This window comes from Chiloscyllium plagiosum, unplaced genomic scaffold (genome assembly GCF_037043375.1).
Source record: "Chiloscyllium plagiosum isolate Xiang-an unplaced genomic scaffold, Cpla_swu_hap1 HiC_scaffold_2, whole genome shotgun sequence".
In the NCBI taxonomy this organism is placed as follows: Eukaryota; Metazoa; Chordata; class Chondrichthyes; order Orectolobiformes; family Hemiscylliidae; genus Chiloscyllium; species Chiloscyllium plagiosum.
The window spans coordinates 103,215,911-104,369,343 of record NW_028270140.1 but is presented as its reverse complement, the minus strand read 5'-3'; the positions used below and the strand labels follow the sequence as shown (position 1 = coordinate 104,369,343).

The window sequence follows — 1,153,433 nt, the reverse complement described above, 5'->3', positions numbered from 1 at the left end:
TGTAATCATTAGGCATGGGGAGCATGGGGCGTATACAATTTCCAGATTTGTTTGTGAGGCTGCTCATATAATTTGGATATACCCTGTATTTGTTTCTCTCGTGCCTAAAATACTTCTGTGACTGCTGTCTAGCAAAGCATTATTGAAGATTGATATTACTTACGTGAGAAAGAATGGTTCCAGCTCAGCACATATTGATGAAATGGAACTTTGTCGAAAAACAGGACCTTACTTTAATATACATTTACTAACTTGTCACAAGAACACTTCATCTCATCCAGAACTGTAATGGGTATCAATGCTGCACATTTACAGCTTCAAAGCTTCCAATCTGTCTTGAAATGTTTGTTTCCCTCCACTGGCATTGTTATTATAATGCTCCATCCAAAGTTGTCATCTAAAAAAATCACAATTCTTTCACACCCAATGCACAAAGACAGATTCTAAATGGTAGTACTTGAACAAATACGTTATGGTAATTCTTACCTCAGTTAAAAAAAAAATGACAATACAACAATGCAGGCAAATGCCTTTAATTTTAGGGTGAACTGTGTCCTTTTGTTTAATGGTTAATCATGAGCCTGAGACCAAGTTTAAATATATAGACAGTGTTTAATCACCATAGTCAAGGTCAGGGTTTCCAGCTGTCAGTTTACATTTGCAAGTAATCTTCCATACATGCTCCCAGTTTTCTTTCTCGTCTCCTCCCATTTGTGTCTCTGTCTTATTACTTTCGCCATTAGCAACCCCCCCAACGTACACACACTACAAACCATCCCTCCTGACCCCCTTCATTGTTAATGTTCTCTGTCTGCATTCTGGGCTACCTTCTCGCTCTACAAAAATCATTCGAATTTTTCATTTTTTCTGAGTTTTTTTAGCTGTTTGGTACAACCAACGACATTAAATGCAGCAGGTTGCAGAGTTCAAGTGCTCCGAAATGTGAAGCGAAACAGCTGCCCCTAATCACTTGCACAAGTGAGGTTTCAGGCTTCGATTTCACCTCTCATCTGCTTGGAATCCTGCATTTCCTGTGTGCAGATCGAATGGCAGACACTGTCATTCAGGGCTATAATATATAGAAAACCACTTTGGATGTTATGCATTAACACCCTCTTCAATTTTATACGAATTTTGACACTTCCTAATGCCAATAAGAAGGCAACCTTTAGATATGCAGAGTTTTTTTATATCCTTCATTTCAATACACTCTGCCATCATATACATTTTTCATAGATACAGAGGAACAAATCTAAATTCATTAAAACATTGTCAGCCTATCATCATTTTAATCCTTGTTACTTTGTTGAAATTGTTAGTGAGCTGTTGTAGTATTTTTGTACTGTTTTTAAAAAGACAAGTAACTATTACTCTTTAATGAAAACTTTTAAAACTCATAAAAACACAATTTGTGCCTTTTCTACCCTCTCTTTTCTCTCAGTGATGTCTATGATTCCAAGGGTGCAGGTAAGTTTGCATAACTGTTTCAAATGATCAATCATTCTTTGTACTTGGTTCAGAGACCACAGCAAAAAGTGCATCAAACAATAAGATTTTTGTTTATAGGGCAGGGACAGATACATGCTGGAGTCAGGCCACCCTCAGATGTGGTTTGGAGGTGGCCATAGATGCTACCTAGTACTAAGGTGCACTAGTTAACAGGCCCACCTTGATATTCTGGGTCTTAATCTCAGTTGTGTGGTTGAAAATTAGGCTTGTTAAACCACGCAGCCCCTCATTCACTATGTCTCAGTCATGTCAACGCATGCCAGATCATGCCCGCATTCAGCCACGTTACTCATATTCTCCAGGCCAATTGATGACTTCCATCCATCACTGTGTTCAATTGTGCAAAAATGGCAGAATAGTGCCAACACGCACCTCTCCCACAGCTCACTTTAGCCCCATGTTCACTTAGTGATAGCTCATGCCAATCAAGTCCTTGACCAACCAGTTTGTTTCCTATATCCTCCATTCCAACTCACCGAGTATCTGCCATGGATAGAGCTCAGAATCCAAGATTAGATGAAATCAGATACATTTCAAAGCATGCAAGTACTATACATTACACTGTTTATAAACAACAAGGTCTCATTGATAAAAGCCCATTTAAATGCATGTAAATTTCAAGCACTTAATCTCTTATAGAGTCATATAGCATGGAAACCGACCCTTCAGTGCAACTCGTCCAAGCTAAACAGACATCCCGGTCTGACCGAGTGCCATTTGCCAGCATTTGGCCCATATCCCTTCCTATTCATGTACCCCATCTAGATGCTTTTTAAATGTTGTTATTGTACCCGCCTCCACCAGTTTCTCTGGCAGGTCATTCCATTCATGCACAACCTTCTGCATGAACAAATTACCCCTCAGATCCTATTTAAATCTTTCCCCTCACTTCAAAATAAGAGCCACGAGATTTTGACTCCCCCACCCCAAGAAAAAGACCTTGTCTATTTACCCTATCCATGCACCTCATTATTTTATAAACCTCTAAAAGGTTACTTTTTAACATCTGATGCTCCAGTGAAATAAAGCTCCAGCCTATTCAGCCTCTCCCTATAGCTCAGATCGTCCAGTCCAGGTGAACATCCTTGTAAATCTCTCCTACACCCTCTCAAGTTTAACAACATTCGTCCTATAGAAGACTGACCAGAATTGTATGCAGTGTTCTAAACATGGCCTCACCAATCTCCTGGAAAGCCGCAATATGATGTCCCAACTCCTTTACTCAATATTCTGACCAATGAAAGCAAGTGTGCCAAGCATTTTTTTCACCACCCTGTCTACCTGCGACTCTACTTTCAAGGAACTATGCACCTCCCCAGTTCTCTTTGTTTGGCAAAACTCCCCAGGGCCCGATCATTAACTGTATAAGTCCTGCCCTGGTTTACCTTATGAAAATGCAAAACCTCACATTTATCTGAATTAAATTCCATCTGCCACTCCTCGGCCCATCTGGTCAAAGTCCCTTATACCAGGCTTTTATAAGCATTCTCATCTATTCTTAAAAATCATAAGTCACGTACTGCTCCGGCAAAAATGAGTTCAAGTGACCCTGCTGACTTTGGGTTTCCCTCATGTAGGAGCCCCACCCCCATTCCTCTACTAGCAAAAATGGAGTCCCTCACAATTGGAGCTGGAATCTTCAGATCCAGGTTTCCATCACCATTTTGAGAAAAAGGGAAAGTGGAGCTGAGTGAGACAAGCGACAGAGAGATTATGCAACATTAGCAGTGGAAAATCGTGTGGGTAGGAGTAGGTGTTATAATAATGAGATGGGTAGAGCATGAGCCAGGTTGGGAGGTGGGTGCAGTGGCACAGACAGAGTGAATGTGAGATCGCAGAGAGAAGATGGTAAACTTACCCTAGTGGAGGTTAGAAGCTCACAATCCTTCTTCCTGCTCATTCTTTAGATGACTGAGACTACACTGACCTGGGTGGAAACGTCAGACCAGCCTAGCGAGATCTGGTATCATTGATATCTGCCAATCCTGTCAAAGAAGGATGTACTTCTCTGCATCATCCTGTCTAACCAGACCTCCAGTTTCTTGTCTTCAAGCGAGCACTAATTTCCCCTCATCTGACATACCCAGAGCAAATGTCCTAAACCAGGCAGGGCTGCACCTTTTTTACTTCAAACTGCCAGGATTTGACTGGGAACATAACAGTCTTTTAAAGATGGCACTAGTGCAAGGGATAGACGAGAGGGACATTGTATGCATGTGGTAAATAGATAATGAAGTGAGATTGAAAGGATACCATGAGACAGCTCACTAGGCCTCATAGAGAGAATCCCTCCATGAAACTCAAAGAAAATGACACTCGGTTTGGTAAGATTCAGCTCAGCATGTTTGATTGGTGAAAGGACATAGCAGATCAACATTTACCACTTCCTCTCTTTAGAAATTATATTATAGAGATAAAAACATAAAATAAGAAACTGGAGCAGGATTAGATCATGAGCCTGTTCTTTTGTTTAATCCTCCAATAGCAAATCGACTATCTCAACTCCCCATTTCTTCTTACTCAATATTGTTGTAAGGGTTAAAGGGTTCAAACCACTGATTGCCATAAGCACCACATGATGATGTCATGTGGACTAGTGTGTAGAACAGCATAGGATCATGAATGAGTGAGATTTACCACCTGGTCACCTCAATGTCACTGTAGTATTGTCTATCACATCAATGTAATCTGTAACTAGTTGCTAACATGCAATAAACTATATATTTTTAACCACAAGGACTTTTCTAGTTAGACCAGAAAATGGCTTTCCTTTCCAATACTAGACCAGCAGTAGTTTCCACACTATTCCCCGAGCGAATCAAGGAGCAACATTTGTCATGAGCAGCATCTCATACAGTGTAGCGAGCTGACATTCCCTCACAATCTGATAGGCAACAGTGCAGATCTGATTTGTTTGCTCATACAACACATGATGAGCAGTGAGGTGAGATCCTCAGACTTCCTTGGACACAGAACTGGCTTGGTCATAGAAGTTAGAGAAAAGAAGTGGAATGGTGTTTTTCTGACTGGAGAACTGTGACCCGGTGGTGTTCCACAAGGATCGGTGCTGGGACCCCTGTTGTTTATTTTATATATATTGGAGGAGAGTGTAAGTGGCCTGATTAGTAAGTTTGTGGAAGACTGGAGATTTAGTGGAGAAATGGCAGATGGAATTTAACCTGGACAAATGTGAGGTGTTGTATTTTGGAAGGTCCAGTGCCAGAGGTAAGTATACAGTAAATGGCAGAATCCTTGGAAGCTCTAATTTACAGTGAGATCGAGGCATATAGGTTCACAGTTCCCTGAAATTGGCAACACAAATTGATAAGATTATCAAGAAGGCTTATAACATGCTTCTCTTCATCAATCAGGCATAATATATAAATGTTGGCAACTCAGGTTGCAGCTGTACAGAACTTTAGTTCGGCCACTTTTGAAATATAGTGTACAGTTCTGGTCGTCACACTACCAGAAGGATATGGACGCTTTGGAGAGGGTACAGAATAAGGTTTTTAAGGATGTTGCCTGGTTTGGAGAATATTAGCGATAAGGAGCAATTGGACAAACTTGGTTTGTTTTCACTTGGACTTTGGAAACTAAGGAGTTGCCCTGACAGAAATTTGCAAAATTATGAGAGGCATGGATATAGAATGGATAGTCAGAGTCTTTTTCCTATGGTAGAAATGTTAAGGGGGAAAAGTGTAAAGGAGATGTGACAGGCGTGTTCTTTTGCACAGAGGGTGCTAGGTGCCTGAAATGCACTGCCAGAGAAGATGGTAGAAGCAGATACAATAGTAAAGTTGAAGAGGTACATTGACAGATACATGAATGGGGGGGGGGGGGGAATAGAGGGATATGCATAGAGGCAAATGGATTTTAGTTTAGAAAGGCATCATTTAAAAGACATCTGGAGTGGTACATGAAGAAAAAAGTTTTAGAGGGATATGAGCTAAGTGCTGGCAAATGGGACTGGATTAATTTCGGGTACCAGGTCGGCATGGATGAGTTGGACCGATGGATCTGTTTCTGTGCTGTACATCTCTATGACTCCATGTGTCAGTGCAATCTTGGAGGTCCAAATGGCCTGTTCCTGTTCGTACAGTTTTTTTGCTCTTTGTTTTCTTTATCTGCTTGTCCAGCACAGCCCACAGCAGCAAAGAAGTGAAAAATTTAAGAAGTCTACAGAAGAAACCTCAATGGCAATTCTCAAGAAGCAAGTACATTCCAGTGAATGTTAAAAGCATTTCACTCAAGGTATGTGGGCATCATTGGCTATGCCAGCATTTATTTCCCATCCTTATTGCCCTTGAGAAGGTGGTGGTAAGCTGCCTTCTTGAACCACTGCAGTCTATGTGCTGTTAGGGAGAGAATTTTAGAATATTGACTCAGCAACAATGAAGGAATGGTGATAAATTTCCAAGTCAGAATGGCGAAAACATGAGGGTGCAGCAGGAAAGTTAGAAAGTCCCTGAAGAAGGAGAATTAATAATTCCAAACAAGATACCGAGTACATCATGAGATAGTGGTCTGTGGGAGTGGTTCCAACTCAAACTTCAGTTGTGAACAAACAGACATTGGAATTTCCATGAGTACAGAAACCCTGGAGGGAGTGGGAAGACTTTAAAAATAGCACAGTAATCCAGACTGAAAAAGGGAGATGTTAAAGAAATTACCCATAGGTCAGATCAAGCATCAGAGTCATAGTAAGTGAGTATGACAAGACACAAGAACAGAATTAAAGAGCCATGAAAGAAATGTTAATCTGAGTTTACAGGCGTGGGCACATTGCAAAGACAATAACTAAATGAAAACATTAGGCAAATTGATAACCTAACCAGATTTGGACTAGCAGGGAAAGGAAGTTTTGGAATATTATATTCAGACTGCTTAAAAGGTGTGTGATTAGAGTTGTGATGAAGAAAGGATTCATTGACTAAAACCACAAGGAACAGAGGTTATTCAACAAAACCATTAATAAAGCAGGCATTATTTATTGAAGCTGAAATACCAGGATTCATATTGCAGAACTTCAAAAAAGACAGAATTCTAAAAATTCATGGTTTCTCCTTTTACAATGCTAACATAAGGAGCTGCCATTCAGATGTACCATGTGTAGTTACAGGAGCAGCCAATAGACATTGATGTGAGTGATAATTCTACACCATCAGAAGGATCATCACTGGGCAGCCCATGGTTCAGTGGTTAGCACTGCTGCCTCACAGCACCAGGGTCCTAGGTTCAATTCCTGCCTTGGTTGACTGTCTGTGTGGAGTTTGCACATTCTCCCCTGTCTGTGTGGGTTTCCTCCCACTGTCCAAAGATGTACAGGTCAGGTGAATTGGCCATGCTAAATTGCCCATAATGTTAGGTGCATTAGTCAGAGGGAAATGGGTCTCGGTGGGTTACTCTTCAGAGGGTCGGTGTTGACTGCTTGGGCCAAAGGGCCTGTTCCCACACTGCAGGGACTCTAATCTAATCATAACAGTAATGCAAACTTTGAAAGCACAGCTCCTGTATGTCCATCAATATTATTGAAAATACAGACAGTATACTTCTCTATCCTTGGTCGTTTATCTGTTGGTTCCATAGATACCACTACTTTCTTTTTAACAGAGGAAGCATATCTTAATGTGGCACATCCACTTGCAGTGCAATACTCAGGGCCAAGCATGATAAATAAATGCATTGAATATATTCAAATATTCAACAAAATTAATTTAATTCTAATAAACACTATGGTCTTTAATTCTCTCACCCTTACAAAATTCAAGTCTTTGACTTTGTTGAGATCCCTACATAGAAGGTTCCTGCAGCATAAAAGGCAAAGGTAACCATGACCTTCATGTCTGTGGTAATGTTTGCAAGGTGGTTAATTGTTTGTAAATGTCTTCATGGATCAGGTAGCATAGTTCAGCCACAGCTATCTGGCTGAAATTTAGACTCCTTATAAAATGCCCCATCTGTCATGTCCAGATAGTGGAGAAGAGGAATTCACAATTCTATAATGCTTTTCATGACATCAGGAAGTTCAAAGCATTTCATAGCCAATTAAGTACTTTTGTAATGTAGTCAAAGCTTAAAAAATAGAGAAATATGGCAGACAATCTGATCATTACAACGTCCCACACGCAACAATGAGATGACCAAGTAATCTATTTTAATGATACATGCTAAGGATAAATATTTACAAGAATACTGGGAGAAATCTCTGAAGTAGTACCACACAATATTTACATTCTCTTCATTTGAAAGACAAGTCCTCAGTTTTATGTTTTATTAAAAAAACACCTCCAACTATGTTGTTCTGCATTGAAGTGCCAACATAGATTATAAACTCAGGTGTGAACAGGGTTTGAAACCACAGCTTTTGACGTAGAGTTAATCAGACTCAAAGTTAGGACTTAATGCACTCTTCGTTTCTAAATAACACCAGTGTCCAATTACAATTTTGAAAGAAGCTACATGGATTTTCCAATTATAGACATCCATACCATTTTGGGTCTTTCAACTTTACTGTCATAGTGGTATCCAGTCCGTCTGTTATGGAACCAGGTCAGCTTTTATTCCATTGCTAAATATCAGATATATGAAAGGACATAGTTTATAGTGAAACTTTAGGCTAACTTTATGCATTGTGTAACACAATAGAAAGTATTACCTTTTAATTTTAAAGACATTGAAATGCACTTCTGTGCAGGAGAAGCTCATATGGGAAACAAGGCACAGCATTAGTCTTTGCATGTTCACTGCTGCCTTGTCTTGTCAAAGTGACATTTACATCATTTGTGATTAATCATAGGCATAATATGGTTCTGTGCAGATAGAATCAATCTGTGTGTCTATTTTATCTTATTTTCCCAACTAGAAGCAGATTTAAGATTGTTATCCTAAGTATTATTATCTCAATGGATTTGAGAGCTGTGCATCCTAATGAATTAGAAAATGAAGATGAGAAATAGTTAGATACAGGATTTCTGTATTGCCACTCATCAACATAATTGAAAATTATGATTCCTTAAAGGCACATTAAAATGACTGCTGTTTAATACTCTCGCATGAGACAAAGTTGTAAGGTGTTTTATATGTTAATTCATGTTTAAACTTTCTTTGTAATAACTGAACAACAGTTATACTTTTGTTGGTCCGATTATTTTACCTTTACTTCTCTCTCACCCGAATGACAGTAATTTCTGCAGGGCATGGTTCCATCAGGAGTCCTGACTCCATTAGCTGCTTTCCATGAGTGAACAGTTATAGTGAATAAGAATGGTCCTTGATTTTGTGCACAGCGTAGGTCAACTCCTTCTGTTTGTCCTCCAAAATCCACAAAAATGCACTTTCCAGCCAAGTCTATTGGGCAATAGTTGAAGCACCTTCACAGCTGCCATGGTTAAAATCTGTTAACAATACACACCAAAGATCAAACTAGGAAATTCCTGGTCTGTGTAAGCTCAATATCACACTAGGTGGTGAATTTACAACAAAACCATGGAGAAGCATGATAGAACTGCAGTGAATGTTTTCAAACAGTAAAACTTTCAGTGTTCTCATCAACAGTTAATTGAATCAAGAACTCTACTGTTTATGACAATCTCAGGATGTTGCTGGGGGCAAAAATTTTTAAATTAATTTTTTTTCTCTTAAAAAGAGTTCAAGTTACATACTAGAAAAATATTTTTCTTACATTCTGGCTGATTTACCATCAATTATCTTTCCTGTCAAATGTCTTCTGTAATATTTGGGGAATAAAATTTCCTCCTTCCTGCTACTGCATGGTCATTCCAAGTTTGGTGAGATCTGGCACCACATGAACTGAATTTAATGTTTTGATCTGTTTATAGATCTGTTTTACATTAAGATTTAATTGAGTATCATCTACAGTTATAAAGCCATAGCATTGTACAGTACAGAAACAGATCCTTTGATCCAACTTGTCCATACCAACTAGATATCCTAAATTAATCTAGTCCCATTTGCAAACATTTGGCCCATATCCCTCTAAACCCTTCCTATTCATGTACCCATCCAGATGCCTTTTAAATGTTGTTATTGTACCGGCCTCCACCACTTCCTCTGGTAGCTCATTCCATACACGCACCACCCTCTGCGTGAAAAAGGTGTCCCTCAGATCCCATTTAAATCTTGCCCCCCTTACCTTAAACCTACAACCTCTAGATTTGAACTCCTCTACCCTGGGAAAAAGATCTTAGTTATTCACCCCTATCCATGCCCCTCATGATTTTATAATCATTTATAAGGTCACCCCTCAGCCTCCTTCCCTCCAGGAAAAATATTATTTTCAGCATACTCAGCGTCTCCCTCTAGCTCAAACCTTCCAATCCTGGCAACATCGTCGTAAATCTTTTCTACACCCTTTCAAGTTTAACAACATCTTTCCTAATGCTATATTCCAAAAGTGGCCTAACCAATGTCCTGTTACAGTAGAAACATGACCTTCCAATGCCTATAAACAATGCACTGACCAAAAAGGCAAGCATACAATGTGAGCAGCCAACTTTTTTTTAATTTTAATTTTAAAGTGACTGTTTTGAGGATGTATCATACGAGCACAAAATTATCAGCTGGTCATTTTGGAAATCCTCATCTAGCTGTTTAAAAGTTCATTGTTGGTAACTGTCAGCTCAGTAAAAGAAGAGCCTCATGCCTGGTTCCCTTTGTATGGTATGTAGTCATTCTCAGGCCCCCTTTGACAACTCATTCTCTAGTACTCAATGACCTCATATGGAATTGGAAAATTTCATTACATTTTCTTTCAATTTTCATCCTTCTTTCACTTTAACCTGGTCCATCTCTAACTGTCCCCTTCTCTTCCCTGAATTTATTGTTTCTATATCTGGCGATAGGCTGTCCATCAATATTCATTATAAATCCAGACTCCCACAGTTAACTCGACTGCACGTTCTCACACCTTGTTTCCTGCAAGTAGTCCATTCCATTCTCTTAGTTTGCTACCTCTGTTACATTTGTTCTGATGGGTGTTCTGACAGAGGTTCTTTCAACATGTCTACTTTTTACCTCAGCAAAAAATTCTCCCTCCATCCTGCTTGACTGGGTCTCCTGAATGTTTGGCCAGCTTCCGATACTTCTGCCTTGATCTCTTCTCCTCCCTCCGAGAACAGCAATATGGTTTTAATTGTTTTCAATTTCCTTCCAGTCTTCGCATTTATCCTCTCCTGTTTCCACAAGATGCCATTTCCAGACCCCTCCCTTTTCTTGTCAGCATTCTGCAGAGACTGTTCTTTCAGGGAATATTCCATAACATTCTGGTCCACTCCTACGGCATTACAAAGACCTATTCACATCTACCCCGACCTGACTCCATGGCACATTTTCATGCAATTGCAGAAGGTGAAACATTTGTCCATTTCCCTCCTCCCTCTTCACTGCCCAAAAGCCTAAACCCCAATCATATTTTCCAGTCAAGCAGCAATTTACTTCTACCTTCTTCAATCTAGTCTACTAAATTCATTTCTCACATTGCATTCTCCATTATACTGGCACCACCAAACACTGATCAGAAGGTTGCTTTGTAGAATACCTCTATTTTGTACAAAGGGTAACCCTGAATTCTAGTCACTTGCTCTCATGTTAATGTTTAGTACTAGGGCTGGCATAGCATTCCAGTGAATCTAGAGGAACAGTACAGTGTGCCCCACCATGTGTCACTGCTCAGGTACTGAAGCAGTTCATGTTCAAACGCAACAAGTTCTGGACAATATCCAGTCTGGACTAATAAGTGGACTCACAATGCCAGGCAATGTTCATCTGAAATAAGAGACAATCTAACCACCCCCTGTGACATTCAATGATGTTACCATCACGGAATCCCAAACTGTCAACCTCTTGGCAGCTTCCATTGATGAGAAACTCAACTGGACTTGCCACATAAATACAGTAGCTATAAAAGCAGCTCAGAGGCTAGGAATCCTGTGACAAATAACTCATCTCCAAACCTTGTCCACCATCTATAGGACATAAGTCAGGGGTGTGATGGATACTCCCCCACTTGCCTGGATGGGTGCAGCAACACTCAAGAAGCTTGACGCCATCCAGAACAAAGCAGCCCACTTGGGTGGCACAACATCCGTGAGCATCCTTTCCCTCCACCACCGACACTCAGTAGCAGTAATGTATACTATCTACATGATGCAATGCAGAAATGTTTAGACAGATCATTACACAGTACCTTCCAAACCCACAACCACTTCCACCAAAAGGTTAAGGGCAGCAGATACATGGGAACACCACCATCTCTGAGTTCCCTTCAACTCTACAGAGAAACCTGATTTGGAAATGTATTGCCTTTCCTTCAGTGTTTCTAGGTGAAAATCCTGGAATTCTCTCCCTAATGGCATTCTGGGCCTACCTACAGCGGGTGTAGGACCATTTGGCGCAGCCACTTTGGCGCGAGCGATTCGGCGCGGCTGGTTTGGCACAACCCATTTTGGCGCAGACCTATTTTGGCATGAGCGATTCAGCGCAGCTCTTATTTATTCCTTTTCAGGCTTACTTACAAGCATTAATGAAAGCAATAAAAAGAAAAATAATGTTTATCCTCTTCAGTAAAAATGTTAAAAAGAAAATAAAAATCAAAGAAATAAGGCAAATACAAAATTGTTGATGGCTTTTAACGGGTTGTATTTTATTTTAATAATTTGTATATTAATATGTTTTATTTTAATATATTTTATTTTAATAATAGTAGCTTAATACCTACTACTGAATAACTACAAAACAGTTCTGCGCCGAAATGGGTCACGCCAAACCGGCCGCGCCGAATCGCTCGTGCCAAAGTGGCTGCGCCGAATGGTCCCACTCCAACCTACAGCACATGGACTGCAGCGGTTCGGGAAGGCATTCCATCACCAGGAATAGGTAATAAATGCAGGTCAGCCAGCAACACCCACATCCCATGAGTAAATAAAAGAAAAACACTTCATTTTACACTGAGGCACTTTACAAACTTCAGGACAAACACCTTCCGACCATGAACATTGTTCTCCATTTTCATTATACCATCTTCACCCCTCCCCCAATGTTTTGTTTGCATAGGTTTGCTCTCAGCAGACCTACTTTCTGCTGCTAGCACTTACATTTACATTAACATCTGTATCTTACCTCTACTACCATTAGCATTCACTTTGCCTTTTCCTGTAGCCACCCTGATAATCTGTTTCACTTGTTCTATTGTATAGAATCCCTACAATGTGGAATCAGACCTTTCAAGTCCTTCACGTCCATACCAACAGCATTCCAACCAGACCCACTCTCTTACCCTATCCCTGTAACCCTACAGTTCCCATAGCTAATTCACCTAACCCACACATCTCTGGACACCATTAGCAATTTAGCTTGGCCAATCCACCTAACCTGCACATCTTTGGACTGTGGGAGGAAAGTGGAGCACCCCCCAGGAAAACATGCAGACATGGAGAATGTGGAAACTCTACACAGATGGTCACCTGGGGGGTGGAATTGAACCCGGTTCTCTGGCTTTGTAAGGCAGCACTGCTAGCCACTGAGCCACCGTGCTACCCTTTCTACCTTGTCAGCAATATAAATATCAACATTGTTTAGCCCCTTTCAGTTGCAGAAAAGACTCATATTGCATTTAAAACATTAACTCTCTCCACAGATGCTGCCAGATCAGTCAGTTTCTGTAGCACTTCCTGTTCATGTTATAGAAAATAAAGAATTCTAGTTCCAAGGGTGTGCTGCACAGAGGGACTTTGGCTTATGCATCCATAAGTCATTACAGGTGGCAGGAGATCTATTAATAAAGTATACAGTATTTTAGTCTTCATTAGCAAGGCATAGAATAGAAGAGCAGGGAGTTTTCCTGAATTTACATTGGACAATATTTAGGTCCCAGTTAAGTGTCTGTACAGTTCTGTGTTCCACACTTCAGGAAGGATGTGAAGGCATTGGAATGAGTGCAGAAGAGATTTATGAGAATGACTTGAGGGATAAGAGACGTAAGTTTTGAGAGAAGTTGAGACTATTTTCCTGGTGGTAGAGAAATTGTTTTGATAGAAGTGTTCAAAACCATGAAGAATCTGAAGAAAGTAGATTGGGAGAAACATTTCCCACTCAAGATGCAGAGGGCACAGATTTAATGCGTTTTGCAAGGAAGCAAATGCAAGGTGAGAAAAATAAACTTTCCACACAGCAAGTGGTTTGGATCATGAAAAGAGAGACTAAGCATAACGTGAATATAAAATAAAACAATTAAATAGTTTGCTAGAACTAAGGGTGAGATGGCAGGTGGTGTGTCACAGTCACAGCATGTGGGCATTCCTAGGTGCCACTTTCGTCTAGAGCAAACATGTCTGTGGTAAATGTTCTCAGTTTGAGCAACTTTGGCTCAGAGGTCGTGGTACCATTCATTATGGGGAAGTGAGGAAGAATATAGTGGTATGAGGGGATAGTATTTTATTGGGGTGGACACCATAGTCTGCAGCACAGAGTGCTATGTTGCCTACTGAGGGATTGGGATATATTCTTAGGTCTGGAGATATGTTTGCAGTAGACGGAGGGAAGCATCCATTTGCCATGGTCCGTAGGAGCCAGCTCCATGGACAGGACAAAGAAGAAGGTTCTGTACAGGCAGTATGAAGAGTTAGGCACCAACTTCGGAAGCAGAACCTCAATGGTCATAATCTCTGATTTCTTACCTGAACTAGGTACAAATTGAAAAAGGATAAATCAGAATACAGAGATAAATAAATTGTGCTAGTGTGTGAGTAGTAGTTTCTGGTTCTTTACTGAGGAAAGTGTGATCTGAACCAATGGAATGGTCTCCATCTTTACCATGTAGGGGCCAGTGTTTAGTCAACTACATAACAGGATTTTCAAACAGGTGAAGTGGACAAGGGATCAAATTTGGGAAGAAATGGTAATTCAGTGATTAAAATAAAAGCTGAAGAGAAAGGTGTTAATATGGAAAATGATCAACAGACGAGGACAGGGAGTGATAGAGAGTACAAATTTAAAAGTGAACCAACAAACAAAACTAGAATTTACAAGGAGAGTGAAAGGATGATATTAAAAGGATAAAATTAGATGTTTTGTGACTTAATGCATGTGGCATTCAAAACAAAACAGCTGAGCTGAGATTGCAAATAGGAACAAATAAGTATAATCTGATAGCCATTACAGAGACATGGTTCCAGGATGTCATGGATTGGAACATAAATCTTGAAGAGCACAGGACATTTACCAATGATAAAGTGAAGGTGTGGTTTTGTTGGTTATTTGTGGAATTAGCCCAATAGAGAAGGTGAGCTAAGTTTAGGAAATCAAGATGTGTAAACAGTTTGGGTAGTAATGAGAAATTATAATGGAAAGAAGTCACCTCTGGGAATAATGAACACACCCTTCCAAAATTAAATACATGGTGCAGAGGAGCACATAGGAAGATATGAGATTATCAGAAAGGCATGGTAATAATCATGGGAGATTTTAATCTACACATCACTTGGAAAATGTAGCTTAATGGAGGAATTCATAGAATGTTTCAAGATAATTTATTTGAGCAGCGTGTCCTCGAGAACATGACCAGAGAGCAGGCTGTACTAAACCTGGTATTGTGCACTGAGATGGGATTGATAAATAACATCAGAGTGAAGGGGCTCCTATGTAGCAGTGATCATGATGTTATTCAATTTTACATTCCAATTAAAATGCAGAAAATTAGAAAATAGAAACAGAAGTGAGCCATTTGGCTCTTCAAGTTTCTTGCCAAGCCGCTCACCATCCTGATTGGAAACATATCACTGTTTCTCCAGTGTTGCAATGCCAAAATCCTGGAATTCGCTTCCTAACAGCATTGTTGATTTACCTTCAGCACATGGACAGCAGTGATTCAAGAAGGCAGTTCACCATCACCTTCTCAAAGCTAACTAGGGATGGGCAATAATTGCTAATCTAGCCAGTGATACCTATGTCCATGAGTGAATAAAATAAATGGTTGTACAGGGCATTGGTGAGACAACATTTGGAATACTGCACACAGTATTGATCAACTTTTTTACAGTAGAACATGAATATGTTGGAGGCAGTTCAAAGAATGATTACCAGACCAACACATGGAATGAAGTACAGCCTTAAAGGAAAGGTTGAACAGGTTCAGTTTGAACCCCCTGGAATTCAAAGAGTAGTAGGTAAAGTGAAGGTGACATACTTTCAGAAAGCACTTGATATGGTGCCACATGGGAGGTTGGTTAGTAAATTAGAAATGCTTGGGATTGATGGGTCCTTGAATAAGAAGTTGGATAAAAGATAGGAAACACAGGCTAAGTATACACGAGCATTTCTCAGATTGGAGATGAGTTGAAAGTGGTGTTCCCTAGGGATCGGCATTGAGACCCTTGTTTTTACTGATTAAATAAATGATTTGGAGATAGGTGTTGAGGGCAAAATCTCTACATTTGTAGATGGTACTATGCTAGGGAGAATAGTGAATTGTGTGGACAATGCTGAGTGACTTCAGAGGGATATTGACAAGTTGGCCAAATGGGGAGACCCCTGGCTAATGAATATTCATGCAGACAAAGGTGAAGTAATGAATTTTGGTAGACGAAACATAGAGAGAAAATACAGGCTCAATGGTACAACTTTCAGGGAAGTACAGGAGCAGACAGACCTCAGGGTTCACGTGCATGATTCTCTGAATGTGGCCAGGCAGGTTGAAGTAGCTGTTGTGAAGGTTGATAGGATCCTTCAGTTTACAAATCGAGACATAAAGTATAAAAGCAAGGAAGTGATGCTACACCTTTACAAATCATTGGTCAGACCACATTTTTGAGTATTGTGTTCAGTTCTGGGCACCTTATTGAAGGAAGGATGTTCCAGCTTTGGAGAGGGTTCAAAGGAGATTTCGAGAATGATAGCAGGAATGAAACATTTTAGATACAAGGAAAAGTTAGAGAGATTGGGGTGATTCTTCTTGAAGCTGGGACGAGTAAGTGGTAATTTGAATGAGGTGTTTAAAATTGTGAACAACTCTTAACATGGTAATGAAGGATAGTCTGTTTCCATTAGAAGGCATGACAGTAACTAAGGGTCATATTTTCAAGATTGTCAGCAAGGAATCTAAGAGTGAAATGAGGAGAAATTTCTTTACTGAGAGAGATGTTCGGATTTGGAATGCGTTGCCTGGAATAATGGAGGCGGATTTCATAGGGGGTTTCAAAAGAGTGCTGAATATTTATTTGTAAGTGATGAAATTGGAAGGCTATGGGGATAGGGCTGAAGAGAGTGACCAGCTTGTTAGCTGATTCTGGAGCTATTACCAACCTGAGGGGTCAAATGGCCTTCTTCTGTACTGTAAAATTCTATGATTCTGTGACTGTATCATGTAAGATTTTGAACTATCATGCTGTGCAGAGGATATTTCATCTTTAAGAAGAATCTAGAATGAGGAGTCACTGTTGAAAATCAGGGGTCTTCCATGTGAGATGAGGTGAGGTGAATTGCTTTCCCTCAGAGGGTCAAGAATCTTTGGAATTCTTCTGAAAAGATCAAGAAGCAGGGCACAGTAATTGTAATGAAGTTAGCCAAGTGGACCTCATAGAATATGAGTTCCCTGTTTGGGGCTGTTAATCTGGTCCAATCAGGGAGCCTTGGTTGACAGATGTAAATGAGTATCAGAGGTTCTGTTCTCTCTGAGAACTGGATCAGTGCCAAGGATTCTCAATATGTAATAAAGGGTGACTTGGTATCAGGATATTGGCCTCTGAGGAGTTATTTCAGTGGCGATTAGAGAAAAGCACACTCCTGAAGAAATTCACTCACAACAGTTGTCTTTGAGTTGGGGGCAAACCTTTTTGGCATCATGCCATTATTTGGGAAGTGTAACCCGTTCGATCCAGCCGTTGAAGATTGGTTCTTTATGTGGGAAGAATGCATTTGTTTTCTAGGCAAATGACATTAGGGCAGATGAAAAATGACGAGTATTTCTCCTGACAGCTTGGAGACCCACAGGTCTTCCGGTTATTCGGAGCCTAACTTTCCCTGATGCACCAGATACTAAAGCCTTTCAAAGGTTGTCGGATTTATTTAAGGAATATTACGACTCCAATCCTCCTCTAATTCTGAGATGCTATCGGTTTTACTCAGCACTTCGAGAACCAGGGAATCTGTATCGGGATTTTTGATAAGGTTAAGACAACTGAGAGAGGCATGTGACTTTGTTTTAATCCTTAATGAGATGTTGAGAGACTGTTTCATATATATGATTAATCATGCAACCATCCAAAAACACCTACTAGCTGAAGCCCAACTTGACTTCAAACTTAAAAATCACGCACCACCAAGTTATAATCCAATAGGTTTACTTGGAAGCACTGCTTTTGGAGCGCTGCTCCTTCATCAGACAACCACTCGATGAAAGAACAGCACTCCAAAAAGCTAGTGCTTCCAAATAAACCTGTTAGACCTGGTGTTGTGTGATTTTTAAATTTGTACACCCCAGTTCAACACCGGCACCTCCAAATCATGCATTCAAATTGGCTTTATCACTGGAAAATATGGCAAGTGGAGCATATGATTTGGAGGATGTGCTGATGGAAGTGAATATTCTCACCAGTCTGACTGAGCTTGAGGAAATACCACTTCAGTGAAGGCAATTAGATAGCCTCACTCAGGACATTTCCTGAACAGAGGGACTCTAGATCCCACATCAAAGCCCCAAAACAAAGCCAAGTCTTGGCCAAACAGTTAAAATTTTCTTCACGATCTGTGCTGGCAAGCCATTGTAGTTGCTGTCAGTATGCCAACTCACAACAGCAAAGGAATCCCACTAGATCTAAATTGACAAAGAGAACTCATAATCCAATATCCAGTGCATACTCTGGGAAGTCCATCAACATCTGGTTTGGAACAGATAAATGGCTTAGCATCTTCCAAATCAGAACCAACAAAATAAACGTCTGATCAAATGGTCACCTGGTTCTAATGGAGATCGATACTGGTGCAGCCATTTTAGTGATCGCAGAACCAGTCTAACAAAATATGCTCTGGACTCCAACCGTTAAGTTTGTGAAAGAGCTCGGCTAGACTGAGAACCTATACCGAGGCACCATTACAGATTAAGGGTGCAACTTCAGTTCTGGTTTCTCATGAGAACTAACTGGTTCAGTTACCACTGATTAATGTAGCAAAAAGGTTCAGGCCCAAGCTTGATGGGGCAAAATTGGTTGAGAAAAGGTTTCGTAGATTGGCCCAACATTTTTCGATGATAAAATGGCTGCTTGAGTGAAGTCTTAATTAAACACCCAGAAGCTTTTCAGGATGGTCCTGGGGCTATCAAATGAGCCAAGGTCACCTTCAATGATTCCACAAGGCCCACCCAGTGCTCTTTGCCTTATGAGCAAAAGAAGAGGCAGAAATCAGGAGACTGGAAAGTGAAAGAATCATCAAAGCAGTCCAGTTTGCAGAATGGACAGCACCAGTCATACCGATTGTGAAGCCCAGCAGTTTGGTTTGCCTTTGTGAGGATTTTAAGCAAATGGTAAACTGCTTTTTGCAGCTGGATAAATTCCCAATGCCTCGCATAGAGGATTTATACGCAAAGCTGGTAGGAGGAGCTGTCCTTTACAAAGGTGGATATGAGTGATATGTACTTACAATTGTGGTTACATGAGGATTCCCAGAAGCATGCTATAATCAATACCTTTAGGGCTTCGTATCAATATAATGGACTCCCATTTGGGGTATCGGCAGCCTACGCAATTTTTCAGTGCACAATGGAAAACATCTTATAAGATTTCCCCAGGTCATCATTTCTCTAAATGACATGCTACTAACAGGGAAGACCAAGAAGAAACACTTAGAGAACTTAAACATAGTCCTTCGACATTTCTCCCAAATGCGCACATGCCTTAAAAGGAAACAATACGTGTTCCAGGCACCACAAGTGACCTACTTGAGCCACAGAGTCAACAATACAGTGGAAGATAAAGTGAAGGATGATGATGTCAGCTTGTACTAGGGGGCATAAGTACAAATTGAGGGATGATAGATTTAAGACAGATGTCAGAGGCAGGTTCTTCACTCAGAGAGTGGTAAGAGTGTGGAATGCTCTACCTGTCAATGTAGTTAACTCAGCCACATTAGGGAGATTTAAACAATCCTTGGATAAGCACATGGATGATGATGGGATAGTGTAGGAGGATAAGCTTAGAATAGTTCACAGGTCGGCACAACATCGAGGGTTGAAGGGTCTATTCTGAGCTGTATTGTTCTATGTTTTATGTTCCATGTTCTATGAAGAAGACTAAAAGTGCCCTGACTCTCACTTCTGTACCAGAGCTTAGTACTTTCCTTGGGCTGGTGATTAATTATGGTAAGTTCATACATAAACTGGCCTCCATCTTAGCAGCTTTGCATCAGCTCTTAAAAAAGGATAAGCCTTTGAAATGGTTATGTAGCCAAGCCATAGCTTTCAGGGAAGTGAAGAAATAGCTATCATCCTCCAAGGTTTTGGTATGCCATGAGCCTAAGCGAGATCTGGTATTGACATACAATGCCTCTCTGTACAGCTTGGGTTGGCCCAATGGAGAGGAACGCCCAATAGCATATGCATCCAGAACTTTGGCAAATGCTAAGGCAGAGTGTAAATATGCCCGGATAGATAAGGAATGTTTGGCAGTTGTATTTGGAGTCAAGAAATTCTGCCAATATCTTGATGGATGTGAACTTGTAATAATAACGGACCACAAGCACCTGCTAGGACTACTTAAAGAGGACACGGTAGTATTGCCCATAGTTTCAGGTCGAATTCATCATGGAGCTCACATACTAAGTGTGTATAATTACAAGATGGATCACTGTCTGGAGGCCATGAAGCAAATATGGATGTGTTGAGCCTCCTCCAGTTGGGAGATACACCACCAGTATTACTGTCACTGGAAATGTCCATAAAAGTTTTAAATTTTCTGGACACACTTCCAGTCACAGCTGACTTTGGACACAGAAAGATCCGGTTCTGGCAAAACTGAAACAGTTGGTGATGATGGGGGAAACCAAAGGGCTGTCATAACCAGAACTTAAACTTTTTTGGACCTGGAGAGACAAGGTCACCATAGAGGAAGGCATATTGGAATGGGGTGCAGGAGTGATTGTCCCGAGCAAAGGTTGCCGTCAGATACTGGCTGAGCTCCACCAGGATCATCCAGGGTTTCCAAAATGAAGATGTTGGCGAGAAGTTATGTCTGGTGGCTAGGATTGGATGCAGATATAGCCACATTGGTGGGGCAGTGTCCCAAGTGCCGTAAGGGCAAAAACTGTTGTGAGCAGCTCCCCACATTCATGGGAATGCCAGGTAAACCATGGACTCAGTTACACATCAACCAAGCAGGTTCTTTCATATTCTTAGTCATTGTGGCTCAAAGTGGCTGGACGTGCATAGAGTTCATTCATCAAACATGGAGACAACAATAGAAAAACTGTGCGCACCTTTTGTAATACACAGATTCCCGGAATTGTTGGTCATGGATAATAACTGTACTTTACCAGCAGGAAGTTTGAGTATTTCCTAAAGTTGAATGGTATTCGTCGTTTCATAATATTCATCATCCAGTGTTCTGGGAGAAAGAGTGGTCCAAACTTTGAAGGCAGGCTTAAGGAAACAGCTTCACAAGCTGCTGAATTGTCCTGGATCTTATTTGATTATAGGATCATCCCTTACAGAACTACAGAGATAACTCCAACAACGTTGATAATGGGGAGAAGACTCCATACCAGATTAAGTCTGATCTTCCCTATGTATCCTGCAGGGTAGGGTGAAATAACATCAGGAATGTCAATGCTGAACACAAGACTCGCTAAGTGACTGAGACAGTTTGCCCTCAGGGAACAAGGCTCAGTGTACGAACCATAGGAATTGCCCTGCTTAGGTAAGAGGCACGGTCAGATTCAGGCAGATGCGGCAGTCCTCAACAAGCACATGAACCATTTTAACGCTGGAAACTCACAAACGGTGCGGGAACAAAACATGCCTGGCTCTTTAATTGCCTTTCCAACTGTTCTGGAACCCGTAGGTTCTCCCTCTCCCTCAAGTGTTGAAGATACCTTAGAATCTAAGGTGGACACAGCGGATGTCACTGCCTCATTGATTTTGCTGCCTAAAGAGGAGAATGAATTTCTTCTGAGACGCTCTGGGCGAAGTAGGCAAGCTACTGTGTGTTACATGCCGCCCGTATCAAAGGCAGAGTTGGAGGAACCTGACTCAATGCTAAAATGCCCCAGGATCAGCTACAAAAAAAAAGCACTAGCCTAGGTCCTCAGACTCAGAGGGGGAGGGGTATAATGATTGGAATAAGGTCAGCCAAGTGGATCATATAGAATATGAAGTCCCTGATTGGGGCTGTTAATATGGTCTAACAGATATAAATAGGAGTGTCAGAGGTTCTGTTCGTTCTGAGAGCTGGCTCTGAGGGAGCTGGATCACTGTCAAGGACTCTCCATCTGTAAATAAGGGGTGATTTGGTGAAAGGATACCTGCCTCGGTGGAGTTACTTCACAGAGTTTTGAATAATTTTAAGGTAGATGTGGATACATTCTCATTAAGCAAGGGTGTGAAATATTATTGGGATAGAGCAGAAATGCAGATTTGAGGTTGCAATCAAATCAACCATGAACTTATTGAATGGCAGCATAGGCTCACAGGACTGTGTGGCCTATGTGTGCTCCTAATTCATGTATCCATATGTATACTTGGTGTACAGATTTGAACCATTGCACAATGCCTGTTTGCACACTGTGACACAATGTGAAAACACTGGTTCTGTGGAAACTGAAGGTGGCAGGTTAGGAACATAAACTGATTCTCATGCTATTTCTTAGTGGGATCAGCAGCATGGGTTGAGATGATATTCTTTTTTCACAAAGAGCTATCCACACAATGAGCTGGAATTTGACCTTGTGTGATATTGCAAAACAGGCTATAGCAGGTGGTCAACCACACCTCCCCGAGATGTTATTTATATTGTAATGGGTAAAATATCCCTGCACATGTCAAAGACCAACTGGCTGCTTGTATGCAAGTCTAACACTCAGTGCAGGTGAGAAAAAATTATTTAGGAGCTTTTACTAACTCCACTAATTTCTTTTGGAAGTTTCTTCAGGCTGCAGGCTCCAAAGGAAAGCATTTCCATTCAGATGATACTGGCAACAGGAATACTTCTTTTAACTCATCCTTAATTACCATTGGTGCAATGGGAGCACAAATCATGGGATTTGGGGACTTCAATGCCATTGGCGCTGATTTTAATTTATGGTAATGAGCTCCCAGTAGCTTCAGTGAGTGCATACATCGAGGGCCTCAGATTGGGTCAAGAATGCAACACAGCAATTACAGCTAGAAAACCCGATAGAAATCCAGAATGCAGTAAGATTGACAGTACGCTGATTTAACGCTAGACAATGATCGCGATGTTTCAGAGAAATCCAAAGACACAATAAATATGATGGCTTTATCAGGGAATTGCCTTGCTATGAGGGCAATATGGAAACATTGAGGATAGCTCAGCAAAACTGAGGAAAAGTGAGTACAACAAAATTCACATCAACATCCCCGAACAAAATAAAAACAAAGAACATGTTTGCACCCATTGATAGTTCTCCTTGAACAAGCAGTATCTCTGGGATCCTAATGTGCAAATTATGATGGGTAAGACTGGTAGTATAGACAGGGCTTTGTTGGGCCAATGGGATTTCAACATTAAAGTAACTTTGAGTATATGACACTGTTGCCTTATTCCCAGGTCCACAGCAAACACCATTTCCCTAGCCCTACACTCATCCCTGGAACATCGAGAAAACCAGACCACCCATGTCAGGCTCCTACTCATCGACTACAGCTCCACCTTCAACACAATAATCCCTACCAGACTGATCTCAAAACCTGAGACCTAGGACTCGGCTCCGCCCTCTGCAACTGGATCCTCAGCTTCCCGACCCACAGACCGCAATCAGTGAAGATAGACAACTGCACTTCCTCCACGATAATCCTCAACGCTGGCATCCCGCAGGATGTGTACACAGACCCTTCCCTGTGCACCCACAACTGTGCTTCCAAACTTTGTATGAATGCCATCTACAAGTTTACTTATGACACCACACCACTGCTGTAGCCGGATATCCAACAATGGAGTCAGAATACAGGAAGGAGACAGGGTGCTCGGTGTCATGGTGCAACGATAACAACCTCTCTTTCAATGCCAGCAAAACAAAAGAGCTAGTCATTGACTTCAGGAAGAAAGGAGGTGAACATGCCCCCATCTACATTAATGGAGCTGATGTGGAAAAGGTCAAAAGCACCAAGTTCCTTGAAGTGACAATAACTGACAATCTGTCCTCGACTTCACGCCCTGTCTTCCTCAGGAGCCTTAGGGATTTTGGCATGTCCACAAGGACCCTCATCAACTTTTACAGATGCACCATAGAAAGCCTTCTATCTGGGTGCATAATGGCTTGGCATGACTCTACCCAGGGCTCTAAGAAATTTGTGTGCACAGCCCAGTCCATCACAGAAGCCAATTTCCCATCCATGTCCTCCCATCTACACTTCTTGTTGCCATGGAAGGTCCACTGACATTATCAAAGACCTCTTAAACCCCAGTAATATGGGTCGTTCTGCTATAAGAGGGCATTTCATTAGTGTGAATTCATTATAACACAATCGACAAGTTAGGGACACTGTTTCTAAAGCATAATCAATAAAGCATATATTGGTTATAATGTGATTCCAGCCCCATTAGTTTAAATGGTGTTGCTATTATGTGCTTTTCTTATCACATGGGGTTGCACGAGAACAGAAGTTCTGCTTTATAGCAGAACTGACTGTACTCTCTTCCAACTTCTTTCGTCTGGCAGAAAATGCAGAAGTTTGCAAACACGCACCAACAGGTTCAAGAACAGCTTCTTCCCTGCTGTTACCAGACTGCTGAACGGACCTCTCTAATTTCAAATCTAAGGTTGATCTGCTTTTGTGCACCTCCTGTGCAATCATAACCTTGTATGCCTTGCTTTATGAAAGCACCCTATGATCTATATGTCACTGTTTATTATGATTCGTCTGCACTGTTCGCAAAACTATACTTTTCAATGTACTTAGATATATGTAACAACAATAAATCAAATCAAATTATGCCACCCATCAAAAGGTCAAGGAAACAAGGTCAACCAGTCAATTTCCTAACCCAAACCCACTGAGAGCCAGATCTTGTAAAATCTACCCTGGTCTCTATTTCCTCAAGAGGCTAAAGACACTCGGCATGTCTACAAAACCACTTACCAATTTTATAGATAAGCCATAGAAAGCATCCTATTTGGCTGCATCACAGCTTGTTATGGCAACTGCTCTTCCCAAGACTGCAAAAAATTATAGAGAGTAGTGAACTCAGCCTAGTCCATCATGCAAACCAGCCTTTCATCCATTTACTCCATCTGTACTTCCCACTGCCTCAGGAAAACAACCAACATAATCAAAAACCTCCTATCCAGTTATATACTCTTCCAACCTCTTCCATTGGGTAAAAAATATAAAAGTTTGAATTATTTTATGAACAGATTCAAGAACAGCTTCTTCCTCACTGTTAGCAGATTTTTGAATGGACCTCTTTAATGTTAATGTTGATCTTTCTCTCTTTCCATCTTCCTGCAGGTGTACCACTGCATTCTGCACTCTGTTCTGTTGTATGATATGATCTGCCAATAGAGCACGCAAAATATCTCTTTTCACTGTATCTTGCTACATGTGATAACAATAAATCAAATCAAAATTTGTCAAAGTTATTTTTGTCTTGCACTCATTAGGGAGATTCACAAACCTGAATTGTCCTTCCTAAATCTATGTTAACTCCAATCAGCCAATTATTTTCTAATATCCCATCATCATATCCTCTATAACAGTTTCTAGTATTTTCCATTTTACTGGTGTTATGCTTAGGGGTCTGTAGTTGCCAATTTTCTCTCTCCTTCCTTTCTTAACATTAGGATTACATTTGAAACCATTCAATCTGCGGGCATCATTGCAGAATTAATAAAAAATTGAAAATCGATCATCAATGCATTGAAAATCTCTGTAGTCATCTGTAGCTGCAGAGATAAGAAATTACCCTTGTACATGGCCCATTTTGACCTTACAAAGGCCTTTGACACCGTCAATCAGGAAGCATTAGGGAACTTTGGTTTCACCATGAAATTTGTCACCATTTTTCACCTGCTCCACCACAACATGAAATCATAGTAATGACAAAAAGCTCCACCACTGACCTATTCCCCATTCTGACCAAGCACGGCTGCATCATCACTCCTACACTGTTTTCGATCTACCTTGCTGCAATGCCTCACCTCACCAGCAACAAGCTCCATGCTGAAGTGGAGTTAACTTACAGAACATGCTGGAAATTATTCAACCTGTGCTGCCTTCAAGTGAAAACCAAAGTCACCCCCAAGTAGTGTTACCTAGCTGCAGATGATGTTTATATTTGTGCTTTCTCAACACCTTTACAGAAGCATGTCAGCGCATGGGTCTCACCCTGAACATCCGCATGATGGAGGACCTCCACCAACCTGGCCTGGCATGTGGAGCAAACCTTGATCATCAAAGTCTATGGGGTGGCCTTAGAGAATGTTGATCATTTCCAAAACCTGATGTGTGTCCTGTTGGCTAAAGCAGCTATTGATAAAATGATCCAGTACTATCTCCAGTGCACTAACGCAGGCTTCAGCCACCTGGGGAAAACAGATTTGACACCAAGATCATGGTTTACGGAACTGTGGTGGCTCCCGCTCTCCTATGTAGACACCTCAAAGCACTGGAGCAGTACCACCAACACTATCTGCCCAAGATCCTGCGAATCCACTGGGAAGAAAGACACACTAACACCAGTGTCCTCAACCAGGCCAATGTTCCCAGCCTCAAGGCACTGAATAGCCTTTAATTGGCTACGATGGGTTGGGCACATCATCCACACGACCAACACAAGTCAAGCAGGTGCTCTACTCCTGCAAGTCAAAATGACAGACAAGTCCCAGGTGGACAGAGGATACCCTCAAGGTCTCACTGGTGAAATACAGCGTTCCCACAGACACTTAGTGATCACTGGCCCAAGATCATCCTAAGTGAAGAAAGAGCATCCGGTAAGGCATCGAGCACCTCGAGATTTGCTGTTGGGGAAAAACAGAAGACAGGCAAAAACAGCAAAGGGAGTGCACTGCCCCACCAAGACCCCACCCTCCCCTCCCCATGACCACCTTCTTCCCCATGTGTAACAGAGCCTGCAATAGCTGCATCGGTCTGTACAGCCACCGAGGGACTCACCCTGAGAGTGGAAGAGAGTCATCCTCATCTGCGAGGGACTAGCAATGAATGAGCCATCTCTTTTAATTCTCTAGGGAGAAGGTCTTTCAAAACTTGCCAACTTTCAGTCCCATTAATTTTTCCAATGCTACCTTTTTACTAATATCCATTTATTTTAGTTTCACACCATCAGTTGATCCTTGGATCTTAATTATTTCAGGAGTCTTCTTGTGTCTTCTTTTGTGACAGCTATTTATTTCGTTTCTCTATTTGTCTATTACCTATCATAAAGTCTCCTATCTTTGCCTGGAATAGACCCACATTTGTCTTTACTAGATTCCCACAGAAGTTTTTAAAATCTGTTTTTATGTTTGTGCTATTTGAATTCATACTCATTTCCCTCTTTACCAATTTATTTGTCTTAGATTAGATTAGATTACTTACAGTGTGGAAACAGGCCCTTCGGCCCAACAAGTCCACACCGACCCACTGAAGCGCAACCCACCCAGACCCATTCCCCTACATTTACCCCTTCACCTAACACTACGGGCAATTTAGCATGGCCAATTCACCTAACCTGCTCATTTTTGGATTGTGGGAGGAAACCAGAACACCCAGAGGAAACCCACACAGACACAGGGAGAATGTGCAAACTCCACACAGAGAGTCGCCTGAGGCAGGAATTGAACCCAGGTCTCTGGCGCTGTGAGGCAGCAGTGCTAACCACTGTGCCACCATGCTGAGTTTTCCAATTCTCCAATCCAGCTTAAAATCTTTTTGGCAACTTCATAAGCTCCTCCTTTGACTCAATACTATTTTCGACCTGTCTTGTTAAGTACTGCATTCTTGGTTATTCTTGCCTTTTAGGATGTATGTTTTGTTTGTGAAATCCAAACACTAATTCTCGAATTGTTAACCATTGCCTATCTGCCATCAAAGGTTTTACCATGTTTTTTCCCAATCCGTCATATTTTCCATACTCCCCTGTTAATGTCAGCATCTGTCCACTCTGAGGCATGCAAATACATTTAGCTCTCTGAACAATTAATGGCATTACATATAAGAAAAGTCCAAATATAAAATATTTACGAGCTTAAAAATATGTATGCCACCTTTGTGTTCTCATGGCAACAGAAATGTAAAACAATGATGTAAAAGAATGATCACTTTAAGGATATGCCCAACAAACAATGGAGACTAGCTGATAGTCATTACAGCACACATTTGAGGGCTGGTTTTCAACAGTAAAGTGTGTTGAATAGGAAGGGGAAAGAGGAGAGTGATGTTTGTGTTGGACTAAGAAATGTTAATAAACAATTGAAGATAATAGTTAAAATTCCTGGTTCTTACTTCCATAAACAGAGGAGTCTCAGTAAAGCAATTTCTCACAATTTAATTGGGGCGGCACGGTGGCTCAGTGGTTAGCACTGCTGCCTCACAGCGCCAGGGATCCGGGTTTGATTCCCACCTCGGGCGACTGTTTGTGTGGAGTTTGTATATTCTCCCCATGTCTGCATGGGTTTCCTTCTGGTACTCCAGTTTCCTCTCACAATTCAAAGATATGCAGATCAGGTGAATTGGTCATGCTAAATTGCCCATAGTGTTAGGTGCATTAGTCTGGGTGAGTTGCTCTTCAGAGGGACAGTGTGGACTTGTTGGGCCTGTAGGGAATCTAATCTAATCAATTTTTATAATAGAAAAGTCATAGCCATGTTGTAGAAACTCTCTCTTTGACCAGGAGAGTATTTTTAAGAGGTCACTGGTAAAGATAGTAGTGCCAGGTTTCACCAATGAGAAACTACCCCAGTGGCTAAATATTTGATTTTTTCTACTTAAGTCATGGGGATATGGTTGTCACTGTCTGTGCCAGCATTTATTGTCCATCCCCAGTTGCCCTTGAGAAAGTGATGTTGAGTGTGTTTTGCATATATGCCTCTGGCACTTAGAATTTTAAGTATAATCACATAGGAAAAGGCAAAAAATAGAAAAAACAGAAACAGTACTGAGTTCTGGCTAATATTTTCGGAATGACCCGCTGTTGACCAAAATTTGGATGAGCATTTCCCTACAATGCAAATTGTCCTTTATATATATCATATTAAACAACCATTTGAGAAACAATTCAAAACACAGCTTCACAAAATAGAAAATGTTGGCAACACTTTGCAAGACAAGAGAAAAGGAGAGTTAATATTTCAAGTATAGTGTTCTGAAGAGGGTCACTGGACTCGACACATTAACTCTGTTTTCCCGCCTTAGATCCTGCCAGACTTCCTTAGTTTCTCCAGCAATTTCTGTTATTGTTTGCTAACCAAAGCTGAGCTGGTAACAATCTTGCCTCTCCGTTGGAAGGTTTTGGCTTAAAGTCCCACTGAAGTACTTAACGCAAGTCAAGCTGATGTTTCTTTTCGGGAAAAGTAGGGCAGTTATCCCCACCTTCTTGGCCAAATATTCATTCTTCAGTTCGCATCACAAAAATTATGCCTTCAGTATCATGTTGCTGTTTGTGAGAGCTTGCTGTGTCAATATTGGCTGCTTTGAGTCCTCACAGTGATGGTAGTTCAAAAAGAACATCATTGACTAAAATGCTTTGGAATGTCCAGTGGCCATGAAAGGTCTTATAACAATAGAAGTCTTTGACTTTTAAGTAACATTTCATCAGCTCCTATTGAGCTTTCTCAACACATTCTGATTTTATTTCATATTTCCAGCTTCTGCATTTAATTTTGTTTTACTTTACATAAGACTGTTTGCATCGAGAAATGGCTGCTAAGCACCACTTTGAAGAATATTATCTAATTTATGTTAAAACAAGGGATTTAGCTCAAGTTCTTTACACTATTTCCAAAATGTGAAATTATGCAAATTCACTTAATCCTTCAAAGCTATACCCTGTAAATTGGAAGATAAGTGTTTAAATGCTTATTAAAATAAACATTACATGACATCTGTAGCACTGTTAAGCACATTTACAATATATTCTTAAAGACACAACATTGCTTTCCCTTGGTGCTGTTCCTTGTTCTGTGTAGTACCAGCAGATACAAAAGGAATAGGCCACTCTAATATTTGTACTGGAAAACGCTATATTAGTAAAGTATTAACAGAATATTGATTGAAATAGAAATACCTTATTCTACCAAGCCAGTTCACCTTATTTTTGTTGCGATGCTTTGTTTGATTTTAAACTGTAAGTCAATAAAGTGGGATGGGAATGCTTTAAATCTGTAGATGATTTGTTTATGGATATGAATTGTAATTATAATATATACATATATATACATTGTAACAATTCAGATACAGATACCACCCTACTCTTTTGCACCAAAATTGTTAAATTTTGAGATGAGGTGTCATAAAGGATAATCTATCCAGAATATGCAGGCATGGTGTGATCTTTGATATGTAATTAAATCTCATCATCTTCCAGCATCATTGTAAATTCATATATTTGCCTTATGCTTCATTATCATAGAGAAAATTTGCACTGGTTACACTAATTTGTTTAACCAAAGACTTCATGATTTTGAATTACTGTGTGTATAAAGATTAGTGTAGCAATAATAATCAAATATGTGATCCAGTAACAGCAATAATGTTAATGGGTTGAAGTAAAGTGGATAATATATTTTCATGAAATTCTTCATGTCACTAGCTTATCAAATGTGTGAACTTCTTTAAGTTAAATAAGTTGATGTCCTTCAGCAAGATGAAGAATTTCACAGAAACATATTCATAGAATAATATTCCATGGTCTAATTTAACCCCAAGTAACTCCAAAATATATTGCATTGCAAAACAAAGTCAGTATCAATATTCGGTTTTCAGGACTCATTTGGTGAAATCATGCACGCACAAGCTTACCACTGTGTTTGAAAGCCTTGCATTGCATTAACCTATATTTCTTTTTGCAACGTTGTCACCTTTCATTTATGCAAACAAGAACATTTCACATTGGTGCGACACAAATCTTTGAAACAGAAGCTATTCATTAAAATTGTGCAAATGTCAAATTGCAGCAAAGCAACATTTCTGCCAATTGCACGTTGGAAAGACCCCATCATGTTACAATAAGCGATTATTTGCATCAATGCAAAGAACATTTGAAGGGATCAATCTCATCAATGAGAACTTTTTTTTATCACACAAAAAAACTCACAACAAGAAACCTTTCAATCAAATTTGTAAACATTATGAAGGAAATTTTGACTCTCAAATGAAAATCCAACCTAGCTAGAGCCCAGTCCTTCTAGGAATGGCAGCGAGATGTTTAGTTCATGTTTGAGTCTTATCATATATTGTTGGGCTGCCTCCTGAGTAAAACAACCAAGAAGTATGAGTTACCTATGAAATTCACCCACTTTGGAAGCTGTGCCAATATTACAGTGAATAAAGAGATGGTACGGCAAATAGGGGAGTACAGAGCAGTCAGTGGTTTCAAAGGGAGCGTAATTCTGGGCATGGAGTTTTTGACATCCTTTATGGAGGCCAGGTCACCCTAGCCATACAGGTTAAGGTGTATTTTCCCAACTATCCTTATCCCCAAAGCTTAAAACAATTATTGGGGAAAATATGCTGGGAAAACTATTAAACCTGAAGACTGACACATCCCAAAGCCAGATGGCTGAAATCCTAAGATTTTAAAGGAAGTGGCTGTTAAAAATTAAAATATGAAGTTTATAATCTTCCATGATCCCTCAGATTCTAGAAGGCTCCCTGTGTAATTTTTTTAATATTTAATCCATTTTTCTACTCAACTTGTTCAGGGATGTTATTACACACTTCTGGAGCAGATGGATCTTGAACCTAAGCCTCAAATCAAAGAGGTAGGGACTGCTACTGCGCACAAGATGGTCATTTTGGGAAGTATTCAAGCTCCAATTAGAAGCCAGCCTTATTGGTCAGTATGGGAACTGAACCCATAAGGCCCCGTGTTCTAACCAACTGTGGTAACTGGTCATTGGCCAAGGTTCCCAGCATATGGGAAAATAGCTCATGTGTAACACCTTTATTCAAGAAATGTAACTACAGGCAATTAGCCCAATATCTATCATTGGGAAATTGCTTGAATATACCATTAAGGGGGTTATAGCAGGATACTTAGAAAATGATGGCGATCATGCAAATAACCTAGCTTTGTGAATGAAAAATCATGCTTAAATAATTTATTAGAATATCTGAGAATGTAACAAGTAAGGAAGATAAAAGGGAACCTTAGATGTGGTATACTTGGACTTCCAAAAGACATTTGATAAAGTCTCATGTCAAGTTAGTGAAGGATAGATTGGGGCCTGTAAGGAACAAGCAAGGTAGGCCCCTCACTGAAGCAAAGGATATGGCAAAGGTATTATATGAAATACTATTCGTATCTTTCTTAACCAAACTAGAAAATGGTGATAATGGCCTTTTGAAAATATGAGCATTGACAACTGCAATATAGAGATAGATTTAAAAAAAGGTGCTAAAATTGTTGGCACCACTCCACGTAAAGACGTTGCCAGACCCAGATGAGATGCATCCTAGATTGCTGAGAGAGTTAAGTGAGCAAATTGATTTTGAATAGCTGTTGACAGAAATTTTCCAGGCCTCTCTAAATACCGAATTAACCCCGGGGATGGGAGGATTACAAATGTGACACTATTTTTCTGAAAGAGAGAAAGGAAAACCCTGGAAACTACTCACATGTCAGCTTCACTTCAATGGTGGAAAAAGTAGTAGAGGCAATAATACACGATAAGGTAAGTATAGTGAAAAATAACTTAGTACTAGACAGTCAACATGGATTTGACAAGGATAGATTATGTTTGACAAATTTGATTGAGTTCTATGATGAGGTCACCCAGGCAGTGGATGAGGACAGTGCCGTGGATGTTGTATAGTTGGACGTCCAGAAAGCATTTGATGTGGTGCCATATGCAGGTTGGTTAACAAGTTAAAAATATTTCAGCTCAATGTGTCCTTGTTAGTATGGTTGAGAAGTTGGCTAAAAGACAAGAAACAGAAGTTTGGGATATGTGGGCATTTTTCAGATTGGAGATGAGGTGCAAGTGATGTTCCCAGGAATCGGTGTTGGGACCCTTGCTTTTTCTGATTTCCATAAATGATTTGGAGAAGGATGTTGGGGCAAAATCTCTAAATTTGCAGATGATACTAAACTAGGATGAATTGTGAGGTTGATGCTGAGCAATTTCAGAGGGACATGGCCAAATTGGCAGAACATGGCAGATGAATGTCAATGCAGAAAATTGTGAAGTAATGCATTTTGGTGAAAGATACACAAAGAAACAATACAAGCTTAATGGTACAACTTTAAGGGAAGTACAGGAGCAGAGGGACCTCGAGGTTCACATGCATAATTCTCAATAGGTGGCCAGACAAGTTGAAACAGTTGTTAAGAAGGCTCATAGGATCCTTGAGTCTATAAATAGAGACATTGAGTATGACAACAAGAATATAATGCAATACCTCTCAAAATCATTGGTCAGACCACTTTTGGAGAACAAGGCTCAGTTCTGGGTATGTTATTTAAGGAAGGAAGTTAAACCCTTGGAGAGGATGCAAAGGCTACTTACTAGAATGATACCAAGAATGAAGGATTTTAGATACAAGGAGAGATTAGAAAAATTGGACTTATCCTTCTTGGAGTAGAGAAGATTAAAAGGTGACCTTATTGAGATGTTCAAAATCATGAACAATTTTGACAGGAAAAAGAAGGATGTGCTGTTTCCAGTAGTTTGTATGTCAGGAAATAGGGACCATAATTTCAAGATTGTCAGCAAGAGAAATAGGAATGAAATGAAGAGATGAGAAGGAATGTTTTTGTTAGGAATGCACTGCATGGGAAGGTGGTGGAGGTGGATTCCGTATGAGGTTTCAAAAGAGAGCTGGATATATATTTGAAAGTGACAACTCAGAGGGCTATGGGTGTAGGGCCAAAGAATGGGACTAGTTTGGTAGCTTTTTCAGGAGCTGGTACAGGCATGATGGGTCGATTGGTCTCCTTCTGTCCTGTAAAATGTTATGATTCTATAAGTGTTACTGTACATAGTGCAGATGATAGCATATTTGTATGGATAACTAGTTGGTTAGCAAACAGGAAACATAGAAGAGATAAATGAGTCATGTTCATGTTGGTAAGCTGTAACTAACGGAGTACCACAGTCATTAGTGCTGGTGCCTCAACTATTTACAATCTCACATAGTGATTGGGATGAAAAGACCAAAATATGGAATTAAATTTGATGATGGCACCAACGTAGGTAAAAATGTAAAATGACAAAAGGAGGTGGAGTTGTCAAAAAGGATTCTGCAAAGAAATCTGGCAGGTGAAGTGAGTGGGCAAAATGTGGACAGATGGAGTATGCTGTGGTAAAAGATTAATTTGCCCACTTGGGGTGGTAAGGAAAGAAGAGCATTGCACTACTTAGCTGAAAATAGAGTGCAGAACTTCGTAGTAAAGATGCACCTGGTACATGAATCCCAACAACTTACAATGCAAGTTTGGCAAATTATTCTGAAGTCAAATAGAATGTTGGTGTTTATTGTAAGGGGAATGAAATATAAAAGTAGGGAAGCTTTATTGTGGCTGTCTAGGGCCATGGTGAGACCACATCTGGAATTCTGTGTACAATTTTGATCTCCTTACATAAAAAATAATTTCAGTAGATGGGTTTAACATACATAACCATTGGTGTTTAGAAGAATGAGAGTTGAACTTAATAAAACATAAATGTCCTGAAGGGTTTTGATAGGGTGGAAACCAGAAAGATATTTCCTTTAATGGGGAAGACGGTGTACAGAGTTCACAGTTGAAAATTAAAAGTTCCCCTATTATGGTGGAGATGAGGAGAATTCTTTTCTCTCAGACTTTCATTAGCTTGTGAAATTCACTTCCCAAGGAAGCAGTACAAGCTCAGTGATAGAGTCACAGATTCATACAGTGCAGAAAAAGCCCTTCGGCCTTTCAAATCTGCTCAGACATAACTACTACTAAAGGTGCGCTAATTCCAATTTCCTGAACTTGTCCCATAAGCTTGAATGTTAAGATATTGCAAGTGCGCATCCAAATATTTTTTAAAGGATGTAAGGTTTCCAGCCTCTCTTACCTTCCAAGGCAATGCATTCCAGATTTCCACTACCCTCTGAGTGAAAAAGGATTCAAAATCCCTTCTGAATCTCCTGTCCCTTCCCTTCAAACTATGCCCAGTCATGATTGACCCTTCCACCAATAGCCGTTCTCTGTTCATCCTGTCCAAACCCCTCATAATCTTATTCACCTAAATCATGTCCCCCTTAGTCTTTGCTGCGATAAAGTAAGCAATCCAAACCAACTAATCTCTCCTTATATCTCAATTTCTCCATCCCAGGCAATATCCTGGTGAACTTCCTTTGTACTCCTGTTGGTGCTATTGCATCCTTCCTGTAGTGAGATGACCAATACTCCAACTGCACACAAGTTGGCTATAGCCTAACCTATGCTCTGTACAACTCCCAACATTACCTCCTTGCTCTTATACTCTCGGTCAGGACTAATGAAAGCAAGTGCCACACATGATTTCTTAATTATCCTATTCGCATGCTCTGCCGTACTTCAGGCATCTGTGAATAATTACCCCAAGATCCCTTTGTTCCTCTAAGCTACCCAGTATCCTACCATTCATTACATACTCCCTCATCTTGTTGTTTATTCCAAAGGGTATCATATCAGACTAATCAGGGTTAAATGCCATCTGCCTCTGCTCTGCCCATCTGGCCAACCCATCTATATCTTCCTGTAACCTACAATTATCTTCTTGACTATTAACCACTCTAATAATCTTGGTGTCATCTGAAAATGTGCTTAATAATTGCCCCACATTTTCATCTATATCACTTATGTATTTAACAAACATTAAGGGCCCTAGTACTGATCCTTGTGGTACACTGCTGGACACCAGCCTCTAGTCGCTCAAACAGCCTTCAACCACTACTCTTTGTGTTCTATTACTATGCCAGTTTCTGATCTATCTCACCAAGTCTCCCTGAATTCCACATGCTTTAACCTTCTCGATCAGTCTCCTGTTGGGCCTTGTCAAAAGCTTTGCTAAAATCCATACAAACTACATTAACTGAACTTCCCTCATGCACAGTTTGTTAATGAACTTATTCAAGGTAGAGTTAGATAGATCTTTGATAAGCAAGAAAATCAATGGTCATTGGAGAGCAGACAAGAAAATGGAGTTGAAACCACAAACAAATCAGCCATGATCTTAATGAATGGAACAGCAGGCTGAAAGGGCCAAATGGTCTACTGCTGCTCCTAAGTTCTATGTTTCTACATTTCTTTGTACCTATTGTTTAAAATTGCAATCAATTTGACTAGATTGGAAAGTAGCAAGTTTACTACTTTAGCTCCAGGCTTCTACTAGGTGAAGAAGTTAAGATTGTGCCGTACTCAGAGTGTAATTCAAGCAATTAAAGAATCAACAGAAAGTTGATAATATGTATAAATATAAAAGGAATCTTATCTCATTTTATTTGTCTACATTATAATCCTCAACTCAGTGTCCAGTCAGCAAAAGAGATTTGTATCTTTGATGTGACAATGTAGTTAACAGAATCAATTGTGTATTGGCAGCAGAATATTGGAATTTTTACCAGATGGAACTCAGTGTCATTGATGGGAAACAGCAACTTAATTGACAAGACTGAGAGGCAATAATGGAGAATGAACTTGAATGACAAAATCAAGTAATAATGTTTGATATAAGCCTGAATGTCAAAGTGAAGTTGCAGCCACAATAGATGCAGATTTAACCTAACAGTAAAGACAATGGGTTTGCAATGTAGGTCGGGATTTAACAGAGCGGTAATGTTGCTATTCGAAGGCTGGAAAGTCAAGAGTGACCCCGCCTCAGCTAGTCATTGTAGCCCTGGCTGGAATTTCCACTTCTCAGGCAACAGACTCTCCAGTCAGGACTTGTATTCTTTTAAGGAATAACTCCCACTTTCAAAAGCTGACAGTCAGTTAGAGAAGGGGCCAGTAGCTCATTGGTCCAAGCATCATTAACAATCTAGATTATACATTAATGATCTAAATGAAGGAACTGGGGGTATTCTGGCTAAGTTTGCAGACAATACAAAGATAGGTAGAGGGACAGGTAGCATTGAGGAGGCGGGGAGGCTACAGAAATATTTGTACAGGTTAGGAGAGTAGGCAAAGAAGTAGCAGATGGAGTACACCGTGAGAAAGTGTGAGGTCATGCACTTTGGCAGGAAGAATAGGGGCATGGACTATTTTCTAAATGGAGAGAAAATTCAGAAGTTTGAAGTGCAAAGAGACTTGGAAGTTCTTGTCCAGGGTCTTCTTAAAGTAAACTTGAGTCAGTAGTTAGGAAGGCAAATGCAATGATGGCATTTATTTTGAAAGCATTTGAATATAAAAGCAGAGATGAACTTCTGAGGCTCTATAAGGCTCCGGTCGGACCATTTTTGGAGTATTGTGTGCAGTTTTGTGCCCCATATCTTAAGATGGATGTACTAGCCCTTCAGAGGAGGTTCAGAGAATGGTCCCAGGAATGAAAAGCTTAACATATGTGGAATCTTTGAGGACTCTAGGTCTATACTCGATGGAGTTCAGAAGGATTGGGAGATGGGGGGGTCTAATTGAAAAATTCTGAATGGCCTGGACAAGAGTAGATGTTGAGAAGATGTTTTCATTGGTAGAAGAGACCAGGAACAGATGGCACAACCTTAGAGTAAAGGAAAAACCTTTTAGAATGGAGATTAGGAGAAACATCTTCAACCAGAGAGTGGTGAATCTATGGAATTCATTGCCACAGAAGGCTGTAGAGGGCAGGTCATTGAGTTCTTGCGTATCAAGGGGATCAAGGGCTACAGGGAAAAAATGGAAAAATTGGGTTAAGAAGCCTATCAGTCACGACTGAATGGCGAGCAGACTCAAAAGGCTAAATGTCCTAATTTCTGCTCCTATGTCCTGTGGTCATCACCCAGAGACGGAGCAGTGGGTCACTACTGGTACTGCAGCCGACCCAGAGCAACCATATCGAAAAGGGCCCAGAATTACCCAGTTTATGGGGCTCACCAGAGCCAGCTAGACAAATAACAGTGAGGGGGTGTAGGGGATGGTGGCTGAGCATGAGGCAACATCAAAGTTTCTTCCAACACAGATGTTACGTGCACAGATTACTAAAGATGACAGGACAAGGGGAGAGCAGTAAATAACACATAGATTATCCTCTATTAATAGCACAAGAGCAAGCAGATAATGCTGAACTTGTATAAGATGCTTGTTAGACTTCAGCTGGAGTAACATTTTTAGTTCTAGTGTACATTATATAAAGGATTTGAAGGCACTGGAGAGAGTGAAGCAGCAATTTATAAGAAAGGTTCCAGGGATGAGAATCTTCCAGCATGAGGACAAATTGAAGAGGTTGAAACTGTTCACCTCAGAGAGAAAAAATCTGAACAGAGATCTGAAAGCGGTTTCCATTATTAAGAACAGATTAGAAGTAGTAGAAAAGGAGAAACTCATCCTGTTCATAAAACAAAGAAGAGCAAGAGGGCAGAGATTTAAAGTAATTTGCAAAAGAAGCCGACTGATATGAGAAGAAACATTTTCACTCAGTGACGAGTTTGGGAATGGTATGCAAGACTTGGACGTGTGGTGGAGCCAGGTTCAATTGAGGTATTTAACAGGACATTGAAAATTATTTGGTTAAAAATATTGTGCAATGTTATGGGGAGAAAGAAGATGATTGGCCCTAACTAATGATCATATTTTGAAGAGACAGTGCAGCACAATGGCCCAAGAATAGCATCTTTCTGCACCGTAACAATCCTGTAATTCTACGGGTGGTCCTTGCTGCCAGGCAGCCGTCCACAGGTTTTTAAACAGAAGAATCCCTTTCTCAAAACAACAAGGAGGCTGCCTGGGTATACCTATGGCCAAGTGCCCACCCTCTGCTGGTTAAATGTCAGTGGCAGCTGGAAGTTGATAAGCATGCAATGGCCAATTTTATACAACTGCAGCCTCCTTATCCATTCCCTGGGGCCCCAATTGCATTATGTTCGAAATGGATACGGTATTACATTTTAGATTTTGCAACTTCAAACCATTACTCTGACAAGTAAATCAGTGGACATTTGATTGACTTTCATTAATCCCTGAAATGCTAAATTAGGATTTCACACTATCAATAAATTACAACCAAGGTTAGAAATATCCTCTGTGCAATATTGCAGATTACATAATGTGTTAGGTACTGTAATATGCTTGTGACAAATAATGGTGACAAAATCCAGTACCAATAATGGGATGTATAAACCAAGAAGAAAACAAGGGGGCTTGAAATTGGTCACTGCAGATAACCCAAAACTGTCTGATGGGGAATCAGCAGACAACTTTTCTCTCCTCAACAATATAAAACAAATACTGGTGGTTGGTATTGACATTGACCAATTTCATCCCCGTTGCCATATGATAGAGATGAGTGATATGAATTCACAAGCCAATATTTTACATTATTGTCTGAAACAATCATAGCATAGAACACCAACCTAAGAATTGGGACTTCTCATCAGAATTCAACAGTCCTGATATGGCAGATGTGGAAGCACAATACCTCCATAAGGACAACGAGAGATGTTCCTCATCCATGCTTGAAATGACGGAAGGCCTTTCCATCGGTAAATAAGGGCCCTTATGCCTGTTTGAGGCATCCATTCCAAAGTTAATTTTTCCTGAGGAAACTTGCGGTCTCATGGACTGCATTCAGGAAAAATAACAATGTGCTTCACTTGCTCTAACTAAGTAACCTAAAAATTGATCTGTGAGAGGCAGGTTAACTTACTCTTTTCACTGCTGCAGAAACAGTAACAATTCCAATATTTTGCACAATCTTCATCAATCTATCATTAGTTCTATTTTAATGAGGCCCTGACCTAATATCTTTGATGCCTCAGTCCTTACCAGGGAAGGAAACTTCCAACCTACACCAAAGATTGTCACACCTGAATTTCTGCACTACTTATATCTACAATTAAAACAATTAATGGAATTGTTTTGTGGGCTATAATAGCATCTCAGTTTTGATAGCATCATAAATTGTTTCCACTGGCTATATCACCCTATCAAAACAATAAGATGTTGGTATAATGTTACACACTAAATAGTTCAAATTATTGATTTTTCATCAGTCAAATGTTTGAATAGCTAAGCTTATCTTGTATAACACTTCTAAAAATACCACTAAGACACAAACTGTCGACATGCATATTATACAAGAATCAATTTGTAAGCACATCTGCTTTTCAAGGTGAAATTTTACTTGATTAATGCACAGTAAAATATTTCTGGTTACATCTCTGGAACATGTAAACCATCCAGCAGATTTTCTGTAAACACAGTTTATACATGTTCTATATTTAATGCTTTGAAAGGCCCACTTGTCAGCCAATCTAATGACACTTCAATTTAAATGGTTTTCCTGCATAGATAGGCAAAGATATATCAACTTCAAAGTAAAGTCAACATATCCCAACCATGCACATTTGGTATATGACAATTGTCTGACTTCTGAAAAATTGATTCTGTGTTAAATTTTAGATATTACAGTTTCAGAGCTTTACCCTGACAAGTAAATCAATGGATTTTTCCCCCTTATTTTCATTAATCTTTGAAAGGCTAAAGTATCATTTCACTCGCTATCATAAATTAAAATCGAGGTTACATACGTTCTTTGTTCAATGTTGTAGCTAATAGAATGCCATGTGTATTATAATAAACTTTACTAATGAAGACAATTAAAATGATTACCTCCATCCTGCTTTCCAATGTGTTCCCTTTCTTCTGAAGATGCTAATTTGTCCTGAGCTGCAGGTAATCTATTGCACTATGCCTGAATGACCATGACTCATACACCAGCACAAACAGCATATGTCAGATTTTCAACTTCCTTCTTGAACATAAACAAGGGTTGTGGATGTCATTAATTGTACTCCTCCTATAACAGGTATCTTTTAAACCTGACTGCAAAGTTTAAAATCTATCCCTAATTGTCAGCAGGTTACAGTACCTTGAGATACATCATGGTCACACTCTATCCTACTCTCACATTTTCAGCAGGAAGTTGTCTGTATGTATATGATATTGTTGAAGCTACAACTTGTGATGGTAAAAGCAAGTAACCTGGTAAGAATGAATTATGCTGAATTTTAAGTCACTGCCCAAAATTGTAAACTTTTTTTAAAAATCACAAATAACCTAGTTTATTGAAATTATTTCTTTTAATTTATCCAGATGGAATATTTCAGCTTCAGCAGAATTTTAACTATGATAAATTAGCCTATGTGTTTGTTTGTGAAAATGAACTCATCACATTTAGATGCTGGAAGTATACACACTGAATTTGCATGGTAAATCACTTCAAGACATAGCCACAAGAGGTTTCAGAGAGGACAATTGCAATTTATTTTCAGGATAGATTATAACCCAGTAAAGAAGGGGCACTACGGTATGTTTTAAGGTCTCCTTAACCTGTCTGTCCAAATTGCATAAATCACAGCTATAAAGTGTGCTTATTCACCATACTGGGGTTGAAGTGCTGTGACCAGATTTTGACCTTTTTCTGGGCCCCAAATGACCCTAACTTCGAAGTTCAAGCAGTCAATTGCAGGTCATAGAGGCCAATTACAGAATTTTATTAATTCAGACCTAATAGTTTAAAAATGCATGAAGCTTCAGGCTTTCACTCCATGTTGCACCTGCTAGATTTGTGAGTTATATTGTACCTGATGTATTATAAAACATGTCTGTGCTCTGACTACATAGTGAACTTTTAGGCCCATGTAAGTCCCATCCACTTATGGTTACACCCACTAGTTGTTTATCGGTAGAATGGGAGAATATGGATAGGTTTAAACAGCTGTCAAACATTCTTTCAAAAGCTATTAGTTTTTTTCTGCTAATATCTACCTGTTTTATACATTTACTGAGCTCCTCACTTGTCACTATACAGGTTCTGCTAAGTCAAATAGAAGTTTGATTAGTTTGCAGAGAGCTAGAAGCTCCAAAAGTTCAACTGGGTCATGTAAAAGATTTATGGAGCCTAAAACACAGTTATCTGATAGAAATTGTGAGGCCTGGAGAAAGCTAACACCCACACACAAAGTCCAGCAAATCTGCCCTTTACATTCTTGATTATTATTCCCTGCCAAAAAGCTGGAGAAATTGATGACTTACACAGATACCGAACCGGACATTGAGAAAAAGAGATGGACACAAACCAGCAAAGTGGCATGCTTGAAAAGGTTAAAACAACACAGGAAAGTTATTTATGTTAGCTTCAAGGACAGTGAGTTTGTCAACGCTTTCCAAAGTTGAACCCTGATCACTGTCTTTCTTTTCATTAGTTCATTGATAATAAGTTTGAGTGTTCAGATTGTTTGCTCTGATAAGTAGTGAAAAACATTGAATACAACAGATTTATTTTCAAGAAATCAAACTTTTCCTTTGCCTTTACTTCGCATTTCAAAGTTCACAAGGTCAAGCACACAGCCTCAATTTAGTTAAATCTGGTTAAGAATTTGTCTTCTCAAACAAATGCAAAGATAACAAAATGAATTGCTGAACATATTCCAACAACCAAGAACTGGGGGCCAAATTTAACAGCTACTTTGCACGTCTTCTTCAGCTGTCTGCCAGATCCAACTCACGCTGCCTGTGATCTCCACAAATAGGGAAAGGGGACAAGTCCTCAATCTACCCAACAGGAATAAGATTCAAATACAGTATTTCTGGCACCAATCTGATCCACCTAGGCAACCAGCTAACCTTGCCTGAGGTTTGCTTCCAAGAATCACAGCGCCCCACAATGCTCAACTTGCATTTGCAAACTGAAGTAACCTAAATAGAGCCTAAACATGTTAAAACTATCTATTATATTACATGAATAAGTTTATTCCAAACGGAGATTGCATACACCAGTACCTCTCTTAAGCATTAAATCATGAACAACTGCCTTGTGAACAATTGGCAACTTTTGTTATTTTATTATGCATGTGGGCAAAGATCTGGGCAAGAATTTCCTTTTGACACACTTTGACCCTAGCATTCATAAAATAAGAGTTTATTGCAATTTGTTTCTGGTGAGTCACATTAATTGGTATTTTATTAGTGGAGCTTTATCCATTTTGAAGGGAATTCTAGATGGTGTTATAACTGAGATTGGAAGAGTACACTGTCTTTCTCGAATCCTGCTACTTGGTGGGTGACAACTTAAATTTAACTGTTTTACCCACATCCCAATCTGGCTAATTATATGCTTCCTAGTAAACTTAGATTAAAAAAAGATTCATCAGGCAGGTTTCTTTGATAACATAAAATATTGATTTATTTATGAAATAAAACTTGTTTCACAAAAAAAAGGGTTTAGTTAACACATGCAGTTTGTAATATGAAAATATAATAGTTTAACATTCTAAATATCCCAAGTACACACACAAATGCATACATATTCACACGAGAAAAAGAGCAAACAATAAATTTCTCTCAAGAGATTTACTTTGAGAAAAATACCTCAGCTAACAATTCCTAGTTCATGAAGGCAAAAACAACAAGGTACAGAATGTTCAAATGGCTTTCATTCTGACAAATGGAGACAGGTGTCACCAAATATAAGCTTGTGTCTCTGGGCTTTTGGCAGTCAGATACACAGGATTGAGACGTGTTCTAGTGGCATTTCAAGGACATAATCAGGTTTTACACTGATTTCATCACAAAAGTGTTGCAGAATCTGGGAACTTGAGTTGAGCAGCTCCTTTCTTTCAGCAAACTTCTCCAATTGAAAACTTAAAATTATCTCCAAGACTGCAAAACACTATTCAAACTAAACAGTTTTCAAAACAAGTTGTAAAAGCAGTCGGGTGTTTTTCTTTAAGTGAGTTCAAGCAACCAAAAAACAAGAAATGCGTTGTTTAAAAAAAAGTCCAAGGTTTCATTCACTTTTTAGTAAATCCCAATCTCGCAATTTCACAATCCTTCAAACTCAAGGCAATAAAATTAATCATGTGTCCATCATAAGAATGACATCCCTTTTTTACTCAAAGTTTTTGTAAGGAAATTTTAATTAGAAATCTTCCTTCCTTGAGTGTGATGGTCAAGTTGCCATAATCCCATAGGGATACTCTCTCATTAAAGAGAGATGATTAGTTGTGAGTTTAACGTCAGCACACCTCGGGTAAGACACAATGTTGAAGGTGGAACTTCATCCCATTATGGGAATTGAATCTATTTTGTTGGCATCACTCTGCATCTCTTCAGAAATTCTTAGCATCTTTGAACTCAATAGCTTCAATTATGGTTAGTTCCACGATACTATCTCCTCCACTGGGTGTAGCATTAAGGCATGTCTATCTCCTGCTAGTTTGACATCCACCCCTTTTCAGAGTAAGCAAGCCTTGCAAGAAAAGGGACAGAGTGTCAGTGATTGTATTGCACTGTTTATAGGTAATATGCCTTCCATAGTTAAACATCAAGGGGCAGGGGCCGAAACAGAAATCGCAGTCTACTCCAGCCCAGCTCCTTGCCAACTTTGTCCCGAGCACAGTAAGCAGCCTAGAGTGCAGGTCCCTGGTTATTGATCCCTGAAGTGCCTGACAGGAAGCTCGCATGGTGGCCAGAGTCACAATTTTCATCACCCGCCTGCCTCCATTCCTGCACTCACATTGGTATTGTTTCTCCTCCTTCCATTCATCTCATTTCATTTACTCACAACCTAAAAAGTCGCTGGGTTTCCTGCTCTGAGCTACTACTGATGTAACTCTTTATCTTGTAACCAAAACCTTCCAATCAAGTCCATGGAGGCTAATGTTTAGGGTTGGAACTGTGAGCAGATGTTGAGATTAGTTTAAGATTGCTCTAGCAAAAATCTGGCACAGATATATCAGGTCAAATGAACCTTAATTGCTCAAAGTGAGAAAAAATGATGTGGCCTCATTGGTACTCCTCATCATCGCCATTTTCTCCCTGTTTTCTATCTCTTCACTTCTTTATCTTACTTTTCACCTGCACCTATTCCTGCCATCCACCCCTCTCTTTCTTTCTGATTTTCCTTTACAACATTAAGCAGGCATCTGAGGAGTTCACTGTATGTTGTTCTACAGCGGTCTACAGTATAATAACCTCTGACTCTGTGAAAGTTTTATCATTGTTTTTAAAAAAAGCCTCTCCTCTGATTGAGAACCATTTAAGTGCTATTTTCACTTGAAAATCTACTGAGGACAAATGCAAAATTCTTCTCTCACCAATGGAACTCTCAAATATTAACTGAGCAACTTCCAAATTTGCAAGGATTTGGCAGGCTCCTGTGAGAATCTGTACCTTCTGTACTGGCCTGTTAAAAATATAAAACTAGTTCCGTGTATCTACATGCTTGTATCGTGACACTACTTTAATATTATTCAACCATACAGATTGAACTCGTCTACAACCCGTCCCAGGCCTTGCTGTACATGGTGCAATAAATGGGACACAGAGTCAATTCTAGTGTATCAGCTAGCGTGAACACAGCACTCAATTCAAAATATTGTTAAACAGAAAGAAAATCCTCATTGCACAGACTCCCCTAGATAAACAGTGCACTGACATGAGCATGCTCTGATGACTTTATTGGAAGAGACAAGAAGCAAGCATAGCAAAAAAACCTGCAAGACATAAGTTAACCATTTCCTCCCCAGCAGATTGAGACTGCTTTTTTTTTCGACAAATAATTAATAGCTTGGAGCTGCAAGTCTCAGACAGGCAAACTACAAAGCAAAATCAATGAAATCGTAAATAAAGAACACCAAGAATAGGCTGGGTCATTGCAGCATTGGCCTCTGTCTTCTCAGACACCCCCGCCACCCTTCTTTCCCCCCCATTGATGCATAAATCCTTCAAAATTGACAATATCCACAAGCATGAATCCATTGTTAAAAACCAACCATGAGTTGGCAAAGCGCTGGAACGTAGGGTTTATTTAGATAGTCTGCTGAATATTCAAATAATTAAACATAACGTGACCTTTATTGCAAAAGGTTCTTTTCCCAACACTGAAGAGTAAATAGCAGTGTTTACAGTCTAAGCAGCATAACAAGATTGGTTGTAAGCAGTATTCAACAACTCCAAGAAATCCGCTTGATACACTTTTTTACTTCCTTTCTGGCACTGCATTGGATTTACAGTCCATGTATTTTGAACCCAAATAAGCGTGAGGCTACCTGGTTTCAAAGGTTTTGCTTCCCTGCAAACACAGAGCAGGCCCTGAACCTATATTTACACAACAGTTTCAGTATCAGTGCAAAGTGGTTTCCCCTTCAAATTTATGCTAAAGTTATCTTAGAACCAAAAAAGTTGATTGTTTCAGAGTGGTTGCTGTGCCCCTCTTGGGCACTGTTGTTTGCCCTGGGATCGCAATTTAAATGCAAAATTGCCCAAAGACTTTCACTAACTCTGTGTAAGTATATTCCCACAAGGAAGGTGATTGCATGAATATCAGGATTTAATTTATAGCCCAGGGAGCTGTGTGCCTCAGTACCTTCACTGTGGCAAGTCAGCAGAACTCGTTAAAGTGCCACTAATTTGCGCATTGTCTTCTATCGGTCCTGCATTACCATTGATCACCTCCCAGTCGAGAAATGCTAATTATTAAAGAGGAACAGTTGCATTCCTTTAAGTACCTCCACACCTTTCCCTTGGATTTCTACTTAATTGCTCTTGCCGTGTGAATATATAGAGAACTGTGGTTACTGAATAAACAAAGTGTTACATATCAAGGGCTTAACAACTAATTTGTAAATGGGGAGAAACATAAACGCACATTAAGTATCTGATGAAACTCTGGTACTGATGGTATCTGGCATTGTGCCAATGACAGACAAATAGAGAGCGTACAGAACAGCGTGCTTGTATTTACTGTTGGCTTGGCCGTTCTCCCATTTGAATTCCATTGATAGGAGTTTAATGTGCTTATCACTCTTGGGATTTTGATCAGCTTAAAGTGTCTGACATAGTGCAGGGACCATCAGTCCATGGGCACTTTAAAGTTTGAGGTGAAATAGTGGGTTTTAGATAATCTAATTAGTTTATGTAAACTGTGTGAAAAGAGGCTGGGCCCCATCACACTGTCATCAAAATTAACATGTAAAATTGTTAAAACTTTTGGGATAAGAATGGTTTGTATTCCTGATTAAGAGCATGTTGTCTGAACTGAAATACTTATTTTACAATAGTTTGCTTCTATTGACAGCAATTTTGCTCTCCTCTAATAAAAATTTAATTATTTTCATGCCCACTTTGGACTTCAGCACATGAAATGGGCTGGTGATTCAATATAACACAGAGGCAGTGCTACACTGTTAAACCTGCCACTTATTTCAGTTGAAATGTTAACTTGAGGTTCTGGTTGCCTATTCAAATTGTGTGAAAGATCCCATGACTGCATTATTTGAAGAGTAGAAGGTTCTTCCAGTATTCTGGTCTATGCTTCTGCTTTAATTCATACCATTAGAAACAAATTATGACAATAATTCATTCATTTGTAGTCATGGATCCATGATAAGTGCAGATTGGCTTTTTTTTATTTGCCAAGATAACAACGTGGTTACTCTTTGAACATAATCAATTGGCCGTAAAGTATTGTTGAAGATTTCAGAAGGTGCTACACAAATATATTCCACATTATTTTCCAAAATGTTGGACTCCAAACTGGCTGTAGCTGAGAAACAAAGTGATACGACAAATTGTTTGGACATCTATATGATGTTTGGAAGAACTTTTAAATCTCAATGATAATTTATGCAACAGAAAGAAAAGCTAGCCAGAAAAAAGGATAGTCAACACTTAATAGATGATACTTCACACATTTATTGTTTGAAAGTTCACAAAATATATTATTTTTGGTATCAAATAACAGAAAAGATGAACTATTGAAACTCCAATGATTCTGAGCTGTGGATAGTGAAGACCAGTGTTCAACCACATTTGTATTTTAGTTGGTCCTAGATGCTGCACTTTTGGAATCAGAAAGGTCACCAACTTGACCCAAGTCTCTCTCCACAAAGGTACAGCATTATAACCTCAGTTCCAGAAGCTAGGTGGCAAAATGATTTTTTGGCTACAAGAAAGTTTTGAGCTGGTTTGTATTCTTTACTTGCGGCAGAATTAACTTCACAATGGTCCGTGTTATGTTACTATCCAATCCACATTTTAGGAAGTTTACTTGTGTTCCCACTAACTGTGTTAATCGTCAATGGAGCCAGTATATCTGGTGTGAAGTCAACATTTTCCTTCTAAACAGAACAGAAGATGAACTGTTCTGCTTACCTGGTACCTGAAGATAAGTTTCAAAATAGTAAGAGATTAAAAAAGTCTTCAGAATCGAAAGCTTTAATGAGAGAAAGTTGGAACATGTTTGGCCTGACTTCTAGGAACTCAAAACCATTATGGAAACAATGCATTAACTTCATGCACCTCAGGGAAGCCAAAGGAATGTGTTACTGCCTGCTTTCTATTCCAACTGAATTTACTCTTCATTAATTTCAATGATGGACCCAAAGCCACCCAACAAATTAGGTTCCAGTCAAGCTACATTTTTACCTCCCAACCCAAATACCATTAAACTATAAAAAATTAGCAACAGAATGACATGAACTGCCATTAATCCAGCAGGGAGCTCAATAACGTGCAGATGAACTTCTTGTGATTTAAAGGAGAAGATAGAGCCTATCAACAGATTAAAACACCCAGCTGACCATTAATTTATGACCTAATTAATTGCCTTTATTCCAGCAGATACCCTACACATTCAGAAACCATCAATGTGTGCTACTGCCAACTGCCAAACATATGATAAAAGAAAGCATTACCTTTATATAGCACCTATTCTGCCTCTCAGAAACATATCAAATTACTTCAAAGTAAATTATTTTAAAGTGCAGTGTCTATTGATATCTGCTTAATGGAGCAGTTTTACTGACTGAGGTAAAAATATTGCCAGAGCATCAAGGAATCATCTTCTAATACTAGGGAGTCTTTGGCATTGATTCCAATCACCGAGACGTCTGTTTAACAATTCACTTGATGACAGACTGTGGAAAATGAAGCATGTCCTCAGTTCGGTTTATGTGTTCAACTAATTCAAAAAAACAAGCAAAGTGGGTATCTCAATTTATTAAATGCAGAAAAGATGAGTCAGTAACAGTTTCTTATATTTTAAAAAATGTAATAAAGATTAGCAAGATTTAAAGTTCAGTTCTTGGACCAAAGCCACAGCCTTGACAATAATATATCCTGCCTCTTTAGGATTTGCAGCAACATCTTGTTTTATGAATGGACTACAAACACACTGGTGTTTGCTAATGGGGATATACACATAATAATTGGTCTTCAACTTTGGCCTGATATCTCCATCTGTAGATTGGCAAACTTTTTTTAAAATTATACTTCTGTGAAATATCTTAGGGTGTTTCATCTACATGAAAGGTGCTATATACCTTAAGTTATTGTCATTGCATCTTGTTTTATTCAATCTCAATACCCTTCCTTAGCAAAACATTTCCATTGTCAGAACAATTAAATGCATTCAATCATCCCTGCACAGACATTTACTTGTCACACCATTTAAACATCTCTACTTTGTTATGAAGATGCTTTATAAGGTTGGTTGGATGACTTAAATCGATTTTCACAATCCTTCAAAAATTATTACAAAATTTCAAAATTATTTCATTTGACTAGATTCCCTACAGTGAGGAAACAAGTCCACACCGACCCTCCGAAGAGTAAACCACATCCCTCTGAGTATTACACCTAACAACTATGGACAATTTAGCATGGCCAATTCACCTGACCCACACATCTTTGGAATGTGCGAGGAAACCAGAGTACCCAGAGGAAACCCATGCAGACACAGGGAGAATATGCAAACTCCACAAAGACAGTCGCCCAAGGCTGAGGGTCAAACCAGGGACCCTGGTGCTGTGAGACAGCAGTGCTAACCACTGAGCCACTCTGCCACCTGTGTTTTTGGAAAAATACCTGGCATGGTTTCTTGAAAAAAGATTATTGATAGGTCACTGTGGATATTGAAGATTTTTGATTTAATGAGGCCTTTTGAAAATTACATAATTAGTACTAATTGTTGACTTTGGTGTAGACCTCAACTGGGGCTGTTTTGAACAGTGCTTTTCGAAAGATGCTTATTTTATCAGATTCAGCTGTAGGAAAGCCCACTAAGAAGACGCTAAGTTGGAGGAAAGCTTCCTAAGTACAAGTTAGAATCATGGAATCTCTACAGTGTGAAAACAGGCCATTTGGCCCAACAAGTCTGCACCGACCCTCCAAAGAGCATCGCACTTAAATCCGACTCCCTGTCCCCATAACTCTGCATTTTTACCATGACAAACCTACCTACACATCCCTGGATGCTACTGGACAATTTAGCATGGTTAAGCCACCTAACCTGCACACTTTTTGGACTTGCCCAGCTGATCTTTGCGATTTCTGAAAAAGATTGAAACCTAATTATTTGTTTAGCTTGCCATTGAATAAACATCTCAAGATCAATTTCCTAAGTAAGCAATGTCTGCAATATTTCAGAGACAATTGTGTGTGATTAGTGCCTTGACCATAACCGCTAACATATCAGAGCAACAGATTCCAGAACACTTTATACTTTATCCTTTTACTTTCATGAATAAAGCAATGGCCAAGAGTTTTTCTTTTCAAAAGCTAATCCTTGCAGAGAAATCTGTTTCTTTTCCCAATTCCCGGATGACTACCTATGTGTGTATAGGATTATTCAGAGGAATAACTAGTTTTACTTCTACATTACTGACTGTCTATGTGAATCAATTATTAAATATCTTTACTGAATATGTTTTGTTTTAATAGTAATTAAATAATTGTGTTTCTTAAGAAATTTGGCTGGTAGTTCTTGTTACTTAAAACATTATATAGATAAGGTATTTATTTGGTCATCTTGGTAACTGGAATAAGTATCTTTTTCTTTATGTCATGAACTGTTGAATAGTGCGCCTAGAGCAACAATGCATTTCTCCAACCTCAGTCATTACAACTTGGACATCACTGACCATCACTACATGTAACCCATTCAAGATATCCTAAAGCGGCCTTCATGCCCTGAACCATATGTGGCCACTTCAATGTGCTGCTGGTGACTATCTCTGGTCAGTGTCATCTTCCACGTCCTTTCCCTCCTCCTCTCATACCTGCTCTTGCCCCACTGAGCTGCTTTGCTCAAGATCCTTACTACTTCTAATGTCCATATCTCTCTGGACGCTATCTGATGCAGAAAGGAGAAGATAACAGTGACTGAGAGATCCTTGGATATTAGGTTGTATTAGAGAGCATCACCCAAATAGAAAGGCACCATAAGCCGAATGGCCTGCGCAATGATTTTCTTTGGGAGTAGGTGATAATAGTTGTGTCAGCTCTGTGCCTCTATCTGGAACTTGCTTAGAAGAATCAGTAGCCAACTCTTCAAGACATATCTCTTGTCCTCTAGGATCCATCCACACACTTTTGGATGTTGGAGTGATAACCTGATGAAGCATGGACTGTTGAGTGATGAAAGAGACACAGCAGCTGCCAAGAAGGTGAAAGCAGATGAAAGAAGTTGGACATTGAGAGAGAGAGAGAGAGAGAGAGAGAGAAAGCTCTTTCTGTTGAAGATTTTATTGACTGCTCAGTCGGCGCCTTAATGATCACATGGGTGCAATAGATGATGCATTACAGGTGGGGAGTGCGATGATGCTGGAAGAACCACACTGCTCTCTCTCCTGCATGTATCTTGACATAAATGTACTGTCCAGTTCTAGCACAGAGACCATCAGCAGGATGTTGCGATCTGCAACCATTTGTGTGATGTTCCGAAGGTCTGCAGTTGACCCTTGAAATAAGCCAAAAGTGAAGACGTTCAAGTCCACAGTGACTTTGACAGTCACGGACAGCGCATGGCATGCAGTCCTGTATTTTACAAAATCTTCAATGCTGAGAACACAAACATCTGTGATCATCATCCGAAAGGTTTGCAGTGTCCTGTGGCAATGGATCTTAGTCATCTCCAGATGTAATCTCTGTTACCATTTTACACCTACTTCCTTTTCTTTGCCCTTCTCATACTTGGGGTTTTCCCTTCCTGCCATGGTTCCCTCATCCCCAAGCACAAAATCCAGGAATCATTCCACCATTTCCAGCTGCAGCATTCTTTGTGAACAGGTGGCCATCCTATTGGAGTTGGCAGGCTTTTCCCCTGCTTTCTGACCCCTTTCTGTAGTGCTGGCTACCCGTTCTCTACACCACCTATTCAATGCCAGATGGGGATCTCTTTCCAAATCTCTCTCTTCATCTGATGCTCTAATGATGCTGCTGTAATTCCCTGTGGGAAACCATGACTGACTGCTGGCACTGCACACAATTCCCTTCAGCTGATCAGGCTCTCTTTGACAAGACCATAATAAGCTCTTTACCAAGCTGAACTGCCCTGAATTCAGGTTACTTTCCTGCCCTCCCTCCATCCTGATGAACAGTGCTAGTGCTGGGAACATCTCAAAAATGACTTGCTGGCCAGCGCTTATATTTTCTGCACAAACCCCCACTCTACCTCGCTTCAGAACTCATTGAGGTCTGAAAGTTTAGCCCCTGGTGGGATACTAGGTTGGAAAGTTATTTCAAAAAGCCAGCAGAGAACAACAGAGTGCAATTCCACCCTCAGGTGACTGCCTGTGAGGAGGTTGCACATTCTCCCCTGTGTCTGTGTGGATTTTCTTCAGGTGCTCTGTTTTTTTCCCACAGTCCAAAGATGTGCAAGTTAGGGTGTGTTAGCTATGGGAAATGTGGGTTATAGGAATGGGGAGAGTGGCTCTTTGGAGGATTGATGCAGACTTGATGAGCTGAATGACTGCTATCTGCACTGTAGGGATTCTACGAATGGCGTCGTTCTGCTTTATAAGATTCAATGATTCCTGGTCAGGCCAAATTATAGAAATACTTCCCTCTGATAATGACATAAAATGACAAATTCAAGTTTCATTCCTATGTCTATCAATAAACCAATTAATTTATTAAAGTCACACAGTATACCACGCTGGTTGATCAGTCAACATTTATGTAGTCTATTCAGTATTGTAAACCATAAGACCATAAGACCATAAGACATAGGAGTGGAAGTAAGGCCATTTGGCCCATCGAGTCCACTCCGCCATTCAATCATGGCTGATGCGCATTTCAGCTCCACTTACCAGCGTTCTCCCCGTAGCCCTTAATTCCTCGAGACAACAAGAATCTATCAATCTCGGCCTTGAAGACATTTAGCGTCCCGGCTTCCACTGCACTCCGTGGCAATGAATTCCACAGGCCCACCACTCTCTGGCTGAAGAAATGCCTCCGCATTTCTGTTCTGAAATGACCCCCTCTAATTCTAAGGCTGTGTCCACGGGTCCTAGTCTCCTCGTTTAACTGAAACAATTTCCTAGCATCCACCTTTTCCAAGCCATGTATTATTTTGTACGTCTCTATTAAGTCTCCCCTTAATCTTCTAAACTCCAATGAATACAATCCCAGTATCCTCAGCCGTTCCTCATATGTTAGACCTGTCATTCCAGGGATCATCCGTGTGAATCTCCGCTGGACACGTTCCAGTGCCAGTATGTCCTTCCTGAGGTGTGGGGACCAAAACTGGACACAGTACTCCAAATGGGGCCTAACCAGAGCTTTATAAAGTCTTAGTAGTACATCTCTGCTTTTATATTCCAACCCTCTTGAGATAAGAGACTACATTGCATTCGCTTTCTTAATCACGGACTCAACCTGCATGTTTACCTTTAGAGAATCCTCGACTAGCACTCCCAGATCCCTTTGTGCTTTGGCTTTATTAATTTTCTCACCATTTAGAAAGTAGTCTATGCTTTTATTCTTTTTGCCAAAGTGCAAGACCTCGCACTTGCTCACGTTAAATTCCATCAGCCATTTCCTGGACCACTCTCCCAACCTGTCAAGATCCTTCTGTAGCCTCCCCACTTCCTCAGTACTACCTGCCTGTCCACCTAACTTCGTATCATCGGCAAACTTCGCTAGAATGCCCCCGGTTCCCTCATCCAAATCGTTAATATATAATGCGAACAGCTGTGGCCCCAGCACCGAACCCTGCGGGACACCGCTCGTCACCGGCTGCCATTCTGAAAAAGAACCTTTTATCCCAACTCTCTGCCTTCTGTTAGACAGCCAATCCTCAATCCATCCCAGCAGCTCACCTCGAACACCATGGGCCCTCACCTTGCTCAGCAGCCTCCCGTGTGGCACCTTATCAAAGGCCTTTTGAAAGTCTAGATAGACCACATCCACTGGGTTTCCCTGGTCTAACCTACTTATTACCTCTTCAAAAAATTCCAACAGGTTTGTCAGGCATGACCTCCCTTTACTAAATCCATGTTGACTTGTTCTAATCAGACTCTGCTCTTCCAAGAATTTAGAAACCTCATCCTTAATGATGGATTCTAGAATTTTACCAACAACCAAGGTTAAGCTGATTGGCCTATAATTTTCCATCTTTTGCCTTGATCCTTTCTTGAACAAGGGGGTTACAACAGCCATCTTCCAATCATCCGGGACCTTTCCTGACTCCAGTGACTCTTGAAAGATCTCAACCAATGCCTCTGCTATTTCCTCAGCCACCTCTCTCAGAACTCTAGGGTGTATCCCATCGAGGCCAGGAAATTTATCAATTTTAAGACTTTTTAACTTTTCTAGCACTATCTCTTTCGTAATGGCAACCATACTCAACTCAGCCCCGTGACACCCTTTAATTTTTGGGATATTACTCATGTCTTCCACTGTGAAGACTGACGCAAAGTACTTGTTAAGTTCTCCTGCTATTTCCTTATCTCCCATCACTAGGCTTCCTGCATCAGTTTGAAGTGGCCCAATGTCTACTTTTGCCTGTCTTTTGTTTCTTATGTACTGAAAGAAACTTTTACTATTATTTCTAATATTACTGGCTAGCCTACCTTCATATTTGATCCTCTCCTTTCTTATTACACTCTTTGTTATCCTCTGTTTGCTTTTGTATCCTTCCCAATCTTCTGATTTCCCACTGTTCTTAGCCACTTTATAGGATCTCTCTTTTTCTTTAATACATTTCCTGACTTCCTTTGTCAGCCAAGGTTGTCTAATCCCTCCCCGGTTAATCTTTCTTTTCTTGGGAATGAACCTCTGTACAGTGTCCTCAATTATACCTACAAACTCCTGCCATTTTTGCTCTACTGTCTTCCCGGTTAGCCTCTGCTTCCAGTCTATTTTAGTCAGTTCCTCTCTCATGCCCTCATAATTACCTTTATTCAACTGTAACACCATTACATCCGATTTTGCCTTCTCCCTTTCAAACTCCAGACTGAACTCTATCATATGATGGTCGCTACTTCCTAAGGGTTCCCTTACTTTAAACAGAGGAGTATTGAGATTTGTTGTTAATTTTTGATAAAAAGTGCACTCATTAACCTGATGGTTAAAAGTTTAAAAGGCATTTTTGGAATATTGCGTGCAATTCTGGTCTCCTTCCTAACGGAAAAATGTTGTGAAACTTGAAAGGGTTCAGAAAGATTTACAAGGATGTTGCCAGGGTTGGAGGATTTGAGCTGTAGGGAGAGGCTGAACAGGCTGGGGCTGTTTTCCCTGGAGCATCGGAGGCTGAGGGGTGACCTTATAGAGGTTTGCAAAATTATGTTGTGCATGGATAGGCAAAGTCTTTTCCCTAGGGTTTGAGAGTCCAGAACTAGAGGGCATATTTTAGGGTGAGAGGGGAAAGATATAAAAGAGACCTACAGGGCAACTTTTTCACACAGAGGGTGGTACGGGTATGGAATGAGCTGCCAGAGGAAGTGGTAGATGCTGGTACAATTGCAACATTTAAGAGGCATTTGGATGGGTATATGAATAGGAAGGGTTTGGAGGGATATGGGCTGGGTGCTGGCAGGTGGGACTAGATTGGGTTGGGATATCTGGTCGGCATGGACGGGTTGGACCGAAGGGTCTGTTTCCATGCTGTACATCTCTATGACTCTATGACTGTATGACCTACCACTGGGCAACCAAAGAGTCTCCTTGATATGAAACTTGGACTTCTATTTGAGGATGAAACTGGTCAAGTTATGCTCTATAGATACTCTTTCATATTATGATCAATTTGAACTTATTTGAGTGGCAAAGTGAAGTTCTTACTTTATCATTCTGTGCCTAATTGTGGCATAACGGCAGGGTGAGAAATGAATAGAGAACGAATAAAAACTGAAACACTATTCAGAAAAGCTTATTCCCTGATGTTATCTGAGTTATGATATATTAGAGTTGATCTTTCTCTCAACTTCTCTGGTAGCTTAATATATTCTATATTCGTTCTGTTACCCTAATGTACTTATGTAAGGTATGATTTATCTGGTGAGCACACAAAACAATACTTTTCACTGTATCTTGGTACATGACAATAATAATTCAAATCAAATCAGAATATTGGAACTGTCGGGAATCAAAATGGAAAGTCACTAAGACTAGTTTTGACATTGTAGCTCTCAAGTGGCAAAGACTGCCACCTCCTTTTCACTATAATTTTGAGGCCTTGACCTTATTTATATGTAGCTAGTGAGTTGTAAGGTGCTAAAACTCGAATCCTGATGTATTTTGTTGACTGGGTAGAGCAAGGGAATTACAGGTTTGGGGAGGGCCAGGGGCAATAATTGGTGTGGGTGTGGGTGTGGGGTTGGGGGTAGGTACATGTGTGGATATGGGGATGCATGTGGTGTGTGAGGGATGTGTGTGGGTTATGTTTGCGGAGTGTGGGTGTGTTTTTGTGTGTGATGATGTGTGTGTAGAGGTGTATGGAGGGTGGGAGTATATTGGGTTGCGGGAGGTGTGTGCACGTGTGTGTACATGGGTGTGCATGCGCACGAGTGCGCGTGCGTGTCTCTCGCTGTCTTTTTGGAAGTGGCCCACATTATTCCTGTGCATTTTGATTCCACAGAAACAACTTCAGATTTACCACTTCTGACCATATTATCTCAATGGTTTGTGGAGCTAATCTAAGCAATCACTACACACACTCCAAGTATTTTCATGCTAAAGTGTCAAACAGAACCTAAGGCCCCAATTTATATATTCAAACAGATATACAGAATTGGTACATCCCATAGAATCACAGAATCCCTACAATACGGAAGTAAGCCATTCATCCCATCAAGTCTGCACTGACTCTCCAATGAGCATCCCACCCAGACTCAAGCCCCTACCCTGCAATTCCCACGGCTAATCCACCTAGCCTGCACTTTCACTATGGGCAATTTAGCATGGCCAATTCACCGAATCTGCACAGCTTTGGACTGTGGAGGAAATTGGAGCACCTGAAGGAAACCCACGCTGACATGGGGAGAATGTGCAAACTCCACACAGACAGTCATCAAAGGTAGGTTTTGTCAAAATGGTGCTGATCCCATCATCAAATGCAACTGGGTACTAAGCATACTGGCTCTACTTTGAAGTAATTTCAATTCCATTAGTGTGGTTTAAAATGGGTTAAAATCAACTACAGTACGTTCAAACTTGTCAGTGATATAGATTCTGAAAGAAATTGTTTCAAAACTTGCAGATATTTGACTTTTTATTTATGCTTCCTTTTCTCTGATATATTCTAATGAAAGAATGCAGTTTCTATCAGTGCCCTGTTTGTTAACAAATGACAGCCTGTCGCATTTAATATTCACTGCACCCAACAATGTAGTCATTAGTCAGCATTTCTCCTCATAAATACAAAGAGCTGCCTTCCTACTCACAACTGTATTGCACTGCAACTTCTTATAAAAATAGCACATCTTATGACATTTTAATTCAATTCATTTCAAAACACTTATTAATATTGTTTCATACCAACAGCCAGTGTTTATTTGGGGCAAACATTATTCTACTAAACTGGGCTCTGAAATATGCACCATAGTACCTGTGTAAACAAACTCAATCTGTCACTATCACTGGTCCAGATTATCTCCACTCAGTGAATGTGAGCATAGAATTCAGGAGCAATTTCATCATGTGCTTCAGGAGAAAAGGTTCATTAACTCAGAATGGTAACAACCTATTAAACAGACAACACTTTTGTGCAATGGAATATTATTGCAAATGCAATAATCCTGGAATAATTTAGTTGGTCACATCAAACAGAAAAACAACATAATGCCATGGTTAAATTGCACAAAGCAATTAGAGAATTTTGGGTTCAATAAAGCAAAGGCAAAATACCAATAACATGATCTGGTACCATGACCGGGTGCTCCGGTTTCCTCCCACAATCCAAAAATGTGTAGGTTAGGTGAATTGACCATGCTAAATTGCCCATAGTGTTAGGTGAAGGGGTAAATGTAGGGGAATGGGTCTGGGTGGGTTATGCTTCGGCGGGTCGGTGTGGACTTGTTGGGCTGAAGGGCCTGTTTCCACACTGTAAGTAGTCTAAGTCTAAGTAAAGAATGGGACTTTTCCCAGTGGGATATTTAAATGAGATGTAGAACCTCGTGTGTGAGTCCATATGGGGTGATGCCCTCATCATTTTAGCACCTTCAACCCTTGCCAGGCACTTCAGATGACTGGGAGCAGAGAACACTATATGGCACGCAGCTGGCATCCCCTCCAAAGATCCCTGTGCCACCACTGGTGTATGCTACACAATGCTTCATGCATCCTATGGAATACTTATAGCATGGTTTCAGGTTACTCCAATAGTTGGGAGCACCTATACTGCTACCATTCTATGTAGGGTGCCCTTATCAATGACTCCCGATGCCCTGCACCACATATGTCCACCTGAACAGGGCTGTGTCTGCTCTCCATTCTACAAAAGAGGAACAGGCACAGTTATTTCTGACTCCAGTATCTCCTTTAACTACGAGTGCCATGGTCGTCATCCTATGCCATCCTACCTACAAGCATTTGGGAATGGGCAGAGGCGATAGTATCCATTCTGATGGACTATGCGTTTGGGAGGTATGACAGTACGTTTTTATTCTCCTCCCCCACAGAAGGAGGGGACAGGCTGCTGTGAGTTTGACATTTGCACCTGAGGGAGACTCAAGAGGAGATGATGAGAGTCAGCCAAGGGGATTAGGAACTGGTGTGATTAATGTTATCACTGCGCAACATGCTAATGGACAGGTTGGAGTGCACTACATCCCTTTTCTAATTACTTTACACTCTATAAGACCATGTTCATCAATAGTTCCCATTTATCCATGTCTAACTGCTTCCTCTGCCACTATCCTGGCAAACTATACTGTTATCTGCTCCATAGATGTGATGCATTCGAAGAAATGCATCCCTCCTCCCATCGCGGCCTTCTCCTAGATAGTGTGTACCCCCTTTCTCTTGAAAGGACAAAGAAAGTGAGATATAGGCCTATAGTCCTCTGTGGCCAAGATAATCTGCCCCTATTTATTAGAAGTTGCATATTTCATTGTTGGCAGATCCTCATTACATTACAACTGTCAGCCGTTTTGAAAATTCAGTAAGTGTCAAGGGCACTGTCTTGCCAAGTTCAGAAATGGTATGAACTCTGGAGCCCCATAGCTGGCTTTGATGCCAATCAACTAGGGGGTAAAACATATCTGACCTTATCCTCACCAATCTGCTGCTACATATACATCTATTTGTGACTGTATTAGTAAGAATGACCACTACAGAGTCCTTGTGGAGACAAGGTCCCATCTTCACATTGAGAATATCAACCCATTGTGTGCGTGGTATCACTTTGCTAAATGGGATAGACTTCAAACTGATCTAGCAACACAGGGATGGGCATCCATAATAAATAGCAGAATTGTGCTCCAACACAATCAAACCCTGTCAATTATAATCTATCAACAGTAAAATGATAGAAGGTGTCATCAACAGTGCTATCCAGCAGCATTTCCATAGTATAACCTGCTCACTAAAACCCAGCTTAGATCCATCCGGACCTTGTTCTAGCTTTAGCTCAAATGTGGACAAAGAGATGAATTGATAGGATGGGTGCATCAGTAGCTAGGTCAGCATTTATTGCTCATTCCTAATTGGTCAGAGGCCAGTTAAGAGTCAACCACATTGCTGTGGGTCTGATTCACATGTAGGTCAGACCAGGTAAGGATGGCAGTTTCCTTCCCTGAAGGACATCATTAAACCAGATGGCTCCTTTCTAAAAATCAGCAATCAATTCACTGTCATGACTCTTCATTCCAGATTTTAATTCAATTCAAATTCCACCATCTGCGGTGACACGATTCAAACCTGGGTTCCCAGAGCCATTACAGTGGTCTCTGGATTGACAGTCAAGCAATAATACCACTAGGCAATTATATCCCTTATTTGACCAAGTTTGGCATCATGGAGCCCAAGAAAACTGGAGTCAATAGAACTCCTTCTCTAAGGGCATGTGAGTTTATTGACAGCAAATGGACTGCAATAGTTCAAGAAAGCACCACCATCTTTTCAAGGATAACTAGGGATGGACAATAAATACTGGCCTAGCCAGTGATGCTCATGTCCTATGACAGAATAAAACAAATTATCTGAAAACAATGAGTGTGCAGGACTACCCAGAGAAAGCTGCTGGTGGCCCAATGTAAATTACTCCTTTGGTGATTCAATGTAGACATAACAGACTGTGTTGTAACCATTCTGTATTTCCAAAACAAATTACTCTTTAAAGAATAAGGGGAAGTACAGATTAGCCATAACACTAAATACATTGAATTGCAATTGAGGAAAATACATATAAAGCACAATGATTAAATTAATGAAAATTAAGGCATTATATATTATGTAGCAGGAAGGGTGTAATTGTATTATCTAATAAATCTGAGGTTGTGGTTTAAATACTTTAATCGTATGGACCAGTGAGCCTGATGTCGGTGATGTCGTTGGAGGGAATCCTGAGGGATAGGATGTACATGTATTTAGAAAGGCAAGGACTGATTAGGGATAATCAACATGACTTTGTGTGTGGGAAATCATGTCTCATGAACTTGATGGAGTTTTTTGAAGAATTAACAAAGGAGATTGATGAGGGCAGAACGGTGGATGTGACCTATATTGACTTCAGTAAGGTGTTCAACAAGGTTCCCCATAGGAGACTGGTTAGCAAGGTTAGATATCATGGAATACAGAGAGAAATAGCTGTTTGGATACAGACTCGAAGGTAGAAGACACAGGGTGGTGGCGGAGGATTGCTTTTCAGACTGGAGGCCTGTGACCAGCAGAGTGCCACAGGATCGGTGCTGGATCCACTACTTTTCGCCAATATATAAATGATTTGGATGTGAACATAGGATGTATAGTTAGTAAATTTGCAGATGATACCAAAATTGGAGGTGTAATAGACAGGGAAGAAGGTTACCTCAGATTACAATGGGATCTCGATCAGATGGGCCAATGGGCTGAGGAGTGGCAAACAGAGTTTAATTTAGATAAATATGAGGTGATGCAGTTTGGAAAAGCAAATCATATCAGGACTTATACACTTAATGGTAAGATCCTAAGGAGTGTTGCTGAACAAAGAGACCTTTGAGTGCAGGCTCATAGTTCCTGGAAGTGGAGTCGCAGGTAGATAGGATAGTGAAGAAGGCGTTTGGTATGTTTTCCTTTGTTGGTCAGAGTATTGATATAGAAGTTGGGAGGTCATGTTGTGGCTGTACGGAATGTTGTTTAGGCCACCTTTGGAATGTTGCATGCAGTTCTGGTCTTCTTGCTCTTGGAAGGATATAGTGAAACTTGAAAGGGTTCAGAAAAGATTTACAAGGATGTTGCTAGGGTTGGAGGATTTGAGCTACAGGGAGAGGCTGAACAGGCTGGGGCTGTTTTCCCTGGAGTGTCAGAGGCTGAGGGGTGACCTTGTAGAGGTTTATAATATCCTGAGAGGTATGGATAAAGAAAATAGACAAGGTCTTTTTGCTGTGGTGGGAGAGTTCAGAACTAGAGGGCATAAGTTTAGGGTGAGAGGGGTAAAATATAAAAGGGAAGTGCTAGCAAATGGGACTAGATTAATTAGGATATCTGGTCAGCATAGATGGGTTGGACCGAAGGGTCTGTTTCTGTGTTGTATATCTCTATGACTCAATGACTCTATATAAATCTGTGGAACTGTCTTCTTGCTGAAACTGAGGGGCCCAGTGATTGTAGGATTAGAAACTGCTGAGCGATGCAGACAACATCAAAATGATTTGGTTTTTGTTACATTTGTTAAGTTGCCTGTGGATATTGTTATAAGTGAGAGGGAGAAAAATAAAACTGAAAGAAAGAGATGAGTCTTGTCTGTAAGTGAAATCTATCTTCTCGTACCTGGGACTTTCATTCTTTTTTTGTAGCCTTGAGATCACTATTCAATAGCAAAGAGAGCAATTTTTCTGTGTGACAAATAAAAGCTTTTGAATCATTTGACAGTCGTGGTGTCAGAGCAGTGAGTGATTATTGAATAATACTGCCTCACTCACACCTTCTGTCTTCTGCTTACCTGACCCTCCAGTTTTGGGGTTGGAACAGTATTTCACCCCTGCTGGTTATTTTATGTGCAACTTCAATTTATTAAAGACAAAGATAAAAGTTGTTTACAGGAAGACACTTTTGCTGCAGAATTATATTCCTCCAATGTAAGGCTGAGGACATAGTGAGTCTATTATGTATCACATGTATGATTAAAATGCTCAACTGCAGGTAGCCATAATTGAAGTAATAGAAAGTCAGATTTAATATACAGAATCATCTCCCTCTTGCAGGTGCCTTTACCTGGTTTGCTGCTCTTACACATTTCTACCTCAGTAGCTGTAGTCGGCCTGGTGGAGGTTTGCTGATTTCCAGTGGGGGAGATGGTATATGTCTTCCTTACAGGATGTTCTTGAACAGCTCTTGGCCTTCACAGAGTGTTTTCAGACTGCACCACCTTGACAAGTAGTAGTCTGGCTGGACAGTATGTGGGGATGGGTGAAATGGGGAGATGGTAGAATTCTCAAAATACGATTGCTAGGTCATTTCTGGCAGAATATGGAGAAAAAGCAAGTGAATGGAGTTCAGATACAGACCAGTCATGATCTGGGTTGAACTAGCTCAAGAAGCTTAATGACCTTCTCCTAGTCTTAATCTTCAAAACCTTGCAACAAACTGTCTTAAATCTCTGTCTTGGCTACAGTCCATTCATGCCCAAGACTCACTATGTGCAGAACCTGCCTCTGTACTATACCCTCAAGTATAGTACAGAGGCAGGTTCAATGCCAGTCTTAATCGGTGGCTGAGAGTGTCAGCTAGTGATGTAGCTAAGTGATGATACTTTATCATGGGAGGCCTGGTATTCCTGCTAAGACTGCAGTGACATTGTAGTTCTTGGGTATCTGAAAGCAGAATGCAGCACGGAAAAAAGGTGAGATGGAAAATTAGAGGTCCAATCATCTACAAATTGCTAATAACGGTAGATTACAGAATGAAGTGAAATTTGAGACAAGCCAGAAGACAGGAACATACACCATCCTGATTGTTCTTGGTCACCTCAGATACTACAGCCTCAGTCATGGCTCACCCCCAAGATTCAAAATGCCATTTCTTCCTGAGGCTCCAGGTGATATAAAGGTATCTGCCCAGCTTCATTTTTGCTCTACTTCTTACTCTCATGGGCCATCTTATATTGCAAGAGGGATGAACACTGTATGTAAGTTGGTTGCAATTTGTTTGTGTGATGGGACCTTGCGTCATTCAATAACTGAAGATATGCAAAGGCTGTGAGAGGATGGGGTGAGGCTGGCATCATGACAAGGTATGTGAAGGTGAGGTGGAGCATCTGAATGTTATGCCCAAGTCCTGATTGCCAGGAGTACTGCTGGGTGAATGATAGGAGCCCACTGAAAAACATGAGACTGGTGGAGCACAAGGAATCATCCAGTGATGATGCATTCACTGACCTTGATGACTTGCATAAAGTCTTTGAATTTCTTTAACACAAATTCAGGGGCCAAATATCAGGAATTGCATTAAGGGTATGCATAAATGTAAGTTATTTTTGTGAGCTGTTTTGTAATCCATTAGTTATTCTTTTTCATTCTCACACCCAGAAATGAGTTTGCATTTATAGAATCATAGATGCCCTACAGTGCGGAAAGAGGCCATTCAGGCCATCCTGTATGCACCAACCCTTCAAAGACCATCCCATCCAGACCTAGCCCCCTCCCTATCCCTGTAACCCCGCATTTCCCATAGCTAAACTACTTAGCCTGCACACCCCTGGAAACTAGCATGGCCAATTCACCTAACCTGCATATTTTTGGACTGTGGGAGGAAACTGAAGCACCTGACAGAAACCCACACAGATACGAAGAAAACATGCAAACTCCACATAGACAGTCAGAGACTCATAGAGTCATAGAGATGTACAGTGTGGATGTACCCTTCGGTCCAACTCATCCATGCTGACCAGATATCCCAACCCAATCTCGTCCCACCTGCCAGCACCTGGCTCATATACCTCCAAACCCTTCCTATTCATATACTCATCCAGATGCCTTTTAAATGTTACAATTGTACTAGCCTCCACCACATCCTCTTGCAGCTCATTCCATACATGTACCACCCTCTGCGTGAAAGAGTTGCCCCTTAGGTCTCTTTTATACCTTTCCCCTCTCACCCTAAACCTATGCTCTCTAGTTTTGGACTCCCCCACCGCAGGGAAAAGACTTTGTCTATTTATCCTATCCATGCCCCTCATGATTTTATCAACTTCTACAAGTCATCCCTCAGCCTCTAATGCTCCAGGGAAAATAGCCCCAGCCTATTGAACCTCTCCCTATAGCTCAAATCCTCCAACCCTGCCAAAATCCTTGTAAATCTTCTCTGAACCCTTTTAAGTTTCTCAACATCTTTCTGATAGGAAGGAGACCAGAATTGCATGCAAAATTCCAATAGTGGCCTAACCCAAGTCCTGAACAGTCCTTGAGGCTGGAATCAAACCTGTAAGGCAGCTGTGCTAACCACTGAGCCATCATGCCACCCAAATTGGGTGGACAAATCGCTTGTGAAATTGCTTGCAATGGCCGTGACGATTATCCATCACGTTTCACATGCAATGGTTCACAATGGAAAATATTGAATCAGTGCACCACATTGGATTTTAACACCTATTCAACTGTCTATATTTGCTGGCCAAGGTGTGTTAAAACCCCACTAATAACATGCCTGTTCTCTCCACAGATGCTTATTTAAAGGCAAAAAATATTCCCACTATTTTCTGTATTTCTTCTCGATCAGCACTTAAGGAGTGAAGTACCCTTTAATAATCAATCTATGACCCAATGAAGACTACATCCTGGATTTTAATATCATGTGATATAATGGACAGTAATCTGGTGGAGTGGATCACTGTCCTGATCTAGTATATAATGGATTGTCATTCACTGAAATTAAGGGATTGAGAATTGGTTTCATTCTACATAGGGAGGACAATACTCCACCAGAGTATGTCCCATTCCAGTAAAGGGGAAAATGTACTGCTATGTTTTCTGTGATTTTATGTACAGTTTTCATATTTAATGCAGTGGTGAATCACCAGGCAGATAAATCCTGTTTACATCACTTATTATAGCTCTCTGTTTGTGCTGCTGCCTCTTTCCTCTTGTACAAAAGATAAAAATGAATCATACTTCAAGATCTCGGCAGCCACAAACCAGAGTTGCAAATAAATGTTTTATATTTGATGTTTTTCCCAGGATTTCAAGTTGGAATCCTCAGATTATGTGAAATCCTAGGGGACAGTGAATCATTCTGACTTCTATTAATCTGTTATTACATCATTATATTTATTGATTTCACAGCATTTATTAGTCCAGTTATAGAGTCATACAGTCATAGAGATGTACAGCATGGAAGCAGACCCTTCGGTCTAACCTGTCCACGCCGTCCATCCCAACCCAATCTAGTCCCACCTGCCAGCACCTGGCCTATGTCCCTCCAAACCCTTCCTATTCATATACCCATCCAAATGCCTCTTAAATGTCGCAATTGTACCAGCCTCCATCACATCTTCTGGCAGCTCATTCCATACACGTACCACCCTCTGCGTGAAAAAGTTGCCCGTAGGTCTCTTTTATATCTTTCCCCTCTGACCCTAAACCTATGCCCTCTAGTTCTGGACTCCCCATTCCCAGGGAAAAGACTTTGTCTATTTATCATCTCCATGCCACCCATTAATTTTGTAAACCACTTTCAGGTCACCCCTCAGACTCCGATGCTCCAGGGAAAAACAGCCCCAGCCTGTTTAGCCTCTCCCTATAGCTCAAATCCTCCAACCCTTTCAAGTTTCACAACATCTTTCCAATAGGAAGGAGATCAGAATTGCACGCAATATTCCAACAGTGGCCTAACCAATGTCCTGTACAGCCGCATCATGACATCCCAACTCGTGTACTCAATACTCTGACCAATAAAAGAAGGCATACCAAACGCCTTCTTCACTATCCTATCTATCTGCGACTCCACTTTCAAGGAGTTATGAACCTGCACTCCAAGGTCTCTTTGTTCAGCAACACTCACTAGGACCTTACCATTAAGTGTATAAGTTCTGCTAAGATTCGCTTTCCCAAAATGGAGCACCTTGCATTTATCTGAATTAAACTCCATCTGCCACTTCTCAGCCCATTGGCCCATCTGGTCAAGATCCTGTTGTAATCTGAGGTAACCTTCTTCGCTATCCACTACACTTCCAACTTTGGTGTCATCTTCAAACTTACTAACTGTACCTCTTATGCTCGCATCCAAATCATTTATGTAAATGACAAGAAGTAGTGGACCCAGCACCGATCCTTGTGGCACTCCACTGGTCACATGCCTCCAGTTTGAAAAACAACCCTCCACCACCACCCTCTGGCTTTTGAGCCAGTTCTGTATCCAAATGGCTAGTTCTCCCTGTATTCCATGAGATCTAACCTTGCTAATCAGTCTCCCATGGGGAACCTTGTTGAACGCCTTACTGAAGTCCATATAGATCACATCTACTGCTTTGCCCTCATCAATCTTCTTTGTTAGTTCTTCAAAAAACTCAATCAAGTTTGTGAGACATGATTTCCCACGCGGAAAGCCATGTTGACTATCCCTAATCAGTCCTTGCATTTCCAAATATATGTACATGCTGTCCCTCAGGATTCCCTCCAACAACTTGCCCAGCACTGAAGTCAGGCTCACTGGTCTATAGATCCCTGACTTGTCTTTACCACCTTTCTTAAACAGTGGCACCACGTTTGCCAACCTCCAGTCTTCCAGCAACTCATCCGTGACTATCGATGATACAAATATCTCAGCAAGAGCCCCAGCAATCACTTCTCTAGATTCCCACAGAGTTCTCGGGTACACCTGATCAGGTCCTGGGGATTTATCCACCTTTAACCGCTTCAAGACATCCAGCACTTCCTCCTCTGTAATCTGGACATTTTTCAAGATGTCACCATCTATTTCCCTACATTCTATATCTTCCATATCCTTTTCCACAGTAAATACTGATGCAAAATATTCATTTAGTATCTCCCCCATTTTCTGTGGCTCCACACAAAGGCCACCTTGCTGATCTTTGAGGAGTCCTATTCTCTCCCTAGTTACTCTTTTGTCCTTAATATATTTGTAAAAATGCTTTGGATTCTCCTTAATTCTGTTTGCCAATGCTATCTCATGTCCCCTTTTTGCCCTCCTGATTTCCCTCTTAAGTATACTCCTACTTCCTTTATACTCTTCTAAGGATTCACTTGATCTATCCTGTCCATACCTGACACATGCTTCCTTCTTTTCCTTAACCAAACTCTCAATTTCTTTAGTCATCCAGCATTCCCTATACCTACCAGCCTTCCCTTTCACCCTAACAGGAATATACTCTCTCTGAATTCTTGTTATCTCATTTCTGAGGGCTTTCCATTTTCTCGCTGTCCCTTTACCTGCGAACTACTTCCTCCAATCAGCTTTCGAAAGTTCTTGCCTAATACTGTCAAAATTGGCCTTTCTCCAATTTAGAACTTCAACTTTTAAATCTGGTCTATCCTTTTCCATCACGATTTTAAAACAAATAGAATTATGGTCGCTGGCCCCAAAGTGCTCCTCCACTGACACGTCAGTCACCTGCCCTGCCTTATTTTCCAAGAGTAAGTCAAGTTTTGCACCTTCTCTAGTAGGTGCATCCACATACTGAATCAGAAAATTGTCTTGTATGCACTTAAGAAATTCCTCTCCATCTAAACCTTTAACATTATGGCAGTCCCAAAGTCGATGTTTGGAAAGTTAAAATCCCCTACCATAACTTCCCTATTATTCTTACAGATAGCTGACAAGTTTGTTTCTCAATTTCCTGCTGACTATTAGAGGGTCTATAATACAATCCCAATAAGGTGATCGTCTCTTTCTTATTTCTCAGTTCCACCCAAATACCTTCCCTGGATGTATTTCTGGGAATATCCTCCTTCAGCACAGCTGTAATGCTATCCCTTATCAAAAATGCCACTCCCCCTCCTCTCTTGCCTCCCCTTCTATCCTTCCTGCTGCATTTGTATCCTGGAACATTAAGCTGCCAGTCCTGCCTATCCCTGAACCATGTTTCTGTAATTGCTATGATATCCCAGTCCCATGTTCCTAACCATGCCCTGAGTTCATCTGCCTTCCCTGTTAGGCTCTCTGCATTGAAATAAATGCAGTTTAATTTATTAGTCCTACCTAAATAGTTGCTACAAGCCAATATAAAACAATCTTTGTTCCAGTTCGAGCACCACATTTCTATTAGTTGCTGGTACAGTTTTCAGAAATTCAGATAAGAACCTAGATATTTGTGAATATTTACAGACAAAGTACCACACAGAAAAGTTTAAAAACCAAGATTACACTCAACCAAAGAATTTAGGAATAGAGAGCATTTTCCAAGAAATGGAAAACTGAGGGGTCACCCAACAGGGGTAAATAACATGATGACATGGTTTAATAGAGCAGTCACTGTTATAACCTGCCACGGATGGTGATCCTCAATTTGCTACCATTCCTGACAGGATACTTCAAACTGTTAAGCTCCCTGGTGAGGATGGATGAACTTTCAGAAAAAAATGAACCCACATTTTGAAAGAAACCAATTTAATCAAGATTTCTTGAATGAACAAAGAGTGCATCCAACAATTACTGAACACAAGAAGGAATAGTAACACAACACACATACACATATTTTAGAAAAGAATAAGTAAGTCCAAAAACATAAGAAGTGAAAAGAAATGGATCAACCTCTGAATTGTTCATGACGAGCTGATAGTTGAGTGCTGCAGTGGATATTACTAGTAATGGTATTGGTGCTTGAACAGTTAATTTTGAGACTCTTGGATTCGTAGGATGATTGAATTCTTTTCTTCTGATTCCATTTGGTAGTGGCTGACCAACAACAGAGTGAGAGAGAATTTTTTTGTCCTTCCTTTACTTGTGGTGTGGGGATGTTTAAATGGTTATTTTCAGAGTGGTGACCCTCATCACAGGTTAGATCACACACTAGGATTTGAAGCAATAGCACACACCAACTTGTGTTGCTGTCTGCTTTTAAACTTTCGTGTTATATATGTCTGAAAGAGCAAAACCTGAAAAGCATGCAAATGTGTTTTCTGCTGAGTGGGAGAGATAGTCATCAACTTATTATCTCTTCTTTTGATTCTGCTCAGCCTGCAGCTTTCTTGACGCTTCATAGGTCCAACGTTCTGTGGTCCCACACAGGACTGTGCCAGACAGCAACTGAATTTATGCCTACAGACTTCTTTTAAAAAATATATGTGGAGTTAAAAGTTGACAATGCCCATGTTTCTTCAAGCTTCTGATACATCTTCATAACAACATGAAAAAGATGTTTGCACTCATAAGAAAGACAGAATCTAAAGTCTAAACATAAAATAGTTAAGTCATAAATCAAATTCAAAATTTAGGACAAACCTCTTTAACCAGAAAGTAGTGAGAATATGCAACGTGTGAAATGGTTGAGGTGAATGGGTAAGGATGGAAGCCTTTAAGGGATAAGGAATAAGTTCAAGAAAGAGAAAGGAATAGAAAGGAAGACTGGTTCTGATGAAAAAAAAAAGGTTTATGTGAAGTATAAATACCTAAACATTTTGAGCAGAATAGTCTGTTTCTGTGCTGTAGGTTCTATTTAATCTTATCATTTCAGAATTAGTTTTAAAAGATGGTATTATTCCATACAGTATTGCATACCATGAGAGGGAATGGAAAGTTAGGTTTGATTAGGAAAACTGAGTCAGAGGAGAGGAGATTAAGGATTCCTAACTAAACTGATGTTGTGGTAAGGTAACAGTAAATCATCTGTGTTTAAAAGCAATGAAATTTTACATAAAATCACAGGAATCCAAGAATTACACAAACACCATTTTCATGTCATTTTCCAAGGACCAAATTCAGAATGCACTGTTGGCTGCCCCAAAATATGAAACTTTATTGCTGGAACAGCACAGCAGGTCAGGCAGCATCCAGGGAACAGGAGATTCGACGTTTCGGGCACAGGCCCTTCTTCAGGAATGAGCAGAGAGTGTTCAGCAGGAGAAGATAAAAGGTAGGGAGGAGGGACTTGGAGGAGGGGAGTTGGAAATGTGATAGGTGGAAAGAGGTCAAGGTGAGGGTGATAGGTCGGAGTAGGATGGAGGCGGAGAGGTCAAGAAGAAGACTGCAGGTCAGGAAGGCGGTGCCGGGCTGGAGGGATCCGGCTGAGACAAGGTGGGGGGAGGGGGGATGAAGAAACTGGTGAAGTCCAAGTTCATCCCCTGTGGTTGGAGGGTTGGAGGGTTCCCTCCAACCACAGGGGATGAACTTGGACTTCACCAGTTTCTTCATCCCCCCTCCCCCCACCTTGTCTCAGCCGGATCCCTCCAGCCCGGCACCGCCTTCCTGACCTGCAGTCTTCTTCTTGACCTCTCCGCCTCCATCCTACTCCGACCTATCACCCTCACCTTGACCTCTTTCCACCTATCACATTTCCAACTCCCCTCCTCCAAGTCCCTCCTCCCTACCTTTTATCTTCTCCTGCTGAACACTCTCTGCTCATTCCTGAAGAAGGGCCTGTGCCCGAAACGTCGAATCTCCTGTTCCCTGGATGCTGCCTAACCTGCTGTGCTGTTCCAGCAATAAAGTTTCAACTTTGATCTCCAGCATCTGCAGACCTCACTTTCTGCCCCAAAATATACCACTCCCACTCATTAGGATAGATGAATAAGCAAGTATTAGTTATACATAGAAGGGAAGTTTTGACCTTCTGCAAGGAAATGGTCCAATATGCAAATGCTTGTCACTCCAAATTAAAAAAGAGTACTTGAAGTGAAGTATAAATGGAACAAATGTTTAAACCAATTCTACAAAGCTTTAGGATCAATTTCCTATTCTGTAAGTTGGATTGAAAGAAGAAAAATATCAGTCATAAATAAAGTGAAAGGAACCATAAATTTGGATGGTACAAAACAGATTTTGTGAGCAGTTACAAGTATCATATCGAAGTTGGTAACATTGTGGCCTTGTTACTGGGATTATAATTGTGAGATTGACACAAATGATCTGGAGTTAAGAGTTCAATACCCACCTTGGCATAAAGTGAACTTGAATACAATTAAATAAAACTGAAACTAAAAAAAATTAACATGAATAATGGTAACCAAGAAACTCACAGAATTTCATAAAAATCTTTCTGGCTTACTATGTATATTAAGCAACAAAATCTTTCCTTAGCCAGCCTGGCCTAGATATGATTCCAGAATCAGAACATTGTGCTTTACTGAAATGCTGCAGCAAATCACTCAAATAAAAATCTATTTGATTTCAATCATTAACTACGATTCTCTCTTCACAGATGTTGCCAGAGTTGCTGAGTTTCTCCAGGATTTTCTGTTTTTTTAATTAAAGCAGGTCATTCAATTGTATTCAAGAAAATATTAGCTCTCTCATATCCCTTAAATCAATTTTAAAAAATTACTTCTTTCCTGATTTAAGAATAAATAAATCGTTATTCAGGCAGATAAGATAAATGCCAACTGGGTTCCTGATTTAGCATTTCAGGTAAGAACCCCTGGGAACCATGCATGATAGTAAGTTTCAGGTAAGTTATTTCAAGGTCAAAGACCAGGTTATGATGAATCTTGTAGATGGTCCTAAAGATACTGATGCAAAGTGTTGCCTTTTCCATACTTGTTATTCACCTGTGCCATGCTCTCATGCAAATGTACGGCTTTGCCTCTCAGACACTTCAACGGCTCAGTATGTCACACTTTCAAGATTCAAGGTAGAATCATAGGTTTTGACCTAGTCACGTTTTACAAGAACCCAGAACCTCAGGAACAAAGTCATTTAGGAACAGTCTGGCTGCTTGATGCAGAGTTAATAATATCTGAATCAGTCTGAATGTTGCATACATTTCTGTCTTTGTTTATGTTCTCATTCAATCACCAACCCTTTGAGATTACTTTCTATGCAGAAGCCTGATTGCTGTTTGGATATTTCATCCAGCAAGTCTCCTGTGCTCTGTCCAATGAGCTCTGGTCAAACCTGGGACCAGCTTACATGGGTAGTGATGGGCCTATGCCATCTCAGGTGCAGACTGACTGCAAGTAACCTTGGGAAATTCTTCTTGCCCAGCTTTCAGAGAAAAAAACAAATTCCAAAATAATGACCATATTAAGGAGCCCTGCCTATAATAGCAAAACACCTTAGAAGTGGAATAGTGATCAACTAAAGACAAAACAGTAACTGTAACAGAAACATTTTTATTTTTAATTAATTCTATAAAATTAATCTAACCTAAGGCTAGATTAAGTCCCAAAAACCATGCTTACCATTTCAAAAGTGGTACTGTTTTAGGAGGTTAGAAAAACACTTATTATGTCTACATGCTGAAGTCCGTTTTCTATTCCCACTTTCTTTTCAACAGACTTGACTGAAATCACTACACTGTAAACAATAATATAGAGAAGGTAGAACAAGATGTTCAAAAGTGCTTGGCACTACCAGATTGTGCTTGGCTCCTCTAGCAAAGTTCCACCAGATGAATTGGAGAATACCTGCAGAAATTCAATCCCTTGGTTGGAGAGGCCATTGCACAACAATCCCCTTATAGCCTGCAAGCAATTTTCTTGACAAAGTATAAATGTACCCTGAGACTGACCAGTTAAAAGCACTCTTCTTTGTTTTTTTGTTAAACAGGCAGATTCTACATATAATTCAAATAATATAACTCATTCTTCACTCCACTCATATAATTCAATTGACTTTGTTCCTGAGGATCTGTGATCTGGATTACTGGTTGATAAAAATGGACAGACTTTGGTGGATCAGGAGCTGTCTTCCTGGAATGAGTTGGCTAATTGTTTAACAATGTTCTTCTGGAAATATCAATAAATGTTTTGTTCTACACTGAATGCTGACTGAGTAAATTAAGGACATTGTATGAACATTAAAAAATGTAAAATTTATGCAAGTGCATAAATTATATTGAGATAGATTTATGCACACTGCAATATACAAATATGCATAATCACACCTCCCGGCAATTTAAATTACAGATGAACAATAGCAGACTTTGAATGTTATTCCTTTCAGTGTATACAATATAACTCCTTCAGACTGATTCAGAAGAAAATGTAGAACAATTGAAAATCAAATGAAAACTCAGCTTTGAGAACCAGGAGTAGAATAATCCCATATATTTCAATACTGCAAAAACATATCTCCAACCGCATTTCTCTCATTGCTACATCCCTGTCAGATAGCACCTTTATGAGGAGCCTGATATTCCTGCCTTCATCCAAATTTAAGCAAAAAACAAAGTGTTACCAGTTCTTTCCCCACCTGACGCTTTCATTAAAAAACAACCTCCAACCATATGGATTGATGTCTTATCTTTAACACCTGATATAAATAGCATTACCACTTTCAGAAGGAAAAATTGGCTGGAAAGGCTCAAATGCTTGCATAATTATGCTTTAATTTAATGGAAGGAAACTTCGACTGGCTCTGTTACAGCTGTGTGGTCCATCTAATCCAATCTTCCTCTCTAGTCTCCATGACAGTCAAGGGGTTGGTACAGAAGAGGGACCTTCCCTTCCTCAGGACTAGCAGAGGGGACCATTCCAGTTCACGCTGCCCCTAGTCTAGGTTGCTAACCAGGTCAGTGCAGTCTCCACAATTTGAAGGAATACCGAACAATGCCCAAAAATGGTCCATGATCTTTCCACTGAGCCAGATTAAGTGCCAACATCTTACTTCTATTATTCCACATTCAGTCTATCACAGTTACTTCACCCATCTTCCACCAAGGTTCATAATAAGAATATAAGACCAGAAGATGTAGGAGCAAAGATTAGGTCATTCGGCCCATTGAGTCTGCAGCACCATTCAAACATGGCTGATTAGTTTTGCAACCCCATTTTCCCGCTTTCTCCCTGGTAACCTTTGATCCCCTTGACAATCAAGAACTTACCTATCTCTGTCTTAAATATACTCAATGACCTAGCCTCCACAGCCTTCTGTGGCCATGAATTCCACAGATTCACCACTCTCTGGCTGAAGACATTTTTCCTTATCTCTGTTCTAAAAGGACTTCCCTTTACTCTAAGACTGTGCTCTCAGGTCCTAGTCTCTCCTACCAATGGGAACACCTTCCCAACATCTGCTGTGCCCAGACCATTCAGTATTCTCAAAGTTTTAATCAGATTCCCCCCATCCTTCTAAACTCCATCGAGTCCTCAAACGTTCCTCAAATGTTAAGCCTTTCATTCCTGGGATCATTCTCGTGAACCTCCTAATCTACCATGCTTACTGTTATATGCAGCAATGCTCACCCTACTAACCCTGCATGACCTCTGCACTGGCTCCTCCCTCATTTGGCTCACCTCATTATCCAACTCCCAGCTGCTCCAGCACTAACAGCTGTGCTATGCATTTTTGTCTCACTTAATCCCTCCATTTCTCTCAATCCAGAGAAAATGACCTATAATAGGGCAGAAAGAGACAAAGTGACTGGTGTGCTGACTGTTATCTGGCTGCTCCCCTCCTACGAGTCCTCACCAGTGAGCACTGGTCAGATTCTGAACAAATGCAGAGACATCCATGTTGCCCAACCAAGTAAGGATCATTGTTCTTTGTAGCACAACTCTTACATTGACTTTTTACCTGCCACAATCTTTGGCAATCAGTCACAATGCATTCACAATGTGTTTTGTGAATTGCACGCCTTTATCTGTGGTCAAAGGGTACTGGAAGTGGATTTCACTCTGCAAGGCATCCCCCCTCCACTTCTGATGAGGACAGCACAGAGGCTGCAGAGGAATCACCAGCAAGACACTCTCCTGCACCCTCCAGCAGCTGGGATACTGATATCTCGGTGGATTTCTTTTCTAGACCTCTTCACTGTTACGTAGCCACAGCTGGCCAAGGAAGAATTGCCTCAAGTTGCTGGCACTTGGAGGACTGCTAGAGACTTGGCTCAGCCCCAGGCAGCAAAGGACCTCATGATGTGGGCAGTCAGGGACTTCATACAAATGTACAGGAGCAGCAGGCACATTTTTCCAAGGTTGGGGTGGGGGGGGGGGGGGGGTACAATGACCACTATATTGTGGGAATGTAGTAATGCTTTAGAGACCCTGCTGTCTGAGGCATGCAATTGCATGGTTGTCTCTGGCTGTATAGTTTAGTGGCTGACACGGAGAGGCAGTGCAGCCGTCTGAATGTCTGCTGGACATGTGGATGGATCTTTATTGCATTGACCTAGCCATTACTCAAAGAATAAAGGGCAAGGCAAATGGGGACAAGAGACCTTGATCTTACTCCAGGTGCCAGTAGGCATACAGCTGAAGGAGGAACCACATACAGCACTGCTCCACCAACAGCCCCCTGTCGTCATGATAAGACCATAAGTCATTAAAGCAGAAGCAGCCATTCAACCCATCTTGTCTGCTTTGACATTAAATACGATCATGGCTCATCTGCTAACTCTCAACTCCACTTTCTTTCCATTTCCTCATATCCCTCAATTCTTTTACTGATTGAAAAATCTCTCAGCTTTCTACATACTTAACATTCCAGCTTTGACAGCTCTCTGTAATAAAGAATTCCACAGATTCACTGGCCATGGTTAGGGTAAATAGAAAAAAGTATTTTCCCTGGGGTAGGGGAGTCCAGAACTAGAGGGCATAGGTTTAGGGTGAGAGGAGACAGATATAAAAGAGACCTGAGGGGCAACTTTTTCACACAGAGGGTGATGCAGGTATGGTATGAGCTACCAGAGGAAGTGGTGGAGGCTGGTACAATTGCAACATTTAAAAGGCATCTGGATGGGTATATGAATAGGAAGAATTTGGAGGTATATGGGCCAGGTGCTGGTATATGGGCCAGGGGCTAGATTGGGTTGGGATATCTGGTTGGACCGAAGGATCTGTTTCCATGCTGTACATCTCTATGACTCTGTGACTCTGTGTAAGAAACTCTTCATTATCTTTACTGGGTGACCCCTTACTCTGAGATTATGCCCTCCAATCCTAGACTATTGCATGATGGAAAGCAACAGCTCCATGTCTACCCTGTCAAACCCGCTAAGAATCTCACACTTTTCAATAACTTGAAGTGCAGAAAGGCAAATTAAGGCAGGGATACTACCAGCATCCAGGAATACACTAATTCAAAGCCAGCAAGGTAGTTCTGAGATGCAGCCTGGTCCAATCCATAAGTTAGGTCCATAACCCAACACAAAGTCTCCCTGCTGTATTGTTGACACATGCTCTCGAGTGGAGTATTGAGGTACAGAGGCATTGTACAAGTCAGAGAAGTGCCATGATCGCGTGGAGAGGGTGGCATGTGTCCGATGCCAGTGTCTGTGGACACAGGATGTATGCAGCTGCTAATTATGAGCATACCTTGGTTCATTGGTGCCAGATATTAAAGCTGGTGTTACAAAGTTGCAAGTGGAATTGCCAGGTAGCCACTCTGACTTCCATGGTGAGACATCTCAGCATCTAGTTTTCTTGCTGCTGCTGGTAGGATAGGAGGCTGCATATTCATGGGACAAGTTGGCAGTTATTGGGAATGACAATAGCAATAATCCCCATTAACAGGCATCTCACTGCTGCCTGAGAGAATCTCACCTCAATGCCCAGAACTCTGTTGACAAATACTACTAGTTGCTCCCAACATTGAAGAAAGACTCAAAAAAATTATCTTCTGATTTTCTCAGATTTTTTTGTCATAACCCATGTTGATCAGGGCCTGGTAAGATTCTGCCCTTAGACTTTTTAAATTAGATTTTTAATCCCTCTTTTTGATTTGATTCTGATTCTTCCTGTCTTGTCCAATTGATGAAAAAAAGAGTTTGCATGTGCTCGTTAAAAATTTCTGTCATTTTATGTCTGGTTTGTTGAGGATAACACAAAATCAAAACTTGTTTAAGGTGTAATAACATACTACACTTCGTTATACCTCTGAAAGGCAATTTCACACATTCAGAAAATAAAATGAGACAGTGAAGTTCCAAAGTATAAATGTACCTATTTTTATCATTTTTATTTTCACACAACATTTTTATTTTGCTTGGTAATCTGACAGGTTGTCAGTAAACAATGTCACTGCCTGAAACTAGATTTTTACAGGATAAGTTCCCAGAGGCACAAAAATGCCATATCATCAGTTTCTAGGCCAGGGTCTGTAATATTTAAATTTGGGTTTCCTCTCCCTCACAACTATTATCTGAAAAAGGTTGCAATATCATGCAGTAAATATGTAACTTTTTATAAGTTTCTGAGCTTGGAACAAACTGCTTCTTTGCAGCGCAGAACTGGGTAGGTCACTGAAATTTGTTACTCTAAGATATACCAGCATTATTTATCAATACAGGCCTGCTGGTAATCACATACCTGTAAGAAATGTCTTAGTTTATTCAGTTGATCAGCAACCTTTCATGTTCTGCTACATTAGGAATTGATCAGATTGTGCCTGTGCTCATTCTCCGAGGACTGGCTTTTAACTAATCAAACATAGTTTGGAATGATAGGAAACAAGAAGTGGAAGCAAAGTGGAAGACGATTTACAAGTTAGGTGTTAAAAACAAAAATGAAAATACAAAGTTTAGGTAATAGAAACATGTAAAATTACAGTTGGATTGCTGAAGGGGCCTGTAGAAAAGTGAAAGTGAACAAAAAGAAAATCCAGGAATATTTAGGTTTTCTATTTGTGGTGCATTTTGAAGTATTTGCTTCTGGAGTTTTGAACATTAGGGGAAAGCTTTGTACGACTATTTGTTGTGAATTGAAATGTGAAAGGTTGGCATAAGCAGATTCAATAACAACTTTCAAAAGGAAATGGAATTAAAAAAGGTGACATGGAAAGAGCAGGAGAGTGGGACTAATTGAATAACTGCATGAAAGAAATAGCAAAGGTATAGTGGTCAATTGACCTTCGTCTATGAATTTAACGGATCATTACTTGTCCTGTTTGACATCCTTTATTAAACTTCATCCTTCATTACAAATTCATTACATATGAAATAAAAACTTAGAAAGCCAACTATCCCACTTTGGAGTTGTCTGGATGGTTTGAAACTTAAAATCTCACCACAATAATCTCAAAGATAAATGCGCCATAAAGATCCACAAAATTCACAGATGCAAGATGTTTGACTCCTTGTTTGTCGTAATTCAGCCAATCACAACTGGAACTGTTCAAATGAACCTTGATCAATCTTCTGGTCAGACACCATTCAGTTATGAAAATTATCCACCAGAGAGATATATCAGAACCAGGTCAGTGTTTGTGTATTGTACATACATTAAATATGTTGGCATTAATTCTTAGAAAGAATGAAAGGTGAAAAGGTAAGGTATTGAATAACATTGCTAAATCTGCAGTGGATTTTCATAATTTTAATGTTTCAGTGTGGATTTAATCTCATATCAATGATCTAAAAGCCCAGAATAGCTGCTGTCAGCAAGAATACCCAGAACTAAATAAAATCACCCCATTACATTCATTGCATTTATTGAAATGAGATATATACATGGGAGTGATTAAGGCAGTAATTTCATCTTGGGGTACAGATGCTGCTTACAAGCAATTCAACTTTTTCTTCAGCAGATTATGACATCATTTGCAATGTGATTACTACCTTATAATTATTTCCAGGTATCCACTGCTCTCTATTCAATTATCCATTCAGTGAATACGGAAATGGAAATGTCAATTCGTTCTGATTTTTGTACCTTACCACATATTATTTGTTCATTCACCACTAATGAGATACTTGTTCTATTGTCCAGGAGAGTCAACATTTTAAACTATTCTGCGACCAAACTTTCTTCAAGGACTCATTATTATCAAACAGTGATTTTTAAAAAAATCACTTGTAATCTTTGGGTTTCTAAATACACTTTTCTTAAAAAATAGAAAAATTATTCTTGATTAGTCTCAGGTTCTGTTGCAAGGAGAGACAGTGCTGGGATGTATATTTGAAAGAGGATTTCACATTGTCATTAGTAGATTTGGGGACAAATTTGTAAGAGTTCTCCTCTGAGACATTGAAATATTTTTATAAGTCTTTTCCCAATGCAAGTGGATGAATGAGTTTTACTCATACACCACAGTTTAATAGAAAAAGGTCTCTGCACATAAATGTCAAGTAGCTCTTTACCTTCAAGATGTGGAGTTTTATAGCAAATGCCACGAAACATAACATTTCATAACAGATGAAACTAGACTGCTTCCAATTTCTTTACTAAAAAGCACTACAACAGGACTTATTGCCACTTAAAGATGCAACTTAAATAAACATACAAGCTCAAAACTTTTATTCAGAACTGCCTTTAAACTTGATTAATGACACAATTTCATAATTCCAAATGTGTTTCAGAATTCTGCCACCTGCAGTAGCTGTCAAAGCTTTGATGGAAATAAATATTTTTTAAAAAATATGCAACATTTCTGATAATTTAGAACACATTGCAAAATATAAATGTTAGAAATTTAAAAGGCTCTAGGGTAAGAAGATGAAGCTATATCTTCCTCTTTCATTTTCTACCACTTTTTCCCCTTACTCTCATTCTCTCCGTTCTCTCTCCTGCTTCTCATTGCCTTCTTATTCTTATCAACTGCCCTGTCAATTCATTTGCTGCCCCATCATTTCTTGCAGTCTCACCTCTCTCTTAACAATCTCTTCTATCAGTGCCACTCTACTGTCTTTGCTATTTAAGAACACCAACACCTCACCATCATTATAGTTGGCAATTTGTATCTATGGTTTCTTTGAAGAGTATACATGGGTTATACACCATGAACATTTTGAAAAGACTCAAAATACTGCTGAGACATCGATGTAGTATTAGTCGGGATTCTATGCAGCATATCTTCATCAACTGCCTGACATTTGGCATTACAATAAAGCACTTGTGAGAAGATCATGCACGTTTATGGCATTGCTGGGTTTCCCAAAGGGCTGGATGTAGGTGGTATCTACAAACTTTTAAAACTAACCTCCTCCACATACAGATTGAGAAACACTATTGCTTGCTCAAAGTCCTTATTTCAATGTCAATATGCAAAGAACTCTCTGCATGAAGTTTGCTGGAAGTTGCCATGGTGTATTCACCCTCAGCAATTTTACAATCCTTTTAAGGAACATAACCATATCAATGGATGGCACCACGGATATTAACCCCTGTCAAAACATAAATGTAGAAATGTTACAACAAAGTTCAAGCTTCTTCAAAAAAATGGGGTTTTTAAAGAATAATTTTATTGCCTTAAATTGTCAGGAGAGACTGTCCAGTGTGCCACGATTGAATACTGCCCATTTCTATCACTTGTTTTGCCCTTTTCTACACTTCGCAATTACAAATGGGCATGGTCATTCTTGGAGAGATGCACAGCTGTTTTCCAGGCAGGAGAATATGTAGTAAAGGTCAGGATGGCAATCACTCAAAAGGCAGCTTAAAGGGCTTATCAAAGAAGAGTTCTCATCTGGTTAACATCATCAATCTTTGTCACAACTGTCAAACCTACTTCTACCCCATCTTCAAATAAACCACAGTAAATCCAGTAACCGACCCAAAATGTCACATCAAACTTTGCTGGCTCCACAAGATTAGGCAGGTTTTAATCATCTGATTGAATGAGTCAGCAGGGAATAAATGCACTCTGTCACGCATGACTCTGATCTCCAACAAGAACAAAGCACGACTGATGCTTTCTCTTTAAATGTATTGAAGTTGAATGTCATCATTGGCCTCCCTCACTCCAAGGATGATGTCCACCATGGGTTTCTGCCGTGGATCTTCTTTTGATTAAACAGACAAATTCTTGATCTCAACAGATCTTTGAGCACATGAGACAGGGTGTCCCACAGAATAGTGCGATCCAGAGTGCATTAATTGCCCACTTAAAGGCATCAATTGGTGGCAGATCAAAAAGGCTGCCATGTGTTTTGGGTTTAATTGAGGCAGAAGTAGGAAACAGCAGAGTCCCTATCTAGCACTCTTCTATCCAATTAAATTCCCTCTCCCAACCTTCCTTCAGGGAAGGGAATTGAAGTCCAGACAAGGAGGGAATATTTACTGCTCCAAGTCTATTAAATCTCTTTTCAAACTCTTCAAACTACCTGGATTTTAAGATGGGAATCAGTCACTTCATTCCACAATTTGTGCTCCAGATGTTTGACAGACTCGTGGCTTCATTCCCAAATAGTCCATTTCTAGTCCTGAGGTCAGTTGAGTCCAGCTCCACTAGCTCATCAAGCTAACTACCAGAATGCCTGCTTCATACTGCAATTGCCCCTTTAAGCAGCAACAAGTTTTAGAGATGTGAAGCAGGTAGAACTTGAATCCAGACCTTCTGGAACAGAGGTATGGACATTACCACTGTCCCACATGAGCCCCTCAAAAATTCTCAACCGAATTGTTCAATTGTTTCATGACTCAATTCTGGGCCAGGTGAGACTTGAATACATTCCTTTTGACCCAGAGATACTGACACTACCATGGTGGCACAAAGGCTGCAAAACATTGTATATTGTGTGCATGCAGGTCTTTGCCTGTCTCCCTAATTCCTATGTCTTTAAAACCCCCCACCTCATCCACATCATTGCAGGCTCCAACTAGATAGTTAGCATTATAATTTGCATTGTTACATCAACTGATTCTACAATTTACATTGGTCGAGACGATGACATCAAGGCTCTTCCAGAATGCCTGTGCAGGCTTGTTAGCTAAAGCAAATTGTTGAAATGGATGCAAAACAATGTTGAAGTGAATATTAACTTCAACAGAACATAGAAGACAGAACAGTACAGCGCAGGAGCAGGCCCTTCGGCCCACCATGTCTTCACCGACAATTCTAAACTAATCCCATCTGCCCACACATGGTCCTTATCTCTCTTCTTCCTGCCTGTCATGTGTCTGCCTAAATGCCTCATAAACGTTGCTATCATATCTGCTTCTACCACTTCCCTTGTCATTGTGTTCTATGCACTTAGCACGTTCTGGGTAAAAATTCTAAGAACATCCAGACCTGGGTAGATGTTGATCTTGTTTTTTGTGCACCTTCCCAGCAGCCGTAACTTTGTATTCCTCACTCTATGATCTTTGCATGTTATGATCTGCCTGTACTGCATACAAAATGAAACTTTTCACCGTACGTAAGTACATGTGACAATAATAAATCAAATCAAACCAAAGCCTCCAAATATGGCCGAAGTAAAGTTTTATACGGCTGCACCATAACTTGCCAAATTTTGTACTCAACGCCCCAACCAATGAAGGCAAGCATCCTGTTCACCTTCTTTATCACTTTATCCATTTGTGTTGCCATTTTCAGGGAGTTATGAACTTGCACCCCAAGATCCCTCTGTATGTCAATACTCTTACGAATCCTCATATTTATTGTGTACTTTCCTCTTGTATTTGAACTTCCACAATGCATCATCTCACACTTGCCCAGATTGAACTCCATTTGGCATTTCTTCAACTTTCCAACTGATCTATCTGGTCCAGCCTACTATGCGGGGCCTTGTCAAATGCTTTAGTAAAGTCAATGTAGACAACATTCATTGCTTCACCGTCATCAATTATTCTTGTCATTTCCTCAAAAGATGTAATCAAGTTTGAGATACAAGACCTACCCTGCACAATTCCATGTTGACTAGCCTGAATAAGTCCATTCTTTTCCAAATGTGAGTAAATTCATGGGATACTTTCCCTTTTACTAAACTTCAGCAAAATTGTAACAGAAAATTGTTATTTGAGAGGTCAAAAAGTCAGATGTGATGAAACCTGGATTATTGCCATAATTGGTAATACTTTGCTAATTGTCTGATATTGCTTCCACATTATCTAATGTGATTTGCATTGAGACTCACATGCAGCATAGGCACCCATGTTTTTGGTTAAAGTAAAAAGAACCAGTAAACCTTTTTACTGATTACTTCCACAACTCTGTCACTGATGTGATTACCCAGTGTAGTTGAAAGGTTAAACAAAGTACCACAACTGTCAAAGCTGACTGAAACCAACTGGTAATCAGTGCTAATAGGTACATAATGACAAACACTGGATCTACTTGAACATAGATGAATCACAGCAGACATAATTCAGCTGAGGTTGCAAACTAATTTAAGGAAACACAGGATACTCCATTCAAACTGTGGTTAAAGAACAGTTGGCAAACTAATGTTGGATTAAAACATTTGTATTTATTTTTCAAAGGACCAATATTCCATGAGCACTGTATAGTTCAATCAAGTCACTTTATGCAAACTAATGATGTGGACATAAACAACTGATCTTCAGTTCAGGCCACATTACCGTGCTGAAAATTTGCTCAAAGCTACAAGTGGCTTGCATTGATACTATAAGGTCAGTTAACAGTTGTAGCATCAGGTTAAGTCCCACATGCCTGAAGGTAGTGCAAAACATGTCCAAACAGGTTGACTTTTACATTAATCTCAAGGAATTGTTTCTTCAGGATATGGCTTTCGCACAGAATGGTCTTCAGAATTGAGTTTTCAATTGTAATATATTCCATACATGCTAGTGATTTTATAGAAATTCTAGAAAATACCCAGTATTATCTGCATCAGAGAAGATGTAGTTTTATTAATGAGTTCCCTAAGGTATATAACCAGACTTGTGTGTATGCTTAATATAGCATCCACAATCCTGTTCAGAGAAAGATTGACCTGTTCTCAAACTATGAAACTGAAGGCTACATTATTTCATCAATAGAATTGGGTCAGAGTAAGGCTTTTGGTGAGTGTGCGGAACCTTTCTGACCCCAAGCTCATTCATAATTCAGAACTCACTATCGAGGAAGGGCAGGTAACCAGCAGCACTTTCTCACAGGAGAGGGTCCATTACTGCAAAGGAGTAAAGCTCAAAGCACTGCATATCCACAAAGAGTTGAAGCTGAAGTTAGATACAGCAGAAACCCATGGTTCTGTTTTTTTTTAAACGTGGTAGAGGAGTGCTCACAGAATGGCCAGCTTGGCAACAGAGAAAAGCCACTACCTCCCTCCTTATAACAACACTAATTATTGCTGACCCATTTAATTCAGAGTACTAGCAAGCTATCCTGTGGCATTGCTCATTATGGACCAATGGTTACACTGTTTCAAGGGAAGAGCATTGAGCTGTTGAAATGAATGCTATCCATGGTGGAGATAAAATATTTAAGTTATTATTTAAACTAATTAAGTTGTTGTGAAATCTGCATAGTCATCAGTAATTAAGAATTACCCAGATATCCTACATTGACATCACTGCAAATAGAAAACAGGGATTTTAATATAGCAGAATATTAGCATTCATTAATGTAAAGATAGGAATTTGAACAAGCAAAAAAGTAAAGGTGGCAAGCATATCTAATTGATTTCACTTCCCCCAATAGGGGATTGACTTAGTTAGTGTCAAGAATACATTGCCTTTTCATGTGATGGTTTTGGCATGATTCAGCCACAGTTTCCAAAAGGGAATGAGATGAGCAGCTGAAGAGAAAACACTTACATTGCTAAAAGAGAAAGGCCAGGGAGTGGGGCAAGCCGAGCAACCCTTGCAGAAATGAAGCATGGACCTGATAGTCTCTGTCTGCGCTCCAACCATTCTATGGAACTGTATGATTGGTACATACTCACATAATGTGAAGAACACTCACTCTTTAATGTGATAATGCTTAATAACAAATTGGATTTTTTCTTTGATCAAGCTATTTTAAAACTGTGCTTATTGTATACGTTGATTTCAATTCCAGCTGAGCTCATCAAAGTGCCTTGTACCGTTTGGTTGACCCTGATGCCTGATGGGAAGCTGGTGAGCTCCGACAACATTCCTACCTGGTAGTTTGGGTCAGAATTTAATTACCAAGTTTCATGTGAATGCTACCATTCAGATATTCACCTCATTCAGTTGGAAAGAAAATGATGTGTGTGAGGAGGAGAATGTTGGAATGGTGTCGAGGTTACCGACAGGTATCAGAACAGGCTGTCAGCAACAAGATAAGTCAGAAAATGCTGTAATGCTGCTGTGATCAGAGAAGGAGATGGGAGATCAGGCAAACAGTGCTCCAGACATTCCTTGTGAGGTTCAGAGAAATTCCTGATCTAACATGGTTAATCAACATCCTATCAGTGTTATTTCTGATTAACTGACTACTTCACTGAACTGAGCATTCAGCAGGAACTCAACAGGAAACAGAAGAACATATATGACTTTGTGAATATTATGTCAGTCTGTTGTTTGACTATCCTGTGAGAAAGCTCGACAGTTTGATGTTGGAGATCTCAGAGATGAAGAGCTTGTCATATAAGGAGTGGTTGATGACTCTGGGGGTGGGGGGGTCTGTACTCTATGGGGTTTAGAAGGATGAGTGGGGATTTGACTGAAACTTACAGAATCCTGAAAAGTCTGGATAGAGTAGATGTGAAGATGATGTTTCTACTAGGAGGAGAGGCTAGAATCTGGAAGCACAGCCTCAAAATGAAGGGATGATCCCTTAGTACTAAGATGAGGAGAAATTGCTTCATTCAGAGAGTGGTAACTCTGTGGGATGCATTGCCACAGAAGGCTGTGGAGGCCAAGTAATTGAGCATTTTTTAAAACAGTGATAGATAGATTCTTGATTAGTAAGGGGATCAAAAGGTTACAAGAAGAAACAGGAGAACGGGCTTAAGAAACATTATCAGTCATGATTGAATGGTGGAGCAGACTCGATGGGCTGAATGGGCGAGTGTCATAGAGTCATAAAGATGCACAGCATGGAAATACACCCTTCGGTCCAACCCGTCCATGCTGACCAGATATCCCAACCCAATCTGGTCCCACCTGCCAGCACCCGGCCCATATCTCTCCAAACACTTCTATTCATACATACCCATCCAACTGCCTCTTAAATGCTTCAATTGTACCAGCCTCCACCACTTCCTCTGGCAGCTCATTCTATAAACGTACCACCCTCTGCGTGAAAATGTTGCCTCTTAGGTCTCTTTTATATCTTTCCCCTCTCACTCTAAACCTATGCCCTCTAGTTCTGGACTCCCCGATCACAGGGAAAAGACTTTGTCTATTTATCCTATCCATGCCCCTCATAATTTTGTAAACCTCTATAAGATCACCCTCAACCTTCAACGCTCCAGGGAAAACAGCCCCAGCCTGTTTAGCCTCTCCCTTTAGCTAAAGTCCTCCAACCTTGGCAACATCCTTATAATTTTTTTCTGAACCCTTTCATGTTTCACAACATCTTTCTGACAGGAAGGAGACCAGAATTGCACGCAATATTCCAACAGTGGCCTAACCAATGTCCTGTACAGCCACAACATGACCTCCCAACTCCTGTACTCAATATTCTGACCAATAAAGGAAAACATACCAAATGCCTTCTTCACTATCCTATCTACCTGCGACTCCACTTTCAAGGAGTTATGAACCTGCACTCCAAGGTCTCTTTGTTCAGCAACACTCCTTAGGATCTTACCATTAAGTGTATAAGTCCTGCTAAGATTTGCTTTCCAAAAATGCAGCACCTCGCATTTATCTGAATTAAACTCCACCTGCCACTTCTCAGCCCATTGGCCCATCTGGTCAAGATCCTGGTGTAATCTCAGGTAACCTTCTTCACTGTCCACTCCATCTCCAATTTTGGTGTCATCTGCAAACTTACTAACTGTACCTCTTATGCTCACATCCAAATCATTTATGTAAATAACAAAAAGCAGAGGGTCCAGCACAATGCTTGTGGCACTCCACTGGTCACAAGCCTCCAGTTTGAAAAACAACCGTCCACCACCACCCTCTGTCCTCCACCTTTGAGCCAGTTCTGTATCCAAATGGCTAGTTCTCCCTGTATTCCATGAGTTCTAACCTTAGTAGCCAGTTTCCCATGAGGAATCTTGTCGAACGCCTTACTGAAGTCCATGTAGACCACATCTACTGCTCTGCCCTCATCAATCCTCTTTGTTACTTCTTTAAAAAACTCAATCAAGTTTGTGAGACATGATTTCCCACGTTGACTATATCTCATCAGTCCTTGCCTTTCCAAATACATGTACATCCTGCTCCTCAGGATTCCCTCCAACAACTTGCCCACAACTGAAATTAGGCTTACTGGTCTATTGTTCCCAGGCTTCTTCTTACCACCCTTCTTAAACAGTGGCACCACGTTAGCCAACTTCCAGCCTTCCGGCACCTCACCTGTGACTATCGATGATACAAATATCTCAGCCAGAGGCCCAGCAATCACTTCTCTAGCTTCCCACAGAGTTCTAGGGTACACCTGATCAGGTCCTGGAGAAATATTCACCTTTATGCATTTCAAGACATCCAGCACTTCCTCCTCTGTAATCTGGACATTTTGTAAGCAGTCATCATCTATTTCCCTACATTCTATATCTTCCATATCCTTTTCCACAGTAAATACTGATGCAAAATACTCGTTTAGTATCTCTCCCATTTTCTGCAGCTCCAGATAAAGGCCACCTTGCTGATCTTTGAGGAGCCCTATTCTCTCCCTAGTTACTCTTTTGTCCTTAATGTATTTGTAAAAGCGCTTTGGATTCTCCTTAATTCTGTTCTATCCAAAGCTAACTCATGCCCCCTTTTTGCCCTGCTGATTTCCCTCTTAAGTATACTCTTACTGCCTTTATACTCTTCTAAGGATTCACTCGATCTATCCTGTCCATACCTGACATATGCTTCTTTCTTTTTCTTAACCAAACCCTTAATTTCTTTAGTCATCCAGCATTCCCTATACCTACCAGACTTCCCTTTCACCCTAAAAGGAATATACTTTCTCTGGATTCTCCTTATCTCATTTCTGAAGGCTTCCCATTTTCCAGCTATCTCTTTACCTGCGAACATCTGCCCCCAATCAGCTTTTAAAAGTTCTTGCCTAATGCCATCAAAATTATCCTTTCTCCAATTTAGAACTTCAACTTTTAGATCTGGTCTATCCTTTTCCATCACTATTTAAAATCTAATGGAACTATGGTTGTTGGCCCCAAAGTGCTCTCCCACTGACACCTGCCCCGCCTTATTTCCCAAGAGTAGGTCAAGCTTTGCACCTTCTCTCGTAGGTACATCCACGTACTGAATCAGAAAATTTTCTTGTACACACTTAACAAATTCCTCTTCATCTAAACCCTTAACACTATGGCAGTCCCAGTCTATGTTTGGAAAGTTAAAATCCTTTACCATAACAACCCTATTATTCTTACAGATAGCTGAAATCTCCTCACAAGTTTGTTTCTCAATTTCCCTCTGACTATTAGGGCGCCTACAATACATTCCCAATAAGGTGATCGTCCCTTTCTTATTTCTCAGTCCCACCCAAATAACTTCCCTGGATATATTTCCAAAAATATCCTCCCTCAGCACAGCTGTAATGCTATGTCTTATCAAAAACATCACTCCCACTCCTCTCTTGCCTCCCTTTCTATCCTTCCTGTAGCATTTATATCCTGGAACATTAAGCTGCCAGTCCTGCCCATTCCTGAGCCATGTTTCTGTAATTGCTATGATATCCCAGTCCCATGTTTCTAACCATGCCCTGAGTTCATCTGCCTTTCCCGTTAGGCCCCCTGCATTGAAATAAATGCAGTTTAATTTATTAGTCCAACCTTGTCCCTGCCTGCCCTGACTGTTTGACTCTCTTCTGCTCTCAACTGTACCAATCTCAGATTAATCTCTTTCCTCACTATCTCCTTCCCGCCATCACCCCCCCCACCACCACTCCCCCACCTTACTAGGTTAAATCCTCCTGAGCAGCTCTAGCAAATCTCCTTGCCAGTCCCCTTCCATTTTAGGTGCAATCCATCCTTCCTGTACAGGTCAGTTCTACCCCAAAAGAGATTCCAATGATCCAAACCTGTGAATCCTTCTTCCATACACCAGCTCCTCAGCCATGCATCTTCTGCTTTTATTGGAGTGGGTGTAGTTGCTGTGGCATGCAAACAAGCTTCAACTTTCTACTCAAGGGGGCAGAATTGTTTTCGAAATTCTCTTTTCAGACCTTGGTCTTCTAGATATTCATGCAATGGGCTGTGAAGGTTGACCTGGTTGGCATTTCCTTTGATCCATTCAATTTATTGTGTTCCCACATTTTGTTCTCTCCCCATGTGGATTGAGTCAGCACCCAGTTGATAGCACTCTCACCTTTGGATTACAAGTTTCAAGTTTCAATCCAGAACTCAAGCTGGCTCCTCAAGTTTGCCTCTCCTGTACAATTCTGAGGGTGGACCACACTGCCAGGGCAGTAGTCTGAGATCCTCTATGCCAGCATGGATTAATGTAAAAGATCTCAAGGCATTATTTTGACAAAGAGCAAGGAAAGTAACATGATGTTCTGGTTGATATTTATCCCTCAATCAACAAAAACAAAATCAGATTTTCTGGTCATTTATCACATTGCTATTTCTGGAGTTATGCTGTGTGAAAATGGCTGTTGTGTTTTCTGACATTACAAAAATGATTGCACTTCAAAATTGCTTAATTATCTGTAAGGACTTTGAGACATCCAGTGCTCATAAATGTGTGTCTTCAAGATTCATCAAATTAAATTCCACAACTTGCCATAATGAGATTTGATTCTGAGATGCCTTTGAAAGTTTACTACATGCACTATAATTGTTAGTTACACTGGAAAATAAAAATATTAAGATCCTTAGAACATATTTCTGCATCAAGCGTCTGAAGTAAGTGCACATTATTGTTCTCGATCAATCGTTCTCATTTATATTGAAATGCAAGATTAGTTTCTGCCCGTAATTATTTTCTTTACTCCCTTCATATTTGCAGTAAGGTACAATATTAACTTGAATAAGTATAGCAAGCTATTAAAACTAACTAATCTGACACCTCTGGTTAACAACAGCTATTTGTTATACATGATATTTTATGGCTACTCTTATTCAACAATTTGAAATCTTTCTTCAACTTAGCCATTCTTTTGGATACTGTCTCTAGCTTCTGTGGGTACATGATTCAGTGATAAAGTGATAAGAATAAAAAAGCATTAATAAAAGAGACTCAGAAGCAGGAGTGGGCTGTTCATTCACTTGGGTCCACTCTTCAATTCCATAAGAGCATAATTGATCTGAACTTCACATTCTTCTAAATTTCAATGAATATAAACCCAATTTGCTGAACATTTTCTTATCTGCAGTTCCATAACAATGTGGCTGATTTGATTGTGGTCTTAACTCCACTTTGCTGCTTATTCATACATAACCTTTGACCCCCAGTCAAGCAAAAATTTGTCATATTCAGTGTCTATAGCTTGCTATGGAGAAATCCAAAACCATGACCCTCTATGAGATGAAATTCTACCTCATCTCCATCTCAAATTGGAAACTCCTTGTTTTGTAACTTTGCTCACAGTTTGAAAATTCCCCAAGAGGGGAAACATTTTTTTGGCATCTACCCTGTCAGGCTATCTCAATATTTCAGTAGATCACTTCACATTCTTCTAAATTTCAATTAATGTAGACTCAATTTGCTGAATGTTTTCTTATAAGACAAAACCTTCATCCCAGGATCAGCTGGGTGAACTTTCTCTGACCAACTTTCAGTCCAAATGGAGGTTCCCCCAACATCTGCAGTGTCAACGAGAGCAGGGAGATCGAGCCAGTGCAGGGAAAGCTTATAAAGCAGTGGAGATCGAGCCTTTATGGGGCCTAGCATGGACCTAGCATGGCTAAGCACTTAAGAAAGACTGCAATGTGTGAACTTTTAGCTTTATTTCTTTATTTTTCAACTGAATATGAAGAAGGACTACAATGTTTAACTTTAATTTTATTTCTCATTTCTTCTACCTTGTTCTTAAGATTTTGTACCTCAATACTTATACCTAAGATGGCGCTGTGTGTGGTGACATTGAAAACTTTGTATTGTACTCCTATTCTTTTGTATTTGAGTACACATGACAATAAAGTCTAAGTCTAAATCTAAATATGTCTTTCCTTAAATAAAGAGAACAAAACTGAACATGGGAGCGTTGGGGCTGGTTAATATGGATCACTCTCAGGCTGGTTAAAAGATGAGAAGGAAGGGAGAATGAGAAAGTGCCCTTCATGCATTGGGTGACCCCTACCCTCCCCCCCTTTCCCAAGATGATAAGCCTTCATTTGTCAATTCCCACCTTACCAAAGAGATCTATTCTCCATTTCCCCCCTCTCCCCACCCTACTCCTGTTGTCACCATCTCTAAGCTCCTAGTCCTTTCCCAAGATTACCTGTCTCTTGACACTGTGACTATTTTCCATCCACGGTCTAGTTGTTGTCTCAGCAGCATTAATGAGTTACGATGCTCCTGAGGGTACACAAATTGTAAGCCAATCAGATTGACCTCCAGTGAGAGACATAAGTCCCACTCTCACTGACTTCTGGTCACTCCAGAGTGTTTTATTGCTTTTATTGCTTAATGTGGCATAGTTAGCATTTGTCATTTCTTCTGGAAGGACAAGCAGTGTGCTTTAGCTGTAAAATTTCAACCCTAGGTGCAGTCATATTGATGCCCTGAACTGATTAGTTGTCCTAAGATTTTCTTTTTTTTACTCCAATCCCTTGCAATGAAGATACATATTCCACTTGCATTCTAATGCTTGCTGCACTTATATGCTATCTTCTTTTGTGACTCATGTACAAGGGTAATGAAATCCCACTGTACCACAGAATTCTGCAATCGCTCTCTGTCTAAAAAATATGCTGGAGCTTGACAAAAAGGGGTTCCAAGTTCATACAACACAGCAAAATTTTTTTTTTAAATTGGTCATTTTTAGCTTTTTATATCATTTCTTTCTGCCAAAATGCCAAAAGTTTTCCAGGTATTACACCATCTGCCAACTCTTTGCCCCCCTCTTAAACAATCTGTATCCATTTTGCAAACACCTTGCAGTCTTCAAATTTATTTTCCTGCCCATCTTAGTTTGGTTTGAAAAGCTGGCTGCAGTCCCTTCATCCTAGTCATTATTATAGATCGTAAATTGTTGAGAGCTCAGCACTGTTCCCTGTTGCACTCCACTAATTACAATTAGCCCTCCTAAACCTTATCCTGTCTCTCAGATTCCAGTTAGGCAGTCCTTTGCCCATTCTACTATATAACCCAAATATCATAAGATAACAAGCTTTTATCGTGTGCAGTAACCTTTCATGTGCAGCCTTATCACGTGTCTTTTAGAAATGCAAATACATTATGTCCTCTGAATCCTCTTTATCCACTCTGTTTGTTACATTTTTAAAGAAGTTTAGTTAACGATGACCTGTCAGATTTGCTTGGGTCATCTGATCAAGGACAGTGTGACCCTCAGTAAAAGGTGAGTTTAATCTGAATGTTACCATACCTCAGGCAAGGGCAGAGGTCAAGTAGGTGGGACCTTCATGGTGACCTCAGTCAGTGTGGGAATTAAACCTGCGCTGTTGGCATTATTCTGCATCGTAAACCAGCTGTCCAGCGAATTGAGATAACCCACTCCCACCTTTTTGATTAGTTAGATAGACCGTCAACAAAACGCGAATAAAAGCCTCTGCCCAAAGAGAATACATTAAAATGCAAATATTACCTGAACACTATTCATTCTTCTCCATGATGGTTTTGAAGATCCATGTTTTAACTTATTGAATCTTAATGCTTTCTCTTTCATTTGGACTTTTTTTTCTTAGCTTCTTTGTGAAGAGTCTATTCAATAAGAAGCAAACTAATAACATTTACTAACATTGAGCTTTATCTACTCGATGGTAAAACATAGGAAAAGATTTAAAACATTGAACAATCATGACTGGAAAGTTGAAGATTAATATTTATACATGTCTGTTTTCTTCATCAAAAATAAAATGCCTGCCTGTACTGTATCTCAAACTTACTTCCAGCTCTACTATCAGAAACACGGTCCTTTCAGTTTTACTGTTTTTCTTTAATGAACTAACTGACTTCACACTGAGCCAAAATATGGACTCACCAGATGGACACATGTGTCCCATCATTCAGTGGGAGCCATTGGCTGTCTCTTGAGGATGATATCCATTCAGGGTTTCAATTTTCTGCTTTAGGTCTTCATAGAATCATACAGTAAAGAAATGGTCCTTTGGTTAATCAAGTCTATACTGGCCAAATTTCTCCATCTGCACACAAAAGCTCACCATAAGAGATACACTAGTGTCTGTTTGATGGTCCTTTCATTGAATTTGGAGAATGTGGCAGAAGGATTGCTGGTGAAATTTCTGCAGTGCATTTGTCACATACAGTCTAAGTTTGATTGTAGGGACAGGAGTGTGGTGATGACAATAATACTGTACACTAGGACCTTTGCTGACATACAGAGGTCTTTGTTGTGAAACACTCTCTCCTGCAGTTTGTTAAAGGCTGAGCTGGCACAATTGATGCTGTTGGATATTTCCATCAATGGTGAACCTTTGAGAGAGCTGGCTGCTAAGGTACAGGAAGCGTTCAATGTATTCCAGCGTCTGTCCTTCAAAAAATATGAAAGGTAAATATTTAGCTAATGAGGTATGGGTTTTGATGAGTTTGTGAATCTAGTGTAAAGTGGGCACCGACATTGCAGTCATCTGTAAACTGTTGATCTATGGTGGTCAGTTTATGTTTGAAACAGAGATGACTGAGGTTAAACAGATTTCCACCAAGGCATTGCTAGGTAGACAGGGTGGCGAAGAAGGCATTTGGCATGCTTGCATTCATTGGTCAAAACATTGAATATAGGAGTTGAGATGTCATGTTGTGGCTGTACAGGACGATTGTGAGATCACTTTGAGAACACTGCATACAATTCCTGTCACCCTTCTGCAGGAAGGATGTTGTTAAACTTGAGAGGGTACAGAAAAGATTTACAAGGATGTTGCCGGGACTGGAGGTGTTGAGTTAGAGGGAGAGTACTGAATAGGCTGCTGCTTTTTATCCTGGAGTGTTGGAGGCTGAGGGGTGACCTTATCACGGCTTAAAAAATCATGAGGGGAATGCATAAGGTGATTAGCCAAAGTATGTTTCCACCAGTGCGGGAGTCCAAAACTAGAGGGCATAGTTTTAAGGTGAGGGGGATAGATTTAAAAAGGACCTGAGGGGTATGTTTTTCACACTTGGAATGAGCTGCTTGGGGAAGTGGTGGAGGTGGGTACAATTTGAAAGGCATCTGGATGGGTGTATATGCAGAGGAAGGGTTTAGAGAGATATGGGCCAAATGCTGGCAAATGGGACTAAGTCAAATTGGGATATTTGGTCAGCATGGATGGGTTGGACCAAAGGATCTATTTCCGTGCTGTATGACTCTATAATATTCATACCCGAGAGCAATTGATCTTTGATGATGTGAAATGCCACGATCAGTTATACTGTAATAATATGGGGTCTATCACATATTCTTGACATCAGTCTACATTTTGAAGGCCACTGTTACAAATCCCCATCCATAACTAGTGCAATCTTCAGGAAGCAATTACTGGATTGTGAAATTTATTGGAAATCCTCTGGCTGGTCCTCCTTAGGAAGCAAGTCTCACTGAGGGTGGCAATGTCAACTTGGAATCTTAATATTTCACTTTATATCAGCACAGCTCTTCTTTCCAGATGATCCCTCTTGATCATCCATGAATGCTGTAATATTCCAAATTGATCAAATTGAGTTATGGTTCAACATGGTGTAGCTCCCCAGCCAGGAGAATACCTGACAGCCTGAGCACATTTTCGAGCTCAATTTGCGGTGAGCAGAGAGCATTATGAAGAGGATACTGCTACCCAAGGCCACCTCTGTCTCAACCCAGATTAGATTAGATTATATTACAGTGTGGAAACAGGCCCTTCGGCCCAATAGGTCCACACCGACCCGCCGAAGCGTAACCCACCCATACCCCTACATTTACCCCTTACCTAACACTACGGGCAATTTAGCATGGCCAATTCACCTGACCTGCACATCTTTGGACTGTGGGAGGAAACTGGAGCACCCGGAGGAAACCCACGCAGACACGGGGAGAACATGCAAACTACACACAGTCAGTCGCCTGAGGCGGGAATTGAACCTGGGTCTCTGGCGCTGTGAGGCAGCAGTGCTAACCACTGTGCCACCGTGCTGCCCACAGATATGTTGAGGTATTCACACATCCACCACTTGTGTGCAGATTCGTGACTAGGAGCATATTAGTTTACAGCCCTGTTCCCATCTCCAATCATCTTTAATACCAGGACTTGCCAAATCGATCCTGGTAAAAGCCTCGTGTGACTTTATTTGACGTGAGGACCTTGGTGTGCCCTCAGTATCTACATGACATTGATTGGTTGTTGATGATTAGATTTTGGTGATGTGTCCAACCACAATGGTCATAATCATCTTGCCTTTGCTGCTTTCTTCCAGTTTTGCAGCTGGTGAGACATGCATTCTTCTTTTGTGTATTCTGCCAATCTTTTGTTGACTGTTTTTTGCCAAACTCATCTCCATGGTTGGCCCTATTGGGAAACATGGTTCTCCTAATGCCATTGATTAATGGACCATCCGAGTGCATAAATCTTTTCACCACATCAAGATTGTGATCCACAATGTACTTGGTATGGCATACTGGCAGATTAAGGTTTCCCTCCTCAGATACTTTCCCTTTATGTCTTGAAAATTTCTATGAGCTGAAATACCAGGAAATGAAGGATCCATATTGTTTTTTTATGAGCCTTACCCCTTGACTTCTAAAGCTATTCAAAGAGCTCTCCTTGATTCATCTAAATTACAAATGTTTAGTGAACGAGCACAGATTTTCCTACATTGTATTCATCTTAAAGTGTAGTCCTAATTTTCAATCATCTGATAAAGATGTTCAAAAAAGTTACTTAAAGAAAAACATAGTTACACTGTAATGCTAAAATATAAAGTAGGCAAGGAAATAATAAAAAAATCCGATTTGTGGCGCATACATAACTTCTCTCCCTGTGGGGGAGCAGAAAGGTCAAAAGCTCACGAGTTGTGCAGTGCAGCTGCACTTTTTAACATTGCTTTCAAATAATTTACATTGTCAGAAATGAATGTGTTTGTTAATCCAACCTTTTAATTACATGATTGGGGAGGGGGTTGTTATGTGGGGTAGTTTGCATTCAAGACAGTTTTAAAGAGACAGAACGTTTTTTGTTTAAATAGGATGAACTTTAAAAAAAATCAAGTAACTCTCAACTAGAATTCTGTTTCAAATCAGTTTTAGCATTATCATAAAGCAAAGGTTATTTTACTGAAGATGACTTTAATAGTATGCAGCATGACCTCCTAGCTTTGTAAATCTTCAATCTTGTTTCAATTAAAACTTCATGTAGAAAAGTTTACTTGCATGCTGTCTTCTTAGGGATTAGCTATCTCTAAGCATATCATGAACAGTTGTTTTTATTGGCAGATGAGATGGACACTTCAGCATGTAAAAGAATATTTTGTGCCTAGCAAAACATTCAGGGCACATTACAGGATGTTAAAGAATGACAATTCCACATCTTCTGCACATATCATAAAAGGTGGGTTTGCACAATAACAAGAGGCATTTCAGGGTACAATAGATGGCATTAAAACTGCAGTGTTGTAAAAATAGAATGTTGTTTTTGTTTTAAAGTTCATAAGCTTTATCAAGAAAATATCTGCTCTGGGCATGATTTAGAATTTGTGCATAGTCCCTCATTGGAGCGCTGACTAACCCTTGTTTACATGCACACCTCACTTGTCTGTGCATTTGTGAGTTTACAGCATAAGACTTCAATCTTTTCTTTATGTTAGACATTGTATAGTAAAGAAACTGATTTATAGAGTTCCTTTATGATTAAAAGAAGAATGTCAATTCTTCACTCTTCAAGATATCTTCCATAACTTGATATCCATACAGATTATTGTTCAATATGAAATGGAGATGTTAGTAAAGTAGACAGTTTATAATGTATGCCGTTCTCTCAAGAAGTTCAAAGACTTCAGTCTTCTTGCATTTAGTTAATTATTGTTCAAATATTCCTTTATTATGCAAAGGGTTATGAAACATCCCCAACAAACCTCTGTCCATATCAACTCAAAGGCTAAATTATGTTAGTTCACTGCTGCATTCTTTTTCTGTTCATTTAAGTGAGATGATTGTTTCTTCACGTTATTATAATTAATTGCACTTTGTCAATGATAAATATGAACAGACTGATGAACAATATTAATTTGAACTAACTTTCACTAAAAATTATTATAAACCTTCAGGATAATCTAGAAATGTGGATTATTTTCATTTTTTACAGAAACAAAGTTCAAAGAGATTTCAATTAAATTTAATCAACATAGTTAATAATACTGTGAGGAAACCAGTGTTCAACTGTGACCTAGTAGCAGAAGAGGTAAAAACACTTTCTTCCCAAGCAGATGGTCGAAGGGTTGAAATCAGAGGGCAGCCTGTCACTTCAATCCGCCTGCCACTACTCAGATGAGATTCAGCAGCTCTTGTCTGGCGAAGTGAAACATCTCATGACATAAGGGGAGGACCTAGCATTGTCAAGACTACGGGCTAAAGGACCTCCTGTGCTCTATAAGGATTTATCACAAGAACAATGTCACCACTAATATGGTGTCTGACATAGTGGACAAATTTTGTTAGATCACATAAGCCTTCCTAAAGTCTCATTTATGTTCTATCCATAGGATAGATTTTCTGCATTATTTAACTCAGTTGTCTGCTTTTCCGGTCATGGATGCTTATTGTGTCAGTAATACCTAATCTCGACATGGCAAGGTGTGAAAAGGAATTCACTAACTATGGTAATTTGTAAAGTAATATCCAAAAATGACCTTGAAAACCACCAGATTGTCATTAAAACTTGAGATGATGATCCTTTAGGAAAGGGAACCTTGCACCATATTTATTTTTGACCTATACAAGACTTCAGTCCCTAACTGAATGATTGACTCTGAATGTCCTCATGGTAACTAGAGGTGGGTAATAGGTGGTCTTTGCCAATATTGTATAGATCACAAAAATACATAAAATATATAAAAATCCTTAGGAGCCTTGTCTTGCAGGACATAAATCGTCAAAAAAAATCAGTCTATATTCTGTATATATTCAAGAAACCACTTTAATTTAAGTGATATCTGGCAAACTGCTGCCATTTCGAATATGAAATTTTAGCACTTTATAGAGAGGTGATCCTGCTCTCCAGTGCAGAATCCATGACAACATACCACTGTTTTAATAATTCAGTAGTTTGCATGCAGCCCTGCTGCGCTCACTTAACTGTTACTTCACCACAAAACACGAGCTCTGCACATTTGAAAAAACAGATACCAAGGAACATTCACAATGCAGCACTTCTACTCAGGGCAGCTACAGAGTTGGCATCAGAGCTATAATGTAACTGAGTCAGAGCTAATGCCTCGAGCAGAAAGAAATACCTCAAGATATTTTTACTGCACGCTACTGGAGATACAATATCACTGGAGAGAATGCAGATGAATGTCTTGCATTCCACCATTTATGCTGTTAGGCTCAGGCAGGGAACTCAGTCCTCTCATGCAGAGTAACAATGAAATTCATTGCGGCTCTTTAAAGAAGTATAAAAAAGTGGCTGAAAAACTATTATTTAAGGAGGAGGCAGAATCATATCATTCATGTTATAGTCATACATTTCAACAGCAATTTTCTTACTTCTGAGCAAAAATGCATCTTTGCATAAAACAGTGCCCTTTTAAAATTGTATTCAAATTTTTCTTCTATGATTCTGAACTTTTTTGTGAGTATACTGCTGTGCATTTCAAGATTCCATGTGCATTTCCCACAGGTAGCAGGTTATTCCAGCACAAAATAGCCTTTAGATATTTTTCTGTTCAAAAGGAGAATATCTGATATGCAAAAGGAATTGTAGACTTCAGTTTCAGAATAATTTAATCCTATGCATTTTCAGGGAGAAACAATAACAAAAGAACTAAAAATCACAGCCAATAAAACTGTAACCTTGAAAGGGTGCCCCTTGGCATAAATTGCTAGTGCACTGATCCACTACACTGCAGAGTGATCACACACATGGGTAGTCCCCCATGATTAACCACATGCAGAGTTCCCAGTCTCCACTGGGACTTTCAAGGAGGTCATAACAAAGGTGCAGTCCCCTGCCGGAGAACACGACAGAAGAGGAGGAGGGTGTGAAAAAGGAATACACTGAGGGATGCCATGCCACCCTTGTTCAGCTCTTTCGAGAGTGGTGTAAACAAGGAAGAGGCCCAGAATCTAGCTGCTTGTCTGTTCTATTGCTATGTGTCACAATATGACCTAAATAATTGAGGGAGACAATATACAAAATCGAGGAAGTAAAATATCATTAATGAAAATCTCTTTCAGCATCAAATGGATCCTCAAGGGTTAAACTTGTTTCATAAAAAAAATTACTGTACCACATTAAATTTGTACGATCAGAATAAAATGACAGATACTCAAGTCAATTTATGACAGGTTTCTTTGTATGCCATCTCCCTTCAAGTTAACTGTTTGCGGTAGAGAAAAATAATTAGATGTATTGCCTGCAAATTCTCATCTACAAAAACCTTCTTCATAGTTTTTTGAAATTATTTATGTAACATTCTGATCATTATGTCAGAAGCAGCACAGGAAAATGTACAAAGCATAATGCCTTTATCTATCTTCAGTTGTCTACTTGAAAATTTCACACAGAATTTAATAAATCTTGTTTTGATATTGTGCCAGAATGCACCAAGCCTACCCTTGGTTTAGTTTAATAGGGTCAAAATATTTCCACATTGGGAACATACACATTAATCATATGTCCAGTGGATTTTCAAAATTGAAAGAGACAAGGCCAAGCAAAATTTTAAATTAATTGGGCCTACCCCAGCATTCAGGGTCACCTTGTGTCAGTTGTCCCACATTTTCCAGGTCATGGAGTTCCTATTTACCGTACAGCTGGCACGAAGAGAGATAGACGCTTTGGGCAAAGAAAGGTGAAAGAACTCCACTCCAAAAGTGTGAATTTTCCTACAGGCAATAACAACAATTGCTGCTGCAGATTGTCGCCAGACACCAACCACTTAAATAATGCATGCTCTGCTGAGGACTCAGTTTGGTGCATTTTCTAATAGAGTAGTCAGGCAATTTTGTAAACACCCTGTCGTTTACCATAAATTCACTGGGCTGGTTCTGACTTTTGAGTAATTAGTGCAGCTGCTGCTCACAATTATTAATCCTAGGTGAGAAACTGTCACCAAAATAACCTTTATTTTAACATGGAAAGTTCTGTGCAATTTACACTTCAATCAAAAATGCAGTACATTAAATTATCTCTGAAGAATTTACTTCTTATGTTTACATTTTTCTGCCATCATCACAAAGACTGCTATTTGATGTGTGGAGAGCCAAAGGTTAATTCAAAGTTTGTCTCTTAGATCTTAAATGACTTCTGCAATTTCCTTCAGCAAGGTTGAACAGTCCTTTGTATTACTTTAAATTTACTGAATTTCAAAACCCAACAAGATAATATAATTTCTGTACCATCTTGCCTAAAATGTAAAGAACATCCTAACTGGTGCTAAAGAGGATGATCCGTCTTACATGGCTGACCTTTACTCTTTACTAATGTAACAGTGAAATCTAGCCAGACAGATTGAGCTGAATAACCGCCAGGACCATCCAACCTGTCTACAGCCACACATTTCAGCTGCAAAAGGACAAAGTATTCAACCAATAGGATCATTACCCCCACCCACCCTCCACCAATAGAAGAAACATATTGGCTACAGGTACTTTAAATCTACCTATTCCGACATGTTATAACACACCCCTGGAGCAGGTGGGACTTGACCCCAAGCCTTATAGCCCAAAGGGGAAAACTTTACCACTCTGCTCTAAGACCTAACATGTTGACTGTACATTGGTGGTCAGCCACAATTCACAGAAAAGCCCTTCATAATACTTGAACGTGCAAGTAAAAGTAGGCAGATTTATAATCCACCACAACACTCCTGTTAAATCACAATGAGGCTTTTTTTTTCATTCATTTCTGTTTTTGTTTAGATCATATTAAACTGCACCATTTTCATTTACTAATGATTAGAAGTGAGATGAATGCAACCATAACCAACATGCTGGGCACTGTCTGCTCGAAGGCTCTACCATTTGTTGGTGTATCTTTAACTGGTGAGGCCTTACAATTCCAGGATTTCCCTCACTAAACCTACCAATAGCTCTCTCATTTAAGGCAAAACTTAAAAGCTATCTCTTTGACCAAACATTTAACTATCTTTGATGTCAAATTCTGTTTAATAATATTCCTGCAGAATTCATTAAGTTTTACGACAATAAAAGGCATCATATAAATACAAATTGGTGCTATTAAACCTTGCACTTTAAACTGATCACAACATGAAGTAGAAAATTGTTTCCCACAGGAATTTTAATTTTTCTTTGCTCTGGTATCAGGTCAAGCCTTGATTTCAGAGTGAGATATATTCACAAGATTAATCTATTTCAAACTAACAACAAAGTTAATAGATACTAAAAATATGCAAAATCTTTGAGACATTCTTGCCATAAGTCCAGTAGCACAATGCTAGGAGAATTGTATCATAGCAGGTCAAAAGTCTGAGGGCTGAAATACATCACTTTTCATGTCCTCTTGTACTTCTCCACTCTTGGCAAGTATGGTCCCTTCCAATTGTCTGGCCATGATAGCATAGAGAGCTCCTAGGCTCAGAATTTCCTCAGGCTGGAACTTATCATTTATATGATCTATTTGCAGAAATGCATTTATATGGCATTTTGCTGCCTTGCTGAAATTATGCGACCTATATCAATATTGCAAATGCTTTCACTTTGCTTTGTTGCAGTTACTAAATGATTATCATATCATTGGGAGCATACACGTTAATCGTATGCCCAGTTAAAATATCAGAAGAAGAAGTGTGAAGCTCAGATTGAGTCAATGTTCAGTGTTGTAAGAAAGGTAGCTATTGTTACAAAAAAAAATTACTTAAACCACTGTCTGCAACTTTGAATTACTGAGTGAGTCAGAATGGCTGTGAATTTTCCATTTCCTGTAGCTGCAGAAATTAAAGGAGATATGAGGCAGAACTGGATTTTTTTCACTTCAGTGCAAAATCTGTGAGAAGTGAATACAAATAGTGAGCAAATAAGAGTAGCAAGTCTACTGTCAGTGCTGTGAAAGGAGGATGACAAGCAATGATTATGAAAGCATTGTAAACATACTTTGAACCCTCTGTTAATGTTAGCTATAAATGCTGTGAGCTCAACATTAGAGTTCAGTGGCAAAGGGAGACTGTTGATGAATATGTGATGGCACTGACACATCCACAGGATTCCTGTAGCTTGGCGACTAAAAGATGATCTCATCAATGATAGGAATGTCTTTAGCATAAGTGATGCTGCTATGACAGCACAGCTGCTGAGAAAAGAGAACCCTACTCTCAAGAAAGCTATCGACATGTGCAGAAGCTCTGATGTTGTCAATCATCAGATGAAGTGTATTAATGGAAAAATGGACAAGACTTTACATTATGGTGAGAGACATTCCAGACTAAACATCTACAATGTATTAGAAGAAATATTTTGCGTAAGAACCAACAGAAAGATCAAGGCCAGAAAGTAGTATATAATTATTGTAGTGAACATTATGTGAAAACAGATCCAAGCCAGTCAGTAAAACAGAAACTAAGAAACAATTCTTTAGATATCCTTTAGTATATTGTATAAATACAGACTTGTATATATAGCTTGTACAAGCACCAATGTTTCAACGCAAATGGTTTTTAAGTACCCATTTCACATTGTGACTTCCTGGACCAACAAACAACATTTAATATTCTTTCCCACCAAGAACATGGGAGGTTGTTGTTAAAGCTCAGTAGGTCTGGCAGCACCTGGCAAAAGAAATCAAAGATAACTTTTCGGGTCCGATGTTAGAAATGTTAACTCTGATTTCTCTTCACAGATGCTGGCAGACCTGCTGAGCTTTTCCAGTAACCTCTGTCTTTGTTTCTGATATACAGCATCCGCAGTTCTTTCAATTTTTATTAAGAATATTGTAAACTCTGCCACACTCAATAACCACCTGGAAGGTCAGCATATGAAAACTGTAGGTTAATGATGTGTTATTATCATTATTTGTAAACATGCTTTCTAAAATAGACATACCATGTTAGGCATTAAGATAGCCACAGGTGAGGTGCTGGAAGACAGGAGGTTGGCTAATCTGGTACCACTATTTATGCAAGGTGGCAAGGAAAAGCCAGGGAACTATAGACCGGTGAGCCTGACATCAGTGGTGGCAAATTGTTGGAGGGAATCCTGAGGGATATGAATTACACGTATTTGGAAAGGCAAGGACTGATCAGGGATAGTCAACATGGCTTTGTGCATGGGAAATCATGTTTCACAAACTTGTTTGAGATTTTTGGAGATGTAACAAAGAGGATTGATGAGCGCAGAATGGTGGACGTGATCTATATGGACTTCAGTAAGGCATTCGACAAGACTCCTCATGGGAAACTGGCTACCAAGGTCAGATCTAATGGAATACAGGGAGAACTAGCCATTTGGATACAGAACTGGTTCAAAGGTAGAAGACAGAGGGTGGTAGTGGAAGGTTGTTTATCAGACAGGAGGCCTGTGACCAGTGGGAGTGCCACAAGGATCAGTGCTGGATCCATAATTTTTCTACATTCATATAAATGATTTGGAAATGAACATATGACGTATGGTTAGTAAGTTTGCAGATGATACCAAAATTGGAGGTGTAATGGACAGCAAAGAAAGTTTTCTCAGAGTACAATGGGATCTTGATCAGATGGGCCAATGGGCTGAGGAGTGGCAGATGGAGTTTAATTTAGATAATTGCGAGGTGCTGCATTTTGGAAAAGTAAATCAGAGCAGGACTTATACACTGGGGAGTGTTGCTGAACAAATAGACCTTGGAGTGCAGGTTCATAGTTCCTTGAAAGTAGAATTGCAGGTAGGTAGGATAGTGACGATGGTGTTTGGTATGCTTTCCTTTATTGGTCAGAGCATTGAGTATAAAAGTTGGAAAGTCATGTTGTCGCTGTACAGGTCATTGGTAAGGTCACTTTTTAGAATGTTGCTTGCAATTCTGGTCTCCTTCCTGTCAGAAGGACGTTGTGAAACTTGAAAGGGTTCAAAAAAGATTTACAAGGATGTTGCCTAGGTTGGAGGATTTCAGCTATAGAGAGACGCTGAATAGACTGGGGCTGTTTCCCTTGGAGCATTGGAAGCTGTAGGGTTACCTTCTAGAGGTTTATAAAATTATGAATGGCATGGATAGGATAACTAGACAATGTGTTTTCACTGGGGTTGGGGAGTCCAGAATTAGAGGGCATAGATTTAGGGTGAGAGGGGAAAGATATAAAAGAGACCTAAGGTGCAACCGTTTCACCCAGGGTGGTGTGTGTATGGAATGAGCTGCCAGAGGAAGTGGGGTAGGCCAGTACAATTATAGCATTTAATTAACATCTGGAAGAGTATATGAATAGGAAAGATTTAGAGGGATATGGGCCAAGTGCTGGCAAATGGGACTAGATAAGTTTAGGTTATCTGGTTGGCATGGATGAGTTGAACCAAGGGATCTGTTTCCATGCTCTACATCTCTATGGCTCTATGACTCTAATTTGTATATTGACATTGTGTGGGTTACAGAGAGAAGGACATGGTTCTGATTTCATTTGAGAGTCATCTCAGTTTTACTTGTTACTGGAAATTCGTTTACAGACATCATGCAGTCAGATTCTGCTCCTCACAGAATGAATTAGGGAACTGGAACTGGAACTGGAGTTGGATGAACTGAGGATTATTTGAGAGGCTGAGAAGGTGATAGATAGAAGCTACAGCGATATAGTTACGCCAGAGAACAGAGGTAGCTGGGTAACAGTTAGAGGTGGGAAGGGGAGGAAGCAGGCAGTGCAGGGATCCCCTGTAGTCATTCCCCTAAACAATAGGTATACCGCTTTGGATACTGGTGGGGGGGACAGCCTAGCAGGGGTAAGCTGCAGTGACCGGGTCTGTGGCGTGAGGTCTGGCTCTGAGACTCAGAAGGGAAAGGGGGAGAGGAGGAGAGCGCTAGTTATAGGAGACTCTCTAGTTAGAGGGACGGACAGGCGATTCTGTGGGCATGGGCGAGACTCTTGGATGGTTTGTTGCCTCCCGGGTGCCAGGGTCTGAGACATCTCGGACCCTGTTCTCAGAATCCTTAAGGGGGAGGGTGTGCAGCCAGAAGTCGTGATGCATGATGGCACCAACGACATAGGTAGGAAGAGAGGTGGGGAGGTCATTCAAGAGCTCAGAGAGTTAGGCTGGAAGCTGAAAGCTGGGACAGACAGAGTCGTCATCTCTGGGTTGTTGCCGGTGCCACGTGACAGTGAGGCAAGGAATAGGGAGAGAGTGCAGTTGAATACGTGCCTGCAAGGATGGTGTAGGAGGGAGGGCTTCAGGTATTTGGACAATTGGACTGCATTCTGGGGAAGGTGGGACCTGTACAAGCAGGACGGGTTGCACCTGAACCAGAAGGGCACCAATATCCTGGGGGGTAGGTTTGCTAGCTATCTTCGGGGGGGTTTAAACTAATTTGGCAGGGGGATGGGATCCGGACTTGTAGTCCAGCAAGTAGGCTAGCTGTTTGTCAGGATGTCCAAGTGTGTGGGGAGGCTGTGAAGAAGGTAGCACTGACAGGGAATACTTGCGGACACAGAGATGGGTTCAAGTGCATATACTTCAACGCAAGGAGTATCAGAAATAAGGTCGGTGAACTTAAGGCGTGGATAGGTACCTGGGACTATGATGTTGTGGCCATCACGGAAACGTGGATAGAAGAGGGACAGGAATGGTTGTTGGAGGTTCCTGGTTACAGATGTTTCAGTAGGATTAGGGAGGGTGGTAAAAAAGGAGGGGGGGGTGGCGTTGCTAATTAGAAATGGTATAACAGCTGCAGAAAGGCAGTTCGAGGGTGATCTGCCTTTAGAGGTATAATGGGCTGAAGTCAGAAATAGGAAAGGTGCAGTCACCTTGTTGGGTGTTTACTATAGGCCCCCCAATAGCAGCAGAGATGTGGAGAAACAGATTGGGAAACAGATTTTGGAAAGGTGCAGAAGCCACAGGGTAGTAGTCATGGGCGATTTCAACTTCCCAAATATTGATTGGAAGCTCTTTAGATCAAGTAGATTGGATAGGGCGGTGTTTGTGCAGTGTGTCCAGGAAGCTTTTCTAACACAGTATGTAGATTGCCCGACCAGAGGGGAGGCCATTTTGGATTTGGTACTCGGTAATGAACCGGGACAAGTGATGGGCTTGTTAGTGGGTGAACATTTTGGTGATGGTGACCACAATTCTGTGACTTTCACCTTGGTTATGGAGAGAGATAGGCGCGTGCAACAGGGTAGGTTTTACAATTGGGGGAAGGGTAATTACGATGCTGTAAGACAGGATCTGAGGAGCAAGAGTTGGGAGCATAGGCTGTCAGGGAAGGATGTCATGGAAATGTGGAACTTTTTCAAGGAACAGATACGACGTGTCCTTGATATGTATGTACCGGTCAGGCAGGAAAGAAAGGGTCGTGTGAGGGAACCTTGGTTGACGAGGGAGGTTGAATGTCTTGTAAAGAGGAAGAAGGAGGCTTACATAAGGTTGAGGAAACAGGGTTCAGACAGAGCAGTGGAGGGATACAGGATAGCCAGAAGGGACCTGAAGAAAGGGATTAGGAGAGCCAAGAGAAGGCATGAAAAATCTCTGGCGGATAGGATCAAGGATAACCCAAAGGCATTTTATGCGTATGTGAGAAACATGAGAATGACGAGAACGAGGGTAGGTCCAATCAAGGACAGTAGTGGGAGACTGTGTAGTGAGTCGGAAGAGATAGGAGAGGTCTTGAATGAGTACTTTTCTTCAGTATTTACGAATGAGAGGAACCGTATTGTTGAAGAGGAGAGTGTGAAACGGACTGGTAAGCTAGAGGAGATACATGTTAGGAAGGAAGATGTGTTGGACATTTTGAACAACTTGAGGATAGACAAGTCCCCTGGGCCTGATGGGATATATCCTAGGATTATGTGGGAAGCAAGAGAGGAAATTGCAGTACCGTTGGCAATGATCTTTTCATCTTCACTGTCAACGGGGGTGGTACCAGGGGACTGGAGAGTGGCGAATGTTGTGCCCCTGTTCAAAAAAGGGAATAGGGATAATCCCGGGAATTACAGGCCAGTTAGTCTTACTTCGGTGGTAGGTAAAGTAATGGGAAGGGTACTGAGGGATAGGATTTATGAGTATCTGGAAAGGCACTGCTTGATTAGGGACAGCCAGCACGGATTTGTGAAGGGTAGGTCTTGCCTTACAAGTCTGATTGAATTCTTTGAGGAGGTGACCAAGCATGTGGATGAGGGTAGAGCAGTGGATGTAGTATACATGGATTTTAGTAAGGCATTTGATAAGGTTCCCCATGGTAGGTTTATGCGGAAAGTCAGGAGGCATGGGATAGAGGGAAATTTGGCCAATTGGATTGAAAACTGGCTAACCGGTCGAAGTCAGAGAGTGGTGGTAGATGGTAAATATTCAGCCTGGAGCCCAGTTACAAGTGGAGTTCCGCAGGGATCAGTTCTGGGTCCTCTGCTGTTCGTAATTTTTATTAATGACTTGGATGAGGGAGTCGAAGGGTGGGTCAGTAAATTTGCAGATGATATGAAGATTGGTGGAGTTGTGGATAGTGAGAAGGGCTCTTGTTGGCTGCAAAGGGACTTGGATATGATGCAGAGCTGGGCTGAGGAGTGGCAGATGGAGTTCAACCCTGCCAAGTGTGAGGTTGTCCATTTTGGAAAGACAAATAAGAATGCGGAATACAGGGTTAGCAGTAGGGTTCTTAGTGAGGTGGAGGAACAGAGGGATCTTGGGGTCTATGTTCATAGGTCTTTGAAAGTTGCCACTCAGGTGGATAGAGCTTGTAAGAAGGCCTATGGTGTATTAGCATTCATTAGCAGAGGGATTGAATTCAAGAGTCGTGAAGTGATGTTGCAACTGTACAGGACTTTGGTTAGGCCACATTTGGAGTACTGTTTGCAGTTCTGGTCGCCTCACTTTAGGAAAGATGTGGAAGCTTTGGAGAGGGTGCAGAGAAGATTTACCAGAATGTTGCCTGGAATGGAGAATAGGTCGTACGAGGATAGGTTGAGAGTGCTAGGCCTTTTCTCATTGGAACGGCGAAGGATGAGGGGTGACGTGATAGAGGTTTATAAAATGATCAGAGGAATAGATAGAGTAGACAGTCAGAAACTTTTTCCCCGGGTACAACAGAGTGTTACAAGGGGACATAAATTTAAGGTGAAGGGTGGAAGGTATAGGGGAGATGTCAGGGGTGGGTTATTTACCCAGAGAGTGGTGGGAGCATGGAATGCGCTGCCTGTGGGAGTGGTAGAGTCAGAATCTTTGGTGACCTTTAAGCGGCAATTGGATAGGTACATGGATGGGTGATTAAGCTAGGACAAATGTTCGGCACAACATCGTGGGCCGAAGGGCCTGTTCTGTGCTGTATTGTTCTATGTTCTATGTTCTAAGTGAAAAGGTCAGTGCTTTAGGAAACGAAGGGTAAGAGAGGAAACACATTGAACGGTTTGCTCGCAACAAATTGTTTAATGACACGGGAGACTGAAGCAGAAATAAGTTCCCCTTAGGTGGAGAGACAGAACCATTCAAAAGTATGCAGGTTTCTTTCAGAAAGAAGTCAGGAATAAAATGCCTGTAACATTAGCAGCATAGTTTGCAGTCGTGAGAGCAATAAGGGCAGAAGAAAAGAAAACCCGAGTGACTTATAAGTCAATAACAAAGAAACGTCAAATCAGAAGGCTTTACGATGTCAAAGAGGAAGACATTTGACAAAATTTGAATGCGTGAGTTTAAGAAACAAATGCTGAGGAGTAAATGAACTGGGTTAACAGTTTGTTAAAGGGTTTCAGAAAGAAACATTAACTAAAGAACTTGTATTTTTTAATTAAGTATACATTTGTTGAGAAGAAACTGATTACAGTTGTGCCCACTGAACAAGGAACATTAAAGTCCAAATGAGGTGCCTCTTCACTGAGTCTTGAGTGGCTGCAAGCTGTTGTGGGGAAAAGGACTGAATCTTCATTTATAGTATCTGTAATGAAACCATTTCAAAAAGTTTATATTTGGACTAAAATGGTTCATGTTTTTGACTCTTTTGTGGATAACAGACTTTGAGGTTCTTTTGTTAAAATTATATTGGCATGTTTATGAATATGTTGAGTGACTAACCACCACAGTAAACAAATTGCAAAAATAAAACACAAGCTCTATCAAGGCAGGTTTCACTCTGAGATCTGACTTTACCAGTATTACTATCAGTTGGGATCATAACACATTTTTGTGAATTCAATTTCATTAGTCTCTATTTGGTCTCATGGTTTTCTCAAGTGGGACAGGCTTTACCATAGTACTCAATGTTAATATAATTGGCATTGGGTCTAATCATTGTGTCTAATCATTGTGACTGTCCAGTTAAACTTATTAACTGCTGGATTCCTTCTCCAACTGTAAAATCATCTCTCTCTCTCTCTTTCTGAGAACCTGGTTTGACTTATCAGGATGTGATTAATGCTTTCTAAATAAGGCCTTTGATCCAATTTCACTCTTGACTTAATGTCTAACCTGATATATTTAAAGATCCCCACCAACTCACACCACAAGCTTGACTTACAATCTTAAGTTCTCTTTTTATTCATTGAGTGGGTTTAAAAAAACTTTCCTTGGAAACTTTTCACCCAGCAAATATACAGCTTTTATGGTGATTGATATATATTCCCAGGAGTATATTATCAAAAGAACAAAGTGGTTCTTCAAGACCACTTTTCCTGCAGTAAGGGAAATCACAGCTAAATTTTGATCCCCAGATTTCTCTTCAAAACTCTAGTTTGGATTCCAATCATCGTTCTCCATTCTATCTGTAAACTCCACAGTTTAAAAAATTTCCTTATATTTCCTAAAACAGTATTTTTAAATATGTTTAATAAGTCAATAGTATTATTATTGTACTTATTATCAAGTACAATAGTTGCTTAGAATGCTACATTAGAAAGTTTTAAGAACAGACTGAAGAAAATCACTTAATATGTTAATGCTGTCATTTAATGAATCTCCCACTAAGATTTTCACTAATTTACAAAAATAAAACTACTTGCAAATGGATGAAAGTCAGTTGGTCATTTTTACTTGGTATACAGTTTAACAACTCTAGAAATAGATAAGCAAAATATTGCAGATGCTGAAAATCTGAAAAACAAAAAAATGTTGGAAACACCCAGCATGTCAGAAAACCTTCATGGAGAGGGGGACACTATTGATGTTTCAGATTAAGATTCTTTCAAGACTCAGATTAATGATTCAAGACATACAAACGCATGAACAAAGAACGAGAATAGGCTACCCAGTCCTTTGAGCATGCTCCACCATTCAATGAGGTCATGGCTAATCTGATTTTAACCTCAACTCTACATTCTTACACATCCCTGATGATCTTTCATTCTGTTGGTAATCAAGAAACTATCTAGCTCTGTGTCAAAAATATTTAAAGGTTCAGCATCCAACACCTTTTCGGGAAGGGAATTCCAAAGGCTCACAATCCTTTGAGAGTAAAAGAGGTTTCCTCATCTCTGTCTTAAAACACCTTAACTTTAATCTCTGACCCTATTTCTAGTTTGTCTCACAGAGGACTCATCCTTTCACAATCCACCTGATTAAGTCTCCTTAGGATCCAATATATTTTGTTAAGTCACTTCTGGCTTATCTAATCTCCAAAGGATAGCGGCCTAGTATGTTCAGCTCGTCCTCATAAACCAATTTGCTAATTACAGGTATTACTCTAATCAACCTTCTCTGAAATACTTACAAAGCATTAAAATCCTCCATAAGTACAATGACCATTAGTGTACATTATACTTCACTAAAGCCCTGTATAACGGAAGCATAACCTCCTTACTCTTATGTTCAATTCCCTCTCAATTAAACATAAGATGCTATTAGCTTTCCTGATAACTTGGTGTACCAGCATACTAACGTGATACATGGACTAGAACACCCAGATCTCTCAGCATCTCAGAGTTCTGATACCTCTCACCATTTAAATAATATGTTTCAATTTTTACTCCTTCTGCCAAACTGAATAATTTCTTATTTTTCCACATTATACCCCATACGTCAGGTATTTGCCCACTAACTTATCCAATCTATATCCATTTGTAGGCTCCTTATTCCTGCTTCACAACTCACTTTCTTACCTATTTATTGTTATCAGCAAATTTAGCGACCGTACCTTTGATCCTTTTGTGTGAATCACTTATATAAATTGTAAAGGATTGAGGTCCCCGCATTGTCACCTGTGGTGCACCAGTCATGACATCCTGCCAGCCTGAAAAAGACCCATTTATTTCTCTTCCCTTCCTCCTGTTAGACAGCCAATCATTTATCCATGACAATATGTTACCCGCAACACCATGAGCTTCAATTTTCTACAGTAACCATTGTAGTGATCTCTTATGAAATGAACTGAATTAGGTTATTGTCACATGTATTCCACCATCTTAGGTACAAAGGTACCAAGGTACAGAACCTTGATACAAGCAGAAAGATAAGGGAAACAAAGTTAAAAATGAAAACACTACATCCTTCTGACTAAAAAGTATTAAAACAAAGAAACACAGTTAACAGTTCAACATCACGGAGTCTAAACACCCAGCAATGTTGGGTTTGCACTCCCCTTAAGGGTTTGACCTTCCCCGCTCAGGGCTCGACCTCATCCTCACTGTTGCCCTGAGTTGCCTGCTCTCGCTGCCTTGCAGCATGTTCCTGCACCGCCTTGGGCTTCCTGCTGCTACTCTTGCTGCCAGCCCCCCCGACTGTTTATTCGAGCTCTCGCTGCCAGACTCCCCCCCACCCCCCGACTGCTTACTCCCCTCTCGCTGCCAGCCCCGGTGACTGTTTACTCTCGCTCTCACTACCAGTCCCCTGACTGTTTACTCCCCTCTCACTGCCAGCCCCCCACTGATTATTTACTCCCCTCTCACTGCCAGCCCCTCCGACTGTTTACTCCCCTCTCACTGCCAGTCCCCTGACTGTTTACTCCCCTCTCGCTGCCAACCTCCCAGACTGTTTACGCCTCTCTCGCTGCAAGCCCCCCTCGACTGTTTACTCCCCTCTTGCTGCAAGCACCCCCTGACTGTTTACTCTCGCTCTCACTGCCAGCCCCCCTGACTGTTTACTGTCGCTCTCACTGCCAGTCCCCTGACTGTTTACTCCCCTCTCACTGCCAGCCCCCCCAACTGTTTACTCTCACTCTCACTGCCAGCCCCCCCAACTGTTTACTCCGCTCTCACTGCTAGCCCCTCCTGACTGTTTACTCCCATTTCGCTGCCAGCCCCCCTGACTGCTTACTCCCCTCTCACTGCTAGCCCCCCCTGACTGTTTACTCCCCTCTCACTGCCAGCCCCCCTAACTGTTTACTCTCGCTCTCACTGCTAGCCCCCCCTGACTGTTTACTCTCCTCTCACTGCTAGCCCCCCCTGGCTGTTTACTCTCACTCTCGCTGCCAGCCCCCCCTGACTGTTTACTCCCCTCTCACTGCCAGCCCCCCCAACTGTTTACTCTCACTCTCACTGCCAGCCCCCCCAACTGTTTACTCCGCTCTCACTGCTAGCCCCTCCTGACTGTTTACTCCCATTTCGCTGCCAGCCCCCCTGACTGCTTACTCCCCTCTCACTGCTAGCCCCCCCTGACTGTTTACTCCCCTCTCACTGCCAGCCCCCCTAACTGTTTACTCTCGCTCTCACTGCTAGCCCCCCCTGACTGTTTACTCTCCTCTCACTGCTAGCCCCCCCTGGCTGTTTACTCTCACTCTCGCTGCCAGCCCCCCCTGACTGTTTACTCCCCTCTCACTGCTAGCCCCCCTCACTGTTTACTCTCCTCTCACTGCTAGCCCCTCCTGACTGTTTACCCCCATCTCGCTGCTCGCCCCCCTGACTGTTTACTCTCGCTCTCACTGCTAGCCCCTCCTGACTGTTTACCCCCGTCTCACTGCTAGCCCCCCTGACTCTTTACTCTCGCTCTCACTGCTAGCCCCCCTGACTGTTTACTCCCCTCTCGATGCCAGCATCCCCCGACTGTTTACTCCCCTCTCACTGCCAGCCCCACTGACTGTTTACTCCCCTCACTGTCAGCACCCCTGACTGTTTACTCTCCTCTCACTGCTAATCCCCCCTCGACTGTTTACTCCCTTCTCATGCCAGCCCCCCCGACAGTTTGCTCTCGCTCTCGCTGCCAGCATCCCCTGACTGTTTACTCTCGCTCTCACTGCCAGCCCCCCTGACTGTTTACTCTCACTCTCACTGCCAGCCCCCCTGACTATTTACTCCCCTCTCACTGCCAGCCCCCGCTGACTGTTTACTCTCCTCTCACTGCCAGCCCCCCTGACTATTTACTCCCCTCTCACTGCCAGCCCCCGCTGACTGTTTACTCCCCTCTCACTGCCAGCCCCCCCTGACTGTTTACTCTCCTCTCACTGCCAGCCCCCGCTGACTGTTTACTCCCCTCTCACTGCCAGCCCCCCCTGACTGTTTACTCTCCTCTCACTGCCAGCCCCCGCTGACTGTTTACTCTCCTCTCACTGCCAGCCCCCCCTGACTGTTTACTCTCGCTCTCACTGCCAGCCCCCCTGACTGTTTACTCTCCTCTCACTGCCAGCCGCCCCTGACTGTTTACTCTAGCTCTCACTTCTAGCCCCCCCTGACTGTTTACTCTAGCTCTCATTGCAAACCCCCCCTGACTGTTTACTCCCCTCTCACTGCCAGCCCCCCTGACTATTTACTCTCCTCTCGCTGCCAGCCCCCCTGACTGTTTACTTCTCTCTCGCTGCCAGCCCCCTGACTGTTTACTCTCCTCTCGCTGCCAGCCCCCCGACTGTTTACTCTCACTCTCACTGCCAGCCCCCCCTGACTGATAACTCTCCACTTACTGCTAGCCCCCTGACTGTTTACTCCCCTCTCACTGCCAGCCCCTCCTGACTGTTTACTCCCCTCTCAGCTAGCACCCCCTGACTGCTTACTCTCCTCTCACTGCCAACCCCCCTCACTGTTTACTCCACTCTTGCTGCCAGCCCCCCTGACTGTTTACTCTCACTCTCACTGCCAGCCCCCCTGACTGTTTACTTCCCTCTCACTGCCAGCTCCCCTGGCTGTTTACTCCCCTCTCACTGCCAGCCCCCCCTGACTGTTTACTCTAGCTCTCACAGCAAGCCCCCCCCGACTGTTTACTCTACCTCTCACTGCAAGCCCCCCCCCGACTGTTTACTCTACCTCTCACTGCCAGCCCCCTGACTGTTTACTCTCTTCTCACTGCTAGCCCCTCCGACTGATAACTCTCCACTTACTGCTAGCTCCCTGACTGTTTACTCCCCTCTCACTGCTAGCCCCCCTGACTGTTTACTCCCCTCTCACTGCCAACCCCCTGACTGTTTACTCTCACCCTCACTGCCAGCCCCCCTCACTGTTTACTCCACTCTTGCTGCCAACCCCCCTGACTGTTTGCTCTCACTCTCACTGCTAGCACACCCTGACTGTTTACTCCCCTCTCACTGCCAGCCCCCGACTCTTTACTTCCCTTTCACTGCCAGCCCCCCCCGACTGTTTACTCCCCTCTCACTGCCAGCCCACCTGACTGTTTACTCCCCTTTCGCTGCCAGCCCTCCTTGACTGTTTACTCTCGCTCTCGCTGTCAGCCCCCCTGACTGTTTACTCTCGCTCTCACTGCTAGCCCCCCCGACTGTTTACTCCCCTCTCACTTCCTGCCCCCCTGACTGTTTACTCTCCTCTCGTTGCCACCCCCCCGACTCTTTACTCCCCTTTCACTGCCAGCCGCCCCGACTGTTTACTTCCCTCTCGCTGCCAGCCCTCCCTGACTGTGAACTCCCCTCTCGCTGCCAGCCACCCCTGACTGATTACTCCCCTCTCACTGCCAGCCCCCCCTGACTGTTTACTCCCCTCTCGCTGCTAGCCCCCCTAAATGTTTACCCTCGCTCTCGCTGCCTGCCCCCCTGACGGTTTACTCCCCTATCACTACTAGCCCCCTCACTGTTTAATCTCCTCTCACTGCCAGCCCCACCTGACTGTTTACTCCCCTCTCACTGCCAGCCCCCCCTGACTGTTTACTCCCCTCTCACTGCCAGCCCCCCGAACTGTTTACTCTCGCTCTCACTGCTAGCCCCACCGACTGTTTATTCCCCTCTCACTGCCAGCCCCCCTGACTGTTTACTCCCCTCTCATTGCTAGCCCCCCTGACTGTTTACTCCCCTCTCACTGCTTGCCCCCCCTGACTGTTTACTCCCCTCTCACTGCCAGCCCCCCCTGACTGTTTGCTCTCACTCTCACTGCTAGCCCCTCCGACTGTTTATTCCCTTCTCACTGCTAGCCCCCCCTGGCTGTTTACACTCGCTCTCACTGCCAGCCCCCCCTGCCTGTTTACTCCCCTCTCGCTGCCAGCCCCCCTGAGTGTTTACTCCCCTCTCACTGCCAGCCCCCCCCTGCCTGTTTACTCCCCTCTCGCTGCCAGCCCCCCTGACTGTTTACTCCCCTCTCACTGCCAGCCCCCCCCTGCCTGTTTACTCCCCTCTCACTGCCAGCACCCTCCGACTGTTTAATCTCCTCTCACTGCCAGCCCCCCTGACTGTTTACTCCCCTCTCGCTGCCAGCCCCCCTGACTGTTTACTCCCCTCTCGCTGCCAGCCCCCCTGCCTGTTTACTCCCCTCTCGCTGCCAGCCCCCCTGACTGTTTACTCCCCTCTCACTGCCAGCCCCCCCCTGCCTGTTTACTCCCCTCTCACTGCCAGCACCCTCCGACTGTTTACTCCCCTCTCACTGCCAGCCCCCCCCTGCCTGTTTACTCCCCTCTCACTGCCAGCCCCCCCCTGCCTGTTTACTCCCCTCTCACTGCCAGCACCCTCCGACTGTTTACTCCCCTCTCACTGCCAGCCCCCCCTGCCTGTTTACTCCCCTCTCACTGCCAGCACTTCCTGACTGTTTACTCCCCTCTCACTGCCAGCACCTCCTGACTGTTTACTCCCCTCTCTCTGCCAGCCACCCCTGACTGTTTAATCTCCTCTCACTGCCAGCCCCCCTGACTGTTTACGCCTGCTCTCACTGCCAGCCTCCCCTGACTGTGGTGGGAAATTTGTTGGAGAGAATCCTGAGGGACAGGATATACATGTGTTTGGAAAGGCAAAGACAGATTAGGGATAGTCAACATGGCTTTGTGCCTGGGAAATCATGTCTCACAAACTTATTTGAATTTTTTGAAGTAGTAACAAAGAGGATTGATTTTGGCAGCGCAGTAGATGTGATCTATTTGGACTTCAGTATGGCATTCAACAAGGTTCCCCATGGGAGACTGATCAGCAAGGTTAGATCTCATGGAATAAAGGGAGAACTAGCCATTTGGATACAGAACTGGCTCAAAGGTAGAAGACAGAGGGTGGCGGTGGAGGGTTGTTTCTCAGACTGGAGGCCTGTGACCAGTGGAGTGCCACAAGTATCGGTGCTGGGTCCTCTACTTTTTGTCATTTACATAAATGATTTGATGTGAGCATAAGATGTACAGTTAGTAAGTTTGCAGATGACACCAAAATTGGAGGTGTGGTGGATAGCGAAGAGGATTACCTCAGATTACAACAGGATCTTGATGAGATGGGCCAATGGGCTGAGAAGTGGCAGATGAAGTTTAATTCAGATTATTGCGAGGTGCTGCATTTTGGGGAAGCAAATCTTAGCAGGACTTATACACTTAATGATAAGGTTCTGGGGAGTGTTGCTGAACAAAGACACCATGGAGTCCAGGTTCATAGCTCCTTGAAAGTGGAGTTGCAGGTAGATAGGACAGTGAAGAAGGCGTTTGATATGTTTTTTTAATTGGTCAGAGTATTGAGTACAGGAGTTGGCAGGTCATCTTGTGGCTGTACAGGACATTGGTTAGGCCACTGTTAGAATATTGCATGCAATTCTGGTCTCCTTCCTATCGGAAAGATGTTGTGAAACCTGAAAGGGTACAGAAAAGATTTACAAGGATATTGCCAGAGTTGGAGGATTTGAGCTATAGGGAGAGGCTGAACAGGCTGGGGCTGTTTTCCCTGGAGCATCGGAGGGTGACCTTATAGAAGTTTACAAAATTATGAGGGGCATGGATAGGATAAATAAACAAAGTATTTTTCCTGAAGTGGAGGAGTCCAGAACTAGAGGGCATAGGTTTAGGGTGAGAGGGGAAAGACATAAAAGAGTCCTAAGAGGCAACTTTTTCATGCAGAGCGTGGTATATGTATGGAATGAGCTGCCAGAGGAAGTGGTGGAGGCTGGTACAATTGCAATGTTTAAAAGGCATTTGGATGGGTATATGAATAGGAAGGGTTTGGAGGGATATGTGCCAGGTGCTGGCAGATGGGACCAGATTGGTTTGGGATAGCTAGTTGGCATGGACGGGTTGGACCAAAGGGTCTGTTTCCATGCTGTACATCTCTATGACTCTATGACTCTATGACTGTTTACTACCCTATAACTTTCAACCCCCTGAGACTGTTTAATCTCCTCTCACTGCAAATAGTACAAATTCTTTAAAATTGAGATGATGTTGAATTTTGGATCCCTCTGAACAAACACAAATTAATTTCAAAATTAAATGTGAAAAAAAAGGTGAAAAAAAGCTGCTATGTTAGAGGTGTGAAGAATCAAGGAAAATAACTGGGAAAAGGTTAAGTTTGTCCATAAGTGTTACATGCTTCTTCCCACTGTATTCTACCTACTGCACTGTTACAATTAGGCAAGTTTCAATCAGTGAAGTCATGGTGAACTACGACTATTTTGGCTCGGTCAGAAATACTACAAAAACATTCTAAAATATTTAAGATTTCATGCATTATTTGTGCGAAGAATCTGTTGCTACCATATTTTAAAATAATGTGCATTCTGATTGACTAGAAGCATAGCACTCAAATCTTGACTGATATCCATATCCAGGCTGTTGATAATTCAGATAATTCATGATTTAACCATTTATAGTGAGTTCAAATAGCTGCAAAGAGTCCGAGGTTTAAACTCTTGGATGAGATCAAGGCCATCTATTGATTTCAGGAGGACAGACAGGGAAACTTAATTGGGCAAGAGGTACAATTTCTGTTTCCTAGTAGCAGGATAAACATTCGCTACTAAAATTCTCAGAATGTTTCAGGTGGGTCAGTTTCACAACCAGCATTGGCAGCAATCTGTTTTTCCATTCATTAGCAAATCATGAATATTCATAAACATCCCATGCCACTGGAATTACTTTCAGGGTCATAATACCATTAGCCAAAAATAGAAAACATGTCTACTCACAAAGCTGATGATATATATGAGGCATGAACGTGGCAGGGTAGAAATCTCCCTCCAAGCGCTAGTGAGTGTGACACTGAACAAAAAAAAACAAAAGAACTGTGGATGCTGGAAATCAGAAACAAAACAGAAATTGTGTTAAAAATTCAGCAGGTCTGGCAGCAGCTGTGGAGAGAAAGCAGAGTCAACATTTTAGGTGCAGTGTCTTGCTCCAGTGAGTTTCTATTGAAGAAGTTTATTGTCCACCACTTGAACATTTCTCTTTGTGACTTGCTGGGCTCTATAAGCAGCAAAATCGCAGATAAGGAAGGATGGAGTTGGACGCTTCAGTTCATAACAATAAGAAAGAAAGGGGACTTACACCAATTCAAATTGGTTTCTCAAAGACGCAATTAAAAATGGGATTAAAATGGGAAACTCGATGGTTCTGATATGAAGTTAGATTGCTTTTAGAATTTAATCAAATTATTTGATTGTTGAAAGCATAAATGTCTTCACTAAATTGGCACCTTCAGAAAATGGCTGCTGTTTGCACAAAATCTTAGAGTGTTGGGTTTGAAGCCTCTCTGATGTTGATTAAATTAGGAGAAATGTCAGTCGACTGTATCTGTTTTGTTGTTGTTAAATGATTATTATATTGGTATTGAAACTTAACTTGGCCAATAAGCCTGCTTAAGTAAAATAGCACTGGCTGAGATAGTGAGCCTGATTGGGACAGGGAAGCAAGGCTGAACTCTAAACAGGGCTCACTTCAAAGGCCTTCTTTTCCAGTCATGCCCTTAGCCCATGCAAGCTTTTGATGAGAGTAAAGTTGGGTCACATGGGATTCAGACGAATTGAACACATAATTACCTGAAAGAAAGTGATGGTGGAGGGTTGCCTTTTGGACTGGAGGCCAGCGGTGTTCCACAGGGATCGGTTCTGGGTCCTCTTTTGTTTAGCATTCATATAAATGATTTGGACGAGAATATGGAAGGCATGGTTAGTAAGTTTGTGGATGACACCAAAATTAGTTGCATAGTAGACAGTGAAGAAGATTTTTCTAAGATTACAAAGGGATCTTGATCAAATGGGTCAATAGGCTGCAAAATGGCAAATGGAGTTCAATTTGGATAAATGCATTTTGGTACAACAAACAAGGTAGGGCTTTGGATAGTTGTGGAACAAAAGGAACTAATCACAGAGGTACATAATTCTTTGAGGTTTACGTCACATATAGACAGAGTGGTTAAAAAGGTGTTTGGCCTGCTTACCCTCATTGCTCAGTCCTTTAAGTATAGGAGTTCAGAGGTCATGTTGAGGCTGTACAGCATCCATAATTCTTTTGGTTTTTATGAGATTGTACAGGATATTGGTGAGGCCTCTTCTGGAATATTGTGTCCAGTTCTGGTCACACGGTTATAGGAAGGATATTATTAAGCTGGAGAAGGTGCAGAAGAGATTTATCAGAATGTTACTGGGTATGGAAAGTTTGAGTCATAAAGAAAGGCTGGATAGGCTGGAACTTTTTTCATTAGAGCATAGGATGTTGAAAGGTGATCTTACATATATTTATAAAATAATGAGGGGTATAGATAGAGTTAATGGTAGCTGTCTTTTCCCTAGGAGGGGGGATTTCTAGACTAAAGGGGCACTTTTTTTTGGTGAGAAGAGAGAGAATTAAAAAGACACGAGGGGCAAATTCTTTCCACAGACAGTGGTTTGCATGTGGAATGAACTTTCTGAGGAAGTGGTGGATGTGAGTACGATTACAATGTTTAAAAGACTTATGGATAAGCACGTGGATAGGGACGGTTTGGAGAGAGATGGACCAGGAGCAGGAAGTTGGGGTTAGTTTAGTTTGGGATTATGTTTGGTTGGGACTGGTTGGATCGAAGGATCTGTTTCCGTGCTGTATGAATGTATGAATCTATGAGAGACTGTATCAGTTATGTACATTCTCCTAGTTGTGATAAAAGGTCAGTGATCTGATGATATGGAAGTGCTAGTGTTGGACTAGGGTGAACAAAGTCAAAAATCACATGACACTGAGTTATAGTCCAACCTGTTGGACTCTAACCTGGTGTTGTGTGATTTTTTATGGTAATCTGATGGTGTGCAAGCTGCTGACATTTTCAGTTCCATTTTTATTTCAAGTGCGAAGCCTCAGGCAACTGTCTGTGTGGAGTTTGCATATTCTCCCCGTGTCTGCGTCGGTTTCCTCTCACAATCCAAAGATCTGCAGGTTTGGTGAATTGGCCATTCTAAATTGCCATAATATTCAGGGATGTGTAGTTTAGGTGCATTAGTCAGGGGTAAATATAGGATAATAGGGTAGGGGAGTGGGTCTGGGTGGGTTATTCTTTGGAGGGTTGGTGAGGACTTGTTGGGGTGAAGGGCCTGTTTTCACACTGTAGGGATTCTAAGAGAAGGAGAACTTCTAGGAAGCCACCATTAAAGCACTGCACTACTTTTTGCATGATATTTGGAATCCCCAGGGCAAGTGGGGATGATGAGAAGAGGTTCAGTGATGTTGCTGAGTGACAGAGAATAAAGTGCTGTCCAGGTTCCTTTTAAATATGGCACCTGAATGGTGGAAGCTGAAACATTCCATTGGGAGACAGAGCTTCCTACCTGATGGCCACTACAATTTGGCATTTAGACATTCATTAATATTTAACAAACTGAGAAGAATGAAAATCGTCGAAGCTTACCCATGTCACCAATGAATGTGAGTCCCATTAGGTGTTGCTCTTGATTCCTATTGATTCCAGTTTTGCTCGGACTTTGTGGTATAATACCTGGTCAAATGCTGCCTTGATGTCAAGAGCAGTCCCTTCAGCTCACCTCTGGAGATCAACTCTTTTGTCCATATTTGGAACAGGCCTGTAAGTCTCGGCTGCTGAGTGGCCTTGGAGGAACCCAAAGTGAGCACCTGTGAGCAGATTATTGCTGAGCAAATGCTGTCAGATAACATTGTTGATGATGATCAAGTGGTGACTTAAAGCACAGTAACTCACCATGTCGAATTTATCCTGCTTTATATACACAGGATATATCAGTGAAAATTACTGCTTTGCCAAGTGAATTCCAGAGTTGTACTTATACTGGAATAAAACTAACAACAGCTGAAACTGGAGATCTGAACTAAAAGCAGAAATTGCTGGAAAACCTCACCAGTTCTGGTAGCATCTGTGGGGAGAAAGCCGAGTGAATGTTTCATAAGAACTTCTACTGAGATAAGTTTGTTATGCAGCACATGTCTTCAGTCTTCTTGCTGGAATGCTCTGCATAGGTCTGTACCTTTGCAAAATCCAGTGTCTTCAGGCATTTCTTGATATCATGTGGAGTGAATCAAATTGGTTAAAGACTTGTATCTGCAATTTTGGGGACCTCAAGAGCAGGCAAAAATGATGCCTCCGCTTGGCACTTCTGATGGAAGATTGTTGTAAATGCTTCAGCCTTATCTTTGGCAATGAAGAACTCGGCTTCCTCCATGGTTGATGCTGGAGATACTTTTGAGTCTTCTCTTTTCATGAAATTCTTATTTGTCCAGCAATATTCACAACTAGATGGGGCAAGACTGCAGAGCTTAGATCTGATCTATTTGTTGTCAACGTTCCTTCTAGGCTGTGTGGCTGACAATCACGGCATTGCCTTCCAAATCTAGAAGCCACTGTCACACAAAGATCTTGGAGGCTCTCACAGTTGGAAAGAAAATTAGTCGGATTGCTTTTAGTATTGGTAATGCTTACCTATTGCATGCTGCTGACACTGTCTGGCATGCAAGTAGTCCTGCTGTAATTTTGCTCAGTTGACATCTTAGTTTTACTTCTGCCTGATGCAAATCCTGGCATGACCTCCTGTACACGTCATTGAACCAGTGTGGATCCTCTGATTTGGAAATGGTAATGAAGGGGATTTGCCAGGCCATGAGGTTATAGATTCTGGCTGAATGCAATTCTGCTGCTGCTGATGGCCCAGATGGCATTGTTGAGTTTTGAGTTAGATCAGTTCAAAACTTACTCCATTTAGCATCGCTGTAGCACCACACAATACAATGAAAGGTACCTTTTATGTGAAGATGGACTTCATCTTCACAGCAACTGTACAGTGATCACTCCTAACAGCACTGTTATAGACAGACGCTTCTGTAACAGATTGGAGAGGAAAAGGTCAAGTGTGTTTTTCCCTCTTCTTGTTCCCCTCACCACCTGTTACCACCACTAATCTAGCAGTTATGTCCTTTAAGAGTCAACCAGCTTGATGTTGCCAATCTATTCTTGGTAATGGATATTGAGGTCACCCATTATTAAGGCTCCCCCATCAAACCCACATTCTGTGCTCTTGCTGCCCTCAGTGTTTCCTCCAGATGGTTTACAACACGATGATTACAACACATGAGACAAAGTGCATTTAGCAGAAAATTCCGCTGCGTACATTTGACCTGATGCCTTGAGATTTCATGGACTCTGGGATCAATGTTGAGAACTCCCACCTGCCATCTCTGATGAATCTGTCCTGGGATTGGACACACGTAGAGATGGCGATGGTGTTAGTTGGGACAAAGAGCTACTCACCAAACTAAACCTTAGGGGTAATGTCAGGCTTTTGCTAGAACAGTGTGTGGGAGAGTTCTCCTAATTTTGTCACAAGCACCCAAATTGTAGTGAAGAAAGACTTTGCAGGGATGACAGTACCGAACTTGCTGTTGTTCATTCAAGTACCAAGGTTAAAGCTAGGTTATTCATACACACATAGAGTCATAGAGATGTACAGCATGGAAACAGACCCTTCGGTCCAACCTGTCCACGCCCGACCAGTTATCCCAACCCAATCTAGTCCCACCTGTCAGCACCCGGCCCATATCCCTCCAAACCCTTCCTATTCATATACCCATCCAAATACCTCTTAAATGTTGCAATTGTACCAGTCTCCATCACTTCCTCTGGCAGCTTATTCCATACATGTACCACCCCCTGCGTGAAAAAGTTGCCCCTTAGGTCTCTTTTATTTCTTTCCCCTCTCACCCTAAACCTATGCCCTCTAGATCTGGACTCCCAGATCCCAGGGAAAAGACTTTGTCTATTTATCCTATCCATGCCCTTCATAATTTTGTAAACCTCTATAAAGTTACCCCTCAGCCTCCGACGCTCTAGGGAAAACAGCCCCAGCTTGTTCAGCCTCTCCCTGTAGCTCAAATCCTCCAACCCTGGCAACATCCTTGTAAATCTTTTCTGAACCCTTTCAAGTTTCACAACATCTTTCCAATAGGAAGGAGACCAGAACTGCACACAATATTCCAACAGTGGCCTAACCAATGTCCTGTACAGCTGCAACATGACCTCCCAACTCCTGTACCCAATACTCTGACCAATAAAGGAAAGCATACCAAACGCCTTCTTCACTATCCTATCTACCTGCGACTCCACTTTCAACGAGCTATGAACCTGCACTCCAAGGTCTCTTTGTTCAGCAATGCTCCCTAGGACCTTACCATTAAGTATATAAGTCCTGCTAAGATTCGCTTTCCCAAAATGCAGCACCTCACATTTATCTGAATTAAACTCCATCTGCCACTTCTCAGCCCAGTGGCCCATCTGGTCCAGATCCTGTTGTAATCTGAGGTAACCCTCTTTGCTGTCCACTACACCTCCAATTTTGGTGTCATCTGCAAACTTACTAACTGTACCTCTTATGCTCGCATCCAAATCATTTATTAAATGACAAAAAGTAGACGGCCCAGCACCGATCCTTGTGGCACTCCACTGGTCACAGGCCTCCAGTCTGAGAAACAACCCTCCACCACCACCCTCTGTCTTCTACCTTTGAGCCAGTTCTGTATCCAAATGGCTAGTTCTCACCATCTATTTCCCTACAGTCTATATCTTCCATATCCTTTTCCACAGTAATTACTGATGCAACATATCCATTTAGTATCTCCCCCATTTTCTGTGGCTCCACACAAAGGCCGCCTTGCTGATCTTTGAGGGGCCCTATTCTCTCCCTACTTACCCTTTTGACCTTAATATTTTTGTAAAAACCCCTTTGGATTCTCCTTAATTCTATTTGCCAAAGCTATCTCATGTCCCCTTTTTTCCCTCCTGATTTCCCTCTTAAGTATACTCCTACTTCCTTTATACTCTTCTAAGGATTCACTTGATCTATCCTGTCTATTCCTGACATATGCTTCCTTCTTTTTCTTAACCAAACCCTCAATTTCTTTAGTCATCCAGCATTCCCTATACCTACCAGCCTTCCCTTTCACCCTGATAGGAATCTCTGGATTCTTGTTATCGCATTTCTGATGGCTTCCCATTTTCTAGCCGTCCCTTTACCTGTGAACATCTGTCTCCAATCAGCTTTCGAAAGTTCTTGCCTAATACCGTCAAAATTGGCCTTTAACCAACTTAGAACTTAAACTTTTAGATCTCGTCTATCCTTTTCCATTACTATTTTAAAACGAATAGAATTATGGTTGTTGGCCCCAAAGTGCTCCCCCACTGACACCTCAGTCACCTGGCCAGCCTTATTTCCCAAGAGTAGGTCAAGTTTTGCACCTTCTCTAGTAGGTACATCCACAAATTGAATCAGAAAATTGTCTTGTACACACTTAAGAAATTCCTCTCCATCTAAACCTTTAACACTATGGCAGTCCCAGTCGATGTTTGGAAAGTTAAAATCCCCTACCATAACTACCCTATTATTCTTACAGATAGCTGAGATCTCCTTACAAGTTTGTTTCTCAATTTCCCTCTGACTCATCCCCATTGGCCCATCTGATCAACGTCCCATTATAATTTGAGGTAACCTTCTTCGCTGTCCACTACACCTGCAATTTTGGTATCATCTGCAAACTTACTAACCATACCTCTTATGCACGCATCCAAATCATTTATATAAATGACAAAAAGTAGAGGACCCAGCACCGATCCTTGTGGCACTCCACTGGTCACAGGCCTCCAGTCTGAAAAACAATCCTCCACCACCACCCTCTGTCTTCTACCTTTGAGCCAGTTCTGTATCCAAATGGCTAATTCTCCCTGTATTCCGTGAGATCTAACCTTGCTAACCAGTCTCTCATGGGGAACCTTGTCGAATGTCTTACTGAAGTCCATATAGATCACATCTACTGCTTTTCCCTCATCAATTCTCTTTGTTACTTCTTCAAAAAACTCAATTAAGTTTGTGAGACATGGTTTCTCAGGCACAAAGTCATGTTGACTATCCATAATCAGTCCTTGCCTTTCCAAATACATGTACATCCTGTCCCTCAGGATTCCCTCCAACAACTTGCCCACTACCGAGGTCAGGCTCACTGGTCTATAGTTCCCTGGCTTGTCCTTACCACCCTTCTTAAACAGTGGCACCACGTTAGCCAACCCCCAGTCTTCCGGCACCTCACCTCTGATTATTGATGATACAAATATTTCACCAAGAGGCCCAGCAATCACTTCTCTAGCTTCCCACAGAGTTCTAGGGTACATCTGATCAGGTCCTGGGGATTTATCCACCTTTATGCATTTCAAGACATCCAGCACTTCCTCCTCTGTAATATGGACATTTTGCAAGGTGTCACCATCTATTTCCCTATTCTATATCATCCATATCCTTTTCCACAGTAAATACTGATGCAAAATACTCGTTTAGTATCTCTCCCATTTTCTGCAGCTCCACATAAAGGCCGCCTCGCTGATCTTTGAGGGGCCCTATTCTCTCCCTAGTTACTCTTTTGTTCTTAATGTATTTGTAAAAACGCTTTGGATTCTCCTTAATTTAATTCTATCCAAAGCTATCTCATGTCCCCTTTTTTCCCTCCTGATTTTCCTCTTAAGTATACTCTTACTGCCTTTATACTCTTCTAAGGATTCACTCGATCTATCCTGTCTATACCTGACATATGCTTCTTTCTTTTTCTTAACCAAACCCTCAATTTCTTTAGTCATCCAGCATTCTCTGTACCTACTAGCCTTTACTTTCACCTAACAGGAATATGCTTTCTCTGGATTCTCGTTATCTCATTTCTGAAGGCTTCCCATTTTCCAGACGTCCCTTCATCTACGAACATCTGTCCCCAATCAGTTTTTGAAAGTTCTTGCCTAATGCCATCAAAATTTTCCTTTCTCCAATTTAGAACTTCAACTTTTAGATATGGCCAAAGCTTTTCCATCACTATTTTAAATCTATTAGAATTATGGTCGCTGGCCCCAAAGCGTTCCACCACTGACACCTCAGTTCACCTGCTCTGCCTTATTTCCCAAGAGTAGGTCAAGTTTTGCACTTTCTCTCGTCGGTACATCCACATATTGAATCAGAAAATTTTCTTGTACACACTTAACAAATTCCTCTTCGTCCAAACCCTTAACACTATGGCAGTCCCAGTCTATGTTTGGGAAGTTAAAATCCCCTACCATAACCATCCTATTATTCTTCCAGATAGCTGAGATCTCCATACCAGTTTGTTTCTCAATTTCCCTCTGACTATTAGGGCGTCTATAATACAATCCCAATGAGGTGATCATCCATTTCTTACTTCTCAGTTCCACCCAAATAACCTTCCTGGATGTATTTCCGGGAATATCCTCCCTCAGCACAGCTATAATGCTATCCTTTATTAAAAATGCCACTCCGCCTCCTCTTTTGCCTCCCTTTCTATCCTTCCTGTAGCATTTGTATCCTGGAACATTAAGCTGCCAGTCCTGCCCATCCCTGAGCCATGTTTCTGTAATTGCTATGATATCCCAGTCCCATGTTCCTAACCATGCCCTGAGTTCATCTGCCTTCCCTGTTTGACACCTTGCATTGAAATAAATGAAGTTTAATTTATTAGTCCTACCTTGTCCCTGCCTGCCCTGATTGTTTGACTCGCTTCTGTACTCAACTCTACCAGTTTCAGATTGATCTCTTTCCTCACTACCTCCCTAAGTCCCCACCCCCCCACCTTACTAGTTTAAATCCTCCCATGCAGCTCAAGCAAATCTCCCTGCTAGTATATTAGTCCCCTTCCAATTTAGGTGCAATCCGACCTTCTTGTCCAGGTCACTTCTACCTCAAAAGAGATTCCATTGGTCCAAAAATGTGAATCCTTCTCCCATACACCCCAGCTCCTCAGCCATGAGTTCATCTGCTCTCTCCTCCTATTCCTGCCCTCACTAGCTCGTACCATTGGGAGTAATCCAGATATTAATACTCTCGAGGACCTCCTTTTTGAATTCTTGCCTAACTCTCTGTAATCTCCCTTCAGAATCTCAACCTTTTCCCTTCCTATGTCGTTGGTTCCAATGTGGACAATGACCTCCTGCTGGCCCCCCTTCCCCCTTGAGAACATTCTGCACCCTCTCTGAGGCATTCGTTCCCTTTCTGAGTCTTCAAGGCGGCTTGAAAGTTAATTTCAGGTGACATTTAATAGTTAACAACATTGCTGGGCATTTGGAATCACAAGAAGGCCAGATCAGGTGAGGATGATCGATTTCCTTTCCACATGGACATTAGTGAACAGGATAGTCTTTTTTTAATGACAATCAACAGCTTTATTAATGGAATTCAATGTCCAAAGAAAATTAACTTGCAAAAATTAATTACTAATCCAATGAGATTAGCACTTCCGCACCTTGTAATGCATCTTGTAAATGGTACAAATTTGGGGTGCAGTGCATTAGTAATGAAGGAAATGACTGGTTGATATAATGGATTAGGTGCAAATCAAATGGTCTGTTTTGTATCGAATGTTGCTCAGTTTCTTGCAAGTTGTTGGAACTGCATCGATCCAGACAATTAGAAGGTGTTCTATCACAGTCCAGATTTGTGCTTTGTAGATAGTGAATGTGAAATCAGAGGTGATCCACTTGCCAGGTGAAGAATTCACTGATGGTAACAGCATTGAATGTCATATATAGGTGATTAGTCTCTTGCTCTTCCTGTTTGGAATAGTCATTGCCTACTACTTGTGTGGCAGAATGTTACTTGCCATTTATCAGTTCAAGCCTAAAAAGTTATGTCTTGCAAACTGCTTTCATTATTTGAGAGATTGTTAATGATAGTGAACGATGTGCAATCATCAGCAAACATCACCACATCACCACTCTGCCTTCATGGTGAAGTGTAAGTCATTGAAAAAGCAGATAAAATGTTTGGGCCAGAGGAGCTTATGTAGTTCTATCATGTGACTGAGATGATTGGCCTGCAACACACACGATCCTCTTCCTTTCTACTCAGTATGTCCACAGCCAATTGAGAGTTTATTTTCCAGCCTCAAATCCCAGCTTTGCGTTTTAATTTCCTACTCTTGCAATCGACCTGTCTTTGGGGATTAAAAGTGCACCAAATTGTTTTAATCCATCCTGTATTAATCCTTAATAATTGTAAAAATCTTTAAGCAAGTTAGTGTTTAATTTCTGATTATGATAAGTAGATTCAATTTTCTGTGTTTCTTCAGTATTTGTTTCCTCAGTCCAAACAGAATTCATCGCAATCTATATTGTACCTTCTCTGTTGTGTTAGAATCTTTCAGATCTAGAATAATCTAAAAAAAACGACATAATGCTCCAAAATTGTGCAATGGAAGTGGAGTTTATGACTAAGGGGAAACGGGTGAGAAAGTTCCATAGAGATCAAGGAGATCTAATAATTGGGCAGGGGAGATGGTGGTGTTGGAAGGTATACTGGTTATTCAAAGAGAAAAGCCTTTGGTGATCAGACTGGCTCTCCTCGGGTGGTTGTGGAGGGTTAAAGGCAGAACAGACAGCTTTTGGATTTACTGGGTAGCTTGTTATGCCTGGAAGAGAACAATTCCTGCTGTTCCTGACCCACAGGTAGTGCGGTAAAAGCATTTACCTTTCGAATTTAGTCTTTTCCACCTTTAATACATTACCAAATTTCCTGAAGTCTGAAAAACATGGCTGGCTGAGGTTAGGTATAGAAGGAAAGCAAAGTACAGCAGATGCTGGAGATATGAAACAAAAACAATGTATGCTGGAGAAATTCAGGTCTGGCAGTCTGTACAGAGAGAGAAGCAAAGTTCTAGAATCCAATGAGTAAGTTCAAGTTCAATATTACTCTGTCTGTTAAAGTGAAGGTGAGCAGCTACGTTACATTGCATAAATAATCAAATATGTTTCAAATTATTCATCTGCCCCTTATCCTGAGTCTTTTCAAACCATATGTAGACAGATTTGGTTCCTGTTCCAAATGCTGTTTTAACCTTGGATGTCCCCAACTCAGCTATTTTGGGAAGTTAAGATTCAGCCTACATTTCTTTCCTTCAAACCCATAATTTTATGAGTATTTTTATGTCCTTAATCACTCAAAGTGCTGTTTTACCACTTTGTGAACCTAAACCCACCAGTAGGGAAAATGTTGGGATCTACCACGAAGGACATGATAAATAGATACTTGGATAAAAACGATATGATTGGGCACAGTTAGCATGGATTTGTGAATGCATAATTGTGTTTGGCACAGTTGTTGGAGTATTTTGAGGTTGTTACCGACAAAATTGATACAGAAGTGTCAATGGATGCTGTATATGTGGAATTTTCAGAAGGCTTCAAAGGAGGGTGGTTAGCAAAAGTAAAGCATATTGTGTAGAAGGGAATATACTGGAATGGTTTATGGATTGACTGACAGACAGAAAAAAAGAGGAGGAATAAATAGGTCATTCTTGCATTAGCAGGATGTAACTAGTGGGTTACCACAAAAATCTGCATTTTGGCCCTTATTATTCACAATACAAATCAATAATTTGGTCATGGGGACCAAATGTAATATTTTAATTTTGCATGGAATACAAAACTACTGAGGAATGTGTTTTGTGAGAAAGATGTAAAATATTTTCAGAAGGATTTGGTCAGGCCGAGCGAATTTTGCAAGAACACGGCAGATAGAATATAATGTGGAAAAATGTGAGACTATCCACTTTGGTATGAAGACAGATGTGCATATTATTACTTAAATGGTAAGAAGTTGGAAAGTGATAGGAAACAGACCAAGGTATCCTTGTTGATAAATCTCTGAAGTCTAAATACAGATGCAACAAACTATTAGGAGGGCTAATGGAATGTTAATTTTCATTGTAGGAGGATTTAAGTACAGAAACAGTGAAGTCTTGCTTCAATTGTATAAAAGCTTGGTTAGACCATACCTGGAATGCTGTGTGCAGTTTTAGTCTCCTTACCTCAGGAACAATATTACCACAGAGGGAATGCAATAAAGATTCACTAGACTTGTTCCCAAGATGGTGAGACTGTCCTTTGAGGAGAGTTTATGTAAACTGGGCTTGTACTCTGTGGAGATTTGAAGAACGAGAGCAGATCTGAATGAAACCTCCAAAATACTTAAAAGGATAGACAGGCACTTACAGGCAAAATGCTTTTATTTTTTGTTAGCCTCGATCTAATTGAGGGGAGGGAATATCATTTAAAAATAAACAGATACCATTTGACCAAGATGAGGAGGATTTGTTTATTCAAAGAGGGGTGAGCCTTTAGAATTTCTACCTCAGGTGCTGTGAGAACTCAGTCTTTGAGGATATTTGAAGTAGAGGTTGATAGATGTTTAATTGTCAATGTTGTAAAAGGTATTGGGATGATGCAGATAAAAGGCATTGACATATTTCATCATCCATGATCATATTAAATTGTGGAGGAGGCTCAACAGGCTAAATAGTCTATTTCTGTTCCTCGATCCCCCAATTCCACAACTCTTTCCTTATTTGAATTATATTTGCTACCTTTGATCGTACTAGTACTTCTTGCAAGCAGATGGAAATTGGCATTTATTCCTAGTAAAGAAAAGCCCTTATGCTGATATGGTTTGACTTCAGTTGATAGCAATTTGACTATATCTAACCAATAACGACAGCATTACAATCCTCAGAATCTTTCACGGTGATTTATGCTACAAAAGTCAATCATTGACTATAGTTGATGTCTATTTTGTAGACAAGCAACTAATTTGGCAGTTCTGAAGCCAAGGGTCACGGGACCAAAAACATTAACTCTGATTTCTCTGCATAGATACTGCCAGACCTGCTGAAATTTTCCAGCAATTTCCATTTTTAATTCTGATTTTCAGCATCTGCAGATTTTTATATATTTTTTAACTAATTCAGTAGATAGTGTCATGGACCAGACCAGACCCCTTCAGAATATATTAAGAAGGTAGTCTCGACCCTAATGTCTTCTTATTTTAAAGGTAAATGTGAGGTGCTGTATTCCAGATGCAATTTGATTGGCCAGGCTACTCGACGTTAAGCAAAACACAATTTATTTAAACACTGTATTTAAAATACAACAAAAGAAAGGAGGAACTTGGAATAATTTAACACTATTGGAAAACTTAACAGAATCATAGATACATTAATTATTACTAATTAGCTGTTCCAATAAAATAATTTCCCATAAACATACCTTTGACAAAAGGCAAATTCATGACACTGATTTTCTCACCTACACTCCTATCAGCAATAAAGAGATATGTGCAGCAGCTCCTCAGAGATAGAGAGAGAGAGAGAGAGAGTGATCTTTCCCTTCCACAATCTCAGTTCACACTCATTAACTAACTAAAGCAAAATCCTGAGTCTGTGTGTCTCCAATCGCTTCTATTGTTTCAACTTCAAAACAAAACACCCAAGGCATCACAATTCATTTATTTTCTCATAGACTGCTCGTCACCTTCCCCCTAATATCTCTTATCAAAAAAGGAAAAAAAAACCTCTACAAACCAAAGTATCGGCACAATAGCAAGCTCCCACAGACATAAATGAAGATTGCATGGTGTTTGCTAAAGGAGAAATAGCCATGAAAGTTGGAGAACTCTCTGCTCTTCATTAAATAATACTTTTTGGAGAACCCATCAGGCAAAAACCATTTTGTATTAGTATTTCATGACACAACACCTCTATAGCAGAGCATTCCATTACTATATCTGTCACTGTGGTGTTAGCCTTGCTGATTGACTTGTGGTCAGATCACAACCAACTATTCCTAACTTACAATTAATTTACATACTTCTCTTCAAAAAAACTTCATTTTGAGAACTATTAAAACAGATTATGCTTCGAGACCCTTTCCAACCCTGAAGAATAGTGAGGATATCAGAAATGCAATAAATTAGTGCAAAAGGAAGTGGCAAAAAGATATTGTATAATCAGAGCCCCCAGCCAGTTTTAATATGTATTACCAGCAGCTTTCAAAGCATAGAAACAGTTATTTTTGTTTTAACAAACGTAGTAATTGCTTTTCCCAGATGTTCATTAATACCACAAACAGACATTTTTGAAAGATATAATTCATCAAGTAGCTGATGTGTGCTGTTGAAACAATTTCATTCAAAGCTTCTTGCAGTGCTCAGTGATTAACTTTATGAGTTTACGTGTGTACTTTGGCATCAGAATTGCTGGGGTCCTCTGGAATGTTGCATGCGTGTTTCATTCACAGTCCAGTGAGGCAGCTGCCATTATTAAAAGCTGTGGATGAAAATGTATTCTCAGAGCATGGATGTAGTGTCATTCACAACATTAATTGCAGAGTGTTTTACTGAACCTTACCAAGCCAAATGTTTCGGGTCACATTTCTACACAGAAGATAGAGATAGGAGAAAACTGTAAAACATTGATGAGGGTAAGGCTACCGTTGTGGTGTATATGAACTTCCAAAAGCTGTTTGACACGGTGCAATTAAACAAACTTGTGAGGAAAGTGATAGGTAATGGAATAAAAGGGACAGTTGCAATGTGGATACTAAATTAGCCGAGTGACACGAAACAGATAGTAATGATTAATGGGTATTTTTCAGATTGGAGGCGGCTTTGTAGTGGAGTTCCTCAAGAGTCATGATTACAGCCTTAACCTTCCCTGAGATATATATAAATGATTTAAATGTTGGTCTGCAGGAGACAATTTCAAAGTTTGTGGACAATATGAAACTTGGAATAATTATAGACTCTGAGGAGAACTGTGTAGAACTTCAAAAAGACATAGATAAATTGATTCAGAGGACAAATAGGTGACAGATGATGTTCAATGTGGAGAAATGTGAGGTAATACACTATGGGAGAAAGAACGTGAAGAAACAATATAAAAAAAAAGGGTGCAGTGTAAAGGACATACAGGAGCAGAGAGACCTGGTATGTATGTGCCTATGTCATTTTATATGGCTGGACGGGTAGAAAGAAACTGCCATTGAAGTGTACAATTTCTCAGCTTCAATAATAGGAGCATAGAATACAAGAACAGGGAAGTTATGCTGAACCTATAAAGGACACTTTTTAGACCTCACCTAGAGTATTGTGTACAGTTCTGGGTGCCACACTTTGGGAAAGGTGTAAATGCATTGGAGAGAATGCAGAAAAGGTTTTCAAGATTAGTTCCAGAAATGAGAAACCTCAGTATGAAGATAGTTTGGAGAAGATGGAACTGTTTTTCATGGAGATAATGCAGCTGATGGGAGATTCGATATAAATTTTCCAAATCATGATGAATTTAGACAGAGCAGATAGGGAGAAACTATTCCTGCTCAAAAAAGGATAAAGAACCAGGTTGCACTGTGTTAAAGTGTTTGTAGAAGAAACAAAGGCATAGAATCCCTGTAACGTGGAAACCGGCCATTCAGTCCAATAAGTCCACACTGACTGTCTGAAGAACATCACATCCAGACCCACCCAGCCTATATCCATAACCTTGCATTTCCCATGCTAATCCATCTAACCTACACATCCCTGAACAGAATGGGCAACTTAGCATGGTCAATCCATCTAACCTGCACATTTTTGAACAGAAACCCATGCAGACAAAGGGAGAAAACGGTGAGAAAAAAAAGTCCTTTTCGCAGTTTGAAAATGTGGTGGAGGCAAATTCAATTGACGCATTGAAGAGGACATTGGAAGATGATTTCAATGGAAATAACGGGTGGGGGGGGGGGTTATAAAGAAAAGGTAGGAGTTTGGCACGAAGTCAAAATGCTCAGAGAGCTGGTGCAGACACAATGAGCCAAATGACCTGAACTATTACACTTCTGTGATTCTGCATCATCTTTGCAGCAATAGTATTATATATGACCCATAATACCAATGGAATGGTTAAAATAACCAGTACAACACAACTCTTATTTGTTTAGTGTCTCAGTTTCTTCAACTTCTTGGAAGGAACTGACACTTGTTTCCAGAAATCAAAAATATCTTGCAAATCAGTTAATTTGGAATAATGGCTATTCAACATTTTCTTCTTCCCATTACGCAACAAAATATCCGGGCACTTGCACAAAACCATGTTAATAGTTATTGGAAATTTATGTCATTGAATAAAGTGGATTTTTGGCTCGAACATAATTTTATAACCAACTTTGCTGTCAATATTTACTGAAGTAAAATCCAGCCCTTTTACATATTTTCATGGAACCAAAGACAAGTTTGTTAACTGTTTGTAATTTCCAATCTCTTTTTAGTTGCCAGCGAGACTTTAACAACTTTCATGGTGTTAGATTGATCAGCTGCATTGAAGCTTCCGAACTATGCCATGCAATAATAGGGTGTTGGATTGGACCCTAAGATTATCCATGCAACTTACCTTGCCATTATTCATATGCCAAAGGGAGGCACGTGATCGAGGTCAGCTATTTTCCATTGGGAGAAGGTTTCAATGAAAATGACAGCCGAAAATAACTTGCATTTCTCAAGTGCTTCTCACGTACAGATGGAAATCTTGGGAATGGTCAACAGGACGGCATTCAATGAGTATCATTCAACAGCTGAGAGAATGGAAAGAGTACAGTTTAGCAGTAGCATAAGCACAATCTGAGGGAGACATCTTTACGAGGCTTTCAAAAGTAGTGGGGCAGGAGGTAGAGATGTTGAGAGTGATAGCTTGGGAGGAGCTATTGGAAAGAGTCACAAAATGGGAGGACTAAGCAACAAGAAGCAACTGTTGGTATATTGGCTGAAGGAGCAAGCAGTGACATGTAGCTGCACATCATAAGACAAAGGCACAACACGTTTACAAAGGAATTTGAAGGTAAGGCTGGGAATCCTTTAGGAAATTCTCTGGGGCATGGTTTCAGAAATGAGGATAAGAATCAGCCTAAGTGAGAAAATGAGCTGCAGAGTTCTGGATGACTTGTAGGTTGTGAAGGGCAAGTGAAGAAACCTAACCTTGTGTAATAGAAGTGTAGATTTACATTTAAAATGGTGAAAGTAAGCGATCTTAATGATGGAATATTAGTGAGAAAATTCAGCAGTTTATCAAATGTCTACACTTCAGCGCAAAGGAGGTAGCTAGGGAGGTTGAAGGAGTCAAGGTAAAAGATTCATTAATATCCAAAAGGGGCTAAAATAGAGCCATTTAAAAACGTGATAAGCATTTTCCTAAGCATTTTCTTTTTTCAAATGCTTCATTATACACTAAATTTCTGGCTTTATTGAAATAAAATCACTCTGCAACACTCTTTGGACTGAACGATAGCAGCTTTCAGCTGAGAAAGAAATATTCCAATATATATGCCAGAGCCCCATTTAAACAATCCAAAATGAATCGCAGTTCCCTGACCTCTTCCCCCATAGCCCTGCAGTTTCTTCTGCTCCAATATTTATCATTTTTCCCTTAAAAGATTCAGCAACTTTTGTCTTAACTACTTCAATTGGACAGAATCAAAAAATACTAAGAATCTCAGAAACCAGAAAAAATTCAAAAAGTTTACAAATAAAAATGGAGAGTGAGTTCTTCAGCAGTTAACACATTTGCGGTCTGGTTTGTTTCCTTCAACTATATCCTGAAGAAGAATTAAAAGACTTAAACAAGCAGAGACACTCATTTTGTTTTAAGTAGTCTTGGTTTAATGACAAAACTTTTGTTGGCTTCTTATTTTGGTTAGTTCTGAAATGACTGTAGGTAGTTAAATATGTTGAGTTATTTTTGAAGCAATCTTATGCCTCCCTATCACTGAAAAGTGTACTATAATTTAACAGTAAACTGAATTCCTGATCTGTAGTGTGTGGTTTATTTAGCTCCAAGCATCTGTGTTTGGATTTGAAAATACTGATTGGGTCCCAGCCAGGGGCATTGAAAGGTCAAGTCGTTCTTTTACAAGAATTTTTTTCTCTCTGAGAGTTCAGGTCATTAATCAGGGTGAGAAAGAGTGGCTCGTAATCATTTGGTTCCTTTTGAGGGATCTTTTTAAGCAAGTATGGTGGCTTAGTGTTAGAGATTCAGTAAGTGTTTGTTAGGATCACACTGTCATGGTAATGCAGGTGACTTGATACTCCTTAAACTGACATTAGTTGTTATGACGATCGATAGATCAGTAGCCTTGACAAGTGTACTGATGATATTTTAATTTTTCATCCTTCTAACGGAAAATAAGACAAACTTGTTGAAAATTTTTTGTCATATGCTTAAAATGAAACCAGGGTTGCTGTAGCTGACTGGCTTACCATTGCTGCAAAAAGGTCACAAATAAGCAATAAGAAAAGATTATACCTTTGTTACTTTGAAATAATTATTTTTTCAACACGGAGTGATTTGTGTTTGCCAATAGACTTGGCATTTTTGTGTATAAAAGCATGCTTGCAGGTCGGCTAGATAAAGCAAACAATTACCGAATATTCAGTTAGCTATGTCTAGCCAAGGAATTACATTTGGGACCAAATTTTCAATTCAGGATTGGAAGACCAACACCAGAATTACTTGCTGCTCCCAAAATGCCTCACTCTTATGATGATAAATGTTAAATGTACAGGGCCTTATTAGCTGGGAGGTGAGTCCCGCACTCCCAATGAGGCACTGAGCCCCTTCAGTAGACAGAGACTATCTGCCTGGAGGAGTGAAAAGGGAAGGCTATAGTCATGAAGGAGGCTGCTGCTGCCTTGCTGATTACAGCAGGCAGCTCTTTAGGCGCAAAGTAGGTGGAATGAGGGAAACGTGGCTTTGCATAAAAAGAAAAGGACCAACTCCCATGCCCATGATGTGGTCTAGAGATTTGGTTCCAACACAACTGGACAAATATTTATTTGAATTCCACAGCGAATCCAACAGCAGTACACTGTGAGGCACAAAACTGTTTGAACTTGGCAAATGCATTTGGGAAAATACAGGCCACTTAACAAGTTCTTTAAGGATTCTAAGGTGTCAGTAATTACCAGAAAGCACATACCCAGCTCCCTCTCCTTCTTTTCAAAATGTAAAATTATCTCAGAGACATCGGGATCATGTTCAAACTCCAGAATCATGCTTTTCAAATCCTCCTGGACTGGGCCTAATCCTGGGAACTTTGAAAATCCCAGCCATGGTCTCAGTGTCCCAGGCTGACAATCAGCATAAGAATCCACCAGCATTGTTGTTATCAAACTTGCATGCATCTGGCCATTAATTGAGGTTGAACTGTAATATTCTCATGGCCAAGTAGCTTACTAACTCATTTTCTAAAATCACTGCACAAAAACATGACTGGATGGGTGCAGCACTGATGCAGCACTGTGGCTCAGTGGTTAACAATGCTGCCTCACAGTGCCAGGGAGCCAGGTTCACTTTCAGCCTTGGGTGATGTCTGTGTGGAGTTTGCACATTCTCCCCATGATTGCGTGAGTTTCCTTCGGATGGTCTGATTTTCTCCCACAGTCCAAAGATGTGTTGGCTAAGTGGATTGGCCATGTTAAATTATCCCTCATGTCTAGGGATGTGTTGGCTGGGTGGATTAGCCAGGGGAGGTGCAGGGTTGCAGAAATAGGATTGGATATTCTTTGGAGAGTTGGTATGGACTTGTTGGGCCGAAAGGCCTGTTTCCATACTTTAGGGATTCTACTCTATTCTAACAAGAGAATGCACTTCAGTGTGTAAACATTACTTCTGGAATGAGGTGCTGGGCAAGTCTCATTACTTACTGATATATAAACTACTTCTGATAATCTAATGGTACTATGATTGGCAGTCCTGAATTCAGCTCACAGTCATCTCGCTCAGAGGGAAAATGCTGGACCTAAAAAAGATTTTAAAGGAAGCAAAACAAAACAGATTAGGAAGTTTCTCTCTTGAGACAAATAAAGATTGAAGGATGACCTAATCATGGTGGTTAATATTATGGAATGATTTAATAAGGTAGACTAGATGTAGTCTGATGGAATTTGCAAATGATGATCATGCAAATGATAATTATGTTACTCTGATATCAACAGTGCAGAGAATAGAGCAGATGAGAGACGAGTATAAAAGAAAGTGACATAAAGTCAACAGTATAGAGCTGATAAGTATGCTGTGAATATATAAACAAGATTAAAAGTCCTGACAAGAGTGAGAGTCTTACTGTAGGCTAATTACAAACTAAGATCAAGAAGAATGGTAACCTAGAGAAAAAAGTGTGTGTAGACACCTAATGCCCAGAATTACTGAAGTGAACTGAACTGAAGTGAAAAGAACCCTGACAGTGAAATGTGATTAAAGCATAACATTAAGCGCGAGTGAGAAGATGCTTGGACATGTCGATTGAGCTAAAACTTGGAGCCATAAATATTAAATAGTTACCTTTAAATCTACTAGGAAACTCAACTGAGGCATCTTTATGCAGAGACTGGATGAGAATGTGGAACCCATTATTACCAGGAGTACCTGGAGAAAATACATTTAGGAGGCAGTTAAATAAACGTGTGGGAGAAATTAAAAGATGATATATTGTTGGCATTAGATAAAGAAGGGTATTAAGAATCTTGTGTGGAACATGAACATTGATATGAGCCAAAATGCCTCTAAATTTCCATGTATCCTGGTTCTGACTTGCATCTTTACCTACTTTTTTTCCTGCCACCCTTGCTGAGCTCATCTTGTCCTGTTCCCCCAGTCCTATGTCCACTCAACTACTGACCACTTGACATCTCCTGGCCCCCATGTTAACTGATGTTGTGAACTGTTGTCTCCCTACAGGTACTGATTCGCCTCTCCCTTAAATCAACCACCAACATCCTTATGAAGAAAACATTGGCTCCACTATCTTTACAAACTACCACACCTTCTCCAATCTTCTTGCTGTCTCCAAAACATGTTGCCACCTTCCAAACCTTTGCACATTGGAATATGGAATTTTGGGAACAATCAGGCTTCTGCTCCTGCCACAGTACTAAAAGAAATGTCAAAGTTAGAAATAACCCCCAACATGACTGCGACAAATATAACCTATTTCTCATCATCGTTCATATCCCATCTGTAGCCTTCAATGCAGTTGACCACACCATTCTCCTCCAAGCCTTCCCTACTATCATCCAATAGGTGAGACTGCCCTCATCTGATTCCATTCTGACCTATAGCCTTCCAAGTATCACCTGCAATGCAACCAGATCCTGTATGTTTATGTCTCAAGGACATAATATAAGATCTATAGGATCTTATAGGATCTGTAAGATGTATAGATCTTATCTTGTTTCATCTACATGCTGCCCCTCTACAAGATCATCTGGTAGCATAATGTAATTTTCATATGTGTACTGTTTCAGCCAGTTCTACCTCATTACAACCCCATCTTTACTCTTCCATTCATGCTAGACTGTTAGACAGGTTACCCAATGCCAAGCATTGGTTGATCAGAAATTTCCTGATACAATGTTGGACAGACTGGTTTGATCCCAGTCAAGATTAGAGTGGTGCTGGAAAAGCACAGCAGGTCAGGTAGCATCCGAGCAGGAGCAGTACTTTTGCCTGGATTGGTCCCAGGTCCAAACTCATTTCTCCTGGCAACACCTATTCTTCCTACCCTGGCAACTGTCTGAGATTACGCCAGTCTATTCTCAAGCTTGATATCATATTTGATCCAAGATTAGTTTTGCCCCATTCCAAACTTATCAATCCAGAATTAACTGCCCATTAACTATTAGCTATAAAAAGCATACGTAATTTAACTTTCATATTGTGGAAAGAAGTGGTCATATCATGTAATCAGATCTTACAGAACAGTCACTGCCCTGTGTGTGATAATAATGGAGTTAGCTACAGTTCACATTTAAAACTCATCAGGACTATAAGTTAGCTCCTGTTCAGAAGAATAGTATCAACATTCAGATAGGAATAAAAGAATGACTAGGGTAGGAATAGGTCCAGTCAAGGATGGTAGGGGGAAGTTGCGTGTGGAGGCGGAAGAGATTGGGGAGACACTGAATGAATACTTTTCTTCAGTATTCACTCAGGAACAGGGCATTGTTGTCGATGAGAATACTGAGGCACAAATAAGTAGAATGGATGGCTTTGAGGTATGTAGAGAAGAGGTGTTGGAAATCCTGGAAAAGGTGAAAATAGATAAGTCCCCTGGGCCTGATGGCATTTATCCTAGGATTCTCTGGGAAGCAAGGGAGGAGATTGCAGAGCCATTGGCCTTGATTTTTATGTCCTCTTTGTCTACAGGAGTAGTCCCAGAAGACTGGAGGATAGCAAATGTGGTTCCCTTGTTCAAAAAGGGGAGTAGGGATAGCCCTAGTAACTATAGGCCGGTGAGTCTCACTTCTGTTGTGGGCAAAGTCTTAGAGAGAATTGTAAGGGATAGGATTTATGCACATCTGGATAGGAATAATGTGATCAAGGATAGTCAGCATGGTTTTGTGAAGGGCAAGTCGTGCCTCACAAACCTTATTGAATTCTTTGAAAAGGTGACGAAGGAGGTTGATGAGGGGAAAGCGGTAGATGTGGTATATATGGATTTTAGTAAGGCGTTTGATAAGGTTCCCCATGGTAGGCTACTGCAGAAAATACGGAGATATGGCATTGAGGGTGAGTTGGAGGTTTGGATTAGAAATTGGCTGGATGGAAGAAGACAGAGGGTAGTAGTTGATGGCAAAGTTTCTTCATGGAGTGCCGTCACTAGCGGTGTTCCGCAAGGATCTGTTTTGGGACCATTGCTGTTTGTCATTTTTATAAATGAGCTGGAAGAGGGGTTAGAAGGTTGGGTGAGCAAGTTTGCGGATGATACGAAAGTCGGAGGAGTTGTTGACAGTGAGGAAGCATGTGGCAGGTTACAGCAGGATATAGAGAAGCTGCAGAGCTGGGCAGAAAGGTGGCAGATGGAATTCAATGTAGCTAAGTGCAAGGTGATTCACTTTGGGAAGAATAACAAAAAGATGGGGTACTGGGCTAATGGTCGGATACTTGGTAGTGTGGATGAGCAGAGGGATCTTGGTGTCCATGTACACAGATCTCTGAAAGTTGCCACCCAGGTAAATAGTGCGGTGAGGAAGGCATATGGCGTACTGGCTTTTATTGGTAGAGGAATTGAGTTCCGGAGTCCTGAGGTCATGATGCAGTTGTATAAGACTCTGGTACGGCCGCATCTGGAATATTGTGTGCAGTTTTGGTCGCCATACTATAGGAAGGATGTGGAGGCATTGGAACGGGTGCAGAGGAGGTTTACCAGGATGTTGCCTGGTATGGAAGGAAAATCGTATGAGGAAAGACTGAGGCACTTGGGGCTGTTTTCACTAGAGAAAAGAAGGTTTAGGGGTGACTTGATTGAGGTGTACAAGATGATTAGGGGGTTAGATAGGGTCGACAGTATGAACCTTTTCCCGCGTATTGAGTCGGGTATTACAAGGGGGCATAGCTTTAAATTAAGGGGGGGTAGATATAGGACTGATGTTAGGGGTAGGTTCTTCACTCAGCGAGTCGTTAGTTCATGGAATGCCCTGCCAGTAACAGTGGTGGACTCTCCCTCTTTATGGGCATTTAAGAGGGCATTGGATAGGTATATGGAGGATAGTGGGTTAGTGTAGTTTAGGTGGGCTTGGATCGGCGCAACATCGAGGGCCCAAGGGCCTGTACTGCGCTGTATTCTTCTATGTTCTATGTTCTTTACTCTCACTCCAGGAGAATTTTGAATTTACAGATTCCATTTTCAATGGATGCCTGGAAATTTCTCTAATGTAAACTGGATTCCAAATATATTGATTTTTGAAGAGGTTGATTTTCTAATTTCTTTTATAGATTAAGGTATAGAGGTATGAATTATGAGGAATTTCAATTCACTTCAATCAGAGAGGTGACCAGATAGAAGTTTATAAAATTATAAAAGGTTTAGATAGAGTTAATGGGAGTTGTCTTTCCCTAGGATGGTGGATTTCGAGACAAGGAGACAAATTTTTAAGGTGAGATGACAGAGATGTAAAAAAAGACATGAGGGACACTTTTTTTTAATACACAGAGGGTGGTTCACATGTGGAATGAACTTGCTGAGGAAGTGATGGATGTAGGTACAATTACAACCATTACAAGATATTTGGATAGGTACATTAGTAGTAAAAGTTTGGAGGGTTTTGGGCCAGGAACAGGCAAGTGGAATGCATTTAGTTTGGGATTATGTTTGGCATGGACTGGTTGAACCGAAGGGTCTGTTTCTGTACTGAATGGCTCCATGACTCTATAACAGAAAATTTAATATCTAGCCACGATTCCACACCTGATGTCCATCTGTTGGCTACAATTCTAGTTTGGAACTGCCAAAAAGTGCCAAGAATGGGTTCAAATATTAAAATAAGATTTTGGATGATGCCCATGATCTCTAAAATAAATATATTGGATGCACTATATCATTGTTATTTCCTGCTATGATGGTGACAGAATTGCTCGATTAAAAAATTGTAGGTATTTATGATACAGGGACTGTATCATAAACTTTTATTCCCCAATCATGTTAGAGAATCAGTAGTGACAGGCTAAATGGACCTAGTAGCAATAACAGCATTGAATGTTTTATGTTAGGGCTCAGGCATACTTCCCATTTTGGTAAGTATGAAATCAAAAGTTGTCCTTAACTCTACATTTAGTAATGCTCATACCACTTCAAAATCATATAAACTAAAACTGAAAATAAATGTTAAAAATAGTACACCAATGGCATGTGACAACTATACTAATGCGATGATAACTGATGGCAGACATGTTTTCTTTCGCCTGAGGAATTTTAATGAATTTCTACAAGCATGTAAAGCAGCTAGATGTTTCTGAAATAACATACTGGGCATCTGGCTCATTTCCTTTACAGTGTATGAATAGTAAATCTCTATTTGCAGCAATCATGTAACAAGAGGGAGAATAAATGAAAAGTAAAGCCCCAGAGAATGCTTTGACAGACACCAAGAAAGATGGAAGTTTTAAAATTTCCTTAACTCTAGAAATATGTTTTTGCTCTATTGCTAGATAAAGATGAAGAGGTTGAGTTATTGTGAGATTACAACATTTATCTAGCGGATATGACGATATTAAATAATAAAGGAAAATGCAAAACCTAAAAAAGGAAACTGTGAAGTACCAAGGAGGTGGATATTTGACTTCATGAGCAAAGAGCATTGCCTGGTGAGATATTTAGAGGACTGGGTACAAGGACGGAGAAGTTAAGGTCCAGTTATACAAAACCCTGGTTAGACCCTATTTGGAATACTGAGAGCTACATCTTAGAGAGGATATATCAACTTTGGAGGGAATACAATGTAGGTTTCCAAGAATGCTAACCGGACTTCAGTGGTTAAATTATAAAAAAGATTATAAAAATTAGGACTATTTTGTCCAGAATTTAGAAGGCTGAGGATGATCTTATTGAAGTCTTCAAGCTAGTAACAAGACACAGGGTAGATAAACTATTTCCAATGGTTAGGAATTCTTAAACTGAGGAGCACAGGTTGAGATTATGGCTAGACTGTTCAAGAGAGACATGAGGAAGGACTTCCATAAATGGTGGTGGTTGCAGGGTCTGTTGTTAATGTTAAATCTTAGATAGACAAATTTTTGTTAAGCAAAGATATTAAGGGATATGGGCCAAAGGCAGGTACATAGACTTAGTCCATGGATCAGCCATTAACTAACTGAATGGTGGAACAGCCTTGTGGGGCTGAATGACCTAATCCTGTTCCTAACTTCGTATGTTCCTAGAAATACTGAGGGCCAGATTAGAATAGATAGGCAGTTAAGGGTTTATGAGAGGATTTGAAGCCTATAGCAAAGATTGCCTGATTTTCCTTTTGTTGAAGTCCATGAAAAAATCAAGCAGCCTCCAACATGGCAGCATAATCTTGCTGTCAGATTTTCTTCAGTGCTCTTTGTCCTCTATTACAATAATGTTTTATCGCTTAGCAGGTAGACATAAGTTGCAATAGAACTGTATTAAGCTTCCACACACACCAGTAAGATCAGTAGTTTGTGATTTCCTATCGTAAGATAGAATGGATATAGAGTCATAGAGTTGTACAACACAGAAACAGACCCTTCGATACAACTTGTCCATGCCGAACAGATATCCTAAATTAACTTATTCCCACTTGCCAGCACTTGGCCCATATCCCTCTAAACCCTTCTTAATCATGTACACATCCAGATGCCTTTTAAATGTTGTAATTGTATCAGCCTTCACCATTTCCTCTGGTAGCTCATTCCATACACCCATACTTTCTGTGTAAAAATGTTGCCCCTTAGGTCGCTTTTAAATCTTTTCCCTCTCACCCTAAACATGTGCCCTCCCGTTCTGGACTCCCCCAAAAACCCAGGGAAAAGACATTGTCAACTTACCCTATCCATGCCCCTTATTATTTTATGAACCTCTATAAAGTTCACCCCTCAGCCTCTGATGCTCCAGGGAAAACAGCCCCAGCCTGTTCAGCCTCTCCCTATAACTCAAACCCTCCAACTCTGGCAACATCTTTGTAAGTCTTTTCTGAACCCTTTCAAATCTAACAACATCCTTCCTCTAGGAGGGGGAACCAGAATTGCACACAGGTTTCCAGGATATACTAAAATGCCTTAAAACCAACTAATTTCATAGAATGTAAAGTGCCAAGAAAGGAATTTGTCATATTTTGTTGAAAATTCAGTGTTCCTATGTGGCAATGATATGTTGTTTAATTATATTATGGTATAATAGCATCATCAGTTCACTGATTTTTGTTCCCAGCTTATATATTTTACATTTTAATACTCCTTATGCTCTCTACAATGACGTCTGTCATATCAATGTAACCTGCAACTGATTGCTAATAAGTTATAAACTACTTCTTGTACAATACAAAAGCACTCTAGTTAGAGCAGTAAATGTTTTTTCTCTACAACAAACAATGCTGTAATCCTGACACATAAAGAGCATGGTGGCAGCAAACCCACTCTATAGTGAGGTGCAGACTCGGTCTATTTGCCTACAACAGTTCTGAATTATTTTGATATGGCTGTAGGACATGATAAAATGCTGTATCAATGCACATTCTTTCTTTACTGTATAAATTTAACCAGAAGCACAATTAAGTCAGTAGTTAAGTGTCACGGCAACAGATCATAGTCCCAAATTATGTACAGACATATTGAACTTTTAAGTAAGACAGGTTGTTCTGTTCTGTTTTATCTTTAAAAAAAGACATACAAACTAGAGTTGGCTGAGAATGTAATTTAATGACTGTTTGAAAATTTCCTCTGTGGATTACACCCAGCCTCCTGAGAGGCCATGGAACGTCACACCTGGAAATGTGCCAAAAAATTTCAGATAAACTCTTCAAAGCAAATGTGCTAGTGTATAACTTTGGTGTATTAGTGCTACTGGTCAGTGTGTGCTGTAGGGGTTACAGTTGACAACACCAACTAGACACCCCTGTATTGACAAGTGATAAAGAAAAAGGGGGAAAAGTCTCCCTGTTTGCTGGAAACAAGTCTTCAATCAGAAACTTCAGTCTACTTGGAAAGCAGACAACTCCTCTCAGCGAGTCTGAAAAATCCAGACTCTCCGAATCAACTCTCAACTGCCAGAGTCAACACAACTAGGATTACCCAAATTAGTGGATATATCAGCTCACTATCTACGCTGCATTGACAAACGAATGACTGATTTGGATATCTTTTTAAATTGTTGTCCTTTTACTCACTTCTCATTTCTAATCCATGCATGTCTGTGGAATTTTATTTTTCCTTTTTGTTTTAGTAACTGATAAACTCACTTTTCCATTGACTGAAGAAAGCCTAGTTAATTTGCTACTTTTAAAATATGAATATATAAGAACTCAGAAAAGCATCCAATGAGGGAAAGGATCCTTTGTTCTAAATTAATCTTATTAGAACTAGCTTGGGGTGGGGTGGGTTTGAATAAAGAAGGCGAGGTAATTCCTCCTTCCCCATCCAGGATCTTGACAAATTGGGGACCCTTATCACAGAACCAGTCATAACGATAAGCTGACAGCATATGGTGAGTCCAATTACAGCATTTACAATTCTGAGATTCTTTTATCCTCTTTAAGGTATTTTTGCACAAGCATTTTATATGAGCAGGGCCATTTTTGTTCAGAAAGCCTTGTTGCAGTGACATTGCAGTGATTTGTCTAAGTGAACTTATAACTATATCAGCAATTGTTGTTTTTTGTAATCTATAGGAATCTCCAAGAAAAGAGGTGAATCAGCTAATATTAAAGAGACAGGACTCATCTTAAATATAGCAGCATCTTGTAGACCACCCAGCATTGACTAACTTAACAGAAATAACACATACAGAGCTGTTACCATAGGTCCCTTTTCTATCGTTTCCCGCTCACCCTAAATCTATGCCGTCTAGTTCTGGACTCCTCCAACCCAGGGAAAATACCCTGTCTACTTACCCTATCCATGCCCCTCATTATTTTATAAACTTCTATAAGGTCACCCCTAGCATCTGATGCTTCAGGGAAAACAGCCTCAGCCTGTTCAACCTCTCCCTACAGCCCAAACCCTCCAACCCTGGCAACATCTTGGTAAGTCTTTTCTGAACCCTTTCAAGTCTAACAACATCCTAACAACATAGGAAGGGGACCAGAATTGCATACAATATTCCCAGAAATGATAAATTGCCTTAAAACCAATTAAATTCACAGAATACAAAGTGCCTAGAAAGGAATTTGTCATATTTGGTTGATAATTCAGTATAATAAACTCCACCTTAATAATATCTCAGGGGTTGCGCCAAATTGGAAGAGCTGTCTGACTGATTAGTCAAGCATCAGGCTGGCATAGTCACTCTTATTGCACGTTGTGGACAATGTCCCAGACACCATAATCACCACCATCATCATCCCTGTTTATATCTTGTTCCATCGACAAGATAGACTCAGCAGAGACATTACAGGGTGTACAATTAGGAGCTGCCCTCAAAATCCACAACATTGATTCTGACTTCATGAAGTCTCATGGACTCAAACCAAATATGGAGAAGGAAACCTCCTGTTGATTGCTATTCACTGCAGCAACCTCAGCTGATGAATCACTGCTCCATCATGTTGAACATCTTGTGCAGAAGCACTGAGTGGCAAAGGCACAGATTGTACTCTGGATGGGGGATTCCAATGTTTAGCACTAAGACTGGCTTGGTAACACAAATACTGATTGAACTGGCCAAGTCTTAAAAGACATAGTTGCTATACTGGGCCTATGGCAGGTGGTGAGGGAACCAACAGAGAGAAACATTTGACCTTATCCTCACTAATTAAGGCTATACCAGACGGATCTGTCCATGAGAGTAGCGGGAGGAGTGACCACTGCACAGATCCTCTGGAGATTAAATCCCACCCTTCAGGTTGAGAGTTTGTCAAGTAGGAAAGATCTTGAACAGATCAACTAATTTAAGACTGACTATCCATGAGATGCTTTGGGCTATCACCGGCAGCAGCATTGTAGTCAACCACAAATTGCAATCTCATGACCAGGCACTTCTACCTCTTTCCCATTACCGCCAAGTGGGGGAACAACCCTGGTTCAATGACGAGTACATACTAGGATTATTACCAAGTATACATAAAAATGAGATGTCAGTCTGGTGAAGCAATGACTCAGGAGTACTTGCATATCAAGTGATATATTTAACATACAATAGACAGACCTAAGCAAGTCCATAACCAGTGCTTTAGATCTAAGCTTTGCAGCCTGCCCATCAAGTTGTGTATAGTGGTGGTCAATTAAGCAACTCACAGGAAGATACGTTTCCCAAATATCCACATTCTTAATCACAGAGAAGCTCTGCATATCAGTGCAAAAGGCAGTTCTGAAACATCTGCACCAATCTTCAGCCAGAAATGCCAGATCTTCTCCTGAGATCCCCAGCGTCATAGATGTCAGTCTTCAACCAATTTGATTCACTCCATGTGATATCAAGAAATGGCAGGAGAGTGGGACTAGCTGTTTTGCTCATGCAGAGAGCTGTCACAAACATGACAGCTGAATGGCCTCCTCTATACCAAAATCATTTCTCATCATGAAATTGAAAATTTAAAATTATAAAAGGTTTACAATAACTGGTATGATCTTCAACTGGCTCAGCTGACCTAGTTAGGCGATGATAAATTGTTTGGCTGACAATCCTTACTTACAAGCAATGGCAAATCTCCATTTGGACCAAAAATAGCACGCGGATCAGCCCAAAATAATATTTATAAACCTGACCCAAAACCTGGTCATGTTCACATCTTGCGAGATCTGACCTCAAAGTCTTTATAGAAAATTCAGCGTTGCATTGATCAAATGTTTTAATTAAAAGATGATGACATGCACAGTGCATTTGCCATGAGGCCCTTACAGGGACCTCTTTTCTAACATTGCCACATCTGTGATTGAAAGGACATTTTTGAGCCATCAGTTGCTAACATTCAATGTACTGAATAGTCGCACTCTAATCAAAAAGAATCAGCGTGTGATCTTATGTGATGCTCAAATAAAGATAAAGTAACTTCTTTTAATTTAGAAAGTACAGTAGATTCTGTAAAATGTTCAGGATGGATGCATGGGTGCTACCTTAAGGTCTGTTCTGAAGGTACTTACCTGCTTACGTATCTCACTGTAATTAGCTTCAACAAATTGACAACTTCAAAGAATCATAATCAGTGAAAAGCTGTTCTACAGAGCTTGTCAGAGCAATGGAACCAAACACATGCCCTTGAAGTCAGGAAAGATTATGATTAAAGATAAAAAGAAAAACTTTGAATGTTGAAAACCTGAAATAAGACAGAAAATACTGGAAGTGCACAGCAGGTTAATCAACATCTAACAGATGAATGTAGGTTAGTGTTCTGACTATCATCCTTCATTAGAAACCAAGCTCCTGCCAGATTTCTCTAGTTGGACCTGCTGTGCACTTTCAGCAGTTTTGATTTCAGGTGTCAATGAGTGTCAGATAGTTGGTTAAAAAATACTCAGGATTGCTTTGCACACTTTAAAAGAGCCAGGCACTGCTTTATTCTGTTTTGACATGATGCTCCTTTCAAATGGAATGATCCAAATGCAAGAATTCAAATCCCATTGCACCAGCAGTTAGGATTTAAAGAATGGGCATAATCTGTGCAACACTACTGTGAAGAAATGCTTTACAGATGCATTTTTAGCCTCAGATTTTCTGTTCATATTCAGACCAAGGCTTTAGTGAGATCTGAGGCTGACTGGTTCTGTTAAAATCCAAACTGCACTGGTGAACAAGCTATTTTTGAGTGAATGGCTCTTGGTAGCATTGTTAATGACACCCTCCTTCACTTTACTGATCAACACGAGAACACTGTTGCATCAGTAATATGCTGGTCTGAATTCATCCTGTGTTTTGTGGACAGAGCATACCTCAGTCATTTGCAACTTTGTTGATTTGAAGTAGATGTTGTACTGTATTGGAACATGCAAGAGATACAACTAATTCTGGATCACATGTTTTCGAACTTCAGCCATGATATTGTCTAGGCCCATAGTTTTTTCAATATCTAGTGTACCAAGCCATTCCTTGATATCACATGGTGTAATTATGTTGATTGAACACTGGCATATGTGATGGTCGGGATCACAGAAGGAAGCTAAGACTGATCATCCACTTAGCATTCAGGCTGAAGGTGGTTGCAAGTGAATCAGCCTTGTCTTTTGCACACATAAGTACTGGCTCTGCAATCATTGAGAATGGGGATATCTTCATGGAGCCTCCTTCTCCTGTTAGTTGTTACATCACCACAATTACGTACAACTGGACTTGTGGAGCAGGGCTGCAATATTTTGATCTGATCTGTTGATTGAGGAATTGCTTAGGTCTGTCTATATTATGTTGCTTCCACTATCTGCCACATGCATAGCCCTATCGTGTACGTTCATTAGATTGGTAACACATTCTGGGTACGTATGATGTTGCTTCTGGCAGTCTCACCAACACTCCTCGTTCAACTAGGATTAATGTTAACAGAGGATTGACCTGTACTCTCATCATGGGTGGGATATTTCTGTCCATAGAAGTGGCAGTGAAAATGGCAGATAGGGTGATAATCATGTGAATTGGCCCATCCCTTTCCCATCACCCCTCCAAATCATGTTCTAGACAGGAATGTGTGAGATCAACATTCTAGGCCCATCATCAATTAAGGCCCTTAATTAAGTGGATACTACCTCCTTTTTTCTAATCTAGGGCAATTGTGGGAACATGATGAGTGCTGTAACCCGCCATCCGCCATCACCCAAAACGAATTTTACCTTATTGTTGGTCCTCTTCTTCATGGCTCCTGTGCAGACGTCAGGCGATGATGTGTCTCAGCAGTTCCCAGAGACTGCCGGTCCCAAAAAAATCAGCAGTTTCAGGTAGGGCAGAACTTCTCAGCCACTGACCTGAAAGGTCAAGATGCCGACTGGTTGGCAGTTAAAAGCCCGATCTAGCTGGTCTTCTCGCTAACAGAGATGTTAAACATTATCAGTAACATAATGACCATAAGAAATAGGAGCAGGAGTGGGCTATTCAGCCCCTCAAGATTACTCTACCATTCAGTAGAATCAAGGCTGATCTGAAATTCCTCACATCCTGTTTCCTGCATTTTCCCTATAACCCTCAATTCCCCTTCATTTTTCCACACTTTACTTTCTGACCCCATGACATTTGGCTATTTCCAAAATACATAGACATCAAATCCTAATCCATGGAGTGGAAGGCAAACAGGTTTTCTACATAGCTTCATAAGTCTACCAGCATCAATGGAAAATAAATTTATACCCTTACATTTACTGCCGGGGATTGGATCCCTCGTTAGACCAGTAGCTAATTAAAAGCAGTTAATTGAATTAAATTAAAAAATAGAGTACAGAAAACACCTTTGTTGCTGTGGTTCCATCAGTAGACAGCAGCTGATTAGCCACAGTCCACCATGACAATAAAGAATTTTTTAGTGTTTGAGGCTGTCATTTTATTAAAAGTGACAGGTCAATGTGTAGAGATAGGAATTGGGAAAAATGGTTGGCACACAGTGCTTTAACTGTCCTCCTAGAACTAGGGTTTGAATCCAATGTATGCTGAAGACAGATTCTATCTATGAGATGTGAGTATCTTATGTGACATTAGTTTAGGCAGACGAGTCTATTCCTTATGGACATGGTCGCCAGCAGAAAAGTGGCCATATTTCAGATGACTGGCAATAAGTGTGCCATGGGAATGAATAATACAGGATTTGAAGAATAATAAGAATGACACCAAGTTCAGTATCAGGTGCTAATCTCAGACTGGGGTTATGCTAATATGCAGGAGCAGAATATAGCAATTTAGATTCTGGATTCTGGAATGCCTGGCCTGACTACAGGCACTCAAAGCAAAACACTTTACTCCCCAAAATAAATATATGCACATGTGAGTCATAAATATGAATGGAAACTTGTGACAAAGTTTAATTTTAAATAAGAACATTTATGGAGTTATTCAAACAAGGCCAACGAAATATGCTGCTAACATTTGCGCTTCTTTGATTTTTCGAATATAAATAAACACATTAAAATATTTTAAAATTAATATGTTTTATACTATATAAACAGACAACACAGTGTAATTGAACATTTTCCTGCAATTTAGGTGAAAACATTTGTTTTATATTATTAGTGCAACCATACACGGGAAGCAAGATCATCAAAGCAGTTTACAGACATCAGTGAAACCAGTTACCAACAAAGGTTTTCATCCAACAAGTGTAGCTCAGTGGTCTTGTTGGCTCTAAATGTTGATTTGGAAACATATGGGAAGCAAAATATTCATAAACGTCAAGTGCTTCTTTGAAATCACCAACACAGAGAGAGGGGGCAATAAAATAACCCATTTTGTCATTGAGGCAGACATTTTGCCCTTTCCCTTAGATAGGTATCATCATGTTGCTGGTCCAAGAAACCAGATGGTTGCCATTTCTAAATATCAATATTTTCCACCAGAAATCATATTCCTTAGTGTCAGTAGGTAGCTTTACTTTTGACCAATTATCTAATATCAGAGGAAAGTTCAAGAAAGTTGATGCCTGATTTCTAAGTTGATGCAATATGTTACATTTCCTGGCAGGCTGGGAGAATAGTGCAGCGAAGCGGTTTGGGATCACTGTAAAACAGTCGGAGGAGTTGTTGACAGTGAGGAAGGATGTGGCAGGTTACAGCAGGATATAGAGAAGCTGCAGAGCTGGGCAGAAAGGTGGCAAATGGAATTCAATGTAGCTAAGTGTGAGGTGATTCACTTTGGGAAGAATAACAAAAAGATGGGGTACTGGGCTAATGGTCGGATACTTGGTAGTGTGGATGAGCAGAGGGATCTTGGTGTCCATGTACACAGATCTCTGAAAGTTGCCACCCAGGTAAATAGTGCGGTGAGGAAGGCATATGGCGTACTGGCTTTTATTGGTCGAGGAATTGAGTTCCGGAGTCCTGAGGTCATGATGCAGTTGTATAAGACTCTGGTGCGGCCGCATCTGGAATATTGTGTGCAGTTTTGGTCGCCATACTATAGGAAGGATGTGGAGGCACTGGAACGGGTGCAGAGGAGGTTTACCAGGATGTTGCCTGGTATGGAAGGAAGATCGTATGAGGAAAGACTGAGACACTTGGGGCTGTTTTCATTAGAGAAAAGAAGGTTTAGGGGTGACTTGATTGAGGTGTACAAGATGATTAGGGGGTTAGATAGGGTTGACAGTGTGAACCTTTTCCCGCGTATGGAGTCGGGTATTACAAGGGGGCATAGCTTTAAATTAAGGGGGGGTAGATATAGGACTGAAGTTAGGGGTAGGTTCTTCACTCAGCGAGTCGTAAGTTCATGGAATGCCCTGCCAGTAGCAGTGGTGGACTCTCCCTCTTTATGGGCATTTAAGCGGGCATTGGATAGGTATATGGAGGATAGTGGGTTAGTATAGGTTAGGTGGGCTTGGATCGGCACAACATCGAGGGCCAAAGGGCCTGTACTGCGCTGTATTCTTCTATGTTCTATGTTCTAGACCAGGAGGATTGTACAGCAGATCAGGAATACCGTGAAGCAGACAATTGAGAAACAGCTAAGAATTCTGTTATATTGAAAGGGAGGAGTGTTTCACAGTGAAGATCACTGTGAAACAGGCTGGGAGATGATCGTAACAAGTTGGAATTACGTTGACGCAGGTCAGAAACACTGCCATACAGGTTGGAAGTGTATAGTAGGTCACATTCACCATAACGCAAACTGCTACATGAGCGATCTATGCCAGTGACTACCTTGTTGCATGACATTTCTCTCCAAATGATAGCCTTGTTGCAGCAATCCTGTTTAGTGTTGTGATTCAATAGGGCTCGTTTAGATAGGTTCAGTAGAGAAAATAAAAACTTGCTAATTTGACAAAACAAGGTCTTGTTTTAAACAAGACTTATTTAAAAAAAAATATTCATTTTGTGGGATGTGGGGGTCGCTGGTTGGCCAGTATTTATTGTCCATTTCTAGTTGCCCTTGAGAAGGTGGTGGGGAGCTGCCTTCTTGAACTGCTGTAGTCTACCTGCTGTGGGTTGTCCCACAATGCCATTAGGGAAGAAATTCCAGGATTTTGACCCAGCGACGGTGAAAGAATGCTGATATATTTCCAAGTTAGGGTGATGAGTGGCTTGGAGGGGAACTTGAGGTGGTGATGTACCCCTAGAATAGCTGCCCTCATCCTTCCAGATGGAAGCAGTCATGGGTTTGGAAGGTGCTCTCTGAGGATCTTTGGTGAATTTGGTAGATAGTATACTCTGCTGCTACTGAGCATCGGTGGTGGACGGAGAGGACGCTTGTGGACGTCATGCCAATCAGGCGTACTGCTTTGTCTTGGATGGTGTCAATTTCTTGAGTGTTGTTGGGGCTGCACTCATCCAGGTAATTGGGGACTATTGCACCATACTTCTGACTTATACCTTGTAGATTGTGGACAGGCTTTTGAGAGTCTGGAGGTGAGTTAATCGCCACAGTATTTCTAGCCTCTGACCTTTTCTTGTAGCCACTGTATTTATGTGGTGAGTCCAGTTGAGTTTTTGATCAATGATAGCTACCAGGATGTTGATCGTGGGGGATTTAGAGATGGTAACACCATTGAATGTCAAGAGGTGGTGGTTAGACTGTCTCTCTTGGTAATGGTCAGAGCCTAGCATTTGTGTGGCACGAATGTTACTTGCCAACTGTCAGCCCAAGTCTGCATATTGTTCAGATCTTGTTGCATTTGGACATGGACTGCTTCAGTGTATGAGGAGTCACAAATGGAGTTGAACCTTGTGCAATCATCAGCGAACATCTTCACTTCGGATCTTATGACACAGAGTAGGTTATTGATGAAGCAGCTGAAGACGGTTGGGCCTAGGACAGTACGCTGCGGAACTCCTGCAGAGATATCCTTGAGCTGAGATAACTGACCTCCAACAAACATGACCATCTTCCTATGTGTCAGGTATGACTCCAATCACCGGAGAGTTCGTGCCCAATATTCAATGATTCCAATTTTGCTAGGGCTCCTTGGTTCCACGTTCAGTCCAATGCAGCTTTGATGTCAAGAGTTGTCACTCTCACCTCACCTCTGGAATTCAGCTTTTTTGACCATATTTGAAGCAAGGCTGTAATGAGGTCAGGAGCTGAGTGGCACTGGGGGAACCCAATCTTGGTGTCACTGAGCAAGTTATTGCTGAGCAGGTGCTGCTTGATAGCACTGTTTATGATACTTTCCATCACTTTACTGATGATTGACAGTAGACTGATGGGGCGGTAGTTGGCTGGGTTGGATTTGTCCTGCTTTTTATGTACAGGACATATATGAGCAATTTTTCCACATTTTCAGGTAAATGCTAGTATTGTAAATGTACTGGAATGGCAAGTTCTGGAGCTCAGATCTTCTGTACTATTCCTGGAACATTGTCAGGGCCCATAGCCTTTGCAGTATCCAGTGCCTTCAATTGTTTCTTGATATCATGTGGAGTGAATCAAATTGGCTGAATACTGAGGACCACTGGAGAAGGCCAAGCTGTTTGGCATGCAAGTAGTCCTGTTTGGTGGCTTCACCAGGTTGACACCTCATCTTCAGGTATGCCCGGTGCTGCTTGTGGCATGCCCTCGTGCACTATCCATTGAATCAGGGTTGATGCCCTGGCTTGATGATAATGGTTGAGTTGGGGATATACTTGGCCATCAGGTTACAGACTGTGCTGGAGAATAATTCTACTTGCATGCCAAACAGCATAGGCAGCAAGTGATAGACAGAGCTAGGCAATCCTACAACCAATGAATCAGATCTTAGTTCTAAAGTCCTGCCACATCCAGTCGGGAATGGTGGTGGATGGTTAAACAGAATAATTCTGCTGCTGTTGATGGCTCACAGTGCCTCATGAATACCCTGTCTTGAGTTGCTAGATCTGTTCATAGTCTGTCCTATTTCGCACAGTGATAGTGCCACACAACATAAAAGAGGTTATTCTCAAAGTGAAAGTGGAATTTTGACTCCATGAGGACAGTGCGGTGATTGCTTTACCGATACTGTCATGGACAGATGTAGCTGCAGCTGTCAGTTTGGTGAGGACGAGGTCAAGTATATTTTTCCCTCTTGCTGGTTCTCTCACCAACTGCCGGAGACCCAGTCTAACACCTATATCCTTTAGGACCCAACCAGTTCAATCAGTAGTGCTGCTTCCAAATTGGTCATGGTATTGGACATTGAAATTCCCCACCCAGAGTACATTTTGTGTCCTTGTCATCCTTAGTGCTTCCTCTAAGTGTTGTGGAGCACATGGAGGAGTACCGATTCATCAGCCGAGGGAGGACAGTATGTGGTAATCAGCAGGAGGTTTCCTTGCCCATGTTTAACTAGAAGTCATGAGACTTCATGGGATCCATTGTCAATGTTGAGAACTCCCAGGGCACCTCCCTCCCAATTGTATCCGACTGTGCCACTTTCTCTGCCTCTGCTGCGTCTGTCCTGCCGGTGGGACAGGAGATATACAGGGACAGTGATTGTGGGTCTGGGACTTTGTCATTCTCACTGAATAATGCCTTATATACAATGTCAAGCTGTTGCTTGACTAGTTTGTGAGACAGCTCTCCCAATTTTGGCAGTCACCTCTGGCTGTTAATGAGGAGGACTTTGAGGGTTACAGAACTGTTTCTGCTGCTGTCTTTTCTCGTGCCTAACTCAATGCCAAGTGACCCGTCCAGTTTCATTTCTTTGAGACTTTGTAACGATTGATACAGCTGAGTGGCTTGCTAAGCCATTTCACAGAGCAATTGAGTGTCAACCACATTGCTGTGTGTGTGGAGTCACATGTAAGCTAGACCAGGTGAGGATGGCTGATTTCCTTCCCTGAAAGGCATCAGTGAACCAGATAGGTTTTTCCGACAATTAACAAAGATTTCATGGTCATCAGTAGATTCTTAATTCCAGATTTTTTAAAAAAGTTAAATTCAAATCCCATCATGTCAGGATTTGAACTTGGGTCCCCAGAACATTATTTGGGTTGTTAGATTAATAGTCTAGCAATAATGCCACGAGGCCATCACCTTCACTGTCTTAATTGCTAACATGTGAAAAAAAAACTAAGTACAAAGTCACACTGATATGAGAAACACTGTTACAGAGATTATGGGGAAAATCTGGATGGTAGGTCTTAATTCTTCACAATTCTAAGCCACTCTCCTACCAAGTCTGTATGATATTATTAAAGTGGGTCATGCTTGAGGTATTCCTCAACATTAACTTTTCAAATCATTAGACTTTTTACAAAAACCAAAAAGAGTGTGAAGCAACTTGGATCACCATGCAGCAGATCAGGAAGCATGTGTTGTTGGCCAGGATCACTAAATGGAGGCAGAAAAGCAACACAGTTAACTGGCTAATGAGTTATATAACTTTGTTTCCCCTTCCTCCAAAATTAAGTAGACAGTCTAAAGACTGGGAAATTAAACAATTCAATGTTATTATTGTTAATAACGTTTTTACTTTTCATTGTCCCTCCCTTAAGTGACAACAGAGGAGAGAAGTAAGAAGTCAGCAAACCTTCATTTTTAAATAGCAAGCTTTATTATCTAATAGAGAAAGAAGTGTCAAAGTACTTTGGAACCCTGGAGTGCACATCTTATAGAGAAACATAAGATGATCTGGATATCTCCTGTCTCACTGGCAGTTCAGACACAGTGGGGGGGGGCACAGTAGTATACATGCAGGAGGGAGTTGTCCAGGAGGTCCTCAAATTGATTCCGTAGCCCACAAAGTCTTATGGCTTTAGATTAAACATGAGCAAGGAAACCTCCTGCTAATTACCACATATTGTTCTCACTTGACTAATGAATCGGTATTCCTCTATGTACTCCACACTTAGAGGAAGCACTAAGGATGGCAAGGACATAAAATGTACTCCAGGGTGGGGGATTTCAATGTCCGTAAGATGATCTGATGCCCTGGATGATCAGATGTGCAGGAAGTGTCATAAGCTCCAACAGAATCTGGTTTCCCTTTGGCACCTCCATGAGGTGGAAAACTTGTGGATGTGGTCATTTTCCAGTTTAAGAGAATACAGGGAGAGAGGGAATGAGTCACCAGAAAGCAATCAGTCAAGAAGCAAGTAGCACAGGAATAAGAACCAGAGTAAATGCATTTCTCTCTCCAATGCGATGTTCCTGTATATTTTGAGTTTTCAGCCAATACCATAAAATTGTGGGCACAAACAGGCTATTAAAATGGCTGCTGCAAATAATGTATCCATTGCATTTTGATCTTTGAGCAGTCCTGACTCTCAAATAAATGCATAATTAAATATGATCATTCAACGCTATCTGTAGAATTCATACATTAAGAGTCAAGTCCATTGTACCACTGCTGGCTGAGGCATAGTTGTGAAGATGAAAAGTAAACACCGGAAAAACAATACCAATGGAAGATTTGATAGTTAAGAGGAATGGATGGGAAATTCTTTGGCTGCAAATATGACTGCAGGATGAGTTTTTGCCTTCTTGGCATTTAATTTGAGAACGTCACTGAATGGCTGCAGAGCACCTTGGGTGGGCAGGGCAAACAGCCAGAGGTTGTCATCCACATCAGTATGGATGGTGTGGATTGTAAGATGATGTGGTCCTGCAGTCACAATTTAGGGAGCTGGGGAAAAATATTAGAAAGCAGGACCTGAAAAGAAGCAATCCCTGAAATACTCACAACATTTTGCATATGTGAGTAAAGAAGTAGATGGAGCGATCACATGAATGCATTGTTGGAGAGATGAGACAGAAAGGAAAGCTTTAGTTCCTGAAGACATGAGGATCCATTATGAAGGACATGCTCCGGCGGAAGCCAGATGCGTTACACCAAAACAGAGCTGAAAATGTGTTGCTGGAAAAGCGCAGCAGGTCAGGCAGCATCCAGGGAACAGGAGAATCGACGTTTCGGGCATAAGCCCTTCCTGAAGAAGGTCTTATGCCCGAAACGTCGATTCTCCTGTTCCCTGGATGCTGTCTGACCTGCTGCGCTTTTCCAGCAACACATTTTCAGCTCTGATCTCCAGCATCTGCAGACCTCACTTACAGCAAAACAAAGCTGTGATCTATTTCCTTGTGAACTGGGCTGGACTCCAAAACTTTGAATCTGAATACTGCTTATAGTCCCAGCTCTGGTCATGGCTGGAACTGCAATTACTATGTCTATAGAACTCTGGCCAATCAGAGGTTGAGGTAGAACATTCTCCAACTGAGGAGCAGAGACCCTGCCTCCAGCCAATAATGCTCCTTCGAGTGTTAGACAACTGCAGGGAGCCAGTATTAGAGAGGATGAGTTCCCTGCAGATTTTTCAGATGGCAGGCAAGAATCTCTGTCATAACTTCAGTCACATCTTTAGTAAAATTGGTGCAGTAGCAGCCAATAGATAAGTTGAAGTGATCCCACAACCAAGAAATCAAAGATCTAAAGTCCTGACATATCCAGCATAAATGTATTGGACAATTAAATAATTGTCTATTAAGTGGAAGAAGTTCCATAAATATCCCCATCCTTAATGAAAGGGGTATTCAGCACATCAATGTAAAAGACAAAAATGAAGCATTTGCTTCTATCTTCAGAAGCACTGAATGCTGCAAAGGCCATGGACCCTTACAAGATAACAGCAATAGTACTGAAGACATGCTACAGAAAAAAAATTGCACCCTTATTCAAGCTGTTCCTACAAAACTGGCATTTACTCATCGATATGGAAAATTGTTCTACTATGTTTTGTATAAAAAAAGGACAAATTCAATCCAATGAAACACTCAACCATCAATCTCAATCATTAGTATGTCATCAACATGCTATCAAGTGGCACTTACCCAACAATAGCCTGTTCACTGATGCTCAGTTTGGGATCCTTAGGCCCATTCAGCTCCAGAATTGTTATAGTGTAGATGGAGGAGAAAGTGAGGTCTGCAGATGCTGGAGATCAAAGTTGAAACTTTATTGCTGGAACAGCACAGCAGGTCAGGCAGCATCCAGGGAACAGGAGATTCGACGTTTCGGGCACAGGCCCTTCTTCAGGAATGAGCAGAGAGTGTTCAGCAGGAGAAGATAAAAGGTAGGGAGGAGGGACTTGGAGGAGGGGCGTTGGAAATGTGATAGGTGGAAAGAGGTCAAGGTGAGGGTGATAGGTCGGAGTAGGGTGGAGGCGGAGAGGTCAAGAAGAAGACTGCAGGTCAGGAAGGCGGTGCCGGGCTGGAAGGATCCGGCTGAGACAAGGTGGGGGGAGGGGGGATGAAGAAACTGGTGAAGTCCAAGTTCATCCCCTGCGGTTGGAGGGTTCCCAGTCGAAAGATAAGACGTTCCTCCTCCGACCGTCGGGTTGTTGTGGTTTGGCGGTGGATGAGTCCAATGACCTGCATATCCTCGGTGGAGTGGGAGGGGGAGTTGAAATGCTGTGCCACAGGTTGGTTGGGTTGGTTCGTCCGGGTGGCCCAGAGGTGCTCTCTGAATCGCTCCGCAAGTAGGCGGCCTGTCTCCCCAATATAGAGGAGGCCACACCGGCTGCAGCGGATGCAGTAGATGATGTGGGTGGAGGTGCAGGTGAATCTGTGGCGGATATGGAAGTTTCCCTTGGGGCCTTGGAGAGAAGTGAGGGGGGAGGTGTGGGCGCAAGTGTTGCACCTCCTGCGGTTGCAAGGGAAGGTGCCGGGAGTGGTGGTTGGGTCGGTGGGGGGTGTGGATCTGACAAGGGAGTCGCGGAGGGAGTGGTCTCTACGGAAAGCTGATAGGGGAGGGGAGGGAAATATATCCTTGGTGCTGGGGTCTGTTTGGAGGTGGCGGAAGTGACGGCGGATGATGCGCTGTACATGGAGATTGGTGGGGTGGTAGGTGAGGACCAGTGGGGTTCTGTCCTGGTGGCGGTTGGAGGGGCGGGGCTCAAGGGCGGAGGAGCGGGAAGTGGAGGAGATGCGGTGGAGGGCACCGTCGACCACGTCGGGGGGGAAATTGCGGTCCTTGAAGAAGGAGGCCATCTGTGTTGCCTTGAAGAAGGAGGCCATCTGTGTTGGCCTTGAAGAAGGAGGCCATCTGTGTTGCCTTGTAGATGGAAGCCATTAGGTCCATTGTGCTTGCACTGGTTCTATTACCTCATGCCCATCTGCAGCCTTTTCTTCATTTCCTTGCACACTATTTCCATCCAAATAATCCTCTTGAATGCCTCAACTGAATATCCATCCAACATATCTTCAGGCAGCACATCCCATATACCAACTACTCACTGTGTGAAACCGTGTTTTCTTATAAGGTGATGAAAGGTTCCAACATGAAACATTAGCTCCCTTTCTCCTCTGATGCTGCTTGGCCTGCTATGCTTTTACAGCTCCTCTCTTTATCCACTCTGACTCACCAGCATCTGCAGTTCCCACTATCTACAAAGAACAAAGAACATTACAGCGTAGGAAAAGGCCCTTCAGCTCTCCAAGCCTGCACCAATCCATATCCTCTATCTAAATTTGCCATCTATTTTCTAAAGATCTGTATCCCTTTGCTCCCTGCCCATTCATGTCTCTGTCTATATACATCTTAAATGACGCTATCATTCCCACCCTTACCACCTTTGCTGGCAACGCATTCCAGGCAGCCACCACCCTCTGCGTAAAGAACTTTCCACGTATATCTCCCCTAAACATTTCCCCTTGCACTTTGAACACACGACCTCTAGTAATTGAGTCCTCCACTCTGGGAAAAAGTTTCTTGCTATCCACACTGTCTACACCTCGCAGGATTTTGAAGACATCAATCAGGTCACTCCACCTGCTTTCTTTCCAATGAAAATAATCCTAATCTACTCAACCTCTCCTCATAGCTAGCACCCTCCATACCAGGCAACACCCTGGTGAACCTCCTCTGCACCCTCTCCAAAGCATACACATTAGTTTAGTAATGTGGCGACCAGAACTGTATGCAGTATTCCAAATGTGGCCGAACCAAAGTCCTATACAATTGTAACATGACCTGCCAACTCTTGTACTCAATACCCCGTCTGATGAAGGAAAGCATGCCATATGCCTTCTTGACCTACTTTGCCACCTTCAGGGAACAATGGACCTGAACACCCAGATCTCTCTGTACATCAATTTTCCCCAGGACTTTTCCATTTACTGTATAGATCAATCTGGAATTGCATCTTCCAAAGTGCATCGCCTTGCATTTGTCCAGATTGAACTCCATCTGCCATTTCTCTGCCCAACTTTCTAATCTATCTATATTCTGCTGTATTCTCTGTCAGTTCCCTTCACTGTCTGCTACTCTACCAACCTTAGTGTCATCTGCAAACTTGCAAATGAAGCAACCTACACCTTCCTCTAAATCATTTATGTAGATTACAAACAACAATGGTCCCAACACAGATCCCTGTTGGTCACTACTGGTCACAGTTCTCCATTCTGAGAAGCTCCCTTCCACTACTACTCTTTGTCTCCTGTTGCCCAACCAGTTCTCTATCCATCTAGCTAGAACACACTGGACCCCATGCGACTTCACCTTCTTCATCACCTGCCATGGGGAACCTTATCAAATGCTTTACTAAAGTCCATGTGCATCCACATCCCTTCCCTCATCAATCAACTTTGGCACCTCTTCAAAGAATTCTATTAGGTTTGTAAGACCTGACCTTCTCTGCACAAAACCATGCTGCCTATCACTGATAATCTCATTTTCTTCCAAATGGGTATATTTTCCTAACCCTTAGTATCTTCTCCAGTAGCTTCCCTACCACTGGCATCAGGCTCACAGGTCTGTAATTACCTGGATTATCCCTGTTAACCTTCTTAAACAAGGGGACAACGTTAGCAATTCTCCAGTTCTCTGGAACCTCCCCCGTTTTCAAGAATGCTGTCCTTAGTAACTTGGGATAGATCCCACCCAGTCCTGGGGACTTGTCCACCTTAATGCCTTTTAGAACACACACTTCCTCCCTCGTTATGCTGACTTGACCGAGAGTAATTAAAGATCCATCCCTAACCTCAATACCCGCCATGTCCCTCTCCTTGGTGAATATTGATACAAAGTACTCAGTAAGAATCCCACCCATTTTCTCTGAATCCACACATATCTTTCCTCCTTTGTCCTTGAGTGGGCCAACCCTTCTCTTCTTATATCTGAATAAAAGGCTTTGGAGTTTTACTTGACCCTGCTCACTAAGGATATTTCATGACCTCTTTTCGCCCTCTTAATTCCTTGTTTCAGATTGGTCCTATAATCCCAATATTCTTCCAAAGCTTTGTCTGACTTCAGTCACTTAGACCTTATGTATGCATCCTTTTTCCTCTTAGCTAGTTCCTCTCACAATTTCAATGTCATCCATGGTTCCCTAATCTTGCCATTTCTATCCCTCATTTTCACAGGAATATATCTCACCTGAACTTTAATCAACCTGTCGTTAAAAGCCTCCCACATGTCGAATGTGGATTTCCCTTCAAACAGCTGTTTCCAATTTACATTCTCCAGCTCCTGCCGAATTTTGATATTGTTGGCCTTCCCCCAATTTAGCACTCTTCCTTTAGGACCACTCTCATCTTTGTCTATGAGTATCCTAAAATTTATGGAATTGTAATCACTATTCCCAAAATAATCCCCCACTGAAACTTCAACCACCTGGCCGGGCTCATTTCCTAACACCAGGTCCAGTATGGCCCCTTCAGAATTGGACCACTTACATACTGCTCTAGAAAACCCTCCTGGATGCTTCTGACTAATTCCACTCTATCCAGTCTTCTAACACTAAGTGAATCCCAGTCAATGTTGGGAAAATTAAAAACCTCCTATCACCTCCACCCAGTTGCTCCTACATCTTTCTTTGATCTCTCTACATATTTGTACCTCTATCTCATGCTCGCTGATGAGAGGCCTGTAGTACAGACCCAACATTGTTACCACACTCTTCCTATTTCTGAGATCTGCCCATATTGCCTCACTGCTCGAGTCCTCCATAGTGCCCTCTTTCAGCACAGCTGTCATATCTTCTTTGACCAGTAATGCAACTTCTCCACCCCCTTTACCCTCTCTATCCCACCTGAAGCATCAATATCCTGGGACATTTAGTTGCCAATCATGCCCTTCCCTTAACCAAGTCTCAGTAATAGCAATAACATCATACTCCCAGGTACAAATCCAAGTCCTATGTTCATCTGCTTTCCCTACTATACCTCTTGCATTAAAACAAATGCACCTCAGGCCACTGTTCTCTGTTTTCTTATAAGATCTTTGCTTCATTTGACCATCCATTTAAATCTATGCCCTCTTGTTCTTTTTTCCTTTCCGAACAAGAGTAGCTTTATGTTATCTTCTCTATCCAGCTCACTCCCGATTACGAAAATCTCTATCAAATCTCTTCTCAGTCTTCTTCACTCCCAGGACAACAGTCCCAATTTCTTCATTCTATCCTCATAACTCAAGTTTCCCATTCCTTGAAACATTCTTGTAAATCACTTCTACACTCTTTCCAGACATTCACATCTTTCTTATAATGGGGTAGCCACAACTGCGCACAATACTCCAGCAAAGATCTAACAAGTGCCTTGTACATCATTCCTTGCTCTTTCACTCTATTGGTTCAAATATAAACAAAACAGCTGAACTCAAGATGAGAAGATATCACACAGCATTTGAACAAGTAAGGCATTAAGGAAGCTTAGTGAAGTTGAAATCAATGGAAATCAGGAGAAAATTATCCATTGTTTGAAATCATAAAAGAGTATGTGTGATTGTTGGAAGCTACAGCAGTTTCTCAAGATAGTATTCTGGGCCCAACCATCTTCAGCTGCTTCATCAGTGACCTTTCCTTCATCATGAAGTCAGAGGTGGGTATGTTTGTTGTTGATTACACAATGTTAAGCACCACTCATCACTCCTCGGATACTGAAGCAGTCTGCTTCAAAATGCAGCAACACTTGGACAACATCCAGACTTGAGCTGACAAGTTGCAAGTAGCATTTGTATCACACAAGTGCCAGCCAATGACCATTTTGAGCAACAGAGAATCCAGCTATTACTCTTTAATATTGAACAGCTTAATGCTTATTGAATCCTCCACCAACAGCATACTGCAGGTTACTACTGATCAAAACCTGGACTGAAACAGCTACAGCAACAACAAAAGCAGATATAGCTGGAGAAGTCAGCAGGTCTGGCAGCATCCATGGATGCTCCAAATCTAGTGACCCTTCTTTAGTCACCTCAGACCTTTCACTCGACTCAAAATGTCAACTGTTTTCTCTGTACTGATGCTGCAAGACCTACTGAGTTTCTCCAGTTATTTTTGTTTTTGTTTCTGATTTCAACACCCATAGTTCTTAGTTTTACATCAGCCTCTACATACATTGACTATTAAAGCAGATCAGAGATTCTGCACCCCTTGACAGTTCAAACCTGCCCACCATCTACAAGACACATGTCAGGAGTACAATGGAATGCTCTCTACTTGCTAAAAACACTCAAGAAACTCAACAACATCCAGGACTAAGCAGCCATCTGATTGGCACCCTATTTAAGATCTTCAACATATAGTAAATGTTGACACACAGTTGAAGCAAAGCATATCATCTACAAGATACACTGCAATAACTCACCGTCTCCCCAGACAGTACCTTCCACCTTTACCAACTTGAACAACAAGGAAAGCATCTGCATGGGAGCACCACCACCTGCACATTCCTCTCGAAAGCACACACCATCCTGACTTAGACATTGCTGTCCCTTCACTGCAGCTGGGTAAAAGCCTTGTATCCCCAATAGCACCGTAAGTATCTTTACACTCCAAGGTCTGTAGCAATTTAAAAAGGCAGCTCATTACTGCTTTCTCAAGGGCAATTAGAGATTGGCAAGAAGAAACTAGCATAGTCAGTGATGCCCACATCCTACCAATGAATTAAAAAAGTACTATTCTTGGAATTTGAGACAGGTATTCAATATCATGAGGGCTCTGAACGTTGTAGATAGGACAAAAATGCCTTCCATTGGTGGAAGGATCAGAACTATAGAGTACAGATTGAAGATAATTGTCAAAGGAAATAATGCCAACATAATGAAAAACGTTTTCATGCAATGGATAGTCAGAATTTAGAATGCACTGCCGACAGTATGGTAGAGGCAGGGCCAATTGAGCCTTTTAAAAAGGATTTGTATAATTATCTGAAAGGCAAAACTTTGCAGGACTGCATGGAAAAGGCAGGGGAGTGGCACAAGGTGAATTGCTCTTTCAGAAGGTCCGAACAAATACAATAAACCTCATAGCCTCTTCCATTGCTGTAACCATTCTCTGCAATTTCTCACTCTTTAAATCCCTTTAAATCTTATATCCTTCAGCAATCTGCTACTCTATCACTTCCTTTGTGTAGCTGTTTTCAAATTTATCCACTTCAATGTAAATCTGTGTTTTACAGGGTGGGGAAATAATGAGGAGAATTCTTAAATCGCATCTAGGAGGAAATGTGACTGGAGCTAACTATTTCCAGATTCAGAACCATTCAGTTTGAGCGTTCAGACGCAAGAAGTTGTAACATCTCAATTTTGAAATTACAATACAAATTCGAATAAAATAAAAGAAACCTGAACTCAGTTATAATTTTTTACAGAATTGGCTCATGGGTATGTCTGTAATGTGCAAGTGAAAACTGCTACTGATAACCTCATCATCTGATCGCATAAGACATTCAGATGACCATAGAGTGTTGTCTGAAAAGAAACAAAATTAATGTTGCTTCTGATTATTATATAACCTGAAGCAATGTTGCATAGCCTCAACTCACCCAGCATAAATAATGTTTGCAAAATTTATGTAGATATTATTTATAAAAGGGTTCCTTTTTCTATTGTACCATGTTTTTCCAGTTTAGACTCACCTCAGCAATGTTAAGAACCCCTCCCATCAACAAAACAAGCAGGTAATTTGCTTCAAACAGAACTTGGTCACCTGCAGTGCAGTCATTTCCCCCCTTGTTTTGTTCTTCTTCCACTTATCTCAAGTAGATTGGAAACCTGTGCATTAAGAAAATTTGTCACAGCAATTGTATGAATGCAAGGTGCAATATTCTTAGTCGGAGCATTTTTAATTATAAAATATGTAATTATTTTCTGATTTGGAGTACATGGTTTGTGACCAGTATGGTAATGAATAATAACATGGCTCAGAGCATTAAAAACTGCAAAAGACATACAATATCTTCTTGACCTTGTTTAGTCAATTGATTTTTTTTGTGTTCTTATGCTCTCAGCTGTCCCACATTTACCTATTAGTTTCATGTACCCAAGTTAAAGTTGACCAGGAGAAGTTGGATGAATTGTAACACAATGCTTTTGGGAAATGTTGCAATTATATCAAACGGTTATACAATTATTGTTATAAACAGCAAATGAAATTAGATTTTTGAAGTTCTAATGCTTTCGCTTTACCTCAAAATATAATATTTTCACTTATTAGTGTTCATAGTAAAACTAGCAGCATTTGGTGTGCAGAAAACATAATTATGTTCTTGAATTTGTTGAACATGATAGGTCAATTAAAAGCTGTGTATATTGTCTTACCTGTACCTTCCTCTTGAATGTAACTTCAGTAGATTATTTCAAACCTTCTGGCTTTAACCAATGAGCTGCTGAATTGCTAACCAGAACATGTTGCTGTATTTTCTCACCGGTTCACAGCACAATCCATATTTTTTAAAAATTTACAGCCCTTTCACTGGTGTGATCTCCCAAGTGGCACTGCAAGCTCACACAATTAACAGTTAGACATTTTTAAAATCAACATGTTCAGATATAAGCTTGGAGAGCAGGTTGAGATTTGAATCCAGATCTCCTATTTCAAATGTAGGGACATTACCACGAGACCGCAAGTGTCCATTATTTATGCGCATAATATTTAGGCAATAACATAGATATTTTTCAGGTGCAATTAAACAAATTGTGAACATACATTTAAAAAATATGCTCCATTCAGGACTAATTCAACCCTTAAAAAAGCAGATAGAAGTCTATGACAACTATTTTGCTAATATGTAACATTTTAAAAAAACTCATAGGCAGTGTAATTAAGAAGGCATTGAGTGCACTTGCCTTCATTGCACAGACCTTTGAGTATATGAATTGGGATTTTATGTTGAGGCTGTACAGGATGATGATGAGGCAGCTTCTGGAGTACTGTGTGTAGCTCTGGTCACCCTACTATAGGAAGGATATTATTAAATTGGAGAGGGTTCAGAAAAGATTTACCAGGGTGTTGCCGGGAATGGAGGATCTGATTTGTGGAAGTGGGCTGGGTAGGTTGGGACTTTTCTCATTGGAGTGTAGGAGATTGAGAGGTGACCTTATAAAGGTTCTGGATGTGGGTTTCCTCACTGAACTGGAAGGTTCATTTTCAGACGTTTTATCGCCATACTAGCTAACATCTTCACTAGTGGTGTAGTCCGCTTTCTATTTATTTATTTATGTGTTTGGGTTTCCTTGGGTTGGACAAAGCACAAACAGGCAGAAAACTAGCCACCAGTATACATGATCATCAGCTAGCCACAAAACAACATGACCCACTCTCACAAGTATCCTTACAAATTAATGAGGAAGGACACCACTTCGACTGGGACAACACATCCATCCTAGGACAAGCCAAACAGAGACACGCATGAGAATTCCTAGAAGCATGGAATTCCAACGGGAACTCTATCAACAAACACATTCACTTGGATCCTATTTACCACCCCCTGAGAAAAAGAACAGGAAATTATATATTCATAGAAAATGATATCACCGCAGGAAATGACATCGCAAGGAAACGCAAACACATAAATAGAAAGCAGACTACACCAACAGTGCTTCATCTGGAGGCTCACTGAAGATGTTACCAAGTATGGTGATGAAATGTCTGAAAATGGATCTTCCAGCTCAGCGTGCAAACCTCCATCCAGAACTTCAACCTGAGCTACGAATCTTCTCAGAACACACTAACACCAATGTGCACAATATGCTAAAACTGGCCTGAAAATGGGAAACTAATGCCATCTGACAGAGTGCCACCTGCGAACAGTTGTACTTCCTGTACGTATGCCTAAGGAAACAGGTACCACTTAAATGTCTTAAATATAAACCTCCCCTTAACTCCCCACTAGCCAAAAGAATAGCAGAGTAAAACAACCGCAGAATGCTTAGAGAAATGATTAATGATGCCCACAACAGACTCCGTAAATACAACTAGGAAATTTTGCGCCAACAATCTTTACTCACTAATGCAACAGACCATGAATGGATAGACACAGTACAACAAGCCATAGACATTACACAGCGACAAACACAGAAAATGAAGAAAAACTAGATCTGCCGAAACACTAGACAAACGTACACAAAATAACAACACTGCCAACACAGAAATATGGATAAAAAACTTATCTAATCAACCCTTAACAGACACTGAAAAAGCCATCTTAGTAAGAGGATTAAACTATAACTTCCAGGATACGGACAAGAAAGATTCCTTAGCAGCATTAGAAACAATACTGAAAGACAACCTTCTCACAGAAGAAACTCAGCAAACCATCAGACAGACAGTTGCTCCCAAATTAAGCAGGAAAAAGGAAGGAAACACACTCAATACATAAGAAAGAAAAGCACTAGAAAGACTAAAAAAAATTGTCATCCCACCTACAGACAAAGGACAGTCATTTTAAATCAAAGAAACTATATTGAGGGAATGAACGCACTACTTCCAGATACCAAAACTTACCAACAAGTGGTGATAGACCGACCCCACAACTAAAGAATCGAATCACAGCCCTACACTTCAAGACCATCAATAATACCCTTGCTAGCATAACATTCACTAAAGAGGAGGAAAACATCAACAAACTGCCATTCTTAGATGTCGCAGTAGAGCAAACAACCAATGGGGAACTTCAAAGCTGCATCTACAGGAAAACAACACATACAGACCAAATATTGAACTTTAGAAGCAATCATCCCAACATCCAGAAACAAAGCGCATTAGAATATTATTTCAACAAGCCACGACACACTGCAGCACAGAGGAACTGCGAAGAGCAGAGAAAAATAATCTATACAGTGTATTCAATAAGAACGGATACCCAATGAACACAGTCTGCTAATTTCTCAGCAACAAACACAAACAAGCAGACAAAACACGTCCAGAAACCTTAGACACACTCCCTTACATCAAAGACATCTCAGAAATGACAGCCAGACTACTCAGACCTCTTGGCATCATGGTATCCCACAAATCCAGCAACACACTAAAATAGCAGCTAATGAACCTGAAACACCCCATACAAACAACAAGCAAAACTAATGTCATTTACAAAGTACCTTGCAAGAATTGTAACAAACACTACATTGGACAAACATGCAGAAAACCAGCCACCAGGATACATGAACATCAACTAGCCACAAAAAGACATGACCCACTCTTACTCGTATCCTTACATATAGATGAGGAAGGACACCACTTCGACTGGGACAACACATCCCTCCTAGGACAAGCCAAACAGAGACATGCATGAGAATTCCTAGAAGCATGGCATTCCAACCGGAACTCTACCAACAAACACGTTGACTTGGATCCCATTTACCACCCCCTGAGAAAAAAACAGGAAATAATATCACCATAGAAAATGATGTCATAGCAGGAAATGACCACCAACCCAAGGAAATCCAAACACATAAATAGAAAGCAGCTTACACCATCAGTGCTTCATCTGGAGGCTCACCGAAGATGTTACCTAGTATGGTGATGTACCGTTTGAAAACAAATCTTCTAGCTCAGCGAGCAAACCAACATCCAGAATCTCAATCTGAGCTACAAATCTTCTCAAAACTTGCTAACCTTATAGAGATTTATAAAGTCATGAGAGGCATAGATAAGGTGAATAACAACTGTCTTTCCCTTGTATGGGGGAGTTCAAAATTAGGGGACATATTTTTAAGTTGAAAGGAGAAAGTTTTTAAAAGGACATGAGGGGCAATGTTTTTACACAGAGAGTGATTCATGTGTGAAATTAACTCCCAGAGGAAGTAGTGGATGAGGTACAGTTACAACATTTAAAATGCATTTTGATAAGTACATGAATAGGAAGGTTTTCGAGGGATATGTGCCAAATGCAGGCAAGTGGAAGTAGTTTAGCTGGGAATATGGTTGGTGTGGACTAGTAGGACCAAAGTGTCTGCTTTAATGCTGTATGATTCTATGACTGTATGATGTAAAGGTCAGCAAAGCAGAGCAAAGAAAAGAATTGTACAGTTTTGAGAAAAGTTGACTTGCAGTAGATCAGACACTGTATCATGGGATACACAATAAGAATACAGTGGTCCACATAGATGAGGACTTTTGGATTAGAATAGAATAGAATTAAGTTCAGATTGCATGAGCACAATATCTAGGGTTTATATTTATTTGGAGGAAGAATGTGAATGTGCTGTAGCTAAATTTGCAGAGAAAGCAAAAATAAGTGGAAAGGCTGGTTATGAGATGGATACAAATAATTCACAGAGAGGTATTGATAGGCTAAGTAAGTGTGCTAAAAATTGCAAATGGATTGGAATGTTGGAAAATGCAAATTTGTTTATTTTGGAAGAGAAAACAAAGGAACAGACTATTATGTAAATGGAGAAAAACTGCAGAAATCTACAAGACAAAGGGGCTAGGGAGTACTAGTACATGAAACACAGAAAGCTAGCACATAGGTATAGCAGGTAATTGAAAAGGCTAATGGAATGATTGCCCTTATTTTAAGAGAGTTGGAGTACAACAGTAGGGAAGTTGTACTGAAATTGTACAAGATGCTGGTGAGACTTCACCTGGAGGACTGTGAGCAGTTTTGGTTCCCTTCTTAAAGGGAACCATTTCATTGGAGGCAGTTCACAGAAGGTTCATTGGGATGATCCTTGGCGTGCAGAGATTGTCTTTTGAGCAAAAGCTAAACAGATCAGACTCTCTTCACTGCAGTTTAGAAGAATGAGAGGGGATATCTTAAGGGGCTTGCTATAGTAATCACTGAGAGGATGTTTCCTTTCATGGAAGAGCATGGTCTCAGAATAAAGAGATGCCAGTTTAAGACTGAGATAAGGAGAAATTGAGTGCCTTTGGGACTCCTTGCCACAAAGAGTTGTGGGGACAGGGGCCTTGTGCATATTTGAGGCTGAGATAGATTCTTGATCAGTATGGGAAATGGGCAGGAAAAATGGATGTGAGAAATGAAGGATCCTATTGAATGGCAGAGCAGGCTTGAAAGGTCAAATGGCCTATTCCTGTTTCTATTTCTTATAGTCCTATGGTTGTGATCTAATTGTACTGACCTGAATACAAGAATTACAGTTGTCACTGATATTCTATTAGAATTGACTTAGCACTGATGACCAATCAAAATCAAATAACATTGCTGGCAATATATATTTTGGCATCACAAGTTGTCAGGAATATGCATTTTTCAAATCCTAGCAGCACACATACATCATTCTAAGAGTGCTCTTAAATGAATATTTATCCCAAAAAGTATACTGTAAATGAAATACAAACCAAAATGAAAACATGAACCTATGCACAAAGGACATTGGGAGCAGAACACACTTAGCCCCTTAAGCTTGCTCCATCATTCAATAAGATCATAGTTAATTTAGTTATTCCACATTCCCACGAAAACCCAATAACTTTTCACTCCTTTGTCTATCAAGGATCTACTATCTAATATCCAAACATTCTGTTTCATCCAGTCTTTGTGAAATAGTTCCAAAGACTCATGATCTTCTGTAAGACAATGTTTTTCCTGATCCCTGTCTGACGTACATGACCCCATATTTTTAAATTGGGCCCCTAATTCTAAATTCTCTCACTGGAGTAAATTTCTTTTTCATATGGTCTCTATAAAGATCCCACAGTATCTTTTATGTTCCAATAAAGTCAGCTTTTACTCTCCTAAACTCTAGTTTTTACAGACTAGCCTGTCCAACCTTTCCTTGTAAGCCAACTCACCGATTCCAGGTGTTAGTCTGATAAACCTTCTCTGAACTACTTCTAACTCTTTTATATCCTTCCTTAAATAATACAGTTTACACAAGATAAGGTCTTACCAATGCCTTTAATCGATGAAGCATCTTATCTCTCCTCCCTTCGCATTCGATTCTCCTCGCAATAAACAATAAAATTCTATTAGCTTTCCTCCAAAAGGAAAACATTTTTAAAATATTATTTGTTTAGTATTATTTAGGCTATGTTGGGAAATGGATAGCATCATTATCACTAAAAATGGTATAAACATTTTCACTTGAGTTAATAACTCAACAAATGTCTCTCCTATCTTTATGAATATCTACCGAACTTGGGTGGTATATTCATTGTGCTAATAGGGATAACATAGGAAGCAAATTAGGACAATTAGATCTAATTTACGTATGTAAAGTAGGTTAGTCCATGAATAGCTTTTCCCCTGAAGTCAAACATCCATGTCTTTTATATTTATGAAATGTAGAAGCTATATTTATTCAGCTAAAAGGAAGAAGAATAAATTAAATATTCCAAATTAAATCTTGTATACAATTGATGCCTGTAAATTGGGACATCCCATTGGGAATTTGTATATGCTGATTAGTTTCATGACTAAATAGACTTTCCTCTGTACTTGAAATGCTGTAAAAATTGTTATGTTTGCTGTAATGTGTAACATGTAAACTGGATGTGAATGATAGTCCTCACTGGCATTCCACATCAGTGGCAGTTGGAAATAACATCTATCTAGAATGAAACCTTCCTTTCTTATGTACAGATCCATTCTCATAAACATACACCACTGACAGATTTTGTTGAAGTAAAAGTCTTTCTTCTTCAAGCATTTTACACAAAGCAGCAGAATGTTACTACTGCAAACAGCTGTAATCTATCCAACACCTGCTCTCAATCACTATTTTACAAGCCACCCCTCCTGAGTTGTGTTTTCAGAAACCACAAACACATTACATTCCAAGTGGCAAGTGAAATGAACAAATATATTTTACACCAAAAGAAAAGGCTGATTTGAATGGGGTGAATCATTTAAAATTTGATTTTAAATCTTCATTGTCATCATCAAATGTCTACTGCATATGACAAGTCTGCAACAAAATCTGAATAAATATCACATCTGTGAATACATTAAGCTTTAATTAATGCTACATTAAATTACAGTGGCAATTAAGAGCCAATGATCTTAATGTTCACTGCACTAACCACTAAAATAATTGATAGGTTAGAATAAGTTATGAACCCACAGAGAGATGAATATCTACTGAGACTGTAAAGCACTGTCAAGCTCTGCTGCCTAGGTCGCAAACTCTAGAATTCTCTCTCTAAACATCTCTTCTTTCTACCTTTCTTTGCAAGCTGTTAAAATACTGTGGAGTCTGCAGATCTGAAAAATGTTGAAAATATTCAACATGTCATGCAGCCTCTGTGAAGAAAGAAACAGAATTAACATTTTAGAGTTGATGACCTTCTAACCTAAAGTACCATATACCGTAAAACGTTGAGAAATAATTATTGACAGTAACGCACATGACAATTTATTCTTTGCAACAGTAATATTTACAGCTGTTGGTTCATACCTTTCTCCTGTAAAACACTATCTGAATTTATAAGAGGAACTTGATTTTCAAGAATAACGTGAATAAGTGACCTTTATTCATTGGTTTCTCAGTAAGATCACCCTATCTGATTTTCTCTGTCACTTCTCAGCAACATTCTGTAATGTTATTGCCACTAACCCATTAGGTGAAAGGCAAAACCAATAAACTAGCTAGTTCACAGCAAGCACACCTGAAGAATAGTATAATTAACAACATAAGTAAGAACCTGGATCAGAATATTAAGCTACTTTTTTCTTGAAGATACTGCTTATTAGTGATTTTCCTACTTTCTCTTACACAAGGACACATTACAATGTGTGTCACGGAGCAATTGCATTTAAAGAGTTAAGGTGATAACACAAACTGGGCAAATAAACCTTGAATAGTTTGTCAATGTCACTTTATTTTAGTTAGTCTAGCTGCTCCAAAATGTGTTAGATCTTCAAAACATTTTTGAAAGTAAGAATGTTGCAAAATTCAGTGTCATAGTAAGTGTTGGTCTCTAATTAATAAGAGTCCAGAGATGAAAAAGGTGGTGGGTGAGTGAGGTGGGGGCTGGCTGCTGCTTCTGACAGTTTCCAGAGCAGCCAGCACTGATTGCCATGTTAAGAAAGATGATAACACAGCATCCATTGCATACATAAGCAGATTGGTTACAGCCGCAACATTGATTTGGCATTGTGCCTCTATTTTGGACCTGATGGTGTTAACACCCTATCTTAAACAGATAAGCTAAATACACCTTCAACTCCATGGTGGAGTACTCACAGGTCTCATTCCCACCAACATTCTAGTCCTACTATCGCAAGCATTATTTAAAGGCATCACCCTGCAACTTTGAATGGGGTAATTTTTATTTACAGCTGCAGTATTACTATCCAAACTATATATTATGTGGTGATGGGGACATGCAAATTCTTTCAGAGAATGGTGACACTAGATTTTAGGAAGGGAAATGTGGGTTTGAAAAAAATTCTGAGGAGACATAAGAACTACAGTTGTAGTTCCTTTTGAGCCGCAACCTGAACAGAAATGAAAGAGAAGCAGCAGAGAGGAAAAGCTGTTCACAGAGGCAGGACAAGATGGACTCTCAGCAAAAGGCAATTTGCAGATTTTTTAGGAAGTATTTCACCTACCTTCAGCTCAGCTACTGTCTGCAATAGTTATCTTACTCTAAGAAGGTTCTCTATGAAATGTGAACTTTCAGTGGGATTGACTGCAGATGTCCTTGCAAGACAGCTCTGATCTCTGAGGATCCAGTTTCAGATTTTACAACTCAACATGAGCAACAACAGAGGAGCCTGTCTGTTGCAACAGCAAAGCAACAAGCAACAGCAAAGGCAATGTTGGGAGGGCAGTGATGGGAGCACAAAAAGCTATCATTCTGCTGGAGCACAGATTGCTGGAATGCTGTGAGACTGAACAAGCCCATTTCTGGACTGGTATCTATAGTCACTTTAGCAACAAATCAAGACTGCATCGCACTAAATTGTGTTTGTATGGCCATAAACAGAGCTTCGCATGATCCTAGTCCAAACTTTCACTGCAGCACTCAGAGTAATCTAAATTTTCTCTGTACTGCATTGGAACAGAGACATCAGCCAGGGCAGCTCTGGAGTTGACTACCAATTTCTCACTGGAAAGGATGGGCTCCAAGCTCTGGATGAAGCCATATGCCAGGTTTGAGCTGGATTCTCCATGCGGGTTGGAAATGACAATGAGTTTTTTTTTATAGGCCTGCCAGAGTACCAATCATTTGGATGTGCATATTTTACCTGAATTCTCTGCAGTAGAATTCATCTGTGACCTTGCTTTCTGGGGACCTGACACCTGGGTCTTACCCTAGAGGAACGTAAATGAGTGAGTTGCAATGTATTTGAGTGATGTTTCCATACAGCTGAACACTCAGAAATGTTTGGAAGCTGCAAGATCTGTGAGAGGTCTGCAACAGGGTATGTACATTTGAGTGAAACAGTGTATTTAATGTTATGAATGAGTCCTGATTGCTAGAGATTGCTGACATCCAAGTGGTGCCTTCAGGAGGCTGCTGCCATAGTCTGGAGATGCCATTTGAAGATGCATTCACTGACACTGAACATTCATGTGAGATTCTCACAGCTAGACTCTTCATATTGAATTTGATGGATATCTGCTGTCATTCCCTTCTATATGCATGTCAGGAGGACTTTCTGGCCCTGTGTAGAAATATGACTTACTGATTTGTTTCTACTTCCTGCATAAGTACTGCATTTGGGAAACTGCTGGAACCCCTCTCTCTCTTATCTTCTGCCCAATTATTTTTGTTTTTTTCTTCTGAATAATACTCTCAGTCACTGCTGCAGCTAGAATGTACCATCACTTTCAGAAGTGCAGATTAATGCTTCTCTACAAATAAAATTAGCTCCTTGAAGAACATCCATCCATTCAGCAGCACAAACCCTACCCCAAACATGAAGATGAGCAGTACCACAAAGGTTGCGTGTTCCCTGTATCAATCCCATTGGATGTGTCAGACCATGAATCAGAAGTGCCAAAGTCCTACTTAATAGTTTACATTTTTAGCTTTTAATTCAGAATGTGTACTCTAAAATATTGTGATATAATTTCAATGTTGCTTAACCACATAGCCATTCCAATACTATGGTTATTGTGAATGGGTACCAATCAAGTCTTGTGCTGAATGTTGCTGGAGCTGCACATATCCAGGCAAGTAATGAGTATTCCTTCGCACTCCTGACTTATGCCTGAGGAAATCCTGCAGTGATGTGCTGTGGGAGACATGATTATCTTCCAACAACCATCTTCCTTATTACTAAGTATGATTCCAACCAGTGGTGAGGTTTACCCTCAATGTCCATTGAATGTCATAAAACTCCAACCAGTTTACTCATGTCCTTGAGGGAAAGAGATCCGCTATCCTTACCTGTTTTATCCTTTATGTGACTCCAGATTCTCATCAAGCAATGTGGTTGGTTTTAATTGCACTTTGAAGTGGCTTAACAAACTGTTCACTTCACGAACGTTAGGGATCGGCAACAAATGACAGTAATACCTACATTCCATGGAACAAATGACTCTTATGAGCCTTGTGCTGGCTTTGTGGGTCTTCAGTTATGGACTAGCAAAGATGCAGTAAAACCTGTATTATGTGCCAGCCCCTTGAGGTCCTAACTGACAGCAAAGTGCAATAAAATATTGGAGATATATCACAAGTGTTTAAGGAGCATGGCAGTACAATACTAACCAGGTCATTCAAGGCTGATCTCTACTAAGACATAGAATGCAACATGCTACAAAATAATATGAGCTGAAAAAATGTACCAAAGTAAAGCAAGCTTTGTATTTCATTCATACCTGGCACAAAGTTTAGAGAAGACATCTGAAAGGAGCACTTTGATTTAAGTGCACTTGATGAGTTTATTAGCAGCCTGAATAGTCACACTTCAGAAACATTATTTAGTGAAATAAAAGAAGACAGCCAGGGTGATCATAGTTCATTGGTGACAAAGGAGAATCAGAGGAAATGATAAATAAGAATACAGTTGACAGAAAATAGAAGTCTAATTTTAAAATTGAATTGCTTTAGAATACATTTGGTTGGTTTCTTAGGCCACATGAATCATGTTCAGAGGACACTTGACTCCGTCTACAAAACAATATAAGGGATGGATAAATATTCATTTGCACTGCAAATTACCATTGAACAGGGAGAAATCTTACTGGAAGCAGCAGTATTGGATGAAAAAATAGACTCAACTGTTGGAACATCTCTTACAATGCTCCCACTGACTCTGTCAATGCTTTAAGGTTGTCCAAGAAGTTTCAAAGACCAGCTTTGAATTATCTGGACAACACTGACATTCAAGCAACATTTCCAAAGCTTTGTGGAGCCCCTGTATTCTGATTCAAATAAACCCTTAAATCTTTCAACAGATAGTCTCCTCAAGTTACATGGGAAGGAGTGCAGGAGCGGTTGAGAGTCAACAATATCAGCATCATACCTGAACAAAAAGGTTGAAGGCTCAGTTTCACAAAGCAATGAGCTTTAAATACTTTATGGGCCACTTTGGCATTGTTGCAGATGGATTAGTGTTTGTCCCATATGCAGGTAACTGGCCTTCTAAATCTGCGGCAGCTTGCCAATTGGCTAAGCAATCAACCACAGCTGTTGGGCACATGAAATGCAATTGCTGAAAATTTACTGATCATAAATAAAACCCTGATGATTCACGATGGACACATGCTAACACATTTCCTCTGTAGCACCAGCCATACGTAATTACCAAATAAAATTGTCATTGTCCAAATCTTTCAAGAAATACTTCCAATATTTAGACTAGTCATGGAAGAACGGAATGCCACACAATTTGCCTCACCAATGTGGACAAAATTGTCTGACTATTTCCAGATTCTGCATATCCTTTTAAACTTCTTTTCCTCTATCCAGAATCTTTTCAGGTGAATCAGTGAATTTCCTCTTCCAATACAATAGATTGTTTTTGGTGCTCACAATGTGGTCTCCTCTGCATTGAGAAACCAAGTCCGGTAGAGTTGAGTGAATATTTAACAAAACACCACTGTTCAATTGACAAGCATAATCTCATAGCCCCAACTTGTCTGTGATTTCAATTCCACTCTGTGCTCAGCCTTTACAATCCCAATGGACTTTCATGTTGGCTCAAAAAATGGTTCCTTAACTTTCAACTGGACTTCTAATTAGTCTTGACAGGGAGTTGGTGTCATGATGTCACTTGACTAGTGAACAAGTCAGTGGAATGGTTTTTATTTGTTAATTGGAAGCAAGCATTGATTGTCCATCCCCAATTGTCCAGAGATAAACTGAGAGCGAACAACATTACCATGGATCTGGCGTCACATGGGAACCAAAGCAAGTAAGGATGGCAGATTTCCTACCTTAAAGGACATTACTGAACCAGATGGGATTTTACAACAATTGGCACTGATTACATGGCCACCATGATCACCATTTAAATCAAGATTTTTATTGCATTCAAATTTCACGGTTGTGTGATTTAAACCCGTGTCAGGGACTATGCCACCGTCACCCTACAAATCCTACTATGGCAATGGATGGATTTTAAATTCAATTATTTCTGTAATAATTCATTAATAAAATCTGGAATTGCAAGCGATTCACAAGTAATGAAGCCATGAATCAAATTCCCAAACGTGGACTAACAGCATAAAACCACAATATCTTTTGCTTTTAAACAAGTAGAAGCAAATATACAAGCTAGGAAAGTAAACAATCAAAACAATTTACCTTTTATTCTAAAATTCAGATTTAACAGGCACTATTGATTAATTTATTAATTAACAAACTGCACATGAAATGGCAGATATTGCCAAGATCTATAGCATGAACTTCTGCAGGAACCCATCACTCTTCACTGAATCACCGTGGGTGGCACAGCGGTTAGCATTGCTGCCTCACAGCGCCAGAGACCCAGGTTCAATTCCCTTCTCAGGCGACTCTCTGTGTGGAGTTTGCACATTTTCCCCGTGTCTGCGTGGGTTTCCTCCAGGTGCTCCGGTTTCCTCCCAAAAATGTGCAGGTTAGGTGAATTGGCCATGCTAAATTTCCCGTAGTGATAGATGAAGGGGTAAATGTAAGGGAATTGGTCTGGGTGGGTTCTGCTTCGGCAGGTCAGTGTGGACTTGTTGGGCTGAAGGGCCTGTTTCCACACTGTAAGTAATCTAAATTCTTCAAAGTCTGTTTTCCTCAAAAGGAATTTTAACTTCACTCCTCTAAAGAACTAGTCTGATCCCCAATCAATAGTTCTACTCAAACAGAGATCCACATATACAGTTCTCACAATTTTCTTGGTCTTCCTTTCCAGCAGAGGTGACATGCTACTTATACGACATTATGAAACCCTCCCCTCACCTTGGCTAGGTTACAAACTCTTGTGTCTACACACAGTCATGGTCCCTGCTTCTCAGCCACACTGCTTCTGGGCTTCCCCAAACCTCAACTTTCCAAGCTGCAGCAAGTAAATTATGTTCTGAGGAAGGGTCACCAGACCCTAAATATTAACACTGATTTCTCTTCACGGATGCTGCCAGACCTGCTGAGTTTTTCCAGCAATTTTCTGTTTTTGTTTGTGAAGTAAATACTGTTCCTGGGTTCATGAGTCTCACGTTTTAGCAGCATGGAGTCACCAATGGTTCCCAGAACATCTCTGTGCCTCAGCCCTCTTAAAAACACAGAGCCAGTTATAGCACACTCACATAGAACAACTCTTTGAAGAATGTTACTATCTCGATTATACTCAGAAGCTTCACTGCTGCTAATTTGAAAAGGGCATAAGTCTTCACATTTTCTCTCTTCCTCACCATTCTTCTTATCATTGACTTGCCTCTCACTTCAGATTCTTTGGAAGTTCCAAATTGAAGCTGTTACTTAACACCTTATAAATTAACTCAATCATCTATAATTTCCAAAGACTTCCCTTATTTTATGTTGAGGTCCTACAAGTTAGACCATACCCCAATAGAACACACATTATGAATTTCTTCACCATCATTATGTACCTGAAGCTGTCAAACACAACTTATCAAGCAATATTTACATATCAAGTCATGAATTAGGAGCAGGAACAGTTCATGAACATATTACAATTCAATCAGATCATGGCTGATATGGTTGTGGCCTCAACTCAACTGCCTTGCCTAACCACCATGTATTTTGATTCTCTCATTAGTTAAGAATCTCACAAACACAGCCTTAAAATTTCTAATAACCCTTCCTCCACTGAACTCCACAGAAGAGAAGTCCACAGACATATGTCTGTCTGTGAGAGAAAAAATTCTCATTGATTTTGTCTTAAATGATAAATGCCTTACTTTTAAACGGTGTTCCCTAGCTCTACATCTTGTTTCAATATGGCAAAATAACCTCTCATCGTCCATCCTGACAAGTCTCCCTCAGAATAATACATATTGCTGTCGGGTCACCTTTCATAGCAGACCTTTTCCTGGGAACAAAACCAACCTTTGCTCAAATTATAGCTCCCATCATCACCACCACCCACACACATTCCCCAACCCCCCCAACCCCAATACCACCCACCATTTCACCCGGTTGAGTGAACTTCCACTGAACCATTTCAAATTCAATTATTTCCTTTCTTAAATAGGGGGACCAAAACTGAACACAGGGCACTAAAGGTGGTCTCAGCAATGCCCTGTGCAACTGTAGCAAAGCTTTCCTACATTTATATTCTATTCCACTAACAATAAATGCAACATCATATTTGCCTTTCAGAACACTTGCTCTACTTGCATGCTAATTTTTTTGTGCATTATCTCCCAGGACATTGAAATCCCTTGACATCCCTTGAAGAATTCTGCAATTTCTCTCCATTTAGCTTACACCATAAGACCATAAGACATAGGAGTGGAAGTAAGGCCATTCGCCCTATCGAGGTCACTCCGCCATTCCTTCATGGATGATAGACATTTTAACTCCACTTACCTGCACTCTTCCTGTAGCCCTTAATTCCTTGCAAGGTCAAGAATTTATTGATCACTGCCTTGAAGACATTTAACGTCCTAGCGTCCACTGTGTTCTGTGGCAATAAATTCCACAGGCCCACCACTCACTGGCTGAAGAAATGCCTCCTCATTTCCATTCTAAATTGACCCCCTCTAACTCTAAGGCTGTGCTCGTGGGTCTTAGTCTCCCCGCGTAAGGAAACAACTTCCCAGCATCCACCCTTTCTAAGCCATGCATTATCTTGAAGGTTTCTATTAGATCTCCCCTCAACCTTATATACTGCTTTTCTATTCTTCCTACCAAAGTGGACAAATTCACATTTTCCCATATTATACTCTACCTGTCAAATTATTCCCTACTCACTTAAACTATCTATGTCCCTATTCAGGCACTTTATTTGCTCATCATTACTTGTTCTTCTATAATGAAAAAAAAAAGTTTGAAAAATTCAGCAGCTCTGGCAGCATCTGCAGTGAGAAAACAGAGTTAAGGTTTCAAGTCATAGCTATCTTTGTGTCATCAAAAAATTTAACAACTGCACTTTTAATCCCACAAGCAAATAATTTCCTCAGCAAAATCTACATAGTTATGGCTAGTTCTGTTTCTCGAAACATAGAAAATAGGAACAGAGGTAGGCTATTCAGCCATATGAGCCTGCTCCACCATTCATTATGATCATGACTGATCATTCTACTTTCCCCCATATCCTTTGATTTCTTTAGCCCCAAATGCTATATCGAACTCCTTCTTGAAATCACACAATGTTTTGACCTCGACTGCATTTTGTGGTAGCGAATTCCACAAGCTCACCACTCTCTGGTTGAAGAAATTTCTCCTCATCTCAGTCCTAAATGGTCTACCCCATATCCTTATCCTGAGACTTCTGGTTCTAGATTTCCCTGCCCTCAGGACCACCCTTCCTGCATCTACCACATCTAGCCCTGTTAGTATTTTATAGATTTCTAAGAATACCCCCCTCATCCTTTTGAACTCCAACAAATACAATTCCAATCAATTCAACCTCTCTTCATACATCAGTCCTGTTATTCCAGGCATCAATCTGGTAAACCTTCACTGAATTCATCATACAATAAGAACATACTTGCTCAAATAAGGAGACCAAAACTGCACAAAATATTCCAAGTAGTCTACTTCAGTAACTAGTATATGAGGACACCCAGGTCTCAATGTATATTCTCTTTTCTCAATTTATAGCCTTTTAGAGAATACCTTCCATTTTGCTATTAAAGTGGTAAACCTCACATTCATCCATATTATACTGCATCTGCCATGTACTTGCCCACTCACTCAGCTTGTCCAATTCATACTGAAGCAACTCTGTATCCTCCTCATAGTTCACTGTCCCACATAACTTTGTGTCGTCTTTGTCATCTAATTTGGAGATATTACTTTAGATTCCTTCATCTAAATCTTTAATTAATATTGTGAACAGCTGGGGTTCTAACACTGATCCCTGTGGTATCTCACCAATCACTGCCTGTCACTCAGAAAAAGACCCATTTATTCCGATTTTGTTTCCTGTCTGCCAAGCAGCTTTCTATCCATCTCAGTTTACTGTCTGCAATCCCTTACACAAACCTCTTATGTGGGGCTTTGTCAAGAAGCTTCTGAAAGTCTGTAAAAACCACATTCACTGGTTCCTCCTCATCAACGCTACTAGTTATGCAATTGAAGAATTCCAATAGATTTGTCAAGTATGGTTTCCCTTTCATAATTCCATGCTGACTGTCCAATCCCACCACCGTTTTCCAAGTGCAAATTTCTAAATTTCTGCCTGTCAGCTACTGGAACACATTAGTAAATATTGAGTACAACAGACTTGACTTAGAATCATAGAATTCCTAAAGTGTGGACGTAGGCTACCTGACCCATTGAGTCTGCACCGACCGTCCAAAAAGCATTTCACCCAGACAAAATGTCCCTCCCCACATTTACCATGACCAATCCACCTAGCCTGCACAACCCCAGACACTACATGGCAATTTCCCATGGCCAATCTACCAACCTACACTGGGGGACAAAAGCGGAGCACCGAGCAGAAAGTGCAAACTCTACACAGTCGCCCAAGACTGGAGTTGAACCTGATTCTCTGGCATTGTAAGGCAGCAGTGCTAACCACTGTGCCACTCTTGAGAGCACATAAGAGATATAATGTTGAAGGAGATGAGTACACCTTGAACATCTTCCCTACCAAGCTATTTTGTGGGAGTATAGCCCATTGTGCTTTCAGTCAATTCAGATGAGAAGTTAGTTTCTCAAAGGTTACAAAGCCCCTATATTTCAACTCCCTCTTTAAATCTTTTGCCAAATCTAATCTAAAAGTAGTTCTCTCCGAGTCAGCTTCACTTCTCATTAACTCAAGCTTCTGAAATAAGAATTCATGCCCCATTTCAAACTTTTCTTTGCTTCTCTTTCCCAATGTCTTCCTTCTCATTAATTTGTCTCTAAGCAAACATTTCAAAGTTATATTACTCATCAATTCTGGACAGTTGTCTTCGTCAACTAACAGAAACATTCCTTTCTTCCTTGAACTCAGTACCAGTCAATTCTTCAAGGATACACTTCCTCTTAGCACATGATGTTGTGTTAGTCCCCATATGCTTTGCTGCAGTCTAATGTCCTTTGCAGCTGTTTCAAATCTCTGAGAATTAGATTGTCTCTTTCAGCAGAAGTCTAATTTCAAAGGTTAACTTTTCAGTAAAAAAAAACGGAAATGGTAACATGAAATCTTGTTGTTTAAATTCTGGAAAATTCCAGTGAACGCATTCCGTAATCTCCAGATGAATTCTGGACTTGAGCCCCGAATTTTGTGGGTGTCTCAACAAAAAACTGTAATCCAAAATAACCAAGTTTTTCTGTATGACCTTCAAATGAAGAAATTGATAACGAGAATCCACTTTTTGTGTTAAACATTAATTTATTCTGGTTTGATTTGAATTAAAAGGCAAGTAATACATTGAATAAACAGGTGAATTTCATTTTAATTAGTTGTATAACCAAGCTACATCTTTCTCAACCACAAGCATTCTCAGTTCCATAATATATTATTATTCATACAAAGGGTCCTAATTAACAGCAGCCTTCATCCAAGTTCAATTGTAATCATTTCTATGAACACTTTATCCCTTAGAGAGGCAAAAGTGGACATCGGGCCTTAGGTAAATGATGCTGGAGAGATAGTATGGGGAACAAGGAAATGGCTGAGGAACTGAAAAAAATTACTTTGCTCAGTCTTCATGGTAGAAGACATGAGTAATATCCCAACAATTTAAGAGAGTAACATTGTAAAACTGATTATGGTGACCATCACCAAGGAGAATGTGCTAGAAAAACTGAATGGTCTGAAGGAGGATAAATCACCTGGACCAGATGGACTACATTCCAGAGTTCTAAGGGAGATAGCTGAAGGAATAGTGGAGGCATTAGTGGTGATCTTTCAGGAATCTTAAAGTCTGGTAGGGACCCAAAGAACTGGAAAATCATTAACATAACACCCCTGTTTAAAAAAGGAGTAAGGCAAAAGACGGAAAATTACAAGCCTATTAGCTTAACCTCAGTTGTGGGTGAGTTCCTGGAATCCATTGTGAAGGATGCGATTTCTGAATGCTTGGAAATGTCTGGTAAAGTAGGGCAAAGTCCTTGGTTTCATCAAGGGAAGGTCATACCTGACAAATCTGCTAGAATTCTTTGAGGAAATAATAAGCAGGTTAGACCAAGGAGAGCCAGTAGATATTATCTCCCTGGGTTTCAAGAAGGCCTTTGACAAGGTGCCACACTGGAGGCTACTGAGTAAGATAAGGGCCCATGGTGTTAGAGGCAAAGTGCTAGCATGGATAGAAGTTTGGCTGTCTGGATGAAGACAGAAAGTGGTGATAAAAGGATCTTTCTCAGGATAGCAGCTGTTGACAAGTGGTGTTCTTCAAGGCTCAGTGTTGGGACCACAACTTTTCACTTTACACGTTAATGATCTAGATGAAGGACCTGACAGCATTCTGACTATGTTTGCAAATAATAAAAAGATGGGTAGAGGGACAGGTAGCTTTGAGGAGACAGCGAGTCTGCAGAAGGATTTGGACAGATTGTGAGAGTGGGCAAAGAAGTGGCAGATAGAGTACAATGTGGGAAAGTGTGGGGTCATGCAATTTGATAGGAAAAATAGAGGCATGGACTATTTTCTAAATGGGCAGAAAATTCAGAAGTTTGAAGTGCAGAGAGACTTGATTCTCTCAAGGTAAACCTGCAAGTTGAGTCAGTAGTTAGGAAGGCAAATGCAATTGTGGCATTTATTTCAAGAAGACTTAAATATAAAAGCAGGGATGTACTTCTGAGGCTCTATATGGCTCTGGTCAGGCTACATATGGAGTATTGTGTGCAGTTTTGGGCCCCATCTCTCAGGAAGGATGGTCCTGGAATGTGTTCAGAGGAGGTTCACAGGAATGGTCCCAGGAATGAAAAGCTTAACACATGAGGAACGTTTGAGGACTCTGGATCTATACTCGATCAAACTTAGAAGGATGAGGGGGGAATCTAATTCAAACTTACAGAATTCTGAATGGCCTGGACAGAGTGGATGCTGGGAAGATGTTTTCATTGGTAGGAGAGACTAGGACCCAAGGGCACAACCTTAGAGTAAAGGGAAAACCTTTTAGAACAGAGATAAGAAGAAACCTCTTCAGCCAGAGAGTGATGAATCTATGGAATTCATTGCCACAGAAGGCTGTGGAGGCCAGGTCATTGAATATATTTGAGATGAGATATGTAGGTTCTTGATTGTCAAGGAGATCAAGGGTTACAGGAAAAAAGCCGGAGAATGGGTTTGAGAAATTTAACAGCCATGATTGAATAGCAGAGCAGACTCGATGGGCTGAATGGCCTCATTTCTGCTCCTATGTCTTATGGTCTTATATATCATGATAGTCCTAGTGCTATAGCTCTCCAGATTTCCTTTTCAGCTGACCATTGAATGACACCCCAATCTGACCAATTCTGGTGAAACCGCCAGCTCTTCAGCATCTCTAATTCTAGATTTTAGATCTATTTCAGCCAGTTCATGCAGTATCTTCAAGTGTACTCTTGCATCAAATAGAAAAAAAATTTCTTCCTGAGAGAGATTAATATCTTCTGAACACCTGTTTACTTTCTCTTCATATCCACATCTGTATGCTGCTCACCTCCAGACTCCAGCTTTTCTTTTGCTTGACAAGTTCCTGTGTATTTGACCACACATCTTTGTTAATTTCCTTCGTGATGGTACTGCTTCCAGACTAGGTGTCACCAGGTTATAGGTGCTAGGATATCCAAGAAAATTACACTGATCCCTTTACATTGATACAAGTTATTAAAAGATCCTGTCAATCTTTCTTTAAAATAATAGCACATGAGCCAGACTTTTTAAAGAAATTGTTTATATTCCATTCTGTATTGCTTTGCCTCAAATATCATCAGAAACATTTGAACAATATTTCAGTGGCAATTCTGAAGAAATGTGCAACAAAGTAAATACCCCTATACCCCTTTACACAAATTACATCTGTGCAGTTATGAATTTTTTTTATCTCAGCTCTTTTTGGAGACATGATTTATCCTCAAAACAGGATACATTTTAACTATTCAGCAGCAATTACAAATAACTTCTCATTGATGCTTAGTTCCTGTTCTGCCACAATCATTCACTTCTTTGATTCAGATAGACATGATTGAATACCATACATTTGGTAAGGCTGAAGGCCAGATTTAGTATCCAGGTTGAGTCCACAGAGTTGTAGGAATTCCTGGGTTTGCAAACTTGACCCTTACGAATGACTGTGTTGTATTTCTGGTCCAGAGAGTGGGTTGGATTAGATGTTGGGGTGGCCAATCCCAGAAGAACTGAACAGCCACTGGTTGCAAAGGGAGATTGAAAAAGAAGACTTGCCTCAGGGATCCTGCATTGTGTTTAAAGTGGAATGTTCCTCCAATCCTCACTCCCTACCTATTCTTCATGTCCTGTCTATTCCTACAAATTTCACCCTTTGCCCCACCCCCACAGCCCCTCATACTCACAATATCAATCTATTCCCATTGTCTAGCATCCTTCTGTTTTATAGCTATCATACCAATGCTGCTAATATTCACCATGGACACATGCTGAAATGAAATAAAATAAAGTTTTATGGAATTAAATTCTGTTTGTTTATTACTGACTTCACTATATTAACAAAAATCAACCTTAAATATCTAATTTACTATATTTCCAGTCTTTCAACAAATTAAGGCTTTACATCAACAAGCATTTAATTCAAGTACACAATCTCTTTTAATAACAGGCATTGGAATTTATAGTCCCATATCAAAAAGCCCATAACCATTTAGTTGTCAATCAAAATGCTAATTGGCAGATACCCTACTGTGATAATGGATGGTTATGAAATCGAACCTACATCTTTAATCCAGTGTGGAAACCTTCAAGATTATGTCAACTGACAGAATGACATAGCAAGCAGTGATTTCGTCAACACACCAGGCATTTTTTAAAAAAAAGGTTAGAAAGGCAAGTGTTTGAAATACTTGACAGCTTGATAACTGCCTTTGTCATGTCCTTTTGATGCTTTTGACAACTCCCTTTAAACAGGTACTTCTGTTGGTTGATTTTGATAGGTCTATTGGGAGTTCTAATGAGCTTGAGCTGAATGATCTTTTATTCTGAAATGAATTGAACACAAAAGCAAGTAGGACATGCTTCAGCTGTACAAGACTTTGGTGAGAAAAACTTCCAATTATATGAGCAGTTTTAGTCTCCTTATTTAAGGAAGGTTGGAAATGTGTTGAAGGCAGTTTACTAGCTTTCTACCTAGAATGAGCCTTATACCATTTGAGAAATATAACTAGGCAGGTTGGATTTGCTTTCACTGGAGCTAAGCAGAGCAAGCAGTGACTTAATTGATATTTATAAGTTCCTCAATGTCTTGATCATGTGGGTGCTGAAATGATGCTATATCTCATATGAGTCCAGAATGAGGAAGCTCCGTTTCAAAATTAAGGGTTACCCTGATACGATGAGGTGGTGAAGAGATCTTTTTCTCCCTCAGAAGGTTGTGCGAGTTATATACTCTCTGCCTCAAAAGGTGACAAAGGTAATTGAATCTTTTTTAAGGTGGAGGTAGATAGATTATTGTTAGACAAGGAATTAATAGTTATCAGGGTGGTGGGATGACAGTAAATGGTAGCATGGATATCAGAACAGAATCAGAGCAGCCATGATCTTTCTGAATGGCAGAGCAGAATCAAAGTGCTCATTGGCCTATTTCTCCTCCTGATTAATATTTTTGTAGGTTTATCTGCATTCATACATATTTATACCTACTTTTAACAATTCCAAATGACAACTCATTTCCCATAAGAGGCCCTAAAGAACATCTAAACTCCAGCAAGGAATACGGACTTTTTCCAAAAATATCCCAGCAACAGATACCCAGAAGTACCTTACCTCTCCAAAAGTCGTACTCTGAGTTTCCAAATAAATTTACTTAATTCAAACCTGCACCATGCACAATATACACTTTAGACAGAGTTTTGTTGAAGTACAAAGTTAAAAATCACACAACACCAGGTTATAGTCCAACAGGTTTAATTGGAAGCACTAGCTTTCGGAGCGCCGCTCCTTCATCAGGTGGTTGTGAAGTATTGCGAGTCTCACCTGCAAATGGGAGAACTGGCAAGTGACTCATGCTGCCTCTTTTCAGGAATATCCATCGAATTACATCCCAATTAGGGAGTGGAAGAGCCTCCATGGGATTTTCCCTGGAATGAAGATACCAGCAACAGACTTGTCTTCAGCAGTGTCAGAGGGAGGCCTTGGTTGCTGTAACAAGAACACTTGCAGGAACCTCAGGTTTCTTGAGCGCTCCTTTGTAGATGAATAATACAGGAGAAAAGATGGGGTTTACAAGATTGATGTCATGAATAGAGGGGGAAAGGGGTTGGCAGTAAAGGCATCTGGGTACCTCACAGTAGGCCTCTCTTGTCCCCATATCCCGTCTCATGTTCAGGCACTAAGTGCTTCCAATTGGTTGGCAGTAACGGGATTGTGAAATCTAATCAGATCAGCCCTGAGATTAATGATGGAACAGACTGGATGGTCTGAAGAGTATACACCAGTTCATAATTCCTACATTTGTAAATACATTTATATGACTGCTTACCCACGACGCCCAATGTGACATGTTGGCAGTGAGAGTTCAGTTGCTATGCAAGCCACATGGTGATAGATCCATTAGCAACTTGGTCAATCCCAGTTGCAGTGGGCTGAGGCACTTAAATAGTTCCTTCTTAAAGGCCTCAAACAGCCATGGACTGGTGAACTGCGGTCTTCCCTACCTAAACTTAATTTAAATGGAGGTGTGAAGGCAGCACCAGCATCCTCCTTAATTAAATGCTCTTCCTGCCTTCAAGCTTGCCACCAGTGAGTGCAGAAGATACTGCCCATTGAATTTTATTCTTCAATGCTTTCAAAATTCCACTTCAGTCGTGGCAACCTGATGATGTAAATGGCCAGCTCCCTCCAGAAAATAAGCATGAATGGAATACACCCTGCTCAACAAGACCATGATTGTCTGCCATTTTTTGCATAACAAAGAGGCTGTTTGTCACAATAAAAATTGGGGCCTGAATTTGTCACCAAGGAATCAGAACAAAACTAAGAGCTGTAGGATGAAAGGTAAAGACTTGAGTGATCAGACTCATGATTAAAGCTTGAGGATCAAGCTGAAATTTTTCTAGGCCTCCAGTCATCACTGTCCTAGTTCCTCCGGGGCGTGTGTCACTAATCTAAAAATCCACAGTTCCTTGATCAATGATCTTCCCTCAATCATAAAGTGATAGGTTTTCTGATGATGGCATTATGTTTACCTCTATTTGCAACTCTTCCAATAATTAAGTCATCCAGATCAGCCCACTGCTGAACTTGGACAACATCTTGGTGAAGATAAAAAAGGGCAGAATGACACTTATATCAGATATTTTCAGATAATTACCATGTTTTTGGCATATATTTTCTTTCTGCGGTTGTCATGTTCCTTCAGGTCACCTGCAGAGGATTCCAGATTAGATGCCAGAACTAATGGAAAGCTAGAATAAAACCAAGAACTGCAAATGCTGGAAATCTGAAACAAAAACAGAAATTTCTGGAGAAACAGAGCAGATGTGGCAGCATCTGTGGGGCGATCAGTGACTCTCTTCAGAATGCATGAAAAGCTGTGCAGCTTTGTTTGCATTAGATCCAAAACAGAGGTATGCCAAGTCTTCGTCAAAGATTTGTTCAACAGCAACATTCCATATCTAGGAATACGTCCAGCAATGCACAGAATCTCTCACATCTATACAGAATTTAGTTGTACTATCAACATCAGGAAGTTGTGTTTCATGATCCGAGATGTTTCCATATTGCATATCATCAACTTTGATAACATGCTAGAAGTTGCTGATAGATTCACATATCTAGACTGCATAATCATCAGCAATCTATCAATTGATACTGAATTGAACATATACTTGCAAAAGCTGAAGCTGTTATATAAAGGATGTATAAGAATGTAGAATAACAGCAACTTGACTGAGAAAACCAAACTAAGAGTCAACCAAGCCTATATTCTTGGTTCACTCCTCTACAGTGATGAGGCATGAACAACATATGCTTGGCAGAAGAAAATGATGAAACTTGCATTTAGCTTCACTTAACATTTAAGCCACAGAAAATGGAACTATAGACTTTTTATCATGCACATGATGTCAACATGACTATATTTTTGACAATCGTTTTAAAATTATTTACCCAAAGACATAAATATAACTTTGATTCAGATATAGATTTGTAGGATTTAACATGGTTTTTGTGTAAATACATTTCAGAGTAAAAGGAAAATTAGGCAGCTTTGTTTTAAATTGACTGCTTTTAGCCATTTCTAATATTACCATTATACTCTATATTGCATCTGTGAACCACAAGATATATTTTCAATTGTTAACATAAATTGTACTCTCTAAAAGTGATATAATGAATTTGATGTAAAAGTGTTATAAAGACGTTGATGAAGAATGGGTTACAATGGACTCTTTTGGATTGATGACACTCTCTAAATACCTTTAAAATATGCTTGGCTTGTCATTTTAGTGATGTGGTGTATAAATGCTCCAGTAGGCCTTCCAAGGTTAATGCCTGTCCTTGGAGTTGCTGTGAAATCTGGCGCCAGAATGCTATTCATCTGGCTTTGCTATAAAAGTAGCTGAAATTGCTTAGGTGTTACTAGCTGTTACTTGTATCAGTTCATTTATCAAGCTAAAATGAATTATTCTTCTAATCGCAACAAGGAAATGACCACGATATATGGTGTCTTCCATTTTTGAAAGCTGTATTCTTCAAATTGCAATGTGTTCAATAAACTGATATACAATGCCACAAATTAATACATAAATGTATTTGAGGTACAGTTCAGAATGGTTGCTCAATTTTTGTCAAGGACTTCAGTCCCAAGGAGTGCTTTGCTTGAGGGGCATTTTAAATTGTCACACCACAGCATAATCACATCCACACTTCCTCACACAGTGGGATTGGAATCTTAATCGTGATGAAGCATGGAGTGGCTCTCTGTCTATTTCACTGATGCTAATGGTTGCTGGGATAGACTTTCTTCCTAAATTGATTCTTCTGTTTTCACTGAAGTACTAGAATTTCAGCTCTGACCAAATGCTAAAGGCATTTGAACAAAGGCTACAAAACACACAGACAGTAGGTGCATCAAAGACAAAGAGTGAGGGAGGAGGTGAGCTCCAGATTACTTGCATATTATGAGTGCTATGAGTTGAGACACTAATGTAGAATCATGATAGGAACTGTCAAAACAGATTCTGTGAGAGGCTGGGATCTATCCATTACTGGTTAACAAGGATCAGACTTCCTTACATGATACAAGAATACATATGAATGTATAAATTAAGGACAGGCATAGGCCCTGCAGCTTCCCAACCCTGCTTCACTATACAATGTGAGCACGGCTGATCTAATTACTGCACAGTCTTGCATATCCCAAAAAACCTTCACCTCCTTAACTTGCCAAGAATCTATCTGTCTACTTCCACCTTAAAAGATTCAAAGACACCGCTTCCACTGCCTTTTGAGAAAGAGAGTTCCAAAATTTCACAACTTACGGTGAGAAAAAGAAATCCCCTTCTCTCCATTTTAAATGGGCAATCCTTGATTTTTAAACGGTGGTCTCTAGTTACAGATTCTCCAATCAGATCAAACTTCCTCTTCAAATCTACTCTGACAAAACCGTCACAACTCAATTAGTTCACCTCTTACCCTGCTAAACTTCAGCAAGTACAAACCTAGCTTGTTGAATCTTTCCTCATAAGACAATCCTTTCATTCCAAGTATTAGTCTAGTAACAAACTGCTTTTGAAGTCTTTACATGCACCCAGAAATCAGGAGACCAATGCTGTACACAATACTTTATATATGGTGCCACCATTACCCTGTTTAACTGAAGCATAACCTCCTCAGTTATGTATTCAATTCCACTTTTGGTAAGTAATAACCTTCTAATTACTGCTGTATTTGCACAATCTCATCGTATCACAGTCAAACTTCTCTATCTCAGAACTCTGTAATCTCTTACCATTTAGATAATATCCATTATTCATCCTACGAGAATGGACAATTTCAAATCTTCACATATTATAGGCCATTGACAATTCTTTGGCATTGACAACATATCATTAACATATCGGTACCTGTTTGCAGCCTCCTTGCATTGTCTTCACAATTTACCTTTGCACTTAGTTTTGTGTCATCAACAAATTTATCAACCATATCTTCAGTCCCTTCATCCAAGTCATTTATATATATATTGTAAAAGTCTGAGGCTCTAACATTCATTGCTATAGCTCACTACTTGTTACGTTGTGCCAAACAGAAAAAGATCCATTAATGCCTGCTTTCTACTTCCTACTATCCTATTTCATGCCAATGTGTTACTATCTATACCACGAGCTTTGATTTCCCACAATAACTTTTGATGTGGCACTTATCAAATACCTTTTAAAAATCTAAGTACAAGTGCCACCCAGGTAAATAGTGCGGTGAGGAAGGCATATGGTGTACTGGCTTTTATTGGTAGAGGAATTGAGTTCCGGAGTCCTGAGGTCATGATGCAGTTGTATAAGACTCTGGTGCGGCCGCATCTGGAATATTGTGTGCAGTTTTGGTCGCCATACTATAGGAAGGATGTGGAGGCACTGGAACGGGTGCAGAGGAGGTTTACCAGGATGTTGCCTGGTATGGAAGGAAGATTGTATGAGGAAAGACTGAGACACTTGGGGCTGTTTTCATTAGAGAAAAGAAGGTTTAGGGGTGACTTGATTGAGGTGTACAAGATGATTAGGGGGTTAGATAGGGTTGACAGTGTGAACCTTTTCCCGTATGGAGTCGGGTATTACAAGGGGGCATAGCTTTAAATTAAGGGGGGGTAGATATAGGACTGAAGTTAGGGATAGGTTCTTCACTCAGCGAGTCGTAAGTTCATGGAATGCCCTGCCAGTAGCAGTGGTGGACTCTCCCTCTTTATGGGCATTTAAGCGGGCATTGGATAGGTATATGGAGGATAGTGGGTTAGTATAGGTTAGGTGGGCTTGGATCGGCGCAACATCGAGGGCCAAAGGGCCTGTACTGCGCTGTATTCTTCTATGTTCTATGTTCTATGCATTCACTAGTTCCATTTTATCCACATCATGCTGTTTCCTCAAAGAACTCCAACAAATTTGATGAATGTAATTTCCCTTTCACAAGGCCATGATGACTCTGACTGATTACCATGAGTTGTTTTAGTGGCCTGCTTTATCAGCTTTAATAATAGCTTCTGAAAACTTCGTCATAACAGATGTGAAGATAACTGGCATTTAATTTCCTGTCTTCTGTCCCCTCCTATTTTGAGTAAATGAGTTACCTTCACTATTTTCCAATCTAATGGAAACTTTGCCAAGTCTCAGGGATGATGGAAAATTAAAATCAATGTATCAACTACTTCAATAAGCTGTTCTTTTCAGTCCATTGCTCCAAATATTTAGCTTAGTATCAGTTCTCTGGCGATCATAATTTTCGAGTTCCTCCTTCCTTTTCATCTCCTGATTTACATCTGTTTCTAGGGTGTTACTTTTTTAAAATGGATGCAAAATACTTGTCAATTCATCTGCCATCTCCTTATTCTCTATTATTAGTTCCCCAATTCTCACTCTTGCACCAATGCTCAGTTAACTCTTTACTTTTAAAAAGTATTTATTGAAAATCCAAGTATCTACTTCTCGCTAACTTATTCACTTACACTAGGTTTTTCTTTCTTATTAATCTTTTAGTCCCTTCTTTTTAAATAATCTGTGCAATCTTCTGATCTTCCTCTATTTTTGCAAATTCATATAATTTGTTTTGAAGCTTGGTATGGGCTTTAAATTTTTTTTGCTTAACCACAGATGGTGGGTCCTTCCCTTGGATTTTTTTCTTTCTAATTGCAATGTACCTATTTTGTATATTCTGAGATTGATCTATTCTTTAACCTAATTTACTAATTCACTTTGGCTAATACTGATTGAAAGCCCTCATAACTATTCTTAATCAAATTGTTGTTATTAATTCTTGGACTCATACTTCTCTCCTTTAAACTGAATATAATATTCAACTTTATTATGATCACTGCCACCAAAGGGTGTTTTCACTACGAGATCATTACTTAATCCTATCTTGTTTTGCAATGCCAGTTCCAGTATTGTCTGATCACTGGTTGGTTCCAAAATATGTTTTTAGGATAGTTTCTTTGAAAAAAATTCTATAAAGTCTTCATCCAACCTTCTTTGTCCATCTGATTTTTCCAATTTTATGTTGATTAAAATTTCCAATGATTATCATTATACCTTTCTGACAAGTTCTCATTATTTCTTCTTTAATACTCTATCTATCATGTGATTATTATAGGGGCTATAAACTATTTCCACGAGCAATTTCTTGCCTTTATCATGTCTCATCTCTCCACAAATCGCATCTACATTCTGCTTTCCTGAACTTAGATCAACATCTCTGTTGTGCTAATACTATAAGTAATTAACAGAATTACCCTTCGCCCTTCCCAAGCTTCCTATTCTTATGAAATCTACCCTTCAATGTTTAAGACACAATTTATGTTATTCTACAACTATGTTTCTGTGGTACCACTAGAAAGTTTGAGATAGTCCTGATGCGTTAACTTGCGAAGTTAAAACGTATCACTTTTGTCAACACATAACAGGTTAGAGTCCGTGTCTCTATACAAATCAACCATATTGCAGCTGCAAACACAACCCAAGTCAACCATTGAACAGGTCATTATTCAGCATACGTCCAAGTTTCCTTTGAGTATCACAATATAAAGTTAACTTCAGCAATTTTAGGCTCCCAGCATTCCCAGCAATCAGGGAATTGTATATTCCCACATTTTTCCTCTCATTATCTTCTTTGGAGTTTTTGTGTTTAAAATCCTGAGTTTAAACTTTGGAGTATAAATTTGCAAAATTATTCCTTAAGCACAACTATCAATGCCATTTGGCTTAGTACACAAACTCAAGAGAAATTATGGAAATGTATGAAATTTATGCTAATTGCATCAACTGTCTTGATATCTTTATTTGTACACGTTGTAATGACAAAATAATTACCGTCCAGTAAACAGGAAATGACTTTTATTATTTAAATCTGGTGATTTTGTCCATATTTCTCTTTTTTATTGTTAACATCTGCTGTGAATAAAAGTTGTAGACTGTAGGTGGATATTGTCTGACAAAAATGCAGATTTGCTGCTCTTGCTGTTTTGTGCTGAAACATGCAGAATGTTGTGAAACTAAAACTATGGTTTAATTGAGGCCACGCAATAAAGTGGTGGAATTCAAGAAAATGCAACTTGTAAATGTAGCTTTTTTGCACGAATGAGAAGCTTCAATTAGGTAACAGCCACAGCAAAACTGAGCAGATACTTCTCCATAATTGAAGTTAGGAACCAAATCAGAAAACTAGAAAAATATAAGACAAACAAAAAATTCAAATTGTAGTATGTAGGATAAAGTATAGTGAACAAATGGAAACGATAAAAAAACCCACAAACCTCTGGACAATTGAACAAAGACCTGACAGTGGCTCACAAGAAGTTTGAACATCTCTGTCTTTGGCCTCAATTGATGCATGTCTCAGCGATGAATGATGAGTTGGATGAAAAACAAATTTGTTTCAAATGCATCCAGACTACACATTCCTGCCTAGGAATGATTGGTCAAAAATTGATTTCATAGCATTTATCATCTTGATCCAAATACAAACTTCAATAATATCAAAGCACAAACAAAGTGTAACACTTCTCGACTAGCAGAACCCAGGGTAAGGGCAGTGATGTTATGACTGGGGTGAGGAGAAGGGGGGTATTTAGTTTGCACCCATAAAAATGTTGTAAGATTAGCAGAGAACTCAAGGCATCCAAACAAACTATCTTCAGGTTCAGTTCTGCTTTAGATTTTAGCAGTGCCAAATAGGACGCCTAAAAATGAGTAATCTACTAGATTGAGATAGAATCAAATCCCTACAGTATGGAAGCAGGCCATTCGGCCCACTGAGTCCACATCAACCAGCATCCCACCCAGACTTACCCCCTTTTCCTATCCTTGTAACCCAACATTTCCCATGTCTATTCCACCAAGCCTGTACATACCTGGATACTATTGGCAATTTAGCATGGCAAATCTACCTATCCTGCATATCTTTGGAGATGTGAATCTCACATTATCAACAGTTATTCTGATATTCAATATGCAGGGCCCTCCATCACTGCTACATTTTTTTTCTTTTTTCATTCACAGGATGAGGGCATCGTTGACTAGGCAGCATTTATTGCCTAACCCTAATTGCTCAAAGGACAGTTAAGAGTCCACCACATTGCTGAGGGTCTGGAGTCACATGTAGGCCAGACCAGGTAAGAATGGCAGTTTCCTTCCCCAATGGACCAGATGGCTTTTTCCAATAAATAGCAATGGATTTATGGTCATCACTAGATTCTTAATATTTATTGAATTCAAATTCCACCATCTGCCATGGTGGGATTTGAACCCTGATCCCCAGAGTGTTATCTGGGCCTCTGGATTAACAGTCCAGCAATAATACCACTAGGCCATTGCCTCCCCAACATATTTATAAACATGTGATCAAACAACAAGAGGATGCCACATCCCCCTTCGAGCAAGCTCCACCTCTCACTAAGATCACAGCTGATCTGATTTTAACCTCAACTCTACTTTCCCACATACCCTGATAATCTTTCACTACCTTAATAATCTTATATGCGTCTGAGTGACTTGGGCTCAGGCAAGATGAGTGACATATTCAAATTACAAGCTTGGTGAGGCTTATCTCAACTTTAAGGTCATTTCACTCCATTATTTCTGCTTTTCACAAGTGGATTGGCAAGATTCTGACTAGGCAGTGGCAAGTTACCAGTTGACACTCATTATTCATTGATAAATGCCCTGGTAATGCCAGAAGTCACCTCATTAACATTCAAAACTCACCAAGCAAGCCAGGCATTAGGCAAACACGACCATGAAACAAATTCGCTGCTTGCTCTGAACCACATCCATGTTGTATAGTGGCCAACAATATCTCAGGGCACAATACTAGGGTACCAAAAAAACACACTCCTCCTTTACAAACATTGGCATTTGCTGCCTGTGAACCACCATGACCACTTATACAAGTTACTGGCTGTGCACTCTGGAAACACAGACTTGCATTGTAGGATGTAACACAACCTTACATTGATAGGTTGCAGCAGGGAAACTGTGCATGTATAGGGACAGGCAGACAGGCACCCAGCTCACGGACTGGACAATGCTGCATCTCAGGGCTGATCACCTCCTCTCTTAGTGCTTCTTGACTTAGCTCTGGCCTGCATGCTCATAGCATTTCCTGGCTTGCCATGTCAATTGTAACCACAGCAGTGGTTGTGAGCCTCAGTAGTTTGGCCTTCAGATTTGGGTGCTGCAGGCAAGGAAGTAATGCAATTCATTGTTGGTGGGGAGGGGGCACCAGCCAAAGTTTGAGGGGGAAGAACTGTAAAACATGGCTGGGCATGGTATGGTATAGGGAGGGATTATTTTCCATGGTTAGAAGCACACTGGTTTGGGGGCAGGGGCTGGTGCCCTGAAAGACCATTCCAGGCATGTACACTTCCTGTGCCAGGGTCTGGATGTAGTCAGGTGAATGTAGACAGGTTGAAAAGGAGCATTGGGAAGCATGAATCATATGGTGTTGACAGAATGGGCTACTAGGAAAAGGTTGTAGATATTTAGAGATTCACAGATAAGGTCAGGCTAAGGCTAGAAGCCACTGGAAGAGAGGCGCTTACTTTGACCTTCCTCCAAGTGCTGGCAAAAAAATGGATGCAACCAACAACTACACTTAGGGTGGAGACGTTGAGTGAGTCTGTTTGTGAGCAATGGGATGTACCACAGATGACAGATAGTGCTTTTAAAGGGGAACAATACAGTTCACAGGCCCATGTAAGATGTTTCATGAAGACTGCTTACTGCCCGGCCATGCTACAGTTTTGACCTTCTCTGAACGTGGCACTTCCATGGCACAGCCACGACTGGACAGTTCCTGACAGCTACACATTTACAAACATATGATCAAACAACAAGAGTAAGCCACCTTGCCTTTCGAGCCTGCTACACCTTTCAAAAGGACCTTGGCTGATCTGATTTTAACCTCAACTCTATATTCCCACATACCACGATAATCTTCCATCTGGGTAATCAAGAATCTATCTACATCTGCTTTAAAATGTTTAAGCACTGTTTATTCACGGAGTTTTGAGAAAGGGTGTTGCATAAACTCACAACCTTCAGAGAATTTGTTTTTCCTCATCTCTCTTAAATGGATGATCCCTTATTATTAATCTATGACCATGGTTCTAGGTTCTCCCACAAGAGGAAACATCTTTTTGACATCCACCCAGTCAAGACCCGTCAGGATCTTATAATGTTTCAATTAAATCACATCTGATTGTTCTATACTCCAGAGGATACTGGCCAAGCCTGTCCAGCCTTTCCTCAAAAGGTACTTACTCATTCCAGGTATTAACCTAATAAACCTTTTCTGGACTGCTTCCAATGCACTAACATCCTTCCATAAGTTTCCATGACCAGTTCTGCACACAGTTCTCCAGATGTGGTTGCACCAAAGCCCTGTATAACTGAAGCATAACCTCCCCATTCTCGCATTCAATTCCCCTCACAATAAAACATAACATCCTCTCAGCATTCTTGATCACTGCCATACCTACATACTAACTTTCTGTGATTCATGCACTGGGACATCCAGATCTCACAGCATTTCAGAGCATTGTAGCCTCCTTATTTTTTATTAGTTCTGCCAAAATGGACAATTTCATATTTTTTCACATGGTACTGCATTTGCCAGATCATTGCCACTCATTTAACTGAACTGTATCCCCTTGTAAGCTCCTATGTCTTCTTCATTACTAACTTGCTTACCTCTCTTTGTGTCAGTCAGTAGATTTAGTTATTGTACTTTTGAGCCCTTCATTCAAACCATTTACATAAATTGTAAAAATGTGCACTGTAGTACACAACTTGTGACATCCTGTCAGCCTGAAAAAGACCCATTTCAGCAATGAGAGAAACAAGCATTAGAGATGCTGAACCATGGCACATGGCATGTGTTTCCATTATTCCTTTTGCTTTCAGATGATTCAGTAGACTGTCTATACATCCCTTCTGACTGTCTCCATTATTATGGCTTATGTGTAGTCATGAACTGCTTTGTTAGGTGTGGAAATGTGTTGAGTGCCTACTCAGAACCACTCAAATAAAGATGAATGAAACCTAAAGCCAACAATATTTACGTACACAGTTCTATTTACAAAAGGCCTTCTTTACCCATGCAACTAAAATGTTTCTAATATATTTTCTGTTTTCCCTCCACATTTCAGTGCTCTGTCTGGTTCTGCAGCTGAGATCAAGAGGGGGGTGAGGGTCTTCTGTGATGTGGAGCCCATTGGCTCTTAGTGCACCTTTCCAACATCCCCAAAGGATGCTGGGCCTGGGATCTCCACGGCAATCAACCTGTCTGTGGAGGTAGACAAGACAGGATTTGCTGCACAGTTGCAGCTTCTGGGCAGTGACAGCCATCACAACCATTGGGAGTTTCTGTTTATGCTGTTCTCTCCTGTACATTTAGATATAGTTCCTGATTGCTGACATCACAGGGTCCTTTCCAGCCTGGGCTGAGTAAGTGGATGATCTCCAAAGTCCTCCCATGCCAGTGGTCTGAGGCATTTCTCTCTTGACCAGCTGTGCATCTGATGCAGTAAGGTGCTCACAACCACACTCTCTATGCCATTACCCCATCCATTGGGACGTTTATGGAATATAATGTCATTTTCCCCTTCTCCGCCATGTTCCAATTCTTTAAAATTGGGCAGGGCAGCTTTGGGTTGCTGATGCTTGGTGGGGGAGGGGGGGCATTGTGACATGTTAAAGTTGATGTAGATGCAAGGGATGTAAGCCTTTGGGTGGATATTCGCTGAACAATCAATTGTTGTGGGAATGGCATATAGTAAGATGGGGTGAAGATGGTGAGAGAGATTCCATAGGAGCATGGTAGGTTATCAATGAAGTGAGTTTGGTAAGATAGGCTGAGAAACCCATTAGGTCTCACAGCAAACCCAAACCAAAAAAAACTCAACATGACCCGATTAATTGGTTGAATGGTGAATGTCAGGATATCACAGAGTGCACTTGCTTTTCCTCAAATGATGCCTTGGTATTATGTATACCCACCTGAGACATCAGATGCAGCCTCAAACCAAACCAATGCATTAAATAAATCATTGTAGATGTTAGCATTATGCAGGCAGAATTTACTTACAATAATCAATACAGGAAATGCTAGAAATAATAAGCAGGTCTCGGCAATATTGTGGACAGAGAAACAGCTCATGAATAGGAGCATTTAACAGAATTGAACTATTTATTTACTCACTTCTAATGTGATTTAGGGAAAAAAGTCTGCCATTATTCCTGGTTTGGCCTACTTGTGACTCCAGACCCACAGCAATGTGGTTGACTTTTGTTACTCTCTGAATTGGCCTAGCAAGCCACTCAAATCAAGGGCAATTAGAATAGGCAATAACTGTTGGCCAAGCTAGTATGACCATGAGAAATAGAAACTGGAGTAGGTCATTCGGGTCTTTGAGCCTGGTCTGCTACTCAATAGGATCATGGCTGATCGACAATCCTCATATCCACTTTCCTGCAATTTCCCCATAACTTTCAATTTCCCTGCTGATCAAGAATCTATCCATGGAGAAAGTGAGGACTGCAGATGCTGGAGATCAGAGTCAAAATGTGTGGCACTGGAAAAGCACAGCCGATTAGGCAGCATCTGAGGAGCAGGAGAGTTAACATTTCGAGCCAAAACGTCGACTCTCCTGCTCCTTGGATGCTGTCAGGCTGGCTTTACTTTTCCAGCGCCACACGTTTTAACAAGAATCTAACTATCTCAGCCTTAAAAGCACAAAAGGACTCTGTCCCCACAGGTCTGTGTTACAAGGAATTCCAAAGTGTCACAGCCCTCAGATGAAATTCCTCCTCAGCTCAGTCTTAATTTGATGCCACTTTATTTTGAGACAATGTTGTCTGGTCCTAAACTCTTCCATGAGGGAAAATATGTTCTCAGCATTTACCAGTCAAGCCTCATAAGAATTCTGTATCTTTTAATGAAATCTCCTTTCATTCTTCTGAACTTCAGTGAGTAGAGTACCAATCTGTTTAGCCCTTGCTCATAAGACAATCCCTCCATTCCAAGGACCATCCTGCAATGAAATGATATAATTCCTTAAATAAGGGGACTAAATCCATGAATGAACATTTACTTCAAAATACTTCAATCTTATGACTGAAACAATAATCAAAATTAAGCCATCATAGGAAAGTTTCTGCTATGAAAAAATAAACAGCCATTGGCTAAAATGTTGAAAACTTACTAGTAGAGAAGTCAAGCAGAAAAGGAAACCTTCATATTCTTAATAAAAATAAAAGAGGAAAAACATCCAAACAATCAATCTGCTGTGGTGATGTCATACAAACAGTGCATTTACATTTTCAAAACAGGAGTAGCATGATCAGGATTCTCATTCCAGTGTTGTATCACATGGTTATCACAACAGGGTGACAGTGCTGCTTGAAGATGGAGAGAGGACATGTTCAGTACATTAACAGTACAATACATCATATCACAATTTTCGACATCTGATAACCCAGACATAGACTAAATCAGTTGAATAATTCCCAGATTACTTATATTTCTTCAAATTCGTTTAATTTCAATTTTTCTTTTTCCCTCCTTTGCAGGCCTATTATTATTTTACAGCTTCATTCAACTGACATTGTCATGGTATGGATTGGATGAAGCTAACATGATCATTCTCAGTCAAAGTCAGGTACCAATTTGCAATGTCATTCTATCTTGACCATTTCTCTGTCTGAGATAACAATCTTCTACTGTGATTAGCATTCTAACACCAGAAATGCAAAACAAAATCATCCATTCTTTCTAGTTGCAATTAGGCGACGTAAGTCAGTTCTATGAGTCCAACAAAAACTTTTATTTAGGAGAGAAGCAGTCAACTAGCTTTGACTAGTTTTACTGACCTTTTACTTCCATATTATACACTCTCATAACAATAGTTATTACTTCTATTCCAAGTTTTTTGGACTTTGAGAAACCATGGATTTATTGAAAACTTGATACATGAGTACTCATCCATGTGCACAGACATACTGTTGCATTAACTGTAACTAGGGAGATACAACTTGGCTTTCACAAACTAGGCAGATGCAAACAAGCTAACTTAAACAGTAATTTGCAATCCATACTTCTTCCACTAAACTCCCATCAGTCTGCTCAACAGAAACAGTGGATCAAATGAATTCAGTTCAGTAATAGTGATTCTGAACTATCCTGGTTGCTTCAGTGATCAATACCTCTTTCTATGACCGGCTACACTCAAAATTGTTTACCCGCAGATTCTTTGGTCAGCTTCTTGTTCTATGTGTCTTTGAAAAGTCCTAGTTGTTTCCATTCTTCAAGCAAGCACAAACTATCAAAATCAACTTTATTCGACATTCTGAATGTATCGCCTCTTATCTAACCCATGTTCTTAGTTTTACATTTTGATGTAGTAAATTCAAATTCAAAAGTGATAGTTTCCTCACTTGCTGACGTTAACATGATTAGTTCACCACTTGGTCTGTTGAGTGGAAACTCCTCATTAACATGCAGTGTTGATTGTGTCTTGCCACAAGTGCATAAAGGATTTTTACTGAGGCCCCATTATTAGAGGTAGGTTGGGCAGGGATACTGACCTGTCCTGAACCTATTTAACAAGGATGACTCTTTCCAAGATAGTCCAAAGCTTGCCATTTGACATATACAGTTTATCACAAGCAACTTGAAAGTGACTTCCTGTTTTCTAACTCTTTAATCCTTATGTTCTTATTATGACATTGCTTATTCTATCATACATATCAGTTTTGGCCTAGTGGTAATATTTTTGCCTGTGATTCAAAAGGTTTCAAGTCCCAGTCTAGGTCATGATCACAAAAGTCAAAGCTGGCAGTCCAGTGTGACATTCAGGGTATGCTGCACTGTTGCAGCTGCCATCTTTCAAATAAGATGTTGAACCATCTTCTTGCTCTGGTAGATGTAAAAGATCACATGGAACTACTTTAAAGAAGAACTGGGAAATTGTCACTGGTGTCATGGCCAAACCTCTCCCTCAATCAGTGTCGCATAGAATAGATCATCTGGTCATTATCATAGTGCTATTTATGTGCAAATTGGCTGCTGCATTTTCTACATTGCAAGAATGACTACCCTTTCAATGTACATAATAAGCTGTGAGGTTCTAGAGGTGTCCCACGATTATGAAAAATAGTTTTGAAATGCAAGCTTTTCTTCCATTCTTAATTACTTCCCTCCTGGATACTCCTGGTAATCCTTCTCAACCTATTCATATCAACTCATGTTAGGATTGCCTTTTCTGGAGTTCAAACGAATGGGATGTGGGGAGGGGTGGGGGTGGGGTGGGGGTACCTCATAGAGACTTATAAAATTCTAACAGGACCAGATAGGGTAAATGCAGGCAGGATGTGAATGTGTCCAGAACCAGGGGTCACAGTCTGACGATTTGAGGTAGACCATTTCGGACGGAGATGAGGAGACATTTCTCCACCCAAAGAGGTGGTGAGCCTGTGGAATTCATTACCACAGGACGTAGTTGATGCCAAAACATTTAAAGTATTCAAGATGTGGGTAGATGTAGTACTTGGGGCAAATGGGATCAAAACTTATGGGGAGAAAGCAGGATTTGGCTATTGAGTTGGATAATCAGCCATGATCGTGATGAATGGCAGAGCAGGCTAGAAGGACCAAATGGCCTTCCCCTGTTCCTATCTATGTTTATATGTTTCAAACTATTCATAACCGCAACAACCTTTTCTCATGTTCCAGCACTCAAAGTATTTTATTATTATCGGGATAACTGCCATTTCAAATTCTTTTCACCTTTCTTTCAACCAAAATACCGTTCACCTTTCATATCCTGTTTAATTTCAAGAGGTAGCAGGTGTCTGGGATTTGAAGATTGCAAATTGTTGAAGGCTAATATCATTCAGTGCATTGACATATCTACAGGAAAATGTGGTTCATGGGATAGTGCTGAGCCCCGCACACAACTTCTCAAATGTAACCACTGGCCTGACTGAGTTCACCAACATTATTTTGGGTGCTAACAAGTAGCAAGGATACATTAAGTCCTGTTTAACTCTGTTGGCTTCAGGATCCCCAGGATCAGAAGGGAAACAATTAGCTGCTGATCATATGTGGATACAATTGAGTGCACTTTAACTATCAGTATTTGACTCTTACTTAGTGGTTTTTGTGAACTGGTCAACAATTGACTCAGATCAGCACAGACAAAGAGCTGCTCTAGTCAGCGGTTGAGCTTGATTACTACTATAGGTTATATTAAGTCTTCACCTTTAAAGTTGATGTTGCATTCTCGAAACTTGTAACTTGAAGTAAAATAATTAAGTGATAAAGAACCATGATTAAAACTGCAGTGAAGTTCCATAGGGTCATATATGTGAGAAATGATAAAAAAGGTTATATCTAAGTTGAAATAGTTTACACTTCTAAATTCATACATTGATAAATAAAGTAAGTTTAAATACATTACAGAAAAATGTAACTTGCAGTAAGTACCCCTTTCTCAGCAGTGATCCTTTTTTTATTATTCATTCACAGAATAAAGGCATCACTGGCTAGGCCAGCATTTATTGCCCTTCATTAATTGTTAAAAGTCAACCACGTTGCTGTTGGAGTCACATATAGACCAGACCAGGTAGAGAGGACAGTTTTCTTCCCTAATTATCATTAGTAAACCAAACGGGTTTTTCCAACAATCAACTATGGATTCTGGTCATCAGTAGACTCTGAATCCAGATTTTTATTGAATTTACTTTTCATCATCTGCTATGGTGGGATTTGAATCCAGATCCCCTGAATATTATGTGGGTCCCTGAATTAACAATCCAGTGATAACACCAGTGGGCCTTTGCCTTAGGTATCTCTCTCCCTGATTCTTCTGGTCACTCCAGACCCTCCCCAGACTCTCCAAATTTTCACCTCTTGCCCTTTTCCTGGCCTCCAAATTTTACAATATTTCTATTTTTTCAATTTCATTTTTACATTGTACTATCGAAGCCCAGCTCTTCTGCACCTCCATAATATCAGAGCTCCAAATTTGGTTTGAATCTTCATACTGAAAGGGAACATAGGTCCAAAGTAGAGAAGTCACGTGTGGGTGAATCAGGGATGGGGGAAGAGGCTGAAACTCAGTGGTCAGGGAAGAGGAAAAGCCATACGTCAGAGACTGGGATCAGCAGATGTGCCAATTGGGTCATGCAGGAAACAAGTTTGAAATGAAACTTGTGATGCTCAATGAGATTGTTGTAATTTACCAATATTGAAGCAAAGCAGCAATAAACAGGATTTAATGTATCTTGCTGCTGGACAGTGCATGCAGAAATGAGCATGAAAGTATGAGTTTCTGAGTTTCGTGCAATACAATCTAATCCCTGTTAGTGGTTGCAACTCAGTTGGAAGAGAGAGAAAACAATTGGCATTGAAGGTGAAACATGAGAATGATTGACAATGAAGGTGACAAGTAAGGGAGATCTTGGTGACCAGGAAGGGTTACAGAGAGCTAAACAAACCCGTGAAATCAAAGTTTTAAACAGAATGAGAAAAGTCATTATCAAACAATTGAACTTGTTTGCACTTTAGATGGATATAATTGCGCGGTTAAAAAAACTAAAATGGAGAAATGAAAACCATTTTGCGAAAAAAAATACCGATCTTGATGTGAAATGAAGCATTCTTTAAGTCAGTCACTTTTTTCCTTCTAAATAGATTACCACATGCTGGGTCCTAGTTCAAATTCTAGTGAAATTGGTTTGTGCTTTGGGGATCACATCCCATAAAAAAATGGAAGCTAATTCAATTCTGAAACAATGTAGTATACCTGTCATTTAGCAGTCAGTAGCATGTAGAAACTGTGCACACATACACATATCGATGTGCAATTCATTCAAGTTGCATGTTTACAGTACATAGACCCAGGTTACTTAATCATTGAGATTTGATTCAGAAAGTACAACCAAAATTATTATTGGTTTGATAAAATTATGGCATTTGAATTAATAGATGATGACGTTCACCTCCGAAAGATGGGCAATTGACTAATTGAGATCAATATATACCTTTTTTTTTAAATTCGTGAGAAAATGTATTTTCCAGTTAGCAATTGTAAAAATTGAATTGAATTACAAAGTAATGATGATAGTACAGGTAATAGGTTCTTGCAGACAAAATAATTACAACATAACATTTGACAATTCCATCTACACAAATAATACCGTACAGAGATTTTTGATAACATGTTTTCACTTATGAATTTTCATACTCAAATCACACACTAATAAAATCACTAAAAATACTTTTTCTTTATTCTGAGAACTCCATCTTTTCCATGTTACACATTGAGTGAGATTTATGGTCTGCTTTACAAAATGTTAAAATAAGTCTTTCTTCTTACCTGTACTTCACATATATGCGTTTTCTGATTAAAGATTTGGAGAAGACAAGGTGCTAAATATTTATTCAACTTCCAAATTTCATTCATCAAAACATTTGAGGGCAAGGTAAGTACAATGAGCTAAACTACTTATCCACGATGGAATTTGCAAATTAATGGGATTAATACCTGAAAAGAAGAAAGGGGGAGGGAGAATACTAAAATATTATCCAATTGTCTTCTTATTAAAACACAAGTGAAATGATCAATTATCTTTAATGACTATCTCTTGCCAATTCAGTCCTTTTCTCTATTGCATGCATGAAGAAAAGTTTTAGAATAGAATAATGACTTTGACTATGTTATGAAATCATCCTCAATTATGAAACACATTTGAACATGTTCTTTATTCTACTTCTGCCTTTTATACTGATATATGGGTTAATCTTACCAGCTGAGTGTCAATCTAGGCTAGTTTCATGGAGGGGTTCTCTCTGCAAGCCATAGTAAGTTATCTCATGCTGTTTTCCCAAAGTTGTCTCATTACTTATGCACCATAACCTAAGGCATTGTATTCTCCCATTCAGCAGGAACTTCTGGAATTCCTGCCACTGACATTATCCTTAAATCCACGCATCCAGTCAAATTCTGGCAGCCTGTAGCTGACTTGCATGGTTCCTGTCAATTGCCCTGGACATGTCAGACAGAGGGAATTTGTCATACTGCTTTGCCAACAAAAATTAGAATAGATGGTTTGATGAGAAAGTGAGGACTGCAGATGCTCATTCCTGAAGAAGGGCTTATGCCCGAAACGTCGATTCTCCTGTAGATGGTTTGATGACAAGTACAAACAAATAGGCCAAAAGACCTTTTTCCATGCTATAAAAACTTTGTGACTAAGTGACCTCAAGGTTTTAGCAGGTGAGGGTGAGGGTGGGGTGGGGGCACGGGGAAGGAGGGGGGTGCGCCAGGGTTGGGGGTGGTGTGGTGTGTGGGTAAATTCACCAGCCTACATGTACACCACAAGATCTCGTGCAGGACGATTGAAATTAATAATAATTTATTCTGTACTTGAGGAGTGGAATGGATAAGCGCTGACCAAGACAACAAGGCAGTCTTCCAGTTCATAGCACATTTGGATCTCCTACATCCTTCTGAGCAAGTAAATAGGGTCTTATGTTATCATACCTGTAAAGGGTCTCATCAAGTGTTGGGGGTTGTTGGATATTAAACATATAAACATACAAATTAGGAACAGAAATAGCCCAATCTGTCAATAAGATCATATTTGGATTACATTCCCACCCAGCTCCAATAAACATTCAACCCCATGCTTAACAAGAATCTATTTACCTCTGCCTTAAAAATATTCAAAAGCTCTGCTTCCACCATGTTTTAAGAAAGTTAGCTCCAAAGACTTCAACAAAGCCGCCTCTTACTATTTTAAAGGGAAGGCTGAGGCACTTGGGGCTGTTTTCATTGGAGAAAAGAAGGTTTAGGGGTGACTTGATAGAGGTGTACAAGATGATTAGGGGTTTAGATAGGATTGACCATGAGAACCTTTTTCCACGTTGGAGTCAGCTATTACGAGGGGGCATAGCTTTAAATTAAGGGATGGTAGGTATAGGACAGATGTTAGGGGTAGATTCTTTACTCAGCGAGTCGTGAGTTCATGGAATGCCCTGCCAGTAGCAGTGGTGGACTCTCTCTCTTTATGGGCATTTAAACGGGCATTGGATAGGCATTTGGAGGATAGGGGGCTAGTGTAGGTTAGGTGGGCTTGGATCGGCGCAACATCAAGTGCCAAAGGGCCTGTACTGCGCTGTATTTTTCTATGTTCTATGTTAAACCTCAGTAGATACAAGCCTAGCCTATTCAATCTTTCCCCATAAGACAACTTCCTCATTTCCGGGTATCAGCCTAGTAAACAATTCCTGAACTGCTTTTGATGTATTTTCATGCATTCTGAAATCAGGAAATCAATATTGTACACAATTCTCTAGATGTGGCATTATCGAAGTCCTGTTTAACTGAAACATAACCACCCTACTTTTGTATGCAATTACCCTCACAATAAACTGCAATATTCAAATAGGTTTCCTAATTATGCTATATTGCAAATCAAACCTGGGACATCAAGATCCCTTCACATCTCAGAGCTCCGCAGTAGCTAGTCATTTGGATAAGACATTTCTTTTTTATTCCTTCTGTCAAAATGGACATTTTCTTTTTTTTGCCTCATTATATGCATTTGGCAGATGTTTGCCCACTCATGTAGCCTACCTATTTTCACTTCTAACTTCCACATGGCCTTCTCAACTTACTATCTGTCTGTATTCTCTCGAGTTTAGAAAGCTGAGAATGGATTTGATTGAAATATATAAAAATTCTAACAGGGCTAGACAGACTAGATGTAGGGTGTATGTTTTCCTTAGTTGGGGGGTTTAGAACTGAGGGTCACAGTCTCAGAATATAAGGTAGACCATTTAGGACTGAGATGAGGAAAAATTCCTTCACTTGAAAGGGAATTGAACGTGTGGAATTTTCTAAACAGGAGGCTGTGGAGGCCTAATCCCTGAATTTATTCAAACAAAAAAGAGATTGATGCCTTTAAAAAAATGTATCTAAGAATTTTGGGGAAAAGTGTGATTATAGCATTGAGATAAAGGATCAGATATGATCATATTGAATTGTGGAGCTGGCTCAAAGGGCAAAATGATCTATTCCTGCCCTATTCCTGTTTTAGGTTTATGATCCTTGTCTCATCAATAAATTTAACAACCATACCTTTGGTCCCTAGATCCAAGTGTTTCATACAATTTCTAAAACGTCATGAAGCCTTGTGGCTCATTACTCATTACATCTTTCCAACGTAAAATGATCCATTTATCTATCTAACATATTATCCGCTACATCATGAAATTTTATTTTCCAAGATTAAGATTAAACAATACCAGGTTATAATTCAACAGGTTTATTTGAAAGTACTAGCTTTCGAAGTGGTGCTCCATCATCAGGTAATGAGTAGGGCAGGACCGCAAAACACAGAATTTGTAGTAAAAGATCATAGTGTCATGCAACTAATGTGATATATTGAACACACCTAGATTGCTGTTAAGTCTTTCATCTTTTAGAATGGATTGTAGGTATCGATTCATTAATATGTAAATCCCAGAACTTCTTTCAATTCACATTCCTAAGATAACTTAAGGTTTTATTTAAAAAAAGGTGTCATCTCAGCTCAGACAACACAAAAAGGTGTATGGTTAGAGTCTGTTTGTATTCCAATCTTGAGTCAGATTTGTTCTATTTCAAATGCAGGAATTTATAAAATATCATCTGAATTGGCTGCAGATTGTGCATTTTTGAACAAAATTGAAGGTACAGAATAACCTTGATTATCCAAACAAGATTGGCGGGGAGTATTATGTTTGGATAACTGTTCAGATAACTGATCTGATTGTAAACAAAGGAAGCATTTACGGGACCGTGAGATCTTGTTTGGATAATCCGAAATTTGGATAATTGATGTTCAGATAACTGAGGTTGTCCTGCAACTGCAAATACAATTCTGCAAATGCAAAATCACCACATAGACTTATATGTGTGTGTGAGGGAGAGAGAGAGGGAGAGAGAAAGAGAGTAAGAGAGTGTGTGTGTGTGCACGCGCTTGATAGAGTGTGTGCATGAGTATGACGGAGTATAAGCTTGTGAGAAGATATGCACGTGGATGAGACTGTGTGGTGTGTATGTGTATGTGTCTAAGCATCTATGAGATAGGCTCTGTGTGAGTCTGTGAATATGTAAGAGTGTGTATGTACTTGTGTGTGAATGTGTGTGCCAGAGTGTATAGTGTAGTGAGATCACAGGTAGTGTGACATGAACCAAAAGGCCTGGTTAAGGCCACCATCGTGGGTACCAAACTTGGCTATCAGCCTCTGCTTGGCCATTCTGCATTGTTGCGTATCCCGAAGTTCGCCTTGGAGAACAGTCACCCAAAAATCAGATGCCGAATGTCCTTGACCACTGAAGTGTTCCCCGATTGGGAGGGAACATACTTGTTTGGTGATTGTTGCAGTGTCCATTCATTCATTGTCATAGCGTCTGCATGGTCTCGCCAATGTGCCATGCCTTGGGGCATCCTTGCCTGCAGCATGTAAGGTAGACAATGTTGACCGAGCCACATGAGTGCCTGCCGCGTATATGGTGGTTGGTGACCCCATGTGTAATGGTGGTATCGATGTCGACACTCTGACACTACTTGTAGTGGTTGCCATGACAGGGTTGTACGGTGTTGTGGTCGATGTTGTCCTGAAGGCTGGGCAAGGTTGCTGAGAACAATGGTCTGTTTACCGTTCAGAGGTTGTTTAAAGGTGAGATGTGAAGGTGTAGGGAAGGTATTGACGAGATGCTCATCCTCATTGATAACGTATTGCAGGCTGTGAAAAACATGGCATAGTTTTATTTTTCAATATAACCTTTGATGTGATACCGCATTAAATGTCCTTTGGAAATCTAAGTACAAGTACATCCACTAGTTGTCCTTTATCCACAGCATATGTTACTTCCTCAAAAAAAACTTGAATATATTGATTAAATACAATTTTCCTCTCACAGAAATATATTGCCTCTGTCTGACTAAGTTTTTCTTAAAGCCCTCCTGTAATTTTTTTAAAATTATAGCTTTTCACAACTTTCTTGCAACAGATGTTAAGCTAACTGGTCTATGATTTCTGTTTCCTTCCCTTTAAAATGAAGAAGTTATATTCACACTTTTCCATTTGAATGGAATATTTTCTGAAGTTAGGAAATTTTGGCATAATCAAAAAAACACATGAATCATGTCACTAGCCACTTCCTTTAAGCCTCTAGGACAACAGCATCATCCCATTACCACTTCTCTGGACATTGTAATTTTCTTGAGCTTCTCCCTGTCTTCCATTTCCTGATTTACAACTATTTTTGATAGTTTTTTTGTATGCTGTACAGTGAGATCCAATAGAAGACACTTGTTTCATTCATTACTCTTCTTATTTTCCATTATTAATTCTTCACACTCTAAAGGACCAAATGTTCACTTCAGTAACTCTTTACCCTTCTAAATAGGTATAGGAACTCCACCTATTTATTATTATATTTCCAGTTAGCTACCTCTCATACTCTAATCTTTTACTTATTCTTTGTCGTTTTATCCATTTTGTTCAATCTTCTAACCTGACCCATTTTCCACAATTATATACCTTTCCTTTAACCTTTTGAATTAGCTGCGGATGGTGGATTGTCCCTTTAGATTTTCTTTTTCTCATTTGAATATATCAATTCTGTGGCTTCTAAGATCTGTCCTTACATGTCTGCAACTGCATCTCTATTGACCTGTTTGTTAACTTGCTAGGTCACTTTAGCAACTGAATCAGAGGCATGAGTCCAACCAGTTATGCAGGCTTAACTGCTTTTTATTAAAAAAAGTACAAAGTTTACTCATTAATTAAAAAGCAAGAAAAGGTGAGTTGGAATTTTATTGTTAGCACAATGATTAAAGCACCTCTACAAAATTTCCATTTGTACGATTTTAACAAAGTTGCTCATCCATCTATTTCAATCAGTTTAATTACTGTTAAAATATTGTGCAGAGAATCTTTACAGAATCAAATTCTCAAAGGAATTTCCAGTCCCGTAAATATGTATAAAACATATATATATTTAAACATTAAACTGTTTAATTGGATAGTATTGCTCATTTGGATAGCTTACATTATTTGGAATGTTGAGGAGGGAGAGTTCTTTCCCATGGGAAAGAGATCCAGTGACCTAGGAAATTGGAAAAGGATGGGAAAGTGGCAAATGCTGTAAATATCAATGAGAAGAGCAAGTGGGACATCTGTGAAAGGGTGGAAGGCTGAAGAGGCTAAATAATGTGTTTGATAACAAGGAACGTCAAAAGGGAGCTGGTAAAGAACTAAAAAACAAAGAATGGATATGCACTATTGCTCAGACTTGCAACTCACTGTCACATTTGATATCAAAGAGGGATATGTGGCCTTTGGTAACCTTTTGTCACTTAGTAATTGTATAATTATTTTTGTCTATACCTTTTTGCCAATCTTATTAGGACCATTCAGCTGAAGTTAAGTCTCATATTGAAGCATGCTGTCATCAAATTTAAAAATAAACCTAGAATTTGCTCTATGCCACATCATAAATAGTCATAGGTTCAACAACGACATCAAACTTTGTTACACCCTGAACAAAACTGTAGTGAACAAAGTGGAAGTAATATTCTAAGGGAGAGTGTGAGATTTTAGTCCTGCTTGATTATTTTTAAATATGGTATTTAATTGTTGCTAACATCCATGGGATTAAAGAGATAATGAAAGCATGGTACCTGAAGGACTGCTACTCATTTAGAATTTACTTCATCAATGCCACTAATAACTCTTTGAAAGACAAAGGATCAAATTGTTGTTATTAAGCTTGTGCCATTAGTCATCCAGCAACAAAGTTAAATCCACTATTTTACATTGTTTGGCAGTTTGTTTTGCTGTCTGAACATTTTTGTTTACACATTTGTCAATGAGATCAAGTGGACAATCCTACTTGATCTGAAAATGTGTTGCTGGAAAAGCGCAGCAGGTCAGGCAGCATCCAAGGAACAGGAGAATCGACGTTTCTGGCATAAGCCCTTCTTCAGAAAGTCGAGGGGGGGAAAGTCGAGGGGGGGAAGTCGAGGGGGAGGAAAGTCCTCCTCGATCCTCTTGGTATTTGTTTCTTCTGGCAAAGTTTGCTAATTGTTGCCTTCTGAAGGTTTTAGGAATGGAAAATACTTCCACAATCCTTGTAAAGTCTGTGACTTGCATTGTGTTGACAGTGTGAAACAATTCTCTTATGTTAACAGAGGTAATCGTTACAGAGTCTTTCCTCTTCTTTGGTTCTGCCATATGGATTCTTCTTCTTGATTCCACTCCACCAATTAGTCAACAACGGTTTAGTTCTGAACCAGTTGAACTTCTGGTTTTGTAAGAATATTGAGGTGAATTCATGCATGCAGGCTCAAATTAGAAAGGAGAAATGTTGATTGTGAACAACGTTCATATTTTCAACTCTGTTACACTTTATGTTGCACTATTACTTGTAGCAAACCTTTAATTTTAGAAGCCATTGTATCTAGATTATGCAGTCACATCACTGCCTGTTGTAACTTCTACCTCTTCAGCTATGCTATCTGAACAGATAGAACAGTGATACTGGCTCCTGAACCAAACTGAAAATTAATTGGATGTCCATTGACATGAATAGATTCTGTTAAATGTAGTTTGGGTTTCCCCTAGGAATGCCTCAGGTATCTTTCAGTGATAATTGCACCACTGTGTTGAGCTGTGTGTGTATGTAACCCGTCATTATTTTGCTACTCTGAAATTGTGCCCTATTACATCTTCTAGAAGTAACTTATTTTAGAAATGCAGCATTCTTTTGCATAGCTAGACAATGCTTGCATGTGTCAGGTGTTTTGACCTACAGATCTGGCAGAGTTTTTGCATCTGTTGTTTCTCTTACCCTTTGTGTTGGCTTGTCAAGTGTGGCTGCGGAGTATTTGCACAAAAAAGTAGGTAGTCCTTATTCATCTCATTAGATAAGATTGTCCTCCTCTTAGGATCTATTGGTGTCTCTTCCTGCTTTCTACTTCCAGCTTAATTTGAATGGCTTTATCCAAAACCAAGTTTCCCTTAGGCTATAAGAAATCTGACAAATGTGAATATTTATTCTGAATACTTCAATGCAAGGCAGCATGGTAGCTCAGTGGTTAGGACTGCTGCCTCACAGCACCAGGGACCTGGGTTCAATTCCACCCTCGGGCTGTCTGTGTGAAGTTTGCACATTATCCCCATGTCCGTGTGGGTTTCCTTCAGGAGCTCCGGTTTTCTCCCACAGTCCAAAGATATACAGGTTAAGTGGATTGGCCATGCTAAATTGTCCATAGTTCCAGGAATGTGCAGGCTAGATGGATTAGCCCTGGAGAATGCAGGGTTACAGGGATAGAATAAGGAGTGGGTCTGGATGAGGTGCTCTTCTGAGGGTTGGTGTGGGCTCAAGATGCTGAATGACCTGCTTCCCCAATAGGGATTCAATGACTAAACTTGTAATATGGGCTTATGCCCGAAACGTCGATTCTCCTGCTCCTTGGATGCTGCCTGACCTGCTACGCTTTTCCAGCAACACATTTTCAGCTCTGATCTCCAGCATCTGCAGCCCTCACTTTCTCTCTAAACTTGTAATATGTCAATGTCCTACTTATCTCAAAGATTTAATAATTTTGTGATATAAAAATGCTGCTTTAAATCTTTCAATATTATACAAAACAACTTTTTTTTTATAATTCTCTCATCTTCTAAATTCATATATATTCTCTCTTCAAATAAAGCCTTGAATTCTGTTTAGATTAGATTCCCTACAGTGTGGAAATAGGCCCTTTGGCCCAACAAGTCCACACCGACCCTCCAAAGAGTAACCCACCCAGACCCATTTCCCTCTGACTAATGCACCTAGCGCTATGGGCAATTTAGCATGGCCAATTCACCCGACCTGCACATCTTTGGACTGTGAGAGGAAACCAGAGCACCCAGAGGAAACCCACGCAAACACAGGGAGAATGTGCAAACTCCACACAGACAGTTGCCCAAGGCTGGAAACAAACCTGGGACCCTGCTGCTGTGAGGCAGCAGTGTTAACCACTGAGCCATCGTGGCAACACTATGATGTGTTACTTCTTTTAAAGTCGCATACTCTGCTAAGTAGCAATATTGTATCTCACTGCTTGCTGAGGGTTCGCTGTTTTCCAACTGATTAAATTGATGATATTCCCATTCAAGAGACTTTCTCATCTTCTGTAGCCAAGATGTGTCTCCCCTTTCACAGTCTAAAACACAACACACACCACATCTCCACAGTTTTAGAATACACTTTAAAGCAGCCTTAATAAAGTTTTCTGGCTGAAATTGCAATCTTAAGAACTCGGCCAGGAGGAGGCAATTCATCCCTTTGAGTCTGCTCCTCCGTATAATATGGTTGTGGCTGATCTCACTTTGGCCTCAACTCCACTTTCCTATCCATTCTTCATACCCTTCAACCCATTATAAATTGATCTGAGTAAACTTAAGGAGGAGATAGATAATGTCCTGGCATTTACCATACTCTTGAGTGGTGAATTCCACAGATTCATGAAGTAATTTCTTCTCATCTGTTTTAAATCTGCTGCAGCTTTTTAGGAGTCAGTTAGCTCAGTTGGTTGAACAGTTGGTCAGCGTGACGCGAATAGCATGAGTTGAATTCCTGCACCAGTTGAGCTAACCATGAAAGACTCTCCTTCTCAGTTTCTCCTCACCTGAGATGTCATGACTTTCAGGTTAAATCACCACCTGCTGTCTCTCACTAATGAGAGAGCAGCCATATAGCTTGGTAGGACTGTGATGACTTGATCTTATCCTAAAATTCTATTGATAGTCTTCTTAGTGTTTGTGCTCAAAATCTTTTAAATGACCCTTTGTCAACTGAAATATATTCTGTAACTTTGGCCTCAATATAAATTAACTTTCTGGCCCTGATGTTCACAATGATGACAATGCTCTTTTTGAAGTGCGAGAACTTCTTTACACTTCCATCCTTCCCACTTGGTCCTTTGTATCATTATTTCAAAGCTTTTCTCTTTTGCTCACACAAGTTTCTAATGCTCCTCATGGAGCTACAAACTGCAGTCAGATATCCAGTAAAAATTCTACCATTTCCTAGCATGTCTAACTTTTATACTGTCCTTAGCTTAAACTGTTTTCTTGTGCTTCTTACAAGCTAAGTGAAGATATTCTTCTAGAACAGACCTGGGCATCTTACGGACCGCGGGCCATATCCGGCCCTTCGGTCTTTCCTGTTCAGCCCGCATGAGGTCAATCTTAAATTAGAACATAAATGAAAAAGTATTTATGCCATGCACGCAATACAACTGTGTTGCTTTTGTTTTGAAAAGGATGCTTTTTTTATTTACGTAGGGACGTACATGCACGGGTATGTGCGTGCGTGAACAGCTAAAAGTGATGCTTGCTGGCTAGCCCTCAAAATGTCAGCTCACACCAAGACAAGTTATGTCATATCCCACAAAATCGCCAGAAACAGTAAACTGTTTTCTGATGGAGAGTTTATTAATGAGTGCTTGTTGGACTCTGCAGAACTAATATGCCCGGAGAAAAAGGAGGCATTTGAGAATGTGCCCCTCTCCCGACGCACTGTGATGAGAAGGATTGGGGACATCGCGAGAAAGCTGGAGCTTTTTTTCCTTGGCTTTGGATGAGAGCTGCGACATACATGACACAACCCAGCTACTCATCTTCATACGTGGGATAACTACGGACTTTAAAATCACGGAGGAGCTGGCAGCCATGCTGTAATGAAAGGAACAACAACTGGTAATGATTTGTTCACGGAGGTAAATGCATGTTTGGACACATTGGGACTAAAATGGGACAAGTTGGCGGGTGTGACAATGGATGGTTGTTCAAATCTAACAGGAAAAAAAGTTGGACACTTAAAGAGAATGCATGATAAAGTGACAGAAATTGACCCTGAACAGAAATTGGTATTTTTGCATTGTGTTATACATCAAGAAGTGTTGTGTAAGTCAGTGTTAAAAATTAACCATTTGGTTGATGTTGTAACTAAAATAGTTAACTACATCAGGGCAAGAGCTTTGAATCACAGGCAGTTTGTTGCACTTTTGGAGGAAAATGAGACCGAACATCGTGACATAGGCTACCACACAGCTATCAGGTGGCTCAGCATGGGCAAAATGCTGAAAGGTATATGGGACCGGAGAGAAGAGATTCAGGATTTGTGTGTGAAGAAAGGAATGGCATTCCACAGCTGTCAGATGCAGACTGGATTGCAGACCTTGGTTTTGCTGTTGATGTGACTGCACTTATGAATGAACTAAATGTGAAACGGCAGTGCAAGGGCCTTTTTAGACAATAGAGAATAGACAATAGGTGCAGGAGTAGGCCATTCAGCCCTTCGCGCCTGCACCGCCATTCAATATGATCAGGCTGATCATTCCTAATCAGTATCCTCTTCCTGCCTTATCTCCATAACCCTTGATTCCACTATCTTTGAGAGCTCTATCCAATTCTTTCTTAAATGAATCCAGAGACTGGCCCTCCACTGCCCTCTGGGACAGAGCATTCCACACAGCCACCACTCTCTGGGTGAAGAAGTTTCTCCTCATCTCTGTCCTAAATGGTCTACTCCGTATTTTTAAGCTGTGTCCTCTGGTTCAGCACTCACCCATCAGCGGAAACATGTTTCCTGCCTCCAGAGTGTCCAATCCTTTAATAATCTTATATGTCTAATCAGATCCCCTCTCAGTCTTCTAAACTCAAGGGTATACAAGCCCAGTCGCTTCAGTCTTTCAGTGTAAGGTAATCCCGCCATTCCAGGAATTGACCTCGTGAACCTACGCTGCACTCCCTCAATAGCCAGAATGTCTTTCCTCAAATTTGGAGACCAGAACTGCACACGTACTCCAGGTATGGTCTCACCAGGGCCCTGTACAGCTGCAGAAGCACCTCTTTGCTTCTATACTCAATTTCTCTTGTTATGAAGGCCAGCATGCTGTTAGCCTTCTTCACTACCTGCTGTACCTGCATGCTTGTCTTCATTGATTGGTGTACAAGAACACCCAGATCTCTCTGTACTGCCCCTTTACCTAAATTGATTTCACTGAGGTAGTAATCTGCCTTCCTGTTCTTGCCACCAAAGTGGATAACCATACATTTATCCACATTAAACTGCATCTGCCATGCATCTGCCCACTCACCTAATTTGTCCAGGTCACCCTGTAATCTCCTAACATCCTCATCGCATTCCACAGCTGTCAGATGCAGACTGGATTGCAGACCTTGGTTTTGCTGTTGATGTGACTGCACTTATGAATGAACTAAATGTGAAACGGCAGTGCAAGGGCCTTTTTGTGCATGAAATGTACATCTTGGTGAAGGCTTTTATGAGAAAGTTTCAGCTTCTCTCAGGCCAAATGGAGGACAACATTCTCACCCACTTGCCAACACTGAAGGAAGCCACACCTTCAGCTGATCACCACCACAGGTACTCATCTATGTTAGAAGCACTGCATGGTGAATTTTCAAGGCAATTTCAAGACTTTAAAATGGTTGAGAACGAAATGCACATGATTTTTTTCCCCATTTACATGCAATGTGGAGAATGCACCTAGTGATGTTTAACTTGAACTCATTGACCTGCAGTCTGACACAATTCTGGCAGAGTACTTTAGGTCAGTCTCACTTTTGATTTTTACTCTTCCCTCAAAGGGGAGAACTTTCCACACATGAGGAGGCATGCTCAGAAGATTCTAATCCTCTCTGGATCTACCTATATATGCGAACAGACATTCTCAGTGATGAAGTTCAACAAATCCAAATATAGATCGTCTATCACTGATGATCACCTCTCAGCTGTCCTTCGCAAATCCACCTCAGACATTCAACCAGATGTCAGTGCACTTGTTCAAACCCAAAAAAAGACTGGATATTTCTCACTAAACAAGTAAAATGAACTGAAAAACATCAAAAGCACTTATTGCTTTTTGTATAGAGTTGTTTGTTGTTTGTAATACTGAACAATAATGAAACAACTTTTCATTATTGGTTTGTGAAGTAACATGTTAAAAATAAAATGAAATACTGAAATTATTGTTTTTACTGTTTATTTCTTCTATATTTGACCAACTCCACAATTTCATATCTTTATTATAACAGAATATCCTTATTATTTTGATTATAAGTTTCAGTGCAAAACTATATAATTGAGTACTTTTTACAATGGGAGAAAATTAATACTGAGCAGAATTATGTTCAACTTATTGTTGGTTCGGCCCTCCAACACAACTCAGATTTCTCATGTGGCCCCTTGGAAGACTTAATTGCCCACCCCTGTTTTAGAATGATGGTTTGCTTTGCTGCTGCTTCCCATGTGTTGTTGAATGCTTGATTTCAGATACCAACTGTGACTTCTCAAAGTGATTATATTCTTTGTGGTGAACTGACAATCTTTCTAAATTGGTCTATTTTCTCCTGCTTCGAATGGATTTTATTCACTATCATTATCGTGAGATATTTATACAACAATATCATGTCATATACCAACCACTGGTGGCTTGTGATTTAGGTAGAGTGTTGACACCAATTCTCCTCTCTACTCTTTCAAACACAACTACAATGAAGTTAAACAGCCCTATGCTGAGTCCAAGGGCCTATCTAATTAGCAGTGGCAGAAGAAAAACAACAATTGGAGTTTTAATGAGAAGATGTAGCTAGATGCAGTTTATTGCATGATGTCAATAGGTATAATTAACAGTAACTCGTTGGACATAACTTGAAGATACAAGCAGAAGCCAGAGATGACACGTCTGTATCCAATGGGATCATGTGCCAGATTCCTTCTTCTCCAGCCAAAATTCTATGTGACATCATTAGATTAATTGAAGCTCAATGCATCTCCAACATTAATCGTTCCCGAACCATTCTGTTACACAACTGTCATGCATCAGGACTTCAGAAAGATTCCAATACAACTTTTTCAGAGTGTATCTGGTTTCTGATTGCCATAAGACAGAAGATATTGGTTAGAAAGAATAAGACAACTTAACGTAAATTAAATTTTAAAGATGCTGCAGAAACACTGGGACTTGAGGATGTATATAAGCTTTCAAAGTTGCAGGTCAAATTCAAAAGGTTCGGAATTATATGGGATCTTTGACATTTGTTCACAGAGGTACAGAATACAATAGCAAAGGGTTATGCTAATCTTTTATAAAACATTAATCAGACTAAGTTGGAATACTGAATTCTATTCCATAAAAATTGCAAGAGGACATGCTCGGAACAGCAACTAACACCTAAAAGTGAGATATCGACCTGGTGAGTCAACAACTCAGGTTGATAATCAGTGAATCAGATCTAAGTTCTGCCACATCCATTTATGAATAGTAGTGGACAATTAAATAACCAATATGACCTGGAAGCTCCACAAATATTCTAACCTTCAATGTGGAAGAAGCAAGCATATCAGTACATTTGACAAGGCATTTGCATTCATCTTCAGCCAGACATACTGGATAGATAATACACATTGGTCTCCTGAGGTTTCCAGCATCTCAGAAGCCAGTCTTCAATGAATTAAATTCACTCTATGATATCAAAAAAATGACAAAAGACACTGAATACTGAAAAGGCTATAGGCAACAATATTCCAGTAGTATTACTGAAAACTTGATCCAGAACAAGATGCATGTCTAGCCAAGCTGTTCTAGTGAAGGTATCACACTGGGCTTTACATGCCAATGTGGAAATTTCCCCATACAGGTCCTTGCACACACAGCTGGGACAATGCAGCTGGTCAATTACTGTCCTCTCTGTCTGTCTATCCCCAACCATCAGCAAATTGATGAAAGGAGACATCGACTAGCAACATTTGCAAAGGAATAATCTACTAACCTGCTTAGTGTGGTTTCTGCCCTGAGATCATTACAGCCCAGGTCCAAATATGAACAAAAGAGCTAAATTCCAAAGGTGAGTAAAGAGTGATTACCTTAGACATCAAGGCAGCATTTGACTGAGTGTGGCAGCAAGGAGCCCTCTCAAAATTGGGCACAATGAGAATTGTCAGGAAAGTTCACTGCTGCATGGACTATTACTAAACACAAAGTAGAATAGTTGTCATTGTTGAAAAGTCAATCATCTCAGTCCAGGAGATCACTGCAAGAATCTTTGAATGCTGCTCAGATCCTTTTGTATTTGGACAAGGTTTGCTGCAGAATCTGAGGAATGGCAAATGGTGCTGAACATTGATGACTGCACAATGCACATCCCCGCATCTGACCTTATAATGGAGAAGGTTATTGATGAAGAAACTTAAGATCACAAGGTCACTACCCTGAGGAATCCAGGGGAAGTATCCTACCTATGTCAATCCTGTAATGCTCTACAGGATGTTTGCTAGTATCAATGAGATCATCTTTTATTTGTCAAAGATAAGCTTTCAGTTTCCTTGATCTCTTCGTGTAAAAATAATCTCACTGTTGTATAAGTCTGATGAATCTATGCCAAGTATACCCCTCCTTAGATAAAGAGTTCAAAACTATACACAACATTCACTAAGGCTCCATACAATTGGATGATTGTTTACATCTATATTCCAAACCACCCCCCCCCCCCTCTCCATGTAATGAAAGACAATATACCACATGTCCTCAAGTCACTGAATGTAAGTAAGAAATAGATAGATTAATTGACTCTGAAAGACATCAAAGGACATGGGAAGAGAGCAGGAATATTACATGGAGGTAAAGGATTCTAGTCCTATTTTCAATATTTCTGTTTCCTTTTTGATTGTTACACTTGTATGATAACTTTTAGTGACTCATAAGCAAGGAGCCTTTGGACACCAGCACATTTCGACCTCTCACCATTTAAGAAACATTATGTTTTTTTACCAAAACAGAGAACTTTGCTTAAAGCTTTCATGCATCTTCCTCACAATTTACATTATGTCATTGTTTTGTGAAAGGCAAAATCGCCATAATACTATCAAGTCACAGGATTGCTCTCTCATTAGGAAGATACAACTGGTGGTGGATTAACCGGAGGGTCACCATGCCTCAAACAGGAAGAGGATAAGATGCAGGTCCTTCGTGTTAAGCTCAGCCAGTGTGAGAAATAAATCCACATTGCTGACATCACTCTACAATGCAAACGTACCATTCAGCTAATTGAGTTAACTGACCCCGTTGCTTAGTTTTGTGATAGCAGTTGAATTCCCTTTATTGAATCAAAGACATGGGATGTGTTTTATGGGGAAAAAGAAAAATAGAGAAATTCTTTACAGCTTTCAGTCTTCCTGAAGTAGGTTTTAAAATGGTGGCTAGTGATATGCCAGGAGCAGCGGATGAATTGGTGTAGGGGTTGTCACACAGCTCATTCATTGCCTGCTGACTTAAAAATAGTCAGTAGCAGAAAGCAAATTCATGTCTCTGAGATCACATCTTAGCATCATTGCTTTAATTAGTTTGGAATAGCTGACTTTGGGACATTTGTCTCCATACATAAATTATTGTTAAATATTTTGCATCGTGTTGTTTCAATTGAATAAAGCCAATTCAGTAAAGTACAATCCCTAACACTGTTACTTATAAATCTCTTCAATGAGTAAATCTCTGCAGCCATTCAGGTGTTAATTATTTATGTGGATGAGGAGCACGGATGTGTGCTGTGCTATTCTTTAGTGAATCTCTTTCACTTTGCCAGAAACATTCAGATAATTAAATTATTGAAGAATTATGGATAGCTAGGTATGATTATGAAGTAATAATCTCTTCAAGAAGTTCATGCAATATCATGACCCTAGATGAGACTACAACCTAAAAATTATTCTATGGTATCTCATCGACTAATTACACTGGTTGTGTTTCTTGAACAAGACTTACTAATAATCATTGACAATCAGGGTGTGTTAACTGTGTGACTAAACAGTTCTCTGTTAGATCATCTGTAAACCAGAAACAGAGAAAATATTTACTAATATTATACTTTTCTTTAATGTTATGCAAAGGGGACAGGTATTGTGGTACAGTGGGCACTATCTGAACCTCTGAGTCAAATCCTCTGGGTTTGAGTCCCCACACCAGAACTATTGGCCAAGTAATGTGCATCCATAATGTAGCCAAACAGATTCATTATTAACCTGCAAATTCTTCCAATACATGCCAGCAGCAGCTGGTAAGAGCAGGAGCAATTCTGAGTCAGGCATGTAATGGAAATAAAGTTAAAGCCTTTAATTTCACAATCCATTGCCCCAGACTACAATATGCTCATATTGATACAATTCCATTGCAATTTGGACTCATGAATAATCTGTACACACCACTACCTGATATTATACAAATAGGCCTTACGCCAAAAAGGGTGGAACATGTAATATGAGATTGTCTAGCCTCCATGACGGGTTTTTGCAACAAGTGGTTATTTTGAAATTGGGCATCTCAGAATAATTTAGTAAATTGCAAGTTGATTTAATTTCTACAAGAACATATTGTAACCACATCAACAATCAGCCTAGGTTACCGGACAATTAAATGGTCGGTGGATTACAAAGGGAAGATTTTTGTCTGCCTGGACCCTGTTGAAATAGTGAGGCCATTTGTGGGTGGAAACCAATTTTGATAATGGACTGGCTATGACATAATTCTTTCTAAGTGTAACAGAGTTAGCATTTGAGCTCCAGGCTCCTGATCAATTGGGGAGCACAGGGGAATGCATAACCAACTGTTTAATGAGAATTTCCAATTAAAGGGAGTGGAAAACAAGTTAAAATGGTACCTCAATGTTTAGATTTGTACTACATGAATGGAGAAGAGGCCTACAATGGCTGCTGCAGGATCCCATGATGTGGAATCTGATGGGATGCATTGAAGTAAATTTTCCAAAGGACGAGAGGAAGAGGACAACCTCTCCAACCAGGTTGTCCTGGATGAAAGTGACCAAGAAGCAGGAGTACATTAACTCCACATGGAAACAATGCATCAAGAGCTTCTAGGACTTCAGGCAGGCAAGAAAGTTGAATGGTACAATACTTTCAGGTACTAAATCAACACTCTGACCTTTTCACATCACTCCTCAGGCTCACATATCTTGCAACATCACTCATTCCTTTCTCTGCAGGGCCTCAGATTTCCACTTAGAAAGTCAATACTGAATCCTCAGCTTTCAACATTTTCATGCACCCTTCACAACTAATACCCTCTCTCCTTTCCACACAAGCCATTAGGAACACTCACGTTTCTGTTTTCTCCACTTGTAGGAGAAGATTGGACCTAATTTAATTAAGAGGAGTAATCTATAGTTAGGAAATACCTCCAGTATCAAGCAACCTGTTGGCCATTGACAGTGTGTGCCCACCTGCTCCATTGGGAAGGAAGACTTGTTCCATGAAGCTACAGATGTACCTAGTGATCTGGCCTATAAGCCTGAGGTACTGGTGCTCAGACATGTTGACAGCGCCAAGGTCAGTGGCTAGGAATCTTACAGTGAGTATCTCACCTCCTGACTCACCAAAGCTTCTCCACCATCTAAAAGGCACATGCCAGGAGCATAATGGAATATTCTGCATTTGCCTGGATGACTGCAACTCCAACAACATTGAAGAATCTTGAAGGCATCCAGGACAAAGCAGCCCACTTGATTGGCACCATATCCACAAATATTCACTCCCTCCTCCACAAGTGTTCAGTAGCTGCAGTGTTTACCATCTACAAAATTCATTGCAGAAATTCACCAAGGCTCCTTAGGATCTTTCTAATGCAAAAATTACTATCATCTAGAAAGGTAAGGACATCAGATAAATGGGAACATCACCACTTGCAAGATCCCTCCAAAGTACTCACCATCCTGACTTGGTAATATATCACTTTCCCTTCACTATCACAGAGTCAAAATTCTAGAAATACCTCCCCAACAGCATTGTGAGTCGAGCTACACCTACTGAACTGCAGCAGTACAAGAAGGCAGCTCACCACCACTTTCTCAAAGGCAATGAGGAATGCTCCATAAATGTTGGCCCTGCCAGCAAGGGCCACATCCTATGAATGAATAAAAAAATTCTCAAATCTGAGTATTGTGAATTTTCCTGTTCTTTTACAATTTTGCAGATTTATTTTTACCTGCAAATATGGCAAAACAAACCCTCATATCATTCTTTCAGCTTGAAAAGTTCAGATTTAGAATCACAGGTATTAGAATTAGAGTTGTGCAAAATTATTCTTCAATCAAATTGATTGAAACTCCATGGCAGTCTTGCTTGTAATTAATCCCCTGTAACAGCTTCTTCCTCTTAGGGACCGTTGTAAGAGTTACCCAAGCAATTCTGTCACTCAGAAGCGAATTGATGGAATGCACTCTCAATGTGGAGGTAAATAATCCTGGTGCCACTATGAATGGAACTCTTAAATCAAATTGTGCAGCAAATTGATCATTGAGCAGGGATTTTTAAACAAACACCTCTCATTTAATGAACAATTTACTGAGCAAACTGAACAAGTAATTTTACTGTTCAGAAAGCCGGATGATCTTTGTATCTGTTATAAAACAGTTGCCTGTTAGGATCCTAAAAAGAATGTGCAACAGAGTACCAAGACAGGAATGTAGTTAAAATTTCCACACGTACCTGTGATTTATTCATTGTTTATTTGAATAAAGTAAACTGCAATCTTGACTTTCAAACACAGTAGCAATAAATTATGTTAAATACACCAGCTAAAAAAACTAGCAATAAGCAGCTTATGAGACTTTTAAAAAGTACTATATATTTAACTGACCTTGTAACTTACCCTAACAGTCCACAGATATTACTTTTGGGAACCAGTCCAGATTAATATCACTGTTAGAAACTGAAGGTTGTCACAAGAACAAAGCAAAGCAGTCTCTGGTTGAGAGCACGTAGTACAAGCCTTTCTCATTGATTGAATGTTCATTCAAGTCAACCACTGCACTTCTGATTTGTCACTAGTATTACAAACTCATAGAATCAGCATCCCATGGTCTTGTGTGGCAAGCTGTAACTTGCAGAACCCAGGCCATTTTTTCCAGTTCTTTGGTTCATGTTGATTAGTTGTAAAGATATGGTATTTCTAATGTTGCACAAGTACTGAACTTGAAAAATCTCTGTTGCATCTCGATCCCAAGATAATAAAGTTGAGATCCTTATATAACTTCTTTTAAGAGGCTACAATATTCTAAAAAAAAAACAATTTTAAGCAGCTCAAAAAGGTTGTGAAATCATACATATTATTTATAACCTTTACAGAAGCCCAATATGCAAAACTTAGGCATATCACTTTTGATTCGTTGCTCCATAAATGATAACTTTTATGCAGCTTAACTACAGAGTGAATAACGTGAGATGGTGCTTGTGGCCAACAGGTAAAGCTCCATCCTTACAATCAAGCAATGCTTTTATGCATGCAGAACTCTGTAAAATATGAATACTGTGTTTGGAAGGCTTGAGAAGACCTTTCCATCAAAATGGTTAGACAGGCTTTCACATCTGACCAGATTCCACAGGGAGGTCTACTGACACAGCCATCATTGAATTATGAGCTTCAACAACAATGTTTGGAAAAGTGCCCAAAGGGTATGGACAGGAGAATCCAGTGTACTCTCAGGCAGCTTGACTGATCAGGCATCTTTCTACTTAATCCCTTTTCCTTCACACACCTTCAATGTTGGCAAACCACTTGGTGACAATATAGGGAATTTGAAGAAAATTCAATACATTTGGCACCAGACAGTAAATGGAGAAAGTGAGGACTGCAGATGCTGGAGATCAGAGCTGAAAAACGTGTTGCTGGAAAAGCGCAGCAGGTCAGGCACTGACCTGCTGCGCTTTTCCAACAACACATTTTTCAGCTCTGATCTTCAGCATCTGCAGTCCTCACTTTCTCCAAGTTGATTTTAACCTACTGCAAATCTTCTTGCAAGGATGTCTTCCTTGAAGAAGTTCTCTTCCTCCCTCTACAAGGATTTCAGTGAGTCCCTCTCTCACTGCACCCCCCAAATCATCTCCTCTGCCCTGAAGAAAAGCACCAACCAACCCAACCGCCCTGTGGCTGAACACTTTAACTCCCCCTCCCACTCCACCAAGGACATGCAGGTCCTTGGCCTCCTCCATCGCCAGACCATGGCAACACGACACCTGGAGGAAGAGCGCCTCATCTTCCGCCTAGGAACTCTCCAACCACAAGGAATGAATGCAGATTTCTCCAGCTTCCTCATTTCCCCTCCCCCCACCTTATCTCAGTCCCAATCCTCAGACTCAGCACCGCCTTCTTGACCTGCAATCTTCTTCCCGACCTCTCCGCCCCCACCCCCTCTCCGGCCTATCACCCTCAACCTTAACCTCCTTCCACCTATCGCATTCCCAACGCCCCTCCCCCAAGTCCCTCCTCCCTACCTTTTATCTTAGCCTGCTTGGCACACCCTCCTCATTCCTGAAGAAGGGCTTTTGCCTGAAACGTCGATTCTCCTGCTCCTTGGATGCTGCTTGACCTGCTACGCTTTTCCAGCAACACATTTTTCAGACCAGACAGTAAATATCTTGAAAACTGAAATGCTAGAAGAACTCTCAAGCTTAACATCTTAATTACTTGCAGGCTCAGTTGTCTGGAAAGTGTATGTGCCACTTGTCCTGCAGACCTCCTCCAGGTTTCACTGCAAGTTGGGATGAAACTCATCGTCCATCCCTTTTCAGTGCATTGATGAAGCTCCCACCTAATCTAAGAGGGCTTTTAGACATCCAATGTGACCAACTCAAGTATCAAACAGAATCATGGAGTGAGAATTTGATGTAACCTCCTTTCTGTCAGATTTCAGTTCCTCATTTGGAACATAGAAACCAGTAGGCCGTTCAGCCTGTTAAACCTGCCCCAACATTCAATATGATCATGGCTAATCTACCACTTCAATGCCCTTTACCCACCTCATCCCAATATATGGGCTTGCACCAGTCCACTCTTCTTCCTCCTCCCCGACGCCAGCTCCCTTACATATGAGGTGGTCATGTCAGATTGCTCATACTCCCCACACCCTCCTGAAGCTAAGGTATTGCTGACTGTGAATGAACCCTCCTCTCCCACATGACCCCATTGTCATCCATACTTTAATGTAAACCCTCTTTACATATGCAATAGCCCCATGTTACAATTGTCATTCTCCTTGTCCCCCAGGCTGTAGCTTCCAATCCCCACAAACAGGTTCCCTAGACTCCTTCCAGCAGCAGCAACTCCTTTTCTCTCCCCAGCCCTTGTCTCCTTGCCTTTATTGGACAGACGCCATAACATGTGGCACACTGGCAGCCTCAGATGAGAAATGCTGGACTGGTGCCAGTACATCTATCCGACTGCATTAGCACTAACCCAAGGACTGGTGTCGATGGAGATGCAGGGAAAGCTGTGAGCTATTTCAGAAGTGCAAGGGCACAGACCCCCTGACTGAGAGCAGTATGCCAGACTGTGCCAAGCCCCCATATTGATAGAAGTGTTTGTCCTTGACTTACTGACCTAAAGATGCATCTATTCACTTTCATAAGGACTACTCCCTGTAAACATTGAAACAACCATTTACGTATGCAGTGCGTTTACCATGTAACATGGTGCAGGTGTGAGATTAACAATGAGCCATTCAGAAAGATGTCTGCCCATTTGACTGAGGGCAGCTGACCAGCGAAACAAGCCAAATCTCTCTGTGATTGCACTGAGAGACAAGGCAAGGATGTTGTAAACTTACAGGCAGGAATTCAGTAAGTGAGTAGTAAGCGAGCTAGCAAGCAGCATGAAGACTGAATTCAATTGAATTAGCTTTATTGTCACATTTGCTCAAATGAGTACAGTAAAAATTTTACAAGTTGTGACTAAGGCACCATCTTAGGCACAAGGGCGATGACCTAGTGGTATTATCGCTGGACTGTTAATCCAGAGATCCAGATAACCTTCTGGGGATCCGGGTTCAATTCCCACCACAAGATGGTGGAATGTGAATTCAATAAACATATGCAATTAAGAATCTAATGATGACCATCTGGTTCACTAATCTCCTTGAGGAAAGGAAATTGCCAACCTTACCTGGTCTAACCTACATGTGACTCCAGACTCACAGCAATGTGGTTGATTCTTAACTACCCTCTGGGCAATCAGGGATGGGCAACAAATGCTGCCTAGCCAATGGCACCCTCATCTCGTGAATGAATAAAGAAAAGAATCTTCAGTACAAGTTCTTAGGGAAAAACAATCGAAAAATAAAGAAATAAGAAGTCTGACGTTACATTTCTTAAGAATAAATTAGAAAATAGAGAAATAAAAATTCCAGAGCAATAGTCCTTCCAACCCAGTCCATGCTGGCGCCTTGACTTCAGTCTGCACCGGGCCTTGACTCCAAGACCACAGTGGGCTTAAGCTCGAAGCTGGGATACTGCTCTGGAAGCACCTCAAGGCAGGACGTCCATGCTGGGCCAAAGTCCTGCCACACTGGACTGAGAGGATGTCTTGCTGGATCTGCACTGGGACTGAGAGTCTGAGTGCACACTGAAACCAGGAGTCTAAGTCCACACTGAGGGCCAGCAATTCAGGACGTCACCAAGAAGAAATAAGAGAGAAACAAAGCATAAAAGACAAAAGAATGGGGAAGCAAAACAAAAAGAAACAGATGAAGTAGATGAGTTCGGGCTGGAGCGTCCTACTTCCCCACCATCTTGGAGATGCAATATGCTCCAATGTGAGAGCTCAGTGTCTGTCCCTGCACACAAACCCTCCTTGTCACAGCATTTCAATAGCAGTTGTCAGTGCACCCTGAGGTTAGACATTGAAGACCAGAAGTGTTCTGCAAGTGGATTGGAGACACACCAGGAGTGTTTGAGGAGGTTGCAGGTGTAAAATATCAGTGTCTATGCAACTAGTACCCTGGAATGTGGCCTGAGATGTTGCCAGGTATCAAAGTTGCTGGCCCCTAGAAACAAACTGGAGTCACCAGTAACGTTCTCTGACTTTCATGTCAGGAACTGTCAGTGTGTGGTTTCCTTGTATCGAGCAGTAGGGCAGGAAGTTGGATGTTAATGATTGTGCCACATAATCCTAACATATTGTGCGCTGCACAAATCAAATTGATAAAGAGGGAATGTAATGAACCCTGAAGTGCTGGGAAATCAGCCGCTCTCTTCCATTGAGGGAGATGAAGACATTGAATAGGAGGACTTTCAGTCTGCTAAAGCAGTGCAGTGTTGGATCCAACAAGACCATGCCAACCCCACCCATACAGAACTTAATTGACACCAGCTTCCAATAGATGGGTTTTGGGTGAAGTCATCATTCATTGACTGTAACATCATTGTTACTCAAAGGCAAGCAGTTCCTGTTTATTCCTAAAAGCATATATAGCTACTTTGTTTGCTGTTTCTTTGTTTTCTTATTGTTCAAAACCATTAATATTAATTAACTGTTTTTGAAGGCTATCCAACATGGGATATTTCCACATTGGACAATAATAAGACGCTAAGCCATGCTGGACAATGAGTCACACTCCTTCAGACATATTTTTAACATTGCATGGCTTGTAACTACAATTACTATTAGTCAAACAGATGACAAAAGTGTAATATATGCACAAATGTCAACCTCTGTTTGCAGTGAAGTGTCAATCATGACACCTATGCGCCACCAAACTTTTATTTTTATTTCTCTCCAACTATATGTATTGTAAAGGACAATTCCTGGCTCAAAGCATTTGACCGGGTGCACATCTGGGCTTTAAATAAAGACCCAATGGTACAAATCTCAGAAGGTTCCAGCAGTAGCAAACACAGACACTGCTAGTGTGTGCACAATAGCATGAACTATAAGAGTGTGGTGTATACATAATGAAGTGATGATGTAGAGGTATCAGTGTTGGACTCGGGTGGACTAAGTTAAAAATCACACAACACCAGGTTAGAGTCCAACAGATTTATTTTGAAGTACAACCTTTCGAAGTGCTGCTCCTTTGTCAGGTAGCTAGGACAGGATCATAGGACACAGAACTTATAGTAAAAGATCAAAGTGTCACACAACTGATGCATTGTGTTGAACAAATCTAGATTGTTGTTAAATCTTTAATCACTTAGAATGGGGATGCAGGTTTTGATTGATTAATTTGTAAATCCCAGAACTTCTTTCAAGTCACAGTCCCAAGACAACTTAAGCTTCTATCATTATTTTTTTAAAAAGTGACATTTCAGCTCAGACAATGCATTAGAGGTGTGAGGTTAGAGTCTGTCTCTCAATCTTGAGTCAGACTGGTTCTATTTCCAAAATAGGAATTTATAAAATATCACATGGACTGACTGCCTATAGATGGTGTGCTTTTTGAACAAAACGGAATGTATCTGCAAATACAAATCTGCAAATGCAAATTCAGTCCATCGACATGTGTGTGTATGTGTGAGAGAGAGAGAGAGATGGAGGGAGAGAGTGATTGAGAGAGACAGAGAGAGATAGTGTGTGTGTGTATGTGAAAGGGAGAGAGTGTGTGAGTGTGCATGATGGAGTGTGTGCGCGAGTGTGACATAGTGTGAGAGGGTGTGAGCATGATGTGAGTGTACGTGTGTCTGAGAGAGAGCATTTGTATGAGAGAAAGTCTGTGTGAGTGTGATCTTGTTTAAGAATGTGTATGTGTGTGCATGTGTGCGTGTGTGTTTGAGAGTGTACAACGTAGTGAGGTCACCTGTAGTGTGATCCTGTTGAGGCCATCCTCACGCGTACCGAACTTGGCTATCATTCTAAGTGATTAAAGACTGAACAGCTATCTAGGTTTGTTCAAGACATCACATCGATTGTATGATGCTTTGATCTTTTATTATAAATTCTGTGTCCTATGATCCTGCATCACTAACTACCTGAAGAAGGAGCAGAGCTCCGAAAACTTGTACTTCCAAATAAACTATCAGTCTGTAACCTGGTATTGTGTGATTTTTAATAATGAAGTGAGACAGAGAATTGTGAAAGAGAACTTGCTGAAGCTCACAGAAGGAAACCCTGCATTAAATTCCCCAACATTTACACTGTTTTTGGTACAATTCAGTCCAGTGGCTCTAATCACCAATATCATGCCATGAAAGGTAAAAATTCATTTTCCAGTATAGTCTCCCACCAAAAACTTATTGAGTGTTCAAATATACCCCATTGAGTATAATCTTTGCTTATACATATAAATGTGCTTGTTGTGACAATTCTTACATTCTTACAAACCTGCAAAGAAATATCTCAAATGATTTTGGAAAGATTAATTCCAACTTTAATTTGGCTGAAAAAAGATAGTATTGGGAACTTTCCAGGATAGCTAGTTTCAAAGTTTTTCATGTTAAAGTCAGAACACTGAATAAGTATTGAAGTTCATAATTCTTAGTAGTGTCATAGGATCTTTTCCGTGTACACAAGAGGACACATGAGGCATTAAACTAATGTGTTGGCTTGAAATGGCAACTTGAATTGTGTGCTAAGTTTCTGGAGTAGTACTTGAACAAAAACAACAACAATTTACATTTATATAGAAAAAAAATCTCATGGATACGGTTACAGTTACAACATTTAAAAGACATTTAGTTAAATAAATGAATAGGAAAGGTTTAGATGGATATTGGCCAGAAGGAGGCAGGTGGGGCTAACTTAGATTGGGGTGATGTTCAGCATGGACTGGTTGGATCAAAGGGCCTACTTTTTGTGCTGTATGACTTTATGGCTCTATGACTAAGTGTAATCAGACAAAAATCAGGCCAAAGAAGGGGCATTAAGACAAGTGATTCATGAGACAGGTTTGAAGAAATGTCATCAAGTAGGAGTGAAAGGTGGATGAAGTTTAGAGAGAACTCGGATCAAGGCATCTGAAAATATAGTCATCAATGTGCCCACAGAGTTTGGATACACTTCAGAAGTGGTGGACCACTGGTTTTCCAAAAGGTTGTTAGGTTGAAGTGTTTACCAACTTAAAAGTGAGGTCATGGAAAGAAATGAGCACAAAGAAAAGAGTTTAATTTCAGGCAAGAGTGACCCAAGGCTGACACCTGATTTCGGTGGCACTGTTGGTGGTGTAGATGGAGGAAGGATGTTACTTTCAACAGAATATAAACAGTGAGAGATCAAAACTCTGGAAGTGAGGTATAGGAAAGTGCATAGTCATCTACTTTGAATGAGAAAGACAAGTCAGAACAACTTCCAAATTGTGAGAGGACATGAACTAGCAAGAAGCAAAAGATTTAGATGTCCACATACACAGATCACAAATACAAATCTAATTTCAATATTTACCTGTAGGAATCAGGCAACATCTGAAGAGGGAGAAACAGTGTTAATATTTCAGGTTAAATGGTGCCACTGTTTCTATCTCCACAGAGTTTGCCTGAAATGTGGAATTTTTCCAGCATTTACTGTTTGTTTTTATTTCAGAGTTGAGTTCATAGTATTTTGGATTTGTTTATGTCAAAGGCATGGGAATTCATAACTGATAAAATCATGCTTTAGTTATACAAAGCTTTGGTCAGACCTCGTGTGGAGCATTTAGGCACTCTACCTTAGGAAAGAATATTGGACTCGGACACTACAATGCAGATGTAGTAGAATGATGCCAAGACCTAAAGTGATAAATTATGAGGTAAAATTATGTAAATTTATTCTTTTATATTCTTTTGAATTTGGTAGGTTAAGGATTGATCTAAACAAAGTCTAAAAAATGATAAAGACGTTCGACAGTTTTTCTTTATTAATTCTATTTTCTCTGGTCAAAGAATCCAGAACAAGAGGACAACATTTTAAATGTAGAGGTAAGCTATTTAGTAACAAACAGGAAGTATTTTTAATGCAAAAAAGTGCTGAAATCTGGAACTCCCCCAGAGAAGGCTGGATGGTCATTTCAAATTATCAAAGCAGCAATCAATAATTTTTTTATGTGGAGCAAGGTATTAAGAAATAGGGGGCAAAGGCAGATAAGTTGAAACTTTATTGCTGGAACAGCACAGCAGGTCAGGCAGCATCCAGGGAACAGGAGATTTGACGTTTCGGGCACAGGCCCTTCTTCAGGAATCCTGAAGAAGGGCCTGTGCCCGAAACGTCGAATCTCCTGTTCCCTGGATGCTGCCTGACCTGCTGTGCTGTTCCAGCAATAAAGTTTCAACTTTGATCTCCAGCATCTGCAGACCTCACTTTCTCCGCAAAGGCAGATAAATAGAGTTGACGTACAAATTAATTAAGGCACAATTATTGAAGCTATAATGGAACTGAATGTTGGAATAGACGCTAGAGGCCCAATACCTTGCTCCTGTTCCTATGTTAACCATTAGTTCTTGGATTGTGCAACACTGAAGAAACAGATTACATATGGAGTACAGCATCTGGAGGATAAGGGACAAGGTTCATTTCAGGGAACTGCTGTGAAGCTGTTTTGAAAGAAAACAGTTCCATACCATTGATAAAATGCCATTTTAGTCATATACTTCTGCAGTTTGAATGGTCTTTATTGTGACCCAAAAACCTCAGAATGTATATCAGTAGAAACAATATTACAACAAATATAGCAACACAGTTCAAGTCTGTTTATGGCTGGGTTAAAAAGAACCAAGAGTTTCCAAATCAGGCAGTACAGCCCATAAAAAATGTCAAATAGGTGTGAAATGAGGTGAAATTACTAGGGAGAAATTTCTCCTCAGCTTTAAAGTGGAAAACGGAGAAATCACTGCTGACACTCCACTAAGCTGCAGTTCTAATTTTAAGCCAAATTCATCTCTGACATGCAGTAGCCTATGTGAAGGTGGAAGCAAGCAGCTTTCCACTCTTTTTTCTGCCAGTCAAATTATGTCATCAGTGAAGGATCACTGGTTTTTAATGATATGGCAGCCTCCGACCTAAGTTGTAGGTCCCAAGCAGAGCGTTACATGCCACCAATAAACTGCCCGTCACCAAATTACAATTGACATCTAACATCACTAAATCTGAAATGTAATTCTTTATGACAGGACTGGTTATATTGGAAGAAAATAATTTACTTCAAGACTAGGGCTTTGCAGTGTATACCTGAAACATTCTTATCCACGTACGAGTCATGTCAAATTTACTGTAGTTGAAATCGGCATATATATAGATCAACCATAATTTATCCAAATTATACAGGTAATAGATATCATTGCACTGCATAAAATTAACTCCATTGATTGCTCAAGATATCTAGTATTTTAGATACACGCTACTGTTCACTATGCTGCAGTTTTAATGACTTGTTTATTGTCTGTGACAGTCAAGTTATATTTGTGTCATGTAAAACAGCTATTTGTTATTTAAGGAGTCAGAGAAGAAGGCATCATTTTGAAATATACTGGTATGGTAATAGTTTTATTTAAATATGGTTTCAAGATAACAAGGTCAATTTTCTTTCCTCTATCAACTACAGTTGATGTTACATTTTATACAGTACACAGGATGCTGCGATCAAAAAACTCAGGCTGTATAAATTTCTCAGTCAGCAATGCCTCTCTTTGGCACCTTGTAAACTTATGCCATATGTAGATAAAGGAAGGATCTGAATATTTACAGCACATTCTGTTTTTATTTCAGATTTCCAGCCTCTGTGGTACTTTACTTTTCATCACTTTCAAAACTGACAAATATTTAGACTATCTAATTACACTCTGAAATTCTGCAGGCAATGATAATTCAAGATTAAGAGTTATTTAGAAGTTATTTCTTATATAGATAAATCCAATATTTAAAACCAGTAAATCTAGTTTCAATCAGCATTAAGTATAGAATATGAAGGTTTGCTTGTCTGTAATAACTCATGAAATATCCATTTTATATTTCATTTATTTTACAAAAGGATTTTCTTTCAGAATTAACTTATGGATTCTTAAGAAGAGCTAATTATTCTTAAACTAGGTTCTCATATAATTTGTATACATAATTGTGATTTAAATGAATCAGCATAAAGATCATAGATTTCCTTTACTTTCCCAAACACAGCACTAAATGGCAATCATTGTTTGCTTGTCTAAAACATTTTAATATGAATGCAAATTACATTCTTCTGATATAGAAATGCAAAAGCAATGGATTAAAAGGTAATTTAAAATTTGAGCAATGTTGATTTTAAGAATGACAATTGGGTATTTTTGGCTGTACTTTTATATTTAAGGCTTACTCTTCATTGTTTACAATTATTCAACAATTGGACACCATGTGTGATATGGAGTCAGAGGTGTTGGATTACAAGACTAATTCCAAACTAGCCGACATTTGTGGTTAGCATTTTTGTACCTGAGCCAACAGCATGACAAATTCAAATTGTAACTGCAAATAATCACTGAAAAATGTTTTGAACTTTATTCATCTCAAATGTTTTATGATTTTGTGAATGTCACAAAAGTGCAACTGGAAGATATCAGCAAGAGGTGACATTCCAGTCCAGTGTAGGGGAATTTAGAAATCAAACAGCTTAGCTTCCTTGAGCCTGTGGATTGTAGTCTTGCTAATCACAGTGCTAAGAGTGAATTGGTGACAGCTAATACATGCACACGTTCCAGCCTGCATATTAGAGGACACTTAATACTGACATGTTCTAGTAAGTCTTGCAGGTATGTAACATTCCCTATGAGGCTGTGAATCAATGAGAAATTCTAAAACTGACTACAAGCAATGAGAATTTTTTGAATAATGCAACTTCATTTATTGGTCCCTGACTTAAGTTTCATTATCTGTAAAATAAAGAATGTATTTGTTTGTTTGAGTAAGAACTCTGGTCATGAGTGATGTGCCTTATACTTTTGCATAATACTAGCTCTGGGCATATTCTTTTGCAACTGGGAAGCTTTTCGGGATGCCTTTTTTTAATAATGTGAAGCCAACTATGTATTGCAATTACACAAAATGAAGATCTTTGCTTGTTTTATACATTGCTTAAATGCTTGATTTTTAAAATAAATTTCTGATAATTTGAGTTACAGGTAGGTATAAACAGAGTAAGGCATTTTGATAGCCTCCAAATTCTCAAAGATTAGTAATACACAGCATTTACAAATTAATTAGTTTGCATTTATCTATGAAAATTGATTTTTGAACAAGAAAGGAAAATGATTGCTCTTTTTCCAAGGGAAAAGGAGTCAGCATTTAAAGATTAAAGAGATCAGTACAATTAAGTATTAGGTACCATTCACAGAATATTTGCTCCCTAAATAAATTCCACCATTTGGCAGATTGAATATGGCTGTTTGTGACTGTAAACATAACAGACAAATTCTTTATCAGTATGAGAAAATTGCTTCGGCTTTCTAATTTAGTAGGGAAATTGTTGAGCTAAGAGTTCTAATACATAAGTACTGTCAGTTGCTAGTCTCTGAATTTTATTGGTTTATCAAAAATTGGCATTTAAAGTATTGCGCTATGCCAATCTTAGAGTCAGCCACTCCAAACCTGGAGAAGGAGCCACCAACAGTACTTATAAACATATATAACTGTGACAGAGCTGAAAGTGCAAAGTCTTTAAGGAGCTGCGCTCTTCAGAATTATGTGGTTTGACTGCCTTGTGAAATGGGACTGCAAAAAATTCATTTCAACTTTGTCTGCAGGCAATTCACCTTTGGCCTACAGATGATATGAGTCTCTTTGCTGATGGGTAAAGTATAATAAGTCAGGTCAGGCAGTCTGTGGATGCGAAGGCCTATTTATTAGTTGAATGAGGCAGGTGTAGTATTCAGCGTGAGATTAGCTCATCTCAGCATGATAATTACCTTACAGGAAGCCCTGAAGGTTACATATCAGATAGCACCAATCCAGCTGAACCACAGAACCCATTCCCGAAAATGGGGTCTATAATATAATCATATTTTCCAACTCAAAACTGACAAAATACTCCAGGAAATAATCAGTGTTCCGATTTGGACTGCTAATGTAGTGTTAAATAGCAATTGTTCTGTAATTTTTTTTTAAACAGCTCGGAATGGATCACTGTAGATGTAAAGAGAATAGCTTTATCCATTTCCTGCTAAGCATGTCACCTTAACTAAGAATCAGAAAAGTAAAGTATATCATAATGCATGAAATTTATTTTTGTAATGCTACTTAATGTTTTCAAAATAAGTGCAGATGCTGCAATGTGGCACAAATTTATGATGGGAAGTAAGATTCTTTTGACTTTTTGCCACCAAATGTGATTTTAAAATGTAAATGAAATCTAACTGTTCCTTTTTGCTGCAATGATTATGCTATGGGTTATCAAAGTGTGCAGGCAAACTGCTGCACAGCCATCTTGTACAAGTTTAAGTAAATACTTAAAAACCCTAGTGCTGTAACCTACAAAGGATCTACCTGAGTATGTGCATCATATTAAAATCTGCTGTTAATTTTCACTGCTTTTTCAGAGTATTATATAATTTTATCAATTTTACAGTTGAACAGAAAGCAACATTTCACACTCTATTGTGTAATGAAGACATTCACATGTGAAGATGGTAAACGCTTCAGAATTTATTTGTTTAAAATCATAATCCACAGACTTTCATAGAAAACACCAAATAGAAAACATTACAGTTTATGCCAGCACACTTGGCACAAAAGCTACTTATCTAGATCTAATTCACTAGCTTTTTCAATAATTATATCATTATTTGTATTTTTTTTACCAGCTGAAGCAGTTTTTGGATGTGGCTTTAACAAATTGAAGGTTCCTGGAGCGAAATGTTTTCTGTATAACTAATTTGGCTCTTTTGTAAGGAAGCTGGCAGAATTATTGAAGCCTGGGGAACAGTGCCAAAGCATGTTTCGGCAGCCCCTTACCATGTAAGACGAAATGTTTTTTGCATTTGTTCTGGATTTGTCTCTGCACTTACTTTGCAACAGCTTAGACCTAGAGATAAACGTCTAAAGCTCTTTATTTGAAGTTGCCTTTCAGTTGTATTTTACTATATAATTGACTTAAAACCCTTCAGTCCACCCTCTCTGCTTACTTCATCTCAGACCAAAAGATCTCTGTGCCAATATGAAACCACAAATTCCTACAGTTTATGAAAATGATTTCCTGTAAATTTTTAATCTTGATTATATCAAACTAAACTAAAAAAAAGTCAAAATAATGTTTCTTTGTAATAAAGAATTAATATATTTCTTCAAATTTTGAACAAAGTAATCAATTTTCTCTCATAATGCTACAACATAATCAAAGCTGAGGAAACATTCAGCTGCAAATTACTATTTGTGAAATCAGGGATTAACATATAGTGTGTTTGCAAATATTCTTAAAACAATTATTTTAATACAGATGTTGGTCCATTTATGTTAATGGAGTAAATACCTTTACCAAGACAGTAGACTGAGGAATGTGATCTACATTACACATCTAGCCACAAATATCATCTATTGTAATTTGTTTGTTGGTATATCAATGTTTAGAAATTGTAAATCGAAAGAAGCTATTAAATCATTGAAACTTTTCACAAAGGATAATTGTAATAGACAATTACATTTTTAAAAAATGTCATGGTATTATTAAAATTAATATTTATTTCTGTTTTCTTTACAGTCCATCAAGCTGACCCAAATGATATTGTATTAATATAAGGATCTGCATTATTTATAAATAATATTTGACCAAAGTATCCCAAAACAACTTGATGTTCATGTTGCTTATTTAAGTAATATACCACCACTTCTAGGTTTAAAAAATCCAGTTCAATCAAATTTGTATGAAAATAATTTTATTTCAAATGAAATTTTTCATTATTTTAACACAACTGGACTGAATATTTTACATTTCATTAGATTGCACAAACTAAAAAAGCAACAAATTTTGTTGAATGTTTTGTCAGGGTATTGTTTAAAGCCGGTGAGCAACACAGTTCATTCCTGTTTTGAAATGTCTCTACATATAAACAGCCAGCTATTACACATTTCTCTCAAACATTTCAGATTTTGCAACTGTTAAATCATAAGAAATAGGTAGAATGTTGCATTGTGAATTCAGAATTATTACTCTTTTTGTACTTTTTTGAACAATCACAACTTATTTAATAGCCAATAAAGATTGCAGACACGGAAAGAACAATCGTGCTATATGGCTGTTGCTCCTTAACTGGCTCCAAGAAATATTAAAATAATATATTCCCTGAGCACGACTTGTTTTGTTTTAATGGATTAAGTGATATGGTCGTTGTTTTCAAGTCCATAGATGGCAGCAGCATTTCAGGTAACTAGATTTAGACACCATTTTAACTGGTGCAGCAATCAATATATGAACCAAGTAGAACTTATTCCAGTGCAAAATGTATTTCTTAAATGCATGCAAGTATTACTAGCATTAAACTATTAACTATTAAGGCTTCTCACTATTGACTTTTCAACGTGCCTTCAAGAAACCTTCACCTATCCAATGCAGTTCCATACTGAGTTTCCATCTCGAATAATGTGTTTCCCTAACATAAAATTAAAATTATGACATGACAGCAGATTATCCAAGTAAAAACTAAATGCTGCTACCTTTGGTCATTGCAAGCTGACTCTCTGTATTGGCACAGTAAAGCATCTGTATCATTATTTTCAAACAAAAATTGGTTGTACCATATTCTGTTAACAAATCAGGTAAACAATTAAGTTCTGAATTAACAAACCTGTACATATCATATTATTGCAGAGAACTAGTTGTTTGTATTATGGATCTGAATGGATTGGATTAAAAACAAAACTACCCTTGCTACTGTAAGTACAGATCAGATATTATGTACACTAAAGCTTGTGCAATAATGAAATCTGGTATAGCTTCAAGTTCATGAAAGCTCAGAGTTTGTGTTAGATGCTCAGTTATTCATTCAAAAGAATCAGAACTGATATTAAATCCATGAACTCAGACATTTGCATTGTTAACTGTAGTACAAAACAAGCTGTGTTCTCTTCAGGTGGTAAGAAGGATTTATTAGAGATGACTGTGGATCTGGGCCAACGATTGAAGGTAATCTGAATTTGACTGGTTCAATCAACCTGTACAAAATTGAATTTTGCTGAGAGAGCCCTCAAATTATTATTATTATTTTTTAAATGATACCTCTTTGCAAACTGGGAGCAATTTACTGTTCCCTCAAGCAAGCCATTGAAAGAACACTGTAACGGGCTCTGTATTTTAATCAGGTGGCCTCAGTTTGTAACATGTACGAGGTCATGTGATAGAGATGACATCATCATTTGGAGTTTTGCCCTTGATAGAGACAGCACTGTGTATAGTGCTTTGTGCAATTACAATAATGATTCAAAATGACCTCTGACCCAACTTTGAAACATCGTTTTACACGTTTTAGATCAGTAGTGAATGCCAAATAGCAGAAGTTGAGCAGATCAATCAAGGTAATATAAAATTGGTGGTGGTGCTAACTCATAAGTGTTGACTTGTTCAAAACCAATCAGAATGCTCATTTTGAAATGAACTCCGCTTGAACATTAAGCTTTGCACATAATTTTGTGGCCACAAATCAACAGCCAGCATGTTTATTAGTAGACATAGTAAATATTGAATTGGTTTCACTGTTTAGTGAAGGTCATGAGCATGCCAAATGCTTTCAGAATGAAAAGATGGTGCCAGCACATGTTCTGAAGAAGGAATGATTACAAAATGCTCATCTGTTTTTCTCAGTCATGAAGCAGGAAAGCAACATATTCATGATCAAAACTTTGCAAATTCAGTGGCAGTTTAGGATAAATCGTCCATTTTAAGGATGTGACAAGTAGCAGGCGTGGTAAGCAATTTACTTAGACCCACGTATGGCCTTTAATAAACTATACTTTTATTTTATCTTTATCACTTTGTATTAAGCCTGACTGAAGCCAAAAACAGGAAACATTGTTGGTCAGTTTCTTGCCCCTTTCAGAACCTTGCCAATTCCTTTCAGATGTTTTCCTAACCAACTTGTTCAGAGATGTTATTATATACCTCTGGAACAGCTAGAACTTGAATCTGGGTCTCTTGCTCTAGGGCACTACAAATGCACAATCAAAGGCCACACCCCACCTCCCAAAAAAAACCCCATTTGTTTCCTTCCCTTCAACTCTACAGAACAAAGACAAGGTGAGTTCTTGTAATCATGTGATCCACATCATAAGCGTTGCATTGCTGTACCATTAACAAGTGAACTTGACATCCCTAGGAATATAGGAACAAGAATAGGCTATTCAATGATCAAGTCCATCCCACTATTTTGTTTAATTGCAGTTGATCTGTGACTGTACCTTACTCCCATTTGTCTATTATTGTTCCCTGTTCCTTGATACCCAAACTGAACACTAAACTATCAAAGTCGGTCTTGAACATTTTAAATTGACCAAATATTCCACAGCTTCAGATAATGAGTGCCATATTTCTACCAGCCTGTGTATGCAGAACTGCTTTTGAATTTCACTTATGAAGCTCTAATTTTAAGACTTGTCTTCTTGTAATAGATTTCAGGGAGGATTCACCCCATTGAATCTTCTTATCATTTTAGACATCTTGATTATACTCACTGGAATGTCATTCACCCTGGTAACATACAGTGAGACAGAGGAATTCATGTAATCAAATGGAAGGTGCAGGATGGATATCTCAACACCTACCCATAAGAATAGAGTCAGCCTTAACATCTTTATGGTCCCATGAGAAAAGGAAGTGGTTGATCCTATTGGAAGGTTCCCTGAGCAGAGTATCAAAACCAGTTTCAAACAAATGCCAAGATGTAACTTGCTGATGGTGGGAAGGGCACTCCACAACAGATAGTTCATACACATTTGGGACTTTCTGCTTCGTCACCCGTTGTGCTCAGGACAGTTGTCATGATGAAGAGAGTGCCACACTTTTCCTTCAGAACATGTCTTAAGGTCTGGAGCAAGATTTGTTTTATTTGTTGAGCTTCATCCTGAGCAACCCAATGACACAGGGGTCCGCATACTATGAGCTATTAGCAGGAAAACACACTGAGACAAACATCAACTGTGCCTGGAGAACCAATAATTCTGTGAAAGATGCTATTAATCTGCCCAAAACTGGTTGATTTTCCAGTGCACAGAGTTGTCCTTAACACTGAGAGCATTTAGTAAATGTAACAAATATTACAACTGAATTAAAGCACCAAAGTATACAATATGTCAGATCGAGAAAGGTCACATTAAATTGTATTTTCCTTGCAATGCCCAGTTCAAAATGCTATGGAATGTACTTTGAGATGACATGTTATAAATAAATTATATACTTTGCAAAGATAGACACCTTCCCACCAGGACAGGAGAAGAATCTCAAGGGTGTTTTACTGCCCAAAGGTCAATTGAGGCCATTAAGTGGCCACCAAGGCCCACTTTAGGATCTCAGTAAGTTGTCACTGGTACTCAGTGTACCGTGTCAGACAATCTCTGTTCAGATAGACCTGTGGCTTTCTGCAGGTGTACTTCTAATTTCAATAGCCCATGCCAAATGGAAGTAGCCACGTGGGCCGCCAGCAAATGAAAATCCCCACTTGCCCTCTCTTTCCTATCCTCCCACTCTTGAGGGCCTCCCCACCTAAACCCTGTTAACATGCCACAGCTACCTAGATACAGTATTATGATCCAACAACAATTCTGCAAACATTTTTTCCAAATTGTCAAACTGCTTATCCGATATCTAGTGTGTACTGGATAAGAAGAAATATCCTCCAATTAAATATATGAAAGCTGAAGCCATTGTCCTCAGCCTCCAATCCGTCATCATCAGTGTCATTCCTCAACTTGTCAACCATAAGAGACTGAACATTAACATATAAGTGAGAAAGGGACAGACTTTCCATAATATTTCTAATGCAGCAATTGCAATTGGAGGATGTGGATTTGGATTGTTTTGCAATCTCCCATAAGATACTGCTTATGGTACTCACATCTATATGATGCAGCAATCTGTAGCAGTAATATTTAGGATAAGTGTGGGTAATTATCCTAAGGGTTGGATTTACAAAGTTTCAGCTCATTTACAATTTAATACATTAAATTACTATCAGTATTAAATTAGCAATGTGTAATGTGGATAATTGCTAGCTGGTAAATGGGCATGTTTACAGCTCCCATTTAGTGTAACAAGCACCTTACAGTCTGCTCAGCAGAAAAAAAAATTGATTTTAATAGTTCAGCTTCTGTGCTTTTGGGTAGTTTACATTCAAGTGGAAATCTGAGTAATGTCACTTCAGCCATTTCGAAGGCTTGCATCTTTTTGACTCCTCTATTTCCCACTGTTCCTGAATCTACCTTTTCAAAATCACGTATGATTTGAAGAGAAACTGAAGTAAATCTTCAAAGCATTTGCTAACCATTAAACTAAACTGATTTCCTGTCCTGGGTCACCATCTTAGTGACTTGTTCAATTCATGTCTTAGAAAAGCTGTATTACTCTCAGTACAGTAACAAGAGTAAAATCAAATGCAGTTTTGCTTGCCAAACAAACCTTTATTTGGAGAAAATATCTATTTGGGAAACTTGGAAACAAGGTAGCAGGCAAACAGGATTATGGTACTACTTGAGCATTCGCTTATGAGTGGATAAATAAACATGAGGGATTTGAGGGATAAAAGACTAAGTCAACATTCCACTGCTTAGAGGACTCATTTTAAAACTCTGCTACAGCTTTGAGTTCCAGTTTAATATTGAGATGACAAATGGGAAGCACTAAAGCTTTTCTTTTGTCATCTCAATTGCACATGTTTCACTTACAGGATACTGCATAGATGTGAAATTTGATTTACAACTATGTAACAAAGTATCAGTCCATGCTAAAAGGTGCTGTCACAGATAGCAATTGACTGAAGGTGAACTATTTAAAAGCTCTTGGACTAAACAGTTGGTTTCTCACACACTAATAAAATGAAGTTGAATAAAGGAAGCATGCCTCTATAGCTGTGGTCAAGAATGTACAATAGAAAATGACATTAAGATTGCAGGGAATATAAAACTCAGTCTGAAAGACTGAAATATTGAGAAAATAGAAAATCATCTGTTCTATTTATCAAGAAAACTTTCAAAAGTAAGGGCCAGATTTTGTAGGGGCCAGAATGATATCGTAACGTTAGGAAATATGACAGAATCACGTAAAAAGTGCAGTTCAACATTCTCACTAGGCAGCAGCAAATTGCCTATAAAGGGGATTATTGCTTGTTAATGACTTTATTAACTGCAGATCTCACCTCATTAATATGTAGTTCCTTACCTGCCACTCACTACAAGCAAACAGGATGATGAGCATCCTCAACATAGAAGTCAGCAGCCCGGCTGAGGAATCCTGGCCGGCGAACTGGCAGGAGCTGGAGGCCAAAGTCCCGGCTCGCCTGGGTCGCTGGACAGGACTGCTCTGAGTGCTATCTTACAGGAGTCGAGTGCTAGTCATAAACCAGCTGGTGGCCACCATGCTGTGGTACCGGCTGGTCACTTTGGTCCCTCCTCCTGGTTTTGTCGCTGACATCCAGAGAACGTTGATCGACTTCTTCTGGGACAAAAAGATGCAAAGGGTCGCTGCGCAGGTTCTGAGTCTCCCTATTGAGGAGGGTGGTCAGTCGCTGGTGTGTGTCCGCACACCAGACCTTGCAGCGATACCTTTACATTGAGCCTCCTCCTAGGTGGTGCGCCCTGGCGACGTATTTTTTCCACCAGGTGCGTAACCTCAACTACAACACGCAGCTCCTGTTCGTCGACCGTGATGGTTTGGAGGTCGCCCTCAAGATGCTGCCTGTCTTTTACCAGGACCTGATCACTATCTGGAACATGGTCGAATCGCATCGCACCTACTGTCAGGCAGGAGTAGCGGCTGTCGTCAGGGAGCCGTTGCTCAGGAATCCGCACCTCCGTACTTGTGGGTTCGAGTGGCTGTCAGAGGGGTGGACCATGGCGGCGAGGGTGACCAGGGTCGGGGATGTGCTGGGTGGTGGTGGCCTGGGCTGGACGCTGCCGCAGGACATAGCAAGCAGGGCAGCAGTAGACATCCAGTACGTGGCCACCGCCATCCGACGCCTTAAAACGGCGGTGCTCGGACCCGACGTAGTGCACCAGTTGAAGAATGCTCAGGTGCGCGGTGGGATCCCGTCCACTTTCACCCCAGCCCGGACAGAATTTCACATTGGCCCCAAGGTCCCGTACTTCCCTCGGGATCCTGTGCCCCACAACCTGAGCCGCCTCCGGAATTTTAATTTTGTCCCTTTTAAGGACGTAAAAAGGCGGGCCCTGTATCAACTGCTGCTGCACACCATCCACCTCTTCTCCCTCATCCACCGTCCGGACACGCCTTGGCATGCCCATTTGCCACCAGGCAGTGGAGATTCCCAGTGGAGGGCTCTCTACACGGGAGTCCTCCCCCTTTCTCTCGGGGATCTGGGGTGGAAGGTGCTGCACGCAGTGGTCCCCTGCAATCGCAGATTGCGGTGGTTCACAGACTCCCAGCCCAACTGCTTGTTCTGTGGCGCTGTGGAGTCCATGGACCATGTATATATTGGGTGTGGGCATTTGCACTCCCTTTTTGATTTTCTCAAAAACCTCCTCTTCTGCTTTTGGTTGCACTTCAGTCCCACACTCCTGATCTTCGGGCACCCAGTACGGAGGAGGGAGGGCAGGTCTGAAGACCTCCTCGTGGGTCTGCTCCTGGGCCTGGCAAAATTGGCCATAAGCAGGTCCAGGCAGCGGGCCATGGAGGGGGTCGTTAGGGCCGACTGCCTGCCCCTCTTCCGTGGTTACGTTAGAGCCCGGGTGTCCTTGGAGAAGGAGCACACGGTGTCCACCAACACCCTGGAGTTGTTCAGGGAGAGGTAGGTGCCGCAGGGAGTAGAGTGCATTATTTCCCCCTCCAATTCTATTTTGATTTAATCCCTGCCTTCCCCTTCACTGTTTGATCACGCAGCATTGCCCTTTGATGTGAAGGGCACTGCTTGTCACTGGCCACTCGGGTGTTTCCTTTCTTCCTGGTGGTGGAAATTTGAATAAAGATTCATGCACCTTATGTCTTTCACTGTGTCTCACACCTGCACACACACACCATGGGTGCTGGGGGAGAAAATAAGCACAACCACAGTTAGGTGGTAGTCTGGGGGTAAAACAAAAAAAAAGAACAGGAGGGCCAGACATCTTGTTCATTCTGAGAGCTGGCTCTAAAAAAAAATTAAAGAAATAGAACCACCCAATTTTATCAAGTTGCAGGCTTGGTCAGCACAGGTTGTGAAAGTGAAAGAACAGAAAGACAATGATTGCACAGGACTGTTCTTGGGTGACATTTCTGTCATGGCTGAATGCTAGGTATGTAAACAGGTAGGAAGAGGTGAGTGAGAGGCAACATTACTAGGTGCATGAGAGTGAGGTGGGATATCTGGATGATGGAGTGCTTCTCTGGGGTTTCTATGGTCGATCCACGATATGTTGAAGATCATGGCTACAGCAAATGTGTTCTGTACAATGATGCTCATCTCTCTGAAGAGCACTGAGGAAGACAATAGTGCATTAAAAAAACAACACGATACTCTTTCAGCTACATGTTACAATATGAAACAAGATGGGATGACCAATTTATGTGCTGCCCATTTTCATCAGGAACAGTGTGGGAAGGACATAAATCACAGCCCTCATGCTCAAATAAAGGGACATGTGAATTCTGCAGACATTGCGTCATCTTCCTCAGGACAGTAGATTAGAAAAGTAATCTTTAAACCATAATGGTTGATAATCCAAGAGATCATAGATTTAAGCCCTGAGAGAATGTTCTCACCTGAATGAAGCTGCCATCTCTCAGGAAAGCAGCACTGGCTGGTGGACATGTTGGTTATTTCCTCAGTTCGAGGAGAAAGTGAGGACTGCAGATGCTGGAGATTAGAGCTGAAAATGTGTTGCTGGAAAAGCGCAGCAGGTCAGGCAGCTTCCAAGGAACAGGAGAATCGACGTTTTGGGCATAAGCCTGAAGAAGGGCTTATATCATTTTCCATTACAATTTCCTGTTTCTCATTTACAATTCTTGTAATTACAATTACAATTATGTTTGAAGTGGTGTCACAGATCACCCCAGGAGTTATTGTGTCAATGTGCACATTTTTTACATGTGTGCCATAGCCTGTAATTATTGATCATGATAATAGACTCTCCAGATTTTCTTGGCCATCAAGTCCTTGGGATGGTACATACCCGCATAGCATCTGGATCAGAAGCAGGAATGTTATCACTGTACCACAAAACCAGTACAAACATGTACCTTGCAGCAATGCTCCTGGGTGCTGAATCTATCAGGTTGGTTGGAGAATAATGATCCATGGTGGCAAGTTACTCATGAGCCATCTAACTACATGAAATTCATCCTAGAAAAGGGTTCGTAGGGCAGATTTCTTGAGGACAATGATATAATGGCATCCCCCAACAAACTTGGTATTTACATGCACAATTCTTCATATTTCATCAGAAACAATCTGTACATTAACTGAGTAGAAGCCCTTTCTATTTAGAAAGTTGAACAGGCTTTGTTACAGGAGTTCACATTCTAACCTGAATATTATTTCTTTGAACCTGTGCTGACCAAGCCTGCAACTTGATAAAATTGGGTGGTTCTATCAGACCACTTCATGTCAAACTGCATGATTTCTTATTGCTCATAAGGCAACAGATACCTGACAAGTTAACACACAGATTTTACCCCGGTGACATGAGGTTCCCTGTCGCTGCTTAAAATAAGCCAGTGGCATAAATAAATACTATGTTAAGGTGATGATATATGCAGAACCATTGCAATCTTTATCCTTCTTGAAGAAATGCACTCTTCCCACTTCTGAGATTTCTCATTCACCCAGATATATGGAGCACAGAAGGTGACCATTCAGCCTATCATGTCTACGCCAGTCAACAAAGACCTCGCTATACTAATTACATGGCAACTAAAGTGAATACTTGGGTACTCCTTAAATGTTATAAGAGTTACTGACTCAATTCTCCTTCATTCCAATCACTTTGAGTGAAAAGCATTTCTCCTCAATCCCCGCTTTAGCCTTTTATCTCTTACCTTATATCTGTGCCGCCAAGTTATTGATCCATTAATAAGTGGGAAAAGTGCCTTCCTACTATATCTATAACTTTCATAATCTTATACATTTATATCAAGCTCCCTTCAATCTTTGTTGCTCCAAGGAAAACTATCTGTCTTCCAATCTTTTCTCATAATTCAGAACACTCTAGTCTGGGCAGCATCATGGTAAATCTCTTCTGCAACCTCTCTGGAAACAGAACATGATTGCAATAATGAGGTGACCTGAACTGCATACAATATTCTCAGCTATGGCTGAACCAACATTTTATACAAATTCAGCATAACCTTTCTGCTCTTTTATTCTGTGCCCCAGCTAATAAAGGCAAGTATTCAATTTGGTTTCTTAACCATTTTATTTTGCCCAATTTTCCTTCTTACTTGAGGAAGAATGTGGTGGCACTAGAGGCATTTCAGAAGAGTTCACCAGGTTGATTCTAGCAACCATGGGCTCCACTGCAGAACAGGTTCACTCCACCCAGATATGAAGCAGGGAGTATACTAAGACATAGTAGGAGGAAAAAGGAATGAGAAAAATTATTGACAGCACTTTGCTAACACAGATGACAATGCACTATACCCCATTTGGTATATTTTTATAAATGGCATTGTTCTGACCTCACAGCTGTTTGTTTGTCTCTGTGCAGTCCCGAATGTAACTGTTTCAGCGTGAGGTATGACATCACGGCTAAATGGGATATACAATAGATCAATGTCTAGGTTGACAGCCTGTTGCAGCATCTGGAAGCAAGAGAAACAATGTACATCCAGGGCAAGGGTGCTGCTGATACCATTGTCCCACATCGATGACATCCCTATTCTTTCCCTGCCTTCTGTGTCCAAAACTGTTGCCGTGAATGAGTTGGTCAGCCAGGGAGGTACATCACAAAAAGGGAAACAATGCATTGGGATGGTCAGGGATTAGGAACTTTGCAGGTCAAGGTCCTTTAAAGTGCAGGGTCTCTCCAGAGGTATTTCCCTTTCATGCTTTTGTACCATGGATTTTATATTCCACTTCCTTATAAGTTGAGTCAGTTGCCCCAGACACACAGAATGTGATCGCAGCCATTTTCTACCCTATCAAACATTTTCAGTTTCCTCTATGATGGAAGGTGACAGTGAGTACTCTTCGGTCATTGCTTCCAGCTTCCACCTGTACTTCTTGACGAGCTCCCAAACATCCAAATTTCCTTCCCATTAGCTATTTCTACAAATCCCATCAATTCTGCACCTCCCTCGATCCCCACCCAAATTGTCTACAGGAACCTTTATCTACCCAAACGTTCACCACAGCTCTTGGCATGAGATGACCATGCCAACTGTAGGTCATACACTGCCTTCCCCTTGAAGCCATCTTGTACCAGATCATGGACCAACCCCTCTTCTCACATAAGCCCCATCTCATTCATGCTTTACTATATCCTCACTTTGCTGATACTGTTTCCCTCCTTCTCAACTGTCATCCTCCCCCCATTGTTCTGCAGACCCTATTCCAAATACTAAATCAGCCAAATCGCCTTATTGGTGTTCACGCCCCATCCCCTTTTCCCTTGATTTTTCACACACACCTACTTTTTTCAAAAATGCATAAAGTCACTTAAATAAGCACATGAATAGGAAAGGGTTAGAGGGATATTGGCCAGGAGAGGCAGGTCAAACTAGTTTAATGTGGGATTATGTTCAGCATGGACTAGTTGGATGGAAGGGTGTGTTTCTGAGTATATAGTTCTATGATTTAAATGTTGATCCATTAGAATTTAACCTACATTATCCAACAACAAGTTACATCTTTGTAGCCCACTTTTAATGCTGTAAGACCGCCTAAGGTTCCATCTGAATGTCATCTGAAATTGACAATTTAATTCTAGTCAGAATACAGACCAGGAAAGCATTCACAGGCTCGATTTCTTTCTTTTGAGCAATAAAGGCTGAATGGTAACTGAATATAGAAGTTGTTAAAATTTTGAGAGCTTTGTTTGAGTGGATACAAAAAGATTGTATCAATAGGTCATCAATATAAAATAGTCACCAAGAATGTAAAGTATTCAGAAAAAAATGTCTTCATAGAAACATAGAATGGGAACAGGAGCAGGTCATTTTGCCCTTCGACATTCAATAGGGTATTCCAGCTTAGTACCCTATTCCCGCTTTCTCTCCATAGCCTTTGATTTCTTTCACCCTATCAACTGTATCTAGCTACGTTTTGAAAATATGCAATGTGTTGGCCACAACCACTTTCGGTGGCAGAGAATTCTACAGGCTCACCACTCTTTGGATGAAGAAATTTCCCCTCATCTCAGTTCTACATGGCCTACCCTGTATCCTTCGATTGTGACCTCTGGTTCTGAACTCGCTGGCCATTGGGAACATCCTTTCTGCATTTAGCTTGTTTCATCCTGTTCGAAATTCATAGACTTTTATGAAATTTGCCCCACCTCATTTTTCTACTCTTTAGTGAATATAATCCCAACAGATCCAGTCTCTCTTCACATATCAGTTCTGGCATTCCTGAAATCAGACTGATAAACCTTCATTGCACTCCCTCCATAGCCAATATATTCTTCCTCAGATGAGGAGACCAAAACTGCATATATATTCTCGGTGTGGTCTCACCAAGGCCCTGTATAATTGCAGCTAGCCATCCCTGCTTTGTACTTAAATCCTCTCGCTATGAAGTCTATTTGCCTTCTTCATCGCTTGTTGCACCTGTATGCTTACTTTCAGTGACTGATGCATAAGGAAACCCACGTCTCATTGCACCTCCCCCTTTTCCGATCTACTGAAATTCAGACAATTATGTGCTGCCTGTTTTTGCTGCCAAAGTGGATCACCTTACATTTATCCACATTATACTCCATTGAAGCATCTCTGCACATTTTTCAAAGCTCCCCTCTTACCTAGCTTTGTAATATTTCTAGATTTTCAATGCCCCCAGCTAAATCATTGACATGTAAAGTTAATAACTGGGCCCTAAGTGCTAGTCTCTGCAGTACCCCACAGGTCACTACCAACCATTCAGAAAAAATACTTATTCCTTCTTTTTGTTTCCTGTCTGCCAACCAGTTCTCAATCCATGTCATTCCCATTTTAATTTTACTTGCTAATCTCTTATGAGACCTTAATCAAAACCTTCAAAAATATTCACTAGTTCCCCATTATCATTTTTTCTAGTTCCATCTTGAAAAGACTCTGTTGATGTGCCAAATATGATTTCGCTTTCGTAAATCCAGGCCAATTCTGTCTGATCCTAACATAACTTCCAAGAGATCTGCTATTCAATCTTTTTCATTGGAACAGGGAGTGTTGAGAATATGGAACCTGCTACTGCAGGGAGTGGTTCAAGTGAATAAAACAGATGAAAAGTATATGAAAAGTATACTTTATATGAGTGGCTTTACATGTGAGGGCTAAGGGAACAGGGAGAGGGTCACAGTGATAGATGTAAATGTGTAAGAGTGGAAAAATATTCAAATTGAGCATAAACACTGGCCTGGGATAGTTTGGATAAGTGGCCTTTTTCTGTGCTGTGTGTCCTGTATAATCCTATGCAGTTTTCTGCCATATAACCATCATTAATCTTTACATATGAAATGGGTGCATACACTGGTAGCAACTGGATATTTATTTCAACCTGACATGATTGTATTTCTTACTACTGATGTTTGAAATTTGTCAGTTTTCTTTTACATATTCATATTGCACCTCCCTACAGCCTAAAGGCAATGTTTACATAGGTTAACATAAAACTGCACCTGCTGCATTAATACAAACGGCACCATCCCGGAGTTCCACTTGAAGAGGTCCTGACTTGATTGCTGGGGAGGAATGACAGCCCGAACAGCTGTATATCATTGTCATTGTGCTGACATTATGAACAGACAGCACATTTTGCACAGTATTGTGATGCAAATTGTATCATCTCAACACAGGATTTGGCGAGCATGAGAAAAAGACTTGCCAACTATGTTTCGATAAAAATGAGGTACAGATATGAAAAAACTGCTAATTTCAGTGAAAATGACTTATTTGGAATATCATGTTTGAAGTAACCTGAAATGATTTAATATTCAAGATTTTTTGCTCCCATTGCAGAAGTAGAAATGTGTTTGTAAAATTCAATTATTAGGATTGAATCGATTGAATAATACACTTCAGAATTTATCCTATTATCTTCATAGCTCTTATTGAATATACTGTAGGTAGCACCCTAAAATGTGATTACGTTGTATTGGGATTATCTTGTGAAATTTACTTGTTCTAAACCTGTGTAGATTCAAAGTATATGTTTAAAAATTTTCTTCATAAAGGTTTGATTGTGTTTGTATAATACACAGTTATTACAAAATTAGTTACACAGAAACCAAAGTTTATGATTGTCTTGGTGAAAATATCTGCTGTGCTATTGTAGTAGTAGTGATTGAGAAAATAGGATTTAAACCTTGAAAAACATGTTGTAAATTGCCTAATCACTGTTTTGAAAGCGCAATATTAACTTTTTTTTCTCTTTATGAATACTTGCTGTTAACCTTACAATTACACTGGAGTTGATAAAGACAGTTAGCTGACAGCAGGTGGAACCCAATCTGTAGGCCTCAATATGCTGCCAGTTGGGTCATGTCAGCTTTTTGTACTCACCTAGAAAGAGCACATAACCTTATTGCATTATTGTCTACCTCATTTGATTTTTTTTAAAGCACAGTTCAAAGTCACCTTGCTATAACATTAGATATAATGATCCCTCACCCAAAAGCATCAACACCAGAAATCATTATCCTATTGGTTATGTGATTTCTGATTTATTTTTAACCAAATTATACCTTGTGTGTATGTTTGTGTGTAATTATTACAGCAATGTTCCTCTCACCAAAGGACAAGGAAATTTCAGGTGTGATGTTATTGTCATGAGGACTGTAAGATTTATCCTGCCCTTTGTCAGTAAAACTTTTCATTACTACAGTGGCTCAGGCTTTATTGTCACAGAGGTAAGTCCTGACTATTTGATCCCTGGCCTGATTTCAGTGTGTTTTGTGCAGAAAATTTAAACCCCTGATTATTGCAATTACTGTTTGTTCGCACTTTCTCACCTTGAAGTAGAAGGGCCAAAGGCAAGTCCCAGATCATATTACAGACTTTAAGAAGGAACATGCACATGGGAAAAAAATGTTTTTATTCACCTAAATTAGCAGCTTTCAGGGAATGTGAAGTAGTTTTGAATAATTGGTTACCCTTCATCTTATTGTGCTCTGATATCGTCCATTTAAAATAACTTCAATTTATTAGAAAAGCAAAATCTTTCAGAGCACTTTTCAGTAATGCTATCAAATAAAATTTACTTATGAAAGTAAGAATTATGAGGAGACTAGACCATACGACCCCTTAAGCCTGCTCCGCCATTCAGTAAGATCATTGCTGATTGGCTTCTGCTTTGATTCCATCTGCTCCTAATAACATAAAGATCCTTTGCCTGACAAGAATTTATTTAACATAATCTGTCATAAAAATATACAAAGACTCTGCATCCACCACTTCTGAAGCAGAGTTCTAAAGCCATACTGTACTCAGGAAAGAAATTCACCTCATCTTTGTACAAACAGAGTGACCCTTAATTTTTAAAATAATGCCTTAGTTCTGAACCCGCCTACATGGAAACATCCTCTCCAAATCTATCGTGTCAAGACTGTTCAGTATCATATGTACTTTCAATCAAGTCACTCCTCACACTAAAGTGCAATGGAAGTAAGCCCAGTCTGTCCAACCTTTCCTCATAAGACATATCTGCTTATTACAGGTGTCTCCTAATAGAGTTCATCTGAACCATTTTCCAGTGCATCTTTCCTTAACTAATGAGATCACAGGTGCACACAGAATTTGAGAGTCACACCAGTGCCCTGAAATTTGAAGCATAATTTCCTAATTTTAATGTTTAATTCCTTTTGCAATTAAGGATAGAATTCCATTGGTCTTCTTAATCATGTGCTGAACCAGTTAAGTTTTAAGAGGTATCTTGTGGGGGAGTAGTGGTTGTGGTTGGAGGGGAGAAGACAGAAGTAAAAAGACAAAGGGTCTGAAATAGTTCATGTTGGAGAGTACCTCAAGCACTGTTGATGTCATGAGCTTGGTGGAAGAGCAGCTAAGGATCTCAAAGATTAAGACCCATCATCTGAGTCTTCTTCATAGACAGAGATTAGTGTAACTTTTTCATTTATGATATCATACAATAAACCAAATTTTGGTTAAGCCGGAGCTTCTTCTCATTAAATTATAAAATGATTTTCCTCCACCATGTAGCCACCCTGAAAGAGGATGATAACATCAAATCTACCTTATTATGAGCAATAGTAAAAAGAATTCATACAATATTATGAGCTGTAATGCAGATTGCTCATACAACACCAATAGCAAGGGACAAATTATTTGAAAAGAAAGTTGTCCTTGGCATTCTGTTACAGATTTCTTTTGCTAAATTATTTTTTATTCCTAATTAAGAAAGCATAACATTGTAATATATTAATTGTCAAATAAGTAAATTCACGTACTCGATTATTAAATAATGAACAGAATGTAACCAGATTTTTTTTCTTGAAAAATCTTGGAAAAAGGATTTTATCTGCAAATAAAGAGGAAGCACTAAATGGAGGTGGTAAAGGAAACACAGGCTGTGTGACTGCACTGCGGAACACCTATGTTCTGAATACAAAAATTACCCAAAATTTCCATTGTTTGCCACTTCAAAACACCTTGGCCAACATTTGTGTCTCGGGCTTGCTGCAGTGCTTCAGCAAGGCTCAACATGAACTAGAAGAACAACATCTCATTTTCTTGTTGGGGATCCTGCAGTCTTCTGGACTCAACATCAAGTTCAATAGTTTTATTGCCTAAACACTCCTTCCATGCTTTAGAGTCCTTCCACTTTACCTACCCTCATACTTCTGACTCTTCATCAGAGCCAACCCATTTTCATCTATTAATGGTCCCTTCTATCAGATTTTCATTCTTCCTGACTCACCATTATTTATCCCTTTGTCTGCTATCTGATGTTCTCTCTCTCTGAGTTCCATCTCCAACTATCATTGAATACCTCAACATGAAAGTAAGCTTACCTAATTACCTAGTAGAGTAGAGTACAGTAGAGTAGCTTTTTATTTGTCATTTCTACCATATACAACTGATACAGTAAAATGAGATAGTGTTCCTCCAGGACCCAGGGTGCAACATGGATCGCACAAACTACACAATGGTACAGGGCATAAAGTGCATAAGAAGTGCAAAACATGCAAGTTATGGTGTAATAGAAGAATAATAAATAATAGGTATTTTTCTTGCAGCAATTCAAAATCATGCAAAGAATTTCAGTGGGAAAGAGTCTGATGACACTGTGTTAATGAGCCTGATGGCTTTGGGAATAAACTGTTGAACAGTCTGGCCGTGAAAGAATGAATGCTCCAGTATCTTCTGTGAGATAGCAGGAGGGAGAAGAGTTTGAGTGAAGGGTGTGTGGTGTCTTCCACAATGCCCTTAGCCTTTCAGATGCAGCATGGGGTAAATGTCTGTAATGGGGAGAGAGACCCTGATAATCTTCTCAGCTGTTCTCTCTATCCATTGTAGGGTCTTATGATCCGAGATGGTGCAATTCTGAGGGGGATACAGTAGCTCAGGGTATTCTCAATGAACCCTATGTGGAATGTGGTGAGGATGGAGGTGAGAGGTGTGTTTTCCTCAGCCTGCACAGAAATTCAAGAAGCTGCTGGGATTTCTTGGCTATGGGGCTGGTGTTGAGGGTCCAGGTGACATTCTCCGCCAGGTGTACAGCAAGAAATTTGGTGCTCTTCACGATTTTTCACGGGGGAGCTGTCAACGTCCAGTGGAGAGTGGTCGCTCCGTGCCGTCCTGAAGTCAACAACCATCTCTTTCATCTTGTGATTCGACCTGAGCATCGCAGCATAATCGTGTGTCAGCAGGGTGAACAGCAGTGGACTGAGCACACTGGTCCAAAATCAGTTCTGAACTATATAATTAGCCCCTAGACAGATTGTTGTAAGATGTAACATTTTGCTCAATTGAACCATGCCTTTTCTCAATGGATAAAGCGGGGTTACTGAGTTCCAGCAGTTTTATAATTCTGTGACTAAGCATGAAGTTTGGTTTCTCATGCACTCCAAGACTGTGACTGATATCGAACCTAAAAAATCATGGACACTGAGTACAAGCTTTCCTGTGTATTTTAAATTTGTTCAACTTCTGTAAGTCTGTGTAAAAAAGCTGAGAACCTCACTGGTATCCCCATATAATTGCATTTTGCCCCATTCACAAGTTCATTTTTGACATAAATGCACATTTTTTTCTTAACAACCATCTTACCCCTTCCCCCAACTGGCTAATTATGGAAATAATAAATGAATGAATTTTTCAAATGGACTTGATTATAAGACTGATTTGGATGTTTTTATGATTAATTCACTATAATATAATACTAGGGGCATTGGTTGTAACTCAGCCACAGAACAGAAATTTGTTCATATTGAAAAATTCTAGAAAGAAAATTGACTTATTCATTAAGATCTATTGACAAAAAAGGTTTTGTCCATTACCTTGAAGATGACAAACCAGGACAAGTAAATTAATTAACTAATTTTCTTTGAAGCTGGTGTTATACATGAGATTTTCTGGCTTTGGGTTAGGAAATTCAAGAACTACCTGTCCTTCTATAACTTTGACAATCCATTAATAGCAAAACAATCTGAACTTTTCATTGCATAGAGCATGCTGGACTAGCAATTAGATCCAACCTAAGAACAAATAATATCATACAAGCAACTTATGACAAAAAGAGACATGAGGAGAAGCTTTCACTGATGCAATTGTCAGTACTATTTAACATTATTGCAGTTCTACCAACGGGGTCAAGTTGAATTGTACAATAATAACTCAGGAATAAATATGTTATACAGGTTAATAGATTCATTAAAGTGGACAGCATATATTTGTCATAGAAGTGCATTTATGTTTTCATGTGCCAATGTTACATTGCAGTCCACAAGAGAAAACTGTCAACTTTCCATCTTGCTAGTATTATTCCAGATTTGTTACTTTAAGTATGAGTGTTAGCAAATGGAAAACAGTCTTGTACTTTTGGCTCTAAGTGTCAGTATCATGCAATCTGTGTTCATATGTAGTATCAGGTGGATAAAAATTAAATTGCCCTCTACAAAGTCTTGGAATTGTTACAGCACAGAGAAGACCAATCAGCCCATTATGCCTTGAACTGTATATTATGTCGTGCTATCTCTTAACTTTCCACATATCCCTGCACACCATTTCTTGTCAAATAATCTTTAATTGAGGCATTCAAAAGAATCTTGCTTCCACCACAGTTCCATGCAGTACAGTCTATACCCTAACAACTCACTGTATAAAAAAGACTTTTTTTCTCACAATATCCTTGCTTCTTTTGCACAACACTTTAAACCTATGCTCTCTCTTTGTTTTCTTTTAAGAAAGGGAACAGTTTCTACTCTTTCAGTCCACTCATAATTTTGATAAACTCTGTCAAATCTCCTCTCAGTCTTCTTCATTCCTCTTGTGAACATTTCTCATTTCTTGGAACTATTCTTGTCAATTGTTTATGCACTCTCCCCAATGAATTCAGATCTTTTCCATAATGTGGCATCTGCAACTGTACATAATACTCCAACTGAGGTCTAACAAGTGTCCTGTACAGCATTCCTGATGAAGAGCGTATGCCTGAAACATTGTCTCTCCTGCTCCTCAGATACTGCCTGACCAGCTGTGCTTTTCCAGCACCACACTTTTTGACACTGACTCTCCAGCATCTAAAGTCCTCACTTCCTCCATGTGTCTTGTACAAGTTCGACATCATCTCCTTGTACTCTGTACCCCTATTAATACAGCCAAGGAGAATGCATGGCTCCTTAACTTCTCTCCCACCTACTCTACCATGTTCAATGATCTGTGTACATACACAACTAGGTGCCTCTGCTCTTGCATGCCTTTAAGAATTGTGTCTTGTCTTTCAAACTTCTTCCTACCAGACCGTGTCACCTCATACTTCTCTGCATTAAACCCTATCTGCCATCAATCTGTCCATTCCAACTTTTCCATGTTCTTTTGGAGCTCCACTATCCTCCTCACAGTTTACAATTCTTCCAAACTTAGTGTCATCTGTAAACTTTAAAATTGTCCCATGAACACTTTGCTACATTTGCTTGCTTTGCTTTTACTTACAACAGTTCTCAAACTTAATCTCAATTTGAAAAATATGCCAGTTTGCATTTTTCCATTTCCTGTTTTTAAATCCTTTCTCACTAAGACTTCCAAATTATAAACAGTTTTCACTGGTATAAGCTTGTGCCTTTAAGTTTAGGCTGATCAGATATGATTAATGTGGGAGCTTGATAGCCAGAGAGAACAATTTGTGTTGTTTTCAAATTGAGAAGTGACTGGATAGCATACTAAACTACTGTATCATTCATTTTCCTTTCTATTGTTAATTTGTAGCTACATTCTGTTGAGCAAGTGAACAGTACAATAAAAATTAATCATAGGTGAAGAATTATAGGTGACAGAATTGACAAAAATGTCAAACAACTTTAAAGATTAAAGGACAAAGAATGGCGATGAGCAGCAGAAAGGGTAGGAGAGGACAACAGATGAGTTAGGAAGGTGTCAAAGCACAGTAAAAAATTGTAGTAAGGCAGATTTGCTTTAGAATGATGGTCCAGATGGTAAAAGGATAGTAACTGAAGTCTGAATGCCATGTAGAACAGAAGGAGTGAAAGGAAATTTTAATATCTGGGAAGATAATACCAGATGTGAAGATAGAGACTGGAGGAAATGACTGACCAAGGTGAGATGGAACTATGGAGGAATTTGTGAGTGTAAACACCTATTGCTGAAGCCATACTTTCTTTTAACAAGGGCACATTCTGAATTTGTTTCCAAATCCCATTTTCAATCGCCCATGTTGAGGTGTATGGAAGGGAATGTTTTAAGTGTGGCTGTGCTTTGAAAATAATGTATTTGGATGGACTGTCATTCATTAGACATTTTCTGAATGTGCTGCAATTTTCAAAGTGAGGAAGAGGGATGTTGAGACACCAGCAAGCTGCCTGCTTCCCATTAGGTGGTTGTTAGCTAATTGAAGAGCCTGTTAACATGATGGGGAGGTATGGGGTCAGATTTTAAAAGGTAACAACAGGAAGAATGAATGGGCTGGGGTATATTTTTGTATACATATCCAGAACACAGCATACAGTCATTATCCATTCTTGCTTCTGCTTTCTGGAATAAAAAATGGCAAGTGAAACTGAGGCACTCCCAGCGATGGCAATAGCTTTCAATCTTTGAGCAGAATGGATTTAAGTACCCGATAGTGAGCGTTTAGGCATGTAGTTCACCTGTGAGACAGCTAGACCCATTAGTCTCCTGCTGTACCATTATGTAAGGCAATGGGAATGTTTGCCTTTGAGAATCACCCTCCAGAAACAGTTCCCAGCTCCAGTCAGTGCCTGATGCCACTAATGCGGTACCAAACTTGCCTCTGGTCTAATTAGGACCTTTGTGTAACCCATCTAAGGTCAGAAGCCAGACATGATCCAGGCAGTGAGTTCCTAATCCTGCATTAAAAGTCACCTAAATCTCTTCATCTCACCATTTTTTAAATAAATCTTCCATAGATACCACTTATTTGACGAATGTTTAAATTGTCCCTCCTAATCTCACCTTCTTTTCTTCTTTGCCTATGCTCTTAGTGTTCTTTCTTTGCATCAATAACATTGTATTCTTCACTCTATTCACACGAATGCGCTTTGTATAGTATAATCTGCCTGCACTGCACACAAAGTAAACTTTTCACTGTATCTAGGTACATTCAACAATAATAATTCAAATCAACTCAGATAAACTGGAAACCTGTTTCCAACTTACCCACTATTGATTGACAGGAGAAAGTGAGGACTGCAGGTTCTGGAGATCAGAGTCGAGAGTGTGGTGCTGGAAAAGCATAGCAGGTCAAGCAGCATCTAAGGAGCAGGAGAATCGATGTTTCAGGCATATTCCTGGTGAAGGGCTTATGACCGAAACGTTGATTCTCCTGCTCCTTGGATGCTGCCGCACCACTTGTGCTTTTCCAGCACCACACTCTTGACCACAATTGTCTGCATGTGACTAACAGAAGACACAGCTCATTTAATACAGGAGGATGAAAGTAATGGTTGAAAGCAATAGTCGTGCTGTCCTATTTTCCTTGATGTTGCCACTAGTATCTAACCAACTTGGCAAATAATAATATATAAATACCTCACTTTATAACCTCAAGAAATTTCATTCAATTCAGGTCTTATGTCAAGTTAAAAAGGAATCTTCCTAAAAATCATAGAAAAAGAATTTCCAAACTCAACTTGTATTTTACTCAGAGACCAAGACATTCTGTTCAAAAGAAGATGAAATGAATATCAGTGACACTCACTACAAACAATGATAGCAGTCAGGCATACCTTTTGGCCATGTGGAAAGTTAATTTCTTGCTTCCTAACCTGCTTCTAAAGAAATAGTGAAAATACACTTGTCATGAAAAAAGTCTTTGGTATACTATGTTTATTTTAGGCAGCAAGAATATTTACAGGTTATCGTGACTACAATATCATTATGTAGAAGTGAAATAGAATTGACTAGTTTTAGATCATGTATGTTTGAAAATACATGAAAATGGCAATTCTAATCATATTTTCATGAAGACAACATCTCTTTAAATCTAAATTATTCCTGATTCCCGCAGAACCTGTGGCAAAAAAAATCTGGTGGAAGGGCTGCTCTCACAATTTGTAGTTTTTTTTTTGAGAAGGGCTTCTCGAAAACAATTATAGAACCTGCAATCATTTGCAAACAATTTTTGAGAAATGGGGAAGGAAAACATAGGGAATAAAAACAGGAAGCACTTGAAACATATTACTGCAGAGGTCCACAAGTTTTAGCCTTTGGTGTGTTCACAGCGCAGCGTGTGAATATATACATTCCACAGGAGCTCCGACATGGCAGAGAGACAGGTGGCTCAATTAGAGGAAGCTTATCTGCCTGGGTGGGCAGATCATTATTTTAAACTTACTTTTATGGAACTTATCTGTCATAAGTATGTAATAATCATTTCCATTACATCATATCACTCCTGTCTGGTGTCAGAGTATGCACATTGCTGCTCCTGTGGTCCTGCTATTTGGGGGAGAGAAGGTTGTTTGAAATCCTTCCCCATAACTCTGAAGTAGCTAAAGGCTTGGCTTCATTCTCAGCTTGAATGTTTAGAAACCATCGCTGTTAAATACCTCACTGCACTACTTAAACACCAACAACAGCATTAAGGGGCCTTGCCAACCTTAAACACGTCTTTGTGTTGTGAATATTGTATTCTGCCACAATTCTGTAGTGTAGCCCAGGCTCACTTACTGCATCAGCTTTCTCTTCTCCTTCTCTTGGTCTCCTTTTTTTTAACGTTTACTGAATTGAATCGAGTCTCTTTTTGTTTTTTTTGTCTTCACTTCACCCCTGAGTGGCCGACGCAGCCATTCTTCCAGTGGAGCGTGTTTAAAAGCAACCAGAAAAGAAAACCAAAAGGTGCAGCTTAGGCCCATAATTAGCCTTGATCCTTGGAGTCTAAAATATTTTAATGCCAGGTTTCTGATTGCACTAGGATTTAGGAATGCAGCAAGTAATTAGGTCTGTGCATTGAAGTGTGGAGAGCTTTTAAAAATGAATGGGTAGTTACTACATTCTTTTCAGACTTTTTTTTATCTTTCATGCTTTGCTGTTGTTGTATGTGATAGGTTTATTGCAGTTTTCACACTTCGGAGGTGCACACGACATTATTTCTTAAAGTTAGCTCTTGCCAGTTTATTCAATTGGGAAGCCAAGTACACTGACAGAGAGGGAGCTTTTACAACAATAGCAGAAAGACCACACTAACTTTGATCATTCTTGATTTTTAAAATTTTAAATATCCCTATTCTAAACAGCAATTTTTCTTTTGCCATGATATTTCCACATTCCTCCTGCACCAATTCTCAGCCTAGAGCAATTGCAGGTGCTCCTCCACAAGTGTTAGTCTTATAAGTGCAACTAGAATGTGTGGAAGAGCGAACCTAGCTGCGTTTACTCACTGAAACATGCTTTGTCTCATTTGGAAATCCAACCCTACTGGGAACTACGGTGTGGGAACAGCAATCAACAACCTACATATTTGTGATGCCCTAAAACAACTTACGGGATGGGGGGCTGGTGGGGGGAGGGGGTAAAAGCCATTGCCACCAGTAACACAGATGCGCAATAGTGCATTAGCATGCTATTTTACAATCCAGCTGACCATTTTGTGTTTTAACTTCAGTGAAAAGCAATATTTCCAAGTTTAAATCAGGCAGCTGATGCATTGTCACTTGTTTGCTATCACTGTCTGCAGTCAATTACTACTCAGTTTTCTTTTCTTAAAAATTCTTTAAAATCAAATTATACAATTGGTGTGGTGCCCACCGGGTAAAATGTAAAAAGTCAAGCATGTATTGTAGTCCTGAGAAACATGTATCTCACAGGTGGAATCTGTTGATGCTCTACATTGATCTATTCAACAATCAAGAAAAACAGGCCATGTGAAACTATCCCAGCGACAATGGATTTGTCGCAAATCCATCATCACACGTGGGTGGGAGGATGCTGATGATGGATTTTTTAAGAATAGCTAGAGTAATGGCAACTTTCTGTCTTCATTGGTGCTGCCAGATACTTTGAATTTCTGCAGCACTTCCTGTTTTTACTTCAGATAACCAACAGCATTTTGCTTTTATCTTGTGAAGCCTTTGTTGTGCAAACGTCAAGATGGTGAAACGTGTGCTCACAGGTAAGGAGGAAATAAAGTATCCAATGCATCACCTTACTTTCACTTATGAGGTAATCAAACCTTTATACCACTGCTCACTAGTTTACAGAATGAGGAATTATAATTCTGTCCTGTGCCATATCTCTAGATGACATAGCCCAAATATAGTGACAGTCACACTCATGAGTCTGTTGTTCTGTCCTTTAATTTCCTCAAAGGTGGCTTGGAAGTCTGATGCCAAGAGATTCTGATTGTAAGTCTATTTCCTGTTTGGCTGTCCTCTGGATCCAAATGTTAATTCCATAAACATAATGCTGGAAAAGTACGGTTGATGAAGCATGCTGTTAAATTACCTGAAAAACAAGTGAGAGAACAAAGAATTGTTCCTTATTTACATGATCTCCCTTTGTACTGCGGTATTTGTCAGGCTGAACTGTCTCTTTAAATGCTGCACTGAGTGTCCATGTACTCCAATAGCTCATACCCATTTTCCAGAGGACTAGCCGAGAGAGTATGTAAATGAGGTTTCTCAGAACTTCTCAGAAGCCAATTTGAACAATCCTTTTGCAAATGGAATAACAGTAGTATAACTCATTGTGAAGAAATTCTGGATCATGTAGATAAGTGCTGTGTCCAGCCTGCAAGCACAATCTAATAAACATGTAAGCATTTGAAGTGGTAAATGTGTGTCATGATATTTCAAATTACAAACTATCAGAACAACCATTCGCCATTCACAAACAGATTTGAAAGTTAATTTCCATCTCTAGTGAAGTCATTATGTTGTACATGTTCCTTTGTTTGCGAGCTTTAATGACAAAGCAAATGCAAATGTAAAATTGATAAAACATCTTTCTCTGCTCAGAGAAAAATCATTTTACTAGATAGTTTTATTAACTGACAAGTTAATTTTTGGAGTTACTTAATCACGCCTCACAACTAGTGTTAAGTATTTGTCCAGTAATAATAAGTGGAAGAATGCAGCCAGAGAGAACCTTAACCAAACATGGAAGTTATTTAAAAACGTCAGTTTTATCCTCTCCTTACAGATGCTGCCAGACCTGCTGAGATTTTCCAGCATTTTCTCTCTTGGATGGAAGTTATTTTAATTGTTGTCGAAAAGGATAAACAGAATAGAAATATGTTCAAAGCACTAGATTTTCATAGGTCAATTGATTCATAATTATTTGCAGCTTCAAGATTCAAATTTACTATTAACAAGCATGTGAGTGAGTGATAGTCCAATTTAAGAAGTGGACGATTAAAGGGAAAGGCCAGAAGGGCAAAGCTACTTCCAAATTGTTAGAAAAATTCAGAAACAATGTCAACTTGTTGAAAACTTTGCCAAGATTGATGACACAATGAACTAAAACAAGACAGACAAAAATCAAAGAAAAGGAAAATTAAAAATTGCAGACATGAGTCCTCAGAAAAGTAAAAGAGGACATTATTACCCAACCTCTGCTTGATGGCTACTGAACTGGAAGTAGTAGTACAAGAAGAAGGGCTTCCTGAAGAAGGGCTTATGCCCGAAACGTTGATTCTCCTGTTCCTTGGATGCTGCCTGACCTGCTGCGCTTTTCTAGCAACACATTTTCAGTAGTAGTGCAAGGAGCTAGCAAGGTGGTGAATCTTTCAGCTATATGGGCCAATCTCATAGGTCCAAATTCCAGCCCTTGTGGAAGGAAGCAGAGACAGTTTAGATAATTCAACTGATATTGCTACTAAATGATCTAGCCCACTTTAAATGTTAGCTGCTGGTGCCCTCACATCAGATGGCATATTTATACACAATCAGCCTCTCCTGCTTGATGATTAAAGTGAAGTACTGTTTTCCACGATATATAGGATAAAAGATGATTTTCTCTGCTTTGGAAATATTGGTCAGGCATTTACTTTTCATAAAGGTGCAATTTAATTTATCATTTAATCTGATTGAGGGTGCTACCACCCTCAGGTCCAAGCCCCTAACAATGTCAATGTCAGTCACAAACCAACTAACAGTAAATTTGGAATCTCACAAGCATAAGTTATCTACCAATGTAAAGTATGTGAACCTCAGTGTATGAATGTAAGTGTAAAGATTTAGGTATGGAGGTATAGAACACCTCTAATGAAACCTAATCGACCTGATATCCATCCATTGGTCTACCTCTACTTCCGAAATGAGGGTATTTATACCTCTAGTCATTAGGAAAATTACTGATTGTACTGATTGAGATATACGGGATAAAAGGCATCAGAGCAATCATTGAAAACATTCCTGACTGTTGCCAGCAAAAAAAAAGAAATGGAAAACGTTTTCCAAAAATACTGCTAAACTTGTGAGATGAATTTTTTTGCAGTATCCTCAGTGTGAATGTATAACTTAGCTAATTCTCTAATAAGCGTAAGTAAGTCACACATGCAATACGAAATTATTCACATGTCTGTCAAAAAATGCTACACATGACAAAATTTATACTCTCCAGCCCTCATTTTACATTTTTAACAAAACTCCTCTCCCTTTCCATTGATAAGTTCCTGTTCTTATTTTAAATGCTAGCCTGTATAAGTGATATGTAAATAACACAGATACCTAGCAATGACTAGTCTCCATACATTTTCTGATCATTATGATGTCCATTGGTGTAGTTTGTAGAGTTTAACAGGACCTAATCCTAGAACATGTATCCAATTTATGTAACCCCAACCTATCTTTTGTCAATTTTGTTGTTAAGTCGATGAAGGTTAACAACAACAGACAGAATAGATAACATCTAACTATTTTCACTGGTTTGGGATCTAGAACAAGGCAGCACAGTCTAAAATTTAGGGCTAGACTGTTCAGGAGAGATGTTAAGAAGGACTTCCACACACATGGGGTGGTAAATGTTTGGAAGTCTCTTCCACAAATGAAATGGGTACAGGATCAGTTGTTAGTTTTAAATTTGAGATAGATATTTTTCTGTTAAGCAAAGGTATAAAGGGATATGAGCCAAAGACTGTTATATGGAGTCAGGCCACAGGTCAGCCATGATATCATTGAATGTGGAACAAGCTTGAAGAACTGAATGACCTACTCCTGTTGTGATGTAATATGTAGGATCAGCAAGGCGAATGGAATGAAAGTCGTTATTGCAAGAGAATTTTTGCAGAGTAGTAGTGAAGCTTCAAATGCATAAGTGTTTCATTAGATCCTATCAGGAGTACCATATGCAGTTATTAGATTCCCTACAGTATGGAAACAGGCCAACAAGTCCATACTGACACTCCGAAGAGTAAACCACACGGACCCGTTCCCCTACGTTTATCCCTGACAAATGCACATATCACTATGGGCAATTTAGCATGGCCAATTCACCCTAAGCTGCACGTCTTTGGATTGTGAAAGGAAACCAGAGTACCCAGAGGAAGCCCACGCAGACACGGGGAGAACGAGCAAACTCCACACAATCACCCAAGGTGGGAATTGAGTCCAAGTCCCTGGCTCTACTAGGCAGCAGTGCTAACCACTGAGCCATTGTGCTGCCTAAATTTACTCCTAGGATGGCAAGACTGTCATATGAAGAGAGATTGGGCAAACTGGGCCTGTATTATCTGAAGCTTCGAAGAGTAAGAGGTGACCTCATTGCAACTTATGAAATACTTCAAAAAGGATAGACAGAGTAGATGGAGGTTGAGTAATGCAGTCAGATTATTCAAATTAGGGCTGTTATCACTAGAATTTATAAAGAGGTGATATGATCAAAGTCTTTACGATTCTAACAGGAAAAGACAGGGTAGATAAAGATAAATATTTCCTCTGGTTGGAGATTCTATAACCAGAGAGCAATACCTGAGAATTAGGGCCAGACCATTCAGGAGACATGTTAGGAAGCACTCAGAAAAATAGAATCCCTACAGTAAGAAAGCGGGCCAATCAGCCTAGCAAGTCCACACCGACCCTCTGAACAGCATTCCACGCAGACCCACCATCCCAGCCTATAACCCTCCATTTCCCATGACTAACCCACATGGCCTGCATAATTTAGCATGGCCAATCCATCTTTGGATTGTGGGTGGAAACTGGACCACATTGAGGAAACCCGCGTAGACACAGGGAGAATGTGCAAACATCACACAGACATTCACCCAAGTTTGGAAACAAACGCTGGCCCTTAGTACTGTGAGGCAGCAGTGCTAGCCACTAAGTCATGATGCCACCCCACTTCTGTGTACAAAGATTGGTAAAAGTTTAAGACACTCTTCCCCAAACAACAGTTGATGCTCGACCAGTTGTTAGTTTTAAATCCAACATAAAGAAATGTTTGTTCAGCAAAGATATTGAGGGATATGGGCTAAAGACAGGTATATGGAGTTAACCCACTGATCAGCCATGATCTTACAGAATGATGGAACAGGCTTGAGGGGCTGAATGGCCTGCACCTGTTTCTATTTAAGATTATTCCTCTGTTTGAAGAGATTAGAACTAGAGAGCGCAATTCAAGAATGAAGGGGATGACACTTAGGTTCAAGAAAGGACAAATGTCTTTACTTAAGAGAGTTGTGAATTCTCTACCCCAGAGGACTTCAGAAGCTCAGCCCCTAAGTATAACTAAACTAGAAATAAGTTGTTTTTTAAATTACTACTGGTGTACAGGACTACTGCGATGGAGTGGGTAAAAGGTATTGAAGTGTTCGATCAGCCTTTAACGTAATGAATGATGGGGCAGGCTCAATTAGCTGAATGGTCTACTCATATTCCCATGTACATTGACAAATTGTTTTCATTTTCTTACTATTTCAAGAAGCAGTGAAAGATATTGGAAATTGACTTTTTAAAATTATTGTTTAACAAGTGAGGAAAGAAATACAGCCAAAAGTGTTAGGAAATAGATTATAAGGCCGAACAAAACTGTTACTACAGTGTCATGTTTCGCATTTTCTTAATTCGCTATGGGCCATTTCCTTAATCTGTTTTTTTTAACAAAATTGTAAGCACATTTATAAAAAGCAGCTTTGTGATTCTGTTATAAATTCCCCAGTGTTTGTATCATGCATCCTCAGAATTTTGTTTTTGCAAATAAGCCAGTCAAAAAAAGTGTTTAAGGCCAGTAGACTGTGGAATCATAGAAACACAGGACCACAAAACAAGAGTTAGCCATCCATCCCTTAGCCATTCATCCTGAAGAAGGGTCCTGCCAGAAAGATCAACTCTCTTGTTCCTCGGATGCTGCCTGACCTGCTGTGTTTTTTTTCCAGTGCCACACTTTATCCAGCTTCTGCAGTCTTCACTTTCTCCTATTCATCCCTTCAAACCAGCTCTGCCATTAAATAGGTTTTTGTTTGATTCAGCCTCTATCACTTCCTGTGGAAGAGAGGCCCATATCCTAAAAAACCCTGTTAGAGAAAAAATTCCTTATCTCTGTCTTAAAAAGGAGAAATTGTATTCTTAAATTGTCTCCTAGTTCCAGATTCCCCTTAACATGAAACCTCATCTGGGTATTCATTTTGTCAAGTCCCCTCAGGATCTAAAATATTTCAATAAGATCACCTCTCCTTAAAAACTACAAAGGGTAAAGGACCAAACTACTTGACTTGTTTCCATAAGAAAATCAAGGAATGGATTAAGGGAATCTTCTCTGAACTGCTTTGAATGCAGGAATATTTTTTCAGTTAAGTGACCAAAACTGTACAGAGATCTCCAAATTGTTTTCCTACTTTTACATTTGATTCCCCCCACAATAGATATCATTCAATCTGCCTTCTTAATCACTTGCTGACTTGGTGTGATTCATGGTGTGATTCATGGTGTAACCCCCTTGTTCAAGAAAGGATCAAGGCAAAAGATGGAAAATTATAGGCCAATTAGCCTAACCTCGGTTGTTGGTAAAATTCTAGAATCCATCATTAAGGATGAGGTTTCTAAATTCTTGGAAGAGCAGGGTTGGATTAGAACAAGTCAACATGGATTTAGTAAGGGGAGGTCGTGCCTGACAAGCCTGTTGGAGTTCTTTGAAGAGGTGACAAGTAGGTTAGACCAGGGAAACCCAGTGGATGTTGTCTACCTAGACTTCCAAATGGCCTTTGATAAGGTGTCACACAGGAGGCTGCTGAGCAAGGTGAGGGCCCATGATGTTCGAGGTGAGCTACTGGTATGGATTGAGGATTGGCTGTCTGACAGAAGGCAGAGTGTTGGGATAAAAGGTTCTTTTTCAGAATAGCAGCCGGTGACAAGCGGTGTCCCGCAGGGTTCAGTGTTGGGGCCGCAGCTGTTCACATTATATATTAATGATCTGGATGAAGGGACTGGGGGCATTCTAGCGAAGTTTGCCGATGATACAAAGTTAGGTGGACAGGCAGGTAGTACTGAGGAAGTGGCGAGGCTGCAGAAGGATCTAGACAGTTTGGAAGAGGCTGATGGAATTCAATGTGAGCAAATGCGAGGTCTTGCACTTTGGAAAAAAGAATACAAGCATGGACTACTTTCTAAACAGTGAGAAAATTCGTAAAGCCAAAGTACAGAGGGATCTGGGAGTGCTGGTTGAGGATTTTCTAAAGGTAAACATGCAGGTTGAGTCCGTGATTAAGAAAGCGAATGCAATGTTGTCAATTATCTCAAGAGGGTTGGAATATAAAAGCACTGTAGTGCTACCGAGACTTTATAAAGCTCTGGTTAGGCCCCATTTGGAGTATTGTGTCCAGTTTTGTTCCCCACACCTCAGGAAGGACATACTGACACTGAAACATGTCCAGCGGAGATTCACACGGATGATCCCTGGAATGGTAGGTCTAACATATGAGGAACGGCTGAGGATCCTGGGATTGTATTCATTGCAGTTTAGAAGATTAAGGGGAGATCTAATAGAAACTTACAAGATAATACATGGCTTGGAGAGGGTGGACACTAGGAAATTGTTTCCGTTAGGCGAGGAGACTAGGATCTGTGGACACAGCCTTAGAATTAGAGGGAGTAAATTCAGAACAGAAATGCGGAGACATTTCTTCAGCCAGAGAGTGTGGGCCTGTGGAATTCATTGCCACAGAGTGCAATGGAGGCTGGGATGCTAAATGTCTTCAAGGCAGAAATTGATAAATTCTTGATGTCACAATGAATTAAGAGCTATGGGGAGATGCGGGTAAGTGGAGTTGAAATGCCCATCAGCCATGATTGAATGGCGGAGTGGACTCGATGGGCCGAATGGCCTTACTTCCACTCCTATGTCTTATGGTCTTATGGTCTTATGGACATAGATCCCACTGTATCTCAAGATACTGCAATCTCCATTTAAACAGTACACTAATCTTCCTTCCAAAATGGACAAGTTCACATTTGCTCATTTGCCACTTTTTGGCTTCTCACTTGTCCTGTTATATCTCATTGTAGAATCTCCATCTCCTCTTGATAAGTTGCTTTCCTACCTATCTTGATGTAGTTAGCAGGTTTAGCTGTCATACTCAATATACTATTGCACTGCTTGAAGGAAATTCTCTGCTTTCTCTTAATTCATTCATGGGATAAGAGTGTCACTGGCTAGGCCAACATTTGGTGCCATCATCACTAATTAAGAACCAACCACATTGCTATAAAAAAAACATAATGGCCAACATCTATGGGCCATAATGTCCATTAGTGAACCAGATTTTTTTTCCAACAAACAGCAGTGGATTCATGGTTATCATTAGACTTTTAATTCCAAATTCTTTTCATTAACTTCAAATTCCATTATCTGTCATGGCAGGATTTGAACCCAGCTCTCCAAACCAATACATGTGTCTCTGGATTAACAGATTAACCATTAGGCTATCGTCTCTCCTGAAAAGCATAAATAAAATATAAGATGTAAAATACAAGTAAAATTTCTTTTCCAAGTCAATTGGAAACTGTAGTATCACTGAAGTATATCTTTATCACCCGTTGATATTTTTATTTGCTTCAACTTTTAAATCGGCAATTCTAAACGTTTAATTTTAGTTAAAGTAGTTTTGTAGTTTATTTAATAATTCATTAAAATTAAATACAAACATCCCCATGGAAAGTTGATCGTGTACTTTAATTTCTTAACGAGATCTGACATTTTGTTGACTTAACTTTGATTGACTATTTAAATATAAATTATCATGCAAGGAATTTTCCACATGAATCCCCTTCCTGTTTCTTGTGACATTCATACTAATCCTATGACAATTTGTGCCATTTTGAACTTTTCTCTTTTGTTCCTCCTACAAATATATCTTTCCGCATGGTTCTTTCTCTTATTTCTTCATTGTGTAGAAATCAAAGCTTATGGTATCCTATGCTAATTTATTGTTTCCCAAAATCTGAAATTGTTAAAAGCCTTGACTCCAAAATCTTTTAAAATCTTCAGGCTATAAACACCTAATCTTTTGTTAGCTAATCACAACTTCCAGATTGCCATCTTAACAGCAACAAAAACAAAAACAACAACATGTGTTTATATTTTAACTTCTGTACCAATCGTCAAAGAGACTGAAAGTTAAACTTCCAGTTAATAGCTGAAAGAATGTCCCATCAAGATTTTATGTTTTAAAACTTTTCATGTAATAAATGATCAAAAGCACAATTGACTAAATACTTTTTTTGCAAATAACTAATTGATTAACTGACAGAAAATGATGTTCACCTGTTATCCTATTCTAGAATTAGTTCTTCTAACAAACCAATGGGTTTCCTTCTCTCCATTTTCCTTAGAAGTAAGTTTTAATGACAACCTCCAGACACTTTCCTTAGTTCTCAGGGAGCTCTTTAAATTCACCAACAGCATTAAAATCTGTTCCAATTACTTTCTTCCACAGCTGTGCCAGAACAACATGTAAACGGCTGAAAGATATGTCTCTGACTAGGAACCATTGTCCTTTCGCATCCTGTTGTGTTAGCATACAAAGTCAAGTCACCTTTTGCTCCTGCCAACCATACAGAACCTCTGTTCTGAGGAAGGGTCACCAGTCCTGAAATGTTAACTCTGGTTTCTCTTCACAGATGCTGCCAGATCTGCTGAATTTTTACAGAAACTTCTGTCTTTGTTTCTGACATAGAACCTTTGTTGTCCATTTGTTGTATTCATGCAGAATGAGACTTCGGTGCAAGCCGAGAGTCCCTTAGAAGGATTAACTTTGCTAACACAGTTGTTAAGAAGGGCTTATGTCCTGAAGAAGGGCTTATGCCCGAAACGTCGATTCTCCTGCTTCTTGGATGCTGCCTGACCTGCTGCGCTTTTCCAGCAACACATTTTTCAGCACAGTTGTTAAGAATGAAAATTTCACTTGATTGACAGTGTGTGCTGTAATGATAAACTATTTTTTCAATGATCTCTTTTATCATAGTCTCAATGTTCATCTGCACAAGCTAAAGAGGTATCATGTGCTTACAATTTCCATTATTGATATCTTAAAGGTGAATTAACAGCTTTAAATGTTTGCAGGAACAGCAGCTCTTTTTAAGGAAAATAATGGGTGTTTTTAAAGTTGCTCTATACATAGCATGATTGTTATATTGTCCATTCTTTTTGTACACAGTGTATACTTGATGTATTGGCATAGAAGATGGACCATTTGAGGTGGAAGGTGGATGAGGAGTGGCCATGGAAGATATGGAGCACTGTAGGAGGGACATAGGGGAATGAGTTGGCATGGCAAACATATTTAGTCATTGAGGTTGGAGGACATGAATTTGCATGGAGGATATGTAGGGAATGAAGAGGTGAAAAGTTAGAGAGCCCAATATATAAATCAAGAAAGACATATAAAATATCTGGACTTAACACTCAGCGACTATGGTGACTACCTCCAAATCAGTTTCAATCCCACCCATCCCCTGTCCCACAGAGCAAAAATTGAGACTAAAGGAACACTTTATACTGAGGCAGATCTGTGTGTAGTTGGACATTTTCCCAGCTCAGATGATATGCCTTGATGGTGAAAATACAGCCCATGTTTATGCTGTCTGATCAGCTCTAAATTATATTTTGATTTCTTTAGCCCTTATAAAGGCACTATCTTCGTAACCTTAATGCTGAAGTATGGCAGCAAGCACAGGAAGACTACTTAAAAGCAGTCGATCTAAAGTAAATGTAGGTGTGATGTTCAACAGAGTCAGACGAGCAGGTTAAGTTAAAATCATGTCCTTGATTTTCCCCTCCCCCATTAACTGATTAAAGTCCAAACAGCAATCAACCCATACCATTATCAAAATACCCCCACCTACAGTGGGCCTATCTTGTCAGTGAGATAAGATTAATGCTCCATAGTCAAATATCTTAAAATCTAAGCTTACAAGTGTGGAATGACCTTTTGAGCATGATATATTCTTACTCCCAGCAGAGACAGTAATTAGGTTTGGGGTCATCTTTTCTCAGAAAGTCTTCACAGGCATCTGTATCTGCACAGGTTTCAGCACTTTCACTTCAGAATTTTCAAAGTTCAAGCAAATGGAAATGCAAAAATAATTCAAAATTCCAAGCATTACCTAAGCCCTCTTGTACTGTATTTTCCACGCGGTCTGTGTTTTCTTCTTTGTACATGGAATAAAACTTTACCTTCCTAAAAATGCCAACATATATCTTCTGTTTGCTGAGTAAAACAATTACCTCTTGGGCATGTCACAGATTGACTTTTTGAGCATACACAATCATGATGTCAAGCTTGGATAGAGTTTGTCATAGAAGTTACTGTTTCTGCATTCTTATGGAAAAATTATGTATCCATGCCAACCCAGATGGATATGGTGGCCACCCAGTGAAAAGTCAGTTGTGCCAGGAGCTGAACTCTACTGAGCCACACTTCTGTATGTAGTTCAGCATTTGCAAAACAATGATGATTCAAATAGCACCCCAATATCAACAAAGATAGTCCCTAACAGGAGTGCAAAGATAATATATTTTTATTGTCCTTTTCCTTTATGATTAATATTTGAACTAGCAAAACACTAATGGGACTAATATTTTCCAGTCTTACCCCAAGCAATACATTCTTTGCTTGTAATAGTTGACAAATGTGGAAATGTTCATATTTTATTAAAATAATTACATTTACATTAGAGGAAACCCTTAAATATTAGATCATCCAGAATGTCACTTACTTCAACATTATATATGTGATGACATCATCCTTTATTAGTTTTCTCAGAGCATATCATGTAGGCATGTTCCAGAAGGAATTTCTGAAAGTTATGTTGACATTGTTTGATAGTTATGTACTTTTAAATGAAATAGGAAACATGCAATGCGAGTTTTATTTTTATAATCTCAAAGCAAAAAAAATGGCATTTCTTCTTGATAGTTCAGTGGATCAAGGCACTACTGATACTGAAGAAGGTCCCAAACTCGTTCTTTATTCTTAGATTCTTTAATGGTCTCTCCTAAACCTATAGGAACAAGGCTGATAGATGCATGGGAACATTGTCACTTCCAAATGAACCTCCAAATTATACATCACCTTTAATTGAACATATAGTTTAGAATATAGAATATAGAACATAGAACAGTACAGCACAGATGCAGGCCCTTTGGCCCCTGATGTTGTGCTGACCTTTTATCCTACTCTAAAATGAAATGAACCTACATATCCTTCCTTTTACTATCATCCATGTGCCTATCTAAGAGTCACTTAAATGTCCTTAATGTAGCTGACTCCACTATCACCACTGGCAGTGCATTCCACGCACCCACCACTCTCTGTGCAAAGAACTGACCTCTGACATCTCCCCTAAACCTTCCTCCAATCACCTTAAAATTATGCCCCCTTATGAACACCATTTCTGCCCTGGGAAAAGTCTCTAACTATTCACACTATCTATGGCTCTCATCATCTTGTACACCTCCGTTAAGTCACCTCTCATCCTTCTTCACTCCAATGAGAAAAGCCCCAGCTCCCTCAACCTTTCTTCATAAGACATGCCCTCCAGTCCAGACAGCATCCTGGTAAATCTCCTCTGTACCCTCTCTAAAGCTTCCACATTCTTCCTATAAGGAGGCGACCACAACTGAACACAATATTCCAAGTGCAGTCTAACCCCGTCTCTATAGAGCTGCAGCATAACCTCATAGCTCTTAAACTCAATGCCCCTGCTAATGAAAGCGAACAAACCATACACCTTCTTAACAATCCTATCAACTTGGGAGGCATGTTTGAAGGATCTATGGAAATGGACCCCAAGATCCCTCTGTTCCTCCACACTGCCAAGAATCCTGCCTTTAACCCTGTATTCTGTATTCAAATGTGACCTTCCAAAATGAATCATTTCACACTTTTCCAGGTTGAACTCCATCTGTTACTTATCAACCCAGCTCTGCATCCTGTCAATGTCTCGTTGCAACCTACAGCAGCCCTCCACAGTATCCACAATTCGACCAACCTTTGTGTCATCGGCAAACTTACTAACCTACCCTTCCACTTCCTCATCCAAGTCATTTATAAAAGTCACAAAGAGCAGAGGTCCCAGAACAGATCCCTGTGGAATACCACTGGTCACTGAGCTCCAGGCTGAATGCTTTCCATCCATGACCACCCTCTGTCTCCTTTGGGCCAGCCAATTCTGTATCCAGACAGCCATATTTCCTGTATCTTATGTCTCCTTACTTTCTGGATGAGCCCACAGTGGGGAACCTTATCAAATGTCTTGCTAAAACCCATATACACCACATCCACTGCTCTACCTTCATCAATGTGTTTTGTTACATCCTCAAAGAATTCAATAAGGCTTGTGAGGCATGATCTGCTCCTCACAAAGCCATGCTGACTGTCTCTAACCAAAATATGCTTTTCGAAATAATCATAAATTCTGTCTCTCAGAATCCTCTCCAATCATTTGCCCATCACAGACTTAAGGCTTGTCTGTAATCCCCAGGATTATCCCTATTCCCTTCCTTGAACAAGAGAATACACCCTGGAACATCCAACAACCATTCCTGCCCCTGTGATATCAAAGTCTGGCATTACTGCATGGACAGTGAGGATGCAAAGATCATCCCCAAAGGTGCAGCAATCTTTTTCCTCACTTCTCATAGTAATCTTGGGTATATCCCATCTTGCCCAGTGGACTTACTTATCCTTATATTTTTCAAAATTTTCAGCATGTCCTCCTTTTTAACAGCAACCTATTCGAGCATATCAGCCTGTGTCATGCTGTCACCAGAAACATCAAGGTCCCTTTCAGTAGTGAATCCCAAAGCAAAGTATTAATTAAGGACTCCTCTACTTCCTCTGACTCCAAACGCAAGTTCCATCCACTGCCCTTGATTGGCCGTACCGTCGGGCTAGCCATCCTCTTGTCCCTCACATATGTGTAGAACGTCTTAGGATTTTCCTTAATCCTACCTGCTAAGGTTTTTCATGCCCCCTTCTAATTCTCCTAAGTCCATTCTTCAATTCTTTCCTGGCTACCTGGTAACCATCTAGAGCCCTGTCTGATTCTTGCCTCTCCAACCTTAAGTAAGCTTCCTTCTTCCTCTTGAAAGATGTTCCACATCCCCTGTCACCCACGGTTCCTTCACCCTACCATCCATTCCTTGCCTCAGTGGGACAAACTTGTCCAGCACTATCAGCAAGTGCTTCCTAAACAACCTTGTCATACATTTCCCTGAGAACATCTGTTCCCAGTTTAGGTGCCACAGTTCCTGTCTAATAGCATTGTAATTCCCCTTCCCCCAATTAAATACTTCCCCATACTGTTTGCTCCTATCCCTCTCCATGACTATGTAAGGTCAGGGAGTTGTAATCACTATCACCAAAATGCTTTCCCACTGAGAGATCTAACACCTGGCTTGGTTTGTTGCCAAGCAGAAAATTCAATATGGCCTCCCCTCCAGTTGGCCTATCTACATATTGAATCAGGAATCCTTCCAGGACACATCTGACAAAAACTGCTCCATCCAAACTATTTGAACTTAGGAGCTTCTAATCAATATTGGGGATATTAAAGTGTGGGCGGCATGGTGGCACAGTGGACGGCACTGTGGCACAGTGGTTAGCACTGCTGCCTCACAGCGCCAGAGACCCCGGTTCAATTCCCACCTCAGGCGACTGACTGTGTGGAGTTTGCACGTTCTCCCCGTGTCTGCGTGGGTTTCCTCCGGGTGCTCCGGTTTCCTCCCACAGTCCAAAAATGTGCAGGTTAGGTGAATTGGCCATGCTAAATTGCCCGTCATGTTAGGTAAGGGGTAAATGTAGGGGTATGGATGGGTTGCGCTTCGGCGGGTCGGTGTGGACCTGTTGGGCCGAAGGGCCTGTTTCCACACTGTAATGTAATGTAAAAAAAAATGTAAAGTCACCCATGACAACAACCCTGTTACTTCTGCACCTTCTAAAATATGCCTCCAGTCTGGTCTCCTGTGTCTCTGTTGGTATTGGGCTGGGTTGGAGGGCAGGGGGTAGAAAACTCCCAATGAAGTGACTGCTCCTTTCCTCTTTCTGACTTCCACCCATACTGACTCTGAAGACAAACTCTCTTAAATGACCTCCCTTTCTGTAGCTGGGATACTATCCCTGACTAACAATGCCACTTCCCCACTTCTTTTAGCTCCCCCTCTATTCCTTTTGAAACATCTAAACCCTAGAACATCCAACAACCATTCCTGCCCCTGTGATATCAAAGTCTCTGTAATGGCCACTACATCATAGTTCTGACTACTGATTCATGCTCTGAGTTCGTCACCCTTATTCCTAAAATTTCTTGCATTAAAATTAACACACTTCAACCCATCACACTGAACTGCAACTTTGTGCTATCAACTGTCTTTCCTTTCTCACAGAACCCATGCACATTGTATCTGGCTGATCACGAACTACTCCATCCTCAGATCCGTAGCTCTAGTTCCCACCCCCAGCCAAACTAGTTTAAATCTTCTTGAAGAGCTCTAGCAAACTTCCCACCCAGGAGTTTGGTGCCCCTCTAGTTCAGATGCAACCCATCCTTTTTATACAGGTCCTACCTTTCCTAAAAGGTATGCCAATGATCCACATATCTGAAGCCCTCTTTCCTACACCAGCCCTACATGTTCGCTCTCTGTTCCTAGCTTCATAGCCTGTGGCACCGGTAGCAATCCTGAGATTATTACTCTGCTCATTCTGCCTTTTAGCTTCCACCCTAACTCCCTATATTCCCTTTTCAGATCCTCCTCCATATTCCTAGCTATGTCTTTGGTGCCGATGTGTACTCCAACTTCTGGCTGCTCTCCCTCCCCCTTAAGAATCCTGTCGACTCAATCCAAGACATCCCTAGCCCTGAAACCTGGGAGGTGACATACCATCTGGGAGCCTCGTTCGTGACCACAGAATCTCCTGTCTGTTCCTCTAACCATTGAATCTCCTATCACGATTGCTCTCCTATTTTGTTAACCTCTTCATTGTTGGATCAAATTTACATGCCTTTGCTTCACATCAATTGCCACTTTTAACTAACAAAAAATCTATTTAACTCATTCTGGAAAATTTAACAATTGTCCAGCAACCATAGCTTTTGGAGGCGAGCAATCTAAATTTTGACTACATTTTCTATGTAAAAGTATTTCTTACATTAAAGCATCCACACAAGCAAATACTTGCTTTATATTTACCCTATCGACTGGAATTCTTTATTATTTCAACTGTTTAATTAGATCACTATTTACTTTCTAAACATATGGAAGTAAAAATCAGATTCATAATATCCTTCATCATTATGGAATTCTTTAAGGTCTCGTATCATTCTTATCAATTTGCTCATAACCACTCCAAGCCTAGTACATTTCTCCTGAGGTCTGCTGTTCAAAACTGAATGCTTTACATGAGATAGAATCTGACCAAATCTCCATTCAACTGAAGTGTCAGCTCCCTATTATAAAATGAATAAACCACTTGTCTTTCACCCATTGATTTCAATTGAATGAAAATCAGGTGAGTTTTACTATGCAGCTGATCTGGTCTGACAGTTTACCACCCAAGCAGTGCAGTTGAAAGTTATGATTCATTGTCCACAGTTTTCTGACGCAAAGAATGGACCAGCATTGTGAACAGATGATCCATTGTATTATCTGACGTCTAGATCACAATACAAATCTTTGAAATTATAGCAACATATTCAAATTTTAATTTGATCATGAAACACGTAAAAACAGAATATTTATTTGGTATTGTGGTCATATATGGTTCAATGTGACGTTGTGACTTATTTTTCTTAAAGTTTCACTGTCCAATGCATTCTAGACAACAACTATGCATTTTTAACAAAATAAACAAGGCTAATTTCAGAATGGCTTGGAATCACTATTAAACTTATCTTCAGATATTTTTTAATAAATTAGGGAATGTCACACTTGTTATCAACTTTGCCTCTTACTTTTGATGCGATGCTGAATTGTCCTCCAATCCCCAACATGTGACCATGAGATCACTGATTGTTTTGGGTTTTTGGCATCATGCCCCAATGGAGTTTAATTTGTTGCCAAGAGTTAAATGCATTAAGATTATCAGCTCAAAAAATGTTCAGATACAGGTTCCTGCACTGTCTGAGGAATCATCCTTTGGAACATTTACAGTGAAACAAATGCTTGTGCAAACAAAGCCTGCAAAAATATCCCACTTGGCAGCTGAGGAGAGATGTGAACTGCCCTGGGGCAGCTCCAGTGTAAAATTACAAGCAACTCAGCCTATCTTCTGTTTATTCAGAAAGCCTTTTTTTTCTGAGATAGTCTTACAACAATCAAAGTGCTCACCTCATAACAACTAAATAGACTAGATAAAAATTTCATGTATGCATACATGAGGATCCTTGACACTCACCTGGAATGACAATCGGGACTTTTACCATATAAATCACAATCAGCATTGCATTTTGGATGGATAGCGTTGCCCAATATAACAATTGTCATCATCAATGAACATCTAATTCTAAAAAAGGATGTATAAACTACATATTAGTAACAGCAGACACTTTAAAGTGGCATTTTTAACCAAGAAATTTAGGAATTCTAGTTTTCTAATTTCTTTTATATTTTTAAACAGCTCACAGTTGTCAAGGCCTGACATTCAGTTACATCAAATGCACTATCTTTCAGATACTCATTTATAGTCCTTCAGAATGAAAAGTTGTGATTAGTTCATAAGTGTTGCAAGCCATAATATGTGCATAAGATGTCTTTTTTTCCAAATGGAATCCAAAACTATAAAGCAAAGATGAAGTGAAATATGATGGCCAACATCTGTAGGCAAAGATTCCACAGTAAACACAGCAAACTAGCATCATCCCATTTATCATTTCTTCACTATCTTTATCATAAATCAAAGGAAAGCAAAGAACAAAGATATAGAAAGGAATAAAATGATACGTACTGAGTGGGAAATGTTACTGCAGATTACATTCCAAATGGCATTAGGTTTATACTGGCTATTTGTCAATGTCTGTTCTGTATGTAAGTATCACAAACCTATGTTTGTGTTTCTCTTTCCATGTCTGTGCTGTGGCTTTGTATGTGTCTGCAGTCTCTTGAATTAGAGTATTTGTGTTCTGTGGTAATGTTTCAGTCTGTTTGTCCTTCTCTCTCTCTCTCTCTCACACACACACACTCTCTCTGGATATCTGTGAAAACACCTATATGACCTACATACTCACTTGTATCTCATTAATGTACCTACTATGACAACCTTCTGAATATAAACACACATTTTTGACTTTATCTTCCAACTGTACACCTGGACCTTAGGCTCCCCTGAATCTAACTTGCATCTCATTTCAATCTATTGGCAGGCTGCAGGAATTAACAGCCTCAGAGAAAACTCACTGGTTTGCAAGTTTCACAAGCGAGCCAACTGCCTCATCAGCAATGGTTTTATCAAAACTGTTTTTAAAATCTAAAATAGGTGGCATCTTTCAAATCTCCCTGATCTATTACACCAAAGGCCTCTTCAAAAATCTTATCTTGTCAATCGTGTTCACTGCTTTTCAACAGCCATATGGTGTACTCCTTATATTAATCCAAGTATTCTGATTGATTATTAGTGGCGTCGTTGATGATGTTTCGTATTTATGTTTTCAGTGCTAAGATTGTTGGTACATATTCACTATCTCAAAGAAAATGGAAAAGGCAGGACAGTGAAAACCAGGTAGGGACAGATGGAGTAAACAGCATCACGGCAGTAAATCAGCCTTCAAGTTTAGCAAGGCCCTTGGATTGGAAATGCTTTAACGCTAAGAGAAGAAACACAGCATTGGTAAAGACAAGGGACAGTACTGAGCAGAAACACAAGCAAGAAGTAATAAGGCTTGTGGGAAAACAAATCTTCAAGTAGCGGAATGAGCAAATTTAAAGCTAAGTTTAATTAAATTCAAATAAAAATGACCTTTAGTGGCTATTTTTTCTAGATGACCACTGCTGGTACTTGTGATATTTACCATCTCTACTATGTCAGAGTCGTTTGACACATTTAACTGACACTAGTCCTCCTCTGATTTGCTTTATCTTGGGCCTACCTAGCGATTAATGGCAGATGATACACGGAAGTAGAATATCTACAGAAGAAACCTTATTCTCAGATAAATAGGTTTGTTACATGAGTGCAGTTTAATACAGCTGCATTTAGTCAAATGTAATTAGTAGGACCTTAGAGAACTGGTACAGAAAAATCTGTCTGAAAACCCTTCCCTCGGGAAGCTAATGCAGATCTCCTGTGGGTGACATCAGTGAAAGGGGTGGAACCTTTGTAAAACAAACATGAACCCTTTCAGAACCATGACACTATACACTACAGGAGGGAACAGAATAACCCAAACTAAAAATCAATTACCTGCTCTTTTGATATCTGCTGTCTAGAAGAAACAGATGTGAAAGATAGAATTCAGAAGAGCTGCATTGCTACCTGTAACTGGAAGGACTGAAATTTAAATATAATTGTAAGAATGATATTATGATGCACTAAATAGAAAACTTAATTTTAGTTCGGTTTGATAATTTCACATGAATAGTAAGTTATGCCACTTTAAAAAGTAACGAAGGAATGTACAGTATTCTTTGTGTAACTCGAACCTAAGCTGCCCCTAATACCAGGTCAAGTTATAAACATTGGAACAATAGACCGCTCAAGGCTGCTATGCCAAATAATATCATCATAGCTGATCAAACACTTCAATACCATGTTCCCACAATATTCCCATAACCTTTTATGCCACCGGTAATCAGAAATCTATCAATCTATGCCAAAGACGTATTCAGAGACTGAGCTTGACAGCTCACTGGGATAGACAATTCCAAAGACAACTGAGTTGAAGAGTTCATCCTTATCTCAGACCAAAGTGGCATCCCCTTATTTTTAAATTGTTTTAGACTCTCCAACTGGGGGAAACATCCTCCCTACATCAACCCTGGTATAAAGCTAAGTGGGAATGTGTTTTGTGGGCAATAAAGCATAGTAATTTTAACATCTCAAGAATGATCTCATTTGAGACACATTCTCTGGTCTAGGAGCAGCCCATGGTCACGCTAACGTCTTGTGCATCTTGTATAGTTGCTCGCCATTGATTACATGGCCCAAGTACCTAGAGTTGTAGAGTTGTAGAGCATGGAATCAGATCCGTCGGTCCAATTTGTCCATGCCAACCATATATCCTAAATTAGTCTCGTCCCATTTGCCAGTATTTGGCCCATATTCTTCTAAACCGTTCCTCTTCATATACTCTTCCAGATGTAATTGCACCAGCCTCCACCACTTCCATACACGCTTCATCCACTACCCTCTTAAATCTTACCCTTCTCACCTTAAACCTATACCCTCTAGTTTTGAATTCCCTTACCCTGGGAAAAAGACTTTAATGAAGTATTTTAAAAACTCATATTTCTCCTTGTTTACTTGTAGAACATGTTCCTGCAACATTTTTTTCGCATTTTTTTCTAGGTTTTTCAAATGCTCCTCTTTGGACAATCCAGTCAACAAAATATTGTCTAACACTGGACGCCTAGCAATTCACTCAATATTTGATCCATGGCTCTTGGAACATCAAGCTGATGTGATGCAAAAGGCAGTTACTTGTTACAGAATAGTCCTCTGTGTGTCACTGTCGTCACGATCCCAATCTGCAAGTCAGCCTGCAACAAATCAATTTTTGCGAATTTCTTTCCCTGGCCAGTTCCTCAATACATGAAAAGGGGTATTGATCCACACAAAGGGCTGGGTTGAACTGTGACTCTAAAGTCACCACAAATCCTCACCATGCCATCTGCTTTGATTGATTGGAATGGCCCATTCACTGGTGATTACTGGTTCCAACACTCCCACATTCATCAGCCATTCCAGTTCCACCTTCACATTAGGCCATGTCATGTACGGCATTGAACATGCCATCAGATACCTCACACAAGCATCCCACTTCAACCAAAGTTTAATTTCTATGCCTTTAATTTCCCCAGGGTTCCCTTGACGACATCGTTACACCTGTCCAAAATTCTTGCAAACTCATTTTTGAGTCTGCCAGCTATGCCTCAATTTAACTTTAATTTCTGTAACCAAGAGGATCCAAATAATGCAGAGTATTTACCTTTCACTATATTTGGATGCAGTTTGGCACACTGGTCCCTTAGCTGTACTTTTACCAGCCTTTCAGTGGCATCACATCTTCTGTGTATTTCCGTAGTGTAATCTTAACAGGCTTCAAAAGCAGGAACCAATGGCCCTACGCAGAGGAACATCGATTATCCGACGGGGAGTATTTAGTCTGGTTAATCAAATTCCAGATAATTGAATGCCAGATAACATATTTTAGCCGAGCATCAGGACATAGCAATCTTGCCAGATAATCCAATATTTGGATAATCAAATGCCAGATAATTGAGGTTCCTTTGTATATTGATTCAGGAATCAGGAACAACACTGCACTTACATCAGCTAACCTCTTTACTATCTTCTAATTTGGGAAGAACCCAATACCAATGGGATGTTTAACCAAAACTCTGCTAACTCTAGGCCTTCTATTTTTCTTGCAGACCCAGCTGACCCTGGTCTATGCCCTGGCTGGCAGCATATACACAATTCCTTGTCCTCTGAATTGTCTCCTTAAAAATTACCTCTTCTCAGAGCTGGACCCAGGAATTTTGGCCAATATGGCCCACTTCCTTACCTGTGGCACTGAGGCACTTAACACATTGATTCCCTGTGGCAACTCTTGCCAAATTGGCAGTTTCTATAGTTGGTACCACTCTGTGCTGAGAATATGCTACTATCCAACTGGGCATTGTGACTCAACTGTGTTGTTTCACTATTGGCCAACACCATCAAGATAACAATTTCAAAGGTTTCCTTGAAATCCAGGGGTCTCCTTATCAATAGCTTCCATTCGGTGGCTTCATGTTGCAGCCACAAACCAAATGGTCCCTCAAGGCATCTTGGAAGAATCCTCCGAATTCACAATGCTCCACTAACCTCTTTAAGGTGGCCACAAATTGGGCAATGGATTGTCCTTTGTGCTATATCCATTCATAAAAAACATTCAGAGTATGAATTCCAATTTTCTGTCTTTTCATCAAATGATCCCATCACTCTGGCCTGCTATTTTGTTTTCCCACTGTCGGGAATTTTTTCTGCCACAGGAGTCCAGTAGCCATTCACAGCCTGAGTTCCCTTGATAAGTGCTGTCTGGGTCGGCTGCTCCCTCACTGACTATTGCAGCGTATTGTTCTTCTCAGGTGTCGACCACAGTCCATGCCCCTTCATTACTGCTTCCTTTGACGTTACGTCCACAAACCTGTTCCGTTTTCTAACTCTGGGTAACATCCTTCCTCCTGACAGAAACAAAATGGTATTCACAGACAACTTGTGGTCGGATCCTAGTCTCATTGCCAGTTATGGTGCTTGGTTATTGTGGTTCAGTAGAATCATAAATAGACAATGTGGCAGACAGAGGGTAATGTTTTATTGTTGTCTCTCAGCTCCACAGTTGACCTTAGGTTGCCTCCCCTAGCCCCCATCCCCGGGTCACCTAACCCACTCTCTTAAGGGTCAACACACTCCCATCTACGTAACAGGGAACAATTGAGATGCCACTGAAATAACTGCACAGAGGCTGACATCCCATTATGAAGTCACCCTTTGTTATCATGTGCATAGTACTTCACACTGGCTTGGCTTCTGCAGAGCCAGGTCTCAGAGTGAACAGAATCACTGACACTCATATTCTTACCTGTCAGCCAGGGCTCCCTGATTGGACCATATTAACAGCCCCGATCAGGGAATTCATATTTTATGAAGCCCACCTAGCTGACCTTGTTATAGTCACTACACTCACCATCAGGAAGATTATACTGCTGATCTGCCCTCAGCCAACACAAGATTGGGATGCCATTTTGGTTCTGAAAAATATGTTCTTACATCCTTGGGAAATGCATGCCCAATGTCCCTGGGTAAAGTGTTAAGGCAACTGGGAAGTATGTGTACAGCTATATAACTGAGTACAAAAAAAAAATCAATGTCAGTGCTATAAGTCACAAAATGTAATTAGGTCACCATGATGTATTCAGGTTACAGAAGAGGACAAAACAAGGAATAGAGAAAAAGTTACCTTGATCAAATAAAATCTGACTGAGAGGAGTGAGAGTTTTTTCATCTGCAAAATAAAGTCATGTAGAAACACTCAACAGGTGAAATTACATCCTCCATAGTGCTATAAATTATTGAATGTCTGTGTCTGTTCCTTGCCCATGAGTAGCTTTACTCTCAAAGTTCAGGAACAGTGCCCATACTAAAGTCCACCAACACAGTAGGATGGAGACTCAAGAAATGCAATATATTTTCACATGTATCTGTATGTCCCAGCAGCAAACTACTAAAAGAGAAAGCTAACACATTACTCAAGGCTGGAGTCTCAGACTCTACCAGAAAAGTGATTGCCAAACAAATTATATTAAATCATGTTGGGTAATATCCTTTATTTTACCAATTGGTCTAATAAGCAAAACAATATAAGCTTGCTCTAGATTTATTCAAACATATAGCACTTCCTGTGTTCCCCTATCCAGTGAGTGAATGTAGATAATAGCCCAACAAGTCCTGTGGCTGACTGAAGGAAGGAATAGTGAGCTAGAACAACAACACAGAAGAAAACAATTTCCATTAAATTGTACATCACTGCAGCTGCTATATTTTTGGGTTTTTATGCTCAATAAAATCTTGGCTTCAGCCACTCCAAGGCTGACTTATAATTCCTACTATCTTAGGTCGACCTATTTATAAATTAATGATAGCAAATTTAACTGATAGGCTATAATTTGTGCAACATTTACTGGGATGTATTGTGAGCTACTGCATGGTTTTCCTATTTCAAAGAACTGACCGAATATCGCTCTGACAAAACTGAACTCCAAACCATTAAATAGTACAATATAGTAAATCGCAAATTTCTCTCTTCCATACATTAAAAACTAAAACTGCCACTCACTTTCTTTCTAAACATTGACAATTAAGCATAAACTCATTGTTTAAACTATGGAATCAATCAACACATGAAACACATAAATCAACCCTAGCTAATGTCTTCCAACACAAGAAGAAAAACTATCAAATGCATTCAAAACTGACATATGTTGGACATCCCTAATTACCCTTGAACTGATTGGTTTACAAGGCTATTTCAGAGAGCAGAGGGTATCTGAAATGAAAATGTGATGAGAACTAGTTGGTCCTGATGAAGAAGAGAACAGTGGGAAATAAATGAGGAATGTGTGTTTCAACAGCTATAGCTTGCACGTTGAAAAGGAAGTGGAACAAAAGAAGGTAAATTAAGTAAACACTTATCATTAACATCTCTAGACCTGGCAGTGGCCACAGCTCTCATCCATTCTCCTGATGACTGAAACACTGATTTCCACAGAGTGTAATGGATATCGATGGATTTGTCTATCCTTGTCTACTCCCTCCTGCTATCCTGAATTGTTTTTCTCTAAGAAAAAGAGATATGTGTCAGTGGGTGTCCTGCAAAATGTTCAGGTGCTGTAATAGTTGAATAGTTGTGAGTTCATGTGAGCTGTGAGTAATGGGAATGAGGCAAGTGTAGAGACTGACAACCAATAACAAATTTGTGGTGGGTGATAAGTGAGGGCATAGGGAATTAACAACAAATAATGGTATTGTTACAGTTGATAGGATATGGCATTTCTTCATTGAACTCACCACCTTAACACCCTGTGACACACATATATATATATATATATATATATATATATAATACAACTTCTTTCTGCACTACTCCCATGTTCTTGGTATCAATGTAATCTGCTATATCTTCACAGTGATCCTGACCTTTTGGGGCCGACTGCCCCACTGTAGTGTCATAATGAGCTGCATTTTCCCATTTTCAGTTAAAGAGTTTTGATGCATGAGATTCATGGCATCCAGATCACCATAAAGCAACTTCTGTCACACAATCTTCCACTCTTCACCTCATAGGCACCTTCCAATAGAATCACACAGCAGGAGAGGTCGATGTGTTCACCACTACTAAGACTTTATTGCATTCATGCCTCGGTCCCATATTAGGGGAGTCAGCGATGTAGCAGTAATGTCACTGGACTAGCAGTCCAGAAGCTCTAATGTTCTGTGGACATGCATTCATAAACCAACATGGCAAATGGTGAAATTTGAATTCAATAAAGCTCTGAACTAAACAAAAAGGATGGTTACAGTTGATTGTCATAAACATCCATCTCGCTGCTAATGTCCTTTAGGAAAGGAAATTCTGCCATACTTCCCTGGTTTAGTCTATATGTGACTCCAGACCCAAAACAAAGCTTTAAACTCTTACCTATTCTCAGGGCAATTAGGGATGAAGAGTAAATGTTCATCTAGCCAGCAATACCCACATCCCATGAATGAATCAAATTAAAGCCCAATTGCCTACACTTCAGATCTGTAAGCTTGGAACTGCCTGTGGTGCATTGAGGTCTTTACATAAAAAAGTGGATTAACTCCCTGCTTTGCAGGCAGGGACCTGGAAGGAAGGGCTGATGGAGACAGAATGCTATCCTTTTTCCTGCAATCCACCAGAAGCAGTCATGTTACCAGACTCAGACAGCCTGGACACCGAAAACAGTATGTTTCAGTGCTGTATCCTGAGTTAAATGGAATGTACAACAGTACAGGAAGAAGCTCAATGATATTGCATGCTCTGCAAGAGTAAGTGAAACCAGCTTTTCTTTGCTTCCTCACACTCATTAGGCCATCATTCATTCTAACACAGTCTCTCAAAAAGGTTCATGCACTACAACTCTCATTAGTGCATGCTTCATGTTTGCTCATTGGCTCTCAACCAATGCTTCTTGAAAACTACTAGCAATTCCTGACTTCTAAAACATCCTACTCACTCTCTGTGGAAATCTCATCACACCTCCTGGCCATGCATCACCACTAACTGCACTTCCATTCATTTCCATCATACTTAGTCTTCTCTTTACTTCATTTCAGGGGGCCCACAACAGGGCTGAAAGAACCAGGAATGATTGCAATGAGGGTAGTAGACATAATGTTGTTTAATCCTTTTGAGGATAAAATGCTCAGTTTCTTTGGAGAAGAACAGCCACACCATTAGGAATAGAGAAACCTCAATGATATTTATAGAGAGCACTCCCTGAATCTTGCTCTTAAGACTCTTCAGAGTTGCCCAGCTCCTTCAACTCTCCATGCCTTTGATGCCAAAACCTGAAGTCCAAGCAGTGGAAGATGAGCCTGTATTTGGGCAGAACAACCTCAGCTAGCCTGCGTTCACTAGGCCCAACCAGCCCTGTGGACGACTCCCAAATCTTCCAAACCAATAGGACCACAATAAAGTAGATTCCACCATCTCAGCTGTGGAAAGTGGACCTGTACGTAGGTACGCTGAGAGGGAAAGAAAGAAAGAAATCTACTGAGAGCACATAGGTAGTACAGATAATGCATAATATTAAATAATCCTGTGCTTTAGCAAATACATACACAATTACACTCTTACAATGACTGTTCTGGTATCATTGTTCTGGTCACATCTGTACAGCTGCACCATGTGAGAAGCTGCACCATGTGAGAGATGAGCTGTGTCATCAGACATCCCAAGGACAAACCAAGTTGCAATGACCAAGTGCCGCTCATCTCTCAGAAGTGATCTGAGATCAACATTTTGACTGCACATGGCCTCAGATATCATGGATCCATGAAATGCGTCAACAGCCAAGATGTTGTAGTTTAATGTGGAAAACACTGGAGTAAATGCAGTGTGCAGGGGTTATGCTAAGGTCAAGCCTGCACACATCATTTCACACTTACATCCTCATGAAGAAATGGATTGAATCAGTGGTGATTCTACCTAACACGGAGCATATGAACTGTTCAAGGTAGTGCACTGCCATCCAACACCAAGAGATGTACAATGATTAGCTCCACTCACACATCCACCCTCCCTCATGCTAGGTGGGCAGTCAAGAAAAGCTTGACAAAGCATTGTTTCTCACCGCTTCAACATTATCCTATAGGTTGAAGGGTTATTGATCATGAAAGAATCAAAAAGAAATTCTTCAGGAATCCTGTTAGTCTGGTGCCTATCGTCAGAGATTTCCCAGCACACCACTTTGTCACCAATATCCTGAGTCGAGAGTGTGGTGCTGGAAATGCACAGCAGGTCAGGCAGCATCCGAGGAGCAGGAGAATCAGTGTTTTGGTTGAAATGTCGGTTCTCCTGCTCCTCTGATGCTGCTGATCTGCTATGCTTTTCGAGGAGAAAGTGAGGACTGCAGATGCTGGAGATCAGAGCTGAAAATGTGTTGCTGGAAAAGTGCAGCAGGTCAGGCAGCATCCAAAACGTCGATTCTCCTGCTCCTTGGATGCTGCCTGACCTGTTGCGCTTTTCCAGCAACACATTTTCAGCTCTGCTGTGCTTTTCCAGCATCACACTCCCGACTCTGATCTCCAGCATCTCCAATCCTCACTTTCTCCCAAGCAATATCCTGAGGGTAGTTTTAGCATCTGCATGACCTTAGATGTAAGCAATGTTCATTCTCATCTCACTGACTGCTGTTTCTTTCCTAATGGTTGGAAATACATTGGTTGCTTGCCATGTTATGAAAAGAATCTTACACAATTGAATGAAGTCCAAACCCAGCTCATTCTTCCTGGAAAGAGCTTCAATTAGATTTTCTCTTGTTTCTTGCTCTTGATGATCCATTATTCTGTCATGCTATCTTGGATGGACCTCCTCATTAATGTCCTGATCCTCACCCTCAGAAGATTGCTATTGATGCCCATTTCTTATCCATCAGGATGTTCCCTTTTGTCTTCTGCAGTTGTGCATGTCACAGTACTGCAGCATAATCTTTCTGAGACATGCTGTTGAGGCCCCGGCAGAAGAACAGTTATCAAAGCCTCATCCGAAGGATGGTGGGAAGTATGTATTTTCATTCTTCATCAGTCTGAGGATTTCATAAAGGTGACACGAGCCTTCTCTCTCAGCACTCATCCCTTGTAAGGACTTTAGAAAGAGACAGGAACCGATGAGTTCTCTAGTACGTAAGAACAAAAAGACCATCAGAAACAGGAACAGGAGTTGACTGCTTGGCCTCTCAAGCTTGCTCCACTATTCAGTAGGATCATGACAGACACAATACTCTTCACATCCATCTCCTGCATTTTCCCCTTGACCTTTGATTCCCCTCTTGTTCTAGAATCTACTGATCCCTGCTTTAAAGAAACACTAATATTCTGCCACACTAACCTTCTTTGGCAAGGATTCCAAAGACTTTTGACCCTCTGAGAGGAGAAATTCCTCCCTATCTCAGTCTTAAATTGGCACCTCTGTACTCTGAGACTAAGCCCTCTGATCCTGGACTCTCCCATGAGGGGAAACAGCCTCTCAGCATTTACCCTGCCAAGCTCCTTAAGAATCTTGTATGTTTCAGTGAGATCACCTCCCATTCCTTTAAACTCATTTAGTCCTAACCCATTTAGCCGTTGCTCATAATTCAGTCCTCCCACACCAAGGATCATCCTAATGAACTTTTGCTGAACTGCTTTGATAAAATAATACCTTTTCTTAAATAAGGAGACCAAAACTGCTCACAGTACTCCAGATGTAGTCTCACAGCACCTTGTACAATAGCAGTAAGACCTCCCTACTCTTACACTCTGACCTCCTTGAAGTAAAAACCAACCCTCCATTCACCTTCCTGATGCACCAATGTACTAGCTTTCTGTTTAAATGCACAAATACCATAAGTCCCTTTGTGTTGCAACTTTCTATAGATTTTTTCTCCATTTAAATTTTATCCTGTTCTTTTGTTCTCCTTTTGAAAATGAACAACTTTGCATTTGCCCACAATATACTCCATTTGTGAACGTTTTGCCCATTTACTTAAACTATCACTATCTCTCTGTAAACTGTTTGCATCCGTCTCATGACTGGCCTTTTTATCTATTTTTGTTTCATCTACAAATTTGGCTAAAGTACATTCACTTCCTTCCTATATATAATATGTCTATATATATAGTAAATAGTTGTGGTCCCAGTACTCATCCGTATGGAACCCCACTGGTCACAGATCACCAACCTGAAAAAGAGCCCTTTAGCTCCACCGTTTCTTTCCCATTAGCTAATTCGCTATCCATGCCAATATACTATCTCCAACAGTTTAAGCCCTTATTTTATGACTTAACCTTTTGTGAGGTACATTGTTGAACGACAGGTCCCGGGATATATGGTACAGACCTTTATGATTTGGCATTGATGGTCACAATATGATTTGAACATTGGTGGTGTGGTGATGAACTCTTGCAGACTGGTGAAAGGAAGCTTTCAAAACAACATGGGTGCACCTAGGAGAAGCCAGCAACGGTCGAGAGACCGACAGTCCAGGCTGCTTGACTCCCATCACCATAGGAAAATAATATAAGCTAGTATAATCTGGAAAAAACTGCATGAGTACATCTGATGCGTTTCTTGGTCATGGATTGGGAAATGCCACAAGTGTCCATGTTTCTTGAAATAAGCCACTCGCATAAAAAATCAGGACAACTATGACCTTGAAAGTGACCAGAATGGATATGCCATCCAATCCTTCTGATTGCAAGTTGTATACCAAACGTAGCAAATGACACTGTTCAGCGATGACAAGACAATAAAAAAAGAGAAATAGGAACAGGAGCCTGTATTATCTTTCAGACAGTTGAAAATGATAGTGAGGCCTCGGTCTCATCCTTCTCTGACTCCCTTGGTAGATCTTCATCTGCTGCTTCTCCTTATGGACACTGTGTGTCAGCTGCTGTAGGTTATTGTTCATGGTAGGCTTTCTGATGAAGAAGTAACTGCTGTTTCCCTTCTACACAGTCTTTAGATTTCAAGTACAGCCAGAAGATTCCAGCCATATCAGAAAGATAACACAATTTTTGTTGATGGAACCCCTCAGTTCTTACATCCATCACCATGAAGCTCCATATTAAGCCTTCACACAGTGTGGCATGAGGAGTTCCCAAGGAAGGCAAATGTCATGTCTCCACAAGGAGTGCTAAGATATGTCACTTTATTCAAATGTGTGTTGCATAACCAAAGTTTTCATGCTGAGTTGATGAAATAGAATTCTGCCAGTAAACCAATATGACAGTCCCTCACAGCTTTATGAACCATGCCTTTGGGATAAGACTGGAATAGCTCAGTGTGAAGGCCAGTTCCTGACTTGTAGTGTGTGAAATGTCATGGAACTGGGTTTAAATACATGACAAGCGGTCATGACGTCCCAGCAGCAGATATGATCCAACAATTTTGTGCAAAATTGAAACAAGATTTCCTTATTTTTGTACACCAATCATAGTTATTGCTTCCAAATAAACCTGTCGGACTATAACCTGGTGTTGTGTGATTTTTACCTTTGTACACCCCAGTCCAACACCAGCACCTCCAAATCATGACCAATCACATTGCCATGGACTTTTATGCTTTTGGCTCCTGTCATTGCTGGAACTGGAGACAGTTGTAGAATCTCGCTGCTGGAAAGACTTCAATTCATCCTTTATGTAGATGAAAGTGACATTCAATCCATTGTTGGTGGTGTTGGCTGGGCATAGACTGTTACTTAGGACAAGACGCCACTTGCGTAAGACTTAGCTTTCTAAGAAGGTAAGAGTTCAATATTTCCACTAATGTATAGGTCTTCAACGGTACCGTATTGCAGTCTTTGTTGAAGTTAAGTATTCAAATAGATATTGAAACCATAATCATCTAAACCATGACAATCATTCTAGTAATTGAGCCACACAGACTCATGATTACAAAGTCAATGTATAACACTACTCAGATGGAGGATTTTACCACTTTAATATGTCAAGTAAGAAAATGAACAAAGTTAGCTGGATCAAAAATTAAAATAGTGCATTATTAAATACAAGAGATTAAAAATCGAAGAAAGGCCAGGTCAAGAAACTTGGACGGAGAAGTCTCATTAACTTCACATTTAAATTAGATGATTTAACAAATTGAAAGGGCCATTTTGTGGTTTTTCACCTGTTAGATAACCCCTTTAATCCTTTCTCCCTTTTAATTTGGTTTTCCTTTTCAATTAAGCCTTTTTTTTAATCTTATAAATGTTCAGAGAGCAGCAAGAGATCTGATTTAAACAAAGTATGAAATGATAATCTAGTGCAATAGGAAATTCAGATTAGTATCTCTGTCTCCCCCTTCATGCTTTCGAAACACAAAATCTCAGTTCTTGATTTATTCTCAAAGCTGTTTGGCCATAAATACTGCTCACACAGAAAACTGAGGACAGAAATCCAAGATAAGTGCCTTAGAATTCAGCATATGACTGCAAAATCAATTCTTTCTTCCCTTAGTTTTAAATGTAGTGAATGTTTTATTAAAACTGATATGAGTCAATGCAGCCAAAAATTTGTTGGACATGATCCCAAAAATTTCAGACAAAGGGCATTGCGAATAATGCCTGAACCTTGGTTAAAAGGGCATGTGTGATGGCGTCAATTTGCATGAGGTTTTATCTCAGTGGTCATTACCATGATGGCTGCCTGCCCTACACTGCTAGCCCTAGAAGCCACTAAGTGCCCCTTCCATCTCTCGCTCCCCAACCATTCAACTCTCTATCTCTCTAATGATAATCAAATTGTTGAAAATAAAGATTGCCTGGTTTAAAGAATTCTGTTGCCTGTCCTCCAATCACTCCCAATGTGACCAATGTTGACCTATTTTGTTTACGTTCAATTATGGTGGATTAGTAAGGCTGATGTTTATTGTTCTAGAAGATATGAGTTTGAGAATTTTGACCCAGTGAGATTAAAGTAATAGTGAAGTCAGGGTTGTGTATGTCTTGGAGGGGTTCTTGGAAGTGATGTTGTTTCCTGTAGTGTTTGATTCTTCAGCTGCTTACTGTTTGATTACATGTGTCTGTTCACTGCAACCTATGGGCAGCACGGTGGCACAGTGGTTAGCACTGCTGCCTCACAGCGCCAGAGACCTGGGTTCAATTCCCGCCTCAGGCGACTGACTGTGTGGAGTTTGCACGTTCTCCCCGTGTCTGCGTGGGTTTCCTCTGGATGCTCCGGTTTCCTCCCACAGTCCAAAGATGTGCAGGTCAGGTGAATTGGCCATGCTAAATTGCCCGTAGTGTTAGGTAAGGGGTAAATGTAGGGATATTGGTGGGTTGCGCTTCGGCGGGGCGGTGTGGACTTGTTGGGCCGAAGGGCCTGTTTCCACACTGTAAGTAATCTAAAAAAAAACCTATATGTGATTGGCTAAGTCTAGATGTGCTGGAAATGTGTTGCTGGAAAAGCGCAGCAGGTCAGGCAGCATCCAGGGAACAGGAGAATCGACGTTTCGGGCATAAGCCCTTCTTCAGGAATGAGGAAAGTTTGTCCAGCAGGCTAAGATAAAAGGTAGGGAGGAGGGACTTGGGGGAGGGGCGTTGGAAATGTGATAGGTGGAAAGAGGTCAAGGTGAGGGTGATAGGTCAGACTGGGGTGGGGGCGGAGAGGTCGGGAAGAAGATTGCAGGTTAGGAAGGCGGTGCTGAATTCAATGGATTTGACTGAGACAGGGTGGGGGGAGGGGAAATGAGGAAACTGGTGAAATCCGAGTTCATCCCTTGTGGTTGGAGGGTTCCTAGGGGGAAGATGAGGCGTTCTTCCTCCAACCGTCGTTTTGTTGTGGTCTGACGATGGAGGAGTCCAAAGACCTGCATATCCTTGGTGGAGTGGGAGGGGGAATTGAAATGTTGAGCTACAGGGTGGTTGGGTTGGTTGGTCCGGGTGTCCCAGAGGTGTTCTCTGAAACGCTCTGCAAGTAGCTGGCCTGTCTCCCCAATATAGAGGAGGCCACATCGGGTGCAGAGGATGCAATAGATGATGTGAATGCAGGTGAATCTGTGGCGGATATGGAAGTTTCCTTTGGGGGCTTGGAGGGAGGTGAGGGGGGAGGTGTGGGCGTAAGTCTTGCACCTCCTGCGGTTGCAGGGGAAGGTGCCGGGAGTGGAGGTTGGGCTGGTGGGGGGTGTGGATCTGACGAGGGAGTCACGGAGGGAGTGGTCTTTACGGAATGCTGATAGGGGAGGGGAGGGAAATATATCCTTGGTGGTGGGGTCCGTTTGGAGATAGCGGAAATGACGGCGGATGATGCGCTGTACATGGAGATTGGTGGGGTGGTAGGTGAGGACCAGTGGGGTTCTGTCCTGGTGGCGGTTGGAGGGGCGGGGCTCAAGGGCGGAGGAGCGGGAAGTGGAAGAGATGCGGTGGAGGGCATCGTCGACCACGTCGGGGGGGAAATTGCGGTCCTTGAAGAAGGGGGCCATCTGGGTTGTGCGTTTTTGGAACTGGTCCTCCTGGGAGCAGATGCGGCGGAGTCAAAGGAATTAGGAGAATGGGATGGCGTTTTTACAGGGGGCAGGATGGGAGGAGGTGTAGTCCAGGTAGCTGTGGGAGTCGGTCGGTTTGTAGTAGATGTCCGTGTTGATTCGGTCGCCTGAGATAGAAATAGAAAGGTCGAGAAAGGGGAGGGAGGAATCTGAGACTGTCCAGGTGAATTTGAGGTCGGGGGGGAAGGTGTTGGTGAAGTGGATGAACTGTTCAACCTCCTCGTGGGAGCACGAGGCGGCACCGATACAGTCATCGATGTAGCGGAGGAAAAGGTGGGGGGTGGGGCCAGTGTAGTTGCGGAAGATGGATTGTTCCACATTCCATAGTGAAGGATGTCCTTCACTAAATGACATTAGCGAACTAGATGGACTTTTACAGCAATCAGCTATAGTTACATAATCACTACTGGCTAGGTTAAAAATCACACAACACCAGGTTATAGTCCAACAGGTTTAATTGGAAGCACTAGCTTTCGGAGCACTGCTCCTTCATCAGGTGGTTGTGAAGTACACAATTGTAAGACACAGAATTTATAGCAAAAGTTTACAGTGTGTTGTAACTGAAATTAGACATTGAAAAATACCTTGATTGTTTGTTGAGTCTCTCATCTGTTAGAATGACCATGTTAGTTTCACTTCTTTCATATGTAAATCACAAAACTTTTTTTTAAAAGATACATTCTCAGGTTAACTATAACAATTGATTCTGGATCAGTGGTGCTGGAAGAGCACAGCAATTCAGGTAGCATCCGAGGAGCTTCGAAATCGACGTTTCGGGCAAAAGCCCTTCATCAGGAATAAAGGCAGAGAGCCTGAAGCGTGGAGAGATAAGCGAGAGGAGGGTGGTGGTGGGGATAGAGTAGCATAGAGTACAATAGGTCAGTGGGGGAGGAGATGAAGGTGATAGGTCAGGGAGGAGAGGGTGGAGTGGATAGGTGGAAAAGGAGCTGGGCAGGTCGGACAAGTGCAGACAAGTCAAGGGGACAGTTTTGCTGGAGGTTAGAAACTAGGATGAGGTGGGGGAAGGGGAAATGAGGAAGCTGTTGAAGTCCACATTGATGCCCTGGGGTTGAAGTGTTCCGAGGCGGAAGATGAGGCATTCTTCTTCCACGCGTCTGGTGGTGAGGGAGCGGCGGTGGAGGAGGCCCAGCACCTCCATATCCTCGGCAGAGTGGGAGGGGGAGTTGAAATGTTGAGCCACGGGGCGGTGTGGTTGATTGGTGCGGGTGTCTCGGAGATGTTCCCTGAAGCGCTCTGCTAGGAGGCGCCCAGTCTCCCCAATGTAGAGGAGACCGTATCGGGAGCAACGGATACAATAAATGATATTAGTGGATGTGCAGGTAAAACTTTGATGGATGTGGAAGGCTCCTTTAGGGCCTTGGATGGAGGTGAGGGAGGAGGTGTGGGCACAGGTTTTACAGTTCCTGCGGTGGCAGGGGGAAGTGCCAGGATGGGAGGGTGGGTCGTAGGGGGGGGCGTGGACCTGACCAGGTAGTCACGGAGGGAACGGTCTTTGCGGAAGGCGGAGAGGGGTGGGGAGGGAAATATATCCCTGGTGGTGGGGTATGTTTGGAGGTGGCGGAAATGTCGGCGGATGATTTGGTTTATGCGAAGGTTGGTAGGGTGGAAGGTGACCACCAGGGGCGTTCTGCCCTTGTTGCGGTTGGAGGGGTTAGGTCTGAGGGCGGAGGTGCGGGATGTGGACGAGATGCGTTGGAGGGCATCTTTAACCACATGGGAAGGGAAATTGCGGTCTCTAAAGAAGGAGGCCATCTGGTGTGTTCTATGGTGGAACTGGTCCTCCTGAGAGCAGATACGGCGGAGGCAGAGGAATTGGGAATATGGGATGGCATTTTTGCAAGAGGTAGGGTGGGAAGAGGTGTAATCCAACCAACCTTCGCATAAACCAAATCATCCGCCGACATTTCCGCCACCTCCAAACATACCCCACCACCAGGGATATATTTCCCTCCCCACCCCTCTCCGCCTTCCGCAAAGACCGTTCCCTCCGTGACTACCTGGTCAGGTCCACGCCGCCCCTACGACCCACCCTCCCATCCTGGCACTTCCCCCTGCCACCGCAGGAACTGTAAAACCTGTGCCCACACCTCCTCCCTCACCTCCATCCAAGGCCCTAAAGGAGCCTTCCACATCCATCAAAGTTTTACCTGCACATCCACTAATATTATTTATTGTATCCGTTGCTCCCGATGCGGTCTCCTCTACACTGGGGAGACTGGGCGCCTCCTAGCAGAGCGCTTCAGGGAACATCTCCGAGACACCCGCACCAATCAACCACACCGCCCCGTGGCTCAACATTTCAACTCCCCCTCCCACTCTGCCGAGGATATGGAGGTGCTGGGCCTCCTCCACCGCCGCTCCCTCACCACCAGACGCATGGAAGAAGAATGCCTCATCTTCCGCCTCGGAACACTTCAACCCCAGGGCATCAATGTGGACTTCAACAGCTTCCTCATTTCCCCTTCCCCCCACCTCATCCTAGTTTCTAACCTCCAGCAAAACTGTCCCCTTGACTTGTCTGCACTTGTCCGACCTGCCCAGCTCCTTTTCCACCTATCCACTCCACCCTCTCCTCCCTGACCTATCACCTTCATCTCCTCCCCCACTGACCTATTGTACTCTATGCTACTCTATCCCCACCCCCACCCTCCTCTAGCTTATCTCTCCACGCTTCAGGCTCTCTGCCTTTATTCCTGATGAAGGGCTTTTGCCCGAAACGTCGATTTCGAAGCTCCTCGGATGCTGCCTGAATTGCTGTGCTCTTCCAACACCACTGATCCAGAATCTGGTTTCCAGCATCTGCAGTCATTGTTTTTACCTTGTAACAATTGATGTCAGCCAGATAAGATGCTAAGATGTTGAAGGTGTTAGCCCCCTGTGTTCCCTATCTGTGCCATAATGTTTAGACTGATTCTAATCTAAAAAGTGAGTTGATGGAGTCTTACATGGATTCATGCAGTTTTTGAGCAAAGTACAATGTAACTCTGCAAGTACAAATTCAACCCACAAACGTATGTGTGCATATGGGTTTGTGTGTGTCTGCCTGCCTGCGGTGGGGGGTTGTGAGTGTGAGAGAGAGTGTATATGTGTGTGAGTGTAAAATGTCTAAGTCTGTGAGAGGATGCATGTGTGAGTGTGGGAGTGTGTGTGTCTGTAGGAGTGTGTGAAACTATCATGGTCATTCTAACAGATGAGAGACTCAACAAACAATCAAGTATTTTTCAATGTATAATTTCAGTTACATGACACTGTAAACTTTTGCTATAAATTCTGTGTCTTACAATTATGTATCTACAAGCACCTGATGAAGGAGCAGTGCTCCAAAAGCCTTCCAATTAAACCTGTTGGGCTATAACCTGGTGTTGTGTGACTTTTAACTTTGTACACCCAGTACAACACCGGCATCTCCAAATCATGACTACTGGCCAGCTATCTGTTATTCTAGATTTTAATTGAGTTCAAATTTCATTATCTGTCATGGTAAGTTCAAACCCACCTCCCCAGAATATTAACCTGGAATTCTGGATTATAAATCCAGTGGCATTACCACTATATCACTGCCTCCAACATGCTTGGATTTCTAAGTAGTAGAAGTGGTGGGTTTGGAAGGTACTGTTGGATGAACCTTGGTGAGCCTCTGCACTGCATCAAATGCTGCTACTTGGTGTTGATGGGGAAGGAAGTACATGTTGAAGGTGTGAATGGGGAATTAATCAGGCCAGCTGTATTTTCTTAGATGGTCTTGAACTTCTTGAGTTTTGTTGGAGCTGCATTCATCCAGGCAAGTGAAAAGTGTCCCATCATATTCCTGACCTATGCTTTGTAGATAGTGGACAGGCTTTGGGGAGACAGCAGATAAGTTGTTTACTGCAGAGTTCCTATCCTCTGATCTGATCTTGCAGCTATAGTATTGATATAGCTGATCCAGTTCTGTTTCTGGTTAATAGCAACCTCCAGATCACCGATCAGGTAAATTAGGGCTCCTCCAGTGGTCTCCAGCATTGTAAATGTCAATATTCAGCAAATTTGATTCACCCCATGTTATTAACAAGAAATAGCTGAGGCACAGGAAACCACAAAGGCTATGGGCCCTGATAACATTCCAGCAACAAAACCTATGCTCCAGAACTTGCAAATGCCTGGCCAAGATGTCTCTGTATACTGACAATGCTCACATCTACCTGACAATATGGAAAATTGCCCAGGTATGTTGTACACAAAATGTGGTCTGGCCATTTATTGCTCCTTCAGGCTATTCTCAATCATCAGGCTGAGCAATAGCTTGTTCTCTGATGATCAGATGGGCTCCTTCATGGTCACTCAGCTCCTGGCCTCATTGCAACCTGAGCTCCAATATGGACAAAAGAACTGAATTACATGGATGAGAGGAGAGTGGCTGCCCTTTAAATCAAGGCTGTATTTGACAGGGTGGCATCAAGAAGCCCTGACAAACGGGATAAGAGTGAACGCTCTTCAAACTTATTGGAATTATCACTGGATACAAAGGAAGATGGCTGTGATTGTTGGAGGTAGGTCATCACAGCTACAGGACAATTCTGCCTCAGGGTAGTGTCCTGGATGAATCATCTTCAGCTGCCTCATCAATTTATTTTCCTTCCATCATAAGGACAGAACTGGAGAGGTTTGCCAATGATTACACAACGTTCAGCACCATTTATTACTCCTCAGACACTAAAACAGTGCATGTCCAAATGCAGCAATATATAGATAACACCCAGGATTGGACCACAAGGTGGCAATTAAAATTCATACCACACAAATACCAGGCAATCCATCATCAATAAGATACAAACTTACCACTGCCCCTTGACAGTCAATGGCATTACCATCACAAAATCCTCCACGATCAAGTTCTGGAAATTACCATTGACCAGAAAATGAACTGGACTATTCATAAACTTACCAGAGTAAATCAGAGTCTAGGAATCTTGAAGTGAATAATTCACCCACGAGAAAGTGAGGATTGCAGATGCTGGAGGTCAGAGTTCAGGAGTGTGGTACTAGAAAAGCACAGCTGCTCAGGCAGCATCCGTGGAGCAGGAGAGTCGATGCTTTGAGCATAAGCTCGTCATCAGGAGCACCTCCTAATCAGCACTTCTCTATCTTTGGTACTACTGAGTGAACTTTCGACGTCTGTACAACACAATGGTTTCTGAAACTGAAAGCCAATGCATCGGCATGACAATCAGTGAAACCTCCCAGCACGGCTGTACAGTTTTAAAGGTGCATGTACCTCCACTCTCCGAAACCTGTCCACCATCTATAAGGTACAAGTTCTATTCAGGAATGTGATAGAATACTCCCAACTTGATTAGATGGGTGCAGCTCTCAAACACCAGTGCACAGTAACATAGTGTACCCTTTTTACAAGAGGCAATGAGTCTTACTCAACAGCACCTTCCAAACTTATGATCATTTCCATCAAGAAGGGCAAGGACACAGATATATGGAAGTGACACCACCTGCAAGTTTCCTCCAAGCCACTCACCACTCTGATTTGCTGTTCCTTCAGTGTTGTTAGGTCAAAATCTTAGAATTCCCTCCCTATTGGTATTGCTGGTCTATCTCAAATGGACTGCCGCAGTTCAAGAATGAGCTCAGCATCACCTTGTCAAGGGGAGCTAAGGATGGAGAATTTGTGCTGACCCAGCCAACAACATCCAAATCCTACGAATGAAGAAAAGAAATTCAGCGAATGTAATGCCCTTGAATATCAAGGAGGTGATGATTAGTTTCTCGCTTGTTGGAGATGTGCATTTGTTTGGCACATATTTTACTTGCCACTCATCCTCCAAGCCTGAATATTGTCTCAATCTTGTTGCCTGTGGATGCAGACTGACTTGTATCTGATTTAGTATAACGTTGTCTAACTCAGTGTAATGTTTTCAGCTTTGTGCTGGGCCCTTTATGCCCAGGAGAAGTGAAACTCCTTAAAAGGAAAACACTACTGCATTCCCTTCTAATATGGTTGGCCTCAAAAGAATAGGGTCTTACAATCAAATGGAAAATTTGAGATGAAACTTGGCTTACCATATCCAATTGCCAGAACTACTGCAGGAAACCAGCAGAATCCTGGAAGAAGAAACTTGATGACTGAAGAGATTTAGTTATGCTATGATAGAGAAAAAGACATATTGTGTAATTTGAAATTAATAAAATCTGAATAGTGTAGATTAAAGAACCAAATCGTTGCTTTGCAACCCCCAGTTGTGATTTTAGAAAAGATTACACAGCAACAAAGCCATTCCAAAGAGAATAGAACAGGTGAATTAAGTCTCAAATAGTCTTAGAAACTTAACGGATTTTGCAGTCTCTGCAGAGAGAAAGCAGAGTTAATATTTCAGATCCAGCGACCCTTCTTTCGTTCTCCAGCAATTTCTATTTTTGGTTCAGATTTCCAGCATCCTCAGTTCTTTAATTTTTGTAAAATTGGTTTGTTACTTAAACTTCACTCAAGCTTTCTTCAAGTGAGCCTGTGAAATAAAATATGTTTTACCTGAAAGTATAGTATTGTTTTGTTCAAATGTTGTGGTTAATGATACATTGTTTATTTTAAATGTGGCAAGGAGGAAGTTCTGTGATGGAGGAACTGGCTCACTTCCCTCCACATTTTTATCTTCAGTGTCAGAATTTCTTCAGGGAATCCTGCCAGGTTGAGCGGTGCTTCTGATGAAACAGTCAGAAGTCACACAATGCCAGATTATAGTCCAACAGTTTTATTTGAAATCACAAGCTTTCAGAGCACTGCTCCATTGTCAGGTGATTTCAAATTTGTGACTTCTGACTTTGTCCACCCCAGTCCAACATCGGTACCTCCACATCTGGGGAAAAGGTTAAAGTGGCTTACATATTCAGTCGCACTTCAATCAGGAAATATCATAAGCATGATATCCTTGCGGAATGCAGTTTATCTTCAATGCTTCTGCAAACCACTTCACCATAGAGAGCAGTGCTTTCAACAAATAGTGTCTGATACCTTCACACACACTTCTGGACACGGTCATTTGTCCATGGCAATGTTTCCATGGAAAATAAAACAAAGAACTGTGGATGCTGGAAATCTAAAACAAAGTCAGAAATTGCTGGAGAAGCTCAGCAGGTCTAGCAGCAGTTTCTCCAACAATTTCTGTTTTTGTTTCAATGTCTCCAACTATCTGCTTTTAAACTCAGGGAATAGACATTCCAATGTAGTGAAGTGTTCCATATTTAGTGATCTTAATCAGGGGCTACCTTGATGAATTGAAAGTATTTGCCCATGAGACTGTGTATTTTCACTGATTTTGTTTAATCGAATTAATATTTGTTATATGCTGTTTGATAGAGATCTTTTGAAATGTAGTTTTGTTATTTAACAATTTCAATGTAATGGGGTTTGAGGTAAAGAGCAGTTCTTTGCAAAACTTCCTTTGATTTTCTACATGGAAGAAATGTTCGACTTTGATGTGTTCGCAAATAATTTTCTTTATTCATTCATGGGATGTGGGATTTAGGAGTTTGGCCAGCATTTATTGTTCATTCCTAACTTCCCTAGACAATGTGTTGCTGAGCAGTCTCCTTAAGCTGCTGCAAACCTCAGGATGTAGGTACTCTCACAATATGAGGTGAAAGTTCAGACTGCAGATGCTGGAGATTAGAGTCAAGATTAGAGTGGTGCTGGAAATGCACAGCAGGTCACGCAGCATCTGAGGAGCAGGGAAATCAATGTTTAGGGCAGGAGCCCTTCATCAGAATGCTGCCTGACTTACTGTGTATTTCCAGCAGTACTCTAACCTTGGCTCTCACAATACTGTTACAATGTGGAGATGCTGGTATTGAACTGGTGTGAATGAGGTCAAGAATCAAACAACACCAGCTTATAAACTAACAGTTTTAGTTGAAATTGCAAGGTTTCGGAGCTCCACTCCTTCCTCAGGACACAGTATTTACAAACAATAAGTTAACAATTTTAAAACTAGCTGCCCTTGTTGAATCCTTTAATTAGTTAGGAGGTAGACTGCTGATTAAAATGCAAAATTCAGATTCCTTTCAACTCTTTGTCCCTTGATAATTAAAGGTTTATCTATGTTCAAGAGGTGACATCTCAGGTTAGACAATGCACTTTAGGTGTGAAGTCCTGCTTTGAATCTATGTTTTAAACTGAGGTCCGATTTTATTTTTTTGACAGAAAAGAATCTTGAATGAAATAGTCATGATTTGGAGAGCCCGGTGTTGGACTGGGGTGTACAAAGTTAAAAATCACACAACACAAGGTTATAGTCCAACAGGTTTAATTGGAAGCACACGAGCTTAATCAATTTTTCAATGTATAATTTCAGTTACATCACCCTGTAAATGTTTGCTATAAATTCTGTGTTAGGATTGAGCCCTCCACTATCACCTGATGAAGGAGCGTCGCTCTGAAATCTAGTGTGCTTCCAATTAAACCTGTTGGACTATAACCTGGTGTTGTGTGATTTTTAACTTTGAATGAAGTAATGTGTGTGTGTGTTTTAGAGAGAGAGAGAGAGAGAGAGAGAGCAGGTGTGTGTGAGAGAGAGAGCGTGTGTGTGCATTTGAGACAGTGGGAGTGTGGGAATACATAGTGTGGTGGGGTTACCTATGGTGTGACATGAATCCAAGATCACAACTGAGACCATCCTCGTGGGTATGTAATGTCCGCATTGGAGTACGCTCACCTGAACATTGGAGGCTGAATGTCCTGGACTGCTGAAGTGTTCCTCCAGTAGAAGGGAAATCCCCTTGTGTTGGTCATTGTGCGGTGTCCATTCATCCATTGTCATAGAGTCTGTTTGGTCTTTCCTATGTACCATGCCTCAGGGCATCATTATCTGCATTGTATAAGATAGATGACATTGGCTGAGTCACAAACAATAGTCTGTTTAATGTTTGGCAAGTTCCAGGATTTTCATCCAGCGAGACTGAAGGAACAGCAATACAGTTCCAAGTTAGAGTGGTGAATGGCTCGGAGGGGAATTTACTGTTGATGATGTTCTTGTGCTGCCTTTGTATTTCTAGACAGTATGGGCTGTGCTTTTTGATGGTACTGCCTAAGGTGCCTTGGTGAATTTCTGCAGTGCATCATGAAGCTGAGACACTCTGCTGCTTCTGAGTGATGGGATTGAATGTTTGTGGGTGTGATGCCAATTATAAAGGCTAGTTTATCCCAGATGGTATCAAACTTCTTGAGTGTTTCTTAAAGTTGCATTCATCCAAGCAAGTGGGAAGTATTCCATCACACTCCTGAACTGTGCTTGTGGAGACGGTACATGCTCTGAGGAGTCAAGAGGTGAGATACTTCCTGCCGGATACAGAGCAACTGACCTGTACTTGTAGTAACAGCATTTATATGGCTGGACCAGTTCACTTTCTGTTCAATAGTTATTCCAAGATGTTGACAGTAGAGGATTCAACAACAATAATAAACTCATTGTCAAGAGACAATGGTTACATTTTCTCCGATGGGAGAGAATTGAGACGATTATTGCCTGGTGCTTGTGTGCACCAATATTATTTGCCACTTGTCAGCCTAAACCTTAATGTTGTTCAACTATTGCTGCATTTTGACATGGACCGCATCAGTAACTTGAGGAGTCATGAATTTGTCTGAACATTGCATAGTCATCAGCATACACTACAAATTCTGACCTTATGATAGTGGAAGGTTCATTGATGAAGTAGCTGAAGATGGTTGGGCCAAGTACATTAAACAAACATCCTTCCCAAACTAAGTTGTATTCCAAATCAAGTTATAGTTTCACTTTGTATTGCCTACAGAAAATGAAAAGGATAAACTTCAGAATGACGAAAATACTTTGTGAACACATTAGCCCAGATTATACTGCAGACAATTTTCATTCTAGATTTGGAGCAAATGGAGCAAATAGGGTGAGAATCACACTAAAAATAATCACCAATATAGTACCACAAAACCTTTTGTAATTTCAAATGCATTTCAGTTCAGGCAACCAGCAATTTCTCCTGAAATCACTGGAGACCTAAAAATCATTAAAACGATTTTATTATGTCATTATTCAGATTGTAGTACTTGTTTTAAAGGAATCCACACCTCTGTCGCTGCTTCCTTAACCTGTTTACAAATTATGGAAAGTACAATGAGGCAGTTATTTGCAGTGTTACTTAGAGGCATGATAAGTTGCAGTTAAGGAAGCTTTAAGTGAGCCTGGCAATGATTTTTTTTTCTTCATTAGCTTTGGAGCTTAAGTTCAGCCTTAGCTCAGCAGTAGCCTTCTCAGCTCAAAGTTAGAAGGTCACAAGTTCAAGCCTCACTTCAGGAGCTTAAGTACATAATCTAGGCTGACACTTCAGTGCTGTCTTCAGGGAGTTTTGCCCCATTGGGTGGGGACTGCTATTTTTCAGATAAGTTAAATCTACCCTTTCAGGTAGATGTAAATGATTTCAAAGAAGATTAGAGGAGTTTGCTCAGTTTACTAACCAATATTTATCCCTCAACCAATGAATTGTCCATGGTTATTATCTCAGTGCTGTTTGTGGGACCTTGTGTGAAAATTAACTGCTGTTTTCCCTGTATTGATGAAAGTGACTACAATTGAAGAGTAATTCAATGGCGGAAATACTTTGTGCTCTCTTGAGGTTGTGAAAGTAACAAAATAAATTATGATCTTTGATTCTTGCTTTGATTTTTAAACCTTTTATATGCCTTTATGTTAAATTCCTTGTTGTTTAGTTTGTATTTTACATTTTACTGACAAATAAATAACATGCAACTTGATGTTTACAACTTTCTCCTTAAAGCATTGATGCAGGCCCATGTGTTCTCTACCAGATTTCATATGTTCCATCACCAACCCAAATGGTGTGCTGTCTATTGATTTTAGCAATAGCAGCTCAAAATTAAATGCGGCCTGATTAAAAAACATACCAAAACTCCACTCGTGATTCTAAGATGAACAGGGTCAATACATCGCCACTATGTCCCAACTATGTATTAATAAGCTGTAGGAGAAACAGTTTTGTACTGCAAGTTTCTAAACCACATTATTGTACTTATTCATTTAAAACTAATTTGGTCCAATGTGTAATGCTATCAACTCCTACATCCATATACATCTTTGCCATAGCATCATTCTTGAGTCTCTCCAATTCGGCTTTTGCCTTGCAAAAATGATCTGTTTGTAACTGTGATGCAAATCCTTTATCATTCTTCTTGGTGCCTTTTCAACCTTTGACAAGGTCAACAATATTAAATTTTTACAACAAATCCTCCACTGTCTATCTCAGTGGGTCTGGTGAGTTTCTATCCCAATTTTACCTATCCATTATAACCAGATCATCTGTATAAATTACTTCTCTCCTTGTTCCCAATATTTGAGTCCTCCAAGGCTCTATTATTGGCTCATTTCTCTTCTTAATCTACATGCTTCCCTCTTTGCTGATATCATCTGAAGCCTTCAGCTCCAAGTTGTACACTGACAACATCCAACTCCACCATCTGTCTCAGACAATTGCATCTGTGTTGTTAGGCTTACTGTCTAATATTTAGCCCTTGAAGAGCTACCGTTTAAATATCAGGAAATCCTGATATTTTCATTACCTGCTGCAAACTGCATACATTCTCCAAGGATTTTTCTCCCTGCCAGTCACTGTCACAGGTAAGAACACTTCTTGCAAGTTCTGATGCCATATTTCCCTTCAAGGTGAGCTTTCAAGCCCATATACTATTTTTCACTGAGATCAACAACTTCAACTTCCATTTCTACTTATTGCATTTTGTGTGAGACGACTTGAGAGATTTTCCATGTTAAAAACATTATTGATTTCAGGTTGTTGTTACTTTTGTTGTTGGTCAACATTCCTCCCCAAAATCCATAATATGACTGCAAAAAAAGAATGATAGCAAGAAATATTCGATGTGACTCAAGCAAAGAATTCTACTTAACATACATCCGCTTCATATAAAGCAGAAATTTAAATGCCTGAATAAATATGAATATAACCAAGAACTTCTAATTCTGTACTCAAAGAGAAACAGATGGAGTTCAGGACACCTTAAGATTAGCATAGGCCCAAAACATTAGAGCAACTCCATCCATGGACAAGGCAGTTATTATCTCAATTCAAAGTTTTCTTTAAAAAGTGGCCTTCTCCTAAATAATTCATAGAATCATAGGATCCCTACAGTGTAGAAGCAGGTCATTGGGCCCATAAAGTCCGCACAGACCTTCCGAAGAGCATCACATAGACCCACCTCCCTTCCCTATCTCTGTAACTCTGCATTTTTCCATGTCTAAGTCCCCTAGCCTGCAATTTAGCATGACCAATCCATCCAAGCTGCACATCTTTGGACTACAGGAGGAAACCCACGCAGACATAGGGAAAATGTGCAATTTATATTTTATTAATGTACAATTAATTAGAGATGCTGCATGAGTTAGAACAGTTTCTATGCTTCATACAATCACAATGTACATGTTACAAATAATGCTATGGAGTTATGAATTAATCATCCAAGTAGTGAGACTCCAGGAAGTCACCAAGATGAGAGTGCATGTTGTTGGAAGAAACCTTGTGTAGATCCAGCAAAGACTGGTTCACATCATTCTTTACGTGCAGAGCTCTTTGCATTACCTCCAGACCAATCCTCTACTCATCCGGCTTGATGATATCACTCTTATATGTCATCCTCTCGATTGATCTATTATTTGTACAAATATATGGAATTCCAGACAAGGTGTAAAATCATGCCTTTACGAATACATGCAATTCACAAAAACTCGTTAAGGTCTATTGTGATTTATCTAATATGGGAGTGCCTCACAAGGCCATCTTATTCCAGCTAACTTGCTCTGACCATTCACAGGTCGCTATTTCTGGGCATGGGAATTCACTATATCCAATGAATCCATATTCATGTGTCAATTATGGCAGATTTATATACTTACAATTGAAATGCCTATTTTAACATTTGTGAAGTAATTAAATAATATGATACAAGCTTAACACTTCGCTATCCTGAAATTTTTGGAAATTTTCCCACAACTACACTGTGGGTACTTTGTTCTCTTTTTGCATTACAGATTTATGATGCTTTTATATAAAACTTACAAGAGACACTCATGATTTGATATACAATGTTAATACACAATTAGTAATATGCTGAGTGGATTCAGTGCTTGTAATGCCAGGTAAAGTGAGCATACATCCAGAAGACCATATCAATCAGCATATCCTTTCAGCTGTCCACAACATGCAAGATACTGACTCTACCCAGCCAGGCCATACTTGACGTATTTGCAACACAGTGTCCAATATTCAATGTAATTCTGAAATTGGGACCACATTTTTTGGATAATCCTGAATGTGTCAAAGAATTACACTGTCAGCCAAATTAGATTGTAAATCAGGTTTGTAGTAAGGTGTATTTGCATAGACTAGAAGTTACATGTACTAATATATAGGGCATTGCGCTTTGCAAACAACTAGAACATCTAACCATGCTGCTCCTCTTTCAACTCAACAAAATTAATGAGTCATGTGCAGTTCCATTTTTCAGGATCATGCCCTAACTGACTAGAGTCAATTTACTTTGTTTAAAATTTAAATTTGTCTGGCTGTTAACCATCAATCACCATTAATTCATGCATTCTCCATGGCAAAGCTTCAACCAAATAGAATACATTGGCCAAACAATGGGCACGAATCTCCAATTCAGTATAACTGCTGGTCTTTCCTGTGTCTAGATATTAGACATTGATAGAATTGAGATTTTTACAGTTTAAAAATTATTGAGACTTAACTAAACAATGGTCAATTTCAATTCATTCAAAATTTTGGAGAGTTTCAGAGGAAGCTAAAATATCCTCTGAACATATACACCCCACACTGCACAATAATGGAAGAGGATCGTCAGAAGTGTGAAGCTCCATGGTCATCGAGAGGCACCAAACTGTTCTCATTGTGGACAGATCAAAACTGCAGAACACTTATTTCAGTTGATTGGCAAAAGAAACAATGGTGGCGCGAGAAAAAAACAATCTGATGCAGCAAGTGGTTGTTCTCTGGAAAGCACTACCTAATAGTATGATGAGGCAGATTCACTCGTGGCTTTCAAAGGTGAATGGGGAAGCACCTAAAGGGAAAGGCTATCAAGGTAAGGGCTGCAAACTGGAAAATGGAGTTACTATTTGATACATCCAATACAAACATAACTTCTATGTAATTACTCAATGGCACTACGAAATGTGGAATTCCATTGTTAAAGGAGTAAAACAATGGTATTAGGCTGTGATATTTTATCATTCATTGAACACATCAAGACAGTATGAAGCTGTTATCTTCAAGACTAATCAAGAATATTGAGATCTTTTCATTATCATTTAAAACTAGCTTTTTAATGTCTAGTTATATTGCAGAAAGATCATATTTGGTAGGTGCAATATACCCTTGAAAATAAACACTGAATAATTAGCAGAAACCAACTGCAAAAGTATATTTATTTGAATTATGAGAAGAAAATTAAATGAATTTTTTTCTTAAGCTTCAATTATGCAATCTGTGGTTTATCAAAAAATAGCAATATTTGGGAAAGAAGAAAACTGAGGCTAGGGAAAGGAGGACTAATTCAGCAAAATAAAAATCAGTGGAAAAGAAGTTTGGTGGATTAAAATGGTGGAAGTATAGTATGTATGAAAGGCCAAAGTATTCAATTCTATCTCCCAGATCTGTTTAGTCTATATGTATTGGTAATATCAAACTCTCAGGCCTTGAATGGAATATGGTGATATTCTACTCAGTGTGCAAGAGCATAAATGAGCAAATCAGTAAACTCAGAACTCAAAGAAAGAATGCTCTGAATAGCAGAGTAAGTGAATATATTGCATCAGTAGTAGGTATGATGTGGTTAGCTGCCTTTGGAAAACTAAGTCATTGTTATCTAATTATTATGACAGAATGGAAGTGGTCAACGGCAGTTACATCCTGGTTATGAGCACAATTTCAAAAATGCCAAACAAATTTGGCTTTTACTTCGTTGCCTTGTGCTTATGTACCATCATTATTGTAAACATATTGTTTTTCAATCTTTTTTAAAACTGTCAATGAAAGACCTGTCAAAATCCCTCAGGGGTGATGTGTGTAGTCTCAACACAAGCTTCACACACACCATAATGAATCTGCAGGAGAGCAAGGCAGCCGATGTTAGAAGGAATGGATTTGACCCTGAGGAGGAATTTCTTCACCCAGAGAGTGGTAAACCCGTGGAATTCTCTGCCACAGGAAACAGTTGAAGGCAAAACATTGAGTGTATTCACAAAGTAGACAGATATAGTTCTTAGGGCGAAAGGGATCAAAGGGTTTGGGGTGAAAACAGGAACAGTGTACTGAGTCGGATGATCAGCCATGGTCATATTGAATAGTGGTGCAGGCTCGAAGGACTGAATAGTCTACTCCTGTTCCTATTTTTATCTATGTTTTTATGACACCTTAAGATTATGGAGCTATCAATTATTGGATTCATGTCAGGTGTGCAGGATATGGGCAAACCACACATTTTGTTCTATCCTCCAGCAAAACTATGACTAACAGGGAACTGTAAATTCCAGCCCCTGAAATCTTATTGCAGTTTGGTCATCATATCAGTCCCAAGTCTTTGAAGAATCTTTCTACTCCTATGTTCAATGCTAAATATCTATGATTTCAAGGATTTATCTTATTCCTTTTTGAAAGTTGGTTTGAATCTGCTTTAGAGCATCTTAATTTGTGTGTTCCAGATCATAATTATTCATTATGTTAAAAAATGTCTCATTTCATCTAAGTTCATTTGCCTTAGCTAGTTTAAATTTATGTACTTGGTTATTGACACCCGTGTTACTGAAAACTATTTCTTCTTCCGATTGGATCAAAATCCTTCATCAATTTGAACTTTCTTTAACCTTCACCGAAGCATGGGATACAGAGAAATTTAGTTGTCTGAATACAGAATTGGCTGGATCATAGAAGACAGAGAATGATAGTAGATGGAAAGTATTCAGCCTGGAGCTCGGTGACCAGTGATGTTCCACAGGGATCTGTTCTGGGATCTCTGCTCTTTGTGATTTTTATAAATGACTTGGATGAGGAAGTGGAAGAGTGGGTTAGTAAGTTTGCTGATGACATGAAGGTTGGTGAAGTTGTGGATAGTGTGGAGGTGTTGCAGATTTCAATGGGACATTGACAGGATGCAGGGTTGAGAAGTAGCAGATGGTGTTCAACCTGGAAAAGTGTGAAGTAATTAATTTTGGAAGGTTGAATTTGAATGTAGATTACAGGGTTCAAGACAGGATTCTTGGCAGTATGGAGGAACAGAGGGATATTGGGATCCACTTCCATAGATCCCTCAAAGTTGTCATCCTCGTTGATAGGGTTGTTAAGAAGGCATGTTAGCTTTCATTAACAGGGGGATTGAGTTAAGAGCTGCGAGATTATGCTGCATCTCCATAAAGCCTTGGTTAGACCACACTTGGAATATTGTGTTCAGTTCTGGTCGCTTCATTATATGAAGGATGTGGAAGCTTAAGAGAGGTTGCAGAGAAGATTTACCAGGATGCTGCCTGGACTAGAGGGCATGTCTTATGAAGAAAGCTTGAGGGAGCTAGGACTTTTCTCATTGGAGCAAAGAACGATAAGAGGTGACTTGATAGAGGTGTATAAGATGACGAGAGGCATAGATAAAGTGGATAGCCAGAGTATTTTTCACAGGGTGGAAATGGCTATCACGAGGGGGCATAATTTTAAGGTGATTGGAGGAAGGTTTCGGGAAGATGTCAGAGGTCGGTTCTTTACTGGTGGTGGGTGAGTGGTGGGTGAGTGGAATATACTCCAAGCAGTAGTAGTAGAGTCAGATACATTAGGGACATTTAAGTCACTCTCGGATACGCATATTGTAAAATGTAGGGAGTGTAGGTTAGTTTGTTCTTAAAGTAGGATAAAAGGTCAGCACAAAATCAAGGGCCAAACGGCCTGTACTGTGCTAAACTGTTCTATGTTCTATGTTCAATGAGAAGAACAATCTCCAATTCTTCATTCTTGCCATGTAAGAGCTTTCTCTCATCCCTGTAACCATTTTAGTGAACCTTCTCATTACTCTCCCTAAAACCTATTCATTTAAGTCTTAAGTACATCTCACCTTTATCATTTTCACTTTAAATGTCTAACTTATCACATAACCTAAATGAGAAATGAAATTTTGGAATATCAAGTATAACACTCTCTGGATACTGACCATAACTTTAATATTTGTTATTCTTAAAATATTAATGTAGTACAAACCATGGTTTCCATAGATTGCGTAGCTCCTTGGTGAATATTAAATACTGTATACTAAATTAAAACTATAACTATTAAAATAAAATAAGTCAAAATCTTATGTTACACAAATTAATTTGTAAAATATTTACAATTAGAAAACATTAATAATATCTATTTTTTAAATTTAAAAGTTTAGGAAAGGTAAATTGGAAGCATTTAAAGAAAAAAGTATTTAACTGTTAGAATACATAGTGGCTGAGTACAGACATACCACTTACAACATGTTTTTTTTTCTTTAGCCTATGATGTGACAGCCTCTAAGTATTAGTTATAGACTTTTGATTTGTGTTTGACAGTGTGTCTTAATGTCACAAAGTGTTCAGAATATAACATCTCATTTTAGGAATTTCAAGCTGCCTTGGTTCACATGCTCTACGTTAGAATATTTACTTGACAGTCAATTTGAGTTTAAGTAAACTTCTGGCTGTCAGAGAAACATAATGTGCTCCATAACCTGAGCTTGTCATATTTGGGGAAAGATTTACATGAAATCATTGATATAATTTATGTTTTGCTATTGACCCCAGAGTCATGAAGCAGCAGGTATGAGTCATCCAATATTTGCCTGCGTGTGGTGAAAAAGAGGGCAAGATGTGATCACAGAATGATTCTCGTTTCCTTGTTGATGTCCCATTTGACCTTACAGAGTGTGTGAAACCAAATCCTTAGTTCAAATTTGTTCTGAGTTTAAAAATCTTTAACAAGAAACAGTTACAGGTCAGCACAAGGGAAACAATTTTTCTTTTCCTGTTTGTTAAAGAAAATGCAGTTTACAGCTAGTTCAAGCAGGCCACTTATTTTTATTGAAGATTTTTGACAAACCACGGCAAGTTGTGTGAATGATAATGAAAAGTCGAAAAGGAAACGGAAGCACTCTGCTGAGACATTGCAACCTTAAGTGGGAGGAGGAAAAAGAACACTTGAAAGGAAAATAACCAAATGTGCTCTAATCTATCATACTCTGGAATTAAGAACATTTTAGGATGGTATGCTTGGAACCCAAATCTAATAATTCCAATTGGTTGCACAGAGACAGTAATTTATCCATCAAAAACATGTTGTATATGTTAATTTCTGTTAATTGGCTGTGGATTGATTAAAAATGCATTATAAATTATTAATTAATTATATTACCGCCACTCATTTGCTACATTTAAAATTAACTGAAAAACAACAATAGTTATATTTTGCACTTTACAATATTATAAGATTCCAATAATATCCACATAATGCATAATTGAGTGGTAAGGAATTCAGTCATCAAACAACTGATAAAGGAAAGGAAAAGGGTTTGATACACAGCCCCAACAGGAAAGGAGAAATCATTGGAGAAATCTGACCAACACATGAATTCCCCTTAAATAGAGTAACTCTTCAGTATGTTATTTATCTATGTGCATTTATTAAAGTATCATTTCAAATCACTCCAGATGAACTTACTTTAATTTAACTGTAGTAAAACTGTGTAGTAACATACTTCAGAATATGCTTTTATTAATCAGACTGTGCATATAAAATGTACAAAACTAAAGCTTCCTTTACTGTGACATAAGCTCAAAATGTTCATTACATTCAAAAGCTGATCTGGCTCAAAGAAATTAGCCGACTAACTTGAGCAATGTCCTGTGATCTGCATATTTTATGATTCATAAAGCACAGAATAATATTGAATTTTCTTAGCAATGATTAACTGGAATAATTAAAATAGCAACAGTCACTAATGTTATAGAGAATATTTAGCATGCCAACAGAAGACACTTATTTTTCAATTTAAATAATTTCAGATATCCCTGTGTTAGTTTATTTCAACTCCTCTGTCTCCCATTTCAGCAGCTTTTTCCTTTACTTACTTGTACATTATTTTCCTTGGCTTTAGTCTTATTTCCATTATGACGTGTTTGTGTTTCAAACAATCCCTGCTTCCTACTTGTCATAGTAGGCTTATTGACATTTCCGATCCCAGCACCCTCTGCCCTCTATATACCCTGTGTATTCTCCATTTAGTTAGTGATATCCTCAACTTTGGAACTCACTATTTTTCAGAAATAAGGCATTTCCTATCTCATTTCCTTTCACAGAAGACATTTTTGGACAGGCTCCTGAAAACATTTCTAGCATTAAATTGTGCCCAGTCCAGCATAGAGTTCCAACTGGGCACAGGTCCAGCTGTGTTTCATCAATCCAGCCTTTCTGCCTGTGCTGGAGGAGTACGGTTGGCTTTGTAAATCATGTTCATTACTTACTTAACATTCGTATCGGGCCAGGCCAGTGGTGACATAGTTGGTGGTGCTTGTCCCCCGTGGCGACAGCACTGAGCTTCATGTTTTCAAACATGTTGTGAGAGGCTGCAGTGCTCTGAAGTGAAACTTAGAACATCTCCTAAATTAAAAGTCAAAAAGGCTGCAGTGGCGTCGAGAAGAAAGTGCTATTGACTCAGCGTGCTTTTTACCAGGAAGGTCACACTTTTCAGCTGATATGAAGTCTTACCTTTCAATTTCCTAATGCCCTCTCGCTTCCATTTTCCAACAGGTTTGGTTGAAATAAGCAATATGATCTCATCTGATGTTGAGCATTGTGGTACTAGCGGACTCCTGTGAGATTTCCTGCTTTGTACTACAAGGGCAAAACTAATATTGTACATGATAAACATTTTGATCAACCATTGTCACAGTTGTGGTTCTTAACCCTTTAGTACCACCATGTAACCAGTGTTCTGAAAGCAAATTATTGCAAAACCATTTATAATATTGTTAATTGCTATATGTGAGGAGTTTGACTGTAACCGGATCTAGCTCATTGCATTTTATTTACTGGTATTTTAATGAAATAAAGAAAGCACAGAGTTCAAGTTCAGTTACAGTAAATGGTCAGCTTAACATGACATTACTGCATTCTTGGCAGTAATTCAAATAGTGATTCAATGAATGTTATTCAAAGAAACTGCAGCATTCTCTTTTTCAACTTTTCAATCTGCCCCTGCAACTAGCTGGATATTTCATTAAACTGTTAGTGATTCTGAAACTGATGATTTCCCCTATCATTTCCCCATCACCTTTCCATGTGCTGTTTATAAATGATTAGAGCCCTAATTTCTTCCAGATCTGATGGAAGGTCATTGATTTGAAACATTAACTTATTCTCTCTCCACTGGTTTTACCTGCCTGCTGAGTGTTTCGAGAACTTTCTAGTTTGAATAAATGCTTTACAGCCAACAAATTAATAGAATCAATCTGCCTGCATTAATTATATGCCTTGTAACTATGTACCAATTATTATTCAGTAGCTCACTATAAGTGGGTGATCATTCTATAATAATAGGAGTATGATGTGTTAATTTTACTCATTTATTTGCATGCCGACTGGGGTTGTAGATTTTTATCATTATAAACAACAATTAACAATATAAGAAATAAAAACAGAAGTTGCTAGAAATATTCAGCAGGAGAGCTAAAATTAGTGGAGAGAGAAACAGGGAGTGGAATTTCATGCTGGTGGCAGTTGCCCTGCACACTTGATGGAAAGTCAGTTGCAACTCCTCCCTGTCCATTCTGCACATTTCCAACCCTAATTAATGCAAATCAGGTACTTGGCCATTAATACCAGGGTCCTCATTCAAGTCAGAGTAGACATCTCACCTCCAAGAGCTGACAGCCAATCAGAGGTTACCAGCTCTACAATACCAGTAGCCACAACTGGAGCTGGTATGATGAAAGGACAAAGCTGCTGGATCGTCTGGCTCACCAAAACCAATAAGGCAAGTTTCAATGATGGTGGGAGGTGGATAGTTTTAATGGCAGCAGAAGCTTTTAACTATGGGGATGGGCATGGTCTGCCCAAGTAAGAGAACACCCCCATCAGGCCACAGGTATATCACCAGAATTTAAGAATATGGAAGCATGAGCAGGACATTCAGCCCATAGAAGCTGTCCTGCCATTCTAGATCATGAATCACCATTAGCTCAATTTACTGCAATATGTCCATACTGCTTCATGGCATTAGTATTTAGAAATCTATTGATTTCTGTCTTGAACCTGCTCAATGATTAATCATCCATAGCTCTCTGAGGTACAGAATTCCAAAATATACTTGACAGGTTGCTCCTAGACCTCTCCATCTCTATCTCGGACGACCGATTCAATACGGACGTATACTATAAACCGACTGACTCCCACAGCTACCTAGATTACACCTCCTCCCACCCTGCCCCCTGTAAAAACACCATCCCATATTCCCAATTCCTTCGCCTTCGCCGCATCTGCTCCCAGGAGGACCAATTCCAATACCGAACAACCCAGATGGCCTCCTTCTTCAAGGACCGCAATTTCCCCTCAGACGTGGTTGACAATGCTCTCCACCGCATCTCCTCCATTTCCCGCTCCTCCGCCCTTGAACCCCGCCCCTCCAATCGCCACCAGGACAGAACCCCACTAGTCCTCACCTACCACCCCACCAACCTCCAGATACATCAGATCATCCTTCGTCATTTCCGCCACCTCCAAACGGACCCCACCACCAAGGATATATTTCCCTCCCCACCCCTATCAGCATTCCGAAAAGACCACTCCCTCCACGACTCCCTTGTCAGATCCACACCCCCCACCAACCCAACCTCCACTCCCAGCACCTTCCCTGCAACCGCAAAAAATGCAAAACTTGCACCCACACCTCCCCCCTCACTTCCCTCCAAGGCCCCAAGGGATCCTTCAATATCCATCAGAAATTCACCTGCACCTCCACACACATCATTTATTGCATCCGCTGCACCCGATGTGGCCTCCTATACATTGGGGAGACAGGCCGCCTACTCGCGGAACGTTTCAGAGAACACCTCTGGGACACCCCACCAACCAACCCAACCGCCCCATGACTGAACACTTTAATTTCCCCTCCCATTCCGCCAAGGACATGCAGGTCCTTGGCTTCCTCCATCACCAGACCATGGCAACACGACGCCTGGAGGAAGAGTGACTCATCTTCCACCTCGGAACCCTCCAACCACAAGGGATGAATGCAGATTTCTCCAGCTTCCTCATTTCCCCTACACCCACCTTTTCTCAGTCCCAACCCTCACTCTCAGCACCGCCTTCTTGACCTGCAATCTTCTTCCCGACCTCTCCGCCCCCACCCCGTCTCCGGCCTATCACCCTCACCTTAACCTCCTTCCACCTATCGCATTCCCAACGCCCCTCCCCCAAGTCCCTCCTCCCTACCTTTTATCTTAGCCTGCTTGGCACACCCTCCTCATTCCTGAAGAAGGGCTTATGCCCGAAACGTCGATTCTCCTTCTCCTTTGATGCTGCCTGACCTGCTGCGCTTTTCCAGCAACACATTTTTAAGCACCTCATGTGGCCCTCGCTTCCTGCTGGTTAATTACCAGCTTAGTTAGAGACAAAAAAACTGCTGATGCTGGAATCCAAAGAAGACAAGCAGGAGACTGGAAGAACATAGCAAACCAGGTAGCTTCAGGATGTGGAGAACTCAGTGTTTTGGTTATTCCTTGTTCTTTAGGAATCACCCAGGAAGAAGAAGGATTATTCCTGAAGAAGGGTTATACCTGAAGAAGAGTTATACCTGAAACACTGACTTTTCCACCTCTTGACACTGCCTGGCTTGGTGTGTTCTTCCAGCCTCCTGCTTGTCTACAACGGTTAGTTACCAGCAGCGGTGACATGAGGCATATAATTGACGCTTAATAACCTCAGCTGGCTTTCACATGGAAAGGCCATTCTCAATTCTTCCAGTGCTGGACTCAAACAAGGAAAGTTCAGAAACAAACAGGATCTCCGTCCATATTTTCCTGTCCAGTTATATAGAACCTGCTACTTAACAATCCACCTCCCAGGGAGAATTACGTTCTCCCCAGAGTTAACATTTCAACTCACTGACCTTTCATCAGTATTTTCTGGTTTTATTATGTATTTCAGGTCAGATGAAGAGAGCAATTAGCAAAACATAACATATCCTGAGATTTATTAATAGAGAATGAGAGCAAAGAGATGACATTGAACTTGTACATTAGATCTCACCTGGAGTATTGTGTATAGTTTTGGGTGCTAGACTTTAGACCACAGACATAAGATAAAGGAACAGAATTAGGCCATTCGGCACACCAGCTCTTCTCCATGATTTGATCATAATTGATATGTTTCTCAATCCCATTTTTCTTATAACCTTTGAACCCTTACAATGAAGAACTATCTATCTCCGTCTTAAATACATTCAATGACTTGGCCTCCACTGCACTCTGCACAATGAGTTCTACAGATTAACCATCTTCTGCCTGAATAAATTCCTCTTCACCTCAGTTCTAAAGGCTTGTCGCTTCATCTGAGGCTGTGCCATCAAGTCCCAGTCTCTCCTGTTAGTGGAAACATTTTCTCCATGACCACTCTATCCAGGCCTCTCACTAATCTGTAAGTTTCAATCAGGCTCCACACGGTTCCCCCCACCACCCTCCACCCCAATCCTTCTAAACTCCATCGAATACAGACCCAGAGTCCTCATCCGCTTCTTAAATTACAGGCCCTTCATCCCCAGGGTCATTCTTGTAAACCTCCTCTAGATCGTCTCCAACACCAGCACATCTTTCCTTCGATATGAGAAAAACTGCTCACACTATTCCAAATGAGGTCTGACCAGAGCCTTATACAGCCTCAGTAGTGCATATCTCCTGTTGTATTCTAACCCTCTTGAAATGAATGTTAACATTGCATTTGCCTTCCTCACTTCCAACTGAACCTACATGTTAACCTTAAGTCCTTTGTGCCTCAGATTTCCAAAGCCTTTCTCCATTTAGAAAATAGTCTACATCTCGACTCTTCCTACTAAAATGCATAACCTCACACTTCCTGCAGACTCCCCACCTCCTCAACTCTACCTGTTCCTTCAGCTCCCTTTGAGTCATCTGAAAACTTAGCAACAATGCCCTCATTTCTTCATCGAAATCGTTGATGTATAACATGAATAATTGTGATCTCAACATGAATCCCTGTCACTGGCTGCCATCCTGCAAAAGATCCTTTCATCCCTACTGCCTCCCTTCTGTCAGTCACTCAGTCTCTAATCATGACAGTACCTTGCCCTTAACACTATGGGCTCTTATCTTATTTAGCATATGTGGCACTTTGTCAAAGGCCTTAGGTAGGATGTGACCACATTGGAAGCAGCGCAGAACAGATTTAGAAGAATGGTTCCAGGGATGAGAAACTTCCATTATGAGTATATATTGGAGAGGTTTGGACTGTTCTCCTTGGAGAGAAGAAGACGAATAGGAGATCTGACAAAAATTTTCAAAATCATGATGGAGCTGGGTAAAATGGATAGGGAGAAATTGCTTCTGCTCATAAAAGGATCAGGAACATGACAGTGCATGTCTAAAGTGATTTGGAAATGTAGCATATGTGATGTGAGAGAAAAACCTTATCATGTCTGTAATCCACTGCCTATAATATTTTAAAATTATAGCAGGACGAGATAGTGTAAATGCAGAAAGGATGTACCTGCTTACCAGTGAATGCAGAACCGGGCCTTACAGTTTAAGAATGCAGTGTAAGCCATTTAGAACTGAGTTGAGGAGAAAATTCTTCACCCAGAGAGTGATAAGTGCGTGGAATTCTCTGCCACAGAACACAGTTGAGCTCAAAATACTAAGTACCTTGAAAAATGAGCTAGATGTCATTCTTAAGACTGGGGAGAAAGTGGGTACAGGGTACTGATGATCAGCCATGATCATATTAAATGATACAGCAGACTCAAAGCACTTGCCCAATCCTGTGGAGAAAATGAAGGCTGCAGATACTGGAAATCAGATTTTAAAAGTGTGGTGCTGGAAAAGAACAGCAGGTCAGGCAGCATCCGAGGAGCAGGACAGTCAATGTTTCAGGCAAAAGTTCTTCATCAGGCCTAATCCTGCTTCTATTCTCTATATCTCTATGCCTGGTAGTATGGTGAAAGTAGGTGGAAGCATTCAAAAGAGCAATGTTGATTACTTCAACTGAAACAATGTGTAAAGGTCGAGGGGAAAAGGCAGATAACGAAAGAGGAAATCCAGGGAATTACAGACCAGTTAGCCTAACATTTGTGATGGAGAATTTATTGGAATCTAAAATCAAGGATGGGGTAAAAGAACATGTTGAAAATTTTCAGTCAATCAGGGAGAACTAGCATGAATTCACTACAGACAGGTCATACCTGACAAACCTGATTGAATCTTTTGAAGATGTAGCTAAGATAGTTGACAGGGGAATGTCTATGGATGTTGTTAATATGGACTTCCAGGAGGCATCCGATAAAGTCCCACATTTGAGATTGTTAATTCATTACAAGACCATGAAATTGAGGGCAAATTACTGGCATAGCTGGGAAATTGGTTGAGTGGCAGACAGAAAGTAGAGATGCTGGGTAAATACTGAAATTGGCAAGATGTGACCAGTAGTCTCCCACAAGGATCTGTATTAAGGCCTCAATTATTCACCTTATTTATTAATGACTTGGATAATGGTTCAGAAAGTCATTTGTTTAAATTTGCTGATCGTACAATGTTAGTAGGCATTGTGAACAGTATAGATGACAGCATAAAATTATGCCAAGTAAATAGGCAAAACTGTGGAAGATGGAGTTCAATGTAAGCAAGTGTGAGGTTGTTGAATTTGGACAGAAAAAGGTTAGAGCAGAGTAATTTCTAGATACAATGAAGTTAAATGCAGTGGATGCCCAAAGAGACTTGGGGGTTCAGGTGCAAAATTCTCTAAAATGTCACAAACAGTTACAGAAAATAATCAAGAAAGCTAATGGAATGCTGGCCTTTGTGTCTAGAGGTCTGGATTACGAGGATGCAGAAGAAATGCTCCAGTTGTAGAAAAGCCCTGGTTAGACTCCATTTGGAGTACTATGACCAGACATGAGCACCACACATTAGGACGAACACGTTGGCCTTGAAGGATGGACACTGTTGATTTACAAGAATGATTCCTGGACTTCAGGGGTTGTTGTAAGGCAAAATTAGGCCTGTTTACTCTCAAATTTAAAAGGTTAAGGGATGATCTAATCAAAAGATTCAAGATATTAATGGAAAAAGACAGAGTATTTAAAGATAAGCTTTTCCACATGCTGGGGATTCTGGAACTAGGGGGCATAATGTGAGAACTAAGGCCAGACCATTCAGGGGAAATGTTGGGAAGCACCTCGGCACACAAAGGTGGGAGTGTTTGGAATTCTCTTCCACAAATAACATCAGATAGTGCATCAGTTGTTCATTTTAAATCTGGGATATGCACATTTTTGTTAAGCAAAGACATGAAGAGATTATGGGCCAAAGATAGGTGTATGGAATTAGGCGACAGATCAGCCATGATCTCACTGAATAGTGGAACAGAGTCAAGGGGCTGAATAGCCTACTCCTGGTCCTATGTTCCTGTGCTCCTATGAATTACGCAAAGTCATGATGCTCAATGGAGAGCTGGTGCCGACATGATAGGCCATATGGCCTTTTCTGTGTGAAACCCTTCTGTTAATCCAGCAACTGCAGCTGTTTCTGTATTAGAACAATATAAGAGGTTGGTATTATCACTATTTTATTAATATATTGTTTTGTTGATCATTACAACAATTAAAATAACCAAGTAAACACTATATTATGGAACTTAAAGATTTAGTAACTGATTGCATTTTCTCGTCAACAAACACAACAATATGTAGTTTGAGACTAAACCAGAAATTGCCTCTGTTCCTTAAGTAACTGAAGTAATTATATCTTAACAATTGATGGATAGAGGTAGGAAGATGCAACAAATGCACCTGTGAGATAAGTCTTAACTTCATCATTAGAGGGCAGGTATTTGCCACAGGAAGGAAAGTTGTATTCCTCCACTCTTGTAAATCTCTTTGTGATCTACTTAACAACAGTATTGATGTTACTTTGAGTACGTGTCACCATCTATTCATTACAACAGTGCATGAAGATTCAAGAATGAGGACAGGACTAAAAGTTTTTTCAATAAAGTATCATCAATAGCTGGCTATATATAAGTATAAATATTGAGAATCCACAATCATGATGCCTCAACCAAGAAGCTGCACTTAAAGAGAAAGCTGACACAAAGATCAGATTACATTATGTTCCGAAGAAGGGTCACTGACCAAAACGTGAACTGTTTTTATCTCAACAGATGCTGTCAGACTTGTTGAGGTTCTGCAGCATTTCTGTTTTATTCAGGTCTCCAGCATCTGCAGTTCTTTGTTTTCTTTTATTACAACATATGGCCCTCTGATTCTGAAGTTCTTCAGCTGGGCTCACTACATGAACATTTGAATGATAGAATAACCTATAATTTTCTAACGTTTTTTGTAGGGTGACAAGTACACCAAACCACAGTTGATGCAATTAAGTTAGGATTAAGGAATAAAACTACAGTGCTTGTCAAAATGCCGTGTAATAATTGTGGTATACAACACCACATTGAACTTATTTCTAATTAAACAAACCTGTGTCTGCACCAACAAACATGAAGGCATGGTACAATAGGTTATGTCTCCCTATATTCTTATTCTATTTGCTGTTAAGAAACAAGGCCTGTTTTGAGCAGTATGCAACAAGCTTAGCATTTAATGTTGAGTTTAAACAAAGGATCTGCCATCATTATGTTCTAAGGTAAGAGAGGCCTGAGGAGGTGAGTCCTCAATTGTTTTGAAGTCACACAATAGATTTTCAAGCTTAGCAGCATTTTAACTACCTCCATCTACAGCCAGAAAGAATGAATCTCAAAGCAAGCTCAAGGATCAGAATATCATCTTTTGATTAAGCACATTGCTTAAGACTTCCAGACTCGACATTGAATTCAACAATTGCAGACCCTAATTTCAGGCTGCATTGATTCCCTATTTTGCATGTTTCTGTCTTCTTACTTTTCTCTTACATTGTTCTTTTGGAGAATAGCCATTTATTATTTTGCCGTTCTCATTGCCTGGTGTCACATAAATACAAAGACATCATATCCTGAACTTTTAGTCAAATTCTTACAAAACTGAATGCAAACAATCCATTAAAATGGCTGCTGCAGATCATGTGACCTTTGGCATTTGAGCTATGGAGACTCCCAATTCTCAAGCAAATGCCTAACTAACTATGGACATTCACACCCATCTGGGGAATTTGTACATTTTGTTTAAGGGTAGATCAGTACAGAAGAACTATTATAAGTCCCTGGAGGGAATGTTTTTAGTGGGAGGGATATGGCATAAGTCAGGTGGGTATGCACAAGCTTCCCACAGACCCCATCTTTATGATGCAGAAGGTGGCAGGTGATGAAATTGATAGCCCACACACCATAGACAAATAAGTAATTAAGATTCAATTGACCTTATTCACGTACATTCCATTCCCCATACCATGGAACAGTTGGTGTGAGCTTGTGGATGGGAGTTAAATTCTTTACTTGTGAAAGATGTTTAAAACAGTGGGAAGGAGGGAAGTGCTATATTTTGGAAGGAAAGACCCATCTAAGGGACACTGTCTCTGAAAAGACAGCGGCCCCTTCCTTCCTTCCTACCAGCACAAACTTTAAAACCCATCTCATAACCTCCAGCCTTAAATTGCAAAACACAATCCTACTCAAACCCCTAACCTTACACTGGAATCTATAAGGCCTCCTTCAAGGGCCTGCCTGTAGTTCAGGCTATACTCACTACAGTGATCTGGTGCTGCTGGGATTGCTAGTTGGCAGTGCTCGAGAATGGAGCTTCTCCGAAAGAGGGACTGAAGTCTTATTATCCTTTAATACCACCTTCCACAGCACTTTATGATTGTGTTGATGTTTGTTGCTAGCCTACCAGCTAAGCTTATCTCCTGGAGGATGAGCTGTTAATTTCTGCCCTGTAGAGTACACAAACTGCCAGGCTCCTCATTCCATACTTGAAAAAATGGAATATTGAAACTCAGTTCGCAGCAGAGAAAAATGAATGGACACTATCAACATTCCATTGCATTATGATAGATTTTCCCTCGTCTGGGTGAATGCCAAAAGTATGAAATTGCAGAACAACCTGGGGCTTAAACATGAACACCAGCCCCTTTATATGGAAAGAGCTTCATATCCATTAAAAGCTAAATTTTCTTGGTTGGTTTAAAATAGAACTAAGAATCATTTACGCACAGAACCACTGAAGCTGTTGAGACCGTCAGTTCAGTCATTCTGTGATTCGGATTTGAAAACAAGGCCTTCTAGAAATTCAACTATGATGAACCTCACAGATAGCTGAGAATCCTTCTCTTCACAATATCATCACTTCAATTTTAAAGTGTCATCTTCAGTTAAGAAACCAGGCCTGCCACAGAAAAGACCAAAAATCATAAGTCAGGACTAAGTTACGTAATTTGTAAAAGTGTTTTACTTTTGCCTGTAACCAATCTGTGTGTGTGTGTATCCAAGTTGATACTGTTGCATTGTTTTTGGGATAGAGTCAAAAAGTGTGGTGCTGGAAAAGCACAGCAGGTCAGGCAAAATCCGAGGAGCAGGAGAAGCGACGTTTCAGGCATAAGCCCTTCTGATCACCAGCGTCTACACTCCTCACTTTCTCCTTACTTTCAGGATAAGTCAGTAAGAATAAATAATTGCATTTTTTTTGAAAAAAACTTACAAAAACTTGTTGCTGATTGGAATTTAACTATGCCACACACTCCAAGGGTAAAAGCAGATACATCTCTTTCACAGGAAATAAGAGAAGATATTGATTCTATTCATGATATTTATTTCACTTCTTTAAAACCTGTTGCGTTTTTAATGTTTCCCTATGCTGACCTAAAACAGCAACTGTTTCTCCCTCTACGGTTGCTGCCTGATCCATTGAATATTTCCAGAATGTCCTGTTTTCATTTCAAGTCGCAGCATTCAAAGTATGTTGTTTTTATATGGATTGATGTTCCACTGAAGTGTATTTGTTAATCAATAGTGAGGTCTGGAGTAATTTCTTTTCCAGGATACGTATTTGTGGTAGTAGAATGACTGTTCATTAGGCTGCACAGTATATGGTCACATTTCAGTAATGTTGGCTAGCCTGCTTTTCACCATGCACTACAGGAATTTGGAGAAGCCCCCTATTGTAACAAAGCGAATTACAGTGGTAACATTGTGAACTGTTTTTAGCTAATGATAGCACGTTGTTTAGCCACAAGAACAGCATAGTACCTTTAAATCACAGGGCAAGTAAATAATTATAGCAACCAAAATTGTTCCAAACCTTTACTCCTGCGTAATATTTACAGAGCATTCCTGTAATTGTACTGGTGTGTGCAGTTTGACTGCATTGGAAATAAAGACCACATGAATAGTCATGTTCAGTTTACACATTTGTAATAACCAAGTAACCTAGTTAATAGTTTATTTAAAACTCACACACACCCTAGTGAATGATGCATTTGCTTTGCACAGTGATTTATGAGAATAGTACGAAGCTTAGTAATGTGCCAAAATAATTATTTGACAAGTTAATCATATAGATCCTAGAAGTGAACCATTTGCTGTGGCTCCAAATAACCTTTTTGAAAAAAGGATTATGGACGCCATAACCCTTACTGCATTACTGAACAGAAATGTTACTGACTGTATGATCTGTTCCTGTATTTGTTCTATATTCTGTGGCTTAAATCAATTATCTATAGCATGAATAAATAGATATAGTTGACCATGCCTTCTCCCACAGTCATAGGCTTCTTTGTCAAACTTAACCACAAATTACTCAGCAATGTAACTCCAATCACTCAGCATCAGTAAAACACTATTCTATGTGGCTAAGAACATAATGTGGGACTATTGAGCACGGCGAAAGAATCCAAAGCCACTGTGCTTGTCCACATAAGTAGATATATTAAACAAAAGAATCAATGAGGTTTTCATGTTAATTTGGGGTCTACCCCATGATGAGCTGAATTACATTTGTAATATTCCAGATACCCTCATTTAATTCCAGGCAATGTAGTACTCTGAATGTAGCCCTCGTACCCCCGCCATCCTTCAGATTTGCAACTGTCATAGCCTAAATTCCAAAAGGGCATACATCACAAAAGACCTCCACTCTCAGCCCATTATTCTCTCAAAACCGGTAGTGGTATTTTAAGCATAACCAGTAGCCATTCACTGGTTACTGAATTGTTATGATGTAGCCCTTACATGCATGGTGCTCCAAAAGATTCACGTGCCATGCCTAAGTCCCAGGAGTGTGGCATTGTACTTATAAGAGATGATCTTGCATTATTGTATGAGGTAAATAATGCAAGCATAGGCTGCTGAATAGGATCAGATGAGATACTGTGATTAATAATACTTCACTGCACCTCATTAATTATCACCTAACTCTCATTTTTGGTTCAATGGTAGCCCTCTCATCTCTGAGTCAGATGGTTGGAATTTCAAACCTTACTCAAAAAATCTGAGTACACAATTATAGTGGCAATTCAGTGCAGTTCTTCAGGAATTTTGCATGATTGCTGGTCCTATTGGGACATTAAATCAAAGTCTTGTGTGCCCTTTGGAGAGTTCACTAATCTTGTGGCTAACATCTATCCTTTAATCATGAACACAAACAATTTTTCTGGTCCTTATTTCATTGTTGTTGTGGTCCTTATTTTACATGTTTAACTTTCTAATTTCCTCCACTACAACAATTACAATGCAGAAAATGTTAAAAAAAAAACACAACATCAGGTTATAGTACAAAAGGTTTATGTGGAAGCACTAGCTTTTGGAGCACTGTTCCTTCACCAGGTAGCTTTGTCAGTGCTCCGAAAGCTAGTGCTTCCAAATAAACCTTCTGAATTATAAACTGGTGTTGTGTGATTTTGAATTTTGTCCATCCCAGTCCAACACAGGCTCCTCCACATCAACACAGAAAAAGCACTTCATTAAGTATGAAGTGTTCTGAGTTGCTCTAAGACCATGCAAGGTCCTGCTTCCTTTACGTGTCACTGTTAACAGTGATGTATAGTGTTCTATTTAAAGTATGTATAATGTGTATGCTGTTACCACAAAAGTTACTGAACTATAGAATACGTCTATTAAAAATAGAGTAATGTTAGAATAATATGATGATTCACCTCCACACTATCACAGTTTATTTTAGCCTTGCTGATTATTAAGAGATTGTATTGCTCTTGTGTCTACAGTGAATTCAATTATGCTACATTAAACTGTGTCTTCCTTACAAACATGCAAACGAAATATTGATGTTATCGATTTCAATCAACATTTTGATTCTCAAAAAAATGTCACATAATCTCAATAATTTTTTGACTGTCATTTTATTGATGGGTTCAATGGAATAAACCTCAAGAATGAAGCCAGAACAGTTTATAACTGTCATCTAAATCATGAGATGAGATAAGATTACAGCCTTGTGATCACACCTAAGTATCGATTTTTTGATGGGTTGTATTATGAAGAACACAGTTGATGTTTTATACTGTTTTGGACTACAATTTTGGATGATGTCAGGTGCTAATTAGAAGTCACCCTGCACCAATGCTTTGAGTGAGATACATGAAGGATGAGTGATCTCTGTGATACAATTACTGCAAATTATGAGAAACATTGCATGACCTAGAAACAATAGGGTCAAAATACAATAAGACCTGGTACTGATGTCATGAATATTATGAATGCACTGTACTCATCTTATCACTGCAAGCTGATTTTCAACTTAGCGCCCTTTCCTTTTCTTATTTGAAAATGTATGACCAGGAGGTATATTTTGTACTTTTGGACAGGGTAGAGAAATGGAGCCCATTGGCCCTACTTTGATGTGAAAGATGCTCCAAAATCTAGCTAAAAACTCTTTTATCCTGAACATTAGTGAGGTCATGTCTGATCTTATTGAGGAATTTGACCAATTTCTCACTGCACAGTGATTGGTAAGCAACAGCAGAGCACATGTTCGATACTGTTGCCATACCAATTATCAGAGCGGTGTGCTGCTGCCCATTCAATTTTCTATAATGTCTGAGTGCCTAACTCATGAACAGTGGTGGAGAACAAACTGCTATCATTTCTTAATGAGAAGAAATGTTTGCATTATACAACAGGGGACAATTTTCTGCATGATAGCATTCGTAAAAGTTAGGTTGACCCATTAGGATCTTTTACATCTTGATGTCCTTCATGGGTTGTTGTTCCTGCTAAATCCAGTAATTCAACCATTACCTTTTCCAGAAGTCCTTTAATCTCCTGGAATAGCTTCACTGGTGAACTCTTCCTGCTAACTCCATAGCATGACCTGTGAGAGATAAAATCTTGTAAATATCCATCATTGAAGGTAGCTGCTCTGTCAAAACACATCCTTTTTCTTTCCAGTACCCTCAATTTTCAGACAATGTAATTTCTTTGTTTTGACTGTGTTCTGAATCTATGGACATTGGTCTGGTTTATGTGAAGTTACCTGCCACTTATCTCTATGTTTTTCAATGAAATCTGTATTCACTGTCTGCTGATGCATTGTGTTGAAGTATGTAAGCTTTTACTTTGACATGTTCAGTAGGTTGGACATCCTCATTTGATCTCTGTGGATGTCTTCTCAATGGGTTAGAAATGTTCATATCTCTATTTGTGTTACTGGAGGATTGCTGCTTACTTAGCATTGCCATAATATTATATCTCCATAGTGCTTACCAAGGATTTTCCTGTATCAAAATGGTGGTCTTCAGCCTTCTGCAAGCAAAATAAAAACATAGAAACATAAATCACTTGCCAACATAAAACTCCATCAGCCACATTTTTGTCCACTTGCAGATTCCTTATGTCCTCATTACAATATGTCCCCCTACATATTTTTGAATAATTAGTAAATTTGAATACATTACACCCTATCCCCTCCTGTAAGCCATTAATATATATTGTAAATAAGTGCAACCTCAAGGAAAAACCCTCTAATCCCAACTCTCTGTTTGCCATGTGTGTTAGTCATTCTTCAATCCATGCTAATACATTACCCTCAATTCTGTGAACTCTAAGTAGCACAATACTTTCTATGTGGCACTTTATCAAAGTGGATTTCTGAAAGTACACAACTTTTACCAGTTCCCTTTTATCAACTCTGCTGGCTATATCCGCAAAGAGTACTCCAAAAATTGTCAAATATGACTTCCCTTTCATAAAATCATCTTTCTGCTAACTTTGATTACTTTAAAACGTTTATAAATGTCCTGCCATTTCTTCATTACTAATGGAAATTTGTCCTACTTTCTGTAGTCTAGATGAATCTTTTCTCTTTTGTCTTTGGCAAAATTGATTAATTTCTGCATTTCAAGGCTAGATAGATAATAAATGTTGCTTTGAACAATTTTTTTTTTAAATGAACATCCATAGTTGCAGCCTTGTTAAGTCTTCCTATTGAAATCACAGTACTAGCTCTGAATTTCCTGATCTTATAAGAAACTTTATATATTTCTGTCTTCTTTCATTAAACTGTGTTCAAAATATTGTTAATCACCCTTTGGTTGCCTAAGTTATACTTTGTAATTTTTCTAACACTGCAGCTTGAGTTTAAATTATTTCTCTGTCCTTTGTTTTGTCTACTGTAACTTTGTCTCATGGAACTTGGTACAATGCCAATGACACTCCTTTTCACTTCTATCCTTGTCACCCTAGCCTTTTGCAACCTTATTTTAAAGACTATCGTTCTTCTATAAGGACTCTGCCAGTTCCCAGTGTGACTTGTTCTCACTGTCTTTCTAGCCTACACTATTTTCTGTGCCTCTTACCAGCTCTGAGGTGAAGATATTCTTCTGGAGTACTGTTTCACCTTAATGCTGCATTCCTGGGCATTTACATTATTTCAGCTGCTGACTGTCTATCTTCTTAAAACAATACTGTTCATAAAGTGGTAAACTCATTTGTCTTCTGAAACTTTTTCATCTGGGTCAAATTAACTTTTTTGCCTTTTTTTACTTTAGAGTATATTTATGCAACAATCCTATCACTGTTACCATGTCTGTTTTTGTGGTACCAGCCACTGGTGGCTTGTGATTTTGATAGAGTGCTGCTACCAATCTTCCTTTCTTTGCTGAGTCTAAGGGACTACGTAATTCACAGTGGGAGTAGATAAATAATTATTGAGTCATAACAAGTAAAGGTATGTGTCTTGCTTAACAATTTGCATTTTATTGTATAATAGCAATAGGTTAAAGTAACATCGATTCATTCGACATAATTACAAAGGTTGTGTGGTGCCAGAGATAACACACTTGGCTCCATGAAAACCTTATTCCAGATGCTTCTTCATCATCCAAAGATTGTAATGACATCATCAGAATTCACAGAGCATTAACCCTTTTAGTATCCTTTATAGAACAGGCACTGTCATCTCACTGTCTACATCCAAATAAGATTCAAACCTAAGAAATGTACAGACCTTCCACCACTGACTTTAGGCAGGTGTAATGGCCATATCAATGAATTAAAACTCATTTTGGGCTCATGTTTAAATTCATCTGCATTATCTTTACTAAAATATGTAAATATCTGCATATGTGGTTATTTTACAACTCTGCTGCAAACCATACATACACAAACACACACACACTTTAAAAGAATTGCCAGTTGATATTAAAATAGATATTACTGCTTACTCCCATTCCTAGTTCTTCTTTCTTATTCATTTTAAATGCAATGACCTGAACCTGTCTTGGAAATGTTGGCTCACAAAGGTTCTCATTCCTACTAGGAAATCATTCTCTTGACTTGATGTATTAATAAATCTGAATTGTATAGATGATTTATCTTCAATTTCATTTTATAGATAACATGCCCACGTGAACTAATAAGTGAAGAAACAGTTTGTGATGTTGTGACGGTTTCCTAACATCAACCAGTGATTTCCTCCATTCCGCTGACTTTGAGAAATTAGTTAAAAATGTGAAAAGTATGCTAAAAGCAAAGTAAACATAGCCACTTTAACAAAGTAAACTCAGGGCTTTGACTTTATTCTAACATGGTTTATGTGTAAGCAATTGTTGTGAGGCTGGAGGTCATTCAGGAAGAGAGTCTGAAGCACAGGAAAGTAAACTGCACTTCGAGAATAAGAAAGTTAGTTGCAGGAATGAGCTTCCCAATTGCAGTTGTGGTCTAGACTGTGGAAGGAGGGACCTGAGTTGTGGTGGGTTTAGCGAAAAGGATGTAGCTGAACATCACAAAGTAGTCTGGACAAGTCCTGAGTGCAAGTTGGGGAGGTCCTAGCAACCTACTACTTGACATTGACTGACAATGTGTACATGCAGTCTCAGTAATAACATCTTCACGACCAACGGACTTGCCACTAACAAATTAGTTTCCTGCCCTTGTCTCATCTATGTTAATATTAAAGATGCTCTGGTTGTTTTCTCACTTCCATCAATTTGACCTCTGACCTCCAACCCACTGTTTTTTGGGAGTTAAAATTCACCCAGTATTTCCCAGTGAAAAAAAATTGCAACTGTGAGCCTGATTTAACTTTTCTTATATTTGTTCCTTATGAGTTAGCTCAGATAGAAAAGTTTCACAATTTTAGTTTATTCATAAAGTTTTTTTCATACATTCATGGGACGAGGGCATCGCTGGTTGGGCCAACATTAATTGCTCATCGCTAATTGACCAGAGGGTAGTTAAGAGTCAACCACATTGCTGTGGGTCTGGAGTTACATGTCGGCCAGACCAGGTAAGGATGGCTGTTTCCTTCCCTAAAGGGAATTAGCAAACCAGATGGGTTTTTCCAACATTCAACAATGAATTCATGGTCATCAGTCGACTCTTAATTCCAGATTTGTGTTGAATTCAAATTCCCCATTGCCATGGTGGGATTCAAACCCAGGTCCCCCCAGAACATGACCTGAGTCTCTGGATTAACAGTCCAGTGATAGTGCCACTAGGCCATCACCTCCCCTTAAAGTACAATTGTCTTTGTTGTAGGGGCTATAAGGAATCCAAGCTACTAGTCCTCCATACAGAATTGAGAAATTTCTTGAAGATGTTGTTGCATCTAATGCTGTTTCAGTGGAGTAAGACTCAAATCCATTGAATCTCAGTGAGCCAATGTTTGACTTCAGAAGGCCCAATCAACAGGCACAACCATAAATTTGGATTGGAATTTGTAGGATTGGACCACTCATAGTTGAATTTGTAGCTGATATTTTGAATTCCAGTCCAAACATATGCCTGATATAAAGTAACTTCTGCAATAATCCATGAAAATTTCCGTTCATTTTTCCTTTCATCCCACAGTTTTAATCAAACCATTTAATATATATCCATGGCTCACTAAAACGGAATGTAATTGTATGTGGCCTGAAGTTATTGAAAGATCTAGGTGTAGAAGTAGGTCATTCAGCCCATCAAGTCTGCTCTGCCATTCAATTAAATCATGGTTGATCTGATAATCCTCAACTCCACTTCCCAGACTTTTATCCATAACCCTTGATTTCCTTACTGATTAAAAATCTATCTACCTTAGCTTTGAAATTTTAATGACTCAGCCTTTACAGCTTCATTGTAGTCAGAATTCCACAGATTGTGGAACTCTCTGTGGAATTTGCACTTTCTCCCTGTGTCTGCATGAGTTTCCTCCGGGTGCTCCGGTTTCCTCCCACAGTCCAAAAATGTGCAGGTTAGATGAATTGGCCAAGCTAAATTGCTCGTAGTGTTAGGTGAAGGGGTAAATATAGGGGAACGGGTGGGTTACGCTTAGGCAGGTCGGTGTGGACTTGTTGGGCCGAAGGGCCTGTTTCCACACTGTAAGTAATCTACTCTAATCTAAGATTCTTACTGTCTGAGAAAAGAACTGCTTCTTCATCTCCATCCTAACTCAACATCAATTTATTCTGGGATTATGCTGTCTGGTCCTAGACTCTCCCACAAGGGGTAACAACCTCAGCATCTACCCTATTAAGCCCCCATAAGAATTTTATTTATTTATAAAATTACCTATCTTTCTTCAAAACTCCAATGAGTATAGGCCCAACCTACTCAATGTCTCCTCAGAAGAAAATCCCTCCATACCTGGGATCAACCTCATGACCCTTCTCTGGAGTGCCTCCAATGCCAATACATCTTTCCTTAAATAAGGGTATCAAAACTCACTCAAACCCTATCGCAGGTCTAACTCCTGCCTTGTATAGTTTTTTGAATACTTCCATATATTAATACTCCATTCCCTTTGAAATAAAAGTTAATAGACACCCTGGTCTGCAATGCAGCAGTGAGTTTGGTTGTTGATTAGCGAAACTAACATAAAATTAACAAGTAGCTCATTGGCTAAGGAACTATGCAGCTTTCAGCTAACTAATCAGCATGTTGTTAAAGACAACATTAAAGAAAACTGATGTGCTATTTCCATGACAATTAGAAGATTGGAAACAAATATGGAAGCTTCGATTTGCATTTCCAAAAATATTTTGATTAATCATTGATTAAAACATTACTTTTTTTTCTATCAATGATTAGATTTGTTCTGAAATCCCAAATGCAATAAAATTCTGATGAACATCATGAAAAATGCATTCTACTGTGCTTAACATAGCTTTGAGAACGTTTTATATTTTTGAGCAAAATACTCATTTTATTTTTTTTAAATGTTTTTTCAATAATTAGAATGAATATATGTTTCTCCTTTTTTTATGATAAAGAAACGTGGCTTGGTTTTCTATGAGATTACACAATCTGTTTCATTCCAACCTGCATTTCTGGGTCACTGGAGACATTTAAACTGCAGATATAATTAACAGCTATTTTTAAACAGCGAAAAATGGAGCACTGGTGAGGTACAAAAGCATTAGAATTGCCCCAGATTCACTATTCAATAGGACACATCAGAGCAATATGCTGTAAGATCAAAGTCTGCACAGAAAAAAGAGACAGGCCGATCAGTGGGGATAAATTGTTCCCATTATAATGGTGTAAGAATAGAGTTCTTTCAATTGAAACAATTTAATAACTGCATTCATTATTGTGGTGTCCATTCGTTTTCTGAGCAGTTTTGCATAACTGTGGAGCAGGTTCAATTGAGCTTATTCTCTTGAAATTAAGATGTGCAGTCTTTGACATTCAAAAATTAACCAGTAATAGGAAGCAATGTCGTTGTCTTCAGAACCCCTTGGAAGCAGTTTGGTTTTCATGTTGCTAATTATATCAGATGCAAATGTTGTTCCTTCTTTACAAAAAAAATTGTAGTTTAGATATTTTGAGCACAAAATTCACGCTGGCCTTGTGTTTTATTACGAAAAATAATTTGAAGTGACATTTTTTTTAAAAATCATTATGTATACAATTGAATCTGAGGCAATTTGTATTAAATATTTGATTGGTCTACTAAAAGAGAGTAACATCACTGATAATTTTGGGTGCACATTCACGGAGGAAAATGTGTAGTTAAACTGTGTGAAATGTTCTTGTTTTAAATTTATTTCGGAACTACATTTCACTCTTATTTGGCCACCCCTCACTAGCATTCCCCAACTGTAGCTGTCAACATACCCCTTCTTTGCAGGTGTACCAATGAGACTTTGCAACAACTATTAAGATGTACACAAGAGCACCACTGTTAGTCTGGATATAGGATTTCTCTCTCAGAACATTTTCTTCTGTTTGGTTAATAGCCCTTTTCTTGGTCATTTTTCACAACCATCAATTGTAATGATGGGTGAAAATAGTTTTGTTCCATGTGATTTTGTGCAACAGAAGTCTAGTGAATCATGGCACATTAATGCTCCCTTCACACTTCTTAAACAGCTAACGAGCCACTTAACTTGTTTAAGTATCAAAATTTTCATCCTTCAAACTGGGGAGTGCGTAAAACTTCGGTAATGCTTCAGTGACAATGTCAAAAGGGCTGTGTGAGTGACCACACCATAGATGCAGCCTTTAGAGACAGGTTGACCTTTTTGCTCCTATGGCCACGTCTGTGACTGCAATGTCATGGATGGCTTCAACTTGCTAGGAGAATGACAACCATGAAGGACACCCCACTGATGCCTAGTACGCTATGCTCACAAAAATCAGTAGGCCTCATGAGGACATGCTCCTCAGCAGTGACATGCATTGAGAACCATAGGCTACTATTCATGTCAGTGGCAGTTCTGTACCATCAAACAGATTTGTGTGAGTGAGTGCAAATTCTGACTCTAAAGGTAATGAGCCTATAGTGACCTCAGGAAAGAGAAATGTGATACTAACGTCAATGTACCAGGATTCATTACATATAGAAGCTGTCAGTCTTGTGTATCCTGTGCATCGTGCTAGTTAGCTGAGCAGGCATCCACCACTGCAGTTTCTTTCAGCTTAGGGAGCATTGAGAAAAACAAGTTGAAATAATTCCAAAGGGACTGGTATCCCATCACCAAGACACCCTTTATTTACACATGCATATTACTTGACACTAATCTGATTTCCTCAGAAGCAGCTCTCAGAGTGAACAGAATCTCTGACACTTCTGTTTACGTCCAAGGCTCCCTAATGAGAAGAGATTACCAGCCCGAATAAGGGAATTCATATTCTATGAGGTGTATCTGGCTGACCTCCTTAGAATCACTACATCTCTCTCCAACTACATGCAGGAAGTGGGGCCTGTTCTTTTCCTTGCAGCCTCTCCTGGAGCGTTTCTGCAACAGATCCTATTCCTCCAACTTAGCCTCAGGTACAGGTTGCATGCACTGGACCGTAGGATGCCTCTTGTGCTGGAGTATCTTGGAAGAAATTTATCCTCTTCTTCAGGCGGTAAAGGCATCAAGGCTACAAGATCTGCCATGTCCGTCTCAGACGCGAGATTTCTTCAACACCAGACGGAGAGGGAGAACCATTGCTTCTGACAGCTTTTCTGGTTGTTCTGAGGGCCCAGATATGTTGTGCTTCTGCTCTGCTTGTGAGTTTGCAGCTTTCATGTAGACCACGTGCTTGTCAGGACTATCGCCTCTACCTAAACTTTGTACCACATGGGATCTGACCTTGCGTTGATCATGCCGGTTGGCAAAAGTGTGGACTGCAGATGCTGGAGATCAGAGTCAAGATTAGAGTCATGCTGGAAAAGCACAGCAGGTCAGGCAGCATTCGAGGAGCAGGAAAGTCGATGTCTTTTGCCCGAAACATCGATTTTCCTGCTCCTCAGATGTTGCCTGACCTGCTGTGCTTTTCCAGCACCACTCTAATCTTGATCATGCCTCTTACCTATTACAGGGCCATTTCCATGGTTTTGGTACCAAACATCGTCCCCTGAAGTAAGTTGTCTCTCTCGCCTAGAGGAGTCTTGTGTGTGGCATTGATATTGTTGATGATGTTTCACCCTCCCCCCAGGTCCGAGAAGATCAGATTTAAACCGGTGAGGAGTCTTCTCCCCATTAGCAACTCTGCTGGAGCCTCCTTGTTTTGCTTGAGGGATGGTCCAAGAATCAAACAGGAACCGGGACAGTTTGCTATTGAGCGAAGCTGTAGACTGTTTATTAAAACCTTCCTTCAAAGTTTGGATTGCTCTTGCCACCAAACCATTGGATGATGAATGGTATGGAGCTGTCTTCATATGCAGAACGCCATTCAACCTTAGGAAGTGCTTAAATTCCCTGCTGGTGAATGATGGTCCATTGTCTGTGACCAATACTTCCAGGAGCCCATTTCTTGCAGAACGTGCTTGCAGCATTTCTATTGTCATCCCCATGTTTGACAAATGAACTCAATGTATGCCCAATTACTTTTGAATGGACATCCACAGTGACTAAAAACATTAAGCCCATGAATGGGTCATCATTGTTAAGATGAGGGTTTGCACACCCATTCCCATGAATATTGGGGGGCTGCTGGCAGTTATTTCTGTCCTTATTGGCACTCTAGGCATCATGGAACTATGTCTGCATCCAATCTGGGCTACCAGACCAAATCTCACCAACATCCTCATTTGGATATGCCCTGGAGGACCCTAGTGGTGTTCAGCCAGTATTGGGAGTGACCTTTGTTCAGGACAATCACTCTTGCTCCCCTAAATAAAATGCCGTCCTCTATGGTGATCTGGCCTTACCAGGTCTAGAAAGGATTCAATTCTGGTTGTGATAGCTCTTCCGTTCCCCCCATCAACACCAGCTGTTTTAGTTTTGCCAGGATGGGATCTTTTTGTGTCCATAGTCTGATATTCTCAGTAGAGATCAGAAGGGTGTCCAGAAAGATTAAAACCAGAATGGACTCTTCCAGTGGTGGCACCATTGGTGGTGTATCAACCAACAGGAGGTGACTCAAGACATCCGCATTTTCTAAGTGGCTTCCCAAATGGTGTTCCAACGTGTAATTGTGTGCACTTAGAATGAGAGCCCACTACTGAATTCAACTTGAATATGCACAGACAGACTTGGATTCTTGGATTAGCCTGAGCCGGGTTTTGTAGTCTGTACTTATAACAAATTTATGTCCTTAAATGTATTGGTGGATCTTTCTCATACCAAAGATGACCATCAAAACTTCCTTCTCTGTCTTGGTGTACATTCACTTTGCATTAGCCACAGTCCAGGGAGCATACACTCTTGGGTGTTCCTCTGCATTGGGCCCCCTATGAGTTTATACTACCCTGACACCATAGAGGGAGGCATCACATGCCAGGATCAGATCTCACTGTAGATCACATGGGGCCAACACCTTAGACAATGATTGCTGCTTCTTCATGTCTTGGTTATGAGACCATTACCAAAACTGACCCTTTCTGAATAGCAGATGTAAGGGTGCCAGGATGGAGGCCAGGTTACACATGAACTTTCTGTAATAATTCAGCAAGCCAAGAAAAGGCCTCAGTGCCAGCACAGACGTGCGAACCTGGGCACCTTTCATTGCCCTCACTTCATCTTCTAATGGGTATGACCTGGTCTTGTCAATTGTGTAGCCCAAATAGATCACTTGGTTTGCCTGGAACACACATTTTTCCTTTCTGAGACATATGTCTGCCTTGGAGAAACATCTAAAGCTTATGTCAAGTTTTCTCAGTGCTCTTTATTGGTCTTCCTGTTTTTAGCACATCATCCATATAAATGATGACCTGAGGTAGACCTTGTAAGATGTTGTCCATTGTCCGCTGAAATATTGCACAGGCTGATGATACCTCAAATGACAGTCTGGTAAATTTATACAAACCTTGTTTGGATATTCATTGTAACATACTTCTGGGAATCCTCATCGAATCACAATTGCAAATACACTTGGCTCATGTCCACCTTCATGAAGGACAGCCCCTTCCAGCTGTGCATATAAATCCTCTGTGCGTGGGATTGGGTATTTATCCGACTGTGAGAAATGGTTTACCCATTTATTTAAAATCCCATAAGTGTGAACCGACCTGTCGGGCTGCACAATTTGTACAACTGGTGCTGCCCATTCCGCAGACTGGACTGGTTTGATGATTCCTTCACTTTCCATTCTCCTGATTTCTGCCTCTAACTTTGCATGAAAGGCAAATGGCATTGGTTGGACTTTGTGGAATTGTAAAATTGCTTCCGGGTCAACATGCAAGGTAGCCTTGGCACCTATGATAGTCCCTAGACCAGAGGTGGGGAACCTTTTCATGTTGTAAGGCCGCATTATGTTAGTTGTAATCTAATAAGTCTGCATCCAAGAAACTTCAATTATATATTCTCCAAAATTCACATTTTTTAAATTGTGGTGGTCAGTCTGTGGGGATTATTTCATTGAATTCTCTTTTACTCTCTGGTATTTTAAGTACATTCATTTTAAGATTAAAATTAAAAAAAACATATTAATTAAAAATAAAAGATTTGTTCTGCAAAATTTGGATTCATTCAGAAGGCCATAGGTTCCCCACCCCTGCCCTAGATCTTCCTGAAAAACTTCTAGTATTTAATTCAGATTTCATTCAGGCTGCCATTTTCTAATCAAAAAATGTTGAGCCAATGAAAGTGAATCTCAAACAATTTTGCCCCATTAGACCTGGGCCTAAATCTGTGGTATCCGAATCAGCTGCTTCTTATATGAAACCTGAAATGAAGTTGTATCCTTAATCTGTAGGATTCCCCAGTATAGATCTAATAGAGATCTTATGCAAACTTAAGGGTTAGAGACCAGAGCAAATTTTGTTAAAGACTCGTTCTGCAGTCACTGATACAGAGCTGGAAATGTGTTGCTGGAAAAGCGCAGCAGGTCAGGCAGCGTCCAGGGAACAGGAGAATCGACGTTTCGGGCATAAGCCCTTCTTCAGGAATGGGGAAAGTTTGTCCAGCAGGCTAAGATAAAAGGTAGGGAGGAGGGACTTGGGGGAGGGGCGTCGGAAATGTGATAGGTGGAAAGAGGTCAAGGTGAGGGTGATAGGTCAGACTGGGGTGGGGGCGGAGAGGTCGGGAAGAAGATCTCAGGTTAGGAAGGCGGTGCTGAATTTGAGGGATTTGACTGAGACAGGGTGGGGGGAGGGGAAATGAGGAAACTGGTGAAATCCGAGTTCATCCCTTGTGGTTGGAGGGTTCCTAGCCGGAAGATGAGGCGTTCTTCCTCCAACCGTCGTTTTGTTGTGGTCTGACGATGGAGGAGTCCAAAGACCTGCACATCCTTGGTGGAGTGGGAGGGGGAATTGAAATGTTGAGCTACAGGGTGGTTGGGTTGGTTGGTCCGGGTGTCCCAGAGGTGTTCTCTGAAACGCTCCGCAAGTAGCCGGCCTGTCTCCCCAATATAGAGGAGGCCACATCGGGTGCAGAGGATGCAATAGATGATATGTGTCGAGGTGCAGGTGAATCTGTGGCGGATATGGAAGTTTCCTTTGGGGCCTTGGAGGGAGGTGAGGGGGGAGGTGTGGGCTCAAGTCTTGCACCTCCTGCGGTTGCAGGGGAAGGTGCCGGGAGTGGAGGTTGGGTTGGTGGGGGCTGTGGATCTGACGAGGGAGTCACGGAGGGAGTGGTCTTTATGGAATGCTGATAGGGGAGGGGAGGGAAATATATCCTTGGTGGTGGGGTCCGTTTGGAGGTAGCAGAAATGACGGCGGATGATGCGCTGTACATGGAGATTGGTGGGGTGGTAGGTGAGGACCAGTGGGGTTCTGTCCTCTTGGCGGTTGGAGGGGCGGGGTTCAAGGGCGGAGGAGCGGGAAGTGGAAGAGATGCGGTGGAGGGCATCGTCGACCACGTCGGGGGGGAAATTGCGGTCCTTGAAGAAGGAGGCCATCTGGGTTGTGCGTTTTTGGAACTGGTCCTCCTGGGAGCAGATGCGGCGGAGTCGAAGGAATTGGGAGAATGGGATGGCGTTTTTACAGGGGGCAGGATGGGAGGAGGTGTAGTCCAGGTAGCTGTGGGAGTCGGTCGGTTTGTAGTAGATGTCCGTGTTGATTCGGTCGCCTGAGATAGAAATAGAAAGGTCGAGGAAGGGGAGGGAGGAATCTGAGACTGTCCAGGTGAATTTGAGGTCGGGGTGGAAGGTGTTGGTGAAGATACACTGATACAGCCATGCCAACATCACCATCCACGAGTATCGGGTGGCAATTTAACCATTTACTTTGATTAGTTCTGATTTGGATGTTACTAAGGAATTTAACAGTTCCAAGCCAGATTTGCGTGGGCTTTCATGGGTGTGCACTCTCCTGGAAACCAGCCAAAGAGTACTCTATATCAAGTCAGACCTCGTGGGACTCTTTTGCTGTCTTTTACTGGCAGCAACTAAAATAGCCTTCCGGCCCGAATCATGAAGAAAATGTTAACAATTTGTCTGAGGCTTGGTTTTGTTTTGGAGTTTTGCTATGGGCTGACCTGTCCAGAATATGATGTCAGTGAGGCAGTGAAATTGTCTTTGTTCAGTGGTGTTACCTCAGCTCATCGGCATACCCTGTAACTCATATACTCCACTTGCCACATTTTCTAATGATAAAGCCAGTTGTAGTGCCTGTTTCAAGTCCAAGTGGGCTTCAGCTATTAGGTGCTTTTCCATAGTCACATTATTAATCCCACATACCAAGCCGTCTCTCAGCGTCTCATTAAGGGTTAAAACAAAGTCACATGTCTCTGCCAGTCATCTTAACCTAGTCAAAAATCCCAAAACAGATTCTCCTGGTTCTCAAACCACTGAGTAAAGTTAACAGCATCTCAGAATTGGAGGAGGCTTGAGGTCGTAATATCCCTTAACTAAATCCATCAGCTCTTGAAAGGGTTTAGTATCCAGTGCCTCAGGGGGCATTCTTAGCGATGCCTTAAGCACAGCAGGCAGGACATCAGTCTTATTAACTTTGTATGCCTCGCTCTAAGAACACTATGATCTGTACATCCTTGTTTGCTGTAAACTACCTGTACTGCTTGCAAAACCAAGCTTTTTACTGTACTTAGATACATGTGACTATAATAAATCAAATGAAATCTAATTAAAGACTCCCACAACCGAAAAAGCTGTGCATCCACAAGCTGTCAGGAGAATTACTCATTGCTTTTCATCTGCCCCAATGGCATTGGCCTGGAAAAAACAATACATTTCTTTCCACATATTGTTGTAATGGACCAGACCAGACCCCTTCAAAATATTTTAAGCAGGTAGCCCAGACCCTAACTTTGCCAGTTGTTTTAAGTAGGTGTAAATTGGATATTCCAGAAGGCAACCAGCCAGTCAAGCCATTTACTTTTAAACAGAACAGAATTGGTTTACAAGATTACTGAATGAAATACAAACAACAGAAAACAGAATACCAAATAACTTAACCTCTCTGAAAACCCAACAGATCATCCCTAATGAATGATGTTGTTCCAAATACTTGCAACAATCCCCATAAACACCCCTTACACCACAAAAGGTAAAATCAAACACAAGTTCTTACAGGAGAGAAGTCAGAGACTGTCAGCTGGACCTGCTTCTTTAGGTCCAGCAGCCTTTTTTCACACTACTGCTAAAAAAAAACAAACCAGAGAAAAGCTGAGCTGGGAGAACTGACCACACCCTTTTCATTATACATGTGGGTTTTTTTTCAAAACTTGAAAGCCTCTTCTTGAGGCAGTATCTGTTAGCTATTATTAAATTGGCCCTAGACTTTTCTACACCTCAGACTTTTCGGACTCTGTTTCATTTACGATCTGTCTGAAAAAAAAACATGGACTGCATAGCCTTGTTAAAGGAGCAGCTTTGTCACACTGTGCACAGTCTTTGACAGCAGGATCAAACGAGTCAACTGTCCCAAATACCGGCATGATTGTAGATATGCTTACATCAACTCAAAGGTGACTGTTGTAAGTGAATTTCTTCAGGAGTGTAATTTTTTCTGTCATCTCCCTGAAATAACTCCACAGAGACTGGTATTTCTTCACCAAGTCATCCTTTATTTACACATGCTAAGAACTTGAAACTGGTCCAGTATCCTCATAACCAGCTTTCAGAATGAGTAGAACCTGTGACACTCCTATATATATCTGTCAGCCAGGATTACCCGCCTCGATCAGGGAATTCACATTCCAAGGTGACCACCTGGCTGACCTCTACAATCACTACACATCTATTAGTTGATCAGGCACATCAAATAACTACAAATAAAGGGCAACATAGTTTTATTTTGGATATGTCTTGAACTCACATGAGACCAACAGTTTTACAAAGTAAAACTTGCTTACAAATCTGTGCAATTGGCAGGAGCAGAGTTTAGTTGAAACTTAAGTGAATATCTCCTCTCACACTTGTCTCTCTGACTGCACTGCTCCATGCACTGTTTGCCATTCTGCACAAAATTATTATGCTTTCTTCCAATGCTTTGTAATATCAGCTCAGGTCCACCACAAGGCCTTTTTAATGATAATGAGGTTTTTTTCTGGCTTTCTCTATGGTGTGTTGTGGGCTACCATTTAAATGTTTGAGTCACTTAAAACATTATTTTAATATACCAAATAAATGTTGATTAGAAATATTTATTGCCTTTGGTGTTTTGTTTTGCCTTCACTGTTTTGAAATAAATTCAAGCAGTGTTTTAGGGAACATAGTCACACTACATAGCCCATATTTCTGTGGAGAAAACAATGTTTTCTTCCTTCAGGAAATAAATTCATTATTAACTGTCATTAAATTACATGGATAGTCATGCTCATGGCGTCAGCTTGTGATTCATGTATGTAAATGTGTGTGCTTTTAAATCCAAAGCAAAGTTGGTGAAATTCATGAAAAGTAGCAAGTTGGAAAATGTACCTCCATGGACAGGATATTTTGAATGCCGGGGTTTGTTTCTCCATCACGCAAAGAGTCACTGGGGATGATCAAAGTAGACCTACATCTACTTAATATTTTGAGAGGTAGGAGTGTGCGATGTGGAATGGGGTTCCAGAGGGAGGTTCCCACTTTGGTTCTTGGGCCTGAACATGATGAGTCATCTGATCCTGGACACCTCTAACCAGCCTCAAAAGTGACACATTACTGTCAGTCTGGAGGGGCATGCAGGTTAAACCAAGTAAGAACAGCAGATTTCCTTCCTCGAAGGATATTAGTAAGCCAGATGAACTGTATTGATGCAATGTTAATTTTGTTTTAATTACCAAGATTAGTTTTCAATTCCAGATTTTGTTGAATTCAAATCCCACCAGTTGCCGTGACAGGATTTGAACCCAGAACATTAGTCTGGGTTTTGGCTTAGAACTCCACTTACATTACCAATATACCATCATCTCTCCCTCAATGTACAAAATTATAGGTTTAAAATCATGTACCAAAGTATTGCAATTATTGCTATCTACACATTATTCTCGCTTTAATGCCTAATTTCTAATAAGACTATTTTGAAGTTTGGCCTAAAACTCTGCCCTCCAAATTGTGTCACTGCACAAAAAAAAATACATAATATAGGTCATTATTTCAGGGTGACACTCCTTGCATGCATGTAAATCACAACACACTCCCACTCTAAAAACTGAAGACAGCCACATTGCCTCCTATTACTAGTTAATTTTCGAATGTCAAATTCTGTTAATGTGCTGACAACATTGGCATTTAAAACAGTTCAAATTGAGCTGTTGAACCAAAAGCTCAGCTCTGCTTAATCGACAAGATGTAAATGAGCCATTTCAAAGACCCAGGCAGTTTTACTTGCATTTGAAAATTGTACTTGGGAAAATGTTGCACATCAGCTATCTTAAGCTGGTACATTTCATTCAATTATTGCATAGACAAATTTAATACAGCTGAACATGAATTTGAATCAGGTCCAGCATGTCTGAGTGATACTACACTTAATTATATTGTATTAGCAAGATTATTTTCAACCTATAATTATAAGGTTTAACTATTTAATAGCCATAAATCTTCAAGCCTCGCTCTGCAGACTTGAATGCATAATCTAGGCTAACACCTCATTGCAACACTGAATGCATGGTGTACTATCAGAATTGCATCTTTAGATTCATTAAAGTGAGGCATTGTCTGCCTTGTCCAATGGATGTTAAAGATGCTACAAGACCATTTGAAGGAGAGCAGGGGAGTTTTGCCAGTGTTGTGGCCAATATTCCTCAAACAATATCGAAAGTAGGTAATCTTGTCATTTCACCAATGCATTTTAAAGAACTTTACTATATGCAAATAGATGCCATGTTGTTTAAATCACACCCGTCACTACAATTCAAAAATATTTCATTGGTCCTAAGTTCACCAAATATGCTCAAAAGAATTTTATTTTACTTTAACAGAGCCAAAGTATGTTTCCTTTTGTGATTGAGGGTAGCTCACTAATACAGATGGCATTCAGAAAATCTTTAGTAACTACATAAATTTGATTTTGAATTCACCATTACTCCAAGACAACTGACAAGTATATTTTATTTTTCAAAACCCTATTCAGTTTAATTTAATTTATTATCAAAAACACTAAGAATTCAAGTATCTAGATCAAGATTAATACATTAGTGTGGCAATTGAATTGTTTTATTGCTAGAGACATTATGATGTAACCAGATCAATATTAAGATTTTTTAGTCATTGAAAATTCAATTTTTGAAATTTGTTCCCACATCTAGAGTTGACAGTGGGAGTCACAGATGAAAAACAATTTTAAAAGTTCAAAAATTATTCTAAAAGGATTAAGGACGATAAATGAAGCACATTGATTTTTTTAAAAAAGAAGGCCAAAGTTAATATATTAGAGTTAAAAATCACACAACACCAGGTTATAGTCCAACAGGTTTAATTCCTGGTATTGTGTGATTTTTAACTTTGTACACCCCAGTCCAACACCGGCAACTTCAAAGTATAATAGAGGGAATAAAAGAGCAGGTTAAATAAATGAGTGAGCATTTTAAATGTTTATTTTGAACTAAAAGTAACCATTACGTATTTTTGTAATTTAGTGTTAATACTGTATAAAGCTTTATATATATTCATTAATTTAATATTAGATTTTTAAAAATTCGAAGTGCATCATTAAAGACTTTTTTTTTACATCAATTAGAAGTGTAAGAAATAAAATTAATACAATCTGGAGTTTACTGTGTTAAAATAGAGGTTGTAGTTGTCAAAACATATTTTGAATGATAAAGATTCTTAATGGAGAAAGTGAGGGCTGCAGATGCTGGAGATCAGAGCTGAAAATGTGTTGCTGGAAAAGCGCAGCAGGTCAGGCAGCATCCAAGGAGCAGGAGAATCGGCTTATGCCCGAAACGTCGATTCTCCTGTTCCTTGGATGCTGCCTGACCTGCTGCGCTTTTCCAGCAACACATTTTCAGCAAAGATTCTTAATGCCCTATTTCAAAAAATCTAGAAGAAAAATTGAAATATTGCTGTGGGACGTAACAGAGAAATAAAGTCATCTTTAAGCGATCCCAGTTAAGAGAAGCATCTGTGGTTGTCATTCCTTCTCACTTAAGTACAAAAAGCATGATCTTAGCTTCTCACTCTGCACTCAAGTGAAAAGATGACAATTATAGATAAGCCTAGAGGGTCATTCATAATTGCCAGTATCATTATGCTGACATAAAATTCACTTGAGGTGCAAGAGGAGTAATGTACAAAATTTTGTACAGCTTGTCACAATAAAGGTCACAGGAATTTAGAGTCCCCAGTTGATTTTGGAATTCCAACTTTTTTTTCTGACCAAAGCACTGTATTTATGGCGAACTAGACAACGGAGTAGATTTGCGCCATTTCAGTACCACATTGCTAACAAGATATGAGCAAAAATACAAAATGGATGATGGCCAAATAAATAATGCAAGGTTAAGAAAGTAAATGAAGAAATACATAAGAGAAATATTGAAACCAGAAAGGAAAAGAGAAAAGCTTCAATAGTAGTTCATTCATCTGAATATTCATCAGAAATATCTGGAAAACAATTTACACTAGTCATACTGGATTCTAATAAATTCTGGCACACACATGGACATCTAGGTATAATTATCAGCAATATTCTCCCAGAGTCCACTGGTGATACCTTAATTGGCACAGCCTGTAATGCCATTGCAGAAATTGTTGCCAATATCCTCTCAGAGGTATCTGACAAAAATGCTCACATTTCTCATATTCTTTACTAAGTAACCTTTACCATCCTAAAGCTACTTAACAAATTACCCTTCTCAAAGAGTTTTATTGCCACTCTCCCAGAACAAGTAATGTTCATCACTTGAAACCATTTCATATAATACTGGTGATGAAACAAAGCAGGGCTGCAAGAGTTAACTGGCAAACTTTGATAATTAGTGCTGTCACTGTTAGAGATAATTATTTCATTCTCTATATGGATTTGTCTGATTTATCCAGGAGAATTTCCCCTTGACTAATGTGGTGAGATTATCAAGTCATAGCTATAATTACAAATGTATTACAGTAGTTTTTTTTCCTTTGGAGCACATCAGCCTTTAAACCGTTTTCAGATCACATAGCAGCACGAAAGTCTGCTCAGAATTCCCTCATTATGGCCTCTGACCACACTTTGTAAAATAAGAACATGTCACGTTCAAGGCTTTAAAGAAAGATTGTACTAATGAGATACAAATAAAAGAAGGGTCATTGACATGAGAGTTGGGGATTTAACCCCTTTGGGGCACAGCTCTAGGCCTTTGGCTACTATGCTTAATTTCTGTTGATTTGTCATTATGCTATTTTTCTCTGCCAGAAAATCTTGAAAACTGTATTTTTTCAAACATTAATTTATTGTTTCAAAATCTACTTTATCAAAATAATTTTCAAAGATATTTGCTAGTCTTATCAGCTCCAGCATTGATTTTTGAAATGCAGGAAACTCACAAATGAGCAGCTTATTGCATTTTCCACCACAATTATTCATAGCCCCAATAATAGAGCTTTTGAAATTTCAACATCTTTCTCTCCCTCTCTCCTTCCCTCCCGTTGACACTCTGCATTCAAAAATAATGATAAATTCTACCAATTTAATTACTTTGTAAATGCAAATCATCATTTCATGACGGAATGACATGTTATTATCAGCCATCACCTGCTAATGAGTTTGATGGTCCACCAAGGAAATTCCATGTTACTGGGCATGATTGTCTGGGTCCTTTTGTGACTGATTAGGCCAATCTCAGAGTTGCATCTCCAACCACAAATCTGGCAGCTGTTTCCAGGTGATGAAACTGGTCCTTGGTCTTGAAATCACTGGCATTCCTTTCTCTGGTTTGTTTTCAATACTTCCTCTTGCTAATGTTCTCAGCGACTTGTGCCCCTTCATACAGGAGCATCCTTCAAGTCAATTTCATCTGAAAAAAGATGTCCCACATGTTGACATTTATGTTGCATTTCTTGAGGGAAGCCCATTCTATTGGAACTAAATTAGTACAGGGTAACAGATGGTTTGTGTTTTTCCATTCTACTATAATCAAGCAAGCCCTTCTCTCTTGTATCTCACCATATGGGTGATATTGTTATCACTGCTTTTATCATCCATTCCCATTTGTCTTGAGGAAGTGCTGATGGACATTCTCTCCTTAATCATCAGATGACTTATAGTGATGACATTGTAGAAGGAATTCTGTGATTTGTACCCACAGATCATAGAGGGATGAAGATATATGTCCAAGTTGGGATTGTGTGTGAGAGACCTGTCAATGATGTTGCTACTGACCTTCTCAATGGTAGAACTTTAGGATTCAAGAATGCTATTGAAATAACATTGATGAATTGAACCACTACACTGCATCCTGAAGATGGGTCACACTGCAACCAAAATGCACCAGATATGGCTAATGTGTTCAGTGGCAAGAGAATCCTGCATAATATTATGTTTCTGGAATATTACTTTGAACATTCAGACAATCACACATCACAGTCCTGATTTAAATTATATTGATGTGACACTGGAATGACACTGAGATGTCAAGAGTACCCAGCAGCTACTTATACAGTCAAAGTGTTCAAATCGCTGATGCATTCAAGTTTCTGGTCAGTACTAACAAAAGAATGACAACGTTGAAGTTTGGGTCTTCAAGATTGATTACATCTTTGAATATTTTGTGTTGATAAATATATGGTTATTCTCTGGTAAATATGGAGTTCAAATATTACCTGCCAAATGCTAGTCCAAAATTAGATGTTGTCCAGCTTATACTGAAAGCTGCCACTACCTGCGGCACTTTCAGAGATCTGAAGCTAAGCAGTGTTAATTTGCCAGCAAATACCTACACTCCTGATGATGGAGGGATGGTATTAATGAAAAATGGTTAAGACGATTGGGTCAAATCATCCTCCAATGATTTTCCTGGTGATCTTATTGAAGACCCAGGTTCATAGCATAAGGACAGTTAAACTGATATTCACATTGACACTGTTGCAATATGGAGCCCTTACTGTCTATAATATATGTTTTCCAAGGATGAATTGTTGACAGATGAATTATTTTATTTAAGGAGGATAGTAAACTGCAAGGGAGTTGTTTAATTAAAGTGTCCTTATAGAGGTTTGTAAAATCGTGAAGGGCATGTATATGGTGAATAGTCAAAGTCTTTTTCCTAAGGTGCAGGAGTCCAAAACTAGAGGGCATATGTTTAAGGTGAGAGGGGAAAGATTTAAAAAGGGTGTAAGAGTAACTTTTTCCCACAGAGGGTCATGTGTGTAAGGAACGAGCTGCCAGAGGAAGTGGTTGAGGTGTGTACAATTACAACATTTAAAAGGTATTTGGATGGGTGTATATATAGGAAGGTTTCAGAGGCATATGGGCAAAATGCTTTCAAATGGGACTAGATCAGTTTGGGATATGTGGTCAGCAATCATGAGTTGGACCAATGGGTTTGTTTCTGTGCTGTACATCTCTATGACTATGACTGTGACTACATTTGTATGACAGAATAAAAAAATGGCAAAGTTTTGAAGAAGAGTCACTGGACTCAAACATTAACTCTGCTTTCTGTCCACCCATGCTGCTGGACCTGCTGAGTTTCTCCATCAATTTCTATTTCTTGTGCAAATTTTGGGTAGTTTGAGTTGATATTTAACACCTGAGATTAGATTAGTTGGATAAATTTATAGTAAAGTGCACATATTTATTTGGAATGTTGATAAGTTTGTGAACACTACAGAAAATGTTTTTCTTTGTCTTTGGAGCTGCATTTCTAATGTAAATTAAGCAATGTAATGATAAAATACAAGGAGCAATTTTGCCCCTTTTATTTAAATTTCTTGGATTTTGCAAACATCTAAGTTCGGACTATTTATATTACTTGAATGTCTGTTAAAGAAGATGAAGGTATATTAGTCTTATGAAGGAGTAGCAATGAATTCTTCTCATCACTGTGTGACACTTTTCTTGCTATATGCAAATTTTCTCTTTGGAATATTTCTAACAGAGCCAAACTATAATTTGAGATTCTTACTTCCTGTTGGCAAATGTCATGTAACAACTGAGTATTAAAAATGGAATAGAAGTATTGTAATGTTGTTGTCCAGCAGTGTGAGTGTATCGTAACTATAGTTCCTGTCAGAACTATCTGGAATATGTTGAGTAGATTCAGCACCAACAACCCTTCTTTTACATATTAATGGAGCTACCAATTACATGCAGGGAAGGATAGCTGTGTGATGCTTTATGCAGAAGACAGGCACTAATTTGACTTGATAAAACAGCAAAGTGTTATTACTTATTACTTAATAGCTAGATATATATGACATCTAACATATATGATTGTCTCTTGTGAGACTTCAGTTAGAGTAAATACACATTTCTATTTTATTTACGTGCTATTAACACTGAGGACAATCACTTCAGAACTTTCTCCAACTCTGATGAACACATGGAGAACTGTAGAAGAACCTACAGAGCTCTCATTAGATCCTCTCAGGAACAATCTTTAATATTCTGATGGTTGGAGTTTATCTTGTGAATTTTGTTTTTCCATCATGTGTTAACTGTCTTGTACAATATTATCTCCCTAACATAAGAACTAGGGGCAGGATTAGGCAGTTCAGCTGCTTGAATCTGCTCTGCCATTCAATACCATCATGGTGGTTCAGTGGTTAGTGCTGCTGCAATACAATGCCAGGGATCCAGGTTCAATTCCAGTCCTAAGACCATAAGACCATAAGACATAGGAGTGGAAGTAAGGCCATTCGGCCCATCGAGTCCACTCCGCCATTCAATCATGGCTGATGCGCATTTCAGCTCCACTTACCAGCGTTCTCCCCGTAGCCCTTAATTCCTCGAGACAACAAGAATCTATCAATCTCGGCCTTGAAGACATTTAGCATCCCGGCTTCCACTGCACTCCGTGGCAATGAATTCCACAGGCCCACCACTCTCTGGCTGAAGAAATGTCTCCGCATTTCTGTTCTGAAATGACCCCCTCTAATTCTAAGGCTGTGTCCACGGGTCCTAGTCTCCTCGTCTAACGGAAACAATTTCCTAGCATCCACCTTTTCCAAGCCATGTATTATCTTGTACGTCTCTATTAAGTCTCCCCTTAATCTTCTAAACTCCAACGAATACAATCCCAGTATCCTCAGCTGTTCCTCATATGTTAGACCTGTCATTCCAGGGATCATCCGTGTGAATCTCCGCTGGACACATTCCAGTGCCAGTATGTCCTTCCTGAGGTATGGGGACCAAAACTGGACACAGTACTCCAAATGGGGCCTAACCAGAGCTTTATAAAGTCTTAGTAGTACATCTCTGCTTTTATATTCCAACCCTCTTGAGATAAGAGACAACATTGCATTCGCTTTCTTAATCACGGACTCAACCTGCATGTTTACCTTTAGAGAATCCTCGACTAGCACTCCCAGATCCCTTTGTGCTTTGGCTTTATTAATTTTCTCACCATTTAGAAAGTAGTCTATGCTTTTATTCTTTTTGCCAAAGTGCAAGACCTCGCACTTGCTCACGTTAAATTCCATCAGCCATTTCCTGGACCACTCTCCCAACCTGTCTAGATCCTTCTGTAGCCTCCCCACTTCCTCAGTACTACTTGCCTGTCCACCTAACTTCGTATCATCGGCAAACTTCGCTAGAATGCCCCCGGTTCCCTCATCCAAATCATTAATATATAATGCGAACAGCTGTGGCCCCAGCACCGAACCCTGCGGGACACCGCTCGTCACCGGCTGCCATTCTGAAAAAGAACCTTTTATCCCAACTCTCTGCCTTCTGTTAGACAGCCAATCCTCAATCCATCCCAGCAGCTCACCTCGAACACCATGGGCCCTCACCTTGCTCAGCAGCCTCCCATGTGGCACCTTATCAAAGGCCTTTTGAAAGTCTAGATAGACCACATTCACTGGGTTTCCCTGGTCTAACCTACTTGTTACCTCTTCAAAAAATTCCAACAGGTTTGTCAGGCATGACCTCCCTTTACTAAATCCATGTTGACTTGTTCTAATCAGACTCTGCTCTTCCAAGAATTTAGAAACCTCATCCTTAATGATGGATTCTAGAATTTTACCAACAACCGAGGTTAAGCTGATTGGCCTATAATTTTCCATCTTTTGCCTTGATCCTTTCTTGAACAAGGGGGTTACAACAGCCATCTTCCAATCATCCGGGACCTTTCCTGACTCCAGTGACTCTTGAAAGATCTCAACCAATGCCTCTGCTATTTCCTCAGCCACCCCTCTCAGAACTCTAGGGTGTATCCCATCGGGGCCAGGAGATTTATCAATTTTAAGACTTTTTAACTTTTCTAGCGCTATCTCTTTCGTAATGGCAACCATACTCAACTCAGCCCCGTGACACCCTTTAATTTTTGGGATATTACTCATGTCTTCCACTGTGAAAACTGACGCAAAGTACTTGTTAAGTTCTCCTGCTATTTCCTTATCTCCCATCACTAGGCTTCCTGCATCAGTTTGAAGTGGCCCAATGTCTACTTTTGCCTGTCGTTTGTTTCTTATGTACTGAAAGAAACTTTTACTATTATTTCTAATATTACTGGCTAGCCTACCTTCATATTTGATCCTCTCATTTCTTATTACACTCTTTGTTGTCCTCTGTTTGCTTTTGTATCCTTCCCAATCTTCTGATTTCCCACTGTTCTTAGCCACTTTATAGGAGTGCCTGTGTATGTGGAGTTTGCACGTTCTCCCTGTCTCTGTGCTAGTTTCTTCCAAATGGTTTCCTCCTCCCATAGTCCAAAAATGTGCAGGTTCGGTGGATTGTCCATGCTAGAATACCCTGTAGTGTCCAGGAATGTGTAGGCCAGATGAATTAGCAGGCTAAGTGGATGAGCCATGGCAAATGTGAGGTTATGGGGATAGGGTGGGTCTGAGTTGGATGCTCTTCAGAGAGCCAGTGTGGACTCAATGGGCCAAATAGCCTGCTTCTACGCTGTAAAGATTCTATGATTCTATTCTAGATGGCTGATTCCCATCTCAGCCTCAACTCCACTTTCCTGCCTGCTCATTATAACCTTCAACTCATTACTAATTAAAAATGTCTCCAGAAAGACTATGTGCAGCCACTGTGCCTATTTGAACTCAACAAAATATCTGACAGCCATTCGTTAGTTCATTTTTCAGGGCAATGCTTTGATAAATTGGAGTTATACTGCCTGGTTTTAAATTTAAACAAAGCCTGACAGTTAACTATCAATCAGCATTCATGGGTGCATTTTCCATCGCAACAAGAAGTCTATCAATCAGAATTCAGTTCCAACCAATCAGCATTCCTCTCTCATGCAATGTAAATGTTCGTTTTCCTCTTAAATTGATATTCTTGCAAATTGTTCTCTTGAGCGCAAGACAAAAAGCTTTGAGAAAAATATGCCTTTTACCAGCAATACTCCAAACTTTGAGGTGAATAATTTGGTGCTTTCAAAAACAAGGGTAAGAAGCGTGGAAAAGAAGTGCTGTTGCCTAGCAACAAGGTGTTCCATGACAAGGAGAGAGGGAGCAAGCAAATTTCCTTTTAGAAAGAGAGACAGAAGATCAGTAAGTATGCAGGTTTCTTTCAGAAAGGGAAGCAAGTCATTCAGACACAAAAGGCATATAAAGGCAGTTAAGCACCTTAGCAGTCTCCAAAACAGAAAGAACAGAAGAAAAGAAGTTCTGAGTGGTTTAGAAGTTATTAAAGGCTCCGAAACTGGAGGCTTTAATGTGTCAGACAGGAAGTCATACTACAAGACTATTAAATTCATGAGTCTAATGAGGTGCCCAGCTATAATCATTTTAATGAATGATTTTAGCACTTTCCCCATGGCAGATGTCAAGCCACCTGGCCTATAATTTCCTGCCTTTCGTGGTCCATTCCATCTTGATTAGAATGGTTATATTTGTTACTTTATAGTATGCTGGAATTTTTCCTGAATATAGGGAATGTTGGGAATATTTACTCCAACGTATCTACTCCCTCATTAGCATCATCTTTTAGGGCACTAGGATGTAATCTAACTGGAGCATGAAACCTTGAAACTTGTTGGACAAGTCAGAAGTCAAGTGACACCAGATGAAGAAGCAGCATTCGAAAAGCTTGTGATTTCAAATAAACCTGTTGGACTATAACCTGGTGTCATGTGACTTCTGACTTTGTGTAAGACATGTTTAGGTTGGTGGCTTCTTTTATGAAGTGTATGTGAGTCATTTTAAACAAAAAAGCACTTGCTTACTGCCTGTTGTCCTGTATCAAGTTAAAGTCATGTGGTTTGAGGAAATTAATGTTTTCTTGGGGTATTGTCACATTATGTTTAATGGAGGCTTGATAAGACATACCATGAAGTTTGATTCTGTGTGAGTACAAATATGCCATAAATCAGTTCAAATGTCAAAAACTCAGTTTATAATTAACTTTATATATAGAAAAGTAAAATACAAACATTTTGCTGAACCCATATGAAACAGCTTGATCCCACTGTGACTATGGTTTGCAATTCTTGGCACCAAAAGAATATGGAGGTTCAGAAGTGATTTACTGGAACAACACCAGGGATAAGGTTTTACAGAGACAATACATTTGTTCTCCAAAGTTTCAGTAGAGGCACATAAAATTACGAAGGATTTAGACAGAATAAATAGCGCTTGTTTTCAATGGTTATAGAATTGATAATGAAGGGTCCCAGATTTAAGTTGATTGAAATTGATTTTTAAAATTACGTTTGACGCAAGGAAAAACATTGACACAAACAGTGGATAGGAATTGGAACACGCCTTCCCAGATATTGTAGTGAATAAATATTCAAATTAGATTTCAAAAGAAAATTGGATATATAATTGGGAACAAAAAAAATTCACAAATAACATGTTTAAGAAGGCAATGCTCAGACTGATGGGGTTTCTTATCAAAAGAACTGGCGCAGACTTGATGGGCTGAATGTCCTCCTTCTGTGCTGCCTTTTTCTATTAAACATAAAACACTTCACAAAGGCACTCTACAGGAGCTATCATAGGTTACAAGTTAGTGGCGAAAGGAGATAAGAGCACATAAATTGAAGAAGCAGCAGAGACCATGATTTCTTTCCCTGGCTTTGGTGATCACTAGTGCTCAAACTTTAAACCTATGTTTCCTAATTTACCACAAATTAGGTTTTAGGGACTTGTCAGCTTTCTGATCCAGCTGATTTCCTAACACCTTTTCCCTGGTGATGCCATTTGTTTCAAGTTTATCCTCTCTATCACTTCCTGATTTTCATTTGTCTTTGGGAAGTTTTCTAAGACAGATGCAAAAAAAAACCCAGTTCAAGACTCTTGTCATTTCTTTGCATTCCATGATCAATTCCACAGATTCACTCTCTAGAGGACCCACCGAGCTGCAGTTCTTCTTTTCTTATTCAAATACTTGTAGAAATATTGCAATCTGTTTTTATATTACCAGATAGCTTTATCTCATACTTTGTTTTATGCCTCATTACTTTATTTTACTCATTCTTAGCTGTGTGTTAAAGTCTGTCCAATCCTCAGACCTACCACTCGGCCTTGTAGATTTGTATAGTGTTTCTTTCAATTTAAAACTATCTTTAACATCCTTATTTAGCCACAAGTAATGCATTTTTCTCAAAGAGCCTTTCTTTCTCACTGAAATAATTCTTTGCTGAGGGCCACTGCATATTTCCTTAAATATCAGTCACTGCAAATCCACTGAAACCTCCTTTTAACCTAGTTCCCAGTTCACCTTGGCCAGCTCTACCTTCATACCCTCATTGCTACCTCTTTTTGGTTTAAAACACTAATCATGGACCCACATTTCTCCTTTACAAACTAAACATGATACTCTGTCATGTTATAGTCACTGTCACTTTGAGACTGCTTTGCCATGTGTGTGTGATTAATCTTGTGTGATTACTCATCATTTGGTCCAGAATCACTCGTTCCCTGGCAGGCTGAAGAAAGTACTTCTCTATCGTTTGTCCTGAAGGCAAATTTTATGGGTATATTGTTATGGACAAAACCAAACCTTCTCATAACATTTTAAGAAAATAGTCTAAATCCAAACTTTTTCTTATATTTACAAGCAAGTGTAAGGCGTTCCAGATACAATTCGATTGATCCAACTACTCGACTTGAAGCAAAACACACTTTATTCTTACAATGCAATTAAAATACAGGCAAAATAAGAATAAAGCTAGAATTAGCTTAACTGTAACTCTATTGAAATACCTAACAAGAATATATGTATGTTTACAACTACTGATTACTATTGAAATGGGCAAGTCAAATGAAATAGAAAGGGTAGAACTTAGAGCAGTCAACATTGATAGGGAAAAGGCACTTAGTAGACTATTAGGTTTGAGGGCAGACAAGTCTCCTGGGTCTGATGGCCTATGTCCGAGGGTTTTAAAGGAAGTGGCAGTGGAGATAATGGATCCATTGGTCGCAATATTCCAAAATTCCCTGGACAAAGGAAACGTTCAAGTGGATTGGAATGATGCTAATATAACACACTAATATAACACTGGGCGGCACGGTGGCACAATGGTTAGCACTGCTGCCTCACAGTTTCAAAGACCCGGGTTCTATTCCCGCCTCAGGCGACTGACTGTGTGGAGTTTGCACGTTTTCCCCGTGTCTGCGTGGGTTTCCTCCGGGTGCTCCGGTTTCCTCCCACAGTCCAAAGGTCAGGTGAATTGGCCATGCTAAATTGCCCGTAGTGTTAGGTAAAGGGTAAATGTAGGAAATATGGGTGGGTTGTACTTCGGCAGGGAGGTGTGGACTTGTTGGGCCAAAGGGCCTGTTTCCACACTGTAAGTAATCTAATCTAAACACTGCAAAGTAATCTAATCTAAACTTATTCAAAAAATCAGGGAGGCATTGTGTGGGAAATTACAGACCATTTTGTTTAACATCTGTTTTTGGAAAACTGTTGGAATTAATTATCATGGAAGCAATATTAGGACATTTGACAAGTCAAAATGCTATCCATCAGAGTCAGCATGGTTTTATGAAGGGCAACTAATGTTGACCCATTGACTAGAGTTCCTTGAAGATGTAACAAGCATCGTGGATAAATGGGATCCTGTAGATGTAATATATCTGGACTTCTGGAAGGTGTTTGAGAAGATGCCACACAAAAGGTTGATTCACAAGGTTTGATCATATGGGATTAGGGATAATTTAGTAGCTTTAATAGGTGACTGGCTGGTGGAGAAAAGATGGAGAGTTGGGATAAATGGATTTTTTCTGAATAGCAAAAAGTAACTAGTGGGGTGCCACAGGGTTTGGTCCTTGGGTCCCTGCTATTTACAATCTATATTAATGACTTGAATTCAGGGATAGAAGGTTCTGTCGCCAAGTTTGTGGATGACACTAAAATAAGTGGGATAGTAAATTGCAATAAGGGAATAGGAACCTCACAAATGAGATACATTAGGAGAGTTCTCATTCCTTCCTTTTATCATTTCATGATAACCAATGGCATCGCCAGCTTTCATAAGACTCTGACAGCCAGTATATAAGCAAGTTATTGATACACAACATACAATGATTATAACAACAAAAATTAGGGGTCTGTTACAGTAAATAGAATTTAAAGAATCCTCCCATGTGGAAAAAAAAACACCAGTAAAGTTCTTAAATCCACAGTCCTTAGTGACGACTCTATCCCCTCCAAATCAGGTGGAAATCAAGTTCTCCAAAATCTCCTTTAGTAAAGTCCAACCTGAAAACAAAATTCAGTCTGACCTTGTAAATCTCTCCATGGAGAAATCTGATTTCTTAGGTAAGGGCAGTTAAATGCTTCACAGAACTGACGAGACTTCCATCCTTATGGAGATGCTTCAGATGGACGATATCAGTGCATCTGAACATGCAGTACAGCAGCTGCAGCTGCAGCAGCAGGCTAGGTGCACATAGCATTCTCTGCTGCTTTTGCTCCCACTGTGTGATGTTAGCTTGTTCAGTGAACCTTCATTTCCCTTAAATGATCAAAAGACAAGGTAAATCTCACATGGTTTAATGTCCGTAGGAAGGCCACTGACAAAAAATGTACTGACCTCCTCTTCACTGTTGCTAATTTCTTCACTTTTCATGCTCATGACTGGGGAGCTGATTGAGTCCGTTGGATCAGGTTGTGGAGGTGTGGCTGGTGGTCCGAAGGCATGCTTTTCCTGTGAATGTAGAAACTCTGTAGAAGATGTCAGCTGCTGAAAGTAACTGGCACTTCCTTTTTCATTCCTTCCTTATCAAGGTGGATATCAGTATGAAGACAGTCACACATTTAACGACACTAAACGGTGTCTGCCTATTTCAGCATTCTTTGAATTCTTGAAGTCTGTTACTCTGTTTAGTATTTATGACATTATCAAGTTTTATATAATCCATAAAATTCTAAATTGTACTGTCTAAACAATTCAATAAACAACAGTCAATGGTCCTAAAATCAATCCCTCAGGTACCTCATTCAGGTTATTCAAAAATGATTTTCCTTTAACAAATTGATACTTGGCTAATGTGAAAGCTGTCAGGAAAAATATTTCAAAAGTCTGAAATAACAAGAAAACAACAAAATGTTTCCTGTGCTTTAGCAATTGAAGAGGTAGTTTCTGTTCAGATTTAAATCTCAAATATTCGTGGAAAACAAATGCTGAATATTTTGAAATATGTTCTCCAAATAAAACTTCCCAAATAAAACAGTCTGGATTGTAGTGGTGACTTTGGTAGAGGTCAATATTCTTTGAATTTGCAATATGAAGGGGCCAATGAAATCCTAATAATTAAAGGAATTTAAACTGCTCAGCCTCAAGTTCTGATATTTTGTTGAATGTTAACAAAACATCAAACTCAAAATTCATTTTTCTTTTTGTGAACACTCTGCATTAAAAACACAGCAGCAAATATATTTTAATGCAATACTGTCATCTGGCTAAAGCATGATCATTGACCTAACTGTTGTTTTTTTTTAAACAGGCATTGTAGAATTTCAAACAAATCAGGGACTCAAGATACTCATTCAATTTGTTTCAAGGTTACAAGTTTGATCATTTTAAGAAAGAATGTAATGTTGTGCAATTTCAATGTTAGAAACAAAACCTGTCACATTACATAGCCCACAAAACATTGAATTGAGATCCTGATTCAAACAAGGCAAAACAGTCACTTAAAAGGATTTTCTGAACCAGTATTTTAACAAACCAATTTTTTTAAACATCAAACACTCTTAGCATGGCACAAATACAACCTTAATTTCAGCGTTTCTCGTTTTTTTTTTTTGCATCCTCCCACTGAAATTACACTTATGAAAAGAGAAAGCCCTAGCAGCAGACCACATGGCACTGCAGTCCATGCCAGCTCCTCCCTCAGAACAAGACTTACAGAACCTCAAATTTCAACACTTGGGGATTTTAATTCCTTTCTCACTTTATTCCTCACAGGGGCTTGAACCCCAATCATATGCAGAGGACTTAAATCTCAATTAAACTCAAAGGATTCGAATCTCAATTAAACACAGAGGACATGAATCCCACTTAAAACACAGGAAACTCAAATTCCACTTAAACACAGAGAACTTGAACTTCACTTAAACTCAAAGCATTTGAATCTCAATCAAACACAGAAAACTCTAACCCCAAGTAAACACAGAGAGCACAAACCTCGCTTAAACACAGAGAATTTGAATCTCGTTTAAACACCGAGAACTCTAACCTCAGCACAGCGCAGAGGACTTGAATCTCAAATTAACCCACCCAGGGGGACTCAAACCCCAGTACCACGCAGAGGACTCAAACCTCAATCACACCCACCCAGGGGACTCAAACCCCAGTACCACGCAGAGGACTCAAACCTCAATCAAATCCACTCCAGGGGACTTGAATTCAGTACGCACAGAGAACCCGAACCTCAATTGCACCCACCCCTTTAATACAACACAGAGGATTTGAACTCTAATGCTTTTCCACCCTGTTAACCTATTACCCTTATCTCCAGCACCCCATTCTTAACTGCAAGACCTTATTTGATCTGAGTCATGCTCAACTGAAACTTTTGTTTCACAAAACTCAAAACTGAGTTCTTTCCCTACCTGCTCATACCCTTTACACATTCTCACATGAGTCACAAAACAAATAATGCAGATACAGCAGATAATAAAGAAAGTGGAATGTTGGGCTTTTATAGCAAAAGGAATAGAATATAAAGGTAAGGGAGTATTGTTGCAACCAGACAAGGCATTGGTGAGATGACACCTGGAGTATTGTGCAAAATTGTTGTCCCCTTATTTGAGGCAAGATGCAGTGGTATTGAAGTCAATGCAGAGAAGGTTCACCAGATTGATCCCAGTGGTGAGGAGTTTGTGGTATGAATGAAGATTGAACAGTTTAGGCCCATATTCTCTGAAGTTTAGATGAATAAGGGGAGACCAAATTGAGATATTCAAGATGATAAAAGGTATGGATAAAATAGATGTGGAGTGGATGCTTCCTCTTACAGGGCATTCTAGGACGAGAGGTCATAGTCTTTGGATAAGGGCTAGCAAATTTAAAACAGGGTTGAGGAGCAACTACTTCTCCCACAGGATTGTGAATCTGTGGAATTCGCTACCCCAAAGTGTGGTGGAATTTTGGACAGTGAGTAAATTTAAGGAGGAGTCAGACTGATTTTTAATTGGCAATAGGTTGAAGGGTTATGGGGCAAAGGCAGGAAAATGGGAGTGAGGAGTATATCAGCCATGATGGAGTGGCAGACTCGATGGCTGAATGGCCTAATTTTGCTCCTATATCTTAGGAACTTATGAATTTATGATTAGCTGTTCCAAGATAATTATGTCCCATAAATACACACTTGGGAAATGCAAATTCAGTAAGATAGATTGTCTCGCATGCAATATTTCTCCATTTCAGGAGGAAAGAACATCAAGAGAAAACGCTGAGAGAGAGAGAGAACTCAAGTATTTTGCTTTATCAGAGAGAGTTGTATGGCAGCTTCCAAAGCTACTGAAACCCAAACAAAAATCCTGGTTCTGTGGGTGCTTGACCCCAATTACTCATGCTCTTTTTGTTTGCTTTTGAAACAGAAGCATGGCTGGGCTCAGCCCCAAGTTTATTACACTTGCTTTTGAAAGAAATATGACAGAACAAATCCTTTTTAAAGGCATTTCTCACAACAATATTTGTCAATCTGCTTCTCACAATCCACATATAGATTGAAGCTGCTCATGATTATTATCGTCCATTTATTTCATACTGTGTTCATTTGTTCCTCTGTGCTCTGCCCTCCAGTGTAACTACTGTTAGGGTGCTGATAAACGAGAAGTCACCTTTTACTTTTACTATTTCTTATCTCTACCCAAACTGATCTTCTGCCTTAATATATCAAGTTATGATAATCTCTCAACTGAACTAATGCCATTCGTAATTAATGGCATTATGTCACCACTTTATCCTCGCTCTCTGTAATTTTGATATGTTAACTGCCTTTCAACATTCAGCTCCCAGTCTTGGTCACTTTTCAACCATGTCCCTGTAACTCCTATCAGGTAATACATGTTTATATCTATCTGTGATTGTAATTCATACCTGTTGTGACAAATGCAGTGTGCATTGAGCCTTCAGTTATGTTTCTTTACTATTTTTACAATCTTAGGCCTTATCTGCTGATGCACTCATACTTGTATGTTCTGTCCCTTCCTGTCACACCCTCGTGAATATCACTCAAAGTGCTGACCTCCTGTATAACTTTGTTGCTACATTTTACTATATTTTTCCCAATTTGATCACTCAGCCTCATTTAGGTCAAAGTCCTCTCTATCACCCTAGTTATATAATTCACTAGAATACTCAAAGTTGTGAGAAGATTTATAGCTCAGGTGCTCGTTGTTGTGGTTCTGTTCGCCGAGCTGGGAATTTGTGTTGCAGACATTTCGTCCCCTGTCTAGGTGACATCCTCAGTGCTTGGGAGCCTCCTGTGAAGCGCTTCTGTGATCTTTTCTCCAGCATTTGTAGTGGTTTGAATCTGTCACTTCCGGTTGTCAGTTCCAGTTGTCCGCTGCAGTGGTCGGTATATTGGGTCCAGGTTGATGTGCTTATTGATTGAATCTGTGGATGAGTGCCATGCCTCTAGGAATTCCCTGGCTGTTCTCTGTTTGGCTTGTCCTATAATAGTAATGTTGTCCCAGTCGAATTCATGTTGCTTGTCACATGGGACAACACTTATTAAAGAAATTGAGGGTTTGGCTAAGAAAAAGAAGGGAGCATATGTTGGGTATAGACAGGATAGATCGAGTGAATCCTTAGAGTATAAAGGAAGTAGTGAGGACATAGGACAGCTTTGGCAAATAGAGTTAAGGAGAATCCAAAGAGTTTTTACAAATACATTAAGGAGAAAAGGGTAACTAGGGAGAGAATAGGGCCCCTCAAAGATCAGCAAGACGGCCTTTGTGTGGAGCCGCAGAAAATGGGGGAGATACTAAATGAGTATTTTGCATCAGTATTTACTGTGGAAAAGGATATGGAAGATACACAATGTAGGGAAATAAATGGTGACATCTTGAAAAATGTCCATATTACAGAGGAGGAAGTGCTGGATGTCTTGAAACACATGAAGGTGGATAAATTCCCAGGACCTGATCAGTTGTACTTTAGAACTCTGTGGGAAGCTAGAGAAGTGATTGCTGGGCCTCTTGCTGAGATATTTGTATCATCGATAGTCACAGGTGAGGTGCCGGAAGACTGGAGGTTGACTAACGTGGTGCCACTGTTTAAGGAGAATGGTAAGAACAAGCCAGGGAACTATAGACCAGTGAGCCTGACGTCGGTGATGGGCAAGTTGTTGGAGAGAATCCTAAGGGACAGGATGTACATGTATTTGGAAAGGCAAGGACTGATTAGGGATAGTCAACAAGGCTTTGTGTGTGAGAAATCATGTCTCACAAACTTGATTGAGTTTTTTGAAGAAATAACAAAGAGGATTGATGAGGGCTGAGCGGTAGATGTGATCTATATGGACTTCAGTAAGGCATTTGACAAGGTTCCCCATGGGAGACTGGTTAGCAAGGTTAGATCTCATGGAATAAAGGGAGAACTAGCCATTTGGATACAGAACTGGCTCAAAGGTAGAAGACAGAGGGTGGTGGTGGTGGAGGGTTGTTTTTCAGACTGGAGGCCTGTGACCAGTGGAGTGCCACAAGGATTGGTGCTGGGTCCACTACTTTTAATTATTTATATGAATGATTTGGATGCGAGCATAAGAGGTATAGATAGTAACTTTGCAGATGACACCAAACTTGGAGGTATAGTGTACAGCGAAGAAGGTTACCTCAGATTACAACAGGATCTTGATCAGATGGGCCAATGGGCTGTGAAGTGGCAGATGGAGTTTAATTCAGATAAATGTGAGGTGCTGCATTTTGGGAAAGCAAATCTTAGAGTACTTATATATGTAATGGTAAGGTGTTTGGTATGCTTTCCTTTATAGGTCAGAATACTGAGTACAGGAGTTCGGAGGTCATGTTGCGGCTGTACAGGACACTGTTAGAATATTGCATACAATTCTGGTCTCCTTCCTATCGGAAAGATGTTGTGAAATTTGAAAGGGTTCAGAAAAGATTTACAAGGATGTTGCCAGGGTTGGAAGGTTTAAGCTAGAGTGAGAGTCTGAACAGGCTGGGGTTGTTTTCGCTGGAACGTCGGAGGCTGAGGGGTGACCTTATAGATGTTAATAATCATGAGGGGCATGGATAGGATAAATAGACAAAAATCTTTTCCCTGGGGTTGGGAGTCCAGAACTAGAGGGTATAGGTTTAGGGTGAGAGGGGAAAGATATAGAAGAGACCTAAGGGGCAATGCTTTCACACAGAGGGTGGTACGTGTATGGAATGAGATGCCAGAGGAAGTGGTGGAGGCTGGTACAATTACAACATTTAAAAGACATTTCGAAGGGTATATGAATAGGAAGGGTTTGGAGGGATATAGGATGGGTGCTGGCAGGTCGGACTAGATTGAGTCGGGATATCTGGTTGGCATGGATGGGTTGGTCGGAAAGGTCTGTTTCCGTGCTGTACGTCTCTACGACTCTATGTATGGAAATTGTATGGAAATGAATGAGTAAGGATAAGGAGATAGATATAAAGAAAATTATGAATTGGGATTGAAAATTAGGGAACATCTTACATCACGTAAATTTCGAGAGGGTCAGGAAATTGTTGATTAGATCAATAGTTTGGTCATTATCTCTTGGTATTGTTTGTGGAATACAGTGAGCAGTTTTAAAATCCTAATTGAAGGAAAGATGTGCTGGCCTTGGAAGGGGCACAGAGGAGATTCACAAGAATGATCCTAGATCGAAGGGTTGTCATAAGAGAAGTGGTTGAAAATGCTGAGTCTGTACTTGGTGGAATTTGGAAGGATGAGGGGGAATCTCACTGAACCTTAGAGAATACTAAGGGGCCTAGATACAGTGGATGTGGAGAAGATGTTTCCAATAGTGGGTGAGACTAGGGTCCTAAGGCATTGCCTCAGAGTAAAGGCATGACCCTTCAGTACTGAAATGAGGGGGAATGTCTTCAACTAAAGGGTGGCGAATCTGTTAAACTTATTGCCACAGAAGGCTTTGAAAACCAAGTCGTTGTTTAAGTCAGATATTGGTAAGTTTTCAATTAGTAAAGAGATCAAAAGTTACAGGGAGAGGCAGGAGAATGGGGTTGAGAAACATATCAGCCATGATCAAATGACAGAAGAGAATCGACAGGTCAAGTGCCCTAATTCTGTTCATTTATCTTGAAGTCTATGGTCTTATGCTATTTACTGTTTCTGTTCAAAGAACTGAACTAGAATTGACGTGCTGACCATCATGGGTATTGTGACTATGAAAGAGGAGGTAAGCAAGAGAGTATAACCAGAGACTGGTGACTTTGTGGAATTTTCTACCACAGAAAACAATTAAGGCCAAAGCATTGTATGATTTCAAGAAGTAGTTGGGTCTCATAATTGGATTAAAGAAGTCAAAGTATATCGAGGAACAGCAGGGACTAGCTATTGTGTTGGATAATCAGCAATGATCAGAATGCATGCCAGAACAAAATCAAAGGAACAAATAGTCTCGTCCTGCCCCTAGCTTTGATGTTTCTATAACCTTGCTCCAAAGAGACAGAACACATGTATTGTTTTGATACTGGACAAAGAGATAAAATGTTTCAGGTATTCAGTAGAATAATAATAATTTTTTAATTTATCAAGGCTTAACGCAATTTTAGAGAAATTGGCTTCTTAATATAGGAGTGTGGATAAAATTAATTGCAAAGTAAAGGGAATATAACAAAGTTAAAGGAATTTGAGTTAGGGAACAATAGAGAATATCTACAAGATGGATACAAAGAACAGGAGAAAAGAAGATCTGGAGAGAGTCACCAGCACCAAAAACATGCAAGAGAGACAAATACTGGATAATACAGCTTGAGCTTTTCTTTAAGTTCTGTGAAAACATATTTATAGCGAAATGGATCTTGTAACTAATCAAGACTACTTCAGTTTCACTTCAGTTATATTGGGTGTTGGTGAGACCCACATCTTTAATACTGTGTTCTGTTTTGATCTCTTTTTTAAGGAGGAATGATAGCTCGGCAGAGATTTATGAGATGACATGAACAGGTTGTCCCATGAGGACTGGTAGAACAGTCTTGGCTTGTATTTGCTGGGGTTTTGAAGAGTAAGGGTTGAATTGAGTGAAGTATCTGGACCTGAGCAAAGTGGATGTAGGTGTTTTCTCTTGTAGGTGAGTGCAAGATTAAAATACATTAAAATTATTGGAAGGAGATTACCCTCGAATTCTATTTCCAAATTTGGACCTTTAAACATTTAATTGGGAGAAATATGGTGAATTACAAAGTGTTTCTCGGATTACGTGAGGATAAAATGAGGCATTTTTCAACCTCAACCTTTTAGGCTAGTGAGGAGAGGATTTTTTTTTTTCTCTCAGTTTAAATATAACCTTTTACTTGTCCTGAGATGTGCCAAAGCACTTCATACCTGATTAAATAATTTTGAAGTGCAGTTACTCTTGCAGGGGAACACTACAAACCATTTCCACACAGCAATATCCCAAACAGCAATGTGTTAAATGACTGCATTATTTGCTTTTGGTGGCACTAGTTGAGGCATAAACATTTTCACAAGTACAGTTTTGGAACTCTGTTTCAAAAGGCATTGAAAGCACGGTCATTTCAATATTTTAAAAGCATAGATAAATAGATTCTTATTAAGCAAGGGGATCAAAGGCTGATAGGGATAAATGGGAAACATAACAGATCAGCCATCAGCTATTGAATGGCAGAGCTGGCTTGAGGGCCAAACGGCTACTTTTGATCCCATTTCGAATGTTTATTTGTTCATAGTTCCACATGGTGTCAGGAGTGGGACCTGAGACCAAAACTCAGCTCTTTGATTTCAGTTGTCACTACAGTTTCATTCAGTAGTCCACCACTCCATTTCATTCCTGAATCAAGCTAAGCCAGACTTATCACAGCTTTGGTGGCATTTTTACTTCTGAAATGAGCTTCTAACCAGGTGCTTGCATCATCACTAAGACTGCTTAATTCCACCTTGGAAAATCACCCCACTATTCAGTCTTTCCTCAGCTGTTGCTGAAATTTTCCTGCAAGCCTTTGTTAACTTCAGATATGACTCCTCGAGTGCCCTCTGGATTACTCCAATATTCTATCCTCTAGGACCTTGACTGCATCCAAAGCTCTGTGCTGATCTTCAAACTGACACCAACTCCCATTCCACTATCATTACATCAACTGCTGGTTAAGCAGTGCTTAATTTAAAATTCACATTCTTGTTTTCCAATCCCTCCTTAGCCTCAGCCCCTTAGTCTCTGTAATCTCTTTCAGTTACATAAGCCCCAGAGACAGCTGTACTCCACTAATTCTGTCTTCTTGGGTATTATGGTATTGAGGACTTCATCTTTAGTATCTGCGCCTTCAGTTGCCAAGGACATAAACTCTGGAATAGCGTCCCTAAACCTCCCAGATATTTTTCCTCTCTTTCCACTTTATGATTGTCTTTAACTCTAGCTTTTAGAACAGTCTGTTGATCATCTGCTCCTTATGTGACCGGCACCAAACTTTGCTTTACATTGTTACTGGGGAGCACCTGTGGGATGTTTTATTATTGGGTGCTACATAAAGGCAAAGGGTTGTTGGTGTTTCAATTAATAAAATTTAACTATCCAAAAAAATGCTCTACCTGCTTGTTCCCCTTCCAACCACCTGGGAAAAATCTGCATTCCCAAAGTGCCTTGCCTCATAACCCAGGTCATAATGTCAATCTATTTCCTGAATCCACTAAATTATAAGCACTCACAGAAATAAGCACAAACTCCGTGTAAATAAAGAACATTTTTTAATTTCGTAATAAAATTCAAAAAAAGTTCTAATGACTTTTAGCTTTTCTGCAACTTTTTTTGTTAACTTTTGTTACTTTGAAGCAGAAAAGAAACTTCTGCTTAAATATAACCTTTTACTGTAACCTGGGATGTGCCAAAGCACTTCGCACTTGATTAAATAATTTTGAAGTGCAGTTACTCTTGCAGAGGAACACTGCAAAGCATTTTCACACAGCAATATCCCAAACAGCAATGTGTTAAATGACTGCATTATTTGCTTTTGGTGGCACTAGTTGAGACATAAATATTTCCACCAAAAGAAGGAATTTCCTCTGCTCCCCTTGAATACTCCCATTGAATCTTTTATATTATCCTGAGAGGTTAAACAGGACCTTGGTTTATTGTGTGATCTGAATGATAGCTTTTTCCCAGCACTCCACTGGAGTGACTGTCCAGATTATGTACTCAAGGTTCCAGAGTAGGGCTTGAATCCAAGATATTTTGACCAAGAGGTGAGGGTGCTCCCACAAAACCGAAGCTGATGCTTAAGGGCACAGTTGCTAATATTTTGTTACATTCAAGAACTTGAAACGTCAGTGGAATGAATATGGGTCAGGAAACGGTATTGAAAAACATAAAATCTAAAGTTAGAAAGGCACAGCATCCCAATGACATATATTCTTTAAAACACAAAATGAAAAGGGTGAGAATAGTTGGCCTGTATGATTTCAAAATTCACACAATGCTATATCCATTAGTGTTCTGATGGTTTGTCTGAAAATTAAAGGTCGATCATGGATCTACAGCAAACAGTGCAATTTTTGTGCTCAGCGTACAGTATGTCAAAATGGTAACTTCATCTTCATATCAATAAGTTAAGCACAGCAGAAAAACGTTGTGACATCAGAATATGAGCTGAAATTATGTGACCCACCCCCACCTTGCCCACACACTCTCAGCTCTCAGGAGGCAGGCCGTCAGGTGGGACAGGGAGTCTTAAAATTGGCTGACATGGTCGGGAGGCAGCATCACCATCACCATCATCAACTCTCCTCGACTGGCATTTTACCAGTGATGGAGATGGGTTTTATTAGTGTGTCAACCCTTGGACCAAATAAGGCACATCAGTGACCAATTAATGGCCTCTTAAGAGCTTCTTCCTGCCAGCAACAGGGTTGCACACACAATGTGGTGAGGCTGCTAGATGAATTTTGTTGCATGGTTCAGTGGGAGTGGGGGGGGGGGTGCATTTTTTGGGGGTTTCTTTCTGTTCTCAGATTCTGTGTTGAATGAAGGCCCAAGCCCATGATACTCTCCACCCTGATGTATAGGCCCCACCCTCACAATCGTGCCACTCCAATATCACTGGCAGCTGCCATAATGGCTCCAACAAAACTTCCAGAGAGTCCTTTCTACCTCGATCTAATGATGATCCTTTTCAGAAGCTTGCTGCTGTCTCAGAAGCTGGTGCCGCTGGAACTGAAGAGTTACTGGTTATATCATTGGTCGACAGCAGTCAGAGGCATTGTCTTTAGCAGAATGTTACATATCCTTGGATATTCAGATCTCAGCTTTGGTTTTTTTGTAGCCATGCTTTTATAGTGGCTAATAGGTCATACATATGAATTTCTGGTTGATCTGACAATTCATCCAGGCAAATGCTTAGACATTCAGATATAGAGCCCTTAATTCAGATTTTTTATTACTGTTTTAGTAAGTTCCAGACCTATTTGCTGGCACACTTTTAAGTTTGCAATCTTTCTGCCATATTCTGATTATCTTATTGCTACTTTGATCTATTCTCTTGCAAATTCCCTTTAATTTACTCAGTCTTACCTTTCATGATCCCTTCTACCTGCTATTTAATTTAAAGCTTTCACTACTTCGCTAGTTATTCAACTCACTAGAATGTCAGTTCCAGCAAAACTCAAGTGAAGTCCACTATACTGTACAGCTCCCATTTTCCCCAGCCTTGGTGCCAAATTGGAACCAGTTCTCCCACTCCAGTCTTTGAGATATGCATTCAACTGTCTAATCTTCTTTACCCTTTACTAATTTGCACGTGACTCAGTAATTGTTATCTTTGAGGGTCTGTCTTTTAGTTTCAGGGCCGAATCAAAGCTCATTCCGAGTCTTACCTATACCCCCGTTGGCTCATGTTAACTGACGCCTTCCCCGATTCCAAATTCCTGAGTGGATAGCCTTGGGGAGGCAACACAGTCTTCTGGATTCTCACTATTTGCTGCAAAGAAAGTTATTCTTACTATATTATCCACCATTAACTTTATCCTTTTTACACTTCCTAGGCTTGAATTACCATAATTAGTCACCTCACACATTACAGCCTCATTCATATTCATACAAGCTGCAAGAACCTTGAATCTGTTGAACCATTGCAAGAGCTTAGACTCCTCCACTCCCACCTGCATGATTCCCTTACCTTCTTGATTCACACGCAGATTCTCCTGTCCCTAACCAGTCACCATACCTCAAGGATTGCAGTTTCCTTCCCGAAAGGACATTAGTGAACCAGATGGGTTTTTATGACAAGTGACAATAGGTTCATGGTCATCGCTAGGAATCTTAATTCTAGATTTTTATTGACTTGAAATATCACCACCTACTGAGGCAGGATTTGAACTCAGGTGCCCAGGACATTATTTGGCTGTCTCTGGATTAATAGTCTCGTAATAATACGACTAGGCCATTGCATCTCCATATCAGAAAGTTTTCGCTTCCTGATAAGTCAAAACAACAGCAGTTTTAAAAGGGATAAGCACAGACAAAGGAAGCACATGGTGAGGTCAGTGCAGGAGAGAGAGAGAGAAAGAAACTGACACAGCAGTGAACCTGCACAGTTACTGCCTTTGCTGTTTGAATTCATGTATCGCTGGACATCGGAGTGCGTCTGGGAAAATTAATAAACAGTGAAATTCATAACTGATCTTGGAGGAACTGTTGGGTGAAGTCCACAGCACAGAAGCAGATAAGTGTATTGTTTTTAAGTGGGACCGACAGAAAATCTACAGTAATGAGTAGAGTGGTTCCTTCTTGATTATACGTTTTTTGAGATATGTCTCTTGATTAAACTTAAAATATAAGCCATAACTATTAATTTAACCTGGAGCAGTGTTTTGTAGAGGAATAAGACGGTGTTATTTTCTGGGTCTGTAGATTGTGAAGGAGCAAAAATGGCCTTTAGTAGAGTGATATGCGCTTGTCAGATGTGGGAGTTTAAAGAGAGTTTAAGGGTTACTGCGGATTATATCTGCAATAATGCTGTTGGTTGCGAATCTTATCAGATCGAATGGATCGGTTGGAGAAACAACTAGAAGCAATGAGGAATTTGCAACAGCAACAGTATGTGGTGGATGGCAGTTATAGGAAGGGGGGAAAGTCTCAGATACAGTCACATAGATGGGTTAGCTTCAGGAAAGGTAAAAAAGGTAGGCAGCTCATGCAGGAGCCTTCTGTGGCTATACCCATTTCAAACAGGTATGCTGTTTTGGAAAATGTAAGGGGTGATGGATTCTTAGGGGAACATAGCACGAACAGCCAAGTTTCTGGTATTGAGACTGGCTCTAATGCAATGAGGGGTACATCAGGATCCAAGAGATCGATTGTGCCCGAGGTACAGGCAGACTTTTCTGTAGCCAGCAGCGAGAAATCAGAATGGTGTGTTGCTTCCCTGGTGCCAGGATCAAGAATGTCTCAGAGAGGGTGCAGAATGTTCTCAAGAGGGAGAGGGGCCAGCAAGAGGTCATTGTCCACATTGGAACCAATGACATAGGGAGGGAAAAGGTTGAGATTCTGAAGGGAGATTACAGAGAGTTAGGCAGGAATTTAAAAAGCAGGTACTCAAGAGTAGTAATATCTAGATTACACCCGGTGCTATGAGCTAGTGAGGGCAGGAATAGGAGGATAGAGGAGATGAATGCATAGCTGAGAAGCCGGTGTATGGGAGAAGGATTCACATTTTTGGACCATTGGAATCTCTTTTGGGGTAGAAGTGACCTGTACAAGAAGGACGGTTTGCACCTAAATTGGAAGGGGACTAATATACTGGCAGGGAAATGTGTCAGAGCTGCTCGAGAGGATTTAAACTAGTAAGGTGGGGGATGGGATCCAGGGATATAGTGAGGAAACAGATCAATCTGAGACTAGTACAGTTGAGAACAAAAGTGAGTCAAACAGTCAGGGCAGGCAGGGATAAGGTAGGACTAATAAATTAAACTGCATTTATTTCAATGCAAGGGGCCTAACATGGAAGGCATATACATACAGGGCATGGTGAGGAACATGGGACTGGGATATCATAGCAATTACAGAAACATGGCTCAGGAATGGGCAGGACTGGCAGCTTAATGTTCCAGGATACAAATGCTACAGGAAGGATAAAAAGGGAGGCAAGAGAGGAGGGGGAGTGGTGTTTTCGATAAGGGATAGCATCACAGCTGTGCTGAGGGAGGATATTCCTGGAAATACATCCAGGGAAGTTATTTGGGTGGAACTGAGAAATAAGAAAGGGATGATCACGTTATTGGGATTGTATTATAGACCCCCTAATAATCGGAGGGAAATTGAGAAGCAAATTTGTAAGGAGATCTCAGCTATCTGTAATAATAGGTGGTTGTGGTAGGGGATTTTAACTTTCCAAACATAGACTGGGACTGCCATAGTGTTAAAGGTTTAGATGGAGAGGAATTTGTTAAGTGTGGACAAGAAATTTTCTGATTCGGTATGTGGACGTACCTACTAGAGAAGGTGCAAAACTTGACCTACTCTTAGGAAATAAGGCAAGGCAGGTGACTAAAGTGTCAGTGGGGGAGCACTTTGGGGCCAGCGACCATAATTCTATTAGATTTAAAATAGTGGTGGAAAAGGATAGACCAGATCTAAAAGTTGAAGTTCTAATTTGGAAAAGGGCCAATTTTGATGGTATTAGGCAAGAACATTCAAAAGCTGATTAGGGGCAGATGTTCGCAGGTAAAGGGACGGCTAGAAAATGGGAGGCCTTCAGAAATGAGATAACGAGAATCCAGAGAACGTACATTCCTGTTCGGGTGAAATTAAAGGCTGGTAGGTATAGGGAATGCTGGATGACTTAAAGAAATGGAGGATTTGGTTAAGAAAAAGAAGGAAGCATATGTAAGGTATAGACAGGATAGTTTGAGTGAATCCTTAGAAGAGTATAAAGGAAGTAGGAGTATACTTAATAGGGAAATCAGGAGGGCAAAAAGGGGACATGAAATAGCTTTGGCAAATAGAGTTCAGGAGAATCCAAGGGATTTTTACAAATACATTAAGGACAAAAGGAGAACTAGGGAGACAGTGGGGCCCTTCAAAGATATACCCCTCAGGGATATAGTGAGGAAACAGATCAATCTGAGACTAGTACAGTTGAGAACAGAAGTGAGTCAAACAGTCAGGGCAAGCAGGGACAAGGTAGGACTAATAAATTAAACTGCATTTATTGCAATGCAAGGGGCCGAACATGGAAGGCATATACACTCAGGGCATGGTGAGGAACATGGGACTGGGACATCATAGCAATTACAGAAACATTGCTCAAGGATGGGCAGGACTGGCAGCTTAATGTTCCAGGATACAAATGTTACAGGAAGGATAAAAGGCTTTGGCAAATAGAGTTCAGGAGAATCCAAGGGGTTTTTACAAATACATTAAGGGCAAAAGGAGAACTAGGGAGAGAGTAGGGCCCCTCTAAGATCAGCAAGACGGTCTTTGTGTGGAGCCGCAGAAAATAGGGGAGATACTAAACGAGTATTTTGCATCAGTATTTACAGTGGAAAAGGATATGGAAGATATAGGAAGTAGCAAAATAGATGGTGAAACCTTGCAAAATGTCCATATTACAGAGAAGGAAGTGCTGGATGTCTTGAAACGGATAAAGGTGAATAAATCTCCAGGACCTGATCAAGTGTACTTTAGAACTCTGTGGGAAGCTAGAGAAGTGATTGCTGGGCCTCTTGCTGAGATATTTGTATCATTGATAGTCACAGGTGAGGTGCCGGAAGACTGGAGGTTGGCTAACGTGGTGCCACTGTTTAAGAAGGGTGATAAGGACAAGCCAGAGAACTATAGACCAGTAAGCCTGACGTTGGTGGTGGGCAAGTTGTTGGAGGGAATCCTGAGGGACAGGATGTACATGTATTTGGAAAGGCAAGGACTGATTAGGGATTGTGAACATGGTTTTGTGCATGGGAAATCATGTCTCACAAACTTGATTGAGTTTTTTAAAGAAGTGACAAAGAGGATTGATGAGGACAGAGCAGTAGATGTGATCTATATGGATTTCAGTAAGGTGTTCGACCAGGTTCCCCATGGGAGACTGGTTAGCAAGGTTATATCTCACGGAATAAAGGGACAACTTGCCATTTGGATACAGAACTGGCTCAAAGGTAGAAGACAGAGGGTGGTGGTGGAGGGTTGTTTTTCAGACTGGAGGCCTGTGACCAGTGGAGTACCACAAGGATTGGTGCTGGGTCCACTACTTTTCATCATTTATATAAATGATTTGGATGTGAGCATAAGAGGTATAGTTAGTAAGTTTGCAGATGACACCAAAATTGGAGATGTAGTGGACAGCAAAGAAGGTTACCTCAGATTACAACAGGATCTTGATTAGATGGGCCAATGAGCCGAGACGTGGCAGATGGAGTTTAATTCAGATAAATGTGAGATGCTGCATTTTTGGAAAGCAAATCTTAGCAGGACTTATACACTTAATGGTAAGGTCCTAGGGAGTGTTGCTGAACAAAGAGACCTAGGATTGCAGGTTCATTGCTCCTTGAAAGTGGAGTCACAGATAGATAGGATAGTGTAGAAGGCGTTTGGTATGCTTTCCTTTATAGGTCAGAGTATTGAGTACAGGAGGCAGGAGGTCATGTTGCGGCTGTACAGGACATTGGTTAGGTCACTGTTGGAATATTGCATACAATTCTGGTCTCCTTCCTGTCAGAAAGATGTTGTGAAATTTGGAAGTGTTTAGAAGAGATTTACAAGGATGTTGCCAGGATTGGAGGATTTGAGCTATAGGGAGAGGCTCAACAGGTTGGGGTTGTTTTCCCTGGAGCATCGGAGGCTAAGGGGTGACTTTATAGAGGTTTTCAAAATTATGAAGGGTATGGATAGGATAAATCTTTTCCCTGGGGTGGGGGAGTCCAGAACTAGAGGACATAGGTTTAGGGTGAGAGGGGAAAGTTATAAAAGGGACCTAAGGGGCAACTTTTTCACATAGAGGGTGGTACACATATGGAATGAGCTGCTGGAGGAAGTGGTGGAGGCTGGTACAATTGCAACATTTAAAAGGCATTTGCATGGATATATGAATAGGAAGGGTTTGGAAGGATATGGGCCAGGTGCTGGCAGGTGGGACTAGATTGTTTTGGGATATCTGGTCGGCATGGATGAGTTGTACCAGAGGGTCTGTTTCCATGCTGTACATCTCTATGACTCTATGACTATGTCATAAGATCTACACTCAGCTTTAAGCTCAAAAACTCTGGGTAAAGCTTTCTTCTCCGTGGAACTGGTGAGGAAGGTGGCATACCCAGTAAATAATTTTGTGGATTGCCCTTCACAATGGTTCACCAATTAAACTCTGGGTGAGAAGATCCACAGGTAATCTTCTCGACCAGCTACCAACTAAAGCCTTTAATTGATCAAGCAATGGCCTCAACCCACTGCCATTTCAAATAACTACCTTCCACAAGTCAATTAAGTGGCCGTTTTCCTGATAAGGAAACTAGATTAACGTGCTTGTTGGTGAGCTAAGTTCTTGAACTGTTGCAGTCCATTCAGAATTGATGGAGTTTGTGAGGATGGGGAAAGCTTTGGGGTCCCAATGAGCCTGGCTTTTCTTACCAGTGAGCAATACCTTCTTCCAGTAAAAGGAGACCTTTTCCTTCAGATCCTTATTCATAAAAGTATTCAAAAGCACAAAGGTTTGCCAATCTGTGTAACCACTTGCATGACACCACGGCCTCGAAATAGTACAAACTTGTCAAGCTATGTGAAGCCAGAAACTGTACTGGACCAACCACAGAAATACTTTGGCTCCAAGGGAAGATCAAAGCCTGCAAATTTTGCAGAAAGTAATTCATTTCCTGTGGTCACAAAGCTTATCCACCATCTACAAGGCATAAGTCAGGAGTACAAAGTTAAAAATTACACAACACCAGGTTATAGTCCAACAGGTTTAATTGGAAGCACACTGGCTTTCGGAGCGTCCTATCACCTGATGAAGGAGCGACGCTCTAAAAGCTGGTGTGCTTCCAATTAAACCTGTTGGACTATAACCTGGTGTTGTGTGATTTTTAACTTTGTACACCCCAGTCCAACACCGGCATCTCCAAATCATAAGTCAGGAGTGTAATGGAATACTCCCCATTTGCCAGATAGGTGCAACTCCAAAAACACTCAAGATGTTTGACACCACGTAGGACAAAGTACTGTGCTTGATTGTCACTTCATCCACCAACCTCAACATTGATTCTCTTCACTATTGACACAGAGGCAGCAATGTGTACCATCTATAAGATACACTGCAGGAATTAGTCAAGGCTCCTCCAACAACATCTTCCTAACACACGTTCTCTATCACCTGAAAGATCAAGAGCAGCAAATACAAAGGAATACCACCACCTATACAATCTCCTCTAAGCCACATGACTTGGAATTATATTGCGCTTCCTTTGCTGTTGCTGGGTCAATGTCCTGAAATTCTCTTCCTAACAATATTGTGGGAGTCCCTTACACTCCAAAGACTGTTACTGTGCAAGAAAGCTGCTCACCACAACATTCTCCAGAGCAATTAGGGATTTGGATATAAATTCTGGCCCAGCCAGCAATGTGGAAAATGACACACAAAAAGCAGGAGAAATCCTACTTCCCTAAAACTGCTCCATCAGTCTACTCTCAATCATCAGTAAAATGATTGAAACTATCATCTATAGTGCTGTCAAGCTGCATTTTCTGAGCAATGACCTGCTCACTGAAATCGGTCTGGATTCCAAAAGAGCCACTCAGCTCCTGACATTTTTACAGCATTAGCTCAAGCAAGGACAAATCCAGAGCTGAAATCCAGAGGGGAGCAGAGAATGACTGCCTTGACATTTGACCAAGTGATATCAAGAGGCTCTAGCTAAACTAGAGTCAATGGGAATCAGGGGAAACTCTTTGCTGGTTCAAGTCATACCCCGAGTGCAAAACGAAGTGGTCATGGTTATTGGAGGTCAGTCATCTCAGTTCCAGGCAATCTCGATAGGAGTTTCTTATAACAGTGCCTAGGCCTAACCATTTTCAAATGATTCATCAATGACCAACCCTCCTTTTAATCTCTTATTAACTCTCCTTTTAAGGTTTGCTTATAATTGCATAATGTACAGCACCATTTGTGACTCTTCAGATACTGAAACAGTCCCTGCTCAAATGCAACGAAACCAGGACAATGTCCAAATTTGGGCAGACAAATGGCAAGTAATACTCACACTACACAAATGCCGAGCAATGACCAACTTGAAAAAGAGAGAATCCAACAATCAACTGTTGGCATTTAATGGTATTGGTATCTTTGAATTCCCCACCTTCAACATCAGAACGTTATCATTGAGAGAAACTGAACTGAACTAATCATATAAACACGGTGGCTACAAGAGCAAGTCAGAGGCTAGGAATCTTGTAGTGTCTAACTCACCTTTTCATTCCTGAAAGCCTGGCCGCCATTTTCAAGACTCAATTCAGGTGTGTGACACAATATTCCCCAATTGCCTGGGGAGGTGAAGCTCCAAATACACTTAAGAAGCTTTACACCATCCAAGCCAAAGGAGCCCATGTGATTAGAGTAGAGTAGAGTAGTTTTTATTTGTCATTTCTACCATATACAACTGATACAGTAAAACAAGGCAGTGTTCCTCCAGGACCCAGGGTGATACATGGATAGCACAAACTACACAATGGTACACGGCATAAAGTGCATAAGAAATGCAAAACACGCAAGTTACAGTGAAACAGAATATGATGGATAACAGACATTTTTTTAGCAATACAAAAGAATTTCAGATTGGCAGAAGAGTCCAATTATACTGTATTAAGGAGCCTAATGGCTTGGAGGAAGAAACTTTTGCCATGTGAAACACCATATGCTCCGGTATCTTCTGCCAGATAGGAGGAGGGAGAAGAGTTTGAGTGAGGGGTGTGTGGGGGGTCTTCCACAATGCTCTTAGCCTTTCAGATGGAGTTTGTGGAGTAAATGTCTGCAATGGAGGGATGAGAGACCCCGATGATCTTCTCAGCTGTCCTCACTATCCGTTGTAGGGTTTTACGGTCCGAGACAGTGCAATTCCCGAACCAGGCAGTGTTGCAGCAGCTCAGGGTATTCTCAATGGATCCTCTGTGGTGAGGGTGGAGTGTAGGAGGTGGGCTTTTCTCAGCCTGCACAGAAGGTCGAGACGCTGCTGGGCTTTCTTGGCTATGGAGCTGGTGTTGAGAGTCTCGGTGAGATTCTCTGCCACTTGCAAGCCAAGAAATTTGGTGCTCTTCACGATCTCCACAGGGGAGCCATCGATGTCTAGCAGAGAGTGGTCACTCCATGCCCTCCTGAAGTCAACAACCATATCTTTCATCTTGTCCACGTTCAGAGACAGATTGTTGGCTCTGCACCACTCCTTTAGCTGCTGCACTCCTCTCTCTATGCTGACTTGTCATTCCTGCTGATGAGACCCACTACAGTCGTATCATCAGCAAACTTGCTGATGTGATTCCACTTGTGCATCACTGCACAGTCATGTGTCAGCAGGATGAACAGCAGTGGACTGACCACACAGCTCGGGGGGCTCCCCATGCTCAGTGTGATGGTGTTGGAGATGCTGTTCCCGATCCAGACTGACTGATGTCTCCCAGTCAGGAAGTCCAGAATCCAGTTACACAGGTAGGTATTCAGCAGACCCAGCTTTCCAATCATGGGCTGAGGAATGATAGTGTTAAATGCCAAACTGAAGTTTATGAACAGTAGTCTGATGTAGGTGTTCTTCTTCTCCAGGTGTGTGAGGGCCAGATGGAGCATGGTGGAAATGGCATCATCTGTTGAGCGGTTGGGTTGCTACACGAACTGCAGGGAGTCCAGGGAGGGGGGCAGCAGGGTCTTCATATGCCTCATCATGGGCCTCTTAAAGCACTTCATGACGATGAGTGTAAAACATATTCACTCCTTATTCAATGATGATCAGTAGCATCAATGTTCACCACGTACAAGATACACCACAGAATTCACCACAACTACTTAATACCATCAAAGCCCACAACCTTTGGAAGGACAAGGGCAGCAGATATGTGAGAAAACTATCACCTGCAAGTTTAATTTATTTAATTTGAGGTGTTGCATTTTGGTAAGGTAAACCAGGGCAGGGTTTATACAGTTAATGGTATGGCCCTGAGGATATTGCCGAACAAAGAGACTAAGGGGTGCAGGCGCATAGTTCCTTGAAAGCGGAGTCGCAGGTAGACAGTTAGTAAACAAGGTGTTTGGCACACTTGCCTTCATTGGTCAGTGTATTGAATAAAGGATTGGGATGTCATTTTGTGGCTTTACAGGACATTGGTGAAGCCACTTTGAGAATACTGTGTTCAATTCTGGTCTTCCTGCTGGAGGAAGAATGTTGTCAAACTTGAGAGGCTGCAGAAAAGATTACAAGAATGTTGCTGGGACTGGAGGGTTTGATTTATAGGGAGAGCTGAATAGGATGGGAGTTTCATCCCTGGAGAGTCAGAAGCTGAGGGGTGACCTTATAGAGATTTATAAAATCATGAAGGGCATGGATTGCGTGAATACCCAAGGTCTTCTTCCCAGGTTAGGGGAGTCCAAAACTAGAGGGCATAGGTTTAAGGTGAGAGGGAAAGATTTAGAAGGGACTTGAGGGGCAACCTTTTCATGCAGAGGGCGGTGCGTGTATGGAACTAGCCTGCCAGGGGAGGTGTAGGAGGTGTTTCAATTATAACACTTGAAAGGCATCTGAATGGGTACTTGAATAGGAAGGGTTTAGAGGGATATGGGCCAAATGCTGGCAAATGGGACTAGATTAATTTAGAATATCTAATCAGTATGGACGAGTTGGACCGAAGGGTCTATTTCTATTCTGTATAACTCTATGATGCTATGATTCTCTGACAATCCTGAGTTGGAAATATATCACTGTTTCTTCAGTGTTGTTGGGTCAAAATCTTTGAATTCCCTCCCTAACAGATTCGTGAGTCCATCTATACTGCAGGAACTGGAGTGGATCAAGATGGGAGCTCATCATCACCTTTTGAGGACAATTAGGGATGTGCAATAAGTGTTGGCCCTACCAGTGATGTTCACATCTCATGAATGAATACAATGGGGTGACATCTGCTTCCGATCTATGAATTTTTAAAAACACTGGGTAAATCTGGTTGATCTGAGGAATTAGAAATCAAAATGAGTAGCATTTGTTTCTCATATCACCTTGGGAAATATTCAATGGCATATCTCATGTAAAAGTGGAATGTGACTAAGTTGGCAAATAATTAGGGATGCTAACTTTCTAACTAGCCTTGACTAAACTGGAGGTGTGTCAAGCAGCTGTTTTTCAGAATGAATGGAATAATATGACACTCCAACCTTCTGAAAGTGACTTCAGATAAGTTATTGCTTTTTAAATGTTACAAGCAAAAATTAGCCATTAGTTAAATATAGTGAAAATAATTTTTCCCTGCTAATTTAGTTTTAGAGCTTCTAGTATAAACAAGAGTGAACATAAAATTGTTTAACATCTTACTAATAAATATTCAAATTTTCACTTTATTAACTCATGGCAATGATATTCCAGCAGCTGTTAAGTCCAAGAGAAGTACAGAGCTATCTTCTCAACTTTTTACTTCTACAATTCCTAAAATTAACATCGCAAGTTTCTTGCTGTTCACACATATCATACTGTGAACCTAACAATGCAGGAGCAGAGAGGGCTCCTAATTGAAAAATATGTTAAATATTGGATAATCATAGCACATCTGGTAATTGTTGCACAGTATAATTATTTGTGCTCATAAGGCAGTTAAGTAATTAAGTGACTTGAATTGCAGCAGTCATTAAAAAGTTGAGATTAGCCACAGCATAGAAAGATAATGTCATTCCTGTTGGATGTATAAATCACTCGCCCTGGCTTTGAGCAGGATGAAGAAATAGAAACTGTTTGCTTATGTAATTATTGAAGTAATGTGAGTTTACACAAGCACTTCCAATCAGTTCATCAAATATTTAACAGACCAGCTAAACTAGTTCATGTATTATTTTAATTATCATCTTTGGTCTTAAAGAAGTTTCCAGCATTTGATTAATACAGATGCAAAAATGAAGATATGCCTAATTGTAAAAATGTTCATATATCAGAACCAGCGAATATGAACATCTCCAATTCTGAATATTTCCCCCACTTTAATACCTTGTGCAATCAAAACTTCTTCATCTGTATATCCAGCACACATTTATTAGGGTGGTAGGAGGGAATTGAGGTCATGGCAACCAAGCTGAATCATAATTCACACAGCATCCCATATGAGCACTTTGCTGTAAGAAGCATGAGATAGTTATTTAGAACAGAATTCATGCTCAATTTTCCCTTGGCTTCTTAGCTTGGAAACATCAAAGTCAATTGCGGCTACTAAACTCATGAAGCCTAAGTATGCACAACCTTGGTTTTTGTTTGCCCTTGATCTGAACTTCAAACCCTATCACCATGACTACCTCTTTCATTGCAGCAATATCAGCTGCTTCTGTTCCTACCATCTCCACCATCACTGAAACATATTTGTTTTTCTCACCTGTAGACTCATATTCTCCCACTCCCCCAACACAAATTTCTAATCTCCCAGAAGTCTGCTACACATGTCCTATCCCAAGTTAATCACAATTGAGCTATCAGCCCCGTTATAAGAAACATAACCTCTCTCTTCGTATGCATTATTTTCAAAATATTCCTACAAATATTTTTATGGTTTCATTCCATCCTACCATGATAACCTCTATCAACTTTTATCCTCTGCTCTCTTGAGTTCAAATGTAACCACTCACTCTTCATCTGTAATTTTATTGGTGAAAAAAAAGCCTACCACAGCCTTATGCTTTGAAAGATTTCTCCTGAATCCCAATTTAATTCATTTTTTTCCACCTTCAAAGAACACTTCAATAGTTTACGAATTTGACTTCAGCTTCCACTTGCCCCTTCCTTTTGTCATGATTTATGCTAGATCTTGATTGCTGTGTGGTCTTGTGAAACACTAATGGATAGTTTGCAAGATTAAAGGATATTAATAGGTTTAAATTGTTTTAGTTATACAATGGAGGAGGGGGAAGACATGCAGGTGACAGCTAGCATGTGGTTCAGAATAACACCAAGAGTATAAGGTTCACCTGCAATTCTGAGCAAGGTAGACTTGAGCCTACTCCATAGTAAAATCATTGCAATGTTTAGCGATCTTCAAACAAACAACATTTGTGGAAAGAAAAGTGGAATTAAGGTGGGTAATTTTATCACCTATAAAATATATGGGTTGAGGTGAGGTTCTAATATTTTTAAAATTTCAAGCTAACAGTAACCCTCCTCTAAACCATCAGACATGAAAAGGTAAAATATCAAAGTAAGAATTCAACCAGGTCCCACGGTGGAGGAGGGGTGAGTGTTGTATTAGATATGGTATAAAAATGCGGCAGAGTTCTCATAGATAATCTCTCTTTCAGGCACAGCTTGCAGGCCAAGAGGAGTTAGAGCACTCTCTAAACCTGCTTGCCATCGCATCAAACTTGTTGCTTCACATCAGACATTCCCAGAATCAGGGATTTGGTAACCCATGTAAAGAAGGTCCTGAACCTCTTCTGACCAGTTTAATAAAAACACTGCTACTTATTTTATTATGGAACTTGCAATGTTTTACTTTGCTGTTCTTTTATTACCATTGTTCAGTAGACAGCATGACTGTGTCTCTGTCTTTCATGCAGTTGATCATAAGAGTCAGTTGAGTAATGCTAATATTTTATTCAGTCACAAAAGTGGTTTCGTTGAAGCTTACCACTGCCAGCTAGAATACAAAATGGGCAGAATGTTTAGAAAATAACTACTTTCAGAAAATACAAATATAAAAATATTTTACCTGACTTGTATTGATCAAAGCCAAATGAAGCAAACTACATGTCCCAGTTTAAACCAGAAGTTTATCCTTCAGTGTAAACCAAGTTTAATCATTAATACATTCTCTCATATTTAAAGGCATTTTTATAACATGCTTTGAGTGAAAACATTGTAGAAAATACAGTTTTTCAAAGGTTTCTTAACAAGACCGACCTCAGCATTATAGCTGAATATGCATTTTGTCGCATCTGTTTATAATAAGCCTTTCATAGTGAGGCCAAAATATGTAAAATTAAAGAAAATGTTAAAGTAATTTGTATTATTTGTTTCTTACCAAACCTATCTGGTACACTATTTGGTGTGCCAAAAATGCTAATTAATTAAGTTTATAGCTTTAATTCAGAATTTATTTTCACACTTTCACAATAGGATAATTCTTTCAGAATTTTCCATGCTTATATAAGTTTTTGTCCAATGTTTGCTTTTGAACATTTTTCAGATATATGTAAATAAAGAAACTTAATCTAACAAATGAAAATGTAATAATAATATTTATAAAAATTAGAAATGGTGGAAAAATATTAAGTGGACAGAGTTCTAGTCATCATGCAATTTACAGATATATTTTCTTAAAACATCATTGATGATAAGAACCAATTCAGGTTAAAGAATCAGATTGATACCACTTTTACATAACATAAGGGGACATGATGCCTTGTGGTATTATCATGAGTCTATTAATTCGGGTTACTATCTGGGATCCTGTATTCAATAAAAATCTGGAATTAATTATGAAACCATTGCTGATTTTCTTTGAAAAACCTATCTGGTTCACTAATGCCCTTTAGGAAACTGCATCCTTACTTGGTCTGGCCTACATATGACTGCAGACTCACAGCAATGTGATTAACTCTTAACTGACATCTGGACAATTAGAGATGTGCATAAAATGCTGGCTGAGTCAGTGACACCGGCATTTCGTGAGTGAATAAAAAACACTTTGTGAATGTCCCATTTCCCAAATGAAAAGCCAGGCTTTCTCTTGTTTTTTTTTCAGGTAACTAATCTTCCTGAAACTGGAGATGAGTCTGTGTTTTTTTCTCTGCAATACCTCCAGAGTTTAAAAGTCTCTCTTATTAAGGAGAGGTCTGACTAGAGCTTATAATTTTTGTCCATTACTTCATGGAGTTGGTATTCTATAGCTTTGGATATTTTCAACATCCTTTTGACATGTCTGATCCATGCCATCTGTGAGCTGGACATCTTTAATGTGGAATCCATTAAGATTTCTGGGTTTTCATTATCTTCATGTGCAGCTATTTGCATCGACATGCATGTAGTATGAGCATTGTTTTATTTCCTTTGCAGGACTTTACATTTGTCTATAATATAGTTATCTTGTCATTGTCCTGGCCACACATTCAACCCATTTCTGAGTTGACCTCTTCAATTTATGAACCCCTCCTAATATGCTTTCGTCTGCAAATGTGATCCCTGTGAATTCAGTTTGTGAATCTCAGTCATTTATGTAAATTAGAAACAGTAGTGGTCTCAATATTCAACCCCAAGGCTCCCCACTTAGACATGACTCATTTAACAAATACTCAGCATCTTCTACCTTCTCAATGTTTTTTTAATTCATTCATACCATGTGGCAAGGTCAAAATATATTTCCCATCTCTAACTAGGCTTGAGAAGTGGATGGTGAGCTAAGTTCTTGAATGCAACTGCATGTTTTGTTGGACCAGTTCAGAGGCCAGTAAAGAGACAACCACATTGCTGTGGGTCTGGAGTCAATATAAGGAAAACTATGTACTGACAGCAGATTTCCCTGAAGGACATTAGGAAAGTTGGTAAGTTATTCTAACAAATTGTTTTCTGGTCACTATTACTGAGGAAAACATTTTTTTTTGTAATTCCATTTGAATTTATTGATTGATTGAATTTAAATACCCCACCCAGCCAAGATTGGATTTGCTGTCTTCATCATTTTCTATGAAATGCAATAAGAGCAATGGATCTGTAAATGGCTCGTGCAGTTTTTTCTCCAGGAACCCACCTGTTTCCAATGTATCCTTCTTAATGATGGTCAATACTTCACAAATCTCTTCAGCAGTCCCTTTAAGCACCCTAGGATACATGTATCTATTCCCATAAATTTACCAATTTTATGCCTGATTATCTCTAGTATTTCTACTTAATTTAAAACAAAGTCACACAATTAACTTTTTTTTGGAAAAGGCATGTTGCTCTTACATTTAAAGAAAGTATTCTTTTATAATATTTACAATTTTATGCTTATCCTCAGTTTCAGTTCAGTTTACATCTTTATGATTTTCACCTTTTCTTTGATTCTCAGTGATAAAATATTTTATTGTTCTAGTTATTCTCGACTGCAATGCTTTTGAGCAGGTGTTCTTTTTCTCCCTTTTAATTGCTTAAGTGTTGACAACACATAAACAAGCCCTGGCACCTAATTGGCTTATGCTAGTGTTTATAATCCACAGACATCCACTCCTGTTTTAATTGGTGGCTCTCTTCCATCTGCTAATAATGGTTTTTGGTGTAATTGTCAACTGTTGAACTCCATGAGCCCAATTCTGATATGGCAACCTTAGAAAAATAACATGGAAAATAGGAACAGAAGTTGGCCATTTGGCTCTTCAAACTTGCTCTGCAATTCAATATGATCATGGTTGATCATCCAACTGAGGACCGTGTTCCCATTGTCTCACATACCCTTTGATCCCTTTAATCTGAATAATTGTTTCAAACCTCTCCTTGAAAACATTCAATGTTTAGGCCTCAGTGACGTTTTGTGACAGAGAATTCCACAGGCTCACCACACTCAGGGTAACGATATTTTTCCTCAACATGAATCCTAATGACCTCTCCTATATCCTTAAACTGTGACATCTGGTTCTGGACTTCCAAGTCATCAGGAATACCCTTCCTGCATTCACCCTGTCAAATCTAATTAGAATTTTATAGGTTTCTATGAGATCTTCCCTCATTCTTAATGAATAAGGCAGAAGATGATTACTATTTGTTGAATGAGTCATGTCTGAGTGAGATACCTTGAGGTTGATTATTGTGACCATAACTGCTTCTAATTTACATAAATGACTGAGATTCATAAGGAATCGAGTCAAGCAGTGTCTGCCATATTTGCTGCGGAGGAAGATAGTGGTTTGAAAAAGCTTACAATTCACTGGCTTTTGTTCTCTGGGCCCTCCTATTGGTCAGCTGAACTTTTTCCTCTGCATCTTTTTAAAGATTTCGTCAAGCAGTAAATCTCCAGCTTCAAGCTCTGATGACTATCAGTGACTATGTCCCAGTTGTTGTTGTCAATGTCTGCCATCTGTGTATCTCACTTTCAAGTGCTGTGCTGGCAAAGCTATGGAGAGCCAGATAATCATGACCCATAGACAAATTCATTGTCTGGAAGGGAAATATGGCCAATACCTATCTGATGAACATGGCCACACCTTGCAGCTGTAACTGGAAGTGAGCATGTGTTGATGAAATTGGCCTCTTCCAGGAACTCTGAGTTGATGACCTTATCCTGATAATGATCTGAGACTGTGAAATTAGAAACTGTTCAGCCTTTCTTCCAGTTTAGCGTATATTGTTCAGCTTACACCACTGTGGAATAATAGATGTGATTTTCTCATAGTGTTTTGAAGTGTGGGAGTGAGTGAGTGAGGTAGTATGACACACTGCCTCCAAGTGAGTAAAGACACTTGATCACTCATTAAGAGCTTTCAGCTGAGCAACAGCATTCATTTCACCCTATCACAGATGTAAACACTGATGACTGGGTCACCAGAAGCTGTTGGCCAGTTGAGCAACCGGTAGTTTCTAGGCCCTCAAATCAGTTGATTTCTAACTTCAGGAGATCCAGCTACAGATGCTCGGATGCTTTTCTTCTTCTCACAGGGTAAAGGTCATGGGAAAAGGGAACTGGGGCAGACGCAAGAGTAAAAGTGTAGCTTTCAGAAGCCATCTATGCCTCCAGTTGATTCCTGACTGGGACAACTGTAAGCTTCTCCCTGGTATTTGAAAGACAGGTGTTCTTTTCATCTTTCAGTTCAAAAAGTAGGGGAGTAGCCATTCTTATTTGGAAGAATCTTCCCTTCCAAATGCTAAGCCAGATAAAAGAAGATACTGGACAGTATATATTAATTAAAGCCCTAATATATGGAGAGGCATATGGGATTTTGAATCTCTATTGCCCCCTGGCGCACCCTTTTAAATTTGTAATGGAAGCGTTCTCCAAGTTGATGTCTCTCTGCGTGCGCCATACAATTGTAGGGGGAGATTTTGATTGTATCATTGACCCAGAGACAGACAGGATACCTAGGAGCTCTGCGGGCATATCTTTGAGATCTCAGCAGTTGGTGGATCTGAATAGGGAGTTGGGGCTGCTAGGTGTGCGGAGGTATCTTCATCCTGAGGGTAGAGACTTTACCTTCCATTCTAATCTATACAAGTGCCGTACCAGAATTGATATGTTTTTTGTCCCCTCAACCCTTTTGAACTCAATATTGTCTTGTAAAATAGGTAATATAACTATTTCTGACCATGCCGCAGTACATATAGAGGTTAAGACAAGTGATGATGATTAGATTAGATTAGATTACTTACAGTGTGGAAACAGGCCCTTCGGCCCAACAAGTCCACACCGCCCCGTTGAAGCGCAACCCACCCATACCCCTACATTTACCCCTTACCTAACACTACGGGCAATTTAGCATGGCCAATTCACCTGACCTGCACATCTTTGGACTGTGGGAGGAAACCGGAGCACCCGGAGGAAACCCACGCAGACACGGGGAGAACGTGCAAACTCCACACAGTCAGTCGCCTGAGGCAGGAATTGAACCCGGGTCTCTGGCGCTGTGAGGCAGTAGTGCTAACCACTGTGCCACCGTGCCACCCGTAGGTAGGTCCTCGACATTGTTGTATGGACCTTTTTCTATTGAAAGATAGCAACTTCATAAAATATTTTTCGCAGGAATTTAAAACCTTCTGGGATATCAACTCAGGCACGGCCAGTAACCCTTCGACGGTGTGGGAGACTGCTGAGGCGTACGTGCAAGGCTTGGTTATCTCATATTCTGCGACCCAGAAAAGACGAGAGGGAGAACAACAGCATCTGCTCGAGGCTCGCCTGAAGGCAGCTGAGACAGTGTATAATGATAGGCCCTTCATTACTAAACTACAGCAGATCATACCCCTTAGGACAACTTTGAATACTGCACTTATTCAAACAGCAAAGAGGGAGATATTATTTGCGAAGCAGAGACTATTTGAATACGGTGACAAGCCTGGCAGGTATCTAGCACACCTTGCCAGAAAAAAAAAGGCTCCCCAAGCCATTACATCTATTAGAGAGAGTGCTGGTACCCTGACTTGTGATCGTAAAAAGATCAATGCAGCCTTTAGAAAGTTCTATTTCGAATTGTATAAGTCGCAGGACTGTGAGGATAGAACGAGCAAGATGGATGACTGATTCTCCTGGAACTAACCTCAGAGCAGGTGTCTTTCTTGAATGTCCCCCGGCAACCCAGGCAGTACAGGAGGCGGTGAGGCAGCTTCAGAGTGGCAAAGCACCTGGACCAGACGGATTCCAGGCTGAGTTCTATAAAGAATTTATAGGGTAACTGGCCGGGCCATTTATAAATATGTATAACTATTCACATAGTCAGGGCTGCCTCCCGCCTTCTCTCAGAGAAGCAAATATTTCTCTTATGCTTAAGAAGGTAAAGGCCCCAGATGACTGTTCTTCATACAGACCCATATCCTTGTTAAATGGGGATTTTAAAATTCCCTCAAAAATGTCAGCATTAACACTGGAGAAGGTTTTATCATTCATTATAAAACAGGACCAGATGGGGTTTATAAAGGGTTACAGATCAACTAATAACATTTGAAGAGTCTTAAATATGGTACACACCTGCCAGCAAGGAGCGATACTGGGATTAGTTGTCTCCCTAGATTCAGAGAAGGCATTTGATCGGTAGAATGGCCATATCTCTTTTGTATGCTGGAACGGTTAGGTGTTGGAGAGGTCTTTACTAAATGGGTTACAGTATTATATAGTGACCACAACGCAGCGGTGATTACCAATGGTTTAAGTTCGGATAGCTTTAGCATTGGCAGAGGCTGTCATCAGGGATGTCCTCTCTCACCATTTTTATTTATGCTGGTGCTTGAGCCGCTGGCCGAAGCTATATGAACTGACCCTAATATAACAGCTCTGAGGGTTGGATCGGGTAAGCACAAAATTACTCTCTATGCAGATAATGTCCTCCTTTTCTTAAATGATCCTTTGACATCTGTGCCCCGCTTAATTCAAGTGCTTAACTTATTTGGTATGTTCTCAGGTTACAAAAACAATTTTATGAAATTGGAGGCCATGCCGCTGGGAGGCCTTGCCAGTATATCCAATTTTCCGGATGGATCCTGTTTCTCCTTTGGTGGACACTAGGAGGTTTTCTGTACTTAGGTATTTTTATTACTCCGGCATTTGGTCAGTTTTATAAAGCCAATTATACACAATTATTGGAGAAAATAAGTCAGGACTTTCAACACTGGGAAGATCTCCCAATATCCTGGCTAGGTAGCATCGTTTTAGTTAAGATGCATATTCTACCTTGCCTTTCACACCCTATGAGAATGCTCCCCTTGATGTTGTCAAGTCAGGCGCTGTGTAAGCTTTATGGTTGGCTTGGCTCCTTTATTTGGAGTCATAGACGGCCCCTTATTAAATTAGAAAAACTGCAGCTTCCACAAGTAAGGGGTGGGCTGGACTTTCCGGATTTCAGGAAGTACCAATTGAGCTCCCTATTATCTTATGTAGCTGATTGGGTCTCTTGTGACCCACAATCAATCTGGTTAGATATTGAGGCCTCCCAAGCAAAATGTCCCCTCATCAATCTATTATTCATAGACAAGATGAGTATATTACAGATTATTGATGAGGGTAACCTGCAAAAAACCTCCCCTTATGCCCCTATAGTGGGAACGTTGGGATTCCAGCCAGGGCTTGCTGATGCTGTATTCAAAATCTGGGAGTCCAGAGGTATCTCCTGTCTGGGAGATCTGTTCAATGGGGAGGTCATGATGTCTTTCGAACAGCTGCGTCAGAAAATTGGGCTGCCGAGCAAGGACCTTTCTCACTATTTTCAAATACGAGACTTTTGATAAAAGAAGACCACATTGATAATTAATCCTTATAAATCAGATGGGGAAAGGAGAGTGCTTTGGCCGATGGGTCCGCCCTCGGTCAGTACTCTCTACCACTTACTATGTAATAAGGTGTCGAAGGGCATGGAATGGTTATATAAAACCTGGAGTCAAGAATTGGGGATGAAAATCTCCTTAGAAATGTGGCAGGAGTCTGGAAAAATGCCAGCAAGATCTCTATCTGTAACAGAACTCAGGCTACTCAATTGAAGATAATTCACAGGGCTCATATAGCACCTGAGCGACTCACAAAATTCAAGGCAGGAGTATCTCCAATGTGTCCGAAATGCAAAATAGAAGTCGGTACTCTCATGCATTGTCTGTAGACATGCCATAAGATCCGCAGGTACTGGGACAGAGTAGCGAATGCCTTGACAAAGATTTTGGGTACAGAGATTGGGTTGGACCCAGTTTCTTTACTTTTGGGCTCCCAAATTTCCCCTCTTTGGATATATATGGGAGGAAATTATTCACTATCCATTCCTTTTGTGCGAGGAAAAATATTTTAGTGAATTGGGTATCCTAAGGTCTCCTAGGACTTTCAAATTGGCATAGGATAGTCATGGAATATATCCCCCTTGACTTCCTTACAATATGGTGCTCCAAAAAACATAATTATTTTATAGAATATGGCAGCCCTTTTTGAACAACATTGACACAGATATTTCGGCCATATTTTTCAGGGCTTTTGCTTAGCCATGTGGATGGTTCTGGCTGGTTTGGGCCCCCCGGGAGGATGAATCCCATATAAATACGGGTTTTGTTATGACTTGATATAAATCTATTTTTAATATGTATTTAGTTACTTTTTTACTTATTTGTTTTCTTTTCTCCTTTTGTTTATTGTTAGTAATGTATGATATCCTCTTCTATATTTTGGTTGTTTGTAGAATAGATTAGTAGTTAGTTTTTTAAAAAATTCTATATTGGTGTCGTTGTTATATTGTAAAGTGGAATACACCAGTTTGTACTATTTTTGTAACTTTGTAATAAAATCTTTAAAATCTTATTTTTCAATAAAGATATCTATTAAAAAAAAGGACCCGGAGAGTAACCTTTACATGTAGATAGTGCATGTATGGAACGAGATGTCAGAGGAAGTGGTGGAGGCTGGTACAGTTACTATATTTGAAAAGGATCTAGATGGGTATATGAATAGCAAGGGTTTAGAGGGTTATGGGCCAAATGCTGGCTAATGGGCTGAGGTCAGATTGGAATGTCTGGTCGGCACGGATGAGTTGGACCGAAGGGTGTGTTTCTGTACTGTATGAATCTATGACTCTACGAATCACTTATTAATTAAACAAGGGACAGAATCATCCCAGTCTCTGAACAACATGGGCCTTGATGAAAAAGTTGGCAAGGTTGGGTAAGATGATGAGCAAGGAGCTTCTTAACATCAAAGCAAGAAGTCTCATTTCCCAATCATGTATTGCATAGCGAGACAGGTTTCTCTCTAGTGAGCAGTGAGAGGCCTATTTGCATGCATTAACATCTTATTATTACCTACCCTCACCTCATTAATATGCAATTTCCCATTTTCCCAGCCACTGAATAAAAACCAGATAGCAACACTTTTAGACAGGAAATTTGGAGCAGTTACCTATTGATTCCAGTTCACCACTTGTTCCTTCAACCTCAACCTTGAACACCAGCCACCACATTGGAGTGACAAAAGACATTTCAAAGGGCAGCTACAGAGTAGTCTGTATCTATACCATTGGGTCCAACTGTACAGGGTGCAGATGCTGGTAACAAGCAATCTTCACCATGTTATTTGTCATTTCAAATTGATGATAGTCATTAGCGGGGGTTTTAAGAAAATTTGTAGCTCAGGTTGAGGTTCTGGATGTAGGTTTGCTCGCTGAGCTGAAAGGTTCATTTTCAGATGTTTCGACACCATGCTAGGTAACATCATCAGTGAGCCTCTGGACAAAGCACTGGTGGTATGGCCTACTTTCTATTTATGTGTTTCGGTTTCCTGTGGTGACATTATTTCCAGTAGTGATGTCATTTCCTAGTCTTTTTTCTCAGGAGGTGATAAATGGGATGAATGTGTTGTCCCAAACAAAGTGGTGTCCTTCCTCATCAATATGTAAGGATACAAGTGAAAGTGGGTCATGTCTTTTTGTGGCTGGTTGATGTTCATGTATCCTCGTGGTTAGTTTTCTGCCTGTTTGTCCAATGTAGTGTGCGTTACAGTTCTTGCAAGGTATTTTGTAAATGACATTAGTTTTCCTTGTTATCTGTATAGGATCTTGCAAGTTCATTGGCTGCTGTTTTAGTGTGTTGGTGAGTTTGTGGGCTACCAAGATGCCAAGAAATCTGAGTAGTCTGGCAGTCATTTCCGAGATATCTTTGATGTAGGAGAGAATGGCTAGGGTTTTTGGATGTGTTTTGTTTGCTTGTTTGAGTTTGTTGCTGAGAAATTGGCAGACTATGTTCATTGGGTACCTGTTCTTTTTGAATACACTGTATAGGTGTTTTTCCTCTGCTCTGCAGTGTGTGGTGGCTCGTTGAAATAATGTTCCAATGCAGCTTCATTTGTGGGTGTTGGGGTGATTGCTTCTGTAGTTCAGTATTTGGTCTATATGTGTTGTTTTCTGTAGATACTGGTTTGAAGTTCCCCATTAACTGTTCGCTCTACTGTGACATCTAGGAATGGCAGTTTGTTATTGTTTTCCTCCTCTTTAGTGAATTTTATGCCAGTAAGAGTATTATTGATGATCTTGAAGGTTTTATCTAAATTGTTTTGTTTAGTGATGACAAAGGCGTCATCCACATAGCAGACCCAGAGTTTGGGCTAGATGGTTGGCAGAGCTGTTTGCTCAAGCTTCTGCATTACTGTCTCTGCTAAGAACCTTCATATCGGAGATCCCATGGGTGTTCCTTTGGTTTGTCTGTAGGTTTTGTTGTTGAATGTGAAGTGGGTAGTAAGGTATAGGCTCACTAACTTGATGATATTGTCCTTGCAAATGAGATTGGTGGTGTTTGGTGTCTGTGTCTTTGGTTCTTCTAATAGTGTAGTCAATGTTTCCTTGGCCAGGTTATTGTTGATGGATATGAATAGGGCTGTTACATCAAAGGAGACCATTACTTCATCCTCTTCTATCTTGGTGTCTTTGATGGTCTTCAGGAATTCTTGGGTAGAGTGGTGTGAGTCTTGTACTAAGTGTTTTAGTCTTTAGTGTAGCTCCTTGTTGGTTTCAGTTCCTTTATATGTAAATCCCAGAACTTTTGTAAAGTTACATTCTCAAGTGAAATCACATGACTCAGCCAACATTGTCTCTCTCATACACTATAGGCAAGGATGCCCTGAGACATGGTACATTGGCGAGACTGAGCAGAGGCTATGGCAACGGATGAATGGACACCGTACAACAATCAACAGAGAGGAATGCTCCCTCTCAGTCGGAGAACCCTTCAGCATTCCAGGACATTTGACCTTGGACCTTCGGTGACCATCGTCCAAGTATGCTGACAGCATACTTTACTAAGAATCTGTTCTGTTTCTTGAGTTCCCCACACTGGTTCATTGCAAGTGATCTTAATGGATCCAGCCAAAGCAGGGGTTATTGTCACAGTTGCTGTGATGTAACAATGCTTCAGAGAAATGGAGGAGGCACAAGAGATGCATCAGCAAGCTCAGGACCAGCAGCTGCTGAACAGCCTCCACATGAAGAGGTCACAGCTAAAGGTCTCCTCAAGCTGCATAGGAAATACAGAGAGTTTTTCATACAGGTACAGAGAGCTTTTTTTCTTTGATGCCATTCATAGAACATAGAGCATAGAACAGTACAACACAGAACAGGCCCTTCAGCCCATGATGTTGTACCGCCCATTGATCCTCATGTAAGGTAAACCTAATGTGCGAACCCTCAAATTTCTGTGACCATATGCATGTCCAGCAGTCTCTTAAATATCCCCAATGACCTCGCTTCCACAACTGCTGCTGGCAACGCATTCCATGCTCTCTCAACTCTCTGTGTAAAGAACCCGCCTCTGACATCCCCTCTATGCCTTCCGCCAAACAGCTTAAAACTATGACCCCTCGTGGATGAGTGAGTCACAGTATCAATGCAGTCTGAGGATGTCCCAAGACACTGTCACAGAACTATGTCAACTGCTGGAAAAGGTTCTGTGACCTGAAGGAGTGGGTGGCCATCCTACCTCATTGACCACCAACGTAACTTTTATGCAATTGGCTCCTTTCAAGGACTCATTGGGCATCTGTGTGGAATCTCTCAATTATGCACCGATAGATGTCTTAATGTTATAACTATGTTATTTATGCTATTTCGCCACGACATGGTCAGTGCTGCAGTCCAGGCAATAGGCTTTGCCAAATAGTTGGCTTCCCCTAGATGCAGGGATTATAGACTGTACACATTCTACATTGAGAGACTCATATCATAATGTTGATAAGTTCATCAGTAGAAAGGGTTTTCATTTCATCAATGTTCAAGTCTTCAGTGATCATTAATACCATATGTTGGAAGTCTGCACCAGATACCCTGGTAGTTGCCAGTGATGCCTATATCTTTGAGAACTCTCATATTCCTGCTTTTGAGGGACCAGTTATCTTGCAAGATGGTAACTGGGGCACCAGGATGACCCACTGCAATCACGGTTGATGGCTCTGCTATGGAGGTGGAAAGTTTAAGGGGGATACACACGGCAAGTACTTCACACAGAGGGTGGTGGGTGTCTGGAATGCGCTGCCAGCAGAGGTGATAGAGACAGGCATGGTAGATTCATTTAAGATGCATCTGGACAGATGCATGAGTAGGTGGGGAGCAGAGGGATACAGAAGCTTAGGAATTGGGCAACAGGTTTAGACAGTAGATTTGGATCGGCTCAGGCTTGGAGGGCCGGAGGGCCGAAAGGCCTGTTCCTGGGCTGTAAATTTTCTTTGTTCTTTGTACTAAGAGAGCTATTTTCTATTTATAGTGACATAACAAAAAACTGGCAATTCCCAACCTGATGCTAGGAAGTACCTTTAGTTACTGAGGATCTTTGTTCTTTGTAAACCCATGATTAAGGTGAAGCATAGATATAACGCAACCCATTCTTCGACCAGTCTATGGTGTAGGAAACAATAGGCTGCTGAAGATCGGGTTCTGCTGCTTGGATCAGTCTGCGTCTTTAAAGAACAGTCCAGACAGAATGTGCCAAATAATTTAAGCATTTTTGCTTTGCATAACTAGAACAGGAAAGAAGGGATATGATTGAGGTTGATGAGCTTGGAGAGTAGGAGCAGACTCCCAAAGGAGAAAGATAAGGACAATGAGCATGAGGAACATCAATGTCTGCATGCTAAAGAGCTACAGTGTTGGTGCTACAAGCCTGACAGACCTAATTGACACCCATTTCCAGTAGATAAGAGTTGGTTGCAGTGATCATGCATTGTCACTAAAATTGTTGGAGCTTGACAGGCAAACAGTCTGCTTCTGTTTCAAGGGACTAATGCAACTTCTGTTTCCTTTTACCTTGTGCTGTTGGTATGTATTTTGAAACACTTAAAGCTTTCCTGTATGTGGTGGTCCCTCATTGAACAATGATTAAAGTGGGCATTGAGGAGGGAGTATCAGTCAGGCCATTGTCAAATGGTGTGTGGCTCAGGACAGGTAAACTGTGTGACTTGGTGCTTGAACAGCAACTGATGTAGGAATGTGCACTTGTACATTCCTCCTCTGCACTCTGAGAAGCATGATTTTGTGATTGCTATCCCACTATGTAAATGTTGAAAGGCAACTTTGGAATGACAATGCTTGATGGGGTGGACAGCAAATATTCAAAGAAGTCCTGGCATCAGGGGTCCTGGGCTTTCCTTTCTTTAAATTAACTTTCTTTAAAGCTAGTGAGAGAATAGAACAGGGGCCATAGGGGCATGGTACATGGTTAATGACTTTGGAATGATAGCATGATAAAATTCTCTAGGCCTTGCAAAGAGAAACTTTCCATGAAACTCTCCAAAAATGGCACCTATTAATTTCTGGTAAGATTCAGTCCTTTGTCACGACACTATTTGGAAACTATCTATGAAGTTATGTAGATTGGGGAGTTAGTATATAATTGTAATGTCACTGGTGTAGTAATCTAGAATCACAGACTAATGTTTTGGGGACATAATTTTGAATTCAACCATAGCAGATGGTGCAATTTTAATTCATAATATACTGGAATTAAAAACTAGTGAAACTGTGTAACTATTGATTGTTGTAAATACATGTTTGTTGACCAACATCCTTTCAGCCACCCTGACCTGCTACACCCTATTCATGGTTTCAGGCCCACAATGTTGCCTCTTAATTGCCCTCTGAAATGCCCTCACAAGCCTTTCAGTCCTCAGGCAATTAGGGATAAATGTTGGCTCAGCTGGTGATGCTGAAATTCTGTGAACAAATATTTTAAATGACAACAAAATTTCTCAAAATCAGAACATTTTTGGCACATTCAACGTATCTGTCCAAATTAACCCAAGTAGTGAAAACATTTTCACAATAGGAAACCCAATCTGCTCTTAGAGAATGTGTAAATAATTAAAAATTAGTCCATATTTAAGATGGCATTGTATCTGAAAGGATGTTTGAGTGCCCACGTTGAAATTATCTGCAAATGAGAATATGTGGTCAGCATGGATGAGTTACATCAAAGTGTCTGTTTCTGTGCTGTACATCTCTATGACTCTTATGATACTAACTGTAGAGATGGAGTCCTGAAATGGCTTGCAGCTGAACTATAGGTTTAACCATAATTTAATCACTTCAATCACAGCCTCTTCTGTAAGTGGCAGTTATTTCTTAGAAGTGTGTGCTTTGCAGTGGAGAAAACAATCAATTTCACAAGAATTTATGAATTAATAATCAAATATTGTGTTACAGTGTCATTGAACAAGACGCCTATTTATTAAAAGGGGTAAAAAGATTGCTATAATTTAGTTCTAACTTAAATGAGTTTGCACAATTTGTAAAACATTTCTATTCCATAATTATTGTTCTGATAATTCCTGCAAGTGCTCTCAAGAGTGCTTTAAAACAAGGATCACAGATCAGGATCTGATTGGCTTTTTGTAGTCCCTTTAAAACTCAGTGAACCATTTTCTTATTTTACTTGAATAATGTCTGTTCAGTCGATTTTGGGTGTATAATATCTTCCTGGCAGTCAGGTGTGTGAAATAGTTTCTCCTGATAGAAAGGGTTGTAAACTTTACCACAGTCAATTTCAAAGGTAAATCTCATGAAAAGTAACACGTATGTGCTGGGAAAGAGATGCAAACTGAGTTCAGGTACTTTGTAGCCCCATCCTGCTGGCCCAAAAGCCCATGTCCTATGCACAGGCCCTTAAGAAGTTGAATCTAATAGAAATTGCTTCAAGCTTTCAGAGAATAACGATATTGCTGAATTATTTACAGGAGCGCTGATTAACATGGTCAATAGGCCAAGGTCCTACTGGCAACTGTTACAGTCCTACCAAAGCCAATAAGCACTATGTGCCTCCTTATAAGTACTTATGGGCTACACATCTGTGTGCGAAATGTGAACATTTTGACATTCCTTTAATATTCAGTTTCTGAGGCCTTTGTTAGGTATAAATTATTTTCCAGGCTCACAGTCAACCTTTATGAGGAACTGTATACAGCAGAGCAGGAAAGTTGTCAGTACATTTTGCTACTTTCTAGAAAAATGATGAAGTAAGGGTTTTCTCTATAGCATAAAGTATATACAGTCAGGTGGATTGAATTACCAAGTTAGGTTTGGTTGCAAAATGTACAAAGTGAAGCAAGAATAATTTGTATTTATATAGCTCCTCTAATATGAAAAAATGTAATACTTTTTTAAAGAAAGAATGAGAGCTCTATATGAATTTATTTGCAACATTGTATGCAGCATGCTTTATAAATAAAACTTGTATTTACAGGCTGGAAACACCTGAAAATGTTTAAAAGAATAAAAGCCATAATCCAGCAATTTATGATCCACAGTCAAAGATGTTGAACATTTTCATCACTGTATCTTTTACATGAGAATGCCATTCAAATGCCATTAAAATAGAGACAACCTGTCCGCAAAGCTTCACAAAAAATTATCATATAGCAGTGTGAATGGGGACCATCTTCTACATTATTGGCAAAGCATCAGGATAAACACCTGGATTGAGCGGAGTCAGGTAATTAGGCATAATCGTTTAATCAATGCGACAAACGAGAGGAATGTGCTTAGACATTATCTCATCATGTTGGCAAACTGAAATACATTAGCAATGGCCATATTTGGGTCATTAGGCAGTTGGCGAGGCAAAGTCATGTGACAAACAACTGAGATGCCATAGGAGTAAGACTTAATGTGCATGTTTTCAATCTCTCATGCGCTCTATCTCTCTCTGTCACTCTCTCTCTCTCTCTCTCTCCCCAGACAACTAGATAATTTTGAATCCCGTGTGTTAATTTAGCTATCCAGGTGACACAAAGAAAGATTTTTATGAAAAACTGAACCCAGCAGCGACTGCCTGCAGAAGAACAACAGATAAATCATCCAACTGTATCTTTAAAACTCTTCAAAGCCAGAAGTGGCAGGACCACTTCAAGTTCAGCATGAAGCCAGCAAAGTCATCAGACTTCAAAAATCATATGCATCTTTACTTTTACTGGACCCTATATCAATTAATCTCTTCTGCGACTCTGTAAGTTACATTTATGTATGATCTTCAAGTGCCCACCTGTGTGAAAGTCAGAGTATTTGTTATAACATTTTACATAAGTTGACTTAAGTACAATACAATTATTCTGCCCTTTTTGTAAAAATTAAAGAAAGCCTGTCATACTGATTTTTTTTTAATGATCACAGCATTTAAGCAGTTAAACACACACTGAATTATCCCTTTCTCAAAACAACTGTTGCAGTCAAAATGAGGTGTGGGAAAAGAGGTGTGTCTTTCAGACCTTTCTCACGTGATCATAACAAATGAATATTTATATAGGGAATTTAATGTAATAAGATGTTTCATTGAAGCATTGTAAAACATATTATGTATTTGACCATTCTGTGTCATGTGATTTCCACCCTTTCTCTAATCTTAGAACAGAAGGTTCACTCATACGGCTAACCCCAGACCGTCTCAATCTTATCACATACGTATCGGTTACGAAGGAAACAGTTAACAGCATGGTCCACCTTTAAGAAGCCAGTAAGACTTAGAAATTCATTACCTTTCTGTCTGGCACAAAATATAGAGTAACAGTGATCTAGAAACAACAGAACATAAATCTATGCACCTTCAGGAAGAAAAACCCAGCTATAAGGAAGAGGTGATCCATACATAATTTGGAGGTGCCGGTGTTTGACTGGGGTGAAATAAGTTAAAAATCACACAACACGAGGTTAAAGTCCAACGAGTTTATTTGGAAGCACTAGCTTTCAGAGCTCTGCTGAAATCAACATGGTCATTCTAAAAGATGAGAGACTTAACAAACAATCCAGGTTTTTTTCAATATATTATTTCAGTTACATCACACTGCAAACTTTTGCTATAAATTCTATGTCTTACATTCTTATGCTCCACAACCACCTGTTAAAGGAGCAGCACTCTGAAACCCAGTGCTTCCAAACAAACATATAACCTGGTGTTGTGTGATTTTTAACTTTGTACACCCCAGTCCAACACCGGCATCTCCAGATCATGACTACAATCAACACCACTAACTGCCAGTCAAAGTGGAGAGGATCTCTAAGAAGATCGCACATACTGACACAGACATCAAGTTTCTACAGAAATGCAGGAAAGCAAGAAAGATCCCAAAAGGATGACGGATACACTCAAGTCGACCTACATCACAGACTATGTGGAGAGATTTCCCCACTGTACTTCTCATAAACTCCTCAATCATCTCATGCACCAACTCTACAGCAAACCCCACAACCTGAAATTAAGATGGAGTCCACACTCTCAGCCTGCACTCAGGATATAACAGTACAGTTACAGGACATTGCCAAACAGGCAAGGCGACAAAAGTACACCACGTACATGCACACTGAGAACAAGAAACTGGAGAAACTGAGCATCACCACCAGCCATAGCTAAGCCCGCCCTGGCACCACAGTGGAAAACATTATCACCACGGGGAACTCAAATGTCAACTTATTGGACCCTTCAACCGGAAGAGATTGAAGTTCTTAGCAGGAGTCTCAATTTCTGCCCTATCATCAAAATGGACCACATGGGTCTTGCAGCAGACACAGAGGAATTCATCAGATGAATGAGACTCTGGGAATTCTTTCAAGATACCAGGAGTGGTCCCAATGAGCTTATGGAGGACCAGAACAGTCATCACAGGGATCCGTAGAGGGATGACGAAAGAAGGAATCAACTTGGACCCCACCGGAGGGCCACAGCCCTGGGCTTGATATGTATGCTCAAACCGTCAGGAAATATATCAATGCCAGATTCATCAGCTGCACCCCACCAGGCAGAGCAAAACATTACCCGATCACAACGCGTTGCCATCCTTGCTCTCAAAACCAATCACAACTTTGTCATCAAACCAGCAGATAAAGGAGGAGCCACCATCATTCAGAATAGAACAGATTACTGCAAAGAAGTGTACCAACAACTGAACAACCAAGAACACTACAGACAACTACTGGCCAATCCAACCAAAGAGCACACCCATGAACTAAACACATTGATCAGGACTTTGGATCCAGTCCTTCAGAGTTCCCTATGTGCTCTCATCCCACATACTTCTTATATAGGGGACTTCTACTACCTTCTGAAGATATACAAAGCCAACATATCAGGATGTCTCATCATATCAGGGAATGGGACCCTGTGTGAGAACCTCGCTTGAAACCCATTGTACAGAGGACTCCCAGCTTCTGTTGCAACACTACAGATTTCTTACAGAAACTCAGCACCCACGGATCAGTCAAACTGGGAACATTCCTTATCACAATAGATGTTTCAGCACTCTACACCAGCATCCCCGACAATGATGGTGCCGTGGCAACAGGCTCAGTATTCAACACCAACAACTGCCAATCTCCAAACACCATCCTACAACTCATTCGCTTTCTCCTCGATCACAATGCTTTCACCTTTTACAATTAGCTCTTCATCCAGACACACAGAACAGCCATAGTGACCAAATTTGCACCCCAATATGCCAATATTTTTATGCACAGATTCGAACAAGACTTCTTCCCTATGTAGGACCTCTAACCAACACTATACACCAGGTATATTGACAACATTTTCTTCCTCTGGACCCATGATGAGGAGTCACAGAAATGACTACACAGTGATATCAATGAGTTTTATCCCACCATCAAACTCACTATGGACTACTCTCTACTATCTGAATCATTCTTGGACACATGCATCTCCATCAAGGATGGGCACCTCAGCACCTCACTCAACTGCAAAGCCACAGATAACCTCACAACGCTACACTACTCCAGCTTCTATCTGAAACAAATTAGAACAGCCATCCCCTCTGGACAAGTCCTACGCATACACAAGATCTGTTCAGATGAGGAGGAACAGACAGGCACTTGGAAGTACTCAAGGATGCCCTCATAAGAACAGGGCATGATGCTCAACCCGTCAACTGCCAGTCCTGACTTGCCACTGCGAGAAAGCTTAATGAACTCCTCAGGAGACAGACACGTGCTGCAACCGACAGGGTACCCTTCATTGTTCAGTATTTTCCAGGAGCCGAAAAGCTCCTGCTTGTTCTTCGTGACCTGCAACACATTATCAATGAGGATGAGCACCTTGCCAAAACCTTGACCACACCTCCACTTCTCTCCTTTAAACAACCACCAAACCTCAAAGAGATCATTGTTCACAGCAAACTGTTCGGCTTTCAGGATAACACCATACAACCTTGTCACAGTAGACGCTGCAAGACATGTCAGTGTCGACACAGATACTACCATTACATGTGGGTACACCTCCCATCATGTATGTGGCAGGTACTCATGTGACTCGGCCAACATTTGTCTAACACATACACTGTAGGCAAGAATGCCCTGAGGCATGGTACATTGGTAAGACCAAGCAGAGGCTACAGCAACGGATGAATGGACACCGCACAACAATCAACAGACAGGAGTGTTCCCTCCCAGTCGGAGAACACTTCAGCAGTCCGAGACATTAGACCTCGGACCTTCGGATGACTGTCCTCCAAGGCAGACTTTGGGACGGCAACAACGAAAAGTGGTCGGGCAGAGGCTGATAGCCAAGTTTAGTTCCCATGGGGATGGCCTCAACTGGGATCTTGGATTCATGTCAGACTACAGATGACCCCACTGCAACACACACACACACGCACACGCACGCTCACGCACACACACACCCTCTCTCATACACAAGCTCCCTCTTATACGCTTACACATATACTCCCACACTTTCGCCCGCATACACATCCTGTCTCGACTTATACCCCTTTACACTCACACATACACATACACACTCTCTCACAGACACTCATACCCCCCACCCCGCGTATACACACACACACGTTTGTGGGATGAATTTGTACTTGCAGAATTGCATTTTATTTCACTCAAAAACTGCATGAATCCATGTAAGATTCTGTAAATCCCATTTTTGGAAATATAATCCGTCTGAATATTTAGGCACAGACAGTCTCATACAAGGCACCTCACTCCTTCAATGCATTATCTGGGCCGACATTGCACTTATTGTTAAAGTTCACTTGAGAATGTAACTTTAAAAAAGTTTTGGGAATTATGTATGAAAGAACTGAAACCAACATGGTCATTCTAAAAGAAGAGAGACTTAACAAACAATCCAGATCTTTTTCAATATGTATACTTTCAGTTACATCACACTGTACACTTTTGCTATAAATTCTGTGTCTTACGATCTTATACTCCACAACCATCTGATGAAGGAGCAGCGCTCCAAAACCTAGTGCTTCCAAACAAACCTGTTGGACTATAACCTGGTGCTGTGTGATTTTTAACTTTGTGATCCATACAGTTTGAATCCTATATGAATACTGAGGTTAGAGAAATGTTTATGCACTCTTAGTGTATTATAGTCACCTTGTCTAATTTACATTAAATTGGCAACTCTAATGAACCTACCAAGCAATTGGTATGCAGGTGCCAGATTCCTCAGGGGCTTATGGATTAAGTCATAAAAACTGTGTTTGGACACTTAGGTCTTAGGTCTCAGTAGCCATTAATACATACAAAATAAGTGGCCAGCATTAAATGTGGATTTTCCAACATCCAGTCATTTATTAAGTTCAAGACAGATTGATAGATAGAACATAAAACAATACAGCGCTAAACAAGCCCTTCAGACCTTGATGTTGCACTGACCTGTGAACTAATCTAAGCCCATCACCCGACACTATCCCATCATCATAGATAGGGGATAGAACAAGAATAAGGTACATATGGATGTTCAGTCAAGATGTAGAATGGTGGAGCAGCCTCAAGGGACTGAATGGCCTCCTATATTCCTGGAAAAAAATAACTAAAAGCAAGGTATTATCATCCCTATAATGTCAATAAAAGCAAAAAAAAACAATCCTTCTGCCAACAAGCTCACCAGTCTTCTCTGTAAATCAGTGATTATGCTGAATCATCTTTACAAGTTTACCTTGCAGCAGAAACATTTTTTCAGATTCTAATATAAACATTCGTGTATAATGCGCCATCAAACAGCAAGCCTGATCATGAGCACGATAATGTCTTTCTGCGCATATCTATTTATTAAACTGCCCAAAGCACCTCAAAGTCTTTTCTAATATGTATGAGTCAGTTAAAACAATACTTTTCTGGTGTATTAATTGCAAACACATTCCATTTGAAAATCCAACTGGATGTAACCCCCCACAAAATTTAAAATGTCAAAGTTTGGGAATGGTAAAATGTAATTAGCATAGGGTAGTATTGTAGAAATTAACTTTATGACAGCTTCATGGATGTTAACACCAGGCCTATAATCCTCTCTGAATTTATACTCCTGAAGGCTTTTTCGTATTCTTTTCCCAGAGGCTTTTGTCAACACTTGTACATTTAAGAACTAGACTAGCTTTTAGCATTGTTTTTATACACTTACAGAGTGTTTTAGGCCTCCACTTTCATTGCACTAGATGGCCTTTCCAGGCAGTTTAATCCTCTGAGAAATGTGTATTACAGCTTACAGCAAAACATAGGGTTCTCATTAGGACACAGTTGCCAATAAACACACCTGGCTACTTTTATTGTACTACACAGTACTTTAGTATGGCCTTTTATTGAAATAATTTAATCTTTTTTTTTCTTGATGGTTTGTGGCATTGCACATTTAAACTAGCCCTCGTGGTGGGACATCATAGTTCTTACCGTCAATCTACAAATGTAATTTGCTGTATTTTTCTGGCAACAGACCAAGAAACATTTTGGCCATCGTAAGTGGTGTCTTCATGTTCAGGCATGTAGAAATATTAACCAGCTCTGGCAAAATCTGTTCTCTGTTTGAGCAAGTGATCGAACGCAAACTGTGCAATGAAAATATTTTGTTAAAGCATAGAAATTGTTAATCTACTGGCAAACTATTTCTGTCAGTCTTAACATAGTCTATATACCGCAGGGAAAATCTGCTAAGCATATAATAATGACAAAAATGTACTTTTGTGGAATAGATGACCTGACCTTCTCACCTATAAGGATTCTGACTGTTATTTATGTCAGGACAGGCTCCACCAGTGACTTTCATGTGATTTGATTCTACCAGCTGGCAAGTTATTTACAATGCACGACTGATTAGTCTGGTGAAACAGAACAAGATTTTTAAAAATGTCTGCAAGTTCTCTTCAAAACTAGGCATATTGGCAGAATTCTGTAATTTATCCAGAATATTTGTCACAAGCATTCTTTTTGAAATCCAGTTTCTTTAGTATAGCATTTTGTAGATTGTCCTTTAAGATTTTGGGTATTCAAATTCAAGGCATTTTATAACGCCTGCAGTTGAGTCAATATTCCTAAATACATTTCTCAAATGAAGGAATTGGTTGAATTGTTCTATTCGTCAATGTGAGTGCTCATAAAAATTGCCAAATTAATCGACGAGAACCTATTTAAAGGGACTGTTGGCATGCCTTTCCACCAGAATTCCACAAAGGTGTGAACAAACAGATCAGTTTCCCTGATGCAACACAAATAATCCATTAATTTCCTCCCACTGGGCAAAATTATGTTGAGAAAGTGTTTTTTTTAAAAAGAGTCAACCTCTTAGTCACGTGAGTTTACATAGATTTAAAGACGTTAGGGACCAGACCAAACTCCCTCAAAATATTCAGAAGATAGTCCCGACCCTAACATTTTCTTATTTTGAAGGTAAACATAAAGTGTTGCATTCCAGATGCAATTCGATTGGTGAAACTACTGGATTTAAAGCAAAACATACTTTATTCATCACTATAGTTAAAGTACAACAAAAGAAAGAAGGAATTGGAATAACTTAACACTATTGGAAACCTTAACAGAATAATAGGCATAGTAACTATTACCAATCAACTGGTAACATTCCATAAACACATCCTTCACAAAAGGCAAATCAGAAAACAGATTGTCTCACATGCCACTCCAGTAGCAGGAAGAGAACTCCCAGCTTTTGGCTGTAACCAATAGAGGGAAAAATTGCTTCCACTTCTTCAAGACATCAACAGCAAATGCTATAAGCTAAAGCTAAAATTCATGATACTATGGAGCTTGACCACACCCATTCAGGCTGCTTCTATTGTTCCAAGTTTTAAAAAGCCTCAAGGTCTCACAAGCTGTTTACTCTAGTGGCTTTGGTAGACTTCTTAAAGCCATGGCATCATCACAAAGATTCATATTTAAAATTGTATGAGTAGATTTCTCTTGACACTTCCCATTGTTTGCATCAATATGTAGGCATAATATAACCCAAGGTGTAGCACTTGAATTTATGCATGAATTGAGCTGACCACTAGGTTCTTTATTACATGTCTTAGTGAAAACTGAAGTTTAACATGCCTTAAGATGAAGAAATCACTAGCAGAGCCCTATGATTTCCTTCGGTGTAATCTCTACACTGAAATTATTTAGCTTAGTATTACAGTAACAGGTTTTAGATGGTATAGCAATCTATAACATCCAGCTGCCTCTCAAGAAGAATGTCATATAAATGACAGTTCTTTCTTTCTTTAATTGCTGCCCTGGCACTAAAGGTGTAGGCTAGTAAATCATGACTTCTACCAGTAAAGTATATCTGTTTCTGTTGGCCCACAACAGCAGCAGATTTTGATGCAAAGTACCAGGCATGTCGGATTTACTGTCAGGCTCCTGCCAAACTCCCACCCACTCACCTATCACTAGTGCCACTAGACAGCTGAACACTTTCCTTCAAAGTCTTTACACACAAGCATTGATGTGTGAGGCAGATCTCTCCTGCCAAAATGCATGATTACACTTAATAATAAAAACAAGCATCAACATTTGGTGGAGTTTTCACAATAGATTTCCTAAAAATGCCAGTTGACTATATACTTTTCCTGCAAATCAAAGGCAAAAAGTAGAAATAAAGCATGCTACAGTTTCAAGAAGCGCAATTGGGAGTATCGTAATAATCATGTGTTTCACAAAAGTGCTAAGAATCATCATTTAGTGACTTCCACAAACATACATCAAATTTGCTGAATAATTAAATAGGTGTAAATGTCCGAGTATATAAGAACGTCCATGTGGAACTGATTCCTTACAGTGAAAAGTGCTTAGCTGTTAGATCTGCCCTATATTTTCAGTTTAAAAAGTTCACCGTCAACCTTAGAGGATTTATTTAGTGTTGGTGAGTCTGCATTTTGCTTCTGAGTCACTGGAATGATTGCATCATGGAAGAGGATTGCCGAGGATCTGTACCTCTGGAAACGTTGAGTTTCAATGTCTTCATGCTGACTGGAGGCTGTTCTTTGCCTTGCAGCATTTTGTATCAGTTTTACTCTTGGTTTCACTGACAGAACAGCATCTGGCATAGCTTTAAAAAGCCACAGAGCCTGAAGCTTACATGAATTGGCATACATTTTGTATTTCATTTGGACACACTTAAAAAAAAACTCATTCCCAGCCCCCATGTATTCTTTACATTCTTGTCAAAAACGCTGATAATTATGAAGCACCAAACATGCAGTCCATTCCCCTGCAGACAATAGCTTGTCATACAATATCACTTCCTAATTGGATTATTGGCATAAAAAGAATTTGTGAAATAAATGTTTCTGGTGCGTATAATAGACAGACATTTGATGTGCTTTTAGTTCTCACATAGAGATTTATAAACTAAAAACTACAGTTACACATCTTGGAGCAAACTACTATTTGTTTTTTTTTTAGCCATGCTCTTTCAGAAAATAAATATAGTTTTCCCTCTATAGGTCCTTCCCTCACTCATTACAAAATTATTCCGATGATGGAAGAGGAAGGGCAAGCGGCCTACTCAACCCTCTGCCAATTCCACCATGAACCTATTATGAAAGTGTTTTCTTTGTCAAAGCTAAAATTCCATTCTAGTCAGCAAGCAAGCTTAAACAACAAAAGAATGAGCTATCCTAATAAATAATCATTATATTACTTGCCATAAGTCTGTAATGATGAGAATTGATTAACCTTACCTTTTATACCATTTGCATTAGCTCTTTGCATTTTAATTAAAGAAAAGGAAAGTACTGCAGCAACCAACTAGGACACTTAAAGAACCGTTCATCTTCATGAAATAATCACTACAAAGTTTCTCTGGGGGTTCTCCCAAATGACAACTGTAACTTCAGCAGAAGTTAAATAGAAACTCGAATAATCCACACAAGCAGGGTTCTAATATCTATGACTGAAGTTACTGTGGATCATCAGACATACCCCAAAGAAATTCCTGCATGAATGTTAGCATGAACTCAGAACATCCTCCTCCTGTGCTATAACTGTTCTATGATCTATGTTTGATCAAATTATTTTGTGCCAAAGCTAAAAGGTCCAGGCACCTTTTGTATTATTCATATTGCAGTGAGTTATGATAACATATTGTAGGCTTCTAAGTAAGGTTAATGGCCCAGCAATTTGATGGTATCATACCTGTTTCACAAGCTCTAAACAGAATTCTTCAACACTCAATATGGTAGCCAGGACATGCATGTTTATTGCAAACCAGAAGTGCAACTTCTGGCATTTTGGTGTATGCAAAAAAAGTTGATATTTTAGAATTCTTCAATGTATTCTTCAAAACTTCAAAGCACTGCAACAAAAAGACTCAAATGATTATACTTTGGCCTTTTCATTTTCCCATTTATTTTTTCAAATGAGGTGAAGTATGTTTCCCTGTAAATTTAGACACTAAATGTAGAATTCTAGCTAAATCAAATCTCTCACTGGAATCAGAGTCAATCTCTGATCTACTAACCCTTCTTGTCTCCTTTATTCTGAGCTTATCCTCTCTCCAAGTAATATTGTCTGATATTCCTCTCTGTTCAAAATTCAAATGTCATGATTTCAGCATTCTTCATTGCTGTTCATTGCCTTTTTCCGTCAACTTATTTTTTTTTCCATTTCTATCTGAATCCCAACAAATTCTCGTGATGACATCTCTATTTCAGGTTTTCTTTCTTTACTTTTGAATGCTGAGTAATCACTTTAAGCATCACATCTTTATGACATCATGCTTCTATTTCTACCTTCAATTAAACTGCTAATTCACTATGTTCAGCCTTAGTTAAACATTTCAGATAATACACACATTATGACTTCTACTCTCAGAAATTCTTATCAACATACAGCCATTTGAAAGCTCAGTATTTGTAATATACTTCACAGCAACAGTCCTGTTTTATGTACAGCTCCTCTGTGTTCTCACTCCTTTTAAAATAAGATGTGGATCTCTCTTAAATTCCATGACTTCATACCTTGCCAAGAGGTTCCACTTCATTATGAATCCAACTGATGGTAATACTGGACAAGTTAGATCACAGAGTGAAACTTGGCTTGATAGCTCAGAAGTTTAATTTTTGCAGTTGATTAGCATGGTGATTAGTCAATGAATGCATTCATATAGAGTTGTCAATGTTCTTTAATACAAGGACACAAGTTTATAATACAAAAGAAAAACAAATACAAAGCTACATATAGGACAGTTTAGAATGTTCTTAATGTAATCAATATCCTTTATAGATATGTAATCCCAGAAAAAATATTACTACTAACTCAATGTTTTAATTTCTTATGATAATGGATTCTTTTCAGTTTTCCTTCAAGAACTGCTGAGACAGTCTTGTAACTTCTTTCCAATTCAGATGGCCTGAACCTCTTTTCATTTCTAATAGCTGTCCTAAGAGAGGACAACTTGGAGGGCTCACCTAGCAAGGCAATATGGGCAGAACTTAGGAAATACCAGATGCAACAAATATGATGAGGTTATACTATAGATCTCCCAATAGCCAGTGGGAATTAGAGACACAGAAATGTAAACAAATTATGGAAAGATATAAAAATAACAGGATGTGGTAATGAGTGATTTTAATTTCCCTATTATTCATGGAATTCCCTTAGTGCCAGGGGCTGATATGAGGCAGAATTTGTTCTGGGCATCCAGGAGGATATCTTGAAAAAAATGTAGCTAGTCCAAGTAGCGAAGGGCTGTATTAGACCTAGTATTGGTGAATAGCCTGAGCCAGATGACTGAAGTTTCAGTGGGAGAGTATTTTGGGATCATAATTCCATAAGTTTCCATGGTTGTGGAAAAGGATAAGACTACTGAGGATTTGGTTAAGAAAAAGAAGGAAGCATATGTCAAGTATAGACAGGATAGATTGAGTGAATCCCTGCAAGAGTATAAAGGCAGGAGGAATATACTTAAGAGGGAAATCAGGAGGGCAAAAAGGGGACATGAGATAGCTTTGGCAAATAGAGTTAGGGAGATTCCAAAGTGTTTTTACAAATTTCTTAAGCACAAAAGGGTAACCAGGGAGAGAATAGGGCCCCTCAAAAATCAGCAAGGCAGCTTTTGTGTGGAACCACAAGAGATGGGGGAGATACTAAATGAGTATTTTGTATCAGTATTTACGTGGAGAAGCTCATGGAAGATATAGAATGTAGGGAATAGGTGGTAACATCTTGAAAAATGCACATATTACAGAGGAGGAGGTGCTGGATGTCTTGAAATGGTTAAAGGTGGATAAATCCCCAGGACCTGATCAGGCATACCCTAGAGCTCTGTGGGAAGCTAAGTGATTGCTGGGTCTCTTGCTGAGATATTTGTATCATCGATAATCACAGGTGAAGTGCCAGAAGACTGGAGGTTGGCTAACGTGGTGCCACTGTTTAAGAAAGGTGGTAAAGACAAGCCAGACAACTGTAGGGCAAGTTGTTAGAGGGAATCCTGAGGGACAGGATGTACATGGATTTGGAAAGGCAAAGATTGATCAGGAATAGTCAACATAGCTTTGGGAAATCATGTCTCGCAAACTTGATTAAGTTTTTTGAAGAAGTAACAAAGAGGATTTATGAGAGCAGAGCGGTAGATGTGATCTATATCACTTCAGTAAGGCATTTGACAAGGTTCCCCATGGGAGACTGGTTAGCAAGGTTAGATTCATGGAATACAGGGAGAACTAGCCATTTGGATACAGAACTGGCTCAAAGGTAGAAGACAGAGGGTGGCGATGGAGGGTTGATTTTCAGACTGGAGGCCTGTGACTAGTAAAGTGCCACAAGGATCGGCGCTGGGTCCACTACTTTTCATTGTTTCCATAAATGATTTGGATGTGAGCATAAGAAGTATAGTTAGTAAGTTTGCAGATGACATCAAAATTGGAGGAGTAGTGGACAGCAAAGAAGGTTACCTCAGATTACAACGAGATCTTGATCAGGTGGGCCAATGGGCTGAGAAGTGGCAGATGGAATTTAATTTAGATAAATGAGAGGCACTGCATTTTGGGAAAGCAAATCTTAGCAGGATTTATACACTTAATGGTAAGGTCCTGAAGAATGTTGCTGAATAAAGAGACCTTGGAGTGCAGGTTCAAAGCTCCTTGAAAGTGGAGTCGCAGGTAGACAGGATAGTGAAAAAGGCATTTGGCATGCTTTGTTTTATTGGTCAGAGTATTGAGTACAGGTGTCGGAAGGATGTGACTGTACAGGACATTGGTTTGGCCACTTTTGGAATATTGCGTGCGATCTGGTCTTCTTCTTATCAGAAAGATGTTGTGAAGCTTGAAAAGGTTCAGAAAAGATTTACAAGGATGTTCCCAGGGTTGGAGGATTTGAACTATAGGGAGAGGTTGTCCAGGCTGGGGCTGTTTTCCCTGCAGCATCAGAATCTGAGGGGTGACCTTATAGAGGTTTATAAAATTATGAGGGGCATGGATAGGATAAATAGACAAAGTCTTTTCCCAGGAGAAGGGAGCCCAGAACTAGAGGGAAGAGGCTGAGGGTGAGATAGGAAAGATATAAAAGAGACTTAAGGGGCAACCTTTTCAGGCAGAGGGTGGTATGTATATGGAATGAGCAGCCAGAGGATGTGATGGAGGCTGGTACAATTGCAACATTTAAAATGCAACATCTGGATGGGTATATGAAATGGAAGGATTTGGACTGATATGGGCCGGGTGCTGGCAGGTGGGACTAGTTTGGGCTGGGATATCTGGTCAGCATGGACAAGTTGGACCGAAGGATATGTTTCCATGCTGTACATCTCTATGACTGCAAGGTTTGTGAAGGAAGAACGTTAGCCGCCAGGATACACGAACACTAGCTAGCCACAAAAAGATGTGACCCTCTCTCCCTTGTAGCCCTACACACGGATGAAAAAAACCACCAATTCGACTGGGACAACACATCTATCCTGGAACAGGCTAAGCAAAGACATGCCAGAGAATTCCTAGAGGCCTGGCACTCCAACCACAACACCATAAACAAACACATTGATCTAGATACCATCTATCAACCCCTCAGAAAACGAACAGGAAATGACATCACCACAAACGCCAGGAAACCCATCCAGGACAAACCTATAAATAGAAAGCAGGAGACAACAGCTTCGCTGCACTTGGAGGTCGCCACTGATGATGTTACCTAACCAGGTAACGAAACATCTGGATATCAAACCTACAGCTCAGCGAGCAAACCTACACCCTAAATCTCTATGACTCTATGATCCTCAGGTGAAAATATTAAATTGGGAGAAGGCTAATTATAAAATATTAGGCAGGGACTGCAAAAATTAGATTGGTGATAACTGTTAGGAGGTAAATCCACATCTGACATGTGGGAGTCTTCTAAAATCCAGTTGAGGGTAGATCCACTCAAGAATAAAGGAGGGATCTTGTGTGTGGAGCCAGAGGATGTGAGTGAGGCCCACAATGAGTACTTTGCATCAGTATTCATCAATGAGAAAGACACGGATGATGCAAAGTTTAGAAAGAGTTTTTTTAAGGTTTGTCAATATGAAGAAGGAGGAGGTGTTGGGTATTTATTCCTATTTTGAAACACATTAAGGTAAATAAATCCCCAAGGCCCAATGGGATCTGTCCCAATATACTGAAGGAGGCAAGGGAAAAACTTTCAGAGGCATTGACAGACATTTTTTAATCCTCTTTAACCACAAGTGAAGTCCCAGAAGACTGGAAAATACCCAATATTGATCCTTTGTACAAGAAGGGCAACAGCAGTAATCCAGGAAATTATAGACTGGTGAGCCTTTCATCAGTTGACAGGAAATTATTGGATAAGGTTCTTAGGGACAGAGTATACTTGCATTTGGAGAAGAATGCACTTATTAGGGATAGTCAACATGGCTTTATGCAGGGGAGGTCTTGTCTCCCAAACTTGATTATTTTTGACAGAAGTGTCAAAGATGTTTGATAAGATTAAGGCAATGGATGCCTAAATGGACTTTAGCAAATTTTTTGACAAGATCACTCAAGGTAAGCTTGTCCAAAAGACCAAATCACATGGAATCCATGGTGAGGTGGCAAGTTGTATATAAAATTGACTTGGCCAAAGAAGACAGAGGGGAATTGTGGAGGGATGTTTTTCTGACTGATGGTCTGTGACCAGTTCTCCCACAAGGATCAGTACAGAGACCTTTGTTGTTTGGAATATATATAAATGATTTGGATGAAAATGTTGGTTGTCTAATTAGTAAATTTGCACATGACATGAAAATAGGAGGAGTTATGGATAGCAATGAAGTATATCAACGGATGCAACAGGATATAGATCAGCTGAAAAGTTTAGCATAGAAATGGAGGATGCAGCTTAATGCAGATAAATGTGAGGTGATGCATTTGGGTCGTCAAATGCAAGGGGAAAGTATACAGTAAATGGGCGGACTCTTAGGAGCATTGAGTTAAATAGAGAGATCTTGGGGTCTAAGTCCATAGCTCCCTGACAACAAAATTGGATAAAATGATTAATAAGGCATACAGTATGCTTACCTTCTTCAGGTGGAACCTTGAATATACAAGTTGACAAATCATGTTGCAACTATATAAGACTTTGGTCAGTCCACATTTGGAGTATCCTGTGCAGTTCTGGCTGCTGCACTATAGGAAGGATGTGGAGGCTTTGGAGAAGCCATAGAAGACATTTACCAGGATGTTGGATTGGTGTGTATTAGCTATAAGAAAAGGTTGGACAAACTTGGATTGGTTTCACTGCGGCATAGTAGGCTGAGAGGTGACCTGATAGAAGTGTATAAAATTATGAGATTATGAGGGGCATAGACAGGGTGGATAGTCAGGGCTTTTTCCCAGTGTGGAAATGCCAAATACTAGGAGGCATGTGTAAAGGAGATGTGGAGGCAAGTTTTTCACAGAGGGTAGCAGGGACCTTGAACAAGCTGCAGGGGAGGTGATAGAAGCAGCAAACAAAGTTTAAGAGCCTAGACAGGTGCATGAACAGTTAGAGAATAGATGGATACAGACCATGTGCAGGCAAATGGGATTAGATTAGATTAGCATCATAGTCAGCTCATACATAGTGGGCCACAAGCCCTGTTCCTGTGCTGTACTGTTCTGTGGTCTATGTTTAACAATTTGAAAACTTCCACACAAATTCTCATAGCTTGTAGTCTTCACAACTTAAAAAACCCTTCTGCTGAATGATAGCTCTCCTGAAATGTAAATTTGAGCTTTCTACTAAGAGGAAGCTGATCTCTCGAACTAATGTCCTGATTATTGTGAACTGAAGTCAAAACTAATCAAGTGTCCCTGGTTTGTTTTCTCTGTCTATTCTAAACTCAACAGCATAAATGTGCAATTAGTTAACTTCACAGGTATCCTGTTAGGCACATATTTTTTTGAAAATGATATAGTTAGGTCATTATTTTAAATAACTTTTGATCTTTTAAAACAAAAGTCAACTACGCAGAACTGAATCCAAAATCATCTGCCATTATTTTAAAAATCAAAGTAATAATTATATTTTCATAATTACCTTTATCATACAGCACATATTTTTAAGCTTTGTTGCTAGTGAGCACCCAAGGCCCAGTTGTTGTCTACAGATCATTGGTCACCTTTAATTAAAATCTGAAAAACTATTGTTCAACCATGTTCCAGTCTAGGCAGCTAGACAACTTATTCGGACTTCATCTGGGGGTCTATACCATGATTCTGTCACGAAGGCTACTGAAATTTTTAATAGTGGTTTATATTTTACCACTGCAAAATAGAGAGACCTTAAGACTCAGCATAGCAAAGAGGATTGATGGCAGCTCTCCCCTCCCAACCACAAGCTAAGAAGGATTCATAACACAACATAAGACAGCAATTAGACGAACTGTCTCACGCAAGGAGATATATATATATTCTCAAGTAAAGCTTACGGTTCCATAAGTAACGGGCATTGAGATTTTAGAATTTTAAGAGTCCTCTATTTTACTTGCTTTTCCCTGGATTGCGGATTTCAAATGATACAGGTCTGTGATTGTTTCACCCACTGAAGATAAAAAACTGGCGCTTTAGAAAAATGGCTTTGATATCGTTTAAGTTTGCAGTACTAGATTTCTGTTCTTTCATTACAATTAAGATCCAATTTTAATGCAAACCTTGTAATAGCAGGAGTTAGTTTAAATCAACTAAACTGTAAATTGGAAGCCAGTTCTTTCTAAAAGTATTGCACACATGCCCTTTTAGAGCTAAATGCATGTTCTTCTGATGACTGCCAAGCACGTATATTGTGTGGACCAACATGATCCTGGTTTAGAATTCATATGTTAATTCAAATGAAGTGATTGATCGACACACAATCTGACTAGTTCAGATGCCTAAATCCAGCAGCACTGTGTAAGTACTCTTCCCAGCTTGTGGTCAGTTAACTAGCCTTTGCATTGCTTCTTCTGTGGTTATTCTGTAAAACTGAAGTGACTAACTCTCAAGACTTTTACTCCCTTCGGGTAAGGATAAGCTTAAGATCTCTTTCAACTGGGCATGTTAATTAAGAAACCATTGTGTCCACTCATTCAGTGGTGTGCTGCATTAAAAAACTGCCCAGCCGGTCATTGTTCCACTGCATAGCAGGGAGAGGCAATGCACTGAAAAGTAATCAAGAGATTACATTCTATGGCATTGTTTCATAATATCATAATATTTACTATGATAAAAAAGCACAGAAATGGCACAGCAAGCATTGGCAATGTTTTTATATCTTATGGTTTGGATCAGCTTAATTAAGGTAAACAGTTTGTGTTGAACGACTTGTTCTATAAAATCAAGACATTTCACCATCTCAGAATTCACAGTTTTGAGATGATGTGAGTGAAACATGTTACTGTTTCAGGAGCAGAAATGATGAGCTGAATTTAACACATCATCTGCAGGAAGGAAAGCAGATGATGGAACTATCATTTGAGACAATGCACCATTAAGAGTATAGGTCCCCTCACTCATTATTCCCCTCACTGTGACCCTGCCACAAATATTAAGGGCCTCGCCCTACCACTTTTTTGATATAACAGGTGATGGGAGAGGCCAACATGAAGTCCTACAAGTTTAACTCTGCAGGATGCTGGTCCCTGACTCCTTCCCGGACCTCCAAAGCCGATTGGAAGCTCCCACCAAACAGTGAGCAAAGGGTGCATCCAGAGACAGTCAGCATGACCCAGAGAAGTAGATGAAAGCAAAAACCTGAAACAGTCAGATCATTGAGAAGAATGAACGATGGGAGCAGCCAGAGACATTCAGCATCATTCAGAATATGTGGAAGTGAAACATAATATCATTGAATAATGTCACTAAGTAGCTAATGAAAAATTAAAGATCAGCAGAGCATGTGGTGTATCACAACTTCAGGATGCCGGAGCAGCTGGATGCAAGGGAAACCATGTTTGTGGTAAGTGTTTGAAATTCAAGCAACTTCAGCTCAGAGTTTATGAACCTGGGCTGAAATACAGACACTGCAGTAGGGGCAAAGATATTGGACTCTTTGAACTCTGAAGCACACACCACTTCGGTTAGGATCTTCTGATTTGTTCAGATTCTGTGACTGGAAAGTGTGACTGCAAGTGAGGCAGGAAAGAGGACTGAGGGAAGGAGTGCAGAACCCTCAGCTTTCCCAATTGTCCAACAGGTTTGAAGTTCTTTCAGCTTGAGAGTGACAACAATCATAGAACCCAACAGTATGGAAGCAGGCCATTCGGCCCATTGAGTCCACACCAACCTCTGAGGAACATTCTACTCCAACTAATTCCCAACCCTATCACTGTAACCCTGAATTTCCAATGGCTAGTCCACCTCACTGACACATCCTTGGACACTATGGGGAATTTAGCATGGCCAATCCTACACATCTTTGGACCGTGGAAGGAAACTGGAACACCTGAGAAAACTTATGTAGATACGGGAAGAACGTGCAAACTCCACACAGGCAGTCACCTAAGGGTGGAATTGAACTCGGGTCCTTGGTGCTGTGAGGCAGCATGCTGTAGTGTGAATGCTATGCTGTAGTGTGAATGAGGTAACTGACTGTGGCACCATGGTACAGGGAGCTTTTCAAGTGAAAAGAGTGAAAAGGTAAGTGCAGAGGTAGGGGAAATAGTATTGTCAGAGATATTGGCACCATTCTCTGCAGCAAAGATCGCAACGCCAAACAGTTATGTTGCCTGTTCAGTGCTAGGGCTTCTGGATGTCTAACAAGGCTGAAGAAAAAGGGACAGAGAGGATCCAGTCATCATGATCTATGCAGACAACGTAGGCAGGATAAAGAAGGAGGTTCTCCAAAGCTGATATGAGGAGCTAGGCATCAAACTACAAAACAGAACTTCCTATGATCATAAATAGTTGCCAACTGATGGAGATTATTGTTTGTTAAATGCCTTGTTAATGGACCAACTCATTAACATTTATCCTCCCATCTTACCAAACCAGCCAAACAAACTCAAGGTTGAGAAAACTTGACAGGGAACGAGAGTAGGTCCCTGGCAGATTCGGCTCTGAACAACCTTCATACTGGGTATTGAACAGCAACATCTTAGATCACTGTACACAGATATCAGCCACACACACCTTTTGCCCATGCACGTAGACAATAGACAATAGACAATAGGTGCAGCAGTAGGCCATTCTGCCCTTCGGGCTTGCACCACCATTCATTATGATCATGGCTGATCATCCTCAATCAGTATCCTGTTCCTGCCTTATTTCTATAACCCTTGATTCCACTATCCTTAAGAGCTCTATCCAACTCTTTCTTAAACAATTCCAGAGACTGGGCCTCCGCTACCTTCTGGGGCATTCCATACACCCACCACTCTCTAGGTGAAGAAGTTTCTCCTCATCTCTATCCTAAATGACCTATCCCTTATTTTTAAGCTGTGTCCTCTAGTTCAGGACTCACCCATCAGCGGAAACATGTTTCCTGCCTCCAGAGTGTCCAATCCTTTAATAATCTTATATGTCTCAATCAGATCCCCTCTCAGTCTTCTAAACTCAAGGGTATACAAGCCCAGTCGCTCCAATCTGTCAACATAAGATAGATAACATGAGCTTTAGCATCTGCCAACCCATCATGGCCACCGTGGCACTTTTCCAATACACTAGCAGGGCAAGCAGGAACCACTAAGTGCTTTGGAGAGCACACTGACTACTAACATTGAGAAGGCTGCAACTGGGACACTGTGCACTCAGGAATAGGCATTAAATGCGCTGCATCTCAGGGAAGCTCACTTGCTCTCTTAGCTCTCACTTAGTTACCATCTCTCTGCATGCTCGCACCATTCCTGCCTTGCCTTGACTTGAAATTCCATGTATATTAGCACATTGACTCTTCAGCCAGAACCAAGTGTTTTCATTGCTGCTGTTTTGAGATGTTATTTAGTGCAGACACATAGACAGGCCACTTGTCATGGTTGTCGATAGGGGTTTATCCAGTGAGCAGCAACATCTTGCTTTATGGAAAACCAAGACATCAATGTAGCATCTAAAACTTCTGCCATTCATTAAACCAAATGGTCATGTCAAAAACTGGTCAGGGCTAGTCTGGTCTGGTCAACGTTGAGGTGTGGTGGTGAGGGTGATTGATGGCAGACACTCTTGGTCAGGTGTCCTAGTAATGTCAGTCGCAGGCATAGAGCACATCCAGACTAGGGGCTTCAGCATCATCAGTCATCCACTTGAGATGCCTCGCAGTCAGGCAATCAGTTCTAATATAGTCCAGGGAGAGTTCAGTGGTCAATACCAGCACAAGCAGTCAGAGGAATCATGTACAATAACCCACAGAATTGCCAAGACAATTATTAGATTTCTGGTTAATCATGTGTAGGGGCTTTTGCCACAGTCGATTAGAGATCTGTGGTGAATATATTGATCTGTGTCCACTGATCTTTCAGCAATCAGTTGTGGGGGGCAGGGGGGGTGGTCAGTCAGAGCAGCAGGGGGCTCATGGTCCAAAGGGGATCATTCTGAGTTGGGATGAAAGCAATAATACTTTGTAAAAATAGGGATAAGGACAATGATATAAGGGAAACTCAAGGTAAATGGGTGATATGAAGAATAGCATCAGAGGTCAAGGTAGTTTACAGGAAGGGGTGTTACTGATTGTGACCACAAAAGGGGAGCAGGGTTGGCATCATCAAGGTTTAATGCTAGGCTTTGGGGGCAGGGATAATTGCTGTAGATGAGGTTCAAAGTGGTGGTACTCCATATTGGGGGAATGGGAGGCAATGAGCTGTTAGGGCACAGCAAGGTAAAATGGTACATGTGGCACTGGGGAGAAGAAGATACCTAATGACTAGGCAGGGCCTGGTGCTGATGTTGTCCACCCCCAGCCTCCACTTTCTCTTCACTAGATGCAAAGTAATGTGAGAAAGTATCTGGAATAATGGCCAGTTTGATGGGTAAAAGCATGGATCCACATTTTCTGGACACTACAACTTGGGATACCTGCCTTTATTGGTCAAGACATTGAATATAAGAACAAAGAAATTATGACACAGCAGTATATAATGTTAGTTAGGCCGCTAACGCAGGTGTACTGTCTGCAGTTCTGGTTGCTATACAACAGGAAGGATGCACTTGCACTAGAGATGGTGCAGAGGAGAATCAACAAGATATTGCCAATGGCTGGGATTGTTTTCCTTCGAGTAGCATTAGCTGAGGGGGAAATCTGATTTGGGTGCACATGTTTGGAAGGACGCAGACAGGATAGATTAGGAAATAATTTTCCCTTCATGGACAGGTCAATAACTATGGGCATACTTTAAGGTAAGGAACAGCAGTTTTGAGATGTTTTTTGACACAGAAGGATGTGGGTGTCTAAAAGTTGTTGCTTTAAAAACCCCCAAGTCATTTAAAGCTGTTAAGATGAACATGTGGAACACCACATCACTCAAGGCTACAGCCCAGGTGTTGAAAATTAGGATGAGAATTAATAGATGTTTGCTGACTGGCCTATACACAATGGGCCAAAGAGTCCCTTTCTGTACTGTAAAAACTCTGTGACTCTAACATTGTAGTAACAAATACATGAAGCAGTTATATGCAATGCACAACTATTTTTAATTTGTGATAATTTCATCACCCACTTGCTTTGCGTGCAGAGTGATGGTTCTTTACTAAGGTTCCTAAAACAGCACCTTTTAAACTTATAACCGCTTCCATCAAGAGCAGCAGATACATGGGAACACAGCCACCTGCAATTTCCCCTTCAAGCTATTCACTATCCTGACTTGGAAATACATCACCATTCCTTCAGTGTCACTGGATCAAACGCCTGGATTTCCCTTCCTGACAGCATTGTGGGTCTGTCTATATGGCAGTGCAAAAAGCCAGTTCACAACCACCTTCTCTCGGGCAACTAGAGATGGATGATAGCTGCTGGCCTATCCAGTGATGCCTACATCACATGAATGAAAAAAATATAAAAGCCTCAGGGGTCAGATGCTGGTAAAGTAACTTTATTGTATGTCATTAGTGCCTGAAAATTAAACATGGCCATTGTAACAATGATGAAGTTAGTAGCAATGATAGCACAAAAGGCCATTACTGGTTGGAGGGGAATCTCTTTTCTTCCACCTTCCAAGGGTCCTGTGTGAGTCATACATGATCAAATTTTGATCTATCTAAATAACCCACCAAAAGCCTTGAAGTAACTCAGGCTTAGCCAAGAAAGTTTCAGCCCAAATATTGCAAGGGACAGATCCACCATTTGTGGTTAACTAGAAAGTTTAAAGATAATATCAAACTTTTTTTAAAATTATATAATTGTGCAAAGACAGGTAACAGGTTAAAAAATTGAACAGAACATTTGAAAAAGCAAAGAATGATAAACTATTTTTTTAAAAAAAGGACTTTAATAAAGTACAAGAAAAAGCAAGCCATAAATTTAAAAACAGATAGTAAGAGTTTCCTTAAATATTTTAGAAAGAAATTAGTTTAAAATTGGGGTGTTTTCCCTTTAGAAAATGAGTAAGAAGAATTGGTAATGGAAAATAAAGCAATGGCAGGTGAATTGACCAGGTATTTTGCATCAATCTTCAATATGGACATCCCAGAAGCAGAGAATAATCAGGAAATGGAAGCAACCCGAGTTCTATGATATGGGACTGATCCTGGAAATGGACACAAGTCATTCTTCCAGCTAAATAAAGAGCTATCATTCAAAAAATACAACAAACTGGCTAAGTGGAGTAAGGTTCATCCTCAAAATGCACACCAGAGTTCAGGGACAGTCTTCTTCAGGGTAGAACATAGCCTATTAAAAAACACAATTGTTTTAAAACTACATCTCCTTGTTCTATCTAGTGGCAGTTTTCTCAAACAGTGATCCTTTCAAACATTTAATGGAGCAGCATTTTCCTTGCAGAGTGGTTGGAAGATGTATCCCTCTGGTTGCTGTAACAAACATGGTGCATATATTGGAACTTGGTTTCTTGTGCTGGAGTCATGACTACAGATATGATCCTGCTTCTTTGGGTTTTCCCTATTGAAACAAAATGCTGATTATTTTATTTTCTCAAACAGCAACCTCCCACTTTTCCTCAAATAACTTACTGACAGATCTATACAGCTAACACACTGAAAACACTTAGTACACATCAGACAGGATTGCTAATCAACATTGGTGGATTCACTGTCGATGAATTTAAGTTTAGCAATATAAAATGTAGATGTCCGTGCCTTGTCTGCCCACTATATACTAGATTAAGTGTTCTCTTCAGTTGACGTTGATGGAAAGAAATATGGAATTTATAAGGGGTGGACTGATCCAGTAGTGACTGTTTTGCACACTATTAAAGCTGAATTTCAGCCTCAGTTAGTTTAGATTACCAGAATCACCTATTTCAACGTAATATACATACATATAGCAGTGCCACACTGAAACAGGCTCTTCAACCCACCATGTCTATGCTGACCATGATGCCATTCTAAATTGTCAATTAGAAATGAATACCAAAATGTCATGATCTTGGAGGACATGCGCTTTTATTTTCTACTGAACCGTTTGATTTAAATAGCACAGTCCACTTTCTTAAACTCATGTAATTGCCAAATATTTGCTCTGTTTCACCAGTAAAATGCCTGGATTTTGCAGTCATTGTATCAGCAAAATTATCAGAGGACTCCCATAATTACATCTCTGAAATTGACTGCAACTTCTAGAGTCTGCACATGCATAGTTACTGTGGAAATCCAGGTTACTGTCAATGATTCTACCTTTCTCTGTGATGTGCTTTGTTGATATCCCCAGTGTTGCAAAATCCCAGTACTAAAGGAAATTTCTCTCTTGCATGCTTAATCTTGTTGTACTAATCTTAACCTAAATATTTCTAGCTTGTTACCTAGTTGAATACTTAAACACTGTTTACTCTGCTTCATGATATCACTGTTGCTGGATTGCTGAAGATTCCATTGAGTTGGTACCAGATTTAAATGGATATCAGAAAGAGGAAATCTTTCATACAGCGGTTGTGCAATCTTTGCAGTGAGCTTTATTTAAGATTATCTGTAAAATGTACAAATATTCCCAACTTTGTATATGGTGCAGTACATTTTTATATGAAGAATTGATTGGTTGGAATATGAATGTTTTTGATCTGATTTGATTTTAAATTATCTGTGATGATAAAGAATTAAAATAATTTAAGTGTACACGAAAATACACAAAATTATTTGTGGGAGAAACAAACACAATTGCCTAGCTGTTTACTGTTTTGCAGAGATCTACAGATATTTAAAAATAGCAGGCAGGATTAGATCTAGAAATGCCACCCCAATTTCCAGCTGATGTTATTTGATTGGAGGGCGTGGAGGCTGGTGAATGGGCATGGGACATGACTTACGCATCAAGAAAAGAAAAAGTTAACAGGGCTATTTGAAATGAATGCTAAGTTCAAACATTTTTGCTGTTAGAGGGTGGACAAGATCAATGGAAATGTCAAGCTAACATAGAGCATAGAACATTAGAGCACAGTACAGGCCCTTCAGCCCTCAATGTTGCACCGATTTGTGAAACAAATCTGAACCTCATCTAATCTACGCTATTCCATTTCATCCATATGTTTATCCAATGACCATTAAATGCCCTTAAAGTTGACAAGTCTACTACAGTTGCAAGCAGAGTGTTCCACGCCCTTCTCTCTGAGGAGGAGGAGGAACTACCTCTGACATCTGTCCTATATCTATCACCCCTCAATTTTTCAAGCTGTCAACTTGTGCTAGCCATCACCATCCAAGCAAAAAGGCTCTCATTGTCCACCCTATCTAACTCTCTGATTATTTTATATGTTTCAATTAAGTCACCTCTCAACCTTCTCCTCTCTAATGAAACAGCCTTAATTCCCTCAGCCTTTCCCCAGCAGACCTTCCCTCCATACCAGGCAACATCCTAGTAAATCTCCTCCAATCCCTTTCCAAAGCTTCTATATCCTCCCTCTAATGTAGTGACCAGAACTGTACACAGTACTCCAAGTGCTACTGCACCAGAGCTTTGTACAGCTGCAATATGACCTCATGGATCCGAAAAGAGAAAGTGAGGGCTGCAGATGCTGGAGATCAGAGCTGAAAATGTGTTGCTGGAAAAGCGCAGCAGGTCAGGCAGCATCCAAGGAACAGGAGAATCCTGAAGAAGGGCTTATGCCCGAAACGTCGATTCTCCTGTTCCTTGGATGCTGCCTGACCTGCTGCGCTTTTTCAGCAACACATTTTCAGCTCATGGATCCGAAACTCAATCCCTCTACCAACAAAAGCTAACACACCATATGCCTGCTTAACAACTCTATCAACCTGGGTGGCAACGTTTAGGGATCTATGTACATGGATACCAAGATTCTCTACTCATCTACAATGCCAAGAACCTAACCAATAACCCAGTACTCTTTATTCCTGTTGCTTCTTCCAAATGATATCAATAACCTTTAGAAATTGGGGGAATAGGGGCAGAGGAAGAAAACTGCCTCCCTGTGTCTTTGAGTTGAAAACAATCTGTTCTAGTAGTTTCAATAGCTGTTTGTTGACATGGCCTTAACAGTTCTGCAAATGATGTGGGGTTATGAATATAAATGCTTGTTATACTAATGCATTAAATACTTGATGATGTTTAACTATATTGAATAGACTTTTATGAATGAAAAATGTTTGTGAAATGTAATCCATAATCAATATTTAAAATTTTATTTTGTTTTATCTCAGCATGTTTCCTGAGGTTTAGATATATGCATATTGTAAGAAGGGTGGTGGGTGGAGCTGTGGGTCGGTATTTTGTTAGCATATGGGTTATCAGTGGCCCCTGCAGTAGGGTAAGGGCATGATTTAGCATGAGTTGGCATGAGTGGGGCGAGAAGAAGCTATGGGGGGTGAATGGGGAGGCATATGTTAGCATGTGGGTGTTCAGGAGGTAAGGTATATGGGTCCTGGAAGATCTAATGTTTTAGAAAACAAACTGGGTCAAAATGACAGAGAACTGAGATGACCCTTTTTAATGGGCCACCTTAGCTTTCAGCTGTTCCTGTGACCTGACTCCTTCCCACACTCACAGCTCTGGAATGATTATGAAATGATATATTTCATCAGAGTTATCTCCTTTTCGATATTTTATTCTAGTTATTCTGTATAATTCCTGGTAACATAAAACCATCTGGAGAAAAATTAGCTCTCAGACCATTAGTACTCATTGGCTGAAATACTACCAGCCCTTTTGAGATAGACTGAGAAGCAGGAAGATGAACAGAATAGCACAGAAAATAGACAGGAAGGAACAGAGATAAAATGTATTGCTCTGATCTACATATTACCTTTTCACAAGAAAGAATATGTTTGGAATAGAATATGAAAATGGGACAGTTTCCATTAAGTTTATCATTTGTAAGGGGAAGAATGTACTTTATTTTTTAAAAGAGCCTGTATTTATGTAGCACCTTTTATGAACACAGCCAATGAAGTAGTTTTGAAGTATAGTTCATGACTGTAATGTAGGGCACATTGTGACCAATTCACACACAGCAAGTTCTCCCAAGCAGCAATGTGATTATGACCAGAAAGACCGTCTTTGTGATTTAATGTAAGATCAAGGCCTAACTTCCTTTTCTCTTCCTCTATAAAGCACAATTTACAGGCATGATCTTGGTTTAATGATTTATCTAAAAGATGATGCAGCACTCCCTCAATAATGCCCTGCAGTGTCCGCCTCAAATATTACACTCAAGTCCTGAAGTGGAACTTGAATCCAGAATCTTCAGACACAAAGGTGGGAGTGTTTTAATCACTGACAGCAGTGGGTAATATTCCAAAATAATTGGGACAATAGCTACAAAAGCTCAAATATTGACAGAAAATGTTCTTATTTGTTTTAATACAATCATGACACACATTAGAAGGTGAATAACAGGACTTTAATTTGATACGCTTTCCCAGCAGTCTGTGGTAATTTGTTTCAAAAACACAAATGTATACCAATTAAACATCCCCTCACTGGATGTGTTGAAAATTCAGGATAGTGAAGGATTCTGAATTATTCAGTAGCTTGTTATATCACCAGGTCTGATTGGTTCCTTCTAAGATGTTTCCCATAAAAATGAATTCCCATGGTAGCTGAGGAACTGGGATTTTTATGACGTCCATAAAATGGAAGAGCAGGGCTTTACTTGAACTAATAATATCATGGTTGCGTCGAGTGATTGATGATCTTTAAAAAGGGTTGGATTGGTTTCATCTTTCTTCACGTTTTATCACTGACTTGTTTCCAGTCATGTGCAATCACAAAGGCCAAGAGAGGTAACAAGTGTTTGATGTATGATACTTGAGACACTTTTGTCAGAACTGCAGTTATTTCAAACTCAACTCGTGTTTGATATTTAACTTCAACATCTATAGATTGTTTCTCTTTATTATTTTTTTTCAGCCAATGGGAATGTGTAATCTTGAGGGACAGGTCATTAGATGAGTTAAGCTCACTACTGAGTGCCAAGAAAGTAAAAATTTGAAGACAAACAACAGGATCAGGCACACTTTTAAAGGTGAAGTTTTTTTTAGATGTGTTACAGAATAGGTTTATAATGTTTGCATGAAATCACTGCAAATTAGCCCTAATTTGAGTGGGGAAGATAGAAAATAGGGTGTTTTGTCAAAACAGAATGGAAACAAATGAGGAGACACTGAGAGTTAGTTTTGAGTAACCTTGCTGGAATCAGTCCTATTCAAAAAAACAACAATAAACTAACAGCTGGGCTGGTGGATGCTTTGTGTCGCCCTTCACATTAACTGCCTTCATGTGGTTTTATTTTCCTCCACTCCAGCCCACAAAAATGTTAATATATCTTTCTATTTTGACATTTGAAGCACTGTCGCAATGTTGTTTAACAAAAACAACCGGGGAGCCTGCAATTAATTTCTGCTGCGGACTGGTATTCTTGGACTGGCGACTCCCTTTTGAAGGGGAGTCACGCCAGAAAAGATTTTGATTGAAAGAGAGACAATTCATTATACAATTCAGCAGCAACTAAAAGTGGCTCAGGGTGTCAGACCCAGCTCCACCGCTTCAATGCTAATGAGAGTCATTGCATATTCATAACCCTAAGTACAGTCAGCTTCTTGTAAAAACTTTTGTCACCCAGGCTTCACGGCGTGAGCAAAGCAGCACACTGTTCATGTTGTGGCACTTCCGCCATCCTAGCACAAGAACAAGATTGATTGTGTTTCAACGCAGTTTGACAGGGAGCTAAGAGATGCTGCCCCAGGGATATGGAAGCTGAGCTTAGTTTGATTAAGAGGCTCTCTATAATCAAAAAGAGAGGGACAAAAAGGAAAGAAAATCTCTTTGGTAAGGTAAAACAATGTCTAAAAGATGAGGTGTGACTTCTTTACACAGTGCTGAGGGTAATTAGCTTAGAGCACTGCAACTTACTTATTGTCAAGTTAACTGTGGTGAAAGGTATGTTAAAGATGGAAGTTGTGTCACTTGTGGACAATTGTTCTTCCAGATTCACTTGGTATTAACTTGTAAGCCTTTGAATACCTTTGGCAGAAAATACATTAATGTCTTGTAACGTTTGCAAGGTTTCACTCATGAAGAAGCAATATAATTTTGGGGGAAGAGGAGGAACAATAAGAAGCACACAAAAAAAAATCACTAATCCTACAAATCCAATTCTGGAAACTCCACCAGCATAATTAATACCCGCTTGCAGTAATTATCTTCTGCAAGCAAACTTAAATATCAATGTTTAAAACTGGAGCATATCTGCTCCTTTGACCTGTTGATCAGCTTTCTCCTTCAATGATCTTTAATTTGACTTACTTTTGCAGGAGGATGTAAACAGAAACAATAATGCCTCTTAAAATAACAGTGTGTTGAATTTACAGCCTTTCAAATCTCTTTGCAAAGTTTAATTTGTAAGTCCAAAAATGACAAAGCAAAAATTGCACAATTTTTTAATCATGAAGAAAAGTTTGAAACGCCATGAAGTAAAGTCAGAAAATATTTTGTTTTGTCACTATGTAGTCAGTCAGTCAGATTTTCACTGCTGTGTACACTTAGCAATGTACTAAATGACAGTAGAACTGTTGATAGTACTTCTGCAAAAGGCATTGTATTAAATAATGAATGTCATAGAATTGTACCTTGTAAAAAATTACATTTTATAATGAATACAGGAACATCATAGTTCTGTTGAGCGTATTATTGTATAATTGTTACATAGGAGTGTGAAAATACTGTTACTATCTTGCATTTAACTCACAGGACATTTATTATGATATACACTGAACTGCAGTGAACCCTTTTAACTCTACTTGTACTGAGCCCCCAAAGATCTTAGACCAGATGCTTTACACTATTAAAATTGTCAATTAATTAACTATTTGACATGTTCCAATACAAACTATCACTTAACTGTTCAAGCACTAATCTTCATGAAAGTGCTGTACCTATTTAAGTCTTACTGCATACATTAGATCTAAGTAAAATTTAATGTTTTCTTATGGACACAAAGACATGTTTAAAATGTCACTTCTGTTGATTGCCAATGCTGTTTCTTTCTCTCCAGGCTGATTCTCCCGCCTCCCACACTGTACCTATTCTTTACTGAAGAGACCACTTTCTCAGAAGTTTTCATTATTGTATCATCCCCATCCAACAATGACTTGAATCCAAACTTCTAAGGGAGGAGTCAATTCCCTCATTATATTTTGGAAGCCATCACCCCATCTTTTCCAGACTCTGTTTGATTAGATTAGATTACCCTACAATGTGGAAACAGGCCCTTCAGCCCAACAAATCCCCACCAACCCTCCAAAGAGTAACCCAACCAGACCCATTTCCCTCTGACAAATGCACCTAACACTATGGGCAATTTAGCATGGCCAATTCACCTGACTTGCACATCTTTGGACTGTGGGAGGAAACCCATGCAAACATGGGGAGAATGTGCAAACTCCACACAGGCAGTCACCCAAGGCTGGAAATGAACCTGGGTCCCTGGCGCTGTGAGGCAGCAATGCTAACCACTGAGCCACCATGCCGCCCGTAAGTTAATCTAATTTCCTCGTCAACTTGTTCTTATTCCCTATGTTGCAACAGATTAAACTATAACTTTCTTCATCTTGATTTCAAATCTATTTCCTGCTTTGCTTCATCCTAACTTTTCTATTAGATAAGTTGTGACTCAGTAAGTAGTAACGTTGTCTCTCAAGCCAGAAACCCCACATTCAGATCTCACTCCAAGGTTGTTGGTTAAAGAAGAGTCCATGACCATAAGGCCATAAGATATAGAGCAGGATTAGGCCATTTGCCATTCAATCATGGCTACTATGTCATCATACAGACAAGTTAATAATCAACCTGCAAACCTCCAACACTTTGCAACAGTTCTCCAAAAAAGAAAAGACAATGTGCAATGATACAATCAAATTTGCAAACGATAGGGTAGCAAGATTTTTCGCACAAAGACATGCGGAATGTATTCTTGCAAGTGACTGTTAAACTGAGTCAATTACTGGGCCGATTGCAGATTTCTACTCCATTCCTTATTTTACAAAACAAAAGAACTCCTCGCTTCCAACAGATTCTGATTATGGGTTCTTCAGAAATGCAGAGCCATATTTCCATTCTGACATGTCCTTCATGGTGTACAACAGTATGGGGAAGACAGGTTAGGTTAAGGTGTTGGGAGACTTTGGGTCTGGCAGAGGCGGGGGGTGGGTGGGGTGGAGGGGGGGGAGTGGTACGGGTTGGTGTCAGGTCCTGGGGATTTCAGGTCCTGGTAGGTGTCAGGTCCCTGAGTGGTCAAAGGTTGTCAGATCAGGGGACAGAGCATCGGGCTTGAAGGCAGTAATTGACTGCAGGAATCAGATTTGGCAGCATGGGAAATGGGCATTGGTCTGGAGCAAGGGAAGGAGGGGTTGAGTCCAGTGGTGGGAGAAGTGGGGTCAGTGGCTCAGTTCCAGGGATTGAAATTTGTCAGGTCCCAGAGGTAAAGGTGTTTTCTGGGAAGGATCAGGGGTGTGTTGGGAACTTGTGGGAGATATAATTTAGGGCAGGAATGATAAATTGAGGGGCAGTTGTATAGTTGCTTGGGGATTAGGCTAGCCTAATTTATGAAGCCAACTTTACCTAAGTAACTATTTAGTGGAACCCTCCAAATCCTGTGATTTAAATGGATACATTTAAAGGTTTCAGGCATGGAGATATTGCAAATGGAAAATTCAATTTCTTCGGAGCCTGCTATGGTGAGGATTCCACATAATGTTGAAGTCCCTATAATGGTCAAGAGACAGCAAAACAATGTTAATGACATTTTCTATGAAAATGTTTAAAGCTATAACAAATGTGAAGGGTAATTGGATTAGGTAAAAATACTCTCAATATAACAAAGTATGATGAATAAAATTGCCTCCTTGTGAACTGGACTTTCTGCGATTCTATAATGGTAGGGTGATAGAAGTGAATAGTCAAAAATGAGCCAAATCACTCTTGAAAGTGATGCAAGTGAAGGGGAACGGTGGAGGATGGGGAGGATGCTTCTCAGCATGATTTAATGAAGCAGAATTCTCAGCATCAGCTGAAGCAGAGTACAAATTCCTTTCAAAGCCACACACCATCCTGACTTGGAACTGTTATCACTGTTCCCTCATTATTACTGAACCAAAATCCTGGAACTCAGTCCCAAACAGCACTCACACAAGATGAAATGCTCACAGCCATCAAGGGCAACTAGAATTGGTAACAAATGTTGCCTTTGCAATGAATCCCCACAGGAAAGAATTTTTTTGTGAAAGCCCAGAATGAATATACATCAAGCCTTTATCAACTGTATTCGTGAGTATTTAAAGGTTAGGGGCAGTTGTACACCTCACAATTGGTCCTAATGTTGCATCATTCTCTTGCAACAATTAATGGTTCAGGTTTAACATTGCACTGTTCTAATCTATGAAATATGACATCAGACCAGAGGCTGATAATAAATAAATCAATAAAAACTTTGAGGAACTTTAAAAAGAAAGCTAAAGGTTAAAGTAATTATGACTAGCTAGAGCTCACTGATTTCAGTGAACTCATGTTCCATTCATTTACTGCCTTCTTTGCTCTCTCTCACTTGCTGAGTGATATTATGTGGTCCCTAAAGCTTATATAATTCACATCCATTAAGTTGTTCCAATAAAATGTATCATATATTGCACTTGGAGAATGTACACCTATAAAATCTCCATTAAATCGAATCCTATAACTTTAAATAAGAGCATGGTGAGATTTTATACAGTTTATTTACTTGTGTTGTGTCACTGGAAGTTGCAGCTGTCCCTATTTGCACTATTCATTCCCTTTCTAAAGGAACATATTGAAAATGTAAATTGCTGTTTTATTCTGTGGCCATCACATGTACTGAAATCAAAAATCCCTTGATAAAGAATGAGTTTACAACTCAGGTGCAGACGTACCATGTAGATGAAATCCTCCCCAGGCTTCCACTTTTTCTTTTCACTAAACGCACTCACAACAGATTGGCTTGCACCACAGGTGTTGCTGCAGGCACAGTGTCAGGCTCTGTGCAATTGGAAGTTCATTGGTAGGTTCAACCTGAATGAGGTAATGCAGGGCTAATACATCCAAAGTTAGTGTAAAGGAACAGTCTAGTGTTAATTAAAACAAAAATTGTTGTTCTGATTTTCATCCTTTCTGCCCTAAAGATAGATAATGTGGCTTAGATACATTTCCTCATCGCCACGGCCTCCTGGCAACTCCGCACCCATACTGACATTCAAACCAAACCGTCCCTGTCTGAATGGTTCAGTACCCAAAAAAGTGAAGAAAACTCATTATTCTTGAACATCATGTTTAATATGATCATAATTAACATTTTAATAATGTTAAAAGCAAGTGTTTGTATGTGACATATTCTACTCTCAAATCAGATTGAAAGAAAATAACCTAAAGGCTCAGACAGCAAGCACCATAAAGATAATAGAAGGCTCCTCTGTACTAAGGTCACTGAAATGTATCGTGGTAGTAGAAGTTTCATAATGGCCATATGACCCTGAACTGGGGATGGGAAGGTTAGATAGGTTTTAGTCTTAAATTATATCAAGTAATTTATAAAGGGCAGTGTATATGCATGTCCATGAGTGTGTGTCCCAGTGCTTGTATTGCCCTTGCCTATTAAAAGCTACCAACACTTCGAAAAATCATGAATGTGCAAATCCATAACCTAGCAAGACTCAGTGTTTTCAGGAGAAGAAAAGAACAGAGAAACAAAATTAACCCCAAAATATCAAAATTTTAACCTTTAATATGTTTAATTTTCCTCATCCCCTAAAATTTGAGATGTATTTCTCATTCAGAAAGAAAAGCAGGTTCTAGCCCATAAATATTAAGTTCAGATACAGTCAACTCACCTCAATCTGCAATTGTATTTGTGCATAAAAAAACCTTAGATGAATTTTCCCAAAAATTGGCTAAATATCAATATTGAGGAGTTTCATTGAAGGTTTCCATTTGTCAGTTTTCCTTGTAAGTTTTCTCATGCAATTTTGCTCTACTCACCTCATTACGTATGCACCACTTCTCCACAATACCACTCTCATGCCATTTTGCTTTCAGTAGTGGCCAAATACATGCCCATGCCAAGACCTTCCAGGTTCAGAACGCATGCACCATATTTAAACTATAGCTATGTCAAACTCTGTCACCTTGGGCTGAAGTGGACACCCAGGTCAGTGCAGTGTCCACAGTCATGAGTAATGTGCAATACCATTGCAAAAAGGTTAATGAACTATTGTGTTCTGCAAGAGTCCCAACTCCTCTCTGCTTCCTCCACACATTCAATCCCATTGCACCCACCTCCAACCAAGGCTTACAACTTCCCACCCCTGATACCATAAACCATTTCAGAATTCCTGGTTAGTTTACCTTTCTTCCTAAAATAGCCCGTTGAAGACTCGAAAAACATATCCAATTTGGGTAACCTCATGTAATGTTTTCATTCTCTAACTTTATTAACATATCATCCAGAAATTAAATCTAAAATGGTATGATATACTGAAGCTGTATTTTATCAGTTATAAAATAGATTGAACCAAAAGGAGAAAAGAATTACTTGTGAAAAGGGGGAGAAATTCAACAGTAGCCAAGCAGTTGAGATTAAAATGTAGTTCTATTCATTACAAGTTGGTGTTGCATTATAAATTGCTCACATATATATGACTTTCTTTTTTTTAACACTTGTGTATTGAATCTGCATAATATCCCTTTATTCACAATGGTTATGTGATTTGGTACTGCCACACTAAATGGCATGGTGACAGTTTTTGTCTCAAATTGCCACTACTTTACTCACTCAAAAGATGATCTCATTAAAGCCATAGTCAATGAAATATATCCTTACCTAATTTTGTTTTTAAATATATTAATGCACAGCAGGGATGATTTGTCTTGAGAGCATTTTTTTAAAATAAGACCAAAATATTGCAGATGCTGGAAATCTGAATTAAACGCAGAAAATAATAGAAAATACCCAAGGAGGTCAGACAGCATGAATAAATAGATTCCATAAGTCAATGTACAACATCAATATCTATTGCTATGACCAACGGATCACAATTCTAAATCACTATGAGCATACTGAACTCCAAATTACAACATGTGATTTTTAATAAAAGGAAGAAACAGCCAAAAGTTGACAGTCGTTTCATTGGTTATCAGGAAAGAAGATCTGGAGTCAATAAGAATGAGGAGGAATACCCTTTACTGTTTGGACTCATAATTAGTTTAAAGGAGCTGGTTGTGGTTGTTGGAGTCAGTCATCTCAGCCTCAGGGCATCGCTGCAGGAGTTCCTGGAAAGTGTCTTTGGACCAATCATCTTCTGCTGTTTCATCAATGACCTTCCCGTCATCATAAGGTCAGAAATGGGGATGTTCTCTGATTGGCACACAGTGATCAACATAATTTGCAACTCGCTCAGATTCTGATATAATCAAAATGCAGCAATGTCTGCACAACCTGTCCCTTTACGTGGTGCCCTGATGTCTGAACGTGTGGACTAATTGCTGTGAAAGTCAGAGATAGACAATAACTACCCCTGCAGTACAGGTAAAAATGAGAGAAATATTCATACTTTGAATGCTGCCAGCCTGCTATTGTCAGAAGAAACCAAAACAAAAGAACTTCAGTCATTCTGCAAATTAGGCCAGAATTTCAAAATTGACTGACTACAAATATGAATATTACTGGTAACATCACATGTAGAAGATGCATTATTCTATTATCTACCTTTCAGGAACGACTCAGACACTAATCTGTATTTTTTTTTAAACCTTTCTTTTGCAGACTCATTCCTATTCGGTGTGTTCTGCTGTAATTTCATACTAATCTCATTTTTGTGCTAACTCAATGAGGCCTGGTTAAGTTGGCTCCTTACAATTCTAAATACCTTTGATCTGGGAGTGAAATAATCTACAAGGGAAATGATCCAATTTAAATTCATCTTGCTATGACCAAACAGAGGCCAGGTGAATACAGAAGAGCAGCTCTCTTCACTCAGAGCTCAATAATTTGGGGTATACCATCTGGAACTATATTGGGGAAACTTGACTAGGGACTGTTTCTAACACTATCAGCTTTTTTGTCTGTTGTCTCCATGGAAATTGCCTGATTTGAAATTTGTAATGTTTTTGGTTATTCTTGCAAACAGGTTGAATATTTCTTCAAAAACTTGAGGTCTGAGCATTTTTCGACAGCATATGAAACCAGGAGTAACTGTGCTGTAAACGTGAAAAAAAGTATAAATTAATGTTTACTTACTCAGATAAATACAGCGTGGAATGCAGGGTGACCATCAAAAAGATATGGCTCCAATGACCATCACAATTTTGTACTAGTGCTAATGTAATGATATTATTCTTCTCTCATTGACCTAAACAGTTCAAGAATATTAAACAGCAAATTTACAAAATGGTTTAAAGAGCAAAACTAAGTTAACCTTTTGAGTACTGTGTAATCTTTTATAATGTGGAATTACACCTTTAGTTTTAAATGCTGTCCACTGGAGTGAATTTCTGCTTGTGGTTGAATGTTATGAATTCTTGAAAAGAAAACTCTATGTACAGTTCATAATGAAAGGAATACTCAGAAACTCAGTTTCAAACATCTGAGTTTGCTTTAGTTTTTGCATCAGTCACTAGATGTGCTGTCTCAGTCCTCAAAGTGTTAGAATTTTCAGAAGGAGAAATTAGGCACGGTGGCACAGTGGCGTGGGTGGCATGGTGGTTAGCACTGCTGCCTCACAGTGCCAGACACCCGGGTTTAATTCCCGTCTCAGGCGACTGTCTGTGTGGAGTTTGCACATTCTCCCCGTGTCTGCGTGGGTTTCCTCCGGGTGCTCCAGTTTCCTCCCACAGTCCAAAAATGTGCAGATTAGGAAAATTGTTAGGTGAAGGGGTAAATGTAGAGGTCTGGGTCTGGGTGGGTTGCGCTTCGGCGTGTCAGTGTGAACTTGTTGGGCTGAAGGGCCTGTTTCCACACTGTAAGTAATCTAAAAAGCAAGTGGGTGAGCAGAAGAAAGGAGACAGTGGAAAATGCCCTTGTATGTGAATAATTACAGATCACACATAAAAGAGAAAGCCATCAAACAGAGGGAAAGAAAGCTTTCTATCAGTCTGTTTTGCATCTTTATGACCTGTTAGTGGTTGGCCAGGTGGTGCAAGGGAGTCATTTGGATAAATGTGTGGACAAAATCCTCTCCCATACATCTGTCATTACACAGGCTTCTTCTATTAAGTGGAGACCAAATAATTTCCTGTACGGTGCTGCATGTTACAAACAAAGGAGAGGGAGAATGCTTTAAATGCTTCCTGATATTATAGGTTTTAAATAGCCTGAAGCAGAAGTCTATATTTGGATGATTTATTGTGGTTATTTTAATTTCTGGTAGATTATTAAACTGTTGTGACATTAAATTTTCAGCTACATCAGCTCTATTGAAGTAGAAAGGTTAAAAACAATGACTGTTTTGTGGTTAAAGAAACTTACTTCTCCCTACATGACAATTATTGCAATAGGAGTCAGGCATTTTGCCAACAGTTGTGATTTAACCAAATACAAACATAATTCCTACTGTGTCTTTACAGTTGCAACATTGATTAGTTTTAATTGTCCCATGTTGAAACAGTTTGTGAACAGTCAATATCATTTCTCTACACAGTGAATACAGAACACTTCACTGAATGCACATTTATATAAATCTGCATGTTTGTCTTAACCAGCTGATAACAAGCCACATTCAGAACACCCATTTAATAGTGATGAACCTCAATTAATCTTCCTACAGAGGTCCAATTATAGCAAATCTGACTTTAGGTGTTCAGGATATTCCCTTAAAGAACAAGCAGTGCCCTTTCTTTGTTTAGAAGGACAGCTGAGACAGTGTCCAAGCAAGAAGTTATTTACAAAACCATAGTATGTATTCATTCAGTAACCGTGTTCAACAGATAGCAGCTGGAGTTGCACTTTCTGGTATGTCACAATTTTTTTTAAAAATTAATACTTTATCTCCTACAGATGACAGCAATTCAAAATAATATGATGTGGGATTGTCTAATGCTCAGATTTCAAACTTTATGTCCAGAGTGTTTTTTTAAAAAAAAGCCTTCAAATTTCACATAATTATATTTGAGAAGCAACCCCCAAGAAATGCAAGGTTTTTATCAGAAACCTAACTTGTCTCAGAACTGCAGCTTTCAATTCACCAAGAATCTGTTTCGTGTATTAGAATCTGTATAGTTATTAGTCTTTCCATGCCACATCTCAAATATTAAAAATTATCCAGATCAAGATGAAAGTGTCAAGTGCTGAGTCTCCACTGTTGCATTTTAGCAGAGTCAGCAAAGTCTTGTTTTATAATATCCTGTTGTTTCAACAAACCATCCACTTCTAGTCTCTTCTCAACAATTATGGTTTATCCTGTGGTGCTGAATGCATTACTGCCAGGGGCAAGTGCTGTGATGTGCTACCTACAATCCTACAACTTCCCCATCATCATCTTCCTTCCCACATGTCCAGCACGACCATACCAGTTCAACAGTGTCAATATTATTGACAACATAATTAAAATCTCTCATTCCATTGTCCAACACATTGAAACTGCTCTCACTTGGATCTATACTTACCAATCTGATAAAAGCTAAACATCTCCAACAGTATTATGTGGGATGTTGTAGCATTGTGGTTATTTTACTGGGAAAGTAATTCAGAGTCATGAGTTCAAATCCCACCATTGAAACAGCAAAATTCAAATACAATTAAATATCAAATAAAAAGTCTATAATCAACAATGTTGACCATGTAAACTAACAAGATAAACTTTAAAATAAACCTGAATCATTCATCTCTTTTAAGAAAGGAAATCTGCCATCCTTACCCAGTCTGGCCTATTTGTGACTACCTTTGCACTGACTCTAAACTGCCCTCTGAAGTGACTTAGAAGGCTACTCTGTTGTACCAAACTACCATATTAAAGTATATTCACTATTACGGTTGGAAATTTAAAAAAGGAGCACCCCATCACTTTCTCAAGGACAGTGAGAGGAGGTAATAAATGCTTATCTTGCCAATGATGACTTCATCTCATAATTAAACAAAATTTTTAAAAAGACACTTCTAAAACATTACTACTGGAGTTATTCAAGAATCTATTCTTGGCTTCCTCCTTTTTCTCATTCACGTGGTCCACCTTTGGTGATATTATCCACAGATATTACATTCAATTCTACATACACATCCAGCTCTATCTCTCTACTGCCTCTGTATTATCTTTCTCCATCTAAATTCCTACAGTTAAACAATGGGGTAACAAAACTAACATCTTCAGCAACAACAAGAAATGTTGTGCTCATAGCATTGATTTTGCTTCCTTCTTTGATAATTACTTCATGCTGAATCAAACTGTTCACGATGGTGGTAACCTGTTTACTGCCAAATTGAATAGATGATCACTTGTCCTCTCCATCACTACCTCTAACTTCATAAAATTATTCACCTTCAGGCAATTTGCCACTGAACCTTTCATCAACCTTTTATCACATCTAGACAACTATTCCAATGTTCCCCTAGCCACCATTCCATCCATTACCTTCTGTAAGCTTCAACTCATTCAAAATCTCATTCCTGCATCTTTCTACAGCAGGTCCCATTTATCCAATATCTGTCCCCACTTATTTACTTCTGTCAAGATTAGTTATAGCATAGCTGAACAGTAAGTAAAGATCTGTCTATTGTCCTCTAACATCTGGCTAATGCCCAGTTTTGGAGTGTACACCTTACTTTGCCAGAATCAGCTTTTCATTTCTCATATTAGTCATCTCACCTCATCAGATTGAGGTCATTGACTTAAGGGCAATTTGTTCTGAATTCTGAATTTTGTTCTCTGGACTCATATACATTAGGAGTTGAGTGGAAGCAGGTTGAACCTGTTTCACATAAAATTTTTATAGCTAACAGGAAGAAGAAACTTTCACTCCATCAGTCAAGGCTGGATTTGACCTCTGCTTCCAGAGGTGAAAGGGTAGAGTGCTAATGCACTCCATTACTTGACCTCTTTGGTCTTTGGAACTTTGAGACTATGCTAATCCTGTGTTTTATTATGAAAAATCTTTGTTTTTATTAATTTTTATTTTCCTCTCCAATGTTCAGCTAATTTTCAACCCTTTTGTGCTTATCTTAAACCATTTGCCATCCTTCACTTAATAGTATAGAGTAGGACTGTTTTTCTGGTTTCTGCACTATTGATTTCTGTCAAACATATTTACATGATTTCTGTTTAGTATGATAGTAAAGGTTTTTGCTTACACATTTTCTTCTTTCCTCTTTCCCAAAGCCATTAATTCCAAAGATGACATTGAGCTTTCTGATCATAATATGATTTATTCATCTGTGAGGCAGGTTATTCAACTACACTGTCAAGCTACAACACAATCCAAAACTCTTCTCACCTTGACCAATATTTGTGCACACATACCATGAGCAGGTGTTGCTGGATAGGACAAGAGAATGGGCCTGCCTAATTGCCCCTTCTCTAACCCGGGGCAGTGAAGTCAATTGAAGCAATCTGGCTGCTCCTATAGCTGATATCAACCAGCTCAAACAGACCAGTGCTTGAACCTTTTTGGAAAAGCATCAAGCGAACTTTGATGATAAAGGTTTAAGAGCGAGATTTCCTCTGTGAGCTTTATGTAGAAACTGTAAACAGCCTATAAAATGCAAATTTATGATTTTGCAGAAAAAAGGAAATAATCTTCCTTAATGTTTATTAGTGATAGAAAATAGCATGAGAAGGCCGAGTGAAATGCAAGTCATTTTTACTGAACTAGAATAAGACAAACTCTAATAACAAAAGAATCTTCCAAATTAACATAATGGATTCAGAATAATTAACTGTTCTGTGAGAAAGTTGACATTAAAATTACTCTTCTTACAGTGATTTATATATCAATCCTAACAACTTAACTCATCTACATTTCAAATACTTACTGAATTTGTTCTTCATCTTATCTGTGTGAATAACATTGGAATCCACAGAATAGCTGCCACCATGTTGCTGCTATATATTGCAGAGGTGCCAATTTAAGAACTATTTTGTTCATTTGTTTTGAAACTGATGGCAAATTATTTATGGGAAGCAGAAATTTTCACGTGATTGATGAAAATCAATCACCATTTCTTAAATTCTGGTGATCACAGAAAACTGATCCAGGACATCTACAGCACTATTATAGCTGTTGGCATGCCACAGCCCTCACAGGATATCCTGCTGGTAAGTGACAATTTGTCTTAGATTACTTTGTATAAACCAAACTAATGATTTGGGAACAATTTATTCACAGAAAAGTTCAGCTGTGGAGATATTATGTTTCTCTGCTTATTTTTCTCCATAATCTAGAGCATCTTAAGTTTGACAAATATTGATTGTGTCACCTTTTTCCATGAGAGAGAATTCCAACATATAATGAGTCAATGTATTCAATCTGTTTGGATATGTTTCATGAATTTATCCACTAATATCAAGCTTTTCCCATTTGAATGCATAGTGAGAATTTGGACATAATGGTGAATGCGTCAGAAGGAATTTCTATCCATTAAATTTCTTCTGTTCCCAAATACCAGACCTGCACTCCAGATAAATGATGCTCCCTGGTAGGAAGATGAATTCATAAAACATTTTCCCTAACGCCCAGTTGTGCACATCGTTTAACTGAAGCCAATCATCTTATGATACCATCAATATAATTCTACTGACAAAAAATAAATATTTGGGAGAAGATTTGTAGCTCGGGTGCTCGTTGTTGTGGTTCTGTTCGTCGAGCTGGGAATTTGTGTTGCAGACATTTTGTCCCAAGTCTAGGTGACATCCTCAGTGCTTGGGAGCCTCCTGTACAAATCACTGTAAATGCCGGAGGAAACATCACAGAAGCGCTCCACAGGAGGCTCCCAAGCACTGAGGATGTCACCAAGACAGGGGACAAAATGTCTGCAACACAAATTCCCAGCTCAGCGAATAGAACCACAACAAAAAAATAAATATGCACGTGATAAGACAGAGGTTGAAGGGATGTATTTACGTATATCGTTCTGTAGTCCAGCATTTCAATAAAAGTGTTCTAAATATTTTTGTGCCTACAAATGTAGTATCTTGCTCATTCAATGACTGCCAGCCAGAATGGAAGATTATCACAATTTTGCTTATATCAGTTTTATCCAGTACAACTTCAAAACAAAGAACAAAGCAAAACAGCAATGAATTATCTGCAATAATATTATTTCACTCTTCTAAAATTGAAACACATAATGCATAAGTAGTAAATATATAGTGTTCAATATAATTGTGGAGATCAGCAAGTTTATAATGGAACCATCCAGATAAACATTTGGATAGTCCACTTTTTTTCTGGCCTGGCCAAATTCCCATGTTGGGCATGTATCTGTCTTCATCATGTCCTCATTTCCAAGGATTGGGCTCTGGGATTTCCATTGGATTGGTCCATTCCTACAGGCAAAGTCCTGCAATATTTTGCCACTGCATTCTGCAGGATGGCTCACCAGGAAACTGTCTCACCCTTCCATCAGGCATATTCAAAATAATTATAGGCTTATATTCAACTCTTTGGCCATGTAATGAACACATATTTAATGGACAACAAGTCTTATCATGGAGTTTGAATCAAGAGCTTCTGACTAAGCGGAGATGCTAACACAAGTCCTCCCTGTAATGATCTGTCAGTTGTAAGTTTGCTCATTTCACCATGTGCCTTTCTCATTGATTTTATTTATGTCTTTGCTGAAGTAATAGGATGATTCATAACTTATAATGTCATAAGTGACTGGGTGAATTTTGTGCTACTAATTCAACCCTGGTCAGGTTCATTCAGTGTTACCATATTCAAAGCATGCTGTCTTGGCTAGAACTGTCAATAAAATTTTAATCAGATTCATTCCAGGCTGGGAGTAGTGGGACGAGCTTTGAACTGGCAGCAGAAATTGAGATGCAGCAGCATCCCTGCTCCATCCCCACTCAAAACTGTCAATAAGATGTACAACTTTATTGATACATCCAAATTTTGAGCTTCTTTCAAAAGGTCCTCACTGTATTTTAATATATAACTTAGTTTTATTTCAATTATCTCTCTTCCTCTTCATCCAATACAATATGATTATATCAGATTAAATAGATTATGGAAAGATGTAGAGGCAATAGGGTAGTGGTGATGGGAGATTTTAATTTTCCCAACATTGACTGGGATACACCTAGTGTCAGAGGTCTGGATGGGGTAGAATTTTTAAGAAGCATTCAGGAGAGTTTACTAGCGCAGTATGTCAATAGTCTGACAAGGGAAGGGGCCATATTGGACCTGGTACTGGGGAACGAGCCAGGACAGGTGGTAGAAGTTGCAGTGAGGGATTTCTTTGGGAACAGTGACCACGACTCTGTATGTTTTAGAATACTCGTAGATAAAGATGAGAGTGGTCCTAAGGGAAGTGTACTAAACTGGGCCAAATCCATTTATATGAAAATTAGGCAGAAGCTCGGAAATGAGGATTGGACACAGCTATTTGAAGGGAAGTCCACATTTGATATGTGGGAGGCTTTCAAAGATAGGTTAAAGATAATGCAGAATATGCATATCTCGTTGAAGACAAAGGATAGGAAGGGCAAGATTTGTGAACCGTGGATGACAGGAGAAATTGTACGACTAGCCAAGTGGAAAAGGGAAGTGTACATAAGGTCTAGGCATCTAAGAACAGAACGAGCCCTGGAGGAATATCGGAAGAACAGGACAAGTTTTAAATGAGGAATCTAGAGTGCTAAAAGGGGTCATGAAATAGCCTTAGCGAGCAGAATTAAGGAGAATCCCAAAGTATTTTATTCCTTAATATAAGAAGCAAGCAGGTAACTAGAGAAAGAATTGGTCCACTAAAGGATAATGAAGGAAGGCTGTGTGTCAAACCTGAGAGAATGGGTGAGATTCTGAATGATTACTTTGCATCAGTGTTCACATGAGGAACATGATGAATCTTGCAATTAGAGATAGAAGTTTGATTAGTCTGGGTCATGTTGACAGAGTAGGGAAGATGTATTGGGTAGGCTAGAGGTTATTAAGGTGGACAAATCCCCAGGACCGGATGGGATCTATCCCAGGTTGTTGAGGGAAGGGAGAGAGGAACTAGCTGGGGCCGTGACAGATATCTTTGTGGCATCCTTAAATACAGGTGAGGTACTGGAGCACTGGAAGGTTGCTCATGTTATCCCCTGTACAAGGAGGGTAGTAGGGATATTCCACGTAACTACAGACCAGTGAGCCTGACCTCGGTGGTGGGAAAGTTGCTGGAGAGAGTACTGAGGGATAGGATCTATTTATATTTAGAAAAGAATGGGCTTATCAGTGATAGGCAACATGGTTTTGTGCAGGGGAGATCGTGCCTTACCAACTTATAGAGTTCTTTGAGGAAGTGACCAAGTTCATAGATGAAGGAAGGGTTGTTAATATCATATACATGGACTTTAGTAAGGCGTTTGATAAGGATTCCCCATGGTAGACTAATGGAGAAAGTAAAGTCACTTGGTGTGCAGGGTGTTCTAGCTAGGTGGATAAAGATCTGGTTGAGCAACAGGAGACAGAGAGTAGTAGTTGAAGGGAGTTTCTCGAAATGGAGAATGGTGACCAGTGGTGTTCCACAGGGGTCAGTGTTGGGGCCACTGTTGTTTGTGATATACATAAATGATCTGGGAGAGGGCACTGTTGGTATGATCAGCAAGTTTACAGATGACACAAAGATTGGTGGAGTAGCAGAAAGCACAAGGGACTGTCAAAGAATACAGGAGGATATAGATAGACTGGAGAGTTGGGCGGAGAAATGGCAGATGGATTTCAATCCAGACAAATGGGAGGTGATGCAGTTAGGCAAGACTAATTCTAGAGCAAATTATACAATGAACAGAAGAGCCTTGGGAAAAATTGATGGGCAGAGAGATCTAGGAGTACAGGTCCATTGTACCCTAAAGGTTGCTGCACAGGTGGATAGAGTGGTCAAGAAGGCATATAGTATGCTTGTCTTCATTGGACGGGGTATTGAGTATAAGAGCTGGCAAGTCATGTTAAAATTGTACAAGACATTGGTTCGGCTGCATTTAGAATACTGTGTACAGTTCTGGGCGCCACATTACCAAAAGAATGTGGACGCTTTGGAGACGGTGCAGAGAAGGTTTACGAGGATGTTGCCTGGTGTGGAAGGTGCAAGCTGTGAAGAGAGGTTGAGTAGGTTAGGTTTGTTTTCATTAGAAAAAAGGAGATTGAGGGGGGACCTAATTGAATTTTACAAAATCATGAAAGGTATAGACAGGGTGGATAGAGACTAGCTTTTTTCCAGGGTGAAGGATTCAATAATGAGAGGTCACACTTTCAAGGTGAGAGGTGGAAGGTTTAAGGGGGATACAGGTGGCAATTACTTCACACAGAGGGTGGTGGGCATCTGGAAAACATTGCCAGCAGAGGTGGTAGAGGCAGGTTTGGTATATTCATTTTAGATGCATCTGGGCAGATGCATGAGTAGGTGGGAAGAAGAGGGATATAGATGCTTAGGAATTGGGCGACAGGTTCAGACAGTAGGTTTGGATTGGCTCAGGCTTGGAGGGTCGAAGGGCCTGTTGCTGGGCTGTAAATTTTCTTTATTCTTTGTTCTTTGTTCTTTCCATGTTTGGCCATCAACTAGGACTTCATGGCTTTCAGCTATCTCTTAATGAGGCACTTATTTTTTATTTTTTCTTTAATTGATTCTATTCTTTTTAATGATAATAGTGACAGGGACAGTTTGATCCTTTTCAACTCATTATATGTCCTGATTATCAATTTACTCATGTTCACCCAAGGAAAGACATAGTCCACAAAACAAACTATACATTATATTGCCAACTATTTGTCTATTATGCATGACAGGCAGAGTAGGATATTCTTTCCCCATAGTGCATTCCTTGTTTGCACAGCACTTTGATTCCTAGTGGGTTTTTTTTAAAGATCAGAGGGAATAGTTGATTGTCCCTTCATTTTCACAAAAGCACTCTATAACTGAAGAGCATATCTTCACAGAAACAGACTGACATCCAATCATTACTGATTGCAAATCCATGACCTTACAAAACCAGTGTTACCAAACTACAAAATTGAGAAGGAATTCATGTTTCAAGACAGTCGTGATTGAAGAAGTGCAATTAGGCAGAATTCAACTCACTTACAATCATTACAGCCATTGATGAGATAAAGTTGTTCATTGCTTCTCTCAGTGTCCAGTGTGGATCCAGGTTTTGTAGAGACATCACCAATTCAATCAGCAACATTTTGTCATCAAGATTTTATAATTTGAATTAATAACAGAAAATAAACAGAATTTATCTACTTCTTCAGAAAGCTAATTGGTGCCCAGGCTGCATCAAAATTAAATGAGTAATTTATATTAAATGAATATATACAGGACTTATTCAATATGCTTTTTGCTTTTATCTCTTTTTTTCCATGTCATGCATTGTATTCTAGTGAAAAAAGTTAGTAAACAATCCGTTCCTCTACCATTCGTAAATGTCACTCCAAATTTCTAGCAAAGGAAGAATATAAAAGGAGAACCAGAGAGATATGTAACTGACCCTCCATCATTATATGAAAACGTTATGCAATTGTCTATGTCCTGGTATTCCATAACATGACATCAACAAAAGACACCATCATAATCAAGCAGTATTCACAATTCTTTTATTCAAATTCAGTAAAATATGATGAGCCAACCACCTCAAATGTTAAGGAAATGTGTCTTTCGGGTTTTAGGGCTGGGATGCCATCATGCAACAAAACAATTTGTTCAAAAGCCAGTTTTGTTTCTTTCTAGTAATAGCTAGCCTCTGAACTTCAGTCACTAAAATGCATGAATTGTTTGTATAATTTCGATATCTTAGTTAGAGTTGTTTATTTTACTCTGCTCTTTTTGTATTACTCCAGTTAAGTTAAGCATTCACGTAAACAGTAACCTTGACCTATTTTGTCGTGAGATTTGTTGCTTCCTACTTATAAATATACTGAACTTATACTTACTAATATTTATGGTTGCACCATTCTCTTACAATTCTCTTCAGTACAGACAACTGGCAACAGATGGTTAATGGATTACCCTGCAAGGTCCACAGACTAAGGTCAGAAAACATAATGTCCACAACGATGCAGTTTACAATGCAAATTTAATGTTAAAACAATTTCTTTCAATTTTATGTTCTTGACACAAAGGTTTAACTCTTAAACATTTCTTGACTATTCCAGTTAAAGAGATCTCCCACTGAAGCCCATTTAATGATCCACTTAAACTGATTACTTCTTCGATATTATTCTGTGAGTGATACATGTCATTGGAATATATCCATATGATTGGACCAATGGGGCCATTCACAGAGCACATGCTCTACATTTATGTATAATGTCTATTGAAAATAATAAAATCTCAGCAGAAATTAACTGAAACTGACAATAATAATACACTAGGTTCATAACAGATTAGATTACATTGAGAGTAGCAGCATGGAGATAAATTCTTTAATGGTCACATTGGTGTATATCATGGTTTATGTACAAACATGCAATCAAAGAACAAGAGTAGGCCATTTGACACCTTTGAGCCGTCTCCACCATTCGATAGGATCATAGCTGATCTGATTTTAACCTCAACTATACATTCCTGCACAGGTGCAATTATGTTTCATGTTTTTGTTAATCAAGAATCTACAATCTCTAATATCTCTCCAAGCAACTCATCATTCTGACTTGGAAATATATCACCAATCCTTCACCTGTCACTGGAACTCTCTCTCTAACAGCATTGTACCATAAATAGAGCATCATCACCTTTCAAGGCAAGTTGGGGATAAGTATTAAATGCTGACGCAGCCAGTGAATCCCAAATCCCATGAATGAATAAAAAGAATAAAACTAAAATGCATTTTTGACATTCAACATGGATGAGTACAAATGATTTTAAAACCTTTCCCTAGTCTATATTTATTTCCAAAATAAACTTGCCCTTTAAAGACATCTCTACATTCAGAAGGAAATTGCATATTTGTGCGCCAATCAAAATGATTTCCGGTGATAAGACATTACAGTTGGAACTCTTCCCACCATGTTTACAGTGCCAGTCACTTGGGATTTTGTTCCAGATAAATAAAGTGCTGTGCCCTTTGCTGTCACTTTATCCAATAAGCACCAGTAACCTCTTAGGCCCTGGTAGTATCCTTTGCACAAGGATGGGTTGAGGAAAAAGCAAATGAATTCAATGAATTCATCAAGGAATTCAAGCTGTGCTGGCGTTTTCGCATAGATGGGATGCAAAGTGCATCAGCTACCCATTCCATGGAAATGGAATGGAAGCAGACAATTTCTATTCATAATGATCAGTTTAGGGACAATTTGTGACCAAGTCCAGCACTTTGCTAATGGTAGAACAAACCGACTGCACACAGAGCCTGCAGCTCAATGAAGGCAATCACCCTGCAACAGGTCAAGGGCTCTTCAGAGTTAAAGGCTCCATATCTCAATGATGGGACCATTGGCAGGGCAGGCAGCACTTAGCCCATTAAAAGATTCAGCCTTGATTTCCTGTCTGCTCTCAGGGGCTCAACAATATTGAAAATGGGTCACTCTTACGATCGTTTCCAAGGACACATGGATGTTAAGGGACTCTCTTGATGTCATGATGTGTCTTTGTAGTGTCAAGTCTCCGAGTTGAGCTGCCAAGGATCCAGAATTGCCTGTTTTCTAATTATGCCTTGGGCATTTGAATGCTGGGAGGCTACCTTCAGCAAGATTGTAAGGCTAATTCTGCTGCTGGCAAGGTTGCACTTGGAGCCCCCATTAAGTCCAAGCATTGGGGTCCAAAACCCATGGCAAAATCCAGCCCTTTCAGATTTAAATGGTCAACCTAATGACCTTAAGTGTTTGAACACTATCCAACATAGTCATAAACAATGTCTTGAATTAATATATCTCATGAAGATCATTTTAATGTGATCTTAGGTAGAACTTGAAGCAATATGTGGATTTTAACTAACAAGTGTGGTTCAGGCTTTTTTTTGCTCAAGTCTCACCTACTAATGGCAAAGTCATATTGATACTAGTTGTGGGTAAAAAGACTGCATAGGGATGGTCACTTTAACCAAATAGTATACCAATTAAATATTAACTGGTCTAAACACTATCAGATAATCCCATTACAGCATCTAAATGACAGAAGGAAATCAAGTTGGCTTTCCTAATGGCATTTCACAGGATTTTGAGTCAAGGTAGAAAAAAGGAGCCTTCGAATATGCTCCAGATGTTTCCACAGTCATATATTCTCAACCAAATATTTAAGTGTTTGAAAAGAAACTGAACAATCTTAAAACAGCAGGGAAGTGTGACAGCTGTAATCTAACACCAATACACACAGTTATATTGCAAAGCAAATTCTTGGGATTTGAGTGATAGTGCATGATGATTGTTAAAGTTCATTTTTATTTGTTGGTCTTTAATGCATAAAAAAATCAATATGGAATTGGATTAATTAATTGTTCATTTGTTATATGCATGAATTTGTTTGCTTTGCTCTCTGTTAGTAACTATTTCTGGTCATAAGTAAATTTAATTGTCCATTTTAACATTTTGAATATAGGATCTCACTAAATAATGATTGCCTGCAGCAGCCGGGAAATATAGCAGGAAATGACTTGGATTGCACTATAGGAATGATTTTCTGTTTGTTTGAATCAGTATGTGAAAGTTGAGCCTTCCCAGGCCTATCATCACCACTTTTGTGATTAAAACCTTGCAGGCCTAGTATTAAGATTCCCTGTGTGTGAGGTGTACACACTTCACTTATCTGTCAATCTCCGTGCCCACTGGCTTTTCAGGCTATGGAGAGGAAACATGCGTTGTTCAGTTCACCTCCTGATAAGGTAGACTCTGCTGAAGTAACACGCTTCAGTAAATATAGGATTTAATGGAAAATCAAACGTAGCTTTCTACTTTAGATAGGAGAGTTCACTGGTCCAACAAGTTGTAAATTAGTTACTAAAGAACTTGCAGAATGTTGCTGTTCAGCAACACAGTGGCAGATATAGTTATTTGGTTTTTAGTGCTTTGATATCAAAGCTCTGCAGTTAGATCTGAGTTCCCCAAACAAGATATTGCTCACAGTAATGGCTATTGATTGAATGGGGGTTGTGGGAATCCACTGATAGTTATAGGTCTTGAGAACTGGTGTACTGTTTAGGTTGTTTGGTAAATAAGCTCTTGTGGAGTCCAGAGATATCTCTTCACTCAGCTCCCTGGGGAAAATCAGTTCCAACAGTCTTAAAAGGGGCTTTCTGAAGCACTTCACAATCTCTTTTCAAACTATTAAACCAGTCTAAACATTTCAATTATAATTAAAAACTACTGCAGCAGTTCTTGTGCAGTTTGGATTATTGCATTTTGAGTGATAGAATTCAAAAGACTTCAAGCTCACATAAATTTTTCACTTTTACATTGTTAGATTTCAGTGTTATCTTGTTGAGTGCCACTGAAGAATTGCTTCTTTCTCTCCAATCAAAACTGCAGAAACCGACAATGGTCACAAGTTCCTAAATGTAATCAATGATAGGTTGCAATAGTCTTGAGATTCTGCTTGACAACACAGCTTTATGTTTTTTTCTTTTCCATCACCTTCCTTAGGGTTGACACGCATCACTAGAATATCATACCTGCTAAAAAGCTATCACAAAAACCAAACTTTCAAACTTACATTTAAATCTAACAAAAATATATTATGAAGAGGTATAATTTTGGCTTAACTTTACAGCATGCTTATTGCTTCAGTCTCATGCGTAATGTATGTTATTTGTTGGAAAATGTGGAGTTGTCTCATTTTGGTTTTACAGACAACAAATATAATGCAAATAACATAAAGTGAATTTAATCTTTCTTGGACTATGAGATATATGTTAGACTTTTACTTGTGTGATGGTGAAAAATGGATGATTATGGTTCAGCAGCACAGTTTATGTCTCTCTTTCTCTATTTTCTTTTCCAGACTTGTATTATTTGTCAAAACGTAGCCCAGCAGTTTGTCAGTCTGGAAGAGATTAATGTTGGTGGAGTGTGCTATAAGCTGATCTTTCACACTAGGCTTTTTACAAATAGAACTTCGGTAAATAACTGAGAAAGCAAACAGATCATAAAGTTTCAATTGTATATTTGAAACAAATGAACTTAAGCATATGTAGGAAGTCACATTACTAGTTAATTGGTGAACAATTCAACTGTAGTCTAGCAAAAAAAAACTGTGTTTTAATATTTTCTTCCATGGTTTACATTTATTTGTATTACAGACTGCATATTATTTACGCTGTAGGTGACTTTGTCGATATTTATTGTTCATTTTCTTTGCTATCATAGCAAATATTTTATAAATTAAATTAGTTTAATTATTTCTCAATGTGATAGCATGTTTAAGAGAAAATGAGCACCATTTGCCTTTAAAATTTTCATAGTTGACTCAGTTTGCTAAACAATATCTAAATGTCATATTTAGCAATAAGGTGCTGAAATGCTACTTTAAAGGGAAGTGGATACACTTCTCTGTTGTTTTTCCAAACTCTTTAAAGTGCTCTACAGCTGTTGACAGTTGTTTGTACTGGCATTGCAGAGTGGCACCATGGGAATAAGGAATCTAGTTTCAGTGAAACTGGAGAAAGCTTCAAAGGGGACAACCACTATTCCAAACTGATGGAACGTTCACAGGAAGAAGAAAGAAGAAAGGGATATGGGGTTAGGAGCTATATAGAAATAGCACTATCCCTCATTATGTCTTGATAATCCTTTCCAAGTTTCATCCCCATCCAAACATGGAACTACAGAATTATCGAATTAACTTTCAGATGGATTTGAATTTACTTTTTGAGTCAGTTGACACATTGAAATTCTATGTGGAAGGGGAAATTGTTAAATGGACTGTAGTTTCTTTGAATTAACATTAGGAGAGGTGTTCTAGAAAAGAAAGAGAATTTGAATGGAGTAAATATATGTTATTGATGTCAAAATCTCACACACACACACACACTTCTACACAATCAGATGCCCATCTGCACTCCAGTCCCAGCAGCACCACTGGGAGTAATTTGCCAATAGTAACAAATTTTCAGCAACATCTGAATTTTAAACATTTCAGGAGGACAGATGCAAAGGTAAATGAGGTTGCCTCGCTTCAGTTTACAGGATCTGAGGATCTCCAGTGATCTGAAGGCTGGAGGAGGAGGTTTCAAGCAAAGACAACCCTTTCTGAGTGGTGTCTCCAGCAATGAGCACAAGGTGTCAGAATAGGCAGCAATCCTTTCTGCCAGCCTGAGCACAACTGGCAGCTTTATCAATTTGACTTGGGCACTTCCTGCTATTGGCAATTTATTAAAGGCAACCTGCTAACAAATAGAGGTTGTAATCATTTAATAGATGTAGCTGTCAAAAATCTCTGAAAAACTTGCAAAGTTATGAAGAAGAAACATACCAAATGGAGCAAACAATCAAGAGAGAGGAATTGCAAATTTTTTGTTAACACTGTGGGAATTAGTTCAGAACGTGCAAAGAAGGAGAGATGCCTATTTCCACAGGGAGCCAAGTGGCCACAAGTTACTAGGAGAAAGTCCTGATGAAAAGCTTATGTTTGAAACGTCGACTCTCCTGCTCCTCGGATGCTGCCTGACCGGCTGTGCTTTTCCAGTACCACACTTTTTGACTTCATCACAAGATACCTGCAAGGGAATGGGAATCAGCTGGTCAGGAAGGTCAATTCATATCTTTTCTGGATTCGGTTTCACTGCTGTAGGCAATGATAATTAGAGGGAGGTCTTGTGACTTTATCGAGAGTCTATTCATTCAGAAAATCAACTAATGCTCTAGGGACCCAGGTTTGAATCCCACCACAGCAGATAGTGAAATTTGAATGCAATTTTTTAAAAATCTGGAGTTATGAATCTACTAATGTCAATGAAACACTTGTCGATTGCTGGAAAAAACCCACCTGTCTCACAAATGTCCTGCAGGAAAGGAGATCTGCCATCCTACATATGACTCCAGACCCATAGCAATGTGGTTGGCTCTTAACTGTCTTCTGAAATGGCCTAGCAAGTCATTAAGTTGAAACAATTGCTACAAAATCTCAACAGATGAACCACCAGGCATCAATCTAGGCACTGGAAAAGACAACTGCAGAGGTCAACCCTCTCAACCTGCAAACTCCTGGTTACTAAATTCTATGGGTTAGAGTCAAAATTGGGAGAGCTGTCTCACAGACTAGTTAAACACCAGCCTGATATTGTCACATTCATGACAATATCCCAGATACCACCATCCCCTTCCCTGGATAATCCTGTCTCACTGGCAGAGCCAGTAGGTGGTAGCACAGTGATATACAGTCAGGAGGGACTTGCCCTAGGAGTTCTCATCATTGACTCTGCATCCCGCAATGTCCCATGGCAACAGTTAAATATGGGCAAGGAAACCTCCTGCTGAGTATTATATGCTATCCTTCCTCAGCTGCTGAATCAGTACTCCTCCAGGTTAAACAATATTTGGAGGAAGCACCGAGGATGGCAAGGGCACAAAACGTACTCTTGGTGGGACATTTCAATGTCCACCACCAACAATGTCTCAGCAGCAGCACTACTGATTGAGCTGGTTGGGTCCTAAAGGACATAGCTGCGAGACTGGGTCTGAGGCAGGTGTTGAGGAAACCAACAAGAGGGAAATACATATTTGATCTCATCCTAACCAATCTGCCAGTTGTATTTCTCCATAACAGTAACATTCAGTTCTTGTAGAGATAGAATCCATCCTTCACATTGAGAATGACCTCCATTGTGTCATGTGTCATTATCACCATTGGAAATGAGACAGACTTGGAACAGACTTAGTAATTCAAGACTGGGCATCCATGAGATGCCATGGGCCATCAGCAGCAGTAGAATTGAACTCCAGTGCATTCTGAAAACTTAAGGCCCGCCATATCCCCAACTCAACAATTAGCACCATCATGAGATCAAGTCTGATTCAATGGATCAGATCTAAGCACTGCAGACATTTGTCCAGTCATGGGCAATTAAATCACACTAGTGGAGAGGTTCCACAAATATCCCCATCGTCAATGATGCAAGAGTCAAACGCATCCAGAAGTACCAAGTGCCAAGTGGATAATCCATCTTAGACTTCTCCAATGGTCCCCAGCATTAGAGATACCAGTCTTCAGCCACCTTGGGTCATTCCATGTGATGCCAAGAAACAGTTGGAAGCGCTGGATGCTACAGAACGTGCCACCCCCCTTATCAAGCTGTTCCAGTACTGTTATAACACTGGCATCTAGTCGATGAGGTGGAAAATTACCTAGAAATGTCCCCTACAGAAAAGACAGGCCAAATCTAACCCAACCAGTTGCCACTCTGCAGTCTACTCTTAATCATCTGTAAAATGATGGAAGGTGTCATCAACAGTGCTTTCGAGTAGCACCTGCTCAGTAATAATTTGCTTAGTGATGTCCGGTTTGGGTTCTGCCAGGGCCACTCAGCTCCTGATTTCATTACAGTTTTGGTTCAAATATAGACAAACGAGCAGAATTCCAGAGGTTGAGAGTGACTGTTTTAAACCAAGGCCACAGTTGACTGAGTGTGACATCAGGGAGTTCTCATAAAACTGGAATAAATATGAATCAAGGGGTAAACAATGTGCTAGTTGGAGTCATACTTGGCACGTAGGAAAATGGTTTTGGTTGTTGAAGGTCAGTCATCTCAGCTCCTGGACATCTCCGCAGGAGTTCGACACGTTAGTGTCCTAGGCCTAACAATCTTAGCTGCTTTATCAATGACTTTCACTCCATCATAAGGTTAGAAGTGGAGCTGTTTGTGGATGATTGCACAATGTTCAGCACATTTTGTGACACCTCAGATACTGAAGCAGTCCATGTTCAAATGCAACAAGATCTGGACAATATCCAGGCTTGGGCTGACAAGTGCCAAGTAACATTTGTGCCACACAAGCACCAGGCAATGACCATCTTTAATAAAGGATAATCTAACCACCATCCCTTGACAGTCAATGATGTTACCATTACTGAATCCTCACTATCAACATTCTTGGGATTACCATTGACCAGAAATTCAGTTTGACTCATCACATAAACAAAGTAGCTACAAGAGCAGGCCAGAGACTAGGAAGACTGGTGAGTAACTCACCTCATGATTCCCCAAAGCCTGTTCACCATCTACAAGGCACAAGTCAGGAGTGTGATAGAATACTCTCCATTTGGCTGGATGGGTGCATCTCCAACAATGCTCAAGAGGCTTGGTATGATCCAGGACAAAGCAGCTTGCTTGATTGGCACCACATCCATAAACATTCGCTCGCTCCATCACTGGCTCTTATTGGTAGTATCTGTACTATCTACAAGATGTACTGCAGAAATTCACAAAGTTCCTTAGACAGAATCTTCCAAACCCGTGACCACTTCTATCTTGATGAAGAAGGCACTGGATATATGGGAACAGAACCACCTAAAAATTCCCCTCCAAGCCATTCACCATCCTGATTTGGAAACATATTGCTGTTCCTTCAATGTTGCTGGGTCAAAATCTTGGAATTCCCTCTCTAAGGGCATAGTGAGTCAACCTACAGTACGTGGACTGCAACAGTTCAAGAAGGCAGCTCACCACGACCTTCTCAGGGGCAATTAGGGGTGGGCAATAAACATTGGCTAGCCAGTGATGCTCACATCCCATGAGTGAATGAAATAAAAGGTCATTTTATTTAATTCAATTTGACCTGATAGATGACCATACTTCTGCTCTTCCTGATTGTAAAGTTACCCAGTTATGTCTTTGCCTCCTCTTTAATATTAAGGCCTCTCCCTCTCTGATTATCTGCAGTTTATTTGATAGCTTTTCCACTGAACTCTGACAAGAGTTATACCAGACATGTTGTTGGAAGGCCAATGAGTTTGAGCATCATTCTTTAAAAGGATGTCATGTGAAGGTTTGGCAATGATTTTTTTTCACTTGCTACTGAAATAAATGAAATAACATAAATCTTATCAAAATATATCACCATTTCATTTATTTGTCGCAAAATCTCAGTAGAAATTTGTCAAAAGCCCCTTTTAACCATCTCTGCTTGGAGATTATCAGTTTTGAGGAAAGGTCATTCGAACCGAAGTGTTAACTCTGATTTCTCTCCATAGATGCTGCCAGACCTGCTGTGCTGTTCCAGAAATTTCTATTTTTGTCACCAGTTTTTCTCACCTGTCTACATGTCTTTCAACTCAGGTTTCATCCTACTAAATTTTCTCTGCCCGCTCTCTAAGTCCATGGCATACTTCATAAAGCATACCTAGAATTAGCCATAATACTCTAACTCAGGCCAAATTAGTTTTAACTCGGTAAGAACAATGACTGCAGATGCTGGAAACCAGATTCTGGATTAGAGTGGTACTGGAAAAGCACAGCATCTGATGAGCAGGAAAATCTACGTTTCGAGCAAAAGCTCCTGATGAAGGGCTTTTGCCCGAAACGTCAATTTTCCTGCTCCTCGGATGTTGCCTGAACTGCTGTGCTTTTCCAGCACCACTCTAATCCCGAATTAGTTTTGCTCACTATCCTTCTTTCTTAATGTACATCTCTATTTAAAAAGCTAAGAATCCAGTTAGTTTTATTAGCAGCTTTTTTCCCCTGGTCCTTCCAGATTCAAAAATAACAGCCATTCAATGAGGTTATGGCTGATCGAACAATCCTCAGGTCCACTTTCTTGACTTTTCACTGTACTTCTTGATTCTCTAACTGATTAAAAATCTGCCAATCTCAACCTTGAATATACTTCACAATCCAAGCTCAGCAGCCCTCTGTAGTAAAGGATTCCACATATTCACTACTCTCTGAGAGAAGAAATTCCTCCTCATCTTTGTCTTAAATGTGTGACCCTTTAATCCGAAATTGTGCCCTCTGATCCTAGACTCTCCCACAAGAGGAAACAATCATTCCTCACTTACCCTGTGGAGTGTAATGTGATACTCAGATTTCCTGTTCCTGCATCCCCTTGGAAAGTGTACCATTTAATTCAGATTGCCTCTCTTCATTCTTCCTATCAAAATGTACAACTTCACACTTTTTAAAAAATTCCATCTGCCTTCTATTTACAAGTCATAAGTCCAGCTATGTCTTCCTGGGCAAAGTCTCTCATTATTTTCCTCACTGAATAATGCATTTTCAAGTTTCAGGTTATCTACAAGCTTTGAAATTATGCTGTGTATACCCAAGTCTTGGTCATTAATATATATCTGAACAAGCCGAAATTCTGAGTCTGGGTGACACCATTGCACACTTCCATGCAGTGTGAAAAGCAACTGTTCACCACTGCTCTGTGCAAACTGTTCCCTCACCAGTCTAAACTACATCTACATAATCACCATTTCTTTATTATGGAATTCATGTTTTCTGTTTTGTATCAACACTATTACCTGGCACTTTACCAAACATTGCTTGAAAGTCTATATAGAGGATATTACTCATACTATCTGAAATACTTCCATAGAGGCTGGTCTCCCATCCCCAAGTCAATCTTTGTTTACACATGGAGAGTCCTTGATACTGATCCAGCTCCTTCAGAGCCAGCTCTCAGCCAGGGCTCCCTGATTGGACCAGATTAACAATACCAAACAAGAAAACTCATATTCTATGAGATCCACCTGGCTGGCCTTGTTCCAGTCACTACACTATCCTCATCCACTCTCTCTGTAATTTACCAAAATCAAGCAAGTTGAATCATAAATGATTTTCCTTTAATAAATCTGAACTTGCATGTATTTATAATGATATTTTTCAAAGTATGAACTAATTCTGCCTTGGATTCATGTTCCCAAATGTTTCCCCTCTGACTACCATTAGGATGATTGACCTGTAATTGCTGAATTTATACCTCTCCACCTTTTTTTACATAGGGCTGTAACATTTGCAAGCCTCCAGTCACCAGGCGCTACTCATTTGCCTAAGGTTGATTATGGCCACAGTCCTCACAATTTCTCCTACCTAGATTACACCAACCTAGGGTGCATCTCTACAAACATTTCAACCTTGTGCATTGCTAACCTACTAAACATTTCTCTATTTTTCTCATATCCAATTTTTCTACCAACTACTCATTTGCTGTGTCATTAGCAGTATTTTTTTTCTTTAGTGAAGGCAGATACAAAAAGCTCATTGAGCACTGATAGCTCAAGTATGCCCACTGTCTTCATAAGTAAATAACTTTTCTCAGTGGCGCCAGGGATTCTGGTTGCAATAGGCCCAGAGCAGGGACTCCTGGTTGCAGTAGACCCAGAGAAGGGACTCCTGGTGTCATCGGGGTGGCAACATCTCCTGGTTGTGGTAGACCCAGAGCCAGAGACTCCTGGCTATCAGTGAGGCAATAATGGCAGCAGTGGTAGCAAGGTAGGTCCAGTGGCGAAGAGATGGCACCTAAAGAGTGATAACTGCTACTTTGATGGTTTCAGCACAAGCGGCTATGACTCAGTGGAGGAGGGATTCAAGCACCGATGTCATTGGTGAACTGGCTCAGGACTCAGGACTCAAAGCAGCGGTGGCAGAATAAAAATAAACTCTCTTTCAGTTATATCTTTTTACTCTTTTTATTCTTAACCTTATCAAAATGGCACCAAATTGTGGTGACGGTTGAAGTTTTTCACTGTATTTTCCTGTATTAGTCAGTGTAAAATGTTGTCGCCTTGTTTAAGAAGGGTAGCAGGGATAATCCAGGTAATTATAGACCAGTGAGCCTGATGTCAATGGTAGAGAAGCTGCTGGAGAAGATACTGAGGGGTCAGATCTATTTACATTTGGAAGAAAATGGCATTAACAGTGATCGGCAGCATGGTTTTGTGCAGGGAAGGTCATGCCTCGCCAATTTAATGGAATTCTTTGAGGAAGTGACAAAATTGATTGAGTGAGGGAAGGGCTGTAGATGTCACATACATGGACTTCAGAAAGGCGTTTGATAAGGTTTCCGATGGTAGACTGATGGAGAAAGTGAAGTCTCATGGGGTCCAGGGTATACTAGCTAGATGGATAAAGAACTGGCTAGGCAACAGGACACAGAGAGTAGTAGTGGAAGAGAGTTTCTCAAAATGGAGAACTGTGACCAGTGGTGTTCCACAGGGATCCGTGCTGGGACCCCTCTTGATTGTGATATGCGTAAATGATTTGGAGGAAGGTTTAGGTGGTCTGATTAGTAAGTTTGCAGATAACACTAAGATTGGTGGAGTAGCAGATGGTGGAGGAGACTGTCAAAGAATGCAGCAGAATGTAAAAAGGTTGGAGAATTGAGCAGAGAAATGGCAGATGGACTTCAATCTGGGCAAATGCAAAATGATGCATTTTGGAAGATCCAATTCAAGAGCGAATTATACAATAAATGGAAAGTTCCTGGGGAAAATTGATGTACAGAGAGATGTGAGTGTTCAGATTCATTGTTCCCTGAAGGTGACAATGCAGGTCAATAGAGTGACCAAGAAGGCATACAGCATGCTTTCCTCCATCAGACGGGGTATCGAATACAAGAGTTGGCAAGTCATGTTACAGTTGTATAAGACTTTGGTTCAGCCACATTTGGAATACTGCATACAGTTCTAGTCGCCACATTACCAAAAGGATGTGGATGTTTTGGAGAGGGTGCAGAGGAGGTTCACCAGGATGTTGCCTGGTATCGAGGGGGCTAGCTATGAAGAGAGGTTGAGTAGATTAGGATTATTTTCATCAAAAAGATGGAGGTTGAGGGGGGACCTGATTGAGGTCTACAAAATCATGAGAGCTATAGATAGAGTTGATAGCAAGAAACTTTTTTCCCAGAGTGGGGTTCTCAATTACGAGGGTTCACAAGTACAGGGTGAGAGGGGAAACGTTTCAGGGAGATATGCATGGAAGATTCTTTACGCAGAGGATGGTGGGTGCCTGGAACGCATTGCCAGTGGAGGTGGTAAAGGCGGGCACGATAGTGTATCTAAGATGTATCTAGACAGATACATGAAAGGGCAGGGAGCAGAGACACTTAGAAAATAAGCGATAGGTTTAGATAAGGGATCTGGATCAGTGTAAGCTTGGAGGGCCGAAGGGCCTGTTCCTGTGCTGTAATTTTCTTTGTTCTTTGTTCTTTGACCAAGAATTCTTTTGTTTATCTTCAGCCAAAGCTCTGTTCTTGATGTGAGTGCTCTCAACCACATCTAACAGTATTCTATCCATCTCAACACAACTCCAGGTGAAGTTGAAAAAGTCATCTGGTACCTGAGAACCAATAAGGCTGCTGGTACAGATAGAATCCCCACGAAAATACTAAAATATAGCAGAGAAGTACTTTTGGCTCAAACACATGGCCTCATCTCCCTTATCTGGAACGAGGAAAGCATGCCTCTGAGACATCATAATTGTGACCATCTCCAAGACCAATTGTGGTAACTATTGAGAATTATCCCTGCTGACCAGCACAGGGAGGGTTGCTGAAAAAAATCTTCCTCAATCTTCCCTTCCCAATGAATAGTCACAATATGTATTCCTTCCCTCAACAGATCCAGTGGACATGATCTGCAGAAAGTAGCAGCAACCTTTGTGCATGGCCTTCTCGACATCACAAAGGCCTTTGACTCTGTAAATTAGAAGGAATTATGGAATATCTTCGTCAAAGTAGGATGCCTCGAGCAATTTCTTGCCATCCTCTACTGGCTACAAGACAGTGTGCAAGCCATGAACCTCACTAATAGATCCACCTCAATATATGTGCAAACTGTGGTCAAACAACACTGTGTCCTTCAACATCTTCCTTGCTGCATCACTCCATCCCATATCCTTGAAGCTTCTCAGTGGTGTGGAGCTAACCGGCAGGATGAGTGAGGAATTATTCAACTTGCATCACCCCCAGTCCAGAACCAAGACCATCCCAACCTCTGACATCAAGCTGCAGTATAAACATGACACTAACGTGTTTGCACCCACAGAGTCTGAGCTCCAAACTTTCTTTGATGCATTCACAGAGACATGAAAGAATGGGTCTTGGGCTAAACATCAAGATAGAAAAGGTCCACTTAGAGCCTGCTTCCAGCTACAACAATGCCTCAGACTATCTTGATCCACAGTAAGTCATTGGTCAATGTGAATCAATTCCCATGCATTGGTAGGATCCTCTCAGTGAGGGCAAGACATTGACAATGAAATTTAACTTCATCTCCAATGTGCTTTCACAGCCTTTGGCTCTCTGAGGAACTGACCAGATGATGAAAAGATCTCAAATCTGACACAAAGCTCATGGTCTACAGGACAGCAGTGTTACCTTCCCTTCTGTATGTATCAGAGACACAGACACTATCGAGCAGGCATTTGAACCTCCTTGAGAAATATCACCAGTTATGTCTCCACAAAACTTTGTAAATCCACTGTGAGGATAGACTGTGCAATATCAGCCTTTTCTCTCAGGTCAACATTCCAGTACTGAGACACTACTTACTGTCAATCTGCTGTGTATGCCTGACATAAGACTTCCAAAGTGAACTCTTGATTCCAAACTTCATCATGACAAGTAGCTACCAACCAACGTGGTGAGGTGGTGTTGCCATGGTAATGTTACTGGACTAGTAATCCAAAACCCAGGCTAATGTTTTAGGAATGGGAGTTTGAATTTCACCATGATAGATGGTGAAATTTGAATTCAATAAAACAGTAACCATTGCCAATTGACATCAAAATCAATCTGGTACAATAATGCCCTATAGTGAAGGAAATCTGTCAACCTCACTTGGTCTGACCTACCTATGACTCCAGTCAACAACATTGATTAACTATTAGCTGACTTCTGGGTAATAAGTGATGGGAAATGAATGCGGTCTAACGAGCTGCAACATGTCCCATGAATTAATTTTTTTTTTAAATGCTGTGTCCCTACTAATTCATGAGAATTTCTAGCTCAAGACTGAGAGGAAAAGATACATCCATGAAGGTGCCGACAATTTTGAGTTTCTCCACCAGGCCCAAGTGCACGTCAAATGGAAGATGTGTGTGAAAACCTGAGCATTTCACCCACAAGACCTAATCCACCTCCAACAGGTTGGATGGATCCAGCATTGGAATATTCAGTCATTTCAGGATCAAAAACACAAGAGTGAGAGAAAGCCCTCCTTAATTCTAAATGACCACCTCAGAAGAGTGGTGAGGGGGATTGTGGAAGTCTGGCGGTGGAATATTAGTGACCTGATAATCAGACATCTCACAGGGAAACTTATTGCGCTTGCCAATCACCCACCACTACTTTTCTTCCCCTATCTTTCCTGGAAATATAGAAACTGGAAATATTAAATGCCTGATCTCCCTCTTGTTTGAGAGAGATCATTATAATGTCATAAAGTCATCAATTCATATGGCTATGTGAGCCTCACCAACTTTATTTGCAATGCTGTACATGCTTATGTATTAGTTACGTGGAACTATCAAAAACACTGTATAGCACAGCAAATGTAATTGCAATGTTGTCATTCAACTTAATACCAGCCAAATATTTTAATTGTTCTGATATATTGGCCATGTTTTATGATTTTGCTGATAGAGAGCAAATTACTGTATGACAACTGCATGCTGTTAGCAATCTGTGTAATGAATTCAGCACACAAAGGGAATACATCAAGATAATTCTTCAAATTATTTTCCTGAAGAAGTATAACATGGAAACATCAGAGTGCATAATTGATGTTATTTTTTGAGCAGTCCAACATTCTGCATTTTGTTAGCGATGTTGACATTTGGGTAATTTGATTTAATAAAGTATGATCTAGAATCATTTGAACTTGTACTACCTTTTCTCATCCTTGACAGTCCTCATTATTATAAACAGAGAACTCTGTGGTTCATGATCTATTGGTGTCATAGGACATATATAGGTGACTTAACACAGGGGAGGTGAAGGTCCAGTGGTAATGTCGCTGGACTGTTAATCCAACAACCCATGTAATATTCTGGGCCCCGGGTTTGACTCCTGCTATGTCAGATGGTAGAATTTGAATTCAATAAAAATCTGGAGTTAAAAGTCTAATGATTAACATGAAACCCTGTTGATTGTTTTCTGATTATTGGATTATCTGGTTCTGGATTATAAATTGGATTGGAATCTGATTATCTGGTTCATTAATGTAATTTACAATATCCTTACCAGGTCTGGCCTGCATGTGACTCCACGGCAATGTGGTTGACTCTCAACTGCCCTCTTGTTTTATTTCTGTGTGAAATATTGACCCAACCATGTTTACATTGCAATGAACTACAGCCACTTCATGCCAAAATTAAGACCTGAAGTTATGGTGAGAAATGCAAAAATACAAATCATTTAAATGTCGAATTAAGCCACAAAACCAAGCTAGTCTCAGCAAATAATTCCAAATGAGACTAAATCCATTCCCTTACAGTGTGTCGATTTGTTTTTACGCAACCAATAAGCTGAAATGAAGCCTTCTCCATAATTGCAGAGTTCAATGTGCAGTCCAATTTGCATAATATAGGGTCATGGAAAACTATCTTCCTAATAATGTTGCCTCTTTTTTCACATTATGATCCTGTATGCAAAAGGTAGATACCTCACGAATCAAGTGCGGGGGTCATCAAGATTTCCCAACCTTTACCCACAATCAGTGATCTCTTACATTGCTGGTGGACCATTGAAAAGGAAAGCATTTTCACTAGGTTTATGCTGAACTTTGCATAATAGTGGCTGTTGGCAAGAGTTCTGAACAGCTGATGCATTTATATATTAGTGAAAAATGCAAACTGGGAATAGTAATCTTTCAGCTTTTTGTACAGATATGGCTGCATTAATGCTTTTATTAACTTGACTTGTCATAAGGAAGTAACTTAAACAGTATTATTTTTTTGGCTGCTGTTGTCCTTCCATTTATTGCATCCATGTACAATCATAACTTCTTCGGCAAAGTTATTATTGATCTGATTACTAGCTGTTCCAATCCCACTGTTTTAAAAGATGCAGTCCTTCCAGTCTGCTTTGCCATTCAATCATGGCTGATAAATTTCTCAACCCCATTCTCCTGATTTGTCCCTGTAACCCTTGATCCCCTTGACAATCAAGAACCTATCTATCTCTGGTCTAAATATACTGATTGTGGGTAAAGATTGGGAAATCTTGATGACCCCCACACTTGATTCGTGAAGTATCTACCTTTTGCATACAGGATCATAATGTGAAAAAAGAGGCAACATTATTAGGAAGATAGACCTGGCTCCACAGCTTTCTGTGGCCATGAATTCCACTCTCTGACTGAAGAATTTTCTACTTATCTCTGTTCTAAAGGGTCTTCCCTGTACTCTAAGCTGGGCCCTAGTCTCTGCTACCAGTTAAAACACCTTCCCAACATCTACTCCGTCCAGGCCGTTCAGTATTCTATAAAGTTTCAATTAGATCCCCTCTCATCCTTGTAAACCCAATTGAGTATATTCCCAGAGTCCTCAAACATTCCTCATATGTTAAGCCTCTCATTCCTGGAATCATTCTCGTGAGCCTTCTCTGAACCCAATCCAGGGCCAGTACCTCCTTCCTGAGGTATGGGGCCCAAAATTACTCACAATACTCTAAATGTGGTCTAACCAGAGCTTTATAAACTCTCAGATGTACTTCCCTACTTTTATATTCTAGCCCTGTCAAGATGAATGCCAAAGTTGTATTTGCCTTCCTAACTACCAACTCAAACTGTAAATTTACCTTAAGAGAAACCTGGACAAGGACTCCCAAGTGCCTTTGCACTTCAGGTTTCTGTATTTTCTCCCCACTTAGAAAATAGTCCATGCCTCTATTCTCCCTAGGAAAGTGCATGACCTCAAACTTTCCCACATTGTATTCCATCTAGCACTTCTTTGCCCTGTCCTACCTTGTCTAAATATTTCTGCAGCCTCCCCACCTCCTCAATACTAGCTGCTCCTCCACCTATCTTTGTTTCATCTGCAAACTTAGCCAGAATGCCCTCAGTTCTTTCATCCAGATTATTAATGTATAAAGTGAACAGTTGTGGTCCCAACACTGACCCTTTTGAAACACCACTAAGCGACCAGCTTCCATTCTGAGAAGGACCCTTTAATCCCCACGCTCTACCTTCTGCCAGACAGCCAATATTCTATTCATGCTAATACATTATCTCTAACACCATTGACCTTTATTTGACTCAGCAGCCTCTTGTGCAGCACCTTATCAAAGGCCTCCTGGAAATGCAGATAGACAACATCTACTGGCTCTCCTTAGTCGAACCTGCTCATTACCTCCTCAAAGAATTCTAACAGTTTTATCAGACATGCTCTTCCCTTGCTGAAACCATGCTGACTTTGACCTATTTTACCATGCACTTCCAAGTATTCAGAAATCCTTCACAATGAACTCCAAACTCTTACCAATAAGTGACGTCAGGCTAATTGGCCTATAATTTCCCATCTTTTGCCTTACTCCCTTCTTAAACAGAGGGCTTACATTAGTGATTTTCCAGTCCTCTACGACCCTCCTTGACTCCAGTGATACCTGAAAGATCATCACTGAAGCCTCCACTATCTCTTCAGCCATCTCCTTCAGAACTCTGGGGTATGGTCCAGATGATTGATCAACCTTTCAGTTTTTCTCCATCTTCTCCTTAGTGAAGGCCACCATACTCATCTCTTTCCTCGACTGTCTTCAAATTTTGAGATATTATTTGTCTTCAACCATGAAGACCAATGCAAAGTACTTTTTTAGTTCCTTAGTCATTTCTTTGTTCCCATTACTACTTCTCTGGAGTCATTTTCCAGTGGCCTAATGTCCACTTTTGCCTCTCTTTTGCCCTTAGTTATCAAAAGAAATTCTTGCAATCTATCCTAATATTACCAGTTAGCTTACCCTCATATTTAACCTTCTTCCTCCTTATTTCTGTTTTTGTCCTTTTTGTTCTTATAGGCTTCCCAATCCTCTGGCTTCCCAATGCCCTTCACCACATTATATGCTTTCTCTTTTGCTTTTATGATGAACCTGACTTCCCTTGTCAACCATGGTTGCCTCATCCTCCCTTTAGTATGCTTCTTTTCCTCGGGATGTATAGTTGCTGTGTCTCCCGCATTATGCCCAGAGACTCCTGCTGTTGCTGTTTCACTCCTGCTAGGCTCCTCTCCCAGTAAATTCTGACAGCTCCTTTCTCCTGCCTTTATTCAACTGTAATACCGTTACATCTGATTTCACCTTCTCCACCTCTAATTGTACAGTAAATATTATTGTCACTACCTCCTAAGGGTTCATTCACCTGAAGCTCCCTTATCAAGTCTATCTCATTGCACAACACTAAATCCAGAATTGCCTGTTACCTAATGGGGGTCCTTTCTGTTCCAAAAAGCCATCTCATAGACATACCACAAATTATTTTCCTTGCGATCCACCACCAATCTGATTTTCCCAGGCCACCGGCATATTGATATCCCTCATAATCATTTTAATCTTGCTTTTCATGCACACATTTTCTATCTCATGGTATATCTTGTGCCCCAAATCCTGACTACTGTTGTGGTTCTGTTCGCCGAGCTGGAAGCTTTTGTTGCAAACGTTTTGTCCCCTGGCTAGGCGACATCATCAGTGCTTGGGAGCCTCCTGCGAAGCGCTTCTTTGATGTTTCCTCCGGTGTTTATAGTGGTCTGTCCCTGCCGCTTCCGGTTGTCAGTTTCAGCTGTCCGCTGTAGTGGTTGGTATATTGGGTCCAGGTCGATGTGTTTGTTGATGGAGTTTGTGGATGAATGCCATGCCTCTAGGAATTCCCTGGCTGTTCTCTGTCTGGCTTGCCCTATAGCCCATCTGGTCCAGATGATTGATCAACCTTTCAATTTTTCTCCATCTTCTCCTTAGTGAAGGCCACCATACTCATCTCTTTCCTCGACTTTCCTTGGGAGCCTCGCTTCGCAGGAGGCTCCCAAGCACTGATGATGTCGCCTAGCCGGGGACGAAACGTTTGCAACAAAAACTTCCAGCTCGGCGAACAGAACCACAACAACGAGCACCCGAGCTACAAATCTTCGCACAAACTTTGAATCCTGACTACTGTTTGGAGACCTGTATATTATTCCCATTGTGATTTTTTTTTTACATTTGCAGTTCTTCAACTCCTACCCTCACAGATTCTACATCATCTGACCCTACTTCATTTCTTGTTATTCATTTAATTTTAATTCTTACTGACAAGTAAACCCCAACCCCACTGCACACTTACCTGTCTTTTCGATAGGATGTATATCCTTGGATATTTAGCTCCCAAACCTGATCCTGTTGCAGCTGCGTCTTCGTGATGCCCACCATGTCATATTTGCCAATTTTGATCTGCACCAGAAGCTCATTTACCTGATTTCTTATACAATGTGCATTCAGGTTCCAACACCTTCAGTCTTGTATTCACTGGCCCTCTTCTCGTTGTTTATCCAATGTGCTTGAAGTTTAATCCTGACCTTTTCCAAACACTCTGTCCTATTTTGTGTGCTGGAGACTTCAATGACCTCTCCTGAGTTCTCTTCTCTTTTCATATTTTTCCACGCAGTTGAATCCACCCCCACAGATGTTAACTTGCTACTTTGTTTCCCATTGGTCATTATACTTCTTGGTGTTTTACCCTTGCAGAGCAAAGATTATACTCTATTTTTTCTACTGGCATTGATAATTCAGAGGGATTGAGGATATTTACCAATCTTCTCCCAAAGCATGATATTAAAGCCAGGTTTACTACCAATTCAGAGCACGTGAATGGAGCCAAGAATCCTCACTAGCCTTTTTGCCTGCAGCAGAGGTGAAATGGATGGAAAATAATGATCAACCACAGTTTAAAAACAAATGCTTACAGACACAAGTATATTTCTATTATCATGCAATTTAATAAAAAGTGATTCATTTGTAATGCTGACGAGATATCTGGACCTGTGTTTTTTTTAGGAAGGTCAATGAAAAGACACCTTTAAAAATACACTTGCTGGAATTCATTGGTCTTCAGCTAACTAGATGGACTTACTGGAAGTCATATATCTGAGTACATGGCTGGCAGGAATGTGGCTATTTTTAGACTTCTTTGCAGTTCAGTTGGAATGTAGCCTGTGAAGAAATAAGAACTTTTCAGCCTCGCTGAGAAATCATTCTGAGTATCCTATGTGACAACTGAAAAATCAAAACAGATATTCTCATTGAAGGGCCTCTAAGTGGCTTCCTCTCAATATCCTGAATGAACTGTGCCTGAAGAGATCCCACACAGCAAACTGCATATTTCTATGATAATAGTCTGTATTTAGTGACCCATCTGCATGTACAAGGTCACCAGACTGAAGGTAAGCTGGAACATTTTAGACCTTATCTGGCTATTCTCTGAGAATGAAAAACAGCTTTGGTCGAAGTATTTTTCCAAAGTTAATATTTGCAGAGAATGATTCCTTATTTTTCTTTAATGTGTATATGTGTACATATGTGTTGGGATTCTTTGGAAAGGTAAATGTTATATATGTTCATATTTCAAACTGCATGTCCATCAGCTTTGCTTCAGTCAAATATCTTGTTATAAGAAATTGATGATTTTGTTGTTTATTAAAGAAACTAGATCCATTAGTCATTTTATACTGACCTTAACAATATAATTTGCCATGCAGCAACTCATTAAACATTTAAATATATTTTGGGATCAGTGGAATGGTATGACAAGAAAGAGAATATGCACCCTTCCAACCTCAGTCATAATAACACCGACAGCCATTTGAAAATAACAGTTCTGATTTCTACTACTACTTTTGTGAATATTGCATCCCAATTTTGTGCTTCCTGATTTCCCTGCCAAACTCATATTTTAGGGTTATTGCCCCATGTTCTGGACTTGTCCACTAGACAAAATAGCTTCCCTACTTTTCATATTATCAGGAAATCTCAGCATACTTCACAGACATTTTGGAGTATTGTCACTGTTGGTACATAAGCAAACCTGGGATCCAATTTGTACACAAAACAGGACTATGCAAGGCCAGAACACAGGAAAAACTTTCTTGATCTTTGATAAATAGTGCCATAGAATCTTTCACATCAATTTAAAGCCTACGTTAAGACATTAACCAAAATAAAACATCTTCAATCATTCAGTTCTTCCCCAATGCTGCACTGAGATATTATGTTGATTTTGTGCTCGACTCCCTGGATTGGTTTGAGTTAATAACTTGCTGACTAAATTATAAGAATGATACCACTGAGAAAACTGAAAATCTATTCTTTTGGTGCTATGTAAACCAACATTCCATCCGCCTGCTTGCATTGACATAGAAATCCCCTGACACTGTTTGAAGGCAAGTAGAATTGTCCCTACAAATGTTAGAGCCCTCAATCAACATCATTTAAAAGTGATTGTATCATCATCCGTGCAGTCATTTTTCCCAGGGAATAGTTTGCCAGCAAATTGACAGTCCTCCCAATGTGGCTACTGTCGGCTTTTGCCACTGACATCAGGCAAGTTGCTTCACCCTCCAGCACGTCTGATTGAACACTCAGCTCACTTCCTGCCCGATGCAGTCCATTTACATTTCAAAATTGTGTCACAAGAATGAAGCTGGTCAGATTTGGAGTTGGGACCCAGAATTCACCCAGGTATCAGGATCCTCACTGGCAGTGAAAATGGAAACATGGACAGGCAATATAAAATGAAAGGCACAACTTTGAAGAGAATAGAGAAACAGATGGACTTGGATGGCTATTTGTTTAATTCGTTAAAGGTGGCCGGATAGATTGAAAGAATCATTACTGTGGTACATTATATCCTTGGATTTATTAATAGGGACAGAGAGTAGAAGTGTAGGGAGATTATGTTGAATTTGCATAAAGCACTGATTCAGCCTTAACTGTACTTTTCCACCCAGTTCTGGGTTCAGCACTTTAAGAAGGATGCAAAGGCATTGGAGACAGTACAGAAAATATTTATGAAAATCATTCCAGTGATGAGGAATTTTAATATTGATGATAGTTTATTGATGCCAGAACTGTTTTCCGTTGAGAAAAGAAAGCTAAAATGAGTTTTGATAGTAGTATTCAAAGTCGTGAGGTGCCTGGACAAAGTAAATGGGGAGAAACTGTTCCCACTCATGAAAGGATCAGGAATGAGAGGGCATAGGTTGAATATGATTGGTAAAAGATGCAAAAGAGACCGGGAAAAAAATCTTTTCATGCAGCAAAAGTAAAGATCTGAAATGCAGTGCTTCAGAAAATATTGAGGCAGATTTAACTGAAACATTCAAAAGCAAATTAGACTGCATCAGAAACAGGAAAACTTACAAGTTTACAGGGAGAAGGCAAGAGAACAGAACTAAGTGCTCCTATCGAACACTGGTGCAAATGGACTTCTGTGCTATAACAATTCTTTGATTCTATCAACTTCCAGTCCCAGGACTAAATCTTGAGGAAATAACTTCTCTGGTCTGGGCTGCTTCCCTTTTTGTAGAACCCTATTTTATCCTTCTACTGTTCAGAACACTTTATCTCACAATAAGTAAGGTTACCACCCAGGCCAATACAGAAACAAAAGACCAAGATTCTCTGACTGCCAATCTATTTCTGAGGTTCCACCAGAGACCAGATTCTGTCTGGAAGCCATGGAAATTTGGTCCTCAATTTGTTTGCTATTACCTTTGTTACAAAAGACAAATATCTGATATTCATAGCCCCTCCCCCATAAAAGGAGTTCATAAACATAGATAAACTATGAGCCTGTGAAGTTCCACTGTTTATGGGAAAATGTTCACACAGTGTTTTGATCCATTGCTTATTGCCTCCTTCTAAAAGTCTAAACCTAGGTAAACATTAACAAAGCTTTAAAAAAAATCATCATCATCATCAAGATAAAAGTGACAATTTTCTTTATGTGGTGCTGGGTTGGGGTCTGGTGGGTACATACGTGACTGTTAATGGCACCTGGAAGATTCTGCTAAAAAGAGAGGATACAATAAACAAATGTATTTTGGATGAGTTGCTGGATTGGGATTTGTATCTTTCCATTTCCTCTCTGTCTCATATGTGCACTTGCTTTTGAAGGAAGCTGAACTCTTTTTATTTTGTTATTCAACAACCTGGAGTGACTTTCTCCAAGACCTTGAGATCAGATGAGGGTGTCCTTATAGTCCTTCCTTTAACTGCCATGAGATTGCATCTCCAACTCATGGTCCCAATGAAATATTTTGGCCACTGCAACCGCCTAACCCAGTTGTGTCTGTCATGTTAGTTCAGTTGAGCACCTCAGTCTCTGTTTTTTTCTTGCTGCCATTCAATCTTTAGAATTCCTGAAGAAGGACTCATGCCCGAAACGTCGATTCTCCTGCTCCTTGGATGTTGCCTGACCTGTTGCGCTTTTCCAGCAACACATTTTCAGCCATTCAATCTTTAGATGGTTCTGAAGGCAGCTCAAGTGAAAGCTTCAAGCTTCTTAGTATGATGCTCATTTACAATCTAAGTCTTACATATCTCGAGCAGAATAGGCAGAATTATTTCTATATATATTTTTGGTAGGCATAAAAAATTAATCCAGGAACAGGTTATCTTCATCTAAAGTACAGCAGAGTTCTTTTGAGCAAACTATCTGCAAGCTGATTGGAACATTCAAGGTGTCTAAAATGTTTGAATTGTAGTAAGAAGACATAATAGTCTATAGCAAGCAAGCTGAGCCAAACTGAGTCATTTACTAATCGCATCCTTCAAAACAAATTGCAGTTAAACAGTTAAGTAACAGAATTGAAAATTTATTTTGACCTAGTCCTGGTGCCAATTTAGGTGACCTGTTCAGAGCAGTTGTAAACTTCAATTTCTGAAATTGGAGCTTGGAACTCAACACCATAAATGGGGCTACAGTTACAAATCAGGCATTCCTGGAGAGTTGACTTTATGACTTGTGAAAGAGGAGGAGAATGAAATGGGGCTGAACAGTAACTTTCAGGATCAAAATCCTAGAACTCATGACTGAACAGCAATATTAGAGCACAGTTGTTATGTTCAAAAATACAGTTCACTGTCAATTTCTCAGCATCAGTTTGTGTTGACCTTTTCTTAGTGACACATGCAGCCCTAGAATGAATGAATGAATGAATGAATGAAGCAAAAATTAATTCTGCTCTGAGTTCACGTGAAGGTACATTAAGAAGAAACTTTATGTTGTTAGTCTTTTCAGGACTAGTTAAACCCCAGCAAGAACAGAAAAACTTCAGTGGAATTGCTTAGAACATGCTCTGTTTTAATGAGAGATCCATAAACAACCATTAGATCCTTCAGAAGTACATTCAAGGAGCTGTGTAAGGTAAACATTAGAGATATCTAAATAATAACTGAATCTTAATGAATCTTAATCTTTGCCCTACAGAAGTAGACTTATTCAAGCCAATTTTGGGACCCAACAAAAGGCATAGCAATCGCAGAATCACTGAAATATTATGTCACAGAAGGAGGCCATTTGGCCCATTGTGTCTTCGCCAACTTTCTAAATGTGTATCATTATGACTTAGTGCCATTCTCTTGCCTTTTCTCCGAACCTATGCACTTTGAATGATTATTTAACATATAAACAATGCCCTTTTCAATGCCTCAGCTGAACCTGTCTCCACCACTCAGGCAGTGCATTCCAGACTCAAACCACATGTGCCATTGATTAGTTTTGGTTTCCGTGACACATTTGCTTATTTTGAAAATCACTTTAAATCTCTGCCCTTTCATTCTTAATCCTTTTCGGAATGGGAACATTCTATTCAGCCCTCTTGAAAACTCAGAGTGTCTCTTGGCCTTCTTCTCTCAAAGGAAAACTGCCACAACCTCTCCAAATTGTCCTAATATCTGAAATTTCTCATCTCTGGAACCGCATGAATTTGGAGATAACACTCCTGATTCTGAACTTGACCTTGGAGATCTCATAACACCTTCTGATTTATTTGTGAGTAAGGAGTGAGGAAGGTGGTGATGCTGATTTACATGCTATGAAATTCAAAATAACTTCCTTGGTCATTCATTATGGGAAACGCAATGTTTCAATACATTGAAAATTAAGTTCAACAATCAGTATGATGAAATTTCCAGATTACAGCAACAAAACTGAAAAGTATGGAAGAATACTTGCAATATTTCCAGTTTTCCAGTCAGTCATTGAACTTGTACAAGAAGATGACTTTGAAACAAAATACTTTTGTATGAACTTGAGCATTCAATCTTCACGTCATTTACCTGGTGTTTGGTATGACAGAGAAACAGATTAAGTACTCCTCACTCCTGCCACAACTCACAAGTGGAGTGGTTTACCTCACAAAAGCACTTGTAGAAAAACCAGAACTTTACCTCAACACAATCGCTTACAGATATGAAGGGAGTACACAAACAAGGAGAAACTTGACAGAAGCCTGCCTGCTTTATGACATAGATGGAAATGTGTTGCTGGAGAAGCGCAGCAGGTCAGGCAGCATCTAGGGAACAGGAAGGGCTGATGCCCGAAACGTCGATTCTCCTGTTCCCTAGATGCTGCCTGACCTGCTGCGCTTCTCCAGCAACACATTTCCATCTCTGATCTCTGATCTCCAGCATCTGCAGACCTCATTTTCTCTGCTTTATGACATACTCATCATGTCTCCTGGAACAATTCTATCAACTTATGGTCACACTGTAACACTGAGGTAAGTGTCACTAAAGAGGATTAATGCAACAAATAGTGGAAATGAATTTCTTCTGATTTTCTTCTGCTCTGTAGCTGCAGCTATGGCAGTAGTTACGCTTACACAATGAAGCAGGATTTCTGCCAAAATTAAAGCAGAAAACCTAATTGAAACTCAGACCCAAATCTGTACTCTAAGCAATTGTTCTTAAACATTACATTCACAGAATTTTTAAAGGTGCTCAAAAATTGAGATCAGTCTCAAAGGAAATTTGAGCTCCCAAAATCCATGGACTAAATGCAAACATTCATGGAAGGAGCCTGACCATCATTGCTCCAGTAAGTCAGGGAGGTATCTGATATCGAAGAGACCTGTGGCAACTTATGTCCATGTCAGTTCCACTCCAAAGCCTAGCCACCACATTTAATTCTTGATTTTTTCTATGGCATATGAACTTTGGTCTATGTCAATGGGAAAGCAGATTAGAAGGTATGTCAAACAGACTGTCAATTTGCTGAAAGCTTACTTTGTCCTCCAAGCTTTAAGAATTTAATCCTCTTTGTTTTGAACAATACTTCAGTGAACAAATATAAAATCTTCCACAGTCAACAGAGTACCACTTTACCAATGCTTCATTTGACATATCTCCTTATATGAGACCAACTTGTGGAGATTTATCATGTCAAATGTAAGTATGAGTAAGCTCAAGTTTTTGAACAATCCAGCAATAGCTAAGTTCTGCAAAATCAAGAATGGATAATGTTTGACTCCTGTCCATCTTTTGAAATTCATTTCTGTTTCCTTTGTTCGTCTTGGTTTTCCCTAGGCTGTCCTGTTATGAACAAAATTGGTGACAAGCCAATTGCTCCTATTTCTTTTCCAATGCCATGAGACATGCAAAAACAGCTGGAATGTGTTTCCTTCCTTCATAAGGGGAACCACATTATCACTTCTCACTGCTTAGCCCTTACAGCAATGGTGCAATCAGGCACTCATCTAATAGGGCTTATGAAAACAGGACTACGTCTATCAGTCCATGAAATCACACCTTATAGGAACAAATCTCTTATATTTTAATAACAGTTTGTACTCAGAGGTCAGTACATTTTCACAGTCCTATATATAGCAATACAAGAAATTTTGAAATCTGTTGGTCCCATAGACAAAAAGGTTATCTGGATTTGGGTTGGGTTTTTGCAGAGATGGGAAGCTTTATATTTTAGCAATTACAATTCTTAATAAACATCACAAAAATATTGTTTCAGTTGTTTCCTGAAACTTTGATTCTGTTTATGTCTATATTTTTTTTGAAACACAGCCAATATATCTTGTTCAATTCTGGTTCTATTGCATCCAATCTGTGACAATAAAGATGGGAAATGGGTATCAGTTAAGAACAAATGACTGTGTTCTTGTCATATGATGTTAAATGGCAGCCCTGAATTACTGCATTTATTACTTCATAAATAACTATGATATGCCTTTGTGAAAGTCGGGGTGTGAACTTTTAAATGTGAATTAATAAAAACAACACAAAATATATTTGTTCATAGAAGTGGAATTTGCAATACTTGCATAAAAACTGCAAATGATTATTTAAAATCTTACATCCCGTATTTGTTAGAATTAAAAATTTACAATTCTGTCAACTCATTCAGCCCATCACACGAAGAGCTAAAACTTGTACATCACAGAAATATTGGAATTCTTAAATATGTAAAATATTATAACTTCAATTTACCTTAATGATTGAAGATTCTGCCACTCTTAAAAAAATGTATCAACCTCTTCTGGGGCAGATAGCTCTTGAACTTTATTGATTCACCCCTCTTTTTGAGGAGTGAAATAAAGGCTGTAATCTAATTTTTAAAATGCAAAGAACCATGAATGCTGGAAATCAGGAAGAAAGTTAGAAATTACTGGAAAAACGCTGCAAGTCAAGCAGCATCCATGGAGAGAAAGCTGAACTTCTTCAGAACTGTTCTGAAGCCCCAAAATGTTAACATTGTTTTCTCTCCACAGATGCTGCCAGACCTGCTGAGTTTTTTTCCAGCAATTTCTGTTTGAATGCCTATAATCTAATATCAGACTCTGGTGCAAAGATTTACCATATTAGCTAAATAAGGAGTCTGCTTAAGAAGGAAATCAGGAGGGCAAAAAGGGGACATTAAATAGCTTTGTCTAATAGGGTTAAGAAGAATCCGAAGGGTTTTTACAAATACATTAAGGACAAAAGGGTAACTAGGGAGAGAATGGGGCCCCTCATGGATCAGCAAGACAACCTATGTGTGGAACTGCAGGAGATGTAGGGGATACTAAACGAGTATTTTGCATGAGTGTTTACTGTAGAGAAGGACATGGAAGATGTAGAATGTGGGGAAATAGATGGTGACATCTTGAAAAATGTCCATATTACAGAAGAGGAGGTTCTGGATGTCTTGAAATGCATAAAAGTGGATAAATCCCCAGGACCTGATTAGGTATAACCTAGAACTCTGTGGGAAGCTAGGCCCCTTGCTGAGATATTTGTATCATCAATAGTCCCAGGTGAGATGCTGGAAGACTAGAGGTTGGCTAATGTGGTACCACTATTTAAGAAAGATGTTAAGGAAAAGCCAAGGAACTATAGACCAGTGAGCCTGATGTCAGTGGTGGTCAAGTTGTTGGAGGGAATCCTGAGGGACAGGATTTACGTGTGTTTGGAAAGGCAGGGACTGATTAGGAATAGTCAACATGGCTTTGTGCATAAGAAATCATGTTTCACAAACTTGATTTTTAAGAAGTAACAAAGAGGATTAATGTGGGCAGAGTGGTGGACGTGATCTATATGGACTTCAGCAAGGCATTCAACAAGGTTCCCCATGGGAGACTGGTTAGCAAGGTTAGATTTCATGGAACACAGGGAGAACCAGCCATTTGGATACAGCATTTACTCAAAGGTAGAAGACAGTGGGTAGTGGTGGAGGGTTGCTTTTCAGACTGGAGGCCTGTGACCAGTAGAGTGCCACAAGAATCGGTGCTGGGTCCTCTACTTTTCATCATTTATATAAATGATCTAGATATGAACATAAAAAGTATAGTTAGTACATTTGCAGATGACACCATAATTGGAGGAGTAATGGACAGCAAAGAACGTTACCTCAGAGTACAACAGGATCTTGATCAGATTGTTCAATGGGCTGAGCAGTGGCAAATGGAGTTTAATTTAGATAAATGTGAGGTACTGTATTTTGGAAAAGCAAATCAGAGAAGGAGTTATATACTTAATGGTAAGGTCCTGAGCTGAACAAAGAGACTTTGGAGTGCAGGTTCATAGTGCCTTGAAGTTGGAGTCGCAGGTAAATAGGATAGTGAAGCAGGCGTTTGGTATGCTTTCCTTTACTGTCAGAGTATTGAGTATAGGAATTGGGAGGTCATGTTGCAGCTGTACAGGGCATTAGTTAGGCCACTTTTGGAATATTGCGTGCAATTCTGGCCTCAAGGGCAGCACGGTGGCACGGTGGCACTGCTGCCTCACAGCACCAGAGACCCAGGTTCACTTCCCACCTCAGGCGACTGACTGTGTAGAGTTTGCACATTCTCCCCCTGTCTGCGTGGGTTTCCTCCGGGCTTCCGGTTTCCTCCCACAGTCCAAAAATGTGCAGGTTTGATGAATTGGCCATGCTAAATTGCCCGTAGTGTTAGGAGAAGGGTTAAATGTAGGGGAATGGGTCTGGGTGGGTTGCGTTCGGCGGATCGGTGTGGACTTGTTGGGCCGAAGGGCCTGCTTCCACACTGTAAGTAATCTAATCTAAAAAAAAAGAATGTTGTGAAACTTGAAAGAGTTCAGACAAGATTTATAAGCATGTTGCCAGAGTTGGAGGATTTGAGCTATAGGGAAATGTTGAATAGGCTGGGACTATTTTCCCTGGAGTGTCAGAGGCTGACGGGTGACCTCATGAAGGTTTATAAAATCATGAGAGGCATGGATCAGATAAATGGGCAGTGTCTTTTCCCTGGAGTGGGCAAGTCTAGAACTAGAGGGTAAAGGTTAAGGGTGAGATGGGAAATATATAAAATGACTTAAGGGGCAACGTTTTCATGCAGAGAGTGGTTTGTGCATGGAATGAGCTGCTAGAGGAAATGGTGGAGGCTGGTACAATTGCAGCAGTTAAAAAGCATTTGGATGGGTATATGAAAAGGAGGGACTTAGAACGATATGGTCCAAGTGCTGGCAAATGGGACTCGATTAGGTTAGGATATTTGGTCGCATGGACAAGTTGGACCAAAGGGTTTGTATTTGTGCTGTACATCTCTATGACTATGACTCAATTAGATCACAGCTAACATTAACTATGTGGATGTAGACATGGAACATGAAGGCTGGCAAAAAAAATCCCGAAACTTTTGTAATTAAGTGAAAAGCTTAACTTTTTCAGTCACCATAAATCGATGGGTGTAATTAGAAATGAGCAGATTCACAGGATGTAATCCTCAAACCATTAATTTAAAAAATCATAAAATCACACATGATAAAACTTATTCAGTTGCTGTAAGGCAGTTAGTGGTCTTGATTATATCATTGCTGCTTATTCCATGGTGTCCTTTACTCTGAAGTGGTAGTTTTACAAATGTGTGCTGCCAGCAGGAAGTCTTGCCTGCCAGCAACACACATTGAGAATTCAAGACCAACTTTCTGTTAATGCAATGCAAGCAATGTTTTTGTTTAGGTCAAAACATGTTGGCATTGAAACAAATTAGTAAATACATTGCCAACTTGTGATTTTTTTTGCTTGCACGCTGAAGATATGGAATATATATATATATATATATATATACTGTCCCAAAAGTAGCTCAAATGGATCTCTGCCCATCTTTTCCAGTGTGTCACTTCATACTGGAACTGATGGAGGTTTTCTGTATGCAGTAAGCAATTCCAGCGTGCAACTCATAAGAGTACAAAAAGGAAGATCCAGGCCAACCTCTCACCTCTCACCTTTGACCTGTGATTCAGTTTGAATTTGAAATCAACAGCAAGAATAGCGAGCCACCTTTTATACAACAACAATTCATTCTTCAGAAACAATTTGGAAAGCTGTATCTAAGTCAGCTGACGTTGTTTGTCACAAAAATATCTAAACTTCAAACTCAACTTGCAATTATACATATGCATAACATAACACTTGACGTCAGAGATGCTGACTTTTAATCTTATTGAAATATGTTGTCTTTTTCACCTTTTATAAGCTTTAGATCACCATGATCTCAAATAGTCAAAAATAATAGAAATTTCTATTTGATACTTTTTAGATTTCAGCCATTCACTGATAGTTTGGAAAATGCTGGCAACCACAAATTTTATGAAGCAATTACTTTTATTATTGACAGTGGAAGTCTTTCTCAAATAACCCTTCATTTCATAATGTCACTAGATACAATAAAAATTCTTTGAACATTTAATATTATCTCTTCCGATCTAGCTTGCTTTTAGTTAATGATGGCTATACATAGGCTTAGTACAAATGCTTAGGGTGCTTCAGATATGACCAGTAAACAGCATTAAATGTGGTTATAAACATTGGATGCTATCTACAATCATTTGATTGTGTTAGTCAACAAGTGCAAGAGGTTCACAATCAAGAAAAAAAGTGAATAAAGACACAAAATAACTAAATATAGAGATATGATGCTCCTGATCTTTCTTCTTTGGCAAAGAAATAACTATTTTTAATTAATTTTTGCTTAACTGTGTAAATTGAGCAAACCAAGGCCTTAATTATGATTTATTCTGCCATAAATAGTTCTTCAGCATACAACTATTGTGAAGAATTACAACATGGTCTGACAATTGTGAGATGAAACAAACCTGTTCTGTAATTCACTTTGCAGATGTCTAGTTAGTCAATCCAGTGATCTGTAATCACAAACCCTGTCAGAAAATGAATGAATAATGGGCTGTGATAAAATGGTGGGATTTTCTACTTTGCTTGTTCCATGTGGTGAATGCCATCTGTAATTGTCAGGTCCTGTTGGCTTTGTTCTTTACTTGAGGATGGAAATTAAACCATGTTGACTTCATCAGTGGAAGCAGCAAACAAGGAGAGCTGGAAATGTTGGAAAGAGATTTGAGCTAGGCAGAGAAAGGTTTAACAAAAGGGATGGGGAGGTTTTTGAATCAACATTTTAGGATACATTCTTCTTCATCACATGGAAAGCACTCCTGCAAAGCTGATAGCCTACCCATTACAAAATCTATTTTATTTACAGATTGTATTACTATCCATGTGGTACAAATGTAAGTTTGCCCTAAATATTTTAACACTTAGCTGAAATGCTTAGCTGGAATAAAGTTTTGAAGCACATTTGTCCCAAAAATCTAATAATAGATCACAGTGGAATGGCAGGTATATCTTGACATGATGTGCCTATCACCACAAATATTCACCACTTATCTGCTGAGGACCAATGTTTCATACAAAATGTATGATATTGCAGGTAGTTGATTGAATATGTATTATAATTCTTTGCTGTATGATTCGGGTTTCTGTATACACCAACTAACCCCTGTTGACTCCATTACTGAAGTGCTAAAAATAACAGTTAAATGTCATGTGTACAGCAAAGCATACATTATCCTAATATATTTTGTTGATTTAAGAATAAGGCTAATTCATAAAACAAAATCATTTTTGATGCCAATTAGTTATCATTTAGTATCTGTTCAGCACAACTTTCTGGGAAGAAATAATTTGCATTTACAAAGCACCTTTCACAACTTCATTGTTTTAAAGCAATTAAGTACTTTGGAAGCTTCAACCATATGCCACCAATACTCCTGTCAATTTTCTTGCTGTAGAAATAAGCGTAGAGTATATTTTATTAATGTAAACTTTTATAAACATCAAATTGCCTACCACCCCTATACAAAATGACACTGCTTTAATTTTAATGCACATGTAACTGCTCGTTGGCTTCATACTTGAGCTCCATATCTCTGAGAGCATAGCGCCAATTTAATATGATATCATACGATGTCAGTTGACAGCAAGAACTAGAGTCATAGAGTCATATAGCACGGAAACAGACCCTTCAGTCCAACTTATCCACGCCAACCAGTTGTCCCAATGTGACCTAGTCCCATTTTCCAGTATTAGGCCCACATCCATCTAAACCCTTCCTATTCATATACCCATTCAGACCCCTTTAGTAATGTTGCAATTGTACCTGCCTGCACCACTTTCTATGGAAGTTCATTTCAGACATGCACCACCCTCTGCATGAGAAAGTTACTCTCAGGTCCCTTTTAAACCTTTGCCGTCTTACCTTAAACCTAGTTTTGGACTCCCCGGAAAAAGAGCTTGGTTACTCATCCAATCCACACCTCTCATGATTGTATAAAGACACCTATAAGGTCACCCCCCTCAGCCTCTGACGCTCAAGGAGAAAAAGCCCCAGCGCATTCAGCATCTACCAAAACTCAAACCCTCAAGTCATGCAACATCCTTATAACTCTTTTCTGCACCCTCTCAAGTTTAACAGCATCCTTCCAATGAAGGTGACCAGAATGATACGCAGTATTCTAAATGTGGCCTCACCAATATCCTGTACAGCAATAACATGATGCCCCAACTCCTATACTCAATGTTCTGATCAATGAAGGCAAGTGTGCTATACGTCTTCTTTGCCAGCTTGTCTACCTGTGATTCCACTATCAAGGAAGTGTGTACCTGCATCCCTTGGTCTCTTTGTTTGACAACTCCCCAGGGAGTTGTCAAACTCCCCTACCATTATTGTTTAAGTCCTGCCTTGATTTGCCCTACCAAAATATTACACCTCGTATTTATCTATATTAGCAATACAGAGACACAGAGTAAGACAGACAGAGAGACAGAGAGAGACACAGAGAGACAGACACAGAATTAGACAGAGAGAAAGAATGAGAGAGACATAGAGAGAGAGAGAGAAAGAAAGAGAGAGGAGACAGACAGAAGCAGAGACAGAGAAAGGAAAAAAATGATTGAGCATGACAGGGAGAGACAGAGAGAGAGCGAGTGAGGATGTCAGGGTGAGGAAAGATGGACTGTTGGAAAGGGTGATCTGGGTACAGAAGTGAAATTGGTGTCAGGGTTTTTGAAACTCCACCACAGCATGAGCTCAAAGCGTGACTCGATGATATGGGAAATCCTCTCGGTGTGAGTCTAATGTTTCTGCTCTAAAATGAAGATAGCGCAGTTAAAAATATGAAAAACAAGATAAGAATGCAATGTGATTAGTGAAACCTGTTCTGTAACATGGAAAAGTCATGTTCAGTTTGAGAGAACAGTGTCCTTTCCCATTCTTGCTTCTTAATGCTTTATACCCATGTTATTTTATTCTCTTCCTTCCCTTGGTTTCTCCCACACTTTTATACTTTTCTTTAAATGGAAGCACAAGGACAGTGATAAATGTCTTAGCCTCTGATCATCATGCTTCTAATCTGACCACCAGGGAGGTAGCAAGTGTAGCGCTAGGGTGGTTTACTCTCTGATTTTATTTTTGCCCTTTATTTTGGGGGATCAACTCATCAAATACCCAGTGTCTTCTCTTCAGAACAAACTTGAAGGCGGGAACTCTTAATTCTGGAACTATTTATGAGGAATTAAACAGACAAAAATTATCTTACTGCTCTGTGAAACATAACACTGGAGGACTGCGCCTTTCTGCCTCACCTGGAATACTAAGATTCATCACAATTCACATTTTTATTCATGCAACCTATGAAATCTAAATTTGTAAGGACTTGTCAATGTAATAAGTTTGAATATAATAATGTAGCTATTCTGTGTACTTTTCCCTTATATGTGTGGTCATAAAAAACAAATGCATTCTCCAAATGGAAATACGTCTATGAAAAGCAAACTCAAAATATTAAATACTGAAATGGATGTCATAAGTATAAGTCATAATTTAATTTCAACCTTTTCCTTTAAATGTCAATGCAAATAAAAATACGTCTTTGACGTTCTTGAGTATATGTCTTTATTGGTTTCATATGATAACCTTTTTGGAGAGTGCATAAGAATTTATTGCACATCTGTTCAGTATTTTCTTTTTTATTAGGAAAAAGGGGATGAAACAAGTTTCCACCCACCTTCCCCCACCATAGCCACCAATGCCTTCTCTTCCCTGTACAGATGCATCAAACATTATTAGAGGTGGAGCAAACATGCGATGGATTTATTGATTATTTCATAAACTATCCTGAAAAGGCTTTGGTAAGGAAAATAAGTTAAACATAGAGGTCCAAAGGTGTAGGAGAAAATATGAAAACTTCATGCCAATGTTGGAATCATGCAGTGCAGTTTGCAATAACTAAAGGACAAAGTCCACATCTTTAATTCAGTAGTGGCTAGTAAATAAGTGGAATGAAAATCAAACTACTCTGGTTTATTGGTACACATGTGTAGAATTGTAGATCAGCTGGCTTTTATTTTCTGGGATGGGTCAGCCACTGTTTTGTAAATGTTTTTCTCCTAACTGCTTCCCCCTCCCTTACAATCAGTGGCCCATTGCCCAGCTAAGGACTTTAGTATATAATCTGCCTGTAGTCCATGGCCAGAGCCAAGTATAGCAGTATGCCTTGTACTTTGATATTTCTGAAATTGTCTGCTGTGTTTAAGTGATCAGCATCTGCTAATTTTCTCTAGAGTTAACATTACAGACAATGGGAATATTTATTATTAGTAGTTGTAGTTACAGAGGTATAAGGAAAGAATTGCCTAAAGTGAGCTGGGAAAATATACTAAGAGGAAGTGTCTGGTGAGCAGAGGCAGATATTTAAGCAGATTTGTCAAAAATCTAGGCAAAATTTTGTACAATCAAAAAGGACTCAATGAGAAGAATTGAACCACCTATGGTTAACAAAGATGGTCAAGGAAAGTATCTAACCAAGTCTCTAAGACACACAAAGCAGTGAAGACTAATGGTCGAGCAGAGGGCTGAGATTTTTTGGACCACCAGCCAATGACTAAAATGTTAATAAGTAGAAAGGAAATTGACTATGAAAGTAAATTAACAAGAAACATAAAAACAACCAGGAATAACTGCTATGAGCATATAAAAAGAAAGAGGATGAATGAAGTGTGTGGGAGACTTGGAGGATGCTACTGGGGGAGTGACAATGGGGAACAGAGAAATGAAAGGTAAGTTTTTGCATTGATCTTCATGGTGAAAGACACTCTTAATATCTCAAAGCTAATAGATAAGCAAGGTGCTAATGGGAGGAAGCATTTTTCAGAGTCTCCATCACTAGTGACAAAGTCATTAACAAATTAGTGGGACTAAAAGCAGAAAATATGTCAGGATCTGATGACTCACAATGAATGGATTTAAGGGAAGTGGCTGCAACGATGCTGGAGGCATTGATCAAAATATCACTGAAATTATTGCATTCCAGGAATGTTCTGGCAGACTGGGAAAGTGTTAACACGATGCCCTTGTTCAAGAAGGAAGGGTGACTGCAATTAGGGAACAATAGGCCTGTTAGCCTAAGATATGCCATTGGAAAATGTGCTACAGTCCACTATGTAGGAATAAATAACAGGACATTTTGGAAAGTTTAATTCAACCAGAATCAACATTGTTTTGTGAAGGAGAAATAAAGTTTGACAAATTTGCAAGAGTTCTTTGAGGATATGATTAGATTACTTACAGTGTGGAAATAGGCCCTTCGGCCCAACAAGTCCACACCTAGCCTCTGAAGAGCAACCCACCCAGACCCATTCCCCTACATTTACCCCTTCACCTAACACTAAGGGCAATTTAGCATGGCCAATTCACCTAACCTGCACATCTTTGGACTGTGGGAGGAAACCAGAGCACCTGGAGGAAACCCACGCAGATACGGGGAGAATGTGCAAACTCCACACAGACAGTTGCCCGAGGTGGGAATTGAACCTGGGTCTCTGGCGCTGTGAGGCAGCAGTGCTAACTGCTGTGCTACCGTGCACAGGGGATATAGATGGTTTCAGTAAGTGAGCAAAAAATTGCCGGATGGAATTTTAAATAGGAAAGTACGAGGTCATGTACATTAGTAGGAAGAATCAAAGGACAGACTATTATTCAAATGGTGAGAGACACCAAAAAGTGCAGCACAAAGAGATCTAGGTATTCTTGTGCATGAAACAAAAAATAGCATTTGGATGCAGAATGTAATTGAGGATACAAATGGAATTTTAGTATTTGTCATTAAGGGTTAGAGTTTAAAGGTATGGAGGTTTTGTCAGAACTCAACGGGATGTTGGTGAAGCTGTATCTGGGGTGCTCTGTATAGTTTGGGCCCATATTTAAGAATGGATGTCTTGGCATTGGAGGCAGTTCAAACTGGATTCACAAATCTAATTCTTAAGATGAGGAGTTGACTTATCAAGAACAGCTAAAATTAGATTACTTACAGTGTGGAAACAGGCCCTTCGGCCCAACAAGTCCACACCAACACGCTGAAGCGCAACCCACCCATACATTTACCCATTTGGCATGGCCAATTCACCTGACCTGCACATCTTTGGACTGTGGGAGGAAACCAGAGCACCCAGAGGAAACCCACACAGACACGGGGAGAATGTGCAAACTCCACACAGTCAGTCGCCTGAGGCAGGAATTGAACCCAGGTCTCTGGCGCTGTGAGGCAGCAGTGCTAGCAATTGTGCCACAGTGCTGCCTATAGGTTAGGGCTTAATACATTACAGCTTAGAAGAATGATGGGTAATCTAAACATGCAAAAATGGAGGAGCTTTGACAGAGTAAATGTTAAGAAGAAACTAAAACTTGAGCTAAGGGGCATAGTTACAGAATAAAGGAACAATTATTTAAAACTGTGATGCAAAGGAACCTATTTATCTAGAAGATAGTAGATATCTGGAATTCTTTACTGAAGTGAGTTGTGGATGCTAGAATAAAAACATTTTTTAAGATATTTACAAATATAGTGGACAGATGATTGGAATATCAAGGAATTGACGTCTATGATGAGTGGGCATGAAAGAGAAGCTGAAGCCTGAAGCAAATCAACCATCATTTTGCTGAATGATGGGTCAGGCAGGAGGAGTCAAATGGCCTACTCCTGCTCTGGAGATGGCAGTGTTGGACTGGGGTGTACAAAGTTAAAAAAATCATGTAACACCAGGTTATAGTCCAACAGATTTAATTGGAAGCACACTAGCTTTCAGAGCGCCACTCTTTCATCAGATGTTTGAAGGAACGGTGCTCCGAAAGCTAGTGCTTCCAATCAAACCTGTTGGACTATAACCTGGTATTATATGGTTTTTTAACTTTGTACACCTGCTCCTACTTCTTCTGAACTTACAGAGAGAATGGAGGTCTAGTTGCAATATTCTGGACATCAATGTATGCCCCACCAAAATGTTTTTTTATGCATCAGATATTTAAGGAGATTTATGAAAAGGGCAGACAAATGATATTATGATCAAAAAATACACTCAATTTCTTTGGCACACTCAAAAAGAGCTCTTTACGGCAAACGCTTACCTTGCAAAAAGTAAAAGATTTTCATTCAAGATTTTAAATGGATTTTATTTGGTCTTGGATCTCATGAGCATCACACCCTTAAGTTATTTATTTATGCAAAAATCACATTATTGTGTGTTCTAAACCATGAGTTCTGAATCTCAGACATGCCACACAAAGGATGTAGAAAAAAACACTAAACAGAAAGCAAATCACTCTTGATCTATCTCTTTAAAAAAACTAAAATAACTGCAGACGCTGGAAATCAGAAACAAAAACAGAAATTGCTGGAAAATCTCAGGTCTGGCAACATCTGTGGAGAGAAGTCAAAGATAACGTTTTGGGTCCTGTGACCCTGCTTCAGAACTCATGGTAGCTTGGAAAGAGTTGTTTTATATGCAAAAGATAGGGTGGGGAGTGGGGGTGAGCAGTAAATCATAGGTGGAGATAGAGCCCAAAGAGAGAACAGAACAGTTGGCCAGACAAAAGAGTGGCTAATGGTCAGCCTAGGAAAATGAATGCCTGCTAATGGGTCTATTAGTGGCTAACAATGGGTTATGTAATAGCAGACAATGTGATAACGAGGCTGGTTTGTGGGGATTGTACTAAGCACAAGGAAGATGGTGCCTCAAGTCCTAAAATTGTTTGATTTGATATTGAGTCCAGAAGGCTGCAGATATCCAAATGGAAAATGAGGTGCTGTTCTTCCAGCTTGCACTGACCTTTGCTAGAATACTGCAGCAAGCTTGAGCCAAAGATGTTGGTGAGGGAACAATGTGGTATGTTTAAGTGGCAGGCAACAGGAAGCTCAGGGTCTTTTTTGTGATCAGAATATAGGTCGTTTGTGAAGCAGTAGTCAGCCAGTCTACAGTTTGTTTCCCCAAAGCAGGGGGGACCACATTGTGAGCAGCAAATGCAGGTTAGATTAAGTGAAGTGCAGATAAATTGCTACTCCATCTGGAAGATGTGTTTGGGCCCTTGGATACTGAGGGAGGAAGAAGTTAATGGGCAGGTATTATACCTTCTATGGTTGCAGGTGAAGGTGCCATGGGACTGTGGGTGGTGCTGGGGAGTGAAAGAGGAGTGGACCAGGCTGTCCCGGAAGAATTAGTCCTTGCAGAAGGCTGAAAGGGAGGATAGGGGGTTATGTGTCTGATGATGGAATCCCACTGGAAGTGTCAGAAATGGCAGCTAATGATCTTTTGGATGTGAAGGATGTGGATGTGCTGGGGGAGGAGCTGCTAGGTGAGTACAAGGGTGAAAGTGAGCACTGCAGACGCTGAAGATCAGAGTCGAAGAGTGTGCTGCTGGAAAAGCACAGCCAGTCAGGTAGCATCCAAGGAGCAGGAGAATCTATGTTTCAAGCATAAGCTCTTCATCAGGAATCTTCCTGATAGAGAGCTCATGCTCGAAACGTCAATTCCCCGCTCCTCGGATGCTGCCTGACCAGCTGTGCTTTTCCAGCATCACACTCTTCAGCGAGTACAAGGTTGACCCTATCACTGTTGTGAGAGGGAAGAGAGGGGCTGAGGGTTGAAGTGCAGGAGATGGGTCAGACCAGGCTGAGGGCCCCGTCAACTACAGTGCTGGGGAATCCTCGGTTGAGCAAGAAGGTGGACATTTCGAAGGCTTCGATGTTGAAGTTGGCATCATCAGAACAGAGGCGGAGGAAGTGGGAGAATGGAATGAAGTCCTTACAGGAAGTAGAGTGTGAGGACATACAGTCAAGGTAACTCTGGCAGTCTGTTGGTTTGTAGTGAATATTGATGGCCAGCCTAAGTCCAGAAATGGAAACAGAGATGTCAAGGAGGGGAAAGGAGGAGTCAAAGATGGACCAGATGAAGCTGAGAGTGAGGTGGAAATTGGAAGTGAAATTGATCAACTTCAAATTGCAAACAAGAGAGAGAAAAACAGTACCAATGATATCATTGATATACTGGAGAACGAGTTGTTTGTGATGGCCGGAATAAGGCTGGAACACGGAATGTTCCATGTCTCCCATAAAGAGACAGGCATAATTGGCATCCATGTGGGTACTCATGGCCACCTTTGACCATGAAACGTCTTCATTTCCTTTCAGGCATTAAGGAGCACAAGATGCAACAAGTCAGAGATATCAACAACCCATCAGAACCTTCCTCTCCTCCCCTCCCCACCCCTTCTTTCTGACTCCATCCCCACTCCCTACCCCACCTCCTGTCATGTATTCACTATCCCTTCTGACCTTTGGCTACAAAGAAACAGCCAAGCAACACGTCAATTGAACATTCAAATTTCAAAGTAATTTCGAAATGGGATATTGTCATAAGCTCTCCAGTGCAAATAAATCACTTCATAGAAAGTTTCACTACCTTCTTTATTTTTAACATCTTCAAAGTTGAGAGTGTTTCTCTCATCATTCATGGAACAGCTCTTTGTACAGCGACCACAGCTTCTGTGGTTGAATCCTATAGATGAGTTCCAATGAGCCTGTGTGGGCAATAACAGAAAGAAAGTGGCTCCTCAGTAACATGATCGATCAATCAGCAATCAAAAAACACAAAACTAAAATCTTAAAAGTTTCCAGCAAACACTGGTACATGGTATGATGCCTCTACGTAAACCCTGCATATTGTTTCTTAGAATCCCTACAGTGTGAAACCAGGCTATTAAGCCCAACAAGTCCACACCAACCCTCCGAACAGCATCCAACCCAGACCCATCCCCCTACCCTATAACCCTGAATTTCCCATGGCTAACACACCTAGCCTACATACTATGGATAATTTAGCATGGCCAATCCACCCAACCTGCACATCTTTAGACTGTGAGAGGACCTGGCGGAAACACACGCAGAAATGGAGAGAACATGCAAACTCTACACAAACAGTCGCCCAAGGGTGAAATCGAACTTGGGTTCCTGGTCCTGTGAGGCATCAGTGCTGACCACTGAGCCACCATGCTACCATTTCTCTAATTAAGATGTCTACTGTACAAGCCTTTTGGTGCATACACCGTAACAGATTATATGTGCAGCAACAGTAATAAGAACTTCTTTCCCCAATTTCAGTCCCCATGGTACCCAAGACAAGGAGTTTTTAATGATAATGTGCATGATTTATAGTCCAAGGTATGAAGTTAGAAGCTCCTGCACCTTCTGCATACTATGGAATATTGATAGGCGATTGTTACTTTGTCAGTTAGTGTCAATCTTTACAACTCATATGACATTACTTATGCCTGTCAGTCATGAATAGGATTCATTTGTAATGTTGAATGTTCAAGATTATTGCAACCAGGAGTTTTAGTTAACACAATTGATCAACGCACAAGATCCACATAAAGCACTATGTGATAGCAGATATCTTTTATTGGCTCTTTGTGGGTGTCTGTCTGATACTTTTGCCCTTTACTGGACCTCACATTACACTAAAGTGGAGGCCCCAAACACAGAGGAAAGAAATAATAATGCTACCACTCTGGGCATGTGGCAGCTATTTCCATTTCACGTGTGATATGGATGAGCATGGGTAGGCAGCACAGGTAATGGTTCACAAAGTGATTCACAGGCTCAGTTTCTATCTGCATGGAGAATAGGAAATTTCACATAAATAAGGTAAGGTTAGGTATAAATGAGATGTAAAGGCATGTAAATAGGCCTCTCACTACTCACTCGCAAATTTCTCACTTTGTTGTTCAAACCTTGAGTGAAAAATCAATTCTTTCCTTGATGCCAAGAATCTCACTGTTTAAAAATGTGTTGCTGAAAAAGCGCAGCAGGTCAGGCAGCATCAAAGGAACAGGAGAATCGATGTTTCGGGCATAAGAAGGGCTTATCTGAAGAAGGGCTTATGCCCGAAACGTCGATTCTCCTGTTCCTTTGATGCTGCCCGACCTGCTGCGCTTTTCCAGCAACACATTTTTAAACAGTGAGATTCTTGGCATCAAGGAAAGAATTGATTTTTCACTCAAGGTTTGAACAACAAAGTGAGAAATTTGCGAGTGAGTAGTGAGAGGCCTATTTACATGCCTTTACATCTCATTCATACCTAACCTTACCTTATTTATGTGAAATTTCCTATTCTCCATGCAGATAGAAACTGAGCCTGTGAATCACTTTGTGAACCATTACCTGTGTTGCCTACCCATGCTCATCCATATCACACGTGAAATGGAAATAGCTGCCACATGCCCAGAGTGGTAGCATTATTATTTCTTTCCTCTGTGTTTGGGGCCTCCACTTTAGTGTAATGTGAGGTCCAGTAAAGGGCAAAAGTATCAGACAGACACCCACAAAGAGCCAATAAAAGATATCTGCTATCACATAGTGCTTTATGTGGATCTTGTGCGTTGATCAATTGTGTTAACTAAAACTCCTGGTTGCAATAATCTTGAACATTCAACATTACAAATGAATCCTATTCATGACTGACAGGCATAAGTAATGTCATATGAGTTGTAAAGATTGACACTAACTGACAAAGTAACAATCGCCTATCAATATTCCATAGTATGCAGAAGGTGCAGGAGCTTCTAACTTCATACCTTGGACTATAAATCATGCACATTATCATTAAAAACTCCAGCAACACATGTTTAAGTTCTGATCTCCAGCAATTGCAGTCCTCACTTTCTCCAAGAATCTCACTGTCCCAATCTTGCCACATTTTCCCGTATGACTTGCCATTGTCCATATTATTCAGAGTCTGGAAAAATCCAGCCCCTAGTTTTCTATCATTACTGACTTGCATTGTCTAGTTTTATTTCAAAATTCCAACATCCACCTTTCCTTAATCACACTTTTCTTATCTAGAAACTTTAGTTACTCACAAATTGAATGCTTACATTTATCAGAACACTCTAGTTATAAGTGTTGGTGTTGCTGTCGTTACGCTTTTCATATTGCTGAATAGCATGAAACTACATTTAGACTTCTATTGGTATAGTTTCTGCCTTTCTGAAGAATGAACAATATGTGGCCCATCTGTAGGAATCAAGGAGCAATAAGCAACTACAGCTCAGCAAAGACTTTAACAAATTAAGAAAAACCACATCAGTCCTGCAGCAAACAAAAACAAGTGTTCGAATATGATTGTGCCATGAACTGATCTAAACGCTATAGTCAGAATGTCTCATTAAATGAAGCAACCCAGTGAAGTGGTTAAGTGTAATTTCAGACACTTTCAACAAAGCAACGAGGATGATTATAATCTGCCTCTACAGATGCTGGAGTGAACTGAAGAAGCTAATAAGTGTAATAACATAGAACAGTGACCAACAATCATGCAATTATTCTGTGCACACACATTCCTCTCAGTAGCTCTCCAGCATGATTCTTTGAATGTATAATAGTTATTCATACTGATTCAAAATCTGAAAGTGAGGCTATGTGGACACTATAAAAGCTGAAGAGGTGAATTCAAAAATCAACGGAGTTTTGTTGAAATTTCAGGGATGGGCTTATTTACATGGGCTACCAATAAGGTTTTCATTCATAGCTGCAAAGTACAGGTTATGGTAAACTTCTTTCAGACACTCCTCATGTTCTTCAGTTCACTTATGCTGCTCTTCTGTTCAGTATTGCCAAGTTATCATTCATGCCTTGATAACTAATATCCAAAACATGTTTTAGCTTGGTAGCTGAACAGAAGTAGACTTCATTCGTTAACACTCAGAGAACAGATTCTTAGAGTACAAGAATGTTTCCGAATGCTGAATGAGCCTATAATCAATTCATTCACAAGCTGCTTTTTTATAGTTTAGAGAAATTCTAACTGGAGCCCATTAATAGTTTGGAGAAACTCTTACTAGAGCCCATTAAGAATATTTCTCATCTGTAGAATGTTGTAGCACAACTAAGTTTGACTAATTGCTGTAGTTCAGCATTATATGTACACGGCATTTGTTTAACAAGTCACTGATAGCAGGTGAAAGTGAGGACTGCAGATGCTGGAGATCACAGTCAAGATTAGAGTGGTGCTGTAAAAGCACAGCAGGTCAGGCAGCTGCTCGGATGCTGTCTGACCTGCTGTGCTTTTCCAGTACCGCTCTAAGTCACTGATAGCAGTCAGCTCACCTGACAAACCTTCTCAATCGAGAAAAGAAGTGTATAATAAGATACTATAAGACAAATTATAGAGTAACAATGAAGTTCTAGAAATCTGATTATAGATAAGGCAAAATGCCAACAGATTTGTGGATGGGCTGTTGCAAAATGGAGTGGATTTTGGTTACCGTGGGATCTTATGCTAATCCCTTATGTTCTAATGAATCCTCAGTAGAGCTCTCACCAGCTAAAAGGCTCAGGAACTCTACAGCTAAAAGCAATTGATGCCAGATGGCATTGATTACCTTGTTTATCTCAGCAAATTACTCCTTTCAAAGTTAAAAATATTTTTTTCTGTTTTCTTAGTCCTGCAAGGGCCTCAGGGATCTTCTGGTGAAGAGGTTGATAACAGTTTTGCCCTACTCATATAGATTGGAGTAAGCATCACTGAAGGAGTCTTATTGGCAGTCCACCTTGAACATGTAAATAAACCCATCCCTGAAATTTCATCTCTCTTACATTTTACTGGACAGGAAGGTCAAGGTTCTGCTCCACACACTTTTCAGCAGTAAGTGAGTCCAAGGAAGAATCCTAAATCTATGAGAGCATTTTGATTGTTACCATTGCATTAATATTAAATCATTTTTGTGTAGAGTTATAAGAGGTCATGCTGTAAAGCTGACAGCCTAGTGCGTTGAAGCCAAATGCAACAAAATCAAACAACTTTATCGACTTTTTACAATGTTTCAAAGATTAAGAGAAATGAGGGATTAGTACCATTCCTGCATTTAAACAATGATACACAGTGAAAGCAAGGCAACTCACCATGTTTGCTTTGACAGCACTTTCCAAAGTTGTGATCTCTACCATCTTGAAAACCAAATGCAAGAGAAATACACCACGTGTAAGTTCCCTTCCAAACCACACACCAGACTGATTGGAACTATTTCAATATTCCTCACTATTGCTAAATGAAAATCCTGATCACCCTTTTTAACAGCATTGAGGGTGTTACTGGGGGCAATACACCAAGGTTTACAATGGTTCAAAGAGGCAACTTACTACTATCCTCTCCAGAGCAATTAGGGAATGGCATTTTGTTGGTTGAATCATTGACACCCATTTCCCATGAATAAATGAACAAGAAATATTGTTATAATTGATAGTGTGTTACAAATCATTCAAGAAGTCTGGCATGTACATTTACAGCATACCATAATCTGGATCTATAGATAGTAATGGCAGAGATTCCAATCTCCTCTTCATGACAAGGCTGACCAGTAAATGCACCTGTTCTTACCAGATATTGGCAAGTTCTGAAAGGTTTTACAGACTGACAATCATCCGATTTTGCCACATTATGAATGCACCTTCCTAAACTATCAAGTCCTGGGGTGAGACTCAAGCCTGAACCTTTTGACTCTAAGCCAGGGGTGCTGTCCATTGTGTCATAAGATTTTCATTTCAAAATTGCTAAGGAAAAGCTAAATAATCACAGGAAGGAGCAGAGACTGGAAAATTACCTTCATTAGATTTGATGAAGAGGCTTGTGTAGACCATAAAAACAGGTCAGGATCCATTGTGCCAAATGGCACATTTCTGGCTGAACATTCTATGTAATTTCTTATAAGTATGAATACTTCTTATCTGTGTCTGGAGGGAGGTGCAGAACAGCTGTACCATACTAAATAGAATACCTTCAAGCTATGTTAGATGTGTGGTTAATTTTAATTTTGACATTAATTACAAATCTAAATCTATAGCTGTTAAGGATAGTGACATGTTGGCATAATTATCACCAGGAAATCTAAAACATTCAGAAGTCCTACAAAGGAGTGTGACTATTACCACTGTGCACATGCACATGGTATTTTACTGTCAAAACACACATTGTTTGCAAGCAGCATAGCCTCACCAAACATGATGAAAAAAAGTAAAGGTCACAAGGAGAATTATATAGATCCTGTTAAATACAATTGAGTGAAATTTAAAAGGGCTGTTTCAGTTGGGATGATTTTACAAAAACAAGTTTTGACAGTAAGCAACCACTGAACACTGCATGCTATTCCATCAAAGTGAAAAATTACAATTACATTTAGGTGATGTATAGGCTGGAAACTCATGGCCTGGGCCCTGAATTAGGGCATCCACAGTGCTGAAGGATGAAGTTCCAAGTATTTGACCCAGTTGCAAAAACGAAACAGTGATACATTTCCAAGTCAGGATGGTGAGTGTATTGTGGTTTTCCTTTGTATCTGTTTCCCTTGTTCTTCTTAATGGTAGTGGTCATGGGTTTGGAAGCTGCTGACTAAGGGGCCTTGATGAGTTGTTCAAATGCATCCTGCAGTGGATACACTTAGTTGTCATCATACATTAGTAGTGAAAAGTATGAATGTTGAAGGTTGATGTGTCATTCAAGAGGGTTTTTTTTACTCTCAATGATGTTGAGTGTCTTCGAGTAATAGAATCATAAAGATATACAGAATAGAAACAGACCATTCAGTCCAACTCGTCCAGGATGACCAGATAGCCTAAATTAATCTAGACCCATTTGCCAGCACTTGGCCCACTATCCCTCTCAACCCTTCCAATCCAGATGCCTTTTGAATGTTGTAATTGACACCAGCCTCCACCATTTCCTCTGGCAGCTCATTCCATGCATGCACCACCCTTAGCTTGAAAACGTTCCCCCTTGGGTCCCTTTTATATCTTGCCCCTCTCACCTTAAACCTATGCCCTCCACTTCAGAACTCACCCATGCCAGGAAAAAGACCTTGTCTATTTACCTTATCCATGCCTCTCATGATTTTATAAACGTCTATAAGGTCACCCCTCAGACTCTGACACTCCAGAGAAAACAGCCCCTGCCTATTTAACCTTTCCCTGTAGTTCAACCCCTCCAACCCTGGCAAAACCCTTGAAAATCTTTTCTGAGCCTTTTCAGGTTTCACAGGTTGTTGGAGCTGTGCTCATCATGCAAGTGGAGACTATTCTATCGCACTCCTGACTTATGCTTTGTAGATGGTGGACAGCCATTGGGGAGTGAGGAGCTGAGAAGGTTATTGCAGACTTCTTGGCCTTTGATTGCTCTTGTAGCTACAGAACTTATATGACTGGGTCCAGTTCAGTGTTTGGACAATGATAACACCAAAGATATTGGTAGTGAAGGATTCAGCAATTGTAATGTTATTGAACATCAAGGGAAAGTGTTTAGATTGTCTCTTGTTGGAGCTGGTTATTTTCTGGCACATATGTGGTACTTGTAATTTGCTCTTTATTGTCCAGGTCCTGCTGTATTTGAGCTTGTACTGCTTCAGTTTCTGAGAAGTCACAAATGTCCAAATTGACACTGAACTGGACCAACTAAAAACTACTGAGGCAATCATCATGGATGCAATTATCAGGAAGTATCCCCATTTTTGACTTCATGATCAAAGAAAGGTCATTGGTGAAGAAACTGATGATGCTTGGGCCTCATTACACTAGCATTGATCCCCTGGTTCAACAGTTTCATGACCATGGATCAGAAATCCAAAGTATTATGGACAGTCTGTAAAAAGAGAGACACAGGGAAAGTCACACCAGAAAGATCAAATTGGAACTTCAAACAAAAACATTTCAAAGAGAAAAGTAGCAAGACAAAACAGAATGAACTGTGATCTTTTATGACTGAAAAAGTAATGAGCGGCTAATGATTCCTGGCTCAACAGCAAGAAATTCCTTGCAGATTATATTCCAAACTGCAGGTACATTTTGGGTTTTCCACTTTGAAAAATACACAAGGCCAGAGGCTTAAAGGGCAGTTTCATCCTCACTGGGATGTGCTTGTTGGCCTGAACATTCTCACCACTAACACCGGTAAGTTAAGGTGCCTGTGTACATTAGTCTCGGTTTGAGTGTTAGCATGCTGGAGTCACCTTTTCTTTTGAATCTATCTGTATGTGTGCTATGTTACTAATCCTTCTCACATTTATTTATTAATTATCTTCACAAATAAACAGAGGGACCTTGGGGTGCATGTCCAACGATCCCTGAAGTCAGCAGGACAGTTTAGTAGAATAGTCAAGAAGCCATTTGAGACACTTGCCCATATAAGTCATGGGAGAAAGTAAGGACTGCAGATGCTGGAGATCAGAGTTGAAAAGTGTGGTGCTGAAAAAGCACAGCAGGTCAGGCAGCATCCAAGGAGCAGCTCGGATGCTGCCTGACCGGCTGTGCCTTTCCAGCACAACACTTTTCAACTTCATCAGTCATGGCATAGATTATAAAAACAAGGAGGTTAATTTGGTGCTGTACATAGCTGGAGTACTGTGTGCAGTTCTGGTTGCTGCACTATAGGATGGTCTGCTGCATTGGAGATGGTGCAAAGGACAATAAAAAGCATTTTAGCTATGAAGAGAAGCTGAATAGACTCAGGTTTTTTTTTTCTTTCGAGCAGTGAAAGCTGAGGGGGAACCTGATTGAGGAGTATGAGTACATACTCATTGATTATGAAACAGTTGTTCCCCTTTCTTGAAGGGTTGATAATGATAAGGCATAATTTTAAGGTGAAGGGCAGCAAGCTTAGAGGGATTTTGAGCAAAAAGATTCTTCACACAGAGGGTAGAATCTACTGCCTGTGTGGGTAGTGGAGGTAATGAAATGTCATCGCATTCAAGGCTATGAGCCAAGTAGTGGAAAGTGGTATCAATGTAGATAAGGCAACATAGACTCACTGGGCCAAAGGGCCTTTTCTGTGTTGTATGACTCTATGATTCCATTACTATGACTTTGTTAACATAAGAAAGCCTGATCAAATTGGCTCATTTTAAAACATAAGTTCATTTATATCAAGAAGAAAAGGGAACAGATCAGTTTTTAAGTACAACTTCTTGAGATCAATGTAGGGAACAGGTGAATAAAGGAGAACCAGATGATGGGCTCAGTGATTCGGGACATATCATCTAGAACTGTAACAAATGAGAACCTCACCCAGGGTCTGCATATACTGAAGGTAATGGTTGGATGGGTATGCTGGGCCATAGGTGACTGATGGTTGTTGAATACAATTCTGCTCCTGTTGATGGCCCACAGTGCCTCGTGGACACCCAGTTTTTGAGTTCCTAAATCTATTCAAAGTCTGTCCTTTTTAGCACAATGATAGTTCCACAAATGGAAGATGTGCTCAATGTGATGACTGGACTTCATCTCCACAAGGACTGTGCACTGTTACTCAGAGCAGCATTGTCATGGACGGATATGTATGTAACATATAGATTCTTTGAGACAAAATCAAATCGGTTTTTCCTTCTTGCTGGTTCCCCCATCACAGGCCTTAAGGACTCAGCAAGATCAATCAGTTATGGTGCTAAGGATGCATTCTTGGAGATAGACATTATAGCCCACACCCATCCTCACCTTGCCATTCCTAGTGTTTCCTTCAAGTGGTGTTCAGCATGGAGGAATACTGATTCATCAAATGAGTGGTTGGGAGGTTGTGTGTGTGTGTGGTAATCAGCAGCAGGTTTCCTTATCCATGATTGAACTGATGCAAAGGATTCCAGGGAATCTGAAGTCAATTTTGAGGGCTTTCAGGGCAGCTCCCTCCCATATATCAACGTGGGGTGGTGGGACTGGATGAGGCATGCTGATGGTGGTGTCTGGGACATTGTCTGTCAGGTATGATTCCATGCGGATGACTATGTGTGGCTTAACTAATCAGTGTGTTAGGTCTCCCAATTTTTGCACAAACCTCCAGATGTTAGTAAGGAAGACTTTGCAGAATCAACAGGCTCTGTGAACTGTTGTCATTTCAGGCTTAGGTTAATGCCAATGAACAATGTGGTATCATGCCTACTGTCTTTCCTGTAGCAACTTGATGCAACTGAGTGAGTGGCTTGTGAGGCAGTCAAGAACATTGCTTTGGATCTGAAGTCACATGTAAGTCAGATCAGGTAAGGATGGCAGAATTCCTTCCTGAAAGGACTCTAGATAGCTTTATTTTGACAATCGATCATGCTTTTATGGTCAACATTACCAAGAAAAACTTTATTTAAAACTTCCTTATATAATAGCTTTTTCATGGATATTTTTCTAATCAACCCATTCAGAGATGGTTTTACACACCACTTGATTAGGTGGGACTTGAGCCCAGGTCTCCACAGCCCAGAGGTATGGACACTACTACTGAGCCACAAGGGCCCTCAATAGCTTTTACTACCCCAGATTTATAAATTGAAATCAGCTCCAGATGCCAACCCATGGCCTTGAAGTCTAAATTGATCATTCAGTGATCTTATCCACATGCTACTGCCTCTCCAGGTCAGGCAGCGTCTGTGGAGAGAAAAACAGAGTTAACATTTCAGTCAATGATCTTCATCTCAACTGGAAGAAGACAGAAAGGTAATAGGGTTTAACCAGTACAATGGTGGTGAAAAGGGAGACAGAAGGAAAGAACAGAAGAGAGAGTTCTGAGAAGCAGATGAAAGCAGGTTTGATTCAACAGTGAAAGGTAGGATGGTGCAAGGAGGTGGTTATGAGAAAATGTGGATCTAAAGATGGTGTAAATGGGAAACAGCAGAATCATCACTAACACAGGTTATAAATTAGATTTACATATTAAGGAGTATCAAGTAAAGCAACCAACATTCGGACACCACATGTTTCTTAACATGAGGTTTAACTGTCACTTATAAGCCAATTTGCAGCAGTTCAGAGTGTGCACTGTTGATAAAATAGCGGCATAACATCAGAATTGGATCTTCTGATTATGTATTCAACTTAGATAATGTAGTAAGGTTCCCCCTTGGGGATGCTGCCTCACACACTTGGACTCAACATCATAGGAAGTAGAACTTAAATGTGACATGAAACTGAGTCAAGAAGAGATAATCTAACAGGAGATTCCCAACTATCTATTGAAACTGTTACTCACCAGGAAGTTAAATTCTACTACTGTGTGACTTGCACATGGATAGCATTATCCCTTGATAGTCAGAGTGAGATTTGCAATGCCACATTTTAATTTCAAAAGTTACTGCTGTCCAACCATCAGAGAAACATAACTGCAAACTTACTATTTCCAACTATTCTTACGTTAATAAATTATTCATATAAAGCTTCTGTTAAAATTGCATGATTAACTCTTAAGCAGATCACATCATGTATGCGTGCATGTATATATGTGTCAAGATAGCTGGTGACTCACGATAGAGGCATGATAGTTATTATATTTGCATATCTTGTTTTAATGAATAATGTCAAACTGATTATTTTCAACACCTTGATGGTGAGGACGCAAAATGTAAATGAAATGGGGCAAAAAAGGTAATTTCTAGTTCAGTTTCCAATGAAGGATTCATATTATTTAAAATCTTCATCTGTAATATTACATTGTAATATTATGTGATTATAGTACCTTTGTATCATGTGATGCTATCTGCCAATCAAAGTTCAAGATTAGTTCAACCTAACCACAGAATTGTTGGGGGACCAATCAAGCCACTTTCTAATTACTTTACATTCCATCTTTCCATCTACACAATGCAGTTTACCCTCTCTGTCTAATTTTTTTTTGTCCAAGGTACATCACCCTGCACGCTGAAGCTTTGAAACACCATTCTCTCATGTTTAAAATCCACTGCACTCCCTCCCACCAAGTGTCAACCATGTGATCTAATCCTCAGGTCTAGTCGGAAGCTCTAATTCCCTAGATTTGAGACAAAAACTGCCCCCATTTGAACCTGATAGTATCTCTAACAGTATTAATTCATGCTCTGCTGCCCATTGCACATCACCCCTCCCCCAACTTGCAAATTCCTTCCTGTTTGGACCATCATCAAGACCACAGTAAATCCCCTAATATAAATAAAACATGTTTTGTGTCTGTTTAGATTTGGTGCAGAAATATTACTGCACCAATCAGAAAGTTAGACAAATAATGCAGTCTTTGAAGAGTTAATGTGCAAGAATGAACTGTTCCAGTCTATGATAAACTAACAGGAACAGTGATAACTTTACTTTAGTATATACCAACTGGTTGACACTCTCCATACGTTTTTTTCCCAGACTAAGAATGAGGCCCGATTCAAACCATCTGCCTTGAGGCAAGGAGTGAGTGATAGCGCCCACAACGCATTGGTCCTGTCTCAGTTAATGACTACTCCAGAAACAAAGCAAGCCACTGTTGAGGCAAACAGCTCAGACCACGATGCCTCATCATCTAATCCACTTACAAGGAGAACAGGCCTCTGACAGCAACCAGCACACACAACATACAGCCAGATGAATGGCTGAAATCTAACAGAATAGATTCTGCAATCAGGTAATGGAGAAAACAATCAAAGTAAGGATACCTTGGGAGCCTTGCTCTTTCTTTGAACAATATTGATAAAATTGCATGTGTATGTGCTGTGGATCAGTGACAGTTTACAAGCAGAATTAGAACCTGAGACAAGTATTTGTTTTGGGACACTTACATAAAGGTCAGCTCCTCCTACATCTTCTTTTACAGTTCTAGGTGAACTGTTTCACCTTTGCTCTCAGAGTCTGTGTTTGCATTTCTGCGCAGGTACACCAGAAAATTAACCTAAACTTTTGTTTTATATGTTATTACTGTGTTATGAGTACGTCAAATAACAGTGTGATGATCGAATTGCATGAAGTCTGCAAATATTAAAAGAAATTCTTAAGTAGCATCTTGCTAAATACAACATGGACATTGGTTCAGAAGTTTTCATGTTATCCATTTGCGACGATCAAATTATGAAAATGGAGCTTGAAATCAAAATGGTGATCAATAAGTGCTTGATTGTATAGTATATGGATTTGGGGGTGAGGGAGATTTATTAAAGCTTAGAGTTAAACAAAGATTACCTTCATTAAAATACTATTGCAAAGAAGTAAGACATTTCTATGACAGGAACATTATTCTCAGTCCAATCTATTTACCAGCACTTAAATATTCAATTTGGCCCATTGGTGGGTGCAGAGCTGACAATCTGCCAATATTCTATGACTGGTCAAGGTAATGTAGACAGCTTGCAAACCTCTTGCTGCCTGTTCATTACAATGGGGGTAGAATGCAACTCAGGATTGAACATCCTGCTGACTGATTGGGAGCCCAGGTGCATGTCCATCTTTTGCAGTTTGCAGCTGGAATGCACTTCCTAATTGCTGCCTGCACCTCTTCAAGAGTAGGTACACTCAGACTGCAGCATAACATAAGAACATAACATATAGGAGGTCATTTGGCCCTTTGAGTTTGCTCCACTATTTGATCTAAAAAGTTGTACTAATTCTTTTTTTCCTGGCTTCTGTGTTTTATTACAACATATTTTGTCAGATTGCAAGTTTGCTCACTGATAGATTTATTCGCAGACATTTTGACACCATGCTAGGTAACATCATCAGTGAATCGGTGGTGAAGCATTGGTGTTCTGTCCCACTTGCTATTTATCTGTCTTGGTCTGTTGTGATGGGTGGTATCATTTTCGGTTCTTTTTCTGATAAGTTGGTAAATGGAATCCAAATCTATATGTTTGTCAATGGATTTCCAATTTGAATACCAGGCCTTTAGGAATTCCTATGCATGTCTTTTTTAGCCTGTCCCAGGATGGATGTATTGTCCCAGTCGAACTGGTGTCCCTCTTCGTCTGTGTGAATGGATACCATGAATAGTTGGTCATGGCTTTTGCCTCAGACATCTGACTAAGTGCCATCCGCCAATAACTGTACTTCCTATGCCAATGCCTCAGGAAACAGGTATTATCATGATGTATTAAATACAAACCACCTCTCAACACCTGACAAGCCAAGAGAACAGCAGAACAGAATGGTCACAGAATGCTATGAAAAATGATAAATGATGCCCACGACCAACTCCACAATACAAATGAGAAATTTCACACCAAAAAACTCTGTTCACTAATGTGACTGATGGACTAATGGACAAGTGGGCTAGAATGAGCCATCAACACTAAACAACAGCGAACCAAGAAAAAGAAGAGACTAGCCTGACGAGAAAATCTGGCCAAGCTCACACATAGCAATAATATGGACAATTCCAAGACTTGGTTAAAGAATCTGTTGGACCAACCACTCATAGACACGGAAAGAGCTGTCCTAGTATGAAGGATGAACTTTAACCACAGGGACGTGGACAACAAGGATTTCCTAGCAGCACTGGAATCCACCCTGAAAGACAACAGACTTACGGACGAAACCCAGCAGGCCACCAGACAGACAGTAGCACCAAGACTAAGCAGAAGGAAAGAAGGGAACACCCTCAACACACTGGAAAGGAAAGCATGGAAGGACTCAGAAAAAACAGAGACATTGTAATTCTACCAGCAGACAAACAGCGCATGACAGTCATCCAGAACAGAACACAATACATTGAAAAAGCAAACACACTACTCACAGCTACCGATACCTACCAACAGGTAACAATAGATCCGACTCCACAGCTAGAAAACCGCATTACAGCATCCCTAAGGAAACCACACAAGATGGGTGAAATTAACAAGACAGATCTCCAAAGAGTGAAACCTGAAGGATCCAACACACGCTGTTTCTAGAGATTACCAATGGTACATAAACAAGCACCATCTCCCCCTCTCCCCCACCCCCCCACCCCCACAGACCCATAGTCTCACGTCCCGACACACTAACATACAGACTAGCAAAGGAACTGCAATGCAAACTGAAACACCTAGTAGAAGAGTCAAGCCACTCCATCCACTTCATCCAGGAATTCCTTAATATTATCAAACACACCAAGGTAGAGGACGATGAGGTCATGGTTTCCTTCGACATGATGGCCATATTCACGTCAATAAGCATCATCTTAGCCAAAGAAACACTGGCCTTACTGCTAGATGAACCACGGCACAAACACCTGACAGTGCCAACTCCATCATAAAGGACAGCATCCTCAAACTAGTTGACTTGTGCCTCACAACCCACTTCACCTTCAACGACAAGGTCGACAAACAAATTAACGGAACATCTCTAGCTTTAGGTCCACTATGTGGATGACATCTTTGTCATCACGAAATGCAGCAAATTAGAAGAAACACACAAACACATAAGCAACATCCTTAGCAGTATAAAGTTCACCAAAGAAGAAGACAATAACACAGAGTACCCTTACTAGAATGCAAAAGCAATGGAGAGCTTCAGACCAGCATTGACAGGAAAGCCACACAAATTGACCAGATACTCTACTACAGGAGCAATTGTCCCACCGCCCAAAAACAGAGCTGCATCACAACATTATTTAAATGAGCCACAACACATTACAGCACACTGGAGCTACAAGAAGCTGAGGAAAAACACCTATACAACATATTCAAGTATAATGGGTACCCAAAAAGCACAGTCCACTGATTCCTACACAACAGACCTAAACAAGAAGACACAATATGCCCAGAAACTCTAGCCATCTAGATATCAAGAAGATGACGATCAGACTACTCTGGTCCCTAAGCATCGTGATAGCCCACAAACGTATCAACACACTGAAACAGCTCATGATTAATTTAAAGGACCCTATATACAACAATCAGCAGAATCAACATCATTTACAAAATATCCTGCAAGAACTGCAACAAACATATTGGACAAACGGGCAGGAAACTAGCCACTGGGATACATGAACTCCAACTAGTCACCAAAAGATATGACCAACTATCACTAGTTTCCATACACACAGATACAGAGGAACACCAGTTTGACTGGGACAATACATCCATCCTGGGACAGACTAAATAAGGAGATGTATGGGAATTCCTAGAGGTCTGGCATTCAAACCAGAACTCCACTAATACACATATCGATTTGGACCCCATTTACCAATCTCTCAGAAATAAAAACCAGAAGTGATATCACCCATCACAACCTAACAAATCAGATAAATAGCAAGTGGGACAGAACACCAGCGCTGCACCAGTGGCTCACTGATAATGTTACCTAGCATGGTGACAAAATGACTGAGAATAACTCTACTAGCTCAGTGAGCAAACTTACAACCTGAACTACAAATCTTCTCCAAAACTGCAAATATACTTTGTAAACAACATTCCCAAAAGGCTTTAATTGGAGTAGATTGTATCAAGTTACATTTGGCATTAGCAAGCTGCAATCATTTGCCTAGTAGTTGCATTACGTACCACAGAAAAAGAAATCAGGTGGATATATTTATTCTACATGATTTCATATCTAATCTGGACATTATTATTCATGCTGATAAAATTATGAAGCCAAGAAGGATGCAAACTGTTCAAACTCACAAAGAAACTGTAACCGCAAACACGTCTCAAAGCTATAATTTAAGACAGAAATTAACAAATTTCACCAGAATTGATTCCACTCGCACAGCATCAACATAACTGCACAATATCAAGGTCTAAGCATGAGTGTTATACTCACCACAATTTCACTGTCAAGCAAAAACTACAACTGAATGGAAATAATAATGGAACAGCATGGGAAAATGAAAGTTAAAGTGCAGCAATTTGGTTGAAGGATGATAGCTACTCCACATATGATTTTACTGAAAGTAAGTAACTGAATAACTGGAGGGTCACAGCATATGATCGCATGTCTATGTGAAGCAGTTCATGAAAAATACCCCACAGAGTAAGACCAAACCTTAGAACATAAAGCCATGGGTGTGTGATCATACAGTGAAAACAGTGATAATTCCCTGGGTCAGATTTAAAAGACCGTTAACATCTAACCAGTATGCAGAGAATCCATTTTTCAAACTGTAGCAGGGTTCACCTTTGACCAATAAAAAGTGCATATTTGAACATGACTATCATATATTGAAACATTTTTCATATAATTAAGCAGGTGATTAACCAAATTTTATTCATAAAAATTTGGAGATCTGTTTTCAAACAATAAATTGCCAGTGTTGTTCTAGATAAAGAAAATTGACTTCAGACTGCAAACATATTTTCTTCCTTGTAGATAGAGATCATAGGATGCCAGAATTTATTGTGAACTGAAATTTGTCATGAAAAGGTTAATAGCTTTCATCATTATTCACATGTTATTTCGATAGCAACTTCCAGTGGTCACACAATAAACCATTAAATACAGTAACCAGGAAGTTGCTGTCTGGGATGCCTTGCTCATCCAGAAGCTGCACTCTAACAGATTTTCACTGAGAGCTTCACTACTTAAATACATTAAATGGTTTGAAGATGCTGTGAAACTTAATGTATATGAGCTGAATTCACCAGAAAAAAACTTTAAATATTAACTAATTCTAAATAATCTCTCAGAAACTTAAATCTGTTGACATGGTGCCTTATCCCTGAAAATAGTACAGATTTGTTAAATTTCAAAAAGTTGCTTTCTTCTTTCTTTCTGTGCATTTTACCTTTTCTTTTTCATTTATTCCAATCTTTCTTTATATTTTTTAAAAATAATTTGCATCACCTTTAGATAGGGTGATTAAGAAGGCATTTAGCATGCTTGCCTTCATTGCTCAGAACTTTGAGTATAAAGGTTGGAATGTAATGTTGAAGTTGTGCTGGATATTGGTGAGGCCTCTCCTGAATTATTCCAGTTCTGGGCGACCTGTTTTTGGAAGGATATGATTAAGCTGGAGAGAGTTCAGAAGAGATTTATCAGGATGTTGCCAGGAATGGAGGGTTTGATTTCTAAAAATAGGCTGAATGGGCTGGGACTTTTTCACTGGAGCATGGGAAGTTGAGAGATGACTTTAGAGATGCTTATAAAATCCTTAGAGCTACAGATAAGCTGAATAACAGTTTTATTGTTCCTAGAGTGGGAGATTCCAAAACTAGGGGGCATATTTTTAAGGTGAGAGGAGAATGATTTTAAAAAAAGACACAATGGGCATTTTATTTTACACAAAGAGTACTTCATGTATGGAATGAACTTCCAGAAGAAGTGTATCGATGTGGGTACAGTTACAAATTTAAAAGACATTTAGATAAGCGCATGAATAATAAATGTTTAGAGAAATATTAGCCAAGGCCAGGCAGGTGGGACTAGTTTAGGTTGGGATTATGGTCAGTGTGGACTGTTTGGACTGAATGGTCTGTTTCCGTGCTGTATGACTCTGTAACTCTAATTCACTGTCTGTCTTGAATTCACATTGAATTTAATATTTTAATTGACAATTCCTGGTTCAGACTTTATGGTACTCATTAATGATCCTTCAATCTAATTATAGTCATATACAGATATGGAGATATACAGCATGGAAACAAACCTTTTGGTCCAACTCATCCATGCCATCCTAAAGTAGTCTAGTTCTATTTGCCAACACTTGCCCATATTTCTCTAAACCCTTCTTATTCTGATACCCATCTAAATGCTTTTTAATTGTTGTAATTGTATCAGCCTCCACCACTTCCTGTGGCAGCACATTCCATACTAGCACCCTCCTCGGCATGAACAAGTTGTCCCTTAGATTCCTTTTAAATCTTTCCTCTCTCTCTAAACTGGATTACAAAAATGTAATTGCTTAAGAAAGGTTTCAGATGCTCTGTGAAAGTCACATTTTTTAAAAAATTTGGCTAATAGGGCATTTTTATTGCAAGAATTCACTGGAAGTCCAAGCGCAACTATCAGTGTAATGTTCATCTAGTACCATTTGTTCACTATTGACCACAAAATCTGACATTTTAGACTTGAGAGGGAGATAGGACAGTAAGAAATCAGGGTTAAATCAAGCAAGGCAAAATTTGAAGAAATAAAATTTTAATTAGCTAAAGTAAATTGCTCAAAAGTTACTGGATAAACTTATAGAACTGTGTAAAGTAGTCAAGAGATATTTGGTGCAATAGAACACCAATATATAGTCTAACACATAAAGACTTCAATTGTGTATTTAAGTACATTGTCTATTAATATGGAAAGGACCACTATTAAGTAAGAAGAGCCTTACACAACTGCAAGGAAAAGCAGAAATCCAATGGACTCAGTTTGTAAAGGTAATGCAGGAAAACAAAGAAATAAAGAACTGTACAAAGGAAAATGCATAAAGTGCTGAAAAGGATATTATGATAACAGAAAATACATTTAGAAGCATGATAAAAGAAGAAGACAAACATATGGGCCCATTAAAGGCAGATGCACAGGAGACAACAATGAATAATAAGGAAATTATATCCTGGCTGTTTTATACTTTATACCCACTTTCACAGCAAAATACTATCATATATAGGAATCTAATATTAACTCATGGAGCAGAAATTAGTTCAGCTAAATATTTGTTAGATACCCCTAAGGGATTAGATTAAGCATCGTATTGGAAAAGACTGTAAGTGGCTAATTGGCTGAGTTCTTGATTGTGATGTGAGATGCCTTTTTTTCTAAACTGTAGACAAAAATGCAACAGAAGTCTTGTATCTTGAACACTTCGAATCTTCTGTTGATCTTCTCAAACTTCTGTTTCTGAGTCAAAAGACGGTCAATGATTTTTAATTACTCTAAGAGCTACCTTTAGCTGGCGGTCAGAGGTCACATTCAATCAATTAAAGCACTATATTAATTAACAAAATATGATAATACTTAAAGCTTTAAAAAGTTGCTGCCAATATCCAACAGAAATATAAGTCTAATTTCTTTATTTAGAAATAAAATCTCCTATCACATTTCCTGATTTGTGTGCTGTTCTGTTGTCAAGAAATTCAGTTTGTAGCACTTTCTTTTCACCAGCAGGAGATGTGATTCCTTCTACTTCCTGTAAAATGTTTGGCCAGGATGCCACCATTGCTAAAAATATGCCCTCTCTAGCTGTGCTAGAATAACTTAATAGAATTTAGTCTTGCCAGTGAAATTGGTATTTAAACTTTCTTGTGTTTCAAAATGCAGTGACAATTCTGAGAAATATTACAATGGTCCCTGATGCAAAGGAAAATTTTGATGAAGAATTTGTGAAAGTGAGACAGTACCTTGCTGCAAATGAGTCATGAGAGAGGAGGGGAAGAAAGAGAATAAGTCACCTTGGGCTGCTCATGTGTACCACCCAGAGGTTTGGTCATAAGGAGAATCTGGGGAACAGGTTTTCTGCTTGCTCTCTCAGCAAGCAAATGTCATTTACCGCAGGATGATCTCACAAAAAGGAACATTTTTTTCTTACTAAAAGCTATGTAATATAAACCAAATTCGCCAACAGGAAATAATGTTGCTCTTTGTCTATTAGCAGTCACTAATAGTCCGAAATATCACATATATTTAGATATCTGCCATTTTTAAAATATAAATCTTTGCAACATTACATTAGGGAGCAAAACCCACCATCAAAATATTCATTTAAAAATAATACCAAGGCCTTTCAGTGAAAAAAATCCAGAAATTGAAGGAAAGTTCAAATTTCCTTGCACTTCCATAAAAGTATGCAGTTCAATCTGACCAAATCTAAACACATCAAAACACTATAAATAGAAAGAAAAATGAATTTTATCCTGCAAGCCAGAGTAAAGGCCAAGAAGGAGGAAATATCATACATTGTGGTGGCATTTGAATTTGGGGTGCAATGTAATTTTAATACTTGTTTCTTTTTTTATTAAAATAGGTTGATGAGAAATATGAAACTGCTTTGTGGTCTGTCTGTTCCAGTCTGAAATGTTCCAGTCAGGATATGTGCAGAATGGATACAACACACCACTTTCAATATAACTGTATAGCCAAATTTCATATATACAGTCCTACAAATTTAGTATACACATACTCAAAAATCATGTTTGCTCTGAATATCATTAATGGGATAAAAATGTCTTGGCTATCAAACTCCTCTGACAGCGTCAATAATTATGATCAAACCTTATTTCAATTACTCCTTCATTACACTGATCTAAATTGCTGTTTCTTCTTCAAATCTGAAGGATTTTATGGTTTCAGGTTTTATCATATGACAGTTTTATTGATATTAGTTAATATATTATTTAATTTTGATGTATGGTTGAATCTACGGTAATGATCAATGTATTGATAAAATAATATATTTCTCAGCATAGAAAAATTGACCTATCTTGGTCTACATATTTATTTTTTCTTCTTCCAGTTGATGTGTGAACGAAGTATTTCAATTAGGAAGCAATTCTAAGGAATAAAAAGCATAATAAATTAAAGAAACATTAACATTATTTAAAATTTATTATTTATAGGAATATATTAGTATCCTATATTGTATGTATGCGACTAAGTAACAATTAAAATCCGACAGTTACTCTTAAATTTAACAATAACAACTTAAAACACTTTTAGTTGTATGATTGTTGATAAATCATGATACAGCAAACTTCAAACCTAAAGATTGATTTGGAAAAGCTAAAAATGAATGTGATGCAACAATGTAGTGAATGAGAGGTACTGTAGTTCTACCACAACTGGGAAATTTGTCCAATTTGTTTGCAAGCTATTAGTGGGTTTATGGCATCTGTTTTCATTTATCTATACTGAGAAAGTTCTGAATATTTTTCATTTGGATCAAAGTCACTGAAGAATTGTAACTGTTTATTCAGGTTCAGTGTTGGCAGTTTAGGAGGGCTCCGAATGATCAATTTATTCAAAATGGATGGACTTTTAGTATTATTAGTCTAATTTGACATACAAGTAAAATATTTTCATTGACTTTAACAAATGATTGAACAGAAATAAATTAAATATTTCTAGTCTAAAAATAATTTTGTGTTAGTCTTTGAATCTAGTGCACCAAAAAAAATTGGGAGTTGAGATGCTTAAGTAGATTTATCTTTGGGTGATTTGCGGCTGTTTCAGTTGCAAGTGGTAATATAAATTTACTGATATGAGAGGCATTTTGTTGCCTAATGAATTTATTCCAATGTTATTATTGCATTACCAAAATCTCCAGAGAAAACATTTATAGGTAACATTGCTTTCATATACATAAATGTTTCTATCATAATCAGATTAGTTTATTGTTTGTCTAATCATACATGTTTCAAAAGTGGAGAAACTGACAAATGACGTTTGGTGCTTAATCTGGGTGTTTAGAAAAGAAAGACCTTGCAGCATGATTCAAAGGAATATGCAGATTGAAACTTCCACTCAAATGCTTAAATTAATTTCAGAACAAATTAATTGATATTGTATTATGTCATATTTGAATGAATAAATAGAGACATTTTGTGTGTATGTAAATAAACATCAACTATCGTTAAACAAAATATTTCTAAAATATTGCAACCTACAACTGACAATAAATGCACTAGAGTTTACTTGATATGTCTCTTAACATGTACAGTAACACTGAATAGCAATTTGTTTTCCTGTGGTTACTGCAGTTGTTTATCGAGGTAGTATCCTGTATATTATTTATTTTACTATTCAAATGCTATTACCACATTGAAACAATATTTGTGAATGTGTTATCCATATGGGACAATTTTGAACAGAACTGTTCAAGGCTAGTAGTTCATTTCAAATAGTTTAACTTTCCAAAGCTTTTTTTTAGACAATAACTAAGCTGTTTGAGAAAGATTGTTCATCTCATTTTTGCTTTTGATGCAGATAAACCAAAGAATCTTCACAATACCTATACAAAAAAGCTTATTTATTAGTGTCCTTGGAATGGGTGGAAAAGGTGCATCCTTACAGTCAACTAGGGGATTTAAGCTTTGTGATCTATTTTTACAAGAATGGGCTGATTTGTCTTAGGCTATTACCGTCTATTACTGCTGGAAGTATCCTGTAAAGGTGGGAAGCAGCGAATCCTGGCATTCTGCCTAAAGAGAAATCAATGAAACAAATTAATCCTTCGCAGGCTGCAATGACACAGTAATCCATCATTCAGAGCTCCTTTTATACACGAAATCAGGGAGCAGGCAGGGAGAAAGAGCCCTGGGGGATACCATAGACACTGACTCACAACATACAGCAAAAAAACCTGGGGAATCATTTCATTTGGCGGCACTACGTTTTAAGTTGATTGTCCGATGGTAATAATTTCACTGGGTTAAATACTGATTCCAAAGCATGCACCCAAGGCTATCTGGGCATTTGTTGCGAGGTGCAAAATTACTGGGAATTATACTTAATTGGATGGACAAACAAATAAGAACTTGACCCTGATGCAATGTAATGAATATGAGGTTGTTTTGCAAATAGTTTAGAATGTCCGAGAAAAGTCGACTTGAGCAACCATTTGCCTCACCAAATGCAACTGAGCTAAAAGTATGCGCAAGGATAGTAACGCCAGATCTATAGTAGTTTGACTCCACATATGTACTTCTGAGCTGACCCAACCATCATCCACAATTACCCTTTAAAATATTGATTGTTATGTTAGTACGTAGGGCCCGCGCACGCCTGCCGTCGCTGAGCTTGTACTCACAGAAGATCTGTCTTACATCTTATTCTGTTAAAGTAGATATTTCAGCCACACTTCATAGGATACACAAGATATCTTTATGAATTTAAACTTAAACTACGAAAATGTGTCATGAAGGGATTCCCGAATCAGATTTTGTTACAGGTACTGATTAAGTGCCGTTCACTTCCTTCCAGCCTACTTTACAGACTCTTGTCATATATTGCGTACCAATCAGATAGAGAGATAATTCCGTTTTAGTAAGACATTCATACGTGGGTGGGGGTATTATAACGTACAAAAGGTAAACCGTTCTGTGCATTTTGCTTTGAAGTTGCTTCTGGTCAGTTCACCAAAAAGCTGACAGCAATATAACAATCATTTGGTGATATAGATACTTCAGTGTACTGTGTTAGAACCCTCACAATAGATGGGCCTCATTAAGATGAGTTGCAAAATGAGTGTTTTAAACCAATATTGGGAATGTTTCTCGTGAGTATTCTGCCTCATAAAAGTTACTTTACTCGGACAGAAATGAAGGCAGATAATGACTAGGAAATCATTATTAATAATATGGCCCAAGTCAGTAGAATTTATGATTGTGCGTACTTTCCTGTTACTATAATAGAAAATACTAGTTGGATAGTGTAACGTTGGGCATAATGATACCAAGTTAGTGTTAGTGAGAATTAAGACTTCCATGGAGTTTGCCAGTTATATACTGTACGTCATTAAATATGGAATATTTACTGTTCAATGATACGGAATACTCAGGAACGGGTCTTCAGCGAGATCATAACAACGTCTGATTTCAATAATGGAAGGAATAACAAGCAATGTAAATTTTGTTTCAGCCAACACCTGCTCTAAAATGTGTTAATATATTCATAAATGCCGGAGATTTCGAAAAGACAGTTTCTAACTCCAGATCCTTATTCGTATCATTTCGGAAAGTTTTATAACTGAATGAAAAATCTTATTGGTTCATGTCATTAATAAACGCAACTATTTTGCAAAATCTTGTTTTCAAAAATTTATGCTAACCACTGACAAAGTGTAACTTCTGCCCGGAATGTTGCACTGTTTTTAAGAGTAAAAGTTGTCACGGAATCGTGTTAAGATTTTAGTTTTCTTCTGATAGTTATTATGTCTACGGGGACTTCCGTTGTTTTCTCATAATTTGATTCTCTAGTTAACAAACGTATAATAAGACGGCTCTGAAACAACGCATTATTTTGAAGATGGCGGGAAATCTCTTGCCAGTTATATATAATTTAGGAATAAGGAGACCATGGAAATATTGGAACAGAACAAAAGAGTTGAAGTGTTGAATTGTTGTGGCAGCTTAATAAAATAAACTTCAAGTATCTTATATTACTGCAGCATTTTCAAGATGCAACGCTTTTCTACAGAAAACACAACCTTGTTTTAAATGGAAAACACGTTTAAACATTGCGTTGTGTTTTAATAAAGCAGTAAACCATTTCTGCTCACTGCAGATATCTGCTCTTATAAGATATCTGAAAATGTATCACTCTAAAGCGACGAGAACTTGGTGCCACTTGGTGTTGGTGCCCAACACCTTGCTTTTAATTGCTAATTTGAAGAGCTTAGTAACAAGTTCTTTCAAATTCCTCCGCCCCTCTTATTTTAATAAGACACGATCTAATTTACATCAGTTTGAGTAAAACGATGAAAGCACACTTTCTCTCTTCTCCTGACGGTTGTGTGGGAGAAGCTCAGGGGTGGAGCTGGGCAAACACCTGAGCTGTGAGATGTGGGGGGGATAAAAGCCAGTAATGGAACAATTTCACTCCCTGCTTCCAGAGGGAGCTCAAAACAGAACGAGATCACCGTCCATCCTTCTCTGTAATATTCATCATACACATAGAGCACATGGAGGTCTTTCGACTTTTTTATATTCTTCCCAAGTGCCTTATTTCTGAATCTATTATTCTCAAACAAATTAATGAAAGCACCATTTATATATTTAATATGAACAGAATTTGTCTTAGAATAAACATGTAACCAATTGGAATGTGGTTTTGCCATAACTAACTATCGTTTTTCCACGTTCGAATTCTGACAGGTGAAGTCTTTCATTGAACCGTTCCTACGAAATTTCTGACTTTCCCATTGAAACTCATACAAGGAAACATAAGCTAGGCTCCACTGACATGCACATAACTGTGAATGCATACCCTTCTCCTGGCTTCCCGCATGCCAGACGTTTCCCTTCCCCCACCCTCACGTAGACACAGGGAAGAGTGCATGTGTTTGACATTTTACATAGAAAAAAAAGCATTTAATTTAAATTATTTAAAAAGCTGTCGATCCATTTGATCAGCAATATCACTTGCAAGGACAATATTGGGCATGATGGTCGTTTAATCTTCTGGAGTTAACTGTATAAAGTATTATTTTGTCAGAAATTTGTAAAATCGTGATAGAATATATTTTATGAGATGAGATGGTTTCTCAAAGAAAAGGAGAAAAAGATCACTCATATTGATTCAAATGCTGTCCACTCTTCGGCAGATTAGAAATCACGTGATCAAAATCAGTAGTCACGTATCTATTGGAACAAAAATGTAGTGTGGCTGGAATTATAGATTAAAGATTACTTTCAATCACGTTTCTTTTTGATCAGGCTTTAATCTATTTATGAATTGAGCTGTGGAAACGTTAATAATGATATTAGCTAGAAGTCCATACAAATAATGTTAAATGCATATTTGAGTTACAGACTGGGATAATATGGTTCCAGTCACCCTTGCTCGACTGAAAATTCAATTAAATTATTAACACTTTCCTTCCGGGTCCTTAAATTTTAGGAGAACTGGCCCTTCAAATTGATTCACTACTGAATATATGTATTTTTTTCAAGATTGGCCTCCGAAATGCCACTTGTCCAACCAGAAGATTATTAGCTCCTCTAATTGGCCCTCAATATCTAGGATGTATTTTCCATAATTAAAGTAGTTTGCCTTCGGGAGAAAAACCGAATAATATTCCAATAAATACCCCGCTCTTCGCATTCCGCAACAGACAAATATCTAGAATGTGAAATGATTCTTATTCCGGAAAGGGAAGGGGGGAGGGGATAAGAGCCCTTATGAAATGCATTTTATTGTACACTTTGGAGTGCATCGTTTTCTGTTTTAATTCAAAGGGATTGTCTCCTTCTCAATGAAATAGGCATGTCTCGTTGTATCGGAGCTAATGGACACCTCAATAAGTCAACGCCGACTTCAGGAGTTGGATTTAAGCGGTTGATATTGGCCGTGAAAGAGTGTTAAGTCCCAGTGAACTGTCATTTAGTGTGTCATTGTTTGCTTTCTGTCCGGACCCGACAACTTGCCTATGTCAGCTACTTGCCTGGATTGGTGCAGTCCCAACAAACTCAGTTCTACTTACTGATCCGTGGTTTCGAGTGAGTTTGGTTTTCGTCCATGAACTTTTATTATTTTTAAAATAGAGTCTTTAATTTATTATTAATTTGATCAGTTAACCACCATAAGATAAAGCAACACTGATTAGATGACCGGCCAGCACAAGTGCTGATTGTATCATCAAAGTAATATCCTCCTTAGGTTTCTGAGTTAATCGTACATTATAAAATTTGGTCGAGAAATACAAAGACAAGAGCATTTAGAAACAAGAACTACAAAAGGTAGAGTTAACGGATGTAAAACTCACAACCCAACTCAGTAGAAGACAGCTTGCAAAGAAAATGCAACAGTTCTAATAGCAACCTGGCATAACCAAGTTCAAAACAGAATTAAAATCAGACTTATTAATGTCAGAAAAGTTTCATCATCCTTGCAAAAGGGAAGGTCACTTGAACATAATACGGAATGAAAAGCTAAGGTTATTCCCATTACCATGTTGGAGAAACTTTGCGAGCTTTAACCATTGAACAATTGAGATTATCTGACATCAGAATTCACTTTGCTCAAAACAGTTTGAAGTATCTCTATGACTGGATGGGAAAAGTCTGATGTTGAGGAGGAGTTTGATCGTATATATTTTTCGAGTATCCATGTCCGAAGAGAATGCTTTTCTACAGGACTTGCATTTACTCGGGATGGGTGATGACGCTGTTCAAAGAAGTAGTCACAAATAATATACAAATAATGGACTCCTCAGTTAAACCTTCGATTTGTTGAGAGCTAATAGATGTATGATGTCTGCTTATACGCCCATCCACCGTAATTAGCACGTATGTTCTAAAGACATGTCGGTTTTCTAAGCAATAAAGCAATTATCCATTGCTTGAGCTGACAATCCTTCCAAGAAGATCCAACCACCGTCTAATTGTAAAAGTAATCTAAGCATTGGTGTTTGCAATTAGTCTTGCTAAACAATCAGTTCCTAAGCTATAACTGTTTTGAAGAGGCAATGCGGAACAATCCAAACAAATGATTTGCAATGACGTTTGCAAAGTTTTAAAGTTTTAATATTGAACTGCATTTCTTTTGCGATCCAATATGTTGTAGAAAGTGCACTGCACTTCTGTGTCACCCACAAAGGCTATTTTGCTAATTCATACCATAGTCAGATGGGCATTTCACTTATCTAATGCAGGATGTCTCCTGATGTTGTTCGTTTTTTTACTGTTTTATTTCTTGTTGCTAATTCAGTTTACACAATGAACTTCCATTTCCTATTTCATCCGCATCAAGCATGTTCCAATTTAAAAAGGTGCATCCTTCCTAATTAAGGATGTTGAGCAGTTTATGATCTTATATGCGACGCTAACGTGGATTTAAATAGGAACAGACTGGAAGCTTTAGACTTAGTTTTAGATGTGATCTTCAAATCTGCTGTTCAAATTACACGCCTAATGACCGTAATAAATGTACGTTATATACGGCATTAAAGTTCCAGATAAGCGTATACAATATAGTCTGGAAATGTTGCCTCTGTTGTGGCTGAAGATTTCTGCTACCTCGCTTGAAGTATGTTACCATGTTACTGTTAGTGAAAAGAAAATCAGATATTCAAATAAACTCGCTTTAGGCCCAAACTAGCACCAACGCATGAATGGAATGCTTTATCCATCCTGATTAGGAAATTTATTGATTTTTTTTGATGGAGCCAAGTCTCAGACATTAACAATGTATGAGGCATGCTAAGAGTTGATTGCAGCAAACTTTTAAAAAAAGTTTTAAGACTAAACTGTGTTGCCATCCACAGTGGTATATAAATCCAACACATTCATTTAAAACTTGCTCCATTGGAATACCCCAGACATGTCAACGTCAGAGGATTGAGTTAAAATGTGGGTTCATTACAAGCCAATTATAAGGCATCCAAAAATTCCTAAGGCTTTCGATTTGTTTTGAGATTGCATTAAAGCAAAGGGTGAAGCAATTAGCTGCGTGGCTTCTAACGGTAAATGCAGGTAAAGGCGGGTTTTCGCTTTTTCGCCAAGTTTCCATTAAGTGCGATTAGATGTGTCTATTCAGACCCGATGATCCACAGAGAGAACGCCAGTAGATAAAAGGCGATGTCAAGTGACCTTCTCGTCCCTTTCACACCAAATTCACCCCCAGAATAGCCAGGGATGAATTCGGACAAAGAACCCCTCCTCTTCTGTTTGACGCTTCAAGAGACTTAAAGAACGAGAGTTAGCTGCAAAAATGCTTCGTATATATGTTTTATGTGTTTTAAACATCTGTCTGTTATTAACACACGTAAGATGTGACCTAAAAGTTCTCCTTGGCTGTTTACAATTGAATAAAACTAGCCAGAAATCCGGTATTGCTTATGTAAACAGCGAAAGTTATTCGCATCTGCCACTAGCATACCACCTTACGGATGGTTGTGGATAAAATATAACTTAGGCCGAGCATTGGAATCAAACAGAATTCTCCAGAATTCAACCATTCTCAGCTATGCCAAATGGAAGTAACCTCTGGATGGGATCATTTCAGTCAAGAAACTACCTTATTTATTGCAGATTACATCAAGTGAGGTTTAGCAGCCTGGACTAAAATCAGTTTTAAATGTTGAATCAAAAAATACATGCCGTATTCCTGTTTTATTTATCCCAAAAAGAGCGCGTTCAGGTGGCAAAGGGCGATCTCCACAAACCAGGCCACTGTTCAGTTGGGTAACTTTATATCTGTGAAGCAGAGAGTGGAGCACAGATAAAATGCTGCAGTAAACTAGGAAGTCAGTGAAAGTGCTGTCTTTGTGGCTACAGTTTCTCTTGCCTGTGCATTTTCTTTCCCTTTCGATCCCCCGCGCAGTTATTTCAAAACAATTCACGGCTCACGTTTGTATTTGAGGCGGGAAGAAAATGTCTCGAATATAAAAAAAAGGTTTTGCACCGTGGCTGACTCGATACAGCTGGAAAAGTTAAAATTCCCAATCTCTCTCTCTCTCTTTGCCCTCGGGAACTAACAAAAAACCCTGGGTAATGGGACAGGTCAGCGGCCCTAACTGGGGGGAGGAGATCTAACTAAAAGACCAGCCATTTTTTCCTCCAAGATTTACAAAAGTCTCCAAACCAGATGCTCTTGGTGGGTGGGTTGGATGGAAAAATCAGGGACCAAAATGCGTGAATTCTGACTGGTCAGTCTTAATTGTGACTGCATTAAAACTAATATTCTCATTAATTACGTTTATTTCAACTTTACAATGTTGTGTTTTGAAACAGCGAAAGAAACCTGTACCAAGTTGGCAAAAAATCGAGGCTATTCAAGTAACCTCCGCAACCTGCTAAAACTATGTCAACTTTTTTTTAAGCTGGGACACAATTAATTTACAGAACCAAGCAATGGTCCTTTTTAACAACTTAAATGCTTGTAATTATGTATTCTTTTAAAAATCCAAGAATGTAAAACTGCAGTAACAGAGCATATTCTTCAGGGTGGGAACTGAATACTGGTAAAGGTTTTGGGCTCAGCTTTCAACATCAGCATTCAAAGCTCAGAATCTGAAAGGGACAAGAACAGGAAAATAATTCAGCCGAACTGAGTCATGTCGACACTGCTGAACAGGACAGGTACGTTCATTAATTCCAAAAGACCTCGAGGATAGTAAAGATGGGAGCAACCGACTCTGTGTCATTTTTTGTCCCCGCTACCCTCTATCTCAGGCCCGGCCACAAAAACGATTCGACCTCTTGCTGAAGACAGACATCCCTTTTGTTTTCTGAACTTCACCGAAATCCAATATTTATCTCAGACTCCGTGCAGAATTGCTAATTTCCTCTAACTACTTTTGCATTACCTTAAATCAAAAAACCAGGGTATTTGTTGAAGTGAAGAAGAAGCAGAGAGAGAGAGAGAGAGACTGAGTGACTGAGGGCTGGAGCGGGTGGCAGCAGTGCATTGTGCGTCTGTATTCTGGGGCCAGGCGATCATTTTGCTGTTTCTTTATCTGTTGACACTATCACTTAGCCAAACATTGGCCAATCGATCGTTTCATTAGGTGATCAAACAACAAATAGAGCAGGTGAGAAGCTGAATTTCTGAAACTTGGAAGTTGGCCGTACCTTGGTTTCACGCCGCTCTGGATTTTTTTTAACAAGAACATAGCAATTGAAACGTGGGGAGAGGATTCCAATCTCATGGACTCCATGCTATATACATCTAATGCCTGCAATTTAGTAACGTATTAGAGACAGTAGTAATCAGAAATACATCCACCATTATTCCTTGCTTTGGACATAAGCACCAGAATAGCTATGAAACGACATTGCTGTGACAGTAGAGAAAATATTCGGTCGGTCACAGTCTTACTATTGCTATCCGCGTTGTATGATATACACTATTAATTATTTCCTTTGCATTGGCAGACACATAATACGAACAGTCTTCGGAGGCAGTCTGTCAGCTCTACATTTAAAGAACTATGGTGTTCCGCGGAGCCACAGACTATTTTTAAACAGCTTTACAAAAATCGAAGCGTGATACAGAAATTGAAAGTAAAGTTGTTACTTGCCTGCTGGCGTGCTTTGACGATTCGCGCTCCGCTCGGTTACAGGTGCCTGTATAAGCTCTTTACACTTCACACAAGCAAATTGCGAGGAGAGAGGCAGCCTCCTTCCCAATGTCCACTCTGCCCCAGTCTAAGGAGGAAAGCACTGGTGATACACTTACAGAATTTTCTCTTTGTTCCCTTTAATCTTATTCGTTTCACCTTTTCACTAATCAAAACACATGGCTGACACTTTATTTAGGGAGCAAGGGAGGAAGAGAGGGAGAGTCGAAATCCACTGTTGCATAATAACGGCGCTTCATCAATGCATATATAAAAGGGGCGGTTGAGGATGGAATCCGATTCTAAACTGTGTTTAGTCAAGGCAACATGCAAAAATCGAATTCACTTCATTAAACTTAAACTAGCTGATCAAATTTGGGTGCGTGTGTGTACGTTGAATGATGCAAAAGGCCGTTGATGTTGCTTCTTTCAAGATATCTAACCAATTATGGAGGTTGAAACTGGGGTTTACGCTTCATCATTGAACAAAGCAAATACCAGAAGTAAGGACTGGATGCAATGCATTTATTAATCTCAAAGACAATACTGTGTGTTACTTTGCATCTATCTGCTTTTATTAGGGATAGCTTTTTTGTCATGACTAATTTAAAGAAAATAGGTAATAACACTGCCTATTGAAGTTTGAGACGCTGCTCCACTACGTATGGAGCAGTAACCCCAGAATTTTGTGAAACGAATAAAAATCTGGGTTGATTGAATCGTGATTAATTCTGAAATGTTAGGGTTAATAACATTTGGATTAATAGTTTAAAATGCTTACTTTAAAAATTCAATAAATTATTCGCATTAAACAAATCCCTCAATAAAAGCCCATCTGGTGGGTTATCCAGCTGGGTGGGTGCATTATATTTGATAATTGTCTACTGTACGCTAGATGGCAGCCGGATACAGCTGTTCTGAGATTTAATTTACGTAAAATACAAGGCACGTTAACAGCCTCCGCACTTTCTGCTGGACTTATCCTACAGTTACAAGCACAGCTCCCTAGTCTCCAACACAATGGCAACTTTCCGTCCTTTGCAAATCACAATTGAAATCTCATCGGCATTGTAGCGAGGCATCAAAGGATAATTCAAAACAGAATAAAAATGAAATATGTAAAAATAATGCTCACCGAATTAATATTGCAACAGCAATAACAACGTTTTTTTCTCTTTTGACACAAAAGGGATGAGATGCCCGTTTTATTTATTTATTTTCAAACAATGATCCATTAAAATACGAAAAGAAAGTTTGATTGTCAACTAACTTTTTTCCCATAATCTGAAATTTCGAGGCTGCTTGCTGCATTGTTATATTACAAGCACAGGGTCCTCGTGTTGCTTTTTTGTGGTGACCACAGGCGACCCATACTAATAAGGTCTCAAAGTAAATACCAGCGCAGGAGATCTAATGTAAATTTTGCTTGTCAGAGCGTCGTAGGTAATAAATAAGACGGCTAACCAATAGTGTGCAGGAGGCTGGCTAACCTTAGCCTCCCCAGCCCCAATTCAGGGCTATGACCAGTCGCCTTTGATTATCAGTTGCCAACAGCCCCTCTCTTGGCTCCTTGACATGAGCTCCATATAAGGCAGCGATCTCCATAGAAACGTGTCAGTTTCAATAGTAGTGTCAAAGTTCACTATATACAGACATTCGCGCAGATCCCCCTTTCGGAAAAATTGCTCCGCTAGTCTTCCCGTTTAAACGCATTCATTTTGTCTCCCCCTTGCATATTCTATTAGTTGTTTTTTCTTTCCTCTCTTTCTTTCTCCACTCCGCATGAGAGGTGAAAATAGGGCGCTTTAACGTCGACCGTCCTTTTTTTTGTCCTGGTGAGTTTTTTTTCCCTGACAATTCCGATCTTCTATTTTCTGTTCCTCTCCGGAGAAGAAGGGATTTAACACTCGCCATACTTTTACTTCGGATCGCATGGTTATTTTTCTGTGTGTCTGTGTGTGTGTTCCTTCGAATTGAGATCGTCTCTTTTTTTTCCCCCCAACTCTCCATAATCTTTAACCCCTCGTTCCCTCCTATATTGGTCTCCTGAATGGCTGACTGTGTGTTGCCCTGGATCTGGCCTCCCGACACTTGCGTACCCTGATCGGGATCTTCTTTATTCTTTTTTTTTTGGCCCCCATTTGTTTCGGTTACTGTTGATCAACACTCACTCATTCATTCACTGCTCCTTATGTGTGTCTGCCTGTCTGCGTTGCTTTGATCGCAGTTTTATTCCTTTCTCTCTCCTTTTTTTTTCCATTTTCTGTTACCACCATCCAACTCTGCTCCCTACCAACAGGACAAAAAAAAAAATCCGTGCGATCAACTTGTTTTCCCGCACTTTTTGGGCCCGAGATATGGCAATGGTAGTTAGCAGTTGGCGAGATCCTCAGGACGACGTGGCCGGAGCTCAGGGCGGTCAGTCTGCACAAACGCAGCCGGGCCAGCAGCAGCCACAGCAGCAGCAGGCGGCGTCGGCTGCTCCCCATACCCCGCAGACCCCGGGCCAGCCCGGGCCGCCCTCCACTCCGCTCGGAGGCAGCAGTCAGAGCGTCCAGCCTGGCGGCGAGAAGCAGCAGCCCTGCCAGCAGCAACAGCAGCACATCGAGTGTGTGGTGTGTGGGGATAAATCCAGCGGCAAGCACTACGGCCAGTTCACTTGCGAGGGCTGCAAAAGTTTCTTCAAGAGAAGTGTTCGGAGAAACTTAACGTACACATGTCGTGCCAACCGGAATTGTCCTATAGACCAGCACCACCGCAATCAATGTCAGTACTGCCGCCTGAAAAAATGCCTCAAAGTTGGGATGAGGCGGGAAGGTGAATATTTTATTAAGCATCACTGTAAATCTGAGGAGATCCGGGCTGCAAATCTCTCAATGCGCGAGTTTGCTTCAATCTGAGAAAATGCTGTGATAGGAAAGTCTAAGCTGTTAATTGTAACCCTTTTGCAAACAAAAAGGTATGGGTTAGTTGCCCAAACCACATTCTTAAAATACGTTATTATATAAAAATTGATTAACCTCAAAGAAAAACGAATTCACAGCTTCAAAGTTGAGAGAGTTTAACAATTACAAGCATGGCTGCATATTTTTTTGTGGATTCAAATGGTTAATACATCGGTCTTTTCCCCCCTGTAATTGTAAGTTAATCGTTTGCATTCATGCATTAGATGTTTGGAGAATTTTCCAATTGTAACTGTGGGTGGGTGTTGCAGTTTGGGGGAGTTTTCGCAATCCAGCAATTCTTTCTGCAATGTTGTGATTTGGATTTTTTTTAAAACAGCCACAATGTGGAGTGCTCTGACGGGTAAAGCTGTGCTTGGTATTTACAATTTTATGTCTTTCTTTAAAAAAATAACGTCGCATATTGTATTTTTACATGGAAATGACACCGATTGTTTGTGAACTTTAAAAAAAAACTAAAATAATGGTAAAAAATGTGTATTTCTGAAGCTTCGGGCGGGTTGTATTGCGCTTTGTGGATGTACATTTCCTCTCCTTTTTTCTCTTTCTGTCAGCGGTTCAGCGAGGAAGAATGCCTCCAACTCAACCAAACCCAGGCCAGTATGCGTTGACGAATGGGGACCCTTTGAACGGCCATTGCTATCTGTCTGGATACATCTCGTTACTACTGCGGGCCGAGCCTTACCCAACCTCTCGGTATGGGAGTCAATGTATGCAACCCAACAACATCATGGGCATCGAGAACATTTGTGAACTGGCTGCACGATTGCTATTCAGCGCCGTGGAATGGGCCAGGAATATCCCTTTTTTCCCAGATCTGCAGATCACAGATCAGGTGGCTCTGCTCAGGCTGACTTGGAGTGAGTTGTTTGTTCTGAACGCTGCCCAGTGCTCGATGCCGTTGCATGTGGCTCCTCTGCTGGCCGCTGCCGGGCTCCATGCCTCGCCAATGTCTGCAGACAGGGTGGTTGCTTTCATGGATCACATAAGGATCTTCCAGGAGCAAGTCGAAAAACTGAAAGCCCTCCACGTCGACTCGGCAGAGTACAGCTGTCTCAAAGCTATTGTGCTATTCACATCAGGTGAGTGAGTGACTCGGGTGGAAAGGTGGCGAGGGGGGGGGGGGGGGGGGGGTGGGAGGTGGGGGCGAACGGGACCGAAAGTTCAGCAAATCTGATCTAAATCAATAAGGTTCCACACTCGGATGCAGTAAGGGCACAGGAGAAAATAAATATGAATGGTTTGGGTGGCTTATTTATACAGAAGGTGATATTAGTCAAGCGGTATAACGATGATTTGTTTTAATCAGGAGGTTTTATTAAATAACATAATCTGATGTAAATCAATTGGAAATTGATCAGTAAAAATACAAATTAATCGTCTTTTCAACAACTTCCAAATCTTGATAAATTATTCCTTAATAGGGGAATTGTTGGTAAATAGAGCAACCACAGTAAGAAAAAGACACAAAAAGACAAACTTGCGAATATTATAGAAAGACAGAGATTATAGATGTCTGTTCAACCGCTTGACATTGCACCCTCACCTCCCCACCCCCACCTCTCCAGTTTTGACCAAACTTGTTTTGATTGTTAGCCAGAGGGGAATTCATGGGAAGCCTTTCTCAAAGCTGTCCAAGTTTTCCAAAGCAGAGAGCGTATTGATGATCGAGACGGTGTTTTGCTTGCCATTTTCTTTTTCGCTGGCCTGTTTGAGAGGGCCGCTTGAAGTTACTGGAGCTTACAGGAGGCATGTTGTGGTTTTACCTTAGGTTTCCGGATAGTATTTTCAACCCCTTATTCTGGATGCTTTCCAAGTGCTGGGTCGTGACCCAAACTTCCTATTTTACTTTATTAATTCATACGCTAAAATATGGCTTCCAAGCATATAAATTAAAGCGTCCACAAATCGTCCAACAGCCTTTCCTGAAGGAAAGCGCAAATTCTCATAGACAAAATGTTCCCAACTCGATAGTGTGCAGCCAGTGTATATATAGGCATAAAATTGCACTTTTTATTTAAAAATCTATAGGTGTTATTTTGAAGAAAAAGAGCTCTAGCGTTCATCAATTGTATGAAGACTGTCTTTATTATAGTGCATTAAATATACATTGGAAATTATGCTGACAATACAACCACGATATTTTACGCAGTTATATCACTAAACTGTTAGCACAAAGGAGATTTCGAAGCATACTCTGGTAACCCTGCACTATAAGGCTTGGTATATATTCCAAGTCTCCTTATTTATCACATTTACAAAAAAAATTGTGCCAGATTACACCGTTCATAATATTGAGTTAAAGAAAAGGCTGCATAGCCGTAGACTGAACAAGAAACAATGTGTAACACATGCTGCAAAGGAAAAGGAACAATAACACGTACCAGTATCTATCACACAATGTTCCCAGACACTGGTGTCTCTGGCTTGGTTCTCTGCGGGAAATGGCGTACATATTATTTAAGAGTTTCTTTGTTGCTTATAATACAAGCTTAGGAGAGCTATTTCATTTGGCATCAAAGACTGCATTAGCCGTAATATTTGCAGCAACAAAAAACAATTTGAGACGTTATCAGCTAGCTTGTCCGCCTCCAACATGCAAGGAGTGTGTGTGTGCATATCTGTCGGCGAGAGAGAGAGAGAAAGGGAGAGTGTGTGTGTGGATTGATATCAAAACAATAAACGAGGATTAAAATAAAACAAAAGGTCGACTGATAGCGGCACTAATTCTGTTTTTCTTTGGCTGTCAAGACGCCTGTGGCCTGTCGGATGCTGCCCACATAGAAAGCCTGCAGGAGAAATCTCAGTGTGCTCTGGAGGAATATGTGAGGAGCCAGTACCCGAACCAGCCGAGTCGCTTTGGCAAGCTCTTACTGCGATTGCCTTCTCTTCGCACCGTCTCCTCTTCGGTCATCGAACAGCTCTTCTTCGTCCGCTTGGTAGGTAAAACCCCCATTGAAACCCTCATCAGAGATATGTTACTGTCGGGGAGCAGCTTCAACTGGCCTTATATGTCCATTCAATGATGAGAGAAGGATACCCCTCCCCACACAAAACAAAACAAAACCACAAGCATTTTAGGAGAGCCTCCCTCTCCATTCAAGAACTTGCAAGTTCCTATAGGATGATATCTGTGAAAATAAAAGGACCTTCCAAGAGGCCAAACTGTTGACTGTGGGATTTATTCTGTGAAAAGGAACTGAACTGCATCATATGTAGAACAACACTTACCACAAGCATCGCTTATCATTTTGTAAAATATTAGTCTTTATTTTCTTTTTTTTGTAAAATTTAAAAACATCGTATGCGCATTTTAAAAAAAAAACAGAAATTAGGGGGAAAATAACATTTTCCAAATAATTATAAAAATGTCCTGTGTCTATGTATCTATATCTGTTTTGTATTTTTTTCTGGTTCCAAACCAGGTTTCCTGTGATTCTATACTAATAATTTTTGATATAACCTTTTGCTTCTTATAATGAGTGCGATTTATGTCGTCAAAACTATGTTCTCCAAGAATTAAAATTGAAATCAGAATTAAACAATTAAATAAAAAGAATTTAGCACAACATTTTAAAAGGAAAGAAACCTTTAGTCGCTTTAAGCGCATCCACTAGCCTGCAGTATTGGCGAAAATGATGTTTTTTTTAAAAAAGTGATCAAATTGTAAAAGAGCACTGCTAAAGGATAATAGACAAAACGTGTTTTTAGAGCCATCACACAGTGGTTCCTTCTAAAGAACACTTGTATTCTGTGTCAGTTCCCATTGCCTTTGTAGGAATAAGAGTTTTGGTTTGAGTGTCTAAGGCACTTCTTTCTTTGATTTTTTTTTCAGAAAAAAGTTTCAGAGAACTTCGAATTAGGTTGATTGAAGTTCTTGATTTGCATCCAGGACTGATTTTGATTAAAGTTTTGTTTTGTTACGATAACGAGTTGCCCCTCCTGCCCCACAACCACCACCCACATCTTCGCCCCCACCCCTTTCTCCCAAACTTCAACTTATCTCTTACTTCCCACGTGGAAGCAAATTTATTTTATATTATGTTTGTTCCCCCCAACCTTCCAAACACCTCTCTCAAATTTTTAATCACGCAACTAAACTTTCCTATCACTACTGCCAAGCCGTTTACCTGTAGACTTTAAAAAAACACGTCTAGAGAAAAAAAGTACAAGCATTGTACCCTTGCAGACGCGTTGTCCTGTGGGTTTGTTCTGTGGGTATGATGGAATATTCTTGTAAAAAAACGTTGTTACGCTGAAACAGTTACAAAAGTGATATAAAAGAGATCTATCGCAGCTGTGTCTGTGTTATCTGTTTACTGCTGGTATGGTTCTCTGCTCCGTGATCGACAATGTAGGTTTTAAGGGTTTTCCATCCCACTGATATGCGGATAATTGTCCGTGCTTTAATAATTTTATGTATGTAATATATATGCATACGTATATGTATCATATTGTAATTGATACATGTTGGCTATGTTGGATAAATTATTCGGAAGAAGATTTGAAAGAGCCACCGTTTCCAGACAGTGAAGATGTAAAGACGGCAATGCCTTGCCTAGAGAAGACTGTTGTAGATTTCAGTTGCTGTTTCCATTACAGTTTTTATCATCCGGGTCAAAACTCTAGCACACGCTGTCATGGGAGAGTTTTTTTTTAAGAACTGTGCATCGAAATTGAAATAACAGCCAGTCCGAAGTAAAGCAGCAAGGGGCACATTGTGAAACCGAGAGAGTGGATGAAAGTATGTGCGTGTGCGTGTGTATGGTGGTATGGGGCAGTGAGTGTCTAGTGTGTGTGTGCGTGAAAGAGAGAGAGAAAGAGAGAGAGATACGTTCGTTTATACCTGTGTTTGTATGTTTTCATTTTTCTCCCTACATTGTCAAGCTTCTCTATATTTAACGTGATCTTGCTATGTGGTCGCTTGGGGTTTTTAACATTTTGGTCGCAAAGCTGCAGGATTCACAAGGCGATAGCTATAGACACTTTCAGATGAAACAATTAACGTACAAATAGGTTGTCTATATATGTTCTAATACACATGAATATATCCGTCCACAGCGGCAGTATGTCGTAATAGTACGTAGAAGTGCTTATATGCCCATAAAGATGGAAAACCAACAAAGAATGAACTGATGCATTGCCGTGCATACGCTGGTCGGTGTTAACAGTATGGATACTTCTTGGGGTTTTTTAAATCAATGCTGTTCCAGTGGATTTGGCTGCAACTTATTGTCAGTTGTTGCTATGAGTGTTGCCTCTCGACCTATTTCCTTCAACCCCAACTTTTACACTACCCTTTACGGCCGCCCATGGACATCAAAGACCTAATAGATAATGATTTTTCATCGTTTCACCGTTAAATCCAATTAAAATACTGTTTAAACTTGTTAGCACAGAGTGTGACAGGGCGTCCTGTGGTATTTCATAACATGTCAGGAACCGTGGGAGTAGTCGTTGTGTTCCAAAGTACTTTTTTTCCTCCATACAAAGCACTACTTCTAATTAATTGTTTGAATTCACTAACAAAAATAAATCTATGATATCCCATAGCTCTTTGTGGGACCTAAGTCCAGGTTTCTGTTCGGTACACGACGAATCAATGTCTTTAATATCGCGCGATTCCATTCTACAGAAATTATTAGCTTTGATACAGCCTACGATAGCAAAAGCACGCGGTTCTGACACTATGTAAATACTGAATTCCACTTTCTCTTTGGTAAACACATATTTGTACATTGTCTCCAGGTTGTTTAATAACCGATTTTTAAAAAAAACTGCCACATGCTTTTAACCTGTGTAGACATTTCGTGAGGCTGAACCCATCTGAACCCTACCTTCTTGTTGATATTTATCTTTGTTTGTTATTATTAATTTGAATTTACCTTTTAAGAAGTTCATCTGAGAAGCTGGTTTGGAAGTGTCTCCATCCCATTTCCCCCCAGGAAAATATTTAATTGAAATCTCCAGATATTATTAATCCTTCCAGAAATCAAAGAATAATGATGTAGAATACTGGTGTTTATCCTGAAAATTGATGCTGATTTAAACTCTCGATACCTGAAATTTACATTTTGGTGGTGCACTTAGTTCTGTGTGTTATGATCCAGTTTTAGCAATGACCACGAAATTTATTATGAAGGTCATACTTTCTTCTTGGAGACATTGCAAGCCAGTCCAGCACTTTAATAATATGTGTTGCCAGGCTCATTTAAAGCAGATGGTAGCAAGCAAACATGGCGGCCTTTGAAGAGTTTTGGATACTTTATTTTATAAAATATTTCCCCCACCAGTTTCAGTCCTTTCTTGTGAAACAGAAGGGTTTGGTGTATTGCTCCACTTCTGGAACCATAATTCATTAAATAAAATTGAAAACTTGACAGTGTGTGGTCAAGTATTAATAAACTAAATAGTACATGGATTACATATGCAAAAAGCTGTCTTTTCGTTATTGATGTTTTAACTATTTAATTGTTGTGGAGCACAATGAGTGTAACGTCAAAATTATAACATTGTTGTGTAAACAATTACATTTTCCACGCACTACACTTTCCACACTTAAATACTGGGTCTTGTACCTCCCTCTGCAAATGTGTTTATTCCTATTTTAGACAAGTTGCCTTCATTTATTTCTCAGTACATTCTTCCAACAGTTAGGGGGAAAAATCAAATTATTTTACTGCAAAGGATGTAATTTACTGTAATGTTGTGAATTTTACCTATTGACTTTACAGCATAGCTAATTGAGAGGGAGAATTGGTGTTACGCCTCAGGAGCAAACTCCGAATAAAAATAGCCCAACAATTAGGTAAAGGCGGTTGCGTTATATCAGTGTATTTTCAGTGTTGTCACATTAAAATATTTCAAAAGGTCCAGGATGCGCAAGAAAGGTATTTTGAAACAGTAAGGCATTCCGGTCTTTACATTTAAGCAATAAAAAATGAAAAGTTGACCTACTGATGGGCGTGTGGGGATATTAGGGTAGGGGGGGTGTTAAGAATGGGATGTGATGGGGAGAGACTTATATCGCTATCAATGCATAAATTAATCTGTAAGTGAGCACAAACAATTAAACGCAGGAAGAGTGCGTGTGTTTCACTATGATGTTAATGTACTTTTAATAAAATGTGAAACCAGATGCATATTGCTCTTGTAGCAAATCAGGTGCGGTTTGCAAATGTATTTTTCTCAAGAACCTTTGTAGTTCTAATTTTAAAATTGAACAAGGACAGCTTTAAACTCTTAGGCATAAAATTTATGTATTTTCCTGGTTTGCCCTTTGTCCTAAATTATCACAAACATAACTCTTCAATCCCTCAGCCCGCCGGCTGGTCTTTTTTCTTGGTTTGTGTTTGGTTGTCGTTTAACACGAAGTTTGGTGTCTATTTGCTCCATCTTTTCCTTCTTCCCGATTACCCGAATTGTCATAGAACATGCTGTCTGTCTTTTTCTCTTGATCTGTCTGACTCTTCCCTCAAGCCCTGTTGGCTCGTCCCTATCATTGCTTTGCCTGAATTGTCTTATTAATCTCCCCACTCCTCCTGTAAAACTGAAATAAAATCCTAGGACATTTTCTAGTTTTATTTTGAGGTTGTCCCGAAACCGCACGTTTTGCTCCTTTTGTCTCATGTTGTGTTTTGTTGTTAAACGCGTTACCTGGACTGTTTCGCAACCTCCACCACCCCAAACCCCACCTCTATTTTTAGCTTGACTTTTGTTTCTTAAACTGGTTGTCCATTCTTCTTTCATAGGTGGATTTTCTGCTGCTGTAACCACAACGTTTGTTTAAAAAAATCAAAAAAGGAACTCCCTTAGGGATTTAACTATGCAAAGACTGAACCACTGTCTGCCTATCGTTCGAAACAATTCTTTTAAATAACTGTTTATTACAGTTCCAGTTGAGTGAAATGAATTTATTTTCATTCCATCTGTCCATCTTCACCGCTTAACTCTGTCACTTTTTCTTCCGAAGTTCGAGCACGTTTTAAAAATAACAAATTAAAAGGATATTTGATCGGTCTCATTTTAAGCTGCAGCGCGAATCAGTTGGTGTTATATTCAGTGAGGTTTTGGAGAAGGCGAAGGCTTGAGATTAATCCTGAAAAGTAGTTTGTTTTAAAAACACTCTACTTAGAGTGAACACCGCCCCCACCCCACCGCGTTTGTCTAAAAGGCTGGTTTTATTTTACAAGCAGATGTCATTTGCCAAATACGAGAAGTATGTTTACCTTCTAATACATTCCCGTTTAACTTCTCGCATTTCCAAACCTCACGTATTTTCACAAAACAAATCTATTAATCTCCATAGGTGCTGTGAAGTTAGAGCCTGTTCAGATTTTGCACTGATGGTTTGGTGACCATTGTAATTGACTGACGTTTGGATTTAATGGTAAAAACGTGGGTGAAGGAGTGGAAACTAATAAAACTCTTTTTTTTTAAATAGCTATTGCTCTGGGTACATGGCGTCTCCATGTCTTTCACTGAGAGAGCCAAGAGTTTTATTCCTAAATGAGTTAAAGACCCATTTACTGATGTCGTGTTCTATTCATCAACCTACAAGACGAGATTCTTACATGAAACTATTTGTTTGCTTACACAACCAGCTGGGTGCAATTTCACGTCTGAGATATCCATCTGAAAGCGACTCTCATTTATTATCCCTACTTGTCAGGGAATACGTTTCAAACCCTGCACCGAAAGATCTGAATTCCAGCATCCACCCACCTCGTAAAAAAATCGTTCCCAAAAAAAGTTTACATCAGGTGTTTCTCTGTTTGTCCAAAAGAGTGCACAAGTGCACAGGCTAGAGGCTTGTCATGTCAATTATTGGAGATTCCATTACAACCTTCTCAGATGCATTCTCTGATTGAAGATAAGCAGGCTCGCTGTGTATTTAATAGTTGCACTTAGGAAAGAAGGCCGCTGACTTTCAGACAGATACGAAGTTTACTTACTGCCAGTTCTCAGGCAAATATCAAACCCATTCTATCATTTCCTGGATATTTAATGAATCGAAACATTGTGTTAGCTTGACATCGCCTCCATTTATTGATGTAATGAATCATTGCCCATTCCACGATGCCTTGTATGAAATGCACAATATCACTTGCATGACATCACACCCTTCGTATCTCTTAAAAATATAGACCAAATGTATTAACACTGGGCAGAAGGGGTGAGGGGGTGGGGGTTGATGGTTGGGGCGGGAGTGTTGCTGGCCTTGTTAAATTGTATGTGAGGCTGCAATATCACCGGTAAAAACATGAAAAATTTCTAAAATTCTCAGCAATGAAATACAATTTCTGATGTATTATTAATAAAAATAATTGATATAGCCATCGTTTACATTGTTGACAAATTAATTTAAATAAAAATATTGTACTGCAAAATAAAACAACAGACTATGTGGGTTTCTTTTCCTTTGTCGCTAAGTACACCAAATACAGTCGTGCTACCAGAGACAAGACTGTTAACAGGCAAGATGATGGCTGTTTATATCTTCTTGTCCACAGAGTACTAGATCAAGCAGAGGCAATGGATCAAATAAGAGCTACGGAATATAAAATATACTGCCATGAAGAGCTTTTTTTTTCCAAAGGGGTTAGTGGGGTGGCTGCTGTAAGTGAACTGCTTGTGTTGATTTAGGAAGACGTTTGCTGTGTATAACATTCAAGGTTGATAATATCATTGCTCGGCTAGATAAAGCATTGCCCAAACCATTGGGTCAGCTATCGATCCCTGTGTGCGCACACACAGACACACACACAGCTCCAGTCTTCTCTGCAAAGCCTCATTAGCATTCTCGGCCCATGGACCTGCATTGACAACTAACAGAGATATCTATGTCCTCACTATTTGTTCTCTCATATCGTCTTCAATTTTTTTCTGCGGGGGCTCAAATTTCCACACATGTTACAAATAGTGTTTTCTGGTAGAAATAATAATCGATGGAGTTTGGAGGAGACCACGGCAGTGTTGTTGAGCTATACAGAACACGACTATGTGGCCAACATGATGTTTTGCCTGGATCTGTCGTTTCTAAGGTCTAGGCTGATAATCACATGTTAAATGAATGAAATGAATAAAGCAATCAGGGCATTTTTTTTGGCACCAAGCATTAAATTGTGGTTTCACACGCTGTGTGACGCTGCCCATTTCTTCAGCTGTCACTGTTTCGTCTGAGTTTCCCTTCATTTGATTTCTCATTAATAACTGCACTCATTACGTAACGACAGGATTAGTATAAACTAAGTCAGCAGCATTGTGCAGAGTCTGGGAAGGTGCTTCACATTGTACTAACACACACATGGTCAGCCGAACCGTGTACTTGTAAACAACTTATTCTGTGTTGTCCTTGTTGTTGGTCCTAACCGTACTGAATGTCTTAGGGTGAATAAAACAATCGTCCTGTCACTGAGGCAGAGTTCTTTCAACTATGCTGTGTACGTTCCTCAGGGTCCTCTGAAAGAATAGTAATTATTGGATATAATTTTTGAAACAGAGATTCTTATCTCTCAGAAATTTCTCTTCCAAGTTTTCTCCCCCTTCTTCTCTAAGCCTTGCTCCTCGCTTGCTTTGTTGTTTTAAAATATGCATGTCGCTCAGGAATGCAAGTCACGAGTCCAAACTTTGTGTCCAACCTCCCACATGAAATGATCCTTTTATAAGGAACCCGATATGTCTCAATCTGCACTTAACTGAGAGCCTTTGGGTAAGGGGAGCGTAGTCTCCTCTAAAAAAAAACACAGCACCAAGATTCCATCCAAAATCCCAGGCTTTTTTTTATTTCACAGGGAAGAAATCTAGCACACATAATTAAAGGAGGCAGCGGCCAGAGGGGACTGTCTGCAAAAAGTAAGAGTTTTATTTCTTTTGAGATTGGATTTGGGCTGTCATTAAGTATAAATATATCAACACGTGGCATTTGCATCTCAGTGATATTTGTTTGTTTGTGTGCGTGAAAGATAAAGAGTGGGAAAGAAAAGGTTGCAAAAAGTGAAAAAGAACAAATGAATGTTGGAAACCTTTCTAACACTCCAAAGAGTGCATTTTTAAATAATAGAAGTTAAGAAGAGGGAGATGTTTTGTTTGTATGACCTGGGTTCAGAGCATGCTAAAATAAATGAGAAGACGGAGATATTGGAATAAGGGGAAAATAGGAGACGATTCACTTGAAGATCTGACGGACACAGAAGTTGGTCTCGACTGGGGTTTCTCTGTAGCTTTAGTACAGCGAGTGTAAACAGAATCAAACCTTTAACAGTCAGTGGGAATGTCAGGAGATTCCTCCTTCGGTACACTCTGATCACCAACAGTGACGTCAATACATTTTAAAAGACATCCTCGACGGAGTGATACATGTGGACATATCCGTTTCAATAAATATGTAAAAGATTTCCTCCTTGCATACTCCATACTGGGTCTGTAGGCAGAGATGTGGTTTGGGCCATGGTGTGATTGATGCGACCTTTTTCTTTTCATCTTCAGTACCTTCACATGTGGAAAACTTAACCTGAGTAGAGGATTTAATGTTGTCGGGGGGAGGTGGTAGGGGGAAATCCTAACACCTGGGCTGTCTTCAATTGTGCCGGAGCAATTCAAGTACACAGCAGCCAGTCTGTGACTCTGGCTCCACGACCAACTCTCTCTTTAAATGTTATTTGAAAACATTCTGTTGCAATTATACACCATGCTGAGCTCAATTTTATTAGTGGCTTATTTTAATGCAGTCATATTGCTAAGTCAACAACGCTTGTATTTAATAACGGTCTCTCGCTCCCTCTATAGATTATTATATATACACAACTAACTCGGATACTGAACTGTCACCATCCAATCACTGACAGTGAATCAAAATATCAAACTGTTCACTTTCCTTTTCCAAGAAAGTACTTTCTTTTAGTCGAGCACATCTTTTTTAATTGCTTAGTTTGCAATAATTACATATTGGGATATGCCTAAATCCTGAAATAAACGGCACCGACGAGTGATAGTGTTTCCAATGAGGAGCCTATTTGAACGCTGTAATAATTTCTCTCGAGGTTACTCGTCAGTTCCTCTAAAGTTTCTTATGCTGGCAGCGGCAATTATTTAGCAAACAGTATGCGCGGAATGGAACATTTCCGACGCAATATTGTATACACTGTATAACCAGTCAAAGTATGATGCTTGAAAAAAAAAACTGCCTTCCTGCAATGACATGTGCGAGGTAGGTCTATTGCAAATGTTGAATCGCTTAAAAGGGAAGAGGGATTGATTAACTGGCACACGTACGTTTAGTACATTCAGGACAGTTTTATGACATAAAGCTGGGACCTCTAATATCATTCTTGCGATTTAATATTGCACGGAGCCCTGTCTTACTACATGGAAGCTATAACTAAGATAAGGCAGGACGAGGGGGGATTTTACAAGTATAAACTGCACCACAACCAACAAATGTTAAAATGTGAATTTGTTTTAATTTAATTGCACATCAGAACAGACAGGCGTGGAGCTGTGTGAATGATGTTGTGGCTAATATTCTTCTAATTTAGAATTTATTTACCTAATTTCTCAGCATGGCTCCTATTTTTCTTCATAATGGATGGCTAGATTGTTTTGTTAGATTTTTTTTCGCCTTCTCGTTTTAGCTGCAGTGTTACAGATTGAACGTGTAGCCAGCAATACATCATGATATAATCAGGCCCCCTCCCCCTTGCGAAAGGGGGACGCGGACTCTTACTAATTCCCCAATATGTCTACAATAAAAGCCGTACAGCCTTTGGTGAATTAGTAGCCTCAATGTTTCGCAGATGTGCCACTTAGACCAGAACTTGACCCTCTGATTCCCTCGTAAATAACCCACTACTAAACGTTCGCGTCAACATATATTTTCCTGCATATCCAAGCAAGTCCGTAAAAAAATACAGCAAGAATGAAAAACAAACAGAAAATACCTTCAGCAGCATGCTGGGAGCGAGACTGTTTAATATAAATGCGCCAGGTAATGATTCTTTGCCGGCCTCATCCCACACTTTAATATATTTGGTTTATTGCTGATATTGAGTCAGCCATTTTTAATTTTAATTCATAGGGAGACTTGCTATGAAGCGAAGCTGCAACAGTCGATAAAAATCCTACAAGCCTGAGACTTGAACGCTCCAGGGAGGACATCACTAGCTTTTGGTAGCACTTTGTGGCCTACATACCGTTGCTATGATTACAGAAGCACCTCGTCTTCTTGTAAAAAAAAACAATCTTTAATCTTTGTAGCATGTTGCCTTAAAGCCAGCCCGGACTGAGGGTTGTTTAGAGTGAGAATCAGTGAGGCGCTGTGCTTGTGGGGAGGCTGGGGCGGTGGGGGGTTGGGGTGGGGGAGTGGGGAGTGGGTGGTGGGTGCGAGTGTGGAAGGGGGGTGGGGGAGCGAGGGGGAGAGGGAAGGAATAGCCCTTTTCTGAGTGACATGACCTCTCTGTTCAAAGGCCAAGCAAGAAATAAACGCTCCTAATCTGAATGGGGGGAATTTTTTGGCAGGTTTCAAATCCTTTCTTTTGAAATGGGATGAATTTAGAGTCAAGGAGCAATCTTTCTTACTCAACATCGGGGCATTTAAAGAGCTTCTAAGAACGCACTTGCAAAGGACGTTGTCTGTTTTGCATTTTTATGAAAATTAATTCTGTGTACGTTGACAAAATCATTAAAATTATGTTAGCAGACATCACGTGGGGTGTTGTAGGATCAGACTGGACACAGGGTGGACAGATACAGCAGGGGCATGCACGCTTTAAGACAGGGGGTCTTTATTAAGTTGGAGCATTTAGAGAAAGAAAAACGAATATCTTACAAAGCTCTCACTATACTACTGACAACAAAACCTGTCAGATCTTCGCTCTCTGTTACTAGAAAGGAGACAGTGTCCTCATGTGAACACCTTTCAAGGCACTATTTAGAGGCGTCTTTGTGAATACTCACTTTCTGAAAGGGAACCTTAAGTACAAAGGCGAGCTACGAAAATTCGCTCAAACCAAAGTTTATAAGAAAGTTTTATTCACAGTTTAACCAGCCTTTGTGTTATTTCGGTTATTTAACTTCACATCACCACTTCCGAGTAGTCTTCTTATGTTTGGTAACGATTCCAATGCTGCACATATTTCAAATATTCTCCCTGTGGAGACCGAGGAAAAAAAGAGAGAAAAAAAGATCCTGACGTTTCGCTGGTTATTCTTTCCTATTCATTCAGACAGTTGAGCTCGGTTTACTAATTGTTGCTCTCCGGATTATACATTAATGTCCCTTCGAACTTTGCACGTGATTGCTGTGTGAAAATTTAACTCACGCTTTCCATAACATTATAAAGACAGAACAAGGAAGGACAAAGGACAATTTAATAAGCTATCACTGGACAGAAGGAATGTGGTGATTTTAATAAGAAACAAGAGGAGGAGGGGGAGCAAAACATTCAGGTGAAGCTCAGTTTTTTTATGAACTACATCAAAGTAAGTTTGAAATCCCCTGCATTCAACCCCACATAGATTTCGCAAGTGGGTATGTTTGATATATATGAGTGTTAAGGTAAGGCGTGCTGTCAGAGTACACTCTTGCTAAAAGTATGCAATAAGACACTACAAAACTGGACAACAGAGGCTAGCGTGCACCTTCAACTTAAACTGGTTTTTGGTCATCTCCTGTAGAATATTTAATTTGCAGACTTCCTTAAATGGAATTCAAAAACTACAGCGCCGGCAGCACCAAGTTAACACCTTTTACTAAAAGGAACATTTCGACAAGCGTTAAAAGTCTCCTTATATTGTTTGCAGTTGAGCTCGCCTCTGTTGCCTTAACTTCTTTCTGTAACATTCTACATTCATTTACTAACAATACTGAAACACCAATAAAACTGAAGAAAAAATCAAACAATTTCTGTGAAATAATTAATGACAGTTGTACTGTCACGTAATTATTCAAAGAATACTTTCTGACGTTCTGCAGGAATAAAGTTTAATGCCGCTGGCATCACATCTCCTTATGTTTAATGCTATTAACTGATGTTGCTCTACAATCTGCATTCACTGATATTAGCGTATTTTTACAGTGAAATTGGCTATTGGTTATTAGTCTGTTTCTAAATCTATGTGTATTTTGTCTTAAGATGTGACTGTTTTACAGTTCAATTTGAATGTAAAAACGCGTTTGATGTAAGTTACTGTCATTGTCGCTATCAAATTGCAACAATTTTCTCAGTATTCTGTTCAGCATAATGTTGAATCATATTCTCTCTGCGCTGTGACTTTTGATATGAGGAGAGTGTAAGTATATAGTTTAAAACTGTTTGCTTCCATTGGATTCACAGATGGGATTTATCACGGGTGTTTGGTCAAAATAATACAATATATACGTGCCCTTCCCTTAAATACCTAGAGGAAGCAAACAAGGATAATTGCATTGGAACAGCGATTATCAGTGTTAAAATGAGCTTCTCCGTGGACAGTATTTCTGAATTTTCAGATCTTTTCGTTCCTTTGTTCGGTCGCCTTTTGCACATCTTCGAAATAAGAATGCAAGACGTGCGTTCTTGGCACAGTTTGACAACCATTTAAGTAAATTTAAATAGATTGCTGGACAGTATAGCACCATATTTTCCACTGTGCAATATTTGTGTAAATATTAGTCCCATTAAATTAGACAAAGAAAGAGATCATTAACTCGTGCCAATTCGTGGTCCCGCTTCTGTAAAATCTCTACTATAAAAATTGAACTAGACTAAACCATTATTACATCTCTCTATAGTGCAGAACAGAGCTGGGACTCTGAGGAATCTCGGATACATTGTTTTAGCTATGTCACTGTGCAGCTAACAACTTCAAGGTGAAATAATTATAATCTTCAAGCAAATAAAGAGCAGACAACGTTTGCAACGTTTTATGAACTGATGAGCTGTAATTCAGAGCAAATAGTCATCCTTTTTACAGATCACTATTTCGTGAAAGGTAATTATGGAAATAAAATGTTTTACGTTTCTAGAGATACTTTAGTGTCAGTCAGTTTTGTCTGAAGACAGTGAGTTAACGCAGAACAAAACGTCCGCAGATTCGCTTTTCATTATTTCAGATCGCGTGCTCCAAGACCAAAATCAACCATTTCGCTTCGGCTTTACCCCAACAAGCCAAAGAATTTTCACGAGAAATAAATATAAAAAGGAAAGCGAAGTGCGTATTAATTTCTGATTAGCCGGAAGAATAACTACTCGTTTTTAAAACTTAGGTAAAATGTAAATGCTCCAAGTGGATCATTTTCTACATAGGCTGGGCGTGCTATTTTAATTCAGCTTACAACACATTTGTCAAAGCAAGATGATATAGCCACCTGACGGCTTTCTTCTAGTGGTTTCATGAAAAACTGGATCTATACACTTGGAGTTCTTTTAGAACAATTTTCTTACATTCTCTCAGGCCATTGACGCGAACAAAGGTACAATTTCAAAACAATTGAAGTAAAATGTTGCAGAGAACAGTTATAAAAGTACTTCTACTTAATGGGATACTAATCAGACTATCTCCGTGGACCTATGTTCAGTGCCGACGTTTTATGTGTTTGAACCATATATTTTTAAGGAAGCAAATTCCATTAACCCTAGCTCGCAGCAAAACATCAATTCAGCTTTCTAGTTTCAAAGCATTAGATGGCAATGTGTCGCTCCTGCTCAAAATGCATTTGAACTTGAAAAAATTCCACCTTTTAGTTATTCTAATGATTCAAAACATTATTCAAAATAAACTCACCAGCTAAATGAAAGTGTTGATTCATTTTCCATAACAGCCTTTAATATAGTGTACACTTTTCATACTCTTGAAAGACAGACAGACAGACAGACAGACAGATAGATAGATAGATAGATAGATAGATAGATAGATAGATAGATAGATAGATAGATAGATAGATAGATAACAAATTGGGCGCTTTAACGTCAAAGTGTGCATCTTACATAGTTAGATATTAATGGTTGATTCTTTGAAATATATTTATTTAAACATTTTATAAGTATGTTTGTCCTTGTGCATTCCCTGTTGAATCTTCATGTAGTACTTCTGTAGTTGTTAGATTGTTTGTCCAAATTTGTCTGCCGTGCTGTGATCTTCAGGGATTGTTCCCGCGTCCCCTGGTGATGCAATGTAATTTTGGATCATGTGGGCTAGATGGCGCTGTAATTCGCGAACACACCATCAGCCGCAGGAATATATGGAAACACTGTCTCAAGCTGCTTTGCTTTAAGATTTATTTTAAACACTTTCACGCACACGTTTAGCTGTCCAGGTGCTTTCGATTTTAATACAATCACACAGCCCAGATCATTACACCGCGTTTGCTCTCCCACCACCCCCACCCCAGCCCCCCAATAAATCCACAGTTGATGTAAATCACAACGTATTAGTGTTGTGGCCCAATTTTTGTTTAGCGATATTAGATTTTGTACTAAAGAAAATCCGTAGCTGTAGGCATTTGAAACGTTATTGTCACATCTGTCTCACAATGGTTAAAACTACCTCAAACAATAAACACACTTGCATATAATCCATTCTGTTATCCATGAGCATAGCATGCTATTGAAATGATATCGCTATGTATAAAACAAATCATTTTCATCTTTTGAACATTTCCCGGTCCAACTATCTAATTAATGTCTCAAACAACCTGCGACTTATTCGACAAAAGTCTTGTTTGAGATCTGCGTGTTATTTATCGAGCGTTTAACCATGAGCTCAGTATATTTTTAATTGCACTAGAACTTTTTCGACTGAAAGTCAACCAACGCTGGCCAATCGAGCGCTAAATACAATGTTTGCCTGCAATTGATAAACATGGAAGTAGCTTCCCTTACAGAAATGCATCAGATTTTGGTAAAAGTGATTTGCCAGGGGGTTTGCAGGAACTAATTGTATTTATCGATCTGGCAGGAAAATTCGATTTGTAATATCAAATGAAGCTTTGAATAAAGATCGCAGAATTAGTCTTTTTGCGTCGGATGTTCCCTTCAATCTAAGAAGGAATAAGCAAATAAATGGGAACAAGTTTTAGTTTGAAGTAAATTTAATTCATATTCGAGGGTCAGAAAAAAGACTAACTTCCACGTAAGGGGCTAGTAATCTAGAGTTTGAATATACAAGTAATAGAGGGAGAAACGGTTTCACTTTTGCTGACATTGAATCAAATATATCTTGTTATTAAAACAGATTAATCGGAATTTCGAAGTAAAAGTTAAATATAGATACGCTACAATTTACAAGCAGCAGTTGAGGATCCCTGTTTGTATCATATGTAAAGCAGTTGCGTCAGAACCGGGCGTCTTACACTGTTTCAATGAATTTGCAATCAATCTAACTTTTAAACTGTTTCCATCAATCTGCTTCAATGTAAATCGGTATTTTGCGCGAAATAATCAAATCCACTTGTCAACTATTATGCTTAAATTCAAAAGGTGCCTCCCGTTATTTTGTATTAGCGTTTAGATGATGAGGCAACGGAATATGTGCATACCACATACTTTAAGCGTGCTGGTTTTTAGTGGCTATTTTGAGTTCCATTTCGAATTCTGGCTTGTCGGGAACCGAAAACAAAACAGATCGGCAGCAGTTGCGTTGTAACTAGATGGCACTGAAACCCATAGAAAAGTGCAGACAGAGTAGTGGAGTCGCGTCTGCAAATGTCACAGCTCGGCAGCCGCGGAGTGCAGCCGAAACAGCGGTCAGTGCACACCTGCACACCAGGCCTTCCTCTCACAGCGACTACCAACACTCTGGTCAGCAAAGTAAAGGCAGGGTTAATTCGATTTATTGGATGGTTAAATATCCTGTAAAAAAAACACCAAGTGCTAAAATTATTGTTGGTTATAATTTTTGTATATAACGTACAGCAGATACTCTAATTAATATTAACATAAAATTGACGAGATCCATTAATTCAATATAGATTTCTAATCCAATGTGAGATTGAATGACAATCTTCTTTATTTGTCTTGCCAGAGTGCCAACGATGTGAACACGCTTATTATCCTGAGATAAATGCATCAAATCTTCATTTTTAAAATTTAAAACTATGTAAATATATTATCGCTGTTATTTGCTTTCTCCAGAGCAAAATTAGTTAAAATAATGCCATTGGTTAAACCGTAGATTTGATGAGATATGTCCAAAATCAAATAGCTCGCTCTGTTCATTACTGTGCAGAACTGAACTAAATAGACGTGGGGTATTTTGTAAAGGGACTGGATCAGAAAAGAGTTTGGAAAAAGTTTGGAAAAACTCCTGTTTTGACTGATTTATTCAGAATTTCTGAAGTATCTCAAAACAAAATTAACAACAGATGACTACGCTGAACTCTTTAAAGTCATCCGAATGCCGCGGCGTTTGGTCAGTTCTTATAATTATGAATCGGAGTTAAAATTAGGTAAAGGTGCAATTAATAAGCATTATTAAGATAACCTCTGTAAGAATAATGTTCTTCCGGGCAGCATTAGGAACGTTTAAATTAGTGCTCTTTTTATGAGGAAAATTTTACTTCCAATTTACACGTGGGTTTTCTGTCTGAGATCAAACTATAACATCTTAAGATTGATGTTATCAGTTATTGGAACCCAGCGTGTTCCAATGTTTTATTGAAATCAGAGAATAGGTATCAACGATTGTGAAACACGATTATCAGACAACAGTATGTTATTAACTATTTCGGCCTATTCCATACGAGATATGTACTTTACTGGCAAGATGATATTAGCATGAAAATAACATAGAGTTTGGTTAATTTTTGACCGTAGAATAATGCGAGCTAAATGATTTATTTAGGTGTTATTATAATATAGATGTTGATGCGGCACTTGCAGTTTGTCCAATTTATAAATCACAATCAATTTTTAAAATATTGTTTTTCATAAACCCATTGGTTTTGAACGCCGTTCATGTGTGTGGCAAAGATTTGAGATCTGATATTGATTTTCATGAAAGCATCAAGGAAGCTTTTCTTTATATATATTCTGGGCAGTTTGCTTTCACTAAATAGAAGTAAGTCCATCTTTGACGTTGACAAATGGTCTACACAGAACTAGAGCCATTTAGGGATGACTTTGAAGGGTTGCAAGAGGAAAAGTGGCCAGGTGAAAAGGGTCTAACCAGGTTCAGTGGGCAGATGACAAGGCTGTCTCTAGTCAGAGCCTGTGAAGCAAGATCTAAGGCTAATAGAAAAAAGGAGTTGTGTTATTTGAAGTGGCTAATCACTGAGGAAATAAACAGAACAACGGTGCTTGTTGAAAAGTTAAAATAAATCAATGATTAAAAGTCTAAAGCTTTCGAAATGTTATCCTACCGCCTATGACTTAAATTTTGTAGGAACTTGAGTAAAATATTGCGTAAGATGTAAATGCTTCAATCATTGCGACTAATCTCCAGTTTAAATGATCAATTCACTTCAAGACTGATAAGAAATAATAATAAATACGCAATTCAACAGGTCAATATAACATATACAGCCGCATTACTTAAAATTTAGGAGGTTATGCAATATGTTAGAATCTTCAATTTGCACGATTTTAAAAGATAGGCGAATATAATTATGAATACTTTAGTTTTCGGGAAAGCAAAACACGATAATATGTTTGCATTTTAAGTTTGAAAGCAAGTGACTGACGTTCCGGAAATGAAAAAAGCAACAACAACCAGGAGAAGCTAAAGATTGCCAATCGCATTTTCTATATAGGTTTTTAGTGATCGAGGAATTTCGGTAGTTGTGAAGAATCGAGATAGCAATTGGAATTTAAGAGGATAAACAAACAAGAAGGAATAGGTTAGATTTTTTTTTCCTTTTTATTTTGCTACTGAATCTTGTTGCGTTGCTGTCAAGATGTGGATATTTAGCATGGGTTTGATACGGACGGTGGCTCCAGAGGCTCATCTCCAGGGGGCTTTAATTAACAAGCTGTCGGGAAGCTGAAACTCCCATCAAACATTTCCTGCCCAAAAGCAAATCTACTCACATAGTCCAGGTGTAATTCATTCTTTGGGAGAAGCAAGTTCACTGGAAGCAAAGTTTTATTTTAAAACTTGATTTGTGTAATAAGGTCTAGTAATACTCTCACTATGTGATACATGTTTTCAATTCAAAGATTTTGATGGCAGCTGTATGGGAGAAGTTGCCAACAGCAATAAATCGCGTGGTTGCAATTGTTTTGGAAAACGCGGTGAAGGAAGAACGCTCAAGAAAGAGAATAAAAACAGAAAAAGAAGAAATGCACAATCGATATAGAATAGTCCAGGGCAGTAAAATACAATAGACTGCACTAATGAAGAAGACAAACGGAGAGAATGGAAACAAAGGGGACAGGCGATGAGGATAGATGTGAAGTAAGAGATATCACAGAATCAGACTGCTCAAAGGAAATAAAATAAACAGAATTTTTTAAAAAACAGAAATGACCCTAAAAATAAGGGTAAAACGCATGAGAGCTACAGATACAACCAACTAGGGCAAAAGGGCAGATGTGGAGAAATATGTCTGTTAAAGTATGCCTTTATGTGAAGGACATATTATAAATCATGGTATTTAGTACATAGTAAACTTTAGATAGTTAATAAAGAAGTTTTGGCAATTGAAACGATTACTTGACTCCGTCTCTTTTTATTAGTACAAAGATGTAAATGCCTTATTCGTTTCTCCTCATCACCCTTCCCGCTTCTTGCTCTTATTTGCCAAGAGGTCTACGAACACGGGCGTATTTGTGACAATGCTGCAGTGCGCTGTCCATGGTGCTACACCTCCAATAGTCAGTGTCTGAGATCTCAGCAACTGAAATACTGTTTGACTAGTACTCACTACTAATTCATAACATGCATACCTCTGTGTTGTACTTTTTAATATTTTCACGCTCCATCACCCCCAAGATTTCCTGTTTTCGAGAACTAACACCAGCTTTTCTAAGAAAAGCTAAATACCGCCATTTCCTTTTTATATAGGCTCAAATGCTTGCGATGACAATTTCTGCTCAAATAATACTTTACATCAGTGTTCTCAGCTATGTTTTAGAATTTCACATTTAATTCCCCCCCTTTCACATACGTTCATTCGCATGTCAGGGTGTACTGACATGTTAACTTTGACTTAAACCACACTGATTAGTTGTAGCTACACTTTTGCAGTTTGCACATGTATGTTTTTACGAGTGCAGCACAATTTATATTTTACAAGTTATGCTCTGTATAAAATCTGTACTAACAGATAAATACACAGCCAACTGTAATGATTAGAACAAATAGCAAGTAGCATAGTAAATATTAATACTATAATCATTTCTGCACTGCAGAGAATGGATTTATTTCAACTTTTTTTTTACTGGAAACGACAATAAGTTGGCGCACCAAATGTCTATGCAAAGCTAGACACCCTGGAACTAGAGTTCGCTCTCACATATAGTAATTGAACCATATACATGTAATTTCAACACACATAAATATAGAGAGTTGCAATTTGGTGCTTTGGTCGCCTTTGGCCTCCATATTCTGTGTAATGTTAAATGTTTCAAGGTATTTTTCTTTAATCATTATTTGGTACCTTGGTCACTGCTCCTAATATTTAAGGAAGTCCACTCAATATCGAAATTTTCTAAAAGCTGATGGCAGCTGCATAACCGACTAAAATAACGGACAAAAGCAGAGATGACAATCATAAGGGAAAACTTAAAATTACATTCATTTGTGGTTGTGTAAGGGATGTCCATTACAAATGCGCTGGAGCTTAGTAAATTAAATCTATTGATTAATACTATGGATGCAAGTAAACAGAGCTCTTGAACAATGAGGTACAAGAGTCGAATGAAATCTTGCTGAACTACTCAGTTCGGAACCTTTTTCGCCTTCTATTGTTTCGCACTAAATTTCCAACGCTCTTTTTGTGCAGTCATCATGGTCCTCTGATAAAGTTGCTTTTCAAAAAAAAAATCCCCAGAAGTTGAATTTCAAGATTAGTTCTTTGGGGATAATAACACCGGTGCACCAAAAGTTATATGGACTCGCGGGTGTTTAACTTATGTTTTATTCAGAGGCAACCGTGAGCTGACCAAGACGTCGATTTATTTAATTCGAGTTTGAAAGTTCATACCCAGTAGTGTGCAGGAAATCAATGAGTAGCTGCAGAACTATTTGACGGAAGTTGGAATGAGTTGAGTTGACATCAACCTTGACCCTAGAGGAGAGTTAGATCATTTTCATTTTATTTTTAGGTTTGGTGTGAAATACTCTAAACATAAGAGCGAATGCAACTTATTTAGCGGTAATTTAACATGAAACTGGGTTAGAAAGCTAGACATTAAAACCATTATCACTGGTGTTTGTGATTTTACTTTAATGATTTGTTAATGTTTCGATCTATTTTATGGAATTAAAAAGTTCGTGCAATGCAAATCACATGCCTCGTGGGAACTTCTACTCTGCTTTGAGCGCGCGCGCGCGCGGGAAAAACGATCTGAAAACAGAGTCAGTGGAGTCGTAACAAGCCAGAAGCTATGCAGATATTTTTCAGTACTGGCACTGAGAGAGAGAAAAAAAACTTCTGACTTTAGATGAGAGCTGAATCCTCTGTGTGGGAAGAGACAAGGCAATGGTGGGTGCTATGAAGAGGCATTCAGTCGAGCAACAGAAGTGTAAAACACCTGAGCTCTAGAGAGGACAGAACGGGATGTGAGCGGGGGGAGGGAGGGTGGACGACAGAGAACACCATTGTACAGAAAACATTTTCTTAGTAGACAGGTGCCATGCTAGCACTTTTCTTTCAGCCCATCTGCATAGCAGCAAATAACCAACAGATGTCCTTTGGCTAATACAGTGATGTTACATTCTATATTGTTCACGGTTTCCACAGACCCAAAGAACTACGCTAGAGGAACATTTGTATCCAACATTGCGCAGTTCTCTCACTACGAATGTGACCTTTCCCAATATAGATGTTAGCAATGTCAAAGTTCTAAACAGATTTGCCCTATTAAAGTAGGAAAAACCTAACAATCAACCAATTTCTAAAACAGTTTAATATTGACAATATATTTTCCACATAAGCGGCTACATTAATGCAGTACATTTCGGGATCTTTTCCAAAACATACAACGGGCATAGTCCTTTTTAAAACGAACTTAAATTGGCCTTTTGCGGTTATGTCAATACGACTGAGAATAGCTGTTGATGAAATATTCACCGCGCACAGTCAGGAATAAGGTTGATCAGGGTGGCCAAAACGGAAAAACGGGCATTTAAGCTGTTGATCAGTTTCAGGGCAAATGCCCTGCTGCGTTATTCTGAAATGTCACCAAAATGTTAAAATTTGAGCACAAATCCAAATTAACTTTGACATAAATGAGAGCTAAAACAAAACAAAAGAAGATCGGTGACACTTCAAAACCGTGTACCAGAAAGGCGCACAGCTGCATACGTGGGGGTAAAGGAAGATTACTGGCAACCTTTTGATAAACTGGTATCAAACCAGAAATAACGTATAGGAGCTCGGACAAGTGATTTCAAAAGGTTGAAATACGCAAAATCCGTGCTCTTAATGTGCAGTTGTAATAGTTTTATTTTGATTATTAGTAGCAATGATATGTGGGATGGGGTGGGGGAGAATTTTTTGCTAACTCCTAATTATTACAAAGAATGGTTTACAGTTTATTTTTGTAATGCCACATCTTAACAATTCGATAATCAGTACCATACAATTTCAGCTGTGGATCAGAAACAAGCAAGTTTAAGATTTGATGGAGACATTTGATGGAGTTTGCATATCTAAAATGGTATGTTTTAACATTTTCCCTATTTCAAAAGAGAATTTTATCATTGAGTTGTAAAACAATACGAATGAGTGTAATCGTATTTCGGGAGCAGCTCTCAATAGGGGAGCATATTGAAAGAAAATATTCATTTAAAATTGAAACATTAAACGATGTATATCGTCAATATCAATCAATAATTTCGTAGTTTTATAAATAGCTAAACATGTGGTAAACGAACACACTTAAAATTGTTACATAAATAACATTCCGAGATTGATTCGAAAATAAATTTGGACTTGTGCGTGGTGTATTAAGTATACAGCTACTTCATTAAAAAGTCCATTTATAGTTAGGATTACTCATCAAATTAGTTTCTACGAAATGATACATATAAATTGGTTAGAACTATTAACTATTTTTGTCCACGATTCGTATTTTACGGAACTACTTTGAAGTAATAGTAAAAGGACTGAAATCCCCACGTACATTTTAATCTCTATTATTACCGACTAATAGATTTCAGTTACTAAGAAGCGATGTAAAGGTTTCTACATCTCTTGAAGAGACACATATTCTTTTTTTCTCTCCGAGAGACAGAGAGAAGAAAACAAATCCCCAAGAAACTTTATAGAGCTTCTTAGATTTTCCTTAGCATACGTGATAAAACATTGATTGTTGCAGGTTGGTGACCCATGAAATTTGGAGGTTAGTTTTCACTTCAGACTATAGCATATAATTATGCAAATAAAGAGCTGTCACTGATCTAGTGAATAAACTCACAAACAAGAAGAGTGGTAGCATCTAAAAAGGTTGCATCTTAAAGGTGAAACTTTTGCCTATACACTTGTATGTTAAACTCACAAGTTGATGTTAGTATCAGCCAGACGTATGGCATAACTGCTATTGGAAGATCTATCAGAACTTCTAGCGTGCGCTTCAGTAGTGCCTGTCAATCAATTCGAGGTACATTAAACTATATATTTTTGTGGGTTTTAACTGTTCTGATTGTTTATTGGAGCGGGTTCATTAGTGTTCTTCGAAAAAGATAGCTCCATCTCCAAGCTGTTCACCGCGTAATGACAACCTTGAAAATGTTCACGTCGAGGATTTTTTCACCGGCACAAGACACGAGCGCGACCATCTTTTATTATCCTTCTTAATAAAGGTGGCCCGGATCTAACACAAATTCATTTTGAATATTCCTTAACTATCACAAAGAAACTTTCAATCCTTGACTGCTTCCAACAAGTGATATAGACTGAGTAACGAATACCATACAACTTGTAATTCGAATACTGTTCATAAACTAAGTCATATATGGATGTAATCTGAACTTCAAGGTGTGCTCCATAGTTTTTTAGTTTTATATCATTCAATAAGGTCATTTATGTTAGCCTTTTTTATGTATATAAATTGCTCATTAGTATTATATATGGTTAAATATTTCAAAGAGGACGTTTCTTCCGGTGCCAATGTTTTGGTCACAACGTGTTTGATCTGGAGCTTTTTTATGATAAAGAAATGAACACCTGGGAACAGTTCAGCAGATGTCCACAGCAGAGTCACAGAACAATCTGCAACTTATCCTTTGCATGTTTAGCGAGCATATGTATTATTTAGAACACTTTTTAAAAAGTTGCTTTCATCCGTTATTGATAGTAATTTTGCTCGAACAGGGCGGACATGATGCATAACAGATTTGACCAGGCTGCTCCATGCATCATGACAGAACGAGTTAAAATTATTACACAATGGAATTTCATAATGGCATTGACTGGAAATACAAATTATTAAAGAAGAGCATTTTAGAGAGGCAGAACACTCCTGCATGTATTCTAAATTATACATCAAGCAATGTAGGTAATATAGCGAAAAACCGTTAGCCATACATTAATTCATAATCGTATAGGTGATTGAACTGTGGCATACTGCTTCAGGCCCATAGGTCATCGCATATGATAAGGGTCAAAACTTCTTCAATCTTGAAGCATGTCATACTGTTAGAGATCTGTGGGCGATGGAATTAATCCTAAACCGTTTTCAGCTTAAGTTCGGGTGTAGAGAAGGTAACATGGACAGTATTTTTAAATATTTATTAAAAATGTCAAGACTTATGTTTGTTCTCAATGGATGCTCTCATTTCCCATTAGACGTTGTAGGAATACGTCGACAACTGGTTTCCTGCTTAAATCCAAATATGTAAACATTTGTTTACAGCATTTTTTCTTTATTTTCACCCTTATCAGTTAAAAGCTTGTAATATTTGTGAGATTATGTCACGAAATAAAACTCTTTAAACTAATTCTGGAATTTTTTTCAAGTCGACATATGGACAACCCAGTTTTCATGACACAGTCATATGTCCTTGGCTTTCTCAAGTCCAGAAAAGCGGAAAGCTCGTCTACTCCACCTGACCCCGTTACACTGGTAGAGAATAAATGGTTGAGGAAACCGAATATCTTTCAAAATCGAAAGTTTATGTTATTTATAGATTTTTAGAACATTACTTGCATTTCAGGCAAAACTAAGAATTCTGGACCAAAACATGACTATTAAATACTGACCATTAGAAGCAAGTAGCTTTTCCCGGTGTTGAATACAAGATAATGATATTATCATCTTTTATCTATGGACACATCAAGACTACACTTTATTCCTTTCAAGGCCCCACTTTCTAAGACTATGAAACTCAAAATCTAATACTCTCAGAAGTGAATATTAATTTTGCCTCAATTTCCAATAGTTCAACTTTAACATTTTATGGAAATGATGGGAATACGTCTTTTACTGCAAAATATAAAGGGAATCTAAATTATATTTTCCTCTTTCTTCCAGATATTTGACGAAGGTAAAACGAAGAAAGGACTTTAAGTCTTTGTTCCCAGCAGCACCAAAAAAAAACCAAGAGGGATTACAAGATTTAAAAACAATCCGGGCGCTGTGGGTTAAGAAATAATTCCATTCCAATAATCCCATCCGATGACGCTCTGTGAACATGCCAAACCCCTTCCATCCTGAGCTCAGAGAACTGGGTGTCCAGGTGATCTTACTTCTGTTTCCATCTTTCCGACTCCATTTCTCTCCTTGGAGTTCGACATATCGTAGGCCTGGTTAGTTTAGTGGACGTCACCAAGACTCGAAAGGTCACTAATTTTAAGGCAAAATTAAGAAGCTGCTCTTCTCAACACTGACACGAATCCTGGTCTCCCGTCTATTATCCAAGATGAGTAACTTTGCTCAGATTCGGCAACTAACCTGACAACATGAATTCTCCCAATCGACTTACCACACCAAGGTTCGGCAAAAGTCTCATCTGCGAAAACTTACTCACTTTCCTATTTATTTCAATTGAGAATTAAAGAAAAGCACATCTTATCAGTAATAAAACATTTCGGGATTTTGTTGAAAGAATTATGATTTCAAGCACACTTTGAACTTCAAGGTATTTCTTGGTTAGATACGAAGATAATTATTATTCTACAATGATACGAACCACTCAAAGTGATCATATATAGTGTTCACTCTTAGTTGTTATCTTAAAAGTGTCGTTTTCTCAGTTTCCATGATTTCCAATGTTCTATTCAAGAATTGAACCGTGTCTCACATCAACCCATTACTCAGTTTTTTGATCGAAAGTTTTTAATACATGGACATGACTGCCATCAAAGACGCTGAAACTAAAGGGAGAATAAACCTTTATTTGGATTCAGCTTGTTTAAACATTGTCATTGGAAAGTACAATGCTTTAAAATCTGTGTCATCGATACAGCCTGATAAAATGCCGAGTTTGATTTATGCAACGAAGGATGTAACTTTTCATTTCAGTGCCTCAGTTTCATAAGATGGATTTCAAAACTATCACAAATAAAAATCACAGCTCCGCTTTAAAGCTTTTTGGTTTGAAAATTCATTTTCCTTTACATTTCCCCCCATTGCCCTGGTTCACAATTGCATGGAAAGCTCCTATTCACTTAGCGCTGTCAGTCATCCTCAGCCTTCATCGTGTCGAGGTGATTTCTTTCCTTTATGATAGTTTTCAAAAGTAAGCCTGTAATATTTCAAGATCTGACTAATTACATTTGCGATTACAATTAGAAGCGCAACGTTTAGCTCTCAATATAAAAGGGGCCCGGCAGTGGAGCGGATTTTTAAACTGTAACCAGTACATTCTTCATTGCTTTAAAAAACAATCAAATACAAAGTATTTGGCTAAAGGTTATATTACAGGTTACAATTTTTCTCTCAGTTTCGCCTTGATGATTAGAATGCAAATCTATTTAAATCCAAGAATATTTCATTGACTATTCCTGCATTTCCTGGACTAATATATAACAAAAATAGTGAAGCTTTTTTGTTATGTTTGGAGATATACAGATGAGTCAACACCGTCAATTAAAATGCTCGATTTGAGGTTAGCATAGTTCATTTTGCAATTTTCACACTTAAACTCTATGCACATCCAAAGAATGGAGTGATAAAGCACACGTTCTGCAGGGACCAGTGTCATTTTCCAGAAAGTGCTGGAAATGTCAAATGACTTTAAACTCCAATCAAACCTCCAGCTGGAAACCACCTATCCTGCTTCTATGGGACTGAACTGTACATGCGCAAAAGAAGCGACCACTAGCTTCCCTTGGGCCCTTTTGCCTATTCACATAACCTAATGGAGCTTTCCAGCCATTCAGAGCACTGGTAGCATTATAAACTCGAACAAATCACTTGAATTAATCATTTTGTATGCTGTTTTACACAAATTTGTATTTTTTAAACTTTATATTGCTAAATATTTAATCAAAGGCACAGATTTTAATTCTCATGTAGCATTTTAGTGGTGTCCTTCTGACTTAGATCTATGCAATAACAGGAATTTGAATATTCTAAATAATCTACACTGTTTTATATTAGATCATGTTCTAAAGCATGACAAAAGCCCCAAATTACTAATGATTAAACAAGGTAATGAGTAATTACACCAAGGATTTTTGAAAGCATGTCCTAAAACATACCTTACATTACTCAAATTTTACCATTCTAGTGTCCTAGATTTTAGGAGAATCCCCAAGTTGCTCCATAGTCAATGAATCACTTCTCTTGAGCAATAACGAGCTAACAGTAAATTTGTAAAATGAACTTCCACATAGGATGATCGAGCAAGACCTAACTAATATTAACATTAACATTTTTCTATATTTTGGAATTTGGAATGTCACTTCCTTACATAGTAATTCCACAGTTGTGATATTTGAGGAATTAAAATCACTTCTTACTGTTACAAAAGTGAAAGCTATTTTAAATGAACAATGAAATGTTATTTAAAACAAGGATAGCAATGCACCTTTCTTATGAGTTCAAGGAACCAATATCTATTTTGCTTAAAAGGTTAAGTACTTTTAAAATAAATTGCTTAGTAACTAACTAAAATCAAAATATTGTATAAGTTCAAAACTGTAGAAAGAAAATATTTGCAGGGATCTTTCAACTACTTATTACATGTTTTTAACTGCTCTGAGAGAACAATGTCAGGGTGGCACGATTATTGTACTGTCCAATTTTCAATCTGGTTTTAAAAACTCAGCTGGTCATTTCTGGGGATTAGCACACATTTATTGATTACATTACATATTGGATACATACCTTCTGATTAATGTCTTTATTTTATATCTGTTTTTAAAAAAAGATGGCTATAATTTGTTGGCCAACAGACAGAAATTTACAATGAATCAAATTTACTCAACGCATCTTTAAACGTCCGCCAGCTTTAAGAAGTACTGTCGGTTTACCTTGTAAAACAAACATATAATACAATAATACAAAGCTATTTTTTTAAGCAGTTACAAAAAGTGACAGCTGGCATCATCAAAAACAACTGTCATCTTTAGCGACTTAAATGCATTTGAAGTCCCTTGAAAATTATGACAAGACTTGAGTACGTGAAAGGAAATTGTTGAGTGACTGTGATTCTCGCTACTTTAAAAGCTGCTGTATATAGGCCGACAAAGGAGAGGCTGTCTCTTTAATGAAGAGTAGTTGGCAGGCATTAGGACATAGGGGAAGCCAGTAGCCCCATGGCATTAGCTCAACTTAGGGCTGTGTCAGGGCAATTAGAGCCGCTCTGTGTTGCACTGTGCAGAACTGCTGTCACTCTTGATCTGCACACCGATCGGTGGCACCAAATCTGAGCTTGGGGACCACAGGAAACACAACCGGCAGACCCATATTGCTTTGACAGTTGCGCTCATCTAGAAATAATGCAAAATGCTATTTAGATGTATACACCATGACCCTGTGCTCCAAGAAGAAAACAACCTAATGAGGGACTGAGGTACTGCCAGCGCAAAAATAAAGCAGAGAAATGACATTTTGCTTCATAATTCTTCACTTTTCTTTCGATGGGAGCTTCTTGTTGTCACCGTTGTCTTAGATTTTACTTCAGTGTTCTGTGCCTCTAAAGCTTGAGTAAAATATTTGAAAATAGAATTAAAACTCTTCCAAGAAGTTAGTTCATGTCGTTCTGTACCTAGAATGGAGGTAAAAAAAAAATACAGTTAATAGCTGCAAGCTTGTGTGTAATGGTAAAAATGAGTGATTCACGGGGAAAAGCCCATTCCTATTAATGGTTAATTTTTGTGTTTTGAATAGGAAACAATCTATTTATGAGGCTACAACATTAATAGATTGACACCATTCAGGTTACTAGCATTTAAAAAATAAATAAAAATAGTAACTTAAAATGTACATTTTTAGTAAAAGATAACAAATACAGAAACCTAAAATTGTGTTGAGTGAGAAATATTCATGTTTAAATAACATGTTGGTACTCAGATAAACATATGGATAAAATTAGTTCAATTTTAGTGATGTGAAAATCTAAAAGCTCATGAAAACTAGGAGAACAAAGTTCCAAAAATTGAAATATCCTTGAAAGAAGACATAACTATGGGATTAATTCAGGATACACAAAAGGGAGCTTCTTGTCACAAGCTCTGAACACAAGCTAGTAACAACATACTTAATGAACAGTATCATTGCATTATACCAATTTTCTCCCGTAGCATTCTTGGATCTGAAATTCTGCAATGGTATATACAGTGTTGTGGAGAGAGAGAGACCACTGAGGTCCACAAAATTTCAGTCCACCAGTCTCACAAAACTACGCAGCTCATTTGATATTGGAGCCCATTATATGAATAATTTGTTTTACAGTTGACTCCAAGTACCTTTTTCAAGCAGAACTGCATCATAAGTACAGAATTCCAAAATGACAAACCACATCCTATTTATCCTCATTGTGTCAAATCCTTGATCCAAGAATAGCTGTGAATTACAAAATCCTGATCCAAGCATAAAATGTGCTGTAATTATCTGCTTTTAATGCACTGCGCATGAAATTTGGCCCATCCATTGCCAAGTTTCATCTAGAGACAGAAGCACATTCTCAAAGTCTAATTACTTTTGTGTAAAACAAAGGATTTTGTTAACTGTTTTCTGTTTTGTTTATAATGAATTACCAAATGAATGATTAAATGGGCTGTGGCACAAAGATTAGCAAATTGACCACTTTTATCTGTGGTTTACAGAAATCCTGATACAACCATAATCCTGATGTAAGCATAACATTTACAGGCAAACTGGTTATGTGTTTATAGAGATTCAACTGCAATTTTAAAAGTCAGTCTATGCATTAATTCTATAGCACAGGAAGAGCCTGGTCACTTCTAGAAGATGCAACTTCATTTAATTGGAAGAGAATGGTAAAGGAATAACATAAATCTTTATTTAAAAGCAAGTATAATTTTAGAGATTTAACACTATAGCTGAGATCAGAAACAGATTAGCATTTTGCCGAGTCATAATAGGGAGTGCTATTTTTTTCTCATCAAATGTTTACATGCAGGTGAGGCAACCAAGGCTGATAGGGACAGACATTGCCATTAACTATCACTGTTCATAGATCAGTACTCACATAATGGCAGTGTTTGCATGGATTTTGAAATAAAAAAGTTTTTTTAAAATTTGGTGCCACACCAAAAATGAAACTGAACCATAACACACTTTTAAAGGATGACTAGTTGTCACCTGAATGGCAACAATTCAGATTCATAAGATCAGTCTTCATTTGTGATACTTAAATGCCTTTCTCACTCAGCTAAACTGTTTGATGTAAAATATAGTTTCCAGTCTTAAGGTCAACTATCTTTAACAGTGATTGACGTGCCAAGCTTAGTTAGTGACCAAGTATGCTGCACTATCAATTAAGGCCATTCACAACTAGGCTAAAGCTGTGTGATGTGGGTCAGTTCTTTTGAACAGAGGCTGGACTAAACACCAACATTTCAGGACTGGCTTGGAAAAGTGCAGCACAATTGTCACTTAACAGTAGCAAGTGATTTTATCTATCGCTTACAGGTGTGATGCATGAAGCATATATGTGGGACGCTGCTTGAAGAATCAAACCAAAATTTTCAAATAATTCAGTCTGCATGATCAGTTCACTAGTCTGTTCTAGGTTTATTCAATAGTTTGTTGAACCAAACACAGACCACATGTCACTGGTAATTATGTAAAAAAATGTGCATGTCACATCAAGGAAGAAAGAACAGGAAAGATATAGTTTAAATCTGGCAAGCATATGATATTTAAAGGCGATTTCAATGATACACGTGACAATTACACAAATCTTAGCACAATAGAAGTGTCAGAGATCACAGCAACATTAATTCACTGAAGTTAACTAGCAAGGCACAAGCAATACACTTATACAGATTTAGGCAATACCACAATGACAAGTCTGTGAATCGAAGTAATGCGTGGACTATCAACATACAGCACAACATAGTCACTAATAACAATCTGAATCCTCAATTTTTTCTGAGCTCCTGATCTCAACCTTATTTATATGAATAATGGACAATCAACGGCTGTGTAGTGTGTCCATCCAGCGATGGGAAACAGAGGAAAATTAGAAGCAGAAGCTCTTAGACATTTTCACAGGCTATTTTGTGGCCAGTTCGAGTGACAGTGGCAAAGGTTTATGGACTCTGACAGACTTTTGGCTGCAAATGATGTGTGGCCCAGGAAACACAGAAGAAGATAAGCCAGCAGATACTTTTAAAATACATGGACATTTAATTTCAGAAGCAAGAAAATAGTCATTCATTTGGTGAACATGTATAAATCTCTGATACAAGGAAGTGCATTACAAAAAGAATTTTTTTGTACTGAGGTACTGAGTTATATACATCCTAAATTGGCATAATATTCAGAGTCAACAGAAAAAAAAACAGATATATTTGTTGGCTAAGTATGCTGCATAAAAACAATTTAAATCTGAGACTTTAAATTCTGTTCATAGATCACTATAGATGAAGTAGTAAACAAAATGCAAGAGACCTATTGGCTTTTGGATCATTAATATTTTGGATGAACATATCACATACATTACCATAAAATATCCCTATGATCAACTGCACCCAATCATTCCATTGGTTTAAGGTAGTGATGTTTAAATCATTAATTCTTCATTGTGAAGTAATCATAGTGCATTAATAACGGAGAGCACACAGAGCTGGCATCCAGACTGAAAGCTTGATGTAAAACTGAATGAACCCATCACAAAAAAAAGTTTCGAAGTATATTGTTCTTAAATATAAAATTCAACAGAAAAGATTTCCAGGAGAAATTTCATAACAATGTATCTCATCTGAAATTCAGATGACCATAAAAATGTTTTATAACATATTTGTGTTTCCAATATTTATTTAAAATTCAGATTAGATTAGTTCCTGTTATTTTCTACACTTTGTTTTACATAAAATACTTTTTGTTTTCTCACAGGTTGAGAAAGTTAGCAAAATACACATCAGCTCTTAAGTTTAGCTACTAAAATCAGAAAAAGAATGACCTTAAAATATTTACTCAAACTATATCGGTAAGGTTTTTATTGCAGATTCATAACCATTTGATTTGAAACAGATTTCTAAAATAATCATGTGATAGTGCAACTTTATTCATGTATTTTCCAGGGCTTCAGCACTTTCCCAGCCTTTTGAAATAATTTATTTATATTCAATAATATATCTTCTTAAAATCCTTCTGTACATTTTTAATGTTGACTATTTGAAGACACAAAACAAATGTCTTGTCCCACAGAACATTTCTTTTATCATATATTTATTGAATATATTTGCATGTAGTTATCTTGTTACATTTTATGCAATGTAGAAATATAACCAAAGCCCTTGAAAGAATAATCACTAAAATCTGAAATCATTACCATCTGTCCAGAAAAATTCAATGTAACAAGAGTTTACTACTTTCTAGTCGTTCCCCTTATGCTTATGGAGGTCGCTGTGATAGACTAACAGAAGTTACAAGACTGTGAAAATAAATTAGATAAGTATTTTTGCGAGACACATGATGAAATATGATGGCAGCAGTATTGAAAATAAGAGTTTGCACTTTAATGGTAATCACCATTAAAAGAATGTTCAATAACAAGTTTAAGTTTATTTGCTTTATGGTTGCTTACCTAATTATGCCAGTATCATTTAAGTTCTCAATTCAAGTAAAGTTAGTTTAGCACATTCTTTTCAAACAATACCAGTCTGAAAACATCATAATTAATTATAACATAAAACTATACGTTATGGTTGTAAACAACTTGTAGTAGGTGACTTTTCACTTTAAAAGCTAATACTGAAGTATTACATTGTTGTAGTATTTTCTTGTGGAAGGACAGAATTGACTTAAGCAATTTTTATGATGTTGACTGTGTGGGTTCAATAGGCACAGAAAGAAACCTTTGTTTGCTATAATTTTTCCCCGTTTCAAGTCACCCACCCTCAGGGTTACATTTTTTTTATGACTTTATTGCTCTACAAACGTCTATACATTGATGGTGCATGTGCTGACCTTCTGCTTATTAGATTGACCTCTTGCTAGCCTGTATTAATGAATAATACTGATAGAAAACAAAAACAGGGAAAACCAACAAGCTATCTAGGATTTAGGAACACTATTGGTCACTGCCTTCAGTCAACTTCATAGAATTAAAATTTTCCTATTAATATCTCCATTCTAATATCTTTTACCCCCTCTAATCTTAGAAGAATAAACATTCTATAACTTACATATCTCAGATAAGTTATTTATAATTTATAATCCAATTTGAAGCTCTTTTCGATTTTTTTTTTGCAGGGCAATGCAATCAATGGTTTCTTCAGCCTTCGCAGATCTGCAGTGGCCTGGTACCCCAAACCATCACATAGTTTCAAGTTGAGCAAGACGTGACCACATTGCAGCAGCATTGCAAATTAATAAAGTCTGCCAACAGGTCTGGAGTATGCTAGGTAAACTCTAATAAGCAAAATAGATTCACTTGCTTTAAAAGCAATGATGCTTAGAAAAATATTTGGTTGGATCAGTATCATGTAGAATTTGAAAATAACAAAATAAAATTTCTCAGTGTGAAAATAATTTCTACGTATAGTTGATTTATTAAAAAAAAACAACCTACCTTTCTGATGGTGGGTATTTATGAATATTATGTTATTAGTTATTCTTATTGAATTGCTAATAACATATTCAATGATGAAATATTCTGCCTAATCAGTTTTACTCAAATCATTGACATATACATGTTTGTATTTAGTTATCAAGGAAGTACCTCCATAATTCCATCAACAATTGTCAATCATCCGCTGATCCTACTGATGTGTATTTTATCACCAGAAGAACAAAAGTAATTTCACAAAAATGAATAATTTGAGCTTTTCTGGGTGACAGATTCTAATTATGCTTCATCTTCATTTATTTACATATGAGTGCAGTTTACAGTAAGGGAGAAACACTCCTTGCCTAGGGCTGCATCTCCTCCAACAATATGCAAGTGATTTGAAACATAATCACAAATATTTTGACACTGAACTACTTACTATGTTGCAAAACAACTTGCTAAAATGCTTTAAACATTAAAATGTATTGGCAGCAATTTAAATATGTAACCACAGCAAATGCAATCCCCAAATCACAAATGTTAATAGATAAAAAATGATTTACTTACATTGTATTTTGTTCAATATTTAAATGGAAACATTCACTCATTTTTAAATAAATGATAAATACTCTGTTAAAATGGTGGGTAGAGGAATTTCATACGGATACATTGAATAATGTTAAAGTAACTTCTAGACTTCAATTGTAGCATCATCACAAGTATTAGGCTAAATGTTTGAGAAGAGTGACAGCTTACTGTGCCAATTTGGATTGTCAAAAACAATAACTCATAGTGAATTGCTCATAAGCTTAAATATGTTAATGTAACTTCTGCATGATCACTGTTAGTTTGCTATCAGTTATTTTTCTAAATTCAGATCTACTGAAAGAAAATGATTTGGAGATACCGGTGTTGGACTGGGGTGTAGAAAGTTAAAAATCACACAACACCAGGTTATAGTCCAACAGGTTTATTTGGTAGCACTAGCTTTTAGAACGCTGCTCCTTCAACAGGTGGTTGTGGAGTATAAGATTGTAAGACACAGAATGTATACCAAAAGTTTACAATGTGATGTAACTGAAATTATATATTGAAAAATACCTGGATTGTTTGTTGAGTCTCTCATCTTTCAGAATGACCATGTTTGTTTCAGTTCTTTCATATGTAAATCACAAAACGTTTTTTAAAAGTTATATTCTCAAGTGAACTTTAACAATTGGTGTCATGTCGGCCCAGATAATGCATTGAAGGTGTCAGCTGCTCTATGTGAGACTGTCTGTGCCGCAATGGTCAGACTGATTCTAATCTAAAATACGGATTTACAGAATCTTACATTGATTAATGCAGTTTCTGAACAAAGTAAAATGTAATTCTGCAAGTACATATTCACTCCTCATTTATATGTGTATGTGTGCATGTGGGTGGCTGCATGTGTGCGTGTGTGTGTGTGGGTGGGGTGGGGGGTGTTATCACTGTCTGTGAGAGAGTGTGTGTATGTGTGTGAGTGTGAGTGTAAGGGGGTATAAGTATGTGAGAGGGTGTGTGTGGGAGTGTATGTGTGAGCGTATGAGACAGGGTCTACGTGAGTGTATGTTGGCAGGAGTGTGTGTGTGTGCGTCTGGATGAAGAACTGGTTGTCAAAGGTGAAGATGTTGTGATTGAGGATAAAGCGGATGAGTGTGTAGGAGTATCTGTGTGTGTGTCTGTCTGTGTGTGTGTATAGCGTAATGGAGTCATCTGTAGTGTGAAATGAGGTTCAGGCCATCCACATGGGAACTGAACTTGGCTATCAGCCTCTGCCTGGTCACTTTTCGTTGTTGCCAGTCCTGAAGTCCGCCTTGGAAGATGGTCACCCGAATGTCCGAGGCTTGACATGTATGCTCAAACCGTCAGGAAATATATAAATGCCAGATTCATCAGCTGCACCCACAAGGAAGAGCAGAACATCACCCGTTCACAACACAACGCCATCCAGGCTCTCAAAACCAATCACAACATTGTCATCAAACTAGCAGATAAAGGAGGAGCCATCGTCATTCTGAACTAAACAGACTACTGGAAGGAATTGTATCGACAACTGAACAACCAGCACTACAGGCAACTACCAGCTGATCCGACCAAACAGCACACCCATGAACTAAACACATTGATCAGGACTTTTGGATCCAGTTCTTCAGAGTTCCCTATGTGTCCTCATCCCATGTACTTCTCACGTAGGCGACTTCTACTGCCTTCCGAAGATACACAAAGCCAACACACCGGGACCTACCATCGTGTCAGGCAATGGGATTCTGTGTGAGAACATCTCTGGTTATGTCAAAGGCATCTTGAAACCCATTGTACAGAAAAGCCCCAGCTTCTGTCGCGACACTACAGATTTCTTACAGAAATTCGGCACCCGTGGACCAGTCAAACAGATAACATTCCTCATCACAATGGATATTTCAGCACTCTACACCAGCATCCCCCACAATGACAGCATCATAGCAACAGCCTCAGTCCTCAACACCAACAACTGCCAATCTCTGAGCACCGTCCTACAACTCATCCGCTTTATCCTCGATCACAACATCTTCACCTTTGACAACCAGTTCTTCATCCAGACACACTGAACAGCTATGGAGACCAAATTTGCACCCCAATATGCCAATATTTTCAGGCACAGGTTCGAACAAGACTTATTCTCTACGCAGGACCTCCAACTAATACTATATACCAGGTACATTGATGACATTTTCTTTTTCTGGACCCATGGTGAGGAGTCAAGGAAACAACTTACAGTGATATCAACGAGTTTTATCCCACCATCAAACTCACCACGGACTACTCTCTACCACCTGTCTCATTCTTGGACACATGCATCTCCATCAAGGATGAACACCTCAGCACCACAGGCTACCGCAAACCCACGGATAACCTCACGATGCTTCACTTCTCCATCTTCCACCTAAAACATATTAAAACAGCCATCACCTATGGACAAGTCCTATGTATACACAGGATCTGTTCAGATGAGGAGGAACTCCTCAGGAGACAGATACGAGCTACAACTGACAGAGTACCCTTCGGTGTCCAGTATTTCCCAGGAGCTGAAAAACTACACCATGTTCTTCGCAGCCTGCAACACATTATCAATGAGGATGAGCACCTTGCCAAGACTTTCCCCACACCTCCAATTCTTGCCTTTAAACAACCACCAAACCTCAAACAGATACTTTTTTGTTGCAAACTGCCCCGCTTTCAGGACAATACCATATAACCATGTCACATTAGATGCTGCAAGGCGTGTTAGAATGTCGACACGGATACCACCATTACACATGGGGACATCTCCCGCCATGTACGTGGCAGGTACTCATGTGACTCAGCCAACATTGTCTATCTCATACGCTGCCGGCAAGGATGCCTGAGGCATGGTACATTCGCGAGACCAAGCAGAGGCTATGGCAACAGATGAATGGACACCGTACAACAATCAACAGATAGAATGTTCCCTCCCTGTCAGACAACACTTCAGCAGTCTGGGAAATTTGACCTTGGACCTTTGGGTGACCGTCCTTCAAGGCAGACTTTGGGACAGGAAACAACGAAAATGACCAAGCAGAGGCTGATAGCCAAGTTCGGTACGCATGAGGATGGCCTCAACCAGGACCTTTGATTCATGTTACACTACAGGTGACTCCACTGCACTATACACACACATAGACAGATGCACACACACACATTCCTACAGAGACACACACTCACGTAGACCCTCTCTCATACGCTCCCACACACACCTTTTCACATACTTATAACCCCTTACACACACACACACACACACACACACACACACACACACACACACACACACACACACACACACACACACACACACACACACACACACACACATATAACTGAGGGGTGAATTTGTACTTGCAGAATTACATTTTAATTTGTTCAACAACTGCACTAATCCATGTAAGATTCTGTAAATCCATATTTTAGATTAGAATCAGTCTGACCATTGTGGCACAGACAGTCTCACACAGGGCAGCTCACACTTTCCTTCATTACCTGGGCAGACATGACGCCAATTGAGAATGTAACTTTTAAAAAATGTTTTGTGATTTACATATGGAAGAACTGAAACCAACATGGTCATTCTGAAAGATGAGAGACTTAACAAACAATCCAGGTATTTTTCAATATATAATTTCAATTACATCACACTTTAAACTTTTGCTATAAACTCTGTGTCTTACAATCTTATATTCCACAACCACCAGATGAAGGAGCAGTGCTATGAAAGCTAGTACGTCCAAATAAACCTGTTGGACTATAACCTGGTGTTGTGTGATTTTTTTTTATATAGATATTTTTATTAGAAATTTAACATTTTTACAAGTTTACAAAAATAAACAAAACTCTCAGATATAAACATTGATATACAATTAGCTCAAATATACAATAGCCAAAATTTAACAAAAAAAACACAACATAAAAAAAAAACCGAAAAAAAGAAAAAAAAATAAACAAAACTCAACTATCTACTAATCTAACCTACAACCAACCAGAGTGTATATTTAAGTCTCTTACATGCTCGGGATGTGTTAGCATCAGATATAATAAAACCCGTATTCGTGCGGGATTCCTCCCCCGAGGGGCCCCGGACCAGCCAGGTTTGTAATCTCAATTAAATAAAAGCCCTTGTTAGGATAGCCGAAATATCTGTATTTATGTAATTCAAAAAGGGCTGCCATATTTTATAAAATAATTCGGTCTTTCGGTGCACCATATTTGTAAGGAAGTCAAGGGGAATACATTTCATAATTAGTCTGTGCCAATTTGAAAGTCCAGGGGGGCCCTCAGCCGCCCAGTTCACCAAAATATTTTTCCTTGCACAGAAAGAAAGAATAGAAAATAGTCTCTTCCGGTACGTGTCCAGGGAGGGAAAGTTCGAAAAGCCCAAGAGGAGCGATACAGGGTCCACTTTAATTTCCGTTCCTAAAATTTCTGTCAGGGTACTTGCTACTTTAATTCAATATCTACGGATCTTATGACAGGTCCATAAGCAATGTACAAGAGTGCCCACCTCTATTTTGCATTTAGGACACATTGGAGATGCTCCTGCCTTAAATTTTGCCAATCGAACCGGTGCTGGATAGCCTGAGTTCTGTTACAAATAGTAATTCTTCTAGCATTTTCCCAAATATCATTCCACGTTTCTGTGGAGATTTCTAGTCCCAGATCCTGATCCCATGTTTTAAGCAGATTATCCATATCTCCCGATACTTCATCATGTAGTAAATGATAAATAGTACTGACGGAAGGTACCCCCACTGGTCGTAGGACACTACATTCTCTATCGGATTTATAAAGACTATCTAATAACGTAGTCTTCTTCTGTATATAATCTCGAATTTGGAAGTATCGAAAGAGGTCTCCATTGGGTAATCCGAATTTCTGACGCAGCTGTTCGAAAGACATCAGGACCCCTTCTTTAAATAGATCCCCTAGACATGAGATACCCCTGGATCTCCAGAGTTTAAAAGTGGCATCTGTTAACCCCGGTTGGAATCCCCATGCTCCCACTATCGGTGCATAGGGAGATGTTTTATGTAAATTGCCCCCATTTTGCCGCATTATATTCCAAGCCTTGATTGTATTTAGTATTATAGGGTTTTTACAGTGATCTGTAATGATTTTCCTCTTGTCTGAGAATAAAAGGTTAATAAGTGGGTATTTTACTTGAGAAGCCTCGATGTCAAACCAGATTGATTGTGGATCAGACCAGACCCAATCAGCTATGTAACTTAATAGGGAACTTAACTGATATTTCCTAAAGTCTGGGAAGTCCAATCCACCCCTTGCCTGTGGAAGCTGTAGCTTCTTCAGCTTAAGGAGGGGCCGCCTATGATTCCAGATAAAGGAACCCAGCCAGCCATATAATTTACATAAAGCTGTCCTCGGCAGCATCACCGGAAGCATTCTCATAGGATATAGGAGACGGGGCAGGACATTCATTTTGATTAGTGCTATTCTACCCAACCAGGAAATTGGTAGGTCCCCCCATCGCTGGAGGTCCTGCCTTATCCTTTCCAATAAATACACAAAATTAGCCTTATACAACTGACCAAATACTGGAGTAATAAAAATGCCTAAATATAAGAAACCCTCCAGGGACCAGCGAAAGGGAAAAAGGGATCCGTCCGCTAAGTGGGGTATCATAGCAAGGCCGCCCATTGGCATAGCCTCCGATTTTGAAAAATTAATTTTATAGCCTGAGAATGCACTAAATGTATTAATAACTTGGATTAAGCGAGGTATGGACATCAAAGGGTTACTGAGGAATAGAAGAACATCGTCTGCATAAATGGTAATTTTATGTTTACCTGTACCAATCTTTGGGGCCACTATATTAGGATCAGCTCGTATAGCTTCTGCTAGTGGTTCAATTATTAGCGTGAATAACAATGGCGAGAGGGGACATCCCTGACGGCAGCCCCTACCCACACTGAAGCTATCCGAACCTAATCCATTGGTAACCACAACTGCTTTGGGATCACTATACAATGTTGAGACCCATTTGGTAAACACCTGTCCAACGCCAAACCTCTCCAATGTGTAAAACAAATATGAACATTCGACCCTATCAAATGCCTTTTCCTCGTCTAATGAAACCACTACTCCTGGTATCTTTCCCTGATGACAAGCTTGAATCATATTCAGAGCCCTTCTCACATTATTGGATGATCTACGGCCCTTAATAAACCCCGTCTGATCCTCCTTTATAATATGTGGCAGTATCCTTTCTAGTCTCAGTGCTAACGTTTTAGAGAGGATTTTAAAATCTACATTTAGCAAGGATATTGGTCTGTATGATGTACAATCTTCTGGGTCCTTTCCTTTTTTAAGGATAAGAGAGATATTTGCCTCTTTCAGCGAAGGCGGGAGACAGCCCTGACTATATGCATAGTTGTACATGTCCATAAGTGGACCAGCCAGTATTTCTGTAAATTCTTTATAGAATTCAGCTTGAAAACCATCTGGGCCCGGCGCCTTACCATTTTGAAGTTGCCTAATTGCATCAACTATTTCTTGGGGTGTAAGAGGAGCATTTAGGACCGATACTTGTTCCGGAGTTAGGCCTGGAAAAGTCAAATTTTTAAAAAATGACTGCATCCTCTTCGTCCTATCTTCACAATCCTGTGATTTATATAACTCAGAATAAAATTCTCTGAAGATCGCATTAATCTTTTTGTGATCATGAGTCAAAATACCCGTACTTAGTCTGAGGGGCCTTTTTTTCTTTGCAAGAAATGCTAAGTATCTACCTGGTTTGTCGTCATATTCATATAACCTTTGCTTTGCAAATAATATTTCCCTCTTAGCCCTTTGAGTAAGCGTAGTGTTTCGAGCTGTCCTAAGAGCTGTAATCCTTTGCAATTTAATAATAGAAGGTCTATCAGTGTATGCTGTTTCAGCCACTTTTAAGCGGGCTTCAAGCAGACGCTGTTGTTCTCCCTTTAATTTCTTCTGGGTCGCTGAGTAGGCGATGATCAAGCCTCGCGTGTAAGCTTTGATGGTCTCCCACATCATTGACGGGTTGCTAACTGTACCTGAATTAATTTCTAAAAAAGTTTTAAATTCCTGAGAGAAGTACTTTACAAATTTACTATCTTTCATTAGGAAGGGGTCCATACGCCAATGCCGAGGGGATGTCCCATTGTTCCTCGCCTTAGTTTCCATATATACAGCAGCGTGGTCAGAAATTGCTATACTACCTATTTTACAGGATGATATGGAATTTAAAAAAATTGAGGGGGCAAAAAACATATCAATTCTGGTATGACATTTATGTGGATTAGAGTAGAAAGAAAAATCTCTACCCTGTGGATGAAGACATCTCCATACATCTATTAATCCTAATTCTTTGTTCAGATCCATCAATTGTCTAGATCTGGGAGGTACTCCTGCAGTACTCTTGGGAATCCTATCTATTTCTGGATCCATAATACAATTAAAGTCTCCCCCTATAATTATATGACGGGCATCAAAAGCCAGCAATTTTGAAAAGGCTTCCGTTATAAATTTAAAGTGGTGTGCCGGGGGGGCAGTACAAATTTAAAATCCCATATTCCTCTCCATTTATGAGGGCTTTAATCAAGATATATCGTCCAGATTCGTCTTTTATCTGCTTTAGGATTTTGAAGGGGAAATTCTTCCGAACAAGAATAACAACTTCCCTGCTTTTTGAGCTAAAAGAAGAAAAAAATGCCTGATCAAATCCGCCCTGTTGTAATTTCAAGTGTTCTTTATCTGACAGGTGTGTCTCCTGTAGGAGAGCTATATCAACTCTTTCCTTCTTAAGATTTGATAATATTTTCTTCCTTTTGACTGGCGAATTACTCTCCTTGACATTCCAGGTGCACCACTTAACCGACTGATCAACCATAATCCTCTGGGCCAATCCGAGACCCCTCGGGAGGGGGAACCCTATCCAGAACATCCCGAGCGTAGAACATGTAAAATTTACATAAATAAAGCCTCTTTAATACACCCACAACAATACAGTAAAAAACTATTTCTAAATAAAAAAAAATAAAACGTATCTAAGTGGAGACTTTCCCCCTTGTTCCCAGGGGGCGTCACTTCCTCTCCAAAAGTCCATCATATCCTCTCCCAACCAATGCCCCACCCTTGACCCAGGCACTCCTCAATAAAATGAGGAGAATTCAAATATAATACAAAGCTAGAGTTAACAGTGAGCACCCTACCCCCACCCATACCAACACCTGGGTATATTTGGTAATGTTAATACCATATATAAACATATAACTATAAAATTACCACCTCAACAAATAATAATTAAATATAATAATACAAAATAACAAGGGGAAAACAACCCCGCTCCTAGAGACAGAGGTAAAATTGAATAAGGTAACCACCTCCCCCCACCAACATTAACCAAACCCCCCAGCTTTTATATATATATATATATATATATACACACACACATATACATACATCCCTCATATATACATAAAATAATAACAGAAAACAACCCCAAGGCGGGGGAGAAAATCAAATCCCTCTCCCCACCCTCCATGATAATATTAAACAGTAAGGTAAGAGAAAAGAGAAAAAAAAAGGGGGGGGATATAAACCAAAGCAGGGGGGAAAGGCAGACCAACATCCATTATGTCTTACAGTTTATCTAAGAGAGTCCAAGAATTCTTTAGCCTTTTCTGGTGATCCAAAGTTATATACGGATCCTTCATGGTTAAAGCGTAACGTCGCTGGGTAGCGTAAGGAGTATTGAATATTTAAGTCCCTTAAACGCTTCTTCGCCTCGTTGAATGCCTTCCTCTTTCGAACCAGAGCCGGGGAAAAGTCCTGAAATAGCATGATCTTGGATCCTTTGTAGATCATGGCTTGGGGGTCTTTTCCAAGATTTCTGGAGGTTTCTAGGAGTATCTGCCTCTCCTTGTAGCTCTGCAGCCGGAACAGGACCGGGCGTGGGCGCTGGTTCGAGCCGGGCCCACGTATTGCGACCCGGTAGGCCCATTCCACCCTTACCTGGCCTGATCCAGCTTGCAGACTTAAAAGCCGTGGCAGCCACTGCTCCAGGAACGCTGTAAGCTGGCCTTCCTCTTCCCGTTCGGGAAGGCCCAGCAAACGAATATTTTTTCGACGACCTCGATTATCGAGGTCGTCAATATGATTTTCCAAGGTTCGGACTCGCTGCTCGAGAGTCCGGACCTGATCCACGGCCGATTGAGCGGTATTTTCGGAGGTCGCGGCCTTTAGCTCCGCTCCTCCGACTCGGCGTTCAATTTCTCGAATCTCTCAGTCGTGCTTCTGCAGCACGGCCGAGAGCGAGTCCCAACGATTTCTGGATTCTGCAGTAAAGGCATCGATCTTCGAGTCAAGCTTGGAAAGCATTTCTGCAAGGCTTGTTACTGTTGGTAAGTCCCCCGGGGCGGCTGTGGATGCCTCTGCTGCAGCTGGAGAGGGTGGGGAAGGGGTTCCTGCTGCTGAGAGCTGCGGGCTCCCTTCCCTTTAGTCATTTTGACTGAGGATTAAATTGTTTAAATATAATATTACACAACTAATTAAACTACACAACTATTATAAATGATTTGGTGAGCGTGGTAGGGGGTGGGTGACCCACGTACCCAAGTCTTGGGAGGAGCACTATAGACTCAGTCTTGCTGGGTCGCCGCCATCTTGGATCCCCCGTTGTGTGATTTTTAATGAAAGTAAGTGGCCCTTCTGGCCAAAGACATAAGATTAATGCAAATGGCAGCAATGGTTCCAGCTGGGAATTGTAACTAGCTCCCTAAAGAAAAGGAGCCATAAGCTCAGAGGAAGTTGAGTCCAGAACTGAAAGATGTTTGAAGACATTTCTGATGAATGAAAGGTCTTGGAATACAGTGAGCAGGCAAATAACTTGGAATGATTTCCGAAAAAAAGTATGTTTGCTGTGTGCAATGAATTCTTACTGTTCCTAAGATAGGAAAATAGATGATTTTAGACTGATTATCCAAATGTGAACAATGGAAAGGAGTGTCATATGCCAGTTGTACATTCCTGAACATTGTGGATGCTCTGTTGTGTTTGGCATTGATTAATTTCACTGTTGTTTTTATGCCCATGACATACACAGTTGGCGGGTGAGATGTCTTGCCAGTAATGCACATTTATAAAGTTGGCAATTGATGCCAAATTCAATTCTAAATAAATTGTTTGTTTTCTGAGTATGAGAAAAACACAACAATCTTGATTTATTCCTGGATGTGTCAGTCAGTTTGGATTCAGGAAGAGGACAGATGAAGGTGCCTGAAGTGACTGAATTTCTATTTATATCTTCCACTGCAAACACCTCTATATAACCTCTCTGACTTTGTGTTATCATTCTTGCAGCACTTCATTTAGAAGGATCTGTTGATGAGTGTTTGCAATGCAGAAGATGTCCCTATGCAAAATTGAAGTCAATGCATGGCGGCATAAGGCAACTTGGGTGATACAAGGAAGATTATACCAAAGGGAGAAATCTTCATTCACTCCACAGATCTTTTGTGAATTTGCTCATGAGCTTAAAAAAATGACGTGTCTAAGAGAATGTTTATTTGGAATTTCCCTTGGTAGTGTATTCATTTTGGTTGTGATAAGTAAACTGAAGACCTGATTTTCTGGCTTTCATTGAAACTGATGATTGGAGCTGGGTCTGATGTCCTGATTGCTTTCCCCTCACTTTCTGGATGGTCTTTCCGAAGGACTTTAGGAATAAACTCACAATTCACCCCATCTGATGCTTTTCTGGCAGATTTACTTGAGTGCTGGTGTTACTGAAGCTTTCGACCAAGCATGCAGGGAACATTTGGATTCAAGAAATGAGATGATGGTGCCTGCCCTTGACATCAAGGCAACATTTGATTGAATATGGCATCAAACAATGCAAGCAAATTAGTGGTCAATGGAAATCAGGGCAAAACACTCCAATCGTTACAGTCATATCTAGCACAAAGGAAGAACGTTTGAGCCTTGGAGGGTCATCATCTTAGTCACAGGACAGCACTGCAGGAGCTCTCATGGATTAGAAACCTTTTATTAACATGCACCTATGGGACCAGGAGTCTGTTGGTTGATCAAATATTCTGGATAATCAAGAGGTATGCATAACTGAAGTAAACACCGCTGAAGCAAAGCTTCAAGTCATCAACATCCCTCAAAAGATCCATGAAGAAACATCAAGACACCTCCTAAAATCATTGTTAAAAACGAATAGTAAGTAATAGAAGCGTAATAGGAGTATACACATTGTTGTTACACTTTCTTGATGAAGGGCAGTTGCCCAAAACAATGATTTTCCTGCTCCTCAGATGCTGCCTGACCTGCTGTGCTTTTCCAGCACCACACCCTCGACTCTAATCTCCAGCATCTGCAGTCCTCACTTTCACCTAGATTTGTTTTCACAGTCAACTCTTTATTAATTACTTAGGTTCTTGATTAATTGTGTTCAAATTTTAAATACATGTAAAGAAATAGAAAATACAATTTGACAGTGACCCCTCAGTGCCTCTGCACTCAGCGAGGGAAACGTCAAGCTGGTCAGAGATGAAACCAATCACACCCTCCCCACTCCATCCCACAGCCAAATGCAAATTGAGTGTAGCATCAAAAGTATCTTGCAAGTAGCTTACTCAGTCAGTTATGAACAGTGCACTGTGCATTGTGACTCCCCATCCAGCCCAGTGGTGCGACCATCTTTCCTCTACGACAGAGAATGCCCTCAAATACTGCTGCTTGGCATGGCTGAAGCTGCCGTTTCCTTTACCTCCTTGTCATCCAGACAGCAACCTGCTAATATGGCTGCTTGGTCCTTAGCCTCATTGGTTTTCTCAGTCAGTACCTCCTTCTCCTGCTGCTCAATTGAGTCTTCCTCCTCCACTGCTTCTGTGGTGTCGGTGATGCTGGCCATGCTTGCATATTTGGCTTTTTCCAGCAGGTTTGGTGTTCCAATTTACAGCAAATACCTTCTGGTTTTAATCTTACAAACGAAACTCCTTCACTGAAATAACGTATTTCTTAACAGTTCCAAACTATTTCCTATCTTCACGAGAATCTGTATTATCCATCCAGCTTCAAACAAGGCTTCTGAAAACCTGAATCCAAAAGGGCTTTCCACGCTATGAGTGCTTCTCCTAAGTCAAAAAAAAATCCAGAACCTTCTATCTCAAACCTAATGATTACATTGTTTATTTTGTTCCCTCATAAATAAACTTTCCTGATGTAAACAAATTCACACCCTTTCAAGAAATCTATCTCTCCCACTATTTTCTCTAAATAAACCGTGGCTTGAAAAAGCCTTATAAGTTAACCATTAAATCCCTTCATGTACATAGACCAAGATCCACATGTCACAAGATCAAAATCCAAATGTTAAAAGAAAGATATTAAAGGATACAAAAATCACACACCTTACATCACAATATCCCAACACTCAGTTGTTACCATCAAGCCATGGGATCTAACCTTTCTTTATTCATTCATGGAAAGTGGGCATCAATGACTGGTCCAGCATTTATTGCTCATCCTTAATTGCTCTTGAGTAGGTAGTGGTGAGCTGCCTTCTTGAAATATTGCAATTTGTTTGATTTAGGTAGACTAAATCAAATGTTAGAGAAGGAATGCCAGGATTTTGACTTTGTAACACTGAAAGAATAAACCTACAAGGTAGGAGGTGTGCGGCTTAGAGGGGAACTTGTTCAGTTCCACTCAAATTCTTCATATAATGAAGCATACTGTGCCTGTATTCAGAAAGACTTGGAGAACATTCAATCTTGAGCTGTTATGTGGCAAAAAACATTTCTATTGCAGAAGTGCCAGGCAATGACTATCTCAACAAGAGCGATTCTAATCAATTACTTTGACATTCAAGAGCATTGCAGTCTTTGAATTCTCTCAGTATTAACATCCAGGTTTCATTATTGACCAGAAATGTAACTGCACTAGCCATGCAAATACTGAGGTTCGCAGCGATGGTCACAGTTTGCCTATTTTGCGACAAGTGGATCACTTGCTGACTTTCTGAAGCCTTAACACCATCAACATCAACATGGAAAAGTAGCCGGCTTTGTTGTAAACCCACTTTAGACATTCATTTTGTTGGGGTGTAAGTTCCATAATGTGGTCAGGTGACCCATGACTTCCAGGATTGTCACAGAAATATTGACATATTTTTCGTGAGCATGGATAAAAACTCAAAATGCGTAAGCCACGTTTAGACCTAGGTGGACTGTCCAATTTGTAAACTGTAAAGCGGAAACAAACAATATTCATGGAGCGAGGTTTTGGACAATAAATTTCTTGTCCAAACCATGTAGGCCTAGAACTGCTATCAGATACTAATGGCCATATTGTTTCAGAACGAATCTTTGTTTATACCTCCAGTTAAACTGCTTTAGAGTCATAGAGTCATAGAGATATACAGCATGGAAACAGATGCTTCGGTCCAACCCGTCCATGCTGACCAGATATCCCAACCCAATCTAGTCCCACCTGCCAGCACCTGGCCCATATCCCTCCAAACCCTTCCTATTCATATACCCATCCAAATACCTCTTAAATGTTGCAATTGTACCAGCCTCCACCATATCCGTTGGCAGCTCATTCCATACACGTACTACCCTCTGCGTAAAAAAGTTGCCCCTTAGGTCTCTTTTATGTCTTTCCCCTCTCACCCTAAACCTATGCCCTCTAGTTCTGGACTCCCCGACCCCAGGGAAAAGACTTTGTCTATTTATCCTATCCAAGCCCCTCATAATTTTGTAAACCTCTATAAGGTCACCCCTCAGCCTCCGACGCTCCAGGGAAAACAGCCCCAACCTGTTCAGTCTCTCCCTGTAGCTCAGATCCTCCAACCCTGGCAACATCTTTGTAAATCTTTTCTGAACCCTTTCAAGTTTCACAACATCTTTCCGATAGGAAGGAGACCAGAATTGCACGCAATATTCCAACAGTGGCCTAACCAATATCCTGTACAGCCGCAACATGACCTCCCAATTCCTGTACTCAAAACTCTGACCAATAAAGGAAAACATACCAAACGCCTTCTTCACTATCCTATCTACCTGCGACTCCACTTTCAAGGAGCTATGAATCGGCACTCCAAGGTCTCTTTGTTCAGCAACACTCCCTAGGACCTTACCATTAAGTGTATAAGTCCTGCTAAAATTTGCTTTCCCAAAATGCAGTACCTCGCATTTATCTGAATTAAACTCCACCTGCCACTTCTCAGCCCATTGGCCCAACTGGTCCAGATCCTGTTGTAATCTGAGGTAACCCTCTTCGCTATCCACTACATCTCCAATTTTGGTGTCATTTGCAAACTTACTAACTGTACCTCTTATGCTCGCATCCAAATCATTTATGTAAATGACAAAAAGTAAAGGGCCCAGCACCGATCCTTGTGGCACTCCACTGGTCACAGGCCTCCAGTCTGAAAAAAACCCTCCACTACCACCCTCTGTCTTCTATCTTTGAGCCAGTTCTGTATCCAAATAGCTAGTTCTCCCTGTATTCCATGAGATCTAACCTTGTTAATCAGTCTCCCATGGGGAACCTTGTCGAACGCCTTACTGAAGTCCATATAGATCACATCTACTGCTCTGCCCTCATCAATCTTCTTTGTTACTTCTTCAAAAAACTCAATCAAGTTTGTGAGACATGATTTCCCACGCACAAAGCCATTTTGACTATCCCGAATCAGTCCTTGCCTTTCCAAATACATGTACATCCTGTCCCTCAGGATTCCCTCCAACAACTTGCCCACCACTGAGGTCAGGCTCACCGGTCTATAGTTCCCTGGCTTGTCTTTACCGCACTTCTTAAACAATGGCACCACGTTTGCCAACCTCCAGTCTTCCGGCACCTCACCTGTGACTATCGATGATACAAATATCTCTAGCTTCCCACAGAGTTCTCGGGTACACCTGATCAGGTCCTGGGGATTTATCCACCTTTAACCATTTCAAGACATCCAGCACTTCCTCCTCTGTAATATAGACATTTTGCAAGATGTCACCATCTATTTCCCTACAGTCTATATCTTCCATATCCTTTTCCATAGTAAATACTGATACAAAATATTCATTTAATATTTCCCCATTTTCTGTGGCTCCACACAAACGCCGCCTTGCTGATCTTTGAGGGGCCCTATTCTCTCCCTCGTTACCCTTTTGTCCTTAATATATTTGTAAAAACCCTTTGGATTCTCCTTAATTCTATTTGCCAAAGCTATCTCATGTCCCTGTTTTGCCCTCCTGATTTCCCTCTTAAGTATACTCCTACTTTCTTTATACTCTTCTAAGGATTCACTCGATCTATCCTGTCTATACCTGACATATGCTTCCTTCTTTTTCTTAACCAAACCCTCAATTTCTTTAGTCATCCAGCATTCCCTCTACCTACTAGCCTTCCCTTTCACCCTGACAGGAATATACTTTCTCTGGATTCTTGTTATCTCATTTCTGAAGGCTTCCCATTTTCCAGCCGTCCCTTTACCTGCGAATTTCTGCCTCTAATCAGCTTGCCTAATACCGTCAAATTTGGCCTTTCTCCAATTTAGAACTTCAACTTTTAGATCTGGTCTATCCTTTTCCATCACTATTTCAAAACGAATAGAACTATAGTCACTGGCCCCAAAGTGCTCCCCCACTGACACCTCAGTCACCTGCCCTGCCTTATTTCCCAAGAGTAGGTCTAGTTTTGCACCTTCTCTAGTAGGTACATCCACATACTGAATCAGAAAATTGTTTTGTACACACTTAAGAAATTCCTCTCCATCTAAACCTTTAACACTATGGCAGTCCCAGTCTATGTTTGGAAAGTTAAAATCCCCTACCATAACTACCCTATTATTCTTACAGATAGCTGAGATCTCCTTGCAAGTTTGTTTCTCAATTTCCCTCTGACTATTGGGGGGTCTATAATAAAATCCCAATAATGTCATCATCCCTTTCTTATTTCTCAGTTCCACCCAAATAACTTCTCTGGATGTATTTCCGGGAATATCTTCCCTCAGCACAGCTGTAATGCTATCCCTTATCAAAAATGCCACTCCCCCTTTGTTAGACGAATGCCATGCACACTTAGTAGCATCTAGCTCAGCAGGAGACTAGAGATGTAGTGCAACAAGCATTTGACATCTGAAGGTTTAAAACCATGTTCTGCAACTTTCAAATATGAAAAGTAGTCACCTCATTGGATCTTTCTGTCCTCATATGCTAGTCTTGGACACAGGTCAGAATTTTCAAGAAAGGTGTGAAGAGGGGATGAAAGGGCAACCTGGAGCCCCAGCTGCTCTGCCTTTGCACCTTCTTCAATGACATCTCCAGATGACACCTTCAACTGGCAGCTGAGCTGCACAGTATCTCCAACGTGTTGTATTTAATGGCGAGCATCATTATACTGATAGACCTGATGATCAGAGCCAGCCCTACACGTGAAGGGAAGCCCAAAATGTCTACTGCAGATCTTGAAACATCAGCCAACTCTCAAAGACCGAGGAACAGCCTGACCCACCCTTAATGAATGAGTATTACTAGGCCTTCCAGATAGCCAGTTCAAATACAGGGATGGGGACCTATTGATAGGGTGTAGTGAATCCAAGGAAGCGTGTGTCTGAAGTAGATAGTGTAGATTTGTAACTGTTTACTTAGAGATTTAAGACTGTTTACTGAAGAGTCCTGTGAAAAGATTGATAGAGTTCCATAGGGTTTAATCAAAGTACTAAAATAGATAATTTTATCTGAGATAAAATAGATAATCTTATTGTTTTTTTCTTGATAAAGCATTCAATAAAATTGTACTGGGTTTCTTCTGACTTTTGTTCCCTTTGCCTTACCGTGTATGGTGCCTGAATTGAAAAGGGTTACTGAAAACTGGTCAAGGTTAGTAAGTTACATTTATCAGCCTTTCATTTTACAACAATAGCCAATAATTATCCTCCAGTATCATGTTCATCTGGTTATTACTCACATAAAAGGCCTCACATTAAGTAGTAAATGGCTATTTGATTACAAGGGATACAGCAGCCATGCTGTATGTACCTTCAGCAGGAGCATGCATTTTGATTGGATTTTCCTCTCAGAGATGAATACTTGGATAAACTATAGCATTCCTTTCACCACACCAGCTCAGGTTAGCTAATTTGGCCCAAACAGGAGATCATACCAAAAACCTTGAATCAATGTCACTCAGGAGACCATATCCTTCACAAAGTTAAAAATCACACAACACCAGGTTATAGTCCAACAGGTTTAATTGGAAGCACACTAGCTTTCTGAGCATCGCTCCTTCATCAGATGATAGTGGAGGGCTCAATCCTAACAGAATTTATTGCAAAAATGTAACTGAAATTATACATTGAAAAATTGATTGCCTGTTAAACCTTTCATCTATTAGAATACAGTGATAGTTTCACTTCTTTCATGTGTAAATCACAAAACCTTTCTTTAAAAAACTGCATTCTTGGGTTAGCTGTTAACAATGGTGATAGCTAGACAATATGTTGAAGGTGTTGGCCCCCTGTGTTCTCTGTCTATGTCTAGATTGATTCTAATCTAAAAAGTGAGATAACGGAGTTTTACATAAATTCATGCAGTTTTTGAGCTCAGAGTTCTACATGAATGCATGCAGTTTTTGAGCAAAGTACAATGTCCAAATAATATCCTTAACACATTGTGTTGAGGAGCTGCTGTGCACAAATTGGCTGTTTCATTTTCAAATTTACCATGGTGACTGCAATTAAAAAGTATCTCATTTACAGTATAGAGCACTTAATGGCTTCCTGATACAGCACAAATTGCGATATGCATTTTATTTGCTTTCTTAACTTATTGGATCAGAACAAAGATGTAAACAGAACAAATGTTTTATGATGAAAAATCAGCTCATGGACTTTTGATCCTTATAATGCATGACGGATGCTTTCCCTGTCACAGACGTCTCGACTCGGACAGTTTCAGAATAAGGATCAGACAATTTAGAACTGAGATGGGGAGGAACTTCTTTACTGAGAGATGGTGAATCTTTAGATTCCTCTTTGGAGGCTCAGTTGTTGAGTACCTTTAAGGCTGAGATTGAAAGATTCCTATATATTAATATCATTAAAGGATATGGGGATACTGTAGAAAAAAGGTGTTGAAGCAGAATATCAGCCATAATCTCATTGAATGGCAGAGTAGGCTTGCTGGGTTGAATAACATGGTTTTGCTCCTGTTAAGTTTTGCATTATTTTTCTAGCATTGCTAAAAGAATTTACAAGTTAAGGAAAAAGAAAAATCATAGCTATCTATTTTTTTAAATTAACATCTTCTAGTTATATATTCCCAATAATTAAAGAGATTATCTAAAGTTGGCCACTTAAGCAAAGCTGATGAGAACAGTGACATTATACATCAGCATGATTTTTAAATAAAGTAATGAATCATTGTGATAATATGTAGGCCAGAACAAAATGCTAAAAAAAGTTTTATAAATAACAAACGTTTTTAAGACAATAACTTGATGCTTTCCAAATAAAGGTCTACTTAATAAACAAAACAATCTGTAGCCAAGCTTGAAGCTAGATTTTGTTAGTCGTTCTGTAATAGTTCTGTGTAAACTACTCATAAGTTTGGTTCGTAAGGGCCATCTAATCCGTCAAAGACTGTCAACTCACTATGTTAACACAACTCTGGCTTATTCAGAACATACAGTAGTTCTCACTAAAAAATTGACTGATTGGTTAAGATGATTCCACTTTAGTCACTGGATGTGATTTTTGATTGTCGTTAAAAAACTGGATTAAGAAACTGAACAGTAATATTTCCAAACAACAAAGCTGACAAACACCAATGTAGACAAATAATTCAAATGCTGCAGAAAATGAACTGGTAGAGTAATATGTCAAATTTACACAACAGTTAATGAAATGCGTGTTTGCAACGTCAGTTAGATGAAATAAAAATCATCTGTAAACAACAGACTGTCAACACTTTCAATCCTTAAAAAAATTTGAAGCATTTTATTTCAATGACAAAATCTTCTAATAATGTAGTTATTTCCAAGACTTATTTCAAACAAAGCCTGCGTGAATAGTTCAGTAGAACTGTCATGTTTTGTACAATTCACAATCAAGTTAATAATCATTTGGAAAGTTCCAGGTAACATGCTGGTGTCAGATTTCCAACATGTACACTATTTTGCTTTTGCATCCTGGTATCATTTTTTTTCCAACATATCATAAGTTCTAACTATGCCTGTTAGACAAGAAATATTAGTTAACCATACGCATAAATAAAGTCATTTATTTTAAAGTCATTCACCAGCCACCTAACCCATAGGATTCACCTGTATCTCATTGGATTTGATGATGCACTTAGAGGCAAAACAATGTGCCAGCAGTCCATTATATAGACATTTTATGCACTGGAACTTACTGTGAATAGAGATCCGCAAAAGTGCAATAAACTCTAAAGTAGATCTGGGACATGTGTGAACAAGATCACCAACAATGCCTCAAATAATCAAGTTGAAGAATTATTAATGAGCAGCACAGAATGTTAATCAAGAAATGTCAGTTAGAATATTTAATTCCTCTCAAAATAATGTAAAAAAACAAAATAAAAGGGGAAAAGAAAGATAGGTGCCAAGAGAAATCAGACAAACATCAAATAATATTTTATTGAAACTTTTTTATTATTTTAAAATTTCCATAAAAATTACACATTTGTGAAAGTTAATTTTCAGGGCAAGGAAGTTGTTTGGCAGTAATATAGATCTTTTTTAGACAGTTAAAAATGTCCTGTTGCAGGATGAACAAGTCTTAAACTTCACTGGTGGGTTTAATGGGCATTTTTCACATTTGCAAAGACATTTAGAATTTTGTAGTATGTTTCAATGGAAAGTCTCTTGGCAAAATATTGTTACATTGAAGATTCTGCTTGAATTGGAAGAAACTTCCTGATTTGCTTGTTTAACTGTGCAAATGAAGTAACTGTGCCATTTGCAGTTTAATAATGGTTAACGTTGTTAGCCTCCATCACTTCAACAGCAAACAGCAATGTTGGATGAATATGTTTTGGCAATTTTCAACTTAATAGAAGAAGCAGTAGGCAGCATGTGGTACTTCACAGAGTAGTGGGTTAAGAAAAGAACACATTTCCCACATACTGGGTTACTAACTCAGCCTTGTTATTGTAGTGATAAAGAGAATGTCTTCCTTCAAAGAGGGAAGGAAAATTAATAGGAAAGTCATTCTGTGCAGTTCCTGAACATGTCTTTTGCTGAGGTACTGATTGAAAGTCATCTATCTAGTCTACTAGAGTAGAATGGTGTATGACATGGAAAAAACAACAGAAAGGATTGTGAACCGTGTATTTCTACACAACTTTGGAAAGAGCAGGATGAGTGGAGATTTCCAAAATGTTTAGCTGGGAAGCTGGCTGGGCAATTTAGGAGTCCAGGCTACAATGTAAACTTTATATAAAAAGTATCAGATGACAAGATTTTCTGGTGAAAAGTTAAAAACAAAAGGTGTTACGGATTCCTGTAAAGCTAGTTACAAAAGTAATGATAAAGGTAATTTCCAGGTAACAACCATTATTCAAATCTGATAAGTTTGCAATCAACTGAATAGAAGCCATTCAAAGAAATGTTTTCGATATTATAATTTTATATGTTGTCTGTCTATTTAGACGCAGTGTGAATGAATCGATCCAACCAGTTCAACTGATGCCTTTAGTCTGGCATTAGGAGGAATAATGGGGAGAAATTAATATCTCTAGTCAGAGGGATTCTATCTTAGAGCAAATATTCATATATGTTCACTTTTTTATAACATCAAACCTTACAATTTTAACACTCAAATTATTACAACAGAAGTTTGTGTTTATGTAGAAAAATGTACCAAGGACCTTAGTTTGCAGACAGGTAATCAGAAAAGTCTCAATGCCAAGAAGCAGACATTTGAAGGACCAACCAAAAGCCTAGCCGAGAAATTAGGTCTAAAGAATGGTCTTAAAGAGCTTACAGATTCACTTAATCTCTAATGGAGGTTGCCAAACCTGTACATTGACTCCTTCATATTCCATGTTAACTCCACTTTGGTTATTGCATTCTACCACAAGATGTTGGGCCGAAGGGCCTGTTTCCATACTGTAAGTAATCTAATCTAATCTCAGACAATGGGCTCCCTTCATGCTATTATCTCCCTATTTTTGTTTTTCATCAGGTGTGCCTCACCTTATCAATGTTAAGTCCATGTAATTTGGGTTCCTATTACTCATGCGCTTGCACTTTTGGCAGCCATTCTGAATCATAACCTGTTACCTGTTTGCTTTTTTGTTCCTTTCTCTTTGCCCTTCTATCCTATCTTTGCAATCAACTGAATAGAAGCCATTCAAAGAAATGTTTATGTATCTGGTCACATAGTCATGCCAACCTCCATTTCTTACCTCTTGGTTACTTTGCTGTTGCCTGCTATCTGATATACTCACATCACATCATTACAACATGTTACTTTTCCTATTCTCCTATTATCATTTCAGCATTGAATTTGTGTTGCATAAACTCACAGAATACCTCGGTGTCTGTGGACATTTTGACAGAGGCTTATCAATACATCTACTATATTGTCCCTACTAGCAGCAACCACATAACTGTTCCTTTTATCTCTGCTGTTGATCCCTCATGCTCCACCTGGCTCCAAATTAAATTTAAAAACATACTTTTTTTCTCAGATTCCATCAACAATCCTCAAAGGGATCACTGGTCAAGCAGCTGGTGACTCAGAAGCCTGAATAACAAGTACTTTATTCAGATCTGCTGAATTTTTACGTAAAGTGATTAAACATCTCATCAATAGTGCTATCAAGTGGCACTTGGGCAGCAATAATCTGCTCACTAATTTTCTTGTTGACCTTCTGGGTCCAACAAAATTCTGATCCTCATGTTTAAGTTCCTTCATGACATCATCCCTCCCTATCTCTACAATCACCCAGAACCCTCCACTCCTCTCTTCCTGCCACTTATGCATTCTCTTTGCCCTCTTGACCCAATTATTGCCAGTTGGGCCTTCAGTCATCTAGGTCTATCTTCTGGACTATCCTTTTTAAGTGTCACTACCTCTCCATCTCCTTCTAAAGAACAAAATGTTGTATTTTTATCATACTTCTATTGTATAAAATTATCACAAGGTGCTCCATAGATGCAAAATCTGACTAAAATGGACATGAACCAAAGAAGCTGACATTATTCAGCTCAATTAGACTGCTCTCACTTCACTCTTGTCTATTTGATGAAATATGTTCAAATGTTTGCTTTTATTTTGAAATAATTATTGTTTTGATCATAAAAATAAAACTCCATTAAAGGAATTTTCAGAATGGCAACCAGTTATGTCAAAATTTTTAAAAATGATAATAAATATTAAAATAGAACATGAAAAAATATCAATTTCTTTTCTGACCATATTTCAAACTAAATAATGCTTTTTTTCACTCTTTGAAGAAGAGGCTTCAGACATACTTTTGACTCTATAACCTTCAACAATAAGCAGGAGCAGCACTTGTGGTGAGGTGTATTCTCATGAACTCCTGCATTTCTCAGTGATTCTGTTAATCTCCTGCCAGAGTTACATACCAAGCAGTTCCTGGATGGAAGAGTTTGGCAGAGACTTTATCCCACTGGCTTCGCTTGTATGAGAAATAAACTAGGCATTTATGCATACTTCTGTGTTGCTTCCATTTTTGCATAAAAATAACAACTTTGCTTTTAGATAATACAGTAAAATATAGATTATTTTGTAGTTTTTAACTAAAATCTTTTGCATGAAAAGTTGAAGAAATGTTGATAGACGAAATGTGCCATTCAGTTTCTCACCACAAGTAGCCAACGACAAACCAACACTGATGTCTGCATTGACATTCTTGTGCAGCCAAGATATTATGATAGTAAGTACCAGTGGGAATAGAAGTTTGTAATGAGATAGAATTCCCTAGAAGCAATCAGTTGTCAAGCCAAGGGAAATAAGTTCTTAAAAATCATTCAGTTTAGTAATAATATTCCATTTTATTGTTCGGGTACTAAATATGCAGTATCTTTGGCTCAGTTATTTCTACAAAGATATTGTTTGGAAAAAGAATCTAACAGCAAGTACATAATGATGAGGTCTTCCAGTCTCTGTGATAATCTTTGACAATAATGCTAACACTGTCATTCTGGCCACAAGAGAAACATGCATCTACTAAGCTCTGACCCTCTGAGCCTTTTATCTGCGTGTGTACTCTCCACAGGCTGAACAAATAAAGGCTAACTGATAATTTACACATGAATCAACTTTTTTGAAGAGTGGGCACCGGAGACAGTCCTTTTCTCTGTAGCTGAGAGAATGGCAGTCAGGTCTGAGATTGTCTCCGCAGCAATCATTCGAGTAAAACAGCAATAGATTAGAAAATGGCAGATCAGCAAAGGGAGGCAGTGCAGTGAGATAGATAAAAATGACAGGATCAAAGGATGAGATGAATGCAGACCTCATGCAGAGTTCTACTACATCCAACTATAACACTGATGCTCTTTTTACCTTAAAGCAAAGGGCAGGTAGTGCTTTACACATTTGAAAATGCTACTACACTAACAGACTGCAGGAAAATGTAGCAAGTAAGAGCTTATACTTTCTGAAAAAGAGAAACAGTGAACATCACATATTTAGGTCTCACACAGTCATTACAAGGTAGAAAATGTTGGATCTGTTCATCATGATTATCCAATATACACTGTCGACCTGTGAAACCTTCCCAATTGGCATAAATTTCATATCCCCTCAAAGACATTCTTAACTTGATGAGGAGACCACTCTCTGGCCACTAACTGACGAATGCTGTAAACCAGACACCATGGTAAGAAGATTTTTAAAAAACTTACTTTCTTGCTGCTGGACTATTTCTAGGGCTTGACTGGTTGATATCAGTTCCAAAAGCTGCTGGTGTCTGATTTCAAGTTGCAGTTTCTGATATGGTGCATGCATTTGATGCCAATATTCCAAAATGGAAAATCTTGCTTGAATATTGATGTGTTCAGAGTATATGAATTTAGTTCTGCAGTTTTTTTTCTCTATAACTTTAATTTCTTTGACATAATTTCATTATGTCTCTGTATTCACTCAAGCTACTACCATTTAACTGTTATGTGTTTTCTAATTAAACACTTGCTTGGTTTTTTTCTATTCTTCACCTATCCTGCACATTATTCTTACAGTATCTTCTCCTTGTTAATCATGTTCACAAAGAGTTTGTACATTTAAAACAGAAACCTGTTGTTTTCTCCATAGATGCAGCACATAGTTGGAACATTGCAACAAAATAAAAGTTGTACAATCAGTGGTAGTGAGAAGGGTAATGAAAAGGGGAGCGAGCTTGCCCTGGAGAGAAATCAACACTCCACCCCCATGAACTACCACTTCTGCTGGATAAGAACACCCCTGGGTGATTTTCTCGACTCACCAATAAAAAGGACATTAAATGGCCAATTAATGGCCCTAGTGAACAAGAAACATAGCTAGTTTCCAATGTGGGAAACGATGGTAATCTGCTTGTTGAGTCGGGGTAAAGCCTCCAACTACCTCAGTTTGGAGCTAGTCAGAGGTAGTAATGGGAGGGGGGAGATGGGTGGTGTCAATTAATGGTCTCTAAAACTCCTTGGGCTTTGCCTCCAATCCTGCTGAGCCCTTCTCCCTGTGATCCGGACACCATGGCAAGAAGATTTTTCTAAAAATTACTTTCTTGCTGCTGGACTACTTCTAGGGCTTGACTGGTTGATATCAGGACCAAAAGCTGCTGGTGTCTGATTAGTCAGGGTCTCCTGGTGACCCAGGTAACCAATGTTGAGGTGCCTGATAGGATGAGATAATTGACATCATGGGGCGGCACGGTGGCACAGTGGTTAGCACTGCTGCCTCACAGCGCCAGAGACCTGGGTTCAATTCCCGCCTCAGGCGACTGACTGTGTGGAGTTTGCACATTCTCCCCGTGTCTGCGTGGGTTTTCTCCGAGTGCTCCGGTTTCCTCCCACAGTCCAAAGATGTGCAGGTTAGGTGAATTGACCATGCTAAATTGCCCCTAGTGTTAGGTAAGGGGTAAATGTAGGGGTATGGGTGGGTTGTGCTTCGGCGGGGCGGTGTGGACTTGTTGGGCCAAAGGGCCTGTTTCCACACTGTAAGTAATCTAATCTAATCACTCTCCTCCCAGGTCTTCATGAGCTGACTGTTTGGATGATCTGGCAAGTTTGCTTACTGGTGTAGTTGACATGTTGTTTGATTGTTAACATGCCTACTTTTATACGTAGAATAAAAGGGAAAATCCCAACCTAACTTTTAAATAAAATTGTTGAAATGAACAATTGACATGAATAGAATTATAACATGACAATAGTTTAATGACAATACATATTTGATCAGTCAAGATTGAAGTTGATGATTTATCAGCAAATGAAAATACAAAGTGGAACATTCAACTTTTTGATGTAAAATGGGTGGGATCAGTTCGATTGGCTGTTAGTATCTCTCATTGAAAGTAAAATTAGGCAGGGCAGTATAACAATACCTCAAAACCTGAAACTTTTGGTGTCAGTACATTCCTCTGAAAACTGGTTCTACACTTCCAACTTGTTAGTAATAAGCAAATGAAGTCTCTTGCTGAGGACATAAGGCTGACTATACAACTGCTTTTCCCATCACGTGACCAAGGTCCATCCAAGCTCAAAATTGTCTAATATATTTGCAGGCAAATCAAGAAACAGCAAATACATAGATCAGCATGTTTGTTTACTTCCCTTTGGTCAAAAATAAATGAAACTGTTTCGTCAACTAAAAACAGAAATGCTAAAATCACAATATAAATGTTTAGTAAGTTATTTGTTTCTTTTTCTGTCTTTCAATTCAAATTTACGAACTGCTATATGGTAGTGATCTTCATTTAACCTACTCTATCTAAAGGCAGGTCCATGTTGATTATTTACTGAACCAGATCAAAATACTGTGCTTTTAATTGTAGGGTGGAAAGGCAGACTCCAAATTTACGCAGCCAGAATTGAAATCAAATCCTACGTTTTTGGCACGAATTTGATCGACATTCTAATTATCATGCCAACTGAACTAATTTATTGCCCGTCCAGAGATTCCTTTCAGAAGATGGTGGGAGCTGCTTTCCTGAACCATAGCAATCCATTTGATGTGGGGAGACTTCCAACACCTTGGGGATGAAGTTCCAGGATTTTGACCCAGTGACAGCAAAGAAATGGCAAGATATTTCCCAGTCAGGATGGTGAGTGCTTGAAGGGAAAGCACTCTGAAGAAGAGTCACGTTGATTTGTAATGTTAACTCTGTCTCTCCACGGATACTGCCAGACCTAGTGAGTTGCTTCACCATCCTCTGTGCTTGTTTTATTTTTAAAAATGCTTGATGGTGTGTCGGCATACCCCCTGCACTCTCCATTGGACCATGGTTGATCCCTTGGTTTAATAGCAATGTTAAAGTGGGGGGATATGCCAGGCCATTAGATTTCAGATTATGTTGGAATACAACTGTGCTACTGCTGATGGCTCACAACTTTTCATGGATGACCAGTGTTGACTTGTTAGATCTGTTTGAATTTTATCCCCTTTAGCAAGGTTTTAGTATCACACAACAGTGTGTCAGAATGAATGACACTGACATTATAAGTGGAACATTCTACTACCCTAAAAACTTAACCAGCATTAATGCCTGAACACTGTACTTAACTTTAACTCAATTTAACTCATAGGAGATATGGTACTATTAATGCTCTCTCTAACTCAGGGAGGATCTGATGAGAAAACAGTAAAAAAAATGACAACCACAAAAAAAACAGTTCTTCTGTAGTACGCAAGTTAAAATTCCACCAGCTTATTGTCCTGCTAAGGTGAAGTAACGCTACGCAAGTGCTTTAAGAGTGTAGTGCAGTCATGATATGTTATAACAGCACCATAAAAGTAATTGCCTAATTAACTGTGTAAAGTCTGACTTAAGCTTAAAGTAAATCAGTGTCATTATGTCATATATTTATACTAAATCTAAATCCCGACAATGCATAGAACTGAAGTTTGAATAGACTGGTCTAAAGAATTGTTTCTGAAAGAAACAACTTCAAAATGTTTGTTGCAGAAACAGGAAATGTAAATATAAGACAAAAACATTATGTGCTAAGCATGCTTCAAGGATTTTTTTTCATGCTTAGAACACTTTAGTGGTAGAAAAGACAGTAATCTAATGTGATCATTCCTGATTCAACTCAAGGGAATACCAAAGATCCTGCTTTTTTCTAGAAATGCAGGTACCTTAGTTTATGTGCAAAACTAATGAATGTTTTGTTCAGCCTAGTCTTTGATGTTTACTCTTAATAAGATTAGAATTCCAAGATTAACATCCAGGATTAGGATGAGACCATTTTCCCTCAATATATGAAAGCTGTCATTGGCAGGTGTGCTATGTAGTTTGTCTTTTAAACTACAGGTCACCACAATATAGAAAAAAATGTGGAGACTTTGAAGAGGGTGCAGAGGAGATTTACTAAGATGTTGTCTGGATTGGAGTGTATTAGTCATAAGGAGAGTTTGTTTTTGCGAGAACGTTGGAGTCTGAGGGGTGACCTGATAGTATTTAGAATTCTGAGGGGCATGGATAGGGTGGGCAGTCAGGTTCTCTTTCTCGGGGGAAAGGTCAAATATTAAGGGGCATTAAGGTAAGAGGTAAAGCTTGAAGGAGATGTGCAAAGATTTTTACACAAATAGTGGCAGGGATCTTGAAAGCACAATCAGAGGAGGTGCTAGAAGCAGATATGATAGTGAAGTTTAAGAGACATTCAAATACAAATGAATAGATAAAGAACAGAGGGATATGGACCACATGCAGGCAGAATGAATTCATTTAGAACAGCATCATGGTTGGAACAGACATTATGGGCCAAAGGGCTTGTTGCCGTGCTGTACTTTTCCACATTCTATGTTCTGAATTGCTTTACTATCATTATTTTAGTCCTCTGTGTCAACATAAGAATGTATGCTGAACTAATTTAAACAAATATATTAACAGCCTCTTGAGTAAGTTTAAATTTATATGCAACACACGACAATTATAGTATATTTATTAAATAAGTGAACCCAACTTTGTTGTCTGCTTACTTAATACATTGTGAAAGATATGTAGGGATCATGTTGTGCATTCTCCATTGATATACTTATGAAATAAATTTATACAAAGAAGTATTTACACTTTGACTGTAGTCAGATTACCAGGACAAGAAAAAATGTTCATCAAGAATGTTTATAGAATAAATGCAGGTTCTACTTTAAAAGTCTTATACAACCAAACATCTACATAAATTTTCTAATGTATTACTTTCACTGGGCCACCAAAGAGGACATATACATACGTGACTAAAATATAAATAATTACATAATTGCAATGCAAATAAATTTTACAAAGGGTGAAGTCATTAGCCATAATTTGTCATAAACTCTTATCTGAATATTCCAGCTATATACCTATTGCCCACAGCAATTATAATATAGAACACTTTCATCTACATTTGTCTCTGTCAATAATATCTTTGCTCAAAATATTGGTAAGAGCCAATATTCCTTATTTGGTGCAAGTTGCATTTAAACATTTAAGAACTGGTGGCAATTTTGCCTGAATGTACATGTGTTAATGACACTAAAATTTCCTGGATCTATTTGGATCTACATTCGTAGTTTTTTGGTGGAAACAGGGTGAAGTGTTGGAAATAGACCAATGATGAAAGATGACAAGTGAGCTATAAAGAAATGGACATAATTAAAAAGGAATATCATAATAAGGAACACAAAGCTGAAAGACCTTTTCCTTGACAATGTTAAGCTTCTTGAGTATTGTTGGAGCTGCATTCATCCAGGCAAGAATGGAGTATTCCATCACTACTTATTTGTACCCTCTAGATGGTAGATAGATTTTGGGGAGTCAGGAGGTGAGTTACTCGCTGCAATGTTCCTAGCCTCTCACTCAGTTTTGTAGCCACTGTGTTTATATGGCAAGTTCAGTTCAGTTTCTGATCAATGATAACACTCAGGTTATTGATAATGAATGTCCAAGGACTATGGACAGATTCTCTCTTGTTGAAGATGTCATTTGCTGGCATTTATTAGAACAAAGAACACTGAACAGTACAGCACAGTACAGGCCCTCCAGCCCATGGTGTTGTGCCAACCTTTTATCCTACTCTAAGATCAGACTAACCGACTTACCCTTCATTGGACTATCTTCCAAGTGCCTATCCAAGAGCTGCTTAAATGTCCCTAATGTATCTGACTCTACTACCACTGCCAGCAGTGCATTCCATGCACCCATCATTCTCTGTGTAAAGAACCTACTTCTGACATCTCTTCTAAACCTTCCTCCAAGCACCTTAGAATTATTCACCCCACGTGACAGACATTTCTGCAATGGGAAAAAGTCCCTGGCTATCCACTATGCCTCCCATCATCTTGAACACCTTTGTAAAGGCATCTCTCATCTTTCTTCACTCCAATGAGAAAAGCCCTAGCTCCCTCAACCTTTCTTCATAAGACATGCCCTCTGGACCAGGCAGCATCCTGGTAAACCTCCTCTGCACCCTCTCTAAAGCTTCCACATCTTTCCTCTGATGAGGCGACCAGAACTGAACACAATATTCCAAGTGTGATCTAACCAGGGCTCTATAGAGCTGCAGCATAACCTCGGCGCTCTTAAACTCAATCTCCCTGCTTCCCTTTGCATGGCTCAGATGTCACTTGCCATCTTTTATCCCAACCCTGGATATTGGCCAGGTCTTGTTGCAGTTAGACACGGACTGCTTCAATATCTGGGGACAGTTGTGAATGGTTCTGAACATTGCGCAATTATCAACAAACATCCCCACTTTCTGACTTTATGAAGGAAGGAAAGGCTATGATGAAGTAGTTGAAGATGGTTGAGCCTGGAATGCTATCCTGAGAAACTCTTGTACCGGTATTCTAGGCATGAGATGACTGACCTCCAACAACCACAAAGATCTTACATTTTGCCAGGTATGAATCCAACCAGTTTTCCCACTGATACTCTTAAATCCAATTTTGCTCAGGTTCCTTGGTGCCAAGCTTGGACTGATGCTGCCTTGATGTTGAAGGCAATCACTCTTGTTTCACCTCTGGAATTCAGATCTTTTATCTATGTTTGAACCAAAGTTGTAATGAAGTTAGGAGCTGAGTGGCCCTGGCAGAACTCAAATTGGGCATTACTGAGCAGGCCTGAACATGTGCTGTTCGATAGCACTGATGACGATACCTTCATCAATTTATTGATGATTGAAAGTAAAACAATGGGGCAGTAATTGGCCAGGTTGAATTTGTCCTGCCTTGTGTGTACAGGGCGTAACTGAGCAACTTCCTACATTGTTGGATAGATGACCAGATTAGGTTAGGATATCTGGTTGGCATGGATGAGCTGGACCTAAGGGTCTGTTTCCATGCTGTATATTTCTATGACTCAATGACTCTATATACATACCTGTGGTGCAGTGAGACTTGAACCAGGGCCTCCTGGCTACCGCTACACCAATGATCTCATAGCCATTATGGAAACATGGTTAGGAGGAGATCAAAGCTGGGAATTAAATTTTCAGAGTACAAGCCAACAAAAGATGACAAAACAAATACAGAGAGAAAATAAACCCTGAGGACAAACTAGTAAATTACATAAAAAAAGGTTAGTGCACAGTTATCCTATTAATTAAATATCTAAAGAGGAAGGGAGAGCTCAAAGCGAATATAGGCCCCTTAGAGAATGCGGCTGGGAAAATAATAATGGGGAAAAGAAAATTGGCAGTGCAGTTTAATCAATAATTTGCATCAGTCCTCACAGTGGAGGACGCTAATAGTGTTTCAAATACACTAAATACTCAAGCGCAAAAGAGGGGAGGGTGGAATAAATACAAGAACTATCAATAGAGAAAAAATAGCAGGGAAACAAATGGGGGCAAAGACAAGTGAGTCTCTGGACTTGCTGGGTTGCACCCTAGGATCATAAGGTAGTAGTTAAGAGACAGTGGATGCATGGGTTATAGTCTTCTTAGTCCTTAGATTCTGTAAAAAATCCACAGAATTGGAAAACTGCCAATGTGACACACTTATTCAAAAACAAAACAGAAAGCTCGAGGCCAGTTAGATTAACATCTATCATTGGGAAAATATTGGTTTCTAATAAAGGATTAGAATAGAGTATTTGAAAATACATAATCTGATCAAGCAGGGTCAACATAGCTTCATGAAGAGAAAATCATGCCTGACAAATTTATCAGACTTCTTTAGGATGTGTTGAAAGAATTACTGCACGTAAAAAAAACCGTGCTTAATATGATATGCTAAATTTACCACTTAATATGATAAGAACTCATTGTGTTGTGGGTAGTATATTACCATGGGTAGAGAATTAGATAACTAATAGAAGGCAAGAGTTCGGGATAAGGGAGGGAAGGCATTATCAGGATAGCAACCTGTAATTAGCGGTATGCCACAGGGATCAGTGCTGGGGCCACATTTATTTACCATATATTAATTAATTGGATAACATAATTGAATGTACTATCATCAACTTTGTGGATGACATAAAAATAGGCGGCAGGATGACACAGAGTCTGCAGATAGATATAGATAGGTTACATGAACAGGCAAACATTTGTGGGAAAATGTGAAGTAATGCACTTTGGCAAGAAGAAGAGAGAAGCCAACTATCATTTAAATGGAGAATGATTGCAGAAAGCTGAAGCACAGAGGGATTTGGGAGTCCTCATACTAAGTCACAAAAAGCTGGTGTACAAGTTCAGAAGGTGAGAGGGAAGGCAAATGCAATGCTAGTCGTCATTTCAAAAGGAATGGTTTCTAGAAAAGGGAATTTTTGCTGAAACTCAACAAAGCACTAGTTGGCCTCTCCTGGAATACTGAAAAAACAGATTTGGTCCCTTTATTTCAGGAAAGGTGTATTGACATTGGAGGCAGTTTGAGAAAGATTCAATGGATTGATCCCGGGCATGAAGGACAGGTTGAGTAGGCTGGGCCTGTGCTCACCGGAGTTCAGAAGAATGAGGAGTGACCTTATCGGAATATATTAGATTAGTAAAAGGCTTGACAGGATATCCCCTTGGGGGAGAGTGTAGGACCAGAGAACATAATCTCAGAGTAAGTGGTCATTCATTTAAAGCACAGATAAGGAGAAATTTCTTCTTTCAGAGGATAGTGAATCTGTGGAATGCTTTACTGCAGAGGACTAAATAGGCCCTGTTGATTAGTATATTCAAGGCTAATACTAACAGACATACAGAGTTTTAATCTGTAATCAAGGGTTAAGGAGAAAGAGCAGGAAAGTGGGATTGAAGATTATCAAATTACTCATGATTTAATTGACTGGCAGTGCAGACTTGATGAGCTGAATAGCCCACTCCTGCTCCTATGTCCTCTGGTCTTAGTACCTTATTACATTGCTTATGATTCCACAAACGATTCATATCCTATAGTTCAAATATATACCGAGACAAAACAACATGACACTGTTAATACTAATGAAGTATGGTTAGTTGCCTGAAGCAAAAACTTTTGCCAGGAATAGAGTCTTGGAATGTTTGATCATCATTTGATCAGGGAGATGGAGCATGTCATCCCATAGGCATCTCCTTCAACAAAGCTTGAAACCAAAATTTTCCAATCCAACGGCAAGAGTGCTATCAACTGGATCAATTTTCCGAGGTACCAAAAAACTGTCAATATATACCAAACTGGAAAATAATTGAGTGACAAGCTCAGAAAAGAAATTACAATAACTGCAAACACACACAAAAAAGGTCAGATTTGCAATACAACAAATATTTGAAGTAATTTTGTGATGGGTAATGAAAAGCACAATTGACTATCTCATTGTGAGAGAACAACAGTGTCTGCATTAGCAAAAATAAATCAACAGTAGTTCCCATATGAGCTGCACAAGGCACCTTGTGGATCAGGTTGTGAACTGATTCACTTCCGTGATGCTAGAAATTTATCTTGAAACAAACTTAATGAGATGTGCTTGTAACTGAATTTAGTACTCCTTAGTCCAATTAACTTGGGCCCCTTTTCTGCACCTACTTCATCAGCTTTATACAACACAGATCCAGTGCTACTACAGTGGTTCAAATGCTTGTGAAATTGCCTCGATTTGGATATAAAATGCTAACATAATTTCAATTTCTCTGCTCAATTAAATGCATTTGAACCTAGCTTCATGGCTGAATATCCAAACACTTGATTTTAACACCTATTTCAACACTTTTTAGGCACTTCACAACTAGGGCAGACTTACAGTTGTGATATTTGATGTGTTTTTCCAGAGATAATAAATTCTATCCAGAAAGTTTGAATGTTTAACATGGTGTGATAGTATCTGCAAGATTGCAAATGCTTTTTTTTCTATCTAAATAAGAACTGGCAGCTGCCAGCTAGTCTTGCACTTGCAACTATTGATACAATGAACATCTGTTAAGTGGGAGAGTTGACCTATCACGTAATTCAAGTACTGCTTTTGTACAGTAGATTACTTCATTTAGAAGTACCTCATATCCAACACTGCTTATTAGGAACTGTGGGAAATCTTTTAAATTAATACAATTTTTATTTGTTGTAAGGTATAAGTACAATCAGATTCTTTTTCATTGAGGGTAGATACAGACAATACATGTTGTCCACAAAGACAAGAATACCTCTTACAAATAAAGATGTTTATGTCATTTATAGTAGTGGGCTTCTCCTTGTCAATGCGGGTGGGAGTATTGTGCAATAGATAATGTGTTTACATGTACTTAGTAGTCATTTTTACAGCAATGTCCAGGTAAAATGAATCAGGAATGTGATTCTTTATCTGAAACTCAAAGGAAGGTATCCTAAGAAATCAGGAGCTGGAGTTTCTGAGGAGTGGCAATCTCACAGACAGTACTGCTCTGCCCTTCCAGGCATATGGGAATTGACCAGTAGATTCTTCAATTTTCCAGGCAATTCCTTTGGAGTCTGCTATGATGGGAATTTGCTGAGGATTTCATGTGCAATTCCCACCTATGTTGGAACAATGACTGATCATTGGAAAATCCTGTCCCATGTGCTGTGCTCAGTGCTTTCCTACAAATTGATTCCTGAATGAAGAACTAAACTGTCAGAATACTAGTAAACAATTTGAAGTTATTTAAATTAAGTCAAGCAAAATGAACATTGATTTTGCAGTTTGCATCACTCAGTCCATCATTCAATACATGAGAACAGGAATCTCAATCCAGAAGATATAAAGAGCGATCTTCAGAGGAAATCATGGAGTGCAAATTGGGAAGCATAGCTGGAGTGCAGAGAAGAACAGAAACCTACTGGTCTACAAGCTATTACATTCATTCCCAGCAATGGAACCCAGAGATTTGGATTTTTGGAACCAGCTAATAAAAGGAGATTATGTTGTGTGCAAAGTAATTTTGGCTATGCAAAGTACATATTGTAAGAACATGAAAACATTAGGAACTAGGAGCAGGAGTTGGCAAGTCATGCCATTCAATACAATCAAGGGTGATCCCATCTTGACCTCAACTCCACTTTTCTGCTTGGTCTCCATAACTTTTCAACCCAGTAAAAATTAAAAATCTATCTCCTCCTTAAATTTACTCAATGGCGTGGCATCCACGACTCTCTGAGTCAGTGAATTCCATAGATTCAGGAACCTTTGAGCCAGGTACCTTCCTCTTATCTCTGTTTTAAATCTGCTACTCTTTATCCTAAAGCTATGACCTCTCATTCTAGATTTCCCCATAGTGATCAGTCATCTACCCTGTCAATCCACTTATATACCTGAATTAGATCTCCTCTCATTATTCTAAATTTCAGAGACCTTAGGCCTAAATTGCTCAATCTCTCTTCATAAGACAACCCCATATATCTGGAATAAATCTACCAAACCTCCTCTGAACTGCTGCCAATGTAATTACATCCCTCCTCAGGTGTTGGGACCAAATACCTTGCACAGTTGCAGCAATACTCTCTACTCTTACATGCTATTGCTTTAGCAATAAAATTCCACTTGCTTTTCTTATTACTGCTGTAGCTGCAGGTAGTTTTCTGAGATTCATGCACGAGAACATCCAGATCCATCTGCACCGAAGTACACTGAAGTTTCACTGCAATTATTGTCTTTGTATGGTTCTGACCAAAATGGATAACCTCACACTTATCTGTGTTAACTTCCATCTGCCAACATTTGATCCATTCACCCAACTGATCCATTTGTGAATTTCTTATTTCTTTATTACAACTTGCCCACTTAGAACATAGAACATAGACATAGAACATAGAACAATACAGCACAGAACAGGCCCTTGGGCCCACGATGTTGTGCCGAACATTTGTCCTAGCTTAAGCACCCATCCATGTACCTATCCAATTGCCGCTTAAAGGTCACCAAAGATTCTGACTCTACCACTCCCACAGGCAGCGCATTCCATGCCCCCACCACTCTCTGGGTAAAGAACCCACCCCTGACATCTCCCCTATACCTTCCACCCTTCACCTTAAATTTATGTCCCCTTGTAACACTCTGTTGTACCCGGGGAAAGAGTTTCTGACTGTCTACTCTATCTATTCCCCTGATCATCTTATAAACCACTATCAAGTCACCCCTCATCCTTCGCCGTTCCAATGAGAAAAAGCCTAGCACTCTCAACCTATCCTTGTACGACCTATTCTCCATTCCAGGAAACATCCTGGTAAATCTTCTCTGCACCCTCTCCAAAACTTCCACATCTTTCCTAAAGTGAGGCGACCAGAACTGCACACAGTACTCCAAATGTGGCCTAACCAAAGTCCTGTACAGTTGCAACATCACTTCATGACTCTTGAATTCAATCACTCTGCTAATGAACGCTAATACACCACAGGCCTTCTTACAAGCTCTATCCACCTGAGTGGCAACTTTCAAAGACCTATGAACATAGACCCCAAGATCCCTGTGTTCCTCCACCTCACTAAGAACCCTACCGTTAACCCTGTATTCCGCATTCTTATTTGTCTTTCCAAAATGGACAACCTCACACTTAGCAGGGTTGAACTCCATCTGCCACTCCTCAGCCCAGCTCTGCATCATATCCAAGTCCCTTTGCAGCCGACAAGAGCCCTCCTCACTATCCACAACTCCACCAATCTTCGTATCATCTGCAAATTTACTGACCCACCCTTCGACTCCCTCATCCAAGTCATTAATAAAAATTACAAACAGCAGAGGACCCAGAACTGATCCCTGCCGAACTCCACTTGTAACTGGGCTCCAGGCTGAATATTTACCATCTACCACCACTCTCTGACTTTGACCGGTTAGCCAGTTTTCTATCCAATTGGCCAAATTTCCCTCTATCCCATGCCTCCTGACTTTCCGCATAAGCCTACCATGGGGAACCTTATCAAATGCCTTACTAAAATCCATGTATACTACATCCACTGCTCTACCCTCATCCACATGCTTGGTCACCTCCTCAAAGAATTCAATCAGACTTGTAAGGCAAGACCTACCCTTCACAAATCCGTGCTGGCTGTCCCTAATCAAGCAGTGCCTTTCCAGATACTCATAAATCCTATCCCTCAGTACCCTTTCCATTACTTTACCTACCACCGAAGTAAGACTAACTGGCCTGTAATTCCCGGGGTTATCCCTATTCCCTTTTTTGAAAGGGGCACAACATTCGCCACTCTCCAGTCCCCTGGTACCACCCCCTTTGACAGTGAAGATGAAAAGATCATTGCCAACGGTTCTGCAATTTCCTGTCTTGCTTCCCACATAATCCTAGAATATATCCCATCAGGCCCGGGGGACTTGTCTATCCTCAAGTTGTTCAAAATGTTCAACACATCTTCCTTCCTAACATGTATCTCCTCTAGCTTACCAGTCCGTTTCACACTCTCCTCTTCAACAATACGGTTCCTCTCATTCGTAAATACTGAAGAAAAGTACTCATTCAAGACCTCTCCTATCTCTTCCGACTCAATACACAGTCTCTCACTACTGTCCTTGATTGGACCTACCCTTGTTCTCGTCATTCTCATGTTTCTCACATACGCATAAAATGCCTTTGGGTTATCCTTGATCCTATCCGCCAGAGATTTTTCATGCCCTCTCTTGGCTCTCCTAATCCCTTTCTGCAGGTCCCTTCTGGCTCTCCTGTATCCCTCCACTGCTCTGTCTGAACCCTGTTTCCTCAACCTTATGTTCATTACCGAGTACCAAATCCAAAATGGCCTCCCCTCTGGTCGGACAATCTACATACTGTGTTAGAAAAGCTTCCTGGACACACTGCACAAACACCGCCCTATCCAATCTACTTGATCTAAAGAGCTTCCGATCAATATTTGGGAAGTTGAAATCACCCATGACTACTACCCTGTGGCTTCTGCACCTTTCCAAAATCTGTTTCCCAATCTGTTATGTAAGCCTCCTTCTTCCTCTTTACAAGACATTCAACCTCCCTTGTCAACCAAGGTTCCCTCACACGACCATTTCTTTCCTGCCTGACCGGTACATACATATCAAGGACACGTCGTATCTGTTCCTTGAAAAAGTTCCACATTTCCACGACATCCTTCCCCGACAGCCTATGCTCCCAACTTATGCTCCTCAGATCCTGTCTTACAGCATTGTAATTACCCTTCCCCCGGTTGTAAAACCTACCCTGTTGCACGCACCTATCTCTCTCTATAACCAAGGTAAAAGTCACAGAATTGTGGTCACCATCACCAAGATGTTCACCCACTAACAAGCCCATCACTTGTCCCGGTTCATTACCGAGTACCAAATCCAAAATGGCCTCCCCTCTGGTCGGACAATCTACATACTGTGTTAGAAAAGCTTCCTGGACACACTGCACAAACACCGCCCTATCCAATCTACTTGATCTAAAGAGCTTCCAATCAATATTTGGGAAGTTGAAATCACCCATGACTACTACCCTGTGGCTTCTGCACCTTTCCAAAATCTGTTTCCCAATCTGTTTCTCCACATCTCTGCTGCTATTGGGGGGCCTATAGTAAACACCCAACAAGGTGACTGCACCTTTCCTATTTCTGACTTCAGCCCATACTACCTCTAAAGGCAGATCCCCCTCAAACTGCCTTTCTGCAGCTGTTATACCATTTCTAATTAGCAACGCCCCCCCACCTCCTTTTTTACCACCCTCTCTAATCCTACTGAAACATCTGTAACCAGGAACCTCCAACAACCATTCCTGTCCCTCTTCTATCCACGTTTCCGTGATGGCCACAACATCGTAGTCCCAGGTACCTATCCACGCCTTAAGTTCACCGACCTTATTTCTGATACTCCTTGCGTTGAAGTATACGCACTTGAACCCATTTCTGTGTCCGCAAGTATTCCCTGTCTGTGCTACCTTCTTCACAGCCTCCCCACACACTTGGACATCCTGACAAACAGCTAGCCTACTTGCTGGACTACAAGTCCGGATCCCATCCCCCTGCCAAATTAGTTTCAACCCCCCTGAAGATAGCTAGCAAACCTACCCCCCAGGATATTGGTGCCCTTCTGGTTCAGGTGCAACCCGTCCTGCTTGTACAGGTCCCACCTTCCCCAGAATGCAGTCCAATTGTCCAAATACCTGAAGCCCTCCCTCCTACACCATCCTTGCAGCCACGTGTTCAACTGCACTCTCTCCCTATTCCTTGCCTCACTGTCACGTGGCACCGGCAACAACACAGAGATGACGACTCTGTCTGTCCTAGCTTTCAGCTTCCAGCCTAACTCCCTGAGCTCTTGAATGACCTCCCCACCTCTCTTCCTACCTATGTCGTTGGTGCCAACGTGCACCACGACTTCTGGCTGCACACCCTCCCCCTTAAGGATTCTGATGACACGGTCCGAGACGTCTCAGACCCTGGCACCAGGGAGGCAACAAACCATCCGAGAGTCTCGCCCATGCCCACAGAATCGTCTGTCCGTCCCTCTAACTGGAGAGTCTCCTATAACTAGCGCTCTCCTCCTCTCCCCCTTTCCCTTCTGAGTCTCAGAGCCAGACCTCACGCCACAGACCCGGTCACTGCAGCTTACCCCTGCTAGGCTGTCCCCCCCACCAGTATCCAAAGCGGTATACCTATTGTTTAGGGGAATGACTACAGGGGATCCCTGCACTGCCTGCTTCCTCCCCTTCCCACCTCCAACTGTTACCCAGCTACCTCTGTTCTCTGGCGTAACTATGTCCCTGTAGCTTCTATCTATCACCTTCTCAGCCTCTCGAATAATCCTCAGTTCATCCAACTCCAGTTCCAGTTCCCTAACTCGTTCTGTGAGGAGCAGAATCTGACTGCATTTCCTGCAGATGAAGTCGGCAGGAGTATCGGTGGTCACCCCTACCTCAAACATCCGGCAGGAGGAACATTCCACTGTTTGCGCTGCCATTACTCTACACTTCGTCTCCAAAGCAAGAACACTGAGTCGCTTACCTGTGAACTTTAAAGTTAGGTTAGAGGAGGAGAATGGGAGGGAGGCCCTACTATGTAGGGCCTGGGGTATAGAACACACCCACTCAAACATCAATCACTTACCTTCCCGACCAGCTCTGCGCTCCAACCTCACTTCCGCCCAGCTCGTGCCGCTCTCTGCTGAGAAAAGACCGTTGGCGTCGAGGTAAGTTCTTTATATATCACTTACCTTCCCGCCCAGCTCGTGCCGCTCTCTGCTGAGAAAAGACCGTTGGCGTCGAGGTAAGTTCTTTATATATCACTTACCTTCCCGACCAGCTCTGCGCTCCAACTTGTTTTAGTGTCCTCTGCAAATCTGGCTACAGGACCTTCCACCCATTCATCTAAGCCACAATTTCATGTTTGATGGTGATAAAGCATACAGTTTGCCTTTTTGCTGTTATATGGTAATTTACCTCGCAAACAAAATCCCCAGAGCCAAATAATTGCCTCTTCAGTTGGTCAACTGAAGTGGATTGGTTTGCCACTTAATTTGTAAACAGTATGAAGTCACATGACACCAGGTTATAGTTCAACAGGTTTATTTGAAATAACAAGTTTTTGGAGCGCTGTTCCTTCATCAGGCACCTGCAGGACTATAACCTGGTGTCATGTGACTTCTGACTTTGTACACCTCAGTCCAACGCCAGCATCTCCATTTAATTTGTAGAGGATTCATTGTTTGTGCCTCTCCTTAAGGGGTTTGTACTGAGGCCTCAGTGGTGGAGATTGAGTCTGCAGGGTCCTGTCTTGACCTGAACCTGCTTTATAAGGACACTTTCACCTTGATAGTTCTGATCATTGGATAGATAGAGTTTGTTAAAAGGTACTTGTTAGTGACTTTCTGTGTTTCTTATTTCTTAATCTAAAAGATTTCTGTAAGTAGATCTGGTTCAGGAAGGTTTCTCCATATAGAGCACAAAGATGGGAGTCAGGCAGTAGGTGTATTGAACCTGTCATTATGGTATGGTAAGTGAAGTGCAGCATGAATGGGTTCAACGTGCTTGTGGGTGTTGATAGTTGGCATAGATGTACAGGAATGATATTTGTGAGGACAGGAAGCTTGGTGGGATGTTTACAGGAAGGGTCCAGTTATGCTGGTGCATTCTTAAATTTGAATATCAATGAATTGTGCGTGCAGTTACTTACCCCAGACAGGTGTATAGTACTCCGCTACAGAGTATGATAAGGTGAGCATGAGAGCTGGAGTTCTGTGGTAACAGCACCTTGCTTAAATTAGCATACAGGGAAAGTAGCTGTTCCTGAATTTTACAGTTGCTTTCTTCATATTTCCCTGGCGGTTAAAGTCCTATTTAGAGAAATTCCCAAGTATACTGGCTTGAAATTGTGATTTAGTCTCTGTCCATCCATGAAGATAGGCAATTTAATTCTGCACTGTTATTGTGGAGGTGGAATATATGAGGTAACGTTTTAGAAGAATTAAGTATAAGGTGGCATGTGCTGCAGTAGTGCGCCAACTTTATAATATTTTCATTGAGGGTGTGGACCAGAGGACAGAAGCATGGAGCTTGCGTAGAACAACAGATGTCATGCTGTGTGGTAACTGTTGATATTAGATTCTACCATACAGCATGAAAAACGCGGAACATAACTGCATTTAAGTAATCCATGGAAAATTGAAGCATTTATCAAAATCAATGGCGTGTGTGTATATACTTAACAGTGCCATTAAGAAAGGAAGGGAGGGGAATGATTTCTGGATGGGAAGCTCAAGAGAAGGGGTTTTCTGGCTGATTGCAGTATTTCAGTAAAGGACGTGCTTTGAATTTTGTGTCCAGGTTTCCCACAAATAGCAGCCTGTTTAACATGTTGTCTGTTGGGCAACTGCAAAAGTCCGCAGCTGAGGAACCATAATGGTAAAAATTAAGAGGCAAAAATTATGGAGGTGAGAGGTCACTAGGGTGAGGGAAAAGAGTCATGTGTATGAGTTTGTGCTTGCAGCAGGTGCAATGTACTTGGGGGCAGAGTGAGATTGCAGGTAGTTGTGGAGATCAGTGCTAGAGACTGTCGGGAGAGATTGCAGGTCAGGGGACACGGAGGTGAGTTTGGTAGGGCATTGGGCACAATTTATTGTGAAGCCTGTTGGATTTGAGGAAGTAGTTCTGCTTTTCCCAGGTCAAAAGTAGTCTTCTAAGGCATTTACCTTATGGATCCATCCTTTCTTGCCTCCTTTACCTTTAGCTTTTTCAGGGCCCTAGGAAAACCTGATGCAATTTAAAATTTAAATCTTGCTAAAATGAAAGTATGCAACCATTTAAAAGCTTACTTCTATTTGTTTTTTAAAATCAAATAGTGGGTCAGTTCATGGTGTTTTCGGTTGGATTTTTAATTTGTAAAATTTTGACTTCTCACCTGAATCAAATCCACTCCTCTGAAATTGCTCCCGATAACATTGCACTTCGTTATTCAGCTATTGGCAAGTTATTCTTTGTAAGTGATATCTGAATGATGTGCTTTGTTTCTCATTAAAAGTTAAAGTTTTTGCCCTTCATTTGTTCCAAAGAAGGTTACAATTTTGCAAAACATAAAGAAATGTATTTTAAAGAATACCTGTAAGCATAATTAAGCATAGTAAAATGTCCTTGTTTCTTTTATAAAGTAAAGGAAATGGATAGTAGGATTTTGGGTGGAACTGGGTTTGTTCAAATGCCGGTATATCTCTCTCTTTTTGTACAGAAGCTAATCAAGTGCAATAGCTATGAGCATCTATGCCCCCAAACAACAGATATTAATAGTGAACCACATGAAGAATCACCTCAGCTTCAAAAATGTATCATCAATGATTAATTTTTCCTTTATTTGTTGTGCATATTTTTTCTCTTAGAAAATTTAACTGCCATAATTTAGTTTGCCTTTGAACATGTAAGGCTTTTGTCAGTTAAAGGTGATCATAGAACATGACAGAAATACTGAAATGAGACCATCACCCTTCGTAAAGCATTTCCTAGCAACCAGTAAGTGTTGTGGGTTCAGCTAATGTAGTTCATTCTTTTCTGTATAAAATCTCCTCTCAGCAATGAAGGATGCTAAGTAACAACTGTTTTGATTTCACAATCTTTGCTTTCATCTTTGTCAGCTGTTTGGAAGTTTGATGACTGTTCTTACAAGTAAAATTACAGATGCTGTTTCTTTCAAATCATAGAATGCTGTTTCCTTCAGTACATGGAAAACAATGGCCCCGATACATATGATGCATGGAGGGAGTGAGGGTACTGTCAGCAGCTGGGAAACTCAGAATTGCTGATAGTGCTATGGTTCTGACAAATCTAATAGTGCAGCAATACAAGAATCTTCTGTCTGATAGGTGGCCAGGTTGAGAGGCTGGCTGGCTGTGGGCAAGCAATATTTATGGCACAGGCAGCAGCTGTGGACTGCTAGAGACATTCCCCAACAATTGAAATAATCAGGGTGGGTGGAGGGGATTCAGAGTACAGCAGAAAGGGAGGTAGGAATCATAGGAGGTCAAGGATGGAATCATAGTGGTTGAAGGCTCAAAATGCTATCTCAGCAATGTGGGAAAGAGATCATGTAGAAATAGGTAAGATCATTAGAGATGGGGTTTGCTTATTCCATGCTGGGGCACTGAATATTGCTTAAGAAGCAAAGGGAAAAACATTCCTGCTCTCCCTCCCCATAAACAGTGCTGGAAAAAGACTGCAGTTGCAGGAATCAGTCATCTTAGCTTCAGGACTAGTCTGCCAGAGTAGTGTCCTTGCGCCAATAACAACTGATTCAACAATGAACTTTCCTTCATCATATGGTCAGAAGTGGGCATGTTCAATGAATACTGCACAATGTTCAGCACCATTTGGAAATACTTAAGTACTGAAGCAGTACTTAATGCAGCAAAAACTGAGTAATATCCAGGTTTGAGTGGACAAGTGGTAAGTAACATTCACACCACAAAAATGGATGTAATGACCAATAAGAGAGAATCTAACCACCGCCCCTTGATATTTAACGATATCATCATTACAGACTTACCCACCATCAACATCCTGTGGTTTACCACTAACCAGAAATTGAACTGGACTAGCCATGTAAGTATTGGGATTACAAAAGCAGGCCAGAGGCTAGGACACTTGCAGCAAGTAACTTGTCTCCTGATTCTCCAAAGACTGTCCATAAGGCACAATTCTGGAGCGTGATGGAAAACTCCCAACTTTCATTGACAAGTGCAGTTCCAACAGCACTCAAAAAGCTTGACACTATCCAGGATAAAGCAGCCTGCATGATTGGCACCATATCCACAAACATTCACTCCCTCCGCTACCAACAATCAGTAGCAGTAGAATGTACCATTTACAAAATTAACTGCAGAAGTTCTCCAAGGCTCCTTCACAGCACCTTTCAAACCCTCGTCTTTCCATCCAGAAGGACAACAGCAGCAAATACATGAGAACACCACCCTCTGCATGTTCTCCTCCAAGCCACATATTATCCTGACTTGGAAATTGCTGTATCTTCAGTATTGCTAGGAAAAACAGCCTGAATCTCCCTCCCAAATGGCTTTAGACGTCTACCTACAACAAATGGACTGCAGTGGTTGAAGAAAGCAGCTCACCATCATCTTGTTAATGCAACCTAAGGATATGCACCAAAAGCAATCATCTACTAGATTCAGCAGCTACCTTTCCTATCATCTGCCAGGTTTCCTGAGTCTTGAGAAATCATACTTGCAGTTGTTAAATCCAATTGTTTAAAAATCTGAGGCATGAAGCCCCATTAAAATATTAAACAACTGTCCTGCCTCTCAGGTGCAGGTTACTCATCTGGCACTAAACATAGAATGCAAAAAAAGAATTTTTGTTGTGGGTCTGGATCATGTTTCCCATTTTCTAACAACTTTATCACCCACTATCTTGGGACTGGAGAAAGGTGCTAAAAATACCCCAAAATGTACTCTCCTTTAATTAAAAGACAGAAAATGTAGAAAAAGTATATTTAACTTTATAGAGATGAATTTCCACTTCACGCCAAGTGTAAACTATGTGGTCGAGCTGATGGACCAAGGCTAGCTAATTTTATGAGCAGTGACCATTTTACCGTGCCTGGCTTGATTCCCTGTGAGAAAAATCTACAGATTGCCTATACTTCAATCAGCATTCTCTAAAGATATTTGTCACTGCTTCCTCAGAAACAGCATCACCAACTGTACCAGGCTACTCTCTCAATGACCTTCCCTTCCAATAGGCCAGCTGGGAGCCATTCTTATCAATCTCTACCCTGTACAATTTATTCTTCCCAGTGCTATTCATATGGAGTCTGTGATGTCACAGATGCCATACCTTTTATTCAGATAGTCTGTTCACTCAAGCGTATTGCACGAGCGTATTGTGGATAATTCCATTGACGCAATGCCCTTGATAGAAACCTGGCTGCGGGAGATGACATCTATCTCTTATTGAAGCCTCCCCTCCTCTCATGATTAGCTTTAACCAAACCGTCACAGTAGTGTTACTTCTCTCATAACTAAATCTCACATTGTTCTACTGCTGTCACCTTTCATTGAGAATCTTGGCTCTTTATTGTCGAAGTAGCTTGCTAATTTTCCAAATGAGCTGTCTTTCCTGTTTTCCTCCCTTAGTGTCTGCACAAAGAATCTTCTCAACTTAGGTCATAGAGTTATAGAGATGTACAGCATGGAAACAAACTCTCATCCATGCCGACCAGATGGCCTAACCTAATCTAGTCCCATTTGCCAGCACTTGGCCCATATCCCTCTAAACCCTTCCGATTCATGTACTCACCCAGATACTTTTTAAATCATGTAATTGTACCAGCTTCCACCACTTCCTCTAGCAGCTCATTCCCATACACACACCACCCTCTGTGTGAAAATGTTGCCCCTGAGGTCCCTTTTATATTTTTCCCCTCTCACCCTAAACCTATGCCTTCGAGATCTGGATTCAGCCACCCCAGGGAAAACATCTTGTCTATTTATCCTATCCATGCTCCTCATTATTTTATAAACCTCTATAAGGCCACCCCAACGGTCCAGGGAAAACTGCCCAAGCCTATTTAGCCTCTCCCTGCAGCTCAAATCCTCCAACCCTGGCAATATCCTTGTAATACTTTTCTGAACTCTTTCAAGTTTCACAGCATCCTTCCAATAGGAAGGAGACCGGAATTGCATGTGATATTTCAAAAGTGGCCTAACCAATGTCGTGTACAGCTGCAACATTACCTCCCAACTCCTATACTCAATGCTCTGACCACTAAAGGGAAGCATACAAAATAACTTCTTCACTATCCTATCTATCTGTGACTCTATTTCAACTAACTATGAACCTGCACTCCAGGTCTCTTTGTTGAGCAACACTCCCCAGAATCTTACCATTAAGTATATAAGTCCTGCCTGATTTGCTTTTACAAAATGCAGCACCTTGTACTTATCTAAATTAAACTCCATCTGCCACTCCTCAGGCCATTGGCCCATGTGATCAAGATCCTGTTGTATTCTGAGATAACCTTCTTTGCTGTCCACTACATCTCCAATTTTGGTGTCATCTGCAAACTTACTAACTATACCTTCGAAGTTCACATCCAAATCATTTATATAAATGACAAAAAGCAGTGAACCCAGCACTGATCCTTGTGGCACACCACTGGTCACAGGCCTCCAGTCTGAAATGCAACCCTCCACCACCACCCTCTGTCTTCTACCTTTGAGCCAGTTCTGTATCCAAATGGCTAGTTCTCCCTGTATTCCATGAGATGTAACCTTGCTAACTAGTCTCCCATGAGGAACCTTGTCGAATGCCTTACTGAAGTCCATCATCAATCCTCTTTGTTACTTATTCAAAAAGCTCAATCAAGTATGTGAGACATGATTATGGTTTTACTCTCCAACTCAATTCATCATGTTCTCTCTATTCTGAGTTTACTGTTCTTTGATCTTTCCTGTCTTGTCCAAATCATGAGGGGCATGGATAGGGTAAATAGACAAGGTCTTTTCTCTCGGATGGGGGAGTCCAGAATTAGGCAGCATAGGTTTAGGGTGAGAGGGGAAAGATATAAAAGAGGCCTAAGGGGCAAATGTTTCATGCAGAGACTAGTGTGTGTATGGAATAAGCTGCCAGCAGAAGTGGTGGAGGCTGGCTTATTAAAACATTTAAAAGGTACCTGAATGGGTATATGAATAGGAACGGTTTAGAGGGATATGGGCCAAGTGCTGGCAAATGGGACTAGATTAATTTAGAATATCTGGTTGGCATGGACGTATTGGACCGAAGGGTCTATTTCCATGCTGCATGTCTCTATGACTTTATGTGAACTCCCATACCCAAAAATCACTGTTACCAACCTGAACATGCTATTGCATGTAACCTCTCTATCCCCATAGTGTTAGGCACTGATAAGGTATTTGTGATCACCTCCTTGTGTTGCTGTCCATGCAAAATCTGCAGTCTTCCTTCTATGTCTGCCCTTTAGGAAAAAAGAATGCTCTCCCTCATTTGGCTTGAAACTAGGCTTTCAAGCTAGACTTTGGCCCATCAATCTATAGTATGGTCCCGCATCTATCAGTCTGCTCAAGTAAATCCTCAGCTCCACCTTCAATGTCCCAGTATATGTTAAAACCATTGCTCTCTATCACACTGTCCTTTCCTCTTGGTATGGCCCTCAACTCTGCTCCCTTAGATTCAAGAGATGTAGAATTGAAAGAAAATGGTGGGCAACTGGTTTAGCCAGATCTGGCTGGACCCACAAAGTACTATTGGGCACTGTTCTCCTCTGACAAAATTGTTGACTAGACTAAGAGTATTGGAATGTAAAGGAAAGGCATATTTTATTTTCTCTACTGCAAACTGTCCTCGGAAACCCCTTAACTTGTCTTTTGCACTTTCCTCTGCAAAGAAAAATCCAAATAACTTGTAAATTTCTCCAATTAGCTGGTTGCATTATTTTTCTTGCTTCTTTAAGTGCACCAGCCAAATTTTCTTTAAAATTACCCATGCCTAGTTTTGAACTACTCTCCTTGTTTAATTTCCCTTTTATTTCTACTCATGCTCTCTCTAAATTCATTTGCTCCTTGATGTCCTCTCTTGTTGTCTTGATTCTATTCCCCCAACCTCCTGATATCCAACTTCTTCCTTAACTCCATTGAGTTGACACAGTTGATTCTCATTCCTTAGTTTCTGTTCCCCACTTTCTTCAAATCAGCTGTTATCAAGCCATCCTTAAAAATCCTTTACCCTTACACTTGCAAACTGTCATTCTATCTTCAAATTCCCTTTCCTTTCCAAAGTCCTTAAATGTGCTATTACTTTCCTAACGAAGGGCTCCTGTCCGAAACGTCGATTTTCCTGCTCCTTGGTTGCTGCCTGACTTGTTGTGTATTTCCAGTACCACTCTAACATTGACTCTATTACTTTCCAAACCTGTGTCCTGTCCAAGAACAAAGACAGAACAATTTTTCCAATTGAGTTTTCTCCCTGTCACATAATTAAACAGCTCTTATTAAAGTTAGAAATTACATCCTATGTTACTAATGCAAAGATGAACAATCTGATGTTATCCTTCTTAATTGGTTAGCACTTAACCCAATTGATCACATTGTCTTCCTCCAACTCTATTTCCATTGGTTGGGAGGCTGCACTCTCCAGCTTCCATTGTTATCTATTGCATTATAGCCAGAGGATCAACACCAATGTCTTCTTCTCCCAATCTGATACAGTTATCTCTGATATCCCCAGTGGATCTATCCTTGGACCTCTCTTATTTCTCTTCTACATTTTGCGTCTTCTTAACTAAATCAAAGACACAACTTCAGTGTACATACTGTACGCTGGTAACACTCAGCTCTGTTTCATGACCTTCTCTCCCAAATTCTCCACAGCTTCTAAACTATCAGCCTGGTTGTTTGATATTGAGAAGTGGATAAGCAGAAATTTCTTCCAATAACATATTGGAAAGGCGAAAGCTGTTATTTCTGGTTCCTGCCTTAATTTCTGCTCCTTTGCTACCAGTCCTATCTATCTCGCTCTCCCTAGCAACTCTCTGAGTCTGAATCAGACTGTTTGTAAACTCATTGTCTTATTTGATACCAAGATAGGTTTCAACTAAATATCTCCAATGTAATAAAGTTGCCTGTTTCCACCTTCCAACATGTTGCCTGCCTCCACCTCTGTTCCAACTCTTGTGTTGCTGAAGCCCTTAACTATGTTTTTGTTACCACCCATCCCCACAAAGATGATTGTTCTAACGGCTCCTGGTGGGTCATCTGAAACTCCATTTGCTGTATCCAAGCTTGCATCAAATTCCACCCAGCTATCAAATCTGTATTCATGACCTAAATTGGTTAAACAACATTGCAATTTTGAAACCTTCTGGTCTCTTGCGCATTCCCATTCTATTTGCTCCATTACTGGTGAATGTGCGTTCAGTTTCCTCAGTCCTCACCTTTACAACTGGCTCCCCAAACTTCTATATATTCACTTTTCTCCCGTAAGATACTTAGCAATTTTGACCCTTTGATCAAGACTGTCCTAATATTTCTTTCTGTGACATGTTTTCCTTCTCGCAAAGAATTGAAGAATATGGGGAGCGTGTTGGTAAGTGGCATCGAAATGAACATCAGCCATATTGAATGGTGAAGTGGACTCGATGGGCCTAATGGCCTTACTTCCACTCCTATTTCTTATGGCCTTATAATGCCTCTGTGAAGCACTTTTTTTACATTAAGGATACTGCATGAACATACAATTTTGTAACATTGAATGCCAGTTTCAAAACTTTGGAGAGATATTGTAGGGTATTCTATTATGGATTGATTAGATTCACTAAAGTTGAATCCTATTAAGTCTGAACCTATTCCACAGTAATGTCTCACTGTCACCAACCCCTCAAATAAAGAGACAGATCTTCAACTGTATCTCATGTCGTCCCATTTCAGCTTGGTTGACACTTAAGGAGCAATGTATAACTGAATGTCTTGCACATTCAAATTTTCCAAATGCATCACACCTGAAGTCAGTCTCCATATAACAGCTACTGAACATTTTCCTTTGACTTTTAGCATCAAAAGACAATTTTTAAGTTTAGATAACAAAAATAGCAGGAGTCTTTCATTGTGGGTTTCATTCATACAGCATTGTCTGCACATTTGATAGAAGCACAGATTGATGAAGGCCATTTGGTCTGTTGAGTCAATGTTGGCTCTCTGTAAGAAGGAAGTTCCACTCCCTGCCTTTCTTCTACAGCTCTGCAAATGCTTTCTCTTCAAGTTTAAGTTGACTCTCCTTGTTTTTCTTAACAAAATAATCACCTCACATTTTTCTTCAAGAAATTTCATCTGTCAATTCTCTACCCATTCCACCAGCCAATCTATATCCTCTTGAGACTTCTCACTAACTTCTTCACAGTTCACAGCATTTCCAGGTTTTGTGCTATCTGCAAATTTTTGCAGCACATTTCCTGGCAAGAGTACCTATTAGTAGCAACAGTAGCAGTAAATGTTGAAAGTCTGCCCTGCACACCCAAGTCACATACCTAAATGACTTGAATGCGAATATAGGAGATATGGTTAGTAAGTTTGCAAATGACACTAAAATAGGTGGTGTAATGGACATTGAAGAAGATTATCTTAGAGTACAGTGGGCCAATGATGATGTGGGCCAATGGGCCAAGGAATTACAGATAGAGTTTAAATTAGATAAAGGTAAGGTGCTGCAGTTTGAATATAAGTGAGGGCTTATGCCCGAAACGTTGAAACTTCGGCTCCTCAGATGCTGCCTGACCTGCTGTGCTTTTCCAGCAACACACTCTAGACTCTGGTCTCCAGCATCTGCAGTTCTCGCTTTCCTCCGTGCTGCAGTTTGGTAAGGCAGGACTTACACAGTTAATGGTAGGGCCCTGAGGAGTGTTGTCAAATAAGCAAACTGGGTGAAGTTCCTTGAAAGTGGAGTCACAGGTAGACAGGGTGGCAAAGAAAGCATTAGGCACGCTTGCCTTAATTGAATATAGGAGTTGGGATGCCATGTTGTGGCTTTGTCGTGTACAGGACATTGGTGAGGTCATTTTTGGAATACTGCATACAATTCTGATTGCCCTTCTATAGGAAGGATGTTGTTAAACTTGAGCTGGTGCAGAAAAGACTTACAAGGATGTTGTCAGGGCTGGATGGTTTGAGCAATAGGGAGAGCTGAATAGACTGTTTTTTTTCCCCTGGAGCATCAGATACTGATGGGTGACTTCATAGAGGTTTATAAAATCATGATCAACTTGGATAGGGTGAAATAGCCAAGGTCTTTTTCCTAAGGTGGGGGAGTCCAAATCTAGAGGGCATAGGTTTAAGGTGAGAGGGAAACGATTTAAAAAAGTACTGGAGGGGTAACATTTTCATGCAGAGGGTGGTGTGTTTCTGGAATGATGGAGACGAGTACAATTACAACATTTAAAAGGCATCTGGATGGGTATATAAATAGGAAGGGTTTAGAGGGATATTGGTTAAAAGCTGGCAAAGGGGACTAGGTCAAATTGGGATGTCTGATCAGCACGAATGAGTTGATTGAAGGATCTGTTTCTGTGCTATGTGATGCTATGACTCTATGTCTAGGTCATTCATTCATTCATTCGTATGGATAGGAAAGGTTTAGAGGGATATGGGCAAATGGAGCTAGTTCAGTTTAGGAAATCTGGTCAGCATGACGACATGTTTCTGTGTTGTATGACTCTACATCAAGAAAAACAGTGGTCCCAGTACCTAGTCTGCTTACGTTATATCCATGAGACCTCTCTGTGTACCTTTCTGCTGTTTGGAAAACAATTGCTCTATTACTGAAAACAAAAAATGCTGGAAATCACAGCGGGTCAAGTGGCATCCATGGAGAGATGTTGCTTGCTCTTTCTCCACAGTTGCTAACTGACCTGCTGTGAGTTCCAGAATTTTTTGTTTTCAGTATGGATTCCAGCATCTGCCGTAATTTGCTCAAGCATTTCTCATTATTACTCTGTTTCCTATTACTCAATCAATTTTGCATTCATGCTGCCAATGTTCTTTTTGCTCCATGATTGTCAAGCCCGTTATGTGGCACTTTATTTGGAAGCTCATGTGCACCACATTAACATCTCTGTTACTTCATCAAAAAACCCAATCAGGTCAGTTTAACATGTTTGACCTTAATTTGTCCACATATGTCTGTTCATTTTGCTTTAAATCATAATTTTTAAGAATATTCCCTTCACTCATGTTATACTGAGAAGCCTGAAAATTGTTACTCTTCATTCGTCTGATATCAGCTTGCAACTACAGAGAACTGTAAAATCGTAGCCAGTGCCTCAGCAATGTTCTCCCTTCACTTCCCTTACTAAGCTTGAATATATCTAATCTGAGGATATACTGACTTATGATGTTTATGTATAGCTTACCTTTCTAATATACCCTTAATTAATTTTTAGCCCACCCAGTGTCTCAACAGGTTTCTATTCCTTAACGATATTACAGCCTCTCCCTCTTTGGTAAATACAGATGCAAAATATGTGTTTAGTATCTTAGACATACTCTCTACAGCATGCACAATCTCAGAAAATCAGCTGCTGAGGGTTCTTAAACACTTCTGAGGACTTAATTAAGCTTTATGATCCATTATCAAGACCACATTCTCCTGGTGCAGAGTAAGTTCTACATTTGGGATATGTTTCTCCTCTGTCTGAAGTCAGGCACTGAAGATGTACTATGCTAATAAGGTAAATCTTATGAGAAGGTCTGGATTTAGCATAAGAATTTGGTTCTAATTGTTTATTATGACAATTTAAGTTAGAGTGCTGTAAAACAGGCAATCTGTAAATAACACTCAAGCACTGATTAAGCAATTTGTTGTAGATATAAGGTGCAGCAGAACATAACACAAAACAAAAAGCTTCCACTCATAATTCTGAGAAATGGAGGTGATAAAGGCAATGCACCACCAGTGACTCATAATCTATCTAAATGCTTCATCGTTACATATTTATCATTTATTTATGGGATGTGGGGATTGCTGGCCTGGCCAGCATTTATTGTCCTACTTTAATTGGCCCCAAGATGCTGTTGGTGAACTGCCTTCTTGAACCAGCACAGCCCTTAGGGTGTAAATATGCTCACAGTGTTGCTAGGAAAGAAGTTTTATGATATTGACCCAGCAATAGTGAAGGATTGGCAAAATAGTTCCAGGTCAGGATGGCATGTGTCTTGGTCATAGAGTCACAGAGATGTACAGCACAGAAACAGATGTTTTGGTCCAATTTGTCCATGCCAACCAGATTCCTTAACCTAATCTAGTCCCTTTTGCCAGCACTAGGCCCATATCCACCAAACCCTTCCTATTCATATATCCATTCAGATGCCTTTTAAATGTTGTAATTGTACCAGCCTCCTCCACTTCCTCTGACAGCTTATTCCATACACCCATATCACTCTCTGTGTGAAAAAGTTGCCTCTTAGGTCCCTTTTAAATTCTTCCCCTTTCACCCTAAACCTATGCCCTCTAGTTCTGGATTCCCCCACCCCAGGGAAAAGACCTTGTCTATTTACCCTATCCATGCCACTCATGATTTTATCAATTTCTATAAGGTCACCCTTCAGCCTCTGATGCTCCAGGGAAAACAGCGTCAGCCTTTTCAGCCTGTCCCTGTAGTTCAAATCTTCCAACCCTGGCAATATCCTTGTAAATCATTTCTGGGGAACTTGCAGGTTGAAGTATTCCTATCCATCTAGTGCTCTTGGCCTTCTAGATGGCAGAGGTCATGTGTTTGGAAGATGCTGTTGAAAAAACCTTGGGGATTTACACATTGCTACCACTATGTGACAGTGATAAGTGTTGAAGGTGGTGGATAGAGTGCTAAACAAGCAGCAGCTTGTCTTAAACACAGGTGAGATTCTAGAGTGTTGTTGGAGCTGCATCCATTAGGGTAAGTGATGAGTATTTCATCATACTTCTGATTTGTGTCTGCCAAGTGTTAGACAGGCACTTGGGAGACAGGAAGTGAGTTTCTCAGCCTCTGACCGACTCTAAAATCTGCGGTGCTGACATGTTTGGCTTAGTTCAGTTTCTGATTAGATATAGCCACCAAGATGTTGATAGTGGTGGATTCAACAATAGTCATTTCATCAAAAGTCAAGTGGAGATGGTTAGATTCCCTGTTGTTCAAGATGGTCATTGCCTGGAGCCTGTGTATCACTTCAACTGTCCAAACCTGAATGTTGGCCAGGTCTTGCTTCACACAGACATGGGTTGATTTGATATCGAAGGAGGTGCAACTGGTGCTGAACATTCTCCACACTGAATGCATAGCTCCCCTTAAGAACATATTAACTTAGGAATAGGAGGAGGCCATAAAGTCTGCTTTTCGAAGGTTCATTCAGGCCATTCAAGCCTGCCCCACCATTCAACATGATTATGAATGAACATTTTAGAGCTTTTTACCCACGCAATCCCAATAACTCATTGCCTCATTGGTAAACAACATTTTATCAATCTATATATATATTCAAAGGTTGAGCTTATATAGCCTCTGGGACAGTGTATTCCAAAGTGTCATCACCCTTTCAGTACTCTTTATTTTGTCCTAAATATCACCCTCCTTATTTTTAAATTGTGTCCCTGGTTCTAGACTCCCTCACAGGGAAACATTTTACCTGGGTTGACACTGTTGATCCCTTTAAGAATTTTGTGGGTTTTAATCTGATCAGTACTCACTCTGAGGATGCATCCCAGTTTGCACAATCTCTCTTCATACAACAGTCCCACCTTCTGAAGAACAAGTCTGGTGAAACTTTTTTCCACACGCTGTATAGCAACAATATCTTTCCAGCGATATGGAGACCAAAACTGCACATAATACTTCAGATATGGTATACTAGGCCCCCGTACAATTGAAGGAAGACTTCACAACTCTTGTACTCAAACCCTCTTATGTGTTAAAGGCCTTCCTAATAGCTTGCTGTACCTATGTGTTAGTCTTTAGTTACTAACTAACAAGGATCACCAAGTCCTTTTGCACATCTACACTTTCCAATCTCTTATCATTTAAGAAATATGATGCATATTTGTTCTTCCTGCCAAAGTGGATAAGCTCACATTTTTTTCACATCATGTTTTATCTACCATAGAGTCATAGAGATGTACAGCACGAAACAGACCCTTCAGTCCAACTCGTCATGTCAACCAGATATCCTAACCTAATCTAGTCCCATTTTCCAGCAATTTGTCCATATCCCTGTAAACCCTTCTTCTTTATACACCCATCCAGATGCCTTTTAAACATTGTAATTGTATCAGCCTCCACCACTTGCTGTGGCAGTTCATTCTATGCACGCACCGTCTGTGTAAAAAAGATGCCCCTTAGGTCCCGTTTAAATCTTTTCTCTCTCACTCCAAACCTATGCCCTCCAATTCTGGACTCAGCCACCCCAGGAAAAAGACCTTGTCTCTTTACCCTATCCATGCCCATCATGATTTTATAAGCCTGAATAAGGTCACCCTTCAGCCTCCGACACTCCAGGGAAAGTAGCCTATTCAACCTTTCCCCATGTTCTTGATTATCTACTAAGCCTGTCCAAATCCTGAAAAAAATTAAATGCTTCTCACAACACACATTCCTGCTTCGCTTGGTGTCATCTATAAATTTGGAAATGTTATACTTGTTCTTCGCATCCAAATTATTAATATATGAGATGTGGTGGAGGACTGGTACAATTGCAACATTTAAGAAGCATTTGGATGGGTATATGAATAGGAAGGGTTTGGAGGGATATGGGCTGGGTGCTGGCAGGTGGGACTAGATTGGGTTGGGATATCAGGTCGACATGGATGGGTTGGACCAAAGGGTCTGTTTCCATGCTGTACATCTCTATGACTCTATATTATGAACAGGTGGGACCTAAGTATTGTTCCTTGCCATACCCTATTAATCAGTCTGCCCATACAAGAATAATAAAATTATTTCTACTCAGTTTTCTGTCTGCTAGTCAATTCTTAATCCATGCCAGTAAATTACCTCCTATATCATGTGCTTTAATTTTGCTAACCAACCTCTTGTGGAGGACTTTATCAAAACCTTCTGAAAAACCACAGTCATTGAGTCTCCTTTATCAATTTTGTTACTAACATCTTCAATATGACTCTATGACCCTACAATTCCAACAGGTTTGTCAACACACTATTTTCCATTCACAAATTCATGCTGACTATGCTCAATCAGATTATTTTTATTCAAGTGTCCTTTAAGACAGTTTCTTGAATTCTCCCTGCTGCTAATGTCAGTGTTATCTGTAGTTTTCAGGTTTTTCTCTTGCTCCTTTTTTAAAAAAGTGGGGTGATATTTATAAACTTCCAACCAGGCCCCATTAATTTCTTCAGTGCAAGTTTGTTTTTTATTCTAATTTACTTCAACTCCTCATTCTTCCTGGTTATTTAGATCTCTAAGTTCAAGAGATTATTTGTAACTTCCTCAGTAAAAACAGATTCAAAGTCATAATTTAACTTCTATGCCTTTTCTCTGTCTCCATTATAAATACTCCTGACTCTGCTTTTAATGGTCCCATTTTTGTCTTAGCCAAATTACTCGTTTTAACAGTGAGCTCTTTCATGGTTTTTGCTGGATTTCATTCATATTCTATTCTTCCTTTCCTGATTAGTTCCTTGGTTCTCCTTTGCTGTATCGTATAAACGTCCTAATCCTTAGAAAACTTACTATTTGTAGCCATATTTTAAGCTTTTTTGCTTTAATGCTACATAATCCCTAACTTCCTTTGTCAGCATTGTTGACTGACCTTTTCAAGATTTTGTGTTTGATGAACTGAATGGTTGCTGCCATGTGATAGCTCTTTAAAGACTGTCCATTGCCCATGGACAGTCATGCTTTTTAACATATTTTCCAAATCCAGCTCATCTAACTTATACCTCATGTCTTCATAACTTCCCTTCATCAAACTTAACGCCCTTGCTTCAGATTGAATGACATCACTTTCAGACATGCAAAATCATCATTTTGTAGTCACTTATCCCTAAAGGTTCTTTTACGAAAAGGTTATTAACTAACTTTTTCATTATATAATAAAAACATACTATTTCATTATATAATAGTAAATCTAAAATAGCCTGTCCTACCAATGGTTTACTTCAACATGCTGCTTCAGTGGGCAATTACTCCTGGCTGATTCCCCTTTCCTAGAATGATATCCTGCAGTTGCATTGTGACACCCTTGACCCTGGCACCAGGGATGCATCACACCATCCTGCAGTCATGTTTCTTGCCACAGTAATGCTTGTCTGATCCCCTGACTAAGGAATTCCCTATTATTATTACCCTTTATTTTCTTTCTCCACTCCTGTACATCTGAGATGCCCTTGGTGCTATTGACTTGCTTCTAGTTGCACTCTCCTGAGGAACCACTGCCTTCACTACAGTCCAAAGCAGAATACTAATTAACAAGCACACTGGACTCCGGGGGCTCCTCCACCACTTGTCTGGTTTTCTTAAGACTGCCTAGTAGCTGCCTGTTCCCTGTCTCCCTGCATGTTTCAATCTGTGGTGTGACCACCTCCCTGTATGTGCTATCCACATCTGTGTTGCAGATGCACTAAAATGACTCTAGCTGCTGCTCAAGTTCTGAAACCTAGAACTCATGCTAATGCAGCTGGTGACACTCACTTCCAGAAGATGTGCTTGCCTGGAGCATTTGGTTTGTGCGTGACTTCACACATAACAACAGGACATACATTCTGTTTGCTTGTGCTGACTTGCCATCCCATAACTCTGAAAACTATTTTTTAGAAGAAACATAAATGTACTGTCACCTCAGCTGTTCCTCTTGATGATGCATATGGTGGAGGGAAGGCCATTACTAATAAAGATGAAGATGGTTGGGCCCAGGACATTATCCTGAAGCATTCTTGTAGTGATATTCAGGAATCGAGACCTCCAACAACCACAACCATCTTCCTTGCTGCTCGATATGACTCCAATCAGTGAATAACTCCCCTCCCGTATTTTGATGAACTCCAGTTTTTCTGCTCGGGCTCCTTGATGCCATACTCGGTCAAATGCTCCTTGAAGTCAAGGGTAGTTACTTTCACCTCACCTCTGGAATTCATCCCTCTTGTTCATGTTGGGACCAAGGCTGTCGTGAAGTCAGGAGCTGAATGTCCCTAGCAGAACACAGAACTAAGCATAAGTAGGAATTAATGGGCAGCTTATTTCTGAGCAAGTGCTGCTTGATAGCACTGTTGTTCCCACTTCCATCATGTTGCTGATAATTAGGAGTAGATCAATGGAGCAGTAATTGGCTGGTTCAATTTTGCTTTTTGAGCACAAGACATACTTTAGCAACTTTGCTCAGTATATATGAGTGCTGTAGCCATACTAGAACAGCTTACCAAGGGCTGTGGCCGGTTCTGGAACACAATTCTTCAATAGTATTGTTGGAATATTGTCAGGGCCCATAACCTTTGTAATATCCAGGGCCTGTAGCTGTTCCTTGATATCAATTGGCTGAAGACTAGCAGCCATGATGCTGGAGATCTCAGAAGGAGGCCAAGATGGGTTATCCACTTCGCACTTACAGCTGAAACGTATGAATAGTTCAGTTCTATTTTTCCAATTGATATGCTGGATTTTCTCATCATTGAGGATGGGATATTTGTGGAGCCTCCACCTATTGTTAGTTATTTAATTGCCCATTACGATTTAGAAATGAATTTGGCAAGAGTTCAGAGCATAAATTTGATTTGATGATTGTAGAATCACTTAGCCCTGTGCACTGCAGCGTCTGCTGTTGGAGTGTGGTGCTGGAAAAGCACAGCAGATCAGGCAGCATCCTCAAATGCTGCCTGGCCTGCTGTGCTTTTCCAGCACCACACTCTTGACTCTGATCACCAGCATCTGCAGTCGTCATTTTCTACTAGCTTCTGCTGTTTGGCATGCAAATCAGTTGGCACCTTAATTTTAGGTATGCCTGGTGCTTTTCCTGGCATACTCTCCTTCACTCTTCATTAAACCAGGGTTCATCACCTGGCTTGATGGTAGTGGGAGGATATGCTGGGGTATTAATTGTGGTTAAGTATAATTCTGCTGCTGATGGCTGATTTCATCATCTGACATTAACCTATATTTCATGACTCCACAGCATTTGCTTGCGCCTTTGGATTTTGTGACATGATTATGCCACTGCCTTCAATTAGGTTCTATCAGTCGAAATATCTAGCAATGATATGCAAAAGTCATTTTGCCTACCGACCCCTAGTGGCAACAACAGAAAGCAGTCCTTCAGGCAACCAAGCTGCCCCTTTCACAATAACCCATTGTTCATCTACAATTGATGTCTTTGAAAGGGTGATTTGTCCACCGACAAACAAGAAACGCAGGAAAATGATGTAAAGCAATAGTTATGTGACTTAATTAGAAACCAGAAATGTAACTGTCTAACAATGTGCAAGATACGCATGTGCAACTACAACCTTTCACTCTTTTCACTCCATGCACTGTACATGATACAAGCCCTGTGACTGCAGCAGAGGCTGAGGAAAACTGCTAAGATACCTGCTCTGACTGCGAAGATGCACATGGCTAGCAATCTCTAAGTTTGGTGTTTTTTAAAGGTTTGCTGAAGACTAATCCACCTGACCGTGTACAGGGACAGAATCAGTTATCAAAACAAAATGTATTATGTGGGATTCTGGGGTTCGGGTAGCAGACATTTAGAAATGGAGACATTTTGAGCCAAGTCCAAACTTTCATATCACCATGCTCACTGATGTAATTGGTTCAAAACTGTGAATTAAATAATATTGAGCTGGTTCATTAAAAAGCCACTAACTAATGCCTCTTCTGGGCTTCTCATGCCCATTCATCACTTGCACTATTAGATTCAAGCATGACTATGCTTCAAAATTTAGTCTGACATTTCAGTGACTATTCTGACCACCCTTTTTGATAAAAAAAAGTGTGCACCAGTGTTGACTTGTGATGTGCTAATATGGTTTGAGTACTCCTTGCTCAACAGGACTAGTAGTCTAAGTCCCAGCTCTGTGTATTGTCTGCATGGTTTTCTGAACCCTGCAATATGCCGAGGTTGTCACTATATAGTCAGCACAAAGGATTCGGGGAACCTTGTATGGAAGCGTATCTAATACTTCTTCAAAGTCCGAAGAAATATTTGCATAATACGACTTAAGTGTTTATACAATACTCCGGTCGCAGCATCTGTTTGGAATATCTTCTAATGGACAAGTCCCAATACAATTACTTTTTGTCTGATGCCCCCCCCCCCACTTCATCTTTGCTACTGCCTTCTCCACTTCTCTGGTAAGCCTGCCCTGTGACACTTTTGGATCATTACCCTGCACCTACACAGAAAATCCTGCTGGCCTGCAGTCTTTGACTGACTGCTGGCAGCTGATTCTATGGTCCCTGCTCCGAACACATCATAAGTGACATACCTAGAACACCAGAAAAAGACTGAGATGAACTGGCTTTGCTTAATCCATCATGACAGTTACATACTGTGTAAAAGATGCTTGCATGGAATTTTTTTCTGATTTGTCTCCCTCCAGATGGCTTGATTGAGATCAAGAACACATAAATGCAAACTGAAAGGGAGAACCTGCATCTTACTACCTTTATGACACACAATTAACTGAATTTGAGATCCTTGAATGAATGTGTTTCATCCTAAAATAATCTTTAGATGTTAAGTATATTTTCTGTGTACAAAATCTGAAAAACAAAGCTGAAGTGCTTTGCTTCGGACAGCATCTTAATGCTTTATGTAGTGGTTCAGCAAAAAAATGGTTTTACATCAGCTTGTTGCTGTGTACTGTAGTTCTGTAAAGGAAGATGTTGTTTCAGTAATGCTGAACTAATTCTTTACACAGATACACTCAACTTCTGTTGCATAATTATTTATTAATAGATAGATTCTACAGCTTTTCCAAGAATTTTAAGGTTCTTTTGACAGTTAATTTAGATGTTGTCACTTTGAAAGCCAAACTGATTTGTTTTAGGAGCAGGTCAGGCAGCATCCAAGGCACAGGAGAATCGATGTTTTGGGCAAAAGCCCTTCATCAGGAATGAGGCTGTGAGCCAAGGGGGTGATGAGATAAATGGGTGGAGTGAAGGTAACTGAGAGTGCGATAGGTAGATGGAGGTGGGGGTATTGGTGATAGATCGGGGTGCAGGGTGGACCGGATAAGTGGGAAAGAAGACGGACAGGTGGGACAGGTCATGAGGGTGGTACCGAGTTGGAAGGTTGGAACTGGGATAAGGTGGTGGTGGTGGGGGGCCGAAGGGAAATGAGGAAACTTGTGAAATCCACATTGATGCTGTGGGATTGGAGGGTCCCGAGGTGGAAGATGAGGTGTTCTTCCTCCAGGTGTCGGGTGGTTACAGAGTGGTGGTGGAGGAGGCCCAGGATCTGCATGTCTTTGGTGGAGTGGGAGGGAAGTTGAAATGTTTGGCCATAGGGTGGTGAGGTTGTTTGGTGCGGGTGCCCTGGAGATGGTTTCTGAAGTACTTTAATCACAGATGTAGAGCAAATGTCACAGCCCTGTCCACCCCCAAATAATTTCTGCAAATCCATCTGTCACCTAAAATTGAGGCATTCATTGATTTATAGACAAAGTAAAGTCTTAGAACTGACTGCAGAACAGACTTGTTGTCTGGAAGTTTCAAACAAATGTTTGTCTTGCATTTTATACTCTTATTTATTGAGGAAAGTACTTCTGTTAAATGCATGTGTATGTGTACTTAATAAATAAGCTGACATGAAGATCATGGAGAGATTTTGGTTACTTTTGCTGTGTTATTATCAAATATGTGCTTTTGACAAAGGGACAGAATAGGTGAGGTAGAACAAATGTTTCACAGGAACATACGAAATAGGAGCAGCAGTAGGCAATTCAACCCTTCGAGTCCGCTCCACCATTTAACGTGATCATGGCTGATCTTATCCTGGTTTCAACTCCACTTTCCTACCTGCTCCCCACTGCCCTTTATCCTGCTTTTCATCAGAAATATATCTACATCCCTCTTGAATCTGTTGATTGATTCTGCCTCCACTGTACTGTGTGGTATTGAATTCCACAGATTTACAACTCTCCGAGAGAAGTAATTTCTCCTCATCTCAGTTTTGAACTTACCGCCTCTCACTCTATATCTATGCCCTCTTGTTTGAGACTGTTCTCTCAAGGCAGAAAATCTATTCAATATCCACCTTATCAATCCCCTTTAGCATTTTATATAACCCCAATCAGACACCCCCTCCCCCTGCCCATCCTCACTTTTCTGAACCCCTGTGAGTTTAAGCCCAAGCTATTCAAGTACAAAAGCCCTTTCATCCCTGGAATCAACCTTGTGAACCTCCTCTGAACTGTCTCCAGTGCCACTACATCCTTCCTGAAGTAAGGAGACCAACATTGGTCACAATATTTCAGATGTGGTCTCACAAACACTTTATATAACTGTAACAACACTTCTTTACTTATATACTCTAGTCCTTTTGCAGTAAAAGCCACATTTGCCTTTCTTATTATATGCTACATCTGCATACCCACTTTCTGTGATTCATGCACAACGATGCCCAGATTTCTCAGCACTGGCACACTTTGAATTTACTTCACACTTAAATAATCATTTGCCCTTTTATTTTTCTAGCTAAATGAACAATCTTGCACTTATTCACATTAAACTCCACCTGCCAGATTCTGGTCCATTCTCCTAGCCCATCAATATCTATCTATCTTTATCTCCTCATTCCTGCTTTCCCACCTATTCCAGTATCACATAAAATTTACTTACTTTGTACAGCAGGATTGTAGTACTGGGTTATACCAAGGTTAAATGATTCTGGTATTGTGATTTTGTTAGGTATATCATAGTTAAATACAATCTGATTAAAAAAATGAATTCAAGTCTCTTCATTGACTTTATATAGCAATTTAAAATCACTTTAAATGTCCCTTGAATCTATCTGCAACAAGTGGATGTATGAGCCACATATAAAATAAACAGTCCAGCTTTTCAGCATAATTAAACAATAATTTATATTGTTCATATTCAGTTCCTTATAAGAGCACAGCTCGTTTTCTTCAGTTAAGTAAAAGGTATTTGAGAGTGAGAGCAAAACTGTCTTGTTGCAAGAATGTTTTTTTCTCTGAATCGTTTGGCCTATCAGGGTTGAATACCTTTGATTTTAAATGTGTAATCATTTAGAATTCCTTTTCACTTTGTTAATATTTCAATCTTCTGCAAAGGAAGAGTTCACAGCACAAGATTCAAGGACAATTAGTAACATTGGTGACCCTGGTTATGGAGGAAAACACATTATCAAATCTTACACACCATTTTTAGTAATAGGTGATAAGATTGATCTGATTAGAGATGTCACAGTATGGAAGAGGGCTGCTATAGCGGCAAGAACAATGCAGCCCCTGGATCAGACACTAGCTGACTTACTATTATTTCTCTTATACCAACATAAATATAAATAATCACGCAAGAAAATTAACCGATGGTATTAAAGTCAATTTGCTCATTGTCGCGTAGACAAGAATGGTCCCATAGTCTCTTCGATGATTCTAGAGATTTTTCTACCAGACCTCATTCAGTATTCATTTTTAGGTATTAAAATTTTTGTGAAGTGTAGCCTGTGAACATCAGTTAAGAACAAGGCTTTAACCAGTGTGTACTTTCATCCTGTTATCCGATAATTATAATTAGCTTTAAATAGAAATGCACATTTTCTACTTCAGTACTCATGAAATAGAATCATGTCCAGTGGAGTATACACCAAAAAAAAATCATGTACCTGCAGTTCACAATTTTATAACACATCACACAGAATGCAGTAGTACACTTTTCAATGACAACTAATGTGGGCAATGAATGCTGGCCAGTAATGTTCATATCTCAAGAATGAATAACACTTTCAGTAATACTAAACTTCCGTCTATAGAACCTGCATTCTACTTTCTCATATGTCAGTAGTACCTACATTGACCCCAACAGCTCTTTCTTCCCCCATCCACTCTATCATGTCTTTTTCCCTGGCATCTAAGCAACTTTTACAATTCCCCATTATTGAAATGCAGCTGTTTTTGACTCTCATTATGGAATCTCCAACTGCCATTGCATGTCTAGACATGCCAATGGTGAACATGTTAATGACAAAAGTAGTTCCTGTTATTTCTCTTAAGTTAAAATGTTCATCGTTCACATAAATGTGAAAAAGCTATTTTTGAACTGTGATCAAAGGCTACATATGGTCTGAAGCTCGAACCAAAGCTGAAGCTAGGAGTACTGACAACACACATTAGGGCAAAAACAAAATCATGTTGACTGAAAGCTTCTTCAGTTGAAACTAAATATAACATTAGTACTAGCTGCTTAACAGCAATTACTTCTTTTAATATGCAGGATTTTACAAGATAATGATAAAGAAAAGGACATTTCCGTGGAGTTAGTCTATCTCTGCAGTCATCAGAGACTCATTTACTCAATTTCTCCCACCAAGAAAATTTCAGCTTCTGTGTTTTCCAAAATGAAACTTACTGCCTATTGCAGAAATATCTGAACAATAATCCACAAGTGAAAGAGGCTCAATCTACTGCAGTTCAAGCATTCCAAAAACATGTCGAAGAGGAGTTAAAAAATAAAGATTTATTATTTTAATATTCCTGCTAAATGCATCTACTGATCTGCAGCATAACGTCTGCTGGGACAGGGCATACCGTTTTCTGCAGATTTCAAGACACATAGGCCATAGAATTAAAAGAGAAGTCATAGTAGGAGAAAATGCAATAAATCATAGAAACCCCACTGTGTGGAAACAGACCATTCGGCCCAACAAGTCCACACTGACCCTCCGAAGAGTAACCCTCCCTAAACTCTACTCTATTACTCTACATTTACCCCTGACTCATGCACCTAACCTACACATCCTTGGATACTATGGGCAATTTAGCATGGCCAACTCACCTAACCTGAGCATCTTTGGACTATGGGAGGAAACCGGTGTACCCAGAGGAAACCCACGCAGACACAGGGAGAATATGCAAACTCCACGCAGACAGTTGCCTGAGACTGGAATCGAACCCAGGTCCCTGACACTGTGAGGCAGCAGTACTAACCACTGGTACAGTTCATGCATAAAACATTCATGCAAAAGATACTGTGGATGCTGGATTTCTGAAACAAAAACAGAAAGGGTTGAAGAAATCTAATAGGTTTGGCAGCATCTGTAAACAGAGATACAGAGTTAACATTTTGAGTCCAGTATGAAGTTTGGAAGAACAGTCATATTGGACTCCAAACGTTAAATCTCTTTTTCTCTCCACAGATTCTACCAGACCTACTCAGCTTCTCCACCAATTTATATTTTTATGACTGGGCATGTATGTGAATTCATGTAGTATAACAAATAAAATCGAGGGTGCACATTGCCTTGTGGAAGTATGATGTTATGGTGATGACAGAGACTTGGTTTAGGGAAGGGCAGGACTGGCTGTTAAATATTGCTTGGTATAAGCTGCTCAGAAAGGTAGAGAAGGAATAAAGGGAAGGGTAGAATCATTGGTTAAGAAGTGCATTTTAGTATTTAAGACGTGCCAGAGGGTCAATACCCCCACTTTTCTCAATTAGATTAGATTACTTACAATGTGGAAACAGGCCCTTCGGCCCAACAAGTCCACACCGCCCCGCCGAAGCGCAACCCAGCCATACCCCTACATTTACCCCTTACCTAACACTACGGGCAATTTAGCATGGCCAATTCACCTGACCTGCACATCTTTGGACTGTGGGAGGAAACCGGAGCACCTGGAGGAAACCCACGCAGACACGGGGAGAACGTGCAAACTCCACACAGTCAGTCGCCAGAGGCGGGTATTGAACCCGGGTCTCTGGCGCTGTGAGGCAGCAGTGCTAACCACTGTGCCACCGTGCCGCCAATGTTTTCACTGCTGCAAAATTACTGGATTGCTTACCCAACATCCTGCTTTGGATGAGCAGAAATTTCTTCGACTTGAAGCTTAGAAAGAATGAAACTATTATTTTTAGTCCATGCTTCAGACTTTATTCCCTAACTCTTGGCCCCATCCCTTTCCCTGGGAACTTTCTGAGATGAAGCTGGTCTGATTGCAACCTTGGTGTCACATTCAATCCTGAGATGTGTTTCCATCCTTTTTTTTAATTTATAGACTACCTATTTGCACTTCCCTTCCATCTCTTCACCTCTGCCTCGGCTCATTTGCTGATCCATGCCTCTGTCACATTGAGAGTTAAATTCCAACACATTCCTGGATGGTACACCCATTCTACCCTCCGTAAACTTGACAGCATCTCAAACTTTGATGCCTATATCTAATTCACACTCAGTCCTTTTTCTACTCTCATTACTGTGCTTGTTGATTTACACTGGCATTTGGTCAAGAAAGGCCATAATTTTAAATTCTCACCTTTGTTTTTGAATCTATTCTAACAGCACCTTTTGTGGTTCAATGCCACACTTTCTTTTACAATACTCTGGCGAAACACCCTGATATGTTGAAAAATCCATATAAATATTAGTTTTTACTGCTGTTAAATTAGTTTGTTTTGATATTATTGTCACTGCAAGGCTCTAAAAAAAGCACCTTTTCTCAATATTCATTATCCTGAAATATGCTGCAGTGCTTGTTGACCAGAACATTCACATGGAATCATAAAATCCCCAGTGTAGAAGCAAATCTGCACATCCCTAGACACTATGGGCAATTTGGCATGGCCAATCCATCTAACCTGCACATGTTTGGACTGTGGGAGGAAACTGGAACACCTGGAGGAAATCACGCAGACATGGGGAGAATGCACAAACTCCACACAGAGAGTCACCTGAGGATGGAATCAAACCCAGGTCCCTGCCACTGTGAGGCAGTAGTGCTAACCACTGAGCCACCATGCAGCGTGCGATGTGTGAAAAATCCTTTGATGATTGATGTAGCTCAAATTCATCATTCAAGAAACTATATTCATGCAACTATAATTTAAAAAGTACACAAAATTAAAACTTTTTGAATTGCTTCAAGACAACTGTGAATTAAAGAATGTGTAACAGTTTATATATTTACCATATGCAGTATTAGGAGTACATTAAAATAATTCAGAAATGCTCCTTGAGAAAAATATGCACAGGTTTAACCTTAAAAGGACATTTAATCTTTTATGGTTAATCTTTCCAATAAACATTCACATTTTATTGTACTTGACAAAAATGTTTTCTGATTAGTATTATACATAATAATAAGTAGCAATTGTTATTTATAGGACTTCATTGAAAATAATATGTCTCTGACTAAACTTAACAGCCTATTTCTCTATATTAAAAGGTATCAGCATAGAGAAGCTACTGCATGCCTTTAAAAGATTAAAATAAGTGCTCAGAGGTACAAACGCGTTGAGTTTATTTCTAAGGTTTCAAGAGAGAATTCTGCATTAATTCTCTTACCAAGGCAAAGTCCCAAATGGAAGGTCAGCCCTTCCTGTGGATAAACACCACAGTCGCCTCGAGTGTAGCTGTTATCTTTTTCAACAAGGGGAGACATTTGGCACAGCCTAAAGCTAGGGCATGAACCCTGACTAGGCTTAAGACATTTATCTGACAACATCAGCTGACACTCCACAAACAGATTCACTAGTTGTGACCCTGCAGCATTTGTGATTAATCAAAAAAGTATCTTGGATTTGAAGGATGAAATACAACAAGCGGACAAAAAGGGAAACACTCTCAATCTTGCTCATCAACTGGCAAGGTGTGTTCAACTCAGACACAGCAAATAGAATAAAATGATCAATATGTTTTCACTTGTCAGCTGGAGAAAAAAACAAACTTTAACCCCAAAGCAACTCACATCGATCATGTAACATTTTAAAGCTGTCTTCAGATGATAACCATAATCTCTGTAAAGGGGCATTGTTTGACTTTAAGAATTGGGAAAGAAGTGAAACAGTGAAACTTTGAATCTGGGGTAGTAATTGCACAAAGTACTTGATTTAACATTGTTGTTTAGAATAATAAGCATAATAAAGATACAACCTCATTATTTGCATCATTTCTGTGATTTAAACATAACATTTTTAAACAATCTTGAGTAATACACACACGAAGCAATTTATGTATGATCTTAATGAAGATTAAAAGGACACATGTCATTAGTGACTTGAAAAGTTAATGTCAGTACACTAGTTTGGGTAGATATTCTTGAAATACTCTAAGTTATCCCCAGATACCACAACTGCAAACATTTCTGAATTTAGAATCACTTTTCAATTTGAATTTCTCAATGATATATGAAGCAATGCATGTTATTCAGAACATAATATGAAAGAGCATTCTTCAGTTCTGTGAGGCTACTCTTGAACTACTATAATACTTATGGTAGGAAAACTCAAATGAAATTTCAGGCCCTTAATATTTACATCCAGGCCAGTGTAATATGGTCTATTTAGTGTCAGTTAATACTTCCAGGACTCTGTAAAGTTAGTTTAAGTAACTTTCGAGGGAGCAGGTCCCTTGGATGGTCTAATCTTGATTTGTGTGTGTGGTTGTGGGGTGGGTGATATAGGAATTGAGCCTACTTCTCCTGGAAACAGTATACAGTAGTAGCAGCTGCAGGGGCTGTTGGATGCTGTGTGAAAGGTCTGCTTTGATGATCAAGGTCTTTGTCACATCTATTTTACAAAAATGAAAAGCTCTCCTACCCTCGCAGCTCACACCATCCCCACATGCTCTCCATGCTCATCCATACATCACATGCTTCATCTACAGGGGCCCTTATACTTTGCATTGAAATCCAGATCTCCCTCGTCACCGCACTTGGTCTCTCATACGCTAAATCCCAATTTATGCCTTTTTATCTATCCTTCGTGCTCCCTCATACCCTCCATGCCAACCTTTGCTCCTCCACCCACATCCATAGCCTCTATTGTCCATTTGCTTCCAACTCATGCCAATCAATGCTCTATCCTCTACCCTCTGCCCTTACAGACTCCATGTCAACTCACTGGGGCAGACCAATGTACCACGCTGAAATGAAATGACATAAATTTCTAAATGCCTGTGGATGACTTCACTGCATTAAATAAAATACTATCTTTAATAAAAATATTACATTTAAATTACTTCAACAACTTCATCACTTATAACAAACAAGAATTAGTATTTATATCGCTGATCTAAAGATTTTTTAATAATTTATAGCTATCAAACTGTGAACTAAAGACACCTCACTCTGAAAATAGTAGGTTGTGAAATGCATCAATCAGCATAATTCTATCTTGATAGCCACCAGGCTTTGTCAACGCAGAATGAAATAGTCATCTTTTATTTTGAAAAGCTGCAGCATGATCATTATATAATAGAAGTTTACACTCTATGTAAGGATGAGAAAGTAGTCACTTCAGTTTAAACAAAGGCAATTACAATGGTACAAAGCTAGAGTAGATGAAAGTGGTTTCAGAAAATAGGAAGAAAATTGAGACAGTGCTGAAGTGCTGACCTATATTTAAGGAAATATTTCAGAAATTCCAACAACGTTATAGTACATTAGTTATTGAGTACTGCTGAAAGAAATAGATATTATTGAAGCCCTTTGTCTTTTACTCCTCAGGACAATTCAGAAGAATATCACTTCAAGGGAAAAGCCAACATTTATACTGCATGAGAAGACATCCTGATTGGTTAGCAAGTGGACTCTGATGGTAGAGGAGTTGATATACAGAATGCAACAATTAATGATGATTGACAGTTAATTGCCAGACTTTCTCTTTATTCTAAATAAATAAAGACTCTGATTTATTAGGGCATTGCCCTGAGAAATTAACCAGTGAATGGTTGTCACTTATCTTATTGAAACAGACACAGAGTGTATACATGCTCTTTTAATCTACAAGGAATAGTGCCCTGTGTATTCATATACATAGTTTCCAATACATGTAACTGCACCTACCTGTATGTTCAACTGACAAATCTAAATGAGCTGTTAGTATAATTCTTTACACATTCTTGATTATCCAGCACTATTTTCTAACTGTAGGATCACATCTACTGTTGGATGCTGTGTTTGAGTTTGCAAGCATGGGCTAATGGGTTAAAGTTAATACCCTCCTTGTCACAAATTGCTGAAGAGTTATGGTATTTCAGAGGTTTTATCAGTCTGCATACCTCATAATACGTTGGCACTGGAATTCATTTGGCACCTAATTCCTTTGTGTGACTGGCAGATCATTTTTGCGTTGACATCAACATCCTGTCCTTGGCAATCACCATTCATGTTGCCACTTAATAGTAGGAAAGTGGTAGCCCAGTGGCAATGTAACTGGATTGGTAATCTAGAACACCAGGTTAATGTCTGGGGACATGGGCATGCAAGACTAGACAGAGTGATGAAGAAGGCATTTGGCATGCTTGTCTTCTTCCATCAGAACACTGGGTATAGGAGTTGGAACGTCATGTTGCAGCTGTACAGGACATTGGTGAGGCCACTTTTAGAGTACTGCTACAATTCTGGTCACCCTTCCACAGGAAGAATGTTGTTAAACTTGAGAAGGGGCAGAAAAGATTTGCAAGAATGTTGCTGAGTTTGAGTTATAGGGAGAGGCCAAATAGGCTGGGGCATTTTCCTTGGAGCGCTGGAGGCTGAGGGGTGACCTTAAAGAGGTTTATCAAGTCATGAGGGGCATGGATAGAGTAAATAGTCAAGCTCTTTTCCTTATGGTGGAGGCATTCAAAACTAGAGAGCATAGATTTAAGGTGAGAGGGGAAAGATTTATCAAGGGCCTGAGGGGTATCACGCAGAAGGTGATGAGTGCATGGAATGAGCTGTCAGAAGAAGTGTTGGAAGAGGTACAATTACAACATTTGAAAAGCATTTGGATGGGTAGATGAATAGAAAAGGTTTAGAGGGAGATAAGTCAAATGCTGGCAAATAGGACAAGGTCATATTGGGATGTCTGGTCAGCACAGATGAGTTAGACCAAAGGGTCTGTTTTTGTGCTGTATGACTCCATGATTATAACTCTCAAAGGACCAACTGGTGAAATTTGAATTCAATAGAAGTCAGAAAGAAAATGTTAGCTCATTGGTGATCAATAGTAAAAATACATCTGGCTCACTAGGGTTAAGAAAGGGAGATAGCACAATAATGATCATTGGAGAAGAAGTACAAGGAGATTTAATTGGACTAAAGGCTGAAACATCCTCTGGACCTGATGGCTTGCATCCTAATGTCTTAAAAGAAGCAGCTCCAGAGATTGTGGAAATTTGGATATTGCCAGTTTTCTGATCATGTGATTTGCGTACAGGAACTAATCAAAATTGCATTGGTATTTGCACAGCAGGGTCATGTACCTATCTTTGGCAGCCAGATGGTAGTAATGACTGCAAGAGATTTTATTAATCAAATATTCTACAGATAAAATTCCAGATTGCTGTCAGCAGAACAAGGAAGCCTACTCCCTGAGAAAGGGAGTTCAAAATGTGCTATACAATTAACCAAATAGAAAAGCAAATTAATTGTACCTCATTTGTGAAAGTTTTAGGGCCTAAATAAAGGGAGGGGGACCACTTATTATGTGGGAAAGATTGGTGAGGAAGCTGATTACTGGCCAATGCGTCACTATACCAAAGCACCACAAGCTGGTAACTTATTTAACTTGTCTAATAATTCTAAAAATTCAAACATTTCTTTACAGAAACACTAGCTTTAGGATATCGCTGGTTTTGGATAATCAGATCCGAAGTATTGTACCTATACAATCAATAGTCAATTAGGTTTTGTGAGAATTTATTAGCATTCTTGGATGTTGCTGCGGGATAGATAAGTAAAACCAGTAGATGCAGTATAATGGTTTTCCAAACGACATTCAAAAAAGTGCCATACAAAATGTTAGTTTGAGATCTCACAAACAATAATTAGACGAATGAGAAGTTACAGTGTCTGACAGCATTTGATGTGGAAGGAATGTTGGCCGAGAAGAAATCCCTCCTCTTTCTTAAAATGTATTTTGTAATGTTTAACATCCCCATGAACCTCAACAACAAACAGATATAGGTTCTATTATGGTCACATTAGTAAGATTGAAATTTCCAGAAATCTCTTATTACTGAGTAGAATTTTAGCTTCCATTATGTGCTCCAGTTATGGGAGGTAGTCTGAATCCACAATTTTCTATTTAAGAGTTGAGAGATCTATTAACTGATAATGACTGAGTAAGTGGTATGATTAATTATATGTCTCGAGCATGAACATCAACAATGACTTTTAAGGGACAGGTCAGATCATATATCTACTTCAGACTCTAGAATATCTTTGAATAAACACACAGTGAATCCACTATTATAATTATTAATAATAAAAATAAATTTTAAAAACCACATTATGCTTGTATTGGAACTCCATTAGAATCCTATGATTCAAATGATAGCGATAAACTGAATTTCATTCTCACAGTTTATGCTATCTTTCTTTCTTCTTGATTACTGCATTATATTACTACATTTACCATGTAACATCTATGGTTCATGTACTTCTTTAATACCACTATACTTACATTAGATTTATGCTAAGCTTTTGGTCAGTCTCACTAATATACCAAGAAAACTTTTGAGTTCAATTTTCTTCTTGAAAATTGTTACTAGATAATTGTGAAATCAGTATCATCATTCTGAATAGCTTTCACTGTGTTGTAAGTCCCTTGTTATACTCACTGAAAACAGATCAGACTTCATGAACTCAATTTTCGCCATGGAGGCGAGAAGCAGGAGCCAGCTATGTTTAGGTCAGAAACCCAACTTGGTGGGAAAATGCTTAAAGTTAAAATATTCACATGAATTGAATCTTTAATTGGCATGTTCCTTGACAGATTTCTTGAGCAATTAGAATCAGCAGGGGAAGGTATATAGAAATATCAGAGGAAATTAGCCTTCCCATTGCACCATTACTGAAACAGCCGATTATTTTTAAGAAGAAATCTTTTGAATGTGCTGCATCACAGGTATCCAATTGGCCGGACAAATCGTGCCAGGGCTGTCTTTCAGTTTTGTTATGACTATTTGGATAGCCCGTTGTAAATTAAGGTCCACTGTCCTTGGAGTCATCAGAAACATTAAAAGTACTTAGTTACCTGCCTGGTAGACTCAGATTAACAGGAAGGATGGTCTAGGTTTCTATACTTAACAAGAAGTACAAGTTACTATACATACATGGATTCCAGCAACAGGTAAACAACTATAAACAGTTATCTAGCTGCTAAAACTCTAATTCCCTTAATAAATCGCACCTTCCCCCCCACAACCCCCACCTGCCCCAAACACACACAGGCAGGCAGAGATAAGAAAAAAAAATTGGTGTTATGGGTGGCGGAGAAAAAATACTTAGTAAACAATTCAAATAGTAGCAGACCTCAGAATTTGATGGGGTGTTCCTTTTGTTTTACAAGTCCTTTTCCAAGTTCTTCAACTTTTTTCCTATAGGTTCATTTACCTTTTTACAGTTGGTGGAGAGCAACTATTTCATAAATTTATAGGAAAAACCCCTACACTTGTTAAACTATAGGTATGTTTACTAGGGGGAGAGAATGCACCATGTTCCCTTCCAGAGTTCTGTAAAACTTTAAACCATACACTTGGAACACTCTTTTGTACTGTGTCAGAAAATGGGGTGAGATTGGGAAAGGGATAACACGATCCTTCAGGTGAGGGAAAAGCCTTTAAGAAACTGTGTTTCTTTCATTGTCAGTACCTGACCAAGGGTTGAAACTATGTCTTCCATGCAAGTATTAGCGCAAGTATCTCAGATTCCCTCCCGCACCATGAATCTCATTTGATATTTGGAAACCATGGGTGTTTTCCACCCCAGGCTAGGGACAGTCATTTAGTTTTGCAGTCAGATCACCACTCTGTTCATTTCTCTCTCTCTCTGCCTCCTCTTCTTCCTCATCCTCTCCCGTGCCTCTCCTCTTTCTCTGATGAGCTGTCACCTTCTAGGGCCTTATTATGCTCAAGGACCATTTACTCTGCTTTGTTATGCAGAATTCAGAGACAACCAGAATGATTGAGACCCATATAGGAGTGTATTGGAGGGCACTATCTAACCGGTCCAGGCACTGAATGCTATCCACAGAAAGTCAGTGGCCTACTCAATGGTTGATTTAATGAGCAGACAATATTGGATGTATAATGCCTGTGCGTTTGTCTGGAGATTTCAAAGGGAAGGCAGCGCTGGCAAAGAAGGCATCAGAGATCAGTTGGATACCAGTCATTTGTAAGATGCCACTAAGGTCTGGAGCTGAGCCTTGGAAAGAACCAGAGTGGAGAAGTTCAAGACGACAATTATATTAATGGCTACTGGCAGGATGTAGTAGCCTGTGCCATGAGATGCAAGATCTTTGGCGGCATGTTCATACATGTTTGTGGCTGTCTGTTCTGAAAGTTGTAGTAATGTGTGACATCAGATATCAGTCATCTCCATGCCTCCAGCATTAGATTCTATAAAGAGGATATGCCTGTCCTGCCTCTCTGCCCTTCTTTCCTCTCCTATGTCTTCCTTTTGCTTGGGTTTGTGCCATGACACCTTGTATCCCCATTGGGTTCGAAATCTGTCCACATTGCCAGGTAGCAACCTCATTCAATGCTGAATATTGTGCCCATTCTGTTCATCACTTGCACAGCAACAAGAGCACCTCCTTTTGCTTTGACTCAGTAACTCTTTTATAGGCTGTGGTAATACCCAGGTGCAGTTATCATCAACTCCCCATCTGTACCCATCTTCATTTAGCTGATCAGAAACTGACAGCTGTTGAAATCTATGTGCTATCTTCAAAATTCCACCTACCACCTGTATACCAAACTCTTGATGAGCATTTTAACTACATTAATTGACCTCAGTAAAGAATTAAGAAAGATCCCTGTCTTATGTCTCTACTCCACTACACTGATAAACATTTCCAGCATTAGAAATAGTGTCTTGAAAGTAACATGTTGGCTGCAGCCAGCATTTCTGGTCCCCTGATCCTAAGGAGGGGATGCTAATGGACATAACTCAATTCTATAACTGATTCTTCCATTTTGATTCATTTAAACATTCTTCCCACTGTGTACGCAGCTACAACTCCTTTGGTATTGATATTCTACAAGTGAGGTTCATGTGCCATTGACAAGATATGATAAAAATGAAGGTGTTCTGAGGTCTCAAGAGTGACCATCAATGGTGTGGAAATGCTTGGTTCAAGTAGAGGCAAATGGTACGCTTGGAAAAAATAGGAGAGTGGCACTCAAAGGTTGAAGCCTTCTACTTCACTACTGCCTTCTCCACAACAATATAGAAGTCCCATAACATTCATTTACGATTGAAATGGTGTCTACAGTTGTCAAATGTCCATGTTATGGATTCAAACACACCAAATGAGTGAATCTGTTTCTCTGGTAGGATATTATGGTGTTAATTAACTTGAAGCTATGTCTGTGCTGGAAATTACATTCTACTGGCTTTTTTTGCAAAAAAGCTAAAAGCTAGCCAATCACTGGAATGGTAAGGCATATGTGTGCCTCACCATTCATCAGTGCCTAAACTGGAAGCACCTCACTGATGTTGTTGGTGATATGTAAGTAAAGTGGTGACTAAATTGTAATAATGCTTTGTGCACTATCTGATATCCGACTGACAGTAAAAAGTATTACCAAATGTGTTGTCACAGATGTACATAACATTCTTTACTTGATTTTTATGCCATCAGTCAACCATTTGTTGTCAGCCTGTAAAATGTGGACATAAGGATTAAAACATCAGCCTACCACATTCTGAATGATATGTTGAATGTGTGATCAAAGTGTAAATGACTGACATTGTGAATGACCAACTACTGACAACCGTGACAGCTGATGGTGACAAACAGGTCATTTTCTTCAAAGAAGCTAAAGTCCTTGAGCTTCCTTGTTAAAACTACTATATAGTCCAAGAAATTAAATTTTCTTTGGTTTTCAGTCTCTTCCTGATGAAATAGTTGATTCATTGTTTCATAATCTTAATATGCATACAGAATTTTAAAACAAAAGTAAAATAGATTTGTTGCAATTAGTTAACAGAGAATCAAACACTATGGAAAAGTGGCATCACATTACCTTGTTATGTTTGCATTAAACTTTATGAGAAAAATATTAGCTTCTTTCTGGACAGCAATTATGGGCTATATCTTATAGCATCAGTTTGGGTTCAAAAGCACAATGCCATTAAAGATGGCTAAAGGAATCATTTGCATATGCACAGAGTGAACCAGATGATGTTGGTATCACGTGGTGGGAATCTCAGTTGCCAGAATGCACCTGAACAGGTGCTGAAGGCATCATATATAATCAACAATGAGTTAAGATTCTAAGTAAATGTTCACTGTCAAGTAAGAGATTTGGGGGCCATAAAATAACCTACTGAAACACCAACCCTCAGTATCCACTGACAGAGTCATTTCAATTTCTGGCTTAACCCTAAATAAATCAAACTCCATCCTGGCAAAAATCAAAACATTAATTCTGCTTTCTCTCCACAGATGCTGCCAGACTGAGTTCTTCCAGCAATTTAATTTTGTTTTTGAAAGGAATTGCTGGTGATTCTTCTTTATCACTGTCCTCCTGTTCTGCTAGTTTTTGCTGTTACACCTGCCTGGCCAGGTTGCAATTCTTCAGTGTCAAGGGTAAAGTTCTAAAGAGGACATTACAAAGGAATGTAAGAGGTGTACATTTACCCTGGATATAGAATCCAACTTGAAAGAGATAGTGTAATGAAGAGGAAGTTGAACTTGAAAAAGGATATTTAGTTATGAATATACAAGTGATTTTTGATTGTTTCTGTTCTATCTCTGGACATAGCCTCAACAATGGCCCTTCCATTGATTGTGAACATCTGCCTATGTTTATGGGTCACCTTGTCTTGCCGGAAGGTGAGGTGTCTTGGTGTAATTAATAATGTGTCTGGTATGTTAAATAAGTTTGGGTGACTACACAATGTGGCGTTAGACTTGCAATAACATTAAGTGTATGAGAATGAGATGGAGTAACAAACTAACTCAAGATTAGTAGAGATTTTAGGAGGTGTTGTGCATTGAGCAGTGTTTGAGGCTAGTAGGTTTAATTTGAAGATGCGCTCAGGTTAAAGAAAAATACGACAGATGCTGAAGATCTGAAATAAAAACCCCAGAAGGTACTGGAGAAACTCAGCAGCTTTCGGAGCATCTTTGGAAACAGGAAGAAAGTTAATGTTTTGAGTCTCATGACTCTTTATCATGGCAGTCAAGAGGAGACAGGGGACTTGAAACATTAATTCTGCCTCATTCTTCTCAGGTGGTGCAAGACCTGCTGAGTTTCTCCGACACTCTGTTTTTATTATTGATCACTAAAGCAGGATCATTGAATTTTTTGCAGCATTGCATTTATGTTCTTGGGACTAGAGTCCTGGTATTAAGCAAATGGCTATTTGGCCCCTGTGACTTCACAACATTTCCTTTTCAAACTTCCTGTCTCACTGTGGATAGGTCATACTTCTCCTTCTCTTCACCTTCTGGACCTGGACTTCCAATTTAATGTTGGATAATATTCTCTCATTATCGAATGTTCCCTATGTCAATATCACTTTTATAATGACTTCCTGCACATGCTTCAACCACAGTGGACTTCACTTGTAAGATGAACTGAAGAAGCACAGACTAGTTTCAACTTGTCCCTGCCTCTCAATTTTTTTTGCCCTTGTTCAGGGGCGTTGTCACGCAATACTGTGCTCAGCACAGGCAAAACACTAAAATCATTCATATTTGCAGGCAGCAATATATTTCTATTGGCTATATCAGAAGAAACAGACATGGGTATTCTCCATCATACCAATTTCATAGCCCAATTTTTTCCTCGTATGATTTTTTTCTTTTTGGAATACACACTTTGGAATTCAGTGTATATAATATATATGTATATAAAACAATATTATTGAATATTTTAAGGAGGTGAAAGAGAATAACAGGTGGTAATGCAATAAATGTATTTTACCTGAATTTTAAAAGGTCTTTCAATAAGGTATCTCAGGTTGAATGTTCCCAATGCCTGAATGGTGTGGCCATTGGTAAGAACATTGAGAAATCAGGAGAGATGGGCACTAAGGAAATTCCTGATGTCAAGAACAAAGTGTCCCATTTTTCACTTGCAAGATGAGATTCTCACTACTGAGCAGCAAGAGGCTTATTTGCATTTATTAAAATCCTCATTATTAATTAGTCTCATCTCATTGATAAGCAATTTCCTATTTTCCTATCTGTCTGATAGAAACAAGATGGTGACAATTCCTGACATGAAAGAGCAGTATGGGTGTCTCTAGTTCATCACTTGCTCCTCCAGCCCTCCATCTTGGACACCAATCAAAAATATTTCAGGTTACACTCCATGGGCAGTGACTGCATGCACCCTCTGTTCATCAGGACCTCTGAGTTAATTTTAGTAAAGCAGGGTCTAATTTCCGTCTAGTGACCAGTTTAGATGCATCTAAAGGGAAACTAGATAAACATATGAGAAAGAAGGACGTCAAAGAGTCTAATGATAGATCTAGATAACGAAACGAGGGAATGGTGAATGTGGAACATAGATGTTCATGCAGACGGATTGGGCCAAATGACCTGTTACTGTGCCTTATTTTATGTAAATCTGTGTAATAGCACTACTTAACTTCTGTCTTGTACAAAATGACTTATTACACATAGTCTGTTTGACAAAATGCTTTGTGGTCCTAAAATGATGCTACTGAATACTTAAGTTCAAATAATTGACACGTTCCTCTGACATATCCTTTACTTCTATTCAAATAAGTACTTATTTTAGAAATATTATTGGCTCACTAAATACCAGAGAGTGCATTTTAAGATAAGCACATCAAATGTTTCTATGATTATTTCAGCACATGTGAATTTCACTCAGAAAAAGGTGTTGTAGTTTCTTGTGACATTGTTGCAGATACATCAAGAGATGGTATGAATTTATTATTTTGAATTGATATATTTAGTTTCATTTTCAAAGTTCATGCCCTTGTCAGAAATGGAAGACCTCACAATAGAATTAAAAATGACAAATTGCTTAAATAATGTATTGAATGGTCCAAAACATAGATAATACAGTAAGCACTTTAAAATCAACAACTATGAGATATCCAGAATATTCCCTGGGTTTCAGTCTCTTGTAAATACATTCATTTGAATAAGAATCCATCATTAGCTGTTGCCCTGTGGTGCCTGCAGTAATAGGTCATTCACATTTGTGGTAATATATGAAAACAACCCTACTACTATTGTGATACTGGACCTGCAAATATCGTTAATATTTTAACGGACAATATTTGAGCAGCATCTTGCTGCTTCTTTAGTATTTCAATACCACATCTTCTAATCCCATGACCCTTTCCATGGAGAAGGACAAGGGCAGCGGATATATGGGAACACAGCAACTTGCAAGTTCCTGTCTAAGTGAATCACCATCCAGCATGGAAATATATTGCCATTCCTCCAGTGCCTTGGGTCAAAATCCTGGTATTTCCACCCTAATGGCATTGTGCATCTATCTGCAGTGGTTCAAGAAGGCAGCTTACCACTACCTTCTCAAGGACAACTGTGAACAGGCAATGAATGCTGGCCCAGTCAGTGACCCCTCCATATCCTATGAGTGAATAAAACATAAAAATAAAATCTATAATAAAAAGAATCACATATGAAAGTTTTATATTGATTTTCATTTCACTCATGAGAAAGATGTATATAGTTATCTCATGAAGTCAAAAATCTATAAAACATTTTCTATCTTCTTTTCATCTTTATTTCTTTCTGTGTTATCAATAAAGGTTATTTTCTCATTTTTTTTCAAAACATGTACATACTCAGATATATGTATTACTAAACCTTCAACAATGTATGAATTTGAAAAAAAGAATCTTAGTGTTGTCAATTTATAATGTACTGCAGTGCTGAGGTATATCACCTCCGAATACCAGTCATGTATTAACTTTTAAGGAACTACTCAAAATTCATCCTAAGGAAAAATAACTGTTAATACCCTAATGTCGTTTCTAGTGTCATAAAACCAAAGAACTATCTGTACTTGGTATCCTGTGTAGAATGTCTTCAGGCCTTCTCTAGTCCATTCATGTCCCGGTTCCCTCCCATGAAGAATATTCAGTTCATGGCTGGCAGTGGGGTCAGTGTACCAGTCACTGAAGGCTGGAGCTGAGGCAGTAATGATCAGAAAAATAAATGTTATGCCCTACAGCCACTGCTGCAATGCGTCATCTGCAGCAGGTAGGATATACAGTCGCATACTGTGGTCAATAAACCCATTGAGAACCGTCATGATTTCTACGCAAGAACTATAATTTAAAATAATTACAAATAAAATGCTTTTCTCTTTTTAAAGATATGTTCTTTACCCATTTTTAAAATTTTCTTTCATTATATATCAGGCAATAAAATGTGGCTAAAAATGACTTCTGTAGAATCTACATGACAGAGATTGTAGATATTTCGAGCACTGGAAAGAACATGATGTTTTCAGAAGCTGAACTTCAATTTATTAATAACTATCCAATGTGAACATCACGAATCTCAGTCTTATTTTTGCTTTATATGAATATGATTATTAGACAGCATTTAATTGCCAAGTAAAATAAATATAGATACTTTGTTCAGTGAAAATGTTTACTTTAGCTATTAACTACTGTGAAAGTTGGTTTTCCAAGGGTGCGTGACTGCAAACCATGTACTAATAGCCAATTACTAAGACAGTATGATTAGGCAGAGAGAAAAAATGTTGGTACGTTTTCATTACTTATGAAGGAAAATAAATTGCAGACAACTATGTGCGTGTCTGGTAAATAGATTTATTTGTGATTAAATTAAAGTTACAGTAATTCTAGTGTGTATTATTTACCACCACTGCACACCTTTTCCATCATTAACCAATACCTATAAAAAGTGTCTCTGGACACTATTAATGTAGACAGTTTTCATCAGAGGTAAGCTTGTCAGTAGTCCAGACCCAGAGGGATAGTATTCCCCACAATAAAAAAAATCTAGCTAACCTTGGCTCTTCAACAACAAGAAAATTATTAATTACTTATTCTTTTATGTATTTTGTCAGCTGCATTGTGAGGATCATTAATGTCTATTCCAATAAGAACACTTCCTAGTATATTCTCGTAACCTAATACTTTCCGATACATTTTCTCTAACAGAATCTTTTTCCTTTACAAAACAACACCCTTGAGGGTATCATAAATATTAAAGTTGTGTTTTAACTACATCAGCTTATGATGAAATTCTTATTTGGATATTCCTCTTTGGTGTATTAATAGATCAGTGGGTCTATCTATAAAACTTTAGCACATTTGGCTTTTTAACTCATTTTTGCTTAAGAAATGGTAACAACACCCAGAATCTTGTGGTTTAATATCGATGAGTATTTTCAATATTACTAATGTGCCTAAAATACCTTGTTCCACAGATGAGTAGCTTGGCACCTGCTGCATGAAAAATAGCCAATTACTGCTCAGTGTCTCTAATTTTCTGATTCAATTAGTATGCTCCAGAGCTTTCCACTTTAATAGCAAACTACTTCACAGTTAGCTTTCTGATTAATCATTGCCCATCTGCAAACCGTCGAAAAGCTTGGTGGAACAAATTTGTGTACCTTAGAATGCTGTGAGCTTAGCAAATCAAACCTGTTTTGCTATATGCAGTGTCACTTCCATTTACACTTCGTCTGCTACCAGCAACCAGTAACCAGCATTGCGTTAATGATAAGGAAAAGCCTTTGCTATAAAAATCTGATATCATTATACAAAGAGAAATTTGCGAACTGGAAATATCACTTGAAGAAGGTGGTCAAAGTCTAAATTCTTTTAGCTTTAATTTTAGTTTAATTTGAAAAGAACATTTTATGAAATTATACTTTTTGTAGATAGTCTTTTCTCTTAAATCCAAATTTATGATGTTCAGAACTATTAACAATCATTAAACTTAGACTATTAAGAAGAAATTTTAAAAATGGTAATTTAAATAACAATCTATCCAAGTAATTATGATATTAAAACAAACTAAACTCAAGATCAAAAATGAAATAAAACAATCAAAGTGAATTTTTAAATCTTTAAGTCTCATAACTACTTTGTAAATCTTGCTCTGCTGAAGGTGAAATCTTGATTATTTCAAATACAGCCACAGAATCATACAGCACAGAAGCAGACCCTTCAGTCTAACTTGATGAGGGATGTCAGTACTAAAGAACATATCTAGCACCCAGTGCCACCTTCAAATCTGACAGGGAAAATCAGAGGTTGTGCAAAATTCCTGCATATTATAGAACCCATCTGATTTTCATTCCTATTGATTCACACCAAAGTGTTGAGGATGAATATGACCCGATTTAATTTGGGACAAGCAAGATAGGTTAAATTTAAATGCAGTATATTATACTTGTTATTTTGGGGCTGTAGAATATGTTCTTTGATACCAGTATAAATTAAAATGAAATCACTGTTCTGATGATTTTGTAAACACTAATACTTGTGGCACTACCTACTTAGTGCACTGATCTCCAATGTGGTGCTATTATCTTGCCTATGGAGAAAACTGTTAGGAAGAAAATTTGAGGGGCTGAATTTTATCTGAAAAGCTGGGATTTGAGAGTTGGGTTTATTTCCAGATCACGAATCTGCAACGTGACGGCAAACAGACAGTTTTCAATTTTGTTGTAGTTGAGGGACTAATTGGTGAGAATTCAGCATGGCCAAATAATCATTGGGAAAGACAAGTATAGAGGTGGGGCACAGCACTACCGCGGTTAGGCGGTAGTGTGGGGGAAAAAAAAAGAACAAGAGTCACACTGGCCACTCGGGTGTAAAGAAAGAAAAATAGAGGTGGGGCACTAGGGAAGAAGGCACACATTCTGGCTTGATGCAACAGCCATTGCTGTGATTGCTGTCAAATTGGCCAAGGCAGATGAATATTTGGAACCTGGAATAGGTAGGGAAAGTTAAATATCACACACCACCAGGTTATAGTCCAATAGGTTTAACTGGAAGCACACTAGCTTTCAGAGTACTGCTCCTTCATCAGGTGGCACTCCAAAAGCTAGTACTTCCAATTAAACCTGTTGGATTATAACCTGGTGTTGTGTGACTTTTAACTTTGTACACCCCAGTCCAACACCAGCATCTCCAAATCATAGGTAGGGAAAGTTTCATGTTATTAAATTTTATTGCTATAAAATAGATTTGGTTTAAAGCTTGCACTTTTGCAATTAAATAAAACATAGAACCTGCTCCCAAAATGCTGCAGTTGTTTAGCTCTACACAGCTTGCAATGGCCATCATCAAGACTTTTGGGATCTCAGATCATTCTTAAGGCACTGCTTAATTATCTAAATGGGACTAATTAACCATAGGCAATTTCACTTTCATACCATCCCCTGCTGTCTTCCCATCTCCACAAAAATTTTCAAGGTTTTGAAATGGAGACAGAACATCATGACATATGATTTCAAAGCCATTTTTTCTAACTCTATCTTTAACCTATTATTAAAAATCACACAACACCAGGTTATAGTCCAACAGGTTTATTTGGAAGCACTAGCTTTCAAGGTGCTGCTTCTTCATCAGGTAGCTGTGGAACATGACCATGTGACACAGAATTTATAGTAGAAGGGTTACATTGTCATGGAGTTCTCATAAGATATTAAACAACTTTAGTTAAAAATCACACAACACTAGGTTATAATTCTTAAACAAATTTAGATTAAGTATTTCATCTTTTAGAATGGGATATGGTGGTTTAGGTTCTTTAATATGCAAATTTCAGAATTACATTCTCAAGGTGGCAGTCAGCTTATCTAATAATAGGTGTTATCTCAGCTCAGACAATGCATTAATGTGTGAAGGCAAAGTCTGTTGACTGAATTCTATTTCTAAAGTGGGGCTTACAGAATCTTACATGGATTTATGCAGTTTTTGAAGAAAATAAAATATAATTCTGCAAATATAAGTTCACCCCATAGATTTATGTGTGTGCCCATGCAGGAGAGACAGAGTGGATGTGTGTATATGAGTGTGTGAATGTGGGTGTGAGTGCATGTGAAAGAGTGTGTGTATGTGTGTGAGTGTGATGGAGTTGAAGCCTTAAGAGGGAGCGTGCAGGGGTGGGGGTAGTGAGTGGGCAGGGGTGAATGTGTATGCGTATGAGAGAGAGTCTGCGTAAGTATGTATTTGTGCCTATGTGTGTGTATGTGTGTGTGTGAGAAAGTGTACAGTGCAGTGGGGTGACCTGTAGTCTGACATGAACCCAAGGTCCCAGCTGAGGCCTTCCTCAATTTATTGGACGACACCCTTCAACTGGAGGAGATTGAAGTCCTTAGCAAAGGGCTCAATTTCTACCCCACCACCAAAATGGACCCCAAGGGTCTTGCAGACATGGAAGAATTCATCAGACGAATGAGACACCATGAAATCTTTCAGGATGACAGCAGCAATCCCAATGAGCCCACTGACAAACCAGTACAATCATCACAGGGATCCACAGAGGAGCGACCAAAGAAGGAGTCGACTTGGACCCCACTGAAGGGCCATTGCCCCCAGCTTGACATGTGTGATCAAACTGTCAGAAAGTATGTAAATGCCAGATTCATCAGCCGCACCTACAACTGGGTGCACCGACAATTGAACAACCAGGATCACTACAGGCACGACCGGCCAATCCGACCAGAGAGCACACCCATGAACTAAAAACAATGATCAAGACTTTTGATCCAGTCCTTCAGAGTTTCCTACGTGCTCTCATCCCTTGTACGTCTCGCGTAGGTGACTGCTACCACCTTCCAAAGATACACAAAGCCAACACACCAGGACATCCCATCATATCAGGCAATGGGACCCTATATGAGAACCTCTCTGGTTATGTCAAAGGCATCTTGAAACCCATTGTACAGGGAACCCCCAGCTTCTCTTGTGACACTACAGATTTCTTACAGAAATTCAGCACCCATGGAACAGTTGAGCCAGGAACATTTCTCCTCAAAATGAACGTGTCAGCACTCCACACCAGCATTGCCCGTGATGACGGCTTCTCAGCACCAGCCTTAGTACTCAATACCAACAACGGCCAATCTCCAAGCACTGTCCTACAACTCATCTGCTTCATCCTCGACCACCACCAGTTCTTCATTCAGACACACGTAACAGCCATGGGACCACATTTGTATCCCAATAAACCAATGTTTTATGCACAGGTTTAAACAAGACTTCTTTTCTGCACAGGGCCTCCAACCAACATTACACACCAGATATATTGATGACATTTTCTTTCTCTGGACCCATGGCGAGGAGTCACTGAAACTACACAATGATATCAATGAGTTTCATCCCACCATCAGACTTATCATGGATTAGTCTCTAGTGTCTGTCTCATTCTTGGACACACACATCTCCATCAAGGATGGGCACCCCAGCACCTCACTCTACTACAAACCCACGGATAATCTCACAATGCTGCACTTCTCTGGTTTCCACCCGAAACATATTAAAACAGCCATCCCCTTCAGACACGCCCTACGCATATACAGGATCTGGTTGGATGAGGAGGAACATGACTGACACCTGAAAATGCTCAAGGATGTCCTCACAAGAACAGGGTGTGATGCTCAGCTTGTTGACCGCCAGTTCTAACGTGCTACAGCAACAAACCACAGGAGACAGACATAGGCTGCAACTGATAGGGTACCCTTCGTTGTCCAGTATTTCTCGGGAACCGAAAGACTATGCCATGTTCTTCGTGGCCTGCAACATATTATTGATGAGGCCAAGCACCTTGCCAAAACCTACCCTACCCCTCCACTTCTCACCTTTAACAACAACCAAACCTCAAACAGATCATTGCTCTCAGCAAACTGCTCAGCCTTCAGGACAACATCGACCACAACACCGTACATAGACTAATGAAGCAACAGTATAGCAGACACATTCCACAAGTATTGCCATCCTTAATAAGAGGGGACCCCAGCACATTAGTGCAAAAGATAAAACTGAATCATTGCTAACAATATTCAATCAGAAGTGCTGAATGGATAATCTATCTTAGCCTCCTTCAGAGGTGCCAGCATCACAGATGTCAGTCGCCAGCCAATTTGATTAACTCCACCTGATAGTAATAACAATTTGAGGTACTGGATACGGCAAAGACTTTGGGCCTGACAACATTTCAGCAGTAGTACTGAAGACTTGTGCTCCAGAACATGCCATTCCCCTAGCCAAGCTATTCCAGGACAATGATATCTACCTGAACAAGTACACAATTGCCTAGGTACATTCTGTACACAAAAAAATAGAACAAATCCACACCAGCCAATTAATGCTCCATTAGCCTACTCTTGAGTGATGAAAGGTGTCATCAACAGGGCGATCAAGCATCACTTGCTTAGCAATAATCTGTTCACTGACACTCCGTTTGGATCCAGCCAGAGCCTCTCAGCTCTTGACCTCATTCTGGCTTTGGTCCAAACGTGAACAAAATAGCTGAATTCCAAATTTGAGATTACAGTGACTGCCATTGACAGCAAAGCTGCATTTTACCGGTGTGGCATCAAGAAGCTTGAACAAAACTGCAGTCAATGGAAATGGGGGGAAAACTCTGCTGATTGGACTCGTCCATGGCACAAGGAAAGATGTCAGTCACCTCAGCTCCAGACTGTCTCCTCAGGAGTTCCTGAGTATAATATACTTTGCCCAACCATCCTCAGCTGCTTCATCAATGACTTTGCCGACATCATAAGGTGAGAAGTGGGAAAGTTTGTGAGAAGATTTGTAGCTCGGGTGCTCGTTGTTGTGGTTTTGTTCGCCAAACTGGGAATTTGTGTTGCAGACGTTACATCCCCTGTCTAGGTGACATCCTCAGTGCTTGGGAGCCTCCTGTGAAGCGCTTCTGTGATCTTTCCTCCGCCATTTGTAGTGGTTTGAATTTGCCGCTTCCGGTTGTCAGTTCCAGCTGTCCATTGCAGTGGTCGGTATATTGGGTCCAGGTCGATGTGCTTATTGATTGAATCTGTGGATTACTGCCATGCCTCTAGGAATTCCCTGGCTGTTCTCTGTTTGGCTTGTCCTATAATAGTAGTGTTGTTCCAGTCGAATTCATGTTGCTTGTCATCTGCATGTGTGGCTACTAAGGATAGCTGGTCATGTCGTTTTGTGGCTAGTTGGTGTTCATGGATGCGGATCGTTAGCTGTCTTCCTGTTTCTCCAATGCAGTGTTTTGTGCAGTCCTTGCATGGGATTTTGTACACTACATTGGTTTTGCTCATGCTGGGTATCGGGTCCTTCGTTCTGGTGAGTTGTTGTCTGAGAGTGGCTGTTGGTTTGTGTACTGTTATGAGTCCTAGTGGTTGCAGTAGTCTGGCTATCAGTTCGGAAATGCTCTTGATGTATGGTAGTGTGGCTAGTCCTTTGGGTTGTGGCATGTCCTCGTTCCGCTGTCTTTCCCTTAGGCATCTGTTGATGAAATTGCGCGGGTATCCATAACAAGGAAAAGACAAACACATAACCTCAACACCAAGGAGAGGGAAGCACTAAAATCACTAAGAAACGATAAGAACATAATCATACTACCAGCAGACAAAGGCAGAATGACGGTCATCCTGGACAAAGCAAACTACATCCAAAAAGCACAACAACTACTTGCAGATACCAACACCTACCAAAAGAGGGAGTTTGACCCCACCCCACAGCTCACCAATAGGATAAACAACACACTGAGGAACCTACAAAAAAACAGACAGATAATCTGGTTTGACCTACAAAGAATGAAACCTGCAGGCAACAACACCCCCAGATTCTATGGACTACCTAAAGTGCACAAACCAGACATCCCACTCAGACCCATAGTATCACTACCAGGGACACCATCACACAAACTGGCTAAAGAACTACAGCAGAAACTGAAACACCTGATCAGCAGATCCAGACACTCTATACAATCAACACAGGAATTCTTGGACATTATCAGAAATATACACATAGACAAGGAAGAAATCATAGTCTCATTCGATGTAACAGCACTGTTCACCTCTATCGACAAAACCCTAGCCAGAGAAACAATAGCCAACCTGCTGGACATATAGAACAGACAACAGGACACTGAACCTATCAACAAAGACGGCATACTCAAACTACTGGACCTGTGCCTCACAAAACACTTCACAAGAGCATTTCCGAACTGACAGCCAGACTACTGCGACCACTACGACTCATAACAGCACACAAACCAACAGCCACTCTCAGACAACTCACCAGAACGAAGGATCCGATACCCAGCATGAGCAAAACCAATGTAGTGTACAAAATCCCATGCAAGGACTGCACAAAACACTGCATAGGACAAACAGGAAGACAGCTAACGATCCGCATCCATGAACACCAACTAGCCATGAAACAACACGACCAGCTATCCTTAGTAGCCACACACGCAGATGACAAGCAACATGAATTCGACTGGGACAACACTACTGTTATAGGACAAGCCAAACAGAGAACAGCCAGGGAATTCCTAGAGGCATGGCAGTCATCCACAGATTCAATCAATAAGCACATCGACCTGGACCCAATATACCGACCACTGCAACGGACAGCTGGAACTGACAACCGGAAGTGGCAGATTCAAACCACTACAAATGGCGGAGGAAAGATCACAGAAGCGCTTCACAGGAGGCTCCCAAGCACTGAGGATGTCACCTAGACAGGGAATGAAACGTCTGCAACACAAATTCCCAGCTTGGCGAACAGAACCACAACAACGAGAAGTGGGAAGTTCCTCAATGACTGCACATGTTTAGCACCATTTGTGAATCCTCAGATACTGAAGCAGTCCATGTCCTAATATAGCAAAATCCAGACAATGTCCCAAGCTTAAGCTGATGAGTGGCATGTAACATTCGTGCCATACAAGTGCCAAGCAATGAACACCTCCAACAAGAGAGAATGTAACTATTGCACACTGCTATCACCATCATTGAATCCTCCACCACCAACATCCTGACTGTTATTACTGATCAGAAATGAACTGGTCTAGTCATATACGTACTGTGTGGCTACAAAGCAGATCATATGCTGGGAATCTTGCAACAAGCAACTCATCTTCTGATTCTCCAAAGTCTGTCAACAATCAAAAAGGCACAAGTCAGCGATGTGATGGAAGACTCTACTTGCTTGAATGTGTGCAGCTCCAACCATACTCAAGAAATTTGTGGGACTGCTTTACTGATACCACATCTACAAACATTCAAACGCTCAAACACCTCCTTAGGTAACACCTTCGAACCCCATGACCACTACTACTACCCAGAAGAATAAACAAGCACATACATGGGAATACCAGCACCTGTAAGTTTCCCTCCAAGCCAGTCCCCATGCAATCTTGGAAATATATTGCCATTCTTTCAATGTCCTGGAACTCCCTTTCTAATGACTTTGTGGATGTGCCTGCGCCAAATAGACCACAGCAGTTCAAAAAAGCAGCTCACTACTACCACCTTCTCAAGGCGAATGGTTTCAGCAATAAATGCCGGTCCAACCAGTGATGCCCACATCCCATGCAAGAATTTATAATAAAAGAAAAGCTGTACTGGAGCAGTTCAGCTAGAAGTGTGCTAGTTTTGAAACAAAAATGTTTTTGAAACAAAAATAGGTTTATAGGTGGAATTCTCAGCATCCAAAGTTCTTGCGATAACCAGTATACTCAGCCATTTTAAAAATATCACATGGAGTAAATTAATTGGCAGAAGACTGGTTATGGGGACTTCGGCAGCAGGCTAAGATGGACAATTCACCCACTACTTCAGGCTGGTTGTGAAGACTTAAAAATTATTTTTTGCACTGGTGTGTTGGGCTTCCAAATCAAGTATTGGGAATTTTATCAGCGTCCTCCATCCTCAGTTCTAAATGATCCATTACCATGCATAATTAAATATAAAAGAACTACAATGCTTTGATCTGATCCTTTGGCTGTGGGATCACTTAAATCTGTCTACTGATTCTACTGGTCATGTTAATAGTTAATTAATTAATTGTTAATTGTTCATGTTATGGTCTTGTGCTGTAGCTTCACAAGATGAGGCACTTCATTTTTAGGTATGCACTTGGCTTTCTCTTAGACTCTACTAATCAAGTTGGCTATCCGGCTAAATGGTAATAGAAATGGTACAGCGAGGGAAAATGTTTGTGATGGAATACAACTCTGCTGCTGCTTGCCCACAGTGCCTTTTGAGCAGTTTAATCTCTTCTATATCTATATAATTTAACAGGCTGCAATACTAAATAACAAAATAAAAGATGTACTCCATACAACGATGAGATTTTGCTGCCACAAAAAATACACAGTGATCCCACCTATCATTACTATCACAGATAAATGCTTCTGCGACAGTTAGATTGGTAAGGATGAGGTCGAGTACATCTGAACATAAGAATGCGGAGCAGAAGTAGGTCACTTGGCTCCTCAAATCTGCTCTCCCATTCAATAAGACCATAACTGATCTGATTATTCCACATACCCACCTATTCCAACATACTTATGGTCCCCGTTTATCAAAGATTTATCGTTCTCTGCATTAAAAGTATTCATACATCCACCGCCTTTTGTAGACAGAAGTTCCAAAGACTCCAGAATCTCTGTGTAACAAAAATGTCTCCTTATTTCCATCTTAATTGGGCAACCTCATATTTTTAAATAGTGACCTCCAGTCGTAGATTCTCCCACAGGATGAAACATTCTTTCCAAATGCATCCTGTCAGGATCTTTCGTAGTTCAATCATTCACCTTCCTCCAAACTTCATCAGAATCAGGTCTTGTGTGCCCAATCCTTTCACATAAAACAGCACGCCCATTTCAGGAATTAGTCTAGTATCCCTTTTCTGAGTTTAAATGAGGAGGTCAATACTTTGTACTGTATGACAAGGAGTCTTTGATTATGTTGGTTGCTTCCCTAAGGCTGCAGGAAGTATGAGATGGAGTCAGTAGATGGAAGGTTCTGTCCACTTTGCAGTCTTGGGAAGAGCAGTTGCCAAACTACACTGTCATGCATCCAGACAGAATGCTGATTCATCAGCTGAGGCACAGCACGATTTAGTGGATTTTTTTCCTCTAGCTGACCTGGTAGCTTGAGATCTCATGGGTTCTGACTTTTAGACCACTCCTTTTCTATATAAACCACTGTTGTGATTGTAACAAGGTTAGCCAGGTGATCATCATAAAATATTAGTACCCTTATTGGGGCTGCTAATCTGGTCCAGACAGGGAATCCTGGCTGACAGATAAGAACAGGAGTGTCAGACATCCTGTTCATTCTAACTGCTGGCTCTGAAGGAGCTGGTTCAGTGTCAAGGATTCTCCATGTGTAAATAAAGGGTGACTTGGTGATGGGATACTGGCCACTGTGGAATTATTTCAACTGCCATTTCTGGTGTTGCTCAAGAGTAATGCTAGTGATGGGGATGGCAAAGTCGGTGATGAGGTATGATTTTGAAAGCATTACTACGCCAGGTTGTTGTTTTATTAATCCTTCCATTCAGTTGTCCCAATTTTAAGGAAAGTCTACAGATATTAGTGAGGAATACTTTGCTAAGTTGATTGAGTATATATTGATGCTGGGTCCATTGTGTTTGTTTTTATTCTAACTTTCTGTACCAGTTTGACACAGCCAAGTTGATTGCTTGACAGATCATTTCAGAGGGCAACTGAAAATTAATCTTCTTATTATGGGTCTGGACTAACATAGCTGCAATACTAGGTAAGAATAGCATATTTCTTTCCCAAAATATTATTAAACCCCAGATGTGTTTTTAGACCAGTCCGGTTCAATCATCACCATCTATTACATTTATTTCTTTATTTCATATTTATTTCATTAAACACATGTAAATTCCCTACTTGTGAAGGTGAGATTTGAATTAATATTTCCAACCATTAGACAAGGTTTTGGGATTACTAATCTAGTAACATACATTTTTACTTGACCAAGGGATAAAGGAACTGGCGTGGGTGTTGGAGCCTGAGATGGATTCAAAAAATAATGTGGAAGGGATTTGTGGCAATAGAAATGTACTAATATTATTGTTTGAGCTTTTTGTCTCCATTTCATAGACAATAATCTGGTGAAGAGAATCACTCATATTTTTAATTTCTGTTTCACTGTCAAGCAAAAGTTGGGTAAGTATCTAACAGACTGGTTATCTGCTCCACTATTGTATGCCTATTCACTAAGCTGAAAATGCACCCCAACTTCTCCAGACTGCTTAGATATCAAATTATTTATTATTTTTGACACTTGTTAGTGCTATTATTTTTCAGAGTACTGCAAGTAAAGTTTCTTCAAAATTAAAGCCTGCACCTAAGAACCAATTAATATAGACTATTAGGATACAGTGTGATGGTCATGTTAATGTTATACTCAGCTAGCCAAATTGTACTTAATGGATAATATTACATTAGACAGTAAATGCCACCTAGTGGTACTGTACTGATGGAATTTTGCAGTTGATCAATTGTTTTGAATATCCTTTTGATATATTGTTAATGCTTTGTAATAATGCATTGATCATAATAAATATTCTTAGAATTTAAACACAGCATGCCAAAGGTTTTCTCTGTAAGACTATTAATTGCTATACTAATTAAATTATACAGTTCATTAAACGTTAGGGCTGACTCTAGTTTAGTAAATCTACCTTATTATTTGTCTGAATACTGCCATCCATGATGTTTTGTTTCATTTACTGCCTTCTGACATCTACCGGAGAAACATTTTAACACAGCTTAAGAACTAGTTTAAACATGTTTTACAGAGTCATACAGCACGGAAGCAGCAGTTACAATGAGAAACACTGGTACAGGAAATATAACAAATTTGCACAGAAGACATGTATATTAATACATTATAAGGTTTCCAGGAGAGTTTAGTGATTTAACACATTTGAGAAAGTAAAAAGGCAATGATTAGTGGTTATTCTGGGCAAATAAACAGATCAGAATGTGTACACTACATGAGCAATTTGTATGGCTTCTACTACATGGAACATGATGAGATGAAGATGGCAGGTTGGAATATGTATTATTTGATGAAAGTAGTTATACTATCAAAACAATTCCAGCTACTCTCTTTGCATAGAATCCTGGCACTTATTTTCTCCCTCTATCCATTCTCCCCTTTGCACGTAGGCACGTAGTTCTGTTACCATATTATCTATGTCTGTATGCGTAAAGTTACATGGCATGCACGTTTAAACTTCAGATTGGCATGAACATTTCCCAAATTAGTTCCCTCCACCTCAAATCCCCAGCCCTGGTCTCTATTTTCTTACCCACTGATGATGAATCAAATCTTCCATTAAACACATTGATAGTATCTGCTAAAATGATTACATGTGGCAGCAAGTTTCTCACATTTTGATAATTTTGAACAAGATGGCAGATGGAATATAAGGCAGGCAAGTGTGAAGTTATTCATTTTGGTTGCAAGAAGTGAAAAGCAGAGTAATTTTTAAATAGATGTGGAACTGCCAATGTTGACATTTAGAGAGACACTTGGGTGTGCTTGAATAAGGAATACAGAAAGTTAGAATGAAATACAGCAAGCAATTAGGAAGTAACTGCTATGTGGATCTTTACTGCAAGGCAATTGTAACATACATTTAAGGAAGGATACACTTGACTGGAAGAAGGGTTGCTAAATTGGTCACAGGGTTTAGGGGAGGGGTCCAATGGTAACGGGCTGAGTAGATGGTGTCTATATTTTCTTGAGTTTAGAAGACTGGAGGTGTCCTCATTGAAGCATACAAAGTTCTGAAGGGGTTTAACAAGGCAGACACCAAGAGAATGTGTCTGGAAGGGCACTGTCTCAGAATGAGAGGCTAATCAAAAGGTCCTGAATCATTTGCAACAATATTCAGCCAGAAGTGATAAGTGGACAAACCACCTTGGCCTCCTTCATGGGTCCCTAGTGTTACAGATGCCAGTCTTGAGCCAATTTGTTTAGATCTACATGATAGCAAGACTTAGCTGAAGGCACTAGATACTGCTAATGGCATGGGCCTTATTCCATCAATACTACTGAAGACTTGTGCATTAGAGCTTGCTATACTGCCAGCCAAGTAGTCCCAGCTATAACACTGTCATCTACCTGACAACGTGGAAAATTTGCCCAGATATGTTCTGTACAGAATAAGGACAAATCCACCTCAGTCTGTTTACTCTTGATCATCAATAAAGTGATGGAAGGGGCAATCAACAGTACCATCAAACAGCATTTGCTCGGCAATAACAATCTCACTGACATTCAGTTTGGGTTTCATCAAGACGTCTTAACAGACTTCATTAATCTTGGTTCAAAGATGGACTAAAGTATTGATTTCCAGAGTGATATCAATTGACTGAGTATAGCAGGAAAGGGACCTAACAAAATGATATTCAATGAATTCAGGGGATAACTCCCTAGAGTTTGGAGTCATATGACCACACAGGAAGGTAGTTGTGGTTGCTGGAGGTCAGTAATCTCTGGTTCAGGGCATTACTGCAGGAATTACTTAGGATAGTGTCCTTGGTCTAGCCATCTTCAGCTGCTTCATCAATGAGTTTCCCTCTGTCATAAAGTCAGAAATGAGGATTTGCAATCACTGACAAACAATGTTCAGTACCATTCATGAATCCTCAGATACTGAAACAGTCCATGTCCAAATGCATCAAGACCTGGACAATATCCAGGTTTGGGTTGTAAAGTGGCAAGTAACATTCATACCATGCAAGTGCCTGGCAATGATCACCTCCAAAACAATCTAATATCACTCCATGATATTCAACAGCACTATCACTGAGCAGAAACTGAAATGAACTGGTCATACAAGAACTACAACTACAAGAACAGCAAAATACTGAGGATGTTGAACATCAGAAAAACCCCAAATTGACCATCAAATAACAAACACACCCCACCACTCCCCATATCTGACTATAATTAGCTTGACCCAACACCGTCCACAACTCCACAGCTACCTGGCTCCCACCCTGACTATAATCTTCTGACCATGTAATGACCCTTCTATTACCCAACTAACACTTGAACAACTACCTATCTGACCATCCTACTACCCTCCTGTCCCAAACCTGACCACTCCCACCCGAACCAACTACCACCCAGCCTTAACATGTCTGCAAACCAAACCACCTTCTGGATGACTTGATTTTGCCCTTGGCACATCTACCTCATAATACTCTGAATACTGACCTGACTATCCCCAAATAACCAACCAACCAATTTTAACCAACACTGCATTATCCCATCTGAACCATGACCCCACCCCAACCAGGCCTGATTACCTTCCTCCCTCTGATTGTCAACAACCCCTCGTAATCATTTATGTAACCAATGATCTGATTCGGTTACCGTTATAACTGAATAGCTTGACTATCCTTCTAACTATCCAACTACCCCCTCAAACCTGACTACCTGGCCAAATTCCACGATCCACTAACTAACCTGACTGATTACCCGACCTATTCTTCAGTTCCCAACCCTCTCTACAACCTGACTACACTCCCAACCCTTGGCTTAACCTCACTGAGCTCACTAACCCACCCTGACCCCCCAAGATTCAATCTAACCAACCCTCATTCCAATCTGATTACCCACTCAGATACCAATCCAATAAAGATTTGTGTGATGCAGTGATGGTGTCCCTAACTTTGAGCCAGGAGGTTTGGGTATAAGTCCCACCTGCTCCAGAGGTATGAAAACATCCATGACCAGGTTGCTGAGAAATTATCGATACATAACCCTAATCTGTTGTCCACTTCACTCACTTACACATGAGCCCACTTACCTCAATCTGTCATTATTCCCTTTTCGACCTTACAGAAAGTAAAAGCCAGGGAACTACAGGTTGGTAAGCCTAACATCAATGGTAGGTAGGTCATTGGAAGGGATTCTACATGGAAAGGCAAGGACTGATTAGGGATAGTCATGCTTTGTGCATGGGAAATCGCACAAATTTGGTTGAGTTTTTTTAAGGGATGACCAAGTAGATGAAGATACAACAGTAGACTTTGGCTCCATGGACTTCAGCAAGACTTTTGACAAGGTTCTGCATGATAGACTGGTTAGTACGGTTAGATCACATGGGATCCAGGGAGAGCTAGCCAGTTGGATACAAAATTGGCTTGACAGGAGACAAAGGGTAGTGGTAGAGGATTGTTGTTCAGACTGGAGGCCTGTGGCCAATTGTGTGTCACAAGGATTGGTGCTGGGTCCACTGTTGTTCGTCATTTATATAAATGATTTGGATGAGATTATAGGAGGGATGGTTAGTAAGTTTGCAACTGAAACCAAAATTGGTGGTATAATGGATAGTGAAGAAGGTTATCCAAGTGTGACTTTAAGAGGTGCATTTTGTCCTGTTTTTTTTTTAATGAAGAAAGGTTGAGACAGAGATTCTGAGTGATCTGTTCAAAGCCAATAAAGTAAACAGCTTATGAGTCTTCTTTTTTTTAAGTTGGAACAATAGAAGCAGCCTTAATGGTTCGGGTCAAGCACCCACAGAACCAGGAGTTTTAGTTTTAGCTTTCTATAGTTGCCAGGCTCTTGAAGCTGGATGTGGCAATTATTATTCCTCTCTCTCCATTACAGTTAAAAGCTGGGGTTCTCTTCCTGCTGCTAGAATTAAATGTGAGACAATCTATTTTACTGCATTTACTTTTGCCTTAGGGTGTGTTTATTGGATGTTATTATATATTGGACAGTTAATTAGTAGTAGTTAATATACCATTTTGTTAAACATTTTGATAGAGTTACAGTTAAGCCAATTTTTTTTGTAGTTTGCGTGTATTTTAATTGCAGTGTAATAATAATGTGTTTTGTTTTAAGGTTGAGTAGTTTGACCAATCAAATTGCATCTGGAATGCAAAGTCTTACACAACCTTTAAAATAAGAAATATCAGGTCTAGTGTATCTTTTTAATATATTGTGAGGGAATTTGGTCTGGTCCATGGGTTCTTGACCAACTAGGCCAGTGGGCCAAGGAATGGCAGATGGAGTTTAATTCAGATAAATGCGTGTTGCATTTTGGCAAGACAAACCAGGGCAGGACTTACTCTTAGGGAGTGTTATCGACAGAGACCTAGGAGTGCTGGTACATAGTTTCTTGAAAGTGGAGTCACATGAAGATAGGATGGTGAAGGCATTCAGCACGCTTGGCTTTATCAGTCAGAACACTGTGTACAAGAGTTAAGATGTCATGTTACAGCTGTACAAGACATTGGTAAGGCCACAATTGGAGTACAGTGTATAGTTCTAGTTGCCCTGCTATAGGAAGGATGCTATGAAACTGGAAGCGTGCAAAAAAGATTGACAAACATGTTACTGAGATTGGAAGTTTTGAGTTATAAAGAAAGGCTGGGAATTTTTTCCCCCGAGCGTTGGAGGGGCGGCCTGATAGAGATTTATAAAATCATGAGGGGCACAGATAAGGTGAATAGCCAAGGTCTTTTCTCCAGATAGGGGAGTCCAAAACTACAGCGCATAGGTTTAAGGTGAGAGGAACAAGATTTTAAAAGGATGTGACAGGCAACCTTTTCACACAGGGTGGTGCATATATGGAATGAGCTGCCAGAGGAAGTAGTAAAGGCGTGTTTTTATTACAAGATTTAAAAGGCATTTCTACAGATACATGAGTGGGAAAGGTTTAGAGGAATTTGGGCCAAATTCAGGCAAACGGGATTAGTCCAGTTTAGGTGGCCAGGTCAGCAGGATGACTTAGGCTGAAGGGCCTCTTTCTGTGCCGTATGACTCTAGACTCTATGACCTCACCAACCTAATCATCCATATACCTACCCATTCATCCACTCACCCATTCACTAATATTCAAAGACTGCGACTTCAAGATTATCAGGTAGATGCCAGTGCTGAAAAAAGATGTGTCCTGTCTTGCTCTAACCCTATTCCACTCTGATGGAACTGCTCAAGGGATGATGCTCTGTACACTTAGATTAGATTCCCTACAGAATGGAAACAGGCACTTTGGCTCAATAAGTCCACACCGAGCCTCCAAAGCATAAACCACCCAGACCTATTTCCCTAACCTATACTTATCCCTGACTAATGTGCAAATGTGCAAACTCCACACAGACAGTTGCCAAAAGTGGGAATCGAACCCGGGTCCCTGGTGCTGTGAGGCAACAGTGCTAACCACTGAGTCACTGTACCACCCCAGTGGCTCAGCTGGTCTGAAAGCAGGGACCAGATGATCCTGGAAGTAATGCCAGTGTCGATCTGGGAGAATTTACAGGTGCAGTCTTGACACCCTGTTGTTGTCACTGCTTTAAAGCCTTTGTATTTTCTCCAGCTAAACACTGGAAAGACCAAAGCTATCACCTTTGACCTGACCACAAATATTGATTTCTGTTACTGATTCCAACCTTTCTCTGGACACTCCATCAGACTGAATGATCCCATTAATACTATTTGAACTTTTTACCCGATATCCTCACAAAACTTGTATTCACCTTTCTCCACAGCAGGATCTACTTTGTTTCCTATTTCAAAACCATTGCAGCGGATGTTCTCATTAATGCCTTTTTCAATTTCATGCTGGATTATTACAATTGTCTCCTGCTTAACCACCTAGCTTCTGCTATACAGGTGAACTAAACATATGCTGGCCATACTTAATTTAAGGGAAGGCAGTGCCATAATGGGAATATCATAGAATCCCTACAATGTGGAAACAGGCTCTTAGGCCCAAGAAGTCCACACCGATCCTCCAAAGAGTAACCCACCCAGACCCACTCCCCTATCCTATCACTTTACATTTACCCCTGACCAATGCACCTACCTCACACATCCCCAGACACCATGAGCAGTTTAGCATGGCCAATTCACCTAACCTGCACATCTTCGGATTGTGGGAGGAAACCCACACAGACACAGGGAGAACATGAAAGCTCTACAAGACAGTCACCCAAGGCTGGGATTGAACCCAGGTCCCTAGTGCTGTAAGGCAGCAGTGCATGCCACTGTGCCACCTACTGAATTAGTAATCCTGATCCCCATTCCATGTTCTCGGGTGATGGGTCCAAATCCCACCATGGTGGATGGTGAAATTTGAATTAAAGACAAATAGTGGCCATATAACCACAGTCAATTTTTTTTTCACTGGATCATGGGAGGCTGAGAGGTGACCTTATAGAGGTTTATAAAATCATGAGGAGTGTAGATAAGTTGAATAGCAGATGTGTTTTCTGTAGGTTGGGGAATTTTAGACTGGAGGCATATTTTTAAGGTGAGAGGAGAAAGATTTTAAAAAAGACATGAGGGGCAATTTTTTTTACAGAGTGGTTGATATGTGGAATGAATTTCCAGAGGAAGTGGTAAATGCAGGTGCAGTTACAACATCTAAAAGATATTTAGTTAAGTACATGAATAGGAAATGTTTGGAAGTATAATGGGCCAAGCGCAGGCGGGTGGGACTAGTTTAGTTTGTGATTATGATCGACAAGGACTGTGATTATGATCGACATGGACTGGTCTGTTTCATGTTGTATGACTCTAATTATTATAAGAAAACTATCTGGCTCATTAATTTATTCATTAATTTATATCTGTCATCCATACTGGTCTGGCCTACATGTGACTCAGGACCCACAGCAATGGGAATGACTCCTAATTTTATGGTTGAACAATGAAGGATGGGATCTAAATGTCGGCTGAGTCAGCATGCCTACATCCCACAAAAGAATAAAAATAATTCTACAAATCAAGTTCACCATTTAATTCTTACCAAAAATCTTCAAATATCTCAAATTAGGTTTTCATCTTTATATTTTAAAATTTCCATGGCTTTTATTCTTCACATCTCCTCCAACCTGAAGCATCCTCTATAGTTGCCATTCTCTAGCTCCAGCCACTTATATAAATCTCCTCTCTTCATTATACCTAATAACTTCATTTGGAATTGATAGATGTGTTTTCAGCCACTTGCCATTGTGAAATTATCCCATACATTCTTCCCTTCTTTTTAACACTCTCTTTAAACTCCATCATAGTAACTAATTTAATCAATCCATGTAATTTTTTTCTCTTTTTTTCATGGTCCAGCTTCTCAACTCTTCTAAGAAACCAGGAGAAAGGTGCCACTTAAGTGCAAGTTGCTGTTTGGACTTGCAATTGGACAGCTAACATTTAGAAGTTTAATAAAACACATTTCGCACCCAGGAGCTTTTTTTAATATGGCTGACATATAAAAAAGTTTGACCAGGAACTGAAAAGTATTCTACTGGTGCTCCTAATTTTGTAGTTGCGTTTTCCTGAATTATCAGCAGTACAACGCCTTCAGCTAATAGCAATTTTGTGATTGAGTTAGAAAAACTGAAAAATAAAGGAACACAGCATTAGTAACTTAAAGAGGATGACAAAGCTAAAATCTGAAGCAGTGATTAAATTAAATCAGAAAGCAAATAGAAATTGGAAACTAGAATAAGCTAAATGGCACAAAGAACCAATAAGTCTAAAGGATAAAATTTGTGTATTAGGGAAATGAGATTAAAAAAATGAACAGGCAGCTAAAGCGCACAGCAGAGCAGGAAAAAAAAAGTTGATTGCCATCCAGTTTAAGAGATTACAACTTGTTAAGCAATGAAACAAACAATATTCTCTGATTTTATTTTTCTGAGTTTTGTCTAATGGTTTCATGAGGCTGGATGTCCTAAAATGCTTATTCAGCATGTCTTCATGCGTAATTTCTTGCTGCTCTGAATGTTAGATTACTATTCAAAATCATTTCCTAATTTTTAACTGCTTACTGTATTTTTCAAAGAAATACTCACTAAAGTATAATGCATGGAGGTCTTGTTAATAAACTTATGGCATACTAGTTTGAAGGTTAATATGGTATGATTTATATGGTGTCTGGATGCCAAGTAAATTACAACAGGCATACAGTAAAGCTAATAGTCACAAAAAAGAGAGAATGACCATGCACATTGGGCACTCTCCTTCACCAGCACAGCTAAATGATATTCAACATCAATCTAGATCATGAATAAACATAAATATACACAAACAATACCAAAATTTAGGTTAGGGTGCAAAACTGATATTTTAGAAAACCAAAACCTACATAAGCACTAAGATAAGTGTAATGAAAATGAAGAAGGGAAAAGGTGTTCATAACATTGAAAATGAACTTTGAAGATGCATACCTTTTGTATTGCACAAATAGACTATTTCTGCTCTTCAGCTTTGTTTAGTTGTGCTAACATTATTTCTTAAATTTCCACATATATTCTTTCTGGTCAAAATTTGCATTGTTTTAATAGGTTATTGACAAATTGTTATGGGTATGGACTAAGGCATTATTTTATAATGACTAAGTGTAACAAGTTTATTGCAAAGCCCCCAAGGTTCACTCACCTCCAGCAGCTCAGTCAATAACCAATTTTTCTACTCCCCCTCCCAAGTCCAAACCAATGCTCTCTGACTTTTTAATTATTACAATATCTTACAAACATTTTCATGGAAATCAATACATGTGTGATCTATTAACCAAAACTGTCCAGCTTCACTCCACAAATTTATTAAAAATATTGATCAGATGCAGTACTAGTATACTCATTGACTTCACTGTTTGAGCAACAAAACAGCATTCAAATAGTATTTCATAAGTATGTAAAGAAATTCTAATAGGCCTAATTATTCACTAAAAATGAGAGATAAAATCGCATGGTATAAATTACTTGACTACTATGTTAATTACATTATGTGAACCACTAACTTTGTAGCCAAAAGAGTAATGTTACATTAAAAGAAAAACATTGAATGCACATTCATGAAGTATAAGAATATAAATAAGAAGCAAAATGTTGAACATGTTGGAAGTCAGAATTCGATGAGAAAATGTTTTGGAGTGAACAAGTTTATACCTCATATGTTCACTATTCTTGGAATTTGACTGATACTAGCAAGGTTGCATTTATTGCTCATCCTTAAATGCTCTGAGAACTAGAGTTACTCCAATCTTCATGCTTAGTATGGAATTCCAGGATACTTGGCAATTATAATAAAGGAATACATCAAATGGTATGCGACTTGGAGCTGATGGTATTTCTTTCTGCTCTGGTCCTTCTCAGTCGAAGTATTGTCCAAGTAACTTTGGGTCTTATCTATCCTGTATATCATATGTACTGTAAGATGCAATTTAAAAATAAACCATAAAGAAATTCCATTGTCCACTTTGTAAGCAATTTTTGCCACTTATCCTTTCCACACATTCATTACATTGGGTTGAATTTTTCCATTTATGTTGGAGTGTTTTGTTGAGGGTGTTTCATGGTATTTGTTCCATCATAGCCCAGAACAACTTCTCTCATAAATTTTCATTCTTCACCTCATTAATTATGTAACATGGCTGCTGAGAGCCTTTCTTGGGAATTTTGTGGTTGGGCAGGAGGAAGTGCTTGTCACTCGCAAGACCTTCTGGAGTACACACCAACAGCACCATGTTTAAAGCTCAGCTGCACACAATTTCAAACAGTACAAGCTAGGAACTGACACTCACACAGTGGTGCTTTACCATTAAAACTTAAAACATGGCCTGCAAGAAAGACAGCTAGCAGGCTTCTTCACGGACAGGGTCCTGGATGTCTGGGTGGAGGGTGCATTGTAGAGCAGGACAGTCCTTTGCTCAGTGGGCTATCATGGTAATCCTTGAGGAGAAAGTGAGGTCTGCAGATGCTGGAGATCAGGGCTGGAAATGTGTTGCTGGAAAAGCGCAGCAGGTCAGGCAGCATCCAGGGAACAGGAGAATCGACGTTTCGGGCATAAGCCTGAAGAAGGGCTTATGCCCGAAACGTCGATTCTCCTGTTCCCTGGATGCTGCCTGACCTGCTGCGCTTTTCCAGCAACACATTTCCAGCTATCATGGTAATCCCCCAGAGACAGACTGGACAAAGACTGCAGTTCTGGTCAGCGCCTTGGGTCTGAAAATGAATGCCCAACCACGTAGAAAGAAGTTCAAAGATTTTCTGTACTCTTCCGGGATATGTGCAACCATTGTCTCTCTGCACCTCACACTCACTTGGCCAAAATCACTATGAATTCTGCCACAGCAAACATATTTTATGATGGTTCATGTATTGCATGTATCATGCCTGTTCTATGGCTCACTTACCTCATTATCCCACAACCCTCCTGCCCTTTGTGCTTCCTACTTACTCAATGGAGATACTTCTCTTACTCATTTATTGCCGCTTCCATCATACTGAATCTCTCCTTTTGTTTCACTACAGGAAAAGCTGAATCATAATAAGCTGAGAGGTCCAAGACCTGTCAGTCAGTTTTCAGCGTCGGAGATGTGTGGGACCTGTGCAGTGCGACCGTCTCCGACTCAGAGGCGGTGAACGTGGAAGTGCTGGTGACAGCAGAAAAGTAGCACGTTGCAAGGACCCCAGGGATGATTTTGTCTAGCATCAACTGGTGGAGCAGAGGTTGAAGTCTACGGAGAGGAAAGATGAACTTTTGAAGGTGTTTCGGTTTCAGTAATATCTATTTAATAGAACTTCTCAAAGTTAAGTATAGATGGGCAAATGGTGCCAACAATGTTCATACCCCATGAGGGAATAAAAACCAATTCTGTAATGAGCTGCTGGATATTCATCTAAACTGCTATTTACTATTTGATTTGTAGAATAATTTAGAAAGTAATTGTAAAGTAGATGTCTGCATAATTTATAAGATTAATTATTGCTACTTTTGAAGGTAAATTCGCAGATGCAATGGCAGTTAATTCCGCCTTCAGGAGGTTAATGTGGTGTGTTGTGCATGGCTAAAGCAAGTCAGTGCACTTCTCACCTTTTTTTTATTAGAAAATATTTGTTTCAGCCTATAGTCTTGCTTATAAACAAAGTGAAAAGGAAAGTCAAATGCTCTCCCTGTCAGTACATAATCACTCCTATTGATATCTCCGCTGCTTTGCCCTGAGACCAAATCTTCAGAGGAATTCAGGGGGCGGTTTGGCCTCAGAAGTGTGCAGAGTTTTAGAATGTGGACATACACTGTGTCTATTGAGCTAAACTTTCAGCTTTGGGGAAATAAAAGCTCTTTTTTGTTAATACTTTGGGAAAGATGAAAGAAAAAATTAGTTAAATCCTAATAAAAACATCTGGAGTGGAGTCCAAAGATAGGCTCGTTCCTAAATACGTCACTTTGCAGCAGTTCCTGCAATCAAGCCAGAGTCAAATAGTGTCTGTATTCCACTGGACTCAAACGAGGAGATCAAGAGAGTATACCCTGACATTTAAAATCTGTCAAGGCTTGCTTCGTTTTTCCCGCTCCTCGGATGCTGCCTGACCTGCTGTGCTTTTCCAGCACCACTCTGATCTAAACATGAGTTGAGTATTGTTGATACAATGATTTTTCTGCAACTTATATTTAATTTTGGCCACAAGATATCCTTAGGATATCCAAGGTTAGGGAAGTGAAGCTAGCAAGATATAATTATCAAGCAGAAATGACTTTCTCAAAATATACAGTAACCATGTCGCTGATTGAGACTCAAATAATTTCCTGGCGTGCACCAAGGTCAGAATGCAACCGCTGAAGCTCTTTCATTCAAAATACAATGATTGTCTTCTGACCAAATCAGCTGTACTGCCTACTCAGATAAGAACCAATAGTTATTTGATGCCATTGAACAAACATTCTCCAGCATTTCCATCGATTACTATTTGAGACATTCATAATATTATAGCACTAATACATTATAGATAAGAACGGAAACATGCTGACTCGTTCAAACAAATCATTGCTGTGATGGATCCTGTTACTGAACTTAACAAGTGTGCTCTCATTAACTATAAGATAAATGTGGGTGGGAAGACGACGAGAGTACTAAGCACTGCTTAAAGGAAAGAGTTATAGTGCTGCATTAACTACTACAGCTTATAACTTACTTGGAGGGTTGTTGTGGTGGAGTGGTGGCATTTCTACCACTAGGCCAGAAGGTTAGGTTCAAATCCTAACTGGTCCGGACATTGCCATACTTGTCTAAACGGTTGATTAAAATGTCTATAACATTGCCTGAATATTTTAATCTCCTCTGACACAGGAGATGTGAGGGGATTGTACGAAAGGATCAAAGGTCCATCAGTAAAGAGAGCTGCTCCACTGAAAACAAATGGAGTGATCATCAACACTGAAAAAATTAACAGATAACTGGATAAACTGAATACAATCTTGAACTGTACTCCAGTGAAATCATTGTCACCAAGAAAGCTTAGTCACCAGAGAAAGCTTCTAGGTAAGTAACCAAAACTACACACCCTACTACTATAATAAGATTTTATTGCTCCTGTGCCTAAATCCGCTTGCGATTAAGGTCAACACACTATTTGCCTTCCTAACTGCTTTCTGCATCTCCACATCAGCTTTTAGAGACTTAGAGAGTGGTAAACCTGTGGAATTATCTGTCACAAAAAGCGGTTGAGTCCAAAATATTGACAGTTTTCAAGAAGAAGTTAGATATGGTTTTTCTGGCCAAAAGGATCAAAGGGTACGGGGAGAAAGCGAAAACAAGATCCTGAGTTAGATAATCAGCCATGATTGTATTGAACGGTGGAGCAAGTTCAAATAGCCTATTGCCTTACTCCTGCAATCATTTTCTATGCTACGAACAAGGACACCCAGGTTCCTTCGAACATCAACATCTCTAAATCTCTCATTGTTTAATAATTTTTTCCTATCTCTGTTTTTCCTATCAAAATGGATAACTTGATATTTCTATTTACCCTCCAACCATGAATGCCTTGCTGTACCATGATGTCATGGTTAGCTTGCACATCCATTTTGCAGGGGTGCACCCCTTTTGTCCAAATATCCTGCAAGAACCACAAATATATTGGGAAATTCCAAGGGTTGAGGCTCCCCCATTTCGAACTCTAAATCACAATATCTGTCTCATCTGCATTTCCTTGCCCCATGTCCCTGACTATGAACCAAATCAGGAGGAGAAAGTGAGGTCTGCAGATGCTGGAGATCAAAGTTGAAACTTTATTGCTGGAACAGCACAGCAGGTCAGGCAGCATCCAGGAACAGGAGATTCGACGTTTCGGGCACAGGCCCTTCTTCATTCCTGAAGAAGGGCCTGTGCCCGAAACGTCGAATCTCCTGTTCCCTGGATGCTGCCTGACCTGCTGTGCTGTTCCAGCAATAAAGTTTCAACTATGAACCAAATCAGATGACCCTAGCGTGACCAACATTCTCTCTACTTTTTCTTGATTCATGTGTAGAAACAAAATGCTTCCAAAAGCAAAAGCTATACTTTGTATGTTCATTAGTTTGTGTGGAGCTTCCCAGAAGCTTAGATGGAGAGTTGATCGTAATAAGTGTGATTCCTTCCTGCAACTAACTAATGTGTAACAGTGTTTGGAGTACAGTCACTTACTGCAGATTTGTTTGTCTTAGAGCAAAATGAAGACTAAGAACTCCTATATTTTCCAGCCACCTCATTTCACCTGACCTACAATCCTTACAGCTTTTCTAACTAATTAATTATTTTACAGATTAAATTTTAATTACTGTCTCTAGTCTTGCCTGTGCTTGTATTCTTATTATTTCAATAATTGATTTCTAAAATGCATTCAATACGGTACTGAACATAAGGCTACTTAATGAGATTAGCACCCATGGTATTGAGAATAGAGGATTGATGATTGGATAGAGGCTTGGTTTGAAGTGTTTTTGTGGTGCAGTGGTAGTGTCCTCACCTCTGAGCTAGGATGCCCAGGTTCAAATTTCATATGCTCCAGAGATGGGTAGTAATACCTCTGAATAAGTTTATTAGAAAGTATCTAGAGGACTGGTTAATGAATAGAAGACAGAGATTTGGGGTAAAGGAACTGTTTTCAGGATGGCAATATATGCTTGCCTGGTCAGTAATGCGCACATCTTGTGAATAAAACAAAAACCTGCAACTAGTGTAGAATCACAGGGATCAACACTGGGGCTACAATTATTTACAATATACATTAATGACTTGGATGATGGAAGAGAATGTACTGTCACCAAAATTGATGACAGAAAAATAACTGGGAAGGCAAGTAGCGAGCATGACACAAGAAGTCTACAGAGTGTTATACACAGGTAAAATAAGTGGGCAAAATATTTGGCAGATGAGTGAAAATGTGAAGTTATGCACTTTTTCAGGAAAAATAGAAGAGTTGAATATAATTTAAATGGAGAAGGAGCGTAGAAAGTTCCTCACAAAAAAACTAACATCCAAATTTAATGAGTCATCAGGAAGACAAATGAAAGAGCTTACCTTTATTTCAAAGGGAATGGTGTATAACGATAGGGAGGATTTTATAAACTACAGTATATAAGGTATCTCTCAGACTACAGCTGGAACATTGTAAATGGCTTTGGTTGCGTTATCCAAGGAAAGATATACATGCATCAGAGGCAGTCCAAGGAAAGTTCTCTTTATTGATTCTGGTGATGTTTTTATGAGGAGAGCTGAAATATGTTGGGCTTGTAGTGCTCAGAAGGATGAAAGATGACCTTATTGGAAGATTCTTAGAGTGCTTGACAGTGTAGCTGTGGACAGGCTGTTTCCCTTGTGGGAGAACCTAGGATCACACAGCATAATCTCCAAATAAGAGAGATTTAAAGCAGAGACAATTACAACATTTAAAAGGCACCTGGATGGGTATATGAATAGGAAGGGTTGAGAGGGCTATGGGCCAAGTGCTGGCAACTGGCACTAGATTAGGTTGGGATATCTGGTCAGCATGGATGAGTTGGACCAAAAGGTCTGTTTCCGTGTTGTACATTGCAATGATTCTATGAGGAGGTACTTTTTCTCTCAGATGGTAGTGAATTTTAGAATTCTTTACCAAAGAGGGGTGTAGAGGCTGGGTTGTTAGGTAAGTTGAAGACCATGAGCGGTAGGAGCAGAAATAGATCATTCTGCCCATTATATCTCTTCCTGCATAGCTGACAGACCTCACCTCTACTTTCCTGCATTTGCCCTGTAACCTTTGATTCCCTTACTGATTAGAAATATGTCTATCTCAGTCTTAAACATAATTAATTCCTTAGCCTCAATAGCCTTCTATGGTTCTGTGGTGAAAAATTCAAGGGTGAGACAGACTGATTTCTTTTCATTAAGTGAATCAAGAGTTAAGACAATAACTATTAGGATAAATCATGCTTGACTATTTTGCTAGGGTTCTTCAACGATATAACAAGCAATGTGGATAATGTATATTCTGTTGATGTCATATATCTGGACTTCCAGAACACATTTGATAAAATGCTGTACACAAGATAACATCACATGGGATTAGAGATAGTTTATTAGCTTGGATAGAGGATTGGCTATCCAACAGAAAGCAGACAGTCAGGATAAATGGATTTTTTTTCTGGTTGGCAAGATGTAACAAGTGGAGTGCTACAGGATTTGGTCCTCAGACCCAGAACTATTTACAATCTGTATTAATAACTTGGATATGGGGATAGAAAGTACAATAGTCAAGTTTGAAGATGACATTAAATAGGTGCAAACGTATGTTGCAATGAAGAAATAAGAAATTTATAAATGTATATCAATAGGTTAGACAAATGGGCCAAAATTTGGTAAATGAAGTTTAACAAGAAATGAGTGTAAAGTTATCCATTTTGGTTAGACGATAGAAAGGCAATTGATTATCTAAATGCAGACAGACTTCAGAGTGCTTCGGTGCAGAGGAATCTGGGTGCCCTTGTGCATGAATCGCAGAAAACTAGTAAGCAGGTACAAAATGTAATAAGAAAGGCAATTGAATTTTAGGATTTATTGCTGAAGGAATAGTCTATAAAAGTAGGGGAGGGTTGCTACAACTGTACAAGGCATTAGTGAGACCATAGCTGAAAAATGTGTTGCTGGAAAAGCGCAGCAGGTCAGGCAGCATCTGAGGAGCAGGAGAATCGACGTTTCAGGCATAAGCCCTTCTTCAGGAAGTGAGACCATGCCAGGAGTACTGCAAACAGTTTTGGTCCCGTTACTTGAGGAAGGATGTGGTTGCTTTAGAGGAGGTTCAGAAAAGCTCCACGAGATTGATTCTAGAAATGAAAGGGTTCATCTTACAAAGGGAGATTGAGCAATTTAGGCCTAGAATTTAGAAAAATAAGAGATGTATTTGAAGTATATAAAATGCTACAAAAGACTGATAACGTAGACGTGGAGACAATGTTTTCTCATGTGGGATGATCTGGAATGAGAGAACATATTTTTAGGATAATGTGCTGCACATTTAAAACGGATGAGAAGAACTTATGTCTCTCAAAGGATCATTAGTCTGTGGAATTCACTACTTCAGAGTGCAGTGGATACTGGGCTAATCAGTAAATTTAAGGAGAAGACAGACAGATGTTTTAGTTATTATTGTGTTAAAGGGTTATGGAGAGTGTACAAGAAAAGGGAGTGGAGACTGAGATGAGATCAGCCATGATTGTATTAAATGGTCAAGGGCTGAACTTCCTCCTCCTGTTCCTTGTCCCTATGTTCTTACATATTCTTGCAAATCAAAGTTATCATCTAAGAGGTCCTGGATTGTGCTGACTCAATCAGCATACGCTCATTGCTAAGCAAATGAAGGCTGCATTTGCACAACTACTTTCACTGATGAATAGCCAAAGACTTTCTGTGCACTGAAGGGTCTACTGTGTCCTGCTGGATGCCCTGCTCTACTGAGACACCTGCAAGCTAGATATGATGGTTGTGGATATTAATATAGACAATTGGGACACAGCTACTGCCAGCCATGACAATAGAGGTTCATTGCTTGCAAGGGCATCAAAGACACAAAGAAAAGTAAAAGGAGAACAGTGAATATGCACTTTCTCAATCCACAGTCTTCATCTGCAGAAAACGGAGAGACTGCAGGTTAGAGTGGGGCACTCGAGCCACATTAGATACTGAGTTGATCACGAAAGCCAAATAATTGTCTCTCAGGATGAAAGATATATGAAATATGCTAAATGTACTCAAATTAAAATGCAAACTATATTAATGAGAAAATAACCAATTTAAATCAGTCACTTATAAACATGAAGATTTATGAAACTTGCACAATATAACTATTATAATATGTCTATCATTTTGATATTTTATGCTTTTAACCTCATTTACATGTTCACATCTTGTTAATTAACAAACAACGATTAATCTACATTATATGCTTTTTTTTACTCTTTGGATCAAAGACATCTACTCTGCTGGTAAGGGACTGGCATCTGTATTGTTCTGTTGGGATAAATCACACGGGACAACTTTTCAGATGTCTTGACGTACATATTGTGGACTATCCCATGGGGAAACACAAAAAGAAATAATAAAAATTTCAATAAACCTACTTGATGCAAGGGCCAGAGGGGATGCAAAGGAACTGTCAATTGTTTGAGCCAATTCCTTGAAAACCTTATGATGAAAGTCATCAGAGGCACAAATCTTATTGAACTTGAGCGTCAACAACCTCCCTGATATAGCTTCACAGGGAGGTTAACTAGATCTCTGCAGGACAATTTAAAAGAATTTTGCAGAGAGAGGGGCACACAGAAGCAGCAATAGAGAGGTGATAAATGATGCACAGAGAATTGCAATAGAAATTAACCTAATTAACCTAAAAAAGAAGTCAGAGAGGGGAAATAATAGGTTGACAAATGTAAGCTTCGAATGCTTTTATACATACTTCCAAAGCATTAAAATTGGGTTGCTGAACTACACACATACGAAGCCAATTGGGATAATGGCAGAGTGGAAAATGGAGACCTGGCTCAAACACACCACAGAAAGTGGTTGAGGCCAAAACATTAAGCATTTTGAAAAAGGAGGCAGATATAGCTCTTGTGGCTCATGGGATCAAGGGATATAAGGTGCAGGCAGGATGTTGAGCTCAATGATGAACCATGAACATAATGAATGAGGGGTTGAATGGCTGACTCCTGCTCTTATTTTCTATGGATGGACATTTAACAAATATAGGAAAGATCGGCAAAACAAAAAATAAGGAGTGCCAGTCTATCAATATATGGAGCAGAATTTTGTGACTCCAGGATGGCAGGTACAAAGGCAGGTCGGAATTGGCAAGGGCCAGTAAATACTTAGGAGTTACGCTGGGGCAAATGCCTGAAGGTTTCCTAAAGTGCCATATGAGGTGGATCAGCAGCTTACTCAAATGAGATCAACACTGTATTTGTATACTTAAATGGCCTAGTAAAGGCCATTTTGTGGGGCTGTTACATTTTGTTGATGGCAGAGTAGCCAGTCACCATGTTGAGGGTTAGGATGCCAAAAGCAGGAAAGACTGTTTCAAGATTACAATAGCAAAGGCATAGTGGTTTTCCTGCTATCCAATGAGATATACCATTTTTGGCCCACTGATATTTAAATTTTAAATATCTGCCTGAGGATCCCTCCATTTTAAAGTGCCCCTGAGGTTCCTATCTGTTTAAGCAGGGCCAAGCTCTTTTGCTGGCAATGTTGGCTCCCTAATCAAGAGGTTTTGCATTGGATACTTTGAGTCCAAAGACACCAAATTAGGAGGCTATCTGCAATAAAATAATTGAATGGGTCATGCTGCTGGAAAACATAGGCTAGAAATCTACTTATCAGTCCTTCATAGATGTCTCATAGTTCATGGTGAAATTGAGTTCACATCTGTATACATGAGGGATGAAGGAAATATTATTGGAGGAAGTATTATTCTGTTGTTTTACAAAAGGGGAGTGATGCAGGGGAGAAAGCCAGAGCGTGCAGTAGGACATGAGAGCTGTAAATCCGAAAGCATTAATTAAATGACAAGTGGTGAATTTGAAGCATTTTAGAGTACCAATATATTGGGGCAGTTATTTAAAATGGTACAGAGGAAATGTAAGTATTTTATTGAATCTATTGTTTAATTAGTTAATACCATTTGATAGAACTTCAGATAATCGCTGAATAATTGCTCAGTGATCTAGCTTTCACAGATGTATCTGTCCATGACAATATCAGTAGGAATGATCAGCACACAAGATAGCACCCATCATGTTTTGTAGCACTACTACAATGCTAAATGGGGCAGACTTCAAGCAATACTAGCAAGTCAAAACTAGGAATCCATGAGGAACGATGGGCTGTCAACAGCAGCAAAATTATATTTAATCACAATCTGTAACCTCATTGCCCAGAATAATATCCATTCCACCATCACCATCAAGACTGGAGATAGCCCTGGTTAGATAAAGTGTAGAAGTGTATGTCAGGACCATTAGCAGGCATACCTAAAAATAAGCTATCAAGCTGGTGAAGCTGTGGCACAGCACTACTTGCATGCTGAACAGTGGAAGCAGAATGTAATAAACAGGACTAGGTGATTGCATAACCAACAGATCAGATCTAAGCTCTGCAGTCCTGCCACATCCAGTTGTGAATGATAGTGGACAATTAAATACATAAATATACCCACTGTTAAATGATGGTGAGTTTAGCACATTAGTGCTAAAGGAATGCAGTAAGAAATAAAGGCAAAATCAAAACAACAGAGTGCAAGTCCCTAGCCTGAATTTTCATCCTCAAGTCTGGTAGTGGGAGTAAATGAATGGGAGATGGTGGCATAGTGGAAATGTCACTAGACGAGCAATCCAGAGGAACAGACTAATATTCTGAAGAATCCATCCATGGCAGCAGGTAGAATTTGATTTCAGTTAAAACATCTGGATTACAAAAGGTATGTATCAATGATGGTGTCCATGAAACTACCAACAACTGTTATCAAAACCTGTCTGATTCATTAGTCTGAAATCTGCCAGCCTTACCCGATCTGCCCTATAGGTGAGTCCAGATGCTACTGCCCTCTGAGATGTCCTAGAATGTAACGCAGTTCAAATGCAGTTTGAGTTGGGTAATAAATGCTAGTTAGTGATGTTAAATCCCATTAAGTATTAAAAACATCAGGAAAATATCCCATTTTGTGCATATAGTCCTAATAGCCTGGTGTGGGAGCATAGGAGAATCCTTTGAACTTAAATTATAGCCTCAAACACAGACAAAAGAATGGGGCTTCTGAGCATAGAAGAGATTAACTGACCTTGATAATCAAGGTAACGACTGACTGTGGTATCAGTAGCCCAGATAAAACTGAAACCACTGGGAAAATGAAAAAAACTCTTCAAAAGATAGAATCTTCTCAAGGGCAAAAGAGGATAGTTGTGTTTGTTGGAAGTCAATCAACTCAATCCCACGATATCATTTCTCGAATTTCTCAGGGTAGTGTCCTAGAACCAAACCAGCTTTGACTGCTTCACCAATGAGCTTCCCTCCATCTTAACATCATAAGTTTAGTGATGCTTGCTGATGATTTACAAAGTACAGCATATTTGCAACTCTTTATGATATACAGTAAGACCTGGAAAACATTTAGCCTCAGTTGATAAGTAGCAAGTAACATTTATGCCATACAAATGCCAGGCAATGATCATCTTCACCAAGATGGAATCTGACCACTCGCCTTTCCATTCAATTGCAATACCATTGCTGAATTCCTCACTAACAAATATTTAGGGATTCTCATTGGTCAAAAACAAAATTCGACCATTTATATAAACACTGTGACAAAAACGCCAGGTTGAAGGCTGGAAATTTTGGAATATCTACACTAACTAAAAAGTTCAAGTCAGAAATGTGACAGAATACTCTCCATTAGCCTGGATGAGTCCTGCTCCAACAACACTTAAAAAGACTTGACACCATCTAGGCAATTCAAACAATAAGTCCTAGCCCAGCCAGCAATGTCCACATCCTGTAAACAAATAAATAACAAAAAAAGTAGACTATAATTGTCATCATGAAGCACAGCTCTTTGTAAAGCATGAAAATTGGACATGATTATTCCCACAAAAGAGCTAGCCAAGTTGAGAGTATAGTGCATGGTCTCACAACCTAACCAGACCATTACCTTGAGAGTCACTCCAGAAAATTAGAAACCTCAAGAATGGGATCTGGAATCCCAGAATCTGAACTTGCCCACTATTTTTATAGGACTCCTAAATCATCTTCACTTACTGAAAATCTGGGCCCATGTCTCCAGAATTGTACAAGGACAACAGCAACTTAAAAATACATGTATATGTAGGACCTGAATATATGAACTATTCTTCTTTCCCTACCATTCCCCCATGCTGTCATTCCTCAAGAACACACATTCCCTTCAATGTCAACCCCTAGGATAAGATTTCCCAATTGCATTGTTACCCTAACATCCTCCTCACTACTGCCAGATCTCAGGTTTCTTCCTTAATTCTTTTATCATGGCACAGTGACTCAGTGGTTAGCATTGTTGCCTCACAGTGCCAGGGACCCGGGTTTAATTCCTGCCTCGGGCAACTGTCTGTGTGGAGTTTGCACATTCTTCCCGTGTTTTCATGGGTTTCCTCCGGGTGCTCCGGTTTCCTCCCACAGTCCAAAGATGTGCAGATTAGGTAAATTGGCCATTCTAAATTGCCTGTAGTGTTAGGTGGATTAGTCAGGGTTAAGTGTAGGGGAATGGGTCTGGGTGGGTTGCTCTTCGGAGGGTTAGTGTTGACTTGTTGGGCCGAAGGGCCTGTTTCCACACTGTAAGTAATCTAAATCTAGATACTAGAAACCTGTAACTTCGGTTGTCAAGATAATCTGTTTTGTCGATGAAAATAAAGACAATAAAAAATGTGATGGTGATGATAATAACACTAAGAATGAGAGGTGTTCTCTTTGAAACATTGAGGATTCTTAAGAGGCTTAACATGATAAATGCTGAGAGGATGCGTCCCCTCATGGGAAAGAATAAAGGGTTGCCAATGTAACACCGAGTTAAGGAGGAATTCTTTTCTCTCAGATGGTTCTGAGTATTTGGAACATCTTTGCAGAGAGCTGTGGAGGCACTGCCCTTGTGTATGTTTAAGGCTGAAATAGATATATTCTTGATCAGTAGAGGAATCCAAGGTTAATAGCACAGGCAGAATCAATAGGGCAAGAAAGTGGACTTGATGAATGTCAGATCAGCCATCATTCTGTTAAATGGTGGAGCAGGTTTGAAAGCTGAATGGCCTACTTCTGTTCCTATTCCTTTTGGTGTTATGACCTTTTGTTCAACTGCTATTCCCTGCTTATCATTCTGTTATGACAAGTTTACCATTAGTCTGTAACAACAGCTCAAACACTTTAACACGGTTGGGGTGGAAAATGAGAATATGGCATCAGATGACACCCTAAAAGCTGAGGAACAGGAATGAATGAAGACTCAGCCCCTGCCCAGCAGACTATGTAGAGATGCCATCCCTAAAAATGCATTGGATTTAAGTTAAGTCTTATGAGCCCTCCTATGACAAGAAAGATTTCGATAAAATAGCCATCAGCCACAGAAAGTGATATGGTTCTACATATCCAAAAGGAATATAACCGCGGTCTTGTTTGAATCCACTGACCTTGGATGCAGTTAGATTAAGAAAATCTTTTCCAATTGCAGAGGTGAATGAAGCATGGAACAGTTTCACTGCATTCTGGAACTATTCCCATCATCTTCCAGAAATAGTTCAAAACCAGTGAATTTCCCCACATCAGACTGTGACCCTCAGACACTTTGGGATGGAAATGAATGACATCTTTAATCTTGACTTTCGACCCTTGGAACTGGCTTGCAAATGACAAACTCTTAGACCTTTCAGAATCAAGTGGAAATCACTAGATCTACAATTTCACTGATGAATCTCCATCCAGAATGTGAATGCAGTATAAATATGAACAATTATAGTTGACCAATCCTGTTGCTCAGGATTCTAGCATATGAATTACATGCTTGTCCCACAGTCAAAGAGCACATTGGAGATTCAGGGTGTCACATACTAGGTACAGCATTCAGTAGATACTTCACAAAACTGAACTATCATGAGTAGAATCACAGCTTCACCATTTCTGCCCCGTAGATGGCACAAAGTTAGGTAAAATAAAACAATGTCTTGGCACCTAGGGGAAACATTTGAAAGGAAACAGATTTCATCAATACTTACATATGAATTATCTTGTATTTCGATTTGATTATGTTGTTCAGTGAGATCATGAAAAGTTATGAGGTCTGATGGGAGTGATTACTTATCTCAATGGGGTCAAGAAGACAAATCTGAAGAAGGGTCACTGGACCTGAAATGTTAGTTCTGATTTTTCTCCACAGATGCTGCTAGACCTGTTGAGTTTTTCCAACAATTTCTGTCTTTGTTTCTGATTTCCAGCAACACCAGTTCTTTCAGTTTTTTTCAAAAAGAGAAATTTTTGCGCAGAACAACTGGAGTAAGAAGAAATGCTAGGTCTACGTAGTAAGAAAATATACCAATGGGAAACCACTTTAAGCCAAGAAGAATATTTTGATAATGTTCTCCATGTGAATGTCTTGTCAGCTGACTTTGAAGAGACTTAACCAAGAATTATGCTTCTGACACTGAGCTCCAAGATCCTCTAGGTCCGGAACCACCTGCCCTTCCATGACATTTCTGTTGCTTTGTCTACTGTGAAGAACACAGCAAGCAAATATAATGCACGAGAACCGACTTCAGAACATAGAGCAGTAACCTTCCTGATCTATCAAGCTAACAAAACATTGCCTTCTTAACTCTTGTAGTCCCCTGAATGGTAGATCATGTGCCTTAGTGTAGCAGTGTTCTGCTGATGAGTTGGGCATTGAAATTGGGTCAAGAAACCATGGAAGCAAGGGGTACCTCTTGTCTCTCAGAAGCCATTGTGACATTTCACTGTTTTGTCTCAATAGAGCTCAGATGCAGGAGTTTCTCATGACAAGAGCATCATGAAAGGTCCCTACAGATTTTAGCATTTACATGTAGAATTCATCGTAGTCACAGATGGTTTGAATGGTGAAGGACTGGAATCCTCTTTATTTAGGAGTTTCAATAGCTGCACAATAGGAGCATGCAGTGTAATGTGGGTGCCATCTATTGTTCCTTGAACTCCAGGGAATCCAGCAAATTAAGAGAACTGAATAGCCCTTTCATGGTGCAGTAGAGGAGTCATTCTGAGCAATTTTGGGTGAATTCCCCTGAAGATAATATGCAAATCGTAGACAAGATACAGCTTCATGAGACAGCAAGTGCTGATGATAACTGTCTGAACTTCTGATTTCATGCATTCACTTTCCTTTACAGCTTATTAAAGTTTTAAGATGTTTATTTAATCCAGCATATCTTTTATATTTCCCCTGGCTTCTAGTTCATTTTACTTCATCGCTTGCAGTTTTTAGCCCAAGAGAATGTGGTCATTATTAAAGGATGGAAAGAAATTGTACCCTAAGAATTATGGATTTGTCAGTCGATATAATATGGTTAAACTATTCAAAAACAGAATGTGATATGTTACTTATGTTCACTTATAGAGACTAACAGTTTTCAGGGGATGCCAGACGGGCCTCAGGAAACATAATTCTCGCCAACATGATGATGTGGAGACTAAGAAAATTGTTGCTAGCATTGCTGATGACCCTTTAAAGCTTGATTTGCAAATATTATTCAATTAAATGCTACTTTGAAGGTTAACGGACAAGTAAAGAAAGTAGATGCTCCTAGCATTCGCTCCAAAAAATGCACTAGGTCAGGTGGGAGGCATAGAAACCTGGCACTTTCAGAGATTTTCTGGAAGGCAGAGCATGGCTTGTGCCTGCAGTAGGATGGCAAGTTCAGAAAAAAAGTACAAAGGAGAGAAACAAAGCATTAAACCTGGCATCAGTTGCAAGAGATAGAGTGAATCAATATGTTGAAGTGAACTTAAATTAGAGTTTTTAAAAATGATCAAGGCATTTATTTTGCATATATTATTCAAGATTTATAGCAATAGAGAGCCCAGATGGCACACATTTCAAATGTTTGGGCATGTGCATTATGAAAATTTATGTACTTAATCATCTTAAGGTGTTTCAGTATGCTCAAGGTGCTACATAAATTCAAGTGGTTGTTGTTGTTGCACAGCATTCTTGAGCTTGTTTGATTACTTGATTGTGCTGGAATTGCTTAGAGAGACGAAAAGGCCAAATATTTATTTTGCAATGTCTAGAAGACATTGGAATGGGAGGAAATGTTTGGAAAGAGAAGAAAAGCAACTGCAGATCATTACTCACATCACAATCAATAACCTAAGAAAGAATAACATGGTGGTTTTCCAGAGGCAGTATAGGAATGAAGTTCAACGCTGAAGAGCAAGAACCCAAGGCTAATAGCCTCAATATTATTTCTTATGCCATGCACTGGGCAAGGTAGCTTAGGATAGATAGATAGGACTTACGAATTTGAGTTTGTCTTGCCATAGAAGATGATTATTGACCTGCTTGTGATTGTGAATTCATTCCCACTTTCCTGTCTGCACACCACACCCAACCACTGACTGCCTTGTCAATCAAAACTCTATTTAATAAGACATTGAATAAATTCATTGATCCAGACTGGACTTCTTCCATGGAAGAAACTTCCAGAGATGACAGAGAGTCCTTCTTTGAAAGAAAAAAAAATCTCATCTTTGTGTTAGAAAAGGTTTCTCTTATGTTTAAACTATGTCTCCAGGTTTGAGTCTTATTCTTTTAAACTCTAATTGTAATAGGCCCAAATATCCCTCCTAGAATAAGCCTTCTTCCCAACAATGAGTCAGGTGAACATTCATAACACAAGGACAGGGAAAGCAGCTGATTGGTGAGTATTTCTCTTCTTTGTGTTCAGGTTTCCAGTTTTTATACTCATTTTTTTCTTTAAACGTATTATTAAGCATAATACTAATGCAGGTATAAAAATAATCTTTGCAGTAAAATGTAAAGCCCCAAAGGTACTAATTATTAAATAAATTAAATAAAATGATAGTGATGGCAAGACTGGAGATGTGTTGCTGATGCAGCATGTGGGAGCTGCTGAAGACCAAGGTGGTCTGATGCAAATACACCTGTACTAAGTGCTTGCAGCTCAAGTAACTTCAGATCCAGATTGAGAAGCTAGAGTCTGAGCTGTAGACATGGTGCCCCATCATGAAAGGCTGAAGTTGCCCAGAGTGGTCACACCCCCTCAAATCAGGTCATTCTTATTTAGTCTATGATCATGAACAGGTGGTGTGACAGTAGGGACGCAGGTGTAGGGATTCAGTGATAGCATTCAAGGCGCTCTGGCCTCTATAGTTATATAGCAGTAACAAAGTTTTGCAAGCTTTGTGGAGGCAAATGGGGACTACGTGAAAATGAGTGACTGACTATGGCACTGTGATACAAGGGGCCATGAATGGGGTGGGCAGGGGAGTGACAAAGAGACAGGGGACAGTAAAATTAGCAGGACACATACTGTTCTCTATAGCTATGAATGTGAGTCCCAAAAGCTGTTGTTGGCTGTTCAGTGCCAGAGTTAATAATGTCTCCTCAGGGCTGATGAGGAACCCACAGTGCAAGGGGAGAAAAAGATAAGAGTGACCAAATTACTGATCAAGAATCTATCTGTCTCATCCTTAAAGATATACAAGGACTGTGCTCCCACAACTCTCTGTGGCAAGGAATTCCAAAGACATACAATCCTCTGAGAGAAGAAATTCCTCTTCATCTTAACTTCAAATTAGCTCCCCTTAATTCTGAGACAATGCCCTCTGATCCTAGACTATCCTAACAGGGGAAACATCCTCTCAGTATTTATCCTGTTAAGCCCCTTAAGAATTTTATATATTTCGATGAGATCACCTTTCACTATTCTAAACTCCAAGAAATAGAGTCACAACCTGTTTAGCCTCACAACCTCATAAGACAGTCCCTCCTTACTGCAAATCATCTGAGTGAACCTTCTCTTAACTGCCTCCAACAAAATGATATCTTTCCTTAAATAAGGGGACCAAACCTGCTCACAGTACTCCAGATATGGTCTTAACAACACCTTGTACAGATATGGAGTCATACAGCACAGAAACAGGCTCTTAGGCACAACACACCCATTACAACCAGGAGGCAATCCAGAGAAGGTTCACAAAGCTTATCCCAGGCATGGAGGGACTTACGAGGACAGATTGAGTGGATTTGAGCTGTACTTGTTGGAGTTTAGATGAATGACAAAGAACCTGATTGAAACATAAAAGATTTTTAGAGGTTTTTACACAGCAGGTGCAGAGAGGTTGTTTCCCTTTGTGGGTGTGTCGCTGACATGAGGGTGTAAATCAGAGTAAGGGATCACCCATTTCAGACAGGTGAGCAAGAATTTCTTCTTTCAGAGAGTAGGGAATCTGTGGAAGTCTTTAATGCAGAGGGTTATCGAGGTTGTACCATTATGTACAGAACAACCTTGATTATCCGATCGAGTTGGGTGGGGAGTATTTTGTTCTGATAATTGATTGTTCGAATATCTGATCTGATTGTAAACAAAGGAAGCTACACTAAATATAATTATGCAAAAAAAGCATGTTTACAGAGTTTTATTTCATTCAATCGATAAAATGAGTACAAACACTGGATACTGTTTAAAAATTCAAGATATTTTACAAGTAAAATCACTTGTTGGCTAGAGTTTGACTGAAGTCTGTGAAATTTTTCGCTGACATTTTCCTTGGTTTTATTCCGGTCTTCGACAGCAGCGGGTATCTTTCTGTTTGGTGTCGTCCCACCGTCCAGACTAACGAAGTGTTGTCCCTCCCTCCTCAGCAATTGCCGAGCCCTTAGAGAGAGAGAGAGGCGCAAAATACAGGGGAACATGAGAGAGGGAAGATTTTTTCGCTGACTTCTGTTTCCGACCTCTCATCAATTTTTTTTTTTGGGGGGGGGGAATATTTCCTCGTGTTTCCTCCAATCAAGTTTTCCTCCTGTTTATTTTCACATGTGCTGACTCACTATGATTTGCGAGTCAATATTGAGAGAGAATCTTGCTGTTCGAGTACACTGCTCGGGCTTGCACATATATTCCTGTTCAAATTTACAAAATGATGCAGTAAATGGGTGAGAAATTGAATTTTCCTACTTCAATTGAAATGCATGTATAGGGGCATTGAGATCTTGTTTGGATAATCCGGAATTTGGATAATTGATGTTTAAATAATAGAGGTTGTTCTGTGTATATGAGACTGAGATTGACAGATTGTTCATCAGTAAGGGAATCAAGAGTTACTGGGACAGAGACATGGAATTAACTTGAAACAAAGTGTGATACCAATGTGCTTACCGGAAAGCTAATTAGTCCATTCAGAGTGATTTGAAGCTAGTATAGCAATCGCAGCAAAAGGCAGAAATGACTGTCAGGTAAGAATAACTAAGAAAGTGAAATAGTATTTTAAATATTGAATTGTATTTTTATGATTATGGAGTTAACTTGTAGAGTTTTGTGCTGGAAGTCAATCCTGCTCTTCCTTATTTCATCACAAAAGTTAAGTATTTTTAAAAGTATGTGGAATTTCCCAATTTACCCGTCTTTTAGATCCAGGGTGACAGAAAGCACTGACAAGGTTTCTATATATAACACGAATGAATATTCATAAAAACAACAAGATTTTTACTATGGACAAGCAATTATGAACTGTTGACATATAAGGAGAAAGTGAGGACTGCAGATGTTGGAGATCAGAGTTGAGAGTGTGATGTTGGGACTCTCGATCCTAATAACATATAACTCTACTTGCTAAAACTATAACCCCCTTGCAATCTCCCGCTTAGACACACATACAGATGAACACAGACAGGAAAGAAAACATAGATGTGATGGGCAGAGGGAAAGACTGAGAAGGCAGTTCATTGTCCCTGTTCACAGAGTTCATGGAGATTACCCATTGGCTAGTCAGGACCTGCAGCAACTTGATTTTCTTTTGCCAGATAATTTTCAGAAGATACAGAATGGCTGGTTCACACATAATATCTCTGGCTTACTAGTTAAGAATCATAGCTTACAGCAACTGCTGAGACAAAAATAAATTGGCTTTCTTCAGGTTTAAAGTGATTTTTACTACAGAAAGAGAGACAGCTCCTGTCCTTGTTGAGGTCTGATTACTTCTCTTGAACATTCATACCCTTAATCTGTTTGATTATTTGGGAACCAATCACGTAGCCTTTGGCAGACAAGAGGACTTTGTCATCACCAACTGGTCATTAGCCAACAGACCAATCAGCTACTAGCTGCTGACTAAACCTTCATTCAAACGCAGACCCCTGACTTCAGCTTATCTGTAACCAAACTTCCATTACTGCTTAAACAAGTTGCATAAATAGCACTTACAATTAGTGTTACTTTACTTGCTTTTATAAAGTGCAGCAATCCTTCAAATTTCCTTGATTTTTCTCCACAGATACGGTCAGACCTGATGAGCTTTTCCAACAATTTCTGTTTTTGTTGTTGAAAATGTGGAGATGTCCATTTTGGAAGTGAATATAAAAGAACAAAGTATTATTTAAATGGAGAAAAGCTGCAGAAAGCTGCAACATAAAGGACTTTGGGGTACTTGTGCACAAAACACAGAAAGCTAGTACACAGGTACAGCAGATTTTCAGGTCTAGTGGAATGTTGACCTTTATTTCAAGGAGGGTAGAGTATAAGAGTATGGAAGTCTTACTGCAAATGTACATGTTGCTATTGAGACCATACCTGGAGTACTGTGAGCAATTTTCATCCCCTTATGTAAGGATATTATTTCAATGGAGTTAAATCAAAGAAGGTTCATTAGCATGATACCTAGTTCGCAGGGATTGTCTAATGAGCAAAGGCTAAACAAGATTAGGGCACTATTCACTTGAGTTGAAGAATGAGAGGTGATCTCATTGAAACATATAAGATTTTAAGGGGCTTGATAGGGTGAGAGGATGTTTCCCCTTCGTGGGAGAGTCTAGGACCAGTGGGCATAGTTTCAGAATAAAGGAGTGCCAGTTTAAGACTGAGATAAGAAGAATTTATTCTCTCAGAATTTTTGAGACATGGAATGCCTTGCCAGAGAGGGCTGTGGAGGCACAGTTCTTGTGTATATTTAAGGTTGAGATAAACAGATGTTAGTTCAGTAGGGGAATCAAGGGTTACAAGGAAAAGGCAGGAAAGTGAACATGAAGAATGTTGGCACAGCGATAATCCTACAGAATTGCAGAGCAGGTTCAAAGAGTCAAACGCCCTACTCATATTTCTTATGGTGTTATGGTCTAAGAGAAGATGGGTTTGAGTGCAAGTAGGAAGATGAATCCATTAAAAGTGACACTGGGTCAGGATCGTGATATGACTCTATACCGTTGCAGATTTCATTCAGTTGTGTTTCAAGGTAAGCAGGAAAACCCATACAGGTGTTGGATAAAAAAAATTATATATTCAAATAGGTCATTCTGTCTCAACCAATTTTGACATAAGAAAAGACCAGACCTATTTCCTATGTTTTCAAAAACTGCCTATGACCCCTGAAACAAGTGCAGAGTGGGGAGTGGTTATTCAATGAAAGTGACAGGCTGGGAATCCTTTGACTGGTGAAACTAAAGAGCACCCACTGTGGTCAGGTTTGAGACTGCTGCCAAAGGCACTCCTTCTCTGACAATACTTTCAGTGCTTGACATTAGTGATTACCAATTTCTATGAAGTTAGTTTACCTTCAGCAACACTTTCCTTTTACCTGCCTTCAGCACAGTTCTGGAACACTTTGTGCATTGCCTTTACTTCTTGCTGCATGACACTGTTTGGATTTTCTTAGCCTCTTGTTTAGCAAGATATGTGCATATTTCAACTTCGTTCATCTTATTTCAACAACAACCCTGCATATACATTATCAATGGTACTGAAAATTACGTGTATTGTCTCTTCTTCCCATTTGCAGCACGCCACAATGTTCTACACTAAATTTTATCCTTCAACATTCTTTCCAGTTTCTTTTGTCCAATCCATTTTATAATTTTATTTAGGCTTCTATTAAATACACTGATTGCTTTTAGTGCTGAGAAATATGACTTGACACATGATATTGAATCCAGTTTGTTTTAAATCTTTACAACACAAAATGAGAAAAAAGCTATCTTAAATATTTTAAAAGTATATGGGATGATATAATAAAAAAGAATGGCTTTAATGACTAATTACTCAAGGAATATGTCTTAAAAGAAGCATGATTAATTTCAGTAGCATGGACAATTATTACATCAGAACCAGAAGGCAACAAATGTTAGATTCGACTGGTAGGCATAACAAGGTTACTGTCTGTGACACTTATCCTGATTAAAATCAACCTATTCGTTTTGCAACCATTTCCTTAAATATCTACAAATATGATAATGAGAGATTATCATTATTCCTTTTGCATGGTTTAAAGAAGCTAGTTTATGCTGATTTTGAATTAACTTTAGGTCAATTATGAAAGTAGAAAGTTCAATTTGGAATCCACATAAAAATATTTTAACACTTGATTTTTCTGATAAATAATTGGCAATTTTACTGCACAGTCAGGCACTAGAATCAGTGGGTGATGGAGACCCAAACTGAAGAAGTAAATGAACTTTATGCCTTGATTATTCAGAGTAATCTTGTTAACTTTTCTTCCTACATACTAATTCAGTACCACTGCCCTTGCACTTCAGTAAAGAAGATACTGTAATGTAATTAGCCACTGGTAGGCAATGTTTACATTAGTTCTCAGAAGGTTAAGAAGTAGATTATATCTAAAATTAGATCTGCCTAGGGCTGTGCTGGTTGTATCCTAATCATATCAGACAAGGAGGCCAGTATGCCACCTGACACAGACAAGTGGATCATTTCTTTTAAGAAAAGCGTTTTTATTAACCCCTCAAGTCTATCCATGTATCTTCTATACCTTAATATTATTATTCATGCAAATCTGTATTTTATCAAAAAAATTGCTTTAGTTTCCTATGTGCAATGTGGAATTTTACTACCTATCATGTATGTGATATTTTCATGTTCAGTAACTAAAGAAGATGACCAAACATCTTGTCAAACAGCCACAGATAACATTTCAGTCCTTTACAGAGTGCCCTAATCCTTAATTATCCGAATTTATGGTATTTAGCAGAATCACTTTATGGTTAGTTGATGCACTGTTCATTTTATAATCAATATATTGAGAAGGACTCTTGGGGCTTAAAAGCACAAAGTATTTTCTTCCAGGCAGTGATTTCTAAAACTCTGGTACTTGATCAGAACCACTGTCAAATATTTAAAAATCACTTTGCAGCCAGCTCAGTTTGATGGCACAATTTTTACAGCTCATTTAGTCTGACCATGGTCTTTGAGAAGACTTTATATTTCAGAGAATTATCCTGTAAATATGAATAATGAGAGATGCCAAGCTTCACTGTTTGCACAATTTGTAAACTATGTTAATCGAACAATCTAAAACAAACATGTATGTGATATTTCCATGCAATTACAAAACTGTATACCACATTTCTACACCATAAAAGACATAAACAGTTAAACAGTGGAACAACTGATAGTAAATCCTCATAGTATCTCAATGAACCCGAAATAACTGAACAGTTGATTTGAATTATGATCTGTAGTCACTGCAATGTGTTGCTTCTGAAATTAAACAAATTCACAAAAAATTGTCTTCATTTTAAACTCAAGGTCATTGAACAATATAAATGTAAAAATATGTCTGTTTCCAAAAATATTAAGGAGCATAACCTACCATAGAATTATACAGAACAGAAGTGGTCCTTGGGGCAATCAAGTCTGTACCGCCAAAAATGTAATACTACCTACACTTCCTACACAAGGTCCACTTCCTGCACCAGGCCTCTGAGAATGTTATGAGGCTTCAAATGCTGCTGTCTGCTAGTCTCAGTTCCCATTGTTTCATCTTGGTGGCATAACAATAAAGATTGTTATCAAATTATTTCTTCATTGCATTATAAAGCACTTTATTAATGTACACAGTACAACACACACCTGCTCCTAAATCTAATGTACCTCAGAGGTTAGTTCTTTTTCCAAGTTTGTGTGAATGCACAGTTGCACAACAGTTCAGAATTTAATGTAATAGATATAGATAGAAAGAGGGATAGGGATGTAAGGCAGGATTTCAGGGAGCTAGGGTGGAAGCTGAAAGCTAGAACAAACAACTGTTATCTCTGGTTTGTTACCCGTGCTATGTGATAGCGAGACAAGGAATAGGGAGAGATATCAGTTGAACACGTGGCTGCAGCGATGGTGCAGGAGGGAGGGTTTCAGGGATATGGATAATTGGGACTCATTCTGGGGAATGTGGGACCTCTACAAACAGGACGGTCTTCACTTGAACCAAAGGAGTACTAATATCCTGGGTGGGAAACTTGCTGCTGCTATTCTGGTGGGTTTAAACTAGCTCAGCAGGGGGATGGGAACCTGAGGTGTAGTTCAGCGCACAGGAGGATGAGAGTAGGGAGGGCATGAACAAGATTTCAGGGTCACAGGAACGTGCTGGCAGACAGCAAATTGGTTTGAAGTGTGTCTACTTCAACGCCAGAAGTATCCGAAATAAGATAGATGAACTTGCAGCATGGATAGGTACCTAGGACTTCCGATGTTGTGGCCATTTTGGAGACATGGCTAGACCATGGTCAAGAATGAATGTTGCAGGTTCCAGGGTTTAGATCTTCATTAAGAATAGGAAAGATGGTAAAAGAGGGAGGTGTGGTATTGTTAGTTACAGACAGCATAACGGTGACAAGGACTCGTCTACTGAGGTAGTATAGTCTGAGGTTAGAAACAGGAGAGGAGAGGTCACAGTGCTGTGAGTTTTCTTTTAGGCATCTGCAGAATTCCAGGGATGTGGAAGAGAGGATTGGCAAAACGATTCTGGGTAGGAGTGAAAGGAACAGGGTGGTCATTATGGGGGACTTTAACTTCCCCAACATTGACCGGAAATGCTATAACTCTAGTATGTCAGATGGATCAATTTTTGTCCAATGTGTGCAGGAGGTTTCCTGACACAGTATGTTGAAGAGCCAACAAGTGGGGAGGCCACACTGGATCTGGTGATTGGTAATGAACCAGGACAGGTGTTTGATTTAGTGGTAGGTGTGCACTTTGGACAGAGTGACCATAATTTGGTTACATTTAGTTTAGTGATGGAAAGGGATAGGTACATGCCACAGGGCAAGAGTTATAGATGGGGGAAGGGCAATTATAATGCGATTAGGCAGCAAATGCAGGGGTAGCAAAATGCAGGGGATGGGGACAATTGAAATGTGGAGCTGGTTTAAGGAACAGATATTGTGTGTCCTTGTATGTCTCTGTCAGGCAGAGAGGAAGTGATAAGGTAAAGGAATGATGGTTTACTAAAGGAATTGTATCTCTTGTTAAGTGGAAGAAGGAGGCTTATGTGATGATGAGATGAGATGGTTCAGATGAGGCGATGGAGAGTTACAGATTAGCTAGGAAGTATTTAGCGAGAGAGTTAAGAAGAGTAAAGAGAGGACATGAGCAGTCCTTAGCAGGTAGAATCAAGGCAAACTCTAAAACTTTCTATAGGTATGTGAGGAATAAAAGGATGACTAGAGTAGAAACAGGGCCACTCAAAGACAGAAGTGGGAAGTTGGGTGTGGACCCTGTGGAGATTGGAGAGGTGCTAGATGAATATTTCTCATTGGTTTTCACTCAAGAAAAGGAGAATATTGTAGAGGAGAAGAATGAGATATAGGATATTAGACTAGAGAGGATCAAGGTTAGTAAGGAAGAGGTATTATCAATTCTAGAAGGAATGAAAGTAGACAAGTCCCCTGGGCTGGATGGGATTTTCCCAAGGATTCTCTGGGAAGCTTGGGAGGAGGTGTTGGAGCCTTAGGCTTTGATCTTTGAGTCATCATTATCTACAGGTTTAGTACCACAGGACTGGAGGATTGCAAATGTTGTGCCCTTGTACAAGAAGGGCAGTAGAGATGATCCATTTGCAATTTGATTGCAAACAGTCAACATGGTTTTGTCAAGGGCAGGTCATGTCTCACAAACCTCATTGAGTCTTTTGAAGTGACCAAGCATGTGGATGAGGGTAGGGTAGTTGACGTGGTGTACAAGGACTTCAGCAAAGCCTTTGGTAAGGTTCCACATGGGTAGGCTGTTGGAGAAAATGCAGAGGCATGCGATTGAGAGTGGTTTAGCAGTTTGGATTAGAAATTGGCTTTCTGTAAGAAGGCAGCAAGTGGGGGTTGATGGAAAATATTCAGCCTGGAGTCCGGTTACTATTGGTGTGCCACAAGGATCTGTTTTGGGAGCACTGCTGTTTATCATTTTTATAAATGCCCTTGGATGCAGGCATAGGTGGATGGGTTAGTAAGTTTGCAGATGACACTAAAGTCAGTGGAGTAGTGGACAGTGTGGATGGATGTTGCAGGTTGCAGGGGGACTTGGATAAACTGCAGAATTGGGCTGAGAGGTGGCAAATGGAGTTCAATTCAGATAAATGTTAGGTGATTCACTTTGGGAAGAATAACACGAAGGCAGAATGCTGGGTGATTGGAAAGATTCTTGTTAGTGTGGATATGTAGAGGGATCTTGGAGTCAATGTACATATATCCCTGAAAGTTGCCACCCAGGTTGATACTGGTGTTAAGAAGACATACGGCATGTTAGGTTTTATTGGTAGCGGGTTTGAGTTCCGGAGCCGTAATGTCATGCTGCAACCATACAAAACGCTAGTGCGGCCTCACTTGGAATATTATGTATAGTTCTGCTCGCACCATTACAGGAAGGATGTGGAAACACTGGAAAAGGTGCAGAGGAGATTTACCAGGATGTTGCCTGGTCTGGAGGGACAGTCTCATGAGGAAAGGCTGAGAGACTTTGGTCTGTTCTCATTGGAAAGAAGAAGGCTAAGAGGGGATTTGATAGAGATATACAAGATGATCAGAGTATTAGATAGGGTAGACAGTGAAAGTCTTTTTCCTCAGCTTGTAAGAGGGGGAATAGCTACAAATTGAGGGGTGATAGATTTAAGACAGATGTCAGAGGCAGGTTCTTTACTCAGAGAGTGGTAAAGGCGTGGAATGCCCTGCCTGCCAATATAGTTAACTCAGCCACATTAGAAAGTTTGAAACAATTCCTGGATAAGCACATGCATGATGATGGGATAGTGTAGGGGGATGGGCTTAGATTAGCTAACAGATCAGCACAACATTGAGGGCCGAAGGGCCTGTTCTGTGCTGTATTGTTCTATGTTCTATGTCATAGGACTAACAGTTGGTGTATGAGAAACCTTTCCTCTGAGATGTGAACATATGACCATCTTAAAGAGACTGCAAAGTGCAACAAACAAGCCATGCACAGCAAAGAAAAACTTGAGGAAATGCTTATATTTTAAAATATTTGTTAATAATTTGTAAAATTTATACAACACTGTATCAAATGGTAAAAATAGAGGATCATTGAATACTTCAAACTATCAGTGTCTGAGCCATAAAGATATTAAGACAAAATCATCGAGAAGCAAGCTTTGTTTTTCTGTGTTGATTAATTGATCTTAGCAAAGGCAGTTAGTTACGTTAACCTTGTTCTCTCAGATCCAGTTGTAACTTTGCAATTAAATCTGTTGACAAGTGTGATGCTGTTATTATCTGGTGAATTGACCTCCAATCTACTCCTTTCTATTACCTCTTTTGGACCATGACACCATGAAGTACCTTCACAGGGGCTGGTATCCCATCATAAAGTCACCTTTTATTTACATGTGGAAATTCTGGCACAGCCTTGTCAGAGTCAGCAACCAGGCTGTCAGAATCTCTGACATTCCTGTTTATATGTGTCAGCCAGGGCCCCCTGATTTGACCAGATTAACATCCCTAATCGGGAAACTCACACTGTATGAGGTCCAGCTAGCTTACCTTGTTACAATCACTAAACCCATCATCAAATACCAAGTAATTTTTTCCAAGATTGTTACTGACTTCATCTCCTCTGGGGATCTTCAAAAGAAATTTTCAGCATCATAGCCCCCAACCCCAAACATCCCACTTCCATTTCTCAAAAATCCTTAAACAGGTCTGCCTCGGTAAACCAATCATTTCTTGATTTATGCCGAGAGTGTGATGGTGGAAAAGCACAGCAGGTCGGGCAGCATCCAAGAAGCAGGAAAATCGACACTTCAGGCAAAGGCCCTTCATCAGGAATGAGGCTGTGAGCTGAGGGCATGATGAGATAAATGGGAGGGAGTGGGGCTGGGGGAAAGATAGCTGAAAGTGTGATAGGTAGATGGAGGTGGGGTTAATGGTGATAGATCGGATAGGAGGGGGGAGCGGATAGGTAGGACAGGTCACGAGAGTGGTGCCGATTTGGAAGTGGAACTGGGATAAGGTGGAGGGAGAGGAAATGAGGAAACTGGTGAAATCCACATTGATGCTGTGTGGTTGGAGGATCTCGAGACGGAAGATGAGGCATTAGGGTGGTTAGGGAGTGGTGATGGAGGAGGCTCAGGCCCTGCATGTCCTTGGCGGAGTGGGAGGGGGAGTTGAAGTGTTTGGCCATGGGGCAGTGCGGTTGGTTAGTGCTGGTGTACCGGAGATTTTCTCTGAAGCGCTCGGCAGGTAGGTGTCCTGAATCCCCAATGTAGAGGAGAACACATTGAGAGCAATGAATACAGTAAATGAAATGTGTAGAAGTGCAGGTAAAACTCTGATAGATGTGGAAGGGTCCTTTGGGGTCTTGGACAGAGTTGGTGGGGGCGGTGATGTGTGGTCATAGGTTTTCAATTCCTGCAGTGGCAAGGGAAGGTGCTGAGAGGGGACGGTGGGTTGGTGGGGGGGCATGGACCTGACAAGGGAGTCGCGGAGGGAATGGTCTATAGGGAAAGCGGATAGTGGTGGAGAGATTTATATCTGTCTCTTCATTTTTTCCGGTAATGGTCACAGATCTGAAACTCATCTCCTGATTTCATCTCCTGTTCATCATGGGTGTCGAGAGTTTGGTGCTGGAAAAGCACAGCAAGTCAGGCAGCATCTGAGAAGCAGAAGAATCGATGTTTCAGGCATAAGCCCTTCAATAGACAATAGGTCAGGAGTAGGCCATTCTGCCCTTCGAGCCTGCACCACCATTCAATATGATCATGGCTGATCATCCTTAATCAGTATCCTGTTCCTGCCTTATCTCCATAACCCTTGATTCCACTATCCTTGAGAGCTCTATCCAACTCTTTCTTAAATGAATCCAGAGACTGGGCCTCCACTGCCCTCTGGGGCAGAGCATTCCACACAGCCACCACTCTCTGGGTGAAGAAGTTTCTCCTCACCTCTGTCCTAAATGGTCTACCCCGTATTTTTAAGCTGTGTCCTCTGGTTCGGCACTTACCCATCAGCGCAAACATGTTTCCTGCCTCCAGAGTGTCCAATCCTTTAATAATCTTATATGTCTCAATCAGAACCCCTCTCAGTCTTCTAAACTCAAGGGTATATAAGCCCAGTTGCTCCAGTCTTTCAGCGTAAGGTAGTCCCTCCATTCCAGGAATTGACCTCGTGAACCTACACTGCACTCCCTCAATAGCCAGAATGTCTTTCCTCAAATTTGGAGACCAGAACTGCACACAGTACTCGAGGTGTGGTCTCACCAGGGCCCTGTACAGTTGCAGAAGAACCTCTTTGCTTCTATACTCAATCCCTCTTGTTATGAAGGCCAGCATGTTATTAGCCGTCTTCACTACCTGCTGTACCTGCATGCTTACCTTCATTGACTGGTGTACAAGAACACCCAGGTCTCTTTGTACTGCCCCTTTTCCTAAATTGATTCCATTTAGGTAGTAATCCGCCTTCCTGTTCTTGCCACCAAAGTGGATAACCATACATTTGTCCGCCTTAAACTGCATCTGACCACTCACCTAACATCAGGAATGAAACGTCGATTCTCTTACACCTTGGATGCTGCCTGACCTGCTGTGATTTTCCAGCACCACATCATCAACTCTGATCGTCAGCATCTGCAATCCTCACTTTCTCCTTTTCATCATGGTTGTCCAACCTATTTTCCAATGGGATCACCTTAGGATTCTCTGTTTTTTCCTTGAATGGAAGTCCAACAGTTTCAACCCACCATTACTATAAACTGCTTGACTGAAAGTCATCACAAGTTAATAATGTTGGCTTTAATCCAAGTCACTTCCTCCAAATAAAAATTGTTGTTTTGGGTACCCACATAGTTCCCAGCTACATTTGCTTTATGTGGGATTTGGGGAACAATCCTTGTTTATCCTCGCCTGTCCCTTTCTCATAATTCGTTTGCTAGTACATTGATGACTGCCACTGCCATTTTGTATTATTGCCCCAACTGAAAAACTTCAAGTTTTGAAGTTCTACTCTTGTCTCATCTTCATGTGGTCCATCTGTGATTCTTCACTTTCCTTCCTCAACGTTTTTGTCTATTTCTGGGAATAGTCGATCAAAAAGTATTTATTATAAGCGACTGACTACAACAACCACCTTGACTATACTTCCTCACAAAGCTGTGAGAATTCCATTCTATTTTGGCAGCTTCTCTATTGCTGTTCTGATACTGCAACTGTTCACATTAGCATATTTGATATGTTTTTGTAGAATGGTTTCAACACAGAAAGAGGCTTATTTGATCCACTGTGTGTGTACTGGCTTTTGAGGGAACAATCCACTGGCTCTTTGAGGGAACAATCACTAACATGCCTTTTCTATACAGCCCTGCAATTTTTTCCCTTTCAGATAATGATCCAATTTCGTTTTGAAAGCCTCAACTGACTCTACATGACAGTCTCGGGTGGTGTATTCTTAACTTATATAAACCCACTTTCTGAGAAAACATTTCCATGTTGGTCATTGCTTATTTTGACAGTTCCTTAAATCTTCACTGTCTGGTTTACGATCCTTCAATCAATGGGAGCAGTTTCTCTCCGATTACAGTGTGCACTAATAACACATAAAGTGTCAAAGAAACCTCAAACACAGCAGACTGGGATCTCTTGGGCCAGCAAAGATAATGAGAGGCTGATGACCTCTACTCAATGTTAAAACATTCCTCTTGAGGATTATATTCCAAACTACTGACAGATTTTGAGTTTTCTCTTTGAAGAAAATACTGGACAGAGTTTACAAAGCCAGTTTCAAATCTTCCGGAGGGGACCAAGGGAACTCAATGGTCTTGTGTTCCCTCTATGTTACGTGGGTGCGTATGGTGATTGGTGTCAATAAGCTAATTGTGACTCTGATTTCTGATTTTGGAAATTGCTTCCATGCACTGGCCTCAGAGGCTCATGCCGTGGTTAGAAAATTAGAGGGAACGCTGCTTGTGTGTATCATCCTGGGTTCAAATTTTGAGAAGGGAAACCAGTTCATCCCTTCTCAACTGGCAGCTCAACAGTATGGATATCCCAATAGGAACATAGTGAACTGGAGAACCTCAACTGAGGTCTGGTTGCAACAATATCAGCAACTTGATGTAAAATGTAAGATGTTCTGGCAATGAATCTTCTCATGTTAGCAGTACAACATTATAAGATGCACTTTCATTCTTATAGTTCTAACAACATTAGCTGCAGATATCACCTCTATGTTTATAATAAGTGTTTATTACCTTAGATATCTACCAATTAATATTGGCTTCAGAAGAAGTCTGATTTTAATTACAGCAGTACAATTACATTATATGCAAATAAATGACTGTTAATTGACAACAAACAAAAAGTTTCAAGTATGTTGCAGCAAATACTTTTTACAGTTTGGCTTTTAATTCTATTTCTATGCTTACTTTTTATGGAACAAAACTAACATTAACCACATAGAAGAGGTATGATTGGTTACTCAAAAGACACTGTATTTATCTCTCAAACAGAACAAAAAACATAATATCCTTGACAATAAAGTATAATTAATTTCAATTTCACAAATAATTACCTTGACAAGATCAGAAAATTTTAAGATTTTAATGTGATCTAAAATAATGCCATTGCCTTTTAAGTGAACATGTTTGCATTCTAATTCATGGAATCTAGATGTTATTAATATTATGTTAAATATGACAGCACGATTCTATCCTTTAAACTTTTCTCCTTTAGTTTGCAATGATTTTATTTAGTAGCTGTAGAACAGACAGAAAAAGATGAATATGTAACACTACTTTGTATTTATAGAAAGCCTTTAATGTAGTAAAACATCTCACTGTTGTCAAGCAAAATCTGACACACAGACACATAAGGACAAAATAGGTTAGATGACCAAACGTTTTACCAAATAGTTTTATGGTACATCTTAAAGAAGGAAAAAAAGAAGAAAGGCAGAGATATCTATGAAAGGGATTTAAGAATTTCTGCCCTTTGGACCTTCCAATGGTACACCAATAAAATTTGGAAAGTTACAGAGACCAGAATTGGACAAGAAGGAAATATCTTAGAAAGTTATAGAACTGAAGAAGATTATAGAGATACAGAGGGTCACACCATGCAGGAACTTGAAAAACAAAGATAAGAAATTTAAAATCAAGGTGTTGCTTAATCAGGATTCAAGTTGGTCTGCAAGCAATGGGTCGATGATGAAAGGTACTTGGGCACAGTCAGTTCTGCTATATCGTGTCTTTCGTTAAAGCAAATTGGCTGCAACGCCATTGGCGAATTGGGAACGTGTTTCTAAAATGTTAACTTGGAAAATGTGTGTTGGCTATAATGCAATTAGATTGCCAACACTTTAAGTGTTATTTATATTATGCGGTTTTTGTACAATGCGGGGTCGCACAGGATCAGAAATTTGGCGTTACAGAAGAAATGACTGTACTTACATATGAACATAGCCTACTCAGCGTGCTCTACCATTTAGTAAGATCATGGCTGATCTGATTGTAGTCTCAACTTCACAGACCTGCCTAATCCCAGTTACGACCTGGCAAGGAAGAGTATTTCAGCTCACTTCTTTTCAACCTCGCTGGATATCCAAACAAAGGTTTAAGTTCTTTTAAGAACATGATTGTACCTTTTCCAATTAAAATGTGGTTAACTGTTTTCAATAGAAACTATAAGGAGCCAATTACAAGATTTTCTAAAGTGAAAAAAAAATATTTTGTTCTACCTGCTAACCCAAAGAAATACATAAAGACACGGTGCCAAGTCTCTGTGAAGTCACAGGGTCCTCACAGCCACACATAGCCGCAGGTACAATCCTCTTGGTCAGGTCATACATATGGCTATTTTATAGCAGTGATTTTGCTTTCTTTTAAAAGTGATTTCAGACTATGTAAGTTCTAGATAGCAAATAAAATGATGTAATTCAATAGTTAAATATTATATATCATTGTGAAACCTCCAATAACCTTTGGGCCATGTTAGGATACAGGGAACTATCTCAAGTTGACAAAGCGTAGAATGTTACCAGGAATATTTTAGAACTGTCATGTCTAGAAGTACTGAAGGCATGGATGAGGGTATCAAATGTTGTATACAAAAATTTCCAAGGAATGTCTGCAGCTAGTGATGAATTTTATGTCTTGACTGACCTCAAACATAACATTGATTGAATAATTATAGAGTGAAGTTGGAGTATCTTTATAATAGTGGTTGCCAATAGGCCAGACAAACACGACATAGTTTGAGCCAATAATGCCCAATGCCCAAATATGATTGTAGCTGTGTGATTTTATTTAAGTAACTAAAATTTCTGCATGATGATGCCAACTCGCCATTTTTCTTCACCTTTTTATGTTGCTGTTCGTTCAAGATTAAAAATAGGTTATATGTTTAGGGTTGAACTTAATATGGATATTTTAGATTGTTCCCAAAAATACAATCATATCTTGCGTTATAAATTATTGTTTAGAACAAGATTTCTAAAAAATGAAAATTTCCTTTTGTTCAGGACAAAATTCATATGATGTAGCAAGATTTTCAGAAACTTGTATGAAAATTACCACAGCACGGTCAAGAAATGGCTTCACCTGTTTATAAAGTAAAACTAACTTGAAAAGAAATAATATTATTTTGTTATTTTAATTAGTAAGTTTTTTGAAAACTTTACTGATGATGGCAGGTTTGAATGGGATTGTGACAGTATCAAGACCAGTGTGAAGTATCTGACACTTTTATTCTGTCCCTCTCCACAGGTTCACTCAAACTGGTGAGTATTTCCAGCATTTTATATTTATTTTCAGATTTTCAGTATCGCTAGATTAGGATCAGAAATGCTCCCCAGATTAATGTTCTGAAAGAAAAATAGCCACTTTTCATGGACCAATGCTCACGATGACTGAGGATGTATCTATTTCAATAACCAGCAATAACACAAAAGTGTTAAAATGGTGACTATTGCTCGGAGTTTGTGCTGAGAATAGTGGGATAAATTCCCCTTAGATTTTACAGTTATGATTTGTGGTTAAAAGTAACAGCAGATTGTGGGTATGTTGTGAATCGGATGATGAAATAGGTTCTCATGCACAATAATTTCTATGAACCTCAATATAAAAGAAAAAAAAACTTTCATGTTGGTGGCCTTGGACTGCTGGTTTGGTCACAATAAGGACAGGAAACTCCGAATGGAACTTACCAATTGCATGCTTTGTTTGGCACACAGCAATTTCTGAAGGGGATTTTAAAACAGATACAAAGATGTACAGTTTCCTCTTGTATCTTTTCATGCATTACATACTTAGTGCAGCACAAACTAATTATATGATGCATAGTCAGTTGTTCAAATATACAGATGGATAGTAGGCTCTGTACTGTATGTGCTCCTTCTACAACTGTCCAGGTCACTCATGTTGGTGCTCGAGAGTAGCCTGGCAGCACTAACAGGGCCATAAAGCAGACATATTTCCCACAATCCTATTTCACTCTCACTATCATTGACAAAGACTGGCTAAACTCCTCACATCCTGGAGGATTTTGCTGGTGAAAGAGGCACTGTTAAGTAAGTCAAAGTGAGGATGAACCTGCTGTCTGGATGGCCACAGGGATGCTATCAATTAATCTCTGTACAATGAGAAATGCAATGATGCAGTAAAATTGGATGGATGTGTCAGGCTTCTGTCAGTGGGAAAGGAGATTAAAATGCTGGTCATGTGACCAAGACATCAATCAGTTCCTGGATACATTTATGGGCAACACATTGGTTGAGCCTAGAGATGGTCCCTATGATTTGACTACTGTCGCTTTGCAACTATCTCCTTGCAGTCTTTATCAGGTGGTTTGATAAGGTCCTATAATTTTGCTTGTGGCATAATGGCAGGTACAAATATTTTTGTATTACACCTTTAACCATAAAATAATGTTTGTGTTGCTTTAAAAGAAATTTATTTTCAAAATAATATTAATTTGTCAATGCATATAGGATTGTCTAGCTAATAGTTAGAAGTCTTGTTATATTTGGATACACAGTGACAGTTTGCCTTCCTAGCATTGCTATTCATTTCCCCATTTCTTAAGATCTTCCTGGTCTGCTAAATCTTGTACAAAATTTCGCAGAATCACTGAAGTTTACAACACAGAATGAGGCCACTTTTAATGATCTGTGCACTTTTACAACCAGGACTCCCTGTTTCTTCACAAGTTCCCCCAAATTTATATTTTCACTGTTCTTTCTACCAAAATGCATCACCTCACACTATTCTGCATTGGAACTCATTTGCCACCTATCTGCCTAATCCACCAACTTGTCGACTCTGGAGTTCTATACACCCCTCCTCACAGTTTCCAATTCTTCAAGTTCTGTGATATTAGCAGACTGTGCTTGAACTACAACGAGCATTTTAAGTAGTGTTGTAAACAAATATTCAACAACTATTATTTTTGGATAAACTTTTCTTATATATTCCAGCAAACAAAAGAGAGGAAAAAACCCACTGAAAATCAAAGTATCTATTTGTATTTGGCGTTTATCTGGGCACTTAAGTGCAATCCCAGACGAAGAAGATGACAGTTGTGTAAAGAATCAGTTTCATTTATTATAATATTATCATGAAAGAGTTGAAGCTGAAAGGGTTAAATACAGATTCTATACTTATAGTAAATAAATGTAAGTGGGTGGTTGTTTTCATTAAGAATTCAGTATGTGACCTATGGGGTATAGAAGTTGTCGGTTTTTGCAGAGTTCAGTCTTAGAATGTTCAAGAATGACTCTCCTTGTGTGCACATTATTTCATGAATGTAACTTGCACCTGAATCTTCTGATGGCTTGCCAAGTTGAATGACAATAGTGAAGAAGCTAGCTAGAAGATTACATGCATTTGTTGAACTGAGCAGCGATTCCAACCATCGGTCAAAATTGCTCCACATTTGACTTTCAGTACAGTACTGCAGCAGGAACAGGAGTGGACTATTCAGCCTTTCAAGCCTGTTCCACCATTTAATAAGATCATGGCTGACTGGGCAATTCAATGCCTCTTACTCACTCCATGCTCAGAACCCTGTACACCACTGATAATCAGAAATCTAACAATCTCTATCTTAAATGTATTCAAAGAATGAGCCTCCACAGCTCTCTATGGTAGAAAATTCCAAAAGTTCACAATTCTCTGAAAAAAATTATTTCTCCTTGCCTTGGACCAAAATGGCCTCCTCTTATTTTTAAACTGCTCCACAGTTTTAGACTTCTCAATTGGGCAATCATCTTATCTGTATCTACCGTGCCTATCCCTTTATCTCTTTTGTAGGTTTCAATGAGATCACCTCTCATTTTTTGATTTTCTAGAGAATATAGGTCCAATTTGCCCAGTCTATCTTCAAAGCTGAGTCCTGTGATTCTGGGAACAAATCTGCGAACCTTCTTTGCATTAACTCTATGGCAATATCTTTCCTGAGATAAAAAGACCAAAACTGCATGAAATACTGCAGCTGCATTCTAACCAAGCTCTTACATAGCTGAGGCAAGACTTCACTACTCCTGTACTCAACTACTCTTGCGATAAAAACGATCATTCTATTTCCCTTCTCAATAGTCTGCTGTATTGCATATTAACCTTCAGCAACTTATCAACAAAGACACTTAGATCCTGTGTATATGTACAATTTTCAACCTCTATTGAAGAAATACTCTGCAAACATCTATTTCTTCCACTAAAATGGATAGATCAGTGGGGGATCCAAGATGGTGGTGATCTAAGGAGATCGCGTTGCAGAGCTCTGCACTGCAGTGCAAGCAGGGCGAACTTTTAACCTGCCTTACCCGGACCACCGTGATATCCTGGGACTCTGGAAAGTTCATGGAGTCCCAGGAAACCATTAAAAATCAACTTCCTTTGGTTTTTGCCATCCAGGGATGCCGAAGAAGGGAGAAGTATCCAAGGCCAGTCCTGCGGCCCAGCCTGCAGGATCCTTGGACTCAATTTTTTACCAGGCCCTGGTGAAGGAGCTTATGAAATCTCGCGAGATGTTGGGAAAGCAGCTGGAGGAGAAGCTGGCCCCGGTGTCTATCATGCTGCAGAAGCATGAACAGCAGCTGGGAGACATTGAGAATAGGACAGATGAGGTAGAACACAGAGTCATTGTGGTGGAAGCTGATATCGGTTCCTCCAAGGATAGAATCCAAACCCTGGAGACGCAGGTCCGTAATTTACTTGACCAAGGTGATGACCCCGAGAACAGAGGCAGGAGAAAAAAAATTCTGATTGTTGGTCTGCCGGAGGGTAAGGATGGTGAGTGGCTGGTGGAATTTATTGAGGGCTGGAATGAGAGCCTTGAAGTTCAAGAGGGCTCACTGGGTCACGGCCCGGATCAACGTCCTCATCCTATCTTGGTGCAATTTCATCATTATAGAGATAAGAAGAGAATCGTGGAAGCTCCCAGAATCCAGGGGAAGAATCTGAAGGCCCTAGTTTGCGAGAGCTCTAAGACCATGTTCTTCTAGGACTTCCCGGCTGCAGTTATCCAAAAAGGAAAATCCTATGACGGTGTCAAGAGAAGAGTGAGGATGTTTGAGATCTAGTACTCTGAGGTTTCCGGCGGTTCTTCACAACACCTGAGATGGATCCGTACATCACTTTGACACTTCGGATACAGCAAGAGACTTTGTGGACAAATTTACTTAATCTGAACAACTTAGTATGTACAAATCATAGTGTCGCTTGGGTATGTCTTTGTTTCTTCTTACAAAAAATAAGAGGAATACCAGGCGTTTCTTTTCCTATCTTTTTTATTGGTAATAATCTGATCTAAACTATGTTTGGCGACAGTCGAGATGTGTACTTTCAATTTCTAAGTTAAGTTATACCATAGGGACCTACCTTTCTTTTCCAAAATTTCTTTATTCACATTGCTATTCTATGGTGTATTTTCTTTCTTTTCTGCTTGTGTTTGCGGTGCAGCTCTAGCTAGGAGGAGGGAAAATGGTTGGGATGGCTAGATGCCTACTTACGGGCAGTTTATGCCCGGTTCAGGTATTTAAATGTCCTGGCTGCAGTATTGGCAGCGGGATGGGAAGTTGGGTTTTAGAATGTGTAGTTGCCACCTTTGGCACTTTATAAGTTGGTTTGCTTTTTGGTTTTTGTTGTACATAATCTTTGATAGCTTTGTAGGTTTTTACGCTCCATGGATCTTGCGACACAAAGGCTTGGCGATTTGTGGTTCGAGTTCCTCCTCTCTGGAATCTAAATGTTAATGCAGAAGATTATGTCTAACGACTTGATTAAATGGTGTACCTGGAACATCAAGGGTAGTCACTCACCAATTAAGATGACAAAGGTAATTTTGAGTCTTAGAAAGGAAAATGTGAATATTGCTTTGTTACAGGCGACACACTTCAATAGGGAGCATTTGAAACTACAACAGAATGGCTTTGATCGGGTTTATATTTCATCTTTTAATACCAGAAGTAGGGGAGTGGCTATATTGGTTTGGAGGAATCTCCCATTTAAGTTACTAGAGTGTGTTAAAGACACACACGGGAGGTTTGTAATTATCAAAGCCCTGATAAATGGGGAAGAATGTAGTGTTTTAAATGTTTATTTCCCTCCGGCCCATCCCCTCAAATTTCTAGTAGATGTGTTCTCTAAATTGATCAGTCTTGAGTTCCGGCATATCATTATAGTGGGAGATTTTAATTGTCTCATGGATCCCACAGTAGACAGGTTGCCCAAAGGCCCCACGATACCCTCTGTACAAACAAACAATTAATGGATCTGTGTGTGGAGTTAGGGCTGGTGAACGTCTGGAGGCATCTCGACCCTACAGGCAGAGATTTTAAGGCTTTTTCCAATCCACATCGATGTCACACCAGGATTGATTTTTTTTTACCCTTGTGGCAACCCCGGACTTGGTGGCATCTTGTATGATTGGTAGTATTACCATGTCCAATTACGCCCCGGTGTACCTGTTGGTTAAGATTAAGGATGTTACAGTGGGCCCAAAGCACTGGCAAATGGATCCCTTTACCCTTAAGGATAATAAGTTTGTGGAGTATTTCTCTCAGGAATTTATGGCGCTCCTAGGCATTAATTCAGGCTTGGCTCGTAGTCCATCTGTCCTTTGGGAAACTGCCAAAGCCTATGCCAGAGGTTAGTTATTTCCCACTCTGCCAGTAGGAAGCAGCAGAAGGGCGAACAGCAATGTCTCCTTGAAGCACGGTTGAAGGCAACCAAGAAGGCTTACTTTAACATGCTCTAGTTGGCCAAGCTACACAGGATTACAGTGCTGCGGTTTGCATTGAATTCCGTGCTCACGCAGACAGCAAAGAAGGAGCTTACTTTTGCAAAGCAAAGGTTATATGAGCATGGTGATAAGCCAGCTAAGTACCTAGCATATCTCACCAGGAAAAGGAGTGACTCTCAAGCAATTACGTTGATTAGGGAAGAGTCTTAGAACCTAATATGTGATTCCAAAAAGATTCATGTGGCTTTCCAGAGATTTTACTCTAAGTTATACAATCTGAGGATTGTGAGGAAGGGGTGGGCAAAGATAGAGTCATTTTTCAAGGATCTGAAGCTCCCAGGTGTGAACCACAAACAAGAGTCTTTTCTCAATGTCCTCTTATCAGAGCAAGAGGTGCAGCAGGCTGTGAAGCAGCTTCAGAGTGGAAAGCCACCTGGTCCTAATGGACATCCTAGCAAATTCCATAAGGAATTTATAAACATATTGTCAGGTCCGATGCTCAACATGTTCAATGACTCATATAGCCATGATCATCTCCCGCCATCTCTGAGAGAGGCCAATATTTCGCTTATTCTTAAAAAAGGGAGGTCCCAGAAGACTGAGCTTCATACAGGATCATTTTGCTCTTAAATGTGGACTTCAAAAGCCTCTCTAAGACTCTTGCGTTAAGGCTGGAGACTGTGTTAACTTCTATTGTTAAAGAGAACTAGATGGGCTTCATAAAGGGCTGCAGATCCTCCAATAATGTTAGGCGCCTGCTTAATGTAATTCACATATGTCAACAACGGTCAGTACAGGGATTGGTGATCTCTCTAAATGCAGAGAAGGCATTTGACAATGTTGAGTGGCTGTATATTTTTAATACTCTGGAGCGATTTGGCTTGGGCGAAACCTTTATAAGATGGGTAAAGGTTCTCTACAGTGACCCTCTCACTGTGGTCATCACATTTTAACATTTTTAGGGGCAGCCAGCAGGGCTGTCCTCTTTCGCCACTGCTTTTTCATTCATGATTGAACCACTGGCGGGGGGCATTTGTAGGGATCCTAATATATCAGCTCCAGAAGTGGGGTCAAAATTACATAAGATTTCATTGTACGGGGACAATGTCCACATCTTTTTGTCAAATCCAGCAGTTTTGGTGCCTCGCCTGATACAATGCATCAGCACGTTTAGCACCTTTTCGGGGTACAGGATTAATTTTGTAACATCAGAGGCTATGCCTATGGGTGGTCTTTAGAAGGTGTTAGGTCTTGTGGTCACAGTGTGGTTTTGTGTATTTGGGCATAGTCATGACATCAGCTCTTGACTGGTTGTTCAAAGCTAATTTTGTTCAATTATTCGACAAAACCAAACAAGACCTTCAAAGAGGGGAAGTGCTTCCAGTCTCATAGGTCGGATAGTGCTTATTAAGATGAATATTCTCCCCCGTTTGTTGTACCCTATATGGATGCTCCCACTGATTTTCAATAAGCAAACGGCTGGTTCAGCTCTTTTACTTGGCATCATAAGCGGCCCCTTATTAAATTAGCTAAACAGCAATTGCTTCACAGATTGGGGCGAATGGATCTCCCGGACATTAAAAACTATCAACGAAGCTTGCTTTTATCTTATGTGAGTGATTGGGCTTGTGGGGACCCTCTAACAATATGGCTAGATATTGAAATCTCTCAGGCAGAGTGCTCCCTTACTAGTTTGCTATTTTTGGACAAAATGAGGACAGTTAGGGAATATTGCCATAACCCAATAGTTAGCAATGCTGTTAAAGCATGGAGGGCAATTTGATAGAGGGAAGGCAATTATTGGCAAAAGACCTTTTCTTACATCTATAGTGGGTATGCTGGATTTTCAATCAGAGATGATATATTCAGGATTCAAACACTGGGCATCTAGGGGTGTGTCATGCATGGGCAATTTACTTGAGGTAGATACAATGATGTTCTTTGATCAGTTAGCACAGAAATATGAGCTATCTAACATGGACCTCTTTCGTTTTTTTCAAGTTACGGATTTTATTCAGAAAAAAGACTACGCTTTTGACTGATCCCTACAAATCTGACATCGAGGAGGGTGCTTAGTGCTAAGAGTACACTTTCTGTCAGCACTTTATATCATCAACTGGGGGGAGGATCAGCCCATCAGATGAGTTCGATCGACTCTGCAGGGTGTGGGAGAGAGAGTTAGGTGTTGAGGTCTCCTCAGTGGCATGGGAAGATATTTAGGAAAACGCAAGAAAGATATCAATTTGCAATAGGACCCATGCTTTCCAATTGAAGATTCTCCCCAGGGTCCACTTGGCTCCGGATTGTTTGTTAAAATTTAAATCAGGAATATCTTCAACACGTCTCAAGTGCAAGGTTGGTATGGGCACTCTTACCCATTGTCTCTAGTCCTGTGGTAGGCTTCAAACACACTGGAGCACTGTGGCAGGTGCAATGGAGGGGATTTTGGGTATAAGGGTGGAGAATGACCTGATCTCTCTTCTTCTTGGCTTGCCCAGTGTGTTCCCTGTAGATGCGCATAAAAAAAAACTTTTCAACATCCTCACTTTCAGCGCAAGAAAGAATATCTTGTTAGGTTGGGTATCCGAAAATTCCCCAGGCCTGTCAGGTTGGCGGAAGATTGTTATGGAGCATATCTCTTTGGATTTTCTCACTAGTGTGGTACACCCCATGACTGAGAATTTCTATAAGACATGGCGGCCCTTTTTGGAATAACTGGACACAGATTTGTCCCCTATGCTAATATGGGCTTTTATACAGCAGTAATGATTGTGCTTTACGAGTTCCAATATCCAGAGAGGGGTAAGTGCGAACATATGAATATGTGAAAACTAATGCCCTCAATATTTGGGAGTGAGTGTTTTGGTTGGTTGAGCTGAGTTATTATTATTTATTAGTTTGTTGTCGGTTATTATTTATTTAGTTAAGTAGTTCATTGGAGTTTTTTTCTATACATATTTATACATTTGTACATGAGGGCGGTTTTGGTTTTTTACATTTTAGTGTTCTTTCTTTGTATTGTTTTGAATTGCATGTTTTGCATTTGTTGTAGTATTAAAAATCTATTTTTCAATAAAAATATATTTTAAAAAATGGATAAATCCACCTGAAACTGCTTTACATCTTCCACATATTCCCATTTCACTTTGCAACAAACACAACTTTGGAAATATTACACAGAAACACTGGAAATAGGAACAGGACTAGCACCTGCCCTACCATCCAATATGATCATGGCTGATCATCCAACTGTTCTCGCTTTTCCTGATATCTTTAATGCCTTGTTCTTGCGTTTTCCCTGTCTGCTTTGATCTCTTTTGCTCTCAGAACTATATCAAACCCCTTCTTGAAAACACTCAATTTTTGACCTCAACCACTTTCTCTGACAGAGAATTCCACAGGTTCACCATTGTGTGGATGAAGAAACTTCGATCCGCATCCACGAACATCAACTAGCCACGAAGCGACATGACCAGCTATCCCTAGTAGCCACACACGCAGACAAAAAGCAACATGAATTTGACTGGGACAACACTACCATTATAGGGCAAGCGAAACAAAGAACAGCCAGGGAATTCCTAGAAGCAAGGCACTCATTCACAATCTCCATCAACAAACACATAGACCTGTCCCGGCCACTACAGCGGACAGCTGAAACTGACAACCGGAAGCGGCAGGAACAGGCCACTATAAATGCCGGAGGAAACAGCACAGAAGCGCTTCACAGGAGGCTCCCAAGCACTGAGGATGTCACCTGGACAGGGGACGAAACGTTTGCAACAAAAACTTCCAGCTCGGCGAACAGAACCACAGCAGTGAAGAAACTTCTCCTCAGTCCTAATGGCCTACTCCATATCCTTAGTGTGACCACTGGTTCTGGACTCCCCAGTCATTAGGAACATCTTGCATTTACTTTTTCTGGTCCCGTTAAGTTTATGTTCTCTATGAGATCTTCCCTGTCATTCTTCTAAATCCCAGTAAATATTATCCTAACCAATCCAGTCTCTCCTCTTAAATCAGTCTTGTTTTCTCAGGGTTCAGTCTGGTAACCCATTGTTTCACTCTCTCCATAGTCAGAACATCCTTCCCTGGATAAAAGACTGAAACTGCATATATTACTCCAGGTGTGGTCTCATAAAGGTCCTGTAAAATGTAGCAAGAAGTCTCTGCTTCTGTACTCGAATCCTCTCGCAGGGAAGGCCAAAATACCACTTGCTTTCTTCACCGCCTACTGCACCTATATGCTTATTTTCAGTGACTGGTGTACAAGGACACCCAGGTCTTGTACCCTTGCCTTTCCAAATCTATTGCCCTTTAGATAATAACCTGCTTAAATGTTTTTGCTACCAAAGTGCAGAACTTCACATTTATCCATGTTATCTGCCATCCATTTGTCCACTCACTCAATTTATCCAAATAACATTGAAACATTTCTGTATCCTCGTCATAGCTTAGGTTTGCACCCGGTTTTGTGTCATCTACGAACCTGGAGACATTACATTTAGTTCCATCATCTAAAGGATTGATATATATAGCGAATGGATGGGGAAAAAGCACTGACTCTTGCAGTACCCCAGTAGGCACTGCCTGCCACTAAACAAAAGAACTGTTTATTCCTACTCTTTGTTTCCTGTCTGTCAACTATTTCTTTATCCATGTCAGTACACTACCCCAAATCCAATGCCCTTGCATTATGCATGCTAATCTCTTAAATGAGACTTTATTGAAAACTTTCTACAAGTTCAAGTAAACAACATCCACTGGCTGCCCTTTATCATCTCTATCAAATTTCCAGTTCATTTATCAAGCATAATTTCCCTTTCATAAATCCATTCTGACCCTGTCTGATCCTTCCACTGTTTTCCAAGTGCTCTGCTATTAAATCTTTTAAATTGGACCCTTGCATTTTCCACATTATTGATGTCAATCTAACTGGTCAAACAATAAATTTTGATCCCCACCTTCAAATCATTAATATATATTGTTAACATCTGTGGCCAAGTTCTGATCTTCGCACTACTGCAGTAGTCACAGCTTGCCAATGCAAGAATGACTCAATTATTCTTTAACTCTGTTTTCTGACTGTTAGCCAATCATTAATCCAAGACAGTACATTGGGAGCAGCACAATGACTCGGTGGTTAGCACTGCTGCCTCACAGCGCCAGGAATCCGGGTTCAGTTCCAGTCTCAGGAGACTGTCTATGTGGAGTTTGCACGTTCTCCCCATATCTGCATGTGTGGAGTTTGCATGTTCTTCCCCTATTGCATGGGTTTCCTCTGGGTGCTTCGGTTTCCTCCCACAATCCAAAGATGTGCAGGTTAGGTGAACTGGTAAAACTAAATTGCCCCACAGTGTTCAGGGATGTGAATGTTAGGTACATTAGTCAGAGGTAAATATAGGATAATAGGGTAGGGGAATGGTCTGGGTGGGTTACTCTTTGGAGAGTTGGTGTGGACTTACTGGGCCTAAGGACCTGTTTCCATACTGGAGGGATTCTGTTCTATTCATTACTCCCATTCCATGGTTCTTTACTCTTTCTATTCAGCATCGTAAAGCCTTCTGAAAATCTAAATACATCATGTCTATTGGCTCTCTATCAATTTTGTTCATAATGTCTTCAAAAAACTGCAAAAACATTTTACAGGAGGCAGGGTGGGAGGAGGTGTAATCCAGGTAGCTGTGGGGGTCCCTGGGTTTGTAATAGGTGTCAGTGGTTAGTTGGTCACCGGAGATGGAGATGGAGAGGTCCAGGAAAGAGAGGGAGGTGTCCGAGATGGTTCAGGTAAATTTGAGGTTGAGGTGAAAGGTGTTAGTGATGTTGATGAGCGCCCACAACAACCAACCCCACCACCCTGTGGCTGAACACTTCGACTCTCCTTCCCACTCCACCAAGGACATGCAGTTCCTGGGCCTCCTCCATCGCCAAACCCTAACCACTCAACACCTAGAGGAAGAACGCCTAATCTTCCACTTTGGGACCCTGCAACCGTATGGGATTAATGTGGATTTCACTAGTTTCTTCATTTTCCTTCCCCCACCTTATCCCAGTCCCAACCCTCCAACTTGGCACTGCCCTCGTGACCTGTCCAAAGCCTTTCCCATCTATTCACTCCACCCTCCTCTCTGACCTATCACCTTCCCACCCACTTTCATTAATCAATTGCATTCTCAGCTACTTTCCCCATAGGTCCAACCCCCTCCCATTTATCACTCAGCACCCGGCCCACAAGCAACATTCCTGATGAAGGGCTTATGCCTGAAATGTCGATTCTCCTGCTCTTCGGATGCTGCCTGACTTGCTGTGTTTTTCCAGCACTACACTCTCGACTTCAGAATGAACTACCTCACTTTCAATGTAAATAATGTAAATTCTATCATATTGTGGTCACCCACCCCTTAAGGTTCTTTTACGGCAAGATTGTTAGTTAGTCCTTTCCCATTATATACTAGATTTAAAATAATGTGCCTTCTATTTGGCACCTCAACATTCTGTGCTGAAAGACCATAGTGGCACTGGAAAAAGCACTGCAGGTCAGGAAGCATTCAAGGAGCAAGAGAGTCGACGTTTCGAGCATAACCCTTCTTCAGGAGGGTTAAGCCCAAAATGTTGACTCTCTTGCTCCTCGGATGCTGCTGACCTGTTGTGCTTTTTCCAATGCCACGTTTTATCAACGTTGACTCTCCAGCATCTGCAGTCCTCACTTTCTTCTTGAAAACCATCCCTACCACACTCCAGAAACTTGTCCTCCATAGCTTTAATCTCAATTGGTTTACCCTGTCCAATATAGATTGAAGTCATCTATGATAACTATGTTGCTCATAATACACGCTTCCTTCATTACCTAATTAATACTGTGCCCATGCTACCAGGCTTTGTACATATTTGCTCTGTATGATACTGTCATTGCAACAAAACTGCAGTGTGCCAAAGCAAAATCTTATGGTTAAGTTGTTTTAATTCATCTGACCTTTTTATTTATAGTTACTTATTTCTTCTGTTTCACAATATAAATTAGTAACAGTATGTTGTGCTCGAATTAAAAGCAAATGTGATAACTGAGAGAATTTAGTAAAACTAAATGAAAGAAAAAGCGTAAGTTCCACTTTCATTACAATAATCTGAAATAGCAAATTGCCATTTTTTACAAAATTTAATTCATTGGGATGAAAGCTGGATGGGGTCCAACAGCAACCCAGGAGAAAGTGAGGACTGCAGATGCTGTAGAAGTCACAGGTGAAAATGGTGGCGCTGGAAAAGCACAGCAGGTCCTGCTCCTCAGATGCTGCCTGACCTGCTGTGCTTTTCCAGCACCACCTTTTTTTGACTCTAACAGCAACCTAGTCTGGCACATTACTGTCCAGGTGGTGAAAGTGGCAGTCTGTCCATTTCAATGTAACAAGAGATAACTGAACTAATTAAAATTTTAACTGAAGATTACTGAAAAATATATCAGTGAAATGACAATCTGAAATAAATACGTTAAGATACCAGTCTAAAAATACAGATATCAATAGTTTACCCTTTGACGAAACCATCACTGAAGCTTTTGTAATTTAGAAATCTTTAAACTAGAGCTTTTTGAGATATTGCAAGAACACAAATTGATGTAATTCCTTCCAATGACTACATGCAGCATACCATATCAAGGCTCAACACAATTTCTAAAAATCTCTGAAGAGAAAGTTCTCCAGAATTTGCTCTGATCCTCTAGCACCTGCCAATTTAGAGTGCAGATGTTTCCCAGGCCACTTTCACTCAATCCTGCCAGTCTTTTTTGGCATGAGTTTTAGAATATTCATGGAGTCATTTATGAATTCCCTGTGCTCTTGAAGTGGCATTGTGGTTTCTTGTGAGTTCTAACCATGCTGGAAATGGTGGGATTAATTTACTGACCAGTAGTTGAAGTTCAAGCAGTACAACAATGTAAAACAGGACAAATACACGAATAGGTGCCGAGTAATGTTTTAGATTTTAAAAATCTACAGTATGTGAGAAGAACAGCAGAAAACTGGAACAGCAACAGTTATAACTCATACGGTTTGGATTTTCTGAAACATTTTACCTTCATAAGGAATTCTACATTCTTACAAGGCACCTGAAGGGGAAATGTTATCAGGTCTTTGGAGGCAGATTTATTCATGGGGGAGAGAGCAAAATTGAGAAAAATGCAGGGTGCCAGTTCTCTGGCATATTCCTGCTTCTTCCTAGCTTCCTAAAGGCGGCTTCTGTGCAGTGACGAAAGCCTGCCCTGCAGTGGGGGAAACCAATTAAATGTGTTAAATGGGCAATTAGTAACAAATCTCTGAGGGCAATTCAATTCTGACAGCATTGCATAGCCCCCACTCTGTTGATAGAACCTCATCTATTCGGTGCGGCTGTACAGTGAAATATTAGAGTAACATGAAAATCATTTAATGGAGGAAACTGCTACCCTGAGGGAGTCTATGGCAAAGGTTTGCTATTGGAAGAGCAGCTCGTGGAGACTGATCTCACAGACACACATGGGGTACAAAGATGGCTTCTGATCCCCTCAGAGTTTCAGAGTCATGGGGATGAATTTTACAGTATTTGAAGGTAAGATGACACATAAATTAAAGTGGGTTGTCAATCTGCCAACTTCCTGCCTGTCCCCATTGTGTACGGTGTTAAGATAGCCTGCCCATCCCAAAGCAAAATGAAACGCTAACGTGAACAATTAATTGTCACTTATGGAGTTCCATCTGTCTCTGCCGCAGTTTCACTGCACAGGCTACTGATGGGCAGGAAGGAGGAATACCTTCTTTCAGAGGACATCTTGATCCATTGAGGGCATATGTTCCCTGCTTCTTGAACCCTCCTCAAGGAGTCTCTTGAGCACACCTGTGCAAAATTCCTGACTATTCTGAAGTCTGGGAGATATCTTCACTTTTACCTCAGGACTCTTAGTAATACCAGCAGTGTTCACTATTCTGTTGTGGTACTCTTGGAATTACAGTTCTTCATCAGCCCTCTGAGATGTGATTTGATGTCACTGAAGGGCAGAGATCCTACTCTGATTCAAATAAGGCTACCCCGCTGTGTATTTTGTGCAGGGGAGCCATATATCACATCACCAAAGTGTTGAGTTGTTTTTGGCTTGGTGTTGGAGAGGGCATATGCAATATTTAAAGGGGCCCTTGCCTTTGTTTGTATTGCTATTTCTTTTTGTTTGGAAGGAGAAGGGAAAGGGGAAGAAAGAGAAGAACAACAACAGGAGACTAGAGAGGATTGCTCTCCCTTTTCCCTGGGGGAAGAAACAAGAGAAGGACTGGACTGGGAAATCAATTCATTGACTAATTCATATCTCACTGGAGTAACAACAGCAATAACTGCAACAGCTGGTAGTTTCTCTTATCTCTAATACTCAGGTAGGGATAAAACAGAAAAGTGAAGGACAAACAGCTGAGGCGTGTGGTTCTTTCAAGACCTCTCTGCTGGCGCTTCTATTGCTGCATACTTGGACAGCAGAAGGGCAAAGGAGAAAGACTAACAGCTTTGTGTTGGGGCAGTGTCCACCTGCTTGCTGCACAGTTGAAATAACGCATCCTACGCTAACCTCAATCACCAGTTAAAGACACATACCTGTTATTGTTACTATCAATGCCATCACCTTTGAGAAACAGAAAAGGAGCACATACCTAGTTAACCAGCGAGTGATTTCCCTCCAACTAGTTTCCTTTTGCTGCCTAACCCTACCCTCACTCTCTCCCTCCTTTTCCGACTGACTGAAGGCACCCTTTTTTGTCCAAATATTCGCTTTTCCTTTTGCTCATGTCTTTTTCGTTATTCAACCACAAAACAGTGTGCGCATGGCTCTACGACCCATGTCACTTCTACACCAGCCAGTTGGTGGGCCCAACTGCATTTATGCGGAGGTCGCTGTTGCTTCCTTGGCTCCTGCTACTCCAGTAGTTCCATCATTTCTGCTTTTTATGAAGAGCCACGGCATCAAGAGTTATGTTCACCATAATATGAGCATTGAGGCCTGAGTGAAGCTCGTTTGGCTGAGCAGCCATCAATGCAGGATCAAAAATGTCTGGGAGGCCATTTCTTTTCAAGGATCAAGTGGGTGGTACACCTGGCTCTTGAAAGGTGCTTACGGTGGGCAGGACCTACCTGTCAGTTGACCTCATGAGGTCACTGTAGTGATTGTAATGAGGTCAGACAGGTGGAGCTGTGTAACTAAAGGATAACTTGGTGATGGGAATACCATCATTTCAGAATCATTTCAGTCACCTTACAGAGGGTGATCATATTGAATGTCTTGCCCTACATTGCTGGCGGATTCCTCACCTTCCGTTTACATCAGCTGGGGGGAGATGAAGTCAGGGGTCAGTGCTGACCTTGCTCAATCTGAAGAGAAACAGCTTTTGTCACATGTGCTCCTTCTAGCCTGGGTGAAGGTGACTAATAGGGCCTTCACTGTGGTCCACGAGGGGGCAGTTTACTGTTCCTCTGGACTGCTGATGTCATGCGGTGCCATCTGTATAAGGGGAGAGAACTTGAACCCCTCTTCACTGGGCATTAGGCTGGGCCTCTGAATTACTGGTCCAATTACATTACCATTACTCTGCCATCTCACCCTTATAAGAACCTAATATCTGTCACCTCTTATGAGTTCTGATCCAAGGTGGTTATATTTAAGATGTTAATGGTAGCTGGGGGAGATATGAATGGAAACCATTACTGGAATTAAGTGGAAAGCCAACAAAATCTCAACCCTTGAGATTAAAAGAATCTTTGAAGTAGTATCCTGGTGTAGCCAAGAGGTTCAATAAGCTAATGATGTCAAGCAAGAAGAGAGATGCCACAGTCTCCTTTTTCACTTCAGCACATTGATCACTTTCCAGGTCTCTAATTCTTCAACTTGAAACCTGTGAGACCTTCTCTCATCACATATATCAGTTGCATGCTTATTTCTTAAAAATGCAGCAAATTAATTCGCATTTACATGTCTGACTTCACCTAATGCAAGCAATCTTGTTTTAAAAATACTTGCTTATACTCTGGATGTAGGCTTGCTTGCTGAGCTGGAAGGTTTGTTTTCAGACATTTCATCATCATACTAGGTAACATCATCAGTGAGCCTCTGGATGAGGCACTGGTGGTATGGCCCACTTTTTATTTATGTGTTTAGGTTTCCTTGGATTGATGATGTCATTTCCTGTGGTGATGTCATTTCCGGCTCTTTTTCTCAGTGGGTGGTAAATGGCATCTAAGCCATAGTGTTTGTTGATAGAGTTCCGGTTGGAATGCCATGCTTCTAGGAATTCTCGCGTATGTCTCTGTTTGGCTTGTCCTAGGGTGGATGTGTTGTCCCAGTCGAAGTGGTGTCCTTCCTCATCTGTATATAAAGATACTAGTAAGAGCGGGTCATGTCGTTTTGTGGCTAGTTGATGTTCATGTATCCTTGTGGCTAGTTTTCTGTCTGCTTGTCCAATGCAGTGTTCGTTACAGTTCTTGCAAGGTATTTGGCAAATGTCATTAGTTTTGCTTGTTGTTTGTATAGGGTCTTTCAAGTTCGTTAGCTGCTGGTTTAGTGTGTTTGGTGGGTGTGTGGGTTACCATGATGCCAAGAGGTCTGAGTAGTCTGGCAGTCATCTCTGAGATGTCTTTGATGTAGAGGAGAGTGGCCAGGGTTTCTGGACATGTTTCTTCTGTTTGTTTGGGTTTGCTGCTGAGAAATCAGCAGACTGTGTTCATTGGGTACCTGTTCTTTTTGAATATGCTGTATAGATGATTTTCCTCTGCTCATCGTAGTTCCTCTGTGCTGCAGTGCTTATCCTTCTAATACTTGCTTATACTGCCTGAGAATGTCAGATGACTCAAAGCAGCACAGGTATGAAAAAGCTGATCATGTACAAGAAGAATGCAATCAAACTCCCAGGAAGACACTCAGCTCTCACTATGGGAGACAGCGAGCCCAATGAGTATAATAATTTATGCTGTTAAGATCTTGAAACTCTCCAATCTTAGCAATTTAAACCATCAAGCTAGCAGAAATAAACTGACTTTTGACTATTTCCTCAATCTTTCCAGAGGCCAAAGACACATTCTTACCTAGTATGCTCTTCATTGTAGCTCTCATATTATTGAAGTTTTAAGTGGAAGATGGTAATGTTTAAGATGAAATAGAGGTGACTGCTCAACAGTGGTCTGGTATGTGAATGTGCTGAGATGTGTTATGATTGAATCATATAGGATTTCTGGATGCCACTGTGATTCAGGGTAAACATGTCGCATTAAGAATTTTCAGCTCGAGAAGTTTTGAGTCAGCAGCAGTCATGAGACAGCTTTGACATTCCTGAAGCTGCCCGGAAACCAAACTCACCTCCGATGCTGCTGTCTCAAGTTCATGTTGCTCGCCCCACTTACCGCCAAGAGGTAAGTAAAGTAAAATAAAAGAGGAAAACAACAAGTGAAAAGAGAACAAAGAAAAGAAATGTAAAGAAAAGCACATGGAGTGGATGAGCCCCAGGCTCAGAAGCCCAACTCCACCGCCATCTTACTGGATATATTTGACTTAACTAAATAGTGGAATAAGCTCAAGAGCTTAATGGGTTACTCATATTCTCACATTCTATATGTTTCATAGTTATTTGCATTAAAGAGTAAATATCAGGTGGAGTTCTTTCCATGTTTGCTTTTCAATATACATTTCACCCAGGCAATTTGATGTGTCTTGGTGTAGACCCAGGACAATTTCCCCATATGTTTCCTTTTCTCTGATTTGGATCTATTATAAGTTTAGAAAATATGTCTTTTATCATGGCTGGCATGCTTGTGCTTAGATCTTAAATCAGAACACTGAGGCCTGTGCCCACAGCTTGATGTGAACCCAAAATAATAGGAACACTGTGTACCGTGGACAGAATACTTAGGCATTCATAATTTAAAGCATCTAAGTCATGATGAACCATGTTACATGAAGCATGTATATGCGCTCTATTGGTAATAGGCATTTAAGGGTGATAATGTTGAAAAACAAACATACCAAACATACATGGGACCAAACATTCAAAATGGTATATGTTGTTTAATATTGCCAGCAACTAAAAGAATGGTAAAACATGAAGATAGCTGTATAGTATGTTCTGCAATTGGAACATAAATGTGCATTTATATAGCACTGTTAATTCAGAAAATGCCCCATGGCAATCAACAGAACAGCAATCTGACAAAATGGACACAAAGCTAAATAACAACATCATACGCAAGTTGACCAGCACCTAAGTAGAAAGTGAATTTTAAGGAGCAGCGTAATGGAAAGTGACTGGGACTTTAGAAGCAAGCTTCCAGATGATGTGGCTGGACTGCTAAAGGCATGACCACCAATGATACTGTAAAAGGCAAAATGGACAAGATGCTATTCAGAATAATAGAGAATTTCAGGTCAGATGTTGAATGAAGCAGCTGAAATTAAGGGGCAGGCAAGTACAAAAAATACTGTGAAGTTAATACATAAAATTAAAACAGTAGTTTGATTTATTCATTGTATTAAATAAGTAACAATCATTTCTACTAATCATCAAAGGCAAACATTTTCTAGTTAATTTGGAAGGGTTGCATAAATTGTACAGTAAACGGACTATACTGTGTCTGGATCAATATTCCAAGCTGCAACATAAAATGTGGCACCTTCAATTTCATTCTATTGTAGTTGACAAAATGGAATTTTTCACATAATTGAAATAGAAACTTCTGTGCATTCAGCACCAGCTCACTAAGCATTTTGGTAATCAGCTAGTTAGTTGCAGGGAAATTTAATAACAGGGTAAATGTATCTTTATTACCAGCTGGCCACACTGGGTTTAAAATACAAAGTAAAGAATTAATCTTTTGCCAAAGTAAGCTTTGATATCTAAACATGGGAAATAATGCATACCTGCTTCCAACTGCAGTAGGACTAATGATTAAAGTGTAAAGCATATAGAAAAGCTTTCAGACATGTAACCGTGTGAATGTTCAAATATGGGATGCAACAAACTCTGATTTCAGTACTTTAAATCACAATCTAAACCTATTCACGTATATAATTTGCATCTTACACAAATGAGGAGCTTGAATGTGACAGGGAACTTTAAGGGGCTTTCAGATCCAGCATGAGAAATACTTCATGAACGTACAAGATGTTCCTCTAAGCAAAAGGTATGCAGAAACAGGACACACTAAGCAATTGCACGGATCAACCAGAGGACATCAATCTTTTAATTAATCACATTATTCATCTAACCTTGCAACCTTGACAACATTTGAATAATTATCAGTGAGAAAATAAGAATTGCATTGAAAAGAACATTGTGAAAATTCTTTGAGGACAGGAAGAATAATTTTGGATTTTTAAATTTATAATCTAATGTATTTTATGGCTAATCAGTCAAAATAAACTTCAGCTTCATTTGGCCTGAGTTCATATTTGGATTGAGCCAGTCATAGGTCAGCTGAGGCAGTTTTAATTCAGATTTAATTTTTAATTTTGATTGGATGGTTAATGACATAACATTATGTTGAAATAAATTAGCCTTCATATTATATCATTCATTTTTGAAGAAGAGAAAACAACTTTTTGTTTGCTTTACACAAAAATACATGATCAAATCTGTACATGGGGACTTTACTTCTAAGAGTGACAATAAATGGACTGCTGCAAAATCTCATAGTGGGAGGGAGGGTGAGCATAATGGCCAGACCTTAAATCAACAGCCAACTGATTTATGAAAATTAATGAAGTGACTGATTTGGTTAGTAATGCTGTTCATAGCATAGTACTTTTTAGAATTAAGTCATTTTACGTTGTTCTTGAATTCTCCATGCATGTTTTATCTTTTGTGTGGAATTTTTCACGCTTTGTCTAAACTACAAACATCTAGGTCCTGATTGCTGTTCCTGGATAGGAGACAGTTGAAAGAAATTCCTGATTTGCAAAGTTGTCTTTAAAGATGACCATTTGTTTTCAAGCCTGGTGACGGGCTCGAATGGGAATCAGACAACTCAGGAAGAGCATAAGATGCTGTCTGAACCTGAGTTGGCTGGGCAAAAGTCTTTCTTCAAAGATTAAAACAGAAAACAAAGCTTCTTGCTCTGAGCGCTCCCTTATTAATGCCAACATATTTCCTGCACCCATCCTCATGCCTGTCCATACCCTATTCTATCCCAGTCAGCTTTTCCCTAGCTGACAATTGAATTAAGAAAAATGCATAAGCACCCATGCACCTAGGAGAAAATTATATCATTCCATAGCTTAATTTTTTTTGCAGACCATACCCTATTGAGAAAAGCACTGACTTTTATAAATGTACATTTTGGGACACTTCTTGATGGGTTTTCTTGAATTTACAGTTCTGTGGAGTCTCTGCATAATTTATACACAATTGTTTCCATAACAGTCCGAAATGACACCAGAGCAACCCAACTCAAAGGATCCTTGACTTCCACTCCTAAAGGGTATCAGATGAAAAACATGTTCGATCTTTCTCAGGACCATATCTGCCAGGTCACCTTAATTTACCAAAGGGACAGCCAAGCTATCCAAAAATAAAACATGGACTGAGAACAGACCTGCCCCAACCTGGTCAAATCTCCAAGCACCAAGGAATTCAAAGTATCATTTCAGTGAAAGCAGTCGGTCACTTAAATTGCCAGCTGCCTTGGGAATTGCATATTTGTAAAATACAGCTGGCCCCAATCCTATCCTGCAGAAATGAGGTGTGCGGTTCAGGCGCAGTACCTGCATGTCTCGACTTTATGTGCATTTTTGTCATAGTTGAGCATCATGTCTCTATTTGTAGTATTTGAATTTAATAAGATGGTAATTTTCTACTAAGGATCTAATGTTTGCCATTTAGGAACTATAAGCAAAATTGAGCAATACTTTGAGCTAATAATTAAGTTAAATTTCAATTCTCATTAAAAAAAGGAATGGTGATAACTTTTTAGAAGAATAATTTAAGAGTTACATTTGTCCTTTTCCAGTTTTATATACTTTTATTTCATCTCTACATTATGCTGTTCTACTTGGATACAGATTTTTTTTCTGCAGAACATACTGAAATGGACTTCCACAAATTTTGTCATTAAGCATTTTTAGTACATCAGGATGAGAGTGGTCAAAATCAAAAAGGACTGAAAATTAATTAATTAATTTTCAAAGGCAAAAAGATATAGAAATTTTTGTGGCATGGAGTCATGCACTTACAGTTATTAGGATTTGCAATGAATGAAAATGCTTCCTGGTTACTTCAATGAGTTAAATCATTCTATTTCAAATGGATAGAAACATATGTTTTTTGTTGTTTACCTTCTATTACTGCCAAGGCTGTATAGCAACATTAATATTTCAACACTTCTACACATTATAAAGTATATTATACTTTATGGAGTGCAACAAGGATCAATGCTGGGTCCACCACTTTTTATCATTTATATAATTGATTTGGATGCAAGCATAAGAGATATAGTTAGTAAGTTTGCAGATGACGCCAAAATTGGAGGTGTAGTGGACAGCGAAGAAGGTTACCTCAGATTACAACAGAATCTTGATCAGATGGACCAATGGGCTGAGAAGTGGCAGATGGAGTTTAATTCAGATAACTGCGAGGTGCTGCATTTTGGGAAAGCAAATCTTAGCAGGACTTATACACTTAATGGTAAGATCCTGGGTTGGGATATCTGGTCGGCATGGTCAGGTTGGACCGAAGGGTCTGTTTCTGTGCTGTCCATCTTTATGACTCTATGACAAACAACTTCAGGTGAAAAAAAGAAGCAAGATTATGGGAAATATTTCTAGCTGACCACAATCCACAGAAAAGTAACTGAGTGGTCAGTTCAAATACTGAAAAGATTCATACAATGACTACAGCAGTTGTTAATGATTTAATACTGGATCTGCTTACCTGTTAACTGCTGTAAACTGAATCTTTGCAAACTTTTGGACATTACTTGACATGCCATGAAGTGTAAAAATGTCATGACTGGAAAGCAGGTGCGATCACTTTTTGTCTCTAAATTTAAGTGGGACTTGTTTTGGCCAAATATTGACTTTTTAGTTACCTCAATAAGTAGGTATACAGAGCTGGTTAGCTCAATTGGCTGGACAGCTGATTTGCAATGTTGACTGATATCAACAGTGTGGGTTCAATTCCTGCCATGAGATCATCCCTTTTCAACCTTTCCCCTCAATAAGGCCTGGTGACCCTCACTTTAAACCTACATCTGTTATCGCTCTCTAATGAGACAACAATCCTGTGCGACTATGGCAACTTTACCTTTAGTTCTTATATAGGAATAGAAAATGCACTCAATCAGAGTACCAAATAAATGATGAAAGCAGCGGGCACCTTCTAAATTCAACAGACAACATGAGCAGACATTCATGTCGGGTCAGCAAGGGCCATGGAATGTTATCATTGCAGTTTTTTTCATTTCAGTGGTTTTGTGAATACATTTGATTGTAACACTTTTATGGAAATCCACTCAATTTAGACAATGAGGGATGATCACCAATTTAATTGACTTCTTACACATCATAGAATCATAGAATTCCTACAGTGTGGAAACAGGCCCTTCAGCCCAATAAGTCAACACTGACCCTCCGAACAGAAATCCACCCAGACCCCTTCCCCTACCATCCTATATTTACCCCTGAACAATGCACCTAACCTAAACATCCCTGAACACCTTGAGCAATTTAGCATGGCCAATTCAGCTAACCTGCACATCTTTAGATCATTGGAGAAAACCTATGCAGACACGGGGGAGAATATACAGACTCCACACAGACAGTCATTTGAGGCTGGAATTGAACCCGACTCCCTGAAGCTATGAGGCAGCAGTGTTAACCACTGAACCACTATGATCATGGAACATAGAACTAGGGGCAAGAGTAGGTCATTCGGCCCCTCATGCATGTTCTGCTATTCAATATGATCCTGACTGATAAAATTGTAACCTCAAGTTTGGATTCCTGCCAACCCCCTTCAGACATTTGCTTATCGAGACCATTCAAGATTTTAAATAAAACCTCAACACAATTGTTCTGTTATAATCCTGTGCTGTTCACAGTTACAATTTTCTGAACAAGAAGCAGTCAGTATCTGTAGTCAGTAACTTAACACAGAGAAAATGATGCTTCACCTTCTTTATCTTGTATTCCAAATGGGAAGACAATACTTATCGTGTCCTGTGGCTTTATAATAAAACCTGATGTTAACACTCAACAAATAGAAATCCCCTCACACTATTTAAACAAGAAGAGGGCCTGATCTATGTGGCCATGAATTCTGATCTGGCCCATAGATCATCCTGACTGAGCGGCAATCCGGCTAAAGATTGCTGTTCTTCTGGAAATGTCCATAGCAGCTGATCAGTGGATGCAATAGCTGGGATCAGGCCCAGGCAGCAGAAAACCTGTTCTACATAATATACATCAGAAATTGAAATAACTCCACAGAGGCTGGTATCCTATCACCAAGTCACCCTCTATTTTCACATGAAAAGTTGTTGACACTGATCCAGTTTCCTTAGAGCCAGCTCTCAGAGTGAACAGAACCTCTGATAGTCCTGTTTTTATCTGTCAGTCAGGGTCGTTGTATGGGTCAAATTAACAGCCCCAGTCAGGGAACTCATATTCTATGCGATCCACATGGCTGAGCTCGTTACAATCGCTAAATCCCTCCTCCTCTAAGTTGGAGACACAGGCGAGTTTTTTGTTTGCAGCTCCTCATGGGGCATTTCAGCACTGGGTCAGGTTCTTCCAAATCTGCTTCTGATACAGGTGGCAGATAAGGCACAGTAGCTTGCCTCTTGTGCCCAACATCTTGGAAGAAATTCATCCTCGTCTTCAGGTGGCAAAGGCATCAACATCTATTGTATCCATCTCAGATGCCTGAGGCAAAGGAAGAACCTATGGGTTCCAAATACAATCGAAAAGGCTATCGAGGAGCTGGGCAGGTTCCACGTGTTTGTTAGGCCCACTGCACCTATTTGAACTTTATAAGTCACTGGACCTGACCTCGTGTTCATCATGCCTCTTACCCAAGTAGGGCCATTCCTGCAGTTGCTACACCAAACTTCATCCCCTGAAGTAAACTGTCTCTTTTGCTTAGCGGAGTTCTGTGTCTGGTACTGGTGTTCCTGATGCCATTTCACTTTCCCCCCCAAGTCCGGGAAGATCAGATTTAATCTGGTGCAGAGCCTTCTCCCCATTAGCCACTCTGTTGGAGCTACCTCTTAAGTTGCATAAGGGGTAGTCCTATATTCAAACAGGAATCAGGCCAGTGAAGCTGCAGGCTATTTATTTAAGCCCTTCTTCGAAGTTTGGAATGCTCCTTCCATCCGGCCATTGGACGATAGATGGTGTGGAGCTGTCCTTATTTGCTAAATGCTCAACTTTAGAAAATACTCAAATTCCCTTCTGGTAAATGATGGCCCTTTATCTGTGACCAACACTTCTGAGAGTCCGTGTAATGCAAAAAATCCTCGCAGTTTTTCTACTGTTGTCCCCATGTTTGACAAATGTACTCTATGCATGTCCAGTCAATTGACTGGATGTCCACAATGACTAAGAACATTGAGCCCATGAAAGGATCTATATAGTCAATGTGTAACTGAGCCCAGGGTTGACCTGGCCATTTCCACGAAAGTGGAGCGCTGGTGGTGGTAATTTTTGTCCTTGTTGGCACTCTGGGCACTGCCTACCAAAGCAGCTAATCTGCATCCAATCCTGGCCACCAGAATAACTTCTCACCAAGACTTTCATTTTGGAAAGCCCTGGATGACTCTGGTGGAGTTAAGTCAGTATCTGGTGGCGAACTTTGCTCACAATCACTCTTGTTCCCTGGAATAATGTGCCAACCTCTGCTGTGATTTGGTCTCTCCAGATCCAAAAAGGGTGGCACAGTGGCTCAGTGGTTAGCACGGCTGCCTCACAGCACCAGGGACCCAAGTCTGATTCTCGCCTCTGTGTGGAGTTTCTATGTTCTCCCTGTGCTTGCATGGGTTTCTTCACACAAATCAATGGTGGATTTATGGACAGGAGCATATGATGATTTGTTTTCCAGCTTGTGATTTCTGTCTCTAAGTTTGCCCTTGTGACAAATGGCACTGGGCGAGCCTTGCAGAATTGTGGAATTGCTTCCTGGTCAACATATAGGGTGTGCCTTGGCTCCTTTGATAGTCAAGAGTGTGGTGCTCAAAAAGCACAACAGGTCAGGCAGCATTTTAGGAGCAGGAGGATCGACGTTTCAGGAATTCCTGATGAAGGGCTTTTGCTCGAAACATCGATTCACCTGCTCCTCCGATGCTGCCTGACCTGCTGTGCTTTTCCAGCACCACACTCTCGATTCTGATCTCCATCATCTGCAGTCCTCACTATCTCCTTTGATAGCCACAATATTTTCCTGAAAAACCTCCAGCTATTTAATTAGGACTACACTGAGGCATCCATTTCATATCAAAAAATGTTGAACTGAATCTTTCTCTACCAATTTTTCTGCATCAAGCTTTGGCCCGAGCCTTTTACTACAGTCACTAGTAACTGAACCAGCAGCTTCTCATAAGAGACTGGAACCGAAGTTGTACCCTTAATCTGTATTGGTTCCCTGGTATAGACTCTCAGTCTAGCTGAAGTCTTCCACAAACCTATGAGTGGGAGCATACAGCGACTTTTGTTCCAGTCTGGTTCTGTAATCATTGAAACGGCCATGCCAGTATTGGCCTCCATTTGAATCAGGTGACCATTTAACCAGATATTTATTTTGGATGTTGCTCAGCAATTTAACTGTTCCAAACCAGATGTAGGTCGATTTTTCAGGGTTTGCACTCTCCTGAATACCGGCCGATGCATTCTCTTACTCAAATTAGTGGGACTCTTTTGCTGTCACAAGTACGAATACCAGCCGCAACTACAATGGCTTGCCAGTGTGGAGCTTGAAGAAAATTTTAATTGTTTGGCTGAAGGTCGGCTTTGTTTTGGTGTTTTGCTGTGGGCTGACCTAGAGTCCCTCTGATCACAATATGTCCTGAGTGAAGCTATGCAATTACTTTCCCTCAGTTGGTGCTCCCTAAGCTCAGTCAGACTGGCGAGGGTGTCCACTCCCATTGGAATGCCCTGCAACTCATGTGCTCAACTTGCTGCATTTTCCAATGATAAAGCCAGTTGTAGTGCCTGTTTGATGTCCAATTGGGCTTTGGCTAATAGGCATTTTTACATGGGTTACATCATTAATCCACATACCAAATGTTCTCTCAGCATCTGATTAAAGATTAAACTAAAGTCACATGCCTCTGCCAATCATCTCAAACTAGTCAAAAATCCTGATATGGATTCCACTGGTTCTCAAATTGCTGAGTAAAACCAATTGCATTGGAGAATTAGGGAAGGCCTTGTGTCATAATATTCCTTAGCTAAATCTGTTAACTCTTGAAAGGTTTTAGTATCTGGTGCCTCAGGGAAAGCTAGACTCCTAACAACTTAAAAAGCTGTGGATCCACAAGCTATCAGAAGAATTAATCATTGCTTTTCATCTGCAGTCTTAAACGGCAGGATTGAACACCTCATGTTTCCAAAATAATGACATGATGCCAGAAATGCTTACCCCAACTCAAAGACAACTGTTGCGAGTGAATTTTTCAAGAGCATGCTTTTCTCTTGTTGCCACTGAAATAACTCCACAGAGGATGGTATCCCATCACCAAGACACTCTTTATTTACACATGACGAGTTCTTCACATTGATCCAGCTCCCTAAGATACAGCTCTCAGAGTGAATGGAACCTTTGATACTCCTTCTAATATATGTCAATAAGGGCTCGCTAACTGGACCAGATTAACAGCCCCAGTCAGGAAACTCTTATTTTATGAGGTCCACCCACCTGTCCTTGTTACAATCACCAGAGAAGTGAACCACTGGATTGTGGAGAGGGAATGGTAAAGATTGGAAAACATTTAAAATGGTAGAAATGCATAATCTCAAAGTTAGAAACCTGCCATTTGCTGGAAACTTCTCCACTTGAACAGCTGCATTTAAATCCAGCTTTTCTTTAGTACCAGCTTACAGTTTATGTAAAGTGTCAGCTTATATTATGTATTTAAATTTGAAGTAAAGCTTGTTACTGGAAACCCACAGACTTTGTGTTGAATGTTACCAATGGAATCAATCAATTATGAATTATTTAAAGTTTTAAATGTCAAGGTGTTTTAAAACTGATGCAGTGGGATGAGTATTATTTTCTTGGCACATACCAGTTTTTACATCTCTGACTAAAAGCTGTTATAACCAAATTTCAGTCCTGCATATTTAAGCAAATATCCTGGTCCAGTTAAAAAACTTGAGAGGAAGTCAACAAATTCTGATTTTTCAGGATATTCCTATTTTCTACCAACTGACAAGTGCAATACTGATGTTGGGGGAAGGGTAATGATAAACTTGAGTGGCATTAAAATGTTTTGAGGATTGTTCCAATTGTCTGGATTAACTTTGACAGAGATGATTCGCAGAACAGTCATGGAAATTAAACCAGTTACTTTTGTCCATTCACTGACATGCTAACTAGTCATTTAAAGTGAAGTACATCCTACTGAATTGCCATTGTAAAAAAATACGTTATTATACCATATACTTATTACTCTCATATGCTTCGCAATATCTCAATGCTCCAATATAGTGATGTCACAAATTGAGTATCACAACCCATAAATGCTATTAATGAAGCACATTTCAGATGACAAAATGGAGGAATTCCACAGAAAATCCCATCACCAAGCCAGACTTACTCAGCAGTCTAAAGTAAGAAAATGATTAAATAGAATTTAAATCACGAGTATATCTGCTGAAACATCTCCTTTCCAACATTTAAAATTGCAACTGAATACAACTTCTCGCAAGAAAAAAAGTTGTCCACACCGTCTGAACAGAATAATTGAAGTACCTGCAGAGACTCGTGGGCAGTCTGGTAGCATGAATTCTACTGGTGCGTCCAGTGGTTCAGAGCTTGACACCCAATTGCGGCAGTGCTGGAACACAAAATAAAATTGTACATTTAGACCATGCAGATTTATTCGAACAAAAAATTTGAACATTTCTTTCCATCTAAAATTCAGCATAGGTTTTGGACTAATTTAGAAACTATATTAACATAATAGATTTTAGGTAATAACAAACCATTTATAGCACACATGAATTCAAACTGAACAATTCTAGGGCCATAAATAGATTTATGACTGTGTCAACTCTCCTCGAGGAGTCAATTTGAAAATGCCTACAATATATCAACTATACCTAAGTTTTTAATATGCATGGTGTAAAAATTGAAAATCAAAGATAAACAGAACTTGATCTGGAATATAATATCAACAGGACAGATGATTAAGCCAAACGAATTCAGATATCTCAAAGACTGAAATTATTAGCTCAGTTTAAATAAAATGCGGAGCAGTTGTGGAAATAACTGATCAATTGTGATGGCTCTTCTGTGGGCTCTGGATGTTGCCAATTTTCATTGGGCTGACTCCTCATTTGGCAGCAGCAATCTCCAACTTGGGCAAATTGTTTGAGGAGGTGAGAAGTGAACCATAACTGGCCACTTCAGTGGTTCAATTAGGTTACTGGAATGTGGTCTGTTTGTCAGTCTACCCACTGCTGACAAAATGAAATGGAAATAGGCAAACATCAAACCATGTCTATGCCCTCCTATGCCATTTTGTTCACCTTCCCACTCCCCAACCAATTTCATGAGGGCTGATCTATTTCTGATTAATATAATATGAAGACACTAATTATTCCATATGAAAATACTACCCAAGCAGGAAGGCACTTATTTGTCCTTAGTTGAAGAGTTTTATACACAGTTAAATAGTTGCATGTCCTATATTGTGCATGGCGAGGGTGAGGTTCTCTGACCAATTAGCCACAAGGTTCTGTCCATCCAATGAAAAGTAACAGGAAAGATAGGTTTGAACCAAGCAAAAAATGCAGTGGTATTTCTCGATAGTATTCAGTCACAGGTTGACTGGTTCTGCTCCTATGCTTAGAGTTGCATTGCAACCACTATTGTTCCTGTCCCTCTGACTACCCGGGATGACTGCTCAGAAGCTGGTTCCAAATTGAACCAATCTGCACCGAAATGATATAGGGAATTCCAAATTTGGTCCCGCCACTTGTCATTATGTAGCTTTGCGATGACATAGCACTTTAAATTTGTGTATCCACAACGCATGCACAATTGTTGTCCCGCTTAGTGGTGATGTTGAAAATAAATACAGACAAAATATTAAAAACTGGGACAAGTGGAGACTGGGAGTGGGCAGAATAAATTACTTCCTCAAATTAGGAAACAAAATTTAAAATAAATAAATAATTACTTTTTAAGTTGTTTATATAATTTTGGCTGAGAATAGAGCCACATCAGGTTGCCATAGACATGCAATTTTAAAAATTCTTGCACGGGGTGAGGGTGTCACTGAAAAGGCATTTCTGCCCATCTCTAAAATTAGAGGTGTAGTGGACAGCGAAGAGGGTTACCTCAGATTACAACAGAATCTGGACCAGATGGGCCAATGGGCTGAGAAGTGGCAGATGAGTTTAATTCAGATAAATGCGAGGTGCTGCATTTTGGAAAAGCAAATCTTAGCAGGACTTATACACTTAATGATAAGATCCTAGGGAGTGTTGCTGAACAAAGAGACCTTGGAGTGCAGGTTCATAGCTCCTTGAAAGTGGAGTCGCAGGTAGATAGGATAGTGAAGAAGGCGTTTGGTATGCTTTCCTTTATTGGTCAGAGTATTGAGTACAGGAGTTGGGAGGTCATGTTGCGGCTGTACAGGACATTGGTTAGGCCACTGTTGGAATATTGCGTGCAATTCTGACCTCCTTATCGGAAAGATGTTGTGAAACTTGAAAGGGTTCAGAAAAGATTTACAAGGATGTTGCCAGTGTTGGATGATCAGAGCTACAGGGAGAGGCTGAACAGGCTGGGGCTGTTTTCCCTGGAGCGTCGAGACTGAGGGGTGACCTTATAGAGGTTACAAAATTATGAGGGGCATGGATAGGATAAATAGACAAAGTCTTTTCCCCGGGGTCGGGGAGTCCAGAACTAGAGGGCATAGGTTTAGGGTGAGAGGGGAAAGATATAAAAGAGACCTAAGGGCAACTTTTTCACGCAGAGGGTGGTACGTGTATGGAATGAGCTGCCAGAGGAAGTGGTGGAGGCTGGTACAATTGCAACATTTAAGAGGCATGTGGATGGGTATAGGAATAGGAACGGTTTGGAGGGATATGGGCTGGGTTCTGACAGGTGGGACTAGATTGGGTTGGCATATCTGGTCGGCATGGACGGGTTGGACAGAAGGGTCTGTTTCCATGCTGTACATCTCTTTGTCTCTATGACTCTAGTTGCCCTTGCACTGAGTGGCATGCTAGGCTATTTTAAAGAACTGACTGTGCTCAATTTGATCATTGTCAACTAATTGTCCATTTATTCCATCCTTTGTAATAAATTCTAACAATTTCCCTCTCACTAATGTAAAGTCAGTGGGTCTTTAATTCCTTGTTTTCTCCCTAGCTTCCCTCTAAATACTGGTGCAACTTCTGCTGTCTTCCAATTCATGTGAATCATTCCAGCATCTATAGAAATTTGGAAGATAATCACCAATGCATCAACAATCTCCTTCAACACTATGCAATGAAGACCATCAGATTTTGTGGGATTTATCAACTTTCAGCCCATTAATTTCTATACTAAATCTTCTAATACTAATTTCCTTTGACTCCTCATTTTCCCTACCCACTTGGATCTCTATTTCTGGGAGAATGCATATTTATTCCTCAGTGAAAACAGACACAAAGTAATCCTTAAGCTTTTTATAGACCCCCCTCAAAATACTTTGAGAAGTTAGCCCAGAACCTAACTTAATTTTTTAAAGGCAGATGTAAAGTGGATATTCCAGGAGTCAAACCACTCTGCTTCAAGCAATACAAAATTTATTTACACACTATGGTTGAAACACGTTCCAAAGAAAACATAATTTAGAAAAGCTTAACTTTTTGATAACCCAATTGACATGGTATCCCAACTTAATGAAGTTGTTCCAATCCCTGCAACATCCCATAAACACACCTCTTGGTAAAATGTAAATTCAAATATGGATTCTTACATGCAGGAGTTTTCAGAAAAGGTTCAGGCAAGACCTCTGTTGAAACATGGGACCTCTTCACTATAGCTGCTTCTCTAGGTCCCCAGCAGTTTTCTTACAGACTGCTAAAACTAAGCCATACAATAAAAAACCTGAACTGGGAGAACTGGCACTCCCCTACAATTATTGTAAGTAGCCACTTCCAGATGTAGCACCTCCTCTGCCTTTACGATCCCCTTGAAAAAAAAGCCAAGGACAACATAACTTTGGTAAAGGGGCAACATTGTCACAAGCTTCTCTGACATTTCCCATTTACAAATTTTCCTTACCTTGCTTTTATTGAACCCACATTTACTTTAGATAAACGGTTCCTTTTTAGGGACCTATAAAGCTTTCACAGTCTGTTTTATTTTGCTCGATTGCATTCAAATTTAACTTCTCCCTTTCTTGTCAGTCTCTTAGTCCTCCTTTGCTGTAAATCTATAAACTTCCCAATCCTCAGACCTAGTAGGGATGACATATTTCCTTTCCTTAAAAGACACTAGAGAACAGGTGAGTTTTTATGACAATCAACAATAGTTACATAGCATTGGATTAGCTTTTTTAAAATTCCAATTTTTTAAAAGTTGAATTCACATATTACCAATATCATGGTAAGATTCAAACCTATGACCTCAGAACATTAGCCTGGGTCTTTGAATTACTGTACAGTGCCATTATCACTGTCACTGTCTCCCCAAATAGGTTTAAATTATTTAAGTGATGTTGTTAATTTTCCAAAAAATGTATGATGATTTCTAACAAACAATCACCCTATAAAGGCTTTTCTCACATGGCAATAGCTAAAGCTGTGCAGAATATAATGAGAATCCTCATTTCTTTATGAATTGCTAGTCCCAAAGGAATAACTGTTTACAGCAGTAAATCTTAAGCATTCAGAATATGTTGTCTATTTGTCTCGGCACAAACAAACCCCAATTTGACTCATACTATTGTTTTAAAAAAACAGCATGGTCAAGTGTCACACACACGTGAAAGTTTTGTGTAATATACCAAATACCTCTGTTTGGGTTACCTGCAAATTTCATGGAATTTAAATACCCAAACCAGTTTCATAACTTGGTATTTATTCCAAACAATCAAATCTTAAAATGTATAAGCATTAGTAGCATCAATTCTAGATATTTACCACGTGATATAACTGTGTGTGATTTATATATATTTTAATATGATTTATTTTTGAGTTTGTATTTTTAAATTTCAACTAGTGGCATGTGTTTTTTTTTCTATATGTCTAAAGGGGTTCAATTATTAACTTGTAAGTATTTCTGTAGCCATGGTATGTATTAGGTAAAGCAGTCTGACAGATAGCTTTGGAGGCTAACAGGAATTTGTTTACATTGGAAAGCTTATGAGTGAATGAAGAAAACAGTGTAGTGAATTATGCTTTCAGACAGAAGATTTTGGAATTTCTTTTGACCTAAGTTGAAACAACTTGGAAATAACTTTCACTTTTTTCAGTGTCAGTTTGGGACAGTCCTGCAGTATTCTTACATGAAGCTGAATATGTAAAGCAGTTGCTCCATGAGAAGATAGCTTAGAATTGTTAAAAATATTACCTCAGTGTAAGGGATTCAGTTTGAACATTCCAGACCAGAAATGTTTGATTAGTTCCCGTGGGATTATTTGGAGCTGAGAAAATTTAATCTTAGTTATAAGATAAATCAAGGAAGAGGCTATCACATTCTCATGACCAAGAGTTAAAGTAACAGTTAAATCAAACTGTATGTGAGATAGGAAAGAACATTCTGCCTGGTATTTGAGTGTTGTAATGAGGTTATTAGGATTGCAGTTTTACTGTGTGTTTCAAAATCTTTAAACATATGTTATATATAAAAAGTTTGCTTTATTCTCAATTATCTTTATTTCTTTTGCATAATAAACCTAGTTTTTTTAAAATTGAATATGCAGCATTGCATGCTATGTTTCAGTGAAAGACCTCCATGTTAAAAAAAAAAGGTCTGTCAAACCAGATTTCTGTCTGGGATCTGACTTATCCAGTAATAACGTCAGCTTGGATCATAACATTATTTTCATATAGTTGTGTCTAAGCTTATCCACGGCAGAGAAGACAGTGGTGTCAGTTATCACTGCAAATTAACAACCGAAAATACACATTCTTAAATTCTATAGTAGTAGCTATTATTTTCTGACTGATGCTTTCCTTCAAAAGCAGCGCTGATTAAAACAAATGTCTGTATTTATTCTTTATCATTCCTTCAAATAAATGTAATTATTGTTCCTTAACTATTTGGGAATGACTACTTTCAACATTGTACTTTGAATATTTTGCAGGGACAGAATTCCCACTAGATGAGAGAGCTTGATATCTTCATCCAATTGACATTACAAAGGCTGACCCCACTATAGTTTCCAGGGTCAGCTTAACTTGAATGGGCGAGCTCCAGGTGTTAGAACGTCCCTGATCAGGAAATGCTTGGTAAAGGGAAATGCTATACAGCAGATTAACAAAACAACAAAAAATGTAATTTTGAATAAAACAAGGAAACTTCTGTAATAATGCTGCATGGAACAAAGTTAATTACTTTGTGGATGCTAATGTTGAAAGGAAGTTTGAATGATGAGACAGTACGCAATGAAAAGTAACTCCAAGGAGTGATGTAGCAGTTAAGTGGAACTGTTGATAGGGCAATCAGTTCAGATTCATACATCCAATATATACAATAACCTTAGCGGCTTTTCCGGGTCAGGCAAAGTAGGAAGAGCCAACCGTTGCTTTCAAGAGTGCACTGCACCAGACATGACTGCCCCTTACAATATCACTTCCCCTTCATTGTGATTTTCTTTTGCTTGAATAGCTTACTATTAATGTGAATGAGGTGTCATTGCAGCCTCAGCATTTATTCTGTTAAGTTTATTTCACTTAAATTGTTATATACATTAATCAGCATACTTGTCTTAATTTGGAACTGAGGGGAGTGGCTCAACAATACTCTGAATGATGACTGGCAGCTTATGTCTGACATTCTCCAAATTTTCTACATACCCCTATCCTCACCCAGAATTACCTGGCGGGTTGATACATTTCAGGATTCAAGTTTGCTATTTGCTCTCCCAGCCAGCTGCTACTCCAACAGCTATTCTGGCACTAATTGCTAACCAATATATACTTCTTCAAATCCATTCAAACCTTTACTTCAGTCCTCTATAGTGGCAAAAATCATAACCTAGGTTGGATAGGAATAACAATGTCAGAAAAGGAGACAATGACATCAGTTGATAGCACAGTAGTGGATTCTAATCCATGTCCTTGCCTTTCTGTTTGAAAATATGATGATACAATGTGGAATCTCCAGACTGAATTTCCATTATATGGAGATGCCGGTGTTGGACTGGGGTGTACAAAGTTAAAAATTACACAACACCAGGTTATAGTCCAACAGGTTTAATTGGAGACGCTAGCTTTTGGAGCACTGCTCCTTCATCAGGTGATTTTTAACTGAATTTCCATTAGAAAGTTTTCATTGGTTGCTCGTCAGTTGCTAAATGAACAGCAATTTGGAATGGGCAATAAATGCTGAGCTTGCCAGCAATGCTTACATCGAATTGGTCGTGAGATTCAACAAAAATAGAAAAATGATGCTTGTTAAGGAAAAGATGCTTAAAGGATAGACTAGAAGCATTCCAACAAGGAGGAAATACAGGGAAACCTAAGCCAAGGCTTCTTGGATGACACAGAAATAGAGTTGAAACAAAAAAAAGGATGATGTATGTCAGGTGAATTCTTCAAGAGACCAAACATAGTAATTTGACTGGGAAGAGGAAGAATGTAAGGCTTGTATAAGAGAAAAATATGAGAATAGAATGACAGCTAACATAAAAGGGAACCCAAAATCTTTTCCTGGAATATAAATAGGTGTCATATAAAGCTGGCAGAGAAGCAGGTAAAAAGAGTCAGAGTGAAGCCTATTTTTTTAAAAAAAGGTGATCTTTGCTTGGAGGATCAGGACAAGGCCTGAATACTTGAGCATTTTATGTAATTACTTACTAAGGATCAGAATGCTGATAAAATGTCAGTTAAAATGAAGGTAAAGTTGGCAAGTGTGTGAAATTTGATAGGAAGGACGTAGTAGAAAGGCTGCTTATGCTTAGAATGGATAAGTCAACTGGTTTAGATGGCTTGCATGCCAAGTTGCTGAAGAAAATTGGGGTGGGAATAGCAGAACGATAATCTTCTAATCTTCCCTAATGATAATGTTGGAGGACTACAATGTGGCATATGTGACATCATAGTTCAAGCAAGAGAGAAAAAAAATCCAGCCAATTAAAGGTCAATAAATTTAACATCTGGTGGGTAGAAGTTTAGAAACAATAATCAGGGAAAAAATAATAACAGGCAATTAGCGAGGTATTAATTAAGGAGGACTAATCTAATTAATTTTTTAAAAAAAGTAACAGAGGATCGATGAAGGGAATGGAGAAGTTGATGTTGATTTGGAATTTATGAAAGCATATCACGAAGTATCATTTAGAACTGGTGAATGCAACAGAGACTCACAGAGGATTGGTGTCACTTTAGATTTTAAAAATGGCTTAATTTGAAAGGTAGCTTTCAGACAGAATAGACAAGGGTCAGTGCTAGAATCCTCCCACCTTCTTAATAGACATTCGAGATCTGGAGTTATGACACAGAAACAGGACAGCCAAATCAAATCAGCCCTCCTGTCCCTAAATTTGCAACATAGTAAATTTAAAGCTCAAAACTGACTCCAATAGTTTCTGACTAGACCTTTTAAAGAACCAGAATAACCAATACCAGCACCAGTTATATATAGTTTAAACAGAAGATTGAACAACTGAAATTGTTAGCATGTACTGGTAATTTAAGTTTTTTTTTAAAGTTAGCTTCAGTAATACAGGTTCATTTGTTAAAACAGGTGCCTGGCTATCTGTTGTCCATACCATTTTGTCTGTTTTATTACAGCAAATTTGTCAAGGGTATGGCTACTGTTCAAAAATTAGGTTCAGACTTTCAATAAAATCCTCATATTCCCAAAAACCTGGTTATACTTTATTTTGGGGTGGGGAAGTTAATTAAAGCTTTTACTTTTGCTGGGTGACACCAGTCCTTGTCTAAAAACATGTCACAAATACATCACTTGGTCTTTTACAAATTCACTTTTTGCGAGATTTAATATCAACTCTGATTTTTCAGCTTTTTAACAGTTTTATATGTTCTTTTCATGTATTATTTGATTCTACAATGTTCCAAGTAAACTGGACAATTAGGTACTTCAGCTACAGCTCTATTCATTAATCATTGAAATGTGGCTACAGCATTCTTAAATCCAAATGGCACATCCAGTGAGTGTGACAAACGCAGACATTTCCATAGCCATTGGGTTGTCAATGGTGCTTGCCAATATCCTTTTAACAAATTAATTTTAGATTTGAGTAACACACTACCAACTCGATCATTGCAATTTTCTAGTCTGGGAACAGGGTATGAATTCGCCTTTGTGACTGCATTCCCTTTCCCACAGTCTACACATAATCTAATTGAACTGTCTGGTTTAGGAACAAATACTACTGGAGAACTTCAACTACTTTGGCTTGGTTCGATCAAATAATTCTTCGACCTTTATTGAAAATCCTTCATTAATTTGGTGTTATTTTCTGGGTTTAACTGATGTGGGTTTTGCTTCATTGGTTTTGAATTACCTACAGCAATGTCATGATTTATTAATATGGTACACCCAAGTGTACCTCTTTGTATTTTCTGAGCATTCTCATTATATCTTCCTGTTGATCTTTCTCCACATACAAAAATAGAGCCTAAATTCTCTAATATCTTTCATTTTATTAGTCTAATCGTAAAAGAAGTACGGACACAGAGGTTAGGTTTGTGACAAGAACTACAGATGGTCTGAGACAGAAGTTTAAATGCAGTGATAATGCAGTCATAATGACCTGGAATTGGCTGCCATTGAAAGTGAAGAGAGAAGGAAAGATTTTTGCATTTAAAGGAAATTGAACAGGCAGCTGAGGGAAATAAATATACAGCGTTATTGGGATAAAGCGAGGGAACTGGATTGTTTTGCAGTGAACAATCATGGACTTGGCAGGCTTAATGGCCTCCTTCTTTGCGATAGGCCATTTACAAAGGCCAAGTTTTACTGGATCTCTGGGTGCAGGCTGGGAGATGGAAGGTCCTTTAAAATACAGAGGTGGTGTTTTAGGGACATTTTTCCAGTGGTGAGACCAGCTAAAGAGTGGTCGCTCACTTTAAGGACACTGTAAAATTCCACCCTCTGACTTTATGACACGTAGCATCTATGTGGACTTTCGGATTACTTCTACACAGCAACACAGAAATATTTCTGGCACAAAGAAGGCAACTTGGCTCATATTGCTATTACATTTCAACAGAGACTTTTCAACAAGATCTCATTAGATCCTTGTTTCAAACATGGACAAAGGCACTGAATTCCAGAGAAGTGAGAGTGACAGCCTTTGACATCAAAGCTGCATTCAAATGAGTGTGGCATCAAGATGCTAGACCAAAACTGGCAACAAAGGGTATCGGGGGAAAACTTTGAGCTTGTTGGAGTCATACGTGGCACATAGGAAGATGATTGTGGTTGCTGAAGGGCAGTCGTCTCAGCTCTAGGATATCTCTGCAGGAGTTCCTCAGGGTCCAACTATCTTCAGCTGCTTCATCAACCACCTGCCCTCCACTATAATGTCAGAAATGGGATGTTCACTGATGACTGCACAATGTTCAGCATCATTTGCAACTCCACAGATACTGAAGATACATGTTCAAATGAAACAAGATCTGGACAATATCCAGGTTTGGGCTGACAAGTGGCAAGCACCACACAAAAAAAAGAGGCAATAACCATCTCCAATAAGAGAGGATCTAACTACTTCCCCTTGACATTCAATGCTGCGACAATCACTGAATCCCCGAACTCAATATCCTGGCGATTACCAGAAACTCAATTGGACTTGCCACATAAATCCAGTGGCTTCAACAGCAGGTCAGAGGTGAAGAATTCAGCGGTGAATTACTCACCTCCTGAGTCGTCAAAGCCTGTCCACCATTTACAAGGCTCAAGTGTGATGGAATAGCTCCTACTTGCCTGGACAGGTGCAGGTCCAACAACACTCAAGAAGCTCAACAGCATCAAAAACAAAGCAGCCCACTTGAGTGGTACCACATTCACAAGCATCCACTCCTTCCACCACCGACGCTTAGAAGCAGTAGTATACACTACCTACAAGATGCACTGCAGAAATTCATCAAAGATTTTGAAGCAGCTCCTTAAAACCCATGACCACTTCTATCTAGAAGGATAAGGGCAACAGGTGCATGGGAACAGCATCACCTGCAAATCTTCCTCCATGTCACACACCATCCTGATTTGGAAATAAATTGCTGTTTCTTCAATTTCACTGAGTCAAAATCCTGGAATTCCCTCCCTAAGGGCATTATAGGTCAATCTACAGCATGTGGACTTCAGCGGTTCAAGAAGGCAGCTCACCACCACCTTTCAAGGGCAACTAGGGATGGCAATAAATGCTTGCCATCCAGCAACACTCACATCTCACAAGGGAATTTTAAAAAAATGTGGAATTACTGCTGTAGACCAAATATCTCAATTAAATAAGTTAGGGAAGACTAGGGCATACACATTCTGTAAGGGTAATATGAAGATTGGAAGCTAGATGCTTCTTTTCCCAAAGAACGGAGGATACACTCATGCCATGAATGTTGATTGGTTGGATTTCCCCGAACAAAAGTTGGACCTGCCTGCAGCTGGTGCAGGGATTATATTGTACAAGGAGTAGTTATCGTCCATGTAAAATGGCCAGGAAGATTTCCTGGACTAGATTCTGCCCTCCAAACAACCCAGAGAAACTTTTCATTTTTGTTTTTTCTATCGAGGTAGTGCTGCAGAAGGAATCAAATTTGTATGGAGCAGGTTATATAAAGCTAATACATCTATTCCTGCCTGTTATTTTTATCCTTGTGTTTCTCAATTTTAAGAATTCAGACACTCCATAACTATTGCTCCTTTCTTATTCAAAAACACATTTTTAACCTTCTATAGAAATAAAATTAACTGTTAACTAGAAACTAGTAACAACCCCAGAGATTCAAACACTTTTTGAAGTTCCGCTCTAGTGCACTATCAATTTATTTAAATGAACATTTAACCTGAATACATAAATTGCAAGATCTAGAACATTCTCCATAATAATATATGATTGCATAGTTGTAATTTCCAAAGAACTACAGTCACTAGGTTAATTTTATTGTCCCTGTGTTGCAAATGATTAAAGCACAAATGCAGAGTTTTAGGAATTGTTTACTTTTCTGTGATTTGCTACAATTGGCATTATTACATTCTATCCTCAAGCAGAAAAAATTTTACAAATATATTTAAAAATAAACAAGTTATTGGTCCAATTCAGAAAATGATTGCCTGAAACTATATAATTCAGTTGTAAAAATGAAAAAAAGAAATCACTACAAGAAGGGAAATGATGTTGGGGAAATTGATTGGATGAAATTTTCAGGTGGTGGTTGTCTTTCAAGATTCTCTTGACTCTGGAACAGTTTCTACGGATTGGAGCGTAGTTAATGTAACCCCAATATTTAAAAAGGAGGTGGAGAGAAAATAGGGAATCACAGACTGATTAGTTTGATGTCAGCAATGGGGAGAATTCTAGGATCTATTACAAAAGATTTTATAGCAGAGCACTCGGTAAACAATGACAGAATTGGACAGAGTCAGCAATGATTTATGGAAAGAAAGTCATGCTTGATGAATCTACTGGCGTTTTCTGAGGGTGTAACTTGTAGCGTTGATAAGAGGGAGCCAGTGAAAGCCGTTTGCTTGGATTTTCAGAAGCTTTTGATAAGGTCTTGCTTAAGAGGTTAGGGTGTAAAATGTAAGTATATGGGATGGACAACAATCTACAGTTACTGCTGCTGAAGATGAGTGTTTCAAAGTTGGTCTGAAAGGGGAATGGAACTCAGAGGTGGGTCTCAGTTACCAATATTTTGTGAGTTTATATGTGATTTGAAATTGTGATTGTGCTTATTCTACTAAGTCTTCACTGGCTTCATTAGAGAATGTGTACCAGCAGAACTGCTTCAGCTCCAGCAGCCTCTGCATTAATGCCTAGCAGTTTGAGGCTTGAGCCCTCTCTCCCTGTAGGGAGCGTTTCACTGACACTTAGCATCAGCGTCCCTCCTCCACCTTGAAGAATGGTGGCGGCAGTAGCTTCAAATAAAACCATAGGCTGGCCTGCTGCACCAGAACATTTTGGTTCCCCTCATTGGAAAGCAGAAAATACAGGTGTGCTTTGGAATGAAGCCAGTCCATCTGCATGGAAAACAATACTAACAAAGGCAAAATAACAATGTGAATGCTTGCCTCCCTCGTTTCTTGTGTCAAAAATGCATTCACCTTCATTTCCGGTGTTTCAGAGGCGATTACTCACACACACAGGGTCAGGTCACACAAAGTTGGCTCGAGGCAAGTGTCCAGCAACATAAATCTCTGAATTCTGCCAGGCCAACCTCCCCAGCTCACTCCATGCCATTTTGACTTGATCCTTAGCCAGTTGCTGCAGGAGATCAGGCCTGGGACACTGTCTCTGGGCTGGATATCTCTCCAACATACATATGCTGCAGAGCACCACCTCCATGGGGTTTGTTTCCTAATCCACCGATTGGTTGGTGAAAGACGAGTGTCTGTTAGCTCCCTTTCCTACAGTAAAGCCTGGTTTCCAGTCAGCTCGGATTTTCTCTGCCACTGGGTAAAGGCCTCGTTCCCCTGGAACCCTGGTAGTTGGCATGCAACAATCAGGTCATGTTAACGGAATCCCTGCACAGCTACTTCAAACCACTCCCACACACCCAAATAAATTTCAGATCCTGGAAGGTCAGGACCCTTAAGGATAGCGCTAACAATAACAGATTTTAATGTTGCACTGTTGTCATATCCCAGGAATTCCAGCACTAAAACCGTAATATTGCGACCCAGAGCAAGACACAACTGCAAGGAGAAGGCCAGCGTAAAGAGAAAGGTGGGGTTACACCTTCATTTAAAATAGCAAATCATGAGTAACAAACCTGTTCTCTCTATACCGTTTCTTTCTGTAAGCAACGAATTGGTCAGATGGCTTAATGAATCCCCTTGTTGGGTGAGTGAGTGCCATATAGTGCCTGCCCAGAAGCAATATGTCACAGTCATTAGTGCTTACACCTCGACTCTAAACACAATGGAGAGACAAAAAAGCATTCTTCACCAGCATCGACCAATCGCTGTTGCACATCCCCAAAGGAGACAAGTTGATTCTCCTCAGCGACTTCAATTTCAGAGTCAAGAGGGGCACAAACCTTTGGAAAGGCATTTCAGGCAAGGAAAGTGTAGGGAAATCAGAGTCCTCCTCCTGACGAACAGGGTCAGGTCACACAAAGTTGGCTCCTTGCCTAGAACATGATTTCATCATGACAAACATCCTAACCCCTCACACTCACTCCGTCATCCTTACCCTGGCCCACTCACACTCACTGCGTCACCGTCATCCTGACCCCCTCACACTCACCCCGTCACCGTCACCATGAAACCCTCACACTCACTCCACACCCTCACAGGGGGACAAGCACAAGGCTACTGGCAATACCCCTAATAGATTATCTGATTGTTTGAGCAAAGGACTGCAAAGATATCTCTTTCTCCAGCGTCATGACCAGTGCTGGTGATTGCTGGTCCAACCATTGAGTAATCCACTCTACCATTTCCATCAAACTGGCCTCAAACTGCAGAGGCAGAAAGAATTCTGGCACAGAAGACTCAATGGTGCTGGTCTCAAAGACCGTGAGAAGAAAGAATCACTTTGTATCACAACCAATCTGGTGACAACCACTGTACCAGAACCAGAGAGTGCTCATAGGGCCTGGTCCACCCTAAAGTCAGCACCCATGTGGAGATGCTCAGCCTCTTGACCAGAGAATGCAAAGACTCGATTTATAGGAACGATCAAAAGATCCAGGATCACCTAGACTGCAAACACAAGGTTTTCCTGAACTGGCAACTCCACCAGGACTTGATTGAGAGGAAACAGGCTACAGGCACGACAAGGCTGAGATTCAAGAAAAAAACTGTGACCTAAAGAATTGATGGCGGGTGGAAAGAGCACAGGAGACACAGCAACTTGCTAACAACCACAATGTGTGCAGCTTCTTCAATGTGATCCAAGCCATCTACAGACTGAGTACCCAGGAATCTACTCCACGAAGACCCAAAAGTTCAATGCCTGCTGGAGAGAGGATTTTTGAGAACTTTCTCAACCAAAAAGCAACCTTCAATGCAAATGCTCTCAACACCATCCCACAACAATCTATCACCATCTCAGTGCACATCCAACATGCCATGAGGTCAAAACAGCCACCTAACAGCTGAAAATGACAAGATTTCCCACATAGATGGAATCCCATCGAAGCACTAAAACACAGGGTGAGGCACTATTGACACAAATCCACAACTTCATCACCCTTGTCTGAAAGGAAGAAAGCATACTGGGACATCTCAGAAGTTATAATTGTGATCATCTTCAGGAAAGGAGACAGGTCTGACATGTGGAAAATATAGAGGTATCTTCCTACTGTCCATCATAGGTAAGGTAATTGCAAGAATCCTCCTCAATCGTCTCCTCCCAGTGGTTGAAGAGCTCCTCCCAAGTCTCAATGTGGCTTCTGCCAGTTAGGCACTAAGGACTTAATTTTCGTTGTGCTACAAGTCCAAGAAATGTGCAAGAAAGCACACCAACCTCTTCACATGGCCTTCTTTTATCTCACAAAGACCCTCAGACTCTATTAACCATGAACATCCTCCTCAAATTCAGCTTCCTGAAGAAATGCATCACCATTTTCCGCTTGCTTCACAATGATATCACACTTTGATGTAAACTCAATCCAGGAAATTCTGAGCCTTTCCACGTATTTTAATGCTAACTACTTATCACTATGAGGCTGTTTAGTTCTTATATCATATACTACAACGTTGAGTTACAACAGTCTAAATTTCAAGTTGTTATGTGCTTGTTTGAGTGCTCATAGCTTAGCATCTTAAAGAATTACCTTGCACATTAACATCATATTTTACATATTAGTCATACTTAGTATAATCTACATTTCTATTACCCATGTTGCAGATCAGCTGATTCTGTGCATGCCTTTCTAAAAATGACGTGTAATGTTTCTTTTCTTCAAATTGTGCCAGGACAATATTTGGGACACAATAAAATCATCTTTTTTTTGCCTTTACCTCTTTCAAAACAACTTAATTCCCATTCATTTGATAAACTAGCTCATTCTCGAGATTTTTGAATTCTTACTACTCTCATTCTGCACCATGGAACCCATTGCCAATGTAGAAAGATTCTTTACTGGTTGATCAAGTGTCTCATTGTATTTCCTTAATTCATTCTGTCTAGAAGAAGATGTCAGCTGTGGTGCAGTAAGTAGACGAATTTCAAAGGCTCCAATCCTCACCAATAAAGGCTGGGGAATGGCTTTTGAATAGATTTGTCAAGGCAACCCTACTGTTCTGGGACTATGGAGAGCAGGAAAAACATAAAGGCAGGGTGGCTGCATGGGATTAGAAAGTGAAGTTCACAAAGCATGCAGATTTTAGTGAGAAACAGTAGATCAATGAAACTATTGAACTGTGTGCAATAATGTGAAAACAAACAGGGTATCCTGCAGTGTTCTGAATGTCAGTAATTTTTTGTAGAATAATTAGACAGTTAATACCTATTTTTGCATATTTTACAAACGTTCACATAATTTAAAAAACATTTACAAAGAATTGTCATCTACACTGCTGAGCTTTTATCCAAGTAATATACTCTAAAATTACCAATGCAAAGCCTTATTGACAGATGGATTTAGAAAAGTGAACTTCTTTAAATGAAGATAACAAAGCTGGAATGTGAGTTTAAACATAAAATATTATTAGATATGGCTTCTATTTGAAATAAAGGCAGCATTTATTTCAGAAGTGATAAAACATTTTCTCACAGAAAATAATACATTGTGTTAGATTACTCCATTTTAAGAAGGCTTTTCCCATCAAGTAGTTTAATCGTCTACAAGTTCTATGCATTCTTGAGCACAGTGTCAAGATATGGAAATGGCTGACTTAATATCTTATCATTCATCACAGCCACAGCTGGATGCAATAAAAGTATCCCTTCTTGGGCTTCTAAAAATAGGCTACCTGTGATAAATGAAAGATATTGTTCACCCAAGGTACAAGGATATATATGTGAATAGGTCCCAGGACAATGGGAGCAATTAGTGAGTACCAGGGGCAATTTATGATTGGAATCTGTATGTATGAAATAAGTGCATTCTTTCATGCACAATACTGATACAGCTTAAATTAAACTGCATTTAATTCACATTTTACATTTACTGGCCGTATCTTCTAGCCTCACTGTGATTTTCCATTAAAAAATCATATAAAATTGTAAAATTTATGATTTATTTGAATACAAAACAAGGCACATGAAATTAAGTAGTTGGGCTTACAAGCTGATGTTTGTTGAAGTGGAAGAATAAATATATATCTATGGACAATTTGATAACCTTTAAAAATCAAATATACATTTTAAAATGCTATAAGAAACTAATGTCCCAAAATGACCAAAGCTATCAGCTGCTTTAAGTCAGTAACAAGAAATCCCACAGTAATATCAATAGGAAGAGATCTTTCTGATCCTACACTGAATATACTGGATTGCCAGGTGTACTGAACACAAACAAAAAGAAAAAATGTTTGATTTTCCATTCATAATGCGAATAGTCGGGGGAGGGAGTGGAGTATCAACTGGCTTTCTTAACAGAGTATACATTTGCAGCCATTGATGGATGGATGGTTGGATGGATTTACTAACTTTTTAATCTTATATATAACAAAACTGTTCAAATTTTGAATAGTTTATATTGTAAAATAAGCCGTTTCAGAGCACTATATTGAAGATGAAATGCCTCAGTGATTCCCCAAGTTTATTCCAATTTGACCCCATTTTGAGGCTTGAAGCTTGTCATGACCCTTTGCTGCGAACTGAGAGACAGAGCTCATTAAAAGGGAGTATGGATGCACTAACTTAATTAGGGCCCCACCATAGCCATTGCTGCCTTAGGTTCCATCACTCCAAAATTGCATCTTACAACTCCACTTGGAATCCTTAGCCACCTTTTGGAAGGCTAGATGTGGACTAAGTAGGTTTTATTTCTAATTCTGAAGCATATTGTCAGAATAATATAATATGGTTACTTTTCCATCGTATCTGCTATGATCAATTCATGACCTCAGGTGGACGATATACTCTGATGCTGAACATTGATCATCTATGGAAGATGAGAAATACAAGCAATTCTGAAGGAGTGATACTGGACTTGAAATGTTAATGCTGTTTCTCACACCACAGATGTTACCAGATCTGCTGAGTTTCTCCAGCATCCTCTGTTTCAGATTTCCAGCATTCAGTATTTTGCTTGTAATATAGCAGCTGTTCCCTTAGATTAGTGATTTTACAGTTTCACAGAAGATACATGCAGCAACCTTCAGCAAGAGGAATAATTCAGTAAGTAAATTCAACATAAGATAAGCTGAAGTAGCTCAACCAAGGAAGACAACCCAGGGTAAGGCATATTAATAAAAGTGCAAAATTAATGCTTTTGAAAATATTGAATGTAATGTTCCTGCAGAAGCAGGAAGGAGGGACGCTGCCAGCTTTCCACCCTTACCCCAAATAACACTCTGGCAAGAAGGCTATTGGATTGTATTCTTGGCTGACTGAGGGTCTTAAGTGGGCAATCAGTATCTGTAGTAGGGGTCACTTAGTCAGAGGCACTCAGTGTGAAATCATTGGGAGAGCTAGCCCTCCAAGCTTGCTGCCAACCAATCTCCATCCCTTCACCAACAACCTCTCTCCTTCCAACACTCACTGGTGGTCTGAGATCCAGGCACCAAGCTGGAGGCAACCACTCGTTCCCTGGTGGTCCTGTCATTCAATAGAGCCTGTTTAATCGCCGATGTACAATGGCTCAAGAAGCTGGAATTTTGTTCTTGTTGTTCTTAACCCCAAGGAAGGCCTACTGCTGTCTATGATTGACCTTCCCAAGAAGAAAGGATACATTGGCTAGATGAGATCCCTGTCACCCAAATTCAAGATGCTGTAGTATATCTTTAAGGGCATATCCAAAGCTGCTGGACATCATTATGTAATGCATATGCTCGGAATCATCAGGCGAATGATACAAACAGTCCTACAGAGCAGATATGTTAACTTACTTTCTAGATTTTGTTGTATATAGTATTATCTCTTCAAAAAGAATCTATCTAATTGAATTACAAATTCACTGTCTGTGGCTGATGTTTGCGTAAGGTAGAAAACATAATATGGTGACAACGGTGCATGTGAATTGAAGATATTACAGAACTTGCAATACTGAACATCTCTTCCAAAAGCAGTTAGTTCCATTGTGTAGATGTTAGAAGATCTAATGAGAATGTATAGCAGGGTGTGCAGAAGATTTTACAACAGTGTAAGTGCCCAGTACAGAGTGATTCTGCATGGTTGGACTTAAACTGGCATATGTAGTACCAAGCGTAAGTCAGGGTCCAACTGATGCAAAAGCCTCGCAGTAACAACTGCTAACGTAGCAACTCCATAAGGTGTAGCACTGCTCAGGGATTCATTAATGGCAGCAACAATTTCTCCTGCAGGGTAATTGATCAGAAGTACACATAGAGAAAAAATGTTCACGACAGGTACAGGCAAAAGAATGTGTTGAGCAGTAGCCTCAAAATATTTGATAAAAGCTACAAAATACTTCCTTCTCCAAATAATTATTTTTTTCAGCTGAAGAGCTGTGTTTATGCTTGTACAGCTTTATAACTGAACAAATCAAAGTATGGGACAGCAGCAAGAGCATTGACAATCTTAAGTTCAACAAAAGGGTATGGTCAACCAAAGAACTATAAGCAGACAGAGCAACAGAATTTAAGCTCTGAATTATCTTCCAAGCCTGAATCCCTGTTCCTGTCTCAACTATCACTGAAATTCCTTTGAATGCTGACAGGGTGACAACATTTCTGGGGTGGGGGAGTCCAGAACTAGAGGGCTTAGATTTACGGTGAGGGGGGGAAAAGAGACCTCGGGGCAACCTTTTTATGCAGAGGGTGGTGCATGTATGGAATGAGCTGTAAAGGAAATGGTGGAGGCTAGTACAATTACAAGATTTAAACTGCATCTGGATGGATATACGAATAGGAAAGGTTTAGAGGGATATGGACTAAGTGCTGGCAAATGGGACCAGATTAGGTTAGGATGTCTGGTCAGCATGGACGAGTTGGACCGAAGGGTCTGTTTCCGTGCTGTACATCTCCATCACTCTATGACTTGAACAAGATTTCCATACCTGAAATAGAATTTCAATATTTTGAGGAAGTAACAAAGAGGTTTGATGAAGGTGGTGCAATAGATGTTGACTACATGGATGTTAGTAACATCTTTGACAAGGTTCCACTTGGCAGACTGGGCAGAAAAAATCCAAGTCCATGAGACACAGGGGAATATGGCAAATTGAATCCAAAATTGGTTCAGTGACAGGAAGTAAAGGGTAATGGTTGATGGATGTTTTTGCAAACGGAAAGTGACTTTCAATCGTGTTCCACAAGGCTATGTTTTGGGTCCTTTGCTAGTTGTGTATACATATTAATGATTTAGATTGAAATGCAGGAGGCATGACTGGGAAATATGTAGATAATACAACAATTGTCTAGGCCACTGAAGTAAAGAGAATGAATGGGTGGTGGTTGTCTGCAGGAAGATATGAATAGCTGAGTTTAATAGGTAGGAAAGTGTCAAATGGAATTCAACCCAGAGGAGTGTGACATTATGGATTTGGAGCAGTCAAACAAAACAATGAAATACACAAAAAACGGGAGGACACTGAGAGGGGTAGAGAAAGTGACAGACCGTGGACTGCATACCCACAGGCCCCCCGAAAGTAGCAGAATAGGTTGGTAAAGTGGAAAAGAAGGCATTTGGGATATTTACCTCATTGGGAGAGGTATTGGGAGAGCCGTATGTAATATAGAAGCTATATCAGATACTGGTTAGGCCACAACTGGACATTTCTGTAAAGTAAGGATATAACTACTTGAAAGAGAGTATACAAGAATGTTACTAGGGTTTGAAAATAACAAGTATGTGGAAAGATTGGCGAGGTTTGTTTTCTTTAGAACTTAGAAGCTGAGGAATGACTTTCTCGTGGTGTACAAAATAATGCGGAGCTTGGACAGAGTAGATAAAGTAGACCTGTTTTCCATGCAGAGATGACAATTAATAGGGGGCAGAGATTTGGCGTGATCAGTCAAAGAATCAGATGGGACATGCAGTACAACATTTTCACCCAGAATGTGGTGGCCGTCTGGAATTAGAATAAATGGCTTTACTCAGCTTGTAAAGACACAATGAACTGTATGCCCTCCTTCTGTGCTGTAACCCTTTTGCCATTCTATGAAAGGTAGCAATTGTCCTTACTGAGTTCAACTTGAAACTGACAAAGAAACCATCAAAGTTAAAATAGCCACAGGAAACAAAGGTCTCCAGAGACTGACCACATCAGATCTGTTGTAGACAACCATAAAGATCCAAAGAAAATTTGGCCTAGAATGGAATCACAGTTGAGTTAAGCTTCATTTTCTCAAAGTTCATCTTAAATTTATATTTTACAGTTAGTGATCTGGGGAGATGATGGAATCATGTTGTGAGTAGCTGAAGATAAGGATCTTGAATGTGACCTTTCAGAAACAGAAATAATTGACAGAATGATTGAGTTGTGGTCACTTCTATCGCAATAGAAACACATTAAAAAGAATGTTATGCGTTGGAAGGATTGCTAAAAAATAGACAAAACATTTGTGAGGTAAACAGCGGTTACGGCACTGTAATTGGCAGCCGATTCAAATGAAGTTGTTAAATCATGCAGGTAGTGCAATCTCATATGTAAAGGCAGAAATTATGCAGTTTTCCATAACATATACAAGGTATATGACATTAAAAGATACTTGAAACACGTATGCAGGAAGCCAGATGGCACAACATCCATGACAAGATACAGATGGATGCAAAACAGGTACAGCATATCAGCACACAAAGGAATCATGTCAAATATCACAAGCAGCAAATCCACAAAATGACCAGCCAGACGGAGAGGCTGGATGATTAGGATGACCAGAGACTTTACACATAATGTCCAGATATTCTGTACAGGGAACATCACAGAATGTACTGGTGCCTTAGTATCACCCAAAATCTTTTGACATTATTCATATTGAATGCCAGTACAAGCATGAGTACCACACACTGTGGATGTATGAGGATTAGCGTATCAGTGGGAGTGAGACAGAAGAAGAAGTAGGTGTGGTAGCAGTGGAAATGCTGCAGAAGTGGAAACACGAGATGATTGATTTGACACTCAGTTCAGTTAAACAAGATAATATTCAAGAGCAAGCATAACATATTTGTGTCAAGGTGATGGGAGTGGGACTGGGGGAGCTTGAAAATCGTAGAATTGCAGATGTCCTACTGAATTTAACATTTAACACATCTTTATTCTTTATGTTTCTCACTTGCCAGGTAGCTAAATTGACAGTTATTGAATGTTAAACTACTTTGAAAAATGCTCTGTCACATAAATTAAGCTCCTTACTCTCGGAAGTCTGTTCACCATCAACAAGGCACTATTCAGAAAAGTGATGGAATACTCTCCATTTGCCTGGATGATTGCACCTACAATATTCAAGAAGCTTTACATCATTCAGAATAATGCAGCCTGCTTGATTAGTACCATATTCACTATGTTTACATTCAATCTCTTCATCACTGATGCACAGTGGCAGTATTTACTATCTACAAGATGCACTGCACTAACTTAACATGTTTAAAGTTAAAAATCATACAACACCAGCTGATGAAGGAGTGGCACTCAGAAAGCTAGTGCTTCCAATTAAACCTGTTGGACTATAACCTGGTGTTGTGTGATTTTTAACTTTGTACACCCCAGTCCAACTCGGCATCTCCAAATCATCATGTTTAGTGATTTTTTTTTAACTTATCACTTTGACAGCATCTTTCAGTGTGGCAAAGTCTACTAGCTAGAAGAACAAGGAACAGCAGATGCACGGGAATTAGTTCTCCTCCAAGTTACTTACTGTGCAGATGGAATTGCATTACCATTCCTTCATTTGTGTTGGATCAAAATCCTGGAACTCCCTTCCTAATAGCACTGGGTGTACCTACCCACCATGGATTACAAACGTTTCAAAAGGAATGGGCAGTAAGTTCCAGTTTTGTCAATGATTCCAACATCACGTGAACAAATATAAGTAAAGATACCATAGAAGTAAGGAAAAACACTCAAGAGTTGACTAGTAAAGCAAGAATAAAATGAGAAAACCATTAGATAAAATAATACTTGTCAAGTTATAGATGAAACATTAAAGTATTTGGAATGGTTTAACTTGCTAAATAAAGGTGAAAGCCCATTTTGTGTGGTTCTTTGTGAAAAAAATTAAGGGTGGAAACCACCAAGAAGTTGACATTAGGCAGGCAATTAATGAGATAGAAACCATCTTTTAGCCATGTTGGAGAATTTAAAAGAAGTATATTTTAAAATACATTTTAAATGCTAGACATTTGAAAAATAACATTACCTTCAGATACCAAAATGGTGACAATGTTCCCATTAGGAAGTTCAAAATATATTCCACATTGCCATCTGGTGGCCAGATTGCACTATCAGCTATGTCAGGTTTATCTGGGCAGTTTTCAATGAGCTGGCTTTTGTACTAAAAATAACAGTGAGGTTGTAAAACACAGCAACTTTTGGTGACAGTACATTTTTAAAAAACATATAAACAGTATAATCTGCATGGAGTTGATGCAGAAGCTGCACCAAATTGAAACATAGTGCCTTGGCATCAAAACAATGAAGCACATAAAATTGGGGTACACACATGCATCACTAAAATGACAGGCATCCACTAAAGATGCCAGATGAAGCTGACGTTTGCTATTCATTTGTAAAGCAAGTGAATATTTAAAAGCAAGAAAAAATTTAATTACTGCTAAACAACCTCTTTGCCACTGAAAATTAACCTTTTTCGGTGTTCAGGTTTTACAGTCCTTCAGGTTTTAACGATTCCTTTTTTCCCCTCATCCTTTTAATCCTCTCTTTTCCTTTCCTTGTTCCTGTACAGTGTGATTTGGCATTGTATTAATTAATATTATATTTCTTAGATCAGACAACCCAGCTCAATAAGATTTATCATTCTTTTCACACGTCCCAAATTTCTTGTCACATGAAGATTTTGGATTTGAGTGATGTCAGTGCAAATGTCCACAGAAAATCTTTTTGTCAAGTGTAACGTGATAAACAGCTTGTGCCATTATTTCACTTCAATTGCAAATCTGTATCATTATAAATGTAACCAGTGGACATGAAAAATTACAATATGTCCAACATATTGTTCTGTATTTTGTAACAAGAGGGAAAAATCACATAATGTGAAAAAGGTGAGTTGCCTCCTTCACTACTCCGATTCCATTTACATTCCAGCAGTTTCCACTATCTACCATTAAGTTCCCCAGCCTCCCTTTCATAGCACCAGTCCCCTGAAAATCCCCTCCCTCACTGACTTTTACTAGATGGACCCCTTGGATTCTGTGGCCTATCCCCAGACATCCCTGAACCATGAGTGACCAGACACTCCCCGACATATATCAGTACAGGTTCTGGACTGTGTTTGCACAACTTTCTGTACTGATTGCACAGGACCCTCAGGACTCCCTATGATCTAGGCCCTGGACTGCAGAGATATGAGTTCCTGAATGGCAGCACCCTGAAAGGATGCCAGATTGTGCCAAAGCTCTGGACTGATGTTGGAGCTGCCCTTGACTTATTGTGCAGGGACCCCCATATCTGAAGAATGTTCCCTTGGATATCAGTAGGACCACTTAGACTTTGACTCATGGCTGTCTGTTTGAAACATATGCAGTTTATTTGTCATGAATGTGGCTGGCACATGTTGCAGATGTGAGATTGATGTAGCAATGATGCATACGGCAAAATGGTTGATCACTTGATTGATAACTGCTAAAAATCATGGCAAGCTGCTTGGTTTTGTTCAGCACCAAGTCATATAGCAGTACTATGAGTACTTAAGCTCTGGTTGAATTGCTAACCTGCTGAAAGACTTAGCATGACAAGGCTGCTGTCAGCATGCAGGTAGATGCTGAGCAAGTAAGGACAAAGAGAGCAAATGAGCAGCCCTGAGATACGGTGCTGGCCCACTTTATGAGTTGGGAGCCTGTCCAAGTACACAAAGTGGTTTTGCAGCAACATATCAAAGACAGTTGCTGATAAGTTCAAAAGTAGATAAGTCATGGAGGTTTACAGCACGGAAAAAGGCCCTTTAGGCTATCGAGTCTGTACCAGTCAAAAACAAGCACCAAACTTTTCTAATTCAATTTTTTAGCACCTATATCATAGCTTAGATGTGCCTCAGCACTGTTAGCTGCACACCTAAATACTTCTGAAATGTGATGCGGGTTTCTGCCTCTACCACCCTCTCAGGCAGTGCGATTCAGATTCCCAACCTTGGGATGAAAATTTATTTCCTTACATTCCCTTTCAACCTCCTGTCCTCCACCTTAAGTCAATGCCCTTGTCAATATCACCCCCACTAAGAGGAAACGTCTCTTCTTGCTTACCTACCTATGCACCTTCCCCCACAATAATGTTATACCTTTGAATCATGTCCCTCCTCAGGCTCCTCTGCTTCAAGGAAAACAATGCTTGTCTTCCTTCAGACCAGGCAACCTCTTGGTAAATCTCCTCTGCACCCTCTCCAGTGCATCCCTCCTATAATATAGATTCCAGAACTGCACAGACTACTCTAGTTTTGGCCTAACTAACATCTTATACAGTTCAAGCATAACTTCCCTGCTCCTAAACTCTATGCCTCGGCTAATAAATGCATATATCCTTTATGCCATGTTAAATACTTTATCGACCTGTCCCACAAATTTAAGGGATCATTCGAAGTGCACACTAAGGCCCCTCTGATCCTAGGGTCCTACTGTTCATCATGTATTCCCTTGCCTTGTTTGTCCTGCCCAAGTGCATCATCCCACACTTATCTGGATTGATTTCCATTTGCCACTGATTGATTTCTGACCAGTCTGTCTATATTCTCTTGTAATCTAGGCTATCTTACTCACTATTACCAGCACACTAATTCTTGTATTACCCTCTAATTTATTGACCAAACATTCTACATTCTGAATCATTATATTTACAACAAACAGAAACAGATTTACTGGCAGTGGAACAGAGATGTGCCATGATGTTGTGGATACATTGGATGTCAGCAATCGTGGACATGTCGTGCCACAGCTCATAAAGCAGGCCTGAAACACTGGCTCTGGAGGGCAGGCTGAAGAAATAAGCAGCAAGCTGTAGCTGCCAAGTACCTTCTCTGGCTTTTATGTTGAGAATTCTCAGCATCGAGTTTCGATCTGCTCCATGGTAACATAGGATGCTGCATTGTAAGAGATTTGGTGCTAATGAGAGTGATAACAAGCAAAAATCCCAAATCTTGCTGGTTACCAGCAGGAATCTCATCTCAATGTTTGGAACTCTATGGGAAAATACAACAGGATGTCAAGATTTGCCTCGGTTCTTACATGATTCTTCCAGATTTTTCAACACAGCCAACATTGTTCAGGACCTTATGTGATTCTTCCTGTAGTGTTTTGTATAATCTTGAAGTAGTAAATACTTAAAAATTTGTTCAGAGTTTGCACTTAGTGTGAGTTGTGTTAACAAACATTTCAACAAACATCCACTCCTTCCACCATCAATGTTCAGTAGCAGCAGAGCGTAACCATCTATAAGACGCACTGAAGAAATTCACCAAGTCTTCTCAGTTGCCACCAACCAAATCCTCAATCATTGTAAGGGCCAATAATAAAGGACTAAGATGCTTAAACCAGATATTCCCTCAGCTGGAGGAAGTCAGCCTTGGCATTTTATCAGGAGAAGCAGTGTTGTAGATTTAAACAGCATGCAAGAGATTATCAGGAATCATGCATCAGGTATGGGATAATCGAAGGAAAACAGCTCAAAAAGTGGCAGTGTTGTCATCTGAGTGTGAAGCAGTACTGTAAAGTTACAGGTAAATAGGTTGTTGGATTGTGCTTCCAAAGCTTAATATTTTGCATTCTATTTGGGTGTTATCTGAGCAATTAGTCTTAAGGCTAACAAGAATCTAGAAATAAATTTATACATAAAATATCTCGTTAAAAATCACACAACACCAGGTTATAGTCCAACAGGTTTATTTCGAAGTACAACTTTTTGGAGCGCTGCTCTTTAATCAGGTAGAGAGTGAAGCAGGATCATAAGACATAGAATTTATAGCAAAAGATCATAATTTCACACAACTGATACAGTATGTTGAACAAACCTAGAGTTTTGCTAAGTCTTTCATCTTTTAGAATGGGTTGTAGGCTTCTACTGTTAACAGCAATCTAGGTTTGTTCAATATATTGCATCAGTTGTATGACACTATGATCTTTTGCTATAATTTTTGTATATTATGATCCTGCTCCCCGTTACCTGATGAAAGAGCAGTGCTCCGAAAGCTTGTACTTCCAAATAAACCTGTTGGACTATAACCTGGTGTTGTGTGATTTTTAAATTTGTACACCCCAGTCCAACACCAGCTCCTCCACATAATAAAATATCTAGACTAAGTTACAGCAGAGCAGTTTATGCATTTGGACTGCATTGTGGGAGTTTGTGTCTTGTCCCATGCATTTGAGTTTGATATTCAAACATGTTAGGTCACATCTAGAGTTTTATCTTGAGTTCTAGGCAGAAAACCTGAGGAAGGATAAACAATACTTGGAGCAAGTGTCACATAGATTTACTAAACTGACTGTGGTTTCCAAGGGTTAAATTACAAGAAGTGTTTGCACAGTTCTGAGGAAGGCCACCAAAACATTAATTCTGATTTCTCTTTGTAGATGTTGTCAGACCTGTTGAGCTTTTCCAGCAACTTCTATTTTTGTAATCACTTCAGCCAGTTGGTCATTCTAGGACTAGGGGACAAAGCATCAAATTAATAGCTGGGCATTTGCAGGAACTAAGTTACAAAATACTTCCACACGTAAAGGATAGTAGAACTTTAAAACAGTCTTCCACAAATGGCAGTTCAAGCCAGGTTAACCATTATTTCTGAAACTAAAATTACTAATTTTAAACAAATGTGTTAAGGAAAAGGATGAGGGAAAGAAAATGTATTAAGGAATGCAGTTATGTATAATTCTGTCACAGGTAAGCTATAATTACAGGAAAATTGGGAAACATACAGAAGAGGCTAAGTCAGCTGCTCCTGTCCTATGTTCCCATGAATGCTATTTGGCCATCATTCATCCACAATACGCCTAGCTCCTCTCTATTGTAGCATTTAATTGTTTCCAAAATGAATCCAAATGTTTTCCTCAATCTGAATGTTCTTTTAATTCATTCATAATTTGTTACATTAACAAGAATGACATGATATCAGTTCCAAATTTACTTTTTACTGATGTCCACTTTTATCACTTTAATAATTTGAAGTATAGCCACAGTTATTTTTCCAGGCCCATAAGTGTCTCATAAGATTACCTCTCTAACACTTTATTTCCATGCACTAAGTTCCACATTTCTCCAGTCTTTTCTTTGATTTAAGAGAAAGTCCATCAAAAATTTTTCCAATCAGTTTTTATGGAAGGTAGTGCTTAAGGTAAATTTCAAAATTTAAATGCATTAAGACATCCAATGCCAAATTTCAAATGCAAAGATGAAAACAATGTGATTCAACTGTTTAACATTATTTAGGATTGATACAGAATGCTTGAACAAGCATAACCATACATTGCTCCTTTCTTGTAACAGAGTATTTTGATTTTAGAAAAAAAAGCTTTTGTTATCATCTTTAATGTTCATTTCTTTCGTTTCTTATGTGAAACAAACCACAACAGGTGCTTTAAATAATCGGGCTTGACCCAGAATAATAATGTCTCAGAAACTGTGTTTGTGAACTGGCTTAAAAATAGAAATGAATGAACATCTGGAGGTATAAACTCATTTGTAGGCAGATGGGTGCTCATCTGCGTGAACAGACACGGCACCACAGGCAGTGATGTTATTATTACCATAACACAGATGCATACAATAGAAAAATCAAAGCAACAGTATATTAACAGTTAAAAGACTGTTGGTAAGTCTTAAGTCTGCTTCGGATATTTACAATGTAACAATGGTTTATAATTCAATGTCTCTTGACTTATAATAGTAAATAGGATGGTTATGGTGGCTTTTGGGAGGGCATAGAATTGGTAACCTCAGATGGAGCTGAAAAACAAAGTTCTGCAAAAAAGGTTAATCATATTAACATGAATACTTTTGGTAGCAAGTGTCAGATGCAAAGTTAATTCAGGCAAATCTTTCTAAAGATGCTTTATAAATGTAATTTGTTACTGTTGGACAACCAAAACAACGCTGAAATTATTTTGAGATGGTGAATTTCTTAAGAAGGAACACATCAATAACATCCTCCAAACTGGAATATATTTTTGTCATTACATCATTAAAATTTATGAATTCAAATGCTTGATCATAATGCTTGATCATAATAGCAGTCAGTAATTTAATTTTATTATGCAAATATTAAATAATTTAAGATAATTTAATATTATTACATTTTAAAGTATTTGACCACCTTTAACACATTTAAATAGTGAGAGCTGGAAGATAAAAATAATTATATTGTCAACTGTAATTTCTGGATTTAATGGTGTTAGTAAAATCTCTTGTGGAGTTTATAAAGTTTAGGGCTTTTCAAAACTTGAATGAAATGGAATATTCTGTGTATACATTTGGTGGCAGTTGTAAATGACAAGGACTATTTTACACTATAAATGGCTAAAGTGGTTAGTTAGTTTAGTTGGCTGTTTGGCTAGTTTGCAATGCAGAGAGGTACCAATGCACTGGTTCAATTCCTGCACTGGCAGAGGTTACCATGAAAGAGTCTTCTTCTCAACCTCTCCCCTCGCTAGAGGTTAAACCAAATTGTCTCTCTGGGACTACGGTGATTTTATAATTCACCAGGAACTGAATTGAAATTGCTCACATGTAATTTCCTTAAAAACTATTAGAGAGAATAAAGTTTTATTCCATCTGTCTAGAAAGATCTGAGCTTAAGCCTCAGTGATATTAAAGTAAAAGCAAAATATTGCAAAAAAGAACAAAAGGAGATGTTATAAATCTAAAATAAAATAGAAAGTGCTGGCAAAACCTAACAGGTCTGTCAGCAACTGGGGAGAAAGAAACAGAGTTAGCATGTCAAATCCAAGATGATTCTTCTTCGGAACTGAAGTGAGGGAGAAATATGACATTAATTATCATTTTGAAAAAAAAGGGGAAGTCAGAATAAAAGGTAAGGTACAGGATAGTTAAAAGGCCAGAGAGATTAAATGTCAAAGATGCCATGGAATAAAAGGCAAAGGCAGTGATAATGGTTAAAGTAAAGAAACAAAACATTGGACCAAAGCAAGTGTTTATAGCAGAATAAAGTAATCTTGTGTGCAAGCAAATACATCAAACAAGACCTAGACTGCCAATTGGCAAAAAAGACAAAGGAGGACAGAGTTCATGGACTTGTTTACCTATCCGATCTAACATGACTTCCCACCAACCTAACTACTTTCACAAACCATAAAGGACCACCTTTTTTTTATCTTTGCCCACATAGCCACTCACCAAACAGATTTGAGACCATTAAAACTTATCTGAATAAGATAGCTAATGTCAGGAAAAAGTGGCATGCTCTCTCATTGACCATTCTCTTGTGTACTTTAGATATTCTATGGGGTTGGCTGAATTGATCCATTGCCATTGCAACCAGGATCAGAAATCTCAGCTAACATAATGAAATCTGTATGGGACACAGTAATCTTTGTCAGCAGCAATGCAATGCATGCAACTAACAATGGAAAAAAAATCAATTGCTGGAAAAAAAATCAGTAGGTCTGGCGGCAGCAGTGGATAGAAAACAGAGTTAATGTTCGGGTCCACGAACCCTTCCTCAGAACACTGGAGCCGAACTGATAACTCAGCTTTCTCTCTAAAGGTACAACCAGACCTGCTGAGTTTCTCCAGCAATTTCTGTTTTTGTTTCTGTTTTTGTTCCAGCATCTCAGTTCATTTTTTTTGTTTAATACTGACAGGAAACTATGGCCATTGTGTATGGAGTTAAAATTTTTCTTTATTCTTTTATGGGTTATATGGGTTATATGGAATTGCTGGCAAGGCCAGCATTTATTGCTCATCCTTGATAGCTATTAAACTAAGAGCTTGCTGGGCCATTTCAGACAGAAGCTAAGGTTCAACTACATTGCTAGGGATCTAATGTTATAAAGTAATATGGCAAGATTAGTGAATGAACACAATTGGTTTATCATTTATTTTGAATGCTTTCTCAGCATAGCCATGAATTAGTTTATAACAACTAGCTGAAAGTTAACCATTAGAAAAAGAAGAATTCATTTTCTTTATCCTGTCCGCCATTTAATTATAGTGAAACCTCTAATGTAGGGACATCTAAGGGATTTGGATCTGGTGTTCTTCACTCATAGGTGTGTTCATACCTTCAGAAGTGAGTTAGTATATATAGCAAATTATTAGGCACTAAAGTCCCTAGATGGTTGCGTCCCTTGCAGGTGTTGTGCCAGACGTTTTAAGAATTGGGAGACCATCCATGTTGTGGGAAAGAGAGGAAATAGAGAAATTACAATACATGCTGCAGTTCGACAAGAGGAGGGCTTCAACCCCAAAATGTTATTTTCCCTCCTGAAACTATTCATTTTTTTCAGAGTTTAACCTGTTCCTTAAATATTACGCCATATATGAATAGCTATGTGTGGTGAAGGATCCCATCGTCGATTAGTCCCTTCTTCTCCTTTTCTCCATTCTTATACTTTATTAGCTCTCTGGTTTCTTTCTTAGGTCTGAAATTTTGCAAAATGTTCCACATCTTAGCCAAAATGTTACTGGAGGCCTGATTCCCAAAATCCTGCCTCCCAACCTCATGATTTGATGACTCTATGATTCTAACCTGGCACCACTATTTGCCAGATTTGGCATGGAACCAAGGGGGGGGGGGGATGCAATTTGTGGGAATGCGAAGTGGCATGAGTTGTCATGGATGGGACATGGACAGTGTGTGGGTAATGAGGGTGTGGGAGGGATAAAGGTTAATGGGTTGTTGGTTACTTTCCTGATTTTATTATATGCCACGGCCGGCCTTTTAAACAGCCCATCTCAGCACCTGACAAATCCTATGACTGCCTCTGAACACTTTCTGGGTTTGCAAGAATGACTACTATGAGCATCCACAAGAGTCAAAATGAAAATTCAGACAGTTAGGACACTTTCTCCCAAGATGGGTTTATGGAGTTAGGAATTTTCTAGAATTTGCACTCCTAACTTGGGAGTTATAAAAAGGTACTTAGTGCTTCTTTGTCTCTGTAGGTGAAATTTAATGTCACCTCCTATGAAACGAGTTCAGAGGCAGAGGTGAGCTATTGGATCCAGTGGGAGGCTGAGGAGTGAGAATCATATCATCTCATAGATTCTCCTCAATCATGTTCAGGGTGGCACTAGGATGGAGGGCAGCTAATTAGCCTGGAGGCAGTTGAGGTTCTTAAACAACCAGTTAAAGACCTCAAACTCATGCTGCTGGTATTTAACCAGGGGCAGGCATGGAATTTGCCAATGGACTATCGTGTGGCCCTTCAATAACAGACACTCTATAAATCAGGAAATTAGATTAGATTAGATTAGATTAGATTGGATTACATTACAGTGTGGAAACAGGCCCTACGGCCCAACAAGTCCACACCAACCCGCCGAAGCGCAACCCACCCATACATTTACCCCTTACCTAACACTACGGGCAATTTAGCATGGCCAATTCACCTGATCTGCACATCGTTGTGACTGTGGGAGGAAACCAGAGTACCCAGAGGAAACCCACGCAGACACGGGGAGAACGTGCAAACTCCACACAGTCAGTCGTCTAAGGCGGGAATTGAACCCGGGTCTCCGGCGCTGTGAGGCAGCAGTGCTAACCACTGTGCCACCATGCCGCCCACTAAGTTGTAGCCCAGTGAAGGCCAGCACCCTGCTCTGACAGTCCTTTGCAATAACTCCCTTCTTGTGATCCCCATGACTTCCACACTCACCTCTATTTAGGGATCCATTGCCAATTTCTCTTACACATCTGAGTGTAGCATGAGCAATACATCTTTGGTTGGCTGTAAGGTTTTCAGGAATGCTGGCCATACTGTTAGGGGCTTAAATGAGTGTGAGTCTCAATGCTATTTAAGTAGGTGCCCAGGTCTTAACACAACAAGTGACACAAGGCTCCCATTGGTTTTCCAACTAATGGACAAGACCCCTGCTGCAACTATTAAAATCAGACCAACATCATTGTGCTGCCTTTGGCTCTGCAAATAATACCTATTCTCACCTCATTGCTCCCCCAGCAAACATCCCCAAGACATGAGACCAAATCTCTCAAATACCAGACTCATTCTCTTCCATGTGCTCCTTTCTTCCTTTGTTCTCTGAGACCTCACTCCCCATTTTCCATCCCTCCAAAGCTACATTCTCTCTAGTTTCTCCAGCTGCTGTATGGACCTCTGATATCTGTGCATAGCAGCAACTGGAAAAACTGAAAGTAAATGCATCAATATATCGACTGGCATGTGCAGACACTTAGAGTGGCTGCATAGTCACACAGCTTTTCTTTTACCCTGATTTCGGTGATTCCCATTAAAAGCTGAGACCTACTCATTTCAGACCTCCACTTGAGACCCCCAAAATTCACAGAACCACCTCACTACCTCAAATGTTGATACCTCTCTTTACAGAACCAGTCCTTCAATTTCAAAATCCTTCCCCAGTTTCACACCCTTGCCTGAATCTTGGCAATCCTGAATCCAGTTTCTGATGCTTCTGCCCTCTCTTCTGCAGACTATGCATTCACATCTTCTGTATCAGCAGTTGGATAATGTGAGAAAGGAATGAGGAGTGAGTAATAAAGGCTGGACTGTGTTGGTTTCTCTGTTATGTGTAAAGAATTTCCTGGTCGACAAATTTCATTCTTCTCAACTGTTGCTGGCTCCCATTACCTATGAGCCCTTTGTTTTAAACTACAAAAAGACTCGGTGTATTGAAGGTTGCCTGAAATTTTTTTAAGTGCGAATATCTGTAGTTTCAAGGCACAAATTGATTATTATTGGCTGTCCAATTATATAGTTTCACTAAAGATCATCCTTGATCTGCACTTCAGCTCCAATTACTCACCTTGATTGCTGACAGTAACTTGTAACATATCTAAATTGGGGATGGAGCCACATGTTCACTGCGAATGCAGACCATTTATCACGTGCTTGAAGCTGTCCAAAAATAATCTTCACATAAAGTGGGAGTGAACAATACTACATTACAACTTCTGAAATCTTTGATATTGAAACTTAACTAAAGTAGTCAGGTATTTCTTGACCTTTAGTATGATTATAATATCTCTTAAGTTCACATTTCCAATTATTCCTGGATCAACCAGTTTTGCTTGTGAAATTGGTCCAGTCTGATCTGCATGGATCTTACCTCCTGCATCCAGTCCAGTACAGATTTTCCAGCTTCTTGGTGCCATACATTATGGACAGAATCTGTCAGTGCGACAGAAATCACTTTGTTCTTCACTTCTGCCTCCCGGTGAATCATCTGTATTATAGAAGACACATTAAGTGAGACCCAGTGCAACTGCAATAATTTCACACTTGCCATAAAGGTTACTCATGTGTACAGCAAAGAAAATCTCTTTCAATACAAAATAATTACTACTAATAAATGAAATGCAATTGAAGAAGGAACTGTACAATGAACAACAACACTTCATAATTATAGGAGATAATAATTAAAGAGTAAGATTAGTTGTTAAATATAGTCCCAGTAATATACTCTCAGATGAGGTATTTTAATGTTTCTCATTGTTAGTGTAAGTTCTGTTTTGCATGTTTTGGAGCTGAATACTCAAATCTAACTATCCAACTTACATTACTGGTCTGCATTCGCAATTAACTACTCTTTAAAGATTGGCTTCACATGGATTAGGACACTAATTATTAAGATTTATGCTTTCAACATAGAAAATAATATTTAAAAGAATTTTAACATTCCTGCATTATAATACACATACTATTATAATATGGCCTTGGGTGACATTCAAACACTATGGAAAGATATTAACATCTTGTTTGTCCAGAAACTATTATGATTATGTTTAACACTCTGGAGTGATTTACTTTCCATTAAAACTGATTTGGGGTAATATTAAGTTGCTCATTTGGTCGGTTGGATTCAATTACTAACTTGATAGCTTGTAACATATTGAAACTGGGGACGGAACTGCAAGTCCACTGCAAATGCAGGCCATTTATCATTCCTTGAAGCTGTCCATAACTAGTCAAAAGTTTGCATTTTGTATTTTGATTTTTTTTTACTATTTTTACTATTTAACAACAAGATGGAACTGTTTCTATGGTTTGTTTTATCAGTTATCATTCAATATTCAAAAGGAAATGAGGAAAATTCTTCTTCAGTTACATCAAAATGCAGTCTCCTTCCCATGGCATTTTCCCTGTGGTGGGTCATGTATACTATCTCTTCTCTCCTCACTTTCCAAGGACCCAAACACTCCTTCCAGGCAAAGCAATGATTTACATGTACTTATTTCAATAATTTGCTCCTCATAATATGGTCTTCTTTACACTGGGGGGGGGTCAAATGCAGATCTGGTAACCTCTACTCAGTCCATGATCATGGCTCTAAGTGTAAAATGACAGGCCTGTCATTTTAATTCTCTGCCTTGCTCTCACACTGACATTGTTGTCTTCAACCTGACTGTACCAATGAAGCTTAATGTAAACCTGATGAGCAGTACCTCATCTTTTAATTAAATGACATACAGCCTTTCTGACTCAACACCAAGTACAATTTCAGAACACAATGTCTGCTCCTATTTTGTTTCCTTTGCATGTTTTTCTCTTTATTTTGCTTTCAGAGAAGCACGCCTGTTCTAGGTATATCGTTCATCTTTTATTGACCCATGACCACTCCCTGTACTAGAAGACTAATATTCCTGTTTTCAACCTCTGTAATCTTTCACTCTGTTACAGACATCCCTTCTGTCCTTGACCCACCCATTCTGTGCTCAAATCTTATCACATTTTTAACTTTCCCTAGTTCTTTCTGATGAATATCAACAGACCTAAAATTATTTCCCCCACCTTCTCCCACAACCCACTCAGTATTTCCAGAAATTTCTGTTTTAATTTTGCTCAGGAAAAACTTGTAATGTCCAGAGGGGGGAAATAGACATAATTATTATCAAAACTTCCGAGAAAGGAAAATCAGGATGAAAGTAGATTATTTAGTTCCTTGAACATTCCTACATTCAGTGAGGTCATGGCTATTACGCAAGGTAACTACTTATACCCACTTTTGCCTCAGATCTTCTAATACCTTCGGTTAGAAAAAAAAATCTAATCACAGGTTTAACGAATTTCTAGAAGAGTTCCAAAGTGTACAACACTACAAGCAGAACAATGACAAAAGTTGAAAAAAGAATAATTTATTTCAAAGTGATAATATCCCCATTTAATTACACAAAACACCTTGGCAGACCATTTTTACCAATTACAGATGACACAACCTATAGCATTCAGCTTGTCATTTCATGGATGGATGAAGGTTGACTAACAATGTAGTTGAAATACTCTGCCTGTTTTTCTAGAATTTAGACATTTCCCATGAGCAGCTTGACTTGCTGACAATGAGGATTGATGACGCTACAATGCCTTGTGCTCAGAGACTGTTTTCAAATTATCATAGAATCTCTTCTAATCCTGAGGTCTATATTTGAAGCAGAAATTCATCTGCTTTCTGATAAGTACAAGTATCTTGCAACTTCTTGACCTTGCATTCTGTGGATGTCTTGGTAAGTATTGTGAAGATCTGTCATTGAGATAAAGCACCATAGGTGGTACTAACGTCATAGAATCTTACTGCATGGAAACAGTCCCTTTGATCCAAATGGTCCACACCAACCATGTTCCCAAACTAAACTGGTCCCACCAGCCTGAATTTGGCACATCTCTCTCCAAATCTTACTTATTCATGTACTTAACCAAATGTCTTTTAAACATTGTAACTGTACCTGCATCCACCACTTCCTCTGGCAGTCCATTCCACACACTGACCACTCTCGAGTTACCCCTCGTGTCGTTTTCAAATCTTTCTCCTCTCACCTTAAACATATGCCCCCTAGTTTTGAACTCCCCAACCTTTGCTTTTCACCTTATCTAAGCCCCTCATGATTTAATTAACCTCTATAAGGTCACCCCTCAATGTCCTACGCTCCAGTGAAAATAGTCCCAGCCATTCCAACCTATTTTTATAACTCAAATCCTCAATACCAAGCAACATTCTGGTAAATCTTTTCTGAACTCGCTCCAGTTTAATAATATCCTTCCTATAACAAAGCAACCAGAACTACACTCAGCACTCCAGAAGAGGCCTCACCAACATCTTGTACAGCCTCAACACGATGTCCCAACTCCTGTACTCATAAAGGTCTAAGCAATGAAGCTAAGTGTACTAAATGCCTTCTTAACCACACTGTTGATCTGTGACACAATTTTCAAAGAACAATGTACTTGAACCTCTAGGTCTTTCTCTGTTCCACAACACTACCCAAGGCACTACTTTTAATTGTATAATACTGCCCTTGTTTGTTTTATCAAAATGCAATATTGTGCATTTTTCCAAATTAAACTCCACCTTCCACTCCTCAGTCCATTGACCCAATTGATCAAGATCTCTTTGTAACATTAGATAACCTTCTTCACTGTCCACTATGCCACCTATTTTACTGTCATCTACAAATGTACTAACCATGTCTCCTATATTCTCATCCAAATCATTTACATAAAAGAGAAACAAAAGTGGATCCATTACCAATTGCAGTGGAACACCGCTGGTCACAGGCCTCCAGTCTGAAAATCAACTGTCACCACCACCCTCTGTCTCTTACTGTAAAACCAATTTTGTATCTAATTGGCAAGCTCATCCTGAATCTCATGTGATCTAACTTTATTAATTAGTCTACCGTGCGGAACCTAATCGAAAGTTTTACTAAACTCCAAGTAAAAAATGTCCATAGTGCTGCCCTCATCAATCTTTTTGGTTACTTCCTCAATCAAGTTTGTGAGACACAATTTCCCTCGCACAAAACCATGCTGACTTATCATTCCTAATCTCTCCAAGTGCATGTAAATACTATCTTTCAGAATTACCTCCATAACTTACACACTATCAATGTCAGATTCACAGGCTTCTCCTTACAGTCTTTCTTAAATAAAGACTATCCTCAAGGCCTCCGGTATCTCACCTGTTGCTTATAAATGATACAAATATTTCTGCTAGGTGCCCCGCAATTTCCTCCTCAGCTTCTCACAATGCCCTGGGATACACTTGGTCAGGTCCTGGAGATTTATCCATCTTTATGTTTTCTAAGACCTCCAACAATTCCTCTTCTGTAATGTGTACTGTTTTCAAAATACCAATATTCACTTTCCTGAGACCCCCTAGCCTCCATTTCTTTCCCACAGTAAAAACTAAAAATATGAATTTAATATCTCTCCCATCTCCTGAGGTTCAACATTAAGATGACCTACCTCGTTGATCTTTAAGGGGCCCTACTCTCTCTAGTTGCTCTTTTGCTGTTAATGCACTTGTGAAATCTCTTTATATTATCCTTAACTTTATCTGCCAAGGCTAGTTCATATATCCTCTTTGCCTTCCTGATTTCCCTCTTAAGAACATCTGACACTCTTTATACTCTTCAAGAGGTTCATTTGATCCCAGTTGCCTATATCTAACATATGATGCTTTTTTATTTTTGACTAGAGCCTCAATATCTTCATTCATCCAATGTTCCCTAACCTTACCAGCCTTACCTTTCACTCTCACAGGAACATAATGTTTTTGAACTCTCTTTATCACACTTCTGAAAGCCTTCCATTTGTTAGTCATCCCTTTACCTGCGAACAGTCTACTCCAATCAACTTTGAAAGTTCTAGTCTCATACCATTAAAATTTGCCTTACTCCAATTAAGAACCTGAACTTTTATGGAAGGTTTAGCCTCTTCCACAACTATTTTAAAACTAATAGAATTATGATTACTCGTCTCAACATGTTCCCCTACTAACACTTCAGTCATTTGCTCTGCCTTATTTCCAAAGAGAAGGTCATGCTTTGCTCCTGCTCCTGTCGGAGCATTTCCATATTGATAAAGAAAATTATCTTGAACACATTTAAGAAATTCCTCACTATCCAACCCTTTAACGGTTATACAATGATAGAGATACACAGCACAGAAACAGAACCTTTAGTCCAACTGGCCCATGCTAACCACATATCCTAAACAAATCTAGTCCCATTTGCCAGCATTTGGCAATATCACTCTAAAACCTTCCTATTCATATACCCATCCAGATGCCTTTTAAATGCTGTATTTGTACCAGCCTCCACCACTTCCTCTGGCCACTCATTCCATACATGCACCAATTCGTCTGCGTGAAAAAGGATTCTGGGCAATCCAACATGGAGGACTGGAAAAATTGTGGCTTTAAGAGCTGCTCCTTTTTGGAAGTATTTTCAATGTTGGAGTTGATTTCCTCGAATTCTTGGAGCAGTAATTATTGGTTTATAAACAGTTGCATTGTTTTGGAACTTGGGGGAAAAAAATTAAAACAACGGCACTTTAAAAAGGAGGAAGAGAGACAAAGGCAGTGATCACATGGGAAGCGAATCAAACAGCGAAATAAACCTGCACTGCTGTCTGACCCAGCAGTGAATCTGCACAGCTGACTGCCTCTGCTGTTTGATTTCAAGTATCTCAGTCAATGCTTGGAAAAATAAGATCCCTACTATTGCAACTGTATTTTTCTTACATATATCTGAATCTTTCCACATACTTGCTTCTCAATTTTTCCCTCACTATTGGAAGGGGAGGGGGGAGGGGCATTTTAGTACAATTCCATGAAGGTGATACTCCCTTTCTTATTTCTCATTTCAACCCATTTATTTTCTCTAAATGATCCCTTAGAAATATCCTCTCTAATTACAGTGGAAATGTTTTTCATAATCAAAAACATCATTTCCCTTTCTCTCTTGCCTCTCTTTCTGTCCTTCCTACAGCATCTAAAATGCTGAACATTGAGCTGCTGTTCCTGTCCTTCCCTCAGTCAAATTTCTGTAATAGCTGTGACATCTCAGCCCTACATTCCAATAAATGCAATGAGTTCATCAGCCTTACTTGTTACACCCTTTGCATTGAAATAAATGCCGTTTAATTCTTCATAGTTACCTTGTTCTCTGACTTGCTCGTCATCTTTTCTGATTAACTTGCTCTTTTCTGAATCAGAACTATCCTCGTCTGTCTTTCTATTTTCACTGCTAATTAAGAACCACCCACCCCATTCTTTAAGTTTAAAAGCTCCCGAAATAGAATTAGCAAATCTCCTCACCAGGAAATTGGTCCCTTTGTAGTTTAGGTGAAACCCATCCCTTTTGAACAGGTCTTTTCTACCCAAGAAGATATCCCAATGATCCAAGAATCTGAATCCCTGCACATTGCACCACCTCTTCAGCCATTCATTTATCTGCCCTATCATTTTATTCCTTCCCTCTTAGAACTTGGCACAGAGAGTAAAACCAGATATGACTACTTTTGAGGTTCTGTTTTTTAACCTTCTACCTAACCTCTTATATTCATTCTGCAAAGCATTAACCCTTTCCCTAATAATGCATTCCTATGAGTGTGTACAACAACTTTCAGCTTCTCACTTTCCCGTTTGAAAATATGCTTCAAACATTTTGAAACGTACTTAACCCTGGCACCAGGAAAGCAACCAGGCGGCACGGTGGCACAGTAGTTAGCACTGCTGCCTCACAGCGCCGGAGACCCAGGTTCAATTCCTGACTCAGGTGACTGATTGTGTGGAGTTTGCACGTTCTCCCTGTGTCTGCGTGGGTTTCCTCCGGGTGCTCCGGTTTCCTCCCATAAACCAAAGATGTGCAGGTCAGGTGAATTGGCCATGCTAAATTGTCCGTAGTGTTAGGTAAGGGGTAAATGTAGGGGTATGGGTGGGTTGCGCTTCGGCGGGTCGGTGTGGACTTGTTGGGCCGAAGGGCCTGTTTCCACACTGTAATGTAATCTAATAATCTTATCCTAGATTCATGCTCACTGCCACAGAATCTCCTGTCTTTACCGCTGACAAGACAGTCCCCTATGACGAGTATTCTTTTAAATCTTGACAAGCCCTAAATAACATAAAATTCATTAGTAATGTTTCTCCTCTAGTAGTACTTTGATAATCTCATTTGTTTAATGAAAACAATGTTAATGTTTACATAAAGACCTCTAATAGTAGCATTCCTGGACATAATCAGGGCATTCTCACTCATTAAAAACTGTTTTTCTGCCAAGTTAGCAAAGTTCTACAGAATTATGTGAGCTCATAATGGAAAAGGAGAAGTTGAGACATATTGGAAATCTGCTGACTTGTCTTCCCAATATTCACAAAAGTAGAATGGTCTACAAAATATTAGCATACATGTGACTGCAGTCATACTTGAGGAAAATTTGCTGACTCAACCAGCAGATGGAAACCACAGAACACCTCCAACATTAATGTGATCCTGTTATTGAACAGCATTTACTAGATAATCCTGATTGTGCTAAGAACTACACCAGAAACTAATTTAGCAGTAGGTCTTGCAGTGTGATTCATTTCTGTGTGCACACTGCTCTTTGTAGACAAAAGAAATATGTCTATAGATTTCACCTTTTTCAAAATGGAAACGGTAACTGAGGCAACAATTTGTCCTGGTCTACATTTATTCAGCTAAACATGATCAACAGTTTACAGTTCCTACTGTATCTCCATGCCAATCATGGTGCAAACAATGAGCCCCCAATTTCTCCTGGTGTATATATAACCTGTTGTTTTCTTTCAAAGTTTCATTTCAAGTCCCAATCCTGATGAGTGCCACCTTGAAAAGCTTCTACTTTTAGCAATGTTAAACTCCATATTACCAATTACAGATAGTAAATCATAAATTGTCAGATCATCAATTAAAGATATGCATCAAAACAATTTTAGTGTGGCACTAAAGTAATAACATAATTGCGCTGGCATATTGCCTTCTTATATGCAACTGAAACATAAATTCAAATTCTATCAGACAACAGATAACATCAGTTCTCAGTGTAGAGTAAAACAAAGCAAATAAATGATCAGCAAATAGAGATAAAGAGTAATATGTTTATGTAGCATTTTCTCTATGAATGGAACTGGTATACTAAGTTATCTCCTAAAATATCTCTGCTTTAGTTTATAAATATATTTCATTTAATTTAAACTTATTTTGTTAACCTTTGCTGCACTATCTTATGACATAAAAATTAACTGCTTTTTTGGAAGTTTGTTCCATCAGGAAGATGTAATAGTCTGAGCTTTGGCATTTTTCAAAATAGTCAGTATCTAGTAGTCAATATTTAAATACTGATTTTCAACAAAATAGTCTTTTAAATCTCACTTTAAAAGATGTCTTCTAAAAATGGCTGCCTCCATCTAAAAAAATACTGAATAAATGTATCAATAGATGTGGTAACTAAAGATTAGAAATTTTAAAAATGCAATGAATCATACAATATTAAGAAATGTACATTATTTAACAAGCAATTTTGTTTTCTAATATTCTTTTTCACTGAACCAGCAGTAATCATTCATAATTATTAATTGCCTTGAGTGAACATCAATAATCAGAAGCTGAGTGTGATTTTTGTGTTGTTGAAATAAAAACACTCATCAAACAGAATAAGTTTGAAGTAAAAACAATATAAATCAAATATATAAGTAGCAAATACACTGGAGTGATTTCATAATTGGATCTCCTGTTTCAGAAATAACTATAAAACGCAAGGTTCTCACCCTCTTCATAATTATTTGAGTCTTTGATTAGATCCCTACATTGTGATCGTTTCCAATTCCCTGTTACCTTCAATATATATTTGATCAAGAAAGTCAAAACACAAAGTGCCGCTCGTATTCAGATAAAAGCTCACTGACCTGAAATAATGGCCCAGATGTTCTGATGGGGCGAGATAGTTAGTACAGCAATGTTGACTAGAATTATGTGTTGGGACTGTGAGGAAATTCTGACTCAGCTCTTCCAAGTGAACTGTCTGGGAAACTTTAAATTATGATGGGCAGTTCCTGAACCTGGAAGCCAGGAAGAAAGCCTCTTAAGGTTCTAGAATTTGGTGAGTTCCTGTTCACTTGAGCTTAATAGGTACCTCGGAAAAGTTAAAGATCAAACACTTAAAGATCTAAATCCTGGGTAACTATTAAACTGCATCCTGACTCAACACTGACCCCACCAATTGTTTGGAACCTAGGGGGGGCCTCAAGCGGGACCCTGGGTTTATGTCACACTACAGGTGACCCCATTGCACAGACACTCCTACACACACAGACACAAACTCCTAAACACATGCAGACCTACACATATATGTTTGTGGGGTGAATTTGTACTTGCACAGTTACATTGTACTTTGCTCAAAAACTGCATGAATCCATGAAAGATTCTGTTAGTTCATTTTTAGATTATAATCAGTCTAAACATTATGGCACAGACACCAATACACAGGGGGCTAACGCCTTCAACTCATTATCTGAGCTGACACCAATTGTTAAAGTTCACCTGAGAATATAACTTTTTAAAAAGGTTTTGTGATTTACATGTGAAAGAAGTGAAACTAACATGGTCATTCTAACAGATGAGAGACTTAACAAACAATCAAAGTATTTTTCAATGTATAATTTCAGTTACATCACACTGTAAACTTTTGCTATAAATTGTGGGAGGCACAGTGGCTCAGTGGTTAGCACAACTGCCTCACAGCGCCAGGGACAATTGTCTGTGTGGAGTTTGCACGTTCTCCCCATGTCTGCGTGGGTTTCCTCCGGGTGCTCCGGTTTCCTCCCACAGTCCAAAAATGTGCAGGTTAGGTGATATGGCCATGCTAAATTGTGCGTAGTGTTAGGTGATGGGGTAACTGTAGGGGACTGGGTCTGGGTGGGTAGCTCTTCAGAGGGTCGGTGTGGACTTGTTGGGCTGAAGGGCCTGTTTCCACACTGGAAATAATCTAATCTAAAAAAAATTCTATGTCTTACAATTGTATACTCTATAACCTGGTGTTGTGTGATCTTTAACTTTGTACACCCCAGTCCAACACCAGCATCTCTAAATCATGCCCACCAATTGAAATATCCCGAGTTAACACCACACCAGACCTGGCATCCTGACATTCTTTAGACCCCATTAGACATGGCAACCTTTCCCCGTAGCCCACTGCACCTGATCACCTCAACAGATCAGATACCATCATCCTTTCCTGATCTGACACCTACACCTCACCTTACAGTGGTGGACTCACTCTGACCGAACTCCTCCAACTTACCTAAGCACTCACCTATTTACCTGAGTCCATAACCCTCGCCATTCGGCACTCTACCATTTCACTCACATGCACTATACACCTTCACCCATACTGCACCAGATTCCATCATCCACTCCCACCCTAAATCCTCAACCACTCCCACCCCATCATTTCACTTATTTCACATTTTTACCTTTTCACAGTAGCTTTTAATGTGTCTATTGGAATATAAATTTAGTGTTGTAAAAGGGGACACAGTTTCAATGATGATCTTCTCCACAACTGGATGAAAATGCCAGAGTCCATCATAAAAGAACTATTAGCAGTACACTTGAAAAAGAGTGCCAGGATCAGACAGAGTCAGCATGAATTTATGAAATGGAAATCATGCTTGACAAATCTACCAAACTTCTTTGAGGATGTAACTAGTAGAGTTGATAAAAGGGAGACAGCAGATTTGGTCTACTTGGACTTTCATTAAGATTTCGATAAGGTCCCACAAAAGAGGTTAGCATTTAAAATGAAAGCGCAAGGGATTGGGGTTCATATACTGACATGGATAGAGAACAGATTGGCAGGCAGGAAACGAAATGTAGAAACGAATGGTTCTTTTTCCAAGTGGCAGGCAGTGACTAGTGGGCAACAGAGATCAGTGCTTGGAACCCAGCCATTCACAATATAGTAATGATTTAGATGAGGGACCAAAATGCAATATCTCGAAGTTTGCAGAAGAGACAAGGCTGGAGTTGTGAGTGAGCTGTGAGAAGGATACAGAGATGTTTCAATGTAATTTCGATTTTGAATGAGTGGGTAGATGCATGGTATAGTAAATATAACATGGATAAATGTGAGGTTATCTACTTTGGTCGGAAAAACAAGAAGGCAGATTACTGTCGAAATGATGGTAGATTGTTGGTGGGAGGGACAGGGGTAAAATCTCAGAGAAATGTATAGGATTCTAATACAACTAGTCAAGGTAAATGCAGAAAGGATGGTTCCAATAACTGGGGAGTCCAGAGCCAAGGGTTACACTTTGGATATAGGGTTGGTCATTTATGACTGAGATGAGGTGAAATTTCTTCACTCAGAGAGTGGAATTCTCTGTCACAGGAAGTGTTGAGGTCAAAACAGTTTCAAGAAGGCATTAAAGTTTAGGGCTAAAGAGATCAAAGAGTATGGGGAAAAAGTGGGAACAGATAGTGAGTTAGATGATCAGTTATGATCATACTGAATGGGGAACAGACTCAAAGGGCCGAATAGCCGATAGTGTAGAATACAATATCCAATATTGTCATGTGTATTTAAGTACGGAAGTACAAGAGTACAGTGAAAAGTTTACAATGTCGGCCCCCTATTTTCTATGTTCCTATCTTTTTCTATATATGTTTTTGAGGATTTCTGACCCTGTTTGTAACACAAGGAGCCTCCAGTGCAGAAGTCACAAATAGATATTTTATAATCTGATCAGCATCAGAAATGGGTAGTGGTGAGACAGACATAAGGCTTCTCACTATTTTTGAGGAAAAAAAAATGCTCAATTTGGCCACAGAAAATAACAACTGATCAATGTGGGGATGAAGAGACCTCAATGGCCAAGCAACCCAGTAAGCTTCATTATACCTGGCTTCATTGCACTTTGCTGAGCTGCTGTTCTTTAAATACATTGCTACCTCATTTTTAATCCATAGTAAACTTTCATTCTTCTTATACAATTAATTCCTATGCTGGAGACAGACATCAATATATCCAACTTTACCAGAAAAGCTTTACTTGCGCCCTAGGTTTCAACTGAAGAGGGAGTTGGCACGGGACAGGGTGACACTAGGCACACAGACACACAAGACGGCTGCTGAGCCACCAGTTGACCAACTTGACACACAAGATGGCGACCAGATCACAATATGGAGAGAAACAGCAGAGCAGATACAGACACTGCCTGGGGCCACCAGAATGTCAACACAATGCACTCGCAACCCAGTTGATGAGTTTAAGGTGGGTTCGTTACACATGAGTAATGAACACTGCCCCCCTCCCCCCCCACCCAAAGTATCTGGGTCCAGCCAACACCTCTTATAGAAATGCTGTCAGCTTGATACAGACTCAATATGCAATGCTAATAGCCAGGGCTGCAGTAGGCATCCTTCTCAGGAAGAGCGATTAACGCCCATTACTACAGCAATGGATTTCCGTGCAGACATTGAAACTGACAATGTCTACACTGAAACTGACAATGACCATGCAGAAATTAACAAAGGCTGCGCTGGAACTGACAAAGACTGTATCGAAACTATCAACGATTCTGCAATGATTGCCATAAACAAAGCATGTTACAAAGACAATAATCTCATCACTGACCTATGGTATCACAAGATATATAAAGGTTTCTTGACATGTGCTCCGAATAGACAGGAGACTTGCAGCTGACCACTGTGCTGTTGGTGTCTTTCTCTCCCCAGACGTCTGGTATTTCCTTGTGCAATAAACTCTGTCATTGAACCCTGACTCTGATTCTGAGACTGGTGTTTTTTCCCGCAACACAACTTAAGTGCACAATCTAGTGAGCACATTGCAGAGACATCTTTATAGCTAGTTGAAGAAGGCCACATGTCTCTGTCACTCAGAGGATACTGAAGACTAGGAAGTTGCTCAATTCCAGGCAGCAGATAATCCAATGGCCTCAGACATTAATGACTTCATCAAAATGCATACATATTTATATGTGCACAGGCAAATTTATCAGAAGCAGTTGGTAGACTGTGTCCAATCGTACCAACATTGTCAGTAACATGCCAGCTTGGCACATGTGCAACCGGCAGGCTCCAAAGACAAGTTGGTGACTCCCATGCAGATCCAGGTCTAGACTACTCTGTCTGAGAGATATGTGCAAAGACTTACACACTATTAATCTAGCTATGTGCATAAACTTGCACTTTACTGGTTTAGCATCTATAGCAAGGCGAGAAGGGATGGCAGCAGCAGACACCCAAAGGCAGACAAAGTCACACTGAGAACCCCATGAAGCGTCTTCTCAGAGGTGCCTGGCCCCATCACCTTCCCAATTCTTGTGATGTCAAAGCATCATAGCCACTCACTCAAAAGGGGAAGAGATAAACAGGTAACTATCGACCAGTTATCTTACACCTGTCATTGGGAATGTGTTACAATTTATTATAGAGGATGGAATAACAGAGCATTTACAAATACACCCTTCTAAACAGACAGAACCAGCATGGACACTTGAAGGGGACGTCATGCATTACAGATTTATTATAATTCTGAGGAGTTAACAAGCAGGATAGACAAGGGGGACTGAGTAGATATATCTGGAATACCATAATGTGTTTGATAAAGTCTCACACATGAAGCTACTTATAAAGGTGTCAGGTGCTATATATCAGGTTGGCAACTTGTAACCAGTGGAGTGCCACAGGGATCAGAACTGGGTCCACAATCATTCAAGTTACAGCATGCAAGGCATTCAAGTTGAGCAGGTAATATGGAAAGCAAATGGAATGTTAACCTTTGTTTCAAAGGGAATGGGGTGAAAAAAAGGGAATAAAGGCAAAATGGAAATCTGAAACAAACACCGAGAATACTGAAGAATACAGTAGGTTTGGCAGCATTTGTAGAAAGAAAGACGGAGTTAATATTTCAAGTCTGGTATGACTTTTCTTTAAAACAAATCTGAACAAGAATCATACCAGACTGAAAAGGTTAATTCTACTTCGCTCGAGACAGATGCTGTTAGATCTGCTGAGTTTCTCAAGTATTCTTTGTGATAAAAATCGATCGGCTTTGCTCAAACTATATGAGGCAAGAGTCAGACCAAATCTCAAATACTATTTTGGTCCCCTTATCTAAGCAATAATGTACTGCTTTGGAGGCAATCCAGAGTAAGTTAACTAGGTTGATCTCAGATATAGAGGGATTTTCTTATGTGTCGAAGTTCAGTTGTTTGGATTTGAACTCATTGCACGTTAGATAAATGAGAGTTTACTGAAACAGATACAATTCTTTGGATGCTTTTTAGGGTATGCGGAGAAGTTGTTTGTTGTTGTGGGAAAGTCTAGGAATAGAGAAATAATCTAGAGTAAGGGGTTGCACTTTGAGGTGAAGATGTGGAGGAATTACTTTTCTTAGATGGTAGTGAATTTGTGGAATCCTTTACATCTGAGGGTTGTAAAGGCTGTTTTATGCAGTACCTTCAAGGCTGAGATGGAAAGATTGTTCATCAGCAAAGGAATTAATGGCTATGGGGATAAGGCAGGAAAATGGAGTTCAGGATTATCAAATCAGCTATGATCTCATTAAATAGTGGAGCAGGCTTGATGGGCTGATTGGCTTACTTCTATATCCTATGGCCAGCCTATACACACCATTTTACACTTACATGGATATTGTAAGTGAAAGTCAGAGTATTGATCAGTGATGATTCCACACTTTCCTGCAGGAAAAAGGTTCATTTTACGCATCAGCTTTAGAAGGGAGCACTGCCATTCTGGACTGGGAGTTGTATGTGGGCATTTCACATGTCCATTCTCCTTCACTGCACACAGACCTAGCAACAAAAGCTACACGAAGTGCTGAATTTCGCAGGTTTAATGCTGTCCGGCAAGATGCTCAAGAACTTCAGGGCAACTTCTCAGTCTACATATACTCCGAATATTAAAGGGTTACCACTGATGTGAGGGTCAAAAGGAGGTCTGCAAGGTCACCCCTCATCATCTGTTGCTCTGGGGAGAACAGCCCCAGCCAATTCAGCCTCTCCCTATCGCTCAAACTCTCCAACCTTGGCAACATTCTTATAAATCTTTACTGAACCCTTTCAAGTTTCACAACATCTTTTCTATAGCAGAGTGACCAGAATTAAATACTGTATTCCAAAAGTGTCCTAACCAATGTCCTGTACAGCTGCAACATGACCTCCCAACTCATATATTCAATGCACTGACCAAAAATGGCAAGTGGACCAAACACCTTCTTCACTACCCCTGTCTACCTGATACTTCATTTTCAAGGAACTAGGAAACGCCAAGGCTCTTTGCTTGGCAACACTACCTAGGACCTTGCCATTAAGTGTATATGTTCTTCCATGATTTGCCATCCTAAAATGCAGCACCTCACATTTATCTAAATTAAAATCCATCTGCCACTCCTCAGCTGATTTGCCCTTCTAATCAAAGTCCTGTTGTACGCTGTGATAACCTTCTTCGCTGTCGACTGCACCAACAATTTTTGTATAATTTGCAAATGTACTGACCATATTGCTTATATTCACAACCAAATCACTTATATGAATGACAAAAAAAAAGGAGTAGACCCAGCACTGACTCTTGCACACACTGCTGGTCCTAGGCTTCCAGTCTGAAAAGCAACCCAACACCACCATCTCTGTCTCCTATCTTCCAGCCAATTTTGTATCCAAATGTTAGTTCTCCCTGCGCTGTAACCTTGCCAATCAGTCTACCAAGTGAAATCTTGTCAAATGCCTCACTGAAGTCCATATAAACAATATTCACCACTCATCCTCAGAAGATTGCTGGTGATCTGCCATTTCTTCTGAACATTATTTTTGTTGACTCTAGTTGTGAAGGACACATGTGACGATTATGTTGCACCTCTGTTCTGGGCTATATCGCAAGGTCCTGGTGGAATAGTCCAGGCATTTTAAGGATGTCGACAATCCTGGTGGAAACATATACTGTAATGTATCATTGTTCCGTGTGTTTTGTAAATGTGTCATTAGTCATGTTTTGGGCAGGTAGCCTTTGTCTCCCAGCAGCCATCGTTGTTGGACTGAGGACCTTGGAAGGAGGCAGGAACCTGTAAGTTCTCCTGTGTACAACAATCATGGCAACTCCCAGGATATCTGGCACAGCACTCCAGTATTTGGCATTTATGGTCATTATAATTTGAACTGATTCAATTTAAGCTTTTCTTTATCATCTGCAGGTTGATGATAGGGTACACTAAAAATTGTGTATTCAGTTGATGGCTTCCTAGACCAGGGGGCACCAGCAATGTATGAGAAACTACAGTCCAGGTTGCTGGACTCCCTAGCGTTAATAAGTTTTCTTTTCTCCTTCTTCTTACAGGACAGACGTGGAAGGCTCAGAGACAAGGGCAGTGTAATGGCTTTCAGAGGTCACCATCTTGCCTACACCCCATACCTCCTGGACTGAAATAACTGGATACCGACCCCCCAACTTGACAGGCAGCTCGCCATGGTTTCCCATTCAGGAAACTGCCACTGTTCTCACTCACCAAGGTAGCAGATGATCAGGGAAGTGACAGTTTGAGTTAAGAACCCACTAATTGACTGTTTAAAGGCTGTAACGTTGCTGCATCAAGAAAGTAATCTATAGATCTCCTCGTCCAGGACTTAATTGCTGAGGTCACAAGAATGAAGTGAGCTTCTCTCAGAGGCCAGCTTGCCCCAATATTTCCATTTCTCACCAGTTTTTTTGCCACGTTTAGAGAGGCAAAACTCCCATCTATATTTTTAAAAGAGATTTCTGATTATGTGAAATTCACTTCTAGGGTTAGTTGCTAATGGAGACCTATGACAATATTTATGCCTAGAGGAGAAAGTGAGGACTGCAGATGCTGGAGATCAGAGCTGAAAATGTGTTGCTGGAAAAGCGCAGGTCAGGCAGCATCCAAGGAACAGGAGAATCGATGTTTCGGGCATAAGCCCTTCTTCAGGAATGAATCATTCCTGAAGAAGGGCTTATGCCCGAAACGTCGATTCTCCTGTTCCTTGGATGCTGCCTGACCTGCTGTGCTTTTCCAGCAACATATTTTCAGCAATATTTATGCTGAGACTGGATTGGTGAATTTAAAAAACACAGGGGCTTAAGAGCTATGGAAACAGGGTAAGTAAATGTAATAATAACTAATTGCTCACAGTAGGATAAATGTTCATGAGTTGGTTGGGCAGAACAACCTGTCAGTCTATGATGAGGAAACAAACTTTTTCAGACATGTATTGACTCTTCACCCAATCATATTTGTTACTTCAGTCCAATGGTATATTGGAAGAAAATCTTTATAATTGAAGGCTTTACATGGAGTAATGATCTAATTTAAAACAATGGCTTTAGAGACTGGGAGCACTGTGTTGCTATGTTAACATTGAACAATTGTGCTTTTCAAATTGCATTATTTCTCAATCTGGTGAGAACAATCAAACTTTTTTGTATGCTGGCCTCTTCTGTAAATACTAGATCTTCCTGGAGATATCTCTTTGAAGATTCTGTCAGTCATAGTTGTAACCTGTTTCCTCTTGCTCAAGATAATTACCAAATGCTGTTTCATTGTGCTGTGACTTCGATATTCTTTACCATACCTATACCTATCAAATGGCTTGGAAATTAATGTTCAGAGATACATATTGGAAATTAGCTTTTTAAAGCCAAAGGCAATATTCTGTGAGGAAGAAAAAAATCCATTATGTTTCTAGTACCTGATTACTCTTGGATGATTTGTACCAGCAAATAATATTAGCAATTATTACATCCTAAATACAGCAAATTCCAGTTATAAAAATGAATCAATGCACCTATACTGATCAATAACAATATTAAGTCCATTCAATACAAAATTAAATGCCAATAACTTTAAACATCCTTATGAAGTAAAGTATTATTATAAATGATTTAAACGTATTATCTCAGCATAATTATTACATCTTTTCAAATTAAACAGATAAAGGAATTACAATTTGTTTTACTTATATAGTTTGTTATTGATTTTTGCTTTGATAAATGTCCAATTCATAGTAAGTGTTCTGTTTAAACCTAACTACTTATTCCCTTATAAAGTGTCTGCTCATTATCCTCTGTTGCTGAGTTACAAACATAAAACAAGAAATGGCATGCTACTCACCAACAGAACATTCTGTATCAATGTCATAAACAATTGATGAACAATATACATTTGCAATTATTTCATATATAGAAAATGTGGAAAAGTTTAAAATGCAGATGACATCTCTTAGCCACCTCTCATGGAGAAATATTAAGTTAACAGAAAATCTGCAAAATATTTGCTAGAATAAAATACCATTGATTGCTGAAATTAGTAAAGGAACATTTATTTTCCTAAATGTTGCCTTTCTTGTTTGAAATGTTGATGGTCTAAACGGACAATGTTTAGGCTGCAGATTCACAACAGTATTATTCCAAATCTTGTATTTAGTCTGTACAATGGATTCTTTTCCTATAGTGTAACAGTAACCACACTTTTAAAAGTACTTCATTGCTGTGTCCTGACGTTTTCAAAGGTTTGATATAATTGTAAATCTTCCTTTTCATTAGAAATGCTTGTAGTGTAATTTGAATAATGAGTATTTGAAGAAATTTTAAGATGTTTGACTAGTTTCCCAATTCACTGTTATACAGGAAGCCCATGATATTGCTTGCACTTTTCATTTCAAATATTATAATAAAGACAACAAACACACAGTTCTACTGGTATTCCTGGATTTTAGCATCTCATTCAGTGTTGTTACAGCCCATTCCTGGAATTATACTAGACTGGTTAGTCCTCTGAAATCTGGGGAAAGCCCCAAATCAACCTGGCCACTTTTTTGGCTCTTATCAACTAATTTAATACGATAAAGATCTTTGAAGGAATTCTTTAAAGAACAAGAGCTGGTCAGGCTAACTTGCAGCCTTTTAATGTTCTCACTCAAGCAGAAGTCCCATTCAGACTGACTTAATGGTTTTACAGCCGCAGCAGCACCAGTGGCAGCACGACTTGGACTGTGGGTTATCCTCAAATTCTAAGTCTTGGAATCCGGGACCAGGTAACTGCAGGGTATAAAGAATAGCCATGCACAGAGGGTACCTGAAGCCCAAGACAAATGCAGTAGGTAGTATTGTGGTGGGGGTTAGGGAGGAGCAGAAAGGGCAGCAGAACCTTGAAAGTTGGATATGCCTTTTGTGGAAAGTACCTTTATGCCTGAGGCTAGAGTAAAAAGAAAAAACATTCCCCAGTTCTGACATTATGAAGAAGGGAAGATCATTGATGTTACAGCTGAAAATAATGGGACTAGGACACTACCCTGAGGAATACCTGCAGCATCTCGACTGAGAGGACTGAGCTCCAGCAAACATAACTGTCTTCCAAGTTTGTGAGAAGATTTGTAGCTCGGGTGCTCGTTGTTGTGGTTCTGTTCACCGAGCTGGGAATTTGTGTTGCAGACGTTTCGTCCCCTGTCTAGGTGACATCCTCAGTGCTTGGGAGCCTCCTGTGAAGCGCTTCTGTGATCTTTCCTCCGCCATTTGTAGTGGTTTGAATCTGCCGCTTCCGGTTGTCAGTTCCAGCTGTCCGCTGCAGTGATCGGTATATTGGGTCCAGGTCAATGTGCTTATTGATTGAATCTGTGGATGAGTGCCATGCCTCTAGGAATTCCCTGGCTGTTCTCTGTTTCGCTTGTCTATAATAGTAGTGTTGTCCCAGTCAAACTCATGTTGCTTGTCATCTGCGTGTGTGGCAACTAAGGACAGCTGGTCGTGTCGTTTCGTGGCTAGTTGGTGTTCATGGATGCGGATCGTTAGCTGTCTTCCTGTTTGTCCTATGTAGTGATTTGTGCAGTCCTTGCATGGGATTTTGTACACTACATTGGTTTTGCTCATGCTGGGTATCGGGTCCTTCGTTCTGGTGAGTTGTTGTCTGAGAGTGGCTGTTGGTTTGTGTGCTGTTATGAGTCCTAGTGGTCGCAGTAGTCTGGCTGTCAGTTCGGAAATGCTCTTGATGGATGGTAGTGTGGCTAGTCCTTTGGGTTGCGGCATGTCCTCGTTCCGTTGTCTTTCCCTTAGGCATCTGTTGATGAAATTGCGCGGGTATCTGTTTTTGACGAATACATTGTATAGGTGTTCTTCTTCCTCTTTTTGCAGTTCTGGTGTACTGCAGTGTGTTGTGGCCCTTTTGTACAGTGTCTTGATGCAACATCTTTTGTGTGTGTTGGGGTGGTTGTCATCCACATATCTGACCCAGAGTTTGGGTTGAATTTGCGGTAAGACTGTTTGTTCTAATCTTTGCATTACTGCTTCTGCTATGAGTCCAGAGATGGGTGAGCCCATGGGTGTGCTGTTGATTTGTTCATATATTTGGTTGTTGAATGTGAACTGTGTTGTGAGGCACAGGTCCAGTAGTTTGAGTATGCCGTCTTTGTTGAGAGGTTCAATGTCCTGTTGTCTGTTCTGTATGTCCAGCAGGTTGGCTATTGTTTCTCTGGCTAGGGTTTTGTCAATAGAGGTGAACAGTGCCGTTACAAACTCTGGGTCAGATATGTGGATGACACCTTTGTAATCATTAAAAACACAGAAATATAGAACACACACCGGATCATCAACGCCGCACTCACAGAAATCCGATTCACTAGAGAGGAAGAAAAGGACAACCAATTCCCATTGGTACAGAGAACACCAAACGGAGAATTCACCACAAATGTATACAGGAAAGCCACACACACAGACCAAGTCCTAAACTACGAAAGCAACCACCCCAACACACACAAAAGATGTTGCATCAAGACACTGTACAAAAGAGCCACAACACACTGCAGTACACCAGAACTGCAAAAAGAGGAAGAGGAACACCTATACAATGTATTCGCCAAAAACGGATACCCGCGCAATTTCCTAAGGGAAAGACAACGGAACGAGGACATGCCGCAACCCAAAGGACTAGCCACACTACCATACATCAAGAGCATTTCTGAACTGACAGCCAGACTACTGCGACCACTAGGACTCATAACAGCACACAAACCAACAGCCACTCTCAGACAACAACTCACCAGAACGAAGGACCCGATACCCAGCATGAGCAAAACCAATGTACATAGAACATAGAACATAGAACAATACAGCACAGAACAGGCCCTTCGGCCCACGATGTTGTGCCGAACTTCTAACCTAGATTAAGTACCCATCCATGTACCTATCCAAATGCCGCTTAAAGGTCGCCAATGATTCTGACTCTACCACTCCCACGGGCAGCGCATTCCATGCCCCCACCACTCTCTGGGTAAAGAACCCACCCCTGACATCTCCCCTATACCTTACACCCTTCACCTTAAATTTATGTCCCCTTGTAACACTCTGTTGTACCCGGGGAAAAAGTTTCTGACTGTCTACTCTATTCCTCTGATCATCTTATAAACCTCTATCAAGTCACCCCTCATCCTTCGCCGTTCCAACGAGAAAAGGCCGAGAACTCTCAACCTATCCTCGTACGACTTCCTCTCCATTTCAGGCAACATCCTGGTAAATCTTCTCTGCACCCACTCCAAAGCTTCCACATCTTTCCTAAAGTGAGGCGACCAGAACTGCACACAGTACTCCAACTGTGGCCTAACCAAAGTCCTGTACAGCTGCAACATCACTTCACAACTCTTGAATTCAATCCCTCTGCTAATGAACGATAATACTCCATAGGCCTTCTTACAAACTCTATCCACCTGAGTGGCAACCTTCAAAGATCTATGTACATAGACCCCAAGATCCCTCTGTTCCTCCACCTGACTAAGAACCCTACCATTAACCCTGTATTCCGCATTCTTATTTGTTCTTCCAAAATGGACAACCTCACACTTGGCAGTGTACAATGTAGTGTACAAAATCCCATCCAAGGACTGCACAAATCACTACATAGGACAAACAGGAAGACAGTGAATGATCCGCATCCATGAACACCAACTAGCCACGAAACGACACGACCAGCTATCCTTAGTAGCCACACACACAGATGACAAGCAACATGAATTCGACTAGGACAACACTACTATTATAGGACAAGCCAAACAGAGAACAGCCAGCGAATTCCTAGAGGCATGGCACTCATCCACAGATTCAATCAATAAGCACATTAACCTGGACCCAATATACCGACCACTGCAGCGGACAGCTGGAACTGACAACCGGAAGCGGCAGATTCAAACCTTTCTGTGAGGAAAGATCACAGAAGCGCTTCACAGGAGGCTTCCAAGCACTGAGGATGTCACCTAGACAGGGGACGAAACGTCTGCAACACAAATTCCCAGTGCGGCGAACAGAATCACAATAACTGTCTTCCTTTGTACTAGGTATGATACCGACTGTAATGTATGGGGCAGTTAACTGATTAAGATGCACTGGTACAGATAGCTTTGAAATGATATTTTAAATATTCAGCTTATCACACTGTTATACTTATTTAATTAATGTTGTAGCATGAGGCATTATTCAACTTGCTTTTGTTTGCTTCACAGTTTTTTCCTACATAATTTCCTCCAAATCCTCCATTCTCACCTCAGTTCATAAGAACCACACTGGCCGCATAGTGCTCTCTGTTAAATATCTCATCATGTTCTCTGGATAAAAGCACGACTTACAAGGGAGCTTAACTTCGTAACAGGCCACACTGAACTAGTCATCTTTGCCAAGAATGTCGAGAACAATAAAAATATCAGCCAATACAATGAAGGGAGCATCATGTTTGCAGTGGTCCAAATGGTTCTTTCCATTAGATAAATGCCAAATGTTCACATTAGGCCAGAAACAAAATAACAAGCAAGTTAAATCGCTCAAGATTTCCTTGATAGGAATTCTATTATTAACGAGATTGGAGTTAGAGAAATCAGCTGTGGGGTTTCCTTACATCCACCCAAAATAATTTCACAACAAGGATAAGCAGTGCCCCCTAGTGTTATCATATATTGATGATTAAGCATGAAATAAAAATAGACTGGTGACCCTCATAACAGGAAAATAGAAATAATAGCCTGACACATGCAAGATGTTTTTAATTTTTCAGACAGCTCAACAATCTCACCTCAGAGTAACAGGCCACGCATGAGAGTAGATGTCAGAAAGAGCAGGGAAAATCATTCACTGCAAAACCATCTAATAAGTGTAGTTGAGTGCACAACCAGGAACTGGTATGAATACATAAATTAGTGCAAAAGCCAAGCATCACATTTGATTCAATTGCATTAATAAAATAACAGTCAGACAGAAGTTCAACTCACAGCCGAACAACTTTTGGGTAAAAATCAGCAACTGGCCTCTTTGTTTGCAATCTACTGTGGCCAAATTGCATCAGAAGAGAGAATAATACATTATCAGAAGACTTTTCAGCCACCTCAAATAAATGGATAAATAAATAAGAAAAGCCGTGTTTCTCTTGGGTCACAGTCCTGGCACCCATCAAAATGATCCCCTCCCCATCAACTACCAGACATCAGCTATCTGTCATTAGCTCCCATCATAACTTGTGAGCAGCAGAATTTGTTGGGGATTCTGACATGTAGTTTTCTTGTGGCATGTAAATTCTACATGAGGCCAGAAGTTGAATTTGGCCCAAATCTCAGCAAAGCACATATCAATGTGTGGAGCAATTGCTGTAATGGTTCTTTGCCCATTTTGGGCATTAGTTGGATTTCCACTCCAGTCACAGGATTCAGAATAAATTTGTGATAAGGATAGCAGTTGTCCATGATTTGATAATTCTAGTTGTTAACAAATAATTGATTCCAATGAAATGTGTTATAAATTTCAATTGGACACAAAGATCAAAAGAGCTTTGTAACCTTAATCAAGACGAAAATATTAAAAAAAACACACAAGTCATGGGTACTGGAAACATGCAGGAATATCACTTTATTTGAATAGAATGTCATTCAGGTTTTATATGGTCTAGACTTGTCATTTAAATTGCTAGCAAAGTGGATAATTATACATGATGAATGGCTGCCAAACTGCTGGAACTTGATTCAGAGGAGAAATTCTTAGATTGGAATACAAGGAAGGTAATCTTCATTTTTATAATTCTTTGGTTAAAATTTTTTGCAGACTTTATCTTCAATAACTTTTAATTGTGAATTAATAAAATTGAATCTATCCTACTCGAGGAGTGAAAGTGACAGTTACGTGATTTTCAGAAGTAGCATCAGATATGTTTGAACAATTTCATCAATTCTTTTGTAATTTCAATAAACAATTAAGTAACAAGTTTGACTATACACACTGCAAAATGTAGTTTTATATTTAATAAAATTAAGTATTTATTTTCTGTTAATTTATGTTTCATGGTGATACTAATATCGGCTGTCCAGAACTGACCAATCGGGATTTCATCGAAACAAATTGGGAAATCGTATGGTGGGACTCTGTTAAACAGAATAGCCAGGCTTCTTTGGTAGGTCTATAAAAATAATTTAAAGAAATTTAGATGGCTCACCTAACCCTAACCCCAGCAATTATCTCAATATTTCTGTATCAAAAAAAACCTGTACAAATATTTGCTGCTCTAGATCACACAGCAGTTATCCAAATAGGAACAGTTATGAGAAATCTCAAAGTAACTTCACAGCAGTATAAACATCTTTTCTACACAGGGAAAGTATTTCCAACCATAAAGTTAACATAATCTGATTGAGATATCATATTGGTTGTTGAATATACATTTGCACATTATCATTTATTTCTGGTGTTACAGTCATACTGATTGAGATTTGAAATATGTAAAGTAGTCAATATTTTGAAACATCAGGTCTTATTTTGTCATTCCATGCAAGATACCATTTGTCTTCATGTTCAAGATAAATAATTCGAAGGATTGCCATCATTTTACCGTTTATGACATTTTAATCTATAAAGACAATTCAATAGTTTTGTCCTTTACCAAACGATATTCTCTAAAGACCAGAACTGTATGTTGAAGAGTCTATTCAACCAATCAGATCAGAAAGTCAGAAATCACTCACACTTTAACGAATCAGCCAGTCAGGCCACATTGAACGCACATGCCAATAAATCAATTGCTTTTGCCAATGGGGTCTTCCATAAGTGCTGAGCAACACCATTTCAAACATACCATGTTTTTACAATGCTCCAAACGCCCCCGCTGATATGTATATAAAAGGCTATGTTTATTTGCCTTACATCTAATTTCAATAGAGAAAAAGCTTCACAACCTATCCATTGATATAATCAGTTGTGATTATGTCTTGTACACGCTGTGATGCTAATTACCTAGTATTGCATTCCAGAAGAATCGGGATTCCAATTGAACTAACTTGCAGTTTTTTGTAAGTGTTATATGCACAAACAATGTTAGCATCAACACAAGAAACATGTATTTAGAAGAAAGTGTGCCTTATTAGTAAACAGTCCTGTCACTGCATTTTATCGATTTTGATTTGCTTATTTATATCTGTCAAATAGAAGTTTGCTTAAAGTCAGTTCTTTGTTGCAACTTGGAGGGTAGCGTGCTGGAAATGGAGCCCCGCTGTTCCTGGAGTAATCAAAAAAGTTAAATATTTTATGAAGTACGCAGAATTCCCTAATGTTCTGACATTCAAACCTTGATAAAAAACATGGTATCAGTATCTGTATTGAACAAAAATCTGTATTTATTAGAGATAGTTAGATTCTAGTTACAAGTAAACAGTTATAAACCTTCAGCAGATGACTAATTAAAACTCTAATCCCCTTAAAACCTCCTCCTTAAACACCCTGACATATGGACAGGGAAAATTGGTTTTGAACTGAAAGGGAAAACTGGAAAGGCAGTTCAGTAGTCATTATTCCCAGGTGCTGTTGCTGAGATGACCTTAATGACTTTTCGGCTGGCCAGCACTTTGCTTCAGTCATCTTTCTCTGGATGCTCTATTGGTTGGTAAGAGTCACAAGATAGCTAGTTCCCTCATAATCATTTTTTGACGTTTCAATTAAAAGTCATAACATACAACAACTGTTGCAGGAAACATAAACTGATTTTCTTTGGATTTACAGTGAATTTTGACTGTAAAATACAGAACGGCTGCTCCTGAGCTGGGGAGGAACTGAACACTTTCGCAGTAACTCGTTCACTGCTTCAAGCTTTTCAGTTACTTGACAGCCAACCACACAGATGCTGGTTGTTATAAAAGGACTCTACCTTTAAAATTACAAAATAAAAAACATGGTCCTTACACCTTAGAAAACTTAATCGGCGTAGAGGGCATGACAATTACCTGAATGATACAACACAAAAGAAGGCCTTTTGATCATTCTGCCTCTGCTAGAAATTGTGACAAGTTGTGATCTCCACCCCACCAGTGCTCTAGACAGCTAAAGAAGTCATTAAGAAACTGGCTACAATCCCAAAAAATACCTCACAACAATGAAACTAAAAACCTGGAGCAATATTAATTACTTTCACATGAGATGAGCACTTTCTGTTCAAGGAGGAGGTTTCATCCTCAGAACTGCTGACCAGAATGGCTTGCAAATTTACACTCCCAGCAGTGTCACTGGGAATAGTGGCAACTGCTCAGGCAACAGGTGGTACCTGCTGAGCAGTCCACAGAACTCTGAGATCAGGATTTTATGATTTATTCACTGATCCAGCATGTATTGCCAATCCCTAGCTTCCCTTGAAAAGATGATGGTGAGTTACCTTCTTTGAAGTGCTGCCGTCCATTTAGTTTAGGTACACCCACAATGCCATTGTGGAGTGAGTGAAATTGAAGGAAAAATGATATATTTCCAAGTAAACATGGTGAGTGGCTCAGAGGGAAACTTGCAAGTGATGGTGTTTCTATCTATATGCTGCCCATGTCCTGATGGATGTTAGTGGGTGTGGATCAAGAAGGTTACTGCTCAATGAGACTGGGTGAGCTGCTGCAGTGCATCTTGTAAATGGTGGACACCACTGCAACTTTATGTTGATTGTGGAGGCAGTGAATGTTTGTGCATGTTGTGTAGTGGATGATGTCAAGCTTCTTCAGTTTTTGAAATTTTGGGGGATATATGTAATGGGGGAAAAGCTAGAGCTCATTATGAAAGATTTAATAGCACACCAGTTGGAAAAGGGTGACAAGATCTGACAGAGTCAGCATGGATGTATGGAAGGGAAATCATGCTTCAAAAATCTACTGGAATTTTTCAATGATGTAACTAGTAGAGTTGGTAAGAATGAGCCAATAGATGTGCTTTATTTGAACAAACAAGGTCCCATATAACAGATTAGCATGTGAAGTGAAAGTGCACAGAATTGGGGTAATGTACTGATTTGGATAGAGAATTGCTAGGCAGACAGGAAACAAGAAGGAGGAATAAATAGGTATTTTTCTGAGTGGCAGCCTGTAACTAGTGACGTACCACAGGAATGTACCTGGCTAGTCAAAATAGATATTAATGATTGAGATGAGGGAACTAAATGTAATATCTCTAAATTTGCAGATAACACAAAGCTGGATGGTACGGTGAACTATTAGGGGGATGCAGAGATGCTTTCGGTATGAGTGAGTGGACAATTCCATGGCACATGCAGTATAACGGGATAACTTTTTGCTAGGTTTTGGTAGCAAAAAGAGGGAGTTGCAGGCAGAGTATTATGAGAATGGCAGAAGTTTGGGAAATGGGGAGTTTCAACAAGACCAAGGTATCCTTGCACACTTGTCGCTGAGTTAGCATGCATGAAATAAAGATGGCAAATGGTACTTTGGCCTTCATGGTGAATGAATTTGAGTAGAGGAGAGGGATGTTTTGCTGCAATTGTACAGGGTCTTGGTGAGACCACACCAGCAGTATTATGTGCAACTCTGGACTCCAAATCTGAGGAAGGATGTTCTGATCCGAGAGGGAGTGCAACAATGGTTTAACAGCCTGATTCCTGGGATGGCAGGATTGACATATGAAGAAAGATTTGATCTGTTAGGACTATTTTCACTGGAGTGTAAAAGAATGAGGGGGGGCGGAATTTCATAGAAACCTATAAAATTCTAAAAGATTTATCAGGGCAAACACAGGAAGGATGTTCCCAATAATTAAAGATTCCAGAATCAGAGGTCATAGTTCTAAGGATACATTTAGGACTGAGACGAGGAGAGACTGCTTCACCCAATGCCTCTAGCATTCTCTGCCACAGAAAATGGTGAGCCCAAAACACTGAATGTTTTCAAGGAGTTACATATTGTTCTTAGTGCTAAAGGAATCAAAGGATATGGGGAGAAAGTGGGAATAGGGTATAGGGTATCTGCCACGATCACATGGAATATGGTGCAGGTTCTAAGGGCTGAATGGCCTAATCCTATTTTTATGTTTCTATAATACATTTAATTTTCAAACTAAGGACCTTGACAGGCCCAATGACAGGCAATATACCTGACTCCTTCCTTAACTTCCATAAAATTTCACATATGTTGAGGTCATTGGGAAAGCCAATGGATAGACTTTATGCAGTCCCCATGCCTTAAACTCTGCTGGTTAGTGATGATAAAATTCAGCCCATACAGCCATTATGGCAGATAGAAAGTCTTTCAGCCCATTATGTCTGTGCTGGATGTCTGTGCTGCTACCACTCATTCACTCTATCCCCTTAGTCTTGAAAGTCAATTTCCACCAATTGCCTATCCAATTTTGTTTTGAAATTGTTAATTATCTCGGCTTATGCCACCCTCATTGGCTGCATTACCCGTGTCATTACCAGGCCACTATGTACAAATAGTTCTTCCTCACATCTCTAATTTCAAAATCTCACATTTATCTCCACTAATGGGAACAGCTTTCCTTTGTCTTCCTTATATAAAACACAGTTATCTCTCTGAAATCTCGGCTCAATCTCTTTTGTTCCAAGGAATGGTTCTGCCGAGGTTCTGCTATCAAGTTATTCTTACTCTTACTCCATAGTTCTGTAAATATTTTTTCTCTTCAAAGTTTTACCTATTATTTTTTGAAAGTTACCACTGATTCTGCTTCCACTTTCCTTTTAGGTAGTTCATTACAGATCACAGTAACTCAACATGTAATAAAAATGTTTCCTTGTGTGATTTCAAGTTTTTTTGTCACTCACCTGAAATTCTGATGCTCTGGTTCCTAATACTCTTCTGTCACTGGACAGTTTCTCCTTATTTCCTCTTAGTATGATAACAAATCTCTCGACTGAATCTCATCACAACCTTATCAACATTCAGTAGAACAACACTAGCATCAAATCTCCACATAACTAAAGGCTTTTTCTACAGAGTCTACACACTTCTGATGAGAGCTTATGCTCGAATCATTGACTCTGCTGCTCCTCGGCTGATGCATGACCAGCTGTGCTTTTCCAGTGCCATACTTTTTGATTCTGATCTCCAGCATCTGCAGTACTCACTTCCTCCCGCTTTTTCTATGGTATCAGTCTAAATACATCTTTTCTACAATTTCTTTAAAGATCTTGAAATCCTTCATTCAGGATGGTACGCAGTATTGGACACAATATTCCATTTGAGACATAGAATCATAGAGGTGTATAACACGGAAACAGATGCTTTGGTTCAACTTGTCCACGCTCACTAGATATCCCAACCCAATCTAGTCCCACCTGCCAGCACCCGGCCCATATCGCTCCAAACTCTTCCTATTCATAAACCCATCCAGATGCCTCTTAAATGTTGCAATTGTACCAGCCTCCAACACTTCCTCTGGCAGTTCATTCCATACACGTACCACCCTCTGCATGAAAACGTTGCCCCTTAGGTCTCTTTTATATCTTTCCTCTCTCACCCTAAGCCTATGCCCTCTAGTTCTGGAATCCCCCATCCCAGGGAAGAGACTTTGCCTATTTATCCTTTCCATGCTCCTCACGAGCTTATAAACCTCGGTAAGGTCACGACGCTCCAGGGAAAACAGCCCCAGCCAACTCAACCTCTCCCAATAGCTCAAAACCTCCAACCCTGGCAACATCCTTGTAAATCTTTTCTGAACTCTTTCAAGTTTCACAACATCCTTCCGTTAGAAAAGAGACCAGAATTGCAGGCAATATTCCAAAAGTGGCCGAACCAATGTCCTGTACAGCCGCAATATGACCTCCCGACTCCTGTACTCTGACCAATAAAGGTAATTATACCAAACGCCTTCTTCACTATCCTATCTACCTGCGACTCCACTTTCAAGGAGCTATGATCCTGCACTCTAAGGTCTCTTTGTTCAGCAACACTCACGAGGAACTTATCATTAAGCGTATAAGTCCTGCTAAGGTTTACTTTCCCAAAATGCAGCAGCTCACATTTATCTGAATTAAACTCCATCTGCCACTTCTCAGCCCATTGGCCCATCTGGTCAAGATCCCGTTCTAATCTGAGGTAGCCTTTTTTGCTATCAACTACACCTCTAATTTTAGTGTTTCTCCAAACTTACTAACTATACCTCTTATGCTCACATCCCAAACATTTATAAAAATGATGAAAAGTAGTGGACCCAGCATTGATCCTTGTGGCACTCCATTGGTCACAGACCTCCAGTCTGAAAAACAACCCTCCACCAACACCATCTGTCTTCTACCTTTGAGCCAGTTCTGTATCCAAATGGCTAGTTCTCCCTGTATTCCATGAAATTTAACCTTGCTAACCAGTCTCCCATGGGGAATCTTGTCGAACGCCTTACTGAAGTCCATATAGATCATGTCTACCGCTCTGCCCTTATCAATCCTCTTTGTTACTTCTTCAAAAAACTCAATCAAGTTTGTGAGACATGATTTCCCACACACAAAGCCATGTTGACTATCCCTAATCAGTCCTTGCCTTTCCAAATACATGTACACCCTCAGGATTCCCTCCAACAACTTGCCCACCACTGACGTTAGACCCACTGGTCTATAGTTCCCTGGCTTGTCCTTACCACCTTTTTTATACAGTGGCACCACATTAGCCAACCTCCAGTCTTCCGGCACCTCACCTGTGACTATTGATGATACAAATATCTCAACAAAAGGCCCAGCAATCACTTCCCTAGTTTCCCACAGAGTTCTAGGGTACACCTGATCAGGTCCTGGGGATTTATCCACCTTTACCCATTTCAAGACATCCAGCACTTGCTCCTCTGTAATATGGACATTTTTCAAGAGGTCACCATCTATTTTCCTACAGTCTATATCTTCCATATCCTTTTCCACAGTAAATACTAATGCAAAATACTGGTTTAGTATCGCCCCCATCTCCTGCACCTCCACACAAAGGCTGCCTTTCTGATCTTTGAGGGGCCCTATTCTCTCCCTAGTTACCCTTTTGTCCTTAATGTGTTTGTAAAAATCACAAGCTCCACAAAACCACAACCATAATTTCTGTTGCTTTTATACACTATGAAGTTAAGGATCCCATACACTTTTCAACAGGCTTCTCAGTTTGTTTAGCCATCCTCAAACATTTGTGTTCATGTATCACCAGATCTCTCTGTTCCTGTGCCTCTTAAAATACTTCACACTTACTTCATATTACCTCTCTTTTTTCCTACCAAAACACATCACTTCAAACTTCTGTGCACAATTTAACGTATGGTACCATCCTCCTCATTTGTTCTTATATTTCTGAGGTTTGTATTATCTACATACTTTGAAAAGTATATATTAAAATACAGGGAATTAATATTTGCCAAAAAGATCTGTGACACCAATAGCAATCCCTTGATTCCACATTGCATATTTTTCTTCCAGACTAATAAACAATTGTTTACCAATACTTTGTGTTCTCCATTTTTCAACCAATTCTGTATCCACGCTACCATTGTTCCTTTAAATCTCATGGGCTTTGAGCTGGTATTTTACCAAATGCTCTTGGAAACTCTGCAGAGACAATATATCCACCGTGTTACCAATGACTGCCTGTGTTATTCCATCAAGCAACTCAACAAAATTCACCAAATACAACATTCCATTACCAAATTTGTTTTGACCTCCATTTATTATTCCTTACTTTTCCAAATGTCAGTTAATTTTATTCCATACTATTGTCTATTAAGGTTTCTCTATCACTGATATTAAGTTGCAGGATTTAACCCTCACCCTTTTTCCCCCCAAAAACATTTGCAATCCTCCAGTGTTTTCTGACAATATTCCAATATCAAAGGTGGTTTCCAAAATTGTGAGCAAAGCTTCTGAACTTAGCTTCCCATATCAACCCTATATTACATTTCATTAGATTGGATGAATTTTCTGGTTTGAGAACTGCTGATATTTTAAGTATAGCCTCTTTATTTTTATCCTGTCCAATACTGCTACTGCCTCTTCCTTTACTGCTACTATTGATACCACTTCATGCTCCGGGAAAACAGGTGCAAGATACTTTTAGCTTCTCAACCATGCCTTGGCCTCCAAAATGAAATACTTTGGATTCTATTATTTCAAGCCATCCTTTAACTACTCTTTCATTATTTATGTGTTAATGAAAGACTTTTGTGTTCTCTTTTACGCTGGCCATTAATCTGTTCAAGAATTTCTCTCCTACTTTTACTCATTTTAAAAAATATCTCTACTTTCAAATTTGCTTTGCTAAAGGTTTGGGCATGGATCTATCAATTAATGTTTCAAGTATTGATCTTTCTTTGTTAGAAGTACACTAAAACATTAATTCATCTCATCTCTACAGAGATTGCCTGACTTATTCAGTGTTACTGGCGTTTTTGTCTTTTTTTCCAAGTTTATAGCATCAATAGATTTTGCTTTTCAATTACATCAAAAACACTTTTTTCTTAAATTGCATTCACTCCTTCATTAGCTGGAAATATGAAAGACTGACAAATCTTGAGTTTGTTGCTGTCAGGACTGTTGAAGGTGTCACTCTTAACAGCCATTCCTCTCAAAATATTGTTGCAAAAGATCCATACTTTGATGGCACCTGAAGATGGTGGAGGCTGGTACAATTGCAACATTTAAGAGGCAGTTGGATGGGTATATGAATAGGAAGGATTTGGAGGGATATGGGCCGGGTGCTGGCAGATGGGACTAGATTGGGTTGGGATATCTGGTCGGCATGGATGGGTTGGACCGAAGGGTCTGTTTCCATGCTGTACATCTCTATGACTCTATGTAAGGGATGCTGAGATGAACTAAGGAGGTCGCTATAATTAGTACTTGGTCTTATCATGAATTATTCACAACATTTGTTTATCAGCAGTAAACATTTGTGTTCTGTAAATCAGCTTTTGGTATTTATTCATGGCACATGGGTGAGGTGTTGGTAGGTCCAACATGTATTGTCCATTTCTAATTGTCCTAAGAAGGTGGTGGAGAGCTGCCTTTCTGAATCACTGCAGTCCATGTGTTGAATACTGCTGTCAGGAAGTACCAGAATTTTGACCCAGCAACAGTGAAGGAATAGTGAAATATCTACAAATTAGCATGTTATTTGTTTTGGAGGGGAAAGTGCAGCTGATAGTATTTCTAAGTGTCTGCTGCCCTTGTTCTTCTGGGTAACAGAAATGACAGATTTTACTGTTGAAGTAAAACATTGGTAAGTTGCAGCAATGCTTCTTGTAGCTGGTATATACAGCCACCACAGTTATCCTGTGGTGAAGAGAGTAAATATTTAAGGTCATGCATGTGATATTGATCAAGCTGACAATTTTCTCTGAGATTATGTTGAGTTTTTGCATGATTTTTGTATTTTTAATGGATCTGTACCCATTCAGGCATATGGAGAGTATTCCCTCACTTCCTGACTTGTGGTTGGTGGAAAGGTTTTAGGAATTAGGTGTTGAGATAATCAACGCAGAATTCCCAAACTCTGACCCCTGCTTGTTGTCACATTATTTATGTTGCTATTATATTTCTGGTTGATAGTGATCACCAGGAGATTGATAGAAGTGGATTCAGAGATGGTAATAACACTGAAAGTTAAAGGCAGATGGTTAGATTCTCTCTTGTTGCAGATGGGCATTGCCTGCCATTGGTATGGTGAAAATGTTATTCGTAGTGTGTAGGATTTTCTTTGCAAAAGTGAAGTGTTATTTTTAATGCAAGTTTAAAGAACTGGTGAAAGCTAGCATGAATGGTGAACATACACAATTTAATCAATTTTTTGGAAACTATTTTCAGAAAAAGTGATCATCAAACGAAACTCTTCCAATCATAGACTAGATACTGACACTAATATGATCATTATATCTGCACATTTAAAATTCCCAATTCGAAATTATTGATCCTTCCTTATTTTAATTTGCATTCTTAAATTTCATTCTTCAACAAAAATGTGCCTTAAGTGATTTAAATGCCATCTTCTCACAACGTTGTTGTGTAATCATTTTCCTAGACATACAGGAGACCTGCCAAGGTCATCTGTTCAATTTTCTTTCTGTACCAATTCCTCATATTAGCTCATTCCTGTCCTTTAATGCTCCCAGACAAAATTTTAAATTCTGTGAAGAATTATAATTACAAACCACATGCTATGTATAGGTTTGACCCCATTGCAAATCAACTTAGACCAAAACCACATTTATTTACTTGGCATTTGATGGATCCTTACTTGCTCACAAACTCTGTGAAAAATGTAACAGTTCACATCTAAAACTGTTTAAACTTATAGTTGCTGTGCCAATGTTAATAACTTACTTTTATATAACAACGTTAACTTAACAAAACATACAAGTTACTTCACTGTTAGGAGTCAGGATGGTATTCAGCAGCTAACAAATTGTCTACAGTATTTCAGTTTCAGTGGGTTTTTTTTTGCTTTTACAGAAGCCTATAACATATGGGAACAATATGTTCTTAAAGTTTTGGTAGTTCATTGGTGTACTATCACACATTTTCTAAAGCTCTGTGACCTGAAACTCAACTGTATTGTGCGCCATTTCCTTACTGATGGTTGAATCTGCCACATGATAGAAAGCTTGACCACAATCATCTTATCATAGAAACCTTACAGTGTGAAAGCAAGCCATTCAGCCCATCAAGTCCACATGACTGTCCAAAGAGCAGACCACTCAGATCCATGCCTCCCTACCCCATTCCTGTAACCCGGCATTTCCCATGGCCAATCCACCTAACCTGCACATTGTTTGATTATGGGAAGAAACCAGAGCACCCAGAGGAAACCCAGACAGACATGGGGAGAATGTGCCAACTTTACATAGACAGTTATCCAAAGCTGAATGGAACCTGGGTCCCTGGTGCTGTGAGGCAGCAGTGCTAACTACTGTGCCATCCCAGTGTCACCAAAGAAATTATATTTCTTAATTGTTCTTCTTAGTGGTAAGTTTGAGTTTTAGGTTCTGTAGTCACTTTGCCTTTGGTTTGTTAAAAGGATTGAAAAGCTGTAAAAGAACTGCTGATGTATTTATGTTTGCATAATTGGACCCTAGTTTAAATGTTTTCAAAACACAAGCGTGTGCACAATGTTAGGACAGGGTGGGTGTTGTTGTATTAGTGGGAGGATTATGGGGAGCAGAAACAGTTGATGCTGCATCAGAATTTGAACATCATATATAATCACCTAGAATGACACAAATTAATAACATACAAACCTACAATGGAAACACTTCAGTGAATTCTAAAAAATTAATATCAAACATATATTTAACAAAGCAGCATATGCTGGGATGAGGGACTTCAATGTCCCTCACCAAGAGTGGCTAAAAAGCACCACTGATAGCACCACTACTAACTGAGCTAGCTGATTACTAAAGGACATAACTGCTAGACTGGTTCTATAGCAGGTGATGATGGAATCAACAAAAGGGAAAAAAGTACTTGATCTCATTCCCACTAATCTATCTCTTGTGGATGCAAATGTCTATGAAGGTATTGATAGGAATGCCAGCCACAAATCCATGTGAAGATAAAGTTTTGTCTTCACTTAAAGGATACACTCCCTTGACTTGAGTGGTTGTACCATTGTGCTAACTGAGGTAAATCGAGCAACTTGAAACTGAGTATCAATGAGGCGCTCTGGACCATTGGCAGCAACTAAATTGTATTCAACCATAATCTATAACCTTATATCCTGGCATATGCACCACAGAAGTAAAGTGACAGTGCTATCAATCAATTCTTATGCAGCGGTAACCTGCACCCTGATGCTCAGTTTGAGTTTCTCCAGGGCCACTCAGCTTCTGGCATTCAGTTTTAGTCCTAACATGAATAAAATAATTCCAGAGGTAATATGTAGTGATTGGAACCAGCTGGATCTTACTGACTATGAGATCCTTGATTGGGGTTGTTAATGTGGCTCAACCAGGAAAGTCCTGGCTGGCCAATATAACTAGGACATTAGAGTCTCCTCAGTTCGGGGACTGACTCCAAGTAGACTGGCCACAGCCAGTGTGCTGTACATGAGTAAATAAAGGGTGACGTGGTGACAGGATACCAGCCTCTGTGTGTTATTTCAGTTGGGCCAGGAGAAAACAGGATGTGCCTAAAGAACATTCACTTGCAACAGTCATCTTGGAGTTGTGATAACCATTTCTGGCATCATTCTTTGTTTGGGAAACTTGACTTGTTTGATCCTGCTTTTGAAGACTGAGCCCAGTGTGTGGAAAGAATGCCATACTTTTTCCAAGCAAATGATATTGGGGCAGATGAAAAGCAATGAGTAATCCTACTGACCGTTTGCTGACCCGCAGCATTTTCAATTATCAGGGGTTTAACTAGAGGCACCACTCTTCTGAGAGTTGATGGAGTTAGTTAAGCGAAAGTATGACCCCAAACCTCCTCCAATTCTGACACTATCAGTTTTATTCAGCTGTTAGAGTACCAGGAGAATCTGTATTGGTATTTTTGACCAGGATGAAATGACTAGCATAGGCATACGATTTTGGGTTAACTCTGAATGAGATGCTAAGACCGTTTGGTATGTGGGATTAGTGATGTAACCATGCAGAAGTGCCTACTAACTGAAGTCCAACTGGACTTCAAACAGGCACTATAACTGGCTTTGGGATTGATAACTTGTGGAGCTGGAAAAAGCACAGCAGGTCAAGCTGCATCAGAGGAGCAGAGGAGTTGCCGTTTCAGATTGAAACTTTTGATCGGGACTGGTAAAAGGTTCTGATGTTACTTGACCAGCTGTGCTTTTTCCAGCTCCACACTTTATTAACTCTGACTTTCTAGCATCTGCAGTCCTCACTATCTCCTCTACAACTGGCTTTGTCATTAGAAAACATCGCAAGTAGACCATAGGAAATTCAATGGAAGTGGACTCCCTCGCCTGTCTGACAGAACTTGGGGAACACCACTTAAGTGTAGGCAATCGTACAGCCTCACCCAGAAGAGTGCACACTTCAGAAAATCCCCGACATGTGAGTTGGAACAATGAAATTGCTCAGCGAAATCCAAACCGGAACTGATTAAAATTAATGGCTGGTTAAAAGATCACCCAGGGTGATACTGGCGCAGTTGTATCAATGATTGCAGAGTCTGACTTTGCAAGATTCACTTGGGACTCCAGCCCTTACGTTTGTGCAAGAACTCAGCCAGACTGAGAACATACAGTAGGGAACCATTGCAGATTAAGGGTATGATTTCAGTTACAGTCTCCTATGAGCAGTTGGCACAGTGAACACTGATGGTAGTAAAAGGCTCAGGCCCGAGACTATTAGGGCAGTATTGGTTGAGAAAGGTTCACCTTGATTGGCTTAACATTTTTGGATTGGAAAACGGCTGTCTCAGTGAAGTCCTAGTGAAATACCCAAGTCCTTTTTAAGAAGGATCAGGGACTATTAAAGTGGCCAAAGCCAATTACATGTTGAACAGAAAGCAAATTCTGAAATTATGCAAGGCCTGTCCAGTGCTATTAGCTTTGTGGGTGAAGGAGGTGGAAATCAGGAGGCTGGAATCATCAAACCAGTGCAGTTTGCAGAATGGGCAGCACAAATCATACCAACTGCAAAACATGACGAGTCAGTTCACCTTTAAGGGGATTTTAAGCAAATAGTAAACCAATTCTTGCAACTGGATAAATACATCCTTCGCATAGAGGACTTGTATGCAAATTGATTGGGGGGGGGGGGGAAGGGAGTGCTGTCCTTTATGAAACTGGACATGAGCCATGCCTACCTGCAATTGCGACTGGATGATGAGTCCCAGAAGTATGCTACAATTAATACCCATAAGAGTTTATACCAATATACAAGACTACCATTTGGGATATCATCAGCCTGCATCCTTTTCCAGTGGACCATGGAGAATATTGTACAAGGACCACCCCAGGTTGCCATTTATCTGGATGACATGCTAATAACAGGGAAGACCAATAAACCGCACTTGGAGAACTTGGACACAGTGCTTAAACATTTCTCCCAGGTGAGCGTATGCCATAGAAGGGAAAAATGTGTGTTCCAGGCATCCCATGTGACCTACTTGAGTTACACAATCGACAAAACCGGGTTATACCCATTGGAAGATAAAGTGATGGTGATCAAAGGAGCCCCAGCTTCTATGTCTGTACCAGAGCATGTCTTTTCTTGGGTTGGTAAATTATTACAGAAAATTAATACATAACCTGGCCTCCATCTTGGCACCCTTACACCTGCTATTGAAAAAAGTCAGTGTTGGAAATGGTCACGTAGTGAAGAAGTAGCTTTTAGAACACAGAACATTACAGTACAGTACAGGGCCCTCGATGTTGTGCCGACCTGTGGAACCAATCTGAAGCCTGTCTGTCCTGCACTTTTCCATTTTTATCCATGTTTATCCGATGACCATTTAAATGTCCTTAAAGTTGGCGAGTCTACTACTATTGCAAGCAGTGTGTTCCATGCCCCTAATAGTCTCTGAGTAAAGAAACTACCTTTGACATCTGCCCTATATCTATCACTTTAGGGAAGTGATAAAGCAGCTATCGTCATCTAAGCTGTTGGCCCATTAAAATCCAAAGTGAGAGGTAGTGCTGATACGCGATTCCTCTCCAAAACGTTGACTTACCAACGGCGCAACAGAGAGGAATGCCCGATAGCATATGCTTCCTGGACTTGGGCTGATGCCGAATGCAAATTTGGCCAGATAGATAAGGAAGGTTTGGCAGTCATCTTTGGTGTGAGGAAGTTCCATCAATATCTTTACGGATGGCAGTTTGTCATAGTAACAAATCACAAACACCTGCTCGGACTACTGAAGGAAGACAAGGTGGTGCCACACATAATTTCCAGTCAAATTCAGTGGTGGGCCCTTATTCTCAGCATATAAGTACCAGTTAGAACACCATCCAGGAAGCCAGTGGCCGATGTGGATGCCTTGAGCCACCTCCCATTGGCAGATACTCAACCAGTGATGCTTCCCCGTTTTTTTGTTTTAAACTTCCTACACACTTTTCCGACTGTGGACACAAAGATCCTGTCTAAGCAAAATTAAAACAGCTGGAGGTAATGAGGGAAGCAGAAGGCTATCGCAACCAGGACAGAAACTTTTCTGGACCCAGCGAGACCAGATCACTGCAAAGGATGGCAGATTACTACAGGGAGGAAGGGTGATTGTTCCAAGTAAAGGTCACCATCAGATGCTGGCTGAACTCCACCAGAGTCATCTAGGTGTTTCCAAGATAAAGATGCTAGCAAGAAGCTATGTCTGGTGGCCAGGGTTGGATACTGAGATAGTTGCATTGGTGGGGCTGTGCTTAGAGTGCCAACAGGGACAAACATTGCCACCACCAGCACCCTTACATTTGTGGGAATGGCCGGGTAAATCCTGGACTTGGTTGCATGCCAACTATTCCGGTCTTTTCATGGCCTCAATGTTCCTGGTCACTGTGGATACCCACTCAAAGTGGTTGGACGTACACAATGTTTGAGGAGAAAGTGAGGTCTGCAGATGCTGGAGATCAGAGCTGGAAATGTGTTGCTGGAAAAGCGCAGCAGGTCAGGCAGCATCCAGGGAACAGGAGAATCGACGTTTCGGGCATAAGCCCTTCTTCAGGAATGAGGAAAGTTTGTCCAGCAGGCTAAGATAAAAGGTAGGGAGGAGGGACTTGGGGGAGGGCGTCGGAAATGTGATAGGTGGAAAGAGGTCAAGGTGAGGGTGATAGGTCAGACTGGGGTGGGGGCGGAGAGGTCAGGAAGAAGATTGCAGGTTAGGAAGGCGGTGCTGAATTTGATGGATTTGACTGAGACAGGGTGGGGGGAGGGGAAATGAGGAAACTGGTGAAATCCGAGTTCATCCCTTGTGGTTGGAGGGTTCCTAGGGGGAAGATGAGGCGTTCTTCCTCCAACCGTCGTTTTGTTGTGGTCTGACGATGGAGGAGTCCAAAGACCTGCATATCCTTGGTGGAGTGGGAGGGGGAATTGAAATGTTGAGCTACAGGGTGGTTGGGTTGGTTGGTCCGGGTGTCCCAGAGGTGTTCTCTGAAACGCTCCGCAAGTAGCCGGCCTGTCACCCCAATATAGAGGAGGCCACATCGGGTGCAGAGGATGCAATAGATGATATGTGTGGAGGTGCAGGTGAATCTGTGGCGGATATGGAAGTTTCCTTTGGGGCCTTGGAGGGAGGTGAGGGGGGAGGTGTGGGCGCAAGTCTTGCACCTCCTGCGGTTGCAGGGGAAGGTGCCGGGAGTGGAGGTTGGGTTGGTGGGGGGTGTGGATCTGACGAGGGAGTCACGGAGGGAGTGGTCTTTACGGAATGCTGATAGGGGAGGGGAGGGAAATATATCCTTGGTGGTGGGGTCCGTTTGGAGGTAGCGGAAATGACGGCGGATGATGCGCTGTACATGGAGATTGGTGGGGTGGTAGGTGAGGACCAGTGGGGTTCTGTCCTGGTGGCGGTTGGAGGGGCGAGGTTCAAGGGCGGAGAAGCGGGAAGTGGAAGAGATGCGGTGGAGGGCATTGTCGACCACGTCGGGGGGGAAATTGCGGTCCTTGAAGAAGGAGGCCATCTGGGTTGTGCGTTTTTGGAACTGGTCCTCCTGGGAGCAGATGCGGCGGAGTCGAAGGAATTGGGAGAATGGGATGGCGTTTTTACAGGGGGCAGGATGGGAGGAGGTGTAGTCCAGGTAGCTGTGGGAATCGGTCGGTTTGTAGTAGATGTCCGTGTTGATTCGGTCGCCTGAGATAGAAATAGAAAGGTCGAGGAAGGGGAGGGAGGAATCTGAGACTGTCCAGGTGAATTTGAGGTCGGGGTGGAAGGTGTTGGTGAAGTGGATGAACTGTTCAACCTTCTCGTGGGAGCACGAGGCGGCGCCGATACACAATGTTTGTTTGGCAAATTTCAGAATGACAGTTGAGAAGCTGTGAGCATCATTCATGATACAAGGTCTCCCGGAAGTATTGGTCACAGCCAATGGGATGTTATTTACCAGTAAGAATTTGAATATTTTCTCAAGTCAACTGGCATTTGGCACATAAGGACAGCTCCATAATATATGTTGTCCAATGGTCTAACATAAAGAGTGGTCCAAATGTTGAAGATAGGTTTAAAGAAGTAGCCTACAGCGTCACTTGATATCAACTTGACCCAGTTCCAGTTGGATTATAGGTCCACCTTGCAACAACAGGGATAGTTCCAGCAAAGTTGCACTAGGGGAGAAGACTCTGCACCATGTTAATCTTGATATTTCCAGACCTGAGAGGAGAGGATGAAACAGCAGCAGGAATAGCAATTGGACAACGTATGGTATGGAGTTGTTCTTACATGCCAAATATGAAGCAAAAGACACAGTTTAATTCAGGGATGAAGTTTGGTGCCAGAACCCTGGAAATGGCCCTTTATGGGTACGAGGCAAGGTTGATTCTCGGTCAGGTCCCGTGACTTACAAAGTTTACATAGGTGATATCCTGAACAAAAACAAGTATCACCTGTTATCTTGCAAACAGGGCAGGAGTAAAACATACCTGGCCCCTCAGGACAGCCAGCCTGTCAGAAACCCTAGACTCTCCCCCTCTGTCAAGTGTCGAGGGAAACTCAAAATCCAAAATGGAAATAGCCTTGATAGCGTTACCACCGGAAGAAGAGGAGGAAATACTCCCAAGGCGCTCTGGACACAAGAAACAGGCGATAGTCTGGTATGCATCGTCCCTGTCAGAGGAACCGGACATGGGGTGAAAACGTCACAAGAAAAGCTACAAGAGGCTTACATCCCTGGACTTGGGGATGCGGATTTAGTGACTGGAACAAACTGGATCTTGTTACAAGATCCTTCATTGGCCAGGTTAACAACCCCAATTAGGAAAATCCTGGATGTCCAATATAAACAGGAGATAAGGATCTCCTCAGTTCAGGGCACTGGCTCCGAGCTGGCTGGCCACAGGCAGTGTACTGTGCACAGGTAAATAAGAGTGACTTGGTGACAGTTATTTCATTGCAGAAGTCACAAGACACCAGATTTTAGTCCAACAGGTTTATTTGAAATCACAAGCTTTCAGAGTGCGGCTCCTTCACCTGATGAAAACCTGTTGGACTATAACTTGGTGTCGTGTGACTTCTGACTTTGCCCACTCCAGTCTGACACCAGCATCACAGTTATTTGATAAGGTGAGAGTGACCGTCTTGGCACCTTGTTTAGGCTCATGAGACTTGTTACCAGGATGATAGGGCCACTCCTACGAAAAGAATTGAGCAAACTGTGTCTGTATTCTCTAGTTTAGAATGAGAGATGATCTCCTGAAACCTACAAATTATATGAGATAGACAGGGTTGATGCAGTAAGGCCCAAGGTGCAAAACATTATTCATCACTCAGAGAGTTATCAATGCTGTAAACATTTATGGGGATAATGTGGGTAAAAGGCATTGAAGCCATTATTGTGTTGAATGGTGGAACAGCCTGAATGGAACAATCTTGTTCCTATTGGCTTCATGGCAGCACTTAGCTGATTACAGCAGTAACAAGTCACAGGAAGACTGAAGTAAATAGGAATCGGTTACCACTAGTGGAGTAATTCCTAACTCAAGATGGTTTGATTGTAAGAGAACAATCATCACAATCCAGGGCATTGCTGCAGGATTTCCTCAGGATAGTGCTCAAGGTACAAATATCTTCAGTTGCTTCAAAACCTTTCCTCTATCATAAGGTCAAAAGTGGGAATGTTTGCTAATGTTCGGTCTACTTCGAAATATCACAAGGCCCGGACAATCTCTAGGCTTCAACTGATAAGTCTTAACTAACATTTACATCACAAGTTCCAGACAATGAATATCTTACACATGGCAGAATCTAACCATCATCTCTTGACATTCAATGACATTATTATTTTTGAATCGCCCACTATTAACATCCTGGGGGTTACCATTGACCACAAGCACAATTGGACCAGCCATGTAAATCATAGAATCCTTACAGCATGGAAGCAGGCCATTCAGCCCACATTGATCCTACAAACAACAGTCCACTCAGACCCACACCCCACCCCATCACTGTAACCTGCATTTCCCATGCATAATCCACCTAATCTATACATCCCTGGACACTATGGGCAATTTAGCATGGCTAATCCACCTAATCTGCACACCTTTGGACTGTGGGAGGAAATGAGACACCTAGAGGAAATCCGTGCAGACACTGGAAGAATGTGCAAACTCCACATAGACAGGTGCCCAAGGGTGGAATTGAACTGGGGTCCTTGGCTCTGTGAGGCCTGGAAGTTCTGCAGCGAATAACTCACCAACTGACTCCCCAATGACTGTCGACCATCTAAAGGCATAGGTCAGGAATGTGAAGGAAGTGTAGCTCCAACAACAGATAAGGAGGACAAGACTACCAGAATGAAACAGTCTGCTTGATTGGCACCCCATTCATTACCTTCATCATTAACTCCAGAGTGGCAGCAGTGTGCACTACGTATAAAAGTAATGAATAACACACCAAACCACATTTCAAACCTGTAACCTCTAATTACCATCATCTAGAAGGACAAGGGCAGAAGATGCATGTGAGTATAATCACTTTCAACTTCCCCTCGAAGCCACGCATCATTCTGACTTAGATATATATCATCATTCCTTCATCTCATAGTCACTGGGCCAAAATCATGTACAGCACTATTGGTGTCCCTATGCCCAAAGGAAAACCACTGTTCAAGAAGGCAAATCACCACTACCTTCTTCAGGGCAACTAGGGATGGATGATAATTGCTGACCCAGCTAGCAGCTCTCCCAGCTTATAAATGAATGGGAAAAAAGATAAACCATACTTCTTCATAAATTCTGTTTTAATGCATGCAGTTTCTTGTTCCCTCTTTACACTGCGTTGTAATTTACAAAATAAAACCTTAAAATCTTAACCATGAATACAGTTGGTTCTGACATAATGTGATTGTTCCGTTCCCATGCAACCTCACGTTATAAGAAAATCGTGGAATAGCCAAGTTACTTAAATTAATGGGGCTGGAATCGCATTAATAGCCAATACAGGAAAGGAAAGTTCATGTTCTATAAATAATGTTTTAAATTCTTCAATCGCGTTAAAGCCAATTCACATTGAAGAAACATGCATTACAGCAGAACCAACTGTACTTTACGGACAACTGGAAATAAGATCAGCATTTTAAGAGTTAGTGGAAGATCACTGAAACAATTTAATATCGCTGAACTTTGAGCCAGTGAATTCCTAGATATGTTTTTTTAATGCTTTGAGCATTGACTGAAACTCAAAGGCCTTATCTGAATAATTTTTTAAACTTAATAAAAACCAAAAGAACTACAGATGCTGTAAATCAGAAACAAAAATAGAGGTTGCTGGAAAAACTCAGTAGGTATGGCAGCATCTGTGAAGAGAAACCGGAGTTAACGTTTCAGGTCTGGTGACCCTTCCTCAGAATTGTTATGACGCAAAATGTTAACATTGATTTCACAGATGCTGCCACACCTGCTGAGCTTTTCCAGCAACTTCTGTTTTTGTTACAAATTTTTAAACTTCCCTGTTTAAAAGTAGAATTTAATATTGCACGTATATCAGAAATAATTTGTGAAAGATAGAAATAAATAATTTTAAAATGTTATAATCATTACACAATGCAACAATACTGTTACTATATGAAGGCTGGTATTTTCAGTACAGTGAAATGAGCAGGTGGTTCTCTCAGACCTTACCCCATTCACTCGCAATGGGCAGTAATAGAAATTGTTACTGTTTAATCTTTCTAGAGGCAGGTGGAACCAGCTTCTATACCCAGGTTACACTTGTCATTCATGCTATCAGAAACATTTAATGTTAACCTTTCATTCAAAATCTGATATGAGAATCAGCATGGGTGAGTGATCCAAGACACTGGAGTTGGACACCACTCTGTGTGAGGATGTGTAATCCAGCACAGAAACTGCAGGTAGAATGGTCTCCATCAGTGCCATGAATTTTCAGTTTCAATGCATTATTTCTTCCAAGTAGAAGTCCCTAAAAATTGACAGAAACCACTTATTTATAAGACCTAGAACTGTAATATGCAATTTTTGACTCCAACACTCACACAGACTAGACTCTGCAGATCTATATTTCTAATATGGAGCTTTTTGAAAGATTTTGCTGACTCTCCAATTAAGCCAAGTCCTCTCAGCAACAGGCATATCATCTTCTGACTTGTGTACATTTTTATCATTAAGGATGTATAATTACCATATCTTGTTACTTTTTTGTATTTTTAATTGTGGACTGAAATGAGAAAACTGAGAAGTGTTTGAAAACTTGTGCTGCATGTTTTAAAAGCAAGTAGCCTGTCATTCATCATAAACACTGTTTATACAGCCGTTTATTTAAGCAGTGGTTAAAGTGTGGTTACAGACAAACTAGAGCTGAGGGCTTGTGTACATATGGATCTTTGGTTGGTACAAGAACCTGACTGGTCTGTGGAATAGTGACCGCTGATCAATGATAAAGGCCTTCTGCTTGCCAACAATTATGTGATTAGTTCTCAGGAAGCTTAACAGTTTGGTTAACAGTCATCAGAGCTTCATCAACTCAGGAGCTCTCTCTGCAATAAAAGCCACTTTAAAGCCTGAAGAAAACTAGTTTATCCTCCCTTCAGCAGTAGCTGTAAGCCGTAATTTTTAATTTGACAAGTCAGAGGCTTTTTATAAGTGAACTGATCCTGTGAGCTTCCTGCAAACCAATGAATGCCTCCGGAGAAGAATGACTGAGAAGCAAAGTTCTGACTAGAACAAGAATCATAAGAATTATCTGAGGAACCACAAAAATGCCTTCCAAATTTTCTCTCTGTGCATAGCAATCATTTTCATTTTGTGTGTGCGTGTGTTATAAAGAGCATTTAGATTTAGTTAGTAGAATTATATGCCTATATTTCATAGTGATTTTTCTGTAGCTAGATTCTATTTACTTGAAATAAATAGCAATTTCTGATGACTACAGAAACCTGATTACATGCTTTCTGGCAACCTGGGTCAAAAAGACAGGCAAACTGGGGAATTCTGTGAACTTTTAAAAATATTTAACTTTTTCTGAAGATTCTGTGAAAAGAGGGGCTTGATTTCTAATCTGATAACCTCATACACTGCTGTGCTGGTTTTGTGCTCATGACAGTACGTGGTTCAGATGTCCAGGGCAGAATCCCACAGGAATGTCTTGCCTGTAAAGCAACATGGTCCCATAAAATAAAACAACAGCCAGGAATTAAAGGTAGCCAGTCAGCAGTTTGATGGTTATGCCACTACTCAAGTGCAGATCAACCTAAAGTCCAATCTATGATTACGAGGGAAAAACAAGGATTTTCCTATTTTGTGGAAGTATATGATTAATTGTCCTGCAGTAGTTTCAAAAGTAAAAGACCAAAGGATCCAGCCTATAGGGAGTCTTAAGTAGGGAAACTTTTGAGAAGATCACAATGGGAAATGTGAAAACTTAGAGATAAGCTCAAATGAAGTTTTGGTTGCAGTCACAATAATCACACTGTAATTGCACTCCAAGTAACATCATATAGTCGCACCACCAGAGTTGATAGAAAGCAAATGGATTCACTGAAAGACAATGAGAATCCTCTTGAAAATTGCAGCATTCTAACATCATCACTGGTGTTTGACTGGAGTCTCAGGTGCACAGTGGTCAGCACTAAAGGTCAGAAAGACAGGTAGACAGTATGATTAAGAAGGTGTTTAGCACGCTTGTCTTCATTACTCATTCCTTTGAGTATAGGGGTTGAGGTTGCACAGGACATTGGAGAGACCTCTTCTGAATTAATGTGTGCAGTTCTTGTTGCCCTGCTATAGGAAGGATATGAATAAATTGGAGAGGATTCAGAAAAGATTTACCTGGATGTTGCAAGGAATGGAGGGTTTGAGTTATAAAATTGGCTGGATAGGCTGGGATATTTTTCATTGGAGTATAGGAGGTTGAGGGTGACCTTATTGAGGTTTATAAAATCATGAGGGGCATTGATAAGGTGCATAGCAAGGGTCTTTTCCCTGTGGCGGAGGAGTTCAAAACTAAGGGGCATATTTCAAGGTGAGAGGAGAAAGTTTTAAACAGGAAATGAGCACAACTTTTTTTTAACAAAGGGTGGTTTGTATGTGGAATGAACTGCCAGAGAAAGTGGTGGATGCAGATACAACTAGAACATTTGAAAGATGCTTGGATACGTACGTGAACAGGAAATGTTTGGAGGGAAATGGGCCAAATGCAATCAAGTGGGACTAGTTTAGTTTGGGAACATGGTCAGTGTGGACTAGTTGGACTGAAGGGTCTGTTTCTATGCTCTATGCCCAATGACTTTGTTATTTACATATAAAGGCTGAGTGAGGTAAAATCATGAAAATGTGTGCATCAGATGGATTTAAATGATCCAAGCAGACTCTTGAGAAAGTCAAATGTAGCAACACCTTGGAGCCCTCTGTTTCCTGAATGTTAATTTATTAGAGGCTGCTGGTTTACACCACGTTAATGAATGCAAAATAATAGCTTCCAGCACACATCAAAAACAGGGATTTCATTACCACAGTCTAAATTTGCACTACAGCATTCAGACACTAGATGGCTTCTGCCTGTGCTGCAAGGAAGTCATCTATTACTCCTCAAATGCTGTATTACGTTTGGGTCCATAAGTGCCATGGTGGAGTTGGTCATGTCTTCCGTGTTGCAAAGAATGGAATCCAGGCTCTGTTCAAATTTCTGCGCCAGACTGGAGCCAAAGTCCTCCATTCTCCATGACACTGGCACCATGCCTGTCAATGCACAAGCATTTGTGTGCATCCCCACCATACTTTTCAGCTGATTTGGAGTTCAGCTTGTGTGCAAATTCATTCTGCAGTGAGCTGGCACACATTTATCCTTTCCCCCGGCATGCATGCAAGCCTTGTAATTTGCAACAAGCAGATCCCTCTATAAAGTATGAACAGTGAAAGAATCTGAGATGTTGACTGTTAGTGTAAGGTCAAGTGATGGTTCTTATTCCTCAAGAATGTGCTCTTTCTCATGCACTTCACAGTCAGGAATCACTGGCTCGTCTTTGATCTTTAAAACAAGATACACAACAGGATGAGGGTAGTTGTGGGTAGGTGGAAGGCAAGAGATATGCAAACAATCCATTTACACAGAAACACCGAAAATAGGAGCAGGAGTTGGCCATTCAGCCTATTGAGTTTGATCTGCGATTCAATATAATCGCGGCTGATCATCCAACTCAGTACCCTGTTCTCACATTCTCCCCATACCCTTTGGTCTCTTTAGCCCAAATAACTAACTATATCTAACACTTTCTCAAAAACAATGTTTTGGCCTCAAGTGGCAGAGAATTTCAGAAGGTCACTGCTCTCTAGGTGAAGAATTTCTCCATCTCAGTCCTAAATGGCCAACATTGTATCCTGAGACTATGACCCCTAGCTCTGGACTTCCCAGTCATTTGAGAACATCTTTACCGCATTTACCTTGTCTAGTCCTGTTAGAATTTTACCAGTTTATGTGATATCCCACACCACCCAAGGCCCCTTCTTCTAAATATAGTCCGAACCAATCTAGTTTTTCTTTATAACCCAGTCCTGCCATAAAAAGAATCAGTTTCGTAAGCTTTTATTGTACTCTGACTACAGCCTGAACATTCTTCCTCAGATAAGGAGATCAAAGCTGACAACCATGCTTCAGGTGTAGTCTCACAACTTCGGTGAGATATCCCTGCTCCTATACTCAAATTCTTTCACTATGAAGGCCAACGTACTAATTGCTAATCTTCACTACCTGCTGTTTCTGAATGCTTACTTTTAGAAACTGGTGCACAAGAATACTCAGGTCTTGTTACACCTCCCCTTTCCTCAACCTAATACCATGCAGATAATAACCTGCTGGCCTACGTTTCCTACCAATTTGGATGACCTCACATTTATCCACATTATATGTGCCACACATTTGCCCACTCACTCAACTTGAATACTGAAGCATCTCTGCATCCTCCTCACAGGTCATCCTCTCACCCAGCTTTGTGCCCTGTGCAAACTTAGAGATATTATATTGTATTCCCTCATCTAAAGTATTTATATTAAGCACTAATCCCTGTGGTACTCCACTACTCACTGCCTGACACTTGAAAAATGACCCGTTTATTTCTACTCTTTGTTTCAGACTGCCAACCAGTTCTCTGACAGTCAACACATTGCTCCTAATTCCATGTGCTTTCATTTTACTGACTAATCTCTTACTACAAAGTCTTTTGAAAGTTCAAGTGGACCACATCCACTGGCTTATACAAAATTCAAGAATGAGGGTGATGTCCAAGAGTTGCAAAGATAGTGGAGGCTGTAGTCCAGAGTTTCAGAATTTACTGGATTCTGTGACAATTCCAATGGATTGGAATGTCATTAATGTGACACCCTAATCAAGAAAGGAAGGAGACAGAAAGCAGAAAACTATAGGCCAGTTAGCCTAACAGATGTCATTGGGCAAATGCTAGAATCCATCATTAAGGAAGAAAAAGCAGGACATTTTAAAAAGTTTAACCTAATCAGAGTTACTATGGTTTTGTGAAAGGGAAATCATATTTGTCAAATTTGCTACAGTTTGAGGATGTAACAAACAGAATTAGTAAAGGAGAACTTGTAGAAACTGTATATTTGGACTTCAAGAATATATTCAATAATGTATCACACAAAAGGTTATTGTGTGAGTTAGGAGCTCATGGTATTGGTGGAAATAAATTAAGGACTTATTAACACACAGAAGACAGAGGGTCGGGATTAATGGGTCTATTTTAGGTTCCAAAGGTATAGCTATAGGAATGCCACAAGGATTCGAGAGATTCCACTATTTACTTTTTATGTTAATAACTTGGAAGAGGGGTAAAGTGTAACATACCCAAATCTGCTGATAACACTAAAACAGGTGGGAGAGCATCTTGTGATGAAAACACAGGAATCTGCAAGGGGCTTATAGAGAAGTTGAGTAAATGGGTAATTACTCAGAGGGTGGAGCTTATTGTCAGACAGTTCCAGCACCATTCTCACTATGCTTTGCAGCTGCAGCTTTCTTTTCAAGCAGATGGTGCAGTGCTGTGACCATTTCCTTGGTAAAGTGTAGTGCCACAGGTACAGTTCGTGGCTGAAGTGAATGTAGAAGTACTCTCTGTAGATCTTGATGGGTATGTCCTCCTCATCTTCCAACCGTTGTGAATTTTTGCCAACAGTTTCTTTCTGTTGTCTCTGCTCTATCAATATAGATGCGGCAGTCCTGGACAGCTGCCCTTACTTAAGAGAGGATGTTGATAAGACTGAAATCCAAAATTCATCAAAATAACATCACTGGCTTCATAATCTGTGTACTTCTCTCATATACAATAAATACCTGTGCAATCTTCTTCCCAACATGGAAATCGCTTGATCCATGGCAGACCCTCCCAACATTTTTGACTTATTCAGGTTTCCATAGCTACAGTGCTATGGAGCAATATTTCTAAGTTTAATCCCCTAGAAAAACTTTAGCAGCCTCTTAGGAAAACCATAGTAGCATATTGATCTGGTATTCACATTTGAATTGGAACTAAGTTATAATTGTAATGAAGTTGTAGTCATTAAAATATTTTGAGCTGTAAAATGTGCTTTTCTTGTCTCTATTGAATCACTTTTTAATTTTTTGTATGGGAGCATAATCTTGCAAACATACCCAACATATAAAGGTGCAAACAATGATATATGGTTAGATATTCCAACATTATTGTTTTCCTACAGGCTGTCTAGAGAGAAAATAGGGAAGTCTAGAGGGAAAATAGGGAAGATAACCGCTATCTGGAAAATGCACAAATCTTTTAAGGATGACTCAACAAAAAGTCATGATATCAGACAAAGTCAACATGGTGTTATGTAAAAGAAATAGAGTTTGACAAACTTTATAATAAAAGTGTTTTAAGGATGTAATTAATGGGGTAGATAAAGGAGAACCAGTAGATGGAAAACTGTATGACCTGGATTTCCAAACAAGATGCGACAAGGTGACACACATAAGGTTAATATACATGTTAAGGGCATATAGTTGGAGAGGAACCATTAATTAGACAGCCCATTTTCAAATTGATTGGCTCTGACTAATGGAGAGCTACAAAGTTTAGAGCTGAGGGTTCAGCAACTTGTAGTCTATATTATTGAGTCAGATAAAGAGATTGAGAATAATTTTTCTAAGTTTGCTAATGCTATAAAGTTTCTTTCCCAACCATGAAAATGGCCAGTGTTAACCAGACCACAGGACTGCTCTTTCTTTGATGAGATGATTGGTGGTGGTTTAACCTGAGGGTCACCATGTCTCAGGTGAGGAAGAGCTTGAAAAGAAAAGTCCTTTATAGTATTGAACATGTGCTATTGGCTAACTGAATTTGTAAATGTTAGTATTCAGAGGAAGTTGGCAATACAAAGAACATGAGTTGGCAGACAGAGCAAGCAATCAGGAAGGCAAAGTTAGAGTACGACAATAAAGTCTTCTTACAATTGTACAGAATTTTGGGGAGACCACATCTGGAGTACTTTCTGTAATTTTGGTCTCCATAATTAAGGAACTCTATACCTACGTTGGAGGTGTGGGAACAATTCACATGATTGGCTACTGGGGTGAAAGAGTTATCCCACGATGAGACTGAGTGAATTAGTCCTATTTTCCCCAGAATTTAAAAGAATCAGAGATGTTCATTTTGAAAAACCTGAGATACTGAAGGGGCTTGACAGACTAGAAACTGAGAGGTTGTTTACCTGCCTGGCCAATCTAGAACTAGGGATCACAGTCTCAGGATAAGAGGTTGATCATTTTGGAGTAAAATAAGGTGTATCTTATTGACTCAAAGGATTGTGAACCTTTGTAATTTTCTACTCCAGTGGATTGGGGATGCACCATTTCATTCTCCCAATTCTCTGTCTCTGTCCCATTTGTTCTGATGATGCCAACTTTGACAAGGGGGCCTTTGAAATGTCCACCTTTCTCCTCAACCAAGGATTCCCAAGCAACGTAGTTGACAGAGCACTCAGCCAGGTCCGATCCATTTCACACACATCAACCCTCACCCCCTCTCTTCCCTCCCACAACAGCGATAGGGTTCCTCTTGTTCTCACTTACCATCCCACCAGCATCGATATTCACAGGATCATTAGCCACTAGTTCCACTACCTCCAACACATACTCCCTATCCACTTTCCTGTTAGTCTTCTGCCCTCTGGTGCACCCTGGTCCAATCCTCCTTCACTCCCAATATCCCTCCCATAGTCCCATGGCACCTTTCCTTGGAACTGTAGAAGGGGTAATCCTTGACCATTTACTTCCTCCCTCCTTAGTATCCAAGGGTGTAAGCAGTGTTTTACCTGTACTTCACTCAATCTAGTCCACTGCATTCGCTGCTCACAATGTGGTCTCTTCGCAGAACGATGTTCTATCTGCAAAAATGACTCTGAGCTTCCAGTTGCCTGCCAGTTCAACACATCAACTTGTTCCCTGACCAACATCTCTGCCTCAGACTTACTGCAGTACTCCAGCGAAGCTCATCGCAAGCTGGAAGAACAGCACCTCATTTTCCACTTGGGAAAGTTATAGCCTTCTGGACTCGATATCGAGTTCAACAATTTTCGGACCTGAGGCATCTTCTCCCATGTCCTTACCCTAATCCCCCAACACCAGGTCTTGTTATCACATGGTCTGCTCTTATACACAATACATTGTTAGCCACTAATTATCCCCATTAGTAGCTATTCTCCTTGGCTGACCATTATCTACTCTTTTGTCTGTCCAACTGCTGTTCTCTCTCTTTAGGCTCTATCTCCATTTATTGTTTACACCTGACCCCTCCCTTCACCCAATATTCTGCATAAAAAACATTCTCCTAGCTACCATCAGTTCTGAAGGAGGTTCACTGGATCCAAAATATTAGCTCTGTTTTTTTTCTCCACAGAGCTGCCAGACCTGCCAGAGGTTTCCAGCAATTTCTATAATTTTTGCAGTTATTGTGTAAGATGAGGTCAGACTTGGGGTGGGATGAAATGTAGTCAGGTCACATTGATGGTACAGTCATGGGTCAGGGTGGTAACTGATGGGGAGGGATCAGTGTGAATTATTGGTGGTGGCAAGGAAAGAGTGGGGGGTGGTCAGATGTATACTTAATGCATGAGTTCGACCAAGTTTTGTTCTTTCTAACATTTCTTGTGTACTATTCAGGTAAGGAAACTGGGACTGTCTGCAGACTAATTACCACAGGAATCGAGGAATCAAAGGAATTGTCCACTGGAAGTTCAAACAATCTGGGCAATTCCAACAGTTACCTGGCATTGGGACTTCAGAGGGAACTCACTGCACATCATGCGAGTTACATCTGGTCACTGACTATTCAGACACCTAAATTCGGTTCTACAGTCTTATGTGTTAGACTGTTTTCTCAGACAATACCACAGTAAAGGATTGAAGTCACCATAGAAAACACTCATTACTATTTCGTATACATATATTCACAACAAACACTGAAAAGCGATCACAAATATGCTTTCATTATTACATTATTAAACTTTGGGGGAACTTATGGAAAAAACAATTGAGGTCATAAGAACTGATCAATTTGCTTTATTTGGACCAATCAATTGGAGGAAAAAAACCTTGCCAAAGGCTCACTGCATTTTGACCCATGTTTTAGTAACCAAAGGGATGAAATGCACAATTGATCAATTGGATCAGCTAAGACTTCAGCAGTCATAGTAAGTGCTTAATGATGTATTTTTTTTTTCAACTGTAGATTTTCATCAGAAAGTAAATACACCGAAGGAATCATATTTTTAAAAAGTCAAAAAACAGAATACACTGCCGAGCACAAATGAATTAGTCCAATTTTCAAAGTGCCATTCTGATCTGAAATCCATATCGAACAATAATTCAAACACAATCTCATAGAGATAATGTCTGATTATTTTTTTCATTGAACTGGATGTAAAGCTTACATTCACATTGCTTTTGGGTATATTCCTTCATATACCTTCATTCTATGCCAATCCTGGTCCCACATAACACTCCACATTGTGAACAATCTCCTCCTCGTGATACTGTCCCTGTCCCTTCAGAACTGTAAGAATCAATTCACTAACTTAATCTAGTTCCAAAGAAGTGTGACCCTGGACTCAATGTCAACTTTGTTTCACTCTTCACAGAAAGCTGTCAAACCTGCTGAGTTTCTCCAGTACTTTCTTTTTGTATGTCAGATCTCCACCATCCACTGTACTTCATTTTTACTTTAATTAAATCACCTTCTGCTGTACTATCTGTAAGCTCCATTTCTACTCTCAAACTCACAAATTTATTTCTGCCTTTAATTCTGTGCCATCATCTTTTACTAAAAGGCTCAAGTTATTTCTGCCCATCTCACAGCATCGGAACTGTTTAGTTAAATTCCCATTTTATATTTTATTTTTTTCAAAATTTCAATGTACTTTTATAAGTTTTAGATTTTATTTTATTGCAGCATTTGTTATCCCAATATTTTTCACACCAAATAATGCATGAATTACTAACTATACCTAAAAAACAGTAAAGTACTGCAGATGGTAAAATAAAAACTGAAACTGCTGGAGAACTTAACAGTCTGGCACCATCTGTGGAGAGAGAAACAACATCATTTAAAGTTGTTAGTCTGCCATGACTCTTCAGAACTCAAGCTAGATTTGACTCTGCAGACAAGCCACATAAATACTTGAAAATTACACTCTTCTGAGAGTTTAATAAGGAAAACAGATAAATTCCAAACTTTTGTAACTTGCACTGTGGAAATCACTGACTGCTGAAGGTAAATTGGGTTTTGGAATAAATCATTATTTGTAGCTGGATCATTTGGATCAACACTTCCTTACACAGGTCCAGCAGGTCTCCAGTTGATCTGAAACAACACAAGCATATACATCAGAGTCTTGGTCAGTATAAAACTCTGATCAGATGTGATGATGCTGCCCTTTTGACAAGGCTATTTGCCCATTGTTTTTTGAGAGGGTTCATAAAAGCAGAAGTGTTGTTATGTCTGAACTGGCTACTTTAATAATGGCTAACAGATAATGCCAAGTCGACAATTAGAGGAGGCCTTTATGGTTTTTTTTATAAACAGTTGTACAATGAAAGTGGAGTGGCCAGATCTCCCAGCTCAGGCTTTTATTTCTAGTTTGGTTTAGTTTGCAGCTGCTGGTCAAGTTTTAGCTGGGAACTCAAGTGAAACTGCTGGGGACCCAAAGACACAGTTCCATGCTAATCCTCTTTCTCTCTCTGACATCTCTCTCCTGTAAGAACCTGTGTTTGAATTTACCTTTTTGCCAAGGGGTGTTTGTGGGATGTTGCAAGTATTTGGAACAGCATTATTAAGTTGCGATAGAGTGGATTAAATTTTCAGATAAGTTATGTTATTTTAAATTCAGTTTTATTTTGTTTCTGTATAAATAAATTCTGTTTTGTTTAAAACCGAGTGATTGGGCCAGTTGCATCACTGCTGGAATATCCACATTTCACCTGCTTAAAACAAGTAGAAAAGTTAGATTCCAGGCTATCTTAAAATGTTTTGAGGGGGTCTGGCCTGGTCCATAACACAGCTTATAAAGAGATTATTATATCAATTCTACTTTAAGAAAGATGTGAAAGCACTTAAGAAGGTATAGACATGATTTACCAGTGTTAATCGAGGAATAGGAGTTTTGAGATGCAGGTAAGTTTGTAGCACAGATGAAAGATCCAAAATGTTTACTCTATTTATCTGTCCACAGATGCTGCAGGTCTGCTATGTATTTCCAGCAATTTTTCTATTTATTTCAGATTTTCAGCAACTGTAGAATTTTTCTTCAATTGAAAAAGCCATGGCCTTCTTTTTGGAGCAAAGGAGATTGAGGGGAGATTTAAGAGGTGTATACAGTGTTGCCTAATTTAAACAAGTTAAACAAAGTAAAGCTTTATCCATTACCTGATAATATAAGGATAAGGTGTCACAGATTTAACTGGAAAAAATGGGAAGAAAACGGAGCAAGCAAAATATGGATGAGGAATAAAATTTTAATGCAGGAACTGTACAGCTTAAATGGAGTAAGCAGAAATCAGCAATTATTTCAAAAGGAAAATGGATAGGAAATTGTGGGTCTTCATGGTTGGAGGGGGAGAATGGGACTGTTTTGATTGCTGTACAGAGAGCCGAGATGACCATGTGCAGAGCATATTCTCCAACTGTTGATTAATTACTCTATTGACTATTCTGGTTATGAGTAGAAGAATTTTCCTTTTAACTGTCACTGCTACATTACCTTCCCATAGTCTACCTTTTATTTCCTTTCCCTTCTTTGACTTCTCTATCTTTGACTCCTTTAGTCGCTGCAGTCCTATTTACTCTCATAGCTTCCTTAAATGCACTTCTTCCCATTCTGTTTCCTGTGCATATTCCATTCCCATCTTTCAGTTTATCTGTCTCTTTAGTGTCTGTTCAAACAATGTGTTCTTCTTTACTAAAACTTCCAAAACAAAATTCCACCATCAAACACATCTTCAATCTTGCACACTGAAGGTACTATTCTCTCTGTGGCACACAAGAATCCCCAGATAGGAATGGAATGGGTGGCCATCAGCCAGAACATAGTGATTAGGTAGGCAGTGCAGAAGTCTCCTGTGACTATTCTTTGCAAAACAAATGCAGGTAGTTCCTCTATAACATGTATTTAATAAACATGACTTGTCTGTAACGCGATTTGTGAATTGCTGACATTTTTTAATAAAGTGAATTCCCATTTGCTATTATGCGATTCTCATTCCCGGCAGTAGGTGTTGTGGTGCACGGAGGACTGGACTCGTGCACTTTCTCATGAAGAGCTTCTTGAAAGGTATTGTGAAATGTTCTTGCTAGTGGACTTGGAAAAGGATCATCAAAATGTCTCTACAGTCTGAAGATAAGAACCTGGGTACAATCTGTTAATTTAAAAACTTAAGGAGTTGAGATAAGAGTGATATTTCACTGGTATTAACTAACAGTAAAAGCATAGTGTTGAGGAGCAGTTTGAAGCTTGGCTTTGTTGTTTGTATTAAGAGCTTTATTTCTCTCTTTTTGTTCACAAAATATGTTTACATGATGAGGAATATCTGTAGAATCATGTTAATCTGTTTCAGTGACTAATCACTGTGGTAAACAACTGCAAAGAATACCAGTACAGGGGCTTGAACATGGTCAGTCAGCTGCTCAGGGTGGTCAGAGTCAGAAAACTCTGTACGTAGTGGGTGAGGAAGAGAAAGGTGGGTGGCACACTTTTGGTGTATGTGTGGAGATGGCTTGAGGGGGTGAGCAGTTGTGCAGAAGAGATTCAGGGTTAGTCAGGGTCAGATGTTAATAAAGATGGGAGTGAGTGGAGAAGATGTTGCAGGAAATGGTGGGTACTGTAGCAGAGATAGAGTGAGTGCGAGCTATCAATGAGAAGATGGTGGCACTTTCACTGGCAAAGTGGAACAGGTCATTGATCTTCTTTCTACATTCTGTGCATTCAATCAGATGGTTGAGATGCACTGGCCTGGATGGTAATCCTGGTCCAGGTTGGCGTGGTTCCAGTAGAATGGTGTCCTCTGTTGGCCCCTGGTGCTCACCTTCCACCCCACCAACCTTCGCATAAACCAAATCATCCGCTGACATTTCCGCCACCTCCAAACAGACCCCACCACCAGGGATATATTTCCCACCCCACCCCTTTCCGCCTTCCGCAAAGACCGTTCCCTCTGTGACTACCTGGTCAGGTCCACGCCCCCCCCTACAACCCACCCTCCCATCCTGGCACTTTCCCCTGCCACTGCAGGAACTGTAAAACCTGTGCCCACACCTCCTCCCTCACCTCTATCCAAGGCCCTAAAGGAGACTTCCACATCCATCAAAGTTTTACCTGCACATCCACTAATATCATTTATTGTATCCGTTGCTCCCGATGCAGTCTCCTCTACATTGGGGAGACTGGGCACCTCCTAGCAGAGCGCTTTAGAGAACATCTCCGAGACACCCGCACCAATCAACCACACCGCCCCTTGGCCCAACATTTCAACTCCCCCTCCCACTCTGCCGAGGACATGGAGGTCCTGGGCCTCCTTCACCGCTACTCCCTCACCACCAGATGCCTGGAGGAAGAATGCCTCATCATCCGCCTCAGAACACTTCAACCCCAGGGCATCAATTGGACTTCAACAGTTTCCTCATTTCCCCTTCCCCCACCTCATCCTAGTTTCAAACTTCCAGCTCAGCACTGTCCCCATGACTTGTCCGGACTTGTCCAACCTGCCTAGCTCCTTTTCCACCTATCCACTCCACCCTCTCCTCCCTGACCTATCACCTTCATCCCCACTCACCCATTGTGTTCTACGCTCTCTCAACCCCCACCCTCCCCTAGCTTATCTCTTCACGCTTCAGGCTCACTGCCTTTATTCCTGAAACGTCGATTTCGCTGCTCGTTGGATGCTGCCTGAACTGCTGTGCTCTTCCAGCACCACTGATCCAGAATCTGGTTTCCAGCATCTGCAGTCATTGCTTTTACCCTGTGGTGGAACTGGTCCTCCTGGGAGCAGATCCCGCGGAGGCGGTGGAATTGGGAATATGGGATGGCATTTTTGCAAGAGGTAGGGTGGGAAGAGGTGTAATCCAGGTAGCTGTGGGAGTCGGTTAGTTTGTAAAAAATGTCAGTGTCAAGTCGGTCGTCATTAATGGAGATGGAGAGGTCCAGGAAGGGGAGGGAGGTGTCAGAGATGGTCCAGGTAAATTTAAGGTCAGGGTGGAATGTGTTGGTGAAGTTGATGAATTGCTCAACCTCCTCGCGGGAGCACGAGATGGCGCCAATGCAGTCATGGTGAAGTTGATGAATTGCTCAACCACCAGGGCCTCCAAGCCCTCCGTTTTTTCCTCTCCAGACGTCCCCAACAGTACCCTTCCACCGACACTCTCATTCGTTTGGCCGAACTGGTCCTCACCCTTAACAATTTCTCCTTTGAATCCTCCCACTTCCTCCAGACCAAAGGGGTAGCCATGGGCACACGTATGGGCCCCAGCTATGCCTGTCTCTTTGTTGGCTACGTAGAGCAGTTGATCTTCCGTAATTACACCGGCACCACTCCCCACCTCTTCCTCTGCTACATTGATGACTGCATTGGCGCCACCTCGTGCTCCTGCGAGGAGGTTGAGCAATTCATCAACTTTACCAACACATTCCACCCTAACCTTAAATTTACCTGGACCATCTCTGACACCTCCCTCCCCTCCATGGACCTCTCCATCTCCATTAATGACGACCGACTTGACACTGACATTTTTTACAAACCCACCGACTCCCACAGCTACCTGGATTACACCTCTTCCCACCCTACCTCTTGCAAAAATGCCATCCCATATTCCCAATTCCTCTGCCTCCGCCGGATCTGCTCCCAGGAGGATCAGTTCCACCACAGAACACACCAGATGGCCTCCTTCTTTAGAGACTGCAAATTCCCTTCCCACGTGGTTAAAGATGCCCTCCAACGCATCTCGTCTACATCCCGCACCTCCGCCCTCAGACCCCACCCCTCCAACCGTAACAAGGACAGAACGCCCCTGGTGCTCACCTTCCACCCTACCAACCTTCGCATAAACCAAATCATCCGCCGACATTTCCGCCACCTCCAAACAGACCCCACCACCAGGGATATATTTCCCTCCCCACCCCTTTCCGCCTTCCGCAAAGACCGTTCCCTCCATGACTACCTGGTCAGGTCCACGCCCCCCTACAACCCACCCTCCCATCCTGGCACTTTCCCCTGCCACCGCAGGAACTGCAAAACGTGCGCCCACACCTCCTCCCTCACCTCTATCCAAGGCCCTAAAGGAGCCTTCCACATCCATCAAAGCTTTACTTGCACATCCACTAATATCATTTATTGTATCCGTTGCTCCCGATGCGGTCTCCTCTACATTGGGGAGACTGGGCGCCTCCTAGCAGAGCGCTTTAGAGAACATCTCCGGGACACCCGCACCAATCAACCACACCGCCCCGTGGCCCAACATTTCAACTCCCCCTCCCACTCTGCCAAGAACATGGAGGTCCTGGGCCTCCTTCACCGCCGCTCCCTCACCACCAGACGCCTGGAGGAAGAACGCCTCATCTTCCGCCTCGGAACACTTCAATCCCAGGGCATCAAAGTGGACTTCAACAGTTTCCTCATTTCTCCTTCCCCCACCTCATCCTAGTTCTAAACTTCCAGCTCAGCACTGTCCACATGACTTGTCCTGACTATCTCCTTTTCCACCTATCCACTGCACCCTCTCCTCCCTGACCTATCACCTTCATCCCCTCCCCCACTCACCCATTGTATTCTATGCTACTTTCTCCCCACCCCCACCCTCCTCTAGCTTATCTCTCCATGCTCCAGGCTCACTGCCTTTATTCCTGATGAAGGGCTTTTGCCCGAAACGTCGATTTCGAAGCTCCTTGGATGCTGCCTGAACTGCTGTGCTCTTCCAGCACCACCAATCCAGAATCCAGAGAATGTAAGCCTCTTATCATTGGAAAATCTCTTAACCCAGGACCCAAATGACTGAACCTTTGCTAAACTTCAATCCAGGTACTATCTTTGTTTAAATATGAGATTAAGACAGCTTGCAGTATTTTTGGTGTGGTCTTATCAATGTTCTGAACAATCTAAACAACTTTGTAATTCATATGCACTAACCCCCTTGCAATAAATGTCAACATGTCACTTGTCTACCTAATTACTTGCTGTACCTGCCTGCCAATCTTCCAAATTCTTTCTCTTTGTACAACCAAGTCTTTCTCAACTGCAACATTTAGACGTTTGTCACCTGTTAAAATATAGTCTGCTTTTCTGTTATTGCCATCAAAATTACCATATCAAATTTCCTCACAACCAATGAAGTACTTTTGATTGGGTCATTGATGTCATGCAGGGAATATGGAACACTACTTTAGCAAAATGCTAAAGGGCTGCTGGCATCAATTGAACTGGTTTAAACATACTTGCTTTGATAATGTAGATTTCCAATAAGTTTAAATCAACAATCCCATTAACGGCACTTGGTCATTACAGAAAGATAAAAAAAAGAGCAATTGTGAAACTTGTTGGATTGGTTGCACATTCACATTCAAACACATGCAGCTTCTGATGTTAGGAACCATAATGAAACACTCTGAAGTAAAGAATGCTTTAAAGCTAAATAAAATACTTAATGAAGTCAAATCTGTAAAAATGCAATCCTTAGGTGCCCCAAAAAACATGGAGTTTGGCATTTTTAGCAATGTTCCCATTCTAAACTTCCTGATGGGTACTGAAATGAGATGATCGAGAATGGTAAATGTGGTCTTGTATCTAAGGAATCAAGAAAGTAAAATGGGCTTTTAAAAGTAGACTGACTGAAACACTATATCTTATGGTGGTAGAGGACATGGGATGCTATTTGTAAAGTGACTGAAGAAAAGTTATGGATTGATCATGTTCCCTTGAAACAAATGCTGGAAAGAAATACCCAAAAATAAATTGGAGGGTGCAATAAATCAATTGTCAGATAGTTCTACAAAATAGAAATGCATATATGAAGGAATTGTTCTGTGTCCTAGTGGAAGGGTGTTCTGTATTGTAAGCCTTTTTAATAAATATGGAGATCAGAATAATTTTTGAACAGAGGAGCTCTCTGAATCCATGTCTGCCCTCTGTACAGCAACACTTCAACTCCCCCTCCCACTCCACCAAGGATATGCAGGTCTTTGGACTCCTCCATCGCCAGACCACAGCAACATGACGGTTGGAGGAAGAGCGCCTCATCTTCCGCCTAGGAACCCTCCAACCACAAGGGATGAACTCGGATTTCACCAGTTTCCTCATTTCCCTTCCCCCCACCTTGTCTCAGTCAAATCCATCGAACTCAGCACCGCCTTCCTAACCTGCAATCTTCTTCCTGACCTCTCCGCCCCCACCCCTATCTGACCTATCACCCTCACCTTGACCTCTTTCCACCTATCGCATTTCCGACACCCCTCCCCCAAGTCCCTCCTCCCTACCTTTTATCTTAGTCTGCTGGATAAACTTTCCTCATTCCTGAAGAAGGGCTTATGCCCGAAATGTCGATTCTCCTGTTCCCTGGATGCTGCCTGACCTGCTGCGCTTTTCCAGCAACACATTTTCAGCTCTGATCTCCAGCATCTGCAGACCTCACTTTCTCCTCTGTAGAGCAATCCAAACGATTACATTTTTTGCTTTTATCTCCATAGCTTACCTTCCCCTCAAGTGTTTCTTGATTCTTTGATTTGTTTATATGTATGTATGTACATATAAACTCTAACCTCTGCTTAAACAGCAAAAGGAATTTCTAATTGTATATTATAATAAACAATATATACAATATACAATGGGCAGCACAGTGACTCAGTGGTTAACACTGCTGCCTCACAGCGCCAGGGTTCAATTCCAGCCTTGGGCGACTGTCTGTGTAGAGTTTGCACATTCTCCTCATGTCTGCATGGGTTTCCTCCGCGTGTTCCGGCTTCCTCCCACAATCCAAAGATGTGCAGGTTATGTGAATTGGCCATGCTAAATTACCCATAGTAATCAGGGATGTGTAGGTTAGGTTCATTAGTCAAAGGAAAAATGTGGAGTAATAAGGTAGGGGAATGGCTCTGGGCGGGTTGGACTTCAGAGGGTCGATGTGGACTTGTTGTGCCAAAAGGGCTGTTTCCACATTGGGTTCTATATAAAAAAAAATTTGTTGTATGGAGATTGTGGCATTTATTGGTGATTCAGCGATGCAGCTATAATTAGAAGCAGTCGGATATTATAGTTGTTAGGCTAGGAGGGCATTTTGCCTTATGGATCTCTGAAAATATATACTATGTTCTAGCTTCGATGATCTAGCCTTTTAAATATATCACTGGTAGGGGGAGAACATTACTTTAAAAACTAAAAGTGAAATTACTTCCTCTTTCAAGATCCAAGCCAACTTCAAAGCCTGTATCAATGTACAGCAGGATTTTCTCATTCATGTTGCCAGTTCTCTTCTTCCTTCATGATATGTTAGCTAATATTATCAAGTATCTTATTCTAACTGCTGGTCCTCAAAATTCCCATTGCACTGCCTGTTATGGACCTTGCAATCTAAAATCACTCTGAAGTGACACTGGGGCTGAGCTTATCAAGATTTAGCAGAAGCTGCCTGCTTTGGAGTTAAAGTATGTATGCATCAGAATAGCTAAAGAAGCTTGTCCCTTTATTATCTATTATAACTTGAGAAAAGATACAACTTAGTAGACACACAGCTTATTGTTTCAGAAAAGTTAAGGTATTCCCTCTCTTTTACAGTAACACCTGTCAGATACAAAGAAGTTCTAATATTGCTTAATCAACTTTTAAGTAAGTTACAGACTTGTAAAGGCTCAGGTACAATCTATAACTTTCAAATTATGTGCTATGTTTAGTTCAAGCACAGAACCTAAAATGCATTTGCAAAGTTTCTAAAAACATGTTGGTCCTGAAATTCCGAGAGTCAACCTCTTCAGATTTATGCCAGTTGATTGGAACCCTCATTCTTCTAGATGCAAGCTGCAGGATACAGACCTAATTTTAGCAATAGCCCTCTAACCCTACCACTTCTAGCCAAAGCATGTCAATACCTTTTTTTCCAAGTCCTTAGCTCTCATTGGAGCTATTCTACTGAAAGTCCACTGCTTTCAATATCATTTAAAAGGACTTAACTTGTTCAGTTGACATGAAAGATGCAGAGGCTTCGAATGGTTTTAAAGAGGGAAATTTTCTTGAGTAACTCAGGAACAGATATTTGCAGGAGGTGTGGCACTGACAGGCAGAAGATACGCTTAAAGAGGTGTTATTTAAATATTTTTGATAGCTATTCATTATATTCTGCAACATTTCTGGACACATAGGTTTATTTTCCTCCTGGTACACAACGGGCAATTTTCCCATTAGCAGGCAATACACTGCACCAAGTTATCACCCAGGGTGAAGACGAAAACAACTTTTGTTTCTTAACAAGCACTTAACAATGGTACACAGTAAATTTTGTTCCTCAAAGACATGCTTTAATTACTAACAATGTACAATTTTGCCAGTGATAAATTAATCATAAAAATCTGACATAAAGGCAGTCGAATGTGGTAACTTTATGCCTTATGTTTGGCACTGCAAGTGTCTTTTTGCCTCAAAATGGTGTCTGGCCACCACAATATCACTTGTGGTTGGGGAATGGGCCAGACATCATTTTATGTGAATTAGCATACAAGGAATCTGCATGAAAAGGCTGATTGTGACATCAGTTGGTATGTAGATTTCACTCTCATTGTACATTCTAGAGCTCAGCTCTCTGAGCTATTGCTGCTGTTAACCTTGCATGCATATTTGGTGGTTGAACTGACATTTATAAAGTTGTGACTTCTACAGGGAGCAGTGTGGCATGTGTTGAAGATCTCATTCTGTTAAAATCACTTGCTTTCAGTAATGAGTGCCACAGTCTCAATCCCATTTGCCTTATAGAATGACACGAAGAATAAGCAAAAGTGGCGCAGAGAATGACAGGCTGCTAAAGGGAGAGAGGAAGGGCAATTCACCCACCTCAACCTAAGTCAGGAATAGAACAGTAGATGCTTCAACTTCACTAAGGAGCTACTCACTGAAGTCTGCCACTACAGCAGACAGACGCTAAGTTTCAGAGCTTGTCCAGGACAGCATTACCCCAGGTCCTGAAGGTGAACATGGCCACGAATACCTTTGTGTTGGGATCCCTACCATCCACATTTCACTCTTTGCCTTCTACAGTTGTAGATGGGAGGTGACCATTGCACCAAATGTTTAGAACAATACATCGCCTTCTCTCTTTCCAGACAGAAGCAAATGCAGTGTTTATGTAACTTTGCCAGAATAGCCAATTTACATAAGGTGCAGATTGCTAGTTAATGCAGGTAACATTGCTTTGCAGGTACCACATCGAAATTTGGAAATATAATGAATCCATAAAGGTTTCCAAATCCTTAAATGTGCAACTGGTATGTGATCACATTCAACATATTGTACAAATAAATATCTGGTACGTGCCAGAGAACAGACCTTGGTTATTGGCTAACAAGAACTATCTGCTGATCACTTGGGCCATGGCTCTGGTGTTCAAGTGATGCTTCCAGTACTTGGACTACTCTAAGACAGCCCTGCAATATAATGTAGACTGTGTCAAATTTTATCAGTCTGCTGCATCTAATGCAGCAGGAGAGGACGGGCAAATAGCACTGATGGAAGGATATAATACTGTTATTCTGAGTGAAGGCATAAATATGTTCTCTGCAGAACCTTTGTGACACCCCGGGGATCACCTCATCAAATTATAATAATGTCACAGAGTCATAGAGATGTACAGCACAGAAAGAGACCCTTTCATCCACTTCATCAATGCCAAACAGATATCCTAAATTAATCTAGTCCCACTTGCTAGCATTTGGCCTGTATCCCTCTAAATCCTTCCTATTCACATACCCAACCTGATTCCTTTTAAATGTTGTAATTGTACCAGCCTCCAACACTTCTTCCAGCAGTTCTGTCAATACATGCACCGCTCTCTACGTGAAGTTACCCCTTAGAACCCTTTAAATCTTTTCCCTCTCACCTTAAACCTATGCCGTCTAGTTCTGGACCCCCCCCCCCACCATTCCTGGGGAAAAGACCTTGACTATTCACTCTATCCATGCTCCATATGATTTTATAAAGGAAAATCGAATGGACTGCTGTGGAATCCTGCAAGACCCTTTACAATATGTGTCAATTGTGCAAACTGAGCTTGCCTGACTTCAATTTAATCATCTACTGCATGACTTAGGGTTTGGGTCACTTCTGCTTGTGCTACATTGGTCATCATTTTCGCGGTAGGTGCAAGGTTGGTGTCAGGCTCATTACATTCAAAAATAAACACTTCAAGAAAAAGAAATACAGATTGCTCATCGGGGTAGTGAAGGGCAGTATTAGACTAGAAATAGAGACTTATACTGTTGTATAGAATAGCAGCAGGCCAAAGATTGGCTGTGTTTCAGAAACCAGCAAAGACGAACAAAGATTTCATGAAATGGGGAAAAAAATGAGTTAACTAGCTAAGAATACAAGAACTGACATTAAGAGCTTTTGTAAGTCTACAGAAAGAAGAGTAGATAAAGTAAACATTTGTCTTGCAGAGGCAGCGAGATTAGAAATTTCTGTGGAGAATAAAGAAATAGCAGAGATGTTGAACAAATACCTTGTGTTTGCTTTCCCAGTGAAGGACATAAGTTACACACCAGAAATAGAGAGTAATCAAGGGATTACAGAAGGATCAGTGCTAGGTCTCGGCTGTTTTATAAACTATATTAATGCCTAAATAAAAAGATCAAGTGTAACGTATCCAAGTCTATGTGAGATGTAATCTGTAATGAAGATACAGAGAGATCACAGATGTGAAGAGGTAGAGAAAGTTTCAGTGATAAGGCAATAATGTGGTCAATGGAGCATACTGAGAAAATGTGAGGGGATACTGTGATATAGTGGTAATGTCACTGAATTAATAATCTCAGGCAAATGCTCAGGAAACATGGGCTCAGGTCTTGTCATGGCAAGTGATGGAAATCAAATTCAATTAAATAGTAAATCTGGGGTTGAATGTTTTCTCAGTAATGATGACCATACTTTCATCAATTGTTGTTTGGTTCACTAGTGTCGTTCAGGGAAAGAAATTTGCCAGCTTGACCTGGCCTGACCTAGACATGACTTCAGACCCAATGTTCTTGACTCTAAACTGCTCCCTGAAATGGCTCAGTAAGCCACTCAATTCAAGCGCATTTAGGGATGAGCAACAAATTCCACCCTGCGAGCAACACCTACATCCCATGAAAGAATAAAGCAAAATAATTCACTTTGGTATCACAATTTGGAAACAGAATATTCTTTAAAAAGGTATAAATCTTTTAAAAGTTGTTGCTCAGAAAGACTGGGTGCACCCAAGGAACATATTGAAAATGTTACCATGCAGGTAAAACAAGCAGGTAAGAAGGCAAATCACACTTTGGCCTTCACTTTGGAAAAGGATTGAAGCACAAGAATAAGGAAGTCCTGCCGTAATCTTATAGGCATTTGTTGAGATCACATCGGGATACTCTGCACAGTTTTTGTCTCTATACCTAAGGAAGAATGTACATCTGTTAGAGGTGATATGGTGAAGGTTCATTACATTGGCTCCTAGGATAAGAAGATTGTACTATAATGAGAGGCTGAGTAAATTGGGCCTATACTTCTGGACTTTAGAAGAATGAGAGATAATCTCATTAAACCATGCAAGGTTTACAAATCATGAGGAGCATGGATGGGATAAATAGACAAAAGTCTTTTCACTGGGGTGGGGAGTCCAGAAATAGAGGGCATAGGTTTAGGATTAGAGGGGAAAGATATAAAAGAGACCTAAGAGGCAACCTTTTCTCTTAGAGGGTGGTACATATATGGAATGCGCTGCCTGAGTAAGTGGTGGATGGTAGTACAATTGCAACATTTAAAAGGCATCTGGATGGGTATATGAATAGGAACGATTTGGAGGCATATGGGCCAGGCACTGGCAGGTGGGACTAGATTGGGTTGGGATATCTGGTCGGCATGGACAAGTTGGACTGAAGGGTATGTTTCCGTGCTGTACATCTCTATGACTCTATATGGTTCTGAACCATCTGGAAACTGAGGTTGCTTTCTCTGGTGGGGAAATCGAGACAACTGGACACAACTTCAGAATTATTTAGTTCTGAGGTGAGGAGGAATTCTTTCATTCAGAAGGCTGTCAATTGTTGGAATTGCCTAACCAAGGATTTGTTGATGCTCCACAGATGAGTATAATTTCGGCTGAGATTGATTTCTAGCCTCATGAAACCAATGGGTTTGGAAATCAAAGCATGTGACTTAAGCTCACTGCTTGCTGTGAAGGATCCCTATATTGCTTAGAACCAAACAGCATCTCAGGACACAATGTTCATGCACCAGCTGTTTGCAACCCTCATTCATTGACATCAGCATCTGGCATTTGTTAACCTCTCACCACCAACATGGCACCTCCACGATTTGCTTGCAGGCTGCTCGGGAAGCATGGACTTGCACTGCAGAGTGCACTGGCAACCAGTATTGAAAGGTGGCTGCAGGGACACTTTGCGCACAGGCAACTAACTCAGAGATTGATCTTGCTGTATCTCAGAGCTGTTCAATTGCTCTCTTAGTGCTTATTTAGTTAGCCACATGCTCGTACCATCTATGCCTTCCCTTGTCCTAGCTCCTTCTCCAACTGCTTGCTTCCTTACCCTGCCTATATGTGAGGAGGGAGCAACTGAAGTGAACATTATGTTCTCTGCGCTCTAGTTGCTCCTCAGGAGAAATGCGTGGGGCAATGAGTGTAGATAGGTTCACTTCACCTGTGTGCTGGGACTGGCTCTCCTGCCTACCTATCCATGGAGGCAGCCAAATGGTCACATGATTTGCTACACTGCTGTAGTTTCTGGGCAATAAGGGCCATTGCATTCCACATGCCTGTCTTTTGCTCCTGTTCCTTTCGGACTGCCGATGCAACAGGGTCCTCTCCTGTATCAGGCTGTCCAAATGTCTGCTCATCAGCAACCCTCTAAGTGTCAGTAGCCTGCAGCATTTCTTCCTCAGCCAAATGCAGAGTCGTTACAGTGAAGGTGCTCACCAGATTGTGCTCCCATACTTTCTAAACCTTACATTCCACTGAGATGACAATACCTGAGCTGGTAGTGAATACAGGAGGCAGCCTGTGGAGGTCTTGATACTCTCACCTTGAGAAGTCAAGGAAGTGACTTTCCTGGGGAAGGTTAGGGGATATGGGTGATTGCTGGTGTTTCAGAGAGTAAGGAAAGATGTTGTAAACAATAGTCACAATGACATGAGCCTAGGTGGGAGGTGGATGCAGTAGCAGACATGGAGTGAGTGAGAAGTGGCAGACAGAAGACATTATCCTGATGCAGGAGAGAAGGACATTATGGCACTTCTTATGGCACTGCTGGCTTTTCCTTCAATCTATCAAAGAGGGATTGATCCTAGTGATGACCTTGGACCAGACTGCCTGGGTCTGGTGGCAAGACCACCTCTGCCAATCCTCCAGGAACAGGAATCCTCCCCTCTGCACCACCACCTCCACCAGGACCTCCAGTACCCTATAAGAGAATGTGGTATCACTTCCTTTCCTTGACATCTTCAGAAAATGTCCTTGACTGAGCAGGGTAGCTTGAGAAACCAAGTGCTCCTCTGGGTGCCTGTCAGCCTTGTAAAGATGTTTTGATGCTGGGATTACCATATTTTAGCAGATATCCAGTGTGTTGTTCTGGGAATACTATATGATAGGATCAGCATAGAATTGAATGTGAGGAACTCCGTAGGGACTGGGTAGGTAATTCATGAGACACAGTGATAAGACACAAGAAAGCTCACAAATCCTTGTGGCAAGAATCCCTCCAAAAAATGCAACACAATGCAGCTGCATTTGGCCAAAAAAGGTAAGATTCAGGAATCCCAGTGTGAGATCCACACCTGTCTGTTTCCACTGCCCTTTGAGTATGTCTGATCAGTTCAATGTCCGACCTCTCAATTATTTCATTAGAGTCTTGGATACAACCTCTGAAAATCTTGGAGCCCACTCTTTCCCATATTGGGCCAGTCTTCTGAATTTTATCAGAATCAGTTGTAGAACAACTTGCAGAATTTGCTTCATCTGCAATGCTTGTTTTATAGGCACAGGTTGGCTGAAAGAGGTGAACATTAGCTTTAACTCCTGCTGAAGTGTATATTGGTTCAACAGTGCAGCTAGTGCTGGATGTATCCTTTGATGATGTTAGTCAGTAGGCAGTTTAAAGCTGGCAATATGTTTGTATCAAATTTGAAATGTACAAATCTTTATCACGATACTAGTACGCTTTTGGGATGTATTAAAATTTAGCCCCTGAATGTTTAATGTCTCTTTTTTGACTAAAGTTGCTTTTGAAACAAAATAATCATTAGTAACTTAGGGTACTATATTTAGATATGGTCATAAAGTGCCACATACTTTCTGCACTGGAATTTGCCAAAACTTTACAAAATAGACAGACTTCATGTCAAATGGATGTGAAGCCATTTTCCAAACAAACTAATTTATATGTCACAGAATATTACATGTTTCTAATAGTCTTGAAAATTCAGCTCAACCTGTAATTACACTTTTAGGCATTATACCAAATGTTTTAATATTAGAAGCCTTTAAGAAAATTACAGATATACCTGTTTAAAAATATAAAGTACTTCATATTTGTATAAGATAAATATTTATTTATATTTTAAATATATATTCTGCGTAAATTATACATGAAATGCATTGTTGTAATAATTATATTATTTTCAACATGTTGTTTTGCATCAATTAATTGGTTTGTGACAAAGTAAACTGCAACATTTTATTTCAAACACCTGAAAATTTGTAATTAACTATAGTATACTGCAAAAAACATTGAGTGAGAGTGTGTACTGAAGGGAAAGAGACACACTGTCCTAAAATGATTAATTGTAGCACCCATTAATATGAAGACATAATGATACATCAATGTCATCGCTTTTTTTAAGTTCTAGTTTCTTTGTGACAGATATTAGATGTGCCTGTGGATGCATTATGTCATGCCATTCATGCATTCAGCCCCTGCACTGCAAGAAGTCTTGAGAACTTATTCCTCTCACTACACTTCTTTCCTGAAAAAACATCTTTATAACTTCTCATTTACTTGTTACTTCCTGAACCAAGACCAGAATGCCTTATGGAAAACTTTAGCTCAGCCTGGGATAAATTCACAGGCTAAGGGGCATCTTCACCCTCTAGCCCCAAGGTCAGATGTCAAGCCTAGCTCTGAGACATCTGGATGCATTATAATGAAGAACAAAAGTGGAAAAAATATCCACCAGTGTGATGAGAGACATACATAGAAAGAATGTCACACTGGTCATCCACTGCTCTTCATTTCAGTCTTTAGGTGGCAAGACTTTGCAATTGTTAATCGAAGTACAAACATAATTTACCATATCTGTAAGCAACACCAATACTTTACTGAATAAGGGTCAATCATTTCATGCACCATTTCAAAACTTCAATACATTTTTAATTCAGTTTCTAGGATTTTAAAAAAATTAGTAAATCCAAAAACCATAAATTTGACTTTCACTGAACATATATTAAAATAAATTGATAAAACATAATTAAACATGAGGATTCATATTCATTTATAGTTAATTTTAAATCATTGTAAACTAGCGTTTAATTGCTCTGTTTTGAAAAAGGAATTAAATAAAAGTCCCAGCAATTTTGCCTTTAATTCCTGTCTTGTATGAGTTTGTGGTGGACACAAAGTTTTTCCTTTGCCTATACAAATTGCTTATTCATTGTTGTAATGATCCAAAAGTTAGTTTTAATATAAAACAAACTTTTTTAAAATCTGAAATAAAAGCAGGAAATGGCATTGCTTATTTTCATCTACCTGGGACAAATGATATTTATTACCGAACAGTTCACTTATAACATTGTGTTCCCCCAAGTTTTCAGAGCTTCCCTTAGTATCACTAAAGAAAAGTCTCTGATCTATTGTACTTTGTTAGAAATTGTTTTATGAAAGACGAAATACAAAGATAAAAAAATCCCAGTTTATACTGAGTGAGTAAACTGATAGCAATAGTTCAAGCAATAGTTGAGCATTCCTCATTCAGGTAAGAAAAAGTTAAGCGAGTGTGATTATTAACTTGATTACTATTCCTTAACCATCTTGAAAGTATACATTATAGACATGGCTTTCTATGACTTTCATGGTGAAATAGTTTGTAAAGCATCATGGTCAAGTTCACACATATGCAATGGTACCATTAGGCATATAATAACTTACATAAAGTCTACAATATCACAACAGATCATTCTGCCCAGATGGTCTTTGCTGATGTTTGTGGTACACACAAGCCTCATTCCTGAAGAAAAGTTATACCTGAAACATTGACTTCTCCACCTCCTGATGCTGCCTAGCTTGCTGTATTCTTCCAGCCTCCTTCTTGTCTACTTTGGATTCCAGCATCTGCAGTTTTTTTGTCTCTAACACACAAGTCTGCTACCAACCTTCTTCATCCAATTCAATTAGAATATTCGTTGATGTGTGCTTCACCAGCAGCAAAATCTGCATTCTTTGAGTAAAGAAGCTTCTCCTGAATTACTTATTGCATTCATAAGTGACTATCTTATATTTAGGACCCTCTACTTTTGGACTGCTGTACAAGTGTAAACATTTTTTCCATCTATCTTGTTGATTCCTTTCATCATCTTAAACATCTATATCTTTACATTTTCAAGAGAAAAATTTTCCAGCATATTCAACTTTTCTCAACCTCAGGTACTGGTATCATATTTGTGAAGTTTGTGGCACCTTCTCCAGTGTCTATTTATCAATTTAAAATACTGAGACCAGAACTTGCACACTGTGACCTAATCAAGGTTCTATGCAGCTGTTACAGAACTAATCTGACTTTTATTTCTATATTAAAGCCCTTTAGGAAAGGATATCTGTCAATCTTGCCTTGTCCGGCCTACATGTGACACAAGACTCACAGCAATGTGGCTGACTCTTAACTCCCTCTTGGCAATGAGGGATGGGCAGTAAATACTGATCTAGCCAGCGATGCCTTCATCTCATGCATGAATAAGATAAAATTTCTAGAAATAAGCTTTGGTGCTTTTGTGACATCTTTATGGCAATATTAACCTGCTTTGCTAGTTTTAGGAATTTGTGTACCTATAACCCTTGATTTATTAGCGTTTCTACCCATTTGGACTCATTATCAAAGAAGTATATATCTGCTTATTCTCCCTAACAAAACACAGAACTTCATTTATACTGAAATGCCCTGGCCACTTGTAGCCAGAATAAGAAAATCACTGCTCGCAGTCGGGTCAAAATTTTGGCAGACAACACAAACAAGCAGGAAAAAGAAAAACCATACAACTCTGTCAAAACAGTATCAAAATCTTTCTAAAGGATATGTCACCCAGAGATATGGCAATTACAGGTTATCTCCAAATAAATTATTTTCAAAATATCCACTTGCTATTTGGGAAGAGACGGTATGACAACTTTGTTTTCAATAGTGCTGATTACTAAACAATCTCTCTTTTAATCAAGGAATTTTTTAATGCTAAACAGTCTGAAAACTAATAGTAAGGAGCGTTAAAACCACGTTTATTTGCCAGACATGTTTTACATCTTTCATAATATCCTTCTTATACACTTATTTTGGCATTATAGATTATACTGCAAAAAGAAGCCACATAAATACATTTGCCAATATCATGTGTTTTGGTGATTAAAAATTCATATTTACATCATTTCACTGAGTAAAAAATGCCTTAAGCTAAGGATGTATGAAATCTGTAGTAAAAAAAAGAACAGGCATCAGATTTGGCTCATCTGGCAGTGAGACAAAGTACTTACTAACTCCACAAACACCAGGCCACCATAACTGTGGGCAACAAATACTACATTCTTGGCAGAGGATCTAGAAATGAAGTGATCCCAGACATAGAGTGTATGTTCTTCTGGAGTGCTGTTATCCTGTGAAAGGAATGAAAATAAAAATTAAAAATGCAAATCCAACTTGAAGATTTAAGCTACTCATTAAATAATAAGTAAATGTTTTAATAAAATTTTTCATTCCACCATAAGAGTGTCAGTCCTCTGAAAGCACCATGCATTCTGGTCTATTCTCTTGTCCTCTCATCATGTTTTTAAAAAATCAATTTATTGCAAAAAGATACTTGTGGATTTTGTTTCCAAAATTAACAAATCTATGTTTAAAAACTTATCATTCTTTTGATGATAACCTCTAAATATTGGGTATTTAACTGACTAACAGGTGCTTTACTTCATGTATTTCATCGTTGAGAATTACCTGGCACCCAGGTTCAGGTCCCACCAACTCCAGAGGTATTTCAAAACATCCCTGGATAGACTTATTTCAAATGGGGGAAAAAAATTTAAGGATTACCTTGGCCTATTGCAGTGAAAATTGGATGCATGAATCAGTAGATTAATGTGTGGGATTTCTATTTGTCTGTCCTTCCTATTTGCATCCACTATTGAACTATTTACATCCAGGGAAATATGTCCTCTGAGCTGCAGTAGTCCTACCTACCTTCATGACACTTAGTGAACATAATATAATTAAGTACTTTTCTGAAAAAAATGCTTCACAGCAAGATCTTAAGATCTGCTACAATTTATTGAATGGAATATGTTGGTTCCATTCTATAAGCACAGCTTTTGTTTCTTTTCTTCTCCCTATATTATCGTCTTTTTCTTGCCACAGTTTTTTTTTATTATTTCATCTCTTCTATCACCCAACTACTGAAACTCCCTTTATAATTTTTCACTCTTTTTAGTATCTCTGTACTTAATTAAAATCTGTTATATCTCTATCCTTCTTCCAGATGGTCATCAAATTGAAACAATTCTTCTCCCTTCACAGGTACTAATTGACATGCTGAGTAGTTCCAGCATTTTGTCTTTAGTTCAGTTTTTCATTATCCACAGAATTTTGCTTTTGTGTTGAAAGATTTTGTTCCTATGTCAGTGCTTCGAAATTGGTTTTTCCATATTTAAAGCAATAAGAAGCTATAAGCTCACTAAGGAGGTGCTGGGCAAGCTGCAAGGATTGAAGGTGGATAAATAATCAGGACCAGATGGACTACACTTCAGAGTTCTGAAGGAGATAACTAAAGAGATTATAGCAATATTGGTGGTGATCTTTCAGGAATCACTGGAGTCAGGAAGGGTCCCAGAAGACTGAAAAATTGATAATGTAACACCCTTGTTTAAGAAAGAAGGGAGGCAGGAGACAGGAAACTATAGACCGGTTAGCCTGATTAGAGTATTTTAGAATCCATTACTATGGGTGAGATTGCAGATTGATTGAAAGTGCATGGTAAAATAGGGCTGAGTCAGGACAGCTTCAGCTGTAGAATTCTACAAGCAAGTTTGACAAAGGAGAGCCAATGGACATTATCTATTTGGATTTCCAGAAGTCCTCTGACAGGATGCCACACAGAAGGCTGCTAAGATAAGGGGCAAGTTTTAGGGCAAGGTAGTGACATGGATGGAGGACTGGCTGACTGGCAAAAAGAAGGGATAAAAAGGATCTTTTTCAAGATAGTAGGTGGTGACTAATGGAGTTCCACAGATGTCCATGTTGGGGCCACGACTATTCATGTTATACATCTGTTTAATGGAACTGAGGACATTGTTGCAAAGTTTGCCGATGACATAAAATTAGGTGGAGGGAGAGATGGTGCTGACGAAGTGGGGAAGCTCAGAAGGACTTAGACAGGCTAGGAGAGTGGGCAAAGAAGTGACATTTGGAATATAATATGGGAAAGTGTGAGGTCATGCAGTTTGGTCAGAAGAATAGAGGCACTGACTATTTTCAAAATGGGGAAAGGCTTTGGAAACCTGATGCACATTTAGAAGTCCTAGTCCAGGATTCTTTAAGGTTAACATGTAGCTTCAGTTGGCAATTAGAAAGGTGTCAGAGGCTGAGGGGTGACCTTATTGATGCCCATAAATCATGAAGGGCATGGATAGGACGAAGAGTCAAGTTCTTTTTCTCAGGATAGGGAAATCCAATACAAGAGGGCATAGATTTAAGGTGAGAGAGGAAAGATTTAAAAGGAGCAATTCTTTCACGGGTGGTACATGTATGGAATGAGCTGCCAGAGGAAGTGATGGAGGCTGGTACAACTACAACATTTAAAAGGCATCTGTATGGGTATATAAATAGGGAAGGATTTAAAGGGGCATGAGCCAAATGCTGGCAAATGAGACTAAATTAATTTAGGATATCAGATTGGCATAGACGAGTTGGACCAAAGGGCCTGTTTCATGCTGTATATCTTTATGACTCTATGACTCTGTTTGCATTCATTTCAAGTGGGCTAGAATACAAGAGTAGAAAAGTACTGCTGAAGTTGCATAAGGCTCTAGTCAGACCACATTTGAAATATTATGAGCAACTTTGGATCCTATATGTGAGGATGGATGTGTTGGTATTGGAGAGGGTCCAGAGGAGGTTTACAAGAATAATTCCAAGATAGAAGGGACTGGATAGAGTGGACATGGAGAGGATATTTCATCAAACAGGAGAAACTAGGAGGTAAAGACACCAGCTCAGAATACAGAGACAACCCTTGAGATGAGGAGGAATCTCTTCAGCCAAAAGATTGTTAATTTGTGGAACTCATTGCTGCACAAGGCTATGGAACCCAACTCATTACGTGTATTTAAGACAGAGGTAGGTTATTGAATGGTAAAGGTATCGAGGATTACGACAAAGGCAGAAGAGTGGGGTTGATAAACAAATCAGCTATGTTCTATTGTCAGAGCAGGCTCGATGGGCCAAATGGCTTAACTTTGCTCCTGTCTTATGGTTTTATAGTCTTGTTAAAGATAAGCACTTGTGAACTCAAGGACAAGATCACTAATGCAGGCATTAAAGGGACAAAAGGAGAGATAGCAGAAAAGGTGCAGGCTCAGTTATGACAAAACTACATGAGAATGCATGAGTAAATTTGATTGATTTGTTCATTGTCATATCTTCCAAAGTCCAACGAGCAGTACAGGCAGATCATAGTAAGCAAGGATGTACAGAACAAAAGATTTAGACAAGGCACACAGGTTACATTGCACAAGGCATACAAGAGAGATCAATGTTAACAAGATCAGCATTATGTGAGGCTAGAAAGTGCATTCAATAGTCTAATGGTATGGAAGAATAGAAGTGATGAATGATTCATTTCAGGAAATTGGAAAAAGCTTTAATGGTAATCATACATAAATGAGTAAATGAAAAAAAAATTCTCCAGCTTATCATAAGCAATGTCACATTAGTTTCTCAGAACTTTCTAATGTAAGCATTTTGTCATGAATACCAGGTATGTCCATAACATGGCCAGTGAACTGTGAATCACTTGGTTTGTTTAGTCACCATTTTTTACAGCTCCAATTTAAAAATAACCAACAGCAAAACTTTACTTTCAAAGCAAAACATTGATTTATTGTACAACTGTTCCTGAAAGTTACTAAGTAAAAACATGATAAAAAATACAGATACAATGATTACAGATAGTAGACATAGATAGGGTACACATGGATCATAGATCCTTGTAAAGATGAAAATTGGATGAGTCCATTATCACTGTAAACCTTGTTTACAGAGGCTGGCCTTTTTGAAGACTTCTCAAAGTTGAAGTGGTTGAAACCTGAAGTCAGAATTTATCCAGTGTGATGAAGTCTGCAGTTGAATAGTTAAAGATTGCTCATGCAGGTTAATTCAGTAAGTTCTAATGAAGTGTCATATCAAACTCAAAGCTTGGCTCTCTTTCTTCCTCCATGAATTTGCTGAGTTTCTTCAGCATTCTTTGTGTTTGTTTCAGATTTCCAGCATTTTACAAATACGTTAAGGACAAAAGGGTAACTAGGGAGAGAATAGGGCCCCTCAAAGATCAGCAAGGCAGCCTATGTGTGGAGCTGCAGAAAATGGGGGAGATAGTAAATGAGTATTTGCATCAGTATTTACTGTGGAAAAGGAAATGCAAGATATAGACTGTAGGGAAATAGATGGTGACACCTTGCAAAATGTCCAAATTACAGAGGAGGAAGTGCTGAATGTTTTGAAATGCATAAAGGTGGATAAATCCCTCGGACCTATCAGTGCACCCTAGAACTCTGTGGGAAGCTAGAGAAGTGATTGCTGGGCCTCTTGGTGAGGTATTTGTATCATCAATAGTCATGGGTGAAGTGCTGGAAGACTGGAGGTTAGCTAATGTGGTGCCACTGTTTAAGGACAAGCCAGGGAACTATAGACCAGTGAGCCTGACGTCAGTGGTGGGCAAGTTGTTGGAGGGAATCCTGAGGGACAGGATTTACATGTATTTGGAAAGGCAAGGACTGATTAGGGATATTCACATGGCTTTGTGCGTGGGAAATCATGTCTCACAAACTTGATTGAGTTTTTTGAGGAAGTAATAAAGAAGATTGATGAGGACAGAGCGGTAAAGGTGAACTATATGGATTTCAGTAAGGTGTTCAACAAGGTTCCCCAAGGGAGACTGATTAGCAAGGTTAGATCTCACAGAATACAGGGAGAACTAGCCATTTTTTTACAGAAGTGGCTCAAAGGTAGAAGACAGAGGGTGGTGGTGGAGGGTGGTTTTTCAGGCTGGCGGCCTGTGACCAGTGGAGTGCCACAAGGATCGGTGTTGGGCCCACTACATTTTGTCATTTACATAAATGATTTGGATGCAAGCATAAAAGGTACAGTTAGTAAGTTTGCAGATGATACCAAAATTGGAGGTGGAGTGAACAGCGAAGAGGGTTACCTCAGATTACAATAGGATCTTGATCAGATGAGCCAATGAGCAGAGGAGTGGCAGATGAAGTTTAATTCAGATAAATGTGAGGTGCTGCATTCTGGGAAAGTAAATCTTAACAGGACGTAAACATTTAATGGTAAGGTCCGAGGGAGTGTTGCTGGAGTACAGGTTCATAGTTCCTTGAACGTGGAGTCGCAGGTAGATAGGATAGTGAAGAAGGCGTTTGGTCTGCTTTCCTTTATTGGTCAGAGTATTGAGTACAGGAGTTGGGAGGTCATGTTGCGGCTGTACAGGACATTGGTTAGGCCATTGTTGGAATATTGCGTATAATTTTGGTCTCCTTCCTATCGGAAAGATGTTGTGAAACTTGAAAGGGTTCAGAAAAGATTTACAAGGATGTTGCCAGGGTTGGAGGATTTGAGCTGTAGAGAGCTGTAGGGAGAGGCTGAACAGGCTGGGGCTGTTTTCCCTGGAGCATCAGAGGCTGAGGGGTGACCTTATAGAGGTTTACAAAATTATAAGGGGCATGGATAGGGTAAATCGACAAAGTCTTTTTCCTGGGGTCGGCGAGTCCAGAACTAGAGGGCATAGGTTTAGGGTGAGAGAGGAAAGATATAAAAGAGACCTAAGTGGCAACATTTTCACAAAGAGGGTGGTATATGTATGGAATGAGCTGCCAGAGGAAGTGGTGGAGGCTGGTACAATTGCAACATTTAAGAGGCATTTGGATGGGTTTTTGAACAGGAAGGTTTGGAGGGATATGGGCCGGATGCTGGCAGGTGGGACTAGATTGGGTTGGGATATCTGGTCGGCATGGATGAATTGGACCGAAGGGTCTGTTTTCGTGCTGTACATCTCTATGACTCTACCTGCAGTATTTTATTTTTGTTTAACTCAGTAAGATGAGCAGGCTTTGAGACAGTGAGAGAAAGACAGAAACAGACAGAAAGAGAGCGAGAGAGACAGAAACAGTTTCTTATTCCTCAGTAGTTCTGCAGCCATGACACTTGCAGATTGCCTCGACTCTTTCAGAGAACTGGTTTATTTTGGCAAAATATTTCTCTTTAGCTAATTACTCTCATCTTTGAAGATGCTGTCTCTCAGAGATCTTCCTGGCCAGTTATGGTTTCTAATCTAAATTCACAACTTTGTACTGATCAAATGTAGGGTGGTCACTATGTTAATTTTTGTTTATTATTGTCCCACAAAGCAAAGTCAATTAAGCCCAAAATCCATGTTGGAGTTTCGTCTAGCTTCTTGCTCGTCGCTGAAGCTTTTAAGTTCCAACTTCTGCAAAAACCCATCATGTTAACCAAAGGGATATTTGAATTCCAATGCTTGTCTTTATGTTTGCTACTAGGCAACATACTAGCCTCCCTGCCTTTTGAATAGCTGAAGTAAATCAACAAGAATCACCTATGTAACTTCCGACAGCCATTTTGTTTAATACGCTGTATCCATTCTGCTATATAAAAACAAATTAGCCTTCTATATTTAATATATAATATCACAGTTATACATTCCCAACAGTTTCTTGTGTGTGTTTCACATTTTTCCCGTTTTATATTATCATATCATATCTCTTCTATCACCTTATTTCAATTCTGCTTTTCTATGATGTTAAATAGACACATTTTCTGTACCTCATACTTGGTCATCAAAATTCAGTTTCCTGTGTTTACATTTGGCACTACTCAGCAGTGTTGACCTGTACCTCAATGCTAACTGCTTCAATCTTCTGCTGTCCTTACACTACTGTTGATTCTTCCTGATATTCCATTTTCATTACTTACAATGTCGCATCTTGCAGACATCCATGAAATAGACTGTGTTAGCCTTGCACCATACAGTAAGCTCTTTCATTAGGTTGGAAAATATCAGCTTATATGCAGAAGATAGGGTGAGGGGAGGGGGTAGGAGTAAATAATAGGTGGGGATAGAGCCCAAAGAGAGAGAAGACAGTTGGACAGACAAAGAAGTTCTAATGATTGTCTGGGAGAGTGGATAGATGTTAATGGGAGTGTGTAAATGGCTAACAACAAGTAGTTTGTATGGCAGACTATGTGATAGCAAGGCCTGATGCATGGGGTTGCGGGCTAGGCATGGGAGAGTTCCAGCCCTAAAATGATTGAACTCGATGTTGAGTCTGGAGGGCTGAGGGGTCCCAAGTGAAAAATGAGGTGTTGTTCTTCCAGCTTGCGCTGAGCTTCTCTCTTTGGGCTCTACCCCATCTATTGTTTACTCCTTATCCCCAGCCCCCACCTTATCTTCTGCAGATAAACTGACATTTTCCTAGCTATCATCAGTTCTGAGGAAAGGTCACCACATCTGAAATGTGAACTCTGATTTCTCTTGAAAGATGCCACCAGATCTGTATCTTTTCCAGCAACTTCGGTTTTGTTTCTGATTCACAGCATCTGCAGTTCTTTCGGCTCTCATTAGGTTGGTTCCATTTCCACCTATCTAGACTATCTATCATATCTAATGTCCATAACCACCTGATGAAGGAGCAGTACTCCAAAACCTAGTGCTTCCAAATAAACCTGGTGGACTATAATCTGGATTTCTCATTCCTAATGAAAGTCTTTTGCCTGAAATGTTGATTCTCCTACTCAGGATGCTGCCTGACCTGCTGTGCTTTTCCAGCACCACACTCTTGACTCTGATCTCCAGCATCTGCAGTCCTCACTTTCTCCTATAATCTGGATTTGTGTGATTTTTAACTTAATGTTCCACTAGTTCCCGACTTAAATCCCAATCTTTTGCGCAAAGTTCATGCTTCCACTATACTGATTTAAACTGCTATTCTACTGCTTTCCAGCATGCTTCAGTCATTATTGAAAAGCGTCAACTCTTTTCAAGTAAGAGAGGAATACATCAGTGCTGAAGAGAATATATGAATAAAAAGGACAGGCTGTCAGTGCAAAGCCATTAAGGGGTTAGAAAACTAATCAATCTTAAAATACTTAAGAAGATGGCTCAGTGGTTAGCACTGCTGCCTCAGAGCACCAGAGACCCGGGTTCAATACCCCCTCGGGCCACTGTCTGTGTGGAGTTTGCACATTTTCCTTGTGCCTGTGTGGGTTTCCTCTGGGTGCTCCAGTTTCCTCCCACAATCCAAAGATGTGTAGGTCAGGTGAATTAGCCGGGCTAAATTGCCCATAGTGTTAGGTGCATTAGTCAGGGGTGAATATAGGGGAATGGGTCTGGGTGAGTTGCTCTTCGGAGGGTCGGTGTGGACTTGATGGGTCTGTTTCCATGCTGTAGGGAATCTAATCTAAAAAAGAATGTCCCAATAAAAGTTAAAAAAAATCATCCAACCATTCAAAATTGTTAACTGAAAAATGTTATCTTTTTATCTCAAATTTCTAATGCCCATGATAATGCTTACACATAACAAAAAAAGTCGACAGATAAAGTTTCACAGCATAGTTAAATTTATCAATTGAATTGGCACTTCTGTTTTGTATTACCTTTGTTGAAGTTTTTAACACCTTATTCTGTCACAAAAGCAAAGGCTTTCGCTGAACACTAAACACAAACAAAACTCTGCTGCTCTCAAAATATAACCAGCACATATTTGGAGTCCCTGCCCTCACATAGTGAAGTTTAATACAACCAGACACTTTCAAATTAGTGCTACTTTGATCCCACCATAAATCATGAATGTCTGGCTCTTCTATTAATTTCTCTTTTCAAACATTGCTTCATGCTTCTAATTGCCAACTTTATATTGTTCTGGATAGTATCCTTTCTCCCTCACCACTGCATCCACCCCAGTTGTGTGGGCACATTTATGATATATTCCACTAAGTCAGATCAAGGAATGAAAACAAGTACTATTTGCTGTATAAAAGTGAAACATCAACATTACACTTCCAAGTTAAGTCATCTTTCAATAATTAAAGAGTAAATTTGTTACTTATCTCAAAATAGCATTCCTAGAATAATCCCCCGGTTTGGCAAGACTCCCAATTTTGTTTTGAGAGAAGCCCAGCATATATATTGGGATGTCTTCCAATCTATTCCTGTTGCCAACTAGGCCTTATAAAAAATATGAAACATATTTTAACCCATTTATGAACTGTGCAGTTATAATCTCATATCGAATGTAAATAAGGATTGCCAATTTATCTCAGCTAGAAATCCAAAATGTGTTTTCTCTCCATATAAAATCAATGTTTAGTTTCAAAGTACTCTTCAAACATGCATTGATAATTAAATTCATTATATTAGATCTGCTGGGAAATTGGTCAATTTAAAAATGTGGTAAGAATGTCTGATCCTGGATTTTGTTGCATCCTATACGGAGGACACTTTGCAAATAGTCAAAATTTACTGTTACCCAAATTATTTCATATTGTCATATTCTGTGAATGTCTCTAATCACTGCCATGCATGAAATTTGGATGTAACGTTTTAGAGAATGTTGCCCAAATATACAGAATATCGTAAAATATGCTTGGTAATTTAAATCTGAGGAAGCTCATAATAAGTGGTGAAGTAGACAAAGAAGTGTGCAGGTGGAAATCAATATCAGCAACTATAAGAAAGAATTTGGACTTGAAGTGTCTTCACTGATCTCAAGACATATCCAATCTATTAAGTACTTTTCAAGTGTTGTCACTGTTGTGGTACAGAAAATGTAGCAACCAATTTGTGCACAAGTTTTTACAACAACAAAGATATAAACCATTTTTAAAGCTTACATTGAAGAAATAGCTGTTTTTCTTCAAATAGTACAAGGAGATTATTTACATTTATGTGCAAGGGCAGATTGAACCTCCATTTAAATTCTTCTAAAAGCCCTCCAACAGCAAACCACTCAGTCCTGCCCTTAAGTATAGATTATACCATAAACTTTCTGGAATGCCGCTCAATGTCATGGCTGGGAATAGCATTCGCTGACCAAAGACCTACCTTTCTGTTGTATATATGAATTTGTGTATTTCGGTTCAATAAATAGCAAAAGTGTGAAAGTTGACTGACCTTGGCAACTCAGAAGGATTTGGTGTTAAGTATCATAACTTCATTAAAGCAGCACTTCAACAAAACAAGATCCTGAAGTACATAATGGGATATTGTGTTTTGTTGCAAGAGGCACAGAACATAAAAGTTGAGTTTTAGTCGTAAACCAAAATAAAATTTAGACTATTCTTCGAATATTATTTGCCTTTTTTGCCACCAAGCCATTAGAATATTGAAACAACAGATAGGATACTGCATATTTAATATGATGTTGCCTAATATGAGGAAATATAAAACAAGGCTTGAAAAAAATATAACTTCACTTGTTGGAATGGAGGACAAAATGGAATAATTTGATAGATTTATTTAAAATTCTGAAGGGTCAGGACAAGATGGCTGAGAAACAAATCCAATTCCACAATAAGTCCCCTGGGCCAGATGGAATTTATCCTAGGATTCTCTGGGAAGCCAGGGAGGAGATTGCAGAGCCTTTGCCTTTGATCTTTATGTCATCATTGTCTGCAGGAACAGTGCCAGAAGACTGGAGGATAGCAAGTGTTTTTCCCTTGATCAAGAAGGGGGTGTAGAGACAACCCTGGTAATTATAGACCAGTGAGCTTTATTTCGGTTGTGGGTAAAGTGTTGGAGAAGGTTATAAAAGACAGGATTTATAATCATCTAGAAAGAAATAAGTTGATTAGGGATAGTCACCATGGTTTTTATGAAGGGTAAGTCATGCCTCATAAGCCTTATTGAGCTCTTTGAGAAGGTGACCAAACAGGTGGATGAGGGTAAAGCGGTTAAGTAGTGTATGTGGATTTCGGTAAGGAGTTTGATAAGTTCACGGTAGGCTATTGCACAAAATACAGAGGTATGGGATTGAGGGTGATCAGAAATTTGCTAGATGGAAGAAGACAGAGGGTGGTGGTTGATGGGAAATGTTCATCTAGGAGTTCAGTTACTAGTGGTGTGCCACAATGATCTGTTTTGGGGCCACTGCTGTTTATCGTTTTTATAAGTGATCTGGATGAGGGTGCAGATGGATTAGTTAGTAAATTTGCAGATGACACTGAAGTCAGTAGAGTTGTAGATAGTGCCGAAGGATATTGTGGCATAGGGACATAGATAAGCTGCAGAGCTGGGCTTAGAGGTGGCAAATGGAGTTTAATGCGGAAAAGAGTGAGGTCATTCACTTTGGAAGGAGCAGCAGGAATAAAGAGTACTGGGCTAATGGTAAGATTCTTAAAAATCACACAATGCCAGGTTATAATCCAACAGGTTTAATTGGAAGCACACTAGCTTTTGGAGCAACGTTCCTTCATCAGGTGATAATGGAGGGCTCAATCGTAACAGAATTTATAGCAAAAATTTACAGTGTGATGTAACTGAAATTATACATTGAAAAACTGACTGTCTGTTAAGCCTGTCATCTGTTAGAATACAGTGATAGTTTCACTTCTTTCACGTGTAAATCATAAAACCTTTTTTTTTAAAAAGTTGCATTCTTGGGTTAGCTGTTAACAATGGTGATAGCTAGACAATATAATGAAGGTGTTGGCCCCCTGTGTTCTCTGTCTATGCCATGATGCTTGGATTGATTCTAATCTAAAAAGTGAGATAACGGAGTTTTACATAAATTCATGCAGTTCTTGAGCTCAGAGTTCTACATGAATGCATGCAGTTTTTGAACAAAGTACAATGTAACCTTGCAAGTACAAATTCACCCCACAAAATATATGTGTGCATGTGGGTTTTTGTCTGTCTGTGTGTGTATGTCTGTCTGGGTTGGGAGTTGTGAGTGTGAGAAAGTGTATGAGTGTGTGTGTAGTGAGTGCAGAGTGTCTTAAGTCTGTGAGGGGCTGCATGTGTGAATGTCGGAGTGTGTGTGTCTGTAAGGGAGTGTGTGGGTGTCTGTGTGCGCGTCTGTGTGTATGTGTGCCCGTGTGTATGTGAGAGTGTGTGTGTGTAGGAGTATCTGTGTTTGTGTATAGTGCAATGGTGGTCACCTGTAATGTGACATGAACCCAAGGTCCCGGTCGAGGCCCTCCCTATGGGTACCGAACTTAGCAATCAGCCTCTGCTCGGCCACTTTTCTCTGCTGCCTGTCCAGAAGTCCACCTTGGAGGATGGTCACTCGAAGGTCCGAGGCTGAATGTCCTGGACCACTGAAGTGTTCCCCAACTGGGAGGGAACACTCCTGTCTGTTGATTGTTGTGTGGTGTCCATTCATCCGTTGTCGTATCCTTTGCTCAGTTTCCCCAATGTACCATGCCTCCGGACATCCTTGCCTGCAACGTATAAGATAGACAATGTTGGCTGAGTCACATGAGTACCTGCCATGTACAAGGTGGGAGGTGTCCCCATGCGTAATAGTGGTATCTATGTCCACACTCTGACACGTCTTGCAGCGTCTACCGTGACAGGGTTGTATGGAGTTGTCCTGAGAGTCGGGCAGCTTGCGACGAACAACGATCTGTTTGAGGTTTGGCGGTTGTTTAAAGGCAAGTAGTGGAGGTGTGGGGAAGGTGCTCATCCTCATTGATAATGTTTTGCAGGTCACAAAGAACATGGCGTAATGTTTCAGCTCCTGGGAAGTACTGAACAACGAAGGGTACCCTGTCAGTTGCAGCACGTGTCTGTCTCCTGAGGAGGTCATTACGGTTCCTTGCTGTGGCATATCGGAACTGGTGGTCAATGAGTTGAGCATCGTACCCCATTCTTGTGAGGGTATCCTTGAGTACTTCCAGGTGTCCGTCACGTTCCTCCTCATCTGAGCAGATCCGGTGTATGCGTAGGGCTTGTCCATAGGGGATGGCTGCTTTAATATGTTTTGGGTGGAAGCTGGAGAAGTGTTGTCTGTGGGTTTGCAGTAGAGTGTGGTGCTGAGGTGTCCATCCTTGATGGAGACGCATGTGTCCAAGAATGAGACAGATAGTCGAGAGTAGTCCATGGTGAGTTTGATAGTGGGATGAAACTTGTTGATGTCACTGTGTTGTTTTATCAGTGACTCCTCGGCATGGGTCCAGAGGAAGAAAATGTCGTCAATGTACCTGGTGTACAGTGTTGGTTGGAGATCCTGCATAGAGAAGAAGTCTTGTTCGAACCTGTGCATAAAAATGTTGGCATATTGGGGTGCAAATTTGGTCCCCATGGCTGTTCCGTGTGTCTGGATGAAGAACTGGTTGTCAAAGATGAAGTCGTTGTGATCAAGGATAAAGTGGATGAGTTGTAGGATGGTGTTTGGAGATTGGCAGTTGTTGGTGTTGAGTACTGAGGCTGTTGCTGCGATGCCATCATTGTGGGGGATGCTGGTGTAGATTGTGGAAACGTCCATTGTGACGAGAAATGTTCCTGGTTCGACTGGTCCGTGGCTGCTGAGTTTCTGTAAGAAATCCGTAGTGTCGCGACAGAAGCTGGAGATCCCCTGTTCAATAGGTTTCAAGATGCCTTCCACATAGCCGGAGAGATTCTCACATAGGGTCCCATTGCCCAACACGATGGGACGTCCCGGTGTGTTGGCTTTGTGTACCTTTGGAAGGCAGTAGAAGTCCCCTACACGAGAAGTATGTGGGATGAGGGCGCGTAGGGAACTCTAAAGAACTGGATCCAAAGTTCTGATCAGTGTGTTTAATTCTCGGGTGTTTTCTTTGGTCGGATCAGCTGGTAGTTGCCTGTAGTGCTCCTGGTTGTTCAGTTGTCGGTACACTTCCTTGCAGTAATCTGTTCTATTCTGAATGACAATGGCTCCTCCTTTATCTGCTGGCTTGATGACAATGTTGTGATTGGTTTTGAGAGCCTGGATGGCATTGCGCTGTGAAAGGGTGATGTTTTGCTCTACCTTGTGGGTACGGCTGATAAATCTGGCATTTATATATTTCCTGATGGTTTGTGCATACATATCAAGATTCTTGGTAGTGTAGATGAAATGAGAGATCTCGGTGTCCATATACATCGATCCCTGAAAGTTGCCACCTATGTTGGTTGGGTTGTTAAGAAGGCAGACGGTGTGTTAACTTTTATTAGTAGAGGGATTGAGTTTCAGAGTCATGAGGTTATGCTGCAGCTGTCCAAAACTCTGGTGCAGTCGCAATTCTGGTCACCACATTATAGGAAGGATGTGGAAGCTTCGGAAAAGGTTCAGAAGTGATTTACTAGGATGTTACCTGGTATGGAGGGAAAGTCTTACGAGGAATGGCTGAGGGATTTGAGGCTGTTTTCATTAGAGAGAAGATTGACAAGTGACTTAATTGAGATATATAAGATAATCAGAGGGTTAGATAGGGTGGACAATGAGAGCCTTTTTCTTAAAATGGTGATGGTTAGCATGAGGGGACACAACTTTAAATAGAGGAGTGATAGATACAGGATAAATGTCAGAGGTAGCTTCTTTACTCAGAGAGTAGTAGGGACATGGAATGGCCTGCCTGCAACAGCATTAGATTTAAGGGCATTTAAATGGTCATTGGATAAACATATGGATGAAAATGGAAATAGTGTAGATTAGATGGGCTTCAGATTGGTTTCACAGGTCGTCGCAACATCGAGGGCCAAAGGGCCTGTACTACACTGTAATGTTCTATGTTAAAAGAACAATCTCTCTCTCCTGAAAAAGAAGGAAATTTACAGCAGGACAAATTGCACAATTTTTCTTCAGTAAAGTATCTTCTGGGAGCCTGAGAAAGTTCCAGAAATCACTATCTTTAATTTCCTCTTGAACTTTGAAAGCTGAACAATACGTTCATTTAAAGACCTGAGTTTAACTGACTCCCATATGAACTGATCTGGTTTGAAGATCTCATTGATTCTACAACTGTCCACATTGTACTCTCGATGACAGGAAATCAACTTGACCATTAAGGGACAATTGATCCCTCAAATCAATTATTGAACTATTATTAGCAGGAAGCGCCTGAATTAGCATGACAAAGTTAAAACTGGCTGTTGTTCTACAATGGGGTAAAAACAATGACTGCAGATGCTGGAAACCAGATTTCTGGATTAGTGGTGCTGGAAGAGCACAGCAGTTCAGGCAGCATCCGAGGAGCTTCAAAATCGACGTTTCGGGCAAAAGCCCTTCATCAGGAATAAAAGCAGCGAGCCTGAAGCGTGAAGAGATAAGCTAGAGGAGGGTGGGGGTGGGGAGAGAGCAGCACAGAGCACAACAGGCCAGTGGGGGAGGAGATGAAGGCGATAGGTCAGGGAGGAGAGGGTGGAGTGGATAGGTGGAAAAGGAGCTGGGCAGGTCGGACAAGTCCAGACAAGTCATGGGGACAGTGCTGAGCTGGAAGTTTGAAACTAGGATGAGGTGGGGGAAGGGGAAATGAGGAAACTGTTGAAGTCCACATTGATGCCCTGGGGTTGAAGTGTTCCGAGGCGGAAGATGAGGCGTTCTTCCTCCAGGCGTCTAGTGGTGAGGGAGCGGCGGTGAAGGAGGCCCAGGACCTCCATGTCCTCGGCAGAGTGGGAGGGGGAGTTGAAATGTTGGGCCACGGGACGGTTTGGTTGATTGGTGCGGGTGTCTCGGAGATGTTCCCTAAAGCGCTCTACTAGGAGGTGCCCAGTCTCCCCAATGTATCGGGAGCAACGGATACAATAAATGATATTAGTGGATGTGCAGGTAAAACTTTGATGGATGTGGAAGGCTCCTTTAGGGCCTTGGATAGAGGTGAGGGAGGAGGTGTGGGCGCAGGTTTTACAGTTCCTGCGGTGGCAGGGGAAGTGCCAGGATGGGAGGGTGGGTCGTAGGGAGGTGTGGACCTGACCAGGTAGTCACGGAGGGAACGGTCTTTGCAGAAGGCGGAAAGGGGTGGGGAGGGAAATATATCCCTGGTGGTGATTGAGAAATCTTGTTTTACAAAATCTTTACAGCTCAGGCCTGAGAGACAGAACTGGACAAAGTTAGTGCTGATTTATGGCCACCTATTGCTTCACTTCCTCAGAATCATTTGATACTTGTGCAAAGTACAGTTTAAAGCAGGCAACACCATTATGCCATGATAATCTCTGGTATGATTGACGAAATTATGTTGGCAGAGTCTATATAAACAGACTTGATCTGCTCAAAGTTGGGCTCCTGTACATATAGAAAAGTTCACATTATAATAGATATCAACATTTCCTAACTTCTTATAATCTAAGAAATACTCTGCTTTTTTGTTTTTTCACCAAAGTGAATAACCTCACATTTATTCACATATTTCATGTGCCATGTTTTTGCCAATTCACTCAGCCTGTCCCAATCCCTCTGAAGCTGTTATGACTGAGGCTTGAGAAGTGCACTACTGCTCTCGTCCCAAAATTCCAAAGGTTATAATACAAAATAAATATATATTTACTAATTACTGACATGTCCATTAAATACCTTATCTATATCAGGTTTTAAATAAAAAGCTCTATCAATATAATTATTGGTTTATTATCAAAACAGAAATTACTCAATGATGATGCAATAACTGGTTAACATACACAGTCAATAATAATGAAGTATAAATATCATTCCTCTAAAAAATAACACACAAACATTTTAGGAACAAAATAAATGGATTTCTCTCTACAAATCTTTCTGGCCAGTAGGGTTATTTTTGAAATCAAAAAAGGGTTAAACATAAACTGCTCCAAAATCTGTCATTCTGATACTCTGGCACATAGTCACGTCACCATTCACATTAGAGCAGACAGATTGGTCAGGAAATATAGTGTTGAGACGTTCTTTCAGTCTCTCTTCCAGGGGAATTAACGTCTTTCATTCAGAACTCACCAAGATTTCTGAAAACATAAAAGATAGCTACGCAGCCCTTCCTCACAAGCTCCTTTCACCCCTAGCTAATTTCCGATACCAAAATTCTCTTCATCCAGTCACTGTTCAAATAGCTATCGCAGGGATTTATACCAAAGCAGGCAGTTATCATTCGTCACATGATTTATTAGAAAATACTTTAAATCTTTACAGTAACCTTTTAATGATTTTCTTTCAAGAGACTGTTGCAAATATCCCCATAAAACCTGAAATAAATCAATTTCTCTACAGTCTTCCAAAACATAAGTCCTCCAATAAATATTTAATTAGAAGCACCTTTGTAACAAAACCTTTCTAGCCTCCTCAAAACTTAATCCCATCTCAGTTTTGTTATCAGCCAATCTGGAAATATTACACTGATCTCCAAATGCAAAATATAAAATCTGAACAGCTGTAGTCCAGGCACTGAGCTGAAGCCTTCAGAAAACCCAGATGCACCATACCACCTGGTTCTCCTTTATTCATGATATAAATAACATTCTCAAATTTTTCCAACAGGTTTGTCAAATATGATTGTCCTTTAATAAATTGATGTTGACTTTGCCCAATCATATTACCATTTTCTCAGTGTCTAGTTATCAAATCCTTTATAATTGATTCTAACATTTCCCTACTACAGTAATATCAAATTAACAAGCTTGTAGTTCTTTGTATTGTCTCTCCTTCACTTCTTAAACAGTGTGGTTACATTTGTTACTTTCCAATCTACCTTTCCAGAATATACAGAATTTTAAAATATAACTTATATATCCACTATCTCTACTGCCTGTTACTTTAATACTCTGAGACAGCATTTATACTAATTATTGTGTATAGTCTATCTTAAGTGCCCTTGAGAAGTTTGTGCTGAGCTGCATTCTTTAACTGCCACAGTCCATTTGTGCAGGTACACCCTTGCGGAAATCTTCTCCTGTGGTCACACCCCATTGTACATTCAAGGAGTGAATTCACAAATGCTGTTTCCAGGGAGCCCTAATGACATATGAAAGCAGCCATAGCCACTTACACTCAAAAAACAGAGCAATAACATTGAATGCATCAGGTAGTCTTCCTTAGTGGGCAAGAACATAAATTCATTGACTCGATGAATACAACATCAGTGATCTCCTATACATATATGCCATAGCTAACACCTGTCCGATTTGGAAACAGCTGGCATTGAAACTGAGCACCAAAGTAGCATTGAATGCCACTGCCATAGGTTTGACATAAGATCTACATGGCTGCATGACTTGATAAGAAATTCAATAGAACTCATCCACCATTTTCTGGGACATGAGTATTGCCTCTTGAACATCTGAAGATTGCAAGTTCTTCTTTTGTGGATGCCTTATGTGGCAGTACTCAACTTCACTCATGTTGCTTGGATGCTGGATAATCTAACTGTTTCCTGTGACTGTTCTCTTCAACAACCAGCACCCTCAATTTGACACACACCATTCAAACACTGACAATATCAAACTCACCCTTTTGGCTAATCATTCACTTTAGAATCTTATTAGAGCTTCCCCTTCCCCACAGAACCAACTGGATGCTAGGCCCTTCTCTCCTCCACACCTCCCTTCACCAGGAAACTGTCCACATATCCTACCCCTCTCTGTGCCTCTCTGCACCCAAATTCGCATGCTCTGATCTTATGGGTTACCTAACCTTGTTTGTCTGCCCACCATGTTTTCCTTTCTAAATTTACATAAACGGCCCTCATAACTTATATTTTAAGACAATGGCATTACCATTATTCAATCTACCACTGTTAAAACCTGAGGCTTATGATACAGCAGATGTAGAACTGGACAAGCAATATAAATAATGTGGCTACAAGAGCAGGTCAGAGGCTATGAATTTTGCATTAATGAACTTAGCTCTGACTCCACAAAGCCTCTCAATCATCTTCAATGCACAAGTGTGACATGGATGCACAAGTGTGATATTGGATGCCTGGATGCAACTCCAACTATGCTCAAGAAGCTTAACACCATCTTCAACAAAGCAGACTGTTGATTAGCACCATATCCATAAACATTCACACCCTCCACCACAAACACACAAAAGCTGCAGTGTGTATAAGATGCAAAGAAATCTTTCATCAAGACTACTTAGGTAGCACCTTCCAAACCTACAATCACTACCAGCTAGAAGGACGTGTGGCAGATACATTGGAACATCTCTACGTGCCTGTTTCCGTCCAAACTAATAACCACCTGATTTACTTTTCACTCAATGTCATTGGATCAAAATCCTGGAACGTCCTCTCCTCTCCAATAGGATTGTAGATCTACTACACAAAATAGGCTGCAGCAGGTCAAGATGGCAACCGACCATCACATAGGAATGGGCAATATGTACTGGTGCCAACATCCTATGTATGATTTTTTTTGATTAAAAAATCATGGTTTTTAGGTTTTCCTTGTCAGATATACCATTTATCTGTTCTTTGAATTGTTTTACATACAGCACATTAGAAAAAGTCTCAACATGTCTTGCAACCACTGTTAACTTACGCTGAAGTAAATAAATTCTTTTAAAAGCAAGAGTGCAGTGTTTTTCTTTCCTTGTTGCTTTCTGCTGATGTTGTTTAATTGTGACATGGTTTCTTTCATAAATTAAAATGTCAGCAGGAACTATGCATATTCACATCTTCTTTTCATTCATAGACAGCTTCATTTCTTCCAATAAAGTTGAAAGCTGCATTTGCTCAATCAAGGTCTGAAGACCATAGGGAGCTACAGGTTGTCAATCCTTTTTAATCCTCAGATTCACAATATAATTGGCACCAGCTTCTGAGATATTTATTCAAAGTCTAGTGGATCAAATGTAAAGAAGATATAAATGTATTTTCCTCAAGCTCCAATATGAATGCCAATGAAACCTATATTCGATCAAAACCATATGACAGTTGTTTTAGAACTTAGAATGGGACTTCTGGTCCACAAGATTCCTGCTATCTGTCAAACACACTGTTTTGACAGACATAAGCCAAATACATGGAGGATGATTCAAGACGACATTGCAGTGATTGTAACAAGGTCAGCCAGGTGGAGTTCCCTGACTGGACCAAATTAACAGCACCAATCAGGGAACCTTTGCAGATAGATATAAACAAGTGTGCCAGACATCCTGTTCACTCCGAGAGACAACTTTAAGGGAGCTGGATAAGTGTCAAGGACTCACCAGATGTAAATAAAGGGGGACTTGGTGATGGGATACTGTCCTCTATGGAATTATTTTACTGATGACGAGAGAAAAGTACGATCCTGAACAAAATTCATTCGCACCAGTAGTCTGAGTTGGGGTAAACATTTTTGGCATCATGTCACTATTTGGGAAGCTTGACTTATTCAATCCTGCTGTCAAAGACTCAGCCCAGTATTTGGAAAGAATGTGTTATCTTTTCCAGGCAAATGACATTGGGTCGGATGAAAATTAGTAGATTCTCCTTGGAGCTTGTGGAGCTGCAGCTTTTTTGGTTATTAGGGGCCAAACACTCCCTGAGGCACAGACACTAAAACCTTTCAAGTGTTGATGGATTTAGTTAAGGAATATTATGACACCAAGACTTTTCTAATTCTGAGATGCCGATGGTTTTACTTGGCAATTTGAAAACCAGAGGAATGCATATCTGGATTTTGACTAAGTGAAGATGACTGGCAGAGACATTTAACTTTGGTTTAACCCTTAATGAGATGCTGACAGATTATTTGGTACGTGAGATTTATGATGCAATCTTGCAAAGGTTCCTACCACCTGAAGCCTGGACCTGCAGGGGTGCGGGGTGTGGTCAGGATGAAACAGCATCAGGCTAAGTGAGAAAGACAGTTTACTTCTGGTGACAAAGATTCCTAAGGAACCACAGGAGTAGCCCTGCATAGGTAAGAGGCACGGTCAATCCCCAGTTTGGTTAGTTGCGATGGTCCTAATCAAGCACGTGGTCTGTATGAAATCTGCAAATTTGCAAATAGCGCAAGAGCAAAACATGCCTGTCTCAACAGCCTTTCCAACTGTCTCCAAACAGGTGGGTCCTCCTCTCCATCAAGAATTGGAGATAGCAAGGAATCAGAGATGAACATGGTGAATGTCACCACCTTCATGGCTTTGCTGCCTGAAGAAAAAAATGAATTCCTTCTGAAATGATCCAGACACAAGAGGTGAGTTATTGTGTGTTAGGTACTGCCAGACAGACTTGGAGGAATCTGATTCGGTGCTAGATCACTCCAGGAGGAGGTGTAAAAAAAAAAGAACTGGCCTGTGTCTTCAGACTCAGAGGAGGGATGTAGTGATTGTAACGAGGTCAGATAGGTGTACCTCATAGAATATGAGTTCCCCAATTGGCTATGTTAATTTGGTCCAATTAGGGAGCCCTGGTTGACAGACATAAACAGGAGTGTCAGACATCCTCTTTACTCTGTGAGCTGATTCTGAGGGACTTGCATCAGTGTCAAAGACTCCCCATGTGTAAATAAAGGGGGACATAGTGGTGGGATACCAGCCTCTGTGGAGTTATTTCAGACCTCAAACTCAGTTAAGTTACAAAACAAACAGAATAGGGTAAGTTATATGCCATGTCTCCTGCAACTCCACTGTTAAAATAAAAGTCACAACATGATCAGGATGTATAGCACACAGCAAAATTCTCTGCCATCTCCCCAGCAATACAAATTTTCAAAACTGAGAGGAACAAAAAAGAAAAATGCATTAGTAACATTAGGTATTTTCTTGAAGTGCAGAACAGATATTGCAGATTTGAAGGAAGAACTGTTGAGAAGTTAAGGTTAGAGAGATGCAGTCAAGTGGAACAAAACTGACAAAAGATATTTATTGGAGGTAGATGACAAAGAGGATCAACCAAAACAAGCCATATTCAATAAGAATACTGAAATGAAGTAGAACAAAATGTTCAACTGAGGTAAAATTAAAGTGAGACACCAGACATAAGTGTATTTAAAACAGAACCTGGAATTCAAAAAACTAAAGAGACTGGGTCAACCGGAGAAATATAACACAAGAACGAAATAACTGACAGAAGTACAGCTAAAATAGAAATTATGATGTATATTGGCTGTGGGAGAAATAATATCAGCACTGGAAATCAAAATGTAGAAACAGTCAGGATAGAGACAAGAAGTTGTAAGGGAATGAAGTCCTTGGTGGAATAATCAATAGAACCTTAAACAGTAGTTTGACAGTGGGGCACATTATACTGGCAGCTTGTAAGTAAGGTTTAGTGATAATCATGGATGATTTTAATGTGTAGAAAGACTGGATTAATCAAATTAGCAAACACAGCCTTGAGGGAGAGTTCATTGAATGTATTAGAGATTAGTACTTGGAACAGTATGTTGTGGAACTGAAATAACTGCACAGAGGCCAGCGTCCTGTCACCAAGTCACCTTTTATTTACTAGTGCACAGTACAGTGGCTGTGGCCAACCAGCTCAGAGTCAATCCTCAACTGAGGAGAATCTTATCTCCTGGTTATATTGGTCAGCCAAGACTTTCCTAATTGGCCCAGGTTAACAACCCCAATCAAGAATCTCATAGTTGACAAAGTCAATCTGGTCCCAATCACTAAAGTGTCACAAAGCTAGTCCCTTTTTTTTCTAAAAACTGTTCCTTGGCTCAAGGATACTCTGTCCTTGATCTTTTTCAGAGGGGTAATAAACCAGGCCGGGCTCCGATCAGTCTGGTTTGATACAGAGATGAAAAGGATTTTGAGAGGCGTTTTGTTTATATGGAAACAGATGAGACTTCAGGCCAAAGTGGTCATGTTTTAGAAGTGACCTGTATAATGAGCAGTTTAATTCAGTCTTGAACTGTTTTGGAAGTTCAACAGGGAGCTGTGTGGAAACTCTCTCTTTCTCTTTCTGTCTTCAACTTCAACCTGTAAGCATGTGTTTCATTTATTCTGATTCTTAAAAGGGAATTTGCTTTTGTGACTTTTGTGTATATTCAGAACAGCATAATTAAGTCTAGTTGGACAGATTGAGTTCTATAGGGGCTCTTTATTCTGCTCTTTGTGTTTCATTGTGTAATTTTGTGAATAAAGTTTTTGTTTGTTTTAAAATCTAGTAGTCAATCTAGCTAACTTAATCTGGGTAATTTTCACTGTACAATAACCAAAACAAACTGCAAAGGTATGGTCTGAGCTGCCTGCTCAAGAATATTTTGAATCGTCTGGCTTAATCCGTAACAATAGAAACCAATCAGGAAGCAGGCTAACCTGGATTTGTTCTTGTGTAATGAGGTGGGATTAATTAATGATCTCATGATAAAGGACCCTTTCGGGAAGGGTGATCATAACATGCTGGAATTTCAAATCCAATTGGAGGATGAGAAACTGGAGTCCTACACTAGCATCCTGGGTTAAAAAAAGGCAATTACATATGCGTGAGCACAGATTTGGCCCAAGTGGACTGGGCAGGAAGACTAAAAGATAGACCAGTTGATGAGAAATGGAAGATGCTTAAAGAGATATTCTATTGCTTCCAACTATTCTAGAAAGAAAATATTGTAAGAGGCAAGGGGATCATCCATGGCTAAACAAGGAAGTAAAAGATAATATATAGTAAAAAATCAAAGCTTACCATTTTGTAAACGTGGTGTACTGAAAGATTAGAAAACCTTTAAAGATCAACAAAGGGTTACTAATAAAGTAATAAAAAGAACAGGGGTAAACTATGAAAGAAAACTAGCTCAAAGTAAAATGGAAGGTAATGATTAAACATTTTCGTGTTCTGGTCAGATGGCACTTTTAAAGCCACTTCCAGTTTTGCAAATGAAGAAATATTCAAATACTGAAGTGCCAAAATATTGATCGCTAGCATCAGAGTTCTGAGAAATGGAATAAGATTAGAGAAGTCTGTTCTTTAGCCAGGAAATAAACAACCTGGGAGGTTAACTTATAAAGGAATACAAAATCTGTGGAGGGTACAGAAAAAGTTAATTCAGAAGATTACTTTAACTTAAAATTTATGTGTGAACTAGGGCATGAGTTTGAACTAGACTTATGCCACTATGCCATCTGAAATAAGTGAGTGAAAATGTTTTGCTTTTAGTTTGGATTTCGATGAGAAAATATCAATCCAAACTTGTGCTTCTAATCACAGAGTCACACAACTATCACAGCACAGAAGATCATTTGGCTAAACATGTGCACTTGCTCTGCAAATGAGCAATATATTTAATACCATTGTCTCAGCTTCATCCAGTGATCCTAAACATCTCTCCTTTCCAGAAAAAAAAGTTTAATTCCTTTTTGAATATTTCAATAGAATCTGCCTGCATCACATTTCAAAATGGTACTTGTCAGAACTTAACCGATAGTTGTGTTTTTTTTTCTGATCTCATTTTTGGTTTCTTTACCAATTAGTTTACATCTGTGCCCTCTCGATCTGGATCCAGTCACGAGTTTCTCTCCATTCACTCTTTCAGGCCCCTCGTGATTTGAATACATCGATCAAATATCCTGTCAGCTTTATTACTCCAAGGAAAACCATCCTAACTTTGCCAATCTATCTTCGTAACTCTAACTCCTGGAAGCATTCTCACAAAACTTTTCTGCACTCTCTCCAAAGCCTTCACATCCTTATGGTGACCAGAACTGGATTCAATACTCCAATTGAGGCTGAACTAGTGTGTCATACAAATTCAACATAACCTCCTTACTTTGTACTTCTTGTCCTTATTAACAAAGCTAAAGATGATGGATGTTTTACTGACTGCATTCTCAACCTATCCTGCCTTCTTCAATGATTTGTACATATAAATAATCCAGATCTTCCTATTCCTTTTCTCTTTTAGGTTTGTGCCTTTTATCTTTTACTGCCTTTCCACATTCTTCTTACTGTGATATATACACATCATTTACTTTAGAGTTTGGAGTTTGAACTATTGGAGTGAACTTTGGTCTGTGTGTATAAGGGGGTTTAATGATTAACTTCTCAGTATTTCTGGAGCCTAATTTTGTAAACCAGTGTGAGCTGGGGAGACCCTGGGATGATAAAAGGAATTTGTTTGCATTGGGAAAATTTTATGAATGGACAGTGTAAACACAAAGCTTGTGTTTTAAGTTATATACTGTGGGGCCAGGCCACTTGGTCAAACAAGTTCACACCAATCCTCCAAACAGCATCCCATCCAGACTCATCCCTCTAACGTACCTGCAATTCCCACACCCAACCTACATATCCCTGAACACTATATCGGTAATTTAGCATGGACAATCCACCTAACCTGCACATCTTCAGACTGTGATAGAAACTTAAGAACCTCACGCAGACACAGGGAGAACATACAAACTCCACACAGACAGTGGCCGCAGGCGGAAATTGAACCTGGGTCCCTGGCACTTTGAGGTAGCAGTGCTAACCACTGAGCCACCATGCCGGTTTATTAAGCAAACGAACATCAAATAGAATAAACTAAGCATTTTATACGTAACACAATTTGAAAGATCTTGAAACACACAGTAAAAATACAAGTCCCTCTACTCCAATGCCATTACATTACTGTACTCAAATGTCAGAAAAAATTCTATCTCTGTCACATATACAGATTTGGTTTAATTTACTCGCAATTTTCAGTCTTGAAGGTTTGGTAGTCTCTTCCTTGATTAGGAAGGTTAAGGTTAGCTCAGGATTTTAAAGTGCGAGTTCCAGACCAGAAGTTTTTGGATAGAATCTGGAAGGGGTTATTTGAAGCTGAAAAAAAATCTAAGCTCAGTTATGTGTAAACATAAGGCTGGATACTTCCTTCCTGACATGACATTCCTTCGAGTTAAGATAGCTGTAAAAATCACAGAGTTCCAGCACCTTTCCCAGAGCCAGAAAGTTTTCAAAATGCAGGATAAAGGAGAGCTCAAGAACTTATATTGGTGTCCTAACATTAACGGCAGCATTGTGGAAGTTAGTTTTTAATACAAGTGGGCATTCTACAACTTACAAGAACTTGGTTTTGTTAAGCAATGTGGTTCACACCAGCACATGTCATGAACTACAGAGAAATTGTGTTTACAAATTTGGAACCATATGAATGGCAAACACATTAGGTGTTTCCAAGTTAACTTATAAAACAGCATATTATTTACGTTACTTTGTTATAACTTAGAATCATACAGCATGGAAACAAACCTTTTGATCCAACTAGTCCTCGCTGACCAAGTTCCCAAACTAAACTAGTGCCACTTGACTGCATTTGGCCCATATCCATCCAAACATTTCCTATTTATGTACTCATCCAAATATCTTTTTAAAATTACTGTAGTAACACACCGGATATCAAATAAGGAGACTTTTTTTATTCACTCATGAGACATGGGCATTGCTGGCTGGCCAACCATTATTGCCCATCCTTAGTTGCTCTTGAGAAGGTGATGGTGGGCTGCCTTCTTAAACTGTGGGAGTCCACATACTGCAGGTTGGCCCACAATACCCTTATGGAGAGAATTCCAGGATATTAACCCAGAAACAGTGAAGGAATGGGAATATATTTCCAAATCTGGATGGTAACATGCTTGATGAGGAACTTGCAGATGGTGGTGATCTGATGAATCTGCTGCCCTTGACCTTCTAGATGGAAGTAGTTGTGGGTTTGGAAGGAGTGACCTGAAGATCTTTTGTGAATTTCTGCAGTGCATCTTGTCGATGGTGCACACTGCTGCTACTGAGTATAGTATCAGTGGAGGAGGGAGTGGATATTTGTGTATGTGGTGCCAGTTAAGCAGGCTGCTTTGTCTGGACAGTGTCGAACTTCTTGAGTGTTGTTGGAGCTGCAGCCATCCAGGCAAATGGAGAGTATTCCATTACACTCCTGACTTAAAACATAAAACATGAAATACAGAACAGTACATCACAGTGAAGGCCCTTTGGCCCTCAAAGTTGTGTCGACCTTTTATTCTACTCTAAGATCAAACTAACCTACAATACCCTCATTTTAGTATTATCCATGTGCCTGCCCAAGAGTCGCTTAAATGTCCCTAATGTATCTGACTCTACACCACTGCTAGCAATGCATTCTATACACTCACCACTCTCTGCGTAAAGAATCTACCTCTGACACCTCCCCTAAACCTTCCTCCAATCACCTTAATATTATGCCCCTCATGACATCCATTTCCGCCTTGGGAAAATGTCTCTGGCTATCCACTCTATCTATACCTTCATCATCTTGTACAGCTCTCATTCTTCTTCACTCCAATGAAAAAAAAACCCTAGCTCACTCAGACTTTCTTCATAGGACATCCCCTCCAGTCCAGGCAGCATCCTGGTAAATCTCCTCTGCACCCTCGCTAAAGCTTCCACATCTTTCCTATAATGAGACGACCAGAACTGAACACAATTCTCCAAATGTGATCTAACCAGGGCTTTATAGAGCTGCAGCCTTACGGCTGTTAACTCAATCCCCCTTCTCATGAAATTCAACACATCATATGCCTTCTTAACAACATTATCAACTTGGGTAGCAACTTTGCGAGTTCTATGGAGGTTAAGCCCAAGATACTCTCCTCCTCCACACTGCCAAGAATCTTGTCTTGAAACCCTGTAATCTGCATTCAAATTCGATCTTCGAAAATGAATCAGTTCACACTCTTTCAGGTTGAACTTCATCTACCACTTCTCAAATACCTCGTTAAGTTCCATATACACATCCACTGCTCTACCTTCATGTATTTTGTCACATCCTCAAAGAATTCAATAGCCATGCTGACTATCTCTAATCAACCTACACTTTCCAAATAATCATAAATCCTGTCTCTCAGAATCCTCTCCAATAATTTATCAACCACCAATGTAAGACTTACTGGTCTATAATTCCCAGGGTTATTCTCTATCTTGAACAAGGGATTAACATTTGCCACCCTCCAATCATCTGGTACTACTCCAGTGGACAGTGAGGATGCAAAGATCATTGGCAAAGGCACAGCAATCTCTTCCCTCATTTCCTGTAGTAACCTGGGGCAGCATGGTGCGGTGGCTCAGTGGTTAGCACTACAGCCTCAGAGTGCCAGGGACCCAGGTTCGATCCCAGCCTGGGGTGACTGTGTGCGTGGTGTTTGCACATTTTCCTTGTGTCTGTGTGGGTTTCCTCTCACAGTCCAAAGATGTACAGGTCAGGTGGATTGGCCATGCTAAATTACCCATAGTGTTACCCATAGTCTGAGTGGGTTACTCTTTGGAGGGTCGATGTGGACTTATTGGGCCGAAGGGTCTGTTTTCACGCTGTATGGAATCTAATCTTCAGTATACCCTGTCTGGCCCAGGGGACTTATCTATCCTTACATTTTTCAAAATTTCCAGCACATCCTCCTTCTTAACGTCAATCTGTTCAAGCACAACAGTCTGTTTCATGCTGTCCTTACAAATGACAAGGTCCCTCTTACTTGTGGATACTGAAGCAAAGTATTCATTAAGGATCTCCCCATCTCCTCCAAATCCAGGCAAAGGTTCCCCCCACTATGCCTGATCAGCCCTACCCTCACTCTGGCTACCCTCTTGTTCCTCACATAATGCCTTGGGGTTTCCCTTAATCCTACCCGCCAAGGCATTTTTATGGCCCCTTCTAGCTCTCAGTCCATTCTTCAGTTCCTTTCTGGCTACCTTGTAACCCTCTAGAGACCTGTCTGATTTTTGCTTCCTCAACCTTTAAGCTTCATTCTTCCTCTTGAGTAGCTGTTCCACATCTGTTATCATCCAAAGTTCTTTCACTCTACCTTCCCTGCCTCAGTGGGACAAACCTATCCAGCACTTGCAGCAAGTGGTCCCTAAATAATCCTCCACATTTCTGACTTGCATTTCCCTGAAGTTTACACTCCACAATTCCTGCATAATAGCATTGTAATTCCACTTCCCCCCCATTTAAATACACACCGTCTGCTCCTATCCCTTTCCATAATTATAATAAAGGTCAAGGAGTTGTCATCACTATCACCAAAATGCTCTCCCACTGAGAGATCTGATACCTTACCTGGTTAGTTGTGAAGCACCAAATCCAATATGGCCTCCACTCTAGCTGGCCTATCTATAGTTTGAGTCAGGAATCCTTCCTGGATACACCAGGACTTGCGCCTTGTAAATGGTGAAAAGGCTTTGAGGAGTGAGGAGGTGAGTTACTCATCACAGCATTCCTAGCCTCTGACCTACTCTTGTAACTACAGTATTTATATAGCAAATCCAGTGGAGTTTATGGTCAATGGTAAGCCACAGCATGTTGACAGTACAGGTATTTAGTGATGCCTCGGGGGAATTCAGCGATGAATAAAACCTTTGAATGTCAAAGGGCGGAGGTCAAATTGTCTCTTATTGGAGATGGTCATTGCCTAGCATTTCTGTGTCATGAATGTTAATTTCTACTTATCAGCCCAAGGCTGTATATTGTTCAGGTCTTGTTGCATTTGAAAATGGACTGCTTCAGCATCTGAGGAGTTGTAAATGATGCTGAACATTATGCAATCATTCGTGAACATTCTCACTATTGACCTTATGATGGAGGGAAGGTCATCGATGAAGCTGTTGAAAATGGTTGCACTCAGGATACTACCCTGACGAACTCCTGCAGAGCTGACCTGGAGCTGAGTTGACTGATCGCCAAAAACCAGAACAATCTTCCTCTCTGATTGGTATGACTCCAAACAACAGAGAGTTTGCCCTTAATTCCCATTGATTCCAGTTTTGTTAGGACTTCTTGCTGCCACACCTTGGTCAGTCACTTTCACCTCATCAATAGAATTCAGGCCTTTTATCCATATTTGAAGTAAACGTAATGTGGTCAGCACTGAGAGATCCTGGCAGAGGCCAAACTGGGGGCAACTGAGCAAGTTAGTCCTGAGCAAATGCTGCTTGATAGCATTGTTGATGATGTCTTCGATCATTTTCCTGATGATCACGAGTAGACTGACGGGTTGGTAATTGGCTGGGTTGGCTTTTTCCTGCTTTTCATTTACAGAACCGACCTGGGTAATTTTTCATATTGTTAGCAGTAGGTGGTCCTCTTCTGTAGCCTCACTAGGTTGACACCTCATTTTTAGGTATGCCTGGAGCTGCTTCTGACATGCCGTCCTGCATTCTCAGGGTTGATCCCCTGGCTTGATGGTAATGGTTGAGTGGGGCATATGCCAGGCCTTGAGATTTCAGATAGTGTTAGTCAAATTCTGCTGCTGTTGACGACCCACAGCACCTCATAGATGCCCAGTCTTGAGTTGCTAGGACTATTCAAAGTATATCCCTTTTAGCACTGTCATAGGTACGAGACACCACTATGAGGGTATTCTCAATGTGAAGGCAGGACTTTGCCTCAAGGACTGGTATGTTTTCCTTTATTGGTCAGAGTGTTGAGTACAGGAGTTGGGAGGTCATGTTGTGGCTGTACAGGACATTGGTTAGGCCACTGTTGGAATATTGCGTGCAATTTTGGTCTCCTTCCTATTAGAAAGATGTTGTGAAACTTGAAAGGGTTCAGAAAATATTTACAAGGATGTTGCCAGGGTTAGAGGATTTGCGTTATAGAGAGAGTCTGAACAAGCTGGGGCTATTTTCCCTGGAGCGTCGGAGGCTGAGGGGTGACCTTATAGAGGTTTACAAAACTGAGGGGCATGGAAAGGATAAATAGACAAAGTCTTTTCCCTGAGGTGGGGGAGTCCAGAACTAGAGGGCATAGATTAAGGGTGAGAGGGGAAAGATATAAAAGAGACCTAAGGGGCAACTTTACATGTATGGTATGAGCTGCCAGAGCAAGTGGTGGAGGCTGGTACAACTACAACATTTAAGAGGCATTTGGATGGGTATATGAATAGGAAGGATTTGGAGAGATTTGGGCCGGCTGCTGGCAGGTGGGACTAGATTGGGTTGGGATATCTGGTCGGCATGGACGGGTTGGACCGAAGGGTCTGTTTCCATGATGTACATCTCTATGACTGTGTGGTAGTCACTCTTACAATGCCATAGAAAGATGCTTCTACAGCCAGCAGGTTGCTGAGGATGAGGCCAAGTATGTCTTTCCTTCTTGTCCCCACATGCTGCAGACCCAGTCTAGCAGCAATTTATTTTTGGGCCCAAAAGCTCAGTCAGTAGTGGCTGCCAAACCACTTTTGGTGGTGGACATTCAGATACCACAACAACAGTACATTTTACTCCCTTCTATCCTTAGTGTTTTCTCCAAGTGTTGTTCAACTTGGAGGAGTACTGATTCATCAGCAAAGGGAGGACTGGATGTGGTAATCAGCAAGTTTTCCTTGCCCTAATTTTAATCTAATGATGTGAGATTTTATGTAGTCCAGAGTCAATGTTGAAGATTCCAGAGATTCCCTCCTGACTGTATACCACTGCTCACTACCTCTGCTGCTGGAGCAGCCGTAGCCAGGGATGGTGATGATCTTGTCTGAGACATTGTCTGTAAGGTATGATTCCATGAGTATGACTACGTCAGGCTATTGCTTACCTAGTTTATGGGATTGCTCTCCAAATTTTGGCAGGAGCCCCTAGATGTACATAAGGAGAACTTTGCCGGATCAAAAGGATGGTTTGTGCTGTTTTTGTTTCTGGTGGCTAAGTTGATGCCATATGGTCACCTGCATTCACTTCTTCGTTGTGATTTTGTAGTGATTAATATCATTGATAAGATGATTAACCTCAAACAACCACAGCTATCGTCCTTTGTACTAGAATGTCACCAGCCAGCAAAGAGTTTTCTCTATGAATCTCACTGACTCTATTTGTGCAAGGGCTCAATGCTATACTCAATTGAATGCTACCAAGATGTCAACAGCAGTCACTCTCACCACATCTCTGGAGCTCTGCACTTTGGGGTATAAACAGTAAGAGAATGTTGAAAGGAGGAGTAGGGCCAATCAGAGGCCAAGAAGGCGGCAGGTGTATTGACTGAGATTATGAATGAATATTTTCATCTGTCTTTACAGAAGAGGACACTGCCCGAGCCATGGTGACAAAAGAGGAAATTCTGTCACTAGATAGGTTCAAATTAATAAGGAAGTAGTAAGTCTTAGATAGTTGCTCATACTTGAAGTTAAGTAGGCACTGTGACCTGATAAAGTGCATCCAAAGATTTTGAAGACATTGCAGGGGCATTGGCCATAATCTTTCAGTCTTTTTTTTTGACCCGTGGGATTACCAGAAACAGGAGAGTTGCCAACATTACTCCTTTGCTCAAGGAAGGTTGTAAGGATAATCCCAGCAATTATAGATGAGCTAGTTTAACTGAGGACCATATAGAAATAATTATTTGGATTAGAATTAGTAATCGCATGGAAATAGGTGGGTTGATTAGGAAGGGTCAGCATGGATTTCAAAAGGGGACTCGTTTAACTGACTTTTTAGCTGCAGTTTTTCTGGTAACAGAAATGGTCGATGAGGTTAACACTAATAATTTGGTTTACGTGGATTTCCAGAAAGTGTTTGATATTGTGCCATAGAAGAGACTTTTATTTGCAGGTCTTGATACAAAAGGGACAGTGGCAAAATGGATACAATTTTGTTTGCATATTAGGACACAGAGAATGATGGGCAACAAATATTTTTTGGGCTGAAGGAAGGTTTGGAGTGAAGTTCCCACAGGCTGGCATTAAGTACATTAATGATCTGGATTTTGGTGTATAGGGGACAATTTCAAAGTTTCTGGAAGATACTAAACCTGAAGACTTGTAAACTGTCATGAGGACAGTGTGACACTCCAAAAGGATGCTGACAAATTGATGGAGTGGGCAGATAGGTGATTGATGAGGTTTAATGCAGAGATCTGTGAGGTAATGGACATTGATCAGATATTGAGAGAATAGAGAATACAATTCTAAATGGAGTGCAGCAGCAGAGGTACCTGGGAGTACATAATGTACATCTTATTGAATGCGGCAGAACAGGTAGCGAGAGCAGTTAGTAAAGCATATAGTGTTTGCAGCTTTATGAATAAGGACATAAAGTACAGGAAAATCATGTCTGAGTAATTTACGACAGTTTTTTGAATGAATCAAAAGGAACCAGTAGATGTGGTGTACTTAGACATCCAGAAGGTGTTTGATAAGGTACCTCAGAAAAGGTTGGGTCACAAGATAAGAACTAATGCTGTAAGAGGTAGTATATTGGCATGAATAGAGAATTGACTAATGGACAAGAAACTGGAAGTGGAGATTTGGGTTCTTTTTCAGGTTGGTGACTTATAACCAGTGGAGTTCCACAGCGATCAATGCTAGGACCACAATTGTTTACAATATATATTAGTGACTTGAAGAAAGACGATGATACAAAATAAGTGGAAAGGCAAAATGCGAGGGGAAAACAGTTTATGAAGAGATATTGAAGATTAAGCAGAGTTATACAGCACAGAAACAAACCCTTTGGCTGAACTTGTCCATGTCAACCAAGTTGCCTAAATTGAATTAGTCACATTTGCTTATGTTTGGCCCATATCCTTCTAAATCTTTCTAATTCATGTACCTGTCCAAATGTCTTTTAAATGTTGCAACTGTATTGCCTCTACCACTTCCTCTGGTAGTTCATTTCATATATGCATTGCCCCCTGTGAGAAAAGTTGCAACTCAGGTCCCTTTTAAATTTTTCTCAAATTAAGCATATGCCGTCTAATTTTGGACTCTCTTACCCTGGGGAAAAGATCTTGGCCATTCAACTTATGATTTTATAAACCTCCAAGGTTATCCCTCCTATGTTCCAGGGAAAATAGTTCCAACCTACTTATTTCCTTATAACTTAAACCCTCCAGTTTTGGTAACATGCTTGTAAATCTTTTTTGCACCTTTTCCTGTTAAATAATACCCTTCTTATAGCAGAGCAACAGGAATTTTATGTAGTAGTCAAAATATAACCTTATCAATGTCTTGCGAAGCCGCAACATGACATCCTAATTCCTGTACTCAATGCTCTGATCCATGAAGACAAAATGGGAAAAAGGTTGAAAATTAGAAATGTGAAATTATTAATTTTAGAAGGGAGAACAAAGGAACAGAATATTATTTAAATGGAGAAAAACAGCAGAAAGCTGCAACACAAAGGGACTTGACGGTAATTATGCACGGAACAAAGAAGGCTAGCACATAGATGCAGCAATTAATTGAGAAAGTTAATAGAATATTAGCTTTTATTGCAACGGTGTTGGAGTAAAAAAGCAGGGAGTATTACCGCAACTCTACAAGGTGCTGGTGAGATCACATCTGAGTACTGTTAGCAGTTTTCATAGAATTCCTACAGTGTGGAAGTAGGCCATTCAGCCCATTGAATCCACATTGCTCCTCCAAAGAACATCCCACCCAGACCCAACCTCCAACCCTGTCCCTGTAACCCTGCACTTTCCATGACTAATTCACTTAACCTACACATCCCTGGACACCATGGACATTTTAGCGTGGTCAATCCACTTAACTTGCACATCTTTGGACTGTGGGACGAAACCGGAGCACCTGGAGAAAACCCATGCAGACATGGGGCGATTGTGCAAATTCCACGCAGACAGTTGCCTGAGGGTGGAATTAAACCTTGGTCCCTGGCATTGTGAGGCAGCAGTGCTAACCATTGAACCACCATGCCAGTGCTCTCTTTAATAAAGAAAAAATATTTCATTGAAGAAAGTTCAAAGAAGGTTCATTTGGATGATCCCTGTATGGTAGGTTTGTCTTGGAAGTTAAGATTGAAAGGTTTCAGGCTCACTGTAATTTGGAAGAATGAGAGGTAATCTCACTGAAACATACAGGATTCTTAAGAGAATTGACAAGGTAAATGCTGGAAGGATGTGTTCCCTTTTGGGAGCGTCTAGGACCAGATACACAGTCTCTGTAGATAGGGGCACCAATTTAAGATTTAAATGAGGAGGAGTTTATTTTCTCCGAGCATAGTGATTCTTTGGAATTCTTCGCTACAAAGTGCAGTGTGGGCAGAGTTCTTGTGTGCATTAAAGGCTGAGATAGATTCTTGATCAGTAGGGGAATCAAGGATTACAGGGAATGGACGTGAGGAATGTCAGATCAGCCATGATCCTTTTGAGTGACACAGCACACACGAACAACTGTACAGCCTACTCCTGTTCCAATTTCTTATGGTCTAGCAGGGAGGTAATATTAAATTTGCATAAGATACTTTTTCAGCTTCAGCTTGAGTATTGTGTACAATTGTGGATGCCGCATTATAGGATAGATATGAATGCATTACAGAAAATACAGAAGTGAATTACAAGAATGGTTCCAGGAATGAGAATCTTTAGTTGTGAGGACAAATTGAGGAAGTTGAGAGTATTCTCCTTGAAGAAGTCTGACAGACTTGACAGAGGTTTTCATGATCATGAGTAGGTAGGGAGAAGGTGTTTCCACTTGTAAAAAAAGAATGAGAGGGCATAGATTTAAACTAATGTGCAATAAAAGCCAGGTGATTTGAGAAAAATGTTTCCACACAGGGAGCGGTTAGGGAATGGAATGCCCCATAACAATTTTGCGATTCAATCATGCTTGGACAAGTTATAATGGAGTCAAGAACTAAGTGGGCCTGGAAGAAAACAAACTAAACATCAATGGGCAACTTATTATTTTGTAATTGCTACTTGATAGTAATGTCGATGGCTCTTTCCATCATTTGTTAATAATAAAAAGTAGTCTAATGGTGTGATATTTGGCCAGGGTGGATTTGTCCTTTTTCTCTGCACAAGATATATGTGGACAAGTTTCACATTGTTGGATAGATGCCAGTGTTTTATCAGGACTTGAACAGCTTAACTAGGAGCTGAGCTAGTTCTGAAGTATACCTCCTCAGTATCATTGTTGTAATGTTGTCACACCCACAGCCTTTGCATGTGCCTTTAGTCATTTTTAGATAACATGTGGAGTGAAGACTGGTCTCTGAGATGCTGGGAACGTCAGTAGGAGGCAAATGTGTATCACCTGAAGATCAATGCAAATACATCAGTCTGGTCTTCTGCACTGATATGCTGGACTTCCACATTGTTAGAGATTAATATTTCTATAGCCTCGATCTCCTATTGGTTGTCCTGTTGACCACCAGCATTCACAACTGGATGAATCACAGCATTCATTAAGAAAATTGCATTTTGGAAGAGTAACATAATAATGATGAACAGCAACTACACTCGACAACTTCCTAAGTTTCTGTGCAGACTGATCATCTCAGTGCCTGGAGACATATTTCACATCACTTTTCCCAGATTTTAATGAAGCAAAGATTAACTGTGGCTAAAATCTCTTTCAATGTCAGCCCCATAACTTGAATTTGCCTGCAGCTAAAATTGAACAAATTATTGAAATTTTATGTGATCGCCTTTTAGAAAAAAACTAATTCCTTAATTTCTCAGTCTCAATTCTGGTTCAATGTGAAACCACTCATCCTGACATTGTTGTATGCATATTTAAAGAGATAGCTTCTTTTGACAACAGGGTTTTTGTCTGAGGTTGGATTTAGTACACTTTTCTGCATCAAATCTCAATAGCAATGAATCCTGGACATTACATCAGAGATTAGATGTGTAGTATAAACCACATACCCCACTATTCCTGCTAAAGAGTACAATCTTTACAAAGGATTGGCATTTTTATACGTATATAATGCATTATGTGTTTATCTTTAACATGCAAACTTTAATAATGAAATATTAAATAGTACAATGCCTTTTTGTTTTTGATGACATCTGGAGTTACATTAATTTTTAAGCATTAAAATGGAGTCATTTGGAAAATCATTTGGGAAGCATTGATAAAGAGCTGACAAGACTCTGATGGCCTCCACTGGATCATCTTAATAGAGATACCTGCAGAGATGATGGATTTGTTGTAATCTTTCAAAATTCTCTGGGTTTTAAAAAGTTCCCAGTGTATTGGAAAATGTAAATGCAACTCTTTTATTCAAGCAAGGAGTGATACAGAAAGTAGGAAACTAAACAACCTTTTTTAGTTTTAAGCAGTAGAATCGTCAATCATTTTAACTATGACCTTATTTTATATGTAAAAGCATCCTGTGCCCCAACATTTACCAAAATCAGCACATTTTGTCTTATAAATTAGTTTGTATCTATTCAATCTTTGACATGTCATTACTGTTGTGGTCACAGCCTACCACTAGACATTAACAGACAAGAGCAACACTCATTGCAGACCACCATGACTGCTGCTCACTGTGAGGTAACTTTGCTAACACCATCCTATTTTAGGATAGGAATTTCCAGGGCCTGTTTGGTCTAGTGTGGTCTGGGAAAATCACTTGCTTAACCAACAAGAAAAGGTTTTTATCTTAAACAAGATTTATCTTATTTCATATTTGTACTATGTACAAGTTGCATTGATATGACGGACATTATTACAGAGAACATGTGAAAGATATCTGGATGGTCGATCTTATTTCTTTGAGGTCCTAAACTGTTCTCCCACCAGGTCTTTATGACGTTGCTGGTGGTGCTTTAGGCCTTCCTCAACATTAACCCTTACATGTTTATAAGATACAAATATATCAATAAGGAGAAGTAGGCTGTGTGACCCCTAATCCGCTATTCAAGAAGATCACAGTTGATCTATCAGTGTTTCAAATTTTGCATTGCCATCTACTCCAGCTAATTGTTGCTTTCTTTGTCTAACAAAAATCTAACTCTGTGTTTAAAATATTCAAAGATGTCACCTCTATTGCCTTCTGAGTCAAAGAGCTATAAAGTTATTCATACCCAATAGGTAACCTTTAAGTTTAAAACAGGGTCCCCTGCTTCTGGATGCGTCCACAAGAGGAAAAATAATTTCCACACCCACCTTGTCAAGAATGTTTAGAATATTCTTGCTGCCAACATGAATGAATTCACATTACACTTCATCAGCCAGGTTTTTGCTCATTCACTCAACCTTTCTGTATTGCTCTGCAAATGCCTTATGTCCTCTTCACAACATGCTTTCCTAACTATCTTGGTATTATTGGCAAATTAAGATACCACATCTTCGCTCCCCTCATTTAAGTCATAGATATGAAAGTATAAAATGTTGAGGCCCAGCACAGACCCATATAAGATAGTTATCATTTCCTGCCAATCAGCAGGGGACTCATTTATGCTCAATCCTTATTTTCGGACACCCAGCCGATCGCCTATCCATACTAGTCGGTCACGTTTTATATTGCACCTTATTAAATGCTTTCTGGAAATCCACGTACCGTATGGCTACAGGCTGACCCTTATCCTCATGTTACTCCTTCAGAGTAACATTTGTTAAGCATGATTTCGTTTTCATGAAACCAAATTGGTGGTTGAAATGAACTAGCATTTTGTTTCTGTCTTCACTATAGAGAGCACAAAAATTATTTCCAGTTATAGCTGGAAATCAGGGGATGGAAGGAAATTTTTATTTATCTTGAGATTTTCTAAGTACCCAGCTATAACCTCCTTAATGATCAATCTAACACCATTCCCATGACAGATGATCAAGCTGGCTAGCCTATAATTTCCTGCTTTCTGCCTCACTTCTTTCTAAAATAGAGGTGTTCTGTTTGCTACTTGCCAGTCTGACAGAACCTTTTCAGAATCTAGTGCTTTTAGAAAATTTACACCAACATTTTGACGACCTCATTATCCTCCTCTTTTATGACCACAAAATAAAATGAAACCAGACCTGAGCACTTGTCAACCTATAGCTCTGTCAGTTTCTTCAGTATTGTTTCCCTGGTGGTTCTAATTTCACCAAGTTGATTAGATTAGATTCCCTACAGTATGGAAACAGGGCCTTCGGCCCAACAAGTCCACACCGACCCTCCGAAGCGTAACCCACACAGACCCATTTCCCCCTAACTAATGCACCTAACACTATGGGCAATTTAGAATGGCCAATTCACCTGATCTTTGGACTGTGGGAGAAAACCGGAGCACCCAGAGGAAACCCACGCAGACATGGGGAGAATGTGCAAATTCCACACAGACAGTCGCCCAAGGCTGGAATCGAACCTGGGTCTCTGGCGCTGTGAGGCTGCAGTGCTGACCACTGAGCCACCGTGCCATCCTGACTTTTCCATCCATTCCCTGATTTACAGCTATAACTGGAAAACATTTTTCTGTTCTCTATAGTGAAGACTGAAACAGAATGCTTGTTTATTTCATCCACCATTTCCTTATCATCTACTACTAATTTTCCATTCTCACTTTCCAGAGGAGCTTCACTCACTTTATTCACTTTTTGGTTTTAGATAACTGTAGAACCTCTTGTTATCTGCTCTAATATTTCCAAGTAGCTTCCTCACACACTCGAGTTATTTCCCAATTGACCTTTAAATGATTCTCTATTGTTCGATAAATTCTTATCTGACTTGCTATTCACCTTTACGCAATAAGATATGCTTTCCTCAACAAACACTGGAAAAGCTGGAGCAACTCAGCAGGCGTGGCAGCATCTGTAGAGAGAGAAAAATAGAGCTAATGTTTCAAGTTCTCTACGACTCTTTTTCACAACATTTAGTTAGCTATGGATAGTGAGTCCACCCTTTGGAATTTTTTATTTACAGTAGGAATGTACCTACTTAAAGTATTTAGAAATTTCCCCTTACATGTCTGCTACTGATCTATCTCCCATCCTGGTCATGAAGTCATAGAGATGTACAGCACGGAAACAGACCCTTCAGTCTAACCCGTCCATGCCAACCAGACATCCCAACCCAATCTATTCCCACCTGCCAGCACCCACCCCATATCCCTCCAAATCCTTCCTATTCACATACCCATCCAGATGCCTTTTAAATGTTGCAAACGTACTAGCCTCCACCACTTCCCCCGGCATCTCATTCCATACACACACCACCCTCTGCATGAAAAGGTTGCCCCTTAGGTCTCTTTTATATCTTTCCCCTCTCACCCTAAACCTATGCCCTCTAGTTCTGGGCTCTGTTCAGGTTAACTTCATAACTAGCTCTGAATGACAAAACAATAAGGCCTGATTGCCTACTCCTGCCCAAGTTTCTATGTAACAAAAGAGACCCTTCAGTCCATCATGTCCATGGCTGTTATCAAGCAATGGTCTACTCTAACCCCGTTTGATGGTGTGGAAAATAGCAAAGAGGAAAACCTTATTCAGATTATATAGATGGGCTGGTCACATGGGCTGAACAATGCTGAGTTTCTCCAGCACTTTCTGTTTTTGAGCACAGAAATAAAGTTGGTTCAGTGGCCATGCCCATTTCCAGATATATTATGATTTCCAACCTGCAACATAAGGAGGCAAAACTGTTGTGCAGGACCAAACAAGCATTCTTGCTCTTTTTGGTCCTATAAGGAATAAGTTTTTGGACTTCTTTGCCTCAATATTCTTTTTCTCATTTGGCTTTCTGATAAACTGACAACATCTCCTGATGGGTAAATAAACAGGGTGTTATCAATGCCCTGTTGAACAGTTTCCCACAAGCAGACCCGAGTTCTCCCTAAGAAGCTATGATCCACCTCTCACAGGGAACAGAGGCACCTGTGCTCGATAAATCCAGTCAGTATTTGATATTTATTTGAAGTCTTCTGTATTCTTGTACATAATTAACAAATTGGTACAGATATTTTCTATGGTCTGTTGACCTATATATAGGCATATACATGCACACATAATGGAGGCGGAATTGGGAAATAAATAAATCCACAGAGCCATCTAGAGCCTAAAATTTGCAGTGACGGGGGCATAACTAAACAGAATGGAATATGCGGGCACAAAACTTTGAACAAAGGCCATGACAAAATAAAGTTTTGTGTATATTCTTGTTAATACAAGAAGAAATTGCACGTTCTATGCAATTTTGAAAATTAATTTATTCGTCATTCTCACAGAACCTGCAAGATACAGTTTATTAAGCACCTCAACAGAATCTCAAGTCCAGGTGTTCACCAGCCCAGTTATACCTACTCAAGAGCTTATAGAGAGATTTCCTGAAACTTGTCAGATCAGAATACCAAAATATGGAAAAGAATAAGAAAATACCAACTGGTCATGAAGTGTGTTCTATTCTGACATGGTATGCTAACATTCTGCTTCAGTCATTTGTAATAAAGGACTATAGTCATCATACATAACGCACTCTCCGTCTATTACTGGAGTGACATTAGCAAAGATCTGTGAAGGAACAGCCACAGGAAACTCACATAACAGCCTAAAACAAGATTTTAAATTATTTGTATCAATACAGAAAGAACAAATTTAATAAATGACTGAATATAAACTTTACATCTGAGTGCTAACTAATGTGTTATGCAACATCCAGCTTAGGGTCAGTTTCATTCCATACAGGAGGTATGAAGATTTCAATCCACACCCAGCACGACAAGCAAGATATATCTGACCACTCACAGCTCGCTGGCTTTAAATGGATGAGCCTGATCCTTAAAATGGCTCAAGCCTGCCAGCAAGGATTTCAAAAGTATCTTCCACCACCAACGAAACTGAAAATTATCTGGTAATTTGATATCAACCTCAAGTCACCAAGTAGTTACGGAGGCCATTCATGTAACTGGGCATGAAAAGTACTTGATGGGAACGCATGCAAGGTTGAGCAGAGCAGAGCAGAAGAATAATGCTGCACATCGTTACATTTGTATAAAATGATGTATTTCAAAATATTTCAAGCTTGCTAAATATATTTTTCAAAATTTGAGTCTTGACCAACAAGGCTGCAGTTCAACAAATAGTACAAAGTGAGTGTGTAAGCAGTCTCCAGGGTGGAGGCTTCCTGTCTCTATTCCTGATGAAGGACTTTTGCCCGAAATGTGGATTTTCCTGCTCCTCGGATGCTGCCTGACCTGCTGTGCTTTTCCAGCACCACTCTGATCTAAAAATACCACCTAACTATTCTCCTTCCATTTTTCAGCACTTGGTGCCGAGCCTTGTATCAAGATTAGAGTGGTGCTGGAAAAGCACAGCAGGTCAGACAGCATCTGAGGAGCAGCAAAAATCAACGTTTCGGGCAAAAGCCCTTCATCAGGAATGAGGCAAGGAGCCTCAGGGATGGAGGGGTGGGGGTTGGGCTGTGGAGAAGGTAGCTGAGAGTGCAATAGGTGGATGGAGGTGGGGATAAAGTTGATAGATCGGAGAGGAGAGTGGAGCGGATAGGTGGGAAGGAAAATTGACAGGTGGGACAGGTCAGGAGGATGGTGCTGAGCTGGAAGGTGGAACTGGGGTAAGGTGGGGGAGGGGAAATGAGGAAACTGGTGAAGTCCACATTGATGCCATGGGGTTGAAGGGTCCTGAGGCGGAATATAAGGCACTCTTCCTTGAGGTGTCGGGTGGTAAGGGAGTGGCGGTGGAGCAGACCCAGGACCTGCTTGCCCTCGGCAGAGGGGGAGGGGGAATTGAAACGTTCGGCTACGGGGCAGTGGGGTTGATTGGTGCAGGTGTCCTGAAGATATTCTCTGAAGCGCTCTGCAAGAAGGCATCCAGCCTCCCCAATGTAGAGGAGACTGCATCGAAAGCAACGGATACAATAAATGACATGTGTGGAAGTGCAGTTGAAACTTTGATGGATATGGAAGGCGCCTTTGGGGCCTTGGACGGAAGTGAAGGGTGAGGTGTGGGCGCAGGTTTTACAATTCCTGTGGTGGCAGAGGAAGGTGCCGGGAGGGGAGGGTGGGTTGTTGGTTGGCAGGAACTTGACTAGATAGTCACGGAGGAAACGGTCTTTGTGGAAAACGGATAGGGGTCAGCAGGGAAATATATCTCTGATGGTGGGGTCCGCTTGTAGGTGGCGGAAATGTTGCCGGATGATATGATTTATGCGGAGGTTGGTGGGGTGGAAGTTGAGGACCGGAGGGTTCTGTCCTTGTTGCGGTTGGAGGGGTGGGGTTTATGGGTGGAGGTGCGGGATGTGGATGATACACATTGGAGGGCCTTGCCTTGACAAGTGTACTTCTTCCTCATCCTTTTTTTCCCTCACTATCCTTTGTATCACTTTTCAGTCTCTCTCACTTTGTGCTCTATATCCTCTTTCTCTTTCTCCTCACACTTCTCCATCACCTTCAATCTTTCCTACTCCTATTCATTCCTTCATTCATTCTCTCTTCATCTCATTGATTTCCCTCCCCTCCACTGCCAGGAGAGGAGTGAAATCCCCTTATGTGCCTGTTGGTTTGTTGAGGATGTGATTGTCCAGTATTATTCTAGCAATAAATTCTGTTTGCCCATTGTCACCCCATGTACAGGAGAACTGGATTCACAACCTGGTACCAGAGTCGGCACTGGAGTCAATTTTATACATCATCTCAGAAACCTGTCTCCTAAAACTTCTTTTCCCTCATCAGCATAAGGGCATAGCACTGATTCCTGGCAATCTTTGCAGCTAGACTAACCAAGGTTGGTGGGGAGCAAAAAACTGAAGCCAGAAACATAATTAAAGCTGTGGCACTGCAAACAGCTAGATAGTTATGGGACCGATCACCTACTTCTCTCCAAGTTCTTCAGTTCACCACAGTTTATCTCTTTACTTTCCCTTCTCATCCCCTTTTCCTCCATTCACTCCTGAACAGCATTGAAATGTCAGCCTGGTTTTAATTAGACTGCAAGATATAGAAGCAGATGCAGGCCATTCAGCCCATCGAGTCTGCTCCAAAATTCAATAAGATCATGGCTGATCTGATTATCCTCAACTCCACTTTCCTGCCTTTTTCCAACATCCAGTCGTAATGAAAAATGTAATATAAATCCAAATCTTGTTTCTTATTCTATAACACCAACCAACTTCACTGCTAACACTTCATAAAGCTACCAAATTTCTTATCCATCCTTTACTATATCTTACAATTCCAATGCACTCCTGGCTGGTCTCCCATACTGGTGTCTCCATGAATGCAATGTAACCCAAAGCTTTACCTAACACTAAGATCTGTTCATATAAGAACTCCCTTGACAAACACCATTGATTCTCAGTTAATTAATATTTCTGTTTTGAAATTTTAAACCACATTTTCAAACTACTCTATGGCCTTGTCCCTCCCAATCTCTCCAACCCCAATGAAGTCAAAAATATCTGCATTTCATTAATTCTGGACTTTTGAGCATCCAGATTTGAGTCACTCCATTAACAGTGGATTTGTTTTTAACTACCTAAGATCCAAGCTCCAAAATAACTTTTCAACACCTCTCTAGAATTATAATTAGGTTTTAATCTCACATGTACTCAAGTACAGGGATACATGTCAACAGTGAAAAGTGCGCAAAGTCACCAATTCCGGTGCCATCACAATCTAAGATACAAAATCTTAGATATAAATTAGAAAAATAAAGAAAATGTACAGAATACAGAAGCTCTGGCTCAGGAGCCCTAGTCCGCCACCATCTTGGTCTAATAAGCTTCACTTTCGTCTATCAGGATATTCCACAAAATCTACCAGGTGACCTTCAAGCTCAGGGTCATTTTCCCTGGGATAAAGACTTGTTCTTATACCATAGGAAGAAAGCTTCCTAATTTTTTTTTCACATATTTACCACTAAGTGGACTAAGCAGTGGTTTTGGCCCATTTGTAATTGGTCTTTGGATGTGAATACCACGATTCAAAAGCATTGTTCTTACCGGAAATTTTACCTTGGGCACAATCAGCATATGTTTGGCATAGATTTTATTTATGCATCCAGAATGGTTTCCAGATTTGGCCAGAATGAGCCAGAAGGGATCAGGTAGGTCCCAGCAGCCTGCAGGAATTGAGGGCATCTCAGAGCTTAAATATATTCCAAGTTCAAAAGATGCTGACATAGCACTGCAAAATTTGAAATTCTTGACCTTGTCTTATGCTTGAAACAAGGGCAAAATGAGTCCAACTTTTCAGTCAATATCTTAAATTACATTTATAAACTGGAAAGTTGTTACATGGTATTTATTAAAAAAAAGTCCATATTCAATGTGCTCCTTGGATACCTGAACAAGATGTTTACAATAAATACCTCATTAAAGAGACATATATGCTATAAAGATTATCGGGGACATGTTGTCAGTACACAACCTGCTGGCGTCAAACTAATCTCAGAATATTTGGTAATCCATTGTTTCTAATCAATAACTAATTAACTAAGTACAATAGAACTTGCAATGATTCCTAGGTACCTTGTTAAAAATGGCTTTTGGCTGCACATGACCAGAAAGGTCGCCTTCACAACATCTCTGCAAGTCTTTCAACATCCTGCTACTGTCAGATTAAATTACTTTTAGGAATTAATTGACCTAAGTCAAATCAGTACTAAGATAGTTACAGCAGGTTGTCATAACAACATTGTGGCAAGTTGTTTTGATATGAATTTCTTCTCCTGACCTTTCATCATATCTTAATTTTTTTTGGTTGACCTGACTAGAAGATTGAGAGAGTACTTCTAACTTGAACTTCAGAGGGCTTGTCTCAGAAAGCACTCTGAGCATTAGATATTGCATGCTGGGTAATTGAAAAGGATTAAGGTTGAACTGGCATTCCATATCCTGGCAATGTTCTGCTAAAAAAAATTTCATTCAATTAATCATTATTTGCTATAAGACAGAACTGGATAAAAAGAAAACAAGCAGCTGCACTGGCAAAGTACAAATGGATTGCTATAATCTATTCAGTATTCTACCTGATACACATTAAGATATATCTAACAATATTGAAATAAGCTCTTTAGCATACTTTTAGAACTTAATTATAATCCCGTCTTTTAAGCACTTCATTTCACTTCAACAAGGTTAAACCCCAGTAGAGTACTCACTTTTCTTGATATGTTCTACGACCAGCTGATGATAATACTGGACAAGTCAGATTTCAGAATTGATAATAAATTTTATATAGTAATTTGGTTACTGTGGTGGCCAATCATGTATATATGCACAAGAGGCTGCCAATATACTTTTGGTACATGTGACAACAATAATTCAAACCAAATCAAATCAAATCCAATCAAAGGAAATAAAGACAACCTATTACACTGTACAAGAACTAGTTTAAATGGTCTTAAAGTTCCACAAACCTCAGTGAAATGTCACACTTTCAACTTTTAAGTTCCTCCTTGAGTTGCCTGGATATACTTGGTATCTTTCCATCAAACTTCTGCATTAACTTGATGTTATTTCTTCAGCCAATGTCTTTTCCTGAGACACTTAAACAAATTACTAACGCAGCTCAATTATTTGTTCCATAGATTCCCAAAGGTCCTCTTCCCAACCCTCCGTTTCTGCAGCTACATAGGAATTCTTTCTCCTGCCTTGGCTGTTCTGGAAACTGCAAAACTACATAGCTGCTAGAACAGATCATTTTTTGTTGAAAGAAGCTTGCACAGGCACCCTCTGAAAGAAACTTTCACACTGATTGAACTTTGGATGATTTTCTTGTTCTGAAGAGAAGCTTCCGTCCCTGTCTCCCTATGCAATACAAAACCTTGTCACTAAGCAACAACCCATTTTTATTATTTCTTCTACTCTCGTTGCTGGGACACTGAACTTCAAGGGTCTTTAAAGACTCATTTAAATGTATGTAAACAAAACTTCAAACATCCTGACACCACTAACTGAAAATAAAGGTAAAGTCGCCATAGTCCTGAAGATCATAGGGCTGCCCTTCCATTACAGAGAGACGATTGGTGATAGTTTAACCTGAGGATTACCACACCTCAGATGAGGACAGATGTTGAAAAGACAGGATCTTCATGGTGACCTTAATCAGTGTGGGAAGTAAACCTGCACTATTGACGTTATTCTGGATTGCAAACCAACCAATTGAGCTAAACTGACCTCCACTACTGACAGAACTCAAAAAATGAAACTGAAATTAGATCCTTCCTTTCTTAACCCACACAATTGAATACAAATCAAACTTAAACGCCATACATGGTTCTATCCACTTCAGAACATAATTTTCCAAATAATGACAATATACCATAAAACTTGGTATCAGGTTCTAAAGCCATCGATATCTTATTATCTGTGGTTTTCCTTCAAATAGATTTGGATTAGTGCTGAAATTTCAGGGCAAAATCAGCTCCTAAATTTCAATGTAACAAGTGACAGGCACAGCCACACTTTTATATTTATTTTTACTTATGGTATGAGCATTCCTAACAAGACCAGCATAGTTGCCCACCACTAATTGTCTTTGAGATAGTAGTTATGAGCCTCCTTCAGTCCATATGGTGCTGTTAGGAAGGTACATCTAAGTTTTTCTCTCAATAACAGTGAAGGTGATATAGTAGTCAGGATATTGTGTAATTTTGAAAGGAATTTGTAGGTGGTGGTGTTCCCAGGGGTCTGCTCTTGTTCTTGTTCTGGGGTCATGCTTTTGGAAGCTGTTGTCAAAGTAGATTTGACAAGTTCTTGCAGTGCATTTTTCAGATGTTTCCACTTTACAATAATGGTGGTGGTAATGATTGCTTAATGTGGTGGATGGCTGTCAAAGAAATGGCCTGCTTTGTCCCAAGTATTGTTGAATTACACATATTCAGGCAAGTAAGAACAGATCATTAGATGGTGGACTGTCTCTAAAAGGCCATGGGTGATCTACTCACTGCAGAATTTCCAACCTCTTAACTGCACTTAGAGCTATTTATATGTATAGTCGAGTTAGGTTTTTGGTTAAATGTAATCCCAGTTGTTGATGTGGAGAATTTGGCAATAATAACGTCATTGGATGCCAAGGGGAGATAGTTAAGATTATCTGTTGTTGGCGATAGTCTGTCTGGAAATATTGGTTTACTGAGCTCATTTTAAATTGCTTTTCCCAACATTTAGAGAAAAAAATAATCTCTCGTTTCTTATCTTAATCCTTGTGAACAGCACTACAACGGAATGTTTTTTTCCAATGCTCAAGATAAAAGACTTTGGAGGATTAAGCAATCAGTAAATGTACCTCACAAATATCCTTATGAAGTAATGGGATAATTTCCTGTCATTATTGCTTCATCAACAGTCATGAAGGCAAAGCCTGGTTTCACAGGGGAGCGGACTTTATAGCTAAATAAAACGTCAGTTACCTCTTCAGAGTAATTTCTTTGATGTTCAAATCCTTCTTTTTGCCTTGTTTGTTCTTAAAGGCAAGGATGTCAATGTTCATGATCTGGCATGGTTGACAGGTTTCCACTGGTGTGATATCAAAACTCCTAAGAAAGAAATCAATGTGGTCGTGTAACACTTTCTTCGACTGTCATGAGAGTGCATCTCAGACACCTTGACTGAAACAGTAGATATTCTGGATATTCTGGCTAAGTGGTCAGACAAACTCAAGTTGTGACTATATCAATATGGTATGGATGTTTGGCATGCCAGCTCTAATGAGCTTCTCAATGTCTGGTATTTGATCCTGTCACCTGATTTTCAGAAATTTCCGAAGGCAGTGCAAATGAAAGTTCTCAAACATTTTGGCATGATGTTGGTACACAGTCCACATCTTGAATGCATAGACAGAACAGTCTGATAGGTAAACTTACTCCCCTGTGTTCCAAACTGATGTGCAAAATTTTCCAAAGGGTAGAATTATCCATTCTTAACTATATTATATTGGTTTTCTGTGTGCATTGGAAAGCAAATCCATGTTATACATCCAGCTCAGCAGCTAGTGTACACTCATCAGCAAACAGAAAATTTTGACGTATGTACTTGGAGACCTTGTCATTTGCCTGGTCTTCTAAAATTGAGCAGTTTCCCGTCCATGCAATATCTAATTCTGTTGCCAGGATCACCATTTGAAAGGTCTCAGAGAACATGATGAAGAAAAACAAGCTGAGGAAGGCCCACACACATATACACTCTAAGTTATTAAGTGGGAATTGCTTTTATTACGCTCTTGGAACATGGGTGTTGCTGGCTGGCCAGCACTTAATGCCCATCCCTTGTTGTCTTTGAGAAGGTGGTTGTGAGCTGCCTTCTTGAACCACTGCAGTCCATATTCTGTAGGTTGACCTAGAATGCCCTTACTGAGGCAATTTCAGGATTTTGACCCGGTAACAGTGAAGGAATGGCAATATATTCCCAAGTCAGGAAGGTGAGTGGTTTGGAGGCAAAATTGCAGGTGGTGGCATTTCCAGGTATCTGCTGCTCTTGTCCTTTTGGATAGAAGTGGTTATGGGTTTGGGAGGTGCTGTTCAAGGATCTTTTGTGAATTTCTGCAGAGCATGTAGTACACAATGATGCTACTGAGCATCATTCATGAAGCAAGTGGATGCTTCTAGATGTTGTGCCAAGATGGGCCAGAAGACTTACCATCATCCAGGACACACTCAAGCATGCTTTCATGAAACTGTTGAATAATTGTGATGAACTACGTAGGCTAATTTTTCCGTTATCTTCTAAAGATCTTCATGGCTGACTGAGTCAATTGCGCTGTGGTCACATCAATAATTATGGTGTAGAAGTCTGTGTTTTGTTTTGCTTTTTCAAGGTCTGGGAACATTTGATAATAGGAACAGAAGTATGCCATTTAGCCCCTCCAGTCTAACACAATCTAACGTGACTAGCAAAATATTTAATATGCACATATTATAAATATATTCTAAGTATTACAAGTAATGCAAAAACTAGAATTATTGAGGTATTTTTATATTCAGGCTAGTGTGGATGCTTATGATACCAATATACCTATGACTTTAGTTGTTCAGCAAAAAAAAGCTTGGTAAATCTAACATTATTTTAGCTCACTTCCTTGTCACTAGCCTCTCACAATACCTCTCTATCTATAACCTAGTTGTGTGCACAAATCAATGCACAAATAAAGTGAAATTTAATATTGCCCCTGTGGACCACCCTGCTAGGGAATAATAACAAGAAATCTAACAGTATCCAAAGATACTGTATGCACATATCGTATCGGCTTGAAGAGATGAAATTTGGCACCAATAGTCAAATTACTTGTATTTTAAGAGGATCTTCAAGGTAGACCCATTTTGGAAATTAACAAAATGCAATCTGTTTTAACTTGCACTGCTTGATTCTAATTCTATGACTCTAAACTGCAACTTAGTGTATTTATTTTTGAATTCAACTAAATTTTCTCTTTTGAGTGATAGCTTGAAAAATGGGGATAAAAACTTGAATTGTGGAATAATTATGATATTTCATAAGCTATTGTCAAATAAAATGAGTTATCCTGCTCTGAGATAACCACTTTTCCCTCAGAGCCAAATAATCTTTATTTCTAAGATCATCTTAATACATGATATAACTGAATTCATATTTTAAATGTGTTTTAATACAAACAAAATATATAGCAACCACAGCATCAAGTATTCAATCAACTTTTAAGATTATGTAGAAAATTTCATAAGTGCAGAGTGAACTCTGGGTTCTAATAAGCACCTTTTGGTATTACATCAACCTGGAAGCAATGTATAATGCATTGTATAGACGCTAGACACCAACTAATGTCAAAAGTCTGAATAATATTGTCTCTGCCCCCTGCAGAAATGGAGTACTGTGGGCAGCACTGTTATAACGAACTCATGCTGTTAGCATTACAAAGTGTAAGGGTGCACTGAATAAGAGATGGGGTAGAGCAAGGACTAGCACTTGCTCATTATATTGCACAACTACAATTCTACCATAAATATTTATTGAGATTTTAATAATTTTCCCTTTGTTGTACTGTAGTTTTACTACTGAACTTCTTTTAGAATTGCTGTACAACAGGTTTCTTGGCTTGTGCAAACCATGCCCATGCAAGTGATCTACACAATGCAATTTCTCCTTTAACAGATAATGTTCAGTTGCAAAAGAAATCTATTGTACAAATAACACTTACAAAAATAAATGTTCATAAAGACAAAATTGTTTAAATGTATTCAGGTTATTGCATGCTGAATTTCTGAACTCATGCACTTTCAATAGATAAATAAATTTTAAACTTTAATTGTATATTAAAATACTGACAATATGTTTTCACAATTTTATATTGAAACCTATAACATCTCACTGATTCAGCCTGTGATTTATCAAATTAGTTATTTTCAAATTATTTTGAACTTTGTAAATGCACACAAACACTCAGAAACTGGTAAACATAATTAGGTTGATTCAATAATTTACATTACTGGTAGATATCAAATACTAACCCTAATGGGAATGTGTTTTGTCTCCTTCTCTTTTTGAGGATTTCGATACTTCTCATAACAGTCTCGCCGTTTGTTCATCTCTTTCTGGCTGTCATCTTTCCTCTCTTTCTTTTCTGCCGGCTCGTCTGTGTCACTTGCTGGTGGTTGCACTTGTTTCTTTGACTTCTCCACTTCTACATAGTTTTCATTGGTGTTTAGAAGTATCACTCCATGTCCCTCCTATTGTAAAAGTACACAAAGAAGCACATACTTACATTTTACAGACTTGAGCACGATCTTTAAAACAGGAAATAACAAAACAATCAGAAACTTTTTCAACTTAATATTACAGGGATTTTAACCACATAGTTGTCATAAATATAACAGAAGTGCAATCATGAAAATAATAAACAATGCTAACATTTTAAGATGCATGATACAACTGCAGTAGATGTAGAAATGCAATGATTGGGACATGAAGGATCTTGGTCAACAGATTCATTTTAAATTTAATCAGTGTATATCCCAAAATGTTTACACTTGGCCAAGTCAAGGATGTTTTGGTTTTCAAAAGAAACATTGCAAAAAACATTTTCAATGAAGTTGATACTGACATAAAGTTATACTCTATAGCCTTTTGACAAAGAAACATTATTGGAAGTCCATCTAAATAAGCACTGCAAAGCGGTTGAGGTAACCTTTCAAATGCTCTGTCAATCTGACAGTTTATTAGGATTGCAGTTTAACACGTTACCACCAGAAAATTTTGTTAGTAATTGAACTGTTTTGTAACACAAAAAATACGAATCTAGCAGTCCAACCATGATATATCCAGTCTGGTAAAGTGACAGACCTTAATGTTCTCAAAGTATTAAATTACATTCCATGATGGAATTCATTTTTTCAGGTTTGCTTCTTTAAAAATAAGTTTTCCAGATATTAAACGCAGTAGCAAATGTCAATTTCAAGACAGCTGCAAAAGGTTACCTAGCACTGAAAAATCTAAAAATTTTTGCAAACTCAAATTTTGAGGTGTAACTGCTTCGACATTTACCATATAATTTTTATCGTATGGGTAATGAACAATTTTCAGTTTTTGATTGTATTACTAATTAAAACACCATAAGGTACAAACAATTATTTTAATTAGCTTGTATCCATTAACGCCAAGTAGAAATCCTTGCAGATAATTGAAAACTGTGTCATCTTTCAGTAAGTCACCAATAGTACAGTCCCACTTATGGAGAAAAGTGTTTAATTTGTTTGTTAGGCTTCATCTTTGAAAGCACTCCATTGCACAAATAGAGGAAAGATTATGACACTACAGTTGAGAAATAAACAATTTGCAAATTTTGTTTGGTATCCAATTGACGAACGAACTTTATGTGCAAGATGATCACGCACTCACCCAGGACCTATTGCAACTTTTCATAATGTTGCAAGATGTCTTTCAGAATCCTGTTATACTTGCCCCTCCTACCACAGCAGAGTGAAAAGACTAAGTCGCAGTCTACTGCACAGTCTGAAATGGCAGCTTTCAGTCCACTGCTCTTTGTATAAGAAATCGGTCAGAAAGGTCATGACAGGCCATGAAGAAAATTATCTTAATACAAAGTGTTCTGCCATGGGTAAGTGCTCTTTTGTCAGTGTTTCTCACATCCACCCTCCCCGTGAGTAAATCTGAGTAGTTTTAATGTAATGTTTTGGAATGTAGCCAGCACATTCTAACATCCTTAACACAGGAAACATACATGGATAATTTAAGAGTGGATCTAATTCTCAATACATATAATAAACTACATACAAATGGCAATTAAACTCAGTTACAAGTTAACTCGCAACATTACATAAGCCTAATGTTTAACATTTAAGAATCTGTCATAAACATGAATTGGATGCTTAATGTTTCAGCCCATTCATAACTGTTAAACAATTTCATCATTCTATGTCTCATTAGGACAGTGGCGTTTGAACAAAACCAACTTTTTCCTGGAAAGGATTTCCTTCCTAAGAATTTGATCGTATTGAGTCATTTCAAATTAGTGTTTCAGAGTCACAATTCCCCAGGGCAGACAGTATCACAAACTAATACCTAAATGGCCTGCATGGGTTTCTTTAATTTCTTCTCTAAAGGACCTTCACAGATATTGGCTCATGGTATTTTCTGCCCCAGGGAGTTGTTGCAACTCATGTAACACTACAATGAAATGTAATTATGCAGGGAAATATTTAAACTTGAGTACAGGTACCTAAAGGGTTTAAACACAGAAAATGACATGACAAAATGATGTGGAAGTGAAAAATATTCCACGAGAAAAAGCTTATCAACACCTGATCACAATTAATACTGCACAAGTGGTGATTACCACCCTTCTTAAAATCCTAGCCATCTAACTGGTGATTTTGATTTTACTTGAACAATTCATAAAACCTGCAAAAAATTTCTAACAAATTGATATATGCACATGAATTAATGTGTGGTAGGTTGAGATTTGATACCTCTCATAGTGAGATCCAAGACTTAGCAAAGCTATCGATATATATATATATATATATATAATACTGCAGATGCTGGAAATAGAAACAAGAAAATGCTGGAGGAACTCAGCAGTTCTAGCAGCATTTCTGGAGAGAAAAATAGAGCAAACATTTTAAGTTCGAAACGAAAGGGGGCTGCAAATGAAAGTTTATTAATTTCACAAATGGGGAGAAAGAGCGATTGGAATAAATGTTGAGGGTGCCCTGAGGAAAAGGCAAAGTCTGTGAAGAGGGTGGTAAAGAAGATATAGAAATGTAAAATAGGTGTGAATATGAGGTATGAAGTGGAGGAAATAGATTAGCTTCACTGACAGCAAAGCCAACAAGAAACGAAGAACCCAGAGGAAAAAACCAGTGAAAGAAATACTTGGAAATGAACATATTATAGTACTGTTCTGAGGTCTGCTAAACAAGTCAGACTACTTTGAAACAATGAAAGCAGAAAGCAGCACTGATGATGCCATCAATGTGCTAGAGAAAGAGTTGTGTGAAGGGGCACCCATGTAGGACTGAGAAAAGGGATGTTCCATTTACCTCTGAAATATAGAATCATAACTGGGACTCACACAGGTACATAGAGAAAATGATATGAGCTAAAGGAGAAGTTTTTAAAGACAGAACATGTTAAGCCAGATGCAGTAGGTTGATGATAGATGTGGACTGCTAATGACTCCTTTCAAGGAAGAAGCAGAGAAGTCAGACAATCCTGAAGGAGGATGGATGTGTGGAGGGATTGCAAAGCCATGGTAAAGTGGAGGCAGCAGGGGCTAGAAACTAGAAATTGTGGACCTGACATAAAGCATCACATAAATCACAAATGTAAGTGGGAAAAGACAGAGTAAGAGAAGAAATAAGTTCAGTGGGGCAAGAACAGGCTGAAATGATAGGTCTGCCATGCAATCCCATTTGTGCATTTTGGGACAAAGATATAAGAGGATTTTAGGTGGGAAGCTATGGAATGGAGATGGGTTAATGTCAGCCCCAGAAACATCAGCTTTATGTTCATTGATGGAGTCACAATCCAGGGGATGTTCGGAAGAAGCATCCACAACTTGATGCTGAGCTCCTGTAAGAGAATACAAGTACCACTCTTAACAGCAGACTTGATAGTAAAATCAGGGTTAGACATGAAATATCACAGTGCAGCCAGTTCAGAGGAGGACATATTAGAGTGGGTGAGAGGCATTGAGAAATCAAATGGTTGATAGCGTCTCAACAGTTCTAGATGACGATATCAAGTTCAGGCAAGACAACAGATGGAAGGATCCAGGTGGATGGCAAGACAGACAAAAAAGTCAAAATCAACGAGGCAAAAGTGAGGACTGCAGATGCTGGAAATCAGAGTTTAGATTAGAGTGCTGCTGGAAAAGCACAGCAGGTCAGGCAGCATCCGAGCAGAAGGAAAATCGACGTTTCGGGCAGAAGCCCTTCATCGGGTCAGTTTATCATAAGAAGGATTGTTCGATTCCAGTCTGAAAAAGTGGGCAGTAAAAAGAAGGCTGAAGAAGAGTCTGATATCATGTTGTGCCCACTGTTGAATGATATTCTTTTTTCATATTAAGAGAGAGAGAAAGAGACAGGAAGACTCTCATCTGTTATTAGACAGATATTGAGTGCTAATGGCAGATACTTGAAATATAATACTTTTTCTTTAGATTGCAGGGCAATTCATAAAGTAGCATTTTTGAGGGTATGCAGATTTCCTCAAGTTAGTGCCTGAGGAGCAAATATCTTCAACTGCTTCATCAATCCTTCCATCATAAGGGTCGACTGGGAATATTTGCTGATGATTGTACAATATTCAAAAGAAAGAAGAAATAGAACTGAAGAAACAGAAGTTACAAAACTTAGAAGATGCCTGTAATGATATAATGATACTTGTTGAAGATAGTGTCGGTGCTTTACCATAGAGTCATAGAGATGTACAGCATGGAAACAGACCCTTTGTCCATGCCGACCAGATATCTTAACCTAATCTAGTTCCATTTGTCAGCACTTGGCCCATATCCCTCTAAACCCTTCCTATTCATACAGCCATCCACAGAGGCCTTTTAAATGCTGTGACTGTACCAGCATCCACCATTTCCTTGGCCACTTAAAGGATGCGATACCAGAAACTGCAAAGCAAGGTGAAATCCAGGCTTTGCAGACATGTATGTGAGTCCATTCAACATGTTATTTGATTTTAAAGTATGGCATCATGAAAATTTCAGAAAAGTTAACCTTAAAGCTGATGACAACTGAGTGAGAGCAGCTAGAAGAAAAGATACCTATTTCACACAAAGCAAGTCTCCTCCAATCCATGAACTATGTAGGATGCTACCCAGACAAGATGTGAATGTCATAGAGTCAGAATGATAAAGCACCATCCTATTGGTTAAGCTCAGAAAAATAAACTCAGGTGGAAACAGTGATTTAATGCATGCTAGAAAGCCACTTGATTGAATCCAGCCAAAGGAGTCAGAGTTCACCACTGGTGTTAATTTCTAAATAACATGGATCAACTAGATTCTGCTTAGATTACAGAAAAGTAAAAGCAGAAATGAAAACAGATTCATACTCAATTTCTTGGTTAGAAGATTAAATTGCTAGAAAGGAATGATGCACTGCCAATCCTAAGACTGATTGACTGAAGAGGTACTAGCAAATAATATTAATACCAAATGTTAGTGATATCAATTATTATTTCATCAAGTGGGTTATATCAATGTCAAGTCACACAATTCCATTTAAAAACATCCCAGTTACCTCTCAAAGACTTATGCTTCAAGTCTTAGCTAAAGTGCCTAACTGTGCATTTTTATTTATACAGCAACATAATATACTGAAACAGCTGAGAACATATAAAGTTCTTGTGTAAAAAAATAAATTAGCGAGCTTAGTAATGAATCTTGGCAAAAGTGAATTTGCAAACGCGATAGGACAAATGCTCATGTTGCCAAAAACAACAAAAATGAAGGCCACTTCTCAAACTAAATAGGAAATTACAAGAGTGCTGGGAATGTGTGGGTTTTTCAAAACTCTGTGCCTACCTTTAGCTCAATAGTTATATCTCTCACAGATGTAGGCCAGCAGAATGCCAAGCAATTTTTAAGGCAATCAGAATAATCAATTGGTATTGGATCCCATGACTTAACAAAGCTTTTAAAAATGGCGACTGATGTCAGTGATTTAAGGATAGGTATAGTCTTATGGCAAATGATAAATCGAGGAATGAGTAAGGTCTTTTTCCAAGTCATTATACCAATACCACAGGAAGTACTCTACAGCAGAAAAGAAGGCTTTTGGTTTATTATTGGCTCTCTCAACATTTTGAAGACCCATATGTCAGATACAGTTGCGAAAACAAAAACATAAGTATATAATACCTGTAAACCATTAGCAGTTGTAGAGAAATTTAAGACATTAAAGTGAGATTGTTTCCCTGAAGCTTATTAATTCAACCATTCAACATTAAAATAATTCACATGCTAAAAAGATAATGTAATATCTTATGAATCATCAGGAATATGATTGTGGTGGAATAGTTGAAAAATTTGAGAGGGAAAATAACAAGGGTTTGTTTACATTCTGTATAAGGAATAAATGAGGGTGAATGAATGTCATTTTCTTGTCTTTTTTGTGTCTGTATTATGTTTATGTGGCAATGAAACACATTTAAAAATGGTGCCTCACTTCTTTAAAGGTAAACACATATAAGGGACAACATATATTTCCTTTGTGGACTATAAACTGCAATGTAAGTCAAGCACTGCTATACAGCTAAAATATTAGAGAGTTTTGCAACTTAAAAAAACCAAATGGGATTGTGTAGTGTAATTTTTTAGTTGTACAATACAATGTTGCTTTTACAGCAGTGCGACACAATAGCACCAGGAATCCGAGTTAGGGAAAAGCTGCCTGATGATAACTCTCAGATTGGCCCAGCTGTAGTTTGCTACAAATCTGTGATGACAGTGTAGGCAGAAACATGCAGAGCCAACAAATAGAAAACAGCTATGCTTCTCCTTTTTCTCTGAGAGTGAAAAGACAAAAAAAGCAAAAGACTCACAATAAATAAATTTAATACAAAAAAATTTGGATCCATCCAATCAACAACTGAATCAAAGAATGATGATCGCTCTGCAGTATTTTGTCATTATTGCTAAAATCAAAGGGAGATGGACTTTGAACCTATAAAACTTATTTTATCTATCCATATTTTTCTATCTAACAATCTGTCTTTTGCTTCACTTATTGTGAATGCATGGATATATGATTGGAATTTTAAAGAGGTATAGTTTAAAAATGAAGTTGTACAACAGTAAATTTCCTTTTTTTTCTCTACCAATTGATATTGAATAGGGTTGCTTACAATAAACAGAGTTGTTTTCCTGTGTTTGCTGAGGGCTAGTGTGAATTGCTTTTATCCGAAAAAGCAGTCAGTCAAACAAACTGATGATCTTAATGGTTTCACTGGGTATTTCTGACAGCTTGTGAAATAGTTGGCTCGACTGTTGGCATATTCTTCCCAAGTAAGTTGCAGCAAACAATTAAAATTGGCAAGGCACTAAATACTGATTAGAGGTATGCAGCTAATTTGGACAGTCAAGGGGTTGGAAGACAATATAGAAATAAGGAAAGAGGATGCAATGTAGGTATGAGAATTCTAAAACTCAATGTGCTTGATCAACTGTCAATGCACGCAGAGAGATAATGAGGGCTCTCTGTGAGTTACGAAGTACCGGTTTTTCAGCCAATTCAACTCATTCCACATATTATAAAGAAACAGTTGGAGGCACTGGATACTGCAAAGACTATGGGCCCTGACATCAGTATTCAAGAAAATAGTGCTCCAGAACTTGCTGCTCCCCTAACCAAGCTCTGCTGGTAAAGGTATAACACTGGCATCTACAAAACAATTTGGAATATTGGCCAGTATGTCCTGTACACAAAAAGCAGGATGAATCCAACCCAGCCAATTATCACACTATCAGTGTACTCTCGATCAGTAAAATGATGGAAGTTGTCATCAACAGTGTTATCAAGCAGCACTTGCTCAGCAATAACCTGCTCAGGGATGCTCAGTTTGGATTCCTCCAGGACCACCTCTTGACAGCGTTGGTTCAAACATGGACAGAAATGCTGAATTCCAGAGGTGAGGTAATATGACAACCCTTGACATTAAGACTTTTGACCAAGTATGGCATTAATGGATTCTAGCAAACTGGAATCAATGGGTCTCAGGAGGTAAACTCTACTATGGTTGGAGGCATACTTGGCACATAGGAAGATGGTTGTGGCTATATATAGTAATTTTGTGCCATACAAATGACCACCTCCAATAAGAGATAATCCAACAACCGCACCTTGACATTCAATGGTGTCACCATCACTGAATAACTTCCATATCAATATCCCCGGTGGCGGGGGGAGGGGAACCATTGACCAGAAACTCAACCAGATTTGCCACAATAACTCAATGGCTACAATAGAAGGTAGAAGACTAGGAATACTTCAGCAACTAGCTCACCTTCTGACTCCCCAAAGCCTGTCCATCATCCAAAAGACACGTCACGTATTTGATGGCAAACTCCCTACTTGTCAGAAATGTGATACTAAGTTTACAAACAGACTGGGTTATGTTCAAATTGTTGCCATGGAGAGGAATGGCATCAGTAGTTGGTAAACAGAGTTAAAACAGAGGTCTGGAAACAATGGCTTCAATTTACCCAACATTTAGCTGCAGGAATTTTCTGCTTATTCAGTACTGGATGTCAAATAATCAGCCTGATAACTTAGCAACAGTACAGGAGTTGATAGTGGTGGAGTTGAGTGTTATCACCATACATGTGAAAACTAGTGTTGTGCCTTTGGGTGATGAGACCAAGAAGCAGCATGTAGGATCTGCCAGGGATAAATTCAGAAGTAATGGTAAAAGAGTAAGAGAAAAAAAATTACAGTAAGTGATTATCAACCTGTAATTAGACAGGGAAGATTGGAACCAAGTGGGAGCAGTCCACACAACTGACAAAGCAGAGAGGCGCTGGCATAGGATGCTGTGGTAGGTCGTGACAAAGCTGCAGTCAGGTCAAGAAAGTAAAGGCAGAAAGATTTATCCTCTGTCATATTCACCGTGGATTAATTGTAAGAAAATGACAATTGTGTGTCACGTGGGAATAGGAACTGGGAGCAGATGTGAGAGTAAATTTGAGTCTGTCAACATGTGCCCACTTCTGGAATATCTGCATGAAGGCTACTCTGCGGATGACCAATTAAATTATTGAATTTCCCCACTTAGGCTAAAACCCATGGAATGGAGCAATGCCTTATTTAATTTCCTCCTCATCTCTGACCCTGCGGCCATGATTGCAGCAGACTATTCTGTTCAGCACTTACCCCTCCCACAAAGATCAAGTCACCAAAATCTAGAGTACCCTAGTTGTGACTCTTAGTTATGCAATTGAGCCACTATTTTCTAACTGAATTGGGTATCAGAGGTGGCCTTTTAATTGACAACATCCAAAAATATTCTCCCCCAGTGCTTCACCACTGGCTTTCAGTTTCCTGACCGCATTTCATTCCAAGGGCTGGAGTTGGATCCAGAAATCCAAGCCAGCCTATATTGTACACGATACACTTACAATTTATTTCTTTTTCAAAAGAAATGGCAAGATTGAAATTTTAACATTTAAGCCTTTTGACTTTTGATAAGAGGAGCAGAGCAAATGTCATCATGCTACCATTTCACAAGGTGGAATGGTATATCATAAAATATTTATAGTCCCTTACTGTTGAGATGGATTCTGTAAATCAATAGCACCACCTTAAAGACAAATGATATGCAATTGAATGGTCAAATATATTTCTTAGAAATGAAAATACAGCTACAATAGGTAATAATCTGAAATATCGATATTCTTGATCATTGTTAAACACTATTCAACAGACTTCCTTCATGAATACCCAGTTGACGAAAGAAGCAGTACAGCCATTCTCCAGAATGGATTACTACAGAGCAAAAACAGGATTGACATAAAGACAAAGTATACCAAGTATTAATTAAATGAAATTAAGCTTGAATTTTTAGAGTTTGTGAGTATTGTGTAAGCAGGCATGGAGTTCACAACTCTAAGACTGTGAGAAGGATAAGCTAGAATGGACTCTACTGAATTCAAAAAATCATCGTGGATAGGGAAGAGTACACAGGACAGCATTAGGTATCTTCCTTAAGATTATACTCTAGATCATCCAGTGAAATGATGCCAGCTTTCAAAGTATCTTCTATCATGAAACAGAGTGTACAAACACCTGGCATTCCATTGCTTGGCTACGTTTGTAAAACACATACACTAACGCACTCTCTAAAATAAACACTTCCATTTACTTTGCAAATAGCTTCCAAGCCTCTAGCCACATTGAACAGCGGCTGGTAAAACCATATCTGTTGAAACTGGTCCCCCCGACTATTAGACAGAGATAAATGCTACAACTAAAAATGCCTCAATTAAAACGTATCAAGTCAGAAACTTGATGGCGGCACAGTGGTTAGCACTGCTGCCTCACAGCGCCGGAGACCTGGGTTCAATTCCCGCCTCAGGCGACTGACTGTGTGGAGTTTGCACATTCTCCCCGTGTCTGCATGGGTTTCCTCCGGGTGCTCCGGTTTCCTCCCACAATCCAAAGATGTGCAGGTCAGGTGAATTGGCCATGCTAAATTGCCCCTAGTGTTAGGTAAGGGGTAAATGTAGGGGTATGGGTGGGTTGTGCTTTGGCGGGCCGGTGTGGACTTGTTGGGCCGAAGGGCCTGTTTCCACACTGTAATCTAATCTAATCTAAACTCCTGGTACATGTACCTTGACCAGCCAAATCTTTGAGCACCTACACAACTTTTAGAACAGATAAATCAACTCACCATGAGAAAATAAAACAAATATATCCTGCTGCTCTGGTCCTGCCAGATTTCTTTTTACCACTTTTCCTTCTTATAGAGTCATAGAGATATACAGCATGGAAACAGACTCTTCAGTTCAAATCATGTGCCAATCAGACATCCCAAAATTAATCCAGGCCCATTTGCCAGCATTTGGCCCATATACCACTAAACCGTTCCTATTCACATTCAGATGCCTTTTAAATGGTGTAATGGTACCAGCCTCCTCCACTTACTCTGGCAGTTCTTTTCATATGTGCACCACTCTCTGCGTAAAAATGTTGCCTCTTAAGTCCCTTTCAAATCTTTCCCCTCTCACCTTAAACCTATGCCCTCTAGTTTTGGACTCCCCTACCCTGGAGAAAAGACCTTGACCATTCATTCTATCCATTCTTCTCTAATACACTTTATTTGAAAGCAGCATGTTCAATAAAAAAAATTATGTCAACTATTAATCCTTCAGGAAGCTTTTGTTTTTAAATTGCAAATTTTGGAAATCAGAACCTAGCCCTTGAGAAGAGAGGAATCATGTACCAAAACTAAGCATATGCATATATTAGTACAAAGGACTTTCATCAAGAGAGTGAATCAAAATTGTGCAACTCCCATGAATCCAATACCTAATATTATAAAAGGGGCAGATCATGATCTGGAATAACTACGACAATGCAAACTCCTTGAGGTTCTGATGCTGATTTTGAACTCTCCAACAAGATTTATTTACCTGCAATCCTAGTCAGAAATGAGAAAAAAACATAAGTTAAAAAAATTGCATTGCCAATCAACACCAACTGTGATTTAGTACACTGATGTTACCAACATGAAAATGCATTTATCCAATCTTTGCTGATATCAATAGAGATTTACTCTGGCTTCCTGGACTCAACAAGAATATATTTTGCATAGCACTTTGGCACAAAAAAAATACTAAAACATCCCAAGGTGCTTCACTGAAAGGCATCCAAGCCCTAACATTAGGTCATGTCCAGCACGAGGGTTATTTTGAGGTCAAGAAACTGAAAACCTTTCCCTCAGGCCCTGCTAATTTTAATGGCAGGACCTGATTTACACTTTTTGTCTCAGTTCCCAAACTGGGGTGAAATCTAGTTGCGGACTAGAGCCGGAATCAACAAGCGTGTACATTTCGCCGATAACAAGTAGCTGATTGGTTTCAGGAATGGTGACCAGTTTTGATCTTCTGCCAGCCAAGAAAATGTGACTGGCTCCCAGGTAACTGTGGGTATGCATGTTTAGGTCAAAAGCCATCAGGTGTCCGGAAAGGAAAGAGCTGTCCTCTCTGAAAAAGAAGCATCTCAAATCTGAAGGAAGCCAATTTATTCTTCCTAATCAATTGATATCAGTTGTAGATCTTAACCATACGTTAGATACTTTCAAAATGTAAAACAGTAGCTCTGCACATTCTGCAAGCAACTGAAAGTACCTGGCAAAGGAAGGTCAAGAAGGAGCAAGTTTTGACAAACAAAAAGGATCAACACAATGAAGCCTGCAGGCAAAGACCACTGAACTGCCTTTCCTGACCTCCACCTCAACCACTCAGTTTATTTGTGTGTGTGTGTGTGTGGAGATGGCCTATGGAGGTTATAAGAGAGTTACAGTTTAAACTGGTAGAGTTCTACATCCATGGTTCATAATGGTTTATCTGTAGCTTGATCTATTTATTTGCAATGAATAGTATTTCTTGTAAAGTACAGAAAAATGGCTTGTGCTTTAAACCAATCCAGTCTAAAACAAAGGTAAAGTGGGGAATGTTGTGTAATGTGGTAGAATCTTAATTTTTTGTGATAACTCTTGGATTAGCATGACTGATTTCCAGTGTGCTACCTCAGTGAAGTTTATCATGGAATTTAAGAATATATGCAATTTGAGAACTATATCATTGAAGCCTTCTGCAATATTTAACATCATCATTGGCTGATCTCTGACTTCAATTCTGTCTTCCCACATCATGTCCATTTCCCTTAATACCCTTAGCATCCAAAAATCTATCAATCTCTATGTTCATCTATTCCATAAATAAGTATACAAATAAGTATCCTTCTGGAGTACAGTAGTCCAAAGATCTGCAACACTTTGAGTCAAAATAATTCCTCCTTACTTCATTGATAAGTGCGGTTCTTAGTTAAAGACTCCTCAGACAGATGAAACATCATTCTACAATCTACCTGATTAAGTGCTTTAATAATTTATATGTTTCAATGTAATCTCTCATTTTTATCAATTCCAGAGAATATAATCCCAGTTTGTTCAATCTCTTTGTATTACAAATCGCCTCAACCTAGGAGTCAGTCTTGTGAAGCTAATTATAGCCTTCCCTAGGTGAGAAGTATGAAACTAAAAAGGGGTGAACTTTACCAAAAAATAGCTAGTGTCAATTTTTGGAAGTTCCATGGGGGGTGTCTCTCCATGAGCTCTAGCAAATTATCTCATGCAATTCTCTGCTGCTCACCTTATTATGCATACAATAAGCATCTACGGCATTGCTCTTATGATATCTTGCATTCAGGATCTTCCAGCGTTCATGCTACCTGCCCCCCCGCCCCACCCCAAATTTAAAGACCAGCAGTGCACTAGACCTGTCAGAAGTAGCCCTACATAATAAACAGAGAGGGAAATTAAAATAAAATCTTCTGAGGGGACACAGCAGCCATGGGCAACACTTCGTGGAAGACACTTTATCACAGAATTGCGGAAATGTTATGGTCCATTTAGCCCATCGTGTCTGCACTGGATCTTCAAATCAGCATCTATACCTAATGCCAATCTCCTGCTTACTCCCCATACCCTTGCACACTATCTCTACTCAAATAATCATTCAATACCCTCCTGAATGCCTTAATTGAACTTGTCTCCACCACACTTCCAAGCAATGCTTTACATACCCTACCTACTCACATTAAGATTTTTCTTACATTACCCTTGCTTCATTGCTATTGCACATCAATTTAAACCTATGCCCTCATGTCCTTGTTCATTTTACAAGTGGGAACAACTTCTCACTATCTACTCCATCCAGCCTGCTCATTATTTTGAAAATCTCTATCAAATCTCCTCTCATCGTTCTTCTCTCCAAGAACAATCCCAACTACTTCAATATATCATTCATTGCAAGCAGAACATTATATGTATAAATCCATTGCTACTTTACATAATCACCTGATGATTGACCATAAATGTACCTGCAGCTACAAGAACAAAGTTACACCATCTACCCATCCTTAAAGCCATACCATGTTAGAAACCTGTAATGTTTTTCTTTCCCTAATGTCTATTATAGCATAACATTTTGTCATTGTTCAATGTGGGAGCATCACATATTGAAAAATATTCAAACGGTTGAAAATGTTAACTTTTGTTCAACAACAGGAAAACAAATAAAAATAACTGTATTTGCTTCTGATAATAACCTGCAGCTGTTTGTCTTTCAAACAGCAACAAATTTACAGACAATGAGTGAACACTTTACCTAACTCACACCTGTTAGAAGGAAGTATCAATAAAGTTTTATCTGACTTGTTACACTTGACACTGCAGTGCTCTATCATACAGAAGGTGATATTTCTCCCCAATGTTCTCATCTTCCTCCTTGGAAGACTGCTTACTGTCTCCCAGTTTGTCAGCATTTATTGCATCCCCACTTTGCCTGCTCCAGTTGTGGACAGAACTCTACTTCAAGATCTTCTCGAGGCTGATCCAAATACTGGAACATCATCTTCAGAAGACTATTCCATGATGGACTGGCAGATGAATCTGCGATATACTATAAAAGTGCTCGTCTCCAATCAAGGGGTTGCATATTGGACCTATCAGCTATCAATGCAGAGGATAGTCTCCCACTAGCCATCCTTGTAAGACATGTGGCCCTGAAAAGAAGCAGGACATGAACATTCTCAAGCATATAGACATCATGGCAGCTTCCAGGGTACCTGGCAGGAACCTCAGTCAACATTACCACCACACACTAACAATGGTTCAGTGCAGTGGGAATAGTGGAATTAGTAAGGAGAACCATGCATTAGCTCTACATGGACCTTTCATATAATGGATCATATTCTGATATATGGAGCACAAATCATGTGGCCTACATACTATATGAGCTTCCTTATAAGTAGAGTGTGGATTATCGAAACGTTGACCACCACACGTCCCACTCTCCCACATCACCCAAGAAAGGCATCAGTGCACATAACAGCATGTTGGCAAATACAGTTCAAAGTGAGAGGAAATCAGCTCTGGGCCACATGCAACATTTTATGATTGTACATATCTTAAACCAGTAAATGGAAGAGCCTAATTAATGTAACGACCTTTTGAAAAAGCCTCACATCGCTCACAAGTCAAGCTGCATTCTCAGATAGAAAAGAAAACACTTACTGTGTCCAATGTGGATGTAGCAGCAGCCAGTTTTCAATTATATTGCACATTTGTGATTTGGAGAGAATGGAAGGCAACGCAGGTCGCACTTCACAGAGTGAATTACAGGCTCGATTTGTCAATCACGGTGACCCCACAAATGTTCCTTCTACCTTTCTCTTCACCTCATTAGAACTCTCTTCTTCTTTACTTCTTTGCCTCCCAACATTACCTCCTGAGTCCTGGACCTACAGCTTATACGGTCATGGAGTCATAAAGCACAGAAACATACCCTTCAGTCCAAACCATCCGCACCGACCAGACATCCCAATCTGGCCTAGTCCCATTTTCAAACATTTGGCCCACAACCCTTTAAAGCCTTCTTAATCATATACCCATTCAAATGTCTTTTAAATGTTGTAATTGTACTCACCACTACCACCTCCTCTGGCAGCTCGTTCCATACATGCACCACTCGCTCTTTGAAAAAGTTACCCCTCAGATTTTTTAAAAAATCTTTTCCCTCTCACCACAGATTGATGCCCTCTAGTTTTGCACTCCCCCATCCTAAGAAAAAGATCTTGGCTATTCACCCTACCCATGCCCTTGTTGATTTATAAACCTCTATAAGGTCATCCCTCAGCTTCCGACAAGGAAAAAAGCCAGGGGAAAAAAGCTCAGCCTATTCAGCCTCTCCCTGTAGCTCAAACCCTCCAGACGTGGCAACGTCCTTGTCGACCTTTTCTGCACCCTCTCAAGTTTAACAACCTGTTAGTGACCAGTATTTTACGCAGCATTCCAAATGTGATCTCACCAATATCCTGTACAACTGCAACATGGCATCCCAACTCCTATACTCAATGCACTGACCAATGAAGGCAAGTATGCCAAGTGCCATCTTCACTATCCTGCCTATCTGTAACTCAAATTTCATGGATCTATGCAGCTATATTCCTATGTCTCTTGGTTTGGCAACACTCCAAAGGGCCCTACCATTAACTGTATAAGTCCTGCCTTGGTTTGCCTTATATAAATGCAACACCTCACATTTATATAAATTAAACTCCATCGCCACTCTTCAGCCCATTGGCTGATCTGATCAAGGTCCCATTGTTTTTTGACATAATCTTCTTCACTGAGCACTACACCACAAACTTACTAACTATACCTCCTATATTCACATCCAAATCTATTAAATGAATTATGAAAAGCAGTGGACCCAGCATTGATCACTGCAGCACAGTCTGAAAAAGAACCCACCCACCAGCACCGCCTTATATTTCCTATTTTCAAGCCAATTTTGTACACAATTGGCTCGGTCCCTCAGGATCCCATGTGATCTAATGTTACAAAGTCTACTATGCAGAACCCTGTCGAACACTTTAGTGAAGTCCATACAGGCAACACCCACCGTTCTGCCTTCATCAATCTTCTTTGTGACTTCTTTAAAAAACTCAGTCGAGTTAGTGAGACATGATATCCCATACAAATAGCCAAACCAACTATTCCTAATTAGTCCTTGCCTTTCCAAATACATGTAACTCCTGTGCCTCAGAACCCCCTCCAACACCTTACCCACCACTGATGTAAAACTCACCAGTATACAGTTCCCTGGCTTTTCCTTACAGCCTTTCTTAAATAATGGCAGCACATTAGCCAACTTCCAGTCTTCTGGTACCTCACCTGCGGCTAATGATGATATAAAGCTCTCAGGTAGGGGTCCTGTAATCTCTTCCCTAACTTTCTCCAACGTTCTGGGGAGGATCTGATCAGGTCCTGGGGATTTATCTATCTTCATTTGTTTAAAAACGCCAGCACCTCCTCTTTTGTAATGTGCACTTTTTTCAAGACAATTCTTAGTCATGCCAACTATCACAACGCACAGTTTCCCCATTAAAGCCGGGGTGGTGGTCACTATTGACGATTCCCCTTCCCCACAGTAATCCATGCCCTCCAATGCACTATTATATCTCATACATTGAATTGCCCTATTCCTTCACAATTAATTGTCCCATTTGCATTGCAGCATGCTGTCTCCAATTCCCACGATTTGGAGATGCCGGTGTTGGACTGGGGTGTACAAAGTTAAAAATCATACGACACCAGGTTATAGTCCAACAGGTTTAATTGGAAGCACATGAGTTTTCGAAGCGCCGCTCCTTCAACCACCTGATGAAGGAGCAGTGCTCCAAAAGCTAGTGATTTTTAACTCCAATTCCCACAACTGACTACCCTAATTTTCCATCACAACAGTGACCCCTGACCATGCCTACACCCTTTTCCAGCTTGGAATTACAGAAATGACTGGTGACTGACCAGACCCCTGACTGATCTCTGTGCAGTCTCCCAAATGACATTCTGCAACTCCCCAGATTAGGTTGCATTGAACCTGCGGAACTGACCATGGACCACTCTTCAGACTGCAATGAGACGAAACTTCTGACTCTGACTACCATTTCTAAGTACCTGGACTGAAATCAAACACTGTCCTTGACTAACTGTTGAGAGACCCCTTACTGACGACAGACTCCACTGATTTGATTAAGAACTTAGACTTTGAAACTTGTCCATTTGTTTGAAGGACATTTGAATCATAGAATCCTCAGAATGCAGAAAGAGGCCATTTGGCCCACTTGAGTCTGCACTACCCTCCGAAGAGCATCTCACCCAGTCCCAGCCCTCTACCCAATCCGTGTAACCATTTGCCATCCAAATCCTTCAACACTACAATTTAACATGGCCAATCCATCTAACCTGGAGAAAGTGAGGACTGCAGATGCTGGAGATCAGAGCTGAAAAATGTGTTGCTGGAAAAGCGCAGCAGGCCAGGCAGCATCCAAGGAGCAGGAGAATCGACGTTTCGGGCATAAGCCCTTCTTCAATCCATCTAACCTGCACATTTTTGGACTGTGGGAGGCAACCAGAGCACCCATTATTATGCATTAATTAGTGGGGTGGAAACCCACACATACATGGAGAGAACTCCACACAGAAAGTAACCCAAGTTTGGAATCGAACCTGGGTTCTTGCACTGTGAGGCGTCAGTGCTAGCCATGCTGCCTCATAAGCTGCTAGCTGCAATCACAAGGTGTCTTACAGCAACATGCCCACCCCCTTGCCTTATCACCGCAGGCAAACATGAGAAGCTGTCCAGCTTTGTATCTGTGATAAAAGGCAAGGTAAGACAGAAGCACTGTGAAGCTGCAAGCTGTAAGTGAGGCAACAATGTGCAAAATAACAAGGCAAAAATATTTTGAACACCCAAGTAGGACATGAAGTGACTGAGCTCTAAGAGAACAACATTCCTGACATGCACTCTGCTCCAATGCATGATAGGCTTCAGTCCCTTTTCACAAAGTGGGCAATCCCATCCAAGGAAATAATGTGTATAAAATAATAGTGCATTAATTAGTGGGGAGGAATTTAGTACTGAGTTACTAATATTGTTAACAAAATTTTTTAATGTTATAGTCTCACAAACAAACTTTACTTTCTGAAGGTCACCTCACTTAGAAGCAGCTTTCTCTGAATCAGAAGATTCTGAGTCCAAATTCCACTATTGAGTTTGGGCACTAAAATTAAGGCTGTCACTCCAGTCGTGTATCAATGGAACACTGAACTACTCTAAGTACTGTCTCTCAGATAAGATGTTAAGCTGAGGCCCCTCTACTTATTTAGATGTGTACAAAAGATCTCATGGCACCATTTCAAAGAAGAATAGCGAATTTCTACCAGGTCTCCAGAGAACATTTACCTCTCACTCTACAATGCATAAATAGATTATCATGCTATTATTGCTATCACGTTGCTAATTGTGAGATATGCTGTATGTAAATTTTGGCAGGATGTTCGAGATTACAACAGTAATTACACTTCAAAAGTACTTCAGTTGGCTGTAAAGTGTTTTGAGTCTTCTGGTGATCATGAAAAGTGCTCAACTAGTACGTCTTTCATTTTACCTTTAAAACTCTGGATATTGTGGTGAGTTACAGATTAGGTATATGTTGTTTAAGATAATGGTTCTAAAAGGGGTAATGTTGGAGACTGCATTAAGGTGCAACCAATCTGATGGTGTACTAATGGAAAGCAAGAATACCTTAGGAACTTGTAAGGTGAAAACCTATATCTCCAGGTCTCGGAATCTGTTAGTAACAATGTCATAATGTAACTTGTAGTTAATTACTATCATGTCTTAATTGATACGCAGTTTATTGGAAGAGCTTTTCCTCATCCAGACTCACTAATGGCTTTCCGCTACCATTGTAGACCAAGTAGGCCCTTAGAAACAGTGAAAAAGGGAGACGATGGGAGCAAACTATCGTAACTAGAAGCTGGTAGAGTTTGGCATTGCAGCACATACAGAAGTCTAAATCCCTGGGAGTCCATCCCTGACAGAATGGAATCCATTTATTTTCTTAAGTTAAAATCACCAGGGACAGCAACTTAAAACCCTTTGGAAATCACCCAAATCTAGGAATCCATGGGTGAAAAGAGGAAGATCTGACCCCCAAGGTTCTTTGTGCAGTTTAGAATACCAAATCATACTGTTCAGCATACTACTTACTTGTGCACTTGAGATTTTATTTCAGCAACCAATTATTATCACAGATATTATTGCCACGGGGTGGCATAGTGATTCAGTGATTAGCACTGCTGCCTCACAGCACTGGGGTCCCAGGTTTTATCTGGGGCGGCACGGTGGCTCAGTGGTTAGCATTGCAGCCTCACAGCACCAGGGACCCGGGTTCAATTCCCGCCTCCGGCCACTGTCTGTGTGGAGTTTGCATATTCTCCCCGTGTCTGCGTTGGTTTCCTCCAGGTGATTCGGTTTCCTCCCACAGTCCAAAGATATGCAGGTTAGGTGAATTGGCCATGCTAAATTGCCCGTAGTGTTAGGTGGATTAGTCAGGGGAATGGGTCTGGGTGGGTTACTCTTCAGAGGGTCGGTGTGGAGTTGTTGGGCCAAAGGACCTGTTTCCACACTGTAGGAAATCTAATCTACTCATTCATTAGTTAGTACAAGTCAGATATAATTAAACTAAATGTTGTACTCTGTAACAGGTTCCAACATTCAAAGTTTTTATAAATATCTTTTTATATGATTAAGGAAACACTTAAAATAGGAATGCACATTTGCTTCATCGCCTCACAATAAAAATAGCATTACAGTACAGGCAGAATATTGAAATTGGCCTCCAATATAACTCAGTTTTTACAGACTTCCATTTCCAAGAAGAGTCATAATATATGTGGAAATTAAATGCTTATTGACAGAAAAGGTCTTATTTATCAAATATGAAAGTAAATAAATCTAAATTTAAATCTCACGATCAATTATATATTTTGGTAGTGTAAATTAGAATCAAGATCAATGTAGAAAAGGAGCTTACCTGATATGTAGAGCAATATCCCATTCAAAACAAGTTCAACAGATACATCTTGTATTCCTGTGCATCATTTACCATCTACAAAGATGCACTACAACAACTTATCAAAGCTCCTTAGACAGCATCTTCCAAATGCGTGAATTCCCTCACCTAGATGGACAAGGGCAGCAGATGCACGGAATACTCCTACCCTCAAATTACCGTCAAACACCATCATGACCTGGCACCATATTGTCATTCTCTCTCAATCAGAGGTAAAATAATAGAACTCTCTCCCTGACAGCAATGTGGATGTAGCTACATCACATGGACTACAGAAATTCAAGCAGGCAGCTTATCATTACCTTCTCAAGAGCAATGAAAGATGAACATTTCCTTCAGGAATTCACAATCCTGGCTTAAACTTTTATACAGAACTTGAAAGCCAAGGTCAACACAGCATAGATTTTCCAACTTTGAAAAACTAAAAGTTTTGTGAATTTGCAGAACTTGCAGAACATAGAAAGCACCACAAATTGAATACACAGATGCCTGGAAAGAGGTAGTATGTTCAGTGCAGCACCATAAAAATGTTTCACTTTACACCCTATTTCGAATGATGACAATTTGGGTTATGCTGGCAAATAAAAAAATGAAAATTACTGAAAGTAATTCCAATAAATGTCTGTTTGTTTCAGTACTTTCAGTAGTTTTCACCAAAACTTGAATTAGCTTGTCTCAAATTCTTGTCTCCACTATTCTATTAGAATCATTGATCTACTTATTTAATTTATTGGTTGAAATAACAAATAGAAATTTATTGGAAACATGTTAAATATTCAGGTAGTACCAAACATTAAAACTGCAGTTCTTTACTGATGAGTTGGCAAACTAAATTTTATTGTGGAATGTGAGACCTCAATGTATCTTTATGAAAGTCTACATATGGCTATCTTCAATGAAAGAGTGGTCAGCTTAAAAGACAAGCTTAATACAACAAAATCCATATTCCACGATAGCACAATTCTATGGAAACACAACTTATTACTGACCAAATTGGCTTAATATTTTGAATATCTCCAACCTTCTTTAAAATTACTTGATACCAATCAATATATTACCATAGTAAATGTAAAATATCTGATCTGAATACTACTAAAGAAAAATTCAACACATCAATAATACAGATTGAGAAGAAATCCAACTCAACAGTATTGTACCACAAGCAGGATAAATTGACAGGGAGTGGAACTTCTGTATACTCTGGAGCAGTCAATTTGATTTGACACCAGCTCCAGCAGTCCTAGCTACAACTAGAGCTTGGTAGTGGATGCTGTCAGAACTTCACGCAGTCCAATGAAGAAAACATAATAGATCCTGCAAAAGGATATGCTTGAAGATTTGGCAGGGAAGGTGTGGCCACCTCTGGTCTGCAGGTGATGTTAGTTTTGGAGATCAGGTGAGTTGGAAGAAAGGGTAGATACTATCTTTGAGAGGGGCAATCCAATGCATAAAGGGCATATTCTGCCCTTTTAAATTATGTTTTTTAATAAAAGTTTTTAAAGGAAGGGAAAGGGGACGGTTCTATCTTCACGGGGGCTGTACTATCTTCAGAGCAGTGGTGCCACCAATGTCTTCCTGTCATTTTAAAAACTTTCATAAAAACCAGGCATTCCATTCCTGCTGCTTATGTCAACCATACTGTGGTTTGGGCAGCATATTAGTCAGAGTGTGGTGCTGGAAAAGCACAGCAAGTCAGGCAGCATCCGAGGAGCAGGAAAATCGACATTTTGTGCAAAAGCCCCTCATCAGGAATAAGGCCGGGAGTCTCGGGTTGGAGGGATAAATGAAAGGGGGGTGGACATGGAGGGAAGGTAGCTGAGAGTGCAGTAGGTGGATGGAGGTGACAGTAAAGGTGATAGGTTGGAGGGGAGGTGCAGCGGATAGGTGGGAAGGAAGATGGACAGATGGGACAGGTCATGAGGGCAGTGCTGACCTGGAAGGTTGGAACTGAGATAAGGTAAGGGAGGGGAAATGAGGAAACCGGTGAAATCACATTGATGTCATGGGGTTGGAGGGGTGTGAGGCGGGAAATGAGACTTTCTTCCTCCAGGCGTCGGGTGGTAAAGGAGTGGCAATGGAGGAGGTCCAGGACCTGCATATCCTCAGCAGAGTGGGAGGGGGAGTTGAAGTTTTCGGCCATGGGGCGGTGCGGGTGACCCGGAGATGTTCTCTGAAGCGCTCTGCGAGTACTCATCCTGTCACCCCAATGTAGAGGAGACGGCATCGGGAGCAATGGATATAGTACATGACATTTATGGAAGTGGAGGTGAAACTTTGATGGATGTGGAAGGTTCCAGTTGGGCCTTGGACGGAGGTGAGAAGGGAGATGTGGGCGCAGGTTTTGCAATTCCTGCAATGTCAGGAAAAAGGTGCCAGGAGGGGTGTGTGGGCGGTTCGGGGGCGTGGACCTAACGAGGTAATAACAGAGAGAACAGTCTTCAAGGAAAGCGGATAGGGGTGGGGAGGGAAATATATCTCTGGTTTTGGGGTGCGTTTGTAGGTGGCGGAAATGGCGGAGGATGATGCGATGTAGACGGAGGTTGGTGGGGTGGAAGGTAAGGACCAGGGGTTTCTGTCTTAGTTGCAGCTGGAGGGATGGGGTTTGAAGGCGGAGGTGCAGGAAGTGGATGAGATGCGTTGGAGGGCATCATCAACAAGGTGGGAGGGGAAATTGTGGTCTTTTAAAAAGGAGGCCATCTGGTGTGATCTAGGGTGGAACTGGTCCTCTTGGCAGCAGATGTGGCAGAGGTGGAGGAATTGGAAATAAGGAGCAGCATTTTTGCAGGAGGCATGGCGGAAGGAGGTGTAATCCAGGTAGATGTGGGAGTAGGTGGGTTTCTGGAAAATGTCAGTGTTGAGTCGGTCACCTTTGACGGAGATGGAGAGGTTTAGGAAGGGGAGAGAGGTGTCAGAGATGGTCCAGTTGAATTTAAGGTCAGGGTGGAGTGTGTTGGTGAAGTTGATGTCGCTACACTGATGACTGCATCGGCGCCACCTCGTGCTCCCACAAGGAAGATGAACAGTTCATCAACTTCAATAACAAATTCCATCCAAAACTTAAATTCACCTGGACCATCTCTGACACTTCCCTCCCCTTCCTGGATCTCTCCATCTCCATCAACGGTGACCAACTCACATTTTCTACAAACCCATTGACTCCCACAGCTACCTGGATTACACCTCCTCCCATTATGCCTCCTGCAAAAATGCTATCTGTTATTTCCAATTATTTCGCCTTCGCTGCATCTGCGCCCAGGAGGACCAGTTCCACCACAGAACACACCAGATGGCCTCCTTCTTTAAAGACCACAATTTCCCCTCCCATGTGGTTGGTGATGCTCCCCAATGCATCTCATTCACTTCCCACACCCCCAGCCCTTGAACTCCACCCCTCCAACCGCAACTAGGACAGAACCCCCCTGGTCCTCACCTTCCACCCCACCAACCTCCATCTACATCGCATCATCCTCCGTCATTTCTGTCGCCGATAAACACACCCCATCATCAGAGATATATTTCACTCCCCACCCCTATCCGCTTTCCGTGAAGACTATTCTCTCTGCGACTACCTCGTTAGGTCCACACCCCTGAACAGCCCATCCTCCATCTCCTGACACCTTTTCCTGCCATCGCAGGAATTAAAAAACCTGCATCCACACCTCCCCTCTCACCTCCGTCCAAGGCCCAACTGGAACCTTCCACATCCACCGAAGTTTCACCTGCACTTCCACATGTCATATACTGTATCCGTTGCTACCGATGCCGTTTCCTCTACACTGGGGAGATAGGACACCTACTCGCAGAATGCTTCAGAGAACATCTCCGGGACACCCGCACCAACCAGCCCCACTGCCCCATGGCCGAACACTTCAACTCCCCCTCCCACTCTGCTGAGGACATTCAGGTCCTGGGCCCCCTCCATCGCCACAACTTTACCATCCAACACCTGGAGGAAGAACACCTCATCTTCCGTCTTGGGACCCTCCAACCCCCTGACATTAATGTGGATTTCACCGGTTTCCTTATTTCCCTTACCCCACCTTAACCCAGTTCCTACCTTCCAACTCAGCACCACCCTCAAACCTGTCCCACCTGTCCATCCTCCTTCCCACCTATCCGCCCCAACCTCATCTCTGACCTAACACCATTATCCCACCTCCATCCACCTACTGCACTCTCAGCTACCTTCCCCCCCAGCCTCACCCCTTTCCCATTTATCTCTCCACCCCCGAGGATCCCTGCCTCATTCCTGATGAAGGGCTTTTGCCCGAAATGTTGATTTTCCTGCTCCTCAGATACTGCCTGACCTGCTGTGCATTTCCAGCACCACAATCTCGACTCTAATCTAGAACATCTGCAGTCCTCACTTTCGTCTAGCATATTAGTCAGGTCAATAGGCTCATTAATAAGTCTAACTGACCTTTAATTATTCATTTAAATATAGCAGACAAGCTGCCCATTTTGGCACAGAGTTTGTTATAGGTGTGAGTTTGTGGATGGGCATGTTAAGTGGTGGTCTATTTACTTGACCTATTTAACATGGTCTTCCCCTGAAAATACACAGTATATGTGTGATAGATACTTAGACAACTTAGAAAGATTGTATTCAGTCTTTTAAATCCTGAGATTCTAGTACTACAATTATGAATATCTAAATATTTGGGATAAAACATCAGGATTCCCTTTGTACTCATTCCATAGAATCATAGAATTTGTGTAATTAATTTATCATTGAAGCTAAAGATGCAACCAGTCAATTAAATCAGATAATTTTCTGATCACATTCAATTAATTCTTTCACCCAGACAAATTGTTTTCATACCATTGGAGGAAAGGTGAAAATCATATAGCATAATGCTGAGATTCTCTCAAAACAGCAAAATCTTTAATTACAGAGTTATCAGCATTAGCTCATGGCAGGAGTCATATCTAGGGGATCACTACCATTTTCTAAAGGGAAATTTCAAACGAACGAATAAATGTTGACCTTGTCAGCACTGTTAACATCCCTTGAATGCATTTTAAAGATGAAAAAGAAGAAAGATGTGGTTGTTGGAGGCCAACTATTCAAGCCTTAGAATATTGCTGCAGGAGTTCTTCAGGGCACTGTTCCAGTCACAGATTGCTTCATCAATTAATTTTTCTCTATCTTAAAGTCAAGTGTGGGCATGTTTGAATTCTAATAATTCACTACTCTCGGAGTGAAGAAACTACTCCATATCTCAGACTCATATGGCCTATCCTTTATTCTGAGATTATGTCACCTGGTTCTAGACTCAGCAGCCAATAGAAACATCTTATTTACAACAACCCTGTAACAACTTTGTAAGCTTCAATGCAATTGCTTCTTGCCTTCGAAGCTCTAGGAATGTAGGCAATATTTACTCAATCTCTCCTTAGAAGACAATCACACAAGACTAAAGATCATTCTATAAGATCATAAGACCATAACACAGAGGAACAGAACCTAGGCAATTCAGCCCATCCAGTCTGCTCCACCATTCAATCATGGCTGACAGGTTTCTCAATGACATTTTCCCACTTTTCTCCCGTAACTTTTGATCCCCCTGGCAATCAAGAAATTATCTGTGTTTTAAATATAGTCAATGTCTTGGCCCCCAACAGCCTTCTGTGGCAATGAATTCAACAGATTCATCACTCTCTGGCTGAAGAAGTTTTTCCTTATCTCCATTTTAATGTGTCTTCCCTTTACTCGAGGGTTGTGACCTCGGGTCCTTGTCTCTCCTGCCAATGGAAACAACTTCCCAACGTCCACTCTGTCCAGGCCGGTCAGTATTCTGTAGACTTCAATCACTTACAGAAGTTCATCTTTCTAAACTTCATCGAGCACAGGCTCAGAGTCCTCAAATGTTCCTCTTATGTAAAGCCTTTAATTCCTGGGATCGTTCTCATGAACCTCCTCTGGACCTGCTCCAGGGCCAATACATCCCTCCTAAGATATGGGGCCCAAAATTGCTCAATTCTCTAAATGTGGTCGGTCCAGACTAGGAAGTAAATCCCTGCTTTTATATTCTAATCCTCTTGAGATGAATGACAACATTGCATTTGCCTTCCTAACTACTGACTCAACCTGCACGTTTACCTTAACAGAAACCTGGACTAGGACTCCCAAGTCACTTTGCATTTCAGATTTCTGAATTTTCTCCCCATTTAGAAAATAGCCCATATCTCTATTCTCCCTAGCAAAGTGTATGACCTCACACTTTCCCACATTGTATTTCATCTGCCACTTGTTTGCCCACTCTCCTAACCTGTCTAAATCTTTCTGCAGCCTCTCCACTTCCTCAATACTACCTGCCCCTCCACCTATCTTTGTATCATCTGCAAACGTGCCCAGAAAGCCTCAGTTCCTTCATCCAGATCAATAAAGTACAAAGAGAAAAGTTGCAGTCCCAAAACTGATTCTTGTGGAACACCACTAGTCATTGGCTTCCATTCTGAGAACTAGGCAATCTTCTATCATTGCTCACACCTTGCCTCTAACACCATGGGACCTCATCTTACTCAGCAGCCTCCTGTGCGGCACCTTGTTAAATGCCTCCTGGAAGTCCAAATAGATAAAATCCATTCGCTCTCTTCCATCTAAACTGCTCATTACCTCCTCAGAGAATTCTAAGAGATTTGTCAGGCATGACCTCCCCTTGATGAAACTATGCTGACTTTGCCTTATTTTACTATGTCAAGTATTCAGATATCTCATCCTTCACAATGGACTCCAAAATCTTACCACCAACAACTGAGGTCAGGCAAATTGGCTGATAATTTCCCATCTTTTGCCTTGCTCCCTTCTTAAACAGGGGGGTAACTTTAACAACTTTCCAGTCCTCTGAGACTCTCTCTGACTCCGGTGATTCCTGAAAGATTACTAAAGCCTCCACTATCTCTTCATCTATCTCCTTCAGAACTCTGGGGCGTGGCCCGTCTGGTCCAGGTGATTTATCCAAATTCAGACCTTTCAGTTTTTCTAGATCCTTCTCCTTGGTGAAGGAGACTATACTCATCTATACACTATCCACACATCCTCCCCCCACCACCACCCCCCCACCCCCAACTCCAATTCTCTTGAATTTTTGGGATATTATTCGTGTCTTCCACCGTGAAAACTGACAGAAAGTACTTATTCAGTTCCTCAGCCATTTCTTTGTTCCCCATCACTATTTCTCCAGTGTCACCTTCCAGCAGCCCAATGTCCACTTTTGCCTCTCTTTTGCCTTTTTTGTATCTAAAGAAACTCTTGCAATCTTTTCTAATATTAATGGCGAGCTTACCATCATATTTACTCTTCTCCCTCCTTATTTCTTCCACAATCTAGTTTTATTCTATTACACTGTCTTGCTAGCAAGTCTTAGATAAGGAAACCAAAACTGTAAACACTAATCCAGATGCAGTCCGACCAAGTATTATTATTCCAGCTGATGTTATTCTTGGGCACATCAAAGCCAACACTGATATCTGGCTTGATAAATTTCATGACAGATAGGGTACGGCTAGGGTGCCAGATAAGCATACTGTCATTGGCTAAGACGTCAGGATTCAGTTTAGAGCAATGGACATGATGCCATGTAAGTAGGGTGCAAAGTGTGTTATGTGCCAGATACATAGGATGCCAGTTGGATAGGAGGAAGAGTATTGGGGTAGATTTTCAGGTGCAAGGTGTCAAAGTAACTGATGCGATGTTCAGATCGCTCAAGATGGATGGGAGAAAATAGATGTTGCAGGGCAGGAGAGGGTGGGTGTCTGGTGGGAGTGGTTTGTCAGTGGGCACAAATAGGGATGAGAGGTCCTGGATGTCAGGGAGGGGTATAGAGGCAGATCAGGTCTTGAGTGAGGAAAGAGAAGGCGGGGGGAGTGGGTCCAGAGTGATGAAAGGGGAGAATGGTTGCAGGGAGATCATCTTTCTTTACCTGGGGGTTGTAATCGGAGCAGGAATGGGTCTGAAGTAAGGGATGGGATTGGTTAAATCAGAGTGCGAAAAGGGGGAGGGACATTCCATTAAAGCAGGTGAAAGAGAGTCAGGTCTGGAGTGGGATAGAAAGATTGAGTCCAGACCGATGGAAGGGTGAACAGGATCAGGAAGGAAGGAAGCAGGGCTCTGGTCCACAGTTGGTGAAGAGGGATTGGGTCCCAGGAATATCAGGTCAGGATCTGAGACAGGTACAGTGGTGGGGTGTGTGAGCATCAGTTAAATAATGACTTAGCAGTTAGACTCTGTCTTTAACAGTCTCATCTGTTCTGAACCCTCCAATTTCAATTTAAGTGGAGACTTTCATGGTTCCAGGTATCAAGAATTTGCCTAGCAGAATCATCAATTTCCTCGCCAATACCTTCACTGTGTGCTGTGCTGGATTCCACAGGGTCCCCATGCACAACTCCTATGTGAAGTGTCCAGCAAGATGAAAATCCACGCCAATATTTCTAAATCTAAGGGCTTTACATATATTGTGAGATTTTGAAAACACGTGCTGTGAATTACTTGTATCTGCAATGAAGTCTTAAGTATGGTCAGCCAATGCAAGGCCAATATCAATCTGAAATATTTGTTGTGATTGGGCTATTTTAAACCTTCCTTGACTCTGTGAATGAATAAGCAGCAGAAAGCATTTAACACTGGGTATTAATCTACCAGTGTACTATGTCCCATGTGACCAAAAGGTCAGAGGTTAAACTGGAATCCCCATTTGTTCTCTGAGCAGGTATCAACAACATATCATCTTCTGGAGCTTTTTATGAATCCAGTTGCCCAAGTTCAGCATTCAAAATAAGGGTGAATCCCTGGAGAAAAGTGCATTAAAATGTTGAGATACCAAAAGGTGTACAGGTTGGATCCTTGAGATTGTCCACGTAGCCTTTTATTGATATACTGTAAATATTCCAACTTCCTTTGCCAAGAGATATGTATAAATATTGTGACACCCTTAGTGAAATGGTAAGCTAAGACTGTTGAAACCAATCATAAGTCAGCAATGAAGTATTAAATAGCTGTTAGAGTTGCAGCTTAGCTTAAAAAAACTCTCTCCCTCATTTGAACAATTATCTCAAGACTTGACCTGAGACTTGAAAGGTCTGAAATGTTAGTTGTCCCCCTTTGTACTTTGCCTGAGTATGCATTTTGGCAATTGCACCCTGCCAACATTTTGTTGCACCCTGGTTGTGGCCATCTGAATACCAGTGTTGTGTCCAAATGTGTAAAAATATTTCCTTCCTGCCAAATTCACATTGTTTCAAAATGTTTGTAAGATTCCTACTTTGACTATTTCATCAAGCTGGGTAGAAAAAGAAAAACACGCCTGCAAAAGTTTCTGGTGGACCACCTGTTGTCCATTATTTTAACATACCGGTTACTCATAAATCATAACATAGGGTAATTAATCAAGCTGTCAAACAGAAAGTCAAAGGCTATGTAGTGGGGTCAATGGGTCAGGCCTGGGCTGATAGAGGTCAGGGTCACACTGCATTCCTCATTATCAAGTTGGGATGAGAGAAGGCTCAAACAAACAAAAGAGAAAGCAGATGGAGAGGAGGGTGGATAAAAAGAAAATTTAACAAACAAAGAAAAGTGAAAGAAACTGTCAGCTGCGTGCAAATGAAGATGGGGAACGAAGTGCAGAGAAAATTCGAGACCCCCTTGCTGCAAATGATGACTATGAAGGAAACAAAAGGAACCTGAACAAATCCGAATAAAACGTTGAACGTCTGTCCCTAGCAACGAAAATATGCTCACTGTTTTACTAAGTATATTATGAAATGATGTTGAAACCTTATTCCAAGAATATTTTATTCTTACTAAGGCGTAATAAAGTATGACTTACACTCTACTCAGTTGAAATAGTCTTATTTTCAATATCCACCATGTTAACACAAACTAATACAATATGTACTTCATAACACAGAAAAATATATTTTCAATAATGAATGTAAAAGTAATTAAAAGCATTTTAGAAATAATATAAGCCAGAGTCTATATAAAAGCAACGACTTAATATGTAATGTTAATAATTCTAGATTACAATGCGAGGTTAAAATCTAGCTGAATATTTAATACAATTCAAAAATGTCTTTAATGTAATAAAGCAACGTTTTATGTAATGTCAATAAGTTGAAAAGTTACCAGTTTTCAATACTAAAAAAAATTGTATCTTCTCTGCCAGACACAAGATATCTGAAACATGATCACTCTAAAATTCTATCATTACACTACACTGAATTAGAAGCAGACTACTGTGCAAAATTAGCTGTCACCCTTTCCTCAAAATCTTTGTTAATCTCATTTCCAGTGTTTGCAGCTTTATCAACACATGAATCAATGTCAGCTCCTTGGTAACTGAACTGCTGTACTTGAAAGAAGATATAATTAAAATGTTTTGGCACAGAAAAGGTGAATTTTTTGTCTCTCCATGTTCCCCTGAGATTTCTGTAAAACATGTACCATGTAATGACAAACAAAACCCTTGTCTACAGCCCTGACATCTTGGGTCAGATAACTGCTCTTTATTTAATAACTTTGTACTTACTTATAATGTCACCTGCTGTGTCTGAAACTTTAAATTTTTTTTTAAACAAACGATCCTGAATTATTGAAAGAGACGAATATAAGAATGTACTGAACAATCCTTTTTATTTCAAAGATGTTATATTCCATCTTTTAACAGACCCAAAATTATATTTTATAATAATAGTATTCAAATTAACTATTTCTTGTTTATCAATTATATTTTTTGTTCAAAGTCACTACTTTTATTCTTCAGCCTTTGCTATGGCTATGGCACTGATTTTTTTCTCAAAAACAACTTTACAAATTTAAGATATATCCAAATTTTCATTTTCATTCTGAATGGCAATACACTACTTTTACATTGTTCATTCCACATGGCCTCAACCATATTTAATGAACAAGCGTATTCTGGTGCTTGTTACACATTTTATTGGAAGTAGAAAAATGAGCAATAAATTGGAACTAGATCACTTTGCCTGACAATCTTTTTCTTGTATAACCCAAATTAATAAAACTTTTAATAAAACTCTCTGAATGTGCTACATATTCAGACAGTAAATGTACTAATCACAATGCAAGAAATGTTATATGCAAAACTTACTGATGTCAAAAGAATTAAGAAGTGGGTTGCAAGTCTCAAATCTGAATCTCCAGCACAAAAACAGAAATACAGAAAATATGAACAGCAGTAGGCCATTCAGCCCTTCAAGTCTGCTCTCCCATTTAATATGATCATGCTGTTATCCAACTCAGTACCGTTTCTTTTTCGCCCCTTCCTTTTGATCTCTTTAGCCCTAAGAACTTTATCTATCTACTTCTTAAAAACATATAATTTTTAGGTCTCTATCACTTCCTATGTCAGAGAATTCCACAGGCTCACAAGTGCCTGGGTAAAGAAACTTCTCCTCATTATAGTCCAAAATGGCCTAACCTGTATCCTCAAACTAGATCCAGACTCATTGGTCATTGGGAACATCCTTTTTGCACTTATCCTGTTCAGACCCTGATATAATTTTATAGTTTTCAATGAGATTTCCCCCACCATCATTCTTCTGAAGTCCAGTGAATATAGTTCTAACCAATCTAGTGTCTCTCCTTACGTCAGTCCTGCATTCCTGGAATCTGTGGGATAAACCTTTGTTGCATACCATCCACAGCCAGAACACCTCTCCTAGGATAAAGAGACCGGAACTATACACAATACTCCAGGTACGATCGCAGCAAAGCCCTGTACAACTGCAGCAAGATATTCCTGCTGTTGTATGTAAATCCTCTACTAAGAACATATGGTTTGCTTTCTTCAACGCCTACAACATCTGCATACTCACTTTCAGCAACTGGTGCATGAGGATATCCAGATCTCAGGTTTCTAAGTCTATCACCAGACAGAAAGCAATGTGCATGTTGGTTTTGTTATCAAAGTGGACAATCTTAGATTTAATCACATTTAATCAGTTCATCTGCCATGCATTTGCCATCTCACTCAACTTTTCCAAATCACACTGAAGCATCCGTGCATCTTCCTCAAGGTTATCCTACCAAGCTTTGTATTGGCTGGACACCTGGAAATATTACATTTGGTTCTCTCATCAAAATTATTAATATATATTGTGAGTAGCTGGGGTCCAAGCACTGAGTCCTGAGGTACCTGACTGGTCACTGAATCAGAAAATAACCTGTTTCCTGTCAGTCAGCCAGTTTTCCATCCATGATAATACACTAGCCCTGATGCCATGCACTTTAATTTTACATGCTAATCTCTTATGTGGAGCCTGATTTAATGCCTTCTGAAGGTCCAAGCAAACCAGATCCACTGGTTCCCCTCATCAACTCTACTAATTACATTTTTCAAAAAATTTCAATAGATTTGTCAACATGGTTTCCCTTTGCTAAAATCAACAAAACATACTTCAACAAACACAAACAATAAGTGGTTTTGAGAATCCTGCCAAAATGTGAATAAAAATAGTAAAAACATTAAAAGTGCTTTGGCAAAAACTAAATATTGCTTCACCCAATTTTTCAACGAAATAATATCTACTCAATAAGCACATTTAGAGTTCATGTTTGGTGCACAGATACTATGAAGTCTCTATATATTTAAAATCCTGGGATATACCAAAAAAGGTGTATTTCTTTTAAATTTACAACCAACTTGCAGGTGGTGAGAGAGAACCAGTTGTATCATTCCTACAGTCAAGTAATGTCTAACTCCATGTCCAATGCCCCTTTTAGCTCTCTCACAATTGTTTTATCACTCTCCCCAATGTTACCTTTGATTCTTCCTTTTCCTCTGATACACACATCATTTCATAATAATTTCACCCTGGAGTCAGAGGTTTACAGATTCAAATCCCACTGCAGTGATTTATGAAAAAAATCTAGGCTGGCTATCCAATGTAGCACTGATGGAATAGCGTACTGTCAGTGGTGCAATCTTTCAGGGGAATCGGTTTCCCTACCAGGTGAATGTAAAGCAAAAAAGCTCTCTCCAATTCCCCAAAAAAATTATTCTCAACCATCGTCACTTAAATAGATTTCGTAATTATCACATTTCTATTTGTGCTACCTTAGTGTGCACAAAAAGATAGGCGCATTTCCTGCAACAGTGATTGCTCTCAATATCTCAATAGTTGTAAACAGCTTTTGGATATCTTAAGATCTTTCTTGGCTGAATTCTTTTTTGGCTCTCCCTTCAGATCATTCACCTTATCCCCCACCTACCCAAAATCCCATTCCTCCCTATCACTTTCTCCTGCTCTGCTGACTCACTATCCAATCATTCACTTACTCTGTTCCTCTCACATTCCATCCTTCTGCTTGCTCCAATCAACTAGGCAGCCAACCATTCCTCTGAACATACAACTCAAAGGCTGGGTGCTGTTGTCAACCATTTATTCCTGTCTGAAGCAGCCATATCTGCTTGGTTCTCACCTCGGGGGATGAAGGATTCAGAAGGTAGCAACAAAATAGCTGCCAAATTTAAAAAAAAACTGAAAGCTGACCAGAAACCAGCAAAGCTGCCTAAATTTTGTAAGCAGCATTTCCCTCTCTCACAATTTTGGATTACAATTTTCCTACTCGCTTTTATATTATGTTGGCCTTTTTCAAAAACTCTATTACCAATTAATCAGATATGTCTGTAATGTGTTTTGAATCAATCATAAACTTCCATAGGTGATCTCATGTTAATGCAGCTGTTGAGATCTTGTCAAAGATGTGAAGTCAGCAGCATCAAGGTATTACTGCAGGAGGCTGAAACTCAGGCAATGAAAAGGCATGGATGGGTAAGCTAATTGTATGTGTGCACATGTGCATGTGTGCATGCATGTGTGCACAGGCTGAGAGTTCATTGAGGGAGGCAAATACCCTTGTAATGGCCCAGTCCCAAACAACAGCAGTAGTTATAACATCTTTGGTCAATCATCACCATTAAGCTTCTCATCAATCAAGCAAGAATTTATGCACGTTTTCCTATGGGATGTCAACAAATATGCAACAATAATTTACTGAAAAATCTGCAAATGAGCAATTATTCACCATTGTATATTTCTTCAGGACCTTTTTCACAGTGTCAGTCCAAAACCATTTTTGCGTAATGGCTATAGATACTTGGATCCTCAATATTAAGTTCTTTGTTCTTAGTTCATGTGTGTGGAATGAACTGCCAGAGGAATTGGTGGATGCAGGTACAGTTACAGCATGTAAAAGACATTCAGATAAGTACATGAATAGGAAAGGTTTGGAGGGATATGGGCCAACCCCAGGCAATTGGGACAAGTTTGGTTTTGGAACATGATCAGTATAGACTAGTTGGACCAAAGGGTCTCGTCCCATGCTGCATGTCTCTACGACTTTAATGAGCTTCTGATACCAGGGACTAAGTTTTAATCACTGATCATGAAGAAGTCTAAACTTACATATGCAAAAAATATATTTTTAAAAATATGTAAGTTTTAATTTACATTAAACAATGCTTTTACCTTCAGTATAATGGGAATGTCATAAATGTAAGAAATTTTGACTCTAATATCTTAATAATTCAAACAAATGGTCAACGGTAAGAGTTCCTTGATCCATTACCATTTGGAAGAAGCGCTCAAAAATAACCACTCCCCACAGAGCACAACAGCTAAGACACCTATTACTTGACAACCAACAATGAATATTTCACCAAGCAAAGCAAAAGTTACTGCGGCGTATCTTGCGCACAATGCTATCACCATGCAACAGTAGTGTGGAGAGTGAATGTTGAAGGTGATAGATTGGATGCCAGTATAATAGCTTACTTTGTCCTGGATGTTGCTAAGTTTCTTGAAGTTATATGAGATTCACTCAGCCAGGTAAGTGGAGATTATTACTTCACAAAACTGAGTTGTATATTGTAGACAGTAGACAAGCACTCAGGAGACAGGAGGTGAGTTACTCATCACAGAATTCTCAGTCCTGACTTGCTCCTGCAGCAAAAGCATTTACATGGCTGATGCAGTTCAGTTTCTGTTCAATGTCAACTCCCAGGATGTAGACAGTGTGGGATTCCGCAATGGTAATGCCATCGAACGTCAAGGGGTAATAGTTAGATTCTCTCTTGTTGAAGGTGGTCCTTGCCTAGCACTTGTGTGGTACAAATGTACCTTGTCACTTGAATGCTCTCCAGGTCTTACTATATATTGGCACAGAGTGCTTCAGTATCTGAGGCAATTTTCAGTAAGCATCCCTAATTCTGACCTCATGACAGAAAAGGGTAATTGATGAAACAGCTAAAGATGGTTGGACCTATGACACTACCCTAAGGAATTCCTGCGGTCATGCCCTGGGACCGTGTTGACTAACTCCAACAATCACAACTATCTTCCTTTTGTGCTAGGCTTGACCCCAACCAGCAGAGAGTTTTCTCCCTGATTCCTACTGACTCCAGTTTTTCTAAGGTTTCATGATGCCACACACAGAAGAATACTGCACTAATATCAAGAGCAGTCACCTCACCACTGGAGAAGGATCTTTTGTCTACATTTAGTCCAAGGCTGTAACAAACTAAGGAGTGGCCCCAGCAGAACCTAAACTGGTTGTCAATGAGAAGGTTATTTCTTGCAAGAACTGCTTAATAGCACTGCCACAACCATTTCCAACACTCCGAACAATTGCAGGTCAATTAATTAAGCAGCAATTGGTGAGGTTTGCTTCTTTTTATGGAAAGGACATAACTGTACAATTTTCCACAAATTGCATTGAACCTCATTGTAACAGCTTGACTAGTGGTGTAACTAATCCTGGAACATGGTCTTATTGAATGATGAAGCTGGCTAAAGTGGACAAATGGGCTATTTTTGCTCATATTTTGTAATTTTATATGTTCATACAACACAACTGAGTGCATTCTCAATGTGAAGACAGGACTTTGTTTCCATAATGACTAAAACTCCTACTGATACTGACAAGGACAGACACATCTGCAACAGGTAGATTGGTAGAGACAAGATCAAGTAGGTGTTTTTTTTGCTTGTTTCCTCAGCACCTGTCACAGGCCCAGTCTAGCAGCTAAGTCCTTTAGAACTCTGCCATGCTTGGTTAGTAGTGATGCTACTGAAACACTCTTGATAACAGACATAATTCCCTCACCCAGAGTACATTCTCTGCTCCGGCCACCCTCAAGTACTTCAAACAAGTGGTGTTTAACATGGAGAAATACTGATTCATCAGGCAAGAGGAGGGCAGTAGGTGGTCATCAGCAGAAGGTTTCTTTGTGCATGTTTGATTTGATAGTGTACAATTTCATGTGATTTGGAATCAATGTTGCCAACACCCAGGGCAACTCCTTCCCAGCTGTATTGCACTGTGATACCATCTCTGCTAATTCTCTTGTGCATCTCCAACTTTAATCATTTCATTATTATCAGTGAAGCCTTCAGTTGCTCAATCGCTCATCTTGAATAATCTCCCTGCATCTACACTACTCTTTCTTCCATTAAGGAACTCCTTAAAGCTGATACTTTTGATCATGGTTGGACACCTGTCTTAATTTGTTGTTAAGTGATTTAAAGTGGCTCAGATGGCAGAATCAGATGGGGATCCCAGCCTCTTACTGGGAAGCCCCAGCCTATTTTTCTGACTTGGCCAATTACCAGCTAGAGGGCTCCATCATCATCCAATTAGGCCTTTGTAATGTTCCACGTGAGCGGCAATCATTAACAGGTACAACATTTCCGGGGTTATTTTTTTTTCTATTTCCTGTCCATTTATAACCAAACAACTATTGTACACATGGAAAACATTTAGGCAGCATATTAAAAAGATGCAAGTCACAACATGGTGAGCTCTCTATCATTGTGAAGTATTAACATCTTACAATTGGAGTTTCATTTTTTATAGCATTCACATCTTAACATAGAGTTTAAATGATTAAACTCATTCACACAACACAATTTTTGGAGTTTAAAATCACTATTTTTTTTCATCAAAAGCTTGTGTCTATCTCAGAAGCTTGGTTTTGAACCCTTTGGAGTTCCTTGATCTGTCATATGTAATGAACAAGAATCAACTGGATGGTATTCTTCAGTTTTCGCTCTCATTGCTCACGTCCATTGTTAACACCTTGATTTTCTTTTAAAGTTTAATATCAATATTGAGCATTCAGAGCACTGAAAGAATTGCAGTTTGTTGCCCCATTTCATACTTTCTCCTTAGTTACAGAAATTTACAGTGAACATAACTCCCAGCGCAATAATTTTTAGTCATGACTGTAGCTAGCATTTGTTCATTTTTATAAACCATCAAAGGCAAGTTAAAGCACAAATTCAACTTTGTATCTAAACACCTTTGAAAGAAATTACCGTACATAATTGAGTAATAGTCAATCTCATGTCAAAGTCAACACCCTATTTTTGGCCAAAAAATCTGAAAGTTCCAATATAGCTCATCTAAAAGTTGACCCTCGTTCTTCACAGATAACGGATCAGTGTGCTGGTCATCCCACTCTGCTCCAGGTCTTCCAGTCCATCAGCCATCGTGCTCCGCTCTGGGTTTTCAAAATTACTGTAATTCATTGTGTTTTTTTTTCTTTATTCGTTTAGAGATCAATTGAGCTTTTGTTAATGATACAGTATGAATTTTGACAGGCGTGAATTTCAGCTCCTCAAAAGCAGTATCCATGCAATGGTGGACCCCATAAAGCTAAGCTTAAAAGGTAGTCAAATAAATTCAACTGTTACTTGAGTACATATGGCATATTCTTTACTTTTATTCTTTCAAGGGATGTGGGAATCGCTGGCAATATCAGCATTTGCTGCCTATTCATAATAGTTTTTGAATTTAAGTGACTTGCTAGGTCAATTAAGAATCAAGCAAATTACCGGGGACACATGGAGATCTGGAGACACATGTAGGCCAGGCCAGGTAAGGATGACAGATTTTCTTTGCTGAGAACAGTAATGAGCCATATTTCCTGAAAATTGACAATGGCTACATGGTTTACCATTACTTTTATTTTACGTTTATTATTTCGATTCAAATTCCAACAATTACAATGGTGGGATTTGAACCCTTGTCCCCACATATTAGCCTATTTGATTACAAATTCAATGACATTTCCATTATGCCTTCATCTCCTCAAACTCATTGAACTGCCAAAGCTATAATCATCAAACAAGGTAAAAGTCAAATGCAAATATAACTGAGAGAAGAACAACAAGTAGGAAAAAGCCAAGATGGAAAGATATTGAAGGATATACTCAAATTTTGCAAACTATTCTAGTAGCCAAAGAGCAGCTCAACCAACATTTACCTATATTCATCTCAAACTCAAAACAACTAAGAAACATAATGAATAGAAAATTATTCAAGTTCAGTAAGAGATTCTGAATAAATATCTTGAATCTAAACACATAACAAACAGCAGGAATGTTTGGGAGGATTGTGTATTACTGGAAAGATAAGCTGCTAAATAAAGTGGCAGATTAATTTAACATTGTCTTTCATTTTATACACTTCTTGACCTGCACTTGCAAAAATACAATCTGGATCAGTAGAGAAAAGGTATGGAGTTGTTGTCCTGCATTACATTATTTAATATTTATAAATGTAACTGTGGAAAGCAAGAAACATTTTTCTTTATTTCTGCACTAGCTTTTACATTCTTATCCAAGGTAAATCATTCATACAGGAACAGGACAATAAAAAACGCTACTTATACATATCTTAGAAGGTAGAGAACCTTTCAGTAGACATGTGTACCTTTTCCTATTTCATCACAACAAACCCATAGCACCACTCATCTTTTTAATTTTTAGTTCTGGAAGGACTCAGCAGAACTGAAGAAGAGTCACGACAGACTCAAAACGTTAACCCTGTTGCTCCCTACAGATGCTGCCAGACCTGTTAAGCTTCTCAGTATATTCTGTGTTTCTTTCAGATATCCACCATCTGCAATATTTGCCTTTATGATTTTTGGCATTCAGTCTTGAAATACAGCAATATCGATAAATGCCGCATTAATTCTCCATTCCTAACTGGTTTTGAGAAAAGTGTGGGAGGGTGGGGGTCTTCTTCTTAAACTGCTGTAGACCATTTATTGTTGCAGTTTAGAGGAAAGATATTGCTAAACCTGAGTGGGTGCAGAAAAGATTTACAAGGATATTGCTGTGACTGGAGGGCTGAGTTATAGGGAGAGGCTGAATAGGCTGGGGCTATTTTCCCTGAAGCGTCAGAGGCTGAGGAATGATCTTATAGAGGTTTATAATATCATTTTCCTCGGGTAAGGGAGTACAAAAATATAGGGCATAGGTTTATGGTGAGAGGGAAAAGATTTAAAAGGGACCTGAGGGGTAACTCTTTCGTGCAGAGTAGTAGTCCATGTATGGTACAAGCTGCCAGAGGAAGTGGTGGAGGCTGGTACAATTACAATATTTAAAAGGCATCTGGATGGGTATATGAATAGGAAGGGTTTAGAGGGGTATGGGCCAAAAGTTGGAAAATGTGGATGAGGTCAGTATGGGATATTTGGTCGGCAGAGAAAGTTAGATCGAATGGTCTGTTTCCATGCTGTATGATCAATGACTCTAAATTGCATCTAATCACAGCTGAGTTGTGAGGGAATCTCAAGAAACAAAAATTAAAACACTCCAAGGAAATATGAAAAACTTCCCATCAAAAGTCAGTACTTAGTAAGCGACAACCAACAAAGTTCATTCCTCACACAAATCAGTCTCTGTAAAAAGTAATTGCCCCCTTTGTCTTTTTAAAATACTTCTCTCACTTTAAAAATATGCACCCTAGTCTGAGACTCCCCCATGCTAGGGAAAAGACACTTGCCATGCACCTTATCTATACCTCTCATGATTTTATTAACCTCTCTAAGGTCACCCCTCAACCTCCTATGTGCCAGTGAAAAAACTCGAAACCTATCCAGCTTCTCCATACACCTGAAACTCTCCATTCCCAGCAAGATCCAGGTAAATCTCTTCTGAACTCTCTTCAGTTTAATAATATCCTTCTTAAAACACAGTACTTCAGAAGAGGCCTCACCAACATCTTTTAGAACCTCAACATGACGTCCCAACTCTTTACTCAAAGATCTGAGCAATGAAGGCAAGCCTGCTAAATGCCTTCTTAACCACCTAGTCTATATGTGATGCAAACTTTGAACAATTATGTACCTGAACCTTTGGTCTTTCTGTTCTACAACACTCTAGCCAAGGCCCTATTTTTAATTGTATAACGACTGGCCTTGTTGATTTTACCAAACTGCAAAACCTCACATTTATCCAAATTAAATTCCATCTGCCACTCTTCTGTCCATTGACCCAGTTGATCAAGATCTCTTTGTAATCTGAGATAACCTTCTTATTTTGACCACTATGCCACTAATTTTACTGTCATCTACAAACATACTAACCATGCCTTCTGTATTCTCATCTGTATTTAGATAAATGCCAAACAAAAATGGACCCAGCACCGATCCCTGTGGAATACCACTGGTCACAGGCCTCCAGTCTGAAAAACCCTCCACCATTACTCTCTGTATTTCCTATCACCAGTGTCAAGAATGTTGACTCCACCCCCAGCTGTGATTCTAAGTTTTCTGAAGACACAAATAGCAATCTTCACAGGATGATTTTAGACTGCTTGGTTTACTGCCAACCGTTACACAGGAACCAGGATCTCCATTGCTTGCAGCACTACCTTCACATGGGGCGACAATGAGTTTGCAAAAGTGCCCTCCCAACATGTTTGAAGAGAAGAAATGTTCTCATGTGCAGTGGTCGGAGAAGGAACGTCAGGAATGGAAATGCAGCTTCCCACGTTTTCGAATTTTGGGGAAACAAATAGTCCGTCTTGTTGATGAAGCTTATTGTTGGTATCCTGGTCTAGAGCATGCTGCTACTCCATTGTCAACTCCCAATTCAGACTCTGATGCTGATGTGACTGAACTTTGTGCTCTTGATAAAAGAAGTTACCATCTCGGATCTTAACTTAGTGCAAAGATGGTGACTTTATGCAGAGGATTGTCACATTTCTTGGGGAAAAAGATGAAGAGGAATGGAATGGTGTGATTGTTGCTGAAGATTGTTGTTGAGGAATACCTTGCATGTGATTTCAGAGAGCTGGAAGATGACAACTGTGAGAAGAGTTGGGTCCTACATTGCAATATGAAAGCAGACTGGGGCTCCCTCCAGTCTCTCTGAGTCAATGCAGGAGAAATATAACTGTGACAGAACTCTTTTGATCAGCTGTGACTGGAAGCCCGGGATTGTATGGAGGAACTGATCTAGCAGCGCTGGGAAGGCCATATTTCAGACGTGGAGAAATGCACTGCCTCAGTTGAAAGTGCAGGAATCAAGCCTAAAATTTGTTCTTGCCTCTTGAACCTCAGTTATCGCAAGTTCGAATGCCTGATTTGAGCTCTAATTCAACAAAATCTCAGCGTGCATCTGATATCAGGCAGCAAACAGAGGAGCATCAGAGGATAACAAGAAGAGGAAAAGATGAATTCAACTGCAGTAAGATCTTGCCTTACACTTAATGTTTCAAGATAGTGCGTAGCATAGCAACACTTTGCACACAAGAAAACACTTTTTACTATATTTTTATAAAAATATGACAACAGATCTAAATCTATCTTGTTTCTGCAATGTACTGCAGCAACTTGGTGAGGACACTTTGTGAATACCTTCCAAACCCTTTAACCATCAGAAGTAAGGAAGCAGATGCATGGGACCAACACCACCTGCAAAGGTCCCTCCAATTAGACTGTTTTGACATATATTACCTTTCCTTCACTATTCCTGGTTGAAAATCCCAGAACTTCTTCCACAAAATACTGTAGTTGTAATTACATTATATGGATAGCAACAGTTCAAAAAGGCATCTCACTATCAATCATTCTCAAGGGCAGTTAGGAATGGGCAATAAATGCTGGTTTTGTCTGTGATGTTCACATTCCATAAACAAAATAGCAGTTACCCAAAGTCCATCATCATTTTGCAATCACTCAACTATGCACAATTAGCAAACAAAGCCTATAACATTGTGTATGAAAGCTTAAGTTGCTTTTTAAAAACAAAATTATGCTTATTCATATAACTAATTGGTAATGGGTAACTCCTGGTGTTTTCTTTCCACTTTTTTTTAAAAGCTTAGCACTAAGATTGTGGTCCATGGTTTGGGTATACATGTCTATATGTGTTTCTTTTTAATCCCCTATACTTACACTATTTGGGAGGTTCATTTCTTTAAAATAAAACCTGTTTTTCACACCCTGAAGCCATCCACTTATCTGACTTTTATGGCAATGTATCTTGACTGACTCGATAGCTGCACCTATCTAAGCAAGTGGAGTATATTCCATCATAATTCTGACTTGTGCCTTCCAAATAATGGACAGAGATTGGAGAGTCAGGAGGTGACTTATTCATCACAGAATTCCTAGCTTCTGACCTCTCATAGCGACATAATTTATATGACCAATCCAGTTCAGTTCCATGTAAATGGCGGACAGGGATGTTATTGGTAGTGATGTCAGCTATGGTAATGCCATTGGATGTCAATGGGTGATGGTCAGATTTTGTCTTGTTGCAGATGGTCATTGTCTGATGAATGTGGCATAAATGTTACACCTTACTTATCACCTTAAACCAGCATATTGTCCACGTCTTGCTGCAAACGAACACTAGCTGCTTTAGTATCTGAGGAGTTGCAAATGGCATTGCACGTGAATCAGTGGGCAAACCCAGTTCTGACCTTATGATTGAATGATGGTTATTAATGAAGCAGTTGGAGATGGTTGGCTTAAGGATACCACCCTGATAAACTCCTGCAGTGATATCCGGGGGTTAAGACAGTTGACCTCCAATGACCACAACAATTTTCCTGGAGGTAGATAGACTCCAATTAGCAGAAAGTTTTCTCCTGAATTCCTATGAATCCAGTTTTGCTATGACCCCTTGATGCCACTTTCAGTCAAATGCTACCTTGATTTCTAAGTTGGTCACTATCGCCTCATTTCTAGAGTTCAATTTTTTTTTCATGTTTGAATCAAGGCTGCAATGAGGTCAGGAGCCAAGTGACTTTGGCGGAACACAAAGTGATCAACAATAGACAGATTATTACTTAACAAACTCAGCTTGATAGCACTGTCGAAGACCACTTCTGCCACCTTGCTGATGAATGAGAGTAGTCTGATAGGGTGGTAATTGACTGGGCTAGGTTTGTCCTGCTTGTGTGGACAGAGCATAGCTAGGCAGTTTTCTGCATTGTTGGATAGATGCCAGTGTTATAACTGTACTGAATAGTGGTGTAATTAGTTCTGGAGCACAAATCTTCAATACTCTTATCAGGAATATTGTCAGGGCTCATAGTCTTTGTAATATCCAGCACTTGCAGGTGTTTCTTGATATCACGTGGAGTGAAGACTGTAATGCAAGGGGCCTCAGATCGAGGCTGAAATGGATGATCCAACTGGCACTTCTGACTTTGCCTTTTGCATTTAGGTGCTAGCCACACTCATTATTGAGGATGGGGATCATAGATCATGGCTAAATACAATTCTGCTGCAGATGATAACCCACAGTACCACATAAATGCCCAGTTCGGCATTGCAAGACTTATTTGAAGCCTGGCCAACTTAGCATGGTGGTAGTTCCACAAAACATAATGGAGGGTATCCTCAATGTGAAGACAAGACTTCCTGTCCACAAGCACTATGTGATGACATTCCTCACAATGCTGTTATGGATTGATGCATAGGAGGAGGAGGTGACATAGTAGTAATGTCATTCAACTGGTCATCCAAAGGACCAGCTAATGCTCTAGGAACATGGACTTGAATCCCACCATGACAGAAATTCACATTTAGTAATAACTGGAATTTTAAAAAAATATATACTAATGGTGACCAAGTCAGTTGTGGGCGGCACGGTGGCTCAGTGGTTAGCACTGCTGCCTCACAGAGCCAGAGACCCGGGTTCAAATCCCGCCTCAGGAGACTGACTGTGTGGAGTTTGCACGTTCTCCCCGTGTCTGTGTGGGTTTCCTCCGGGTGCTCCGGTTTCCTCCCACAGTCCAAAGATGTGCAGGGTTAGATGAATTGGCCATGCTAAATTGCCCGTAGTGTTAGGTAAGGGGTAAATGTAGGGGTATGGGTGGGTTGCGCTTCGGCGGGGCGGTGTGGACTTAATCTAATCTAAACCCTATTTAGTCCTTTAGAGAAGGAAACCTGCAATGCTTACCAGGTTTGGCATATAAGTGAGTCCAAAGCAGCACAAAAATGTGGTTAACTCTTAAAGCCACTAAGTTACATCAAAAACCACCACAGAGTACAAACACAGGAAAGAAGCAGCACAGGCCACCAGAGGTCAACCTAAGCATCAAGGAAACCCAGCTCTGTCAACCCTGCAAAGTCTTATTTTTGGAAGGGCCAAATGAACCAAATGTCAGTCGGGTAACATTTCGAGGATGATGATTATTATATCATCATGTTTTCATTGAAAAAGGCAAATAACAATCCGGAATAGGAATAATTAACTGGGCAGAAAGATAACTTCATAAGGGTGAGAATGGATCTGGCAAAGTTGACAGATAAAATAGAATCTGAGTAATGGCCAACCTTCAGATAGTTCCGGTACAGTAAAGATATATTCCTCTGAAGGTGAATGGCAGGGCAAAGAAATTCATCATTTCCTGGATGGCAGAAGAGATGGAAACGTATGCTTCTGACAGATGTTGGGTGGGCAATACAACCTAGAACCAGGATGAACATAGAAAGTTTATTAACTTGTTAGAGCTTTTGATGAGATACCAGAGGAGGTTGATAAAGAATACTGTTGATGTTGCGTATCTGAATTTTATAAATAGTACTTATTTTTTAGTTGCCTTCATCTTTGGACTGTAAACTAAAAAAAGGGAAGATACTATTTTAAACCAAAGAGACTGTGAAAAGAGATGGCTGAAGTTTTAAAATTCATGTTCTCTGGAGCACATTTCTGAGCACAATGAAGCATTTTTCCTGGAATAGAATCATATTTTTCTTGGAACAGTGAGTTGTGACAATTTCCAGAAGGCATTTGATAAAGTGTTGTACAATAGACTTGTGGGGAAAGTTACAGCTCATGGAATAAACAATATGGCAGCAACATGAATATGGAATCGGCACGAGTGACAGTAAACAGAAAAGATCGTTAATGGATGTTTTTCGGATTGGAGGAAGGTTTGCAATGAAGTTTCCCAGGGTTTGATGTTGGGTTTCTTGCTCTTCTTGACATGTATTATTGACCGAGACCTTGATGTGCAAACTCTGTGGATAATACAAAACTTGACAGTTTTATGAACTGTGAGGAAGATAGTGCGGAACTTCAAAAGGACACAGACAATTTAGTGTGAAGTGATTCTTGTTTATGTCTGAAGAATGCAGTCAGTAAACAATAATTGGCAAAAGAAACAATAGCAACATGAGGGAAAATTATTTAATACAACAAATGATTAGGACCTGGAATGATCCTGAGTGCATGCTGGAGGTACATTCAATTGAGGCATTTAAAAAGAATTGGATTATTATCTGTAAAGGAAGAATATGCAGAAGTACGGTGAGAATGTGGGGGAATGGGGGAAGGTCAAGTAAATTGCTCTTGCAAAGACTCAGCACAGACACGGCAGGCTGAATACTCTCCTATGTTGTAATAAATCAGTGGTTATGTGGTAACATAAGTATTTGTGAGATTATTCACTTTGGCATAAAAATAGAAAACACTGAGTTTTTTGAAAGTTCTGGAACTTTTCAGGACAGTAAGTGGGATTTGGTCTTTATTGCAAATGATTTGGAAATCAGGAACAGAGAAGGCTTGATACAATTGCATGGAGTGTTACTTAGATCACATTTGGAGTACTATGTGCAGGTTTACCCTTCATATTTAAGGAGGAATGCATTTAAATTAGAGGTGGTGTCAAAGATTCATTACACAGACCTCTGGGATGAGGAAGTTATCCCATAGTGAAAGGCCGAGTATGTTGGTCCATTATTGTTCAGAGACTCACAAGAATGAGAGGCAATCTGCTTGAAACATATGAGCTTTCAAAGTACTGCAGGTGTTGGAAACTGAAATAAAAACAGAAAATGGTGGAAAAATCCAGTAGTCTGGCAGCATCTGCAGGGAGAGAAGCAGAGTTAATATTTTGAGTCCTGTAAGACTGCTTTAGAACCCCAGATTTTCAAGGGCTTGTTAAGTAGATATGTCAAGATTGTTCCTCCATTCAGGGAATAAAAAAACACTAAAGAACAGTCTCAGAATAAGGAGCCAATCAGGAAACTTTGTGCCATAATGAAAGCAACCCCAGTCCGGCTTAAAGCCCCAGGTTAAAAGCTATGCCGTAACATACCCAAACATGTTGACAATTAATTTCGACATTGATATGATAAACATATGGCAGCTGGTAAGAGTGGGAGTGTTTTCCACTCAATCGGAACTATGTGGTACCTGTGGGAAAGCCTCTCTGTATGATAAAAGATTCCATTCACACATTCTTGCCTTAAACAAGTGCCATCCTCATTCTGAGAGATGACTACTTGCACATACAAAGGCCAATCATTCAGGACTGTGGTGAGGAGAAATTCCTTCACTCATAAAGTTGTAAATCTTTGGGATTCTCTACCTGCAAAGATTACTATATTGCTGAAATATTTAAGGCTAGGACAGACAGCTTTTTGGTTTCTCAGGGAACTGAGGGAAATGCAGGAACTAGTAAGATAATGGAAGTGAAGCCCAAGATCAACCATGATCATACTGAGAGCCATTATGGGCTGTACATAGTGTTTTTAGTGTTCTGGTGATCAGCATTTGAGATGGGAAAGGACTTGGCATGTTTATCAGTTTTCGAATCAGTCGAAAACACCTCTCCAGAAACTTGATAAGGCAAGACAGGCGACTTGACGGCATCTCGTCCACTACCTTCCAACTTCAATCCTTTCTCTATTGACTCATAGTGGCAGCAGTGAGCTCTTTAAAATACAATGCCACAACTCACCAAGGCTACACCAATGGCACTTCCAAACCCATGACCTCTTGTTCCTTGAAAGACAAGTGCAGGAATTGTATGGGTACACCACCGCCTGTGAGTCCCACTCCGAGCCAAACAACATCCTAGCTTAGACATGTAACAATATTCCTTCTCCACCACCTGGGTCAAATTCAGGAACTCCTTGCTAACAGCACTTTGGGTGTACATCCCATGGTCTACAGCATTTCAGGAATGTGGCTCATCACCACCATCAGAAGCGCAATTAAGGATGGGCAATACACGTTTAGCCAGCAACGCCCACATTCCATGAATGACTACAGAAACATATATTAGACTCTATTTGCCCTTAGTTTACTCACTCGCTTAATGTATCTATATTACTTTGCAGCTTCTGTGTCCTCCTCACAACTTATATTTCCAGTTAGCTTTCTATTACTTGCTGTCTCAACTAAATCAGTATTACAGATTGCAAATAACAAAGATCCTAGCATAGATTCACCATTAGTCAGAGCCTGTCAACTTGAAAATGCTCTGCTTATGCTGACAACTGCCCATTCCTGATGAAGAGCTTATGCTTGAAACATAGACTCTCCTGCTCCTCGGATGCTGCCTGACCGGCTGTGCTTTTCCAGCATCACCCTTTTTGACTGTGATCTCCAGCATCTGCAGTCCTCACTTTCTCCTACTTACATCTACAACAACTTGCTTCCTGTCTATTAGCCAATTGTCAATTTGTCCTGATATACTACCCCATTACACTTGAAGCACTGGAGGGTGTCCCTGGTGTGACTGCTATCGTAACTGTGCACTGTTTTCATTTCTGAGAACTATGTAAAGTATGGCATTTGAAGGAGCGTGTGTCAGATGCTCTGTTGATGATGAAATAGGAAATGAAACATGAGGAAAGGAATGGCCAGATGGGCTTCCTTATTTGACAGTAAGAATGTAAATGAAACAGATTATGTTTTCAGCAGCTGTGATAGTAGAAGCAGCTGAGTGCATTTCATGCTATATACCCTCCATCTTGAGTGAGAGGGGCTAGTCACATTGTTCCTCAAATAAATTATCTCTGATACCATAGCTTTCTGAAAAGGTTTTGCACCACACTTTGCATTCAACCATCTCCTTATGCAGCCAAAAAATCTCATTTTTCAGCATTGTCTCCTCTTGCATTCTCCTCTCCCATCTTCTTCTTCCAGCGAGCTGTCTTGTTTCAAGGCTTAACTCTATTCAAGGTTCATATTTTCTTTCGAGGTCCAAGATATGGACAGGACATTTGACTACCAAAATGAGCAAGGATTGAGTTAGAAGTTGACACCAAAGTTGCCATTAGACTAAAGCACCCAAATCTCATTTTCAGAAACCTCATGTCATGCACATTGTTTGTCCCAGTGAGCAGGTAACACTGATTATAGAACCTGCATTTCTCTGCCTGGTACTCTGATGAAATTGTGTAGGTACATCTTAAGGGATAGGCAAAAGTGAGGACTGCAGATGCTGGAAACCAGAATTTAGATTAGAATGGTGTTGGAAAAGCATAGCAGGTCAGACAGCATCCGAGGAGCAGGAAAATCGATGTTTCGGGCAAAAGCCCTTCAGGATATCCTTATCCTGTAGGATCTTTATACAGTTTTTGAGTGGTGGGATGAAGAGCTGTGGCAGTCTGAACTGGACACAAGAATTGTAGTAGCTGTCAGGAAAGAAGGAAACTCTTGTCTTGTAGATCTATTGAATATTGAGGGAGTGCATGTTGTTCTACTGACGAGTCTCAATAGATGCCTTGATGGCCTCATGAGTGCAATAAATGATGTTCACTCTTGGGGGAGTCCAATAATACTGGAAAAACTAACTGCCCTCCATATTGTGAGGCTGTATCTAATGTTAACTAAAGGTGCTATTCAGTCCTGCAAATCAAGCATTAGTAACCAGCAAAATGCAATGAAGCTGCTGTTCTTGAAATGCCACCAAGGTCCCTAGATGATCATTATAAAGAGCTAGAAGTGAAAAGGTTTAAGGACACTCTGACTGTTTTGATTATTATTCATGGTAGATTGTCTTCAGCAATGGGGTCACAGACGTCTGAAACAAACCACTGAGGAGAGGTGCAGCTTTCTGCAGCACTGCTTCTCAGTAATCTCCTGATGAAGGAATCAGGAAGAGGGCAGGACCAATCTGAGAGTAAGGGCTGACTGAATACATCTGAGATCAGTATAAATTCTTCCATTCAAAAGGTTGTGAAATTTAAGAATTCTCTGCCCCGAGGGTTATAGATAATCTATTGTTGAATATATTTAAAGCTGAGAAAGACAGATCTTTGGTGTCTCAAGAAATCAAAGGATATGGAGAGCAAGTGGCAATGTGAAGTTGAAGCCAAAGGTCAGTCATGATTGTCCTGAATGGCACAGCGGGTTCAATTACATGGACCTATGCAATTCCATTTTGAAAAGTAGATTCAATGGTGAGGTATGACCCCTGTGTTCTTCCTGTTCCTTGTTTCTCACCCTGACCCTCATGGTGCCTGAGATGCTACCCTTTCATTGCCATGATGATCCCAAAACTGACAGATCTGCTTCCATTGCCAACACATGCCTTGAAATATTATAATTACATTTAAGTACCATTATAAACATGCAGGTGCAATCTATGCCCAGATGGCAGCAAAATTGGATTCAATCTAAAATGATACAGAACTTGAGTGATACAAACCATCAAGCTCGAGTCAAGAAGAGTGAACCTGGGAGGCACAGATTCTGCCAGGCCTACCTGTCACTTATGCAATAGTGGAGGGAAGGAGGACTGAAATCCTGCATTCCAAGAGGGTGCAGAATATTCTCCAGGGGGAGAGGGGCCAGCAGGAGGTCATTGTACACACTGGAACCAACAACATAGGAAGGGAAAAGATTGAGATTCTGAAGGGAGATTACAGAGAGTTAGGCAGGAATTTAAAAAGGAGGTCCTCAAGGGTAGGATTACTGCCAGTGCTACGAGCTAGTGAGGGCAGGAATAGGAGGATAACGTAGATAAAGTGGGCGGCACGGTGGCACAGTGGTTAGCACTGCTGCCTCGCAGCGCCAGAGACCCGGGTTCAATTCCCGACTCAGGCGACTGACTGTGTGGAGTTTGCACGTTCTCCCCGTGTCTGCGTGGGTTTCCTCCGGGGGCTCCGGTTTCCTCCCACAGTCCAAAGATGTGCAAGTCAGGTGAATTGGCCATGTTAAATTGCCCGTAGTGTTAGGTAAAGGGGTAAATGTAGGGGTATGGGTGGGTTACGCTTCGGCGGGTCGGTGTGGACTTGTTGGGCCGAAGGGCCTGTTTCCACACTGTAAGTAATCTAATCTAATCTAATCTAATCTAATCTAATGAATTCATGGCTGAGGAGCTGGTGTATGGGAGAAGGATTCACAATTTTGGATCTTTGGAAGCTCTTTTGGAGTAGAAGTGACCTGTACAAAAAAGACAGGATTACACCTAAATTGGAAGGGGAATGATATTCTGGTAGGGAGATTTAGTAGAGCTGCTCGGGAGGATTTTAACAAGTAAGGTGGAGGAGTGGGGGGTCCAGGGAGATAGTGAGGAAAGAGATAAATCTGAGACTAGTACAGTTGAGAAAAGAAGCGAGTCAAACAGTACAGGCAGGGACAAAGTAGAATACAAGATAGGATTGATAAAATAAACTACATTTATTTCAATGCAAGGGGCCTAAAAGGGAAGGCAGATTAACTCAGGACATGGTTAGAAACATGGGACTGGGATTTCATAGCGATTTACAGAAACATGGCTCAGGGATGGACAGGACTGGCAGTTTAATGTTCCAGGATACAAATGCTACAGGAAGGACAGAAAAGAAGGCAAGAGAGGAGGGGGAGTGGCATTTTTAGATAAGGGATAGCATTACAGCTGTACTGAGGGTGGACATTCCCGGAAATGCATCCAGGGAAGTTATTTGGATGGAACTGAGAAATAAGAAAGGGATGACTACCTTATTGGGATTGTATTATAGACCCCTAATAGTCAGAGGGAAATTGAGAAACAAATTTGTAAGGCGATCTCACTTATCTGTAAGAATAATAAGGTGGTTATGGTAGGGGATTTTAACTTTCCAAACATAGACTGGGACTGCCATAGTATGAAGGGTTTAGATGGACAGGAATTTGTTAAGTGTGTACAAGAAAATTTTCTGATTCAGTATGTACCGACGAGAGAAGGTGCAAAACTTGACCTACTCTTGGGAAATAAGGCAGGGAAGGTGACTGAGGTATCAGTGGGGGAGCACTTTGGGGCCAGCAACCATAATTCTATTAGTTTTAAAATAGTGATGGAAAAAGATAGACCACATCTAAAAGGTGAAGTTCTAAATTGCAGAAAGGCCAATTTTGATGGTATTAGGCAAGAACTTTCAAAAGCTGTTTGGGAGCAGATGTTCGCAGGTAAAGGGACAGCTGGAAATTGGAAGCCTTCAGAAATTAGATAATGACAGTCCACAGACAGTATAGTCCTGATAGGGTAAAAGGAAAGGCTGGTAGGTATTGAGGGTTTGGTTAAGAAAAAGAAGGAAGGATATGTCAGGTATAGACAGGATAGATCGAGTGAATCCTCTTAAGAGTATAAAGGCAGTAGGAGTATACTTAATAGGGAAATCAGGAGGGCAAAAAAGGGACATGAGATAGCTTTGGCAAATAGAGTTAAGGAGAATCCAAAGGGTTTTTACAAATACTTTAAGGACAAAAGGATAATTAGGGAGAGAATACAGCCCATCAAAGATCAGCAAGGCGGCCTTTGTGTGGAGCTGCAGGAGATGAAGGAGATACTAAATGAGTATTTTGCATCAGTGTTTACTGTGGAAAAGGACATGGAAGGTATAGAATGCAGGGAAATAGATGGTGACATCTTGAAAAATATCCATATTACACAGGAGGAAGTGCTGGGTATCTTGAAACACATAATAGTGGATAAATCCCCAGGACCTGATCAGGTGTACCCTAGAACGCTGTGGGAAGCCAGGGAAGTGATTGTTGGGCCTGTTGCTGCGATATTTGAATCATCAATAGTCACAGGTGAGATGCCGGAAGACTGGAGGTTGGCTAATGCGGTGCCATTATTTGAAAAAGGTGGTAAGGAAAAGCCAGGGATCTACAGACCAATGAGCCTGACATTGTTGGTGGGCAAGTTGTTGGAGGGAATCTTGGGGGACAGGATGTACATGTATTTGGAAAGGCAAGGACTGATTAAGGATAGTCAACATGGCTTTGGAAAATCATGTCTCACAAACTTGATTGAGTTTTTTGAAGAAGTAACAAAGAGGATTGATGAGGGCAGAATGGTAGACTTGATCCAAATGAACTTCAGTAAGGCTTTCGACAAGGCTCCCCAAAAGGAAGACTGGTTAGCAAGGTTAGATCTCAGGGAATACAGGGAGAACTAGCCATTTCGATACAGAACTGGCTCGAAGGTAGAAGACAGAGCGTGGTAGTGGAGGGTTGTTTTTCAGATTGGAGGCCTATGAGCAGTGGAGTGCCACAAGGATTGGTGCTGGGTCCTCTACTTTTCATCATTTATATAAATGATTTGGATGTGAGCTTAAGAGATATAGTTAGTAAGTTTGCAGATGACACCAAAATTGGAGGTATAGTCGACAGCCAAGAAGGTTACCTCACAGGATCTGGATCAGATGAGCCAGTGGGCTGAGGAGTGGCAGGTGGAGTTTAATTTAGATAAATTTAAGGTGTTGCATTTTGTGAAAACAAACCTTAACAGGACTTATACACTTAATGGTCCTAGGAAGTGTTGTTGAACAAAGAGACCTTGGAGTGCAGGTTCATAGCTCCTTGAAAGTAGGGTCACAGTTAGATAGGTTAATGAAGGCGGCATTTGGTATGCTTTCCTTTATTGGTCAGAGTATTGAGTGCAGGCGTTAGGAAGTCATGCTGCGGCTATGCAATTCTGGTCTCCTTCCTATCGGAAGGATGTTGTGAAACTTGAAAGGGTTCAGAAAAGATTTACAAGATATTGCCAGGGTTGGAAGATTTGAGCTGTAGAGAGAGGTTGAATAGGCTTGGGCTGTTTTCTCTGGAGCGTCGGAGGCTGAAGCGTGACCTTATAGAGGTTTATAAAATCATGAGGGGAATGGATAAGGTAAATAGACAAGGTCTTTTCCCTGGGGTGGGGAGTCCAGAACTAGAGGGCATAGGTTTAGGGTGAGAGGGGAAAGATATAAAAGAGATGTAAGGGGAAACATTTTCACACAGAGGATGGTGCATGCCAGAGGAAGTGGTGGAGGCTGGTACAATTACAGCATTTAAAAGGCATCTGGATGGTTATATGAATAGGAAGGGTTTGGACGGATATGGGTCGGGTGCTGGTAGGTGGGACTAGATTTGGTTGGGATATCTGGTTGGCATGGACGAGTTGGACCAAAGGGTCTGTTTCCATGCTGTACATCTCTATGACTCTAACTGAAAAACAGTTTTGCGAGACAAGTTTGGCATAGTAGCATTTCAACCACTTTCCCTATCTTTCTTGTCAACTGTACACATTCAACAGACCATCTAAAGCCACAATGTAAAGAACCAACTTATCATGCTGGACTCTAGTGAAGGATGCTTCCAACTCCTTATCCCATGTAGTTTCCTTTTCATCAGACTAAAAAATCTTTTCCCCACCATATTACTATATCACCATCACTTTCTCCACGTCTCCCATGCCACTAGGCACAGTTCCTACAGGGATGGTGCAGGAGGGAGGGATTCCAGTATTTGGATAACTGGGGTTCTTTCTGGGGAAGGTGGGACCTCTATAAACAGGGTGGTCTACACCTGAACCTGAGGGGCACCAGTATCCTTGGCGGGAGGTTTGCTAGTGCTCTTGGGGGGGGTTTAAACTAACTCTGCAGGGGCATGGGAACCTAAACTGTAGCTTTAGGGTGCAGGACCTGGAGTGTAGGGAGGTTAGGAACATGGCATCAATTTCAAAGGAGGGTGCCTGTAAACAGGAAAGTGGCTTGAAGTGTGCATACTTCAATGCAAGAAGTATACGAAATAAGGTAGGTGAACTTGCAGCGTGGGTTGGTACCTGGGACTTCGATGTTGTGGCTATTACGGAGACATGGGTAGAACAGGGACAGGATTGGCTGTTGCAGGTTCCAGGGTTTAAATGTTTTAGTAGGGTCAGAGGTGGGGGTAAAAGAGGGGGAAGTGTGGCATTGCTTGTCAAAGATCGTATTACAGCGGTGGAAAGGACGATGGATGAAGACTCGCCATCTGAGGTAGTTTGGGCTGAGGTTAGGAATAGGAAAGGTGAGCTCACCCTGTTAGGAGTTTTTTACAGGCCTCCTAATAGTCCTAGAAACGTAGAAGAAAGGATTGCGAGGATGATTCAGGAGAAGAGTGAAAGTAATAGGGTGATTGTTATGGGCAACTTTAACTTTCCGGATATTGATTGGGAAAGCTATAGCCCTAGTTCGTTAGATGGGTCGGTGTTTGTCCAATGTGTGCAGGAGGGTTTCCTGACACAATATGTAGATAGGCCAACAAGAGGTGAGGCCATACTGGATTTGGTTCTGGGTAACGAACCAGGCCAGGTGATAGAATTAGAGGTAGGTGAGCACTTTGGGGACAGTGACCACAATTCGGTGACTTTTACTCTAGTGATGGAGAGGGATAAGTGTGCACTGCAGGGCAAGAGTTATAGCTGGGGGCAGGGAAATTATGATGCGGTGAGGCATGACTTAGGATGCGTGGCTTGGAAAAGTAGGCTTCAAGGCAAGGGGGTAATTGATATGTGGAGCTTGTTCAAGGAGCAACTATTGAGTGTCCTTGATAAGTATGTACCTGTCAGGCAGGGAGAAAAGGGTCGTGTGAGGGAGCCGTGGTTTAATAAGGAATTGGAATCCCTTGTTAAATGGAAGAGGGCGGCCTATGTAACGATGAGGCGTGAAGGTTCAATTGGGGCGATTGAGAGTTATAAGGTAGCCAGGAAGGACCTGAAGAGAGAGCTAAGAGCAGCAAGGAGGGGACATGAAAGGTCCTTAAGTTGGGTAGGATTAGGGAAAACCCTAAGGCTTTCTATAAGTATGTCAGGAATAAAAGAATGACTAGGGTGGAATAGGTCCAGTCAAGGATAGTAGTGGGAAGTTGCGTGTGGAGGCTGAAGAGATTGGGGAGACACTGAATGAATAAGTTTCGTCAGTATTCACTCAGGAACAGGACATTGTTGCCGGTGTGAATACTGAGTCACAATTAAGTAGAATGAATGGCTTTGAGGTATGTATGGAAGAGGTGTTGGAAATTCTGGAAAGGGTGAAAATAGATAAGTCCCCTGGGCCTGATGGCATTTATCCTAGGATTCTCTGGAAAGCAAGGGAGGAGATTGCAGAGCCATTGGCCTTGATTTTTATGTCCTCGTTGTCTACAGGAGTAGTGCCAGAAGACTGGAGGCTAGCAAATGTGGTTCCCTTGTTCAAGAAGGGGAATAGGGATAACCCTAGTAACTATAGGCCGGTGAGCCTCACTTCTGTTGTGGGCAAAGTCTTAGAGAGAATTGTAAGGGATAGGATTTATGAACATCTGGATAGAAATAATGTGATCAAGGATAGTCAGCATGGTTTTGTGAAGGGCAGGTCGTGCCTCACAAACCTTATTGAATTCTTTGAGAAGGTGACTAAGGAGGTGGACGAGGGGAAAGCGGTAGATGTGGTGTATATGGATTTTAGTAAGGCATTTGATAAGGTTCCCCATGGTAGGCTACTTCAAAAAATACGGAGGTATGGCATTGAGGGTGAGTTGGAGGTTTGGATTAGGAATTGGCTGGCTGGAAGAAGACAGAGGGTAGTAGTTGATGGTAAAGGTTCATCTTGGAGTGCCGTTACTAGCGGTGTTCCACAAGGATCTGTTTTGGGACCATTGCTGTTTGTCATTTTTATAAATGACCTGGAGGAGGTGCTAGAAGGTTGGGTGAGCAAGTTTGCGGATGATACGAAAGTCGGAGGAGTTGTTGACAGTGAGGAAGGATGTGGCAGGTTACAGCGTGATATAGATAAGCTGCAGAACTGGGCAGAAAGGTGGCAAATGGAGTTCAATGTAGCTAAGTGTGAGGTAACAAAAAGATGGGGTACTGGGCTAATGGTCGGATACTTGGTAGTGTGGATGAGCAGAGGGATCTTGGTGTCCACGTACACAGATCTTTGAAAGTTGCCACCCAGGTAAATAGTGCGGTGAAGAAGGCATATGGCGTACTGGCTTTTATTGGTAGAGGAATTGAGTTCCGGAGTCCTGAGATCATGTTGCAGTTGTATAAGACTCTGGTGCGGCCGCACCTGGAGTATTGTGTGAAGTTTTGGTCGCCATACTATAGGAAGGATGTGGAGGCACTGGAACGGGTGCAGGGGAGGTTTACCAGGATGTTGCCTGGTATGGTAGGAAGATCGTATGAGGAAAGGCTGAGGCACTTGGGGTTGTTTTCATTGGAGAAAAGAAGGTTTAGGGGTGACTTGATAGAGGTGTACAAGATGATTAGGGGTTTAGATAGGGTTGACCATGAGAACCTTTTTCCACATATGGAGTCAGCTATTACGAGGGGGCATAGCTTTAAATTAAGGGGTGGTAGGTATAGGACAGATGTTAGGGGTAGGTTCTTTACTCAGCGAGTCATGAGTTTATGGAATGCCCTGCCAGTAGCAGTGGTGGACTCTCCCTCTTTATGGGCATTTAAGCAGGCATTGGATAGGCATATGGAGGATAGTGGGCTAGTGTAGGTTAGGTGGGCTTGGATCGGCGCAACATCGAGGGCCAAAGGGCCTGTACTGCGCTGAATTCTTCTATGTTCTATGTTCCTGAATACCAGTCTTATCTTTATTTATTTAGCTTTCTGTCAGATAGTTTGCAATACCACCAAAAGCACACCAGCTGTTTCAGCAATTCCCTCTTGAAACCTTGCCTTCGCTTGGAGGACAGGGCCAGACAGGTCAGAGGAATTCACTGAGTTATTGTGGAGGCACAAGGCAAGATTGGCAACATTTTGTCAATTCCCAGGTAATAACCAAGCATCTACCTTATCCTCCTTGTAGATCTCTAAAGTACCACACAGTGACAATCTTGTGTCCTCTTTCCATCTCACCTGAATCATGAGGGGTGATGCTCACCATTCTGACCTTCTGCAATTCTTTCCTGTAGATTAACTACAGTAAATGAGTATTTAGAAATCATAAACAGAAGGCAGACTATGGAAGCTCTTTTATCCTCATTACACATACGGTGATCACAGGGTCAATACATTTCCCACCAGTACTGCTTCAAACTGACTGAATATTCCTGTGTCAACCTCTTCGAATTTACAAGCTATTGCACTTCATTCTTCTCTCCTAGGTACCAACTCAAAGACTTTGTCTGAGAGAACTGGATAGAAGCAATGAGGAATCAGCACAGGTGATCCACTAAGCATGTCAAACAGATATTTTGGAAGCCTCAATCTTTTTCCCAGAAGAAAAGCAGCATAAAGTTGCTTCTGACTTCTGAGTTATACCAGGAGTCAGCAATCATGAGACTCAGTCCCATGTACAAAATGAGGATGCTCACCTACTCACAAGATCCTAACTCTTACAGTAATAGATTGAGGGATAGATAGGTACCACAAGGCACTACAAGGCACCAAAAGGAAGCATTGTACTCGGAAAGATTTCATTAACTATCTCAACTGTACATTATAACAATGATTACAAGAACAATAATGATAATGAATATAGTATCTCATTGTTTTTGTTCATTATTTATGTTTGAAGTTTGAAGGATGAATTGTAGTATCACTGACTTGTATTGAAAATTTGTATATAGCGTAAGTCATTTAAAAATATGCAACAATGTAAAAATCACATAATAACAAAAATAAATTCAGCAGCCACAAATTGGTATAGATGATATTAGTTATTTAAAATTATGGGTACAGTATCCTACATCACAGGTGTTATAAATTTAATAATTTAAGTACTTCATTGAGGATTCAAACTATGTAAGAAATAGGGCTACCTCAGTACCTTTCCACCTTGTGTCTAATGCAGTTGAAATCAGTCAAACATTTGAGTTACCTTGACTTTTCATAGATGTTGGAAGTAACCAACTCAGGCATAGGGCAGACTGTTTGAGTGCTTTTCCAAATTTAGAATAAATATTAACACTACTTGTCTGTACAGTTTCAAGCTTTGTGACATGACCAGCATTGTCATACATAACTGATACTGAGGGCCTCACATTAATCTCAGTGCGCACATCTGTGCTCTTTTGATGTAGAAATTGACGTAGCCAGTATAGATCAACAACACTGGAATAAAGGGGAGGACAGTGGCATAGTGCTAATAATTTAAAGACAAGCTAATGCTCTGAAGGAACTGTGGATGCTGGAAATCAGAAACAAAAACAGAAATTGCTGGAAAGGCTCAGCAGGTCTGGTAGCATCTGTACAGAAGAATCAGAGTTAACATTACAGGACCATTCTTTAGAACTGATGGTAGCTTGGAAAATGTTGTAACCAAAAGAGAAAAATGCTGAAAAATCTCAGCAGGTCTGGCAGTATCTGTAAGGAGAGAAAAAAGCTGACTTTGAGTCTAAATGACCCTTTGTCAAAGCAGTTTGTTGTGTTTTATGCAGAAGACGTGTGTGAGTGTGCGGGGCGGGGGGGGGGGGGGGGGGTGGAAGGAGTAAGCAATAGTGGAGATAGAGCCCAAAGAGACAGAAAGACATTTGGGCAGACAAAGAATTGGTTAACGGTCAGGATAGCAGGATTAATAGCAGCTATTAATGGGGACCGTTAGTGGCTAACAATAGGTTGTGTGTAATAGCACAGTATGTGATAACAAGGTCCAGAGTGTGGAGGTTGGGGTCAGGACATAAGAGAAGCTCAAGCCCTGTAGTTGTTGAACTTGATATTGAGTCCAGAAGGCTGTTGAGTTCCCAAGCTGAAAATGAGGTGCCGTTCTTCCAGCTTGGAACACTGCAGCAAGCCTGAGACAGAGATATTGGCCAGGGATTAGGGTCGTGCTCCAAGGGTAGCAGATGAAATTTAAATTCAATTAATAAACCAAGAATTATGATCATGACAACAATCACTGATAACTGCAAAAATCCACCTGGGTCACGAATGGCCTTTGAGAAGAAAATCTACCGCTGCTCTTACCTGGTATGGCTTATATATGCCTCTAGATCCACAGAAATGTTGTTAATTCTTAACTACTCCCTGAAATAGCTGAGAAGGTCACTCAGTTCAAGAACAATTAGTAGTAATGGCCACTAAATGCTGGCCCTTGCTTGCGAGGGCCACAGTCCATGAGAAAATAGAGACAAAAAATAAATGACAGGAGAATTTTTGTTTTCTTGTTCATGAAGATCACAGAGGTGAAAGTGAGGTCTCATTTGATGTTACCTTACTGACGAGATCAAAACTAACAAACCCTGATGGGATAACGAGACATGATATGTGATTCTGCGGCAAATCAGGCATTGGTTCAAGAGTAACTCTCATTTGATTGTGGAAAAGAAGGTCGGAATTAGACATAAAAGATATCTAAGACTATCTGTCGTCCAAATAAATTATGAACTGGTACCAGTTTTGCATATGCACACATGATGCTCCACTTAGCAGTGATATTGATGGAAAATGCAACTGTTGATGTAAAGATCTTGATGAATTTTTAAGGCATGCAAACCACAAATACATCTATAAAAGGTGTTAAATAATGTCTGACGGACTTCTCAAGTACAGTCAACTTGATACCCAGCATAGTTAAAAGCAGCAGGACATAATGGACATCACCCAAAAGGAAAACATAACTGCAGGATAGAAGTTTAAAAGCAACATTTTGATTTTGTGCATTCTCAAAGTTCTCCACGTAGTACTGGCCGCAACTTCTTTAAATTCATTTGTTAGACATAGGCATCTCAGGCTGGCCAGCATTCCTGAAGAAGGGCTTATGCCCGAAACGTCGATTCTCCTGTTCCCTGGATGCTGCCTGACATGCTGCGCTTTTCCAGCAACACATTTCCAGCATTTATTGCCCTACTTGCCCTTAAGAAGGTGGTGATGAGCTGCCTTCTTGAACTGCTGCAGTCCACATGCTATTGGCAGACTCTCAGTGCTGTTAGGGAAGGAATTCCAGGATTTTGACACAATGAAAGCAAAGGAATGGCAATATATTTCCAAGTCAGGATGGCATCTGGCTTAGACATTGGCTTCACTGACTGGCCAGCATTTATTGCCATCCCCAGTTGCCCTTGAGAATGTGATGATGAGCTATCTTCTTGAACCGCTGCCATTCATATGGAACTTACAGGTGATGGTGCACCCATGTATCTGCTGCCCTTGTTGTTCTAGATAGAAGTGGTTATGGGTTTGGAAGGTCTATGGATTTTTGGTAAATTCTGCAATGTATCATGTGGATAGTACACACTGCTGGTACTGAGCATTGGTGGTGGTGGTGGAGGGAGTGGATGTGGTGCCAATCAAGCAGGCTGCTTTGTCCTGGATGGTGTTAAACTTCTTGAGTATGGTTGGAACTGCACTCATCCAGGCAAGTATTCCATCACACTCTTGACGTGTGGCCTAGATAGTGGACAGAATTTTGGGCAATCAGTAGGTGAATTACTTGTTGCAGTATTCATAGCCTGTGACCTGCTTTTGTAGCCACAGCATGTATATGCCGAGTCCAGTTGAATTTCTGGTCAAAGGTAGACCCCAGCATGTTGGTAGAGGGGAATTCAGTGATGACAATGCCAATGAGTCTCTCTTATTGGAATGGCCATTGCCTGGCATTTGTATATCATGAATGTTACTTGCCACTTTTCAGCCCAAGCCTGGATATTGTCCAGGTCTTACTGCATTTGAACATAGACTTCATCAGTATCTGAGGTATTGTAAATGGTGCTGAACATCTTCTGATACCTTAATTCCTGGAGTTTAGAATCTTCAAGAGCCGCTCCTTCTTCACCCCCTTCAAAAGTTCTGACTGATACAACAATTGAATTCTCCAGAACGTTATTCCTAACTATCTAGGCAGCTCTTTCAATGCTCTTTTGGTATTCCTTTGCTCAAATTGGCAGTTGATCCATTGCTGTTGGTGTATTATGCTTTGGAATATATTCTTAAACCTGTCTTTCCATTGCACCCCTGTCATATACATCGACATTCAAAACTACAAAGGCAACCTGCAGTGCTTTATGAAGCTTTCAACAACAGAATCATAAAATTGTAAAGTGGTTGCAGCAGAGAATGCCATAAGCCCTCTAAAGAAGTAATTCACCTGATGCTCTTTTTTGCCTTTTCCCCAGAGCCCTGAAAATCTTTCCTTTACAGATAATTATTGAAATTCCCTTTGTAAGCCTCAAATACACTCTGCCTTCACCACAGGCTCAGACAATGCACTACAGATCCTAACAACTTGCTGAATGAAGGTATTTCCTCAATCCACCATTGCCTTCTTTTCCTAATTATCTTAAAACTATGGCCTTTCGTTCATGATTCTTCTGCAAGATTTTCTCCATCTAAACTTTCCACAGAACCGACATATGTATTGTGGTGCAGAAAGAGGCTATTCAGTCTACCATGTCTGCACTAGTTCTATTGCCTAGTGCCAATCTCCTGCCTTTTCCCCATATCTCCAAACACTATTTCTATTCAAATAATCATCCAACACCCTCTTGAATGCCTCAATTAAACCTGCATCCATAACATTTTTCAGGCAGCATATTCTATACTTTAACTACTCATGTGTAAAGACGTTTTTTCTCACTTCATCGTTGCTTCAATTGCACATTATTTTAAATGTATGCCCACTCATTCTTTTCTCGTTTACAAGCAGGAACATCTTCATTCTATCTACTCGATCTAGCCCACTCCTGATTTTGAAAATCTCTATCGAATCTCCTCTCAGCCTTCTCTTCTTCACGAAGAACAGTTCAAACTTCTTAAATATGTCCTTGTACCTGAAGTATCTCATTCTTGGAACCATTCTTGTAAATCACTTCTGCACTCTTTTCAGTATATTTTCACCTTTCTTACAATGTGGCTGGTGCCCACAACTCTACACAAGACTCCAGATGAGGTTGAATGAGATCTTATACAAGTTCAACATCACTTCCTTACTCTTGTACTCTAAGCCTCTATTAATAAAGCCAAGAAGACTGCATGTTTTACTAAAAGTTCTCTACCTGTCCTGCCACCTTTAATGATCTGTGCACATATACACACAATCCCTCTGCTCCTTCACCCATTTAGCACTGTACCCACTGCTTTATATTGTCTTCCAATATTCTTCTGAATAAAGTTCATCACCTCACACTTCTCTGTATTGAATTTCATCTGCCACTTATCCACCTACTCCACCAACTTGTTAATGTCCTTTTGGAGTTCCACACTGATTTCTTCATAATTTGAGTCCAAATTTAGTGTCATCTGCCAACTTTGAAAGTGTCCTATGCACAGCACCAACTAGCAAACTTTCTTTTAACCAGCACATTATGAACTGGCACTCTTGATGAAGTGACAACAATTATATACCTCAAATACTGCAAGTTTACTATGTTATTGCAATTTCCATGATGTCTGATTAGTCAGTTGAGGGTGCAAATGAGAAGATTCTTGGACGGTAAGTTTTATTCAGGCAAAGTTGCATTATTATTTAAGTGATCTATGCTGTAAATAAAGTATAGTTGTGGTGTGAATACATCAGCATTATGTTTCTATTACTTAATGTGGGCTTCTCCATTGATTATGAGAACCTATGTAAACCTCAACTGGAATATTTGCTCAACCACACATGGTTGCATATGTGCCGGTTTATAAAATGTTTGCTGTTTCAGAAAAAGCAAGGACCCCAAACTAACCCCTGGGGAACTCCAGTATAAACTTCCTCCAGCCTGAAAATATTCATTGACCATCATTCTATGTTTCCTATCACTCAGCCAGTTTTGTAACCATGTTGCTTACTGTCCCTTTCATACAATGACCTATAACTTCCCTCAAGTCTGTTGTGTGGAACAGACTGCTTTTGATTTTGAATACCTCTATCAAATTTCATCTCAACCTTCTCTTCCAGAAGAAGAAAAGTCCCAACATCTCCAAATTATTTGCACAACCAAAATTTTCATGACTAGAACTATTTGTGCTGTTCATTTCTGCACCCTATCAAAATGGATACAAATTCTATAGATTAGAAAAGACCAGTAAAAATGCTTTGTGGGTCAACATAGCTGTTGAAGATAAATTGCTGAGGTGAATTCTCAATTTGTGTCTCAATATCAACCATAACAGGTCTGAAAATTAAAAAAAAAGTACACCTGAGACAATCAAGCAATACAAGGGAACATAGATTCACGTATGTTGACTTTTGCAGGGTTTTTTTCTTGATACAAGAATCCACAAAGTACTGGCCCTCCAAGGATCCACCATGGTTTTTGCTGACCATATTGCTAGTTCTATCTTGATACAGATATGTATTCATAATTTAAATACTCTATAGTGCCATGAACAATACAGATAAAAGTTTATTGAAATTTTTAAAATCATTGCAATTAATACTGTATTACATCACTGGAAATGAAACTACCATTCAGTCACACATGCAATGAATATTAATTAAAATCCATAATATGACTATAAATACCAAAGAAGAATTCAACACAAAATTTCAAACTCAATTTTCCATGCAATAATAATTGTACAAACATTTCAATAATTACAGACAACAAAAAAACCCTCATGTATGGAGAAAAAGTTCAAGCATCTTCAAATACCTAACTAGTATGATGTTCAATTTGTCTAAAAAAGTGAAAGCTATGTTAGTATTAAAGTGAACATGTACAGAATGATCACACAGATGACAACATTTTACAAACTGATGTAGACATCAAAGACTGCATCAGCACTTGCACACTGGTAAAGAAAATGAAGTAAATGTTGCATAGTTCTAAGGTGGGCTTGAAATTTCCAACTCTCATAACACATTAGGACATATATAAACTACACTAGAAATGTCAAGAATCTGAAGAGGCAGCTTTAGTAGAAAGGACGCAACTTTAAGTGCATAATGCCAGCTTACACTGGTTCATTTTTCCCTCTTCATTAGTGAGAAAATGGACTCTTGTAAATGCTTGTTAAAATCTCAACCTACACTTCTCTAGTTAATGTGAGTGATCCATTTGTGTTCATTTCTGCCTGACAACGCATATGGGAAGATTAATTGTCCCATGTCAAACTGTAGTCACCCTTGTTCCCTATTCGTTTCCTTTTTTCCTTTTAGTGCAGTAATAATAATTCTCGGCTCTTGTTTCAGCACTTGGATTGGAAGTATATATGCATTTCACCAACCACCAATGAATTTAGCTGCCCAACTACAAACACGAGACTTTTTAGACGAGGGCAACTGATTATTGTTTTTTGAATGAACAAATGATACCTTATTGAAATAGCTGGCTCATATAATGACTAGACTTATCTCCTGTTTTACTGCAGTTTCAATGTTTTTCAATTGTAGCAGGTCAATTTGTTCTAATTTCTTCACCGCAATAAGCTTAGTAACAAATTTTTGTCTTATTTAGGAACGTCTTCTGGAGCTAAGGATTTTATTCTAAAATAATTTTCATTAAATACTGGGCTTAGTTTATGATTGTGTGATGTATAATTTATTTTAGATAAATAATCTCTTGCAATGTTAATAACTCAAAGAAAAATAACAAAACTATTTACATTTTACCTCACATAACATGCACGAAACACTTTTTAACATGAATAATGAGCAAAAATTAATCTTTTAGTTGTCCATTTGTCTTTATTGGTCCTTCTACAGGCTTATGTTATACTCATTGCAATTAATCATACAAAGGATTTTTTACTGATGGGGCATTTTGGAACTGTGGCTGCAGTGGCTAAATTATATTACAGGAATGGCCAGATGTCACAAAGGGTGATATGCATGCGCTCATTTCATCTGCAGCTTTGTCCTGGACCTGTCTATTTACAGCACTACAGCTAAGCACTCTGAAGGCCTATTCACACATGAATCCTTTCAGAAAGTGCTGAAGCACCCCTTAAGCCCACTTAACTACCATTTTCACACACTCTCCCAGCTCTCCTTTTTGTCCTTGCTTCCATTACATCAAACACAGGAACAAAGAAAGAGAACAGAAACTCGGAGGCAGAGAATAGACCCATCACAAATATTAATTTGAAAAGGTGTTGAAGTGCAGAATCTGCTTTTATTCACAAGGACAACTTGCATTTTTTTGTGTGAAATTCTCTTAGCTGCAATAAGCTTGGTTTTCAGGGAAAGACGAGCATAGACTCAAAGTGCAATTATACACAGCGAACTGCTTCAAATCAAACACTGCACCGAAATGCTTTAGATCTATAGTGATACAGATTTAATGGAATTTCTATATGAAATGTCTCATTCACAGTATTTATTAAAGGGAATACAACAAAACTAGGATATTGTGGGAATGCCTTACTAATAAAAGGAACTGATTGGAAAACTGAACTCCAGAATTTCCTTAAATAAAATATTAACAAAGAATATGTCAAATTGTAAGCATAAGCTAATGCTCTTATAAACACAACTTTTAATAATTAATTGTATGATTATTATTTTGAAATTATACTAGATTCATAATTCTATATAAATAGAACATATTGTAGGATGCATTGATTCTAATAAATCAAATAATAATTCTGGTCTAACTTTCATGATTATGAAAATAAGAAAAATTACAAAGTATTACCTATAAATAATTTTTGAATTTGTCAAAAATCCTGAACAAGCTGTTTTTAAGCTAACACGTGCAAATTCAAATGTTATTCTATTACACAAAGTGTTCTGCAGAATGTATATTGTTTCTTCATTTTACTAGTATGTTTAGCAGATCCTGAAAAGCAAACCTAATTTAATCCAGAACAGAGTTTAAAGAATGCATAAAATTCCAGAATGGTTGTAGAAAAACTAATAATGTACAGAGTTATTTTTTTCAGTCAATTACTAGCATTTATCATTTGTAACTATTTCTTCAGATATGAATCAGGCAGATTATGTTCCCAAAGTTGACAGCTGGCAACTGGAAAATGAAGGCCAATTAGTCAAATCTATTATTGTGCTCCCTCAATAGCCCCACCCAACAAAAAAAAGAGGTTTAATATATCAGTTACAGATAGTTAGATGACGGTCACAGAAGTAATGCATAAATTACATTGCTTTGGATGCTCAAATAAAATATTATTTGCTGGCTGTTGTCAATCAAAACTGTATGTACTATTGAGCCTCAAGTACAATAAGCATGGACATCCTTTTTTATATGAGTACAATGTCACCTGCTAGCATGTTGCCAAGCATCTGCAGTTTAATGTAATTTGTACAGACTCCTTCTATGAATTTTACAGTTAAAATATGGTTTTGATCTGTGCATCATTTGACACAAATCAATCTGGTTCCTATTATTGGAAGAATGGTCTTGATTAAATTGAAATATGGTTCAACTTTCTCCACTCAAATACACATCTCTTTTTATCACCACCCCCTGTTTGATTAAAAAGTCCAGAGAAACCTAATTTTAATTTAAATTCAGGCTGATTTGCAGGTGTTCCTGAGGGTTACAAATTTATCAGGAACATAACCACCACTGCTGAGATCAAAACATTACACAGCATGCCAGCAACTTCATGGGCCACAGCCACTCAATGGGTAGTGGCCTCCTCATAGGCTTTATGATGAAATACAAAACAGCCAGCAGGAATCTATATCTTATTCAGACCTGAAGAAAATGTTGCCCTCTTCCCTCCCCCAAAATGCACACACATACAATTACTGATAATCTGCTTACACAGGCAGACTTTGGTTGGTTTGCTAACATTAACTGCAAACAGTCTTTAGACAGAAAATAGAGCCAACCACCAGGTGTCCTGTAATGTTTAAATTAATGCTGCATTATTATCCATTTGTTAGAAATTGAAAGAGAAACAAATTGCACTGACTAATATCTTCCTTGCTAGTCATAAAAAATTACAATATGTTAGAAACGCATGTTTTGTGCTTCATTTACACCTTGGATATAGTCTTGAGTAACTATTGTTCTAACTCCACATATAAATGCTGACCCGGTAAATGTTGTTTAAGGCAATGTTTAATAAATTCTGTATGAACGAATATAATTATCAGTAACATTTACAATTTTAATTTTTAGAAGATAATGTAATCAATTGCAGAAATATTATGGAATTGTATTTATGACCCTAATTTAAACATAATTTCAACATATTAACCTGATAAGAACTGTATAAATTAACCACAGATACTTAAACTTATATATTACTTACATAAAAGCTATCACAGGTGATTATGAAATAGAAAATGGTATTCCCTTATCCATTCACGCAATGCCACTTGCAATGTCAAATTATTTCATTCTTGTGTGTCCTAACTGAACTGCATCATTTTCAAGGACTTCATTACAATATGTTTTCAGTTATTCTGTTAAGGTTGAATTGCTGATTGAATGCAAAGCAGGCAGAGACATATTTCTTTCTACTACCTCTGTACATTCTGTGATCTCTTCAAACCCTCAAAATCTTTCCTTGATCTTTGCAAACATGGCAGAGCACAGTGTTATTTATGCATTCATTTATCTTCTCATCAAGGTCGGCTTATGTGGTCTTTAGCGTCTTCGAATTCTCATAATCAACTCAGATCAGCATCTGCATTGTGTGTACTTGTAACATGGATAATGGATCTCACTTACAATACCTACAATCTCAGCTGAGAGCAATACAAAACAAACGGGCGTAAGATGCATCATCCTAGCTTGGGTCCTGATGAATAAAAATGAAGATCTTGTCAAATGATGAAGTGACAGGTTAATTTACAGAAAGGGGTAGTGTGAACATACAGCAGCTCAACTGCTCCAGTCTGTACATAGGTTGCCATCTATCTGCAGGATGGGTAATTGCAGTATGTTGACTAATCCATGTGATGTTGCAGTTATGTGAAATCAGAGAAAGTGGATTGATGATAAAGGCAACTGTATGATTAGACACGGGCTCACTCACCAAAAAACATGATTTTTAACAAAGGGCACTATATCAAACAGTGATACAAAGCCCGAAGCAGTTATCTGTGCTCTTGCCATTTTTCTTTCCTTTAATTTTGCTGCCCTGTGGTTTTCAGTTCCGACATTATGATCTGCACTACCACCAAGGATAATTATTCTACCCTTTAGGCCATCAGACAGTTATTTTTGATCATGTATGTATAAAAGATGTTTTTGCTTCTCAGAACGGCTTAGTCGATATCAGTGATGCTAACAATTTCAAAAAAGATCTGTCTGCAGAAAGGCTATAAATGCTTTGGGAAAAATATAGCAGAAAACCAATTTTATTAATTATGTTACACCTCTATCATGTGAATTTGAAAATTGTTCACTTCTGCAAACAGTAATTCCTTTCTCATATTTACTTTTAAGAGATGTCCTAACATGATATTTCCAGTAATAAAAAACAAGACTCTAAAATATTTTAGTTTCTCAACTATCAAGTTTCCAACTTCCATCAACATAATTGAATAGGCACCTCAAGTATATTGTTCATGATAAACTTCCTAAATACCAGTTGGTAAAGTTGTCAGTTAGGTGCCAACTGTCACTGGCATTTCAACACAGCAAGCTAAGAAATTCTCAGGCAGTAGTTCTAAAGCAGCTTCTGCTAAACGTTGTGATGGATGGCATCAAAAGCAAAATAAAGATACAGTCTTCCTTGTCCACCAACATGAAAAATGACTTACTTAATAGTAAATAAAATGTCACAGAGTTATCTTTGACTAAATTTCTTTTCCTTTAAATCAAAAATATACTGATAACTGAAAACATTATAAGATCCCATCCAATCTCCAACATATGGTCTAAGATCAGTTTAGCATTTCATTAAATACAGAAAAAGGCTAAGGAAGGATTAAGAGTTATGATCTGAGTGTTTTAAAATTGGTTATCTGAATACATACCTGTAAGCCCACATGTACTATATTCTGAAGACGAAGCAGACCACCAGACAAAACAAACTGCAACAGTGCCCAACTACAAATAATCAGCAGGAGAGTAATAGACAGAATTCCTTTATTCCTTAACTCACATGAATCCAATATAATAAGAACAAAAAAAATCACCTCATGACTTGAATCCTCATTGTTCTCAGTGTATACCATCTGAATCAAACCAAGAAACTGTAATATATCTATGCAATACTCGCTTATATATTCAAATGTATAGAGATTCCATAAATTACATACGTGAGTATAAATTCTCGAAGACACAAAATGGGAAGGTGCTAATCACTTGATTCATTTATAAGACAATCCTGATTGTCACAGGTGTATCTACCCATGACAGTATTAGTAGTCATGATCATCAAAAGAAGTCCTATCTTCCCTTTGATGATATCCTCCATCCTGTTGTGTGGTTAAATGAGATAGGTTCAAAACAGTTCAAACCTCAGCATCAATGAGGCACTGGAAACTATCAATATGAGCAGAACTGCGTTAAACTACAAACTATAGCCACATGGCCAATACTCTATCAGTATCATCGAGCCAAGGGACAAATCCTGGTTCAGTGAGGACTGCAGATGAGAATGCCAGGAGCAGCACCAAGCATACCTAATATCAAATTTCAAACTGGTGAAGATTCAACACAGGACAAGATTACATGTTAAAGAAAGAAAGTAGGATACAATAAACAGAGAGAAATGATTCCACAACCACTGGGTAAAGTCCAAGCTCTACACTCCTGCTACAGCCAATCATGAACAGTTAGTTGTTTAATTGCTCGCCAGCAGAGAAATAAAGCTCTACAACACCCAATGATGGAAGAGGCCACCACAGCAGTGCTTAAGACAAGGATGGAGCAGCTGTAGCCATTTGAGCCAGCTAAAAGTACAACATATATGATGAACATTTCAGCCTTTTCTGAGGGTTCCCAGTTTTACAGGTGCCAGTCTTCAACCCCAATTCAATTCACTCCATGTAATACCAAGAAATGACTGGATTGCATTTAAAACAGCAAAAATTTATATGGCTCTGGAGCAAGCAGTACTGAAGGCATTCTCCAGAGCTAGCTGTGTATCTAATCAAGGTGCATCATATCAGCCCCAAAACTGGTGAATACCGAGCAATATGAAAACTTATCCAGGTATGTCATATTCACAAAAAGTAAGACAAATCCAATCCAGCCAATTATCACCCTACACTCAATTAGCAGCAAAATGGTGGAAGTTGTTGTCAACAGTGCAAAAGCAGAACTCACTGAGTTCTGTCAGCTCCAAACCTCATTACACTTTTGGCAAAATATAGATAAAAAGAGTTGAACTCCCAAAACATGAGGGCAGTGTGGCAGCCCTTGGCATCAAGATAATATTTAACCAAATGGAGCATCTTCCCAATATTTAAGTCAATGGGCATCAGAGGAAGATTGATGTCAAAGTATGTTGATATTGATTATTGATTATTGTTGGCAAGTCATCTCTACTGCAGTGCGTGCTTCAGAAGTTTCTCATTGCAGGTATTTCCGAATCAACATGTTTAAAGATGTTATGGTACATCCCAGGAGAGGGTCCTAGCTGAGATGTTTCTCATAGTAAAATAATTCTTTCCAATCAACCTGTTCAGTGATATTATTACATACCTCTGGAACATGTGGGACTTGAACCCAGGCTCCTGGTCCAGGAGTAGTGATACTACCACTGTGTCACATGAGGGTCCCTAATTTCTTATAGTTATTTTTTTCCCTAATCAACCAGCTTAGAGATATTACTACATACTTCTGAAGTTCTGGTAGGTTTCAACAGGGTATAAATAGGCTGTTTCCTTGTGTAGGAGAATTTAGAACTATGGGTAACCATTTAAAAATAAGGGGTCACTATTTAAGACAGAGATAACAGGTTTTTTTTCACAGAAGCTCTTGAGGTATTGGAACTACCTTCCTCAAATATTTTTAAGGCAGTGGTAGATAGATTCCTGGTTAGCAAAGTGGTGAAAAGCTATCAGGGCTAGATCAGGAACTGAAGAAAGGTCAGCTGTGATGGTGATGCAGGCTCAAGGGGCCAAATGGCCTACATTTGTTTCTAAACAAAAATTAAATCAGGCCTGGTCCGTTAAATAGCAGGTAAAGTTCACACTACGTAAGTGTCAAGCAATTGATCTCTAACAAGACAGCTTCCAACCATCTTGGAGAAAGTGAGGACTGCAGGTGCTGGAGACCAGAGTTGAGAAATGTCCTGAAGAATCCTGAAGAAGGGCTTATGCCCAAAATGTCGATTCTCCTGCTCCTCGGATGCTGCCTGGCCTGCTGTGTTTTTCCAGCACCACATTTTTCAGCTTCCAACCATCTACTCTTCATGTTCAAATAGTGTTGACATTACTGAATCATCAACAACGGGGAGGGTCACCATTGTCTACAAACTTAAATACTGTGGCTACAAAAACAGGCCAGAGGCTGAAGATTCTATAGTAAACAACTCCATGGAAATGAAAAAGGATGACAGGAATTCAGGAAGTTTGGAATGGTCAACCACATAATATACTGCAGTACAATCCACCACACAGCAAATATAATTTTTCACTCTTAGTAGGGACATTATATAATTCTATTTCATTGTTTTTAAGAAACAGGTGACGATATGTTTTAACACATTTAGGATTGTTAGAACAGTGAATTTAAAGAGGAATTGATGAATTAAGGAAATTGAATCACTCATAGTATCAGCTCACACAGGGGATCAAGTAAGAAAATGGAAATGCAAATAGTGGGCTTAACAAGGAAGATGAGCTGGAGAGGGCTGCAGGGAAGACTGTAGAACAACTGCAAAATGATGAGAATCCTGGACCACATAAGGCAGATGACAACAAGAAGGTTGGAGCGTATGATCAAAAGAAGGGAGCGTTAGAATCAGCTACATGCCTCAGTCTTGATGATGAAAATTTTCATTTAAAATTCTGATTTAATACTTCAGATATGGCTGGACAGAAACTAACATAGAATTGTGCAATGGTGTAAAATATACTAAAAATGTTGTGGCCTAAATACTAAATTAATCTTTTCATCTCAGTAACATAGGCAGAACTTTATTTCAGCTGAAATTAAAACCATTTTTTATAGAGAAATCATAACAAATTGATCAGCAAGAAATCTTCAGATTTTAGCCCCTTTATCCATTGAAACGAAGGACATGCTTTTACACACGAGCCAGCTAGCAAGCACTGTGACATCAACCACAATTATCCATCATGTTATAAAGCAATATTACTGCAAAAATAATAAAAATAAATTAGAAGAGCAATGTGAAATCCTTGATTTTAACTATGATCTTATGCTTTCAGAATGGCCTTAATTTAATGAACAATATTGTTTTGCACCTTGATTTGCCTCAGTACTCAGTTCTTCTCAAACTATTCTGGGTGGTCGCCTATCAGAATTTGGTGATCTATCTCTTTCCATTGGTTGCCTTCCAGGGATTCACATCAGCTGTGTTCTCACATAAATCTGACAACTTTATTAGCCCACTCAGAGGATATTCCTATGCTTACCATGCCATATATACCTTTCTTAAACAACTTCACTTTTTGGTTGACTCAGAACAAATAATTATATAAACACTTCAGCTGCTATTCTCTGTAATAAAGTCCAAATGAAGAGAAAATTCACATTACATGTAAGTCAGAGCTAGGTTTTCATGTTCACGCTCAAAAAATCAATTCTGGATTGATTTTTGTGTATATATCTTTATTGTCAGAGGATTAATTGATGAATTTTTCATTTGATGAGTCAGGTGGAATAGGCTCTAAGGCAATGAATGAGCAGAATTCTAATATTATCTCTCAAATCTTGGCAATGTTTTAGCCCTAAATTCTGACACCATCTTTCTCAATTTTCACTCAATTTTATCATATCTACTTGCAGCAAAACATATTTAAATCGTCGCAAAGCAGAAATAAAAGCCTATTACAGAAAATAATTCAGTTACAGGAAATTTAATTTTAAAATTATATAATGAAAATGAAGTACTCTTTAATCCTGTTAATTTATTCTTTATTATCAAAATGTAATTTACACCTTCAAAATATTTTTAAAATAATACTGCACAATTAGTTCTTTTTTCTATGATGTCACTATGATTATTCCATAATTCATGAAATCAAAAGTCAAAACAATACACAAAATAACCTAACTTCTAAAGACATACACTTTGCTGCACAATGTAATGACAATATTTATTCTCAATCGACTGTAGGCAGAGGGAGCAATTATAAATTATTTTTTGTCACTGTTTACAATGTTATTCTCCTTGAGCAGCACACAGTGGAATAGCTTGACAAGTTTCAGTTCCTGTAACAGACATTACAAAGTCCCTAAATTTTATCCATTCAGTGTCATTTAATTCTCATTTAGCTAACTGGGTCAAATGCAAAATTTCCACCTCTTGACAAAGTTAATTGTACATTGTATATTGTATAACTTATCCTGTGTTAAATGACTGTCATTGGCTTTTAATTACATAGATTGACTGACATTTTGATCAGATGGTGCACAAGGTGACCATTTATACTGCTGGCAAGAACTGCTGGCAACATAAGCACACTGGACATGCCTTCTCACCCTTTGCTTCATCATTTTCCTGCCCATCAGCCTCCAATCCCACCTCCTACGAGCTTCTGGAATCCCACCTATTGCAATAAAGGCTCTGGTACAAATCCTATTTTATAGCAGATGTATTTAAGAAAATTGAAATGGGGGAGGAAGGGAAGGGTAAAATTCCAAAAAGTACAATGACCAATGGGAAGCAAAGGGTTAACATCTGTGGAAGTGGATTCAACTACATGGAAAAATATTTTAAAAATGAAAAGGAAGGAGAACTCAGGAGAGGTTATTAAAGTCTCCAGCACACAAACTAGGACAGTGTTTGGAAAGAGTTAGGAAACAAACTTCAAACACATTGGATAAATGAATAACAATGAGAAGAGGGACGGTCAATACTGTACTCAAGGTGTTATATCTAAATGCGCACAGTATACGAAATAAGGTAAATGAGCTTTTGGCGCAGATCGAAATTGGCAGACATGATGTGATGAGCACCAAAGAGACGTAGCTGCAAGGGGATCTGGACTGGGAGCTAAATATCCAAGGATGTACATCCTATCAAAAAGATAGACAGGTGGGCAGAGGGAATGGGGTTACCTTGTAAGTAAAAAATAAAATTAAATCAATAGAAAAAAACAAAGTAGAGTCAGATGATGTGGAATCGGTGCAGATAGAGCTGAGGAACCACAAAGGCATAAAAAAAAACATAATGGGAGTTATCTACAGTTTCCAAACAGTAGTCAAGATTTGGGGCATATAACACACCAAGAGATAGAAAAGGCATATAACAAAGGCAAGATTACAGTGATCATGGGGGAATTCAATATGCAGGTAGACTGGGAAGTGAATCACAAGAAAAGGAATTTATGGAATGTCTACGAAATGGCTTTTTGGAGTAGCTTGTGGTGCAGCCCACCAGGCAATTCTGGATTTAATGTTGTGCAATGAAGCAGACTTGATAAGGAAGCTTAAGGTGAAGGAAGCCCATAGGAAGTAGTAACCATAATATGATAGAATTCACTGCAGTTTGAGAGGAAGAAGGTGGAATCAGATGTAACGGTATTACAGTTCAATAAAGGCAAATCCAGTGGCATGAGGGAGGAGCTGACCGGAATTGGCTGGAAGAGAAGCCTAGCAGAAAAGACAGTGTAACAGCAACTGTAGGAGTTTCTGGGAATAATTCGGGAGACACAGCAATACTTCATCATAAGGAAGAAACAAGCAAACTAAAGGGAGAATGAGGCAATTACGGCTGACCAGGGAAGTCAGGAACAGCATAAAAGCAAAAGACAAACCATAAAATGTGGTGAAGTGCAGTGGGAAGCCAGAGGATTAGGAAACCTACAAAGACCAACAGAGGACAATGAAGAAAGAAATAAGGGGGGGAGAAGGTAAATGTGAGGGTAAGCTAGCCGGTGTTATTAGGAAAGATTGCAAGAGTATCTTTAGATATATAAAGGGAAAAGAGTTGCAGAAGTGGTCATTGGGCCACTGGAAAATGATGCTGAAGAAGTAGTAATGAAGAACAAAGAAATGGCTGAGGAACTGAATAAACACATTGTATCAGTATTCACGGTGGAAGACACAAGTAATATCCCAAATATTCAAGAGAATTGGTGGGGGCAGAGATGAGCATGGTGGCCATTACCAAGGAGAAGGTGCCAGAAAAACTGAAAGGTCTGAAAGTGGATAAATCACCTGGGCCAGATGGGCTACACACCAGAGTTCTGAAGGATATAGCTGAAGAGATAGTGGAGGCTTCAGTAGTGATCTTTGAGGAATCACTGGGGTCAGAGAGGGTCCCAGAGGACTGAAAAATTGCTAATGTAACCCCCGCCCCCCTTAAGAAGGGATCAAGGCAAAAGATGGGAAACTATCGGCAAATTAGTCCAAACTCAGTCGTTAGTCAGATTTTGGAGTCCATTGTGAAGGATAAGATTTCTGAATACTTGGAAGTGCATGGTAAAATAGCATGGTTTTATCAAGGGATGGTCATGCCTGACAAATCTGTTAGAATTCTTTCAGGAGGTAACAAGCAAGTTAGACCGAGGACAGCCAATAGATATTATCTACTTGGACTTCCAGGAGGCAGAGTGGTATTATTGCTTGATTGTTAACACAGAAATCTGGATCAGTGGTGCTGGAAGAGCACAGCAATTCAGGCAGCATCCGAGGACAGGCAAAATCGACGTTTCGGGCAAAAGCCCTGGCTTTTGCCCGAAACGTCGATTTTGCCTGTCCTCGGATGCTGCCTGAATTGCTGTGCTCTTCCAGCACCACTGATCCAGAATCTGGTTTCCAGCATCTGCAGTCATTGTTTTTACCTTGTTAACACAGAAAGTCAAGTAACATTTTTTATGGAGTTTAATTCAGATAAATGTGAGATGCTGCATTTTGGGAAAGCAAATCTTAGCAGGACTTATACACTTCATGGTAAGGTCCTAGGGAGTGTTGTTGAACAAAGCGACCTTGGAGTGCAGGTTCATAGTTCCTTAAAAGTGGAGTCGCAGGGAGATAGGATAGTGAAGAAGGCGTTTGGTATGCTTTCCTTTATTGATCAGAGTATTGAGTACAGGAGTTGGGATATCACGTTGCGGCTGTACAGGACATTGGTTAGGCCACTGTTGGAATATTGCGTGCAATTCTGGTCTCCTTCCTATCGGAAAGATGTTGTGAAACTTGAAAAGGTTCAGAAAAAATCTACAAGATGTTGCCAGGGTTGGAGGACTTGAGCTATAGGGAGAGGCTGAACAGGCTGGGGCTGTTTTCCCTGGAGCATCAGAGGCTGAGGGGTGACCTTATAGAGGTTTACAAAATTATGAGGGGCATGGATAGGGTAAATAGGCAAAGTCTTTTCCCTGGGGTCAGGGAGTCCAGAACTAGAGGGCATAGGTTTAGGGTGAGAGGGGAAAGATATAAAAAAAACCTACGGGGCAACTTTTTCACACAGAGGGTGGTAGGTTTCTGCAACGAGCTACCAGAAGAAGTGGTGGAGGCTGGTACAACTGCAACATTTAAGAGGCATTGTGATGGATTTTTGAACAGGAAGGTTTTGGAGGGATATGGGCCGGGTGCTGGCAGGTGGGACTAGATTGGGTTGGGATATCTGGTTGGCATGGACGGGTTGGACCGAAAGGTCCGATTCCATGCAGTACATCACTATGACTCTAAGTCCTTTGATAAGATGCTGAGTAAGATAAGGGCCCATGGTGTTAGAGGCAAGGTACTAACATAGATAGAAGACCCACTGCCCTGCAGAAGGCAGAGACTGAGGATAAAAGGGTCCTTCTCAGCATGGAAGCCGGTGACAAGTGGTATTCCACAAGGGTTGGTGTTGGGACAACGTTTCATGTCATAAATTAATGATTTGGATGAAGGAACTGAGGGCATTCTGGCTAAGTTTGCAGATGATGCAGAGATAGTGGAGGGGCAGGTAATATTGAGGAAGCTGAGAAGCTGCAGAAAGATTTAGACAGCTTAGTAGAGTGGGCATAGAAGTGGCAGATGAAACAATGTAGGAAAGTGTGAGGTCATGCACTTTGGTAGGAAAAAGATGCATGGACTATTTTCTAAATGGGGTGAAAATTCAGAAATCTGAAATGCAAAGTGATTTGGGAGTCCTAGTCCAGGTTTCACTTAAGGTAAACTTGCAGGTTGAGTCGGTAGTTAGGAAGGCAAATACAATGTTGTCATGCATCTTGAGAAGGCTAAAACATAAAAGCAGGGATGCATGTCTGAGGCTGTATAAGGCTCCAGAGGAGGATCATGAGATCGATGCCAGGAATGAAAGGCTTAACATAAGAGGACTCTGGGTCTATACTCAATGGAGTTCAGAAGGATGAGGGGAGATCTGATTGAAACTTACAGAATAGTGACAGGCCTGGACACAGTGTAGGTTGGAAGATGTTTCCATTAGTAGCAGAGACGATGATCGGAGACCACAGCTTGAGAGTAAAAGAATGATCCTTTAGAACGGAAATAAGGAGAAACTTCTTTAGCCAGAGAGTGGTGAATCTGTGGAATTCATTGCCACAGAAGGCTGTAGAGGCCACTGGGTATATTTAGAACAGAGATAAATACGTCTTGATTGCCGGGTGGAATCAAAAGTTGTGGGGCGAAAGCAGGAAAATGGGGTTGAAAAACCTATCAGCCATGATTGAATGGTGGAGCAGACTGTATGGGCTGAATGGCCTAATTTCTGCTCCTATGTTTTATGGTCTTATGGTCTTATGGAATCACAGCAAAAATATTTCCCAGTGAGGAAGAAGCTTTCTAGGAAAGGGACAAACTAATCATGATTAAGTAAGGAAATTAAGGAAAATATTAAAATTAAAGATAAAAACATATAATATAGTCGAGATTAGTGGCAAACTAGAGACTGGGAGAATTTTAAAAGCCACAAAAGATAACCAAAACAAAGAAGTTAATGTGTGAAGGTAAAATAGCAAGTAATATAAAAATGAACAGTTTAAACTTATTTAAATATAAAAGGAAGAGAGAGGCCAAAAAGAGAGAGGCCAAAATGAACACCAGCAGTTTAGAAAATGAGACTAGGGCAACAATAAGGGGAATCAGGAAATTGGCAAAGAGTTGAATAAATACTCCACTTTAGCCTTCACAGTAGAAGACAGTAATAGAATTGCAAAGATACAAATACGCAAGGGAAAAGAAATACATACCACTGTGCATTGCTCAAGAAGAATGACATTGTAAACAGTGATAAAAACTAATTTATAATTACTCCTATCTCTAACAGTTGATTGAAAATAAATATTGTCATTATATTCTGCAGCAAAGTATATGTCCTTTGAAGTCAGATTATTTTGCCTATTATTTGGCTTTTGATTGCATAAATTATGGAATAATCATAGTGACATAATAGAAAGAAAACTAATTGTGCAGTAATATTTTTAAAACATGTAAATTATATTTTGATAACAAAGAATAGATTAACAGGATTAAAGACGACTTCATTTTCATTACATAATGTTTTGCTCAATTTCCTGTAACTGAATTATTTCCTACAATAGGCTTTTGTTTTTGTTTTGTGGTGTTTGTATATGTTTTGCCGCAGACATGATAAATCATAATGAGTGAAAATTGAAAAAGATTGTGCATTTATCACTAGAGATAAGGTCCTATGGAAACTAATAGGGCTAAAGGCCAATAAGTCCCCGGTCCTGATGGGTTACATCCTAGGATATTAAAGGATGTAGCTATGAGATAATGGATACACAGATAAGTAACCTTCCAAAAATACTTAAAATTGTGGAAGCTTGAAGTTGACTTCTAAACTTCTAAACTTGTAGAAGTTTGAAAAAATGTCAATTTAACAAGGGAGGCAAATGAACAGGCAATTATAGGCCAGTTAGATTAACATCTGTTATTAGTAAAATGTTAGAGTCTGGTATAAAAGATGAAATAGCAGACCATTTAGAAATACATCATATAATCAAAAAGAAGGAGCATGGCTTAATGAATGGGAAATCATACCGGACAAAGTAATTGGATTACTTTGACAAGGTAACATGCTGGGTAGATAATGCGGAACTAGTGGATGTAATATAATTGGATTTCCAAACAAAAAGTGAAAGAACCACAGATGCTGGAAATCAGAAACAAAAACAGAAATTGCTGGAAAAGCTCAGCAACTCTGGTATCATCTGTGGAGAGAAATCAGAGTTTACATTTCAGCTTGTGACCCTTCCTCAGAATTGGATTTCCAAAAGGCATTTGATTTCATGCGATGTGTAAGGCTATGAAATAAATTAAGATCCCATGGTATTGGCAGTAATATTTTAGTATGGATACAGGATTAGCAATCTATTAGAAGACAGAGAGTTGGACGTAAGGTGGTCATTTTCAGAATGACAACCTATAATTTGTAGTGTGCCAGAGGAATCAGGGCTGGAGCCACAATTGTTCACAACAAATATTAACAACAAATATTGGAGAACAAAAATAAATCCATCATGTTTGCCGATGACAAGATTAAGTGGGGAGGCAAGTAGTGAGAATGATACAGAAGGTTTACAGAACAATATTGACAGGTTAAGTGAATGGGCAAAAACTTGGCAGATGGAATATCATGTGGGAAAATTTGAGGTTGTGCACTTTGGCAGGAAGAAGAGAAGCTGAATATTACATTGATGCAAACAGACTACAGAAAGCTGCAGGCACAGAGGGAGTTGGGGGCCCACATGCATAAATCACAGGAAGTTTTCAAACAAGTCCAGTGGGACAGTGGGAAAGGCAAATGTTAGCTTTAGGAGTATAAAAATAGGGAGATCTCGCTAAAGTCAGACAACAGCTAGAATACTGTAAACAACTTGGTCGTTTTACCTAGGCAAAGATATAATGGCATTGGAAGCAGTCCAGAGAGGGCTCACTAAGTTGATTCTAGTTATAGAGGGATTTGCTTATGAGGAACGGCTAAGCGAGTTGGGCTTGTACTCACTGGAGTTTAGAAGAATAAGAGGTAAATTATTAAAACATTACAAGTTTTTAGGCGGCTTTCAGGTAGACACAAAAGGTTGTTTCCGCTTGTGGGAAAGCCTAGAAGCAGACAGCATAATGGGGTTAACAACTTAACACGGAGATGAGGAGGAATTTTTTCTCAAAGAATAGTGAAAATGTGGAATTCTTTACTGCAGAGTATTGTTGAGGCTTGGTTGTTGATTATATTCAATACTGAGACAGACAGATCTTTAATTAGTAAGGAAATCAGGGGATATGGTAGGCAAGTGGAGTTTAGGATTATCAGATCAGACATGGTCTCATTGAATGGCAGATCAGTCTTAGAGGGCCAAATGGCCTACTTCTGCTCCTACTTCAATGTTGATTTTATGGTAATTAGATGGTGGGCTTGCAATTACTGGTAATATTTCCAATACTCATAATAAATCTAAATATGGTGTTTTATACCATGATGTCAAAATCCTGATTAGTCATTCATATTTTCATTTGAATTGAATGGGTAGAAACTGTAAAGGTAGAAATATGGCTGGAGTGCAATTGTTTCATATAATGACCTAAGCAACAAGATCTCAATATGACAAAATAATTATCATCTGAACCATGAAACTGAATTGCTGTTTTCAAATTCCATTCCAGATTGTCTTTACTTATGTTCTAAGTTTCTTCTGGCATTATATATGGAATCCTAGGACCCAAATTACAAATTTGAATTTTACTACAGTCCTACTTGGGTTGAAACAGCAGTTCAGCCACTGTTGAAATATGGCAAGTTCACTGAAGCAACATTTACCATTGTGGATGTCTTAGTGATACTGAAATCTGGGCAATATTTGTTTACTGTTTATATTCAGCTTTGCAAAAGTTTCTTTTGATGAAATCACTCTCTTCAGTCTCCCTTGCCTAGAATATATTCTTCGTAATTAGATTCCACATGTTTTCCTCTGTGTCCCATGGTGAACTCACAATATTTGCTTTGGATACAATTATATTCCTTAGTCTTCCCTCTTTCCTGTTCTTCTGCTGCTGCCTCTGATGTGATTTGATGCAACAACAGGGAGAATATTCTAAGTATTCCATAATCAGCATTTTAAATAGTATATAATGAACATTGCAAGATTATTTATTTTTTACTGTTGACATGTCAATTGAATGTTGAAAAAAGCTTTCAAAAGAAAAAAAACATTGTATTGGTAGCATGTATAATGCTTTTCATTGGGCTACAAACCAGAACAACTCAGTCTGAGCTCAGCACCAAAATATGTCAGAAAGTCTACAGTGTCAAAAAGGGTGTAAACTACAGCTTTTTTTTTAGATTACATTACAGTGTGGAAACAGGCCCTTCGGCCCAACAAGTCCACACCGACCCGCCGAAGCGCAACCCACCCATACCCCTACATTTACCCCTTTAACCTAACACTACGGGCAATTTAGCATGGCCAATTCACCTTACCTGCACATCTTTGGACTGTGGGAGGAAACCGGAGCACCCGGAGGAAACCCACGCAGACACGGGGAGAACGTGCAAACTCCACACAGTCAGTCACCTGAGGCGGGAATTGAACCCGGGTCTCTGGCGCTGTGAGGCAGCAGTGCTAACCACTGTGCCACCGTGCCGCCCTTGAAATATTTCCTCTTTCATATACTGTACAACATTTGGAATATTGTGTGCAATTCTGGTCTCGTTCCTATCAAAAGGATGTTGTGAAACTTGAAACGGTTCAGAGAAGATCTACAAGAATGTTGCCAGGGTTGGAGGATTTGAGCTATAGGGAAAAGCTGAATAAGCTGTTTTCCCTGTAGAGTCAGAGGCTGAGGGGTGACCTTATAGAGGCTTATAAAATCATGAGGGGCATGGATAGGATAAATAGACAAGGTCTTTTCCCTGGGGTGGGAGAGTCCAGAACTAGAAGGCATAGATTGAGGGTGAGAGGGGAAAAATTTAAAAGGGAACTGAGGGGCAACTTTTCACACAGAAGGTGGTGCATGTATGGAATGAGCTGCCAGAGGACATGGTGGAGGCTAGTACAATTACAACATTTAAAAGGCATTTGGATGGGTATATGAATAGGAAGAGTTTAGAAGGATATGGCCCAAGTACTGGCAAATGGGACTAGATTAGGTTAGGATATCTGGTCGGCATGGATGAGTCTGTTTCAGTGCTGTACAACTCTATGACTCTAACTGAAAATCCTCAACACTGAAGAATGAGATTCAAAGTTCAACACAGGTAATGACTCGGAAATCATGTCCCACAGATAAAGTCTGATTCTGCCCGGAAAGCTTCACAGTATTTGTGCACTGACTAAGTAGTAGTTACGGCAGATTTTCAGATTTTTTTTAATAGAATTGTTCTGCAATTTTAATATGCATTCTACACTAGAGATTTTACATATGATGTAATAAATGAGATGAAAGGAACACATTGTATTTCTCTCGTTTCTCCACTCCAAAGATCACAATATCAATTTAATTGTTTTACCAGGTTGCCACTACGACCAATCGTGTGGTTTCTCAATAGATTAGATTAGATTCCCTACAGTGTGGAAACAGGCCCTTCGGCCCAACAAGTCCACACCGACCCGCTGAAGCGTAACCCACCCAGACCCATTCTCCTACATTTACCCCTTCACCTAACACTATGGGCAATTTAGCATGGCCAACTCACCTGACCTGCACATTTTTGGATTGTGGGAGGAAACCAGAGCACCTGGAGGAAACCCAGGCAGACACGGGGAGAATGTGCAAACTCCACACAGAGAGTCGCCTGAGGCGGGAATTGAACCCGGGTCTCTGGCGCTGCGAGGCAGCAGTGCTAACCACTGTACCACCGTGCCGCCCAATATTAGACTAAAAATAAGCAGATCCATCAACCAGGCTTCTTCAATGAACATGAAATTAATGATTTATTCTTCTTCCATCTTGTACAGCTGACACATCCCCCATGCACGCAAGCTTAGTGCTTCCTACACTTCTTTGTGGAACCAGCACCTCACCATTATCTAGAATGAAAAACTTATTCTTGATTGAGATGTCAAGGAACTCCAATACTACCTGGCTGATTCTCCAGGGCTGTCTGGCAATCAACGATTCCCTATTTGGCTACATGCCCTAACCTACTGTGTGACCACTTCTCTGAACCTGCCTACATTCAGTGCCACAGATACACCAAAGTGATTCCAGCCATCCCTTGATTTTGGAAACACAGAGTTCAGGTTACAGACAGTGACACTTCCAGAACAAGGTCATCAAGGTTATATGAAGTGCTCACAATTCCCTACAACCCACAAGACAGGCATTCTGCATTGGCAAGCTGCCCTGCCATAACTTAAGCTTACATTTGTATTACCAATATAAGCTGAAGACAAGAGATTCATGATTTTACAATTTAATTGTGATATCACTTTTTGATTTTCTTTTCAAACTCATTCCTCTTATGTAACTTTCCAACTCCTGGTCTCTTCAGGCTGACAAAGGTAGAAAGAGTAAAAGGAAACAAAGCATCTCCCTCATCATGAAACCTCCCAGGTGAAAATCTAGTGAGATGGTCATCAGTAAACAAGCAGTTATTCCAAGACATGTAACAACTAAGAAATCCCTTGTTAAGAAAACAATTCACTCTTCTTTCATTGACCACCTTATCCACAAACCTTCAAAACTAAGTGCACAAAAATGAGTAAATATGAAGCCATCATAACACTTCCTTCTTTGAAAACTGAAACTCATTTTCAAATACAGTTCATTAGAAAGTGCAGACAAGAATAAGAATATATTTTAACAATTAAGACACATTTCACACTCATCATCAATCATTCTTTTTCCTATAATTCATATCCTAATCTCAGGTGCCGTTTGCTACTTAGATCATTCAAACTAAATTATTCCTTCCTTCAATGAGAACAACTTTAAGTGACAAGTTTGTAATAGCAAACTCCACTGCAACTGCCTAACATTTTAGTTTTGGAATATTTTACATCCAAATGCTTCTGCAGTAATGTGAAGAATAAAGAGGTGTGGGAGAGTGAAGAGATCTCTCCTCATCTTAGATCTAAATGATTTCCCTCTTATCATTAGACCACGATCCCATGTTCTAAATTCACCATCAGAGAAAATAACACCTCAATTTATACCCTGTCTAGGTTTACGGTATATTATTTCTTGAACATGGAGGTGCAATCTATCTACAATATTCTAGGATATGTGATCTCATCAAGTGTAATTAGTTTTCTTAAGCTTGCAATAAAAGGCAATATGCAGTTTGCCTTCCTCACTGCTCGTTATAACCAAAGATCAACTTTCCTCTGTTCCTTGTATCGAAAACCTGAGTTACTTTGTATAACAAAATTTTCACATTTCAAGCTTTCTGATCTTACAGTCAAAATAGTAAGTGTCACATTTCCACATCCTATATACAGACAGACAGAAAGCTAATGGCCACTTATCTTGACATCTGTCATCAAGAATATGTTAGGAGCTCATATTAAAGACATTAGCATTGGGTACTCAAGGTACTCAAGCAGTCACAAAATCACAGAATTGTCATAGTGCAGAAGGGGGCAATTCGGCCCATCATGCCTGCACTGGGTCTTCAAATGAGCATTCATACCTAATGCCAAACTCCTGCCTTTTCCCCATACCCTTTATATCCAATGCCCTCTTCAATACCCCAATTGAACCTGTATCCACCCCATTTTCAGTCAGTGTATTTCATACCGTCACATCAATAGAAAGTGAGGACTCCAAATGCTGGAATTCAGAGGCAAAAAGTGTGGTGCTGCAGCTGGTCAGGCAGCATCTGAGGAGCAGGAGAATTGACGTTTTGGGCATAAGCCCATCATCAGCAATGAGGCTTGTGAGATAAGGAGGGCTGACAGATAAATGGGAGGGGACTGGGACTGGGGGGAAGGCAGCGGGGAATGTGATAGGTAGATGAAGGTGAGGGTGAGAGTGATAGGTCGGAGAGGAGGGTGGAGCAGATATGTGGGAAGGAAGATGGATAGGTAGGACTGTTCAAGAGTGTGGTGCCAAGTTGGAAGGCTGGGACTGGGATAAATTGGGGGGAGGGGAAATGGGGAAACTGGTGAAATCCACATTGATCCCATGTAGTTGGAGGGTCCAACTGGTGGTGATTGGCGGAAGATGAGGTGTTCTTCCTCCAGGTGTCGGGTGGTCAAGGTTTGGTGATGGGTTCACATCACTCAAGCTTCTTTTGCTATCATTTAAAACCTAAACCCTCTTGTTCCACTTTACAATATGGAACAGCTTCTTTCTATCTACTATATCTAGCCTGCTCATGTATTTGAAAACCTCTATTAAATCTCTGCTCACCCTTCTTCTTTCCAAGGCAAACAACTTCTTCAATCTATCCTCATAACTGAAGTTTCTCGTTCCTCTAACCATTGTAAACTGTTTCTGCGCTCTCTCCCTTGGCTCATTACTTTATTACAATGTAGTGTCCACAACTGTACACAATATTCCACAATATCAAGTATCTTTCAAAATTTAACATAATTTCCTTGCTCTTATAATTTCTGCTCTTATTAATAAAAGCTAAGGACACTGTATACTTTCTTAATACTAATAGTTTTGTAAGCTTGAAATAGTCTTTGGAATGAAATTTTGACTGTATGTTTGTGCCAGCTATGCTACTGATTTGTGAGTTCTACACTTGCACAGTTGGTTATGAAATTGCTCAGTACATTAGTGACATTGCTGTGTATCCTTCCCTATCTTCCTGTTCATTCCTTCCTGGTTTGATTTGTTGTTTTTTTCTGAACATGCATTCAGCCCATTTAAAGAATACAAAATTACTGGAGATTAAAAAGGTGATAACATTCAGGTGGATAAAGACCCTTGCCGTCTGGCTAACTGGCCATTAAAAAGATTTCAGTCTGAAACTGCATGCTTTTTTTTTCACTTCATGCCTCCTTGTGTGTAACCTCGCTACAACTGCTGCACTTTGGATTAGATTTATCTTGGGTGGGGATGATCTCTCGTAGCGAACAGTGACCCCTGTTGACAGCTGCTCCCTTTATGCCTCATCAGGAGAATCTCCTGTCTTCTTCACCACCTCCCTTCCCCAAAAATTACCAGGGCTTACATTCCTATTTCCTGAATTAATGTTTAAAACCCATATCAAACTGGCAATTTTCCTTGTTAGTGGAGTGATGTTTAGCTATAATGTCAATTTTACATTTAATACCCTGAGTTAATTGTAAAATGTGAATAACTCATATAATAAATGTCAATTTTACCTAGATATACTGCTATCCTAATCCTCAATATGGGAAAAGAAAAGGGTATAGCTTCATAAATTACAGAGTGTATCAGAATAGCCAGGGTGAATAGCCAAGGTTTTTTTCTTAGAGTGGGAGAGTCCAAAACTAGAGGGCATAGGTTTAAGGTGAGAGGGGAAAGAGGACCTGAGGGATAACCATTTTACATAGAGGAATGGAATGAGCTGTCAGAGGAACTGACGGAGGCTGGTACAATTATTTAAAAGACATCTGAATGGGTAAATGAATGAGAAGGCTTTAGAGGGATATGGGCCAAATGCTCACAAATGGGACTAGGTCAGATTGGGATGTCTAGTCAGCATGAATGAGTTGGACAAAAAGATCTGTTTCTGTGCTGTATGAATCTATGACTATATAACTGCTCTCTCCAACTGTCCTATCTTTAATGATCTGTCCACATGTTCAACCAGGTTCCTCTGCTCCTGCACCCCCTTTGGAATTGTATTTCCTATATTATATTGTCTTTCAATGCTTTTCTGATCAAAGTGCATTACCACACTTCTTTGCATTGATCCTCATCTGCCATCTATCCACCTATTCCACCAACTTATGAATGATCTTTTGGAGATCAACATTGTCCTCCTGACAGTTTGCAATTCCTATAAGTGTTGTGTCAACTGCAAACTTTAAAATTTTCCCCTCCACACCATGATCCAGATCATTAATATATATCAGGAAAAATACTGATCTCTGGTGAACTCCAGTAAAACTTTTCTCCAACCTGAAAAATATCCATTGACCATTACTCGCTGTTTCTTACTACTCCGCTAATTTTGTATTCTTATTGTTACTGTCTGTTTTATACCACGACCTATAACTTTCCTGTTGCATGACACTGTATCAAAGTCTTTTGGAAATCTATATAAACACATCAACAGGACTACCCTTACCAAGCCTTTCTGTTGCTTTTTCAAAAAAACTCCAGCAAGTTCATTAAACATGATTCCCCCTTTAGAGATTTATGTTGACTCTTCCTTATCAAGCCCAAGTATTTCCATTTGGCTACTAATTATATCTTAAATAATTGTTTCTAGACGTTTCCCACCAATGAATTAAACTAACTAGTGTGAAATTGCACGATTATCCTTATCATCTTACTTGAACAAGGCCAAAATGTTCATAATTCTCCAATCTCTGGCATCTCCTTAAAGTCCAGGGAAGATTGAAAGATTGTGAGAGAGAGAGAGAGAAAGAGAAAGAGAGACAGACAGATAGAAAGAGAGCGAAAGTAGCTTTTATTTGTCATTTCTACCATATACAACTGATGCAGTAAAAACGAGACAGCGTTCCTGCACTTGCCCTGCAATTTTTACCCTCACATCCTTTAAAATCCTTGAATGCATCTCATCCGGTCCCAGTGCCTTGTCACCTTTGTTTCAACAGTCTATCCAAAACTTCTTCTTTATTAATGTTGAATCCATCTACTGACAGTTTCCTGATCTGTGATCATGATCTGGGCAGCATCATCCTCTTTTGTAAAGATAGATGCAAAATTTTAACTTAACTTCTCAGCCAAAACATCTTTCTCCATGTGTAAATCTCATTTTTGGTTTCTAATCAGTCCTACTCCTTGTTTAACCATTATTTATTTATTTGGAAAATTTTGGGATAAGAACCTAAGACTGTAAGAACAAAAATCAGGAAGAGGCATTTTGGCTCCTCTAGCCTGCTTTGCCATTTGATATGATCATGGCTGATCTCAGTTTGGCCTCAACTCCACTTGCTTGCCCGCTTCCCATAACTTTATGTTAGTTGCTAGTTTTTTCTCATAATTTTTCTTTACTTCTCTTATTTGTTTTTCATGGTTCATGAGCGAACATGGTTTTGTGAAAGCGAAATCAAGTTTAATCAATTTATTGGACTTGTTTGAGGAAATAAAATGTGCTGTGGATAAAGGAACTCAGTAGATGCACTGCACTAAGATTTTCAGAAGGCATTTGATAAGTGCCACATAGAAAGCTTATTCCAAAAAAAGGCATGTTTAAATTTCGATTTATTGTCACGCACATAAAAATACAGTGAAAAGTGTTTTTTCACATTTCAAGCACAAAGTGTTGCCATGCTCCAGAGTAGGGGCAACATATTGGCATGGATAGAGAATTAGCTAGCTAATATAAAAATAAACAATGCTTATAAATGGGTCACTTTCTGGTTGTCAAGATGGAATGGATCTTGTGGAAGGGATTTAAACTCACTTGGCAAAGGTGTGGTAACCAAGATAGAACATAATATTGTGGGGATAACAGAGACTTGGTTCAAGGAAGGGAAAGATTAAGTGTTAAATAATCCTGGATATATTGTTCCAGAGATAGGAAGTAAAGGAGGTGTAGCAGTATTTGTTGAGTGAATTGCTCTGCTGGAGAAAGAGGATGTCTTATAGGGTTTAAGGACTGAATCAATTTCAATAGAGCTAATGAATAAAAAGGTACAATTTGCTTGGTATATTCCTTCTAATTCCAAATAATGCAGAGAAACAAATCTGCAGGCAATTTACACAGAATTGTCAACATTGTAGAATTAGCTAAAATGAGGGCTTCCATTATCGAAACATAGACTGGGATACAAGTGGTTTAAGAAGCAGCAGTGGGCAAGTGTTCCTAGATTGTGTTCAAGAGAATTTCCTACTGGAATTTGTGTTCAGTCTAACAACAAAGGATGCATTGTTGAACTGATCCTTGAAAATGTGATGGGCCGGGGATCCAAGATGGCGGCAACCCAGCAAGCCTGAGTCTATAGTGCTCCTCCCAAGACTTGGGCAAAGTGGGCCACCCACCCCCACCACACTCACCAAATCATTTAAAATAGCTGTTTAATTTAATTAGTTGCTTAGTATTAAATTTAAACAATCTAATCTTTAGTAAAAATGACTAAAGGGAAGGGAGCCCGCAGCTTTCAGCAAGCAGGAACCCCTCCCCCACCCTCTCCAGCTGCAGCAGAGGCATCCGCAGACGCCCCGGGGGACGTGCCTACAGTGGCAAGCCTTGTGGAAATCATCTCTAAACTGGATGCGAAGATCGACGCTATCATTGAAGAATCCCGAAATCGCTGGGACTCACTCTCGGCCGCGCTGCAAAAGCACAACCGAGACATTAAAGAAATCGAGCGCTGAGTCGGAAGGGTGGAGCTAAAGGCCGCGATCTCCGAATCTACAGCGCAATCGGCCGTGGATCGGGTCCGGACTCTCGAACAGCGAGTCCGGATCTTAGAGAATCATATTGATGACCTCGATAATCGAGGTCGTCAAAAAAATATTCGTTTGCTGGGCCTTCCTGAATGGGAATGGGAAGGCCAGCTTACAGCATTTCTCGAGCAGTGGCTGCCACAGCTTTTAAATTTGGAGGCTGGATCAGGCCAGGTAAGGGTAGAATGGGCCTATCGGGTCACAATATGCGGGCCCAGCTCGAACCAGCGCCCACGCCCGGTCCTGTTCCGGTTGCAGAGCTATAGGGAGAGGCAGATACTCCTAGAATCCTCGAGAAATCTTGGAAAAGATTCCCAAGCCATGATCTATAAAGGATCCAAGATCATGTTATTCCAGGACTTTTCCCCAGGAAGGCATTCGATGAGGCGAAGAAGTGTTTAAGGGACTTAAATATTCAGTACTCCTTACGCTACCCAGCGACGCTACGCTTTAACCATGAAGGATCCATGTATAACTTCGGATCGCCAGAAAAGGCTAAGGAATTTTTGGACTCTCTTAGATAAATTGTAAGAGACAATGGATGTTGGTTTGCCTTTCCCCCACTCCGGTTTATATCCCCCCCCTTTTTCTTACCTTACTGTTTAATATTATCTTGGGGGGTGGGTAGAGGGATTTATTTATTTGTTCTCTATTTAACGATTTTCTCCCCCCCTTGGGGTTGTGTTTTTTATTATTCTATGTATGTATGTATGTATGTGTGTATGTATATATATATATATGTGCATATATATATAAGCCGGGGGATTTAGTTAATGTTGGTGGGGGGAGGTGGTTACCTTATTCTATTTTACCTCTGTCTCTAGGAGCGGGGTTGTTTTCCCTTGCTATTTTGTATTATTATATTTAATTATTATTTGTTAAGGTTGTAATTTTATAGTTATATATGTTTATACATGGTATTAACATTACCAAATATATCCAGTTGTGGGTGGGGGTGGGGTAGGGTGCTCACTGTTAACTCTAGCTTTGTATTATATCTGAATTCTCCTCATCCTATTGAGGAGCGCCTGGGTCAAGGGTGGGGCATTCGTTGGGAGAGGATACGATGGAAAGGAAGTGACACCCCCTGGGAACAAGGGGGAAAATCTCCATTTAAATACGTTTTTTTTTATTATTTAGAAATAGTTTTTTATTATACTGTTGTGAGTGTATTAGAAAGCCTTTATTTTTGTGAATTTTATATGCTCTATGCTCGGGATGTTTTCGATAGGGTTTCCCCTCCCTAGGGGTCTCGGATTATGGTTGATCAGTCGGTTAAGTGGTGCACCTGGAATGTCAAGAGGAGTAATTCGCAAGTCAAAAGGAAGAAAATATTATCAAATCTTAAGAAAGAAAGTGTTGATATAGCTCTCCTACAGGAGACACACCTGTTGGATAAAGAACACTTGAAATTACGACAGGGTGGATTTGATCAGGCCTTTTTTTATTCTTTTAGCTCAAAAAGCAGAGGAGTTGCTTTTCTTGTTCGGAAGAATTTCCCTTTCAAAATCCTAAATCAGATAAAAGACTAATCTGGACGATATATTCTGATCCAAGCCCTTATAAATGGAGAGGAATATGGGATTTTAAATTTGTACTGCCCCCGGCACACCCCTTTAAATATATAACGGAAGCCTTCTCAAAATTGATGGCTCTTTGTGCCCGTCATACAATTATAGGGGGAGACTTTAATTGTATTATGGATCCGGAAATAGATAGGATTCCCAAGAGTACTGCAGGAGTATCTCCCAGATCTAGACAATTGGTGGATCTGAACAAAGAATTAGGATTAGTAGATGTATGGAGATGTCTTCATCCACAGGGTAGAGATTTTTCTTTTTACTCCAATCCAAATAAATGTCATACCAGAATTGATATGTTTTTTGCCCCCTCAATTTTTTTAAATTCCATATCATCCTGTAAAATAGGTAGTATACCAATTTCTGACCACGCTGCTGTATATATAGAAACCAAGGCGAGGAACAATGGGACATCCCCTCGGCATTGGCATATGGACCCCTTCCTAATGAAAGACAGTAAATTTGTAAAGTACTTCTCTCAAGAATTTAAAACTTTTTTAGAAATTAATTTAGGTACGGCTAGCAACCCATCAATGATGTGGGAGACCATCAAAGCTTATGCGTGAGGTTTGATCATCTCCTACTCAGCGACCCAGAAAAAATTAAAGGGAGAACAACAGCGTCTGCTCGAAGCTCACTTAAAAGCAGCTGAAACTGCATATGCTGATAGACCTTCTATTATTAAGTTGCAAAGGATTACGGCCCTTAGGACAGCTCTAAACACTACGCTTACCCAAACGGCTAAGAGGGAAATATTATTTGCAAAACAAAGGTTATATGAATTTGGCAACAAACCAGGTAGATACTTAGCATTTCTTGCAAAGAAAAAAAAGGCCCCTCAAACTATCACGTCTATCAAGGAAAGTACGGGTATTTTGACTCATGATCATAAAAAGATTAATGCAATCTTTAGAAAATTTTATTTTGATTTACATAAATCACAGGATTGTGAAGACAGGACTAGGAGGATGCAATCAAATTTTAAAAATTTGACCTTTCCGGGCCTAACTCCGGAACAGGTATCGGTCTTAAATGCTCCCCTAACAGTCCAAGAAATACTTGACGCAATCAGGCAACTTCAGAGCGGTAAGGCACCTGGCCCAGATGGTTTTCAAGCTGAATTCTATAAAGAATTTACAGAAATATTGGCTGGTCCACTTATGGACATGTATAATTATGCATATAGTCAGGGCTGTCTCCCGCCTTCGCTGAAAGAGGCAAATATCTCTCTTATCCTTAAAAAAGGAAAGGATCCAGAAGAATGTACGTCATACAGACCAATATCCTTGCTAAATGTAGATTTTAAAATCCTTTCTAAAACTTTAGCATTGAGATTAGAAAGGGTACTGCCACATATCATAAAGGAGGATCAGACGGGGTTTATTAAGGGCCGTAGATCATCCAATAATATTTGAATATGATTCAAGCTGCCATCAGTGAAAGATACAAGGAGTAGTAGTTTCATTAGATGCGGAAAAGGCATTTGATAGGGTTGAATGATTATATTTATTTTACACATTGGAAAGGTTTGGCATTGGAAAGGTGTTTACCAAATGGGTCTCAACATTGTATAGTGATCCCAAAGCAGTTGTGGTTATCAATGGATTAGGTTCGGATAGCTTCAGTGTGGATAGGGGCTGCCGTCAGGGATGTCCTCTCTCGCCATTGTTATTTACGCTAATAATTGAACCACTAGCAGAAGCTATACAGGCTGATCCTAATATAACGGCCCCGAGGATTGGTACAGGTAAACATAAAATTACCATTTATGCAGATTATGTTTTTCTATTCCTCAGTAATCCTCTGATGTTCGTACCTCGCTTAATCCAAGTTATTAATACATTTAGCGCATTCTCAGGCTATAAAATTAATTTCGCAAAATCGGAGGCTATGCTAATGGGTGGCCTTGCTATGATACCCCACTTAGTGGACGGATCCCTTTTTCCCTTTCGTTGGTCCCTGGAGGGTTTCTTATATTTAGGCATTTTTATTACCCCAGTATTTGGTCAGTAATACAAGGCTAACTTTCTGCATTTACTGGAAAGGATAAGGCAGGACCTTCAGCGATGGGGAGACCTTCCAATTTCCTGGCTGAGTAGAATAGCACTAATTAAAATGAATGTCCTGCCCCGTCTCCTATACCCTATGAGAATGCTTCTGGTGATGCTGCCAAGGCTGGCACTACGTAAATTATATGGCTGGTTGGGTTCCTTTATCTGGAAACATAGACGGCCCCTCATTAAGATGATGAAGCTACAGCTTCCACAGGCAAGGGGAGGATTGAACTTCCCAGATTTTAGGAAATATCAGTTAAGTTCCCTATTAAGTTACATAGCTGATTGGGTCTTGTCTGACCCACAATCATTCTGGCTGGACATTGAGGCTTCTCAAGTAAAATGCCCACTTATTAACCTTTTATTTTCAGACAAGAGGAAAATCATTACGGATCACTGTAAAAACCCTATAATACTAAATACAATTAAAGCTTGGAATATAATGCGGCAAAATTAGGGCAACTCACATAAAACATCCCCCTATGCGCCGCTAGTGGGAGCATGGGGATTCCAACCGGGTTTTGCAGATGCCACTTTTAAACTCTGGAGATCCAGGGGTATCTCATGTCTAGGGGATTTATTTAAAGATGGGGTCCTGATGTCTTTTGAACAGCTGCGTCAGAAATTCTGATTACCTAATGGAGACCTCTTTCGATACTTCCAAATTTGAGATTATATACAGAAGAAGACTACGTTATTAGATAGTCTTTATAAATCAGATAGAGAATGTAGAGTGCTACGACCAATGGGGATATTCTCCATCAGTACTATTTATCATTTACTACATGATGAAGTATTGGGAGATATGGACAATCTGCTTAAAACATGGGATCAGGAATTGGGACTAGAAATCTCTATAGAAACGTGGAATGACATTTGGGAAAACGCTAGAAGAATCACCATCTGTAACAGAACTCAGGCTATCCAGCTGAAGGTACTTCATAGGGCCCATATAGCATCAGATCGATTGGCAAAATTTAAGGCAGGGGCATCTCCAATGTGTCCCAAATGTAAAATAGAGGTGGGCACTCTTGTACATTGCCTATGGACCTGTCATAAGATCCGTAGATACTGGACTAAAGTAGCAAATTCCCTGACAGAAATTTTAGGAACGGAAATTAAAGTGGACCCCGTATCTCTCCTTTTGGGCTTTTCAAACTTACCCTCCCTGGACATGCACGGGAAGAGACTATTTTCTATTCTCTCTTTCTGTGCAAGGAAAAATATTTTGGTAAACTGGGTGGCTGAGGGCCCCCCTGGACTTTCAAATTGGCACAGAGTAATTATGGAATGTATTCCCCTTGACTTCCTTACAAATATGATACACCGAAAAACCGAATTATTTTATAAAATATGGCAGTCCTTCTTGAATTATATGAATACAGATATTTCGGCTATCCTAACAAGGGCTTTTATTTAATTGAGATTACGAACCTGCTGGTGCGGGGCCCCTTGGGAGAGGAATCCTGCACAAATACGGGTTTTGTTACATTTGATGTTAACACATTCCGAGCATGTATCTCACTACCCAATTTCTGTGTTATCCGCTGTTTTTTTTTCTCTTTCTCTTATTTGAATAATGTAAGAGACTTAATTATACACTCTGGTTAGTTGTAGGTTAGATTAGTAGTTAGTTGAGTTTTGTTTTTTTTTCTCGGTATTTTTCTTTTGTTAAATTTTGGTTATTATATATTTAAGATTTAATTGTATATCAATGTTTGTACTTGAGAGTTTTGTTTATTTTTGTAAACTTGTAAAAATGTTAAATTTCTACTAAAAATATCTTTATAAAAAAAAAGAAAATGTGATGGGCCAAGTAGATCATGTATCAGTGGGGGAGCATTGTTCATATTTTCCATCTGCCATCTTGTTCTGATTCACTAACTTAACAATTTATTTTTTCAGTCCCTTTGTATCTTCCCTGCATCTTTCACACCCACCTAACTTTATATACTCAGCAAGCTTGGATAAATTACTCTTGGTTTCTTCATATGAGTTATTATTATTGATTATAAGTAGTTGAGGCTTCAGTAGAGATCCTTTCGACTCACTACAGTCTACCAATTTGAAATTTTCCTCTTTATCTCTATTCTTTGCTTACTTTGCCTATTAACTGATACTCTATCCATGCTAACTTAATAATACACCCATATCTTGCTTATTAGCCTATTAATGATTTATTTTATTGCCTACTAACCTTTTGTAAGACACCTTATCGCATACCTATATCAACTAGTTCCCCTTTAATAACCTAATAACCATAGCCTCAAAAAACACAAAAAAAATTGTCAAACACTATTTCCCCTTCATAAACCCATGATGACTTGTACTAATCACACTACGCCTTTCACTTGTGTCTTGACTGTGCAACAATGGTAGATAGTTTGTTAAGAAAGCCAATAGGTGAGGCGATGGCCGAGTGCTATAATCAGTAGACTATTAATCCAAAGACCTGGCTAATATTGTGGGGACCCGGGTTCAAATCCTGTCACAGCAGACAGTGAATTTGAACTCAATGAAAAATACCAGAGTTAAAAATCTATTGATGGCCTTGAAACCATTGTCAATTGTCAACAATAATTTGTCGAAAAACCCATCTGGCTCACTAATCTTCTTCAGAGAAGGAAATCTACCATCCTCACTTGGTCTGGCCAACATGTGACTCCAGATCCACAGTAATGTGGCTAACTCTTGACTGCACTCTGAAATGGCCTAGCAAGCAATTGCTACAAAGTCTCACTAAGGAACTCAAAAGGGATTGACCACCTGGCATCGACCTCGGAACCAGAAAAGACAACGGCCTAAACATCCTTGTCAACCCCACAAAGTCCTTCTTACTAATATCTGGGGTTTAGTGCCAAAATTGGGAGAGCTTTCTTGCAGACTAATGAAGCAATAGTCTGACATAGTCATACTTATCATACCTGATAGGCAATGTCCCAGAAACCACCATGACGATCCTTGGATATGTCCTATGTCACCAGCAGGACAGATCCAGCAAAAGTGGCAGCACAGTGGTATACTGATGGTAGAGAGTTGCTCTGGAAGTCCTCAACAGACTCTGGACTCCATGAAGTATCATGGCATCAAGTTAAACATGTGCAAGGAAACCTCCTGCTGATTACCACATACCGTCCTCCCACAGCTGCTGAACTAGTGCTCCTCCATGTTGAAGAACACTTGGAGGAAGCACTGAGGGTGGTAAAGGTGCACAATGTGTTCTGGGTGGGGAATTTCAATGTCTCCCACCAAGACTACCTCAGCAGCAGTATTTCTGATTAGTTTGGTTGGATCCTAAAGGACATAGCTACTAGACAGGACAGCAGCAGATGGTGAGGGAGCCAACAAGAGGGAAAAACATAGTCAACCTCATCCTTATCGATCTGCCAGCTGTAGATGCATCTGTCAGAATGGGTAAAAGTGACCACTGGCTAGAACTTATGGAGATGAGGTCCTGCCTTCAAAGTGAGAATATCCTCCATCCTTGTTGTGTGAAACCATGCAAATGGGATAAACTTTAAAGAGTCGAAGAGTGTGGTGCTGGGAAATCACAGCCAGTCAGGCAGCATCCTAGAAGCAGGAGAATCGACATTTCAGGCATAAGACCTTCCTGATTCTCCTGCTTCTCACTTTGACTCTGACCTCCAACATCTGCAGTTCTCACTTTCTCCTAGACTTTAAACAGATCTAGCAACTCAAGATTGGGTATCCTTGAGGCACTGTGAGCCATCAACAGCAGCATAATTGTGCTCCATTTCCACCAAGCCAGGGAATCAACCTTGGTTCAATGGAGAGTTCAGGAAGGTGTGCCAGGAGCAACAGCAGGCATGCATAAAAAGGTATCAACCTAGTGAAGCTAGCAAACAGGACAATTTGCATGCTGAACAACATAAGCAACAAGAGAGAAACAGAGCTAAGCGATTCTACAACCACTAGATCAGACCTAAGCTCTGCAAACTGCCATTACAAGTCATGAATAGTGGTACACAATTAAACAACTCATTGAAAGAGAGGGCTGCACAAATATTCCCGTCTTTGGGGGTGGGGAGAAAGAAGCATAGAGTACAATTGGAGAATGGGGATGGGGATGGAGGTGATAGATCAGGGAGGAGGGTGGGGGAAGGTAGCAAAGAGTACAATGGGTGAATGGGAGTGTGGATGAAGGTGATAGGTCAGAGAGGAGGGTGGAGTGGATAGGTGGAAAGGAAGATAGGCAGGTAGGACAGGTCATGGTGACAGTGCTGAGCTGGAAGTTTGGAGCTGGGATGAGGTGGGGGGAGGGGAACTGAGGAAACTGGTGAAGTCCACATTGATGCCCTGGGGTTGAAGTGTTCCGAGGCAGAAGATGAGACGTTCTTCCTCCAGGTGTCGGGTGGTGAGGGGCGGTGAAGGAGGCCCAGGACCTCCACGTCCTCAGCTGAGTGGGAGGGGGTGTTGAAATGTTGGGCCACAGGGCGGTGTGGTTGATTGGTGCGGGTGTCCCAAAGATGTTCCTTAAAGTGCTCTGCTAGGAGGCGTCCAGTCTCCCCAATGTAGAGGAGACCACATCGGGAGCAACGGATACAATAAATGATATGAGGAGGTGTGGGCGCAGGTTTGCAATTCCTGCGATGGCAGGGGAAGGTGCCAGGACGGGAAGGTGGGCTGTAGTGGGGAAGGGGGGCGGAAGTCACTGAGTGTGTGGTATCAGTGATGATGTGAGGGGCGGAAGTGATGTCACGTGTACTGTATTACATCACTTCCGTCCATCACATCATCGCTGATGTCACATGCTGAGTGACTTCCGCTCCCTCCCACTGCCATGTTTGCCACCACCTCTGCCCCCACCAACGCCACTCACCTGCATTCTGCTGACACGTCCCTCACGGATCCCACAGTCACCATCCCCGCCCCCCAGAATCCTGAGGGGAACACCACCCCTGCTCATGACTCCACTCTAATTCCCCAACCACCACACCCACTCCAGTTACGGGCTCCGCCCCCACTCCCAGCTCCACACCCACACCAGATCCCAGCTCCCAGCCCTGCCGGGTTTTCGCCCACGCATCAATGAATTTAATACAAGCCGTGACATCGAACACTTCTTCCGCGGCCACCGCCTCCGAGCTTACTTTTACAATCAGGACTCCCGCCCATCTTCCGAGGACCCCTTCGCCCGCCTCCAACACACTCCATCTACCTGGACACCCCGTGCTGGCCTATTACCCGCCCTCGACCCATTCATTTCCAACTGCTGCCGGGACATTAACCACCTCAACCTGTCTACCCCCCTCCCCCACTCCAACTTCTCACCCTCACAACGCGCAGCCCTCCACTCCCTCTGCTCCAATCCCGACCTCACCGTCAAGCCAACGGATAAAGGGGGTGCAGTGGTAGTCTGGCGCACTGACCTCTACACCGCTGAAGCCAGACACCAACTCGAAGACACCTCCTCCTACCGCCCCCTCGACCATGACCCCATCCCCCATCACCAAACCATAATCTCCTCAGATACTGAAGCAGCCTGTGTTCAAATGCAACAAGATCTGTACAAAATCCAGGTTTGGGATGACTAGTGACAAGTAACATTCATGCCATTTAAATGCCAGGAAATGGCTATCTCAAATAAGAGATAATCTAATCACTGCCCCTTAACATTCAATGATGTTACCATCACTGACTCCTCCATTATCAACATCCTGGGGTTACCATTGACCAGAAAGTCAGTGGCTACAAGAGGAGGTCAGAGGCTATGAATACTGCAGCGAGTAACTCATCTCCTGATCTCCCAAGGTCTGTCCACCATCTACAAGGCATAAGTCAGAAGTGTGACAGAATACTCCTCACTTGCCTGGATGGGTGTAGCTTCACCAACACTCGAAAAGCTTGACACCATTCAGGACAAAGCAGCCTCCTTGATTGACACCAAATGCATAAGCTTCCACTGTGTCTATGCTCAATCTCAGGAACAGCATTATGTATTATCTACAAGATGCACTGCAGAAATCACCATAGATCCTTCGACAACTCTTTCGAAACCCACAAGCACTTCCATCTAGAAAGACAATGGAAGCAGGTCCATGGGACCACCAACACCTGCAAGTTTCCCTCCAGTCCACTCACCATTCTGATCTGGAAATATATCGCCATTCCTTCACTGTGACTGTGTCAAAATCCTGGAATTCCCTTCCTAAGCGCATTTTAGGTCGACCTACGAAATGTAGACTGCTCTGGTTCAAGAAAGCAGCTCACTACTACCTTCTCAAAAGCAACTACAGTCAAGCAATAAATGCTCATAAGCCAGCAAAGCCCATGCCCCCAAGCAAATAAATAAAAAACCTCTCTTTAAAATGAATAATTAGAATCAAAAACTGGCTCCCAGAAGTCACATAATGACCCTTGTGTATTTCAAGATACTATACTTACCTAAGGTAAAAATGCATAAAACCCCAATGAGACTGTCAAAATGACCAATTTGACCAACTGACTGCTACTCAGGACAAAAGGAATTTCTACCTGGTTTCTTCAGTGACATTGAAGAATAATTTTATTTATTGAAACCCACTTAATTTTAACAAGATGGAAATATGGCAGAAAAAATACATAAACAGGATCAACAAACTGCTGAAGATCAAAGTCTGAGACCACAAGGAGGAAAATTATTTTCCTCACAGTCTTTTTGATTTTTACAATTTTGATACAATGTTGTGTGTAGGGTGATGGTCATTCTTTGATTCAATAGTTGATCAAGTGAACATAGAGTCATAGAGATGTACAGCATGGAAACAGGCCCTTCGGTCCAACCCGTCCATGCCGCCCAGATATCCCAACCCAATCTAGTCCCACCTGCCAGCACCCGGCCCATATCCCTCCAAACCCTTCCTATTCATATACTCATCCAAATGTCTCTTAAATGTTGCAATTGTACTAGCCTCCACCATATCCTCTGGCAGCTCATTCCATACAAGTACCACTCTCTGCGTGAAAAAAAATAGATCTATAACTTCTTTCTTTTAAGCTTTGATGAATTTTCTGTCTTCTCTCCATACAGACAGATAGAGAGAGAAAGATGGAGAGAGAGAGAGAGAGAGAGAGACGAAAACTTTGTCTGCAGACTCTGGATAGACTTTTTCCATGTTGCTGTTCTTGGCACTTAAAGCTTTTTTAACATCTGTGGCTCAATCAATCAAATAGCTATTGTCAGGCAGAATTTTCTTAACCAGAAAGATTCTCAGTGTCATTCAGTCTCCAGTTCTACCTCATACTGCTTCTAAAAAGCAATACAGTAGTGCACAGCTCAACAATGTGCACCATTTGATTGCAAACCCATCTAGTTTTAAGTTTTTTTAGATTAGATTAGATTAGATTAGATTACTTACAGTGTGGAAACAGGCCCTTCGGCCCAACAAGTCCACACCGACCCGCCGAAGCGTAACCCACCCATACCCCTACAAGTTCTAGCAGTCCAATTTCTATTTCATTTTATTTTCCCAAAAGTGAAAAATATGCAATCTCTGACACTCATAAACACAGCAGAACATTTATATGACTCGTCCAGTTAAGTTTCTGGTCAATACTCATACCCAGAATGTTATAGTGTGAGATTCAGTGACATCCATGCTATTGAACATCATGGAGAGATGGAAAACTTCTCAATAGAGATGGTCATCGTCTCAAATGCATATGGATGAATACTAATTGTGTCTACTCAAAGTCTGAAATTTGTCCCATTATTGCTGAAAGAGGACAGGAACTGCTCAGGGTACTGAACAATTCAATCATTAGCAAACATCTCCACCTCTTAACCTTATTTGCAGGGTAGATCATTGATGAAGTACCTGAAGATGACTGGGCTTAGGATAAGCTACTACTTCATTAAACTACACTGAAAAATCCTGCAGTGATGCCCAGGGATTAAAATTATTGGCCTCCAGCAACCACAACCATTTTGTATTCTGCTAAATTGGGCCCCAACAAGTGAACAGGTTGTCCCTAATCCCTGTTGACTTGAAATTTCTCTTTTTCCTTTTTGGGTTTTAGTAGTAGAAATTTAGAAGGGTTTTCCCAACAACAGGCAATGGTTTCATGGCCATCAGTAGATTCTTAATTTCAGAATTAATTTTTGTTGAATTCAAATTCAACCATCTACTGTGCAGGATTAAAACATTAGCTGAGTTTATGGAGTAATAGTCAAGTGACAATACCACTAGGCTATCACCTCTCCTCCCAAATCAAATGATTGGTGAGTGAGTAAGGTGAATGAGTGAGTAGATGATCAGGGGAACTTGCAGGTTGTGGTATTCTGATGCACCTACTACCCTTCGTCCATCTAAATGACAGTAGCCATGGGTTTGGAAAGTATTGTCCAAAGGAGCCTTGTTCTGTGTTCTTCTCAGACCAAACCTGGATATTGTCCAAGTCTTGCTGCATTTGGACATGATCTGTTTCTGTACCTAAGGAACCATGATTGGTGCTAAAAATTGCATGCCATCATCAATGAATGTTCCTACTTCATTTTCTGCATGAGAAATCAACAGCCTTCTGGACTCAAAATAGAATTCAAAGATTTGAAGGTTTGATGCATCGTTTCTCATGTCCTTACCCCAACCCCGATAGACCAGCCATAAACTCTCCTACTTTTATTAATAGAAGGATCGAGTTCCAGAACCATGAAGTTATGCTGCAGCTGTACAAAACTCTGGTGCGGCCACACTAGGAGTATTGTGAACAGTTCTGGTCACCACATGATAAGAAGGGTGTGGAAGCTTTGGAAAGGGTGCAGAGGAGATTTACTAGGATGTTGCCTGGTATGGAGGGAACGTCTTACGAGGAAAGGCTGAGGGACTTGAGGCTGTTTTCATTAGAGAGAAGAAGGTTGAGAGGTGACTTAATAGAGACATATAAGATAATCAGCGGGTTAGATAGAGTGTACAGGGACAGCCTTTTTCCAAGTATGGTGACGGCGAGCACGAGGGGGCATAGCTTTAAATTGAGGGGTGATAGATATAGGACAGATGTCAGAGGTAGTTTCTTTACTCAGAGAGTAGTAAGGGTATGGAATACTTTGCCTGCAACAGTAATAGATTTGGCAACTTTAAATATATTTAAGTCGTCATTGGACAAGCATACGGACGTACATGGAATAGTGTAGGTTAGATGGGCTTCAGATTGGTATGACATGTCGGCGCAACATCATGGGCCGAAGGGCCTGTACTGCGCTTTAATGTTCTATGTTCTATTTACTTAATTTAAAACCAGCAACATAGAAAAGATTTATCCCATGCAGTAATCTGGAAAAATTCGAGTGGCCAAGAACTATATAAAGTAAAAATTAAGAACTTTATTTCTTAAAGTATAACAGAGAATAATTAACTAAGCTCTATTTACAATTTCTTTCTCTAACCTATCTTTTACCTTCCCTTCTATAATACTAGTCCGATAAAACTCCCAAATAAGATTTACAAAACCAGGTATCTGTAGGTTCTTGTTTTCAGATCTTTCTGTGTCTTCTTTTCTCCTTGTTAGGAATTTCTGCGTCACAGGTTACCGATTGAAAAGATAATTTTAAGAGAGACTTTTTTTCAAGCAGTCTGTTACATGCTAGGATTTTGCAGTTCTCCTCTCAACAATCTTATACCCCAGAGCCTTGGATTGTGTCATTGCTTTTTCAGATTGTCAATATACTCAATTCAAACTCGATTGGAAATTGGTATTTTTTGGGGGTATAACTTAAACTGATTGGCCGAATTCGACTTTGTTTTTGTCTCGAGGCAACAAACTAATCGGTTTGTTCGACCCAGTGTTACATTGTTGCCTTATTGAGAATAATTGGTGCTGGGTCCAGTAGTTCTGCTGCTTTTAACTCTACTCATCTTTTGAGATGGTAACTGCAAAAACTGACCTATTCAAGCAAGATATTGTCAGTTGCAATGAGGCACTGTAGCTCATCATTGACTGACATAGGACTACTGTAATATGCATGCTCCTTCCTGTGATGATGCATTTCTGTGACAATGTGAAAACATGGCACTTCAAAATAATATGTTCCAAGGTGATTCTACTTTGGTGCCAAATATCTTGGTCACACACAAACTGTGTCTAAATGAAATCATTCTGACAAAAAATGATTTTCCACTTGCATGAATCAATGTACATTAGTTTTGGTATATCATGAGTAAAATAGTTCTTAATAAAGTGCATTGTTTGATAGGTGACCATTAGCCATTGAAACAATGTGCCCTAGCCACTACATCCAGAAAAGTGTCATGTTTTCACGTTCAGTTCATTAGTTAATACCGGCTGGAGTGAATTGTGTCTGCTGGACACCTCAGTAGAACACAGGGATGAATCATCCACTTAACAAATCTGCTTTTACATGGTTGCAAAAGCTTTCTCCTCTATATTTCCAATAATCATGGACGGAGCTGCTTTTGGGTTACCTTCCTCTAATCAGTTGTTTAACGGTCTACCATTGACAACTGAATGCACATGGATTGAAGAGCTTTGATCTTATCCATTAACTATGGGAGCACCAAGCTCTGTCTACTTCATGGTGCTTCTGCTGTTTAGTACACATTTAGTTCTCTGTTGTAACTTCAACACATTAACATAAAAATATAAATACAGGAGCAGGAGTACACATTTAGCTCCTTGAGGCAGCTACACCATTCATTTAGATGAAGGAGATTTGATCATATCCACACTCAACTTTCCTACCTGTACCCCGCAACCCTCAACTCCCTTGTAGGTTAAAATTTTAAACTAACTCAGCATTGAATCTTTTTCAATTACAGCATTGTAGCCCTTAATTCCTTGCGAGATCAAGAGTTTATCGATCTCTGTCTTGAACGCATTTAAAGTCCTGGCCTCCACTGCGCTCCATGGCAATGAACTCCACAGGCCCACCACTCTCTGGCTGAAGAAATGTCTCCTCATTTCTGTTCTAAATTGACCCTCTCTAATTCTAAGGCTATGCCCTGCTCATTCCTGATGAAGGGCTTTTGCCCAAAATGTCCTGTTTTCCGATTTTCCTGCTCCTCGGATGCTGCCTGACAGGCTCTGCTTTTCCAGCACCACTCTAATCTATCCCTGTTCTTGTACATAAATCCTTTTGCTATGAGGATCAACGTGCTATTTTTTTATTTTCTTCACTGCCTGCTACATCTACATGCTGACTTTCAGAGACTGGTGTATAGTGACAGCTGGGTCTCATTGCACCTGTCCCTTTCCCAATTTATGACCATTCAACTTGTAAACTGCCTCCCTCTTTTTGCTACCAAACTGAATAACTTCACATTTATTGACATCATGCTTCATCTAGTCATAGAGTCATAGAGATGTACAGCATGGAAACAGACCCTTCGGTCCAACCCGTCCATGCCGACCAGATATCCCAACCCAATCTAGACCCACCTGCCAGCATCCAGCCCATATCCCTCCAAACCCTTCCTATTCATATACCCATCCAAATGCCTCTTAAATGTTGCAATTGTACCAACCTCCAGAATCCAAAGGGTTTTTACAAATACATTAAGGACAAAAGAATAACTAGGGAGAGAATAGGGCCCCTCAAAGATCAGCAAGGCAGCCTTTGTGTGGAACCACAGAAAATGGGGGAGATACTAAATGAATATTTTGCATCAGTATTTACTGTGGAAAAGGATATGGAAGATATAGACTGTAGGGAAATAGATGGTGACACCTTGCAAAATGTCCAGATTGCAGAGGAGGAAGTGCTGGATGCCTTGAAACGGTTAAAGGTGGATAAATCCCCAGGACCTGATCAGGTGTACCCGAGAACTGTGTGGAAAGCTAGAGAAGTGATTGCTGGGCCTCTTGCTGAGATATTTGTATCGATAGTCACAGGTGAGGTGTCGGAAGACTGGAGGTTGGCTAACGTGGTGCCACTGTTTAAAAAGGGCAGTAAAGACAAGCCAGGGAACTATAGACCGGTGAGCCTGACCTCGGTGGTGGGCAAGTTGTTGGAGGGAATCCTGAGGGACAGGATGTACATGTATTTGGAAAGGCAAGGACTGATTCGGGATAGTCAACATGGCTTTGTGCATGGGAAATCATGTCTTACAAACTTGATTTGAGTTTTTTGAAGAAGTAACAAAGAAGATTGATGAGGGCAGAGCAGTAGGTGTGATCTATATGGACTTCAGTAAGACGTTCGACAAGGTTCCCCATGGGAGACTGATTAGCAAGGTTAGATCTCATGGAATACAGGGAGAACTAGCCACTTGGATACAGAACTGGCTCAAAGGTAGAAGACAGAGGGTGGTAGTGGAGGGTTGTTTTTCAGACTGGAGGCCTGTGACCAGTGGAGTGCCACAAGGATCAGTGTTGGGCTGTCTACATTTTGTCATTTACATAAATTGTCATCTACATCGCATTTCCTCACTCACTCAACTTGTCCAAATCTCACTGAAGCATCTCTGCATCCTCGTGCATCCTCACAGTTCACTCTCCCATCCAGCTTTGTTATATCTGCAAACCTAGTGACATTACATTTAATCCCTTCATCTAAATCATTAATACATACTGTGAAATGCTGACATGCAAGACTGATCCTTGTGGTACCCCACTGTCATTGGCTGTCACTTGGAAGATTTGTGTGTTTCCTGTGTGCTAATCAATCCTCTGTCATCTCAGTACACTTCATGCAACCCAATTTCATTTTAAACGATAACCTTTTATGTGGGACCTTACTGAAAGCCATCTGTAAGTCTAAGTAAACCACATCCACTGGCTCCCTTTTGTCAACTCTACTGATTTCATTCTCAAATAATTCCAGTAAATTTGTCAAGCCTGATTTCCCTTTCAAATATCCTTACTGACTCTGCGATCCTGTCACACAGGTGTGTCTTCTATAAAAAAAAAGTTTTATAAGACACCTATGTCTTATGTCTTATGATCTAATTGTACAGAGCCTTGGCGAAACCACATTTGAAGTACTGTGTGCTGTTTTGCTCTCCTTATTTGAGGAAGGATGTTCTGGGTATGGAGAAAGTGCAACAAAGGTTTTCTAGACTGATTGCTGGGATGGCAGGACTGATGCACAAGGAGAGACTGATCGGTTGGGACAATATTTACTCAAGTTTAGAAGAACTGGGGGAGGATAGTGATCTCATAGATAACTATAATATTCTCACTAAACTAGACACAGTAAACATTGGAAGAATGTTTCCAATGACCAGCGAAAGGGATTGGGGAGAAATTGGAAATGAGTTCAGAGTTGGATGATCATATTGAATGGCAGAGCAAATTTGAAGGGCCATTCTGCTTCTATTTTCTATGTTTTTCTACTTCTATTCTAAAACTGGCCATTGTTATCCCTGGATTTCTCAATCCTGGAACCATTCTTGGAACATTTTTTTACATTCTCACCAATGCATTCACATCCCGCCTACAGTGTGGCACCCAGAACTGTATACAATACTCCAGCTGAGAGCTGACTGTTGTCCTATATAAAACAAATAGCAGGACCTCCTTGCTCTTGTATTCTATGTCCTTATTAATAAGGTCCAGGATACTGTATGTTTTATAAACCATCTCTCACGAGGAGAAATATCTTCTCAACATCGATCTTGCCAAGCCAACTCAAAATCTTATGTTTCATAGAACTCTGATAGTTCTGAAGGAAACTGTTTTGAGCCACTGGATCTGCATCAATTCTCCAATGAGCATTATGCCCTGAGTGCTATTCTCCTTTTACCACTGCACATTGTTTCTAATTAGGATCCAATGCCCTCTTAAATATTTCATTTAACCAGCTCCATCACAGTCCCAGGCCGTTTATTCCAGACCTTAACTACTCACTGTGTGAAAAGGCTTTCCTCACCTTGCATTTGCTTCCTTTGCAAAACATTTTAAATCCATATCCTTTCGTTCTTGAATCTGATCAAAGTGTGGGAATACTTCTTTCCAACATACTCTGTCCAAACTTCTCATAATTTTGGAAACTTCTATCAAATCTCCTCCAAGCCTTCTCCTCTCCAAGGAAAAAAATGCCAACTTCCCCAGTCTATCTTCATAACTGAAATTTCTCATCCCTGGAACCATTCTTGGAAACATTTTTTTACATTCTCACCGATGCATTCACATCCTGCCTACAGTGTGGCACCCAGAACTGTATACAATACTCCAGCTGAGATCCGACTTTTGTCCTATATAAAACAAATAGCAGGACCTCCTTGCTCTTGTATGCTATGTCCTTATTAATAAGGTCCAGGATACTGTATGCTTTATAAACCATCTCTCCACCTATCATATCACCTTTGATGACTCATGTACATATAGACCCAGATCTCTCTGCTTCTGCACATACTTTAAATTAGTGCTCTTTATTTTGCATGGTCTGTCCATATTGTTTCTCCAAAACTGCATCACCTCACACGTTCTCATTGAACATCATTTGTCATGTATCTGCCCACTCCACCAACGTGTAAACATCAGTTTTGAAGTTCTATCCTGCCCTCCTCCCAGTTTACAATGCTTTGAGTTTTGTATTATTCACAAACGTTGAAATTGTGTCTTGTACACTAAGATTTAGATCATTAACATATCAAGAGATCTGTGTGGAGTTTGCACATTCTCCCCGTGCCTGCGTGGGCTTCCTCTGGGTGCTCCGGTTTCCTCCCACAGTCCAAAGATGTGCAGGTCAGGTGAATTGGCCATGCTAAATTGCCCGTAGTGTTAGGTAAAAGGGGTAAATGTAGGGGAATGGGTGGGTTGCGCTTCAGCAGGTCGGTGTGCACTTGTTGGGCCGAAGGGCCTGTTTCCACACTGTAAGAAATCTAATCTAATCATTTACCTAAATTCTAGTTTTCCTTTAATTTAGCAATTAACTGCGCTTTAAATTAAGTGAAGTTAAATTTTACTGAAGCCTTAATTCAGGGACGTTTCAGCTCTGAAAGAAGCTGTGTGAAGTTAATTAGTATTTGCTTTCATCTTTTTTTTAACCTGGAATCAATTCCTTTTAGGAAGTATATGCCTTAACTACATTGACTGCGACAATGGGTGTACAGAGGATGGAATTAGGAGTTTTGAGAGTCCCAATGTAACAAGTCAGAACACCCTGGTCCTCACCTTCCACCCCACAAACCTCCACATACATCACATCATCTTTCGCCACTTCCGCCACCTACAAACGGACCCCACCACCAGAGATATATTTCCCTCTCCACCCCTATCAGCGTTCTGGAGAGAGACCATTCCCTCTGTGACTCCCCCATCAGGTCCACGCCCCCAACCAGCCCACACCCCACTCCCAGTACCTACCCTTGCCACTGCAGGAAGTGCAAAACCTGCGCCCACACCACTCCCCTCACCTCTGTCCAAGGTCCCAAAGGATCCTTCCACATCTGACAGAAATTTACCTGTACTTCCACCAATGTCATCTACCATATCCGTTGCATCCGTTGTGGTCTCCTCTACATCAGGGAGACAGGACGTCTACTTGCAGATCGTTTCAGAGAACACCTCTGGGACACCCGCACCAACTAACTCCACTGCCCCATGGCTGAACACTTCAACTCCCCCTCCCACTTCGCCAAGGATCATCACGAAACCCTTACCACTCATCGCCTGGAGGAAGAATGCCTCATATTCCACCTTGGGACCCTGCAACCACACAGGATCAATGTGGATTTCAACACTTTTCTCATTTCCCCTCCCCCACATTATTCCAGTCCCAAACTTCCAATTCAGCACTGCCCTCCTGACCCCTTCACCTTTCCCATCTATCCACTCCACCATCCTCTCTGACCTATCACCTTCTCCCACACCTTCATCTACCTATCGCATTCGCAGCTACCTTCCCCCCCCACCCCAACCCCTCCCAAATAACTCTCAGCTCCCCCGGCCCACAAGCCTCATTCCTGATGAAAGGCCTATGCCCGAAACGTTGATTTTCCTGCTCCTCGGATGCTGCCTGACCTGCCGTACCTTTCCAGCACCACACTCTCGACTCTGATTTCCAGCATCTGCAATCCGCACTTTCTCCTCTATTTTGAGAGTTTATGTGAGAAGTACATTAGTGGGGAGGAGGAGAAGTTTCTTTCTTAATCTGTTATTTTCAGTCTCCTCTGATTGTCTCTTATGTTGGTACAGGAAAGAAGCTGATTGGTGAGTATTGATTGGAGCTTTATCATTGTAATTGTAATAATTTTTTAATTTATTGGATGGCAGCTGAGCTTGGCTAAGTGAAATGTATGTGCTGCGTTATGTATGAAACAACCGATGCACCACGAGTTGCAGATAAATACAACTGTAGTAAGTGTCCAGCTGGACAGGCCTTAACCCAAGCTTTCTGAAGTTGAGTGGCTACAGCCATTGCTTTAGAAATCGAGGACCATGTGGATAGTATGTTTCAGAAGGTGTTATGATAGAAGTATACAATCAGAGTGAGAAAGGATGGCCATCAGGTAGTCGAATAGAACCTGGAGACTCAAATGAGCTTGCTTGTTGATCAGTATTTGATTTTGGATACTGGTGAGGGTGTAGGGGTATGGGTGGGTTGCGCTTCGGCGGGGCGGTGTGGACTTGTTGGGCCGAAGGGCCTGTTTCCACACTGTAAGTAATCTAACCTAATCTAATCTAAAAAAAAAGGTGATGAGCTGCCTTCTGGAACCATTGCTAACATCGACAAAGAAATAAAAGTAGTTAAAAGGTGTGGTGCTGAAAAAGCACAGCCAGTCAGGCAGCATCCGAGAAGCCGGAGAGTTGACATTTCGAGCGTGAGCACTTCAATCCTGATGAAGAGTTCATGTTCGAAAAGTTGAATCTCTTGTATCTTGGATGCTGCCTGACCGGCTGTGCTTTTCCAGTGCCACACTTTTTGACTCTGATCTCCAGCATCTCAGTCCTCACTTTCTCCCAAAGAAACAAAGGTAGGTCAGGACCTGGGAATAATTATCATGAAAGAGGTAGTGTTGGGTTACCTAAGGGTAGACAAATATCCTGGCCCTCATGGAATGCATCCCAAGGTACTAGAAGAGTTGGTGGGAGAAATAGCAAGTGCACTTGTGGCAATTTTCCAAAATTCACTGGACTCTGGAGCAGTTCCAGCAGATTGGAAAACAGCAAATGTGACATCACAGTTTAAAAAGGGAGGCAAACAAAAGATGAGGAATTATAGACCAGTTAGCTTAACTACTGTAGTGGAGAAACTGCTTAAGTCGTTATCAAGTAAGGAATAGCAAGGCATCTAGATAGAAATTGTTCGGTTATGCAGATACAGCATGGGTTCATGAAGGCCAGGTTATTTTTGACTCATCTTTTGGAATTCTATGAAGATATTACAAACACAGTGGATATAGTATATCTAGGCTTCCAAAAGGCATTTGACAAGGTGCCACGCAAAAGACTGCTGCATGAGATAAAGATGATTGGCGTTACAGCCAGTATATTAGATTGGACAAAGGACTGGTTAACCAACAGGTAGCAAAGAGTGGCAATAAATGGCTGTTATTCAGCACTGCCCTCCTGACCCCTTCACCTTTCCCATCTATCCACTCCACCATCCTCTCTGACCTATCACCTTCTCCCACACCTTCATCTACCTATCGCATTCGCAGCTACCTTCCCCCCCCCCCACCCCAACCCCTCCCAATTAACTCTCAGCTCCCCCGGCTAGTAGTGTGCCTCAGGGATCATTGTTGGGACTGCAATTATTCACAATTTATATAGATGATTTGGAGTTGGGGACCACATGTAATGTGTCAAAGTTTGTGGATAACACTAAGATGGGTGGTAGAGCAAAGTGTGCAGAAGACTGTGAAACTTTGCAAAGGGACATAGATAGTTTAAGTGAGTGGGCAAAGGTCTGGCAGATGGAGTAAAATGTTAATAAATGCGAAGTCATCCATTTCGGTAGGAATAATAGTAAAAAAGGACTATCACTTGAATGGTAAGAAATTGCAGCATGTTGCTGTGCAGAGACACCTGGGTGTCCTTGTGCATGAATCACAGAAGGTTGGTCTGCAGGTGTAATAGGTAATTAAGGCAGCAAATGGAATGTTGTCCTTCATTGTGAAAGGGATTGAGTATAAAAGCAGAGAGGTTATGTTGTAGCTGTACAGGATGTTGGTGAGGCCACACCTGGAGTACTGTGTGCAGTTTTGGTCTCCTCACTTGAGAAAGGATGTACTGGCACTAGAAGGGGTGCAGAGGAGGTTCACTAGATTGATTCCGGAGTTGAGGGGGTTGGCTTATGAGGAGAGACTGAGTAGACGGGATTATATTCATTGGAATTTAGAAGAATGAGAGGGGATCTTATGGAAACATATAAAATTATGAAGGGAATAGATAAGATAGAAGTGGCAAGAGGGCATAGCCTCAAAATTAGGGGAAGCAGATTTTGGACCGAATTGAGAAGGAACTTCATCACCCAAAGGGTTGTGAATCCATGGAATTCCCTGTCCAGTGGGTGTGACTTTCTCAGTACATGTTTTTAAAGCAAAGATAGATAATTTTTTGAACTGTAAAGGAATTAAGGGTTATGGTGAGAGCGTGGGTAAGTGGAGCTGAAGCCACAAAAAGATCAGCCATGACCTTAATGAATGGCAGAGCAGGCTCCAAGGGCCAGATTGCCTACTCCTGCTCCTAGTTCTTATGTTCAATTGGTGCAGACATACCCACAGGGGTGCTAGGCATGAACTCTGACAGTGATACTGAATTAATAGAAAGAGATTTCCAAATCACAATGGTAAGTGCTTTGGAGAGTAACTTACAGGTGGTTGTGTTTCCAGAAACCTGCTGCCCTTGCCCTTTTAGATGAGTGTTTCCCATTTTTAAAAGTGATGCCCAAGAAAGTTTGAATTTCTGCAAGGTATTTTTAAAAATTTGTTTGTGGGACATGGTATCACTAACTAGGCCAATATTTGTTGCCAATCCCTAATTGTCTGGAGGACAGTTAAGGGTCAACCACTTGTTGTGTGTCTGAATCAGACCAGGTAAGGATTGCAGATTTCCTTCTCGAAAGGTCTTCAGTGAACCAGATGAATCTTTAAGGTAATCAACAATATTTACATGAGACAAGCCTATTATTCCAGACTTCATTTAAATTCAAATTTCACCATTTGCCATGGTGAGATTCAAACCCATAAGCTCAGAACATTAGCCTGAGGTTCTGGATTACTAATTACGTGACACCATCGCTATTGCACCTTCCTAATGTTGCACATGTTTACTACTACCATTTTTACTATTACTATGTGCAGTGGTAGTGAGAATGAATGGTTGTAGATATGGTGCCAATCATGTGGGTTGCTTTGCCTTGAATGGTGTCAAACCTCATCTGTGTTGTTGGATCTGCACTCAACCAGCCTAGCAGAAAGAAGTCTATTACAACCCTGATATGAGGTACATGCTAGAAATCAAGTCTCAGCATTCAATGAACTGTCACAAATGTGAAACACAACCAATTTAATCATTAGGATGGTTAATACCTGACTGCAACCACTATCTACAAATAAAAACCAGCACTTTTTATTAATAAACAAGAAACTAAAAGATTTTTATTATAACAAACTTATCCTCTAAGATGTAGTAAAAATAAGTTATTAGTTACTAGAATGCAAACTTAATCTATACGCCCTTTAAATCCAAACCCCCTCTCATTCATTCACAAATATGCCAAGACAGATGAGATTGATATTCCTGAAAATCTTCGACAGAAAATAAAAGCAAAAAGAAATAGAGCATGTGGATCTATAATTCAAATCCAAAGTAGTGGAATGAAGTGACTTTCTCAGTTCTTTTGGTTCTGGCAATGATAGCAACTTGTTGTCAACTGTAGCGATTCTCAGATGAGAAGCTGGTCATTTGCACCTTGGACTTGGCTTGTGTTAAATTCTTTTCTTTGTAGAGTTCTTGAGAGTTATTTCATTTCCACTCAGGAAGAGAGAGCTAGCAATTTGGCTTGCTTGCGGGTGCTTGGAAATTTCAGTCTTAACTGATCTCTCTTCAATTTTGTGCCAAATTGTTACTTTGAAACAATCCAAAAGCTTCAGTCGAGCCGATTTTTTTGAATCCAAGTGTATAAAATCCAAAAGTGCATGCTCATGTAACCACTGGGTTAGCAGCACATAGTTCCACCTTTGGTTTCAGGTGGATAAATTAAAGTATCCCAACTTTCATTTTCCAGTGTATTTTTCCAAATAAAATGCATGCCTGCAAACGATGTGATGAAATACCATTTTTAAAAACTCATCTTCACAATGTAAACATAACGTACACACTAAAACAAAACTTACATTCATTCACCTTCATTCATTATCCAAAATATGTACAATTTTCTTTTAAATTTTCAATCGTTCACAGCATCATTACATTTTTGATCATGTTTCTGCAATTATAGTATTCTTTCTAGCAATATGAACAATTCTTTTAATAATGAACTTTCAAGCTCCCTCAAAATAATCTCCCATTTTAATATTATTGTTTTTCTAGAAAAGTCAAAGCATTATGGTGCAGCTCAAAATGTTTCTTTGTGGTTGCAACGGACATGCATAAAAGGTTCAACAGGCAATAATAAACCCAGGGTCTTGTTTTGCACTATAGAGCACACATTGTCTAATACTGATTTAATTTCTGAGAGTACCCTCCCAACCACTGCCTTCTCTAATCCCAATACACTATCATGCAATGAGACATCACCCACTTTGAATGACTAGTGTCAATTGCCATTTTAAAAAAGGATCACTAGAATACACTGCTTCATTCATTTGGATTGTCTTCAGCTTCTTAAAACTTGTTTGGCTCGTTTTTGACCATATTATTTTTGCCTGTTTTTGCAATAAATCTTAGTTGACCAGGTTTAATCAATTGATTTTCCAGCATGTTGTGAATCTCTGTTTCACTTGCATTTGTTTTTCTCATCTTAAATAATAAGAATGTTGTTTTATTGCTTCTGATCATCCTATATTCACAGCATACATAGCTAACAGTGAAACTCTGGTGTATGAATGCAGTTTTACAGATATCCTTAAACTTCTTGCATAATCTTACTAAGACTTCCCATATCTTTCCCCTAAATACAAAATAGTGTGTCTAACTGCCTCAGTATTTCAGTATTGGCGAGTCTGACTGAGAGTTTGCTTTGTGAATGTCTACCACTCTTTCTCCCTTACTCTGTCATCCTCTACTACGCTTACTGCCTGACAAACCTGCTCCATCTGATTTTCCTCTCCTCAACTGTGTTGCTTTAACATGTTTGTGAGATAACAAACTCTTCTTCCTGTGATCTGAAGTATCTATCAGATAAGTCAGTTGAATAACGTTCCCAACTATATTGTCCAGATCACCAAATTTCAAAAGGTTCATCTTGTAAAGGTAACAACACTAACACTTTGTCGCTATTTGAAATGTTCTAGTTGCAGCACATTCATCTGGCCATGCTTTCAGTTTTTCCCTGCAAGTTGTTAAATGCGCCTATGCCACATTGTGGCATCCTGTGTCTCTCTCTAGAAATATGGACACATAATCCAATATTGAAGATCCTTCCTTTAACTGAATCATAAACTTTTCTTGGATTAATTTTAATGGACTTCTTATCTCATGATCTATAAGAACGGACTAAACTCAACAGGTTGATTTAGGGCATCTCTGGAAGCAAACACCAAAAAAAATCTAATCCTTTGTCCCAATTCTGTGAGTATTAGTGACAACATATCTTAATCATTCTCTTTAAAGTCTGATAGCATCTCTTCAAACCTCTCTGCATTTCCATGGTGGACTTCAACTATTTTATATGTATTACTTATAATGTCCTGAAAATGTTCAGACAAGTTTTAAACATGATTTGACTCTATTTCCAATTATAATCCATAACAAATAAACAAGCTAATTTTTCCTCCACTACATAGGCTGCAATTCCTCAAGCGAATAGCTTCTGGAAATCTGGTGATCAGATCCATAAGTGTAATGATATACTGGTGTCCTGCTTTTGTTTTTGGTAACACCTATGTATTTTACTAACATTCCACTGAATGGTTCTTCAAAAACTGGTTTTGGTATTAAAGATGCCTGTCTGATTAAATGTTGAGTTCCTCATTATCTGTCAAAAATTTTCACAGAACTGCATCAAGTCTTTATGAAGTCCTGGCTATACATCAATGCTCAAGTTCCAGCCATAGGAACTTCACGTGCGCTTAGAACAAATCCTGATGAAAACTGAGCAGTAATATTAGATGATGAATAGTCATTCATTCCTCATTTACAGATATGTGAGGATACCTCCACTTCATGATCAAGCTCTATTTTTAAACAGAACAACATTCTGGAAAACCTTCAGTCTTGAGGGCTGACTATGGTAATTTGCTTAACCACACTTCTGTATTCTGAGCCTCCATTAAAAGCATTTTAAGCACCTCTTTTGAATTAACCCCATCCTTAAAGTTTTTGTTACTCTAATGTCCATGTTGCATTACTTTGACCACTAATGATGAACGTGGTTTAGCCGTTGATCTGTTCATTATTCACGATGGAAGAATATCCGAAACTTTCTCCATCTCCTTAATCTCAGTCAGGATTTAAATGATTATGGGCAAACAAATAACTTTCATTCCAGTCATATCATTACAAGGGAGTTAGTTAATTCAGTTTTTGGGTAATTTCTGAACAACCACTCCTGCAGGTGTCAAGCCACGCTCTAAGTGCATTTTTTAATGGAAGAATGGTATATTCTTGCCACTTACTTATTAACACTCTGGGTTTCAATGCACTCTCTGGAGGATAAACAATGTTCTTCTCCAGCAAAAGAGCTTGAGCAGCTCTTGTATTCTTTAATATAGAGTTATGGTTTAGCTGCATTTTTTTTAAAGTTTAAGAAGGGTTACCTTTCCTTTTCAATAAAATCTTTGTATCTCTCATCTGAATTCTTCGACTCTTTGCTGTCTCAGCAGTATTTACCTTTTGGTTTCATAATTGTAATTCAAGGTACAATTTGATTTGTGGAATTTAAATTTTGAATTTCCTTATCAGACTCATTATTATGAATCCCAGTAAGTCCCATGGGCTTTCCACACAACTTCTAGAATTCTGAACAAAAGTGATTCAGTTCATTATAATGGAAACATTTGGGCTTACAACTGTCACCTTCATCTTCAGCAGCTTTCTTCCTGGTCGGAGGAGGAGATCTCAAGCATTTGTAGCTGTCTCTTTTTTTACCCTGGCTACTAGCCTTCATTTAACTCTCCCACCTACTATCTTTCTTGGGTTTATGGGCTTGATGGAAATAAAGGTTTCCTTCTTTGGATCAGCACACAAGTGTTGCAGCCATTCCAGCTACCTATCTCTCAGCTGCAATCCTCTGGTCTTCAACATATGTTCTAATTAATAAAGATGGTGAAAACAGTGAAAAGTGTATAACATCGCCAAACAAAGCACCAACTTAGGTGCACGTACCTAGGTACAGAATCTTAAGAACAAGGAAGAAAGAAAAAATAAAGTTCAAAATTAAACATTGCAGCAATTATAGTACAGTGACACTTCCTTAGTTTTAAGTAGAAAATAAAGAAAAGCTGAAAATTCAAACATTACAGTCTTTAAATGCTTAGCCATGGTGGGACCATCAGGAATCACCTCGAGAACAGAAGTCAATGGTGAGGCCTTGCTGGACCGAGCTATTACCCTAAGTTTCAATACTTTTGTCTATATACCCTCAAGAACCAACTCTGATGCAACCAAAATAGCTTCATTTTAAAAATAACATTATAGTCCATAGAAAACTCCTCTGACAATAATGCACAAACAACATGTGCTCTACCTGTTAACCTGTGCTACATGGGCATTGTCCAGTTTTCCTCAGCCATTTATTTTGCTTTCTACCTTTTCAACTGTCAAAGAATGACTGACTCCAAAACCTTTTCCTCAAATTTGTTGGGACCTGTTCAAATTTAAATATTTATTTTCTGTTTGTTGACTTCAGGTCATGGCTACGTTTTTTATCATTAGGATATTTCTTTCTACATCTAAGGCTTTTTTCTAAACTGCAGCATTCCAAGCCAGTGTTCTTTATCTTCCTCTTTACCTTTGCAGTGCAAATTTCAGCTTCTTATATTCTCTCTTTATCTTTCTATTCTACCTGAAGTTCAAGTCTTTTAATCTCTACCTCCATCCAATTTAATTCCAATGTTCTTTTCTTATCAAGCTGCCCCATTCATTTTTCACCTTTAAGCTGCTTTAGCTGTTGCTCTATCCTAACTACCTCCAAGGAGTCACTGCTTGCAGTACTTAGCCTTTCCATCAATCTCAAATGCTGCACTAATTTTTGAATAATTGCTGCCTTTTGCAGGAAGTTTCACCTTTACCTCCTTTCGCAATTCTATGGCCTTTGCTTTCATTAAGTCTTGTAAAAGAGACAGGGATATCTCTTCCATAAGTAGGATGGTTTCAGCTGTTTCTAATGACATCTTAATTCATAGTATTGAGTAGCCAGTAAGTGAACACCACACAGTTCCACTTTTGCTCTGAGTTATATATAAAAAACAAATCTAATCAAAACTTCCTTCCAACTGCCTAAACCCTATTCACCAGTTACAAGAGACAAACCAGGAGTTTGATGGAATAGTCCCCATTTCTCTGGATGAGCGCAGATCCAAAAACAAACTCATGAAGCTTGACACCATCCAGGACAAAGCAGTTTGCTTGATTTGTTTGTGGATGTGGTGCCAGTGGCTACACCACTGATGCCCAGTAGCATAAGTGTTTACTACCTGCAACAAGCATTACAGAAATGCACCAAAGCTCCTTAGACAGCATGTACCAAAACAATGACCCTATCAGCTACAGCACTGTTCTGTTCTGCTCACATTACAGAAAGGGTGTGATTGCATTGGACTGAGTGCAGAGGATATTCACCAAGATTTGCCTGGGATGGAGCACTTTAACCATGAAGAGAGGCTGGATAAACTGGGGTTGTTTCCTTTGGAGTAGAGCAAGTTGAGGGGAGACCTGATAGAGGTATAACCCTTAGTTGAAGGGTCAATAACAACTGCATAATTTTAAGGTGAATAGCAGGTTTATAAGGGATTTGAGGGAAGTTGATGGGATTCTGGAATGCTCTGCCTGGGATGGTAGTTGAGGCAGGTAACCTTAACACTTAAAAAGTACTTATATGAGCACCTGAAATGTCATAACACTCAAAGCTATGGGCCTAGTGCTGGAAAGTGGGACTAGTGTAGATTCAATGCAGCTTTGGCTGTAAATGGGCCTCTTTTGCACTGTATGATTCCAGAGTGATAAGAACAGCAAATACATGGAACACTACAACTTGCGAGTTCCCCTCCAAGTTCCACTCAACATCCTAACTTAAAACTATATTGCCCTTCCTTAATAGTCATTGGGTAAAAATCGTCAAACTCTCTCCCTAATAGCATTATTGGTAAACCTAGATCAAAAAGGGTAGAAATTCAAAAAGGGTAACTAGAGATGGACAATAAATACTGGCACCAGCTAGCAAAGCCTACACCTAATGAAAGAATAATAGTCTTCTGGCACATGTCTAGAGGCTAAGAAAAATTGAAAATAAAAACAGTATGTCCTGGCAATTTCCATTTTCACCTGTCAATAACCTTGGATGCAACTCATCCAGAGATAGTGCAAAGTCAATTGTAAGTAGACTCATAGAATCCGTACAATGCAGAATGGGGCCATTCAGCTCACTAGGTCTGCACCAGCCCTCTAAAGAACATCCCACCAGACCAGCCCCAGCCTCCTACCCTATCCCCATTACAGCACATTTTACCATGCTAATCAACTGAGCCTGCACATCAGTAGTCGCTAGAGACAATTTAGCATGGCCAATTCACCTAACCAGCACATCTTTGGGGTATGGGAGGAAACCAGAGCACCCAGTGGAAACCCATGCAGAAACTGGAAGAACATACAAAATCCACGACGCTGGGATTGAGCTCAAGTCCCTGGTACTGAGCTCAAGTCCCTGGTACTGAGAGGCAGCAATGCTAAGCACTGAGCAACATGCCACCCCAGTTTGTACCCCAGTACCAATACCAGATTCTGATTAATTTTGAACCTTTCTAGTGACTGATTTTTTTTTCCTCCTTCATCGTAGCCTGGATAGCAACTGCTGCCAAACATTCAATTAATATCTCAACCATGCCCCCTGCTTCAAACGATATAACCCCCTTTTGGTCCTAATCCTCTTTTTTACCACTATTTTACTATTTGTGTTGATAGAAGACTTTAGGATTCCCTTCTAAATCTGCTGCAATCATTTCTTCATATACCTCTTCTAATATTTGTTTTTCCACTTCTTTTCTGAACTTTGTATATTCAGTCTGGTGTTGCATTTACTCCCTGCCAGCAATCATGATCACATTTATTTCCTCTATTTTAATTTCTACCTCCTTTTTCATCGAGGAGCTCTGCAAATGTTACTTCGAGCTTTCCCTTTTGAGGGAAGATACCTTGACTGTGCCTGAACCACTTATTCCTTGATTGTTCAGCAACAGGTTTTCCAAGTCAAATTTAGCTCCATTTTATGCTCCAGATCTATCCTTTCCATGTTGACAGCAGCTCTCCCAAGTTTATTATTTTTACTTTGGAAAGTTCACTGTTTTTAGTTCAGTGTCATCCAAAACCTTACAATACACAGTCCAATAATGCTTGTCCATTGTCACTTAATGTACTTGGCCCATCTCATTCTCAAGAACCATGCTGAGTAATACTTCTTTTCTCACTGGATCAGCCACATACTAGAGGTAGAAAATTCTCCTTTCCACAATCTAGGAAATCTTGGCACTCTCTACTCTCTGCCTTTATCCCAATGTCTCTTCAGGTCCTTAAACACCCACATTATTGCTACACTTTAATGTTTGCAAATCTCTGTAATGCCATTGCAGATTTGTTCTCTTATCACATATTTACATTAAGGAATGAAACTGCACAAATCAACTTAAACTGACTCCGGCACCAGACAACAACAATTCCAGCCTTGTTCACCTTGCAAAGCCATTCTTACTAATAACTGGAGGTTTGTATCAAAACTGGAAAAGCTTTCTTACAGGTCACGCAACAGTCTAATAGCAGACTATGCCCAAGACAGTATCATCACCATGGGTATGTCTTGCTCCACTGGCAGGTGTTACAGACCAGGTCAGATCCCCTCAAACATTTCAAGAAAGTAGCCCAGATCCTAATTTAGCTAATTGTTTTAAGCAGGTGTAATGCAGATATTCCAGGAGGGATGCAGTTGGTCAAACCATTAGTTTTAAACATAACAGAATTTGTTTATAAGATTACCACATGAAACACAGACAAAAGAGAACAGAATACATAATAACCTATGCAAAAACCCAACAGATCATTCCAACTTAATGATGTTGTTCCCAATACTTGCAACAATCTTTATAAACACCCCTTGGCACAAAAAGTAAAATCAAACACAGGACCAGACAGGAAAGATGTCAGAGAAAGACAGGATCACCATGGACCTGCTTCTTTGGGTCCAGCAGCTTCAAAGATACCTGACTGCTTTCAGCAAATGGCCAGACAGCCAAAAGCCAAATTAAACCAGAGAAAAGCTGAGTTGGTGAAATGGCCACTCCACTTTAATTGTACAAGTTTTTTAAAAAAATACTTGAAAGCCTTTCGCCTGAGGCAGTAAAGATTAGTTATAATCAAAATGGCCCGAAAACCCTTTAAACCCAGACTTTTCGGAGTCTGTGTCTTTTACAAACTCTCTGGAAAAGAAAAGGACAACATAACCTTGTTAAAGGAATAGCATTATTACACAGGGCAGATCCACCAAAAGTGACATCGTGATGGGTTGTAGACAGAAGGGAGTTGCTCAGTTTACAAGAACATATCTTCAGTTCCAGTTCATAACTTAAATGTAACCTATATAGATGAAATATAATGTGGGTAAATGTGAAGTTATACACTTTGGTAGCAAAAACAGAAAGACAGATTATCTGAATGGTGAACGATTGGGGAAGGGGGAGGTGCAACTAGACCTGGGTGTCATTCCGCATCAGTAAATTGGAAGTAAGCATATAAGTGCATCATGAGTGGAGAAGGCAAATGGAATGTTGGCCTTTGTAGTACAGCAGCAGGGATGTCTTTCTGCATTTGTACAGGGCCACCTGGGTACAAACTGCAGTTTGGACCTCACTTACCACTCATCTCACTTGTCTGAGGAAGGTGTATCAGACGGATTCCTGAGATGGCAGGACTGAAGACAGACTGGATTGGTTACAGCTACATTCACTGGAATTTAGAAGAACGAAGAGGGATCTTATAGCAACCTGTAACATTCTAACAACACTAGATAGAGTAAATGTAAAAAGGATATCTGGGGAGTCCAGAGCCAGGGATTAGATTCAAAGGATAAAGGATAGGCCATTTAGAACCGAGATGTGAAGAAATCTCTTCACCCAGAGAATGGTGGAGTTTACAGGCACACGAAGAATTTGAGGCTAAAGCTTTTAATGTTTTCAACAAGAGGTTAGATACAGTTCTTAGGGTTAAAGGGTTTGGAGAATATAAGGAGAAAGTGGTAGCAGGGTGCTGAGTTGGATGATCAGCCATGGTCATATTGTATAGCGCAGCATTCTCTGAAGAACCAAATGGCCTATTCCTGCTCCTATGTGCTATACTTCCAAAAGTTAAAGTCACAAGTGATTTAAACTGATTGAGGTGCCAGAGATAGGAATTCTGGTGTGAAAACTTCACAGGGTGCATTTTTGGATAATGTGCCAGGGTGTGTTTTGGGTACCACACAAAAGCAGTTGCTTTTCCTTCCGATTTATAAAGGAGTATTTTGCAGTATTGGCATTACACGTTTACAATGTGTTTAAAAATGTTTGAATGTGTGTTATAAGTAGATAGCTTAGTTACTTCTATTTTATTACCTCTTCTTTTATTGTTAAGCTTCTGTTTATTGTTGAAGCAAAATCTGCAGCATGTGTGCTTATGTTTCAGTGAGAGACCACTTGGTTCAAACCAAAACAAATCAAAATGATTTATTAAGTCAGGTTTAGTCTCGGATCTGACTTGCCCAGCATTAACACCAACTGGGATTATAATACTTACCAATCAGCTACCTGTCCATCCACTTAATGCCCAAGAACTCAGCCTTCATTCGTCTCTCGCTCCCTCTCTAGCACTGCTCCTTATCTTGCAAAGCATCAAACAATGTCTTAAACAGCAAACATTTAAGCTAAGAGGGGGAAAGTTCAAAGGAGATGTGAGTGGCAAGTGTCATTTTTTTAAACACAGTGTTGTAGATGCCTGGAACATGTTGTCAGAAGTGGTACAAAAGGGGCATTTAAGGAGCATTTCGATAAGCACATGAATAAGCAAGGAATGGAGGGATATGGACCATGGGCAGGCAGAAGGGATTAGTTTAACTTGGCGACATGTTAGGCACATCATCATGAGCCGAATGGCCTGTTCCTGTGCTGTACTGTTCTGTGTTCTTTCACTGTTCCAAATTTCTTCACTCACAAAATTTCTAAGTTCAGAACTCTTTTGAAACTGTACTCCATCCAACTGGCCTCCATGTTATTTAGATACAAGGTACAAACGTACAATAAAAGAGCAGAGGTAGGCTAATAGGTTTCTCGAGACTGAATCATAATTCAATAAGATCATAGCTGATCTGTTTGTGCTTTAAATTCCATAGCCCCATCTATGTATGATAACCAATCTTCAAACTTGCCTTCCTTACTGAGTGTGCATAAATGAGGAAATGCGTGATGGCATACCTATATAAGATGACCAGGTTGCACAATTAATATTCTCTCAGGAGGTTGGCAAGTATTGTTGGGGAACAGTTACACTAATATGGCAGGGAGAAGGAGGTAGAAAACAGCAGATAAGAGCAACAATGAGATCAGATTAGTGAGGCTTAACCAGCAATGAAGTTAGTAATATACAAAAAAACTATAGAGATCAGATTGATAAAAATAGCAGAAGTGACAAGAGGTATTAGAAGTACAGTAATAAATGTCTGGAGTTTAAATAATATGGTCAGTGACTTGCACACAAAACAAACAAGGGATTATGACAGAAAATATGACTTAATTAAGGCAGGAATTTGGGCCTGTAATATTCCTGCCTACTAGTACTCAGGGACAAACAGGTTAGACGTGTGGCAACATTAAGTTAAAAATCACACAACACCAGGTTATAGTCCAACAGGTTTAATTGGAAGCACACTAGCTTTCGGAGCGACGCTCCTTCATCAGGTGATTGTGGAGGGCTCAATCGTAACACAGAATTTATAGCAGAAATTTGCAGTGTGATGTAACTGAAATTATAAAAATTTGAAATTGAAAAATTGATTCTCTGTTAAGCCTTTCATCTGTTAGAATACAGTGATAGTTTCACTTCTTTCATGTGTAAATCACAAAACCCTTTTTTTTTAAAAGTTGCATTCTCGGGTTAGCTGTTAACAATGGTGATAGCCAGACAACATGTTGAAGGTGCTAGCCCCCCGTGCCCTCCGTCCACGACCCCATGCCTAGATTGGCTCTAATCTAAAAAGTGAGATAACTGAGTTTTACATAAATTCATGCAGTTTTTGAGCAAAGTGCAATGTAACTCTGCAAGTAGAAATTCACCACACAAAATGTGTGTGTGCATATGGGTCTTTGTCTGTCTGTGTGTGTGCGTCTGTCTGTCTGGGGTGGGGGTTGTGTGTAGTGAGTGTGTGTGTATAGTGAGTGCAGAGTGTCTTAAGTCTGTGAGGGGGTGCATGTGTGGGCTATGACAACGGATGAATGGGCACCGCACAACAATCAACAGACAGGAGGGTTCCCTCCCAGTTGGGGAACACTTCAGTGGTCCAGGACATTCAGCCTCGGACCTTCGGGTGACCATCCTCCAAGGTGGACTTCGGGACAGGCAGCAGAGGAAAGTGGCCGAGCAGAGGCTAATAGCTAAGTTCGGTACCCATAGGGAGGGCCTCAACCGGGACCTTGGGTTCATGTCACATTACAGGTGATCACCATTGCACTACATACACACACACCCACCCACACACCCACACAGATATTCCTACACACCCACACACACACTGACACCCACACACACCCTTCTAGACACACACACTCCCACACATGCACCCCCTCAGACTTAAGACAGTCTGCACTCACTACACACACACACAACCCCCACCCCAGACAGACAGACAGACAGACAGACAGACAGACACACACACACACACAGACAAAGACCCACATACACACATATATTTTGTGTGGTGAATTTGTACTTGCAGAGTTACATTGCACTTTGCTCAAAAACTGCATACATTCATGTAGAACTCTGAGCTCAAAAACTGCATGAATTTATGTAAAACTCTTATCTCACTTTTTAGATTAGAGTCAATCTAGGCATGGGGTCGTGGACGGAGGGCACGGGGGGCTAGCACCTTCAACATATTGTCTGGCTATCACCATTGTTAACAGCTAACCTGAGAATGCAACTTTAAAAAAAAGGGTTTTGTGATTTACACATGAAAGAAGTGAAACTATCACTGTATTCTAACAGATGGAAGGCTTAACAGACAATCAATTTTTCAATGTATAATTTCAGTTACATCACACTGCAAATTTTTGCTATAAATTCTGTTACAATCGAGCCCTCCACAATCACCTGATGAAGGAGTGTCGCTCCGAAAGCTAGTGTGCTTCCAATTAAATCTGTTGGACTATAACCTGGTGTTGTGTGATTTTTAACTTTGTACACCCCAGTCCAACACCGGCATCTCCAAATCATGGCAACATTAAGGGTAGTGTTATATTTCTAAATGGAAATAATATACGAGAAAGTTCTAGGGATTGAAGGAACTTAGGAACAAAGGAGTTATTACACTGTTGGCAGCCTTGTTAAAAAAATAACTCCAGCGTCACAGATAGATGAACAATTTTATTAACAAGTTTCAATGCTAGGCAATAAAACTAGAGTAATATCAGGAAACTTTAATTATCCTAACACAAAGTGGGGAAAAAATACTTAGTATAAGGATAGAAACACTGAAAAATACAGGCAGAAGTAGGCTATTCAGTCCATCAAGCCTGCTGTCATTCAATAGGTCAATGGCTGATAACCCATCTTAACACTCTCCCCGCATATTCCTTGATACCTTTTATGTCTAGAAACTTATAGATATCTATCTGAAATCTATTCAGTGACTAGGCTTCCGCCACATTGTGGTTAATAATTCCATCAGCTGAGTGAACACATTTTTGGGGTCTACATCTTTTCTTCAGACCGTGACCTCTAGTGTTTGCCAGAAGCAACGTCTTCCCTGCATCTAAAATAAAACAAAGAACTGATGATGCTGGAGACCTAAAAGAAACAAAAACATAAGTTGCTAGAGAAACCCATCAGCTCTGGCAGTATTTGTCGAAAGAAAATAGATTTAACACTGATTCTGTTTTTCTCCAGAGATGCTGCCAGATCTGATGAGTTTCTCCACCAATTTCTGTTTTTATTTATCCCTGTAACTGGTCTGTCCAGACCTGTCAGCACTTTAAATGCTTCAATGATACACCCACCTCATTCTTTTAAATTCCAATAATTACAGGCCTAGGCAACCCAATCTCTCTTTATACAACAAACCTGTCATACCAAGAATCACTCTGGTAAAGCTACACTGTACTCACTCAATGACAAGTATACCTTTTCTTGGCTCAATATTCCAAGTGTGGTCTCACCAAACCCCTACAGCTTCAGCACAACAACCTCATCCCTGAATTCAAAATCCTCTTGCAATGAAGACCAACATGTAATTTGCCTTCCAAAACTACTTGCTGAACCTGCAGGCTTGCTTTCAGTGACTCCTGGATCCCTCTGCATATCAACATTTTTAAATCTATCACATTTAATGAATATTTCCATTAAAAATATACTTTGAGTTAAAAAGGAAAAAATCTTGGATAGATTGTTGACACTTAATGTAATAAGACATCAGGACTGGATAAGATGTACACAAGGATTTTGAAGGAAACAATGGCTGAAACTGTAGAGGCACTGGCCATAATTTGGAGTTGGGGAGATTTCCAGAAACAATTTTCTGGGTCATCATTAGTAGTAATGTGGAAAGGATGGGTTGGTTAGTAAGAGCGTATATTTCGAAAGAAGAAATAGTGTTCAATTGACTCGCTGAAGTTTTTTTTGAAGTGGTAACAAAAGGGTCAGTAAGAGTAATGCTGTTGACATTGCATACATCAAGGCATTTGATACAGTGCCATTTGAACAGACTTATAGGAAGTTATAGATCAAGCTATAAAAGGAACATGTTGCTGCAGTAGCAACATGGATACAAAATTAGCTGAGTGATCGGAAACATACAGTATCAGTCAATGGATATTTTTAAGGTTGCGGGAAGGTTTGTGGTAGTCCCATAGAGGTATTGAGACCCTTGCCTTTCGTGATATGGATTAATGATCTGGATCTTGGTGAGCAGAGAACAATTTCAAATTTTTAAGATGACACTAAACTTGGAAGAATTGTGCATGCCGAGAACGACAGTTTGGAACTCCAAAAGGACATTGACAAATTGGTGGAGTATGCAAAATAGGTGTAAGTTCAATGCAGAGAAGTGTGAGGTGATGTGCTTGGTTGAAAGATCACTGAAAGACAACATAACATAATGCGTACAATTCTAAAGAGGATGCAGAAACAGAGGACGCTGGGTGTAAAACTGCACAAATCATTGAAGGTGGCAGGCCAGGTGGAAAGAGCAATTAATAAAGTCTACAGTGTTCTTGACATTATTAATAAGGGCATAAAGTACTACAGCATGGCAGTGATATTGAACTTTTACAAGAAACTTGGTTAATTGAGTTGTGAGTGCCAGCCACATTATAGGAAAGATGCAAATACATTGAAGAGAATGCAAAGCAATTTACAAGAATGGTTGCAGGAATAAAAAACTTAGGACAGATTGAAGAAGTTGGATCTGTTCACCTTGCAGTGAAAAAGAGTGAGAGGAGATTTGATAGAGGCAATCAAAATCATGAGCAGGCTGGCAAGAGTAGATGGAAAGAGGCTATTCCCACTCATAAAAGGAAAAAAAGAACAAGGGACCATAGATTTAAAATGCAAATAGAAGTGCAAATTAAGCAAGGGTAATGTGAGAAAAAAATGTTTTTTATACAGTGTGTAGTAAGGTTTTGGAATGCACTGCCTGGAAATGTGGCAGAGACAGATTCAATCGAGGCATTCAAGACAGCATCGGACAATTATTTGAATAGGAACGATGGCTGGCGATATGTGGAAAAGGGAGTAGGTTGGCTCTAGGTAACAGAACAAGTGCAGGAATGATGGATCGATGATCTCATTTGCACATTGGCAATTCTGTGATATTCTGCCATTCTATTCTTCTTACTAAAGTACTTAATTTCACACTTATCCACATAACACTGTATATTTGCCTACTCACTCAATTTGTCTAAACTGCTTTGAAGTGTCTTCAGTCCTTGTCCACTCACAATTCCTCTTAGTTTTGTGCCAGTAAATTCAGAAACATAACATCTGATTCCCTCATCCAAATCATTGATATACACTGTGAATAGCTGGGCCCAAGCACTGACACCCTCTGGTACATCACTAGTCGGAACATTCCACTCTGAAAAAGATTCATTACCAGCCTGCTAACCAATTCTCAATCCATGCCAGAATATTACACCCAATGCCATGTGTATTCATCTTGCACACGAAACTACACATTTATCAAACTCTTCTGAAAATCCAAATATATCACATCCAGTGGGTCTCCCTTAAATAAAAACAAAGAACTGCAGATGGTGGAAATCTGAAACACAAACAGAAAGTGCTAAAGAAACTCATCAGGTCTGGCAACATCTGTAGAGAGAGAAGTGGAGTTAACATTGAGTTCAGTGCTTGTTCAGAAAGCGATGTAGGAACATGATAAAAGTTCACTGGACTCAAAACAATAACTTTGCTTCTCTCTCTATAGATGCTGCCAGAGCTGCTGAGTTTCTCCAGTTCTGTTTGAATTTTAGTGGTTATCCTATATCCATTGTACTTTGAAAACTTCAGTACGTTTGTCAAATACACTTTCACAAATCTGTTCATTTTGTCTCAACTTGGTGATGTTCTCCAGCAATCCTTGTATTCCGTACTTCATAACAGACTCTAGCAATCTTCCTACAACTGATGATAGACTTACTGGTTTTTAATTCCCTGCTTTCTCTTCCTCTCCCTTATTTTTCAAACAATGCAGTTACTTTTCCACCCTCCAACCTGATAGTCCTATTCCAGAATCTACAGAATTTTGGAAGTTGACAACTCATGCATCCATTGCTTCCATAGCTGCCACCTGTCATCCTCAGGGATGCAGATTAGAAGCCCATAGGGATTTATTAGCATTCAGTCCCATCAATTTCTCCAGTGCTACTTCTTTTTTATAATATTAACTTCTTTCAATTCCTCCTTCTCGACAGACATTGCTTCACTATCATGTCTAGAAAATTATTTTGATTCTGTCTGCTCAGAAGACAGAATTAAATTGTTTAATTGCACTGTCATTTCCTATTCTCAATTCTCATTTTTCAGACTGTAAGGGACTTTCAGTTTTGCTTTAAACATATAGAAGGATGTGATAGTGAGGAGATCAATAGATTTTTAAAACAAAGAAGGAAGGACCGTTAGAACTTGTTCAAAAAATAAGTAGGGGAAACGAAGCGTGTTATAAAAAAAGATTATTTTAGCTAAGAGTAACTACAAGAGAATTTAGTTTAAGAGTAATTATGGAAAAGCTCTGAAAAACATCAAGGGTAAACTCCAGTCAAATGGTTAAGCGTTCATTTCAACGATTTGTGAAAAAACCTGAAAGGGGCAGATTGAAAAGGGCATGGATAATTGGAGAGTTATCAACTAGGTGCCTGGTGAAAATGTCTTTTACCTGTTGATCTTACCAATAGCATTAATGTACTATTAATACTGCAGTAGTTGTAGAAAAGGAAACCCAGGAAAGGTGTCTCATTTCTACCTGCAGCACTTGCTGTGGGATTGGAGTGACAAGAGCCAAAAGTCCAGCCCTCAATCCAAGGTAGCATGCATGGAAGAGGCCAAGGGAACTGTCACCATTAACAAATATTATGCTTCCATTTTATCCACAATGCCCACCTTCAAGTACTCAATGATGGGTTTTCTCCCCTTTCGGAAGAATGGGCACACATTCAGACAAAAATAAAAACTAGGAAAGGTCAGGTGGGTGGGATTGTTGTGATAAAGTGGGGCCTCCAGTGACAGTGAATTCTACAGTATGTCATCTGATCCATTGGGAAGGAGACATTGCTCCAAGAGACTGTGGTTGTCAACAGACACCTGCTTTGAAATTCCCTCAAGTCAAGGAGTATTTATCCTCTCTCTGTGGTTCACATGTTGACAGTCTTAGCTCCTTACTGCTAGATTTTTGTATGCTTTTTTCTACCCCATGGAGTGGCACAAGTGAGAAGAAATCTGGTGTCTCTGGTATTATTCTTAGTCATGATCCTCAGATATACAAGATAGATCTGCATTTTGGTAAAGGCTGATAGCAACTGAAGCGGAGTGAAATGCAAAAGAAAATCCAAGAAGTTGATAACCACATGTTAAGTAGTGAAAGAACACACTCAGAAGTATTGTGAGCATAAACCTCTCATACAGCTCTTCAGCTTCAACTGATAAAAGCCTTTTCTCGCCTTTAGTTTTACTGAAAGAGTATTTTCCACTGTACATTTGCCTGGTTGACCCTAGAACGTTGTTGACAGCTCACAAAATAGGTGTGCTGCATATTAAAGCTAAAGTACTTAGTTAGAACAGAAATATCCAATCAGCCTTTGACCCTGCAAAGGTCACCCTTACTAACTTCTGGGGGCTAGTGCTGAAATTGGGACAGCTGTCTCACAGACTAGTCAAGCAAAATTAGGTTAGATTAGATTCTCTACAGTGTGGAAACAGGCCCTTCGGCCCAGCAAGTCCACACCAACTCTCCGAAGAGTAACCCACCCAGTCCCATTTCCCTCTGACTAATGTACCTAGCACTATGGGCAATTTAGCATGGTCAATTCACCTGACCTGCACATCTTTGGACTGTGGGAGCAAACCCACGCAGACATGGGGAGAATGTACAAACTCCACACAGACTGCCCCTCGAGGCTGGAATCGAACCTGGGACCCTGGTGCTGTGAGGCAGCAGTGTTAAGCACTGAGCCACCATGCCGCCCCAGATTAAGCTTAACATAATTATGCCAATGGAACTATACATTACAACCAATTTCTCAGACAGCACCATCACCATTCCAGGTTTGTCCTGTTCTGTCTGCTGTACAGGCACAGCAGAGGTGGTGGTACACCATCATGGTGTTATACCATCAGGAAGGAGTTGGCCTCGGAGTCGTCAAGATAGACTCCAGGTCCCATCAAATCTCAAGGCACCAGGCCATCATGGACAAGGAAACCACCAACTGCATTTTCTTTGGCTAAGGAATCAGTGTTGAGTCATGTTGAACACCTTTTGGAAGAAATGTGGATAGTGGCAACAGTGCAGAATATAATCTGGGTGGCAGATTTCAATGTCCATCACAAAGAATGCCTCAGCAACACTAATTTCAGAGATGATTGAGCTCTAAACATAGTTAATGTTTTACCCAATAGCTTCTAATATTCCCTGCCCACCTACAAGCATGTCCAGATGAAATCCAGAAGCATGTGGAAATAAGGATCCAGACCCGACATCTGTTTTAGGAGGTTTAACACCCTGCAAGCCATTGGACAATTCCTTCCTTGCTGATTAAAATTATCACGACTGGCTTCCATCCTTGTAGTGTTTAATTGGGAGGCAATTTCGGTTTATGCACGACTAGACATCAGGATTCTGACAATTTCTGCCTTTGTGGCTACCAGCGGCCTCACTCCCATACCTGACTGCAGCTGTAGCCAGAGACATTTCTCCAGAGTGGTGGTCATTCTTTACTTTTAACCTTGTAAAGTTCTTGAAAGAATAATTAAAGGTGGATGCTACTTCTCTATTCCTTGTGTATATTAGCAAGCTGCAGCTCCTTCTATGCTGTAAGCCCTTTTAATGAAGCTTCCGCTGCAAGAACCCAACCACAGAACACCGAGAAACCCTCCTTTCACATTTCGACAATTCAAGCAAAATCACTGCCATATGCCTGCTCGAGATCAGCCCATTTGACCCCAACAAAAGAGTTCCGATGCAAAATAAAATCCTGCCCTGGATTTTTCATTGATGCTGCCAAAATATAGATGTGAAATTCAAAGGACAAACAGTTCAGATACAAACATGGCATTTTTCTTTGATGGGAGACAGTAGAACCTCTGAAAGTTAGAGGCCCACCATGGCAAAATAAACAAAAATCACAATGAAATGGAAAATAAGGCTTTTGACAACCATTAGATGGAAAAATCATTTAATAATCAGCATGATTATAGAAAATATAGGAGGCAAAGCAAATACTGAGTGAAGATTGTCTTGCAACTTGACTGGACCTCAAAACATTTTATAAACAAATATATTAAATGTTCAAGGTTAGGTAGGAAAGTGTTGAACACCATTAAGAAACCAATGGGAAAAGATCCTGCAGAACCACTCACTAGGAACCAAGAAATGTTGAAGGAGATGATGAGAAACAAGAGTATATCAAAAATAACTATTATTTCTAGCAAGTGGGTCAGTAATCAGGCATTATATTTTTAAAGTAACTCGCAAAATATCTAAGAGGCTTATGAGATGATCTGCTTCCATTCAGGCTGATGTCAAATTCTATCAAGCTCTATTTGGAATGGTAATAGAAATGACTCTGAATAATTTTAACAGCAAGCATGACTACCCTTTCAATGAATCAACACAGACATGTTGAGCTGGTTGGCCTCTTTCTGTTCTGTAAGTTTCTATCATTTATGCCAGTAATAAACTAGTCAAATAGTCAGACACATGGTAGATGAAACTTAAGACAAAGTAGCGTATTGTGACAGATTTACGTAAGACTCAGGAGAGACCATATATCACAATCCACATTGGTATTGATGACACTGACAGGATAGAAAGGAGGTACTGCTGAAAGATTTTGAACAGTTAGGAGTGATGTTTATAAACCAGAACATCCAAGGTAATAATCAGTGGATTATTATGTGAGCCATATGTCTGCTGGCTCTTGTCCTTCTACATGGTAAATATTGTTTGGGAGGTGATGTTGAAGGAGCCATGGTGAGTTACTATACTATACCATAGATAATACATACTGAGGCCATGATGAGATGGTGATGGTAGTGGAGGGAGCAAATGTTGAAGGTGCCAATCAAATGCAATTGTTTTGTCCTCTATAGTGTCAAGCACAGGTATAAATGACTGGATGATTTCTTCTGTGCTATATTATTCTATAATTCTATGATGGAGGAAATTACACGGATGCTAGAAATTATATTGTTGGTTTCAATTGAGTATTGATTTGTGCCAGAAGATATGCAGCCTGTGTAGCAACCATTTCAAAAAAAGACAGAACTCATCTGCATTTTTTAAAACGGGCTAATTAATTTAACATCTGTGATGACAAATTTATTTTTAGTTTAAGTTTAGTTTAGTTTAACTACGGAGGAAACTATCTTGATAAACAGTAAATAGAAAAAGAGCATAATATCAAGGGGTGCAACTGTGCTTAGCAAATCTGAATTCTTTGAGGAAATTATAAGTACAGTACATCAGGAGAATACAGTGGATGGAGTATAATGGGCTTTAGGAAAACCTATAGTATTGCACGGAGACGACTAGAGATTATTTAAAGATACATAACGAAGTAGTGAAGTAAAAATACTGGAATAACAATAGCAAAGTAGGAGTTATAGGCAACAGCGTAGTTGGAAACTGATAGCAGTACTCCTTAAAATTCAGCACTGGGGTTACTTTGGTTCACCACACATATTAATGATTGGGTTATAGTTTTGTATAACCAGACAATTCCAGGTGATATTATTACTGAATTAGTTCAGAAACACAGGTAATGAACCTGCAATCAAATTCCACCATGGCAGATGATGGAATTTAAATTCAATGAAAATCAGGAATTAAGAGTCTAATGATCGCCATGTCAATTGTTGAAAAAACCCATCTGGTTCTCTAACTCCCTTTAGGGAAGGAAAATGCTGTCCTAATGTGACTCCAGACCCATAGCAACATGGTTCACTCTTAACAGTCTTCTAGGCAATTTGGATATGGGCAATAAAGGTTGGCCTAGCCAGTCTCATCCACATCTCAAAAGAAAATTCACAATTGAAATCAAAGTTAGTTGGACAGTTAAATCATTGGTAGGTCGAATAAAGCTAATACTGATGGCATTTAGGATTGAACTAAAGTGCTGAAGATGAAATTCAATGCTAGTAAGAATGAAGTGATTCATTTTGAAATTTTTAATTTTAAATGTAAGCAGCTCAGAACAGAAACAGCTAAGATGTAACACTGAGCCATATAAAATCTTATCAGGACGTCAGTGTGAGCATTTTGTGCCATGCTGAGCAATTTTGGGGACAATGTTTGGGATGATGAATATATGCTACTTCCTTCCAGACAACTTCAACCATGAAGTTTCCTGACCTCCAAGCCCTTAAAGCACTCCTTTCATTCCATGATTTCTGTTAGCAGCACTTCCACACATGCACATAAAAAGTAGTTCCCTTGGTGTGATATTGGAGATTTAAAAGGATATACCAGGACTCCCTCCCTCCCAATTACAGCAAGCAAATTGAGGACTTTTTTGGCAACTAAGTGAGCCTGTGAGATTAATAAGAAAATGTTAATAAGGGAATATGAACAGATTATTGACAATTCCACTAGCAGGAATTAAGATTAGGATCACTCACAAAATTGGGAAATTGTTGGATTTTGGTTTGTATGTTGGTTAATCTTTTGCATTCGGGATGCCCATCTCTCAATACAGTACCATGTATCAATTTTACTTTATTTTCTACTGTGTTTATAACAAATATTTATTGACAGAATTCTTCAGGGTATTGAAGCAAGCACAGTTTTACACACCTTAGCCACACTACAAACACAGACAAGATATACTGAAATTAGCATATATTTAGATGACAAATAAAGAGGATTGTTTTTCCATAAACTGAACAATGCATAGCTGAAAGATGATATCTTAAGTTCAGTTACTTAAGTCTAAACTTCAAGAAAGTAAAAGCAAAAGCAAACTTTGTGGAAAGATCAACAATAATCAATTGTCATGTTATTCATGGCCAAATACAATTCTACACTTCAGTTAGATGATCACTAAGCAGGACTGACAAGCATGATGAATAATTTTTTGTACACAGTGCTAAACCAATGTTCTCGAAGTAAAATCTGAAAATAAAAGAATTAATTGAATCATGGCAGACAGACAATAAGTTCAGCAACAATTAAATCTCAAGAGCTAGAAAGGAGTTTTGATAATGTCAGAAAAATATTACATGTTGCAAATTTGGACTATATCAGAAAATTCTGCAGTAGGCAAGAACCAAATAAGTTGTAAAAAATAAACTATCTTACAAAATTTCAATATTCCAATGTCAAAGTCAAAATATTTCAGTCCATGAATAAAAACCCATAGAAGACAAATGTAGTCAAAGTACTCAGTTTTATGATACATTTTTATACAGTACTTTACAAGCTCCCAAAAGGGAACCTCAAATAAACTGTAAAAGATAGGTGATAATGAAAAAGAACACCATTTATTAATTTTGCATAGGCTATATACAGCCTCAGACATTTCTCCAAAGAGAAGAACAAGCCTAGCTTTCACCATACAATGCCACAGGCAGAATACAAGAGAAACCAAATAAGTGCTTCCCGAAGGAGGAGAAACTGCCTGAAGCATCAAATAACCTACTAGAAACCCCTCAGTCATTATTTTTGACGTTGTAATTTGTTAAAGGTAATAAAGTTTTTTAGTTTCAATGGAATCTTTTAAGTAAGAGACTGCAAACATTTTTCTCTATTTAATTTTATAGAGGATACATCGTAGGATTTTTTTTGATATTCAACATTTAGGAGCTGCAGAAGATCAAAATGTATTTCTTTCCAATTGAAAATGTATTTTCCTAATATTGCAAAGTTTAGGATATGTTAAATATTTACAAAACAAGTCTTAAAAATCAATTGTGAAAACTTTTATTAAAAAGATAGGATAGAAATGTGAACATCAAATTTTCAAAGTCAAGAATAAACTAAAAGAAACATAAATTGTTGGTTTACTAAGTGAAAAATTTAAAACTTTTAAAATTTTTAACGCAAGAATGACAAAATTTACATTCTATACTAATACCATAAACAGCAAAGACCAAAATGACAAAATCACCAAAAGACTAGGTACCAACTAAAAATAATCCATGAATTTTAAAAGCACGGCAACTCTGTAGCAAATATTTTGGTAAAATGTCAAATTCTCTTTTGACAAATAGGGAAGAAATAAATCAGAGAAATGTAGGAACATTGTACTAGCTCTGCAAAATCTGCCAAAGCTCTTTTTTTTTGCCATACACACTACAGAATCCTCCACTAATTATTGCATTTTATTGACAGCAGCAATCCCTTGGGAAGTCATTTAAAAAGTTTAACCCCTAAGCAAGTCGTGGCTTCTCTTGCCTTTGAAAGTGTCAAGTGCATTGATTACGACTGCATGAAGTACTACCTTCTACTGAGAGTATCTCACACTGCACATTCTAAAGCACAGTTTCACCCCCTTTGGCTTTGATTCGGTGATTCAGACCACTTCAGCCAATCTTAAAGACAAAAGCGACATATTGAGAGTGAGAAAGATAACACACAAACAGTATAGAAAAGATCACAACAAATAGCACAAAGAAATAGAAAAATGTTAGTTAAAAAAATAACTGTCATACGGACTAAAAAAATGACAATTAAAATAAGAAACGTGAGAATTTTAAACCAGCATTGGAATTCTGGTCAGCTGGAAACCCCAAGGCTTTTGATACACTTTCACAAACTCACACCCCCTCCTTTTTTTCTACCAAGTCTCCAGAGCTGTTGCTAACTACCCAGCATGGGCTGCATACAGTGTCTGAATAGTCTATTCTAACCATAATCTTTAATTCATTATTCCATGAACATTAAAAAAAGGTCATAAGCATTAAATGCTGACTTCAGTATTTTACCTAGGCTGAGGAAAAATCCTTACAGAAAATTGCAAAAGACTGGAGTCGTTGTACATCTTTCCGCTGTCAAACAAATACTCATATTTCCCTGACACCACTGGGAGAAAGAGATCTCAAACTGCCGCAATTCTCATCCTTTCTGCTCACGTACATAGCAGAAGCTCTGGTATATTTTGGTTGGGTCAATGTCAAAGTAGCAGCAAGCTAAAGCAAGATGTATCAAGATAGCAATCAATTCAAGAAGAGAAAAGAATCGAAGTGAGTACTTAATCAGCTCATTATAAATTCATCCCAATTCTGTCTTATAAAACTATACATTTTGGAAACACACAATCATCAGAGAAAGGTTTATAAACTTTAAAAAATAAAACGATGCCTAAAATCCCTTAAGGTAATTGGATTTCCAGTACAGCAACTTTGATTTTTTTTTTATATATATTCATTCCTGACAGGGCCAGGAGGTAATGATACAGCTGCCATGATGCAACAAGCAGACCTGTCTTCTGTCAAGTGTTGAAATCATGAAGGAATAAGCTGTCGTTAACAACCTCTCTCCAAACACTGGAGCTGTCATCTCATTGTTTCCCTTCGCTAGCACAGGAATTGGTGTGGGCTCAAAAAGCCTGTCAAGCAAGGCTGGCACAACATTTTAAATTTTCCTGAATTAATACTTCCATCAAACAGTCTGCCAATATCACCTCTGGGAGTGGACGACTGATCTAATAATATTAATGATAGAACTGAATAGATTTTTATAAACAGTATTTCAATGATTATGAGAAGATCCCGTTGAAATTTAGAGAATTCCTCCTGATTGTATGTTTGTACTAATATCTTCCACATATATTGCTTAACTCATATACCATAGTACAAATTGTGACTGATTATAGTTAATACTCCAGTAAATAGTTATAATGCACCTATAAACACAGTTATCTCAATACAGAACAAAATTTCAACTTCAAATAAAGATCAATTCCTGAACTTTCATGATGGCTCAGCAAATACATCCATCAAGTAACTAAGCCAAAAACATCTTGTGGGTGTGAAGTTCAACAACTGAATCATTAAGATCTCAGTACTGAGTAATAATAAGACAGCCTGGAATAGATTACTATTTGCTTCCATGTTTGGGTTAGATTAAGTATGAGACTTCCAGGTTCAAATACCAACACACCACAAGAAAAAAACCAACTGGAGTGGTTCTGGAAGATTTTCAGCACTTCATATACCCGAGCAAGAAATCAAAACTTGCAGGATGGGACTGGTTTATTTCGGGGGAGACAATAATACAAGGTACTGTGAAATTTTTTTTGACAAATAGAACTTTTACACTGCCTCATATACATAAATTCTATTAATAAAGGCTTATTCATTTATGCATACTTTGGAACATCTAATAAGATCAAAGAAACTTTGGTCCTAAAATCTAATTAACAATTAGAATACAGTAAATTGATTATCCTATCTTAGAATAAAGAGCAAACCAATATTCCATTTGGCCTAACGAGTGCATGCTGGTGCTTATAATCTCCACAAGTCTCCTCCCTTCCCATCTAGCTTGTCTCAGCATTTCATGCTTATATTTCTCTTACTCCCATATAACTTGTCTAGTTTCCTTCTGAAAGCACTCAAACAAACTATGTAACACAAATGGTTCCTGTGATAATTACACATTCTAGGCACATTGAACAGAAAAAAAAATTTTCATCTCCCTATTGGATTTATTAGCAGCTATTGAGCATGGCTCATAGTTTTGGTTACTTTCATTAGAGAAAAAAACCCGATCCACATTAAACTTGCCCAATCCATGAATAATTTTAAAGATCTCTGTCAATCTAAGTTTTTGTTTTTTTCTGAAAAAGCCTTAGTTGGTTCATTATTTCTTAATATCTATAATCGCTCCATTCTAGCACCTGTTTTGTAAATGATTTTCCTTTTCCTCCAGTGTCATTAACACATTTTAAATAGCATGAAGATGAGAGCCCGATTCCCAGATCCCAAGCAATGGAGAAGGAGGGGAACACAAATGTTTGCACTGGCCAGTTGACAAATGCCATTTCTACCACCAGTATGTCCACCAGGCTAGAGAGAGGACAACATTTATATCATGTTCAATCTATTAATAGCAGCAATTAAAATTGATAAAGCATTCTTCTCAGGGCATATTCTGATTTTGACAGGTGTACACAGGGGTATTGTGTGTCTCGAGGTGGACACATCGTGGAGAGTCATTCATGGCAGACTTCAAGATTTAGGTAGTCACAGATTGTGAGAATAGTGGTCAGTGTGCATTTCAAAAGACTCCCTGAAGGTTTGCCATAAGTAATGGCACATAAACATCAAAGTCTGGAAGACCCTCGCTCAGACAAAAAAAAACTCAGGTACATCCTGTTTTTGAGAACACCCATTAATACCAGAGGAGGTATGAGAAAAGGAGCCTATGAAAAGAATGCCAGCAATCTCGAGTCCAAGGACCAATTCCACCTCCTGGAAACACCTGCCAAATATGCTGTTGCAGACGTAGGACAGAAGGATCCACAGTGTCATGGAATTTCCTAGGTGAACAATCAAACTCATTAGTGAGTGATCACCATCGACTGCAAGCACTATGGAATAAAGTTTCAAGCTGAAGCTCTGCCTGAATTTGTCCTGCTACCTGGTCAAAATTTCTCCCTTAAAACAAAGAACAAAGAAAATTACAGCACAGAAATAGGCCCTTTGACCCTCTAAGTCTGCACTGATCCAGATCCTCTATCTAAACCTGTCACCTATTTTATAAGAATCTGCATCCCTCTGCTCCGTGCCCATTCATGTATCTGTCTAGATACATCTTAAATGACGCTATCGTGTCCACCTCTATCACCTCCACTGGCAATGCATTCCTGGCACCCACCACCTTCTGCGAATAGAACTTTCGACACATATCTCCCTTAAATGTTTCCCCTATTACCGTGAACTTGTGACCTCTAATAATTGAGACCCCACTCTGGGAAAAAGCTTCTTGCTATCCACCCTTGCTATCTTGAGTTTGTAGACAACAATCAGGTCCACCCTCAACCTCCGTCTTTCTAATGAAAATAATCCTAATTTACTCAATGTGTCTCATAGCTAGCACCCTCCATACCAGGCAACATCCTGGCGAGTCTCATCTGAACCCTCTCCAAAGCATCTACAGCCTTTTGGTAATATGGCGACCAGAACTGCATGCAGTCAGCTCGTCACATTGACCAAAAAAGAAAATATAGTAAATCCTCTGTAACCTCAAGATCATAACTCACAAATTCGCCTATCCATGCCAAAAAAAAGTTACAAAATTCAACATAAGTGGGCAAAATTCATGTATCTGTGATTTTTAAGCTATTTTTAACTTGTTCTTTTAATGAACTCCACACTCACTAATTTCATTATTTGTGAGGGTTCTCAGGAACACAACCCGCATGCATACGGAGCTATGATTGTATGCAAAATATACATACAAATATAAACAGTGACTCAAGGAAAATAATCAATAGGAATTTTTAAAAATATTTTTATTGAAACATTTTTCTTTCCAAAAGTTACAAAAGTATGAAAATATAGCATCATAACATCAAAACAACAATAAACAATAAACCAACCAATATACCACTCTTCAAAAGAAATCAAAACTACATTTATTACAAATCAATAAATAAATAAATAAGTAACACCGCTTAGCACAACAAGACCACGGCTCTTAACTTATGACAGGTACAATTATTCAACCCACATTTGTTCAAAATTCTTCCTCTCACAGAATTAGGTTTATCAGACCAAACCATCATGGCTAGACAAAAGCCCTAATCAAAATAGTGGACAGATCTGCTTCCAAATAATTCAAAAAGGGTTGCCATGTCTCATAAACGTTGTCTGTTTTTTGGTGCACCGTATTTGTAAGAAAGTTTGAAGAAATGTGTTCCACAATTAACTTACGCCACTGAGGGGGGTTCTCAGACACCCAGCACATCAGAATGTTCTTCCTCGCGCAAAAAGTGAGAATGTTAAAAAGTTCTTTCTCATGCACATCTGAGAGAGGTAAATTCAGCAAACCCAGGAGCAAAGACACCAGGTCCACATTGACTTCAGTTCCCAAGACCCTCTCTATTATTCCTGCTGCAGTGCTCCAATACGCACAGAGTCTGTGGCAGGACCAGAGACAATGAGTGAGGGTACCAGTATCTATTTTACATTTGGGGCACAGTGAAGATGTTCCCTGCTTAAATTTCGCAAAACGATCTGGGGCCAGATGAGCCCTATGAAGAATTTTTAGCTGCATTGCATAGGTCCTATTACATACTGAAATCCTCTTCACATTCTCACAAATGTCCTCCCACGTTTCCGAAGTGATCTCAACTCCTAACTCTCCATCCCAGACCTCACGTAGATGCTCGATATCACCCGAGGAACCTCTCCCCAACAAATGATAGAGCACTGAAAGAGTGCGCTTAGCCTGAAGCACCCTCTTTTCTGTATCAGATCTATAACACTCGGTCAAGAGCATGGTCTCCTTTCGGATAAAATCTCTGATCTGAAACAGAAGAGGTCCCTATTCGACAATCCATATTTCCAAGTTATTTGATCAAATGACACCAAACGTTTCATCCTTAAACTCAAACAAGAGACTCCCCGCCCAAAGTTTAAACCTGGGATCCATTGACCCTGGCCAGAAACCTGGCATGCCAACGATGGGAGTAAGAAAAGATACTTTAGACATACTACCCTCCATCTGCCTCATTGCCTCCATGCTTTGACTGTGTTAGTGACGAATGGATTATGGCAATGTTCCGCAACTGTCTTCATTTTGTCTAATAACAGCAGGTTGATAAGCGGACACTTCGTCTGGGAGGCTTCAATGTCCAACCATGTCGACGCTGAGGCCCCACAGGCCCAGTCACTTACAAAAGATAGGAGGGAGCTCAAATGATATCTTCTAATGTCCAGCAAGTCCACTCCCCTCAATTCCTGGGGGATTGCAGTTTCGCAAGCTTAATAAGGGGCCACTTATGGCGCCAAATAAAAGAACTAAACCAGCCATTAATTTCTGAAATGTTTGCCCAGGAAAGAGCAAAGGCAGCATCTGCAAAGGATACAATAAGCAATGAAGAACATTTGTTTTGCTAAGAATGACTCAACCCAACCATGATACTGGAAGGCCCCCCCATCTTTAAAGCTCTTGTTTAATCTTGTCAAGCAAATGAACAAAATTAGCCTTAAATAACTGATCAAAACTAGAGGTCAAAATTATCAGACCTTGTACCATTGGTGAGAACCGCCACCAGATCACTGTAAAGGGCCCTCACCCATCAAGAAAACACTGCACCCAGGCCAAACCGCTGCAAGGTATAAAAAAATACGGCCATTCCACCCGATCAAATGCCTTCTCTGCATCTAAAGAGACGATCAACTCGTGAACCAATTGCTGCTGGTACACTTGAATCATGTTAAGCAACCTCTTAATATTATTAAAGGTCCTGTGACTCTTGACAAAGCCTATCTAATCTTCTCTAATAATAGAAGCCAACACTCCTTCCAACCACAATGCCAAAGTCTTAGACAAAATTTTATAATCAGAATTTAAGAGCAAGAAAAGTCTATAAGAAGCACAGTCCTCTGGGGCCTTCCGTTTCTTGAGGATAAGGGAGATATTAGCCTATCTCAAGGATGGCAGGAGGCAATCACGACTAGATGAATAGTTATACATGTCTTGCACTGGCCCTGACAGAATGTTTACAAATTCTTTATAAAACTCATTGGGAAGACTATCAGGGCCAGGCACCTTTCCATTTTGAAGTTGCTTCACCGCCTCTTGTATCTCTTGTGCTGTTAATGGAGCACTAAGGAGAAATGCCTGCTCAGCAGACACCCCCGGAAGATCCAAGTTCCTAAAAGACTCAATTTTATCCCATCTATCCGCATCACATTCCGACTAATACAGTTCAGACTAGAACCTTCAAAATACCACATTAATCTTTTTTAGGATGACAAGAACAGGTCCCATTCTCTTCCTTAATGGAAGCAATAGATTGGGAGGCATTCTTCTTCCGAACCAGATATGCCAAATATTTACCCAGCAGCCTATCACCATGCTCAAATAATCTTTGCTTTGCAAAGAAAAGTTCCTTCCTGACTGTATGCATAAGCACGGAGTTCAAGGCAGATCGAAGGGCTGTGATCCGCTGCAGCTTAGTCACTGACTGTCTGCTGGAATATGCCATCTTATCTGCCTTCAATTGTGTCTTGAGCAGATGCTGATACTCTCCCTTCTGTTGCTTCTGACTGGCCGAGTAGGAGATAATTATCCCTCTAGCATAGGCCTTAGCAGCGTCCCAAAGGATGGACGGATTACTAGCTATACCCAAGTTGGTGGCCAAAAATGCTTCAAATTCCCTCGAAAAGTACTCAACAAACTTGCTGACCTCGCGGATGAAAGGATCCATTCGCCAGTACTGTGAGCTCATTGTATTACCCTTAATCTCGACCATTAAATATACTGCTGCGTGATCAAGGATGGCAGTATTCCCAATTGAACAAGATACCACCAAATCTAGAAGAGCCATGGGAGTTAGGAAAAAAAAATCAATCCTTGTACGGCATTTATGAGAAGTAGAAAATAACGTAAAGTCCCCGCCCATCAGGTGGAGACATCTCCAAATGTCTACCAACACCAGTTCCACACAGAGATCACCAAATTGTTTAGATTGTGGAGAAAGCTTTGGAGGGCCTGTTTCAATTCTAACCAGCACACAATCCATAATGCAATTAAAGTCCCTCGTCCTATAATAATGTGCCGTGACACAAAGGCCATTAGCTTAGATAAAGCATCAGTCATACATTTAAGGGGTTGGACCGGAGGACAATAGACGTTCAAAATACCATATTCATCACCATGTATTAGAGCCTCAAGGAAAACAAACCAACTATAGGCATCTTTAAAATGATTAAATTAAATGGAAGATTCTTCCAGACGAGTATGGCCACCCCTCTGCTCTTAGTGTTAAAGGACAAGAAAAACACATGATCGAATCCACCTTGCTGTGACTTTAAGTGTCCCTTGTCATTAAGGTGAGTCTCCTGCAACAGGGCAACGTCCACTCTCTCCTTTTCAAGGCTCGAAAACACCTTTTTCCTTTTAACTGGCGATAGATTCTTCTAATATTCTACGTGCACCATTTAAGAACACTGCTAGCCACGATCCTTTACAACCACCTTTGACCTACCCAGAGGAAGAATTTGACTTACAGCACACTGGGCATATTCAAAAGAAGACTTGTGGAGTCTATTTACGAAAAATCAAAACACTTAGACTAACTACAAACCACAAAGGCACTTAATGGGGGACTCTATCCCCTGCCATAGAGGTCGCTTACACATCCTAATCATATCTCCATTCCCCTGACCAGCTCGAGCAGTACCCCAGACCCAAGCAACTGAAGGAAACAGACAAAATAATGAGCACTCTGCCGAACCCCAACTATATACCAAAACCAATCCTAATCGGAGAGAGAAAAAAAATAAAAGAAACAGCAGCTTCTTTAAGAAAAAGGGAACATTACAAGAAACATAGCAAGAGAAACCAAAAAGAACATTACTGTCCAGGACATAATTCCATCCGAATTATTTTCAAGTATCCAAGAATTTTTTTACTTGTTCCAAGGAGTCAAATGACCGCACCATCACCTCATGAATATAAAGCACCGCTGGGTTCTCATCAAATATTGAATATCAAGGTCCCTTAATTTTCTCTTGACCTCTTCAGACGATTTCCTTTTACAGATCACTGCCACAGAGAAGTCCTGGAAAAACATTATCTTAGTTCCCTGATAAGTCAGGGCCGGTGGATATCTCCCTATCCTTCTAGAAGATTCCAGAACATTCTGCTTCTCCCTGTAGCTTTGACATCATACCAGGACCAGGTGGGGGTGCTGATCCAGACCGGATCTGTGCACCGCAACCTGATGACATCTATCAACTTTCACCACGTCCGCCTTGGCATCTCAGACAAGAAACAGTGGCAGCCAGTCTTTGAAAAAGCTTGCTAGCTGCCCACCTTGTACTCACTCCCTCCAGCAGCCCAACGAGCTGTATATTTTTTCCTCCTACCTCAATTTTCCAGATCATCGACCTGTTCAGTCAAGGCCCAGATTTTTCTTTCGAGGGCAGTTAAGGACCCGACCTCAGTCCCCAATGCCGCGGTCCACCACTCAACCTCTTCAACCCGCTTCCCGAGCCCTTCCAACTCCTTCTCATTCATTTGTAGCATGACTGAAATCGGCCTCTGCCGAGTAAGATTGTCGTCCATCAACTCCTTGAGCATCCCTCGGATTGCCACGAGTTCTTCAGCGACGTCCTGCTGCGCAGGTCCTCTTTTTTGGCTGCCGAGGGATTTGCAGCTGCAACCGCAGTTGCTGTCTCGGGCACGCCTGACGCCTTTGGCGAGTGTTCCATGTGTTGGGGTTTGGCTGTATGCTTTCCTTTCGTCATCCTCGTTCACTCAAAAAGGATTTACAGTAGAACCTTGACTATCCGAACATCAACCATCCACTTCCTGGACTATTTGAACAAGGTCCCAAGGCCCTGCAAAAACAGCATCAGGCAACCCAGCATTCAGTTATCAGTTAAACGCCATTATGGCATGCATTGCCAGATAATCGAGACAAGAATTGCCGGATAACATTGAGGTGAATTGTTGGATAATTGAGATGCTCGGATAGCCCGCACTCATGAATTACCGCTTATTTCTGGCCACCTGAACTCCCCACCCATCTCACCCAGACAATTGAGGCTCCACTGCAATTGGATTTAAATAGTTTCACAACTGTTTAGTATCAATTTTCTCTGAAATAAGGAAAGGTGGTAGGGGGTGGAATATCACTACTGCTAGGCATGGGGTGCAGGGCTCAGCAAGGCAGATCTACTCAGATCGCCACCATCTTGAATCACAGGAATTATTTTTAAATGTTTCTTATATGCAAAATGGCTGTTATGGTTTACTTACTTAACAGGTACTGTATTTCTCATGCTTTTTGATGACAGTTACCAACTTCTGTTTCTTTAAGCAAAAATGTTACATATGCTAATGTATCCATTAAATTTGCTGAAGTTCCAGAAATTGTTACAATGCAGAAGGAAGCCACTTGGCCAATCGTATTGACACCTGCTACATAACTGTAACCATGTCATTATCAAAGTATCTGGTTCACACCAGTAATGAAAGACACGCAGTATCTGTGTCAAGTATACACTTTGTCAAATCACTTTTGTACGAACAAATATTCAACAGACCACGAGGAACAGATGGGAGGCATTGTTCTAACTTCATATATCCTTTTGATTCGTCATAATGATTATATTCTTGCATGTGTAATTTTCAATATCGTTTATTTGATCACCATTAAACTAGGATACAATAGTTACCCAACACAACAATGTTTAACCCAAGAACTGTTGGGGAAAAGAAGCCAATTGCAGCCACAAGGTATGGCCTGTCTCTTCCCATCATGGGGTCCTTCAAAATCTTAACTAAAGAACATAACAGGAATACAAGTCTGCAGTCTGAGTTGGTTGATTTCAGGCTTCAAAAGAGACAAAACAAGATACTGACTAGTCAATCAAAGAGATCTGGAATTCTGAAGTCCACTTAGTCCTCCCTTTGCCTGGAAAGGTTGGAAATAATAGCTGGGCTAACTTTTCTTCTTTCATGTAGAGGAACCCACACTTCATTTGCCCTCATGACCTTTCAAAATAGCCCCTTCAGGACAAACACTTTGGTTGATATCACCTCTTATTATCCAGTCTCAAAAATGCAATAAAAGATAAACCAATTGCAGGGTGACTTGTACTACCATCAGAATAGAAACAATGACCGACTCTAAAAAAGGTACCTGTCAGCAATGGCCACTCAAGAGGAGAATCTGCAATCCGAAATAGAGGAAACCCTTGACAGGATAAAGAAAAGTGCAATGAACATCAGGATCCTCAGATGAGGCAAGACTTTTGTTCATTACTTCCAATAAGTGAACACAAATTCTACCCCTATTCATGCATGTGATACAGTTCTCATTCATGCATGTGATACAGATACTATAATCGACAGCTAAAGCAAAAGTGCCATGATCCTGGCAACTGCTGTCCTTCCCTGATGAGCCATCTCCCCCAACAGTATCCAAAACAGTATACCTGTTTTGGAGAGAGATGACCACAGGGGACACCTGCACTGCCTTCCTATTCTTTCTCTGGCTTTTGGTCACCCATTCACTGTCGCCCTCAGCAATTCTAATCTGCGGTGTGCCCAATTCACTAAACGTGCTATCCACAACCTCCCCAGTATCCAAATGCTTCAAACTGAGTCCCTCCGCAACTCCAGAGCCATCATGCAGTCAAACAAGAGCTGCAGCTGGACACACTTCTTGCAAGTATAAGAATCAGGGACATCAGCCACGTCCCTGAGGTCCCACATCAAGCAAGAGGTACATGCCATGGGTCTGAGGTCCCCTGCCATTGTAAGCCGCTGCCTAAATATATACTACGTCCTTACCTTTCCAGCAATGTCCTGGTCCCAATGTCACCTCCACTCTGTCTCCCGCTACTCCTGGACAGGAAAAAGGCCGCAGGCTTTGAAGGTAAGTATTTACACTGTTCGTTTACCTTCTCGGCAACCTTCTGGTTCCAACGTCACCTCCGCTCTGTCTCCTGCTGCTCCCGGACAGGAAAAAGGTTGCTGAGGGTGGCGAGAGAGGAAATAACTGGGGCCCTGACAGATATCTTTGTAGCATCCTTAGACACAGGTGAAGTGCTGGAGGACTGGAGAGTTGTTAATGTTGTCCACCTGTTCAAGAAGGATAGTAGGGATATTCCAGGTAACTACAGACCAGTGAGCCTGACGACAGTGGTGGGAAAGTTGCTAGAAAAGGTACTGAGGGATAGAATCTATTTATATTTGGAAGAGAATGGTCTTATCAATGATAGGCAACATGGTTCTGTGCAGGGGAGATCGTACCTTACCAACTTAATAGAGTTCTTTGAGGAAGTGACCAAGTTGATAGGTGAAGGGCAGGCTGTGGATGTCATATACATAGACTTTAATAAGGTGTTTGATAAGGTTCCCCATGGTAAGCTAATAGAGAAAGTGAAGTGATATGGTGTGCAGGGTATTCTATCTAGGTGGATAAATAACTGGTTGAGCAATAGGAGACGGACAGTAGTAGTCGAAGGGAGATTCTCGAAATGGAGAAATGTGACCAGTGGTGTTCCACAGATTCAGTGCTGGGGCACTGTTGTTTGTAATAGACATAAATAATCTGGAAGAGGGCACTGGTGGTCTGATCAGTAAGTTGGCAGACGACATGAAGATCGGTGGAGTAGCAGAAAGCATAGGAGACTGTCAAAGCATACAGGAGAACATACATAGACTGGAGAGTTGGATGGAGAAGTGGCAGATGGAGTTCAATCTGGGCAAATTTGAGGTGATGCATTTTGGAAGGTCTAATTCTAGAGCGAACTATACTGTAAACAAAAGAGCCTTTGGAAAAGTTGGAGCAGAGTGATCTGGGAGTTCAGGTGGCTGCACAGGTGGATAGAGTGGTCAAGAAGGCATATGGTATGCTTACCTTCATCGGATGAGGTATTGAGTATAAGAGCTAGCAGGTCATGTTAAAATTGTACAACACTTTGGTTTGGCTGCATTTAAAATACTGTGTACAGTTCTGGTCACCAGATTATCAAAAGGATGTGGACGCTTTGGAGAGGGTACAGAGAAGGCTTGCAAGAATGTTGCCTGGTATAGAAGGTGTTATCTATGAAGAGAGGTTGAGTAGGTTAGAATTGTTTTCAATAGAAAAAAGAAGATTGAGGGGGGACCTGATTGACGTCTACAAAATCATGTAGGGTATAAACAGGGAGGATAACGATTAGCTTTTTCGCAGCATGAGGGATTCAATTACTAGGTCACATGTTCAAGGCGAGAGGAGAAAAGTTTAAGGGAGATACATGTGGAGAGTACTTTACACAGAAGGCAATAGGTGCCTGGAACGCATTGCCAATAGAGGTATTAGAGGCAGGCATGGTAGATTTATTTAAGGTGCATCGATACAGATGCATGAGTAGATGGGGAGCAAAGGGATACAGATTCTTAGGAATTGGGTGATAGGTTTAAACAGTGGAATTGGATCAGTACAGGCTTGGAGAGCCGAAGGGCCTGTTCCTAGGTTGTAAGCTTTCTTTGTGTTTTGTAAGTAGCTGCTAATCTTTGTATAAAACATCATGTTTTACCATCATTTGTCAGCCTGGTATGCAAGGACTCCTAAAGAGTCTTCCTAAAAAGAGGGGCAAAAAGGAACAAATGAAGTTTATACTTTTAACAGGAAAAGCAGGAATGACAATTGCCATTTTATGTATGAAGCTGGTTTCGCAATCCAGAATTGAATCTTGGATACACAGCCAAAATTCTCCCAGTTCAAAACTAAAATCCTTATAATACCACATCTCCAACTCATCAGCATTTATGCCCCAAGTTTTGACTCTGAAGCTGGTATCACAGAAAACAAGGCAGAAATAAGTGACATCCTGGAACGAAATGAAGCAGTCTTTTATGCCTGGCAGAATAATCCAATGTTGCCAGAAAGAAGATGGCATTCCAACAGTTCAAAGCTGATGCCCAAAGACAAATCCAGATCATAAAAGGCAAGTGGTGAGAAAAGAAAAGATGCGAAATCCAAGAGTTTGTTGTGCATCATGGCATGCAAACTTTTTCTGAAGTCATCAAGCTATCCATAAACCAAACAAACAAAACCCCTTTGTCTGCTTGCAAGGTACTGACCATACCCACCCAGCATGTGACTGCAAAACACACAACCCAGTGACTCACACTAGATATGATTCTGCACTTGGATAACACCTGGAGGAAAATCCTGTGCGCTTGAAGAATTATGCTGATAACCTAGTTAGGATCGCCAGTGAGGTTCACAGGCAGGCAGACTTGCGTGCCCTGTAACTTACTATTAGTAATACATGGGGCCCTATTCTTTACTGGTAGAAATAAAATAGGTACAGACACTGCTTCAACTTGACAAAATAAGTGCCAGCCATTTGCTGGTTTCATTTCTCAGAACAATGCACTGATCAATCAGACTCAACCTGCTGGTTTAAACTTTTGAACCAAGTTTAGCGGTTAACTATGAATTGGAACTAACAGGTACATTCTTCATGGTAATGCCTCTACCAATCAATAGTTTCCTCTCTCCTCTCACGCAATATAAAATGTTCTTTTCCCCTTGAATTGGTAACCTAAATTACTTGATGAGTGTAAGATGAAAAGCTTTGAAAAATGAGCCTTTTTCCGCAAACACAGTCTTCAAGATAGGAGATAAATAATGCTTTAGAAACTATCAATAATTTTTGCTCTTGCCCATAGCAGGAAAAATCCTAACACACTCTCCCGAATTGCCAACTCCCTGTGGTTGAAGAAATCCCACGACAGTCTGGGTTTACAACTCCCAGAGAGACATTGGACACTGTGTTCCCAATAAAATCTAAAACAAAAGTCGTGAATACCAACGGGAACTTTGACCTGACCAAAACATTTCACAGGATCACAGAATTGAAATAGCACAGGAGGCCATTTGGCAAATCATTCTTGCACTGGTTCTTCAAATGAGCATCATTCCCTTGCTTTTCCTCATACTCTTGCACATAACTTATCGCCAAAGTGATTTGAACATTAGACTGAGAAATCACAAGGCTCCATGGATTGCTTTCCAGAGATCTGGATATCCAAGAAATAATCATCACCATCCCACAAATGCTTCACGATGACATGACTGCAATGTTGAGTGGGAGTTCTGAAACAGATACCTTCAATACAGACTCTGTGATAGCTTCCATACTATTTACAATAGTCCTAAAGTGCTTATTTACCTCATTAAGACCAACACTGCCTACATGGAGGTCTTTAACCTTAGTCACTTCCACAGCTCAAACTAAGCTAACCACCATAGACATGCTCTACTGTATGCGGAGGTGTGCTATCTCGTTGATCATTCTGAACCAGGTTTGCAAACCACTCTTAATTTCTTCTATTCTATTTGGTGGCTCGGCCTGTTCCTGAATAATGTCAAAAAAAAAACACATGTCAACCCAGACTTTGCCAGTCAAACATTTCACTTTCTATGTATGTTGAAGGAGAGACTCTGGAATACATATTTTCCGATCAACCAGTTCAGATATGTTATTACACACATCTGGAGCAAGTAGCATCTGAACTTAGGTGTCTGGCTCAGAGGTAAAGAAACTGACAATCTAGAATACGGTGAACATCTTTCATACCTTGGCAGCCACGTTCCTAAAAAGGCCACCATTGATAAAGAGATCTAATATCTGATCAACTGTGCCAGTGTTCCACAGACTGAAAGGGGAAAAAAGACACTATAACAGGAGAGATTGATAGGGAGGAGAAATAAACAGTATAGATTTCCTGTAACAAGTACACGTTAAATGTATCAGATGTGGATATGTAATAAAATGATTGGATCATATGATCAACTGCTAGTTTGATGATGACTAGCTAATGTAGTCATGTACACTAACTTGAAATGTGAATTATGCAACCATGGTTGAGTAGAGATTTTACCACTTCTACAGACACAGTGCTACGCATCAGTGCCACATAAAAGCACTGGAAACATTCCACCAGCACTGTGTTCCCTGGATTCAGTGGGAAGACCATGAACAAACACTAATGTCTCCTCCTTGAAGCCAGCTTCACAAGAATTCAGGTGAAACATTTGAAAAATTATCTACGATGAATTGGATAATGTCTGGATGCCTGAAAAGCATTGCCTCCACCAGGTCCTATTAAATGGCCAGCATCCCAAAGGAGGATGAAGAAAATGTGACTAAGACACTGACGCTCTCCTTGAAGCACAGATGTATTAATATTAATGACTAGGATGAGCTTGCAGCCTACTGTTTCAAATAGTGACATGTCTATCAAAGTGTATCTTTTTTTGTCAAATGTCTTGATGTGAGACAGAGCTGTAGTAGAGAAGGAAAGTAAAGGAAGCAAATTTTGCACTTCAAATCCCACCAACCTGTTGGACATTGTGCCCAAGCACCCAAAGACCTGCGGGTCATGTCATAATTCAGTCACAATTAGATCCATTTCAGAAACTAATAACTCTGAGTAGAGGTCATCTTTGAATCATGGCACAGCCACCGATGATGATAATGACTCGTGGAATGCTACAGCAAGAAAAGTATTGTAAATCTGACTACAGTATTGGGCATACATGTCACTTGCAGGCCAGATGAAGCAGGTGCTTTTTAATAGAACATTAGAAAAATACTCAAATGACAGGTAATGCTAAGACTGACAATTTTTAATTGGATTTTGATCAGGACAACAAATATTGGCAATTTGAAAACATGTCTAAAATGAAAGAATGTAAGTAATTAAATTCAAAGTCACAGTGCCCAATTCACATGCACCATATACGACTGGAAACTGCAGTAGAAACTTTATAAATCATATTTTATATCCAATGTTTGGAAGTAGGGATAAAATTTACAGATTACTCAGCTTGGAGGCTGTTGCAAACAATCACATACAGATTAATCAGATGCTGATGGGATTTGGGCAAATGCAGATATTTCAGGAAGTTGGGTTAAGAAACAGCAAATTACAGTAAATATGATTAAATGCTAAATTATGAGATTAGCAAAGGAAATAAACTATAGACAAGCTTACCCGCAGGACACTGATTGAATGGATTTGGGGATATCACTGGACAGATTGTCAAAACTGGGTCAAAGTGAGGACTGCAGATACTGGAGATCAGAGGGAAAAAGTGTGGTGCTGGAAAAGCACAGCCGGTCAGGCAGCATCAGAGGAGCAGGAAAATCGACGCTACATAATGTGACTCTACCTCAGGCAGCATTCTTTTCACTTTGGTAGCACCTCTCTTTTCAGCTATACTAAAAGTTTTCTAAACCACAAACACATCCTTAACCAGGTCACAATTACAAACCCTGACGAGAAAAGATATTCAGCCCTTGGATGAATATATGAATAAGGAGGAAATAGAGGGTAGGCTCAAAAAGTCAACTCTCCTGCTCCTCAGATACTGCCTGACTGGCTTTGCTTTTCCAGCACCACACAGATTGTCAAAACCATCTAGACAGCATACTGCAGTGATAAATAATAAGCCAACTTTGATCTGAATAATAGACAATAGGTGCAGGAGCAGGCCATTCTGCCTTTAGAGCCTGCACCACCATTCAATATGATCATGGCTGATCATCCTTAATCAGTATCTTGTTCCTGCCTTATCTCCATAACTCTTGATTCCACTATCCTTGAGAGCTCTATCCAACTCTTTTTTTAAATGAATCCAGAGACTGGGCCTCCAGTGCCCTCTGGGGCAGAGCATTCCACATAGCCACCACTCTCTGGGTGAAGAAGTTTCTCCTCATCTCTGTCCTAAATGGTCTACCCTGTATTTGTAAGCTGTGTCCTCTGGTTCGGCACTCACCCATCAGCAGAAACATGTTTCCTGCCTCCAGAGTGTCCAATCCTTTAATAATCTTTTATGTCTCAATCAGATCCCCTCTCAGTCTTCTAAACTCAAGGGTATACAAGCCCAGTCGCTCCAGTCTTTCAGCATATGGTAATCCCGCCATTCCAGGAATTGACCTTGTGAACCTACGCTGCACTCCCTCAAGAGCCAGAATATCTTTGCTCAAATTAGGAGACCAAAACTGCACACAATACTCCAGGTGTGGTCTCACCAGGGCCCTGTACAGCTGCAGAAGAACCTCTTTGCTTCTATACTCAATCCCTCGTTATGAAGGCCAGTATGCTATTAGCCTTCTTCACTACCTGCTGTACCTGCATGCTTACCTTCATTGACTGGTGTACAAGAACACCCAGGTCTCTTTGTACTGCCCCTTTACCTAAATTGATTCCATTTAGGTAGTAATCTGCCTTCCTGTTCTTGCCACCAAAGTGGATAACCATATATTTATTCACATTAAACTGCATCTGCCATGCATCTGCCCACTCACCTAACTTGTCCAGGTCACCCTGTAATCTCCTAACATCCTCCTCACATTTCACCCTGCCACCCAGCTTAGTATCATCAGCAAATTTGCTAATGCTATTACTAATACCATCTTCTATATCATTAATATATATTGTAAAAAGCTATATCATTAATATAAATTGCAAAAACTGTTATTACTAATACCATCTTCTATATCATTAATATATACTGTAAAAAGCACTGATCCCTGCAGTACCCCACTGGTCGCCGTTTATCACTACTCTTCGTTTCCTGTCAGCCAACCAACTTTCAATCCAAGTTAGTACTTTGCCCCCAATACCATGCGCCCTAATTTTGCTCACTAAACTCCTATGTGGGACTTTATCAAAAGCTCTCTGAAAGTCCAGGTACACTACATCTACTGGATCTCCCTCGTCCATCTTCAGAGTTACATCCTCAAAAAATTCCAGAAGATTAGTCAAGCATGATTTCCCCTTCATAAATCCATGCTGACTCTGAACTATCCTGATCCTATGTGGTGAAAGGGTTAAAATTATGTCCCAATACATGTGTGAATCTTATTATCTGTATGTAACCGGAATGGAATGTGTTGCTTAGTCTTGCCCTGTTGTTCGCATGAATATGTTACCGGAATGGAAGGTGTTGCTTAGTCTTGCCCTGTTGTTCGCATGAATGTGTTGCCGGAATGGAATGTGTTGCTTATGGTGTTTATGCTACCAGCCTTGATAAGGAACAGACACTGTCAAACAGGATGTTGCAAGCTTAATTGGTTCCAGCTGAAACTCGTAAAGAGTCTTGCCCTGTTGTTCGCATGAATGTTTAGATCTCGAAAGAGTATATAAGCTGGGAAAGTCCCCAGTTCGGTAGAGTCTGCTCCGGGTTACGTTTAACCGCCGAGCGTGGGTTGTTGGCAACCGCTCTACGAGAACTGACGGCTCCCAGTTCCGGTAACATGTAGAGTGAGTATAAACCAGACCCGTTGTAAGTACGAGACCTGGTTGAGGCGACACTGCGGGGAATAAAATACTTATATTCTAGCAAACTCGTCTCTCAGTTCTTTTCTCCTGGTCTGTGTCAGACTACTCTCCTGCGAACCCGATCCTTGAGAATTTTCGGCAGGATCAATCGCAATTGGGGAGAGATTTTGATACAGAACAATGTTTGGGAAAAGGACTAAGAAACCAGAAGAACAAACTGTGGAGGTCCCAACCGTCCCGGGATGGCAGGGACCGTGGCATGACGTGGCAGTTTGTTTGAGGAATGGTGGGGGGCGACCGGAAAACTGGGAAGCCAAGGGCGTAGGAACCCCAGTGTCGCTGCTGTCTACCCTTGAGAGGATCCCAGTCCTGCCGAAGAACCCCTTGCCTGGGGTACAGCGGAGGATGTGGGCAAATGGTGGGGGGCGACCGGAAAACTGGGAAGCCGAGGGCGTAGGAACCCCAGTGTCGCTGCTGTCCACCCTTGAGAGGATCCCAGTCCTGCCGAAGAACCCCTTGCCTGGGGTACAGCGGAGGATGTGGGCAAATGGTGGGGGGCGACCGGAAAACTGGGAAGCCGAGGGCGTAGGAACCCCAGTGTCGCTGCTGTCCATCCTTGAGAAGATCTCAGTCCTGCCGAAGAACCCCTTGCCTGGGGTACAGCGGAGGATGTGGGCATGTGCGGCGGCTTGTAGACAACAGTCAGACAAGCGCCAAAAAGCTGAAGCAGAATTAGTCCTCCTGAAACATGAGCAGGGACTCAGTTCGGGAGATGCCTCTATGTTGAGGCAGGAAATTATGAAGTTAAAGGCTGAATTGACAGCATTAACTGAACTAGCAGGACGAACTATTATGTATCTGTCTGCTAAGAAACGGAAAGAGAAAAGGAAGGTCCCTCGAACCCCGGACCCAGTACAAGTACGGGCGTTTGTAGCCCAGTTAAATAATGGGGATCGATGGGATATCGACCATTGGGACGGAAATATTTGGGGAGATTCAGATGATCAGTATGAAGATGACCCACCCGTACTCCAGGCTAAACCAGTAGTTAGGAGAAAACAAGTCCAGAGACGCCTCCCGGTGCAGCGGGAAGTAATGTTAGATGGGGAAGGGAATCCCATACGGAATGAACAGGGGGAGGCAATTATGCATGAATTACCGCGGGCTCAGCCTCCTGCGGAATTGGGATTTTGGTCCCGGAAATTGCCCCCAGCAGGGGAACGATACACCCCCTTTGAGAAACAATTGTTATCATGTTACTGGAGCTTGGTGGAAACTGAAGCTCTAACTATTGGACATGAAGTGATCATGAGAACAGCTATTCCTATCCTCCCGTGGGTACTCAGTGACCCCACTACCCACAGGATAGGAACCGCCCAAGAGAGCAGCATTATCAAATGGAAATGGTACGTGTCAGAAAGAGTGCGGACTGGACAAAAGGGAGTGTCAGTCCTGCATGAGCAAGTGGCGGAGGCCCCTGAGGAAGGGGAAAAGCGGTTTGAGGTGATTGAGTATAAAGAATCACCCGTCAAGATGGGCAAACGATATGATGAACTGACCCCGGATGACCAAGCCACGGCTTGGTTCGTAGATGGGTCAGCCCAATGGAAAGCGGGACAGCGTAGATGGAAGGCTGCTGCCTTTAACCCAAAACAAGGCACTACCCTAGAAGAATTAGGGGAGGGAAAAAGTAGTCAGTGGGCAGAATTAAAAGCAGTGCATATGGTCGTCATGCAAGCAGGGGTCATGGGAGTTTATTTGTTTTCTGACTCTTGGTCAGTGGTTAACGGCATGACACAATGGATGCCAACTTGGCAGGCCAATCAGTGGATGATTCAGAATAGGGAGGTATGGGGTAAACAATTATGGGAAGATATATGGGAGAAGGCTCGACATCTAGATATATATATTACCCATGTAGACGCTCATACATCCCGAAATGATGCGGAAGCTTTACATAACCGATATGTAGATGGCATTGTCCGAGCCATGAGTGTACAAAGGGGCACCTCAGTGGACTTGGCTAGATGGGCACACCTTAAGGCCGGACACTGGGGAGTGCAAGGAACCTTGCAGTGGGCTCATGATCGGGGAATAGATCTTATGGTAGATTATGTCAAGACTGCAGTAAATCAATGCGAGCAGTGTCAGCATCAACGGCAGGGAGTGCCCCAACATATGATGGGACATATACACCGAGGAGAGGGACCGGGACAGAGCTGGCAAATGGACTTTGTGGGCCCATTACCTTCCTCACAAGGATGTAACCATATATGTACAGCTGTGGACACTATGTCTGGGGTTTTGGTAGCCCATCCCTGTCGACATAACAACCAACAGGCTACCTTACGGTGTTTAGATTTGATCGAACAATTTTATGGATTGCCCATACAGGTCCAGAGTGACAATGGCTCCCATTTCACAGGAGGGATGGTGAAGCAGTGGTGTCATGATAACCATGTGGAGTGGATTTATCACGTGCCCTACCATCCGCAAGCTGCGGGACTTATTGAACGAATGAACGGGCTTCTAAAATCCTCCCTGCGAAAGGCAGGAGGATGTAATAATTTAACAGGTTGGAAGAAACAATTGATTCGGGTAGTAAAGAAAATTAATAACCGCCCATTGGGAAACGGGGTGACGCCCTTGAATCGGATGATACGGGTGTGTGATACCCCAAAGGCACAGCCTATTAAAATGTGGAAATTTGCTAAGGAAGCTAATATTCCCGTAAGGGCCACACCGGCTTCGGCTGGACTGGACTTACGAGCGTTAACTACACAGACTTTGGTCCAACAAAAACCTACGGTGATTAAGACCGGATTAGGATTGATTTGTCCCCCTGGAACCTATGGGCATGTCCTCCCGCGATCGGGATTGTCACTAAAGGGGATTGATGTAATGGCAGGAGTAATTGACGCGGACGACCAAGGAGAATTGGGAGTAGTCCTGGTCAACATCACATCTGAACCTTATGTGATACAGAAGGGAGACAGAATAGCACAATTAGTTATTAAACCATGTAACCTTACCACGGTGGAAGAGACGGGAGCTCCCGTTAAGGTTACTGAGCGTGGGACGGGGGGATTTGGGTCTACTGACACTAAGGGTGCCAAGGTATGGGTACGCCAGACAACTGGTCCCCCCAAACCGGCAGAGATCATAGCCCAAGGAAAAGACAGTCTGGTCACCATTATGTATCCTGGGGAATCAGTCTGGAGGAGTGTGCCAGCTCAGTCGTTGGTACCCTTATCGAAACAAAATGTAGGTTGGAAAATTAGTAGTGAGGAACGACAGCAAGATGATTTTAAGTGCGCGGCAAATCAATGGTGTACAATTTTAGATCTCACGAGTGATTGTCAAATGTACACTTGTGTACGATGTTATAAGGGGAGAAATGTAACTTTGATAACCCCTAGCTGTACATTGATGTTGAATGCAACGGTGAATATGTGTCATTGGAATATAACCGCTCGTGAATGTGAAAGCTCAAACGGGACACGATGGAACATTACGACTGGAGATGAGGACATCTGGATCAGCAATGGAACAGTTATTCAAAACCGGACTCGAACGTTATGGCTGATCTTGGTGCGCCCTAACGTCTCTGACGCGCACCGCACACAGTTGGCTCCCATTATGTCAACTTGTCAGCAGATGGCCCAGGCAGTACTGCACACTGATGTTCACTGGCAGGTGCGGCTGCCGGCTATCCCAGAATGCCAACATAAGAGGAGGCGGCGTGCATGGTATGACACTCTACTGGGAGGTGCAGGAACTGTCATGGGTATCTCAAATGCTATTGACTCTGAGGTAACCCGTACTAAATTATCCAACACAGGACAGGCTACTTCACAAGGGCTGCACACCATTGGAAGATGGATGCCATCCGTAATGATGACTCAAGGAGAAACAGCTAAAATATTGATACAATCCCTGCAATGGGAACTAGATGTCTGGGGTGCCACCCAGGAACTGTTTGAGAACATTACAGCTCAGTAAAATTGGACTGCCTGTCATATTAACATGTTGCATGCACAGATGCAGAAAGAACGATTCTTGCGCACGGTAACATCCCCTAATGTACAAGCTTGGAGGGGAATATGGAATGTATCCGAGAAACTGTGGATGATGACACATCCAGAGAAAACATGGTGTAATACAACTATGTGTAGAGGGCATTTTGTTACCATGAATGTAACTCGAACTGTTACGGTCTGTCAATATTATGTATTACCGGTGAGTACGTCTTCTGGATACTATTTCCTGAAAACAAAGGGGCAGTGGTTTAGCCCAGATACCAATATTACCTATGATCTGTCCGCTTGTGAACAGACTGATCAGGGAAAAACTTGCCTACTGATGGACAGATATCGGGACCCTTGCCCTGTGCGAATGGACTGTTGAAACTCCAAGGGACATGATGTGGCAGATTGGGCCACACACGCTCTGTGTGGCTACCAATAACCCACATCCTACGCTTCCCACAGTACCGTTCTCGGGATGCCTCTCAAATGTCTATCAGTGGCAATGGCAGAATCAGACCTATCTGTTAACCAATTATAGCAGTGCTCACCACTTTACCAAGGTGCAGTGGAAAGTGCTGATGAATCCTTGGAACATTTCCCTGGATCGGTTTAAGCAAGCATTGGACCGATCCGAGGAGCTTAAGCAGATATTACGAAAGCATCAAACCAATGTCACCAAGGTTACAGTGTCTACCTTTATACATGGACAGGAGGTAGTACACGCTGCCCATGTAGTGGAAGTAGAGTCAGCTCATCATGGGTGGGATATGTTGAGTGGTATGTCCTCCACTGCGGGGAAGTTCCTATTCCCACCCTCATCGATCCTGGTAGGAGTCCTGGTGATCGTAACATGCTGTAATATCCTGACTTGCTTGTATATTTGGCGTGTACGTAGATGCTTGTTGGAAAAAATATATATGGGCATGATGTAACACATGTATTGGGCCAATCAGTGGAATGTGGTGAAAGGGTTAAAATTATGTCCCAATACATGTGTGAATCTTATTATCTGTATGTAACCGGAATGGAATGTGTTGCTTAGTCTTGCCCTGTTGTTCGCATGAATATGTTACCGGAATGGAAGGTGTTGCTTAGTCTTGCCCTGTTGTTCGCATGAATATGTTGCCGGAATGGAATGTGTTGCTTATGGTGTTTATGCTACCAGCCTTGATAAGGAACAGACACTGTCAAACAGGATGTTGCAAGCTTAATTGGTTCCAGCTGAAACTCGTAAAGAGTCTTGCCCTGTTGTTCGCATGAATGTTTAGATCTCGAAAGAGTATATAAGCTGGGAAAGTCCCCAGTTCGGTAGAGTCTGCTCCGGGTTACGTTTAACCGCCGAGCGTGGGTTGTTGGCAACCGCTCTACGAGAACTGACGGCTCCCAGTTCCGGTAACATGTAGAGTGAGTATAAACCAGACCCGTTGTAAGTACGAGACCTGGTTGAGACGACACTGCGGGGAATAAAATACTTATATTCTAGCAAACTCGTCTCTCAGTTCTTTTCTCCTGGTCTGTGTCAGACTACTCTCCTGCGAACCCGATCCTTGAGAATTTACAAAACATCCTACTATCCAGATGTGTCGTAATTTCATCCTTTATAATAGACTCCAGCATCTTTCCCACCACTGAGGTCAGACTAACTGATCTATAACTTCCTGCTTTCTCTCTCCCACCTTTCTTAAAAAGTGGTACAACATTAGCCACCCTCCAATCCGCAGGAACTGATCCCTAATCTATCGAACTCTGGAAAATAATCACCAACGCATCCACGATTTCTCGAGCCACCTCCTTCCGTACCCTGGGATCTACACCATCAGGCCCTGGGGACTTATCAACCTTCAGACCTAACACTCTCTCCAACACCAATTCCTGGCAAATATAAATTCCCTTAAGTTCAGGTCCTTCAGCCACTGTTACCCCAGGGAGATTGCTTGTGTCTTCCCCAGTGAACACAGATTTGAAGTACAAATTAAATTCTTCTGCCATTTCTTTGTTCCCCGTAATATATTCCCCTGTTTCCGTCTTCAAGGGCCCAATTTTAGTCTTTACCATTTTTTTGCCTTTCACATACCTAAAAAAGCTTTTATTATCCTCCTTTATATTTTTCGCCAGTTTACCTTCGTACCTCATCCTTTCTCTGCGTATTTCCTTCTTAGTAATCCTCTGCTGTTCTTTAAAAGCTTCCCAGTCCTCCGTTTTCCCACTTATCTTTGCTATGTTATACTTTTTCTCTTTTAACTTTATATGTTTCTTAACTTCCCTCGTCAGCCACGGCCACCCATGCCTCCTCCTAGGATCTTTCTTCCTTTTTGGAATGAACTGATCCTGCATCTTCTGCATTATACACAGAAATATCTGCCATTGTTCCTCCACTGTTATCCCTGCTAAGATATTGCACCATTGAACTTTGAACATAAAACATGACAGTTAACTATCCAAGGCAAAAGATTTGACCCAAGTGAGAGTGTAATATGCAGATTCATGCCACATATTAAAAAGGACCTCATGGCACTGAAAAAGATGTACATTAGGGCTGCCTGCCATCAAACATCTAACTTATCAGGAACATACAAAAACTGAATTGATTTGCACCAGCAAAAATTATATTATTAAGATATTCAAGGTCCTGAAGGGTTTTCATATGTTAAACTCTGAAAACCTGCTTACCATGACACTGAGAATATTAAGGTGGCATGGAATGCAGCTCTGAAAGGAAAGAATAATAGATCAAAAAGAATTATTTAATTAAGAAGGCACTAAACATTTAGGAATAGAGTGTAGGTTCGCTCGCTGAGCTGTAGGTTTGATATCCAGACGTTTCATTACCTGGCTAGGTAACATCATCAGTGGCGACCTCCAAGTGAAGTGAAGCTGTTGACTCCTGCTTTCTATTTATATCTTTGTCCTGGATGGGGTTCCTGGGGCTTGTGGTGATGTCATTTCCACAAATGACATCACCACAAACCCCAGGAAACCCATCCAGGAGAAAGATATAAATAGAAAGGAGACAACAGCTTCGCTTCACTTGGAGGTCGCCAATGATGATGTTACCTGACCAGGTAATGAAACGTCTGGATATCAAACCTGCAGCTCAGCGAGCAAACCTACACCCTAAACCTCAACCTGAGCTACAAACCTTCACAAACCTTGCAAAAATTTGGGAATAGAGGTGAGTGAGATTTGACAGTGGTTAAACTTTAAATGTTGGCAATGAATGCCGTGGGAAAGCTGGCAGAGGGGCCAGAGAAAGGAGCGGCCAAGAACCAATATGAAATGTTCTGAGACAACGTTGAGGGTCATCATCAAACCAGCAATCCACTTCCTGTCTTATGCAGATAATGTTAAATGCATCTCTAGCTTGAATTACAAGGAGGTCTGCAGAGAGGTGAAGGCTTTCCTGGACAGCAGTAATGATAAATCAATCACCACAATGAACATGCCAAGTACACAACAGTTACTGCTATGGATATCGCACTTTAAGAATGATAATATCTCAAATGCCTGGGTAAAGGATATGTTATACATGAAGACGTCCTGAGTTATAAATATGATATTACAACGAACAAATTTGTATCCCACAAGAACAACTTTGTCTTATGGTACACCCTTAATCAACAAGAAATGTAGATGTTGTGACATGCTTTGAAATGCCAGGAGCATCCTCCCACCATTTGGTGAGAAATCTCTACGAGCTAATAATTGCAATTTTATGGGGTAGCTGAACTAGTTTTTAAACAGAGAAATCAATTACTGGATAAAATGTAATGAACTGTATTTCTTGCTGTTCTATACTGGAGCCAGCCAGGTGGACTACAATAATCTTTTTTTCTCTTATACATTCGTACCATTTGTTTTTCTATCATTTCTAAGTATTGAAGCAAAGTCAAGTGGTTAAAAGACATTAAAATATGTTTAGAAAAATCAGAAATAAGTTTCAGAAAATTAGCCTTACATTCATAGCCCTTTTAATGAAAGGTATCTGCGTGCCACTGTCAAGATCTTCATTGATTATCAATCGTCTGGACCACTGTCCAACCCGAACAACCCCACTACCGTGAATCAGAACCATTAATTTGTCAGGATTTGACATGGCATCTTCACTCATAAAGATGAAGCTCTTTGGTTCATCTTCTGTAGCATCCACCTGAATTAGAATAAAAGCAGAAAGGTTTTTAAAAATCATCGTGGAGTGTATATTGTTATAAAAATATGAAGAATCACAGAATGGTTATAGCATAAAAAAAGGCTAATCAGTTGATTGCATCCATACCATTTCTAATCCTACAAATACCTACTCAGTTTACTCAAACTATGCAAATTGTTCTCTTCAGATAATTATCCAATTATCTTTTCAGGGCCACAATTAACTCTGCCTCCAGGATTTCAGATCTGAACTATTTGCTACATAAAAATATTTGACTTCCCGTTGCTGTTGCTTCTATCGATACTGACCTTAAATTGTACACTCTGATTCTCAATACTTGAACCAACGAGAATACTTTCTCTCCATTGTTAACCGATCTCTCAAACCTGGTGTATCACAACATGATTTTATGATTTGTGTGCACATACAGCTACATCTTTTTTCTTCTACAGCCCCTTTATTTTATATTGCCTTTTCTCTTTCTTCCAATCAAAATGAATCATGTTACACTTTGTTAAATTTGAAATGCCATCTGCTTGTCCATTTCACCAGCTTACCACTATCCTCCTCATAGTACGTAATACTTTCAAGTTTTGAGTCATTCTCAAATATTTAAATTGTGCTCCATTAGCATTCATGTGTACTATTAACATGTATGGAGAAAAGTGTGGCTCTGACAAACTTCCTTAAGTTGGAAAAACACTTACGATACTTAACAGTACTGTCGCAAAAAAAGCTTTCAACAATCAACAAATCGATTTGAAAGTTTTTGAGTTATTATGGAAGATCTTGTGTTTGAAACCAAAGAAAGTCTTACTTCATAACATGAATTTCAAATTGAGTTTTGGACAACAGATCCCAGGAAAGATACATTGTATATGAAACTGGTCTTGCGTAAATTCACCAGAATGATTTTAGGGCTTAAAAGTTACAGTTACAAAATGTTGACTTGTACCTTCGAGTTTAGAATTTGAAGAGTGATCTAATCAGGTTTAGACTGGAGGTTGGCAAACGTGATGCCACTGTTTAAGAAGGGCAGTAAAGACAAGCCAGGGAACTATAGACTGGTGAGCCTGACATCGGGGTGGGCAAGTTGTTGGAGGGAATCCTGAGGGACAGGATGTACATGTATTTGGAAAGGCAAGGACTGACTCGGGATAGTCAACACGGCTTTGTGCATGGGAAATCATGTCTCACAAACTTGATTGAGTTTTTGAAGAAGTAACAAAGAAGATTGATGAGGGCAGAGCAGTAGATGTGATCTATATGGACTTCAGTAAGGCGTTCGATAAGGTTCCCCATGGGAGACTGATTAGCAAGGTTAGATCTCATGGAATACAGGGAGAACTAGCCATTTGGATACAGAACTGGCTCAAAGGTAGAAGACAGAGGGTGGTGGTAGAGGGTTGTTTTTCAGACTGGAGGCCTGTGACCAGTGGAGTGCCACAATGATCGGTGCTGGGAACTCTACATTTTGTCATTTACATAAATGATTTGGATGCGAGCATAAGAGGTACAATTAGTAAGTTTGCAGATGACACCAAAATTAGAGGTGTAATGAACATTGAGGAAGGTTACCTCAGATTACAACAGGATCTGGACCAGATGGGCCAATGGGCTGAGAAGTGGCAGATGTGGCATTCAGATAAATGCGAGGTGCTGCATTTTGGGAAAGCAAATCTTAGCAGGACTTATACACTTAATGGTAAGGTCCGAGGGAGTGTTGCTGAACAAAGAGACCTTGGAGTGCAGGTTCATAGCTCCTTGAAAGTGGAGTCTCACGGAGATAGGATAGTGAAGAAGGCTTTTGGTATGCTTTCCTTGATTGGCCAGAGTATTGAGTACAGGAGTTGGGAGGTCATGTTGCGGCTGTACAGGACATTGGTTAGGCCACTGTTGGAATATTGCGTACAATTCTGGTCTCCTTTCTATCGGAAAGATGTTGTGAAACTTGAAAGGGTTCAGAAAAGATTTACAAGGATGTTGCCAGGGTTGGAGGTTCTGAGCTCAGGGAGAGGCTGAATAGGCTGCGGCTGTTTTTCCTGGAGCATTAGAGGCTGAGGGGTGACCTTATAGAGATTTACAAAACTATGAGGGGCATGGATAGGATAAATAAACAAAGTCTTTTCTCTGGGGTCAGGGAGTCCAGAACTAGAGGACATAGGTTTAGGGTGAGAGGGGAAAGATATAAGAGAGACCTAAGGGGCAATTTTTTCACGCAGAGTGTGGTACGTGTATGGAATGAGCTGCCAGAGGATGTGGTGGAGGCTGGTACAATTGCAACATTTAAGAGGCATTTGGATGGATATATGAATAGGAAGGGTTTGGAAGGATATGGGCCGGGTGCTAGCAGGTGGGACTAGATTGGGTTGGGATATCTGGTCAGCATGGACGGGTTGGACCAAAGGGTCTGTTTCCATGCTGTACATCTCTATGACTCTATGATTAAAGGAGTTGGCAGATTATATATGCTCAGAGTGTATGCAGAGAAATTATTTCCTGCAATGGACTCTAGAACAAGAGGGTATAGTCTTAAAATTAGAGCATAATCATTTGAGAGAGAGTTGGGAAGCACTTTTTTTCACGCAAGGGTTAGTGTAAATACAGTATTTAGTCTCACAAATGATAGAGATTCTGGTTCAAATGAAATTTTCAATACTGAGAATGGGATATTTTTGTTGGGTTCAGGCTGTAAAGAGGTAAAAGGGGATAAACAGAAATGAAGTACAAGTCAGCATTTAAATTACTCAAAGGGCTGAATAGCTCCTGTTTCTACATTGTTTTGGATCCTCAAGCCTGCATTTGACAAGAGCATAGTGATCCGATTGTGGCCTCAACAGTATGTGACAAAGGAGTCAATCTCACTCAGCTTTAAAAATTTTCATTGACCTTGCTTCCAAAGCTGGATCAAGTGTCCACAGACAAATAACCCATAAAGAAAAGGTTTCTCTTCATATTAGATTCCACAACAAAATAATTTTATCAGAACCAAAAAGTGGTGTTTGAAATATATCCAGAAATTTGCATTTCTGGTATCATTTTGATATGCTCAAACATTACAGCATAAATGGAGGCCCATCAATCTATTTTTCACAATTTCCAAATATCCTGCTTTCATTTTTATTCATTCACGTGATGCAGAAGGTGTAAGTTTGGAAGATTTATCGAGGAGCCTAGGGGAGTTGCTGCAAAGCATTTCGTACATGATACACTACTACTGAAAATTGATGGTGATGGGTGTGAACACTGAAGTTGGTAGATGAGTGTCAACCAAGTGAGCTGCTTTGTCTGGATGATATTGAGATTAATGAGTATTACTGGAGCTGCACACACCCCGGCAAGTGGAGATTATTTCATCACTCTCCTCAATTGTATCTTGGAGACGTTGGATATGCAGAAGGAAGACCTGAGATGAGTTACATGCACAGAATTCCCAGCTGATGGCCTGTACTTGTAGCCACAAAGTTCATATGGCTGGCCCAGTTCATTTGCTGTTGAATAATAACTTCCAGGATGTTTATATTCAGTGATAATGCCACTGAATGTCAACAGGAGGTGATTAGATTTTCACTTGTTGGAGATGGACATTCTCCAACGTGTGTGGAATGCATGTTATTTGCTAGTGATTAGCCTGAATATTCTCCAGTTCTTGCGGCATGTGGACATATTTCATTTGAGGAGTTGTGAATGATGCTGAATATTGAGTAAACAAACTTCCCCAGCCTTATGGTGGAGTGAAGTTTGAAAATGCAGCTCAAGATGGCTGGGCTTATGACTCTATCCTGAGGAACTCCCCATGTTCTGGGGCACAAATAATGAACCCCGTATCTTTCTTTGTGTTCAGCATGGTCAACCTGAATCAAGCTTTCCCACAGATTCCAAATGACTCCCATTTCACTAGATTTTGATGCCACACTCGGGCAAATGCTACTTGGTAGCAATGTTGACTGACACTTCTGTCACTTTGCTAATGATTGCAAACAGACCAATACAGCAATAATTAACCAGGTTGAATTTGTCCTGACTTTTGTTGCCTGGAGACACCTGAGCAAGTTGTCATATTAAATCAGGTAGTTCCAGTGTTTTAGCTGTCCTGGAGTACGAGTCTTCTGTCCTATTGCTAAGATAGTCACAGCACATAACTTTTTCAATATCCAGCACCTTCAACTATTTCTTACTTTCATGTGGAGTGGCTTGAATTGGCTGAAACTTGGCATCTGTGATGCTGGGGGATCTCAGGAGGATGTTGACATGGATTATCCACTCAGCACCTCTGGTTGAAGACTACTGCAAATGCTTCAGCCTTAAATTTTGCACTGATTTGTTGAGTTTACCCATCATTGAAGATGTGGATATTTGCAGAACATCAACCTCATTAGTTCTTTAATTGCCCACCATCATTCAACACTAGGTGTGTCAGGACTGCAAAACCCACAATGGTGCGTTGGCTATGGGCTCACTTACCCTGGTTTACTCCCTGCTGCTTATACTACGTGGCATGCACATAGACCTGTGCTTCACAAGGTTAACACTTCACTTCTAGGCATGCATGTTGCTGCCCCAAGCATGCACTCTTCACTGTTAAGTGGTAATGATAGGTTGGGGAAATGCCAAGTTATGAAGTTAGACTGGAATTTTAATAAAATTCTCTTATGGCTCACTGCACCTCATAGATGCTCAGCTTTGAGATGCCAAATCTATTTTAACTTTATTCTATCCACATGGTAGTAGTGTCACAGATGGTGGAGGGTGACTTCAATGGGACTTGGTGGTGGTCACTCCTCCAAGTGCTGTCACGGAAAGGTATGGCAGGTTGGTTAGTGCGAATTTTCTCTCTTGTTGGCTCCTTCATCACCTTCCAAAGATCCAGTCTCCCAGGTATGACTTTTAGGACTCAACCAGTTCAGTCAGTTACTGAGCTACTCTTGGTGATAGATATTGAGTTCCCCTCACGCAGATTACATCCCGTCACCTTCAATGTTTCTTACCACTTATGATCAACATAAAAGAGCACTAATTCATCAGCTGAGGGAAAACCAGTCGGTGGTAATCAGCAAAAGGTTCCCACATCTGATGCCATGAGACTGCATAAGTCTGGATATAATGTGGAGGCCTCCCAGGATGTGCTTCATGAGTCTGCAGAGATCACCATCACAGGAAGCAGTGGAGGCCAAAACATTGTATTAGCGAGTTTTGAAAAGATTTGTAGCTCAGGTTGAGGTTCTGGATGTAGGTTTGCTCACTGAGCTGGAAGGTTCATTCCTTCCAGCTTAGCGAGCAAACCTACATCTAAAACATGATATTATTTCAGGAAAGAATTAGATATAGAACTTGGGGCTAACAGGATCAAAGGATATGGGGTAAAACGCAAACAATCTATTGAGTTGGATGATCATAACGAATAGCAGAGCAGGCTGTATGAGCCAAACTCCTGCTCCTATTTTCTATATCTTTAAATGTGGGACAACACATGGAATCATGCTTGACAGACAAAACTGAATTGAATTGAACGGAATTAGCTTTAATGTCAAATGTACTCAATGAACACAGTGAAAAGTTTATAAGTTGCTACTTACAGCGCCATCTTAGGTACAAGTGTACCTGGATACAAGTTCTTCAGTTACAGATTAGTTACAGTGTAACAAATATCAAGCTGTTGCTTGATTAGTCTGTGGGACAATCTTCCAATTTTGTTACAAACCCCAGGTATTAGTAAAGACGACTTTGCAGAGTAGTCAGAGCTCGTTATTATTGTCACCTTCAGTGCCGAGGTCATTGCTGGGTGGTCTGTACAATTGCATTCCTTTACTTAGACTTCATAGCAGTTTAATAAATTGAATGGCTGGCTCGGCTCTTTCAGAAAGCAGTTCAGTCAATTACAATGCTGTAGGTTGGAGTCACATGTAGGTCAAACCAAGTAACAGCGGCAGATCTCCTTCCCAAAAAGGTCATTAGGGAATCAGATGGGTTTTCACAGTGATTGATGATTCCAGTGTCAGCAGCAGACTGGCACTGGATTTCCAGAATTCTTTATATTTCACCATATGCCATGGTGGGATTCCCAGAGTGTTAGCCTGGTCCTTGGGATTACTAACTTCAATTAATTCACAAAATGTGGGCAGCACTGGCTAAACCAGCATTTACTACTCAATAATCCAGTGAAATTACCACAACATCAAACTCTTCAACAGTCCTTTTTTTCCAAACAACTAACGTCCTTTTAAATGACATTTAAACATGCAGTATTTCATGAACATAATAATATTAAATTTCTCTGTACATGGCAATTGAGTGAATGTGCATGAAGGTGCTTATAACATTTTAGAAGTTTAACTTACCGGGAGATAAACCTTTTTCAAATGACATTCTTTTTCTAAAAGTTCATAAACAAAGTGTGTGATAATCTGCAGAGACAAAATTTTATTGAAGCATTATACAGGTTATCTATGTTCAAAATATATTGTATAAGGAGAGATCTGATTATCTATTGTGTGCCTCATCCCTGTTTTTGGTCAGAACTAAAACACTTACCTGTTTCTGTTGGAAAGATCAGCTTATATGCTGGATCAATGTTCTCAATCTGTCCTGAATTCCAACTATTAGGAGTCCAAGATTTTTGACTGAGGATAGTCCCTTAAGGTGTCTCTTAGCTATAGAATGGAACACTAAAGGCAGCATGCACTTATCTTCTGCAATCCCATAGATGGCTACTAGCAAAATCAATACTAAGTGAAGGTTTTTAAAGCAAGCTTCAATGATAGTGAACAGGGTATACATTATATTCAACACACTCTGCTCCTTGACACAGGTAAACATTTAAAAAGACAGGATCTATATCAACTTTAATTCTCTGGTCCGACAGCACTGATCTCAGCTGAGGATGCCAATGGAGATGAACACACGTAGTGTGGTCTTTATCTTGCTATGTCGGATGGGCTTTTTGGCTTAAGAGGAACATTTTTAGCTGGCTTTCAGTTCTGAGATGGAACTGATAGTTTAGGTTGTGAGCATATACACAAGTACACTTGAGCAGGCAAATGGGTTGCACCAGCATGAGCTGATCCGACAGGCAATAGCAGAAGAGAGTAGAATAGCTTACAAGAACTAAATGAGGAGACCCGAAATAGTAAAGAAAACACTTGAAATGAGCAAACAAACAATCAGTTCTGAATTATCCACTAATTTCCATTATCTGCGAGGATTCCTTTGATTATTGGATTATTGGAATTGGAACATTAGATTATTGGAATTACACTGTATGGCATTTATAAAAATGGGTATAGAATCATGGTTTCTTGATAATATTGTTTTTTGACCATTCATACAAATCATTATCAGTATGCATTGAATGCAATAAAGAAATCTGGTCTACTTGCTAGAATCCTTTTGCTGGGCGACTTCAGTTCGAAAAAATACATTTAAATTGATGAGTATTGCTTCATTGCTTAACTTATTGTTTAAACTGAAGTTATCAACTTCTGATTACCAAATTAGAGAATATTAGCAGACTACTGAGTGCACATCAAGCTATCATATTATTCTGGCAACAAGCTGGGAGTTCAGAGCTATTTTTGCCTCTGGAAAGGAACTATTGTAGTCAAAGTCTAAGCTACTTCAGAGACAGAAATGGATGCTGAGCAATATTGAAAGAAAAGGAACCAAAGATAGGCTAAAGTAGTTTTTTTTTTCATTTGTAAGGCTTTAGAAAGGTTCAAAGAGAATAGAATACCACTGCGATCTAAAGAAAGAATGAAAGAAAAGTGACTTACACTGCTCAAACAAAAATATTACAAAAAGCTAATAAAATAAAGAACTGCAGACATTGGAGAACTGAAACATAAACAGAATTTGCTGGTGAAACTCAGCATTTCTGGCACAATTTGAAGGAAGAAAGCAGAGCTAACATTTTGAGTCCAGTGGCTCTTCATTGAGAACTGTTTGTTAGCAACTAAGAAAATGCTGAGGATGAAGTTGTGGGGGAGGTGAAGGAAAGAGGAAAGTAGATAGGAGGAGATGGACCCCAGAGAGAGATAGATATATGAAATGGGTATGTATACAAGGAAATTATGGACAAAGCAGGTCAGGACAGAAGAAAAACTGAATAAGCGATAGCAAGAGTTAAGACGAGGGGGGACTGGGTGAGCTGAACAGATAATAGGCCTGCAGTAGGTGAGAATGGACTGTGCTAAAAGCAACCCATATCATAATAAAACAAGAAAAAAATAACATGGAAGGATGGAATCAGGTCTAAACTTATTGATCTCAAGTTTTACTCCTACTGTCTGCAGGGTCCCCAAATGGAAAATGAGAAATTCTTCTTCAAGCCTGCACGGAGGCTCTCTGGAATACTGCAGGAGGCCTGCAATAGAGATTTTGGGGTGGAAACATGGTGATATGTTGAAGTGGCAGGCAACTAGATGCTTGGGGTCATTTTTCCAGACAGAACATAGGTGTGTATCATCTTCCTGATGTAGAAGAGTCCACATTGTGAACAGTGAATACAGAATACTAAATTGAATGAAGTAAGGTAAATCACTACTTCATCTGGAAGCTATGCCTGAGGCCTTCGATGGTGAAGAGGGAGGAGGAAAATAGGCAGGTGTGAAACCTTTTGCAATAGCATGGGAAGGTGCTGTGAGGGCATGAAGAGATGCTGGGAATAGAGGAAGAGAAGTAGAGGACCAGGGTGTCCCAGAGGGAATGCGTCTGGCAGAATGTTGACAAGGGAGGAGAGGGAAAGGGAATGTGTGCCTGGTTGTGATATCCCGTTGGAGATGACAAAAATGGCAGCTTATTATCCTTTGAAAGCGGAGGCTGGTGGGGTGGTAAGTGAGGGCCGGGAAAGAGAATTGGTGAGGGAAAAAGTATGAGATGGGTTCAACATGGCTAAGGGCCTTGTTGACCAAGATAGCAGAAAATCCTCGTTACACTCAAAAGCTGGTCACTTCCCCTCCCCCCCACCCCCGGCATTGTCAGAACAGATGGAAAAGAAACAGGGAAACTGGGAAAATGAGATTGAGTCCTTATGGGAAGCAGTGTGTGAAGATGTATAATCCAGGTAACTGTGGGAATCTGAGAGTTTGTAACAGATATCAATGGACAGCCTGTCCCCAGAAATGGACATGGAGATGATGAGGAAGAGAAGGGAGGAGTTGGAGATAGACCAGGTGAAGGTGTGAGCAGGCTGGAAATTGGAAGCAAATTTGATAATTTTCTAATTCAGAATGAGTGTGTGAAGCAGGACTGATGATGTTAACGATATACTGGAGAATAAGTTGTGGGGAGGGACCCAAATAGGATTGTAACAAGGTATGTTCTACATAACCAACAAAGAGACAGAGAAAACCAGGGCCCATGCAGGTACCTGCGACCATACCGCTGACCTGAAGAAAGTGAGAGGAGTTATGGGAGAAGTTGTTACATGTGAGGACGAGCTTGGCTAGGCAGAGGTGAATGGTGGTGAATGGGGATGGTTCAGGCCTTCTTTCCAGGAGGGAGTAGAAAGGCCTGAGACCAGCCTGATAATCCATGCAAGTAGACTGCATGTCCATGATGAACAGGAGGCAAGAGGACCCCGCGAACAAGAAATTCTGAAACTGATGTAAATTGTCAGTGAATTGAGGTCAGGAGGGGACTACATGAGGGGGGAAAAGATACAGTTCAAGTCAGACGAAATAAGTTCTGTGGGGCAGGACATGCAGAAACAGTAAAATGGTCTGCCAGGGTACTAGTGTTTGTGGATTCTGAGGAGAAGGTAGAAGCAGGATGTATGGAGCTGCGGGTCTATTAGCTAGGTGGCTATAACAGGGAGATGTCCAGATAAGATGAAGTTGTCGACAGTTGTGGACACAATGGCCTGATGATCAACAGTGAGGTCATGGTCCGGTGGGAGACAGGAGGAGATGCCCGAGAGCTGGCTCTCAATTTCCACAATGTAGAAGTCAGTATGCTAGATAACAGCAGCACCACCCTTGTCAGCAAGCTTGATGAAAAAGTCAGTACTGGATCTGAGAGCATGGAGTGTAGTCAGTTAAGAGGGAGATTGGTTCAAATGGTTAAGGGGGACACAACACTAAGGCAACCAATGTCACATCAACAGTTCTCAATGTACAGGTCGTGTGCAGGTAAAAAGGCCAGAGGGAGGGGTCCAGGTGGAGAGAGAGTGTCGAAGGCAGGTAAAGGCATTAGTGGTAAGCGGAGAGGACTCCTGTTCAAAGAAATAGGCATGGAAGTAGGGTTGATGGAAGAAGAGTTCAATGTCATGTCAAGCCTGAAATTGAGGTGTGAGCACAGACATTTATTGAATAGCATTCAATAATATTCAGCATCAGAGACTGAAAGGTCAGAAGGAATAGTAAATACTAAGTGGTGGGGTCAGCAGAAAAGAGGGGAAGTGAGGGACAGAGGATTGTGGGTACCTTGGAGTTGTATCAGCTTGCATTCATTAATGCCTGAAAGGAAGAGAAGTTTTCTGTTAGAACATCGAATGAGCTAGACAATTAAGTGGAACACCTACATTCTGTCTAATTTCATGCAGCCAGTTGCCTGCCACTTCAAAAAAACACCATGTGCCCACCTGAACATTTCTGTCACAGGCCTGCTACAGTGTTCCAGGGAGCCTTCGTGCAAGCTTGAACAATGATACCTCATCTTCCAAATGAGGACCTTGCCATTTCTGGAACTCAATATCCACATCAATAACTTTAGAGTCTGATTCCATCTTTCCGTGATTTTATCCACCCCATGTCTGTTGTGACATGGGTCATATACCTACCCCTAGGCCTATTATCACATTACATGGGTTGATTTCAGTACTGGTCACACATTTTCTCATAGTTTTAGTTCTTATTAATCACTTATTCAGCTTTTCTTCTGTCTTGACTTGCTATCCATAATGTGCTTGCTTACTTATCCCCTTTAAATCTCTATTTCTCTGGGCTCCATCTCCACTAATCCATCACCACTCCCCAACTTTCTTCTTCGGCATAAATACCATTTTTCCTCGCTGCTAACAATCAATTCTGATAACGAGTCATCGGACTCAAAACATTAACTCTGCTTTCTTACCACAAATGCTGTCAAACCTACGGAGTTTCACCAGCAATTTCTGTTTTTATTACAAAAAGCAAGCTTATGTCACATAATTAAAATAGTAAGGCTTTGAGTTTATTAAATTTTACTAACATGGAGAATAAACTTCATTCAGAATTTCACTGCAGCTCCGTCTAGATCAGCACCATAAAGCTAGCAAACATGCGATAGAAATCTAGACTATATGCAGACACAACATCTGAACTTTAGATTTAAGGTCAGGACCAGTTCAGTGTCTCAACTCTCCAAGTTAGAGCCTAACAACAACACAATTTTCAAAGAAAACATCAGTTAGTGGCCTGATCCAATTCAGGGTTGCAGTCAGTGTGGGATAAGGCAGACCCAATTTAAAAGAGCAAGCACCCTTGCATTTCTTTCTTGCCAATACATAAGCTTTTCAGAAGCAGCTGCTAATAGCTTTTCAACCGGTTTCTTCAACCTGTGCTTCAAAAGAAAGGAATATGACATATTGGACAGAATAAATAGTGAGAGACATAATATAAAAAGATATTTAGCATCTTCAAAAATGGATAAATCACCAGGCTCAAATTAAAATGTATGTCAGGCTGCTAAGGAATGCAAAGGAAAAAAATAACAAAAGCGAGGATCAACATTTTCCAATCTCTCTTGCTTCAGGCATGGTGGCAGAAAACTAAGAGCTTGCTAAAGCTGTACTGTTGCTTTAAAAGGGAAAAGGTGATTCTATGAAGAAACATAGGCCAGCCACCCTAACCTCAAATTATTGGAAAAATTCAAAAAGATGGTATAAAACCACAAATTTAGATTAAAGATTAATCAAGGACATTCAGCATGGATTTGTTAAGGTTGTGTCTGACTGGCTTAATTGTTGTTTTTAAAACAAGGAACAAGGGTCATATAAAACATGTGAAATAGGTGCAGAGGTACAGCACTCCGCCTTTCAAGTCTGATCTATCATTCAATAAAATCATGTCTGATCTGTTTGTGCTTCGAATTTCACTTTCTCCATCTAGCCTTGATAACCCTTGATTCCCTTCCCCAATAAGAATCTATTCATTTGTCTTAAAAATAAAAATGATCACATTTCCAGCACCTCCTGAGGCAGAGTTCCAAAGTTACACCAAAGAAAAAGTTCCACTCTTTGTCCAGAAGTAGCAAATCCTACATTTTAAAAGCTTAAAGTTAAAATTTAATTCCAGACTGACTCAAACAAGGAAACATCCTTTACATGTTCAACTTTTCAAGAGCATTCAGTATCTTATAACTTTAATCAAGTCATTCTTCACTCTTCTAAACTTGAACTGAAACAAGCACATCCTGTCAAAGATATCACCTTAAGAGAATACACTCATTTCAGAGATCAATTTAGTAAATTTGCTCTGAACCATCTCCAGGGCACTTAGATCCTTCCTTAACTAAGGAGACCAAAGCTGCACACAGGAAAACAAAAGATAATGGTCAATAGGTATTTTTGGCCAAAGGCTGGCCCTAGTGGGGTCATGAAAGTGTCAGTAATGTACTTTGCTGTTTTTGATACATATACGTGTACAAATGATTAAAAGTAGGGGAGATAAAGAAAACCTTTTCAAATTACGTTAAATTTGGCTCTATGGTTCAGAGTGAGGCATAAAGTTATCAATAGACTGGTCAAGTGTGTATCACAGTGGCAAATGGGGAATTCAGTCCAGAAAAGTATGAGGCAATCCATTTGTGGGACTCAAACAAGGAAAGGTAATACACAATAAATGGTATAAAGTGCAATGCAAAGAGGAACAGAAAGGCCTTGGTGTGAATGTTGACAGATTCCCAGATGTTGCCAGTCAGGTATACAGATGTTGTTGCAATTACCTAATTCATGTGCTTTAGTGTGTCAGTGTTTAGGAACTAAAGTTTAACAGTAAAAAAGGGAATAAATGTAATTAAGAAGTCTGGAGTGTATTACAATTGAAAGATCAGTACCATGCTGCCTTAGGTGGATAACAGCGAGACAGGTTAGAATATCAAACAAGTAGGCTTAGCTAAAGAGCTGGAGAGATGTCTGCAATGCTTGCAAAAAAAATAAATCCAGAAAGATTATGTTGGAAATTAGAGCTAAACTGTTAGTTTAAAAGCATTCAGCAATGAAACATTGATCTAATTAAGTTAATTATGGATATTATAACGAAGAAACTGTAAATGAGGGACAGTTAATCTAAAATGATGTCAGCCTACACAAGCAACGTAATCATGGAGACAATAAGATAGCCAAATTAAATGAAGATATATAGACCTGTGTAAGGAGACCTACTAACTCCATCACTGACCAAACAAATTTGATTGAGACTTAATCTCAGTTTAAATTTGGTGAGGGAAATGTGTGGAAGATTGCTAGTTACAAACAAGTGGAATGATCTGCAGCAGTGCTGCACAGAGTCTTGTCACAGAAAGTATCCAACAAATTACCTTGGAAGAGCTAAAAATTAACCTTAACAAGGGACTGAGTCAAGACATGATAAATGTAAGTTTGACCTCATAACAGGTGGAATTCAGGAGTTTGGCATACATATGCTCAAATCTCCATAAAAGTAAATAACTTTTGAGATATTGTACCATTCAAGAAAGTTCTTGCTAACAGCAAGAAGGAAATTTAGGAGCTTAGGATGTGAATATACAATAAAGTTGTGGTTTGTTTTGCAAGACATGAAATCTTCAGACATCGTTCTAATGGTTAAAATGAGCAATTCAGACTTCTCTTTAAATGTTAATGCATCATAACATGGTCATGGTGGCATGCAAACATTTTCCTTCTGACAAGGTACAGAGTATCAGAGGAGGGACATGACAATAGAACTGTACAAAATACAAGTTAGACCATTGGTAGAAAAAGGCATACAGTTCTGGTCACACTACCAAATAGCTGTTATCATACTAGAAAGGTTGCTGGAGATTTTCCAAGAATGAAGAACTTAACTATGCTAAAAAGATTTGATAGGCCGGGCATCCATTTTTGGGATTAGAATAGGCTGAGGGAAGAATAATTAGGGTGTGTAAAATTATGAGAATGGATAGAATGGGCACTGTTCTGTTAGCGGGAAGGTCAATAAATCAGAAGGCAATAAAATAAAGAGATTGATGGAAGAATTCGAGGATAGTTAAGGATTTACTTTTGCATCTGAGGGGATGGAACTCATTTCCTCAAAGGATGGTAAAGGTAAAAAGCAAACACTCGCTATGTTTAGAAAACAATCTGGTATGCACTTCAAGTCTGAAAAAAAGAGAAAATACAAGTCACCATAGTCCCACAGACTGCTCTATAATAAGAGATGACTGGTACTGAGTTCAACCAAGTGTCACCATGACTCTGGACAGGGGAGAGATTGAGAAGGTGAGGCCTTCATGGTAACCTCAGCTAGCGTGGGAATTGAACCCACACTGTTGGCATCAAGCCAACTGAGCAAACCAATCATCAGTTTCAGATGACGTAACCCAGAGGGCCACGGACCAAGACCCAGAGGAGATGATTAGACTGGATTGTTTCAACCAGTATGGATATGTTGGGCTGAATAGCTGCATTCTGTAATTTTTTTCCACGTTCCCATAATTCTTGATATTATATGAGAAAGTATCAAATACGTTTTCCTTGATTAGAGGTGTATACAAATATTCTTTGTTAAAGTAAATAGATTTACTTATTAAAATTTACTTGGCAATGTTCAAATATTGTAAATGATCATTGGATTATATGTCATGATTTGGAGATGCCAGTGTTGGACTGGGGTGCACAAAGTTAAAAATCACACAACACCAGGTTATAGTCCAACAGGTTTAATTGGAAGCACACTAGCTTTCGAAGCAACGCTCATCACCTGATGAAGGAGTGTCACTCCGAAAGCTAGTGTGCTTCCAATTAAACCTGTTGGGCTATAACCTGGTGTTGTGTGAGGATTATATATCAGCATTCAGAAGACATCTACGATACTTGTCCATTTTTATCATAAATATATGTGATGGGCAACTTAGCAAAATGCATACTTATTCATAAGAAAGGTAGATAGCATGTTAGGCACAACTACAAAGCTATAGATTCAAGAGGATTTTCATGAATTTCAGCACTGATGTAGATTTGTAAATGTAAAGTAACAGGATAAAGACTGAATATCGCTACAAAACATTAAGCTTTCCTCCATACTTCAAAAGAAAATATTAAACTAATCAGAATAAACAATTACATTTGAATGCAATTAATTTGGAAAATAAGAACTATAATAATAATGCTGGATAAGGCTAGATAATATGTTGAGGGTGGGCCTCCTAAATGCCAGTTTAAATGTCAGTGGTGAGCTCATGTCCACTTAGATGCCCACTTTAATTTTTAAGGGTAATGGTCCTTTAATTAGTATGAATCTCGAAAACGTAGACCCACCTCATACAGCTACCAAACAATGCGAGCTGGAAAGGTGACAAAGTTGACAACTGCAGATAGGCCAAGGAGATGGCACTCAGAGATGGGTCCAGGCTGACAGGTCCTGTGCATCAGGGGGCATGATGGACAAGGAGTGGGGGTGGAAAAGCAAAGCTACTTCCAAATGGAACTATTGGTAAAAGGCACCTCATCTATCAACTGGCCATCAACCTGCAAGATTAACTCTGTCACGCTGCACATTGACCACTGGTCTCTCCCACCACTTTTTACATTCAAGCACCAATAGATTTAACTGATCCCTTAAAGACCTCATGGGTCATGTTGGGTGACCTCCTCTGTTGCTTATCAAATCAATGTAGGGGCAGGAGCTGACAACAGATACGCAGATGGCACAATGCTCTAAACTTAGTGGTCTACCCTGCACACTAATGGACCACAGCCATTTATGGCTTGAAGGAGGGATGCTCAGCTTACTGATTCTATAACAGTTCTCTGTAAAGAAATTCAGTTAAGCCAATTTACCCAAATTATCCCCCTCGTCTTGCAAATTTATTTCCCTCAAAGACACATTCAGTTTCCTTCTGAAATCACTGATAACCTTCACTTCAACCACCCTGACTGACAGAAAGTCCCAGGTCATCACTACTACATGAAAAGTCTTTACTCTCACACTCCCGTATTTCTTGCTCCAAACCTTAAATTTGCATCTCTTAATAAAGATAAGCTGATGATGACAGTTTTTTCCAAGTCTACCTTGGAAAGTCTGTCACAATCTTGTCACAATCATTGCTCAATCTTTTGTTCCAAGGAGAACAAAGCCTGTCCAAATTAACCTTGTTGCTTAAAACCCTTTGTCTCTGATGAAGTCTGGTTAATCCCCTCTGTGCTATCACAAATAACAGAACATCCTCAAGCTGCAGTGGCCAGAACCAGATGTGATACGCTGTCCAAGCCTGCACCCAAACCTTCTCCTCCTTTAAAGATGAACAATTGTTATTGTTTTTTCCTGTTAGTCTTTAATTCCATTTTAAATTGTGTAGTTTCCTTCCCAACCCATTGATGTTTGCTCTCTTAGATTAATCCTTTCTCCTCTCCTTTACTAATTTTATCCTTAGGAGAAAGTGAGGACTACAGATGCTGGAGATCAGAGCTGAAAATGTGTTGCTGGAAAAGCGCAGGTCAGGCAGCATCCAAGGAGCAGGAGAATCGATGTTTCGGGCATGAGCCTGAAGAAGCAACACGTTTTCAGCTCTAATTTTATCCTTATGATACCATGATTACTTAAATCAACATATTCCACTTGGCTCAGCTCAATCCCAACACCATACTCAACAGAGACATGAAAATACATAGGCCAACAAAAGTTCTCATGAATATACTTTGTCAATTCCTCACTAATCAATCATACTACTTTAATATTATTCCAACTGATTTGCGAGTAATTATGAAACCACATTATAGTTTATACACAGCTTCATGAAGATTTGCTGTCTTCACTCTCTCTCTCACCATTTGGAAGCCTACAGGGTACTTTGATAAAATGACCATATGCTTTTGGAAAATTCTCTTGAAAGCTCGAAAGTGTTCAATGACCAGTAAAAATAATCAATATGGTTAGCAGAGGTAAAAAAAAATTAGCTCTCACCTAACCACCAATATGTTCGCATTACTAGTTTCAGGGGAATTTGTTTACATTTATTCATACTGAATGCAAATCATAGCTGGAAGCAATAACTTTATGCAAGACAAGTATTGCTCCACAGAGTTCTGTTAGGACCATACAAACAAAATCTAAGTTTCCCTTTCGGCAAGATATTGTGGTTCTGAACTATTAACCGCTTCATAGTTTGGCCAGCTGTTTTGTTGTTAGTATATTGATTTTTACAGATGCTGATTAACAATTTGTTTTATAAGACTGATTTTAAACATGGTGTGAAATCCTTGTTTTAATAATAGGATTTTAGAAAATTGTGTTTTTAATGGGCATAATTTCAAGACTCATCTCCTGCAGATCGAGTTCACGCCATCTTTTTTTCTCCAGCTAAATCCATTTCATAATCCTGTTCTGCCTGTTAAATCAAAAATTAAAAGCTCTGTCTCTTTAGGGTGCAATTACAAAGGGTCAAAATACCAGACATTCTGATTTTTTTTTGTCATAGGAGAAGAGGACAAATCTACTGAGCTTATATGTTTTTAACAAGGGCGCAAATATTTTTCACCAAATTCACCCATTTCTGTTCACGCCCACTGTGAACATGAAACTCACTTTTTCTTCACCAAAGTAAATACAAAATTGAATCAATTATTTTCAAGATATTGTTAAAATATGGGTGCACTGTACCTTTCAGAGAGTTAAAAGCTAGCAGAACTACATGACAGCACCAAGTGATCTGAATAAGATACAATGTAACATGTGGTCCAGCAGCTAGGGTAGCTGGTTGCCTGGAGACAAAAACAAATTTGAATTAGGCCAATTATACTCCCCCCAACCAAAAAAAAATCAAAGTCCAATCAAGTTTGAATTTAGTATATTGATGATATTTAAAGCCAATGACACAATCCAATGCATTGGGGGTATACGATCGGGAAAAATTGAACAGTTGGGAGAGAAGTGCCAAAAGACTAACAAGTGTAGGCTGCTAGTAAGAATTCTCTGAGAGGTACTAATCTACAGAAGGAGTTTGCACAGAGAAAAAACATCGGCAACAACTTGGAGAGCAAATCTACAGAGGAAAATACGACAGCTGGCTGATTTGAAATTTGATTTTTTGGTAAATCTTATTTGGGAGTTTTATCAGACTAGTATTGTAGAAGGGAAAGTAAAAGATAGGTTAGAGTAAGGAGTTGTAAATAATTGTTAATTATTCTGTTATACTTTAAGAAATAAAGTTGTTACTTTTTACCTCAAGTTCTTGGCCTCTCTAATTTTCAGATTACCACACGGGATAAATCTTTTCTGTGTTGCTGGTTTAAAATTAACAGAGGGGGTTTACCCCATGTCATAACAATATAATAATTTATACAAACTAGGGATACTGATGGATAGTTGAAATTATGTGGCAACAACTGCAACAAGTTATTTACCTCTCAACTCCTTAACACCTATCTACAATCTACAAGGCACTCTATTCACCACTTGAAACATTCACTCCCTCCATTATTTATGCAATGCAGTTGTATACACACCATCTGCAAGACGAACTACCGCAACTCACCTAAATTTCTTCAGTTGTAAATCTCAATCCTTAAGCTCAAACACTGAGCAGAAAAATCACAGCAATGCAGTGCAAAGAACACCATCATTGACAAAACTGTCTCTATATTACACATCTTGATTTGGAACTTTATTGCCATTTCATCACCACGAGATCAAAGTCCTGTGACTTCCTACTTCACATTATTGTAGGAGTATTTCAACACATTAGAAATGAATGGCTGGTCTTGCCAATGTTATCCATATTTCATCAACAAATAAAGAAAAAGAAAGACAACATCACACTACAGAAGCAAGAATTTTCATTGCTCGGTATCAGAATAATGCGAATAAATTCAAATTTCAAGCTGTGTAATTTTCATTGGTAAAGCAAGGTTAAAAGCAGAGTAGATACATTATTTAACATAAATTAACTCTTTAAAATTAATGAAGGTTCAGCAGTTTTGTGGTGCACAACCTCCCACTTATTGGATTGCCACTGAAGGGGAGTGCATAATGTGACCAGATAGATTAATATATCAACCTACAAATCTTTCCAATTGGCCTATGGCCATTGTTAAGAACAGAAGGGTCTCTGAACATGGTCTTCAGCCATGTTCAATGAGTAGTAGTTCCCTTCAAGCTACAGCCTTTGGTGACAGGCCAGCAACCTGGGCCAGGATAAAACAATATGGAATTAGACGTAAATAAGCACATGCTTTGTCTGCCTCGGTGTGGGAAAACAGAGACAAAAAGAAATGAAAGTGTACTGATTTTAGATTACAATATAGTGGTGTTAAAAAGGATGTCAATGAGTCTTGGAATAAATGTCCATTTAAGGTGACTATTTCTTCACTTCTGTCGAAATTGTAGTCCATAAGGGAGAAGATCACAAACTTACCTCTTACACTTAGCATAGAGTTTTTGCAGTAATGCACAAATATTGCATAATTTATGTCTATCCAAATTGGCGAGTCTACTACTGTTGCAGGCAGGGTGTTCAATGCCCCTACTACTCTGAGGAAAGAAACCACCTATGACATCTGTCCTATTTCTATCACTCCTTAATTTAAAGCTTTGTCCCCTCGTGCTAACCATCACCATCTGAGCTAAAAGGCTCTCAATGTCCACCCTATCTAACCCTCTGAATATCTTCTATGTCTCAGTTAAGTCACCTCTCAACTTTCTTCCCTCTCAGGAAAACCTCCCCAAGTTCCTCAGCCATTCCTCATAAGGCCTTCACTCGATACCAGGCAACATCCTAGTAAATCACCTCTGAACCCTTTCCAAAGCTTCCACATCCTTCTTATAATGCGGCAACCAGAACTGTATGCAATACTCTAAGTGTGGCCGCACCAGAGTTTTGCAGAGCTGCAACATGACCTCATGGCTCCGAAGCTCAATTCCTCTACCAATAAAAGCTAACACACCATATGCCTTTTTCACAACACTATCAACCTGGGTGGTAACTTTCAGGGATCTATGCACATGGACACAGAGGTCTGTCTGCTCATCTACACGACCAAGAATCTTACTATTAGCCTAGTACTCTGCATTCCCGTTGCTCCTTCCAAAGTGAATCACCTCACACTTTTCCACATTTAACTCCATTTGCCACCTCTCAGACCAACTCGACAGCTTATCTCTATCCCTCTGTAACCTGCAACATCCTTCAGCACTATCCACAACTCCAACGGCCTTAATGTCGTCTGCAAATTTACTAACCCATTCTTCTACACCCTCATCCAGGTCATTTAAAAAAAAAAGACAAAAACAGCCGTGGTCCCAAAACAGATCCGCGTGGTACACCATTAGTAGCTGAACTCCAGAATGAACATTTCACATCAACCACCACCCCTTGTCTTCTTTCAGCTTGTCAATTTCTGATCCAAACCGCTACAGCACCCCGAATCCCATGCCTCCGTATTTTGTGCAATAGCCTACAGTGGAGAACGTTATCAAACTCCTTACTGAAATCCATATACACCACGTCAACTGCTTTACACTCATCCACCTGTTTGGTCACTTTCTCAAAATAATTCAATAAGGTTTGTGAGGCACAATCTACCCTTCACAAAACTGTGTTGACTATCCCTAATCAACTTATTCCTTTCCAGTGTTGGAAAAGGTTGTCAACTACAGTATGACTCACTGGTCTGTAACTACCAGGGTTGTCCCTACTTCTCTTCTTGAATAAGGAGACAACATTTGCTATCCTCCAGTCTTCTAGCACTATTCCTGTTGACATAAAGAGCAAAACCAAAGGCTCTGCAATCCAGAGAATCCTTGGATAATTCCCATCTGGGAGAAAGTGAGGATTGCAGATGCAGGAGATCAGAGCTGAAAAATGTGTTGCTGGAAAAGCGCAGCATGTCAGGCAGCATCCAAGGAGCAGGAGAATCGACGTTTCGGGATTATTCCTGAAGAAGGGCTTGTGCCCGAAATGTCGATTCTCCTGCTCCTTGGATGCTGCCTGACCTGCTGCGCTTTTCCAGCAACACATTTTTCAGCTCGAAATCCCATCTGGCCCAGGGGTCTTATCTATTTTCACACTTTCCAGAATTGCTAACACCTCCTCGTTGTGAACCTCAATCTCTAGTCTAGTAGCCTGTATCTCAGTATTCTCCTCAACAACATTGTTTTGTTCCACTGTGAATACCGACAAAAAAGTATTTATTTAGCCTTTCTCCCATCTCCTTGAACTCCATGCATAACCTCCCATTACTGTCCGTGATTGGCCCTAATATTTCTCTAGTCAGGTCTTTTATTCCTGATATACCTATGGAAAGCTTTAGGGTTTTCCTTTATCCTATCCGCCAATGACTTCTCACATCCCCACCTGGCTCCTCTTAATTCTCTCTTTAGGTCTTTCCTGGCTAGCTGTAAATTTCAAGCACCTAACTGAGCCTTCACATCTCCTCCTAACATAAGCCTTTTTCTTCCTCTTGACAAGAGATACAACATCCTCAGTAAACCACGGCTCCCTAACTCAACCACTTCCTCCTTGCCTGACTGGTACATGCTTATCAAAGACATGCAGTAGCTGTTCCTTGAAAAACTCCATATTCCAATTGTGCCCATCCCCTGCAGTTTCCTTCCTCGTCCTATGCATCCTAAATGTTGCCTAATCGCATCATAATTGCCTTTTCCCCAGTTATAACTCTTGCCATTTCCAGTGACCCTCATGAAGCTATTCCTGTGGGACAATGGATTGCTCTGTCATCAGCAAATTCCTGGCAAGTCTGGAAAATCTCACAAAACCAGGGTCTTAAATAGCTCAATTGGTTGTCAACTTCAGTGAATGGGCAGCCAGGTTGCCTGTGGTCCTGCCCCTGCAAAATTTCCATGGTGGCGAATATATCCCAGCACTCCCATTCCCCAGTCCTTTTCAGTGGATGTAATGTGACAAACCAAAATAGCAACATAAGCAAAATAAACTGCTCGATCCAAGCATGGTTCTCTCCCTCTGTCTCGCATTGGAGAAACCACTGTCACAATGTTGGTCTTTTTACAAGATTACTATACCCTTGAGTTTTCTTTCTAGACGGGGGTAATTGGCCGGGCTCCAACTAGGCTAGCTTTGCAAGGTTTATTGGCGTGCTCTTTGTTTACCCCTAACAGATAATGCCTCTGGCCTAAAGCTTTCATGCATTTCAAACAAATGTATAATCAAAGGGGAGTGGCCAGCTAGCTGTGTAGATAGCCTTCATTTCTGATTCAGTTCTGCTGCAGTGTGTGTGAAGAAATGCTGCTGAGGCAAGTCCAGCCGGGTACACTCTCTCTCTCTCTCACTTCAAGCTTATAAGCCCTATTGTTTCATTTTTACTCTTTGTGTTTCGGGGTGTGTTTTTTGGGACTGTTGCAAGTATATTTGGAACAACATCATTAGGTCGGGATAGTCTGTCAGGTTTTGGATAGGATAAGTTATCCGTAGTCTGTTTTTTCCTCTTTGTGTTTCATTCTGTAATTTTGTAAATAAATTTTTGTTTAAAACTTGGCAGTTGGATCAGCTAATTCACTCTGGGAATATCCACTATACACTTACCTAAAACAAACAGCAAAGTTACGGTCTGAGCTACCTGCTTAAAAATGTTTTGAGGGGTCAGGCCTGGTCCATAACAGACTGGGGCTCTTTGAGGGATTTATGCAGCAAGTGGTGCTTAGTGTTAGTGTCTTTTATTTCGGATGTTGATTTGGTTGGTTTAAACAGCAGTCAGATAGCAACAGCTCTTTCAGTCACCATGGCGATTCTGGAGGTGCAAGAAGTTGGGGGGCAAGGTGGCTCAGTGGTTAGCACTGCTGCCTCACAGCACCAGGGACCTGGGTTCAATTCCCGCATTGGGTGACTGTCTGCGTGGAGTTTGCACATTCTCATTGTGTCTGCTCCGGTTTCCTCCCACAATCCAAAGATGTGCTGGTCAGGTAAACTGGCCATGCTAAATTGCTCAGTGTTAGGTGTGTTAGTCAGGAGTAAATACAGGGTAGGGCAATGTGTCTGGTTGGGTTACTCTTCAGACGGTCAGTGTGGACTTGTTGAGCCGAAGGGCCTGTTTCCATACTGTAACCTTGGGGCAAATAAGACCAAGCTGTGGGAATTAGTAGACAACCTGGAGTTGAAGCTAAGTCCTAACGTGAGGACAGGTGAGATGTTTTCAGCAGTAGCTCAGCATTTAAATTTGCTGGAAACCCCATCAGGATCTGTAGAGATAGCCAAACTTCAACTGAAGAAGCTTCAGTTAAAAATAGAAATGAAACAGTTTGAGTTACGATTAAAATTGGAAGAGAAGGAAAAGAATGAAGGGCTTTAGCAGAAGAGACGGAAAAAGAGACAGTTTGAACTTCATAAAACGACACTTAGAAAGGAAAGTCAGCTTAAAAGGATGGAGATGAAGACTGAAGATAAGCTTAGTGAGGAAGTAAGGTGAACTTATGTGGAAGAGCAGAGAGTTAAAACAGCAAGCTTAGCAGCTGAAGTGGCTGATGATTAAAAGTTGGTCCATAAAACACGGTTTGGCTTCCAGAATCAATTTCAGTCCATGAGGGACAGAAATTGGGGAAAAGAGAAATTCTCACGTGAAAGGGAAAGGTAGATCTCGGTGAAGATCATAAGGAGAGCTTACCATTGGCTAAAAAAGAAATCCTTGAAGGGGACAAAGAAGGTAAAAACCTCTACTGTTTTCATTGCAATAAAGTAGGCCACATGAAATCAGTGTTGGTGGGCAGGAAAAAGCCAGATGTACGAAAACAGGACAAGTCTGGAAGTTTTGTTGGAATGGTAACAGAAAGCACAGTGGAAGCTTGAAAACTGCATCAGACTGTACAATCTGATCGGAGGTTGGTTAAGGAGAAAGTGCTGGATCTGCTCAGAAAATATACCGGAAAGGTAAAGTTTATTCACATAGGCCAGGAGTAGCAGGTAAAGAGGTTACAATATTAAGGGACACAGAATCTTCTTAGTCTGTGATGCTGAAAGATGAGGAGATATGTACTCCTGAAGGACTATTGCCAGAGAAGGTACTGTTAATGGGAATTCATCATGAGACAAAAAGTGCTCAATTATGTCAAATGAGGCTAGAGTGTCCTGAAAAGAGTGGAGAATTTGTGGTAGGAGTACTGGGCCAACTCTCAGCTCCAGGAACACAATTTGTCCTTGCAAATGATACAGCTGATTCACCGGTAACCTATCGCCTACTGTGGTTGAAAAGCCAGTGGAAACTTTGGTAACTGAAGCAATGCAGGATTTTTACCCTGGAATCTTCCCAGATTGTATAGTATAGAGGTCACAGAGTCACAATTGAAACAGGAGAAATCAAAGGGTATAGATAAAGAAGCTGAAGTGGTATTAGCACAGACAGATAGTTGAGACAAAACAGGAGCAAATAGGTAATCATGCAAATACCTTTAACTCTGCAAAACTCATTGAGTTACAGCAGAAAGATGAAAATTTAAAGCAATTGTATCAAAAGGCGCATACATAGTAGGAATCTGATTGCATCCCTCAGTGATATTACCTGAAAAATGAGGTCTTAATGAGGAAATGGAGACCATCACATATTCAAGCAGATAAGAAATGGGCAGACATTCATCAAATTGTCTTGCCAGTGGGGTACAGAGGGAGGTATTACGAGTGGCGCATGAGCCACCACTTAGAGATCATTTAGGAGGGAGGAAATAGGCTAAAATGCAAACACATTTTTACCGGCCTGGACTGCACAAGGATGTAGTTGAATTTTGCCAGACATGTCATACATGTCAGGTAATTGGAAAACCACAGGTGATAATAAAACCTGCACCTTTAATACCTATTCCAGCATTTAAAGAACCTTTTACAAGAGTCTTAATTGATTCCGTAGGTCCCCTACCTCAAACAAAAAGTGGGAATCAATATTTGTTAACATTAACAGATGTATCGATTAGATTTCCACAGGCCATCCCATTATGCAATATCACTGCTAAAAGTACTGCAGAGGAATTACTCAATTTTGTTTTTTACTAGATACAGACAATCAATAGAGATACAGTTGGATCAAGGGTCAAACTTCACATCCAAATTATTCAAGGAAGTTATGGACAGCTTAGGAATAAAACAATTCAAATCTACTTCATACCATCCAGAATTGCAGGGAATGCCAGAAAGGTGGCATCAAACATGAAGGACCATGTTGAGGGCTTATAGTCAGGACTATCCAGATGATTGGGATAAAGGAATTCCATTTGTGCTTTTTACGATTGGAGATGCACCAAATGAATCGACCAAATTCAGTCCATTTGAATTAGCTTTGGGGTATGAAGTGAGAGGACCATTAAAATTGATTAAGAACTTAGTAAGTCACAATTCACAGAGCAGGCAGATCCAAGATGGCGGCGATCTAGAAAGAATACGTTACAGAGCTCTGCGCCACATCGCAAGCAGGACAAAGTCCAAACTCACCCTACCCAGACCACCGCGATATTGTGGGACTCTGGAAAGGTCGTGGAGTCCCAGGAAACTGATAGAGAACAACTTACCTCGGGTTTCACCAACCAGGGATGCAGAAAAAGGGAGCAGGTACGTCCGAGGCTGGGTCCACAGCCCAGCCTGCTGCATCCTTGAACTCTATTTCCTACCAGGTCCTGGTAAAGGAGTTCACCAAATTGTTGGGGAAGCAGATAGAGGCCCAGATCTCTATCATGCTGCAAAAGCATGAACAGCAGCTGGGAGATCTCGAGAAAAGGACAGATTAGGTAGAACGCAGAGTCACAGCTGTGGAAGCTAATACCGGTTCCTCTAAAGATAGGATCCAGGCCCTGGAGACAGGTCCATAATTTGCTTTACCAGGTTGATGACCTTGAGAACAAGGGCAGGAGAAAGGAATATTCAGATCGTCGGTCTGCCAGAGGGTAAGGAAGGTGAGCGACCAGTGGAATTTATTGAGGAACTTATTCCTTAACTTGGAGGCTGGAATGGGAAGCTTGTAGATTGAGAGGGCTCACCAGGTCACGGCGCAGAGATCAGTTCTGAACCAACGTCCTTGTCCTACATTGGTGCGATTTCATCGCTGTAGAGATATGGAGAGAATTGTGGAAGCTTCTAGAATCCAGGCGAAGGATCTGAAGGCCCTAGTTTACAAGGGTTGTAAGATCATGTTCTTCCAGGACTTCTCAGCAGGAGTGATCCAGAAAAGAAAATCCTATGTTGGCTTCAAGAAAAGACTGAGGGAGCTCAGGCTTCAGTACTTTCTGAGATATCTGGCGGCGCTGCAGATCACCTTCAATGGATCTGTACATCTCCGACATGTCAGAGAAGGCAAGAGACTTTCTGGACAAATAAACTTAATCTGAACAATTTAGTATGTACAATTAGTGTTGTTTGGGAAGGTCTCCACTTTTCTTTTAAAAAAAAAAGGAAGGCCGGTCGGGGTTTTCTTTTCCTTTTTTTATTGGTAATAATCTGCTATACATTATGCTTAGGGGTGGTTGGGATGTTTGCTTTCAATTTCTAAGTTAAGTTATACCAAAGGATGGGTGGGGCGCTTATTTTTTAATTAAAATTTCTTTGTCACATTATTATTCCATGATGTATTTTCTTTCTGTCTTTGCTGCTTGTGTTTGTGGTGCGGTTCTAGCTTGAAGTGAAAATGGTTCAGGTATTTAAATAGGTAAAAACAATAAGGAATTCATGGCATTCAGAGACATTAATTCAGGCTTAGCTCATAGCCTGTTCATTCTTTGGGAAACAGTCAAAGCCTATGCCAGGAATTTAGTTATTTCCTACTCTGTCAGTAACAAACGGCAGAAGGGCGAGCAGCAATGTCTCCTCGAAGCATGGTTGAAAGCAGTCGAGAAGGTTTACTTTGACAGGCCCTCATTGGCCAAGCTACAGAGAATTATGGTGCTGCGGTATGCATTGAATTTCATGCTCGCGCAGACAGCAAAGAAGGTGCTTACTTTCGCAAAACAAAGGTTGTATGGGCATGGTGACAAACCAGGCAAGTACCTAGCTTACCTTGCCAGGAAAAAGAGTGCCCCTCAAGACATTACATCGATTAGGGAAGGTGCGGGGAACCTAACAAGATTAATGATTCTAAAAAGATTAATGGGGCATTTCAGAGATTTTCCTCTGAATTATACCAACCTGAGGGGTGTGAGAAGGGGTGGGTCAAGATCTTTTTCAAGGATCTGAAGCTTCCAGGTGTGACCCCCGAATAAGAGTCTTTTCTCAATGTCCCCTTATCAGAGCAAGAGGTGCAGGAGGCTATGAAGCAGCTTCAGAGTGGAAAGGCGTTTAGTCCTGATGGGCTTCCCAGTAAATTTTAGAAGGAATTTATAAGGATATTGTCAGGGCGAAAGCTCAACATGTTCAGTGACTAGGACAGTCATGATCGTCTCCTGCCATCTCTAAAAGAGGCCAATATTTCGCTTATTCTGAAAAAAGGGAAGGTCCTGGAGGACATTGCTTCTTACAGGCCCATTTCAATCTTAAATGTTGAATTTAAAATCCTCTCTAAGACTCGTGCGTTAAGGCTGAAAACTGTTACCTTTTATCGTCAGAGGTCAGACTGGCTTCATAAATGGCCGCAGATCCTCCAATAATGTTAGGAGGCTGCTTAATGTAATTCAAGCATGTCAACAACAGTCAATACAGGAATAGGTGATTTCTCCAGATGGAGAGAAGGCATTTGACCAAGTTGAGTGGCCATATCTTTTTAATACTATAAAGTGGTTTGACTTTATAAGATGGGTAAAGGTTCTCTAAAGTGATCCTTTCACAGCGGTCATCACCAATGGCATATGATCAAGGAGTTTTAGTACTTTTTAGGGGCAGTTGACAGGGCTGTCCCCTTTCGCCATTGCTTTTTACATTGGTGATTGAACTCTTGGCGGAGGCCATTCGTAAGGATCCCAATATATTGGCTCAAGAAGTGGGGTCAAAATTACATAAGATTTTGTTGGATGCAGACGATGTCCTCATTCTTTTGTCAAATCCAGCAGTTTCGGTGCCTCGCCTGATGCAATGCATCAACTTGTTTGGCACCTTTTCAGGGTGCAAGATTAATTTTGTAAAGTCAAAGGCAATGCCTATGGGTGGTCTTACCACAGTGCTAGGTCTTGAGGGTGAATCTCGATTCCCATTTAAGTGGTCACGTTGGGGTTTTATGTATTTGGGCTTATTCATCACGCCAGGTTTTGATCGGTTGTTTAAAGATAATTTCTTATCCCCGATAGCAAGGGGGGGGGTTTGGCCCCTCAAATGACTTTGATCAGCTTTGCAGGGGGTGGGAGAGAGAGCTAAGCGTTGAGGTCTCCTCAGAGCCAATGGAGGATATTTGGGAAAACACAAGATAGATATCAATTTGCAATAGGACCCACCATCCTTTACACTTGAAGATTCTCCACAAAGTCCACTTGGCTCCGGATCATTTGTCAACATTTAAACCAGGACTATCTTCAACATGTCCCACTTGTAAAGTTAGTACGGGAACTCTTACCCATCGTCTCTGGTCCTGTGGCAGGCTTCAAAAATACTGGAGCAGTGTGGCAGGTGCAATGGAGGGGATTTTGCGTGTTAGGGTGGAGAAGGACCCGATCATTCTTGTTCTTGGCCTGCCCAGTGTGTTCCCTGTAGATGCGCATAAGAAAAAACTTTTAACATCCTCACTTTCTGCGCAAGAAAGAGTATCTTGTTAGGTTGGGTATCCAAAAATTCCCCAGGCCTGTCGGATTGGTGGAAGATTGTTATGGATCATGTCCCCTTGGATTTTCTTACAAGTATGGTACACCACACGACTGAGAATTTCTACAAGACATGGAAGCCCTTTTTGGAATTCTTGAATACAGATTTGTCTGGTGCACTAATAAGGGCTTTTATATAGCTGTAACGATTGTGTTTTACGAGTCCAATATCCAGAGAGGGGGGGAACTGTGAACGTATGTATATGTGAAAATTAATGCTCTCGATATTCGAGAGTTAGTGTTTTGTTTTCCTGAGCAGTATTATTAGTATTTCATTAGTTTGTTGTTAGTTATTATTTATTTAGTTAAGTTGTTAGTTGGGTATTTTTTATATTTTATATATATTTATACATTTGTACATGATTGGATTTTTAAAAACTTTTTAGTGTTTTTCTTTGTATTGTTTTGTATTTGTTGTAATATTTTAAAAATCTATTTTTCAATAAAAATATAATTTTTTCAAAAACTGGAGAGGTGGCTGGACAGCACTAAAAAGTATCACAGAAGGCAATGAAACAGGAAGCAGACAAGAAATCAAAATTTCGCAGTTTTGCTATCGGGGATAAGATATTACTGTTACTTCCAGTAATAGGTGAACCCTTAAGAGCAAGATTTAGTGGACCTTATCAAATCAAAAGGAAATTGAGTGAGATGAACTCCTTGAGAGAGACTCCAGACAAGGAGAAATCTCACAGAGTGTGTCATGTGAATATGCTCAAAAGATATTTTGACAGGGAAGGAAAGCAGGAGGAAAAACTGTTCATGATTTCAACACAGAAGGAAGAACCAAGTTCAGAGGATTCTGAATTGGACATTCCTCAAATTAAATTAGACAATGAAGTAGTTGTCAAAATTGGGATAAATTATTGAATTGCCTTCCTGAGAAAAATTGAAATGACCTGAGAAAGAGTTATTACTATCACATGGGGGGATATGCAGAACTGGGAAGTACTAACCTAATTGTGCATGATGCTGAAATAGGAGATGCTGTTCCAATTAAGCAACATCCTTATAGGCATAACCCTCTCAAGTGGCGCAGGTTCAGAAAGAGATTGAATACATGCTTCAAGATGACATAATTGAAGTGAGTTACAGTGAGTTGAGCTCATCTATAGTAATGGTGCCAAAGTTAGGTAATATCCAACGGTTATGTGTGGACTATCTTAATGGCAATGCTGTTACAAAGACTGATGCATAACCAATCCCACGGTTGGAAGGTAATGTTGAAAAGGTGGGACAAGCAACTTACATTTTTAAGTTGGACTTGTTCAGAGGCTACTGGGAAGTACCTTTATCAGAAAGGGCAAAGGCAATTTCAGCTTTCATAACGCCAAACAGACAGTATCAGTTTAAAGTCATGCCATTTGATATGAAAAACGTTCCGGCCACATTTCAGAGACTAACTAATAAGGTCATTGCCAGATTACCCAACTGTATTGTGTACATTGATGACCTGGTGACTTTCAGTCTCACATGGAAGGAACATTTGCAACATTTATCAGACTTGTTCGATCGACTTCAGAAAGGAGGTTGGTGATAAACCTAGCTAAAAGTGAATTTGCCAAAGTTCAAGTCACCTTCTTGGGCCATGTTATTGGACACGGATAAATGGCCGCACGGCATGTGAAAATGAAAGTAACTGGGGAACTTTCCATACCATCGACAAAAAGAGCAGTACTACGGTCCCTGGGATTGAGTGATTTTACCAAATGTTTGTGCTAAATTTTAGCAGTGTGGCTGCTCTACTCACTAATTGTTAAAATGAGAAGCAAGTTTCAGTGGACAGTGGACTGTCAGAAGGTGTTTGACAGTCTGAAGACTGAGTTAACCACTGCCCTGGTTTAGCCACACCTGATTACACAAAGCCTTTCAAGGTGGCTATCGACGCAAGTGATGTGGGTGTCGGTGCTGTGTTTCTGCAGGAAGATGCTGAGAAGATAGAAAAGCCTATCTAGTATTTCGCAAAGGAAGTTGGACATTCATGAGCAGAAATATTTAACAGTTGAAAAAGAGACTTTGAGCTTGGTGTTGGCACTACAACATTTTAGTGTTTATATTTCGTGACAAGCAACATGAATTCGACTGGGACAACAGTACTATTATAGGACAAGCCAAACAGAGAATAGCCAGGGAATTCCTAGAGGAATGGCACAGATTCTATAAACAAACACATCGACCTGGATCCAATATACTGGCCACTGCAGCAGACAGCTAGAACTGACAAGCGGAAGCAGCAGAGACAAACCACTATAAATGCCAGAGGAAACAACACAGAAGCGCTTCACAGGAGGCTCCCAAGCACTGAGGATGTCACCTAGACTGGGGACGAAACGTCTGCAACACAAATTCCCAGCTCGGCGAACAGAACCACAACAACGGGCACCCGAGCTAAAAATCTTCTCACAGACTTTGAGTGTTTAAATTACCAGCAATGAATCAGACAATTGTATACACTGATCATAATCCTTTGAAATTTGTGGACAAATTTAAGGACAGAGTGTCAGACTGTTTAGATGGAGCCTGTTGTTTCAGCCATTCAATTTGAAAATTGTGCATGTGGCAAGTCGAGAAAACATGATTGCCAATACATTAGTCACCCCTAATAGATAATGCCTCCGGCCTAAGATTTTCATGTCTTTAACAAAAGATATAATCAAAGGAGAGTGACCAGCTAGCTGTGTAGCTAGCCTACATTTAGATTAGAGTTTTTGGTTCAGTTCAGCAGCAGTGTGTGGAAAGAAAAGCTGCTGGGGCAAGTCCAGTCATGTTCGTTCATTCTCTGTCTGTCTCTCTCTGTCTAACTTCAAGCCTGCAAAGCTCTGGTTTGTTTCAACTTTGTGTTTAGGGATGTGTTTTTTGGGACTGTTGCAAGCATTTTTGGAACAGCATCATTAAATTGGGATAGTCTGTCGGGCTTTGGATAGGATAAGTTATCCGGGATTCTGTTTTCTGTTCTTTGTGTTTCATTCCGTAAGTTTGTAAGTAAATTCTGTTTGTTTAAAGCTTGGCAATTGGATCACCTAATTCACTCCAGGAATATCCACTATATACTTAACTAAAACAAATAACAAAGTTAAGCAAGTAGCCCAGACTGTAAAAATGTTTTGAGGGGTCAGGACTGGTCTATAAAACCACAGAGACTAAGATGGACGTGGCAGGTGTCATAGCCTTGACACTTTTCCTGCCTGAAGGGGATGAATTTCTTCTGAGATGCTCCCAAGAGAAAGGGGCAGGCTACAGTCTGATATGCGCAGCCCGGTCTGAGTCTGAGTCAAAGGAACCAGATCTGGTGTGAAAACACCCCAGCACAGACTACAAGAGAAAGAACAGGCCTACATCCCCAGATTGTAACAAGAGCAGTCAGGTGGACTTCACAGAATTTGAGTTCCCTGATTGGGATTGTTAATCTGGTTCAATTAAGGAGCCCTGGCTGACAGAGATAAACAGGACTGTCAGAGTTTCTGGTCGCTCAGAGCTGGCTTGTGATTTCAAATTAACCTGTTGAACTATAACCTGGTGCCGTGTGACCTTGGACCTTGTCCACCTTAGTCCAACACCAGTCCTCCACATCATGTTCATCCTAGGAAGGCAGGTCAAGTGCTATACATTAAAAGACACACGGAAAACTTTGAAATTTTTAGACATGAATTGAATTTCTGAATTAGTAAGTCATTGAAGAATTAATAATTACTGATACTCATAGCTTACTGTTATTTTTAAGGCAAGCTTAGAAAATGGCTTTAAAACCACAACTATTTTACAGAGACAGAACTTTTGAAAACCTGCACCAACTGTAAATAAGCTACAAGCTTTAAAATATATTAACCTCTCAAGAAGAACAAAAGTTGAGAAAAAAATCAATGATTTAGCCAAGAATAAATTAGCCATGACCATGTTGAAGCAAATTCATACTTTGTTACTTTTCTAGTTACAACTCATGAAAACACTAGTGTAATTTTATGGCTCAGCTACCAATATTCACTCAGAGTTGATAAGAGCCTATGAAAACAGAATTGCTGTTGATGGATGACACCAAAAAAAATTAAACACTTTGGGTATGGACGAAACAAGAGCTGTCAATTTGGCCAGAGAACCCTCAACAACAGGCAAGAAAAGATGGAATTACTGCAAAATTATTGTCCAAATTGCAAACAGTTATGTCATTTCAACACATCAAGAGTTTGTGGGACAAAACTGTAACAACTGCAAATTTTATCCGCAAACATAGCAGCTCGGTTGGATTTTGAAAGAAAGTAAAATTTAGCATGGGCTGCCATGTAATCTTGTAACTCTATCGCTAGTATGGGAAGCTGCTTTGGAGCATTTTTTGAATTGTGTAGCAAGCTCCAAATGTTCTTGGATCAAAAAGTAAACAAAAACTACGGAATAATGAAAGGCAGTCTTGAATATATACTGTATCTGAACTATGTCTGGACACAACCAAATAATGACAGGTTACTATGACAATATTTGTGAGATCAAATTTCAAAGATGTGGGAAATGTAAATTTCTCAAGATAAGCATTAGTGATGCCACAAAAATAGTGGAGGGACAATAATTGTCGAATGGAGAAAAGAATTCAAAGAAAAAAATTTCTGCCTTCAGAAATCACAAATGAGAGTTTTATTTTCACTATACCATTTTTGCATTATATACATTATACACTAAGAATTTCAATACATAAGAAACAAACAAGAGGCAAAGGTAGAAATTGGACTGCTCCAAATTGATGCAGGAATGTTTATCATGGGAGATAAGGAAATAGCTGAAGAACTTAATAAATACTTTGTGTCAATCTTCAAAATGGAAGACATGAGTAATATCCCAACAATCAAGGAGAGTCAAGGGGTAGAGTTGAGTATGGTAGCCATTACAAAAGAGAGAGTGCTCGAAATGCTAAAAGATTTAAAAATTTATAAATCTCCTGGCCCAGATGGGCTGCATCCTAGAGTTCTGAGGGAGGTGGCTGAAGAAATAGCGTAGGCGTTGGTTGTAATCTTTCAAAATTCACTGTAGTCAGGGCACATCCCAGATGATTGGAAAATCACTGTTGTAACCCCCTTGTTCAAGAAAGGATCAAGACAAAAGGTGGAAAATTATAGGCTGATTAGCCTAACCTTGGTTGTAGGTAAAATTCTAGAATCCATCGTTGAGAATGATATTTCTAAATTCTTGGAAGCGTGGGTCGGATTAGAACAAGTCAGCGTGGATTCAGTAAGGGGAGGTCGTGCCCGATAAACTTGATAAAATTGTTTGAAGAGGTAACAAGTAGGTTAGACCAGGGAAACCCAGTGGATGTCATTTACCTAGATTTCCAAAAGGCCTTTGATAAGGTGCCTCATGGGAGGCTGCTGAGTAAGGTGAGGGCCCATGGTGTTCGAGGTGAACTACTGTCACGGATTGAGGATTGGTTGTCTGACAGAAGGCAGAGAGTTGGGATAAAACTGACTTTTTTGAAATGGCAAATGACAAGTGATGTCTCGCAGGGTTCAGTGTTGGAACTGCAGATGTTCACTTTATATATTAATGATCTGGATGAGGGGACTGGGGGTATTCTGGCAAAGTTCGCCAATGATACGAAGTTAGGCAGGCAGGCAGGTAGTTCTGAGGAGGTGGGGAGGCTGCAGAAAGATTTAGACAGTTTAGGAGAGTGGTCCGAGAAAAGGCTGATGAATTTCACCATGAGCAATTGAGAGGTCTTGCATTTTGGGAAAAAAGAACACAGGCATGGGCTATTTTCTAAACGGTGAGAAAATTCAGAAAGCCAAAGTACAAAGGGAGTACTAGTCCAGGATTCTCTAAAGGTTGACTTGCAGGTTGAGTCTGTGGTAAGAAAGCAAATGTAATGTTGCCATTTATCTCAAAAGGGTTGGAATGTTAAAGCAGCAATGCGCTACTGAGAATTTATAAAGCTCTAGTTAGGCCCCATTTGGAATACTGCTTCCAATTCTGGGCCCCAAACTTCAGGAAGGACATACTGGCACTGAAGCGTGTCCAGCAGAGATTCACACAGATGATCCCTGGTATGGTAGACCTAACATACGATGAACAGCTGAGGATCCTGGGATTGTATTCATTCGAGTTTAGAAGGTTGAGGGGAGATCTAATAGAAACTTACAGGGTAATGTATGGCTTAGAAAGGGTGGACGCTGGGAATTTGTTTCCATTAGGCAGGGATACTAGGTCCCATGGGCACAGTTTTACAATTAGAGGGGGTCAATTTCTTCAGCAGACAGTGGTGGGTCTGGGGAATTCATTGCCACGGAATGCGATGGAAGCCGGGTCGTTAAATGTCTTCAAGGCAGAGAATGATAAATTCTTGATGTCACAAGAAATTAATGGCTATGGGAGAGTGTGGGTAAGTGGCGTTGAAATGCCCATCAGCCATGATCGAATGGCGGAGTGGACCGAATGGGTTGAATGGCCTTACTTCCATTCCTATATCTTATGGTCTTTTCCTTACCACCTTTCTTAAATAGTAGTTCCACATTAGCCAACCTCCAGTCTTCCAGCATCTCACCTGGGACTATTGATGATACAAATATCTCAGCAAGGGGCCCAGCAATCAGTACTCTAGCTTCCCACAGAGTTCTAGGTTACACTTGATCAGGTCCTGGGGATTTATCCACTTTTATGTGTTGAAAACATCCAGCACCTCCTCTCGGCCATATGGACATTTCTCAAGATGTCACCATCTATTTCCCCACATTCTATATCTTCCACGTCCTTCTCCACAGTAAACACTGATGCAAAATACTTGTTGAGTATTTCCCCCATCTCCTGTGGTTCCACACACAGGCTGCCTTGCTGATCTTTGAGGGGCCCTATTCTCTCCACCCTTTTGTCCTTAACGTACTTATAAAAACCCTTTGGATTCTTCTTAATCCTATTTGCCAAAGCTCTCTCATGTTCCTTTCTTGTCCTCCTTATTTCCCTCTTAAGTGTACTCCTACTGCCTTTATAATCTAAGGATTCTCTCAATCTCTTCTGTCGGTACCTGACATATGCTTCCTTCGTTTTCTTAACCAAAACCTCAATTTCTTTTGTCATCAGCATTCCTTCTACCTCCAAGCCTTTCCTTTCACTCTAACAGAAATATATTGTCTCTGGACTTTCACTATCTCAGTTTAGATTAGGTTAGATTCCCTACAGTGTGGAAACAGACCCTTCGGCCCAACAAGTACACACCGACCCTCTGAACAGTAACCTCCCAGACCCATTTCCCTCTGACTAATGCACCTAACACTACAGGCAATTTAGAATGGCCAATTCAGCTGACTTGCACATCTTTGGACTGTGGGAGGAAATCGGAGCACCCGGAGGAAACCCACACAGACATGGAGAGAATGCGCAAACTCACAGACAGTAGCCCAAGGCTGGAATCCAACCTGGGTCCCTGGCGCTGAGGCAGCAGAGCTAACCACTGAGCCACCGTGCCACCCGTTCTGAAAGCTTCCCATTTTCCAGCCGTCCCTTTACCTGCGAACATCTGCCCCCAATCAGCTTTTGAAAATTCTTGCCTCATATCACCAAAATTGGGCTTTCTCCAATTTAGAACTTCAACTTTTAGATCTGGTCTATCCTTTTTCATCATTATTTTAAAACTAATAGAATTATGGTTGCTGGCCCCAAACTGGCCCCCCACTGACACCTCAGTCACTTTCCCTGCTTTATTCCCAAGAGTAGTTCAATGTTTGCACCTTCTCTAGTCGGTACAGCCACATACTGAATCAGAATGTTTTCTTGTACACACTTAACAAATTCCACTGCATCTAAACCATTGACACTCTCGCAGTGCCAGTCAATGTTTGGAAAGTTAAAATCCACTACCATAATTACCCTATTATTCTTACAGATAATTGAAATCTCCTTCCAAATTTGGTTCTCAATTTCTCGCTGACTATTAGGCCGTCTGTATTATAATCCCAATAAGATGATCATCCCTTTCTTATTTCTCAGTTTCACCCAAATAATTTCCCTGGATGTATTTCCAGGAATATCCTCCCTAAGTACAACTGTAATGCTATCCCTTATCAAAAACACCACTTGCCCTCCTCTCTTGCCCCCCTTTCTATCCTTCTGATAGCATTTGTATCCTGTAACATTAAGCTGTCAGTCCTGTCCACCACTGAGCCACATTTCTGTAATTGCTATGATACCCCAATCTCATGTTCCTAATCATGCCTTCTCTGTTACGTCTCTTGCACTGAAATAAATGCAGTTTAATTTATTAGTCCTACCTTGTTCTCTGCTTTGTTCCTACCTGACCTGACTGACTCACTCTTTTTCCCAACTGTACCGGTATCAGCTCGATCTCTTTCCTCATTATCTCCCACGGTCCCACCACCATCACCACCTCGCCTCTCCCCCACCACACCCCCCAACCCCCCACACCCACCCCCACCTTTCCAGTTTACAGTCTCCCAAGCAGGTCTAGCAAATCTCCCTGCCAGTACATTAGTCCCCTTCCAATTCTGGTGCAATCGATCCTTCTTGTACAAGTCACTCCTATCCCAGAAAAGATTCCAATGATCCAAAAATATAAATCCTTCTCCCGACGCACCAGCTCCTCAGTCATGCATTCATCTGCTTTATCCTCCTATTCCCACCCTCACCAGCTCATAGCACCAGGAGTAATCCAGATATTACTACCCTCGAGGACCTCCTTGTTAAAATTCCTGCCTTTCTATATTCTCCCTTCAGGATCTCATCATTTACCCTTCCTATGCCTTTGTTTCAATGTATGCAATGACCTCCTGCTGGTCCCTCTCCCCTTTGAGAACATTCTGCACCCTCTCGGAGACATCTTTGGTCCTGGCACCAGAGAGGCAACACACCATCCCGATTTTTCGCTGCTGGCCATAGAAACGGATGTCTGTGCCTCTGACTAGAGAGTCCCCTATCACTATTGATCAGTTGTACCCCTCATTACATTGAAGCCTGTCTCAATAGCAGAAACTTGGCTGTTTGTACTACATTCTGCTGAGTCCATCACCCCCTATATTTTCCATTTCACCCTTTCATACTTGTTTGAAATGGGGATAGCCACAGAAGATTCTTGCACTACCTGCCTATCCCTCCTACCTTTCCTGGAGTTAACCCATATATCTGTCTGTATCTGTAACTTTTCTCCCTTCCTATAACTATCATCCATCACACTCCCAGCTCTTGTAAATTCCTCATTACCTCTAAATGTCGCTCCAGCCAATCCATTTGATCTGATTGGTTTTGCAACCAAAGACACTTCCTGCAGACATAATTCTCAGTAACATGGAAACTCTGCCTAAGCTCTCACATCCAACAAGAGCATATCACCCTACTAAAGGCCATTTTTGCTCCTTCACAATCTAAAGACCCAGCAAATAGCACCGTCTTTTTGCTCTAAAAAACAGCGCTCCAGGCTAACTTAGTACTTATGGTTTATATTTTTAAAATTTAATCGAGACAGATTTCAATAAAACATATAATCAAGAAAGAACCACTCTACTCACTACTGTAGACTTACAGCAAGGTTACATGTTAAAAATTATGTACTTATCAGTTCCTGTGCTGCTGTGAGATCTCCCACACAGGTTCCTCGAAGATCAGTTGTGAATTTCGCTGTTTGTTAATTTTTCCTCGACGTACTCTGATGTCCAGAGATACATGAATTCAAACAGCAAAGCAGTAACTGTGCAGATTCACTACTATGTCAGTTATAAGTTTATTTCTCTCTTTCCTTCACTGACCATGTGCTGCCTTTTGTCTGTCCTTCTCCTTTTAAATAGTGCCATTATTTTGACTTTTTTCCTTCAAAGTTTCAAAACAATGCATCAGCATATAAAACAGTATTTGCTGCTCCTGGAATTTGAGGAACTCACCTCCAACATCTTGGATTATCTAGGATCCTTGTGATCCATACATTTGTTCAGGACTGCCTCATCTACCCGAACTCTAAGTCATGGGACCTGACTGTATGTAACCCTCATCTCATACCCATATAGGACCATTTCTGTGGTTCCGGCACCAAACATCATTCCCCAAAGTAAATTGTCTCTTTCACTTAGAGGAAGCATGTGGCCTGCACTGGCGGTGTTGATGCCATTTCATCCTCCCAGGTCTGGGAATATTAGAATTAACCTGGAGTGTAGTCTTTTCACCATCAGAAACTCTGCTGGAGGTATCCCCATTATTGTAACCGAACTGGAACAGTTTGGCATTGAGTGATACTGTAGGCTGCTTCTTCAAGCCTGCCTTCAACATTTGGAACACTCTTTTCAGCAGACCATTAGCCGATGGATGGTATGGAGCTGCCCTTACATGCCGAATGCCTTTCGACTTTCAGAAATACTCAATTCCTTGCTGGTAAATGACGTCCCATTGTCTGTGACCAATATTTCCAGGAGTCCATGTATTGCGAATGATGCTTGCAGTTTTTCCAATCATCATCCCTGAACAAATTCTATGCGTGTCCCAACCACTTCGAATGAGCATCCACAATGAACAGGAACATTGAGCCCATGAAAGGACCAGCATAGTCAACATGTAACCAAGACCACAGTTTACCCGGCCAATCCCATGAATGTGGGGGCACCAGCAGTTACAATTTTCATCTTTGCGATCACTCTGGGCATTGCCCCACCAATGCAACTATGTCAGAATCCAACCCTGGCCACGAGACATAACGTCTTGCTTGCATCTTCATCTTGGAAACCCCTGGATGACCCTGGAAGAGATCAGGCAGCATCGGGAAGCCACTCTTGATCCCCATAGTAATATGCCATCCTCTGCAGTGATCTGGTCTCACAACGTCCAGAAAGGTTTCAATCCTGGTTGTGATGGCCCTTCTGTTTCACCCATTACAACCAGGTGTTTTAGTTTTGATAGGACAGAATCTTTCTGTGTCCACTTCTATTGGGATACCCTGTAAGCTCCCATTCTCCACTTGCTGCATTTTCTAATGACAGAGCCAGTTGTTGTGCCTATCTGAAGTCCAACTGGGCTTCAGCTGGTAGTTGCTTTTACATGGTTATGTCATTAATCCCACATACCAAACAGTCTCAGCATGTCATTCAGGGTAACCCTACCAAAAATCCCAACATGGATTCCCCTGGTTCTTGAACAGCAGAGTAAAACTGATAGCATCTCAGAATTGGATGCGGTTTGGAGTAGCAATATTCCTTAATCAAATCCATCAACTCTCAGAAGGTTTTAGTGTCTCGTGCCTCTGGGAAAGTTAAGCCCCTTAAAACTGAAGGATTACTCATTGCTTTTCATCCGTCCCAATGTCACTTGCCCAGAAAAATATCATGTTCTTTCCACATACTGGGCCATCTTCAAAGGCAGGATTGAACAAGCCAAGCTTCCCAAACAAAGGCATGATGCCAGAACTGATTACCCCAATTCAAAGATGACTGTTACAAGTAAATGTTCTTCAGGCATGTACTGTTTTCTCTTGTTGCCACTGAAATAACTCCACAGAGGCTGGTATCTCATCAGAGCAGATTCTGAATCTACTGTTTATATTTTTTTCTTCTAATCTTGTTTTTTTTAATACCATCCCCACACTACTGACAATCTTTGTCTTTGTGGTCACTCTGGGCATAGCAGCAATGGTGAGGCAATGTCAGAATCTAACCCTGGCCACCAGACATAACTTCTTGCTAGCATCTTCATCTTGGAAACCCCTGGAAGAGATCAGCCAGTATCGGGAAGCTACTTGGGACAATCACTCTTGATCCCCATAGTAATATGCCATCCTCTGCAGCGATCTGGTCTCAGTGCTTATTTCTCCTCACCATCCATGATGTGTGCTTGTAGGTGTAGGACATAGTGAAGAAACATTGAGCACAAAAAACTATATTCGTATTCCATCACCAGGAATACAAAACAGCCAAATGGCCAGTGCCAAGCAGTGCCCTTCTCTTCAAGGGCAATACCTACATGAACGAAAGAGTGAAGGAAAGAGTATCAAAATAGAACTGGAGGAGGAAATAAAACACTCCATCCCCCGCAGTGTCCATCTCTTCCTGAAGAATCTCCTGTTTACATTGGGCAGCCAGGGCCTCCTGTTTGACCCAGGTTAACAACCCCAATCAAGGATATCAATCAATGACATCCACCTGGTCCAATGACTACCCACAATTAGTTAAAGTTTCATAACAATTTAAACATATTAATTACAGAAATGTTCAGCAACTGTCAGGCTTTAAAATTACACTTAGGATAAGCAAAGAAAAAAAATACGGTGGATGCTGAAAACCTGCTCCCTTCTTGGGTCTTTTACATGACTGCAGAAAAGTATCCCGAACATACAAGAAATTCATGACCTCTCTGGCAATGTATCATCTGCTTGTCCTAATCTATATCAAAGTTATGATTCTCATTGAAACCACTTTGCAACATGTTTATGTATAGTCTATTACATCATAACAGCTACTGGGGTAACTGCCACTATAATGTCACATTATAAGTAGTAGTAAGAAATAGAAAATAAAGTTCCCACTGCATGTTTACTTCAGATTAGATCCTGTCATCCTGAATCCAAGGTTACACATCCCTAGCACTTTCCCTACCTCACCTATAAAACTAATAACCTTATATATTTACTTCCCTGTCCTGACCACCATGCAGCAATGTTTCAGTAATGATCCAACATCATATCCTTTACACTGAACTTCCATCTTCAAATCATTCAGTATGCTCATTATTCTCCATGCAGGTGCGTAAAGAATGCCTATTTGGCTCATACACTTTAACTTGCCCTTAAAACCTAAGAAACATGTGAGTAATACTTTTCTCTGATTATTTAATCACATCACATTTTAAGTTCTCTTCACCTATTATGTCTAAAGGACAAGTTCAACTCTACTATGCAGTTTTTAACGCCTGATCACAATTTTAGATGTGTATTCAGAGATTTTTTTTACATTTTAATTTTGAAACTTTTCATTTTGCTGAGGGCAATATCATCAGTTGGATTTGTTTATAATTAGCTTCCTCTCCAAGAAGTTAATGGTGTCATCTGGGTTTTCAAACATTCTAATGTGTTACAGCTGCGCTATTTCATAAGCGTGCAATCAGCAACTACAACACTAAGTACTTTTTGACATTAAATTTTGATTTAGGCCTATAACTGGGCCTGCACCTGTGAACCAGTTGCACAGACATCCTATAGCTCAGAACAGTCCATAGCAGGATAATTCAAATCATTCTGAGATATCATTTTCTTCAATGTTCCAAATTCGAGCCTCCCCTTTAATGGTGCCAAATTCTCCACATGGTGCCAAATTCTCCACATGGTGCCACCCTAGGGTGAGGATGTTTTGATGTGCAAGAATACATGTAGCAATATACCAAGATGTAGACCCTTCCCTCCATGCTTGGGGCAGACATCATAAACTCATTCTGGACATAGGCTTGCTTGCTGAGCTGGAAGTCTCATTTTCAGACGTTTCATCACCATACTAGGTAACATCTTCAGTGACCCTCCGGACGAAGCACTGCTGGTGTTGCCTGCTTTCTATTTACATGATGAATTTTTTTGGGTTGGTAATGTCATTTCCTGTGGTGACGTCATTTCCTATGGTGATGTTATATGTTTGTTGATAGAGTTCTGGTTGGAATGCCATGCTTCTAGGAATTCTCGTGTATGTCTCTGGTTGGTTTGTCCTAGGATAGATGTGTTGTCCCAGTCGAAGTGGTATCCTTCCTTATCTGTATGTAAGGATACTAGTGAGAGAGGGTCATGTCGTTTTGTGGCTGGTTGATGCTCAGGTAACGTTGTGGCTAGTTTTCAGCCTGTTTGTCCAATGTAGTTGTATCAATGATTTTCCTATGCCATTTTAGACCATCAATAATACCCTTATTAGCAAAGCATTCACTGGAGAGGAGGAAAAACAACAAACTGCCATTCTTAGATGTCACAGTAGAGCGAACAGTCAATGGGGAACTTCAAACCAGTGTCTACAGAAAAACATATGGACCAAATATTGAACTACAGAAGCAACCATCCCAACATCCACACACAAAACTGCATCTGAACATTATTTCAACGAGCCACCACACACTGCAGCTCAGTGGAACTATGCAGAACAGAGGAAAATCACCTATACAGTGAATTCAAAAACAATCGAAACCCAATGAACACAGTCCACTGATTTCTCAGGAACACACCCAAATAAGCAGACAAAACACGTCCAGAAACCCTAGTCACTCTCAAAGATCAAAGACATCTCGAAAATGACTGACAGACTACTCGGACCCCTTGGCCTCATGGTAGCCCACAAACCCACCAACACACTAAAACAGCAGCTATTGAACTTGAAAGATCCTATACAGACAACAAGCAAAACTAATGTCATTTACAAAATACGTGCAAGAACTGTAACAAACACTACATTGGACAAACAGGCAGAAAACTAGCCAAAACAATACACGAACATCAGCTATCCACAAAATGACATGACCCTCTTATAGTATCTTTACATACAGATAAGGAAGGACACTACTTCGACTCAGACAACACATCCATCCTAGGACAAGCCAAACAGAGACATGCACAAGAATTCCAAGAAGCATGGCATTCCAACCAGAACTCTATCAACAAACACATTGACTTGGATCTCATTTACCACCCCCTGAGAAAAAGACCAGGAAATGACATCACCAACCCAAGGAAACCCAAACATGTAAATAGAAAGCAGGAAAAACCAGCAGTGCTTTTCCGATAGGCTCACTGAAGATGTTACCTAGTATGTCAATGAAAGGTCTGAAAATGAACCTTCTAGCTCAGCGAGCAAACCTACATCCAGAACCTCAACCTGAGCTACAAACCTTCTCAAAACTCGCTATCATAAACTCATCCCTCACTAATTTTCCAGATCTATTCTCTGTCAGTACTCTAGACAGAAGATCACTTTCGCATTGCTACCATACTCCTCTGTACTCAATACTGACAGATACCACTGTTCAAGTGGAAGGGACCCCAGGACATGTGTTGCAGTTCCACATTATGAAGAATCCTAACGTACACAAGTACTACCAGATGACAGTTCCCATTACATGCTGCAGGCCTCTGTTCGAAAAAAAAATTGAAGTGCTGAAACAAAATTTGAAATGTCTTCCAGTAGTCATTCACAAAAGGGGTTCTCATTACACATAAAATACATTTGTCATTTATTTAACTGCTGCTCCTCTCTCCTATCAATAACCACAAGTGGACTGAAGGGGGACTAACTAATCTGCTACAGATGACTGATTATAGTGATGCCAATAGCACAGAGCAACAATTTTGACTGTAAGGTAAGTAATCATGGCAAGAAAGCATGTATACAGGATTAAACCATAATTTAATACAATAAAGTGTATAACAAACTTGATCACATGCATACAAGCTCAATGTACTCGGATAGTTTCCACTACGACTAAACATTTAACATTTTACATAAACCGCTCCCCCACTTCGCAACATTCTCAATTTCCACTTGTTTCAGTTGGATCTAATAGTATTCAAAGTCCTTGAGAATATCATGAAGCATGAACATCAGTGTGTGCCATAAGTTTACTGTTAAAGATGCAATGTGTTCCATAAAGTTCCAGGGTGGGGAAGAGAGAAGTGGAGGAGGAAAAGAGGGAAGTGGAGGGGAAAAGAGGGAAGTAAGTGAAAATAAAAATGGAAAAAGAAAAAAAAATGACACACATATTTGAAAGGATGGATCTTAAACATGCATTTCCAAATCCATTTCGGGGGGGGAAAAAAAACTAGTAGTATAGAGGAAACAGGAAGTCAAGCATGAGAGAGAGGGAAAGTAGTGAAGGAAACAAGTAGTAGGGGTAAGAATGAAAGTACAAAAAAGGACTTACGAAATGAATATGGTTTACAGAGTAAATAAGAACTCATTGGGGTAGTGGGCTGGAAATCAAACTTGGCTAATCCCAGAGTCATCATAAAAGTTACAGATTTTATCAAATTATCTGAAGTGGTTCCAGCAACATTACTCCTACGTCTCCTTGTTCTGAACTAATTCAGTTCAGTTTCTGGTCAATGACAATGTCCAGGATATATACCATGCGATATTCAACCATAGTAATATAGTTAAAAGTCAAAAGGATGATTGTTAGATTATCTCATGCTGGAGATGTTACTGCCTGGCACTTAAGCAGTGTATACGGATATTGTCCAGGTCTTGTTGAATTTGGACATGACCTGCTTCAGTATCTGAGAAGTCATATTGAACTTTGTGCAATATCAACAAACATCTGTACATCCGACCTCATGATGAGGCAGAGTTCATTGATGAATTAGCTGAAGGTGGTTGTGCATAGGACACTATCCTGAAGAACTCCTGCAGAGATATCCTGGAGCTGAAATGGTTAATTAGGGTTAAGCTTACCACCTTCCTTTGCACTAGGTATGACTTTCTGATACTCGAATCTCTATAATAATAGGCATTGAAGGATATGTTATTTCATAATTTAAATATAAGGGTAAAAGGGCACTGGATACGGGACCATTTCACATGAAATAAATACAGATTAGCAGATTTTCATAGTGCTACCTTTGTTGCCTCTGGAATTCAAAGCTAATTATCTGTTTTAGTACTGACTCTTCAAACCTTTGCAATAACTCTCGTTTCTGAAAATTGCAAGTTCACTCCTCACTGGCTTTGCATGTATTGATGGACAGAATATCAGAAAGAATGCATGCACTTGCATTTTCCCACTACACAATCCGCATAATGTGCTGCAGGTAGGGAAGCCCTCGTATCAGAAGGACAAGTTCACAAATCAGCATGTATCTTCTTACAACTATTAGTCACCACATGTGTGTAAAGACCATTCAACCAAAGTTATAAAATGTAAAAAAGAACCTACCTCTCCAAGAGCTTCATAACGTTTCTGATTCCATCTGTGCAAGTCCTCATGGTAATTGAATACATATGGTTCCCCAGTTTTTATATGTCTTAACTGTCCCTCTAGACACAAAGAATAAATTTCAATCATTTGCATGTAACCTGTACAATATCTCATTTCTAAGATAGGAAAATAAAGTACAGCATATCTTAAGTTTAATAATGTTAATTAATGTACTCAGTTTTTCTTTGTTTTATTAAATGAGCCCATCCATTATGTGAGGCAAAAGCATAACTAAAAATCAAAAAAATGCTGTTCCACAGGCAGCAAGTTGCTCAGCTCAGTCACAGCATCGAAGAATCAAGCATTGATGCAATATCCAACTGGACTATGAAGGGAAGTAAATTTGCTGATTTTTGCTTCCAACTGGATAATCACAGGGCAGCTTAGGTATGGACAATAACGATCGTACAAAAGAGAAATCTACTGCATTTTAACCCCTAAAATACAAATAACAGCACTGCAATAAAATGAATTCCTGTATGCTGCACTGAACAATTTTATAGACAAGCATAAAGATAACTTATTTTCACAGAACTTTCTACATTCCTTCATAAAATATTATCCAATTACTTAGAAACACATCAGACAAAACAATTTCGAAACTCAATGTTGCAAGACAGTTTGTATCCAGCTAACTTCCATCTGTTCTGCAACAGCAAGGGTCAGAATAGTCAAAGAATGAAAGGAGGGGCTCAGAGCAGGGGGTTAGGTAGGAAGGTAGATGGAATGGGGAGGTGGTCAGAGATGGGAAGGGATGCACAGAGGTGTTCAAAGCAGCGGTTAGGCAGACAGGTAGTCAGAGAAGGAGAATGGAGTGAGGGGATCACATTGGATCAGGAGAGGGGTTGCAGGGAGGAGCAGAAAGCGAGCAGACATTCAGAGTTGGGGTGCAAGATGACGTAAGCAAGAGGAGAGTTGGCTGGACAAAGGGGTGCAAGCAAGAAGGATAAGGTTATGAGAACAATGATGATGGGGCATACAACAAGGACAGGGGCTGGGGCCTAATAGCAACTCCTTCTAATAGGTCTTACATGTCAGCAAGGTTTAGCATGAGCATGCGGCTACAACACGGTTGTAGCAGATCAAACTGGGCAAATGGTGGACTGTACAGTCAGATGAACCTATTTTGGAGGATGACATCCTCACCTGTCAGCCAAGCTTTTATCAAAGCCATGTTGATCATTTACATCATCCAAGATAAACTCACAAGTGAAATGCTACTAAATTTTAGACATTGTGAGATGTGCAGAGGGGCACAATGTTAACTGAACTGAAAGCTGAGTCCACTGGATCAATGTTGAGTGAGATTAAGTCAATTAAATGCTGGGAAGGAGTATACGTGGGCAAGAAAGTTGGCAAAATTGTCCCCTACCAGCATTTCATTCTCCAGACAGACTTATAATGCAAATATCCAGAAAATGATGGAATAATCAAAAAGGTCTGGCAGTAACCATGGAGACAGAAATAGAGTTAACATTTCAAGTTGCTACACTCACATCAGAACGGAATGTTCTGAATGTTAGAATTACAATAGGTTTTTGGTAGGACAAATTGGAAAAGGCAGATAAACAGCTAAAGGGATGATCTAAAATAGAGCAGAAAATAGAAGACATTAAGATGACAAGCACTGGTGGGCAGAGCCAAAAGGGAATAGTAATGTGAAAAGTAATGAAACTTAATAGCAGAATAATGAAAGCTGCCAGAGAGAAAAGAAAAGGCAAAACGAGATTGACTGAAACTTGCAACGAAAAGCAAAATGAAAGACACAAATTACATTCCAATTCTGGGTCCAGAAAGGTGTAAAATGTCTAATCTAAAATGAATGCTGTTCCTCAAGCTTGTGTTGGCCTTCACTGAAATGCCACACTAAAATGAGCTGAAAGATGTCACAATGGAAGCAACGCAAGGAATAAAGATGGGACGGCAGCAGAACCCCAGGGTCGTTCTTGCAAACATGATAGAGGAGTGCTGTAAAGAGATCAACCAACCAGTATTCAGTCTTCCCATACTGTCATAGGTTACTTAATTCTCCACCATTTCCCAGCCACCACCAAAAACGTTTACCTACTTGTTCAGCATTCCAAAGGAATCATTCTCACGGACACCCTAATCCACACTTCAAAACACATCAACAACATATATCCTTCCCTCTAAACCCTCATCTAAGAGATTCGATGCCTGCTCAACACCATCTCCTTCCTCACCATCTAAAGCCCCAGCACTCCTTTCAGCACTCCTATGTGTACTTTTTCCAATCTTGTATATCCATATTCATTATTCACAATGTGGTCTATTCTTCAACGGGGAGAGCGAATGTAGATTGGGTGACTCTTTCCTGAACACATCTGTCTCATCCACATGCATTACACAGAACTTTTGATGGCCTGCCTTTCTGAATTCTCCACCTTGCTTTCATGTCAACTTTGGTCCTCCATGAACTGCAGTTTTCCCAACAATACAAGCTTGAGCAATGATACCTCATCTTTCAAACACCCATTTTACAGCCTTTTGGACATCAAATTCAGCAATAACAGTCTGCAATTTCTGCATCAGATCATGAAGCACCTCTCCACTACTATTTTGTTGTCTCTTTCTTTGCATGATTATGCGACATTGCCAAACAGGACAAGGCGACAAAACTACACCACACACATGCACACCAAGAACAAAAAAAAACTGGAGAAACTTGGCATTCTCACTAGTAATAGCAAAGCCCACCCTGGCACCACAGTAGATAACATTATCACTGCGGGGAAGTCTATTATCAACTTATCGGACCACACCCTTCGACCAGAAGAGATTGAAGTCCTGAGCAGGGGTCTCAACTTCTGTCCCACCACCAAAATGGACCCATTGGTTCTTGCAGCAGACACGAAGGAGTTCATCAGACAAATGAGACTCCAGGAATTCTTTCAATGAGCCAGCTGTGATCCCAACGAACCCACTGATGAACTGGAACAGTCATCACAGGGATCTGTAGAGGAGCGACCAAAGAAGGTGTCAACTTGGACCCCACCAGAGGGCCGCTGCCATGGGCTTGACATGTATGCTCAAACCGTCAGGAAATATATAAATGCCAGATTCATCAGCTGTACCCACAAGGTAGTGCAAAACATCACCCGTTCACAACGCAACGCCATCCAGGCTCTCAAAACCAATCACAACATTGTCATCAAACCAGCAGATAAAGGAGGAGCCACTGTTATTCAAAATAGAACAGATTACTGCAAGAAAGTGTACCGATAATTGAACAACCAGGAACACTACAGGCAACTACCAGCTGATCCGACCAAAGAATACACCCGTAAATTAAACACACTGAAGGACTGGATCCAAAGTCCTGATCGGAGTTCCCTACATGCCCTCATCCCACATACTTCTAGTGTAGACGACTTCTACTGCCTTCCAAAGGTACACAAAGCCAACACACCAGGACGTCCTCTTATCAGGCAATGGACCCTGTGTGAGAATCTCTCTGGCTAAGTTTAAGGCATCTTGAAACCTATTGTACAGGGGATCCCCAGCTTCTGTCATGACACTACGGCTTTCCTACAGAAACTCAGCACCCATGGACCAGTCGAACCGGGAACATTTCTCCTCACAATGGATGTTTCCGCACTCTACACCAGCATCCCCCACAATGACGGCATCGCTGCAACAGCCTCAGTACTCAACACCAACAACTGCCAATCTCCAAACACCGTCCTACAACTCATCTGCTTTATCCTCGATCACATCTTTATCTTTGACAACCAGTTCTTCATCCAGACACTGAACAGCTATGGGGACCAAATTTGCACCCCAATATGCCAACATTTTCATGCACAGGTTCCAACAAGACTTCTTCTCTACGCAGGACATCCAATCAACATTATGCATCAGGTACACTGACAACATTTTCTTCTTCTGAACCCATGGCGGGGAGTCACTGATAAAACTACAGTTTATCAACAAACTTCATCCCACCAAACTCACCATGGCCGACTCTCGACTATCTGTCTCATTCTTGGATACATTCTACCGCAAACCCACAGACCACCTCACAATGCTACACTTCTCCAGCTTCCACCCAAAACATATTAAAACAGCCATCCCCAATGGACAAGCCCTACACGTACACCAGATCTGTTCAGATGAGGAGGAACGTGACGGACACCTGGATGCCCTCATAAGAACGGGGTACGATGCTCAACTCATTGACCGCCAGTTCCGACGTGCCACTGCAAGGAACCATAATGACCTACTCAGGAGACAGACACATGTTGCAACCGACAGGGTACCCTTCGGTGTCCAGTATTTCCCAGGAGCTGAAAAACTACAACATGTTCTTCGTGACCTGCAACACATTATCAATGAGGATGAGCAACTCGCCAAGACCTTCCCCACACCTCCACCGCTTGCCTTTAAATAACCGCGAAACCTCAAACAGATCATTGTTCGTAGCAAGCTGCCCAGGTCTCAGGACAACTCCATAGAATCCTGTCACGGTAGACGCTTCAAGACATGTCAGAGTGTGGACATGGATACCACCATTACACGTGGGCCACCTCCAATCATGTATGTGGCAGGTACTCATGTGACTCAGCCACAGTGCAGGCAAGGATGCCCTGAGGCATGATACATTGGGGAAACCGAGCAAAGGCTGCGGCAACGGATGAATGGGCAGTGCACAAACAGACAGGAGTGCTCCTTCCCAGTTGGGGAACACTTCAGCGGTCCAGGACATTCGACCTCGGACCTTCGAGTTACCATCCTCCAAGGCGGATTTTGGGACAGGCAGCAGCGAAAAGTGGCCGAGCAGAGGCTGACAGCTAAGTTCCGTACCCATAGGAATGGCCTCGACCGGGACCTTGGGTTCATGTCACACTACAGGTGACTACCATTGCACTATAGGTACACAGAACACTCCTACACACACACGCACCCCTTCACAGACTTAGACACTCTCCACTCACAACCATTCACCCCAGACAGACAGACACACACACACACACACAAAGACCCACATGCACACATATACATATACATTTGTGGGGTGAATTTGTACTTGCAGAGTTACATTGTACTTTGCTCAAAAACTGCATGAATTCATGTGAGACTCTGTTATCTCACTTTTTAGATTAGAATCAGTCTAAACATTATGGCACAGACAGAACACAGGGGGCTAACACCTTCAACATATTGTCAGGCTAACACCAATTGTTAGTTAACCTGAGAATGTAACTTTAAAAAAAATGCTTTGTGATTTACACATGAAAGAAGTGAAACTATCATGGTATTCGAAGAGATGGAAGACTCAACAAACAATCAAGGTATTTTTCAATGTATAATTTCAGTTACATCACACTGTAAACTTTGGCTATAAATTCTGTGTCTTCCACAACCACCTGATTAAGGAGCGGCGCTCCAAAAGCTAGTGCTTCCAATTAAACCTGTTGGACTATAACCTGGTGTTGTGTGATTTTTTTCTTTGCATGGTTAAGTCTTGGTATTGGCATTCCTTATTTAGCATTTGGGCAGCAGCTGGTCATTATTCAGCCTTTCAACCTTTCTGGGCACATCCTTTATTTATTGTATTATTATTGTTTAATTCTGTCCCAACAAGTTCTTGGTCATTAATGTCTCCCTTTTCTTGCCCTGTTAAATTTTGTTTGGTCTCCAAATCTCATACCCACCATACAACCTAGTTAAAAACTAGTACATTTCTGTTTTCAGTTCTGATGAAAGGTCATTGACCTGAAACAATTACTTAGTTTCTCTTTCTCCATTCTGTCAGATTGGTTTATAAATTCCACCATTTTCTGCTTTTCTTTCAGATTTGCAAGACTTGCAACATTTTTCTTTTATATTCGATTTCTCTGTTATATTCTCTCCACTACTAAATATCTTTCCAATACTGCAGAATCCAAAATTGCATCAGAGATAGAAAGTCACTTAGTTAGTAATGTAAGGGACATGGGAATAGTAACAGAAGATGCAACTGAGAATTATCCACTTCCGTCACACCAAATGGTAGAGCAGGTTTCAGAGGGCCACTCCTATATCATATGTAAATAATGCTCCAACTGTACTCAAAAATTTCATTTAGATTAATCATTACATCTAAACTTCTACTCTCTATACCTCTTGCCGATCTAGGTTTGTTCAATAAATTCGCCAAAGTTGTATGACCCTTTGATCTTTTACCATAAATTCTGGTGTCCAATGTATTGTCTCACTTGCTACCTGAGGAAACAGCAGGTGCACCAAAAGCTTGCAGTTTCAAATACACCAGTTGGACTATAACCTGGTGTCATGTGATTTTTTACTCTTGTCATATAGCATATTATGTGGCTGCTTTTAATGGTGAGAACTTGAAGCCTTTGCCATGTCACCCACCCCACCAACACCTCAAAAAGACTATGATAACAAGCCACTTAGAAAATAACAGCAAGATTAGATAGGGTTAACACAGGTTTATAAAAGGGAAACCATGTTTAACAAAATGATTGAAGTTTTGAGGATGCAATCTGTAAGATCATGATTTTTTCTGAACTTTTAAGAGGGAATTGAAATGAGAAGGAAGTGAGGACTGCAGATGCTGGAGATCAGAGCTGAAAATGTGTTGCTGGAAAAGCGCAGCAGGTCAGGCAGCATCCAAGGAACAGAATTGACGTTTCGGGCATAAGCCCTTCTTCAGGAATGAGGAAAGTGTGTCCAGCAGGCTAAGATAAAAGGTAGGGAGGAGGGACTTGGGGGAGGGGCGTTGGAAATGCGATAGGTGGAAGGAGGTCAAGGTGAGGGTGATAAGCCGGAGTGGGGTAGGGGCGGAGAGGTCAGGAAGAAGATTTCAGGTTAGGAAGGCGGTGCTGAGTTCGAGGGATTTGACTGAGACAAGGTGGGGGGAGGGGAAATGAGGAAACTGGAGAAATCTGAGTTCATCTCTTGTGGTTGGAGGGTTCCTAGGCAGAAGATGAGGCGCTCTTCCTCCAACCGTCGTGTTGCTATGGTCTGGCGATGGAGGAGTCCAAGGACCTGCATGTCCTTGGTGGAGGGGGAGGGGGAGTTGAAGTGTTGAGCCATGGGGTGGTTGGGTTGGTTGGTCCGGGTGTCCCAGAGGTGTTCTCTGAAACGTTCCGCAAGTAGGCGGCCTGTCTCTCCAATATAGAGGAGGCCACATCGGGTGCAGCGGATGCAATAGATGATGTGTGTGGAGGTGCAGGTGAATTTGTGGCGGATGTGGAAGTATCCCTTGGGGCCTTGGAGGGAAGTAAGGGGGGAGGTGTGGGCGCAAGTTTTGCATTTCTTGCGGTTGCAGGGGAAGGTGCCAGGAGTGGAGGTTGGGTTGGTGGGGGGTGTGGACCTGACGAGGGAGTCACGGAGGGAGTAGTTCTTTCGGAACGCTGATAGGGGAGGGGAGGGAAATATATCCCTGGTGGTGGGGTCTGTTTGGAGGTAGCGGAAATGACGGCGGATGATACACTGTACATAGAGGTTGGTGGGGTGGTAGGTGAGGACCAGTGGGGTTCCGTCCTGGTGGCGGTTGGAGGGGTGGGGCTCAAGGGCGGAGGAGCGGGAAGTGGAAGAGATGCAGTGGAGGGCATCGTCGACCACGTCCTGGGGGGAAATTGCGGTCCTTGAAGAAGGAGGCCATCTGGGTTGTACAGATTTGGAACTGGTCCTCCTGGGAGCAGATGCGGCGGAGATGAAGGAATGGGGAATATGGGATGGCGTTTTTACAGGAGGCAGGGTGGGAGGAGGTGTAGTCTAGGTAGCTGTGGGAGTCGGTCGGTTTATAGTAAATGTCCGTGTTGATTCGGTCGCCCGAGATAGAAATGGAAAGGTCTAGGAAGGGGAGGGAGGAGTCTGAGATGGTCCAGGTGAACTTGAGGTTGGGGTGGAAGGTGTTGGTAAACAATTAAGAAAAGAACCAAGGATTCTTGGAGGATTGCATCATGTTTTGAAAGCAAGTAACCTGTCGCTCATTGTAAACGCTTTTTAGAACGCTGTTGGATTCAGCAGTAGTTGAAGTGTAGTTTAGCAAATGAACTGGATCCGATTTGCCAAACTGCCCTGGATCCCCTGGGCTCTTACATCCTTGACCAGTCTCCCATGAGAGGCCTTGTCAAAGGTCTTATCAATGTCCATGTAAACTAGATCCACTATATCACGCTTATCTATAGATCTAGTCACCCCTTTGAAAAATCCAATCAAACCTGTCAGAAATGATCTACATCTGACAAACTATGCTGACTATCCTAAATTAATCCTTGCCTCTCGACATGCAGATTAACTCTATCCCTCAGAATTCTTTTCAATAGTTTCCATATCCATGGATATTAGACTCACTGGCTGATACTTTTCTGGTTTATCCCAATCATCTTCCTTGATGAATTATACCCCACGTCCTCTGACACCTTTCCTGTATCCAGAAAGAATTTGAAAATTTGTCAGGGCTCCTGCAATTACCTCTCGTGCCACCCACAGCAGTCTGGTATACATCTCATCTGAGCCTAGAGTCTTACCTAATTTTAAGTCTGCTAAAACCAGGAATACCTTCATCTCAGAACATCACAAACATATAAAATGACAGGTGAAAGGGAAGTAGGGGAAAGAACAAAGGGGGAAAAAAAACAGGATCTATGATAGGTTAGGGTTAGGCAGGAGTGTGGGTTAAGGGCAGGAGTCAGGAGTGACTACATTACCAAAAGGGTGATGAGGTAATGCAAACAGATGGCAATGAGACACAAAAAACAGGCTGGCGAAACTACAGATGGGAATCACAAAAATAATTTTCAACAGGAGTGCCAAATTAACACTGGGGAGAGGCATTGATCAGAAATTGATCTGTTGGGTCTAAAAGAGAATGAAGTTCCCAAGAGAAAACAGGAAGTGCTATTCATCAAGCATGCACTGAATAAAAGGTCAGAGTGAGTGTGGAATGGAGATCAAATTGTCAAGCACCCAGAAACTTGGGGTCAGGCATGCAGACTGGACAAGGATGTTACACAGTCATCCAATTTGTATTTGGTTTCCTCAATTTAGTATAGACTGCATTGTGACAACAAAATACAATATATTCAAAGAAAATCCCTGTGCATTTAGAAGAGTGTTAGGGTTCAGGATCTTAGAAAGGGAGAACAACATGTATTGCATCACCTGTTTGCAAGAGAAATGATGACGACTTTGGGGTGATATAGGAGCGGGCAAAGTATTATAGGCAGAGCAGTACCTTCAGAATACTAAGAGTGGGAAAGGATAAGTGTTTTCTGGTGGCAGGTGTGGTGGAGGTACATCATTTAATGTGGAGGTTGGTGAGGTAGTAAATGAAGACAAGCAGAACTTGTTTTTATGCTGGAAGAGGAAGTAGTATGAGCAAAGGGATGCAAATTCAAATGGTGACAGAACACATTGAGATCAATGATTTCAGATCATAACCTCTCCATGGATAGTGATGAAGGGTGTAGTAGGTTGCAGAGAGACATAGACAGGATGCAGAGCTGGGCTGAGAGGTGGCAAATGGAGTTTAATGTGGACAAATGTGAGGTGATACACTTTGGACGGAGTAATCGGAATGCAAAGTACTGGGCTAATGGTAAGATTCTTGGGAGTGCAGATGAGCAGAGAGATCTCAGTGTCCATGTACACAGATCCCTGAAAGTTGCCACCCAGATTGACAGGGTTATTAAGAAGGCATACAGTGTTTTGGCCTTTATTAATAAAGGGATTGAGTTCCGGAACCAGGAGGTAATGCTGCAGCTGGACAAAGCTCTGGTACTGCCGCACTTGGAGTATTGTGTACAGTTCTGGTCACCGCATTATAAGAAGGATGTCGAAACTTTGGAAAGGGTGCAGAGGAGATTTACTAGGATGTTGCTTAGTATGGAAGGAATGTCTTACAAGGAAATGCGGAGGGCCTTGAGGCTGTTCTCCTTGGAGAGAAGAAGGTTGAGAGGTGACTTAATAGAGACATAAGATAATCAGAGAGTTAGATAGGGTGGACAGGGAGAGCCTTTTTCCAAGTATGGGAATGGCAAACATGAGGGGACACAACTTTAAAGTGAGGGGAGATAGACGTCAGAGGTAGTTTCTTTACTCAGAGAGTAGTAAGAGTATGGAATGCTTTGCTTGCAACGGTAGTATATTCGCCAAGTTTAAGTGCATTTAAGTCGTCATTGGACAGGCATATGGATGTACATGGAGTAGTGTAGGTGAGATGGGCTTCAGATTAGTATGACAGGGCGGCGCAACATTGAGGGCCGAAGGGTCTGTACTGCGCTGTAATGTTCTATGTTCTTGTTTGGATCGCAGTCATTGGTACTCAATCTGTTCTGCATCACAGAATGTATTTCTTGTCACCATCATCTCTTTTGTAATTTCAATTTCTCTTGTCTTCCACCCGGAGACATTCTCCATTTCTAATCATCAACTACCTGCTGCCAATGAACTTGCTTAAAATGTAAAACTGCTAACTTTTCCAAATTTAGGTGAAATGTTACAGACCTGCAACATTCATGCTGTCTGTCTCCATAGATTGTGCCTGAATAGAATTCTGTTAAAAATGTGTTAATGGAAAGAATGTGTCGCTGGCTAAATCAGCATTTACTGCCCACCCCTTCGAGTCAACCACATTACCATGGGTCCGGAATCACATATAGGCCAGACCAGGAAAGAATGGCAGATATTTCTCCCTAAAAGAATATTAGTGAATGGACAGTGGTCACCATTGGCTTCATATTCCAGATTTTTAATAAATACAAATTTCACTATCAACCATGATGAGAATCCAACCCAAACTCTCAGAACACTAACTTGGAGTACTGGATTACTAATCCAGTGACATCATAGTTACACCACTACCTCCCCCATCTAACCCCAGTATTTCAGCTCTCAGCAACTCAAGGTATTTTCTTCCGTTCAAAGTGACAAAAATATTTGCAGTTCAAAGTGATAGAGCATTCACATTAGAATATCAATAAATATAATATTAAGTTCAAATTCGTATCTCTACATTTTTGGCTAGCAAAGAACATAAAAAGTGGATTTAAGGAAGCTTTTAGAAGCAGGGTCATACTGATAGCATCTTCAACATAAAATGACTTAAGATAAAACTGTCCAATGTGGAATAAGGAAGAAGAATTCAGGAGAAGTAATCCAAAGTTAGAAGATCGCACACGTGCTAAACAGAATGACAAATAGGCAGGGTTCGTTAAATATTAACAGAACTATTAGGTCCTCAAAAATCGAACTCACAGGTCAGATGTAATTTTAAAATAAATTCTCGTGAGCTAAGTAAAGCCAGCATTTATTGCCCTATTCTACTTGTTCTTGAGAAAGCCATCTTTGTGAATTTATGTAACCAATCTGAATTAACAGTTTAGACCCAACAACAATTAATGGAGAGACTGCGCGAGACAGTGTACCCAGTGCACGCAAAAAAAAAGAAATAAAACCTTAATAAGTCAAAAAGTCATTGTTTAGGATCTCATTCATGTGGAAGGAGGAATTAAACAACTATCCACGTGCTTTGAGGTCATCAATTGGACCTGCTTAGCTTAGAATAACACATGACGACTGTTTTTGGATTAAGCTACAGATAATACCAAAAACATTGATGATAATCACTGGAGTTTGGAAGGATGAGGGGAGGATTGCATGGAAATTTATTAAATTTTAACATGTCTAGACAGGGTTCATGCAGGAAGGTTGTTCCTGATGGCTGGGGATTTGGGACATTTACAACTGAGTTGAACAGAAGTTTCCTCCTCCACAAAGGGGTCAGTCTATAGCAGACCTGGGCATTTTACAGCCCACGGGCCATATACTGCCCTTTGGTCGTTCCTGTCCAGCCTGCATGAAGTCAATCTTAAATTAGAACATAAATGAAAAAGTATTTACGCCATGCACGCAATACAACTGTGTTGCTTTTGTTTTGAAAAGGATGCCTTTTTTATTTAATTACGGACGCACATGCACGGGTATGTGCGTGCATGAACAGCTAAAAGTGATGCTTGCTGGCTAGCCCTCAAAATGCTAGCTCATGCCAAAAAGAAAGGAAGGTTGATACGGAAAGACGCGTTTTGAACAAGACATGGACAGCTATATATTTATTTACAGAAATCGGAGGTAAAGCCATGTGCTTGCTTTGTGGTGCACAGGTCGCTGTGTTCAAGGATTATAATTTGAATTGCCACTACTTGACCAAACACACAGAGAAGTACAACAACTTGTCTTATCAAGAACAGGCAAGGGAGTTGGATGCTTTGTTAGCTAAGCTGCATAACCAGCAAAGATGTTTTACTAAACTTCACATATCCAGAGATGCAGCTGTCAAGACAAGTTATGTCATATCCCACAAAATCGCCAGAAACAGTAAACTGTTTTCTGATGGAGAGTTTATTAATGAATGCTTGTTGGACTCTGCAGAACTAATATGCCCGGAGAAAAAGGAGGCATTTGAGGATGTGCCCCTCTCCTGACGCACTGTAACGAGAAGGACTGAGGACATCGCGAGAAAGCTGGAGCTTCAGTACAGCACAGAGCGGTCAACTTTGACTTTTTTTCGTTGGCTTTGGATGAGCTGCAACACACATGACACAGCCCAGCTACTCATCTTCGTACGTGGGACAACTACGAACTTTAAAATCACGGAGGAGCTGGCAGCCATGCAGTCAATGAAAGGAACAACAACTGGTAATGATTTGTTCACAGAGGTAAATGCATGTTTGGACACATTGGGACTAAAATAGGACAAGCTGGCAGGTGTAACAACGGATGGTTGTTCAAATCTAACAGGAAAAAATGTTGGACACTTAAAGAGAATGCAGGATAAAGTGACAGAAATTGACCCTGAACAGAAATGGTATTTTTGCATTGTATGATACATCACGAAGTGTTGTGTAAGTCAGTGTTAAAAATTAACCATTTGGTTGATGTTGTAACTAAAATAGTTAACTTCATCAGGGTAAGAGCTTTGAATCACATGCAGTCTGTTGCGCTTTTGGAGGAAACTGAGCTTGAACATTGTGACATAGGCTACCACACAGCTGTGAGGTGGCTCAGCCTGGGCAAAATGCTGAAAAGTATATGGGACCGGAGAGAAGAGATTCAGGATTTCAGTGTAAAGAAAGGGAATGGCATTCCACAGCTGTCAGATGCAGACTGGATTGCAGACCTTGGTTTTGCTGTTGATGTGACTGCACTTATGAATGAACTAAATGTGAAACGGCAGTGCAAGGGCCTTTTTGTGCATGAATGTACATCTTGGTGAAGGCTTTTAACAGAAAGTTGCAGCTTCTCTCAAGCCAAATGGAGGACAACATTCTCACCCACTTGCCAACACTAAAGGAAGCCACACCTTAAGCTGATCACCACCACAGGTATTCACCTGTGTTAGAAGCACAGCATAGTGAATTTTCAAGGCGATTTCAAGACTTTAAAATGGTTGAGAATGAAATGCACATGATTTTTTCCCCATTTACATGCAATGTGAAGAACGGACCTAGTGATGTTTAGCTTGAACTCATTGACCTGCAGTCTGACACATTTCTGGCAGAGTACTTTAGGTCAGTCTCACTGCTTGATTTTTACTCTTCCCTCAAAGGGGAGAACTTTCCACACGAGGAGGCATGCTCAGAAGATTCTTGTCCTCTTTGGATCTACCTATATATGCGAACATACATTCTCAGTGATGAAGTTCAACAAATGCAAATACAGATCCTCTATCACCGATGACCACCTCTCAGCTGTCCTTCACATATCCACCTCAGACATTCAACCAGATGTCAGTGCACTTGTTCAAACCCAAAACAGACTGGATATTTCTCACTAAACAAGTAAAATGAACTGAAAAACATCAAAAGCACTTATTGCTTTTTGTATAGCGTTGTTTGTAATACTGAACAATAATGAAACAACTTTTCATTATTGGTTTATGAGATTAACATTAAAAATAAAATGAAATACTGAAACTATTGTTTTTACTGTTTATTTCTTCTATATTTGACCTACTCCACAATTTCATATCTTTATTGTAACAGAATATCCTTATTCTTTTGATTATAAGTTTCAGTGCAAAACTATATAATTTAATACTTTTTACAATGGGAGAAAATTAATACCGAGCAGAATTATGTTCAACTTATTGTTGGTTCGGCCCTCCAACACAACTCAGGTTTCTCATGTGGCCCCTTGGAAGAATTAATTACCCACCCCTGGTCTATAGAATTCTCCAGCTTGGAAACAAGATTGCAAGGTTTCAAAAGAGAACTTAAGACAAGTTAAAGGGAGGCCACTATCCATAGCACATTTGGAAAATCATAATCTAATCAAGCGGAGTCAGTGTGGCTTCACAAATAGGGAAATCACATCTGACTAATTTATTAGCCTTTCAAGGAAGTCTCTACCAGATGGAAACTGGTAGATGTGGCGTATTTGGACTTCAAGAAGGCATTCACCAAGGTACTTTACAAAAGGTTAAGTCAGAAGATAAAAACCCACAATGTTAGAAGTAGTAAATTGGCATGGATAGAGAATTGGCTAATGGATAGGAAACAGCAAATAGGAATAGGGGTTTATTTTTTCAGATTGACAACCTGTAACCAGCAGGATTCTACAGAGATCAGTGCTGGGACTGCAACTGTTTGCAAAATATACATTAATGATTTGGAGGAACAGATGAATATACTGCAGTTAAATTTGCAGACGACACAAAAATAGAGGCAACGGCAAGTTATGAAGAGGACACAAACAGTTTAGAGATATCAATGCGTTAAGTGGGTGGGCAAAACAATGTGATATGGAGTATAATGTGGGAAAAACACAAAGTTTTTAATTTTAGAAGGGTGATCAAAAGAACAGAATAGTATTTAAATGGAGAAAAACTGCAGAAAGCCGTAACGCAAAGGGATTTGGGATGCACAATTAGGTATAACTCTCTTAGGAATTCTTTTGGGTGCTGCAGACAAGTCCGAGATAAACTACATAAAAGGATCTTACATAATTCAGAATTTTACATTACCTGACATTTCCACTAAGCCATCATTTGTGGAAAGAAAAACAATTCTTCATAGTTCTTTCAAAGTAATGATTGATAACATTTCATCCAGTTACAAGGGTGCATAGTGTCTTACCAACAAATATGACAATCTCCTAATTTTTAATTCAGCAAGGTCTACTAACAGATCATAGCCAAGAAAAAGGCCATTCAGTTCATGAAGTCTGCATTCTAAAGAGCATCCTACCCATCCCCATAACACTGCAGGGCCAACAAAGTGGCTCAGTGGTTAGTACTACTGCCTCAGAGCATCAGGGACCCAGGTTTGATTCCACCCAGTGGCAACCGTCTATGTGGAGTCTGCACATTCTTCCTGTGTCTATGTGGATTTCCTCCGGGTGCTCCAGCTTTTCTCCCATACTCTAAAAATGTGCAGGTTAGGTGGATTGGCCATGTTAAGTTGACGATAGAATCCAAGGATATACAGGCTGAGTGGATTAGCCATGGAAAACAGGGATGGAGTTTATTTGGGTGGGATGCTCTTCAGAGGGTCGGTATGGACCGATGGGCTGGATGGCCTGCTTCCATACTGTAGGGATTCTATGATTCCATGTCTGTGGAAAAAAATATTAGCTGTTTTGCCTTTCTGCTAAATATTGATTTGTATAATAGTAATATGCAAAAATATAACACTTCAAACATATTTATTATCTGAAGACTCAATTTCTCACTTACTTTCATTAAACGAATATTCAAATTCGTCAAGTGTTTGAGGAAACTTAAGGGGTGGTTCATCTTTCTTCATAAGTTCCTCCAAGTCTATCCTGGACAGTAAATCTGAAAAAAAAATGGACAATAAAATTAACTAAAAATCTTTCATAATATTATGCAATATGAAACTGATGCAATTCTTTGACCATACTTGACACTGTTTTAAATAGGAATTGGGACAGCCAGCTACCCCTCAAATACATAGCTTTAATACAAATGCCTGAAGAAAATGTATGTATGGAGCAGGTTCTGCTGCAGAAAAGCATCGCTCAATCCAGAGAAGGTTCACTAGGCTGATATAAATTATGAATGTACTGTCTTATGAGGACAGTGGAGTAGACTAGTCTTGTACTCATTAGAATTAAGAATAAGAGGCAACCTTATTGAAACATAAAAGATTCTTAAGGAATATGACACTGATTTGGAGAGGCTGTTTCCCCTCGTGAAAGAGTTGAGGACCAGAAGGCATTATCTCAGTATAAGGGATTGCGACATTTAAAACGGACAAGGACTTTCTTCTCTCCGAGGGTAGTGAATCGAAGTAATTCTTTACCACACAGGGTTTGAGAGACTGGGTTATTAAGTATATTCGAGACAGAGATAGACAGACTTCTAATCAATCAGGGATTAGAGGGTTATGGAGAAAAAGTAGAAAAGTACAGTTGAGGATACTCAGATCGTACGATCCTGCTGACTATTGAAGCAGACTTGATGGGCTGAATAGTCAACTTCTTCTCCTTTGTTTGAAAATGAATCAACTGATTATTCATGGTTTTGTAAACACAGCTCCACTTGGAGGAAAAAAGTCACTGGGATAATATTCTCATTACCTGCTTAGATAAATTTGAGAAAAGATCATTGCCAAAGCATCAAGCTACATACAATTCAAAGCAGTCTCTCAAAAGTTTCTCCATGACAACATCTAGCATTACATTTTGATATTCAGTTTCATAACTGGAGAACCATAGAGATTTTAAGAGTCAAACGGTACATGTCTACGTATTTAATATTGGAATATTCGCAGGGAACTGCTTACATAACACAGTCCAATGAAAATCATTATTTCTGTATTTTTTTATGTAAGATTTTCCTCTCTGCCTTGACAAGGTATTTTTTAAAAAATATTCATATCAAGTGAAGAAATTTTTCCACACAAATTCACTTTATTAACAGGTTGAGTCTATGCCTCTTATTCATACCAATATAACTCACTTTGAAGAAATGATCTAGGATTTGTGCTTCTTATAGTTTAGTATTTAGAGAATTTCATTCTGAATTTTCTTTTAAAGTGAAGCATATCTTGTTTAAAACACAGTCTGAAAAAGGAAAGGATCATTTTGCAACATAACTGTACATATTTATTGAGTGATGACAGCCCTGTCATCAATGGGTGATAAAAGCCCCATCAGCATCATTTAGCTTTTTGTAGTTTACTGAATGAAAACCTAAACATTTGATTGAGTTTTTATTGCCCCAAATGAAGTAAGCTAAGAAAAGAATGCAGAACTGTGGTTATATTGGCGATTAGTGGTTTTCTTGAAGGAAAATTGCAGACGTCTATCAAGCGCAAAATCAAACTTACCCTCTGAACAAAGTACATCGTTGCCAAAATTGTTTTGGCACCCAATATAAATGTCTGCATACTAATAAGCAGCATTCACGCTCATTTTAGGCTTACCCACAAATCAAAGTCCTGGTGGGATTACATGACAAGGCTCACAGAATAGAAGCATGCAGACCCAAGTGGTCAGCTTTTAGAAACATATCAAGTGAGTCAAAATGATAACATTGACAGAAAGGACCCAAATTTAGACTGTACAGTGAACACATACTTGAAGAAAATTAGGTAAATAAAGGCAAAACACTGCAGATGCTGAAAATCTTACACAAATACAGAAAATGTTGGAGAAACTCAGCTGGTCTGGCAGCATCTGTGGAGAGAAAAAAAAAGAAAGAGTTAATGTTTTAAGTCTAATATGGCTTGCCTTCAGTCATAGCAGACTACAAACATTAACTTTGGGATGCAATGGCATAGTAATATTATCACTAGATGATTAATCCAAAGCCACAGGTAATGTTCTGGTGACCTGGTTCAAATCCCATCATGGCAGACGGTGGAATCTGAACTAAATTTTAAAAACCTGGGATTATGAGTTTAACGATGACCACATAACAATTGCCTATTGTCAGAAAATCTTATTTGGTTTGCTAATGTTCCATCAGGAAGGAAATCTGCAATCCTTACCCAGTCTGATCTCCATGCAACTCCAGACCTACAGCAATGTGGTTGACTTTCAGCTGCCTTCAGGACAATGTGACAATGCTGTCACTTTGAGAGGTTATTTTGCCCCTTTCTTTTGAAGAAACGTTGTAAGGCAGAGGTACCGAGCTGGCGACTGAAGACCATTTCAGTAAACAGCTTGTGAGGCCTTGGGCTTTTGTTTTAAAATGCAGCTCAACGGGTATGGACAGCTCTCAGATTAGAATTTTTGGATTTTGGTTTTTCAATAGCATCAGAACCTATTGAGGTCTCAGAGTTGGAAGCTTCACTGAATGTCTCTTGAATGTTACTCTCCCTGAATTTTCTCATGACTTCTTTCCTTTCCTAGGTTGGAGAACTGCATGTAAACATCAGTGTCTAGATTTGTTTTTGGTCAAGGGACGTGTTTATGGGATGTTACTATATTGAAACAGTTAATTAGTAATAGTGACTATCTATTATTCTATTAATTGTCCAGTAGTTAAGTTATTCTAAACCCTTCTTTCTTTGGTTGCATTTTAATTATAGTATTTAAATAAATCGTGTTTTGCTTAACACAGAGTAGTTTGACCAGTCACATGCATCTGGAACAGGCACTTCACATTTGCCTTAAAAAAAATAGTTGGGGTCTCAGCTACATTCTTAACATATCTTGAGGGGGGCTGGTATTGCCCAAAACAGCAATTAGAGATATGCAATAAATACTGGCCTGGCCAGTGACATCCACATCCCATGAATGAACAACAAAAAGAATGGTACCAATCCTACTGAGTTTCTCCAACATATTGTGCATATTAGCATCTGGGTGGCAGTTGCAGCATACCAAAGGATGCAAATTTGGAGGAAGAAAATAAACATCAACGTAGACAGCTAATTGGTTTGTACAAGATTCCAGAATCTGAAAGAAACAGAAAACTTTAACTGTACTACAGCATTCTTCCTGCATTTTGTACTCAGTTCTCTGAATTTAGTGACAATAATCAAAGCTGGGATAGTCAGATTTTTAGTCTCTCATGGAATCAAGAAATTTGGAGAAATCTCGAGTGGAAAAGTGAAATTGAAGCTTGGGTTCAGCCATTTCTAAGTTGAATGGCAGAACATGTTCAATGAGCTCAATGACCATCTCTTACTCCTAGGTTGTGCGTGATCCTTTATATGTGACCTCACGAAAATTTTGTTTCTTCAACTGATATAACAAGCTAGTTACGTTAAATTAATCCCTAAAGTAATTTGTTTTGCTGATCAAAATGAAGTAGTCTCCTCCATTTTATTGTGAGATTGGTGCTTCTCACAAAGTTCTAAAATTCACTTCCGTCCATCATTTAAATGCCCTCTGACTAGTTACCACTCAAACACTTTCTTAGTCAGTGTGTTTTCCAAAGTCACCACCAAAGTCACTCAACCAGTTAACTAGATACCTTGAGCACAGCATAAAAAGTGCTTTCAAAAACATACCATTTATTTCTCATCAATACCTCATCTATTTATCATCTAAACTGAATATTCTCTCTATCAGTTTGAAGTTCTTCAATATTCTTTTACTGATTTTTTTGATATCTGGACTTTATAATTTTATTGCAAAGTAAATAAAACTGCAATGAAATGCTAAGAAATACTCTGTGATCTATGATTTTATCTCTGTGATTAATTGAATAGTCTAATTATGCAAATAAATGGGGAGGATGGACAGAGACAAGTCCATAAGCCAGAAATCCACAAGAAACCACAATTCTGATTTCCCTCACATAATTCACAAGAGAAAAAAAAAAGTCTACTCTGTAATCTTCATACTGAAAGAAATGGATTGGCTATCCCAACAGTTCCGAAGGGTACAGCAAAGTGGATGTGCTCAATCAAAATATATCATTCTAAAAAAAAAAGTGGTAAGAGCTGCAACTCTTCAATTTCACATTAACATCGAGAAATGTACTAAACTGATTGATAACATTGTTATTTTCATGTGTTATGGTGTCCATTTCATCCATAAACCGCTAATCCAGTTGTTAGAAACTTCTATTCTCAATCAATACACAGGTAGGTTGCTGACCTATTGCCATGTTTATAATAACACTGACTTGTCACGGTTAATAGCATTTCATCTGAAATGAGGGGATATTCAACTTTGCTACATCTAAAATGGTTGTGCTTCAACTTAGGCTGTTATTTATCTCTCCTCTCTTCCAAAAGCTAGTTTACAACCTGCATAAAACTGTACTATTTAAATTATGTTCAGAGTAAATTGATTACGAAACTGGACTCAAATGTAACAAAATCAGTGAGGTCACTCATGTGCATCAATACTGACTGAAGTTTGGAAACAGATCTCTGGGGGCGAAACTGATCTTGGATGGTATTACAAAACTGACAGTAATAGATCAGCAGTTAATTTGTCATAGCCCACCATTTCACAGTGGTTATATGATGCATTCATTTTTAATGGTGAATTAATGAAAAAGGTATAAATAACTAAAATCAGACTGAATAAAAGCAAGTGACGCAACTCCAGAAGTTAGTTTCACACAGCTTTTTGTGTGACCAGGCTGGCAGAGGTGGTACCTTCAACCTTCCAGACGTAAAGCTGGATATTTGACTGGGGAGAACATTATACAATAAATAGGGGCTGAGAAAGCCATTTCTCCTTTCAGCCTGCTCCACTATTTAATAAGATTATAGTTGACCTGATGGTGGATTTAACACCACTTTCCTCCCTGCTCCCTATAATGCAGGACTCCATTGAAAATCCAAAATCTGTCAAAATCACCCTTAAATATAGTCAACAAAACAAACCGTGCAATTTCACATCTGATTGTGGAGAGACCTTATTATCTGAACTAATCACAACTGGGAATATCAAATGTTTACAGCCTGAAGCAGCCAAGTGTTTGTTATTTAGACTTATAAAACTTACAAATCTTAATCCTTTTGTAAATCTATAATGTTTCAGTGAGATCTGTCTCTTGATTAATTTTTTTAAGCACAAAAAATACAATAAAGTTATCTGAGAACAGCGTTTTTAGAGCAGCAAGACTGTGCTGTTTCCTGGGTCTGTAGCTTAAGGTGCAGATATGGCCTTTAGTAATGTGCTCTTCCTGTCGGATGTGGGAGATGAGAGAATTTCAATCTTCCTGATGAAGAATTTCAATCTTCCAGAAAACGTGATTAGTTGCGAATCTTATCAGATTGCACGGATCAGGTTGGAATGGCAATTAGAGCCAATAAGGAATTTACAGGAACCTTGGGATGTGATGGATCCTAGTTTAAGATGGTAGAAAAACCGCGGATACAGTCAGTTAGGTGGGTTACCTCTAGGAAAGGTAAGCAGGTAGTGCAGGAGTCTCCTATGGGTATCTCCATCTCAAACAAGTATGCGGTTTTGGAAAATGTAGAGTATGATGAACTCTCCGGGAAATGTAGTACTGACAGCTAGGCCACTGGTACCGAGACTGGCTCTACTGTAATGAGGGGTATGTCAGATTCCAAACAATTGATTGTGATAGGGGATTCTCTAGTCAGGGGATCAATAAAACGTTTAAGTGGCCGACAGCGAAACCACCGGAATGGTGCCAGGGTCAAAAATGTCTCAGAGAGGGTGCAGAATATTCTCAAAAGGGGGAAGTGACCAGCAGGAAGTTATTGTACACATTGGTACCAATGAAAGAGGAAGTGAAAGGGACAAGGTTCTGAAATAAGAATATAGGAAATTAGGCAGGAGGTTAACAAGTAGGTCCTCAGGAGTAGTAATATCTGGATTACTCCCAGTGCCACATGCTAGAGAGAGTAGGGATAGAATGATAGAGCAGATAAACATGTGGCTGAGGAGCTGGTGCAACAGGCAGGAATTTGCATTTTTGGACCGTTGGAATCTCTTCTGAGGCAGAAGTGACCTGTATAAGGAGGACAGGTTACACCCGAATTGGAAGTCAACCAATATCCTAGCAGGTAGACTTGCCACTGCTACTCAGCAGGCTTTAAACTAGTAAAGGTGGGTGAGTGCGTTGAGAAAGAGACAATAGTGAGAAAAGAGAGAAGTCTGAGGCTGGTACAATTGAGAAGAGGAGCACATCAAATAGTCCAAGCAGAGAACAAAAGGTAAGATTGAAATTAAACTGAATTAATTTCAATACTAGTGGCTTTACGTGTAAGGCAGATGAATTCAGGGCATACTTGGGAACATGGGACTGGGATATCATAGCAATTTCTGAAATGGGGCTCAGAGTAGGACAATTTGACAGCTTAATGCTCCAGGGTATAGATGCTATTAGGAAGGATAGAAAGAGGGGCAAGAGAGGAAGTGGAGTGGCTTTTTTGGTGAGGGATAACATTATGGCTATACTTGGAGAGGATATTCCTGAGAGTACATCCAGGGAAGTTATTTGGGTGGAAGTGAGAAATAAGAAAGGGATAATTACCTTATTAGATTTATGTTACCCCCCCCCACCTGTAGTGAGTAGAAAACTGAAAAATAAATTTCTAAGGAGATCTTGGTTACCTATAAGAATGATAGAGTTGTAAGGGTGGGGATTTTAACTTTCCAAACATAGACTGGATCTGCCATAGTTTCAAGGGCATGGGTGGAGAGGAATTTGTTAGGTGCAAACAAGAAAATTTTCTTATTCAGTATTTGGATACACCTATTAGAGAAGGAGTAAAACTTGACCTTTTCTCAGGAATTAAGGCAGAGCAGGTGAACTGTGGCCAGTGAATTAATTTTATTAATTTTAAAGCAGTTATGGGAAAGGATAGACGTGATCTAAAAGTTAACGTTTAAATTGGAGCAAGGCCAATGTTTACAGTATCAGTAAAGAATTGCTTGGAAGAGGCTATTCGCAGGTAAAGGGACTATTGGAAAGTGGGAGATTTTTAAAAATGAGAAAACAAGAATCCAGAGGCAGTATGTTCCTGTTAGTATACAGGGCAAGCCTGATAGGTGTAGAGAAAGCTGGATGTCTAGAGAAATTAAGGCTCTGGTCAAGAAAAAGTGGGCATATGGCAGATTTAGATGGCTGGGATCGTGTAAATCCCTTGAGGAGTATATGGACAGTAGGAGTGTACTCGAGGTAAATCAGGAAGTCAAAAAGGGGACAGGAGGTGGCTTTAGCAAATAGGGTTAAGGAAAATCTAATGAGATTCTACAAATATATTAAGGGAAAAAGAGTAACTAAGGAGAGAATAGGGGCCTTAAAAGATCAACAGGGCTGTCTTTCTGTGGAATCGCAGGAGATGGGCAAGAAACTAAACAAGTATTTTGGGTCAGTTCCTACTGTGGAGAAGGATATGGAAGCAAGAGAACTTGGAGAAATAAAGAGTGATATCTTGAAAATTCTCCATATTACAGAGTTGGTGATGCTGGACCTTTTAAAATGCATAAAAGGTGGATAAATCCCCAGGACCTGATCAGGTATATCCCAAAAGTTTATGGGAAGATAGGGAAGTGATTGTTGGGCCCCTTGCTGAGATCTGTATATCCACAGGTGAGGTGCCAGAAGACTGGAGGATGGCTAATGTGGCGCAATTATTGAAAAAGGTGGCAAGGAAAACCAGTGAACTATAGACAGGTAAGCCTGATGTCAGTTGTTGGAGGGGAATCTGAGAGACAGGATTTATATGCATTTGGAAAGGCAAGGACTGGTTAGGGATAGAAAACATACCTACGCGCATGGGAAATCATGTCGCATTAATTTGACTGAGGTTTTTGAAGTGACAAAGAAGATTAATGCAGAGGAAGTTGTTTGCATGGACTTCAGTAAGGCGTTCAACAAGATCCACGCGGTAGACTGGTTAGCAAGGTGAGATCACATGGAATCCAGAAAGAGCTAGCCATTTGAATACAAAATTGGCTTAGACGTAGGAGACAGAGGGTGGTGGTGGAGGGTTGCTTTTTGGCTGGAGACCTGTTACCAACAGTATGCCGCAAGGATTGTTGCTGGGTCCATTGCTTTGTGTCATTAATATAAATGACTCAGATGTGACTATAGGAGGAATGGCTAGTAAGTTGACAGATGACATCAAAATTCGTGTAGTGCAGTGAACAGTGAAGAAGGTTATCTAAGAGTACAATGGTCACCTCGATCGGATGGGCCAGAGAGGGGCAGATGAAGTTTAATTTAGATAAATGTGAAGTATTGCATTTCGGTAAAGACAAATCACGGCAGGATGTATATATTTAATGGGAGAGTTCTGGGAGTGTTGCCAAACAAAAAGAGCTTGGGGTTCTAATTCATAATTCTTTGAAGGTGGAGTCATAAGCAGACAGGGTAACGAAGGAGACATTTGACACACTTGCCTTTATTGGTCAATGCATTGCCCACTTTTGGAATACTGTATTCAATTCTGGTCTCCTTGCTACAGTCTCATTTGCCAGCATTTGGTGTACATCCCAGTAAACCCTTCCCATCCATACACCCATTTTAAAATGTTGTAATTGTACATCTTAATGCAATGTCCTCTATTGCTGGGGCTAACCTTAAAAACCTTTTTTGAACAAGGCCACAGTGTTTGCAGTTCTCCACTGGGACTTCCCAAGAGTTCAGGGAAGACGAACGGTTGTGATTAGTGACCCGATAATTTCCAAAGGCACTTTCTTCAAAATCCTTGGATGCAGTTCTGGTGCCTTGCCAACTTTATGAAGAGAGTTTCTCCAACACTTCTCTCTTATTAATTGAGAAATCTTCTGGTGTCAGAATTCTCTCTTCTGCCACCATTTCCTGGGTAGCTTCTTTTCCTTGGTAAAGACAGGTGTAAAGTATAAATTTAATACCTTTAATGGCTTTTGAGTAGCTGGTGCCTCAATGCTGGATGTATCAGCAGGGGAGAGGTTTTATTAGTCAAATGTTCTTGCCGAAGCATTGCTGGTGATGCCTCTAGGTGCCTCTTGAAGGCAGAGTTGACACATTGGAGGATATGCAAGATTTGCCTTTGTTAGTTTCCATGATCTTGTCATTCATAGTAAATTGACAGTGGGGGGTAAGGTGGGAATGGCCTATGAAAGCTGGGTTAGAAGGCAACCTTTGTTTCAGCGTGCTTAGCAAAAGGCCCTTTCCCCTCCCACACACCCTTTATAAATAAGCATGCACATAAGCATTTTCTGCATATAGAGGCTTAACAAGACTGAAGTTGGGCAAATATTCATTCTGAATTGAAGGTGATGTAGGTTGAACAGCCAGGTTCTGGTGCGGTTAGTGGCATAAAAGGATTGTCAACAACCTTGAAAGTAGTTGAATTGTTAGATTTCTTTGAAGTCTGCCCCATTTAGCACAATGATAGCACCACGCAACACAATTCAATGTGAAGGCAGGACTTCATTTCCATATGGACTGTGGAGTGGTCACTTTTACTGATAGTGTCATGGACAGATGCACCTCTGGCAGTCAAATTGGCGAGGCTGAAGTCAAGTAGGGTTTTCTCTCATCACATGATGCAAACCCAGTCTAGCAGCAATTTTTTTTCGGACTTGATTGGTTCAATCAGTCGTGCTGCTGCCGAGCCACTCTTAATGGTGGTCATTGAAATACCCTCTTCAAAGTACATTCTGCCAGCTGCCACCTTCGGTGCTTCTTTCAAGTGATGTTCAATATTGAGGAGCATGGAATCATCTGCCATCAGCAGGAGGTTTCCTTGCTCACGTTTGTTATGGTACAATGAGACTTCATGGTGCCTAAAGTCAATGTCGAGGACTCCAGGCAACTTCCTCACAACTGCATACCACTGCATTTCCTACCACCAACTTACCACATCACAACCTCCTTCATAAGACCAAAACATATAAGAGCAGAATTAGGCCATTTGGCACAATGAGTCTGCTCCATCATTTGATCATATTTAATCAACCCCATTCACTGCCTTCTCCTTGTAACTTTGATTCCCTTACTACCCATCTGCCTTAAATATACTCTACGACTTGGCCTCCATAGCCTTCTGCAGCAATGAGTTCTTCAGATTTACCATATTTTGAAAGAAATCCCTCCTCACCTCAGTTCGAAAGGATAGTTCCTTCACTGAGGCTGTCTGAGCCTCTTCTACTCGTGTAAACATGTTCTCCATGCCCACTCTAACCAGGCCTCACAGCATTCTGCAAGTTTCTGATACCTGAGTTTTCCAGAAATTTCTGATTTTATTACTACTTTTCCAACCTCCTTTTCCAAGAGCCCAATTGCTACTCTTACCTGTCTAAAAAAAAACTCTTGCAATTGTCTTTTATATTACTAAATAGATTGCCCTCATATTTCACCTTCTTCCCCCTTATTGCTTTTTAGTTGTCTTCTGCATGCTTTTAAAAACTTCCCAATCCACTGGCCTCACACTAATCGTGACCACATTGTAAGCTTTGTCTTTTGCTTTTGTGCTGTCCCTGAATTCTCTCGTTAGCCATGTTCCTTCTTCCTTGGAATGAATTTCTGCTGTTCCTTCAGAAAATCCTACCATTGTTTCTTGTTAGGCTCCTCTTCCAATCAAGGCAGCATCCAGGGAACAGGAGAATCGACGTTTCGGGCATAAGGAATGAGGAAAGTTTGTCCATCATCTATCGCATCCTCTGCACCCGATGTGGCCTCCTCTATATTGGGGAGACAGGCCGCCTACTTGCGGAGCGTTCAGAGAACACCTCTGGGACACCCGGACCAACCAACCCAACCACCCTGTGGCTCAACACTTCAACTCCCCCTCCCACTCCACCAAGGATATGCAGGTCTTTGGACTCCTCCATCGCCTGACCACAACAACACGACGGTTGGAGGAAGAACACCTCATCTTCCACCTAGGAACCCTCCAACCACAAGGGATGAACTCGGATTTCACCAGTTTCCTCATTTCCCCTCCCCCCACCTTGCCTCAGTCAAATCCATCGAATTCAGCACCGCCTTCCTAACCTGCAATCTTCTTCCTGACCTCTCCGCCCCCACCCCAGTCTGACCTATCACCCTCACCTTGACCTCTTTCCACCTATCACATTTCCGACACCCCTCCCCCAAGTCCCTCCTCCCTACCTTTTATCTTAGCCTGCTGGACAAACTTTCCTCATTCCTAAAGAAGGGCTTCTGCCCGAAACGTCGATTCTCCTGTTCCCTGGATACTGCCTGACCTGCTGCGCTTTTCCAGCAACACATTTTCAGCTCTGATCTCCAGCATCTGCAGACCTCACTTTCTCCTCTTCCAATCAACTCTGGTCAGCTCCTCCCTCATGTTTTTGCGGTTACCTTTACTCAATTGTAACACCATTACACCTGATTCTAATTTCTATCTCTCAAGCTGCAGGGTGAATTCTATCATATTATGGTCGCTTCCTCTCGGGGTTCCTTCACGTTAAGCTCCCAAATCAAATTTACCTTAATACCCATCGCCAAATCCAGAACTGCCTCTGCCTTAGTGGGCTGTACCACAAACTGATCCAAAAAACAAACCATCTCAGACATTCCACAATTTCATTTCTTTGGGATCCACCGACCTGATTTTTCTAGTCCACCTACATATTAACATCGCCCGTGATTACTGTAATAGCACCAGTTTAAACACCTTTTCTGTCTCCCGATTTATTTTCTGTCCCACATCCTGACTACTGCTAAGAGGCCTGTATATAAATCACATCAGGGTATTTTCACCTTTGCAGTTCTTCAACTCTATCCACACAGGATTGGAAGTTGTGGAATCTATCTCGGTACTTGCTATTGATTTAATTTAATTGCTTACTCACAAAGCAACCCTGCCTCAACTGCCAATCTGCTTGCCCTTTTGACAGGATCTGTATCTTTGGATATTTAGTTCCCAATCCTGACCCCTTTGAAGCCACGTCCTTGTGATACGTACAACATTGTTCCCGCTAATTTGAATCTTCACAACATGCTAATTTACCTTGTTTTGTGTACTGCGCATTTAAGTACAACACCCTCAGTCCTGTGTTGACCTCCACCTTTCTCATAGATACGTCCCTTTATCTATGTCTGAAGGTAGATTGCTGACCCTTTCCAAACTCTGTCCTCCTCCAGCCTCAGGTTCCTCTTCTACCTCCCTTCATGACATCACAGCATCCTGCTCCTGCAGGTGTTCCTCTTCTACCGACCACATCCCAGCCTCACCCTCCTCCTCCACTACCTCCATTCCTTCCCAGTTCACCACCTCGCAGCATCCTTTTCCACCTTATCCTCCGCCTCCCTCCTGACAGTAGGCTCTTCCTCCTCTCCCACCCAATACAGCCTTCTCCCTCACTAATACATCACAGTCATCTTCACCTCTCCCTCCATTACATCACAGTATCCTCTGCTCTCCTATCACATCACATCCTTCTGTTTGTGCTTAATGGGACTACCTACTCTAACTTTTGAACAGCAGATGACACATGACACCATGCTTGCCAGATGATGGGGTAGTAAGGAAGAGGTGTCCCATCTCCATGGTCACCGTCTGTTGGGGGAATGCAACAATTTATCTCAGACCTCGAGGGAGTCTAAATCAGCAGCCAATGCCATCACAGTTCCCAGTTATGGGACAGCTTCCACACAGAAGAGGACAAAAAATTGGAAGCACCTGAAACCATAGACAGACCAGTCGAAGAAACCTCTTGGAATTCACTCCAAAACCAGTATTTCTACCTCTTTCTCTATCTCACACAAAGAAACTGGCAAAGTTCCCATGAAAACAGAAGCGAGGAGAGATTAATTTAAAAACAGATGCAAGCTCCAGTGCTGCCAACTGAACTCAAGGAATCAGAGAAACTACCAAAGGTCAGAATTAAACTTTAGGTCTCAAACATGGTAAAGTACTCAAACTGCATATTTTTTAAAACCTTGCTTTACAGTGAACACCATCACCTTATAACTTTGTACGTAGCCATGTGCATCCTAATGACTGCACAAAGTCTATATGCTTGGCTACTTTTCCCAGGGTTAGCAGATAATAAAATTACTCTCAAAAACAAAACAGCAATTGCAGGGAAAACTCAGCAGGTCTGGCATCATCTGTGGAGAGAAAGCAGAGTTCTGTACAAGGATCATTGGATCCAAAATGTTAATGGATGCGGCCAGATTTGCTTGGTTTTCTGGCAATTTATTTTTTGTTTCTGACTTTCAGCATCTGCATTCATATTTATTGATTGATTGACTTTTTTTTCAATAAAAGAGCTCTTTCACTTGTGATTGGCTCCAATTATTTACAATGAAAATAGGCAACTATACGGTGGTTCAGTGGATAGCACTGCTGCCTCATAGCATCAGGGACCCAGGTTCAATTTCAGCTTCAAGTGACTATCTGTGTGGAGTTTGCACATTCTTCCTGTTTTTTGGGTGCTCCGGTTTCTTCCCACATTCTAAAGATATGCAGGTTAGGTGGATTGGCAATGCTAAACTGCCTGTAGTGTACAGGGATAGGTGGGTTAGTCATGGGAAATGTAAGATTACAGAAATATTGTCAGGAGGGTGGAGTCTGGGTGGGATGCACTTTTTAGAGTCAGTATTGACTTGTTGGGCCAAATGGCCCGTTTCCACACTGTAGGGATTCTATGATTTTACTTGTAGAAAGATTATAACATTAAGAAGAACTGAAATGTCTGTTAAAGAGGCTGAAAAGAGAGATGCATGTTGACATCATCTCATCTGTACATAATAATTTAAGGAACATGGCTGACTTGTCTGAGATCCTGAGCTATACACAATTAGCAATATCACCTCTCTTTAAAATTGAGATTTCATGTGATCTATGCAAAAGTGAAACAAAGAAAGGAATATAATTGCATCGTAACAGATTTGAGAGCTCAAGATCCTTCACTGTAATTCCTGTAGATAGTTTACAATATTAGTTTCATTAGTTTTAATGCAATAGACAAAATCTGTTCATATTGCAAACCTTTTAATGCTGTTGAAGCTTTGTCCTTTTCCTCTGGCCCTCCAAGTTGGTTTTGTGCCATAGCAATCCACACGGTTGAAAGAATAGAAACCACCAGATAAATACGCATCCAATTAGTTTCACGTGATCAATTTAGGTGGAACTAAAACGATACAAAACAGAAATAAACATTAACTGTCAGTCAATCAGTAAACATGAATGCCATGAAACTGAACGTTTAGAAAAGTGTTGCTTTCTTTGACATTAAACAGAGCTAGTAATAGCATGCAAAGTTATCCTGTATATTAGAAATAAAATTCACAATTGGTAAATTTGATTATTTAAAAATTGAATGAAGAAATTTCGTGAGATTGATGTGGTCAACACTAACCACATAAAAATGTAAGACATTCATGAATTTTAAAAAAATGAACATTTTGGAAAACACAAAAGTAACTTTTACTTGAAATTTTATTTGAATTACAGATTTTGAATGATACAATATCAAAATCAAAAATCAAGTCAAAGGAATAAATTTAAGCATTTATTTCTGTTTTTCTACTTCTAAAAAAATCTCAGCTTTTTTTTAAAAAGGTTACGTTCATTCCCTTAGCATAACAGTTACATATGGCACTGTGAACCCAATTTCAAAATAATAATTTTGTACAAAGCTTTTGTTTCAAACTTCACAAAACCATTTTGCATCAATCCTTACTTGCACCGACCCAGTTATCTACTGACCAAAAACTTTTATTTACTTTCCTTCCCCGAATACTTCATTTTAATCTGAAAAATGGAAATGCTTCACGTTTTATTTTTCCATAATTTAAAATTTAAGGACTGTTAACTCTCACGGTCACATTCTTGGCTATGCCGTAAATATTAACAGAATCATTAAGGAATGCAAATTAACTGGATATGCTCACTAGCGTGCTCCGTATGGCAGGAAACGAGGCAAGGGTTTCTCCGAGCTTACACTTTAGTAGGAGGCCTGTTTATTTGCTCTGGAGAGAACGGGGGTGTACTATAAATTGGTGTCTTGTGTTTGCAGTGACACACTGTGCTGGATCTCAGACCTGCGGCCTATGGGTTGCCATGTGTCAGTTGGCCCAATCATCCTGATGTACGGGGTGGGAGTTCAGTTTCTTCGCACCATATATCTTATGTCATTTTCTCTCTTTCTCTCACACACACACACTCTCTCTCATTCTCACTTACATACATACATACATACATAGATAAATACATACACACGCGCGTTCGCTTAACCGCAGCCCCGTGTATTAGAAAATATCCAACGCTATAAGAAAAATAGTTCTCCTCCGACTTACACAAGGAGCTGGTCCTGACCACCCAAAAACAAATAACTAAAAACCCCACACACCCCAATTCCAAGCGTTCAACACCACAACGCGAAACTAACCAGAGCGGAAGCGGAACTGGGAGGTCGCCATAGCAACGACTTCGACAAGCGCGAGCTTAACGGTATCTGTGGACGGTTGGAGCTTGAAGTCTGTTTGAAAACCCGTCAGGAAGCACGAGGAGCGCAGTTCTTTGCTGAATGCTGAACCCCGTTTCTATTCTTTGAGAAACACAGTTAAGATAATTTTTCTTGCTGAAAAATTCTCATCCTCTTTTGAGGTCTGATGATACGAGAGGAATCACCACGTGATCTCTGCCCACAGCCAGCACCCGTCACCTATAACATAAACACTTTACACTCAGTGTCCATATCTTTCCCACTTATTTCCCCAATATTCTCAGATCTTTATTCAATTCTGGCGTGTTCAGCTAAGAGCTTTAATCTGCGTTCTCATTGGCGTCTGCATACTGATGAGAATGATGGCTCACCTGGAGATTGCACAGCCAAGTGTTTCTGCTTGTACAGGACTCTTGTGGGTGCAGTGGTAGTGCCCTTTGAGCAAGGAGGCCCAGGTTTAATTCTTATCTGCACCAGAGGAGCGTCATAACAAGTCTAAACAGGTTGCTTTTAAAAACTTCAGAAGAAGAGGCTGCTGAAAGAAACTGAAAAAAAGCAACATAGGGGGCCAAGTCCCAGTTGGATTGCATTTCCTAAAATTGAGACTTAATGTGAATAGACTTTTAAGTTAAAGTTGAATTTTGCTAGGAACCAATGTCAAAGCCAGAGCGAGATTCCAGAGGATAATTTTGCCTATACAAACCAGTGTAACAGTTTACATCTTTAACATACATGCACGAATCAGTGCAATCCTCGCTAAAATAACTTGTGAAACAAAATAAATCACTGAATGTATCAAATACTATATAAATTCAAAATTAGACAACACTTAGCAGTCCCTCCGAGGCTGGATGACTACGTCAATTCCAGCTGATGGATTTGAGATGAGTCCAATGCATAATTTACAGAGGCTGCCACACACGGTTTGTGCCTCTGTATGCTGGTGCCTTCACAAATTAATCTTAGGTTCTAGTTGGTAGCCATGAATTGCTGAAGATATTTTTCTATCTTCAGAAATGCTTCAGGACATCTCTAAAGCTTTACAGCGGAGAAGTCTTTCATTGATTTAGGACATAATGTTGGGTGCTTTAGCTTAAAGCTGAAAATGTGTTGCTGGAAAAGCGCAGCAGGTCAGACAGCATCCAAGGAACAGGAGAATCGACGTTTCGGGCATGAGCCCTTCTTCAGGAATGAGGAAAGTGTGTCCAGCAGGCTAAGATAAAAGGTAGGGAGGAGGGACTTGGGGGAGGGGCGTTGGAAATGCGATAGGTGTAGGGAGGTCAAGGTGAGGGAGATAGGCCGGAGTGGGGTGGAGGCGGAGAGGTCAGGAAGAAGATTGCGGGTTAGGAAGGCGGTGCTGAGTTCGAGGGATTTGACTGAGACAAGGTGGGGGGAGGGGAAATGAGGAAACTGGAGAAATCTGAGTTCATCCCTTGTGGTTGGAGGGTTCCCAGGCAGAAGATGAGGCGCTCTTCCTCCAACCGTCGTGTTGCCATGGTCTGGCGATGGAGGAGTCCAAGGACCTGCATGTCCTTGGTGGAGTGGGAGGGGGAGATAAAGTGTTGGGCTACGGGGTGGTTGGGTTGGTTGGTCCGGGTGTCCCAGAAGTGTTTTCTGAAATGTTCCGCAAGTAGGCGGCCTGTCTCTCCAATATAGAGGAGGCCACATCGGGTGCAGCGAATGCAATAGATGATGTGTGTGGAGGTGCAGGTGAATTTGTGGCGGATATGGAAGTGTCCTTTTGGGCCTTGGAGGGAAGTAAGGGGGGAGGTGTGGGCGCAAGTTTTGCATTTCTTGCGGTTGCAGGGGAAGGTTTCCCTCGAACTCAGCACCGCCTTCCTAACCTGCAATCTTCTTCCTGACCTCTCCGCCCCCACCCCACTCCGGCCTATCACCCTCACCTTGACCTCCCTCCACCGATCGCAAGTCCCTCCTCCCTACCTTTTATCTTAGCCTGCTGGACACACTTTCCTCATTCCTGAAGAAGGGCTTATGCCCGAAACGACCACCTTTCTTGTCACTACATTTTGAGGATGTTTACAAATACTGCTGATTTCAATTGAACGTGAATGCAACAATGATGTAGAGTCATAGAATTCCTACAGTGTGGAAAGAGACCATTTGGTCCATTAAGTCTGCAATGACCCTCAAACAAACATTTACCATGGCTCATCCACCTAGCCTACACATCCCGAGACACTATGAATAACTTAGCATAGTCAGTCCAAATAACCTGCACACCTTTGGACAGTGGGAGAAAACCCACGTAGATGTGGGGAGAATGTGCAAGCTCCACACAGACAGTCTCCAAAGGTAGAATCAAACCCAGGTTCCTGTGAGGCAGTAGTGCTAACCATTGAGCCACCAGGCCACTCTAAAGAGTTTTTGAGTCCGTTTGTCAGTCTTTTCCAGTGCTAGGTTGATGCCAGGTGGTCAGTTCACTTTTGTTTCTTTGTTAAGACTTCATAGCAGTTGATACAATTCAAGCTTGCTGGGTCATTTGAGAGTTAACCATATTGCTGTGGGTCTGGAGTCACACATGTAGACCAGACCAAGTGAGGATGGCAAATTCCCTTCCTTTAAGGGCTTTAGTGAGCTGAATGAGTTTTTCCCAACAAACAATTCAGTTATCAGTAGATTCTTAATTTCATTTTTTTTATTGGATTTAAGTTCCACCATTGGCTGTGGTGGGATTCGAAACTGGGTCTTTAGAACATTAGCCGAGTTTCTGGATTAATAGTGTGGTGATAATACCACTAGTCTATCAAAATTAAGCACATGAGCTGGTCAAGTAAATAGAAGGACGAGGATCACCAACAGCCTTGAAAAATGTATCCAAGTGTAACATGAGATTTGAACACGGTCGAAAGATGTTGAAAAAAGAACTCACGTAATTACAAAGAACAAAGAAAATTTACAGCCCAGGAACAGGCCCTTCGGCCCTTCAAGCCTGAGCTGATCCAAATCTACTGTCTAAACCTGTCGCCCAATTCCTAAGTATCTGTATCCCTCTGCTCCCCACCTACTCATGCATCTGTCCAGATGCATCTTAAATGAATCTCCCGTGCCTGCCTCTATCATCTCTGCTGGCAACGCGTTCCAGACGCCCACCACCCTCTGTGTGAAGTACTTGCCACGTGTATCCCCCTTAAACTTTCCACCTCTCACCTTGAAACCGTGATCTCTCGTTATTAAATCCTTCACCCTGGGAAAAAGCTTGTCTCTATCCACCCTGTCTAGACCCTTCATGATTTTGTAAACCTCAATCAGGTCCCCCCTCAATCTCCTTTTTTCTACTGAAAACAAACCTAACCTACTCAACCTCTCTTCATAGCTAGCACCTTCCATACCAGGCAACATCCTCGTAAAACTTCTCTGCACCCTCTCCAAAGTGTCCACATTCTTTTGGTAATGTGGTGACCAGAACTGTACACAGTGTTCTAAATACAGCCATACCAATGTCTTGTATAATTTTAACATGACTTGCCAGTTCTTATACTCAATACCCTGTCCAATGAAGGCAAGCATGCTATATGCCTTCTTGACCACTCTATCCACCTGTGCAGCAACCTTCAGGGTACAATGGACCTGCACTCCCAGATCTCTCTACCCATCAACTTTTCCCAAGGCTTTTGCGTTCATTGTATAATTCGCTCTAGAATTAGTCTTGCCTAAATGCATCACCTCACATTTGTCTGGATTGAAATCCATCTGCCATTTTTCCGCCCAACTCTCCAGTCTATCTATATCTTCCTGTATTCTTTGACAGTCCCTTATGCTTTCTGCTACTCCACCAATCTTCGTGTCATCTGCAAACTTGCTGATCATATCAACAGTACCCTCTTCCAGATCATTTATGTATATCACAAACAACAGTGGCCCCAACACTGACCCCTGTGGAACACCACTGGTCACCATTCTCCATTTCAAGAAACTCCCTTCAACTACTACTCTCTGTCTCCTGTTGCTCAACCAGTTCTTTATCCACCTAACTAGAACACCCTGCACACCATATCACTTCACTTTCTCCATTAATCTACCATGGGGAACCTTATCAAATGCTTTACTAAAGTCCATGTATATAACATCAACAGCCCTTCCTTCATCTATCAACTTGGTCACTTCCTCAAAGAACTCTATTAAGTTGATAAGGCACGATCTTCCCCGCACAAAACCATGTTGCCTATCACTGTTAAGTCCATTCTTTTTTAAATGTAAATAGATCCTATTCCTCAATACCCTCTCCAGCAACTTTTCCACCACCGAGGTCAGGCTCACTGGTCTGTAGTTATATGGAATATCCCTACTACCCTTCTTGTACAGGGGGACAACATGAGCAACCCTCCAGTCCTCTGGCACCTCACCTGTATTTAAGGATGCCACAAAAATATCTGTCAGGGCCCCAGCTATTTCCTCTCTCGCCTCCCTCAGCAACCTGGGATAGATCCCAAGCGGTTCTGGAGATTTGTCCACCTTAGTAACCTCTAGCCTACCAATATATCTTCCCTACTTACGTCAACGTGATCCAGAGTAATCAAACTTCTATCTTTAATCTCAAGATTCATCATGTTCCTCTCCTCAGTGAACACTGATGCAAAGTAATCATTCAGAATCTCACCCATTCTCTCAGTTTTGACACACAGCCTTCCTTCATTATCCTTTAGTGGACCAATCCTTTCTGAGTTACCTGCTTGATCCTTATATAAGAATAAAATGCTTTGGAATTCTCCATCATTCTACTCTCTAAAGCTATTTTATGACCCCTTTTAGCCTCTTGATTCCTCGTTAAGACTTGTACTACTCTTCCGAAATTTCTCAAGGGCCCGTTCTGTTCTTAGGAGTCTAGACCTTATGTACACTTCCCTTTTCCTCTTGGCTAGTCGTACAATTTCTCCTGTCATCCACGGTTCACGAATCTTGCCCTTCCTATCCTTTGCCTTCAACGGGACATGCCTATCCTGCACTATCTTTAACCTATCTTTGAAAGTCTCCCACATATCAAATGTGGACTTCCCTTCAAATAGCTGTGTCCAATCCACATTTTCGAGCTTCTGCCTAATTTTCATATAATTGGACATGGCCCAGTTTAGTACACTTCCCTGAGGACCACTCTCATCTTTATCTACGAGTATTCTAAAACATACAGAGTTGTGGTCACTGTTTCCAAAGAAATCGCCACTGCAACTTCTACCACCTGTCCTGGCTCGTTCCCCAGTACCAGGTCCAATATGGCCCCTTCCCTCATCGGACTATTGACATACTGCTCTTACAAATTCTACCCCATCCAGACCTCTTACGCTAAGTGTATCCTAGTCAATGTTGGGAAAATTAAAATCTCCCATCACCACTACCCTATTGCCTCTACATCTTTCCATATTTGTTCTTCTACCTCACGCTCACTGTTGGGAGGCCTCTAATACAGCCCCAACAATGTAACTGCACCTTTCTTATTTCTCAGCTCCACCCATAATGCCTTACTACCCAAAACATCCATTGTGTCCTCCTTTAGCACAGCCATGATATCATCCTTGACCAGCAATGCAACTCCAACCCCCCCCTTTCACTTCCCACTCTGTCCTGTCTGAAGCGTCTATATCCTGGAACATTTAGTTGCCAACCATCATGCCCTTCCTTCAACCAAGTCTCTGTAATTGCTATAACTTCATACTCCCAGGCACCAATCCAAGCCCTAAGTTCATCTGCCTTACACACTATACTCGTTGCATTTAGATGCATTTCAGGCCACCAGTTCTTTTGCGCTCATCTGCTGTCTGCCTACCCTTCCCTTTATTGATACTATCTTCGTGATTCTTACAGTCTCCAGTCTCTTCTGGTTCCCAGTCTCCTGCCACATTAGTTTAAAACTTCCCCAACAGCAGTAGCAAAAACTCCCCCAACGACATTGGTTCTGGTCAGGTTCAGATGTAGACCGTCCATTTTGTAATAGTGCCCCCTTCCCCAGAACCGGTCCCAATGTCCAACAAATCTGAACCCCTCCTCCAACACCATCCCTCAAGCCATGTGTTCATCCTGCCTATTTTTTCATTTCTACGCTGGCTAGCACGTGGCACTGGTAGTAATCCCGTGATCACTACCTTTGAGGTCCTCCTCTTTAACTTCTCTCCTAGCTCACTGAATTCTTCTTTCAGGACCTCATCTCGTTTTCTTCTTATATCGTTGGTGCCTATATGCACCAAGACAACTGGCTGTTCACCCTCCCCTTTTAGAATGCTCTGTAGCAGATCGGTGACATCCCTGACCCGAGCATCTGGGAGGCAATATACCATCCGGGAGTCACATTTCGGCCACAGAACTGCCTATCTACTTCCCTTACAATAGAATCCCCTAAGACTATGACTCTACGAGTCTTTTTCCCGCCCTTCTGAACAGCAGTGCCCTCCACGGTGCAATGATCTTGACAACTGCTGCCCTCTCCTGGTGAGCCATCTCCCCCAACAGTATCCAAAAAGGTATACCTGTTTTGGGGGGAGATGACCGCAGGGAACACCTACACTGCCTTCAATAGACAATAGACAATAGGTGCAGGAGTAGGCCATTCTGCCCTTCGCGCCTGCACCACCATTCAATATGATCATGGCTGATCATCCTTAATCAGTATCCTGTTCCTGCCTTATCTCCGTAACTCTTGATTCCACTGTCCTTGAGAGCTCTATCCAACTCTTTCTTAAATGAATCCAGAGACTGGGCCTCCACTGCCCTCTGGGGCAGAGCATTCCATACAGCCACCACTCTCTGGGTGAAGAAGTTTCTCCTCATCTCTGTCCTAAATGGTCTACCCTGTATTTTTAAGCTGTGTCCTCTGGTTCGGCACTCACCCATTAGCGGAAACATGTTTCCTGCCTCCAGAGTGTCCAATCCTTTAATAATCTTTTATGTCTCAATCAGATCCCCTCTCAGTCTTCTAAACTCAAGGGTATACAAGCCCAGTCGCTCCAGTCTTTCAGCATAAGGTAGTCCCGCCATTCCAGGAATTGACCTCGTGAACCTACGCTGCACTCCCTCAATAGCCAGAATGTCTTTCCTCATATTTGGAGACCAGAACTGCACACAATACTCCAGGTGTGGTCTCACCAGGGCCCTATACAGCTGCAGAAAAACCTCTTTGCTTCTATACTCAATCCCTCTTGTTATGAAGGCCAGCATGCTATTAGCCTTCTTCACTACCTGCTGTACCTGCATGTTTACCTTCATTGACTGGTGTACAAGAACACCCAGATCTCTTTGTACTGCTCCTTTACCTAAATTGATTCCATTTAGGTAGTAATCTGCCTTCCTGTTCTCGCCACCAAAGTGGATAACCATACATTTATCCACATTAAACTGCATCTGCCATGTATCTGACCACTCACCTAACCTGTCCAGGTCACCCTGTAATCTCCTAACATCCCCTCACATTTCACCCTGCCACCCAGCTTAGTATCATCACCAAATTTGCTAATGTTATTACTAATACCATCTTCTATATCATTAATATATATTGTAAAAAGCTGCGGTCCCAGCACTGATCCCTGCGGTATCCCACTGGTCACCACCTGCCATTCCGAAATGGAGCCATATATCACTACTCTTTGTTTCCTGTCAGCCAACCGACTTTCAATCCAAGTTAGTACTTTGCCCCCAATACCATGCGCCCTAATTTTGCTCACTAACCTCCTATGTGGGACTTTATCAAAAGCTTTCTGAAAGTCCAGGTACACTACATCTACGGGATCTCCCTCGTCCATCTTCAGAGTTACATCCTCAAAAAATTCCAGAAGATTAGTCAAGCACGATTTCCCCTTCATAAATCCATGCTGACTCTGACCTATCATGTTACTACTATCCAGATGTGTCGTAATTTCATCCTTTATAATAGACTCCAGCATCTTTCCCACCACTGAGGTCAGACTAACATCTATAATTTCCTGCTTTCTTTCTCCCACCTTTCTTAAAAAGTGGTACAACATTAGCCACCCTCCAATCCGCAGGAACTGATCCCGAATCTATCGAACTCTGGAAAATAATCACCAACGCATCCACGATTTCTCGAGCCACTTCCTTCAGTACCCTGGGATCTAGACCATCAGGCCCTGGGGACTTATCAACCTTCAGACCTAACACTCTCTCCAACACCAATTCCTGGCAAATATAAATTCCCTTAAGTTCAGGTCCTTCAGCCACTGTTACCTCAGGGAGGTTGCTTGTGTCTTCCCCAATGAACACAGATCTGAATTACCAATTCAATTCTTCTGCCATTTCTTTGTTCCCCGTAATGTATTCCCCTGTTTCTGTCTTCAAGGGCCCAATTTTAGTCTTAACCATTTTTTTGCCTTTCACATACCTAAAAAAGCTTTTACTATCCTCCTTTATATTTTTCGCCAGATTACATTCATACCTCATTTTTTCTCTGCATATTTCCTTCTTAGTAATCCGCTGTTGTTCTTTAAAAGCTTCCCAGTCCTCCGTTTTCCCACTTATCTTTGCTATGTTATACTTTTTCTCTTTTAACTTTATATGTTTCTTAACTTCCCTCGTCAGCCACAGCCACCCATGCCTCCTCGTAGGATCTTTCTTCCTTTTTGGAATGAACTGATCCTGCATCTTCTGCATTATACACAGAAATATCTGCCATTGTTCCTCCACTGTCATCCCTGCTAAGGTATTGCACCATTGAACTTTGGCCAGCTCCTCCCTCATAGTTCCATAGTTCCCTTTATTCAACAGAAATATTGTCACTTCCGATTGTACCCTCTCCCTCTCAAATTGCAGATTGAAGCTTATTGTATTATGGTCACTACTTCCCAATGGCTCCTTCACTTCGATGTCCCTGATCAATTCTGGTTTGTTGCACAATACCAGATCCAGAATTGCCTTCTTCCAGCTAGGCTCCAGCACTAGCTGTTCTAAGAATCCATCTCGGAGGCACTCCACAAAGTCTCTTTCTTGAGGTCCAAAACCATCCTGATTTGCCCAGTCTACCTGCATGTTGAAATCCCCCATAACAACTGTAGTAACATCTTTGAGACAGGCCAATTTCAGCTCCTGATTCAACTTACATCCAACATCCAGACTACTGTTTGGGAGCCTGTAGATAACTCCCAGAAGGTCTTTTTACCCTTAGAATTTCTCAGCTCTATCCATACTGACTCTACATCCCCTGATTCTAGGTCCCCCCATGCAAGGGACTGAATATCATCCCTTATCAACATGGCCACCCCACCTCCTCTGCCGTCAGTTTGTCCTTACGATAGCACATGTAGCCTTGAATATTCATTTCCCAGGCCCTGTCCACTTGAAGCCACATCTCAGTTATCCCCACAACATCGTACCTGCCAATTTCCAAAAGAGCCTCAAGCTCATCCATCTTATTTCTAATGCTTCGTGCATTCATATCTAGTATTTTTAATTTGTTACTGCCCTCACCCTTCCCATTAACTCCTATTTCACTCAACCTTACAGCATGATCCCTTTTTGAGTTTTCTGCTTCATTGATACAGTTGTCTTTCTTGACTTCCCTTGTTCTAACTTTCCCTTCAATTTCCTTCTTAAACATCCAGTTTGTCCCCTCCCCCCTGCTACTCAGTTTAAACGTAGCTGTGTTGCAGTAGCAAACCTGCCTGCCAGAATGCTGGTCCCCAACCTATTAAGGTGCAAACCGTCTCTCTTGTATAATTTATGCTTACCACAAAACATACCCCAGTGAACCAAAAATTTAAATCCTTGCTTCCTGCACCAGTTCCCCAGCCACACGTTCAAGTCCATTATCTCCCTGTTTCTGGCCTCACCAGCCCGAGGAACTGGAAGCAAACCGGAGATAACCACCCTGGACGTCCTGCTTTTCAGCCTTCTTCCTAGTTCTCCGAAGTCCCGCTGTAGTGTGTTCCTCCTCTTCTTCCCGACATCATTTGTGCCGATATGTACTACCACCTCTGGCTCTTCACCTTCGTCCTTGAGGATTTCCTGCACTCTGTCTGTGATGTCTTTAACCCTGGCACCAGGAAGGCAACACACCATCCTTAAGTCCCGCCTGCTGCCACAAAAACCTCGGTCAGTTCCTCTCACTATGGAGTCCCCTATTACCACGGCTCTGTGCGATGTCCGACTCATCTGCTCTGCCTCCATGCCAACTTTTGATTGACAGACCTAGCAAGGAGGATAACAGGAACCCATTGGATGTGGTGTACCGTTAGCTTCATTTCTTATAAGCATACTAGTCAATCTCCTTTTCACACTTGCAGTGTACTACTTTTTTTTAAAGTTCTAACCTCGCACCTTTATTTTCCTCCGTTCTGGTCTTTCACTGTCCATGTTATTATTCTTCTATTGTTCTTGTCCTATTTAAATGTAGGATTATGGTTCTCCTTCACAGTTTTAAGAATGTATTTGAGGTCATGTTGATAATCAATCAAAAAGTTCTGATTCTTTATTTTAGCTAATGCACAAATTCTTTTACATTTTTATGTTCTTTTTCTCAATCAGTGTCAATATCTTTTTATTCCCCTCTTGCAACAGCAACAGCTTTAGCTTTCTGATGTGTTAATTTTATTTTCAAAAACTCAAAGTCATCCTTATAGTCCTATAATATTAGCACTAGTTACAAGCCAGTCATTTTGTTTGAAAGCATTGACTCTCATTGTTTCCCCATCAGCCTGGAGTTCTCCTGTTTTATTCTGCTTTGATGCCCGTGGCTTAGATTCTAAAAACAATTTTAATTCAGAGAGTCCAATTTCTTTAAAACTTTTTTAAACTCTTTGTTGTCAATCTCAGGCTTCAATGTGCTTGCAGTTGGTAGATTTTGGATTTCAATAGCAAACCTGTATATAGAGCTGATCTCAGTCATGGTGATCATAAGAACTATCACTGACTGTCATAAAAACTCATCTGATTCACTAGTTCTGAGTTTAAGGAAGGAAATCTGAGATCTTTACTTCGTCTGATCTATGTGTGACTCTAGAGCCACAGCAATGATGTTGACTTTTAACTGCCCCCTGAAATGGCCCAACAAGTCACTCATTTCAAGAGCAATTAGGGATGAGTAACAGAAAATGTCCTTGCCAGCAATCCCCACACTCCAATAAAAAGAGAAAATTAATTTGAGTGTTTAACTCTTTGGACATTTCTTGAGTCAAACCATTGTTCTTACTATAGATTCAGAGATAGACACGTGTTTTTCCAAGCTCATTGATCTTGCTGATACAATTTTAACAACTTCAATGGATTTTGTGGAAATGCCTGGAGGAAGCAGATGGCTTCCGGCTAGGTTGTTTCTTAGGAGAAGATCAAAATAATTAATAATCAATTTAGAAATTATTCCCACAATAATAGAACTAATGACTATACCACAGTTTACAAGTAAACAATTTCTACAAATGTCCTGTATTAATATAACATATTTAGCAAACTGGGAGTTAGCAATGTTGACATTGCTTTGAAGAAAAAAAAACTTCCTGGTTGTATCTTCACGTTAGTGCACACGTTGGAATAAAAGTATCATAGTCAACACTTTCTATCTGTTGAGAATGCTGTTCAAAGAATCGTACTTGATCATGCGCAGATCCAGCTGATACTACCATTGTACATCTGAACTGATCAAATACAGGAAACCAGCACTCTTGCAGCATCTGTTTCTGTCTGGGCGGAAGGAGTCTTTGCATAATTCAAACATTATGACCCTGTTCCAGAACAAGGATGACCACAGGAATTGCAACAAGAATCAAGGCATCTCACTGGTGAACACTGTGGGAAAGTGTTTGCTCATAACGCCCTTGCTAGACTGCAGATCTCAACAAGGCATTCAAACATGTGAGGCAGCATCTATTTATTCAGGCTGCTGTAAAAAAATGGCTGTCCACTGAAGCTGTTTAATATGATTGCCTCTTTCCATGGCTGAGTAACAAGGACACCTGCAAGTGAGATATGAATATTGTGGACATTGACATTGACAATTCGGAGACAATCACTGATGGACTTGCCTTCTCAAGACTGACTGTTTTGAAGGGCATTGAAAGAATCAAGCAAAAACAAACAAACAATAAGATGGCCTAGCGAAAACAAGTGGCCAGTGAATCAGTCACCTTCTCAATCCTTCCTAACAAGAGGCAGCCATGTAAAACTGGGTTTTCTAAGCCACAAGGGACAACTCTTAAAATAGTGTTGATGATCAATACACAAACTATTATCTTACTAGACAAAAGACTGCTATCAAGTATCCTACTGGTACAGCTTTATCTTTTAACAACTTTAACGGATTTTGTGGAAATATCCGAATGCAACCATTGTCTTCTGCTAGAATTTTTAAAAAAGTTATTTTGTGGGATGTGAATTTTATTGTCAATCAATTCATTTTTGCTGTTCTTTAATTGACCTTGTGAGCAACTTGTAGACAAGGATGGGAGACTTCCTTCCCTAAGGAGAAAGTGAACCAGATGAGTTTTTACAACAATCAATGGAAATTTCATGGTCACAATCATTGAGATTAGCTGTCAATACCAAATTTTAAAAAATAATTTTAAATGGAATCAGTTGCATTGAGGGGATTTCAACACCTATCCTAGACAATTAGCTTGGACTTCCCAGTTACTACTGTAATGACATAATTCATCATCTCGCCCTAAATTATATTTTCTGACCTGGAATCAAGCCGAGGCCATGACAGTGAACATGCTAAATCCAAAATCACTAGACCATCAGGGAACCATAGAGTACGTAAATATCATTACAGTCAGTTTTGATGTAACGCGATAGTTCCATTCTTGTGCAATCTCATATTATAAGAAAATTGTGCAATAGCTGCACTATTTAAACTAATGGGGCTGGAATTGCGTTACAGCCAATACAGGTAAGGAAAGTTTGTGTTCTGCAAATCACGGTTTAAATATTTCAATCACATTAAAGCCAATTCGCGTTATAGCAGAACCAATGATACTAGGCAATTTAAACAATATTCTCACAATATAGGACCTCAGACTAAAATTTTAATTTATTTCACACAGTGGAACCAGTAATCCATTTCTGAAGTTCTCTGTATCAATACACTTTTAATTAGCAAACTTGATAGAGATCAATTTAAATCTTCTATAATATTCAGAGATTGAGCCAACCCTTTGTTGGTAATCTTCATCAGACAAAAAAATAGTATAACCTCCCCCTCACTTATAAAACTGCTCTAATCTTTTACTTTCCATCTACATTCACTGTAAGTACATCACACAGGATTGATTTGTCATATGTTCAACTCACTGATGTAGCAAAAAAAATTATATACTAGGCACACTTATAAACAACAACAGTTTAACTTTTATTTCAAAAGATCTGTTTTTATGTGCCTTATCTTACGGCAAAAAGAAACATGTTCGTCCCTTGAGTCACACTTATCATCCTGGCCACTTTCTTTCCTATTCTGAGAAGTATCTGTCTTTTCATTTCTGACATTCCCTTCCTGTATTTAGAGTCAACTTCAATATCACTTTCTCATCTCTTTGGTCTCTGCGTGTGCTTGCAAACAAAGGTCTGCTGCCAACACTGTGTTTGTGGGATAACTTGTAATCACCATTCATATTAACAGCTTTTCAGTTTACAATCTTCTGGGTCGGACTTTATTCCTAAAGGAGCACTATTCCTAAATTCTTCCATTAACATGATGTCTCTAAAGTTCTCAATTTTATTTTTCAAACTTTATGGCACAATGCCACCTGTCGAATACATATTATTTTTCTTGAGCAAATTCCACATAAGTTTGATTTTGTCTTTTCCTCACAATTGTAAGCATTTGTCTATAAGCTGCTACAAATAACTTGAATGGATTAAGTTAAAAATTAAACAACACCAGATTATAGCCCAAAAGGTTTATTTGGATCATAACCTGGTGTTGTGTGATTTTTAACTTTGTCCATCTCAGTCCATTACTGGCTTTTCTACATCTTGAATGGATTAAGTAGCCTTAATCGTACCACAATGTGTAACTTGTTCATTTAGTGTGCGGCACGGTGGCACAGTGATTAGCACTGCTGCCTCAGAGCGCCAGAGACCTGGGTTCAGTTCCTGCCTCAGGTGGCTGACTGTGTGGAATTTGCACATTCTCCCCGTGTCTGCGTGGGTTTCCTCCAGGTGCTCCGGTTTCCTCCCACAATCCAAAGATGTGCAGGTTAGGTGAATTGGCCATGCTAAATTGCCTGTAGTGTTAGGTGGAGGGGTAAATGTAAGGGAATGGGTCTGGGTGGGTTGCGCTTCAGCAGGTTTGTGTGGACTTGTTGGGCCGAAGGGCCTGTTTCTACACTGTAAGTAATCTAATCTAATAAACATTTTTTTTCTTCATCAACGCATTTTGTAATGACATTGTCCCTACTTCTTTTTTTTATTGGAACTTAACAGAAATTTCCTGAAATGAGAGAAAAACCCTTCTTCACTTATTTTAGACACTCAATGAGTATTCCTTGTCAAATCAAAACCAAGATTTAAATCTGACTCATCTCATTAAAGACTCTCATTAAATAATAATTTTAAATGGAATCGGCTGCATTGATGGGATTTGAACGCTTATTCTGACTATCAGCCTGGACTTCCTAGTTACTAATCTGATGACATAATTCATCATCTCCCCCAAAATTATATTTCTCTGACCCAGAGTCAAGCCACTGTCATGGTAGTGAACATGCTGAATCCAAAATCACTAGACCATCAGGGAACCATAGAGGAGGTAAATATCACTTCTTGTTCTTGTCCAGAATTGGAAAACTGAATCAATTTTACTTTCAATTTCTACCTATCTCACACCTTCATCTTGATTGCCTCTGATACATTTTAGCCCTTCTTTGATTTCTTTGTCTCTATTTCTGGGAATAGGGTATCTACAAATATTCATTATAAACCCACCAATTCTCATAGCTATTGACTACACTTTCTCATACTTTGCTCCCTGTTAGGACGCCATTCCATTTTTTAGTTTCTCCATCTCGGTCCGATCTGTTCTGATCAGTTTAGCTTTCATAATGTTACTTCTGGCATGTCTTCCTTTGTTAACAACCAAGGAGCCCCCCCCACCCCACTCCCATCACACTCACTATGTTTGACAAATTCTTCAACTCTATCTGTTCAATTCTCTGCACATCTGCTGTTACTCCTTTTCCTCCCTTCCTGAATCACAGTAAGGTTTTGCTTATCCTCACTTTCTACCTATATCACTAGTTTCCTGCATTTCCACCATGTCAAACGCAATGCCAGAATAAAATATATCTTTCCCTTCTCTCCACAGTCATCACTTCGAATAGACTGTTGCTTTGGAAACACCCTGGTCCACTCTTCTATCACCTCATTACCCTTATAATCCTCCCACATCAGCTTCTCATCTAATTGCAGGTGTAACACTTGCAGTTTTACCTCCTTCCTGCCCAATGAACATGAGATGATGGCTTAGTGAAACACCTTCGCACAGTAAACAAGCATAACCCCAACCTTTTTCAGAATCAATGTCATAGATCCAGGTCAAGGATCTGCATTCTGACTTTATCAGAGAATGTCATTGTCTCTGAAATTTATCTCATGAGCCTTGACTGCAGTCCTCAAGTGAAAACTTTGTTTCACTGGGTCATCAAAACAACTTTAGGTACAACTACTGCTGATGCTATGAAACAATAAAAGATGCTCCTCTGGAATATCAGTATTGCTTTCTGATATAGGAAGATGCTCCTCTCCTTTCACTTTAGCCAATGAAATCAGCACTTATTGATTTAATGAGATGACGGCAAGCAGTATACCAGTGCACACAAATATACCAGTTACAGAACTGCAGAGTACACTGGCAGACAGTGGCGTCAAGATAATGTTGCTGGACTAGTAATCCCTGATGAAGGGCTTATGTTTCGAGCATATGTTTCGATTCTGATCTCCAGCATCTGGAGTCCTCACTTTCTCTTAATAATCCCTGGCTTTGCTTTGATTTCTTTCATTTAACTCAGAAGAGCTATCGCGCAGAACTGAATGACTTTCCCACCACAAAAATTCACCAAGTTTTTTTTAAACTATGAGTCACTGCCGGTAATCACATGTGTAGATAATTAAATATTTACAAACAAAGCCCATTATGGGCTAATCAAACCATCAAAAGTGAGGGGAATAGATCTGCTTTATCATTTTTACCCTGAAGTGTTAACACACACACAAATGAATGACTTTCACAGCACAAAAATCACTGTGACATTTTTTTCCATTTTTTTTTCCTTTTAACTCCCAATAGTAAAGGGACTGCTTTTTAAAGTATAGTCTGAAGTGCTATTATGCACATCTGAGCGACTTCCCCATCACTAAAATCACCATGACTGAGTCTGTTTTTTTTTAGCATTGCCAATCCCCCTAACCTGCACATTTTTGGACTGCGGAAGGAAACCTAAGTACCCAGAGGAAACTCATGCAGACACAAGGACAACGTGCACATTCAGTTCACTTTATTGATTTTTCTCTAATCAGAAATGTTATTTTATACTACTGACTGACCTTCCCACCATCAAAATCACCTTAAATCGGTGCTGGGTCCTCTACTTTTTGTCATTTACATAAATGATTTGGATGCGAGCATAAGAGATACAGTTAGTAAGTTTGCAGATGACACCAAAATTGGAGGTGTAGTGGACAGCGAAGAGGGTTACCTCAGATTACAACAGGATCTTGACCAGATGGGCCAATGGGCTGAGAAGTGGCAGATGGAGTTTAATTCAGATAAATGCGAGGTGCTGCATTTTGGGAAAGCAAATCTTAGCAGGACTTATACAAACGGTAAGGTCTTAGGGAGTGTTGCTGAACAAAGAGACCTTGAGGTGCAGGTTCATAGCTCCTTGAAAGTGGAGTCACAGGTAGATAGAATAGTGAAGAAGGTGTTTGGAATGCTTTCCTTGATTGGTCAGAGTATTGAGTATAGGAGTTGGGAGGTCATGTTGCAGCTGTACAGGACATTGGTTAGGCCACTGTTGGAATAATGCATGCAATTCTGGTCTCCTTCCAATCGGAAAGATGTTGTGGAACTTGAAAGCATTCAGAAAAGATTTACAAACCTAGCCAGGCCTTGACAATTGCCTCATGCCTTAGTGTGCCCTCAGCACACGGTCCTGGACCTTGGAACATGTTAGGCTGTGAACTTGGTTGGGGCCAACTTCTTGTTCTGGAAGACCTACAGGGTTCAGGTAGACCAAAGAGCATCTTTCACTGAGTTGATGGTCCTCCAGGTGCAGTTAATGTCTGTGTCGGTGTGTGTTCCAGGGAACAAACTGTGGAACACAGAGTCTCACATCATGGAGCTGCTTGGGACAAACCGACAAAAACCACAACATCTTCCTCCAGATTTCCTTGGCAGAGGCACATTCCAGAAGGAGATTTTTGACAATCTCAGCCCCTCTGGGACTATGGTGATTTTACTTTAATATTGCTGTAGCGGGAGTGCAATGATAGTTTACCAGACTAGTTCCTGGACTGTTGTATGAAGAGAGTTTTGACATAATGGGCTTGTACTCTCTGGAGCTTTGAAGAATGATAGGTAATCTCACTGAAATCTACAAGTCACTTAAAGGGAGAGACAGGGAAGCTGCAGGTAAGATGTTTCTCTGGTTGGGGAATCTATAACTAGGGAGTACAATTCAAAAATAATTGTGTCCGAGATGAGAATTTCTTTTTTTATTCAGTGGATGGTGAATCTTTGGAATTTTCTGGGGGTTCAGCTTTTGAATATATTTAAAGTAGAGATTGATAAATGTCTGATTGTCATTGGTGAAAAGGGTTATCTGGGTAATGTGAATAAAATAAATTGTAGTGTTCAATCAATCTTTATAATATTAAATGGAGGAGCAGGCTTGATGGGCTGAATGGCCTATTCCTGTTCTTCTGTTTCTATGCTCAAGGATGCCCTCAATTGCAACAGAGCAAAGGACTAGACTTCTTCGACAAAGGTGAAACCTGTACATTCTAAAGCACTGTAACTGAAAGGCGATAGGAAAGTATTTACATGCTACAAGAGATGAGGCAATGCCAAGAATAGTATGAAGAATCTATTGAAGTCTGGAAAGATGGTGAGTAAATGCACCCAACAATCCAATCCAATATCAATATTTTGAAGAGCACAAGCATTTTACTATCATTGATAACTCACTAGCCCTCAATGCAACATTAATTGTACTAAGAACACTTCAGCTTGATATTCTACAAAAACCCATCAAAGATATTTGGAGATTACCAAATGTACTGTGAGGCTACAACAATTGTTATGGTGGTGAGGTATCACTCAGTCTATAGAATAACATATTGCTAGCTGCCTTCTTGTCCTGTAAAGAGTCAAGAATGAAAATAACCATTATTACTTTAATCTTTTCCATCAAGACTTGGAATACCTGAGAATGAAGTTGTTTGAATTTAAGGGAAAAACCTTCTTATAAATTATCTATATTGCCTATTATTCAAGATGTATTGAGATTAACCATTGGCATAGATAAGAACAGATATACAGGTATTCATCTTATATTTATTCCACACATGAGATTCTGATGGCCAACAATGGTCCACAATTTGCAAATGAATATGGTCAAATCTTTTTTAACAGAATATTACTTCATTTATGTTACAGTTAACTACATTATTCTCAAGAAAATGGAGATGCTGGGAAAGGGGTATGAATGATTAAATCTTCAGGCTTCCATTTGAGGTCCACAATATCACAGATGCTAGTCATTGTGCCAATTTGATTCATTCCCCAAGATATCAAGAAATTGGTTCCTGAAAAGGTTCTGGGCTTTGAGAAAAGTTCAGCAGACTTGTGTTCCAGAACTAGCTACCATCCAAGCCAAGCTGCTTCAGTGGAGCTACAATGCTGGCATTTGCCCGACAATGTAAAAAATTATCCTGATCCATACTTATCACAAGAAGCAGCACAAATCCAACCTAGCCATTTACTGCCTTACCAGTCAACTCTTAGTTTTAACCCAATGATGAAAAGGGTAATTAACAGCGTAACAAGTGGCAACTTGTTTAGCAATAACATGCTCACTGACGTGCAAATTGGGTCATACCAGGATCACTTAGCTCCTGACCTTCTAACAGCCTTTGTTCAAAGAAGAGCACACCACCATAAGTGAGGTGACAGTAACTACCATGTATGGCATCATAGCATAGCTGGAGTCAGTAGGAATCATGGCAAAACTCTGTCAACTCCAGTTTGGAATCATATATAGTACGAAGGAAAATGATTTGTGGTTGATGGAGGTCAATTATATCAGTTCCAGGATATCACTACAGGATTCCTCACTGTAGTGTCCTCAGCAACTTCAGCAAAAAGTCCTCACCATCATACTGTCACAACTGTGGATAATTGCCAACGACTGTACAATATTCAGCACCATTTGTGATTTCTTAGATATTGAAGCAGATTGTGTCAATCTGCAATAAGATCTGGACAACATCCAAGCTTGGGCTGATAAGTGGTAAGCAAGATCTTCATCAGACAAATGCCAGACAATGGCAATGTCCAACAAGAGAGAATCTAACCAACTCCACTTGATGTTCAATGCCATTTTCATTGCTGTATCCCCCACTATCAACATCCCAAGAGTTAACATTAACTAAAGGATGAACTGGACCAGTTATATAAATACTGTGCCTAGAAGAGTGGCTCAGAGACTCCGAGTTCTGCAAAACGTTGCTCAACTCTTGTCTTCTCAAGATCCAGTTCACAATCTGCAAAATATGAGAAAGTATTGTGTTGGTTTATGCTCCACTTATATGGATGGATTGCAGCTCCAAAAACAGTCAAGAAGCTTGACACCATCCAGGACAAAGCAGCCCACTCAGTTTGGTACCCTATCTACCACCTTGAACATTGATTGTCTCCACTATTGAGGCACATTGGCAGCAGTGTGCATCATCCATAAGATGCATTACAGCAACTCACCAAGCATCCTTCAACAACACCTTGCTAATCTTTGAACTCTATCATCTAAAAGACAAGGGCAACAGATGCAAGGAAACATCATCACCTGTAAGTTCCCCTCCAAGACACACAACACCCTTGGATTTGGAACTATATCATCATACCTCCAAAATGGCAGGGTCAAAATCCTGAAATCCCTTCTTGACATCACTGATTGTATCTACACCAAGGACAACTGCAGTTTAGGAAGGCAGCTCACTACCAATGGCAGTTAGAGTCGGGCAATATATGCTGTCCTGGCTATCAATCCCCACATCTGTTCAGTAAATTAAAAGAAGCTAAATATAAAGGTTTCCAAGTTGTTCTATTGAGGTCTTGATCTTCTCCACTGCAGAATTGGTTATCACCATTTGAGTTTACTGATCAGTAAGAGATTGAGAGCACAGCTTCCATCTCTGTCACAGAGAATAAAGCCTAACATTACAAAGAACTACCATAAGTGAGTAAAATAGCAAGAGGAAGGGCAAAGAGACAATGAGGTATCGAACTTCAAACAGGCACAAAGTATGATCATTGCCAGGGCTGAAGCCAAGGGAAAGCATTAGGGTCAGAGACTAACTGAGCGAAGGTCAAATTATTGAAAAGGCACCAAGTTAAGATATTATTGTTCCCGTGGTATCATAAAGAGAAACCATAATGCTTCAATATTATTAAACTAAAAAAAAGACACTTGGACGCAGACACTTGAGGAAGAATAAGAAGAGGACGAGGAAGAAGAATTCTGAATACAAAAGCAATTTAAGGAAACATACTCAATCTCAGAATTACATCAGAACCACATCAAGGAGATTGATCAAAGCACTACAGATTAATCCTGTGAAGTTTAAGGCTTGTGGAGGATCTGTATGAATGCAAGTAGGATAGGTACAAAGATTAATGGGTTTGTGGTGTGGCAGGAAGTATGCCATATAATTGGGTTTATATTAGAAACAAACATGATATAATGTTGATGCCAGACTCACGTGAGAAGATAGAGAGATCTGGAAGAAAGCATATTCTCTAACCTCATGAGAAGGGAATGTGCATTGAAAACTAGCTCCAAATAGAGTTTTGATTTGATTTTGATTTTATTGTCAAGTACAAAAGTACAGTTGTACAGTGAAAAGTGTGTAACACAAGGCACCAACTTTAGTATAAGTACCTAGATTCAGAATCTTAAGAACAAGGTAGGAAGAAAGGACAAAGTTAAAAGTTAAACAACACAGTCATTGCAGTACAGCATAAAGCATACAAAGTAAGATTAAAAGTTGCATGTTGCAGACCTCTTTAGTTTTAAGCAGAAAATAAAGAAATAAAGCTCAAATAAAGTTCAAACATTATACTCTTTCTTAAGTGCTTAGCCACAGTGCGATTGCACTTCAATGAATCACCTTGATGTCCATGCTGAGGCCATGCCAAGCCGAAAGATTGCTATACTGGGCCACTGAGAGATCGCCACTCCAGGCTGAAAGCCCACCACTCTGGCTGGGAGATCGCTTTATCGGGTTTGCACTGAGTCTGAGGCCAGGAGTCAGAAGCCCGAAGAAGAAACAAGAGAGGAAGGAAAAAAATCACAAAAGAGAAAAAAGAGAACGAATCGAGTGATTGAGCTCTATCTGAAGCATCCTACTCCTGTGCCATCATTTATTACATAAAAAGAATTTACTGAAGTAGCATACTTTTAGGAAACAACAGTCACTAATCTACCATTTTTGATGTAATATCTAGTAATTAGACAATGTTTGAAGATTGAATTCAGGATATAAGTTATATTTTGACGATATAAGTTCCTGGTTAGACAACCTGGCATTTCAGTGTTGATTCTGGATTAGTGGTGCTGGAAGAGCACAGCAGTTCAGGCAGCATCCGAGGAGCAGTAAAATTGATGTTTCAGGCAAAAGCCCTTCATCAGGTATAAAGGCAGAGAGCCTGAAGCGTGGAGAGATAAGCTAGAGGAGGGTGGGGGTGGGGAGAAAGTAGCATAGAGTACAATAGGTGAGCGGGGGAGGGGATGAAGGTGATAGGTCAGGGAGGAGGGTGGAGTGAATAGGTGGAAAAGAAGATAGGCAGGTAGGACAAGTCATGGGGACAGTGCTGAGCTGGAAGTTTGGAACTAGGGTGAGGTGGGGGAAGGGGAAATGAGGAAACTGTTGAAGTCCACATTGATGCCCTGGGGTTGAAGTGTTCTGAGGCGGAAGATGAGGCATTCTTCCTCCAGGCGTCTGGTGGTGAGGGAGCGGCGGTGAAGGAGGCCCAGGACCTCCATGTCCTTGGCAGAGTGGGAGGGGGAGTTGAAATGTTGGGCCAAGGGGCGATGTGGTTGATTGGTGCGGGTGTCCCGGAGATGTTCCCTAAAGCGCTCTGCTAGGAGGCGTCCAGTCTCCCCAACGTACAGGAGACCACATCGGGAGCAACAGATACAATAAATGATATTAGTGGATGTGCAGGTAAAACTTTGATGGATGTGGAAGGCTCCTTTAGGGCCTTGGATGGAGGTGAGGGAGGAGGTGTGGGCGCAGGTTTTGCAATTCCTGCGGTGGCAGGGGTTGCAGGTAAAACTTTGATGGATGTGGAAGGCTCCTTTGCAGGTAAATACAGTGTTGAGCAATTTTGAGGGTCATACCTGAGGGAGAATAAAGTGAAATGGAACTTGGATTTTAAAGATTAAATTATGAAAATAACTTGCAAACATTAATTCTTTTGAGGTTAGAAAAGTAAGGGTTGATTTTATAAAATTTTGAAAGCGATTGAGAGGTTCCAATCAAAATACAGTGTTAGGGAAGTTAAAGTCACCCATGACAACAACCCTGTTACTTCTGCACCTTTCTAAAATCTGCCTCACGATCTGCTCCTCTTTGTCTCTGTTACCATTGGGGGGTCTGTAGAAAGCTCCCAATAAAGTGATGCTCCTTTCCTGTTTCTGACTTCCACTCATTCTGACTCTGTTGACAAACCCTCCTCGACAACCTTCCTTTCTGCAGTTGTGATACTATCCCTGATTAGCAATGAGAATCCCCCACCTCTTATACCTTCCCCCCACCCTATTCCTTTTGAAGCATCTAAGCCTTGGAACATAGAATATTCCTTCCCCTGTGATATCCAAGTCTTTGTAATAGCCACAACATCATATTTCCAAGTATGGATCCATGCTCTAGGTTCATCACCCTTATTCCTGATACGCCTTGCATTAAATACACACTTCAACCCATCACACTGACTGCAACTTTGCACTATCAAATGCCTATTCCTCCTCACAGACTCTCTGGTTGCACACTGCGTACTGTTTCTGGTTGTTCACTAGCTACTCCATCTGCAGATCCGTAGCTCTGGTTCCCAATCCCCTGCCAAACTACTTTAAACCCTTCCGAAGAGCTCTAGCAAACCTCCCGCCGGTGATATTGGTGCCCCTCCAGTTCAGGTGCAACCCGGCCTTCTTGTACAGGTCCCATCTTCCCCAGAAGGTACCCCAAAAGATTCGCATATCTGAAGCACTCCCTCCTACATCGGTCTTGCAGCCACACGTTCACCTGCACTCGCGCTCTGTTCCTAGCCTTACTAGCCCGTGGCACCGGTAGCAATCCCGAGATTACTACTCTGCTCATCCTGCATTTTAGCTTCCGACCTAACTTCGTATATTCTCTTTTCAGGTCCTCACCCCTATTCCTAGTTATGTCATTGCTGCTGATGTGTACCACAACTTCTATCTGCTCTCCTTCCCCCTTAAGAATCCTATAGACATCCCTGACTCTGGCACCCAGGAGGCAACATACCATGTGGGAGTCTTGTTTGTGACCACAGAATCTCCTGTCTGTTCTTCTCACCATTGAGTCACCTATCACTACCGTTCTTCTATTTTTCCCCCTTCCCTTCTTGTCCACAGAGCCAGGTTCAGTACCAGAGATCTGGTCACTGTGGCTTTCCCTTGGTATCCATTCCCCAACAGTATCCAAAACGGTATTGTTGAGGGAGATGGCCTCAGGGGGTCCTGCCCTGTGCCTATTCCCTTTCCCTCTCCTGACGATCACCCAGCTACCTTTATCCTGTAATTTAGGTCTGATAGCCTCCCTATAACTCCTCTCTATCAGCCCCTTAGCCTCCTGAATGATCTGAAGTTCATCCAGCTCCAGCTTCAGTCTGTGAGGAGCTGGATTTGGGTGCAGTTCTCGCAGGCAAAGTCAGCAGGGATACTTGTGGTGACCCTTACCTCCCACATCCTGCAAGAGGAGTATGCAACTGCCCTACCCACCATCCCCTCAGCTCTAAATTGCCAAGAGGAATTGAATAAATAAGTTTTAAATAGTTTGGATGGAGCAGTTTTTGTCAAGTGTATCAGAAAGGATTCCTGACTCAATATGTAGATGGGCCAACTGGAGGGGAGGACATATTGGATTCGGTGCTTGGCAACAAACCAGGCCAAGTTTTAGATCTCTCAGTAGGAGAGCATTTTGGCGATAGTGATCACAAATCACTGACCTTTACTATAGTCATGGAGAGGGATAGGAACAGATGGTTTGGGAAAACATTTAATTGAGGGAGGGCGAATTACAATGCTATTAGGCAGGAACTGTGATGCCCTAAAATTGGGAACAGATGTTCTCAGGGAAATGCACAACAGAAATGTGGATGTTATTTAGGGAACACTTGCTGATAGTGCTGGACAGATTTGTCCCACTGTGGCAAGGAAGGGATGGTAGGGTGAAGGGACCACGGGTGACAAGGGATGTGGAACATCTAGTCAAGAGGAAGAAGGAAGCTTACATAAGGTTGAGAAGCAAGGACGAAAGAGGGCTCACGAGGGTTACAAGGTGGCCAGGAAGGAACTGAAGAATGGACTTAGAAGAGCTAGAAAGGGACATGGAAAAGCTTTAGTGGGTAGGATTAAAGAAAACTGTAAGGCATTCTACACCTATGTGAGGAACAAAAGGGTAGCCAGAGGAGAGAACCGATCAGGGATAGTGGAGGGAACTTGTGCCTGGAGTTGACGAAGTAGGGAAGGACCTTAATGATACTTTGCTTTAGTATTCACTACTGAGACAGACCTAGACATTTGTGAGGACAGTGTGAAACAGGCTGATATGCTCAAACAGGCTGAGATTAAGAAGGAGAATGTACAGAAAGTTTGAAAACATAAGGAAAGATAAGTCCCCTGGGCCAGACAGGATATACCCAAGGTTACTACGGGAAGTGAGGAAAGAGATTTCTGTGCCTTTGGCAATGATCTTTGCATCCTCGCAGTCCACGGGGGTACTGCCAGATGATTAGAAGGTGGTAAATGTTATTCCCTTGACAAGAAAGGGAGCAGGGATAATCAGGGGAGTTACAGACCAGTCAGTCTTATGTCTATGGTGGGCAAATTATTGGAGAGGATTCTGAGAGACAGGATTTATTATTACTTGGAAAACCATAGTTTGATTAGAGTGAGTCAGCATGGATTTATGGGGGGCAAGTCATGCTTCATAAAACTTATTGAATTATTTGAGAATGAGACAAAACACAGTGATGAAGGTCGAGCAGTGAATATGGTGTACATGGATTTAAGCAAGAAGCTTGATAAAGTTCCCTTGATATGGTAAGCTCATTCAGAAAGGAAAGAGGCATGGGATACAGGGAAATCTGACTGTCTGGATGCAGAACTGGCTGGTCCATGGAAGACAGAGGGTGGTAGTAGATGGAAAGTATTCAGCCTGAAGCTTGGTGATGAGTGGTATTCTGCAGCAATCTGTTCTGGGATGTCTGCTCTTTCTGATTTTTATAAATGACTTGGATGAGGAAGTGGAAGGGTGGGTTAGTACGTTTGCCAATGACATGAAGGTTGTTCGAGTGGTACATAGTGTGGAAGACTGTTATAAGTTGTAACGGGACATTGACAGAATGCAGAACTGGAATTCAACCTGGATAAGTGATTCATTTTGGAAGGGTGAATTTGAATACAGAATATAAAGTTAAAAGCAGGATTCTTGGCAGTGTGGAGGAACAGAGGATCTTGGGGTCCATGTCTATGGATCCCTCAAAGTTGCCACCCAAGTTGATAATGTTGTTAAGAAGGCATATGGTGTGTTGGATTTCATTAGCAGGAGGATTGATGTTAAGAGTTGCAACTCTATAGAGCTGAAAATGTGTTGCTGGAAAAGCGCAGCAGGTCAGGCAGCATCCAAGGAACAGGAGAATCGACGTTTCGGGCATAAGCCCTTCTTCAGGAAGGGCTTATGCCCGAAACGTCGATTCTCCTGTTCCTTGGATGCTGCCTGACCTGCTGTGCTTTTCCAGCAACACATTTTCAGCTCGGATCTCCAGCATCTGCAGCCCTCACTTTCTCCTGCAACTCCATAGAGCCCTGGTTAGACCATATTTGGAATATTGTGCTCAGTTCAGGTCGCCTCATTATAGGAAGGATGTGGAAGCTTTAGAGAGGGTGCAGAGGAGATTTACCAGGATGCTACCTGGACTGGAGGGCATGTCTTATGAAGAAAGATTGAGGGAGCTAGGGCTTTTCTCACTGGAGCAAAGAAGGATCAGAGGTAACTTGATGGAGCTGTACAAGATTATGAGAGACATAGGTAGAGTGAATAATCAGAGACATTTTCCTCGGGCAGAAATGGCTATCACAAGGTGGCATAACTTTAAGCAACTTGGAGGAAGGTTTAGGGGAGATGTCAGAGTTCGGTTCTTTACACAAATGCACTGCCAGCAGTGGTTGTAGAGTCAGATACATTAGGATCATTCAAGCGACTGTTGGATAGGCACATGAATGATAGTAAAATAAAGGGTATGTAGGTTAGTTTGATCTATAAGGTCAGCACAACATCGAGGGCCGAAGGGCCTGTATTGTACTGTTCTATGTTCTAAGAGGACAAAGAGGGTCGGCGAAACTGCTTCTGCTGGTTCAGGAATGTAGGACTTAGAGACATAACTTAGACATTAGTGCCAAACATTTCAGGAATTAATTTAGGAAAGACATCTTTACAAAGTAAACGGTGGTCGAAGTCTGGAACTCTTTTAGAATCACTGGGTGTTGACAGTATGAATGAGGTGTTTGGATTTTCCTATACCTTTGGATTTGAGTGGCTGTGTTCCTGAAAATATGGACATCAATTTTGAGGTGAATCAGTCCCTTATTGAAAAAGGTAAAAGAAGATGCAAAGTTGTCTATTTTGTTTCACAGAATCTACCAAGAAGATACAAAAGCAGAGACGACAGTCACAGTCGGATGGATAAATTCCTCCCAGAGGAATAGGTTGGATCAACACTGGGAATCAACAACAAAATCTTTAACTGGTTTAAGCACAAATGAAAGCAAATGAAAGTTTAAAAATATCTACAGCCAATAAAGTGACAACAAAATCAAGGCTCTAGGATTGCGGAATTAGAAAAAAAAACCTTTAATCACACAGGAAAGAGATTTTAATGGTTCAGTACAAAATTATAAACATTGAAGTTTCAGGCAGGGTGGATTCTAGTCAGCTATACTGGCAGAAGCCAATTATTTGTAGTACATCTTTGTCACTATGTGCTAGACATATTTCAAGAAAAACTGTAATCCTAGGAAACAGTCCATCAGGAGGTAACACAACAGCAGTAAGTAGCTAATTAAATGTGATCCAGAAAAAAGGAGATACAGTAGTGCCTCGACATATGAACGACCCCGTTCACGTACAAATCGGTTTACGAACAGGATTGTATGTAAAATTTTGCTTCAACGTACGTATGAAATTCAAGGTACGAACGCAAAAAGCCCGTGTGCGACCACGTAGTTTCATTGTTCTGCTTTGCTACGCGCTTGTTGAATGCAAAAGCTTTCGGGCCCCACGTGATCTCATACAGTTCGTCTTTGGCGTGTGCGCTGTGAACAGCCATCCAAGCATTCTTACGCTATCCAAATAATGGGGAAAATTGATTCCGTTTGCGAACTTTTCGGTTCGCAAACCAGATCCTGGAACGGATTAAGTTCGTAAGTTGAGGCGCTACTGTACTTAAATCCATACTGGATCTAATCAGTTTTCGACATTCAGAAGCCATTGATCTACATGAATGGTCGCTGGACGCTGCACAAGAAACACATCAGCAAGCTGTGGATATGCTGAAGAGCTTTTCCAGGCAAAACCTTGACCAAACTATTGAGCTTCTAGACATGCTGAGTGCCTCGACTAAGCTTAGATCATCAGAATGAGCTTGAAACAAGAATTAGCATTCTAACAGAATCAGTCCAACACAGGCACCTCCAAATCATAACGGAATCAGACTACTGAACTAAAAGTCTAGCTGTTAGCAGTCAAACAACACAAGTAAATCTGGACAGCTGAAAACAAAAAGCTTGTAGAACATTTACAAAAATCTTGTACACATACAACTTGTGTTCCCAGAGAACTGATTAAACTAGGATATTGTATAAGGAAAAATCCTCTGTTGCAGAAACATTCAGAATTCCAAGATCACAGTGAATGTTTAAATGAAGAAAACCTTCTGCTCATGAGAAAACTGGGAAAAAACCCATTATTTTTCTTCTCTCATTAATGACATAGGTCATCTGCATGACGACGTTGAGCTTTCAAATCAGCAGATCAGAATATTACACAGAAATTTCCCATTGATCCTGCTCCAATGATTTATTACGTTGTCAATTATGTTGCAGTTCCACTTTCTCATGGAGTTTCTGAGATATCAATGACTGCAGCCTTACAGTGTAGAAGTTGTGGAAGTGATATCACAATCTTTATAAACAGAAATTTGTACCCTGTAAGTAGTGCAGAAATATTCACAAGTGCTGTCGCTCAAGAATGAGCCATTGTATAGCTGCTTTTCCTTTCCACCAAGGTGCTAGTGCTCCAAGGAAAGAGAATACATAGGTACTATATGTTCTAGAAGAGATAATTCTGTTGGAGATTAGTCCCTTAAGCAAAAGAGACCTACGGGGAGAGTTTGAATTCATGGTTACATTAATGGTTAAAAAAAAAGGATGCTGTAAAAGAACTTGGAAGGTAAGACATAGAGTAAAAGTATAATTCAGTTTTAAAGCTTTACTCCAGTACAGTTACCAAGCATGAGCTAAAGGAGCTATATTATAGTGACATCCGATCAGTTGGAATTGTGCTTGTTGAGTTCCAGATTAGATGCTCTCTCTCACTTATTATCTCTTGTAAATAGTTATGTTCAATGTAGCTTGTTAATATTCATTCGAATGAGTGTGGACCTTATCGGACTGAAACCTGCGCTGCTTATTTGAATTTTGTAAATTGAGTTGTTGGTCAGTTTGTCTCGTCAGTTGATTTTTTTTTGTAAACATTTCATCCTTATATCTATCTTTTAGGCGACAGTTTCAATGCTTGTAGCCTCCGGATGAAGTGAACCAATAACAAGTCCAACCACAACCTGAGCTACAGATCTTCACAAAAGTCTTTTTGTAGATCTTTGGCAAAAGTTATGGTGGGAGATAGGGACAACCCTTGTGGAAATTCTATGGCATTGTGCAAGAAAATACAAAATACACAAAATTGAAATGAACTATGGTCATCCTCTGTCATGGTTTCAGTGGTTACCTGAGGTTATTTGTAACATAAAAGGTAAGTATTTACTATTCAAATTTACCTTCCTGGCTGTCCCCGGCTTGCGCTGGCTCAACTCCCACTGCTGAAATGGAAGCTGCTGATTCACGAGGC

General features: G+C 40.1%; 2 protein-coding genes, 2 long non-coding RNA genes and 1 pseudogene across 15 annotated transcripts; 3 read left to right on the top strand and 2 right to left on the bottom strand.

The window, feature by feature from the left end:
• Positions 1-397,735: 397,735 nt before the first annotated feature.
• LOC148151952 (uncharacterized) lies at positions 397,736-480,980 on the top strand (annotated as a pseudogene).
• Positions 480,981-506,424: 25,444 nt separating this feature from the next.
• LOC122559571 (uncharacterized) lies at positions 506,425-523,180 on the bottom strand. Of its 2 annotated transcripts, none has more exons than XR_015761042.1 (4): positions 522,798-523,180; positions 521,620-521,750; positions 513,024-513,079; positions 506,425-509,787 (listed from the first exon to the last, which is right to left on the bottom strand). It is a non-coding gene; the product is annotated as an uncharacterized LOC122559571 (long non-coding RNA). The 2 variants fall into 2 exon arrangements; XR_015761041.1 differs by lacking the exon at positions 506,425-509,787 and adding an exon at positions 509,795-511,437.
• Positions 523,181-523,364: 184 nt separating this feature from the next.
• Positions 523,365-528,921, top strand: nr2f1a (nuclear receptor subfamily 2, group F, member 1a). 2 transcript variants are annotated; one of them, XM_043709247.2, is made up of 4 exons: positions 523,365-523,497; positions 523,962-524,479; positions 525,180-525,707; positions 527,377-528,921. In XM_043709247.2, exons 2-4 carry the CDS (start codon positions 524,020-524,022, stop codon positions 527,649-527,651), a joined length of 1,263 nt encoding a protein of 420 aa, XP_043565182.1. In that variant the 5' UTR covers positions 523,365-523,497; positions 523,962-524,019; the 3' UTR covers positions 527,652-528,921. The 2 variants fall into 2 exon arrangements, with proteins under 2 accessions (XP_043565182.1, XP_043565171.1); XM_043709236.2 differs by having other exon boundaries at positions 523,366-524,479.
• A 6,419-nt stretch (positions 528,922-535,340) lies between these two features.
• Positions 535,341-560,875, top strand: LOC122559601 (uncharacterized). Of its 6 annotated transcripts, none has more exons than XR_015761038.1 (5): positions 539,060-539,178; positions 540,394-540,593; positions 545,350-545,436; positions 549,353-549,421; positions 552,236-553,088. It is a non-coding gene; the product is annotated as an uncharacterized LOC122559601 (long non-coding RNA). The 6 variants fall into 6 exon arrangements; XR_015761035.1 differs by having other exon boundaries at positions 543,624-545,436; XR_015761036.1 differs by lacking the exon at positions 549,353-549,421 and having other exon boundaries at positions 543,624-545,436.
• On the bottom strand, positions 553,079-1,123,909 carry arb2a (ARB2 cotranscriptional regulator A). Of its 5 annotated transcripts, none has more exons than XM_043709291.2 (11): positions 1,123,785-1,123,909; positions 1,122,383-1,122,524; positions 1,108,258-1,108,359; positions 1,092,507-1,092,607; positions 1,053,114-1,053,179; positions 1,046,584-1,046,775; positions 883,937-884,155; positions 833,255-833,374; positions 759,682-759,798; positions 725,576-725,660; positions 553,079-555,917 (listed from the first exon to the last, which is right to left on the bottom strand). In XM_043709291.2, the coding sequence occupies exons 2-11, from the start codon at positions 1,122,489-1,122,491 to the stop codon at positions 555,766-555,768; spliced, it is 1,263 nt and encodes a 420-aa protein (XP_043565226.1). In that variant the 5' UTR covers positions 1,122,492-1,122,524; positions 1,123,785-1,123,909; the 3' UTR covers positions 553,079-555,765. The 5 variants fall into 5 exon arrangements, with proteins under 5 accessions (XP_043565226.1, XP_043565237.1, XP_087855401.1 ...); XM_043709302.2 differs by having other exon boundaries at positions 1,123,693-1,123,788; XM_087999275.1 differs by lacking the exon at positions 553,079-555,917 and adding an exon at positions 650,143-650,240 and having other exon boundaries at positions 1,123,693-1,123,788.
• Between the last annotated feature and the right edge of the window lie 29,524 nt (positions 1,123,910-1,153,433).

What these genes read in the sequence shown, in the direction of transcription:
- nr2f1a (XM_043709247.2), top strand. Translation starts at nt 524,020, where the DNA reads ATGGCAATGGTAGTTAGCAGTTGGCGAGATCCTCAGGACGACGTGGCC. An exon ending in AGTTGGGATGAGGCGGGAAG is followed by an intron (nt 524,480 to 525,179) that starts GTGAATATTTTA and finishes TCTTTCTGTCAG; the next exon opens with CGGTTCAGCGAGGAAGAATG. An exon ending in TATTGTGCTATTCACATCAG is followed by an intron (nt 525,708 to 527,376) that starts GTGAGTGAGTGA and finishes TTGGCTGTCAAG; the next exon opens with ACGCCTGTGGCCTGTCGGAT.
- arb2a (XM_043709291.2), bottom strand. Translation starts at nt 1,122,491, where the DNA reads ATGCGTATTTATCTGGTGGTTTCTATTCTTTCAACCGTGTGGATTGCT. An exon ending in AGCTTCAACAGCATTAAAAG is followed by an intron (nt 1,108,360 to 1,122,382) that starts GTTTGCAATATG and finishes TTTTTTTTTCAG; the next exon opens with ATTTACTGTCCAGGATAGAC. An exon ending in CAAAACACATTCCCATTAGG is followed by an intron (nt 833,375 to 883,936) that starts GTTAGTATTTGA and finishes TTCCTTTCACAG; the next exon opens with GATAACAGCACTCCAGAAGA.